The sequence below is a fragment of the Hemicordylus capensis genome, chromosome 1 (genome assembly GCF_027244095.1).
Source record: "Hemicordylus capensis ecotype Gifberg chromosome 1, rHemCap1.1.pri, whole genome shotgun sequence".
Lineage (NCBI taxonomy): Eukaryota > Metazoa > Chordata > Lepidosauria > Squamata > Cordylidae > Hemicordylus > Hemicordylus capensis.
This window is the reverse complement of record NC_069657.1, coordinates 302,689,130-303,727,239: the sequence shown is the minus strand read 5'-3', so window position 1 is coordinate 303,727,239 and position 1,038,110 is coordinate 302,689,130. Positions and strand designations below refer to the sequence as shown.

The 1,038,110-nt window shown below is 42.9% G+C and overlaps 1 protein-coding gene and 2 long non-coding RNA genes across 12 annotated transcripts; 1 reads left to right on the top strand and 2 right to left on the bottom strand.

Moving 5' to 3' along the window:
• Positions 1-95,422: 95,422 nt before the first annotated feature.
• ADGRB3 (adhesion G protein-coupled receptor B3) lies at positions 95,423-763,801 on the bottom strand. 9 transcript variants are annotated; one of them, XM_053286711.1, is made up of 32 exons: positions 762,242-763,801; positions 758,769-759,537; positions 535,217-535,327; positions 523,863-524,024; positions 514,751-514,915; positions 509,209-509,373; positions 507,467-507,631; positions 496,585-496,686; positions 496,033-496,139; positions 479,333-479,527; positions 457,341-457,409; positions 453,745-453,853; positions 414,679-414,825; positions 412,833-412,908; positions 404,639-404,741; positions 393,114-393,157; positions 274,950-275,076; positions 273,283-273,386; positions 268,517-268,619; positions 170,724-170,874; positions 169,902-169,971; positions 166,103-166,169; positions 160,673-160,758; positions 157,032-157,130; positions 156,527-156,698; positions 149,603-149,698; positions 146,012-146,051; positions 142,576-143,219; positions 117,142-117,177; positions 102,414-102,518; positions 101,228-101,319; positions 95,423-96,250 (listed from the first exon to the last, which is right to left on the bottom strand). In XM_053286711.1, exons 2-32 carry the CDS (start codon positions 759,520-759,522, stop codon positions 96,193-96,195), a joined length of 4,524 nt encoding a protein of 1,507 aa, XP_053142686.1. In that variant the 5' UTR covers positions 759,523-759,537; positions 762,242-763,801; the 3' UTR covers positions 95,423-96,192. The 9 variants fall into 9 exon arrangements, with proteins under 9 accessions (XP_053142686.1, XP_053142684.1, XP_053142683.1 ...); XM_053286709.1 differs by having other exon boundaries at positions 95,423-96,248; positions 101,222-101,319; positions 762,242-763,800; XM_053286708.1 differs by lacking the exon at positions 101,228-101,319 and having other exon boundaries at positions 95,423-96,248; positions 762,242-763,796.
• Positions 562,075-583,435, top strand: LOC128340904 (uncharacterized). Its single transcript, XR_008314074.1, has 3 exons — positions 562,075-562,128; positions 576,865-577,140; positions 582,968-583,435. It is a non-coding gene; the product is annotated as an uncharacterized LOC128340904 (long non-coding RNA).
• Positions 763,802-910,244: 146,443 nt separating the features above from the next.
• On the bottom strand, positions 910,245-934,374 carry LOC128344806 (uncharacterized). 2 transcript variants are annotated; one of them, XR_008316066.1, is made up of 3 exons: positions 934,255-934,374; positions 913,690-913,773; positions 910,245-911,416 (listed from the first exon to the last, which is right to left on the bottom strand). It is a non-coding gene; the product is annotated as an uncharacterized LOC128344806 (long non-coding RNA). The 2 variants fall into 2 exon arrangements; XR_008316064.1 differs by having other exon boundaries at positions 910,245-910,615.
• Positions 934,375-1,038,110: the final 103,736 nt, after the last annotated feature.

The window sequence follows — 1,038,110 nt, the reverse complement described above, 5'->3', positions numbered from 1 at the left end:
TCTATGGGTTAAGCAGGTAGCAACTCTAGTCCCACATGAGCTGGTCGCCCTCAGGCAGGACCTTAATAAGCTGGGCAAGGCGTCGGCCTTTATGGCCAACTCTACCTTGGATGCAGCCCAACTCTCTTCCAGGGCTATGGCCTCAGACATCACAGTCAGGCGCCACCTGTGGCTCAAAGACTGGAAGGTGGACCAGAAGTCCAGATCTAACCTAGCTAACTCAGCCTTTAAGGGCGGCAAGCTGTTTGGGGAGGCCTTAGAACCCGTTCTAATGGAAACCACGGATAGGAAAAAGGCCATGCCCATGACAGCCCAGCGCACTGAGCGCAGACGCTTCTCTCCCGCCTCCTCCTCTTCTCCCTCTTTCAAGGCCTTCAGGTCTGACCCCAGAACTGCTTTCAGGACAACGCAGCACGATGCTTCCAGCAGCCTGGGCACCCAGCCAAGCCCGCCCTTAGGCGCAATTCCTCTCAATGACTCGGAGCAGAAGTTCTCACAGGTGGAGGGGGGGAGGCTTCAGTGGTTCGTGCACGTCTGGGCTCAGACGTGCTCGGATGCCTGGGTCCTCCAGACTGTTTCCCAGGGCTATTCCCTGGACATTGTCAGTCAGCCCAGGGACAGGTTCCTCCCCTCCCCCCGGGCCCTCAAGGGGCCCAAGCATCAGCTGATGCTGGAGGCCATTCACCACCTAGTCAGCATTCAGGCCATAGAGCCAGCCCCGCCCAGGGAACAGGGTCAGGGGGTTTACTCAATCCTCTTCCTAGTCCCCAAGAAGAACGAGGAATGGAGGGCAATTCTGGACCTGAAGTACGTCAACAGGTTCCTGAGGAGGAGGGCGTTCCGCATAGAGACCCTCCGATCCATCCTAATGGCCCTCCAGCGGGGGGACTTCCTGTCCTCAGTGGACCTCAAGGAGGCATATCTCCATGTCCCCATCCACCCCTAGGACAGGCGCTTCCGCCACTTCCAGTATCGTGCCCTACCCTTCGGGCTCTCGACTGCACCCCGGGTGTTCACCAAGCTCATGGTGGCAATCGTGGCACACTTGAGGACCGGGGGAGTCCATCTTTACCCGTATTTGGACAACATTTTGATCCGGTCACGGTCGTTTGCCAAGGGCTTGGCGGACGTCCACTCCAGCCTGGAGATCCTGAGGACCCACGGTTTCATTGTAAACCTCCAGAAGAGCTCCCTAACACCCCCAACAAGGGTCCTTCATTTGGGGACGCTCATCGACACGGTCCAGGGTAGGTGTTCCTTCCCTCCGATCGCCAGTCCAAACTGGCCGCCCAGTGCCGCTCCCTAGCTCATCGACCACGCTCGGATGTTCTCTCTCTGAGCTGCCTTCAGGTCCTCATGATCTCAGCTATAGGGATAGTGCCGTGGAGCCGTTCACACTCACGACTACTCCAATGGTTCCTGCTGCCCTACCAGGACCACATCCTGAGAAGGTCCCAACTGAGGGTAACCCTACCAGCCCCAGTTCTATGGTCCCTGACCTGGTGGTCCTCCCCCGCAGCCAGCAGGGGGGTACAGTTCCTGCAGGTCAACCGGGTCCAGGTCACCACCGATGCCAGCCTTCAGGGTTGGGGCGGCCACTGTCAGCAGCAGGTAGCACAGGTGCAATGGACCAAGGCCCAAAGGAAAAAATCCATAAATTGACTGGAACTCCAGGCCATTCAGAATTCCCTCAGGGAGTTCCTTCCACTGCTCTGAAACAGGCATGTGCTGGTCCAGACAGACAGCGCAACGGCAAAGGCCCACATCAACAGGCAGGGAGGGACCAGCTCCCACTCCCTGATGCGAGAGGCTTCGAACCTAATGGAGTGGGCAGAGAGAAACCTGCGGTCTCTCAGGGCCAACCACATCAGGGCGGTCCAGAACACAGTAGCAGACTGGCTGAGCCGGGCCCAGATCGACCAAGCCGAATGGTCTCTGGATCCTCGGGTGTTCGACCGGATAGTTCGGGGCGATGGATCTCTTCGCCTCCCCGGGGAACGCTCTGCTGCCTCGATTCCTAACCAGGTACTGGACTCCAGGGGCTGAGGGAGCGGACACTCTGTCTCACTCCAGGCCACCTGGACACCTCTATGCCTTTCTGCCAACGGCCATCATCCTGCAGACCATCAGGAGGATCTGCCTTCTACAGGCGGAGGTCATCCTGGTGGCACCTCACTGGCCCCGTCAACCTTGGTTTTCGGACCTAGTCGCGCTGTCCAGTGCACTGCCCATTTCCCTGGGAAACCACCCGCACCTTCTCAGGCAGGGGCCAGTCTTTCATCCTCAGCCAGACTGGCTCAATCTACATGCCTGGAGGTTGAGCGGAGCTCTCTAGAGTTGATCGGTTACTCCAGGGCAGTTCAAGAGACTATCCTGGTCTCCCGCCAGCCTTCTACTGTTAGGGTCTACCAGTCAAGCTGGAGGACCTTCGCGAGGTGGTGCGATTCAAAGCGGGTAGCCCCGCTCGAGGCCTCAGTTTTGCATGTACTGGGTTCCCTCCAAGAGGGCCTGGATAAGGGTCTCTGCCCCAACACTCTTCGGCGGCAGGTCTTCGCCATTGCCACCGTACTACAGGTTCAGGGGGCACGCTCCCTCTCAACACACCCCCACATCCAGAGATTCCTCAAGGGAGCGTCCCTTCTCAACCCCCCAGTGGTACACAGGTTCCCCACGTGGGACCTAAGCCTGGTCTTGAGGACCTTGACCAAGCCACCCTTCGAACCTTTGAGATCGGTGCCGCTGAGGATTCTGTCCCTCAAGGTGCTGTTCTTGGTGGCTATCACTTCAGCCCGGCGGGTTTCTGACCTGGGGGCAGTGTCAGCGCGCAGGGAACTGTGCCTGGTCTTCCCAGACTATGTTCTGTTGCACACAGATCCTTCTTACATCCCTAAGGTAAATTCAGTCTTCCACAGGGCCCAGGAGCTAATGCTGCCTTCCTTCTGTCCAAAGCCCTCCTCGCCCAAAGAAAAGGAGTGGCACAGGCTGGACGTGCGTAGGGCAGTAAGGATTTACCTGCATCGTACCAAGCCTATCTGATAATGTGACTCCCTCTTTATATCCTTCAGGGTAGGCTCTCTGCGGAAAAGGGTTTCCATGGCCTCCGTTTCCCGCTGGATCTGCGCTTGCATCCAACTCGCCTATGAGGCATCCGGAGTACTGGCCCCAGAAGGGGTCACAGCTCATTCCACCAGGAGCGTGGCAGCCACAGCCACCTTTTCCACCACAGCCTCGCTGGTTGATATCTGCCTGGCAGCTACCTGGGCCTCCCTGCCTACTTTTGTACGTCATTACAAGATACACGACTGGACCTCGGCTGACGCTGCGTTTGGCAGGCGGGTTCTGCAGCAGGTAGTCTCTACCTAAGGCCAGACCAGAGATCCCACCCGGTCAACAGGGGCTATGGTAGGTCCCAGCATCACGGATACTGCCCTCTTCTGAGGAAGAATGAATAGTTGACAATTACCTGAAAGGTCATTCTCCTCAGAAGTATGGGCAGTATCCGTCCCCACTCGAGTTCTCTGGTCTACCCAGGCACCACAGCATCTCTGAGGCCCGAAGGGCAGCCACCCACACCAGGAAGGCTCCCTGGCGGTGTACGGCAACCTATATTGGGCCTCCACTCCGTTTATATAGTTATACATATTTGACCTTTTCTAGTCATTCAAAACCCACAGACAGGTGGATTTCACCTAGTTTTCTACTCGCTGATAAACTGGGTCTCAGACCCAACCACAGATATATGAAACTGCAATTTGAGAGTCCACAGATAACAAGGGCCACCTGTACACCATATGAGGCAGCTTTATCATGAGTCAGACTATTTCTCCATCTAGCTCAGTATTGTCCACTGTGACTGGCAGCAGCTCTCCAGGGTTTCAGAGAGGGGGTCTATCGCAGACTTACCCAGAGATGCCAGGGACCTTCAGTATGCAAATCAAATGTTCCACCACTGAGCAACATTCCCCTCCCACTAGTGGAGCTATTGCCACAATACCTACTTTATGGAGGTGCCCATTAAAAGCTGGGTCAGGAAAGCTCACAACCATTTCTCTGTATACTCTTGCTGTTTCCACTGGGCACATGAACAGTGTGATCAAGATGGCACATAAGATTGTGCTTAGAGTCCATGATATATAGGGTCTAACGTACACAGTACCCAAACCACTATGGAGCATGGAGATCGGGAAAGGAGTGGGAAGTGCATGCAGGCACTGGCTTCTTAATATAGTGGGATCTTGTAAAGCAGCCTTTGAATATTCTCTACCTTCTGAAACTCCTGACAGTAACAAAGGTAGCCCCATATTTCCTAACAGTAGCCTAGATTGAGATCTACAAAGGCATGAATAATGCCCACCAGGCTGTGATCAAAAAGGGCTGTAGCTTCTCTAAGAACACAGGAGTTGGTAAGAATCAGTGGTTAAAGACACAGTAGGGCCAGATACACCGAGCCTACCCACCACTTTTCCAGGGTAAGCCCAGGTCAACCTGCTACTTTTTTTAATGCTGTTCCCTCCCACATGGACATTAGAAGATATTTGTATCGATATTTTAAAAAATGAATGTTGATCTCTCTTTCTTGAGCTGTTTTCCTTCACTGCTTTGGGCAGCTTCAGCCCCTTGCAGGTCTCTGTATCTCCCATTTTTTGTTCCCCTCCAGTGAAATTGGTTTTTTTGGTTTTTTGTCCAGTGCTATCTGCATTTTGCTAGGTTCTGGTTAGAACATATACAATCTTTCTGCAATAGAGAGTTATTTGCAAAACAGGAAGAAGGGGAAGGCAGAGCAGGGAGTGTCCAGAACCAGCAATTAATATTAATAAATAATAATAATTGACTGGCATTAGGGGGCAGAGCGGTGGATGTGCACAGTTTAGAGTCCTCTCTTTTCTACTAACCATGTACTACATACTGAACAAGTGCATGGTAAAAATGAAACCATGTAGTGGTACTCAAATAAGTCCCCAGGGAGATTATGAGCAATTGCCTGTCATTGCTAGCTAGCTGACCTTTGAGCAAGAAACGAGCAGTTTTGCTCTAGAGCGGCCATACATATGCCCACAAGTCTGACACTCAAGGCACCAATACCTCATGATTAATAGTATTGAAGATATAATGAGATCAATGGTGTGCAATTACCCCATCAATCTTTAGGCAAAGGCTGTCAGCTGAATCTACAAAGAGCAGTCTCAGTACCATAACTGGGTCAACAGTTATACTGGGGAGGGTCCAGAAAATAAACGGCCGTCCCGTGGAGGACACCGTTGCTCACTCAACAGTCTCTGCCCTCCCCCTGCCAAGTGTGGCTATAGCTCTACATTCAGGATAGAAGTTTTTCAAAAAAGAGGAACAGAACTGCAGCTTTCAAGCTGATGGGCAGCCTGATTTTCTTGTGTGTGGCATTTTAATAACTGCAGCATCTGAAGTATTCAATCTCTCTCAAAATGTTTTCACAAGCAAAGAGCCAGCTTACAGGTGGCTGCCCAAACCCCACCGGGTGCATCCTTTGTGGCAGTAAGACTGCTGGAAACTAGGCAAACAGGAGGCAAGGGGAGGCAAATGTCCCTCAGGGAGGGGCCCATCCAGGCTCAGACTGGCCCACAGGGCAACAGGGCATACTGTATTCCCCTGCGCCCCGCCACACTCAGCAGCAGTGAATACTCCCACCCTTAAGTACCTATTCTGCTCAAAACCCGGCACCCTCCCCACATACATCCCACCGCCCTCTCAGTGCCCCCAGTCCGGCCCTGGGCCCATCAGCTGGGTGACAGCTTGCTCTTTGCCCTACCCCTCTGAAAGGGGAGGCAGGGTGAGGGCCGCTTCCCTTATATGTCCCAGGGCCCACTCCAGGCTTGCCACGCCCCGACTCTTTTTCGATTGTGAAGAGACAGGAAGTCAACTTTCCCTATTATACTTATATCTATGTAACATCTTTGAGAACATTTTTCTGAAAAGCAGAGTATAAATGATCGTCTGCTTTTATTTATTTATATTTTGTTTTATACATTTATATTCCACCCCAAACCAAAGTCTTAGTTGCCACTCATTATTTACATGTATTTTGTAATGTGGCAATTCCTGGCTTAAATGTGTATCACAGAAACTGTTGAGTGAGCAATGGTATTCTCTAGCTCAAGGCACACAGTACGGCCATTTATTTATTGACCCTTCTGCTCAATGTGTATTAATGATCTATATCGCATTAGTGATTTATATTAATTTCAGTGTGGATCTAGATAGCTTCATATCTCTGTACTTTATACTGTCTATATAACTTGCACAATACTGACTACTTTTTCCCCTGGAGAAAGTTTTTAAGGAAGTATGTTATGCTTTGTGTTTTGTATTAATGTGTGTAAAACTATGCTTGTGCCCTCTCTTCCCCTTATTCTTTTTTATCTTCAGTTTGTGCTGGTGATAAAATCATAGACTGGTATTTTTAAACAATACTAAATTCACCTTAGGCTCTTGTACACTACATGAACTACAAATGCATAAGCCCTTACAAAAATGTATTTTGAGAAAATTTAAGCAAGCTATGTAAATACTTTTAAAATTGGCATCCTCAGAAATTATTTAACCTGAATATTCTGTGATTTAAAGACAATAATGTTCATAATTGCATACACGAATGTTTTAAGTCTGGGTTCCTTCCACTCTTCATCTGAGGTTCATTCCCTCCCCCCCTCCACTCCTTCCCTTTGGTTTACTTCTTAGATGTTAAGCTTTCAGCAAAGTTGCTTTATTCAGGTTTGTGAAGAGCTGTATGTGAACATTTTTTGTTCAGCTTTCAGTAAGTTAGCTAGTGACCTCTGAGTATGCTGTTACATTCTGATCAATTTAAAATAAAAAAAGAACCATGAAGCGGAGTTGCCATGGTGATGAATTCACTTGGATTTTGCAGATCTGCTTACATTTACAGAAATCAAACCAAATTGCTATTTAGCAATTGGCTTTCCATGACCACTTACACTACACAAAGCACAGACATAAGTTTTCCAACTGAGACAAGATGTGATTCAGGATTCGGGGGGGGGGGGGAATCACAAAGTTTTTTCCTATGATCCATTCTGCTTGACTAGTCAGTCTGAAGTGGTTTTTATCTCTCTAGGGAAGAACCTTGCCTGTTATGACTCCAAAAAGAAGTGTAGTAATTTTGCGTGTGTTCAAAAAATAGGATGAATTTTTATCTCTCTAGAGAAGAACTTTTCCTGTTAGGACTCCAATAAGAAATGTAGTCATTTTGTGTGTGTTCAAAAATAGGATGAATTTGTGATGCATTATGACTTCATAGAACTGGAGGCTACGGGTTATAGGGAAGAACCTTTCCTGTTATAACTCCAAAATTTCACAGTAGGTTTTTTCTCCCAATAGGAATTTGTGATGCATTATCTTAGTAGGGCTGGAGGTTAGATGGTCTAAAGGCAGGATTTCATCTACCAAACTTCACATGAAATAATCTAGAGCAGAGCTTCTGGAATCAGTGATGCTCTTGGAGTCTCAGGAGATGACTGTAGCCATGAGTGCCTTTTATCATTGACATCTAACACACGTCTGTGCTGACTGACATATCTACAAAACAGAAGCATGGCTTTTCTTTATAATAAAGTCCATGCAGCCAAAAAGAAATATCCTACTACACTTCAGTAGTATTACTACTTTTAAAAGAGTATACTTTTCTACTGCTACTGAAGAAAGAGTATTATTTCTTCAGAAGACAATCTCTAATGTGGTAGATGCTTTCTAGTGTTCCTCTGTGGGTTTGTATACATGCATGCCATTGCACTCACAGAAACAGAGAGGTTTGTTCCTTCCATCCTCTTTCCATGGAGAATGAAATATGAACTTCCTGTCCTTCCCCACTCCCACCCCCCTCATGCCCCAGTTTTGTATTTTCATTTGGTGCTGCTATGGGGCCATTAGTTATGCAGAAGCATTATCGTGGCACCTAGAGGCAAATTGCCAGGTGTTAGCACTACAACAGAGAATACTTGAAATGCCAGTTTGCATATGTGCAGGGATGGGTATTGGGGAGAGAAATCATCTATATGTTTTATTTCAGAGCTGACTAATCATACAAAGATCTGTACCTTAATCCAAATATTGCAATCATAATAGAAGAGAGGCCTATAAGCTGATATAAGTTTACCTTTAAAGAGTTCTATATGGTATTAATGTAAACTAGCTGGCCTGGGCGCAGAGCATCTGTACCTCTAGTTCTCCCTCGTTCTCGGCCCTCCCTCTCCAATGTTTGTTTCTCTCTAGCTGGCCATCTGGCCAGCCGTTTTTCCAGCTGGCTGCCGTTTTCTTCCTCTCCCCTCAGCCACTGCTGCTTTCTCCCCCCCACACACTGGTGCCTTCTCTCCCCCACCCCACTGCCTTCTCTCCCCCGCCCAGTCACCACTACTTCTGCTTTCTCTCCCTACCCACCTGCCCACTGCCTGTTCGCTGGCCTGTCCGTTGGCCTTATGTTCCCTGTTGCTGTCACTTTCCTCTCCCCCTCCCCTTGCTCGCAAACTCTCGTGAGAGCTGCCACACATGGGATTAGCGACAGGTACGTCTAAGAGAATAAGATAGATAGATAGATTTCACTTATTAATAAAATATTTGTGGCAAGGGATGTTTAATCAATCTTTCTTCTGCTTACTAGTTTTGGAAATATTTCACAGATTCCATGCTTGGATATTAACTTAAGATTTTTATTACAATGCTTACAAGGATAAAATGGGTATTGTTAGAAAAGCACAGTATGCAATTATATTAATGGTGTGTTATTTTTGGATAATCCATTCATTGATCCAGGCCAGCTTTTGAATGGTGTTTTAGTTACTTTTATTCCAGTCCTGGAGTAGAGGCAGGGCTAACATGTTGCAATTTGTGATTGTTTAGCAAAGCACCAAGAGAAAGCTGCCCACTCCAGTTACAAAGCAGTGTGGAGCTTTATTGTTGCAGTTAGTCAGAAACAAGCATGGAGATCCTAGTGCAGTAATTAAGATTTATTAAGTGAAGTACATTTGAGATAGGAAAGACTATGAGCTAACTATGAGCTACATACTGAATAGGAGTGGGGGGAGAGAGATGCTCCCATCTGCTCTCCAAGGAGAAAGGAAGTAGAACTGACTCACTACAGGAAATACCTGAGGAGTCAAGGCAGGGGTCATAGAGTAGAGGCAAAGCAGGGGCAGGTAAGGGGACCCTCACTAACGACCTCTACTCCCAGTGCCCCTAATGGTCTTTAGGATAGTTGGTGCAAAAGGTCGATGCACTGGAACTCCAGTTCCAACATAACAAACAGCCAGCAGCAAGAGCACTGAAGGCAGACTGCACTTGCCTCTCTGTAAATAATATCTGTGTCATTAAACCGTTAATATTCCTGATTCAACTCCACGGTCTTGTCCTTGCTTACCACAACTCTTTCCTCTGGGTTCTGCACTGAGAACCTGTAAGGCCGAGTAGGTGAGTATGGAACTGGCTTCAAATCACAAATTGCTGGCTTTTCTCATTCATTCATTCTCTGCCTTCAAAATGAAAGTTAAAATGGCCTGCCTCACAGTTTCATTTTGAAGATGAATGTTGAAAGGGTTGTGAAGGGCTCTTCAGGCTAAAAGAGCTAGACATATAATGTGAATGCTGTACTTTTAATTCATTTGCTTGTACTGATGGTGTTTTCAGGGTCAAAGCTAAGAAATCACAACTAATATGTTCCTTACAAGATTATTGACAGATATACGTCCTGTTCAGAAGTTATAAAACCGTGGATGCTGTACCCAGGCTCATTGTCAAGGGGAGTGTGCCATGTTGGCAAACTCTACTCTTTGCCAATGCCTTTGGCTCTATGCCTTTTAAACCACATTCCTCTGCTCTCCACAGATACGGAATTTGTTTGCTGAGGGTAAAAGGTAAAGTGTGCTGTCGAGTTGGTTTTGGCTTCTGGCAACCACAGAGCCCTGTGGTTGTCTTTGGTAGAAAACAGGAGGGTACAAACAGGATTTTATTCATGAGAAAAAATGTTGGGTACAGTGCTGGGGTTGCAAACTGTGGCTGAAGCAACTGGTGGTGGTGGTGGGGGAATCCCCAAAGCTTCTTCCCAATAATTTTCACAAGGTCAAAGCCATCAAATCTTATACCACCCTCAGGATTGCTTTCAAGCATCACCTCTAGATTGATGCCCGTTCTTGGAGAGTCTAGGGCAATCCTGGCGAGTTGGCAACCCTACACAGCACCCACAGTTTTATAACTTCTGAACAGGCGATCGATGCTGCCTGAATGTGGTCCAGTTGCCTTTCCTCCTCTAAATTAAAGCAGCATGTAAGGACATAACACAGGAATATAAGATGTGCATTTCTGTAATAGTCATGGCCCATCTAGGCTAGCATTTGTTTCCTGCAGTGAGCAACTCGATGCTTCTGGGTGTTCATGGGCAGGGAATGGCATTCTCGGTTGTCTGGCCATAACACCTAGAATTCAGAGGAATGGGATACAGCCTCCCAAAATGTGCACTCCCCTTTCCCTCCAGTTACATAGATCTTTTCCTTAATTCTCTCTCACACACACTCCTAAAAGATCCAAATTCCACCACACTATTATTATCATATTAGGAAACAGAGCCCAGAGCAGAAAACTGCAGAAAGAGAATTGGAGTTATGCAAACAGAGCCTGAATCCATTCTCAGTGGTTCTCACTCAATTTGATGATACAAAGCAAATGGACTGCAATCTGGTACACAGCAGAGAGGTGGGGAAACCAGTCTCACCTCAGACATTGGTTCTTTTCCCTGATATGCTGGTCTACTACATGCAGGGGACTTTATTTGTTTTGCATGAGAGAACACTAAACAATAGGACGCTCCCTGCATTTTGAGGTGGTACAATCCAGAATTCTACAACCTCAGTTTTGCATAAAGTGTAGAATTACTGCCACCATTTCTCCCTGCAATAAGGCAGGCAATAAAGAAGTGCCCCAAAATATGTGAACACTCAACAAGTCTGTGAATGAGGAAAGAGTCCCTTAAATTCAAAGTATGCAGTGTGTTTCTCTCATTTATACAGCAACAAATGCTCACTTCCAGGAAGCTGGTAATTTGCGATGATAACAAATACCCATAATGATGGCTCAAGAATACTCCTTCATTCTGGATCAAATCTTTTGCCCTCTCTATAGAGGTAAGTATGTATCTCTATATCCCAGTGTCAATTGGTGAGAGCCAGCGTGGTGTAGTGGTTAGAGTGCTGGACTAGGTCCGGGTAGACCCGTGTACAAATCCCCATTCAGCCATGATACTAGCTGGGTGATTCTGGGCCAGTCACTTCTCTCTCATCCCAACCTACTTCACAGGGTTGTTGTGAGGAGAAACTCAAGTATGTAACACACCGCTCTGGGCTCCTTGGAGGAAGAGCGGGATATAAATGTAATAATAATAATAATAATTAAGAAACATATTACAGCAATAGGTCAACTCAAGTTTGTGGTTGAGAGATCTTGATTCTTGAGTATGTATTTATCCACATCTAAATTTTATAAAAGTTGGTCTATGTGTAATTTCTAAAGTGATGCTTTGTCTCCTTGTTCAGGAAAGCACAATTTCTATCAATATAGCCATTATGCAGTTAATCAAATTCTTGTTTTAAATTTCTCTGGTGAAATTTAATATTTGCATTCATTTTCTCTCTCTCTCTCTCTCTCTCTCTCTCTCTCTCTCTCTCTCTCTCTCTCTCACACACACACACACACACACACACACACACACACACACTCTCTCTCTCTCTCTCTCTCTCTCTCTCTTGTGCTTGTGAGCATGGAATAAATCTTTGTCCACAAAAGATGAAAGCCACTGTCAAGCTGTCAATGTAAATATTGTATTAAAGTAGAAAGATGTAGTAGGCCATTTTAAAAAATACTATTGATTTCCCCCCATGAATTATTCCTTGGCGTGTTATGCTCAGTGCTGTATATTTAAGTCTGCTGCCAGATTTCAAGGAAATATTTCTGATAATGGTTCTCCCTGTGCTTTACACTGATTGATTTAAAATTACAATTGACAGCATAGATAATAATTAGCAGATAGGTCCTTCAGGCAAATTGTTATCTCACACATGGAAACTCTACAAATGGCTGGATGTTTGACTTCCTCTTATTCAAGCTACTGCATAGATAAGGGATGAAAAATTGTCCTGACAAAGGTAGCATCACAGTTCCTTCTCCATCCGATTCATAACTTCAGTTCAGGGGAAGAAATAGCACCCTCCCTGCTCTTGTTAGGAGTAAATCCAATCACGCTAAAAGTGCTATTTACATACAGTAGCTCTTGATACTTTGTCCTAGACAAAAATGTGTGGTTTGTGCATTCTGGTTAGCTGTCTGTTCAGTGAACTTAAATAGCTTTTCTCGTTTTACCATTAGTGAGCTGAAGAACAAGTTAGAAATCTAGTTTTTACTTGGGTGTAGAGAGGTTTTATAATTTTCACACACACACCTGTATGCGTAAGCATATGCATAGACATATCCATGTGTAGTGGATTAAAGCATTTGTATCAGAGCAAACCCATGTGAGGGGAAGAAAAATGCTGAATCATCCCCTCTATTCTTTCCGAACAAGGCTTTTCCTTAAAATTTCCTGTATTTCTGTTAGTTTCAAAAATGGCTGACATCCCACCCCCAATGGGTACCAGTTGTGAGGGAGTAACAGCAGGAGAGAGGGCATACCCTCAACTCCTGCCTGTGGCTTCCAGTGGCATCTGGTGGGCCACTGTGCAAAATGGGATGCTGCACTAGATGGGCCTTGGGCCTGATCCAGCAGGGCTGTTCTTATGTTCATTTATCACAGAGCTTGACCCTCCCTGGGCTTGGGGTGGAAAACCCAGGTATTACTCCCTTTATGTTGCTTTAAGCTAAATGCAAAAACATGCAAGCCTACATGTGCAAAGAAAACTAATAGCTGCTGAGCTCCTGAGACATGTGTTGCACCAGAGAAAAAGTGCCATTTCAGCCGCCCCTTTCTCCAGAGTTAAAAATCCCCTTGGATGAGGCTTGTAAAGAAAAGAACAAAAAGAAAAACAAGTTTGTTCAAATGCTACAGACTGCTTCCATCTGTGGTTTTCTCAGCTTTTAGTTACAGGTAAAAGTACTCAGTAGGTCACACAAATACTTCAAAAAGCAACCCAAATGATGTTGGGGCGGACGTTTTAAAAATTGTGGTTACCGAGTTGCAAGGCACAGGAAATACAAAAGCACCTTTAAAAGCTTACAGAGTCTTTTGCAACGCCCTGGGTGAAGGCTAGTGTTTCTTAGTTTAGTTACATTACAGATAAAAAATAATAGACCAGTTTCAGGAATATGCAAAACATACCAAAACAAAACAAAAACAGTAGGGGTGTGCACGAACCGCAGAGCTGTGGTCCGGCACTGGGCTGGGGGGTTCCAAGTAAGAACGGGGGGGCTTTACTTACTCCTCCATTGAACAGCACCGTATTTCTTTGAGCAAGCGGGCGGCATACTTCCCTGCCGACCGCTTCATTCCCCCTCTCGAAGCTTAGAAACTTTAGAGAACGGGTGGCGGGAGAACTCCCTGCCGTCCGCTCGCTTCGCCGGCTGGGCTGCAAATGGCTTCTAAAGCCTTTTGCACACACACGCAAAAGGCTTCCTAGAAGCCATTTGCCGCCCAGCCGGCGAAGCGGACGGGGACGGCAGGGGAGTTCTCCTGCCGACCCCTTGCAGTATTGGGAAGGGAAGGGGCGGCAGCTGGCTGAGCGGGGGCATTGGAGAGGGCGGCAGGGACTGGGAGATACCCTGCTGCCCTGATTCAGAATTCAGAGAACTTTTCAATCAAAAGCCAGGAGGGAGCCACGCCGAGAGGGGGAATGAAGCGGGAGGCAGGGAAGTATGCTGCCCGCTTGCTCAAAGAAATACGGTGCCGTTCAATGGAGGGGTAAGTAAAGCCCCCCCGTACTTACTTGGAACCCCCCACCCTACCCTTCCGAACCAAAACCACCCGTGTCCGGACCGGTCTGGAGGCCTTTAGAATGGCCTCCGAATCGGTCCGTGCACATGACTAAAAAACAGACCTGGAAATCTGACACAAAGTCTGACTAAACAAACTTTTACTAGGCTAAACTTCCCAAAGCCAAAGCCCTGGCTTCATTTGTCTTGAACTCACCTTGGTTGAGAATCAAGCCCCTGCAGGCCTATCTTCCAAGGTCTGCAGCCATCCTTCTGCAGCAATACTCCATGGCCACACGTCCTGTTCTCACCCCCAGCCTAGCTTATTCTAAGAAAGGAACCTTTTCTTCCTCCTCATGGCTCTCTAGGTCCCACCCACCTGGCGTGCTGATTGGCTGAACTCTAGAGTTCACCAGCCTGTCAGTCAGGACAGGGTTCAATTCCAGTTAACACTTTAGGGGAGGGCTGGCTGATCACTACACCATGCAGTTGCAAATACTGGGCAATATCCAAAGTAAAAGACTCATAGAAACAATTTCTTAAGGAGTGAGAGACCAACAGCAATAACCTGGGGTGTGGTACGGGTGGCTGCCAGGGGAAGTGGAATTTCTAGGCACTGAGCAGATATCCCTTTTGCCTGCTTATTTGCCAAAAATGTCTACTCCCAGTTTTGGGAATTTCCTCCTTGTATCCATATCACATTGCATGCTGCTGTCACAGGTCCTTCAACTCCCAGGAACAGCTTTTTTAGGTTGCAGGCATGCCCTCAACTTCTGCGGTAGGCTTCCAATGGCATCTGGTGGGCCACTTTGTGAAACAAGATGCTGGACTAGATGGGCCTTGGGCCTGATCCAGCATAGCTGTTCTTATGCCTCTGGGGGCTGTAAGTGAAGAAGAGAGAATGGGGGAAATGGCTTGGGCTCATGCTGTTGTGCTTGCAAGGTTGTGGATGTTAACGTCTGAACTTTAGAATACTGTTTTACTAAATTCCTTCTGTCACCATTCTCTCTCTCTCTCTCTCTCTCTCTCTCTCTCTCTCTCTCTCTCTCACACACACACACACACACACACACACACACACTCCTTAAGTTAGATATTTACTGAAAGAGAATGGTCACAGGTAAGTTACAGTTCCTCTTCCAAAAAGAATAAAAGATAATTTTGTATCTTCAATAATGACACTCTCAGTTTTATTATTGTTTTTTCCTTACAGGAAACAAAGCTTTTAGGATAAATGTAATGAGTGTATTCTAGAGAGTGCCTTTCTGACATCTGTCATCTTTGGGCATGTGTGGGTTGCAAAATATCTTTGCCTGTAGAAGCCTAGCTGAGCTTTTTTTTATACACTGCCTTTTCCAACTTTGCATCCTAATACCTGCATGTTAAGATACCTGCATAGGGTTCATTCTGAAGTCACCTTTAATGTCTTTCTTCTACTGCCTTACAATGATTTTGTAGTCTGAAGAATTCTGGGTATCCAGGATTTGAGAGAGAGAGAATTCAGGACTCAGGACAAAATTTAGTCTTGGGGTCCTCTCCCCTCCTCTGTCCCCTCTCCTCTCTTCCCCTTCCCTTCCCTTATGGGACTGGGCAGAGGACAAGAGACAGTCTGGCAGACTTCCAGCAGCAAGGGGCAGTGACTCACATGTTTTCTCTTTGGCACTTTTCCCCTTAGGTCCTGGGAATGGCATCGTTGCTCCTTGGAACTGCAATCTTTTCCAGGGCTGCAACCATTGTGGCAGCCCTGGAAAAGACTACAATACCCAGGAGGACCTGTGCCATTTCTAGGACTCCAGGGAAATTAAAGGGGAAAAGTACCAAGACAGTATTCTTAAAAATGAAACTATGTGAGTCACTTCCACTGTTCCATCTAACAGGGATTCCTAGATGTTGTTGACTACAACTCCCAGCATCCCCAGCTGTGGTGGCCTTTGGCTGGAGATTCTGGGAGTTGTCGTCAACAACATCTGGAAATCCCTGTTAGAGCGAATATTGGTTCACTGTCCCCTTGCTGTTGAGATCTGCTAGTCTGTCTTCTGCCCTCTGCTTGGTTTGTTATAGCTGAATGAGAGGGGAAGTAGAAAGGAGGGTAAGCTGAACCTTTCATCCAAATCAGAGTAACAACTTTGAGTTGGGGGAAAGCAAAGCAGAACTGTCCCCAAAGCAGTGAAGGGTCTCCAGACCTCTGAGGTGGGCCCCAAATTGATGCAATTCCACTTCACAAAGCTCTAGTAAGTAATCCTAAATAAAAAGAAAAAGATAATATAACAAAATAATATAACAAAATAATAATACCTTTCATTAATGATGATATTCATACATTCCCTCTTAATTGACATAGTTTATTTTTTAAATGTTCAACAAAGGTATGCTGCAGCTACCTTGCTGAAGCTAACTAGGTCTGGGTCTGATCAATACCTGGATGAGGGATCACCTGGGAACCTCATCTTTTCTTAGAACATAAGAACAGCCCTGCTGGATCAGACACAAGGTTCATCTAGTCCAGCATCCTGTTTCACACAGTGGCCCACCAGATGCCTCTGGGGAGCCCACAGGCAAGGGCTATGTGCATGCCCTCTCTCCTGCTTTTGCTCCCCTGAAGCTGGTATTGAGAGACATTGTGCCCCTGAGGATGGCCCACAGCCACCAGACTAGTAGCCATTGATAGACCTGTCCACCATGAATCTGTCTAAGCCCCTTTTAAAGTCATCCAAGCTGGTGGCCATCACCACATCCCATGGCAAGGAATTCCATAGATTAATTATGTGTGGTGTGAAAAAGTACTTCCTCTTGTCGGTCCTAAATTTCCTAACCTTCAACTTCATGGGGTAACCTCTGGTTCTAGTGTTGTGTGAGAGGGAGAAAAATTTCTTTCTGTCTACCCTCTCCACTCCATGCATAATTTTATACACTTAGGTCATGTCTCCCCTTAGTCACCTCTTTTCCAAGGTAAAGAGCCCCAGATGCTGCATCCTAGCCTCATAAGGAAGGTGCTCCAGGCCGCTGATCATTTTGGTTGCCCTCTTCTGCACCTTTTTCAGTACTACAATGTCCTTCTTAAGATAGGTGACCAAAGCTGTACACAGTATTCCAGATGTGGCTGCACCATAGATTTGTATAAGGGTATTATAATATTAGCATTTTTATTTTCAATCCCCTTCCTAATGATTCCTAGCATGGAATTGATTTTTTTCATGGCTGCCACGCACTGAGATGACACTTTCAATGAGCTGTCCACCATGATCCCAAGATCTCTCTCCTGGTCAGTCACCAACAGCTCAGATCCCATCAGTGTATATGTGAAATTGGTGATTTTTGCCCCAATGTGCATCATTTCAAAGGGGGTTGCCCCTTTGGGGGAGCCACTTCAGGGGAGAAGCGAGGGCGAGGGCTGGACACTTTGTCCAACCATTTGTATAGAGGGAGGCATTCAATAGTGGGGCTTCTGTTTAATCAGTTTTAAGTTGTGCTGAGGTTGGGTTGAAGTTGTAATGTGTGTGGGTTTGTCTGGAGATGGGGAGTCAGAGAGTGCCTTCGTTGAAGGTGGGGCAGCTATTCCGGTGGCGTTGGGGAATAGAAGAAGAAACGCTGGCAGGTCAGCAGGCTGTTTCAAGGGAAGGGTGGTCAGAAATCCAATAGCTGTCCCCCTTTCTGGCTGTCCTGCCAGCTTTTTTACCTCGGGGAGCACTGCCAACATCCCACATAACCTTACCTTGCTCCTCTGCAATGCCAGGTCGGTCCAGAATAAATCAGAACTCATCCATGATTTGATCATGGATGAAGTGGCCGACCTGATGTGTATTACTGAGACTTGGTTGGGGGAGGCTAGTGGTCCAGTCTGGTCCCAGCTTCTCCCGCCAGGATATTCTGTAGAGGAGCAGGTGAGGGAACGTGGGCGGGGAGGTGGAGTGGCTGTGGTCTATAAATGATAACATCTCCCTTACCAGGGTCCCTGTTAGGGTATCGGACCATATCAAATGTGTGTACTTGAGTTTGGGGACCAGAGATAGATTTGGACTTCTTTTGGTGTACTGATCGCCCCGCTGCCCAACGGAATCCCTTACTGAGCTCACGGACTTGGTCGCAGAACTTGCATTGGAGTCTCCCAGACTTCTGGTGCTGGGGGACTTCAATGTTCATTTCAGGACCAATTTGTCCGGGGCAGCTCAGGAGTTCATAGCGTCCATGACGACTATGGGCCTATCCCAAGCGGTCTCTGGATCGACGCATATTGCAGGTCTCACGCTTGATTTGGTCTTTTATTCTGATCAGGGTGGTGTTCCGTGGATGGGGGCTCCTAAGATCTCCCTGTTGTCATGGACGGACCACCATCTGGTTAAGGTTGGACTTACAACCGCTTTCCACTGTTCAGGGTTGTGAGGGGATCTGCTCCCCTCCCTTGAACCAGAATTTGGAGGCATCAGTCACCCGCTGTGGTGTATTTAATGAATTTTTTGCAGAAAAAATCTCTCGGATTCAGGCCAACCTAGATGGAGACTCCACAATTAATTTGATGTCTGAACTGGAGGTGTCCGACAACTCCTTTTATACGATTCAACTGGATCAATTTCAGTTTGTGACTCCTGATGATGTGGACAAGCTGCTTGGAGGGGTGAGGCCTACCACTTGTCCTCTTGATCCTTGTCCAACATGGCTTGTTCTATCTAGCAGGGAGACTGTTGTAGGCGGCCTGGCAGAAATCATAAATGCTTCTCTGAGGGAGGGCAGGATGCCTCCTTGTCTTAAGGAGGCAATTATTAGACCTCTTCTAAAGAAGCCTGCATTAGATCCCTCAGAGTTGAGCAATTATAGGCCACTTTCCAATCTCCCATGGCTGGGCAAGGTAATTGAGAGGGTGGTGGCCTCTCAGCTCCAGGCGGTCTTGGAGGAAACTGATTATCTAGACCCATTTCAAACTGGTTTTCGGGCGGGCTATGGGGTGGAGACTGCCTTGGTCGGCCTGATGGATGATCTCCGATTGGCAATGGACAGAGGAAGTGTGACTCTGTTGGTCGTCTTGGATCTCTCGGCGGCTTTCGATACTATCGACCATAGTATCCTTCTGGAACGTTTGAGGGGGTTGGGGGTGGGAGGCACTGTTTTACAGTGGTTCCGCTCCTACCTCTCAGAAAGATTCCAGATGGTGTCGATTGGAGATTGTTGCTCTTCAAAATCTGAGCTTAAGTATGGTGTTCCTCAAGGCTCCATACTCTCTCCAATGCTTTTTAACATCTACATGAAACCGCTGGGAGAGATCATCAGGGGATTTGGAGCTGGGTGTTACCAGTATGCTGATGACACCCAGATCTACTTCTCCATGTCAACTTCTTCAGGAGTTTGCATATCCTCCCTAAATGCCTGCCTGGAAGCAGTAATGGGCTGGATGAGGGAGAATAAACTGAAGCTGAATCCAGATAAGACGGAGTTACTTATTGTGCGGGGTCAGAACTCTAGATACAATTTTGATCTGCCTGTTCTAGATGGGGTCACACTTCCCAAAAAGGAACAGGTTCGCAGTCTGGGAGTACTTCTGGATCAACGTCTCTCCTTGGTTTCTCAGGTTGAGGCCAGGGGTGCTTTCTATCAGCTCCAGCTGATACGCCAGCTGCACCTGTTTCTCGAGATCAATGACCTCAAAACAGTGGTACATTTGTTGGTAACCTCCAGACTTGACTTCTGTAATGCGCTCTACGTGGAGCTGCCTTTGTACGTAGTCCGGAAACTTCAGTTGGTTCAGAATGCGGCAGCCAGGTTGGTCTCTGGGTCATCTCGGAGAGACCACTTTACTCCCTTGTTGATGGAGTTACACTGGCTGCCAATAGGTTTCCGGGCAAAATACAAAGTGCTAGTTATAACTAATAAAGCCCTAAATGGCTTAGGCCCTGGGTATTTAAGAGAGCGTCTTCTTCGCTATGAGCCCCACCAGCCACTGAGGTCACTTGAGGAGGTCCGTCTCCAGTTGCCACCAACTCGTTTCGTGGCTACACAGAGACGGGCCTTCTCGGCTGCTGCCCCGAGATTGTGGAATGAGCTCCCTGCTGAGATACGATCCTCCCCATCTCTGGCACTTTTCAGAAAACACCTGAAAACACATCTCTTCAACCAGGCTTTCTCAGCTTTTTAAAACTTCTTTTTAAATTGTTCTGATTATTTAATTGTTGTTTTATGGTGTTTTAAATTGTTAGTCATTGTTTTATGCTTTATAATTTTTGTTTAATTATTAACTGATTTTAATTAATGGTGTTTTAATGTAAACCGCCCTGAGCCTTTTGGAAGGGCGGTATAAAAGTTTTAATCATCATCATCATCATCATCATCATCCCCCAGTGAGGCACTACCTTGACGTGGTTTTGAGGCTTGTGTGCTCTGATGAAGGTGAGAGCTATGCCAGAGGTCCAACCATACTGGACAGGTCTCACCAGAGGAGCCAGACAAAGAGTGCCTCTCCCATCAACAATATGGTGAGATGTAACTTTAATAAATCTATACCGGATCGGTCGTCGCCCAGGTCAACAAGGACCGCGCCAGGTGCTATAGTCCCTGGACATCTGGTGGAAAGTGGGCTACAGGACTCAGGATCTTCAGTTGAGCAACCAGGGCTGAAGACAGCAAAGCTACTGGAAGAAACGTCGCTTAACTGAAAAAAATATACGAAAAATGCCAACAAGGAAATAATGATCTGCTATTACAAGTCTAGTCCAAATAGAAGAGGTTATTTAAAAAGAATGTACCATATTTGGAAAGAGAAGCATCCAGATACAGAAATAACAGAATAAAGGCTAGCAGACCAGAGAAGATTCATAATAAGAAATAAAGTATTCACAGGAGTTGAGCTAGAAGAACTGCAAAGAGCAACACAGGCTCAAGATAGGAAAGAAGAATTATCACCAACTGAAGCAGTTGCTCAGGCGCAGATGGAGGAGGTGTTGGAAATAGAGGATACCACTGTTGCGGAACAGTTTCAAAATCAAAACCAGGCAACCTCCCCTTTGTCTTCACCTCAAAAACCCAAATGCCATTTAACAGAAAAGCAACAAGAACTAAAGCAAAAAATAACTGAGCACATGAACCAAACAACCACCAGGGTTCGACTTCCGGCTCTAAAAACAGTTGCCAAAAAACAACTTGCTCAGGTATTAAAAGATGTCAATGCTGCACTTGCAGAAATAACAACCAATAAATTGCAAGAAACAAACCAACTAATGTACAGTGCAGCAACAATAACAACACAAGAACTCGGATATAAGATCAGTGGACCTGTAAAAAAAGAAAGCAGTACATCACCTAAATGGAAGATTCGATTAGAAAATAAAATCTCCAGGCTTAGATCAGATGCTAGTAAATTGAAAGATATGAAAGACAAGAAGCTGAAGAATGAAAACACCAAACAGTATCTGATCCAAAAATACCACCTAGATTCAAGGAAAATTAGAGAAGTCCTGGAAATAATAAAGCAGCAAATAACAGCAGTGTCAAAGAAGATTAGCAGATATGAAGCCAGAATTACACAACACAGGCAGAATCTCCAATTCCAGTCGAATCGGAGACGTTTCTACCAAAGCATAGAAGGAGAAACTGCAAGAAATGTAGAAACACCAAATAAAGAAGAAACAGTGCAATTCTGGCGGAAATTATGGGACAATCCAATAGATTATAATAAAAAAGCAGGCTGGATGAAAGAGGTCAAAAAATGTAACCAACAAATGCAGGATCTAATAATAACACCAGAATTAATAAGTGAAAGAGCAAAGAAAATTAAAAATTGGACTGCGCCAGGCGACGATGAACTGCATGGCTTCTGGCTTAAACACCTAACAAGCCTTCATAAACAACTATCAAAACAGTTCAATCACATTATGAAAGGCGGTGATATTGAACAATGGCTAACAACTGGGAAAACTCATCTCATTATGAAAGACCCAGCAAAAGGTGCAGTTCCAACTAATTATAGACTGATAACCTGCCTGCCAACCATGTTCAAATTATTAACTGGAATAAGAGCAGATGAAGTGATGCAACACTTATTAACTAACAAACAGCTTCCAGTTGAACAGAAAGGAAATTGCCCGAACACCAGAGGCACAAAAGACCAGCTGCTGATTGACAAAATGATTTTAGAAAACTGCAAGAGAAGAAAAACAAATCTAAGTGTTGCATGGATTGACTACAAGAAAGCCTTCGATTCATTGCCTCACACATGGATGCTAAAATGTTTAGAAACAACTGGTGTCAGCAAAAACATTCAGATATTTATAAAAAAAGCAATGAGCATGTGGAGTACACAGTTAACAATCAATGGCGAGGCACTTGGACAGGTTAGCATTAGAAGAGGCATTTTCCACTATCCCCTCTATTGTTTGTAATCGCCATGACCCCACTTTCACAAATACTAAACAAAACAAGCCTCGGATACCAAACATCTAAAACATCCAGTAAAATCAACCATCTGCTGTACATGGACGATCTGAAGTTGTATGGAAAGTCCCAGTCAGAAATCGAATCACTGCTAAACACTGTCCGTATATTCAGTAGCGATATAGCAATGGAGTTTGGACTAGACAAGTGTGCTGCATTAATAATGAACAGAGGGAAAATAACAAAAATAGAAGGAATAGAACTGCCCAATAGAAGCAACATCAAGAACCTGGAAGAGAAAGAACCTTACAAATTCTTGGGCATTCTCCAGGCTGATGACATCACACACACTGAAGTTAAAAGAAAAATTGGAAGTGAATACATCAGGAGAGTTAGAAAAATCCTCAAGTCCAAACTCAATGGCGGGAACACCATACAAGCCATAAACACCTGGGCTATACCTGTTATCAGATACACTGCAGGAATAATAGACTGGACCCAGGCAGAGCTAGAGACGCTAGATCGTAAGACCAGGAAAATCATGACCATCAATCATGCTCTGCACCCCCACAGTGATGTCGATAAGCTATACCTCCCTTGCAGCTCAGGTGGAAGAGGAATGCTGCAAGTCCATCAAACAGTAGAGGAGGGGAAAAGAGGCCTTGAAGAATATATAAGGGACAGTGAAGAAGATGCACTTCAAATGGTCAAGAATGCGAAACTATTCAACACCAATGAAACAAAACAGGCCTACAAGAAAGAACAAGTCAAGAACCGAGCAGAAAAATGGAGAAATAAGCCCCTGCATGGTCAATATTTACACAATATAAGTGGAAAATCAGACGTCACCAAGACCTGGCAATGGCTTAAGAATGGCAACTTGAAGAAAGAAACAGAGGCTTTAATACTGGCTGCATAAGAACAGGCACTAAGAACAAATGCAATAAGAGCAAAAGTAGAAAAATCCACAACAAACAACAAGTGCCGCCTTTGTAAAGAAGCAGATGAAACAGTGGACCACCTGATCAGCTGTTGTAGGAAGATCGCACAGACTGACTACAAACAAAAGCATGACAAGGTAGCAGGGATGATACACTGGAACATCTGCAAAAAATACAAGCTACCTGTAGCCAAAAATTGGTGGGACCGTAAATTGAAAAAGTTGAAGAAAATGAAGATGTAAAAATATTATGGGACTTCCGACTACAAACAGACAAACATCTGCCACACAATACACCAGATATCACTGTAGTCGAGAAGAAAGAAAAACAAGTCAAAATAATCGACATAGCAATACCAGGGGATAGCAGAATAGAAGAAAAAGAAACAGAAAAAATCACCAAATACAAAGATCTACAAATTGAAATTGAAAGGCTGTGGCAGAAGAAGACCAAAATAATCCCAGTGGTAATTGGCGCCCTGGGTGCCGTTCCAAAAGACCTTGAAGAGCACCTCAACACCATAGGGGCCACAGAAATCACCACCAGCCAATTACAAAAAGCAGCTTTACTGGGAACAGCCTATATTCTGCGACGATATCTATAACCATTGACAATAGAATTCTGGCATCCCAGGTCCTTGGGAAGGACTCGATGTCTGGATAAAACAAACCAGTCAATAACACCCGTCTGACTGTGTAAACAAGAAATAATAATAATAATAATAATAATAATAATAATAATAATAATAATAATACATTGAAATGCATTTGCCATTTTGTTGCCCAGTCCCCAGTTTGGAGAGATCTTTTTGGAGTTCCTCACAATCCGTTGTGGATTTCACTACCCTAAATAGTTTAGTGTCATCTGCAAATCTGGCCACTTCACTGCTTACCCCAACTTTTAGATTGTTTATGAACAAGTTAAAGAACACTGGTTCCAGCACCAATCCCTGGGGGACCCCACATCCTACCTTCTTCCATTGTGAAAACTGTCCATTTATTCCTGCTCTCTGTTTCCTGTCCTTCAACCAGTTACCAATCCACACATGAACCTGTCCCCTTATTCCATGACTGCTATGTTTACTCAAGAGCCTTTGGTGGAGAACTATCAAAAGCTTTTTGGAAGTCCAAGTATACTTTGTCAACCGGATCACCTTTATCCATATGCTTGTTGACACTCTCAAAGAATTCCAAAAGGTTAGTGAGGCAAGATTTTCCCTTGCAGAAGCAGTGCTTCTTCTCCTACAACAAGGCCTGTTCTTCTATATGCTTAACAATTTTGTTTTCCATCAATTTACCCAGCAATGAAGTTAAGCTGACTGGCCTGTAATTTCCCAGATCCCCCCTGGCTCCCTTATTGAAAATTGGAGTCACGTTGGCTACTTTCTTATCCTCTAGTACAGAGGCTGATTGTAGGGACAAGTTATATATTTTTGCTAGGAGATTGGCAATTTCACATTTGAGTTCCTTCAGAACTCTTGGGTGTATGCCATCTGGCTCTGGTGATCTGTTAATTTTTAGCTTTTCAAGACAGTTTAGAAACAGTTTCTCAACCGCCGGTCTGTGGACCAGTGCCGGTCCACGACGAGTTGAGTGCCAGTCTGTGCCTTGGGGAATTAACACCCCTCCCGCTGTGAACCTCTATCTTTTTCAAAAAACATTTCCCCAATTCCAGCCGTCGTACAGCCGAGAAGATGGCTGTGGGGGTGTGTGAGCCTTCTAAACTATCCCCCGGCAGCGGCTGCTGCAGCTGCTGATACCAGAGCAACGCCGTGGCCTACTGTCTGGCCCAGCGTCGCTTCGCAACTGCGAGGTGCACTTGCACAGTTAACAGACTTAAATGCGCAGCCGCACCTCACAGTTGGGAAGCAATGCTGAGCCAGACAGCAGGCCACGGCATTGCTCTGGTATCAGCAGCCGCTGCCACCGCTGGGGGCAGGTAGATGGCTCACACACACCTACAGCCATCCCCTCGGCCGTGAGGGGGCTGGAATTGGAATAATATTTTTTTAAAAAACATGGAAGTTTGCAGCAGGGGGCGGGGTTAGAAGGACTACTGGCTCACCCCCCAACCCAGCAGCCATCCCCTCGGCCAAGCACCGGCTGGCATTGGAATTTTAAAAATACACGGAGGTTCGCGGCAGGGGAAGGCAAGCGGCAAGCAGAGCGAGGTGCGGTGCGGTGAGATGGTTCTTCCTATCTGTTTCATTTTAAATTTTCTCTCTCTTCCTCAAGCCAAACCTACCTGTCCTCTTTCCATCTCTTTCTTTTCTAGCTTTTTCTCTTTCTTTCTCTCTTTCTCTCCCTTCAAGCCTGCCCCAGCCCCTTTTCCTTTTTTTATCCCTCTGTCTTTCTTTCTCAAGCCAAGCCTGCCCTATTCTTTCCCTCTTTCCCCATCTCGCTTCTCTCTTTCCTTCTTAGAAAAGCCTGTGTGGTGAAGGATCAAAGTATAATCTTATCAAAAATTAAGAGAAATTCTTCTCTAAATTTTTCCTTAGAAGTGCTTCGTGTTAAGTGTGATGATTTGGCAGAGGTGGAAAGGAAGAACAATGCATTTCACTGTTATGTATTTTGTACAGATTGTATTGTATTTATTTTATTAGAATTTTTAATTCAATTTATTTTAATTTAATTTAATTTAATTTAATCTTGGCCTGCCAGAACTTCAAAAGTTAAATTTTGATTAAATTCATTTTAATTAATTTCACTTTGATTGATTTAATTGATTGATATTAAGTGTTACTTTAATAATCAGCACCCTAAAAATTGAGCCAAGTCACGGTCAGTTTTGGCCCACCAGGTCATTTGAGTTGTGCACACCTGTAGTATAGTACTAATAGATAAACTTGAAACCCCTTTACTAACTGCTGGTCCAGGAAACTGCGCAAGAAGAATGTAGCGGTCCTTGAAACTCCTCATGAAGAATTTAGCAGTCCTTGACTCCAAATAGGTTGAGAAACACATCTTCCCTTGTCACCTCCAATTCTCCCAGTTCCTCAGCCACTAAACCTGAAAAGCTTAGTTCTGGAGAGGGTATATGGTCAGTATCCTCTGCCATGAAGACAGATGCAAAGAACTCATTCAGCTTCTCTGCAATCTCCTTATCCTCAATAATCCCTTTCAAACCCTTATCATCTAAGGGTCCAACCGCCTCCCTGGCAGGTTAGCCATGCTGGTGTCCTCCTGAACTTAGTGGTACCTTTCCTCCTTCTTGGTATATATTCCAACTGTGCTTCTAGTACTGTGGTTTTAAATAAGTTCTGTGCTTTCTGGAGTGATTTGACCCTCTGGATATTCGCTTTCAACTTCTTTCTTACCAGTTCCCTCATTTTTGAGAAGTTTCCTCTTCTGAAGTCCAACGCATCTGTGTTGGACTTCCTTGACAATTCTCCACTCCCATATATGCTGAATTGGATCACACTATGGTCACTGCTACCCAATGGTTCTGCAACTCTAACATCTTGCACCAGGTCCTGGGCACCACTCAGGATTAAATCCAAAGTCGCCATCCCTCTGGTTGGTTCCACGACTAACTATTCTAAGGCACAATCATTTAGCACGTCTAGAAATTTGGACTCTCTGTCATTACCTGAATGTGAATTCACCCAGAATATGTGTGGGTAGCTGAAGTCACCCATTATTACTACCCTCTCTCTCTTTCATGCCTCTCTTATTTGTTTCTCCAACTCCAGGTCACTCTCAGCGCTTTGATCCAGAGGGCAATAGCATGTCCCTAGTAACACATTTCCTTTCAGTCCTCATAATGTTACCCATAATGATTTTTTGGAGGACTGTGGTGCACCTAGGTTTTCTAGATTATTGGAATCTATCCCTTCTTTGATATACAGCACCACTCCTCCCCCAACCCTCCCCTCCTTGTCCCTTCTGTAGAGTTTATATAGGAATATCGTATCCCACTGGTTCTCACCATTCCACCAGGTTTCTGTTACACCCACTATATCTATGTTTTCATTAGTAACCAAGTACTCCAGCTCACCCATCTTGGCTTGGAGGCTTCTGGCATTGGTGTACAGAAACCTATACGCCGGGTCCCTCACTTGGTGCTGGTGTGTGCTACCCCCCTTACCATCATTTGATCTATTTGGCAAGCTGTCCTGTGTTTCCTACTGCTCAACTCCTGGCTCTACTCTGTCCCCTTCTGGTTTATCCGAAACATGTTCACCCTCATACCTTAAGGGATTTTTCCGGCCAAAGCAGATACCACCCTCTTTCCGCCAGCAACCCCCCAGGCGTCATTTTAAAAGCTGCTCTGCGACCTTCTTGAGTTTTTCATGCCAGCAGTCTGGTTCCATTTTGGATCAAGTGGAGCATTGCCCGTCCCTTTTGTACAGGCTTCACTTCCCCCAAAATGTATCCCAGTGCCTAACAAATCTAAACCCCTCCTCATGGCACCACCATCTCATCCATGCATTGAGACCCCTCAGCTCTGCCTGTCTCGCTGTCCCTGTACATAGAACAGGTAGCACTTCAGAGAACGCTACCCTGAGGGTCCTGGACTTCAGTATGCTACCTAGCAGCCTAAATTTGGCTTCCAGGACCTCCCGGCTTCATTTCCCAACATCTTTGGTGCCAACATGCACCAGGACAACTGACTCCTCCCCAGCACTAACAGCCTACTTAGATGCAGCATGATGTCCGCAACCTTCGCACCAGGCAGGCAAGTAACCGTGTGGTCTACATGCGGGTCACAGACCCATCTCTCTATGCCCCTAATGATTGAATCACCCACTACTAAGAGGCCCCTACCCCCTGTAGGAGTATCCTCTGTGTAAGAGGATATGGGTGCATCACCCAAGGGAGGGATCCCTGCTAAGGGAGTGTTTCCCTCTTCCTCAGACCAATGTCCTCCTTTCCTGAGACCCTCATTCTCCATGGCAGCAGAAGCGCCATCAGCATGGGAGTGGGATGCCTCTACCTCATCCCTCAGGGTCTCATCCACACACCTCTCTGCCTCCCTGAGCTTCTCCAGGTCAGCCACCTTGGCTTCAAGGGAACAAACATGTTCCCTGAGAGCCAAGAGCTCTTTGCACTGAGCACACACCCACGACTTCTGCCCTTCAGGCACATAGTCATACATGCAACATTCTGTGCAATACACTGGAAAGCAGCCCCTCCCCTGCTGGCATTCTACCTTCATAGCTAATTTTATTGGGTCTTTAGAGTATATGGGTTTTGAAGCTAGGTGATGGGTACAGTTGTCAGCTAATTAATGGTTGTTACTTTTGTCCTCCAAGAAAATTACAAAGGTTGGGTTGTATTCAGCTTATTCTTGCATTGTGTGTCTCCCCACAGCTTTTCCTGCCAATCTCCCACTCAACTCCTGCAAAACTCCTTTGTTATCTGTTAGCAAATCTCCTCTGGTCCGAGCCTTGTATTCAACACCAGCAGTCCAACTGACTCAGCTCAGGAATGTGAGGCCTCCCACAAGCTGGGGCCCTGACCTGGAATGAATCTCCCACTCAGGCTTCTCCTCTAGCAAAGACACAAACACTGCCAGCCAGCCAGAAATCCAACCCTAGGAGATTTCCTGCCCTAGCAGACAAGCTTCGCCTTCCCCCTTGTTTTCTTGGTGATTTATTTATTTATTTCATTTCCTTGCTGTGGAAATGTTGCTACAAGCTTGTTGCTTTCTCCATCTTCAAGACTAGCGCAACTAATCTTGTGTTCGATGCTGGAAGAACCATACGAAATAGCAATGTAATAAATAAAACTGAGATATATTTTGCCAGCTGGTATGAGGCTTAATATTTCCAGCAAGAATGAAAAAGGAAACTTGTGTGTGTGTGATTTTACTGTGTAGTCTATCCTAACTAAGAGCACCTGATTATTATTTTAAAAATATCTATATACCACATTTGATGAAAAATTCTCAGTGTGCTTTACATTATATGAAATAATGTTCATATCAAATTTAAGCAATAAATTTGATATCCCCCCCGTCTCTGATAAGCAAGGTTTGAAAGGGGGTTCTTGAGGGAGAAGGTTCTCCCTTCTCTTAGGAACATAGGAAGCTGCCTTTTACCAAGTTAGACAATTGGTCCATCTAACTCAGTATTTAGCGATGAGTCCTTTCCCTAAGGCAGAGGTGGGGAACCTTGGCCCTCTAGCTGTTTTTGAACTACAACTCCCACCATCCCCAGCCACAATAATTGTGGCTGGGGATGATGGGAGTTGTAGTTCAAAAACAGCTGGAGGGCCGAGGTTCCCCACCCCTGCCCTAAGGGGAATATCTTACAGCGCTCACATATAGTATCTCATCCAAATGCAAACCAAGGCAGACCCTGCTTAGCAAAGGGGGCAATTCATACTTGCTACCACAAGACTAGCTGTTCTCCTCCTTGTTAATGTATTGATTTCTCTATGCTTGATGACATTTGACCATCTTTTTCACATATTACACTGAATGTGGAGATTCCCATCTGCCACATGTTTCGTTTCCTGTGTACATAGATCATATGTGTGCACTAGTATGTAAGTGGGAGCTTTGGAAAATAGGATTCCCAATGTGCATATAACCAAAAGGACCAAGGATGTATGCACACATTAAGCTGAATGAGAGGGGGTCAGGATTGGAGATGGCTTGCACAACTGCACTTCACCCCCTCCACCCATTCAGTATAAGCACTGAGAACATACATGATATTTCCTTGACTAATGCACAAGGATTATGAACTGTAAAAGTTCTTGTATGTCTCCGTATGATTATCTTGGTGAAAAAAGTCTCTTTTTCTCAAAAAGCTGTGCAGCAGTACATTAACTGCTTCCCCTTCTAACTGGAAACCCCCTCCCCACAAGATGTAACATGTTATTTTACTGCATTGCTTCCACTTCACTACACCAGTCAGCTCAAGTTGGGTAAATCATTGAATGAACTGCACAAAAAATACATCGACCTGAATTTCCCCAGTGCCTTTTTGGTTCTATCATAGCCCAGAGCAAAATATTAATATTAGTTATGGGGTGTGGGGAGGAAAGCTTTTTGAATGGGTCAACTGCTGTGTATAACACTTTTCCAGTGTTGGACTTTTTATAGGCAATTGCCCTTGTTCCAAAAATCAGCTGGATGGTTGATGGCTTAAATGGATAAAAACACACCCACAACTGCTGAAAATATTTTGCAAAACCCAGTATGTTTGAGGTTTTGCTTTGTAACTCTTCTAGGAGAGAAATAGAATAATCTGCATTAGATATTAAGACCCAATTCTGTTAAACTCTGAAATGTTTTCTTGAGTGATAACAAGAGATTAACTGCTTCCCCCCCACCCCAGGTGCTTTGAACAGGATTTTTTTTAGATATGTTACTAGGTCTGACCACTCTGTTAAGCATCAGGAATGTCATCAAGATATGGATTCTTGGGGGACATGCCAAGGTGATGGCCCCATGGCTCAAAGAGGTATATCCTTATTTCAGACACAGCAGGGCTAATATCCTCACTAATGTGCAGCCAAGGAATGCATGCCTGCAGTGGCTCCAATCCTATGTCTGAAACACAAGCACTTATGTGGAGGGGCACTTTTGCTAATTTCCCCTTCCCCCAGAAGTGTTCTGTGTAATACACAATTATGTAACTAATGGTTGTGCAGCTCTCAGGGACATAGTTGCACAGAGCACTTCCAGGTAGGGGTGTGCACGGAACCGCCACACTGTGGTCCGGCACTGTGGTGGGGGGTCGCTTTAAGAGCGGCAGGAGGGTTTACTTACTGTATTTTATGGACTATAAGACGCACTTTTTTCCTCGAAAAATATCCACCAAAATTCAGGTGCGTCTTATACTTGTAAGCCTGCCCAACAGGTTCGGGGGGGGGCTATCCCCCGGCAAAGCCTGTACGGATGCTAAAGGAAGGGGTTGGGGGCAACCCTCTATTAACCCCATGCAGCCTGGGGACTGCCACTCCAGCTCACCCTCTGCCGCTTGGGCCGTGGACTCCTCCTCCTCCCCGATCGTGCAAGTTTTACATCACCACCAGCAACACCATTGTTATCAGCTCTCCCTCCTGTTTTACTTTCTGCAAGCATGTTCAGCTTGCTTGAGAACAGAGGGGAGGGGCTGCTTCCCTCAATGCCGCGAGCGTGATTCAAAGTGGCTTTGCTCAACATTTACCCTACAGCATGAAACCATGTAGAATTAACTCCCTGATGATCTCTCTCAGTGGTTTCATGTTGATGTTAAAGAGCATTGGAGAATATGGAGCCTTGTGGAACTCCATACTTTAGTTTTCACTTTGCAGAACAGTAGTCTCCAAGTGACACCATCTAACCTACCAAAAAGGTAGGAGTGGAATCACAGTAAAACAGTGCCACACAATCCCACTCCCTCAGGTGACCCAGAAGGATACTATGGTCAATGGTATTGAAAGCTGCTGAGAGATCTGAAAGGATCAGTAGAGTCACATATCTGCATGCACATTAATAAAATATTCTATGACATATACAGGTGGCCACTTTTCTATATAGTAATGTAGTTTGGATCCACTCTCACCAGGAGAGTGGGTTGTTTAGCTAAGGAACCTAACTCCATTTTGGGAGTTAGGTAAAGTACTCCAATATTGCAGTCTCTGGGAACATTATCCCTGTGATATTAGAGGCCTCTAGAAATCCTCCTGGATTTCATTTCTTGAACTTTCCTAGCAGTGTAATCTATGCAAAATGACCTTGCTGGGCCTCAATGGGACCTACTAGTATCTTATGTGTATTTCTGGAAAGTCACCTTGCTTCCCATACATTTGAGCACTTCATCTTTACGGGATTCCATAATCTTTCATCATTAAATGATACAAAGCATCAGATAATGTTAACTTGGATAAATATGTTCTATGAACTACTTCATCAAAATCCATCTTTTCCTTTGTCTATTTGCTCCACCCCACTATGGACAGAAGATTTAGAGCTATGAATTTCATGTGAAAAAGTTAATGTAGAAAAATACTCCTGAAACTTAATGATACATTAAATCATTAACACAGGCTTCAGGATGGTTAACCTGGATTTTTAAAGTAAGCAGTACATCAAAGACAAAGGGAATAATTTTCTTTTCTTTTTTAAAAGTGGAAGTCTTATAAACAGAGAAGCCTCACTTCTGTTGATTCATTCATGAATCTGAAATTGAGCTTTGGTCTCCTGAACTTGTTGATACATATATCAAAGCAGAACTTGGAGGTAAAAGTTTATGACTGAAGTCAAGCTCGGTTAATTGCTAACCATTGAGCTGAATCCTAAGTACCCTGTAGCTTGTTCTAATATATGGGTAGTCGTGACTAATAAATAGAGAGGTTAGACTAGTAGTTGTGAAGGGAATAATAATAATAATAATAATAATAATAATAATAATAATAATAATAATAAAATCCTGACAAAACATTTGGAACTGTGAGCTGAGTTTAAGTTTTTTACATTACCCCAGCATTTGGGGTTTATTAGACATATGAGTGTCTGCATGAGACATTCTCCCATATTTGTACCCAACCATACTATTATTTCCAAACCAAGCTAGTCAGTGTGATTTATTGGCAGAACCCCTGAACCATACCGTACTTGTGCAATGGTTTGTCTATAGATAGGTAGAGCTTAGTGTAAATCTTAGTCTGCTTCTTTCCAAAAGCCATATCTTCTCATAAAAAAATTCTTCAGTCTAAGTTTCTCTCTTTGTGCTATTAGAAGTAAAAGAGCTCCATTAGCTCCCAGGGTATCGCCAGGCTCAATACAAGGCCACTTCAGGCCTTTTCCCATATGAAGCTGACCAAAATGTAAGATCTATGTCAGAGGTCATCCTCTGAATGCCTGTCCAGAGGTCATATGCTGGCGACTATTATGAAGGCCTTTTCAGTGTTGGCACCCCAGTTTGGAATGCTCTCCCTGTCTGTTTTTATACGAATGTTTTTACTGCTGCAATTTTTTGAAAATGCTTTATTGTAGTATTTATTGTTTCATGTTGAATTTTGTTGTGAACCACTTCCGATTTTTTTATAGAGAAATGGTATACAATTATTATTTATTAACACAATATTTATAGCTTTTAATTTTACAATATTGGACTTTTAATATGAAAATAAGGACTTGTATAGCAAAGTGTTTTTATACTGAAGAGAATGTTGCTGGTGTCTACCTTGAATTTCTTTTTAGATTGTGGGCCTTTGAGGACAGATGATAATCTTATTCCTTTTTCTATGTAAACGCCTTTTGTGCAAACACCACAAATAAAAAATATAGGATGTGTTACTGTTACCAACATAATCTAGACTGTCCTTTAATATTTATTTTTTTCGTTGTCCTGCTGTATCTATCCTTCCTCCAAGGAGCTCAGAGTGACCCACATGCAGTTGCTTGTGATCACCCATAAAGTACTAGCCAGGCTCAGATCTGTTTTCTTTCACAGGCAGAGCTCCATAAAGTGCCTTCAGAGTAGTCATCCAGCATGTTCAAATAACCCAAGAAAGGAGATTGCTGTTTTCACACAGTCCCACTGCTATAGGGCTATAAAAGGAAGCTCACAATAAAACTGTGTAAGTAGGAAACAAGTCAGACAACTGAAGTTTTTGGTCATGGAGATTGTTGTGACTTGCTCCACCCACTCTCAAAGGACAACCTCTGTACAGTTTTCACTTCTCCAAGCAACAGGGGTCTCTAAGAAACCCATTTTTCAGGGTCAGGGCTGTGTGTGTGTGTGTGTGTGTGTGTGTGTGTGTGTGTGTGTGTGTGTGTGAAAAGAACAGCAGAGACATTTGGTGTGTTTACTATATTATTATTTTACAGATACATGGAGTGAGTGCAGAGGGGAAGCAACCAGACAAACGAACAAGATCGCTAGGCTTCAGAGCAACCTGAGTTGCTCCAAAATGCATTATATGTGTATCACCATCTAGAGATACACATATTAGGTGGTATATAATATGATAGATAAAGAAATAAAGTAGCTTAAGGCTGCTCTGCCAGCCAACGCTAGGAACTCAGACTTTTATTATTCCTCTGGCCAGTTCCCAACTGCAAAATGGTTTCTTTTAACCCCAGTCCTGAGAGGAGAGTGTGACCTGCATAGCAGATTCTAGGAACATTATGTGGCCATCAGTGCCCATTGAGTAAGTATCATTAGCTAAGAAGCTCTATGAGAGGCCAAAGAGAGACAAGACCCCTCTTCAATTTGGACAACAGAACAGTCAGACTATGACAGCTGAATTAGAGATGGTCTTCTGAGAAAGATGGATATAACATTCTTTGCCAAAATCAAATTGTCCATCTTTTTCACTGCCAATCTATAATACAGTTTTTGAAGACCCTTTCCCTCCTTGCCGACTATAAAATTGATTTAGAAAAAGAATCAGGAAATTTGAATCTATGTGCTCACCTGTCCGGTATGATTTTTACACAGGTGGACTTTATCTTGGAATTAGGGGTGTGCAAACAGGTTTGAATCTGAACTGGTTTGATATCAAACTGGTTCGGTTTGAAGGTTGACCACCATGCCAGGGAATAGGCCCGGAAATGGCTGAAGACACCTGGAGCAGGCAATTTTGGGGGAAAGGAAGGCTGGTGGGGGGGAGGGGGAACCTCTGTGGACCCACTGCCACCTTAGAGAAGCCCCCCCCCCGGAGGGGGTAAGTTAAAAGAAGAAGAAAACTGTTTTTAAAGAATCGTTGAACCCCCACGAACCAAATGGTGGGGCGCGGGGGGTTGGAAGGGGCCAAAACCAAACTGGCCCAGTGCAGTTCAGGTTCAGTTTGAACTGGAACTGAACCGGGCCAGGTGGTTTTGTGCACATTCCTACTTGGAATTAGACACTAAGTTGAAACACACCTTTACTTTTGTTCTGAGTGGGGTATCTCTGCCTTGAAGAGTTCAACTGAGTGCCATTCATAGCAGCTATTCTTGTTCATTAAAACCCTTTATTGCAGTAACATCCAAAGCAAAACTGGTGCAACCCAAATTCTTTTCACATTCATACATACCATACCTAGAGATGGTTGGTTTTCTCCAGACAGGCTCTAAACCTTGATGACAGTTTGACAAGCATCGTTAGATATTCTGCAGGGGCAAGCCTCTCAACAACTCTTTGTGGCATAAGGATGTGTTGTTAGGAGTAGCCCCCACTCCAGCTCAAACCTTCTGCTTATGGGTCTTCCAGCAGTACCTGAACTTTTCAGGTTCACATTGGCAATGGACAGTAAGAGAATGTTTCGACAGCCGTATCCCTCCCCACTACCAAGTCTCAATAACAAAAGGGCTGAACAAGTCTGAATAACCCAGATAACTTGGGTTATTCAGACTAAAGAAGACTAAACAGATTTGGTATGCATATCCTATGGAACCTTCCTCAGGAAATTTAAAGGTGATCACCAATAAAGAAATCTCTCCACAGAGCAATCTCCATATCTAAATGAAAAACCCATTTCCCCCACTAACCGATTCAATGAGGACCAAGCTACATTATTAGATCAATCTCGAAGGCCGAGTCTCACGCCCATAGTGATATCTAATTTTAGGCTATTCAGCTTATCTGAACTCCCTGAGAGACAATAGATCACCAGATTAAGATTCTAGAAGGTGGAAGGTGCTCAATCCATCCCCATAAAAACCCCTTCTTACAATTAGTCCAACCTGCATGAGCAGTACAGCACCATTCAGCATAGTTCACAGATCCAGGATCCACCATCTTCACCTCACTGTTCCCAAGGACAGAGGTTGCCCATCTCTCACCAACCCAATCATCCACCCCACTGAAAACCCAGAGAGAAAGAGTGCATTCTGTGGATGAATCCTAAAGATTCTTGGCAGAGAATATCTGAGCTGAAATCACTATCTGAAACCACTATTTTGGGCTCCTCAGTTCCTTGCAAGCCAAAAACCTATCTGCCTAGAGTTTCCCCTTACCAAATGAATCTCCAATCTCATCGCTCCAACACAAGGCAAAGCTGCAAGACAGGTAGATATAGTCCCTTCCCAAATCACCCACTTTACTTCTCTTCCTTTCTCTTTTCCTTGTCTAAAGGAAGAGATTTCTCTTCCTTTCCTTTTCCTTGTCTATCTTTCAACCAGTAAAGCGGAGCCCCTTCATTTGTCTACTCCTGACCCAAGTGTTGGTGGTCAGTGGCAGCAAAACCCATCAGTGAGGCGATTCTCACAATCGCCAAAAAGTGGGCTAAGGGAGCCTAGCCCACTTTCTGGAGACCGTGAGAACCACCGAGCTTGCAGGTGAGCCCGGTTGCTCTCACGCGGGTAACCCACTTTCGGAGCCCTCCCCTAAGCCCAGGTTAGTGGAGTGAGTGCTGCGCTAACCTGGGCGCTACAATTGTGTGTTGCCATGGCATGGCTCCGTGCCACAGCAACACATGAGGAGACCCCTGCTGGGAGGCTAAAAGCAGCCTCCCAGGCTCGGGGGTCTCTCCAGCATGCCCTGCACACTTGCGTGGGGCATCCTGAAACTTCCAGGGGCTGCGTGGCCCCCGATCCCTGCAGCCCTCACTGGCTCTGTGACAGCTTCAGCCTGCTCGTGTGCGGGAAGAGCAGACTAAGCCCCTTCTCCCTGCTAAACCTCTCAAGGCGGGTCTCACTGATCGTGAGACTTGCCTCCATATGTTTTCCCTGTTTGACAAAGAGAAGCACAGTAGATTGGCTTAACCTTTAAAATTCTCCATCCAGACTCCTCCCGTTGTCCACCTTAAATTAGCATGAAACTGGGAGTCTAGTCCTCTCACTTCCGTCTTCTTGCAATGTCTAGCCTGCCCCCATGTTTGGGGGGCTGCATGCAGCCACGGCTATTTTAAGCCATCTGATTAACCTGAAACACAGCTGCATTGCCTTAATGTATTTTGCCCGTTCCCTCCTTTTCTAACCACTAATTTGTGGTTCCCTGTGTCAATTAACCCTCCGCCTGTCCATCCCCAGGTAGCATTGCCACATTAGCAGCTAGTGGAACATTAAGGACAAGGAGTCATTTCTTTTCGAACTCTATGGTTATTCCATTCATTTAATGAGTGTAATTGAATTATTTATTTATTTATTTATTTATTTATTTATTATTATTATTATTATTATTATTATTAATTTATGTATTACATTTATCTACCGCCCCTGACATGCACTGCCTGAAATGTATGCGCATGCGTGTCAGGTACTTCTGTCCACGTCTGGCTGAAGAGGGGACAGGTCGGCAGGGAGGTACGCTGCTGCCCCGAAGGACTTGACAAAAACTGAGCACCAGCAGCGGGGGGAAGCAGAGGGAGGGGTAAGTGCACCCTCCCCCACCCTTAAAGTGCACCCTCCCCCACCCTCCCAGTGTTTGTCTTTGAACCTCCCAGTGTTTGAACCTGTTCGGAGGCCTGTAAAAGGACCTCCAAACAGGTTCGTGCACATCCTTAGTCTGGAATACAAGATCCAGACTTAGTGCTACTAGCTCACTCAACAGTTTTTTCACTACCATAAAGTCCTTCTGCAAACTGCTCATTGCTCTGGATGTCAGCCAGCATTCCAGGTGAGGTCTGGCCAGGTCAGAATAGAGTAGAATGATTACTTCTCATGATCTATACACAATGTCTCTGTTAATGCAGCCTAGCATTGCATTCGCTTTTTTAGCAGCTGCGTCACACCACTTGGAGCTACTAATGGATGCACCCCCTTTGAAATAAAGACATTTGAAAACCCATAATGATCTCTCACTTTTCTTCCAGCATGAAACTTAAGGTAGCATACATAGGAAGAAACGTTTATGTACCATCAATGATCAGATACACAAAAGTCAAAACCCAGAATACCCCATGATAACATTATGCACTACACTGAGTACAATAGATCAAATTAAATATAATGATACCTCTCACATACAAAATTGAGTTACATCTCATTGGAGGTCCTTTGTTGTTAATGGCTGCCAAACAAAAATTACCTACCTTCCGGGTAGTATCTACACAATTATCAGAAACCGTGTCTAGGAGGATTCATCTCTACCTGGCCTATTCAGTAGCGAGGGTATAATCAAGCTGGCATGTGAGTCTTTATAAAAGGAAGTGTATAAAACAACGTGCTCTATTATCTCAGGCGTTCCTTCTCCACAAGGATAGGTCCTATTTGATTGGGGCATATTATTGAACCTACCAAAAAGTACTGCCAAGGGGAGCACCTCAAACCTGGCTCTAAAGAGTGCTTTTCATAACTTAGGAAAGGTAAGTGCCAATTGATATTTATCTGGAGGATGGCTGATATTTACATAATACTCTCGACTGAGATCAGAGGTCATACTGAGATCATTTTGGCATTCTTCACCCTCTATGCTCTGTGCAAGGACCCTCTTAGCTTGGTCTAGGCATAAGGACAGCAGGTAGGGATGTGAAAAATGAATCGGGTACAAATTGATTTGTACCTGAATCTAGCTGATTTGGGTGATTTGGAGACAAAACAAATCACCCCTGTGGTCCATTATCTAGATTTGGGTACAAATAGAATTGTGCCTGATTCGATTCGAATCGATCCAAGATTTGGATCCCTGCTATTAATTCCCCCAGATTCCCAGCTTTCATTAAAAAAAAAAAAAAGCTAAGCTCTAGTCCTTGTAGAAGTGAAATTATGGAGCAAAATGTGTGGTCACTAGTTTCCAAGTGTTTGGATTCTTTGGTGTATAATAAATTTCCCTCAATGAATCCCTATGAGGATTCATTGCACACCTTCATTTTGGCTGTCTTTTTGACAGTGCCAACTGCCAACTGCCATGTGCCAACTACACCCCACTCCCACTCATAAGTCAGTGGGATACTACTCAGTTTATGTGCTAAGATTCCCCCCCACAAGTGTTTAGGCTCTTTGGTGTCTAATAACGTTTCCTCATAATGAATCCATATGAGGATTCATTACACACCAAAGAGTCTAAACACCTCAAAAATCCCTAAAATATAAACTGAGTACCTAGTGGCTTGTGGGTTGCGGGGTAGTTGGAGACATGGGATGCCACTAATTCCCCACCCCCACCTGCAAAGCAGTGGGGGCAAAATGAACAGAAGAAATGAAGGGGTTGTAATGAAGACACCAAAGAATCTAAACACTTCAAAAATACCTAAAGAATTGACTGGGTGTGTGTGTGTGTGTGTGTGTGTAGTTGACACATGACAGTTGACAGTTGGCACTGTCCAATGATAGTCAAAATGAACAGAAGAAAGGAAGGCGTATAATGAATCATCATAGGAATTCATTATGAAGAAAAGTTATTCGACACCAAAGAATCTAAACATTTCAATATTCCTAAAAATTAAAATGAGTACCCCACTGCCTTGCAGGTGGTGGTGGGGGGAGTGTAGTTGGCACATGGCAGTTGACAGTTGGCACTGTCCAGTGACAGTCAAAATGAACAGAAAAAATGCAGTTGTACAATGAATCCTCATAGGGATTCATTATGAGGAAAAGTTATACACCAAAGAATCCAAACATTTGAAAAATAATGACTGCACATTTTGCTGCATAACTCCAATTCTACAAGGGCTAGAGCAGGGGTGTCAAACTCAATCACATAAGGGGCCGAAATCTAAAACACATGCTAAGTCACGGGCCGAATTTTTTATTAAGATACTTAGTCTTAGTAGAAGTATAGATCCTTCCTCACCCTGAGACACCATATCACAGGCCATCCTCGTGCATTAATCATGTTCTGAAAACAACAAGCACAAAACAAACTGTAAGCAAAACAGTTAAATTACAAACTCAACAGTTTTTTAATACACTTATCTATAATTCTATATTTGAAATTTAGGTTTTAAAATTGCTCACCTATTTGTTTTCTGGCCAGATGTCTGAGACCGTTTTCCCCTGGTCAGTGAGTCAATGTCTGGTTTTATGTCTCGTGCTGTAGCAACCCGCAAAACAGCAGCTTTTCCTGAGGTAGTTGTACCTGTCCTATCCTGGCCTGTCTTGGCCTGTCTATGTGAGGGGAATGGAGCCACTGACTGTGCTGAGGAGGAGGCCTGTGTCTCTGAGTCTGGAGACATTGCTACTGTAGGATCCCACTGAGACTCCATACCTGTGTAGTTGCTACTGGCAGCAGGTGCAGGATCAGGACTCTGGCACGGTCGTGCCTAGTGCTGGGTCTCGGCAGGGAAGGGGTGTGCAGATGCAAGGATATGAAGAAGCAACTTAGTTCACTGTTTGGGACTGGGTCCTGCCTGTGGCGCGGTCAGGCACTTGTGTGAAGCGCCTTGCTCCAACCTAGCTTTTACACTGGGACTGGGTCCTTCTGCCTGCAGCGCAGTCAGGCACTTGTGTGGAGCACCCTGCTCCTACCTAGCTTTCTGGGACTGGGTCCTTCTGCCTGCAAATGGGTACTGAGGCAGCGTAGTCAGGTGCTTGGATGTGGCACAGTCACCGCGGGCCACATAAAACGGCCAGGCGGGCTGGATTCGGCCCGCGGGCCTTGTATTTGACATGTGTGGGCTAGAGCTTAGCTTTTTTAAAAAAAATGAAAGCTGGGGGTCCGTGTTAGGGTTAGGATATAGCAACTTCAAATCCCCATTGTCTCCTATGGCTGAAATGTTCAAAATCAGTAAAAAGTTTTTTTTAAAATCATTAAAAATCAACCAGGTGTCTCACCACCTTGAAATTTTGGGTGGTAGGTGGCACCCATGGGGCCATACCCACCACCCAAATTTGTAGCCCCTAGGACCTTGTTAAGTGGTCCAAATCAGTCTGAATCCAAATCAAATCAAAGCAAATACAAATTGAATCTGGGGTGATTTGGAGGGGGTAGATTTGGATACAAAACAAATCAGGGCTGATTTGTATTGGGCACAAATCAAATCAAAAAAATTGATCTATGCACATCCCTAACAGCAGGTGCTCTGAGGACAGTCCATAGGACAAGAGTTTCTCCATGAATACCATCTCCCTTCCCATCTATAGTTATCAGCCAGGACTAGAGGGGCCAGACCCACATGACACAAATTAAGTTTCAGCCACTGGTTGCCCATCAGCCTCCATACCCTTGCCTCAACTCTTAGATTTCCTTTTTCCAACCTCAAACTTGAGTTGGACACACATCTAGGCGTGCCAAGAATTGCCCTCAAAAAGTTATTTATTATCTCATTCTCCCCAGGTAGCATACATAGGGTTAACACAGTGGTGTAGCTAAAATTGAGTGGATGGGTTCAAAGAACCTGGGCTCCTAGCTCCTGAGGGATCCCTCCCCAGCTGCACCCCTCCCTATTTGCTTCATTATCTCCCTCATTCCGAGGGGCCACCGGGGAGAAGGGTGAACACAGGTCCCCTCTCCCTTAGCTACACCCCTGGGTTAACAGACAGTTGTCTATCCAGGCACATCCTTGGTTTCAGAAAGGTTGCTGCATCTTACGCTGTCAAATCATGTCCTAGGAAAGCAACTTGCATTCATATCTGCTGAGCTCACATACTGAAATTCCAGACTAATTATTCTACCGGCCTTCCAAGTCTTAGCCCTTGCCAGCAAGTCCTCATTTTCTCATTAAGAATAGCAGCCTATAACAGACATGCCTCCTTTCCTACAAATGATTTCTTCTATCAGAGAAAGAGAGAGAGAGAGAAATCTCTCAGGTTACTGCAGCCACTTTTTATTCTGTTCTCAAGGACTGATCTGCAGATAGGCTTCACTGAGCATATTAAATTCCTCTCTTGTAATTAGAACATTAATATTCTCATTCTTTCTCTGGCTTCCCACTAACACCGGTTTTAATTCTTCCCCTCCAGTCACTTGGCCAAAAAGAAAAAGGAAAGGAAAGGGGGTGGGGGGAGTCAAGATCAAGATCCATCTGTATGCAATTCAAATCATGGGGTATCGGATTAAAAGGCTACATGGCACATTACATCTTTATTATATTTAGTGAATATAATTTACATGTTTAGTCAAGTAAAGTGTGCTGTCGTTGGTGTCAACTCCTGGAGACCACAGAGCCCTGTGGTTGTCTTTGGTAGATTACAGGAGGGGTTGGCCATTGCCATCTCCTGTGCAGTATGAGATGAGGCCTTTCAGCATCTTCCTATACCTCTGCTGCCCGATATAGGTGTTTCCCATAGTCTGGGAAACATACCAGCGGGGATTCGAATCTGCAACCTCTGGCTTGCTAGTCAAGATATTTCCCCACTGCACCATTAGGTGGCTACATATAAAGGTAACTTCCACATAAATAAATACCTCATTATATATGAAAAATGCATGAAAGTATTTGAATGTGTTTAGAAACTATTCCAAGCCAGGGCTTCTTCCAAACAAGTGTAAGTGTAGCACAAGATCTGCCTCTGCTGAAGTGGGCTGTGGTCCACAAAAGCTTATGCTAAAATAAATTTTTTCGTCTTTAAGGTGCCATATGAATCTCTGCTGTTTTTGCTGCAATGTCAAACTAACATGGCAAACCCCTCTGGAGGTTGTGGCAAAACAGACACTAGTGCAATATTCACAACATACAATGTAGTGTTAATATTTTCTCCGCACTAATATGATGTTCCTGTAAGAGAAGTGCTCGACATATTCAACCAGCCACACATCATATATGTTCAATATTCATGCAGCATATAGACAAACGTCACATTTTCACTATGACTTGGATGAATTTACCTGTTTGAGGCATACAAGCCCCAAAGTGGAATGCTCTGATTTTGAATTTTTCTAATGCGAGGATTTCTGAAGACTATTTCAGTGCGGCAAAAAAGAAAAAAGAAAAAGAATTCTGCCTCCTCTAAATTAAAAATAAAAAGGCAATGCAGAATAGATGAAGTGTGTTGCTTAGCAACAATAATAGTGCAAGCTGGAGTGGCTTAAGTTCCTTGAATTACATGAGGGAGCCGTGGCTGAGAACTGATTCATATAACCTATAGGCAATCTAAAGTGCAGATTGACCCCCTGTGGCTCACCACACATTTATCAGGCTACCTCAAAGCTTGGAAATCTGAATGGGATTGAACAGGGTGCACGGTGAGGCAATCACATGACTGGTTTACCATGGATACACAGTCAGTCTTTGTTTCACCATGATAAAACTGTTGTGGGTATTGACTTACTATTTTGCAATGCTTTGTGCTAAATATCATATATTTTAGCATGGAATATTGTCCATCTGGGTTCGTTAAAATGACTAGATAGTGATAAAGCACCCTACACCAACAAGGTGAGATTTGAAAGCTAATATAGTACTATGTAGGAGGTGTGTGATTTGGGGGAGGGTACCTTGCATGTAAGTTGCTCATTGATGTCAAATTCTGAATCTAAGTTTTCAAAATCCAACATGTAGTCCAACAAAAACCTGTAGTCCATTCAAATTCTGAATCTGTGGACTAGTGCCCACTTCATCAGATACAGATACTGCATTACAGTTACACATGTGGAAGAAGCCTCCACATGGAAGTTTCTTAATTTTAGCTAATAGCAATAAAATACCCTCATGCAATTGTTATATATAATGGAGTTTTTATTGTTTATGTGGAAGTTACCTATTTATTTGTTACATTCACAAACCACCTAAGACCCAGATCTCGAGGTGGTGTACACAACTTGAAACAATAAATCAAACTCAAAAGTTTTAAATAAAACTCAATAAAATATATAAGAAACATGTAATGTGTTATGCGTGAAGGGGCTTTTTAACCCTATATCCCATGATCTGCTTTGCATACTTTGGGCGGGGGGGTGGGTGGGCTGGTCAAATTCTAATCTCTTGCCACAGGTCAAGGCTGACAAACCTGTTTATGACATCAGTGCAGGCAAGTCAATAGCAGTCAGGGGCAGCTTTTATAAATATGCATACCTAGGGCCACTTTGTCATCAGCCATCTAGAGAAAAGTAGAGATGGACTGTAAGAGCACAAGGTGGATCTGATTATGTCCATAATATGGATGAGCCCTCAGCTAGTTGTAAATTTATCCTAAGAAAAATTATCCTCTGCTGCCATGTCAATAATCAGTTCTGTAGACTGATCGGTAAGTTTGTATTTCTTATGGGATGCTTGAGACTGTTATTTTTATATAAGGATGATCTTAGAGGCAACGTTGTTCAATAAACTTAAAAAGCTTCAGTTTTTGCTCTATTACACTCTGCTACATGGGGTTATGGGCCCAGAGTGCTGGAAATAATAAAATAGGCAACGAGAAGTTTATGAACATGAATCAGCTGCTTTCTGGTCTACAAAGATGCATCTGGCTGTAGAGATGCTGAGTGATTGGTTTAAAAAGCTTCTTATGAAAAGCTCTAATTGGGCAAGACTATATATATATATATATATATATATATATATATATATATATATATATAATCAAAGAAGTTGTTAGAGACGAATGTGAAGAGAGGCTGCCAAAGACCAAGAAACAGAGGAAAGCAAAATGGATGTCAGAACAGATGGTGGAAATTGCAAGAAGAGGAGAGAAGCCAAAGTCAAGAAAGATAAAGGCCTCAGGAAGGAACTTAATAGGGAATTTCAGAAAGCTGTTAGAAGAGACAAGGAGCAATACTACAATGACATCTGTAAAGACCTTGAGGATGGAAATAGACACAGAAAAACAAGGCAAGTTTTCCAAAACATTTCTGAAGGAGGTTCCAACCTCAAATTGGTATGTTAAGGGATGCCAAAGGACAGATAGTAACTGATTCAGAGAAGATCAAACAGAGATGGAAGGTGTATACTGAAAATCTGCACAGCAGGGACGTCAACATCCAAGATACTCTAGAAGTTATTTCCTACTTGCAAGAACCTCTAGTACGGGGTGCAAACCATCACACAATATCTTTAATTTCACATGCTAGCAAAATAATGCTCAGGATCATCCAATGCCGATTAGAGCCCTACGTGGAAAGGGAAATGCCAGATGTTCAAGCTGGTTTCAGAAAAGGCTGAAGAACAAGAGACATTATTGCTGATTCACACTGGATAACTGAGAAAGCCAAAGAATACCAAAAGGAAGTCAATATGTGCTTTATTGACTACAGAAAAGCCTTCGATTGCATCTACCATGTCAAGTTGTGGGATATCCTTAGGAAAATGGGCATTCCAGAACATCTCATTGTTCTCATGGAGAAACCTATACACAGGACAGGAAGCCACAGTTCAGACGGAACATGGTGAAACAGACTGGTTTCAGATCGGCAAAGGAGTAAGACAAGGCTGTATACTTTCTCCTTCTTTATTCAATTTATATGCTCAACATATACTGAGGGAAGCTGGATTGGAAGAAAATGAGCATGGTTTTAAAGCTGGAGGAAGAAACATCAATAACTTGCCCTATGCTGATGACACCACTCTGATAGCTGAGAATGTGGATGATCTGCAAACTCTAGTAATGAAAGTCAAGGAGCACAGTGAAAAAATTGGACTACAACTAACTGTAAAGAAGATTAAACTAATGACAATGGGCACACAAACCAGCCTCAGAATTAATAATGAAGACATTGAAGTGGTGGATAGTTTCTGCCTTTTAGGATCAGCCATCAACAGTAAAGGATCCAGCAGTCAAGAAATATGCCACAGACTAGCACTTGGTAGGGTTGCAATGAAGGCCTTGGAAAGGATATTTAGATGCGATGATGTGTCTATACCTACAAAGATTAGAATCGTTCAGGCAATGGTTTTCCCTGTGACACTCTATGGATATGAAAGCAGGACTTTGAAGAAGCAAGATAGAAAAAGTATTGATGCTTTTGAACTTTGGTGCTGGAGAAGACTTTTGAGGATACCATGGACAGCCAGGAAAACAAACAAATGGATCATAGAACAAATCAATCAAGAATTTTCACTCAAGGCACAAATGACCAGGCTCAAACTGTCATACTTCAGAGACATTATGCGAAAACCCAGCTCCCTTGAGAAGTCCATAATGCTGGGGAAAATTGAAGGAAAGAGAATAAGAGGACGACCAGCAACAAGTTGGATAGACTCGATTATGACAACAATGAACACACCACTGTGAGATGTTAAAGGCCAAGGTGAAGATGGATCATCCTGGAGAGAATCTATCTATGTGCTCGCTAAGAGTCGACACCGACTTGATGGCACTTAATCAATCAATCAATCAATCATGTGATAAACCCTGACATATGAGAAACATACCACTTTAGTTATTTTGAGTGCATGAGCTATTTAACATATGAGTAATCTGGGCCTTTTAAATTTAAACCTTCCTAATTCAGTAGTTTGCAAATGATTAAATTGCCTTTCTAAGCATATATTTATACATATGGCTATGCTTATGCACATCTATATCAAATGGCAGGAAGCAAAGAAGGAGGCCTGTTTCTTATGGGGATGGAAATTGAGACAACGAATTAGAAATGGAGTTTATATTTCTTCTTCGAGAGCCTTGAGGGAAGGGAATGTGGTCTGTCTGAGAGTATTTCAGTTTGGATACCACCTTTCTGGCCTATGTGCTTAGAAAGGGGACACACGGAGAACCTGCCCATTGTGATAGCTTCTGCAGATATCCCAGTGCCCTCCCAACAGATGTATTTGTTGTACGTGTGTGTTGTGGTGGTGAATACAACCTCAGCTTCTGTTATTGGCCTGAGTTTTTGTTGTGTGCTTCCTGCCTGTCTTGATCAATCTGCTGCCATTTTGTGGCAACAAAAATCTTGCTTACAGACAGCACAGTTGGGTGGGAAATGGGAAGAGTTTGGGAAATTCTCTCTTCTCCAGTCTCCATCTCTAGGGACTCTAGAACTGTACAGCGTTGAGGGGTGTGAGGAAAAACATTAAAATCCTCACACAGCAGAGTATGCTCTGGTAGTAAAGAAGTTTAGCCCAAGAGATTCTCTGGAGACTGTAGATTGAGTTCAATAACAAAGATTTATTAATAAACTACAACATTGCATACTAAGAGAGATTTAGAACAACATACCCAATCAGGCACTAGCCTTCAACAACTGAACAATTCTAACTGACTTTAAGCGGCCAAGACAGACCCATTAACATCTCATCATGTCTCTAGTGGCCAGAAGAGGTTACTGCAGTGCTAAGAGCAATGCTTAGAATTGTCACTTCTTTGACTCCTTCTCATGCTGGAGTACTGATCAACAACTCCCATCATCTCTCACAGTACAAGAAAATGGTATCTTGGCAACGGTTTTATGAGTACATCTGCTAGCATCTTCTCTGTTGGGCAGTATTTCAACTCCACAAGACTAGAAAAGGTGAAGAAGAGGGCAACCAAGATGATCTGGGGCCAGGAGCGACTTCCTTATAAGGCAAAGCTACAGCATCTCAGACTTTTTAGTCTGGAAAAGAGTTAACTATGGGAGAGGTGTGTAAAATTATGCATGGAGCAGAAAGATTGGGCAGAGAGAAATGTTTCTCCTTTTCTCACAACAGAAAAACCCAAGGGTCATCCAATGAAACTGAAGGGCAGGAAATTTAGGACCAATAAAATGAAGTACTTTTTCACACAGTGCATAATCTATGCAATTTTCTGCCATGGGATGTGATGATGGCCACTAGCTTGTATGGCTTCTAAAGGGGCTTAGACAAACCCATGCACGACAAGTCTATCAATGGCTACTATCTGGTGACTATAGGCTACTTCCAGCCTCAGAGGCAAGATGCCTTTAAATACCAGTTTTAGGGGAGCAATAGCAAGAGAGTGGGCATGCCCTCAGCTCTTGCCTGTGGGCTTCTCAGAGGCATCTGGTGGGCCACTGTGTGAAACAGGATGCTGGACTAGATAGACCTTGGGCCTGATCCAGCCGGGCTGTCCCTTTTACCCTTTTCTTGTTCATCAGGTACATAATGGTATTTTGTCTCAATATGCTTTGTTCTGGATTTTGTCTTCTCTGTTTATGAAAGCAAAATACAACTTTGTCCTCAAACAATTCAGTTGGTTTCAGTTCATCAGCTCTGAAGTCTTGCAATGATTTGTGTATCCATGCCAGCTCCAGGGAAGCCTGAGTGGCTAACACATATTCCACTTCAGTAAAGAGTAACAGTGTTTTGCTTTTGGCTGCACTAACCAATTGTTCCACCTCCATAATAGAATAGGTATCCACTTGTGGATTTATGATCTGCTCTGTCTTCTGCCCAGTCTGCATCCACATAACCCACTAGTCTAGGGTTACTACTTGCCAGGAATTTAAGTTTTAGATGAGCTGTACCTTTAAGGTACCTACCCAGTCTTTTAACTGCAACCCAGACATTTTTGGTGGGTGCACTCACTTTCTTGCTTAAACCCTACTCTGCAGCAAAGTTGCTGTTGGAAAATGCAATGCAATGAGCTGTATTTCTCACTTGGGGTCACTTCTCAAGGGAAAATGGAATTAGTTTTCAGTTTCTACTATGATGGTTTTACTTTAGCTGTGTGATATCCATAGACATTATGAACAGAGTGCAGGTGAAAATACACCTTTGCTATTTCCCCTTTCATTCTCCTCTCACTTACAGGAAGCTAGGTTATACCAGGTCAGACCATTGGTCCATCTAGTTCAGTATTGTCCACACCAGGGATTCTCAACGTGTGGTCCCCAGATGTAATTGAACTTCAACTCCCATAATTCCCAACCAAAAGTCACTGGGGCTGGGGATTATGGGAGTTGAAGTCCAAAAACATCTGGGGACCCACATGTTGAGAAACCCTGGTACACACTGACTGGCAGTGTCTCTGCAAGGTTTCAAGTAGGAGCTTCGCCTGGCCCTACCTGGAGATGCCAGGGAGTTAACCTAGAATTTTCTGCATGCAAACAGGTGTTCTAGCACTGAGCTACATACAGCCCCATTCCCTAAGGGGAATATCTTACAACAGATAGCACTCACATGTAGTCACCCATCCAAATGCAAACCAGGGTTGGCCCTGCTTAGCAAAGGGGCAATTCATGGCTACTACCACAAGACCAGCTCTCCTCCTCGATCTATTTGGTGCAACCCTTTTTTCATTGCATTCCAGTGCAGTGACAGTGGAATGCAGTAGAGTGACAGGATAATCTGCACCCGTTGAAAGACTCCCTTCTGTGCATCTCTCAAGGTATAGTGTGTGTCTCTGAATCCGGGCTTGGCAATACTAATGCTATCTATGGGGAAAAGAAGATATTGCAACCCTATGCGTGTTTGACAGTAAGCCTCTTATTGTTCGATGGAGCTTGAAGGATTGCAGCCTTACTCTCTCGAAACAATTTGTCATCTAGCCGAGTCCCTGTGAAACATTTCTTGTGCCAAGGTAGCCCAATTACACTAATCTTTTCAGCCATAAGGGCTAGAATCTTGCTTTTGGTGTGGTTGGTGGGGTTTGTTAAATGACAGTTGCATCTCAGCATGCTGAATGTGGTGTCCAGTACCAAATATTATCAAACACCCCACCCCCGCCGACTTGTGGAATATACATAGAGCTTCTCATTACCATGCTTTGAGGGTGGGAGAGGAAGCTGTGCATTCGGTTTGAAGAGAGTGTGTTGGAGATCCAGCTACTGAGTTGATATTGCAATCCTTGCAACTTGTTCAGTATCGTGGTGAAAATGCTGAAAAGACCAAAACAAAAAACCTAAGAAAAAACCAGTAGTCAGCATGACTCTGAAACATACGATTATCCGATGCTGCTTCGTATCGGAGTTTTTAAAAAGACATGGGCATACTATATAAAGTGCAATATAATTATCAGTATTTCATTATTTATTTATTTAAAATATTTCTATCCTGCACCTCTAGCACACTGCTGCTCAGGGCAGTATGTATGTGTGTATGTGTAAATGAATGGCAGACAGGACTAAAACTAGAAACCCATTTTTTAAAATGCCTCTTTAAAAAAGAGAGGAGGAGAGTTTTCAAGATCTTTTAAAAACTCATCGAGGAGGGAGACTGATGAAGCACCGCTGGAAGCTATTCCAGAAAGTTGGGGGTCACTTCATAAGGGTGAGTGATAGTGTTGTGACTGTACATGGTGCTATTCAGAGTACCGTAAGGGGAAAAGTGGACCCTGCCCAAAGGAACTTGCAACCTAAATTGTGACAGTGGAGGAGATGACAAGGAGTGAGGGGAAGGACAAGCAAGGAAAACAAGATAAAACTCCTCTCCCTGTTGGTTATACTTTCTGCGCATATCTGTAAAATCTGTGCTTAGAGATGTCATTGGTAAAGAGGGTCTTATGGTTTGTTAATCACAGGTTATCTAATCCCCTCCTAGCAATTTGGTATTTTCTTTTATGAAGACTCTTTTCTTTGTCTTTATGAAGACTCTTTTCTGTGGGCAATTTTCTGCTTCTCATAACAGCCACTGATAATGCAAGAAGTTACTCGATTTTCATCCAGCTTCAAAAAAGCACGTCCCCATCTCCCATGAGCTGTAGAAAACTATAATGATCTCTTCTGCCATTCCAAGGGAGAAGGGACTGTTCATGGGTTAAAAGCAGATTTGTAAATGTTCATAAATGGGAGGGGAAGCGCTGGAACCCCAGCAAAAATGGCTGGCCCACACTGGCAGAGGATGCAATGGCTATGGGTAGGAGACAAGCTGGAAACAATTTAGTGACATGCTGCATTGCTCTTATTTGGTAGAGTGAAATTCTCGTTTGGGTTTCTCTGCAAAAGTGGCATCTCTTAGAGAACAAAACACCCTGCTTTCAATTGAATGTTATCCTGTTCCCATCACTACACACCCACCCAGTTATTGCCTTTTTTAATTGCAGAAGACAGCCCTCGTGTCTTGTGCTAAAGCTGTTCATCCTTTGTAGATGCCTACTTTTAAAATTGCTACATGTTTTAAATTCTTTTTATAAATATATTAACTTAATCTGCCAGGAAAGTTTGAAAGTATCACAAACATATAATGTGCCTTTGGGACATTGCTTCACTTAAGTTGCATTTGCAAAGGATTTGTGGGATGGGGAATGCTGGCGTTCACAACCTGGATTCAATATCCTTGAAAGCACCAACTTTTGTGTCAGTGGAAGAGATTTTATTTTGTGTGTTCAGCACTGAAACGATAGTTCTGATATTCAAGTTCAGTTAGTATTATCTGTACATAGGAACATAAAAAGCTGCCATAAAAAGAGTCAGACCATTGATCTCTCTCAACCCTATCTTGGAGAAGCCAGAGAGGGAATTTGGAACCAAGATGCTCTTCCCAGAGCAGCTCCCTCCCCTAAGGGGAATATTTTACAGTGCTCACACTTCTAGTCTCCCATTCAAATGCAACCAGGGCAGACCCTGCTTAGCTAAGGGGACAAGTCATGCTTGCTACCACAAGACCAGTTCTCTTGGCTTGTCTGTAATCGGGCTTAATCTGTAACTAGGCCTGTGCAAAACCAGATTGGTAGGAACACAGGAACATAGGACGTTGCCATATACTGAGTCAGACCATTGATCTAGCTCAGTATTGTCTACACAGACTGGCAGCGGCTTCTCCAAGGTTGCAGGCAGGAATCTCTCTCACCTATAACGTGGAGAAGCCAGGGAGGGAACCTGAAACCTTCTGCTCTTCCCAGAGCGGCTCCATCCCCTGAGGGGACTATCTGACAGTGCTCACACATCAAGTCTCCCATTCATATGCAACCAGGGCAGCCCCTGCTTAGCTAAGGGGACCAGTCAAGCTTGCTACCACAAGACCAGCTTTCCTCTCATGGCTAGAAGTGATCGTGCAGAAGCAGGGTAGGAGGAAACACTACCCAGTTTTTCCTCCTACTTTGCTTCCACGCAACTCAAAATTGGGAGCACACACAGCTCCCAAACCCAGGTAGAACACCATTTTTGATTGTGTAAATGACCTCAGTATCTAGTATCCCTTGCTTTTGCTTTTGGTATGTTAAGTGTCTTCTGTGTGTTGTATTTTTTTTAATGATAGCCCACTGGGCCTCCCCAGATTATTATTATTATTATTTATTTACACAGACAGGTGTTATTGACTGGTTTGTTTTATCCAGACATCGAGTCCTTCCCAAGGACCTGGGGTGGCTGAATTTTATTATCAATGTTGTTGCTGTTATTATAGATATCGTCTCAGAATATAGGCTGTTCCCAGTAAAGTTGCTTTTTGTAATTGGCTGATGGTGATTTCTGTGGCCCCTATGGTGTTGAGGTGCTCTTCAAGTTGTTTTGGAATTGCTCCTAGGGCGCCAATTACCACTGGGATTATTTTGGTCTTTTTCTGCCACAGCCTTTCCAGTTCAATTTGTAGATCTTTGTGATTTTTTCCATTTCTTTTTCTTCTATTCCGCTATCACCCGGTATTGCTATGTCAATTATTTTAACTTGTTTTTCTTTCTTCTCGACTACAGTTATATCTGGTGTATTGTGTGGTAGATGTTTGTCTGTTTGTAGTCAGAAGTCCCATAATATTTTTGCATCTTCATTTTCTACCACTTTTTCAATTTTATGGTCCCACCAATCTTTGGCTACAGGTAGCTTGTATTTTTTGCAGATGTTCCAGTGTATCATCCCTGCTACCTTGTCATGCCTTTGTTTGTAGTTAGTCTGTGCGATCTTCTTACAACAGCTGATCAGGTGGTCCACTGTTTCATCTGCTTCTTTACAAAGGCGGCACTTGCTGTTTGTTGTGGATTTTTCGACTTTTGCTCTTATTGCATTTGTTCTTAGTGCCTGTTCTTGTGCAGCCAGTATTAAACCCACTGTTTCTTTCTCTAAGTTGCCATTCTTAAGCCAATGCCAGGTCTTGGTGATGTCTGATTTTCCACTTATATTGTGCAAATATTGACCATTCAGGGGCTTATTTTTACATTTTTCTGCTCGGTTCCTGACTTGTTCTTTCTTGTAAGCCTGCTTTGTTTCATTGGTGTTTAATAGTTTCTCGTTATTGACCATTTGAAGTGCATCTTCTTCACTGTCCTTGAGATAGTCTTCAAGGCCTCTTTTCTCCTCCTCTACTGTTTGATGGACTTGCAGCATTCCTCTTCCACCTGAGCTGCGAGGGAGGTGTAGCCTATCTACATCACTGCGGGGGTGCAGATCATGATTGATGGTCATGATTTTCCTGGTCTTACGATCTAGCATCTCTAGCTCTGCCTGGGTCCATTCTATTATTCCTGCAGTGTATCTGATAACAACTATAGCCAAGGTGTTTATGGCTTGTATGGTGTTCCTGCCATTGAGTTTGGACTTGAGGATTTTTCTAACTCTTCTGATGTATTCACTTCCAACTTTTCTTTTAACTTCAGTGTGTGTGATGTTATCAGCCTGGAGAAGAAGATGATGATGATGACGACGACAATGACATTTATATCCCGCTCCTCCTCCAAGGAGCCCAGAGCAGTGTACTACATACTTGAGTTTCTCTTTCACAACAACCCTGTGAAGTAGGTTAGGCTGAGAGATAAGTGACTGGCCCAGAGTCACCCAGCTAATTTCATGGCTGAATGAAACTAAGTGTGATTAAGTGTGGCAAAACAAGCCATTCAAGTGAATCAAAAAGCCTTGGGCAGTGTGACACACTGGCACCTGACCCTAATTGACCATGTATAAGTGGAGAAGCACACTACCCATAAAATGTTTGGTTCAGGTGAGGCTGGCTGGGGGATAAATCACTGAGGAGTTGAGTCCTCCCCTAACAATAACTTTCACCACCTGTGGGAATTCCATTGTATGAACGGTAGCTTCTTATTTTAACCTTCAAAAAACAACCATACTCTGTAAGAGTGTATACATGGCAACAGAGAAGCTTATTCCAATTGTCAGTTGCTAAGACACGGATGCATGCTCTTAGCTTTATTGAATTTCTTTCAGTCAGTTACCTGAGCAATAGTTTGTAATGTAATTAATTACTGTCCAGTCTCCTACCATTGTTTTTAATTTTATTAAATTAGGCAACTGCTCTTAAAAGCTCAGCTACCTTTCTGGAGTTACAGGAAGTTACTCAACTCCACTTGCGTCCCTTCATTTACATTCTTTACCACATTCATTTTTGCACCAAGAAGTATCAGGAAGTTGACGGCACTCTTTATTCAATACCCTGTCTGTGTTTTAGTTAATTTGAGCCTTTGGGGAGATTCATAGCTTTGCCAGACCTTCCAAAAATTTAATCCTCTTCCTAAGGGAAGCCTTTAAATTAAGTCAGATGCCAGGAAGTTCCATAAAAACAATAATATTTGACTTTTTCAGCACTGTTTTATTTCTGTTTTTAAAAAGCTGAATATCACTGCAGGATTTACATGGCATATTTGTTATTTGAAGCTACAATTATGCAGCCAGCCTTTTTGCATTTTAAGTTCCCATTAATGCTCAACGGGATTTCAGCTGGACTTACAGTGCAAAGAGGTAATTGCAGGATTGTCACAATGTCGCTATATCATCAGTCCCAATCCTCCGCTGACATGAGGAGGAAAATTTCTCAAAGTAGTTCGCCGAATTTGTCCTTCTAATTTCAATGGGACTGCTTTGAGTAACTGAGGACTACTTTGAGTAGCAGCACCATATCAGTCAACACATGAAGGAGGAATGGGATGATCATGCCCACTGGCCACATGTTGATGCTCCTGCTGGCCACATCCCCTGGTCAGTCTTCTATACGTCCACTCATCTCCTAGCTGGTGGTGAGTGCTCCCCCTGCTCGTATTGCACTTCCATATTATTGACTTACTGGTGGGGAGAAGCAACCCTCTTGCTTTTCTCCTATTCTCTGGGGAGGAAAAGAGAGGCATGTTGGGCTTTGGGGAAACACCAGCTGTGTCTTTGCCTTTCTGCTACTTCATACAAAAACCCAATGGGTAGGAAGGAAAACCCCACCCCCTTTCTTTATGGAAGATAGAAGAGGTAGCCTTGTTCCTTCCTGGTTGGATTTTTGCAGAAAGTAGCAGGGCATGTCTTGTTTTCTACAAAAGCTGAAATCACAGGAGGAAATTTGCTTCCTTTTTTCTCCACAGAGAGTAGGGAGGGGGAAGGAGATGTAGTTTATCTCCTGCAAGCCAGGCTTTTGCAGACAGTGCCAACTGCATCTCACTATTGCTTCCTTCAAAACCTTGATGGGAATAGGGCAGGGGGGACCAGGCCCTCTTCCTTCCTTTTCTCTGTGGTGCGAAAGAGGTATTTTCTTTCCCTTCCCATGTTTTTGCAGGATGCAACAGCAAGGCGTGGCTGGCACTTAGAGCTGATGTCCTCAGATACATTGCCCCACATCAAGTAATAGAAATGATGGTGGAAGCAAGGCTGATTGAGACCCAAGTTCCTGTTTGTGGCTTACCATGGTAAGCCCATGTTGACTTTGCCTGACCTGCAGTCGATATCATCTTTTATTGGCCTGCACAAATTGATGTATATTGACTCTTATACAGAACAATGTTTGAGTGCTTCTGCAGCACTGATAGTATGGAGAGAGCTTTACAATAATTATCTCTTGTAGTCTCTCACAACTCTGGCCAAAGACTAGACTGAGAGAGAGAGAGGGAGAGATGGTGTATACCAAGATGAGAGTATACCAAGGTGTATACCAAGGGAGAGATGTGTATACCAAGGCCATATAATGAAAGCCAAACTACATGTTCTGTTAAGCAGGCTGGTCAGCTAGGGGAACAGAACAGCACATGGGGGCGGGTGTGTGTGTGTGTGTGTGTGTGTGTGGATAATGGCAGGGTAGGAAACAGAAACCAGCATAACTGTGCCAGCAGCTCCCTCCACCCTCTCCCACTTCTCCAGCCTCTGTGATGACACAAAGAGCAGCCTCGCATATGCAGGGAGCCTGGCAAAGCATAACAAAACTTTGTGTTCACTTCAAATTTAATTTTACTTTGGAAAGTCATATCTACATGGATATATATGGTAAAAACATCTTTGACATGTTGTGGAGGCCTTTGACTTAAAGGCCTTGTTTTAGGGATCAAAAAGATGGTATGAATATGAGGAACTGCTCCATTTGAAGTAAACCCGTACCTTTCTCTTAAAAAAGAAAAGCTTGTTCAGTGAAAGGTTACAGCTTATGAAATATTTACGATTACAAGCAAAGCAAGGTTTTATATGTCTGACATTTCCAGTCCCTTTTTTCAGGCACCACTTTTGTTGGATCTAAATGTTCACCCCAGGTCTGAATCTGAGCCCCAACTATCTGTCAAAGTCAAACTCTGCCCCAACCTTCATTTACTGTTCATATTGTCCTTTGTTGCTAGCACTGCTCTTCTGCAAGCTCCCAGAAGATTCTCTGCTTGTGTCTGAGAGTGTAGGCATATGGGTCTCACTTTTAACATGCTCGGGAGCCTCATGGGATCATGAGTTCTCTGTTTATTGACATATTTGGGACCAGTCACTTAGCAGGCAGTGGGACGGTTACCCCAGATTTAGCAGCTGTCAAAGCCAAATTGAAAGGGAACTAGCCTTGCACCTTCCCTATGCTAGGGTGCCTAAGTAGACTCAAGAGTTAACTCACAAAGTTAACTCTCCATTCAAGGTCTCTCTGCAACCAGAATGACCCCCTCTTGGTCTACTTCTCTTCCATAGATGCCTCAAATGAGCTAAAAACCAATTACCTCAGCCGGGAAGCCAGATAACGCTCTGTGATGCAATTCCCTCTCTATCAGAAGAGAGCTAAGTGGGTGATAGAAACTCAGAGGTGTACCCATTTAAATCCTGATTAGTTCACTAGGTTCTTCCAACCTAAGAAATTCCATGTTTGCATGTCCATTCACTCCATTTACATACAGGGTGCACTTGACCCATTCAATTCAATGCGTTGCAGTGCAGCACAGCAAACACAGACAATGGAACATTTCGAGATTCCCTGGAACTACCCTATTCAAGAATGGAGAGCAGCAGGAATGTTACCTCAGGACACATTTTGGACTATAATTGCCCCGGGTTCCTTGAACCATTGTGCTCCTTTTAGTTTCCAGTGTGCTTCTTCTGGTTTCTACACCTGGGAATCACCCACATTTTGGACACTAGAGCTGGCATTCACCATTATACTTGGCGGTGTCTTACTCTGAGTGCCAATAACACTTCCAGTCTCCAGATCAGCCTTCTTGCCTGGCCTGATCTGCCCAGTAAACACTGCTGCTTTGTGAAATTGGCTACTCAAGGACAGACACTTTTTGGTGTCTGACCTCCTTGGTTTCCTGTGGATGTCTGCTGCTTCCTAGTTCATCCCTGAGGAAAGAGCCCCCTGGCTGCATCTGAGCCATGAGGGTCCAATCACTGTTAAAGTAAGGATAAGGTTCTATGATAATCATTACCTCTCCCCCTGTTCCTCGGCTCCCTATCCTTGCTCTCTTCTCAAATCCAAAAAACCTGCTTCTCTCAAGCCTCCTTTCTCTAGTCAGTCTGGAAGTTACTTTAATTTGGACACTAAGCTAAATTTCTTCATTGCAGTTATATGGTTAATCTTGTAATGTATCTTCAGTAACAATATTGCTCTAGCCATGCTTCTTATTGCATTGTACCCCTGACCCCAAAATTATTCTGCCATGGAACTGCCCCACTCTTAATTTCCTCACACAAAGCACAATGCAATTTTGAGAGGTTCACCAGTCATCCCAGGGGCAGTTCCTTTAACACCTTCAAGCTACTGTTACCCTCTTCTAAGAGAAATATACATCTGGACTTGAGATCCAGAGACCAATGAATGGAAGCGGAAAAAATGCCACTCACATTCACAGAGTTTTGCACATAGAAGCATACACCCTTGTACAAATTATGTGTGGCACCATGAGTGGTGTGAAACTGATTCCACATGCTTTTAAAAAGCATTAGGCTTTATATAATTTTATGTATTTATTACATTTGTATCTTGCCAGCCCTCCAAGGAGCTCAGGGTGAGGTGCTTGGGATTTTCTTCATTTTATCCTTGCAGGTTCCTGGTTAAGTTGTGAGACCAGGATTGGCAATGTCAGGACCCATGATTTGGTCAAGGAGATTGGTGTATAAAATATAGTAGCTAAAATAAATAATACTTTTTGTGACCCTTTTGTGTTTAAACCCTTTTTTAAAAAAGTAAGCACCTTAGAACTGGCAAGTCTGTACACCACCACTTATATTTCAAGCTTGTATTCAAACTCAGGTATTTATACAAGATTGTGTCAGTTCATCAACAAAGCTTTTACTTTCATGTCACTGAGGTGACTATTTAGAAATAACTCGCTTCTTTAGAAATTTCAATACCTTTACTGAGATACAACCTCCCTGACTTTATATCCTGTGTAATCAACCACACATTCCAATTTGATGGTCGAGCTTGCTTTACAGAGGTTATGCCTGGTGTGTAAAACCTACCCACCAGCCTCCCAGTTCCACCCCCAGGCCTGCCCTAGAGACCCTAACCAGAGGTCCTATCTCTAGCCATGTCCTATCCTATCCATCCTATCTCTGTTAACTTTTATAGCCACCTGTTCACTCCATTCCAAAGCCCCTTCCATAGGAATTCTCTCCAGAGGAGGTTCTGAAGTTTAAGAACTTGACTGACAGTGTTTACTAGCCATTCACCATAGGCACACACACACACCCCTATCAGTTTTTATGACTGAGCTGGGATTTGTATTTGGGCCTCCCTAGTCCAAACACTGGCCCACATGATGTGCAACGACGACATTCCTGATCAGCCAGCACTGCTGTGCACATGTAAGCCAACCCTGGCAGTCTGGTGCACTTGCACATCAGGTCCTCCATTGTTTCCAGTTAAATAGTGCTGTGCAAATGCAGGCATGCTGCTTGGAGGGGTTGTGCAATACCACAGAGGCTGGCTTCCACATGCACACCAATGCTGGCTGGTTGGGGCCGCCAGTGATGCCTTGCGAATCATGTGGGCCATTATCACTTTCATTCGGAGGTTTCCAAAAGAATGTATGAGCTAGGATCGGAAAGGGCTTTAAACTCTAAGGGTGGCTTTTTATGTCTGGTGTTTAATTCAGACACCTCAGTATGAAATACAGATGTGTGATATTCATTGGAATGGGATCATGTGTTTTATTCACTACTAAAATACGTGGAGGAATTACACAGGGAAAGGTCAGCCCCTGCTACCGTGTATGCTAAAAGGAAATATGAGAACTATTTACCACTAACTGTAAAAACTTCACAAAGCCTGTACTTTGTATATTTTGGAGGAATAGCTGAAACAAAATCTTTGTTTTAAACATAACCAAATCTTTTTTTTTTTAATAGTCTCAGATGTGCTTAGCCATTTGGATGTCTCGGCCTGTAATGACAATTTGTTTAAATAATACTAATACAATTCAACCTTAGAGATTGCCAAGTGCAATTTTCTATACTGTATTTACCTGAATCCAAGTCTAGGTTTTTTCCTGGTTCTTTGATGTTAGAAATCAGGGGGTCATCTTAAATTCAGAGTCATCTTCCTTGTATAACCAGTATTTGACCTCTGTTTTTTAATGGGCTCGTCTCAAAATCAGTCATCTTGTATTCAGGTAAATACAGTACTGTTATGTCTACATAAATCCTTTTGGAATCAGTGGTTGGGTTTATGTTTTTTTAAAGATGTAGTATCATAGTTTCAAAGACACTAAATGGGTATTGAGTGATATCAGTCTGGGAAATATTGTCACCAGCCTATAAAATCCATGCCAATGCCTGGCAAACTGGTATCCTGCAGAAGGTCCCTTGCAGAACAAATAGCTTGAGGTGACTCATACAGGAGATTCAAGCCGCATTCTGCAATGGAAAGCAAAATAAACCAAAACAAAATAAAAACTCCTATGTAGAAAACCAGGTGAAAATTTGACCTCCAGAATTTTGTTAAATTGCTGATCATTCAAATTACAAGAATAAAAGGGCATTGCTTGTTCTTGTTAGAGTTCCAGAGCCATAAATAAGTCAGGCTCTTAAGTGACTTGGTGCTTGTTGAGGGCCATTTAAAGAATGCATCACAGGAAGCAGGAGCGATTATAAATAGTGCAACACAGCAGCACAGGGAGACATCACTTTCCAAAACATGCATTAGGGTATATTTACTTGTAGTTCAGAGGGCTAATACTAAAATATGAATATGTTTGGAAGATAATTCACTTCTTTATTAATGACCCGTTGGAGTGATAATTCTTCTTTCTGTCTGGCTTGCAGAATATGTTGTGTTGATCTATTTCAGTCCAATAAAGAGACTTGGTTTGTGTTTAACACATGCAGCCTTGAAATAAGATGAATGCTCTGCTGCTGGAATTAATTGAAATTACAGCTAGGAGCTACTTGCAAGTTCTTCCCTGGTACAGTGGCTACAGTGTGCTGCCACTTGCTACTGCAGAGCCAGCCCATCTAAATGGGGCAAAATATGTGATGCTGCTTCTCTTCCCCATGCCCACCCCCACCCCACCCCCAGGCTTGCACTACTTTTTATTATGCTGCTTTCTACTGTGATAGCAAGCAGTGTTGATGGTCTTTGGGTACTGATGAAAGAATTCTCTTTTTCCTTTATGTACATTTAATTTAAGCACAGGCAGCATTCACACATAATGTGGAACCGCAGTTGAATAGGCCTGTGGTTCTGTGGATGTTACATCCGAATGCGGGGAACCACAGTCAGGTGCAGCCACAAAACCGAGGGTTCAGGATGGGAGCTCTACAAGGAAATCTTCTGTAGATTAACTAAAGGTTTATTCAGCAACAACTCCATTTTCTCCTTCTCCCTCCCCTCCCTTTTGCTTTCTGACTCCAGCCCCCCCTCTACAGGATCCCCATTGGGACAAACTTCTCAACAACACAACGTAAAAGATTACTAGATAGAATACAACACCGTGTTGCATCTTTTGCTTACACTGGAGTGGAACCCAAGCAACTACTTCCATGTAGTTTTTTCGACTATATTGGGCTATTTTGGATTTTTACTCAAGTAAAAGCAATATACTTAATTACATTCTGTCAGCTGGGAAGAAACACTCCCGAGTCAGATGTTATTCAGAATATGTATATAACACTTTTCAACAAAAAACAATCCCAAAGTGGTTCACGTAGCAAAAGGAATGAATGTGGTTTCCAGTACCAAAAGGGCTCACAGTCTTAAAAAGACACAAGGTAGACACTAGCAACTGGAGAAACTCTGTGTTGGACTGGATATTGAATAGGGGCAGTTGCTCTTCCCCTGGTTGAGAGAGAGAGGCAGAGAGTGTCAGTGTATTTCTATACTGCCCATACAAAAACATCCCTGGGCGGTTCACATAAAGCAGCTATAGAGCACATATAAGAAAGCCAGTATTTGAAAAAGATGCCTCATTGCCCAGTTAGCAGAGGTAGTTCAGAAAAGTGATGGGCAATTAGGAATAGCAATCCAAACGGGAGAACTATGCGTGGGGCATGGGGGAGTTTGGTCCAGTTTGGGTTACTGGTGTATTAGGAAGTCAGTCACCACATTCACATTCCAAATGAAGTCATCATGAAATGTTGCAATCTCACTACTTCAGAATCAATTCTCATTTCTTTGTCATTATTCTCTAGAGATGAATCAAACATATAAGGAGAGAAGCAAACATCTCAGTTGCTGTATAACAAAGGGAGGCCCAGCCCCATTTACAAAAGCCTATGTGGGCCAAATTATAGGAACAGTCACAAACTAGCAATAGCAGTGCGAGAAGCCAAGGCTCCTCTGCCAGTTTTGTGCAGACACACACAGATCACACACATGTAGTAATACCTGGAACTGATCTTATGACTCCTGCCTCTACATGGCAGAGTTTCAGAACTCTGATGAAACAGGGCAAAGCTGGATGGGGCAGAAGAGAGATGGAGGTCCGGCAAAGGGAAATATTTTGTACCAGATCATTTGACGTAAATAAGCATGTACAGCTGGAAGGTCATTTGGAGTCTTCACTGTCCAGAGCTACTCTTTGAAAATGTCTACATATGGCCATGTAAATGCCCTCATCTCTCTTGACATAATATGGGAAGGAAGTGCTTTCTGGGAAATATGTGTGTAACATCTTTACCCTTGCTCTTTTGCCCCTCCCTCCACCTTCTAAAGGGTGGGGAATCAAGTTCTTGGAACTTCCCTGAAAGAAAATGCTCCAGCATGGCTTCAGGTGAACTAGCTATGACCTCGGGATGAGCTCATCTTCTCCTCTGGAGAGTATTGACTAGGAGTAAACGGGACTAACTCAAACCAGCTTAATCTGGTTTGACTGGTATTGACAATGGAGTTTCTTCTGCCGTATCAATTGCCTGTTAGCCACGATTCCTGGAATTAAGCATCCAATAATGGCACAGTGGGGAAATGACTTGCCTAGGGAGCAAGAGGTTGCTGTTTCAAATCCCCGCTGGTATGTTTCCCAGACTATGGGAAACACCTATATCGGGCAGGAAGATGCTGAAGGGCATCATCTCATACTGCATGGGAGATGGCAATGGTAAACCCCTCCTGTATTCTACCAAAAAACCCCACATGGCTCTGTTGTCGCCAGGAGTTGATGCCGACTCGATGACACACTTTACCTTTAAACAAATCCTAACAGTTTCTAGATGGTTCCCAGTTAATTGTTCATTTAAACCCATGAGAAATCCTGACTGCAAATGGAATCAAGATGTCACAAACTTTCCCTCCAGATACTTCTTCTTTAAAAAGAAAAAAGAAAAATATGAAACAGTGGAGCTAAGTGGGAAGAGCTATCCTGGAGAGTGATCTGGACCTCCTGGTCTGTGTTCTCAGATCCAATCTATGCACCTATATGTTAAAAGGGAAATACAAGGTTCCCAACTCCATTGTTGGGGCAGGGGGCTGTGCAGGGAAGAATCAGTAGGTTAGAAGATGGGGTGCTTTTTCACCCCTTCCGCTCCACGGTTCCCTATGATCCTTTCCCCAGGCAATTGTTAACCTGATTTTCATCAGCCAGATTCAGCAGTGTGTGTATGTGAAATGGACATCGGGGGAGGGTTTCTGTAGAAGAATCAACTAGTGAGGGATGTGTTTATTACCTGCCCCTGGACCCTGGCCCTATTCATGTCACATAATCAGGTATGGATTTGGGAATTTGTGTCCATGTGTACACACACACACCCCTTGTATACCAAGTACTCCAGAAGCTTGATAGGTCATCAAATCTGAAAAAGGTTATGTTCATCAACATAATATAAGAATATATTATCTAGTCCAGCATCCTGTTTCACACAATGGTTCACCAGATGCCTCTGAGAAGCCCACATGCAAGAGGTGAGGGTATGCCCTCTCTCTTGCTGTTGCTCGCCTGCAACTGGTATTTAGAGATTTTGCCTCTGAGACTGAAAGTGGCCTATAGTCACCAGACTAGTAGCCATTGAGAGACCTGTCCAGCATGAATTTGTCCAAGCCCCTTTAAAAACCATTCAAGCTACTGACCATCACCACATCCTGTGGCAGAGAATTTCCACAGATGAGTGAAAAAGTGTGAAAAACTGTGTGAAAAAGTACTTTGTTTTGCTGGCCCTAAATGTCCTGGCCTTCAGTTTCATGGGATCACCCCTAGTTCTAATGATGTAAGAGAGGGAGAAAACTTTATCTCTGTCCACTTTCTCTACTCCATGAATAATTTTATACACCTCTATCATGTCTCCACATAGTCGCCTCTTTTCCAAAGCCCCATATGCTGTAATCTTGCCTCATGAGGAAGGTTCTCCAGGCCCCTGATCATTTTGGTTCCCCTCTTCTGCACCTTTTCCAGTTCTACAATGTCCTTCTTAAGATACAGTGACTTGAACTGTAGAACTCAAAATGTTGTCTCACCATTAATTTGTATAATTATAATATTAGCATTTTTATTCAGTTCCCTTCCTAATGATCTTAGCATGGAATTTGCCTTTTTCACAGCTAACGCACACCGAGTCGACACTTTCAATGAGCTATCCACTGCAACCCCAAAATCTTTCTCCTGCTCAATCACTGACAGCTTAGACCCCATCCATGTATATGTGAAGCTGGTTTTTTTTGCCACAATATGCATCACTTTACACTTGCTTATATTGGGCCGCATTTGCCAGTTTGTCTCCTGCTCACCCAGTTTGGAAATTTAAAATGAGTTTGCAAAGAACTCATTAAGCTTCTCTGCAATCTCCTTATCCTCCTTAATAATCCCTTTCAGACCCTCATCATTAAGGGTGCAACTGCTCCATTCATTTAAGGGTCCAACTGCCTAACTGGCAGGTTTTCTGCTTCTGATATATTTAAATATGTTTTTGTTATTCCTCTTGTCCCTTCTTCCTGTATGCTCCGCAAACCCTCTTTTTGCATCCCTTATTTTCTCTTTGTATTTCTTTTGCCAGAGTTTGAAGCTATTCTCACGATGGGGAAAAACCGGGCTAAGGGAGCCCAGCCTGTTTTCTCTCCATTGTGAGAACCACTGGGCTTGTGAGCAAGCCTGGTGGTTCAATGGTGGCTAACCCGCCAAAGTAGTCCTCCCCTTAAACAAGGTTAGAGGAGCGAGTGCTCCGCTAACCCCGTTTGCAAGATCATGAGATGGCGCACCACCACACTGCAACAACTCACAAGTAGACCCTTGACCAGGAGGCTACAACAAACCTCCTAGTCTCGGGAATCTCTCGAGAATGGCCCGTGCACTCACGTGGGGCATCCTGGGACTTCCGGGGGCCGGACAGCCCCTGATCCCCACCACCACCACTATTGGCTCCGTGACAGAGACAGTAATCATGTGGAAGGCTGATCCGGCCACCCAGGGCTGAGCACTTGCTCAATCTGCTCTTGTGTGAGGAGAATGGGCTAAGCTGGATCTCCCCGCCAAGCCTGGTTAGGCTCTACACACAGATCATGTGTAGAGCCTCATTATGTTCCTTTCTGCTCTCTTCATGTGGGCAGCACTTCGGTTTTCTGAAGTCTTCTTCCCTTTTGTAGCTTCCCTGTCTCTATATACGTTAGCCTTGTTGGTGTTCTCCTGAATTTGGTGCTACCTTCCCTTCTTCTTAATACTAGCCGACCCTGCACAGAGCATCTGTGCGCTCTTTGGGGCCGGTGGTTACTTCTCCTCCCCTCACCTTTTGCCCCAGTCTCCGCTTCTGGGCCCAGCCGCCTCTCCTCCCTAGCGCCACTTCTCCCCCCCCACTTTCTTTCCCCCCTCCTGGGCCTTGCCTTCACTTCCGGGCTGGGCTCACCACCACCTCTGGCCCCCGCAGCCAGGCCCGCTGCTGCCACGGCAACCAATCCTCCTGGGTGCGCCTCAGCCAATCAGGCGCGTCCACCACCCAGCCAATCAGCTGGGCGCTGGGACGCACATTCCAAGGCACACCCAGGAAAATTATATATATAGATACATTCCAACTGAGTTTTTATCATTATGGTTTTAAATAAGTTCCATGCTTTCTGGAGTGATTTGACCCTCCAAACATTCCCTTTTAGCTTCCTTTTTACCAGTCCCCTCATTTTTGAGACGTTTCCTCTTCTGAAGTCCAACACATCTGTGTTGGACTTCCTTGGCAATGCTCCACTTCCATATAAGCTGAATTGGATCACACTATAGCCACTGTTCCCAATGGTTCTACAACACTGACATCTTGCACCGGGTCCTAGGCACCACTCAGAATTAAGTCAAAAGACCTTTTTTCTGGTTGGTTTCATGACCAACTATTCTAAGGCACAGTCATTTAGTATGTCTAGAAATTTGGTCTCTCTGTAAATATCCACATATGAATTTGCCTTGTCTATGTGAGGGTAATTGAATTAACCCTCTTATCACCCTCACCCATTATTACAGCTCTCTCTCTCTCTCTCTCTCTCTCTCTCTCTCTCTCTCTCTCTCTCTGTGATTTGCTTCTCCAACTCCAGGTCAGCATTTTGATCTGGAGGGCGATAGCATGTCCCTAGGAACACATTTCTTTTCTGTCCTTGTATTGTCACACACAGTGATTCTGTGGAGGACTCTGGTCCTCCTAGGTTGACTGTCAGATTGCAGTTGGTGATATTTTCCTTTATTTTCATAACTTTTTAGATCTTGTGGGAGATGTTGATTATTTTAGTGCAAAGCAATGGACTCTTACAGCTAGGAGGCCATTTTTGAAATAAATACTAATGACCTTCAGGTCATACATATTTTTCTGTGTAATGGCCTAATCGGTTGGAATGGCTTCAGATTCTTTGGCTACTCATCTGAGTGGGTGAGAAGTCCATTATCATCCACCAACTCTGCTCATGCGTAATGCTTATTATCTCTCAAGTGCAGAACCTTTGCTTGTCCTTTTTGGGTAGTTGTGAACCTTCTTCCTCTGCTGTTTTGTTTTAAAGATTCTAATTAAAGCCCATGGGGAAAATACCTTTGCTCTGGCTAATATTTTGTTCTCTGTCTTTGTGTTTTAATTTAGTTAACTAATTACAGGACGTTTATGTGAATTAAACTTAGATGGATGAACTATGTTGAGTCATAAAGACTGCCCCGTCTCTCTTATTCTTTGAACGTTGGGAGAGGTTGCAACTCAGTGGTAGAGGATCTACCACTTTAATAATGCTTTGCTTTGCATTATCTCAACAGCTACTTTTATTATTATTGTTAAAATATTATTATTATTATATTCTTATTATGTACAGTTTTATACTGCCCTTCCTCCAGACAGGTAGAATACATGGTCTCCCTTCCGCCTTTTTGGCTGAGTCATAGTGGTTGGTTCAAGGTGAGTTTCATGGCTATGTAGGGATTTGAACTTGGGTCTCCATGGTGCTAGTTCAGCACTCTAATCTGTGCACCACACTGACTCTCAAATTAGGGCTGCCAAATTTTGATTGCCAAATTTTGACTCCTGGGAGGAGTCAGGGGAGAAGCCAGGACAGGTGGTGCTAAGGCAGAACCTGGCAGCTCAGAGATGGGGCCAGGGCATGACCTGGTGGGTCAGGGGCAGGATCTCGCAAAAACTGAAGCCTTTCACATCTCCAGTACTATGAATTACCCAGCTTTATTGGCTGAATTAGTAAAATATGGGCTGGTTGGCAACCAGAATGAAATTTAAATTGTTTTCCATAATAAATGACTTTCCTATTGAATTGTTTGGGAAGATCACCTGAAAAAGCAACTGTGTTCATTTGTCTCCTTTTTCCGTTTTTCTTTTAGCTCCCTAAAAACATCAGACTCCTCTGGCATCACACCATAAGTACTGTGTGAAGTGTTCTAATTGGAATCTGTTTGAAATGAGCGAATTCAGGTGGAAGGTCCTTTTCCAAGTAGATTTAAATCACACTTTTTCACAGGACTTGTTTTCATTATATTACATCTGCAAATCTTCCAAAGAGACCTGCAAAGGTCTAGTATGCGCAATTGAATGTGTCCTCATTCCACACCAAACAAACTGAAGTTATTTCAGTAGCCTGAAGATTAGATGAGACGATAACATTTTCAAAGGTCATTCTCCGTATTGCAAAAGAAGGCAATACTTTTCTTTTTTACTTTGCTAGTTCAGAGACATGCTAATCAGCGTATGTACCTCTGTGCTCATAAGTAAAGTTCCGTAACCAGTCAGTCTTTCCAGAAATGTGTCCACATTGTCTTTATGGGGCGCAAGTTGAGCTTTGCTTGCATGCTGAGCAGTGATGTAGTTGCAAATTCAGAAGTGCAGGCACTCTCCATGACAGCCCCCATGGCCATGCCCAGACAGATAAGCTGAAAAGTGACAGTGCTCCACCCCTGTGCATCCCTGCTCCACTACACCCCTGATGCTGCGTGAAAAAATAGGTGGACCCACAATGCTCTGTATTTGTGGACTGGTCTGGCTGCTTTCTGAAGTGGACAGGACAAACTCAGTGGGAAATTAATAGATGTTAAGGGCACGTGAGGAGGGCCGGCCTGTCCATTAGGCAGACCTAGACATATTTGCCTAAGGCACCAATTCTTGGAGGGTGCTACATCCCTCCCTTTCCATCTCCAAGCAACCACTGACATTACTGGGAGTGCCCATTCACTCTGTTCTCTGGAGAGGGAGGGGGTGTGGCAGGGCGGGAAGAGCAAGAAAGGAAAGCCAACCTTGCCTTGCTTTCCTCTCTCCGCCGTCCCACAGAATGAGCAGCCTGCACAGCTCAAGTTAAAGCCAGGGCTCCAGATTTCTCAGCTGTGGTGGGGGGCACCAAAGTCTAACTTCACCGAGGGTGCCCAAAACTCTAGGGCCAGTGCAGCATATGAATTGCACCTGCTGCTGTTTATGCTGTGTTGGGGTGATTTGAGGCGAGTCATGATAGGTCAGCACGGGCTTATCTGTCCCCGCCCTTCATGCTGTGGCATGGGGTGGAGATTTAGTCTTAGCATGTTTCAGTTGTTCTTTCAGCCTGCTATGGAGAGGTCACATGGTGGATACTCTCTGGTCTTGGTGTTTTCTAAGTGTCTTTTGGGGGCATAGCCTCTGTACCATCAACTCCGTCCTCACTGCTGGGGGGGCAGTTCTGAGGAGACATGACTTCAGGCCCTGTTGGTCAACATCTGCAAGCACCTGAAGTGCTTGGAAAGGAGAATGGGGCCTGAAGATCCAGGAGTGTGGGGCTGAGGTGGCAGGTTTGGCTTCGATAGACTCAGGCTCTGTCAACCTTTGGGGGAGGTTTCAGGTGGCACTCTGGCTACAGTCAGTGCCCTTTGCTCTAGTTTGGATGCCTTTGAAAGGCGTTCATCTAGAAGCCAATCTTTATCATTTACCACCTCCCTGCAGATCATCTCGGCGAGTGGAGCCTTGCCTCAGCTGGCCAGCCGGTCCAGACCTTTACCCATAGTGTCTCCTAATAGGGATGAATCTGCCTTAGAGCGGATAGGCAGGGAACATGGGATCTGCATGGACTCCCTGCAGGGCGTGGCCAAATGTGCTACAGTCTGCCCAGGTCTCTTTGGGCCTGCTGCGGCCTGTGCGGTGGTGCTGGTTGTTTGGCCACCGCCAGGAGTGTCCCATTCCCCGGCTGTGGGCTACCCTTGGTGGCAGGCATCTCAAGTGCTGACCGTTCTTCAGCAGATGCCTATGGCAATTTTTGGCCCAGGTGATAGTGGGGCTTTAGCTGTGACCTCCCCAGCAGTGCCACTCTTTGGAGTGGCAGGATAATACACCACCCTATGGAGTGGTAGGTTCTTCACTCTTGAGTGGCCCCATCTATGGCAGCCTCATAGGGAAGCAGTGTGGTGCCCATTGGCTCACTGCGCCTTGCCCATGGTGTGGGCAGTGTGTGTGTGATGCACAGGGAGATGGAGCACCACAGCCCAGACCCACTGTGGGTGCTACAGGTGATGTCATGAATGGCTCAGAACCTACACCTCCTGTTCTTGAACCAGTAGATGGTGTTGGCGATAAGCTGGTCCGATGTGCCAACATGGTGTGTGTGTGTGTGTGTGTGTGTGTGTGTGTGTGTGTGTGTGTGTCTAGTCTTTAGAAGAAGAGCGCTTAATTAACTTGTGTCTACTTCAGCTTCCTCACCTGGGTTGCAATCAGGGAGGCGAGCAGTGGAATGGTCCTCCTGCAGTCGCGAGCCAAACTTGACCTAGAGTCACCTTTCCCATGCTACTTGCCAAGTGACATACCCCATGAGAGATGGCTCATGTAAACTGAATGGTGAATCCATTATCCTGGGGGTTCAGAGAGACAAAATAGAAACTACAAGGCTGTAGCTCCAAATCAGGTGTAGGGGTACGCTTGGGAGCCCCCAAACAGGCTATCTTGGTAACATCTGAGGACATGAAGTGGATTGAGGGCTGATCTTATGATGGGTTCCCACTCTATATCCGTTCCCAGCCTCATGTTTATATAGTTAGTTGCCAACAATTTGAATCGCATTATTTGAACTTATCCTGGCTTCACCATTGCCATTGTTGAGTTACAGTATTTCCTCAGCTGTGGTGGCCTGGGGCTTGGAAAATCGGTGTACTTAACAGGTCCAGTAAGAAAATCAATTCAGAACTGTTTAAAATTGTTTCTTGGTGTATGGGGGCGGGGGAGTATCCACTTATTGCAGCCTGAATTTCGGGTGCCCAGAGGGGACATGTTTGGCTGGGATGGGATTAATCTTTCTCAGGAGGGTGGGAAAGGGTGGGGATTTAAGACAGGCATATCCAACTTCCTTTCTAGGCATTTGGTGGGTTAGGGTTAGGTTGCTGGCCCACCTTTAGAGTGAGGGCATGGTTTCAGGCCCGCCTGTGGCAGTGGAGACTGAAGGTCAGTATGACAATTAGTCTTGAAAGTTAATTTTGGGTGTTTGTTTATCTCTTGCTACATTGTAACCTTAATTGTTTTGCTTGGTTAATTAGCAGACACTTTTAACTTTGTGTTAGATGATCTATAGCTTTATACAGCTTATCTGCGCAGACTGCCCTGCCCTGGTTGTTCTCTGCTTCCTATTGGTTGCTGTTCTTCAGTCTCCTTTTGCAAATAATGCCTAATTGGTTGCTCATATTATTATTAATCAAATTTTGGCCGGGGTTTTTGCCCCGTGAGCTTTTGCCACCATTTCAGTTGTCTGGCCTAGTCATTTACCACCTCATTATGCTTAACCTCCTCTGCACTGTGGAAAACAAGAGCAAGGATATTCATTTTCTTAACCTGATTCAGTTCTCTAATCTTCTTTGAATGTTGAGGTTCAGCCCTAGATCAAGTGATGTAATAATAGTTTTCATCTGAGCATGTTCAAAGTGCATTTCCTTAATGAACCATAGTTTGTTCCACTTCAAATTAGGAAACAGGCCTTGACTTCCAGGTAAGTTTGAATTCTGGCAATTTCCCCATAACAGAAACCTAAGCCTCTCTACTCCCAATATCTAGGATGAGGAGGGTAGAATTTCCAGGTTATAGGGTGTGGGTCCCTGGCAGACTTGAGGACTGACATTTATCTTTTAAAAAATAGCCACTGGCAAAGGATGTATCCAAATATAAGGGAAGTTGAGAGACAGATAACTTCAAGCAAAGGCCTACAGGTTGGAGATACGCATAATGGAATGTACAAACTGTATTAATGATGATAAAAATTACTAAACCAGAGCTCAGATATGCAGGAATGAAAGCACCTGAACTTCAAAAATAAAAAGTAGCATGTCTACTTCTAAAAGTCTAAAAGAACTATGCAGTATCTATCACTAGGGTTGGTTGGTTATTCATTCATTCATTCATTCATTCATTCATTCATTCATTCAACATATTTTTATACCGCCCAAAACTTACATCTCTGGGTGGTTTACAAGAAGATAAAAACAACATTACAACATTAGTTAAAAACAAAAACAAGAAATTTAAAACACAACAACTTAAAATTTTTAAAACAATATTGTTAATTAAAAAATATATATTATAAAACAATATTGTGATTGCACAATATTATTGTGATGCTGTTTTACACCCTGCTGGACTGCTCCGACAGTTTCTCTCAGGCTTGTGCTGAGTAAAACTCCTCAGTTGGAAATATTGTCTGGTCATTGATCTTAATAAATTTGATTCTGATTGACTGGAAAGTCTATTTTCATTAGCTTTATGAAGGTTTGTAGTGGATTAAAGCCTCTGTCTCAGAGCAAGCTCACATGAGTGGGAGAAAATTGCTGAACCATTTCCTCTGAGCTTTCCGAGCAAGCCTTCTCCTCAAACTTCCCTGTATTTTTTTGGTAGGTTCTAAAGGCTGCTGCCACCACCCACTTATCAACACTTATCAACTGTGGGTGATAACCCATGGGCTTGGGGTGGAACAGTGCGTAAACCCTGCCCCCCCATGGGCTTGGGGTGGAATCCAAAAACCTTCCATGTGCAAGCCTACACATGGTGAGAAAACTGGTAGTTGCTGAACGTCTGAGGACAGGACTGCACCAGAGTAAGTCCCCTTTCCACCCTCCTCTTTCTCCTGAGTTTAAAAAAATACACTCAGAGAGGCTTGTAAAAGAAAAGAATAAAAATACAAACAGCTTTTATTCAAAAGCTACAGATTGCTTCTGTCTGAGGCTTTCTCATCTTTTAGTTACAGGTAAAAATACTCAGTAAGTTAAAAGAATATTTCAGAAAGTCACCCCAAATGATGTTGGGGTGGCACGCTTTAAAAATCGTGATTACCCAGTTGAAAGGAACAGCTTTAAATGCTTATAGAGTGCTTTACAACACCCTGGCTGGATAGGCGAAGGATAGTATTTCATAGTTTAGTTACTGTACGTTACAGGTAAGCAATAATAGACCAGTATCAGGAATATGCAAAACACACACACACTATAACTTCTAATGCAAAGTCTGACTAAACAAATGTTTGTCTAGAATACTCTTCCCAAAACCAAAGTCTTGGCTTCCTTTGTCTTGAACTCACCAAACGTTCGATTGAGAATTCAAGCCATTGCAGTTCTATCTTTCAAGATCTGCAGCCATACTTCATGGCCACATGTCATGCTCTTACCCCTAGCCTGCTTCTTCTAACAAAGAAAACTCTCCTTCCTCCCAACGGCTCTCTAGATCCCACCCACCAGGTGTGCTGATTGGCTGACTCCTGGAATTCACCAGCCTGTCAGTCAGGACAGGGTTCACATCTGGCTAACTCTTTAGGGGAGGGGTGACTGATCGCTACAAGGTTGATCAAGGGATCCATTATGGAAAAAATTACTTCTCTCCCCTCTGAATATCAAATTTAAACATTTCAGTTTCACCTTCTAATATCTCCACTTCCATTGCACAGCTTGTACCTACTATGGTGATCATGTCCTTTTAATTTCAGTGTGCATTGTTTGTTTACATTTCTTCTAGAGCAGAAATTCTTTATCCACACCCCTCCACCACTTTCAGCCATGTATTGCTAAAGTTTAAAGCAATGTAGGCAGATCTGAAACTATGTAGGCTGCAATCAATTATTTATTAAACCCAGGAAAACAAAGGGTTGAGAAGGAAGAAGAATATGGAGAGGAAAGAAATGAAAGCTACAACTGAATGGACATACCGTACATAGAAAGAAGCAGCTGCATAGTAGTAAGAGGGGTGTGGTGAGGGGGGCATTAAAAGAGCATATATGTGTGTATTTCTGTGCAACCTTCCTATGACTGCTCACATTTATTTCCTCCTTCCTTTTGTTACCACCATCTAAGGTCACTGTGTTTATGGGCAGAATATCAGGTATTCTTCTGTCACTGAGATAACATGAGTTTATCGGCATAGAGGGGTTTCAATTAAGTAATTCACAGATTTTCCTTTTAGATGAAGAACAAAAGTTTATGTACAGGTCATATAACCTTGGCTTACTTCACTACCAAGAAGTAGGCTTGCTTGCTTTGTTCCTTTTTCTTTCCTCTCTCACACACAAGGTATGCACAGCCGTCATTGGGAACTCCCTTTAGACTCTTCTCCACAACTCTTACAGCTGATCCAAACTTTATTCTTTTGTATTTCATAACCATACACTATTTCCTCCCAGCCTCTTCTGATCTGGGCTGTTCTTACAAACTCCTCTCTTAAGTGCTTTTTAAAAACTACCACTCCCTCTTCCACCAGGGATTTCCCACCCTTTCTGCAGGGCTGAGAAGTCTCTCTGTGTGTGGCTGCTTGCTGCAGCAGTTAATGTAGAATTAACCCCTTCTTAACCAAGTTAAATTTTACACATAACACAAGACAATTCTATGCTGTCATTCTTTTCTTATTTCATCATGAAGAACAAGCAACTACTGATTTCTTTCCACCAGGAGGCATTATGAAAAGATAATGAGACAGTGGAGTTGGGAACTCACCAGGGAAGTGGGTATTGTCATGTTAAAAGATGTAGAGAAACAAATTGTCAGCATATGTTTCAGATAGTTGTGGTCTAATAGATCACGACTGGTCCATACACTACAGCCAATACTGTACAGAATTTTTTGACCCATTTGCTAGCCAAATGTATTTGCATATTACTAAAGTCTCAACACATGCACCTTTGTGTGGTATTGAAAGGAAAGTTGCCGAACCTTGCTGAGAGAATGAATGGGCCATTCTTTTAGGCATGAGGTATTACCTTAATGAGCAGTAATTTCCATACCAACCTGGGCCTTATTTCCTCATAAGGTGGTGGCTGTTATTCCCTTTATGAATTTTGCTCCTAGTGGGTGAGTGGCAGTTACCTTTGGAGAACCGGTCTTCTGTTCTTTAGGCAATAAACTGAATTCATTTGCATGGGCACCTACATATTAGTTTGCCTACCTATTCCTGTTGGTATTATGCTCGCTTTTGTCTTTCTCTAAACACTAGATAATAACTGTTGTTTATAGAAACAAATACCCTTTTCACACAGCCATTGACGTCACCTGCTCTGTTAAGCTGGTCTGCAAGCAACACTGAATCCAGGCTTCGTTCTGCAGTGTTTCCCTACTTCTAATAATTACTTTTGTTAAAAAGAGAGACTGATTGGAAGTGAAAACTTCAAGGCATCAGATTGCCCCATGGTGGCAGCTGTGGGGAGTGGTATCCCAGAGACTGATTTCCTTGTCTTGGGGACTGTGGACAAACGGCTGCAAAACCGTGCCCTCTGCCAGCCTGCCCATCCATGTTTACATCTGCACCCTTGCCATTGCCCCAGAACAACCACCCCACTGTCCAGGGGTGGCTGGAAAACAGGGGCTCCCCTCTCCCAGGAATCCCAGCGCTGGCAGATCTGCATGCAGCATGATGGTGGACTGGGACCCAGGAATACTGAATGTGTTTAAAAGTCCTTCCCGATATCTACCCCCACTTCCCTTCCTTGCACATGCCCAGGCAAGTACAAAGTGTCTAGATGGCCTTTGGGTGTGCGAAGGTCTGCCCAGAGGAAGAGGGTGGGGAGGTTTCAGGGGGATCTGTTCTAATTTTTTACAAAGAAAGGGTGGGGAAGTGGGGCGTACATCCCAGGACAACGCATGAGCAGGGCCAGCAGGATCAGGATCAATCTAGTTTTGGGAACAATTTTTCCTATGCCCATGTGGACTATGCTTGCTCATGAGAGTGTCAGGCCATGGGTGCTATAAGTAGAGCTGTGCTGTGCTGCTCTGTTTTGGAAAGTGGTGGACAGGGGTACCCCAGAGACTGTTTTCCTGATCCTAGGGACGGTGGCCATGCTGCCATGGAAACAAGCCCCCTGCATGGCCATCCACACCTGTGTACAGGTGCACCCTCACCTGCTACCCTTGCAGTTGCCCCCACTACCCTGGGGTTGGGGGAAGAAGAGGAAAGTGCCCTCTCCCAAGATTCCCCACACCCGCCTATCTGCATATGATACACAGACGGTGCAGACCTGGGAGGTTTGAGTTTGTGTAAATTTACATCTCATTGGCCCGCTCCACATCTGTGCACGCAGCCAGACAATGGCACATGGGGTGTCAGGATCTCCTCTGGGATGCATGCAAGGCTTCAGAATAATTCAGGAAGAGGTAGTGGAGAATCTTTTCAAATTTTTTGACATAGAGAGTTGTGGTCCCCACTAAACCAGGGCCTCCTTGCATTCATTGGTGCTTAAGTGGGCGACTCAATTCATGAGCTCGAAATCCGTGAGTGGGGATCACCCTTTAATGGGTGGGCACATCACAGCACAGCCATATCCCCAGTAGACTGGTGCTCTCATGAGAGTGTGAGCGCATTGGACAGCAAGCTGCCAGGCAGCGGATTTGTGATGGGTCTGGATGGACAGCTTTGTCAGAGTCACACCTTGCAACATCTTCCCTGGATATGGTGGGACAGGAACCCCCCCCCCAGATGCCCTCCCTCTTTTGCATATCTGATTGTAGCAAATCTGGATTTTGTCTGCCCTTCCTGTAATGAAAGGGGGATTCCACCCCGCCTGGCCCTGAAACCACCAGGGAATTCGTGCTTGTGTGGTACTTTCAGGGTGCGGGGCTACTTGGGGGTGGGGGTGCCATCGCTGGCGGAAGAAGTGCTGACATTGCAGGGCATTTAAAGGGCTTTCAATGCCCTTTCCCTGCCTAGGGTGCAGGGATCCCCACCACACGTTAAGATCATCTGAGGAGGTCCATCTCCAGTTACCACCGGTTTGTTTGGTGGCGACTCAGAGGCAGGCCTTCTCTGTAGCTGCTCCTGGGCTGTGGAATGCACTCCCAGCAGAAATCCGCAATCTTAATTCTTTATTGACCTTCAAGAGAGTCCTTAAAACCTATCTGTTTGGCCTGGACTTCCAGGTTTTTAAATTAGTTTTAATTGTTTTAATGTTTTAATGTGGTTTTCAGGGTTTTAATTGTTCTGATTGTTTAATTGTTTTTTAAGATGTTTTAATTGTTAATTGGTGTTTATATTTATATTTCTGTTTTAATTGTTATTGGTTTTAACTGGTTTCTGTTTTAATTGTAAACTGCCCTGAGCCATTTCGGAAGAATAAATAAATAAATACATAAATAAATAGGGTGGGCGGAGCGCTCAAAAAATGCACAATTGCACTTTGCACACCCCTTCAAGATCATAGCCAATTGTGGTTGCCCTATTGGCACAGTGATGCTTTGCCCACAGTCTGGCTGTGAAGCTGGCTGAGATCAGCCTCGTAAGCTGAGCAGCAGGGAGGAGCTACCCTCTCCAGCAACTGGAGTTTGGCTGGCCACGGTTTGGTGAATGTCTGCAGCATGATTTGGAACTATGGCCAACTTTAACTGCAGTTAGCTGTTATGTCTGAACCTGGCCCATGTCTTTTGGACAAGGATGTCTGCCTACCATGAGACCAAGTAGAGCAACTACCGAAGATGGCAGAATTTGTCATTAAAGGATGGCAAATTACCAGTTATTTAACTTGATAATAAGGGCGGGGGGAGCATAAATTGGATATTTTGGCAGTTACTCAGTGTTCTGGGTCCAGCACTGCACATGTGAGTTAGAAAAATCAAGATGGGAGTTTAAAGGGTAGAGAAAAAACTAAGTGCAGGAATTAATGACCAAACTATATGTATGGTGTGGGAGATCTGTGACTAGATCTCCGACCGTATTTTTAAAAAACTTTAAAAGCAGTCTCAGGAAGGGTGTGTGTAATTGGTTCTGGGTGGCAGCTCCAGACTGTCTAATCCCAGGCTGTTTCCCCTGCCTAATACAGGCCATTGACATTTCTCCCACTGAGGTTATTAGCAGCTTTGGAGTGTGGTTGTGTGCGATTTCGGTTGGGTAAATAGCAGGTGGGTAGGGGGGAAAGGTTAAACACTCCCTACTTTAGCATCACTGTCCTTACTCAATTCAGCCCCCCCTTTCATACGCACAGTTTTAAAGCTTTCAGAAGGGGCTGAGATCTCCTGTGCCTCATGTAGTTTGGCCTTTAGAGTCCCATCTCCCATTGCATTTGCTCACACATATGAATGAGGACATGCACATTTTGTAATGTGAGAACCTCCACACTGGTCTAGCCCTTGCCCTTACACTGGCATCTGGAAGCAGAGGCACTCTTACCCCTGGACTTCAGGGCCAAAGTCCAGGGCCAGCACAACCCCTGGGGCCCTCCCAAATACTCTTAGTCTGTCCTGGGTGGTGCTCCAGCGGCGCATGATGATGCTTAATTTGCAGGGAATCAGGGGGCCTCCAAAGGCCTTTAGGTCCAGGCTCCAAAATTACCTAGGTGCACTTTTGGAAGCATGAATGAGCATTACATATACTCACTTTTTGCATTCTCATACTCTTTTAGTCATCCAAATACTCATTTCTTAATTAGGACTTCCAGTGCTGGTTGTGTAGTCAATGAAAGCTTTTATTGATGAATCAATAGGGGCCAATTTTATTCAATGAGGGGACATTTTAATTGGTGGGGCTGAATGTTAATGTTAATGGTACACTTTATTTTTGTTGCTGCTGTTTTGTATTTCCTGCTACTGTAACAGCAAATTTTTAAAAGTTATGAAAGATGGCATTTCCCAAACTGAATGGGATGCGTTATCTTGAAGACTCCTTTTCAAGGAGTTTTTTGTGTATGAACTTACCCAAAATCATTACAAGCACTCTGCTCCATGTCCCTCTTCTGCTGGGGATGCAACAAGTGGACCTAAAGGCAGGAATGCCCATCCCCCTTGTGTGGGCATTCCTAAGACCTTAGAATGCCCACCTAAGGAGGGGGGGCCCTACTTGTCTGTATCCTTTCCAGTCTTTAGATGGGCAGTGACGATTGTTTTATTTGAATGGGCTGTGTGAAGCTGCCTTACTGAGTCAGACCATTGGTTCATCTAGCTCAATGCTGGCAGTGGCTTTTCCTGTGATCCCTTAACTGAGCATGCCAGGGACAGAAGCTAAGATGATATTCTAGGGGTGTGCAAGCTGATTTGGTCTGAGCTGGGCTCATCATTGAATCAACTTGGCTCGACAGGTTTGGACCTTGGCCGGTCTGAGTTCGAACTGAACTGGACTTGATTTGAACTGGGCCAGTTTGGATCTCTACTGGTAAAGGGGAATCCGATGAGGAGTCCCCTTTACCAGTAAATCAGTTACTACTCACAACTTCCATCCATCACTGTTGTTGCTGCAGTGGCCAGTTTTGGTTGCGGTTGAACTGGATCCAAACCGGTTTGGATCTCTACTGGTAATGGGAAATTGGGTGAGGTTTCCCCTTTACCAGTAAAGTGGGGAGCATGGGGCTTCCCTAAAGGTAGAGCAGGCATGAGGGTAGTCATTTACTACTCACCACTTCCATCCATGGTGGCCATGGTGGCTGGTTCCCACTCCTGCCAGCTTCCCACAGAGTAGCCTGGGCCAGTGGCCAGGTTTGAACCTCTGTGCACGTGTAGGAGTCATTTTAGTAACCTTTGCATAATGACCTCTGTGCAATGATCACACAAATGGCCGCTGCGCATGCACAGAGGTAACTAAAATGGCCCCTGCACATGTGTAGAGGCCCTAACTGGGCCAAAGAAGGCCCAAACTAGGCTGCCACTGACCCAAGCTACTCTGGAGCAGGGGTGGGGAGGAGTCGCTGTGGCTACTGTGGATAGAAGTTGTAAATTACTCCCCTCCTGCCCGCTCTATAGGGAAGCCCCCCTGCCCTCCTTTACCAGTAGAGATCCGAACTGGATTGGGTCCAGTTTGACCACAACTAAAACTGAGCTGGGCTGGGTCAGCTCGAATCTGGTTCGGGGTCAAGCCAAACTGGCCTAGCTGGTTTTGTGCACATCTTTATGTTCATACAAAGCATGTGCTCCACCTCTGAGGTACCAACCTTGATAATTAAAAGATGTATGATCTTTTATGTGATCAAAGGATGTACACACATATGTTAATCAACCCTCATTCAATCTCCATTTGTTGAATACACATGCATTAAGAACGTCCACTGTTTTATAGATGCAGAATGGTTTGTTTTTCATTCAGTGATTATTCCGAGCATGATACATTTACCTGTCCTCAATATATAGCAGCCAGCAGAAGGCTGTGGAACAGATTTTCACCCAGAGCTTACTGATTCATTGTCAGATTTGGCAGAACTTAATAAGCTAGTCTTGGCCACTTCCCCAGTGCCTCCCTGCGAAGAGACAAAAGCAGTTGGAAACATGATGAGCCTGGCTCTCTGGCCTTTCCACCAACCCACTTGGTTTAACACAATCACAAACAAACCTCAGGATGCTCTGGTTGTCAGTTTTCCCCCATTTCTAAATTTCTTCCCCTTCTTTGGCACTGATTCTCACATGTATGCATGTGCACATGTGTGCAAAGACTAAAGACAATTACTGTCTTTCATAATATATTGGTTCTTGCCAATCTCATTGATGGACAAATTATACAGGTAACTGTACACATGTCAATCTGCTCAAATAGCATAGGGTGTGCTCACAGATTGGTTAGGCCCTGGCTAGCCCACATAAATTGAGAGCAGGCCAAAACGGTCTTCAAGCCCAAGTTGGCTACCATCCATATTCTATCTTTCTAACAATGCTGTTTTGTAGCAGCAGCAGCATATAGCAACATTTTGGGCTAGGGTGAGATACTGATCAATTAGCGGGTAGAGTATTGTTTACTAACTCTATATAATTTCAATGCTGCATTATAACAGTTAAGGAATGTGGCTTTAAAACAATTATCACAATCCCCTCTCTTTGTTGTAGTTTGACTAACAATGCTTTAATTACTTGATCATCACTTGCTTTGCAGCTAATACTTAGGATTTTAATTTATACCCCAATCGAGAGAAAGTCAGTTGTGCTTGAATCTCAGTGGCTGGTACCCATACTAAAGTACACCTGAGTAGCCCTATTGAAATTCAGAGTAACTCCTGAGTAGTACTACTGAGTAACTTAGTCTGGATGTCAACCATTGGACTCAAGTGGGTGAGGTTAGTCACATCTAGTAAGTGAGGAAAATTGTGATGAGGAAAATTGCTCAGAGTTGTCAAAACTGGGCCCATGATATTTGGGTGCTGGCAGGGAGGCATTCTAACCTTCGTCTGAATGCGGCCTCCCCAACTGAAATTGTTCTCAAAGCTGCTACTAGTATGTGGGGAATGTAGCTATAGGTTTCCCCCTCTATGGCTAATAACAGCTTCAGGGGATGATTTGGAGTAAGCAGCAAGAGCTAAACCCCACCTCCTGCCACACCTGTGATTCAAATGGATCCTTTCATAGTTGCTTTTTAAGATAGACAAAAAAAGGGGGGGGTTCCACTCCTGGGATTCCTGCCAGAGGTGCACTTAGGTAATTTTGGAGCTTGGACCTAAAGGCCTTGGAGGCTACCCTCCCGCTGCAAGTTAAGCATCATACCCCTGCGCGTGCGCACACACACGCGCGCGCACACACACACACACACACCATGACAAACATAGTATTTTTTTAACACGTGGGGTATATTTATGTAAATATGCAGTCGCAGAAACATTTCAACATGCAACTTAACATATTCCTATCCCACATATTTCTCCCCCCCCCCCATCTCTAAAGTACCTGGCACAGAATAATCATAATCACACTTGGCCGCCTGACACAGTGCAGGACAGCAGTGACCACACCACCTGGGACAGTCTGAAGAGGATTTGGGGTCCCCAGGGGTGTGGAGGCCTGGGCGTTGGCCCCAAAGTCCAAGGATAAGAGTGCCACTGTTTCTTGCATATAACTGATTTTGGCTCTTAGTAAAGAGATTATCTGGCATATGTAGTAGCAATTCCTTTGTAAAATATCCTGTTGGTTTTTGCCACATGGGCCCTGAGAATTGTCCTACAATAATTTGACAAGCTGCATTAAGGGTGGTCCTAGAGAACAGGAATGTCATTGTGGAGTGGAGGGCACTAGACCAGAGGATGGTTTGGATGCTGTTGCATTGTTAAAGCTAAGAAAGTCTCAACTGGGCCAGTATCTGGAATGGCTGTAAATCATTCTGAGTTTGCAAAGGAACAATGGGGTAGAAGTGTCATAAAAAAAGAGCTGGGCCATTGTGCAGTGGATCCCACCAGAAAGGCTTGTTCTGTTAGGTTCTCTCTACCAGGCAACTTCAGAAGCTCTTCTCTTTTGACGGGTGGAGGGATGCTAGTGTAAGTCCATGTGTAAGTAATACCACTGCCTATGTGTATTACATCAGAAACAACAGCCACCTGAGAATTAGCCGAGAATTAGAAGATGTGGTTTGTATTGTTTCAATCTCATCTCACAAACATATCCTTGTGTAGGTGTATTGAGTCGATATCAGTCAATGAAGAACTGAGCTATCCAAAGGAAGTCTGGTAACCATTCCAGAGCATTTCTGTGTATGCCATGGATGGCAGCACTCTGAAGTGGAGCAGGAGGGTTATAGTTCCTCCCCCTCCAACACTGACAAAGCCTTCCCATGAAAAACAAAACAAAACGTGGTTTCAAAAACATCCCATTATGGTGTGTTCACACATGATTATCTGGGCTGAACAGGATTTATGAATCTTTACAAGTTGGGGCTCAGGAATGAGCCTTGGGGTTCACAGGCGTGCCCCTACAGAATCTACAACATTATGCATGATGTAACAGGTACATTGTCTGGTACAGAAAAGGAGAAGATGGATAACACAGATGGGGGTTATGTGCATATGGATGTATGCCCTGGTGACATTCTACACAGTGGAGCTATTCTGGCGATCAGTGGAAAGTAGGCTAAGGGTGCTTAGCCCGCTTTCCACTGATTGTGAGACGCACCAGGCTCGCAGCCAAGCCCGGTTGAGTCAAAGCGGGTCACCCACTTTTGTAGCCCTTCCCTAAGCCCGGGTTAGCGGAGTGAGTGCTCCGCTAACCCAGGCTTCCCGATCGTGAGTAGCTGCACTGTGGCTCCGCGCCACGGCTACTCATGAGTAGACCCCTGGAAGGGAGGCGGAAAGCCACCTCTAGGCTCCGGGGGTCTCTCCAGTATGTTCTGCACACTTGCGCAGGGCATACTGGCGCATCCGGGGGCCGCGCAATCCCCAAACTCCCCAGCCCCTGCTGGCTCCATTGTATGGGCGGCTGATCCGGCTGCCCAGGGCTCCTGCCCTGCTCATCTCCCTGCTGAGCTTCCCAAACCGGGTCTCACTGATCATGAGACTTGGCTCATCTTGTGTCTGTTGAGTAAACGGGGGGCCAAATGAGGCCAGTTATGTGCCCCACCTCATGCAAAGCCTATGTGCTGCAGATGTACAAAAACCTTCCCCATTTTCTGGTTCTTCTATACAGCTATGACGAATGAAGTTTTCCTCTAGTTGTACAAAAGTGGGGAAAGCAAACCTACAATAAACATAGATGTTTGGATTGAGTGTAGAGCAGGGTTTCTCAACGTGTGGGTCCCCAGATGTAATTGGACTTCAACTCCCATAATTCCCAGCCAAAGGCCACTGGAGCTGGGGATTATGGGAGTTGAAGTCCAATAACATCTGGGGACCCACACGTTGAGAAACCCTGTCGTAGAGGGTTCCTAGGTATGAGATGTCAGTAACTGCCCTTCCTTTCTTCCAGTGACCTCAGGCACTTTCTCTGTCATAGTCAGGTCCCCTCAGAGCTCCAGAGAGGCCTGGGCCACTTCTAGCTTTTGAGACCATAATAATTTTTTTTTAAAAAAAGACAACCTATGAACATAAAATAAGGCACCAACAAAAACAGTGAGACGTATGTAATTTGAATATTGATGGTCTCAATTTGAGGGCCCCTTTGTACTCGAGGCCCAGGCCAAATGGCCTACTCATTGGCCCTGATCATAGCCCTCCTCTCTAGTGTAGCCTCCTTTCTGATCCAGCATCATGTAATAAATGGCACATTTGTGCACAGCCAGTCAGTGAGCTCATTTCCCATGGCAAGGTTGAATATTAGGTTGCAGGGCGGAAAGGAAAGTAGCCAAGGCAAGGAAGTGCACATCTTATCAAGGCAGTGTCTATTTTTTTGTTATTATTATTATTTGCTTTTCAAAGTTTCACCAAAAGCAATAGGTTTCTGAGCTTTAGTACCTAAAACCTCCCCACTTGAATTAGATTCTGTTTTCCAAATGTCTCACCTTGGAGATCAAGAAACAAGACTACTGAGCCATTATTTTCATGGGCAGTTAGCATTAAAGCAATGTACCCTTTCTTTGGAAGGAAATGGTGTTTAAGGCTATGCCTGAATGCAGGTGAGACATTCATATAGTAATAAGCTCATTACAGGTAGGCTTTCCACTCACCAAACATGTACCAGTTGGAGATGCTAGAAGAGCTACTGCAGAACGAACATGTGATGGAGATTTCAAATGTTGAGGCCACTGTGGAAGAAACGTACGGAAGCTGTGACAAACATGATCACTATACACTACGGTCATTTACAATGGGCAGGTTGCCTAGCTGCTGCTTTGTTGCACCGGCAGACACAGTGGAATGGCTTAGAATTGTTGGCTGACATACTGCGCAAAGTTCCATGTGCATTGTAATACAATGTGCACACTGTTGCCACAAGTGTGCTCTTGCACAACTACAAAAATTGTGCACATGTAGTTGTGTGACCGTACAACCATTATTTCCCATGGCTGCATTATTGTGCAACTCCACTTGTGCAACTTTTGTGTTGTAATGCAACTGCTCGCATGTTGCATTACAACATGCACAGACCTTTGCATGGTATGTCAGCCACTAGTGTGCAGAGTGAAAACAATGAGCTAACATCTCCAACTGCTAAACTGTATCTTCTCTTTATGTACCTCTTTATTACTGGAGGTAAAGGTAAAGTTGTGCCTTTGAGTTGGTGTTGACTCCTGGCGACCACAGAGCCCTGTGGTTGTCTTTGGTAGAATATAGGAGGGGTTGACCATTGCCTCCTCCTGCACAGTATGAGATGATGCCTTTCAGCATCTTCCTATATCTCTGCTGCCCGATATAGGTGTTTCCCATAGGCTGGGAAACATACCAGCAGGGATTTGAACCAGAAACCTCTTGCTCCCTAGGCAAGTTACTTCCCCACTGCACCATTAGGTGGCTCATGTACTGGAGGTGCTGAAAGTTAAGAAACTGTCCTGGATTGGTCCTCCTACAGAAGTGCCAAAAGAGCCCTGTGACCTTCAAGTCAAGCCTGAGACGGCAGTGCTCTCGCTGTTTCTTGAACAGTGTGTAGTTGTATGCCTAAGTGGGATGAAGACAGAACAAGGGAAGAACAGGAAGGAGACATGTTAGGAGGCAATGCTCCTCCTGCACTAACAAGCACGTTACTGGAACTCCCTGCAAATGGTAATACCTCATTAGCACTTCATTAACACCTGTTCCTACTGAGCAAGTTCAATTAATATCCAGTTCCTGTGCAGCCTCCACAATCAACACATTTGTGAGCCCAAAGCCTGGAGGTTATTATGAACCATTATCCTCTGATGAGGGAAATGTTTACCACTGCTCTCCCCCTCCAGGGTTTAGGAGTGGTGATGATGGTATCCGAAAATGAAATTATGCTGGTGCTTCCTTCCATTCCTTCCAAACTGCGGATGAGCTGTGATGGTGAATCATTCTCCCTTTTCTCTTAGGGAAGCTGTTCACTTAAGTGATGCTTAAATAAATAGGTTTTTGTACTTCCTGGATCTGTACATGGATGATAAACCTATATTAACTAGAATGTACATTTTAAAAAGTCTCTCAGGGGAAGTGAAAGAAACATTCTGGAATAAATGTCTAGTCTCCGCTTTTCTGCTCAGCCACAGCTTTTTATGGCCATAACATCTTGCTGAAAAGCTGATAAATGGGCAGATTAGAACAGATAATATGTAAAGATACTGCTAATGCACAGAAAAATCTGAAATATTGCGTGCGCAGGTGAATGCAAAGCAAACTTACTACCTTACAGACAGCAAGGTGCAGAAGAGTGTCATCAGAGAAGACAAAATAGCATCCTTTAACAACAAGCCCTTGCCACCAGTTAGACAAGAAGGTGTAGTGCACATTCTTTTGTAAGGAGGTTAAAAAACAATCAAGAGGATATGATTTCCAAACTCAAGCAACACACTTGACCCTTTGGGGGAAGAAGATGAAAATCATCCACAGCACTCTCAATGAAATCCAGACTAGATGGGACTTTAGAGCCCCTGGTGGTGCAGTGGTAAAACTGCCGCCCTGTAACCAGAAGGTTACAAGTTTGATCCTGACCAGGGGCTCAAGGTTGACTCAGCCTTCCATCCTTCCGAGGTCGGTAAAATGAGTACCCAGAATGTTGGGGGCAATATGCTAAATCATTGTAAACCGCTTAGAGAGCTTCGGCTATAGAGCGGTATATAAATGTAAGTGCTATTGCTATTGCTATTTAATCGTTTCTCAACCTGCATGCTTGCTTTCCCCCCCTATAAATAGCATGCATGGGGGACCCAGTCTAGGAACATAGGAAGCTGCCATATACTGAGGCAGACCATTGGTCTATCTAGCTCAGTATTGTCTACACAGATTGGCAGCGGCTTCTCCAAGGTTGCAGGCAGGAATCTCTCTCAGCCCTATATTGGACATGCCAGGGAGGGAACTTGGAACCGTCTGTTCTTCCCAGAGTGGCTCCATCCCCTGAGGGGAATATCTGACAGTGCTCACATGTGGTCTCCCATTCAAATGCAACCAGGGTGGACCCTGCTTAGCTGGGGGGAAAGGCATGCTTGCTACCACAAGACCGGCTCTCCTCAATCTAAACCAGGATTGCAGCAGGGAGAGAAGGCTCAAGCATCCACTTCCTGCTATGGCCCCAATTCAGATAGCCCCCACCCTCTGCATCTAGTTTGGCCCCGAGGCAGCTAAAATGTCAACACCATGATGGAATGTTTGGCCCTGAGACAGCTAAAATGTCAACACCATGTCTTGCTCTCTAGGGAGAGAGCTCCAAAGACAGAAGAAGAATTCAGACTACATCTGAGGGCTGTAAAACAGATCCTGCTGCCAAAACATGGTTCTGGGGCTTTCTTGAAAAATTGAAAGATATAGACCTTGAGTCCTTGACCAATTTTTGTCTGTGCAAGCTTAGAAGATGGTTTGGCACAATTTGAGCTATTGAGAATGCTCACTGAGTGGAAGTGCTCACTGGAACAGCCTCAGCTCAACCAAAAGACATACAGTAATCATATAATTTTACTGAAGACAGGATCTTGAGCACCTAGGTAATTTTGGAGCCTGGACCTAACTCTCCTCTGCAAATTAAGCATCATCATGCTCTGCCGGGCAACCACACCACCTGGGACAGACTAAACAAGATTGGGAGCTGTGGGGGCCCTGGACTTTGGCCTGGAAGTCCTGGGGTAAGAGCGCCTCTGATTTTGAGCAATGCCAGGAAAACAGGAATGTTCTCCTTTAACAAAATTCAAGTCTTCCAAGACCTCTCTTAGAAGGAGACTAGGATAAAGCCTGTCACTAAAACTCTGCTGAAGGTAGGCTTGAGATATAATGCATTTCCTCCTTTAAGCTTTCTCCCAATGGCTTTACTGAATTAGCATTTGATTTGGAGGAGGAGATGTTGCTGCTACAGAAAATCAGTCTGATCCTGCTACAAATTCCTGCCACTCCAAATTAGCCGTTACATTGTCCCAGTAACACACAAGATTGTCTTTGCCAATTTTTCTTCCTCCTCAACAGAGTCAAATGCTGCAGAAGAACCAATTGTCTGACCCAAAGGGACACTCTGGCTATTATACTGTGCAATATTACATGTGTGCTGCCATGTAACATTTGCATAGTTATGAAAGAGTGCTATTGTGCAAGTGCAAAAATGGTGCAAATGCAGTTGCATGACCGTACAGCAATTATTTCCATTGGCTGTATTGATTCAGAACTGTGTGCAATTTTTTTTTTTTTTGCATACACAACACTGCTCTTAGTGTTGTAGTTAGGTGGTATGTTTCTCTTTCTTAATATCTTCCAAAACTGAGATCCTTTCCCCTATCTGTCTGAAACTAGGCAGGTCTGCTTCTTTGGAAGGGTAGCCTGAAAATTTCACATCCAATTCAATGGAAGAGGCATTACAAGCAGTAGAAGAGCCCCTGGGTCTTCTATTGACACAATTGGAACCAAAAATAACTGGGGGAAATGAAACTGAACAAAACTAACAGAAAAGAATAGCATAATGACATGAAATATTTATTCCACAAATCTAAATGTATTGCATCCTAAAATGGACCGCTCTGAACATTAAATAAATAAATTCAGTACCTAAGTGCTTAAATACTTGTATTGTGGAATATTATCTAATGGCTGGAGAGAGTGTTGCTAAATACAGACAGATTATTGTGCAGCTCACAAATCACACTTGTGCACATTGACAAGATTCTGGTTTTCTCTTCTTTTAAGAAACCAAGGTATACCTTCAAATTTGGTTCCAGGGCTTGGTCCGACCAATGAATCATCAAGTCCCTGGTTCAGATCTCCTATCTGCAATGAACGTTCGAGGTAGCTTTAGGCAAGACACTGATGGACAGCCAGACTAATTTTGCACACACCAAACAACACTGCTTATGTGCAATGGTGAAGGGTGATTTTTGCCAATCTCTCCTTCTTTCTGTAGCTCTCCTGTCATTTTTTAGGTCTCTCAAATCAACATTGGGCTGCCTCTCGTGGTGGACTCATATCTATATGTTTGCTGAGAACTCCAGCTCTAGATAGAATTAGATAGTGGATACAGATATATATTCAGATGCCAAGTAGAGGAAGGGACAGAAGCTTGTAATACAACCTTGAGGATAAGCCCTGTTAAGTGGACAAATAGGTATCTTCCAAGTGGTTGTTTGCTTATATTTAGCAGGGAAGAGCAACTGTCCTTTTTCATTCTGGTGGCAGTTTTCCAGTGGCTATTGCTAGAATCTATCTTGTGTCATTTTGATTATTATTATTAGTGGCTGACATGATGCACAGTGTTCCAGCACCTGAATACTCTATACAGGGCCAGGGCTGCTGTGGACTTGTAAGGTAGCCCTGAGCCCACTGAAAAGGAGCAGTTGTGCAAGTCTCACCACCACCACCACAGTTATCCCCATTTGTCACAATGGGAATAACTGCGGTAGTTCAACTGCTTGTTCTGAACCCCATTGGGGGTGCCTTACAAGGCTGCAGCAGCCCCAGGGTGGAGAGTTCCAGCACTGGACTGCTGCACATCCTGTTGGCCATTTTCTAAAAGACTGTGAGTCCCTTTGGGACAGGGAACTATATCACCATCTCTTGCTATGCAAATAACTTTGTGTATTTTGGGTTGAAAAGTAGCATGTAAATATATAATAATAATAATAATAATAATAATAATAATAATAATAATAATAATAATAATAATAATAAAAATCCCAGTGGTAATTGGCGCCCTGGGCGCAGTTCCAAAAGACCTTGAAGAGCACCTCAACACCATAGGGGCCACAGAAATCACCATCAGCCAATTACAAAAAGCAGCTTTACTGGGAACAGCCTATATTCTGCGACAATATCTATAACAACAGCAACAACATTGACAATAAAATTCAGCCATCCCAGGTCCTTGGGAAGGACTCGATGTCTGGATAAAACAAACCACTCAATAACACCTGTCTGTCTGTGTAAATAAATCATCATCATCATCATCATCATCATCATCATCAAACATGTATTATTGGTAAGTGTTCAGATACCTTTGGCTCCTTTAAAGGTGAACACACAAACTTTGTTTAACAAACTGCAGGCAATGATACACTTGATAGCTTGCCATTCCCAGTTCCTTCACTTCTAGACTTTGTTGCCTGTCACAGCAGCCCTTCTCTTTGAGTGACAGGCACATCCACGAGAGCACAATTCTGCATAGGACAGTAAATCATATCACTGAGCTTCCGCTTTGTAGGATTTCAGCAGTGGAAATTGATCGGACCAATGATTCCCTAATGACTAAGACATTGACGAGAGAAATATATTTTGCACCTAGAAAAACAGCAAGAGCTGTTGAATTGTCTAGGAAAAAATATATGCCCCAAATAGCAGACAGATTTAAAGCAGTGGATTCTGGGAGCAAAGCACAATGATAATTTGACTTAGAGTGCAGGTACCTATGACCCAATGTATTTGCAGTCAAGAGGTATGGAATGTAGAAAGAAGGGCCACCGTGACTGGGACAATGATTGGCACCAAAAAGAGAGCCCATATCTTCCAGCATCTTCGTGAAAACAAAAGCAATGCACATCACGCCAGCCACTAATCTTTGTAAAAAGCAGAGACTATCTGATGAGGAAGTGGCTGTTTTAAAGACAGAATTTGCTGAGGAAAGTTGCTGGCTTCATATTTATGTCACTTGTAATTATGACATTGGCTCAGTGGCCCACCAGCAGTAAATTTTATCTTAGTGGCAGCCACAACATAATTCCAACCGAACTAATTAACAACTATTTTTAGGTGATGGAGAAGGCATCAGGTGCTAGTGATATAAAGCAGAACTATCCTAAGGTCAAGGGGCTAATATGGGATACAGCACAGCCAAAATAAAGCACTCAATCCTATTGATTTAATGGGATGTAAAGTATTTAAGTTTGACTGGATCATACTCGTACATTTTCAATGAAGAATACACAGAACAAGATGATATTGTATGGAATGAATAGTGGGTGGAGCAGAGGAAGTCCTGGAACCTTGCCAGTACAGGAACACTCAATATCCTGAAAGTCACATACAGTCGGGGAAAGGCAACTTTCTGCATTCCCTGTTCCCTTGGCAGCTTCCTGTGCCTCCTGAAAATATGTCCCCAAGGGCCTTGGGATCCTCAGGGACATATTTTCAGGTGGCCCAAAGGGCTGCGGAAGGCGAGGAGGATTGTCACAAATTGCACCTTCCCATTGCATTTCTGTAATTCAGGCATGTAAAATGATCGTCTGGCTGTTGGCCACGCCTCTCTGCCCTCCTCTTTCTCTTTTTTTCTATTAAAATAACATTCTACATTCTTTCTTTCTTTTTCTTTCTTTCTTTCTTTCTTTTTAAAAAAGAACACCCACTCCTTCCTATTAAGAAGGGAAGAGGAAAAGTATGATCCCATTTTGCCTTCCTTTGCAAGTCATTTATGGGAGATGTGCTGGGGTAAGACCACCATGTTGCCCACAAAAACTGGTCCATAGTCTGCTGCCTGAAGTGACTCACTTCCCACTGCCTTATGGTAGGGCCAGCCCTGCCTATACAGCTAAAGAATTTATACGTGGGTGCCTTTTAGTTGGTTTGGCTCACTCCTTTCTGAGATTCGAGTTAGATCCACTTCACAATTGTCCTTCAACTGGAACAGGAGTCCATCTGGAGCAAGAGTACTTATGACCGACTAAACATGCCTGTTCCATGCTAAGGTCTCCTGTTTTACACTATGGATAACTGTGAATGCTACTGTATATTTGTATTTGGTACATACTACGATTCACTAAAAAATCAACGACATTTATATTTTTCCTCTCTGCCCTTCTGACTTATCTTGCAGCTGGCATATACTGAGTCAGACCCTTGGTCCATCTAGCTCAGTATTGTCTACACAGACTGGCAGTGGCTTCTCTAAGGTTGCAGGCAGGCGTCTCTCTCTCAGCCCTACCTTGGAGATGCTAGGGAGGGAACGTTGAACCTTCTGCATGCATGCATGCATGCATGCATGCATGCACTCTTCCCAGAGCAGCCCCATCTCCTAAGAGGAATATGTTACACGGCTCACGCTTTCTCTCATTCAAATGCAAGCCAGGGCAAATTTTATAGTTGATGATTCACGAAGAAATGTGAGCGGGAAGTCCATCTTTTATGTGTGTATTTGTAATGAGTGACAATATTGCTATTGTTAAAAATAATAAAAAAATGAACTTGCAAATGCAAGCCAGGGCAGACCCTGCTTAGCAAAGGGGACAATTCATGCTTGCTACAAGACCAGCTCTCCTTCCCAGATACATTGCAATGTATGAACAAAACCCCTTTAGTAAATACAGGTGTGTCCCAGAAGATAGCCTATTCTCTGATTTAAGTAAGCCAGAGAAATTAATATCTGAGAGTATTGTAAGCAGACATGATTTAAAGGCCAACAATGATTTAAACTAGGATACATATATTAATATAATTGTATTTCAGGAGGAAAGCCGGCACAGCCAATGATTAGTGAAGAGCTAAGTGTGGTAGCTTTGATCCTTCTCAAGGCTGAATGAAAGGGCTTTCATGCCTGACCCCTAGGAGTTCCTGAACCCAGCAAACCAGCATATGAAGATTGCATGATTTATGGTGTTGTGAGTGAATTCTATGAAGTTGTAACACTGTGGCTTGCCTTTGTTGTGGAGAAAACTGCCAGGTTCCAAGAAACATAAGCTCTTTGTGCTTCTGCTTCTTTTTTGTGGCTACTTAATGTTTGAGTGTTTCAGCTTCATTGGCTGATATGCTGCACAAGGGTAACAGGGGCGGGAGGACAAAGAAGTAACGCTGCTGCTGCTGCTTTTGCTGGGGAGGATGTCTGTTATGCTTCCAACATTATTGTAGTTTCTCCCATTGTGGTGAATGGGAGGAGTATGGTGGTAATGCTGATAGCAACACTGCCATTCTTTCCAGTGGTGCCACTGCTTCCATGTCCACAGCAGTGGCATCCGAATACCCTCCATTCCAGTGACCCTTGTGCATCCCATCAGCCATTATTGTTAGTGGCTTTGGTTTTGATCAGGAGAGAAGAGAGCTATAAGTTTTTCAAAATAATAAATAATATATTTTTTAAAAAATCAAGTCACGCTGATACTGAAATGGGTGGGCACATCATGGTGTAGGGACATGATGGGATAATGCACCTCCATGGCATTTTAGTAACTGCAGAGGCACTAAAGTTTTGACTTTGGGTTAGCTACATCAGCATAAGTCTATATACCAAATGTCTGGTAGCAACTGTTCCTAATGGAATTTCAAATGAAGGCAGTTTCCCACACACATGTGCATCCCTTGGGTTCTCTACACTTGATTAGTCACTATAGGCTTGAGAAGTGGCAGCTGACAGTGTGCACTGATTGCACTGAAGAGCATTGTATGTATACAAGGTGATACACAAGTCCTTAGATACACAAGGTGATACACAAGTCATAGTTCATTTACACATACAAATCAGCACTGGTTGTTGCCATCATCATGAGATGAATGTGTATATGTGATATAGGTCTGGCAGGTAGATTAAGCAGTAGGGATGTGCAATTCGGATTTTCGGTGTTTCGATTTGGATCCGAACCGAAACACCCCCGTTCTGTTTTGTATACAAATATTGCCCATCCGAATCACCCCTGATTCAATTTGGATCCGAATCCGAATCGATTAGGATTAAAAAATGGGTCCTGGGGCCAAAAGAGTGGGGTGGGGTGGTAGTGCCCAATGGATGGAGGCTACCACCCAAATTTCAGGGGGATTGAGCAGAGGGCTGATTTTTGGTGAATTTTTGAAGTTTTAGTGTCTTTGGAGCAGATTGGGGGCAGAAAGTGGGATCTGGGGCAGAAGAATGGGGTGGGGTGGTAGTGCCCAATGGGTGGAGGCTACCACCCCAATTGCAGAGTGATTGGGCAGAGGGCTGCTTTTTGGTGAATTTCTGAAGTTTACGCGTTTTTAAGGTTTCCCCCCATTAGGTATAATGGAGGGTGTATCGCTTCACGTCAGGGGGAAAGGGGTGGCCTAGAGAGGTGTGGGGTTGGTGGTAGTGCTGGGTAGGGGCAAGGAAGCTACCTAAATTTTTTCAAAGGATTTGGGCAGAGGGCTGATTTTTGGTGAATTGTTGAAGTTGGCACCCTATGTGCACTACACGCGTAGTCTTTAAGGTTTTTCCTCATAAGGTATAATGGAGCTTTCAGCAGCCCCATAAGTGCACTTGGGGGGTGCTGGGGTGGCCCAGAGCGAGTGGTGGTGTAGTGCTCATAGGGTGCCAACCACCCCCATGGGTTTCTAACCCATGGGGTACAGGGTTCTGTTGTTTCTGAGGTATTCTGAGTGTAGAGTCTATGATAGCAAATGAGATTTTCAATGAGACACCATGAATCCACTCTAGTTTGCTATCACAGAATCCACACTCAGAATACCTCAGAAACAACAGAACCCTGTACCCCATGGGTTAGCAACCCATGGGGGTGGTTGGCACCCTACGTGCACTACACCACCACTCGTTATGGGCCACCCCAGCACCCCCCCCAAGTGCACTTATGGGGCTGCTGAAAGCTCCATTATACCTTATGAGGAAAAACCTTAAAGACGCGTAAACTTAAACAATTCACCAAAAATCAGCCCTCTGCCCAAATCCTTTGAAAAAATTCAGGTAGCTTCCTTGCCTCTACCCAGCACTACCACCAACCCCACACCTCTCTAGGCCACCCCTTTCCCCCTGATGTGAAGCGATACACCCTCTATTATACCTAATGGGGGAAAACCTTAAAGATGCGTAAACTTCAACAATTCACCAAAAAGCAGCCCTCTGCCCAATCACTGTGCAATTGGGGTGGTAGCCTCCACCCATTAGGCACTACCACCCCACCCCACTCTTTTGGCCCAGATCCCACGTTATGCCCTCAATCTGCCCCAAAGACACTAAAACTTCAAAAATTCACCAAAAATCAGCCCTTTGCCCAATCCCTCTGCAATTGGGGTGGTAGCCTCCACCCATTAGGCACTACCACCCCACCCCACTCTTTTGGCCCAGATCCCACGTTATGCCCCCAATCTGCCCCAAAGACACTAAAACTTCAAAAATTCACCAAAAATCAGCCCTTTGCCCAATCCCTCTGCAATTGGGGTGGTAGCCTCCACCCATTAGGCACTACCACTCCACCCCACTATTTTGCCCCTGGGACCGGAAATTCGAGCAGACGTCACATCAGACCTTTTTGCATTGAAGTCAATAGGAGGCAAAAAGGCGGGAAATTCAAATAGACGTCATTGCTCAAAATGGAGGTGGGGGGAGAAGGCATTTATTGGCCAAAAATGGAGGTCCAAAACATCCGAATATTTCGGATCCGAAACAGGGGTGATTCGTTTTGTATCCGAAATTTTTCGGTGTCCTTCGGGGGTGATTCGGTTCGGATCCAAATCACCCAAAATTGGCTGTTTTGGGTACAGATCATTCTGTACCCGAAACGTTTCGCACATCCCTATTAAGCAGAACTGTTTTGCATACTTGTCAAGCAGATGATGGCACTTCATATGGGGAAGCCACTCTGCATTGATAACCACTATAGTAATCAGTAGGATTGGAGGACCCATCTGTTAGTAAGTGCTACTCAAAGATACTGAACAAACGGAAGAGGTCCCAGCACCGAACTTCAAAATATAGTGCTATTCAGGAAGCACAGAAGTATACATGAGTCAGATCTTTTCTTTGACCTGAAAATGTGGGACAGCGATTCTGAAAATAAATGAAAGTCAGGACAGAAGGTCAAACTGCTCTCAATTGATAATTACTCAGGCAAGCCATTCCCAGCTTTAATAATGTCAAACTGACAGACCTTTCAGGTATATGATTGGGCAAGAGACTCTACTTTAGGGTCAGCTTTCCCACACATTGTATCACTGTTTTTTAATTGTACCACACAGGCAGGTTAGACAATACATTTATTTAGTACTGCCTTCTTTACATATTACAAAATTGAATTCATAATACAAAATATTGAGTAAAAATCTTAATTCTGTCTAAGAGGTGTTTTGCTCTTGGCTTGGGCAGATAGCCACACAATGAAGACATTTTTATGAGACATGTTCATTTCTTTGTTGTTGCTGTTGCCAAGAGTAAAACTATGCACTTCAGTCCTGAAGGAAGTCATAAATAGTCGTTGGTTATGTAAAAGCGGGAAGCAGTTGCCACAAAATTGTGTCATGGCAGCAGTAAAAGGAACATTTCTCTCAAGGCCCGTGCATGAACACTTGTGTGTTTTGTCTAAAATTGTCTTTCTGCAGCAAGATGGAAAAGTGTAAGACTTACATAAAATAGAAATAATGTAGCAAGGCCAATTTACATTGTATGTTGCCTCCATAGAGTATAAAAAATAGAACAGCTATGCAAGCCTATTATTACATTTGAGAAATCATTAGTCTCAAAGGAATAATAACAGTATGCTATTAAAATTCTGAATACATTTTCAGCTTGTGTGTTTTAAAAGAAAGGTTTATAAATATGCAAATTTCAGATCAACAAATCCAAAATAAAATGCACTGAAAATACCGATATGTAGACAAAAGTTTATTTACACCATACAACATTTTAAATATTTTATACACAGCTGCAGCAGGAAAAGCTCCTCTTGAGCCTTCCAGAGAAAACTGCAATAATAAAGATGTGAAATATATTATTCATATAAAAGTGAGATTATTACTTTATTGCATTTAAAGCAATGAAGAATGTAGCTCAACAGACATTCATTTAATGACGACAAAACTTTGCTTTTTTATATTATAAAGTAAAAAGTGTAGTAATGGCCAAACAGACTGTTATAAACTTTAAAAACTGCATAAATATATACATTGTGCTTCATGGTGAAGTTTTTTGAAAACTAAACCAAATGAAGCTGTTACAACATGAACCGTTGCTTGAGGTTTATCTATAAAGATTTACCTTACAAATCCATTCCACGGGTACTTACAAGACACGATGGTAAGAATTGTACACCTGGGCTCTCCACTAGTTTGGCTAGTGGGAATATATCGTACGAAAAGAAACCACTGACATTTGGCACACGAAGGTCCTGACACGCGTTAGCCACAATGTTCAGACAGGCGGGTCAGGAATCCCAAGTCTCTTGAGCGTCAGTGCAAATGAAATGGTTCTAGGTTTTGCTTTCGCTGCAGTTTATTTCGCCTTTCGTTAAACTTCTGTTTGAAAATCGCCTTCTTGTACATCTAGAGGCAAGTTCAGACACTTCTCCCATTCTGCTGGTCTTAGTTCTAAAGCATCTTTTGCCTCTGTATCTAATACATTTATTGTGGTATAATGTTGGTATTCACTTGTGTTTTTGAAACTGTCCCAGGTAGCCTTGTTGGCTGCTGTTGGGTTTTCCTGTGAAAGTGAGGAGGAAAAAAGAAGACAACATTAAACTTCCTGTTTGCAGTTTGGATCATATGACAAAGCACATGAAAAACACATGTCAAAGAGATAAGATGGCTTTGATGGAAGCCAACTGGCTGATATTCAGAGTCCACCTTCTCATCCCTTTCTACAGGCAAATCCGTTCATTGGAAGCCTTGCCAACAGAACTGCCAACACAACTCCCAGTAGCTGGCTTGGAACAGAGTGTGCCAAGAGCTACTGACCATCACTGGCAGCTGTATATTTTGTTGCAATTTCCTAGAAATGAAAGTGGAAACTGGCGAGGCATGATAGAGCATTTCCTACTAACTTAATGGTATAAACTACAGGGCTCACAGCCTGGATATAAATTCAGATTGCGACTGTGTTTGGGTTAACAGTGGGCCCTGCAAGAAAAGGCTTTTATCTCCACTTATAAATAGGAGGATTTAAAGACTTGTCACAACCAATGTAAGTGCTGCCCATTGAAAGCAAAAAATGTAAAGAGTATATTCCGGCATCCAAGGCTGAATGTACCTACATCTCTTGGAATAAGATTCAACTCAGATTAGAAACACAGCTAGTTTTTAACATATAAAGTCCTCAACATCTCAGACCCTGTATATTTGAGAGATCATTTTCTTCCTTTCAAAAACCCAAGATTCATCAAGGACACTGTCAATCATCGTATCTGTGTGCCAAAGACATACCATGAGGATACATAGAAGGAGGCAGCATTCTTGGTGGCTGACCAACGGTTATTGGGGTCTTTCTTTTGAAGGCTCAGCAAAACATAAGCCTGCTAGACATACAGTTTGTGCCACTTATCATTGCCCAAGTTGATACGGAAATGAAACATACATACTCTTCTTAATTGTTTTTAGAGCTGGAATTATTTTCAGCCACCCACCAACCCCCCCAAATATGCTTTCACAATCAGCAGTATGTGAAATCATAAAGAAAATATGATTTCAGACCCTCACTACTCCAAAATCTTTACTGGTCTTTACATGGCTATAATATGTTCACCAGTCATAAGGATTTATTTCCTTTTAATGGTAGCAAAAATAGAGCTTGCTGCCAAAAAGAAAAGAAAAAAAAAGGGGGGGGAGCCTATTAAAATTCATTTGGTAAATCAATGATCATAGAAAATGTGGGAGCTCATCATTGTGGAGATACATCAAATGAAAGAAACAAATTAATGAGCTTTGCCAAACATTAGTGTTTCCTGCTAACATGGGATCCTTTTTAGCTTATGCTGAAGCTAATAAGGTACTTGCTAATATGCACAAAATGTTAAGTTCTGCATCCCAGTCCAAGTCCCTGCATGGACTGGGAGATTAATTTAAGCCTCCCACTCCTCTTGCCTGGCCTCGACAGCCAGAAGATCCGCTCTGCTCAGCTCTTGTTCCATTGCCTTTGTTAGAGTTCCGGCCTTCCTTTCCTGATTGCCTGAAAATCTACACTTGTGAGCACTAATGACAGTAGCCCTGTCTCATGAGAGGAGAGATTCTGGGTTTCTGGGGCTTTAAAGGATGAGGATTCACTATGGCTGTGGTCAGCAGAGCAGTCGGCAGTAGGCAGCCGGCCTTCAGTGTGGGACTGAGGGCTGGGGCGCAGCATGTTATTTTATGGTTGCATAAGAAGCTGAAGCTCTGGCTGAGAAGGCTTCTGTTGCTGAGTCTTGGGCGAAGTTAGTTTACAATGTGTCTAGGCTTGTCTGGAAATGGAAAATGGAGTGTGTGGAGGGTGTCCTTGTCAGTCCAGAATAAATAAGAAATCACCCATGATCTGATTATGGATGAAGGGGCCAACCTGGTATGTATCACAAAGCCTTGGTTGGGGGAGGCTGGTGGCCCAGTTTGGTCCCAGTTTCTCCCTGCAGGGTGCTTTGTTGAGAAGCAGGTGAGAAGACATGGGTGGGGAGGTAGAGTGGCTGTGGTCTATAAGAATAACATCTCCCTTACCAGAATATCTGAAGAAGTGTCTGACCATATTGAATGTGTGTACTTAAGTTTGAGGACCAGGGATAGACTGGGACTTTTGTTGGTGTACCAATCACCCTGCTGCCCAACAGAGTCCCCAACTGAGTTGATAGATTTGGGCTTGGAGTCTCCCAGGCTTGTGGTTCAATGTTCACTTTGAGATCAAGTTGTCCGAGATGGCCCATAAGTTCATGACAACTATGGGCCTATCCCAAGCGGTCTCGGGACCGTTGCAAGTTGCTGGACACACACTTGGTCTATTCTTTCACTCTGATCAGGGTGGTGTTCCAAGGGTGAACTCTTGTGATCTCCTCATTGTAATGGATGGACCACCATCTGGTTAAGGTTGGACTCATAATCATGTCCCATCTCTGCATGGGTGAGGGGCCTATAAGGATGGTCCGCCCGAGAAGGTTATTGGATCCAATAGGATTCCAAGAAGCCTTGGAAGGATTTAGTGTTGGCTGTGCCGGTGATCTTGTTGATGTTCTGGTGGAGAACTGGAACAGCAAATTCATCAGGGCAGTAGACATGAATGCTCCCAAGTGTCCTCTCTGACCCGCTTCAAATTTGGCCCCTTGGCATATGGAAGAACTACAGGAGCTGAAGTGGTGAAGTAGATGACTGGAGTGCAACTGGAGAAAGAGTCAACGTGAATCTGACAGAATACAGCATAGAGCACACTTGAAGACTTATGTTCAGTCAATATGTGCAGCAAAGAAGCATTCCTTTTCTGCCTGTATTGCATCCACAAGCTCACGTCCAGCAGAGTTGTTTAGGGTTGTGAGAGGGCTAGTGTGTGTCTTTACTCCCTCGAACGAGAATTTAGAACTATTAATTATCTGTTGTGATGTTTTAATGAGTTATTTTTGGATAAAATTTCTCATATTCAGGCCAACTTAGATCAGACCCTACAATTATTGCAGTGTCTAATGTGGAGGTGTCCAGCAACTCCTCTTATGCGGTTAAGTTGTATCACTTTCAGTTTGTGACTCATGATGATATGTATATCTGCTGCTTGGAATGGTGCTGTCTACCACCTGATCTCTTGCCCCTTGTCCAACATAGCTTCTACTTTCAGGCAGGGGGGTTGCTGTAGAAGGCCTGGTAGATATTATAATGCTTCTTTGAGGGAGGGCAGGATATCTTCCTGTCTTAAGAAGGCAATCATTAGACCTCTTCTGAAGAAGCCTGCATTGGATTCCTCAGAGTTGAGCCACTATAGGCCTGTCTCCAGCCTTCTGTAGTTGGGCAAGGTGATTAAGAGGGTGGTGGCCTCCCAGCTCCAGACAGAATTGGAAGACACTAACTAGACCCATTTCAAACTGGTTTTCAGGCAGGCCATGGAGTGGAGACTGCCTTGGTCAGTCTACTGGATGATCTCCAATGGGAAATTGACACAGGGAGTGTGACTCTGTTGGTCCTTTTGGATCACTTAGCATCTTTTGATACTATTGACTATAGTATCCCTCTGGAGTGTCTGAGGGGATTGGGAGTGGGAGGGCACTGCTTTGTGGTGGTTCTGCGCCTACCTCTTGGGCAGATTCCAGATGGTGTCACTTGGAGACTGTTGTTCTTCAAAATGTGAATGTTTATAGGGCATCCCGCAGGGCTCCATACTGTCTCCAATGCTCTTTAACATGTACATGATACTGCTGGGAGAGATCATCACGTGTAGGGTGTTATCATTATGCTGATGACACCCAAATTTATTGCTCCATGTCAATATAATAAGGAGAAGGCATAACTTCCCCAAATGCCTGCTTGGAAGCAATGATGGGCTGGATGGAGGATGTATTTCTTTTTTTATATCTATGTAAACTGCTTTGGGAACTTTTGTTGAAAAGTGGTATATAAATATTCATCATAGTCATATAACAAACTGAGAATAAATCCACATAAGATGGAGGTACTTATTGTGAAGGGTTGGAACTCAGGAGTTCCAACTTTTGATTGTCGGTTTTGGATGGGGTCACACTTCCCCAGAAGAAACAGCTATGCAGTCCGGGAGTGTTTCTGGATGCAAACCTGTGCTGGTAACCTCCAGACTTGACTATAGCAATGCGCTCTATGTGAGACTGCCTTTGTATGTAGTCTGGAAACTGCAGTTGGTACAGAATATGGCAGCTAGGTTGGTCTCCAGGCCATCTTGGACAGGACATATTACTCCTATATTAAAAGAACTGCACTAGCTACCAATAAGTTTCAGGGCAAAATACAAGCTGCTGTATAACCTATAAAGCCCTAAACAGCTTAGGCCCTGGGTATTTAAGATGACATCTCCTCCACTATGAGCCCCATTGCCCATTGAGATCATCTGGAGAGGTTCATCTGCAGTAGCCACCAGCTCATATGGTGGTTACAGAGATGGGCCTCTTCTGTTGCTGCCCAAAGACTCTGGAATGTGCTCCCTGCTGAAATAAGAGCCTCCCCTTCTCTGACAACTTTTAAGAAGTCTCTAAAGATACATTTATTCAGGCATCTTTTTAACTAGAATTGTGGTTTTAAATTGTTTTAATGTTTTAATTTCTGTTTTGTTTATATTGCTATAGACCGCCCAGAGACAGATATTTGGGGCAGTGCAAAAATATAATAAACAAATAAATCTTTATATTGAATCTTCATTTTTAATCAACCACAAAGACATTGGTTATTGTGGCTGGGGATGATGGGAATTGTTGTCCAACAATATCTGGGAACCCAAGATTGAGAACCCCTGCTTATAAGCAGGATCCGCCCTGGTTTGCTTTTGAATGGGAGTCCTGTGAGTCCCTTAGGGGATGGGGCTGCTCTGGGAAGAGCATCTGCATGCTTGCAGATGGTTCCCTGTTCTCTCCCTGGCATCTCCAATATAGGGCTGAGAGAGTGGTGTGCCTGAGGGAACGGTCCCTTCCTGGTGCCAAGACAGAGAAACACACAGACAGAAGATGAGATAGATGGTATTTTAATCAAAGAAAGACAAAGAGATATGAGGCTTACGTCCCTCGAAACACTACCGGGGACCCCGTTGCGGTAGGGGATGTGCTCCGGCGAGGGTCGTGGCACCTGCGCGCTGGTCCATGATGAGATCCAGCATTCTAAGGAAAGGTTGTCTCTTATACATGACTTTAGACAAAACAAACTACATAATACAGTTTTCTTGGCTTACATATCACTATATAATGAGTAAAGAAGCAGGTGCTCAATGAGAGGCAACTCACTGCTTATAGTTTCTCATGGCAGTTCTGATAAGCAGGTACAGCTGCTGATAAGGAGAAGAGCTTGTTAAAAATGACCCACGGATGAACTCCTGAGACAGGCACTAAAACTTTCCCCTCCTCAGATATAACGGTCTTCCGGTGGAAAACTGTCCCTGTCAGTACAGAGAGACTCCTGCCTGCAACCTTGGAGAAGCCACTGTCAGTCTGTGTAGACAATACTGAGCTAGATGGACCCATGGTCTGACTCGGAATTAGGCAGCTTCCTATGTTCCTAAGAGAGAAATTCTGGGAAAGCATAGCAAAGGAGTGCTGTGAGAAGGAGGGTCGTGCAGACTGGCATGCCAGCTCTCCATTTGTGCCACCTTCCTGTGTGATGAAACTGGTAACACTGGTGCATGATGGAAGTCTGAGAACTAAATATTTGTGTTATTCCACCTTTCATGCAGGGAGCTCTTGCACTGTACATGAAGCTTATTTTACCTGCATAACAACCCTGGAAAGTAGGTTAAACTGGGAAGCCGCGGTTTGCCCCAGGCTACCCAATGAGATCTGTAGCTGAGCAGGAATTTAAATTAGGTTTTCCTCATCCAATCCCAATCCATCTAGCCACCGGCTTCAGTTTTAGTTCTTAACTTAGTGGGTATTTTTCACTGTGAATAATAAGAGAAATTATTGACTAATCTTTTTTCTCGTTGCTAACAGTTCTATTCCACACTTCCTTCAAAGAGTTCACAGAGGAGAAAGTGAATTACAGTATCCTAACAATGACCCTGTGAAGTAAGTTGGACTGAGGGAGAGTGTGACTAGGCCAAGGTGAGCTACATGGTGAGTGGATATTTCAACCCAACTCTCCTCAGTCCGAGTCCAACACTCTAATCACTTCACCATATTGGCTACCTAATCCTCAATCAATCAATCAATCAATCAATATTAGGAGTGTATAATACAATGTCAAAAAATAATATACTTACCATACTGCCTGATTTTGGTACATCTCGAAATCTGTCTAGTGTCTGAAATTTCTGATTTAATTCCTGAAACAATTCCATGTGCCTCTTCCTCGTATGCATGACCTTCTGCAAAATGGAACAGAATGGCTTAATATTTTATAATAAATCATGGCACTGTTTTAGAAGAACCATTATTTCCTCCAACTCAATAAAGCAAATTGAGTTTGGCTGGGCGCTTTCCTATAGACACCTGACATGGAAATGAATTGCAACGTCTTCTATTTGATCTTTGCAATATACTTCCTGGACAGAGGCGTATCTAGGGAAAATAGCGCCTAAGGCAAGCACTGAAATTGCGCCCCCTCTCCAAACATCTGACACCCATCTTTTAGATAACTTTACCATAATATCAGCTGAAAAATATAAGTCAAGCTCGTTAATCTTTTAAAATTTCAAAAACTATTTAGCAGTGGACATAGCCAGACCAGAAAATGCTGGAAAATGACAAATTTCCATATGCTGGGGCTCATGAAATACCCAAATACTATGTGGAGGTGTACTTGGAAAACTAAACAGAAGTGCCTATCTAATTCTCTACTATGCATTGTAGCGTCACTATTACATCAGTTTTAAAAATAAATGGAGAATTTGGCTTTTCCCAGATACTCTGAAAATAATTAAAGGTTATGCAGAGTAAACTGTGTCACTGCTTGGAATATATTCTAGTATTTCAGAAAGACAGTTAAAATGAGAGAAAGAAAGCAAGAAACTCCCAGTGGGCCTTAATACTAAGGATTTCACACTGATTCAAAGACTAACTCACCATTAATAGCCATATTGTTAAGACACCACATTTAACTCACTTATCATAAGGAGCAAAGTAAGAGCAAATGAATACAATCCTAGCTCATAAGCTTCCGCTCTGTATTTATAAGCCCTGATTCTCTGTACATAGTGGCAAACTGAATATGTGTACAGTGACATATTATATTATATTAAATTATTTTTAAAAAACCTGTAGCCCCTTCGGGGCGCTTCCTATAGGCTATGGGAGGGGGGCATCTGCAAAGGTTACCCCTCCCACCGCTGGCCTCTAGGGCCTTGCAGAGACCATTTGAGCATGTGCTGTGGCCATTTTTAAAAATAATTGTTGTTTTTTTTAAAAAGGCTGCTGAAAACAAAATGGCCACTGTGCATGCTCAAATGGCCTCTGTGAGGCCTGGCATGGCCTAGGGCCTCACAGAGGCCATTTGAGCATGTGCAGTGGCCATTTTGTTTTTGGTGGCAATTTTTTTTAAAAAAAAATAATTTTAAGAGTTTGTGCCCCCCTTCAAGTGGTGCCCAGGGCACGTGCTCTGCCTGTCCTACCCTAGATACGCCCCTGTTCCTGGATAAAGAGTGTTGCTTTTTCTCCTTCCCTCTACTGAATTACCCAAAGCCAGAGCTATTTCTTTTGTGCTGACATACATAAGCTGTGAACAGAACATCCATGATTGTTAAAGTTCTCTATTGCTTGGCAACTAAAACCAAATCTGTAAAGTAAATGTTTAAAAGGTTTTCTGTTTTGTTTCCATATTTAATAGGTTGAATATGAATGAGTGAACAGTTCTATGTGTTTCTCCTTAGGATGCTCAGTGAGCAAACTGTGGCCAGAACACAGTGCCTCTATCCTGGGGCTGCTGGGCCTCATAAGCAACTTTGACGCTGTGGCAGTGCTGTTTGCAGCTGCTACTTCTCAAGAGCATCAAGGCTGCTTACAAGTCCATAACCGCCCCAAGGCAGAGTGTTCCAGCAACTGTACACCAGCCAGCATCCACAGTTATTATAGTGATGGAAAGCCATCACCACAGTATTGATGTGGCAGCAATCATGCAGCCCAGTCCTATGTTCTACTGAGTATTATGGGACTTGAGTTCTACTGGAAGTTCTACTGGGTTTCATATGGTTTTGCTTCCACATTCCCAGGTTGTATGTAGCTTATGAAACTGGTTGCATTTCTTTTGTGCCAGCTCAATTCACAGCACCAGGCCAGGGGGAATGCTCATGGGAAAGGGATATTTCACTAGTTATTTTGTTCTGGTGCGGAGATCTTGTGAAATCTTGGGTACAGGGCTACAACTGGCCAGCACATAATGAACAGGAAGAACTAATTTTTCCATATGGTCAAGATCATCTGATGTACAAGCTCATGCAACAATTAGTGCTGTGGTATTCTACGAATTCTTATGAACATTACATTCATTTGGCACATGACAGCAGTAGAGAACACAAGCTGAGGTAGCTTGATCACATTGAACAGAAAGCCTGTCTAAAAACTGGGACTGCAGCTCCCAAAGCAGTGAGAAAAACTGGTCTCACCCTGTGTCGAACAAAAGTAACCATTTACTAATTAAGCTCTGCACTAGATCAGGCCTGGTCAATGTGCTAAATACATCCAGCTTCTACAACCTCTGTAGATGCCCATGAACCCAAAGCCTTACATCCCGTACTCCCCAGATGGAAGGCATTTGTGTTCATGTGTGCTGTGGGGGGCATTTTTTTTTTAAACAATCCTCCCTTCCCTCTGCAGCCCCCTTGGGAGATCTTCCAGAACAGGATATATGTGGCACAGGAGGCTTCAGCAAGAAGGGTAATGGATGGGAAATGTCCCCTTGTGCAAATGTAAGGATGACTTTGAATACAGCTCTGTATTCCCACTTTCTCTTGATCCTAATCCTACTCATCTCCCAGGGACTGCAATGTACCGTATGGCAACACAGGCTGAAGTGGAAAAATGGAGGAAGAAGGTGACAAATGGAGCCTCCCCCTCTTTGGAGGCTCTGCCAGTTTCGATCACAACTGTGCTCATCAGAGCTTCCAAATTGCTAGAGTGACTCATAATAAACACTCCCCACCACCAAGTTGAAAAGAATATTACTCAACATCAGAGTGTGTAAAGGTGGCTCTGGAAAAGTATTTTGTCAGGTTATAATTCAAGCAATTTATCTCTTATTTGAATATTTACAACATGAGAACAAGATTGCTGCCCTGTTGGCCATACATTTTACCAGCACTACACAACAATGCACAAAGACTGCAACTTCTCTACTTTTACTAGGGAGTAAATCCCATTTCAGTCAGTGGAACTTCTGAGTAAACATGCACAGGATTGGGCTGCACAGAGACTAATCTGACCACAATATATTTGGGAAGTTATGAGTGTTGACCCTGTGTATATTAGCTTAGGAGCAGGGTTATCAGAGTAACAATGATTGTGAGGAAGTTTCTTGACGACAGAGATTTCTGATGCCTAAAGAAGGGGCAACATAACTCATAATATGGGCATGAGACCATAGCAAGCAATTATAAACCAATTAACCTCACAATTGTGGAGAGAAAATAGGAAACAGTTCTTCAATATTTAGTAAGATCCTTCTTGCAAAACATTAATGTGTCTAAGAGATAGCTGACCTAGATTTATGAAGGCAGTCGCGCATAAGTGACTTGCTGGAGATTTACAAGATATTAATCTTATGGCTGCTAATGCTCCATAGCAAACTCAGCTCTACACACACACACACACACACACACACACACACACACACACACACACACAGTTTCAAAAGACTGGTTCCACTTCCAAAATGATTATTGGTTAAGCAAGGAGCCCAAATATAGGAAATTAAACAGGTTTTTTTTCAGCTGTGGGGAGGGGTTGCCAACCTAAAAGAAGAAGAAGAAGATAGAATTGTGGAACAAAAGCAGCAATTCTAAGCATACTTCCTGGGAATAAATGCAGATAGGACCAAGCAATAAGACTATCATCCTTGTGACACTTACTTGAAAATATACATTGATCTCAATGGGAGCTAAGCAAGCTTCGTTACCTGGAGAATTAAATAGGCAGAAATGGTGGTCCACATGCTGCATAGCAGTACGTGGGTGGAAAAAAGAGCTGAGTGCTTGTAGGGAGTCTTCAGCATACCTGCAGTAAAGGCTTCTCCTGCAGCTGAGCATGTGTGGAGGTGATTTTTGCTTCGCTTTCCTAGTTACAAAAGACCGTTCTGCTTGCAGAAATATGTCCCTGAGGGTTGTGAGATTCTCAGGGACATATTACGGCAAGTGGGAAATTCTTTGGCAGCAAGGGGAGAGAAGTGAAAATTGCTTTCCCTATCACTTCTGTGCATGATTGGCTGCAAGAGAAGCCTTCACTACAGGTATCTGGAGGGTTCACTACAAATGTGCAGCCCTTCTTTTGTTCAGCTGCTGTGGACAGCACAGCATGTGGGCCGCTGAATATATTTTAAATATACGGAATGTTTGCCTGTAACTAGGCATTACAGGAATGATGTGCCTGGCACAGGGAATAGAAAATCTTCTCTTCCTTGCTAACATATACAGTGGTCCCTCTACTTAACGAAATTAATCCGTTCCGAATGCACATTTGTAAGTCGAAAAATTCGTAAGTCGAAAAGCGGTTTCCCATAGGAATGCACTGGGAACGGATTAATGCGTTCCGGAGCCTAGAAAAAAGACCCAGACCCCCAGTAAGACTTGCAAACTGCACAGGAACATTTCTTTTCAAGAATAAACAGGCAGTAAACAGGCAGGCAAGTCAAGGAAACCGCATGTAAAATTCGTAAGTCGAGGAAACCCCATCTAAAAATTTGTAAGTCGAGGAAACCCCATCTAAAAATTTGTAAGTCGAAAAAACCACATCTAAAACCGGATCTAAAACTGCCGTTTGTAACTCGAAAAATACTTATGTCGAGTAGTTTGTAAGTCGAGGGACCACTGTAGATGTGTTCCCACTCAGTCTCTCCACTTTGACAAGTGGTAGCTAATGAAGTGGAGCACAGACAAGGAAACACGGTGACATACCTTCATGTCATACACGGGTAACTAGGAAGACAGGTGGGGGAGCTGTGGAGCTGCTCCTTTCCACAGCTTCTGTAACATAAGTTTGTACACGGGGCACCCATACAATACACTTTACAAGGCTGTGTTTCAAAGCCCAAGCGCATATCACAGGCATGCGTCACAGGGAACTTGTGATCTGGGGACAGCTTCCTGCAGCATGTATCTGTTTGGTACAGCAGTTGCTGAAATGGAATAGATGCCAATGTGCTGCTTCATCCTATTCAGATCTTATGCCCAATCACGTGAAAGAGGGCAAGTGGGAGTGCACTGGCTAGCCATGCCTCCTGCACCAATGTACTTGCTGGGCCATAGTGTGTGTTGGAAGTGAAGGACTCTGAGCTGTCTCATGTCTCAATGACAGAGGGGGACAGATTAGTGAGTCAGAGGACTAGAGGGGGTCAAGACATTGGTCATCCCTCCTCTCTAATGCTCTGACACTATCCCTTTGATATGTAGATTGCTACTCTCAGGGACTTCCTGCCTGCCTGCCTGCCTGCCTCCCTCCCTTCTTCTTCTCCCTAACACACATTTGCCTCTCTCTGCACCATCCGTGCACCGAGATGCAGACAGCATCTGACTGCATCCAGCTAGCTAGCTAGATTAGAGATACTATCCCTCCACTTTCTTATCTAGAATGGAGTTCTCCAATGAAGACTCCTTATATTGATTTGAAACTATGAACTGGCTCCAAGTTTCTTTTGCTCTCAGCAAACACGCATGCCTGGGCAGACTCCGCTGTGTTTTGCCTCTGTGCACTCTGCTGTAATAGAAGGGTATCTCTTACCAGAGAGACTTCCCAGTGTGTTTGTCTGCAGAGAACAGCTCTGTATGCAGCGAGGGATCCTCCTTCATGTGATTTGCACTGCAGTCTGAAGATAAGTGCCAAGTGCAGAGATCTGGGCAGGGGCGTGTGGACCATGAAGCAAGGGGTGTGTGTGATCATCCCCCTGCCACCAGGGTCTGGGGGGGAGGGCTGCCAGGGTTCCCCTGCCAATGTTTCACCAAAATGCTGGCTGTGCTGGTTGCGGCGGGGGGGAGCTCAGCCAGTCAGTGTTTCAATGAAATGCTGACTAGGGAGGGATGAGAGAGGGTCTGAATGGACCCTCTCTGCGGCATTGGCCCCACCCCCTGCATCTGGGGTCAGAAGCCAGTGCTGAGGACGGCCCCATCAGCTGCAGCAAAGCTCCCGTTCCCCATTCAGCAGTTTGTGGAATCTCTGACTGGGAGCTCCTTTCCCTGCCTCCTCAGGAAGGCAGGGGAGGAGCTCCCAGACTGCGATTCTACAAACTGCTGACTGGGGAAGGGATGCTTGGCTATGGATGACATGCCCCGACCTCGGCATTGGCCCCACCACCTTGCATCTGCTGGAAGACATAGGGGGGGTGGATTGGGGTGCATGCTCTGCATGAACGATTGTAAAGCCTAGGGGACGGGGGAGCCACCGGAGGATGTCCTCTGGCTGCGGTCAAGCTCCCTATTTCCCTGGGTCTGGGGGTTGTGGTCAATGAGAGTGTGGAGTGAGTAGCTGATAATGGGACTGATCCTGTGTTCACTCACTGTCCATGGGGCTATAATGTCTGAATAGGGCTCCTATATGCATGAGATCTGTGTCTATATCCCTATATAGCTGGGCCAAACTTTTCAATAAGCTACCATGACAGCCTCCTTCCCCTACTCACTCCAGCCAGAAAAGAGCTGAAACACAATGGGCAACCACTCCTGAGCCATGTGAGGGAGGCTGTTCCATCTTGGGCTGGGACTGACATTTCTCTTCAAAGAAATCCAGAGTATTTCAAGATTCCTCTCAGGGAGAAACTGACATTCAGAGAGGATGTGAAGCTTTCTCCCAAGGGAAATATCTATATATTCAATTCTCCTGGATGCACCTTAGAATGTGTGTCTTGGCACCCAGTTGATTGGCTGGGCGGCGGAGGCACCTGATTGGCTGAGGCGCATCCAGGAGGATTGGTCACCATGGCGGCGGCAGGCCCAGCAACGGAGGCCAGAGGTGGTGGGCCTGGCCTCACCACGGAGGCCAGAGGCAGTGGCTGGCCCGGCCCGGCCCAGCCACGGAGGCCACGGAGGCCAGCGGTGGTGGCAGGCCAGGCCTGGCCGCGGAGGCAAGTGGCAGCAGCGGGCCTGGCCTGGCCGCGGAGGCAAGGTCTGGGAGGGGGGAAAGAAAGGGGACAGAAGTGGTGGTGGGGAGGAGAGGTGGCTGGGCCTGGCATGGGCTGACCATGGTCAGGAAGCAGAGACTGGGGCAGAAGGTAGGGGGGAAGAGGTAACCGTTGGCCCCAAAGCGCACGCAGATGCTCTGTGTGGGGTCGGCTAGTTTCAGAGAATTCTCTCAGATGGTTTATCCACATGCCTAGGTCCCTGAAGCCTGGTGTAGTGGTTAGAGTGCCGGACTAGGACCGGGGAGACCCGAGTTCAAATCCCTATTCAGCCATGATACTTGCTGGGTGACTCTGGGCCAGTCACGTCTCTCTCAGCCTAACCTACTTCACAGGATTATTGTGAGGAGAAACTGAAGTATGTAGTACACCGCTCTGGGCTCCTTGAAGGAAGAGCGGGATATAAAATGTAACAACAACAACAACAACAGTCATCTCTAGGGCAACTGATTACTGGGGAATAAGCTGCCTTAAACTGAAGCCCTAAACATGAATAGGGCATCTCTCCAGCCAGGGGAAGGATTGTGCTTGGCCTGTGGTGCTCCTGACTCTGCTGTTGGACACCTTACTCTTGATGTCTATGTCTGCAAGAGAAAGGTGGATTTTAGATGACAAACTAAGAGATGCAAACCTATGCGTTTGAGCCATAGTGCAGCTCCTTTCCAAGATGTGCAGCTCATTTGTCAAACTTCCCCAGCATGGCAATGCCTGTGATAATTTGGGATGTGCACAAATGGTTTCGGTGGGGTGGGGAGTGGTAGCTTTAAGCCAGTCCTTACCTGCTCCTCCTCCACCCCACCTCATTTCCTGGTGCAGCACTGTGCCACTCAGAAGTCTGTGTGCAGCTGCATCCCTGTGCCTCCCGCCACCGTGAGCAGGCTACAGGGTGCAGCCCCACAGCCACGCATGGACTTCTCCACACCAGGAAATGTTGTGGGGTGGCAGAGGAGCAGGCGAGGACCAGCTTTACTTGTGCTTGAAGGTACCACTCCCCGCCCCGCTGAAACTATTTGGCGGGCCACACCAAAGCGATTCAGCGCATCCCTACTGGACAAGGAACATAGGAAGCTGCCATGTACTGAGTCAGACCATTGGTCTATCTAGCCCAGTATTGTCTTCACAGACTGGCAGCGGCTTCTCCAAGGTTGCAGGCAGGAATCTCTCTCAGCCCTATCTTGGAGAAGCCAGGGAGGGAACTTGAAACCTTCTGCTCTTCCCAGAGTGGTTCCATCCCCTGAGGGGAATCTCTTACAGTGCTCGCACATCATTTCCCTTTCATATGCAACCAGGGTGGACCCTGCTTAGCTAAGGGGACAAGTCATGCTTGCTACCACAAGACCAGCTCTCCTCCAAGCCAAACAGATTCATGCACATCCCTAGTGATAACACCCTTTTGAACAACAGAACTTCCTAGAAGTTCCAAAAGAAGCAGCAGCTGTCCAACTTGGCAAAATGCAAACACATTTTTATAAACACTTTACCAGACAATTGAAAATATGTAACAGGATGACAGATAAAGGAGAACAGAATGTTTTGGACGTGTATAGTAGCATCCGTATTTATCAGAAACTGAAATCTGCTCTCCTTAGTGATAGAAAGGACGTCTTTGAATCAGTTGCTATAGAGAAAAATTCTAAGAGAGAATCTCACTGAATTTCTGACCTTCTAAATGGCACTGTATGACTCACAAGACTTCCTTAGTGCTGTGATTATATAATTTCACCTTATATAAAAAAATTATAATTGCATTTGGTTGTTTGATTTGGTTACTAATGCATCACAAGCATCTTACTTGGTATTAAATTCTATAAGAATTGTTAAATAGATGGCTTTTAAATGTTTGTTTTCTTTTATGCACCATCAAAATGCGAATAACAATAGTGTCCAGTGACTCTGGAATTTGAAATGCTCCAAACTTTACTTGCATCTTTTCTCTGTTTCAGCGGGGTGTACTATAGCCCTCTCTTGAAGGGAAGCAGGATTGTGCTCGTTGGTCCTACCTCCCAACTTCCACATTTGATGGTGATGGGCTGTAGAAAGCCTATACACGGGCTGACATCCTGACTAATAGAGCATGCACACTTCGAAGAACTGCAACATGTTTCGAATCTTGCAGAGCCCTTCCAGAGCACAGGGAGTGCTCTGGACTCCAAGGCCTCTTGCACAACAGCACACTTGCAAGGTCACTGGGGGAGTTCTTCTGTGTTTAATGAATGAATTTTATTACAGTCAATGACCAGCAATCAAAAGACGAAATAAAACAAAATGAAGTAACCTGAAAGTAAATAAAATCAAAACAACAGGACTGGGTAACAGAGCATCAGAACATATACATACAGAGGTCTCAGTTACAATTAATCAACTGCTCCCATCTCAGTTTACATGCTGCGGCACAGAATCTGGCTACCCAGCTGTAATTGCTGTATACTGGTCTGCCAGAAAGAAAGAAGTGTAATATTCTTCCGATCAACCTGGCATATTTTTTAGAAGTGGTCCAGTCCAGGCAATGTGAATGTCCCTATAATATAAACAGTATAAAAGAACATGTGAGATGGACTCAATATTGCTTGAATCACATGGACATGGCCAGTTCCTGAGCGGTATTCTCTTAGATCTGCCATCCAAAGCGGCAGAAGGAAGGGCTTTAAACCATGCCAGCGAGAAAGCTCCCCTCTGATTTAGAGTGGTCAGATTTGCGAGGCACACAGCTGGCTGAGGGTAGTTTGAGAAGCCACCTGGAATACTACTGGTGGTAACAAGGCTTCAATCAGATTGCTTCTCCATATCTGCAATACGTTGTTTAATAATTTCTTTGGACGGTGTCAAGTAGATATTGTGGTGAGAGGCCATATCTGCCCTATTTACCATGAAGGCTCTTATACCAATTAGAGTGGAACTCATCTTTCAATACCAGGGAGGCAAGGCCCTGATGGCAAAAATATAGTGTGAACCAGTAGTTAAATGTGTGAAGCCACTCCTGGGCCTCAACGCTGGTTAAACCCACCACTGTGTGTGCATGTTCCATTAGTCAGGAGGATGTCAGCCTTATGCTAACAGGTTCTGTGTTGAAGAGCTCATCAACATGTGGGTGCCAGGAGGCAGGACTAGTGGGCGTGATCCCACCTTCTACTGTATTGATATCTCCAGAATTGTCTACATAAAGCTAATGTTTCTAGGAAAGATAGGGAAGAATCACATGAAAGTTAGCGTCCTATCTATGTTTTTCTTTTTTTAGAAAAAAATCCTTGAACTGGGCTGGCTCTTTGTTATGAAAATATGTAGTAGCGGGAACAGTTTCTGCTATCTGCTGCTTCCTTCTCAATCCCATTTGCACGCCCAGAGCCTCTGGATGGGGCGGTTTATAAATGAAACAAACAAGCAAGCAAGCAAGCAAGCAAGCAAGCAATGTGGGAAGCTGTGGGAAAGTCATCATACAGTATTTCCAAAGGGGATAGGACTTCCCCTCGTTGAAAGGACTCTGAAGCAGGGTAACCATCTGATGCCACAGTTTCTTTTATCACAACAATATTATGTGAGACCTGCACCTGTGGAATTTCTGTCTTTCACAGAATACAGAACTCTTAAAGCGGCAAAAGCTCTGGCATTTTTGAAATACAGTATGGTCACCATAAAGTAGGGATGTGCACGAATTGCGATTAGTGCATAGATTTGAAGAACAGATCGAGCACCTTTAAAAGTGAGGAAAGCAGGTCTGTACCTGCTCCTCCGTCACTAAACGCAGCTTCCTGCTGCTGCAGTGGCACCCCCCCACTCCTTGCATGGTGGTGGCATGCACATGGTCTCTGCGCATGCACAGAGGCCATGTGCATGCCACTGCTGCGCCACCACCATGCGAGGAGTGCTGGAGGGTGCACTGTCACAGCAGAAAGCTGTGTGGAGCAGCAGTGGAGCAGGTGAGAGCATTCTCCCATCACCTAATGAAAGCCTCCTAATAATCCTAATTGGACATGGTAATGTCTATTTCTTGGATTTGTGATATTTCATATGGGACAATTCATAAGCTAGTATTGCTACTTAGTTTTAATATAACTCTTTTTAAAGGTGTGTGATCATGGTGAACCAGATTCTTCCCTAAATGCAAAAAGGTTGATCACAGCATATCCTGCACTATATCCTGTCTGCCCATTCATGTTGATATAGATGGTTTCCCCCCTAAAATTACAGTTAGTACATGCTTCTGAAATGATGATAAAGTGATCCTAAGTGTATATTGGCTATGCAAACATTGTGAGACTTCAGCTTCACAAGAAGAACACACAATTAATTATATCAGATAATTAACTTGCACGAACAGGAAGCTTATGCATAAACCAACATTCCACAAATCATTAATATTCCACCAAACAGACGGGGAAAGTTCTGCTCCCAATATGCACAGATTCACTAAACATATTTCTTGAAAATAACATCCTCTGAAAATAATGGCACTTATTTTCAAGGAATGAGGCTGGATCAGTGTGTGAGCTGCTAGCACAGCCCATACACTTCATTAATCTCACAGAACCTTTTCGAGTGACTAGTAATGTTATAGACAAAAGCATCACCAAGAGTGAAGTTTAAGATAAAGACCACCCACATCAACTAAATGATGCTTCCCAAACATAAAGTAAGCGTTTCTGCTCTGTCATATTTAGATGCCAAATTTGAAATGTCCTCAAGAGCCCTGAATTCCTGGAAGCAGATGTTTAGAAACAGCAGCAGAGGAACTATGAAGGGGTCATAGCTCACTGGAGGAGTACATGGTTTGCAGGGCTTAAGGTCTTTAGCTTCTGTTCCAGGTCTTTTGGAGGAGGGGGGCTGAGACCAGGGGTGGTCCTTTCATGGGGCAAGGTAAGGCTGTTGCCTTAGGATTCCTGGGGCACCAGCAGGTTGACAAATGCCCTTCCCCCAAGCAAGCAGATCTGTGGGACCATCCTGACCCTTGCAAAAATCACAAGTTGCACCTCCCCTCACACCTTGCAAAGCTAGCAAGAAGCAGAGAGAAAAAAGGAGGCTGCTGGCAACTCCCCCCCCCGCCCCATGCCACTTCCAAAGTTTGCAAGGGTCAGTTTTGATGGCCGGGGGTGGGGGTGGGGAGGAGGCTGGTTCAGGGGCACAAGGCAGAATTTGGTGCCTTGCCTCAGGCATTGCAATTCCTTGGGCCACTGCCGGATGAGAGCTTGGAGAGCTACTGCCACTGAGAGTAGACAGAACTGGGTTAGATGGACCAATGGCTTGACTTGGTATAAGTCAGTTCCATGTGTTCATAATTTCCCCACACCCCATTAGCTACTTCAGCTGTAGGTCTGATCACCACCCACTACATGGGAAACTGGATCACTGCACATTTGCTTCACACCCCTGGTGTCCTAGTGGCCATGTGCACAGTACACGGCCACTGATCTCTCTGGAAGCGTCTATGGGATGCAGTCTCCAGTCAGAGGCGTATCTAGGGAAAATAGCGCCTAGGGCAAGCACTGAAATTGCGCCCCCTGTCCAAACATCTGACACCCATCTTTTAGACAACTTTACCATAATATCAGCTCAAAAACACAAGTCAAGCTCGTTAATCTTTTAATATTTCAAAAACCATTTAGCAGTGGACGTAGCCAGACCAGAAAATGCTGGAAAAATGACAAATTTCCATATGCTGGGGCTCATGAAATACCCAAATACTATGTGGAGGTGTACTTGGAAAACTAATGTCTAATTCTCTACTATGCATTGTAGCATCACTATTACATACGTTTTAAAAAGAAATGGAGGATTTGACTTTTCCCAGATACTCTGAAAATCATTAAAGGATATGCAGAGTAAACTGTGTCACTGCTTGGAATATATTCTGGTATTTCAGAAAGACAGTTAAAATGAGAGAAAGAAAGCAAGAAACTCCCAGTGGGCCTTAATACTAAGGATTTCACACTGATTCAAAGACAAACTCACCATTAGTAGCCATATTATTAAGACATCATATTTAACTCACTTATCACAAGAAGCAAAGTAAGAGCAAATGAATACAATCCTAGCTCATAAGCTTCAGCTCAGTATTCACAAGTAGTGATGTGCACGGACCGGTCCGGAGGCCATTCTGCAGGCCTCTGGACTGGTCCGACATGGGGCGGTCCAGCGGTCTGGCACTGGGGTGCGTGTTCCTTTAAGGGTGGGGGGAGGGTGTACTTATCCCTCCCACCACTTTTTCCCCATCAGAGCACATATTTTTTGAAGCATTTGGGGCGGCAGCTGCCCCTTCCCCCTCTTGGCAGCAAAAGGCTTCAGAAAGGTGAGAGGGGTAAGTACACCCTCCCCCACCCTTAAAGGAACACCCACCCCAGTGCCGGACTCCATGGTTCTGTGCACGTACCTATTCACAAGCCCTGATTCTCTGTACCTAGTGCCAAACTGAATATGTGTACAGTGACTTATATTATATTATTATTTTTTTAAAAATTACCTGTAGCCCCTTTGGGGGGCTTCCTAAAGGCCATGGGGGGTCTGCAAAGTTTCCCCCTCCCCCTGCTGGCCTCTAGGGCCTCACAGGGACCATTTGAGCATGTGCGGTGGCCATTAAAAAAATTTTTTTTAATGGCTGCTGAAAACAAAATGGCTGCTGAGCATGCTCAAATGGCCTCTGCGAGGCCTGGCATGGCCTAGGGCCTCTCAGAGGCCATTTGAGCATGTGCAGTGGCCATTTTTTTCCAATGGCCATTTTTTAAATTTTTAAATTTTAAAAAATGGCGCCCCCCCTTCAAGTGGCGCCTGGGGCACGTGCCCTGCCTGCCCTACCCTAGATAAGCCCCTGTCTCCAGTCCAACGTTTAGAAATGATGAAACTGGTGATGAGATCTAGCCACATCAGCATGCAGTAGGGATTCCTGGGGCTTTCTCCTCTTTGGGACTTTCTCCTCACTGGTTTTCAGCACTCCTGGCTGCTTGCACTGACTGCTGTCTGTGGTTTCGTTTATTCATCTCAGCTTCAGCATTCAGCAATTGGCACCTAGCTGTGCAAGTATTTACATGGATTAACATATATAAATGAGCACTAGTCTTCTTTCCTCAGAGAGGAAGCCATAATCTTCAAAGGAGATGGCAACCCCAGGATAATATATATAAAGATTTAATCGGGGGGGGGGAATAGTTACTGCAACTTCAGAGTGAGAACAAATGAAGTAAGGAGGTATGTGTGTATGCTTATTACTAAAAGGGGAAACATACTTCGCTCTGGAAAAGGAAAATGTATGAATGCAAAAATATGACATTAAATTAGGGTTGCCATATTCAAGCTTCCCAAATCCAGGTGGCCTAATTTGCATATCATGCAAATTATGCAGCAACTAATTTGCATTTATTTATTTATTTATTTATTTATTTGACAGATGTGTATACTTTTCCCTCCTTCTCTGCCCTCCCATGTGATCGGATCCAGAGTAAAATCCAGGCAGCACATTTGAAATCTGTGTAAATCCGGGTGGAATTTAGCATTTGGGTGGAGGAGCCAAAATCCGGGGGCTACCCTAAATTCTGTGGGACATGGCAACCCTACATTAAATGGGCATGGGTTTAGCAAAGGATACACAATATGAATTTTAGCCACAGTTAAAACATGTTATTATCCTTTATTAAAACAAGCACTTCACTACACAATGCAATTTGAATAAGCAGAAATACAGGGAAACTTACTTCAAAGTCGAGGTCCGAGTAACGTGATTTTCTTCTCTATTAAGCATTGTGGTGGTGGTGGGGAGAAACAAAAAAATGGTGAATTAACTTGATGTTTGTAAATGAAAGAACTATTCCTGTTCTCAACAATTTCTCTTTTTTTATTAACTGAATTGGTAAACAAAAGTTTATACCAATTGAAAATACTTTTCAGAATATTGCCCTTCAACAGCATTTCCAGGGCAGTTTACAAAACGGAACATAACAAAATGCAATCAAATATCAAAATACAAAATTCAAAGCAATGATTAAAGCAACAGTTAAAACACCAGTTAACACAACTTTAAAGCCTACCATGTCAACTTGTGCAAAGCAAATTCCCCACCCCTTTCGCCTCACAAATTTATTTATTTATTTATTATTTTAAATATTTCTATACTGCCAAAACTTGCATCTCTGGGCGGTTTACAATTAAAATAATTTAAAACATTAAATCTATTAACAATTAAAATCATTTAAAAGATTAAAAACATTTAAAACCCAGTATTAAAATTATTTAAAACTATAACTTTAATTAAAAGCCTGGGTGAATAAATGTGTCTTCAGTGCCTTTTCAAAAGTTGCCAGAGATGGGGAGGCTTTTATTTCAACAGCAGGTGCATTCCAAAGTCCAGGGGCAGCATCAGAGAAGGCCCATTCCCAGGTAGCCACCAGATGAGTTGATGGCAGCTGCAGGCTAACCTCTCCAAATGACCTTAGCAGGTGGTGGGGCTCATGGTGAAGATGTTCTCTTAAATACCCAGGTCCTAAGCTGATTAGGGCTTTATAGGTAATGACCAGCACCTTGTATTTTGCCCAGAAATGGTAGCCAGTGCAATTCCTTCAAGACAGGAGTAATATGATCTCTCCTAGATGACCCAGAGACCAACGTGGCTGCCGTGTTGTGAACCGACTGCAAGTGCCTGGTGGTGTTACTAATGCTGCTCTCTGAAGAGAGGCTGGAGTTACCACTTTAAAGATAAAAATGTGGCTTTGTATAATTAAATTTTTGTTGAAATTGGTCTTTTTCCCCACTGGACTCGCTCCTTTAGTACTAACTGATAGCTTCACATCTACCTGGACAACAGCTTACAAATGAAGCTCCAACATCTTGGCACATCCCAGAGAGAACTCATTGGCTGGGGTTTTGATCAGGCTATCCATTTTATCAAACAGCGGTTCCTAGACACAGACCTCCAAGAGGAATGTGCACGTTTGTCAAGGGGAATGTATATAGGCACTCAGAGTTTTAATTTCAAACCAGCTGATTACTGAAACCACATTCTGCTATCCAAATTCAGGAGATCCCTGACCCTTGCCAGATTAAATGTTCTCCCTACTGTGGTCTTGGAGGGAAAATACAACTGAATACGTTATTCAATGCACTGCTGCCCCTGTAGCTCAGGGGACATAAAGACAACTGCTTATGTAATCCTCTATTGCCAATTCTACAAGGATAGTCATTCTAACCTTATTTTCCCCCTTATAAATAAATATCCTGTCCACACTGATCTTTTAAATCTGGAATATATGCTGTCAAATTTTAAAGCTGTGATTTCTATTAATGTGGCCAAGTTTTGTTTTATTGCTTGCAAATTGCATAAAGCAATTAATTCCAAAATTATGTAAAATGTAAACATATTATGCAAACTGCAATGACTGGTCAATGACCGTAATAAACTTCTACTTGTGAACTGATTGCAGTTTCTGGACTACATATAAAGGCAGCCCCACATAAAGCGCATTACAGCAATCCAGCTTAGTGGTTACCAGCAGATGTACCACTGTTTTGAGGTCGTTCATCTCAAGACACGGACGCAACTGGCGTATCAACCAAAGCTGATAAAAAGCACCTCTGGCCACTGCCTCAACTTGTGACACTAGGGAGAGGTTTGGATTCAGAAGCACTCCCAGACTGCGCACCTGTTCCTTCCGGGGGAGCGTGAACCCATCCAGAACTGGCAGATCGAAATTATCTCCCGAGTTTTGACCTCGCACAATAAGTACTTCTGTCTTATATGGATTCAGCCTCAGTTTGTTATCCTATCCTTTGTTATCCTTCATTCAGTCCATTACTGCCTCCAGGCAAGTGTTTAGGGAGGTTATGCCTTCTCCTGATGATGTTGACATGGAGAAATAGATTTGGGTGTCATCAGCATATTGATAACACCCTGCACCAAATCTCTTGATGATCTCTCCCAGCAGTTTCATGTAGATGTTAAACAACATCGGAGACAATATGGAGCCCTGAGGGACACCATATGAAAGTTCAGATTTTGAAGAACAGTCTCCAAGAGACACCACCTGGAATCTGCCAGTGATGTAGGAGCGGAACCACTGCGAAGCAGTACCTCCCACCCACAATCCCCTCAGACGTTCCAGAAGGATACTATGGTCAATAGTATCAAAAGCCACTGAGAGATCCAAAAGGACCAAAAGAGTCACACTCCCTCTGTCAACTGGAGACCAAGGCAGTCTCCACCCCATAGCCCGTCCGAAAACCCATTTGAAATGGGTCTAGATAATCAGTTTCCTCCAAGACTGCCTGGAGCTGGGAGGCCACCACCTTCTCGATCACCTTGCCCAACCATGGAAGGTTGGAGACAGGCTTATAGTTGCTCAGCGCTGAGGGATCCAATGCAAGCTTCTTCAGAAGTGGTCTAATGATTGCCTCCTTAACAGTTTACTCCTGCATCCCCTGAGGGTCATGACTAGACCCACTAAAATGGGGTGAGGTGAGACATAAGGGCTGCAAGGGGAGTGATAATTGCTGAACAGTACATGAAAGCACTTCCTATGACTGGAGCAGAGCTCATAGGAAAATGGCCTCCATCCAATTTCCAGCAATTCCCCCTTGCGACCCCCTATGCCCCATCCCATCAGGTCATATGGGACCTGATAGGTTGTCCTCAGGAGTGACTTTTGAGAGGTGCAGATGGCTATAAAAATTCTCTGATGCAAATTTTGGTTTGTTTGCGCAACTCTGGAAACAACACACGCTTCACAATGTTTGGAACATGGAAACGTGAAGCGTGTGTTCATGGACATGTTTTGGGAGTCACAGTGGGCTGTAAAGGGAAGAAGAGATCAGCAAAAATCACCCCTCCCCTGACATGCATGCACAGCATTAATCTGATGTCAGCCAACATTTCCAAAATTTAGGGGTATACATAAAGAACTTATTAGACGCTTTAATTGTGATGCCTATTCAGTGTTACTCTTGGATGCTATTGAAGAAGGGATCAAGGCATTGTTTTCTATTTATTTTTCAATATGAAAGTTAAGATCAAACCTGGAGTTATACGTGTTCACTAAGAAGTAAGCCCCACTGAGTTCAGTTGGGCTTGGCCTCAAGTAAATGCACACAAAATTTCAACCCTAATATTAGAAAAGAGAGTATATGAAAAGCAAAGCTTGAGTTTTACATTTTTTTAATTCACTAAGGAGGATATTTCAAGATTATCTGGAACAATTACACCATTAAAAAATAAGCGGAACACATATTGAAACATTAAAAGAAGTATGGTTTTACGAAACACTGATCTGATAGCAGACCACAATATCCTGAAACACCAGGATATCAAACACACTGGACCTAGCTCTGTGGCCACCAAAAGGAAATAGCTGATCCAGCAGATGATTAGGTCATCAAAATTGCCATTTTAAAACCTCCAGGTGACAGTACATTTGTTTTTACTCATTGGCTTGATAGCTATCATTAAATCAAATTTAGACAAAAGCGGTCTGCTGGAGTCTGTACTTGCATAGAGGCGGGATGGGTGGGTGTGTGGAACCACAAGGTGGTTAGAATGCACTTTGCATTCTGCCTGCTTGCCTGTTTATGAGTGACATCACGTACTGCGGCATTAGATATGAATGTGCAGAACTGGATGATTAGGCTGAAGCGCCCACACAACTCCAGCGACTGCTTATGCTTTACGGTGAAAATGAGTAACTTCCAGACTGCACCAACTTCACTGCATTGCAATATATTGAGATAGATGTCACAGCTGGAATGCCGTTTATGGAGCACACCATTTTCTTGGCACTCTGACTCAGAAAGTGAAGTCAGCACATGCATTTTAAGCGTTTCCAGTGGGAGCCCAACTGATGCAACTTGAAGACATCCATTTCACTCTGCATTAAAGAAAAACTTTTGCTTTGCCTCTCTGAATGGCAGATGATGAGACAAAGAGCCCGTTTTCCAAGAGAGAGAATAATGGACAGTCCACAGTTACAGCAAAAATCCATTTGTTAAAAGTTCCTGATCTAAGACATGCTTTTGCATTCGTTGGCTTGTCAGAACAAACCAGGGGTGAGGAGACTATTTGTTTTCATGGCCCAAGAAGAAAGGGAGCATCCCCTCAGTCCTGGACACATACCATGAGACATGCAGGGCTCTCCCATCCAGGCAGGTCTCTGCACACTGGAGAGCGGCCAAAGCAGGATGTGTGTGAGTTGCTGGCAGGAAACCCCCACCTGCATGAGGTGGGAAGGAGGCGGCAGCAGGGGATTGGCCAAGGCCCCAGAGGTGCACTAACCTCCAGATCTTGGGGACCTGGTCCGGTCATCCAAGTTCTGGGGGAGCCTCCAAATGGCTGGGGCTGGGGTCCTCTGGCAGCTGAGCCACCCCGCCCACGCCCCACCAAAGCTCCGCTTTTTAAAAAAGTCTCACCACAGCCAAAAGGTGGCTGTGGGGGTGGGGGAGTCCTTTTCTCTTCTCCCCCTTTGCCCAGTGATGGGGGGTGGAAGCAGGAGAGATGCTGGCCCCATCTGTTTGGACTAGCATCTTTAAGCAACTGTGAGGTGCACCTGCACAGTTGTGATTGTTGCAAGCCCGTGACTTTTTTGTTTAGAAAAAGTGTAGCTTTGATGGGGTGCCCCCCCCAAGGAGGTTTGGGGGAGGCCTCGTGTGTGTGTGTGGATCCTCGCAGCTGGGCGGTCTGGGTGCCCAAATTACCTTGGTGTGCCCCTGCAAGGCCCTAAATGTAGTTGTTGCTCAGCTGTTATTGGGAATCCAACAGCTTTCTCCTGGGTGGAGGCACCTATAGGAGAAAAATGCTTTCCTCAGGATTCAAGCTGGAATGTTCTTGCTGGAAAAACTGAGATTTGTTCTACCAGGTAGCATGCTTATTGCAGATGGGAGTTTGTCTGTGGGGAATGTCTGTGGGTGAATGCCTTTTTCCCCTTAAACTTGATTAGAGGTTGTTCCCTCATATTACCAGCTTCATGCAGGCATGCTGCTAATTAAGTCCTTTAAAAAACAATAGAGATAGGTTGTGAACAGCAGCAAAGCTATCCCCTCCTCTTGCAGCAATGTAAAAATGTCATTTTGTGGACATTTGAGTCTTTCCCCCCCATTCCTCGTTTATTTCCATGCTGGCTGTGTGCTTCTGGGAAATACCTATATTGGGCAGCAGCAAAACAGGAAGGTGCTGAAATAGGAAGGCATCATCTCACACTGTGCGGGAGGAAGCAATGGTAAAGCCCCTCCTGCATTCTGCCAAAGAAAATGACACGGCTCTGTGGCCACCAGGAGTCACCATCGACTCGAGGGCACAACCTTTTCGTGCTCCTGTTCTCTAGCACAGGAGTTTGCGCCTCTCCCTTTTGAAAAGCACCAAAAAGTCTATCCTCCTGTAGCTAATCTAGATACCAACCCTTACCAGGCATTATACAGGACCTGGTATCATGAAATTGACATTTGAACAGAGCTAGACTATTTTGGTCATCTGGGAAGGCCCTGGATTTTCTCTGGCATTTGCAGTTAAGAGAACCCCCGATAAGTAATATGTATGGCTGTAGCTCTGAATAAGAGAAGACAGTTTGTGGAGTGCTGTGGGGGTATGCAGTCTCTGACAATGGGCGGAATAAGGATTTTAAATGGAAAATCCAATTCAAGGTCCTGGCTATTGCCTTTAAAGCCCTTAACAATTTGGGCCCTGGATACCTGAAGGAATGCCTATTTTCAAGGGTTTCTGCCCACCCAACAAGATCGTCAGGGGGCCCTTTGGTCCGTGTGCTGACGTTGAGAGAGGCTAGACTGTTGTGCACATGGGACAGAGTCTTCTCTGTTGTTGCCCCCAGACCCTGGAATGCTCTCCCAGTGAATGTTTCCTCTGTGACAGCTGTGGCTGCTTTTAAAAAACAACTAAAGACCTTTTTATTTACTCAGGCTTTTGTCTCCTAGAGGCCGCCAGATTTCTCAGCTTTCTTGCTTCTGTTTCTTAATTGTTTCCTGGTGTTTTATGGATTTAATGTTTAATTGATTTTAAGGTTTTACATGTAACTTTTACAGAATTTTATTGTATTTTAACTTTTGTAAACCGCCTTGAGATGCATGATAAAAGGTGGTATAAAAACTGAACCATAATAAAACAAATAAATATATGAAATAAAATAAGCTTCCAATGGTTCTGGTTTAATTTTGAGGAAATAACAACATAGTGCAATTGCATATAAAAGAATGAATAATATTCAGATGCAAGTGACTTCCTACAAGATATTTAATACCCTGTTGGTAGTGTGAGAATGTTTTTTTTTTTTTTAAAGAATATTTGTGAGGAGAGAGTGTTGGGGTAGGGTCTGATCCAGAAGTGCTGGGAGAATTAAAGTGTGTGTGTGTGGGGGGGGGGGGACACATACACACACACACACACATACACTGACATTAACCTTTTGTAGTACCTCTGATACACTTTGAATAATGTGACTTCTGAAAAGTGTATGTGTGAGGTGGTCCTGTAGCCACTTGGCACCTCCAAGTCTGCTCAAATTTTACATGCACACCATTAAACCACTTTATGCCAGCTTCTGTCTCCAAGGGAAATGGATCTTGCATAAACAGTGTAATTCAGGATCTATTGTTTCTGAATGCCATTATCTTCACAGTAAGAAATGGTCCCTGTCTGTGGCACAGCAAGGCTGACACTTTTTGCTAACCCGCCCCACTATTACCCATTGTTCTAGCACACAGTTGGACAACCTTAAGCAATAGTGCAATTTATTCATAAGGCAGACTAAAATGCTGTGAGAGATGGTTCAATTAGCAAAGAGAGAATCTGCATATAGAGCCCTGCATCTTTGGGAGGACTGCTGCTTTCTCTGTTAAAGGGTCCTATGATCAGAGGAAAGTGTGTATCCTGCCTTGCAGTGTGTGCCCTGGTCAGGGAATGCACATGGCAGAAGCCCTGCCAGACAGTGATTTTACTTTGGAAGCGCAGCTGTGCATTCACATACAGTCCAGATGGCCGTCCATGTCCCTGTGAGCTATCAGGGAGCACTCCATACCACCTTCGGTTTTTTCTTTCTGCATTGGAGCTTAGCCTGATTGATGTCCAGGGTAAAAAATTCCCCAACTTTTTGCATTGAGTTTTTTGGGCAGTTTTGAAATATCCAATATGCCCTGTAACTCACAGTATTTCACCCCTCTTAATCCCGCAGTAAAGCCTGCTGTCTGAGAAAGGTCTGGCCTCCTAATGTGACCTCATGGCAGAAAAACTACTTAGAACAAACAGAACTTTAAGCATTGCCGTGCAAATGCTTGTTTTTCACAGAGACGGATCATCCTGTGCAAAACTGTAGCCTGGGCAGTTTCCCTCGAGACAAATAGCCATGGTTACAATTCCATCAAAGTTAAGCACTTTTACATCCTACTGGTTTTGAACTCCTACTGATAAAACATGAGTAAGTTTGGCTGGATCATATCCCATATTGAAATTGATAAGATTGTTGTTGGCTAGAAAGAAGAGGGAGGAAAGAGCAAGGTAAGAGAACTATGCAGGTTGGATAAACTACTGCTCTGAGTCTGGTGGAAGCATTAGATGTGAGTAAACACCAATTAATCAAAGTCATTAGGCATATATTAGGGTGGCTGATGCCTGAGAAGCTGTTCATTAAGAATAATGGGATGGAATTAAGAAAAGAGTACCTAGGTTGAATGCCAGAGAGCAAGATATTCCCATTAGTTAATTTGATTGTGGAACAGATTGATGTGGGCAACATATTTAAAATTAGGTTGGGCGGGTTTGTGGGGGATAAGGTAGAGAGGGCGAGTCTAATCTATTCACATTCTTGCATTGACAGAGTTGATGACCTGATGGGACTTTTCCATCTTTTATTTCCCTGCTTTTATGACAAGGATAAAATCCACATTAAGGCAGAAAGCCTCATGTACTGAAAGCAAAAAGGTAAAAACCCAGGGAGAGGAAGATTGCAGCAATAATTCATTTTGAGTCAATTTGGCTTTGAACTAATCATGTAGAGCTTTCGCCATATAATTCCAGAACAACTTTGAACTCTGCTCACTGGAGAACAAAAATAGAATAGTGCTGAAGGATAATTTTCATACACCAACCTGAACTAAGTTGCTGGCAGCAGGGAACAGCAGCTCCCACCCAGTGACGAATGCAATTCCCTCTCCAGTGAAAGGGGATGAATGCTGGCTGTATTCCTTATTCTAATCAGCTACCTGATTAATTACATAAGATACTGCTCAAGATATATTATGCAGTGCAGGCTATAATTGAAACAAGACATATAATATTATGGTGAAGCTTGTACCCGTGTTTCCATTAATATAAATCCTTATTATCAGTGGTTTATAATTCACTTGGAGATTAAACTTGACATCCAGGATCCCAGCCCAGGAGAGGATTTCTTTTCCCCTCTACAAAATTAAAGGGGGGGAAAAATCTCTTTGGGTATTTTAGAGATTTAAAACTGCACTTGAAGAGAAGATTTGCTTTCTTTTCTGCCTTAAATGCCCTTTTGTGTGCATATCTCTCTTTCAGAAGACCAGCTTAAGAGGAGTGAATGTAAGATTTGCAGGCTATTAGTCACTAATATGGGCTAGTCACAGAGGGGTGATTTGTATGAATAAAAATGTTACAAATGTGGAGTTTCTTGATGGCTGAAAGGTATCTAGCATTTTAATGATATATGTCTGAAAAATATACAGAGAAGGATCAATTCAAAACTGTTTGGGGTTTTGGGGTTACTACTATACAAAGGACTTCTTTCTATCTATTTGTTTGATACATCATAAACTCATCTTTTAGGACAAGGGCTCCCAATTTTTTTAAAAACAAGTGTACTACTATTGTCGCAAATCTTAAGCTCAGGTACCTCACAGACGTGTATGTGTACGCATGTGTATGTATGTGTACACACATACACGCTTCAAAGTTACAGTTATGAGACAAGCTACTCCAGTCACTAGCTTACATGCAGACTAAGTTACTCATGAGTATTCCCATTGCAATTAATGGACACAAGTTTACCTGTCCTATTAATTTCAATGGGAGTACTCAGTGTACATTTTCTGAAGCCTGTCAGTCAGGCTGAGGAGAGGGGTATGCTGAGCTTCAGCATGTAGCCAGCCAATTAGGAGTAAAGGAGGTGTGTCTTCACCTGCCTCCCTCCCCTTCTGAAGTGGACACATAGCTGAGAATGTGTTAGCTTCAAGCCAGTGATCTTCAGATGGGGAACAAATAGTGTGGCTGCAGCATGGGGAGACAAGAGGGCTCTGGGCATCCCATGGGCCCTGGAAGCCCTTCTAGTACTCCTAGGGGTACTAGTATCCCCAGCGGGGAACTCTTGTATAGGAAATGACTTAACCTTTAGTTAGGATACCTGGTGCAGTGGTTAACACTGTTGATGAACACTGACAATCACCTAAATTCTCTGTGGCTTTCTCTGTGGCTGCTCCAAGGCTCTGGAATATGCTCCCTGTTGAAATAAGAGCACCTCCTTCTCTCTTTGCTTTTACGAAGAATCTCAAGACATACGGTACCTGTTTACCCAAGCTTTTGACTGAAATTTTAATTTTAATATGTTTTACTTATTGAGAATGTTTTTATCTATTTTATGAATTTTTAACTGTTTTATATCATTTTAGATTATGTTTTAACTTGTACACTGCCTGGAGATTTCTATATCAGGTGGTATAGAAATACGATAAATAATTTAAGAAACAAACAAACAAAATAAATGTGATGGTCAGCATTCACTGATGTTTGAAAACTGGGGAACTATGGATCAGTTTACAGACATTCACAAAATTCATCTGGGATTGTTACATGTGAACATCAATAGTAATCAATTTTTGGGAAATTCACCATAACATCTACACAGTTTAAAAAGGAACATAGGAAGCTGCCATATACTGAGTCAGACCATTGGTCTATCTAGCTCAGTATTGTCTTCATAGACTGGCAGCGGCTTCTCCAAGGTTGCAGGCAGGAATCTCTCTCAGCCCTATCTTGGAGAAGCCAGGGAGGGATCTTGGAACCTTCTGCTCTTCCCAGAGCAGCTCCATCCCCCGAGGGGAATCTCTTACAGTGCTCATACTTCTAGTCTCCCATTCATATGCAATCGGGGCAGGCCCTGCTTAGCTAAGGGGACAAGTCATGCTTGCTACCACAAGACCAGCTCTCTTCTCCTGTTAGAGAATGACTCAAAGAGATTCAACTCAGATTGTGAGTATACTGAACAATACTATTTTGTTGTCATTAAATAGCTTGAGAACGATTCTCTCTGAGGTTCTCCTCATAACCATTATGGTTATTTGTCTTCACAGATCTTCATGTACCTAGAGCTCGCCTATCAGATCCTTGTCCCTTTAAAACTTCCCACCATTTCCTCATTTGCTGACAAGAGGAACAGATTCATTCCTATGGAAGTGAGGAATTGGTGGACAGTTTTAAATGAACTCAGATCTGATAGGAGAGTACTGGGTGTAGGAGCATCTTTCACAGCTTGTTCATAACTCTCATGCCCAAATAACAGATCAGCCTAGGAATAAGGCCATTTGTCTGACCATTTATTTTCTGTTTCTGAGATGCTGCATTGATAATACATAGAATGGGGCATATATTGTATTGCAGGATCTAAGCAACAATTTCTATTTTACACACTCCCATTATCATTTTGAAGACCCTCTCATTTCACTCTTTGATTCTGAGTAACACAAGGCTGCACAGCTTTAGCCTTCCTACAGATGTAGGCCTACAGATCCCATAATCCCTGGCTATTGGCCACCATGGTTGGGAATTATGGGAGTTATAGTCCAAAAATAGCTGGCGGGGGGGGGGGGGGCAAAGCTGAGCAACAGCCCTGGTTTAACAAAATGATACAGCAGGTTTTCTTTGCTCCTCTGGCAGCTCTACTCAGCAGAAAAGATGAAGGGAGGTTAGCCATACATTCAACTGGGAATAGGTAGAGGAGTGGCATGAGCTACTCCCCCACCCAGACAGAGTCTGGTGTAAGACAGGCCCTCTGTGCAAGTATCTGATGGTGCGGAGACCTGGCATGCATGGTGTAAAGTGACCTTCTGGAATTTGGGCAGTTTTATTCACTCACCCCTGCTCCAGTGTGGCATCCAGTAGTTGCTGCCACCACTCTCTGCTTCAGAGAGAACTCAACTTTGGGTCTGAAGCTATGCAACCTTTGGAGGGCCCCTCTGCCTCTGCAGAGCGGGAGACAGGCTTAGTACAACCCTTCAATTAAGTTTCATTTTGAGTAGCTCAACCAAGTAGTCAGCTTGTGGGAAGCCGCAGCTTCAGAGTCTTTGAGCAACACACACAAGAGGCAAGATTCTTCTCGCTAAAGGATTACTTTTTTAATCTACAGAAACCAAGGCGGGGGGGAGAGCAGGTAGGCATTAGGGAAATAAAGCAAAAGTTGGGGGGGGAAGCAAAACTCCTAACACACTCTAAAGGCTAAAGCGAAGCACTCAAATATCTTGGTGTGGGATGGTCCAGCAAGTAGATGGAAAATAGCTGACCTTTAACAAAGGCAAGCAACACACAACTTTTAAATAGTTTCTTAGGCAAAGCACCTGTAAGGGTGGTGAGCCGCCTATCAGAGGTAGGCTACAAGGTTCAGGATGACAGCTCCTCAGTCAATGAGGCGGCAAGATGCCCTGGTGGGTAGAGGTGACTGTGGGGCTGGCACCAGTCCATAGTTTAAAGGGTTTTCAATTACCATCCTCATCAGGTCGGTGGGGTGCAAAGAGTCAATTTTTCCTGTGTTAGGATTATGGGATTTATGAATGGCAGGTCTAGTGGATGCTGTAGGACCACCTTAGGCTCGCCAGCCTTTGGTCTTTGGTTGGACTACACACTGATGAATTGAGCTATTCAAAAAGGTGCCCCCTGATTGTGTGATTCTCCTTTCTCTCTGGTTAGTGATAGAACTTTTGCTGTCCCCTCCTCTTCAAGGAAGTCTTTCACGCCCCCAAAGGAGATTTTGATGCTCCATGTGTCCAGGCATAGCTGGGTGGATAGACTGGGGAAATACCAGGAGCGGGGACAGATCTGTAATCTCATTCAAATTTCCCGGGTTCGGACTGGCGTCACACCATATGTAGATCTCCTACTGTGGGGAGTCATGGGAGAGCGGAGCGGGTGTCTGTGACCTCTAAAATGGGGGGAAAATACAGATGGACATGTTCAAACGGGCGGGCTGGCAGGCAGAGGGCACACTTTGACTGCTTCTTCATGGCGGTCACCAAGACAGAGCGGTTGGTGGGGTACCTGTCTATGCTGCTTGCCTGTACAGAGCAACCTGGCTGGGCAACCTGGGTATACAGCAACCTGCCATCAGGCCCCCATGCATGTCTCCATGGTCTGACACTCTCGTGAGAGAGTGGTCCATGGGAGAAGGGACGTTATCGCACATTATTAGTGATTCTGCCTGATACCCCTGTCCCCACAGATGGTTCTTTGCATGAGTTGTAAGGGAGTATCCCCATGGCCTTACACCCTCATGAGCTCAGGAGCTGTATCCATTGTCATCACAGAGGAAGAATCTATCCTGTCACTTGAGGCAATGTTGATCCTGCTGCCCGGCCTTTCTCATGAGTAAGCATAGGGACCACATGCGTTCCCCCAAGGGGAGGGGATGTTCCTCCTTTTCCCAACCTAACTGAGCAAAAATTAGAGCAGAGCCATTCAGGAATTCCTGATTGGGGCTGCCCTTTAAACCCGACCACAAGTATTGCCGCCCTGACATATGTTGCTGTCCCAGTGATCTAATGGGATTGCCCTGCTCATGTTGCCACTGTGCTTGTGAATATACAGCTCGATTACTTCATTTTCAGAGAGCTAAGCACGTGATGCCCATCTTGCCATCCTGTCCCCTTTCTCTTCTGACTGCCAGGAGGGGGGAACAAGGGACAGGGTGGGAAGAGAGCATGCCCCCATGTGACTTTCCCATTTGGGAGGCTTGGAAGCTTGGGATGGAACGTGCCGGGCAACTGCTTTACTGGATTAGAAAAAGGGGGAGGGGCAAGTGATCAGAGAGGCAGCCAGCGAGAAGCACCATAGGCATGGAGCGGGGATTGATCCCAGGAGGGTCTGGGTTGCCCTCCCTATGATTACAGCTCCAGAAACAGCATGGAACCGTAGTTATGGTGGCATCCATGTTCAAATGTAATGCTGCCACAAAAAAAACCCCAGGTTGCGATGGTGAAACTCATTACAAACCGGAGGTTCAAACTGGAGTTTTCTGGCGAGGCAAAACGGTTTGGTGCGAAACCGTAGTAGCACACATTCAGACGTTCACAAATCCAAACCTCTGTCCCATTTAACTGCGGTTTCCTGTTATGGGTTAATGTGGCCATAGTGTATTGCATAAGAGTACGATGGCCTATTAAAATTGCATTCGCACCATATGTGTAAGTTGTGCAAATGCAAAATGTGCACAAATTGCTTTACACAAGAGTAAGCCAATTAGAAATAATGGGCTTACTTTGTGTAATGCAATTTGCCCAAATCCAATGTTACTAGGCTGACATATATGTGCACAGTGTGTCTGTCCATATGAACTAAGACCTACTTCTTGATTTTTTCTTCTTTTCATTGTAAATAGACTTACCGTAGTAAGTCCATTTAGTAGGGAGTAAGTTCAGACTTTTGAGTAACTGTGCTTGATCACAGCCCTTATGAATAAAGCACAATTTTTGGTTTGGGGTTTGTTGACTCCACACTTTTTCAGAGAAATAGCTAGTCCTGCTCCCTGAGGATGTTTGTGTCTGCTACCTTCCTGAAAAGGCGGGGAGAGGAGAGCTGTGTCTTTTTTGCATTTCCCTACATCATTAGAAGAAAGAGATGTGCTTAATTTGGAAGTGCCTTGCCAAGATCTACATCTCCCCCAACCCTTCATCTGTGAATCAAAACACCTGGGAAGCCACTGCTTTCTTTCAAAGTAATTTGCTTTAAATGAGAACAGGTGTCTGGGCGTATTCTTTCAAAGCACAACCCAGTTCAAAAGGATGCAAAATGATTTTGTCAGGAAAACTGAATACTTTGAACTGAAGAAGTGCACTCCAAAGGGCTTCCTTTGAAGCCAGGGAAGCTGAACCAACTTCAGTCTGTCAAAGTTGGAAGTGGCCGGATGAGAGTTTGATTGGGAGAAAAAACACCAGGATTGAGATAGCACAGTCTGGAAGGACTTCATAAGATCCTAAGCACGCTTTGGTTTAAGGACAATATGGCATGGGGTTTATATCAGCGGGCTACTCCTGCGATAAGGACAAATCTGAAAATGTCCAGGGGGATTACAAAATGCCTCCTTGTTATCATCTTATGACACAGGGATTTGATTCAAGACTAATCAAGATATGTCTGACTAGTATGAATCTTGATGCAACTTCTGTTTGAACCATGGAACATCTGAGTATTTCTAGGAATTGCCCATCAACCATAAAAGTGGCAAGAATGGCATTCTTCTTTCTAGGTCTGACTACTTTAGGATTTGTCCAGACATTTTTTTTTAAAAAAGTCCATTTGCTTGTATAACTATCATCTTAACATATTCATCAGGCTTTTAAAAATTGTACAAATGTAAGTGTATGCCCCCCCTGCCACGTCATGGCTAGTTAATTTGACTGGATTGGTCAACGTCTGGCAATCTGCACAGCCTTACAATAGCTAGGTTATCCTGTGATATTTCTTTAGCCAACACATGTATTTCCTTTCTCTATAAAGTTTCACACTACAGGTTTGCTGCAGGCCATACAAGTGCATCTGCAGCAAACTCAATTGGCATGCAATGTATAAAGCTGCTGTAATGACTGGAGATTTTAGCCTTAGCTATGAATGTGTTGATTTTAATGCAAAGTGACTCAGAAACTTTAAACAAAGAAACTGAAGTTTGTGACCTGAAAAAGATTGTTCTAATGCACATATCTGATTTTCCTTTTTATCACTGTATAACATTTCTGGTACTGGATGGATGGATGGATATGACAATGGCTGACATACTGACATATTCATAAATTTATGAAACTAAGTCCTACTGAAATGCTGCAGTCCTTAGACTACTCCCTGAAGAGTACTATTGAGAAATTTAGTCAGGATGTCAGCTAATAGTTTGATTTTTAAATAGACTTCTTCAGATAAAATCCTATTCCCCTTGAAATCAAAATGAAGCCCAAAGATGACAAAACCCAATCAAAATGTATATACAGTTGTAGTTCAACTACATCTTTAAAAATGCTGGGTTGGGTCCAAAATTGTCCTTCTGCATGCAAAAAGTGTTGTCTTCTTACTAAAAGGCTGTTCTATACATTACAGTTGAGTGCTGGGTAACCAACCAAAGACGTTTTCTCAACTTGCACAACCAGAAGCACGAGAACTGTTACAGAACCCACTTGGTACAGAACCATCCAGACTCTTCAGCTATTACCTGCACAAGTGTTTGCAGAAGAGCACTAGTAGTCATTTCCCTCCTGTTCTTGGTTCTTTGGATCCAACCTAGTGATTTTTCAGAACAGGATGGAAATGAGTTTCAAATGACTCATATTAGGATCTTTCCCCCCCCGTATGTGAGCGCAGTTATAGCAATAGATGTATTTTCTTCACGATGTCTATTGTCTAATTCTGCAAGGTCCATTTGATGCTTGCAGTAAAGTACAAGATCAAAAAGAAGCTACTAAGAACCCATCAAATTCCTGTTTGAAGTAATATTTGCTCACTCCAACATTACCAGTGTTCTGTCTGTTGAAGATAAAAATATTCTGCATAAACTATGCCTGGAAAAGTCAGAAGCTGACTGGAGTCCCTACTGAAAATGGGACCTAGAAAGTCTATTTGTATCATGGTAGTTTGATAAGTAATTTCCTAGTAAAACAATTCCCTTAATTGCCTTGGCAATCTTTCCTTCTTTTATTATGCATCCAACAATCATTGGAATTGCATTTTCCGATTTTAAAATTGATGAGCAGAGGCCACAAATCACACAAGTGCCCTTTACTGACATGACTAATTAATTACATGGAAGTAATCATAAAATGGCAATGTACATTATGCAGAAAGACATCATGATAGCAGAGGTTACGATCAGAATGAACGTTGGGGAACACATCTTCCCATCATCTGTGCAATGGCTGCTTCTGCCTAATGGAAGGGAAGGGATTCCCTCCTCCGGCTAGTGATAAGTGTATCTGTGATGACATTTCTGCAGATGTGATGAACCTGTTCACAACACATGATGATATAGTTGGATTTTGCTTAATTATTTATGGGCCTAAGTGGTTGAGATGTTCCTTGATTAAAGTATCCCATTACTTCAGGGACTGCCAGCTTTTCTATAAGAGGAGCTAAACCATGATGAAGACAGAAGAAAATAGGACTTTAAATGCTAGTGCAATGAATATCTGAAGTGACAGGGAAATAGGAGTGGTTCTCAGGCCTTGCTCTCAAGATCTGACGCCTGTTGCTGCTATCATCTGAATTTTTAACTTCTCTTGGCTAGTGTGCATATACATACATGCTGTACAGAGATGCTGTACAGAGACAAACATCATGGTGCCCCTGCAATTCTACCCTAATTTCCCCTGGATGACAGACACTGTTATGTATGTCAAATGTATATGACACAGAATGTCTGAAACCAAAAAGGCGGTGGTGGGGCAGGGAAGGGGAGTTGCTGCCACAACAGGAGAGATGCAGTAGCAAGAATATTTCCATTTATTTCTTGAATGGTCGTGATCAGTTGGAGTTCCTCCCCATTCCCTCAAAGCAGGAACATAAATATGTCAGAACTACTTCCTATGTACAGCCCTTTATGAAAATGTGCTAAGTGAATTTTTGTTTGTTTGTTGGCCTGGGTGGGGTGGGGGCGCTGAAGGCAGAGAAAGTATCCTTGATGATTCCTTTGAAGAGGAACACAAAACACCTCACAAGGCCAGCCATTCTCAGCCTCCTATTGGGGCAGGTCTACCTGAAGCCATCGGAATGTTAGGTGAGTCTTGAAAGGAATTCCGCCCCTTCCTCATAACTGAGGGAGTAGATTCCCAAATTTGCCATTTAATTCTAGTTTCAGCAGAATTTGGCAGTAAAGCTCGATGCACCAAATGGAAAGAACATCCCCTTGGTTCTTTGTACTTATCAAATGGCAATAATAATAATAAACTTCAAACAACATTCAAGTATGATCGTGCCTAAGACTACTGAGGTAAAAGCACATAACATCAAAAAATATCCATGCATCCCAGTTCCTTTTCTTTTCCTAGAAGCAATTCCCCCCACTTCACATCCAACCTAATCCACTCACATCAAGCTTGTGGCCTTCCTATTCTGAACCCCATTGCATGCCAAAATCTATCAACATGAAATCTGTCTCACCCAATATTATGATGCTTCTCAAATAAAAGAAGGAAGATACAAACAACTGTGGGATACTTGGCAAACACGAACATCCCATGGGATTATGATACATGTAAGCCTAAACGAAGGGGATAATTCCATATTCTTGTGTGCTCATGTTAACTTCATGCATTAAAACACAGCAAAGCCTTGATGCCAAATTGTTTACAATAAGAAACACAGCATTGGAGGTAGCATTGGAGAGCACAGGCATGTGTGGGGGAGATAAGGGGCTGCTTAACCCTTTCTTTGCCCACTTTTTCATATTCCAAATAACTCCTAAACAATTTATCCCACAGGGTTTAAAATACTTGTTTGCCCTTCACACAAATACTTAAAGCACATGAGGAAAAGGCTGACTGGGCAACAATCTGGAGCAGCGAGATGGTGGGTAAGGTTACCCTCCTCCTTATATTCACATTTTGGTGGAAAACGGTGCCCTTTCCTCCTGCTACTTCTCTACTCACAGTCATCCTATTCAAAGCTATAAAGCTTGAGGCTTTAAAGTGCACCTTTGCACATAATGTTTAACTAGAACTGAAGTGGGAAGGAACCAAAGTCTAACTGCCCCACCTACATACCTATGCTGGCATTCAAGGAAAGGAAAGTGGTGTGAAGGCCGAAAATAGGCCGAAGCGCACCTGAACCGAGCGGCGGGGGGTAATTTTGAAGGCTGGTGGGGGGAGGGAGAACCTCCATGGACCACCACCCCCACCTCCAGGAACTCCCCTGAGGTGAGTAAAAGGTAAAAACATAATATTTTTTTAAAAAGCATTTAAAGTTCCACGAACCCCCTGGACTGAACCAAACCGGGGGGGGGGGAGTTCAAGGGGCTGCCGGACTGTACTGGCCTGGTTGGGTTTAAGGCTGGTCTCGAACTGAACTGGGCCAGCTGGTTCCATGCACATCCCTACTTTAGACTTTACAGCCTGCTTGCTGTAAAGGAGATTGTATCACATAAGACATCTCATTCACTATCTAAGAACTCTGGCCTGGGAAACCCCACAGAACAGAGAGACAGGATATCTAAGAGACCTAGACATGCCCCTTGCTAATCCTACAAACTTCTACCAGAAATGCTTGCCAACAGCAGAAACTGTCATACAGATTCTAGAGTACATAAACACTATATCAGCAAAGGTAGATAAGCTCAGGTATGCCTTTGAAGTGTTTGTAACACAAGGAAACTGAGGAGAGAAAATAATAATTAAAATCCAAAAAGCAGCCCCTGACAAGGTATAGGCAGCTCCTTCCGCAGCTTTAGATGGGACCTCTACCAAAACTCCACACAAGATGCATACTGGGATGCCAAAAATAATTTATTTGTCTAATTCAACACGTGTACTCCAAACTTTCCAGGTGTTGCTACAAATAGCAATGAATCATATTAATATTGGGAGATGGTCATTCTGCAGAGCAATAACAAATTCTATGAGTCTACTTTTAAATTGCCACCCTAGACCTATAGACGGGAACTCGGTTCAATTTTTGCCCTGCCAGCCAGAGTCAAAGAGAATTCTGCTCACCTTTAATCACTCTACCCTTCTACTTAAGCTCCTTCGAATGGTGGGGTGGGGCCATCTTCTCCATAATTACAGCAGAACCACCAGGGTGTGCAAGGACTGCACAATACATCTATTACTAGCAGGGAAAGTTAGGAGCAAAACTGTACTGAAAATGACCTTGTAGGTAATGTCCCCAAGGAAACAAGCTCAGACTTCAGTAAACAACTTGTAAACGACCTTGCTGAAATTTAGCAATCTCAATGTTTATAATCTGGAGAGAGTGAAGATCATAATCTCATAGGTTTAGAATTGAAGAAACTACTCACAACTGTCCAAGATGAAGCACAGCCATTGATAAACCTCTTCTCCCACTCAGATTTTGAACTTGCAGATAGTGACAGTGACATAGACATCCACCCTCCCACTCCCCTTAGGCCATACTAGAAGCACACACAATATGGCAGCTGCTAATGCCCTAATCAATTACCAGGAGTATCACCCCACATGTTTCTCACCCAAGTGCCAAGGCTACAATTCCATCTAGACCAAGGAGTAAACTATCAGTTCATCAGTTTTCCAACTTTGACTCCAACTTAGAGGCTGATGACAATGAGAGAGACAATACGGAGGCTCTCCCCTCAGTGCCTGTCAACTCGAGGAGTGGGGCTACCCCTGAGCTTGTCCAGTCGCAGCTCTTAACACCTTTATGCACAGCTTCTTCTGATGCTGAAGAGCTCCAGGCTACTGCACAGACACAATAATACCAAAGGAAGGGGCTCCTACATCACCTGCACCATCCCAAGAAATGCAGATGCCACATAGAATTCCCAGGAGTCTACTGGAGTCATATGTATCAGAAACATCTCATATTGAACTCGCAGCAATATTAAGGAGTGGGAATGAATGACCATCATCGCTCTCATTGCTACAAGACAGCAGCTGCCCAACAGTATCACTGGAGCCAAACACATCAGAAACCATCTGAAAGACTTCTTATTCTGACCCCGTGGCTTTGTGCACTTAACTTGCTACTCAGCAGTATATCCCTTTGGGAACCTTCACACCTGCTCTTGTCAATAAAAGTGCAACATACCAACATAAGATCTCCCTTCTCACCTGGAATGTGGCACATTGGCACTCTAGCTGCAGAGGTTTCTCCTTCACAGACTATATCTATAGATACAACATAATAATGGTGCAGGAAACCTGGACACTTGAAGACCTAGCACGCAACAGCTTTAGCTCATACTCACTGGGATTAGAAACCAGTGTGGGAAGGGGAAGCTACTTAACTGACCTCTCTTCCTGCCCTAATGTGTACATAGTGGTAGGATGCCACTTTAATGCCAGATTAGGCCCTGATGATGACGCTCTGCATGCATGCTATGGGTGCTGTCTGCCTAATCCTGAAGCAGACATACTCCCCCTCACATGACATTTGAAAGATAAGAAACCAAACTATGCAGGACTTTGCCTGGCTCAGTTATTCACCCACAGATTTCTAATATTTACTCTTTTATAACCATAGTTTTATTTTAAATTCTATTTCTATTCCTGGCTTCTTATACACTTAAAATAGGTTTATTTTGTATTTAATAATTTATACACAGGCTTATAATATTTGTTTTATTATGTAATCACCCCTTTTACTTTATGTTGGTCTGAGACCATAAAGATTGATTGATTGATTGCCTGGCCCAAATGGCCAACAGACTTAATCTTTGCATCCTAAATGGCTCCCTTGAAAATGACCACTCTGCCAAATTCACCTTTTGGGCTGGAAAGTGGAACTAAAATGCAAACCATTGACTATGTAATTGTCTTTGGAAATCTGCTCCAATTCTCAGACCACTTTGAGGTTATCCCTCAGTTTGATACTGACCACTTCCCAGTCACCCTATGCTTAAAATACTTCATTCAGTAACCCCACACTGAGGCTCTATACCAACCTCACATTCTACCAGTAGGAAGAGCCTGTCATATCAAATATTCCACCCAACTGGACAAAACAATAACAACTTACCTCTGATACTTCCAGCACTTTCACCCCTCCCTGCTTTCAGCAGAGTCCCCTAACTTAATCCAAGAGAGCTATAGTAAACTAGTGCAGGAGTTACAAAAGCACCTAACCCATAAATATACTGTTTGTCCCAAACAGCACTTGTACCATTCCAAACTATGGTTTGACTCCAAATGCATTGCAACCAAAAACCAAAAAACCAAAGCTCATCACCAACTACAATGCCTATAGAGCCAACACAAGTCAACAACTACAAATATTTATATACTGCTTTGCAACAAAAGTTTCCAAAGTGGTTTACATAGAGAAATAATAAACAGATAAAGAAGATGGATCCCTGTCCTCAAAGGGCTCACATTCTAAAAAGAAATATAAGATAGACACCAGCAACAGTCACTGGAGGGATGCTGTGCTGGGGATGGATAGGGCCAATTACCCCCACCACTAAATAAAGAGAAACACCATGTTAAAAAGGTGCCTCTTTGCCCAGTTAGCAGGGATACCAAAGTCTGCACTGCCTCTCCTTAAGGAGAAGCGGCAATATAAACAATTACTCAAACACAAGAAAAGAGACACTATGAAAGCCACCTGGTTACAATCTCATTTAAGGAGTCAGAACTAATGACTCAGCTCTGTTTTGGTGCATCACCATTGATCACCCCAGCAATGGCCTGGTGTACTTGGACAGCTTTATTCCATCAGAGGTTGGGAAAGGCATTTTTGTAAACTGTACAGAGATGAAGAACTAGACCATGGATCCTCTTGGCATGATGTAGCGGACCTGCCTGTTTGGCCACCAGTGACGCCTGCTGAGGTCATGGAGTTATCTCCCAATTAAGACCTGGGAAGGCTGCTGGTGACAATTTAATCCCCACTGAGCTAATCAGGAACGCAGCATGTTCCCATTCTGGCCTTGCTTTTAACATTTATTGACAAGTGTGGTTGTATCCCCAGGGAATGGGATCTAGCAGTAATAATGGGATCTAGCAGTAATTGTTCCCATCTGCAAAAAAGGCACGTGAGATGACCCAGCAAACTATAAACCAATCTGTCTGCTCAGCACAATCAGCAAGCTTTATGCCAGATGCCTATACTGGAAACTAAGGGACTGGCTGGAACAAGAAAACTTCTTAGTGGAGGAGCAGGAGGATTCAGGGAGGGAGGATCCACCACTGACCAGTGCCTGGTACTACCACACTTAATTGAGAAATGTTCTACTCATATCACAATTTCCCTCTATGCAGCCTTCATAGATCACAAGGTTGTATGTGACTCCATCTCCTGAGTCAAACTGTGGGAAAAACTGGAAGCCTTTTCAATCAACTGGTGCTTGCTGTCTCTCATTCACACCCTCTATGATGGGGCCTCCTGCCACCACCTTGCACCTGCCCCACCTCGCTGAACCAGCAAAAGTTACCTTATTTTTAGCTGCCAATGTGTGTGGACGGGGTGGGGGGCAAGGGGGTGGGGAATGGGCTGAGCAGGCCTCCTCCTGCCCCATCACGCTGAGAGCAGGCAGAGCAGCTGCTGGGCCTGCCTGCCTGGCCCAGTGGTCCTTGAAAACTGCGAAGTGCTCCTTTCTGTGCAGGCATGCTGCTTGGCTCAACACTCTCCCCCCCCCCCCCCCGACATGCACATTGGCAGCTAAAAATAAGGTAACTGTTGGTGGTTTGGCAGGGCAGGAGTGGGGTGGTGGCAGGAGGCCCCCCCCAAATGCAGGGGGGGCCACGGTGGCACGGGAGGGCTCACAGCAGGGGTTGTCCAGATGCCAGTTTTACTTAGGTGTGCCACTGATTGGACATACTCAACTACTGGCTAAGACTATGCTTCTTCCCAATGGGCTTAGCCCCTCTAACTTTGGAGGATGACCATCAGTCTACATGGAAGCAAACCCTGCTGGGGAAACTATCAGTACTTGGGCTCTCCCCTCCCTGCTTACTTTCCCTGGGTTATGAGCAGGGCACCAAAGTGATTCAGGCAGGGCTACAAACTTCCCTATCACTGAAGGTCTAAGGTATATAGGAGGCCTGCACAACATAAGGCCTGGGGGCCGGATCCGGCCCATAGGGACATTTTTAGTGGCGGCTCCCAGGGAAGAATATCCTGCAGTATCAAAGGAGCTGGAAACTGCCGTATAGCGCCACCCTATGCCTGTTTACTCAGAAATACATCCCACAGTGTACCCAGTGAAGCTGACTCCCAAAGCATGACTAGGATTGCAACATGAAAGTGACAGTGATTTAGGGAGAGGGGAGACCATTTATTTGGGGCTGGCATGCATTCCGGGTGCTCCACTGACTCAACAGGGATAAGGCCTACATTCTGTCCAATATCCTTTAAATGGATATTTTAAATGATATTTTAAATGATAATTTTAATGTGATAATTAATGTACTGAAAACTGACGTTGGCACCCATGCACTAAGTCATGGATGGTTCTGGCCCACAGGGGCATTTGAGTTGTGCAGCCCTAGTATATAGCAACACCTGCTGCATATCTTATGCTGCTAGAAGCTCCTAACCATAGAAGGGTCTTCCCCTAAGCTCATTGCAGTGCCCTCCCTTTGGCTGTATTAGATGGTAGATATAGGAAGATCCTTTTTCGGAATTTCTGTGCCCCAGTGATGTCAGCCAAGTTGGAACCACCGGGCACATTCTCCTTTATTGCTCATTCTATAGAGACATCCATAATACCCTTATTCTTCTATTACTTATAAGGCTGCCAGGTTGCTCTGGCCAATTTTACATCTCCCTTTTAGTCTCAGACTGTAACCCCTTTATAACACACAACGTTGTCAAGTTCTGCACGTGTGCACTGTGCAAAATTCTTTGAGGTCTAACTGCTAGCAAGAGTTAGCCTGGCCTGTCACAGATTATACCTGTATTGTTGTGTCCAGTTCCCAATTACTTAGTTTTATAGCTTTTACTGTTACAGCTTATCTCTTCAGCTCTTTTTTTGATAGCGCACAGCATCACCCTATTACTATACTTTATTACTATTGTATTATAATTGATATTATTTTTATTATAGCTTATAGGCATTGTTCTGATTTCTTTGTGTAGATTTTCACAGATTTCAGCTTTAAGGCAATTTTATAGTTCTTATGCTATCACCTTTTAACTCTATAGTTATTATTTGCCTTTAGGCATAGACCTTACTGTTAATAATGTCATAGTTAGTCGTCAACTTTATAGCTTCTATATTCCGGCTTCTACTTCATGCTGTTCAAAGACCAAAATAAAGATACTGATTGATTGAGTTGCAGGAAGGGGTGTTTTTGTTTTTGTTTTGCTCCCTTTGTATTGTTCAGTGGCAGCTAAAAACACAAGAAGAAGCCCTTGGCAGACAAGTGAAATGTTATGGTACCAACCATGTAGAATAAATTCTTAAACATTGTTTAAGACATTTACTAGTCTTCTCATTTTCAGTACTATGACTGAGGCACATGCATAACTGCATCCTTACAGGAGTAATCAAAAATCCCCTTCACACACACCTCCATTCTGTAGCATGGAAGCTGCTTCTGCATGGTATAATCCCATGCCATTAGGGCAGTGTTCTTCACTGTAAGGCCCAGGGGCCAGTGGCAGCCCTCGGACTAATTGTTTCCTGGGCCTGTGTGAAGCTTTGGCCAAAACTGAATACTCGGAAGAGTCCCCGGCACCATGTGGAGGTAACCGATTCCACCATGAAGCACTGCCCAGCACCAAGGGACTCCTTTAAGGGAAACAGAGCCCTCTTGAGCCCCTGCACTATCTTGGCAGGCATACATGGAGTGCTGAGAAGTGTAGCCTTTCCCGACGCTTTCCTCTTAGAGTTCTTAAGAGAGCGTCTGCCTTAAAGCGCCCTCCCAGCACTGAGAAAAGTGCGGTTCCCGGTGGGGGTCAGCACAGTGGGAAATGGCTCTCACACTGAAGTTTTTTTTGTCAAAGTGCCCCCCACTTGAAAAATAGTGAAGATCACTGCATTAGAGAGGGTATGTGAATCAATGGACCAGATAGACACAGTTGATCACGTAAGTCTTCCTCACTGAATCAGTCCTTTGTCAGGAAGAAGATTAGCCCCGTCCATCTGATTATGATATTCACACACACACTCCTCAGCAGCATGAAACTGCATCACCAGGATGGAATCAGCTCCCATATTACTGTGTGAGTGAAGCGAGCCAAAGAGCCGGAACTTTGCATTCTAGGCAACTAGAACAGCATTACGCATGCATTTAGTTTCTGTATCACTGACCTCCAAAGAACTCATGGATATGGTCGATCCAGTTTCGCTTCGTGCTAGTCCTGTGCTATCATCCATCTCTGAAGCCATGAAATTCTTTACTGCTGTGCGGGGTTCAAAAGGCAAGTTTTGCATGTGTTCCTGGGAAGGGAGATGTTGATCTAAATTCATACTGAACTGGTCCATTACGTTGGGGTTCATACTGAACTCAGGATTAACTTTGTAGTGCAAGAGCCGTTCATGAGGCAACGTCTCCATGCCTATATTCAGCTTGCTGTCATCCTTCAGCGATGGCTGTATGTTCACTGAGCCCCTGGGCATAACAATATAGTCACTTTCCATCATTCGGTCCTGAGGGTGGACGACGTCCATATCTGCACCTCTCAGGTTGTCATCAGTACATAAATAAACAGTCCGACGCAACTCTGTGTTGTCCTTTTTTAGACACTGATTGGCCAGTTCACTCATGCTCATCGGCATGTGCATACCTCCAGACTGCTGAATGATAACTTTAGAAATTATATTCCCAGGCAACGTTGAATAGCTCATTCCTTCAGGGTTTGCTGGTTTCTCCTCTTCATCGTCGTTCAATGAGATTCTAGAAAGCGTTCCTGTTATTGTAGCTGCTCTGCATGGTCCAATATCCTTATGAAGAACTGTGAATTAGAGAGCAGGACCACAAATTTTTAAATGGCCCAGCAGTTAGGGTTTTCATTCTGATTGCAAGAATGTCCTCATTTACACAGGGCAAGTTGTAGGCAATACAAAAATGCCTGTGTATCTAAAGGAAAAGTACACTATTTGGGGTTAGGCTGTGAGAGGAAACGAAACCCCAAAGGATTTGTTTATTATAGGGTCTATTCTATTTTAAGGTATATAAACGTAATAAATAAATAAATAAATAAATAAATAAATAAATAAATAAATAAATAAATAAATAAATATTCCATCTTTTGAGTGCTGAAGTTAATAATAGCCCAGATATTTAATGTACCACTACACTGAGACATACACAGAGGCAACTTGGGTCTATTAAGACATGTGAATTAGGGATGTGCATGGAACCAGTTAGGTACTCCTTTTCTGGAGCGCCGAACTGGTTCCACCAACTGGCATTCAAACCGGTTCAGAGGGTGGGGAGATTTGCTTTAAGGGGCAGGGAGGGTGACTCCTAACTGCCCATCCCTACCCCGCCACTTCCCCCCTGCCAGCACTCTCCCAAAAAGCATGGGCGCGGGGCTACAGCATTCCTCCTTGCAGCTCTGTTCAGCATCGCCATGCAAATGCCCGATGTGCATGCGCATGGCATGCACACACGCGTTGGCCATTTGTGTGATGATGCTGAGCAGGACTGCAAGGAGGAACACTGCAGTCTCATGCCCACACTTTTTGAGAGAGCGCCTGTGTGGGGGAAGCGGTGAGGCAGGGATGGGCAGGTAGGAGACTGCCCCTTTAAGCACCTTTAAGCATGCCTGCCCCTTTAAGCACCCCCACTCCCAGGAGTGCATGGAACTGGCTCCATGCATATCCCTAATATGAATGCCTTTTAATTTTCAATTAAATAAGCACTATTTGCCCTTGAAGCAAGGATATGTATGAAAGAGACTAGGACATTTCAACTCTCCTAACAATGTAGTACTTAACAGAAATAGAGAAAATCCATTTTAGAACATTTAAATAGGACATTATTCTATTTCTAATCACACATGTCAAGTTCCTTCACCCAGTCACCTTACATTAAATCTTTCATTAAACTAAGTCAAATTTAAATCCTTTAATTTTTACATGACAAAGTCTGGTCAGGTCTACTTTAAAACTCTATTTTTTCTGCAGGGTGTTTTTCTTATTATTACTTCTTTATTGCTTTTTTTCAGTTCCCTGATCATGAACTATTCACAAAGTAATGCCACTTATGTTTGACCTTTAAGGGACTGAGCTGGATGGGTTTTCTTTTTAAATCCACACTTAAAAATTACATTAATATTAGCTTAATAAGAAAGGAAGATAAAGGCATTATTGTGAAAGACAAGCGGAATTATCCAATGTCTATATTCAGATGAAACTGGCAATGCAGTTCTAGTGCAATCTTCTTCACAACTTGCACTCACTTGTAGTTTGCATGAATCATGTTATATTAATGCATAGATTCACAACTAAGCATTTTTTTTCTTGGCATACCAGCATTTAGAAATAGAACCCTAGGAATATCCCATCGCCACCACTTCTGCGTATTAAACAACTTGTTGGCAGAGCAAAGTGCTGATTGTAAATATTTTTAACTAGCACACACAGAAAGGAATTCTGAAACATTTAAAATTCAGCAGACTGGAATTCAATGATGGCAAATTGCTTTTATACAGAAGAATTAAAAATACATTTTGATCTGGTATGGTATTAATTGCACATTCAGAAAGATCACATTCAGTGTGTGGTGCAGGGAAGATGGTGCGATTGCTGGTTTAGCTTCCATTACTGTTTTTAAAAAAAGCTTTCCCGAGGTTTCTCAATAAATCACCTGCTGTGATCTAGCTGTATACAAGTCATCCCAAACCAGCAAATGCTTAAAGATTCAGGAGCTCCAGTGTGAGCAGCCAGGATGCTCTAATCGACTTATAAGGAGTTACTTCAGAACATAAGAACAGCCCTGCTGGACCAGGCCCAAGGCCTATCTAGTCCAGCACCCTATTTCTCACAGTGGCCCACCAGATGCTTCTGGGGAGCCACAGGCAAGAGATGAATGCATGCCCTTTTTCCTGCTGTTGATCCACAACGTCCTGCCTCTGAGCCTAGAAGTAGCCTGTGGTTGCTTTAGAAGCCTGTTACAAATGAGGAGGCTGGACATTATTTCTCAGCCCACTTCCCAATACTACACTACTGGGATGATCTTGCTTCCCTCCAATCAAGTTCATGAAGATTCCCAGTCACTAGGTTTTCAGAACACTCTGCCTGCACGACCATGGCTCATGTTCCTTTTCTATATCATGTTTTTTTTAAAATTATATTGAAAGTCGTAGTGGTGTAGTGGTTAGAGTGCTGGACTAGGACTGGGTTCAAATCTCCATTCAGCCATGAAACTAGCTGGGTGACTCTGGGCCAGTCACTTCTCTCTCAGCCTAACCTACTTCACAGGGTTGTTGTGAGGAGAAACATAAGTATGTAGTACACTGCTCTGGACTCCTTGGAGGAAGAGCGGGATATAAATTATTATAAATAATAATGTGTATAACCTGTTAAGAAATGTATATATTGAAAGGCTGATAAATGACCATGATAGCTAACAGCACAGTCCTAGTCATGTTTACATGTTTGTTGGGGCTTACTCCTGGGTAGGTGTACATAGGACTGAAGCTTTGGGCATGCACGAATGTCTATTTCTTACTTTATTTCATAATAAATCAGGCACTGATCCCCCCACCCCTACATTTACATGGTGGTCTGACAGTCTTACCTGATCGACAGGCAATGTCCACATCTTTTTCAAAATCTGTCTGTAACAATAAATAAATAAATAAATAAATAAATAGGACAACCATAATTAATGGTTACAATTAATTTTAATTGTAAACTGCCCTGAGCCATTTCGGAAGGGCAGTATAGAAATCGAATAAATAAATACATAAATAATAAATTAATCCGCAACTAAAGGCAAACTAGATTTTGCAAGAGACATATGGCTGTGCCCTTCTTTTTGTTTACGCTCTGCTCCTTGTAATATCGTAATACAACTATGCATTATATCACAATCAATGATATGAGATGTTGAGATCGTGGTTTGCATTAAATGGCAGGATGATTCTAAAAAGCATAAAGAGATCTTGAGCAGCGACAGTACCTTCAAGTCACTCCTCTTGTTTGGTCCTAACAATGGCTCTCATGCTTGCCTCAACAACTCTCTAAACACAGATTCATAACTTAGTTAAGGCAAAGTAGATGGATTTAAACTAGAAGAAAACCTTATCCATTAAAAATAAAGTTGCAAGATTTAAGCTGAATTCTACAGCCTGAATTGTTTTATATCTGAGAACTTTGGTCTAACTCGGATGGTAGATGAGGTTGTCAGTCTCACTGAAATCAATAGGGCGGCACTAGATTCAATTCAGGTCTTGCAAATCAGATTGAATCCAGTCTCCTAATGGGCTGTTTTTGTTTGAGCTGGACTATGGCTTCTGATGGGTTGTTGCCAGTGGACGCTTTCTCACTAGAGAAATCATAAAGCAATGTCTGTTGCCTTGTGAAACATTACCTAAACAAGCAAGGAAGCTCAACCAGAGGGATGGAAGTTTTTGTGTTCCTAGGAACAGCTTGGGAATAATCATGGAGGTGGCAACAGGTGCGTTGCCCATTATACATGAAATGGGGGCATTGGCCCTCTAACCCCCAGACCTTGCAGACCTGGTCGGGTGGGGGGCTCCAAATGGCTGGTGGGGCCTCCGGCAGCCACCCTGTGCCCGCCCTGCCAAACCTCCTTTACCACTGCTGCATGGCCAAGGGGTGGCTGCCGGGGGAGGAGCGAAGCAGTCCTTCTCCCCATTTGGCCCAGTGTCCTTGGCCAACTGCAAGGCACACCTGCACAGTTGAGAGATTGTCACAAGCCCATGACATCAAAGGCTTGTGAAGCTCTCTCAGCTCTGCAGGCACACCTCTCTGTTGGCAAAAGACGCTGGGCTGAACAGATGCTGCTGCCACTGGGGGGTGGGGGAGAGGACTGCTCTACTCACCCCCTGGCAGCCACCCGTTGACCACGTGGCGGCTGTAATTAAAGAAAAGGAGTTTTGACAACGGGCCCCCAGAAGTAGGTTTCAGGGGGCCTTGCTCATGTGCAGGCCTAGGTGCGCCCCTGAATGGAGGTGAGCAAGATAAGAGACATCTACTCTGGGTGGCCAACTGCACACTCTCTGTGCTGGTGTTTATTCAAGCTAAAAACTGGGCTATTAATCAGCCAGTATCTTTTCCCCATTTAATACCCAATTCTTCAATATTACTCATTGGATCGATGGCACCATTCACTTCAAACATAGGGATCTGCAAAGGGATCTTTTAGCACAAGTTAAATAACTTGGCAGAGCGTGCCATATTCAAGTGTCTCTTACTTAAGTGATTAATTCTATATTTATGTAAGCAGAAGAATCTGATAACCCTTTTCAGACAATAACTAATTTGTGTATTTCAGCAAAGAGAAGCACAATGCTGTATCTGCATTCACTAAACACCCAGAGATGCCCTTGAACATCTGGAAGTGAATGCTGGATGCATATGGGCTCCACATACAGTACACCCACATAGCAAAACACCTTCCACATTCCACATCAAATGTTTAATACACTAAAAACTGTAGACATAAACAGATAAATAAAATTGCCAGAACCTGCCTTTTGGCAGTATTAGTGGCATGCTGTTTTCTTCACAAGACCGATACCTCATTCCAAAGCATTTCAACTCTTTTAAGTTCACTACATTCACTGTGTGAGGGGAATGACTCATACAAAGCTGTGTTAAAGCAATTTGTCCAGTTTTAGCATGGAATTCTAAAGGAGCTGTTGGGGTTCATTAAGACCCTTTCTACCATATGCACAACAATAGATTATACAGAACACCTCATTTCTGTAGTCACTTAATACATGATCCCCAGATTCCACATTGAGGATATGAGAAAGGCAGTACAGAAATACAAACAAATGAAAGTAACTATTACATGCTTTGAAAACAAAACGCCAAAACTAATTGGCTACAAAATAGCTGTAGTCGAATGGTAAGAGAATGAGAATGAGGAAGTTCCCAGTTCAAATTTTATCTTTGCTATGAACTCCCTAGACGGCCTTAAGGAAGATACACTCTGCTTCAGCCCCTTTTCTGCAATATGGGGAGAATACCATTGGCCTATTTTACAGGTTTGTTGTAAGGATTCCTGGGGGTAATTCCTGGGGTAAAGCTATTCAGTCCCAGCACAGCATCTTTCCAGTGGCTATTGCTGGTGTCTACGTTGTGTTTCTTTTTAGACTGAGCTCTTTTGGGACAGGGAATGCTCTCATTTCTTCTTCTATGCTTTGACTATGCAAACTACTTAGGGATTTTTTTGTTTGTTAAAAAAGGGGTATATACGTAGTAGTAGTAGTAGTAGTAATAGCAACAGCATGTAAAGCACTTTGAATGGCTGAACTGCACTATATAATAAGGTAGGTTTTATCAGTGTCCTCTTCCAGGAACCTCTGTTCTGATCAGGGAAGATGGCAAACAGTCTCTATTGGAAAAGATCATGTGGACAAGTATTTGAAGGCTTAGATCAGGGATTCTCAATGTTGGGTCCCCAGATGTTATTGGACTTCAACTCCCATAATCCCCAACTAAAGGCCACTGGGGCTGGGGATTATGGGAGTTGAAGTCCAACAACATCTGGGGACCCAACATTGAGAATCCCTGGCTTAGATCATGGGCCCTTTCTCGTGATCAGTGAGAAGGGCTCCCAGGTGCATGAGGAGGAAGGCTGCTGCAACTTACCTCCCTCCTAGACAATCGTTGGGTCTTTGCTGGGCGCATGTATCACACACCCAGATGGACACCAGCTGTACCCAGCAGTGAGGAGGGTTGGGGGTGGGGACACGTTGTTCTGTCCCCCCCATCCCATAATGTACCGCACAAGTGCACAGTGCATTTTGGGGATCTTTCCGGTGCTAGCCGGGAGGCTGTTCCTGTGTCAGCACCACGTAGTGCTGACACATGAGCATTTAACCCAGGTTAAGGGTTCGCTCATGCCCTTACCTTTGGCTAACAGGCGGGCCTCTCTGGCGGGTTTGCCCAGTCTTGGCTGTGTGTGAGAACAGCCTCAGTGTGTATCTACTAGAGGATAACAAATAAATCAACAAGTAATATAATGAATACATACTTGTTTTTTTTGCAATGTATTATTATTTCAAACTGCATACTTGCTATGCTCAGAACTGAATGTTCCTGCTTTATTTGCTTTGATTCTGTGTTTGCATGTGTGTGCGTGCATGAATGTGTATGAGAGGCAATAGCAGGCAAGGATAAAATAGAAACTAACCATGATTTGAGCATGTCCATTAGGAAATGAACTTGAAGAATCTGCATTGATTGGGTCTTGACAGTTTCTTAATCGACATCTAAATGCATCTTGAACCTGGTAAGATATATCAAGCACTTAGCATACCTCTTTAAAACAGTACAATCAGACAAAATGGTTAGAATAATAAGCATAATACTCCATTTGTTGCATTTCCCCCTGGTTAGTACAGAGTGGCATTTATTGTGTCATTTGTGATGATGAAGTATAGCCAACTGGATCAAAGCAAATACATAAAATGGAACTACAATTATATGAATACAGTTCACTTTGTACCGAATACCCAAATTACTATTTTGCCACTTTCAAGAGAAGAACAATACATGCAGCCAGCCTTAATGAATATTATGCTTAAGACCACTTAGAAGATTAATGGGAAGAAATCCAGGAGGCTTATTTCCATAAGAATGGTTTTGGATCTATGACTTCACAAAGACTGAATGCTACAGCAATGCCGTAACTGGTGCCAAAAGTGGGTCGACACAGCAACTCTATGGTAGTCCTTTATGAACAACTGCAGCCAAGAACAATTGGTGGGAAAGAGGCCTTTACTCTCAAAAATCCCTTGGATGTATTCTGAAAATATTTTATATCATGCACTTGCATTTTGGTTGTTTCATTTTTATCCTTAGGAGGGCTGCATGTTTTCATCAATAAAAGCTATAGATTTAATTTAATTTAATTTAATTTAATTTAATTTAACTGCAGATTAAAACTATGCATTCAATTGCAGATTAAAAGTTACTTTCCTCACAACCGGTTCACATAGAAGAACACACCACTGCTCTTGATTGTCTTCTAAAAAGGCACCTATTTTCAGGTTTTGGTAATTGGCACATCTAGTCACATTTAAATCCAATTGATTAAAAGACAAATGGGTAATCAACTAAAAATATAATCAGTTGACAATTCTGATTACAGTATCAGTCCCTGATGAAGAAACAAGTCTTAACATATGCCAAGTAATGATTGAAAGGAGTTTTGAAGCTGTAGACGCTTTTGAAAATTCTAAATCCTAATTCTAAAGCACAGTGTCCCAAGGCATCCTACTGGGAACTTATCTCCAGTGTGGTGTAGTGTTTAGAGTGCTGGACTAGGACCGGGGAGACCCGAGTTCAAATCCCCATTCAGCCATGAAACTAGCTGGCTGACTCTGGGTCAGTCACTTCTCTCTCAGCCTAACCTACTTCACAGGGTTGTTGTGAAAGAGAAACTCAAGTATGTAGTACACCGCTCTGGGCTTCTTGGAGGAAGAGCGGGATATAAATGTAATAATAATAATAATAATAATAAATAAATAAATAAATAAATAAATAAATACTTCCAGTGCAGAAGCAGACACGGGATGCTCAAGGTAGGGGCAGTGTTGAGGAGTGAAAAGGTTATGCTTAAACCTTTTGCAACATTTCTATGAATGCAAACTGGGTTTCACATTGAAGAGTAAAGATGTTTAATGTTTCTGACAGGTAAGGAAAAGCCATCTTGATTTACCCAGCTCGCCTGAAAATGAATGTAAATGCAGCTGTACAAGTCAATGCCTGTGTCCTTGCAGCTATGGCTTATTCATTGGTTTGGGCTGCAATGAATTGAGGCTATTCACATGAGCATGCAAAACTGGGCTAAGGGAGCCCAGCCCAGTTTTGCACGTTTGTGTGGACCTCCGGTATCGGGCCCAATCCTGGTGGCTACACGGCGGCAAACCCACCTAAATAGCCTCCCTCTTAAATGAAGTTAAGGGAGTGAGCGCTCAATTAACCTCATTTTATTGACAGGCACTCTTGGGGGGGGGATCCCAAAAATGCACTGCACACTCGCGTGGTGCATTATTGGAGTTCCAGGGGGCATGTGCACCCCTACCCTGGGAGCTGGAGCGGGAGCTGCTGCTCATCTGGGCAGGTGAGTCAAATCCACTCTCCCTGCAGACCTCAGTGGAGCTCTTCTCACTGATCATGAGAAGAGCTCCATTATATCTTAATAGCTAATGGTACAAAATAGCTGTGTGTGTCTGTCACAGTGCTGTATAGTAGACCTCAGCTAATATTTTCCTTTCCCTTTTTATTACATACTTCCAGAGAATCCAATCTTTTAAATATGTGCAGCAGACACTTGGGGGACAGGATTGGCTATGTTTTGAGTAACGGATTAATTCAATATTTCCCCTCCATCTTTCCATCTTAAAAAGAACCCTATTGCTGGGCACAAGCCACTCTAAAACAGCAACAAACATGAAAACAAAGTCTACATGAACAGAACAAGATATAACATGTCAGAACCTTCATAAGCAGAAATAGCAAGAGCATCAAATGTTGGAGTAATTTAAGATGCTTTTCAAAGGCAATCCCAGGTACAGCATGTTACAGCCCAAACACTTTGCTGCCACTTTGCTGTGGGTGATCTCCATTATCAGAGCACACAGTTGTCCCCTGCAGTTCCTCTTTGGGGTGTGCAAGAATTATTTTGTCTAGTTATTCCAGGTTGTTTGGGGTTTTTTTGCTGTTAAGAACGTCGTTCAGTTGTTCATTTGGGAAAAATCACATCTGTTTCATTACACGTTCATTATTATTTTATCCATTTTGGTAGCACCAGTTTGCTTTTGTTCCATAGTTCCATGGTTTCAAATGAAGCAAAGCTGCTCCATTAGCTTTTCCGGCAAATGTTAAGGACATTGCATTGCTTCCTGGAAAATGGCTGCTGAGAGGTAAGGAACCACCCCCTGGAGAGGCGGGGGTGGGTGGATTTTTGCCTTCCAGCAGCTGTTTCCTGGAAAGCAGACTTTAAATCTCCACCAACCTGAACATGCCTAATTTCTTTTGCTTTTCTTGCTGCATATGCAGTGCTGAGGATATATTCCTTTAAAGCACCTTGAATTTCCCCCCTTCTGACATCAAGCTGCAAGATTGTCTCAAAGCCAGACAGAGCAAGAGAGACAGATGTGCTGAACGTGCGGGTACCAAGGAGGTAGTTTCCTTAGCAACAGTAACCAATTCAAAGCTCTTAGAACTTACCATCTTTCCTCATGTGTGTGTGTGTGTGTGTGTGTTCCTGTGTTTCCCCCTTACTCCATGCAATTTAAATTTTGGGTGTTGTGGATGTATATGCCAAGCACAGATTACATAAAAATATGCAGGCCAATCATTAGGAACAGAGAAAAAGGAGAAAATATATGGATGTTGCTTCTTTTATCTCCAGTCTCTGGAGTTATTTGACACAGTGGAAAATAGGTTCAGAGCAGGGTGTGTTCATACATGCCAATTACACATTGCCTTCAATGTGAGTTGAATGGAAAATGTGCATGAGCACAAGCTTCTGTGCATGTTTTGTGGTAGATGTAGGACAACAGTGTTTCAAAAGTTGCTCTCTCTTTTTTATACAGGCAGAGAATCCGAGGGCATTCCCCACCTTCTTCTTCCACTCACTCACTCACTCACCAGCTCTGAGTGAATTCATAGTTTGCAGTGAATTCTGAATACTGGCTGACATGTCCCACAATGAAACAGGGGTGGTACAGCCCCACCTGTGCCACTGCAGGGCTCTAACACCTATGGAAAAAACTGCTGTGCAAGACAGGTGTACTGGAACATCTTACCCTTATGCAATCACAGGTCCTTCCCTAAGGATGTTATAGTAAATTCTGATGGTGGGGGAGACAAGGGAAGGGAAAAGAATGGAAGTGGAGAAATGTATGCAAATGCAACACGTATTCAAATAGGCTTTCTTTCTTTTAAGGCTGAGTGCTGCATTGCTAAGCCAGAGGTTTCAAAGGTAGGTTCTGAGCAGAGATTTGAAGGGGAAAAGAGAGATGGCACAAGGTCTCGGAGGGAATTACAAATAAAGGCTGGCATGGGTGTATGAGTGCAATCTTTTAACAGAGCCGAATGTTGATGCTTGAAGATGGTATAGTTGAAGGAACAGAGATTGCAAGCAGTGACCGGGTGAGAATTAAGCGCAGGAAATATGGCCGAGCTGAGCCATGGAGAACTTTCAAGGTAAAGACAAGGCACTTGTGTTGGATATTGAAGAAGATGGGGAGGTTGTGTAGAGATTCCAGGACTAAGGAGTGCTGGTGCACAATAACTTATGAGTGACAAGAGGGGTAAATAATTTAACCACAAAGTTCTGAGTACAGATGAGAGAACTGTGAGGGGTGATAAGGGAAGACAGAGAGAAGTTTGCAGTAGCCAGAGGGGACAGATGACCAGAATATAAATTTCCCTTTTTAGTTGGAGTAATTGAGAGGGTGGCATGATATTTGTAATGTGGAAAACAAACCCAAAGCATGGGTTAGAGGTTGTTGTTTCAGAATATTTGACTCTCTGAGCAGAGTCACACATTCTTAATGCCTTGGATTCTAAGAGAATCGTGTGGGGGTGGGGGGATGCAAGGCAAAGAGCAAAAACCCTCACAGACTTTGAAGTTGTAAATGCCAGGCTAACCTTTTCTCAAGAGTAACAACTTTGCTCAGTACAAAAGCATATATTCAGTGTTGTGTAAGGCCTTGTGAGAAAACTGAGGGGACCATTTCAGATTTTCAACCAGTAGCGGCCTGCATGGGCAGGGCAGGAAGAGTGGTAAGCAAGTCGTAGGTGCACGTGTTCCCACTCTCCTCTCCTTGCCCTTGCCACCTCGCTCTGCCTCGTCTAGCCTGCTACTGTGTTAGCCCCTGGCGCATGGGCTGGTTATTCATCTGGTTGAGGAACTGGGTGAATACCAGTCTGTGTGCCAAGAGTTAATACAGCAGTGGCCGGGAGGAAGCAGAGTGAGGTGGCCAGAGCAGGGAAAGGAGAGAGCGGAAACCTGTGGCTTATCTACTGGGGCCTGGACATTCCTAGGTCCAGATGGATTAGAATCTAGAGACAGTCCACATATATGTTGTGCTTTGTTTCCCCCCTCACTAATTTAAGATTATGCACTGGGCTTCTGAAGAGTGTGGTTAGCAATAAGCAGTTGAGCTATCAGAAGAAATATGCTGAATGCTGCTGTTCTCACATGTTCATCATTCAGCATATAAATTGGACCCAGTATTTATGCTGTTCTGGTATGACCAATTATATACTTCAGATTTTATGTATTAAAAATTGTTGCAAAAGTATGAGCAGAGCAAAGCAGGTGTGATGTTGATTCTAAGTCTTGACATTATCTGTGGCATATGATTTGGCATTCAGATTTATTGTTTTTGCTTGCAGAAGCATATTTCATATTTCACTTCAGTGCAATGGTAGCCATGCCATGCTGAACATGTAAACTGTTAACTAAGCAGTATAAGCATGATGGTATACTTTCAATAAATGTATGGGCCAACAAAAGACATTTTATGGGATCTGATAAGGCGACAGTGCAGGTTTTTAGATGGAAAATAGACTGCAGTTCTAAATGCACATAGTAGCAAGTTAAGACTCAATCTACTCAATACAATTTACCCCTTACTCCTGAGCATTGCCATTACAGTTAACAAAAGAACTCTGAAGGGAGTGATTTTGGCAGCCATTCATCATGTCACTTATGGACTTTGCAGCTTACCCTCTCCTCCTTTTCTCTACAACCACCACCACTACAGCCATCTTCTGAATCCACTACATTCAAGGGGATTGCTCCATATATGCATTACTTTGAGAGTGCAAAACTGCCCACATCACTGAAGTGGTAAGAAAACAGGGGGAGCTCTGGGTATACACTGGAATCACTGCCTTCACTTCACCCACTGTGATATGTCTTGTCTGTTAGCTATTTAGTTCAAGATAGATTAGATTGGAGAGTTGTACAATTGTTCTCTCTGAAAGCATCAGAAACAAAACTGAGACTGGGTGGCCAATGACAAAAGTGCTGCTTTCTCACTCCAAGGACTTGGCTGGAGGTACTTGTCTCCAGTCTATGGATTTGTTATATAACACGCTGAAATCAACATTGTGATATACTTCAGACTGTACCTGAAGCATCCCTGTTATTTCAGCACTGGAGCACCCTTGATGTACATTCAGCCAGCCACAGAGAATTATTCTGGACAGCATGATGAGATTTAGTGATGTGAACAGAGACATCCAAAGACAGGTAAATTAAACAACTACATCTATGCTCTCATTGGTATTAATAAGGTTTCAAACTATATGTAGACCGAAGTTGCAAGCTCATTTACTAACTGCACTACATTTTACGTTCCAACAGGTCTTTTGTTTGAGATGCAAGAAGAAATCAATTCTTTTAGTTATTAAGAAACAATGAAATCCATATTCCTTTAGATAACCAGCTGAGAGTCCGCTCACATTGAAAAGGACACAGATATGACTCCAAGTATCTGGCATTTTTCTGTTTATTTTTGCTGATCACAATACCAGATGGTTACAGAGTCACAGAAGACCTCTTGGAGCTTACCGTATTTTACGGACTATAAGACGCTACGGACTATAAGACGCACCTTAATTTTAATCCAGTTTTGCAGAGTTTTAACTTATTAAACTGTTAAAACATATAAGACGCTCCTGAATTTTGGCGGATATTTTTCGAGGAAAAAAGTGAGTCTTATAGTCCATAAAATACGGTATTTAAGATAAGACCAACAAGGACGTGTTTAACTACATTGACTCAGTCTGTTTGTGCTGTACTTTGCACCTGAAATTAATCAGGCTTCTCCTGACCTCAGCTCTTCCTGTTCTCCATGCTTTTATTTCTTGCTCTTCCATCTCCGACTTCAGTCTGTGTCTACCTGGTCTTTGCACTGAATTGACACACAAGGGGGCCTCTTAATTTTCTTGGTAGTTGCCTCATCCACCTATCTCAGATTTCCCCCTTGATATGAGTGACTGAATTTTTAGTGAGCATTCCGTACTGAGAAATTTCACAGTGATGGCGAGATCAGTTCAGAAATACACCATCAGGAAGCTTGTTTCTTACCTCTCTTCGGAGAATGCAGTGGACCATGACAATAACGAACCCTTGCAACGAATCAAATACAGCAAAGAGTATCTGAAATAATATTGATCTCTTGTCGGTCATTGCCAGAACTGCAGACATCCATGTCAGAGCCAGGAGAGGCAAGACAACACAGGAACTCCAGAGGGAAGCCCTAGATAGTGCCAGAGAGGAGAGAAAACAGCAGCAACAACAACATTGTAGAACTGTGAATGGACAAAGACAACCCTATCCTTATATATAACTTATTTAAGGATGGCAACTTGTTAGTTAACATGAAAACCAATGACAAATATATATGCATCTATAAAGATTGATATTTTATTTTCTAAATGTTACCCCAATTGAATTAAAAAGTGTGGTTGCCATTTCTTTTTAAATTAACTATGTTCAGTATTAGTAATCCCAATTTTTCATCACTGTAGCATTTTTTCCACATGCACTGTATAAGATTTGTAACAAGAAGATGTAAATGATTAGGACTAACATGGCATTACTGGCGGTGGTGGCTGACAAAGCTGTTGTTGAAACTACTCCACACTTGGCACATTTGAGCGTCAAACCGCTATGAGGCTCACTCATCTGACTGCAAACAAACAGAACACCCACAAAAAAGAACAAAATATTGAATTTTTGGTCACCAAAATGTCGCTACTGAAAATTAGCTTTTTAAATATGACGTCATGCAAGAAAAAAAAAAGCAAGTTGACTTATTCAGGATGAAATGTTCTAATTTACTACAAAGTTCTATTGGTATTATACATTTTTTTTACATTTTGAAAAATTATGAATGCAATTGGGGGAGGGGCATCAACTCATGCAAGATCCAATTCTTCCATTTAAGCTTTTTTTTTTTAAAGGCTTCCAATGTCATTTTATACACTGAAGTAAACAAGCACGTGCTCGTGTAAGACACACAAAGTGAATTCCCTCTATTCAGACCATCAAAAGACCAATGTGTCCATGACTGCTTATATACTCAGGATGATAGAACAGAAAAAATTGCCAGGGCACAGTACACGCCTTTAATTAATTGACAAGGGAAGGAACTTGGAAAATGCACACAAATCAAGTCAGTTCAGTCAGTATGCCAATGACAATGTGAGAGTGATTGGAGCAGGTCTGATATCATTTTGAGTAAGCTCCTTTTCAGTCTGCTCTGAATTTATGCTAGATGATGGTCTGGATATAGGGTTTGAAATGTATGGATTTTAATGAAAGTATTATTTCAAGCTAGAAACATGACAGCCTTATTTCACTGTAATAAAACACAGTACACAAGCATTAAGATTTATATATATTATATATATTGTACAGAGCACTATATTGTAACACAGCAATTGGTTCAGCCTTATTCCCCCCTATACAATGATAAATTCATTGCCTGGCTATTTCTAGCCTTCAATCCATCCTAACAATCTCCTATATAGTGGAAGGCTTTTTTAAAAAAATCAATTGGCAGTAGTAACTGTATTCTTAATGATGAAGAGGAAAAAGCACATAAGAAAACTCTTTCAGGTATTTTATTTTCAATTTGCTCATGAAAGCTCACAGCTCCCAAACTTTCTATTGTATATGACAGTCCTTACTGTTAATATGACACACAGCAATATAAGTTGGATGAAACCATCAGATGGCCAATTCAGATTCAGACACATGAGCAGAAGTGCATGGGCCTATCTGGCTGGGATAGTGGCCCACCAATTTTCACATCTGTGACAGGATGCCAAACTTGCAAGAGAACCAGATCCATTACCTAAAGCAATGTTATTGAACAATGCAGAGTCTGGCTGATTAACATAGCAAGGAAAATTTTACAGCAATCATTTTAATCCATTATTAATGTAAGATTGTTGAAAATGAGAATGTAATACACGTACATCATTGTTTGGAAAGTCAAGGAGCCCCTGAGAATACAGACTGCCATCCTTGGCTTATGAAATGCTGGGGGGTCATGATATACTGAGGAGGTAAAAATAGGTCCATCTTTCGATCTTTTCAGTGTAAGTCTCCATTCAAATTAGGAAGAACTGGAGATGTCCTCCATCTCAAAGGTACCTCATATTCAGAGAGTTCATCTGATTAAAGAAAGCACTGTTCCAAAGGATCCCTTATTTCTGAAACTGGGATCAGGCAGAAAGGAAGGGAGCATGTGACAGCATATGAGATCCAGTCTCACCACATTCAGGAGTGGAGTCAAATGCCTTAATCACGTGCCTATTCTACTGAATGAAAACTCATAGAGTCCCATTTAAAGCAATTCTGCCATGCAAAACTGATGATGGGCCTGTTCAGATGAACATCAGCCTGCCACCCTATAAGGCCTGAGCCCCGTCACAAACACACCCACCTCATGTCACTCAAAGACATGCTGACATATTCTTGGCACACCCTTTACTTCCCTCTACATGCGCTACATTAAAGGATGTGCTGAGAATGCATCGCCACATTGCTGAGTGGGGTGGGGTGGGTGTATTCACAATGGGGCTCAAGCCTTATTGCATGTAAAAGCAGTGGTGGGCTAATGTTAATCTGAACAGGCCTAGCAGCTGCTCTATAAGTGGTATATTGACAGCCAAATCTATTAAAAGATAACTGTAACAATCATAACTTGTGACACCTTTAGACTAAGACATTTATTGTGGCACAAGCTCTCATGGACTAGCCCACTTCATCACATTCATGAAGTGTTATCCTCAGTTGGGAGGTATATTTATACACATTTGTATGAACAAAAAGTTTGTAAACAGTGGGGCCAAATCATCTGACAATAATAATGTGCTATAATCATGTGATAATCTGTGAGGAACAGCTATCAAAGCAAGTACAATATTACTCAAGGGATGCAAATCTACCAAACAATGGATAATAAAATATCACTGGGCACAATCCAGCTAAAGTCAGCCCACTCGTAAGTGCCATGACTGATATTTCTGGTACAGTTAAGTGCATGCATAAAACTTTCCCACTGAAATCAGTTGATCTTGATCCAACAGAATGCATTCTTAACTGAGTAAAACTAGCTAAGATTCTGTTGATCAGCTAGTTGGCAGGGAAGCAACTGTCTTTCTCTTCTGATCAGTAGCAATCCAGCTTTTTCCTCTACTTGTTTGTGCAATTTCCCATTCAGCTAGGAAGCTGCACAGAGAAAGCTGCCTCTAGTGCAACCAGGATGGCGTGAATGGGGCTTAACAGTGCTTAACTTTGGCTGGATCATGCCCATTGTTTGCAGCATTGCATTAATCCAGAGTAAGCACCTAAAAGCATTTCAAACAAGAAAGGACCTGGAGTAACTTAAACAAAGAGGTAATATCTATTTATAGAAACTGCAGAAAGAAAAAAGAAGCAAAACACTTGTACATGTATTACACTTGGCTATGAGTGAACCTGTATCCAGTTCAATCACACAGCTGGCATCAAGCCAGTGAGGGCAAGAGGGCAATTTATATTTCTTTAAAAAGTAAAACTAAGTGGCCATCCTCTGCCTTATAACATTAGAATAACCAAATCTGATATGTTAATGAAATTCTCTAGAGCTCCATATGTGCACAGAATTCCTATTCTCATCTATGATGAGAGAAATGTCCACATACATCTTGGCATCAGTCACTGAATGAATGAAAAATTCCCTTTCATAGATAAGAAAGGGAAACTCTTACATACATAGGGATCATTCCCTGTGACTATGGATGACACTATTCATTAGTACATTATTTTCACTTTAGTACACTTTTTTTGAATGCTTGCTTATGCTCTGTTCTGATACATTTATACTCTTCTATGGCATATGCAATCACACACATGACTATCTTTATGGGGCTTTTAGAAAACTAAAGAGTTTGACACTCCTGTAGAATCATTATTCAGGCTTCTGGTTGTTGTTTCTATAGTTTTTACTTAATACCACTGTACTTGTGTTTTATGACTTATTTATTTCCTCTGTCACAGACACTCAGGAGAATGTGTCTGTAGTTTTGAAGATGAATAAAAGCACTTAAACAGATAGTTAAACTAAGGAAAAGGTGCGGTCAAATAAATAACGTGTTTGGTGAGTATAACTATAATATCAATAATTGAAAATAAGTTACAGATTTGCAGTAGGCCTTTGAAATGGCCCAGCTTGCTTACCCCGCTCTGTGTTTGAGCTTTTTATCTAGGATTCCATCTCTGGAAACAAGTTTATTAAACACCAAAATGCCAATCACCATGTTGACCTGTTAAATATAAAACAAAACAGACAAAAACAAAACAAAAACAAAACACAAACAGTTGCCCTTTTAGTGACACTGAAGGAAAACATCTAATCCAGCATTCTGAATATAGCAGTAAAAATCTGGCTACAGGAGATGCCCTGAGCCAGAAACTGGCTTCTCCACATGGGCAGGTCTTTGTATGCATGGAACAGTCCAGCACAGCTGGATCTGCACTGCTGCTTTCTGACATAGGGGACAGCTGCAAAGATCTGCTATTGGACTGTCTACATTAGGTGGTTGTGGGCACGAGTAAGACCATCAACGGGTGTGGCTCCATAAAGTGCATGCACATCTTACCAGTGCAATGTGGTCCATGGTAACTTTTCATAGGATACATGTGAATACATATAGTCTCACCCTCATCCTATCTAGCTCTTGGTGCAGATGCAGTGCACATCAACACACAACTGTGAGCTTTCCCATGTGATGGTACTTTATATATAGTGCTTTATTGTGCACTACCATTTCTGCATCAGAGCAGTTAATTGACATTCTAAGATTACAGATATGTGATAGCATAATGAAGAGTACTATGACAATTATATGTGTAACTGATTTTAGATGAGATCAGATATATTCAGTTTATATTCCTTTTAGGAACTTGGCAGATCTCAAAGATAAATACAAAGCCACAATATAAATAATTCAACAACTAATCTGCACAAATCAGATATTAGTATAAAATCCAATTTGATCCTTTTTAGTGCTGATTTTGATTTTTTTAAAAAATATTCTTAATATGGACAATCTCAATTAACAGGACAAAAGCACCTTTCAAGTGGTAGCTGCCTTACATTTTAGCAGGGGGATAAGATAACAATTGTTCCCATTCAGCCTAAAATAGCATCCCTCGCAGTGGCTTTTGCTAACATTTCCCTTGTGTTTCCTTTTAGATTGTGAATCTCTTTGGGTCAAGGAACCATCCTCCCACTCTTTTTGCTACAGTATGTAAATTGCTTTGAGAACTCTCTCTTTTTTTTAAAAAAAGTGGTATATAAATATTCTAAATAAATCATTAACAGTAACAATAAAACCCATAATAGTACTCGACATACTGATTTACAAAGTGCATGAGCAGCAAAGGACGCATATGTGCATTTTTCATATTCAAGATAAAGCCATGTGGATAGTAGTGTGTTGGGGGGCGGGGCAATTTTTGCTGATCTCCCTGAAGTGCTTTGTGACCCCAGAAAATATGTTCTTGAGGGTCAAGCAAAAATCACCCCCACATGAGCTCACATGTGGCTTTGCTCTGGAGCGCAACAAATGTGTGCACGTTTCCTTTGCTGCACATGCACTTCATAAGTCAGGATGTCAGCCAATAAAGTTATGCAGCAACTGTATGCAGTTTATGGGATTTTGGGTCTAGTGTAGTGTAGATTTTGAAACCAAATTTTGCCTTATCTTGTTTATCATCTCAATTTCTGACCAATAATGATCATGACTCCCCTTGGAATTGATCTAAATATTTGATTATTCTTCCATAGGATTCATTGCTTAGCTTAGTTGATCTTCAAATAGATTTTCTAGCCTAATTAAAAACAAATTTCTTGCCATAAAATGTTGCTTTATCCTTCCACTGACTGATGCCTTCTTGAGTGATAGTTAAAGAATAAATTGTAGCTGGGTCCCAAACTGGCTGTCATTTAATCTTTACATAGGAACATAGAAAGCTGCAATATACTGAGTCAGACCATTGGTCTATCTAGCTCAGTATTGTCTTCAGAGACTGGCAGCGGCTTCTCCAAGGTTGCAGGCGGGAGAACTCTCAGTCCTATTTTAGAGAAGCCAGGGAGGGAACTTGGGAACTTCTGTTCTTCCTAGAGTGGATCCATCCCATGAAGGGAATATCTTACAGTGCTCACACGTAGTCTCCCATTCAGATGTAACCAGGGTGGACCCTGCTTAGCTAAGAGGACAAGTCATGCTTGCTACCACAAAACCAGCTCTCCTCTCTTTATAACATTAGCCTCAACTGAGGCCTGGTTTACCAGAGACTGGATTCCCAACACCAGCGGAGACAGCGAAAATCCTCTAACAGTCAACGTGGGATGACCTTACCATCTACTTTAAATAAAGACTTCTGTGCATCAGCCACTTAGTTTCTTTCCTGTACTTCAAGCTGCTTCCCCATTTTACACTCTGGTTTGAAGGATGGTATATCTATGGCTAAAGAAACACCTTCTGAGAGCTAAAACGTTTTATCTGGGCTTTGGGTATACACTTGAATTATGTTTCCTGATTTTTTTTCTGCAAGTATGAGGCCTAAAAAATTGGTTTTAGAATTTTGTTTTTTTATTAAAACCACTTCATTACCCTTGTAAACTTGTAGAGTTCCGCTGTTTTGGTAACTACATGTTCAGGGGTCAAGAAATGTTGGCTCTGTTAACCAGCCAGACAATTTCTTTTTTACTCATCGAGCTATATTGGTACATTACTCATCAGATGTTTTTTGGCTCGTCAGGCATCGTTTTTCACTCATCAAGCAGACTAGTGGATTTCCTGAGCCCTGTGCATGTCATATTTAAGTCGTTAATAAGGCACAGAAACTGTGTGATGGCAGTGAAGTTATGGAGAACCTTTCCAGATGATTAAAAATAACTAATTGCTTCTGTACTGCAGCAATCAAACTAGTCCTGGTCCAGCCTAGACAGCATGAAAATCCTCTTCACATGTCATTCCCCCCGCCCCCTCATAATAAGCAGTGGTATGCAGTGCAACATTGGAAAGGGGGAGTGCAAAGCATTCAACAAATTTAACAAAAAGCAAGCGAAAATCAGAAAATAGCAGGGCACTTCTGGGGTAAGAGGACAGCCTTATTGGAATCAGGCTTGATATTAATTGGCAGATTCAGGCACATAGCTTAGTCAGGCAGGTTGATGCTGGTGCCATTCAAATGACCTAGATCAGTCCTCTGATCTTTTTGAAAGGATAGATGCTTTTGGCTCTCAACCAGAATGTCCTGTTCTAAAGTATACAGCCAAAGCTTTATAAAACATGAACGATTCTGACAAGAAGAAGTTTATGAAAAGCGAGATTGTTTTCTTTTATTTGGATCACTGGGGTGTTTGATGTGGGAAGGATTATTCCTTCTGTAGTACGTTAGTTACAAAGCAATCAAGCAGAGATTATAGATTCTTTGGGTTTGGAAGTGCTTCAGAGCCGATAAATATATGGCGGGTTTAGCACCAAGTCAATTTTCTTCAAAGGATTAGCAAAACTGGGAGGCAGATCTGTATTCAGAATATTCCAAGGATCAATACACAGGCAGTCAGCATTTTCTCTAGCTCTCTTTTTCTCTGTACACGCGGGGTAAAAGAATAAGTATTAAGCAAGTAGCTGACTGAAAGTTTCTTTAATTAAAATGTTGGTGCTTTCCGTAGCATTTATTCTGAAGGGAGGAAGGAGGAGAGAAAATGAGCTTGCAAGTGATCTCCCTCCGGTTCAGATGACCATCACTGTGAGCCTAAGGAGCTCTGAGCCCATGCTCTCTTTTCCCCTCATTCCTTTATCTCTGGCAAGAAGCTGCGATTCATACCCTGGTTTGTAAGCCACATTTAAACCATAGCTCCCAGGTTTGGATGATACATGGAGCTGTGATTTATCTAACAAGGATTCCTCCTTCACAACTGAGTTCATGAGAGGAGCAAGAAGTGAGAGGAGGAGGGGGAGCACATAAGATGGAGATGGTTTAAATCGGCCTGTTCTGGATGGGGTTACACTGCCCCAGAAAGAACAAGTCTGTAGCCAGGGAGTGCTTCTGGATCCAAAACTCTCTCTGGTTTGTTAGGTTGAGGCAATGGCCAGACGTGCTTTTTATCAACTTTGGCTGATACATCAGCTGCACCCATTTCTGGAGGTAAGCAGTGTTACATATCCTGTTAACCTCCAGGCTCAACTACTGTAAGGCACTCTATGTGGGGCTGCATAAGCGACTGCTGCACACTAGGCTTTCTTCTCACAAATATGTACTCAGGTACATCATTGTATGGAGAAAATATGTGCTGTTTGTGTGAATCAGTTCTCAGTTAACTCCAGTTTGATTTCCTGTGTCCAGTTTAGGGAAATTCAGGAATATGCACTTCGGACATATCCCATTGTTTTGACTGAATCTATCAGAGATATACATTTTAATACTCAAAATAGGCCATAATGCACAATAATATGGAAGACCATGAGTTATCATGCTGTATTCTGACAAAGTTTTCATTTTTTTCTGCATAGGGAGAATACTGCAAACGTGTTGAATAGGACCCTTGTATAAATATAAATGGACAAATTGGACACATTATGAGAAGATGACACTTGTTAAGTCCCTCAGAATATTCATCAATCATCATCATCATCATCATCATTATTATTATTTTACATTTATATCCCACTCTTCCTCCAAGGAGCCCAGAGCGGTGTACTACATACTTGAGTTTCTCTTTCACAACAACCCTGTGAAGTAGGTTAGGCTGAGAGAGAAGTGAATGGCCCAGGGTCACCCAGCTAGTTTCATGGCTGAATGGGGATTTGAACTCGGGTCTCCCCGGTCCTAGTCCAGCACTCTAACCGCTACACCACGCTGGCTCCATGTATTCATGCATTATATATATTACTAACAGTATATGCAAAACCGGAAATGGAAAAGACTGGCCAGACTGGCCTCTGGGATAAACGCTGCTTGAAAAGGACAGGGAAGGTGCAGTGCTCGCTCGTGGGCGAGGAGGGGATTCTCTTGGGGCTCTGCCACGTCCCGTGCGCGTGATGTGTCGTTGGAGGGGCTGCCGGGCGGGGCCAGACCCAAGCCGCCACTCAGCTGGCCCCACTCCTGATCTGGAGAGGTCTGGTTATGGCTACCACTGGCTTGTCTGGTGGCTACTCAGGACCAGGCCTTCTCTGTGGCCGCACTCCCTGTTAAAAGAGTTTCTCCATCTTTGGCTGTTTTAAAAGAGATCCTTAAGACACACCTGTTTTCTCAGGCTTCTAATTAATTTCAATTGATTTTATATCATAATTGATTTATTATATATCATAATTGTTTTAATCATTTTATCTGTTTTTATATTTGTTGTATGTACATTTATGTACACTGCCTAGGAATGCACATGTCAGGATGTATAGAAATATGATAGATAGATAGACAAATAGATAGATAGATAGATAGATAGATAGATAGATAGATAGATACTGTAGATAGCACTTGTTTCTATAGTTTCAGATTAGAATTGAGACCATTAATTTATTAGTCAGCCAGTAATTCAGACAGATACATATTACCATGCCCACTTAAAATACTGATGGTGATTTTAATGTTTACCAGGACAACAGCAGCTGCAGGTCCAACAAAAGCATAGAGAAGTCCTCCTTCAAGAGACAGCCAGCAACTGGAAAGAACATTAGAAAAGAACTAATACAAATTAATAAGATGTAGCATCGGTATATCTATCTAATTAAAATTAGCAGAGCCTCAATGACTCCCTTGCTGTTGGAGGTATCAAAATGGTTAAGGTTGTTCCACAATGGATAGAAAACTGAAATGTATTACACATGCATCCTAACTACAGGGAAAGCAATTTCTCCTCTGAAGTGTGGGAAATGAAACCTGCCTCAAGTCTGAGGCTTGCACTGCAGCACAGCACAAATCACAGCACAGATGATATGGAATGGTGGGCTGTGGAAGTTCAAAATAAATCTCCCATTGGGAGGTGAGGCAATTTTAGTGGTGTTTTGTAAGCAAACTTAGAATTGGTACCAACCACACTTGAGTGGGACTTTCCCCATTGCCTGCTTTGCCACTTCTCAAGTTGAGGAAAAATATTCAGTGACACCACTGTCAATGAATATTTTTCCTCAACTTAAGAAGTGGTAAAACAGGCGAGTGGGGAAGTCCCACTCAAGTGTGGTTGGTACTAATTCTAAGTTTGCTTACAAGCCACCACTAACATCCCCTCATCTCCCAATTCATCTGTGGGTCTATCTAGATAGCAATTTATTCCAACATGAGCATACATTCTGATGGGAGACTTTATGGGGCATTTACATTATGTTAAAATACGCTGCACAATTTCTGTTGCCATCTAATGACAATCCATGAGAAATTCATGCCTTTTTCATGGCAGAACAAAAGTAGTATTGAAGAAGCACAGGTTGTTCATGAATGTCAGCAGGTGGCCAGCAGATGGCACAGAGAAATTATATGGCATGTTTTAATGTCCTGTAGACACTAGGGATGTGCTTGGAGTGTTTTGGCACCTCTATTTACAGGTGCCAAAATGCTTCAAGCTGCCCCACCTGAATGGATTCAGCTGGAGGCAAGCGGGCACTTTAAAAGGAGGAAGGCAGGTCTTACCTGCCCCTCTTTGCAGCTCTGCTGCCCCTCAGCGCCCCAGAGCGGAGGTGTTTATATGAAGCAACCGGACTCTCTGTTTGCCAGCTGCATTTGTTTAGGAACAGGAAGTTCCCTGTTCCCAGGAGGAAATGGTGCCTGAGCATGTGTGGACGCCATCTTGAGGGCTCAGTGTGTCAGTGTCTGGCCAACTGCCAGGGAAGATCACGAGACAAAACGGAGCTGCTGAAACTGGATACGGCTCGGGAAGTTTGTCTTGACCGGACTTGGCTGCACACTGTCGACACAGAGGTTGACAAATGTTGCTTTTCAGCAGTGAGTAGAAGGCTGGTGACGTGATTTACGATTTATAGTGCAAGCTGAGAGCTCCCAGCTGGCAGGAATTCAAGGCTTATCAGCCCTCTGCAAGAAGCATTTGCTTCTCCTAATAGTCTCCAATTGAGCCCTGCGTCTCATGACACGCCGCTGTTGTGGAGTTAGCGGGGGTTGGTTGCATAGCTCCTCTTCGGATTGGTCCTTCACAATTTCTGCTGCCTCAGGTTGTTGTGCCTGCTCTGAATCATTAGCCACAGCTGTTTCATGAACACTGATAGCCGGGCTCTGCCCCTCAAATACTCCTGCATCGCCTGGAAAGTTGACAGCTTCCCCTTCCTCCTCGCTGTCTGAGATCGAGGGCGTGACACAGTGTTTCTGACCACTCAGGATGGCATCTGCACATGCTCAGACATAAATCCTGGAGGTCACAGAGTGCTTTCACAGGGAAAAGGGGATCAGCGAAAATTCCCCCCTGCCCCAACAAGCACCTGCACTGCTTTGCTCTGGAAAGCAGTAAATGCACACGGGCTTCCTTTGCTATATGCACTTTTTTAAAGTCAGGGTGTCAGCCTATAACACTTATCATGAGTATGCTGAGTATGGAAGGTTTAGCATATTTTCCTTTAGCCGTTTTAAGTTTTTCATACCATGACAAAGAAGAAATCTTTCACCTGCTAGGAAACTCTTTGGAAGGCTTTTTCAAGCGCCAAAATAGCTTTTAAAAATAGATTTCAACCAAAAACTCTAATGCTAATTTTTCACATTCTGTTGCATTGAAAGCAACCTGTATTTCTGACAAACTGAAAGAACCAATTTAAAAATGTGTCTTCTCTCAAAACTTCATGATTCACAATTCTGTTCAAAATACTTTTGGGAAGTAGATAGACATCAAGGCATTCAGTTATAATTTTGACCAATATGTGATGATATTAATAGCTTCCATGCAGGGGCATAGCTAGGGGAGAGGGGGTCTGTGTTCACACCTCTCTCTGGAAGCCCCTCAGAATGAGGGAGATAATGAAGAAACTAGGGAGGGGTAGAGCTGGGGGGCCCTCAGGAGCTCGGGGTCCTGGGTTCTTTGAACCCATTCACTCAGTTATAGCTACACCCCTGCTTCCATGGAATTCATGTAGGACTTTCTAAAAACAAGAAGCGCTCCATGGATACCCTCCATGCTGTAGGAAATTTAGTTAATTTGCTTAGCACTTGCAAAAGGAATGATAGATTAATATCAGCTCACTTTTCATCAAAGGTGTGGTTAACTCCGGAGCCACATGATCTTTCAGCTAGGACCAGAAGATGGAGAGAGCAGTTGAGGCTAACATCTGTTTGAGTGGTGTTCTCTCCAAAGGGCATAAAAAGGCAGATGACGGCATGTCCCCACAGTGTCCCACCTCCAATTTCGTTATGTACTCCACTCTGCCAATCTCTAACAATTTCATCCTAGTAGGAGGCTACTGGGATGGGCATTTTGTTTTTATTCTCGATGTCATCCTTGCTTGGCTTCCAAGAGGTATATAAAACTCTTAAGGCAGCTGTTCTGCACCTAGTGGCAGTTTTTCTACTGAACGCTGCTTCCCTTCCCATTTCAAATCCTGCAGAACAGCTGTTCAGGGAGAGGAATGTTGTTCTCATCTCAGTGCATTGGTGCCAACATGGGGTCGCCATGTCTCATCTGCCAGATTCTTAAAAATAGTGAGCCACTGGGTCATCTGCAGTTGTCAAAAATGACAGGGCTGCACAACTTTGCTCCTCCTGCAGATGTTGGACTACAACCCCCCATCATCCCTACTGGCCACTGTGGATGCAGATAATGGGAATTGTAGTTCAACAACTGCAGGAGGGCTCAGAAGCGGCCCGTGAGGGCAGTGCTGGGGGTGGGGTGGGCAGCAAGAGGCACCTTTACGGAATTACAAGCAGGTGCTTACCTGTGTGAAAGCAGCCCCTGCAAGCTGCCACATTCCGCCCGCAATCCTGTGGGGCAGCGGTACTCCACCTGGCGTCCGGTGGGACTGCAACGTGCAGAAACCAGGGCATGCTGCTGGGTGCCAGGCAGAGCACCACCACATTGGGCAGGCTTGCAGGTGCTGCTTACATGCTGGTAAGCAACTGCTTATTACTCCTTAAAGGTGCCTATCGCCTCCCCGCCCCCGGCGCTGCCCTCACTGGACGCTCTTGGGAGGACCAAAGTTGTGCAGCCCTGCTTTATGCATTTCCCATTCTACAGACAAGCAATATGCTTCTGCCACTTCTATTGCACAATTATCAGTATGTTAGCAAGGCCTTTCAACTGGGCCTGCAAATTTTGCTGAAGTCCTATCAGATATCACCCCATCTTTAAATAACCTTCATGTCAGCACAAAATAGTATCAATAGTCAAATATAGACTGTGATGATTAATAGGGATGGAGGAGCTGTCAGTAAAAACAAAGTATATTATTACGGAATGACTTACTAGTTAGACGTTCCGTATCCTTTTGTCTTGGTAAAACCTATTGATATTGCCACCACCAATGCTGGTAAACCTATAAGAGAAACACCAGCAATTATTTCCCCATGCATCTGATGAAGTAAGCTCTTGTCTACAAAAGCTCATGCAACACTACATGTGTTAGTCTCTAAGGTGCCTTGCAACTCTTGGAGGTTTTTGTGGCAACAGATTAACACAGCTGTTCTTTGAGAATTTATCCAGAAATTATGATGACTGCGACCCACAATGCATACTTGCTACTTCTGCTTGGAAATTAAAAACCACATGTTACTATTCTAACCTAAAAAAAACCCCACCAGTTCCATATGGAAATAACCTTTTCACCAGCACAACCCAAATGCGCCGTTCCCCCCCACCTGTAACTTGTCAATAGTTTCCCCAGTATGTGTCATTCTGTTGCAAAGTGATTAGTACATTTAACATAGTATAGACAAAGCACACTGAAATGTGATGGATTTGTCTGTGCTTTAAAAATTTTTTGCTTTTGTTTTTTGTATTACTGTGTTCTGTGGAAAAGCTGCTAAATGCTATAAGTGACGGTGTGATAAAGTCTCATAATCAATGGAACATTCATCATCAGCTGTCTCTTGCAGCAGATCAATAGAATTAAATTATATTCCTGCTTGCAATTCTATAGAAAATCTCCTAGTAATAATATTCGATTTAGAAACTGTGCTATCTACTACCTGTCAGGATTATTGAAATAAACACCAGTGTTCCAAATGTTATCCGTGCATGAAACATTAAGCTGGAAAAAAAAATCTTAGCTGAGTCATAGGAGCTTACCCCATCCAAGGCATAAGAAGCGTTTCCTTATGAGTCGTGTTCTAATTTTTCCAGTAACAGCCATGTATGACTGCCACGCTTCTGTCAAAACCCAACAGAATGAAGCTAAGAAAAAGAAATGTAAAAATGCCGTGGTCGTGGTACAGATGCCCTGTAGAAAAGAAAGAAAAATTGTGCTCAATTCATCAAAGAGATGTTAAATTCCAAAATTCTAACACTTCTACTTCTACTATAAAACAAAGTCTGTCTTTATACTAGAAAAGGCCAAAATGTTACGTTAAATCTATTTTCCATGGTCAAAATAGAGGAGACTTGGGCTGAGCTCCTTTTATATGACTTACAGTATAAACCCGTTAACATCAAAGCTGTTCCCTTATCACATTGGTGGGAAGAGTGGCCATGCTCCCATCTGTGGGTATCTAGAAAATGCCAGTGTCCTGATAGCAAAAGGAATTTTCATCCTAGTAGATGTCAAGAGTTTAGATGAAAAGGGTTGCTTGTCGGGATGCAAGCATTCAAATCCCAATGTGCAGAAATGGGATCCCAATGTAAACCTGAAGACATGGTGAGGGATCCTATGTGTGAATGCTCCCTCACCCCATTAACTCCCTGAACATGGGAAGACTATACAGCAGGGAGCAAGAGTTTTGACTAGACATTTCTCCAACTTGCTACCTTTTAATGTGCAGGGAGATGCTAACATGAGGACGCATATAAAGATGCAACCCATCCCAGGGATAAGTGAGGTGGCACAGTCCCATGATGGCACCTACACCCCAGGCTCTGTAGACTGACTGGATTGGCTCTGACTGCTCTGTGAGACTGAGCCAAAATGGAAACCAACATACCCCCTCTTTTGCCCCAGTCCTTTGACTCCACTGCTGTGCAGCATAAATCTGTGTGAGAGAGATGTTTTCTGGTTTCCGGAAGAAAAATAGACTGGCTCTAGTTCTCAGCCATTTGGAGGTTTACTTTGAGTGGGGAATGTTAACTGCTCAAACAACACATTTCCTTTGTGTCTTCGTTCCGGCTGTACAACCTTTGCAATGCATGTGGCACAACAGCTGCAGCACATTTCAGCTTCAGAGCAGGACACATGCAGAAATGCAAACAAACAGTCCTAATTACCCCTTGTATTTTATTTTCAAGGGGAAGGCTTTACGTAGATTTCAATGCAAATCGTAACAAAACTAAATCAACAGGAAGTGCTCTCTCTCTCTCTCTCTCTCCCTCACATATGTTCATACACACACACACACACACACACACACACACACACACACTATGAAGTCTGGGTTAAGCAACATAAAAACCTCCACAGTTATTTTAGTTATTATTGTCCCTGTGCTTGTCAATTGTCTACCATCTGAGAGGTGCTTTGAACCCATCGACTGAAGGCTTGCTTTTGATACTGCATCACTTAATTAAACTTGACACCATGGCTCATATAAGTGAGCTTTACTTTTGTGTGGAAGTAAATTACGATCCATCATTTCTCCACTTTGCATACAGAATGGAGCCCTAGATATTGCAGACTTCACAATATAATATAGGAGGACATAATAGCACTCTAGCGTCAAAATAACACTGGTAATTTTGAGGATACTGTACAAGTTAGACTTCCTTGCAGCAAACAATATCTATCTATCTATCTATCTATCTATCTATCTATCTATCTATCATATTTTTATACTTCCTGATATGTACATCTCTAGGTTGTGTAAAAAAAATGAAAACAATATTTAAAAATCAGCACAGATTAAAATACAACACAATTAAAAGAGTAGCATAAAAACAGAAATAGAAACAGTTAACATAAAACAATTATCAAAACAAATGATTAAAATTAATTCTGTTAAAAGCCTATAAGAACAGGTGAGTATTGAGGGTCCTCCAGAAAACAAACAGAGAAGGAGATGTTCTTATTTCAGCAGGGAGAATATTCCAAAGCCCTGGGGCAGCCACAGAGAAAGCCAGTCCCAGTGGCCAGCAAACAAGCTGGTGGCAACAGTAACCGGACCTCTCCAGAAGATTATAACAGGTGGCAGGGTTTATGACAAAGGAGGCACTCTCTTAAATAGCCTGGACCCAAGCCATTAAGGGCTTTATAGGTAATAACCAGCACTTTGTATTTCACCCGGAAACATATCAGCAGCCAGTGCAGTTCCTTTAAAACCGGTGTTATGTGGTCTCTACAAGTTGTCCCAGAGACCAATCTGGGTGCCGTATTCTGTACCAATTTTAGTTTCCGGACTATGTACAAAGGCAGCCCCATGTAGAGTGCATTACAGTAGTCAAGCCTGGAGGTTACCAGCATATGTACCACTGTTTTAAGGCCATTTACCTCCATAAATGGAAGCAATAGTTTGCAGAATAAGGATATTTGCTTAAAATTTTTAAGATATTAGAGTATTTTTTCCAGATATGTTTGAAAGAAGAGGAAAGAAAAAGAAAGAAGAAAGAAAGAAACTTAAGCCTGCTGCTCAAGAAGGAAGATGAAATGTTAGTGTGTGACAAATAAAATGTGAGACTGCTCAACCTTCATTTGGCCTCCCAAAAGGGAACTGTGTGCAAACTCACAAAAGCAGTGTGAATAGTGAGGGGTCAGGATTGCAGCAAGATTGATCCAGAGTTGGTGAGGAAGCACCCATATACCTTAACTGAGTTCAGTTCTTCAGGGATGGATGGATGGCATCCTAGGGTACTAAAAGAACTTGATGAAGTACTCTCAGAACCTCTGCCTATCATCTTTGAGAAATCCTGGCAAATGGGTGAGCTGCCATGAGACTTGAGACAGGCTAAGGTTGACCCTGTCTTCAAAAAAGGGGGAATTTGGGAAAGGAGGATCTGGGAAACTACAAACAGCTCAGTCTGACAGGAAAGGTGCTATCACAGATAGTAGAGCACAATCTGTAAGCATCTTGATAACAATGGAGCAAGTATTAGAAGTCAGCATGGATTTATCAAAAATAACTCCTGTCAGATTAAGCTAAATTCTTTTTATTGAGTTACTAATTTAGTGGATTGTGGGAATGCTGTGGACTTCATTTATCTTGATTCCAGCAAAACGTCTGGTAAATTTCCCCATGCTATTTTGGTTAATGAACTGGGGAAATGTGGGCTAGATTATAATACTATGAAGTGGATACACAACAAGTTGGAAAGTCATACAAAGCGTGTTCATCAATGGCTCCTTATCAAATCAGAGGAAGGTGTGAGGCAGGGCTGTATCCTAAGCTCAATGATTTTCACAATTTATATCAGTGTTTTAGACGGAGTGGAGGGAATCCTCATCAAATTTGCAAATAAAACTAGGAGGGATAGTTAAGACCTCAAAAGACAGAAATAAAATTTACATTGATTCTGACAGGATGGGAAACTGGCCTGAAACTAATAAAATGAAATTTGAGATAAATGCAAAGTTCTGCAATTAGGCAATTTTTTTAAAAAAATTAAAATTAGAGGCATTAGTATGGGCTGGGGGATACCTGATTTGGCAGTAGTAAATGTGAAAAGGGTCTTGGGCTTGCAGTTGACCAGAAGCTGAATGTGATGCAGGTACAGTTATTATTATTATTATTATCATTATTTTATTTATTATTTATTCGATTTCTATACTGCCCTTCCAAAAATGGCTCAGGGCGGTTTACACGGAGAAATAATACATAAATAAGATGGCTCCCTGTCCCCAAAGGGCTCACAATCTAAAATAAACCTAATATAGACACCAGCAACAGTCATTGGAGGTACTGCGCTGGGGGTGGATAGGGCCAGTAACTCTCCCCCTGCTAAATAAAGAGAATCACCATGTTACAAGGTGCCTCTTTGTCAAGTTAGCAGGGGTCATGCAGGTGCAAAAAGGGCTAATGCGATTTTAGGCTACATTAATGGAACCATAGTTTCCAAGTTACAAGAAATAACAGCTCCACTTTATTCCACACTAGGCAGACCTCACCTGGAGAACTGTGTTCAGTTCTGGATGCTGCACTTTAAGAAGGATGTAGACCAGGACTACTGACCATCTTTGAGTCCTCCTCTGAAATCATTCCAGTTTGTCTACATCAGGGCTACATCAGTTTGTCTACATCAGGGCTACATCAGTTTGTCTACATCAGGGCTGCACAACCTCAGCCCTCCTGCCAATGAAACTTCTTAGCAGTATGAACAGTTTGACAATGGAAGCAATTGCCTGGTGGGTGGATGATGGGCTCTTCTTTGGTGGAGGTATCCAGCAATTTGGTCAGCCACAGGGATGCTCTCGCTTTGGATTTCTTGCATCAAGAAGGGGGCTGCTCTAGATGGCCTACAAACCCCCTCCAATTCTATGATTCAATCTCCCCACCTCGGTGTGCAGGGACTGTGCCCTCAGTGTTCCCTTAGTCATTACATATGCCCAATAAAACTCACAGTTGTGTGTGTGTGTGTGTGTGTGTGTGATCTTCTCTTCCCTTCCACCCCCCAATCGCACATGATCTCAGATAGCAAACCCGTAAGAGTAGTCTCTGTTGACTACTAGTTTGGAGGAGCTAGACCAGCCTGCTCCTAACATGCAGCGACACACATGATTTGGCATTTTACAAACCTATAGTAAAAAAAGACAAGCTAATTTGGACAAATGGTCCCCTTTCTATGATTCAAATCAATATCTAATCCAATCCAATCCAATCATGAAGTGCCATTTGACTGCCCAATTCTAAGCATATAAATGGATGTATCCACCTGTAACTCTGGTGTAACATTATGGTCTGTGACACTGTACTGGCACAACGGTTTGTACATCTCACCCCAAGCATTTATGCTTTTTATTTGTTAATGTTTGGCTTACAATTACAGTAGTAGATCAGTTATGGATTTGAGAATCAATACATTAAGAACTCTTGCAAAGTATACAGTGACAAAAAGTCAGTAGTGTACAGCTGATAGAGGAGAGTTGGATATAGACCAGATAGTCTAAAAGGTGGTATGTAATACACGACATTGTTTCAGGAAATAAGTATGGTGAAGAACGTCAATGGGCATTTACAGGTGAAGTCCGTTTTCTGCAGGAGTTTTGTTGTCTGCTACAACTGCGGATAATGGAACAGCGGATAACAGGGCATTAAGTCAATGGAAATGGTGTGTGTGTGTGTGTTTGAGGTTCCTGGAGGCTGGAAAATGGGGAATAATTGGTAAAAAACACCCCCCTCAGGGGAAAAGTGCCTTACCATACTCCGTGAATCTCCAGCTGTCCAGGAATCCCCCCACCAGGCCCAAGTCCCCCATTTCCCCACAAAAAATTGCAGATTACATTTTTCCACAAAATGTGTTGTCTTAAAAAAAAATGAGAGAGAGAGCCACAAAATAGCCCCTTTTCTCAAAATGGTGGCCGGAAATGACCTCTGAGGTCATTTCTGGCTACCCTGACACTGCGGGTATGTGGAAATTAACCCTTCTTCCCCACATATGCTGAGGTTGGGTGTCAATTACCTGACCATGGATACGCAGAACCACGGGTGTTGGGTCCGTGAATAGTGAGGTTTGCCTGTACAATATTTTTGTAAAATGACAACTGAAATTATCCGTAGTCTATGTGTATTAGGAATGGATACAGTCTACTGTTAACTCAAATCATAATTAGGCTGTTAGTCTCACCTCATTGCAACCTTCACATCACTTCGTTTTGATTAGATCTTCTGGTCTGGATTCAAAGAGCCTATTGCATGAATGGGTGCACCTTTTCTTGGGGTGTGTGTACACCAGTTTCTATTGATCTCCCCCTTCCATTGTGGCCACCTCTGTGCCAGATCAGACACTATTATGGAGTGTCACCCAACCCTCCAAAGGTGCTTTTTAGGAAAATGGGAGTCTGCATCAGGAAGTGGATGGGAAAGCCCTCTTACACAAGAAGACATCTGCCTGCACTTCTTTGGATCCAAGCCATGATTTGAGGATGCAATGACATCCTCAATGCAGTGACAGAGTCCTTTGAGAATCAGGTTCCAAGGCAGTGTTGGATGTTAAACATAGGAGTGTTGAGAAAACATCCTATTTTAATTGCCTTGAAATAAGCATCAGCAGTAGTGATTTTGCTGACTGAAGATTTAGGTCCAAATATATACCTGTGAATACTGGTAATGACAAGTAAGAAAGATAATGCTATATACCTACTAGCTGCATTATTTTCAGTTACAGGAATAGATAAGGAAGAATAAAAGAAGGGAGGCAGATTATAAGAGGCACACATAGCGTACGCCATGGAGCTTCAGAGGCAACTATGGGAGGAAACCAGGGAACCACACTTTCCTTCATTATTGCTAATGCTTTATATTCAGCAGCTGAAATCAGCCCTTTTGCTTTTTATTTTGCCCAAATGGGTTAAATACTGCACTATAAAAAATGCTTGGCCATATAATGGATGGCTCTGAAAACCTGTCCAGGAAACACAATTTCTAGTCATTTAAGTACACTTTAGATATAAGATCACAACGAACAAAAATAATCCAGCCTTTAGATCAGGGGTGCACAACTCAGACCTGGTGTGCTGGAACCAACTATGACTTGGTGTGCTGGCCTTACAGACCAAGGGGGAGGGGCAGAGGCAGTTAACAGCAACAAGATTCTGCAGCTCCATCAACAACCAACCAAGTGCCTTTCTTCACATTAACTCCCCGCTTTAAGGTCATCCACCACTGCTGAGAATAGAAGTTGATTGATCCTGCTTGAGTTTTGGGACTAAGCCCTTCCTCTCACCTAAAACAAAAACTATGGTACTCTCCACTCATGGGCAGGGGTGACCAAGAGTTCTTCATGGTTCCAGCTGTTCTGGCTACTAGGGATGTGCAAATTTGTACCCGAATTTTTTCTACCCAAATCTAGCTGATTTGGGTGATTTGGAGACAAAACAAATCACCCCTGTGGTCCATTGGCTAGATTTGGGTACAAATTTAATTGTGCCTGATTCGATTCAAATCGATTCAAGATTTGGATCCCTCTTTTTAATTCCCCCAGATTCCCAGCTTTCATTTTTTAAAAAAAGCTAAGCTCTAGACCTTGCAAAAGTGATGGAGCAAAGTGTGTGGTCACTATTTATTTATTTATGTATTTATTTATCAAATTTGTATACCGCCCCAAACTTTCGTCTCTGGACAGAACACTATTTTTCAAGTGTTTGGATTCTTTGGTGTATAATGAACCATGAAGATTCTCTATGAGGATTCATTATACACCTTCATTTCTTCTATTCATCTTGACTGTCTTTTCAACAGTGCTGACTGTCAACTGCCATGTGCCAACGACACCCCCCTCCCACCTGCAAGGCAGTGGGGTACTACTCAATTTATGTTCTAGGATTTTTTTCCAGTGTTTAGGCTCTTTGGTGTCTAATAACCTTTCATCATAATGAATCCCTATGAGAATTCATTACACACCAAAGAATCTAAACACCTCAAAAATTCCTAAAATATAAACAGAGTACCCAGCAGCTTGTAGGTTGGGGGGGTAGTTGGAACATAAGATGCCACTAATTCCCTGCTCTCACCTACAGAGCAGTGGGGTTAAAATGAACAGAAGAAATTGAGGTGTACAATTAATCCTCATAGGGATTCATTATGAGGAAAAGTTATTACACAGCAAAGAATCTGAACACTAAAAAATAATGACCGCACATTTTGCTCCATAACTCCACTTCTACAAGGGCTAGAGGTTAGCTTTTTTTTTTTTTTTTTAAATGAAAGCTGGAGATCTGTGTTAGGGTTAAGATATGGCAGTGTCAAATCCCCATTATTTCCTATGGCAGAAATGTTCAAATTCAGTAAAAACTAAAATAATTCATTAAAAATCAACCAAGGTGGCACCCATGGGGACCTACCCACTACCCAAAATTTGGTGCCCCTAGGACCTTGTTAAGTTTCGTCAATACCAATCCAAATCCAAATAGAATCAAAGCAAATACAAATTGAATCTGGTGTGATTTGGAGGGGGTAGATTTGGATACAAAACAAATCAGGGGTGATTTGTTTTGGGCACAAATGGAATAAAAAAAAATCTATTTGTGCACATCCCTATTGGCTATATGCAGGTCAGAAAAAAGGTCCATGCGGGTCAGAAAAAAAGTCCATGAGGGCTGGATCCAGCCCTTGGGCCTTATATTTATTCAGGGCTTCTTTAGATCAAATCCAGTTTATTGATGCTTCAGATTCACTTTTCTATTATGGATCAAACCAGATATGACAAACAAAAATCTGAACATTTAAATTCTTATGACTAAATAACCATTTATCCTCTATGACTACATTTGCAATATACACCTACATTTGATTTTGCATTGGAACTGAAATGGAAAACAAAATTCTCTTCTAAATAAGGATTCTGTTGGCAATAAGCATGCAACACAATTGCAAGCTCCACAATTTCTATTTTCAAACGGAGCCACCGTATGCTTCTCATTTAAGAAACTCTCTCTCTCTCTCTCTCTCTCTCTCTCTCTCTCTCTCTCTTTAACTGGCCACTCATGACCAGTTTCTTTCATTCCATAGTTTGTTACAAAGAAAGCCTGTTTGGGAACTATCCCAAGGAGCACCCCTCTATATTTGGGACAAGCTGGTAGTTACCACTGTTTGCACTCTGGATGTTACAGGACTGCGAGGTCTCTATTTTGTTTCACCTGTAGCTAACTCAAAGGGCATGTCACTTTGGCATGTAGCTTGGGAGAAGGAACTCTGAGCTCAGGTTCAAAGCACAGGACTACAGGAGACCACCCCACCCTATCACTCCATGATTACTTGCAGGTGGGAAGCTGGAGGTGATTTAATCAAGATCTATTCTTTTAAAGAATCGGCCAAATATTCTCCCTATGTTGGCACAGCGGATCAGGCCAAGATAGTACCTCCTCGGGAAGGAATGATAAGAAAGCAACAGGTCATCTCCTTTGCTAATGAACATGCTAATGGCTGACTCAGGGCACAGGAAACTAGTTTGTTTACATTTTAGTTATTCCCAGATATTCTAAGACACTCAAGTTCACAAGTCTTTCAGACCTTCCCTAGCCTTTGTCCAAGAAAAAGTCCACTCTCTACTTTTTAATAGGACAATGTCATATCCTGTCCTTTGTCCCTATTGTACACTTTGCAAGGTGCAATCAGCATATTGCCCTCGAGCAAGAAATTTCCTGTAAGAGGACACCATCAAGCCGTGTGTTTCTTGGGTCATTAGAGCCTCTTGGGTTCCGTGAGGCTCTACCTCAGATTCACCAGGTGGTTCTTCCTCGGATCCACCATCTTTTTCCTACATCTTGGCACAGGCAGATCCATTTTGACTCACTCCTGCTTTACTTTTTGCCTCCAGATCAGCCCTTTCCCTAACCTGGTCTGAGCAGCACTCCAGGCTGCGAGACTTTGGTTCATTTTTGGATTTATTCTGGCTGAAGGACCTCTGCCTGGTCCCCAGGTCCCCGATCCTGCCTGCCTGCCTGCTTTCCTGCCTGCCTCAGAGGGGAGAAGCCTCTTGGTAATGACTGAGCTGCAAGAGTTCACAGTATTCCTCTGGGAAGCAGCAAGATAGTATATAGACCCTATTCTCAAAACTCTACTTTCCTTTTTCCTCATTCCTCCTAAAATCCAAAATTGTCCACTTCTCTCTGGTCAGGCTCAACTGAACTTAAGTTTGAAAACTCAAGCCAAATTGCCTCTTTTGTGAGCTGTAACATAGTCTTTTGTAACGTGCTGGCCTTGGTAGTTTTGCTGGTTAAGTATTGTTGCTCACTAACTATTATTTTCTCTTCCTGTACCCTAAAAACCCTTGAGTAAACTTCATTTTATTTTGAACTAATCTCTCCATTCAGTTCTTTCCATGGCCAATCTGCACAAATGTATTCTGGAGGTGGGACTGCTCCATTCCTAGCTAATTCCCCCTCCCTCAAGCCAAAAATGTAGCTCAGGGTCCCTGCCAATTCCCCAGGAGCAGTTTCATTAACAAGTGTAAGTGAAAGCCAAGAGCTCAAGCGTCTGTTAGGACTCTCTTTCTAAAAACCGGCCTGAAAGGAAAGGAGAGGAGAGCTGGTCTTGTGGTAGCAAACATGACTTGTCCCCTTAGCTAAGCAGGGTCCACCCTGGTTGCATATGAATGGGAGACTAGAAGTGTGAGCACTGGAAGATATTCCCCTCAGGGGATGGAGCCACTCTGAAAAGAGCAGACAGTTCCAAGTTCTCTCACTGGCTTCTCCAAGATAGGGCTGAGAGAGATTTCTGCCTGCAACCTTGGAGAAGCTGCTGTCAGTCTGTGAAGACAATATTGAGCTAGATAGACCAATGGTCTGACTCAGTATATAGCAGCTTCCTATGTTCCTATGAAAAGTACCTCACCTCAGTGCAGAGAGTGGCAAAATGAGCTTTTCCTCTCACCTAGAGATTTTGGGGAAGTCTTACCCATGCACTAAGCCCTGGTGAACTGCCATGCCAACAAGGAGAGCTTGTGCCACATGTCATTCAGCATTGTGTTAGTGTTGCCTGCTGAACCAGTACACCTGTCAGGCTGGTGCAACTGGATGGCCCTATTCTGATCATATAACTGCAGATGAATTTCACGGACATGACATGGGATGGAGCCAGAACTCACAACTTGCCTATATGGCAGCCAAAAGGCATATTAATATGAGAATACAACTGGCTACCAGGAATCTACAGTAAAGGAAATACAGAAGATACCTTGGTTTATGTGTAGTACCCAGTCTCTGTATGTATTTATATAAACACATTTCCAAACTGCCTTTCTATTCAAATCAAACACCCAAAGTGGTGTACATAGTTAAAATAATCCAGCACAATGAGAAATCATCAAACACAATTGATCAATAACAGCAATAAAAACCACCACCACCACAGAGCAGCCGTACAAGAAAAATCCAATTAATCCAACCCTACCGGCGGCCATAGGCCTGATGGAACAGGATGGTTTAGTGATTCTCTAAAGGCAGAGATTGAAGAGGCCAAACAAGAATTCCACAGTCTGGGTACAGCTATAGAAAAGGTCTTGTCTTGGCTGCCCACCATTAGTAACTAGACCTTGGCTGGCAAACAGACCTGAAGTTGGGTTTTCCGAGATGACCCCAACTGGTAGGCAGCGACATGTAAAGTAAGGAGATCCTTCAGGCAATCTGTATATTACAAGTTATGTATATTAGGAATTTGTGCCACATGGTTATAATTTGCCTTCTAATCAGTCATGCTGCAAAAGCTTAAGTGTGCTTTGCATTGCCGCGTTTTGCAGCAAGGGAGCACCTGCCAGTGCAGAATCTCTTACTGAAAGATCACCAAGGAAACCTACTCTGGGGAATGAATACAAGCACACTGTTCGTGTTAAGGGGGAAAGTGCACACACAGAGATTTAGAAGGATATATAAATAAAAAGGCATAGAGAGTGCCAAAAGACTGCCCTGTTAATGATGTCAAAGTGTTTCATCTAAATCAATAGGGCCAGTGCCACAGGCGGGCCAAGTCAGGCATGGGCTTGAGGGCTGTGTTCATGCAAGGGCCCATCAGAGATTCAGCTGACCCCTTAGTACTGTGTGGGATGCGTATACAGAAACAGGAAAATAAAGTGGTGGCAGTCTTTTTCCTAATATCAGTATCTGATTCATGTTGCAGCTCCTCTTTGATGCGCTTTCCCCACCAGCTAGTAAGCTTGGGAAATAACCATTGGCCAGTGGATGGAGGGGGAGTCAGCATTGCTGCAGAAGCCTCCCCCTTTGAAAGTTGGATGGAATGAAGACAACGGCTGTGGCTGCTTTCACCACCCACTCAGTGAGGTGTGGGGGGGGGGCAGTGTTCCCTCTAACAGGGATTCCCAGATGTTGTTGGCTACAATTCCCATAATCCCCGATCAAAAGTCATTGCAGCTGGGGATTCTGGGAGTTGTAGTCAACAACATCTGGGAATCCCTGTTAGAGGGAACACTGGTGTATGTGTGGGGGGAGGTGAGGGGCTCATACTTCATGGGGCACACAGTGCTCTGCCTTGCCCCAGCACCAGAGCAACCTGGCATCAGACTGGCTGTGTGTGCACACACACACACACACACACACACACACACACACACGTACGTCTATGAATTCTGTCTTACTCCCCAACCTATGACTGTATTAAAGAGTTACAATGGTCTTGGCTTTTCAGAACTTGCAGGACCATGGTCTTTCAGCCTTCCGCAGAAGGGGAATAGAATGACCTCTCTCTCAGAATTCTTATGAGGTTGAATGTGATCACTAAATAGTCTAAAGCACAGTGCACAGAAACTATCAATATGAATATTAGCAGCTGAAATTCATTTCTATGTGACTTGTGCCGATTAACATTTACTGAATTGTATTTCTGTTCTCTGGAATGATGTACTGGGAAGGTGAGGATCCCCTTGGGACTTGGGGGTTAGACTTGCAGACGGCTTTCCTTGCAACATAATAATCTCCTGGCAAAGACAGTAGTCACTCACTTTCTCTTCAAAAGCCAGAAGAATGGCATATTTCAGGAGAAAGGTGAGAGAAAAAGAATGCTTAGAATGGAACACACACTAGGCAGGGAGGACAAGAAAAATGGTCTCGGGTCTCTTTTTTCTCACAAACTCACTTTGAAAGTTCTATCTATCTATCTATCTATCTATCTATCTATCTAGACAGATTCATTGTTTTCTTCTCAATTGTGAACAGGCTCTCTCAAACTCAGAGGAAGAGAGAGGGGGGAGGCTGGCAACAAGGATCACTTCTTTTTGAGTGGCTGAATGATGACATTACTGCTGAATATTGTGGCAGCTGCATGTTTGAATGTGCAGTAAATATTCTGACAGTAGATTCAAGACTTAATTTGCAAAAAGCCCCAGCATGCTACATTTCTACCTAGAGTATTCAAAGGATCAAGCTTCAAAGGAAAGACTGACTTTTCATTGATATTGTAGACCTGCTCCTGACAACAGTAGGGATGTGCACGGAACCATTCAGGGCTCCATTCTAGGAGCACTGAATTTGCATGGCATTGCAGAACTGGGCACAGAGAGGGACGCTGCTGTCCCACGTGCCCACTTTTAGAGAGAGCGTCCGGGAGGGGGGAGTGGCGAGGCAGGGGCTGGCAGGTAGCACCTCCGCTGCTCCTTAAAGAAATTGCCCCGCCCTCACGGGAGTGGACGGAACTGGTTCCGTGCACACCGCTAGACAATAGTAGTATTGCTTCTTCTAGTAGTATTGCTTCTTCTTCTGTGCATGGGTAGCATTGTTTGCAGATGCACATGTATTGGGAGTTGAGTTGAAGTCAATGCGATAAAGTTGGGCTCTTAGAGAGTCCATCATTTCAGTGGCTTGGAGCATGACTGCTTTGTAATACATTGCACACAGGAAAGTCATCACAAATTATAAGTCTTCCTCTTATAGAAGTTTGAATTTCAGTTAGCCATTTGTGATATGTATACAGTGGTCCCTCGACTTACAAACTACTCGACATAAGTATTTTTCGAGTTACAAACGGCAGTTTTAGATCCGGTTTTAGATGCGGTTTTTTCGACTTACAAATTTTTAGATGGGGTTTCCTCGACTTACGAATTTTACATGCCGTTTCCTTGACTTACGAATTTTACATGCGGTTTCCTTGACTTGCCTGCCTGTTTACTGCCTGTTTATTCTTGAAAAGAAATGTTCCTGTGCAGTTTGCAAGCCTTACTGGGGGTCTGGATCTTTTTTCTAGGCTCCGGAACGCATTAATCCGTTCCCAATGCATTCCTATGGGAAACCGCTTTTCGACTTATGAACTTTTCGACTTACAAATGTGCATTCGGAACGGATTAATTTCGTAAGTAGAGGGACCACTGTAAATTGTGTTTTTAATATTTTTTAAAAGCTAAATTATCTGCCACCCCACCCCCACCCCTCTAGCAGGTCAAACAACTGGCCATCCTAGATCTATATCACAGCAAAACAAGAAGCCTATTTACACGACTGAGCAAATGAGCAAGTGGGCGGGCTGTGGGTGGGCGGGTGGTTGAGGAAGAACTGTGCTGAACTTACCTCCCACCAAGACAATCCATTCTGTTGGTGGGATGCATGGATTGCGCTCCCACACGATCTATGCTGCTTGTAGCAGCACATATCACCGGAGGCTGGGACAATGTATCCTGGCCTCTGGATAGCCCACAATACACCACACAGTGAAGCGAATCTCACGATCACTCAAATGCAGGCTAAGGGAGCCTAGCCCGCTTTGGGGCAATCGTGTGCTGCAACAGGAGTCACATGGCCCTGGCAGCTAACTGCCCTAAATACCCCTCCCCTAAGATGAGGTTAATGGAGCGAGCACTCCCTTAACCTCCTCTTTTTGCTCATGTGTTGCTGCGGTGTGCAGCAACACACAAGTAGACCCAGAATGCCCCGCGCGAGCATGGGGAATCCTGGAAATTTTGGGGGGCCACACAGCCCCCCAATCCCTGCAGCCCCCACTGGCTCCGTGATGGCTGCCGGCTTGATCGTCTGTGGGGAGAGCGGGCTAAGCCTGATCTCCCTGCAAACCCACTTCTGGCGAGTCTCACTGATTGTGAGACTTGCCTCAAATGAGTGGGGTGCATTGGGGTAATCCCCCAGGAGTCGGGAGCTATAGATGCCCACCTCTGGGTATGCATGCAGCCTGAGCACCCACACGATCTCGATGTCAGGGTTAAGGGTGTGCTCATGCTGGGGGTAAGGGCACACTTGCACCCTTAACCCTGGCTTAGAAGTCAGAACCCCGGCATCTAACCCTGGATTAGAAGGCAGGCTACCTACAAGGGCAGCGCTGGGATCAGACTTGATTCCAGCGGTGCAGACAGGCAGCCTAACCCAGGTCACATGTTGTAAGCATTTGCTCAGCATTTCTAAGCACAGCAACAGAAGGACAATAGTGATAAAGTACTTTTTTAAAAGGACACATATCTTGTATTTTCAATTCTCAAGAAAGCTCAAGGAGGCTTACAAATTTAAAAAACAATAATTCAAATACAATCCATAAAAAATAAAAACAAACCAGAGTAATATAATATCAATCAATACAGGCAAAAGCAGCCAGAAGAATGAAAGTTTTACTACAAAAAACCCAAACAAAACAAAAAACCTTCACCAAATATATCATATAGCTAGCTGAATTACCAAAATAATTGATGCACGAAAATCATTAAATTGAAGGCAGGCTAAATTGCAGGTAACATAATCCCTTAGAAGTAAAACAAATGCAATACCACATTTAAAGGGTGGAGTTGACCCGGGCGCTTTTCAGACTAGCTGCTCATCAGCAGCAAAATGCCCCCATTTGGGCAAGTCGCATTTGGGACATAAACAGCAGGGGGAGCAGTCTTGCATCAATTAACAACCCAAAAAACCAGCAACTTTTTCTTGCTGGATATATGATGTCCTTGCTCTATATCATAATGATTAAATTCTCAACAAGGCATTGGAAATGTGAACGGCACCCTCCTGTCCATGTAGGGACTGCGGTGTCATGACACAGGAAGTGTGGAAGCACACTTCCAAGATTCGTCCTGACCCCGTTGTAGGGTCTAGTCTGGAAAGTGCCCAGAAGCAGTAAAAATGAAATACTTCTCCTCCCCTTATAAGGGATGCAACTTTCATGGATGTGAATGCGAAGAAGTTTTGTGCTCACAGCTATTCTCATGGAGGTTATAAGGAAATCTTCAATAAGTAATGCAATAAGGTTCAGTGTCTTTGACCTCTTTGAACCTTTCACATTATGGCTATCTCATGGATTGTGGCCATTTATAGGGGTTTGGCTTCATATCATTCTGTTGACTACAGGAAGCCCAGTTCTAGCTCCTGAAGCAATATTACCTGGCCCATGGTAGCCCTGACCAAGAATGGAATGCATTTCCCCCCACCATTCATAAGGAAAAATGGTTTTGAGCTGTAAAAGAGAAAACTTGAGAGAGTCTGCACTATAAAGTTGCACGCCTCTCCTTGACTTTTAAAAATAATTGCTCCGCCTATGCTTAAATAAATAAATCAGTTGCTGTTGCAAAATATGTTTCTGGCTCTTTGCACCACACTCTGGAGACTGAGTGGCTCCCAAGAATACAGAAGGTGGCTAGCCCTGGTTTAAAGCATGCATGCTTTGAAAGAATTTGGGGTACTCTGGTCATTCTAAAGCACTACTTTGGCTACTTTGAGATGCAGCACACTGGGTAATATCTAGAATAATCCTGACATAGCATGCTGTCTTCCTCATCTGGAAAGGAGAAAAAATGCTCGCCCTGAAGCATTTAAGACAACCTGACAGTGAAATGTTTTTTGGGCATTCTTATCCTCCGGGCACCACCAGGGGCATGATATTGGTTTCAGTTTGCAAGACTTGCCATTTCCATTACTTCTTTTGCTTCTAGCACATCTCTATCTCTGGAAGACTTAATTGAGCTTTCAATGTTTAACTTGCATGAATATCTGAGTAACCGGCTTCTTCTCTCTTTCATAAACAATTTGCCTTTGGAGACAGGTGCCTGTGTCAGGTAGCAAATTATTCTGTTCTTTTATCCTTCCGGGAGATGCAGTCAGAAAGAGAGCAAGATCACGATGCCGCACCTCAGGTATATAAATAACAAGTGGTGGAAATCGAAAACAATTGACTTTCAAAGTTTTTACTTGGGAGAGCTGGAAGTGCTTCTCGGGAGCGCTTTTTATCTGTTTCGGCTGATACATCAGCTATGCCCATTTGTGGAGGTAAGTGACCTTAAAATGGTGGTACATACGATGGTGACCTCCAGGCTTGACTCTTGTAATGCACTCTATGTGGGGCTGCTTTTGTGCACAGGTTGGAAACTACAACTGGTACAGAATGTGGCAGCCAGGTTGGTCTCTGGTACAACACGAAGGGACCATATAACACCAATTCTGAAAGAATTGCACTGGCTGCTGATATATTTCTGAGCAAAATACAAAGTGCTGATCGTTACCTATAAAATCTTGAATAGCTTGTGTCCAGGGTAGTTAAGAAATGACTTTCTTTGTCAAGAACCCTGATACTTATTAAGATCATCTGGGGAGGTCCGGTTATGGTTGCTGCGAGTTCATCTAGGGGTGACCCGGGCCTTCTCTGTGGCTGCCCCAGGGCTTTGGAATGCCTGTCAAAATAAGAGCTTCTCCATCTCTGATTGCTTTTTAAAAGATCCTTAAAACATACCTGTTTTCTCAGGCTTTTAATTAAAATTAATTGTAAACTGTTTAATTGCTTTTATCCTGTGAAATTATTTTTGTTTCACTCTGTGAATTGTTTTTAATTGTTTTTAGTTTGTGAAAGTGTTTTAATGGTTTGTTTTTATCTTTATATTGTAATTTGGATTGTGTACATAGCCTAGAGATGTATATATCAGGCAGCATATAAATGTGATAAATAAATAGATAAATTTTGAGTACTGTCTGGAAGATTTATGCATCTAGATGAGTGTGCCAAGACGAAATCCAACCAGAGAGTAACTTCACAATCCTGCTCATTTCACTTGGGCTTTTGTGTATCTTAAAATTTTAATTCCAGAGTGATTTCTGAACAGCAGTGTGATATTAAACAGAGAGATACATGGGGAACTTGGCTCTATCCTTGCCTGATAACCTATTCCTTCAGCCGACAGCTGCACTAAGCAGATTGTCAGAAGCCTTCTCAGGAACTAAAGCTAAGAGGAGGGGTTAAAAACTAGGGATGTGCACAAATCAATTTTTAAAATTCGATTTGTGCCCAAAACAAATCACCCCTGATTTGTTTTGTGTCCAAATCTACCCCCAAAAATCATCCAAGATTTGATTTGTATTTGCTTCAATTCGATTCGGATTCAGACCAATTCGGACCACTTAACAAGGTCTTAGGGGCACCAAATTTGGATGGTGGGTAGGTTCCCAAGGATGCTCCCACCACCCAAATTTCAAGGCAGTGGGATACTTGGCTGATTTTTACTGATTTTGTTTAGTTTTTACTGATTTTGAACCCTATGAGGATTCATTGCACACCTTCATTTCTTCTGTTCATTTTGACTGTCACTTGACAGTGCCAACTGTCCACTGCCATGTGCTAACTACAACCCCCACCTGCAAGGCAGTGGGGTATTCATTTTAACTTTTAGGAATATTGAAATGTTTAGATTATTTGGTGTCTAATAAATTTTCCTCATAATGAATCCCTATGAGGATTCATTATACACCTTCTTTTCTTCTGTTCATTTTGACTATCATTGGACAATGCCAAATGTCAAATGCCATGTGTCAACTACCTCTCCCCCCGCCCCACATACACTGAGTACTCAGTTAATTTTTTAGGTATTTTGAAGTGTTTAGATTCTTTGGTGTCTTCAATACACACCTTCATTTATTCTGTTTATTTTGACCCCACTGCTTTGCAGGTGGGGGTGCAGAATTAGTGGCATCCCATGTTCCAACTAGCCCCCAACCCACAAGCCACTGGGTACTCAGTTTATATTTTAGGAATTTTTGAGGTGTTTAGATTCATTGATGTGTAATGAATCCTCATAGGGATTCATTATGAGGAGAGGTTATTAGACACCAAAGAGCCTAAAAACTTCTAAAAAAAAATTTCTAGATCATAAATTGAGTAGTACCCCACTGCCTTGCAGGTGGGAGTGGGGTATAGTTGGCACATGGCAGTTGACAGTAGGCACTGTCGAAAAGACAGTCATAGTGAATAGAAGAAATGAAGGTGTTTAATGAATCCTCACAGGGATTTATTGAGGGGACGTTATACATCAAAGAATCCAGACACTTGAAAAATAGTGGCCACACATTTTGCTCCATAACTCCACTTCTACAAGGACTAGAGCTTAGCTTTTTTTTTTTTTAATGAAAGCTGGTAATGTGGGGGGATTAATAGAATGGATCGAAATATAGAATTGATTTGAATCGAATCAGTTGCGATTTGATTTGGACCCAAATCTAGCCAATAGAACACAGGGGTGATTTGTTTTGTCTCCAAATCACCTGAATCAGCTAGATTTAGGTAGAAATCGATTTGTACCTGAATCAATTTGCACATCTCTATAAAAAACTGCTACTGTTTTGGTGCTGTTACAAACTGTATGACATGCCTGTTCATCTCTCTTTAAAAATCTGAACCCAGTTTAAGGAAAAAGAATATCTATACCCACAGACAATAAGTGTGCTTTGTGCTGATGCAGTCTGTTGAGTATCAAGCTGCCCATTCTAAAAATAAAATAAAATGCATGCTTGATAGAAGATCAAAACGGGATTGTGTCTCCTGAAAGCCTCATTTTGTTCTTCTCACATTGGGCCAGTTCACACAATGCATTTGCACACATTAAGAAGTCTCAACTCAGAGTTCGGCACATGAGGATTTGCATCCAGAAGGAGGAATATATTGTGTAAAGTGGCTGATGGTAAGACTCTCCACATGAGCAGTGTGGAGAGCCTAAAAGGGTTCTGTGGGGAGAGCGGGCTTGACGGGATAGTTATGAGATCTAACTCAACCATAATACAAAAAACATTAATAATTGAGGATTGATTAACTCTAGACAGGGCTATCACGATAGTTAAAAACCATGAAAGAAGTATAATCTGATATGAGCAGAGACATTACCAGCAATATGCAACCTGTTTGCAGACAGGATGCACTGGATTCTTCAGGCTTAGTGAATTAACTGTACACAATTCCCTTAAATAGCATCTGCTATATAGCTTCCCTCTTCCCTTGGTTTGGGAGAGACCCTCTTGCAGACTTGTGTTCAGAGCCTCGCTAGACAGCAGTACACAACCACATTAATTATCAACTAGCTAGGACGGTTGCAGAGCATCTGTGGCACTAGTTTTGCCCGCCTGCCGCCGCCGCCGCCATTATCTCCTGCCCGCCGCCACCATTGCTGTCCTTGCATTTGGTCGGGCAGGCGGGGTGGAGGGGGAGGCTGCGCCGCCCTCTCTGCTCCCTGCTCAGCTGTTCTCCTGGCCAGCAGTTTCTTCCCCCCCACTCGCCCATCCACATAGCTATCTGGCAGCTGCTTGCGAATTCTTGCGAGAGCTGCCACACATGGGATTAGTGGTGGGTATGCCAAAGAGAAAGAAAGAAAGAAAGAAAGAAAGAAAGAAAGAAAGAAAGAAAGAAAGAAAGAAAGAAAGAAAGAAAGAAACTAACTAGTGTGGGGGTTGCATGAGTAACTAAGGTTTAGCACAGTCTGTGTTTTCCCCAAAGCCTTGCGCATAACCCTAATTCTATCCTTTTATGTGTGTTTTGGGGGTCCTTATCTCTCATGGCTGATGGTGCTGATTTTATGAACTTTGGATCAATGCTGTCTCTCCCCTCCAGTGCTTTATTGGTCTCATAAATTCCCCAAGAGATCCCTTGTCCTAGAGCTCCCTGAGTCAGGAAGGATGTCAAATACATAGTAGTATGAGGAAATTCTTTTTCTCGGAAAAAAAAGGGACCTTTCCATTTGGGATTTCCTCCTGCAAACAAATATAAACAACCGTGCCCTGCATTCACTTTCAGAAAGTAGACAGGTGCTTGAACAGCCTAATTAATTCTTCTCATCCTGGTGATTGGCACCAGGCTGTCAGGCTTTGAGTTGCCAAGTTACTTACTTCCATGTCTGAAGAAAGACATGTCCCAGAAGCCAGTTCCAGTGGGGGTGGGGGGAAATGATGTTTAGTCCTATTTACTCATTGTTGTTTTGACAGTGGGGTTTAAGTATTTACACTGAAGATAACCTCATCTTTAGGAGGGTTGCCAAATTTTTCCTTTGAAAGAATATCAGTATAGCCTCCAATATCTGGGCTACAGAATTAAACTTTGTAGTTCTAGATCACCCTAAGATGAAGGTATTTATTAAAGAGGGATTTAATTGGAGCCTTATGTCCTTGTTCTTACACTGTGGGCATGCATTATAGAAGCCAGCTTTTAGGAAACTTATGCAACCTCCCTTTGGGAGGTTTGTTCCTTCTGAGTTTCAGTGTCTTAAAGTTTACTTGAATTGCCAAGATCTCTGTTGCATAGGCAAAGATCTGTTTGTTCAGTTTCTTATCGTGTTGTTTCATGTTGACATGGTGGGGTTCTGGCCTCATTTCTAATTACAGTTCTATGAGTGGCTTCTGATGTTCAGACAGAACTGCTCTGTAGCCATGCCAATTTTTTCAGACCATTTAATACATAAGGGGAAAAATCCATTCCGCAAACTGAATTGATATTATTATTTTGGCATGAATGGTCCTTTCCAGATCACCATGGAGTTTACTTGTTGCCTTTGAAAAATGTTTCTTCTTTGGTCTGCCTTATACAGAGAGTGTGCCCATCAAGAAGATTTCTATTTATACAGTAAATAAGAACTGAATATTTAAGAACATAAGAACAGTCTTGCTGGATCAGGCCCAAGGCCCATCCAGTCCAGCATCCCATTTTATACAGTGGCCAACCAGATGCCACTGGACATCTACAGCAGGAGTTGAGGGCATACTCCCCTTTGAGCTTTGAAGCAAAGCTCATATTTAAAATGAAGTAATTGCCAAGGAAAGAAAAGTTCTGCTCAGAGCTGCAATCAGAGACTGGAATTGATAGGCATCTAACTGAGCTGAAGATAGTTCAGCAACTGGCTGTACTCTGTTCTAGCACATAATTGACAACCCCCCCCCCCCTGTTTTTGCAGACCCAGGCAGGCAGCAAAAATAGGTTTATTGATTCCATGACGTTAACTATCTATGGTGAATGCAAAATGTAATTGATTACTCTGATTAAAAATCCCTTTGGATTTTTAAAAAAGGTGATCTCAAATAATCAGGCTCTCTCTATATATATTATATAAATGCATATCTGTAATATAAAGCAGATTGGGCCTCACCCACTGATTCATTCACTCACTGACATGAAACTATCAGACCAAACCACAAAAGATAGAAACATATCATGATAGAAATATATTGTATTATGGGAGTAGAGCTGGTCTTGCTAGCATGATTTTCCCCCTTAGCTAAGCAGGGTCTGCCCTGGTTGCATCTGAATGGGAGACTTGATGTGTGAGCACTGTAAGATATTCCCCTCAGGGGATGGAGCCGCTCTGGGAAGAGCAGAAGGTTCCAAGTTCCCTCCCTGGCTTCTCGAAGATAGGCTGAGAGAGATTCCTGCCTGCCTAAGAGATTCCTGTCTGAGAGAGAAGCTGCTGCCATTCTGTATAGACTATACTGAGCTTGATGGACCAATGGTCTGACTCAGTATATGGCAGCTTCCTATGTTCTTATCATCTTCATAGGTAGGTTACAGACCTTGCTCACTTTACCAAAAAAGATGGGAAACCCCGGGAAATTTCATTAAGTTCCCAGAAAATGCAGGGAAACTCTTCCATTAGAAAAGCATGGGCTATCTATCTATCTATCTATCTATCTATCTATCTATCTATCTATCTATTTTATTTAATACATTCTTATAGTGCTCCATATGTAAGTCCCTGGGCGGTTCACAAATATAAATATATTTTAGGGTTAGCATAAGCATGAGAGTTCCACTGCATCGGCTACTGCTAACGTTATTATCACAATCGTTTACGCTCATGTAGGGCTGAATAACTCTGCATCATCTCCCTTGGACTTTCTGGGAAGCGACAGGGAATGTATAAGTGGAAGAACTCAACTGTAGTGTGGCTCAGATCCCTGGGTAGCCTTCCCCAGCTATGTAAGAGCTCAGGTAGTTGCAGACATGTTTAAAGAAAGATAGGTTGCCTGGGGATATTGGGAAGTACTGCCACAGCACAGAGAACAAGAGGATCCTCTGAGCTGCCCATCAGGGGTAACAGAACAATGAAAGCAGATTTTAAGAAGACTTTTAACATTATGAGTAGAACAACTGTATACAGTGGAGAAGTAGAGAACAATTTGTTACAAGGCAGCTAACAAATAAAGTTTGTTGTTGTTGTTGTTGTAAGGAGGGTAAGGAGATATGGGAAGCCATATCTATCAACCTATTTAAAATGCAAGACTACTTGATGAGATATTTGAGAAAATTGAAGTTTCAGTGAACAGGCAACCAGATTTGACACATTTTATAAGAAACAGTTGAATATGAATGGTAATAATCAGTTCTAGAGATGTGCATGAAACAGATTTTGGGTGGGTTTTTTTTTTTTTTTTGACAAAACAGTTGTTGAGCTGGCTGTTTTGATGAAATAAAACCTGAAACATTTGGAGTGTTTTGGCCATAAGGAACAACGGGGAAAATCTAAATACTCCATTGTTCCCCATGGGCAGTTCCTAGGGATACCAAAGTGGACTGTGTGGTAGGGCATGATGGGTGCTACCTACCACCCAGCCCACAAAAGAAATGGGAAAGCAGGTGATTTTTAACCCACTTTGGTGTCCCTTGGAGCTACCCATGGGGAACAATAGGGTGTTTCAAGTTTCCCCATTGTTCCCTATGGCTGGAACAAGGGGCACTCAGAAAGTGCATGCACAAAGTTTTGCATTGCAATTTCCAATGAATTTTGCAACCCTGTCTTAAAAAACACTGCTGAAGCACACAGGAGAAGGGAATCTGTCCTCTCAGCACAGAACATACATTTCAAACACAGTTCAAAAATGACCAAAAAAGAATCACTGACCCAGAATCCACTACCAGCCATAGTGCCTGCGCTGCTCTGCAGTGCAATCATTGGGACAAGTTACTCTCACACACACAATTATGACTCCTTACATTACTTCCTAGATTTGCAACAGCTGCCAGAGTAGCATCCTTAGCAGCAAGCACAGCCATATGCTCAACTAGAGCAACTTCAGCCACATTTTAACTGAGTATACCTTGCAATGCAGATCGCAGAGCAGACCAGAGCAGTGAGTGAAGCACTAGTTAGTCTGAAGGCCAGACACGGAGCTCATCACAGCAATCACCAATAAATATTACACACAGAGAAAGAGCTGCTACTGTCCATTTCTTACCACACACTCTCTCACAAACAAAACAAACCATAGTTCTGCCTTTGTCCATCTGAGATTCTTTTTGCTTTTTAATTGCTTTTTAAGCAATATCATAGAACAGTATTGTCAGTGCTAAGAAAAACACAAAATCAAACCTTCCTTCCTCCTCTCTTGATGTATCCTCTTCATCAAGAGAGGTACAGTGTAAGGGCTCTCCCTGCCTCCCAGTCGCTTTCAATACATTTTGAAATTTCCTCCTTTTGTTTTCCTCCCTCCCTTTTCCCTCCCACCAACCAATGGGGGTACAGTTGCCCATGACAACACTTGCCAACAAGCCAACCAACACTTGCCAAACAAGCCAACCAAGAAAGGACGAGATCGCAAATGCAAACGAATCAGAAGCCAGTGCCAGAAAACCAACCAGCAAGGGAAAAACAGGCCTCCAAAATGGTGCTTGAAAGATCGAAAACATTTCAATACAAATGAGGTTCTTCTGCTCCAAACTCGAAATAGGTCCTTGATTTAAAGGGTGTTCTGTTATGAGCTCAAAATGGCCCATTTCTAGTCAAAACATTTTGCCATCCCTAATCATTTCATTTGTCTCTGATAGTTCTATTCCATGTTTCTTCTATAAAACAAAAGGTGCTGTACATTAATTCCCAGGGAGTCTCTCATCTAAACACTAACCAGACCTACATAGCTTCAGCAAGGCTGCTGTGCCTTCAGACCACACCCTGGGCCCTGTGATAGGCAGTCACTGGAAGAAGATGAGGCTTTGGTGAAGGATCCCAATTATATTAATTTAAACATTATTTATATCAAAGAATAAAGTCCTCATAAACAATTTCATTCAACAAGTAATTTTACTTTTAAACAAACATGACCAATGCAGCATACCGCACTTATTGCCTCTCGTGTTAAATACTTCCGTCACTAATCTTTAAGCAAAGAAAATGTCAAGTCTTCCAGAACAAAACAAACTTACACAGCATGATAACTATGCCCTTGCATTAATATGCCATGTTTTAAAATGGACGTGACTCCAAAGAGCAAGCCTTTAGGGAGAAACTAAGATGGGGGGGGGGAGCTGCAGTTTGAATGTTAATTTAAAAACCAGCATATTCTCTCTGCCTAGATGACAACAAATATTCCCATGCTGTGGGATCATGACAGTATCAGAGGAAGGCGGGGGGGGGGGGGGGAAACAACCACCACAAAAAAACCCAAGGTGTGTTTGGGGTGGGGGCGGGTGGGTTGTAAGTAGCTTATATAGTTAGGTGCAGATACAGTGTAGGAATGCATGTTAAGAAATACAGTGGGACCCCTGCCTTGTACTGCCACAATAGCTCTTTTGTAAAAGATGTAGGCAACACAATGGCAATATAATCCTATGTAAAGAATGACCCTGCTTATTGGATCTTCTGATGTATTAGACCATTTTGGAGGTCTTGAGAGCCATTTTAACAAATCTGGTTCTACTGCATGAACAAAATCTATATGTAAAGTGAGGTTCTACAGAGGGCAGTATAAATGTGATGCTATGCATATTGTTTCTAAGAAGTTTTTAGATGAAAAATTTATAGAACAGTAGTTTTTTAAAAAGGCAACTGTCAGCACTTGAAATATAACTTGAGGTTATCGAAATGCTGAAGAATTCTTATTTCCCCTCAGAGCTGACTGAAGGCCACTGCCATTTTTCAGTGTAATGTGGGGCCCAATCAGAAGACAACTTGGCCACACAGGCATAAATAACGACTTTATCTTTTTGTTTCCAGTTCTATTTTTCCCTCTCATTCACTATGTTTTTCATTTAACATTAGAACACCATTAGCACCTTCTTTTTGTACTTAACAAAGAAATGTGCAAGGTTAGAAGAATATTAAAGTCCTTAACATATAGTAAGGCCCACCCAGGGGTGGATTAAGCTCTTTGCTGCTTGTAGGTGGCCAAAGATTTGCCTCCCCAGTGGCAAGGGAGGAAGAAGGGGGAGCTCCCTCGCACCCGCCTCCCAAAGTATGACAGCGGCAGGTCAAATGGGCAAGACAAATTTTCAGAAAGAGCGGCGATGCCCCTCCTTACCCAAGCCCGCCCACTTCCCAAATGACTGCAATCGCCAGTTTGGGGGCCTTATTGAGTATGCACGCATGTGCGCAGAAAGGCCCTAAACTGGGAGATTGCTATCATTTGGGAGGTGGGTGGGCTTGGGTTAGGAGGGGTATCGCCGCCCTCTCCACTGCATTGGCAGAGAGAGCTGTGATACCCCTCCTAACCCAAACCTACCCACCTCCCAAATGATAGCAATTGCCCAGTTTGGGGCCTTCCTGTGCACACACGCTCAGAAAGGCCCCAAACCGGGTGAATACTGTCATTTAGGAGCTGGGCAGGCCTGGGTTAGGAGGGGTATTGCCGTTCTCTCCACATGCCCGCAAATTTGTCTTGCCCCTTTGACCTGCTGCCATCATAATTTGGGAGGTGGGTAGGTGCAAGGGAGTTCTCGCCGCTGTGCTTCTGCATGGCGGCAGTTTTAAATATATTTTTTTAAAAATTCATTGACCAAAATTTGCCGCTGGGGGAATTTTGCCACCATAGGCAGTCGCCTCGACTGCCTCTCCTTTAATCTGCCAATGGACCCACCATTTTTGATTCTGATAAAAAATTAGTCACCAGTTCTTAGAAGGAAGACTTTATCCTTATTACTCGAGATGGCACATGAGAAAGGAATGAAGTTCTACTACTCATCAGGATTCCCCACCCATCAGAGGCAGCAGGTAGAACCGCTTTCAGATTGAGCATATGCAATCAAAATCAGTGAAACAGAAACTGTTTCAATGTGTGCAATTCACACACTGATGAATGCTCATAAGGGGAAATTGTACACGTACAGCTGTATGTGTGGAGTACTCCCTCCATGTGGTTGTGTTCCTGAGTGGGTAGAAATTACCCTCTGTGCATACTACTACTACTACTACTACTACTACTACGATGACGAATATTTATACAATATTTATGTAACACTTTTCAACAAAAGTTCCCAAAGTGATTTACACAGAGAAATAAACAAATTTGTTTATTTTGTGAAACTGAGGAAAAGAGGAGATTCTCCATAATTTTTTCACCCTCTTTCCTGCTGCTGAGAGACAAATCACTGCCTATCCGCTCTGTGCCAGGTCCCCTTTGACCACTAGTAGCCACCTGGCCAGGCCCCTCCCCCCTTTTATTTTTAATTTCCCTGGCTTTTGCCCCTGCCCCTCCCCCCCATCTGAAGAGGAGGAGAAGGAGAAGGAGAAGGAGAAGGAGAAGGAGAAGACTGAAGAAAGTTGAAGAAGACTGAGAAGAGAGAAGAGACAGACCAGTGAGACTAGACCATACAGAACTGGGGCAACTGGATAAGCATTGCACAACATGGGGTGAAGTCCTAGACTGAGTGAGTAGTACCCCATTATTTTCACACACATACAGACACAAAGTAAAGTATTTGAATTCATTGTGTATATCTAATTGTGGGTTTTTCTGGTTAGAGGGAGGGAGGTTTGTCTTGTTTTTTAAGGGTTTGCATTTTAAAAAGAGTTGTTATTGTGACTTGTGTTCAAGAAGAACCATCATTTTATTCAAACTAGAATCGGCTGGGTTCTGTCGTTGCCACAGGCTCCATTCCATTGCAGTTTTTTGTTCTTGCAGTGCATGCTGCTGCTGCCATCACTCTTCTACTTGTGTGGGTGGGAGGTGGTGTGGGTATGAATAGGTAACCTTGCTGTGCCATGCCAGCCCTGCTTTGCATCAAGGGATATGAACTTCATCTGCTTAAGGCCGGGTTCCAATGTAGCACACACAGGTCTCAGCTTTGCATTTGTGTAGTGGTGCTGTGTTAGTGATAAAATGCTTGGAGAAGGGAGGGCATTTGAAGGTGGTCCTAGTTGTGATGTTTGTTCAAGCAAGCTATCACACTTGCTGGCTGCTGCTGCTGCTATCCTGCGTTGATGGGGGTGGCATGGGCACAGTGCCTTTTGTTGTTTTGCACCATTGTGTAGATTAATTCCATTTATGTTGGAGACAGGTGACACAGTGGATGTGGTGTGTGATGTTTGGAAACCTTTGTGGGAAAGCAGCGTATAAATATTTGTTGTAGTTGTCATTGTTGATGAGTGTTGCATCCACCCATAGAGGACAATGGGGACACGAGTGCCCATTTCTGCCTCCTAGGAGTGCCACATGGGTTGGGTAGCAATGCCCAATGGGTAGCTGGCTACCACCCAAATTTCAAAGAAATTGGGCAAAGGGGTGATTTTTAACACACTTTTGAAGTTTGTGCATTTTTAAGTTTTTTTCCCCATAGGGAATAATGGGGATTTCAGCAGCCCCATAACTCCATGTGGGGGGCAGCAGGGTGGCCCAGAATGGGTTGTGGTGTAGTGCACATGGGGTGCCAACCACCCCCAAAACCACAAGCCCATGGGGTACTGGGTTTTGTTGTTATTTTCAATTATACTGGATTCTTTTGTTCATTCATCATTTTTCAGATGAATGCATGGTGAAGAGTTCATGAACTCTGTTTTCATTCATTCATCTGCAAAAAAAAAAGACGAATGAACAAAAGAACCCACTACAATTGAAAATAACAAAAAGAAAAAACCAGTACTTCATGGGCTTGTGGTTTGCGGGGTAGTTGGTACCCAATGCTTACACCCATTGGGTACTACCACTCACCCCACTCTTTTGCCCCCAGAACCTGTTTTGTGCCCCCAGAACTCCTTTTTTGCCCCGAATCAATTTGGATTCAGATTAATTTGGATCCAAATTGAATCTGGGGTGATTCAGGGGACAGATTCGTACCTAAAACAAATCGGGGGTGATTCAATTCGGGTACAATGCAGGTACATCCCTAGTACCAGTGCAACAAGAGAATCACAGGTGCTTCTGAAGAGTTTTGGACTAACACAGCACCAGTACTTGTGTGTGTGTATGTGTGTGTGTGTGTGTACATCCGTTTGTGTGAATTTAAACAACCTTCCCTTCCCAGGAAGCTCCACAGAGCACTTCCTGGAGAAGAGGAGGTTGTTGAAATTGGACTCCACCACCGAGTCAGCAGTGTAGTTGAGTTGAACTTTGTAGAAGACTGGTGCTTCTCCCGTTGCACCAGTGTTTTGTTAGGAAGTCAGCCGGTGTTAATTAAATGAGGCCATGTGCAGAGCATCCAGGGCTGCGTTCATGAAGCTCTTTTTAAAAATCCTGCCACTCAGCTCTTTGATGGGGAAGGGAGAGTAGGGAGACTGCATGCAGATTTCTCTTCCCCACCCTGAAGAGCTGATCAGTGGAAGTTCAGGTTCTTTAAAAGAGGGATGTGTGAGCTGAGCCGCAAATGCTGAATAGGGATGGGGAACTGCACACAGAGCACCTGTTTACAAGTCTTCATCCCGCTAGGCATATGCACACAGAAGCCTGCTTCCACCTGTGTCTTAGCTGGGTCAGGGCATGTATCGTGGTCCAGAGGATGCTACCATTCCCCCCTCACACAGTTTAAGAACATTTCTAGAAGCCCTTCAGAAGTGCCCAAGACTGTTCCCCCCCCCCTTTAACATGTAAAAATGCAGAATGAACAGCCGTGTCCTTGACAAGGCTACAGACTTCTTTATAATGAAGCCTCATAATTAAATATTAGGGTTGTAGATGGCTGACAATTGCATACTGGGCATGTGCCATATCATGGTTTGACTAATTTAATCGAGGCACACAGGCCGCCAATATTCACAGTTTAGATATTATATCAACATTCACGTAACCTGAATTTTAACTTGATTGTGGTTTTACATTGTTTTAAGGTTTTCATTTTAATTTGTTTTATGTTATAAACCATGCAGAGATGGGAGTTTGGGGTGGTCTACAAATTTGAGGAATAGCTAGACGAGAGAGAGAGAGAGAGAGAGAGAGAGAGAGAGAGAGAGAAAGAAAGAGAGATGCAGCAGCAATTAAAAGTAAAAACCAACACATGTTCTTAGGCTGCTTCTAGAAGGGCTAGGCTAGCACAAGTAAAAAGTCTGATTGGGGAGGCTTTAGGTGATTTTGTCCTGTGGGAGAGAGAACTTCACCTCACAGCCACAGAGTTGGGGAGCAGAGGAACGCTGTAAGGGAACAGTTATTAATGTCTGCAAGAGCAAAGGAATGTGCTCAGAACTCTAAATGGTTATGATTAGTGGGGGGGGGGGGGGATTTCTAACCAAGGACTCCATTTATTTAATTAATGTTACTAATTTTTCGTGTGATTGCCGCTGCTATGGTGCTATTTTATTACCGCTGCCATTTACTGAGCATGTTTTGTGCACTTTTTAATTGTATTTGTGATCACTGTTGTAAGGTGCTTTGAAATAAAAGTGGAATAACTGTTTTAGAAGAAACAATACAACTATATTTGTGAACATTTAATCTCATGCTGATTTTCAAAGCAGCAAAACTACAGAAAAGGAACAAGAAAGAGAGAGGAAGGAAGGAAGGAAGGAAGGAAGGATCCAAATATGGGCTATTGTGGAAGAATTCTGTGTTTAAAACATAATTGGTGAAAATGACACCATCTTGGATATTATTAATTCAGGCATGTATCCTGCATCGTAACCCTACTTTTCTCTCATATTATCCTCCCTCTTCTATTCTGACTGCAAATAGCCCCTTGGGCTGTGATTTCTTCTGAAATGAGCAGGTGCCAGGTGCAACTCTTTGATAGGAAGTGGAATGTGTGTGTTTAGAATATATGAATATTTCAGATAAGTGCATGTTGTTAATCAAATTGTGTGTGCCCCCAACCATCCTTTAACGATATTACAGATATTGCTGTGGGCGGGGAGGATCAGCATTCTTTTAACTGGCACTCCCCACAGCAGACTTTCATCTTCCATGGGGCAATCTATTAACACTTCATATTGGATCCTATTCACAAACAGAAAATGTTGCAATTTGGGATGTTTCCCTACTAATCAAAACGATGCCTGGAAAGTGAACATCAGCAGCAATTCCATTTCTCACTATTAGTGATTAAAACAAGGTGAAGCAGCAGTAGTCTGGGTTTATTACATGGCAGTCTGCCATGGCATAGGATTAAAATAGTGTATTGATTTAAGCTATCCTCTTTACGGTACTATCAGAATCCTCTATATAAAGAAGAAACAGGACCGCTTCCTCAGGAAGTGTCCACTGCAAACCATACATTCTGTATACGTGATCAATAGGAGAACAGCTGGAACCCTGAAAGAAAATATTTAATGCCAGCAACTGTCTGGCTAGATGGAGCTTGCAGTCTTCAATATATCCTGTTCCCACTGCAGGTGTTCCATGTTGCCTCGGCTTGGCAGAAAGCCATGATATTACCTGCCAGCCTTGTGCTTCCACAGTTTACAGCAAGGGAGTTGTAAGACGACGAATGGGGCCATACTGAATGCTAAAAATGTCCAGCCAGTGAGGCACATTTCAATCCCCCTGACCCTGGATGCTGTCAGACTCAACGTGGAATTGCTATAATTAAACGAACCCAAACAAATACCCAAGGGCAGTCCTTCAAGGCAATCAGTTCTTCTACTGCATGTGTCAGTTGACTACCTTAGCAACAGCAACCCAATGTACATTGGGTTGCACCTAGATTTGCACGAGCTGCTTCTGTTTGTACAAAGAGCTTCTCAGCTCTTCCTTTCTGGCAACAGTCCACATGCCCCCCCCCCCAAGCTCCACTGAAGATCAGAGGTTCCATCTCCTTGCATTGGTGGTAGTGCTTTAGTTTATGCTATGCAGGGGACAAATGGGATCTAACCTATAAAGGCCAATTCAGGAATTGTTTATTGCCATGGAAACACCTGGAAGTAACGTAACACCTCAGAGCTCCAGGACTAACTGCAGGGGGCTTCCATCTGTATTTCATTTTAGGTCAATTTGTTTACCCAGAACTTTTTTTTACCGAAGACTTTTTAAAAAATAAACTCTACTGTTCAAGAAATGGTACTCATTCAATTCTAACACACTAGGAATGAAGCCAGGGAGATATTCCAGTGATGTGCTTGTTAATCAGGTGTTAATGGTTCTTAAGGAAATGTGAATGACTACTAAAGGGGCCTTAAAGGCTGCTGCAGAGGCAATGTACTGCAGAGGAGAAGAGAGAGAGAGAGCACATGCCTAAAAATATTACTTAACAAAGCCGCTCCTTCTGCACCAACTGAATGGTAACATTTCATTTCACAATCCACTGCTGTCCTGGAAATCATCTTCGTGCATTTCCTGTACACAAGAGTTGATGCCACCTGCTCTTCCTCCTAGATTTGCACATTTTGAGAACTGCCTCCTCTTATTAAACACTTAATTTGTCCCATGTTAGCTTTTTCTTTAAATTTTTATATACAAACTCACCCCGCCAAAACTGCAATATCCCCAAAAGAGGGGAAAGGAGAATTTTCAGATAGGATCATGAAAAAATTATCCAGGTTTTTTTGCTTCTGCGAGCAGATGAAATCAACAACATGTGTGGTGAATAGATGTCATGGTGCAAATTCACAATGCAAAAAGAAAGAAAGGGGATTTATAATAATGGAGGAGGGGCAGTCTAGTGGTAATAACGGGGCTGAGGCTTTGGGTCAACCTGTACATTAAGCCTATCAGGAGAGTGGATAGAAGTCCAGGCCACCCTGCAGAGGGCTCAGAGCTGTATGCTTGCATAGGCCAATAAGCAGTAAGGAAGCAGTATAGGTTCATCTGGAGAAGATGATCTGGGCAAATAGAATGTCCAGGTGATAGAGGATTTTCAGGTGTTGGCTAAACAATGGTCTGGGGTTTTGATATGTTGGTTTGACCTGCTTCAGCAGAGGATGTGGCAGGGGTCTGATGAGCTCAGATGCCTAGACAGGACATGCAGAAAGGCATGGGTCATTACATTGCATTGCCATAGCAGGGGAGGTGGTGGTGGTCCCCTAACCAAATATTAGGCATTCCTCCCTACCTTGTTTGGGGCAATAGCATCTCTATACAGGCTGCAGTCTACAACACTATCCTGGGGGGCATGCAACGTAGCTTGGCAGATACTATATGGCATAGGGGTGGTGGTTGTGGCACTAAGCTCATGGTATTTCATTCTGTGGCTGAAGGGTGAGGGTAGTGGATGATAAGTTGAGGGGATTTGGTGGTTACCATGAGAAATTGATCGAAGGGGTCTTCATAGGCCAACCCTCCAGGGTCATTGGTCTTGTGGGGGAAAGACTGGAATCCCTTGAGGATTGCCTGTCTCATCTGCTCAGGGGTCACAGGGCTCAGGTGGTGATCCCTTAGGACACTTCAGTGGGTATGGCCACAAAGTGGAGTGGTCAGGGCATCTACTGAATACCAACATGAAATCAGGGTAAACTTGGCCTACGCGTTGTCTGGGGCTAGGATTAATGAGTTGCACCATCCCAGACCAATTAGGTACCCATACCGGGGTTAGAGTAATTAATCAATTAGTTAATCTGGTTACAGAGTTCCTTTTGCTAATTAAGAAAGTTGTGGCCCTTTATTTTATCCAATATAAACCTCTTCATTACTGAATACAGGTATAGTGGGGAAAAGAAAGATTGTTGGGACAAAAGAAGCTCCTGGGGCAGGGAATTCCCCATTCAGGGTGCCACTGCAGAGAAGACTTGTCCGCATCAACTGCACCTCTGTGGGTGGAAAGACATGCAAAATGCTCTCTTCAGTTGATCTTAAAAAGCAGCAGACTCATATGGGGGCGGGGGGTGGGAGAGGTGGTCCCATAGGTAGAGTAAAGTCGTGTCTTTAAGTCGGTGTCATCTCCTGGCGACCACAGAGCCATGTGGTTTTCTTTGGTAGAATACAGGAGGAGTTTACCACTGCCATCTCACTTGCAGTATGCCATCTCCCGTGCAGTGCCTTTCAGCATCTTCCTGTATCACTGCTGCCCAATATAGGCGTTTCCCAAAGTTTGGGAAACTTGCTAGTGGGGATTCGAGCCAGCAACCTCTTGCTCCCTAGGCAAGTTACTTCTCCACTGCACCATTAGGTGGCTTGGTCCTGTAGGTAGGCTATTTTTAATTTAGGGCTATGAAAGTAATAAACAGCACTTTGGATTGTTCTCAGAAACTGCCCAGAAGCCAGTGTAGCTGATACAATAATGGAGTGACATGCTCCAGAAAAGCAGCTTCATTCAAAATTTTAGCAATGGCATTTTATACCAACTGAAATGTCAAGTGGTCTTCAACAGCAGCCCCATGCAGAACACATTGCACTAAATTAAATGAGAACTAAGACACTGTAGCCACCAGGTTCCTTTCACCAGATATAGGCACATCAGCCTAAGTTCAACCAAAGCACTCCTGGCCACAGCAATCACCTGAACATCTAGAAGCAATGCTGGGTCTAAGAGAATTCCCAGACTAAGAGTAATGGGACAGACCTGAAGGACCTTCAAGTCCTTCAAGGGGGGTGCAATCCCAGAACAGGCTGATTCCCTCGAGTGCTTCTGCGGTACCAAGTTGCAACTTGTTTGCCCATATCCAATTGAGCTCATCACTTATCTCAAACACTGATTCAGGACCTCCTCAGCCTCCTTGGTCTGAGATGGAAATGAGAGATAAGAACTCGATGTCATCAATTTATTGGTTAAACAGCATATGGGACATGACAGAACCCTGTGAGACACCACAACGTATTGGCTATGGTGCCAAACAGGTGATGTCTGCACTCTAGGAAGGACCTGAGCCATTATAAAATGGTGCCTCCAAGCCCCATCCTGGCCAGAGGGCCTAGACAATATCATGGTTTACCATATCAGAAGCTGTTGAAAGCTCCAGCAGAACTAATAAGAGAAGCAGATAATCCTGAGTAGATAATTCACAAGAGTGACTGAGGCTATTTCAAGAAATACGTCTGGAAAATCTGGGCAGAAGTAAAGATCTTCACTTGTCTTTTTGTGTGTGCTTCATTGAAGAGATGTGGAAATTTACATATACATGCATATATAGGCAAGAGACTTGTGCTTAATAGGAAAATGTGATTTGTACTCTGTAATAATGGGTATGTGATCATTTCATGGATATATGGATCTTGCAGTTGGCCTTTCATTGATATTTTACCAAATGAGGAGAACAAATTTAAATATCTGCAGCTTCTAATTTAGAACATTAAATCATTTCCAGATTGGTTGGCTGTTTTTTATTTAGACTGCAGTCTCCTTGAAGAAGGACCAATTTCTCTCTCTCTCTGCTAGTACGTAGCCAATAGTTCCAGCAACATTCAATACAATTGTGTTATTAACCAATAATGCTATAAATTAGGGCAGTGCTGTAATAGCTTACTTTCAATACTGTTTAATTTCAATACTGTCTTTCCCCTGTGGAAAAAGTACCTTTCAGATGAAGGCTAGGTAGGCCACAGGGAGTCAGCGCTTTTCTTGGCGGCTTGCTTTATACATTACCCAACAGTTGCACTGAGGTGCTAAGTCTACAGACCTCCTAATTTAGGTCTGGAACACATGTCCAAATGAGACCTGATTTTTCAGCACTTACTTGGCTAAATCTGTCACTGCCTAATAAATGACTCATTTGTTTTTTGTGTGCCTCTTGTCATCAATTTTAAATCCTCCTCTCTTTAAATATGCAGTTATTCCACCACCACCCTCCCCACCCCAACACCAGGCTTCTTCCCTCATTAATATTCCCTTCCTGATGCATGGCAAGCATATCGTTTCCAGGAGATAAATTGTTTTCAATCCTTCAAGGTGTTAACACCATGACAGCTTTATGGTAAGTCCTTGTTGCTAATTATTTTAGAAGTAGGGCTGCAGCAACATCTGGATGAGGCTGAGTTTTTGCCTAGCTCTCTCCCTTCCTTTCGTAATTAACCTTGCTATTCTTAGCTGCTAAACACAAATCTTAAGTCAGGGCTCTTCGTTATTTCATGTTGCGTTGAGCTGGCTGGGTGCATGATTGTTTTCGCTCATACTGTGGCCTATTATCATTGGCTGGTATCACTGTGCATGAATTGATTTTTTGTTCTCCCTGTACTTTTATGCTGATGACACTCAGTTCAATTAATCAGTTGATCTCAGTAACCTGCATTGGCAGAAGCGTTTCAGTGCTGTCTTGCATTCTTCTTGCTCTGACTCACAAATCACTGGGATGCTGAAGATGAAACCTTTAATTAAGGAAATTCAAGGTTTTAGCAGATTTGTAGCATACTTGCTAGCCACTAAAAGCCTGAAAGTATTCTGGCAAAGACAAAATGCTGCACCACAATCTGGTATATATCACTGCCTCATGTCATTCACGAGATGAAAATTGGAAAATGAGACACAGCGTACCACAATGTGATTTGCCAGTGAGGGATACAGATGAGGAAACAGAAGTTTAAAAAGCAAAAGGTGCTTTTAAAAAGCACCATTTGAAGGTTTCCTGTCATTGAAAACAGACTGGGAGCACTCTTCTGAAGAAGAGAAGATCAAACATTATCAGTGATTAAGCAGATGGTGGTGATATGCGCAGTAATATTTGAGCAGTTAGCAGAGCCCTGTGAGATGGCAAGGGAGTGGGAAGAATCCCAGGGCCTGGTCTCTCCAGGAGAATCACATAAAATGCTCTTTTCCTGTGCAAGCCTCTCTGTTCCTCAGCAAGAATATTTGCACTGCTCTTTCTTCAGGCAGAGGCTTTGAGGAGGGGTCAGGGGGCGTGGCTTGGGCTCCAGAAGAGCCCTGAGTTTACTCCCCCCACCCATGCTCAGGCTCCAGACAGCCCAAGAGAGCTCCTCCCCCGTCATTTCAGGCAGCGCTTGCTGCCTGACAGCCTGTATTTCCCTTTCTCTCCCTCTCTGGAGGGAGAGAAAGGGAAATAAAGGCTGCCAGGCAGCAAATGCTGCCTGAAATTGAAGGGGGAGAGCTTGCTCGAGACTCTCTGGAGTCCGGGTGTGGGGAGTTTGCTCAGGGCTCTTCTGGAGCCTGAGTCACACCCCTGTGCACATGATGTCACATGCACAGCATGTTGCTAGAAGGGCCGCCAGGCAGGGCCGGACCCAGGCTCCACGCCTGGCTCCACGCCTGGGCATAAGGCTCTCAGACAGCCCCATTTTAGATAGATAGACAGACAGATAGATAAATAGACAGATAGACAGATATTATTACTACTGCACCATAGTCCACAAATTAGCACTAGAATCAGGAGTCATTTAGATCCCTTTAAAATGAAATCAGGCTAAGAATATTGTAACAGAGATAAACCAGCATGTCATTAAGTTGACTTTGCTGATCTTTGATGTTGTTTTGATTTCTATAGTAGTCAAGGCAACTGCTGTAGAAAACCTCAGCAGGAACTATAAAATGACAAAAATAGAAATACAAAACCATGCGGAGCATCATCAGCTTGTTCAAAATGTTGCCTATCTGCACATTTAGATCAAAATTGACTTAAGTTCAGAATACAATAGGGCTACCTCAGGAAACTGGAGACAGGCACAGTTGGCTCAGTAAAACAGGCTTCTGTGCATATATCAGCATCATGAGAGCTGTAGGATTCTCCCAATGACCACCACAGGAGAAAAGACTAAAGAATGCTGCTGCTTTAGGGAAAATATTACATGGTTTTTTGAAATTATATATAAAACAAAACAATTGTTACACATTACATATTGGCTATGGTTAGGGGTGTGCACAAAACACATTTTGCGCTCCGTTCCAAGCTCGGAACGGAATGCAAAATGGGTGAAAGATTCCATTGGAACGACCCCGTTCCACTGGAATGGTGCAACTCCATTCTGAGCACCATTTGGGATTCCAAAATGGTGCTCAGAACAGGGTCAGAACATTCCACATCAGAGCAGGTCATTCGGTTCCGAGCTTGGAACAGGTCCCCCTTTTTAGGAGTATTCTGTTCCAGTCTTGGAACTTTTGAAATGGCCCGTTTCAAGATGAAACATTCCAACCTCTGAACTCTCTGCTCATCCCTAGTTATGCCTTCTCATGAACCCAAAAGGGCCATCACACACTGCAGCTGTCATTATGCATTGTGAACATAAGTACTAGAACGTTTGTAAATTTGCTTTTCCATTTCCTGCCTCTGTCCCTTCTTCTTTGTGTCCATTGGACATGACACAAAAGAGACAAAAATGTAGGGGCCCGATTATTTTCTCTCTCAATACAGTACCTAATAGGATGTTAAGCATACTACTACTATTCAAAATGGCTGGCCACACAAAAATGTATCCAGCTTCTTTCTGGACTAGAGGACTAGAAACATGACAGCCAAGTGTGCTTTGGAAGCAAACCACAGCACCCCAGGAAGATCTAAAAATAATAAAGAGACATGGGGTGAAGTGGGGCTGGGGTTGTTAGGAGGCATCTTCTGTTGAATATGTACAAATACACATTCAAACAGAGACCAGATTAATATGCTGAGAGTTTATGCTAAAGAGAAGACGCTCACAAGGTAGAAAACAGATATCTGGGTCAAATGTGACAGTTCTAGTGCCCCTCCATTTGAGGGGGAGGGGAAGGGGAAGGGAACCAATGAAGCAGTCTTATTCTGAGTCAGACCATTGATCCATCTAGCTCAGTGTTATCTACATTAAATAGTAATAGCTCTCCTGAGTTTTAGATAGGGGTATTTCCCAAGCTTACTTGGAAATGCTGGATACTGAACCTGCAATCTTCTGTGTGCAAAGCACGTGTGCTACCACTGAGCTATGGAAAGATGCAACAACCGGGGGCTTCTGCCTGGGTGAAGTGTGATGTGTGACCCACTAGTTTGGCGGCTACTTGGGATCGGGCCTTCCCCATTGCTGCCCCTGGACTTTGGAATGCACTGCCTGTTGAAATAAGAGCCTCCCCATCTCTGGCAGCTTTTCAAAAGGCACTGAAGACACATTTATTCACCCAGACTTTTAATTAGATTTATAAGTTCAATATTTTAAATATGGTTTTAAATATGTTGTTTAATGTTTTAAATGATTTTAATTGTAAACTGCTCAGAGTCGCAAGTTTTGGGCAGTATAGAAATATTTTAAATACATAAATAAACAGTAAATAAAGAAAGAAAGCCAATCACTGTCAAAGCAAGGGTTTAGGGCAGGCCTATGCAACCTGTGACTGATCAAACTGAATGCAGTTCACCAGATGTGAATGGAGGCCTACAGACTTTATCAACATTCTGCTTTTATTATCTGCCCAGGGCTGCAAAAATAGGGTGGCTGTCAAGCACATGGCAGGTAGGCAGCATTCAGTGTGGTAAGTCGCACATTGTGCAGGCCTGGTTAAGGACAAGCATTTGTCCATTGTTTCATTCTGACCATGTCTTTCTAATGCAGTGGAGTAAATCCCGGATCCAAAGAAACCAGCAGAAACATTTTGGAGCATTTTATCTGGGTATAAGCTTCCTCTCCAGTGATGTCTTATGCCCAATTTGGCAATGTCAGGGCAAACTATAAGCATTCTTGCCAAGAATGGCCATGGCCTTATTGAACTCAGTTGCCAACTGACTAGTACCCAAGGGAAGGGACAGAAGAAGAGTGAGCCTTCTCTTTCAGATAATTTGTACCACATTGTTCATATTACAGAAACATTAACCCTGGAAGCTTAAAATGTACTTGGCAGGTCGCTAATAAAAATTCCACCCCCGCCTTTGTATAGTTCTATATCACTGCCACAGTAGTTGTCACTGGCTTTACAGAGCACTTAGTATAGCACTGGTGTGAATTTTGGTAGTTTACTGCTTTTCACAGCTGCTGACACAGTACAAATGGAATTAAGGTGCCAGTACCAGACCAATTAAACTGAGACAGTAAGCCAAGGAGTGCTGGTCTTTCATATTGAAACAACAGGGATCAATCATTCTCATTAGTCAGAGAGGACCAAACAAGAATCTTAAGTTACAAGGGAGAAAATTAGGTTAAATGTCAGGGCAGCGGATGGGGGGAGCTCTTGGCAACAGAGCTGCCAAGACATATTGTGAAATTGTCTCTATTCTAGCCTTCTCATCAGCCCTCTCAATTGCCATTTAGGAAGAATAAAATCAGGCCTGATGAAGGATGATTGAGACGGTAACATGCCTGAAGGGAAATTTAGTGCACTAACTAATTAAGCAGCCTTCAAGTGCTTATGGGTGGTGGCCACTTAAGTCTCTTCTGTTCAGCTCGTCAAAAAGTACTCTGCTGGCCCAAGTTAAATTAAGTAAATGAGCTTTATAATGAAGGAATGCTGCTTTGACAGTCCTAATGCTTTGTTTCATAGATTCTCTCAAGCAGAGAATTTTTGGTACTTGTAACGTGGGAATATTGTTGAGCCAGGTGATTTCCATAAAGCAAGAATAGGGGGAAAATAAGTTGGTGAATACTGTAAAACTAAAATGGACAACTCTTGTAAAAACTCTATAATGTGTTCATTACAGGACAACAAAATGTCACTCTTGACCAGTGTTCTCTCTAACAGGAATTCCCAGATGTTGTTGACTATAACCCCCAGAATCCCCACCTGCAATGTCTTTCGCTTGGGGATTCTGGGAGTTGTAGTCGACAACGTCTGGGAATCCCTGTTAGAGGGAACACTGCTCTTGACATCCTTTGATGTTCTGTAATTCTGAACACTAGTCTTGATCAATTTTCTTTTGTCTATCAGTTTATCGCTTGAATTCGATTTTACGCACCTCCTTGTACTCTTCTTTATATTAAACCAGCTTTAATTTTCCAGTTCTTATTTAGGGTTTTTAAAACACTTCTTTTTAAAGTACTGCATTAAATGTGTTTAAAATAGATTCTCTGGTATCACATTCTGCACCCCTTTTCTTGTTATCCTTTTAGTTTCAGTTCTATCAGGCATCTTTTTGTGTGCCAGTGCAGAACAAAAACTAACTGAACAAATACCAAAGAATTGTAATTGCTCAAACACAGTGCTTAAATCAAGAACAAAACAAATTTCAACATTCTATTCTTCTGCACAACCATTTATAATGTCTAAACCCAGGGACGTAGCAAGTTTGTAGTAGGCTCAGAGACAATATTTTAAAATGGGCCCCCACCTCACTGAAGCTCAGCTCATGAAGTGAAGAAATCTTAAATGAGGCTGAATAGTGGTAATAAAAAGCATAGTAAAAATTTACACACACACACACACACACACACACACACACACACACACACACACACAGACACACACACCCCTGTATGCCACAATAGAACATCATCACCCTAAATTATTTTTTAAAAGGTTTTGTAAATTGTGGATGATGCAAGTCATTTAATGGTACTAGAGAAAGACATGCTGTTCTGGTAGCTCCAGGTCTTAACACTCATATCAGTTTTGGAGGATGAATACAACTGAAGGATCTTCTACATTTGTTTTAATCTCATGCTGGTCGCTGGACGAAATAAAGAGATTTACAACTGAAGGAAGCCCGGGCAGGTGCGGCCTCCAGACAACTGTCTCCCCTTGCCCTATTATAGTTACACCCCTGTCTAAACCAGCATCTCCCCTACATGGCATATGAAACCCTCTTGTAAGCAGATACATCTGTATACAGGATGGTTACTAGTGGGGAGTGGTGTGTTAATGGTAAGGGACACTCATGTAAAGAACAGTGCAGTGATGTGGTGGGAGACTGGGCCTTCCTCCCAATATGTAGGGTACCCAAAAAGGATGTTGATTCCTGCTCTGGAAGTGGCCTGTTTCTTTGTGACACCTGCCATTTTTTTTTCATAGTACTGACCTTAAAAAAAAAAATTAACCCACATTGTTCTGGGATGACCCTGCATCTTGTGGAAGTATGGATATTCAAGATAGTGCCTACAAGGAGGCAACTGTGCATCGTATCTCTTGTCACCAATACAGATGGCAGTAGAATCCGTGTAAAAGTAAGTTTTTAAAATTTTTTAAACAAAGCATAAAAACAAATGGGGTTTTTGAGACAAGTTAGGAACCACTGAATGAGTCCAGAAGCTAACAGAGCAGGACTCTAAAAGTCCCAAAGCAAATTTAAATGTGAGTCACAAAAATGAATGGAGCGCTGAAACAGGGGCGTAGCAAGGTTGGAGTGGGCCCAGAGACAAGATTTTAAAATGGGCCCCCCTCACTGAAGCTCAGATGAGGATGAGGATGATGATTAATTCAATTTCTATACCGCCCTTCCAAAAATGGCTCAGGGCAGTTTACACAGCGAAATAACAAATAAATAAGATGGATCTGTGTCCCCAAAGGGCTCACAATCTAAAAGAAACACAAGACAGACACCAGCAACAGTCACTGGAGGTTTTGTGCTGGGGTGGATAGGGCCAGTTACTCTCCCCCTGCTAAATAAAGAGAATCACCATGTTAAAAGGTGCCTCTTTGCCAAGTTAGCAGGGGTTATGTGCCACAATAGAACAGCATCCTAAATTATTTTTTAAAAGGTTTTGTAAATTGTGGGCGATGCAAGTCATTGAATGGTACTAGAGAAAGACATGCTGTTCTGGTAGCTCCAGGTCTTAACACTCACATCAATTTTGGAGGATGAATACAACTGAAGGAAGCCCAGGCAGGTGCACGGATGGGGGAGTCAGTCATGTGACTTGCCTCTGGGGGGCCCCCCAAGGCAGTGGGCCCCAAGACAACTGTCTCCCCTTGCCCTATTATAGTTACGCCCCTGCGCTGAAATGAAAAATGTGTATGTGTATACTCCTAAAAATGGTTTTTATTATGATGTCTCAGCCATCACAGCTAAGACAGGAAATGGTATGCTTAGCTCTCCATAAGGTCTTGGAATAAGATGGTGGAGGATTACCATTTCCCACGCTCCTTGATGAGCAAGAAACCTGTAAGGACTAATATCTGGTATACTTGTAGACTCAGAGCTATGAATATGCATGCTGTATTGAAGATATAGTCATTTCTTGCTTGTTTACTAGGGTATGATCCTAGTACAATAACCACAAAGAGAGGAATCTACACACCTGTTTTTCCCCTCCCCTCAGTGAATGTGCATAGAAGCAGGCAAAGGCAGCACAATAGGACATGATGGAAAATAGCAAGTCTGTGTGCAGATATGGAAGACAGGGCTATGGGAGGTGACTGTATACAAGCCTCCAGTTCCCTATGATGTCCTGGCATTTATTTAGTTATGATTTATCATATTTCTATATTTCCTGACATGTGCATCCCTAGGCGGTGTACAGAAGATAAAATACTCTATTAAAACAGGATAAAATGATGACAACAATTATGATATCAAATCAATTGAAATTAATTAAAAGCCTGAGAACACAGGTGCGTCTTAAGAGTCTTTTTAAAAACAGCCTGAGATAGAGAAGCTCTGGTTTTAACAGGGAGTGGATTTCAGGGCCTGGTCCTGAGCCACCAAATGGGCTAGTGGTATCTGTAACCAGACCTCCCTAGGTGATCTTAATAGGTGGGAGGGTTCATGGCAAAGGAAGTGCTCTCTTAAATAACCTGGACCTAAGCGGTTCAGGGCTTTATAGGTAATAACCAGCACTTTACATAAGAATATAAGAACAGCCCTGCTGAATCAGGCCCAAGGCCCATCTAGTCCAGCATCCTGTTTCACACAGTGGCCCACCAGATGCCTCTGGGGAGCCCACAGGCAAGAGGTATGTGCATGCCCTCTCTCCTGCTGTTGCTCCCCTGCAACTGGCATTGAGAGGCATCATGCCTCTGAGACTGGAGATGGCCCACAGCTATCAGACTAGTAGCCATTGATAGACCTGTCCTCCATGAAACTGTCTAAGCCCCTTTTAAAGCCATCCAAGCTGATGGCCATCACCACATCCCATGGCAAGGAATTCCATAGATTAACTATGCGCTATGTGAAAAAGTACTTCCGCTTGTCAGTCCTAAATTTCCCAACCTTCAGTTTAATGAGGTGACCCCTAGTTCTAGTGTTGTGAGAGAGGGAGAAAAAATTATCTCTGTCTACCCTCTCCACTCGAAGCATAATTTTATACACTTTGATCATGTCTCCCCTTAGTCGCCTCTTTTCTAAGGTAAAGAGCCCCAGATGCTGTAGCCTAGCCTCATAAGAAAGGTGCTCCAGGCCCCTGATCATTTTGGTTGCCCTCTTCTGCACCTTTTCCAATTCTACAATATCCTTAAGATACGGTGACCAAAGCTGTACGCAGTACTCCAGATGTGGCCACACCATAGATTTGTATAAGGGCATTATAATATTAGCATTTTTATTTTCAATCGCTCTCCTAATGATTCCTAGAATGGAATTAGCCTTTTTCATAGCTGCCGCACACTGAGAAAACACTTTCAATGAACTGTCTACCATGACCCCAAGATCTCTCTCCTGGTCAGTCACCGACAGCTCAGATCCCATCAGTGTATTTGTGAAGTTGGTGTTTTTTGCCCCGATGTGCATCATTTTACACTTGCTTACACTGAACCGCATTTGGCATTTTGTCACCCAGTCCCCCACTTTGGAGAGATCTTTTTGTAGTTCCTCACAATCCGTTGTGGATTTCACTACCCTACATAGTTTAGCATTGTCTGCAAATCTGGCCACTTTGAAGTTGGTCACCCCAACTTCTAGATCGTTTATGAACAAGTTAAAGAGCACTGGTCCCAATACCGATCCCTGGGGGACCCCACTTTCTAACTCCCTCCATTGTGAAAACTTTGTATTTCGCTCAGAAACATATCGGCAGCCACTGCAATTCTTTTAAGATCAGTGTTATATGGTCTCTTCAGGTTATCCTGCAGACCAGTCTTGCTGCCGCATTTTGCACCAACTATAGTTGTGTACTATGTACAAAGGCATCCCCACTTAGGGTGCATTACAGTAGTCAAGCCTGAAGCATATGCACCAGCATATGTACCACTGTTTAAAGGTCATTTTCTCCTACAGAAATGGGCATAGCTGACATATAAGCCAAAGCTGACAGAAAGTGCCACTGCTTCAACCTGAGAAACCAGAGAGAGTTTGGGATCCAGGAGGACTGCCAAGCTCTGTACTTGTTTTTTCTGGGGGAATATAACCCCATCCAGGCAGGCAGATCTAAACCATCTCTCAAGTTCTGACCCCTACAGTCAGCACCTCCGTATTATTTGAATTCAATTTCAGTTTGTTATCCTTCATCAAGCCCATTGCCACCTCCAGGCAGGCATTTAGGGAAGTTGTGCCATGACCTGAAAAACAAACATGGAGAAATAGATTTTGGTGTCATCAGCATATTGATAACACCCTGCACCAAATCCTCTGATGATCTCTCCCAGAGGTTTCATGCAGGTGTTAAAAAGCATTGGAGACAGTATGGAGGCTTGTGGAATTCCATACATTAACTCCTCCTTTGCAGAGCAACAGTCTCCAAGTGACACCATCTGGAATGTGCCAGAGAGGTAGGAATGGAACCACTGTCAAACAGTGCCACCCAATCCCAACTCCATCAGGCGACCCAGAAGGATACCATGGCCAATGGTATTGAAAGCCGCTGAGGTATATAAAAGGATCAACGGCGTCACACTCCCTCTGTCAAAACCCAATTGGAGATCATCCATCAGGCTGACCAAGGCAGTCTCAACGCTGTAGCCCACCCAAAAGCCAGTCTGAAATGGGTCTAGATAATCTCTTTCATCCAAGATTGCCTGGAGCTTAGAGGCCACCACCCTTTCAATCACCTGGCATGCAGTGCATGCCAACCAAGGCAGAAGAAAAGCAATGGAGCTCCATCAAGCCTTACAATGATCCCTCTGCAGTGAGGCACTGCTCCCTTGTGCAGAGAAGCATCATGCCCCACATGCCTATGTTTGACCTGCTAATTGTTTAAGTATCTTGTGATGTTGGGAGTCCTGCAGTCTGGAAACCCAGGTCCTCCATGTATGTCACCATCAATTATGCAAAATCAGCATGTCAGTAAATATTTAATCAACCAACAATTTTTAAAATAAGAAACTATATGCAGCAGAAGTAATAACAGATTGAGAGAACACCACAAAGAGTGTGGGTAAGAGACAAACAGATGGGATTCATAGGTGGCGAAAAGGAAGACAAAGATGAGATGGAGCTCTAATAAAAATAATTCTGAAAAGAATATGTGCTTCAGCCTCTCACTGATGGATATCCAGTTTGACTATAATGTCAATATCCATTATAAGAATACAGCCAGGTACATTTGAGTGCAGAGACCATATTCCAACACTAGTTAATTGTTAAAAACATACACTGTTTCCTCATTAGCAGGTTTAGACGAGCTATTGAAAACCTGGAAGGACACTCCAGCTGTGAATTATACTGATGTACTAATTTGGGATGCAAAGCATTTTAAATGACCTGGGAGTATAAGCACAGAGCCTTTGCTGAGTTTGGAGAAGCTTGCCCAAGGCCTGGCTGCCTCCTATGCTGCATTATAATGGTGCTAATAAGCATCTTGGCTTGTCATACACAATGAGCAAGTGATGGAGCCTGGGCACTGAGAGACAATTCAGACCTCACTAGGTCATTCATTATGCCAGTCTCAACAAACAACATTCTCAGAGAGAGGAGGATGACCTCTCATCTTTTCGCATTTGAGTGTGCAGCAGCCAATCTTGTGGAGGAAGCATGAACAAGAATTGCAGGTTCGTTTTGGCTTCTTCTTTTTTAAAAAAATGTTTAATTAAATTTGGCTCCAGCAGGGGTACCCCCTGGATGAGCAGCATACAAGGAAAGATTTGAATCAGGTTAGGAAACTGATCTCCTTTGAATTCTAATCAACAAAATGTTTATTTTAAATGCCATTTAGCATCTAATGACTCCCGTTCCCTCTTTCTCATCTAATTACCAAACACAAGCATCATCTTGAAGCCGGTTGGTGTCTTTTTCATTGCTGTGTCTAAGAACTTAATCCAGAGAAATCTATTAGCATTACTACAGGAGGGGTGAACAAAAGCATTTCCTACCAATATAGCATATTTTTTCAAAACAAAATCAAAGTTTTTGTTTGCTCATAGTGGCACGGTGCCCAGTAAATCTAATAAAAATGTGTTTCAACAGTTTGGCCTCAATAGCATTGCCACGAGTCACATACTTCCCTTTTACTGCTGATGGCTGTTTGATACTTGAGTGACTGCTATTGCTTCTTCTATTGAAGGCAAGAGATAGATTGGTAGCAGCAGCTTGGGAATGCAGAAACACAGCAGAACCTTTGCAAACATCCTCATATTCTGCTCTGCTAATGGAATTGATGCTCGTTTTCATAAGCTGCAACATTCCATCACCTTTCAGGATCAGCTGTTTTCAGAGGTGGAGGGAGGTCTGACATTAACAATTATGCCTCTTAAGCAAATGTTTGGGCTCAGAAAAGCAGAGAATTGAACTGAACTGAACCTGAACTGAACCTGAATCCAGACCCAAAAACTGATTCAGGGAGGCTTTCCCCCCGCAGTGAACCAGAACTGAACCCATACCTAAAATATCTTGGGTACCTGGAACCTGAACTGTAACTGAACTTTTTGTGGAACTGAAGCACAAAAAGTGGTAACTGGTTCAAAATAAGTGCCTCAATAATAGTCCACTTTCCGTCTTATGATCTCTGTTTTATTTTCCTGATTTGTTTTAAACTGGTATGTATTTTGTTTGTTAATAATTTTTTTTAATTTTAAAAAAACAACAACTTTAAAACAACAACAACATGTCTTCCTCTATGACAAAGTTAATGGTCTGTTAATGGTCATCACGAATATGGTCTGTTTGCATATTCATAATGGCATCACTCACTCAGTATCTTTTGACCAAGTCTGAGCCCTGTTTATATGTTTGGCAAGGAAGAGGGCTAGAACTGCTCCCCCAGAAAACTGAATGGCAGGGGGTTGTGTTTTTGTGCCTAGGAGGGGAATTGCACACACATAGGTCCCTATCCACCCAGGGACACACTTCTGGAAGCCAACAGAAAGCCATTATTAGGTGGAGTTCTTAGTGTTGGACTGGGACCGGGGAAACCTGGACTCAAATCCCCACTCAGCCCTGAAGTGTGCTAGGTCACCATGAATTAATCACAGAGGTAATTCACACAATCAAAAACTGTGTTCTACCCGAGTTTGGGAGTTGTGTGTGCTCTCAATTTTTGGTTGTGTGGAAGCAAAGTAAGAGTACGACCTGGGTAGAAGTGATTGTGTGGAAGCAAGGTAGGAGGAAAAGCTACCCAGGTTTTCCTCCTACCTTGCTTCCACACAACTCAAAATTGGGAGTACACAATGCTCCCAAACCTAGGTGGAACACAGTTTTTGGCTGTGTGGTTGACCTCACTGTCTGACAGACCAAATTTCACAAGGCTGTTGTGAGGATAAAATTGGAGAAGGGAAAGGGAGGACTACATACCCTGAGCTCTTTGAAGGCAAGGTGGGATAAAGCCTTTAAAACAATGATTGTGAGGCTGTTCTCACAAGCAGCCACGATCAGGCTAGGGCAGCCAAGCCCATGAATCCATATGAAGATTCATATGAGTCTTCATTTCTTCTGTTCATTTTGACTGTCATTGGACCGTGCCAACTGCCAACTACACACACACACACACACACACACACACACACACACACAGAGGGGAACTCGGTTTTTTAAAGGAATTTTTGAAGTATTTAGATTCTTTGGTGTCTTCATTACATACCTTCATTTTTTCTGTTCATTTTGACCCCACTGCTTTGTGGGTGGGTGGGGGGATTAGTGACACTCCATGTATCAACTACCCTACAACCTGCAAGCCACTGGGTACTTCATTTATATTTTAGGAATTTTTGAGGTGTTTAGACTCTTTGGTGTGTAATGAATCCTCATAGGGATTCATTATGAGGAAAGGTTATTAGACACCAAAGAGTCTAAACACTTGAAAAAATTCCTGGAACATAAACTGAGTAGTACTCCACTGCCTTGTGGATGGGAGCAGGGTGTAGTTGGGATATGGCAGTTGACAGTTGGCACTGTCCAAAGAAAGTCAAAATGGACAGAAGAAATGAAGGTTTATAATGAATCTTCATAGGTATTCATCATGAAGCAAAGTTATTAGACACCAAAGAATCTAAACACTTCAATATTCCTAAAAAATAAACTGATACCCCACTGTCTTGCAGGTGTGTGTGTGTGTGTGTGTGTGTGTGTGTGGGATGTAGTTGGCACATGACAGTTGACAGTTGACACTATCCAAAGACAATCAAAATGAATAGAAGAAATGAAGTTATATAATGAATTCTCATCGGGATTCATTATGAGGAAAAGTTATTACACACAAAGAATCCAAACACTTGAAAAATAGTGACCATACATTTTGCTCCATAACTCCACTTCTACAAGGGCGAGAGCTTAGCTTTTTTTAAAATGAAAGTTGGGAAACTGGGGGAATTAATAGGAGGAATCTGAATCTCGAATTGATTTGAATAGAATCTGGCGTGATTTGATTTAGACCTGAATATAGTTAGGGGTGATTTGTTCTGTTTCCAAATTGCCCGAATCAGCTAGATCTGGGTACAATTTGATTTGTACCCGAACTGATTTGCACATTCCTATTACCAACACTTTGCAGCCACTTAGCAATCCATGGAAATGGAGGGGAGGGAATGTTAGGTGTAACTGACCATTATCTCTCTACTTGGTTACAGGGAGACTGCAGGAAGGTTTCAATGGACCATCCTGTGGCTCCTGGTTATCTGAATCCACCTTTACAGTCACAACATACTGGTGCTTTTCTCCCTCTAAAGATTTTTTGAGTCCACAGAATAAATAAAACAAATTCCTTATTAATTAGAGAAGATATAATGGGTATTGCTGGAAAAAAATTGTCAATGAACTTTGTGGATAACAGGGCCAAAGGAGTAAATGTACATCCGTTGGCAGTTATTACTAAAATGAAATGCACATTAAAATTCATGGTAATACATGGATAATTTCAGTGGATTATAATGTTGTCACAGGATAATGGTCTTCTACTGCTGGATAAATCCTGAGGAGATTTTGCTTTCAAAGCAAAAGACGTTTAGCCTCTGACAAAATACTTAATCCATTAATTAATTTTTACTATATCAAGTGATTAGTCAAACACATAGAGAGGCCGATGGATGGCAGTGCAATGGAATGACACCAACTAACTATGCCTTTTCGTGACAAGCGACATCTTGCTTGTTCTGAGTCCTCTCTACACACCTGCTTAAATAAACAGAAACAACGTAATTGCTTCCACTGACGTTTGATCAAGGCCCTTTGCACATAGATGAAGCAGCTCAGGTAGTAGCTAACGCTCTGGTGCTAAATATTTGCACTTCTCCATCAGTTTACAGTGGCAGTGCCATGTCTAGGGAGCTGCAGCACAAGATCATGACCTGTTGTAATGGTACCACGCTCAGTTTGTTAGAGGGTGTGATCAGTCTGATGATGACGCTGTCGAGTTCTTGTGCCACGGCTTCACAACTGGCAAAAGAACTGAAAATTGAAAATAGTGTAACCGAATTGTAGTAACAATTGAGGAGCAAGGGCAAACGCACAAGAAAGCTTCTTCTTCTTGAGGGGAAGGACATTCTGGCCTCTGCCACTGACCAGAGGACCAAGGGCCATTGGGAGGCCGCATCCCTTCCCTTCCAGGAAGAACGCCAGGGCAAGGGCAAGATCAGCTTGGTCCTAGTCAACAGAGGGAGAGTGAGGAGCTTCAAGGAAGCTGCTTCCCCCTTCCCTGACAGCTGCCAGTTGTGTTGTGAGTGATTTACAGCAGGGAAGGATATTTGGCCTCTGCTGCTAGGAACAAGGGCTGCTGGGCAGTTCTTGGAATTGTTGCAAACTGTTATCACTGGATCAAAAGATGGGGCTATAGATCTTCAAAGTAAATAAATCTATGGCACCAGAAGACACCACTGAGCATGTATAGCCCTATCAGATGGTTGGTCATGCCCCAATGGTCTGTTTGGGAGCAGAAGGAGGAGGGTGTGTGAGCATTCAATCCCCACTGGTTCCCCCAACAGATGATTGGCACTACTGGAGATGATCTGACAAAGACTACATGTACCAGCTTTGGCTGCTGGATGGCACTTTGTAGGATGGGGAACTATGGGTGCTGCATCCCACTGCAGCTGGATCAGGCCCCTTATCTCTACCCCTCCTTTAGTGTATGTTAAGTTGCAAGAGTTTACTTGAAAGGAGTTTACTTGAACGGAGATAAAAAAACAACAGCAATCTTTTCCTGTCTCCCCCCCCCCCATACTATAGGGTTGTGAAAGAACTATGAGGCAGGAGCAACTAGAGCCAACCCTGACATCAGCAAGGGAGGCAGACAACCCCATATAGCCCCCTTCCTACAAGGAGTGGCTATCCAGACAGAGCTCACACCATACTGTACCTACATTTAAGTACATGAACATGAAATCATCCCATACTCTTCCCCAGTTTATCCTGACTACCACTTTCCTCCCTTCCTTACATTGATCTTAGATTGTGAGCCTACTGGGAGAGGGACCTGTCTTCTCATTACATGAAAAGTGCCACTTATACAGATGGTGCTATATAAATCGTCGTCATCGTCGTCATCACCACCACCACCACCACCGATACCCATGCAGGCTACAAGTACTGGACTCGGGTTCACTATGGCTTGCCTGGTTGTTTTGAATTGATCAAAACAAGGTTTAAATGAGTGTTTCTCCGATACATGCAACGTTTTCGATTTTGAACACACAGCGTCTATATTTTGACATCTCTGACCGGGCATATGCAGATTTTATTTATTTTCAGCTGAGTTGTGGGAGCTGATTCATAATTATGAGCATGATTATAAAGACAGAGACAAAGGAGTACTGGGCAGACACAACAGTGCTTAAAATATTTTGTTTGCCAAAACAAAAGGTTGAGATTTCACCCATGTGGATGTCACTTATATACGTAATAAGGCTGTGCACATGAGGGCTGCTCATGTGCAGTGCTGGGATCAAGACTGATCCCGGTGCTGCCTCCCCCATAAGCCTGAGTTTTTTACCCAGGCTTTTCCTGGGCTAATGGGCATGTGTACACCCTTTACCACACATCGGGGGCTGTATGTATGCTTCAGCTGCACCCATACACAGACATAGACACAGGGCAATCCCTAAATGCACTGCACTGCTTGCATGGTGCATTTAGGGATTCGTAGAGGCTGGGACTAATTTTCCCAGCCTCCAGAGATCCATCCTTCTGGGAGCAGCGTGGATCATGTGGGGCTTGCGAGCAGCATGTCCCGCACAATGATCCAGGCAAGCTGGATCTTGCCTTTCCCCCACGCCCTCCTGGCCTGCCAAAAATGGTCATGTGCACAACCTTTATATATGAAAAGATGTGGAAATACATGCTGGATGGTAGAATATAAAAGCCAGAGGTACATCACTGTTTGTGAAGGCTGCACCAAATTCCTTCAGCTAATATTACTGGACAAAATCCTTCCTGGGAGCATGTATAGATACTTCTCCATGTTCTTTATGGGCAACCTTGCCTCTGTCTATGTGAATGCCCCATCAACTGGGAACTTTGAAATGTTGTAACAAGGCTTGCAACTGGCTCCCCAGCTATTTGGAAAAAGGACAGTTTGGGGCCATGTTTCACCTCTCCTCCTCAACCAAGCAATAACAGTTAATCTTTGGTTGAAGGCCTAGTCCCATATAAGATGCAGAAGCAGCAGCTGAAAAATGCCTTTCCCTAAGGCAAAACCACCTGCTCTTGGACTGGGAACTGGCAATCAGAACTTTAGAGTTCTGAGCCTGGAACAGATTGAATGTAGTTGACCTGAATGGATGGGTTAGGGTAGGTGGGTGGCTGCTTTAGTTTTGAGGAATTTTAAAGGTGATCGGAAAACCTGTGTGTGGGTGACTGCTCCTCCATGGTTATAACTATAACCTGTTCTACACAGGCAGCAGAATGTGATAGGAATGGTGTAGCAGAATTGCAACGAGGTAGAATAGACTGTACCAAGACAGATTGCAGCTGGAGGTAGAATATAGTTTGGAATGCTCTCCTATGTACAAAGCTCCCCATAAGTAGAACACTGACACAGCAGGGAGAGGTTTGGGCTAGAACCCTTTTATAGGGTTCTAAGGTAAAGTATGCTGTCAAGTCAATTTCAGCTCCTGGCAACCACAGAGCCCTGTGGTTTTCTTTGGTAGAATACAGGAGGGGTTTACCATTGCCTCCTTCCACGCAGTGTGAGATGGTGCCTTTCAGCATCTTCCCATATCGCTGCAGCCCAATATAGTACCAGCGGGGATTCAAACCAGCAACCTTCTGCTTGTTAGTCAAGCATTTCCCCGCTGCGCCATTAGGTGGCTTTTATAGGGTTCTAGCTACTGTTATATTTGCAGGGATTTTGGCAGGGGGCGGCGTACATGGTGGCACATTCAAAAGTGCCATCCTCCCATCTGGAGTCTGAAGTGGTACAGTCCACCCTAATACTTCTACCACCCCATTCTGCTGGTTATAATAGACTACCAGGCCTAATCTATTAGAGGAAAAGTTTCACAGCTTTGGATTTTGCTCTCATTATGGGAAACACCTATATCGGGCAGCAGCGAAACAGGAGGATGCTGAAAGGCATCACCTCATACTGCACGGGAGGAGGCAATGGTAAACCTCTCCTGTATTCTACCAATCTCACCCAGGTTACTATTTATCCTAGGGGCATACTGAGGAGGTACAGTTCTGCAGAGGCAGAGTAGACTGCCCCTCTGTCCTGCGGCTGATACAGCAATACGATGCCTTCTCAATAGAACTAATTTACTCACCTGATGATATCAGAGGCCAAAAGTTCCAGTCAGGGTAGCCAGAGTAATATAAAACCAATTCGTGAAAGATTTCACTGCTGGGAGCCTAATTTCAAAACATCAGCCAAAGGGTAGGAGCCCATATATCACATGCTCATAACTAATTCATCACAATTTTTAACATTCTGCTGTAAATGCCATAATGTTGAGATGAATGCGAGGTGGTGCGATTATGAGAAAAGGTAAAACGTGACATAACGTGCTGTGTGAAAATGAGGCTTAATAATGGTAACTGCTTTCACCAGCTTAATTATATAGTCCAAAACCAATTCTGTGGGAATCTATATACCCTGAGGAGGAAGAACGACCAGCAGAATGGCATGCTGTTTCCTCAATCTATTTCTTTTTCATCTTGCCTAGTGTGTGTGATGTGCGTTTCATGACAATAAGGGAAGATGGGGAAATCAATAAATGAGAGGAAGGGGGAGGTTGGAAAGGAAATGGGATATTGAAAATGTTAATAATAATAAAGCTACCTTCAACTTGTTAAATGAAATGATTATTAAGAAGACCACACTGATATTTAAGAAAATGTGGGGAAATTGGCAAAAACCTACCCAGCACTGCAGCAGAGTCTTTATTCACTTCAATGGGAGAAGAACAACACTGTGGCAAGTGCAGTGGCAGAGCTTATATTCCTTTCAATGGGAGAGAACCAGCAACATGGCAAAAGCAGTTACATTCACCAGCATTTGCCAGTGTGGGGGGTGGGAAGGTACTTTGAAGTATGATGTCACACATTAAAGAAGGAGGAAATGGATTGCTACATTGTGACATGGTGATGGCTAAAAGAGGATAAAAGCACTACGGTGTGCACAAATCGATTCACCCCTGATTTGTTTTGTGTCTGAATCTGTCCCCCCAAATCACCCCAGATTTGATTTGGATTCAAATATATTTGGATCGATTTGGACCACTTATAAAGGTCCTAGAGGCACCAAATTTGGGTGGTAGTTAGGTCCACATGGGTGCCACCTAATTTCAAGGTAGTGGGGCACTTGGTTGATTTTTAATAATTTTCTTTAGTTTTTACTGATTTTATATATTTTCACCATAGGAAATAATTGGGATTAGAAGTTGCTCTATCATAACCCCAACATGGATCCCCAGCTTTATTAAATTTTTGTAAAGCTAAAATCCAGCCCTTGTAGAAGTGGAGTTATGGAGCAAAATGTGTGGTCACTATTTTTTCAAGTGTTTGGATTCTTTGGTGTATAATAACTTTTTCTCATAATGAATCCCTTCGAGGATTCATTGCACATCTTCATTTCTTCTGTTCACTGTCATTGGAAAGTGCCAACTGTCACCTGCCATGGGCCAACTACAAACCCACCCACCCTACCTGCAAGGAAGTGGGGTACTCAGTTTATTTTTTAGGAACACTGAAGTGTTTAGATTCTTTGGTGTCTAATAACTTTTCCTCACAATGAATCCCTATGAAGATTAATTATATGCCTTCATTCCTTCTGTTCATTTTGACTATCATTGGACAGTGCCAACTGTCAACTGCCATGTGCCAACTACACCCCCCCCCACACACACACTGGGGTACTCAGTTTATTTTTTTTAGGAATTTTTGAAGTGTTTAGATTCTTTGATGTCTTCATTCAACACCTTCATTTCTTCTGTTCATTTTGACCCCACTGCTTTCGGGTGGGGGTGCAGAATTAGTGGCACCCCATGTGCCAACTACACCCCAACCCACAAGCCATTGGGTACTCAGTTTATGTTTTACGGATTTTTGAGGTGTTTAGATTCTTTGGTGTGTAATGAATCTTCATAGGGATTCATTCTGAGGTAAGGTTATTAGACACCAAATTGTCTAAACACCTGAAAAAATTCCTAGAACGTAAACTGAGTAGTACCCCACTGCCTTGTAGGTGGGAGCAGGGTGCAGTTGGCATATGGCAGTTGATAGTTAACACTGTCCAAAGACAGTCAAAATGAATAGAAGAAATGAAGGTGTGTAATGAATCCTCATAGGGATTCATTGAGGAAAAGTTATTATACACCAAAGAATCCAAACACTTGAAAAACAGTGATCGCACATTTTGCTCCATAACTCCACTTCTACAAGGCTTAGAGCTTAGCTCTCTCTCTCTCTCTCTCTCTCTCTCTCTCTCTCTCTCTCTCTCTCTATATATATATATATATATATATGAATGAAAGCTGGGGATCTGGGGGAAATGATAGGAGGAATCTGAATCCCGAAAAAATTCAAATAGAATCTGGCATGATTCGATTTGGACCTGAATCCAGCCAATGGACCACAGGGGCAATTTGTTCTGTCTCCAAATTGCCCAAATCAGCTAGATACAGGTATAAATCGATTTGTACCCAAATTAATTCACAGATCAGTTAAAAATACTCTTCTCAAATGCCATTCAACACAAGGATGAATGTGTGGAGTGGAAAAGTGAGATTGCAATACAGGTCCTCCTACCTGACCCCTGTGCATTTAGATGTGTACATTCTACACATCAACAGTGATGAGTGTGTTGAACTTTTCATGTGATCAGGAACCCTGATCACATGAAAGGATCAACTTGTGGAAGCCCCCTTCTTACCTGAAGCCTTCTGGACAAAATGGGGATCCGTAGCAGGGTCAGAAGGCAGGCTGAAATTAGGCGTGGGGCCAGGTGCCATGATCCTGCTTAACCTCCCATGCATTTGTTCTAAATGCAGAATGGAAAGTGACAATAGAATGAAAGTGTGACAAGAGGAAAAGGTGTGTGTGTGTATAGTCCTTTAAAAGTTTCATATACTTCATGGGCAGTTGCAGATTCACCTGTTCTACACTACTAATAAGGCTGGAGGTGAATCTTGATTGAAGAACTTTAGACAGCTGCATAGGCTGAGTATGGACAGGTATAGCCCTGCTCCTTTTACAGAGCCTTTCTCACAATCTGCAAGAAGGGCTTGAAGGGGCGAGGGAAGGAAGCCTCAAAAAGCTTATCTCCCCAGCAGATGATCCTCTCCTCACGGCTGGGTGGGCGGATCCCCCACTCAGACCATTGCCGTTTTTTGCCGGCAGCAGGAAGATTTGGGGGCCGGGAGGCCCCTGGAACTCCCATAATGCACAGCACGAGTGTGCAGAGAGTCCTTCGAGGTGATCCAGGAGGCTGCTGGTGTGTGTGTGCTGTGCAGAGCCTTGCAGCACCAACACACCATCAGTTAGCCCCGGCTAAAGGTGTATATGCACACTTAACCCAGACTTATAGCTTGGGCTCCCTTGCGGGTTTGCCGCCGTGCCACCACTGGGAGCGTGGCTTCCAGTGGCTCTTACATACAGGCAAAACTGGGCTGAGCTTCCCCAGCCCAGTTTTGTTTGCACATCCTCATAGACTGCCATGGGATTTATCCTAAGCTATTTTCCCTACTGCACAAGCAGCTGTCAGCACACCCTACCCCTGCAATTCTTGTGATGAAAAGAAAGACAACAGGAAAGGGGAAATGAGAAATAGCTGGTCTTGTGGTAGCAAGCATGACTTTCCCCCTTAGCTAGGCAGGGTCCACCCTGGTTGCATTTGAATGGGAGACTTGATGTGTGAGCACTGTAAGATATTCCCCTTAGGGGATGGAGCCACTCTGGGAAGAGCAGAAGCTTCCAGGTTCCCTCCCTGGCTTCTCCAAGATAGGGCTGAGAGAGATTCCTGCCTGCAACCTTGGAGAAGCCACTGCCAGTCTGTTTAGACAATACTGAGCTAGATAGACCTATGATCTGACTCAGCGTATGGCAGCTTCCTATATTCCTATGTAGAGTTCATTGTGAGTCAAAAAGTGCCTTGGACTAGTCAAGTAAAGAGTCCCATAATATACTATTATTATAAGGTTATGAAGATTGAAAGGAATATTCATCTTCATTTTCTATTTTTTAAAAATCTTTTTCCTTTTTCTTATCTATTTCTTTTCAAGAAACAACCTAGCTCCTATTAAACCCCACAAAAACATATTTCACACTGCACAAATTTTTTTGACCCTGGACAAAATGTGTCTAGCTGCCTGTTAGAATAAGCCATGGGCTTTTCATCAGCTGTCAAATCAATGATTCCAGAAACTGGAAAAGGGTTGGTGCAAAAATTCTTTATAGGCCTAAATTTTTATAAAATGGAGGTCATAATCTAACAGAATAATAAAATAAATTGTGAAATATTTCTTGAGGGATATAATCTCTATACATTTGAAATGTCTTAATCTGACATGCAAAACCTCTCCAGCAAAGCTGTCAGGACAGCAGTTTCTCAGGTGCTATTCAGTTAAGAGTAAACAATTAGTGTGCTACTTCAACAATAAAAACACACTGCAAATTGCTAAATATCATAGCACAAACTCCCGTTAAAAGCAAACAAGATCAATCCTTTCTACCTTAAAGGTAAAAGTTGACATGGAAAATTAATTCAAGTTAATGATTCTCCATGGCACCTGAGCTTTCCTTAACGCACAGAAACCTAGAGCTGTAATTGAAGAGCTGCAATGTTAAATCAGTTTCATGTTCCATAGCAAATCAATAGAAAATTTCTATTCCAATAATGGATTTCCTGCTAAATTCCAGGGCTTTAGAGGCCCAAGGAATAAAATGCACAATTGCTCTGGGATAGAAACCTGTCATTGTCCTTTGCAACATGACTGGAATAGCTGCAATGCTTGAGGTGCCTGTAGGCAAATAAGACCACCCCTCAACAGCTTTCAGATATTTACATGGAAGAATTGTCACTTCTGTGATTGCTCAGAGAAAAGCTGAACAGAAAAAGAGTATTCAATTCAGTTGGGCATAACGCCACAACTATTTAATGTAATGAATTTTCTTCTTTCTTTCTCGCATGTGTGTGCGCACATGCCGGGTTCAGATGTAGCATGGAACTGTGGTTCCAATGGACCTGCAGTTCTGCACTCCTTCCCACCGCTCTCCCATCATGTTCGGTCATTGGAGAGAGAGGCCTCTCTGTAGTCAGCAAGATTTCAGAGAGGCAGGGGAGCTGGGTGTGTGGGCTTCCTTCTTGACCGAAGGACAGCCAGCGCACCCAATCGGGCTGGAGTGAGGGAGAAGCTCCCTCAATCAACTCTGGTTCTGTCAGGCCCAAACTACAGTGCCAGCGTTAGCATGTAGTGCTGGCACTGCAAAACCAGAGTTAGGGATAGCGGAATTCCCCTCTGACCAAAGGTAAAGCTTGGTGAGGGAGAACGCAGATCCCAAGTTCAGACACGCAGCTTTGGAAACCAGAGGTGAAGAAACCTCCGGTTTCCTATTTTGTCTGAACTCAGCCTCTCTCTCTTTCTCTCCTCCCCGCTCCTCCACAAACAAGGGGATTCATTGCGCAAAATCAAACTGAAAGGGAAGAGTCCTCTGAGAAGGGACCATAACGGGACCAAGGTGGACCAATAGTCTCAGACAACATATTGTTACATTCTTCTATTGTCTGCCCAGTGTTAATTTAAAGCCTCAGCCTCAAAATGCTCTTCTGGATCAAGCTAAATTGGAATTAACAAGCCTCATATCTAAAGGGTGCTGGGAAGTCAGGAACCTCAACTTCTTGCTGTACTATATTTATTTATTTATTAACATTTCTAGCCCACCCTATACCCAAAGGTCTCAGAGCAGGTTACAATAAAACCAATATAAACTATAATTAAAACACAGCATCATAAAATAAAAAAATACAGTAAAAAATACAGTGCCTGAGAGGGGAAGAACCACTACATCTCTAGTCAAAGGCCAGGGTAAAGAGGTGCGTCTTCATTATTCTCCTGAATGCGCACAGTGTCAGAGCTTGGTGCACCTCAGAGGGGAGGGCATCCACAACCTAGGGGCCACCACACAGAAAGCCCTCTCACGTGCCCCTACCCCTTTAACTGCTGACAATGGTGGCACTACCAAGAGGGCCTCTCCTACAGATCTGAACTATGCAAAACAATTTTGAAAGAAAACAAGACACATGATTCTTTGCGTCAGCTGGATCAGTGACTATTTAGTTATTTTTGAATGCCAATACAAAGAAATGGTGAGGGTCAGAAATACACATTAGCACTATATACATATTTTAATTTAAAAAACAAGGGAATGCATTTGTCCTTGTGCACTCTTGTTTTCAAAAATGCATAGGTCAACCTTATGGATATTTTCACAAAGACTAAACAGCATTAAAATGTCTAAATTACCATAGCAGGAGTATCAATCTTTTTTTAATGGTGTGTGCAAGGCCTCTTGAGTCTTGGCACTTACAGAGGCACTTACAAATTGATACCAGTTAAGGATCTGAATTGCTGCCTTCAAGAGTTATTGGAAGGTTTTTGTCCAATGTGAACTAAAAGGACAATTAAAATGTGAAGGTTATATTCAAACTTATTATTATTCAAACTTTTATTATGGAAGTGATTCCAGAAGGCTGCCATTATACACAAAACCATCACTGTTAGTCAGCAACACTGAGATAAAACTAATCCATTTGAACATTTGGAGATCTATTGCTCCTACCATGTTTATACATAAGGACTTAAAGTGGTAAGGTCATGCTGTGAACAAGATCTCATTGTGGCTAGTGTACCAATACTGAGGCATCTTAGAACAGTAGAGACTATGAAGCTCTTCTCATGTTCAATGAGAAGAGCTTCTGGTGGGTCTGTGGGGAGAGTGGACTCCCCGCAGACGAGCAGCATCCAAGTCCTGTCGGATCCATCACAGATTGCCAGCTCCATCACAGAGCCAGTGGGGGCTGTGGGGAGGCCCCTGGAACTTCCAGGATGCCCCCGTGGGACATTCTGGAGAGACCCCCCAAGACCAGGAAGCTGGCTGCAGCCTCCCGGTCGGGGGTCTACTTGTGTGTTGCGTGCCACAGTGGCACACGAGCCAAAAATGAGGTTAATGGAGCACTCCAGTGGCTGTCACTGGTGTCTGTCTTAGGTTTCTTTTTTAGATTGTGAGCCCTTTTGGCTTCAGTATTCGGGCTTCAGGGCTTGGCATATGCTTCACTGAAGCACATGGGCTTCAGTGTCTGGCATATGACACTCAACAGGGAGCCATTTTATTTATTTATTTATATCTGTGCCAAATGCTTTGGAAACTTCAGTTGAAAGGTGGTATATAAATATTTGTTGTATTGTATTCACTCTTCTGTGGGATCACCGCTACTGAGTTAGTCCAGAGCTCTTCAGCAGCATCAGGGTTTCTTCTTACCACAAAAGTGCTGCATTAGTCAGGATGTGCGCTGTTACTTCCACTGCCACTATGCACACTCACGCGGATTTCATGATGGGGCTCCTTTCCTAACCCTGCATGACCTCATCTACGGCACATAACCAATATTCTCATAAAATAGTATATGCACTTGGCATCTCACCAACAATCTTATATATGGAGAGCTGGATGCAGTTTGGCAGGGAGAGTGGACTTGGCCCGCTCTCCTCGCAGACTATCATACTGGCCACCTTCCTGGGTGGCCAGATTGGCTGCCCACACAATAACCAGCTCCGTCACGGAGCCAGTTACGGCTGCGGGGATCAGGGCTGCCCGGCCCCCGGAAATCTCAGAACGCACCCCCAAGTGCACGGGGCACTCTGAGGAGCCCCCTGAAACCTGGAGGCTTGTTGCAACCTCCCGGTCAGGGGTCTCTGTGTGACTCGCCATGGCACAAAGACGCGCTGCTTTGACTCATGGTCACAAAAATGGTGTTAGTGGAGCGCTCACTCCGCTAACCTTGTTTTAGAGGAGGGGTATTTAGGCTGGCTAGCCTAAATAGCGGGTTCACATGACCGCTGGAAAGCGAGCTGGGCTTCCTTAGCCTGCTTTCCAGCGGTTGTGAGAATAGCCTCACCACCTCTAATGCAAGAACCAAGTTAACAGATTAACACCTTGACAAATAAAAACTCTGCTTTTATGCTCCATCTGTTGCAATTCATCTTTTATAATGTTACCTAAAAGTAAGCAAAAGTGCAGCTTTCTGATGTTCTGCCTAAAGTACTTCATGACATCGGGTACAGCTGTAGAATCAGTTGTCTATGTGCCATAAACAGTTATGAGTGTCCCCAGGCTCTCTCCCACTCCAGTTTAGAAGACACCTTTCATTTTAAGACTGCAGTACAATCTGAGTCTGTTTAATTCTAGTTATAACAGACTGTTTAAACATGTAATCTACTTCAATAGCTTTGGAAACACTGACATCCCTATTCTGCATCTAAGCTGAGTGACAACTGAAACAAATGGGAAAGTGTCTGCAAGCATTTTTAGAGAAGTAGTGACTGTGTATCAGTGCAGGAGGCCAAATCCACTCCTATGCTTGGGCTGTTTTGAGTTGCTCCAGTGATGCAAAGCAGCTATGAACCAGGTACCTAATCAGCCAGTTAAGAAGGGTATGGTTGCTATACATCAGCAGAGCGGTGAAAGAAGATGTACAGGTGACGCTGGAGCAAGTCTGACACTGCTTTTCTCCTTCTTCAAAACTACATATTTAGGTCAGAATACCCAGTGTGGCTATAATCTAGCATGAGCGCATATCTAACCCCAAAGTCTATGCTAACAAAGTGGAGAATCAGGCACCAATTTCCAAAGATGTGTGTTTGAATGGCTTTTCTACAAACCCTCTCATAGACCAAAAAAGAGAGGTTCCATTGAAAAGAAAGGCAAAAAGAGAGGGAGAGGGGAGAGAGGAATATTATGAGTATGATGTTCCCAACCTCTGACAGTCCCATGTGTGAAAGCTTGATTTTAGCCTGGAGTACTTGTTTCCCATGTGGCCTCATCACACTGCACAATCTGTTGACTTATTCAGCTTATGGATCCATTTCCTTTGCTTTATTTTCCTTAATTACAAGTACTTTAAAAATGGTTCAAGATAAAAATACAGTGAAAAGAAGATTAATTGAAAGGGAAGCAAAGGCAGTGTTAAAAAGTAATTAAAGTATAACTTCAGTTTAACTAGTAATCCATAAAAGACCCTATCATCTGATAAACACAAGAGGTGCTTTTCAGTCAGTTCTACTGATTAGACAGAAGAATGTATTTAGAGCTCTGGGGTCCCTTAAAGTGAAGATACTGAGAAATCTTTCCAAATCATTTTCTTTGTAACAGCCTACCTATTTATTGAAGGGGACAAGAGTACTGCCTTAAATAAAGATGCTGGGGTGGGGGTGGGGGGTGGATACTGCAATTTAACTGGAGAACAGAGGGTAGCGAAGTACATGGCACAAACAAGTATCCCTAAAAGGTCCTGCCATGTCCAGATTACTAAATATTGAATGCGTTCTGAGGGTGATGCTGATGAATAAAAAAGAGCTTTCTTAAATGATATCTTTAGAACACAATGAGGCTATTCACATGCACATACAGAATTGGGCTGAGGGAGCCCAGCCCAGTTTTGCACAGGCGTGTGAACCACTGGGATTGGGCCCGATCCCAGTGGCAACGTGGCAGCAAACCTGCCTATATAGCCACTCTTGAAAATGAGGTTAAGGGAGCGAGCTCTCCCTTAACCCTGTTTTCTTGATCATGTGGCAGCTGTGGCTGCTTGCAGCTGTGGCTGCCACACAGCAGGGAGCCTAGGGAGGGAATGGAGGATCCCCATGACTTGCGCAGTGCATTGTTGTGTATCTGGGGATCAGGATGACACATCCCTGCCCCCGGCCCTACCCACTGCCTCAGCACATGGGGAATCGCATAGGGGCGCGGGGAGCATGACCAGCAACGCTGGCTCGAACATCTGCAGGCAAAGCCGGTTTAACCCGCCTTCCCTGGAGACCACCCTCTAGCCTTTCTCCGTTATTGTTAGAAGAGGCTCTTTGCCTTTTAAGCTGTAGTTCTTGTGTGTAATTGACCGATTGAACAAGAGACAAGGAAACCTTTGTTCACAAAAGAAATTAAATTATGGTGCACTGTCTGCACCAATATGCTTCAGAAACTTATGTTGTTGGAAGTTCATTCAGCCACCATAAGGTAAATCATAAGGCTTGGTGCATGCGCTTGCAAGGTTTTTTCTAACATGCATCTGGACACATTTTGTGCAGTGCAAAATAAAATGTGCAGTGGAAACTAGGTTTTTGTGCAACTGGGTGAGTCTAGAGGAGAAAAATAAAAGAGAAAAATAAACAGAAATAGAGATGGATACTGTTTCCTTTCAAACTCATACTAGAGCCTTCTCTTACTGTTTCTCATTCACTGCAAGGCACTTCTATTTTCTTGCTTCCTCTCTGACTTTGGACTGGGTCTCATGATCAGGTAGACCCAGTTTTAATGGGTGAGCGGGAAGAGCGGGCTAAGCCCGCTCTCCCCGCTCATGAGCGAGCAAGGAGCCCTGGGCAGCCGTATCGGCCGCCCACATGATGGCCAGCTCCATGACGGAGCCGGTGGGGGGTGGGGGAGCGGGGGCCACGTGGCCCCCGCAAGTGCAGGGCATACTGGGGAGACCCCTGAGCCGGGAGGTTGCTTTTAAGCCTCCCGGCTGGGGGTCTACTCACTAGGTGTGGCGCTGAGCTGCGCCGCGGCTACTCATGAGCAGATAGCCCGGGTTACAGGAGCGGGTTAGCTGCTCCAGAATCACCGGGCTCGGCTGCGAGCCCGGTGGTTCTGACAATCACAAAAATCAGGCTAGGATTTTCCTAGCCCGATTTTTGTGATTGTAAGAATAGCCCCTTTGTCTTTCTCACCGTTCCATCCCTCCTTGTTATTTTCCCTCTCTCACTGTCCATCTCTTTCTTGTTTTGTTCATCCCCTCCCATATTCCTTCCGTCCTTCCTTCCTTACTTTTTGTTAGGGAACTTCTGGAGTGAGAGAATGCTTGCATTTGGTAGTGGGATGCACTCACTACATGGGCAGTAGGAAACAAAGTTCAGAATAAACTTTGTGGTGTTGTACTTCTGCATTGGCCATTGAACTCTTCAGTAGGTGGAGATGTCGAGTGCTGTGAAGCCTGTACAACTTGTCTTCGCTTGTTCTTCAGGGAGGGAAGTTAATATAGAAAGTGTAAGGGGAAGACTTGAGAGAGAAGAGAGTACCCCAGGAGTAAAGAAGTGAATAAAAGAGTGGAGTGGGGAGGGGGAATGGAAAGAAGCCGGAGCCAAACTGTGACTAAAAAGGGAAAAGCTACGATGCTGGACAGAACAATGAAACAAAAGTTGAAAAGCTGGGATGAGGCCAGCTTCAAAAGAAAAAAGTATAACCAACTGAATGAGAGATGAAGGACCAACATGGCACAAAACAATGAAAACCATATTGAGATCATACTGGGTCAGTTTGGACAATAACATCCATATGAGTAGGAAGGGGTTGCACTGAGAGTGCACCCATCTCTTTATTGCATGTGTGGGGGTTGTTCAGTCGAATGGCCATTCTACATATGTTCTAAATAATTATTTGTTTGTTATTTCTCTGTGTAAACCGCCCGCCCTTCACCATTTTTGGAAGGGTGGTATAGAAATAAAAAAAACAAACAAACAAGTATTTGGAGTGCATGTAGAGGAGCCATTTGAATGAACAAACCCCCAATAAAGGGATGTGCCTGGAGGACATCAGTACATCTTCCGCCAATGTCCCAAGAGATGTGCTTCCAGCACAACCCTGTCCTAATTGTGTGGGCAGGGGTGGTATCTCCATACTGGCCCATTGCAGAGTAAATAAATGATGAAGAGAAAAGATGAAGGTAGAAAGCTGAATAAGAAGAGAACCACAGAGAAGGAGAATAAACAGAACTGGTGGGAAAACGGTGAAGCTATTCTCATGATCACTGAAAAGCGGGCTAAGGGAGCTTAGCCCACTTTCCAGGGATAGTGGGAACCCGCCTAATTACCCCTCCCCTTGGACGAGGTTAACGGACCGAGCGCTCTGTTAACCTCATCTTTTTGCTCATAGATCCCTGATCAGGAGGCCCCAAGCAGCCTCCCTGGGCTCGGGGGTCTCTCCAGAATGGGGCATCCTGGAATTTCCGGGGGCTGCGCGACTCCCAATCCCCGCAGCCCCCACCGGCTCCATGACGGAGCCAGCAGTCATGTGGGTGGCCGATCCGGCCTTCCAGGGCTGCCTCTTGATCATCTGAGGGGAGAGGTGGGCTAAGCCCACTCCCTGCAGAACCCCCTCTGGCACTTCACACTGATTGTGTGAAGCACCTTAGTGTTTAAAACAATTAATGCGATGTTTTAAAATGGCATGTAGCAGCAAATCACTACTTCCCAAGTAGAAGAATTAGTAATCCTGAAAGAATATAGTTGGATGTCCATTCATGCAAAAGAGCAAGGAGATTCCCTGGCTTACGACTTCTACCCCGTCAACAATTATGTGAACAATTGGCTGGATTTTCACTGTGGGCAATTTTGAATAAGAATGTATCATGCCTCTCTCTCTCTCTCTCTCTCTCTCTCTCTCTCTCTCTCTCTGTGTGTGACACACTGTCCTCCCCAGATGCATTCACAGTTTCTTTCTTTCTGGTAACACATTTAAAAAGATGGCTTACCACTGAAATACAGCTCAAGGCTACTTCTCATTGGCAAACTATCTTAAAGCAAGTTACTGGCACTGGGTGAAAATGGGTCACTGATGTGCATTTGGAAGTCCCTGCTCTGAGACTGCATGGTAAACTCATGAGCTCATCAGCAGCTCTACCTGAGTTAGAACAGCCTTACCCAGGTTGAGCTGCTCATGAGAACTGCTGGGATTGGGATTGATCCCAGCTCTCCTTGGCCAGGTAGCTCGAATTTTTTACCTGGGCTAAAAGTGCCCAGTCATGGGTGGCAGCTGGGCTGCTGGTAGCTCCTTTCGGGCTGCCGGCAACCATGGAAATGGTAGATGCTGAGGGAAGGAGAGACCCGGGCTGTAGCATTGCCATATAATTTCCACACAGCATTTCCATAATGCTCATGCAGTGCATTATGGGATTCTCAAATAGCATCAGGTGGTTGATGTGAGTCTCAAGTGTGCATTCATCATGCTATCCATGTTACTCAGAAATTTTATGCTGGGCAAACCCCACTCATGGCTCCACATCAGCTCAGTGTTCAGTAGATTTCTTTTTCATTAGCATATATATGCTAGTCATTTGCATATATAAACATTCCCTTTCTAGGCAGCTTGCAGCTCTTTTCTAATTTGAATCTAGTTACTTCATAAAATAAATAATGGTAAACGCTAAGCAGAATTCAAAATTATGTATGATGGTGCTTAAAGAAACCTTAACATCCTACAGGCCAGCTCTGTGGCTGGTGGTGGCAAAGGCAATGCTGAGCGGTGTGGCTATACTGCCATAGCCGCTTGAATGGTAGACATAAACACCAAGCCCTGTTTGTATGAACTATAGTTTAGACCCCAAAGCCATAGGACCGGGTCTCACGATCAGTGAGACCCAGTTTCTCCTGGTGAGCGGGAAGAGCGGGCTAAGCCCGCTCTCCCTGCTCACAAGTGGGCGGGGAGCCCTGGGTGGCCGAATCGGCCACCCACACGATGGCCGGCTCCAAGACAGAGCCGGCGGGGGCTGGGGAGCTCAGGGGCCGCACGGCCCCCAAAAGCCCAAGTATGCCCAGCATGAGCGCGCAGGGCATTCTGGGGAGACCCCTGAGCCGGGAGGCTGCTTTTAAGATCTGCAGCGCGGTTACTCACGAACAGATAGCCCGGGTTTGCGGAGCGCTCGCTCCGCAAACCTGGGCTAAGGGGCGGGCTACAGGAGCGGGTTAGCCGCTCCAGAACCACTGAGCTCGGCTGCGAGCCTGGTGGTTCTGACAATCACGAAAATCGGGCCATTAGTTGCTTCTACATTGGCACTCAGATCACAGATTGGGTTTGTTCTGGTGCAATCCCAGAAGTTCTAGAATGCTGAAGAATTAAATCGAGGTAATTCCCAATGAAAAATTCTGCAAACTACTAATAGAGGCTATTCCTACGATTGCCCAAAAGCGGGCTAAGGGAGTCCAGCCTACTTTTGGGCGATCGTGTGCTGCAACATGTGGCTCACGGCAGCTAGTCTCATTAAACCCCCCACTCCGTAAACAAGGTTAACGGAGTGATTGCTCCATTAGCCTTGTTTTGTACTTGTGTGTCCCCTTGGATGAGGTTAACAGAGCGAGCGCTCTGTTAACCTCACCTTTTTGCTCGTGTGTTGCCGCAGCGCACGGTGACACACAAGTAGACCCCGAGCTAGGAGGCTCCAAGCAGCCTCCCCAGGCTCGGGGATCTCTCCAGAATGGGGCAATGGGGCATCGTGGAACTTGTGGGGGCCGCATGACCCCCGATCCCTGCAGCCCCCGTCTAAGCCTGCTCTCCCCACAGAACCCCATCAGGCGCTTCACACGTGTCGTGTGAAGCCCCTCACTGTTTACTTGAATGTATATTTCACATTTCTACTTCATTTTTTAAAGCATTGTGATAGCTGGATTAACTTAACTTTGCAACTGCAAATATCACAATGCTAAAGAATAAATAAATGAAATAGAATAAAAAGCATATCCTAAACAGCTGCGTTGCAAGCAAACTATTGAAAGCAAGTGCCACATAGCCCTGGTTCAGACTCAGCAGGCTAATCCTTTGCACGGTGGAAAAGTGGGTGCATGCCCCATGCCTAAAGTAATGAGTGGCATGGAGCTTCCATGAAGAGATGTGCATGCAGGAGTGCCCAATTCATACATATCTTCTCCCTCAAAAAAATAAAGAGAAGATTTGGCACACTGGGCTTTTGTGCATAAAGACATCTGTGAGAAGGGCCTAGGTCTTATGTTACTTCAAGTGTATAATGGAGGTGAAAGGCATGGACCCGTTCCCTGCCACATGGAAGGATTGGCTGACCAGCTAATGTCAGAACTGGGACTAAGTCCCAGTTTTGACAAGCTACCACTGTATATGCACAAAAAGGGTCCAGAACAATTCTATGGGAAATGCACTTGCTGACTGCCAGTGCATTCAGTTTATCTGGATTCTTCTAAATGCTTATCTGTAATTTAATGATGTAAAAAAAGAAGAAGAAAGAGATCAACTAGCTGAAATAGATCCAGAACATGTGTATTTGTTCATTTTTAAAAATAAGCATATTCTCACTCCTGGGCCTGCTGGGAGCCCTGCCTCCATTTCCTTAGGAGGCTGATGGCTGAAGTGAGGCAGAGAAAGGAACAAAATTAAGGACTATTTCTCCCCGCATAAGCCTGACTGCTGGTCAGCTGGGGAAGCCCTCCCATGTGTTCTGCCTTTGTCAGAGGACTGTTTGGAGACCACACCTGAGAAGAAGCCCTTCTCCTTAATAGGCTGTGAAACTTTCTGAGTCGAGACTGCTCTTGCATTCCCCATTTCCTGCCTCCAGCAACACATTAAAACTTGTCTTTTAAAGTTGGCTTTTAATTTGTATTAATGTATTCATACCGTGCCATTTTATCAGATGATGCTTGCTGTCACCTCTTATTTGTTCTAGACTTAGTTTCTAATCTCTCATTTGTTTTATATTGTTGCTGTAAGCTGCCTTGTGCATTTTCAAAAAGGTGGGATGTAAATATTTTAAACAGATAAATAATAAATAACCAAACATGCATCCAGTCATGGAGAAGGAGTCCAGGAATGTCTATGTAAGGTGGCTACACTTCTCTCTCAGCAAATTTGCTGAACCACCCCTCACAAATTCAGGATTAGCAGGTTCCCATGGAAAACAGTGTAGAATTTTTTTTTGGACTGGCATTTTCTGACTATCAATCAGAGTAAGGGCCCCCCTCTTTTCTTTTTCTTTTTTTGCCTACTTTGCCCTGCTGATGTTTGTGGGCTTTTGGCTTGCTTGCTTGCTTGCTTGACTGATTGATTAAGTGCCATCAAGTCAGTGTCGACTCTTAGAGGCCACTCAGATAGATTCTCTCCAGGATGACCTGTCTTCAACTTGGCCTGTAAGGTCTCTCAGTGTTAATTTGGGTGGCTAGGACTAATTTGGTATCATAACTGGCAGGTACAGTTAGAGTTGGGCCAGGAAAGAGTAGGGTATATTGGTGAGCACCCTAAGGTCTCAAAGAAGTGCAGGGAGGCTTACTCAAACCAATCTACCAAGTCTCATGGGTCAGAGGAGGCCTGGGGCTACCCATCCCACGAACTCAACTTTGCAGATAGATGATCAAGCCAGACATCCTCCTCAGCACATGTGTCCTGTGACTGGGCAGTAAAAAGTGAAAGGTGCTCCTGTCCTTAGGCTTTGATCCATGGTTGGGTTGCTTGGTTTGGGGGTTAGGTAGCAGCAGTTTCCAAAGTCTCACCTGAGCAAGAGTTTTCACAGACAGGTGCTTGACAGGCATCTAAGTAGGGGCTCAAACTTAAGTCTTCAGTCTAAGATAATAGATATTTCATAATGGTGTAGTTTAAGATTGAAGATAATGGTATGTGGATATTTTATAACGTTGCCTTGGATCTTCATACTGGGGTATGAGGACACAATTGTAGTCTGTAAACCCAAAACTTTATCTAGTGGTAGTCATATACAAGTGATTGTATCACTATTCATTTAATACTCTTGCCCTGACTCAGGAATTTTCATGCAAGTATATTTGTAACATAAATCCAGACTTTATCTAGTGGCTGTTGTATGCAATAATTTGCAATACAATGTTTATATGATATTTTATGGACTTTTTTAGTGCCCTAATATCTGGAATAAATTTGTTTCTTTTATACAAGAATTTGTACTCTAATTCGGTTCGAACAGTACATCCATTCTGGCATGTTCCAGTGAGAACCTAAACCCTATATTAGCACTTCTCTTCATCAGATCCAGATATAAGAGGCATAAGAAAACTATTTCAAGATTTGTTTGAAAACACAAACTAAAATATCAAAATGTAATTTACCAAAACCATAATTCCATAATTTAGCTGCCACCCACATCTTGTTTAAAACTCCCATCTTGTCGTACACAATCACCACTAAAAGAGTTTAAGAATCCATCTCCCCCACCCCCACACTGAATATTGAAAACCCTTTTATTAGGCACATTTAAAAGAAATGGGTTCCTTTGAAAAGCTTATTTTATTTGAAAGTCAGCCAGAGAGCAGACTTCAGCTATGGCTGATCTTAGTGAACGTGGGTTGCTCACAGCTATCAGATGCCTCAGGAAACTAGAAGAGTCAAAGCACAGTCATGTATCCCCAAATTGCTTTAGGAGAGAGGACAGTCCACCAATAGACCAAAAATATGAAAGTCTGTGTATGTATTTATTATTTCACCTTTAAATGTTGCCCTCAATTCTTCAAGACCTGCCAATGAAAGCAGCATTAAGTGGTGTCGAAGTTCAGTGATTTTATCAAGAGGCACTGAACTCCCCATCCCCTAAGGGGAATATCTTACAGTAGACAGTACTTACCCATCCAAATGCAAACCAGGGTAGACCCTGCTTAGCAAAGGGGACAATTCATGCTCATTACTGCAAGACCAGCTTTCCTCTCTGTGGTTTGCTGCTCAGCAGCAGAAACCTATTACCCTCCAGTGAACTGATTTGCAAGGTGTCCCTGTATTTAAACCATAAACATCACTCTTTCATGACAGACAGTAGTGGATCACAGGCTCATACAAAGTCATCTCCTTGGCCACTGTTGGAAACAATGTGCTGGTGGAAATGGACCCTTGATCTGATCTGATCCAGCAAGGCAATCCTTCTGTTCTTATCATGTTCATTCCCATGATGAAAAAGCATCAGTCTGTTATTAGGCTTGGTATGTAAGTTGATAGAGCGGCCTGCCTCCCACAAACTAGCACTGCAGGGTTCTGATGAATCATATTCCAAACACCGTGTGCTTCCCCAGGAGCTGTGTTTTTTTGCAAACAGGAACAGTCCTGATATTTCAGAATTAAGCTGGGAAAGAGCTATGGTTTCATTTAGTGATGGGTAGAAAGGAGAGTAGTAGCAGCCGCAAAACTGGTTGGGGGAGCAACATGTGGAGAAATGGGAAATCTTCATGAATGTACATGCCATCCCTAAGTAGTGAACATCCAAAGTAAGGCTTTTCTGAAACAAACTGGAATTCTCTGGAATTCCCATTGAAACCAAATCCTGTATTGACCCAACACAGGTGCAATGTGATTTGTTGCAGTAAAGAACTGTGTCCTGAAAATCTATCAAAGGGTCAGGAGAAAGAATACGAAAAGGTAATTTTATAAGCACCTGTCATTGTCCATTTTCTATTTGCCGCTAAATTTTGCATTGTTCAGAAATCTCTAAAACTATTAATTAAGCCAGAGCAATGCTTTAATAATGGTGGTGGTGGTGAGTTATTTTTTACAGCTTCCAAAAGAGGAGCATATAAATATGTCAATTTGTGGTGCAAGATAAACTTTAAATAATGATGACAGGAAAATAATAATGAAGGAGAACAAAATAAATCACTAGCCATTATCAAGTGTAATTTCTTCATCCTGGCAAATAAATACATTGACAAATTCACTTCTTTTTAATCTAAGAAACTGCAAAAGATAACTGGATAGGATACAACACCTTTCTTTCTTTTAATATATGATATGCAGCCTCCTGCAGCAGCAACAGCCAAAACTGCTGGGCTGGGGTGGGAGAGATTGCCACCTCATCCCCCCAGCTCTTGGAGTTGCGGCAGAAAATGAGAGGTGATAACTGGGGTGTCACCCTTACATCTGCAGCCTGACAAAGGAGAAGTCCCATCCCTAACACCTGCTGCCAGCTTCTCTTTCTGAGGGCTATTTACATCAGACTTCCAGCAGCAGCAGCAGCAGCAACAACAACAACAACTAGAAAACCAAACCCAAACCTTCAAGCAACTCAGCCAATTTTCTGCTCAAACGTGGGGAAAGCCCTACTCTGTCCCCAAAGGTGGCCTGCTAGTCCCACACTGTGATTAGGGATAGGTGGGAAGTCACCACTAACAAATCCTGAATGCAGCTTGAGAGACGTTTGGATATTACAACTGTCCAGCATTTTCTTCCTATTGGCCTTGCATGTGGCCAGGATGGGTACTGCCCACATTGCCCACCAAGCAGGCCAGCTCTTCCTCCTAACCCTAGAACTATACTACAAGCCTTGCTCCTCTTGCCCCCTGCTAATTGAGCAAAGAGGCACCTTTTAAAAATGGTGATTCTCTTTATGGAGCAGGGGGAGAGCAAGTGGCCCTAGCCATCCCCAGTGCAGAATCCAGTGGTGGAGGGAAACTGGCCCTGTGTTCGGCTGGCCCGTGTTCAGCTGCCATGGTTGCCCCCTGGCCCCCACATCTCATGCCAGATGCAGGGAGTCGGCTGGCCACGCCCCCTGCATCTGATGTCAGAAGCAGGGGTGTGACCTCCATCATAAATGGGGGCATGCAGCCCCATTTGGGAGGGAGATCGGCCTGAGCTGCATTGGGCAGCGCAGGCCAGAGCAACTCTCCATGCCTTCAAAGGGGGAACATTCTTTGGTGGCATCCAAACCTTTGGCACAGAGCTGTGCCATCCACAAAAGCTCCTCCTGCTTGCGGAAAGAGATTGCCCTCATCAAGGACCCCGTCCACTTCTATTGACAGTGTACTGCTGAGCCAAAGGTTTGGATCTTACCCAGTATGTTTTAGAGATGTAGTATATTTATGGTGTATGATAATTTAGAATACAATAGCCTTCTATAGCCTTCTATGACTTGCCTTATACCAAGTCAGGCCATTGGTCCATCTTTCACAGCTGGGCCTGGAGATGCCAGGGATTGAACCTGGGACCTTCAGTGTGCAAAGCAGATGCTCTGCCACTGAACTATGAACCCATACCCAGCTTATGATTGGAGAATCATATGTTATCCAAATAAATGAATGTAGCTGGATTGTAAAGTTATTGTAAAAGCCAAAAAAATTGTAAAATGCAAAAAAAAGAGAGAATCATATGTTATCCAAATCTGAGAATATATTAAAAACAAGTAATAATATAATATAAAAATATCCATCAATTAAACATAGCTGATTAAATAGCAGTCAACATCGGTTCAATGAAGTTAATAACTCAAAAACCACTAAATGTTTGGTGGTGGTGAGGAACAAAGTTTTAGCTTGGGTGCCTAAAAGCTAATAGCATTGGAACCTGCTGAACTGCTGTCTATAAGGATGTACTTTAAGTGATCTGCAGTTGTACCTAGCAAATGCTAATCTGAACCAAGGGGTTTTAGGACAGTGACACAGACAGATATACTAAAGCAAATGTGTAGGGCCAAATTACATATTATGGGGGCTCAGGAGAAATTTGTAATAAGATCTTTCAACATATTTTAATGAAAAAATTTAATAAATAAATAAATAAATAAATAAATAAATAAATAAATCTATTTATTTAACACACTTTTATACTGCCCCATACGCAAATCTCTGGGCAGTTCACAATAAAAACAGTTTAAAATACATACAAAAACTCTAAAACCTAAAACTATAAATGAAAAGCCTGACTAAAGAGGTATGTCTTCAGGTCCTTCTTTAAAACATCCAGAAAAAGAGAGGCTCTAATTTTGTTTAAAAGCGCATTCCAAAGTCCTGGGGCAACCCTAGAAAAGGCCCAGTTTTGAGTCACCAACAATCAAGCCGGTGGCAACTGTAACCAGACCTCCCCAGATGATCTTAATAGGTGGTGGAGTTTCTGAAAAAGGTGTTCTCTGTTTTGCCTGAAAACATATTGGCAGCCAATGTAGTTCTTTTAAAATGGGAATAATAATATAATCTCTTCGGGTAACCGTGGAGACCAACTTGGCTGCTGCATTCTGTACCAGTTGCAGTTTTCGGACTACATACAAAGACAGCCGAACGTAGAGCACATTGCAGTAGTCAAGTCTGGATGTTACCAGCATATGCACCACTGTTTTAAGGTTGTTTATCTCTAGAAATGGAAGTAGCTGGCGCATCAGCCTAAGCTGATAGAAAGCCCTCCTGGCCACTGCCTCAGCCTGAGAAACCAGTGATATGTTTGGGTACAGAAGTATTCCCAGTCTTTCTAGGAGCATGTAACCCCAGACATGCGGCCATGGGGACTTGACAATTTAATAAAAATGGTACTGGGATGAGGTAGCATGTCTTATCCTTTCCCCTTGCAAAGTTTTCCCAGTAAGACTCACTCTGCTGGCTGCTGTTTGCCCTGCAGGAGGAAAAGGTGCAAGTACTTCTACAGGTAGGGGTGTAGCAAGACTGAAGATAAGAAGTGAAGATGGGCCCCTAGGCTACCTCGGTCCCCTGTTTTCTTCTTCTCCCCCCACATGTTTTTGCTGCAGAAGACTATACTGACATGATACTAAAAAAAAGAAAAGAAAAAAAAACACTCCTGGCATGTGCCTTTTCTCATTCCTGTGCAAACTTTGAAGAAGCAAGGTAGAAAAAGTATTGATGCTTTTGAACTTTGGTGCTGGAGAAGACTTTTGAGGATATCATGGACAGCCAGGAAAACAAACAAATGGATCACAGAACAAATAAAATCAGAATTTTCACTCAAGGCACAAACGACCAGGCTCAAACTATCATACTTCGGACACATTATGCAAAAACCCTGGGAAAAGTTGAAGGAGAGAGAAGACGACGATGACTAACAGCAAAGTGGATGGACTTGATCATGACAACAATGAACACACCACTGCGAGACCTTAAAGGCCAAGTTTAAGGCAGATCATCCTGGAGAGAATCTATGTGGTCGCTAAGAGTCGACACCGACTTGACGACTCTTAATCAATCAATCAATCAATCAATCAATCAATGCAAATAATATCACACACTCTAATCAGGATCCAGCAGCTTGCCATTAAGTCAGGGAGGTGGGAGGGGAGAGTGAAGCTGTTTCCCAGTCAGTGGGCCCCCTCCCTCGTGGGCCCAGGGACATTTGTCTCCTCACCCCCTAGGTATTTCTATTTTGTCTTACTTCTACCTTGTTTGCCAAAACAAACAACAGTTTCAGAGGCTAATTTTGGAAGAGGGGAAAAAACAAAAAAACCCCACCTAAAGCTGACTTGGGAGTTTTGGAAAATGGCTGGGGGAGGGAATGGAATAGTTAGATATCCCTCTCACTGCTCTGAGCATTGGCAGTTGTTGTCACCCACATCCTTGTGGCTGCAGTTCATTTAAAAAGAAAATACTGGAGGATCCACTTATGGATTAGCTGCATAATAAGTAGTCCGGTGCACCCAAAGTGCAGGTGTCGGACTTTATGGTCAAAGAATCAAGTGAACTCAACTGAAGCCAATGTCAGCCTTTTTTAAAAAAAATGCATTGCCATACATGATAACAACCTAAAACAACAATAACTCAATCGTTGTAAGATAAGCACAAACAAATGCAATATCATACATTAAGGGGGTTTTCTCAGGGCTTGGTGTGCATAGACAATGATTTGCAAATCACTAAAGTCAACTTTCTTGCATGCAAGCAGATTAAAAGGTCGTTTCTTAATGACCTTAAAAGGTCCACGCCCAACAGCCATTTTTGTTGGGCATGGAGGGCGTGGGGGATGAAAGGCAAGATCGAGCTTATCTACCCCACCCCGAATTATCTCGCTCCATGTGTGTGACGTGCAGCTCGCACGCCCACACGATCTGTGCTGCTCTGGGCAGCTCAGAGTTCTGGAGGCCGGGAGAACCCAGTGTCATGGATAAACACAAATCTGGATTAATCTGGCCTTCCTGCCTTGACATGACAGGAGCCATTTCTTGTCCCCTAGCTACTTGGAAGTTGGAAATCATCACCTTTGTGTCTGTGAACTGTGCATCAGTTTTTCTGTTCAAGAACGAAGGCTACTGATAAGAGACCAGCCGTACTTTCACTAGAAAGTCAGACTGTGCACAATGCGCATAAGTATATGATATTTCTGTCATCACTTGGAGACAACATTTTGAGGACTGAATAATATTTATTTATTTAGAATATTTATACCCCACCCCTCCAGTACCCTACTGCTCAGGGCGGCTCACAACAATAAAATAAATACAATATAAATAAATTATATAAATATAATTTATATAGACTACAATATATAAATTACAAATATATAAATTAAATAGAATATATAAATTACAAACTAAATGATTGTTTTAAATGAGGAGGGGTTGTTGAGTGGTAGCTTTCCATTAAAAAATGAAGTTCTCTGGGGCACACGGACCGAAGGAACTTTGAATCATGAGCTGACCACATTTTCAAACAGCCAGCCTAAGGCCTGTGCTGTCTAAAGACTTCTAAAACTTTTTAAAGTTAGATAGAATCAGGCTTTCTAAAGCCGGTGTGGTGTAGTGGTTAGAGTGCTGGACCAGGACCAGGGAGACCCGAGTTCAAATCCCCATTCAGCCATGAAACTAGCTGGGTGACTCTGGGCCAGTCACTCCTCTCTCACCCTAACCTACTTCACAGGGTTGTTGTGAAAGAGAAACTCAAGTATGTAGTACACCGCTCTGGGCTCCTTGGAGGAACAGCGGGATATAAATGTAATAATAATAATAATAATAATAATAATAATAATAAGGTAGCAGGGATGATACACTGGAACATCTGCACAAAATACAAGCTACCTTTAGCCAAAAATTGGTGGGACCATAAAATTGAAAAAGTTGAAGAAAATGAAGATGTAAAAATATTATGGGACTTCCGACTACAGACAAACATCTGCCACACAATACACCAGATATAACTGTAGTCGAGAAGAAAGAAAAACAAGTTAAAATAATCGACATAGCAATAGCAGGGGATAGCAGAATAGAAGAAAAAGGAATAGAAAAAATCACCAAATACAAAGATCTACAAATTGAAATTGAAAGGCTGTGGCAGAAAAAGACCTAAATAATCCCAGTGGTAATTGGCGCCCTGGGTGCAGTTCCAAAAGACCTTGAAGAGCACCTCAACACCATAGGGGCTACAGAAAGCACCATCAACCAATTACAAAAAGCAACATTACTGGGAACAGCCTATGTTCTGTAACGATATCTATAACAACAGCAACAACATTGATAATAAAATTCTGGCATCCCAGGTCCTTGGGAAGGATTCAGTGTCTGGATAAAACAAACCAGTCAATAACACCTGTCTGACTGTGTAAATAAATAAATAATGATAATAAAAGACTAGAAAGGTTTCTGAGAAGCCAGGCTACTTTAGGAGCCTCTTTTAATGCATACCAGAGCTAGCCTTTTGGGGCCAAGAAGGAGAGAGAGAGTTTTCCCCCCCAAGCCTTGATTGATTATTCATTATTATAGATTGTTTAACTTCAAAGAAGACCTGTTGTCATCTATGCATTTATTTTAATGCAAACCGTTTTTGTAATGTCAAGTTACTCTTTATATGCAAGCCTTTTTCAATGTAAATTTGTTTTTATCTTCCATGAAGAGTCTATTTTTAACAAACCTCTGTGGCGTATATTGGATTTTGTTATATTGGATTTTGTTAAACAATAAAAGCTATGTAGAAGATAAGAAAAGAGCCCACACATTATTTGTCCAAACAATACTCTGGTACTAATAACAGTACTCATATAGAGTGTTTGTTTCAAGATAAAGAGGCTGTTGACTGGGATCAAAAACAAGTTCCCAACAAGATAAGTAGGCCCCTATATTTGAAGAAGTCTCATCTTGACAGAGTAGTCTCACCCCCAGCCTCCAGATATTCCCAAATGCACCACACGAGGAGTGCATTGAGGGATTTCTCCTCAAGCCAGGCTCTAGGAGCAGGCTCTGTGTCTGTTTCTTGGGCTCTTTGCAGCCCAAGCAGACACATGGGAGACTACATGTGAGCACTTAAGTTATTCCTCTTAGAGGATGGAGCCGCTCTGGGAAGAGCAGAAGGTTCCAAGTTCCCTCCCTGGCATCTCCAACATAGGGCTGAGAGAGATTCCTGCCTGTTACCTTGGAGAAGCCCCTGCCAGTCTGTACAGACAATACTGAGCTAGCTAGACCAATGGTCTGACTCAGTATATGACAGCTTCCTATGTTCCATGTTCCATTCATTCATTCATTCATTTGAGACATTTAATATACCGGCCACTCCATAGACATAGGCAATGCACAACAAGATGCAAACAGGCAACATTAAAAATTACATTCTAAATTAAAAACAAAAATAACTACCAAAGAACAGAAAAATAAACTACAGGGCAAAAGCCTGGTGAAAAAGAAAAGTCTTCAATAGCAACCGAAAAGGCCCTTTCACAAGTCCTATAGCCCTGAACATCTCGGTCACTTTACACTGGAACTAGACAGGGTTGTGGTGAACTAAACTGAGTACAAATGAAGGATTTCAGATTAAATAGGCTTGCATTCACGTATCGTAAGTGGATTGGGTATTGAATCCCAGAATAATGACCTGTTCTGACATTAACTTTAATGGTGTGGTGTTTCTCTAGCATGGCTAGTTCCTGCACTGCACAGTAACATCAGAAATCCACAGTCACTTGGGAAACCTTCAAACCACACTGTCTCCCCATTTCATTAATTTATATTATTATCCCACCATTCTTCCAAGGAACTCAAGGCAGTATACATGGTCCCACCCATTTTGTCTTACAACAACCCTGGTTTGGCCAAGCAAGAATAACTGGCCCCAAATTACCAAGTGATGTTTCATGGCTGAGTGGGGATTTACACCTGGGTCTCCAAAGCCCTAGTCTGATGTGCTAGCCACCACACCCTGTTGGTGCTGCTATGCCAATATTGCTCCAATCACCAAGAAGGACAGCAACAGACAGGGGAAGCAGCTGCTGACACATGGCTTCAGACTTTCAGTACCACTGAGCAATGCAAAAAGAAGCTATGCTGCTAAGGGCAACGTGAAAAGGGTCCTTATAACTGATACTTGATAAAGGCAGTCATCCTGGCGGATACATCATATCATTCCAACAAAGGAGAATTATAGAGCCAAGAGGGAGGTATTCCTATTGTCAATCCTCCCCAAACTCCTACATTAAAGAGACAAGGCTGTTCCCTGTTGAAAAGGGGTATTTACTGAAGTTACATAGCTGCTTTTAAAGCTGCTCATCTTTAGTGCCTTAGAATTCCCTTGCCTTTAAAAAATGCATGTTTTATTCATATATAAGCAACAGAAAAATGGTTTAATGACTGCTGGCTAATGAATACAGACATGAAATTCAGATATTTATGGAATGAGTTATTAATTCATTATGCAATTTAAAAAAAAAAAACTTGGTGGGATATGCTTATACAGCCATTGAATGATGCTAGCTGCAGTATGGGCCTTGTCGCTAATGGGAGGTTTCTGTAATGTGTTTATCGGTGCTGCACTGAATTTTCATCCACAAGAAGATGCAGGGCACAAAGCAAATTTTATCCATCTTTTTGTGGATGAAATTTCAGTGTAGCACAGATAAACAGATGACAGAAATTTGGAATGAAATGCCCCCCACTCCCCCAGAAACACCCAAATGTACCTTTTATGTTTTTAATGGATATTTGCAATCATTTTATACACATGCACACACACATGCACACAAACACAAAGCTTCACCAGCATTATTTTCATACCCCTCAATCTGTGATCCCAGCCCACTAGGGATCACATAACCACTAGGTGATGTCACAACACTACATTTGATTTGGCTGCATGGTATAGTTTGAACAGTAGTAGCATTGTCCTCAGTATGGGAAGGAAAACATGTCCCTGTCTGTCCAGGGCAACCAAGTGATGCTCCCTATCTACCTTCAATGTGCTCCAAGGGCAGTTTCACTGCCCATCTTCACAGCATAGCATAGCAAGGCAGGGAGCATCAACTGGTTGCCTTGGCATATGTTGGGAAGTGTTCCCTATTTTGCCACACCGTGTGGTAAGGGTGGTCAGTGAAACAGCCTCATGGTTCGGTGTTGACACACAGTTGACACACGGAGTTGACACCCAGTTACCTTGAGAATTTAGTGATGCATCTCTTCACCCCAATGAGACAACCAGTCTTCCCACCCAGCTGTGAGGACAAGAAGACAGGGAGAGTTGCTCTAGTGCTTCAGCAACTGCAGAAATCCATTGCCTTTCCCACTACCCATATTTGGATAAGCATCTGTGCATCACAATATGTTATTCAACCATGCATCTTAAAGGGATTCTCAATGGGATGTATGTGGGAGTGTGCGTTCTAATGCATACCCAACTGTGCATCTGGCAACCAACACTACTGGTTCTGCTGTTCTTGTCGTGTTTCAATGGCCATAGCACAGCGTGGCAAAACAGAGAATGTCAGCCAAGTTGCCACGACATTCGAGATGCATTATATCCTACTCCTCAAACACTTGCAACCTTTCAAGCATCCCCTGAAAAACCACTAAGATGGAGAGCACCTTCTGAGGAGCACAACAATGTTCATAAAACTTTTCCAGTTTTATGAAACTGGGCAAAACCCTTACTTCACCCAGTTCCAGCATTCATGCAGCAGGAAAACTGTTTGTACAATTCTGAAGATCCTATCAATTGATAATTGTTTGTGTATCGGACATTGCAGTGAGCCATTTTGGTGGACTGTGCCAGAGAGCTTGGCGAATACTGATTGCATGGTGCAAAACGTTGCCCATATAAATATTGAGGCCAAATATACAATTAGTCAAAAAACATGTTAGGCCCCTTCTGGTCTAGTGAAACTGCACTCATTGTTGGGAACCTTTGGTTCAATGACATGTTTCTACTATTCCTTATCGACTTCCCACCTTTAGTAGCACAAAAATGCAACTTTTTATAGAAGCAATTCAACTGGTAGGACTCAAGCTTGAATAATGATTGGCATGATAGAAGAGGGTAGGCAGTACAAGCAACTTGAGAGTCTTTTGAGATACAAGATAAATGAAATCTCAGTGCAAAGAACAACAGATGTAAATTAATCCCTTCTTCTTAAAACTCCAGCTTCAGAAGCAGTATGCTTTCTGACTGGTTGGGTTTAGTCATCCCTTCGAGGGCTGAGTGAAGATTGCTAAAGACAACAGACTGATTCTGTGCCTTCACCTAGCTATACATAAGGCTTGGTAAATTTACTGAGAGACCCTCAGAAAAAATGTGTAAGAAATACAATACATTTGGGAATTTTAATTATTACAGTACAGAAAGACCCACTTCAAACTAAATGCAATTCGCTTCAATGCCAGATTATGTAACCACTTGCTGCTGGTTTGCAATTTTGTGCCAAGCTGAATTGCATTTCTATCCAGCTGCTGGACTCCTCCTGCCAGACACACTTCAGTTTTCATCAGAGGGAAGATCTTCAAATGTTTTCTTTATCCTGCCTTTCAAACTCACTCATCTGAACTTTCTGACACTACAGAAATTCTATCAGGCTAACAGCTTGAGGGCCTTCTTATTTTATTTTAAAAAATTAAAGTTTCCCTACAGGGATCTGAACAATCTCCCTGCTACATTCGTTAAGAAGGCCATGATTACGGGAAAAGTTAATGCTTCTTAACATTTTCAGTTTTCTTTTCACGATCTTGCTTTGGACAATCACATACTGAGAACAGCACAACAGGACTTCATTATTTGCCCACAATGTCCTTCTTTTTCATAAATCTGACTATTGCAACAGAGGGGAAAGCAAAAGTAAACTCCAAGCGTTTGTCTATAATTTTGGCCCTACCTAAGGGCCAATTTGGTGTAATCTTGTAACCCCCACAACAGGAGGTTTCTTTTTCTCACCCACAGTAGGGGAGAGCTGGTCTTGTGGTAGGCAAGCATGACTTGTCCCCTTAGCTAAGCAGGGTCTGCCCTGGTTGCATATGAATGGGAGACTTGATGTGTGAGCACTGTAAGATATTCCCCTTCAGGATTCCCTCCTTGGCATCTCCAAGATAGGACTGAGAGAGATTCCTGCCAGCAACCTTGGAGAAGCTGCTGCCAATCTGTGTAGACAATACTGAGCTAGATGGACCAAGCGTCTGACTCAGTATATGGCAGCTTCCTATGTTCCTATGACTTTCCTTTTACCCATGATATGAAAAGCTATACAACTGAATGTATGCCCTGGTATCTCTGCATGTGCCAACCACACTACTGTCATTAGAATAAGCTAAGATATATCTGTATGATCTCTCTGTCATGGACAGAACATTGGGTGAGGCTCTGAGCATGGAAATGGTTCCACATGGAGCCTCTACAGCTAACCAAACTGCTTCAGGGTGAGCTTTCATATTCTGGTGAAGAGGTGTGGCCAAATGGGTAGCGGAATGTCAGGTTAAATGGTCATCCGAAAGGACTCCGTGAGGAGCTTCATAGGAGCAGTGTCAAGTGCCTTGCGGTGGTTTGTGGGGAGAGCAGGCTTATCCCCCTCTTCCCACAGATGATCAGACATGTAGCCCTGGGCAGTTGGATCAGCCACCCACACAACTACTGGCTCTGTCACAGATCTGGTGGGGGCTGCGGGGATCGGGGGCTGCTTGGCCCCTGGAAGTCCCAGGATGCCCTGTGTGAGCATGGAAGGCAATCTGGAGGGACCCCTGGAACTGGGAGGCTGCTTGTAGCCTCCTGGATGGGGGGGGGGTCTACTCATGTATCGCCGCGCACCGCGGTGGAACATGAGCAAATAAAGAAATAATTTATTTGTTAACCTCATTTAAGGGAAGTCTAAGCTTGTTTAACCTCTGTTAACCTCATTTAAGGGGAGGGGGATTTAGGCGAGATGGCTGCCTTGGAACCACTGGGCTCGCCCGCAATCCTGGTGGTTCCGACAAGCATGAAAAAGTGGGCTAGGCTCCCTCAGCCCACTTTCTGTGATTGTCAGAATAGCCTCATTGTCTTGGCAGTTTCAGTGTCAGCTCTGACGTATGCTGATGAAATCCTTGGGCATTCTTGATTTAAGTTTACCAAGAGTCATGTGGAAATCTATTTCTCCAAAACATTTGCATTCTGCCCTTTACAAGGAGCTCAGGGAAGGGTGCAAAGGAAACATCCCATTTCATCTTCCCATCTTCCCTGTGAGATAGGTTATGTTGAGGGATTGTGACTAGCCCCGTTTCACTGGTGAGCTTCATAGCTAAGTGTGAATGTGAATCACAGTTGGCATTTGCAGAGAGGGGGCCTGTGTTTGCCTCTCTCCCTGGTGGCCTCTTGGAATGAGGGAGGTAATGAAGAAAATAGGGAGGGATGGAACTGGAGGGCCCTCAAGAGCTGGGCAGCCTGGGTTCTTTGAATTCATCCACTCAGTTATAGCTACACCCCTGGTCACTGGCCTTTGATCATATTCTAGTTATGACACACACACACTGTACATATTACCACTTTCCCCAAGGAAAACCACAAAGACTTAATTTGCAACTGGCCAAAGCCCTATAGCTCTCTGAAAATGATAATCCTTTTCCGCGGAGGATGCCGAAACCATTTTCTTTACACCCGAAATATCACACTGAATTTAGCTTACCCAAATTAGCCATTAAACCAAACCCAGCAAATGCAGGAGATTATTATCCCAGAACTGTTTGCTGCCAACTTCCCTGAAAGCAGCTGGTACTGGCCACTGTTAAGAGCTGAATAATGCACCAGACTGACCACATATCTTCCTCAGTGTGACAACTCCATTATCGAGTATTTAGAAATAATTTTCAGCCACTGCTTCTATACAAATGCAGGCAGAAAAAGAGCAGCAAGAGATAGCAGGATCTCTTTGTAGCCTCGGGTGCGCAGCAGTGAAACCTAACAGAATCTGCTGCCATACTGGCATAGATGCGACTCACACAAAGCTTTCAAAATCTCTATTGCTTGATCCTCCCTCTCTTTTTTTATTTACCAGTAAATCTCTACCAGTCTAACAGGCACAGAAAAGAGCCTACTTTGGTGTCTAGGACTTGCTGTGTGCATTGTTGGCAGAATTCATGATTTATCGTATTGAATGTTTAAAGACAAGGGGAGGGGGCAAAGGTTCATTACAGAAATTAATATGATTTGCATGTATCTAATTGGCCTGCTATTCCAGCAGTCATCTCACAGGTAAAAGCTTTAATTGACCTGACAATGACAAGAACAGGCTCTTAAGTCAATGTTACAAAGAAGAGCACAGAACAAAATCCAAGATGTGTAAAAATGTACAATACTGTTCCATCAATACTAAACTCACCATTCATGTGCAAAGACATATAAACATAACCAACAGTAGTAAGAGATGCAGATGGCAGTCAGTAACCTTGCTGAGTTAAATTTCCATTATTCTGCATTCAGAACTAGCCTTCTGAAGGGATCATGTCATTCTTCACCTGCTTTAGCACTCAGGAAAGTGAATTGCTTTAACAGATTTATCGTTCCAGAATATTTTTTTTAAACTTTAGCCACCACTCTCCTAATAAGTGCTTATACTTGTTTCTGTAATAAAAGAACTGTCATAGGCTGTTAATGATTGACAACAAACAGTCAACATTTCTCTGTTAAACAAATCTCTTGTGTCATGTGCTATACTGACAAATGAATAATGGTCCACTACTAGAACAATAATTTAGTGTATTACCAACATGCAGAGAGATCGCTCTCTGTAACTTCCGAATTCAGAAAGGAGAGCGGGGTGAGGGTTCCTTGTGGACCTGCGGTTCCACGCTATGTGCGAATGCGGCCTATATTTCCTATTCCTGCAAGCTGAACAGGCTGAATAGGTGCTGTGAGCAACAAAACAACATGGGAACCAAGCAATCTCAGTTATTGGCAGCACCAACTTCTGTGGCTGTGGCTCTCTTTCCCCAACATATTCCCAGAAATTGCAGCCAGCCAATAATCATGATAGCCCAGTTCACAGGTTATATTTCTGGATTCAAGTGCAGACTCAGTGGCAACTAGCATACTGAAGCTTATAGAGACAAGAAAGGTAACATCTGAATCAGTCTTTAGAATACTGAGTTGCTACTTCCTAGCAAATCATAAAGAAAGGATCATTTCAGAGGCTCAGGGTTTGCTCTTTTTCTCCTTCACTATTTTTGTTATGGTGCGAAGCCAGGAATAGCTTGTTTGAGTCATCAACAGATTGCCTGGAACTACTGTAACAGGTGCTTGCAAAGGGATGTGTTACTGCTCTTCAGGACTGTGGGGGTGATTTCCAGAGGAGAAAAACAATTAAAAATAGGTCTGGGAGAACATACAGCATATCATGATGTCACTTAAATGTTTCAGACACACGCCTGAATCATGTAAGAGTAAATTGCAGTAAAGTGTCCAAAATTATATACAGTACTTTACCTACTGCAGTGATGCTTTCAACGACTTGCTGAAACTCACTACTGGAATATGAGTGATAGCCGCTAAACGTTGGTCCCCCCGCCCCATGTTTTCTTCATTTAAAACCTAATAGGTGTCAACATGGCTCATTTACTTCTTACTATTGCTAACTGGCTTTCAGAAAGGATTTCTTGGTTGCTTTCATAAAGGACACTTATGACCCAATCCTCTGAGGCAGATAACATGGCACACATGTTACTCGCCATGGGTTAAATGCAGAGTGATGTGAAAATTGCTTCCATGAACCACTCTTGAGAAACTGTGGAGAAAAGTTAATCTTTGTTGTTGTTGTCACAATGGCATACAAAACTGGTCAAATCCTACCGGAGGCCTCTTTCTGGAAGCAGCTGAACTACTGGGGCAGGAAAACTACCTTCCCCGCTGTGTCCCTTTTGCCTTTGCACACTCAAAAGTGAGCATGCACAAGGACTGACTTTTTAAATGTTCTGTGCTGTTTGTGGGAGAACAAGACAAGAGCCTTCTCTTCTCACTTACTGAGACTGAAAAAGTCACAAAGTGTCAATAACACTCTTTCAAGGGCAAAGGGACCCCACTCCGAAGAGACCTAACTAAAAGGAATAGGAAGCAGACAGAAAAAGCTTCCACTTGTTTTCTGCTGGCTGAATAGGCTCACTAAGACAGATACCAAAAGGAAAGGAAACTGTCAAAGCTAAATATGTGCTCAAATTATGGTGGTACCAGGAGGGGTGTGTGTGTCCCCAATGAAATCTGCATGCAAAACTGCTTGATTTCCACCAATGTTTAGAGCCAAATTAGCCATCTAAACATAGTAGCTAAGGGGGCCATCATAAAGAGCAGGTGCCTGTAAGCCTCCCCTGTAAGTCAAGCACCGAGCAACAGCCCTGCCTTACACAGCTAACCCTCTCTACTAGCTTCTAACTTCTACTTACTTTGCCTACATGTAATGCTGTCTCATACATGGAGTGGGAAAAGGAGAAGAGCAGAACTGCCGCTTTTCCAGGAAGGGGCAAGAAGATAGCATAGGGTATGGAATCTAAGGCGTTCCCTTTATCTCCAGCACTCCCACCCTCCCTTTTTGTCTTCACTGAAACATCGTCATGTGTAGCCTAACCACAAGGCTCCAACCTAATCACTGATTTGAGAAATAAATGAAGTAAATGTAACCATAAACTACTGGCAGATATAATGGTTGTGTTGTTGTTGTTGTTTTGAGGGAATATATGTACTTCATGGAAACCTGCCTTCTCCATTCAGAGAGTGGGAGAGATTAAGATAAGGCAACATGCTGTGGGTGTTTGTGGAAGGACATATGGGAGACTTAGAATAGGAATAGGAATCGGTAACTAACGGTATTCGGGCCATATATGGGCCCCTCATGCAACTGCATTCCTCCACTGCTAACCACTGCCCACCCCCACCATTCGCTTGCCAGAAATAGGTATTTCAGGGTATTGTTACAAAGGCTTCTTATTCTAGCAACTTTCATTATATTCAGCTGGATGCACCCCCCCCCGCAGGCACATGGTCTATGAATCCCGCCCCCCTAGTCTTAACTAGAGCATAACAAATACAATGTTAGAATTAGACGGGGATGATGCAGCAGTCTACATGTATTGTGACAAGCTACCTTGCATCTGCCTTAAAGGATAATGTGCCATGCAAACTCTCTTTAAGGCAGCAGGACAGACCAGTAGACTGAAGCGTCTGCGCACCAAGAAACTGGGAAGGTGCAACGTAATTAGCTGCCTCCATCTGCCTTGTTGCATTTTTGCCATTTAAATGGTGCAGTGTGGTTGTCTTTACCAGGAAAATAGGTAGACAGTGCTTTGTTTACTTCAGATGGCTAATGTGTTTTTGTATACAATTCAGTTACTAATGAAGCTGAAGGAAACAGTTTCAGAATGTGAAGAAAATGAAATTAAAATGTATTTCCCCCCTCTCTTTCTTATACACACACACACACACACACACACACACACACACACACACACACAATTCAGGCCAATACTAATCATTGTCTCAGTGGGAGAAAGGTCACTAGATGTGTTAAAGCTTGAACATAATCAAACAATTTATAGTACCCAGCAGCAAGGTCCAGAGACTGATAGAATGCAGCAATTTTTCTTGGTGGCATGGAAAGCAACAGCAAGCAGATAATATGGAAAGAGTTATGTGCTATGGGCCACAATCTACAGAGCCATGCAGTAAGCTCTACGTCTAAGCTTCAGGAAACCAGAGAGCTCATTGGACCTGCAGGTGCAGTTCCCTTCACAATACAAGGAATTGCTGGAGAGGGGAAGGAAAACTCCAGTGCAGACATGCAAGCCCATGTCTGAGAACAGCAGTGGGCAGTGAGGCAGGGCAGAGGGCCCTGAATGACTGCAGTGCTGAGTACTGATTGTGCAGGAGAGGGCTCCAAATCCTTACTGGTGATTGCCTCTGGGAGACAGAGGAAGAATGGAGCAGCACCATGCTTGGCACCACAGCACACTTGCATGGACTTGTCTATACCACCCTTTGCCTCTGCTACTTCCCAACAACAGCTGCTGGTAAGGACAGGGTGCCCCATCTTTCGCTTGGTCGCCGCTCAGAAGCAATGGCCGTTTAGTGTCCTCTGCTCCACTGTGTGAAACTAAAAGGTTGTCTGGAATCACGATCCTGATCAGACATAAATGTCACCAATCTAAATGTCTCCATGAAGAACAACACTTCTAGTCACACCTACACACTCTGAGGTTATGCACACACGTGTGCCAAACCGGGCTAAGGGAGCCCAGCCTGGTTTTGCATGTGCATGAGAACCGCTGGGATCGGGCCTGGTCCCGGCGGCACCACAGTGGTCAACCTGCCTACGGAGCCAGCCTTGAAAATGGGGTCAGAAGAGTGAGTGCCCTGCGAACCCTGTTGCCTTGATTGTGCGTAAGACAGACTCAGTGAGGGGAGGGGGGTCTCCATAATGCACCACCCACTCACGTGGTGCATTCCTGGATCTCTGCAGGGCGGCGATGGATCCCAGTACCCTGACCCTCAGAGCTCCCGGCAGCAGCTGGTGCCCATCTGGGATGGTGATTCTCCCACCCAGGGACGGCAGCACCATCGTCTGCGGGGAGGTAAGCGTTTTCAGGCTTCCTCCCCACAAACTGGCTAGCCCTTTCTCACTGCTTAAACACACATACACAATGTCCAGGTTAGTTTTTTAATAGCCGTTGCTGATTATTTGATAACAAAATGACTTTAACAATTAGCTGAGTTGCACAAAATGCTACCTTTCTACGGCTTCTACTGAACAAGCCCTTTGCTTGAGCAATGATCCCTTTTTGAGCAGACGATCAGCCTAATTCCAAGCCCAGCTTAGCTCATTTAAGTCAGTTCCATCCTGCTGAAGTCAATGGAACTAAAAGAGTTAAAATCCAGATATTTGGGCTTAGCCATATCACTGATGAAACTTTCATCCTGAATGTACTGATAGGCAAATAAGCAGAACAGCAAGGCTCTAACATGTGTCTTGAGTTTCCTGGGCATCCCCTAAGTGTCCCCTGTTAATTCGAGGCAGGCTGTAACCTGTCCATTTTGTCTAATGATCCAGAAGGAGCAGGTGACTCATTCATTGGTCCAAAAACTATGGATCTGGGTTCTGAAAGAGTCCAAGAATTTGGGCAAATTCATTTTGGGTCCAGAGAATCTCTTCAGAGGATGCAAGTTTTAAAAGCAGTATTTCCACTCTCCCAATGTGGACACTGCAACCATGGATAGAACTGTCTGGATCCCTGCAACATCTGATGTGAATGCTGACAGATAGAGGCACAGCCAAGCCTGGCCTAAGAAAGCCAAGCCCAGTCTTGGTGGGTCATGAAAACCACCAGTAGCCCTGGTGCTCTCAGCGGTGCCTCAGTGATGAGCCTGCCTCCAGAGCCTGCCTATTAAACAAGGTTAAGGGAGCAAGAGCCCTCTTAGCCCCGTTTCCATGATCGTCTGCCAGTACCGGCTGCTTGCAGCTGTGGCTGAGAGACTGCAGGGCTCCTGGCTGGTGCTGGGGGATCCCCACAATGTTCTGCACACTCGTGCGGTGCATTATGGGATTTCCAGGGGCTGGGACAACTTGTCCTGGCTCCCAACCCTTTGCGTTGCCTAAGACAGTGGACGATCACCTAGGTGTGTGAAGCGTGCACCCAGCAATGGAGGAGCGGTTGTCTGTGGAGAAGGTAAGTTTAAGCAGCCTTCCCTGCTGCCCATCTGGTAGCCCTCTCACTCAATCGTGAAAATGGGCTCATAGAAATATTTATTTTAGGGTCCCTGGAGAATCTCATGAAATCACTGGCATTTCTGAATTTCTGACAACATTGCACTGCTCATGGCCAGGAGTTTCCTTCCAGTTCCTACACACAGAGGCTATTCCCACGGTCAGGCAAAATCGGGCTAGGGGAGCCTAGCCTGATTTCGCCTGACCGTGAGACCCACCGGGCTCACAGGCGAGCCTGGTGGACTCCAAGTGGCTAACCTGCTTAAGTAACCCTCCCCTAACCCCAGGTTAGCGGAGCTAGCACTCTGCTAACCTGGGCTCTACGATCATGAGTTGCTGCATTGCGGCTCTGCACCATGGCAACTCACGAGTAGACCCCTGACTGGGAGGCTGAAAAGCAGCCTCCCAGCTTGGGGGTCTCTCCAGTATGCCCTGCGCGCTCACGCAGGGCATGCTGGAGCTTCCGGGGGCTGCATGGCCCCTGATCCCCCCAGCTCCATAACAGAGCTGGTAGTTGTGTGGGCAGCCGAACCAGAGCAGACTGAATGCTCGTCTGTGGGGACAGCGGGCTTAGCCCGCTCTTCCCGCAAACCCCATCCAGGCTCTTCTCACCGATTGTGAGAAGAGCCTCATATTTTTTTAAAAAGCATCTTGCTTCTGCCTGCTCTATTACGACATAAAGGTTTAGAACAAATATCTGCACAATGGCTTCATACAACCACTTAACCTTCATCAAGCTTTCCCTTTTTGGCTTAGAAAACTTACAGGCAAGACAGCAGGCAACTTCCCACTTTTGTTCTTCAGTAAAATGATTCAACATGCTTGGCTAGAAGACAATCAGAAAAATGTCCATCTACTGACAACACATCTTCCAATCTAAATCTCCCGACAACCCACAACCTATTTTCCCCTGCACTGCCCATCTATTAAAAGAGCTAAAAAGCAATGTGACCTATACTTCTGAAGCCTCAAGCTGAAATACTGGCTCACAGGCCAAGAATGGGGGGGGAAATCTCCTTGCAAGCAGTGTGCATTTGAAATTGTTAAAGGTACTTCAGCTTTGAAGAATTCAAGGTGATTCTACAGGGCCCTATCTATACAAACTTAGGGCTTTTCTTCTTGTGGCACAGATACAGCTCAACCTCCTTTTCACTAAAGAAGACAAGAGGCAATTTAACCAGCCAAAAGTATGCTCTTTTGAAATCCTTGAAACTTCATCTCCCATAAAGCTAACAGACACATAGTCATAATACTTAATACATGAGAACTAATGTTTAATATTACCCTCAACTATTTCACTGCAAGGGCATCCTCATATTTCCCAGCAGACTTTCTGAGATAACTACATCCTCTCTACAGCCTCTTCTACTAGCTGGAAAGAACAGCTAATCTACATGTTTCTCATACATAATTATTGGAGTCAGCTCTAAAAATGTGCTTTGAAATAACCTGGTTGGATCCTTTATTAAATTTAATAATGAAAGATGGCTAGGCAAAGTCTTAGTCTGTTGCTTCAAGGTGTATGTTAAATGCTCATTGTAATGAAAAATGTCCTTGGGGTTTGAGAGCGTGGATTGATGAGCTGCTGTCATACAAAGACTGAAGAAGAGAGAGGACTTGGGGAGGCCTTGCGGATCTGCTCGGGGTGGTTCATACAATATTTTAAATGTTCGTGTCAGCTATCCTGGACATCTCTAGGTAGAGGTATTCAGATGATAAATGTATGGTATGAACTAGGCAATCACAGTTACAGTCCACAGCAGCAACTGATTGTCACTGGAACGAGTATAGCCTTAACCATGGGGATTGTTGTAAGCTGCTGTTGTTTTATAAGGTTGCCCCAATCCATATGTCCCAATCCAGTCCTTAAGATCTTCTTAGGAGGCCCTCCTCCAGGTGCTCCTGCCAAATGAGGAGAGGTGGATGGCTACTAGGGAGAGGGCCTTTCCGGTGGTTGCACCCCGCTTATAGAACAGCCTCCCCAGTGTGGTTCACCTAGCTTCATCACTTTGTTCTTTTAGATGCCAGGTAAAGACCTTTTTTTAAAAAAAGTAGGCCTTTTAAAATGTCAAAAATTTAAATTTAATTTTTTAAAATCTGATTTTAACTTTTTTTTTAAAAAAATGTTTTAAATATTATTTTTGTATTGTATTTTGTACCCCCTTTTTTGTTCTGTTATGATTTATTGTGTATTTTTATCTTATGTTTTAATGTTGTGTTGGAAGCTGAACAGAGAACAATTTGTTATAGGGCGCCTAACAAAGTTGTTGTTGTTGTTGAATGGAGTAGATCACAGGGTTATTGATGGGGCTGTGGAGCTGATCTTACTACTGTCAGTGTGTGGAACTGGAGGCTGGCTTCTCTCATTGCCAAACAGAACATTTCAGGGATAAGATGCTCAGTAACTCAGGAGTTGTGGAGCCTGTGCTTGACCAGGAGACTTATCATTGCTACCATGCCTTCAGTGACAGAGACAGAAAGAACACTGCTACGTAACTAATTCCTTTGTCTTCAAAAGCTTGGGATCTTGTGTATAACAAAAGAATCCAATTTTCTATATAGCTTCTACCTACTGCATGCCTTTAGTGTTCTGGATCAGTATGGATTTCTAGGGGAAATGAAAGGGGTGTGATACAAGGAAAGAATTATATGTTAATTATTGGCCTGTGATAGAATATTACCAGCTGAAAGGCTGATTAATTATTTATTTACCACATTGGTATTTCCTGCTCTTCCTCCAAGGGGCACACACGTCATTTATGTTTTCTACAGAGCAATCATATTTAGTAGGTTAAGCTGATAGACTTCCTGGAGGCCACTGGGGGGGTCATTGTAGCTGAGCAGGGATTTTAATTTGGTTTTCTCACAACTGCACCCAGCACTCTAGACACTGCAATGCACTGGCAATGTGCCATACAAATCTTTGACTTGCTTAGAACCTGGTCCTAACTCTTTGTTCTGGGCAGGGCCAACACCCCTCTTTCAGAAATTCCTAAAATATATCACAAATAAGTATTCTATAAGATAGTGCAGATAATATGAAAACTCACACACTGGAAACTGAATAAGAAGAATCTGGTTTCCATAATTCATACTACATTAATATTTGCCTAAACATACAAATTTGATTCACAAGCAGCTTGGGGTCAGGCTAGTTCCACGCTTAAATATTCTCAAGAGCACAAACACACAAACTATGTAGGGGAATGATGAGCTTAGGTCCAGTTTCATCTCTACGTTTTGAACTGAGTACACACAACAGAAACACTATGAAGCAGCTTCCTCTTCTTTCCAAAGCTGCAATTGTTTGGAAGTAATGCATCAATTTATTTCAGCAAGGTGGTTTTTTTAATGTTTCATTTTCATTAGGAAAAAACTCAGATAACAAACCCTCATCAACATTTAAACATACAACTTTGTTGAATTGTGGCCATTTTGGCATAAATGCATGAGATTACACAAAGCACAAAGCTGAGGTTGGTTTCAGAATATATTAGCTAGGCAGTAAACAAAATTGTTAAAATCAAATTTTGCTAGTAATTAATGAAGACAGATTTTGGCATGGAATGCCTTACTCTGTCTTTCATCCATATGAAGTACTTTCTCAGCAATTTGTAAGGAGAACATATGGGCCAAGAGGAGTCGCAGACAGAAAAAGCCTTCTATAAAAGGTCATTTTTCAACCTTTACTGCTATTACCACTACTACTAAGATGACTTTATAGAAGGCTTAGTTGTAGATTTGATTTGGTATTATTGAAGTTTTGGGAAGTGGATGCAATTTAGAGTGAACATACCACATTCAAACTATTCTCAAATAAGCACATTATTAAAACCTGATGAACTGATTTGCCATGGTTGCTTCCTTTTGGCAGGGCGATGATTAGGTAGAAAAGACCCACATAATAGACCTGCACATGTGTTTGGAAAATCCAAACACACCATTCCCAGAAGCAAGGGATCACACAACATAAGGAAATAGCACCCACGCCTACCTCCCCCCACACCTCTCCATCTGTGTAGGGGTGGCCAAAGGGATTGTGGTGCCTAAGGTGAGATGCCAAATGCTACTTTGCCATAACCCTGATGGGGACAAGCCCCCTTTTAAAACCAAAGGTCCTGAAAAGCTGCTCTTATGGTGGGGGCTTCTTGCTGCTCCGCCGAAACCCAATAATCTGCCACCTGAAATGATCATCTCACTTTACCTCATGAAAGGATTGTATGTGCATGTGCATGTGCATGCATGAGTGAGTGAGAGTTAGTGAGGGATTGAGCGAGGGAAGAGAGCTATGGAATGCTTTGTTTCAAGATATTCACATCTGAGTGCTGACTCATGCATTATATTTTATTACTCATATGCAAAATCTATTCACACAACACTACAGCAGCAACTTCCACAAAATGGATTTTCTGCTTTCTGCTACCTCCCCCCCCATTTAACTGAGGAAGTTATTTATATTTATTTATTTATTTGATTTCTACACCGCCCTTCCAAAAATGGCTGTTGGGTTCCTTCCTCCCACACTTCACTGCTCATGGGAGTAGACCACCTACGTGCAACTGCTTAGAACAGAAATGAAGCAGCCCAAAGACTTGAAATACATAAGAACCAATAACTGAGCTGCTAACGGTAGTCTAAAGGGCCACTGTTTTTATGATATCCATAGACACATAATATGAAGCCCACAGATATTGTGGGTTTCCCCCTATTGGTTTTCTTCTTTTTTGAATAAAGCCAATATCTCAGTGAAGTCAGTGGTACATCTACATCTACATCTACTGCTATCTGCAGTGTTAGAAGTCGATATTAATGGATTGGAAAGCAAACTCTCTGACTTGTTACTTGTTTACAACGTACTATATAAAAGCAAAGTTTGGAAGCCATTGGTCTAGGCAAGGGCTAAAATGTGAAATGAAAAAGGCTGGTTCACCAATATTACAGGTATTGTCTAAAATTTGTCATACATATTTTATAGTGTTACATATATTCATTCCTATTCAATAGTACAGTAGAAATCCAAGTACTGATCCAAACTCTAATTTCAATTTCAATTGTAGACTACCACATTCCAAAGCAAAGCATTCATCATGGACCAGTCACCAGCACATTACCCCAGAGGCGTATATAGGGAACCGAGCGCCTAGGGCAAGCACTGAAATTGCGACCCCTGTCCAAACATCTGACACCCATCTTTCAGGTAACTTTACCATAATATCAGCTCAAAAATACATGTCAAGCTCGTTAATCTTTTAATATTTCAAAAACTATGTAGCAGTGGACGTAGCCAGACCAAAAAATGCTGGAAAATTACAAATTTCAGTATGCTGCAGCGCATGAAATACTCAAATACTATGTGGAGGTATACTTGGAAAACTGAACAGAAGTGCCTGTCTAATTCTCTACTATGCCTTGTAGCATCACTATTACATAAGTTTTAAAAATCAATGGAGAATTTGACTTTTCCCAGATACTCTGAAAATCATTAAAGGATATGCAGAGTAAACTGTGTCACTGCTTGGAATATATTCTAGTATTTCAGAAAGACAGTTAAAATGAGAGAAAGAGAGCAAGAAACTCCCAGTGGGCCTTAATACTAAGGATTTCACACTGATTCAAAGACAAACTCACCATTAGTAGCCATATTATTAAGACATCACATTTAACTCACTTATCACAAGAAGCAAAGTAAGAACAAATGAATACAATCCTAGCTCATAAGCTTCAGCTCAGTATTCGCAAGCCCTGATTCTCTGTTCCTAGTGCCAAATTAAATATGTGTACAGTTATTTATATTATATTGATTTTTTTAAAAAAATTACCTTTAGCCCCTTTGGAGGGCTTCCTAAAGGCCGTGGGGGGGGGTCTACAAAGGTTCCCTCTCCCCCCGCTGGCCTCTAGGGCCTCGCAGGGACCATTTTAGCATGTGCGGTGGCCATTTTTTAAAATAAAATTTGTTTTTAAAAATTGGCCGCTGAAAACAAAATGGCCACCGCACATGCTCAAATGGCCTTTGTGAGGCCTGGCATGGCCTAGGGCCTTACAGAGGCCATTTGAGCATGTGCAGTGGCCATTTTGTTTTTGGTGGCCATTTTTTTAAATTTTAAAAATGGCGCCCCCCTTCAAGTGGCGCCCGGGGCATGTGCCCTGCCTGCTCTACCCTAGACACATCCCTGCATGACCCTTCCAACATGGCTGTACTAGCAATATTTGGGGCTGAATGTTATATATGCCCTTCCTCTAATCAAGTGGTTGCCATTAGAACCAGCCTTAGGAATCAGACCACAAATCTGACTGTGAATCTCTCCTCCTGCTCTCTCTGTTAAACTAACCAATCTGCCCTAACAATATTAGCATGATCAAGAAACCACAGAACACCAAAACTGGATTACAAGATACACAAGTTGAATTCCTGCACAGTATAAATGCTGGTTTTTCCTGACTCTATATGTCATTGTACTTCTACTGACATAGCACACAGGCTAGTGACAACCCCTCAGACAGGATTTCAATTTGATCCATAAGTCAGTCCTGAAGTATGTGGACTTAAAGCTAATTTGTACTGTGAGCCCAAACCAATACATGAACGTAAGCCCCATTGGTTTAAATGGAACTATAATGCACGGTCCGACATCTAGAGCAACAAACTTCATGTCCAGGCATCGACAAATCTGCTTGCCAGTAGTGAGTGTCCCCAGCCTTCTGAATACCCAGAATACCCAGCACCACACAGATCTCCTCACCAGAGATCTCTTCTACTGCTGTTTTTAAGAAGGTAAAGAACAGCAGGAATCTTTTCTGAGCAGTAGGAGAGAGCTCCCACGGTTTCTTACCATTTCCATATCCCACTGCAAAATGACAGAAAACTCATTTCCCTCCCAAGACTTCTGCCTGTGTGGCAGAAAATGATCAGAGGGAAGAGGAGGGATTGGTGGCAACCACAAATAATGGCTGGCTAGTGAGCTAAGCATAAATTTGGGGAAGGTCGTTGCACTAGTGCAAAGCTGTTGCACTAGTTTATGGAGCTTGCGATATGCAACCACAAGCATGTTTCACACTGCAACACACCTTTTGTTTTAATGAGAACTGAAACGTTTGTGCAAGAGCATTACAGCACAATTCTGCAAAGCCCTGCTTTTAGCACAACGAAGCCATTTTCTTAAGTTAGCGCAACTTTTATCTCATTTCTCATGCAGTTCATTGCTTTGGATGTCGACAACTGCGTTCAAGATCACGATGTTAGTGCCACTGATTGCATGTACTTCAATTTAACTGGATTGAGTTATGGAGCTTGCCATCATGTCCCACTTTATACAAAGGGCCCTATTTTTGAAACTATTCAGTACACCATGTAGACTGGAAATAACATACACACTAAGCATACCTTGATCATTGTAGTATGCACAGAACACATCAATTATTACTATCAAGAACAGCTGCATCTAAATTTGCCTTTAAAGCACTCGCTTAGCACATAGGTCTTCTCAGATGTTTAAGAATAATACGGCTCTAGCTTCTAAGTATTGTATAGTTTCCTATTGAATGTCAGTATGCTAATAGAAAAGACAAAAACATTGTAGCACAATCCCATTACAACTACCATAATGAGCCAGAATCTGAGCTTTTGATGTATCATGTCTTTGAACTATTTCAGCTTTGAAATTTACACAAGTTTGCTACAGAAAAACACTAATTATCCAGAGGGAATGATACCAAAGGGAAGTTTGGGGGAAGAAAAATATATATAGGAAACATGTTGAATCATTTCCTTGACTTTTCAATATTTCATCAGAAAAACTGTCCATTTTGGCAAAGTAATTTTTTTGCCAAAATCTGAATTCAGCAATACAAAAACAGATTGCAATTAAAATATAAAGGCAGTTTAGTCATACCTTATTATGTGTCTGTGTTTGTCCAACCAGTATAAGGATATTTGATGAGATAATAGACAGGCAGAAATTAATTAGAATGATTGACCTCTCAGATCTGATGTACCTGTCCAAGTAAACACACATAACAAAAGGTTTTCTAAATGCACTGCATACCAACATTATATATTCATATTAAAAGTAAGCAACCATTAATACTGACAGTACTTTAAGCTTTGAATTGCACTTTAAAACTTAAAAGCCTTCTGCCAGGAGTCTGAAGGGAACTTTTCAAACGAAGACTCATATATTGAGACTGTTCTCATGAGCAGCCTAGATTGGGCTAAGCTGCTCATGTAGAGTGCCAGGATCCATATGGATTCCGGCGCTCCTGCCCAGCCTAACCCCGCTCCTAACCCCGGCTCTTAGCCAAGGTTAAGGGAAGGAAGCGCCCCCTTGACCAGGCTGCTGGGCTCATGTGTCTCCTCAAGCTCCCCAGAGCCAAGGAGACACAGAAATGGGTGCCTAGAGTGGCCGTCTGACACGGGAATGACTGAAGGCACTGCACTTATCAAGTGGTGCATTGTGGGATACACAGAAGCTGGGAAAACAAGCCCCAACCTCTGTTGATCCACACTGCCAGGAGCAGCATGGGTAGTCATCCATGCTTCTCCCGGCAGCACAGGCCATGTGGGCGTGTGGCTTGCACATCGAATCATCTGGGGGAAGGTAGGTTGAACCCTGCCTTCTCCTCCTGCCTGTTCGCCCACACGGTTGTGTGAATAGCCCCATTATGTTTTATTTGCACAACACTGTCCAATAATTATTAATTATTTAAAAAATTGCATTATACTTTAAAAAAAAATAGCAACAAGTACTCCAAACGCTCCCACCACGCCAAGACATTAGCCACATGAACATTAGTGCTTGCAAATTCTAGGCCCTGATGCTTGTGACACAATAACATATTGAAGGCTGGTCCATTCAGATCAAGGATAATGCAGTTGCTTAGGTTTGGCTGCAGTCTTCTGGAACCTGATTTTGCAGAAGGCATATTGAAATGACTGGACTTGTTCTTGCTCAACTCCTACTTGTTTCATTGTGGCACACAAGAGATGTGCCTAGAGGATTGTGCCCACTGTTTATTACACGGCAGCAATCATTGCGCATACAGATAAAATGGCAAAAACTGACGTAGTAAAGTTTATATGGAAATCAGCACTCTTGACTAAAATATATCATTAGGTCAGGTTCATGCTCCTATTGATCATGATGCTAGACTATTTTTTACAGAACCATTTGTGTAAGGAAGCAAGCATGCCGATAATGCATTTTATGGCTACATTTTGCACATATTTAACTTATAAGTGGTGGCTGACATTCTATGCAGTTTTAGAACCCCATAACAGAAGTTGCATTGGTGGAGGACTCAGCATCGCAGCTCTACCCAATGCATTGCTGAACAGGGAAAGACATGAAGAAGGAGAGGGGGAGCAATGTGTGCTGCTCTCTCCTCCCTCCAAAAGGACTTTTTGGCTTTAGGGGCTGCACAAGAGAGATTGGCAAACGTTGTTCCCCCTCCCCTTCCGCGTGCCTTTCCCTGCTCATCAACATGTTGCGTAGAACTGCATGGCTAGGTCCTGCATTGATGGAGTTTCTGTTACACAGAATGTCAACCAACAGTTCTACATATAATTACTTTACTGACAACCTTTGCTTTTTCATTCCTTTAAAAAGTAATTTAAAAAATTATTTTTTAGGAGATGGAAGTTTTGTATCACATACTTCCTTACAAATTTAAATGTCCTCTAATTTGCATGTTTGCAAATCAACACATGATGAATAATAGAAGGAACAGTTTGTTGAGGTTTCAGATATATTGCCTGGTACCTGTGAAGACTGATGGGGAAGGTAATCAGAACCTCAAAAATTCAGGCAACATATTTATAAATTTTGCTTTGGCATATTGACTCAGCTGATGCATTTTTCTCAGTTGGGCAAAATGTTATGGCTTATTACCAAATATCTACCCCAAAGCTGCTATCTTCAAATCACCAAAACTGTTCCATAAGTCTTACCCTTAATAGATGGCTTAACAGATGCCCTTAATAGATGGCTAAATTGTGTAACAGAAAATGAAGCAGCACCTTTCTGGGGTCATATGCTTTGGGTACAAAATGAACTGTAGCACTTCCTAGTTGTCTCTGGTGGTTGTTCAATTAGAAATTAATGAGCCCATGAAGGAGAATCTGTACATCTGATGCTATGGTCCATATTCTTTTTGCAATTAAAACTATGTGATCTAAATAAGGTTCATATGTGTGTCTGTCTAACTTTGTTCCAGTGCCAAAAATATACAAACTGTAATCCATTTGGCTAAACAGGCGCTTACATTATTATAATCTAATTCATGCTACTAATGGGTCTGCTTCAAATTCCCATGCCATACAGTCTGGAAATGGAATTAATCTTGGTTTTGTGTTGGGAAAACTATATTCTTCTGAAATGTGGGCAAACTGGTTGTGAGCAAACTGAGCACAAATGAAAATCAGGGCTTCACTGGGTTGGGAAGCTGCTGTGTTATCTATTTTTATTGTTGGGCTAGGGAACTGATTTCCATGTGATCAACTCAACCAATAATCTTAAGTCTACACCTTTTCTAAGAGAAATCACTGCCAAGCAAACTTGTTGCACATTAAGAAAGCATGTTTTTTCCTGTATTAAAAAAAAGTTATACGAGTACTTTCACATGAACAGGAAACCCAACCAATTTGTTACAGAAAACCCTAACTGATACTTGCATGTGTCCTTTCCAGGGCAAAATATAGTCTTGAGACCTTCTAACTTCAGATTAACAGCCTTCTCTACAAGACAGCTGAGCTCAAGGACTGAAGCTGATTTATAGTGCTGTGCTGCCAATTCAACTACTTCTGCTTAACTGGGTCACAGGGATCAAACAAAAGGATGTTAAGGTTTCCAATGGCCTTCCTTACACTTAACTACATATGGTCAACTGGCAGTCTGTGGACTGGATCTGGTCCCCAAAGTAATTGTATCTGGGCCCAGACCTCCTGAATTTTGATCTAGGTATGCAACAGGTAGCAAATAAATAAATAATAAAATTCATAGAAGCATCTGCTACTCCTGCTGAAGTAAGTCCATTCTCTCAAGCATAGGACAGTGCACCCAGAAGGGATGGGCCCACTATAGGTCACTTTGTCAAGAGACCCTTCAAATCTGAAGCTGGCTCTGGACAATGGGGCATTTCCTTCAGGGTTTTTTCATCCTGTCATTCTTCTTCTTAATACATTCATTTAAACAAGTGTATAATTACAGTTGAATCCTCATGATTTCTTTATGTAATAACTGATTTGTTTTAAACTGGGTGGGACAAGCGCACACAGCTCCCAAACCTGGTAGGACACTTGTCCTACTTAGTTTTCGGTTGTGTGAACAGTCTCAATACAGATTAATCACAGGTTAGCAGGATGCTATACTTCTTTCTTCTGAATTTTTAATAGTTACTAGAAATGTCACTGGTTCATATATAGTGGGAGAAGGGGAGCTCTAACCATCAGTGTTATTTCCCCCACTCACTGGACATTTCCCCCTACTAAACTGCAATCACTAATCCCACTTGTATTGGAATATTTCCATGGTTTTCATTTGTGACTATGATCTACCGTCAACTCTCACAGTTCAATTGGTCTCCATAAGATGATTCTCAAGGATGCTTTCAGACAGTGAGTGTCTTGTGTGAAGCATGATTTCCGCAGATACCACTACTACAGCAGATATATATATATATATATATATATATACACACACACACACACACACACACACACACACACATACCACTTTTCAACAAAGTTCACAAAGTGGTATATCTAGAAAAAATATAAAATAAAATAAATGATCTGTCCCAAAATGGTTCACAATCTAAAACAAAAACAAAAGATAGGCAACAGCAAGAACCATTGGAAGGAAACTGTGCTGGTGTTGGATAGGGACAGCAGCTCTGCCTCTGTTGAATCTAAGAGAATCACTACTTTAAATACAGCTGCCATATGGGAATTACCATAGGGACTCTCCATTTATGTGAGACATTCTCTGTTCAAATGCATCTGGGGACAGAGCACTGTGTAGAGTCCACATTGAATGTGTGAAGAGGGCTCGGGATGGGTGGGGGGAACCTATTAGAAACCCTTCTGAGTGATAAGCAAGAGCAGCTTTTGTCTGGGCCATTGAATCCAATCCAGGAAATAATAGGCAAGTTAGGGTCTTAGAGTAGCTGTCACTCAACTGCTTAGACAAAACTCAAAATAAGGAGATGGGCAATATCACAATGGAAAGCAATCATTCTATCCCAGAGCCCCATGTGCACTGATGTACATGCAGAGCTCCTGGAAATGGGGGCCTTTCATACTGCGAGGGTAATTCCACACACTCCTCTCCACATAAGTGAAAGGGGAAGTCTTTGAGGATGATGAAGCTCTGAATGTGCATCAAAGCCCCAGCCATCATGACAATATGAATAACAGTGCATATCATTAATACTCAAGAAGGAGGAGAAAAATAGGGCTTTTGATCACTATTAGGTCAGGACAAAACACAAAACCTGACATCCTGTAGTCCATTCATGTTCGTATTTCAAAGTCTGGTTTACAGATTTTCTCTAACAGAGATTTTCATATTTAGGTTAAAGATAGAAAAGCTTCTTGAATGGTGCCTCAGTTCTGATTCTGAATAATTATAGATTTCAGCACGTATACAAATCAATTACATACCTCCATAGTGCTGCATAGACAACTGCTAGGGTGATCAAAGCCAAGCATGAAAGGCCACTGCCTACTATAAGGGTTACTGAGGGTGCACCAGATGATTCCATGATCTGTGGGTCATAAGAAAGATCTGTCAGATAACATCATATTCCAGTAACCAAAACCCAAAACAGGAGAGAAGTAAATCTAACTTGGTGAATGGCCACTCCAGCATAATGATATTGCTGACAAGCAACTATTCATTCCAGCCCTACCCTCTGTTTGGGCCTCTAATATCTCTAGGCCTTGGCACTTAGAGAATAACAACACAGTATCCCCACTGGCCTTAGAGTCTTATTCTTTTACCTCATCGATAGAAATAAATGGGGGGGAAATAAATAGGGGGGGAAATAAAGAGAAGTTAAAAATGCCCCCCTCACCCAGACAGAAATAAGTGCTTGGAAAGTAATGTAGTAAAACAAATAAGTTAGTGAAATGCCACCTGGTTTCTTATCCAAAACCCAAGATCAAACTTTCTAACTTTACAATAACTTTGCCTTAAAGCCAGCATTCATTTTCCTCATGTATCTGAGCAGATAAAAGAAACACCAATGTAAGAAAATGAACAATTGTGTACATTATTTCAGGACCTCTAAAACAATAGTAGTTCTAATGTTTAATATTTACAGGAGCTAAAGAATAAATGACCTTGAGGCAGAAAAGCCTCCTTTTGTGCTATGAAGTACCCAAAACCTCCTGTCCTCACATAAAAGCATTTTAATCAGGTCTTTGATTCTGAAATACACATAGCATTGCCTAATAATACTAACAAAGCAATTAGACCTAGAAGTTTGCAATGATGTGCTGTCTGATTTAGCAGTGTGCTGCTGAAATGCCTCAAGGCTCCACTATAAATTACATTTCATCAAGATATGATTTGTCATCCAGGCAAGACAAAATATGTATCTTACATCAGATTTTAAATGTATTCTATCCAAACACTTATTCTAGTTTTCTGCTAGGAAAACATCTGACCAATACACTTAAAATCTAATTCTCACCTATAGCTTCACAGCTGCTTGCTTTAAGGGAAAATACACACACACACACACACACACACACACACACACACACACACACACTATTTAATAGGCAGTAGTACTTTTGAGTTTCTATTTATATATACTTCCCTTTTAATGCATACTAGATTGTCTCTCTTATAAGATGTCAACAGACAGCACAGATTCCCTGTACTGAAAATGCCCAATGCAGAACTGCAATCCATTTAACCAGAGTACTGTATCTAGGTTTCCCATTCTACTAGCAACAATGAAAAACCTTGTACCTTTCCCCCTGTTTTTTTTTTTAAAAAAAGACTGCTAAATGGAACACTATTCAGTAGAAAAGTCTATAAGACATTAATTACAGCTGTTAAGTTTTCTCAGGGAAAATTGAAGCTGCTAGACACCTGAAACTGACTAGCATTTACTTACATATTGCAAAATCTGTAATCCATTTCCAAAAACTAAGAGCTGCTAAGAGATAAGAGAACAGCTACTTTTTTCTCAATCTGGAACCGTTTACACAATTACTCAGTGCACACATCTGAAATATTCCTGGGGTTTATGCTGGACACATCACAATTCTGTCAGCCTTTGCATTAAACTCAGATTTTTTTCCCCTTTGTTACTTACTATTTCTCTAGGTTGCTGAGCCAAAATGGCGAAGGTAGAGAGACGATCACATAAGCATTTCGTATGGGATGCATCGGTAAGCACAGTTTTACATCCCTGGGTGGACCAGGTTCCCAAAGAGTCGTTCCTGCAAGAACAGAGAGAGGGAGGGAGAGAGAGAGAGAGAGAGAGAGAGAGGGAGGGCGGGAGGGAGGGAGGGAAAGAAAGAAAAAAAAATCGGGATAATTACGACTGACGGTCAATTCCGTGAAAAGAAAATGCAGTTTAATTGAGAGCAGAGTCTTGTGTGGTTCCCGGACAGAAGAGATCTACTTGTTGTTGAATAGGACTTAATTTAGATGCATCTCCAGCTGTACAGTAATGCGGGCGGGGGGAGAGGCGGCAAGGGAAGGGGACAGAAGGCAAGCAGGGAGCTCTGCTGCGCGCAGTGAGCTGTCCAGAGCTCTTGGTGCTGAAACCAGGACCAGCTCTCTCGGAAAGAACTCCCTGATAAGGAGAGAAACGGAAGCCTTGAGTATTGTTCGCCGCTTCCTAACTGCTCAGATCACTGCAAAAACTCGTCGCGGGGGGAATAAAACAAAAGACTCTTGTGGTTTCCCCCCGTTTTCATACCAGCTCTGTCTGGCTCTGGCTCCACATTTTTGTGAGGCTGTTAGCTCGCTCGCTCCCGTGTGTGTGTGTGTGTGCGCAATTTACATGCAGATGGCTTTGAAATATCTGTCTCTGATTTATACTGGTTAGATTGGCTGTTACTGGTTTCTTTTTCTCTGTCCCCCCTGCTGGCTAGTGTATTGTTGTTTCCTGCTAGCTAGCTATTGTTGTTGTTTTGTTCCTCTTGTTGATTTTAATGTTCAGCCTTGCGGATTTCACCCTGGAAACGGGCAGCAGCGGATGATTCCGCCTCTAACTCTTCCTCCCCCCGCCCCCAATAGAGGGGTGGATTTCAGCACGGCACCACATCGCCAGAGCGACACCGGTTCGCCCTCCAGACAGCACTCTGCCCAACTCGCCCTCCCCCCCCACCTCCTTGTGGTAGTATGAAAGGAAGTGGGGTGCGAGGGAGGTGGCACACGCGAAGAAATCCTTCGCTGGGGTTTTTTCACCACCAACCCTTTTGTAAAAACGCCTGGTTTGATTAGCCATTTAAAATGAGAAAAGCCCCTTCTCCAATCCTCCCCAGTAGAACAATAAAATGGTACCAGCCCACATTGTTCCTTGGGCAGAGAAAAAGAGCAAGGCGGCTCGCGGGGGCGGGGGCGGGGGCGGTGGAGGGAACAATGTTGCGTTTCACGCGAGCCGAAAGGATTTGGGGTTCCTTTTACAACGGAGAACTGCTCGGCTCCATCGGGCTCCCATTCTTTTCTTTGGCGTCTTAGCAAGCAGCAACTGGGTCTCTTCGTTCCCACCCCCTCACATGCCTTTGCACAGACACTCCTTCCTTCCACACACACCCCCGCCGTCACTTTCCCATAAGCAGCCTTCTTGTGGAGACACACAGGCATTGCCTCCGCTCGCTATCTATGCATCGATGGCAGGAACTCTTCTGCCAGCCACAGCGTGTGCGCTGTCAATGTTCACCCCTAGGGCACTTAAGAAAATGAGGGAAAGGGGGGGGGGGAGAAGGCCAGGGAAGGGGAGCAGCGCAGCTTCATCTTCCACTTCCATCCCCGGTAAACTCCTTTTACACCACCTCTTCTGCTCTGGGTTACTCACGTTTCAGACTGTAAGCACAGGCCATTGTGCCTCCAAATGCCCATCCTAGCATCTACACACCCACAGAGACCCACGTCCGCCCGCCCTGTCGCTGTGCTCTCGAGACCCTGCAAGCTCAACTCTTGGCATTACAAAGGTCTTCAAAGCCGATTAATAGAGTTAAGAAGAACTGGGTGAGAAAAGCCCCACCCCCACTATTACATATCTCCTTTAGGTGCCTTGCCTAATATAACCCAAACTCTCTCTCTCTCTCTCTCTCTCACACACACACACACACACACACACACACACACACACACACACACCCCAAATCTGATCCTAATCTTCCTTTAAATGTGGGCTGGTGGTGTGTGTGTGAACAATCCTGAATTGTATCTGCTACTGATTTACCTTATACATTTATTTCATTAGTTCTCCTGAAACTTGCCTTATTGTGTCATTCCGTTAAACCCAAATGAAATACATTTATCAGAGGTGATTAAATATTAAAGATGATGAGAGCTTAAGGGAAATTGATGTGGCTTAACAAATACAAGGCCGTGTTATCCATTCTGAGACACATTTAATACACTGGTGGGTGGACTGGCTATGGGTTGCTGGTGGGCTGGTTGAAGGCAACCATTTCCAGGACATGATTAGTGCCGTTGGGATAACTTCCAGGATTGCCACCATACTTAAACACAGAGCTCAGTGCATTCCTAAATTACACCACAGGTATGCAAGTCCTGAGTGCTTTTCAGATTAACCCTTACCACAGTGTCACTACGGATCTCCTAAGTGTGCTTCTGTACTTCCTGTGTTGTGACACCGCAGTCCCTGCGCTGACAGCAAGGTGCAGTTCACGTTTCCGACGCCTTATTTGGATTTTATCTTTGTGATTTAGTGCTACAATGTTGCAAGTCCGTTGCAGAAAAATAGCTGTATTTTCCCATTGTAGGAGTTTGAGATTGTGCAGATTGTTTTCAATATCAATACGATCCTGTCAAGCTGAAGCATTTTACTGCTGTTCTAGGGTGTAATCTGGAAAGTGCCCTGGTATGCAGTGCAAAGTGCACTAAGGGCAGAAGAACAGAGGAGTGGATGGGTGGATAATCCTTGTGCAAAGAAACACTGTTTAAAGTGGTGGCAGCTTATTTTTTAGCAGGGGGGGCGCAACTGGCCTTATCCAGCCCCAGCACGGCATCTCTCCAGTGGCTGTTGTGCCCTCTCTCTCCCCTTTTGGGACGGGGAACCATCTTATTCCTTTTTTCTATGGAATTTGTTTTCTAGAAGTAGACTAGACTACTACTACTACTACTACTACTAATAATAATAAATAATGTAAGCTAGTTGTGTTGGCTTCCTGCCTGAGAGCAATATGTACCCTGTTATACAAATCAGGTTTGATCATGCAATGCCGTTACAACCCAGAGAGTCTTTAAGACAACACAGTGCTCTGTGCATATATGGGACTTCATAGGCCAGCTGAATACAGCCCTTGACACTAGTGAGCAAAGGTCTTATTTACATGTTGCTTTTTGACACAGTTGCCTCTGCAAAACCTCATTCCCCAGAGTTGGTTCCCATATCTTATTGGTAACATGTACAAGTTTCACATCACATGGGTTGCTTGGATGAGTTACTTCCCATGCTAGCATCAGAGACTGCAATGCAGATGTGGCAATGGTCATGTCATCAAGTCAACCCACACAATATGGACCTTTGGCAGATTTCTGATTAAATATGAGAGAAATCCTTGGGGAGCAGCTTTGCTGCTGCTGCAGTAGCAGCAGCAACAACCATATTGCATAGAGATGTGCATTAGATTTAAGTTGGCTTAAAAGCTAAGCTAGTATCATTTAACATTTGTTTGGTGTGAATAGAGTGTAAGCAGCTGAACCAAATTCAGATGTGATGCTGTTCTGGCCTACTGGCTTTACAAATGAAGCAAAAATTCAGTATTTACATATTAATTTCCCATACACTGTATCGGTAATACACATAGCAACCCTGTAAGGTAGGCCAGTATTATCTCAATATTAAAGTTTAAGGGGGTGGGGCTAAGACTGAGAGGCTAGTCTAACGCAATTCATTAAGTTAATGGCTGACCTGTGAGTTGTACCCTGGTCATCTCAGCTCATCCTCTTAACCATTGCATTGCACCAGAAAACAGGATGGAGGGAGAAATTGGGTATCTCAAATTCTTTAAAATATCTATCCAAATAAATTGATAGGTGTTTTTCCAAAATGGTGTCCCAATATATATCAATATTTCGAAGCTGATCAAAATTAAAATAGGACGCTTTTGCTTATGGTCGTTATTGTATCAAGGTCGTTTCCTGTTATCATGGGCAGGCTCCAGACTAAGTTAGTCATGATTAAGTACCACTGAAATTAATTGGACTTAATTTGGTCATGATTAACTTGTTTCATTTATTTCATTGGTGTTTAGTCATAACTAACTTAGTCTGGATCCTGCCCAATGGCTATTAAAGAGTCAATCACATTAGTTGTTCATGAGAGCTATGGATCTGGAACTGCACTGTACGAGTAAAATACCTTCTAAAATAAACATAGGAACAGATCTTGGAAGATTGTGCCTTGCATTATCTTGGGGATGGAGAGATCCAGTGTGTTCTTGGGAAGCTATCTTATTTATCTCCAAAGGGGTAGGAATGAAAATAACTATGTTTAGTCCACAATCTCACACAACACATTGGAGATATGTGCCAGTTCTGGAGAGCAGAAGCACACAGTATATCAAATAAAAAAACATTTAATGACCAAAAAGAGAAAAGTAAGCAGCTGGATTCAACTCGCCCTTTCTGCACAGGCATGGGGGAAGCAATCAATTCCCATATTCAGCTGCAGCACATCACACACACACACACACCAGTGTTTCTCAGCCTTGAGAGGGACTATTTGGGAGGGGGTATGGGGAAACTAAGTGGGGAGGAAGCTCCTTTCCATGAGTGGAAATAACTTTGCTCTATTTTGGTTCCTATGATATAGCAAGGCCAATGTAGGGGTGGGGAAGGGGGCTCACAACTGTGTGCTGTTGGTTTCTTTTTTGTTTTAAGGGCTACATAAGTGTTCTCAAACCTAAGCTTCACACCTTGAAAAACACTTATTTTTTAAAGCTCTATACTGAATATCTTATTGCTAAGCCTTCCTTCCATGCCTTCTGGGAATGCCTGATGTTACGACTGACACAGATTGGAGGCTGAAGATTGTCAGCGGTTCATCTTTCAGAAACATGGTTTGGAATAAGAAACTCCACATTTGGAAAATGTTACGAAAAACTGCTCAGCAGAGCTAGTTCAAACAAGAGTAGTCATGTGAAACATTGTAGAAAGTTCGACCAGTCTATTAGAATAATGTGAATAATCAAAGTTGCATAATAACATGACTAGCTAAATTTATTCTACCATGAATGTTCACATTTATTAATTTATTCAATGTATATTTGTACTTAAGTATTTCAAAAGGCTCAAAATAAAAAGAAACAATTTGCTAAAGGAAATAAACTATCTACAATTATAAATAAGTCCATATTAGATAATCTATTTCATTCATAAAACAAGAGGGAAAAATATTTCAACTGCTAGATGTGTGGGTATGTATTTAATCTAAATACATTGTATTTAATCTAAATACATTGGCTCATTCTGTCTGATCCTTTACCTATTCCTTTTTCATCTTTGTTAAGGCCGAGTCTGTCCAATTGGTATTTTGATTTTACAAACTTTGTGCTAGGTTTTAAGTATGCTTGATGGCTCTCTTTTGGTATGGCTGGATAGGAGGGATGTGGGAAGCTGTGGGTGCCTATTTGGGTTTGGTCCACTTGGACCCCCTTCAGCAAAGTGCTCTTGGCAGGGGATGGTCAAAGTGGTCAAAGTGAAAGAACCGGCAAAACTATTTGGCCTCTCGAAGCTTCACTAACCCCCCCCCCACACACCCGTTTAAGAAAATGTTTAAGAAGTCGTTTTAAAAGTCAAGCTGTGGAATATGGCTGCTTGCTTCCTCACAGCAGGAGAGAAGAGAAAGACGAGAGCTTTTCTCCTTGTTCTGCTGGTCCTGGTAAGCAGTTTGAGGGGTGGGGGTCAATGTGCCCTCTAACAGGGATTCCCAGATGTTGTTGACTACAACTCCCAGAATTCCCAGCTGCAATGGCCTTTGCTTAGGAATTATGGGAGTTGTAGTCAACAACATCTGGGAATCCCTGTTAGAGGGAATGCTGGTGGGGGTAAGGCGGAATGGCACAGGGGCTGAACCTTTGCTCTGAACTATTGGAGGGTTCGGATCAAACTGTAGCAGGCCTCCTTGAAGCAGGGTCAAGGGGGAGGGCAATCAGGGGCCTTAAGAAGCTCTGAAGTGGTCCCCAAAGTGAAGCAGCACTGCTTCTCACAGGCCTGCTGAATAAATGATCAAAGGCTGATCCACACATCCTAATGGAACTGTATCATGGTACTTTTTGTATTAAACATGGTCAAATACAAACTATCTGTTATACTCCTCTTAAGTTATCCTGGGAAAATATATTCTCCGAAGTGGATGGAATTCTCATAGAGAGAATTCTCAGTAACCCTACAAAAGTGTAATTTTTGCATTTCTTGGGGAGACATTGAGTCGTTTCACACACTCAAAGTGAAGCTCCTCAAGGCGGTATGCGGGAGAGTGGGCTTAGCCTGCTCTCCCTGCACACAAGCAGGGTGCTCGCCCTGGGCAGCTGGATTGGCTGCCCACACGACTACCGGTTCCATCACGGAGCCGGTTGGGGTTGCAGAGATCAGGGGCTGCCCAGCCCCTGGAAGTCTCAGAATACCCCATGCAAGTGTACTGGGCATTCTGGGGGGACCCCTGAGGCCAGGAGGCTTGTAGGAACCTCCCAGTTGGGGGGCTCTCCTCATGAGCTGCCACAGCGCGAAGTCACACTGTGGCATCTCACAACCAGGAAAACCATGTTAATGGAATACTTGCTCCGTTAATGTGGTTTAAGGGGAGGGGAAATTGTGTGGGCTAGCCGCCATAGAACTACTGGGCTCTCCCGCGAGCCCGGTGTTTCTGACACTGACTAGAATCTGGGCTGGTCTCCATTAGCCTGGTTTCGAGTGATTGTCAGAATAGCTTCTCCGAGGCTCTTCACACACACAGCCTAGCTCAGGCTAGGGCAGCCCACCCTGCTAAGCTGGGCATGTGAAGCTCCAGGATCGATCCCGATCCCAGTGCTGCCCCCGTGCCAAGCCCATTAATTTTTTTAATTCGGCCTTTAAAAAATACACATAGTTAACCTATGGTTTGCTTAACCTCGGCCAGCGATTGTCTGGGTGATTGCTGCTGAGTTAAACAACTTCCCCCCGCCCACCGCCATTTCCGGCAATGAGCCGGGGAGGAGTGGCTGCACTGAGCATAGCGGCTGATCTAATGGGAGCAGCCACCATGCCCGTGCCCAGGGCACCTTGGGTTGCAGGAGGGGGGAGTCCTCCTGCTGCCAGCTCCTGTGGCCGGTGCATCACCGCTTGCATGGGTGTGCACTCTGGTAGAGGGGAGAGCAGCCGCTGCTCATTTGCCAGGTAAAGCAGGTGAGTTCCTGCCTTCCCACAGCACACCTAGCAGCAGCCTTGAGGCTGTGTGAAAGACTTCATTATGAGTCACACACAGTTAACTTTTTAAGTTTGATCTATACATCCTGTCAACTCTATTGCAACATTTAATGTCACAATAAATGCTTCTTGGATTCAGATCTTCTTGGATTCTATGTGATGCAAGGGCGGTGTAAGCCTGTTCTTTAGAATGGGTAACTTAGAGGTTTCCCTCCATCTGGTTCGGAGCTTTCAAGAGATTAGACTATTCACAATATAATTCCACCAACCTTTTTCCCCCTAGCCTTTCCCTGTGTTCAAGAAAAGCTATCTTCCCACGCTTGATTTTGCTCTTTGAACTTCCCTGGGGTTCTTCTACTGAGTCACTGGCTCCAGCATATAAATCTGACCTCACACCTCCATAGCAGCTGCTCTTCTTCAGTGCTCACAGCTGGAGTCTTCAGCTACTACAAGAGAGGTAGAGCTGCTGCCCCAAAGGAATGCCCATCAAAAGCTTCTGGGGATCAGCCCTGCCACAGTGATCTTTCATCTTCATTTATTTGCATCACACAGAATGATGGAATGGATTTGTTGTATATTTATTTGCTGTATTGAGATGTGACAAAATGTAATCTGTGTGCCAAACAGAGGCACATGCTTCACCCTTATATTATGACATCTTTCTTTGCTTATGGGGACCCAGGACTGAGCCCCAAAACTAGCATTTTTAAATGTTAGAGGATGTGATGGAGGACACGCGTGTTTCAGAATGTCTTGCTACACAAGAACAATGGCCTGGCCTCTACCAGTGCCGTCCCCAAACACTGCTACTTCAATATGACCCTGGAGGGTAATATTGAATTAAAAATAGCATCAACCAATACTACATGTTGGCCACTGCCCAAGTAAAAATTACATATACTTCTGTTAAATTTATTTGGCCACATTTACCAGTTACAGAATGGTGGTTTGTACTTCTCAGCCAGGACAGGCCTGGGGAGGGGGTGGGGTTATGCCACCTTCCACCCAAGCCTAAAGTTAATATGCCATCTTATGCACAGGTGAAGGGGTCTTGTTAAATGCCCATCAATCGCTCATTCATTTTCCTTCTGTGATACCCACAGCCAGCCATACTCAAACAAATACAGGATTGCACTGGAGACTGGCCTGCTTTTATGATTAGAGAGAGTGGCAGAAGTGTGAAGGCTAATAACAAATGACAGAAGACTGGATCAAGATTCTGAAAGACAACTTGACAGGACAATGGGTTCTCACACAGCCTGTGTCTACAACTATATCTGTCTCCTTATATTCAATAATGCACTATGCCAGTGGTTCTTAACATGGGGTCCGTCCACCAGATGTTGATGAACTTCAACTCCCAGCTCCAATTTATTGTGGCTGGGGATGCTGGGAGCTGCAGATCAGCAACATCTGGTGGACCCCATGTTAAGAAACACTGCACTATGTGCTTGTACTTGCAAATTATCCCTATTTCTGAAAACTATGAGTCTCAGGGTCTTTCTACATGATCAAGTTTTAGCACAAGGAATGTGCAGTTGTCTCTCATCTTCTGTACATAATCCCAGAATCTTCCACTGAGGTTAACCTTCCCTTTTGGAGATATTGCAATTACACATTAGATATATTTTGTATCTGGGCAAATGCTATATTCCCCTCAGGATGCTCATCCTATTTCTTTTTCAGTTCAATTCATTAACAATTTGACAGTCTGTCCTTTCATGCACCAGAATAAAATAGTTGACAAAGACATATCCAAAATAGAAGATGAAAATGATGCAATGCACTCAAAGACAGCATTTTGTTGTTTACATATAACTAGCCACTAGAATATAAACAAGGTCCTCAATACAGGTATACTTAAAATAAAAAAAGATTGGCACACATCTTCCATATTGTAACATGGACAATTCTGAGTTACTCGCACTGCTGTGTTGTTCTCAGAAAGTGCCAGCAGTCTTGCACAAGAGTGCAAATTCTTAATGCAGTGCATTCAAACTTTGGGAGGGCTACTGACTGACTGACTGACTGACTTATTTACGTACTGTAAAGAACGTAAAAATGTACTGGTGGTAGCTAGAGATGAACCTCTCCAGATTACCTCAACGTGAGAAAGGGATCATACAGAAGAAGGTGCTCTCTAAGGTAGCCTAGACCCAAGCCGTTCAAAGCTTTAAAGGTAATAACCAGCACTTTGTATTTTGCCCAGAAACATATTGGCAGCCAGTGCAACTGTTTTTAAACAGGCATAATATGGTCTCTCCGGTTTGCCCCAGAGAACAATCTAGCTGCCGCATTTTGAACTAACTGAAGTTTCTGAATTATGTACAAAGGTAGCCCCACATAGAGCGCATTGCAGTAGTCAAGCCTGGAGGTTATTAGCTGATGCACCACTGTTTTGAGATTGTTGTCTTCAAGGAATGGACACAGCTGTTGAATCAGCCAAAGTTGAAGGAAAGTACTCTTGGCCACAGCCTCCACCTGAGATACCAGGGTGAGTCCTGGCTCCAAGAGCACTCTCAAGCTGCGTACCTATTCCTTCTGGGGTAGTGTAACCCCATCCAGCACAGGAAGATCTAACTTATCCCTCAGATTCAGATCCGCCACAATGAGCAACTCTGTCTTGCTTGGATTCAGCTTCAATGTGTTATCTCTCATCCAGCCCATTACTGCCTGTAAGCAGGCATTTAGGGAGTTAATGCCATTTCATGATGATGATGATGATGATGATGATGATGATGAGGAGGAGGAGGAGGAGGAGGAGGAGAAATAGATTTGGGTGTGATCAGCATACTGATAACACCCTGCACCAAATTGCCTGATGACCTCACCCAGCGGTTTCATGTAGATGTTAAAAAGCATTGGTGACAGAATGAAGCCCTGAGCGATTCCATATAATAGCTCCCGTTTTGAAGAGCAACTGTCACCAAGCACCACCATTTGGAATCTGCCTGAGAGATAGGAGTGGAACAACTGCAAAGCAGTGCCTCCTATCCCCAACTCCCCCAGGTGATCCAGAAGGACACCATGGTTGAAGGAATTGAATGCCGCCGAGAGATCCAAAAGAACCAGCAGAGTCACACTCCCTCTTTCGATTCCCTGGTTTGCAATAAATTGCAAATAATGTAAGTAGTGCTCCTGAAGTGTGGGGGCACTGCTTTAAGTATCTGCACTCTTGTGCAAGACTGCTGGTGCTTCCTTAGGAGCCCACAGCTGTGGGTGACTGCTCATGTTATGCTGCAAGACATGTGTGCCAGTTGTATCCAAAGTAATGCTTGTTCAATGCACTTGTGAAGCACCCCCTGTGCCCCCTCAAATCAATTATTGAATGTTAGGCAACTCTCCAGAATAGCATAGGATGTGATGCGGAGGCTTTTATGGAAGGGGGTGGGAATTGGCAGAAATCACGACACTGCCTTACATGATTGGAAGAGGCTTTTCATGCAGGCAAGGCATCTTTGGAGACAACCTATAATTTTTAGATACAGAAACAATCTTTCTTCTTGACAAAACAAGCCCAAAATATGAAATGCAATATAAATCAAGAACCACTTATCTTCCAAAATGTTGATAAAATTAAAAACAAAATAAAATATTGTAATAAGATGAATGGTTAAATATACCAGATAAACACATTCTCTAAATATATGCTCCCCCATTGATATTGTGATTGCCATATGGAATGTGGCTGAATGACCACCTCAATTATGTATTGGTTACTGCCTGTGATGTCACTAGTTTTAATAAACTTGGACTGCATTTTGTGAGCTTTATTTTTTAAAAAGCAAACATTGTTTATATCCTCAGTTACTGTGAACACCCTTGCCGCAAAACCCCAGTACTAAACCTCTTATCTAGCCCCATCCTTTCATCAACTTTATTTTATTTTTCATTTATTTAGTTTACCTGCTGGCTGTATCCTTGCCTGCTGTGCAAAGCCTGCACTTGTCGCAATCTGTGTACCACATTTTGGGCACATGTTTTAGACTGAAATGAGACCTGTGCAGTAAAATGGTTCCTCTGAGCATCTTTGTATAGCAAGAATCATATATAGAGATGACAACACTGAAAGTAATGATCAGGCCACACAAGATGTGCTTCCAGCCATATTTCCCTTACTCTGCAATATTCAGTATTCTGTAGGTCATATGACATATCATGCCCATGCATGATTCTTAAGTTTTGTTGGTGCATATATGGTGCATATGTCATATTAACTGCAGTATTGTTTTGTGTAATTAAAAATGATGATTACTATGAATGTACCGGAGCGCTATTATCACATAATGTATACCAATTGCCACATTATTCTTCTCTGATGAGCCTTTGCCAGTATAAGGAGAAAAAAAAAGATTTGTTTATTACTGAATGGTTAGTTATTCCCTTATTCACACTGGTGACTTCTGATTCCAGATACTAATTATCTGTGTAATTGCACACCAGTGTGCTGATAAGATATGAAGTCTATTCTTATATGTGCTATGGGCTTACTTTAGCAATACAGGACAGTGGAGAGCACTTGCTGTATTGTCGGATTATTATATAAATTTAGGCACAAGAAGGTAGACAGTGTAATTAATGTACACTGACTCCACATTTAGAAAAATGAGCATGCCCCCTTTGATTTTCATATTACCGGTAAGCGCCTTTTGGTCAACTGCTATATGTGAATATGGAGAAAAGACAGTATTGGGCCTGTTGTGGAAGGTTTCTTTCAGATGTCTTTGGAAAGGGCAGGCAAGTGGTCACGTCTCAGAATAGTTCTTTCACTCCTTCAGTCAGAAAGACAACAGTCTCTTTGTTCTCCTTACCAGAAATCAGCTGTGTTAGTCAGTATACTGGAAAGGAGACATTCCACAGCCTCATTCATTTCACCTCATTTTCTATGCAAGTGTATCATGTAGGCTTAAATCTATGGTATAAAGTCCAACAGTCCAGTGTGCTTAAGCCCACTGAAACTGAGAAGCTAACACATGCCTGTCTCTGTGTTAGATTATAGTGACTGGACTGAACTCCAAGCTCCCAACTTCAGGGAAATTTGGGCAAAGGGAATATTTTGCATCCTTCAGGCTATGCAGCTAAGAACATATTGAGGCTGTTCTCACATGCAGCCTAACCCAGGCTAGAGAAGCCCAGCCTGGATAAGGCTGTGCATGAGAACCATCGGGATTGGGCTCAATCCTGGTGGGGCAGCACCGCCTAGCCCCACTTTGAAGTGCAGCTCTTAGCCAGGGTTAAGGGCTTGAGCAAGCCCTTAACAAAGGCTCCAGATCGTGTGCCTTCTTGAGCTGCATTCAGCTCAAGGAGACACAGAGATGGGCACCTAGAGCCCAACTCCTGGGAGAATCCCTCAGTGCACTGCTCATGTCGCACACTGGACGTGTCTGTAACTCTGTGCTGCACCACGCAGCGCAGATTGTCTGGGAGTGATCGCTTGTCTGGAGGAAAGGTGTGTACAATCAGCCTCCCTCCCACCCACCCACTGCCCCATCCACCCAGTCGTGTGAATGGCCTCATTATCTCAAAAGTTCATTGCCAAGCATTTTAAACCTTCAAGTGGTTCCTTTTTCTTTCTTTCTTCATTTAAACAAAAAGATCTAATACTTGGGGGGTTGGCGGGACCAGTGAAGAAATTGATGTAAATATTCTGCCATTCAAACACCCATTGAGTTTATATGGTTTGGATAAGGGCCTGGAGATCAAAACATTCAGATTAGCAATTATAATAAGCAATTACAATCCCCCCCCCTCAAGTAGCTAGGAGGATTTGAGCAGTTTAACAAATGTGACTAAACATCCCACCCCCAAGTGTATGTTTGCCAAAAAAACAAAAAGCCTCAGATTTTCTCATGAAGATCTCTATATCAAAAATTAATTCCATTTGAATATTATTTTTGCAAAACAAATGTGCATCTGGGCTAGAAACCAGATTTTAACCCAATGAGATTTGAAGCTGCTCAGAAAATAAACCCTGAAAAAACCTCCATAGGATTTATCACAGTAACACTAAAGTAATGAGCATATGTTACTTCTTGCACTAGCTCAGAAAAATACCTGACCAGCCAGGCAAAGTCTTGATAACAGCTTTGCTATCTTCTATTTTGTATTGAAATGGCAGGCATGCTCCCCTTGACTTATACAAAATTCATGAAGTGCAGATTCAGCATATAATGGAGTATTGAAAAGAAAGTCACTGACTTGTAAGCATGAGCAATCTGTACACAGGCTTGGGCTATTTTACTATTTTCTTTTGTTCTAAAGGTAAATTTGGCACCTGGCTCAATGCTACTACTAGGCATGGACTCTATATGACATTACACTGTGGATTCCAGCCATCACAGTTCAACAAGGCACTTGAGATGATGGCAGCAGCATCCTCAAACCGCTTTCAGAGCATTTGGACTAGTCACACAAAATGGCCCAAATACCCACATACAGCCCTCAGGTTTTAGCATGTCAGTTCTTGATCTGTTGCACTGGAATTTCACAGAGGATATCACACTCATAGCTCTTAGCATAACTGAGATCTTGCAATATGAAGAGAAGGGAAACGGACATCTGGGAGATGAGATACAGGTCACATGTTCATGTCTGGATGTTTCTGGTATCTAAACGAGAAATAATTCTGGATTCTCCTGAAAAAGAGAGGGCTATAAAGATCATCTGGAGAGATCTAGTTATGGTTGCCGCTGGCTTGTTTGGTGGTGACTCGGGACTGGGCCTTCTCTGTGGCTGTCCTGGGGCTTTGGAATATGTTCCCTGTTGAAATAAGAACCTCTCTTTCTCTGTTTGCCTTTAGGAAGGCCCTCAAGACACACCTGTTTCCTCAGGCTTTTAACTCAAACTAATTTTAAACTGCAATTTGTTTTTATCATATGAGATTGTTTTTACTTTTTATTCCATGAAATTTTAACTGTGTTTACTCTGTTTTATATTTGTTCTGTTTTACATTCTGTACGACACTTGTAGATGCTTATATCTGCTGAAATAAGAGCATCTCCTTCTCTTTGTTTTTAGGAGGACCCTGAAGACATGCCTATTTTCCAAAGCCTTCAACTGAGATAAAAATTTAAAATTTAATATGTGTTTTTATCTATAATGATGTTTATCTTTTTTATTTATTTTAAATGTTTTATATTATGTTTTAATTCTGTTCACCGCCTAGAAATTTCTATACTAGCAGTATATAAATTAAATAAATAAATAGATAAAGAGATAAATAAATAAATAAATAAATAAATAAATAAATAAATAAATAGGTGGTATAGGAATATGATAAACAAACAAACAAAAGAAAACAAAAGAAAGACATGTCTTGGTACAAAAAGCTTGGTATTTGCGGGTGTTCAATTTCCAGCTAGTGCCATGGATACAGAAACCGTGAATACCGAGGCATTGGGACAATGCAAATATGGGGTTAGGTTCCTAATGGGGAGATATAGCCCCCCCCAAGTCCAAAACACACACAAAAAGCACATGGTAAAGTGCCCTACCATGCTCCTGCAGTGCCCCTCAAGAGTAAAAAATTGGCCCAAAAATGTGCCCCCCCTCTTTTTAACAACGAGCCACAAAATGGCTCTTATCCACAAAATGGTGGCTGGAAATGATCACCAGTGTCATTTCCGGCCACCCCCAACCCACGGATATGCAGATTTAACCCCCCTTTTGCCAGATTTTTAACCTTGTATACCGAGGTTGGGTGTCCATTACCCAACCACAGAAATGCAAACCCATGGGTGCAGGATCCACAAATATTGAGGTTCTCCTGTACAAACAAGAGACAGTGGCCAACGTGATGGGCAGCCCTTCATCACAGTAGGGACACACTGGGGCAGCTCCAATGGTGTAGTGATGGGGCAGTGGTGGAATGGCTTAAAACCACTTCCAGGCAGCACTGTTTTCAATTCCTGGAATTACTTTAACTAATTCCACAGCAGCCCCATCACCACACTACTGGGGCTGTATTTTAAATGGCATAGGGGGTCCCTACCATCAGCAGAGGGTTATCCATCATGTTGGTCAGTGAAGTTAGATACAGGATGTCCCCAATTTACTTGTGTAACTTTCTCAATTTGACACATCTACAACTTGGATCTCCATCATCTGTAGTATATGAAGTTTCACCAGCTATGAACATAAGAATGTAAGGAAAGCCCTGCTTGATCAGGCCAAAGGCCCATTCAGCCCAGCATCCTGCCTTATACAATGGCCAACCAGGTGCATCTTGGGAACCCACAAGCAGGGATAAGAGGGAAACCATCCCTCCCATTGGTGTTTCCAAGGACCTAGTGTTCAGAGGCATGCTGCTCCCATGGAGGAGAGGAGAGCTGGTCTATGGGAAGAGAGCTGGTCTTGTGGTAGCAAGCATGAATGATCACCTTTACTAAGCAGGGTCTGCCCTGGTTTTCATTTGAATGGGAGATATGTGTGAGCACTGTAAGTTATTCCTCTCAGGGGATGGGGATGCTCTAGGGAGAGCATCCGCATGCTTGTATACAGAAGGTTCCAAGTTCTCTCCCTGACATCTCTAAGATAGGAATGAGAGATATCTCCTGCCTTCAACCTCAGAGAAGCTGCTGCCAGCCTGTGTAGATAATACTAAGCTAGATGGACCAATGGTCTGACTTGGAATAAGGCAGCTTCATATGTCCAAATGCAATGACTTTCTGGTTATGGTTATCTAGAAGCCATTGATAGCCCTATCCTTAGCATCTGGCAGCATCTCCAAGATAGGGCTGAGATAGATTCCTGCCTGCAACCTTGGAGAAGCCGCTGCCAGTCTGTGAAGACAATACTGAGCTAGATAGACCAATGGTCTGACTCAGTATATGGCAGCTTCCTATGTTCCTATGTACATTTAGGAAAATCTTCCTAACATCTAGTAATTTGTGACTATCTGTCACAGCCACTGAATACTCAGGCAAACATGTGCTAAAAAATTGGTGGGGACTACTACAACAATTATCCTACATCTTGCCGAATTAAATAGCCACTCTGGGAGTAGGAAGCTTTTCAGTGGAAAACATCACAAAACACCACTCACTGCCATTCTTAATCTGGATAGGTGCCCTGTGTGACTGCTACTTTAGTGTAAAGGCAGGCACCGAACTAGACAATGATACATTTTATGTGACAATTCCTTTGGCTCCAATACCAGATATATGGTAAAATGCCAGAAAATGAGGAAGTCAAGCAGGGTGGATTTATTTAAACCAAGGCCATTTAAATCACTCTGAAAAAGCATCAGTTTAAATCACTGATTTAAATTATGTTTCCCACTGATACTACTTCACATATTTCTTGAACAATGGTACAATATGATAACTAAAACATATTAATTTACAACTCAATATGGCTTTTATAACATCTAGGAGGATATATGTTGTGCAGTTTTTTAGAAAACTTTATTTTTACTAATTTAGGAAATTGTACATAATACCTGCTTTTGTTACTGTAACAGATACTTTTATTCATTACCTGTGTCTAAGCTGCCTTACATATTGTTGTTGCACTGCTTATACTTAACACATTTTCCTTTTTAGTCAGAGAAGGGATTTCTTAAAAATATTTTCCAGAGAGGGTATCTCTCACAGCCAGACGTTTTAACAGTCTTTCTGTTGCAAAGTGTGGAGAAACATAGGAAGCTGTGTACTTAATAATGTCTTCCCTCCCCACCCCCCGCCCACTGTTCTCCTCCTCCTCCTCCTCCTTTTTATACTGTATCTCTATTTTAATTCCTCTCCCTTGGTCCAGCCCCGCCACAAAACAACCATCCTACAATCCAGCCTATGTCTTTGCACATGTGACTTCAGTCTGTTAGAAACAGAAACTGAAAGCCCAGAAGTTTCAAAAAGGAAGAGCTGGTAGTTGCTGAGCAGTGTTGGGCAGACTACAGCCATCTTCATGAGAAGTCTATGTTTGATAGGTAGTAGAGGTATGCACGGATCAGATTTTGCCATTCGATTCAAATCAAATCAATTTGAATGATTTGAACACCATTTTGAGGCCCATTTTTTGGGGGGAGAGCTGGAAAAATGGGCCTCAAAATGGTGCTGTTTTTCCAAGGAATGCTTGCCTACCAGTTGGGGTTAGTGGGTGGACCAGTCCTCCACTCCAGACTGAGCACTGTTGGGCAGACTAGAGCTATTTTCATGAGAAGTCCATGTTTGATAGGTAGTAGAGGTGTGCACAAATTCGATTTTGCGATTAGATTCAAGGCCGAATTGAATCACAAACTCCTAAAATGTATTTGTCAAAAATAGCTGGCTTGGCCGGCTGTCTTGATGAATCAATCTCAGATCACTCCAATCGATGTGAGTGATTCATGTGCCATTTTGAGGCCCATTTTTCTGGGGAGAGCTGGTCTACTAATTTGGGTTGGTGGGGAGACCAGTCCTCTGCTCCAGACTTAGCACGTCTATTTGCCTTGGAGGCCTGGTCTTCCCAGTATACCAGTCCTCCGAGGCAGGCAAATATGCTAAGTCTTCCGGAGTAGAGGACTGGTCTACCCACCAACCCCAATTTCAGCTCCCCCCAGAAAAAGTGCCATTTTGAGACCTGTTTTTCTGCCTCTCACCAAAAAAAGGCTTCAAAATGGTGCCTGAATCACTCAAATAAATTTGAATTGAATCGGGGGTGAAGCTTTTTGACACTGAATCTATTCAATTCCAGGTCAAATCACTCGATTCACCCCAATTCAACTTGATTCAATTCGAGGTCATATCAAGCTGCACATCTCTAATAGGTAGTAACTCAAATTTTGTGATTTCATAAATTAATGACTCTGTAATTAATTAATGATTAGGAGACTGTATGTGTTAGTTCAGTGTGTTTGTGACAAGATTTAATTTTATCCATGCTGTTCTTTAAATAAGAATTTGAAATTTAGTATTTTATTTACATTTTTAAGAAAATCTGTTTTAATTGAAAAAGCCTATCTTTATCTATGTATTTAATTCTCTTAGATGTACCTGTCATTAATCTCATGTGTGGCAGCTCTTGCGAGAGTTTATGAGCAGCTGCTGATTTGCGATGGAGATGGGGATAAAATAAGGATGCTGGCTGCCAGAGAGTGGCCAGCTGGTCAGAGCAGGTGGGGGGGGGCCTGGCCACTCCACCAGGAGCAGCAGGTGGCGGCAGGCCAGCCACCGGGAATTGGTGTGCAGGAGGAGGTGGCAGGCTGGCTTTCCAGCCCACCAGCCAAAAAGTACTGGGCGGGAGGGGGGCAGAAAAAGTGGGCTGCTCCCACCAATGGCTGGCTGGTTGGAGCAGGTGGCAGCGGGCTGGCCCGGTCACCGGGAATTGGCTGGCGGGTGGGCGGGAGGGAGGAGGTGGAAGGCCAGCTTCGCGCTCGGCCCAGCCCAGCCCAGATGCTCTGTGCCCAGCCCAGCTAGTTTATTTATTTAATTTTTTTTTAAAAAAAAAATCTATTTTAATCCATCCTGAAGTCAAGTAATGAGAAAAAACATGTCCGCTCTTAGTAAATGTTCTAAAAGTACTGCATGGAAAACACATGATTCACATAATTCTCTTATCATCCCCAAAACAAAACATACCTTTGTAGCCCATGACCACATTCCTTTGTACTCCATGACCATATGCATCCTATACAGCTATGATGCAGAAGAGGGACAAACATGCACAACTGAAGCTGTTTTGAGACTTCTGCTGTAGCTGGTCACTTGGTGACAAAGACAAACTCCTTTTCCGTTTACTACCAGTTTGCCTGTTCAGTTGGGTAAGTGATGGCAGTAAAAACTTTCAAAACATTTCCAGCTGTGCAAACAGTTCTGTGCTACTCATGCTATGGCTGTCTAAGATTGCAGCCTATGTTACTTTAATAATAAGATAGTAATATAGTTACTTATTACCAAATACTAATGCAGATTACAATCCAAATTTCACTCATACACATGCAGAGTAAAAGGGTGGAGAAAAACCTGTCATTTATTCAAACTGATTATAAGTTTACAGAAAGGCTATAGTAAGCTAAGGGGTACCTAATCTGCTTTAAGGCTGCAGTCCTGTGCACAGCTATCTTAAATTGCATTGTCTTCAGTAAGATGTAAGCAGTCTTAGTGTTGAATCTTAACTCTTGGTGGAAAATTGGGTTGATTATACCCCAATAGAGCAGCTCCGTCTTCCACATCAGGATCACTGTAATGAGATTAAGTGTCCTGTGGTATTAGATCCACCCCCTTGTAATGAAGTTTTATTAATACAGATATTGGGGTACAGGAAAACCTCGGTATTAATGGGGGTTCCATTTCCATAAGGAAACTGTGAATACCAGGTCATTGCAGTCAATTCAATTGTGGGGGTTAGGTTCCTGGAGGCTGGGAAAAGGTGGCAAAATGTGCCAAAGCAGGGGGAAACAAAAAATAAAGTGCCCTACTGTGGTCTGCGGGCCTCCAGCACTCCAGCAATGCCCACCCAAAAGTGTCAAAATGTATTTCCCACCTCCAAAAACAGAAATCACGATTTTCAGACTTCTAAAAAACAAAACCACAAAATGACTCCAATGCCCAAAATGATGACTGGAAATTACCTCCATGGTAATTTCCGGCTTCCTCCAATCTGTGGTTATGAGGATTTAACCTTTTTTGTGCCAGTTAAGTCTTGCATAATTACCAGTTACCTGACCTCAGGTGCGCAAAACTGCAAGTGCTGGAGCTGTGATTAATGAGGTCGTCCTGTATTGACAAAACCTATTGGGCTCCATGTTAACTGAAATAATGATGAACTTAAAGTGCTAGGGGTCAAAGATACCCCACAATATGGTGTTGAAGTATTGTAAGCATGTGTTATGTTTGCAGATGATTAGAACCAGTTCATTCCATGTCTTCTGGGAAAGGAGCATAGAGACTGCAAGATATTTCCTAGATTCCTAATGGAAAAAGTGATCTCTCTTCTCAGTCATGTCTACAAATGGTTTTGGAATTTGTATTTCAAGTACTGTACAACTGTACTGTATCAATGCAGTACTGGAGTAACAAGTACCCCCAAATTATCCAAACACTTTAAAAATCTGAGAGTTGCATTTATAAACATGGCACCAACTGCATAGTAAAAAAATCAGCATCTTATTTACTATTTAACTGTTTATGGGAAGGAGTAAAGAAACAAGGCAGGCACAGGGGTACATGGCATTAGTAATACCGCAAAGATGCTATGTGTTCACCCTCTATGTTCCTTTCCCACAAGACATGGAAGGAACAGGTTCTACTCTAAGCATCTATGGGCATAACATGTGTTTACAGAATAACACCATCTTTTTGACCCCTAGCATCATAAGTGTACAGTACCTTCATTTGTCCCATGCAATCCAATAGGAGTTGTTGATACTCCAATATCCATATTAATAAAAAGGGCACCTGGAAATGACCTCATTAAGGTTGATCCTGTCCTGGAAGATGGGGTTGAAGAACATAGTGTGCAATGTTTATCCCCCCCCCACTTCTCAAATGAGTACAATACACCTGGTCTACCAAGGTTAAATGATTTTGACTACGATCCTCAAACCAAAGCAGTCCAGCAAGCTGAAGGACTGCACTGGATGCTAAACAAACATGTTTAAATAAAAGCATGTTGAGTCAAGGAATTGTATACTATCTCTTGTAAATGCATATTTAAATTTAATAGTATTTAGATTCTGAGATATTTACTTATTTGATACCTTTGATCAACCTATGAAATGTCATTTTCATCTCACCACATATCACGGACTCACTCTCTAGTCATGTGCTGCCTTATTAAAGCACTTTGTGCCAGAGGCCTAAAATAGTAATGTCAAAACTCTTCCTGGAAATTAAACATTGTGGGTTTGCCAATGAATGGTGAAAGACTGCTGTGGCTGTTAATCCTCCAATGACAAGGATATTACAATCTTACAAAGCTTTGAATCACTATAAAATTTGGCAGGGTGAGAAAGCTACTAATCTTGTATGAGTAGCATAGTATAGGTGGGGATAAATTATAAATTGGCATGTGCAGTGTGTTGAGGACAGAAAGGGCAATGCAGTGTGCTTGACCATCCTTCATGTTAGTCTTTCTGTAGGCCAATCTAAAAGCTATGGCCTGGGAGCTACATTCTCCTAGGGATGGGCCCGGACCGGTCCGGAGGCCATTGAAAAAGCCTCTGGACCAGTCCGGACCTGGGCGGTTCGGCTCGGGGGGGGTAGCTTTAAGAGCGGCGGGAGGGTTTACTTACCCCTCCCGCCGCTTTCTCGCTCTGGCGCCGTAATTCTAGGAGTAATTGGGGCAGCAGGATACCTCCCTGCCTCCCCTTCCCCGCTGTTGCTGGAAAAAACTCCCAGGAAACCTTTGCACGCGCGCACGTCACAGAGACGTAAAGTGCGCGCACGATGTCTCTGTGATGTGCGTGCGCGCAAAGGACTCCTGGGAGTTTTTTCCAGCAACAGAGGGGAAGGGGCAGCAGGGAGGTATCCTGCCGCCCCAATCACTCCTAGAATTACGGCGCCAGAGCAGGAGAGCGGCGGGAGGGGTAAGTAAACCCTCCCGCCGCTCTTAAAGCTACCCCCCCATCCCAGTGCCAGACCGCAGTTGGCGGTTCCATGCACACCCCTACATTCTCCCTGCAGCCTGCCCAGCTGCATGCAGCTGCTGAGTACAGATTCACAAGCAATGGGGGTAAAAAAAAAAAAGACTACAAGCCAGACAACCACAGAATAAAGCCCTTCTGTATGAACAGTGTGCCTTAATTGTCTGCCATGGGGCTTTGCATCAGATGTTAACATACTTGGCTTCTTGCCCTCTTAAAGGAGAACTGCTAGGAGGTGTTGATCATTCAAGATGCATGTGGCCTGTTGTTTAAACCCTGCTCTGGTGGGCTGCTCCCCCTCTCTCCGTGCCACCTTGTGCACAATTGAGTGGCAGTTCCTATGCACGTAGTCTTTATTGTTAAGAAGTGATTAACACTCAACAGTGATCAGAGTTAAACAATTACCAAAGTGCAGAGTGATTTGATGCATGTTGATTTAGAAATAAGCTCCATTGAACTCAATTTCCTTCTAAGTAATCCTGTCTATGTGTAGACAGGATAGTGTTGACTGCGACATAAAAGGAGCAAATCAAGCACCAGTTTCTAGAACCAGCACTAAGACAAGCATAGGGCAAGCATGCAACTTGGGGATATAATTAAGTCTTCAATAGATGTTATGCCTATAGAGCAGGGGTGGGCAAGCTTAGCCCTTCAGCTGTTGTTCTACTACAACTCCCATCATCCCTAGCCACAATGTGCTGCTGTGCCATGTAGCAGAATGTTGACTTCGCACAATGGAGTCCTGCTTCACTTATTTTTTCACTCTCTGACTTACAACACGAGATAAAATTGAAGACACAATAGTTGCAAGAGTTGGAGCTAGTACAGATTCCTAAAAGCAATTAATTAACTAATTAAGCAGCTCCCCACACCATTAATTAATTAATTAATTAATTAACCAATTAATTAATTAATGGGGTGGGATAGGGTGGGGAGTAACAGTAAAAGCAACCCTACAAAACAATAAATCAAATATCCATTAAGTTAAAGAATATTAAAATACTATGTATTAAAATTGCAATAAAATGCTATTAATATTTAAAATGATTCCTGTTTAATCTAGGCTATTAAGAATCAGTGCAAGGAATGTCTTCCAGTACTTCTGGAATATCTTCAGGCTCAGACAGTGCCAGCTCATCGCTGTCCACTGCTAGAGGTGAACTACAACAAACTGCCCTGCCCCTCTTGTTGGTTGTACCCCCAGGTGGGAGTCAGTGTTGGCATTGCCCCATCCCCCTTGCTGGCCCCATCCTCACTGCCTATGCCCAGACACCACTCCCTTCCTCAGCGGCTGAAGAATGCGCCTTCGGCTGTGACCGCCTGGGCTCTCAGTTGCTGTTAAGCTACTAAGTCAGCAGCACCTCTCTCCCTCCCCTTCTCCCCAACACCGTGCTTGGAGGGCAGAAGGAGGGAGAGAGATCTGACCCCAGCTTCTCTGTGCCGATTTATCAACACAGCAGCTCAGAGAAGAAGCCAGGCCAGAACTCCCCTTCTCTCCAGCATGGTGCTATAGGAGAGAGAGATGGAGTGGGTCCTGGCTAGGGATGTGCAGAAATGGTTCAATCACGAACTTGATCGCCATGGACTGCGCCCATTCAAGCAGCTCAATTGTGGACCACATTGAACTGTTTCAAGGTGGTTCATTGATCCAGCTGATCGGCTTGACCAAACTGGTCTGCATACCCACGGTTCTGTCCAAATTCAGACCGAACCGTGCCAAACGATCCATGCACACCCCTTGTCCTGGCTCTTCCACTGTGTTTGTAAGCGGGTGGAGATAGGAAGCCAAGATCAGCTCTCTCTCTCTTTGTGCTGTAGGGAAGAGGAGGAAGAAAGTTGCTGCTCACTTAATAGCTTAACAGTCGCAGAGAGCCCAGGCAGCCATTGTCGAAGATGTGTGCTCCAGCCACCAAGGTTAGCAGCGAGAAGGAAGAGGCATGGTGCGAGAGGAAGAGAGATGCTGCTGACTTAACACAACAAGAAGCAATGCAAAGGCCAGGAAGCTAGTGCTGCCAAAGGCAAATTCCATGTAACTTCCTGCAGGACATGCCCCAGCTGCTGAGGCTTGCAGAAATAAGCAGTGGCGGAGGAAGCCAGCCGGCAGCACGTGTTCCTCCTGCTGCAGTGCCCCCCCATGCCCCCCGCTGTGTCTGACGTCAGACGCGGGGGTGGGGGCAGCTTCGCTTGCTGATGGGGCCGTGTTTCCCATTTGAGAGCAAATACGGGCCAGTGCTGTATTTGCAGCGTGGCCAGGAGCTGTTCTCCCTGCCTTTAAAGGCAGGGAGAGTGTTCCTGGCTGTGTTCTGAATGTAGTGCTGGCTGGTGTTTGCTCCCAAATGGGGTGCGCAGCCCCATCTGTGAGTGAAGCCATCCATCTGCCCCAGGGGGGAGAAGCTTCGCTTGCAAATGGGGCCACCTCCCACCCGGGCACAAATACCAGCCAGCACTGCATTCACAGCGCGGCCAGGAACGCTCTCCCTGCCTTTAAAGGCAGGGAGAGCAGCTCCTGGCCATGCTGCAAATGCAGCGCTGGCTGGTATTTGCTCTCAAATGGGGAATGTGGCACCATTTGTGAGGGAAGCCACGCCTCTTACATCTGACATCAGATGTAGGGGATGTGGCTGGGGCATCAGGCATGGCCCCTGACTGGTGGTGTCCCGGGTTCTTTGAACCCATTCGCTCAATAGTGGCTCTGCCCCTGCTTGGTGGTGGTGGTGGTGGCAGAGGCAATGGGGTGGGACAGGCATATTTAGCAGCTCCCCCAAAAGTCCTCCAAAGGCAGATTGCCTCACAGAAGAGCCAACGCTGGGCTCAGACTTGAGGTATTCCCAGTAGAAGGGAGTTCTACATTTGTGAAATTAGCAACTACAGTGCTTCTGCACATGCCCTTGTAGAATTGACTTGGGGTAGAGCTACCTAATGGTACAGTGGGGAAGTAATTTGCCTAGGGAGCAAGAGGTTGCCGGTTCAAATCCCCACTGGTATGTTTCCCAGACTATGGGAAACACCTATATCGGGCAGCGGAGATACAGGAAGATGCTGAAAGGCATCATCTCATACTGTGTGGGAGATGGCAATGATAAACCCCTCCTGTATTCTACCAAAGAAAACCACAGGGCTCTGTGGTCGCCAGGAGTCGACACTGACTCGACGGCACAACATAACTTTATTTACAAACAGTATAGTCAAAAGGGTGTTCTTGGGAGATCCTAAATATCATGATGGAACATGAGACATGAAGCAATCTTTAGTATATATGGAGATGGGCTGAACAATGCCATCACTGTACACGAGGATTGCAATGGTTCATTTGAAACTCCTTTATTATCCATCTATGTTAGACAAAAATGGGTTGCAGCTAGATCGGCTAAGGAATCAAACTCTCAGCGCATTTATTGAGATAGCTAGTGACAGACTGAGATAGATATGAATTAATGTATTTGAAAGTTTTCTCTCATCTCTGTGGAATCCCCCTATCTAAACCAGCAGTTTTTTGATTATCCTTCCTTTAGTTCAAAATACCCATCAGAGGCCTTTGCAGCAATGTATGCATAGCTGCAACTCAGCAATCATTACAATGTGGAACAGCTCTGCTCCTTAACAGGCATAAACCACCTAAAATGCCACGATAAACTCGCAACAGCACTGTGACCAGTGTCACATCTAGCATCACCTGTAGGGCCAAACAGTCCAAACAAGGAAGATCTGTGATTGGATCACCTTACTTTCCCCCACTTTACTGCAAAGTCTTTGTGGAGGTGGTAGTAACTGCTAATTTGATGGAGGAAGTCGTGTTTGGGGGCAGGGAAGAAGAGTTAATCCTTTTACCATACCCACACTTTTTCCCTTCCCGCTTCTGAAACTGGTATTGGTCCTATTTGTGTGCTGGAGATGAGCAGACAGTCTGCTCTGGGCGGCCGCAGCAGCCGCCCATACGACTGCCGGCTCCATAATGGAGCCGGCTGGGCTGGGGAGTTCGGGGACCGCACGACCCTCGGAAGCTCCAGCATGCCCTGCGCGAGTGTGCAGGGCATGCTGAAGAGCCCCCCAGAGCCAGGAGGCTGCTTTTCAGCCTCCTGGTCAGAGGTCTACTCGTGAGTAGCTGTGGCACGGAGCCATGCTGCGGCAACGCATGAGCAAAAAAAAAAAAAAAAAGGGTTTGCAGAGTGCTTGCTCCGCAAACCCGGTTTAAGGGGAGGGTTACTTTGGCGGGTCAACCACCTGGAGGCCACCAGGCTTGCCTGCGAGCTCGGTGGTTCAGACCAGTTTTTCTCAAAGTTTTTGGTGTCATGGACCGGCACATTATCTGTGCAGAGTTTCCTTGACCTGCAATTAGTAAGGGGGTCATCCCCCTCGCCCCCAACTCCACCCCCAGGCAACCCCCCAAACCAATTTCGGGCAGCTCTCCGGAGCTCATTTTCAGGGAGCCCTTGCTGCTAGATAATGTTCATTTCAAGGCAGAGAAATTTCGCCAGCCCTAAATTGTTTTTTGGGGGGAGTGATTTTTATTAGTGATGGCTGATTTCGCCTGATTGTCGGAATAGCCTCAGTATATGGCAGTTTCCTGTGTTCCTGTGATACTGCTAATAAGAAAGGGGGTTCTTGGTGTATTTTACATAGCAAAAAGGATGAGGAAATGGTTCTCTGCTCCAAAGGGATACACAGTCTAAACAGAAGCACTAGGGAGAAACTAGCAACAGCCATTACACTACTGGATTGAATGGGGACAGTTGCTATTAGAGCACCACGTGTTTAAAAGGAGACCCAATTAGCAGGGGGCAAGGCTTTCTAAATGCTCCGGAAGCATCTTGTTTGCCACAGAAGAACTTACAACTGTTGCTTCTGACAAAGATTTTATCAAAATGCATTGGGCCATGAAATAAAAATTATTTTTTTCTTGGTAAATCTCTGAGGTTCACTTCTTCTTTTTGCTTTTTGGGGTAATTTTGGTGGTGCCCTCCCCTTTCTCCATCTGTGCCTGTTAACAGCAGCATGGTGGGAGATTTAGGTCAGGGAAACAGTATGGGAGGCAGGGGTTTTCTTTGATCAAATTAACAGCCTTGCATGGCTGTGCTGAAGAAAAGAAAAGAAAAAATAGACCGGAGATCTGATGATAGATCTCTGCGTCATATCCATTTTGGCCCATTAAACTCAGTGCAGAGAGTTGATTCCAAGTAAATATATGCTTAGAACCATACAATGAAGTGTCCGAAATGTCTCATTTAGTGCTGTTCAGTCCCTGTACAGAAGTAACTGAACTGACTCCTTCCTCATTGTACAAGTAATTGACATTTGCCTGTGTTCTCCTCATACATGGTAGTTTGGGAGCATGCTATAAAATTCATTCATTCATTCATTCATTCATTCATTCATTCATTCATTCGATTTCTATACCGCCCTTCCAAAAGTGGCTCAGGGAAGTTTACACAGAGAAATAATAAATAAATAAGATGGATCCCTGTCCACAAAGGGCTCACAATCTAAAAAGAAACACGAGATAGACACCAGCAACACTAACTGTAGGTACTGTGCTGGGGCTGGATAGGGCCAGTTACTCTCCCCCTGCTAAATAAAGAGAATCACCACATTAAAAGGTGCCTCCTTGCCAAGTTAGCAGGGGTTTGCAGAAAACAATTTATTTAAATTAGGTGACTTGTACTGAATTATATAATTATATTACTCAAGACATGATGTGTATAAACCCAAATACATTTCCAAGAAAACTCAGTGTCAGTAACACATTTTTCAGTGAAGATGTGGGACCACTGATTTCATGTGTGCTATCCAGTGCAAATTACAATCTGATAACTTTATATCTAGGCTACTACTGTGACTGTTTAACACATTTGCTACAGCTGTGTGCTAGGACCTGGACAAATTCTGCATATTATGCTGAGGCAAATTTGGAATTGCCATAAAATATATGCTAAGCAGGGATCTACAGCCAACCACAATTTCGTGATGAATGTACCTATATGAGACATGCATTTGAAAACACGTTTGTCACAGCCACGTTGCATCTTTAGGTGCACTGAAAACATCTTGAGAAAGCCTGAAAACATCTCGGGAAGAAAAAAAGTAAAAAAAGTAATGTGTTAAGTGCCCTAGAGATGGAGAGGACAAAGATGAAAGGAGAGTGTCTGATTTGCATGAAGAGTAGTGAGGATGTGGGAACAGAGAGTGAACTGGAAAGTGGTAGCTGAATGCCAGCCACGGGTAAGGTACTTTAGGGGAAAGCCTTTGGGAAAAGAGTGAGTTTTGAGGAGGAGTTCAAATGAAAAGAGGGAGTTTGTTGCAATAAGTGCAGAGGAGGGTCTCTTCATGACTTGGGATGGGAAAGCATGGCAGAAAGCATGGAAGATAGGAATGGGAAAGAGCACAGGGAGGACCCTGATCAAATGCTGTTCTCAGCTACTCCAGGATTGCAGCAGGAAGAGACTGCTGTAACAGTGCACCTTTGTATCCTTTCTACCTCCTCCACCATTCCTCTCACTATGTCATAAAGGGAAACCCTACCTGGATTTGCCACATGATCATCCCCGACTCCATGAGAACAAATTCTCTTTAAAGAGATTATAATTTTGCAAGGTCAGAGAGAACCTTGCATTCAAATAAATGTGGGATCCTGCAGTTTGGTTGCTCACTTTACTGGGGCGGAAGGGATGTAGGCTGGCAGAATATAAGCCCGAGGCCTGCTTTTGATCTGTTCCCAGGAGCATTTCAGGAAAGAACATAAATAACAGGCCCAGAGACCTTACAGCATTCTGCTAAGTTTGATCACTGCAAGAAAAGGATTTCTAGGCTTACTTTATTAATTGGAAGAGGGAGTTTATCAGAAGCGTTAGTTGTTCATTCTGCTCACACAGAAGTCAAATTCTCATTGATTTCCATGAATCGTAAATTAGGCCACCGTAACAGCTCTGCTTTATGGCTTTCTGTTAATACCTTCAGCAAGATATGGCAGAATTGCTTTCTTTCACAAAGTACGACATTATCTAATGCTTGTATTTTTCCAAAAGTGGACACTCTTTTAATGTTAAGCATTTGCTGCCTTTCTAGTAGTGGATTTAAGCACTGAGCTGAACAGAAATGATGAGAACCAGATCCACACTGGTTATATGCAGAAACCATCTAGAGCAGGGTTTCTTAACCTTGGGCCCCCAGATGTTTTGGACTACAACTCCCATCATCCTCAGCCACAAAGGCTATACCTGGGAATGATTGGCATTGTAGTCCAACAACATCTGGGGGCCCAAGCATAAGAAACACTGATCTAGAGGAACATAGGAAGCTGCCTGATACCAAGCTGGACCATCTAGCTCAGTCATAGACTGGCAGTGGCTCTCCAGGACTTTCAAGCAGAGATCCTTCCCAGCCCTACCAGGAAATACTAGGGGTTGAACCTGGGGCCTTCTGTATGCAAAGCAGATGCACTGCTACCGAGCCACAGCCCCTTCCCAAGCATACAGCCTGGAGGCTAAATCCATATGCAAATATACTGTGGGCCAAGTTCTATTTTACATTTTGTCAACTAAGCGTGACCAAATAGAAATATACTTGCTCTGACAAGTGGGTACGCATATAGAACTAGCCCCATGAACCTTGAAGAAGAAAAAAACTAATTCTGCCTGCTAACCCGGTCATAATGTACACATGTGCCTTGTGTACCCAAGCAAGACAAGTCTCAGTTCTTGCCCTGACAAAGACAGAGCTGTGCAGATTATTGGCCTATTAATGCAACTCTACATACAGAGCACTAGCCTTTAGCCACACATCCCTGTGCCGACTCCTCCCCACCTTGGGATGACTGGTTGGTTAAAATACGGGTTCTTGACTAACTTTATTTAAGAATGTGGAGAGGCAGAAAGTGAGATGATAACTGTATGTTGAACTGGAGTCCTTTTATTAATTTCTGGAACAAGAAGATACAAGATAACTTTCAACCTTTCCTTTCTTTTGGTGTAATTTAATACAGCTAGAATATAATTAGTTTTTCTCTCTCTTCCTGGCTAAGGAAAGATATTTATGTTCTTAACTAATCATAGACATTTTTGTTTATTTATATTTGTGAGAAATTTTTAAAGTTCACCACCACAAATCCCTTTGTCCTGATGTCTATCAGAACACAGGAACAGAGAAAGCTGCCTTCTACCGAGTCAGACCACTAGTCCATCTAGCTCAGTTGTGTCGATACTGATTGGCAGCAGCTCGCTAAGGCTTCAGGCAGGAAGCCCCAGGATGCCCCGCACATTCTGGGGAGACCCCCGAGGCCGGGAGGCTGATTGTAGCCTCCTGGCCGGGGGTCTACTTGCGTGTCACCGCAGCACGGTAGCAGCACACAATCAACAAAACAAGGTGAATGGCACGCCCACTCCATTAACCTCATTTAAGGGGAGGGGTTGATAGAACAGTGGTTCTCACAATGGGGGGAAACCAGGCTGTGCTCCCTTAGCGTGAGAATAGCCTCAGAGACTGAAGCTGGGACCTTCTGCAGATGCTCTGCCACTGAGCAATGGCTCATCCCCATGTCAAAGTCTCTTATATGTAAATAGAGACTTCTGTTTCATATGAATAATCATAAACAGCCTGACATCTACAAGGATTTTTCAGGAGGATACACCTTACTTTTGGACTGTTCATGCACTCTATTTTCTACTGAGTGAAAAAAAGTTATGACAACTCTCTCTCCTCCCCCACCCCACCCCTCTCTCTGATTGACAGGAACAGCCTGGGAAGGGGAGCAGAGAGCCATATTCTGTTACTGCTGACATGAAGAAACAGCTCAGTGTTATTTATTATTTATATAGCATCATGATGTGCACAGTGCTTTACAAAGTACAAGGGGACATGACCCTGTTCTGAGGAGCTTTGCAGTCTAGCATTTGACACAGGAGAGACAACCGAGAATGGTGGGGTTGGGAGGGGAGGAATATGCATTTATTTCAATTACATGTATTTCAGCTTAATTATGACAGGCTATGGGTGTGTAGCAAGCTTCACAAAAAAGGTGGTATATGAAGGAAATGAGATTTGAAGGTGCATCGTGCATCATGGGAGGCAGTTCCAGGAATTAACTGGACGTATGAGAGAAAGTGTGGAGTAGCAAGGACAATATCCTTCTTTAAGGAGGAGAAAGAGAATAAACTCAGGGCCTCTTCACAACTGAAAACACCAACAAAAATGACAGCAGCACTGTGTCAGTTGTTCTAAGCCACACTGGTGTAATTTTAGTGCATTTAACATCCTCCAAGCAGCAGCAAGGAAACGGTAGGGCGGCCTGCTCTTTTCCGAGTACTGTATTTTAAAAAGACAAACATCTAATAATACCTGAACTTATCCATCAGAACTGCTAGTACTGTATCTGCAAATGTGGGGTTTCTTCTTCAGAGTGAGTTCCTACTTGAAGGATTCAATGAGGAGAGCTGGTCCTGTGGTAGCAAGCATGAATTGTCCTCTTTCCCCTTAAGCTAGTGTACTCCCACTGGTTGTCACAGCTGCTTGAGTCTAAGTGACCCGATAGCCAGTACTACGCCTTTTGCATAACAAATAAGGACACAGTGCAAGCTGGACCAGTTGTGGGACTTACACTGTGATTCAGCCATGGAGGGAGGCCAGCAGCGACCCAGGTTCTGCCGCCGTGGCCCCCTAGCCCTGCCCCCTGCATCTGACATCAGACGCAGAGAGCGTTTAGCCACACACCCCACATCTGATGTCAGACGTGGGGGGCGTGGTTTGGCCCCCAAACGCGGCCGCATGGGGAGCGTGTCTGGGGTGTGAGGCAAAGACCCTGAGGGGTGGCAGCCCAGGTTCTTTGAATCTGTTGGCTCAATGGTGGCTCCGCCCCTGCTGCAATTGCACCAGCTTTACAGGGGTATTTTGCTAGTGCTTCAACAAATCAGTATACTCTGGTTGAGCAGAGGGTGGGTGGGTGAACAGGAAGCTAACAATGCCCTTATTTTTCCTCACAGTCCACAGAATAACCCTCTGTTTACCTGCCAAGCCTCCACCATGCTGGGTATGCCACTGGCGTGCTAGGGATCCCCTGATCCAACTGGGTGCTTCTCATCAAGCAGGGGGTCATCCTGCACCAAACCGAGGAGCATCAAACAGCGTATTCCACCCGAGATGCCCACTCATGGCTTGACTTCTGGTGGATCTAGTGAAGAACTAACTGCCGGCTGCTCATGGGGGGGGGATGGAGAGCTTCTGCTTGATGCCAATGGCCTAGCTTCAGTGGGCTGTGCCCAGCACAGCAGCAACTCACCCAGGAAGCAGAGCGCTTTTCTACCAGAACTATGTGGAACCTGGTTTGCCTGCAGCTCTCAGAACTTTTGTATCTTTTTAAGAAGGTGGAAAATGTTTATTAAGGTAATTTCAAAAACACTACCCCCCCACCCCACCCCCGCCGGCTTTCTTAAATGTATTTGAGAGGTTGGTTTGTTTCTTCTTCTAACCTCATTTAGCAATGTCATCTAAGAAAAGAAGAGAGCAGTCTAGACTTCTTTTTAAAGGAAACAAGCATGTCACAAAGTCCCAGCTGTATATTATATGCCTAGGTATATGCCCTATATGCACCCAGATAGGCAACCTAGATAGGTACTCAATATATTGCAGGCACAACAACGCGTCAGATCTGATTAACTCTCATCCTGATCTGCTGACATTTTTATGCTCTTGGCTAATTGACTAACGAGTGGTTGTGGCTGGTGTCTAACTTATGTTTCTTTTTAGACTATGAGCCCTTTTGGGACAAAGATCCCTATCTATCTATCTATCTATCTATCTATCTATCTATCTATCTATCTATCTATCTATCTATCTATCCCACTTTGAGAACTTTTGCTGAAAAGTAGTAGACAGTTTCAACATCTCTAATGTCAGCAGAGGTTGAGCAGTTAGGTTCATCCCAGACAAACGTTTCACTAGTACATGTCTGTTTTTTGGGGAAAAAAACCTCTTGGATGAAAAACCTGCAATTTTCACCAGTAAACAGCACAGCTAGAGGGCCCACTCTGCCCCACTTGTCTCGCGTCAGGTTGTTGCTTCTGCTGTTGTGGCATGAGCTTCTGCTTACAGTGCAGCAGCTGACAACAACAACATCTCAGTGGTTTTCAATGAAATAAAGTCCTGATTCAATGCAATTGCTACAAATTCGGTTAAACAAGTAGTTTGACCTTGCGTATTGTAGTTTGACCTTGCGTATTATTACAACTTCTACAATTGTAAAAAGGAGCTGCAGAAGTAGGAATTGGGGAATCACAATCAGGACTGCAGCACAAAGCAAGGAGGCGTGTAACCCTTTCCCTTCATGTCACAGTCATAAAAACATAGGAATGTAGGAAGCTGCCTTATACCAAGTCAGATCACTGGTCCATCTAGATCAGTACTGTCTATATTGACTGGCAACAGCTCTCCAAGGTTTCAGCCAAGAGTCTACCAGCCATTCCTGGACATACCAGGAAGTGAATCTGAGATCTTTATACAAGTATGCAGATGCTCTTCCACTGAGCTATGGCTCCATCCCCTAAGGACTACAACACTCACCTATCCAAATGTAAGTGGACCCTGCTTAGCAAAGGAGACAAGTCAAGCTTGCTACTACAAGACCAGATCTCCTCCATAGTCCTAGGATAATCCTCCAATTGCTATTTGCTTCAGGAGTGAAGCAGCCATTTGTAGCTGGTTCAGAGATGTTCAAAGGCTATTGTTGCCCTAGGGTTGTCCATAGCAGAAAAGCTCGGAGCGGGGGGGGGGGGGTGTATTTGTTTATTTCACAGTCAGAATGTTGAGTTCTACTTCCTACTCAGATCACTTGTTGTCTCCTTAACTTTCACACCAAAAACAAAACAAAACAAAACAAAACACTTTTCTCATCAGATCAACAAATGTTCTATATGCCAGAGGATGTGCTGCTCTTCATTATCTTTGAAATAAATTGCATTTAACAGTGTAGCAGTGACTCATGCTCTTATGGTTTCTACTTGGTGGAAAAGGCCTATAAACACATACATTAGTAGAAATATTTTAAAAAATCTCCTTCCCGTAAGCAAAAACATCCGCTTTGTCTTTCTATGTACTGTCTTGAACCTCAGTTTTAGTATCCCAGATGAACGGTGAGATTAGGAGTTTTAATGAACGGACAGGAGATTTATAAGGTTCTGATTACTGAACCGGCGTGCTCAAGGTATTATGTCACCCCAGACTCCAGAACAAATATTTCCTCAATAACAACCTTGGCTTGCACCATTTTGTGCATCAGCCACAAACGGGCCAATTCAGAGGTATGTTAATGTAATACAGTTCTGGAGAAAAAGCTAAACCTTCCCTCTAACACAATTTGCTTTTTAGAAATGCTGCAATTTTATGACTCCCAAGTCTATGCTTTCTGCTTGTATATATATATTGCAACTTCAGACCTGAGCTTATCCAGAAGATGGTAGTTTCAGCTGTTGTGTTCATAATGCAGAACTTTGAATTGTCCTTTGACAGCCGAGCATTTTAGTGCTGTTTAATGACAGCAAATTCTTAATCCGACACTTGTGAACTGACAAGCTCCAATTGTCTCCAACGCCAACTTTTTTTTTTTTTTGAATTGTCATTTCAGAGGATGTGGCATGGTTTGAGTGGGGATATATCGGTCTTGTCAGATATTCTGATCTCATCTGTGTTTCAGATGGAGCACTCCATTTCCAGAATCACTTTAAAAGTTCATATTTGTATTCTTGTCAAGGTTTATTTTTTTATCATAAGTGCTTTAGAGTCTGAACTGCATGGAATATCTGGATAGCACCTGACAAGATAGGGAGGCTATTCATACGCACGTGGAAAACCAGGCTAAGGGAGCCCAGCTTGGTTTTGCATGCCCATGTGTACCGCCAGAATCGGGCATGATCCCGGCGACACTACGGTGGCAAACCTGCCAATGAAGCCTCTCTTTAAAATGAGCTTGAGTGAGCGCTCCCTTAACCTTGATTTTATGATCATCTGTCAGCCGCGGCTGTAAGTGGCCCCGCCTAGCAGACTTGGGGAGGGGATCCCCATCATGAAACACACACTTGCGCGGTGCATTGTTTGAGCTCGGGGGAGGCAGTGATGAGAGGGCAATGCATCCTGGCACCACGACCTTTGACGCTGCCAGCGGCAGGCAGTGCTCGTCTGGGCAAGTGATCTGCCCACCCAGGGAAGGTGGAATGATAGTCTGCGGGGAGGTGAGCTCTTTAGGGCTTCCTCCCCACAAACCCTGTAGCCCTTTCTCACTGCTTGTGAGAAAAGGTTCAGGTTCTCACGCTATAAAAATGATCCCTGGGCCTGGCATTAATAAGGCACACATGAAACACCAATATAATATGGTTTGGCATAAAGGGTTCTTATATACTGGTTTAAGCTGTCCAGAGCCTGGAACAAATTATAGTACAAGGTTCTTCACCATGATATTAAGCAGAGGTAAGTTACTTGGATGTGGAAAGACCACACCAAAGAGAATAATAGAAGTCAAACAGATTGGTCTATACAACTTTCTGACATGTTTATGTGAAACCCATAATATTTGTGAGGAGGACTCAACAGGGCAACCATGGAATTGCCCTTTATGGATTTTGGGAAGGATCATGGCTCGATGTTAGAGCATCTGCTTTGCGTGCAGAAGGTCCCAGGTTTAATCCTGGCAGCTCCAGGTAGGGCTGGGAAATAAATATCTGTCTGAAATCTTGGAGGGCTGCTACCAGTCAGTGCAGACAATATCAAGCTAGAAGAATCAATGGTCTGGCTCAATATAAGGCAGCTTCCTATGTAGCAATAACTTAATAACATCTGGATCTAAGTCTAGTAGGAAAATGTTAAGTTTTATATTACATTCTAGAATTGGAAATCTTTTAAGGAACCTCTGTATGGGGCACTAAAGTGAGTAACAGATGCACTGAGGAAAACCCCCCACCAATCCACCCGTTGATGGCAAAAGACACAATGCCCCATAACTAATCACACCCAGATCTCACTGAGTTCAATGTGAAAGTTAAGCATGTCCTCAGCTCAACATTCAGCCCAAAAGGAGCTAGGAACCAAACAGCTGGTTTTGCTAGATGTTCATCTAGTCAGGGAGGGAGCCTTAGGACAACAGTGATTTGTTTTATGTGTTGTAAACCGCCCAGAGATGGAAGTTTGGCATGGTCTACAAATTTGAGAAATAGAGCAATAAATACTTGATTGATGGATTGATTGTGCGTATTTATTTATTTATTTAAATTCAATGTATATACTGTCTGTCTTCAAAGAATCTTGAAGAATATTCTCTTCAAGAAGTCCGGTCTAAAGGGCATTTCCTGTTTCCAGTAACTTTACAAGTGAATTTCCTGGTTGGCTATAATGGTAATGAAAATGGCTAACGAATAAGTGGAGGAGATGATCAGGGCAAGTGTGGTAAAGGGAAAGTATGATAAAAGGGTAGCTCATTCAGTGTAAGTAATAATAAATTATAATAATTCTGTATATAGTTCATCTCAAGTGTTCAAAGTAAACCCAGATGTTATCTCAGCAAGCCTTTCAAAAACCACGTAAGATAGAACCTTACTGTTATCCCCAAAATTGCAGATGGGAGGCCAAGAGAGAGTAGTTTGCTTACCTTTTGAGTTGACAATGAAGTGAGATTGAAACAGGGGACCTCACAGCTCATACTCTCACAACATGACACTTATGCATGTTTACTCAGAAGCAAGTCTCACAGAATTCAACAGGAGTTATTCCCAAGTAAGTGTCCATAGCATTGTAGCCTTAAACACTAGAACACACCAGGGCCATTTACATAACCAGCCCTATCTGGGCTTGCATATGGAGCACTGAGATTGGTCCTGATCTTGGTGCTGCCCCACTGGGTATCTAGGTTTCTTAACCCAGCCTAAAAGTGAGGTAGGAGCACACGAGCAGCACGGTGCGTTGTGGAATTCCTGGAGGCTGGGCCTTGTTCTTGCCAGCTGTGGATTGCCATGTGGCTCACTGCAGCAGTGATTGTGTGGGTGAGTAGCGTGGCAAAGCAGGGACAGAGCTGTGTTCATGTGGGTATAATTCTACCTTTCCTCCAGCCTTCCCCAGCCCCAACGTTTTTGGTCTTGTGGACGACCTCACCAACTTTTAGTTACTGGTGGCACACACAGTGCCAAGTTTGATATCAAGATAGTATGCATTCCACAAACAATATAAATTATATATTTTTCTTACAATGCATGACGATCTGTTCCCACTAGTACTGAGGAGGCAAAATACTAAAGCCCCACTTTCCGATCACAGGAAATCCTGTTCACCGCCTTGCTCTTTCTTCTAAGATGTTATCAGGCATTGCCCATGTCCTTTCAAGTCTACCTTCAACAAAAGCTTAAAGGTAGGGATGTGCACAAATTGCAGTTTCAAGTGTGGTTCACAGCACATCCCCAGAACCTTCAAAACAGAGGACAGCAGGTGCATACCGGCTCCCCCTCCACTCGCTACCACTTTCTGTATTGGTGGCTCTCCTCCTAGCTATCTTCGCATGCCCCCAGCACTCTCACACAGCTGCCCTTGCACAATGCCAGCACACAGATGGCCTCTGCGCATGCATGGCAGTCATTTGCATGGTCAGCAACTGACTACATTATTTGCAACCACACAACCATGCAGTTGACCACGCAACCACACTGACCACACAATTGACTGCTTTTCATGCATGGAGGCCAGGTGTGTGCCAGAGTCTCACGAGGGCAGATGAGGGGGAGGACCGCCAGAGGGTGAAGATAGCTGCGGGGGGGGGGAGTGCCACCAATACAGGAGTGGCAGTGAGCAGTGGAGGAACAGGTATGCACCTGCTCTCATCTGTTTCAAAGGTGCTGGTGAAGTGCTGCAAATTGCACTTTGAATCATGATTTGCGCACATCCCTCTTAAAAGGCTAAATTCTGCTTTTTATTAGAAAAATATTCTGCACCTACTACTGAACTTCCTCGGTTTGTGCACTGCAACTGAGGAACTGAAGAACTCTAAGCATATACTAGCTGAAGGGAGAGGACACAGCTGCCAGAGATGTAAACTAGATATCACAGGTTTTGAGAACAGTTACAAAAGAAAATTAAGGACATAACTGGAAAGCTCATATTGTTACACCCACTTTCTGTCCCTTTGAATGTGGCTGATGGCTCAGAATCATGGCTAAGCAGACATAATGAGCTAACCACACCTGAGCTAACCACAGTGCAAAAGTCATGGTGGCACAGTTCTGGGAAGTGAGGCAGATCCCAGCCTTACAGTAATAGCTGTTGAAATATTGTTAACATAGAGGAGATGAACCTGAAGTAGATGTCAAGCAGGAATTTATTAATATTATTAAATTGCCCAACATATTTCAACTAGTGTATTTGTTGGGAATGACTGTAAATATGGATTAAAAAGAATACAAGGTAAACTCAATACAAAAACACCACCCATCTACAAAAGACGTTAATAACACATGAAAAAACCATCAAAGTACAATGTGAACCAGATTATGTAATATGTCTTAAACAGCAATATGAAGAAGACATATGAAATGAGACTATGGACAGTGAATTTACTGTATACAATAAATGATCATCAAACAACCTTCTATATTTACACTCGAAATGCATCTGCTTAAAAGCCTGATTGTTCTGGACTATAATCTCCAGGTGTATTCAGAATAATCAAGTCCACTACATGCATGATGAGCAGCTCTTTTTTTGGGGGGGGGTCTATTCATATGTACAGACATCCTGATGAAGATGCTCATCAAAATGTTTTGGACAATTTAATCACATTAATAAATTCTCTTCTGGCACCTGCTTAAAGTTCATCTCTGCCTTTTGGAGCATCTTTGGTGCTGCCTTGCTTTCTCTTTTGCTCTTCAAGGCATTGGGCACGGCTGTAATATAAATAATCACCCACAAACTGAAAGTCTCCATGCACAGGATACATGTGTCTGACTTCTTAATTATAGGCCCACCTCTTTCTGAACTACAGAGTGAAACAAACAGCACAATGAGAAAGCCACTTAACTTTGCACCTGGTCTTCTGTTTTCTCTTGTTTGTGAAGAACCGAATATTGTTCACCATTAACTATCTTCTCACTGAGCAAACTCGGATAAGCTTCAGAGGAACCTCAGGGTCCTTGGAACACAGTTGGAAAATCATTGCCCTAAAGTATTCTCACTAACACTCTAAAATTATGTGAGAAGCTAGAAACTATGGTGTGTTCTGAGTGTGCCCTTTCCCCTACAACTGAATGAGAAAGAATGAGAAAGAATGGCATGGTAGGCCTCATTTTCACACAAGGATCCATTTTCACAAGGATCCAGGTTTAAAAGTTCATGAGGATCAATGAGCCCTGTGGAGCTGATAGTGAGAATGCAGAATTTCAGGGCAGTCCTGGTCAAATTGTTCCTGTTATCTATCCTGGCTAAATGCTGGTTAACCGGAGTATTTTGACCAGGACTGCCCTGGTCACTGATCCTGATTAACATTTTAACCAGGATCCTTGTGGTTGTGAGAATGCAGCAATAGTGTTGCTGATTCACATATACTTGATCATAAAAAGCTCATTCACATCTTCATGCTGGCTTAAAGGATGTAGTGAACCACCAGCAGAGCTGCACCTAGGTAATTTTAGAGCCTGGATCTAAAAGCCTTTGAAGCACCTGCCTCCCCCAGCAAGTTAAGCATCCTACACACACACACACACACACACACACACACACACACACACACACACACACAGTATTTTTAACATGTGGGTTCTTGAAGGCACAAACAGCAACTGAACTCACAAGAAGGAAGAATATAAAATAGATATATTTATGCAAATATGTATTAGCAGAAACATCTCAACATGCAACTTAACATATTCCCACCCCACACATTTCTTTCCCCATTCCCCCCTCTGTCTCTAAAGCACCCGGCACCCAGTCATAATCACACTTGGTCACCTGGCACAGTGTGGACCTGCGGCAACCACAACACCCAGGGCAGATTAAAGAGAATTTGGGGTCCCCCAGGGGGTGTGGAGGCCCTGGACTTCGGCCCCAAAGTCCAGAGGTAAGAGTGCCACTGACAGTGCAATATGACTGTATGGAAGCAGATTTTTAATTGCCACTTGTACAGTTGCTAAATTTGTATACATTATCTATCTATCTATCTATCTATCTATCTATCTATCTATCTATCTATCTATCTATGAATGATTGTATTGTTGATCGTGTTACCACCATCCAATTTCAAGCTTCTAGTTCTTTGATTTTTGAGATTTTTCTGGTTTTGTCTAAGGTTCTGCAGCATGCAGTCAGCAATCATTTCATTGTCCATCTGTAATTAAATTGACTGTTCAGAGTACTTTCAGTCTGGTATTTGGGTCGTACAGATAGCAAAATGGCTCTTTTGAGAGTAAAGCATACTGCAAAACATACTGGCAAGCATGCTAGCAAAACATAGCAAGAGTTTAACTTTCCCTGTTCCTCTTTCTGAATTTACCACAGCATTTGCCATAGCATACCAAAACATCTTATTTTCTAGGGCTGCAGAAAAGATTTGAACATTTTTTAAATTGTGTTTCTGATGTGGCTGCAGGGGAGGGGCCCCCCTGTAATGCACCGCATACTCGTGGGTGCATTATTGGGGCTCCAGGGAATGGGGTGCCTCATGGTGGCACTTCCCTAAGCCCAACCCCTGGTGCTGCCGGGCAAGCAGTGGGCGGAGCGCAGGAGAACCGCTGCTCATCTGGGCGGGCGATCCACCCACCCAGGAAAAGGTAAGTGAACTTCTGCAGGTCGGGCAAGCCCATTCTCCCCGCAGACCTCCTTTCAGTGCTTCACATTGCTTGCGTGAAGCACCTCATATACTTATTCTTTGCTGCTCCAGAGGGTAGGACTCGTTTCACTGGGCTTATTTTGGGTAAGGACTCATTTCGTTTATTTTGGGTAAGGACTCGTTTCACTGGACTTATTTTCACTGGGCTTATTTTGGCTGAACATTTGGAGAAACAACAGTACGACTAATTCAGCAATGGAAGCAGTTGCTTATTGGGAAGGTGGGCTCTCCCTAGCTGCAGATCAATTAACTGTAGGATTTCTTGTGAACAGTTGAGCTTTATTTTTCAAGAAGGGGACAAGTGCACATACAATGTACATATGTATGTACACAGGTACACACACCTTTTAAATTTTTTTTCTAATTTCAGGTCATGAATTGCTTGAATATAGTCCTCAGAACTCAACAGACTTTACAGTCTGTTTACCAGCCATAATATATTTCCATGGTATAGCCTTACCATCTGCCTTGCATTTTAAAAGTCTTGCAAAGATGTGTTACCCAAGATTTTTCATTTCTGCTCACATATCCCTCAAAGTATGTATTGCAGAGACCTGGCTGGGGGAGGCTAGGGGCCTAGTGTGGTCCCAGCTTCTCCCTCCAGGGTACTCTGTTGAGGAGCGGGTGAGGGACTGTGGGTGGGGAGGTGGAGTGGCTGTGGTCTATAAGAATAACCTTTCCCTTACCAGGATCCCTGTTAATGTGTCGGATCATATTGAATGTGTGTACTTAAGTTTGGGGACCAGGGATAGACTGGGACTTCTGTTGGTGTATTGAGTCCCTCACTGAGCTGATGGACTTAGTCTCGGGCTTGGTGTTGGAGTCCCCCAGGCTTGTAGTGCTGGGGGACTTCAATGTTCATTTTGGGGCCAATTTGTCCGGGGCAGCTCAGGAGTTCATAGCGGCCATGACAACTGTGGGCCTATCCCAGGTGGTCTCGGGACCAATGCCAATTGCTGGTAACCCTCTTGATTTGATTTTTCACTCTGATCAGAGTAGTATTCTGTGGGTGGAGAATCCTATGATTTCCCTGTTGTCATGGTTGAGGTTGGACTCACAATCACTTCCCACCTTCGCAGAGGCGAGGGACTTATTAGGATGGTCCGCCCGAGAAGCTTATTGGATCCAACAAGATTTCAAGAAGCCTTGGAGGGATTTAGTGTTGGCTCTGCCAGTGATCCTGTAGATGCCCTTGTGGATAACTGGAACAGCAAACTCACTGGGGCAGTAGATGTGATTGCTCCTAAGTGTCCTCTCAGACCCACTTCAATACTGGCCCTTTGGTATACGGAAGAGATATGGGGGCTGAAGCAGTGAGGTAGATGACTGGAGCGCAAGCGGAGAAAAAATCAGCTCGAATCTGACAGATTGCATCACAGAGCTCATTTGAAGACCTATGCTCAGGTAATATGTGTGGCAAAGAAGCGATTCTTTTCTGCTCATATTGCACCCGCAAGTTCTTGTCTGGTGGAGTTTTTCAGGATTGTGAGAAGGCTAGGTGCCCCTCCTCCCTTGAATCAGAATCTGGAACCATTGTTTACCCGCTGTGATGTGTTTAACAAATTCTTTGTGGGGAAAATCCATGGAGATTCCATCTCCACAATTATTTCAGTGTCTGATGTGGAGGTGTCCAGCAACTCCTCTTGTGTGATTAGGTTGGATCAGTTCCAGTTTGTGACTCCTGAGGATGTAGACAAGCTGATGGGAATGGTGTGGCCTACCACCAGTTCTCTTGACCCTTGCCCAACATGGCTAATAGTATCTGGCGGGGGGTGTCGTTGTAGAAGGCCTGGTAGAGATTATAAATGCATCTCCGAAGGAAGGCAGTATGCCTCCTTGTCGTCTTAAGAAGGCAATTATTAGACTGCTTCTGAAGAAGCCTACCTTGGATCCCTCAGAGTGGAGCAACTACAGGCCTGTCTCCAACCTTCCGTGGCTGGGCAAGGTAATTGAGAGGGTGGTGGCCTCCCAGCTCCAGACAGTCTTGGATGAAACTGATTGTCTTGACCCATTTCAAACTGGCTTTTGGGCGGGCTATGGGGTGGAGAATGCCTTGGTAGGCCTGATGGATGATCTCCAACTGGGAATTGACAGAGGAAGTGTGACTCTGTTGGTCCTTTTGGACCTCTTGGCGGATTTCGATATTATCGACCATAGTATCCTTCTGGAGCATCTGAGGGGTTTGGGAGTGGGAGGCACTGTTTTGCAGTGCCTCCCACTCCTATCTCTTTGGCAGGTTCCAGATGGTGTCCATTGGAGACTGCTGTTCTTCAAAATCTGAACTTTTGTATGGTGTGCCTCAGGGTTGCATATTGTCTCTGATGTTGTTTAACATCTACATGAAACCGCTGGGAGAGATCATCAGATCTGGTAAAGGGTACTATCAGTATGCTGATGACACCCAAATCTATTTCTCCATGTCAGCCTCATCAGGACAGGGCGTAACCTCCCCAAATGACTGCCTGGAGTTGGTGATAACAAACTGAGACTGAATCCAAATAAGACTGATGTACTCATTGTGCAGGGTGAAAACTCGAGAGACAATTTTGATCTGCCTGTTCTGGATGGGGCCACACTTCACTAGAAGGAACAGGTACGCAGTCTAGGGGTGCTTCTGGATCCAAGCCTCTCCTGGTCTCCCAGGTTGAGGCAGTGGCCAGAAGTGTGTTCTATAAGCTTTGGCTGATATGCCAGCTGCGTCCATTTCTTGAGATGAACAGCCTCAAAACAGTGGTACATCTGCTGGTAACCTCCAGACTGGATTACTGTAATGTGCTCTATGTGGGGCTGCCCTTGTATGTAGTCCAGAAACTGCAGTTTTTCCAGAATGCGGCAGCCAGGTTGGTCTCTGGGTCATCTCGGAGAGACCATATTACTCCCGTATTGAAGGAGCTACACTATCCCTTTTGAGGATATTTTGTCCACAAAGATAGTCGAATGTACAGGGTACAATAAAATACCTTCAAGGTCTGAAACATGCCTCAGGATGTTCACATCTGGAAAATTATTTTGGTTTTCAACCTGGTTTTCAATCAACTTTTCTCCACTGTAGTAGCCTGTTCTACTCTCAAACATTGTATAGCCCTGAGTCAAATATGTAATTTTTGTACAGAGTGGGAATCTCTTATCTGTCTTTTCTTTCTCCTTGCTAAGTAAGCACTTTCACCCTAGATATATTGGAAACCAGCTTATTTTGATGGTTTTGAAATACAGTTTAAAACTTAATTGTGATAGCCACATTGATCTCTGCATCATAGAGATCATATTACTCCTGTGTTGAAAGAATTACACTGGCTGCCAAAATGTTTCTGGGCAAAATACAAGGTGCTGGTTATTACCTATAAAACCCTAAACAGCTTAGGCTCTGAGTATTTAAGAGAACATCTTCTTCGCCATGAGCCCCACTGCCTAGGTTTGCCTGCAGTTGTCGCCAACTCGTTTGGCAGCAACTTGGGAATGGGCCTTCTCTGATGCTGCCCCTGGACTTTGGAATGCACTCTCAGTTGAAATAAGAGCCTCCTCATCTCTGGCAACTTTTAAAAGGCACTGAACACACATTTATTCACCCAAGCTTTTAATTAGATTTATGGTTAAAATTTTTAATGCTGGTTTTAAATTATCTTAATGTTAATGTTTTTAATGTTTAAATGATTTTAATTGCTTGATTGACTTAGTTTTGATTTTAACTGTTAATTGATTTTAATAGTTTTTATTTGTTGTAAACCGCCCTGAGCCATTTTTGGAGGGGCGGTATATAGCAATAGCAATAGCACTTACATTTATATACCGCTCTATAGCCGGAGCTCTCTAAGCGGTTTACAATGATTTAGCATATTGCCCCCCAACATTCTGGGTACTCATTTTACCGACCTCGGAAGGATGGAAGGCTGAGTCAACCTTGAGCCCCTGGTCAGGATCGAACTTGTAACCTTCTGGTTACAGGGTGGCAGTTTTACCACTGCGCCACCAGGGGCTCTATATAAATAAAATAAAATTCAAAAATAATAAGCAAGCAAGCAAGCAAGCAAGCAAGCAAGCAAACAAACTCTCCACAGTCATTTTCCACTGATGGGCCAGCTGTTGTTTCCTGATTAAGTTAGTTCCAAGTCTAGTGAATTCCACCCTGCCCCACACCCCCTGAATGTTAGCTTCCTGTTGCCCATTTCCCCAGCTGTCCCAATCACATTATGGGCCTGTTCTCTCAAGCATCCAAGACTATGCTAGGGACAGGGCAGCTAAACCTGGGCTTGGCTGCCCGTGGGAACCACTAGGAGCCAACTGGCTTCCCGTTGCCCCTCAGTAGCAAACCCAGCTAAGGAGCTGGGCTCTTAAACAAAGTCAAGGGAGCAAGTGCTCCCTTAACCTGTTTACCTGACTGTTTGTCAGCACTGGCTGCTTTCAGCCAGTGCTGAAGCAATGATGGGCACCCACCGCTTGCTGGGGAGGTGCATTGTGGTATTTCTGGTGCCTGGGACAACGCACAATCTACATGCCCAGACCCACCCACCCGCACAAGGATTGTCTGCAGGGAAGGGGAGCTCCCTTCCCCACCACCTGTGCTCAAGCCCTCTCACATGATCGTGAGAAAGGGTTCTATGCAGAACAGAGAGTCTTTGTGAATGGTCAGTGTATGCAAGCTGCTAAAAGTGTGTGCAACATGCACATTATCTATCTATCTATCTATCTATCTATCTATCTATCTATCTATCTATCTATCTATCTATCTATCTATCCATCCATCCATCCATCCATCCATCCATCCATCCATCCATCCATCCATCTGGGGAACCCACCTCAGATCTCTTGCCCAGGCTCGGAAAACATACTACTCTGCTTGCCTAAGCAGAAAGATCCTGGAATTTCTCTTTCTGCACATGAACTAAAGTACAGCTAAAGCATGCCTCCAAAATACAGCTAGGTAAAACAACAACTCTATGGCCTGACTTTTGCTCATATAATTTTTGCTGTGCAAGGGATTTCAGGAAATATGATTACTATAAAGGTGTCATTATTAAGGTCTAATTCATATATTACAGAAGCAGCAGAGAAGTTGCTTTCTGGTTGTGCAGTACCATTTATTTATTTAATTTTTTTTAAAATATACCGCCTCCAAAGACTCTAGGCAGTGAATAACAATACCTATTATTATTATTTCTTGTTTACACAGTCAGACAGCTGTTATTGACTGGTTTGTTTTATCCAGATATCGAGTCCTTCCCAAGGACCTGAGATGGCTGAATTTTATTATCAATGTTGTTGCTGTTTTTGCTGAATTTTATTATCAATGCTGCTGCAAAGGCATGAGTTACTGTTGCTAGGGCCTGCCAGTTGAGAAAAGGCTGTAAATGGTGAACTAGCCAAAGCTGGGCAAATGCACCCTGGCCATAGCCTCCACCTTCTATTCAAGCAGGAGCTTTGAGTCCAGAAGGACTCCCAGATCATGAACCATCTCTCTCAAGGGAAGCACAACCCTGTCAAGAGATAAACTCACACACGGCAATTGGCCAGATCACAGACTGAACAAGAGCAACTTGGTCTTGGAGGGATTGAGCCTGAGCTTGTTTTGGCCCATCCATGTCACTCTGGGATATCTACATGGAGGAAACCACATGGGTGCTCTGAATGAAATGATTCTTTCTTACACAAATAGTGCTGTGCCACAGGGAACGTGATGTTGGTATGGAATGGAATCATATCATTTGCCCTGCCCAAGGTGTTAGATGAGTATCATGGGAAGTAGCAGCAATAATTGTGGCAACATATGAGACAGGTCTACAATATCATTGATGAATTTAGCTAAGGAACCTTTTGGGTGGCCTTTTCAATATGATCTCTGAAGGGGAAATGATTGACCAATGATTTAGGTCAATGCCTTGAATACGTTTTTGTGAGCATATGTATTCTTTCTTTGTTCCAGTTTATTCCACCTTAAAGAAAGCTCAAAAACTCTGTAACCTCAGGATTTAATCTGAGACGCGCATCCATTTTGCAACTCCTATTTTTCCTAAAGCCAAAATAACTTGCATAGCTTGTGCGCATGCAATGTTACAAGCCTGGCATATCACTGAACAGCACGTTAGCCACTATTGGTACTAATAAATACATATCAAGCATCTACAACATCTAGAGGCTTGTATACAGACCAATGAAGTAGACCTAGTTCCTGCCTGCAGAATTCTAATTCAAGATAGACATGAGTCATGGCACATGAGGAAAGTAAAGCAGGGAAGATTCATGACATTAAAAAGATGACATGAAGGGGCAAGTCAGAAAAAAGAAAACAGAAAAAAGCATGAGAGAAAATGGAATTAGTGGGAAGGGAATTTGAGTCACAAGATGCTCTCCCTTTTATAAGTAGGCCTAGGACAATGAAGATGTAGTCCGTCCTATGTAGTTTGCTGCCAACTTTTTGTAGCTGTACATCTGGCATATTTGGAAATGGGGCCTCAGTGCTTTGGATAGTACAGCATTTACTGATGGATCATATCCTATTACATACATTTGTCATTGCATGCTACATGTTCCACATGTTAATTTTGGCTTGAGAGAAAATCTTTCTAAATCAAAGGGCAACAGGAGCAATGGTTCTGCCTTTTCTGTTCATGGTTCATTATAATGAATTATTCTGAGTAAATATATCCTATATCGACTATATCTAGTACAATATTCCTATATTTACTACTCCTGTCCTCCAAGTCTTATGTTAGCCAAATAATTCAAATGAGGAGTGTTCTGAAATTCTATTCTACCAGATGACCAACTGCAGCCGCATGTAGACTTCCCTAAATCATGAGAAGAAAACAAAATGAAGAAAAATAACTACATTTAACAATGACAAAACTCTTTATGGAGTCAGGGAGTCAATCAAAGCTGCTTTAAGCAACTGAAGTCATTGGTTTTGGTACATGTCCTAAACATTTGAAAGCTGGTAAAGAGACTTTGAAAATGCATGTTGAATTGATGTCTATTTTAACAGTACATCTGGTTTTAAAATGAGTTTTTATGCATCACAGATGAGACTGCATAAATATATATGTGTATTTATGTATGTATTCATATGTATGTATATTAAGTTAGATGTAACATATTTATATAAAATGTTATATATGTCCGTGGACCAAATAGTAAAAAAAAAAATCCAACTTATCTCCTCCAGCGGGCTTCTCCAAGGCAGCCGGGGGGTTCACGGAGGTCCCCCATCCCCCCACTTTCCATCATTTTTACAGCCATCACCCGGTTTGGGCAGTCTTTGGCCCCTTCCCCGACATGGGGGAAAATGACTTGGATACACAGGGACCATTTGTGCATGCACAGCAGCCTCCAAAATGGCTGCCACTCCAGGGAAAAGGCCCGGAAAGGGCTGAAGACCACCTGAACTGGGTGATGGCTGTGAGAATGGCGGCCTGGGGGGAGGGGGAACCTCCGTGGACCCCCCTGCTGCCTTGGAGAAGCCTCCTGGAGGAGATAAGATGAAATTTATTTTTTTACTATTTGGTCCACAAACCCTGCAAGACCAAACTGGACTGTGGGGGGACAAGGGGGTGCTGGAACAAAATGGCCCAGCCTGGTTTGGGTCCAGTTCAAACTCGAACCAAACTGGGCCAGCCATTTCTGTGCACACCCCTATTCCTGGTTGCTTAAATATATCAATGAACCACAGGGTGGTGATAAGTATTGGACAAGTATTGGGTACTTGGAACTAAAAGGAAATACCTATTTTTAAATGGCAGCTGCAAGCAATGTTTTTTTTAGCACTGTTTACACACAAGGTGATTTAAGTGTACAACTAAAATTGTAAAGTATACCATGTAAAATGTGTATAATATAGGTATGCATGTCAGAAAGATGCAATGGGCTGCAGTCCCTACTGAGTGTCCCCTTGTTTCCAAACCCAGGTTTGGTTTTAGGTAATGTGTGAAATAGCCACTAACACTATTAAGGAAGTTAGGCAAAATGCTTAGGAAGCCTCTGCCTAAAAGGTTGAACACAAGTGCAGTGTGTAATAGTTGAACACAACTACAGTGTGTACTTGTACAGCTGAACACAAGTACAGTGTGTACCTTTAACAGGAAGGCAAGGAGGAAGGCCCTTTAAAAAGAAGGCAAGGTCTTACCTGCCCCCCCCCCGCTCCTCCGTCGCCCCCTGCCACCCTTGAGCGGCGCTGTTTGTATTCAGTGGCTGGGCTTTCTATTTGCCCAGTTGCATCTTGCTGGGAACAGAAAGGTCCCTGTTCCTAGCAGCCTTTGGACTGTGTCAGGAAGGAAATGGCATTTGAGCATGTGCAGACGCCATCTTGAGTGTTCTGTGTTGCTGTACATCCCATTGAAAACAGTGGCACGGGACTTTGTCATCACGATAGGTCTAATTTGTTCCAACAGACTTAGCTGCGGCTTTTGCTGAATTGTTCATAGTGTTGAGCCTTCATACAGGATACAGCCTATGCTTTATATAAAGTTGTTATAAGCCCCTTGTTTTGTTTTTAAAAATTGGCTAAAAATAGTTTAAATCAGAAGCAAAAGTGAAAGAACCCCTTTTCTGAGTCTTCCTTGGCATGGTTGGGGAGAAAAAAAATATTCCTAGGAACTAGAGTAATATTTATAAAAGTAAAATGTTTATCTCCTACTCCTAGTTTTGGGATGGAAAAAACATCACACACTTTGGGTCTCTCTATCATAATATTTTTAGGAGCCTTTGCCAGTTATAAGAAATAGGTTTTCCCCCATCACACTGTCGTTAGCCCCCGAATAAAGCTTTTGTAAACTCCACCTGTGGCCATCATAAGCTGAAGAGGAAGTTAATGGAGAGGTTATTTCTTCCTTCCTATTATTTCCAAAGATTCAGAGAACTCCTAACAGGTTGAATCAAATGTCAGCCAAAATCAATAACCTGGAGGTGAGCGTGTCAAAGGACTAAATCAGCCTTAGTGGAAGGAACAAAGTGGACACAGGAGACAGAGTCCACTTAGAAAAGCCTATACCTTCCTCTGGCACTTAAAAGAAATTGCCTTCTACAGTTATGAATAGGTGCCATAGGTCATGAAGGTTAGAAAATAGCCCATTACACCATATTGTCCTGCTCCCTAATTGCAACGTGAACCTTCCGTGTTGTTAAAAGCTTATATGAAACATAATGAAACTATTTGGGAATTTCAAACATTTCAGTTGGAACATGAGTCTGCAACCGGCAGGACAGTTAGTTCAGAATTAACACATATTGTTAAAGGCTGGAGTCTTGACGCCAGTTCAGTTGCTTAAATCCCGGTAACTTCAGTGGGATATAAGTCACCTCACTGTGCACAGAACTTCAGCCAATCACTTAGATCTTAAAAACCATGGCAGAGTTCCACGTAGAATGGGGTTTCTCCCTTCTCCTTAGGTAGCCCCCTGTACACCCATAAACTACTCCTGTGAATCAATCTTCCAGAATTAGGGGTGTGCACAAAATCAGTTTGCCCAGTTCAGATCGAATCCAAACTGGACTCGAACCGAACTGGGCAAATTCAGTTTTGTACCCCCAAACAACCCCCCCCCACACACAAAGACACACACCGGCTCTGCTCAAATTCAAGCTGGTCTAGAAGTTCTAAAGTGGAAAAAAATACCCACTCACCGCCTTGTCCAGCAGCCTTGGGGTGTGTGTGTGTGTGTGCTGCTGTGGTAGGGTCTCCACCATTTCCCTCCCCACCTGCTGGTCTCCCCCTGTCTTCTAAGGGCCGTATCGGTCCATTTCCAGGCCACCCTGGCCATTTCTCTGGTGGCAGCAGCCATTTTGGAGGCTGCTGAGCATGCGCCCTGGCCATTTGTGTGGCCTGGGTCATGACCCGGCCATGCAAATGGCCAGGGCACATGCACAGCAGCCTCCAAAATGGCTGCTACCCTGGAGAAAGGATTGGAACTATTAAAAAATGGGCTGAAAAGGCCCTTAGAAAACTGGGGGAGGCCAGCGGGAAAAGAGGGAAAAGGTGGAGCCCCCCCATTGCCCACCGCCACAGAGGCATCTCCCAAGGCTGCTGGACCTGGCGGTGAGTGTTTAATTTTTGTTTTAAAAGCAAGTTTAGAACCCACGAACTGGCCCCAAGCCAGCTCGGAGGGCTCAGCTCAATGTTGAGAAGGACTAGTTCTATGGCGAACTGGCTTGTCCTCAAGCCAGTTTGCACATCCCTATCTAGAACGGTGTTTGATGTGGTATGAGGCTGCAGCTGGGGAGGGGAAATCTGAAAGGCCCTCTTGCATGAATGCCATGAGTTCCATCTGATCCAAGCCTAGGTAAATGCCACCCTTTCACTAATGTTTAGTGTGTGCGATTTAATGTTTCATGTATCTGGACTGATTTATATCTATGAACTTCTTGATCCTTGTGACGGAGTCCTGTTTAATTGACTCATGTATGATGCTTTCACCTTTACATATGCCCATTTTAAAACTAAATATAACACGTATTTCCCTTCTCTCTCCCACTGGGAGGCGGGAGGGAGTGAGAGAGTGAGAGAGAACCTTCACTGTCTACTTCATGAACGAAGCTGTTATTTCAAAAGCTCCAGCCACAAGAAGTGTTTCAGTCTTTAAGATGCCACAAGATTGTCCATTTTGCATGCAAAGTAGTTAACTTCTGGTGTTGGTGGTGAACTCTTTTCTCAAAATCATAATTGTACCAACTATGACAACTTCTTTAATGACAAAGGTTGCAGCAATTCACAAACACTGAATGTGTAGAGAGATCTGAAATTATATTGCTGTGTTTTTCTTCTTTATCCAGTAACTGTTCCGGTGCCAAACTCTTTTAATATAGAGAAAAACATACAGTGGGGGAGAAAGGATGCATAAAAAAAGGACAAAATGTTTCATGAAACCTTCAATATCTTAATGAAGTGATGTGCAGAGAACATATTGTCATCTATTACAAGCTCTAACAACTTCAAACAAGTGTACAGAAGGCTATTTATCCATCCCACCCCCCACTTAGCTGATGCTCTTCCTGATGAAGATATGACATGAACAAATGGTAGAGTAGGTGGGTGTTATTTCATGCTTTTACCCATATACAAAAGGCAGGTACAATTTGACACTGCCCTGTGTTGTCCACAGAGACAATCTGTGCTTACAAGTGAGAAACTACTTATTAACGCTGGGGAAAAACATGTAATGCCACCTACACAAGACATTCTCAGCCAGATTTCCATAAACCATGCATCGTTTGTATTACAGTTCCACCCAACTTACTTCCAAAAGCTCAGTATGGCTTCTAACTAATAAAAAGAAACAAATTTAATAATTAAGAATTCAAAATACATTCAAATATTGGGAAAAAAATATAAAATCATTGCCTAATGAGAGGAAAGTAGTGCAACCTAATTTCAAAGCATTTCAGTGGGGGGAGGGGACTCCTTTCTTTTGGCTTATATGGTACAGTGGGGAAGTAACTTGCCTAGGTACGAATCTCCGCGGGTACAGGGCAGGAGCGATATAGGAAGATGCTGAAAGGCATCATCTCCTCCTGCGTGGGAGGAGGCAATGGTAAACCCCTCCTGTATTCTACCTAAGAAAACCACAGGGCTCTGTGATTGCCAGGAGTCAACTCTGACTCAACAGCACAACTTTACTTTTACTTTAAGCAAAAACATGTCAAAGTGTTGGCAAAACAAACACAATCAGACAGACAATCCTACAGCATTGGGCTCTGGTGGCTCTTGTTTGGAAGGGCGTTCCACAACTGTGGGACCATTCACCACAAAGCACACCCTTATTACACACTGACTGACATCCAGACTAACAAAGTGTTTGGGCCATGAACAATGTACTGCCAGTGCAAAAGGAACGCATCTCTGTGTGACATGCCAGAGCTATTCAAAGTTGTGCTCTTCTGCAAAAGTTCCTCGTGAAGCAAATGAGGAAGTGGCTTCACAGCAGGAGGATCACCACCTTGGTGTGCAAGTGCACAATTTGGACTAGCAAATTCTAGTCTGGAATGCAAATGTCAGCCTTAGTGCATCTGGCTAGCACATCTGTGTGCCAGTGCAATCAATATGTGCAACTACTTTGTTAGACTGGATGTCAGCCACTGATTTTTCGCAGTTCACAGATGATAATTTTAACAAAGAGATTGTGGTCACCATCGAAGACTTTGAAGACTCGTATGGGAGGAGAGCTGGTCTTGTGACAGCAAGTATGAATTGTTGCCTTTGCTAAGCAGGATCTACCCTGGTTTGCATTTGTATGGAAGATGACATGTGAGCATTGTAATCATTGTGACATGTGAACATCCCCTTAGAGGATGGGGCCACTCTAAGAAGAGCACCTGCATGCTTGTATGCAGAAGGTTCCAAGTTCCCTCCCTGGCATCTCCAAGACAGGGCTGAGAGAGGCTCCTGCCTGCAACCTTGGAGAAGCCACTGCCAGTCTGTGCAGACAATATTGAGCTAGGTGAACCAAGGGTCTGACTCGGAAGAAGGCAGCTTCCTATTTTCCTAAGTCTCCATCCTAGGCATTCTCCCCCCAGCCCACCCCGGCCCCATATCTAACAAAGTCACTCTTTGAAGTCCTATTGGTGTCAGTCCTGTAGGGATTGAAGCAGTAACTCTGTTGGAGGAAGGTTCTCCACTTTCTATTTAGGCACAAAGCACAACTTCCAATCCTACAGGGTCATGAACAATCAAATGCTAAGGTCTGACATTTTAAAGAAAATGTATATAGAAAGCACTTTTACTAGAACAGTATCTTTAGGTCATTTAAAGGTTCACCCTGTTTCCTTTGAGATGTGTATCATGGGGATCTGGGTGCCTAGAGAACAGAAAGTCTGAGCATCTCGACATCCCAAAGGTGAGGAACTAGAAATAAAGGAAGTGATATATTTAATATACATGTGATATAACAGGTTGTTTAACATATGTGCCACAAAATTTAAATTATCCCAATGCAACTGGAAATCTAGCCAGCAGGGGATATAAAGAACAGGAGTGTCATCCTTTCTCCTAACACTGTGACATGTATTCCTTGTTTGTAACGATTACAGTCAAGAAGGTAGACTATCAACGAAATTACAAAAAATAGAAGAGTCAATATGGTACAAGAAGTGTACTGCAATTACTGTGATAGAACCTACTTTGATGTTCTTCAATTAACCCGTTCCTATCCCAAAACTGGACTACCATGGCTGCAAAGAGCTCATTTCCAGACAGGGGCATAGAGAGCTTTGTGAGGTCCGGTTGACAAAGTCTGACTGATGGCTCCCAATTTAGGGTATTCTTTCAAGCACACACGTGCCCTACAACCCCTGTTTCTGATGTCAGATGCAAGGGGCCAGGGCCAGTGCAGAGAACGGGGCTGTCATAGTTTCATTTCTCCGGTTAGCCATTGGTGGAATCGCTGAAAGGGAGCTGCGTTCCCTGGAAAGGAGTTCCCTTGCAGCAATTCCACCAACCACTGACAGGAGAAATGAGGAAATGAAACTATACTGGGTCTGTGACAGCTCCATTCTCTGCACTGGCTCTGCCCCCCACTTGTGGCTGACATCAGATGCAGGGGAAGGGCCAATGTCTGGGAAGAGAGGAGAGTAGGGATGTGCACGAACCGGTTCGGAGGCCATGTTGGAGGCCTCCGAACTGGTTCGGAAATGGAACGGTCTTTACTTTTACTTTAAGCAAAAACATGTCAGTGTTGGCAAAACAAACACAAATCATTGTTTCCCTTTTAGAGACTAGCCTTAGATTGACTAATGAAGATTGATAAGGCTGCTCCTAAGAATGCAAGTCAGGGATGAGTCAGTTAGGTCTTGGGTCTATTAATCTTTCTTATATAACTACTGTGATCTTATATTTTCATAATATCATTTTCGCAAACCACTTTAGACTGAGGGTCCATATTTATAGAACTTAATGCTTAGCACCAGTTGCTTCATATTATATGAAGGCTTCTCAAAGAGATTTCATTATTACATCTTGGTAAGGAAAAACAAACACACTGTAGCAGAGATGAGTGAAGCCTCTGGCTTCTGCCTCAGAATAGGTCGGAGGTCTCACATGTTTCCTTTTGGTTTCTATCAAACAGTAAACCAAAAAATGAACCAAAAACGAGAAGGAAAGTATCTCAAGTTACTAAAAAACATTCTTTACTGGCACAATGCATTTTGGATTCGTAATCATGGCTATATAAACAGGCTTAGCTTTCACCACCATTGACTGAGATTTGGATGGCAGGGATAAGAGACAGGGCTTTCTCAGCTGTGGCCTCTTGGCTCTGGAATGCCCTCCCAGAAGAGCTTCCTCATGCTCCCTCCCTTAGGGTTTAAAAATAAATAAATCTTAAAACTTACTTCTTTAGAGTGGCTTTTAAATAAATTAATTTATTACTATAGACTGGTGGGTTTTTAATTTTTAACTGGGTCTCTTTTAATTGATTTTATTCTGATTTTATTATTGATTTTAATTGGTTTTATTTGTTTTACAACTTTAAATTCTATACTGCTTTTATTGATTTACAATAAAACTGAGCTGCCCCAAGCAGTATTGTACTGGAGGAACAGGATATACATACTGTAATAAAATAAAATATAATATAATTTTTCTGTTGCCAATTTATGTTTGACTGTAGCCAAGTAGTGTTCTAGTGCCTGTGGTTAGCCCCAATGAAGTATTACAAACGCAAACTGTGTTGGGCCAATACAAGAATATTTTTATTTCCTCTTCTCCACAGTAGGCCCCAAGCCCGCCCCCACTCCAAAGGCCACTCCTGAATTTTGGGATCAATCTTTGTTCACAGAAGGTACTTGAACCCAGTTTTGTGAATGCCCCCCTCTATCTGAAGCTCATCTGCATCCCATCCTAGGCCATTCTCAAGGGCCTACTGATCCCCAAGAATGACTTTTAAAGTGGGAAAGAGATTCTGGGGAAGTTTGCTTGTGCAAACAACAAGCAAATTTCCTTCCAACTTTGGTGGTTAGGATGCAATCCATTGTTATTTTTAGTCTAAATTAGGGTGACCTCTTTGGTGAACGTATTCATACTAGACTTAAGGAGAATATGGCCCCTCCCCATGCAGTGTTGCCTCTAAGGCGTGTGCATGTGCACATGCTAACACGTATTTTAATGTCTGGACAGTTAATTCTAGATCCCACTCAGGCTGAATCAGGAAGGCCCCACTCTGAATGCCTGTGTGCACACACTGCCTTGAAAAGAATTAGACACTGTCCCCAAGTTCTCTGACATTTCTCAGCAGGACAATATAAGGGGAGAAATGCTGATGAATTTCTAGTGTTCTCCAAAATTCTCATGAGGTTCTTTTTCTTTGGCATAGCAGCTGGCTTCCAGGAAATGACTTTTTTTGGGGGGGAGAAGATCATGAAAGGGCAAGGGGAGTGGGGTGGGGGGAAGCAGCCAGCCACCACTGAAGGGGATTGAAAGAACTGAGACTGTTATCAGTGCTCCCGCTAATTTTTATGATCAGTTAGAGGAAAGAGTTTTGTCCTGGCTGGCAGCATCAAGTCATTCTGCGCACATAACTCACTCACACTCTCTCTCACTGACACACACACAACCACACACAAGTTACTGATTATTGTCAATAAAAAATTTAAACCGGTTTTGGGAGCCACTGTCGCCTCCCATCCTCCTCCCCCCTGTCCCCAGCTCCAGTCTCTCTGAGCTGTCGTGGAGGGGGAGCTGCTGGGGGGGGGGAGCCACCACCGCCTCCCATCCTTCTCCCTCCTCCCATCCCCAGATCCGGTCTTATCGGGGGGGGGGATCCACTGCTGCCTCCCATCCTCCTCGCCCCAGCACCAGGCCCCCAGCTCCAGTCTCTCTGGGCTGCCAGAGAGGAACTGCCTCCAGTTCTCCTCTGGCTGCTTGGTCCTGTAGCCGGAACTGGAGGAGGAGGAGGAGGTGTGGCCAGTGAGAGGAAGGAAGGAGGCCGTGGCATGGTGGTGACCTGGCTGGGGAGAGGGAGAAAGTGCAGCAATGCTTCCCGGCCGGGGGAGGGGGTGCTGGGTGGCAGTGGCGAGTGCAGCAGAGACTGCGCACCCACTAGAAACTGCTGCACAGGGTTCTGGGAGTTGGTGTGCGCGCATGGACACCAACACCTTAGAGGGAACCGTGACTGTTACTGAATTTACAACTCTGTATGCTGTTCACTCTGAGCATGTGCTGAGTGCCTGTTCAGTTCTGTTCCGGAATAACAGCCCAATCTGCTTTGTATGGATCTAAATATGCCCAGTTCCTGAGCATGTGCAGAATCTTCAGAGCCACACCTGTGGATTAGAGAACTGAAGGGCCAGTCTTCAGGGAGGAACCACAGTTCATATTCCTATCTCAAGCATAGAGCAAAGCATGTGACCTTGTCCCAGTTATGGGCTCTCATTCTAACCCACCTTGAAGGCTTGTTGTGAGGATGAAAGGGGAATCAATGAATTTTAGAGCTGGAAGATATCTTGGAGGTCATCTAGTCCAACTCCAGCATTCCAGGCAGGTGGTCATCTAGCCCTGTCTGAAAACCTCCAGCAAAGGAGAACCATCGCTGCTTAATTGCCTGTACCACTGTGCAATGTCTCTTACAGTTGGGATATTATATTGAGCCAGAGTGGTGTATATTATATTATATTATATTATATTATATTATATTATATTGAGCCAGCGTGGTGTAGTGGTTAGAGTGCTGGACTAGGACCGGGGAGACCCGAGTTCAAATCCCCATTCAGCCATGATACTTGCTGGTTGACTCTGGGCCAGTCACTTCTCTCTCAGCCTAACCTACTTCACAGGGTTGTTGTGAGGAGAAACTCAAGTATGTAGTACACCTCTCTGGGCTCCTTGGAGGAAGAGCAGGATATAAATGAAATAAATGAAATAAATAAATAAATAAATTCTAGCTTAAATCATGTGGTCGGAGGACTGGGCAGTGATTATCCAGGCAGTGATTGCACCCCACATCAGATTCCAGATCACCGATGCTGGCTGGCTGCCTGCACCACCTGAATGGGATTGCTTACAACAGATGATCACTTCTTCGCATGACATTACCCCTGCCCACACAATCAATTATCGTTAAGAGGCGCTACCACTCCATTCCCACGCAGCTTCTGAATCTTGTCTAGAGCCTCCTTCTGCTTACATCTGATTGTGAGAACCAGCTCTTTTTGTGTTTGACATGGAAAGATGACTGGGCTTGGTGGCATTGCTCTACTCCCCCACACCAACCAACAAATCTTCTCTCCCTTTGTTTTGTTAATGTGTACAATTAAGGCAGGCAGTCTTTGATAATCCACATATTTCAGGCTCTGGGGGCGGGGGGGGGGAGGAATAATGATAAATTCCAGTCGCTCTATTCTTTCTGTTCTGCATCAGCTGTAGTACCGTTATTGAATATAATTCAAATAAATAAATAAATAAATAAAATGGCTTCGATTCGCTTATCATTACAGCACACCTCTCACTCACTCCTGTGCATGGACACAATTACAGCTCTGAAAATTCTGCACATACCCAGGGACTTGAATTCAGTAACAGGCAAGACTGAATGAAGGAAAGGACACAGGAGGGGCAAAGGGTACTGGACCCCTTTTGTTGTACAAAATTAGCATTTCAGGAACTTGGAACAACACTACTGCAAATTAATGTTTAATTGCAAATTAACCTTTTGTGACTCTAGGCCACAGAAAGAACCTTTCCCCCAAACAATGAGAAACTTCTGTTTTTCTGGTCTTTAAAAATATGTTATTTCATTCATAAACTTGATGATTAAAAAAAAAAGATTTGTTTCTATTTCTGCCACTTGTGCAGACATTTTAAATACTGCCCCCCCATATGCTTTTTAAGTTATTCTGGAGGTGTGCTTCCCCAAGGAGATTTATGGATATGAGAATTACTCCTGTGTGTGAAAATACCAGAGATGAGAAATGGTGAATGAGAGATACATTTTTCCCCTCCCCTTGTTGCCTCTGCCAAGCAAATAAAATTTGAAAAATCAGTGTTTGGAAAATATTCTCATCCAGGTCTACTTTTACCCAACAGGTGGGGAATTTTACCAAACCAATGGTGGCACGTTTACCCAGAAATAAGCTTTACTAGTTTCACTGGAACCACAACTATGTATATAGATTCCAGCCCCAAAGAGTTACATTACACGATTGATATGAGCCTTTTTTTGTTTGCAAGTCACAGGGAATTAGAACCTAAACATTGACCATGTTGTTGCATAGCAAACTTTTAACAAACAAGTCAGTTGCATACCCCCAAAAGGTTCAAGACTGGTGTTCTGAACATCAGAACATTTAGAAACTTAGGGATCTTAGCTTTAATTAAGAAAACACAAAGTTTGTTCTCATGACCAGAACTTCAAGGGTCGGAAGTAGTAAATGCACCTCCACAGGCTCGTGTGGAGCCATGGGACTGCTGCCTACCCTGCTGCCCCAGATCAGGGCTTCCTGACATTTATACCTTGGTGTTTACCAAGGTAAGTGGAGAAAAGTTCCAACCTACCGCACAGCCTCGATCATCTGCATGATCGGGCTGTTTGCAGCAGCTCCTAGTCAGGTGCGATCTCCACTAGCCAGGCATGCTCTCCACCAGGAAGTGATGCATACAGAGAGTCCAGGAAACTGGGAGCTGCTGCATTGACATGGGCAGCCTCTCTGCTGCCTGAGGAATGCATTGTGGGATACTAGAGGACTTCCTCCTTCAGATCCCAGCTCAGGACATCGCTGCCATGCCACTCATCTGGGCTGTGAGAGTGGCAATGGCAGGAGCAGGCTTGGATCATCTGGGTGTAAGAAGGTAGGATCGTGCATTCCCCCCGCTGACCTAAATTTGGTTGTGTGCATGACCTTACAGTCAACAGGATTTTTTTAAAAAAGAAAACTAAATGTGTTGACTGTAGTATGTGTCCCAAGCAATGGATCTTGAGCAGAGTTAATAGGCTTGCATGTATAAGCAGACTTTTTGGTGGCTTGTGTTACATAGCAGACTTGCACAGTGCCGGCTCAGAGAAATTTGCTATCCAATAACATTGCTTGAGTTAACTCCTTTAACTCTGTGAGTTTTACAAAGGATCTTTTATCTTATCCTCCCTCTCTCCCTCTCTCTCTCTCTGGGGAATATTCTGTCTTTGAAAACATCTATCTGTGGTTTAATTTCCATTTAGAAAAATGCTTTGCTTGAAAGAGAAGCCAAAATCTTAGCTATTATCTCCCATAACTTACAGCAATGAAAGCAAAGAGACTCAAAAATAAATAGCTTTTTGCAACATGAGGTCATGTAACACCAGTTATTTGGGTCTTTTACTTGCTGTGGAGGATGGTGTTTGGAAGAGAATGTTGCACCTTTTTAGTTTAACATCAGGGCATGACTACTGAGTGAATTTGACAACATGCCATAGATTGGCCTTTAAAGTAGGTCGCGGTTGTCTGTAATTTGTTGCCTAAATTAGAACAGTGATAGAGGTGAGAGCTCTTCCTGCTTATTCCACTTCCTTTAGAAGGAGAGCAGCTTGTTTTAAAGTGATAAAACTGAGGTGGCTCCTTTAACATTGGGGCCAAATTCATAAGCATAGTCCAACTTTTATTGTTGTGAGTCGAGCCACATTTTTTCACCAAACTGACCTGGTGGAGTGCAACACCCTTTATGCTATATTGTCAAGAAGAGCAAGTGTAAGCCCCTTGGCACATGATGTGGTGGCTTATTGTCCTATAATTCAAAAGAATGCATAAGACTGTCTAGCAAATATGTTCCAAGGACAATCTATGATATCCTCAATGGCTTGGGTCTGCTGCCTTTAAAGAAACTCTTAGGAACATAGGAAGCTGCCTTCTACTGAATCAGACTCATTTAGCTCATGCTGTTTGGCGCACCAGGAGTCCTCTGGTCCCAGCTGCTCCAGCCCTGAGCAGCCTGACTTTTCTACCTACCTCAGCAGGCGATTGTGTGTGCGATTGCCTCAGGAAGCTGAGGTTCCCACCAGCCCGCCACCATTCTAGGTAGCGAGTTGGGGTTAAGGAGCAAGCAGAGCAGCTGCACTACTGAGAGCAGCCACTCCGCTGCTCCCCAGGTGCAGTCTGGGATGCGGGAGGACTTCCAATCTCACCTCGGGATTTAGTCACCATGCTCTGTGTGTGTGTGTGTGTGTGTGTGTGTGTGTGCCGCAACAGAGTCCAAGGGAGCTGTCACTCATGTTGCGGGGTGGGGGGGGGAAGGCAGGTAAGCTCCTGCCTTCCCCACAGGCCTCCCCAGCCCCACAGCTAGGTCTATGTGAATGCCCTTAATGTGTAACTCACCAAGCTAAATGCGGCCTATCTGCCACATGTAGTGACTTGTGAGGGGCTTGATTAAACCCTTGCATTTTGCTGCCAGGAGTCGACAGTGACTCGACAGCACACTTTACTTTTACTAAAACAAGGGATCAGGTCACAACACATAGCTGCTAAGCTGCGTTCAGCTGGATGGGTCATCAGTTGTGCAGGCCTGTGTAAGCCTGCCTACTGCTATAGAGCCCATCTGCTTTTAACATGGTTTGATCTCTTCTGTCCGTGCCAGGCAACTACTATAATGGCAGTCTTGTAATGTGCCTGATCCAGTTCATGCCTTATGCATGGAACTGGGAGCACCCAACCCTCCTATATGCTAGAGATGTGCAAGAATCAATTTTTTCAATTCAATTTGTACCCAGATAGAATCACCCCTGATTTGTTTTGGGTCTGAATCTGGCCAGCTAGCATGGGGTGATTTGTTTTGTCCACAAATCTCCCAAAACAGGTAGATTTGGGTACAAATTGTTTTGTACCCAAATCGATTCGCACAGACAGCAGGCACAGGCAGTGATTCTCTCAGCAGCAGGAAGGGGTGAAAAAAACCCTCTTATCTTTTCTTCAATCAGGAAAGCAGGAACAAAAAAGCAGTGAATCCACTCCAGGCAGCAGGCGGGAAAGACAAGACAAAGCAAAGCTCCTCTGGCTCTCCCTCTTCTCTCATGAAGCAGAAAGGCAGAATGGTGGCTGGATGCCGCCTTAAGTACATTTGAAAATCCCTCCTTTGAACTCCTGCCACCCTTGTCCCTTCTTTGACCCTTCCCCTAGCCAATGTGGGATCAATCACCCCTGGAAACACAAGATTTGATTGGAAATGAGCCAATCTGGACCCAGGGGGGAATCACCAGCCAATCGTTGTACACTGTAAGTCACCAATCTGAAGCTTAGGAGGGCAGGATTTTCAAAAGGTTTTCCTGACACAAAATGGAGACAGCAAGAGAGATCTCCACAAAACTGAGGTCTGAATCTACACATTTTTCACGTCCGAAATCTGGGCAATTTATTTTGGACCCGAATCTGGCTAGCTAGCACAGGGCGACTTGTTTTGTCCACAAATCGCCAAAAACAGGTCGATTGGGGTACAAATCATTTTGTACCCGAATTGATTCACACACCCGTACTATATGCACTGCTCTCCATACATGGGAGGACAAGATGAGAGGAGGTTATAAAAAAAGAATTCTGAGTAATGTTGCTCCATGCATGAGAAGCATTGATTCAGCGGGGCACAAGTTTGTGTCCTATACGTTATTTTAAAAAAATATAATTGGATGTTTGAGCACAAGATTTTTCCTTGTTACCTTTGCCTTCACTCTTCAACATTTCTTGGACTCACTCACCCCTGCTTAATCATTATCTTGCATTTGGACCTGAAGCTTTAAGCAGGGATTTTGTTGTGTTCAGCTTTGTAAAACATAATATCTACTAACATAATAATATTTACTTTTGGTGTTTTGCTCAGTTTGGTTTCAAACAGCCAAAGTCACGGGGGATTTAAAAGCTTTTCATAACAAACTTCGCTAAGCTAATGTTACCAGGGAAATCCCTCCATTTACTCAGGATAGATGTATTTTCATAAAATAATTCTAAGAAAAGCGTTACCACTTTAATAATATATCCTCAGAAAGCTGTCTATTAATACTCTCTCAGAAAATAGCCTTGGGCAGTCTTGTCTCCTGGAGAACTTAATATATGTTCTCTTTCACACTTATCATTATTCATTTGCAAATACCAGTCTTTAGGACAATAACATGCACCTGTATGCTTCACTGCAAACAGTCTCCTTTGTGGGATCATCTGATCTAACAATGATTACCCATTTTAATTTATCTTCTCTGCACAGCACATATCATTAACCTAGCCCCTAACTTCTCCTAATTAACCCCTGCTAACTGGGCAAAGAGGCACCTTTTAACGTGGTGATTCCCTTTATTTAGCAGGGGGAGAGAAACTGGCCCTATCCACCCCCAGCACAGTACTTCCAGTGACTGTTGCTGGTCTCTATCTTGTGTTTCATTTTAGATTGTGAGCCCTTTGGGGACAGGGATCCATCTTATTTATTTATTGTTTCTCTGTGTAAGCTGCCCTGAGCCATTTTTGCCCCTCTGGGGCAGCTATTCCAGTGGTGATGGGGAACCAGTGAAGGTATAGTGCTGGTAGTTTGGCAGGTCATCATAGGGGAAGGGAATTCAGAAATGTAATTGCTGTTTCCCCTTTCAGTAGCCCTACCAACTCTTTGACCTTGGAGAGTAGTGCCAACAACCGACAGAACTTCATCTTATTACTTTGTAATGCCACGTCAGTCCAAAATAAGTCTGAGATCATCCATGATTGAGATCATCATAGATGCTGACCTGATGTGCATCATGGAGACCTGGTCAGGAAAGGCTAGTGGTCCAGTTTGGTCACAGCTTCTCCCGAAGAGTTAATCTGTGGTTGAGCAGGTGAGGGGATGTGGGCAAGGAGGTAGGGTGGTTATGGTCTATAAGAATACCATCTCCCTTACCAGGATCCCTGTAAGGGAATTGGCCCATATTGAATGTGTGTACTTAAGTCTAGGGACCAAGGATAGACTGGGACTTCTGTAGGTGTACCGATCACCCCACTGCCTAACAGAGTCCCTAACAGAGTTCACAGATCTGGTTGTGGAGTTAGGAACATAGGAAACTGCCATATACTGAGTCAGACCATTGGTCTATCTAGCTCAGTATTGTCTTCACAGACTGGCAGCGGCTTCTCCAAGGTTGCAGGCAGGAATCTCTCTCAGCCCTATCTTGGAGAAGCCAGGGAGGGAACTTGAAACCTTCTGCTCTTCCCAGAGTGGCTCCATCTCCTGAGGGGAATATCTTGCAGTGCTCACACATCAAGTCTTCCATTCATATGCAACCAGGGCAGACCCTGCTTAGCTATGGGGACAAGTCATGCTTGCTACCACAAGGCCAAGTTGGCATTGAAGTGGCCCAGGTTGTTGGTGCTGGAGGACTTCAAGGTCCGTTTTGGGACCAGGGTGTCGGGAGCAGCTCAGGAGTTAATAGTGGCCATGACGACTATAGGCCTATCTCATTTTCTGGACTGATGCATGATGCTGGTCACGTGCTCAGTCAGGAAGGTGTTCTGTGGTTCGGTCTGCTGGCTCTGTTAAGTAGCCGGTGGGGGCTGGGGGGACCAGGGAGCATGTGGCCCCTGGAAGCTCTAGCATGCCCTGCGCGAGTGCGCAGGGCATGCTGGAGAGACCCTAGAGCCAAGAGGCCACTTTTAAGCCTCCTGGTCAGGGGTCTACTCATGAGTTGCCATGCCGTGGAGCCGCGCCATGGCAACTCATGATCATAGATCCCGGGTTAGCTCGCTCCACCAACCTGGGCTAAGGGGAGGGTTACTTAAGCAGGTTAACCATTTGGAGGCCACTGGGCTCGCCTGCGAACCCGATGGTTCTCATGGTCAGGCGAAATCAGGCTAGGCTCCTCTAGCCCAATTTCGCCTGATCATGGGAATAGCCTCACTGTCTCCAATACTCTTTAACATCTAAATGAAACCACTGAGAGAGATCATCAGGGAGTTCAATGCAGGGTGTTATCAATACGCTGCTTCCAACTTCATCAAGAAATGGCATAACTTCCCTTAGTGCCTGCCTGGAGTTGGTAATGGGCTGGATGAAGGAGAAAAAACTGAGGTTGAATCCAAATAAGATGGAGATAGTGATTGTGGGGTGGGTGGGTGTTGAGACTCGAGAGATGCTCCTGGACTCCAAACACTCTCTGGTTTTCTCAGGTTGAGGCAATGGCCAAAAGTGCTTTTTGTCAGCTTTAGCTGATATGTCAGCTATGACTATTTCTGGAGGTAAATGACCTTAAAACAGTGATGCATATGCTGGTAACTTCTAGGCTCGACTACTGTAATGCACACTATATGGGGCTGTCTTTGTGCATAGTCTGGAAACTACAATTGGTACAGAACTCAGCAGCTGGATTGGTCTCAGGGACACCCCAAAAGGACCATATAACACCGATTTTGAAAAAATCTCACTGGCTGCCCATAGGTTTCCAGTGCTGATTATTACCTACAAAGTCCTTAACAGCTTGGGTCAGGGTATTTAAGAAAGTGCCTTCTTTGTCATGAACCCTGTCACCTACTAAGATAATCTGGAGAGGTCCAGTTATGGTTGCCGCCGGCTCGTTTGGTGGCAACTCAGTAACAGACCTTCTCTATGGCTGCCCCAGGGCTTTGGAATATGCCCCTTGTTGAAATAATAGCATTCCCTTCTCTGTTTGTTTTTAGGAAGACCCTCAAGATTACCTGTTTCCCCAGGCTTTTAACTGAAATTTTTAAAATTTAATGTCTTTTTATCTGTCATTTTGTTTTATTAGTTTTGTGAATTTTAGCTTTTTTATAATGTTTTAATATTTATTGTGTTTTTTAATTTGTACACTGCCTAGAGATATTTGTATCAGGCGGTATAGAAATATGATAGATAGATAGATAGATAGATAGATAGATAGATAGATAGAACCTGGTAATCTGTACCCTAATCCTGTTGTGTGTCTTTTTTAATCAGTTGGTAGATGCTGCTAGAAAATCCAATCTTTTACCCAGCCAATTCCATTGCTTTCTGCATGCAGTTAATGCCCTCTGTCTCTCAACCAGAAAATATAATCATGTTGTTAAGGCATCTCTATATTAACTACACTCCCCCCGCCCCCTTTCTTCCTTGCTGTTGTGCTGAAAAGCATAAAACCAAAAGGCCTTTCTAAAAATCTGTTGGCTGTATTCTCATCTGTTATAACTCAACTAGCGTCCAAACAGAGCTTCTTCCCAATCACACCAGCTGAAGGCTTAGGGCTGCTTCACACTTTACGTTGAAAAAACATGTGTTTTCCCATTTGGGAAATTGCCACAGGGAACCATCGCCAATCAGGAACTCTCCCTGCAGCATATATCCCTATTACAGACATATCTTATAACACATTTCTGAACACCAAACGTTAGGGTTTTAACATGTGCAATATGCTATCATGCAAAAAAACAAAAACAAAAACAAAAAACAAAAACAACCCCCCCCCAGACAAAACAGTTTTTAGGCTTTGTTTGAAGCACAATTACTTGGGAGTAACTTGCTTATGAGTAAACATGGTTATGCTCAGGCTGTAATTCCTCTGATTCCAAATCCTCCCACTTCACTGTTTACAGTCGTAAGGTAAATTGCATTCACAATTGGTTTAAACATCTTCTGCACTTGATTAAATATTTCTTGCCCTATTGCTAATTACCCTTTGATCCTTTTCTTGTTTGTTTCTGAAGAACTCCTATACTCCCACCCAGAAAGGCAAGAGTAATTCATCAACATTCTTGACAGACCATGGATTTTTCTGTGTAGGAGTCAAGATGAGTGTTGACTCTATAGCACCATTCAGAGTCAAAACCGAGGGTGTTTTTTTCCTTTAAAAACCCAAACCAATTCAAACTAAAACTTTTTTTACTGAGTGCTTTTGGAGAGAATACAATGTAATGCTCTTGATCAGGAGGTGCAAAATGGGATTTACTAATGTTATTTGCAGCATCTGAAAACATACCAAGAAACATTTTTTTGACAAGGCTGAAACATTTGTAACTTTTATATGATCCAGCCAGCATTGTGTATTCTTAAATCCCATTGATTTCAGTTGGAAGTTAAGCAGATGCTTAAAGGTTTCTCACTGAAATCAATGGGAATTAAAAGTGCATAATGTTAGTTGGATGATATACTTGGTGTTGTTGTTTTTGACTATTATTATTATTATTATTATTATTATTATTATTATTATTATTATTACATTTATATCCCGCTCTACCTCCATGGAGCCCAGAGCGGTGTACTACATACTTGAGTTTCTCTTTCACAACAACCCTGTGAAGTAGGAGGAACTGTTACAGCGATGCATGAATCTTGCAATTGTAGGGTCTTTTTCCATAGCAATCCTTTGATAAATACAAGGTAAAACATGCATGCAATTACAATTGTTAATGTATATTCAATAATAGACCTGAACACAAATTCAAGATTCTGTTTCAAATAAACTTAATAGACACCATGAAAGTGTTCTTAAATATACCCTATGGCTCATGGTTTGTTTGGATTTCAGAGGTATGGCCATGTAACATTTCGTCACTCCTGCAAAAATAGCCAGAGTTTCTTTAACAGTTGAGGTCATAGTCCTAGAATAAAAGGCAATAGGTGTATCCAAATAATCTAGAAGCCAGCCCCGACCTCAAATCTTGAGACACTGGATGTAACAGACAGCAGCCTCTTGTTTATCATAGTGAACAAATAGAGTCAGTAGTTCCTTGACATTATGAAATGCTTCATTATGTTGGCAAGTACACCCAGTGAACACCTTTATCCAGGAAGTGCTGAAGGGATTCTACTATGGTAGCTTTATTTTTCAAAAATCATATACACATTTGGCAATGTTTGCTAAATCTTGAAACACTTGAAAATCTTGTTTGCATTTTGCTCCACAGTTCACCACTCTCCCTTTATCTTTTATTGGATGGATGCTAGACAAACAATTTGGTAACCCAGACAGGGGTCTTTCTTTGTCCTACCTGGTGATACCAGTCTGAACTTGAGGCCTTCTGCATGCAAAGCACGGGCACTGAGCTCTTGCACTCCCCAGTTCTACATCCATCTTTTTGTGCAAGGTAAAATATACATCTTAGGCTTTCATATGGATAGGTATTGCTGCAAAATCCATTTGGAAAGTCATGGGAGAGACATATAAGCTCCTGCTGTCTTGGTAAATACATAGAGAAATACTAATGCTGATCACAACATGAGCTGCCAGGCAGCTCGTATCGTCTGGCAGCTCGTATCATCTGGAGCGCCAGGAGCCCTCCACTCCTGGCTGCTCCGGACCTGGGTAGCCCAGTTGTTCTACCCAGAGTTTTATCTATGGTTCATTTTACCTCAGTAGGCAATTGTGTGAACAATTGGCCCCAGGTAACTGGGCAGTGAGCCGGGGGGAAGAGAGGCCGCACGGAGCGGCTGCAATACTAATAGCAGCTTCTGCGCTGCATATGTGCTGCATTCTGGCACCATAGAGAACCCAGAGCACACTTTCCTCCTCCAGCCGGCAAAGTGCCAATCGCTGCCCCGGCATGTGTGTGGGTGCGTGATTGGCAAAGATTTCTTCTTTAGTTGATCTTTTGCAGAGGGAGCCTGCCTCCCTGCATGTCCTCCCCACCGCCCAGGTATGAGGCTCTGTGTATGACCCTAATATGTTTTTCAGTCCCGCCATATAGGTAGAATGTATACCTTGAAGACTGATTCCCAGGGCTCTGAAACAGTTCCTTTCCAGAATATTTTTTGTGATCCTCTTTGTATCAACAGGAGGTAGCTTCTGTCTGCCAGATCCATAATAGATATCTACATCACAGTTCCCAATGACAGGAACCATCTGACCACTTTAAGTCATGAAGATGTCATGTTGGTCTCAGTAACTATGGTCACAAATTATGTGATCATGGAGCAGGTTGTTCAGGACATCACAAAATTCAGCATATTCTGCTATGCTATGCTTGTTCAGATCATACTTGGGGGGGGCAGGAATTAAGTGTTAAAATAGAACAAGCAATATTCTGAACAGTGAGTTGTTAACCCACATTGGGGGCTGGGGGGTTGGAGCACAAACATGATTGTACAGGAAGCTCTAGGATTTGTAGTATGACAGACAGAGAGAAAAGTGACACCTTGGCTGCATTCGCACGAAACATGAAACTGGAGGTTGCTAAACCCATGGCTAATTTTTCAAACTGTGAATCGCATTGCAGACGTTCGGCCAACCACACAGTCCAGCAACCTCTGTATTCAGGGAAGGGGAGCCCCACCCTCTTTCTGGTCTGCTGAGGCCACATCCCAGCAAGCTTTGCAGCACCTGCGTTGCCAGACTGTTGGCAAGGCGTCAGCACGTCTCCCGGGTGGCAGCCATGGGCCATGATTAGCAAGGGGGCATGCCGAGCGTGGTAGTGCCTTTTGAGAATGGTCCACCCGCCCTTGGCAGGGAAAAGGGCATTTCAATCCCTTCAAATGCCATGCCATTCAAACCTTTCTTCTGACATTGATCGCACTGTGGCCCTCCTCTTAGTTTCTGCATGGCTCTTATACATTTTCTGTAGCTGTACTTTTGAAAAATGGCATAGCAGGCAGCATTGCTGCTCAATTTACATTGGTTATAGTATGGGTGTCTTAAAGCCAGACTTTTAGCCTGACTGACACAGGAATTCCTAGATTCCCCTCCCACACTCTCTCCTTCTTCATTGCCAATTTTAAAAAAGGGACTTCAGAAGCAATTCCTTCAGTATAGTTAGTATTGTATATTAACACCACCCCTAGGATTGCAACACATTATCAGCACGGCTCCAGTGTAATATTTTTCTTCCCTCACATTAAAAATGACAGGTTTTCATAAAAGCCCATTTTATTTAAATGCATGTCATTACATTTAGACAAATGGTTCCTAGAAGCAAAACATCTGTGTGTTCGGGTGAGATGCACACTACTTTCTAATCAAAGTGAACAAATGGAACCCTAGGCGAATTAACATGTACACTGTGTGTGTGATTGTGCTCATTCCCCATGCACTCTCTCCACACTCCTTCAACCACATATATGTGCACACATCAATGCACAGTGTTCATGTACAATGTTTATATACACACACTATTCACAAAGCTGCCTCATGCAGATACATTTGCACACAGTCTTATGCAAAAAAAGTTTGCACAAAAAGCCCAGAGGAACTCCTCTGAATGTGGGGTTGCCTTTCTAATTCAAGACTCTTCAGCCAGGTCAGGAACAATCTTTCCATGAGAAGCTCTCTGCTAAAGGGAGGGCACCTTTGGATGTAAACCTATATATTTTTAACCGCAATCACTCTATGTCCAATGGACTTCATACTAAGTGGTCAGGAAGCAATCTACACTGGGATTGCTACACTGGGAAGACAGATGGTCTAGTGGTAGCAAGCATGACTTGTCCCCTTAAGCTAAGCGGGATCTGCCCTGGTTGCATATGAAAGGGAGACTAGAAGTGTGAGCACTGGAAGATATTCCCCTCAGGGGGTGGAGCTGCTCTGGGAAGAGCATCAAGGCTCCAAGTTCCTTCCCTGGCATCTCCAAGATAGGGCTGAGAGAGATTCCTGCTCGCAACCTTGGAGAAGCCGCTGCCAGTCTGTGTAGACAATACTGAGCGAGATGGACCTATGGTTTGACTCAGTATATGGCAGCTTCCTATGTTCCTATGTACACATATCATACGCTGGCACAGACAAGTTGAATTACATTGGACTCAAATTAGTGAACTACATCCACAGTGACCCTGCACTCATGTGTCAGGGTTTTCTTCTACACAGGGGTGATTTTTGACAATCCTCCCTTCCCTATGAAGCCACCTGTGCTCCCAGAACTGTCCCTGAAGGTTGGATGATCCTCAGGGACACAGTTTCAGGAGGCACAGGCAACTGCATTAAGAAGAGGAGCCAAATATCATCCCTCCCCACTAGCATGACAGATAACCTTGGCACACTGGTGCAGGGTTAATCTGAATGTTGGCCCCCAAGTTAGCAAGCTTCCCACCAGGAAAACTGATTACTAAGAAATATATATTTTAAATATTATTAGCCACAAATATGCTGAAGTTGTGGGCAATTAGTTTATAATATTTTATAAGACTCCTGGTGTGAAAATATGCTTAGGAGAGGAGAGCTGGTCTTGTGGTAGCAAGCATGACTTGTCCCCATAGCTAAGCAGGGACTGCCCTGGTTGCATCTGAATGGGAGACTTGATGTGTGAGCACTGCAAGATATTCCCCTCAGGGGATGAAGCCGCTCAGGGGATGAAGCCGCTCAAGTTCCCTCCCTGGCTTCTCCAAGATAGAGCTGAGAGAGATTCCTGCCTGCAACCTTGGAGAATCCACTAACAGTATGCGAAGACAATACTGAGCTAGATAGACCAATGGTCTGACTCAGTGTATGGCAATTTCCTATGTTCCTATGCTGACCTAGAATGGAAAGCTGCCAGGAAGAAACAAATCCATGCACACAAAAACAAACACAATCTTTCTTCTTCGACTCTGGCCACGTTCAGATGCAATGCCAAACTGGAGTTAAACATGGCCAAGGTTGGAACTCCAGTACGCCTGAACACATGAAACTGCGGTTATGGGCCGAAAACGACCCCTGGGTTGCCCCACCCAACTCAAAATTGAACCTTCTGTTATCTCTAAGGTTCACCATTGAGACATGAGGTTTTGCTGCCGAAGTATTACATTTGACTCCTGGCACAGCGATAACCGCGGGTTCATGCCGATTTTCAAACCGCAATAATAGAGGCGGCGGCAGACCTGCCTAAGAACCTGGCTGCTCCAAGCCTTTGGCAATTCTCGCTGGCAGCCTCTTGGAGAAGCAGCCCCACTCCTCCTGTCAGCTATGCAGCTATGGAGTTGCCAGGCTACAGGGACACCACCACACCCTATCCAGGATTTAGCCTGTCGAGCTGCACAGTCGCTCAGGGGCATTCTCTCTTCCCACTCAGTTCTTTGCTGCCCCCACCTAGGATAAGGGCACAGGGTGACAGGATGCACAGTAAGTGTTTTGCTCCCCAAGAAGGCAGCAACAGTGATGTATGTTCACAAGCACAAACACTCCAGGCAGAACAGATGCAGGGCATGCCAACACAGCACTGGGGAAGGGAGAAAATGCCGGGTGGAGGCAGGGTGACCCGGCATTGGGTATAAAAGGTAGGTTTTTCCAAGCAGGGAAAACCTCAGCCACATTTACTTCTAGTTTGGCATTACATATGAATGCGGCCTCTGCCTGTTTTTTTTTTTTTTTAAATCTCTCTGAATATATTTGTCACATCTCTGTTTAGCAAAATACAGAACTGAATGGAGTTTTAATGTTTTGCCCACTGCCTACTGTACATCCTTCAGAAAACTGCAGAACACTAGGTAACAGAGATTAAAAACAACAACCCTGCTTTAAAATACGGTTAGCCCGGTGGTTCCAAGGTGGCTATCCCTTCTAATTCCCCCTCCCCTTAAATGAGCTTAACGGAGAGAGTTTGTTTGTTGTTTGTTGCTCATGTGCCACTTTGGGGACACACGAGTAGACTCCTGACTGAGAGGCTGCAGCCAGCCTCCCAGCCTCGGGGGTCTCTCCAGAATGCTCCATGCACTTGTGCAGGGCATCCTTGGAACTTCCTGGAACTGGTGATGGAGCTGGCAGTCGTGTGGCTGCCGCAGTTTTGAAGGCTCCTCGTCTGCGGGAAGAGCGGGCTAAGCCCGCTCTCCCCACAGACCTGTTGGAAGCTCTTCTCACTGATTGTGAGAAGTGCCTCCATGTCTCTTCATTATGGATCTTAATGTGTTTCAGATGAGCCTTAACAGTATTTAAGTGTTATGATAAGCCTTACCAATACAGAGAATAGGTGACGATTTAGGGGTTAACCAGCAGAGATCTCGCTGTCTCTTGCAAGACAGCATGAGAGGTGGGAAGGTATGTTATAAAAGGAACAGAAGCAGCAGTTACACCCACCAGTCCTCTCTTTAGGAATAACCTTTCCTGGGTTCAGCTTGTTACAGGGGTAATGGGGGATTTTCCTGCCTCTCCCAGACTGGTACAGGGCAGTGGCAGATTTTTTGCCCTCATAAGGACTGCTCTGATTGGGCAATTCAGCTTCATTTGGCTCAGTTTTGTCACAACTTTGGGCAGGGTGGCTGGTTGGCAAACACAGGGCAGTAGCGATGAACACAGAGACAAGGGGCCCCTGTTATTTGGGACCACCAGTGCAATGCAGAACCAGAGGAAAACATGGCTCCATTTCGGTCACCCACTGGGAGCAGGATGCGGGAGCAGGCTGGGGTGGACTCCTGCCAAATGGCCGAGCTTCACCTCTTCCCTACACTCAGTGCCTCCTGCCCATTACCCCGGGCTGCACCTCCAGCTGGCAACTGGGGCCTGGCTGGCAAGCAGCTCTGGACAGAAAGCCAGGAATGGTGGTTCACTTCCCAGCTACCTTTCAAAGGCCCCACTGTGCTGTAAAATAGCTGCTTTAACAAGTTCAAATAAAGTTGTGGCCAGGCACTTTGCCCTGCACCAATTCCCAACAAGGTTTTTTTCCTCACATCTTTTCGTTCCTATCCACACACATTTTTAATGTAAACAGTGGAGTTCATTTTAAAGTGGGCATATATTGATGAGAATTGAAACTTTTGAGGGAAGTGATTTAAGGCTGTGGAGAGTGCTAACTTGGCAAAGAGGCACCTTTTAACGTGGTGATTCTCTTTATTTATCGGGGGGGGGGGAGTAACTGGCCCTATCCACCCCCAGCACAGTACCTCCAGTGACTGTTGCTGGTGTCTATCTGATGTTTCTTTTTAGATTGTGAGCCCTTTGGGGACAGGGATCCATCTTATTTATTATTTTTCTATGTAAACCGCCCTGATTTGGAAGGGCGGTGTAGAAATTGAATAAATAATAATAATAATAATGGGGAAAAATTGTTGTTTTTCAATCAGATTGTTGTATTCAATCAGAGCTGACCAGGTTAATGGCTAAACAAATGAACAATAAGATTTCAGCAGTTTAAACAGTGAACACATTAAATAACATTTACATCTCTACTCTTCATAGGAGAGAATAGGATGGATACAGACAGATCATTGGCTATTTTCTACTTAATATTACTTCCTTTATGACATGGAAGACTATTGGAATATATCAGTTTCAGAGATATTTATAAAAAGTAACTTTATATTTGATGAATCCATTTATTAAATACCCCAAACTAAATGTCAGAAAAGAGAAGACTGTTAAATAAATGCCATAAACTCCCTGCCTCCCTGCAAGAGGTGATATGAACACAATAGTAACAATAAACTCGAGTGCCAGCTATGTCAGTGTTAGGGAATTTATTGTTGCCTCTGGGTCTATAATGTACTTGTTTTCCAGATGGGATAGTTGGACTGGCTGACATTGCTGACTGTGACATTAGCTGCAAGGACAGTGCTGATTGTTTTGACTGTATAATAATGATCAATGTTCCATTTGCACCAAATCTTTAAATAGCAAAATCCCCTAGCCAATGGTTTGCCATTGGTAGAAGGAGAAAGGTGCATATCTACAGTATGTGTCAGAGCTTCCTGAGCGCACAGAGCTTCCTGAGCGCACGAGGCACAGGTGCTTGAACGCCAGGTTTGACTGTGGGACATCTAAGGTCAAATCTGGCTTTGGGCAAGTAATTGTGTCACTTCTCAATCATATATCCTATCACAGCTTATTTTTGTGAAGCAGAGACCCTGCTTTGAGCTATTTGGAGGAAAGGTGAGACAGAAATTTTAGACTGCATGTATATGCTTCAGTTCTACAAAACCCTGATCACTTATTAAGTACTGGGGATGCAAAACAGCTAAAACATTTTGTCAAAACAGCAGCCAAGCAGGCTCTTTTGAAGAAACAACTCAAAACTTTCTGGGTGTTTCAGCCATAGGATACAATGGGGAAACTCAAAACACCCCACTGTTCCCCATGGGTAGTTCCTAGGGACACCAAAGTGGTTTGGGTGCTAGGGTATGATGGGTGCTACCTACCAACCCACCCACATGAAAAATGGGCCAGCGGGTGATTTTAAGCAAAATTTTAACCATTCCCCATAGGATCTGATGGAAGTTTGGGGGAAAGGTTAAAAATTTGGTAAAAATCGCCTGTTTACCCATTTCTTGGGTGGTAGGTAGCACTCATCATATCCTACCACTCTACCCTAGGAGCTACCCATGGGGAACAACGAGGTGTTTCAAGTTTCCCCATTGTTCCCTATGGCCGGAACAAGTTGCAATCACAGAGTGCATACACAAGTTTTGCACTGCAATTTGCAATGCATTTTGCAACCCTGCATTGAAAAACACTGCAGAAGTTCACTGTAAAAGGGAATCTGTCTCCCCTAACACAGAACACACATTTCAAACACAGTCTAAAAATGGACAAAAAAAGAATCACTGACCCAGAATCCACTGCCAGCCACAGTGCCTGTGCTGCAGTGACATCATTTGCACAAGTTGCTCTCTCACACACAATTACTGCTTACTGTAGATTCCAGAGGAAAGAGTTGTGGCACGCAAGGACAAGGCAGTGGAGTAGAATCAGAAATATTAATGATTTAATGAAATAAATATGATTTACAGAGAGATAAGTGCAGACTGTTTTCAATACTCTTGCTGTTGGTTGGTTGTTAACCCCATCTCTACTCCAGGATGGGACTAAATGTAACTAAAGCACCAATCAAAAGCTGGCCAACACCACACTTGTGTTTCTAGCATTGCAACAGCTGTCACAGCAGCAGCCTTAGCAGCAAGCATAGCCATAAGCTCAACAAGAGCAACTTCAGTCACAGTTTTTGACTGAGTACATCTTGCAATGCAGATTGCAGAGCAGACCAGAGAAGTGAGTGAAGAACAAGTTAGTCTCAAGGCCAGACATGGAGCTCATCACAGCAATCACTGAGAAATATTACACAATACACACACACACACACACACACACACACAGAGTGAGTGAGAGGGGGAGAGAGCTGTGACTGTTCATTTCTCACCACAACACTATCTCACAAGTTAAACAAACCACAACTCAAGGTAGACAGGCACCCAAGTTCTGCCTTTGTCAATCTGAGATCCAGCAAAATCAGACAGTTATAGCAGCCCACAGGTCTTAATGCTACTAAGTCTTGTTCTATTAAACTAAGCATTTAAACACTAATGTTGCCAAGATTACACCTGATGGAATACTCCTTGTGCTTTAATATCTTATTACAAGCAAATCTGAAAAATATTATAAAATCTCCCAATTATAAGAACATTAAGGATGACGGTAAGATCCCAGGAAGACCTGAGACATGTATGCAGTTCTTAAGTTATCCAGGAATATTTAGACAATATGTAATTTCATAGCCTAGTAAACAGGAGCTAATGACATACTGAAAAGGAACACTGAAAAATCTCTTTTTGCTTCTTTCAAAGACTGGAATGAACCCAGACAGATGTGTGCATCCTTTTCGCCTGACAAAGTTTACGATTCTAACATTCAAGGGTAAGTAAAGGAGGAAAATACAGCTTGGGCAATCCAGCAACAGACTGACCCTGAAACACTCCCCCAGGCCACATCACAATTAACAGCACATCTATCAGTAGAGCCAACCTCATAGCCAGATGCTCTTGCTGCTGCTAGACTGATGCCTTGCCTTTGGGTCTTGAAACTCCAATCAAGACTTATAATATGACCTTGTGTACTGACTCTCCTCTTGCAGGAGGTAGGGAGAGAAGACAAAATTAATGTAAGCAGCATTAGAAGCTCCTGCATCAAGCAAAACTAGTTCTGCTTTTATTTATTTAACAACTGCAGTACTAGAAATGCAGAGTACTGATCTGATGCGTGAGAATGGCAAGAGCTCTTGGATTGTAGTGGGAAAGGCTACTACCAAGATCCTTATATACTGACAAGCTCAACACAGCAAACACAGCTTTTTAAACAAACAATGATTTCAAATGCACCAAGAAGATGAGCAAACACAAACCAGCTCTTGCTCCAAGGTAGCTTATTTTACCTGTATGTTTGAGCTTTCTCTTGTAAGCAACCCAATAATGAAAAATTAAAGAGCTAGATAACTACACTCCATTTCCTGGACTTCCACCAGTGTACTGCAAACTTAATAATACATTGAGACAGGCAGTAAAACATCACAGTCTAAAAACCAGAACAATACTTTCCCATAACACCTTGAATGTGAAATAGAAGCCTATTTCACGAGATTCAATTAGGTCATATCAATGAGATATTTCCGGGATTAAAGTAAGGATCTTCTCTTTTTAAAGCAGCAAGCCTACATGTACTCTTACTTATCACTTATCTCAGTTGGACTTATTTCATGCATGAGATTAGGCTGTACATGCCCCACTTTGTAGAGATTCCCTCTAAACCAGCAAGAGATCTACTGAATACAGACAGTGAAGCATCCATCCATGGAATCAAATCCATGAAGCATTATGACTGAGGAACAGTGAGAGATGTTATACTGACATATAATAAAGCTCCCACTAGTCCTTCATAGCTAAACAGAATGTCTTAATGCAAGAGCTGGGGGACGGGGTCATTTGAAAAGGGGGCAAATTATGATTTATTTGTTTTTTGAAAGCTCTTGATCCCTACAGAAGGAAAGTAAGTGATAGTAGCATGTAACATCCTCCTTTCTCTGTGTTAGAAAATACCTCTGAATATTCTAGTAGCTAGAATGCTAAAATTATGTTGGTGGATTTCTATTTCTATAAAATCTTCATTGGTTAAGTCAAGCTATTCAGAGTTCAATAAAGCAAAACACCAGGGGGCCAGTTCTTATTATCACACAATAATAAGGTGTAATTGCCAGTTGTCTTCTGGAGCAGCAAACAGCAATATGACAGATCTCTGTTGTCATGATAAAGATGCTCCAAGAATGCATTACAAGAGTCTTGTACACTTCCAAAAGATGGACTATGAAGCAGGCTTAGATGCAATCTCTTTGCAATCAAATTGTCTATTAGGTCATCCCTTTCTTCCAGAAATGAGTAGACTGCCTGCTTCTTGTCATTCAGATTCATCACAGCTCCGGGGATGAACTCCATCCAAGTTAGTCTCATCTGAGTTTCATATATGGGTGTGCTCTGGCAGCATGATTGTACATTTTACTTGCAGGAAATACAGTTATTGAGTTGACTCCATGCAAACGTAACGGTCAATCTCTTGAAATAACTGCCCAAGATTGCCAAGGTACTGCAGAATCAGATGGTGTGAAATGTGCCCCATCAAAAGATGATGTTGACATATCTTTATTTGAACTTCCAGGTAGTTTCTTTGGAATACAGAGCTTGATTCATTAGTGACTACTGTTTCTGCAGTTGTAGTGGCTCCCTGATGAGTTTTGACTTATTCAGCATTACAGATACTGCTGTCAGTTCAATAGCTGGCACACTTAGGAATATGCAGGTATACAATGACATCCTGCGAGGCAATAACAAAGCCCCTAGTACTAATGTACAAAATGGCTATTCACTATTTGCCTAGTAACTACACAGATCAGGGTTTTGGGTTTTTTTAATCCCTCAGTCAGCATTCACTTCCTCTACACATTCCAGTCTGCTTGCAGCAGCCATTGTCAGGAATGGTGACCTAATCAGCTTCCAGCAACGTGCACTGCCTGCCCTTCATTTTCAGTGGCCACAGACTCTGTTCTCAACCCAGGGCAGAATAACTTTTGGGAAACCACCTTTGTCCATACACTTTGGCCTGTATGACAATGCCATATGAGCAGGCCCCTTGTCAGTCAAGAGCCTCTTCTAGCCTAAAGATCTTGAGCCTTGTTCCACGCAAGACTGGTGACTGTTGGCTAGTAAATAATTTTCTGATTCATAGTGGGTGCCATACAAAGAGCTATCCAATTTTCTACCAGCTGTGAGTATGAGCTGCTATGTTAGGCAAATGGATGTGCCTCTTGCGCATGAGAGAGCAGCAAGTGTATACCATATTTTTGTATATATATATCCCATAGCACCCCTTTTGGGGGGTTGATTCTCAGGAGTGGAAGGGTACTTAAAGGGTGTGAGCAATCCAATTTTTTAACAAACCTGTGCTGTTGCTGGGCATCTCATCACCTGCCTGCTGCTCTTTGCCTGCCTGCTGGTCCCTCCTTGGAGGTGAGGAAGGGAGAAGCAAGGCCTACATCCCTGTGGATTGACTTCACCCTGATGCTTTCCCCAGCAATTGATGATGAGGTGGTGGGCAGCCTTCCCATTAGCTCCTCTGGAAAGGGGAGTAAGGAAGAACCTGAAAGGATTGCAAAGGCAGGATGAGGCTGCCCTGGCTACTGCTTGCTTGGTGCTGTGCTGATTGCACCAAGCAGGGGAACTGGAGGGAAATCAAGAAGAACTCTCCTATTTTTTTCACAAAGCACATAATTAATCTATGGGATTTTCTGCCATGGGATGTGGTGATGGCCACTAGCTTGGATGGCTTTAAAGGAGGCTTAGACAAATTCATGGAGGACAAGTCTATCAATAGCTACTAGTCTGATGGCTATAGGTCACCTCCAGCCTCAGAGACAAGATGCCTCTGGATACCAGTTGCAGGGGAGCAACAGCAGTTGAGAGGACATGCCCTCACCTCTTGCCTGTGGGCTTCTCAGAGGCATCTGTTGGGCCACTGTGAAACAGGATCCTGGACCTGATCCAGCAGGGTGTTCTTATGCTCTCTGGGTTGTTTCCCATTGCCAGAGGCAGCAATGACCTCCCTCTTCCCAGACAGTGGCCACTAGTACTGAAAACACAGGGGTGTGGGTGGGTTCTCCATTTTTTTAAACACACAAAAATTATAATTTTTCATGCACTATACAGGAGTGTGTATTATAATAATCTGTGGGGTATATACATGAAAAGATAGTAAACGCAATGGGGTTATGCTTCCTATAGATCATTCCATATGATCTTCAGGCAGATGAAGTCTCCTTTTGCACTCACAGCCATCCTTCTGTTGCTGGGAGGCTGCGGAGAATTTCAGCCAGTACAAGATGGAATTCTGAGCAAGCCTGTATGGCATGTCTTAAAACATGCCGAGATGTGCCTGTTTATATGGGTGAAGGCACACCTTGAGATATTGAGGAAACAGACCATTAGGGATTTATTAGTGAATATCAACACCTTGAATTGGTTAAGCTGAAACCTGTCGACTTCATGGCTCAACCTGTAGACAACATGGCTTAGTAGGGCACAGAACCCTAGTCTCTCTGGTTCTAATCCAATAGCGGTCTCACATTAATAGCCTGCTCATAGATGGCATGAATAATAACCATCTATATATACTTGCTCATGCAAAAACTACTCTTTTGGAACTATAATGATCTGAATATCTGGATAATGCCCAGTAAACCCAGAAAGTTAATTAGTATAATATGAGCTGGGAAGTATGCTGGGTATTCCAATTATTATTGTTATTTTCTATTGTACATACCAGTGAAGGAAATGTCTTTTAGCAAACTTCAGAAGTCTCTCATTCTGAACATAACAATGGTAATGATGGCAGAGACTCTCAGGAAGTTACCACTCCTATATCGCTTCTTAGAGGTATCACATGACAGCTTGATTGTGCGAAGCTTATAAGATGCTTCAGAGGTTTTATTAATTATTAATTATTACTATTAATTGATTATTAATTGATTTCTCAGATTAGAGGTGGGCTTCCTAGTCCTGAGAGAACAGGATATAGACAGACAGAGCTTTTCCTCTCCATCTACTTTATGTTTTTGGCTCCTGGTACATATCTGCTGGATTCCTTCAAGTATTCTTTGAATTTGGACACTATTAGCAATGTCCTGTCATTTTACACATCCACTAGAGCAGTGTTTCTCAACCACCGGTCCCTGGACCGCTGCCGGTCCCCAAAGGGTTGAGTGCCGGTCCCTGACTGGGAGTCAACCCCCCCCACAACTGAAATCAAGGCACTCACTTCCTCAATTTTGCACATGGCACGGAAGAGGAAGAGTATCACGGAGGCATGGGACCCTTCTTGTGCCTTGCCTCCACGTGCTGCTGAGATCTTCCTACAGCTATCTTATTCCCTATCTTTACAGCTTCAAACTGTATGCGGTGCAGGGGCATGGAGGAAAAGGTATGGCAGTGGGCGCCACTTGAAGGGCGGCTGGTTCTTGCATGCTCATTGTTTGCAGCCAAAGGTTGGTTGATTGAAACCCAGCTGCCTGTTGTGGTCGAGGTGCCTTGAGAGGGAACGCTGTTTCCCTCTTGCATCAGTGGGGCTTGCTTGTATGTTGTTTTCATTGGCCCCATGTAGCTTTTGAATTTTTCTAATGGCCCAACATCCCCTCTCCACTGAGTAATCAGAAGCACCTCCACCACCACCCCACACATACTGAAGACATACTGGAGATAAATTTGTTCACCCAGGCTTTTAGATTCAGGGGTTCTCAACCTTGGGTACCCAGACGTTGGTGGACTTCTACTCCCATAATCCCCAGCCATAATGGCCAAATGCCATTGTTGTTGGGGGTTATGGGAGTTTAACTGAGGGACCCAAGGTTAAGAACCCCTAATATTCCATGTTTGCAAAAGATTCCAAATTTAATTATTTTAATGCTTATATTATTTTCATTCTAAACTGCCCAGAGATGCAAGTTTTGGGCAGTATAGAAGTCAGATAGATAGATAGACAGACTTGAAACCCCTTTACTAACTGCTGGTCCGGGAAACTGCGCATGAAGAATGTAGCGGTCCTTGAAACTCTGCACGAAGAATTTAGCGGTCCTTGACTCCAAAAAGTTTGAGAAACACTGCACTAGAGGAACCATGTGAAATAGGATTTGAAACATGATAGGAACATGCTTCACAGATTTTATCTCAAGATAAATAGCAATGTTCACGTCACACTGTAAGCAGGTCAAAATAGGGTAGGCCAAGTGTAATTTCATCATCTCATCCTGAATTTCTGAGGAAGCATTTTCCCCAGATATGACTATACCAATCTGAAATAGAAGTCAAAGAGATACAATAATAAATATTGAACTCCATGACAGTATTTCAACTTAGACACTTTGTAGAGCAGAACCGCACTCTAAACTTTATTAGAAAAGTATAGGTTTTTGTGTTTAATTCTCCACAGTATTTGATAGTGGACTCAGTTTTCATTTTAAGACACCCAGAAGACAATTTTGTAGTTGTGCAGTTTTGCTTCATGAAACAAAAGATGAGGGTTGTGATGGAGAGTTAAACAGTCTAGCTAAAACTGTATTGCATATTTTCCTGCAAAAAATAACCATTCAGTCCTAACTGAAGAAAAATGTACAATCAATATCCTAAAAGACAAAAATATTTAGCATATCAAATAATTCCAGTGCTCCAAGCTTGTGCTTGTCTTACCCATTTCCTTGCTTGGTTAAAGAAAGGCAGGCAATTTCTGTCATGAGGCAAGCTGATGGTAATTGACTGAGATTGTGCTCATGGTGCAGGGGGAAGGAGGTTCTCCAACTGGCAGCAGAAATTCCACAACTGCTGAGACAACACTCATATTGCTATAGCAACAGAGTTACAGCATCTCCCTGCAACAATATCTTCTACTAGCTTCATGCCCAAGATAATCCTGGCAGACAAGTTCATCGTTAATGCATCACACCCATTGTTTGTGTCATATATTTTCTAAGCTTCCTTGACCTCTGCTATCTGCATCTGATAAATACTTTTCAGGTAGAATTATAAGGACTACAGTCTCTATCATACTCTAGAGGCCATATATGTGCAATGAGGTTCAGAGAGTTAAAACATAAATTCATGTAAATATGTATAGTACATGAGTTGCCACATTTTGCCACAATTTCCAGGTAAATGTGGAGGTTTTTGTTTAGGCGAAATATCTGAGGAATTCTGAGATAAGCAGAGTAAGAGTTTTGATAACACTAGCAAAATTTCTCAGGTGCATTCTTAACTTCCTTCTTGGAAACTGAGAGGAGACATTAATGTAGGTCAACATTAATATTATACTATATTTTGTTAGATATTCCCAGTGCAGCTGACTGATCCACACAGATGGAATTATTCAGTACTGCATTATCTAATAAACAGATAGCAGAAGAGAGTTTTGTTGTTATTGAAACTAAATACCATGCTGTAGATGACATTAATTGTCCTTTTTGCTACTCATGTAACAGACTGGGATTTTCAGTACATTTCACTGATTAAATTACAGTAATAGGAAAATATTCTTCCACCTAATCTTATATCTTTCTGGAAGGAAAGATGCACAAGGGTAATAAAAGAAGCAAAAAAGTGATAAATGGAATATGCTCTCTCCTGCACACTTTAGAAAACCCTAAACTGTATGAGAATATCTAGCATTCTTTTATTTTCAAATCTGTTGTAAGTCTAAAAAAATGTGGAATTATTAAAAACTTGTTACAGAAAAACAGGATTTTAACGTCACAATTCAGTAAACCTTTGTTATAAAGCTTGTGATAATGTTTTCTTAATTAATTCCTTGCTGTGTAGTTCTGTCTGCTGACACAGGTAATCCACTCAAACAGGAAGTTTCCAGTTTAATAAGTTTACTGTTTATCTGTGAGTGTTATCAGCCTTGTTAAATTAAATTTAATATACAAGCAAATAAAGGTGGCAGCAGCTGCAGGCTTGGGGAAAAATGTGACGTAAGCCACAACATTCTACTTGAATTTATATCTTTCAGAATATTAAGAGAGACAGTTGAATGGTTACTTGATGAGTTTTCTGGCTTTTGGAGCTGATTTAAGAGTCTATCAGAAATATTGAGATGCAATTGTTATTAATAAATCAGAGAATGTTGGTCTCCTTTGCTTTTGTCACCAAGCAAAATGAGGCTGAATTTTCTGCTTCACAAATTTCAGGCCACCTCATTATTAAGAAAATATGACAAGGGAACTGTAAAGCTGGAATATTTAGCCTGATTGATTCTTTGCCCATATAAACTGATAAATGGCATATACTTGTTATGACAGGTATTGAGGCCCAGGAGAAACAACACTGTTGAAAACAACACATAAAGGGCTGCCATAAAAGGCCCAGTACTTCCCAGATATTACTTCTTCCAGCCAGAGATTGGATCTATTTGCATGTTAGTGGTCCAGAATGCAGAGTCTTACATCACTTTAAACATAACATGACAGCTCCGTTGAATCCCAAGAAGGAAATTTGAAGAGGACTAGAAGATTGCATTTTTCAGATTGCCAGGAAAGTGAATTGATATCTGACCACTTTCCATTCTTGTTACGAATGTTGTCATTCAAACAGATTGATAGTAGACTATTCCCATTTTGCTACCATTTCTACTCTGTAACAGAAAACAAGATGAGAGTATCAAACTGGCAAATATATAAAGTTTAAGTTTTGTAATAGATTCTTCTCAGGGAAAGAAGAGAAGAAATGGGAACAAATAAATTGTACAAATGGGAAGCTGGAGACAGTGGCCAACATCCATACTAATGAAGCACTAGTGCTATGGGTGAAACATCACTTCTTAAGAATTCAGATTAATGCTGAACTGATGTTTGCATAGGGGGAGGGGAAAAATTTGATTACTTCCCCATTCCCTGGAAACACTCTGTGCCACCTGAAAATATGTCCCCAAGGGCTGCATAATCCATAGGGGCATAATTTTGGAGGTCCCGAATGTTTGCAGGGAAAAGAGAAGTTGTTGAAATTTGCTTTCCCACCGGTTCATAAAAAGTGTAGCTGGGTTAGTTGAACTCTTCTGGAGAACTGGTGTTAATCTGGATGTCAGCTGCTGTCAGTTTTCTCAGATAACAAGAACATGTAGAACTCTTGCCCAACTTCAGAATAATACAGTATATAGCAGGTAGACAAAATGGAATTGCAGCCAAGAGATTAGTGTTAAGATGCTGGGAAAGCTCCTGTGACATATACATCCAGACTTGGACTGAGAACCTCTTTGACCTAGTAGTGAAGAAATGCGTAATTTTCAAGAGCTGACATGCGTGCATTGCATAGGACTAGACCCAAAGAAGCACAGGCAGATGAACAAAAGATGCAGATGCTGTGCTCATTGAATACTTTTGTAAGAGCTTGCACAAGAGTTTAAGCAATGCCATTTTGATCAAATATATTTGATATAATATGTTATTGATATAATAATGGCAATGCTATTATGTTTTTTATTTTTAAATTCAATTTTTAAAATTGACTAAAAAAATTAAAATTGGTTTGTATTGTGTGTGTGTGTTTGCATGTTGTGATTTCATGTGTTGTGTTTTGACTTGATGCTTTAATGCTGTGTTGTGAGCTGCCCAGAGAGCAATTTGTTATGGGGCAGCTAACAAAGCTTCTTAATTAATTAATTAATTAATTAATAATAATAATAGTAGTAGTAGTAGTAGTAGTAGTAGGTGCAATAATAGGTAGATTCATGTGCTTCTACTTGTATAAGAATGTATGCCAGCTCTTGCACAAGTGGAATAAAATATTGGGCATCATCTTCTTCATACATATCAATGTGATGAGTAAAACAGTCCTCCCATGTATGAGCAAAAGATGCCTTCTGCATGTAAAAGAGTACTTTTGGATCCAGTCCTTGGCACTCATGGTATCTGGTAAGACTTGAGCTATATGAAGAACACACACAGCAGACAGAATACAAACAGCAAACGCTGAAAGTGACTGGGAGTTGCAGGAGGAAACCAGGGAGGCCTCAAGGAGAGGCAGAGCAGTAATAATGGGTGAGTTCAATTACCCACACATAGACTGGGTAAATTCACAGTCAGGTAATGACAAAGAGGTCAAATTTCTAGATACGCTGAATGCCTGTGCCCTAGAACAGTTGGTCTTGGAACCGACCAGAGAGAAGGCGACCTTGGACCTAATCCTGAGTGGCACCCATGATCTGGTGCGTGATGTCAGTGTCATTGACCGTTTAGAGAACAACCATAGTGCGATCAAATACAGCATACATGAGGGGAGAGAATCACCAAGGAAGCCTAACACAGACACTTTGAATTTCAGAAGAGGAAACTTCTCCAAAATAAGAGTATGGTGAAGAGAAAGCTGAAAGGGAAAATCAGGAGAATCACTTTGCTCCAGAATCCATGGAGTTTACTCAAAACCGCAATACTAAAAGCCCAGTTAGACTGAATACCCAAAAGGAGGAAAGGTACCACTATGTCCAGGAGGATGCCAGCATGGCTAACAGGTAACATCAAGGAAGCCATAAAAGGGAAGAAGACTTCCAAAATTGAAAGGCCTGCCCAAATGAGGAGAACAGAAAGGAACACAAACTCTGGCAAAAGAAATCCAAGGTGACAATAAGGGAGGCAAAAAGAGAGTTTGAGGAACATTTAGCTAAAAGAATCAAGGGGAATAACAAAAACTTCTTTAAATACATCAGACGAGGAAAACTGCCAGGGAGGCTGTTGGACCATTAGATAATGAGGGAGTGAAAGGGATTATTAAGGAGGATATGTAAGTTGCAAAGAAACTAAATGAGTTCCTTGCGTCCATCTTCACGGCAGAGGATACTGAGCATATACCTGTTCCTGAACCAGGTTTTTTGAGGATGCCTAAAGAACTGGGTCAGATAGAAGTGACAAGAGATGATGTTCTAAACTGTCTGGAAAAACTGAAAACTAACAAATCGCCAGGGATGGACGGCATCCATCCAAGAGTCCTCAAGGAACTCAAATGTGAAATTGCCAGCCTCCTTGCTAAAATATGTAACTTATCCCTGCAATCGGGCTCTGTACCGGAGGACTGGAAAGTAGCAAATGTAACACCAATTTTCAAAAAGAGATCCAAGGATGATCTGGGAAATTACAGGCTGGTTAGCTTAACGTCCATTCCAGGTAAATTGATGGAAAGCATCCTCAAGGATACAATTGTAAAGCACATACGGTAGAACAACAAACCCTACTGGTAGAGAACCAGCATGGCTTCTGCAAATCTTGCCTCACAAACCTTTTGGAGTTCTTTGAGAGTGGCAACAAGTGTGTGGATCAGGGTGATCCAATTGACATAGTATACCTGCACTTCCAAAAAGCTTTTGACAAAGTTCCTCATCAAAGACTCTTGAGAAAACTTAGCAGTCATGGGATAAGTGGACAAGTACATGTGTGGATTGCTAACTGGTTGAAGGACAAGAAACAAAGGGTAGGTATAAATGGAGAGTTTTCACAATGTAGGGAAGTAAGAAGTGGGGTCCCACAGGGATCTGTACTGGGACTGGTGCCTTTTAATTTATTCATAAATGATCTAGAAGTAGTGGTAAGCAGTGAGGTGACCAGATTTGCAGATAATACCAAACTCTTAAAGGTAGTGAAATCCAAAACGGATTGTGAAGAGCTCCAAAAGGATCTTGACAAAATGGCAAATGCGGTTCAATGTTGGCAAGTGTAAAGTGATGCACATTGGGACAAAAACCTCCAACTTCAAATATACATTGATGGGATCTGAGTTGTCGGTGACTGATCAAGAGAGGGATCTTGGGGTCGTGGTGGACAGCTCGTTGAAAGTCTCAACTCAATGTGTGGCAGCTGTCGAAAAGGCCAATTCCATGTTAGGGATCATTAGGAAGGAGATTGAAAATAAAACTTCTAGTATTGCCTTATACAAACTATGGTGCAGCCACACCAGGACTACTACGTACAATTCTGGTCACCACATCTATAAAAGGACATTGTAGAACTAGAAAAGGTGTAGAAGAGGGCAACCAAGATGATCAGGGGCCTAGAGCACCTTCCTTATGAGTTAAGGCTTCAGCACCTGGGGCTTTTAGTTTAGAAAAAAGACTGAGGGGAGACATGATAGAAGTTTATAAAATCATGCATGGCGTGAAGAAAGTGGATAGAGAAAAATTCTTCTCCCTCTCACATAACACTAGAACCAGGGATCATCCCATGAAATTGATTGCCAGGAAATTTAGGACCAACAAATGGAAGTACTTTTTCACACAATACATAATCAACTTGTGGAGTTCTCTGCCACAAGATGTGGTGACAGCCAACACACTGGATGGCTTTAAGAGGGGTTTGGATAACTTCATGGAGGAGAGGTCTATCAACGGCTACTAGTAGGAGAGCTGTGGGCCACCTCCAGCCTCAAAGGCAGGATGCCTCTGAGTACCAGTTGCAGGGGAGGGCATGCCCTCAACTGCTGTCTGTAGGCTTCCAGAGGCATCTGGTGGGCCACTGTGTGAAACCGGATGCTGGACTAGATGGGCCTTGGGCCTGATCCAGCAGGGCTGTTCTTATGTTCAGAATCAGTAATGTTCATTTCCCCCTTCCCATTCTGCCATCCCTGCTTTGCTCTCCCCTATCTCTCCCCTAGCTTGCTGAGATATAGATTAGGGTAAAATGGTGGGGGACAGGAAAATTTTACCTGTTCCCACTTGTTTTTAAATATATAAACTGTACTTAAAAAAAAAACAAACACCAGAAAGCAAAATAGATACAAATGTCAGAAGATATAATTTTTATTATTTGTTTTCCAATAAGCCAAACATCTGTATAGGTGAACACCTGGCAAATAGAAATATATCTTTTGGGAAGTTCTTACCTATTATATATTTACTACTACTGCATTATACCAATTGCAACTCATTGCTAATCTCACTTGGCCATATCCAATGGTTTGTCTGCTGATCTGTGATTTTGCTTTATTAAATTCAGGCATCAGTGAATATATATCCTAAGAATAATTCTGCCAAAGGGTGCTTGCTTGTCAGCCATGACTTCAGTAACAAATATAGAAGCCCGGGTAGAAATTCTTCCCTGGAGTTTTAAGCCATAGCAAAAACAAGGACACCCTCCACAAGTAAGACATCACCTGCCCCAACATTCCAGTTTTTCTTGGTGACTGTACCACATATGACAGACGTTGGTGCCATTTCTTCATGTACAGTAAGGAAGAGGTCAGTTCTACTAGAAATGAGCAGTGGAATTCACTAGCCTGAATCCTATATATATCAATTTGGAAGTAAGTTCTATTGGGACGTGTTTAGAAGTAAAGCTGCATATAGGTTGCAGCCTTAGGGTCAAACTAGACATTATTTTAAGCACATACTATGCAGCTGCTTTTTCTTTCTTAAATAAGACATGTGGAGGTCCCTGATCCAGATTGGGACTACGCTGGGAGGAGAAAAGCCTCAACCCTTTGCCACAATAAGCTTTTCACTGTATTCAAAGGAACTGTGTGTGGGTAATGATCAGTGTTCCCTCTAACAGAATTCCCAGATGTTGTTGACTACAACTCCCATAATTCCCAAGCAAAAGCCATTGTAGCTGGGGATTCTAGGAGTTGTAATCAACAACATCTGGGAATCCCTGTTAGAGGGAACACTGGTGATGATCCAGATTGGGATTAAAGTCCCCCTTCTCACACCACAGTACCAATTTGAATGAGATCCTTCTTTAATGAAGAAAACTACACAGCAGCATAGCACACACTTACAGTAGTGTGCAGTTTAGTCCTTAGACATAAACTCTTTAAATACCCATTGCCAAATGCACCCATATAGCCACACTCAATGAATGAATGGATAGCTTTATTATGATCATTGACCAGTTATATATACAAACAGATGAAACTACATTTAGATAAGAAGTAAATCACACAGAATACACCAACATAGAAGCCTCATGTAACAGTATCTAAAAAGAAGGGCAGGATATTAGCTGTTGATAGATCTTAACAGCAGCTGCATGAAATTTGGCAACCTTGTAGGTGGTAGGAGATTTCTTCTCTGCAAGAGGAGTGTGGCGTGGCCAGACTTGCTAATGTGAGCCTGTCATGGGGCATGCTTAAACTGAGCAGACATTACCTAGGGAGTCGAAAGGAAAGAGGCAATGCAGGAAACCTGGAGCACAGCAAGTCGGCAAGAGCTTCTTCTAGCAGGAGCTGACACAGTGTGAAGGTGAGTTCTGACAGAATGCAAGACGTAGATGGATACATGGTGATAGCTGAAGAATCTGACCTTTACAAGTAGATCTAAGGACTTCAGCTTCTGCATGAAATACTCCAAAGCATGGACAAAGCATACTGACACTCCAGAAAATATTTTTATTTTTTGACTACTGCGATAGCAGCTTGGCTGCAACTTTTGGACACACACAGTTTTGTATCACTAAGAGTTATGCATCACTAATAGTTATGCATCACTTATGCAGCCTATCTTGGGGAGAACTGATAAGGCCACATCTCAATGTGAAGATACAGAAGTGTCAACTACCTCTGTCTACCCAAGCCTCAAAGACATCTGCTAGCACATACACTATTAATTTCAAAGGAGTTTGTAGCATCACAATCATAATGAGATTAGAAAGCACAATCAAGGTGACTATTTCCAGAGAGGTAAATATGAAGCTGTAACGGCTTGGACCCATGGTATTTAGAGAACACCTTCTTCGTTATGAACTGTGCCACCTTTTAAGATCTTCAGGGGAGGTTCGTCTGAGGGTGCCACCAGCTTGTCTGCTAGTGACTCAAAGATGTGCCTTCTCCGTAGTTGCCCTAGGACTGTGGAATGCTCTTCCTACTGAGATTAGACCTGCTCCATCCCTGTTGACTTTTAGGAAACTGAAGACATATCTCTTCAGCCAAGCTTTTTAGATAGTTGGTGTTTTTATGGATATTTTAATCTGGTTTTATGTTTTACCTGTTAAATTCTTGGTTTGTTTTATGCGTAAACCACCTAGAGACTTCGGTAGTGGGCAGTATAAAAATTTATTAGATAAATAATCACACAATCAAATCGGCCAGTTTAAGATGATTACATTGCCCTTCACTGAAACCATGAGAATCTATTTTAGACTGCTCAGGCTATGAAATTCCAAGTTTTCTTATAAGCCATGGATGGAACTGAAGAGATGGGGTGGGGGAGAAGCAAAATGGTTATGAAGCCAGACGGAAGGTTTCTTTGACTTTTGAGTGGGTTTAGATCACTGCTAAAAGGAGAGGTGTGAGAGCAATTTGGTCTCTTTTGGTAGAACATTGGATTGCTGGGCTATGTATGCACAGATACTGAAATTATTATGGATGCACTCTATATAATCCCTTCTGAACCTGCACATTTATAAACAAATAATGTGTTTAAATGCTCCCATATCCTCAGTGCTGCCTACTCCCCACAAAAACCCTGACCTTGCAAAGGCCATGCTGAATTTTTCACTACCCAGGGGAAGAGAGAGCAAACAGTCTTATGATTTTGCCCCCAAACAGTAAGAGTGACAGTTCTCATTCTACCAAAACATGTGTTGAAACAAAGGGAAGAAATTTCACTCATATGACATGGCTCTCTAAATCAAGAGTAAATACAAAAAGGAAAGATTCCACTCTGAGCAGACTACAATTCTAGTGGCTAGATAAAAATGCTGAGGCCCAGGAGATCTTTCCTTTTTGTTCTAATCCTGGCTTTATCACTGCTTCACTGTGCTCTTGTGTTTTCTATTGGGTTCTGGTGACCCAGATGGAAAATTTAGATATAACAGTAAAACTCAGAGGAAATAAAAGGTAGCATCTGACCTAAACCTTCTTAGATAAACCGTTACAAAATAGGAAGAGAACGTGTATTTGTTTTTTTAAAAGAACAAGACACCCAGTAACAATATAATGGAGAAATTGAATATTTCTTTGTTTAATGGAGAAGGTTTCTCTGTGTCCTCATAGAAAATGTGATGTAATATAATTTAAATGCACATTTTTAAAAGAAAGACACCTGTTCTTTAATGTTATCTAACTTTATGTTAGGAATACTTGCTGTCTAATCTGTTGTGATAAGCAGTATATGCTCATCTATCAAGTAACACATAAATAGGTGGAAGAAACCCATATTATCTAACAGTGCATGGTATTGCTGCAGGGCCAAGATACATCTTTCTTTGTGATTAATTTTCCAACCAAAATGTGTATGTGTGTGTTTGTTTTATCAATGAGTGCAAGCACTGAGTATTTCTGAAAGACAAGATTTCATGCAACTTGTAATATAGTATTTTCTGTTCATAGACTGGCTTTTGATAGGGACTGCACATAGGGACATAGGAAGCTGCCATATACTGAGGCAGACCATTGGTCTATCTAGGTCAGTGTTGTTTACACAGACTGACAGCAGCTTCTCCAAGGATACAGGCAGGAATCTCTCTCAGCCCTATCTTGGAGATGCTGCCAGGGAGGGAACTTGGAACCTTCTGCTCTTCCCAGAGTGGCTCCATCCCCTGAGGGGAATATCTTACAGTGCTCACACTTCTAGTCTCCCATTCAAGTCCAACCAGGGTGGATCCTGCTTAGCTAGGGGGACAAATCATGTCCACAAGACCACAAGACCAGCTCACCTCCCCATGTAGCGTGTTCCCCAACTATGTATCAGCCCTGCTGGGGACCCCCACAATGGGCTTCTGTTCTTGCCTCTGTGTAGTTCTGGACATTCTTGTAAAGATGGTTGGAGTTTTGGCATTTGCATCATGTCTTAATGCTGTTTGTTGCATTTTTATTTGTTCTGTCATCACTAGAATAAGTGCTATCCTAGAATTTAGTGGAGATGAGCCAATACAAGCAACCATATTGTCATATTTTGGCAGCTGGTGAGTGACAATATTCTTCTTACCACTTGATAGGATGGTTCAGCTACCCAAGGGAGCCCAGAATTAAAAGAGCTCACAAAGTTACTTACAAATAACTTTATGGAGGCTCAGATCATGGAGGTCGCTCGAAAGGCCTTCTTTCAGTTACGTCAAATACGGCAGCTGGCCCCCTATCTGTCGCCTCCGGACTTGGCCATTGTGATCCATGCGACAGTCACTTCCAGGTTAGATTATTGCAACTCGCTCTATGTGGGGCTGCCACTGCACTTAACTCGGAGATTGCAACTGGTGCAGAATGCAGCAGCCAGGGTCCTCACTAAGGCACTAAGGTCCTCACTTGGCGAGCACATGGACACCTTTGCTCGTTCAGTTGCACTGGTTGCCAGTTGAATCCCGGGTTAAGTTTAAGGTATTAACTTTAACATTTAAAGCCCTACACGGTATGGGCCCTCCATACCTCTAAGACTGCCTGGTTCTATATGTCCCTTGCTGGGTCCTGAGATCAGCCACAAGTAATGCCTTGGTGATCCCAGGCCCTAGGGATATTAAATTGCAATCAACAAGAGCCAGAGCCTTCTCAGTGGTGGCCCTGACTCTATGGAATGGTCTCCCGGATAATATCAGAGCTCTCCATGATCTGTTGGCCTTTCGTAAGGCATATAAGATTGAAATGTTCCGCTGGGTGTTCAGTCGCTGAGATAGCTGGTCATAGAGTTATCTTGTAATCCATGGTTATTATGTCATGTGGAATGAGTATTGTATGGGGTTCTGGTTTATGAGGCTATGTAAGATATATTTTTATGAAATTGTGTTGTTGTGCATGTTTGCTTGTAAGCTGCCCTGAGTCCTATGGGAATAGGGCAACATATAAATCTAACTAAATAAATAAAATAAATAAATTAGTTCTCTGAAATAAATAAATACATGGCTGACAAATACACAAGTGGTTGCACATGAATACTCTGGACCAGCATGGAAAATACCTCCCTCCAATGATACAGCCAACCATGTGGAGGGGTGAATTAGTATACCTGTTTTCCATGCCCACCTAGAACACTAAGGGCTAATTCTAGGCAGGGGTGAGGCTATAATTGAGCAGAAGGGTTCAAAGAACCCAGGCCCCACAGCTCCTTAGGGCCCCCAACCTCCACCCCTCCCTATTTTCTTCATTATCCAAGGGGCTGCCAAGGAGAGGGGTGAACACATGCCCCTGTCTCCTAGCTATGCCCCTGATTCTAGGTTTGAGGGGGCTCTTGGAAAGGTGAGCTTTGGTGGGTCACCTTCCCCTCCCTGTGGTGGCAGATGTGAGTTTCTTTCATTCTCAGTGGACTATCATTCTAAATAGGGGTGTGCAATTCGGGTATTTGGTGATTCGGTTCGAATCACCCCTGTTCTGTTTTGTGCCCGACTATGGGCCACCTGAATCACCCTTGATTCGGTTTGGATTCGGATTTAATCCGAATCTGAATCCAAATCGATTCAGGGGGGAAGGGGCCCAGGGGCAAAATTTTGGGGTGGGGTGGTAGTGCCCAATGGGTGGAGTCTACCACCTCAATTTCAGGGGAATTGGGCAAAGGGCTGATTTTGGGGGAATTTTTGAAGTTTTAGTGACTTTGGGGCAGTTCGGGGGCATAGCATGGGATCTGGGCAAAAGGAGTGGGGTAGGGTGGTAGTGCCTAATGGGTGCAGGCTACCACCCCAATTTCAGGGGGATTGGGCAAAGGGCTGATTTGGGGGGAATTTCTGAAGTTTTCATGTCTTTGGGGCAGATTGGGGCAGAAAGTGGGGCCTGGGGCAGAATAGTGGGGTGGGGTGGTAGTGCCTAATGGATGGAGGATACCACCCCAATTTCAGGGGGATTGGACAAAGGGCTGATTTTTTGAGAATTTTTGAAGTTTTAGTGACTTTGGGGCAGTTTGGGGGCAGAAAGTGGATCTGCCCCAAAAGAGTGGGGTGGGCTGGTAGATAGTGCCTAATGGGTGGAGGCTACCACCTGTCCCCAATTTCAGAGTGATTGGGCAGAGGGGTGAATTTTGGTGAATTTCTGAGGTTTGTCTTCATAAGGTGAAGTGTGCTAAATTGATTACTTCCTCATATTCATAGTAATTGAGAGTGTGAAAAAGTGAAAGTGGGGTCATGAGAGTTGTTTAATTGAAAAAAATCTCACTTGCTATGATAGAATGAGAATTGGGGTGGTAGCCTGCACCCATTAGGCACTACCACCCCACCCACTCTTTTTGCCCAGTTCCCATGCTATGCCCCCGAACTGCCCCAAAGTCACTAAAACTTCAAAAAATCCCCCAAAATCAACCATGAACCGAATCACCCGAATTTTTCAGGCCCGAAATTCGGGTGATTTGGCTCGGGCCCAAAAAATATCGGGGGACATCGGGGGTGATTCGGTTCGGCCCCGAATCACCCGAAATTGCTCGTTTCGGGCACAGATCGTTCTGTGCCCGAAATTTTTTGCACATCCCTAATTCTAAACAATGATTTTCATTCTCAGTGGAGCATCATTCTAAACAATGCCTGCCATGAGAAGGAAAGAAACCCATGTCCACTACCATAATAAGGAGAGTGGCCCCATCCAGTCAGGAGTTCCGGGGGTTGACGTGAGGGTCCAGTCCTCCCGAGGGTCCAGGATAGGTTTCAGCAGTGGAGCACCAGGCTCTTGTGGGTGCCTTCACATGGAAAGATTAAGTGGGGACAGATTACATGTAAGATTTCTAAAAAGATGTGTCCTCAGTTGTTTCTGAAAAACACTGAGAGATGGAGTATGGTGAAGCTCTTCTGGGAGGGTGTTCCAAAGTTGAGGAGCCTCAATTGAAAAGGCCCTATCTCTAGTCCCTGCCAAAGTTGAGGCACCACAATCGAAGAGGCCCTGTCTCTAGTCCCTGCCAGTCAGATCTCCGATAGTGGAGGAGCCATGAACAGGGCCTGAGATTTATTTACTGTATTTATTTAAATTTTCTTATATACCTCCTCCTCCAAAGACTCTAGGCAGTGAACAACAATACCAATAAAAATTAAAATAAAATAAAGTACAATAAAATAAAGGGCAACTGCCTGGTGAAACAGGTAGGCCTTAAGAAGGGCCTTAAAAGCAGCTTGGGAGGTGGCTGAATGCGGGGGGAAGAGTGTTCCACAGAGAAGGCCTTCCTACGGTCCCAGGCACTATACCAGGGCTAGCTGAGAAGACCTTACAGGATGGGGTACAACCAGCTGAGAGAGGCGATCCTGGAGATCTACAGGTGCTAAGCCCATAAGGGTTTTGTAGATGAGAACTAGCACTTTGAATTGGACCTAGAAGCGAACAGGCAAACAGTGCAGCAAGCATAAAAGAGGTACGACACTATCAAATCTAAGGCCACCCATGAGGAGGCGGGCCGCTGCATTCTGAACTAGTTGAAGCTTCTGAATCATTTTCAAAGACAACCCTAGGAAGAGCACATTACAGTAATCCAAACGAGAGGCAACAAAGGCATGCATTACTGTTGCCAGGGCATGCCAGTTGAGAAAAGGCTGTAACTGGCAAACCAGCCAAAGCTGGGCAAAGGCACCCCTGGCCACGACCTTCACCTGCTGTTCAAGCAGGAGCCGTGAGACCAGAAGGACCCCCAGATCACGAACCATCTCTCTCAAGGGAAGCACAACCCTGTTGAGAGATAAACTCACATATGGCAATTGGCCAGATCGCAGACTGAACAAGAGCAACTTGTCCTGGAGGGATTGAGCCTGAGCTTGGACAGCCTCACCTGTTTGGTCAGAGGTAGAGATATAAAGCTGAGTATCATCAGCATATTGATGAAAACTTACCCCAAACTGACGGATGACCAGGCCCAGTGGCTTCATGTAGATGTTAAAAACAATGGGAGCAAGGACCGAACCCTGTGGAACCCCACAAGGAAAGGGCAGTGGGGGGCGAACACTCACCCTCAATCGACAGCGATTGGAATAGCCCAGTGAGATAGGAGCGGAACCACTGAAGAACTGTACCCCCAAGGCCCAGCCTACTTAAGTACTCCAGAAGGATAGCATGGTCGATGCTACTGAAGTCCGCTGAGAGATCAAGGAGAACCAAGAGAGATGCGCTTCCCACATCAAGGTTACAATACAGGTCATCCAACATGGCAACCAATGCCATTTCAATGCTGTGCTGCGGCCTAAAACCTGACTGGCAAGGATTCAAGAAATCAGTTTTCTTGATTTCCAGGAAATCAGAGATGCTGAACAGAGGGCCCTGGCAGGTTCAAATGGGTGAATGCAGTCTAACAGGTACCCTGGTCCCAAGCTGTGTAGGATTTCAAAGGTTAAGACCATTTAAAGCATGAGTATGGCCTGCCCTCTTCACCCAGGCAGCCTCTGCTTGACTGAGTAGGGACTGCACATCTGAACAGGTCTATGAACAAAATTTTCATTGTGCACAGTTGAATATCCAGAGACACAAGTTTTGGGCAGTATAGAAATATTTTAAATAAATAAATAAAATATCAAGCAGTTGATTTACTAGATTTGGGCAGAGGAATTAGACTGATCATGTGTTTTTGTCCTCCAGAGATTATATTTCACGTGTGTAGGCAATATTTCAGCGTGCTATTCACAGACAGTCAAGGATAGTGGAAGTAGAGCAGGTAAGCTGGGTGGGTAGGGAAGACAGGCTTTCTCTTGGTCAAAGAGACCACGATGGGCTGGGTTGGGGGCAAAGCATTGTCTAATCCAGTCTGCTTGTAATTCAGTCTGCTTCAGGTGGTGGATAATAATCTGATGGAAATTTTCATGAGCTAAATCCATAAACTGGACTCAAGATAATTCCTTGTGTAGGAACCCATATGATCCATTTCTAAGTCCAGCCTGGGAGGCAATTCTCATGATGGAAAGAAACTGGGCTAAGGGAGCCCAGTCCGGTTGCCCTCCATTATGAGATCCATTGGGCTCGCGGACGAGCCTGGTAGTTCAACGGTGGCTAGCCTGCCTAGGAACCCCTCCCCTAAAACAAAGTTAGCAGAACACTCACTCTGCTAAACCCATTTTACTGATTGTGTGCCACTGCAGCACAACTCAGCACCGCAGCAACACACAAGTAGACCCCCCCACCGGGCAGCTACAATGAGCCTCTCACCCTTGGGTACAATGAGCTACAATGAGCCTCTCACCCAGAATGCCCCACGCACTTGCACAGGCAAGTGCCTGATCCCTGCTGGGACGGCTCCCTGCTCATCTGCAGGGAGAGTGGGTTAAGCCTATAGACCAAGGCTGCACAACTTCAGCCCTTGTTTTTGGACGACAACTCCCATAATTTCCAGCAAAATGGCCAATAGTCAGATATGATGGGAGCTGTAGTCCAACATCGTCAGAAAGGCCCAAGCTGTACAGCCCTGTTTTAGACCCCTTTTGCCCCCTTTCTTGGGGTGCTCAAAGAAACCAATGTTCATAGAAAACAATGGAGGTGCTCAAAGAAAACAGATGCTCATAGAAGATGGTGGAGAAATCGAGGCCAATGTGTGAGGGAGGCAAACATGAGAGCATGGTCAGTGTGCTGTCTGTTTAGAACTGCATCATGAGGAGGATCTTTACCTGCATTTAGCACTGCCGTCTGTGGACAGGTGCTGAACCCAGAAGCAGTATGGGATACACTGGCTCAGGGAACATGGCTAGCCAGCACATTCCTGTTCGTCTCCCTTACACATTGAGGCTCTCCACATGAGCAGTAACAGCCGTAACCCAGAGGTAGTTTCAAGCCACCCCCATATGGCAAGCAGCCCTGACTTTCTAGGCAGCACCATAAATTGCATTGGCACTCCATGGAGAGTATCTTTACATACAGAGGAATGTGATATGGTGGAATACATGGATGGTCCGCAGCTTGCAGTCACCATACAGAACTAATTTCAAATGGACTCTGAGAAGCACATACAATAGTATCAACTAAAGATAGGAGAACTGGACTGTGGTTCAACATCTTAATTAAGTTATCTTCAATGTGATTACAGTGCTCCCTTCTTCAGTTAGGACTATATATAGTTGACCAATGTATGCAGTAGCCATTTTCAGTTCAAAGGCGCTGACGAAACTGGCTATTTATTGCAGTGCTAACTGGGACACTGAATGACTTCTGGATACTTTTGTGATATCAAAGGATAATCCTGTAACTTCAAGGGTGAACTTTTTAAGAGGTAGCATGAGGAGACAGGCTCCTATTCAGCCTAATACAATAGTTCAGCATTCCACTTGAAGTTGTCCCTTTCCGCAAGTTCCCTTATTTGCAGCTCTTGGCATCAGATCCATATTGGGTTGACCCAGGACTCAATTTGTGACATGCAGAAGTACTTCTCCCTCTCTTAGCATAATGGGGGCTAAAAGCCAAACGCTTCAGACAACTGATGGGATAGCGTTCCAAGGCAAGTCTCATCAAACTGTGGCTTGCACTTCGTAACGAAAGCCAGAGATGTCTGCCATGATAACTACAGCACATGCAATTTAGATTCCTAATGCTCTTTTCTCCATTTCTGAGAATAACAGAATGGATTGGTAGGTGTCCTCAAGGAAATATCATTCAAAAGTATATGTACTCTGCATTCTAACTAGCTTCAGAGGAAATATATTCAAATCTTATTCAACATTATTAGGGAACATGGTGGTACGTTTTTATATGTATATTTTAAATTCACTACAACTTTATGATGCCAAAAAGAAAAAAGAAAAAAAGGAAGAGAGGAAAGAAAGGAAGGGGGGGTTTCCATAATCTGGCAGTTGTTCAAGTGGGTGCCTTTATAGAGAAATTGCTCTGCTTGATGCTGCTCATCTGGCAGCAGTAATATCTTCCATTTAAACATGCTTAAATCCCAAGATATTTTTGTATTAGTTTTACTAAATATGACCATCCTGTACAAGCTTAATAAAAGATATTGCAATCATATTAAGCAGTAAGTAGTATGAACTTTGTCTTTACTATCCTATGGAAAACACTTTGGCTATATGGAGATAATAAATCAGAATTTTATTTCGTATTTCTCTCGCCAGCTGTTTTAATGATTTCATGAGGGGTGAGACTCATAAGGGGAGTAAATTCCTTTCGTCTAATACTAGAGGACATAATCTTGGCCTCAAGTATTTATCTTTCAAAAGGAATTCAGTCAGTCTAACCCACATAGAGAATGTGAAATGATTTACCGGGGGAGGGGGGAGAATTAAACGCAAACTGTATCTATTACTCCTGGGAGGCAGAGTAATCCTAGACCAGATTCAGTGCAATACATCATAAAGCTAAGCCACACTATAACACTATATAAACAGAAATATTCCTTTAATTGTGATAAGATAAAAAGAAATGGAATGCATTTGGTTTCAGTATTTGGGCAGAACCAACCAGCAAACAAGAATGCATGTCTTCAAGACATTGAGGTCACCCAACTTATCTGGAGAGATTGGAGGCTCCTACCTGCCTCACTGCAAATGAGCACCTGTCCCTCAGAGCTCTACCACTCACTGCAGCAAGTGGCAGAGCAGGGAGCGGGAGGAGAAAGTCCTCCGGCATCCCTCAATGCACCACTCCAGGAACACGGTGTAGTGAGGGATCCTCCCTCAGCCATGTACTCTTGCCGCCTGGATCAATGTATGCTCGGGCTGCACATGCGGTGTACGCTTGGTCTGCGCGCCCTTAACCTCAGCTAAAGGCTGGGGTAAGAAGTAGGGGTAGGCAAAGCAGCAGCACCAGGCACTGGACACAAGCAGCCTAACCCAGGCTGGGCTGCCCTACCCTGGGTTAGGCTGCTTGTGAGAACAGCCTTATTATTTTGGAAGTCTCACATTGGTTTCCCAGTTTAAAAGGTGACTCATGTTCTGTTATAGAGTCAGGCATGGGGCCATATTCCATGGCAGGGCTGCACAACCAGCCAAGGGTGTTGCTATAATTGAGTGGATGGGTTCAAAGAAGCCGGGCCCACCAACTCCTGAGGGCCCCCAGCTCCACTCCTCCCTATTTTCTTCATTATCTCCCTCACTCTGAGGGGACACCAGGGAGAGGGGTGAACACAGGCCCCCTCTCCCCTAGCTATGCCCCTGCAACCAGACCTACAGCTGTTGTTGGACCACAACTCCATAATCTCAGATACCGTGAACAATATTCAGAGATGATGGAAGGTGTAGACCAACAACAGCTGGAAGGCCCAAGTTATGCAGTTCTATGGTAGGGCCCTTGTCACTGCCCTAGAGTGGGAGAGATATGACGATTGAGGCATGAAAAAAGGTCCTTGTGTTCAGCACGTCTGCCCCCAAGCTTTGTAGGGGCTTATAAGAGTGCCTTTTGGGAGATGGGAAGGCTGATACAAATGGATACATTCAGTAAGGGTTCCTAGTAGCTAAGGACTAAGGAAATTGCAACATCCAATTCCTGGTGGGCTTGGACCTAGATCTCCCAAGCATTGCCTCATTGTAGCTGGAGATGTCTCCAGCAGATGAAAGCCAGCTGGCAGATATATATGTGTCTACAGAGGGTTGTTGCTCCTGACTTGCTCTCCTATTGCTCCTGTCTCTGGAGAGTCTCTTCAAATATTAAAGTCAAAGGCCTTATAGGGTTGTGTTGCTCACAGCCCTGACAAACACACATACCCCAAGTGATGTCAGCACTGGCTAGAGCTGTTCTGCAGGCCTTGTGGCCTGCCACTTCCCTCTTTAGGGAGGCATGTGTACAGTCAGTCTTCTTGTGGGTCTGCATGACTACAGAATGAACCTGGGAGTGGGGATCATCTGGTTGAAAGTGCCCACATCTCAGGCACTTTCAGGGAAATATCTTTCAGGGAAAATTAAGACTTTGGGGAGAAAGGTTGCTCTCAGCTTGAACACATCTGTGAAATATGCTTGTCCAACCCTAGACTAGCACATGGAAGAATTTAAGAATTCATCCAGAACAACAAACCACTTGCCGAAGGACACTGGACTAGCACAAAACTAGTTGCACTACGTCTGGAGCTTGTGCTCCCACCTAGTGTTGCAATTGCTGCATGTCTCATTGGTTTAATAATGATAGTTGTGCAAAAGCACAACTCTTGAGAAATATGTTCAAGCTGGACTGGATTTGGGGCAAACAAGCTGAAACCTAATCCAGATGAGACGGAAGTGCTCTGGGTTGGTAAAAATGAGCTTCCAAGTAGTGAGGAAAATCTGGTATTGGGTGGGGTAACACTCCCCTCGAAAGACCAGGTCCACAGCTTGAGGTTGCTTTTGGACTCTATGCTGTTCTTGGAGGCACAGGTGGTGACAGTGGGCAGAAGTGATTTTTACCAGCTATGGCTGATATGCCAGCTGTGACCCTACTTGGAGAAGTTGGACCTGACCGCAATGACTCATGCTTTGGCAATGTCCAGATTGGACAACTGCAATGCAGTCTACGTGAGGCTGCTCTTGAAGATGGTCCAGAAGCTTCAGCTAGTCCAGAATGCTACTGCTAGGATGCTTGTGGGTGAAAGTAACTTTATGAGTGTTACACCCATCCTGCAGCAGCTTTAATGGTTTCCAGTCCATTTCCAGGCTAGATTCAAGATGTTGGTCTTGATCTTTAAAGCCCTGCATGGCTTGGGACCAGGGTACCTGTTAGAATGCATTCACTCATATGAACCTGCCAGGGCCCTCCTCTCTGTAGCCCTCCACTAACAGAGATCTGGCTGGTGGGAACTAGACGGGGCCTTTTTGGTTGTGGCCCCTCAACGTTGGAATGCCCTCCCTGAAGAGCTTTGCCATGCTCCCTTTCTCAGTGGTTTTAACAAAAAACTGATGCATCTTTTTAGAGGGGCTTTTTAATATTTTATCCTCTGCTTTTATCTGGTAGATTTCTTAATTTAGTTTTTCATAGATAACTTTTAATTTTCCATTTTTAAAACTTGTTATTTTAATTGTTGTTTTAGCCTGGCCTTTTAATGTTATTAATTTTTATTCTATATTGTATTTTGTAGTGTATTGATTTTATTAATGTAAGCCTCCCCGAGCAGTAGTGCACTGAAGGGTTTTTTTAAAAAAACATTTCTAATTAATTAATTAAGAGCATGATAACACAATTCTACAAATCCCAATTTTTAAGCGCAACTAAGCTAACATCTTGTGCTAGAACAAATTTGCTCCCTCCAGTGGAGGTTTGTTGCTCAAGATGTTGGCCAAAGAACAGAAAAAACTGTGGCACAGACTACCCAACACACAGTTCACCTCTGCTGAACACATATTTAATTAAGATCTTACTACCCTGGGACAATATTCAAACAAAATGACTCCCTGTTCCCAAAGGGCTCACAATCTGAAAAAGAAACATAAGATAGACACCAACAACAGTCACTGCAGGGGCACTGTGCTGGGGACGGATAGGGCCAGTTGCTCTCCCCATGCTATATAAAGAGAATCACCACTTTTAAAAGAATATTTTTTTCTCAGCAGAGGATGCTATATATTAAACTTTATTAGAATGTACCTCTTTAAAAAAACAAAAACACTCTGATATTTCCATAGCTCTGTGAACATCACAAAGGCAAAAATGACACATAGCGACCTGCCATATCAAGAATTAATCCATGTCTATTTGCTCTAAACTGTATTCATGTATACATTTTTGTGTATGGTCACATATGTATTTGTGCATTTTGTTCAGGTATTTCATCAGTGTTATCAGGGCTGTCCTTGGGGCATGGCCAGCAGGGTGACTGCCCCAGGCCCTGCTCTTTTAACCCCCATTAGAATTAACTGGAAGGGCGCCCCGTGCCCCACCAGGGCTCTCTAAAGACAGCCCTCAGTGTTATACCCATATATAGTATTCCTGTTTAGATGTCTGGAAGCATCACAGCCATACAGTCTGTAAATCTTATTTCCTATTATTCTAATAGGAACCAAACTGAATATTTACAACTCTAAAGCAAATATCATCCAAAAAGCTGAATGTAGACACACAGAAAAATGAAAATCCAATGAATATGAGCCTGTCAGATTTAGTGCTAACCCTACTGTGATTCTGTGAGTTCTCACCTGAAAACACAGAAAACCACCAGTGCCCGATGTCCTTTAAACAAATATTTAGAGCAGGGTTTCTTAACCTTGGGCCCCCAGATGTTGTTGGACTACAACTCCCAGAATCCCCAGACATGGCTTTTGTGGCTGGGGATTCTGGGAGTTGTAGTCCAACAACATCTGGGGGCCCAAGATTAAGAAACCCTGATTTAGAGGGTGCCAATTTCTATCCCTAGAAGCTCCTTCAGAATGAAGATGTAGCATCATTTTATAAAAACGACAGGGCCGGCTGCCAGGAAGAGAACCAATATTTCCAGCACCACTGTTGCCATCAACCCAACATCATGAACCAGCAGCAAGCCTCCCCATAAAACTCTCCCAGGCCCCCCCCCCCCACTGCCTTTTCTGCACTTTCAAATGTAGTAGCAAAAATGGGAAGGCCTGATCAGATCAGCACAAGTTAACATGATACAGCCCGTTTCTTATTCACCATGTTTCTCATTTTGTTTTGCAACTACTGATACACTGCCCTGGATCAAGTCTTCCACAAGAGTTCAAGCATAAATATGTTTTTCTCATTCTATCCACTGTTCTTTGGATCCATTCGTTCTGTTTAGGTCAGTCATTTGGATTCATTCTGTTTTGGTCAGTCATTTGGACTTAAGTATTTCCGTTAAATACAAAAGCCTGGGAGAAAATGAGAGGGCTGAAGCAAGCTGAGAGTTTAAAGTCTGCACAGTTTCCAAAACAGATTATCTAAGTGTAATGGTGGGAATTCATTTTTAGGACTTGAGAGATCCAGGTGCAAAGTCTGCCATGAGTGCAAGAGGCATTATTCTTGATAAGCATATAACACCATCAACACTGCACCATACATATCTAAGGCATTTGTGTTGTGTAACTCTAGGGTTTTATTTGAATGAACCACATTATTTTTGCAAAAAGTGTATGATTAATTTGTTAAAATGCAAATAGGCACCTTTTGAACCAGGACTTGTTTGTATCTAAAGATCTGGTAGTAAAGGAAGTTCACTTTCTTGACTTCTCTGTAGTTCTTAAAATATGCATGTTAGTTGAAACCCTGTCCATGTTGTGATGGCATGCAATGAAGTGTAAAATTAACAAACACACTGCAGTGCAAAACTGTGCGCCATTCAACTTACTCATAAATCATTTATGTACATGTTGGATAATCCTGTCTCTTACATTTTCATTCGGGTTTCAACCACACTGCTATCTTCAGTCTTTTCATTTGTTATGTGCTTGATTATTGTGAGCTTTAAGCGTGATAGTGATGAAGAAATATAATTACTATGTTGATATACAACCCAGTATATTGGCATTACAAATACACTATTAAAGAACAAAATGTTCTTAATAATAAGTTATTGTTGTTGCTATTTATTGTTGTCATTTGACACACAGCAAAAATTTAGGGTTCTGCACATGACCATAGGTTCCTGAATTGGTTTGAACAAGGTCTGAAGGGAGGGCAGCGGAGATCTTTCTCTTTTCTTTTTTGTTTAAAATGCTTAGCAAAAACCTAGGGCAGGGATCTTCACTATTTCTATTTTCCCTTGGGCAAAAAAACTTCAACTTGCGAGCCATTTTCCACTGTGCTGACCTTAGCACAGTACAATACTGTGAGGCGAGTCTCACAATCAGTGAGACTCGCTGTATGGGGGTTTGCGGGGAGAGTGGGCTTAGCCCACTCTCCCCACAGACAATCACCAGACAGCCTTGGGCGGCCAGATCAGCTGCACACATGACTGCCAGCTCCATCACGGAGCTGGCAGGGGCTGCGGGGATCGGGGGCCGCACGGGACATCCTGGAGAGACCCCTGAGCCGGGGCGGCTACTTGCAGCCTCCCGGCGGGGGTCTCCTCGTGTATTGTCACGGCGTGGAGCCACACCACAGCAATACACAATCACAACGCTGAGGTTAACAGAGCGTTCGCTCCATTAACCTCGGCTAAGAGGAGGGGTACTTTTGGCGGTTTGCTGCCGGGAGCCGTGCGGCTCCCGCTGCAGCACACAATCGCCAAAAAGCGGGCTAGGCTGGCTGCCTTAGCCCACTTTTTGGCAATCGTGAGAATCACCTCTGTCTTTTTCTCGGTGTTGGGAGGGCCCTTTAAGAAAGACGGAGCCCTCTCTTAAGAACTCTAGGAGGAACGCACTGGGAAGAACTACACTTCCCAGCACTCTGTTGACGCTTTCCAAGATGGCGCAGGGGCCCAAGCAGGCTTAATTTCCCTTAAAGGAATCTTCAGCACTGGGCAAAGTGCAGCACTGCACGGTGAGACTGGTCATCTCTGCACGGTGCCAGGGGGACTGTGCAGAATATTCAGCTTTGGCTGAATCTTCACAATGGCCCAAATGAACAATCAATCAGGGAGCTGCACTTAGGGCTGTTGTGGCTGCCCCTTAAAAAGAAAAGGGGCAAGAAACCCCGGCCTTAAAAAGAAAAGAAGATTTTATTTTACATATTTGTATTCCACTCAAACTCATGTATCTGGGTAGTTTACAATAAAATACAAATCAACACAATATTAAAACCTTAAAATAATTTTATACACCCAATTTAAAACTGTTAAAAACTGTAGATCTAATTAAAAGCCTGGGTGAACCAATGTGTCTTAACTGCCTTTTAAAAAGTTGTCAGAGAAGGGGAGGCTCTTATTTCAGCAGGGAGCACATTCCAAAGTCTCGGGGGCAGCAGCAAAGAAGGCCCATCTCTGAGTAGCCACCAGACGAGCGAGTGACAACTGCAGATGAACCTCTTCAGGGCATTTCCCACACAGGGCTTTTATCTCACATCTCCTCCAGAACGGAGGGTGTGCATTGGCATATTGGCTAGATGTACCCCCAAAGTTCCTGTGAGCTATCAGGGAGCACTTCACAAACAATTTGGGTTTTTCACTGTGCATTAGAGTGTAGCCTGATTTATATCCAGGGTAAAAAAATGCACTTTTGGCTTCATGGTGTGTGTGTGTGTGTGGGGGGGCAACTTCAAACTCTCAGTCAAGCTGCTGTACGAAAAACGCCCAGATGATCTCAATAGGGATGATCTAACCAAAGTTAAGCTCTTTGATTTATTGAGTGAGAGATTGAAATGTACTTAAAATTTTTGTAATGAAATCAATAGGCTTCCAGAATTTTAACCTGTAACTAGAACTAGCAGGTTGATGAGTAACCTTAAGTAAACTACAGAGCAGAGCATCAGGCTCCTTTAAGACTTCTGTGCCTCAAAAATATATTGGTTGCCCCTTCATTACAAGAAAGAAGAGCAGTATGGATTTCCAGTTGTATTAAAATTTATCATTTTGGCCAGAATGAGAGCCAGATTGCTGTTTCTACATTTTCAGGGCAAAATCTGAGAGAATGGCTGAGTGAGAGAAGCTTGGTCTGGGTGTGTACACGCAGATATGTTAATGCCGAAAGGAAGTCTGAGAAAATAGCTCTAATATGGAATTTTCAATTTTAAGTGTTAAATTACAAGATCAAAACTGACACCCAAATTTGTGATTCCTCCAAAACCTCTAGTTTTATGGATTGAGAATGTGGTATTGGGGCAAAGTTCGTCCTTTCTTACAATAGGTATGAACTTAACTTGTGTTTGTCAAAAACTAACTCACCTAAAATGCTATTTAGAGAGATGAGTAAAAATGCTTAAGCAGAAATTCTGAGCATTCGGGTTTCCATATCATGGTTGTGCCAAAAAACAAACAGAAAATGGTCCTGCTTACTCATTATAAATTAATATACTTCTGCTTTCAGTGGGTCGGGAGTGGGGGATATATTTGAGATTCCAGCCTTTTACACCCTCTTGTTTTCCAGTACAAGTAGATGCTCTGTAGGCTCATCAAAAGCCATTTTAGTGGTTGTCAGCAGTGTGCTGACAGAGACAAAATTGCCTTGGCTCAGAAGCTATAATATGCTAAATGAACCTTACATTGCTCCAGCTATTTTTTTTTTTAAAACAGCCCCAGGAAAATTCCCTCCCCTAAAATGATTGTGCTCTGGGAACACAGAACTGCCCCTAGGTAGGGCTAGGGTAAACAGGGTACCCAAAAGGGACAACTTGCTTACTATAGGCACAACTTTGTCTATCCCAACGATACCAAGTTTCTGCTCTTAGGAAAAGCAATGCAAATTTCATTAAATCTCAGGTCTCATTCTTGGAGCATCAACATCAGCACAGTGATTCATGGCAAAATGACACAGGATGCATGACATGGGGCTTCCAATGAAAGCAGTCCCATGTCAAATTCAAATCGGCAGCTTTGTGTCAAATCCCGCCACAGAAATTTGCAACAAGAGAAGTTGCACATCCTTTTAAAGTGTATAACGTTGCACAAAAGTGTCAAATTCCCCCCTTCCCACCCTGTAATGTTATTGCTGCACCTCTGCTCTACATTATTGGCTGCTCTTGGCAGGTAGAGGGAAGAGCTTGAGACAGGACTGCCATTTTGGGTGGCAGCCCTATGTAGAGTGCCACATAAGTCCCACCCTCATATTATATGTATATGGAATGCCAACTTTTGCACCAAGGGCCTTGGTCCTGATCACAATACTAACACTGGTCCACCAGCAGTCATTAAGTCTTGGGGTGAATATATCCCTTCCTGCCCCTGGACCACACAATTGCCCTTTGTTTTAGACTGTATGGGCAAGAGTACCATTTAGGAAGGGCAGGGAAGGGGAGGGGTAGTATGTCCTATGCATTTTAGGCCATCCCCCACCCACCTCAAAAAAGCATCTATATGACTAGATCTCTGACTAACTAAGTGGTTATACAGCCTGAATGTTTATTGTTATAAACAAATAGACTTACGTATGAAAGATTTATGACTCTGGAATGCAAAAAATATTGAGTGATTGTCCTACGTTGACAGCATACTATAGTTTAAACCTTCAATATGACATACATGATAATGTAACAAATTACCTTAATATATACTGGCTGACATCCGGACTAATGTTGCACTAGCACAACGAGCAAAGTTGCACACATGTGAGGTAATGTAGCTGCATGGATGCTCAAAGTTGCAAAGTCCCTAGTGCTCTTGGTCTGCTCTTAGTCTGCACAATGCACAAGCATTGTGCTTGTGCAACAAGGATAGTGGAATAGGGACTTGCATCCAGACTAGTTGTGCACTAACAAAACAAGAGAAGTTGCACATCCCTTTAAGGAGTGTGCAGAGTTGTGGTGCTCTGCAGTGTTGTTGTGGTAGCAATGGCCTTTTCTGGGATGTATACAGGGTTGAGCTACCTGTTGTGAAATGTGTTGTGCAATGCATTGCATGCATCAGTAGCGGAGCCAAACCAGCAGTGTCCAGCCACCGTGGTGGCCCTGCTCAGCCTGCCCCCTACATCTGACATCAGATGTAGGGGTTAGCCACACCCCCACATCTGAGTCAGATGTGGGGGTGTGGTCTGGCTCCCGAAAGGGGCTGCGCAGCCCCATTTGGGAGTTAGATTCAGGCCAGTGCTGCGTTTGCAGTGTGTCCAGGAGCGGTTCTTTCCTGCCTTAAAGTCAGGGAGAGCCTCTCCTGGCTGCGCTGTGAATGCATCTAACTCCTGAACAGGGCTGTGCAGCCCCGTTTGGGAGCTAGATCAGGCAGCCAGAAGTGGCTCTCTCTGCCTTTAAGGCAGGGAAGATCCATTCCTGGCTGTACTGCAAACACAGCCATGACCATTTAACTCCCGAACAGGGCTGCACAGCCCCACTTGGGAGCTAAATCAACCTCCTCACGTCAGACGTCAGACGCGGGGCAGGTTTTGGGGCCACGAGGCACAGTGGCACAGGTTCTTTGAACCTGGTCGCCTAATGGTAGCTACGCCCCTGGCAAGCATACCCAGTTGTACCAGGACAACACTAGTCTGGAACACAAGCTCCTGACCAAGAAGAAGTAGCTAAGTGCAATGTGTTTGCACAAGCACAGCATTGCTCTGGACGTCAGGCACTATTTTTGCCCAAATACAGCCAGGAGTAGGTCTTTCAAGGTTGATGAATGATGTGTCTCCCTCCTCCACTGCCCCTCCACCACTGACAACAGAAAAGGTGCTGCTGAATAAAGACTTTTGGGTGCTGGATCACAGCTACAGAACTGTGACATTTGGCAAGTACAGAATGCTATGCTGGTTGCTTCAGCACTGTAATAAGTCATCTGCCTGCCCCCGCCCACCCACGGGGGAAGTTCCACATCATAAGGACTAACAAGTTGAGCTTGCATGGAGATCCAGCAAGAGAGACTCAGAAAACAGCAGAAGTGCTTCACCAACAAATACAACACATATTTATATACCACTTTTCAACTGAGATCCTCAAAGTGGTTTACATAGATATAAACCAATAACATGGCTCCCTGTCCCCAAAGGGCTCACAGTCTAAAAAAGAAACATAAGATAGACACCAGCAACAGCCACTGCAGGACTGGTGCTGTGCTGGGGATGGACAGGGCCAGTTGCTCTTCCTTTGCTCAATAAAAAGAACCACCACTTTTTAAAAGGTGCATATTTGCTCATTTAGCAGGGGTCAATGACTATTTATTGAGAAACAACTAGTTCTTCTCTCCCCCCGTGTCTTTGTCCCTTTCCTGCTGCAGTCCTTTGGATAGGTTTTCCATCCTGTGGTTTACCAGGAACACAGTGCTTACTGCTTTTTTCTTGATTTAGGTATCGTGCAGGTTCCTGTCACAGTGAACACCATTTGTTTCCCCGAGGGAGTCTCTCCTCTCAAGGTTTCCAATCCACTCAAGGTTTCCAATCCACTCAAGGTTTCCAATCCACTCTTCTTAGGAAGGCCTACCTCCTGGTAACTTATCAGCCAGTGCTCTTCTAGCTGTCTCCTCTGCTTTAGGCTTCCTTCTGCACCAACTGGCAGACTGGGGCCTCTTCCACTCTTGAGGTTCATTTTTATCGTCCTCTTTACTGTCCCACCCCTCCAGAGTTTGTAAGCAGGCTCCTTTCTCCACCTTGGCCAGGTGTGCCAAATCACCCCAGAAAGCAAGGGACTTATTTAAAACCACAATAACAGAAGCTGTTGGAATGTATACCAAGAATAAGAAAAGGTACCACCAGGTTCAAGAGGATGCCAGCATAGCTAACAAGTAGAGTCAGGGAAACTATAAAAGGGAAGAAGACTTCCTTCAGAAAATGGATGTGCTGCCCAAATGAAGAGAACAGGAAGGAATATAAACTCTGGCAAAAGAAATGCAAGGAGATACAAAAAGAGTTTGAGGAACATATAGCCAGAAGTGTCAAGGGGAATAACAAAAGCTTCTTTAAATATATCAAAAGCAGAAAACCTGCCAGGGAGGTGGTTGGACTCTTAGATGATGAGAGTATGAAAGGAATTATTAAGGAGGATAAAGAGATTGCATAAAAGCTGTATGAGTTCTTTGAATATGTCTTCACAACGGAGGATACTGACCATACACCCAATTCAGAACTGAGATTTGCAGGCTTGAAGGCTGAAGCATTGGGTCAATTTGAGGTGATGTGAGAGGATGTTCTGAACTGTCTTGAAAAACTAAAAATTAACAAATCGCAAATCACCAGGGCCAGATGGCATCCACCCAAGAGTTCTGAAATAACTGAAATATGAAAGTGCTGATCTCCTAGCAAAAAACATGTAACTTGTCCCTACAATCAGGTTCTGTACCAGAGGACTGGAAAGTAGCTAATGTAACTCCGATTTTTAAAAAGGGATCCAGGGGGCATCTGAGAAACTACAGGCTGGTTAGCTTAACTTCTGTGCTGGGTAAATTGATGGAAAGCGGAAAAAGTTGTTACACATATAGATGAATGGGCCTTGCTGAACCAGTATGGCTTCTGCAAGGGCAAGCCTTGCCTCACTAACCTCTTGGAGTTCTTTGAGAGTGTCAACAGCATGTGGATAAAGGTGATCCAGTTGACATAGTACACTTGTACTTCCAAAAAGCTTTTGACAGAGTTCCCCACCAATGGCTCTTGAGAAAACTTAGCAGTCTTGGGATAAGGGGACAAATTCATGTGTGGAATGGTAACTGGTTGAAGGACAGGAGAAAAGAGGGTAGGGATAAATGAACAGTTTTCACAATGAAGGGAAGTAAGAAGTGGGGTCCCCCAGGGATCTGTAATGGGACCAGTGCTCTTTAATTTGTTCATAAATGATCTAGAAGCTGGGGTAACCAGTGAAGTGGCCAAATTTGAAGATGACACTAAACTATTTAGGATAGTGAAATTCACAACAGATAGTGAGGAGCTCCAAAAAGATCTCTCCAAACTGGGTGAGTGAGTGACAAAATGTAAACCGCCCTGAGCCTTTTGGAAGGGCGGTATAAAAGTTTTAATAATAAATAAATAAATAAAATGGCAAATGCGGCTGTAAGCAAGTGTGAAGTGATGCATATTGAGGCAAACCCTCCCCCCCACCACCACTTCACATACAAACTGATGAGGTCTTGTGTGGCCATTCTATGGTGTGGCCACATTTGGAATATAGTGTACAGTTCTGGTCACCATATCTTAAGAAGTACATTGGAGAACTGGAAAAGGTGCAGAAGAGGGCAACCAAGATAATCATGGGCCTGGAACACCTTCCTTATGAGTCTAGGCTACAGCATCTGGGACTCTTTAATTTGGAAAAAAAGCAACTATGGGGAGACATGATAGAAGTGTATAAAGTTATGCATGGAGTAGAGAGTAGGCAGAGAGGAGATTTTCTCTCTCACACACAACATTAGAACCAGGGGTCATCCCATTAAACTGAAGGCCAGGACATTAAGACCAACAAAAGGAAATACTTCTTACACAGCACATAATTAATCTATGGGATTCTCTGCCACGGGATGTGGTGATGGCCACTAGCTTGGATGGCTTTACAAGGGGCTCAGACAAATTAGTGAAGGGCAGGTTTATCAATGGCTACTAGTCTGGTGGCTATAGGCCACCTCCAGCCTCAGAGCAGAGGTAAGATAACTCAATACCAGTTACAGGGGAATAGTAGCAAGAGAGAGGGCATGCCCTTACCTCTTGCCTGTAGGCTTCTCAAAGGCATCTGGTGGGTCACTGTGTGAAACAGGATGCTGGACTAGATAGGCCTTGGGCCTGATCAAGCAGGGCTGTTCTTATGTTCTTATAAAGACTTCAAGGCATTTCTTCTGGCAACAAACTGATATGCTGCCATGGAAATCCATGATCATAGGAGGGAGGAGGAATAAGAAGAAACTGTGATGATTCACACTGCAAGGGAACCAAGTTAACAGAAGCAAGTGTACTCTATGCAAGTCAAATGGCTAAAAGACAAAAATGAACAGCTGGAGCAACTGTTTCATAGGCAGCAAGCTGCTGTTGCTACTGTTTCTCTTTTGTTTGTTTGTACCATAGCAGCCTACTAGCACGATGGGGAATACAGTCTGCTTACCTCACACATCCAATTCACTAATATTACTATTCATAAGAGCTGGAATCTGCTTGGCAACAAGGCCACTCTTCCTCATGCCTTGAACTGGTGATTTGTTTTTTCAAAATGACACGCCTACATTTGAAGCAAAAGCATGTGTGCTGATGTAGATTAAAAATGTATGAAATACATAACAAAAGGTTCAGATGAGACTATTGTCAAAGTCCAAGTAACAATCTCAAGAGGTCAACATTTCTGACATAATGGTTAGTCTCTTAAAGCAAGTCAGTTAAGATTAAATGGCTTAAAGTTTGAGCAAACAGCACAGAAGTATAACTTCTTATATGAACATGTCAACTTGCCTTCTACTGATTAAGAATATTGGTCTTTCTAGTTTACTACATTCTACTCTGACTGGCATTGTCTTATCGAGACTTCAGGCAGGTGTTTTCCCCAGCTTTGCTATCTGAGTTCTTTTAACTGGAGAGGCTAGGGATGGATTGAACCTGGGACCTTCTGTATGCAAAAGCAGTTGAAAGAGCGATGGCGCCTCATTTTACTATGCTAATATGGAAGATGAAGGATCACATATGGACTAATACGTATTTGGGCTTTTGAGACAGGGCTCCTTTCATAGTAACGTGCCAGGCTTTACTAAGAGGCTTTACTGTGAGTTCAAAGTTGCCCAAAAATCCCAATGCAAAAGGTGGATTTTTTTAACCCTGGATATACATCGGGCTATAAAATTTTTTTAAAAAACCACCCCTAAATTGTGTGTGAAGTGCTCCCCGATAGCTCGCAGGGACTTCGGGGTAAATTTGGCCGATATGTGAATGCACCCCCTCTATTCTGGAGGTGATGCGAACTAAAAGCCAGGTGTGAAAAACTTTCTGGAGAAGATTTCCAATTAAAAAGTGTTAAAGATGCCATCATATTATTCTGCTGAAATAAAACTTTTTTCTTTCAAGTATCTTGATAGAAAAGCTCAGTGCTTGAGGCTGAGTCTTTCATCCCTTCTTCTGGATTTGGTTTCTGTTATTGACTACACCTTTTTCACACAGTGGGCAGGGATTTCTCCATGGTGGTTAAGCTTGTTCTGCTATGGGGAATGATCAAAATGGAATAAAGGGCAATATACTCAGGGCTTCCATGAATGTATTGACCAGATCCAGAAGAGGGTGCTGCATCACATGCCTCCAGGCTTTACCCAGGAGTGTTAAAGTGTGTGAGACTTGTAGGAGAAATATTTCTACTATGGACAGACTTCTACTGACAGCAATGAAAGCATGGCCAAGGATATAGCTATGCATTCTTCTGATCATGGTTAACCAATGCATATATAAATCAAGGGCTCTTATGTGAGGAACTGTTCACCCATAGATTTCCCTGGCTTTCTGATGTCAGCAGTGAATACGCAAGAATTCCAAACTAGCAAATGACGACTTGCTTGTTGGATCTGTCCCAAAGAGACTGCCAAATATGAGCTGCAAAGGCCATTCATTTTTGAAGGATGTGAGGACGTTCTGGCTTTGCATTATTTAAGAAAAGTGGATCGGATTGTTAAAATCTGTGATGTGCGGAAGATGTGATGCTAAAGAATGAAGTCTTAGTATAAGCAATGCTTATACTAAGCTTATTAAGCATCGGGCAGGGGCGATCTGGAGAAGCACCCTAGCCTTTCTGTAATACATCTGCGCAATGGCACAATGCTGCACATTTTGTTATGATTTATAAATCCTAAGTATCCTTCCTTTCCAGCAAATTGGGAGCTTTCATTGTAATTTAAAACCCACAGTATCAGAATACAAATTCCATATCATAATCAAATAGAGTAAAATGCTCCATAATAAATTGTTGAAAAAACAAACCAGTAGTGAATAATAAAACATCCTCAGTTAATGTGATGCCCTACCTACATTTCCCCCTCCAGAAGTTTAGAGAAAAGGCAACAGCAAAATGTAAGGGGAAAAAGAATCCTTTTCTGACCTCTTGTGGGTGATCAGCTTAAGCTCGGAGGAGGAGGAAAACGCATCAGTCCCCTAAAACACACACACACACACACACACACACACACACACACACACACACACACACACGGCATGCAGCAGTGATGATAGCCATGTGATAAATTACAGAGCCATAACAAATGGTACTTAGCATCAATCTTTTATGGTCCCACCTACTCTCTGATGACTAACACATCTCCCACTGGATGGTTTCTATTATTGAAAATCTTTAAGCAGCTTCACGCAACAGCCATTTTAAAACTACCAGTGGAATATTTCTTCACCTGAAACTGGGAACACTTTCCTACCATAAGCTATTTTATGTCATTTTCAGGGATTCCTAAAATAGATTACAGAAAGACAGCAATTTTTGCAGGGGAGGGGAGAAAAAACTACACCACATTCCATGGCTTGTAAAGGAGCCCACTGCAGCAGGAAGTAACTACAACAGGAAAGCTCCCCTGTAACGACAACAGGGAGATTCTCTGTGAGATCTCTAATCTCACTCCGCTCCATTACACCCTATGTTACAGAAGCAGCTCTACATGTGAGTGAACTCTCTTACATCTGAATGCCGGAGTAAGTCTACAGCAGACAATTTTACTACCTACTGCTAAATATATACCAACAAATCTTCAAACATGCCTCCAGAATGTATGGCTTATGCAGCACCCAAACAAGGGTGACTCTAGAGGAGCAGCAATGGAGGGAGCACCCCCTTAGAGAAGTAGTCCCCCCCCCCAGCTGCCCTCCCTTTCAGTTTCAGAAACATAACATGTGGGACACAACTCGCCCACCCAGAAATGCACTTTGCCTCTTCTGTGCTCCCCTCAATTTTTTTTTTTTGAGTGACACCACTGAACCCAAACTAGCAAAATATGGTAGTTTTTAGGTGACATTGTTTAGTATTTTCCAGAGAGATAGCTGCATTAGTCTATAAACAGCAAAGAGTCTTGTGGAACCTTGTTAGTCTTTAAGATGCCACAGGACTCCATAGCTGACTCATTCAAGGCTATATACTGTATGGATGTGTACGAACTGGTTCATACACTCCCAGGAGGCGGGGGCCTTTAAGGGGCAGGGAGGGTGCTCTTACCTGTCCTGCTGCTTTCCACCCATGGGTGCTCTCCCCAAAATCATTGCTGCAGGGCTACAGCGTACCTCCCTGCAGCCCCAGTCATTGTTGTACCGAAAGTCGCCAATGCGCATGTGTGCTGTGCGCACGTGCATCGGCCACTTCCAGTATAATGGTGACTGGGGCTGCAGGGAGGTATGTTGCAGCCCCGCAGCAATGATTTTGGGGAGAGTGCCGGCAGAGGAAAAGTGGCAGGGCAGGTAAAGGCACCCTCCTTGCCCCTTAAAGCCCCACCACCACCACCACGCACCTCCAAACTGGTTCAAACACTGGACTTCTAATCTGGCTCGCCACTCCAGAAAAGGAGCACCAAACTGATTCGTGCACATCCCTAATATACTGGCAGAACCACATATGACAAGAAACATAGGGCTGCTACTAAAATGGCGATGGGGCTGCCATGTCAGGTTCTGCCCTTTCTGCTACCAGACTGTGTAGTACAATTTACCTTGTGTCTCTTGATGTCATTATGTTGTGCCTTTCATCATTCCTGCTTAGAATTGACTACCACTGACAGGAAAATGCTTACCATCGAAAAAGCTTAGGTAAGCTGCACTGCATGTTACAGAGCTGGAGATGGGGTGGCGCTGCCATTTCTGGTAGTAGCCATATGTTTCTTGTAACATACAAATTCTGCCCACAGACATCATTGCCATCATGCTGTTAACAACATTAACTGCAACACAAATGAGGTACAGCAAAAAAATGATGGTGTTTTTTGTTTTTTTTAATCTTGTTTTAACAATTAACGTCTGTTTTGCATAGTTTCTTCAGTATTTCTTCTGGGATCTTATCTTTCAAACTGGAGCACAATAAAAAGAAATGTATACTTCTGAGTTCCCAAACATTAAGAAACAATACCTCTAAAATGCAGTAGCTACCAAATCATCATACAAGCCCAGCGTGATATAGATTGTCTTATTTTCGCACCGAGAACCCACGGGTAATATTGTGTTGTTTTTTACAAAAGGAAGGGTGTGTGTGGAAACTTAAAAGGGTGTGGGCTAGCTTCCTAAGCATAAACCTTTCTCCTCCACCACCTGTGTTACTCCCTTCTCTCCCTCTCCCCCAAGCAAGTAAACAAAAATTTCTCACCCCACCCCCTCTGTTGCTCTTGGGCTTCTTTGCCTAAGAGGCAACAGGGCTTCTGCATCCACTGGCCAGCTGCAAGCAGCCCGCCCCCTCCCTGGAGGGGAGGAGACAGGAGAGCAGCTACGGGCTTTCAAATTGTCGTTTTATGATGCTCCTTCTGAGGTATGGGCTCTAGGCGGGTGCAGGCAGTTGCCGTGGGCAGGGACTATGTGTAAAAAATTGTTATTTATAATGCATATGATATAAATATAAACAATTATTATATTCCTAGATACACAGATTTTAGTAAGCATTCAGAGAATATATATTTTGACTGTGCTACGTAAAAACTGCAGCGGTCGGTATTTCAAATCTTTTCTCAGCCAAGTAGCTTTCTGGACTTAGCTGTGCATGACCAAGAGCTACTTCTGAATAGGAGCTTGCAGGATTTATAGCTGCACAGTTTGTCTTGTGCAGGTACACGCTGAAAACACCAAGCATCATGCCAGTTGTAAATGAGCCTTAAGGGAACAAAAATCATCCATCCATAATAAACTAGTTGTATGTGTGTGTGTGCACATACACACACACCACACACACACAGCCTGCAGGGAGAATAGATGTACATCACAGTTTCTTCATACACAGCAGAATCAAATGTAGACCCCAGTACTGAATTACTGAATGTCTTAGTCAATTAAAACTTGCCCCTTGATTTCAGTGAGAGGGCAGGAACACTACTGTATTATGATAATTAAAGAGAAGAATTAAAGCTTTTTGCAACCATTAATCCAAAACCTCCACATGGAAAATCACACAGCAACACCTCTATGACACTTGCAATGATGCATTTCTTTGCATTTTCTTTACAATAACAAAGGGAACTTGGTGTCCTAATATAAAAGTTAACTGATTGTTTGATGCAGCTGAGAAAGATTATCACTAGCTATATTTTAGGATATCAGTTTTGAAACCAATAACTGAAATCCACCGTATGAACCACAGGAAGTATTAAACTTTATTATTTAAAAGGTCGACAATGTACTCGGTAATTCGTTGCCCAGCAACAAGCTCTCTAGTAACGATAGCAGAGACAGTCACTTAATCCTGAGGAGTCATCTTGAAATCACATGTTTCTGTAAAAATTTCCATGCATATCTATGCATTTAAGACGGGAATCACATGGGCATAAGTTGCTAACAGATCAATGCCATAACAAATTACATCAGGCAAGATTGCTAGATTTCTGATATTGCAGTATGAATATCTAAGAAAAAGCATTGAGTTGAAATCATCACTGCAGTGTTATCAGCACAGTTACATTTTTAATTCCATGCATAGCACAATTCTAGTGCCTCATAATCATGCCTTTTTATCTATTGGCTACTCAAACATTCTGATGTGATTTGGAATTTGAAATTCTAAGTAATAGCAGTAAACATCTGTTACTTACGTTTTTGAATCATCCCACAGTGCACAATAGGGATTCAATGTGCCCTGAAAAAGATCCATCAAAATATATTCTTTACTGGCAGAGGTAACAAATGATATGTCCAAATTCACAGATTTTATTTAGGGCAAGAACTTTTTCAGCCATGAATGAAAACAAAGAGTTGGTTTTAAAGGACGCTCAGTTTCTAGTCCTTATTCAAGAAATACCCAATCAATTTTTGTTCCCAAGGTAGGAATATAGACCAGGAAGAAGTGGTAACCCTCCTAATTTTATCCTGTCTGATTTATGAACTGCCAAAGTAATACAGGTTCTCTTCTAACTCAAAAACCCAAATGTTAAAGTCAGATGCTGTCAGAAAATATTTCTGGATAACATTAGAGAATAGAGTTGCTTCCACACTAGCCCTTTCCCATGGAATCACCATTCTTTATATATTCAGTTCTTACTTAGCATACATAAAGCATTGTTGTCCAATTGTTGCATTGCATTGTTTTCAGTGTTGTCCTCCTATGTTTTTGAAATCTATGTTTTTGAAATTGACATTGTGGCAATCTTTTTGTTTTAATACACAACTTCAACAGACTTTTAAATGGATGGGCAAACATGATTAGGTTTTTAAAAGGAAACTGTTTCTTTAAATCCCAAACTTTGTATTTTCAGGATCAGTCCATTTTATTGCTTCCCCAATCAGCATGGCTGAGTGAGAGTAATGCTGAATTATCTCATGCACAATTCACAAAACAGCTTTTGTTCCTGATGGTGTGTGCATGTGTTAAGTAAATAGTTTTGGTCCACCAAAACATGTTGTCTTATTTCACCTTTTATTGTGAAATAAAAAGAAGAGAAAAATGGAATTAAACCATTAAATTCACACCCACACTCACCCCCTCACACACTCACGCAATAAAAGCTGTCTAAAAATTATGCATTAATCTCCCTAGGGTGCTGATCTGGGAAGCAATAGAATGGGCTGAAGCTGCAAAAAGAGGCTTTCAATTGACAGTGGAAGTGCCTTTGTTGAATAAAACTTACTTGTGAGTGGACATTTTAGAAGGATCCTGCGAATGAGGAAGGAAAATGCTAGAAAGCGTAATGCTATATTACATGGCACCTCCATTTTAGGAACATAGGCACATAGGAAACTGCCATATACTGAGTCAGACCATTGGTCTATCTAGCTCAGTATTGTCTTCCCAGACTGGCAGCGGCTTCTCCAAGGTTGTAGGCAGGAATCTCTCTCAGCCCTATCTTGGAGAAGCCAGGGAGGGAACTTGAAACCTTCTGCTCTTCCCAGGGAACTTGAAACCTTCTGCTCTTCCTGAGGGGAATATCTTGCAGTACTCACACATCAAGTCTCCCATTCAGATGCAACCAGGGCAGACCCTGCTTAGCTATGGGGACAGGTCATGCTTGCTACCACAAGACCAGCTCTCCAGCTAATTTCACTTCCAGCTAATTGCAGAAAAGGAATATTCTAGCAGTGCTAAAAGGCCCAAATGTGGAAGCAACTTGAGTTAATTGTTGGAGAGGTAATACATAAGAACATAAATTTAAATTACAAATGAAAAATAAATACTGCATTTCGCATTACTAGCCATATTCAAACTGCGCCACATGAAGGCAATCCATGAACTTGTGCAGCACCTTCCCCTCACACACCCCTGCTGACTGATGTTTCTACTTGTCTTCACCGTCTACAAGCTCATGTATGAGCTATACTATGATAATTTAACCCTGCACGCAAAAAGTCATATTTTAAAACAAAATGGTAAGGCTAGGGAATATCCATACTGTTGCACCCTGGTTCACATGGTAGGAGCCCAGTCTGGCTACTGTTATTGAAAAACACTGCAGAAAAGCACTTGGGGAAATTATGTGTTCAAAGCTTCACACAGCATTCCAGTTTTGGCTGTATTGCCAGGTCGGTCTGACCCAGACTGCAAAGAATGTGCATGAAAACACTTTTCAATACTTTACCACTTAGCTTTCTTTATTGACTGAGCACTATTCTCCCAGTGTACTTGCACTGATAAACGTCTGTGTTTCATATGCCCACTCTGGAATGAATTGCCTTGTGGCAAATCAGCATAGGTAATCAACTAGATATGATATAATAGTTTACGACAGTCGTGCTGTAACATATGCAAGCAGGTCATGTTCCCTAGCAGACCATTTATTAGCAGAAAATAAGAATGTTAGGGATGGTTCTGAGCCATGCAGAGATCTCTTATAAGCAGGTCTCTCTCCCTCATTTTCCATACATGCTGCTTTAAAATCAATCTCATAATGCAACATATATGCATACCATATAAGGTTATGCTTTAAACTCTTAAGCATGAAGAAGCGTGCTGTGCATCATGAAACAGCTCTGTGACTGAACTAATTAAATGCCATGTCTGACTTGGTCTACAAAAAACGACACAACAAAGACACTGGATGACATCCAGCCTAAAGTCAATGCACGGAAGAATGTTTCAAGCATAGAATGGGATTGGGGAAATTTCCACGAATCTCCTCCTCCCCACTGCAGCCTTCAGTGCCTCCCAAAATTATACCTTAAAGGGTTGCAGAATCCTCAGGGACATATTTTCAGGATGCATAGGTAGTTATAGAGCAGGGCTGCACAACTTTGGCCCTCCTGCAGATGTTGACCTACAGCTCCCATAATCCCTGGCTACTGGCCACTGTGGCTGGGGATTAAGGGAGCTATAGTCCAAAAACAGCTGGAGGGCTGAAGTTGTGCAGCTCTGCTGTAGAGGGAAGGGGAACTGGTAAAATCTGCCCCTGCCTCATTGCACATGTGAAACAGTCTTCCATGCACACAGCGTTAGTCTGGATGTTGGCCAGTGATATTTTCAACTAATACTTATGGCAAACATAACTGTCAATCTCTGGATTCCCTTTCTGAGTTGATTTCAGGATGTGCAAAAGAGTATTATATGAGGTTAATAAAATAAAAAAGCAACCTTACATCTGCATCCAATCTTGGGGGAATCTATGCTTTGTGATTAGTGCTGAATTGGATCTGTGTATGTGTATATCCTAACAGATAATTGACATGATCAGCTTGGATAATGCTGGTCAACTGTTTGGGAATAGGGATGTGCACGAACCATAATTCACAGTTCAATCTCTCTTTAGCAAGCCACCTGCATGGCATTGGCTCGGTTCTGGACTCCGTGGATGCACAGAGGCTGAAACTGTGCTACTGCTGTGTGGGCTGCTTGCTAAAGAGGGATCACGTGCACCTGGGCTGCATTGGGCCGGGGGGGGGGGGGGGGCGGTGCCAGCAGCCACACCAGGGTGTTAAGACTTTTAAAACTATTTCTCTTGCTCCCCGCCCCCGGCTGCCCGCTTGATGCCAAACCAGTCCACCTGAACCAGCTTAGTTCGGTTTGGTCGCTGACCAGTTTAGTTTGTGATAGAGCTGCTGAACAAACCCGGTTCAAGGAGAATCACTTCCACATCAAACAGTTCATGCACACCCCTTTTTGGGAAGAGGTTCTTATTCAACATTCAATTTCTCTCTTATAGCTTGCAAAAAAGGACACCCTTGGTTCAAATTATGCCAAGAGTCCACTAAGCAGCCTACTATATCTCAGTCTCAACACTTTCATCAGTGATGTAGCCACATCACTGTAGCCCGTGATGTAGAGAAAGGGGGGACAAATGTCCCTGGGCTGCAGGTGCAGGATCTGCCAGAGTGCCCTGCACCCCTCCCGCCCCACGCACCCCCTCACTCCTGCCAATGCTTCTGCAGCAGCAACAGCTGCCCCCATTGGTGGGCACAGTGCCTGTCCCCTCCACTGTCACCACACATTGCATCTGCAACCTTCTGATGCCATGCAACACCTTATTTGCTGGCTCAGCTGGGTGCTTCTGTCCTCTCCCTCACGGGATGGAGTAGCATGCCTGCTGAAGAAGGGGACAGGTGTGCCAACCAGCAGTGGCAGCAGGGGGAGCACAGCTCTTATCCTCCCATCCTGTCCAGGAGCCATCACTACCCTTCCAATATCACTGACTTTCTTCTGTTGTACAAAACTCTAACATGGGCCTACTTAGTAACACTGGCCTACTGAGGTACTATATGTAAAGCGCACCGAGTGTTTATAAAGAGTTTTAATGTATGATGATCAGTCCTGCAGCTGACTGTTAAGTGAGTACACACATACACTGAGATGAAAGTGAAAACAGCCTACTTGTGTCATCCATACTTCTCTCATGATCTGTGAAGTTTTACTTATGAGTAGTTTTACTGATGAGTTGGCCTGTTATACCACCTAATGGCACAGTGGGGAATGATGTGATTATCAAGCCAGAGGTTGTAGGTTTGAATCCCTGCTGGTATGTTTCCCAGACTATGGGAAACACCTATATCGGGCAGCAGCGATATAGGAAGAAGTAGAAAGGCATCATCTCATACTGCATGGGAGGAGACAATGTTAAACCCCTCCTGTTTTCTACCAAACACAATCACGGGGCTCTGTGGTCGCCAGGAGTCGAAACTGACTTGACGGCACACTTTACCTTTAGGCCTGTTATGTGTAACATGTTCAGTGTTTACAGTAATGCAATCAGAAATCATGGTCATCAGAAGTCTTATTTTTCAGTGGCGACCAAAGACACCAGAAAACTGAAGTCCCTTGATGCTCTTAGCTTGTTGCTGCATGACCACTACAATATAAGCCATTATTCTGTGAAACCACACAACGGTACACTTCTCGATTATTCTCTTGGGGGTCTATAAGCTTTCAAAAGGTATGCTTTCATGTATGCTTTTAAGGAATATTAGAATGAGGATTGTTAGTCCAACCAATCCACCATCAATTGGAAGGTGCCCACTGGATTAGGGATACACCATCTGGGCACTGAAATTTAGAGTGATTCTGATGCAAGGAATGCTGTGAAACCAACACTTCCCTTGGCTTTATGGAAGAGTATGCAGACGTGGGTTTCCCTAGATGACTTTAATTTGTATGATGAAGAACAAGCTGATTAGTATGCAGGAGCTAGTAAGGATTAGTGAGATACAGTGAGATACTGTGGCTGTTGGGCAGCTGCTTTCTGGGATGCCCCTATATGTGGCTGGTGTTATCAAATGCAGGGTTTGCAATATATCAACAGCCTTTTATCAAGCCTGAATGGATAGTGTGTGACTTAAACAGGGACCTCACCCGGTGTCATGTCCTTCCCACCACTGTACTGGAAGGCAAATACAGAAAGATCCCAATGACAGAAAGACTTTGTCCCTGTGATGCTGGGGAGGTAGAAACCACAGAATATGTACTTCTCCTTTGCCCCTTTTATAGAAATGTTTGGGCCAAGCTTGTTTTTCCACTGCTTTGCAAGTATCCCGGCCACCCGAAACATGTCTACCACCAAATGCTACTTTCTGATGAAGTTCTGGCCTTCACGTTCAACACCGCCAAGTTCTGCGTGGCAGCATATAAGATCCAACAGACTATGATGACCAGGACCTCACACCAAATCTGATTAGTTTTGATCTGTTGTTGATACAACTCGCTAGTGCTCCTTTCTTATACACTTTGCTTTAGTCATGTTAGTGTGTTAGGATTTTTAGTAATTTTATAGTTTTTGAGGGTAGCAGTTTTTGAGTATTATACAATAGATTTTAATATTAGCATGATAAGAATGTTTTATGATTCCATGTGTAGTGATTTATACTGATTTTAAAGTATTTAATTAGCTTTTTAGTAGTAGTAAAGTCATCTTTACAACTTTAGAGCAACAGTTTTTAGTATTTATAGTATATAATAAATAATAATACTAGATAAAATAATAATAATTTGTAAGTTTTAATAGTTTATAGCAATTTTATCATTAATTATATTATAGTTTACAGTAATTGTGTAATAATATAGTTTATAGTAATTTTAATTCAATTCTAATGTTGATTTTAATTTTGACCGTGCTGTTTTAGAATTACTTTTTGATGTTGCTCTACTGTACTGTCTTATGCTGGTCTTGTTTAAGAGTTAAACAGGGACCTGTGGTGAATCTTCTTGAGAAAAGGATAGATTTGGTATAAAGGGATATTACCCAGTAGATGCTAAATGAGCCGAGATGTACCTTTCGGAAGAAGGTGGACTATATTTGAGGAAGATGGTTAATCATTTGACCCAGTGTTGCAAGCATTCAGAGAGAGGTAAGAATGTCAAACTAAGCTGGCCTCTTCCTATTATTGTAAGCAGCACAGGGTATTTTAATGGGATGAAAACAAAATAAGAGGTAAGGATGCATCACTCATGGGGAAACTCATCTGAAGGAGACAGGGTATGCCTTGATGCCCAGAGAGCACAGTGAATAATTTTAGTGAACAGAATATAAAGAATGCTGTAACATACAAGGAACATATAAAGATGATGACTTTTAAAGGCCTAAAAGACTTAGGACCAGCCTACCTGAAGGAGTGCCTGCTTTGATACATTCCTGCCTGTTCTTTCAGGTTATCTTGGGAGGCTAGGCACTCCATGCACAATGATGTGATAGGTGGGTACCAGAAAGAGAGCATTCTCAGTAGTGCCCCCTCATTTATGGAATACCCTTCCTAGAAAGACCCACCTGGTGACTTATTTGTATATGTTTGGATGCCAGGTGAAAGCCTTCCACTTCTGGCAAGCTTTAAATTTGTAAATGCTAGTTATCCTGATTTCTGCTGGCTTTGTATCAGATTAAAGTAAAGTTGTGCTGTCAGGTCGGTGTCGAGTCCTGGCAACCGCAGAGCCATGTGGTTTTCTTTGGTAGGAGGGGTTTACCATTGTCATCTCCTGGGCTGAATGAGATGATGCCTTTCAGCATCTTTCTATATCACTGCTGCCTGATATAGGTGTTTCCCATATTCTGGGAACCATACCAACGGGGATTCGAACCAGCAACCTCTTGCTCACTAGGCAAGTCAATTCCCCACTGCACCATTAGGTGGCTCTATATCAGCTTACTGGCTGTTTTAATTTTTTAGAATGGTCTGGTTTTGTCTGTTATTATTTTCGATTTCAGTTTTAAAGTTGTTTGTTCCTTTTGTAAATTAGTTCAAGGTCACTGGTCAGTTGAGCGGCATATAAATAGACAAACCAACCAGCAGAGATTGGGGGGAATTGCAAGGGGGATTTTCCCTCTGAGGGAAAAGATGTGGAAGAATGATGTCTTCCACATTTAAAGGCTGTTCATTCTCCCATAGGAGGTGTCTTGTTCGGGAAAGATACTGTGGCTAATTAGTCCATAGTAGTCTCTTCCAAGCAGGACTGCAGATTAGATAATCATATTGAGATTGGTATCCTTCTACAATGGCATCCGCCATTGCTCATTTCTGCTAAGCAGGTTTCTCAACATTGTGATGTTCAAAAAACCAGCTAACATCTCTTACATTCATCTGATCATACTGATCAAATTAAACAATAAAAGAATGATTTAACAAATCACATGTCACAGTGAACTGTTAAATGAGAAAAGAGTAATTAAATAAAAATTCAGAATTTTGTTTCTTATTCAGTAATTTAATTAAATAATTAGCCTGTTTAATTGGCAGCATGAATGTGAGTGCTTTGTGAGCCATTAATGTAGAACATTCAAGGTCTACAGATGGAGCAAAATTATCTCCACCTTATTAAAAAAGGTGTAAAGTTCAAAGACAAACTGTGCTGAATGAAGACATTTTAATTACAAAAATTACTATCTAGTCTTTAATTTAGGTAAATTATTGCAAAGAAAAGGAGAAAATCATTAAGTAGGCAAATGGAGAAAAAAATATTCTGATTAATTAGTAACAGTATTTGCAACCACTGCTCTTAAACTGAATCTCTCTTATTATCCCAGCAAAAATGATGAAACTCTTACATGAAAACAGAGGGATTTTCCAGGAATGTCTATGCAATCTATTCATTCCTCCATGAAAGAGTGCATTTCTTTTATGGAACCTGAGATATGTTGGAAAATGTTTGACAATAAATTCTGGAAGGATCCTCACCCTCTCCAATATGTAGATCTCATGGCCTTGAATGCAAAATCAGACCCACCCTCTGCACAAAACAGAGATTTGAGGTTCAAATGGAGCCAAAATGAAGCAACATCTCTTTCAGGATGTTGCCCTTTTCCCTTGTCAGCACATCCTGGCCCTGGGCTAATATGGTAGTCATTAATATCCTGTTACAGAAAGGTGGACAAAGCCAAATGACAATCAATGCAACTCATCTGCTGCTGCCAGAATCAAGCTAATAAACATTTTAAAGAACTGGCAAAGAGGCAAACGCTATGTCAGTAGATTACTGAAAAGAACAATAAAATAAACACGCCGAAAACTGCTTCTAAAATTGGCTTTCAAAGACAATACTTTTAACCTTGTGGTTGAGCCATATTTTAATTGCTTATATGGAATTTATCTGTTGATTCTAGCACCAATAGAGTATAGTGACATTTTTTTGATGATTTGTTTCTTCTTATCTCAACATTTGACCAAAGTCATTACAACCTTTCCCCACCCCACTCTAAAGCTAGGCTTGCAGTTAACCCATTTCAAGTGTCTGTGTGTCCAATGATCCACTAACTTAACAGAGTACAAGTCAGCCAAAGTCAAGTATATCCCAGTGAGTTCAGTGGGAGAGCTAAGTATGCACTTAATTTTCTTCCATTTGAAATCAATTATACTTAAAAGTATTTAACAATGGCTGGACAGTGCCCTTAATTTGCAAGTGAACCATGGATAAAAAATGTGTCACTAATTTTGATATCATGTAAACAAAACAGACAGATATCTTTCTGCAAATTTCCATCCACAAATTTACCTGAATATGTCAAAGAAACATTTGATCATATATTTGGACATTTAAGGACTGAAAGTATAGCTTCTCAGGCCCTGATGTCTATACTACATATGTATATATATTTGCAGCATAACTAAATGAGACTCTTATGATCAGCCTAACCCTGCCTGGGGCAGCCCAAGCAGGGTTAGGCTGGTCGTGAGAAGCGATGGGAGGCTCACGGATCCCTCTGCTCTCTGCCCGCCTAACCCTCATATCTAACCCAACTGTTAGCCAGTGTTAAGGGTGCACTCCTACCCTTAATGCGGCTACCGGGTATTGTTTGTCTCCTTGGGCTGAATTCGTCTGAATTCGGGCACACGGAGGAGTGCCTGCCTGACCAGGGAATCCCACATGCAACACATGTGCTGTGCATTGCATTGTTGGATACCCAGAGGCCAGAAGAAGTTCCAGCCCCGGATCCCTCTGCCCTGCTCCGTGCAGCTCCAAGCGGGGCTGCCCATGTGGGCGCACAGGAGGTACACCAAAGATGATCCGCTTGGTCATCTGGAGGAAAGGTAAATAGAAAGTAGCCTCCCCTCTCCAGGCTCTCCCTCTCCACCCAGGGCAATTATGAGAATCACCCCTATATGTTTTTAACTAGCAATGTTGTCAGTTTTTGAGAGACTCAGCTCAGAATTGTGAGAATGGAAAACACTTTCCCCACTTCAGAGCCAAGCTTCAAGATAAACCACAATGGGTCTCCTAATATTCCCTCTCCTTTAACCCACAAAACTCTACAAAAAACATTAAGGCTATAACTTGTAGAATCCAGAGGCAAGAATTGTGGTATGCAAGGACAAGGCAGTGGGGTAGAATCGGGAATATTAATGATTTATTGAAACAGATATTAATTACAGAGAGGCAAGTGCAGTCCGCCTTCAGTGCTCTTGCTGCTGGCTATTTGCTGGCCCCGCCTCTACTCTAGGACTGGAATAAAAGTAACCAAAGCACTATTCAAAAGCTGGCCTGGAAGAAGGAATGGATTGACCCCAAACACCATATAACTGAGAGAAGAAAACTGGTTTACACTGACTAGTCTACATGCCATTCCCAACAAAAAGAAAAAGAAAGAAAAAGAAACAAAAAGAGAGAAGTTATTCTTAAGAATTTCAAGTGAGAGTGGTCCAACCCAGTACCACTCTCATACTCCAAGCAAAAGAGGCCATAAAACTCCCAGCACAAGCTTAACAGAAAACTTTGGCTGACATCATGACTAACAAAGTACACAGGTAATGGAGGGACCGTGGGGGCTGAGCCTGAGCAACATGTTTCCTTTCCCCAAGAGTACTCTTGGAGCACACAAGCACGTGCACAAACACCTATCAGCAGGGAAAAAATTCATTATTTTATTCAAATAATAGTTCAAATAGCCCGTCCATGCTCCAGATATGCTAGTTAGATCAAAAACACGTCACTTAACCATCAGTGACATGTTTCTGATCTAACTAGAATTTCTGTAGCATGGATGGCCTATTCCAAGTATTTGTGCTCTGTGTCAATATCCCAAACCACTGGGGTTTTACTGTGAGCCCACAGCTGTGCGGATGGATCCACCGAGAGCCTGCAGCAGTGCAAGCAGATTGACTCCGTCCTCCTAAAGCTATGCGTCACATAGGCCACTGTGTCCAGTTCTGGTTTTCATTTAAGGAAGACATTGATACATGTCCCAGTGCATCCCGTGAACTCATTGGAATGGGTTCTCAGGAGGGCAACAAAGATGGTGAGGGGTCTGGGAACCATGTCCTATGAGGAACGCTGGAGAAGCTGGTTCTATTTAGCCTGGAGACTAAGTGGGGATAAGACAGCTGTATGGCTGCCATATAAAAAGAGCAACAAACTTGTTCTCTATTTTTCCTGAGGGCAGGACTAGAACCAGTCAGTTGAAGTTACAAGGAAGCAGATTTCAGTCAGACATTAGGAAGAATGTAGGATGACATTGCAGCTGGACATCTAGGAAGATGTCCCTGGGGTGGGGTGGGGAGTTGGACTAGAAGAGCTTCCAACTCTAAAATTCTATGATTCAATGTGCATGGTGGAAGGAGGATGTGCACGTATGCCTCTACCATGGAAATTTGCTGTGCCAGTTCCAGTGATTCCAAACACCAACTTAAAGTAATACAACACACTTAATCTCCTGCATATCACAAAACTGTATGATACCTTTAGGATATCTTATCACCATAATATCAATATCCATCATGTTGCTAAAGAAAGATTGAGGACTCCCTCCCCCACGCACCCCCCCCACGCACCCTACAAAATGTAAAAATAATGACATCATACAAACATGTACAGTAAAATATCAAGTACAACTTGGCCTAGGGAACATGCAAATTGGGGAGTGATTTAATGTTCAATTAATGCAGTTTCCTTTTTTACTTTTGATTGATTAAAATTGGAGCTACTAGAGAGACACACAATGAATTTGGGCAATTATGAGCTTTGGATAATTGATGTGGTTCAGTGTTATACAATGGAATGGAAGAGGGTGAGAAAAACATTGATTTCACTATGATTCTAGTTTAAAGCAGCGGGTGGAAACAAGCCACTAAAAGAGCAAAACAAAGCAAAGCAAACAAGTTAATGGAGATTTTCTCTAAATAAGGCCCTAAAAATTATCCTTATGACAAAACAGTTTTTGAAACAGATTTTTAAAAAGATCTGTATGAATTAATTATAATGAATATCCACAACATCAATACTTACATTAGCCAAATGAGCTAACTCTATCTCTAGAAAGGAATCAGACGTTTTGGGCTCAGGCCTTATGGTGACCACAATGATTTTGGAATTAACAACAGTATAATTTCTGAAAAACAACAGTTAAAAATACAGCATTCATTAAAACCAACATCTGAGGTAATTGAGTATGAATATTTTGAAAAGATCCCTGCTTAGATGAACATTCAAATTAATCTCCCCCCACCTCCACACCACTCTCCGTTTTATCATAAATGTGGTTGAACCTGTTATCAGACACAGTCAAGATTAAAGAGCTGCATAGTACTGATCCAAGTGCCATTCCTTAAGTATGATTCATTGATTAAAGAGACAGATTGACAACACAGCCCTTCAGGCATATCTTTAAATGGCTATAAACTCATTTATCTCAAGGTGGAATCAAGCAGACTTGTTTTAAACAACCCAAACATCTTTCTTGCAAAGTTCTGGTGTGGCTGTTTTGCTGACTGCTAACTGAAAAAGTTAAGATAGATGACAGCAATGAGAGTTTCCCCAGAATCAATGCTTTTGATATATAACCTGGGAGACTTAAAAATCATTGTGTTTCAAATATGAATGAGCAATTGCATTGTTCAAAAATATCTGAGGAGTCAATTCACAGGCCACGTACATTTGTGTGGCTCCACTGGTCCCCCTGGGATCAAGGTTGGGAGTTGACCTAATGCCTGCTGAAATCACTGGGAAAGAATAGCAGTTCTTGGTCCTTGGATTGGTCCCTTAGGCTGCAATCATCACATCTCTCACACCAGAAAAGCCCCATGCCTTTGAAAAGCGTTTTTTTTGGTGGTGGTTCTGCTTTGTGTGCAGAGCGTATTTTGTAGAAAGCAACCTTAATAACCCATCCTATTTTAAAGAACCATTGACTCAGATTTTGTCCCTTTTATTGCTTTCTGCAGTTTATTTCTAAAGATACTTCCAGGCATCATTTCAGATTTTGGGGGAAGGGGAAGTACAGTACAGAGGAACAAGAGCCTTATCAAGATGTAAAGCACAGCTCTTGTATATTCTTACTGATCAAATTGCAAAGAATACCACCCATAACAGTGAATACCACCTTATACATATGCAGTGTTGTTGTTTTTTTAATAGTAATTCAGTGTAAATTCAATTCATAGTAAATTGAGTTGAAAAATAAATGCTCCTTGGACACAATCAAATATGGACTGAAGCATGGAAGAGGGGTGATGTCTCTCCCACCCTCCTCAAATGTCCCCCCCCCAGCTTCTCCAGTGGCAGTAGCTCTAGTAGAAGAAGAGCAAGCAGAGAATATATATCTTTCTAAAAGGGGGTTTGGGGCACCCATTACTCTTTTTGTACTAGATCTTCTTCTGCCTGTGTTGATCTAGCAGCAAACAGCATGAAGAATACTGTATTATAGTCATGTAGAAAGTAAATGATTGTTCAGGCTTATTCAGGAAGCACACCTGATACTCACAAACCCCACACTGCTCTTCTTTCCTGTGCAGGATATTTTATAGTTTCTTGTATACATGAAGGGTTTTTGTCCACTCAGTCATGCATGCCAGACAGGGCCTTCATGGTCATTGCCCCAAGGCTTTGGAATGGTCTCTCAATGGACATCTTCTTGGCTTCCTTTGCTACTTTTAGGAGGCATCCAAAAATCTGGCTATGTAGTTGGGCATTTAGCCTCTAGAGGGTACTGTTTTTATTACTGATGCTGTTCTGTGATTTGTACTTTATGGTTTTATTATTTTTTGTTGTTTTTAATTATTGATTTTGTTGTTTTAATATTTTTTAATTTTAAACTGCCTTGACATATTTTATGAAAAATGGTGTATAAAAATAATAAATTTATACATAATAAAATAATTTGCCTGTTTCCTACAAAAGTGAAACATATGAACATATCATAGGGATATAAAGTTCACATTTGGAGGCAGTATGCCAGAGAATGTCAGTTGCTGATGAAGAGGGGGAACAGTGGAGGTGAATTATTGCCTTTATGCCCTGTTTGTAGGCTACCTGGAAACATCTGGCTGGCCAGTCTGGGAAACAGGATGATAAATTAAAATTGACCTTTGGTGATCTAGCAAGGCTCTTCATATGCTCTTATGTTCTTTTAAATAGAAGGACTTTATGAGATCTTTTTAGCTTTTCACTAAAATATGCATCTGCTCTTTTACTGAATATTTTACTGGACAAATCTTTTAAAGCAAGCAACATACCAATAGACAGGAAGGTGAAAGTCCTACACTATCACAGTAGGAACAATGTTACTTTGTCGGCATTACTTTGTTACTGTTACTTTGGCAACATCAACCCTTTTTCCACATTTGAAAAGTCTCTTCACTCGCTGCAAAATTGTATTTTTGTTACGTCTGAGATGAATTGAAGAGATGTACGAGAGAAAAAGAAAAACTACCAATTTTGAAAGAGAAGTGTTAAAATAATACTGCTGTTTCCAACAGAATCAAAATCCAGTAACCCAATCCAGTGGAGGCTTCCTCTGGTTCACATGCAACTCCTTTTCCTTCAAGACTTTCCTCGGCATTTTAAGACAAGAGCCAACTTTGTTGAAGTGAATATGGAAGTCCAGTCACGGAGGAGTTCCATACAGACATTCACACACATGTGAAGCTCTAAAGAAGGAGCAGGTCTTGTCATTTCAATATTCATTGGATGGATGGATGGATGAGGCTCCTGCAGAATCTTGTATGTCTTTTGTTTTTAAAAATTATCTCTATTTCCTGCTACATTTCTGCTAATGTGTAATGAGATACTTTTGCTTGTATACATACTTATTGCAGGCATAAATAGCAGACAAAATCCAGTAACCACTTGGCAAAGATGGCAATATATTTTTTCTTCTACAGAATCACTGGCAATAAACTTTGTGGTTATTCTGTTTTGAACTAGTTTCCCCTCTTTTCAACACCATAAATTAGTCTTCTATATTCCCCCAAGAAAGTAAAACAGACATCTGCAGTAAAGGCATTTTTAATGGTAACAGACACATTTTCAATGCCATATGTAGAGGCAGTCGTGAAACCATTAGTATTATTATGAAGTACTGCATCTAAATCTCTATGTACTCTGCTGAGAGTGTCTTGGAAAGTGGCTCAAAAGCATGCAATAAATAGCAGAGTGCAAAAGCAGATTGGATTACAATACACAGAGACTTCCTCTGATATATCATGCAGGGCATAAAATTGTCCGATTAGCCTTTAAGGTATTCCATCAGTTTTGTTCCATTTCCATAAATGAATGGCTCGGCTCTTTATATGCCATGTCAAACCTTATGACTGAGTATTGTTTTCTAGCTGAGCCCACTTTGGATCTCACATCTTTACGAATCTAGCCCTTCCATCAAAGTACTTAATGTACAACACCCAGTCCTGCTGAGCCTCAGTCTGTTTTTAAATAAAGACTGACATTTTACTTATTCTGGAAGAGTTTCTGTTTAATGAGCCTCCACTTATTGTTTATGAGTTTGTGAAATGCCTCAAGACACTTCTGGCATGAAAGTTATGTTAAACAGGAAACAAGCTTACACTGACTGCAAAAACAGAACCTGTGGGATAAGTGATGCATTGGTAAGTACAAATTATGCCATGCTTCAGTATTTTCGGGAATCATCTAAATTTTTCTTGTTGAAAGAAAATGCACAGAAAGGTGATAAGGGACCCTTGGCTGTCCAGTTAGGGAAGAGCATGATAATATCCAATTCTACAGTTGTTTATTCAGGGAACCAATCAATTAAACTCAATAGGATCTTTTTCCTGAGTAAGGGAATATGAAGGGTAGAGGTTATCTCTGAGTATGAGCTAAAGACAGCATGCAATATTCTTTTCAGGTCTGAAATGCAGGAAAACCTAACCCAATTCCATCAAGCTCTCACTACTAATCAGGCAATCATAAGCTCCTATTACATCCAAAAAGATCATAAATACAATGCATGTTAGAAGTTCTGTGCATAAGAGAGCCCCTTGACCAGGGAGTTCAAGTGGAGGGGAGATGGCTCAGTCTTAGAGCTACCAAAGCCTACTCAAGAGGTAGATTTGACAAGACTGTTCAGAAGTGGCCCATCTTGTTTGAAAACACACATAATTTGGCTCAGGCATGGCACAAACACATACCCTGCAAAACACTTCTCTAGCCAACTGATAATTAAGTTGCACAACACTTATGAAACAAAATACTGGAACTGCTGGATGTTTCAGTGAACCCTAGCAATGAATGCAAGGCAGTCTAGACACCCAGAGAAAATGCTGGCATTTAAACCAGTCAATTGTGAATGATCTCTCACCTAACTAGAAGTGAAGAAAGAAAGCAAAACACAAAGGGAATTGTTTATCACATCTTCCTTCCAACATGGAATTCAAGGGTTCGTAGGGTTCCCAGGCAGTCTCCCACCCAGATGCTGCTACTTAGCCTCAGCAAGCCTGCTGCATCATGTGCCTTTGCACCATTGTTTGCTTGTTTATTTGACAAAATTGGGCACCATGCCCTTGGACCTACTTAGGGTAGAGCTGCTGAGTCTCTCAGGCTTCACAAACACGTATTTCCCAATAATGTGTTTATCAGTGAACAATAACGCAGGAAAGATAATGTGTGTCCTTACTTTTATTGATTTACATATAAATTTATTTATTAAGAACGTAAGAACAGCTCTGCTGGATCAGGCCCAAGGCCCATCTAGTCCAGCATCCGGTTTCACACAGTGGCCCACCAGATGCCACTGGAAGCCACAGGCAGGAGTTGAAGGCATGCCCTCTCTCCTGCTGTTACTCCCCTGCATCTGGTACTCCCCTGCAACTGGTTCTCCCTTGCAACTGGTACTATTACTCCCCTGCAACTGGTGCTATTGGTACTAGCAACTGGTATTATTACATACACATCAGTTATATCATCTGGATGAGCAGTGAGAAAATCAACTCCTCTCTCCTGCCTATGGTAGGGTGAAACATGTGGAAAATAGTGCCCTCCCAGGAGCTCCCCTAGGGGCCACAGCTCAGTACTATGCTTTGCACTGACTAGGTCCCAGGTTCAGTCGCCAATATCTCCAGGTAGGGTGGGGAAAGACCCCTGCCTGAAACTCTGGAGAGCCACTGCCAGTTTGTACAGATGATATTAAGCCAAATGGACCAATGGCTCAAATCTGTAGGCAGCTTCATATGTCCCTAAGTCTCCCTGCTCTTTCCGGTCCAGCTTTCTTTTGATCATAGACCCCTGTTGGGCCCTTCCACATCCATCGGGTGAATTCTCGGCATCCTGCAGCTGGGCTCCTCTCAAGAGGAAGGGGGACTGGACTTGGAGCCCTCAATATTTATTTATTTATTTATTTCTCAGGATGGTTTACAACAAGGTAAAAACAATTAAAACTAGTTAACAGTTAAAATCAAATTATAAAAACAGAATAAAACCACTTAAACAATTCAAACAGCTAAAAAAACCCCTGGAGAACCAGGGCAACCATTTAAAACAATTTAAAACAGTTTTTCAGTCATTTAAAAACCCTGGAAGGCCAGGCCAAACAGATAGGTTTTAAGGGCTCTCCTTAAATGATCTTGAATTACAGATTTCTGCTGGGAGTGCTGTCCAGGAGCAGCTACAGAGAAGGTCCGCCTCTGAGTCGCCACCAGACGAACTGGTGGCAACTGGAGACAGACCTCCTCAGATGACCTTAACGTGCTGTGGGGATCATGCAGAAGAAGGTGCTCTCTAAGATAACTCGGACCTAAGCCGTTCAGGGCTTTAAAGGTAATAACCAGCACTTTGTATTTTTCCTGGAAACATATTGGCAGCCAGTGTAACTGTTTCAAAACAGGCATAATATGGTCTCTCCAGGTTGCCCCAGAGACCAGTCTGGCTGCCACATTCTGAACTAACTGAAGTTTCTGGACTACGTACAAAGGCAGCCCCACGTAGAGCGCATTGCAATAGTTGAGCCGGGAGGTTACCAGCTGAAGCACCACTGTTTTGAGGTCATCGTCTTCAAGGAATGGGCGCAGCTGTCAAATCAGCCAAAGCTGATAAAAAGCACTCATGGCCATGGCCTCCACCTGAGATACCAGAGTGAAGCCCCATGCAGATGCCATGTGCACAGGCATGCGGCCTGCATAATGGCCTCTGGGCCGCCAGGTAAAGGCCGAAAACTGGCCAAAGAGTTCCTACACTGGGTGAGGGGATCATTTTGAAGGTCGGTGGGGGGAGGGAGAACCTCCATGGACCCCCCCCGCTACCTCCAGGAACTCCCCCTCCACATTAACATAAGGACTCTTCTAATTTTTTTAAACAAGTATTTAAAGCTCGTGACGCCCCCGAACTTCGGAGGGTGGGTTTCGGTTTGTCCCCGAACAGTTGAACCGAACCAGTTCAACCTCGAACAGGTTCAGAGTTGAACCTGTTTGCATATCCCTACTTAGGAAATTAAGCAGCTCTAATAAAAATAGGTCTGTGAAAGCAGAGATTTATTGTTATCTTTTATCGAGCAGGTCTGTAACCTTCTCACCATCTCCTTTTAGTATCATTTCATTATTTGCTAGTCACTGGTCAAGCACTCATGTTGCATCGATGCTAGCACATTCAATTCTAAATGCCTATAGCCCGAGTATAATCTTATAACTATTCATCAGTGTACATACTCTCATGCTTCTTTTTTCAGCTAAGGTTTACACTATTGCAAGCTGTAGTCCAGCACAGTTTGCAGAAGCCACATTCAAAAGACTGGAATTTATGTACATGCAGCCATGAGCTAAATTGCAACATGTGTGTAAGATGGATGATTTACACATAGGAACATAGGAAGCTGCCATTTACTGAGTCAGACCATTGGTCTATCTAGTTCAGTATTGTCTTCACAGACTGGCAGTGGCTTATCTAAGGTTGCAGGCAGGAATCTCTCTCAGCCTGATCTTGGAGAAGTCAGGGAGAGAACTTGAAACCTTCTGCTCTTCTCAGAGCAGCTCCATCCCCTAAGGGGAATATCTTACAGTGCTCACACTTCTAGTCTCCCATTCATATGCAACCAGAGTGGACCCTGCTTAGCTAAGGGGACAAGTCATGATTGCTACCACAAGACCAGCTCTCCTCCACATTAACATAAGGGTTATTTTTATTACCAGAAAGGTCAATCCTAGCTTTTTGGACCAGGCATGGCCACCTTCTGAAGCACTGCATGTTGCAGAATCCTCAACTCAGGGTCCAGGTTAATTTGCATACTCCGTAACCCTACAAAGGATGTATGCACAATAGTGTTCCCTCATCAACACCTTTGATGAGGGAATAGCTTTGATGCTGACTTCCTGTGACCCTGCTTTGCTGAATATTTAAAATTAGAATATTGGTCAATCTGTATTTTTAAAATCTCTCTCATATGCAACCAACACACACACACACACACACACCCCATTCCTATGACCTGTGAGAGGGCCGAGGAGGGAGGGGGGAAGGCAGAAAACCTACCTTACCCCCAGATGATCCTCGTTGTTTTACTGTCAGCGCTGCTCACGCGCCCATATGAGCGACGCTGTTGGGAGAAGTGCAGCAATGTAGCCTGGTCTCCAGACCATGGGCTGTGGGTTGCCAACATTTCACCAACATGTTCCCTGCTTGTGGTCTTGCAAGCAGTCATGTGAAGCTGCTGATTGTCTCTGCCTTTCTCCTACCTTCTCTTCCTAATCATGATCCATTCTTGTCAGCAATGAAGAAAGCCATCTCTGACTCATTCCTCCTCCTCCTCATGTATGAATTTTGACTAGCAGTTGAGGAATGCCTCCCTCCTCCTATGGTCTGCTGCCGCCTCCTCCTGGATTTCCCTCATCATTTAGTCTGCCTTGTCCCATCTCCTCCCACTCGGCTTCCCTCAAATGTTCTGTTGTCTCCTGCCTCTCAGTGTTTCTTTTAACCTTCTCCTTATTCTGCCTCTGCTGCCTGCTCACATCTGTAGGGAAAGCAAATTGGTGCTGATCCTAGCAAACAGTAAAGAGAGAAGCAGGGTCGAATTGGAGGGAGGTGGCCAGGAAATCATCTGGTGCATTTGATCCAGCCCTTAGGCCACCAGCTGAACATCCCTGCTTTGAGGAGAAAACGCTTATAATACAACTAAAGTATATTGATTGCTGCCTGTTTTAAACCCAACACATTCTAGAGGCATAATCTTAAAGTAATATAAATTGCACTTAGAGTAATCACTTACCGTAAGGTGGGTAAAATAAGCTCTAAATTTTTGTAGAGTACTGCTCCAAGCACAAATACAGTGGATTCATCTAGTTCTAAAAAGAAAAAGGTGGTGGGAGGGGGGAGATAAGACAATGTATACATTAAATCTGCTGCCTTTCTGATCCTTTCCAACTTAGTCAGCAAACAGGTATGTGGAACAGTATTTATCACCGTTGAATAAGTTTTATCTTTTAAGGAAATCATCATTGCAACATGAAATATGTTTCCCAGCATTCTGTCATAAAAATGCAGTATGATATATTAAAAGGGGGAAAGGTCTACACAATTGGAACATCTCACAAGATTTAAAGCACCCAGAAGCCTGGCTGTTTTGTGAGATTCATCATTGGCTGCTAAACAGTGCCAGCATTTCATGATATATTCCTCACTGATTATGAAAGATCCATGGGAGTTATTTTTAGAGGACTCTCCACCCTTTAACATGGAAGAGGGCAGGCTTTCCACTGCAGCATTCTGGCACTACAGCACTAATGCTAGAATCTCAGTCCAGGTGGTCTAAGAAAAACTGCTGGCATAGCAGGACTCTGGGCTAACTCAGCACATGGGCCATTTCACACATTTTGCAGCAGCAAATGGGGTGTGACACCAAGTGTACACTCAGCAGGGAGGTACAGTCAATCTCAGCTTTCTCCCTGATCTATTCCCATGATACATGTGTGGCATCCACACATTTTACGTTTTGAGGTAAACACCTAAAAACACATAGCACAATCCATCCACATATGGAGATGGGATACCCATAGGACTTGTAAGAGTGCTATCCTCTGAGCTGGGCTTTGGACATGTGTGCATAGGAATGCATGGTTCTCTGCATAGTCACATTCACAATGGGAGGCTGTTGCGTGACCTCTGTATAGTGGCAGACACACCTCGCTCTTCCTTAAAGGTCCAGCCTGCAAGTAAATTTGCCAAACAGTATACACCCACCCCAGGGCCAGCTAGCAAGGGGAGGAGAGAAGAAGGTCCACTGAGCCCTATGGTGACCTCCTCCTCATTTACAGAGCTTTGTGGGGATCATAAATAAATTATTTGTGTAATGCAGGAATAGGCCACAGCTGATAATAGTGACTCAGATCCAAACTTCTGAAATGACTCATGGGGCATTTGTTTGGGTCCAGTTCCTGTTGCTGCTGCACTTCACCTTTGGCTCCTCCTCCTGATAGCCCTCCTTGACACCACATTGGCTGCCATGGCTATATAAATGCAAGTGTGTACATTAATGTGGTATCCATTAGTAACAGCCTGGAGGAAATCATTATTATTATTATTATTATTAATTATTAATTTGATTTCTATACCGCCCTTCCAAAAATGGCTCAGGGCAGTTTACACAGAGAAATAATAAATAAATAAGATGGCTCCCTGTCCCCAAAGGGCTCACATTCTAAAAAAAACACAAGACAGACACCAGCAACAGTCACTGGAAGTACTGTGCTGGGGGTGGATAGGGCCAGTTAGTCTCCCCCTGCTAAATAAAGAGAATCACCACGGTAAAAGGTGCCTCTTTGCCCAGTTAGCAAAGAAATGGGCAAAGAAATGGCAGCAAGAGCATGTGGGGAGGGCAAAAGGGGGGCCACAATATGTCCACAGTGACCACCATACAAGGGGAGAAGTTGTGCCTTCTTTTGCAGCCATCTATAGAGGCCTCCCTTCTTATGAGAGAAACAAGGCTGCAAACAGTTATCACTACAGTTGTTCTCTCTACCATCTACCTCTACACTAAATAAGACTCAAAATGAGTTTGTACAAGATCATCCAATATAGAATTGGCCTACAAGTATGAAATACTTTTTAGTGTTTACCTGTTGACATAGGTGTGAAGATATTTTTTGGAATGACGACCCTGTCTTCTGAATTTCGTGCCCAATCGACCATTCCTTTCCTTCCTTTCATGGGGAAATTTATGTCCGTTAGAACGGATGCTGCAGGAAGCTTCTGAATGCTAGCCACTATTAAGAAAAAGCATTTTTAAAAATCACACAAACACTCTTGTTTTACACTTCAGCAACATTATCAAGAGGAAAAATAAGTTTTACTTGGAAAATAAAACGTGACTAAAAATTTTCTAGGAGAAAAAATTATTAATAAAAAGGTTTTTGTAGCAGCATACAGTATTTCAAATTAAAAAAAAGACAAGTTTTACAAACACACACAGAGACATATATAAAGTAATTAATAGATAGGCAGCGGGTGAATATTATGGCCTTGATTCTCTTGCTTGTCAGCCAGGTTCAATGTCTTAACAGGGATTATTCACTCTGTTGTCTTATGTCCTGAGATTCCCATGGAAGGACATGGTGGAGCTGTGTCTTCAGAGCATATTCTGAATTGATTAAAAATGACAGAACTAGGAAGAGGATGTTGCGAACTGCTTGGGGAGATATAACTTCTAGAACCAGGCTAATGAAGCAATAACAATGCTGCTATCCCTTGAACGGGCATAATAAGATTTGAAATCAAGGCCCATTAAGTAGACTGATATATTAGCAGTCTGTAGTCAGTTTTTGTAAAAAGCCAAAATAGCAACCGCTATCTCACACACCATTTTCCATTACTCCTTACCGTGAAATGTAATTATTACCATTTTATTACTCCTTTGCTCAGCACATTTATTGAGCAAAGTGCTTTGGTAACCTTATCTTGTTTACCTTCAGAACAACCCTTTGAGGCAGGTAACTGATATTCCCATTTTACAAATGGAAAAATGAGACTAGAACTGCAATTTAGCTGGGATATAAATTCTGGTTTTCCCAGGTCCCATAGACCACACTGACAATGATCAGATATATATATAGATATAGATATATATAGAGAGAGAGAGAGAGAGAGAGAAGATTTTCAACATTCAGTGATCCATTACAGTCAATTTTAAATATATAAACACATTCTAGTGTATCATAGTTCCAAATGCAAATTAGGAAGATTATTCTTAATGAAAACTCATAGCTACCTATTTCTTATAATTGCCACAGGGCTGGAAGACAGCAGAAATAACACCAGCCCCCTGCAGAAAGACGTAATCTGAAAATTTGTTTACCTATTTCCTCCATCTATAATACAGTTGTTATCTAGAAACCACTTTTACTGTGGCTTTAACAATCTGAGTATGATGATGCCATGGCAACACTGCCAGTTTCCTGTTAAGATTAAGGCTAGGAACTAAGCCTCTGTCAGGCCTGTGTGTCATTATCCACATTCACAGAGATGAGAAACAATCTGTTCAGAGCTCCATTTCTAATGTGAGTCAGTGATGATGTTGTTGTTGTTGTTATTGTTGTTGCACACTGCTTTTTCTAATCACTTTACAACAAGAGTGCTGGAATTCATGCAGTTTGCACATTGCATCTAGACACAGTAACCAGATTGATTGCAAGCGCCCCTGAGAGGGGTAAAACAGAAATGCAATAGGGATGTCTCTGAAAGCAGACACCACATCAAAAATTATAGCAGAAAGCCATTTGGCCTCTCATAAGTGAATTACATTTTAAAGGAAATGGTAATTCAAAGCAAGAGACAAGGAAAATTAAAGTGTTAACAATATTAGCTCTACAGAATATATTGCTTGATAACTGGTTCTTAGTTCCAAATTAACCTGGTTGAGCATTATAGCATCACTTCAGAAAGGCTGTATTTAAGGCTGTTTCAGGCTCTCGCTCTCTCTCTCTCTCTCTCTCTCTCTCTCACACACACACACACACAATACCAATTCAAATTCTACTCGGTTGCCATTTATTACATAAATCCCAGCTTCTACCAGATACTTCCTGTGTCTCAGGAAGCATTTGCTGCTTTCCTCTGGAGAGAAGAATTCAGAAGAAGGCGGTCCTGAATGATTGATATTAATGCAGAATGGGCATCATCCGTGTGCAAGCCAGAGACGGCATCCATACCCATTTAAGGGCTGGCAGGTGCACTGCTAAGAAATTTTTTAAAAATCCAGGCCACGTGTACACAGCCCCTCTTTGGATAATTATTAGGGGAGCAAGGATTTTGCTGCATATATTAAATACATACTTTACAGAGCTGAGGTGTACTTTCACATGATCCAGCACTTGATGTAGGAATACTCACACTTATGTAAAATGGATGTAGCTCATGCAAGGTGTTGTGTTTATTTTCTAAAAGATAACAGCTATAGCAGACTGTTAAGCTTGTACCCTCTTGCTAGATTAGATTGGATTAGTTTCAGTTTGTGAATTCTGAGGATATGGACAAGGTGTTTGGAGCAGACAAGTTGCTTGGATGTGGACAAGCTACATGGAGCCTATCACTTGTTCTTTGCATCCTTGCCAACATGGCTGATTTCATCTTTCAGGGAGGTTGTTGGTGCTAAACCCATTGATATCATTCATACCTTCCTGAGGGAGGGCTGAATGAAGGATAATAAACTAAAGCTGAATCCAAGCAAGAAGGAGAAGAGGAATGCTCATTGTTGGGGGTTGTAATCTGCAAGGCGGGTTAGAATTTCCTGTTCTGGATGAGGTTACACTCCCCATGAAAGAGAACAGGTTCATAGCTTGGGAGTGCTCTTGGATCCGGGTCTCAGCCTTGTGTCTCAGGTTGAGGCTGTGGCCAGGAACACTTTTTACCAGTTGCAATTGATTTGACAACTTTGCCCATTCCTTGGGGAGAATGACCTGAAAACAGTGGTGCAACAGCTGGTAACTTCAAGGTTGGACTACTGCAATGTGCTCTATGTAGGATTGCCTTTGACATAGTTTGGAAACTTCAGTTAGTTCAAAATACAGCAGCCAAATTGATCTCTGGGGTATCCCGAAGAGACTACATTATACCTGTTCTTAAAAAGTTGCACTGGCTGCCGATATGTTTCTGGGCAAAGTATAAAGTGCTGGTTATTACCTTTAAAGCCCTAAAGGTAACCTGGTATGGAGCCTTCTCAGTTGCCACCCCTAGATTGTGGAACACACTTCTCATGGGTATAAGAGTATTGTCTTCCTTGGTGGCCTTCAGGAGAGCCTTAAACACCCATTTATTCAGCCTGGCTTTCAATGAAATCCAGTTTTAACCTTACTTTTAATGAGATTTAATCTGGTTTAAATGCTTCTTGATTTTAACTGTTTCATTCTGTGTTTTTAATTTTAATGTAAACCACTCTTAGCCACTTCAGGAAGGGCGGTATATAAATCAAATCAATCAATCAACTAAATAGATTGGACTTCTGCTCTTCTTCACAGTGTTTAATTGCTATTGACAAAAGTTTCATCTCAGTTTTCATAGTATCCGTATTACATCCATAATGATTTCCCCACTGTCATGGATGGACCACCATCTGGTTAAAGCTGGACTCACAATCACACCCTGCCTCTGCGGGGCAATGGGCCAATTAGGATGGTCTGCCTGAGAAAGTTATTGGATCCAATAGGATTCCAAGAAGCCTTGGAGGGATTTAGTGTTGGCTCTGCCAATGATCCTGTTGATGCCTTGGTGGAGAATTGGAACAGCAAACTCACCAGGGCAGTAGACATGATCGCTCCTAAGCGTCCTCTCCAACCCACTTTGAAACTGGTTCCTTGGTATACAGAAGAACTACAGGGGCTGAAGCGGCAAGGTAGATGACTGGAGCACAAGTGGAGAAAGATTCTACTTGGATCTGACAGATTACAACACAATTTGAAGATCTATGCTCAGACAATAGGAGCGGCAAAGAAATTATTCTTTTCTGATAGTGGATCCACAAGCTCACATCTGGAGGAGTTATTCAGGGTTGTGAGAGCGCTGGTATGTGCCTCTCCTTTAAATCAGAATTTGGAACCATCTATTAAACACTGTAACATGTTTAATGAGTTCTTTTGTGGATCAAATATCTTGTTTTGGGGCCAACTTAGATTTAGACCCCACAATTACTGTAGTGTCTGATGTGGAGGTGTCCAGTGACTCTTCTTGTGTGGTTAGGAGTTCCAGTTTGTGATTCCTGAGGTTGTGGACAAGCTGCTTGGAGCGGTGCGGCCTACCACGTGTTCTCTTGACCCTTATCCAACATGGCTTATACTATCTGGCAGGGATTGTTATAGAAGGGGGGTTGTTGTAGATATTAAAAATACTTCTCTGAGGGAGGCAGGATGACACCTTGCTTTAAGGAGGCACCTATTAGACCTCCTTTGAAGAAGCCTGCATTGGATCCCTGAGTTAAGCAACTACAGGCCTGCCTCCCATCTTCCATGGTTGGGCAAGGTGATTGAGAGGGTGGTGGCCTCCCAGCAACAGGCAATCTTGGAGGAAACGGATTATCTAGACACATTTCAGACTGGCTTTTGGATGGACTATGGGGTGGAGACTGCCTTGGTCAGCCTGATGGATTATCTCCAATTGGGAATTGACATAGGAAGTGTGACTCTGTCAATCAATAGGGATAGGAACTTTGCTAGGGGGTGTATGCATGCATCTATCAGGTCACAGTAGTAGGCATATGTTAAAAATGTGTCTAAGCTAGGGGAATATGTGTGCACAAGTATGTGTGTGAAAGTGTATGCATACATGAAGGTGTAATATTACATGCATAGAAGGGAATGAAAAGGCATGCTATGAATCTTGTTTTCATCATGTCCTTACAGTTTTTCTGCAAAAAATATATGGGGGGGGGGTGAGGGGAAACAAAGAAGACAGGAAACAAGGGGCCCATCTTCATTTTTTGTTCCTAGGCTTACTCCATAATTGCTACGCCCCTGTCTGGGTCATCTCAGACAGACGATATTACTCCAGTATTGAAAGGGCTATAGTGGCTACCAATAAGCTTTTGGGTGCTGGTTATCCTATATAATAAAGTGCTTGGCGTGCGTCTGTGTCTCCCTCGGCTGTTCTGGGCATGCGCACAGCGCATGCCCAGAACACGCCAAGGGAGACACGACCGCTAGCACCAGGCGGCCATGTTGGCCAGTTGGTCGGCCCAGCCGCTGGGAGGCCAGATGCGGCAGCGGCGGGTCCGGGCCAGCCACAGGGAGGACAGAGTTGGCAATGGCGGGTCGGGCCCAGCCCCGAGGAGAGCAGAGGCGGCGGCGGGTCTGGACTGGCTGCGTGGAGGGGAAAAACGGTGGCGGTGGGTGGCATTCTGGGTGGCGGCGGAACTTTCTGCCCAGCCGGGAGGCCAGAGGCAGCGTCGGCAGGCAGCACTCTTGGCGGCGGCGGCGGAATTTTCCGCCCGGCCGGGAGGCCAGAGGCAGCGGCGGATCCGGATGGCCTGCACAAAGGCCAGAGGCGGCGACAGCGGGTCCAGCCCGCCCCTACTGGCCCGCATTATTTAACGGGCTTAAAAATACTAGTAACCTATAAAGCCCTAAATGGCTTAGGCCCTGGGTATTTAAAAGTGCCACGAACCCCACCGCCCATTTAGATCGTCATGAGAGATTCATCTACAGTTGCTACTGGCTTGTCTGGTGGTTACTCAGGGACTCTTCTCTTGCCCCAAGACTTTGGAAGGTGCTTCCTGCTGAAATAAGAGCCTCTCCATCTCTGATAAGTTCTTAAAAGGCACTCAAGACACATTTGTTGACCCAGGCTTTTAATTAGATTCTGAAGCTGTTCTCACGTGTAGCCAAAACTGGGGCTAAAGAAGCCCAGCCCAATTTTTCCTGCATGTGAGAACTGCCGCTCAGCTCCCGGCGGCAACACAGCAGCAAACCTATCTCCAGAGTCTGCCTCCAAAAGACAATTAAGAGAGCAAGTGCTCCTTCTGCAGCTGGGGCTGGGAAACTGCGGAGCGCCCAGCCAGCACTGGGAAATCCCCAAAATGCACCGTGCACTCATGCGGTGCAACCTCCAACCCTCTGCACTGTCAGGAGCAGCTAGCAGCTGCGGGGAGGTAAGTGTTAGCAGCCTTCCTCTCCACTCTCCCTTGACCCCTTTCTCACCAATTGTGAGAAAGGGCTCACTGTTGTAATAGTTTTTAAGTTTGTTTTAAATTTTAAACTATTTCAATGTTTTAACCTTTTTATTTTGTTGTAATTTGTATAATTTTTATTGTAAACTGCCCAGAGACGCAAATTTTGAGTGGTATAAATAAATAAATAAATAAATAAATATAAATATAAATATAAATATAAATAAATAAATAAATAAATAAATAAATAAATAAATAAATAGTTGTGTTTAGGGAAGAGGAATTCTCTAGATAACCTTTCCACCCTCTTGCACTAAATTATAGGCAAGGGCATGGCCTCAGAGTTGGGGAAGGGGGGGACATATATTCACTCCACTGCTTTGCCTATCAGCAAGAGCAAAGGTCTGAGGTCCTCTCCGGGAGTCCACTGGACCAACAAACCCCATCCCTGCTGATCCTCTCATCTTTGGCAGCCCCTGCCTTAAATAAAGCACTACCTTTAGGACACTCCTCCCCACTCCTTGCTTCCTCCTCCTTCCCTGGCCAGGCAAGTAGATTGGCCACCCAATCCCTGGCCTCCAAAAGGGACTTGTTCTCCTACTTCACCTCCTTCATGAGCCTTTCTACACCTGTTTGCAGCTGTGGAACTGGTATCAACGCTATTCCCTCTCCACCCTTCTGCTGCCTCTTGGGCTGTTCCCGCCCATCCACCAGCAGCTGTTGCACACCTCTCTGAGCCCTTCCTGATTTCTGAAAGGTAATTGCTGGGGTTATCCTGGCATCTGGAGGCCCCTGCTTCTCTCGGCACACTGCCATTTGACTGGGTAAACAACCTTGTCTCATGGAGGAGGGTTGGAAATCCCAACACAAAGCTCTGTGAATAGTTCTAATTCTAAGAAGGAAGTTCTCACAATTTGGGTTGAAGCAGTTGACACCAACTATTACAGATTTGTTTTCAGAAAATCTTGTTTTCAGATAATCTGTCCAGTTATCCCATCAGGAACTACTAGAAAAGCAAATTTTCTGAAGTCTTCTTTATCCCAAATAAATTGAATCGGGTGTAACCTTCTCGTCCGGGCCTCTAAGGCTACTTTCCTCTGCCTGTCCAAGAAGACCATGTGGCAGGGGAGTGGGATATCACCACATTAAAAATGCACTGCAGTCCCCCTACACATGGATAGACTCACCCAGCCCTGTTCCTGGCTGTGATTCTGTTTTTGGTTAATCCACTCATTGATCCAGACTAGCTTTTGAATGCTGCTTTAACAAAACAGCCAGCAGCAAGAGCACTGAAGGCAGCCTGCACTTGCCTCTCTGTAAATAATATCTTATTAAACTGTCAATATTCCTGATTCAGCTCCACTGTCTTGTCCTTGCATACCACAACCCTCTCCTCTGGATTCTATCCTGGCCAGGCAGCTAGGAGGATGACTGGCCTGGCTGGGAGACTAGCGCAGCCGTGACTTCTGACTGTTGCTAGGGTTCCAACACGCTGATCCTACTGGCTGACAAAAAGCCCAAAATGGGAGACAGCTATTTAACATAACATAACATTTAACTCAACATAGCTCGGAAGTAATAGCACTGCATGATCCATATCAAAGTGAAACATGCAGTCAAAGAGCTTTCATATAATTGTAGGATTCAACCAGCATCTAGGTCAGGGTGTATTTTTCTTTTTTTCTTTTTTGTTTAAGTATAAGCCTATGGGAGATGTGTTGACTGATGCACTCTGGGGACTGACATTCGCTACTTAATAGAAAAGCAACTGAATGCCAACTGAGAAAAATGAATAAACCTTTGACACACTGAACTGAATGAACTTAGCCTTCTTCTAAAGGACCAGAAAATGGGTTAGCAACAGCAGCAGGAACATGCAGGTATCAGCTATTTTGTTGAATCAACTATATTTCTATTATGGCACTCACCTGAAATGTGGCTATGCAACTAAATCAAATCGAGGTTTTGATAAAATTTGCACTAATTATTTTTTAAATATTTTTTTTCAGTTTAATGTATGATTTGATGTTTTAAATGATTTTAATTATAAACCGCCCAGAGACATCAGTTTTGGGCGGTATAGAAATATTTTAAATAAATAAAAATAATAATAAAATAATGTGGGCAGGTGAAATAATGTGGGCAGGTTCATTCATGCACATCATCTTGTGATTAACAGTCATATTTGCACTCCTACTGTTAGCCAATGCTGTTCAGTCAGTAAGAATCTCTAGACAGAAAGGTGCTAACACTCAGGGTTCCTATATATCTATGTACAATCCTGATATAATATTTAGCATTTTAATAGTCTGTTCACTGGTAGAAAAAATGGTTCCATACAATGCACCTGGAGCCATCCATGTGTGTGCACCTGCAATCACATGGAGCAGGGTTTCTTAACCTTGGGCCCCCAGATGTTGATTGACTACAACTCCCATCATCCCCAGCCACAATGGACATGGCTGGGGATGATGGGAGTTGTAGTCCATCAACATGGGTGGGGGCAAGGTTAAGAAACTCTGACATGGAGAATGTAATGTTGCTTATAGCTACAGTGACTGGCAGTGATTTTTGCAATCATGGCAACAGTTTTTGTATGGCGGGGGCGGTATCTGTTTTGCTGTGACTACAAAAATGTAGCCGGGTCATACAAATTATGCATCTATGGTTCACTTGTTACATTCTCCATTTGAATAGTGGCCTCAAGTCAGGACAATTATTTTGCTTCACAAAGAGCCAGTTTTCACCATGAGAATTGGTGGTACTCCCATGAGTGCATATATGGGGAAATAATATGTCAGGATGGGTTATTTTTGTTCTGTGTGGAGCTGGAATATTCCTGTAAATTTGACTTAGAATTCTAAATCTGTGATCATACCCAGAAAATGTTGCCAGACAACTCGAGCGTTCCCACAAATGTGAATTCACAGAATCACTTCAAAACGTCATCCTCTCAAACATATGAAGTATGTAAACTGGAATCACCCTGCCACATGGGACCGGTTCAGACATTAGGTCCAATTAGCCCAGCACAGCCTGCAGTGATAGATGTGTATGCACAAGTCTTGCTTGTCTTCTCCGTGTGCTGTTCAGGTTTCCTCAGCTGGGTGGGGAGGACAGTTAGCCTTTCAGATGCAATTTTATATAAACTGCCTAGAGATTTGCATTTTGGTACATAATGTACCAAAAATTGCAAATGGTGCATAAAAATGTACTAAATAATACATAAATAAAGAAATGTGATTACTACATTAAAGTTGTTAAATCATGTCTGAAGATGTGGCTTGGATGAACCTCTTCCCAGGTGATTATGGAAAGCATAATAATATACAAGGAAGGGGAACAGGATGTGTATGTGGTGTGTGTGTGTGTCGTGTGGGGGATGTGTGTGCAGGATGAGCAAATAGGCAACTTTGAAGGTGGTGGTTCTCTTCTGTTTAATGGAGGAAGAGCAACTGGCCCTCTCCAACCCCAGCACAGCATCCCTCTAGTAGCTGGGGACAGGGAACCTTCCTTCCTTCTTTATTTAAACAAACAAACCACTTTGGAAACTTTTGGTGAAAAGCAGTATATAGCTCATGAAACTGAAAACATTTGTGCTTTCAGTAATCTCAGATTAAAATATAAGTAATCAAACAGATGTGGCTATACCTCTGCTAACTTGGCAAAGAAGCACCTTTTAACATGGTGATTCTCTTTATTTAGCAGGGGGGGAGTAACTGGTCCTATCCAGCCCCAGCACAGCACCCCTCCAGTGACTGTTGCTGGTGTCTATCTTGTGTTTCTTTTTCGATTGTGAGCCCTTTGGGGACAGGGATCCACTTTTTAAAAATTATTATTTCTCTGTGTAAACTGCCCTGAGCCATTTTTGGAAGGGCAGTACAGAAATTGAATAAAACAAACAAACAAACAAACAAACCTTCAAAGATTAGAATAGTTCAGACAATGTTTTTTCCCATGACAGGCTATGGATGCAAAAGCTGGACTTTGAAGAAGCAAGATAGAAAAAGTAATGACGCTTTTGAACTTTGGTGCTGGAGAAGACTTTTGAGGATACCATGGACAGCCAGGAAAACAAACAAATGGATCACAGAACAAATCATAGAATGTTGGATCACAGAATTTTCACTAGAGGCAGAAATGACCAGGCTCAAACGATCATATTTTGGACACATTATGTGAAGCCCAAGTTCCCTTGAGAAGTCCAGGGGAAAGTTGAAGGAAAGAGAAGAGGACGACCGGCAGCATGGTGGATGGACCCAATCATGACAGCAATGAATGCACCACTGAGAGACCTTAAAGGCCTAGTTGAAGACAAATCATCCTGGAGAGAATCTATCTATGTAGACACTGACTTGACAGCACTTAATCAATCAATCAATCAACCAAACAGAAACTGTTGTTAACTGTGACATCAACAGTGAGGCTGAGGGAGGATGGTGATTTTAGAAAGCCTTTGTGTATCATCCAGGTGCTTGGTCTTCTACATGCTTGGACCTGAGCCACCATTTTCTTATTTATTTGACATATTTGTATACCACCCAAAACGCAAGTCTCTAGGCGATTTACAATAAAAACAACAAATAAAAAAGTTAACACATTATAACAACTTATAATTTAAAATGTTAAAACTATTGAAAATCATCAAATAATTAAACAGGCACCTGGATGAGGTGGGTAGTACACAAACTTTTCATGAGCCCTGAGTGCTATGTTTGAATTTGGAAATGATGAGCTAATTACTACGGCTATGACAAATATTTATATAATGTGTTTCAACCAAAGTTCTCAAAGTGCTTCTCATAGAAAATTAAATAAAATAGGATAGGATGATTCTCTGCCCCCAAAGGGCTCACAATCTAAATAGAAACATGAAGTACTAGACACCAACAACAGCCACTGGACAGATGCTATGCTGGGGCAGGATATGGCCAGTTGCTCTCCCCTTGCTAAATAAAATTAGCATCTCCTGTTCAAAAGGTTATCATCCTCTTTGCTCAGTTAGCAGGGCCAGCTATTACTGACACTGGAGCAATTTACAGCCCAATCCTATGCATGCTTGCTTGGGAGCATGACGCATTCTGCTCAGTGGGGCTTAAGCAAGAACAGGACTGTAGCATTAGTCACACAGTTACCACATACAACCCCTCGTCAGATATACCTGGCTAGCCACTCCTCCCGTGTCAATGGGCTCTGTGGTCAGGCCCCCTCCTCTTCCCATGTTTCATGCTCATCAACAGAGGCAAGTGCTGGGGGAGCTTCTCCTCACATTCCAGGGCCCTAGTCATCCAGGGTTCCAGAATGGTGGGAAAGTCTCCTCAGGCTCCGTGCTTGCTTCTGCAGGGGGACGTGGGAGAGAGCAGGCATGGAGCAACATGCCTGCTCAGCCGACTCCTGTTCCTCCTTTACTCAGGTACATTGTACAGTGCCAGCCCGTGAAAACAGAGCCCCCTCTCTTGTCTCCCCTTTCTCTATGAAATCACACAACCAGTTCCTTCCTTCCTTCAGAATTCTGCCTCTTTTCTACATGGAAGGAAAAACGGAAAGCAGCACAGTGCCATTTCACCTTCCTTCCTTTTCCTGCCATGCTCTGCCTGAGAACTCGCCCCAAACTTGTACCCAAACGTATATAGGTGTTTTTTTTAAGTGCATCATAGAAACACTTCATGACCTGAATGTTAGGCTTATGATACAAAATTATATAAACACAACAGCAATGGCAATTCTGATTGATCCACTCTAATCAACATGGTATGGGGCATTTATTTCAGTTGAAGTGCAGCTGTACCAATGGTGCATTTCTCCTGTGTTTATGCCTATCAGAGAATAAAATGGTCATTACATTCAGTAAACCCAATTAACATGCATGCCTGCCTTAAAGTACTCATTAGACGTTAGGAAATACAAAACAAATAGTTATAAAATGAAACAAATGATCTTCAGTGTTCTTGACCTATATCAACCACATTGATTTCAGTAGGCATGTCCTAGAGAAAATGTTCAGAGAATTAAGACTTACATTATATAATGAACACAACAGACAAAATAAAAGAGAAAGCAGGAAAGATATATATCTGCACTAGCAGGTGCACAGAAGCATGGTTGCTTTGTTAGAGACACATTCTGTACAAAGTGTGCTGCATAGCATAGAAAACTCCATAACCAGTATCCAGCACTGCACATGCACTGAGCCTTGCTAAGGGGCTCCATGTGTTGTCTGATTCAGTCTCCATACAGGCATTGTTAACATAGCAGGCTTCTGAACAGGATTACATTCAGTTCTCTGGCAGGATTCTAGACACAGGTTTTGCCCCATTTATTTATTATTTATTTATTTAAGATATGTATACCCCGCCCCTCCAGTGCACTACTGCTTGGGGAGGCTCACAACAATAAGATAGATATGAGATACAATAAAAGTAATAAAATTAACTAAAGTAAACAAAAGAATTGTCAGGTGTGTGCACATGAATAAGATTTTGTGTAGAGCAATACAATTTTGTGTACAGTGCTCAATCTACTGGAATTGGGGGAAACACTATGCTGCAGAACAGGTTTGGTTTCAGTAGGAATTCAACATAAAGGGGCTGTTCTCACAAGCAGCCAAGCCTAGGCTTGGCTGCCCGTGAGAACTGCCAGGATCCATGTGGATCCCAGCACTGCAGAAGTGCCAAACCCAGCTTTCAAGCCTGGTTTTTAGCCAGCGTTAACAGAGCGAGCACTCCATTAACGGAGCAAGCACTCCATTAACCCAAGCTCTGGGACCTTGTTCTTGCAAACTGCACTGACACGGACACGGGGGCCTAGAGCACTCATTACGCTGTGCATTGTGGAATTCCCCTGGCCTCCAGAACGCTGTGCTGATTGTCGTGGTGGCGATCGTGTGTGCAGCAGCATAGCGCAGCTGGGGCCAGGATGGGATCATCTGCGGAGAAGGAAAGCTTAACCCTGCCTTCCTCCTACCTGCCCGCTCGATCACGTGAAAGTTCCCAAAGTGTAATTCCATAGTCATTTTGCAATGGGTATCCATATGCATCCTAACCTTGTGAATGACTCGTTTACAAGCCAAGAGCCCCTGGTGGCGCAGTGGTAAAACTGCCGCCCTGTAACCAGAAGGTTACAAGTTTGATCCTGACCAGGGGCTCAAGGTTGACTCAGCCTTCCATCCTTCCGAGGTCGGTAAAATGAGTACCCAGAATGTTGGGGGCAATATGCTAAATCATTGTAAACCGCTTAGAGAGCTTCAGCTATAGAGCGGTATATAAATGTAAGTGCTATTGCTATTGCTATTGCTACATGAAGAACATGGCCTAACCCATTTCTGGTTGTACTGATTTCTAAACACATCCAAGAACAGGTCAGCCCATGTTCATTCAATAAACCCCTGTTGAATTCCACTCAAGGAAAGAATGTAATTAATGATCTAAAACCAGCTTAAGATTGTAGTCCTGTGCACACTGATCCAGGAGGAAGCTGCATCGGACACAGTGGAAGTTAGTTCTCACCCAACATCTAAGATTGAGCTGAATGAAAGTAACTTCATGCTTCAGGGGACAATTAGGAATTCCATACCCATTCCTGAACATTTTAGGACAAAAACACACATGCTTTCGAAAGGCAGATTTTAAAACAGTACATTTCTTTCTTTCTGCTCAGGCAATGCACACATGGTAGAATATCCTGTATGGGGATAATGTTATGATGGAATGAAAAATCCATAGAGACTTTCAGGACAGATCCACAAGCAGGGCCTGAATTGTTGCTGGCTCGGCTCTTCCATGGTGGGGGAGACATTGTGTCCTCCCCCCCACTTTTTCTGCATGTATTCCCCCTAGTTGTATTCATCTGTGGAGAAGAAATGGCACGCATAATCTGCCCTAAGCATAAACAATAAAATTAAATTAATTTCCTTTCAGTGAGAAATACTAGGCTGCCTTGTGCAGATTTGAATTCATACAAAGCAGAGATTAAATCACTTACTCTAATACCCAAACTGCAAAATGAAACAATACACACAGATGCTGATGTTATATTACTGTAACTGCATTAGCAAAAATGACATTATTTCTGATTGTTAATACACCTCTGCACTGGAAAAAATGCTGCATATTTAAAATGGGGAAACTGGGTACCTGTATTTCATACAGGGTAGGATTCATTTTTCTTGCAGAAGACCAGAACAATTCAGTTCTAGGTCTTATAAAAGTATTTAACTACTTTTCATTATTTATGCTAGAAGTAATGGGTTTGCTTTGCACATACAGAATAATCACTTTGTATTAAGCATTCACAATAACACATATGCAGGAGTGCATATCTAAATGAGACACATAACAAAAAATCCCTAAAGATGGTATCCTTAATTAAAACTTCGGTTATTTCAGATCTGCTGTAAGTTTTGGAATCAAATTAGGAGTTTTACATCATGCATTAGTGTGCACGGCAAACAGAGTAGAACAGATCTGATGTGATTTTATAGCCAGATCTGGTTTCTTGTTACCTGGTTTCAATGGGGACAAAAGAAAAAGCTGGGGAAAATTATAATAATTGACCTAGGAAACAAATGGCCCAGATATCAGACCTTTTAGGAACCACAGTCAAAAGAAATATTCTACAAGTGTTAAACTGACATTTTCCTAGCCATGCACCAACCAAGTGGTCTCAAACTCTTAGAAGACAGGAGTTCCAGCTCAGCCATAGCCCATTTTAGAGATGAGCAGATTTTTCCTGTTCCATTCCTCTCATTTCCCAGGTTCTCTCTGCCTTGCATTTCATTCCACCTGAATTCTGGGTTAAGTAGTAGACTTTCTAGCGCTTGTTCTGGAATTGGACATGAGCTTTCAGTTCATTTGCATTCCGCACCCCCCCCATTGATGCACATGTGATAAAACTGTTATTTTCTGTGCTGTCTTACATGGGCTTCTGTGCCACCATAAATAAGACTCTACACAGAAAGAACCTTGATGCAATCATACATATGTTTGTTGGTTTATTTTTTTACTTAGTTACATTTATAGACCACCCTATCCAAAGGCTCTGGACAGTGTACAAGTTTTAAAAGATATAAAAACAAACACGATTTAAAACAAACTGCTTAAAACAATATAAAAACAATTCTAAAACAATTCAAAACCATTTAAAGCCAATTAAAATGGTAAAAACAATTGATTGATTGATTGATTGATTGATTTCATTTCTATACCGCCCTTCCAAAAATGGCTCAGGGTGGTTTACACAGAGAAATAATAAATAAATAAGAAAATAAATTTTAAAACCTTGGAAGGCCAGGCCAAACAAATAAGTTTTCAGAGATCTCTTAAAGGCCAACAGCGAGCCTAAACTGTGGATATCTGCTGGGAGTGCATTCCATAGGCTAGGAGCAGTTACAGAAAAGGCCTGGATCCGAGTCACCACCAGACGTACTGGTGATAACTGGAGATGGACCTCTCTAGATGACCACAACTTGCGATGGGGATCATACAGAAGAAGGCACTCTCTAAGATAGCCTGGACCCAAGCCATTCAGGGCTTTAAAGGTAATAACCAGCACTTTGTATTTTGCCCAGAAACATATCAGCAGCCAGTGCAACTGTTTTAAAACAGGCATAATATGGTCTCTCCAGGTTACTCCAGAGGCCAGTCTGGCTCCCGCATTTTGAACTAACTGAAGTTTCCGAACTACGTACAAGGGCAGCCCCACTGCAATAGTCAAGCCTAGAGGTTATCGGCTGATGTACCACTGTTTTGATATAGTTCTCTTCAAGGAATGGATGCAGCTGTCAAATCAGTTGAAGTTGATGGAAAGCGCTCCTGGCCATAGCCTCCACCTGAGATGCCAGAGTGAGACCTGTATCCAAGAGCACTCCCAAGCTGCGTACCTGTTCCTTCTGGGGAAGTGTAACCTCATCCAGCACAGGGAGATCTAACATATTCCTCAAATTCTGATCTCCCACAATGAGCACCTCCATCTTGCTTGGATTCAGCTTCAATTTGTTATCCCTCATCCAGCCCATTACTGCGCATAGGTAAGCATTTAATGAGTGAATGCTATTTCCTGATGGTGATGATGATGATGATGATGATGAGGAGGAGGAGGAGGAGGAGGAGGAGGAAGAGAAATAGATTTCGGTGTCATCGGCATACTGATAACACCCTGCACCAAATATTCTGATGACATCACCCAGCGGTTTCATGTAGATGTTAAAAAGCATTGGTGACAGAATGGAGCCCTGAGGGACTCCATAAAATAGCTCCCATTTTGACGAGCAACCGTCACCAAGCTCTACCATCTGGAATCTGCCATCTACCATCTGGAATCTACCATCTGGAATCTACCATCTGGAATCTACCATCTGGAATCTACCATCTGGAATCTACCATCTGGAATCTACCATCTGGAATCTGCCTGAGAGATAGGAGTAGAACCACTGCAAAGTAGTGCCTCCTATCCCCAACTCCCCCAGGCGATACAGAAGGATACCATGGTCAATGGTATCTAATGCTGCTGAGAGATCCAAAAGAATCAACAGAGTCACACTCCCTCTGTCGATTCCCCGGTAAAGGTCATCCATCAGGCCGACCAAGACAGAATCAATCCCATAGCCTGCTCTAAAGCCAGTTTGAAATGGGCCTAGATAATCGGTTTCCTCCAAAACTGCCTGGACCTGATTAGCCACTGATTAGCTATCTCAGTCACCTTGCCCAACCATGGGAGATTGGAGATTGGCCTATAACTTCCCATAACTGAGGGATCTAGGGAAGGCTTCTTAAGAAGTAGTCTAATCATTGCCTCCTTCAAACAAGAAGGCATCCTACTCTCCCTCAGCGATGAATTAATGATATTAACTAGGCCATCTCCAACCATTTCCCTGCTAGATAGAAGCAGCCAAGTTGGGCAACGATCCAGAGAACAAGTTGTAGGCCGCACCGCTCCAAGCAATTTGTCCACTTCCTTGGGCATCACAGACTGAAATTCATCCAATCTAATACTTCAAGAGGGATTGCTGGACACCACCTTAATAGACTCTGTAAAAAACAATGGAGTCCAAGTCAGCCCGCATACAAGAGATTTTGTCCACAAAGAACCCATTAAAAGCATCGCAGCAGAACAAAGTTTCTGGGAACTGGTTTGAAATGGAAGGAACCGGAATCAAACTCCTCACAACCCGGGAAAGCTCTGCTAAACGCGAACCTGCAGAAGCACTGCGTGCAGATCAGAATTGTGTTCTTTTTGCGGCACGCACCACTTCCACATAAACTTTCAAATTGGCTTTATGCTGCGTCCTGTCAATTTCAAGCTGAGTTCTCCTCCACTTGCACTCCAGTCACCTACCGTGCTGCTTCAGACCCTGCAATTCCTCTGTATACCAAGGGGCCACTTTCAAAGCAAGTTGGCTGGGACACTTAGGAGTGATCATGTCTACTGCCCTGGTGAGTTCCGTATTCCAGGTTCCCACCAGGGCACTAACAGAATAACTGTCAGGACCAACGTTAAAACCCGTCAAGGCTTTTTGGAATCCTACTGGGTCCAGCAGCCTTCTCTGGTGGAAAATCTTAATAGGTCCTCCACCCCTGCAGCACTGGGTTGTGACTGAGAAACCTGGGTTGTGACTGAGAAACCTTAATCAGGTAGTGGTCCTTCCAGGACAAGGAGGAAACCACAGGATCCCCCAGCCACGGAACACCCCCCTGATCCGAACAAAAGACCAAATTGAACACAGGAACATAGGAAACTGCCATATACTGTACTAAGTCAGACCATTGGTCTATCTAGCTCAGTATTGTCTTCACAGACTGGCAGCGGCTTCTCCAAGGTTGCAGGCAGGAATCTCTCTCAGCCCTATCTTGGAGAAGCCAAGGAGGGAACTTGAAACCTTCTGCTCTTCCCAGAGCAGCTTCATCCCCTGAGGGGAATACCTTGCAGTGCTCATACATCAAGTCTCCCATTCAGATGCAATGAGGGCAGATCCTGCTTAGCTATAGGGACAAGTCATGCTTGCTACCACAAGACCATCTCTCCTCTCCTAGACCAGCTCTCCTCTCCTCATTGAGTGTGTGGCTGCCGGCCGGCAACATGAGTCGGTCCTGAAACTAGTTGGGATAGGCCCCTAGTTGTCATGGTCGCTATAAACTCCTGAGTCGCAACAGACAAATCAGCCTCACAATGGATATTGAAGTCTCCCAGCACTAAAAGTCTGGCTGATTCCAACACTAGGCTCCGTCAAGTCAGTTAGGCGTCAGTTGGGCAGCGGGGTGGACTGTATACCAACAGAATCCCCAATCTATCCCTAGTTCGCAGCCTCAAAAATACACACTCAGTATAAGTCAACTGTTGCACAGGGGCCCTGGTAAGGGAAATGGTATTCTTGTGGACCACAGCCACTCTGCCCCCCTAACCACTTCCACATGCCTGCTCCACAACAGAGTAGCCTGGTGGGAGAAGCTGGGCCCAAACTGGGCCACTGGCCTCCCCCAACCAGATCTCAGTTATACAAGCCAGGTCGGCTCCCTCATCCATGATCAAGTCATGGATGATTTCGGTCTTATTCTGAACCAACCTGGCATTGCAGTGGAGCAAGGCTAGGTTCTGTGGGGAGTTGGAACTGCTCCTCAAGGCCAGAGAACTGACAGGGCAGCCGGAAGTGGAAACAGTTACTAAAGTACTGGTTTCCCTTCCCCTGTAATGGCTGTTCTGCCAACACCAATTCCTCTATTCCCCATCACAATGGTAATAGCTGCCCCAGAGCTGCTGGATGCACCCCCTGCATTACATTGCCTAAGAGAATCCAAACACATTATAACAAAAGGCCTGACACAACCCAACAAAAGGCCTGACACAACTTCAACCCAGACCTCCAACCCCACCTTAATATAACCTCCCCCAGACCCCAGTCCCATACTGAAGGCTCAGCACCAAAGGCCACCCCGATTTGGCAGCCAGCTTTGGCGGCTGCCTACAGGTGGTCTGCTAGCTACACCATCAGCTATGCCTCCGGCGTTCCTTCTTCCAATTTATGCTCACAAGGGCTCCAGAAATCTCCCCTCTCACGAGAGATCTCTGGTCCTCAGGGACAGGTGGAATCAGTCAAGCACTCAGGTAGAAGCAGAGACATCCTTAGGGCGGGTCGACCAGGGCTGTTGCCCCGGGCTGGGAGAGGCCCTGCACTGGCGGGTGGGCATTTTGGATAGAGAGGGGAGGATCTTACCTGACCCTCCCGTGCTCTGCTGCTGTCCCCCGCTGCCTCTCCATGGCCCGGCACCACTGCCAGTAAAGCTCTGCTTGTAGCTAGCTGGGAACAGGAAGTTCCCTGTTCCCAGAATCCTGCGGGAGGCGATGTCACACTGTGGACACCATCTTGAGTGCCCAGTACCACTCAATAGCCACACTCCCTAGCAGCTTTTACTATCTTTTTATATTTAAATGTATATGCTGCAGTTCCATTAGAGGGGCCCCTCAACAGCTTAACAGCATTAGGTTAATAATTGTTATTTCACATCATTATTAAGTACTATGCAAAGTGAATGGCAGGCAGCCCATTTAATAAAGCATTCAGTCAGATCTATTTATATTCATGCACCAAAACATTTGAGTGGCAGAATTTATTGCTTATGGATCTCATATTGGCATACTGAACTATCTCTCAACAAAAACAGGCAATGTAATATTGACTCTTCTTTCTCTCTCAGTCCCCACCTTCAAATCCCTGGCTTGCTCAATTCACAGAAATCAAAGCAAAAGATTTAAAATGTAAGTTAGTGAAGCATTCATGTTCACAGAGCCACAGTAAACATCATTACAGACAACAAAAGCATTGTTATCTAAAATACAGAAGATTATCTTTTAGAGAACAAATCCACTAAAACAGTTGTCTCAGGGGAAGATTTAGAGATCTAAAAATGGTCAGAGAACTATGGTTATAATTTATGTTCCAGATGTTACTGCTGCACATTTACTTAATTCACTTAAGATGCCGAGAGAATCTCTCCACATTTTCCCACCCCACCCCAGCATTTATGGATATAGTTGCTATTATATTCCTGTCTATTATTAATGCTCTCCAGAAGGTGAACTCTTTAGATATCAACAATGGCTCTTTATAGCTCAGCAATGTATTAAGCAAAAAGCATAATCTTTTCCAAAGCCCACAAAATAAGGCACTAAGGTCAAAATACCCTGCTCCCCCCCGCCCCAAGTGCTTTGGTGATCAGACATCATATAACAGCATTTGGGCAGGGAAGGACAAGGTGCAACCTTGCGGATAATAATACAGGCAGGAATGGGGATTATTTGATATTATGGTTAGTGTCCCACTTTTAAGCACATAATTTCAAAGGATTCAATAGCATATGATTCTGGCACACACCATTTAATCTACACCAGGGGTTCTCAACGTATGGGTCCCCAAATGTAATTGGACATCAACTCCCATTATTCCCAACCAAAGGCCAATGGGGCTGGGGATGATGGGAGTTGAAGTCCAATAACATCTGGGGACCCACACATTGAGAAACCCTGATCTACAAAACAAAGTTCTCAGGTAGATTAGGCTGAAAGATACTAACTGGTACTGTGAGTTTCGTGGATGAGTGAGGATTTGAGCCAGGCTCTCTTCAGCCCAAGCCCAACGTTCTGAACTCCCTCATGACACAGGACCCGAGTTGAGCTCGGGAGATGTGAGCCACAGTTTGTACCACACAGCCTAAAGCAGATTAATGGGTCATTTGCATTTTCCCAGACTCTGGAGCCTACCTTGAAACACTCTGCAAAATAATAAGCTTATCTTTTTAAATATAGACTTAAAACAATGTAATGGAGTCACCTTAAAATATTAAAATGCCTCAAAAGGGGAAGATTGAGATGTGAAGGAAAGAGACACTTAAGGAACATCCAAGGCTATGTTACCTAAAAGCACTTGAAAACTAGATTAAAAAAAAAAAAATCAGATGTGAGAAGGGAGAAGAAATGACTCTCTGAAGTACATTATGTGCTCAGGGTCTGTCACAGCAGAGCCATGATTGCCTACAGTGATATCTTGAAACAGTGGTTGGTGCCTGCACAAATATCCACTGATTTTAGACACCAGAATCTGTTCTTAGATATAACCAGAGCCTACACTATTAGGGGTCATAGCAAACAACTCACCATTTTTCTATAGGCAGCAAATGCAAAGAAAGACAGATGTAATATGATGCCTGAACCAGTAAGCAGCCATGATTCTGCAGTCTGAACAAGCTGTAAGCAACAGAGAAGCATGAATGGAAGCCCATGTGATAAATATAACTTAAGGCAATAAGACAGATCAGTTCTAGTAATCAAGCCTCAAGATACTCAGGGGACCATTAAGTTTGACCTAGATTAATCTAGGGCAAACATGGCCCTTGCTTAAACAAATCATGCAGCTGATATTGATTGATTGATTAAGTGCCATTAAATCGGTATTGACTCGTAGCGACCACATAGATAGATTTTGTCCAGGATGATCTGTTTTCAACTTGGCCTTTAAGGTCTCCCAGTGGTGCATTCACTGCTGTCATAATGATATAAAACAGCTGATATAAGAACACTCTAAACCTATGGTCAGTACTTGAGTCTGTGGAATGAACACGGACAAAAATAACCTTTTAATTTTGAAGCATTACTTGGCAATCTACAGAAAGACTGAAAATGAACTGCAAGGAGTGAGTGGGGGGTTGTATATTTGATTCACAAAATAATGACACAACAGCCAGCAAAGAATGTAAAGCAACCTGAATTTTCCCCCACCCAAATCTTCCTGGCCTGAATCAGGAGATTTGCCGAGCTGGTCCCGCCTCTTCCTTTCAGCCTTGACCACCAGAGAAGACCAGCTGCTGGAATTTCTTCTGCCAGCTTGAGCCATTGTCTGATTGCCCTGATGAGCTGCAGTTGCAGGGGCCAGTTTCATCAGCTGGACTCCAAAGTCTATGTGAGAGGTCGGGTCTGAGGAGTTTGACTTAAAAGGACTGGGGCAAGCCAGAGGCACAACCTGGGTGCAGGTAGGGAGGCCACCACCAAGTTAGGTTCAAAATTCTCCAGTTTAGTTTTGTTATCTGGTTTGTTTGTTTTTAAGTGGTTTGTGCCAGCCTGGACTCAGGGGTGATTCTGTGCTCTCTTGTTAAGAATGGGGCAGAGGGCATGTCTGATGAAGTTGGGGTGGCTATTTGGTAGTGGTGGGGAATAGAGGGTCAGGGGTTGGCAGCCTGCTACAGGGGAAGGGAGTTCAGTAATATAATTACTGTTTTCCCTTCTGGATGCCCTGTCAGGCCTCAGGGGGTAGTTCCAACTATCCCCTGAATCTAACCATGCTCCTTTGTAATGCCAGGTCAGTTCAAAATAGGATTGAAATAATACATGATTTGATCGTGGCTGAAGGAGCCGGCCTGGCTTGTATAACAGACCTGATTGGGGGAGGCTAGTGGTCCTATCTTCTCAACATCTGCTCCCAGGGCACTCTGTTTTTGAGTAAGTGAGGATAAGTGTGTGTAGTAGTAGCAGCAGCAGTGGTCCATAAGAATAATATCTCCCTTACTAGGATCCCTGTGAGAGAATTTATTTTATTATTTAATGATTTGATAGATAGATAGATTTTTATTTCAGTCATTGACCAGTAAAAGAATACAGTTACACAGGCTCAGTGTGAATTCTACAGGCAATATAACCAAATTTAGCCATTCTGCATATAATCTCCTTATTGGTGTTTGCTAATAAAAAAATTAAGTAAAAGTCATCTGGGCGTCTAGGGAGATTTTCCAAAAGGGGGGAAATTAATCTTAAATGCAGATCCCTATAGAATGCACAATACAAGATAACATGTGCAGTAGTTTCTATGGCCCCAGTGCCACATCGGCAAAGTCGGGAGGAAAAAGGTATCCCTCCAAACCTGCCATCAGGAACTGCTGCAGATAGTGCATTGACATGCGCTAAAGTAAGGGCATGTCTAAATTTATACAGAGATATCCTTAAATATGCCGCTGGTTTTAAGTTGATAGTTTGGTTCCCTGTATAAATGCCACTCTTGAGACCAGTCAATTCCTCCTGTAATTCTATATCTAAAATGCGTTGTTTGACCACCTTCATGACCTGATCTAATCCTAGGTCGATTAGAGTTCAACTGGGGAAAGTCCATATTGAGTTAGTTTATTTATAACCAGAGACTTCCATTTAAATTTGTAACCATCCATCATTATTAAGGAGGCTAATTTATTTGATTTATATACTGCCCTTCCTAAAATGGCTAAGGCTGGTTTACACTAAAATCAGAAATACATAACAATTAAAATCAGAAACAAATTAAAAACATTAAAATTTCAATTAAAACTAAATATCATGAAAAGCCAGGCTATAAATATGGGCCTCCAAGGAAGTTAATCCACTCATATCTGGGGAATGCATTCCACAACCTCAGGGCAACAACCGAGAAGTAGGGATGTACAAAAAATTTCGGGCACAGAATGATCTGTGCCCGAAACGAGCAATTTTGGGTAATTCGGAGCCGAACTGAATCACCCCCGATGTCCCCCGATATTTTTCGGGCCTGAGCCGAATCACCCAAATTTCGGGCCCGAAAAATTCGGGTGATTCGGCTCATGGTTGATTTTGGGGGATTTTTTGAAGTTTTAGTGACTTTGGGGCAGTTCGGGGGCATAGCATGGGATTTGGGCAAAAGGAGTGGGGTAGGGTGGTAGTGCCTAATGGGTGCAGGCTACCACCCCAATTTCAGGGGGATTGGGCAAAGGGCTGATTTTGGGGAAATTTCTGAAGTTTTCATGTCTTTGGGGCAGAAAGTGGGGCCTGGGGCAGAAGAGTGGGGTGGGGTGGTAGTGCCTAATGGGTGGAGGATACCACCCCAATTTCAGGGGGATTGGACAAAGGGCTGATTTTTTGAGAATTTTTGAAGTTTTAGTGACTTTGGGGCAGTTTGGGGGCAGAAAGTGGATCTGCCCCAAAAGAGTGGGGTGGGGTGGTAGTGCCTAATGGGTGGAGGCTACCACCCCAATTTCAGGGGGATTGGGCAGAGGGCTGATTGTTTGGGAATATTTGAAGTTTTGGTGTCTTTGGGGCAGATTGGGGCAGAAAGTGGATCTGCCCCAAAGGAGTGGGGTGGGCTGGTAGATAGTGCCTAATGGGTGGAGGCTACCACCCATCCCCAATTTCAGAGTGATTGTGCAGAGGGGTGAATTTTGGTGAATTTCTGAGGTTTGTCTTCATAAGGTGAAGTGTGGGGTGGTACTAAATTGATTACTTCCTCATATTCATAGTAATTGAGAGTGTGAAAAAGTGAAAGTGGGGTCATGAGAGTTGTTTAATTGAAAAAAATCTCATTTGCTATGATAGAATGAGAATTCACACCTCAGAAAAAACTTCTGGGTCCCGAACCGAATTACTGAATACCCGAATTGCACGCCCCTACCGAGAAGGCCCTATCCCAAGTCATTATCAGATTAACTGGTGGCACCTGAAGATGGGCTGCTCCTGATGATCGCAATGAGCAATGGGGATCCTTTAGATAATGGTGCTCTATTAGGTACCCCTGAGAGAATTGACTTATATTAAGTGTTCGTACCTTAGGTTGGGGACTTGGGATAGATTGGGAATTCTTCTGGTGTACTGTCCACCCCGCTGCCTAACAGACTGCATAATTGAGGTGACAGAGCTGGTTGCTGTTGGTATTGGAGTCGCCCAGGCTTTTGGTGCTGGGTGATTTCAACATCCATTTTAGGTCTCACTTGTCTGGTGCTGCTGAGGAGTTCATAGTGGCCATGAGAACTATGGGCCTATCCCAATTAGTCCTAGGACTTACGCATGTTGCTGGTCACACACTGGATTTGGTCATTTGCTCAGATCAGGGGTTTTTTCTTTGGATGGGGTCTCCTGCTGGTCACTCACTGGATTTGGTCATTTGCTCAGATCAGGGGGGTTTTCTTTGGATGGGGTCTCCTGTAGTTTCCCCATTGTTATGGACAGACCACTTCCTGGTTAAGGTTGGTTTCACAGTCATGTCTGACTCCTGCAAGGGTGGTGAGCCTATTAGAATGGTCTGCCCAAGAAAGCTGTTGGATCCAGTGGGATTCCAAAGAGCATTGGAGGATTTTGGAGTTGGTTATGCTGGTGATTCTGTTGGTGCTCAGCCGCTCCCCGCCCCCTTCGCTGCATTAACGGTGATACCAGGTGAGTGGGGGAAAGAGTTACAGGCCCGGTCCAAGAAGCAGGCTCAAAGCCATTATTGTCCCCCGTCACGTGTTGCAGGTGGACCAATCAGTGCATAGGAGTGCCTGCATAAGCAGCTGCCATTCTCTCTCAGTTGCTTTGTGGGCAGGCACCCTCCTGCCCATCCCTTGACTCAGTGGGGGATATTCCATTTGCCTTTTGGGGCCAAGTAGGATTTTTTTGGGCCTCAGCTGATTGGCTATGGTTGGGGCCTTTTTTCGCCCCACTTCTCTCTGACTTTGTTAAGGTTGTCACTGGGTTATATGGTCACTTTACAGTTGAGTGCAGGTTGGGGTAAGTTAATTTGCAATGATGTTGGGCTGGAGGGTCATTCTGGTGAGTGGGAATACAGAGGAAGGCTTGGTGATCTTGCAACTCTCAGGCTGGATATGCTCTCACTCGGATGCATGCCAGCAAACACCGTTCAGTGCCTCGTGACCTGGGCTGAAGTGGGCTGGTTACCCTTGTGATTGAGATAAATTTCAGACTTGTTCGGAGTCAAATCAAAGCCCGGTCCTTCTCCCTCCTGTGGGCATATCTCCTATGAGATTGACCCACATAGGGGATACCCACATTTTAATTCAATTCCTCACTACAGGTTTGTAATTATTTAATAAAGTGGCTCTTGTTTCTTCCAATTACACATGTCCTGTCATTATTTGGGTCTGGGTTTGCAATCATTGATACCTGGAACAGGAAACATACCAAGGCAGTAGACACAATTGCTCCTAAGCATCCTCTCCGATCACGTCAAAATCAGCTCCATGGTATATGGAAGAGCTATGGGAGCAGGACTCATCATAAGATTTGATAAGACACAGCACAGAGCGTATTTGAAGGCCTATGCTGTGGCAATATGTGCAGCAAGGAAGCAATTTTATTGTGTGCATATTGCGTCTGCAGAGCTGTTCCAGATTGTTAGGGGTTTAACCCAAGATCCTTCTGTTTCAAATCTGGTTCCAGAAACAATGTCTCACTGTGATGCATTCAATGAGTTATTTGCAGATAAAATCTCTCGCATCTGGGCTGATCTGGAATCCAATATTTCTGAAGGTCCAGTTAGGGAGGTGTCCAGCAATTCCTCTTGCAAGATTAGATTGGATCAGTTTCAGTTTGTGACTCCTGAGGATGTGGACAAGCTGCTTGAAGCAGTGTTGTTGTTGTTGTTGTTACATTTTATATCCCGCTCTTCCTCCAAGGAACCCAGAGCGGTGTACTACATACTTAAGTTTCTCCTCACAACAACCCTATGAAGTAGGTTAGGCTGAGAGAGAAGTGACTGGCCCAGTATGGCCTACTACCTGTTCTTTGGATCCTTGGCCAACATGGCTGATTTCATCTTGTAGGGAGGTTGTTGAAGGGAGGTTGCTGAAGCTGGCCTGGTTGATATCATTAATATCTGACTGAGGAAGGGCAGGATGCTACCTTGTTTGAAGGAGGCAGTAGTTAGACCCCTTCTCAAGAAGCCCAGTCTGGATCCCCTGGAAAATGGATAATTATAAGCCAATCTCCAACCTTCAATGACTGTGTAAAATGATTGAAGGTGGTGGCTGACCAACACAGGGACTGCCTGCTCCCAAGGGTTGCTGCCCGCTTGACAAGGTCATCTGAGGGGGCTCTGCTCCGGGTGCCGACAATGAGGGAGGCTCGGTTGTCGTGCACACGGGACAGGGCCTTCTCTGTTGCTGCCCCTAGACTCTGGAATGCTCTCCCAGTGGCTATTCGCTCCTCGGTCTCCATCACGGCTTTTAGAAAGAGTGTAAAACCTTGGCTTTTTGTCCAGGCATTAATTTGAGTCTCTGCTCCTGCTCTTTGTACTCTGTATTGCTTTTATGCTTTTGTTTTAAATTTTTAATCAGATTTGGTTAATATTTTTCACTTAATATTTTAATTGTGTCTTTTTACCATCTTGTTTTTAAACTTTGTTGTAAACCGCCTTGGGATTGTTTTAATGAAAGGCAGTATATAAATTTAATAATAAATAAAAATGAATAAATAAAATAAACTCCAAGCAGTCTTGGAGGAAACTGATTATCTAAACCCATTTCAAACTGGCTTTAGGGCAGACTATGGGGTTGAGACGGTCTTGGTCAGCCTGACAGATTACCTTAGCCAGGGAATTGTCAGAGGGATTGTGACTGCTAGTTCTTTTGGATGTCTCTACGGCTTTCGATGCTGTCAGCCATCGTATCCTTCTGGATTACCTGAAGGATTTGGGGATAGGAAACACTGTTTTACAGTGGTTCCACTCATGTCTTGGATAGATTTCAGATGGTGGTGCTTGGTGACAGTAACTGAAGTTACTATATGGAGTCCCTCGGGGCTCCAATCTGACATCAGTGCTTCATCTACATGAAACTGCTAGATGAGGTCATAAGGGGATTTGGTGCTGGGTGTTATCAATATGCTGATGACACCCAAATATATTTCTCAGTGTCATCAATACCAGGAAATGGCATTAGTCCCTTAAATGCCTGCCTAGAGACAGTAATAGGCTGGATGAAAGATAATGAACTGAAGCAGCATCCAAGCAAGATGGAGGTGCTCATTGTTGGGGTTCATAATCTGCAAGATGGGAAAGAACATCCTGTTCTGGATGAGGTTCCATTCCCCCAGAAAGAACAGGCTCGTAGGTTGGGAGTGTTCTTGGGCCCAGGTCTCGCCCTGGTGCCTCAAGTTGAGGATGTGGCATGGAGCCCTTTTTACCAGCTACGAATGATCCAATAACTTCGCCTGTTCCTTGAGGAGAATGACTTGAAAACAGTGGTACACCTGCTGGTAACCTCCTGGTTGGACTACTGCAATGCACTCTATGTAGGGCTGCCTTTGTGTGTAGTTTGGAGACTCCAGTTAGTTCAAAATACAGCAGCCAGATTGGTATCTGGGGTATCCCAGAGAGAGCACATTATGCCTGTTCTTAAAGAGTTTCACTGGCTGCTGATATGTTTTTGGACAAGGTAAAAGTGCTGGTTATTACCTTTAAAGCCCCAAATGGCTTAGGTCTGGATTACCTGAGCAGGGATGTGCCCCCAAACCGGCTTGGCCTGTTTGGTTCAAATTCAAACCAGCTTCGAACCAAGGTGGGTAGGTTTGGTTTTGCTCGAAACCCCCGTGGTTTGGTTCGAATTCGAACCGGTTCTTCTAAGAGGTTCTATGTAGGTTATAATGGGAACTCAAACTGGCCCTTTATTCTGTATGTGGATCACCTAGGGGCACAAAACTGGGGTGGGTGGTAGGCACCTAGGGGGTGAACTCTCTGTGACCTTAATTGCTGTGAACTCTGAGTTCAGAGTTCACAGCAATTAGGGTCACTCTCACTGTTCTATTTATATGAATGGGGAGAGACTCCTATGCATTGCAATGAAAGGAAAAATTATTTTTAAAATTATATATATATTTTTAAAAAACAATAAATCCTACAAACATGGGGCTGCCTGGGGGGAGTTGAGGCCATACCTGCCGTGCCCCCGACCCACTTTAGGGTGCCCTGGAACCCTCCAAAGGTGGGGAATGGGGCATCCTCTAATACCCATTATTCCCTATGGGAGAAATGCAAAAATTGAAAAAATCTTCAGAAAATCATTAATAATCACAGGAGTGTCCAATTGCTTTGGCGTTCGGTGGGTGGTCGGTACCCCTGGGTACCGACCACCCACCAACCCCAGTTTTGTGCCCCTAGGTACTCCACATAGGGAATAATGGGCTGGTTCGAGTCCCCATTATACCCTATGAGAAAAATAATTTTTAAAAATCAAGTTGTGTGAAGCTGCCCTATATCTGAGAGAATGACTGTTTGTGTCAGAAGCAGAATAGTTTTTTTTTTGCCCTGTTATCATCCTGGTTGGAATTCAAAATCAGCAAGCCACATATTCAGTGCAGGGACTTACTGGCTTCAGTTCACTTACTCTGTAATTTGTGGTTTGAGCATCATGGCTGCAGGTTTTGAACTCTGTTGTTAAAAGACAAGATGGGGATAGACTATTTCAGATAGGATTATAATTTTCTTTGAGATACTGGAAGTACTATTAATAGTCAAAACATGCTTTTTCTACCGTTTTTAAAATCTAGGAATTGTTAAAGGAAACATCATTTTTTTCACTGTAGGCTTATTTTTTCACATAACATTTTTAAAACCATTATTTGCAACATAAAGAAACCCTGCTGGAATTCTTGTATGTTTATGAGTTACAACTCACAATCCAGGTAGATTTCCAAGAATAAATCCTACTGCAGCCAGGTAACCTTTCCTCATCACACCATAATCCAGCAATGCTAGTCAATTAATAAGTTGTCACCTGGTAGTATTAAGCCTTAGATTGTTAAGAGAGATTTCCTCCGTCCATGGGTTATGCGCTTTTGCAATATTTTACATTTTAAATATATATTTTTGAAGTTCTAAATTGGCTTTCTTTCCCTAATTCCCTAAGCACTGAAGTAGTACCTTTATCAGAAACAAACAAACAAAAGCAACACTCTAGCAGCAAAATATTTTCAAATCCAACAAAATGGAACACCAAGAATGGCCAGCTATCTTAACTGACGACAAACCAATGAATTGGCAGCAATATCCGATGTTGTTATGTGATGAGCTGCAGTCTAGCACTATGTCTATATGACTCCTGCAGTATCAATCTTGATTATTTCGATCTTTCAGTTACGGTACGTAACATGAACAGAAGCGGATTCCACCTACACAGTGATGAAACATCCTCACAAACTGTTGATTATGATCAAAGGGACAAGTGGGCCTTTTTGTGCATGTGCTATTACAAGAAGTTGTTTGCATTGCTGAGCAAAAAAGAAAGAAAAAGAAAAGGCTGCATAACAGCAGCTACATAAAGCAGAAAACCAGGGAAGGAATTCTGTTCAAGAGTAAACAGAAGGTAATAATTTAAAAAGAAGGTAATAATTTAAAACAAAAACACCCAGTCATATGACTGCATTTGCTCCAAGAAATGACAACTGAATATTATTCAGAGAATATGAGAAGTCTCGCCTTGCACCAAAGGCAGAGTAACTAATGTAGAATCATTCTTAACATTATTTGCATTCAGTAAGGAAGATCTGACAAGGGGTAAGATTTGCCTCCTCCACCAACTGCCAACAGCTCCCTATTTCCTCCCCAACACACACTGCCTTTAGCATCTTCCTACTACAGCTGCATTCAAAACTGCACCTCTCAGTTGAATGTTCTGTTAATTAGTTTTATGTTGTTTTTATAGTTTTGATTTTAATTGTTAATTGATTTTAATTGTATTTACTTTGATGTAAACCAACCTGAGCCATTTTTGGAAGGGCAGTATATAAATCGAATGAATGAATGAATGAAAGTTTGATGTTATTGTGAGTCATTCACAAAGAACACCATGTATGTATTCATGAAGCAAAGGAGCCACAGGCTGTGGACCCCTGTCTTAAGACTCTGTGTCAGGCTCAATTAATTGATTCTTCCTTTCCTCAAATCTCGCTTTCCCTTTAGGGCTCTACCCTCTTCTACCCATCATTCGCTTAGGGTTCCTGCTTCCTGGGCTCCTTGCTACTTTGGATCCCTGCCCCCTGGGTCTTCTTCTTATCTAACTTCATGTTGGAGATGGAGTTCCAGTGCATCGACCTTTTGCATCAACTATCCTAATGACCACTAGGGGCATTGGGAGTAGAGAGTGAGGGTCGCTTTACCTGTCCCTACTTTCCTCTACTTTATGACCCCTGCCTTGACTCCTCAGGTACTTCCTGTAGTGAGTCAGTCCTCTTCCTTTCCTCCTAGAGAGAAGATGGATACATTTTTCTCTCTCTTCCCCTGCCTGTTCATTATGTAGCTGGTAAATGGGCTAGGTCTTTCCTATCTCAAACGTACTTCACCAACAAATCAATTTAGCCTAGTGACCTGCCTTGGCTGACTGCCCAGCAGCTGTGAAAACCCCTCTTTTCAGAGGGGAAGGGAGATCCCACAGACACGGATGGAAAGTCAGACATAGCCAGATCAACACCGGAGAATAGATGAACGGAGAGTCATAAACGTTGCCAGAAGTCTACATGGGAATTCCACAGGATCAGGAGTAAACACGAAAAGGGTTCAGACAATAACAAACAGATCCAGATTTCTAGGTCAAGGTTGCTAACAGTAGGAGCTGGTCTCTATGGATGTTGTTTCCAGCACAGACCCAGCTTTTAGGCAACTTTAAATAGGCAGTGTGCCAAGCACCCGCCCATCACTGCAGCTGAGCCTTCTCAGGGAGATGCAGCCGGGCCAGAGCTGGGACACCTGTTCCTTCTGGCTAGCCTCTCTGGCCTATAGCATTCCTTCCTCTGAGCCTGTACTCTGGCCAAGTGTTGCTGTTGGGGATCTGAGGCAGGCACCTCGACTTCAGGGGCCTCGGAGGCTTCATCAGAAGGAGGCAGAGGGGCCTGCAAGCCTGTCAGCTCTGGCTCTGTTGAGTCGACTGGAGTTTCAGCCTGCTCCCCCTGCTCTGGGTCTTCACCTGAGGAATCCTCCTCCACGTCCCCAATGAGAATCATCACATTTAGTTTAGACTCTACAGTGGTCTCCATGTGTGTTACTTAAATAGCTGCAACAATTAAACTCTGCACTCTGTAACTGGAGTGGTAGCTCCCTTGGTGCTTTGCTTAATAATCACAAACCCGGAACCTTCCCAGGACTTGCCCTGTCTTTGTTCTTCCTTCCTGCCAGCAATCTATACTCTTTCCTGCCTGCAGTTTTTAGATAAAGTTTCTTCCCCAGCCAAAATTATATTTTGCCTTCCTCAAAGAAGCACTGTACTAGGACAATTCAGAAAATATTTTTATTTAAATTTCTGTTTAGTATATCTGTGGTTTTTTATACCCACTTGGAAAACAGATTCAGATGAATAGACCAATGTGGGTAGAGTGTATTCTTCCAATCACATGTTTAGAACCTTCCTTTCACAGATGCAGGCCTATCACTTCCCTCTCTCTATGGTTCCCAGGCTTCCTTTGCATATTTCCTGCTTTAAAAACAGCACCTTCCCATAGATATAATTACATAAAGTGATAGAGTCATGCACAGTGATTGGCTTTGAGATGGAATTGTTTCTCAAGGCAGAACTGAGTGCTTTGGCTCCTTTGTCTTCTATGGAGACATGTTTACCTATACACACACACACACACACACACACACACACACACACACACACGTAAAAGAGCTTGCAGTTTGGAAGCATTCTTCCAGATATCAACCTCTTATCTCTGTCTTCCCTCCCCTCGAAGGGGCAAGGGGAGGAAGCCTCAAAAAGCCTACCTCCCCCACAGACAATCTTCTTGTTGCTGGGCAGCTGGATCGGCCGCCCAGACAATTGTCAGCTTCTGGCGGTGACTCTGAGGGTTCGGGTGCCAGGACGAATTGCCTTACTTTGCCCAACAGGGGCTGGCAGATGATCAGTAAAACGGGATTAGGAGAGCGCTCACCCCTAACCCTGTTTAAGAGGGTGGCTCCAGAGGTGGGTTTGCTGTCGAGGCACCACTGGGATCAGGCATGATCCTTGAGGTACACACACAGAGGCAAAAATGGGCTCTTCCTTAGCCCGGTTTTGCCTCCACATGTGAATAGCTTCACTGTTTTGCAAGTGTAAGTGGGGTGATGGAAGATGTAGAAGAGAAGCAAGGGAACAGGGGTGACCCCTATGCCCTGTCTGGTGATCTGGCTCCCCCACCCCATCTTGGGCTCTCTCCTATTGCAACCTGTGTGTCAACCCTTCGCCCCAACGTGACTGGGAACTTCCTGGGCAAAATGTTCTGTCAGATTCCAGCAGTAAGAAATGTGAGGGGGGAGTGACTGAAAAGGATATAAGTGGGGCTCTAGAAGGTGGGGGAGTAAAAACAAGGGACCAGTGGTCATCCTTAAGGCTTGGTGGTTGAAACTGTCCCTTTTTTGTTGCAGCAAAAATTAAAAAATAAAACACACAAACATACACACATAGTTTTTCACATTTATTTTATACCAGAAAGTAGGTGAAACTTGTAAACAGTACACTTGTCTTGTAAGCAGCACTTATTCCACACATCACTTATTCCACTTAAATTAGTTAGTGTGGCAGAGATTAAAAGGACTCTCTCACCACCTCATGCAGGGAGAAAAAAAAAATGCCTACATAAATCCTGCCTACATAACTGGATGATCCAATCCTCAGATCTGTCCTTTTTACAATTCAAACTCTGTGGTTAAGGGCGGAGGGAACACCACATTGCAATGCAGACAGTCATCTCAACAGATGATAGTGACTACCCCACATTCTAAATCCTACATTACATCTAGTAGTTAAATCCAAGGTAGAGAATATATGGTTTTCATTCAGATGATCATTTGCACATGGGTAGAGGAATCTAATCAGGCACTGAAAGTATTGTCGGAACAGCCCCACTGGTTGTCAGTGTTTCATGACTGCAGCCCTTTCACCTAGCAGAATATTCATAAAGATGTCTGACATTTCAGCAACAGGTGAGGAGAGCGAGCACAACATAGTCAATAGCAAGATTTTTACCTGTAATAAACACACAATGGGTAGACAAGTGTACTGGTCACACCATGTACACGGTACCTGCCCTACCCCCTCCTCCCTATTGAAGCCTCCTGAGCTTCCCAAAAAGCTGTTGCTGAGGATGGGTGGGACTTTTGGCAGCAGCATGGGATGCAGTGGAGGCAGACTGCAGGAGCAGAGGAGAAGTTCCAGAAACCATGAGCAAAACAGTGCCTCTGCTTCTATTGTGGCTTCCAGTTATCCCCTCTCTCCTTGCAGCTTCCTAGCACCCCATCGCCCTACACCATTGCTGAAAGCCGAAAATAATACCTACATGAAAAAATTTCAAGTCATATCAAACAAACAAACAAACAAACAAACAAACAACAACAAAAAACAGCCACCCCACCCCCCTAAAATTTTGGACTATGTAATAGTTCCTGAAAAAAAGAGAACTATAAGTATTTGTAAAGTGCAAGTCCCTGATTTCTTAAACAGTGTAAAATGGAATCAATTTGAACCATGATTTAGCTCTTAATTTTATGGCGGGGGGGGGGGGGCGGGGGGGGACTGAAAACTCCCTCTGGATCCCATCACAAGGAAACTGATTGTCCTTGGTGTCTTGCTAGAAACATAACACTGAAAAAAGAGTAGGATACCTATCGTTATTCACTCCATAAATAGGTCCAGTTCTATGCCCACTCTGAATGATTAATATATGTGAATTTGAAATGGGTCCAATGCACCTAATTAATTCACTGAACACAGCTGTGATCATGCTTGTTTGTCCCAACTCTTCAGTAAAAAAGTATCAGTGCCTTGATAGAAGTCGAGAATAAACAATACAAAAAAACATATTGTCAACATTGTAAAGCAGCCGATATCACTGCCCTACTTGAAGGCTGTTATTCTAAACATACAGTACTCTTCTTTTTACAGCTGCTATTTAATACTTCCAAAAAGGAGCTGTGTTGATCTGTAGTAACAAAAACAATGCATCCTGTGGCACCCCAAAGCCCAAATCAGCCAAAGTTTAGCACTTTTGATTTTGAATGGCCGCCTTTGGCCATCACGCCAAACCAGAGGCAACCATGCCAGAGGTTCCGGTTTGTGGTTGTCCAAATACGGGAACCTGTGGTTATGTCAAAAAAGCGACATGAGGTTTTTCATTCCGAACTTGAATTGGATTTTTTGGTTCTACTTGAGTTTTGCTGCCAAAACCTCAGGTCAGAAAGCGGCACTGTATTGTCTGAAGGCTGTCGCTGTGTAAAACTGGAGTTGAGGGTGGGAAGCTCCTCCCTCTACTTCTCTGATTGGCTGCCACGGCTTTCCTTCATGCAAAGGAGGAAGCCCGCACAGCCAGTTCCTCCCCACTTGCAATCTCCCTGACCGCAGATCGGCATCATCTGTGAGGGTCACCATTGGACCCATGATTTTTCTTCATTATGTGCGAAGGCAGCCATTGATTTCAGCGTGATATATTTATGCATACAGTATGCTTACATTTAGCTGGATTGTGTCCCAACAAATGTATTGTTACATAGATAAGAAGTCAGTAAATGTGTGGCTTCTGTATTTTAATCACAGATGTGATGAAGCCGGAGTGGATTCACACTTACTTGGAAGGAAGTTGGTTGGGATTTGCTTCCAAATAAGCATGCAAAGGATTTTGGGCTGTGAGGGTCATTCATTTGTGAACATGGCCTTATTTTCTACTGTTTGCTTCTTGTTAAAAGGAAACTTCTTTGAAAAGGAGTATGTGTAAACAACTGATATAGCAATAACTTAGCAGCCAAGTTTGCAAGTGTTCTGCAAATTCACACTCTCTTCCTGCAGGCGGTTGTTGAGAGTGTGCATGTTAAATGGATCAGCACTTTAGGTATAGCTGTTTACACACAAAGTATCTCTCTCCTCCTTTTTATGTCCATAGAAGCAACTTCTCACCTTATTCTGTCTTAATCAGTACTTTCAGAACAGTCTTCGTCTCAACATTGATTTTGCTGACCTTCCAAAAATTATAAATAGTGCTTTCCAGTGCCAATTTCTCTCTTCCTAAATGACCTCTGATTAGCAGGTATAAGAGCAGCCACCAGCTCTTTCAGCACCAGTGAAGCATTTTATATGATTGGACTTGTTGCTAGGTGCAGTATCTTTAATAGCTATTTCCTTCCTTTTGTTTTGCCTCTCAGGCTCTCTGCTAACACTTATTGATTCTATTAACCTCAAACAACCATTCAGGGGCATTCAGTTCCTGATCCTGTAGCCCTCTTTGATGCACATGGATTCCATAGCACTCACTGAGAGCCTATGCGAACAAGGCCTTTTTCATTTACTTCAATGCTAAAATAGTTCTCCTTGCTATCTACACTGCACACATTGGCACCTTAAAAAGATTAGAGTAGCACCTACTTATTGTAATCTATGTTTTTGAAAAAGCACACACATAATTCTAATAAAAACCAGTAAAAGATATGCAGATAAAAGTCCAGCAGATGGGTGAAAGCTATCTAGCGGTTCACACCAAGCATCAAATCTGTTGCCATAGCACCTCTGATTCTGCAAATCACATTGCCCACATGTCTATCTCCAGAGATGATTGTTACAATTAACACCTCACACAGTCTCCTGCATCAAGAATTCTTGCAGCCAGAGACCTGAACATGAAAAACGTGAGACCAGTTCATGGAATTATTAGCTGGAAATGTGGACCAGGGATTCTCAACATTGGGTCCCCATATGTTATTGGACTTCAGCTCCCATAATCCTCAACCAAAGGCCACTGGGGCTGAGGATTATGGGAGTTGAAGTCCAATAACATCTGGGGACCCAACGTTAAGAATCCCAGATGTTGACCACACACTCCACAATCTAATGCTGGCAGTGCCAATCCACCCACATAGCAGCAGGCTCCTAATGAAGCACCAGTGATCTTGTGCTTCTGTACAGATACTTGAAGTAGCATACCCGCACTTCCGAAGTGCCACATAGGTAAGAAACACATTACTCAACTGAGAGTGATGTGTTTCCAAGCTACATAGCATTTCCGGAGTGTGAACACTGTATTTTAAGTATTTGTACAAAAGTGCAAGACTGCTGGCTGTTTGTAAGCCACCTTCAGCCACGTGGATGGATTGGCACCAACTGTGCCAATCCTGTGCCAACTGTGCCACAGCATAACATATGGAGACCGTATGTCCAAGGGCTCAGCAAGCTAGTAAGTCTAGTCTACTCTTTGCTGCACATATGATAGAACACACAACATACAGCCATAGGTGTGCACACCTACGCTCTGTGGCCATGTAACAACCGCCAAAACTGCTTGGACCTGGTCATAACACTCAGCAGTTACTAGTCAGGAACAGTATACTGCTGGCTTCAAGTACTTAGGCGGGAGCAGAAGCTGCTGTACGACCTAGGAGGATGGAGTCAGTGTGCAGACTTCAGGTTAGCCGGGGAGATTCCCTGGTTAGCCTGGTGCAGCACACTGAGAAGCTTTCATTTATTTCTTCTTCTGTTGGAATGGAGTCCTTTGTTCATATGCTAATATTTAGGCAGAGCAGTAGTACCTCATTATTCACTAATATATACAAGGCACATTCACTATAGCCATGAGCTGCTAAACCAGAGGCACTTTTTATTGATTTATCTGTAAAAGTTATGCATTTGCTTCCTGTTCAAGGACACTCAAAGTGATTTTCAATACACTAAATTAGGGAGAACCAGGGTGCAGTAGCCACTCACCAACTCCTTGTGTTTCAGGAAGTTGTGTTATTTTTTAATTAACATGAGGCATTAAAAGGTAACCACAAAAATGCTGTTAAGATGCACTCAATTAAAAAAACACAACAACCTTGAATTTATCCAAGAGGAGGCTTTTGAACTTTTCTGTGTATTCATTTTCTCTCTCTCTCTTTCTCTCTCTCTCAACACACACCCATCTGCTCCATCCTGGAATTTCTTTGTCAGTCCTGAATGAAATCTGAATGGCAGTCCCACAATAATCATATTTTTAAAAAGCAGACCTCAGCATCTAACGACTTAGCGCCTTAGGAGTCACATTTTGATCTCTTAGAATAGTATTAAATGTGTACAACATCTTAATTATTCCAGCACAGCTGTCAGGCAGTTTTACTCAAGACACACCCACACCTGATACTAGCATGACCATACAGATCTGTGATGAAAAGACAGGAGCCAGAGCATCTCTGAAACAAAGGACACTATAATAAGTGCCACCACAACATGTAGTGGTTTTTTTAAAAGGTACATAGCGTAGTTAAGCAGGTGAGCGTATGCCTAGTATTAAGCAGTAGTATGTACGGGTACAGCACATGCTTTTAGCCGCTTAACTAGAGAGAGCTGCACATATTTAGTCATAACTGGTCACTGCTGCCTTCAGAGAAACAGGGCCAAACCAGCATGGCAAAGCATCATTGCCTACCCAGCTAACTTGGTACTCATCATCGCTTACTCTTACCTTTGCCCTCACCCATCTGCCCACCATTCTCTCTGACCCACTCACACCGCTCTATATACCACTCTTATCCTCCTTACTTGGCTGATGCATTGTTTGGGAAGGTAGTCTGGTAGGCTGGTGGGTGGGTAGAAATAAAAGAGGGGAAGGGGGTAGACAGAGCGAGAGAGAGATGAAATGCAGTGGGCAGGCAGGCAGGTGGGGTGGCGTGGCACCCATTTGAGTCCTCCCTTGCTGCCCAAGGCAACTGCCTCACCTCCTGTCACTTCACAGAAGGGCGGGCCCTGTATAGAAGGCACTTTTTACAGTATCCGTTTGATCACTGAGTCATATATAGCATAATGGCTTGCAGAAACCTATTCAGGATTTAGTTTTAGGAGGAAAACAATGTTTGGTGTTTTTAAATATATATCTATATCTATATCTATATCTATATATATCTGCAATACCATAATATGCCCAACAGAGTTATATAGAATGGGTCCACAAGATTAGAAAATGCTGCAAAAGTAACCAGGACATGATTATTGTGACTATGACTTATAAAGGTGGTTTATGTTGCTTTGTAGACTGCTGGCTAGTCAATACAAAGCATAACTTGGGAGGTTAGAATATGTATTTTATATTTGTAAACACTAAACTTCTTTTGTGAGTTATCCTTTGGAATATGATCCATATTATTGGATGTCTAATGCTAAAAGATAGGTCTGAGAAAGAAATAAGTCTCAGTATATCTTTTCACACAAAGATATAAAACAATATATCTCCAACAGTGTATTTCCAGCAATATCTATAGGATGCATACTTGCATATATATATGATAAAAGAAACTCCTATTTCTTACCTACATTTCCAGTCATTAAGTATGAATTCTGAAAGTCCATCATCCCCATTCCAACAATGTGTATAAAGTCTTCAATCACCTGCATTAGTTCTATTGAGCCTGGATAGATCTAAGAAATGAAGATCACACACACATTAACTACAAGAGTTTAACAATACCATGAAACTCATGTAACAAGCATTCCAAGCATAACCAAATAAATTGAACCTGGAACAGCTAAAACATCTTAATCAGTTTGAAGAAATTAAATTACAAGTGATTATTAAGCAACGTTTTTGAGAGGTGGGGGTGGGAGTGGCCAATATATCAGTGCTTTGACCTCTCCCATGTGTCAGTAATGAATTTCTGACCCTTTAAAGAGCTTCTGAGAACATTTATGATTGACAAAAAGAAAAGAAAAGAAAAGAAACAAGAATGAGATGTAACTAAAGGCTATGATTTATATGCTATGTAATTTTTTTAGGGTAGCTGTGATCCTATTTGCATGCAGCCAAGCACTGATTTGAAAGTATATTTATGAAGAGTAAACATTCATCCCTTAGTGAAACTTAGTGCACCTGAAATTGCAATCATATTATTCCTGTTTCCCTAGCCTTCATCTTCCTCTCTCCCTTTTATTGCTGCTTTCATATTAAATAATAATAATACTAATTAATAATATGTTAGTGACAACTTGTGCTTAGTAAATAAAGGCCTGGTTCACACAATCATTCGAATCTAGGTTTAATTTGGGTTACCAATATTAGTGTGATTGTGTTAACCCATGCCATGGTGGTTTATGGCCTTTTATGAATTTGAGATGTTCCGCTTGGCATGGGTTCACACAATCACACTAATATTGGTAACCCAAATATTAATATCTGCATTACAATCTTAAATCAGTTTGAAACTGATTAGCTGTCATGCCCTCCCTGGAAAACCAATATCAGCCACCTACATTAAGCCTAGATCCTAAATTTGAATGATTATGTGAACCAGGCCCAGATATGGCCATCCACTCGGGTTACATAAAACCCACTGTAGAGAAAAGTACAAACCTTCCCAGTTATTCCAATTATCCATAAGGTATCATGAGTAGGACTATCTCCTCCATTGCACTCTTGTCAAGTCCCACTCATATAAGCATAGGTTGATCAGGAGACCTTTGTGAATCATGCCTTCACATTTATGGATATATCTGCATTACAATCTTAAATCAGTTTGAAACTGATTAGCTGTCATGCCCTCCCCAGAAAACCAATTTTGAACATCACTTCCCTGACCTCCAGGCATCTATTTTCTACTTCAGATGCCACCAACTGAATAAGCAGGGCCATCACATTCCAGTGGTGTCAATGAATGATATACAGCCCAGTACATGTAGGCTCTTTGTTACTCTTCCCTTCATCCCCTCAATTAATTTGATCTTTCACAGTCATTGAATTAAAAGAAAAGAAGTAATGTATGGGCTTCCCCCTGGCGAATTTGTTCAATGCAAATTTAGATGAACAAAGCCACCTACTGTAGTATTAGTTCCTAAAGTTCCTTTTAACATGTATTATCACTACCCAACTGTTGTTGTTGTTAAAGTGATTCCATAGATGATAAAATAACATTTGATAGGAAATGTATTTAGTAAAGTCCAAATTCTTATTTTCAAACTGATAAGCCTAGATATCTTTGGTAAGTGTGTTTTACATCTACAAATTCATACTCAGAAAGATTTACCTATTTGCTGCTAAATATGGCAGTCATAATTCTATTTCTCCCCATTCATTCTGTGCCAATATTATTGCTGCTGGCGCAAGGGGTTCTTCTTCTTTTTGCTTATTTCCACCAGGACTCCAGTCTGCAGTAGGTCCTGAATATGGAAATACTAGGCAAAGACTGATCCTTTTGGCCCCCATGGAGTACTGGCCAAAAAGAAAGAACCACAGAATGACCAGACAGAACTACAAGACTCCTCAAATGTTGATAGGCCAGGGGAAATCATGTGGCAAGGCTTATTTCGCATTCCTGAAAGCATCAGATCAGGCCTGGTTTTCGATCTGAGCAATAAACTAAATCAGCTTACTGTCTCTCCTCAGCCTTGACTTCATCCCTACACGCTGCCTCTCCAAAACGTTCTCCTGGATCTTGCCCTACTTTGGCAGGCTTCCATGTGAGAAGTTTAGTTTTGCCAGCATTATTGAATTAGGGCTGATTCAAATGTAGCAGCGGTGGCGGGATGTGTGTGTGTGTGGGGGGGAGGGGAACCTAATGGAGCCAGATATGCACACATGGTGGTCTGAATGATTTGGTACCCTTCTATATGAACGTTTTCCTGCAGCTGCAAAGGAGACATCTTTCAGCCTAGCATTGCCTTCTGGACATGCTGACTATATGTGCAGGGATCTTGCACTGAAAAGAGGGATTCCAAATATGTTATTTCCTCCACCTCACCATGTGACAATCTAAGGAAGTACAAACTGTTCCTTAGAAAACGCACTGGCAGTTTTATCATTTCTTAAAATGCATGTTTAAAAACACATTGTGCAAAGCATCCTAAGCTAGTACAACCTATGGAAGGAAGGACTTTTGAAAGTCCTGATGCTAAGTTCACCATCTCACACATCATAAAATATACATGGATGGCTTATAATAGACAATGAATATTTCACCTAATTTAAACAATGGCACCTGGTTGAAAGTGAGCTGTTTCCAGCTAAGCAATCTCATCCTGTTTTCTTTCAAGCACTCTAAATTAAATATGTGCAAACTTAGGAGAGTCTCATCCTATTTTCTTTCCAGAGCATGACATGATTTCCTTTGGCTCAAAGGATTGTAACTATGTGCAACTTTGAATCTGAGAATGCTAATGCTCCATGCCATGGTGCCTTTGGCAGAAAAAGAATTCCTGGGCTTCTTTTTAGATAGCAGCTGTGAAAACTCAACATGTACATTCTCTTAGATTAAAAACCACTAATGATCGGTGTATAGGGTATGATTCTGATTTAAAGCCCCATATGCCCTGGAGCTTCCTGTCTTTGTCTATGGAGAGAGAGAAAATCTGTGCATGCCTGAGTATTTGCTTTTGTATCTAATGAGCATTCCCCTATGTGGACACCCAAAGACAACACTGTGGTTTGTTTGTTTTTTAAAGTCACCACAATAATGGCATTTGTCCCTCAGTGCTGCCAGGCAAAAGTGTCCTGGCTCCCCCACTTCAAGCACTTCACTTCACACCAAGCAGAGAGGTGACCAGTGGCACCAATGCTTTGTTCAAAATCTAGCTTTTTAAGAAAAACCTCCAACAACATCAATGAAGAAAAATCAATATCTTGACAAGGGAGGCCAGCATCAATTTATGAAGGCGATGACTATCCCCCCATCCCTCGCAAGAGCTGCATGATGAAATAGCTTTGTTCTAACAGATAATTTCCTATCAGCACCACCGCAGCCAATTCAAGCCAAAGTTTTCATGTAAATACATAGAATACAGTTTCCCCAAGTAAATTCCAAACACTAACTGCTTAAGTCGTCAGTAAACCAACAGGAATAAGCAATATTATTACTGACAGGCCTGCTTAGTAATAATTTTTAAGTCAATAAATGAGTGGTTATGTGCATAAATTTACCTGCTGTGCATCTTCCCATTTATCTTTGTTCTCTTCATCCAAAAGGTTACTAACAGTTTGAAAGAAGTTCTGGAAATTCAAGAAGACAATACACTTATACAGAAAGAATCTATAGCGTATAACACAATACAAATATAGGTGTTCATATGATGCAATTTTAGATGAACTTTGTTGCTCAAATTCAGCCATAGGAGGCTCCCTAAGTAAATCATCATCATCATCATCATCATCATCTTGAGCTTTCATTTTATAAATAGTATTAACATCACTACTAGTAGTATATTTCTAGATGTAATCAAATCTGATCTTGATAATCCCTGAAATACCATTAAGTGAATATCATAAATGGCATTTTGATCAAATCAGGATCCAATCTGTCTATTAGCTATCCCAATTAAATGCTGGTTCGACACAGTGATTCAGTCGAGATTTTCTGGCAATTCCGGGTTGTCAGAAACACATAGGCTGTCTGATCATGGTTACCTCTTTAACCGCAATCATTCTGGTTGTGAGAATGTGGCCTAACACACTAAAATTCAATTTTTTCTTTGAAATGGTTTAATACACATATGCATACAACTGTGACCTTTAGTCTCTGCCTCAAAAATTAAAATTTATCTCACCAATTAAAATTGCCCAGCATTAATTAATGAACTAAAGCTATGCACCACATGAATAATGCATGTTATTCAAAAGTAAATCCCATTATGTTCAATGGAGCTTTTGTTTAGGCTTGCAGACTAGTAAAAACTAATAGAAGCGTTCTCTATTTGGGAAAAGAAACGGAAATAGAAAAGATGATTTTAAAAAACATTTTGACTTCAATCTGTTACTTTCTATACTTTCTGTATTTAATTATCTTACTTATCACCTTATCTTTAAGTAAATCACATCAATGACATACCAGATTGCTGTTAAATAACACACTTTTTTCCAATCAATTTCTTTCAAGTGCTTCTTAAAACATTCCTTTAAAATGCCACTTGGAATAATACTCCCGTTCATCTAGTACCATATTTATCTTTATTTGCAAAAGCTGAGTTCATTTCAGATATTTGCTTCCCATCCCCACCTCACCCCCTTTGTTTGTATATAACTATTAAAGTATACAACTGTTTTTTGCATTTTAATATGTAGCTCTTCAGCTTGACACAAGGTCAAAAAGGAGCCAGACTGAACTGCTTCGTTGGTCAGTGTCTGAACCAGGACTGAACACAATATTTCCTCCTCTGTTCTACTCACCGTTTACTGATATGAAAATAGATATTGCAAGATATCATTAAAGGTTAAACTAGTTATGGAAAACCAGGTTGCTACCAAACTGTTGCAAAGCAGTTTTAGGTGGACATAATTTACACTGAAGAAGTTGGGGGTGGGAAAGGACTGTTTAACCCTTCGCATGCTGCCTACTTTCTCTGCAATCCCACCCCACAACCACTTTTTCCATTTGATATGGCAAACACACATCCAACAATTGAGTTGAAGGAAAAGCAATTGGGGAGAGGGAAAAGATTTGGCTAAGAGAAGACTTAGGCACCCCAGCTCTCTATTTGGATTCAGTATTTTTAGACATCAAGAACATGTGGCAAGCTGCATTCAAAACATTAGCAGTCAAACTAAAACTAAATTCGTAAAGACAGAGCATTGTCTGGTCATCTTATGTCTAGACCCATGGTTTGTAGGTGACAAGTGAGATGACCAAAAGGCTAATAAATCTGAAGTCAAATTCTGAATATTTACTGGAGATTGCAACACTTTTCTTCTGCATCATGCAAATAAATATTAAAAATACTAATACTGCTTCCATATTTTCATATTTCCACATGGGAGAAAGCTATTAACATCACTCAAAGAATTTGCTTTGCTAATTAATTTATGGCCTTAACTCACATAATCAAAAACACACACTCAAAAATAGAGGCACACACGTCTTCCACGCACTTGATTGCAAGTGAACCATACTGCATACAAATAGCAGGGAAATGTGTGCTCTTTGGCAACAATATGAAACTAGCTCCAGATCAGGCCGCCATCTTGGGTATGCTCTTGCCAGAGATGATCTATGTGGCATTATAAAGAGGCAGACATGAATGAATGGAATAAACAGGTCACAGCAAGGTATACTGTTACATGACATGCCCATTTTTGAGGTGGATTTGGTGGGTGTTTGCTCCCAAATGACTAAAAGAAGTTGGAAGTGGAGCCATCTTGTGTTTTCTTTAAGTTAAGTGTCTGGAGCTCTTCTCACGATCAGTGAGAATAGTTCCAGGGCAGTCTGCAGGGAAAGCGGGTTACACGTACCCTCCCCGCAGATGATTAAATTTACTTCCCTGGATGGGTGTGACAGAGCCGGCTTCCTCTGGTCACTCTTAACAATGACCAGGAAGAACCAGGGAGACCCAAGTTCAAATCCCCATACAGCCATACAACTCACTGTGTTACTCTGGGCCAGTCACTTATCTCTCAGCCTAACCTACATCACAGGGTTGTTGTGAGGATAAACATAAACATGACACCGCTCTGGGTTCCTCAGAAGAAAAGTGGGATAAAAATAACCAACTAACTGAGGTGAGTCTCATGGCTCTAGGTTATTCCCGTCTTAGTTGGGCCTAGAACCTTTCAGCACCCCCTTGTAATCTGGATCCAGCCTGGCAAAGAATGCAACCTGATTGGATTCTCAGTTGGAGAAAAAGATGACTAGAGAAAGAATACACAATCCTAAAAGGCCTGAAACTGCAATTGTGGGCCATCTGTAGGCTACTGGCCTGAGGCAGGGAGGTGAGTTGAAAAAGCTAGTGAGTGTCTACTTTCAACTTCCCACTTGCCTCAGTTATGGCAGCAAATTAAACGCAGAAAGCAAAGCTGCCACCAACATGGAGGGAGACAGCTGAAGAAAAAAGACGTGTCACTGCTAAAATCAAGTTTGGGTTTCTTAACAACTTAATACAGGAGCCTGCCTTAACATCCCACCATTATGCGGGATGTCCCCATTTCCAGGGGGAAAATGCTCGTCCTGTCCAGGACTCAATTTCTTCCACATTTTGACTTGCACCCAGGAGGAGAGTGGTGCAGGTGGGTGAGCAAGCTGGTAGATGGAGCCTCATAGCAAGAGCATGATGGGACAGCCAGAGCCAGCAGGGGAGAAGGCAAAGATATTTGCTGGCAACCACCACCACCACAGCCTTGCCAGTTAACGTGCCTGGCACCTGGCAACCTGAGAAGCACTCAGAGGGCCTGGCTGTGCCCTTGCCACTCACAGGGTGGGATGCTGATGTGGCGGCTCCCCGACTTGGTCAAGGTTGGAAGCTCCCTCCTGTCCTCCTCCTCCTCTTTTCCTTCACCTGCTTCTAGAACCGTCTCTTTCAGCCCACCTCTCCCATTTCCTTATAGAACTGCCCCTGGATGCCTCCCTCTCTCCACTGCTGCCCCTGCTGGCCTCGCAGACCCTCACAGGCTCCCTCTGCTTGAACTGCAGAGGGCCCTCCCCCTTACCTGCTGTGTTTGTCCCTTGCCTGCTACTGTTTTTAGAAATGACTTGGCTAAGAATTGGCTCTTGTCATGTGAGGCCTGAAGGGAGACACGGGTGGGCGGGCAGGCAGTGGAGAGAGGGTCCCTCGTTTGCAGCTGGGCTGCAGGAGTCAGAACTCCTCTATATGGAGTTCCTACATGGGGCCAAGTCCCGCCCCCTAGGTGGCCCCACCCCAAGATTCCCCCCACTCCCCCCCCCACTTGTGTCCCAAATTTGATCTCCATAATGTTGGCAACCTTAGCATATTCAGCTGTTTAATCTTACTCCTTAAACATTTAGAATGTTTGTGAATGATCATGTCATATATTACACTCAGGACATCACAACAGTTCAGCCAATAGCTGCAGGAATCACTACAAAATTCCTCAGCACACTACCTTATAGTCTCCATCTGACTTTTCCTATCCCATATCATTACTCCTGCCACAGATAAACTTGCAACAAAGCTTTGGTGACACACTCTGAAATGTTTATTAGTGTAGACCCCACTATGTTTCACAGAGATCACCTATCTCCAACACTTTTGTAAAGGAGATGATACTGGACTAAGGTTTTCACTTACTAGTAGTATTAATGTTGCCCTTGACTATTTCTGGCTGTGTGTCAGTGATTTTTTCATTACATTTGAGCTATTGACTGTTCAAAAATAGGTTATTTGGTTGCTAGCAAAGCTTTTAGTAGCAACATGAAAACAAAATTTAATTAGAATATTTATGAATGTAAATAGTGACAGATTATTATTAGTGAAAGACTATTAGCAGCTAATTAAGAAACTGAAACACACACACACACACACACACACACACACACACACACCCCTTCAAGGCTTGAACCAATATATAGCGAAGGCAATGCGGGACACTCTCCATTGACTTTAAGGAAGTGATATATCAGAACCCCAATTTTTATGCCAGTAAATGTGTGATGCATCCCTCTAGAATCCTGAACTGTCACTAGAACATACGTAATATATAAACCATTATAACACAGAGTACAAAAATGAGATGAGAAGGAACTTAACCTATAATAGTCTTCCCAAAAGACATAATTTCATGTTTATAATTCTCCCCTTTTCAGCACCTCTGGAACCATAAAGATTAAATGCTAACACAGATGCTCCCTAAATATGTCCATACTTCCTGAAGGTTAATTAAAGGCCACAAGGAAAGACTTTCATATTAAAAATGTCCAGAGCCTTATTGGTTTTAATTTAGTCTTAAATGTCTTATTAGCAAAATGTAAAGCATCTGAAAGCTATGTAAATTTGAAATGAAGAAACTATAAAATCAAAAATAGTGGTGCATTTGTGACTCATATTTTTCTTCATGGACAACCCATTCTCAAATGTTGATGCTGTATTCCTTCCTATAAATATTGCAGCACATAGGAAAGTTGCGGCATGGAATGAAAGGCCCATTTTGGACAAACCTTTGTGTGGCAAGAAGCGACATGTTGTAAGGGAGTGTTGAGTTGTAGTCAGGCACAATGAATTAAAAGTCTCCTGACAATCCTGTCTCCAGACTCCTCCTCCCTCCCTCCCTCTTTTGGTCAAGGAGCAACTGCAAGTGTATATTAGGAGTTCTACCAGGAAGCTTTATTGTCAATAAATCTATTAAATTACAAACATACAACATATATTGACCCAACAATTTCCCATATTTTAAGTAGGTTAATTTCTGTGCAGTTTGTGTCTACGTGTTGAGACTTCATGGGTACAGGTATCCAGACTAAGAAAACACTTGTGCAGTGATGCTGCACTGATTCTATGGGGGAGGGGCAATCTTCATCAATCTCCCCTTCTCTCTGAAGCCAAATGTGAGTCTTGAAAATATGTCCCTGAGGATCACACAGCCCTCAGGACATGTAGTGGAGGGGATCAATGTGGCCTTCATAAGGAAGGAGAGATTGTAAATAATCACTCCTTCCCCATAGCACCAGGATTTATTAGGCTGGATGTTGGCCTATATAAACACAATACATGCACACATGAAATCTGGTGTGCTTGGAGGCAAGCCACATTCAGCGGGTGGGTACAATGTGGCTTGTCTCCATGTGTAACCCCTACTTGTGTAAAAGGTTGCCCAGCCAAGCCAGAGTTCATTGGTAATAACAACAATAACCCACCTGTTAGCTCTCCATAAGAACAGCTCTGTTGGATTAGGCTCAAGGCCTATCAGGTCCAGCATCCTGTTTCACACAGAGGCCCACCAGATGCCTCTGGAAAGCCCACAAGCAAGAAATGAGGGCATGAGATGAAGGCCTTGCCTGCAATTGGTATTTAGAGTTATCGTGCCTCTGTGGCTGGAGGTGGCCTATAGCCACCAGATTAGTAGCCACTGATAGTTCTGTCCTCTATGAATTTGTCTAAGCCCCTTTTAAAGCCATCCAAGCTAGTGGCTATCACCACATCCCATGGCGGAGAATTCCATAGCTTAATTATGTGCTGTGTGAAAAAGTACTTCCTTTTGTCAGTCTTAAATTTCCCAGCCTTCAGTTTCATGGGATGGTCCCTGGTTCTAGTGTTGTGAGAGAGGGATAAAAATTTCTCTGTCCACTCTCTCTAAAGTAAGGTGTGCTGTCAAGTTGATTTCAACTCCTGGCACCCCCAGAGCCCTGTGGTTTTCTTTGGTAGAATACATGAGGGGTTTATCATTGCCTCCTCCCACGCCGTATGAGATTATGCCTTTCAGCATCTTCCTATATCATTGGTGCCCAATATAGTACCAGCAGGGATATGAACCAGCAACCTTCTGCTTGTTAGTCAAGCATTTCCCCGCTGCACCACTTAAGGTGACCTTCTATCTAGTCCATACATAATAGAGTACTCCCCTGCTAACTGAGCAACATTTCCCTGATAACACTTCCCTGTGGGTGCTAAAGCTGCAGAGCACACCCTGTACTCTGCTCCGCATTAAGTATTTTCCATTCATTTAAGGGAGAGATTATAAATGCCAAAATGGATGTGCATGTGGACCTGAGTCATAGCGAAAGTAAATGGGGAAGGCCTTTCTTGAAGGTGCTGGAGCACTCCTGGAACCAGGATCAGGAGCTTTGAATAATCGTATTTCAAAAGATCTGTTTCATCTCTGTTTTCAGTTTCAGTTTCCTTTTGTAATAGAGGGAAAATAATACAGCTCTATAAAACTGTTGAAAGGATGACCAAGTTGATGAGCTGGATTCAAAGAATCATGTATGTGGTAGATATATTACTCCTCTCATTTCTAGATACCCAAATAATTCTGAGGAGTTTTATATAAATGTACTTGTCTCTGATAAACACACTGATGTCTCGTATCAGCCAGATTTTATATGGCTGCAATTAAGATCTGCACATGGCGTGTTAAAGGTAAAGTGTGCTGTGCCCACAGAGCCCTGTGGTTTTCTTTTCGTAGAATACAGTAGGGGTTTACCATTGCCTAAATTGTTTATTTAGGTTCTATTCTATTCTATTCTATTCTAATGTAATAGTGTACATATATCTTTCCTGATATTTACCCTTAAGGTTATTTTTATTTGGGTTTGGATTGCAATTTGTATATTTGATCAAAGATCGCAATAAACTGAACTGAACTGAGTGTGGTAGAAAAAGAACAGCTGGTGCCGTTCCACAAACACCTGTGCAAGAGCTTGTGGCCAATATCCTAACACTACACTAGTGCAAGGCTGTTGCGCTAGTTAGTTGCAGTAAGTCTGGATCTTGCATCACAGACTCGCATTGCACTAGTGCAAACATGTCTGTTCTTGTGTAACAAGATGCTTTTTGGAGAACTTTAGGACAAAACCATAATAGTGCAGCAGTGCAATGATGTGATGCAGCCATGTGATCTTCTTGCAGTAGCACAACTTTGTTGTGCAAACGTAGCATTAGGATGTTGGCCAGTGTTAGGTTCAGTTCACAGAAGTTTTCAGGCTTCCGCTTGTGCAAAAGATTTCAAAAGTTCTCATGCAAGCTCTTGCACAAGCAGAAGACCATCTTTGCACTTAGTTTCATTTCTCTCATGCAACATTCTAGTGGAAGGAGTAAAGAAGCCCTTCCATGAGCAGAAGCATAGAGAAGGGCACCTTTGGATCCAACCCTTTATATGTGAAGCACAACTGTCTTCTCAAACAAAATCAGAGACTGAGTTTGGGTCTTTAAGACATACTTGGAAGCAGTGAAATCAGATCCTTCCATTTGTGCAGCCAGGTACTAGGAATGGGTAACTCTTTGGGAGAGGAAGTCAACCTTCCTAACACTGATTACAGTAAATCAAATATGTCTTCTCTTAGGCAACTAGGCTTTCAAAAAACACAATTTTGTTCCTAGAGATTATTCAGGAACACCAGGAACAACTAATTAAGCACAAGGCTAGTAGGATCCTGCCCAAGCTAGGAGTGCTGTGGACTAAAGGCAAATTCCATTAGGTTCTGTTCCTCTGTGCAAGCATGAATGATAAATGCATGGGAGAAATACTTGGTACGTTGCACCCAAAGGTCGCAACCCACTAACTCTGCTGGTTTGCAGCTTCTATTCATTTTCAGGCAGATATTCATTTGCATGAGGTGTATAGGTCATTACACACACACACACACACACACACACACACACACACACACACACGGAAAGAAATATATCCACAGAGAAAGTTCCAGGAAGGTTGCAGTTGGAGTAGAAACGGATCTGAATCAGCGCCAGGATTTACTAGAACCTGTCACTGGATCTTGGGGGTTCCTGTAAGTCCTTGGAACACACCTGGCCTCACATATTTGCAGAGGCTCAGAACGGCAAGGGCTGACAACATTATTGACAACAAATAAAAACATATTAAAAATACATAATGCAACAGAGACCTCTGTGCATATGAAGTAATCTCCTGTGGATATTTATTTATTTAAAAGACTTCTATGCCACTATTCTTCATAAATGAATGAATGGAGGCTTACAACAAAATGAATTAAAAACAGAGTAAAACCAGTCTAACATAATAAAAGCAGAGAATGGGACTGTTAAAACACGGTGGTCACAAAGGGGCAGGGAGTACCAGAGAGCTGGGGCCACTGAGAAGGCTTGCCCATGTGCAGTAGCGGAGCCAGACCAGCAGCAGCCTGTGTCCGGCTGCCGCCATGCCCCCACTCACCTCACCCCCTACATCTGATGTCAGATGCGGAGTTAGCCCTGCCCCCATGCCTGACATCAGACAGGCCACGCGGCCCTTTCGGGAGTTAGATTCAGGCCAGTGCTGCGTTCACAGCGTGGCCAGGAGAGGCTCTTCCCGGCCTTAAAGGCAGGGAGAACCACTTTTGGCCGTGCTGCGAATGCAGCGCTGGCCATCTAACATGCGGCCCCATTCAGCAGCTAGATCAGGGCCAGTGCTGCATTTGCAGCATGGCCAGAAGCGGCTCTCCTTGCCTTTAAGGCACAGAAGAGGCGCTCCTGGCCGCGCTACGAACACAGCGATGGCCATTTAGCTCCTGAACGGGGCTGTGCGGCCCCTGCTCGGGAGCTAAACCAGCCCCCCTGCATCTGACATCAGATGCGGGGGGTGTCAGGGCCACGAGTCATGGCGGCCCGGGTTCTTTGAACCTGGTCACCTAATGGTGGCTACACCCCTGCCCATGTGTCACCAACTGTCATGCTTGAGAAGATGGTGGGATTCACAGGAGAGTCTCTCTGCATGGTGTCATGGGGTGGGCAAAGCTATGTGGAAGTAGACAGTTCTTCAGGTATCTTAGCCCTAAAGTGTTTTAAAGATGAAAATCTGCACCTTGAATTGCATTCAGAAAAACATTGGCAACCAGTATAGTTGGCACAGCAATGGAGTGATATGAGCTGAGTATCTAGTCCCTGCCGGAATCCTCACTGCTTCATTCTGTACCAGCTGAAATTTCTGGAGGGTCTTCAAGGGCAGCCCCATGTAAAGCATGGGTGTGAATCACCGTGGCAAGGTCAGCTTGGCCCAGGAATTGACATAGCTGGCACACAAGCTGAAACTGGGAAAAAGCATCCCAGGCCACCATCACTACAAGGGTATCCAAGAGCACAGTTGGATCCAGCAGCACTCCCAAGCTGCAAACCTGCTCTTTCAGAGGGGATGCAACCCCATCCAGAACAGGCTGATGACCCACTCCTAGCCCAGCATATCTTTTATTCCAAGGAGAACCTCTGTCTTCTCTGGATTTAATTTCAGTTTGTTAGCCATCATTCAATTCAAAACTGCCTCAAGATACTTATTAAGGACCACCACAGCCTCGCCAGCTGGAGATGACAGTGAGATGTAAAGCTAGATGCCACCTGCATACTGACGACACCCCACCCAACCCCCTGGATAACCTCTGCAAGTGGTTTAATGTTAAAAAGCATGGAGGCCAAGATAGAGTCCTGCAGAACACCTTAAGCCAAATTCAAGCAGAAGTCACAAGCAGAAGCCCCCAACACCATCTCCTGGAACTTCCCTCTCAGGAAGGAATGGAACCACTGCAAAACAGTGCCTCCTAGTCCCATCCATGCAAGATGGTCCAGAAGGATACCATGGTCACCGATAGGCCCAGCAGAATCAACAGGGAGGCACACCCTCTTTCAAGCTCCCCAGCAGCTCAGAGCAACCAAGCCTGTTTCAGCACCAAAACCAGGCCAGAAACCAGATTGAAAAGGATCCAAATAATCAGTCTTCTCCAGGAATCCCTGGATTGCCACCACACGCTTGCTCAAAAAAGGGAGACTGGAGACTGTCCAGTAATTATCAAATATGGTAGGATTGGGGAGGGGGCTTCTTTAACAGGGGGTGGACAGCTGACAGTTTAAGGCAGGATATTAGGGATGTGTGAGTCCCCACACTTTTAGCCAGGCTTGACATCAAGCCAGCCGGCCTAGTTCGCGGTCTGAGTTCGAACTGGCCTGGCTCCCCAAAGGGAGGTGCCAGTCCAAATTCAAACTGGACTGATCTGAGGTTTGAAGAACTGGTTCATGGGCCGACTCAAGGGGAACAGTTGTAAAAGAGAAGCGAGGATTCTCCTTTACAAGTAAAAGAATCCCCGCTTCTCTTTTACAACTATTCCCCTTGGGGTGGGGGGGAAGGCTACATTTTACCTCTACTTTTCAGTCACTAGGGATGGCATAGGTAGCCAAGGGGGTGGCAACATCAGCGAACTCCTCCAATCCCCCTCCAGCCCCCCAAATTTTTAGTGATGCAAATGGCCTCTGCACATGTGCTGGGATCATGAAAATGGCCTCCATGCATGCACAGATGCATTCTGCATTGCCAAACTAAGGAGACAACCATACCTTTTCTTTTTTCAAATATGAAGAATTTCTTGTCTGAGTTTTCGTCTTTACTCTGCCAGAAAGGAGTGCATCCATTTATAAGAACGTTAACTACAGATGAGTTATCAAGATGTCAGTCATCATGCTAAAAGTCCACTGTTGGGGAAAACTGAATATGTAAACTTGGTTCAGGTTGTTCATTTGAAAGATCTGAGTTGCAAAGTATTATTTTGCTGTCATAATGTGATTGGCATTGGCTGTATCTTAAGTGTGTGTGTGTGTGTGTGTGTGTGTGTGTGTGTGTAGAATGTCTTTGTCTTAGTTTGGCTCCTTTGAGTGGTTTATATGTCTACATATATTATTTGTTTGTTTGTTTGTTTATTAGATTTATATACCGCCCTTCCAAAATGGCTCAGAGCGGTTTACAGCACAATAAAAACAATTAAAACAAGTTAATTTAAATAAATCTGTTAAAACACAATAAAACCAATTAAACAGCTAAAAACCCTGAAAATCAGGGCAACTATTTAAAAAATTTAAAACAGTTAATCAGTCATTTAAAATGCTGGAAGGCCAGGCCAAACAGATAGGTTTTAAGGGCTCTCTTTTAAGGGCTTATTATTATTATTATTATTTCTTGTTTACACAGTCAGACAGGTGTTATTGACTGGTTTGTTTTATCCAGACATCGAGTCCTTCCCAAGGACCGGGGATGGCTGAATTTTATTATCAATATTGTTGTTGTTATTATTCTAGATATCATCGTAGAATATAGGCTGTTCCCAGTAAAGTTGCTTTTTGTAATTGGCTGATGGTGATTTCTGTGGCCCCTATGGTGTTGAGGTGCTCTTCAAGGTCTTTTGGAAATGCACCCAGGGCGCCAATTACCACTGGGATTATTTTGGTCTTTTTCTGCCACAGCCTTTCAATATTATTGTTATGATTATTGCGCTGAGACAGTGGTTGACAATGTAAAAGGTAGTACATTCAGCTAATTTAAATGGCAGGATTGTATATACAACATTTGTTATCAAAATTTGTTATACATAATTTGTATTTGTTTAGATAATTGGATAGTATGACTTAATTTTGCACAAACAAATCCACAAACTCTTTAAAATACATATAAAATAGAGCAGTATGGAATGTGCCCCAAACATCTGCCCAGGATACAGTGGGCCAGTGTAGACATAATACTGCCTGTTGATTAAAACTGTGGCTTTAGATTCAGGTTTAAGAATGGGCATCAATGATCAATGCCAATGCAGCACTGACTACAGTTGTGGGTTGAGGAGCTGTAAAAGAAAGAGCATGAAATCCTCTGACACACACCCAATCATGCTTAAATATGTTTAAACTATTAACTGTATTAATATTTGCATTAAGGATATGCACAGAAAAGATTTTGTGTTTTGTTTCAAGCTCAAAACAAAACGCAGATGGCCGAAACATTTCCTGAAAACAGCAGTTGACCCAGTTGTTTTGACAAAACAAACTCGAAATGTTTCAAGTGTTTTGGCCATAAGAAACAATGGGGAAACTCAAAACACCCCGTTGTTCCCCATGGGTAGCTCCAAGGGACACCAAATTGACTTGGGTAATAGGGCATGATGGGTGCTACTTACCACCCAACCCAAAAAGAAATGGGCAAGCAGGTGATTTTAAACAAAATTTTAACCTTTCCCCCAACCCCCCATGGGATCACAAGTCAGTGCCAGAAAACCAATCAGCAAGGGAAAAACAGGCCTCCAAAATGGGTCTCAAAATGTAGAAACATCTTGAACCAAAATGGAGTTGTTTTGTTCCAAGCTCGAAAAAGGGCTTTTTTTTAAAGGGTGTTGAGCGCAAAACAGCCCGTTTTGAGTCAAAACATAAGAACAGCCCTGTTGGATCAGGCCCAAGACATATCTAGCTCCAGCATCCTTTTTCACACAGTGGCTCACCAGATGCCTCTGGGAAGCCCACAGGCAAGAGCTGAGGGCAGAGGCAGTCCTACTCTTGAATTTCAAGCTGAAGTTCAGGGCCTCCACAGCCCCTGAGGGCCTCCAAATCCTCTTAAGTCTGTCCCTGGTGGTGTGATCGCCCAGGCAAGCATGATGATGCTTAATTTAAGAACATAAGAACAGCCATGCTGGATCAGGCCCAAGGCCCATCTAGGCCAGCCTCCTGTTTCACACAATGGCCCACCAGATGCTGTTGGAAGCCTACAGGCAGGAGTTGAGGGCATGCCCTCTCTCCTGCTGTTACTCCCCTGCAACTGGTACACAGAGGCATCTTGCCTCTGAGGCTAGTGGTGGCTTATAGCCCTCAGACTAGTAGTCTGTCTTCCATGAATTTATCTAAACCCCTCTTACAGCCATCCGGCTGTCACCACATCCTGTGGCCATGAATTCCATAGGTTAATTATGCATTGTGTGACAAAGTATTTCCTTTTGTTGGTCCTAAATTTCTTGGTAATCAGTTTCATGGGATGACCCCTGGTTCTAGTGTTATGCAAGAAGGAGAAAAATTTCTCTTTCTCCTCTTTCTCCACACCATGCATGATTTTATAGACCTCTATCATGTCTCCCCTCAGTCTTTTTTCTAAACAAAGAAGCCCCAGGTGCTGAAGCCTTAACTCATAAGCAAGGTGCTCTAGGCCCCTGATCATCTTGGTTGCCTTCTTCTGCACCTTTTCTAGTTCTACAATGTCCTTCTTGTGATATGGTGACCAGAACTGTATGCAGTACTCCAGATGTGGCTGCACCATAGTTTTGTATAAAGGCACTATAATATTAGCAGTTATATTTTTATTCCCCTTCCTAATGATTTCAAGCATGGAATTGGCCTTTATCACAGTTACTACTATGAACATTTCAATGTCGAAAAGTTTTGCACATCCCTAGTTTACATTGTCCTAGTATAACTAGAGGCACAAATGTTATCTTCTAGAGCAGACTGAATGTTTACAACAAGGAAACATAGAAGAGACCTGATACTCATTGCATAAAAATGTTTGACAGCAGTTAAATGAAATTTCTATAAGAGGTTCTAAACAGATTTCAACATGCAATTAAAGTTGAAATCTGAAACACTGACAATAAATATAAACTTTATATTATGCATATATAATAATACATTTATTATATGTAAGCAAGCCCGTACAACTTTGGGTCAGGGATGTTTTGAGTAGTTGCCCAACATTACAGGAGGGCTGAAGTTGTGCAGCCCTGCTTTAAGGTGTGTTGGATGGGTTGCAGAATGAAGAGTACATTTAATTTTTTTCATTGTTCAAAGGCTGACAACAGCCTGTAAAGACCACTGGAGCAAATTCAGGGGGAAAGGAGAAGGTTCTGACTTACACAGATCTTTCCCCCCTCATATACCTCAGAGGCATCATTTTTTGTTTCACTTTCTTTACTGTTGTCTTTTCATTACAATTATTTATTGTCCTAACAAGCATTGGCATGATTTTCTAATCAGAATCAAGCATTTTTGAAAAAATTAAGAAACCCATTGAATTTCTGCTCTTCTTTCTAGCCATGTAACAGAAATTTCTCATTTAGGTTTTGATGCAGGAGGTGTGTTCAGGACAAATTACCCTGATGTGCATCCTTTTTTGTGATTATGCCCAGAATGTCATTAAAAAGGATGGAAAGAACTAGCATCCGCCCTATCTGGATCTCGTCAGTTAATGACTGTAGAGCTGACTTAAAGCAACCTTTGTTCTATTTTCTTTAACACTAATTAGGATGTGGTTTCATCTGATCAAAGTACCCAGGATTCATGGCTTGGAATTAATGGTGTGGTCATTGTTATGTTTGCTTTTGTTGCAATGGAACTGCTGGGATCATTCTGAATCAGTACATTTGAGTTTAGGACAGGGATGTACTGCCAGCTATCTCTCCGTTCACAAAGCTATTAATTATACTGGTCTTGCAATGATGTGGTGCTTGTATTGCAGGCAGCTAAAGGGTGTCAATTTCCTCTTGTCAAATATTACCTGTAATAATGCAAATATGTGCTTAATTCTAGTCATTTACACAATATGGCTCAGAAGCAGAATCAGGTTATGGGGAACACATAGATGTCAGACTAATTGGAATCATGACTCCCTATTTTCCCTCTATTAGACACTGTATTCATGGGCCCAGAATCTAATCCATGTTATTTTAAAAGATGTGGGTTTTTAGCATTCTTTTGTTTGGCAAGAAGCTGTGTAAGTACAACTCATTTGCTAAAAAACACTTGAAATATGCAAAACTCTCAGTGGTGTTTTTAAGCATGAATAACTTGGCAACAGAACTGCATGTACTACGTACATAATTCTCTGTATTATTCATGCTGAATTATCAGCCTAAAGAACTAATTTCATGTAAAATAAAGGGATCAAAAATTTAATTAGTTCCAATACTTGTTTAATTGAGCTTCTCTCTGTGGTGATTTACTGTCTTATAAAAAGAGATGTGTGAAATCTTTCCCTTTATTTCCACAGAGTGTTTCACTTTTCTAGGCTGTGCTCTCAGATGTCCATAGAAACTCTGCGGTATATCTCAGATACCTTGCTTTTTGGAACTAGGAACCTAAGTTTGAATCTGCATTAGAATGCATATCCAAATACAGATATTTCCCTTTACTCTGAATGTGGTACAAATCCAGATGCAGTTATATTCAGAGGCATATCTAGGGAAAATAGTGCCTAGGGCAAGCACTGAAACTGTGCCCCCTGTCCAAACATCTGACACCCATCTTTCAGATAACTTTACTATAATATCAGCTGAAAAATATAAGTCAAGCTCACTAATCTTTTAAAATTTCAAAAACTATTTAGCAGTGGACTTAGCAAGACCAAAAATTGCTGGAAAACTAAAAATTTCAGTATGCTGGGGCTCATGAAATACCCAAATACTATGTGGAGGTGTACTTAGAAAACTAAACAGAAGTGCCTATCTAATTCTTTACTATGCATTGTAGCATCACTATTATATAAGTTTTAAAAATAAATGGAGAATTTGGCTTTTCCCAGATACTCTGAAAATATTTAAAGGATATGCAGAATAAACTGTGTCACTGCTTGGAATATATTCTAGTATTTCAGAAAGACAGTTAAAATGAGAGAAAGAGAGCAAGAAACTCCCAGTGGGCCTTAATACTAAGGATTTCACACTGATTCAAAGACAAACTCACCATTAATAGCCATATTGTTAAGACACCACATTTAACTCACTTATCATAAGAAGCAAAGTAAGAGCAAATGAATACAATCCTAGCTCATAAGCTTCAGCTCAGTATTCACAAGCCTTGATTCTCTGTACATAGTGCCAAATTGAATATGTATACAGTGACTTATATTATATTAAAAAATTTTTTTAACCTGTAGCCCCTTTGGGGCACTTCCTATAGGCTGTGGGAGGGGGGTCTGCAAAGGTTACCTCTCCCACCGCTGGCCTCTAGGGCCTCGCAGAGACCATGTGAGCATGTGCAGTGGCCATTTTAAAAAATAATTGTGTGTTTTTTTAAAAAATGGCTGAAAACAAAATGGCCACCACGCATGCTCAAATGGCCTCTGCAAAGCCTGACATGGCCTAGGGCCTCTCAGAGGCCATTTGAGCATGTGCAGTGGCCATTTTGTTTTTAGTGGCCATTTTTTAAAAAAAAATTTTAAAAAAAATTTGCGCCCCCTTCAAGTGGCACCCAGGGCACGTGCCCTGGCTGCCCTATCCTAGATACACCCCTGGTTATATTCTTTGTTTTCATTGGGATATGCATCTGTTAAGGAATGAGGCTTGAACCTCCTCTTTTTGTGGCACAGATTTCTGTATTGAATATGTATTTGCTTACTCCTTAGGTTGTGTGTTAAAAAAGCTGTGCAGGGGTCAGAAGTTCACAGCTTCTGTTCTACAGTTTGGTTTGGAGAGGAGAAGAGTTGTACTGGAGTTTGGAGGGAAGAGAGGTTTTGATTTGATTGGATCTGTTTTAAAACAAAGGAGGGAACTTGAGTTGTTTTGATAGGTTTGTTTAGGAAAAAACTAGAGTGGAAACGGAGGCTTGACTGCAACAGAAAGTTAGTTCAAGTGAAGGAGTTCAAGGAGTGCAAGTTCCAGTTGGAGTGGAAGCTGGAGTCTTGGAGAGCAAGGAGAGAAAAGTTGAGAAGAGCTACTGAAATTTGAGCTGAGAAATCACTGGGAATGTTGAGCTGAAACTCTCTAAAGAACTGAATCATCCTCAGTGTAGCAAAAGGTTCAGTCTGGAATTGAACCACCAGAACTGGATAGAAAGAGCAAATCTTAAGGCTGAGAAAGCCAGGCTCTCTGCAGAAGCTGACTAGAGGTAATTATAGGAAGACTTCTGGTAAGGACTCTGAATCAGGGCACTGTATTAGGTGCAGGTAAGTTTGGATGCATTTTTCAAGTATTTTATTTGTTCTTTATGCTCATTTGGCTGCTGTTTCTTTGTACTAACATTTCAAAAAGAACTACTGTTTAGAATTGAACTGCTTAAAGTAAAAAATTATCTTTTTAACAATTTAACAAACTATTTTCCCCACCCCACTCATAGATGCCTTTCCACCCTACCTAGCTTTGAAGGAAACAGAGGTTTGGAAGGCTCATTTACTAGATACAGCCAGAAAAAATACAAAAGTCTCCTTGGTGGCAGTGGCAAAGCTTAAGATCATGGGACTGGTTGAGACCAGGCCATGACGGCATCCAATGTAGAATACTGTCATTTACTTTCAGTGGAATATGCAACCAGATGCAAATACTGTCCTTTGCTTTCAATGGGATGTGCTTTCAAATGCAGTTCCCAGTCAGTATACACCCAGCTAGCTTGCATAACGGTTTGTGCACCCATCCAACAATAATTTCCCTCACCAATGGAAAGTAAATTGGATTGGCTCGGACAAAAGGTGAGTTTGGGATAATTGTGTGCACCACTGGAATTACAATGGGAGGCACCCAGACCTTCAGCAGAACACTGCTCTATCACTGGAAGCTCCTGTGAATAGAAGGAGAATTGCACTCATGCAAGGGGCCCTTGCATGAGTGCAACTCTCCTTCTGTTCATGGATGGAGCTTCCGATGATTAAACAGGGAGCCGCTGCCTCCGACTGTTTGCAACAGAAATTGAGTGTGCCTGATTACCATGGCATTCCCTCTGCCTTATATGGAAACTTATATGGATTGTGACTATTACATTATACAAAGAGCATCTTGATCATCTGAATTAATTAATATGACCCCCATAAACTACTGATAGCTAAGAGTTAGCAATAAATAATACTGATAATACCCCCCATAAATATAATTTCAGTTTATTTCTATCCAAGAGATGTAGATGTTTCAGAAGCCATTTAGGTAAATGATATTGTGTGATTACCTATCTCAGTAGCACTATGTCTGGGGTGGATGATAAGTGGTGCACAGAGCCTTTTAATGCAGACTTTTACCCCTCAGGCAGCTCCCAGTTCATACATTAGCATATGCTGTATGTGCACAATCCCTTGTGCATACATAAAAGGACTCGCTGGATTACAACCTAAATATGCATTACATATTAGTCACAGAGCGATTTATGAATGATCATTTAGCATTTCATTTCGAAAATGATTCACCACGCTTTTTTCCTAATGTACACCTGAATTTTGTGATAAAAATTAATTACCAATAAATCATCTGGGATCCCAGCCAAGATTTTATTTTGATGAATTTCACGCATTTTAGACAGGACAGAATACTATTCTGGAATAGGCAACAACATTCCTGGCTCTGACTTTGTTTTAATTGAACTTCAAGCAAATTCCAGAGTTTAATATATCATATATGCTACACATCAGTGCTGCAATTATCTGGATTGCACAATCAATGCCAGAAAGTCATACCATTCAGATATGAGTTAATGTTACATATGCTTATAGAGCAAGTCTGCAACTCAACTGGAGCTGGTTCTATGGCATAATGAGAACCCAATGAGAAGAATGTGTCTGTCTGGTACCTTTAAACACATGTTTTATAGTGACTGCTCCTTCACTGGAAGACTGGAGAATGGTGTCCATGATGCTGGAAGGAGGGGTATTGAGAACACTAGAGCTTTCCCACACAGGGCTTCCAGCTCTTGGAGTATCCAATGAGGGAAGCCACTTCAAATGAAACTCACAGCATTAGGGAAGCAACACCTCCTCTTGGTACTGCAAATTTTCTTTTGTGTAGGTTCACACACAGCTTGCTTCTGTGTTTTCCTTGTGGCCAATGGCTTCCTAGAGCAGGCGGGACACCATGCCTCCCTTTCCCCCAAGGGTTTAGTAACTAAAACACCCTCTTGATCTGGCTCTGTTGAAGTACGTACACACACACACACACACACACACACACACACACACACACACTCTTCTGCTTAATTGGTTTGTGGATCAGACTGCCTGTTAGCCATCAGCCTTGGCTTTCCATCCCTTCACCGGCCACAGCCCCAACACACACACACACACACACACACACACACACACACCCAGCATGTGCCAGCCCTCTTACAGCATCGCCTCTGTTTTTGCAGCCCCAGATGGATGGCATGCAAGGAAATGCTCATTTTCTCAAAAGACTGCAAATCCTCCTCCCATATCCCCCCTCCCCACCAAAAAAAAAGTTCAAAGAGCAAAAAGTCTGAAAACAGGGGTTTTCACTCTTTGCCTCAGGGTCGAGAGGCAAAGCAGCTAGAAAGCTTTGGGGTTTTTTGCATTCCATAGGCCTGACTTAATCTTACTGTGTTTCCCCGAAAATAAGACAGTGTCTTATATTAATTTTAGCCCCCAAAAATGCACTAGGGCAATTAGCGGTACATCAGAAATTACTGCTAGGTCTTACTTTCGGGGTAGGTCTTACTTTCGGGGTAGGTCTTACTTTCGGGGTAGGGGAAACATGTAAATGTAAAGACTAATGTCAGTGCCTTGCAGCAGATTTTCCAGGAAACTTCCCTGAAAACCAGCATATTAAAAACTCGGCAATAAACTGGGATGAGGTGAAATCCAGCCAGAAAAGCCCAATTTGTGAGTGGGGTGCTTCCAAAGACATTGAACTGACCTCCAGCTGTAGTGAGAACACACAGCCTCCCTTCTGGGGGAGATTTGGGGTAAAGCCCCTGTGTGAGAAAGCTCCTGGTGACCTGGTTAGCATGAAGAGAAGGATTACATGGCTGAAAGGATGGCAAAAGATTTTGTAGACAAAACAGAAAGGGATGGACAGGAGTAAGGGAAGCTTTAAACTAGTTCAGACATAATGGTTTGGTGATCCATTCTGGGTACATGTCCTCCCTCTCTTGCATGCTCTAATTAACTCCCTGACTTTTATTACCTACTCATGTTTGCCCTCCAAACCAGAACTGGAAACCATTCCCTTGAGGATCTGAGAATGCCTTGTGTGAGCAGAAGGTCCCTGCCATTCATGCAAAGTGTCACTTGATTTCTGACAATTCCCTGTCATTGCAGTTCCTGCATACTATCCCACAGCATTCTTGAGGGTCCCGTGGTCCTCAAGAGTAGCCTATGGGATGGGGTTTAAAGGGGCTGTAGTGAGGAGGGGGGCAAGGAAGATGTGTTGTGCGAGTGGGATTCCTCAGGATCCAGGTCCATGAAGTGGGTTTCTCAGTATTGGTCTGGAGGGCAAGTGCAAACCATAGCTTACCTCCTCAGATGTAATGGCAAACTGTGGTTTGCTTGAAACTAAAAGGGAGAGAATTGAGTATGCAAAAAATAAGGAAATGTGCAAGACTAAGGATGAGAAACCATGGTTTTGCCATTATATCTGAACCAGCCCATTACAGATGGATGTCTGTGTCTGTGTATGAATACTGGCAGATGTGGTATAGGACTCCATATCCTCTGAATGGGCCCAACTTAAACTGTTATATGTAACAGGAAACAATGGATGCAGAATTTCCAGTCTGGTCGATACATGAACTAGCTCTTAGTAATCCAGTGAACTAGTACAGATTTGAACCTGACTCTTCTAGGTGCATTTAAAAAAAAAACCCTCCATCATTTATCACCAGTTTGTTTCTTCCTTGGTTCCTTGAACATCTCCTCAGCTTGACCTCTGTCATGTTCCTGACCTTCCCCCATCACTTTTCCCCTTGATTGCTTGGTGTGTTCCTGACCTTCGCTAACCAGTTTGTCCTCTGATTCCTGACTGTCTGCTCAGCTTGACCTCTGTCATGCTCAATATCTTTGGCTACCAGTTTGTCTCCTGATTCCTGATGGTTTGCTTTGTTCAACCTCTGGCTACTGGTTGAACTAATTTCCTGGATTTTCCAGTCCAGGCCTCTAGCTTTGTGTCACCTAGTGGCCACTGCCCATTACTCAGCTCTGACACTCTTGGATTTCATGGCCATTTGACCTCACTGTTTACATACCACCAACCAACTTAAAAATATGTATGCCTGCCAACTAAGATATCACTTGGTGCATCTGACTGCAGTGGACTGTAGTCCATGAAAGCTTATGCTAAAATGAATATATCAGTCTTCAAGAGGCCACAAGACTCTTTGTTGGTTTTGCTGCAACAGGATAACATGGTTACCCCTCTGGAAGTATTATCAATTTTGCATCTCTAGCCCCACAATATGCAATTTGCCACCTGGGAAGAAACAGATAACAGTAAGCACTGAGTAATCTATGGACATTAATGTATTATGAACGGATGGGAATTACTTTATTATGATCACAGAAAGCTGCCTTATACTGAGTCAGATCCTTGGCCCATATTGACTGCTAGTTCTAGCAGCAGCTCACAGAGATCTCAGGTAGTTATGCTGCTACCAAATAACCTTTTATATTGATGAGATAGGGACTGAACTGGGGACACTCTGCATGCAAAACATCTTTTCTCCCACTCTGTTATGGGTCATAGGAACATAGGAAGTTGCCATATACTGAGTCAGGCCATAGGTCTATCTTGCTCAGTATTGTCTACCCAGACTGGCAGCGGCTTCTCCAAGGTTGCAGGCAGGAATCTCTCCCAGCCCTATCTTGGAAATGCCAGGGAGGGAACTTGGAACCTTCTGCTCTTCAGAGAGTGGCTCCATCCCTTGAGGGGAATATCTGACAGTGCTCACACATCAAGTCTCCCATTCAAATGCAACCAAGGCAGACTTTGCTTAGCTAAAGGGACAAAGTCATGCTTGCTACCACAAGACCAGCTCTCCTTCCCACAAGTCCATCCATACTGTTTTATTACTCTGTTCTACCATTTCACATACCTGAACACCATCTGATGCAGGGATGTAGCTTGCTCTTTTAAATGTATCTGTAACGTTTCTGAGGATTTCGACAGAAACCAAGAGATCCCCTGCGTAAAAGTTTTTCCTCTGAGTTAAGTCCAGAAGGGTCTTTGTCACCTGGGACATTCCTTCACCTGCCAGTGTCCTCTGCCCTTTTGCAAGATGTTCTTTAATCTGTGAAAGTGAAAACAGGGAGATGATGATTAGAACCCATTTATCGAAATATTCTAAGAACTTGCCACCAAATGAACGGAACATATACTGTGATCACATTCGAGAAAAATGGGAACAATCTGCATTCTAGCTGTGCTGAAACACTGTAGGTTTTGTATAGAATATCATGACATACATTTAGGGAAAATAAGGCAGCTAGTTAGTGGTTTCTTTCTGCAAAGAAATATGCTGGGCTGGAGGGAACTACTGAATTGGGGAATCTGGAAGCATGTTATTAAAAAAGCAGCTGCAGTCTTTATACTTGGCTTTCATATATATTTTCTATGGAATCTTCAGACACGTTACATTGCTGAACTACATAAATAACCACTTTATGAGAGCAATCTGCATTCCATTCAAGTCACTGGCAAAACATTGATTTATAGGTTTTTTGTATTATCATGCCTTGGAGATAGGAGATTCTCTGTGAAAAGCCTATCACAATAGAATGCTTCAGGCTCATTATGTTTTTGAGCAATTTACCCCCAAAGAAGAAGAATGTCCCAAAAACGTTGGAACTGATTTGAGCACAGCATAATATAACTATGATTTACATGAATGGTTTTGCAGGAAATGAAGCCCCTGTGATCTTCATAGGATCAATTAATATGCTTCTCTTTCTCTTTTTATGTTTCTCAGAACTTATTTAAATTATGTGGCCTAATCTCTTGCAAATGTGGTAGGTACAAAAGGAACCTGCTTTAGGGAATGATCTTGGGCTGGGTTGCTGATGTTATGCCCGACTGTCATGTGTCAGTTTTATACATAAATATCAATAAGACATTGAGGCTGTTCTCACGGGCAGCCAAACCCAAGGTAGGGAAGCCCAGCCTGGTTTAGGCTGCATGTGAGAATCACTGGGATCGGGCCCGATCATGGTGGGGCAGTGCCGCCTAGCCCAGGTTTTTAGCCCAGCCGTTAGCCAAGGATGAAGGGATGAATGCGGCCATAGTCTTGTGTGGCAAGACTTGGGGGTCAGGTCTTCTCTGAAGTCACACCTGCGCTTTGGAACATACTCCCTGCTGAGATATGAGAGCTGACATTCTTGGTGGCCTTTTTTCTGTCACCTTTCCCCCGTCAGGCTTATTTTAATTGTCATTAATTTATTTTAAATGGTTTTAATTGTATCTCTTTGTATACCACCTTGAGATCTAATAACTGGCAGTATATAAATGTACTAAATAAATAAGTAAAAATATTAAAGAAGTGACAACCCGTTCCCCAAAATGAGGAAATGAGGAAAGATAAAGGGGCTCAACGACATACATACAGCAGCAGCAGAATTGGAAACAATTTGTATTGCGTACCACTTCTGAAAAAGCACTTTCAACTTCTTTTTTTATAAATACCTATAATTGCAAAGAGAGGCTTCTGTGTATGGACAGTGAGGGAGCATTCCAAAATGGAAACTAGGAGTGGCAAGAAGGGGCGCCTACATACTGAGAGTACAGAAGGCCCTCGTGTGGAGTGCCGGGATCGGGAGGGATCCCAGCGCTCCTGCGCAGCCTAACTCCATTTTGTAACCTGGCCTTTAGCCGAGGTTAAGGGCACAAGAGTGCTCTTAACGTGGCTGCTGGGATCGTGTGTGTGCTTGGGGTGCTTGTAGCTTGAGCGCACACAGAGACGGGTCCTAGAGCAGCTATCTCCTGGGGGATTTCCCCAATGCTTCGTGCATTGTGGGATATCTGGAGGCCGGGACGCATTGTCCTGGCCTCTGGAGATCTGTGCTGCTTGGTGCAGCAGGGATCGTCTGGGAGCATGCTCCACACTCCAGGCAACATTTGTTTGATCATCAGGGGTGGGCGGGCAGGGAAGGTAGGTGAAACCCTTCCTTCCCAGCTGCCTGGTAGGTCGTGCAAATACTCCTGGTATATTATTCTTTTAGTTAAAAGTGTAAAATGTGTTAAAACGTTGTACAGATGAACAAGTGTCCTTGAAACACTGGGCAGGTTCAGACAACCTGCTGCAAGTAAGGTGGGGGGAACCAGAAGTTCCTGGTGAGTGAATGCTCCTGGCACAAGCCAGTCTTTCAGCTTATTTGCTTGTTGTCCAAACTCACCAGTGTAGAGTCACCAACGTCAGATTCCCTCTCAGCACCTGACAACTGTAACCTACATTTGAAGCTAGGCGGATTAAGTTGGGTGGTAGAAGGAACACAACATTGGTAACTTGACTGGAAATGAATGGAAGTACCAGCTTGTGCCGGGAGTGCATGCTAGCAAAGAACCTCTGGTTTCAGTCACGTTACTTGAACCCATCTAATGTATATTTTCTAGAATGTCTTGCAAGAGTGACCTTTCTATGAGGTATTGCAAATGTGCCTCTTGCAAGTGTATGGATTAGATTGCTATTGTGCATAGCAGCTGCCCACTCCACATACTGATGGCAAATAACACACTCATCACGCAGTCCATATATTCCAACATACCTGCCAGAAATTAATGAAGCTGCTGAAAATCATTTAGTATGCCTTAGCACAAAGACACTTTTAGGATGATTTCGAAAAAAATAATCTGGGCTTAGTCAGGAATGGATGGCCCTATAGTTGGCTTCTCTTTGGGCTGCAGCAGCCAAGAAGTGAGCCCTGAGATATTGTATTCAAGATGATTGACTATTGAAACTAGCAGTTAATATCTGGTTAATTAGTGGTTAATTTCCACAGAGACCCCTCAAAAGTATCAATTAAACTCTAGTTGTGGTTGCCCCTGCTCAGTGTCAAAGAGCAATGTGTTATCTTCCACACAGCTTTCCAGTGCCCAAGAAAGTTGCTCTGCTTGACAATGTTGTTCTTTCTATGTGAAGGTCAGCTTTTAGTAATCTTATGAGCAGAGTTATTAAGATACAGTTTATGAGCCACGAAATGGTGGGATGAAGCAGCTGTAAAAAGCAGCACTTCAGTTGCCATCTCTCTCTTGCAGCGTACACAATAGGTATGTAAATTGAAAATATCTTTCAATACTTAGTGGACATTGATTCGGGATCCATAGAAGTATTCAAAGTAAAGTTGAAAGCTAAAATGCAGTAAACAGCTACTTCATTTCCAGTTACTATAGCTACCAAAAATCAGAGCAGGCTAATATAGTATGAAAAGGTTCTACAGGATTTTCATGCAGATGGATTGTGAGCCTTTCTAAATGAGAGGCTTTGTTGCAGTAGGATCAGTGGGTCTGCGCACTTAATTTTATCCAAAGTGTCTGTGGGCTGTGTAAACACTCAGTTTTTCCCTACTGTTTTTTGTACATTTTCCTGTAGAGACAACTCAATCTTCTGCATTAAAAAATGCTGGTTTAATGAGCCCTCTGTCCACCACAGTACTACCGCCTTTCCTCTCCGCCCACCGTGGCTACCTTCTGTTGCCACCCACAGGCAGTGTTGCATGCACACTATAGGCAGTTTGAGCAAACAAATAAGAATACTTGTTTTAACTTGCATTTACTTTTATTTCCCTTGTGTCACTTGCATCTTTCAGTTTGCATCTTCAGTTCACCCAAGTCTTTAAAAAACAATACCACCAAAACACTTCCCAGCTGAAGTGCTCCTCCAAGTCCAGAAAGAAAGAAAAAATAAAGGAAGTGAGGCTCACATTGCCTTCTCAGTGTGCTGGTTTTATTCTCATCCCCTTTAGCATGGGCGTAGCTGGGGGGCTGTTTCTCCTCTCCTCCTATGCTGCTGATGTGGAGTCGCTTCCCCCATTACCACAATCTTTCCTCCGCCATGTTCCTTTCTCTGCCCCGCTTCCAGAGGTGCACCTAAGTAATTTTGGAGCCTGGACCTAAAGGCCTTTGGAGGCCCCCTTGTTGCAAGTTAAGCATCATTTTTTAACACATAGGTTCTTGAGGGCACAAACCAAACCACCCAGGACAGACTAAAGAAGATTTGGGGGTCTCCAGGGGGTGTGGAGGCCCTGGACTTCAGCTGTGAAGTCCGGGGTAAGAGCACCTCTACCCGCTTCTCCCTCGCCCTCCATTGCAGAGGCTGGGCGTGCGCTGGCCATATTCCTCCCACCTACATCTTCCTGGCTGGCTGAGAAGAAACGTGCAGAGGCTGCCTCACTCAGTCTCTCCACGGCATAGGCCGGTGGGATGGTTCCCTTTTCTCTCTGCATCCTGCCAGAATGAAGCAAGTATTCCACTGGCTAGAGAGGGCGAGGGGGCTGCCACGCATTCCTTTCCAGCAGCCTGGAAGATGCCGGGGCGGGGGGAGCATGGCTAGCGTGTGGGAGTGCAAGCAATGACCAAGAAAGCAGAAAGGTGTGGGCAAGGGTGAAGAAAACTCTTCCCCTCCTCCCCAAACCCACCCCTTGCTGTCCAGAGAAGGTAATGGCCCCCACCTACACCTCCTGCAGAAACCCATTGACAGTGCCTACATGCTGCAATCTAAACACGCACAAAAGCTCCTCGCACATTGAACACAGCAAAGGGTGGGGGTGTTATTCTAACTTTTCAATGGATTTAAGGTTATTCATGGTAGAAAAGTGTGGAATGGCGTGGATGTTATTTATATGGACAACAACATTCGCCGTGGAAATCAGCACTGAAGCTGCCTAGAAAGGCTCTGTGAATGCTGTAGCATTACTGAACTGTTTTACTTTTGTGGTGGTACATCTTTCATTAATAATTTAGTCTGGAGCTGGTCCCCCAGATAAAGGACACATCCCTCCAAAGCAAAATGAGACAAGTGGCCCCTTGTCATCACTGAAACCTTTCAAATGACATCAAATATTGTGTAGGGAGGGGCAACTCCCACTCCTATGTAGAAGAAGCAGCCCGTTTCCCAGCTGGCACAGGGAGGTTGGGTGCTGGATGCAGCCTGCCAGTCAGCCATTCCTGAAATACCTCCCAGCTTCCATCTGCTGGTTATGCTGTGCTCAGTGTGTGCAGTGACCTTTATGGAGCTCTCACACTCCAGAAGGCCCAAAGTGACAAAAGGAATAGTAGATGCAAGGTAACTGGTTGAATACTGTGTAGGGTAGTATTTGTCCTGTTTCTATGGTTTCAAAAACAGGTGCATTATCATAGTCATTCTCATTTATTTTCCTTTTCACTTATATTTCAGGAGCAACACAAAACAGCACCTAATTTAGAAATGTATTTTTCTTAGTTGAATGCTTTTTCTGACCATCTCTGGTCACTGTAATAAGAATAGATAGATAGATAGATAGATGTGTGTGTATGTGTAACACTTTTGGGTTTTTAAAAAAAAGTTGTTTTATGCTTGGAGAAAAATCTACCAAAATGCTAGTATTTTATCAGGCCAAGTTAATGCTCCTCCCTGCCTATGTTCACCGCTGCATCTGACTGGCCACTACTGGAGATGAAATGCTCAACTATATATGGATTTTGATCACACAAGGCAGTTTTTAGTCCTACTGAGTTCTGCCCCTCCCCTATGTACATGTGAGGGGGAAATGTCCCCAGACATCTATTTGTCTGATAAAATTGTCTGGACAGACAACTCTGAAGGATTCCTCCATGTGATTTGGAATCTTAGCCCCCAGGGTTCCAAGTCACATGCATGAATCACTCTGCATTCAGTTTTGCCACTTTCAGACAAATGCCAAATGCACTGAGGGGACATGACAAGTGGGTGTGTTGGCAGGGGGGTGCATGGCTGGCTGACCCATGCCCATGGGAATGGGTCTCCTAAATAGGACTGTTATGCTTGAATGAAGTCAGAGGGCAAGGGAAGGGAGTGGAAGGGGCAAGGCCTGAGGGAAAGGGGCAGAGGAGGCAGCAGTCCAAGGTAATGAAGCAAATGAGACAGCACTAGGCCAAGGAAAGGGAACAGGGAGCACAGTTAGGAAGAGGAGAGTAAACTGGGCTGGCACTTGCCCACTCATTCAGCTAGAGCCCCTGGTTTGGAGCATATTTCCATTCACATCCCCATACTTTGGTGGGCACCTTTGTCATAAATGATGTAAATATAAATGTATACAGCTAGTCACTGTATAGAGGGTGAATACACAGTCAAGGACAGGGCTCTTGCCTGCCATCCCAGTTGAGTGGAAGAGGAATTTTGGCAGTATGGCCTGCCCCTGCCAAATTCCCAGATCTGAACTATTAAAGGCAGAGGAGTCCTGTCGCCTGCTGCATCTAACTGTCCCACTTTAGGGCTAAAAGCACAGTACATGAAAAATAATGCTGCATTTTGAACTCTGGCAATACAGATGGATCAGAGGCTTTTCTCGTGAAACAAAGCATTTCAATATAAAAACAATCTGCAGTGCCCATGCAGTTCTAAACAGTTTTAGAAAATGGATTTGTGAATATTTTATGACCTAATATCATATAATGCTTACCAACCTTTTCTGCTGTGGAAGCTGTTTTATGGATGGGGTTGCTAAAGCACAATGTTTTATGCCCATGGTGCTGGTGCCATTTAGCAACCGTAGCCTCCGCAGATGGGTCAAGTGCAGGAGCAGAGCTTTCCTCTTAGATCGAGGTGCGTCCACTCTAGGTTATGACGGAAAGGGAATGGCACAGCAGCTCTGGGGTTGCTATGACCAGCTTTATGGTCCAGTAACCTGCCCACTTCAACTTTAAGGCACATACGGGCGTTATTCTTTAGCTATACTACTCCTTATTTACATAATTGGTAGTAAAGTACTGGCTGACATCCTAACAAAGCACTTGCATAACTAAGAAAGTTGTGCTAGTGCAGAAAAAATGCATTGTAGCACTACAAAACAGGGATTGGAGGAACTGAACTATAGTGTTCTTGTGCAAATGTTCCCTTTAAAACAAATGAGGTGTGCCACAGGTTATGCAACTGTGACACAAGTGTTAGTATGCTTGTGTTTGCACAACACAAGTCTGGAATGCAAACTCCAAACCAAAATGGGGAGGGCTGGTGATCAAACCTCTCCATTAGGCTCTGCCACTTGCTGCAGCACACAATCGGAGCCTCAGCAAGCGGCAGAGACAAGAGCCAGAGGTGGAAGTCCTCCAGCATCCCACAATGCACCACGACAGGAGCATGGTGCATTGGGGGATCCTCCTGCTGCCATATGTTATTGTCGCCTGTCTTGTGAATACTCAGGCTGCAGGCAGCCTGAGCGTGCACACGACCAGGGTAGAAGACGATAAATATTTATATAGCTCTTTTCAACAAAAGTTCCCAAAGCATAGAGAAATAAGAATTAAAAATGGATGCTTTCAGCCTTCTAACTCAGTAATAGCCTGGGGGTGGGGGAGAAACATGGGCTACCCAGCAGGGCAGTGCCGTGATCAGGCCCGATCCTGGTAGTGGTGTGCACAGAACCGGCACCTGCTGGTTCGAAGGTGGGGGGGGGATCTCTTTAAGGATGGGGGAGGGTGCATTTCCCCCACCGGCGCTGCCTTTTAAAATGGTCCAGTGGGGCAGCAGCATGCCTCCTTGCTGCCCCAGTGCCTCCTCGGACCAGAAGTGAGCTGCTGCGCATGCACATGCTCTTGCTCAGCAGCAACTTCTGGTCACTTCCAGTCCAATGAGGCACCAGGGTGGCAAGGAGGTACGCAGCCGTCCCGCCGGACTGTTTTAAAAGGCAGTGCTGATGGGGGGAAATGCAGCGGGAGGGGGTAAGAGCACCCTCCCCCATCCTTAAAGAGATCCCCCCCCCACCTTCGAACTGGCTGAACCACCGGTCTTCCTAGATCCTGGTGCGCCACATGAGCAGCTCTACCCGGGTAGGGCTGTGCAAGCCCGGGTAGGGCTGCTTGTGTGGACAGCCTCATGGTGTTTCTTTCGTTTGAGACTTTAAGTCAACTTCCCCCATCTCATGCTCCCATGTTCTCCAGATTGAAACCCCCACCCCCAGGACCTGGTATTTTAAAAAAACAAAAACCAGCCATACAATTTAAAATATGATGCAATGTTTAATGTCATATCTAGATTGGCCCTGAATTTCTACTAGGTCAAATAGGTGAACTAAAATGTGTAGATGCATGCTCGCATGTGTGTTCACTTGCTGCATAGTTGCATTGTAGATGATTGATATTATTACCCAAACAACTTCCATTGTAATTTTTTTGGGGGGGGGGGGTGGCAGGGAAGATTGTTATGTTGGAAAGAGGCTTGTGCCTTGAAGTTGCCCATCTGGGAAAGGTTGGTTCTCCCCCCAATGTTCTTGGCATTTTAACAGAGAATTGCTGGCCAGGCAAGTAAAGATTCCAGGACAAAGAGGAATCTGAATGGGCCAACTCAGCCCCACCCTAATGCAATCAGAAGAATCCTCTGCCCCTCATTGAACTGGTACACCCAAGTCCCTTCTGCTTGGTCTCCCTATCAGGTAGCATTGCTTTATCATATTAGCATACATGCCCCCTGCCTTTTGTCACCCAGCAAACCCCCCTTCAGAAGTCTCCTCTGCCTTTGTTTCTCCAGTCACCATAACCCCCATAATTGATCTGAACCCCCTGATCTTAGTGTGCTTTCAGGAACAGGCTTCCTACAAGACACTCTACCCAAGACTCCCCTGGAACTCCCAGCCAAGTGCCTCTTTTTGTGCTGTTCCATGGACCTAAATGGTTTCTGGTCATACCACAAACCAGTCTGTGGCACATGCCATTCCCAAGCCCTGCTTGAAATCTTTGAGCTGGGTGCTCACCAAGCACCCTTGCACTTTTGGGACTTCTTGGACTAGGTGCCAACCTGGTGGCCAAGGACATCAGTGTAGCCCATAAAAGACCTAACTGTGGCATGGAAACCCGATCCCCAGCCTGAGATCTATCCCTCCCCTTTGAGGGTTTTTGTTGGTTCTCAATAGAACAGGAGAGGAATAAACTGATCTGACTATTTTGTTGTCCACTGTCTCAAATATCTTGCAGAGAGACAATTTTTAAAGAGCATAAACAAATAAATAAAATAAGTACCCACAAAACCAGTGTAATACGGTCTCTTCAAGTTGTTCCAGGCTGGTCTCAGGAACAGCTCGCATATTACGCTGGTTTTAAAAGAAAACACCTTCTTCGGTATAGACTCCACCATTTATTAAGACCACCAGGAGAGGTCCACCTACAGCTGCTGCCAGTTCGGCTGGCAGCCACTCAGAGCTGGGCCTTCTCGACAGCCACTCCTGAGATGCGGAGTGTGACTTTGCTGTCTGCCTTTTGGTGAACCCCAACAATGCATTTGTTTAGCCAGGTATTTGGCTATATTTTATTTGTTTTAATGTGCTTTAACCATTTTTGTAATTGTGGCTTTAATTTTGTGTACCGCGTAGACGGCTGAGGTGGTATTAAAATGTATGTATGCATATGTATATTATAGTATTGGGATGTATATTATTTACCTGAAAGAGAAGTACAAATAGAGCAAAAACAGAGGTGGAAAACATGCCTTTATTCTTTACTTTCTCCCTGTGCTTGTTTGACAGGGTTTATATGATGGTTTTAATTACTTCCTCTTAATAATGTAGCTATCTGTGATTAATCCTGCTAACATGGAGATGTTGTGTGAAGAGCTTGGCTGCTACTGCTGCTGTTTAACCATGGGGCATGTCTTTAAGATTTTGCGTGCTCCCTCCATATAATGTAACTTGACAAGAGGACAAGTCAAGAGGAAGAAGAATGAGAATCCTGAAAGGCTTGCTTTTTAAATTTTATGACAGATATTATATCGCCTGAGGTCCTATCTCATGGATTTTTTTTGGGGGGGGGCTGTGTTTTTACTCAAGGAACTAAGGCTTGGGGTTATACAGAGCGAGTGTACTTTAAATGAACTCTAATTTGACATTGCACACGGCACCCCATTTTCACATATATTTCATACATAATGAAATGTAATGTGTGTGGTGTTTGCCATGTTGTGCATTTATATATGTACAACTGCCTAGAGCCTTTGTAGTCAGGCGGTATATAAATAAAATAAATAAATAAATTATAATAAACCTTAAAAAGGCAGCTTCCTAAAATGAAGAGATTAACACTACAGCTGCTGCTTGCTGAATGTTTAACTAACTTCCTGAAGCTAACTGCAATAGACTCTTGCCTTCAAATGCTCATGCCACCATTGTGGTTCGTTTTTAAGGAGCCACAGGACTTGCTCTGTGTTTATATAGTCATATTCATATATACATTCAAACAAACAAACAAACAAACAAACATTCATAAGGCACAGTTCAGTCCACCATAGATTCAAAGGTCCACATGCAGAATATTTCCATAGGTTCAACAGACTCCTATTTTTCCCTTCCTCTACCAATGCAAGTATGCATACAGGCAGAGGAGCAGGCCATGAGGGGGAGGGGAAACTATATTCTCACCTCCCATATCTGGGATCCCCATCCAGCCCTTTTCCTCTGCTCAGTGCAAGATGCTTGAGGTCAGGAGTAAGAGTGACTTGTATCAAACAAGAGCATGGGGGTATCCCTGTAGACCACTGTGTTATATATACACAGCAGAAGAAGCCAACGTTCTACTGAACTTATGGAATTCTTGCATGGAGTTATTTTCAGTATACAAAAAATGCTTAGTTGAGCAGAATATATACAAGATTAAGACATTAATGGGAGTGAAAGGAAGTGCAAAGTTCAAGGAACTTCTGCCTTCACTGGCCATTAAGCAGTAAAAGAATTCCTATATATGGCTAGTTGCAGAAGCCAGTCATTAATTGGATGACACATTTAAAGTTCATCAATGATTATAAAGGGTTATGGTATACAGTTATGAATTTTGCTTCCAACTGTTATTTGAAAATATTTGTTATTGAAATATTAATTGGCATTGATACTACCACAATTAATTGCATACATTTCATTTCTGTGTCCTATGTTCTCAAAGTTAGGCAGATGTTCTCTGGTGGACAGTAGCTGACATCTGGACTAGCATTGTGCTAGCACAACAAGTGGCGTTGTGCATACTTAAGAAGTTTGTGAAGCTGCACAAAGTTGCCATGACCTACAGGTGAAACTCGGAAAATTAGAATATCGTGCAAAAGTCCATTAATTTCAGTAATGCAAATTAAAAGGTGAAACTGATATATGAGACAGACGCATTACATGCAAAGCGAGATAAGTCAAGCCTTAATTTGTTATCATTGTGCTGATCATGGCGTACAGCTCATGAAAACCCCAAATCCACAATCCCAGAAAATTAGAATATTACATGGAACCAAGAAGACAAGGATTGAAGAATAGAACAATATCGGACCTCTGAAAAGTATAAGCATGCATATGTATTCAGTACTTGGTTTGGGCCCCTTTTGCAGCAATTACTGCCTCAATGCGGCGTGGCATGGATGCTATCAGCCTGTGGCACTGATGAGGTGTTATGGAAGACCAGGATGCTTCATTAGCGGCCTTCAGCTCTTCTGCATTGTTTGGTCTCATGTCTCTCATCCTTCTCTTGGCAATGCCCCATAGATTCTCTATAGGGTCAGGTCAGGCAAGTTTGCTGGCCAATCAAGAACAGTACACTGTATACTTTTCAGAGGTCCGATATTGTTCTATTCTACAATCCTTGTCTTCTTGGTTCCATGTAATATTCTAATTTTCTGGGATTGTGGATTTGGGGTTTTCATGAGCTGTACGCCATGATCATCACAATTATAACAAATTAAGGCTTGACTTATCTAGCTTTGCATGTAATGCGTCTGTCTCATATATCAGTTTCACCTTTTAATTTGCATTACTGAAATTAATGGACTTTTGCACGATATTCTAATTTTCCGAGTTTCACCTGTACAATGTTACACAGTCACTAGTGCAGCACCTTCTCTGGCACATAAACTAAGTTGCGCAAAGCATTGTGCAACATGTTATACGACCTGTCAACATTTTCTGCTAAGGCAAGGACTGGTCTGGAATAGACATTTCTTTCTTTTCACAATGTAATGGCACTACATCTTTGCATTTTTGAAACAGAATTGTGCTAGCACAACACTAGTCCGGATGTGGGCCAGCAATTTTATTATTTATTTACTACATTTGTATCCTGCTCTTACTTCAAGGAGCCTGGAGTGGCACACATGTTTATGTTTATCTCCACAACAACATTCTGTGGTAGATTAGGCTGAGAGAGAAGTGACTGGCCCAGAGTCACCCAGTGAGTTTCACGGGGATTTCAACTCTGATCTCCTCCCCTGTCCTAGTCCCACTTTCTAACCATGACACCACATTGGTTCTCTATTTCAGTTTCTACTTTACATTGTATAGCAGAGCCAATGCCATGCAAGACATTGAGGTCAGGAATTTCATTGGCTTGCTTTCTGGTATGCAAACTGTACTTATTTTATACCTCAAATGTTTATGTATAGGTTAGTGAACAGAAGGTGGGATCTTTAAATTTCCACAGTTGCTGTCCTCCTTTCTCTTACCAATACATACAGTACTACAGCAGGTGTTCTAACTCCTGACATGTTCCATTAAGTTCTCCACTGCAGGGGAAAACTTGGCAAAAAAACACTGCTGCAGCATTGGATTAGGAATAGCTCCATGCAACATTAGTCAGTTTTCCCATAGATACACTTGTTTTTCTTGCAGCACCCATGCAGAGTGTGAACAGAAATGCAGCCTTTTAACATCCTTGCACCCGAGCTCGATTGGGCCACAGCCCTATGAAACAGGTACGGGACGAGCATCTGTAACACTTGTGCGCTCCCTGCTAATATGAGTATTTTTACAATGGCAGCACCATTGTAAAAATGCCAGCCCTATTAGGCTTTATCTTGCATGAGAATACTGGCACTAAAGTGTTACAGTGCTTTGCCTCCTTTACATCTTAAGGTCAAACTAGACGTGTGCTGAGAGATCCGCCATCTTTTTATTTACTTCAGAGCTGCTATGGGGAGCTGCTAATTTGCCAGGGAAAGCAGCAATGGGGAGTGGGGGACATCTCACTCTTGGGCTGTTTCTCTGATCAAAATTATCCCTTCGACACCACCAGTAGCCTGGGTGGGGGAGACAGGTACCCAGATTACATCTGTCCTCCCCGCCGGCAAGCGAAGCAAAAGAGTGGGGCTGATTTCAACTAGGGAAACATCACAAGGGAATGTGATTTATCCCCTCCCCTACCTACACTTATTCAGCACTGCTTCATTGATCACATTCGTAATACCTTGTGACTGCTTCCAAGTACAGAGAAAAAAGGCCAGGAGATATCATCGCTCTCCTGCATCACATTTAGATTGGCCTTGACGTATCATCCTGGGGATGGGGCTGTAGCTCAGTGGTAAAGCACCTACTATGCATGTGGAACAGCCCATGTTCAATCCTTGGCACCTCTAGGTAGGGCTGGGAGGGAATCCTGTCTGAAGCCCTGGAGAGCTGCTACCAGTCAATGCAACGAATCCTGAGCTAGACAGACCAATGGTCCGATCCAGTAAAAGGTAGCTCCCTATGTATCTGCTTCATAGGTATCCCAATAACTGCCCCTTGTTTTGCAATCAGAATTAAGCTAACCACATCATATCATGCAAATGTGTCTATAGGATGACATGATTGAATAATTTCACTACTCCTGAGTGTGGATTGTTTGCCCTTAATATTGTCAGCTTACATGTATGTTGTTTGTACATTTGGGGTGTCCTTTTTAGAGCCTACATTCTTTGTCAAAGGCACCACAAAGGTGCAGATAAACAGCTGCAGGAAGCAAAACAAGATGAAGAGATTAACACTCCAGCTGCTGCTTGCTGAATGCTTAACCAACTTCCTGAAGCTAACTGCAATAGACTCTTGCCTTCAAAAGTTCATACCACCATAGTGGTTGGTTTTTAAGGAGCCACAGGACTTGCTCTGTGTTTATATACATAAAGCTTAAATTGGCTTTGAGCCAAGGGCGGAGCCACCACTGAGTGGACGAGTTCAAAGAACCCGGCTGGGAGCCACAGAAGAGCCCTCCAGAGTGCATTCCCAGCCAGTGTTGGTTGGCTGTGTGCATTTATTTCCCTTTCTCTCCCTTGCTGAAGGGAGATGAAGGCAAATAAATGCACTCAGCCAGCAAATTCTGGCTGGGAATGAGCTCTGGAGGACTTGCGCGGGCCCCTCGGCAATTGGGCCATGCCCACATGCGCATGACATCAAGTGCAAGGGGCGTGACTGGTGCGTGCAGCGCACTCACAGCAGGACCGGTGGAGATGGGGCAGAACTGGCCTTCCGTTCCCTGGCTCCACTACTGCTTTGAGCCTCTCTCCTGTATATCTGATTAATGGGCAACATTCCATGCAGTGGGGCATTGATCTTAGGGATCCATTGGGACGGCTGTGCAATGTGAAGGACAGCCCCGACAGCCCCGGCTGTGCAATGTGAAAGACAGGGTAGCTGCCAGGAAATGGCTTCCCGGCAGTTGCATAGTGCAACTTCCTTCAGAAATACTGGTCTTCAGAGAAGCCCAAAATTGGGGGAGTTGTAGCAGGTGTTCAAGCTAAGTCCAGTGGCAGAAATAGAAGTACTTTCTGGGGAGTGGAGGAGGCATCTTATTAATAGTCCAAATGCATTTGAAATAAAGTGAATAAATAATTTCCATCTGATCCTTACAACAAACCATTTACAGGAAGGCACATGTGCTAAAAGAAGCTTTTTATTCCCACCCTCAGAGCAACAATTTCGTTGAGGGACATTCTTGGTGATACGTGGTCCTTGTAACATAATTTGGGGAAAATGAAATCAGCTGTAATGAGCTGCAGCTGAAGTAGATCATTATTCACCACAGAGTTCTTTTGATCAAATTACATTTAATTTCAGCATCTGCAATAATATGAGCAAAAAGTGAACGCAAAATTATGGCATGAGTTTATAAGGTGCATAGAAGGCATTTCTGTAGGAAATATATAGCTTATATAATTTTTTGGATAACCAAAGGCTGGGTGCCTTCATGGCTCCCAGTGTGTTACACTGAGATATACCTTTGTCTGAGAAGAGCTTTCTGTGCTGCAGAAATGCCACATGCCAGTCTGCCCTTACAAGACTCTCAGGAATTCATAGATATTTTAATTTTATTTCAAATTTCCTGTCACCTTGAAGATGTGGAGACAATGGCTCTGTGTGCACCCTGCTATGCGGGGGGAGGCATTTTCTAAGGTTGGATGGCATGCAAGTGAAAACAAATACCATACAATGTATCTCCCTCTATTTTTTTTAAAAAGCAAACAAAGACAAAAACCTTTGCTGCTTCCTGAATTCCAAAACAAAAATGGAAATAAAGAACTACTTCCAAATGCCCAGGGACAACAGAAATTTAAACTGGAATTTTATAGTCCCAGCCAGTTATCCGACCACTGAACTGAACCACTGACACATGGCAAGTGAATGTGAAAACCTGTTTTTATTATGGCTGTGTTCTCACAATATAGCCCATAAATTCTGCAGCTACCCCATTGCCATTATATACCATTCCTGAGTACTAATATAATCTAATGTGAGGTATGTAAAATGTGGCACATCATCTGTGCTATGGCCTAAGGACATGACATGGCATCTTTGATAAACATATGCAACTGCCTTATCCTGAGTCAGACCATTTGTCCACGTAGCTCAGTACTGTCTGCAGGGACTGACAATATCTCTCCAGGGTTAGGAGAGCGCTCGTTCTCCTCACCCCATTTTGAGGGGTGGCTCCACAAGCGGGTTCGCCGCTATGGTGCTGCTGGGATTGGGCCCGATCCCGGCAGCTCAGATGCGCGTGCAAAACTGGGCTGGGCTTCCTTAGCCTGGTTTTGCACGCGTGTGTGAATAGCCTCATGGTGGCCTTGAGAAATGGGGAAAGATATCAGGAATGCTGATGAGAAACTTGGATTAGAATTTTCTGTATGAATGCAATCCTTCCAAGGAGAGAGTTCAAAAGTACATGTATAATGGGATAAAATAAATGTGCAGGTTATATTTTGGTAACAAATGTTGTTGGGTTTCGGGGGTTTTTAAAAATAAAATATAACCTATAATCACTGAACATACATAGACATAGTGATTTTCCAAATTAAATGTTGTTGGGTTTTGTCGTCCCCCCAACCCCCCCCCCACAAAAAACCACCACTGTGCAGGTCGATGTATGGAGCACATGACTTCCTTGTGTCATCCACTTTGGTAATTTTATGCTGTCATGACTGTCCCCAGCTGAAGAACAAAAATTAGAAAAGAGAAAGATGCCTCGGTGTCACTGATTTATAAGGATGCCATTAAAGTGCTGAATGAGTTATAACATTTTCAGCTGTGACTCCAGTAAATTTATTCACTATCACATTTTGTAATAAACCTAAATATGTTCTTTGCCTTTCACTATCTATAAACATTTTATAAAGGGAATGATGAAAAGCCCAGAAACTGTGTAATGCTTTTAGACAGTTACAGGAACTCTGAAAGGAAAAAGGAAAAAGGAAAAAAGAGGGGGCAAGAAGCAAGTAGTATCTATGGGCTGCTACGTCTTTCATTTTCCTCATAGTATTTGTCTTATTTTTACATTAGAAAGTCTGACTGGACAATAAACAGTTAATCCCATTAATGCCAATGTTTAGCAAGGAATAAATAGAGCAAGTACTAAAGCTGGCTTTGCACCTACTGAATGCTGCAACTGTCTGTACTCATTTGATATGCATCTAGCAAAGCTAGGTTGTTCCCAGAAGGCCACTCCATGAAGACTGAGAGAGCAGCGTCTGCTAGTGGTGCCTGTGAGTCACAAAGAACAGAGAAAAATATTTATGGCATGGAAACAACAGTCAGACTCATAGAAGCCTTTTCAGAATTATTCCACATTCTTTTTCAAGTACATGCACACAAACACAATTTCATGCAAAGCAGCATTACCTGTAATTCAGGAGTCATTCCGGTTTCTCTGCAATGCTTGACCTTTAAAGCATTCTTTAATTTGAAAGAGGGTGCCATAATCTATTTTATTCCCAGCAAACTGACTCTAGTATATGCCGTCAATTACTGTCATTACTGTTTAATACGTGGGGGCTAAGGGTGTAATATACAGCCTTAACATACTTCATTTAGACAAATCACCAGGTTTGGGGAAACTTTGATGAAAAGACATTGACAAAAATAATACAGGAAAACTGTTCATTTATATGAATTTTAAAAGTTGGAGATTAAAAAGGTAACCCCGTACCTGTAGCATTGAGAGGACAGCGATTGAATGCCATGTCTCCTGCTGGGGTCCTTTTCCATTCCACTGATATTAAATTATCCTCAGGACATATTTCATAAGGTGCTACAATTTAAAAATGCAAACCATGAATATAAGTTCTGATAATAATATGCTAATAATAATAATAATAATAATAATAATAATAATAATAATAATACGATTTCTATACCGCCCTTCCAAAAATGGCTCAGGGCGGTTTACACAGAGAAACAACAAACAAATAAGATGGCTCCCTGTCCCCAAAGGGCTCACATTCTAAAAAGAAACATAAGACACACGCCAGCAACAGTCACTGGAAGTACTGTGCTGGGGGTGGATAGGGCCAGTTACTCTCCCCCTGCTAAATAAAGAGAATCACCACGGTAAAAGGTGCCTCTTTGCCCAGTTAGCAGGGGATATGAATCCATGAATCCACAATCTTAATGCTGATCATTTATTTATTTAATTCATTTATTCAATTTATATACTGCCCTTCCTAAAGTGGCTCGGGATGATTTACATTTTAAAAAACACATAATAAAACAATTAAAAACAGAACATAAACATTTAAATTAAATTAAATTAAACATTTAAAGAAGATTAAAATTCATTAAAATTAAAATTCAAACTAGGTATCATTAAAAGCCAGCTCAAAAGATAGGTCTTTAAGTCTCCCATTGAGAGCTCATTCCCACATGTTTCAGGGCCAACACGTGGGGATGCCTCCACCTCAGAGTTGGACTGGTTTAACTACCCACCCATGCTTTCCACAATGTAACCCTAGGAACATTAGGATCTGCGAGGGAGCTAGAGACCTCTAATAAAGAAAGTCTGGTACTGTATCAAAGGCATAGTTTCTGCGTTTCTTGGGGAAAATATGGCAGCTAAACTTGGTTCAAGGTTTGTAGAATAGATATAGCGTATGACATCAATTCCCCTTTTAATAAACAGGACAGTTAATGTGTGCAGTAGTCCTGGGTGGAAAAATGGGGGGAAAGGCAGCATAGGGGGACCTCCAAGGGGGCCTCGAAGTAGAGGAAGTGTAGAGGTAATGTAGACAGTGTTCCCTCTAAAAGGGACTCTCAGATGTTGTTGACTACAACTCCCATAATCCTCAAGCAAAGGCTATTGCAGTTGGGGAAGCTGGAAGTTGTAGTCAACAACTGGGAATCCCTTGTAGAAGGAACACTGAACGCAGACAAAACTTCCATTTAATAAAGAAGCTCTGCCCTTCATTTCCCTCCAGCTTGTGGAGACTGAAGGCCATGCGTTCAGAAGAACATTGTGTAGGTGCAAGCCCTCTGCTGGCTGAGGCAGACCGTTAGGTTGAAGGGCCTGAATCAGGGTGCTGTTTGCTTCCCTCCAGCCTGGACACAAAGAGGGGAAGGGGAACTTGGAAGATGCACACCTGAGGATACACATGAGGAGATGTATCCTCTAAGCCAGGTTCCCATGTATATGAAATGGTGCGGGGGAATACTGTCATGAACCCAGCCCTGAGCAGCAGCACAGAGTCTGATCCTGAGGAGCGGTGCCTGTCAGGCTGGAGAAACCAGCCCCATGCTAGAGCCTAAGTCTGCGAACTTGGAGATCCTGGAAACAGCACACATTAAGCCTGAGTCCAAACCCTCCAATGAACTGGCCTTTCCCACACCAAGTATCCCATGCTCCTTCAAGCCTGCATGCCAGCATTGGCAATGGGCCAGGAGGACTTGGATGGAGCAGAGGAGAAGCACTAGACGTCAGGCCAGAGGACTGCCCCTTTAATTCTCTCTGCTTTCCAGGCAGGGAGTGGTAGTCTGAGCCCGAAGGTATTAAGACCTCATTCTACCTCTGGCCATTGTCAGAGCCAGTTACTCACTTGGAGCTATACAGGGTTCTGCAACCCCAGCTACCTGGTTGCAGGACTGGACAAGTACCTTGCCGGTCTCAGACAAGTGCCTGCAATGACTTCAGAGCAAAAGAGGAGGGAACAAGCTATCTCTCATATGCATGGCAGCACCTGAAATCATCACAGGGATTGAACAGCTGCTGTTGAAACCTTTCTGCTTGAGGTAGAAGTCCCCTTGTAAATACTGTACATATCCGGAACCTGGAACTCAATGGTAGGACAAGTTGCTTGGTAGGCAATATTGAGTGGAAAAGGAAAAGGATCAGGGAGTTATCCCATGATCCTCTGCTCAAACTGTAGTCTTCCAAAGACATTTTGAAAAGTGTCAAGGCTTAATTACAAAATGTAATGTCTAATATTTTCCTTGATAATTCCCTCCCCCCCCCCATCAATAGTTCATTTGATTCATTCAGACAGACAGACATCGTGTGTCTGTGATCTACAGCTCAGGCATCTATATGCAATCTACTTCCACTGCAACTTTTGCTATTTGTACATTTTTATGTGAAATCGGCTACTTTGCTAATTTATTCGTAAGGTTACCTACAAAATACATTGCATAGAAATGAATGAGACCTGTGGATGGCAACAAGTGAGTGTCTTGGCAGATGACAAAAAGATCCGAGCAGATGTTTGAATGATGCTAATAAGAAGTGCATAAAAGAGGTTGCTAAATATGCTTCAGCATCAGCTCTCTCAAATCATAAGTCAAGAAAGCTGACAGTGCCAGAAGAGTAAGAATATGTGTTAATGGCAAACATTAAAGCAAGGAAGTTGTTTTCATTTCATCCCAACTACTATAGAAATAGAATCCGAAAGCACTGGGTGGGGTGGGGGGTCTCCACATGTTCAGTCGGGATTTATGGTTGGAGCTTTTCATTTTCACTGAAGTTAGGGTATTAGCCTGACTGCATACTTTTCCTTAAATGTCATGGATTGTTTAACTGTATGGTCTGCAACTATTATTTGTGTGGCAACACACATACATGCAAATACTGATTGAGTTTGTTGGTTTTGATGTTAATTTAGAATGAGTATGTGGCACAAGCAGCTGTGTGCATATTCAGGGTTGTAACTGGTTTTGACAAGTGATTGTTTTCCAAGCTGCACATTGCTACACATACTACACAAAAGCAAATTTGCCAATATTAGCAGGTAGTTAGGTCCAGCACATCACTGCATCTAACCATAAAGATAAAGTTGTGTCATCGAGTTGGCATTGACTCCTGAAGACCACAGAGCTGTTTAACATCTACATGAAGCCGCTGGGAGAGGTCATCCGGGGATTTGGACTGAGTTGTCAGCAATATGCGGATGACACTCAGCTCTATCTCTCCTTGTCATCGGATCCTAGGGAGGCGGTGGATGTCCTGAACCGGGGACTGGAAGCCGTGATGGGTTGGATGTGGGCTAACAAACTGAAATTGAATCCGGATAAGACGGAGGTGCTGTTGGTCAGTAGGAGAGCCAATCGGGATGTGGAGATTTTACCAGTTCTGGATGGGGTTGCACTCCCCTTGAAGGAACAAGTACGCAGCTTGGGGGTACTACTGGACCCGGCTCTGCTCTTGGAAGCTCAGGTGGAGGCGGTGGCCAGGGGTGCCTTTGCACGGCTTCGGCTGGTGCGCCAGCTGCATCCTTTCTCGAGAAGGCAGATCTGGCCACGGTTACCCACGCTTTAGTCACGTCACGGCTGGATTACTGTAATGCGCTCTACGTGGGGCTGCCCTTGAAGAATATCCGGAAACTGCAGCTAGTGCAAAACGCGGCAGCGAGGGTGTTATCCAGAGCTGCCCGTTGGGAACATATCACCCCCATTTTGAAAGAGCTGCACTGGCTACCGGTTCGTTTCCGGGTCCAATTCAAGGTGCTGGTTTTGACCTTTAAAGCCCTAAACGGTTTGGGCCCAGGGTATTTGAGGGACCGCCTGCTCCCAAGGGTTGCTGCCCGCTTGACGAGGACATCTGAGGGGGCCCTGCTCCGGGTGCCGACAATGAGAGAGGCCCGGCTGTCGTGCACTCGGGACAGGGCCTTCTCTGTTGCTGCCCCCAGACTCTGGAATGCTCTCCCAGTGGTCATTCGCTCCTCGGACTCCATCATGGCTTTTAGAAAGCTTGCAAAGACTTGGCTTTTTACCCAGGCTTTTACATAATCGTTTTTACTGCTGCTTCTGGGTGTTTTTATTTCTTGTATTGTTTTATGCCTGTTTTTATATGTTTTTATACTCTTGCATGTTGTTTTTATTGTGTTTTTATTGTATGTTTTTAACTTTTGTAAACCGCCTTGGGGCTATATTTTAACGAAAGGCGGTATAAAAATGCAAAAATAAATAAAAAATAAATAAATAAAAGAGCCATGTGGTTTTCTTTGGTAGAATACAGGAGGAGTTTGCCACTGCCATATCCTGTGCAGTATGAGATGATGCCACTGGCGGAGCGGGACCACTGCCGGCCTGTGTGCGGCAGCTGCCGCGGCCCCGCCCCCGCGTCTGACGTCAAACGCTGGGGCTAGCCATGCCCCTGCGTCTGACGTCAGATGTGGAGGCGTGGTCTGGCCGAATGGAGCCTTGAGGCTCCATTTGGCCAGAGAGAGTTGCCCTTTAACTGCCAAAGGGGCCACGCGGCCCCTGGGAAGAGCCGCTCCTGGGCTGTGCTGCGAAGGCAGCGCCAGCCTTTTAACTCTTGAAGGGGCCACGTGGCCCCTTCAGGAGCTACCTTTGCAGGGAAGAGCTGCTCCTGGCTGGCAATGCCTTTGTTTAGCTCCCGAAGGGGCTGCGCGGCCCCCGCTCAGGAGCTAAACTAGCCTCTCTGCGTCTGACATCAGATGAGGGTCAGATGTGGGCCTCTCTCACGGCCCCTGATTGGTCAGCGGCCTGGGTTCTTTGAACCCGTTGGCCCAATGGTGGCTCCGCTCCTGGATGATGCCTTTCAGCATCTTCCTGTATTGCTGCTGAGCAATATAGGTGTCTCCCATAGTCTGGGTGACATACCAGCGGGGATTCGAAGCAGCAACCTCCTGCTCCCTAGGCAAGTTACTTCCCCGCTGCACCATTAGGTGGCTTGCTTAGATACAATTTGAAAAATGAGGGATGATGTTCCCCATGATACTCTTATCAAAATTATAGAGGGACACTGCAGGAAAAAATAGTATCTCTTTTTTTTAATGAGTTGCTTACTTTACCCAGCTGTGTATAGGTAATGTAATCAGAAACATAACCAAGATAAAATGCAGACAGCATTGGGTATCTGAAGGATGTTTTAGGACATAACTTGCAAAACATTTCCGCCCTGCCCGAGATTCTGTTGATTGAGGCAAAACCCCACTGTGTGGAACTGCATGTCTTCAGAGTATAAGCCCAAATCAGCGTTCTCACATACACAATAGAACTGCTGGTGCAGCTATAGCTATAGCTATACACTTATAGTGCATATACTGTTTCTGGATGTGTGCATATATTTGCAGAGAAGTGTGCAGCAGCAAATGCATGCACACCTGTTTTCTCTCTCTAATTCATTTTATAATCGTCTAAAATACATTCAGCTTTCCCCCTGTGCTGGGTAAACATAATATACACAAGAAAGGAAGAGAAATGGGTCGAAGCAGATGTACATCACATTTATGTCTATCTACAAAAGCTTCAGTTGCTATATTTGCTAGATTTTATTTCTTACAATTTTATTTCTTAAAGTTAGTACAGGAATCACAACCAGTCAAGATGGCATGCCTGTGTTCGACCAGAAGTCATTTGGTCCAAGGGCTAGGTTTGAAGGAGATGCTGAGCAGGTCCCTGGTCAATGCTCAGACCCCCAGTTTCTATTTTGCAGCAGACAGCAGTGCCATTGAGGTTTGCTCTGAGGGAAAGTACAGGAGGAAAGGATAAAGGAAGAGGAAGAATTGAGAGTGGCTGGGTGAGTTGCAGAAGGGTTAGGGAAGGACTTATGGAACCGGAAGGAAATACAGGCTCGAAGCAAAGAGGAGCCAAATGTCCATATAGGGCTTATCCTGTGGGCTGCTGCAAAGAATACGCCTTGATATCAGCAGAACACTATCAAATGGCCACTCCTGATGGGCTGCAGAGTTAGTGAGGGGCGGGGGAAAGCAAGCTCTGAAAGAGGCATGACATAAAGGGCCGTACTGGGGATAGCTTGGACTTCAGAGACCCAAGTTTAGGTTTCTGTTCAGCCATGACATTTGTCAGATAATCATGGCTAAGTCACATTCCCTTGCCCTAAGCTATCTCACAAGGATGCTGCAGAGATAAAAACTGAGCAAATTTTTTAATTAAGCATCAGCATTAAGCAAAGCATGAATAAGTTCTTTAAAATGCCATAAAAATAGATAGAAGCTTTCAGTTTCTCTAGTAAAATATACTACAAAAGATGTAAAAAGAGAGGATTCTATTCTGGAGCGATGCTCCAACTACTTTCAGTACGTGAGCCACTACATTTTTCTGAAAGTCGGAGCATTGCCCGCACAGGTGCATGTCTGCAAACACCATTGATAGCATTGCACACCAGGGTAGCTCTCCTCCAGTCTAGAGCTACAGAAATGGAGTTGTGCAAGGGCACCCAGTATTTGTAAGCTAAGGTACACTGGCTCACATACTGTGGGTGCAACGCGGGTGGTTGAAGCATCACCCATTCTGCAGCATGTGTGTGAACACCATTGACAGAGTTGTGCGCCAGGGAATCTGCGCTCTAGTGTAAACTTGCACAAATGGGACACCCATTGTTACCCATGGACATCTCATTATGCAACTAGAACCTAGTTGTGTGAACCACACAACTTTATGCCGAAGCGTAGCTTGCCTTGGTGCACAACTCCACTGATGGTTTTTACACACACACACACACAGCAGCACGGGCAGCACTGCAACTGCCTGCATTGCATTGCATTGTGTGGTATGTAAGACCCCTTCGCTGTGGGTATGTTTGTGTGTTTGAAATTGAGCAATATTTGAAAATGATGGGCTGTGGCTTGCATGTTGCTTGTACTACTCTAGTACTTGCATGTACTACTCTATAGCATCTTGAAAGTGAGTGTTCAAGTTTTGTATGGCTTATTCTCAAAATAAGGCAGGTTCTTCCTCCCACACCCCACTTTTGCACACAGAAGGAACAGTTTAGCTTATGAATTTGCTAGTACTCCAGTGTACCACCAGATTCACTATTTGGTGCGAAGTTGAGAGTATGTTCCATGCATTTAGTGGTCATACTTGGCCAAAGTTGTTCCTGCTATTAAGTGGGAAAGCTCTTTTGCATGCCATATTCTTTTGCATGCTTCATATTCTCATCAAAGTTCCTACGTATGCAAGGACTGTGGCTAGTGAGAACTTGCTTTCAATAGGTCACAATAATGACTAGTTAAATACATTATTTGCTTTATGCAAGTTACTCATAAATATTAATGGACATTTAGACTTTTATTAATGTTATGATTTCTAAAATGCCTCTAAAATGCCAAAGAAACTGAGGTCCACACTAATAAAATCCAAACACTAAAATTGAAAAAAGAAATGTGCAGGTATAGGACAGAATCACACAGCTGAAGCTTTGTTTGATGCAACTGAGTTTAAAAGTTGCTCGACTCTGTGGCCGTGAGAACTGCTATAGTGCCAACATCATCAAGGGTGCTTTTACTGAAACACTGAGCTAGAAATACATACACAAAATGAATAAATACATAAAATGAATAAACAAAGCTATAGCTGTATGCGCTATATTGCATAGATTGTTTCAATGCCCTGAGGCAAATGAGACACTCAAAGGTCCTTTCTATTCAAAAAGCAAGGCTGTCAGGGGGCCCACCCTTTAAGGTGTGGGGTTTCACCAGCACAGAGCATTTGGGGGCATTCCAGTGTCTCTTTCAGGATCCCACACAATAAATGCCCCCCCTTCCTCTGCCACTCTTTGGCCACCTTGCCTTTGACCAACAATGTTGGAGGTAGGAGCAAAGAGGAGGGGCGCTATTGGCACTGCTGTGTGCCACCAGTTTCCCCCCTTCTCCTGAGTGGACCAGTACAATAAGAAAAATAAAATTAAGTAAGGAACTTAGATAAAACACTAAATATAAAACACGTCTTATTATGGGTGACAGTAACTACTAAGAGCCAAAATCCCATTAATAATAATAATAATAATAATAATAATAATAATAATAATAATAATTTATCATCAACACCTGTCTGACTGTGTAAACAAGAATAAATAAATAAATAAATAAATAAATAAGAAAGAGGTGGATCTAAGCATCCATCTGCTGCCCAAGGCTCTCCAACTATGAAACGCTGAGTACAATGTACAGGAAGAATTAAGTAGGTTTGTTTGACAATGCTTTTAGACACAATGTGATGCCAAACTTAAATGTAGTGGAACAACTGAGAAATGACTCACTATGGCTCACTGTTATCAACCAGATCTCATTTCACTTTTCTTTGAAGAACAGGGCAGCTCAAACAGCCCTAGCAACATGGGAAGCTGCCTTATGCTGAGCCAGACCATTGGTCCATCTAGCTCAGTATTGCCTATGCTGACTGGCAGTGACTCTCCAAGGTTTTAGGCAGCCGTCTTTCCCAGGACTGAACCTTGGGCCTTCTGCATGCAAAGCAGATGCTCAACCACTGAGCTAGAGCCCCATCCTCTATGTCAGATGAAGTGAATGTACAGTCATCAAGAGGAGGTGGGCAAGCAGAATGAAGGCATCTTATCATTATTACTAGTATTAATAGGTCACATATATGGTGTAGTGATCTAATTGATGGGCTTGAAGAAAATAGGGCTCAGGATTGGATTGGGCTCTCAGAAATGTGCTTAAGTTACCAATGCGCATACATATTAGAACAAGTTAAAAGAAAACATTAAATCAATGTGCAAAAATCCTCAACTGTCACTTATAAACATAGTTGCACAATGGTTTATAAATAATATTATGAATAATGACTCAAGTCATTAGTGCTATCTGTTGCTGTAATTCCTGTAAGCACGCTGATTATGATCTAGAACGAATCAATATGGTGAACATCATAACTGCTTACAGTACATGTTTCTTGTAAATCCATTTGTAAAATATTTTATTAACAGCAGGTGGCAACCTTCGGAAATTAGATTTTAGCAACACTGGTTTACCACTAAATGTGCACATGCAAATGTTGTTAGAATTATTTTCTGACTTGACATTGGTTTATCTGAATGTCTTCTTACTGAATGAGTTCACATTAATTCTGTGCCCTTTTGTATTGTGCAGTATCAATTAATTCTTTTTCAATTAAAGTCACTGTTTCTGCATAACAGCCTTAGAAATATTTTCTGTTTGGGTTCGGATATACTGTGTTCAGAACAATTCATTAAGAAGAGCATGTTCATCATCGATACTTTTAATATCCTGCCTTATACTCTGGATTTGACTATAACTGGATTTGTACGTAAGTAAGGCTGTATCACTTAATGCGGCAGGTAGAGGCTCATATTGATAGATGTTTCCTTTTGTTAAAAACTTCCTAAAAGTAGAAAGCCAGCACAATAGGCAAAAGGTTGAAGGAGAATCATTCTCCCTGATGTGTATGAAGGGAGTTTATTACACAAGGGAGCATTCAAAAGTGGTATTCCCACCAGTTGTCTGAAAATGTACAGTTAATTCTACCTCTTCTACCCCACTCCCACTTCAGTATACTGCATGCCCAAATCAGGTCCTTGCATGTCTAAACTGGTCACATCTGTGGTCAGCAACCCCATTTCTGAGAGGGTGACTTCAAGAACACAGTACTGAGTAGAGGGCCCAAACCTTAACTCTCACTCAGAAGCACGCTAACCCTGGATCTTGGGACCTCGGTCTGTGGCCTCCAAATGGCTGGGGGGGGTGCCTCCTACAGCCACCCTGTGCCTACCCACCATGGCTAACCTACGTGCCTTTTTAAAAAAATCAAAGCCGCTGCACGATAGAGTGATAGCTGCTGGGGCGGGGCTGAGCTGAGTAGTCCACCTCCTCCTCTGTCTCCCCATGGCGGCTGTGCAGTTCACAACAGCCACTGGGCCGAGAGGACATGCCCAGCAGTCACTCCCCCTCCCCCCCACCACCAGGGGGGAGATGTAGGTCAACTACTTGGCTCACCCCGCCGGCAGCCACCCCTAGGCCATGCAGCGAATTCGGTTTTTAAAAAATGGCACATAGGTTAGCCACAGCAGGAGGCCCCCAAAAGTAAGTTTTGGGGAGCCTTGCAGTGTGGGGTGTGTGTGCCACGGGGGGGGGGGGGGGGGCTCACAGAAGGGCTGGTCCGGGCACCAAAATCATCTAGGTGCACCCCTGCTCTCACTCTCCTTTCCTTCCAAAGCAGCCTGCTAATAAGTCTTGTTGATTTAGGTACTATTTGGTCCACACTCCTCTTCCTGCCATGGGATGACAATTGGGAGACCAGTAGGGATGTGTGAGCCGGCTTGAGGTTGAGCCAGCTCGCACGAGCCTGACCAGGCTTGGTTTGGCTCAAGGTCGAGCCCAACCCGCCGGTCTGGTCCAGGGCCAGTTTGGATTAAAAATCATAAAACCAAAGTTTCAAAACTAGTTTCATAGTTCTTTGGATTCTGGTTCTAGAATCTAAGTGATAGATATTATTTGTGAACATATATGACAGATAGGTAGGTAGGTAGGTAGGTAGGTAAATAGATAGATAGATAGACAGACAGATAGATGTTATGTTTGTAACATAACAAATTATGCTCACAGTCCATTTTTTTTTATGATAGGACTGATTCTTACAGATTTTTATTTATTGTCTTTATTTAAAATAGTTATATGCTACCCTTTGGGACCCAGACCTCTCAGGTAGATGACAAAGCTGAAATTAATGTTCTCTCTTAAGAATTGTATTTCCAGCTGTGAATTCTGAAAGTGAATGGGAAAAGCTCATTCTGAGCTGTGCATTCTAAACAGGGTCTCTGCTTCTTACCAGGCACCTTCTAAACAAGGATCTCTGCTTCTTACCTGGGCACCGCTGCTCACTACACCGCCTAACTTCCTCTCCGGTTCCTTCACATTGTTGTCCAGTTATGGCTGCTCCTTGACATATTCTTATTCGCTTCTCCCAGCCACCATCACATGACTTGGAACACCCACTCCAATGGCCCCAGTGATTCCATTGGCCATTAGCTGCTTGGAAGAAGTATATAGTAGTAAATATAGTAGTCAGGATATCAACAAACCTCACAATCAGAAGTGTTAAGGAACATTCAGGGTTGGCACCCAACCAATTTTAAACAAGTCTAACAGATTTTATCAGACATTTCCCCTTTTTGTCCTTAGTCTAGCTTGCTGTTGCCCTGAAGCAGCAAAGTATGCAAAACTGGCTAATAGACACATTTAAATAGATTTACATATGGAGCAGCATGTCATGATAGGTATCAAAGCTAGGTAAACAAATAGAACAAAATTTAAAAGTGGCAAAGCTAGGTAAATAAAGAGGGCATCAAAGTTAAGCACATTGCTCCCCTTGATTTTAATAGGAAAGAGTTAAGCATATGCTTAAATCTACTCTGGAAATCAACGTGCTTCACTTTCTCTGTGTTGTGCCTCATATCTGTTAAAAGCCAAGACCATAGCATTCCTGGAGTCAGGCTATTTTACTGGATAACTAAATATTGATTGATAGAAACTTCATTTTCACAGCATGGCCCAAATGCATCAAAACACATACTTTAAGCAGTGATCACAAGTTATTTTCATTTAAACGGCTATTCTAACATTTCAGTATATTCTTAGTACTGTTTTCTTTCCTTTGTATTCATCACTGTATGGTCCCAGTCACATCTAATATGCTTTTCTCGGTCTGATTTTCAATGATACCTCTACATTGCTTAGCTCAGTACAAATATTCATATTAAAAAGGCAAAGAAAATCCCTATCATCTGTTCGTAACAGCTTAAAGAATTACTGGTTGCAGCTTTTGCTTCATTCTGCAGGTAAACTTGTATTTTTTAAACCTTTCAATTATTTTTCTAGAAATTGTTTTTAAAAATACCCTCAAATAGATTTGCATCGGGGGTGCAGACAGAGGAAAAACTTGAGGAGCAACTCATTTATGGGGGGAGGAAGAGGAAAGATAGCATGGGTGGCGGGGGGGAGGAGATATGGGTCATTAGGTTTTCAAGGAATGTGTGCGGGAGTGGATTTCAGCTTTGTTAGTCTAGCTTGGTGGCAACTCTCACAGATTCACTATCAAGGAGTGTGATCATCCAGTCAAAGAAAAGCCATTTCTGTTCCATGCTTATGTCTCATACTGAAATCAACAGAATCTAAATATTCTTAGCTTTAGCTGGACTGACTTCATGTCTGCTTCCCCCAAAGTGCAGGGCTGCTCCACATGTTTAGATTATTTCCCGAGTAGTGCCCTGGAAACGAGGGATTCCCTTAGCAGGGGAAATCTGTGTGAAGTTGTTACATACGGAAAAGCTTAGGTCGCAAAGACCAGGACCCTCTGGGGCCCCCAGAGGCAAGTCACATGACTGACTCCCCCAGCTGCGCACCCACCCAGGCTTCCTTCAGTTGTATTCATCCTCTGAAATTGATGTGAGTATTAAGACTTGGAGCTACCAGGACAGCATGTCTTTCTCAAGTACCATTAAATGGCTTGCATCATCCACAATTTACAAAACCCTCCTAACATTCTGGAAATGGACTGAAATCTTTCCCCCATATGGATTCATGTTCTCCTTGAGAGGACAATGTACCTGTACACTCCGGGTTGTAACACTCCCTGCTTTCAGCCCATGGACCTCTGCACTCCGAGCCTCCATGAGCGGCTGCTGTGCACTGTCGACTTCTCTGCTGTGTGCCATTGGAACATGTCACTGAGCACTGGCTCCAAGCACTCCACTCTTGCCATTGTCCATCAACTGTTGCCATACACAGAAAACAAACACAGAGACAAATAAAACCCATGTTAACAAGACCCGTGAGGACTCGGAGTTGTTGTTGTAGACTATTAATGTTAGGCTTTTAAATACTGCTTGCAGTTGAAAATATTTTTCAACTATGCCATTACACTTGAAAACATTTACGTGATCCAGCCTTCTGTGGGAGTTGCTATGCCCGTGGAAGGAAGAGCCATAGAGCCAATGAGCCCTCTTACCCCCTTCTCCGTCATACATGGATTGCAGTGTGGCAGCAATTATTTTGACATTACGTTGAACATTGGGGAAGGAGTAACTTGAGGACAGAAGTGCAGGGGGAGAAAGAAAGGGCTGGAAAACTACAGGGATTGCACACCCTAGTCTACCTTTCTCTCTTAGGGAGATATTTTTGGGGAACATAGGACACTTCTGGTGGCACGGCAGATTGTTAAAATTCACTCCCCTCAATGCTCCATGCCCAATGCGGCAAAACTAAGGAAGACGAAGATGACAAATATTTATATACTGCTTTCAACAAAACTTCCCAAAATGGTTTACATAGATATAAATACATACATAAAATGGCTCCCTGGCCCCAAAGGGCTCACAATCTAAAAAAGCAACACAAGGTAGTCACCAGCAACATCCACTGGAGGGATGCTGTGCTGGGGTGGAGAGGGCCAGTTGCTCTCACTCTGTTCAATAAAGAGAACCACCCCTTTTAAAAGGTGCCTTTTTGCAGCATGGGTGTGTCTTTCTGGAGCATCCACATGGCATTAGGATGATGGTCAGTGGCAGACATATTGTGCGATGTTCCATCTGCCTTTTAATGAAACGTGCACAGTTGTGCACAAAATGAAAAAATGTGCATGAAATACAAGAATTACAAAAATGAAGTTGCATGATGAATGGCTTTCCCCCCAAAAGGCTACCCATCATGCAATTACAGTTTGTGCAATTGCTTTTTGAAGAGTCCTCTAGGGCTTATTGGGCTCTAACATTGTTGTGCAATTGTATGCACGTTCCATTAATAGGCAGATGCAGTTTTGCACAGCATGTCAGCCCCTGTGTTTACAATCATATTAGCTGTGTAGGAGGACATGTATATTTTAGCTCTAGGGTGCCCTTATCTGGAAGCAAACTTAATTGAACAGTGAAATGTGAGAAAACACAGTATTAGACTGTGCAATTGCGCAATGGTGGATCTTATCAACATTTATTTTGTATATAAAGATGATCCATTGCATTGTTGCATAAATACCCCTGGCAGTATATGAAAAACTCTGCTTTGTGTCCCCCACTCCCTCAGTACAAAATTCCATGTTTATATTTATTCGTGATGATGGCATCCCATTTCTAGAATATCCAAGTCCTGATTCTGCTACTGGTGCATGCCAATAGCTAGGGTTGCCAGCCATCCCCTGTCTCCAACACCACCTCTTGATACCTACCAGTAAGGATGTAGGGGACCCTCCCCTTCTCCTCAGTGCTGATATTCAAGTACCACCTCCCACCCCACCTCATCAGCCATGTCTTCTACTGCAGTGGGAGCCTTAAGTGCAAAACAGATTATCTGAGTCACAAACATGGCACAGAGCATGAGTGGCAAAGCTACAGTACGAATGCTACCCGTGGCAAAGGTAGCAGGGTGGCCCATAGAGCTGAGCACGTGATAGTAATCCCTGAATGCTCTATACTACTTCTTGATCCTCCACATAGTAAACCAGAAGGAGAAATATTCCCAAGTTGCAGGGGCTGGATATGGGGCTGAAGGGGGTATAAATGATCTTACTAAATAAAAAACACATATATGTCAAAGCACATACTGTTGTGGCACTACCTCATGGCTGGGGTTTGATTTGCCAAGAATTTTGGCAGTACCAGAAATATAATATTGGGGAGTACACAGAAGGGGCTAAGTACATTTCTGGCAGAAAGAGGACTTTCTTCCCCATGTAGGAGTGCTCTGAAACCCCACCCCCATCAATTTCTACTGCTACTTTTGCTAGCAATGGAAAGAGGGGGTTCAGCCAAAAGGGGGTTCCTTAAAATTCCAATGGAAATCTGAGAGGATAGGGGGAGGAACCAGCAGTGGAGGTGATCTTTCTAACAGTTTAACTGTTCAAAGAGCTTTCCAGGGAAGGAGGCAGCAGTGGCCAATGTACCATCAGTCTCCCCAGTGGCAACATTATCCTTGTTCGACTGTATGGGGAAAGACACTGCATGGGGAAAATTATCCTTGTTCGACTGCATGCGGAAAGAAAGATATGGCATGGCATATCTTTCTCCAGTGCATTCCAGGAAGGAAAATTGTGCCAACGGGAGACAGGCAGTGGATCTGCTGCTGCCTGCTCCTCCAGAGGGTTCTTTAACCATTTAAAAGTTAGAAGGTCACCACTGACTCTGGTGAACTCCCCTGCCCCCTCACATTTCCCTGCAGTTTTCATCACGTTTCCACAAAAATTGTATGCCCGCTTCAAAAACACCGGAATTCCAGCAAATTGCTGGGTTTGAATTTTTTTGTCCCCAACCCTACCTTCCTGTTTGATTTCTGAAAGCAAAATAATAGGGCGTATTTCACACCACTGTATCTATTACTTAGTTTTCTATATTTTCTATATTATTTAGTTTTCTAAAACCACTTTGAGAATTCTGTTTAAAAGTGGTATAGAAATATATGCAGTCGTAATAGTAGTAGTAGCAGTTCACATTAATTCTTGCTTCCTAAACATATATGGAAGTGAGCAGATGAGCCAGAAGGGAACGACTCTCACATATATTAATGTGTTGTTGTTGTTTTAAATTGATTGATAAAAAATCTCCCTGAGTATGTTAAAAATGCATTTTCTTCAAGTTGTCCAGCAATGGGGGACAAACTACTGTGGAGGGGTTGCCTCCCCCCTCTCCCATGGAGCCAGCTTTCCACTAACTTCTATAACTTAAGGCTTCTTACTTAAATGGTCTGGCACCAGTACCTGACAGCTGTTCCACAGCTGATGCAGCAGAATACATGTGCAGGGCTGGCCGGAATAGTATTACTCTGAAGCATGGCACTTAAGGAAGAGGTCAAGCATACCCAGAAGTCCCACATATCGGTGTGTGTATGTGTGTATAAAAACAGATTGTGTCATGGCAGGTGAGGACAGATGGATGGCTACTTCTCGCTTGCCAAAGACTGCTTTAGGTGCATTAGACAGCACTCCCATCAGACTTGTAAGGTCCACTGAAATTGAGAGCTCTTATTTCTCAGTAATATGTCCTAGGGCTGCAATCCTAAACACACTTACTAGAATGTTCACCATTTAACACAGGGGGATTTACTTCTGAATAAACATGTATAGGACTGCACTGCACCGTGGAGTTGCCAGGCACGTGAATTGTTAAGAAAAATTTCTATTACGCATTAGGAAAAAAGTTAAATGCATCTGATAGTGAAGAGAAAGACAGATAACATTGAGTCTCCAATTATTTCAGTGGTTTAGGAGACAGACAAGATGGTTGAACAATCAGAGACTTGAACGAATGCAAGGACTATCAACATGGGGTTACACAGACTTCTTGGAGACAAATCACACAGTTGCATAATATATGTTTAACTCCTTGAAATTATGCCTATATTTTTGAAAAAAACTGAGAACCACCATGTCTACCAGCACCTGACCATTTAAATGCAGGTATGTAAAGTTCATCAGAAAGTCTTACAAACTCTCAGAATATAGATATCTACAAAACAAACAAACAAACAAACAAACAAAACAAAACAAAAAAACCTGTGAAAGACAATACAAAAAACTGGAGAAGCCTCTCCAGATATGGACACCAGCTGAATTGACATATGTTGTGGCCATACACAAAGGTGAAAGCATTATAGAAGTTGCCTTTCGTCTCTTCCTAGTTCAAATCAACGGCAGTATGATTTTACAGAACAGGGGAGGGCAAACAATGATTACAGACCATGACTTATGCTTAGAAAACATGATTATGCATTGTGAAATTGGTTGAAATGAATGACTGAGTCACCAAACACATCTTAGCTCATGTTGCCCATGGACTGCAAGATATATTAACCAATGGATTCAATTTCTTTACACTTGACTTGTGCCGCCTTCTACTATCTACATGGCTCTGCTGCTCTATCATTTAATATTACTCTATAGCATAGGGATTGTTGCCATAGTTAAGGATGCCTCAGCCACACATTATGATAAGCAAAACATTTTTCAGTATTTACTCTTTTGCTTTTAATAGTGATTTGGGGGCGAAATCATGAAGGTTAGAAAACTTGGGCAAGGAGACTTCTCATTAGTATCCTCACAGTAGATGTCACCCAGTTTATGATGTATACACTCTTGAATACAACTATACTTCTTATTCAGCTGCTGTTGTGAAATAGCTGCCAGTTTTCATATCCTTTGGACATTATATTGGCAGGCTGAAGTTATGAAGAGAACTGCTTCCATCCCAGTGGCCCTTGTATCCCAAGGAATTAATACTTAATACAAATGACTAACATGCATCATAAAATCAGACATTTATAGAGTTGCTCAATGGATACAGCATATTGTCCACATAACAAAGAAATACCTTTGAATAATATAAAATCCCAACTTTCAAAAAGGAGAATTTTAAAGTATATCTTATACCATGTTCTACCAAATTCTTATTAATTCTAATGGATCATCTGTTTGTATAGGATCTGTCCCCACTTAACCCATCACTCTCTGCTTTCACATTGTTGCAGATATTCACAGCTTCTCAATCTGTATACATGGAGCTGGGTCCAGAGAGCCCCCTTAACGGGTAAAATGAATTTCCACTCATGCAAGGAGACTCCAGTTTTTGGGAGGTCCCCACAACCCTCGGACTTTTTTGGAGTGTTGTAAGGGGCTGCAGCAGGAATGCCATGGGAAAGCTCCATTGTGAATGCAGAATTCAACTTGTGATGAGATCCCACCCCACGTACACACTATAAGGCTATGCACATGAGCAGAACAAGTTAGGGAAGCCCTACCTGGGTAGAGCTGCTCGTGTGCAGCATCGGGATCAGGCCCAATCCCAGTGCTGCCTCCCCTGCAAGCCCAGGTTTTGTACCTGGGCTTTTACCTGAGTTAAAAAGCACAAGCGCACCCTTTACCCCAGGTACAGGGTTGTGTGTATGCTCAGGCTGCACACAGCCCGAGCATACACAGAGTTGGGCGCCTAGAACGTTCAATTCCTGGGGGATTCCTCCAATGCATCGCACTCGACACATGGTGTGTTGTGGGATCTCCGAAGGAAGAGCTACACAAAGATCTCAATCTGCACAAAGGAAACCATGAAGGAACTACACAGAAGACAAAAATATATACAAGCAGCAAGCGATTATTCTATATATGCTCACCAGGACAAAGAGCAATATTGCAAGGCTTATGTTGGGTTTCAGGTCCATCACATGATCTTCCCCCATACTGGGGAGGTATACATGACCTTGTTCTAGTTCTTTGGCCTCGACCACAAGTGAATGAGCACAAACTCCAAGGTGACCACTCCTCCCAAACTCCATGTACTGTAATAAAGCAAAGAGGCTTTAACAAGAAAAGAACATGAGTAACCAAATGGGTTCAAAACAAGCATGGTATAACTGAAAGAGGAATTATTTAGCCATCATCAGAGTCAGCGTAGGGCGGGGGAGAATAGCATTTGATTCATCAATATCGGTTATTACACTTTTAGAGTACTGTAGTATTAGGTAGATGGGTGCCACCTCAAAAGCTGATAATCAAATCAGATTATAATGGCACCCTAGGACATTATAGCCCTATTCAGACATTATGTTGTATGAGTGTACCATGTCTGTACACTTGTACATGTGTTGTGTGAATGACTGTCATTTTAGAAGTAAATCTGGATGGAGGCCCCTCAAATACCTGGTACAGACAGGAAGTGTATGGCTGTACCTGTGTTCAAAATAATGTGTGAATAACTGTACCTGTGTACAGAAGTGTACCTATTGTGAACTGTATACTCACTGTACAAGTGTTGGACATAATATGTGAATAGGGCTTATATATATGAACAATCAAATGCCAATGGGGCTTACAGGTATGGAGAGAATTACAGTCTACAAGCACAGTTCAGACATCCTTATGTCTCCATAGTACACACATCTTCCTTTTGTGTGCAACCTGCACATCCATTCCAGTGAAGATAGCAGATCTACAAGCACAAGGTAAATGTCGACAGGAATCTGCTTTTTCCATTGAAATGAATTGGAACTCCTTTATTGTTAGGAAGCTTCATGGATAGAACAGATTCTTCTGCACCTGAAACAGATCCCTGGGGTAGAGTATGGGTCTTTTTCATCTCATCATCTCATCATGGGGCCTATGAAGTTAGCAGTCATGTGATGAGCACACAACAAATTTGTTGTATGAATGGGCATGAGCTAACAAATGGTCATTCATACCCATTGATTGCCCAAATGGCTCACACAGCTTTTTACCATGTACATGGGGGGGGGGGATCATCTAGGGATTACTTATCTGCATCTAGTTTTGACTATGAAAATTCTAGAAAATATGGATTAATAAAAACATATGTTAATGGAGATTTTATGCAAGGCTTCTATAAGATTCCACGTATGACATTTTGGTATGAATTTCATCTGATTTAGTTCAAATACAGATTTATTTTACTGCACTTAAAAAAAAAGCCTTCATCAGTAAGCCAGATTTTCACCCCAATTAAGCAATAGGGGTTGTTTCAGTGATCTTCCTAAATTAGGATAAATGTTAAATAAATAATTTGCATACACTGACACACAAATAGGATATTTATTAAAGCAACAGACACAATCTAGAGCAGGGATTCCCAGCCTTGGGTGCCCAGATGTTGCCAAAGGTCATTGTGACTGGGGATGATGAGAGCTGTAGTCCAATAACATCTGAAGAGCCAAGGTTGGGAATCCCTGCTTTAGAGCATGTTAGACAAGCCAGAGTGCCAATCAAATCAACAGGTGGACAGACAGACAGACAGAGCAATGCATTCATTCAATGGGAGAGCAAAGCCTAGTTCTTATTAAGGTGGTAAGGCTGTGTCTGGGCTGTGTCACTTCAAACTGTAGGTAAGGACCCATGATTGAAAGCTTGTCTACACAAACAATGTCTACTCAGAAAAGTAGACACCAGGGATTAGGATTCTACCCTGACCTTCTTTCTGACATACCAGCTTTTTGAATGCCAGTGTTTTTTCCATAAGTAGAGACATCCAATCACATGATGCCCTACCTGCAGTCTGTACTGCCCATGTAGAGGTTTACCCCTTAGCAAAAACTAAGCCTAAGGTCCTTTGTATTGTGCACAGAGCCTACACGAATGACTATAAAGAATAAGCTAGCAAATACTCCCCACACATCATTTGTCTTTTCTTTTGGTCACTCAATTCATACTTTTTGCCATAAGGGTCAAGTTCTCTAGCTACAGTAGAGGCATATTATATACGAATTACTGTCAAAGTTTGAAATGAGGAAAAGTATATTCTTTCATAATTTATTTTAACTTCAGTAAAATAAGGATGAAATAAGTATTGGATAACCGGAGTCAACAAACTAAATCCTTGGAATTGCTTTTCTTGACTGCTAAGGATGGAAGAGTGTATGTCATCTCTCCACTAAAATGGGGCATGGGTTAAGAACTGGCCCTTTTAAATAATGTATGACAAGTCAGCATGTAGCAGAACAGCAGGCAGATGCTCACCTGACCAGCTGCTGGCTGCACCTTCCCATTGTACAGCTTATGTAGAGTCCAATACATTTAGGCCTAATAATTGGTGAGTTGTTTGGCAACATCTGGGCATAAATAATTTGTCATTGGGCCTATGCATAATGGAGTCTAGATTGATGGGTCAGCTATGTTTATACCTTATATTCACAATGCATGAAATGGACCCAGAAGTTGTGTGGTCATACCTGGAGATGTGTAGGAAAAGTACCACAAGTACTTCTTCACCCTGTGCAAAATTAATGTATGGAATTTGCTGCCACAAGATTTGGTGATGGTCACTAACCTAGATCTCTTTCAAAGGATGTAGATACATTCAGGGAGGACAAATCTGTCAATGGCTACTAGTCTTGATGGCTACCTCCAGGTTCAGGTAGTATGTTTTTTAATTCCAGTTGCTGGGAAGTTGCAACGGGTGAGGACTATGCCTACATGTCCTGCTTGTGGGCTTCTTAGAGGTGTTTGGTTGGCCACTGTGGGAAACAGACCATTGACAAACATGAACTTCTGGTCTGATCCTGCAGGATCTTATTGATCTATTGCACTGCACATTCACTCTTTTTTGGAGTGAGGCTGAGTAAGGCTCAGGAAGTAGGGCTGAGTTGTCCACAGTCATGGAACAAAACAGAAAAGCATTAAGCAGTAAAAACATGTAGAATCACATCCTCACTTTTTCTACAGTATCACATTGTGTCTACAGTATCCTTTGGTGGAGCTGTTTTTCAATGCCTAGCTCCTCCAGACAAATTCTTCCTTCTCTTGTATAATGGCTCCATCCACAGTTAATCTCATTGGCTGTGGAGAAGAGGAGGAACTGATTTTGCCTGTCGGAGCAGATCTCTGAAAGATCAATTTACATCAGGTGTATTAGGAAAGCAGCAGCCAAAGCAACTGGGCTAGGATGAGGACAGTTGCCATCTCATTCCCCTCAGCCCTTGTTGACACTTAGGGCTCTGCTGTCAGGTTCTTCTTGGTGGCCATTTTCTTGGGGGTTATTTACATTGTGCCTGCTATAGCTTTAAGAACTACCAGTAGCCGCCTGATCATTTTGTTTTTCTTTAATTGGATGTAAACTGCTTTGAGAAGTCTTGGCCTGAAAGGCAGTATACAACAAATAAAGGTGGGATAATACTATTATTATTATTATTATTATTATTATTATTAATCACTGGGGTTTGAACATCAGTTAATCAGTTACACTTCTATGAAAAGGACCTTTCTGGAATACCAATGTGGATTAAGATAAGACCGCTTTGGAGAAGAGTAAATTAGGGATGAGCACAGAACCGCAGCGGGGCGGTTCAAAAGCGGCAGGGGTGCCGCTTTAAGAGTGGGGGAGGGTGCACTTATCCCTCCCGCTGCTCCCCCCCCACCAGCTTCCTTTGTTAAGAAAGCTGATCGGGGCGGCAGCGTACCTCCCTCTGCCCTGTTGCTCCCACTGGCCGGAAGTCCCCGACACGCCTGCACGCACCAGCACATGCACGGGCAATGTGTGTCATGCTGGCATGCGCAGGTGCATTGGGGACTTCCGGCCATATCTGGTCAATGGGGGCAATGGGGCAGCAGGGAGGTACATTGCCGCCCCAATCAGCTTTCTTAACAAAGGATGCCGGTGGGGGGAAAGCACCGGGAGGGGTAAGTGCACCCTCCCCTGCTCATAGAGTGGCAGGAAATGCCGATTCCGTGCACATCCCTAGAGTAAATGAATTTAGAATTTTTTTTAAGCCTCTGCCAAAAAGCACTTGGCCCATGCATGTTTATTTATTTATTTATTTTTTCTTAGTCATACTTATGGGCTGAAATCATCGGTTAAATTATGCACTGAGCAGCATGCAATGATGAACCTCCAACTCCTTTACAAAATATTTTGACACTTCTCTTAATTGCACCTGCTATGGCAAGGATCTTCACATTCCTGACTAAAAACCACAGCGTAATCTTTTCTACCCATTGCAGCCATAAAAGCTGGTGCAACCCCTGTCCTGCAATCACAAGAAAAGGACTCTATTGCAGCAGGGTGTGTGAATTATCTAACAAGGAGGAATCCTGGGTTTTGTGCAAAGCAAGTGGAAATTTTGTGCTAAAAGCATTTCTACAAAAAGGGCAAGTGCTATACATTTCATGTCATTTATTCAGACCGTGCATAATCTTGAAAGTTTTAGCAAAGACTGGAGTGCAAGGACGGAAATGAAATGATATAGTTAAAATGTAAGGTAAGCAAACGGGCATTAAAGGGCTGGGTATATCAAAGGAAAACATACCAAGAATAAAAATGCCACGTTCTGACTACTGAATCTTCAACTCTCCTTTTGTGAACCCTTAGAGAATAACTCCTCTATATATTCAAATTTTCCTCCAGAAATATCAGCACAAAAAAAGAAAAGTAAAGTTCCTAGGATACTTTTTTCTCTACACCAGATTACTTCTTCAGGGCTATATGGTTCATGTACAGACACATAGAATACACCTCTAAGCAATATCATCAGCTGTGAACAGTCATTCTCATGAAAGCTAAAATATTCAATTTTAACTAATGCCTTTCACTTCTGTATAGAAGTGTATGCTTAGCTGCAGTCATCTATCCCTTCAGAGGGCAACTGTTACGAGATCAGGAATCAGCCTTGGGAACACACACTCCCTCCTTCCACTCCTCCCCTCTTACAACTGAAGTTCCGACTTTAACTGAAGTTAATGCCAACCATGGTTTATCCTGAAGCTAAGCTGAGTTTATCTTGCTAAACAGCAGTTTCAGATCCTGATTAAATGGTTAGCAATAACATTGGTGAAAACCATTTCCCTCAACCATGGTTAAAGCGGTTGGGGGAAATATGCCCTTGAGAGAGGAAAGACTCTGGCCACATTTGCACATAATGCAAACTGAGTCCAATGGACTCACGGTTCTGCTCCCCACCCACCCCCGCTCTCCTGTCCAAAGTTGGATGTAATGGCAAGCACTCTCTCTGAAGTCAGTGAAATTGCAAAGAGGAGGAGAAACTGGCTACAAGGGCTTCCTTCTGTCATGAAGGACAGCCTGCACAGTGGGACGGTCGCCTCGTGGAACCAGAGTGCCCTTCATTGAGACATAGAGGTGAATGGGTAAATTGGGGGGAAAAACCCACAAAAAAATCACCAGTTGGTCCCAGAGTCTTGAAACCTGCCAAACGTGGGGAATGCTGTAGTAAATTTGAATAGAACTGATCAATTCCATGATTTTTGGTGAATTTTTGCAAAAATTGGCTAAAATGGTGAAATCTGGCTTGTTTCGAGCCATAACTTTACAAAAGGTTCTGGATCTGAAGCCCTCCCTAAGACTATCAATCCACCCCCATGTGGAGGGGAAATAACATTCCTTTAATTTTGTATTAATTTTTGTCTTTCCATCTGCAGAAATACACGGTCATTAAAAATGAAAGTACTTTGAATGTTTCTATTTTTGTGGTTAGAAAAAAATTCTCATTTTCCCTTCTAGCCAGTGAGGGATTAAAAGGTTTGAAGTCCTTTTAATCCCTCTTAAAATGTCTGCCTGTTCCTGCAATGGGGAAGAAAAAGTTAGTATAAAATCAAAGGAATGTCTTTTCCCCTCCACTTGGGGGTAGAATTATGGTCCAAGGAGGGACTTCAGGTCTAGAACATTTTGTAAAGTTCTGGCTTGAAACAAGCCAGATTTCACAATTTTTAGCCATTTTAATTGTTTTTCAAAAATTCACCAACAATCAGATCCACAGCTTTAAAAAGATAAAAGAATCCTGCCAATGTGGATTTCATGCCTGCCAGATTTCATAACTGTAGGGTCATCCATTACATAAATGTAAAAGGGAGCAAAATGGACATGCTGTTATCCCTTTTCATGAAGGCAAAGGGAAGGTTCCTCCACATGCTGGTGCAGTGATGGTGCAAGGAGGGGCTTGAGATCCAGAATGTTTTATAGCATTTTGGCTTGAAACAAGTCAGATTTCACCATTTTTAGTCATTACCTCCAAAATTTCATAAATGCATCAAAAATAAGGGAATGGACCAAGTCTCTTAAAATTCACTACAGGGGTCCCTGCCCTCCTTTTCCACAGGTATGGCAAGGTTCAAACCTCTAGGACCAACCAGTGATTTTTTGGTGATTTTTAAAATTTCCCCATCAACAATTATGGGGAAAACTGAATTAAAGTCGGAATTCAGAGCCCATAAAACCTGAACCCAAAATTGTCAAAGTCAGATTGGGTCAAATCCAAATCCAAATTTTATGAACATGCACAGGCCTATATGCTGTGGCCATAGGTTACAGACACTGGCCGACATCCAGACTAACAAAGCACTGGTACTGCTAACACTGCACCAGTGAAGGCTTAGCAGGTGATGGGTTGATTTTAATTGATTTCCCTTTTCCTCTGAGGCCCATGGTTTTACTCCTGAAAAGATGTCATTGAGGATTGCATGATGTCCTCAGAGTCAGAGATCAGAACATAAGAACAGCCCTGCTAGATCAGGCCCAAGACCCATCTAGTCCAGCATCCTGTTTCGCACAGTGGCCCACCAGATGCCGCTGGAAGCCACAGGCAGGAGTTGAGGGCGTGCCCTCTCTCCCGCTGTTACTCCCCCGCAACTGGTACTCAGAGGCATCCTGCCTCTGAGGCTGGAGGTGGCCTGTAGCCCTCCGACTAGTAGCCATTGATAGACTTTTCCTTCATGAAGTTATCCAAACCCCTCTTAAAGCCATCCAGGTTGTTGGCTGTCACCACATCCTGTGGCAGAGAGTTCCACAAGTGGATCACATGTTGTGTGAAACAATACTTCCGTTTGTTGGTCCTAGACCTCCTGGCAATCAATTTCATGGAGTGAGCCCTGGTTCTAGTGTTGTGTGAGAGGGAAAAGAATTTCTCTCTCTCCATGGACTCCACACCATGCATGATTTTATAGAGCTCTATCATGTCTCCCCACAGTCTTTTTTCTAAACTAAAAAGCCCCAGGTGTTGTAATCTGGCCTCATAAGAAAGGTGCTCTAGGCCCCTGATCATCTTGGTTGCCCTCTTCTGTACCTTTTCCAGTTCTACAATGTCCTTTTTAAGATGTGGTGACCAGAAATGTACACAGTACTCCAGGTGTGGCCGCACCATAGTTTTGTATAAGGGCATTATAATATTAGCTGTTTTATTTTCAGTCCGCTTCCTAATGATCCCTAGCATGGAATTGGCCTTTTTCACAGCTGCCGCACAGTGAGTCGACACTTTCAACGAGCTGTCCACCACGACCCCAAGATCCCTCTCCTGGTCAGCTCAGATCCCATCAGCATATACTTGAAGTTGGGGTTTTTCGTTCCAATGTGCATCACCTTACACTTGCTAACACTGAACTGCATTTGCCATTTTGTTGCTCACTCCCCCAGTCTGGAGAGATCCTTTTGGAGCTCCTCACAATCCATTTTGGATTTCACTACCCGGAAGAGTTTGGTGTCACCTGCAAATTTGGCCACCTCGCTGCTTACCCCTGCTTCTAGATCATTTATGAATAAATTAAAAAGCACCAGTACAGTACAGATCAGTCCCAGTACAGATCCCTAGGGGACCCCACTTCTTACTTCCCTCTATTGTGAAAACTCTCCATTTATACCTACCCTCTGTTTCCTGTCTTTTAACCAGTTAGCAATCCACACATGTACTTGTCCCCTTATTCCATGACCACTAAGTTTCCTCAGGAGACTTTGATGAGGAACTTTGTCAATGGCTTCAGGGGGAAGGGGAAATTGATGAAAATTGCCCTATCACCTTCTAAGCCTCACCAATGCATTGTTGCCAGTATCTGTGCTTTGTTCATCTAGATTTTGGTCCATGATATCACACAGAATTAATGAAAAACTATGCACTACTACTATTAAGGTAGATGTGTCATCTATCTAATCACTCACCACTGAATACATCTCAGTGTACATGTGGATGTTTGTGGGGGGATAGTACTAAGGACTAAAAAGAAAGGTGCAATTTATCCACCCCACCCACTGGAAACAGGCCACAAGAGGCAGCACCTTCCCTTCATGCCAGGACACCCTCCACTGTCAGAATGCTCTGTGGCAAGATAACAAGTGGTGAAGGTTTCACACAAACAGTGTACAAGTTGGAGCTGACATGATCTGGCTTTTCCCCATGGCCACTATGCACCAAGTAGTGATGTGAAAGGACCTTTGGTGAAGTTTTGTTTACATGAAGAGGCTCACCCAAATTTGTTATCCTTAGTCAACCACTTACTTATGCAGGGAAAGAATCCTAGGGTGCTCTAGTCATACCAGAATTATGTCACTGATTATAGCAATATTGTAAACATCACATCTTTATATACCTACAGTTTTTACAGTCACTTAACGAAAAACAGAGGTGAGGCAAAAGCCTTTTCATTGCCCAAGGGCCTTTTTATGTTTTAATCACCTCAGCCTCAGATTAATTTCTTGGACATGTAAACCAACTAGTGATGAAAGCAGCTGTTATCTCAAATGATTAAGAGTGAAATAGGAGCGTCTTGTCTTTCTTTAAAATAACGTGGAACTTAAAATAGAAATATCCTCTCACATCCCACCAACAGTTCCATAAGCAGCAAAACACAAGAAAGATTTAACAGAGGAATAATAATTGCACTCACTTATCCTAATTAAAGTGCTCGTGTGCTAGCCACACCTTTAAATAGTAGTGTTGCAAATGCTTAGCATTAAACAGTTAAATAACATCCACAATTTCATTTATTGGCTGCTAACACTACCTGGACAGAGGGCAGTGTTATTGCAAACCCTTGATTCTCTTAAAGGGCCGCTGCAGTGTGTCCCGTAAGGTGATACACAAGTTCTGGTTCGCACCTGCGACCCTTGACCACAAGTAACTGAACATGTACTCCACTGGGCCCACTCTTCAACACCAGATTCACCTGTATCCAAGACAATAAACAAACATGAATACAGCAATGAGTATTAATATAAATTTGTAGTAAAAAAAAACTAATGGCATGCAACTATCATTTAGGGGGAAATGATACTATATATTTAAAATAAAAGGTCACTGAAATAAATCACCTATGGAAAAAATATGCAGTGAAATAGAAAATAAACACACTTCAAAAAGTAAAATCAGATAACAGGTGGCACTAAAAATCAAATAAACTCGATCAAATGCCAGCATTTACAATTTTAGTCTACAGCCTTTCTTTGTTCCCAAAATAGCCACTCTACTGCTCTCTGAACCCTACATCAAGAGAAAATCTATTTTAGATGACAGAACAAATGCATGTATCTAAATTGTAATTATCTCATCAAAATGAAAGTGAAGGGAGGGAAGTAAAAGTCTAGGGTGTTTGGGGTTTTTTTTGTTTTTGTTTAAGTATGCAGTGTGTGTTTCTTCTTGCAATGATTTCATCAATTTTTCCCCATTGAGAAAAGCTCCAAACACTTAATAGCGGAAGCTTCTGGATCCTTCTTTGTGCTTCATAAACAATCAACAGCATCTTCTTAAACTTGCACAAAGCACTAGATAAGCACTGGAGTAAAGAAGCTCCATTGTCCTCATTGCCTGCTTTGCTACTGAAAACAGACTTACTACATGCCGCAGAGGTGTATACAAGATAAGGAGGAGTTACATCTTCCTTCTCTATGTCTGCATGATGAAAAAGCAGATCAGACTCAAATATGTTAAATTAGATTCAGATTAGATTTTAATTTGAATACTGCTTTTCCACAAAAAATGTGCCCAAAGCAACTCCTAATACACAGAATCAAACAACATCTCAGTATGAGTCCCTGAAGTCATATAGGACTCATGGATCTCACTAGCAGGCCACAGACAGTAGCTTGATCCTTAGATGCTTGGTTTCTTTTTCTTAAATTATTATGGGGACAGAGATGGGAATTGGGACCACAGCGGGGGTGGAGGGAGTATATTTAACTCTATTTTCCACTGGGGTCAAGATCTGGATTGGGCCTCCCATAACAGCTATTTTCTCTAGAAGGTAAGTTTCTTATAAGTAAATGGAAACTTCCTTCCTGGAAGAAACAGCCACAGGGTGCTGATCTAGATCAGGGCCATCACAGGGGTAAGGAGTTAACACCTCCCTCTAGCCTTGCCAAAGTTCCAGTGTGGATTGCCCCCTGCACAATTAATATTTTGCAGAAAGTGACCAAGCCTGTAAGGGTCAAACTGTACATTTAATGTAATATGTAATCTGGCTGTTAGTCCACATCCCAATGGTGTTTCTTGAGTGCACCCCTGTACTTTCTCTCACATAAGTGAATGGTTGCCATTTTTGCCTATGGGGAAAAGTAAAGCATTGCATTTTGAGGACAGCACTGAGGTAGGAACAAACCTGACCACTAACCATTAGTGGATTGATCCTCTGCCAGAGACCTTCCTGGGTGTGGATGGGTGTGTGTGCACAATATCCACAGAATATGACAAGGTTTCTTGTAATCGTTTTACTACCACAAACCACTCTTGTCATGATGACAGGATTTTGCTAGTTCTTAATATTTCTTTGGCAGGTTGAGTGGAGATGGGGATATAGATAGAATAGTAAAGGAATAGATACTCAAAGCATTTTACTATTATTCATGTTTTCCATTAGTACCTGGTAGAGCTGGTGACACACAGTGAATAATGTATCCAACAACGTTAACTGTGATGATCTCCTGAAACTTATTTCTAAGTGACTTGTCATTTTATCAAATGTGTTTGTAGACTTTGATATAACAGCCTTGGCCTTTTTTGTCATGCTCTTTAGTCTCACAGTATTGGCTAGCTTCTGTCAACTATGTGTGTAATGTCAGAGTGCTCTGAACAAACAGGGATCTTTGCTTTTAGGACAGGAGTTATGGCAGTATTTGGTGCACATCCATGGTGCAGCTTAGAAATATTCATTGTGGCCCTGGAGGCATGAAAGCATATTATGTTTTTCCCCCAGTACAACATTCTTGAATCTCATGTCCAGACCAAGACTGTGGCTGTTAATTCTTTGTCCGTAGCCTAAACCAGGGTTGTCCCCTAAACTCCCCTCCCACATTTGCCAATACTTTTATGCCTGGCAAAAAGTGGGTAGGGAAAATTTGAGGTACTGTACTTTCATTGGGAGCTCACAAAAGCACCTCTAATTTTTCAAGAAGCAGGGGGCAGAAGGGACTTACAGATGGATGCATTCCTGCTGTACAAAGCTGTGATTTGGTGAGTGATAGCAACAACAGTGCTTCATGTACTGTTGCTCGTTGCAGCAGCTGTCTCCTGCCAGTGGCCATTGAATCCCCGCCCCCTCATAATGCACCAAGGATAGACATGACATCATTTATCCATCACTGCCCAGTGCATTGTGGGAGAAAAACAATGGCAGCCTGCAGGCGTTGGCTGCTGCAGAGAGCAAAGGTGCTTAAAGCACTGCAACCACTTACCTAGGCATGGCCTGTCAATCAAGAATGCATTGATTGCAGCCTCCCACATCTAGGAAATTTCAAGCTGCTTTTGTGGGCTCCCTACACAACTAACTAGTTTTCATCTGCCCTTGAATGCCCCATAAGGCTCAAATATCCACTGAATACTCTATCTGAGGAAAATTCAGGACCAGGATTGGTCTAAACTTTAATGCCAGTGCACTCCTTCCCTTATAGTCTTTTTATAAATGGCGAAATGTTGCTGTATGCATTTGATGTGTTGTTGTTCTATCTGTAAGTGTAACAAGAACCATTGTGAGCTTAAATATTGTACTGAACATTCCTAAGAGGTTTATTTTATTTTATTTTAAAAGGAAGAGTTATGGTCAGTTTATTAACACATCTGCTTCAGGAGCCAGTGCAGGATAGGTTATTGCAAAAGATGTTAACACAGAGCATTAGCTGTGAAGAACCTTCTGCAATATGTAATAGTAGTGATAGGAGTGCATTTGTGTCAGAATAAGGGTCAAATGGGAAATGTACTTTTTTTAAAAAATAGTAGCAGTTGCAGAGGGCCTTAACTGGGACTATGGCATGGGGTAAATCCTTCCTTCCTGAACTGCTTGCCCAATGAAAATCCCTCTCCCTGCAATACTATTTGTACTCATTGCAGTTCTCCTTCTGGGATAAATAACAACTTGGAGACTGATTTTCAATGGGACTGTGGCACAGGGGGAAAGCTTAATCCTCTGACCCCACACCGTGGTCCTCATCTGGCTCAGAGCCACTTACAGCTGCTATTTTTAAAAAATACGTATATAAAAGATGGAAAAATGAAGACACTTTTTTCATCACGTCTAATTTGAGCTTCAGGGTGTTACAAGTACAGAAGAGAGTTCTTATTTTCATCTGTGAAATGCTGAAGAGCATGAGTGCATGCCCTTATGCCAACTTTGGTACATACCTGAAAGGGGCTCTTCTTTGGACTGAAGCCCTAACAGATACTGACTCCGCTTCCTACTAAGGATATGCTAAAGGACTTGCTGCAGTACCACCTATATTCCTATTGCAGTTTTTAACGGCAGTTTCCTTTGGTTTCCTGCAAATGTCTGACACTTGTTTCTGCCTTTGTAAACATAGTTTAAAGGAAAGGCCAAATGGTACCAGAAGTCAGAGCTTTGCTTAGTTTGTTCCTCATTATGTAAAAGCTATAAGCACTGAATGCAAATTATCATTTATCCCACAAAGGTCTAGTGACAGGGCACTGATATTTAAATTCAAGCATTCAATAGCAATATATTACAATTCTTGAAACGTTCACTTTCGGGGTAGGGGGCAGCTCTGCAAATTTGATTATCAAAGGGATATGGCATATAATGTGATCTCAGTGGGTTTTCCCCTCCAGTCATTGGCTACATGCACTGATGAATTGGTTGACTGTATGCAAAGGAAGGGAGGGCTCCAAATCCTACACAGCATGCTGTACCTTCTCCAATGCCCTCTTCCACACAACTATTAAAAGTACAGGAGTCCTGTCTGCCATTGTATTTGGATGCCCTACTGAGGAATCTGTGTAAAATGCATGTAACCATTTTTCTCACCATAGTTTTCATCTGTACATTTAAGTTACAAAGAAGTGAATGCCTCCATAAGGCATTTTAATATTGATGGCATTTTCTATGGACCAGGCAACCATCCTAACATGTTGACGAAAAGGAAGGGGTTATTTTTACAGACTTATTTGTTGCTTCATTTCCCTGCCTCATCTTGCTCAAAGAGTTGTATCTTGACACAGTGGCTGACATCATGACTAAAGTCACTCAAAGAAGTTCTATTAGAATTTAGTAGTCCTTTAGAGTAGTAGCTCCTGATTTGTACTATTGAGTAATTTAGTCAGGATGTCAACCAGTGGTCTTAGAGATGTTTATGAAATTCTCCTCATCAGAAGTTCTTCCTGGGTGTTGGAGTTCCAGACTGTGGAGCAGGGTGTTAGCAATCTGCCATATTTCTCTTTTGAATTTCCAGAATTTGTTCAGCTAATGAGGGATATGGAATTTGCTGCAGTCCCCCCACTTATAGATATGCATGTGTGTGATATGATGAAATCACAGGGCAAACAATGAATCTTGATCCGCTCATGTGATTCATGAAGATTCATTTTTGCATGAATCAATGCACGTATGTGCTCATGCATATTGGCTAACCTGTAAGTAAGGTCAGGGGGTGGGGAGGATGTGAACTAAAAACTGCAGCAAACCCTTCATGTACCAATCACAAATTTTCCAAGAAACTGGGAGGCAAGTGAAGTGGGGTGTGGGGCAGAGTCAACTCATAAAACAACAACAGATCAGAACTGGGACCATTTGCTTATTCCTAAAATGCATCATTAGCAAAGTAATGACTCCCAAGCAAAGAATCCTGAGAACTGTAGTTCTTCAACATTAAAATTAGTGGCTTACAGCCAGACTAAATTACTGCTGAGTAGTCTTATTGTAATTAAGTGGTCCTTTAGAGTAACTCCTGAGTAGTAATACTGAGTAACTTAGTCTGGATGTCAGGCAATATTTTTAACACTGAGTTCTTAGCAAAATTACAATTGATAGGATTTTCTGGGGGGAAACACAGCATTTAAGTTTTGTTCCAAAACTAGTTTCATTGTTCAGTGCAAAGTGGGTCATTAATCTTTAAGGTGTCATCGGACTTTTTGTTGTTGTTTTGGTACAACAGACTAGCATGGCTACTCTTTTGGAAACAAATGGGTTTAGCCTGCAATTCCATGCACAAATCTGAAAATAAGCTTCAGTGAATACAGTGGCTGCCTGACTAACAGAGCACTGGTGCTTCTGAAAAGTTCACCTAACCAGTGGTGAGGACAAATTTTGACTACCTCGCTTTCCCCAGAAAGTGCCTTGTGCTACCTGAAAATATATCTCTTGAGGGTTGCACAGCCCTCAGGGTCATTTGGGGGAAAGGGAGGTTGCTGAAATTCCCCTAAAACACACTGTTTATATGCAGCATTACTCTGGAACTCTTCAGAAGCACTGGGTCTTCATTAGTTAGGATGTCAGCCAGTGGGATTTACTTCCAGATAACCATCCATAAAATTGCACTGCACATTTATGGAGGCTGCAATAGCAGCACAACATGGAGGTCTCCCTAAGAGAAAGAACTGGGGTGTTAGAAGTACATTACACGGGTCTTCTACTGAGAAATCCAAAGGCCTCATCTGACTTATTACACTCTTAGTGGGTTGCAGACCAAACCTATGCATAGGGCTTATGTTCAACTAACTAAGTACAAGATTGCAGCCTTAGAGAGCAGAGCACACTTAACGTATTCCAGTAATTTATTCCTTCCCTTAGAAGACTCAGCAGGTCTTGGATAATTTACAAAGGACCAAGGTGTAGGATCAGGGTGGTGTTTAATGGCTAGGATAATGGCTGATATGCTATAAGTACCAGTAGTAGGATATTATTTTTGTTTTATGTAATAGCAAAATTTTGTGTCCTTGTGGGTTTAGTTGTTAAAAGCCTTGTTACTTCCCCGAAGCACAGAGAATGGATCAGGATATAAAATAAAACGAAAGTATTAAATCAAAGCCAAAGCAGAACTTATTGACCGGAGTACTTCACAAACACTTACCTGCATTATAATTTTAAAATCCATAATACCTAAAGAGAGGATAATTTCAGGAAAGCATCAATGATGGCTGAAGAAAAATGAAACAATCATGCTGAAATTGTGCCATATTCAGGCCAATGTACATGGCACTCCGCTTGCAGTGAGCTTTGGACTCACTTTGACACAAGCTTAAATGACCAGCTGCTTCCTTCACCATGCACCCTGTTTGGTCACGAGATGAGGACATGTTTGGGCTTTCCCCCATCCATTTGCTAAACCACAGTAAGAGTAGTAATATGCATGGAGAAGCAAGAGGATAAATGGTTCCACCATGCACCAGAATCAATCCACATCTCTGCAAGAGCAGAGGGTCATATCACCACATGCCTTACATGTGTTTCACATTATACAGATGGAACTCCTTTTCCCACCAGAACTTCCCCATTAGCTTTAAAGTGGGGAAGATATAAAAGGAGGATATATAAATGGCTGCAGATATAAAACTGGCCCTCCAGGCTTCACTGAAGTGAAGGTGGCAGCCTGTTTGTGCAAAAGCTCTGTGGGTGCATCAGAAGAGTACAAAACGTGCTCTGCATTGAGTAGTTTGACTTTACTCGTATAAAAAGGTCAGACATGAGCACATGAGAAAGGCATAAAAAATATTTGCTCAAAACAACTTGAATACATTGCACTACCTGCTATCACATACGTGTGTGCATACACACACATCCATGTTTTTCCAATCTCTTTTTTCCAATTCCAATGAGATCTCTGGAATATGCGGATGATGACAAGTGTGACTGGCATCAGAACAGCATCAGAACAATCCATTGTTCTGAACAATTTTGATCATTTCTCATAAATAACTGCATTACATGACACACAACCACAATTTTCTTTTCTAGAAATGTTTATTAATTTATTACATAAAAGAAAATAAACCAGAAATTATTTCAAGCTGCAGAAACAAATGAAATCTCTTTCCAAAACTCTGCTTATCAATCTTATTAATTTCCTAGTATACAGGTAAATCTATGGTGCATGTTATAAGATCCTAGTGATTCTACTGGAGGAGATACAACATTAAGTTTATCACGAGAAAAGAAAAGCCGCACAGTGAACCACATATGCGATGATCAGTACAAAAAGAAAACCAGGATGGAAAAATAAGAGATGGATGTTAGTAACTATGTCAGAAACAGAGCATAATATTTTGTAAAATGAAATATCTTACAGTATATGAGCTACATATTGTTTCCTCAATATTAGGTAAGTGGGTTTTGTTTGAAAAAGCAGATATAAGGCCCATGAATTCAAGTCACAGGCTGTCATACAGAGCAAGAATGTACTGGTGCAGTGAAAGAGCAGCCTAAAAAAACATCCCAACCAAATGCATCGGTGCAGCATGGAAGGGACAATTTTTGACAATCTCCCCTTTCCCAGGAAGCCTGCTGTGCCACCTGAAAACGTGTCCTGAGCGTTGCGCAGCCCTCGGGGACCTATTTTCAGGTGGCACAGAGTGCTTCCTAGGAAAGGGGAGGACATAAAAACAAATTAGCAATTCCCTGTTGCACCAGTACACTTCGTTGGGAAGTTTTGTTAGACTGCTCTCTTGCTGCACTGGTGCATCCTTGCTCCGCATGCTACTTTGAAAAATAAGCTTGGGGGAATTTAAATGTTCACTTCCTACCCCCAATTCCACTATAATCACATATTTTAAAATGAAGAGAGGGTGCATTTAAAATGCAATTTTCTAAGGACCAAAGTAAGTGCATTGCAATATATGCTCAAGCACTATTAGATCTACAAATAGCATATGTGAGAACAGCTAGAGCAGACTATGGTATATTTTTATAGCAATTCTGTACAACTATGAAGCAGACTAAAAGCATACAAGAAGCTAATATAATAAATCTACTCAAATTGTTTTGAGTAGCAAGATCCAATGCTGCCAGAAAAGAGACATTTTGACTTCAAGTTTTTGTTTTGTTTTTGTTTTTTAAATTATGTATGATTTACAACTTCAGATGGGACACGGATTTAGCCAAAGTTTTTTGATCTCAAGAGATGAAATATCATTTAAGCACATACTTAACTCTTCCACTGAAACCAATGGGTTCTAGATGTGCTTAAATTTGGCTGAATTGTTCTTATATCTTCCAGCTCTGATAACTGGGCTTTAAAGTCTTATGCCATGATTCAGAGAGCCCCTTTAAATATGTCTATTTAGATTTTGATAGTTTAAAAATCAATTTTTATTAGGAGTCTGTCACATGGCATAGAATCACAAAGTCCGAGTATTGTATGGAGTAAGACCCCCTTCACATGCATGACCTACAGCATGGGAGACATTTTTCTATATGGTCTAATCTCTCACTGCAGGGTCACATATGTGAATACCACAACCATGTAAGTGGGGTTGATTATGTGGTTCTTTCCTATGGAATCAGCACCCTACTGGATGGTCTATGTGAAAGAGCCATGAGATCAACCGCACCCACGCAGTCACACTATTCAGACACATGCCCCAAAGCATGGGATCTTACCACAATGAAGTATCTCTCACATTTGTGAAGAAAGCATTAGCTGTGCAGTTTTCCAAACTGCAGTCTTAATGGTATGAGTTTTGTGTTAAAACTGAGCAGTGGGCTATATTGGCACCTAAAAATGTCAATGTGCACCATGACTAGATGAAATCGGAGCTCATTTCTTAGTGTGAGTCTATAAGCACTGTGCTTGAGAAATACAGAAGAAAGGGCTCCAAGGGACAAGGGGAGGAAGCCTTTAAAAGCTTACCTCCCCACGAATGATTTATTTGGTGTTGCAGATTGAGAGCACTGAGACGATCCTCCGTTGCTGCTGACAACAGGGAGGTTTGGGGGCTGGGAGGCTCTTGGAACTCCCATAATGTGGAGTGCGTGATGCATTGTGGGGACCCCCCAGCGCCGGTAGGGAGCCCTACAGTCTCCCAGCCCAGGTTACAGGCAGCCAGGGCTGGCAGACGATTGAAAAAAATGAGGTTAAGGGAGCGCTTGCTTAACCTCGCTTGCTTATCCTCATTTTGAAGCCGGGCTCCGGAGGGGGGCTTGCCACCACACTACTGCTGGGAGCCGCAGGGTTCCCGGCAGTTCTCACGCGCTGGGAAACCACTCTGGGCTTCCTTAGCCCGGTTTCGCCTGCACGTGAGAATAGCCCCAAAGAGTGCCATGGTGGCCCTAACAACAGATGATGAGTTCAGACATTGTGCTATTCAGGTGATAGCTAGGAGTTAACACCTGATAACCTGAACTTCTAAAACTCTGATCATCGGTCATCCCATGGATTCCGATACTAGGGAGCACTGACTTTTTATAGTATCAGACAATTACTTAGAAATTGGGTTTCAAGAAAGAAGAGGCAATGGCCATCACATGACCTAGCACATATATTGTCTATGGCTTAAATGTTGCGAGGAGTCACCCCTTTCTTAGAAAGCAATGTATGAAGGTGTCATGTTCTGTCAAGTGTTGCAACCCAGTTGAGACAGATGCTATTCCTAGACTGCATTCTTCATACAATTTACTCCACAGTACTTTCACTTATTTAATGAGATACCATGGAATAAGTGGCTGAATGATTATGGCCTTAACTATAACAAAAGGGGTGTAATAATAGCTGTAAATTTATTCTTGAATATCATTTGAATGAATCTATTGTGGTGGAATAAGTAGATTGAAGACTGAGCAATAATTTTGAGATGTTAACCTCAGTCAAAACATGGACTCAGTCATGCTGAAACTGCATTGACTTCTCACTTTCTGCTATGTAATTTCTGTGGGTAAAACATGGACATTTAGTAGCCAACGTGTATAATTATTTTTTATGATGCTGCTATCGTTGACCTGGCTCAGATGTTAGGCTTAAAGTGATTTCTCTGATTTGGTATAATCACTGACGCCCAATTCAGATATAGCCATGTGGAACAATTGCACACTCATAGCAGTGGTTGGGGATGCACATTCCCAACTGGGGATGCACATTCCCAACATTCCAGTAGAAGCATGCAACCTCATCTGCCCTTGGTAGTACTAATGAGAGCTGCACTAGATACATAGCATCAAAATGCACATCTTCGTGTCAATATGCATCCAGATGCATGTTTAGATCCAGTCTATGCTTGCATCACATCCCTAACTGGATCAGGGAGACTAAGTGCCGATTCTTCCAGGTCATGATCAAAGTTGTAAATATTCAATAGAAAAATATGTCTTAGCAGACAAACAGAGAGGTTCTTTGACCTTTCTTTGGTAGGTTAATTATGGCCAATTGAATTCAGCAATAAAAAATAGATAATAGAGAGCCTTATGTTGCACTAAAGAGATTAAATGCCAAATGCATGCATGTTAAATTCTTGTAATTATTAATGTACCTGATCCATTAATAAGATTGAGATTAGACTTCAGAGCTCTGTTTCGCTGTTCAGAAACTAGTTTTGCAGAATGGTCACTTTGAAGAGGAGACAGAGAGAGCCCCACGGGGACTTTATGCCACATTGCCATTGCCACAGCCACTGGTCCCTCATCTCTACCTTCTGGCCTGCTGGTTGGTAACTGAGAGGAGCAAGCAGATTGTTCTTTTCAGGGGCTCAGATCTGGCCCTGGAACCTTCAGTTTGGCCTTACTCTATTTATATACAAACATTCTGAAGTGCTTATTTTATTTAACATATATCTTGGGAACAAGTTTGTATATGCTGAACATACACTACATTTAATTTCCTTCTAAATTACCAGGTGTGGATTCTGTGTGGCTTTTCTGAACTGTGTATGTTTTGCAGATTATTTTCATTTTAAAGAAAAATGGTTGTTATAATAAATACCTCAAATCAACTTAGTACTCACATTTGACTATTTGTGTTTTTATGCAATCTGCCTAATTCTCAGCTACTTTATTTATGGACTTTAACTGGTGGTAAAAAAAATATAAGAAGAAATGGCTTAAAAAAAGTATCAGCTTAGAAAACTGACAAATATGCAGTAAAAGATTATGGAGACATGCAGTGGCTTTGCTAAAATTAAACACAGTAAGTAGAAAAAATGTAACTAATGTATTACCAGTTTGTGCCATAAATTTAGCAGCATCAGCTTGTTCCTGAGGGACCCTTTTCTCATGAACAGATCGAGGTCGCTGACTTTTAATTGTATGATCTCCCATCATTCCAAATTCTAAAGACAGAATAAAGGTTTATGAAAGCTTGTGCGTAGACATTTCTCAAAAGGTTACATACTATCTCATGCAATAGGTTTGTTTAAAAAAAAAACACCTGGCGAGGGTACTGGCAAAATGTCAGACCAAGGGAACATGGCAGTTAACATCAACTTAGTTTACTAGGCTAGTTAAAAAAGAATGGTTAACTCTGTGTCTGGAGAGGTTTAAACCAAATTCTTTTTGAAATATTAAAAATATAAACATTTCTGGGTTGTAAAAATCAGCTGCCAGACAAAGTCATTTATTTAAGTTGGAGACATTGTACTCAGAATATTTTAAATCAGTGCAAACCACACCAGAAAACTACCACTGCTGAGCTAAGTGTTATCCTATGACAGAACCTAGTGTTTCCTGCAGAGATCAGTAGTTTCTCCTGCTCATCATTCAGAAGGATGGACTGGCAAGCAGGCTTTCATAGAAACAGTGCCAATGTCACATAATGAAGTGGCGCATAAAATGCTTCATGATAAGCTGGATGCAACAGCAGCTGGGGCTGTTACTTTCATTGCTTCAGAAAACTCTCCATTACAAAGAGCGTGGAAGGCCCAGGGCTTTTTCCTGCTGTTGATTCTAAAACACAGCTCTCCTTTGAAATTAATAGGGAAAATCTATGCTAAAAACTCCCATGTGAGAACCATGAGATCCTATTTGAAATAAAACGCAGCTCTGTGATCATTTTCTCCACTGCCTTTGGCAAATCACTTAACCTCTTAACAGCTCAAGCCTACGATTTGCTATGCGAGTCTATACATCCTTGGGGTTGGGTGCACCGGCCTCTACAGCATTCAACATCATAGCACAGGATGGTGTTTCAGAAATGCAGGCCATTATGACATCCCAGCATCAGGGTGCCCATCACAGGCTCCACCAATGAGGGCCATAAGTGACAAACATGGAGATCTCATTCACACATACGATGCAGAGCTTTAGGAGCATGCAGAGTCATTTTAGTGGTGGGAGACAATTCTGGTAAAAGTAAATTAATCTTTAATCCTATGACTATAAGGATTCCAATGACAAAACTCTTCAGTCCTTTTCAGACAGTCTAGTCATGGACAATCAACATATGTAGGCAGAGGAGACACCACAGCAGCAGGTGTGCTTTCATTTCCACATCTGAAATGAAGCTATGCCAGGGCTTCACGGCTTCAGCCTTCCTGTAGATGTTGGCCTACAACTCCCATAATCCCTGACTGTGGTTGAAGATTATGGGAGACGTGGTCCAAAAAATAGCCGGAGGGCCAAAGTTGTGCAGTCCTGGCCTATGCACAGTGACTGTCCACAACCAGAACATTTGGAAAGAGCTTTGTCTCTTTCTCAAGCTCTTTTTTATGAATCAGTTCACAATTGTGGTGGTTTCCACACAAACACCTCATGAGTATGGGGGCTGCCACATGGCTTGGAGCCAGCCTCCATTCATGCAGTGTGTGTGGGGAGGGGTGCCCTCTCTGAGAGTTGGTACCTCCATGTGGGAATTATATGCCTAACCACTGCACTGTGCAGTATCTCTGTCTAGAGCCACTGTCATCATACAAACTGCAGCAGCTACACATAGTCCATGTGGGGGTGTCAGAGCACCTGAGCAGTGCCCTCCTGTGACAGGAGGCTAGAGGGCAGATAAAAGTTCAGTGTCAGAACCCTCCATCCTGAGGAATTTACTAATTTCCCCCTAATATTTCTGGTAAGCATTCCTTTAATGGCTCAATTTTAAATAAATACAATTAACTATTCACTTGTAACCATATATAACTAAAATTAACCTTAGCCACTCATTTTGCATCCTATCCTAAAGAGAATATTTTGATTTCTGAAAACACCTAATTAATAAAATATATTTGTGAATTATATATGTTTTACATGAATTCTAGAAAATATTTATCATACATAATGAAATTATTTAAGAGATAGGTTTAATATTCACCCCCTCACCAAAACACCGAGCTATATATTTTCCTCCTGGTCCGTCTCCTCTTGCTTTCTGATTTATATTTTATAGTGGAGTATGAACATTCAAATTTTCAGAAAGCTATGGTGCAAAACTGGAATTAAATGAATATTGTAAATATAGGGTCAGAGATACATGTCCCAATCAGTTTGTGGCATAAGAATGATAGAATCTGCACAATTTGTGATCCTTCAGCTGTGCACTTAGATCTGCCAGGCACTTGGCAGTCTCCCTATGCCAGTAGTCCCAGACAGAACCAGGAGGTTTACAGGGCCCCTGTTACGTTGTAGTCAGTTCTGTACAAATGTTGTGCATGCCTGCTGGGAAAATAGCATTTTGATGTGCAGGGCCTCCTGGGTGTTGCTTCTTTCTTGAACTCCACCTTCTTGACACTTGACACCGGTACCATTCTCTCAAATGAATGGTCACCCATTTTCAAAATGGAAGACTGCAATTGCTTTGCTATAGGAAGGGGTTCCAGAGGCATTGAGGGAAAGTGTGGTTGTTTTAGTCCACATTTAGATATGTGGAACAACCCCTGAAAAAAGTAAGTATTCTAAGAACTTTGAGATATTATATGATTATCTAACCCGACTGAAAGGCAGGTTTGATGTTCTTTACCTACCTACAAGCATAGTACTATCAGTGCTTTCAAACTGCACTGGCTTACATACAGCGCAACAAGATTCCTGTCTACATGACAAGTGAGATTGTTGCTTCCTTTCCCCTTTAAACTCTGCTGGCACAGTTTGTGGAGTCAGGGAGGCTACATGGCTAGTATGGAGGGTGTCCTCATACTCTTCACATTATTATCAATGAGAAAAGCCATGGGAGTGTGAGGACGCACACCTTAGTAGCCATGGAGCCTTTGCAAGCCATGCCAGTGGGGTTTAAAGGGGTGTGAAAGCGGCAACCTTGCTTGTCACCTAGGTGGACTGCTGTGCTGTATGTAAGTCACAGTCTTATACAAAGAACATATGGCAACAACAAACATACTGCATTAATGCCCTTAAGGACTTACTTAGATATAAACTGCAATGTTGGTTCCTTCTCAAATCACTGAGAGTCCAGTGTGGTATAAAAGCATTGGGATTAGGACTGGGGAAACCTGAGTTCAACCCTGTTCAGTCATGAAGCTCACTGGAAGACTCTGGGCCAATCACATATGTCTCAGCCTAGCCTACCTCACAGGGGCGCTTTCCAGACTAGCTGCTCAAAAGCAGCAAAATGCCTCAATTCAGGCAAGTCACATTTGAAACATAAACAGCAGGGGGAGCAGTCTTGCAGAAACTAACAACCCGAATATGCCAGATATACAACGTCACAGCTCTATATCGCAGCAATTAAAATCAAAACAAGGCATTGGAAGTGTGAACGGCATCCTGCTGTCCACATAGGTACTGCAGAGTCACAACGCAGGAAGTGTGGAAGCACACTTCCGAAATACGATGTGACCCCATTGCAGGGTCTAATCTGGAAAGCACCAGAGCTATTGTGAGGATAAACATAACCATGTACATAACCTCTGGGTTCCTTGGAGGAAGAATGGATATAAATGTAAAAATAAATAAAATACACCTAATCTCAAGAAACTTTGAGTGAAACTACACGAGAAATTGAGCAAGTCATCATCTTTTTGTCTTTTTAAAAAAATAGCAGATCTGAATACAATCTGAATTGGCGCAAGTTAGAGATTTGCATGAACCGGTCCGCAGGCTATGCAAGAGGCCTGCGAATCGGTTCGTGCTGGTGCTGGTTTGCAGTTTGACGCTGGTGGGGGGTTTGCAACATGTGACGTGCAGCCCGTACTTCCAGTATTTCTGGCCAACAATGGGGGCAGGGGCAGCAAGGAGGAACGCTGCCACCCCAAAAACTTTTTTAAAAAACGGAGCGCTGGTGAGGGAAAAGTGGCGGGAGGGGTAAGTGCAACCCCCACACCTTTAAATGGAGACACCCTGCCGGTGTCGAACGGCGCCTCCGCAGTTCCGTGTACATCACTAGTGCAAGTTAGGGGGTGGAGGTTAACCCTTGCCCTCTGTGCCACAGTCTCTATGAAATCTGTCCCCCACCCCCAAAGCTGGTCTTTGTGTGAGGTAAGTGTTGTTGTCACTAACAGTACTCTGCGAATGGTGATTTTGTTATGATTGTGATACAGAAAGGGAAGGGTTAAAGCCACAGCCAATTGTGCCATTGTCTTGATCTGGACTGGGGTCCCCTTCAGCTGCTCTTTTTTAAAAAGAGAGAGAGAAGTACTATGACAGGTTTAACAGCATATCTGGTTTGACCCTTAGGTTTCCTTACAGCTAAGCTTGTGGACAAAGAACAAGGTCTGAAAATATGGTGAAAATTGACTTGTATAGTATAATATACAGTATATGTCTGTCTCAGAGAAAAGGTACACAACATCAGAGCTCCTCCTGAATTTTCATGTTAACTGAAACACTTTTTAAAACAGATATATGCAATGAATGCTGGCCTGTGGAAGCTCCAGAGTATATAATTTAAGGAATCCTTCAGTTATCAGAGTGCTAAGGATAATGCAAAGGTTCCTCTTCTGGAGCCATATTGCAATGAGGCCACATTGGGTTGGACCACTAATCGCCCAACAATGCACCACCCAAAGGGCTTCATTGACTCCAACAGTTCTTGGAAGAAAAAGCAATACCACACAGGACTCAGCTAATGGTGAGTGGCTCTGGAAGGGTGCACACATCCCTCTCAAAAGACACATACAGCCAGTTCAATTGAGTATGGACCGCACTGCAATTTCTCTAGCAATTCCTTAAAAAAAAAAAGAAGAAGCCTGGAAAGTAAGGAAAAGCTGGGTGGCTCTGCTTCACTTATCAGGAACATGATGCAGCACCGGTTGTAGGGTGCAAGCCATTGCTTGTGTTATCACAGCTTCCTTGACTCTGTAGGAATGTGCAGTCTGTATATGCCTGCAATTCTAAGGATTGCTTATTCTGAAGTGTATTGTATGCTTCATAAAATACATAGCCTAAAGTAAATCACCTCCGTCTAATAAAGGAGCTCTGTGTATGGAAGCAGGTTTCCATCTGCACAACTGATGCAGGTCCACATCTGCATCACACTGCAAATCCAGGATCCAATTGAATTGGCTAGATGGGAGAGGCACACACACTTCTGTCTTCTGGAGTGACTTGTTATATGCAACTAGTTCCATGTGGAGGTGGATCAGAGCCAAATGTGTATTAGAAACAAAATACACCCCATTCCCCCAAATTATCGAGGTGGACAGTGTTAATTAAAAGAGGGAGGAACCTCTACTTTGCACATTGATTAGCAATCAACTTGGCGACCATCTCCCTTTACTGCTCCACATCTCTCTTGGCTTATTTTCTAAATTTCACCCCACTAAGACACTGCTGTGCTGTGACACACCTGACCTGAATGAGCAAGAAAATAAATACTACCAAATTCTGTAAAAACACTCCTACTACCCCATGGACATGGTGTCAAAGGCAAACATGCACTTGACAATACCTCCAGCCAAAATGTGATGTGATTTGTCTTGAAAAATCTGTAAATAAGTGGTATAAACGAAGAGTTACATTATGCTATCCATGCCAAAACCAGTAGATAGCTTTGCTTCTTCATCTCAAAACCCAGGACGCGTGGCACTTTTAAATGCATTATTCCTTCCCCAATATTTCCTAATACAGTTCTGTCACACCAACTGAAACAGCAAGGAGCATTCAGCAGCATTTGCATTTACTTCAAGTTGTTTTCTAAATTTCCTCAATAGGTGTTTTAGTCACACCCACATCTGGCTGGTATAATTTTGTTTTCATCACTAGATGGCAGGATATACCTTAACTTACTGCAGACTGTACATGTCTGCAGTAAAAACAAGAATCTAGCTGCTTTCTTTCCCCTACCCTCCATATTCTGTTCCAGCAAATCAAATTAAAAAAAAAAATCAGAAGAATATTCTCTTGAGTAGAGCTTGACTGAAAACAGAATCCTATGATTAAATGACCTAATAAAGGAAGAAAAGAGGGCAATTCCGAGACTCCCTGCAATGATCCTTGCTTTGCTAAATTAACTGGACTGACAGGACAAAAGTGTCAAAGCAAATCATTGATCACTCCTACTTCTGACTAAATGCCATGCGGAAGTATACAAGAACATTCTCTGAAAGAAGACAGAAGAGTTCATAAAAACAACTCCTGAAGGGGTCAGCTCTGGCCTGAGAGCACTACTGGGGTAGTCCTTCCCTCACCTTTAGGCTGCTGGGGAAAGAAAGCCCTGAGGGAAGAGAACCCAGAGCAGTGAAGCTCACATTATCAGTGGCCTACAGGGGTCAGCTTTGCCTGAGGAAACTGTTGGGCAGCCTTTCCCTCACCTTCCCAAGGGCTGATGAAGACCTGTGTGTCATGAAGGAAGAAGATGAGAACCCAGGCCACAGGAACTCATATTATTAGCTCCCAAAGAAACCAACAAAAAGATGTTGGCTGTCACTGACTCTCCATAATGAAATTCCTCATATACAACAGTATCTCTCCTGAGGCTGTATTTTACTTCAACCAGGACCTTCAGTTCTTTCAACAGCTACTGAGTCCTATCTCTCAACAGTTCTGTAACAGAGCAGATAATTAGATCATACAGAGAGGGTTCCCTGGTTCCTGCAGCAAGCAGGATGGAGTTCTGGGCAGCCCTAGGCCTTAAACCTTGCCACTGATGACTGTTTGTTCTTCTATTCAGAGATGCCTAGATGTGTAAGAGGCAGCCAGAAGGAGAAGCTTAGTTATGCTCCTGTGTTTGGCTCTGACCATTGCAGGTCTAGTGACCTTTGCGACTCCCTATGAAACCATAACAAAATAAAAGTAGGTCTGGGCTGAAGGAGGGAAATCCCGTCCCCGCCATACCACATTTATAATCCTTTCACTGGGTGGGGAATATTTAAGGTTTCATTCCACTGCTGGCTTCTTGGAGCAAGTTGCTTACTGGGAGCTATCTAGGGTAATGCAACCCTCGCAGTTCCTGCCCTCGCAGATCCTGCCCTCCCAGCTCCTGGTTTGGGGACAAGACACAAGGCAAGCACAATCCTGAACCAGTCACATGTAATGGCATACTGCTAGGCAAGGAGGCAGAGTTGGGTATTCTTTTTACTTGGCAGACCAAAGATCTGACGGTAGGTTTGACAGTGCAAATGATTCTTTGAAGAGATGTGGTAGCACAGTTTATAAGAACATGAATTATGAGCTGGAGACTCCTGGTTAAAATCTCAGCTCATACAGGAACTGTGGCGTATAGATAAGCCACTAGCTCTTGACCTAACCTCTCCTCTAAAAATAATAGGATTTATAGGGATGATAGGAACAATTGTCTACTAGACCTTTCAGTGGGCATCCCTTTCTCCTTGCATCTATTCCAAAAGGATCTCAGAGATCCACTAGGGGCATCCTGCTAACTCCCTTTATGTGTTTGGTTCAGAATTATGCAAAGAAGTGCCTGTCCTTCAGTCATGGGCATAGTAGCTATTGGACAAGCAGGGACAAATGTCCCTGGGCCCAGAGGGTTGGGAGCCCCCCAAGCAGACCGTCCCAATGCCCCCACCCTTGCTGCCGCCCCTGCCCCATCGCTTCTTATCTTGGCCTCTGGGGGTGGGGTGAGCCGAGCGGGGCAGGCCACCCCCCATGGTGGCGGCCGGGGGTGCTGTGGCTGTTGGGCTTCTCTGGCCAGTCTGCATGCCTCTCTGGCCGAACTGCACACCTGTGCAGTTCGACTATGGACATCACATGCCCAAGACCGCAGACCAGTCAGAGAGGCCCGACAGCCACAGTGCCTGCCACCATGGGTGCCAAGATAAGAAGAGGCAGCAGGGCAGGGGGAGCAGTGGCACTGGGGGCAGTCAACAGGAGGTAGGAGCATCAATGGGGAGATGCTGGTTGCCCCGCCCCTTGCGGCTGACATCAGATTCGGGGGCGGGGTTTGGGGTATTGGGGTGTGTGCAAGATGGGACGGGCTGCCAAGGTTTTATCCCTTGGACCCTGGGGGTCTCGCTACACCCCTTCCCCCAGTTATAGAATTCCTTCCCACTATAGACTCAAAAAGCCCAACACTGAGCACCTTTCAGAAGCAGAAGACCTATCAGGTTGGGCTGGCCTTTGGGGAAAGTCCATTGACCTTGATGAGATGTTATTCTTCTCTGCTTCAAGGAGTTGCTTTTCTTGCCCACCCTGAATCTTCAGGATGGGGCAGGTTACAAATCTAAACAAATAAATACATGAAATGCTACTGGCTTACCTTGCTGGAGTACTTTGCTAGAGTGTTACTTTGCTAGTGTAAGTATGCGAGGTGCCTTCAGCACATATACAAAGTATTTACAACCACTCTGCTACTACTAACTGCCTTGCATACTGCGCAGCGCATCACTGATCCAAGAAAGAGCATGCACACTGCTTCCGAACCACTCTACACCGGCACTATTTGAAATGGCAGGGCTGTTCCATGGCTACTAAGGAGTGCGTCAGTGCAGCTGCAATGGAACTCCTCTCATTTCCAATGGAAATTCCATTGCAATTCCGATGACACACTCCTTAGTAGCTACAGCACAGCCCCACCCTTGCAAAGAGTGTCAGCGGGCTGTAGATGGCTGCGAAACAGAGCACAAGCCTCTCTCTTGGATCGGCGGTGTGTTGTGCAGCATGCAAGCCTCTATGAATAAGATCACTTAGTCTGAAGAGACAGAAGTCTCACACAACTGGAAGCCTCACATACTCAATTAGAGTTTTTTTTTGTTCATGTAGTCGAACCTTCAAAGCAGGATTCTTATGCTTGCTAACAAATGCCAGGCAGGCAGCACCAAATACTCAAGTCTCCCTTACACCAAAGAATCATTACAGCACAGATAAGAAACATGCAGGCTTTAAAGTCTTCCTTTCAGGGTGTTTAAGAGCTTCTTTCAGAGTCTTTAGGAGCATGCCCAGAGGTGATGCTCTGGCTGAGTACATGCTTTCATAGTTCCTTTTGATACATTTTTTAACCATTCTGGTTTTATTTCTGGGCAAATATGACACATTCAAGTGGGAGGCTGCTGCAAAGAAGTTCACATGCGATCATGAAGGCAGAAGAGCCTGAACTGCATTTATATAGGAAAAGATACGGGGAAATCCCTGGAATTAAAAAGTGAAAACAACATCATTATTTGTTTAAGTAACAACTACTGAGCAACTGCTGTCCCCCACAAAATTATGATAAATTGGGGAGAAAAATTCTTGTCATCTAAGCTAAATCTCAAAAATCATTGTACTAAAATTAGCAATACTGATATCTATGCAACATTACACGAGCTTTTTTATTTAACAACTGTGCATCTTTTATGTACACTATTACAGAGCTCTACTCACTAACACTTGACTGCTGGACACAAAGCATGAAGGCCTGGCTCCCAAACTCCATTATTCATGAAGGTCCTCCAAGGACCACGCTCAGCCCAACCAACCTCATAGGGTTGCTGTGAGGATGCAATGGGATAACTTCAATACACTGCCATGAGCTCTAAGGGTAGAGTAGGATAAAAAAAGTAATCATTTACTAAATGATCATCATTTAGTGATCATCAGGGATGTCCTAGCCCACAGCGTTAATTGGATTTTCTGAGTGTCCTGGTAGAATGCTTAGCAAACTTCAAGGAGTTTTTCAAGGATTCAATATGAACACTTTTAAAAGTCCAATATTTTTTGCCACCACTCCCCCTTCTTTGATAGACCCCCATTTTCCCAAAGCCAAAAGAAGCCTACCAAGAGGGAGAGGGTAACAGGCAGAGGAAGGCTGAGTTCTAGGTGAGCCTCTTCCTAGTAGGAAATGACACTTGGAAAATCATCTGAGATTATAGCCAGAGGCAGGACGTGAACCTCATTTTGAGTCCCTCCTAGTTCCTGGAGACAACTTTAAAGGGGATCAGGCCCTTCTATTGAGGAGAGCTGACATAATGAGGTTCCCTTCAGTCAAAGTCTTGTTGCCATTCCTAAGCTGTTTGCAGTGGGACACTCAAACACAGCATTTCCAAATACTGTTATTTTAGATTGTTAGGATTAGCACTACTGGAAAAATTCAATATGCCTTGTATCTATTCAAGGATTTTTAAATAGATATTCATAGTTTATTCATAAGAGTATGATCTAATCAACATTAGGTCACATTCTGTGCAAGGCAACATGTAGCTCTAAGAGGCACGTCTTCCAGCACATGTATTCAGCAGCGTGGGATATTGCCCAGTAAGAGCCCTGCCCATGCTGCTACATGTGGACAAAAAATGTTGGAAGACTTGCACTTAAGGTCACTCTGCTGCAGTGTAAAGTTGGGGAGATGCAGTTGTGCAACAGGATTATTGGAAATAATGGGCATCCTGTTGCACAACTGTGTTTGCCCAGCTCTCTGCCACAGCAGAGCTGCCCGGAGAAGCTTTCCTTCCAACGCTGTTTACATGCACACAGCAGCACAGGTGTGGCTCCTCCTGCCCTCATTGCCTTGTGCAGCATGTGAGCCACCATCTTCAAGTTCTATTTATTTAAGGGGGAGAGTAAACACACACTTTAATTCTCCATTCAAAATCAATGGGATTTCTCAGTGCTTAACTTTAGCCAGGCTGTGCTTTTTAACTTCAGTCTCAACACAACAACTATGTTGCATTTATTTGTATAGACATTATAATCTTATATGTACAGATCTCAGTTTATAGATGCCTACAGATGTTGCACATAACTTGCAACTCACACTATGTCCTCCACCCTTTCTAGATGTCCACCTGCCACAACTGTTATGTTCTCTAGAATAACGTCTAGGTAAATAAACTGAAATGTTTAAATGAAGCAAACGAGTAATATGTAAGTAATTTTTAACTGCACTATTAGATATCCACCCACAGTAAAGAAAAGAGACGTCTGTAGAACATACAAAACCAATTTGTATCTTGAAATATCTTGATTAGCGGCAGCTGCTGCTTCTTGGGGCTGGGGAGGGGGCAGTGGGGAGGGAGGGAGGGATAACCGTAGGTAGGGCTAATAGTAGGCAGGTTGAACCGTAAGTTTAAAAGAAGTGAATCGCCAGCCCTTTGTTTTCTCCATCTGTAAAGTTGTTTAGTTGTCCCAACCAAAATCTCCATCATCCACACCAACTCTTGGCAGCTGGCTATTTAGTGCTAATTTAGTGCTAAATTCGCCCCTTGGTTGGCTGTAAGTAAAGGAATCCTGCCCCTACAGTGGTTCATAGTGGGTGTCAATGTGGAAAGTAGCAATGCCCTCTCACTCTAAATTCTCCATGCCATTTCTTCCCCATCGTAGCTCCATCCCTTCTTCTATCAGCATTGCCTCCATTTCTCTCTCTCCTTGCAATCTTAGCCATCTCCTCCTCACCCCATGCAGGTATAGGTCAAGAAGATCAACTTATTATGGCAGGGGGTGGAATCTTGGGCACCTATTTGCAAGCACATGTTTCACACTGCTTGAAAATACCACAATGCTAACTGGGCAAAGAGGCACCTTTTACCGTGGTGATTCTCTTTATTTAGCAGGGGGAGAGTAACTGGCCCTATCCACCCCCAGCACAGTACCTCCAGTGACTGTTGCTGGTGTGTGTCTTATGTTTCTTTTTAGAATGTGAGCCCTTTGGGGACAGGGAGCCATCTTATTTGTTATTTCTCTTTGTAAACCGCCCTGAGCCATTTTTGGAAGGGCGGTATAGAAATCGAATAATAATAATAATAATAATAATAATAATAATAATAATAATAATTATTATTATTATTATTATTATTATTATTATTATTATTATTATATCTGGCCACACATAGAGCCCACTAGTTTCCTTTCATCTCACAAACATGGACATGCATACTTTAAAAAAAAAGCAGCTGCCTTATTTCTCTCTTTCTTACAATATAAACATTTCTGGGATATGTCCTTGGGTTGCAATCCTGTGCACACAGCAGTTACTTTGGAGTCAGTCCCAATGAGTAAGTCAAGGCTTTACTTGGAATAAACTGGATAGAATTGGCTACATTTACTTAAAGAATCCTTTATCAGATTTGAAAATTAGGCCATATAAATCACAAACCTGGCCAAAGTATTTATGCTGAGGACCTCTCCTTTCAATACTACGTCCACTCACCAAAAAAAGAAAAGAAAAGAAAAGAAAGGGAAAAAAGAAGGGTAGAACAAAATATGCAACAAGCAACAAACAAAAACTGGCATAACGACTATAGAGTGGTGGAGCTACCTGACAATTTTGAACTGGCCAGGTTTCCAAGATGTGCCTGTTAGGTTGCCCATGAAGAGAAGGCAATGATCTCAGAAGGATAAGTTTGAAGTTGTCCAATTAGTATCTGGATAACTTCAATTAAAATGCCTTGTTTTATTTGGAAGCTATTACCCGCCTCCCTGTCTTTCACCCTCAAGAGAAGTAAGGAGCAAGAGAAAGATCCTTAGCACAGGGATTTGCTTAAAGTCCCAGAAAAAGAGGGAAGGCAAATGGCTGCTTGCTTGTTTGTAAAAGAACTACCCAGAGGAAGTGCCAGTCCACCATATCCCCCACTTCCCCCCTCTGAATTTTGCCAATATTTGCTAGTGACACTTTAGAAAAGAAAAAAACAACCAGCAAATGCTGGAGAAATCTAATTCCTCCGGAGGGCTTGGTCGGGGTGTTGAGTGAGGCAAAAGAGGCTGGCTTCCCTTTGGCGAAGGAGAAGCTAGTGAAAGGTAGCCAGGGATCCTACCTGTTCTGAACTCCTTGCAGAGTGCTTCCATTTTGCATCCAGAGCTCCAGAAAGTGTGCTCAGCCTGCCTAGAAAGACCTTGGGAAATCAGACGACTTGGCTGGCCTTGTTTGCTGCTATTGGTGCCTAAAAGCTTTTCTAACTTCTGTTAGGGGCTGGGCTAGCCCCTGCCCACCTTAGGGGGCAGAAAGAAAAGAAAGGCACACATCCTGATTGGTGCTGAGGCACTAAATATGCAATTTGGGTGGTGACTACTAAGGTAATTACTTCATTTCAGGGCAACGGATCCCACTGAACTCTCTAAGAGGGGGGAAATGGCTTTACAAAGGAATTTAGAAAAAAGACCAAGAGCCACTGCCATCTGTTAAGGATGTGCATGAAACTGGTTTTGAAATTGGTTTTGAGCTTGAAACAAAGTGCAAAATCCTTGAATCTATTTTTCAAAACAGCAGCCCAAGCCGACTGTTTCAATGAATCAACCACTTAACACTCAAAACGTTTTGAGTGTTTTGAGAACCATTTTGAGGCCTGTTTTTCCAGGGAGAGTTGGTCTACCATGGTGCTTAGTCTGGAGGGCTGGTCTACCCACTGACCTCAATCAGTAGACCCTCTTTCCCCAGAAAAACAGCCCTAACTGGCTCAAAAAAACTGGAAATGTTTGAGTCGAAATGGGGATGTTTCATTTATAGCTTGAAACAGGCCCTTTCTTTTAAGGGTGGTTTTTTTCGAGCTCAATACACTTGAAACAGCCTATTTCAAGCACAACTAGATTCATGCCCAAATCGATTTGCAAATTTCTACCATCTACTGGCAAGCAGTGAAAATGCAAAAGCAACATTCAAGCAAAAGAGACACACACAGAGGAAAAGACAGAGTAAGAGATGGTATGTTTGGTGAGAGAATGAGGGTTGGCAAGGAGGTGGGGGGGCATGCCCCCTCTGACCCAAATGAGGAGCTTCCTCTGATAGTCAAAACATGGAAAGGGGAAACCATTATATTTCAAAGGGCCTCTACTTAAGCACATATCTAGCAAGTTCCAGACAATAAAGTCAATCAAGAAACTGGTATTACTGCATTAGCTGTTTAGTCATAACCAATAATGAAATAATTTTGCAAAAGTACGACATAAGGCCAATAGCTGTATTTCAAAACAATTATATTGCATACCTACTTCGGTGCAAATGGGGGATTAAGCCAGTCTTGCAGTACTGAGCTTGGAGATTCACTGTCATTCAGTATAGACAATGCTGAGCTACATAGACCAATGGTCTGACTCAATATAAAGGCAGCTTTCTATGTTCCTAAGCAAGATAAAGCAAATGAATTGCAAGATAAAGCAAAGGGAGGCTAAAGCACCTTGGAAAATCAGAAAGAGATTTGACAGTGGGTTGTCAAGGAAAATAATTCTTTGCTGGATCCTACATTCTAACCATGTCTATTATCCTCAAGATTAATTTCATATTTGGTTTTTTTAAAAAAGAGTACTACGCTCTGCTAGATATGGTTGGCACCTACACTTGATCTAATTGCACAGTTTTGTTATCAACAAAACTTCTATAATCTAAACCTTGTCTTTTCCAAATCTGTTTACTTTTACTAGTTTAAACAGGCCTGTGCCACACTTCCAGTTCAAGAACTAGAAGTCTTACCACCTTGATTTAAAGGAGGTGTCTGTCTCACTAGAGTAGGTTGCAGATTTATCTACTTGGAACAAAAACAATGAAAGATAATTCACTGGCTGGCCAACTGTACATGCTCACCAGGGACCATATCATGCCTGTGTTCTGTACAGTGCATTGCTGATGCCAAATCCGTGCACAGAAATGGTAGTAATAGAAGCACCATAAGGTTATAATCATTTTAGTAGTGGTTTGCATGCATACATAGCAGAGAGGAGCACAGAAGATAGGAAAGCAGTATACATTATAATCTGTCTATAATATTCATGGAGCATAATTTATCCTATTTCTGAATTTGTCTACAGCGCTAAAAGTGTCATACACACACACACACACGCACACACACACAATTCAAATGTGTTTTCATTTACTATTTTCTGAAGTAAAAATATTTCTGAACTACTCTAAAGCATATTTACATTTACTGCAAACATCCCCAGAAGATCCACAAATTATCAGGAAAACTGCATTACTCCATCCAGTTACAGCATATTGCTGCTACTTTCACAGAAGATGTTCTGAGATGCATATTTCTGATAGCTCATATCCCCTTAATGTACCTTTTTGCTTAATCCTGAATTGGGTTATGATGTTTTTTATCATTTTAGTATGAGAATTTAACACACTATTCCTCTGAATAGCTCAATTTAAAATTAAAATTGGGGAGATGGCATTGTTAAGATTTTAATCCTTCTTGTATAGTCTACATTTTACTTGAATGCTGTGTAATTGACCTTTGGTTATTGTTAGTGTGCAATGTGACCATTGCAATAGACTATTAAACTGTAACATGAACATATTGCCGTATATCGCTTTGCTTTGGTTAAATACATATACCCTGATGGAGGTAGGGGCCACAGCTGGGTGAAAAATTGCACATATGTATGCACAATTGCACTTATGTATGTACAATATGTATCTAGCCACACAGCACACACATGGTCCCATCAGCTAGTCAGCACTAATACCGATCTGCTATTCATAAGGAGGGGAGCAGAGGACTGGACTTGGCCCCACAGTTCTACCTAAAAGCCAACTGGCATTATTTCCATGTATCTATGATGGAGTAACACATACACAATTATATCAGGAAAATAGGGTGTCATGTCACGACTAAGTGCCATTGATAGTAATGGAATAGTATCAGGCATCAGGCCCAAGGCATATCTAGTCTAGCATCCTGTTTCACACAGTGGCCCACCAGATGCCTCTGAGGAGTCCACAGGCAAGAGGTGAGGGCATGCCCTCTCTCCTGCTGTTGCTCCCCTGCAACTGGTATTCAGGGGCATCTTGCCTTGGAGGCTGGAGGTGGCCTATAGCCCTCAGTCTAGTAGCCATTGGTAAGGACATAATTCTTGCAGTGTTGATTCACTATTTCTTAATTTTTATTAACTTTATAGAAATACAGTGCAATAACTAATCTCCCTCTAACCTGGGCTAGCCCAACAATACAAGACATGGCTAACTTTTGTTGGAGTGTGCCCATAAAAAATGTGTTCACGTCACAGAAAAATAAATAGGTCAGTCATGGCCACACATCAGAAGAACACTATTAGAGTTCATATTAGTATTAGCTTGTATCTCCTGCAATTAACAGAGGAGAGCTGGTCTTGTGGTAGCAAGCATGACTTGTTCCCTTAGCTAAGCAGGGTCCGCCCTGGCTGCATATGAATGGGAGACTAGAAATGTGAGCACTGTAAGATATTCCCCTCAGGAGATGGAGCCGTTCTGGGAAGAGCAGAAGGTTTCAAGTTCCCTCCCTGGCTTCTCCAAGATAGGGCTGAGAGAGATTCCTGCCTGCAACCTTGGAGAAGCCGCTACCAGTCTGTGAAGGCAATACTGAGCTAGATAGACCAATGGTCTGACTCAGTATATGGCAGCTTCCTATGTTCCTAGGTGAGCCTATGTAACTATGAAATCTTGGCATTCAATATTAGACCTGGTGCTCTTAACAGTACTATAGGAACTGAAAGGTTAATAGTTGAAGGAGGGACTTATAATCTCAGAGGCGATCGGGAAGAATAACTCCCCTGTTGTTTTTGGTGCATAAATAAACCAGTTTACTTACCACACAAGAAGCAAGGCCTATTCTATTTCTGAAGACTAGAAGTATTAGTATATACCATTACAACAATGTGTGACTAAGGTTAGTCTGTGTAAAGCATGCAAGTGGACCATGCTACAATAATAAACAATCTTTCAAGAGAATCTGGTGGTATTCTATCTCAAGGCAGAATTACAAATGGAACATTGCAATATGCAGATGGCTTATCTGTCAATTGTTGCCCTAGTAGGCTTGCCACCTGTTCCCTATTTCAAGGAGCCGTTCCTTCTTTGGGATTAAAATGTTTTAGCTTTTCAAGTTAATATAAGGAACACTGTTTGTACCTCTTTTTTTAAATCTTGGGCCTGGGCCAGGGCCAGGGCCAGTGATTGCAGTAGACAGCATACACAACAGCAAGAGGGTGGCTTCACAGTGCAGGCCTCTAGAAAGCAGTCTTCAGCCCTGTGGGCCAGGTAGCAGACTGCACTGTGGTAGGAACTACAGCTTCCATAAAGCTTGTTTTTGGAGCAAAAACCTCACCCTTGGCACTGCAGGCAGTGGGATGTAGGCTAACCCTTGAGGAGCAGAGTATCTGGGCTTGTAAATCAGGCATGTCCATGAAACAGATTTAGCATTCCATTCCTAGCTCGGAACGGAATGCTACATCCGCAGAATGTTCCGTGTTAATAATAGGTTGAGCCAGTTATTCTGTCAGAATGGCCCATTCCAAGAGCTATTTTTGATATCCAGAATGGTGCTCTTCTGGCCTCTGGGCACGTGAGGTGGCCATTTGCATGGTGGTGCTAGCATATGGCCACCACACGTGAAGACCAGAAGAGCGCCATTTTGGATTCCAAAATGGTGCTTGGAAAGTTCCAACTCAAAATTGTTCTATTCTGAGCTTGGAACTGGCTGTTCTATTCTGAGCTTGGAACTGGCCCTTCATTTGAAGGGTGTTTTGTTCTGAGCTCGGAACATTCAAAATGGCCCATTTTGAGCACAGAACGTTCTGACCACAGAACATTTCGCACCTTCTTCCTGTAAAGGCATGGCTCATTCTGAGAAGGTCTCTTTCTCTCTCTTTCTCTATAAAGAGTTTAGAACAGCTTTTGGCTGCATACTGTCATCATGTCATCTTCCTTCATTCAGCCTCCAGTTTAAAAAGAAAAAAAGAGGGGGGAAAGGCAGGCAAATGCAGAAGAGATGCACCATAAGTGTAAAAAGCAGCTTTAATTTAACGTGCCATCTGTTTAACTTGTACGAGAATGTGTTATCCAGCTCTGCTGTCTTCTTTTAATGCCACATCTTGAAATTGTTGTTGTTGTTGTTGTTGTTGTTGATGGGTTAGCATTCAGACGACGTTACTGATAAGAAGCACCATTGAAACTAATGACACAAGTTAGCCACCATGACTAACAAGTCCCATTAATTTCAGTGACTAACTTAGTCTGGATGCTACCCATGAATCCTAGTAACAACTTGCTCAGGCAGTATATAAATATATTAAATAATATATTAGTGGCTAGAGTGCTGGACTAGGACTGGGGAGACCCAAATTCAAATCCCCATTCAGCCATGAAACTAGCTGGGTGACTCTGGGCGACTCTGGGCCAGTCACCTCTCTCTCAGCCTAACCTATTTCACAGGGTTGTTGTGAGGAGAAACCTAAGTATGTAGCACACCGCTCTGGGCTCCTTGGAGGAAGAGTAGGATATAAAATGTAAAAAATAAAATATATCAATAAATAAATACATTTAATAAAATTACAGTATTTTATTTGTTCTGTTTATGATTTATTCTAATAAAGTACTGTTAATGTACTTTACTGACATATGTAATATGTTATTTTATTAAGGTCTTATGATGTGTTCCTTATTTTGAAACTCTTCGGGTGGTAAGCCTACGCCCTCAACACTTTTCTTATCCAAGAAATCTGCCTCAAGAGAGATAAGCCCTCTGGAGAGAAGTCAAGCATTTCTGGCTCAGTTGACCTACACACCCACCTAAGGATTTTAAAATTTTCTTGTAGATTCTGCCTTTCTTCTGACAGTTTGGGACTTGTGAGTAGCAATGGAAAACTGGTTCTTATTTCAGCATTGTGCCGAATCCTGTGATGATAGCCCATGAACCCTTTTTCATGATCTGAGAAAGGGCTCAAAGGAGGCAAGGAGAGGAAGCCTTCAAAAGCTTATTTTCCCCGCAGACGATCCTTGTGAAGAGTCTTAGCACGCAGATCACGCACCCAGTCATGCAGCTGCCTCCTCAGGCAACATGGAGGGTCAGGGGGCTGGGAGCATCTCTCCACTCTATGGAACTCCCATAATGCCCCGCACAAGTGCATGGGGCATTATGGGGATTCCCACAACGCTGGCCGGAACCCCTGCAGTCTCCCAGTTCTGGCTTAAGAGAGTGTCACTCTCTTAACCCTGTTTAGGAGGGTGGGTGGCTTGGCAGGTTTGTCGCTGAGGCACTGCTGGATCAGGCCCAATCCCAGTGGTTCTCATGCTGGGCAGGACTGGGCTTGCCTTCATTAGCCCAGTTTTGCCTGCGCGTGAGAACAGCCTCCTTGTCATTTTAAGGATTTTTTTTCCTTGCCTAGATACAAAAAGGGCATGAGTTTCATTCAAACTTCCTCTCCAAGTTTCAGAGAGCATCTCTCTTGTCCTTCTAACCATCCTTTTTGCAGGAAACAAGGACACAAGCAATACTGAAAATTAATTAAAAACAACCATCAGCACAGAGATTAAAACCATGCTCTTTAAAAAAAACAAGCACTTTAGTGGTTTGTATGCAGACTTACTCCACATTTATCCAGTTAACAAGGAACAAGATGGCTGTGACATGGCAGGAAGCTGTTGTCTTGGTTTTCTGAAGTTGTTCTAGAGTGCCATCTGTCTTAACACTGAAGAGTCCTTCTCAACTGAAAAACAGACCTTCTATATGAGACTTGCTCTCCAGAAGCAAAGAGACTGTTTGCATCTAAACATGTCTGTGAAGAACACTGGTGCCAGCCATGGTCTTAGAACTTGCCTTAAACATTATGGCCTGACCTACTCATTTGCTGTGTCATCAGACAGATTGCTTCTACCTGAACATTTGAGCTTATTTTCCAGTAAGTGATCAAGAAAATGGTCAACAAGTCATCATTTGTTCCCACAATAAATAGTGATACTGCAATATGCAGGCTTCATAGCTAGAAAGCTACAGCAAGAAGGCAGTATTAGAATAGAATGTTCTCCTCTTGACATCAAGCTTTCAGCCTTCTTTATCAGTGGGAGGTGCATGAGGACCTCAGCAACAAATAAATTAGGAGTTGGATGCTTGAATAGTAAGAGACACAAATCTTGTTGAACCTAATCAGCGCAAACCAGTTTTATAAAGGGATCATTCAACTGGCACAAGCTCTTGAAGGTCAAGGCCTAAAGACTTACTCCATTCTCCTAACTTGGTCTGCATAGGAGTCACATCCCCTATGCTCTGTGGTCAGTCTAAGCCATTAAATTTGGTCAGTGTCCAAATTTAATGACAAACCAGAGACTTGTAAAGGCAAACAACCCCCTTCTCAGAGAGCTGGGATAGCCAGAAGGCTATGGATATTGCAGCCAGTGGTAGTCTATATAACCACAAGCAGGATGGTTGGAAGTAATTATAGTAGAAGTTGCTAATGTAGCTGTTATCAGTTCCAACATGATAACCACAGACATAGTTCCAGCAGCAGAGCTACACAGTGGAGATGCCAGCGAGGTGTAGTGGTTAGAGTGTTGGACTAGGACCGGAGAGACCCGAGTTCAAATCCCCATTCAGCCATGATACTAGCTGGGTGACTCTGGGCCAGTCACTTCTCTCTCAGCCTAACCTACTTCACAGGGTTGTTGTGTCAAGTATGTAGTACACCGCTCTGGGCTCCTTGGAGGAAGAGCGGGATAAAAATGTAATAATAATAATAATAATAATAATAATAATGCCACAGTCAGCACTGAGATGACAGCAAGGCAGGCCAATAGGACTTGCCATAGCTGATGCTTTGGATGTAAGTTCAGCACTCCTTGTCACTGGATCCTCCTTTCCCAAAACTTACTCCTGTAAAGGAGGAGATCTGGTGGCAGGGAAGCCTCTGGCAGCTGTGGAGGCCTCATCTTTAAAGCTTGAATTTCTTTATTTCATAATTTTACAAAAATTAAATCAAATCAATTGCAAAGAAGCTCAATGTGGCTAGCTGCTTGTGTGGCATGTCCATTGCCTGAGGTGACAAATACATGGAGTTCTCAGTGCCTCCCAGCCCAATTCTCAATCCAGCTCCACAGAACCAATGGATGTTTTACAGGAACATGCAGGCCTTAAGGATGAGACCTCCGCCATTGCTACATGCCCTCCTTAGCCTTCCCATTGCAAGGGTAAGTTCTGAAAGGAGGGGGGAACAATGAGGAGAGCTTCTGATAAATCTAAGAATGTACTAGGATGAGAGTTCCGGGTTCTAGTGATGTAGAATTTAAAGAAACTTCAGACAAAATTGTACTTGAAACAGATACACCTGATCCTGAAGTTGGGAGTTGGGTCTCGGAATAAAAATTATACATATCAAAAACCAATGCAAATGTTATTTGGTTCTGCACCAGCTTCAATGATTAAAGATGAAAACTATCAGAAAGTTGCAGTCCCAATCTTTTGGACACTTGCAGATCATCTTAGAAGAGGGCTTAGGACCTGAACCTCTAAGCGCTGGCATTGCAATGAAGTCTACCACCACTACTACAAATATGTATATACCACTTCCCAACAAAAGTTTTCTAAGCAGCTCACATAGAGAAATAGGAAGGAAGGAAAGAAGGAAGGAAGGAAGGAAGGATCCAATGGGTTCACATTCTAAAAAGAAGCCAGCACCAGTCACTGGAAGGATCCTGTGCTGGGGGTGGATACGGCCAGTTGCTCTCTCCCTGCTAAGCATGAGAGAATCACCACATTAAAAAGGTGCCTCTTTGCTCAGTCAGAAGAAAGTCAGAAGTGTGATAGGAGCCAGTGGAGGAGCCAGCAGAGAAGCCTGTGGAGGCAATGAAACCAACTCTGAGCTCTTGGTAATGAAGAGGGACTGAAACTGAGTATTTACAGTTTTGAGATCCTTGGGCTAGTCTGAGATGGCAGACACCAGTGCTCTCCCACAAAAATGCCCTAAGTCTACATGACAGTAGTGACATATTTGTTTGGTAAACTTCAAACAATGTTGACACAAGTCCACTTCTGCTCTTCTTCAATACAGACCAAACAGCAGTTGCAGCCATCTGAAGTGGGAACTATGGAATTTTTAAAAAAGAAAAAGAAATGCTATGCCATAGGCATATAGATAGGCTTCTGATCTAGCGTAGGAATGAATAAAAGTTCACAGATAAAGTCCCTCAACTTTCTGCTAACACTGCAATATTTAAAAACTGAGTTCTTAGAATGTGAGCCCTTTTGGGATAGGGAACGATCTTCTTGTTCCTTTTGCTAGGCTGTGCGAAGTGTTTCTGATTCAATTCGGGAGCCACCTTGGAGCTTTGCAGGGGCATTTGGGTGGGGTGGGGGGAGTTCACTTCACCCTGATTCAGGATATCACTTCAAATTGGACTGAAATCCCCTTATCATCACTATCTTGACCCCCTTACATACTTATCTAGCGGGAAGCAGGATCTGGTCAGGATTGGGCTTTCTTTATTTTCACACCAAACAGCAAGGAAGCATAATCTTCCACAGCTTGACTAGCTACAATTGTGATGATGATGGGAGTTGTAGTTCAACAACAACTGGAGAGCCAAGGTCGCCTACACCTGGTCTAAAGGCATACGATACAGACACCTTGCTGAAGCTAAACAGGTTTTGGTGTGCTCAGCACCTGGAGGGGAGGCCCATATATCCCATCTTTGGCAGAGAAGCCACAGCTTAGTGGTATTCTTAGTCTCTTGCCTTAAACCATGCTCTGGATCTCTTAAACAGCTGTTCCAACACATCCAGCTTCCTGTTTCCCAAAAGCTTAATACCAGAGCATATATTATTTATTTGATTTCTATACCGCCCTTCCAAAACATGGATATAGGAAAGGTCACACACCAACATATGCAAAATACTTCTTAAAATGTAGAGTATACTGTATGTGGTTTGACCCAAGGTAAAACATATGGAGCCAAATGACAGCAGTTGTGTGGATTATGGTATATATATTTCCCTTCTTATTTTCACCCAATAGTCAATTATTTAGTTCAATAATATTTCTCAATTGAGAACAAATATGTTTAATATAGATTTTCCATAATATCTAAGAGTGAAAGAGAAAGGAACCCACCCAATCATCTAGCTCTTTCTATATAATTGCCAATTTTCAACATTCTGGCTGCTCCTCCACCCCCAGACTCCCCCCACCCCCGCTCTCCTGTCCGCATTCGATCAACAGGGAGAGCATCCTCTCTGCAGCCAACAAGACTGCAGAGAGGAAGGGGAACTCTCTGTGCGGGCTTCCTTCTTGCTAGAAGGACAGCCCACACAGCCACTCAGGGAGGGAGAGAAGGAGGAACTTCCTAACTCCAGTCCAGCTGAATGTAGCCTCCAGTGCTGCATTCGGATGGAATGGAGGCTCTGTTTACCCCCAGTTTGGCATTCACTAACAACTGAGGATTCAGATTGGAGTCTCCGGAGCACAACTTCAGGTTGTGCAATGCATGAGACCAGAGTTGCATGTGTTGGGACATAATGGTAAGGAAACTGCAGGTCCCTGAAACTCCAGCCCGTTACATGTGAATGCGGGCTATGTTTCACTCTTGAAATGCTGAAGATTCCATTCTTCTCCAGTGCTCCCCTGATTATGTCATACTAAAGGTGTTTCAGCAGCACCAAGTGCTGTTTTTCTATTTCAAGTTGCAAGAGGAATATCAATTCCACACTCATTCCTGGAGGCCAGGACTCATTTTCCCGGCCTCCACTGATCCACGCTATCGGGAGCAATGCAGATGGTGTGGGCATCCAGCAGCATGCCAAATATTCCAGCTACTGTCCTCTGGGGGGAAAGTAGGTTCATCCCTGCCTCCCCCTGCCCTGCAGCCCACCCATTGGTGTGCATAGCGTTACCATTTCCATTTGCATTTATATAGATGTTGATCCTTCGGATGTTACTTTTAGCATAATTCTAAATTAAGTCTGACTGGGAGAGACAGACAGTCCCAAAGATGCTGCAGAGATAAAAGAGCATGTTCTAATCCTTGGGTTCAACCACAACCTACTAACTACAGTACAAACAAAGTGCTGGCTGGAGTGCAGTAGCCACAACTATGGCACAAACTCGTTAATTAATCAATGTATTAATTTAATGCAATTTTTATGTTTTAATTCTATTTTTGATCAGATTTTTGAAATTCAAAGTGGCCAATAACACATACCACAAAAAATGAGATAAAATAAATCAAATGCAAAAATCAAACTAAAATAGAAAACCATAAATAAAAGTGTCTACACCCAAAATATAGACCTCAGCTGAAAAGCATAGTGATAACCCTCCCCTGCACTGGGATTCAGAACGCAACATCCCCAAATGCTCTCCTAAAAAGCCAGTTAGCTGTCCACTGCTCAGCTTGACTAAATTTGGAGAGGCTGGGCAAACTGAACACAATGGCCGGATTTGGAAGTTGCAAGAAACCAGAGTTATTCGTGGCTGTTCGAATGTATGAAACCGCAGTTTGGACCCTAACTCAAACCGAGGGTTCAATCACCAAATTCCCAATTTGAAACCCTCAGTTTGAAGTGAGGTTCACTGCTCGGGCCTCTGGTTTGTGGCTGCCTCTATTATGTCTGAATGAAGAACTGGAGGCAGCCTTCCCTGGGACTGGAGTTGAGGGAAGGAAGCTCCTCCCTCTTTCTGTTCTGATTGGCTGCCATGGCTGTCCATCAATTAAAGGAGGAAGCCTGGCAACCAGCTCCCCCTTCTCTCTGCAGTCTCACAGACTGCAGAGAGGAGGCCAGCACGTACATTTGAATTGAGACAGGTAAGCACATGGCAGGGGGGAGTGGAACTGAGGGTCCCAGTTCTGTGCTATGTCTGAATCAACCAAAGAATCCTCCCCACTCCTGTTTCACTTGGGTTACATTTTCAGATTGGTTGAAAATGGCCTACTGGGTGCTACAACAGAAATAATGCGTGCATGGTGTAGGCAAGGTTCAGTCCAAAGACAGCAAATTAACAGCTAATTTTAAAGCAGCTCATGGTATCTCTAGTTAATGCAAGCTTAATTTTTAAGCTTATCAACCAATTACTGTATAACAGGCATTTGCTAGACAGGAGCTATCATCTCTATCTTGACTTGGTGCTTTGGCATAGTCAGTAGGGCATAGTGGTTAGAGTGTTGGACTAGGACCAAGAAGACCCCAAGGTCAAATCTTCATTCAGCCATGAAGCTCACTGCGTGATTCTGGGCCAGTCATGTATCTCTCAATCTAACCTACCTCCCAGGGTTGTTGTGAGGATAAACATCCTTGGAGGAAAAGCAAGCTAGAGAGAGAGAGAGAGAGATTCTCAAGCAATACCCATGAGTGGTTGCCTAGCAACCATGAAATGCTTTCTGTTTCTCCACCATCCCAGTACATGCCTCAGGTTTGTCTGATATATCACGCTAGGAGTATATCTATATGTATGTATCTATCTATCTATCTATCTATCTATCTATCTATCTATCTATCTATCTCTCTCTCTCTCTCTCTCTCTCTATATATATATAAACATGCTACGGCAGCAACCTTTTTTGACTGGGGAGTGCAGGGGGGTGGAAACAGCAAGAATGAATGCCATAAATGTACCTTCCAGGATATGGTTGAAATGGAAGGAGAAAACATCTGGGCCAGGTTCTAATACTATTACTTCTTATATACCAATTTTCAATGAGAAATATCTCAAAGCTGTTTACATAGACAATAAATAAAATAAAATAAAATATGGTCCCATGTCCCCAAAAGGCACATAGAAGAAACATAGAGGAGAGCTGAGTAGGGCCAGTTCTCCACCTGCAAATATAAGGTGCCTCTTTGCCAAGTTAGAGATGTCTTATCCCTATGAAAAATCTGGTGAATGCTTTTGAAATGGATAGAAACATAGCAGTGAGCTACTTTGACAGAAATTACTGAAGGAAAAAATAATTCAGGCTGAGCACAACATTAGCACTTAATAACTGTGAAGGAGAAAATACAGAATAATACAACTTGTGCTAGGTCTCTGCTTGAAGCAAATTTCAGAAGCAAATTTCTACAAGAAAATGTGTCATGAAAGAACTTCTACATTCATGGTTTGAACACTCAAGATCACTCAGCCTCACTGTTAGTAACTCAACAACCAGCCACCATTGTTTCAAACTATCCTACTTCCGTGTTGAACATTTGGTTCATCAGCTGTGTTTATTTTTTTAAAACTGTGGCTTTTATGGACCTTAGCATTAATTTATGAGTGGTTTAAACAAAGAAGGTTAATTTGTCTAAACTTTCCTGTCACATTCTTTTATTTACTGTGGAAAATATGTCAATATCTGCTGTTTGTGTTAAAGATTAATAAATGGAAGGAGTGCAAAGTGTATTGATTCACACAGTAAAAAAGCCCTTGGTTTCATCTGGATGTGGTGTTGTATTATAGTTTTGTGCCAAGAGAATGCTGATCAGTTTAGATCTATTGGAGCTGCTATTTGTCAGCAACCATTTCTTACCAGAACAGAGAATCAACAGCTGATATTGGTACCTACACAAAATGGAGAAGAATCTATCCACTACTGTTTGAAAACTGGGCTGAATAAAATATTGCTGAATACTATTATACACCTCTCTGGGATTATCTAATTGGAAAAAACAACAATTCTTTACAGCATAATCAGAATAATTACCTAGGAGATACTATAAATCAGGGAAGTGGCAGTTTAAAGTGCTCCCCGACTGCAGCACACTGAGTTCTTGGTGTTTGATGTGTGGCAACAACAAAGCCAAAAATAGCATTCCTTTTCTCCACACAGGTAATTTTCAGTCTTCTTTTTAGAAAACTGCTGTTGGGTTTGACTAACCGAAGTAATGGATTACAAGAACTGCTATTCCTAAAGACTGCTATTCCTAAGAAACAGACTCCTTTCTGATTGTATTAAGTGACATTAAAAAGGCTATCAGCAGAATGCAACAGCTGAACCTGTGCAATATCCAAGGGAAGGCCAAAAGCCTGTTATTTATGTGAAATAGTTACTATCACACTGTTGGAATATATGCTACTTTCTTTCCTTGAATAATCTTTTTTGCTTTTCCAGGGTGATTCCTTCCTGTTCCTTCAGCATGTAAGGCAGCACGGTTCTGAATAGGGAGCCAGGCAGCAGGTACAGTGATCAGGAAGCCAGGCAGCAGGCATAGTGACCTTAGTCACAGTACCACTTGGGGCAGCTCTTAGGCCATGGGAACTCTTGAGCTGATGCTTGCAGCCCTGCAGAGCCACCTAAAAGCCAGAAAGATGGGCTGCAGCTCATCAGCCCAGCCAGACCAGGTGATCTTGGAGCCAATAGGAGACCAGCTAGCCTAATATACTAAGTGCTGCCTCAGCTGCTGAACAACTTTTTAAGATTTAGCAGTTGCTCTACAGACGTCTGAGGCTTGGCTTGCCTTCTCCCACCTTCCCTCACTTCCCCATGGGCTGCTGCCTTCCAGAGCCTAACCACTTGCATACCTGTCATATTATATCTCCTGCCTCTGCTTTCCCAACCTATGGTTGCTACCTTTGGGATTTGTCAGGGCTGGTCCATCTATGCAGTGGGTTGAGGTGGTTATCCCAGATGGTGAATTGGTGGAGACCATGGAAGCTGCCATCATCGTCTGCCCTTGCCCAGCCACCAATTGCCAAACAGAACCACTGCTCCTCCTCCCATGCACCCTGGATTTAAAAAGTAAGACAGGAACAAAGCAGAAGAGGAACTTTGGCAGAGAGACAAGTGGTGGGCTAGGGCATTTTGCACTCAAGTCCATCACTCACCTCCATACCTTGACCTCTTATCTGACTTGCACTGTGCTACCTGTCCCAGGCTGTCTTGACTGCCACATTGAAAAATGACCCATGCCTGCCTTCAACCATAATTCTGCCCCCCCCCCACCCCAAATAGACAACCAGTGCCTCCATGAATTTGAATGCTGGCTGCTTGCAAGGCTGACAATATTGGACCTGACACTGTCATCTCCTTCCTCTTGTCTCACTGTAGATATTGCCAGCAGTAAACCATACTTAAATAATTCTGGGGAATAATGGAAATGTTCCTGGTCCAGTCACATTTGAATGGGCCAAAATGCTATGCACAGTATTAAAAAAATATCACAATGCAAAAAAAATGAACAAAACTTTGATTAATTCCCCCCTGATTCTGTTTTAGCACCAGTCCTATATAAGGTAAGTGAGGAAGCACCCTGGAGCTTTGCCACACTACTTATATGGTTTTTCCAGGGTAATCATCTGCCAACATTCCATACAGGATCATTTTGATGGCTTTTAAGATATGGAGTAAGGGCCCATCAATAGCCTTGCCATCTTCTCCCTAGTCTGAAAGGTCCTTCATACAGCACAACTGTGTCCAGCAGGGGCTACTCTAGAGTATTTACATCAGTGCAGGTCATGCTAGTGGTGCACAAGCTCAAGGCAAGGAAGGGTGTTGTTTGCATGCTAGTGTAAGGGAACAGGATGGCCTCTTCCACACATTCTAGAATTCTAGAACTTGATCGAAGTTCCACTGCCATTTGCAGAGCAGGCTGCAGAGAGGCCTAAGTGGCTATGTTTTAACCCAACAGAGAAATTATGGACACTCTTAAATGTCAAACCATCTGACTGCCAAGCATATCTCCTTGTAAATATATTTCCTAGTGATTTTCTTAACCACCGCCCCATCAAATCCATGGCCAAGAGAGAATAAAAACAAAAATACTTCTCTTTCTTGTGCTCCATCGTCTCTGCTCTGTCTACACATAAAGAACGAGTAAACTGGGAAGACCTTGTGAGCCGAAGACTTGCTTGGAATGAGTGACTCAGATCAATGCTGAAACAATAAAGCCAAATGAAAAATGGCTTGCAGTAAACCCAGAGTGACCTTTCCCAAATTGACCAGGTAATGTAGATAAATGCAGGTTACTGGCGATTACCAAGTGCTGACAGCTCCACAGACCCTCAGCTGGCTAAAAAGGAGTCACACAAATAGCCTTCATTCCCTCCCCTGGGTACTTCATTTATGAGCAATTTACAAAGATGACAAAAGTGTTGAGGGTGGGGGGAGAGCATTTGATCAAAAATCCAGTTCATAAGCTGGGTTCTCCTGAGCCCTTCATGTTTTGAGATGTAATTAGTTTATTTTGGAAGTACAAGGGAAACCCTTGGGGCTTTTTTCCTGTAGAATTGTCTTCTCTTGGCTTTCCCATTGATAATCAATTAAAAAGAAAAATAAATAAAGACGTTTTAAAAGTGTATGCAACTTCCATCAGTTTTTAAATCTGTAAGGCAAGTTGTTTATAACAATTAAAACCGAGGTTTGATCACTCACTGTATTCCATCAGTGTGAGAGAGAGATAATGAGAATGTGTGTGTGGGGGGGGTATGTATACATGGGAAATGTGGTTTTGAATAACTCTTAGGAAGTAAGCACATTCAGTATGGAAATCTTGCATTTTTTTTAAAAGTATGGACTTTCATGTGCAATCTTCTGTGTAGTTAGTCAGAGGAAGATATGGTGGTGTGGTTAGGCAGAGGAAGATATGGTGGCCTGCAAAGAGAAAGGTCTAGACAACTGAGTGTTGTTCCTCCTTCTGGTTCCTCTGTTCCAGGTTATTTCATTTTCCAACTTGTTCCAGGTTTAAAATTATTGGGTGTCTAAACCATATCAAGTCACCTTAAGTGGCGCAGCGGAGAAATGCTTGACTAACAAGCAGATGGTTCAAATCCCCGCTGGCATGTTTCCCAGACACCTATATCGAGCAGCAGTGATATAGGAAGATGTTGAAAGGCATCCTCTCATACTGCACGGGAGGAGGCAATGGTAAACCCCTCCTGTATTCTACCAAAGACAACCACAGGGCTCTGTGGGCACCAGGAGTTAACACCGACTTGACAGCACACTTTACCTTTACCTTAAGCCCTATCTAGCTATGATCTGTCCGTGACAAGGGAACCATTTCAAGCCAGTGGCAGTCCTGTTCAAACACTGTTGCTGCTCAGTGCCAGGTAAGTAAATGGTATGAGTATAGCCATCTAGGATTTAATCTGACTAGATGAGGTGGGATGGGCTAATCTCTCAGCATTGTGTTGTGTTGCAGGTTTCAAGGGTGAGCAGCAGCAGCAAGAGGCATGGGTGGAAGGGGAGGGTGGGGAAGTGGCATTGCGATGATCTATCATTATTCCATTCCCTATCAAGATGCCCTCTTTGGCAATTGCCTGATTTAGTCCATTTGCACTTCACGGTGGGAGACCAAGTTAGGACAGGAACACTGTTGGTGTAACATCCACTGCCCAACACACGGGCATAGCATCCATTGCATTAATGGGTTCAAATAACCCAGGCTGCCACGTACCAGGGGCCACACCTGGTGTCCCAGCCAGACCCTTGCATCTGATGTCAGATGTGCAGGGGATGTGTCTGTGTCCACACGGCTCCATTTTAAAAAAGCTTCAGCCGGCGCTGGGTTCCAAGCCTGGCCGGGAATGCATCTCCCTGCCTTTACAAGCAGGGACAGGCACTATCCGCAGCACTGCAAATGTGGCACTGGCTGTACTTTACTCATAAGTGGGGCCCACAGCCCCGTTTGGAATGTGGACAAGCCCCCTGCACATCTGATGTGGGGGTATGGCTGTGGGCCGCGGACCCACAAGCTGCTGAACACAAGCTGCTGAACACAAGCTGCTGGCGACGTCGCTACGCCCCTGGCCCAACAGTCTCCCTATTGAGGTTACTGAGGTAGCCTTGGGGGTTATGCTGGCTTTCCTCCCCACCTCCAGCTAATTGTTCTGGGGATTTCAATATCCATGTCAAGGTTCCTTTTCTGTTGTGGCTCAAGAATTCATGACCTCCATGGCAACTATGTGTCTATCTCAGCTCGTATGCAGCCCCACTCTCAGGCAAATGGGCCATGGGCAGCAGTCACTAGGGAGGCACAAGTTCAAAGTCAGGACTGGGAGAATCATTAGCTCATCAGAGGCTATGCCAGACAGGCAGTCAGGAGCCAGGAGAATCAAGACAAAAGTCAGGAGTCAGAAACACACCAAGGGTCAGATCAAGTAGTCATTAGAAGTCAGAAAGTCAGACAGAAGCCATGAGTTACAAACACACTGGAGGTCAAGTCAAGTAGTAGTCAAAGTCAGGACAGGAGCCAGAAGCCATAAATAAGCCAAAGGTTGAGCCAAATCAACAGTCAAGAGCCAGAGAGACAAGCAGGTAATCAGGAGCCAAAACCAAGCCAGAGGTCACCAAGCAGACAGGAGAAGCAGCAAGACAGCCACACCAGAGCAAAGCCTCAGTATTCCCTGCCAGTGGTGCTCTTTGGACTGGACTTCTGGGCAGAGGTCCAGTCCCCTACATGCCTGGAAGGGGCCTCAAAATGCTGACCGGGGGGGAAGGAGCTTCCAAATGCTATGGCCCCTAATTTAAATGGCAGGATTGGCCATGCAATACATGGGATCTCTTTGCAAGTCAGTGGGAAGCATCTTATTCAGAATCTCTTCTAAAAATAAAAAAGTATTTCCAGCTTTTCCTGAGCAAGTTCTAGTGTAAAAAAAAAATAGTGCATTGCAGATTATTTGGTGCTGGTGGCGTGGGTGAGGGTGGCAAGGGTGGGTGAAAAGGCCTTAAGGTCCAGATTCCAAAATTACCTAGGTGCACCTCTGCTCCCTGCTGTAGGGAAAGGCCAATGAATAATCCCATAGGGAGGGGCATGTGCAGGGCTTCAGTGGCCAAGAATCTGCTGTAATTAGCAGGCTTCCACAAGGGGCAGCAACATGCAGGGCCTCAGACAGAGAATGACACACATTGAGGAGCACCCTCTGGATGTGGTATTTGCTTCTGGGAAGACAGATGGTGATCCATAGGTTGTGGCTGGGGGTAGAGGGGTGCTCCTTGTCATGGATGGATCATTATTTGATAGGTTTTAGATACACAATGATTTTAAACCTCTATGGGGTAGTGATCCTACAAGAATGATCCACTGTCAGAGAATGAATTCCTGAATGTTTCCTGCCATATTGGTTAGTGGTTCTGTTGAAGCTCTGGTTGACCTGTGGAAAGGGAAAATGGCCCAATCACTCCTAAGCATCTTCTCCCACTGATTAGAGTTGAGCCTTCCTAGTTTTCTGGGAAGGTGTGGACAAAGAAGCTGCTAGGGGCTTGAACCAAATGATGGTGAAGGAAGACTTATAATGAATCCAACCAAACACAGTCCTCTGTGTCATATTGTTTAACTTCTATATGAAACTGCTGGAACTGGGAGAGGTTCAGAAATTTGAAATACAGTGTCATCAGTACATTGATGACAAGCACATCTAGCTGTCCTTTCCATCTAGTACCAGAAAGGCTGAAGATGTTCTGAACCAATGCATGAATGTAGTGAAGGCCTGGATGTAATTTAACAAATGTAAACTTAATCCAGGCAGGACTGACGTGGGCCAGGTTGAAGCTGTGTCCAAGAGGGTACTTGCTTACCTCTGGATGGTACACCAGCTGCACTATCCAAAGGTAGAAAGAGGAAGACCCGGCCACAGAAAGCTATGCCTTAATCACATCATGACTGGACTACTGTAGTGCCTTTTAAATAGGGCTGTCCTTGAAGACTGTATGGAAACTTCAGCTGCTACAAAATACAAATACGAATGCAGTGGTTAAGGGGCTCTCAGAGACCCAATGTCAGAGCACATCTCTCCAGTGCTATTTAATCTTCACTGCATTCTAGTATGTTTTGAAATACAATTAAAGGAGTTTCTTATTATCTATAAATCAAAATTCTTGAAGAGTTGCCTTCCTCATGTGCACCTCCCCACCAGCTTCAACAGTGGAGGCTCTGTTTCACACATCCTGCTACCTGTGGATGCTAGGTTGGTGGTAATGAGGAACAGGGTCTTCTTAGCAGCAGCAGCCAGATTATGGATCTCTCTCTCTCCATGAGGTCCAGCTGGCCCCATCATTGCTTGCTTTAAAAAGGCAGCAAAAACGTATTTATTCTATTGGCTGTTGTTATTGTTTGTAAACCACCCAGAGAACTTGCATTTTGGGCGGTATAGAAATGTATTAGATAGATAGATAGATAGAGAGAGAGAGAGAGAGAGAGAGAGAGAGAGAGAGAGATACAACTTTTTAGTGATTGATTATCTCTATGCCTTTTTGTTTTATGGCTGTAATTGCTTTGATGTGTTTTACTGATTTAGCATTCTATTTATATATATGCTCTCAGTCAGGTGCTCAGAGAGGTGTAAAAATCATTAGGGTACTTTTGCTCAAGCTAGAAAATGGAAATTGGATATAAATTTATATAAAAATTTATAAAGTTTTAAGTTTCTAAGTTATAAACTTACAAGCTGATATATATGGGATCCCAAAGTTGGAGTTTGAACCCCTTTTCCATTTTGATTGTGCCACCAGTAGAAATTTATCCATTCAATTATGCTTCATACACCATTGTACCGAACCCAAGCTCACACGTATTTCTGGGTGACTATCAGAAAAGTAATTTAATTCAATAATTTATGTTCCTCCCACAAAATTGAGGGTTTGAATGGTACACTAAACTGTTAAGGTACTTCCTCATGAACTAGAAAGTTGAAGATTATTATATTCGTAGTCCAACTCAGCATGACCACTAGAAAATAGCACCTTTTTGAGTCAACTCTTGAGACATGAACTTCACCTCATAATTGAGTTGAGCATTCCACTCTAGTACAGAGCAAGTCAACCCATACATGCGATCAAATCTTAAGCCTTAGGCATTATCTTGCTCTTTCTCACACCTCAACGAGTTTCTTATTACCCATATATATGTTTAATTGTGGATGTCACATCATTCCACTATCTTAAAAGAAATGCTTTTGCACAACTCCATCCCTCCCATCTCATCTTCTTTCCAGCCTGTTCAAAAACACATCACTAAATAAAATTTTAAAATGTGACAAGTAGAATGCAAGAAATTCATTAAAAATTCAGAAATGAAGCAATTTTAAACTGTCCGAAGCTGAACCATCACAAGAAAAATACAGACACAAACAAGCAGTGGAGAGGCAAACAAGAAAGAAGAAAAGAAAAAGCCCCTAAGCGAGATAGGCCTGTTCCTGCAATAGAGGGGGAAAAGAAAAATCTCCTCCCAGTAAAAACAAAAACAAATCCCAACAATTACTTTAATACCTCTAGGTCATTAGATACAAGATGATGGATAGGCTTCTGAGAGAAAGAAACAGCTACATCCCACAGTAGGGATAAAGCCACATTGCTAATCCTTGCCTTCTGATACAGATTCTTTGGATCATGGGGGCATTTTCAAACTCCACTGGAGATGCTGCTCAGCGTCCATTACTGCTTTACATCATTAATTGATCTGTTTTCTTGCTGTTTATGTTTATGAAAGTACTAGACACTGCACACTCTGCCTAACAAGAATATCATCAAAGCCATTATCATTCTCCCAGCAAACACAGAATGTCTAATGTACACATCAGCATTAATATTCTGTGCTTCAACATCCTGCTATAATTGTTTGCTCAGGGAGGCTGCAGTAAACTTGTTTAGTTCTGTTCTTCTATTTTCAGCAGACTTTCATGCTCCCAATTTCCATCCAAATCAATAATTCTATGTTCCCACATGATAATAAATGCAGATCCATAAACTGTACTCAGAGGTGGGTGAAAGGTTAATCCAGTGTAGTCACTGCAGAAGCTACTTGTATGTGGAAACCCAGGGTTTCTGGCCTTGCTGCTTAGCCAAGGAGCAGATGGGGTTATCCCCAAAGCTAGCGTACTTCACAAGTTTGTTGGAAGGATAGTATGAGATATCCCTATATATACAACCCCCTCTCCTTGGAAGAAGGGCAGTATGGAAACATCAAGAGTAAGACCACAATTATAATTCATTTCTGTGTGTCACAAGTTACTGACAGGGGTGATACTGATCAGTAAGGAAAAACCAGTCACACTAAAGAGTTTAATTTTCCATCTTCAGTTATGTTTCTTATGAATGCTATTTAAAATTGTAATTTGCTTGACATCCAATCAGCAAGCAATGTGGATTCTGCTGGAAATCTGCATGGTGGCTCTTCCATGTAGCAAGCTGTTAAATACCGGCTGTGGGTTTTGCTGTTCCACGTAGCTAGTAGATATAGTTAATTTTCTGCACATTTAAGAGAAGCAAGAGGGTGGGGGTGGGGGATTGCATACCAGTAGAAATCAAATATTCAGTACTGGGCAAAAAATCATCACATTTATTGATGATGATGATGATGACGACGACGACCACTACTACTACTTAAATCTGCCTTTCTTCCATGAATTCAAGGTGGTGATAATGGGTTTTTAAACATTCTCATATCGAAAGGTGCAGATCCCTACTAAGCATTTGAGGAGTTCCCCCAAACACTGTTCCCTCTAAAATACATGTACGTGTGTGTGCACCAAATCCCAGCCCCCTGTGCAGAAGATACTGGCGGGAACGCAGTCTCTGCTGTGCCCGCCACCCCGTCTCCCCTCTTCCTCCTCCAGTTCCGGCTGCAGATCTCACAAGATCTGCAGCCAGAGGAGGACAGAAGGGAGGAGGCAGGATGGGGGGGCTTCCTGTGGCGGCAGGATGGGGGGGCTTCTGGACTCCCAGTGGCTTCCTGCCCTGGGAGTCCAGAAGGAACCCAGAGCTGGGGGCCTGGAGGTGGTGTGGGGAGAGGAGGATGGAAGGCGGCAATGGCAGCTCCCCATCAGTGGCGGCTCCCACCAAGTAGTCTCCATCCAGAGCTGGGGGTGGGGGAGGAGGATGGGAGGCAGTGTCAACTCCCCCTGTAGGGGAGAGAAAAAGGGGGAAAAATTGTTTGAGAGTGAGTATGCATGAGTGTAGTGTAGTGTGTGTGTGTGTGTGTGTGTGTGTGTGTGTGTGTGATGTTTGTGTGTGTGGTGTGTGCACAGTGCTGCTGCCCAGGATAAACTTCTCTCCACTCACTACTTTGAATAATTAGAGGAACTGCCCCAAAGTGCTTTTCTGTTCTCCTAAAGCATATTTGCTTCACTCCAAAACACCCATCTTTCCCCTCCCTACAAATTCAAGTGAGGAATTGCTCCTCAAGCTTTTCCTCTGTCTGCACCGCTGCTCCTATCTAGAACAGCATAATTTCAGTAAAGCTGCTGTACTTGTATCATGTACCTTCAGATCATGCCTGGTTTTCTTTCAGAAAACAGTCACATATACAGTTATTTATCAAATAATGAAAACATGATCATAGTAATTTCTAAACCACCCCTATCAGTGTTATTCTACATAAAAGTAAAGATGCTCTCGCCTGAAATAAAAAGAGAATGTTCTTGCACTGACCCTAAAATTTTGCTTTCTTTTTTGTATTGCTCCTTTCCTTTGTCATTTAGACTTTAGATCACTTTTCTTTGGCAAACATTGTTCTCTTCCAAGTAAGCTGCTTTTTTAATATTATATTTATTAACTATTCCCCCCCCCTCAAGTTATCCTATTCAAAGACTTAACCCATAGATCAGCATTTGTATTTGCTTTGACAGATAGCCATTCAGCTAGATATTTCATGACAACTTTAGGGCAAACTGAAGCATACTATATTGCCAATATGGTACAGCCTTATTCCAACAGAAATGAATGTTATATGAGCATATCTGTTCCTTGCTATGCAAATTAAAAGCAATTTGAATATACTATATGTGTTGTTATTATTATGCTTCCATAAAAGTAATACACAATGCTAGGCAAATTTTGTTCAAAAAATTAATTGGGTCTCTGTACTACACTATTCATATCCATATTCCAAATCCAGATGAAATGCAGGAAAAATAACCTTCATAGATATTACTTAGAATTCAGATTCATCAGTCCCTAACCTGTATTTAGGTTCAGGACCATTGCCCTTAGTAGGACTACTCTTGGTTGCCTTAACTTTCAGTTAGAGTCACTTTTCTAGAAGTTTACAAACGCAAAAGGGAAGAGAAGGCTGCATCCAAATCAAATGCTGAGAAGTAGGAAGCAATGCTAACATGTAGGTATGTTTTCATGTTGGGTTTGATATGTGGTAGTGGTGGTGAAGAGGGTAGGGAGAGAAAGGAAGGAAGAAAAGAAGAAAGGAAGAAAGAACTCTTTGAAGCCATGGGGGGGAAAGCAAGTATGTATAGGTATAACAGTGTGCATGGTATAACAAAATATACTGCACAAATAGATGTGCTAGGATAGGCTAGTATTCAAATTATTTATATACATAATTCTGCATGTGTGCTTTTATATTCTAGTATTAACCAGTAGGATTAGAATATATCTACGTTAGGACTTTTTGTTTGGTGGCAGAGTACATGCCTTGAATGCAGAATGCCTTGAATGCAGAGTTAAATAAATCTCTATTGGCAGGGCTGAGAAAGACCTCTGCCTGAGACTCAAGAAAGTAGCTGCCAGTTGGGAGTAGATAGTCTTGGAGAAGATAAACCAATTATCTGACTCAGTAAATGACAGCTCAATATATGTTCCTATGCTCTTCTGTGCTATAGAAGAAGTGGAATGATGCAGCACAGAACAATTGTGTGTCCCCCCTCTTTAAGTGATGTAAACTACACTGCCTGTATCATGATCACAGCCCTGAGCAGTAGCATGGCATCTGACTCTGAGAAAGTGGGGACAATTGAGCCAGAGGAACCAACTCCCATCCTAGCCCATACCCCAAGCTCTGTTGCCTGCCAGCTGGGAGACCACAGAACCAAAGACTGAAACCAGCACACATTGAGCCCGAGTCCATCAATGAACTGGCATCTTCCACATCATGTACCTGGTGCTTCTCCAAGTCTGCACAAAAGCATCTACAATGGGTCAGGAGATGGAGCAGAGAATACATGCTAGACTCTAGACTGGAGGACTGACCCTTTAAATTTATCCAGGCAAGGAAGGAGAGTCTGAATGTGGTTTTCTGAACATGGAAATATTGAAGACCTCATCCCACCTCTGGCCTCTGTCAGAGTAAGTTGTTCACTGGGAGCTATCCAGGGTCCTGCAACCTGACTGCCTTGCCTTGCCTTGCCTTATGGGTTCCTGGTCAGTGATGTGCGAATTGATTTGGGTACAAATTGATTTGTACCTGTATCTAGCTATTTTGGGTGATTTGGAGACAGAACAAATAACTCCTGTGGTCCATTGGCTAGATTTGGGTCCAAATAAAATCGTGCCAGATTTGATTTGAATCAATTTGAGATTTGGATTCCTCCTATGAATTTCCCCAGATTCCCAGCTTTCTTTTTCTTTTTTTAGAGCTAAGCCCTAACCCATGTGGAGATGGTGTTATGGAGCAAAATGTGTGGTCACTATTTTTAAAGTGTTTGGATTCTTTGGTGTATAATAACTTTTCCTCAATGAATCCCTATGAGGATTCATTACACACCTGCATTTCTTCTATTAATTTTGACTGTCTGTCAACTGCCATGTGTCTACTACACCCCCCTCCCACCCACAAGGCAGTGGTGTACTGCACAGTTTATGTTCTAGGATTTTTTTTCAAGTATTTAGACTCTTTCGTGTCTAATAACCTTTCCTCATAATGAATCCCTATAAGGATTCATTACACACCAAAGAGTCTAAATACCTCAAAAATTCCTAAAATATAAACTGAGTACCCAGTGGCTTGGGGGGTAGTTGGCACATGAGATTCCACTAATTCCCCACCCCCACCCGCAAAAAAGTTGGGTTAAAATGAACAGAAGGGATGAAGGTGTGTAATGAAGACACCAAAGAATCTAAACCCTTCCAAAATTCCTTAAAAATAAACTGAGTACCCCAGTGTGGGGTGGTGGTGTGCTGCTTAGTTGACACATGGCGGTTGACAGTTGGCACTGTCCATTGACAGTCAAAATGAACAGAAGAATTGAAGGTTTATATTATTATGCACCAAAGAATCCAAACACTTGAAAAATAGTGACAGCACATTTTGCTCCATTACTCCACTTCTACAAGGGCTAGAGCTTAGCTTTTAGGGTTAGGATAGGGTGCCTATGAATCACTCTTCCCTCTAAGGCATGCGCACATGCACACGCTCAGAAGTTTTTGGATGTCTGCTCAGTTCAATTTAGAACCCGCTCATGTTGAATCAGGAAGGCCCGATTCTGAATGCAGATGCGCACACACTGCCTTGATACTGCTGCCCAGAACAAAACTCATTCTGCAAAGAGATGAAAAAAATTAGAGGGACCACTGATTTGAATCCCCATTATTTCCCATGGTGGAAATATACAAAATCAGTAAAAACTAAAACAAAATAGTTAAAAATCAACCAAGTGCCCCACTGCCTTGAAATCTGAGTGGAAGGTGGCACCAAATTTGGTGCCCCAGGACCTTTATAAGTGGTACAAATTAATTTGAGGGGAGAGATTTGGCACAAAACAAATCAGGGGTGATTCAATTTAGGCACAAATCGAATTTAAAAAAATTGATTCGTGCACATCCCTATTCCTGGTTTCAGGACAGGACATTCTGTCTTCTGTCAATTAGCCTTCTGTGGTGCAGAAAGATGGTAGTCCAGAAAACCAAGGCACAGCCATGCTTTGGAGGAACTGGATGTCACGAAAAAGGTTATTCATACTCCAATGCTTTGTGGAAATGTACCCTTGGAAATGACAACACTGTAAGCAGTTACTAAGAACTGGCAATAACAAAATGATCTATGCTCAGCTATCTGTCCTGTGAATACTTTTAGGATGAAAGAAGAGAACTGCTGTCAGACACACTCACACAACCCACACAAACACTAGCCTTCATAAAGTCTGTGTATGTTAACTTATCTACATCTTTTCCTTTCAAGTCCCGAGTCTGGATTGCTTAAGGCAGTAAAATCAATTCATCATAAATAATAAATTAAGCTGCGTTGTAATGCAATTTAGATATTTATGACCCAATTCTGTCCTACATAGACTTCAGTGGATTTAGAGCTGAGGGCTAAATTGGGCCAAACCCTGTTTTGTTACTTATGTTGATGCTCCAAGCTGGAATTTATATATTTACAGGATTCTTTCTGCATATGTGTATTTTAAAAGAAATCCCAGTGTCACCACAGTTTCTTTCAACATTGCAACTATATTAAAAGATAGCAAGGAAGTTGCATATTTTAAGCGTGTGATGGTCACACAGATCAATTGTAACACCCACTGCCACAAGTGTGACAAAAAGGAGTTTAACACACTGAGCAAGGAAGTTTGAAATTGAAGAAATTTTGAGTAGAAAAAGCACAAATACTCCCCTACATTTAGATGTGAAGGTGTTTTGAAAGGATATCTGTTTGTTTTAAAACAGGTACCTATACAAGTAACATGCCATTTAATAAGGTCTGTTTATTAGTTTTATTTAATTGTGAATGAAAATTCTCAGAGGAACTAGAAAGTGGGCTCCTATAGACTATCAGTGATGCCCACAGCAATTTTTTTCCAGATGGTGGTAGCAATTTGCAATGTATAACTCTTCTCAAATGCTGCCACCTAATGGCTGAAATAGAGTACCATACAAAGAAATGGAATCACAAGTCAAAAGCAGCTGATAGGAGAGGAGGGGTGGACTTCTTCAATTATTAGTTACTGAAGGGATCATGCCAGCTACTTTTTAGGCCTTCTACTAGATTGGTTTGCTCCTAACATATTTACATTAACATTTACAATTAAACTGTTTTTTACTATATCTGTTTCAAGATAAGCAGATCATACTTGTTTATTTTACTGGATAATACTTAACCAGCAAATAAACCAAATTAGCGATACTAACTTGCTCCATGGACCTGAATTCGATATGCATAAAAGGTAAGGTGTGCCATTGAGTTGGTGTTGACTCCTGGCGACCACAGAGCCCTGTGGTTGTCTTTGCTAGAATACAGGAAGGGTTTACCATTGCCTCTTCCCACGCACTGTGAGACGATGCCCTTCAGCATCTTTCCTATATCACTGCTGCCCAATATAGGTGTTTCCCATAGTCTGGGAAACATACCAGCGGGGATTCAAACCTGCAAACTGTGGCTTGCTAATCACGTCATTCCCCCGCTGCGCCATTAGGTGGCAGCTGTCAAACAGGCATATACTGAACTTATATAACATGTATCTGCTGACACTCAGACAGGGCCAGCGCGTTCGCTTTCACCAGTTGAGGCAAATGTGATGTGCTGCCCTACACTCCCCACTGGGCCCACCCAACCTCCCGGGTCATAGCCTGTCCCTGCCCTGCCCAGCTCCCTGACCCAACCTCCTGGACCAGAGTGCTTACACCACTCTGCCCCCCCCATCTCACTGGTCCTGGTGCCTCACCTCTCACCTTCTGGCCCATGCCATTGTTTGTTGTTGCAGGCCAGCCAGGCATGGTACATCCAGCAGCAGCTTAACCGGCTGGCCATCCTTTCTCACTGCTCCGGCAGCAGCTCACTCACTCACTCTCCCCTGTCTCTTCCGCACCAGACTTGTCTGCTTTATCTTCTCAATTTCGGGAGCAGACAAAACAAACAGGTTTAGTACTGCACAGACAGCAGGAGAGCACGGGAGCGGTTGCTGGAGCAGTGACAAGAGGTGGCCAGCCACTGAAGCAGCCGCTGAATGCACCATGCCTGGCTGGCCTGCAACTACAATTATTGGTGCAGGCCAGAAGGTGAAAGCGGCTAAGCAGAAGGGGTAATGTTGAGGACAGTGTGGTGGGAGTTGCAAGGCTGGTGAGGGGGTGGGGTGAGGGGAGACAGGGGTGAGCAGCAGAGATGAGGTAGCAGGCAGGTTAGGTGACATTCATGCGGAGGGTATCCACACTCACCGGCCCATGGCACACGCATTGGCTGAGCCATTGCCTCATATAGTCACATGGGAAAGAGGTTCCTGCAGCCAACTCTTGGCATCTCTCTCTCTATTCCAGAAGTTAATCCCTTCAGACAATTCTGCATCTTCAATGCCTCGAATATTTCTACTTGGGTACTTCATCATCATCTCCAAAAACTCAGTATGTCCAAGAACAAATCTTTCCTCGCAAGCGTTTCCTCTCCTTATCTGACAACTTTACAATCTACTCTGTTGAACACGCAGCAGTACTCAATGACAACCCTTCCCTTATAAGTGTGAAATTCCTGGTACAGAAGATGGTGGGATACTTATAAGATCTGACTTGTTACATCTTTATACAATAACAGAAAAGGTATTGTAAACTGTTTTAAATGTTTTAATTATTAATTGGTTTTATGCTCTTATAGTTTTTGTTTTTAACTGTTAATTGATTTTGTTTTTATTTTAATGTAAATCGCCCTGAGCCATTTTTGGAAGGACGATATATAAATCGAAAAAATATAAATATAAATATAATAATTCCTCTCCAGCCAGTGAAAAACCAGAACTACGACTTGGAGTTTGCCCATTGCATGTGTTGTTATTATAGAGTATGTTAAACTGTTGGCTCTCCCAAGACTATATCCCTCTCAGAGTGATGTACAAAACACTACTTTCTTTAATTATACCTATGCAGTATTTAAAATCACGATTGATTTGCTAACATAAATATCACACAGGCCAGACAGGATAGATTAAAAAGGAGGGTATATTTCTTTTTAAATAAAAAAATCAATTTTTAGAAATTTAAATCAGATTTTGAAAAATTAAATTGGGCTTTTTCATGACAGTGAATTTAAGGGCACTAAACTGTGTGTTGGATTGTGGCCAATGAACACATCTGCACAAATGTTATTGTGGATGATTCGTGCTGCTGCTGAAAAAGGGTAGAGTACTCATCCAAAGTGCAGCAAAGGGATATTTTTCTTGTTCATCTATTCTGTTTCTGGGAGTGCTCTATTTTTGAGCCAAAACAGAGTGCTTTGTTTGAAGTACATGGCTTCATAATTTTTGCTCCTGAAACTCAGTAAACCTAATATCAGAAGTAGACATTTGTTCAAGAAATGGCAATTCATTCTGAGACATGCTGGAGAGGTAACTCGGAAGGTACTACATACACTTGCTACATACAGAGTTTAAACATATGATCAGGGATAGCTCCTATATTAATCCATTATAATGAAAAATTAACAAGAGAATGATTTTTCTACACGATGCAAGCTAAAGTTATGAAGTCTGCCAGAGGCCTGAAGCCAAAGATGTGGATGGTAAATTATGATCCATATATGAAATCCAGCCGGCTCCAGCTGTAGCCTATGTCCCTGGACTTCCTGGCCTAGAGTCCTCCCAACTTCCAAAGCATCCTATGTGTGCTGAATCTTGAAGTGCTGTTGCCAGAGCAAGAGAATGCCTCATGGGCAAGTGAGTGCATTTCCCAGGTACCCTGTGCAAAGGAAAGCACCACACCTCTCTCCTGACCCCCCTCTATAATATTCAGCAAGTAGTGTTTTTGTGCTGCTGCCTCCTTCCTCCCTTCTCAAGCACCCTGGGCAAAGTGAAAAAGTTACATTTCTGTAAAGTGTTTTCTTCATCCCATCTCCAGCTGGAGAAGGAGGTGGTGGGCAAGTTAACAGATGCACTGTTCCTGATGAGTCTTCATGGCAACAGGCACAGTACAGTATACAATAAAGTGTTCCCAGACATACTGAATAAGCAGAAATCTCAAAATCCATTATTTACTAGAGTTTTACTAACTCCTTCACTTTTCTGAAGGAAAGCTGAAATACTACAGTTGTGGTGTAGCTTCCCACCCCCACCCCCAGCCCCGACACACACACATGCACACACACTGCTTCAGCATGATAAGCAAGCAAATGTGTGTTCAGTGGGAAACACACCAGACTCATTACCCTGGAATCAGGTCTTAAGCTTGCCCAAATAGGAGTAAATGAAACAATGGAATGCAACCACTATATAATCAATATATGCCATTAATAACATGTTTATATCTATACCAGTGGGCTTTCTCTCGTCTCCTGGTTTTGTTTTGTTTTTAACTTCAGTTATCTAGTACACAGACACCAAAAAAACCCTCCAAACCCTTCATATCACATATTCACACATTACAGAAACCACATGCAATATTCTCCTATATGGAAATAATCTCTGTATAGGAAATCCATAGTATGTGAAACATATACCCTTTTCATTTGTACCTAATTAATTTTCTCAATCTTTCCATTATGCTCATTTATCATGTTTTTGATTAACCAGTGGAAAACGTGTGGAAAAGCAGATATATATGTTTTTAAAGTGTAGTTTAAAATGCTGGAAGCAGTTCAGAGCTGTTATATATGTTCAGACATTTTGCCACTAAAGAGATTAAGAATACATAACTCAGGATTGCATCTTCAATAGTTAAGTTAAATTAAATAAAATGCAAATATGTTATATGTCGTAAGCCTCTCTTAACCCATATTTCCATCACCAAGTAGTAAATATTACTTCCTTTGGATCAATTTCTAGCATTTATTATTATTTTTAATCTAAACATGTTTTTAAAAAATACAAGTAAGCCATCACTCTAAAAAAATAATCCTCAAATTATGCTCTAGTTCACGCATTTAAAAGTGGAAATCCTGATCTGAACATTCAGAATTGATGCACATAGGTGGTGTCTGCTGTCTAACTGCATATTCGTCTCATCAAAAAGAATAGCACTAGTTTACAAGTTCATCAGTCCCTTGCCCTGAGGTACCAGTTATAAAGCAATGAAAGGTGACTGCTTAGATGCCACCGAAAGATGAGTTTGGATGGGGTGACGTGTCAAAGCAAGCATAGGAGAAAGAGAAGAAAAACTTTTCTGGAACTGTTATTTTCCAATAGGTAGAACTAGTCATCAAGTCGATCTCGACTCCTGGTGCCCACAGAGCCCAGTGGTTTTCTTTTGGTAGAATACAGGAGAGGTTTACCATTGCCTCCTCCTGCGCAGTATGAGATGATGCCTTTCAGCATCTTCCTATATCGCTGCTGCCCAATATAGTACCAGTGGGGATTCGAACCAGCAAACTTCTACTTGTTAGTCAAACATTTTCCCACTGCGCCATTAGGTGGCTTGGGTAGAACTAGTACAAGAAACTAATTCACTGCTACCTCCTAGTTTGGGATAGGTTCTCGACTATATAAAGAGAAAAATCGTATTATTAGAAAAACTTCAAGGACTGGAATCTCTTGATTAGCTAGATATACAATGAGGCTCTCCACACGAGAGCTGAGGAGGGTTCTGCGGGGAGACTGGGCTTGACCCGTTCTATCTGCAGGCAACCCAGTAGCTAGCCCTGGGCAGCTGGATCAGCCGCCCACACGATTAACAGCTCCATCACGGAGCCGGTAGGGTCGGTGGGGATCAGGAGCTGCCCAGCCCCCGGAAGTCCCAGCATGCTCCGCGTGAGTGTGCGGGGCATTCTGGGGGGACCCCTGACACTAGGAAGCCTGTTATAGCCTTCAAGTCAGGGGTCTACTCATGTGTCACCATGGCGGCATACAATCACCAAAACGGAGGTAGCGGAGTGCTCACTCAGTTTAGCTTGTTTAATGAGGGGGCAATTAGGTGGGCTAGCTGCCGGAAGCCACATGTCTCATGGCAGTTCACATGCGCGGAGGAAACCGGGCTGGGCTCCCTTAACTCTGTTTCCTTGGCGGATGTGAATAGCCTCAATGTGTTTCTCACGCAGCTCCATGGCTACATAGCACCAGGAATGCATCGATACCTTTTATCAAAAAAAATTGATACTGCCCAGGCAATTCAGGTAAACATTTGCCTCATAAATTCCTGCTACCTTTCCCCCACACCAATCATTCTGTATATTTTTATGTTTGCAGCCCAACTACAGCTCACTTCCATCTCTTTACCATTCATCTGCCTATCAGTATTATAGGTTGTCTACATTTAATCTGCTCTCTAAGATTTCCCTCTTATTTATTTACTTGTCCAAGGTTTTTTTACAACATTCCTCCAAATTGTTCTTATACTGCAGCCACTTCCTTTCACTGTTATTCATTATAAATTTCAAAATGCAATTGTTCTTAATCTACAGTTATGTTGATTATGCCTGTGCCCATTTACCAACTGTTTTGCATATTTTCCAATAGTGAGAACTAGTATTTAAGAGAATGGTTCTTTGTCATAAAACACAATACCTTTAGAGATCACCTTGGGATGTCCATCTATGGTTGCCATCAGCTCAACTGGTGGGGACTCCAGGTCTCCTCTATGGCTGACGTGTGCTCCACGTCAGACTAAGAGCCTCGCCATCTATGGCAGCCTTTAAGAAGGCACTTAAGATGCGCCTTTTCAATCAAGCTTTTAGTTAAATCTAAGTGAGATACTAAAATTTTAGTTAAATCTTAAGTGAGCGCTCCCTTAACTTCATTTTTTTTTAAATTGTGTGTCAACCGAGGCTGCTTCAACACTCGGGGCTGGGGGCTGGGAGGGATCCCCATAATGCACTGTGCACTCACATTATCAGAGCTCTGGGGGTGGGGTGACACACAGTGGTGAATCCCAGCACCCTGACCCCTGGACAAGCCATCGGTCATCGGGGCAGGCTATTCACCTGCCCAGGGGAGGCATAGAGAGCATTTGTGGGAAAGGTAAGTTAAACCTGCCTTCCCCGAAGACCGCCCTGGAGCTCTTCTCACTGATCGTGAGAAGAACTCCCTTGTTTTCTGGAGACTGTCCCTGTAAACCCCTTTCCCTATTTTGTCTCTAGGTTTTCTGCTTCTTGCCTTTTTTTTCAGGTAGGTTTCTAGGGTTGTCATTCATCAAGATTCAGCTCCCTCCCTAGAGTCTCTGGAAATCAAATCTCCAAATTGGTGGGTGATTTCGTGTCTCTTGTGCTCCTGTATGTAAATGGCTGCATGACACTAAGGCGCTATGCAGAGCAAAGCAAAGCATACAGCTGCTGGAATCCAGTCTTCAGCAATTTGTAATAGTATTGGGGGTGGGATTTGTGGAATACTCCTTGGTATAAAAAGTTGATAAGCAGTTGGTATAAGAAGTCACAAGTATATCCCTATTTTCAATCTGTTGGAGGGCATGGACTTGGCTCATCTGCTTTGGTAGTCTGTGATAATGGGAAGCAGTGTACCCTGTAACAGGGATTCCCAGATGTTGTTGACTACAGCTCCCTCAATCCCCAGCCAAAGGCCATCGCAGCTGGGGATTTTGGGAGTTGTAGTGAAAAACATCTGGGTCTCTCTATTACAAGGAACACAGATGGGGAGGAAAGCTGGTAGCAAGCATTAATTGCCCCCTTTGCTAAGCAGGGTCTGCCTTGGTTTGCATTTGAATGAGAGACTACATGTGTGAGCACTGTAAGATATTCTGCTTAGGGGATAGGGCTGCTCTGTGAAGAGCATCTGAATGCCTGTATGCAGAAGGTTCCAGGTTCCCTCCATGGAATCTCCAAGATGGGGTTCAGAGAGATGCCTGCCCATAACCTGGGAGAAGACACTGCCATTCTGTGTAGATAATACTGAGTTAGATAGATCAATGGTCCAACTCAGTAGAAGGCAGCTTGCTATGTTCCTAACTTAATAGCTTTTCCCCATTTGTGGCATGCTTATATGCCACACTTAAGGTTGCTTCACCACATAGCCTACACACGGTATACCACACCTTCCTGGTTGCTTTCCCACACCTCCTTACACAGGCATATCCTTGTTTTCATCTACGAAATATTGAAGGATATGACATGGAGCTTTCTTTTAGTTGTCATGGCTAATCGCCATTGATGGACTTCTCACCCATGAATTTGTCTAATCCTTGTTTTAGCAATCTAAACTAGTTGCCATCACCATGGCTACGTATAAAAAGTATAAAAGTAAAGAAATTTGAGAAAAGGAGAGGGAAAAATGTCTTAAGTATTCCTATAATATTTCACTGAAACAGCTCATGAGTCAACATGTTCTAGAATGCTTAGCAGCAAAAAGGCATAACACGAGTAAAAATATTCATCAACTCTGATTTTAAAGACTATTATGTATATTCTGATTGGATCTGTTGACTATTGTTTTTCCAAAGATGAGAAATGCACAAGTCATTGCGATTACTAAAATAACAGGTTGATTTGCTGCAGGTGTTTTAGTGGCTCGTAAGATCCCTCCGGCTGTGTCAAAAGATATGTGGCATCTTCTGAACAGACAGGCCCTACTCCAAAGAACAGAAGCAGAAGGCATAATGAGCAAATAAAAGTAAATCAAGATGAACTGAAGATCAAAGTGGATGATTATACTGTACTGCAAAAGCTCCCAAGGTCATCAAGAAAAGACCTGCAATTTTGGACAGTTTCCCAGTGCACAGAGACAAGGAAAATGTCTGTTTCATGGGTATCTGTCCTTCTTTTCATTTTGATCAACAAATGATTACAGGCATATCATGAAGTGAGTTGGATTAAACCCTTTGGATTAACCTCAGACACAGATTGACACATTGGATAATTTCTGCTGTGGGTGCCATGGCATTGTTCATACCTGTAAATCACAGTCAAGCATAAAGGCAACCTTTCTATTTCTTACTTTGAAAATATGATCATCTGTGAAGTTGTTGTCAAATCCATCTCTAAGAGCTACTCTTTGTATGCGAGTGTCAGAGCTTTGTGGAGGCAACCTCGCTTTAGTCAAAAGTAACTGAAGCAATGACAGTTAAGCTAAAGGCACAGTCAGGAAGTGTGACCTTACATTCCCACTGTACTGAGGGGATTTCCAAATGCATGCATTGAAACTCAGAAAGTGCAGTGATGTTATACTGTATATAACCTGATCATCCTAAATCACTGTTAACATGCATGTGGATGCTTTACTAAGGAATCAAACTGAATCCAAACTGAAAACCAGACCAAACCACTACTTTGCTCCTTGATAGGAACAAGAACCTTAACCATTATTTGAAAGTATTTCCTGACACTTAAGCCTTATAAGTTGTGATTGTATGCAAGTACAGGATCTAAATATAAGCCTGACAATCTGAACCTAAATTTTGTACTGTGGGCCATTAATACAGATAACTTTTTTGTAAGGAAGAGGCCTACATTTATAGCATTTTGAGATTTCAAGTGTTGGTAGATATAGAGGTCATTTACACAATCAAAAAATGTGTTTGACCCTGGTTTGGTAGCTGTGTGTGCTCCCAATTTTTGGTTGTGTAGGAAAGGAGGAAAGATAGGAGGAAAACCTGGGTAGAAGTAATTGTGTGGAAGCAAGGTAGAAGGAAAACTTTAGTAGCTTTTCCTCTTACCTTGCTTCCACACAATCACTTCTACCCAGGATTTCCTCCTACCTTGCTTCCACACAATCAAGAATTGGGAGCACACACAGCTCCCAAACCGGGGTAGAACACAGTTTTTGACTGTGTGAATGACCTCATATAGGTCATAAAATTTGGGCAAAAGCCCTAGAATATGAGCCAGGCAAAGTTAAACACATAAGTTTCATTTATTGCAATAGGAAATATTTAACTAGATGCTTAAATCATCCACTGAAATCCAGAGGATTTAAGATTGCTTAACTTTGCCTCTATCACACCTATTGCACCAGGGTAGTATAGTGGTAAGAGTGCTGGACCTAAATTGGGAAGACCTAAGTTCAAATCCCTATTTAGCTGCAAAGCTTATTGGGTGACCTTGGACAACTCACTCTCTCTCCCCAACCCCCATAACCTCTCTCATAGGTTATGAGGATAAAGTGGAGAGAAAGACCATGTACACTACCTTGAGTCCTTTGGAGCAGGGTTTCTTAACCTTGGGCTCCCATATGTTGTTGGACTACAACTCCCAGAATCTCCAAGCAAAAGCCATTGCAGCTGAGGATTCTGGGAGTTGTAGTCCAACAACATCTGGGGGCCCAAGGTTAAGAAACCCTGCTTTGGAGGAAGGGTAGGATGAAAATGAATAAAATTTTATGATTTCAATTCCAGCAAGCAAATATGGTAAGCTGCTGTGTTGATCCACTAGAAGAAGAAGACTGTATAGCAATATGGCCAACCAAGATGTCACAAAGTCATGATCAAGCTTTCAGATCCTCCAGAACTCCTCTTCAGGCTGCATGGTGAACCAAACATGGGCTTGTGGCAGGAATATAGGACACAATTTTAAAGCCGCAGAGATCTGAACTTTGTAACAAGATAGAGAGCAGGGGGAGTTAATATAGACTTAATTTGATTAGCCTCTGCTAGGTTGTAGACAGAATTCAGGTTGCACTGAGAGCTACTGGAACCAGACAACAACCAATAATTACTATTCTTCCCTCTCTTTTTGTTTAATCTGTTTGTTTTTTGAAAGTATAGCAGCTAGTAGACTCAGTGTTGTCTTCAGCATTTAATGGAACATATGGATCCCTTGCAAAGAAGAGAATAAAAGAAAAACCAAGCATGATCGTCTTTATATTAGCAAAGCTGAAGATTAATTTTAGGAAGTGAATTAGGAATACTGAAAGGTAGTTTTCCTCTTTGGGGTATTATTACTACCCCATTCAACAGCATGTGACTTCCTAAATGTAAATCCCATCTTCAGGTGGTCAGTCATTTCCCTCCAGTTTTAAGATTCCTCTCCTGCGCAGGTGAATTTGGTATTCTCATACACAAATTGTAAATAGCCGTGTTAGCCCATTATAAAAAAATTCTAAAACCACAGTATGGTTATTCCTTTATTAGGACCAACTCAAAAGTCACAAAATCATGAGCAAGCTTCCAAGTTCTCCAACTCTCAGTGTGGCCCGAAATCTGCCTACTGGCTAGAGAGGCAAATCCAATATGAGCTCTATAAAGATGCTACTGTGCCCAGGTATTGTGCATGCAGGTATAGGGGAACAGGAATGCACTGGGTAGTGCCCCCACCATCCCCCTCTGGTGCATGGCCACCCCCCCCCCGGCCTTCCGAAGTTGAGTGTTTATTTAGAGAGGCATATCTCTGGAGATCACCTTGCGCAATTCAGAGTACAGTATTGTCCCTCTCTTCCATCAGATTTGCAGCTCTGGAAGGAAGAACTGGAAGAAGTATCAGCAGTATAGAACACAGAGAATATCACAGACAGGCAAGGACAGGCGGCTTTTCAGACAGCAGACTTTATTGTGGGCTTACTGCAAGGCTTTACTGAGAGTCTGGGGCATAATGGATACTCAGATGCAAAAAGAGGAATTTTTTAGCCCAGACATAAATCAGTCTAGTTTCCAATACAGAGGGGAAAAACCCGATTCATGTGTGAAGTGGTCTCTGAAATATTGCATGGACTTCAGGGTAAATCTGGCCTATATGTGAACGCACATCCACCCTCCCAAATTAAAGTCACAGTAAAAACACCATCTGAAAAAGCTCAAGGAGGTCAAAAATAAACATGTGTTTTTCAAAAACCAAGGTGCACTTACCAGATAGCAACAACCGTGATAAATAATATATATGTTAAAAAGCACAGAAGGAAGGATAAACTCCCAAGTTCCCGTGCCTCTGAGGCTGTGTCTGAAAAGTCACTCGTAATTCCAGCAGTCCTCAGAAGGAAACTCTAAGCCTCCATACATGTGTCATCTATCTCAGTACACATGATACCAACCACTTGCCCAAACAAGGTAATACCAGATTCTATGGTCAGTATCTGTTTGCCAAAGGCAGGGGTTTTCTATTAACTGTTCGTATAATAGAAATAGACCAAACAGATCAATAACTGTGATCGATCCAATACGATCACAGATGTGAGCATGTCGTGCAAAATATGCAATGTTCCTTTGGGTGCTCTTCACAGAGTCTGAAGAACACATACTGATAAACGTGATGCATGTGCGCCACAGTACTTGAGATTAGCTTGCTTTCCAAAGTATTTACAAGGTTCACATCAATAAAAGTACACTGTGCCATTGTTCACCAAAACAGAAGAAGGAAGAATTAAGATAAAACAAACATAATTCTTTTTTCGTCCCATAAAACTAACACACAAGTTTCACCTCATTTGCAATATTTATGAATTGAGCTGTCAATTTGCTTTTGCTATGCAGATGTTGTTTACTTTTTGTCCTTGCTGCTCTGCAGTTCCCTGTATCACCATACGCTAAACTTTTAAAATTAGCCTTTGAAGCTTTTGAACGAATGCTAAACATGCTTTCCAAATTTCCATGCTAGAAACCCCAACACTCTTCGCTGCTAATTTTTGTAGTTAATGTGGATTTTTTGAAGTGCAGTTGAAAGTCCTTTCTGTATATCAAACATCAAAACTGTAATGTATATTATCTTTTTTGCATCTTTGATCAAATACTTGATTATACAAAGAAAACCAGCAATCTATCAAGTAAATTCAATTTAGCAGCCATCTGTGCGATTGCAGACACTTATTATCAACATTTCAAATATGGTTATTCTCTAGCAGAAAACAAGAAAACAAACATACAAACAGAAAACCCTTTCATAGGACTTTCTATTACCCATCTTGCTCTCGTAAAGATATATTTGATATTAGTTAGGCAAGAACTTGCATAAACAAAATAACCAGAATAAAAACATGTTATGCTTTAAGGATTTACTTTCTAATGTGTTCCAGTGAATCTTTATATTCATATCTCAGGGACATGAATTCTTTGAATTTAAAATGTTTCAGCTTTGCAGAGAGTAAAATTATTCGGCAGTTGTTAAATTTTGCACATGAGCAGTTGTACACGGGCTTCTTTAAAAGGCTCCCTTTATTAGCAGGGTTTCTTATTACGGGGAGGCTCTCTTCACAAGTGCAGCATCCGCCTCTGCAGACAAATGCTGTACTCATAGGGTGGGAGCAAATCTAAGCAGCATGTCAGCATGGGAGCGGAGCATGGTGTGTTCCCATGGATGCTACACCTTACAGCATATCTGAATATGGCTAATTTCAGGGCAAGAACCAGGACTTCATTCCTCCTTGGAGGAGCTATAATTATTAGATTTTCAGGTACACTTTTCTTCCAGCTTGGAGACTACAAAAAATGTAGCAAGAAGCAAAGAAACACGAGATGGAGCTATTCCCACGATCCCTGGGAAGTGAGCTAATAGAGCTTAGCCCACTTTCCAGGGATCGTGGGAACCACCGGGCTTGCAGGCGAGCCCGGTGCTCCCAAGGCGGCTAACCCGCCTAAACCATCCTCCCCTTAAATGAGGTTAACGAATTGAGCACTCTGTTAACTTCACTGTTTTGATCGTGTGTTGCCACGGCTTGTGGCGACACATGAGGAGACCCCCAACCGGGAGGCTGCAAGCAGCTCGGGGGCATCCTGCGGCGCATCCTGGGACAAATGCCCATTCGTGCGGGGCATCCTGGGACTTCTGGGGGCCGTGCAGCCGCTGATCCCTGCAGCCCCTGCTGTCTCTGTGATGGAGCTGGCAGTTGTGGGGGCCGATTCGGCTACCCAGCTACAAGTACCAGCTGCTTGTCTGCGGGGAGAGCAGGCTAAGCCCACTCTCCTCACAGAATCCCCACAGGCCCTTCGCACGTGTCGTGGGAAGTGCCTCGATGCATCTTAAGACAAGAAATGTTTATTCAATGGACAAATGTTTACTGATCACTTTCAGAAGAGAGGGATTCCATTTGTGGGCAGTGAGGCCTGTGCAATCCAGACCCAAATCCCTGTGTTCCTATGAACATGTTAGGGTACCAATCTCTGGCTGGCTGTCTTGGATTGCCATCTCCTTCTGGGCAGCTTCTCATACAGCTTTCTAAAAGTACTGTGGCACACTTGCAAGTGTCAGCTGTGTTTGATGACTCACCTACAGAATCTTGCCATCCATCGGTCTTATCTTAGGTGCATCCTCATGGTGTCATTTTTTGTATGTGAGATGGTTGAGGAATATGATGATTGTCCACAGATTTTTGCAATTGCATCAGAAAAACCATGAAGCATTGCAACCAGAAGGAGCCCACTGGGTTTCCTAATTGGTTTGAATGCATGGATGAAGGCAGGCCATAAGAATGACTGCACAGCACTCTCCTCATTCGTTTTCCAAGGTACAAAGCACCTCATTGTCCTTTGCAGATTTCCCCCACAATCAAATAGAAGATTTGAAGTGCAAATAAGATGTCCAGGGGTTGGGCATGGTGGCCACCTGCCAAGGCCCACGGAAGGGAGCCCCATCAGTTCTGTTGCTCCTGCTCCTCACGGCTGACGCCTGTTTGCTCACCCATCCTCTAGCCCCAAAAGGATGAGCAAGAGAGCAGCAATGGCAGCTTCTGCTGTCTGCTCACTCACCAACTCTTTTCCTGGCAAACGAGCAGCTGGTAAGTAATGACAGTGAGAAGAATGAGGGCTCACTGAAGGAGAGGACATCTTGCCCAAGAGCCCCACAAAAATTTAGAGCCAGCACTGACGGTGTCAATTTTCTTAAAAAGTCATGCTACAATCCCCACATTACTTTCTCACCTATGTTTAGACCTGAGCATTACGAAACTACAAAAGCATGCCATTATGTTTAACAAAATTGCATGCGGTGCAGGGAGTATGATACACTCTTTCCATCTCTTTCCACACTATCTTGTTCTTTATATTCCTCTTCTCAGGAAAAAGGATACTGAAGGAAATTCTTGACAACATTATTCCTTAACAATGATGAGAAAATTGTTGATCTGGTATCTGATGGTAATAAATATTTAATGCATTAAGGTTGCTATGTTTGCCCAAGTAACCCAAAGAATTAGACATAAACTTGTCTCGCAAAGTATGCTACGTTGTGCTGGCTTGTCTACAATAAACTATAATGTGATGTTCATTTTAAACAGTATCCTGTCACCTGAATTGTGTATAAAATGCCTTTCTTTCCCCCATGTTTGCGATTAGCAACGGTTTCTAGCAAATAAAACCTGACTTGACTTGATACTACCTGGCACTGTGCACATCCATGTTCTGAAACTAGTCATCAAAATGATTGCTCATACAAAAAGTACCAGAGGAAATGAAATGAAACTAAATTCATATATTATTTCACAACTTTTTAAAATAAGGGAGTTCACCAAACGTTGACGAGAGGAGAGTTGGTCTTGTGGTAGCAAGCATGACTTGTCCCCTTAACTAAGAAGGGTCCACCCCGGTTGCATATGAATGGGAGATTAGAAGTGTGATCACTGTAAGATATTCCCCTTAGGAGATTGAGCTGCTCAGGGAAGAGCAGGTGGTTCCAAGTTCCCTCCCTGGCATCTCCAAGATAGCGCTGAGAGAGATTCCTGCCTGCAACCTTGAAGAAGCTGCTGTCTGTCTATGAAGACAATACTGATGGACCAATGGTCTGACTCAGTATATGGCAGATTCCTATGTCCCTATGACATGAAAATCAAGTACTTTCTAAGGCTGTCAAATCTTGAAATTAAAATTTCTGGAATCTGGTGTTGGGGCAGAGCTGGGATGGGGCCCAGTGGTTTTAGGAAGGTCTGTAATTTAAAACATGTTAGAGGGAAAAACATGGCCTCCCCCTTACTTTTCCATTAAACAACGTGTGTGTGTGTGTGTGTGTGTGTGTGTGTGTGTGTGTGTGTGTGTAAAATGGCCAGACCATTTTGTGTCCTTGTCAGTTGACACTTCTAAACCCTAATTGCAAATGACTTGCAATGGATTCTGACCCTTGTGACTTTGACTTTCTTTCCTGTCCATGCCTTCTAGAAACATTTACAATAAAATGTGCCAGAAGAAACAAGCTGTCTTTTTAGAATGCACAAACTGGATCGGCAGCCTCTCCACCACTCACTGCCTTGCCGTCATACATTCCTTGTAGTGAAACATGAATAATTTGGAGCATACACACTTCCCAAATGATGATCACCTCCAGGGAAGTACCAGCTATGAAAAGTTCAGCCTAGAAGGCTTTAGAAACTGGGAGGTGTAAGAGGGCTAGTGAGCAAGCAGTGGAGCAATAGATATAGCTTCCCATAGTAGAACCTGGTACTCAGACTGATTAATAGAGTAAAGAAAGCAGTATTTTACTAAATAAATAAACTGTGTGATTGAATCTTAATTGCTCGGAGCACTAAGCAGTCACCTTAGATGAGTCATTTTGCTTTGCTTTATTAATATAAGTGAGCAATTCAGTGAGTGCTTGCACTACTGTGGTCCCATTAAAGCCAACCGCAACGTATTAGCGGAATGAATTATATTAAGACAAGAGGACATCACCAGTATAAGTGGTGACCAGTTTGCCACCTAATTATGAAAAAAGCTTATTGGTTATTATTCCTTTCTGGTTTCCCAAGCACCCCATTTCATCAAAATTAATATCCATGGCTAATTAAATGTAAATTGCAGCCCACTAGTGGTGAATGGATCATATGAGCATTTCACTATGGACCCAAATCACTGTTAAACATGTCGCTGCAAACCTTCTAAGAGTTAGTTGAGTAATGATATATCTAACAATGATCTAGACTTGAGGTGGAGCCCTTACACAAATTACTGACCCAGCAGACTGCAACCTAGGCCAAAAAAAGGTGGCACACAAATAAGCATTGATGGAAATCAGCCCTTTCTTTGCGACATTCACAACCACCATTTTGGAACGAAGGCATAGCACTAATACCTACGTAACCATTCTTGCTACTTATTTATAAAGGTTATCACTCAAAAGAATATTTGCATGTTCAAAAAGCACTAAACAAAGAATCAGGTATTGAACAAAGTTGCAAAATAAACTCATGGAAAACTGTGATGGGTAGTTTGAGCTAGGGAATCATAGTGCAAGATCATGGAATGGGTAGATGTGAGAAGTTATATAACAGATAGGCAATAATGATCACCTCTTTTTGAAAGCTGACTACACTGAAAAGGTGTTGCATTAAAATGTTTGTTAAATAAATGGGGAAATTGCCGGGGAGGGGAAAACATTGCTAATAGATGGTTTATAAACAGGAAATAGTAGGCCAACTCTGTCAACTTAGAAATGCCATCTACAGGGCCTGGATCAGAGCCACCTATGACAAAATAAAGCCTTACCACTTAGACATTTGTTTCAGCAATGTGACAGGTTCTCCAGTGTGTTTGTTAGTGTCACTTCTGGACATTATAAAATGTCATCCTTACTATGTGATTTGGACTGAAAAATAGACATGGTGCATTACCAACTGGAATTAATTTTATTCTGAACAACAAAAGCTTTGAGCTGTCATTCTATGTGGAATAAAATATTGGTCTACCTGTAATTTATTGCAAAAGTCAGCAACACTACAATTCTTACGGGGGTTGGGACATAAAAGAGGTAGGAAAAAGGTAACTAAAATATAGATATAAGGGGGACAAATTGGTAAGAAACTTTATGAAAACTTGCAGCACTTTGCAGTAATGGGTATCTTTACGCAGATAACCAGGCAGGACTATTTGCACTCATAGTGGACAATTTTGTTTTCAAAAAATAAAGCAGCTTCTCCAGGCTGCATCAGAAGCTACTTCCCTTATTGCAAGGTGGGAGAAAGAGTTCAAAAGTACAATCCCATCCAAGGGCTTGAATTGCTACCCCTGTCCTTAAGAGGCCTATGTAGATTCTATTTGTTTTGCTAAGCTACAGGTTTGTCTCAGCAGGAGCCTGTCATGCCTTGCTAACAACTTTCTTTTTCAGGTGGAGCAAGGGAATAATCTATTCTTGACTTGATCCTATTCCTACCCTAAAAAGTAAGAGTTGGTTAATTAAGTCAAAGTTGTCAGAGCTTTGGGGAAAAGTGTAATGCTGGAGTTATTGATCTCATGGAAAACTAAAGATGAACATAACCAAAATGTACACTGGATTTCAGGAATACTAACTTTAATATGCTCAGAGAACCACAAGACAGAATTCTGAGGCTGCATAAACTAATGGGAAAGAAGCACAAGAGTTTCTTGAAGAAGGAATTACTAAATATGCAGTTACAAACAATTCCAAAGAGAAAGAAAAATGGGAGACATCTAAAAAAGTCAATGTGGCTGCACACAAAGTTTAGTGATGAGCTCAAAATATATAAAATAAAATAAAAATTAAAAAAGGAGACACATAAGGAATGGAAAGAAGGCCAGCTGGTCACCAAGGACCAAAACGAACAAGTCTGCAAGGATGGTGTTAGGAAAGCTACAGCTCAAAACAAGCGGAGGCTGTGAGGGATGTGAAGAGAAACAAAAAGGGGTTTTTTTCCAGGTACATTTTGAAGAATGAAGAAAAGGAAATAAACGATACACCTGCTCACTATAACTAAAGATGGTGAACTGTTAATGGATTTAAAGAGAACGTGATATAGCTCAACTTCTATTTTGCTATCTCCACCCAAATGGGAAGCTGTGATTAACCTCACAAAAGCAGCATGAAAGGCAAGGAGCCAGGATCGTAACTAAAAATGCACCAGGAAAACATCTCTACCTTAAACGTGTTCAAATCCTGGAGAACAGGTGAGGAGTCACAAGACTGGAAATTGACTAATCATGTTTCAGTTTCAAAATGGGGAAGTTGAAAAACTGCAGAGTAGCCAGTTAGTATCAAGGAAGACACTAGGATAGATGAGAAAGCAGTCAGTCCAGAACTATCTTGATAACAATGCCATGATCAATCAGCATTGATCTGTTAAGAACAAACCCAGCTAGACTAAACTCTTTCTTTTTGGTCAGATTCCTAGCTTAGTGTGGGTGTGGGAATGCTGTGGATATAATTTATCTTGATACCAGCAAGACATCTGACAAAATTCCCCATGATAATTTAATTAGCAAACTGGTCAAATGTGGTTTAGATGATGATACTGTTAGGTGGATTCATAACTAGTTGGGAAAGTACTTAAAGAGTGGAGTGCCACAGAGCTCGCTCCTGGACCCGATACTTTTCAACATTTTTGTCATTGATTTAGAGGAAGGGGTGGATGACACAAAACTGGGAGGAACAGCTAGCTTGATAGAAACCTGGACTCAAATTGACAAAATAAAATTGAAATGCAAAGTTCTCTACTCAGGGAAAAGGAAAAGGAAACATTTAAACTGACTTTGGCAGAAGGGAAACTGGGCTGAAAGTAACAAAATGAAATTCAGCAGAGACAAATGCAAAATCCTGCACTTAAGCAAAAACCAAATGCAGAAGTACAGGATAGGAGAGATTTAGCTGGGCAGTAACACGTGTGAAAAAGATTTCAAGATCGCAGTCAGTCACAAGCTGAATGTGAGGCAGCAGTGTGGTTCAGCTACACAAAATTTTTAATGCAGTTTTAGGCTGCATTAACAAAACCACAGTTTCTATGTGATGAGAAGTGACCTTACGGAGTAGAGCCAGTCTTGTGGTAGCAAGCATGAATTATTTATTGCTAAGCAGGGTCCACCTTGAAGAGCACGGGATGGGTGACTGCATGCAAGCACTGTAAGATATTCTCCTTCAGGCTTGGGGCCATAGCTCAGTGGAAGAGCATCATGCCTGCATGCAGAAGGCCCCAGGTTCACTTCCTGGCATCTCCAGGTAGGGCTGGGAAAGACGCCTGCCTGAAACCTGAGAGTGTCGCTGCCAGTCAGTGTGGACAGCACTGAGCTAGATGGACCAACGGTCTGGCTCAGAATAAGGCAGCTTCCTATGTCCACTTAATTCTGCACTAGTCTATGATTCTATGATTGATTTCGTGGACTCTTGCTAGATGCAGTCTTGCAGCTTGTCTGAGCAAGAGTTTGCCTGGCCTGCTCCTTCCGTTCTTCTGCCTTCATGCAGGCACCCTCCAACGGTTTCCCACTCTTGCATCTCTTTGCCATCCTGCCCCCACTTCAAGTGCCAGCATGGTGTAGTGGTTAGAGTGCTGGACTAGGACTGGGGAGACCTGAGTTCAAATCCCCATTCAGCCATGAGACTTGCTGGGTGACTCTGGGCCAGTCACTTCTCTCTCAGCCTAACCTACTTCACAGGGTTGTTGTGAGGAGAAACCTAAGAATGTAGTACACCGCTTTAGGCTCCTTGGAAGAAGAGCAGGATATAAAATGAAATAATAATAGCAATAATAATTCCTCTTGCCTCACCTTCATCTTCTTGCCGTTCCACTGCTAACAATCTTGGCTCCACTTTGTCACCTGCTCCACTTGAGCCCCAGTCACACAGCCCGGCTTGTTTGGACATTGTGTCCCCACTCTTTGTCCCTAGCACAGCTCCTAAACCACACCAGTGCAAGGCAACCGCTCCTCTGGCCCAGATGTGGGCATCAGCCAAAGATCTGTATAACCCACTCCTTTATTTGTGTGGATATTTTCCCACCCGCCCACATGCTTGCCTTTGTTATCGGTTGATATTCATTCAGTGATCTGCACCTCCTTCCGGAACTCAATCATCCTCATGCATTCATGTTTTAAAAGATGCTTAAAGAAGCAGTGCCAGTAGGGGCCAGCACATAAACATGTGCCTATTGACTTAAAGCCAAATGGTGTATCCCACTGGGATGCACATTGCTAAGCGGTATAAATCCATCGGAGGAAACAGCTGCATGTTCTGGCGTGAAATTGGCTTTAATAGCCACATCATGCTCTCCTCTGCGAAGCACATCTCAGACCCTACGGAAAGCTTGAATTATGGGGAGAAAGGTAGGGGACCCTTAATAAAATCCACAATCATCTCCTGTTTCTTTTCAATGCTAGCAAAATAGTTGTTAGCAAAACCATATGCAGCAGTGATTGGGGAGAATCACCAAAAGTAAGATGCACCTTCCCTCCATCCCCCATCATTCAACCTGAGATGAACTCATTTCTTACAATTTACCACTGGTGTGCATGCACATCATAGCATAGCTTCCATCCTTTTGTTTTCTTTGATTGTTCAGGGGGGGAAAGATTGATATTACTCTTAAACATACCACATATCGTGGACACCTACCTGAAAATGTTGTTTTACATTCGAATCTACAATGTGCAATTATTTGCAGCAACTCTAGTCTCAATCCTGTTATCACTCCTAGCTATGACTAGAAGCTTGTTGTTTTTCCAGTGCACCACGGGGGAGCTTCCATTTGACAAAGAAAGCAAAAGCCTCACTGTGCACACAAGCAAGCCAACAAACAAACATTAGAAAGCTGAGTGGATCAGGTACTGTTGTCAGTTAAAAAGAAGTTCAACCTGGCATTGTCACTAACCATTCATTAAATATGGTGATGCAACACGGGGCAGAGAAGGGCACTGTACTTCAAGGAAGCAACAACAACAAAATCACAGTTTCAGTCTGCAAAGCAAAAGAAACACACCACAAAAGGGAAACAACAAACAAATTTAGAATGTCAATAAGTTCAGGATCAAGATCAGGATGTTGCAAGATTCCGGTATTTGATTTCTTTTCATCCAAACATAACAATTAACCACCCCAAGTAGTATGAAATGAAAATCCATAAATATTTAGAAATCCAGAGAAGAGAAAATCCACCTTCTAATTGTTAGAAGAAAAAAATTAGCAGCGATGAAACACAAATATGACAAATATTTATATAACGCTTTTCAACGAAAGTCCCCAAAGCGGTTTACAGAGATATAAATCTGTGTAAAAGGGGAAAAATGGAATAAGGGAGGGAGTATAAGTCTCATGAGGGAAAAACCAAATGAGGAGAGCTGGCTTCCTTTTCTAGATATGGAAATGAAAATAAGCAACTATCATTTAGAGACCAAATGGTATTAAAAAATCAGCCAAAAAGGACAGTTTATTAAAGAATCAGTCAGCACACTCCAAAACAGTGAAAATGCAAACTCTGGAAAATGTGACAAAGAGGGCAGTGGATGTCTCCACAGTTGAACAAAAGGAATCTTTTGCAGAAAACCTAATCAGAAAGCAGAAAGCCTAATCAGAAAGAATGGGTATGAATTGCCTGTTTCAAAGAGTTGAAGAAAAGCTAGATTCATTAAGGGTTTGCCTGTACTAAAAATGTATTTTATTATGGATAGATTTACATGGCAAACCCAAAGAATCTTGAAAAGACAAGGAGGGTATTCTCATGATCACTGGAAAGTGGGCTAAGGGAGCTTAGCCCGCTTTCCAGTCATTGTGAGAACCAGCGGGCTCGCAGGCAAGCCTGGTGGTTCCCTGGCGGCTAGCCCGCCAAAGTAGCCCTCCCCTTAGCCCAGGTTAGCGGAGCAAGTGCTCTGCTAACCCAGGCTTCCTGATTGTGTATTGCCGCAGCGTGGCTCCATGCCAACACACGAGGAGACCCCCCAGGCCAGGAGGCTGCAAGCAGGAACTTCTGGGGGCCATGCGGCCTGTGGGTGGCCAATCCAGCCGCCCAGGCTCCTGCCTTGGTCGTCTGCAAGAAGAGCAGGCTAAGCCCGCTCTCCCTACAGAACCCCCTCCGGTGGGTCTCACTGGTCATGAGACTCGCCTCAAGGAATTAAAGTGAATATGGTTTGCAAAGCACCAGTAACATGAAAACAACAATTAGTTAACTTCAGATTGCATGATAGGAGATGTAACTGTGAAATTTGTGAACAGGGGGAAGGAAATTGTGGAAAGCAAGGTGCAATATATAAAAACCAATGTTTAGGTTTTTATATAGGAGAATCTGGTAGACCGCTGAAAGATAGATATAGAGAACATCTAGCGGATATGAGGCATAATGCACCATTTTATATAGGAGAATCTGGTAGACCGCTGAAAGATAGATATAGAGAACATCTAGCGGATATGAGGCATAATGCACAGAGAACAAAGGTCAATGCATATGAGAAAAAAGCTCAAAGACAAAATAGTGCTTATTAATATAGCTATTTGGGGGATTGAAAGGAATTTAAAAAATGAAAATAAAGGAAGCATTATTTATAGAAAAGTTAAAACCAGATGTCAATGCAAGAAATATTGGCTGATGCTATAAGATTCATTAGCCTGTGAGAAAAGTCAGATGACTCCCCTCTCTCCCCCTCCCTCCCTCTTCTCTATTTATCTCTCTGCCAGTCACAGAACAGAGTGTTATCTAGCAGAAGAATTAACAGCTAGGGGAAAAAAGAGGTCTTTTTCTGGAAACTGATGATGGTGTGTAAGCTGAAATCTTTTAAATTGATTTATACCAACTTTCTACAATTTTTTTTTTGTGCAGTAAAGGGTCTTTAGTGAAGAGAACTGAAGTGTCAATAAGTGCAATGCATCGCAGATGTATCAATGTATACAGATACAAATAAATAAATAAAATGGTTCCCTGTCCCCAAAGGGCTCACAATCTAAAAAAGAAACATAAGAGAGACACCAGCAACAGCCACTGCAGGACTGGTGCTGTGCTGGGGATGGATAGGGCCAGTTGCTCTCCCCTAGTTACATAAAGTGAATCACCATTTTTAAAAAGTTGCCTTTTTCTACAGTGGGCACATCACTGAGAACTTGATTTTCCTCACTTTGATTCATTAAGAGGTTTGTTTAGAAGCTAATTGTCTTTTAAGAAGACATGTCTGAAAGTATACAAGCAATTCTAAATAAATAAAAAAGAAAGAAAAAGGCAAAGGCAGAGAAAGGTGCAGAAGCTTCGGAACGTTTGCCTGGGAAGAAGTTATCTCCAGAGAGTTTACATCTCGTAATGTTTTCCCATTAGCCACTCACTGGGGACAAAGCATGCTAAGTCAGTTCCACTGCTGCCACTCATTTCTCTAATGTTGTTGCACATTGCAAACAGGCACATCATCATTTTAAAAATGTGGCAAATTTGGAGTACGGAAAGGAAAGCACATAATTATCTGCACCACATTCACCATCACATAAACCAGCTTTCTTCACTACCTACTAGAACTGATTCACCTCAGTCCGATAACACCATCCAAAAACTACATCACCATTCGTGACCCTAGATGACCGGGAACTGACAGTTCCCTTAACTGCTTGCTTCCCTCTTTAACAGATTACTGGTTACTGGTAGTATTTGATGAGCTGTCCTAGGCAAGTGTAGGGCATAATGAGCTTTTAACCAAAATACTGACAGAATAACAACACTGGTTTGTATAAAGAAAATACTGAAGCACCGCCATACTGGCTTAGCATACAACTAGTTTCCATGTTTCATGTCTTTGGTGGTATTAATCAATTTCTGAGACATAGTCAGCATTCCCTCTCTCTCTGCCTAAGACATATATTATATTTCTTTGTTTCTCAGAAGCCACAGTCCTGTTGTAGAATCAACAAGATGGAAAGGACTAAAAGGACCCCATACCTTTTACTGACAGTCTTCTCTCTTATAGAACTTCCCTGGAAAACAGAGACCACTGATCATGGGTGTCTGCAGGACTTTTTTCCAGGGCAGGGCAGGAGAGGGCAAAAGTTGCAATCCTATATTCATTATTTCTTTCTTTTATTATTATTTTAGTTAACGTATTTTTATACTGCCCAGAAATTATGTCTCCAGGCGGTTTACAACATACCCATACCATACATATATCCATTTACCTGAGAATAAGTCCCAATGAATTCAATTCAAATGTCTCAATCTGGGGTGTGTGTGTGTGTGTGTGTGTGTGTGTGCCCCCCTATTTTTTTCCCAGATGCCCTGACATGATAGCACCTTCATAATAAGGACCCAATAAGAATTAGGGGTGTGCAAACAGGTTCAAATCTGAACCGGTTCAATATCGAACTGGTTCAGTTTGAAGGTTCAGTGTTGAAATGAACCACCCTCGGGTTGGCTCGACCCCAGAACGAACACACACACACTCAGTTTGAGGGTTCATTGAGCCTTTATCTTTTTCCCCTTTTTAAAAAAAACTTACCCCCTTCAGGGGGCTTCTCTGAGGTGGTGGTGGTGGGGTTTCAGCAGAGATTCCCTCTACCCCCACCAGCCTTCCATTTTGTAAAAAAATGGCTGGTCTGAGCATCTTTGGCCCTTTCTGGGCCTATTCCCTGGCATGGTGGCCATTTTGGAGGTTAAAAAGAAAAAAGAAAAAACATGAAAAATGTTTGATGAACCCTCCTGAACCAAACTGGGCGGCGGTGTGTGGGGGGGTGATGGCGGGCAAACTGGCCCGGTCCGGGCCAGGTGGTTTTGTGCACACCCCTAGTAAGAACCCTTCAGAGTCACTCTGGCCAACCCCCGCAATTAAGTTTCTAGGACAATATGCTAGGATCTGTTAACTAAAATTCTTCTTTTTATGGTATATATGGCTATGGTACCATATGGGGGCCATAACATAAACTCTAAACTCTAGACAAGGAGGAGTCCTGCCTGATACAAACAGAGAACTGCCAAGAACACTGAAGACCCAGAGTTATAGATTCTCAGTCCTAACATGGTTTAGCTTTTGTTTTTAGTTATGAGAAAGTAATATATAGATGCAAACTTGAAAAGAAGACATTTGCCACCCCCCAAAATAATCCAAAACCGTTCTATATAATATGCAACAAAAGCCAAAAACTAGGGATTTGCCCGAATCATTTCAGCGCCTCATTAGAGAGGCACCAAAATTATTTGGGTGGCTGCACTGCAGCAGCAAGCACATGGGGGAGCAGGTAAGGACCTGCGTGCTTCATTCTTAAAGCTACCACTCTCCGCCTCCCCCAACCCAGGGACAGAGCCACATTTGAGCAGGCAGGTTCAAAGAACCAGACCGCTGCCCCTCAGTTGCCATGCCTTGCACCCCAGATGCAGGGGGCATGAGTTAGCTCCCAAATGGGGCCATGGTTTTAAAGGCAGGGAGAGCTGCTACTGGCCACACTGCAAATGCAGAGCTGGCCGATTTAGCTCCCCCTCGTGGCCCCATCTGGGAGCTAGACCATGCCCTTGCGTCCGACATCAGATGCGGGGGGTAGGGCTAAGTGTTCCCTGTATCTGACGTCAGATGCAGGGGCTAGGGGGGCTAGGTGGGCTAGCAGCAGCGGCAGAACCCGGGCTCCGACTGGCCTCCCTCCACCCCTGCCCCCACTCGCGTGGCTGCCTGAAACTATCTGTGCACATCCCTACCCCAAAGCAAAGTTCTTACCTGAAGATTTCTGAATTATGCAAAAGCTTTAATTATACACTATTGAGATTACACACACTCAGTTGGTGATCTGGTGACAATGACTTCTCAGCAGGAGCAAAGGAGACTTACTCTCTGTTTTGTTTGTGTATGGAGAGGGTCGTGTGCAAAAGAGATCAAGCTAACAGAGATGTACTGACCCTGGGCCCTCAGTAGGCCCCTTTAGTCAGAATAAGCAGAAGGCAAGCTCTACTTAAATGTATTCATTTATTCAAGAATCACAGAATGCTGTCATCTATCAAATCTACACTGGATATCTTTTCAAACAGAAGCACAACAGTCTCTTGAATACATTCCCCCATGGATGATCTGCAGAGGGCGGAAAGCAAAATGGCACCAAACTGCTTTTCCAATTTCATTCTTACCAGAAAAGAAAGAATAGGGAAGAGGTTTGAAAAAGAAAGAAACTGAGTATGATTTTAATAGGAAAGAAGATAATGGGTGAGAAGGGAGGGAGCATAATTTAGTGTTTTGCGTTGCTTCAAGCAGCAAAATGTCAGAGACTAACTAACAATGGATATATGTGAGTGAGAACAGAAGAGAATAGTTACAACTTTGGGAGAGGGGGAGAGAAGAATTATAATTATGAACCAAAACCCTTTTTCATCCACAATTAGTTCAGGTAGATATAAGAAATACATTCTCTGTTTTACAGAACTTATATTTTCCTTTCCACTCCTGAACAATGCTTATGGTATAGCTGTTTGTCTTTGTCACTTGAGATCCCATTCACACTGGTGGTAATATAACTTTCATTCTTGGCATTTCAGCCTGTGGAGCTTAAATAAGTAAGTCTTACTATTCTAACACTGGGTTCAACTTGAGACAAAATTCTAACAAAATTAATGTCAGACGAGGAAGGCATTAATTCATTTTCTCAGTAAACTGGTTATCTTGTCTTTGACAGCTTGTATTGTTCTATTGCATAATGCTGCAGGCAATAAAATTCTAAAAATAAGGGGGAAGGGAGACTATTTTTTTTACCATTGTGATATGCAGTATAGCATGAGACCGAGTTTTAAAAGGATGCCAAAGCTCATTTTTTGGAATTAGTCCTAGAACAAGTGGATTTTATTGAGGTTTCAAATTGCATTAATATATATTTTAAAAATCTGGGCAATTCAGTTTCAATGCATTTATTTAACATCAATTAAATATAATTCTTGGTTGGAACTGTGGGCTACTTCTGGCAAGCATTTGATACTGTTTCTTTCGCTAAAATAAATCAACCTTGTTTTAAAAAAGGGTTACAGGTGACATTAGTACTATATTTCCAATTAGCACATGATTAACATTCTGCATATATTGCCTGAAACAATGTCAACTCTACCCACTGCACATATGTCAAGGATTTGTAGCCCTTTTTACTAAATGACTTAAGTCTTTGGGATATATGTCCTTCTCATTACCTCTTTCAGTACTAAAAATACCAGTGTGATGGGGAATCACAACGAGCCAACTGCAGATTCATCGAATGTGCATGCTAAAGAGAATATGGAATGCTTCCTGAAGAAAGCAAATCAACAGGGCTGTTTTGATCTGAATTACTCTTAAATATCAAGGTTTACAATACAAATAACAAACCAGTGAGCCAGAATGGAATGACAATGAAAAATTCATGAGGAACTTTGAAAACAACCATTTCCCATAGCGGATTATAGCACAATATGACAATTCATTGGGATAATAAATAAATAAATAAATAAATAAATCAGTGAACTGCAGTTTCACATTAAAGCATAAGGTTTGGACCTTCAGGGCCCAAATGCAAAAAAAAAAAAAAAGGTTTGGACCTTCAGGGCCCAAATGCAAAAAAAAAAGAAAAAAAAAGGGCTTCTTGGAAGATTAGTCGTATGGGAAACAGGATGCTGGACTTAAATAAATAAAATAAAATAAATAATTTATTATTCAATTTTTATACCGCCCTTCCAGAAAGGCTCAGGAAGGTCTGAGCCACATCAAGTCAAAGTGGTCAATCGCTTCCACACAGGGGTGTAGCTACGGGAGAGAGGGCCCATGTTCACTCCTCTCTCTGGTGGCTCCTTGGAGTGCAGGAGATAATGAAGAAAATAGGGAGGGGTGGATCTGGGGGCCTCGGGTTCTTTGAACTCTTTCACTCAATTATTGCTACACCCCTGCTTCCAAAACATGACTATTAAATTCTAAAAGCCAGTCAGCCAGCATCACCATCAATGTAACCTAAAGGCATGAGAAACGATGTTCTATATTATTACAAAACAAGAAAACTTACTCTTAAAAGAATTTACAGTGCAACTGGCTGTGATAAACAGCGGATTTAAAATAATAATAATAATAATAATAATAATAATAATAATAATAATAATAAAAGCGTCTCTTAACAAGTGCAATGTTTGCACCAGTTTCTGTCTTCACCCTGTGATATCATTCCCAGGTCAGGCTTTGTTCTGGGCACGAATCTGTCCTCCTGCCCTTCCATCAGGAGTATCATTAGGGGGTGGACCATGGCACACAGGCACCCAATGAATGGGTTCCAAGCTCCAAATCTCATCAGCCACCTCCCTTTTCCATGACCTCTTCTAGAAAGGAAGTGCAGCAGTGCTGGCACCTGCACAAAGCATGGGAGAAAGAGCTCCTAGCCTCATCTAGCTCTCTGCTGCTTCCTCGTTCACAAGTGCTGTATTATAATATGAGAGACTTTTAAAAGATTAAAGGAGAACCCCAGTATCTGCGGGGGTTCCGTTCTCCGCTACAATCGCAGAGAACAGAACTGCAGATACAGAGTCATTAAGGCTATGGGACTCAAGGGATTAGGTTTCTGACAGGCAAAATAAAAAAGACTTTAAAATACAGAAACACATGAAATAAAGTACTGTGCCATGTTCTCCGGGTCTCCAACAATGCCCCCAGAAGGCCCAAATCTGTTTTTTCTGTGAAAAATTACAGGGTATTTTTATTTTGTTTTAAAACAAACTAGTCACAAAATGGCTTTTCTCAAAATGGTGTCCAGAAATGACCCTGGAAGTCATTTCCAGCCACCCCCCAACCAGCAGAGATGCTGAATTAATCCTTTCCTTGCTGTGTTTCTGCTGAAGTCAGGTGTAAATTGCCCAACCGTGGATAACAACAACAAATATTTATATGCCACTTTTCAACAAAAGTTTCCAAAGGGCTCACAATCTAAAAAGAAACATAAGATAGACACCAGCAACAGTCACTGGAGATACTGTGCTAGGGGTGGATAGGGCCAGTTACTCTCCCCCTGCTAAATAAAGAGAACCACCACATTCAAAAGGTGCCCAGTCAGCAGGGTGCTAACTGGGCAAAGAGTTAGATAAGCGAAACTGTGGATGCTGGATCCACAAATGACGAGGTTCTCCTGTACATGATTATTCTTGGGTGGGTGTAATCATCAAAAAGGGGTTATAGGTATGGGTCCTGGATCCAGTTTAATCACCAAAAGGGGGCTATAGGTCTGGGTCCTGGATCTTTCAGGCACCTGGCAATGCCCCTATCATCCATACTTTTTTTAAAAAAGGTAAATAAATACATTCCATGCAGAAGTTTTCAGGAGTTTTTTCCATTAGTTTCGTGTCCTTCATTCGGGGTCATCTAGTAAAGGGGCCATCTTCTGTGTGGTGGTGGTGGCTGAGTTGGACTTTCACCCCAACCCTCTGCTGCCCCTGCTAGAGCTCAGAATATGATCACTTTAGGGGTAAGGCTCTTTTGGATTGTTTGAGATATACAGTAAGTATACACTGCTTGAGATATAAAGGAGTTGGTGAGACATTTGGCTGGAAAGTTCCCTCTGCCAATGCAGATAGTTTTTAAGAGAGCTGGGGAATTTGGGGTATAGTAGGAGAATCTAAGCTTCTAGCATGGGAGTCTTACTTGTTCATGAGCATTTATGTATTCAACCTAATATATTCTTGGGTGTCCAAAAAAACCCCCATACAATATACTTGCCATTGAGAATACTGTCACATTACTGTCTCTGTATGCTTATAGAATTTGCTACCCATGTAGCATCTGGCATACACTGAAACCCAGGTTTCATTTACAAAGAGAAATGGTTTCTAGTCCTCATGGTTGAAGAGTTTGGTTTGGAAGGTGACTCTGAAGCATCACCTTGATCTGGTATATAGAGGATTGCCAGGAAATTTAGGACCAACAAAAGGAAGTACATTTTCACACAGAGCATAATTAATCTATAGAATTCTCTGCCATGAGATGCGGTGATGGCCATGAGGTGGTAACCTGCTTGGATGGCTTTAAAAGGGGCCTAGACGAATTCATAGAGGACATCTATCCATGGCTAGTAGACTTGAAAACTATAGGCTGTCCTTCAGGTTCAGAGGCAGGAAAGAGGCTATGCTTTCATCTCCTGTTTGTGGGCTTCCCATAGGCATCTGGGTGGGGGCACTGTGGGAAAAAGGATGCTGGGCCTGATCCAGAAAGGCTGTTTTTATGTTACGTGAGAACAAGTAATCTATAGTGTTTTCTAAAACACCAGGAATCCAATAGCACTTTCATATATAATTTCATGTTAACAAATAACAACAACGGCTGGGCTGACACATGCAGATCAAAGCTGGCATTTTCCTCTACTGTTCTTTAAAGTGTCTAGCATATTGTCGAGTCTATACAACAAGCAACAGTAAGAATAAGCTAAGGGGAAAGGTGTGTCTGCTGTGATTCCTTTCGACAACAGTACTGAGATTGGGGGGCATACATTATTAATAGGGCAACACATGGTGCAGAATCAATACAAGCCCTGCATCTGCTTCTAAAAAAAGATTTTTGATACCAATCTAGATCTGCCACAGCTATAAAACAAAAGACAGAAAGCATGTAAGAGCTGAGTTCCTTCAGGCTCAAAGCTAGTCACTGTATATTAAAAAGAAAGACAGAGATGTGTTCTCTGAACATCCAACAAATGCAAGCAAATGAATCTTGAAAAGCAAAAGGATGATAAGCACTGGATTAATTCCAAAGATGACAAGTATGCATCAAATACTAAGATTCTTACACACACACACACCCCTACCTCTGCTGCAGCAGTGTATGATTACAGCTCAGAATATGCCATTGTGGAAGGCAGATGCTCCTTCCTTATATACAGAGGGAAGGTTTGTGGTTTTTGAGATTCAAAATGTTCATTACAGCTTCTTTTAAATTAAATTAAATTATTTAAACATTCCTGTGTTACTAGGTCAAACTGAAACACAACAGCAAGGGTGATATTGGGGACTGTGTGATGACCATGGTGGTAGTGAGCAAGCCTGAGGTCAGTCAAATGAGCAAAGTGTTCCACTGGGCAACTGGCTTCCCAGGGGTCCAAGGCACATGCACGCCAAGGACCCCTCCCCCTGCAAATGCATCTTTGCGTATGTATTTGTATGTATTCATTACATGTATAGCCAAAATATTTTTCCATCACAGAACTCAAGGTAGCCTAGGCAGGATTTCCAAATGTCCTCTTTGCACATCCAGGCACTGCTGAACCCAGACCTGCTTCGTTTCCGTAGGGTTGCTGCACCCTGCACTTTTGGATCATGTTCTGGGGCCATGCTTGGAGAAGTCTGAACCTGTATTAAATAGGGAAAGAGTGCCTAGCAAAACTCAAGGGATTGTTCCCCACCACCACCACCACATACACACACCCCTTCGGACAAACTCGTGACTGTTCTAGAACCTTCAGATATTGCCAGTCACCATGGCAGTTTCGGCCATGTATATGGTTAGTCTCATCTCAGGCCCTTCATCAGACCTGGGAGCCACTCATCGCTTTCCCAGTCTTCCAAGTGCAGCTCTAGACATCAACTAGAAGAAAAGACAGATGGTTTGCAAAATTTTAGAAACGACAGCACATGGTTCTAGTATAAGGGTGGGCGAACCTGGCCCTCCAGCTGTTGTTGAACTAAAGCTCCCATCATTCCCAGCCATACTGTGATTAGGAATGATGGGAGTTGTAGTTCAGCAACAGCTGGAGGGCCAAGGTTGCCCAGCCCAGTTCTAGTGCATGTCTTTTCAATGGAATATTTCAGGGAGGTAAACAGCATCAATTTAAGTATTGGTCAAATCTTGCTACTGAGGTCATTCACAGAATCAAAAACTGTGTTCTACCAAGGTTTGGGAGCTGTGTGTGCTCCCAGTTTTTGGTTGTGTGGAAGCAAAGTAAGAGTAAGACCTGGGTAGAAGTGACTGTGTGGAAGCAAGGTAGGAGAGAAACCTGGGTAGCTTTTCTACACTGTGAGGCTCATGCTCCACACAAGCAGTGTGGAGAGCTGGATGGGGTTTGACAGGGAGAGAGGGCTTGTCCACACATAAGCATTCAACCCTCCTGGGGCGGCTGGATCGGCCACCCACACAATTACCAGTTCTGTCATGGAGCCAGTAGGGGCAGCAGGGATCGGTGGCTGTCTGGCCCCCGGAAGCCCTGCACGTTCTGGGCAGCCTCCTGGTTGGGGTCTCCTCTCGAGTCGCCGTGGCATGGAGCCGCATCATGGCGACTCATGATCCGAAAAATGGGGTTAGCGGAGTCCTCACTCCACTAACCTTGTTTAATCGTGTGTGTGTGTGTGTGTGTGTGTGTGTGTGTGTGTGTGTGCAATTAGGCCAGCTAGCTGCCAGGAGTCACATGGCTCACAGTGGTTCACACGTGCAGGGGAAACCAGGCTGGGTTCCCTTAGCCTGGTTTCCTCTGCCTTTGTGAATAGCCACCATCACTTCTATCCAGGTTTTCCTCTTATCTTGCTTCCACACAACTGAAAACTGGGAGCACACACCGCTCCCAAATCTGGGTAGAACAGTTTTTGATGGTGTGAATGACCTCAATCTCTTTCATTTTGTTTGTCCCTATGAGAAACTGAGTTTCCACATTCTGCAAACCACAGTAGTCAAACTATTTCACCTGCCTTCCACTTAAACAGTCCTCTCACAAATGCCTTTCTAGCCTCCTGTGTTTGATTATGGTGCTGAACAGACATTAACTTTTATCAATCATGGTAGATGGCAATCTGCAGTATTTTGTTATTTGAACTCTAACAGGTCTCAATGACGACCTCTTCCATTACTGCGGAGACAAATCAAAGATCTGTCCACCAATGCTTACAATGGCCTCTTATTAAGTGAGCTATAAATGTTGACAAATGTGCTTGCACTTCATCTGCACTGCAGACGATGTAACCAGGAAGGAAAAAAGAGATTTAGTTTATGTCAATACAGTGGAGTGACTAAGCTTAGTTAAGATAAATCATGGCAGCCTTCAGTATACAGTCAACTCAAGCAGTCTATTGGATTTTGAAAGGTAGAAACATTCTTAAACACTTAAATAATTATTTGTTAAATGTTGTCTCAAAACTGATTATGTCAAAATCTTTATAATATTTAAAGTTATACCAACAGATAACAGGACTGTTCTTGGTTGGTGGTTGCCAAGACAAGGGTGGGGTCCAAAGAGAGAAGGCAGCTGACGCCAAAGCAAGCACATCAGGTTGGAAGGGCCAGGTCTGTGCTGAAAGCTGAGCTTCAGAACAGACAGTCAGGGGAGGCAAGCTAGGTACCTTGAGGCAGCTGCTGCTGCTGTTGCTGCTGCTATTCGCAAGGATGACTGCTCAGCACTGGGGCCTAGGTGAGCAGGGATTAGCCTGTGGGCTCAACTGATCCATGACTAAATTTAATTAAGTCACATCATAGGACAACTTTACAATTAAATAACCACCACAAATTGTCTTGAAAAAAGTATAATGCACTCTTTTCTTAAGAGCTGCCTCCTTCCTTATGAACCTATCTGAAGGTTAAGATCAGCACTGAAGGCCCTTTTCTGTGTCCCACCATTATCAGAGAGACAGAGAAATGACAGAAGGGCACTAGAAAGAGAACCTTCTTTGTACTGGTGTCTAGATTTGGGAATGTCCTTCCTGTGGAAGTTTGCTTGGCTCCTTTTCTGTGCATTCAGACATGCAGCTGAGTCACTGAGATCAATCACACAATCAAAGACTGAGGTCATTCACATGCTCAAAAACTGAAGCTATTCTGACAATCACCAGGAAGCGGGCTAAGGGAGCCTAGCCCGCTTCCTGGTGATCGTTGGAACCACTGGTTCCAAGGCGGCTGGCCTGCCTAATTCCCCCTCCCCTTTAACGAGATTAACAGAGTGAGCGCTCCATTAACCTTGGGTTTTTTTTGTGTGTGCTGCCGCAGCGCCTGGCAACACATGAGTAGTCCTCCGACCAGGAGGCTGCAAGTAGCCTCCGAGTTTCGGGGGTCCCCCCAGATTGCCCTGTATGCTCGCACAGGGCATCCTGGGACTTCCGGGAGCCAAATGGTGATGGAGCCGGTAGTCATGTGCACAGCCAATCCGGCCGCCCAGGGCTCTGCGGACTATCGTCTGCAGGGAGAGTGGGCTAAACCCATCTCAAGGTGCTTCACACTAATCGTGTGAAGTGCCTCACTGTGTTCTACCTGGCTTTGGAAACTTATGTGTGCTCTCAATTTTTGGTTGTGTGGAAGCAAGGTAGGAGGAAAACCTGGGTGGAAGTGATTGTGTGGAAGCAAGATAAGGTAAGGTAAAGTATGCTATCAAGTAGATTTTTACACCTGACACCCACCGAGTCCTGTGGTTTTCTTTGGTAAAACACAGGAGGGGTTTACCATTGCCTCCTCCCGCGCAGTATGAGAAGATGCCTTTCAGCATCTTCCTATATCGCTGCCGCCTGATATTGTACCAGCGGGGATTCAAACCAGCAACCTTCTGCTTGTTAGTCAAGCATTTCCCCACTGCACCACTTAAGGTGGTGTAGGAAGGAGAAAAACCTGGGTAGTGTTTTCTCTTACCTTCGTTCCACACAATCACTTCTACCAAAATTTTCCTCTTACTTTGCTTCCACACAACGAAAAATTGGGAGCACACACAGCTCCCAAACCTTGGTAGAAGACAGTTTTTGATTGTGTGGGTGACCTCCTTGGTTCCAAAAGGCTTTTAATATCTGATGACAGCTGCACCACAGTGGTCCCTTTCTCACGATCAGGGACCTGGGCAGGAGGGTGCGTGCGGAGGAAGGCTACAGAAGCTTTCCCCCTCCCCACAGATGACCAGGTCCCAATTGCTGGGCACACAAATTGCGTACCCAGACAATCCACTGCTGCCCCAGGCAATGCAGAGTTGTGGGGGCTGGGACATGTCGTTCCGGCCCCTGGAAATTCCACAATGCGCTGTGCGGGTGTGCAGTGCATTATGGGTCCCCTCCTGCAACAGACAGGTATCGCTCAGTGTTTCAGCACCAGCTGAAAGCAGCTGGTCAGTTAAATAGTAACAGCTGGGCCTCATGGCCAGATCTTCCACTAAGGGGATGCCAGGAGCTGTGCAGTTCTCATGGGCAGCCAAGCCCAGACTTGGCTGCCTTAAGCCTGTCTTGGCTGCTCATGAGAAAAGCCTCAGTGTCTCTACTGTTTTATTTTATGTTTTACTGTGAGATTTTAAAGTGATTATTATTATTATTATTATTATTATTTGGTTTTACCATGGTGATGATGATGATGGTTATTGTGTAAATGCTGGATTTAAATAGATTGTTTTAACTTTGTTAGTCACTTTGAATATAATATAAAAGCAAGATATAAATAGTGAAATACATTATATATTTCCTTGGTGGCATCTGACCTGATTCAACAGAAACATTCAACAGAAAAACTATAATCATGTATCATTTGACTGTGAATTGTTTCTCTGTGTAGACTGTATAATTGAGTTATCTGCAGTTATTCTGCCAAGAAAATTTCAGGGAGTACGGATAAAAGGGAGTTTTAGAGAGCACAGATAAAAGTTGTACTCTAATCCACATACCTGTGTGTTAAGTGCAACAGTAATTAAATTATGTGCAATAGTAATTCATTTTTAGTTGAGCATTAACTAGTGGTTAGGTATTTTAAGATGTAAAGTTTTGCATTTAACAAAGCAATGCACATATCAGGCCCTAGACAGTGCTTTAGAACAGAAGCTGCTTTCTCATGAAACCAAGGGACGTGATGTCTTCAGGTCACAAGTGCACCACAGGACAGTGTTTGGACACCCCACCACAGCCACAGCCCCAGGTGTCAACCCACCTGTCCGCTGCCACTGTCCTGCCTCACCTTTGATGCTGCCCATATTTGCACATTCTTCCTCTCATGGCTTCTCCTTCTGGCCTTATCACTGCCGCTCACGCCCAATCCCCACCCCACCCTCTCCTTCAGCACCAGGCTCGTCCGTTTCGTATCCTCCCCAAATGGAGGAGACAAAGCGGAAAAGCTTGTGGCTGGATGGGGGAGGCAGTATGAGAGATAGTGAGCAAGCTGGTACTGGGGCAGCAGCACAGTGGCGAGGGTGGGGGGGAGGGCAGCAAGCTAAGCTGGATGCTCTGTGGTGCCTTGTTGGCTTGAAACAGCAAGCAGTAGTGACCCACTCCTGAAGATGAGGCTGGCAGTGGGGGAAAAGGGCAGCAACAGGGCTGAGGGGGCAGAGGTGGGGCAGCACCAACACTAGCCTAGAGAGTGCAGCCAGCAAGGAGGAGCAGGGCAGCTCACTGCTGTTCACCTCAAACAGTGGAAGGCAACAAGCCAGCGTGGTTTTTGAATAAATACAATTAGGAGCAAAAAAAGTCTTAAGATACGGACTCTCTCTACCCATTTAAAGTACTCTTGGAATCTATTACTTAACTGTGTACAATACATGCATCTGTAAAAGTGATACAATACAATTGTACTGTGCCAAATTCAAGATCAAAGGAAAATACCTCATTGTTGAACTCTTTTATTTAAAAAAAAAATCACAGCAGGACTTTGTTTTATAGCTGCTTCCCTCACAAACACAAAGTGATCTTATATAGATTTAACCAAGACGTTATTCAGAAACAGCTCCATTTTCTTCTCCTTCCCCTCTCGCTTCCTTTTTGACTCCACCCCTAGCACACTCTACAGGATCCCCACTGTGACGAACTTCTAAACAAAATACAAACAATAGGGAGGCTGTTCTCACACGCAGCCAAAAGCAGGTGAAGGCAGCCAAGCCTAGTCTTGGCTGTGCATGAGAAGCAGAGGGAGGTGAGTGGCTGCCAGCACCAGCAAACCCACCTGGGGAGCCTGCCTCTTAAATGGGGTGAAGAGAGCAAGCATTCCCTTAGCCCCATTTTTGTGCTCCTCACTGAGACACTACAGGGTTCCCAGCCAGACCTGGGGGAATCCCCACAAAGCACCGCACACTTAAACGCTGTATGGTGGGATTTTGGGGGGGGGGACAACGTATCCTGGCCCCTGGCCCTCCATGCTGCCAGGGGCAGCCTGCAATTGTCTGGGCAGGCGATTCACCCACCCAGAAAGGACAGAGGAATAATCTGTGGGGAAGGTAAGTATGAGCAGCCTTCCCCACTTCCTGCCACCAAGCCCTTCTCACTGATCATAAGAAAGGGCTCACTGGATAGACTGGAACAAGAGTTTTATAATGGTCTTTAGAATAGGCCCTCAAAAGATTACATGTCTAGACAAGATAGCTCAAATGTGCTACCACAAGACCACTAATTAAAAGGGGGCAAGTAGCTCACCAAATATAATTTGTGTCCCATGTAAGATGAAGTCATTGGCTGAAATGCAAAGCAGGAACATATACATGTGATGAACAATACATACAGCCAGAGTTTTGCTTGCTTTCCCCCCTCTATAAAAGCTTTCATTGCTGAACAGGAAAACTACTTTCTAAATGGATGTCCGTTAAGTCGGCATAATTGCCATGAAAATAACAACACTCTAGCTAAGCATGTGGTTTTATCCTGTGCAATATCCAGCCATTTTGTTCATTTGGTGACATGACAGTAATACTCAGACAATGGCTGGCACGGTGAAGAAAATGACTCAAAGTAGTTCCAATGAAATTAAAAAGGACAAGTTAGGCAATGCCTGACATCCTTTTAATTTCAGTGGGACTACTTAGAGAAATGTTCCTACTCCTAGCAGCCAGTTAAACTGGTATATTCCTTTTACAAATGCTTTTATAACCATCTGACCTTGAACACAAACAGAGACCTATAGACAAATGCACCGTGAGTGGCCCTGCTAAACCTTTGGCTCAAAATCTCCACAACTGCTTTAATTCCTGCAGGGAGAAAGACATAGCAGGAACCCCATATCTGTATTTCCCTGTGGGGAGAAAAGCAGCTGGGGAGGGTGAGCAGACAAATGGCTGGCAAGGACAAGGTTAAGCAACCTCTCTCCCCTGCCCTCTATCCTCCACTCAACCTTGAAGCCAGAACTGCTTTACATTAAAGGAGGGCGGAAACCTGACAGGAAAAAGAAGCATGGAACAACTCGTAATGTGAAGTTTGGCCTGAAGATGTAAGGAGGCAATTTCCTGTTTTCAATAGATTAGATTTTAACTTATCAGCTTTTGCTGTTATTGTTGTTCGGTAGCTAAGGTTTATCAGCAGCGCCAGTAAACCGTGGAGAACTGGGGGAGGAAATCAATAGAGTTCAACTCATTGACAACCTCATCCTAAATAATTTGCACCAGCATATCTGCCTAGAACACGGAAGTGGAGTCTGAAACACCACCAATGTGATGTCTTCATTTCTGAGGCTGTCTTGTCAGAACAGTTGCTCTAAGTACTACACATTTACAATACAAAATCACATACTTCTGGTTATGTAATCAGTAAAATGTAACCTGTGAAGTTGCCTTCAGTGGGCAGTAGAGGATAAGAATATCTATAGCAAGATGATGTAATAATGCATAGCAGGGTGGAGGTAGAAATGTCCTTGCCATGATGTTGCCAAAGGATTATCCCTGTTTTCTTTGAGCAGAGCTCTGTGAGTGCATTTCAAATGGTCCATCCTAGGAAACAGCTTGGTCAATGAATTTGCACTCATGCCCCACACTTTGACTATGATGATGATGATGATGATGATGATTTCTTGTTTACGCAGTCAGACAGGTGTTATTGACTGGTTTGTTTTATCCAGACATCGAGTCCTTCCCAAGGACCTGGGATGCCAGAATTTTATTGTCAATTGTTATAGATACCGTCGCAGAATATAGGCTGTTCCCAGTAAAGCTGCCTTTTGTAATTGGCTGATGGTGATTTCTGTGGCCCCTATGGTGTTGAGATGCTCTTCAAGGTCTTCTGGAACTGCACCCAGGGCGCCAATTACCACTGGGATTATTTTGGTCTTTTTCTGCCACAGCCTTTCAATTTCAATTTGTAGATCTTTGTATTTGGTGATTTTTTCTATTTCTTTTTCTACTATTCTGCTATCCCCTGGTATTGCTATGTCGATTATTTTGACTTGTTTTTCTTTCTTCTCGACTACAGTGATATCTGGTGTATTGTGTGGCAGATGTTTGTCTGTTTGTAGTCGGAAGTCCCATAATATTTTTACATCTTCATTTTCTTCAACTTTTTCAATTTTATGGTCCCACCAATTTTTGGCTACAGGTAGCTTGTATTTTTTGCAGATGTTCCAGTGTATCATCCCTGCTACCTTGTCATGCCTTTGTTTGTAGTCAGTCTGTGCGATCTTTTTACAACAGCTGATTAGGTGGTCCACGGTTTCATCTGCTTCTTTACAAAGGCGGCACTTGCTGCTTGTTGTGGATTTTTTGACTTTTGCTCTTATTGAATTTGTTCTTAGTGCCTGTTCTTGTGCAGCCAGTATTAAACCTTCTGTTTCTTTCTTCAAGTTGCCATTCTTAAGCCATTGCCAGGTCCTGGCGATGTCTGATTTTCCACTTATATTGTGCAAATATTGACCATGCAGAGGCTTATTTTTGCATTTTTCTGCTCGGTTCTTGACTTGTTCTTTCTTGTAGGCCTGCTTTCTTTCATTGATGTTGAATAGTTTCGCGTTCTTGACGTGTGCGATGTTATCAGCCTGGAGAATGCCCAAGTATTTGTAATGTTCTTTCTCTTCCAGGTTCTTGATCTTGCTTCCATTGGGCAGTTCTATTCCTTCTGTATTTCTTATTTTTCCTCTGTTCATTATTAATGCAGCACACCAGTCTAGTCCAAACTCCATTGCTATATTGCTACTGAATATACGGACAGTGTTTAGCAGTGATTCGATTTCTGACTGGGACTTTCCATACAACTTCAGATTGTCCATGCACAGCAGATGGTTGATTTTACTTGGATGTTTTAGATGTTTGGTATCCGAGGCCTGTTTTGTTTAGTATTTGTGAAAGTGGGGTCATGGCGATTACAAACAACAGAGGGGATAGTGAGTCCCCTTGGAAAATGCCTCTTTTAATGCTAACCTGTCCAAGTGTCTCGCCATTGATTGTTAACTGTGTACTCCACATGCTCATTGCTTTTTTAAATAAATATCTGAATGTTTTTGCTGACACCAGTTGTTTCTAAACATTTTAGTATCCATGTGTGAGGCAATGAATCGAAGGCTTTCTTGTAGTCAATCCATGCAACACTTAGATTGGTTTTTCTTCTCTTGCAGTTTTCTGAAATCATTTTGTCAATCAGCAGCTGGTCTTTTGTGCCTCTGGTGTTCGGGCAATTTCCTTTCTGTTCAACTGGAAGCTGTTTGTTAGTTAATAAGTGTTGCATCACTTCATCTGCTATTATTCCAGTTAATAATTTAAACATGGTTGGCAGGCAGGTGATCGGTCTATAATTACTTGGAAATGCACCTTTTGCTGGGTCTTTCATGATGAGATGAGTTTTCCCAGTTGTTAGCCATTGTTCAATATCACCTCCTTGCAAAATGTGATTGAACTGTTTTGATAGTTGTTTATGAAGGCTTGTTAGGTGTTTAAGCCAAAAGCCATGCAGTTCATCGTCGCCTGGAGCAGTCCAATTTTTAATTTTCTTTGCTCTTTCACTTATTAAATCTGGTGTTATTATTAGATCTTGCATTTGTTGGTTACATTTTTTGACCTCTTTCATCCAGCCTGCTTTTTTATTATAATCTATTGGATTGTCCCATAATTTCCCCCAGAATTGCACTGTTTCTTCTTTATTTGGTGTTTCTAGGTTTCTTGCAGTTTCTCCTTCTATGCTTTGGTAGAAACGTCTAAGATTCAACTGGAATTGGAGATTCTGACTGTGTTGTGTAGTTCTGGCTTCATATCTGCTAATCTTCTTTGACACTGCTGTTATTTGCTGCTTTATTATTTCCAGGACTTCTCTAATTTTCCTTGAATCTAGGTGGTATTTTTGGATCAGATACTGTTTGGTGTTTTCATTCTTCAGCTTCTTGTCTTTCATATCTTTCAATTTACTAGCATCTGATCTAAGCCTGGAGATTTTATTTTCTAATCTAATCTTCCATTTAGGAGATGTACTACTTTCTTTTTTTACAGGTCCATTGATCTTATATCCGAGCTCTTGTGTTGTTATTGTTGCTGCACTGTACTTTAGTTGGTTTGTTTCTTGCAAATTATTGGTTGTTATTTCTGCAAGTGCAGCATTGACATCTTTTAATACCTGAGCAAGTTGTTTTTTGGCAACTGTTTCTAGAGCTGGAAGTTGAACCCTGGTGGTTGTTTGGTTCATGTGCTCAGTTATTTTTTGCTTTAGTTCTTGTTGCTTTTTTGTTAAATGGCATTTGGGTTTTTGAGGTGAAGGCAAAAGGGAGGTTGCCTGGTTTTGATTTTGAAACAGTTCAGCAACAGTGGTATCCTCTATTTCCAACACCTCCTCCACCTGCGCCTGAGCAACTTCTTCAATTGGTGGTAATTCTTCTTCCATATCTTGAGCCTGTGTTGCTCTTTGCAGTTCTTCCAGCTCAACTCCTGTGAATACTTTATTTCTTATTATGAATCTTCTCTGGTCTGCTAGCCTTTGTTCTGTTATTTCTGTGTCTGGATGCTTCTCTTTCCAAATTTGGTACATTCTTTTTAAATAACCTCTTCTAGTTGGACTAGACTTGTAATAGCAGATCATTATTTCCTTGTTGGCATTTTTCGTATTTTTTATTTTTTTGGGGGGTTAAGCGACGATTCTTCCAGTAACTTTGCTGTCTTCAGCCCTGGTTGCTCAACTGAAGATTCTGAGTCCTGTTGCCCACTTGCCACCAGATGTCCGGGGACTCCAGCACCTGGCGCGGTCCTTGTTGACCCGGGTGATGACCGATCCAGTATAGATTTATTAAAGTTACGTCTCACCATATTGTTAATGGGAGAGGCACTCTTTGTCTGGCTCCTCTGGTGAGTCCTGTCCAGTATGGTTGGACCTCTGGCATAGCTCTCACCTTCCTCAGAGCACACAAGCCCCACAACCACGCCAAGGTAGTGCCTATTATTATTATTATTATTATTATTATTGTTGTTGTTGTTGTTGTTGTTGTTGTTGTTATTATTATTATTTTCAATGCCATGAGAGATGTTGGACATTCTCAGGGATGGCCCTTTCTTTGGTGCTTGCCTGCGGGGAGAAAGGAGTTTGAGGGGCCCAAGCCAGCTCATGGGCCCCTATTTTGTGAGGCCTTCTCACTTGAACTCTCATGGTCTTTTTGGTGAGGAGTAGGAATAAAGGCTTTAATGAGCTCAATTCCTGCCTTCAGCATGTCAGGTGGGGAGTGGAGCCAGGCTGAGCAGTGGGGCAAAGGCAGCTTCCTTCTTTGCCCCTGCAAAAAGACCCGACTTTAGTGAGCAAGCTGTTGGATCTCTGGAGGCATACAGAAGTGTGAAATTACAGCGTTTGTTCACAGCAGTGTGGGAGGACTTGCAAAATGCTTGTAAAATGGGTGATAAATGAACCTTGAGAACAAGAGAGAATGGTGGTAGGAGAGGGAGCAGAAGAGAGGGAGCAGAACCAGCACAAAGAGAAGGTAAGAAGCAGACAGTGGATTGACAGTGGGGGAGGTGATGATAGAGAAAGAGTAACTTGGGGTTTAGAAGGCACTGAACCGGAAAGCTTGTGGGTGAGAAAGGGCAACAAGGGCATGGCCAGCTCCTGGTTTTAGGCACCCTTGGAAAAGTGCCCTCCATCGGCACCCTCCTACCTACATGGGCCCCAAAAGAGCTGTCACGCAATGGCTATAGGCACAGAGGTGGTCTCAGTCACTAGCAATAGGTGTCTGCAAGGGGGCATTTGTCCCTGATTTGTGGTCAGATTGTGACTACAAATGTGGAGCAGCAGATGCTTTTATTTATACAGTATTGGTAAATAGCCATCTCCCTCCCCTCCACACAAAAAAACACCCTGTGGACTCCTGGTGGATGCATGGGTGGTAGTTGGAAGGGAAAGGATTCCGCACCCACCCCATCATGTCCTTTCGTATTTGAATTGCCTCTCTTGGCTTTACACATGATCATAGCAGATCTGTATTTAAAGACATGAGTCTGCCATCATTGTATGTAGTTTGGCCCACAGACGAGAGCCCAAATAGTTAAGGGCAACAGCAAATGGACTGAAATTGCTGACTAAATACTCCTTGGTCTCTGTCTCCCCTTGTCAGTTCTTCAGTATTCATAATGGATTTTGGATGTTTTGGGAAATTCTGGGCTTTGCTTTAAGACAGGGTCATTTCATTCACTTAAGACTAAACCTTGAAGAGCTGATTATTGTTTTGCTGAGGAAATGTTCCATTTCAAAGCAGGCTCCTGGACCCTGATTCTTTCCCCATATATCTGCTTCACAAAAAGTAAAGGACAATTTATATGCGTACACTTAAGCATCTGAACGTACAATTGTATCCTTTGTGTGAACATTTTGGGGGACGGGTGTGTGTGTGTGTGTGTGTGAGGGAAAATTGCTGATGTCATAATACTGTTCATTTTCATGCACTGCACACATTTCAAGCACACATTTACCTAATTTTAAAAGTGCAGCATGATTGTGTCACTGAACAAGATTATTTATTTTTAAAGGGATTCCAATTCAGAAAAAGTTAGTTAAGCCCATTGAAATAAATGGGATATGTTAATTGCAATTAACTTAGATTCTGTTTATTTCAATGGGACTTAAAAATAGGATTAACCTTCTCGGGATTGGAGCCAGGCTTAATTAATTAATGCACTAAAAAACCACTCTAAATCTTTCTTTGGTTGCTCAGGCATTACATTTGACAGCAAAAGGGAAATTTCTTATATGAAGAAATAATTTCAGAAAATACAATCCAACGCAGAGAGATTTACCTTCTTAACCCTTTAATCTGACACACAATCACAACAAGATTAAAGATGTCTCAGAGGATGCAGCTCTGTATTGCTTGTAACCTAGCAGCAACGAGGCCTTTTAGTAATAAAGATTGGGTGGGAACCTTTTTGTGCACAATATGTCTTGGATAAGTCCTCTGACCTTTCCATTCTGGGTTGGATCTTCACAAAACTGTCATTGCTAAAGATTTTTCAGTTGCTCCCTTTATATATAAATAGTCGGCTCCCTTAGGACAAAGAGAGCTTGTGGAAGAAATCCCACCAGACTCAGAAGTGAATGCAACTGACCTATACATAAATGCTATTGCCTTGCCAGTTTTACCAGACTTCAATTCTCTAGGCAAAAATAATAAAAAAATAAAATAGAATAAAAAATAAGAAATACCAACAAGTGGGAGCATTAAGCCATTTCAAACACACACACACGCATACAATGCATGAAGGTCAACAAAGGGCTGTTCTGCATATGCAAGATGCCCACTTATGAAGTTTCTTCATGTGGTCCCATGTGGCCCCAGGATATGCAGAAGTGCATAGAGAGGACAGTAGAGGGCACGTGCCCCTTGTGTTTCAGAGTACTGATCAGATGACTATTCCTCAGGAGCATTTATGTCTTTAGCCATCTCATTGACTCTGGGGCCATTCATACAACTGAATGGACGGGCAAGCAGTAGGGGAAAGGATTTGCAAACCTTGCCTTTCCCCCAGACGATCAACCTGTCCTTGGTGGGAACACAGAGTGCACTCTCACATGATCACCCTTGCTCTGCCCAGTGTGGAGCAGGCTGGATCACTTGGAGGCCAGGACTCGTTATCCTAGCCTCTGAGCACTGCACAGTGGACCATGCACCAGGCGCAGTGCACTGGGGGATTCCGCCCCCCGCCCCCCAGGACAGGCGCTCTAGGCACATGCGCTGGGGACGGGTGCTCACACTGACACATGATCTCGGGAGCCAGGTCCATTTGCACCATTAACCTAGGCTACAAGCTGGGTTTTGGTGCTGGGTTTGGCACTGCTAGGATCCATCAGAATTCTCCCTCACCCCCAAATACTGGAACAAAGGATGCAACTGTATATTCAGCTGCTTAAGTGTATGCATGTAAATTGTCCTTTTCTTTTTGTGAAGCATGGGGAAAGAAGCAGGGGCCAGGAGCCTGCTTTGAAATGGAAGATTTCCTCAGCAAAACAACAGTCTGCTCTTCAGGGTTCAGTCTTAAATGAATGCTACAACCTCGTATTAAATCAGACTGGGCTTGGCTGCTCATGAGAACAGCCTCTCTGAGTGTCTGCTAGGCATAGATGCCAATGCATAAATCTTTGTTGTTGTTTTAAGTGTCTTTGCGCTCGTTCTCTCTTTCTCTCTCTCTCAATGTGTTAATGATATTGCTGTTTTCTTTTTTTTTTTAAATTAAGCAAGCTCGGTGATAGTGTGTTTTTGCAGTTTAATCTTGAACGTATCTAAGACCAGGCCTTTGAATAAAAGGCTGGATCACATGTGAGAACCATCCCAACTATCCAAACTAACTGGAAGACAGAGTAAAAAAGGAACCAGTAATTTATGTAAAATCACAATCCTGGATGTATGTACATTCTGTGCTTCTGTATAGGAAAAAAAAGAGTGAAAGAAAAATATGAGAATAAAATGCATCTTTCTTTAAGAAGGGAACAAGCTAGAATCTTTCATATCTTTTGTCATGTAAAGATAACTGGTTATTCAGTTATGCCTTTGCATTAGAGGCACTGAGCAAAAAACAAATAAATTGTCATGCTTACGATTCCACTGCTTTGTACAAATTGGAATACTGAAAGTCTAGAAACCCCATCCTATAACACACGGAGATGCAAAATATATTAAATGTAAAAATGACCTTGGTTCACCCGTGGTTGTATAGGTAGCAAACCACCCAGGTTACTTCATACGTTATGTGCAACACAAAACCTTCACTACATGCAAATATAAAGCAACCTGGCTTCACTGATTCAGAACTGAAGCATAGTCGCCTTTTCTTTTCTTTTGTTGCATTGGCCATGAACAGAAGTTGCTGTATGGAATGACACAGGTCAAGCCACATTCCAGTGGTTTGCATTCATGAGCCTGTGCAAAACTGTAGGTTTTGGTAAGAGCAAACAAGTTACACAGCCCATAGGTTGTGAGCAGATACTACAGAAGAAGTGGAAGTACATGAATTCCCACCATCCAGATCTCAGTTCAAAATTTAAGGTTGTAGCCATAATGGGATTTCAAATACAAGAATATCAATCACACAGAGAGGCTTAGCTGACTGCATGTTAATGTGAGTCAGCGTGGAGTATTGGTTAGAGTGCCAGACTAGGACCGGGGAGATCCGGTAGGAGGAGACGTGACTGTGTAGAAGCAAGGTAAGAGCAAAAGCTAGGCAGGTATCCCCCCTCCCTTGCTTCCACACAATCACTTTTCCCTCCTCCTACCTAGTTGTTTGCACCCTCACAACTGAAAACTGGGTGCACACACAGCTGCCCAAAGTGGAGAGAAGACAGTTTTCACTTGTGTGAATAACCTCCTAGTCCTCTCTACAGAGCAGACTTCAAGGGGAATTTATGCTGATAATCTGTACTTGAACTGGTCTTAGGGAGTAGAGCTGGTCTTGTGGTAGCAAGCATGAATTGCCCCTTTGCTAAGCAGGGTCCATCCTGGTTTGCATTTGAATGGGAGACTACATGTGTGAGCTGTATGGTTCCAAGTTTCCTCCCTGGTATCTCCAAGATAGAATTGAGAGAGATTCCTGCCTGCAACCTCGAGAAGCCGCTGCCAGTCTGTGTAGACAATACTGAGCTAGATGGACCAGTGGTCTGATTCAGTATAAGTCAGCTTCCAATGTTCCAAGGTCAGCTGTGCATTGTGCTGATTGGCTGAGGACTTGTGACATAACAAACTCACCCATCCCTCCCTGAAACAGATTTTTTTTAAAAAATAAATCATTAAATTTTATGGTATTTTTAAATTTAAGAAGCACGGTGCTGAATGGTCTGTTAAAAGGAGAAATAGATAGATTATTTTAATATATTAAAAGGTGGGCAGCCCACCTGAAGCATAGGGAACGGTCAAAACTGAAGAGGAAATCGACATTCCGTGCGAAGTGCATGCGCTGTTTACAGTGTGAAGGCAAAAAGGGAGCTGGGTTCGTGCCATGGGAGACCCCCCCCCCCACACCGCCAAAGAAACCTATATTGGCTCCTGCTTTAAGGTATGTCAGACTGTCCCCTACATAATCGGAATGACTTAAGGAGCTTCTTGTTTCTGTGAGTTTAAGGACAAATTACACCCAAGGACAAAGTCAAGCCCAGTTCTAGCTCAATGTATTAAACAAGGAATTTAGTCAACCCACACACATGGGAAAGGTTGCAAAACATAGAAGCTGTTCTCACGAGCAGCCAAGCCCAGGTTTCGACAGCTACTCATGCAAATCACAGGATCTGCGTGGACCCAGCAGCCCCACGGCACCAAACACAGCACCAAATCCCTGCTCTCAGTCGAGGTTAAGAGCACACAAACAGGCCCGTAAGCCAGCTGCTGGGATCGTGTGTCACAGATCACAATCGTGTGGGATCATGTGACACAGAGGCAGGGGCCTGCAGCCCATCATGATCATGTGGGGTCCTGTGAAACAGAGATGAGGCCTAGAGCACCTGTCCCGTGGGGGGGAATCCCCCAGTGGGCTACCCAGAGGCCAGGATAACGACTCCAAGCCTCAGAGCGATCCACACTGCTCCGTGCTGCATGTGGGATCGCGATCCATGCTCCCACCAAGCCTAGGATGATCATCAGCAGGGGGCGGGGGAGGCAAAGTTTGCAAAGCCTTTCCCCCTCCTGCCCGCCCAGTAGGTCGTGTGAATGGCCTCATAATCTAACTTGTTCTGTAGCAGTCTAGCTGACTTTAGCACGAATGCTTTAGGGTAAACTGGATGCAAAACATGTGTTTATATTTCCCTGTTGTTTTTCAGCATTCCATGAAGCTGCTTGAAGGAGAATACAGACATAACGTATGAAGAGAGCCCCCTATGAACATACACGCCTTCACACTGAATTGGACAGACAAGCATCCCCACCTACACACTCCCTTCCTCGCTGCTGCCTCCTCCACTCCCTCCTGCTTCATACAAAAATAAAAGCTCTGGTTTTAATAAAAGTCTCATCTGCCATTATTGTTTTGAAGGACAAAGTTGAAGTGCTTTAAACACAGCTGCGTCTATAGCGCACATCTAAGGGATTACATTTTTCTCTCTCCCTTGCAAGGCAATTTTGTTCTTGCTAACTAAAATGAAGGCCAAGCATAATGAAAATGGCGCACATATCAAGCTATTCAGAGACAGAGCAATTCTTTCCCCTCCCCCCACAGCCCCCGGATTTCATCTTGGGATCTTGAGTTGTTTGCAATTTCCTAACAAAAGGCTCCCCCACCCCCAATTTGTTTTCCTTCTTTCTTTCCCTCAGACTGTTTAAACGTCACAGCAGTTGTCCCAATGTAGCATATTAAAACCAGCTCATAGAATGCATACAGGACAAATATATATTAAATGACCTTATATAGACTCCACTTTCATATGAATGAGCATTTTCCTTTTCTGCAAATTTCTGTACTGTTTATATACTACTTGATATTATGAGTCATCATGCCAGCGCCTGGCAGGAGAAAAACATCCTTCTAAAAATATCCATTACTGCTTTTCCACTTTTTTGCAATTTGAGCATAATTCCATATCAGATAAGAAGCTCGGATGCTGTTGATTCTCCCCCCTCCACCATTTTTAGATATTCTTCCTGCCTTTCCTCCTTTCTCTGCATCTGACCCCCAGCCTCTCATCCACTCACTAAGGAGACATCTGTATTGACTGTTTTTCCTATGATGTATTCCAATCTGCATCTCATTCTGGAACATTCACCAGCTCATCCATTTATTTATTCATTCATTTAAAGTATGTATACTCCACTGTCCTGATACAATCCAAAGTGACTTAGACAACATTTAAAACATCCACTGGGTGGTGCAGCCATAATTGAACAGGGAGAGACAAACGTCCCTGGGCCCATGAGGGAGGGGGAACCACTGGCTGAGGAACAGCCTGCTCTTTGCGCTTCCCTCCAGCCCCCCCAGACCCAGTGGCAAGCTGTTAGCTCATGATTGGAGTGTGGAGAATATGTGGTCTTATTTGCATAGGAGTGAGAGAAAGGACATGCCAGGAATGTTTGGTTTTTCACCATGTCCATATAGTTCTTGCACCAAGCAAAGCCATGTGGATACTAGGAAGAAGGGGAGAAGGAAGAGGCAGGAGGCCCAGAGGTCCATCTTCACCTTTTGTCCCAGGGCCCACTTCAACCTTGCTACACCCCTGACATCCAACAAAAAGTGTACAATGTTAAATTAAAACACCCATTTCCAGCTAGTTTTATGGGGATAAAAAGCCACATAGTGAATCAAGACCCATAATCAGGATATTTCCATAAAAGCTAGTTCAAACATGAAGGCCTTCTAGGCCTTTCTGAATGTGTCTAACATTGTACATGGGAGTTGACATAACAGTTCCCCATGAACATACGATACCCTAGGGGTGAGAGGGATCTTTCGCTTGGCCATGCTTTGTTCCCAAGAGGAGCTGTTTTCCACATCAATCCACCAGGGCCAATGAAGATTTCACCAAGCTGCAGCAGATTCACATTTAGGAGCAGTTCTGACTTGAGTGGTAACTTGGCCCTAAACATGGATTAGATTCCAGTTTATCGAAAATTACAAGGCACTGGAACACTATTCCAACTAAATTTGGCACGGCCAGAGTAGGAAGTGTTTTTTTTAAAAAAATATAAGGACAATGGTAAATGACAGCTATGTTATTATTAGCTCAGTCACAATTCATATAATAAATATATGCATGCTCCAATATCCTTTACTCACCATCAGTAATCTCTGATTCATTAAATAAACCTGTAGAAGTTATTTTGCTAGTAAGATTTTGCTGCAAGGATAAATTCCTGCAAGGATATTTGCTTTTGTCCAACTGGCAGGTCAAGTTCATATTGAGGCTGCTCACATGAACAGCCCTACCCAGGCCTGGGCAGCTCTACCTGGGTAGGGCTACTCGTGTGACACAAGTGTGATGCCTCCACGGGTAGTCTGGGGTTTTTACCGGACATTTTACCTGGATAAGAGGAAGCAAGCACACCTTTTTATCCACATCTGGGGCCGTGTGTCTGCAGAGCTGGTGCCTAGAGCACACGGCTTGAGGAGAAATCCCTCAATGCACCACGCTCGTCGTGTGGTGCGTTGTGGGATATTTGGAGGCCAGGATGCATTTTTTCGGCTTCTAGAACATCGCACAACTTGTGGCAGCATAATGTGGGTGTGTGAGCCACATGGTTCAGATCGTCCTTGGATCATCTGTGGGGAAGGTAGGTGCTATCCTGCCTTCCTTACCACCCTCCCTGGCCCAGCAAATGATCCTGTGAATGGCCTTATTCCCTTTTAAGCCAATAGGCTCTCTTGGCCGATTTCACATGTAGGGGCGGTGGGGGTGGGTGGGTGGGGACCTTAGTAGACTTTGGGAATGGAATACCCAGAACTGCTAAAGGCAGGTTGATGGCAGGTTGAATGCACAACGTTTTGAAGCTTTAGATTCTGCATGAAAAGAAAAGGTAGGTGCCCTTCTTTTTAGAAAGGGGTTTTAGCTTTTTTATTCTTTGTTCCAGTAAGGTTTTAATCTTCAAACCTGATGTTAACTGGATCTAGTTTTTAACTATGGTTTTTTGCATTGTTTTTCCTGTTTTCCTGTTTAATTGTCTTTGTGAGCCACCCCGAGTAGGATAAATTATAAATAAAATAAAACAAAACTGCTAACCCTTTTTACTATACTGAAGGTACTTGTGTGAAATGAGAAAACGTCATGGAGACCATCTCTTGATATAACTGCACATGTCGGTTTCATTAGAACCTAGGAACCTAAGAAAAGTCTTTCGAAATCACACCAAAGGCCATTTGGGCCAGCATGTTTTCCAGTGTTGGTATCCAGATGCTCCTATGAAGCTAACAGTTCTCCCTGCTTTGTCCAAAGCATTGTGTACATACAGGGTACATATGCTCCAAGCCTTGTGACTTCCCAGCTATACATGAAATTTGTGTTCATATATATATATATATATCCCCCCCCGCCACTGCCATACAAGAAGTGCTCACCATGAAAGGAAAGGGTAATGTTAGACACAGTGACCCTGAGAACATTGCTCCAAGTTTTAAGGGCTTAGAAATGTACTTATTACTGAGTTAAGCATCTTAAATGAAGAAGCCCTAAGAGGTTTGTCGAAAATATTTAGTTTAAAAAAAAACCCTTGCATACTATTCAGTCTCAAGCCAGAAAGAGATTTAAAGGAACTTCTTAGGCAAAACCATTCTGGGTAACCCAATGATGTTGTGAAATCTTACATCAAAGGGAACAGCTTGACCCATTTTATCTCTTCTTTAATAAACTCTTTCCCCTCCCCCTCCTGAACAAAAGCTTTGGACATCAGGTTTTAGGATTTGTCCAATTTTGCTAAAGAAGTGCAGGAACAGCAAAAATGAAATGCTCCTGAAGCACAGAATGCCCAAATGAGATAAGCGATTTTTCTCTCAAGCACCTGCTTTATTCAATTGAATCAATGTCCTCTGTAGCTTGGTGTTCTGTATTTCAATACATTAAACAGCATCTTGCCATCTCCCCTTTCATCCTGTTTCTTCAAGTGCTTAAAGATTATCTTTATTTTATGGGTTTTAAAAAACTTGCTGGATTAAAACCAGAGTTAAGGCTATCTCTGAGCTGACAGAGTTGGTCTCGGAGTTGGTGTTGGAGCCACCCAGACTTTTAGTTCTGGGGGAGTTCAATATCCACTTTTGGGCTGACTTGTCTGGTGTGGCTCAGGAGTTCATAACAACCATGAGATCTATGGGCCTATCCCGATTAGTTTCAGGATCAATTCATGTTGCTTGTCATACACTCAGTTTGGTCTTTTGTTGGGATCAGGAGGGTGTTCTGTGGGTGGGTGGGGTCTCGTGGTTTACCCATTGTCATGGACAGACCACCACCTGGTTGTTTGGTTTCACGGTCATGACCCAGCCCTGCTGGAATGGTGGACCTATTAAAATGGTCTGTCCAAGAAGGCTGCTGGGCCCAGTAGGATTCCAAAAAGCCTTGGAGGGTTTCAGTGCTGGTGCTGCCAGTGATTCTGTTGATGCCCTGGTGGGAACCTGGAATACAGAACTCACCAGGGCAGTAGACACGATTGCTCCTAAGTGTTCCTTCCAACCTGCTTTAAAAGTGGCCCCTTGGTATACAAAGGAGTTGCGGGGTCTGAAGCAGCAAAGTTGGCGACTGGAGCACAAGTGGAGGAGAACTTGGCTAGAAATTGTCAAGACACGGCATAGAGCCCATTTGAAAGTTGATGCAGAAGCGATGCGTGCAGCAAAAAACCCCACAATTCCCACATTGCTTCTACAGGTTCGCATTCAGCAGCGCTGTCCTGGGTTTTGAGGAGTTTGATTCAGGCTCTTTCCATTTCAAACCAGCCCCCAGAGACTGTTCTGCTACAATGCTTTTAATCGGTTCTTTGCAGACAAAATCTCTTGTATGCGGGCCAACTTGGACTCTACTGTATTTGCAGAGTCTATTAAGGTGGTGTCCAGCAATCCCTCTTGAAGTATTAGTTTGGATCAGTTTCAACTGATGATGCCTGAGGAAGTGGACTAGCTGCTTGGGGCGGTGCAGCCTACCACGTGTCCTCTAGATCCTTTCCCAACTTGACTGCTTCTATCTAGCAGGGAAATTGTTGGCGATGGCCTAGATAATATCATTAATCCATTGCTGAGGGAGGGTAAGATGCCTCCTTGTTTGAAGGAGACAATGATTAGACCAATTCTTAAGGAGACAATGATTAGACCAATTCCCTATATCTCTCAGTGATGGATAGTTATAGGCCAGTCTCCAATCTCCCATGGCTGGGCAAGGTGATTGAGAGAGTGGTGGCTAACCAGCTCCAAGCAGTTTTGGAGGAAACCGATTATCTAGACCCATTTCAAACTGGCTGTAGAGCAGGCTATGGGGTTGAGTCTACCTAGGATGTCCTGATGGAATTTATTGGAATTTATGGAATTTATTAACTTTACCAGGGAATCGATAGAGGGAGTGTGAGGAGGCACTGCTTTGCAGTGCTTCCGCTCCTATCTCTCAGGCAGATTCCAGATGGCGGAGCTTAGTGATGGTTGCTCTTCGAAACAGGAGCTATTCTATGGAGTCCCTCAGGGCTCCATGCTGCCACCAATGCTTTTTAACATCTACATGAAACCGCTGGGTGAGGTCATCAGGAGATTTGTTGCAGGGTGTTATCAGCATGCTGATGACACTCAAATCTATTTCTCCTTATCATCATCATCATCATCATCATCATCATCATCATCATCATCATCATGAAATGGCATTAGCTCCCTAAATGCTTACCTATAGGCAGTAATGGGCTGGATGAGGGAGAACAAACTGAAGATGAATCCAAGCAAGATGGAGGTACTCATTGTGGGGGATCGGAATTTGAGGGATGAGTTAGATCTTCCTGTGCTGGATGGGGTTACAGTCCCCCAGAAGGAACAGGTATGCAGATTGGGAGTGCTCTTGGATCCAGGCCTCACCCTGGCATCTCAGGTGAAGTCTATAGCCAGGAGTGCTTTTGATCAACTTCGGCTGATTTGACAGCTGTGTCTACTCTTTGAAGAGAATGATCTCACAATAGTGGTGCATCAGCTAGTAACCTCCAGGCATGACTATTGCAATGTGCTGTACATGGGGCTGCCTTTGTATGTAGTTTGGAAACTTGTTAGTTCAAAATGCAGCAGCCAGATTGGGCTCTGGGGTAACCCAGAGAGACCATATTATGCCTGGTTTAAACAGTTGCACTGGCTGCCGATATGTTTCCAGGGCAAAATACAAAGTGCTGGTTATTAGAGATGTGCGAATTTATTCGGGTACAAAATGACTTGTACCCAAATCTGCCTTTTTGGGGTGATTTATTTATTTGATTTTTATTTATCCAATTTATTTATTTATTCGATTCGATGTGGACAAAACAAATTGCTGCTGTGATAGCTGACCAGATTCGGGTCCAAAACAAATTGCCCAGATTTCGAACCTGAAAAATCCATAGATTCAGACCTCAATTTTGTGGAGATCTCTCTTGTTGTCTCCATTTGGTGTCAGGAAAATATTTTGAAAATCCCACCCTCTCAAGCTTCAGATTGGTGACTTGATTGGCTGGCAATTCCCCCCTGGTTCCAGATTGGCTCATTTCCATTCAAATCTTGTGTTGCCAGGGGTGACTGACCCCGCATTGGCTAGGGGAAGGGTCAAAGAAGGGACAAGGGTAGGAGGAGTTAGTTCAAAGGAAGGATTTTCAGATGTACTTAAGGAAGCAGCCAGACACCGTTCTGCCTTTCCGCCTCATGGGAGAAGAGAAAGAGAGAGAGAGCCAGAGGAGCTTTGCTTTGCCTTGCTTGCCTGCTGCCTAGTGTGGGCTCTCTGTTTTTTGTTCCAGCTTTCCTAATTATGGAAAAGAGAAAAGAATTTTTCCCCACCCCTTCCTGTTGATGAGAGAATCACAACCTGCGCCTGCTGTCTCTGTGAATTGATTTCAAATCTACCTGTTTAGGGAGATTTGTGGACAAAGCAAATTGCCCCTGTGCTAGCTGGCCAGATTCGGACCCAAAACAAATCAGGGGTGATTCTATTTGGGTACAAATCATGCCTACTGGTTATTACCTTTAAAGCCCTGAACAGCTTGGGTCTGGCCTACCTTAGAGAGTACCTTCTTCTGTATGATCCCCATCACACGTTGAGGTCATCTGGAGAGGACTGTCCCCAATTACCACTGGTATGTCTGGTGCCGACTCAGAACCGGGCCTTCTCTGTAGCTGCTCCTGGCCTATGGAATGCACTCCCAGCAGATATCTGCAGTTTAGAATTCTTGTTGGCCTTTAAGAGAGCCCTAGAAACTTATTGTTTGGCCTGGCGTTCCAAGGTTTTAAAATTATTTTTAGAATTTTAAATGGTTTCATGGTTTTGAATTGTTTTAAAATTGTTTTTATATTGTTTTAAGCATTGTGTTTTAAATGGTGTTTGTTTTTATGTCTTTTAAAACTTGTTGTGCACTGCCCAGAGTCTTCGGATGAGGCGATTTATAAATGTAAACAATAATAACAAACAACAACAACAATAAATATCTCATGTTGGCTCAAGCTTCACAAAGCCAGGCAACTGGAAACTAAGTCTGGTGCCTTAACAGACGTGCCACATGATCAGTAGTGATGTTGTATAATGTCACAAATGGTGCTCACTTATAACTTGTCCTCCATGCACTCACACTTTCCCTTTGGTCTTTGAGGACCAAATCAAGATGGGGAGGATGAAGAGTCTGGCACCAGCAAAGATCCCCCATGTCCTGCTGCTATACTGCCTCATGAGGTGCCTGAGCCTCACTCTATTGCTACAGAAATTATCCTATGCCCATGCATCACAAAGCTGCAGAGGAAGAAAAGAAAATATAGTCAAACGTGTGCAGTATAATGGCTGAGAGTATGAGCTGGCATATCCCCTACTTCCCATCTGCAATATGGGAACAATAATACTGACTGCCTTACGAGTTGTGAGAGTTTTATGCAAAGCACTTCTAATGCTTGAGATTTGCTTTGTAAATGCTAACCATCATCATTACTGAGTAAATTACTGTGTATTTGCTCAATACATCTTTAAGTAAAGGGGCAAGTGAGTATACCTCTCAGCTTACTTCTCAGTCTTCTGGTGTTCAGTGTGTTGGAATAGCACTCTTAGCAGTTTAAAGCTTGTCTAAAGGATTATAATTATCTAAAATGTGCATTTATTTTTGATTATTTATTTTTTATATTTTTAATGCTCATCCTTGAAGCATGGAGGAAAACAATTACCAGAATGAAATAATCCAAATAATCTGAAACAATATCCTTTCCTTTCCATCCCAGACATGTTCCCCAAACAGCTTAACCTCAACCACTGGAAACAAAAATGAGCAGGAATGCTTTGTAGTGCTTCTGGAAGATACTTAGGTTCAGAGTTTGGTGGGCCTTAGGAGGAAAGAATTGTGCACTAGCCAAGAATGCTTACGTGGACAGGATACAAAGAAGATTAAGCCAAGAAAAAACTTTCCATACATCTTTGATTGTGACACAATATAGGGGTTTCATAGATATGATGGGCACAAGCCACTTAATTTATCCCACATCTAACTTCAGTAGGTCCAGATAAATGATTTCCAAATATGTTTAGGTCTAGCTCTCTCTATATATATCTATACTACAGGCACATCATCTTCATTTTCTTTTTAAACATTTCAATGTATTTTATACGTATGGCTTTAAATCCGCCAGAGCAGCCTGAAGATTAAAAAAACCTGGTGGACAAATGTGCTGCAGTCTGCCTCTACCATGCTGCAGTGTTGGACAGATACTCATGCTATAAAAGCTATTTTGGAACTTTTTCTTTCTAACATAGTTGTTTCCTGAAAAGTCAGTCCCCTTATAAAAAGATAGTGGCCAACACTACAGCAGCACTGGTGTGGCTGATGCTGTGCTGGTGCTATGAGAAGACTTTTGTCTCTCCCCTTCCCTCTGAGTTTACTGTGGTTTCTGAAAAGGTGTCCCTGAGGACTGCATGATCCTCAGGGGTATATTTTTAATGCCTACCTTCTTCAGAGAGAAGGAAAGACTGACAACAAACACCCCTCGACTGTAGCATGTATGCAATTTTGTTAACACCACCACTTTGTTAGTTTGGATGTGAGTCAGTGAAGCTCTTCTCATTATTGGTCAGAAGAGCTAGTGGGCTATCTGTGGGGAATAAAGGTTTTACTTACCTTCCCTGCAGATGATCTTCCACTGGTCCATGGGCGGGCAGATCACCCGCCCAAATGAGCAGTGGCTCTCCTGTGGCTCCCACTGCCATTCCCAGGGTGCTGGGATGCGTCACCGCGCATTGCCCTCCCCCGGAAACCAAATAATGCACCATGCGAGTGTGCGGTGCATTACTGGGATCCTCCCACCCCGAGTATGCCCAACATGGCGGCAAGCTGCTGCAGCAGACACACGATCAGAAAAATGAGGCTAAGGGAGCACTCGCTCCCTTAACCTCACTAAAGCAGGAGGCTTCACAGACAAAGTTTGCTGCCATGTGGCCACCAGGATTGGGGGCGATCCTTGTGGTTCACATGAGTGTGCAAAACCAGGCTGGGCTTTGCACGCTCGTGTGAATAGCCTCAGTGTCTTATAGTCCTCAAGGCCACAAACAGTGTGCTATTCATCAGCTTCTCAATCTGACTTTGGCAGTTCTAAAGCACTAGAAAGGAGAAATTTGGTAGCATGGGAGTAGATGGTGTGTAAGTAACAAGAGAACAGATGTATTTTTGAATTAAACTTCACCCTATTTTGCATCAAATCCTGATATGCAGTATCAAAAGCATTAACTGTATCAAAATGCAGTATCAACCAGTCAGAGTTCTTAGATGGGACAGTACAAAAATATAACTAACAAACAAATCAATAAATGTGGCTGACATACAGAGCAAGGATGCACCGATGCAGCAAGACTGCAGCCTATCAGAACCTCTCAACTAATTGCGCTGGTGTAGTGGGGAAGTGGCCATTTTTAATGCCCTCTCCTTTCCCAGGGATCAAAGAGCTTCCTGGAGAAGGCTGTGGGTGTCAAAAATGGTTGCTTCCCTGCTGTATCAGTGCAGCTCTTTGGGAAGTTCTGTTAGGCTGCTCTCTTGCTTCACCTGTGCATCCTTGCTTTATATATCAGCCAGTAAAGGGGTCAATATGTTTTCCATGTCCCTTCTTTATTTGCTTCCCTTTTATAGTCTAACTTCCTGTACATGCTGGAGGCTTTTCCCCCGCTAGATGCTAAACTATCTAATATTGAACTTCAGTTACAATGTTTCAGTGTCATGACTTGCCTTATTACTATGGCTCCAGCATACAACTGACTAACTTTCCTGGGTGGAAGCCTAATCATTTTTAATATTAATTATATTTACATTTCCCCATGTAAACCAGAACTGAACAGGTTCAGATAAGCTTAAATAGCTGAACATTCATTGGGCCAAACTGGAATCAATCCAGAGCTTCAATTGCAAGCAAAACTGGAACTAAACTGGACCATTTAATGGTGTGTTTTGTCAATATTACTTAACAAACCCAAAGGTCTCAGGGCCAGTTACAATAAAACCAATATAAAACATAATTAAAATAAGCATCACAAAATCAAAAATACAGTAAAAAATATAGTGCCTGAGAGGGGAAGAACCACTACATCTCTAGTCAAAGGCCAGGGCAAAGAGGTGCGTCTTCACCATTCTCCTGAATGCGCACAATGTTGGAGCTTGGTGCACCTCAGAGGGGAGGGCATTCCACAACCTAGGGGCCACCACAGAGAAAGCCCTCTCACGTGCCCCTACCCCTTTAACTGCTGACAATGGTGGCACTAGCAAGAGGGCCTCTCCTACAGATCTGAACTGACAGGCAGGTCTATATGGGAGAAGGCATTCCTTCAGGTATTTGGGGGTCAGATTGTTCAAGGCTTTATTAGTCAATGTTAAAACCTTGAACCGGGCTCGGTGAGAAACTGGCAACAGGTACAGGAATATCCACCTTCCACCACCACCCAACCTTTTAGACAACATTTTTCATGATACCAAGCCATTAAAATCTCAAGGATTACTCTCAACAGTCACCTGGAGATCGATCCCAGTTCCTGAAGACTCCAGGCCAATCCTGCAGGGTTGGCAGCCTTAACATTTAGACAGGACTATATGGATGAAAAAATGCTGCTAGAGGTTGACACACAGGGCCACGTATAGTTTATTTTTTCTGTAACAGAGTTTCTAAGACCACCAAAAGGCTGTAGAAAAGAGGGCACGCCTATCACAGTGATATGCCTCATTACTTGCAGGAGGTCTCACTGATTTTAGTGGAATGTAGTTATGTGGAATGTCCTTAGAATTGCAGTCTTAGAACATGGCAACACACTCTTCAGCCATATATATATATATATATATATATATATATATATATATATATATAATTGATGACATGACAACATATACTCCTACCAACAAAGAAATATGCAATATGGTCACAGGAGGACTTATCAAACCTACTTTAAAGGCCAATACTTGTGGAAGAGCAAGACACCAAATAAACTACTGATACAATAACGTCTAATTATTTATTATTATTTTAGTACTGTAAGCAGGAACCACTGGGCATAATCCGCTATACAAATAAGTCTTATGAAAATGGATATCCCATTACATTCTCCAACTGCAAGCAACATGATGGATGAGCTAGACTCAGACCCATTTAGAGTTCCTTGCTGCAACAGATGACAGTTCTAAAAAGGTGAAAACTACATAAATACCAACCTAGTCGATTGCACACTTTAACTCAAATGATCTTTAGATTGAAAAATCAATCTTCCAGCAAGCCTCTCCAGGCAGTCTTCTGAAATGTTCTTTCTCTCTCCCTCTCCTTCAGACCAGAAAACAAGGAAGTCTGTATTACTGGTAAAGTATAAGAATGATCAGAACCACTTAAGAATGTATTGTAATGGCCCTCTGCCATTGAAATGTTACAGTTGGAAAAGCATGGATTTGTTCCATCTGGAGATACCTTCTCCAGATGGAATTATGAAGGTTGATTATGAACAATATTTGTTAAAGGTTCCTTTTAACTGGTGGACACCTATAGAACAGATCATACAGCTTGAATATAATTTTCCCCAGCTGACACCCATAAAAATTCATGTGTGGGCTCATTTTATATTCAAAGCTTTTCTTTATTTATGCATTTGTATTCCATTGGAGTGACATACCTGTGACTGTCCCATACCTTTACAAAAACCCCATGAGATAGGCCAGACAGTAAAGTTTCTATGGCTGAACAGGGAAATGAAGGCCTTTCTGGTTCAAGCCCAGAACTCAATCTATTGTATATTATATTGGCTCTTTGAACAATCATAAGTATAGTTCCTGCGTAAGATTTGATACTGACAAATGTGTCTACTATGAATGTCTCCAATATACAAATTATTATTTCATACTGGAATAAATTTATGAACTTTTCTAACTTTTTGTTGATATCTTCAAGTGAAAAATAGCAACAACTTCGGAGGTCTTTTGGAGATATTGTTTCAAATTATCTGATGACCAAATAAGTTATTATTCATGCAGTTCATATTCCAAGGTTTTTCTCTTTTCTCAAAGAATAATGAAGAATTAAAGACTCTCTGCTAAATAATTAAGCTGGATATCTTGAAACAATCATGACTGGGACCGGGTCCTATGTGAATGCTAATCTCAAAAGGTGTGCATTTGGCACTTAGAGAGTTATATTATTCAGTTTATATTCTAAATACTTACCTCTGTGTCATTCTGTTTATTCCAAGATATTACTGACACACAGTGACTTGGGCTTGAGTTCTCTGTGCTTGAACCAGAAAGGCCTTCATTTCCCTGTTCAGCCATAGAATCCTTACTGACAATCAAGCAAAATGCTGAGTGTAGTATAAAGTATGAAAGCATCCTTTCTTAATAAAAATAGATACATTCATTACATTGTGTCAGACAAGTGATGGAAAATATAAGGAAAATATAAAAATCTTCATGATCTCAATATATTTCATGTATTAACCTGCCCCCCGCCCCCCGCCACCACATTCAGTTTTAGTATTTCCTGTTGGTCCCTTTGGAGCTACTCGAAGATGGGTAAATGACAGCAGCTTAGTTGAGAGCAATAAAATAGGAAGGAAGGATTATTTAATAATTTTTGAACAGCTACCTGGGAGACTCATTTGGCTTCTGAACAGCGTAAGTATGGTTCCTGAGAAACTGAAGAAAGTGACAGATCAGGGTGATAAAATGCTTCTCCCAAATAGCTGGGACTGAGAGAGTTTGGAAGAAGTAGTGGAAAAAAATACCAAGAGAAGGATGTGTAATGGTAGCTTTGATTTACAAGAGTCATGACAATGGCAGCTTGATCTAGAAGACCCTAAATTAGGCAGTCCTAAAGGACTGTGGTGATTGTGAGTTGGGGAGAATGGCAAGAAGGAACAGTCGGTTGTCCAAAGGAGGAGGTACAAGCAGGGAGTGGCAAAAATAAATGGGTGAAAGGCCTACATGGGGGAAGAATCACCAGTAGTATGGAATCCTTTGTTAGCAGAAGGTTCCATGTTCCCTCCCTGGCATCATCAAGACAGAGCTAAGAGAGTCCTGACTGCAACCTTGGAGAAGCTGCTGCCAGTCTGTGTAGACAATACTGAGCTAGATGGACCAATGGTCTGGCTCAGTATAAGGCAGCTTCCAATGTTCCTAAGAAAATCAACAGTAGAGATTCATTCAAAATGACATAATTATATGTTTTTAATGGGTATTCTAGTTTGATCCTTTACCAGGAGTGTACCTAGGAGAGAGGGGCCCAAGTTCACCCCTTTCCCTGGCAGCCCCCAAGGAGATAATGAGGGAGATAATGAAGACAATAGGGAGGGGTAGAGCTGGGGGGCCCTCAGGAGTTGGGAGACCCAGGTTCTTTTACCCTCTCCCTGACGGCCCCTCAGAGTGAGGGAGATAATGAAGAAAATAGGAGGGGTGGAGCGGGGGGTCCTCAGGAACTGGGGGTCCCAGGTTTTTTGAACCCTCTGCTCAGTTATAGCTATGCCCCTGTCCTTTATAATTATTAAATACTTGGTTTGTTTTATGCTGTAAACCACCTAGAGACTTCAGTAGTGGGCGGTATACAAATTTGCTAAATAAATAAATAAATAAGCAAGCAAAATGCAGGTTTATCATGCCAGAACTATTATCTTCTATATGCAAATAAAACCAGCTTAACTGCAGTTGTAACCAGACAAGGACAAGTCATACAGCTCATTAAGCTAGAAATAGTTCTAAGTAGCCTTATCATACAAAGAGCAAATTTACTAAGGGTGTATGGAAACTGGTAATTAAAAGGAACGGGAAATCCTTCCTTATAATTGTTGTAATTTCTTGATTCCTATTTGAATTGGGGGGGGGGACACTTTGCTTGGTAGCTACTATTGTTCCAGAGCTATATATCTATATCGATGAAAGAAGGCGGGGGGGGGGAGAAAGTCACTCTTTAATTTTAATTTTATCATTATTAATTCTGTAGGCTCTATTCTTGCACTCCTGAAGAGTTCATTACAAACTAGTTAATCCTAATTAGATATTAACATTTGCTGTAACACTTGCAATCCATAATAATACTTAACACTGGTGTTGCTCAGAGACTTTTACACTCTGTGGATCAGACACTGGCAGCCCTTTGTTGCCTTGAAGTACTCACAAGAACCTCCACTTAAGTGCAATCCAACATTAGTAAAAGATGATTAATTGGGCTTTATTATTAAACTGTGACTACCCCAAAAGCATTTTTAATTTTAATGAATGCAGTGGGTTTTGAAAAGAGATTTAAATGTTACAGAGATTTAAATTATTAAATTGGAACCATTTTTTTTCCATTCAAAAATCTACAGTGTAATCATTTGAATGTATACCTTTCTATGTATTAAACTGCCAGAGGTAGTTTAATGCAGTTGCTCCTTATTAATTAGTAATACCAATACCAATGCTGCTGCTGCTACTACTACTAAATGGTACTATAAAATATAACTTTGTTTAAGTTCTAATTCCTAGCTACAATAATAGGGCAGGGAAATCAACTTAAGATTATTGCTGATGACTTTATTACTACTTTGAAAGACAAATTGATATGCACAAAATCTATTCGGGGGTGGCGCGTTTCAAACACAAAGTGACCTACAACAGAAAGTGACATCCAGGCCATGAGGAGTCAGCCATAAAAAACAAGTATCAGAAATATTTTCCTATATGCTAATCTGAGCTTCCAGATGACAACAAAAAATCTAGTTATTATTTCAGGGGTCAAGAATGGGATGGATCTTCAACTTCAGTCAGTCAGTCCTCATCTGTGGCTTTCTAACACAAAAGTATACAATTTTCATCTCTCCACCTCCCTCAAAAAAATAGAAACAAAAGAAAGTAAACTGATAATCAGATCTCAAATATATGCACCATTGTGCAGTTTTCATACAATTTATATCTGGAACATTTGGGCTGACTTCAGTACTACAGGGTATGTGGTTTGAGGACTGCCCCTGAATAGGGGCAATCCTATTCCAAATTCCTGAATTCAATCCAAATGCAATCCTATTCCTATTCCTGAATAAAGGCAATCCAAAATTATCCTGAACAGGACAATACCCTATTCAGTTATTATGTTATACAAGGTTACAGATTTCTGTACACTCACAGATCTGAATGGGGTAGTTCAGATGAACCTGAGCCCAACACCTCTTTGACATGACATGAGGCTAAAGCCTCACCGCGAACCTACCCTTACATCATTCAAGGATGTGCCAATGCATTTTTGGCACATCCTTTACTTGTGTGTGTAAGGGGTGTTTATCCAAATGGTCCTTTTACATGTGCTGCAAAACCCTGTTTAAACACTTTTAAACTTTTAACAGCCACCCATCGATTAGCCCACTGCAAAAAGAGAGTAATATCCAAATGATCAGCTAGGGAAGGTTTATAAAGCCGATTCTTTTTTAAATACTTGCAGGAAGCTGATGGGCCAGAAATAACTGACCATGAGTCTTGGCTAGGAAATATATTTATGGGCCACTACCTTTTGTAAACTCATTTGTATTGGTGTTCTCAAATTATGGTTCATGTTCCACCCCAAGTGTGTTGTTTGAATGATTCCTAAACAGTGGTTAATTTCTAATACGCCTTGGCAATTCCTATATTAGAAATTAACCATTGCTTAGCACTCACTAAAACAACCTGATCACCCGATGATCCTTCTGCCAATATGTAACGTTGCCATCTCCACATCTCTGAGCAGGGAGGATATATTCTCAAAGTTCTCAGAGTTCTCAAAGATATATCCCTGAATTGAAGAGGGCCTTTTGTGGGCATGGAAGAGATGCAAAATTGCACACACACCCTCAGGCTCAGTTTCCAGTCTGCTTGCGAAGATGGAGTTATTGTTCTACCCTTGTAAGTCTGTGAGGCATGTCAGACAATAATTGACATAATCAGTCATGGGCTGTATGAATATGTACTTTCTTTAGCCCGATCTAAATCTACTGACAATCAGTTAAATTTGATAAACTCAGCTTCGCGTATTAAAGAGAGAGAGACTCCCTAGCCACACCATGCAAACTGTATAAACTTCAAATTCTTCTTAGTAGTCTTTCCTCCCTCAAAACTAAACTATACACATTTGCCCTTGCATTCTGTTACAGAAATGGATGTAAATGAGAACTACATGTCTGGCAACAACTTTGAATTACACTATAGTTACTGCTTTATTCATTTTATTCCTCTTTCTCACCCTTAATCATTATTCTCTTTCCTCTTTCCATGCACTGATTCGTTTTGTGTGATATCATAAAATTCCTTTTATTTGACTTTTTGACTGTATTCAAAATTCAAAATGTATCCTCAAGTTTTTGGACTTATGTTTCTACTTCAAAAGGATGTTACCTTACGTGGTGCAGCGGGGAAATGCTTGACTAACAAGCAGAAGGTTGCCAGTTTGAATCCCTGCTGGTATGTTTCCCAGACTATGGGGAAACACCTATATCGGGCAGCAGCGATATAGGAAGATGCTCAAAGGCAATGGCCCCTCTCGTATTCTACCAAAGAAAATGACAGGGCTCTGTGGGCGCCAGGAGTCAAAACTGACTTGACGGCACACTTTACCTTCACTTCAAAAGGACTAAGTATAAAATCAAGTATTTAACATTTACAAATTAAGTGGATTATAACTCTGATCACTTAGTTTGCAGATATGATATCTCTTTCTTCCAACTATTATAGCCCGTTAGCCAACAGAACTAGGCAAGTGATGGTATGCTTGTTATGGATGAAGTAGTATTTACTTGCTAACTGAGCAAAGAGGGACCTTTTAAAATGGTGATTCTCTTAAATTAGCAAGGGGAGAACAACCGTCCCTATCCAATCCCTTCAGAGGGTGTTGCTAGTGTTTACCTATTTTTTAAAAAAAGATTGTGAGCCCGTTGGCGACAGGAAACCATTGTCTTCATTTTTAATTTATTTTTCTATGTACATTGATTTGAGAACATGTGTTGAAAACTGGCATGTACGTATTTTTCGTAGTCTTGCTACATCCATAGCCCATCAAGTTTTATTCAGATATTCTCAATGATTTAAATTACTCTCATCTGATAAGTAGACACTATTGATCCAACAATTTGCAAATACATGACATGAAACAGTTCCAAAGTAGCCTGAGTTCCTTTATGGGAAACTGTGTAACTGCTTATGAACATTTATTTATTTATCATATTTATATGCCGCCTGATATGTATATCTCTAGGAGGTGATATAATTTGAGGGTTTAAAAATAGATAGATAGATAGATAGATAGATAGATAGATAGATAGATAGATAGATAACTGTAACAAAGCTCAGTAAGTAAAATCAAGCAATTTTACACACACATTCTAATAATTCTCAAAGTACTTGTAAATGGATCACAGCGAGAGCATATTATAACCACTCTATTTGGACATTTTCACACAAATAATACACTTGGAAGTAATTTAGACTTCTTTGGTAGATGCCCATCTTTGCTTGCAGGAAGCACTTTATGACATTATTAAAATAAGCAAGAATTTTGCTCAAGGCATTCTGTTGATGCTAAATTCTGTATAAATATTAATACTGGCATAGCAAACATGCATTTTAGAACTTAATTTTTCAGCTTGTTTTTATCATCCCCCTGCAGATATAGTAGTTAGTAATGTAATATAATCAGATCTCCTGTGTTCGCATTATCTTTTATATTCTTACTTGTACAGAAGAAATACAGTTGTACATATTGTGGCCCTACGTACTCCTAGGACATTTTCAGGTGATGTGGTTCTCCTGAGAATGCTTCACAACTTGAGGTGGGACAAAACTGATATAAAATTAAATTAAAAATAAAAGACTTGACACAGTGCTTAGGTCTAAATACAGTTTATTTGATGCATGTTCATTTGGAATTGGAAGTAAGTCCTATGTGTTCAATGGGGCATACTTCCAAGTAAGTGTGAACAGCATTGTAACCTAACTTTGGGATATCTGACATATTTGCTTTCTACAGTCTTTTATATTCTCTAAGCCACTTTGATATGACAGACAGCTTAGATCATATCCAAAAGCTAAAGGATATAAACAGCCTGTGGGAAATCAAAGGGTAGGAAGATAACCACCCATCAGGGAGGACCCTTTGGGGAAGATCTGAGCCCTTCCTTTCCCCTGCCCCCTGAAATAGCCTTCCTGAGGCAAAGTGGAGAGAAATGTGAAACTGGCTGGAATCCAATCTTAGCAGCTTCTTGATCTCTCTTCAAAGGGGGAGAGATATGAACAGCCTGCAGCCGGGAAATCTGCAAGTGTGAGAAAGATGATCACCCATCAGGAAGGACCCTTAGGGGAGGAGAGGTTCCCTTCACCAAATTTATCACCTGCATCCTCTTTATACTCCCTCCCTCTTTACATCTAAAGGAGAGCATTAGGCTGGTCAAGCAGTCACCATGTTTTCTGAGGACAGACATTCTATCTCAGAAGATCCAAGTTCCACTTTTGTTCCACTTTTGCCATCTGCTGTGATGTGTTCCAATCTTTAATCTCTTACTAAACTTCAAAGGCCAATAAATGCAGATACACCACATTCAAGGGGGAGAGGGAGAAAAGGAAGACATGCTATTTGTGCCTTTAAGCAAAATGGTTGCAAATGTGAAATCACTTTCTTCAGGGTCAAATTTTCAAACTATTGTTATCTTAATCATTTCTCAATGGGTCTGCATGAAATTCAGAGATATGTTGGTGCTTGTCACCTAATTACTCTGTGCCAAATTTCAAGCTAATTGGATGACTTGTTTGGAATTTATCACCAGTACAATATTCATGGTTGAGAATAGCCCAATACTATTTTTACTCCTCATCTTAACTATACAGAAGCTCCCACACCTGTGTAACTAGCAGTCATGTAGATACCAGATTGAAAACAGGACAGGAATACTCTGTGAAAGCAGAATGCTTTCTTTTGCCACATAGTAATAGCCAGCTTTCACACATAAGTCATTACAGAGGGAAACTTCTAATTCAGAGTGTAAGACTTATAGGAAGATCTGAGTACCAGTATTTTAGAAAAGGGTCCTTCTTTCCCCTGTGGGTTGGATCCCAACCAGTAGAGGTTCTGTTGCCTCCCAAAAGAAGATGTTATGTTCACACAGAGGGGTAGGGGTGATTTTTATCAGTCCTCCCCATGCCTCTGCAGTGCCATGTGCCCCCAAAGCACATGCCCTGGAGGACTGGGGGCCCTCAGAAGCAGATTTTCAAGGGGTGGGAAAGGAAAGAGGGGGAAAGCAAAAACTGCTTCTACCCCTGCCCCCTTGTACAAATGGAATTTCTGTATGCAAAAGAACTAGCTGGGATCCAACCCAATGATTGTAAAGGCTTTAAGAATTTGTGGTGATCTGGCGGGGGGGGGGGGAATCAAGCTCTGAAGTTTTAGAAACTAACATCTGGCCAGTCCAGGGCAAGAACCAAGAGCTAATATTTCTCCCAGACAAGAAAAGGGAGAGGGGAATTTACCCATTCCGACACCTCAAAATGAGGATTAAAAATCTAGGGTCTCAAGTGGGAGCTGAGGGCACATGATATGAAATACCATGAATGGAGGTTTCACAAGGGTAGCACTTAAGGAGGCTAGTGAAAGGCTTTGTGCAGGGACAAACTATTGAGCCCTGCACAAAAGGCACACTCACAGCACTAACGTTTTCTCTTCACCCCTGAGGGGCAGAACTGTAATTGTGCATACAGGTTCCAAGAACCCTTGTGCAGCTGCTGCTGGGGCCGCCAAGCTCACCACAGCAGGCAGCTGGCAGCAGTCCCCATGCCTCTCCTCCCCCAACCATCCACGGGTCACCGATTTTCTCTGCACTTCACGCACACGTGGTGATAGCAGCAGCCTCCCTAGAGGAGCAGCCTGGGATAGGTTGCCCTACCCACGCTGTTCGCTGGCCACCACACATGCACAGTGGCCATTTGAATGGTCGGCACGGCAGCCGAGAGCTGTGCCTACCACTCACGTGGCCATCATGCATGCATGCATGGCGGACAGCTGAGCAGTGGGGCCAGGGCTGCCTACTCCAACCTGCTCCTTCAGGGAGGCAGAGGCAGCTGCTGCAGCTGCTGCCATCGTGCGTGCGCGCGCGCACACACACACACACACACAGAGAGAGCAGGAAAAGGGGCACGCCATGTGCATGGCAAGCAGAGAAGGGATGCCGCCAGCACCACCAGCTGGGGGTGGTGGTGGCAGCCAGTGTCCTGGATACAGGCCACCTATCCTCCCCCTATGCCCTACACCATTGCCACCCCTTCATCAAGAACAACAGAAAACAGAGAAGGTAACAAATTCTCTTTTTGTTTCCCTGAAACTCAAAATTACATAGGAAGGTTTGCTATATATGGTTGGTGGACTAATAAAATTATGATTGATTTATAGTATGACTTACTATGTTTATAGAAATCAAAGAACCTTGGGTCTATTATTACCATAAATAGTCTTAAAGTGTTTAGTTATAAATCAGTGTTGTCCTAAGGGAGAATTTTATTTTTTATCTTTTTCCAGAAACTACTTCGAGCATTTAAATTATAAATTTATAAATATAATTACAATTATATTTATAAATTATAATTATAATTTATAATTTATAATAATAATAATAATAATAGATGATTATAAAACACTTCAGTGACTGCACTCAGAATATTCTTGTTTTTATTCTATATTTTGCTGTAAATCTGTATTCATCTAAGAGAAATAACTGATCTGTAGTGCTGGCAACTGAAACATTACCAAGGCCATCACAGTATCCTGTGCAACTTTACATGTTAGAAACCACATGTTTACAATGTATATGTAAAGTATGACTGTTTTTAATGTTATATTCTTGATCATGACCCTTTATAGCTACATACAGTATTCACTGACAAGAACTAAGCATTTATTCCTTGAATTTATTGACAATTGCCATAGAAACCGGCATGTAAAATAGTGAATCACATTTCCTATCTCCCCAAATCTAGTTTGTCAGACTTGTGCTTTAAACCTGAATGGCACCCTGTACTGCAATAACTTACCCCAAATTACCCCTTTCATGCTTACGTAAAGCATCAATTATTAATACCTCATATAAAATCAGTAATATATTCACAATTCTCACAGCGTTCCACATTCTATGGAAAATCCTTTGTGATTCAAGTGACATTTTTAAAGGTGAGACTCTAAAGTTAGCTACTTTAATCTATATTTAAACACCAGGCTAGAGGTTTCTTAAACAGTTCTACTCTCACAGATCCAAGTGAGATCAATGCACCTTGAGAATCTGAGCCTGAAGTTCGAAATCTGATTCCCTGTGCACTTCATCTTCCAGATATAGCTCTGAAATGAAGAGGAGCTTGGGGATATGGAGATTCTTCCAAACACGAACCATTCATTTATCATTAAAGCTGCATTAATAAACTTATTTTGGTATAGTCTCCGCAGCACAGAGAATTCAGCACTGTTCTTGAATCAGTTTCCAAAAAGTGACTAATACAAACAGCCGCAGACCTATCAATATTCAGTGGTATAAAAGAGAGAGAAAATTTGCAGGTGCTGTTGATCTTGAAGCCCCTGTAGATTTCATGATAGTTCCTGCCAGGATTCCAATAGATGTTCATTGCATTCCAGCTCTTCTAGCAGATTAATAGAGCATTCTGGGAAGAACATAGCATACATTTCTGTATGCCATGATAGAACTGGAGGCAATAAAACTATCCAGTGCTTCTTTAGTTTCTGAAACACTTGTTTACTATGGAAGTTTCCAAGGCAGAGATACACACCACAGGCAACAAAAATGACAAAGAATAGTAGTAAATTATTATTATTTTTAATGACAGTAAATTATTCCCTGTCAGAAGAGGTGTAAGTTACTATGGTCCTACAGACCGATAACAGGATATATAAATGAAATATATAATTTAGAAAGGAAATGCTTGTTTGAGTATGAAATCTTATGAGATTTAGCCTTGGCCATATTGTGCCTAGGAAAGGAATGTGTCTTCACCACCATGGGAAGAGAGAGGTCATAAGTTACCACCTGCCACCTATTGATTCTGCAATGATGGAAGCATTGCAGCTCACTAGACTTTTTCATACAACAATTCAGTGTACAGTCAGCACAGGAGGGAGAATCACACCCACAGGCCCCATCCTGCCAACCTCCAAGCACTGACAGTCTTCAACACAGAGTATACTTAGGTTCTGTACACATGTGCCTGTGTAGGATCTGTTAGGATGAATTGATGAATGTGCAGAGGTTGGATGCAGGGCCATTGGGTGTGATCTTGCTCTCACCTCCAGGCAGTGATTGAACACTGAATTATTGTCTGAACAGGCCTTGGGATCGACATCAAGATGAAAAAAAGGTAGAATGATAGTCCTAGATGGCAAAGAATGGGGGATAGGCCCCTCCTTTTGCACCTAATCCTAGTCCATGAACTCCCGCACTGCATTTGTTGGAAACAGTGGGCGCCATGATGTGCAGCACTCTGGTGTTGGAATGCTGCCATTCACCACAATGTTTGTGCTTGTGCAGAACTGCTTGTGCAGCCGCTGGCTCTTAACAGCATCAAGGCTGGCTGCAGGTCCGGAGCAACACCAGTATGGTGCTCCAGAATGCTGTGTATCATGGCAGCCAGTGAAACATGTCAAGAGAGGCTCAAGTTGAAACAGATAGTCAGACATTGATGGATCTGGACAACAACATATTTTTATTAATTATTTATTAAATTTATAGCCCGGCCAAACTTACGTCTCTGGGCGGCTGCTATATACTTAAAACATTATGTCCCACCAATGGAATTGACTCCTACAATATGTATGACAATAATTTTGAGCTTCATTGTGCCTTAAGCTACAAAACGAAACACAAAACATAATGAAGTCTAAATTGGTTAAATTAATTTCTAATGTCAAAAGTCTTTCATCATAGTAATCCAGGAGGTAGACATTTACATGTAAATATTGCCAAACCTCATTTATCTAAGTGTAGCTAAGTGTGTGCAGCAGGCAAAACAAACTTATCACCAGAGCTACATTTTCCACAAAGAAATTAGGTTGTACAGACTTTCTGGAAGATTTCTTTTAATAAAAGAAGTTTAAACGGGTTACTATATCCTATTAGCTTACTAGCCCAAGGGCCTTTTAAAAGTTTGACTTAATTTGATCTCTGTATATAGCTCTTTAATCTCACATATATGTGTTAGTCAGAAAGGAAAGCAGAATAATTTAACTCTGATTGGAAGCTATTGGAATTTTTCACGCACACATGCACACACGCACACAAGAACATCAATACTCTTTCGCAGATCCAGCACGAAGCTGAACTTTCAATATTGTGAGTGGGAAGGGGTTTTGTTCTGTAGGAGAAATTTTTAATTGTCATGCTGGAATATGTTTTTGCAGTTTTGTTCTTCTCCCGTCCTTTCCAATTACCTTTGCTAATTCAACCAAGGTGGTTTAGTTAACACTCATTAGAGACCCAATCTAACACACTCTGAAATCAATGATGACTATTCCCCTCAGTTCAAAAGATTACTCTAAGTCACAACATTGTAAATGGCCCCATATCAACTGGAAAACACTGCAATAAATAGGCACATAATAATTACTACAGCAAACGTGATAAATTATGCAAAAAAGAGATCAGAATGTACTTAAACTGTGCAACTCTTGCATCAGTCAGAAAATGACTGCTACTCTAGGTTTGCATTTCTTGTTTGGTGTTCCCCAGAACGGTTTCCCATACACAACCACTTATGAAACACTTTGGTTCCTACTATCAATCATTGTAACGTTATAACACAATGTTTCTTGGTGCTGGAAACAGTCATGACTCAATGTACGATTGGTTTTCCATTTTATATTAATGAAAGGAGACATTCCATGCAGAGCTTTACAACTACTCAGTGGCATGGTGCACAGTCCCTAGGGCTGCTGTGGAGGCAGAATGCAGCCCCTGATGTTGGTAGGAATGGACAGTAGCACTAGCAGTGATTCCATAGTTTTCCTCATTTGCAGCAATGGGGGAAACTGTGAAGCACTGCTAGTGCTACCACTTGTTCTTATCAGCATTATGGCAGAGTTCTAACTCCACGTCAGACCCGGGCACAGCACTGTGGAGCTGTAATGCTGCACATCATGTAGGCCACTCCGATTAAAATTAAAATATGCAGGCCTTGTAGCTACATAAAACAGTCTTCATGTCCCTTTCAGCACTGCCTGCTCTCTTTTAGCTTTAACTTTGTGTACACCTAACGGGCACAGACACAGACACCCTTTTACATGAGGATGGCCATCCATTGGTTTAGTTTCAGAGGGTTTTTGTTGAAATAAAGGACAGTGGCCATAATCAGATTCCTTCAAGTTGCTTTTAGAATGCGCTCTTTTTGGATTGGTGCCACAGTTGCAGCAATTGCTGGGATGTCTGATGAGGGCATAAAAGTAATAGGGAGAAGGCATTCCAAAGAATATCTGGGGTAGATTGAAACTCTAGGGAGAAACATGTCCCCAGAGAATCTAGGAGGTGCAGTGTTCCTTGTGGGGAAGTACATAAGAACAGCCCTGCTGGATCAGGCCCAAGGCCCATCTAGTCCAGCATCCTGTTTCACACAGTGGCCCACTAGATGCCACTGGAAGCCACAGGCAGGAGTTGAGAGCACGCGCTCTCTCCTGCTATTACTCCCCCGCAACTGGTACCCAGAGGCACCCCGCCTCCGAGGCTGGAGGTGGTCTACAGCCTTCCGACTAGTAGCTGTCAATAGACCTCTCCTCCATGAAGTTATCCAAACCCTTCTTAAAGCCATCCAGGTTGTTGGCTGTCACCACATCTTGTGGAAGAGAATTCCACAAGTTGATTAGCAATAGCAATAGCAATAGCACTTACATTTATATACCGCTTTATAGCTGGAAGCTCTCTAAGCGGTTTACAATGATTTAGCATATTGCCCCCAACATTCTGGGTACTCATTTTACCGACCTTGGAAGGATGGAAGGCTGAGTCAACCTTGAGCCCCTGGTCAGGATCAAACTTGTAATTGTACACAGTACTCCAGGTGTAGCCGCAACATCGTTTTGTATAAGGGCATTATAATATTAGCAGTTTTATTTTCAATCCCCTTCCTAATGCTCCCTAGCATGGAATTGGCCTTTTTCACAGCTGCCGCGCATTGACACTTTCAATGAGCTGTCCACCATGACCCCAAGATCCCTCTCCTGGTCAGTCACCAATAGCTCAGATCCCATCAGCGTATATGTGAAGTTGGGGTTTTTCATCCCAATGTGCATCACTTGATACTTGCCAACCTTGAACCGCAGTTGCCATTTTGTCGTCCACTCACCCAATTTGGAGAGAGCCTTTTGGAGTGCCTCACAATCCGTTTTGGATTTCACTACCCAAAAGAGTTTGGGATCATCTGCAAATTTGGCTACCTTGCTGCTTACCCCTGCTTCTAAATCATTTATGAATAAATTAATAAGCACTGGTCCCAGTACAGATCCCTGGGGGACCCCACTTCTTACTTTCCTCCATTGTGAAAACTCTCCATTTATATCTACCCTCCGTTTCCTGTCTTTCAACCAGTTAGCAATTCACACATGTACTTGCCACTTTATCCCATGACCGCTAAGTTTTCTCAGGAGTCTATGATGAGGAACTTTGTCAAAAGCTTTTTTGGAGGTCCAGATATACTATGTCAACTTGATCTACACACTTGTTGACACTCTCAAAGAACTCCAAAAGGTTGGTGAGGCAAGATTTACCTTTGCAGAAGCCTTGCTGGTTCTCTACCAGCAGGGCCTGTTCTTCTATGTTGTGCTTTACAATTTTATCCTTGAGGATGCTTTCCATCAATTTGCCTAGAACGGATGTTAAGCTAACAGGCCTATAATTTCCCAGATCGCCTCTGGTTCCCTTTTTCAAAATTGGTGTTACATTTGCTACTTTCCAGCCCTCCAGAGCCTAATTGCAGGGATAAGTTACATATTTTAGCAAGGAAGTCGGCAATTTCACATTTGAGTTCCTTGAGGACTCTTGCATGGATGCCATCCGGCCCTGGCGATTTGCTAGTTTTAAGTTTTTCCAGACAGTTTAGAACATCATCTCTTGTCACTTCTATCTGACTCAGCTCTTTAGCCTCCATCCCTAAAAAGCCTGTTTCAGGTATATGCTCAGTATCCTCTGCCTTAAAGACAGGAGTAAATAACGCATTTAGCTTCTCTGCAGCCTCCATATCCTCCTTAACAATCCCTTTCACTCCCTTATTGTCTAATGGTCCAATCGCCTCCCTGGCAAGTTTCCTGCTTCTGGTGTATTTAAATAAGTTTTTGTTATTCCCCTTGGTGCTTTTAGCTAAATGTTCCTCAAACTCTCTTTTTGCCTCCCTTATTATCACCTTGCATTTCTTTTGCCAGAGTTTGTGCTCCTTTCTGTTTTCTTCATTTGGTAGGCCTTCCAATTTCGGAAGGAAGTCTTCTTCCCTTTTATGGCTTCCTTGACTTTACCTGTTAGCCATGCTGGCATCCTCCTGGACTTAGTGGTACCTTTTCTCCTTTTGGGTATACAGTCTAACTGGGTTTCTAGTATTGTGGTTTTGAGTAAACTCCATGCATTCTGGAGCAAAGTGACTCTCCTGATTTTCCCTTTCAGCTTTCTTTTCACCATACTCCCCATTTTGGAGACATTTCATCTTCTGAAATTCAAAGTGTCTGTGTTAGACTTCCTTGCTTATTCTCTCCCCACACGTATGCTGAATTTGATCACATTGTGGTCACTGTTCCCTAAAGGGTCGATGACACTGACATCATGCATCCGGTCCTGGGTGCCACTCAGCCCGATTTTCTACCATTGTGTGAATAGCCTCTATGTGTGGGTAATTGAAGTCACTCATTATTACTGCCCTGCCTCTCCTTAAAGCCTCCCTGATTCCCTCCTGCAACTCCCAGTCAGTGTCGGCATTTTGATCTGGAGGGCAATAGCACGTCCCCAGTAGCACGTTCCCTTTCCGGCCTTGTATTGTCACCCACAGGGTTTCTGTGGAGGACTCCGGTCCACCTAGGTTTTCTACCTTGTTAGATTCTATCCCTTCTTTGACATACAGTCCTACTCCACCTGCAAGGTGCCCCTCCCTGTCCTTTCTATAGAGTTTATACCCAGGGATAACAGTGTCCCACTGGTTCTCACTGTTCCACCATGTTCCTGTTATGCCCACTATATCTATTTCTGTGCTAGCAACCAAGCACTCCAGCTCACCCATCTTGGCTCGGAGGCTTCTGACATAGGCATATAAGCATCTATACACTGAATCTCTTCCCTGGTGTATGCTATCTTTCTTTTGACTCTTTGACCAGCTGGCACAGACTTATGTCTGCTCTGTATGTGGTTCTGCTCTGTCCCCTTCTGTTTTATCTGAATCCTTTACACCATCACACTTTAAAGGATGTTATTTGCTGAACTGGATACTGTCCAGCTCCTGTCCGCTATTCCCCAGGCGTCATTTTAAAAACTGCTCTACAACCTTTTTGATTTTAAGCGCCAGCAGTCTGGTTCCATCTTGGTTCAAGTGCAGCCCATCCCTTCTGTACAGGCCTTGCTTACCCCAAAATGTATCCCAGTGCCTAACAAATCTAAACCCCTCCTCCCAGCACCAATGTCTCATGCATGCATTGAAACCCCTCAGCTCTGCCTGTCTCACTGTACCTGCGCATGGAACAGGTAGCATTTCTGAGAAAGGACAAACTAGGCTGACACTTTCCCGAGACTGACAAGCCAACATGAACAAGGAAAAGCTCCAATGGTAAGGGAGTAAGAGGAGCCTCGAAATTTCTGTGGGTCATGGATATTAGGAGGCTTACAGTGTTAGCTTTTTGCCATCTGTAGTAGTGACATCTGCAAATAATCAACAGGGCTTACCTTATAGCCCAACTCCTAGTGTGAGAATGGGACACATCTGGGTTATAACGTGGGGGCCAGGATTAACCAGGGGTGATGTCATTCTTTTGTCCATGTCATATCACTTCTGAATAACCTAGACTGGGAAGTTAGATGACTAGCTAGGGTAAGCTAGATTCTGTTTCACAGTGCCCCTGCTGGCTTGAATGTCTTCACAGGGGTATCAAACTGTAGCGTTCTAGCTGTTGTTGGCCTACAACTCCCATCATTCCTGGCTACTGGCCACTGTGACTGGGGATGGTGGGAGATGTAGGCCAATAACAGCTGGAAGGCCGCAGTTTGACACCCCTCTCATAGTCATGTTTTTCAATAAAGTTGTGCGATTTTAATCCCAGTGCTTTGCATCTACCTTTTCACTCTAATCACCTCTGCAAATGATTGCATTTGGCATTATGTGATGCAGGTAATTTCTTAGTACTTAGGTGAGTAGAATGCCTATAACCAACTCAGACCACAGAGATTATCTTATTGAGAAAGTTGTAGTTGTACATTTTCCCATACATTTTAAAATAAGTTTAAGTGGGACGGCAGTAGGAAAAAGTAACCCAGATTCATCCTGACAGAGCATGTGCCTGAAAGCATACTGTACTTACTTGGATTAGCACTGAAAGGACAGTTTCCTAATCCTAGGCAATATGCACACATGGATTTTAGTATTTTAGGAATAAGGCAGCACTAGCAAATGAGCAAAGTCAGCTATATACTGAATTTCAAAAAGACTTACTCTGCACAGAAGGAAAAATAAACTTAATATATACTGGAATTATACAGCAGAAGCACTCAAGGGAACTCAGCATACACTCTTCCTCATTCATAATCAGATTTTTATCCTTAATCAGATGTCATTAGACATACAGAACAAGAAGAAATAAAATCAGTACAAACCATATGTGTTTACAACAGAGGGAAAATCTGCTATTTTTATAAACCTGCTAGAAACATCTGCTTTTGATAATTAGCTTCATACCGATAAATAGGGCAAATATGCAGGTCTTCATTCTCACATATTAAGTACTGGTGTAGGATGATACTATCTAAGATTTGACATTTTGATGCTACAGTATTCACTCATTTATAAAAATGTAATACTATAGACCCCACAATTTCTGCAAATGAAACAGCGTGTCATTCTAGAGAACAAATTAATCTGATTCTGATACTTTACCCAAAAAATCAGTGCAAAATTATGGGATTAGTGATGCACAGAGGGGAAGTGGGGGGGGGCCTTGAAAACATTACGCAACAAGAAGATTACAGCTTATACTTTGGAAATCAGTGGCAACATTGTATATAAGAGAAAATATATGTACAGTCAAGAGAATATAATGTACATCATGCATTGATCCTTAAACAGATGTATTGCTATTTTATGAAGTCAGGTTTCTTTATGAGCATATCTTTTTAACTGCTGGTAATGAAGGTCAAATATGTTCATTTCTGGAGAATTCATGCTGACCTTTGTCTTCTACAATTTAGTACTGGGAACGCAAGTCAAGATTCCTTTCCCTTCAAGTATTGTTGAGCTATTGTCCAAACATGCAATTCCTCAAATGTCTCCCCGCAGTCGTCTTTAAATAGCTGTTTAAACAGCTCAGATTGTTTTGTTGCTTCTAGCATGAGATGACAATGTATCAACTTCAAAATCTGAATGGCATTTTTAAGGAAGCCACAAATGACCCACCACTCCTGCAATTTTGCCTTCTCTTTGTTATTAGGAAAAATCAATATTCCTCTGACTCCTCTATAAAACTGTTTTGCCAGTTTTCTCCAGACTTACAGGGTTGTGGCAGGTGGGGATCAACTTAGTCATTTTTAGCAGTATACCTAGCCTTCAAAGTTGTGAAATAGGGCAATTTTGAATCTGTATGCAGGTGCCTAAATTAATATGCAGCAATGAACACCGACCCATTTTCCTCTGGGACAATTGTCAGTTTCATTAGTGCTACGAGGCCATTCATACAGAGCCCTTACAAATGACCAAACTAGCTCAGATCTGTATAATCCTGCCAAGTGGAAGTTTTACAGCACATCAGGTGAATATGTGTGGTAAAATGGTTCTCTGTAACCAATCAGTGATGCCTTCATTGGGTACTTTGGAAATTGTGGCGTAGGATAAGGGCAAGGTGTCAACGGTTTAAAATAAAAGCTAGTTTAAATCACTGCACTTCCTACTACACTTCCATGGAGCTATACCAAATTCCCCTTAGCTGATTAATTACATCAAACTCATAAATGTAATCTTATTAATGTAACAGAGTGCTTATTTACTGCACTACAAAATGTGACTGGTTGTCATCAAAAGCAATCAATAAATGATAGGAGACAATTCAGAGTGGCCAGTGCAAATAACTACCAACATGCTGTCAATGAAGAGTCATTCATATTCATAGGAAACAGAAGAAAACAAAATAGTAATTGCAATGGCCCAGCCAGATAAATGCAGATAGATACCCTTTATGATCAGCAGGAAGCCTTCCTACAAAGCAATTATCCCCCAATTGTGGTATTCCATGTACAATCTATATTAGTCATATTTATGAACCTATTGAGTTATGTGTGCATATGATGTTGATGTTCTTCCTGGGCCAAATTCATTGCAGGCTAAATGGAACTTGATAGGCTGTAAATGCAGAAAAATGAGTGTTGGGTCAATGGTTTCTCCCATAGCACACGACAGGCCAAAAGTTCAATTAAGGGGAGCAAGGAGTCTAAATCCTGAGCATACCTAGATGAAATGTTTCTTGGTAAGTACTAAGCCAGTATCCCAGCAATTGGCCACAAGAGCAGGAAGAGAAAAAGGCTGACTTCTTGATAGGATCATTTAGGAAAATAAAACTTAAAGGAAGCTTTTGTGTGCGTGGGCACCTCTAAGTAACTGCTGCAGGAAAGCACACTACACAGTTCATGATTACCAGGCAACAATCCCAGCAACACAAGAAATTGTAAAGTAATGAAGTAGGCAGTAGTTGGGAGTTACAGTAGTTGGGTGTTGAGGACAAGAAGCTCAAAAAGCAATCCTGGGGGATGTAGTTCTTCCCGACCTCCTCCCATATGCTCAGGAGGCACTACATCTCCCAGGCGTCCCTGTGTCTCCCAGCCACCCTGTGTGAGTGCCCAGCTTTCCCACTGGCACATTCCATCTGCCCCCTGAGCGTTTCCCAGCAGTGCCGCAGCCATCGACCTCTCCCTGCACCAGTGCTTGACAGTTTTTAAAGAATCCCCACCCACCCTGGGGCAGTTGCCCTGTGAGGCACTGCCTCCTTGGGGCTGGGAATTCCAAAATGGAATTCTGACTTTTACCAACAAGCATGGACCTATTTATACACATCTTGGGTATCTGAAAATCGCCATTGTCTCAATTATCCTATTTTGCCATTAGATACAAAGAAACAGCAGTCTCACGTGATATGACATGTGTGTGCATATGAGAGAGAGAGAGAGAGAGAGAGAGAGAGAGAGAGAGAGAGAGAGAGAGAGAGAGAGTTAGTTAGTTCTGCCCTGTTCAATAGCCCCTGGTCATTCTTCTCATTTCCCAGGTCATTCTAGTGCTTTAGGAAACACATGACTGTTGAGTATACAGTATACATGGGAAAGGTACACCTACCCATGCTAGATGTCTGCCAGTTGACACTACTGTCAATAGCCATTGTGGGATCAATGTTAGCTATAAACTCTCAATTTAACTTTCAGTTAAACTTATCAGCAATGCACTTGAAATTTATCTAGAGGAGTAACCCTGGGGAAAAGAAATCTGCCTTTCCCAGAGATATTTAATGCACTGCAGTGCTGAACCAGGAACAAGGGAAGTTAATGTATGGAAGTGTCTTTAGTTCTTTCGGATACTATCATTCTCCCCCTCACTTACTCACTTATTTCCCTTCCTTCAACACATCTCTTTACAGGCATTGACTTTTCCTTCCGCAAACTGCTTTCCTAAGCTCCTCCAGTTCTACTGCTACTTCCATTGCTTCCTTCACCTCTGGGCATACTACCTGCTCTCGTTACCACTCTTGCTTCTCCTGTGGATGGCCCATCCTAGCACAGACAAGGAGCATACTCACTTTACAGACTTAAAGAAGAATAACTAACCTGGCTTTTTGCTGGAAACCCCGAGGATGATAATCTATGGAGAGCAAAACTACACATGGCATTAAATGTGATATCTAGAGAAAAGCTTCCAAAGGGAAGGCATACTTCTTTCTTAAATATGGCTCACCACCTAGGAACGTAGGAACGTAGGAAGCTGCCATATACCGAGTCAGACCATTGGTCTGTCTAGCTCAGTATTGTCTTCACAGACTGGCAGCGGCTCCTCCAAGGTTGCAGGCAGAAATCTCTCTCAGCCCTATCTTGGAGATTCCAGAGAAGGAACTTGGAACCTTCTGCTCTTACCAGAGTGGCTTCATCCCCTGAGGGGAATATCTTACAGTGCTCACACTTCTAATCTCCCTTTCATGTGCAACCAGGGTATACCCTGCTTAGCTAAGGGGACAAGTCATGCTTGCTACCACAAGCATCCTCTCTTCTTTGTCCAGAGTGCCCTTCCAGTCTTAGCAAAGTGCTCTACTGGAGACCTTATCTTAGCCATTAGTCAATCAGTGAGCAGACATATTGGCTGACATTCTAATGCTGCACTTGCAGAGTGAGCAAAGTTACATTAGTGCAAGAATATATTATCATTGTGAAGTCACAGGGATGCTGGAAATCATGCTCTTGCATTCTTGCGCAAAAATTCCCAGCAAAGTGTATGCTCACACTTGTCAATCAGAGTTTGGAACTTTAGTTAGTCTGGAACTTAAGCTCAAGACATGGCACAACTAGCTAGCACCACAGCCTTACACTAGTGCAAGAGCCTTACATAAGTGCAGCATTAGCAGGTTGGCCACAGTATTTTCCCTCTATGTCATCATCCCTCAGAAGCTGTGCAAACTTAGTAAACCGTTTTGTATCTCCCGCCTCAGCTCTCATTGACATGAAGAAATCGAAGAGGAATCGCCCTAATGCTCCTGCTGAGTTCTGTTTTTCAGTCAAGACCTGCACAGCAGCACTCAGTAACAATGTGTGGGAGTGCTGCTGTACAGGCCTTGGGTAGCAAGCAGAACTGGGCAGGAGCATTAGGGATTGTCTGAATTCCAGTCCTTCCTATAAATTTGAGCTCAGCCAGAAAATACAGAAAGGTTTCTCAAGTTTGCATTGCTCCTGCAGGATAACAACATTGGGGAACAAGGCAATATTCTGCTCACTGATTGGCCAATAGCCTGGATAAGGTCTCACACAGAGGGTTTTGCTGCGCTGATTTCCCTCAGCTTGGCAGGAGGGACGTCCTCAACTAGGAGGAGGTGAGCCATATTTAAAAGAAAACAAAGCCTTTCCCATGGAAGCTTGTTTCTCGATAATAAATTGAATGTCGCATTTAGTTTGGCTCTGAGTAGGCTAGGGATAACTAACCCAATTCTTAGAAACCTCGCACAAAGTTCAAGTCCCAGGATTCCTTGGGCAAGGCTGTGATAGTTAAACCCAATTATGAATGCAGCCAGAGAGCCTTATCTTTTATACTCTGGGGCAAAAAAATCAGTTGAGTATAGATGAGGCAAGACAGTTTTAAATGGTAGTTATCCTTATTTCTGAAACTTGCAGAGCACACAAGGAGCATAAAGCAGTGAGCTCCTCCTGTGTGATCTGGCTGCTTGAAGCAGATTCAGAACAGCAGTAGAGGAAATGGTGGCTTTGAATCTGAATCCTGGCCTGGATCCACTAGTTTCTTACCACTGTTTGGTCACACAGTAGTGATTAGTGGCAATTATATCACAGAGGCACTATTTAGGGGATCACAGTTGTATTTTAATGTGTATGAAATATATAAATAAATGATTTTATATGTTACATGTTGGATTTATGAAAGTGACAATGCAGCCCTCAGGGAAGGTGATACTGACATAAGGGAGTCACAGACATTAGCCCATCCTTGTGCTCTCTAGCCTTCAAACATTACTGGAACAGGGAAGAAAGCAGCCACATCTCAGGGGCTCTGATGTCCTTCAGATAACTTATGAACTGGGTTTTAACAGGTCCCCTTTAGCAAATACAAATAAACATGGAGACATGCCATAATTTGAAAAAGGTTACTCTCTCTCTCTCTCTCTCTCTCTCTCTCTCTCTCTCTCTCTCTCTCTATATATATATATATATATATATATATCTCCCAGGTACAATGATGACACGGTATTCCCTTTTCTAAACTGTTCCCTTTTCAGTAAGGATATTCACACATGCAGCCTAACCCAGGCTAGAGAAGCACAGCCAGGGTTAGGCTGTGTGTATGAAGCACCAGGAGCAAGGTCACTCCTGTCTCTGACCACACCAATCCCAGTCCCAGTGAGGTCATGTGCATGATCTCAGCATCTTGTACATTTTTAATGCCCTTGTTAAACAGAGCCCAGTACAGGTATTATCCACTGGGGTTCTGTTCTTGGCTACAACTGCAGATAATGGAAACACGGGTAACAAGAATGGGGATTGGGGGTGGGATTAGGCTCCTGGAGGGCAAACAAACAAAAAGCCAAACAAGTAGTTCTCATAAGAACTAATCTGCCTACTTTCCTTTCATTATCCCTAAAAATGGACTAAATTTGGTCCAAATTGGTTAGGCAGTTAACCAAGTTAGCCCATTTGTGGTTCAAATGTACACATGTCCCCCATAGTGAATTGGGGTGATGACATCACCACAAACTATGCTTTTAGATTGTGAGCCTTTAGGGACAGGGGACCATTTCATTTAGGTATTTTTCTTTGTAAACTGCTTTGTTAACTTTGGTTGAAGAGCAGTATATAAATATTCATAGTAGCAGTAGCAGTATTGTCCCTACAGTTGCACCAAATTTGGTCCAAATCAGTTAGGCGGTCCATAAGTTTGCCTACTTGTACCTTGAGAGTTCATATGTCCACTACCTTGAATCAGGGAGAATGACATCATTACAAACTACCACCTTGAGCTAGCTGTTCCTATGTGTCCCTACAGCTGTAATAAATTTTGCTCAAAACGGTTAAGAGGTTCACAAGCTTAAGCCCACTTGCACCTCAAAGGTTTATGTGTCTGCCATCTTGAATCGGGGTGGATGATTTCATCACAAACTATGCCATTATGGTGTCCCTATGTGTCTGTACCCAATTTGGTTCGTATTGGTCAAGGCATTGCCAAGTTGATAAGTGGGGACACACACAGACACACAATGCCAGGTGATCTCATAAACTTACTTTCCATAAAGAAAGCAGGCTAAAATACTTTTAATGAACAGCTTCATCTGTACAACTATAGATATCCAGAATATCTTTATTAAAACTACATACTGATTATGCCTTGAGTGCAAAAGTGCATAACTAATGCATTATGGATATTATCATACATTTTGAAGACATTTATAAGTTATGCAGATGTATTAATATGGTGTTCAACTCACATCAAATATTACACTACAATATTTTGCGTCAAAAGCTCAATTTATACATGCTGTACATCATGTTTCTAAAATTATTACTGCTATACAAATTGTTGAACTTTGTTTTGTTTTAAATGAAGTTACACTGGCATCCTGCCAAGATGTTATCGCAGCTAAAGCATAACGTCTGAGGCCATTCTTTCATGCCATGCTAATATGTACAACAATAATTTACAGAATAAATAAATACTTAAAGTATATTACAGCATGCAGATTTTTTTATACATAAGAACAAAACCAAGAAAAAGAAGTCTATATTACTTTCATGAGGTCCCCCTCCGCCGCCCCCCGTTTGATAGGATAACTAGAGATAGACCTGGCTTCTTAGTACTCATGTGAAATGAACACAGTGCTCCAATTTTCTTATGCTGTCTTTATCTTCCAATTTTTAGAGCCCTAGAATTTTTAGTTTGTTCTTAGCCAGTTACCCAGATATGTGTGTAAAATAATAAATAGAAATGGCTGAAGAAAGCAATGAGTTGAGAGTCAGCACCAATACTGTATCTTATTTAAAACCACAATACTAGAACCACAGTTGGAATGTATACCAAGGAGGAGGAAAGGTACTACCAGATTCAGGAGGACACCAGAATGACTAATAAGTAGAGTCAGGGAAGCTATAAAAGGGGGAAAGACTTCCTTCAGAAAATGAAAGCCCTGCCCAAATTAAGAGAACAGGAGGGAACATAAACTCTGGCAAAAGAAATGCAAGAAGACAATAAGGGATGCAAAGAGAGTTTGAGGAGCATTGAGCTAGAAGTGTCAAGGGGAATAAGAAAAACTTCTTTAAATATATCAGAAGTAGAAAGCCTGCCAGGGTGGCAGTTGGGCCCTTAGATGATGAGGGTGTGAAAGGGATTATTAAGGAGGATAAGGAGATTGCAGAGAAGCTGAATGAGTTCTTTATGCCTGTCTTCATGGCGGAGGATACTGATCATATACCCTCTCCGGAATTCAGCTTTTCAGGTTTTGTGCCTGAAGAACTGCATCAATTTGAGGTGACAAGGGAAGATGTTCTAAACTGTCTTGAAAAACTAAAAATTAACAAATAGCCAGGGCCAGATGGCATCCACCCTAGAGTTCTGAAGGAACTCAAATGCGAAATTGCCGATCTCCTAGCAAACATATGTAACTTGTCCCTACAATCAGGCTCTGTACCAGAGGACTGGAAAGTAGCCAATGTGACTCCAATTTTCAAAAAGGGATCGAGGGGGGATCTGGGAAATTACAGGCCAGTCAGCTTAACTTCGGTGCCGGTTAAACTGATGGAAAGCATACTAAAGGACACAATTGTTAAACATATAGAAGAAAAGGCCTTGCTGAAGGAGAACCAGCATGGCTTCTGTAAGGGAAAATCTTGCCTCACTAAGCTTTGGAGTTCTTTGAGAGTGTCAATAGGCATGTGGATAAAGGTGATCTGGTTGATATAGTATACTAGGACTTCCAAAGAGCTTTTGATAAAGTTCCCCACCAAAGGCTCTTGAGTAAACTTTGCAGTCATGGAATAAGGGGACAGGTTACAAAGGAAGGGTCGGGAAGACGGTCCCAGCCACTTCCCCGAGGTGAGGTGGGTTTAAAACCCAGGCTTACTCATGAGCAGTGCCTCCAGGATTGTTATTCTTCCTCTGCAATAGTCCACACAGACTACACCCACTCATGAGAGTGTCAGGCCATGGGTTCTCTAAGTAGAGCTGTGTTGTGCTGCTGTGTGTTGGAAAGTGGTGTGCAGGGCTATCCCAGAGACTGTGTTCCTGATCTGGGGACATCAGCCAAGCTGCCACGGAAACAAGCCCCCTGCCTGGCCATCCACACCTGTGCACAAGTGCAGCCTCACCTGTGGCCCTTGCAGTCACCCCTGCTGCCCTCAGGTTGGTGGAGAAGAGGAAAGTGCCTTCTCCCACAATTCCCTCTGCTCACTTATCTGCATATGGAGCACAGATGGAGCAGACACAGGAGGTTTGAATTTGTGTAAATGTACATCCCAGTGGCCCACTCTACGGCCATCCACGCAAACAGGCTATGGTACATGGCATGTCAGGATCTCTTCTGGGGTGTACTCAAGGCTTCAGAGGGATTTGGAGAGAGGGAGGTAGTGGAGAATCTTTTCTATATTTTACCATAGAGAGTTGAGGGCCCCACTAAAGCGAGGCTCCCTTGGGTTCATTGGTGGTTAAGTGGGCAGCTCAATTCATGATCTCACAGTCCGTGAGTGGGGATCACCCTTTAACGGTATGGCACGGCTATATCCGCAGTAGACTGGCCCTCTCATGAGTGTGAGCCTACTGGGCAGCAAGCTGCCAGACAGCGGATTTGTTGATGGGTATGGATGGACTGCTTTGCCGGGGTCACCCCTCGCGGCATCTTCCCCAATTATGGTAGGACAGACCCTGCCCTCAATCATCCTTTGCCCACCCCCATCAACATATCCCATCCTAGCAAACGTGGATCTTCCCTGCTCCTCCCATAATGAAAGCAAAATTCCACCCACCTCCAAGTCACCAGATCACCAGATAATTCATGCTTGTGTGGTGTTTTCAGGATGCAGAGCTACTTGAGGAGGTGATGGTGCCATTGCTGGATGAAGAAGCACTGGCACTGCAGAGCATTTAAAGGCTTTCAGTGCCCTTTCCCTGCCAAGGGTGGGTGGAGTGCTCTGAAAATGATCACACTCAACATGCCCCTTTGAGACTGTAGCCAATTGTGGCTGCAGGGTACCTCAAGTCGGACTGCATTTGCCCATATGAAACTGACAGGACCCTAGAGACAGGGTCTTTTCACCTGTGGCTCCTCAGCTTTGGAATGGCCTCCCAGAAGAGCTTTGCCATGCTCCCTCCCGCAGTATTTTTTTAAAAAATTCAAAAAACTTCATTTTAGATAGGCCTTTTAATGTTTTATCGGCTGCTTATATCTGGTAGGTTTTTTAGTTGTTAGTTCTCAGTTTTTCGCTCTCTAGTAATAACTTAATTTGAAATTTTTTAATTTGTAATTTTAAGTGTGGTTTTAGTCTGTTTTTAAAACTTGCTTATCTGTATTAATGTTTTATTTTACACTGTATGTATTTTGTTGATGCTGTGAGCTGCCCCGAGTAGTATTGTAATGGAGGGGTGGTGTATAAATATCAATAATAATAATAATAATAATAATAATAATAATGATAATAATAATAATAATAATAATAACAACAACAACAACAACATAATAATTTGTTGTTGTTGTTATTTCCCCAGTAGCATCTTTGAGGAATGTGGGAACAGAAGAACACACAGTGTACAGATGGTGACCAAGGATGTATTCTTTGCTCCAAAGAAAGGGGCAGAAAGAGCCTTACGTAAGTCCAGCTATTACTATTCACAGCCAACCAGCCCACAAGATTGAGAGAAAATCTTCCACCTGAGCACATATCTGGTTCCTCTGCATGCCCAGAGATGAACTGCAGAAGGCTAAAAGGAGAGGCATCCAGGTACCATTTAGAATTCTCCTTCAATGCTATTGTGTCATGTTGCTGTGCTCTGTTAAACAGAGACTGTGTTCTAACCAGAAAGGTAGCTGAATTTCAGTGGTGCATGAAATAATCCATCTCTGCAGTTTGTAAAGCACTTAGAGCTCCTTTGGGATAGAAAGCACTTTAAAATGTAAGACATTGTTATTTCTTATGTGTTTAACTTGTCAAGACATCTCACTTGTACTTGATTCAAACTACTGCTTTAAAATAATTTCTTCAGAGCAGCTCATGACTGTTAATTCCTTTGAATGGAAATATTTTTCCTCATTAGTTCTCCCTCCCATGCAACTAGTTACCTGTCCGCACCCCACCCCACACCCAGAGTCAGCTCTGCCTCTCAAGCTCATGTAAATATAGATGCCTAAAGGCAATCTACAATAACCTGGGGACATTCTGACCTTGAAATGACTTCTAGTGTTACATTTCATTCATCGGAATGAATGTTCAGTCAAAATTATAGTGAGTACATTTCAGAATGTTTTATTCTGCTCTTAATTTAATTGCTACATCTTTTCTCTACCAGTTTTCATAAATATGTGACATTATGTTCTTGCTGTCATTTTCACGCTACAGTTGGTGTAGCTAGAGCTTGGTGCAGAGCCTGCTCAATGCCACCCATAAAACACATATGCCCTACTGGAGGGGGATGCAGCTGGGTGCCACACTAGATATTTCTTCTGGTCGAATTCAACCTCACAGCTCCTTTTCTTCCCAAAGCAGAAAACATATGGAAAGCCAGGGAATTTCTATGCAACACTGCAAGATGGACACAAGTCTAAAGCATAGATTCCTCTGAATTCTTTTGTGGCTTTAATAAATGCTCTTCACTGATGTTGCAAGTGGTCTTTATTCTGCATTCAACAGTTAAAGTAAGTCCCTGCAGAGCTTCTGAAATAGTTTCCTTACAGCAGGGAGTTATCACTGTGGACGTGCAGAACATTTCGACCGCAAAACATTTTGAAATGGGCAGTTTTGAGTGTTTCGAGCTCGGAACAGAATGCCTTCTAAATAAATTCTATGGGGAATATATGAGAATACCTATGGGATCCTATGGGGGCTTGGGAGAAAAGGTGAAACATTTGTTTAAAAACACCTGCTTGCCCATTTATTTTGTGGGTTGGGTGATAGGTAGCACCCATCATGCCCTACCACAGAACCCACTTTGGTGTCCCTAGGGGCTACCCATGGGGAACAATGGAATGTTTCTAGTGTTCCCTGTGGCTGAAACACTCAAAATATTTCAGGTTTCTTCCATCAAGACAACTGATCAGACCGGTTATATCAATGAAACATTTCAGCCATTTGCGTTTTGTTTCGAGCTTGAAACAGAACGCAAAATCAATTTCATGCACATCTCTATGAAGAAGTGACTAGAGCACATTTCACTAGGGTTGCTCCCTGTAACCTAAGTTTGACTTTAGATCTTGGCAATTTGATTGCACTGACTCAGAAATAAAAATCCCAGCACTAGCTTTCGATATGTTGTTGATGGATATAAAGGCAAATCCACTAATACATTGTTGGATCAAGATCCACCATCTGAAAACCAATTTTGGGGTGGCAATTTTAACTGTAGGTTTGGGGAATATACAGATAATTCTGGGGATCACTACCAAATGCCCCCAATTCCACTCTCTGAAAATAAACAGCATTTTTTTTTTAATGAAATGACATCCTGGGCATAATTTAAATAAATAAATAATGCAGTCATTTATAAATTCAAGGGAGCTGAAAAATGAATGAGTCCATGCCTTATGAGCCCCTCCCCCTTCTCCTTTTAGGTACAACATTTCATAAAAATAAGCAGAAATGATTTAGCCACATTATTAATTTGATCATTAGAAAGCTACATGCTGAAAAAGCAATCGGAGTGACATGATTTATTGATGAAGGCAACAATCCTGCACTTAGCTACATGCACAAACGTCTGGTTGAAATCAGTGAGTCTTTTACATGTATCAAAAACTGAAGGATTGCAGTCATTATGATCTTCACTAGAAGTCAATCATTTGTTTTTAAAAAGTGTGTCTGTGAGAGAGAAGGTTTTTTTTATTCAGACAATATCATGCACTAGGTCAATAACCTGTGTTTCCTAAGAGAATGATTTTTCCTTTAATGAACAGTAAGCATTTTGTCATCATGAAAATCACCTTTATGCTGTCCTTTATGTCTCTTCAAGAGATGTCGCTCGCTTGCAACATCCCAAATCATCAGTAGGATGAATTAAAGCCAGGTATTTTACTTTAGCTGTGTGCATACAGGTTTAAGCAACATGCTTAATGTCACTTAAAGGAAGTTTTTAGCAGTATAATTCTCTTTAATTCTGTCCATTGCAGTCCTTTGATACTTTATGAATTACTTATCTCCCATTAATAAGGCTTAACATGGAGTATTAACCTCCTATACATTCCTAATTAGTTTTTAATGAATTTTAGTTTCCTTGTAAGAAAAAGAGCCAGCTGACTAACTACCACAAATTTAATCTCCATTACTGAGACATAAGACAACTGCCCTTGGGGATGCATGTCCTTGAACTTTTTGTGTTAAACTGGCAGCATTACAAAAGGACTTAAATAAACGAACACGCACCTATGCTTATCCCATCAGCTTTGATTGTGAATCAAACTATAGTCCAAATTCTGAATTATATATATTTCAGATAGCAAATAAAGATATGTGAAGATGATTATGTACTCATCTTCAGTACACACAAATACAAAATGTGACAATCAGGCTCCAAATCCCACTAAATGAATCCAACTCAAAGTCTTGGGACTTGTCAGCTACTGGTTGTTCAGTTTAGGGTTCAGCCTAACAGAACATCCCAATTTACTACACTGTTGCAGCAGGGGAAAAGCGATTTTTGATGCCCTCTTCTTCCCCAGTAAGCGCTCTGTGCCACCCAAAAATACATCCCTAAGGGATGCACAGTCCTCAGGATGAAATTCTGGATGCCACAAAGGGCTTCTTAGGGAAGTGGAGGGTGTCAAAAACTGTACCTTCCCCACTGACTGATGCCATTGAGCTGCTCTCTCACCACACTGGTGCATCCTTGCTCTGCATGTCAGCGAGTGGGACTCTGTCATGCCTACCATCAGTTAGAATGAGGCTAGATAGTTTAGAAAGCCATGCATTTTCAACTTAGATTACTTCACATCTGAGATGTTGGCAAAGGTATGTTTGTCACTTTACGTATAGGTAGTAGAGGGCTCCTGTAGCCAGTTCCTGCTCCTTGGCATATGTGTCCTGCATGCTTGTAGACACACAATGGTCCCAAGCCAAATATATTAATCTCACTTAAGTCCTATTAAAATGAATGGACTTGCGTTAGCTGCCACTAACTTGCTCCATTGATTTCAAAGGCACTTAAATGTGATTAAATCCCTCTGGATTGGGATACTTATGCTTTTAGGAGCATACATAAAACACATGAAGCAAGCAGGTATAAAGTACTAGGAATAAGATATAGACCAGTGACATTCTATAGGATTCTTGAGCTAATCTTAGCATTTACATAGCTATTTCTATGCCAAGTTCACCCCATACTTTAAAATATGTAAATAATATCCTGTCATCCTTTGAGATGTCTCTGCTTATTATCATAATCAAATGTGCACAATTAACTTATCTGCATGTTTAATATTGTGCTATGTATACTTTACTAGATGCAGACAGTTCTAAAGCAAAGTAGCAGCTTCATTCCAGGGCAGCTAACTCTCAAGTTGCCTCCATGACTTCACTGCATTACACAATACTCTCTGATACACATTTCAATTAAAGTCAAAAACTAAATGCTGGGTGACATCACTCCTAAGGGTGGAGGCACTGTGTGTAAAGCGCCTCCGAAGCCTTTATTAATGTAGAATCCTACCATGTAGGCAGACAGGTGAATTTTTGTCAATCTATCCTTCCCCCCAAAGTGCTATTTAATGTTCCTAAATATGTCCCTGAGGGCTGTGCAATCCTCGGAGACATATTTAGGGCAGTTAAAGAGCACTTCTGGGGAAAGGGAGAAAAGAATATTTGCACTTCTTAGCACAAATTGCTCCCGCCCCAAGCAGCAGGACTCTGTTACTAAATGTTTCAGACTTGCTTTGCACACAGTTCCTCTGCATTTTTAGTGGGACTGTCAGCCACCATTTCTATTGCTTCATTCTGTTCCACTGACTAAACAGAAATGCCTTTCATATGCCATCAACATAGATTGCCAATATGGAGAGAAAGAGAGAGAGAGAGATTGGAGAATGAATCTTTACAGCATCCTCCATACTTTAGTCAAAGTTATGATAAAAGAAAACTATCTTTAAACTCTTTAACTTCCTGCTGCTCTTCCTGCTCAGAACCAAAGCCAACAGTGTTCACCTTTGTCTTCTTTTACCCATCCCACTCTGCATGAAATAATCACATTCTGTTACCACCATCACTACTGTAACAAATATGTATATGCCATTTTTCAATAAACGTTTTCAAAGCACTTAATGTAGAAAAACAAATAAATAAGATGGATCCCTGTCCCAAGAGTTATTTACATGTGCAAAGTAATTCTAAGCAAGTGATAAAGTTATAGATAAGATTTAGAGGCAACATGGTATTGGGCCAGACCTGATATAGGTAGTCTAGATTTAAATCTGCAATTAATGTCACCAATAGTTAATAATAAAAATGGGCAGCACAAAAATGTTTTAGGCCAAAATATTTGAATTTGTGGCAGTTATAAATCCTGCCAGAGGCATCAACAACTGTCCTGACTCTACCCAGCCTCCCAACCAATGAGCAAAACCCCTTCTTGATAAATTGATGCCCTGTGGAATGCTGTCTTCAGGCATTTCAGGAGCATTTGGGTTGTGACATTTGCTGCAATTGTCCTGGAGCATTTAATTAGTAACAACAGTGAACTCTCTCATACCCACTGCAATTCCTGATAAACTACAAGACATTCATATGAAGCTGGCAAGACCGGACTCTGGTTCTCTAGGCACTTGAACAAGAGCAAAATGACATTGGCATCAGAGTCATGGGGAAAACCAGTTACAGAGAGCATCCACTAAAGAATATTAAGATTTTCTATCAGTTTACACCAGAAATAATTTATTTATATTATGCTCCACTATAAGTCACTTTGAATTTTTTAGAAGAGCAATGTAACATATCTTGAAAAGCAATGTAACATAAATCCAGATACTTTGGCTTTCACTAGATTATAGATCAGGCTGATTGCCTGAAATGTCATTACAATGTATGGGGACTGACTGGATGCATTCTCAGGCTTCCTCTAAAATGTGAAGTGCAATTCAGGCCTTCCTACAGCTGAGAGAAATTTGCAAACTGATATCAGTGGCTGGCATTCCCCACAGTGCTATGACCACGGAAGATGGCCTGTAGGGATGCAAAGCATTTGGAAAGTAGCTATGTTTCTCCCATAGCCCGGCAGCAGCAGGGGTGATGAGGAGTGATTTTTTGCTTCTCCCTCCTCACTCCCAAAGAGTAGTGTTTGCAAACAAAGACCAGCAGCCATTTTAGAAGAAACAATGAGGAGACAGCCCTTCCTTTATTTAACTCACATGCTAAACCTTTAATATTTTAAGTGATGTACAATATTACGCCACATCTGTCCTTCACATCTTTATAAACCTTAAACTGTTTTCAAGTTAAACCCCAAACTACTCATTGAATAATTGCTTTCTGAAAAGAAATGTTCTCAAACCATTTATCTGGCGTTGAAGGATATATAGCTTTGCAAATTTGTGCCCTTAAATATTAAGTTGGCTCTATGCGCCGCAAAAAATTTAAATTTCTCCCTTTTTTCTTCCCTTTCCTTTAGGCTCCACTCACCCTTTCTGTAGCCCAAAAATTGTTCTTGCTGTTGGTTGCTTTAATTATTCTTTCTCTGCTGAATCAAAGAAAGAATCCCACTTCTCTCACCATATTGCGTTTGCAAAGGAAAACCAGCAGTCATTTAAGAAGAAACAATACTGAACTTAGAAGAAGCCTCCCAAGGGAGGCAGCCCTGCCTTTATTTAACTGCACCGCCTCACATGTTAACCCTTTAAGTGCTGTACACTATTATAGCAATAGCAATAGCAATAGCACGTACATTTATATACCGCTCTATAGCCGGAGCTCTCTAAGCGGTTTACAATGATTTAGCATATTGCCCCCCAACATTCTGGTTACTCATTTTACCGACCTCGGAAGGATGGAAGGCTGAGTCGACCTTGAGCCCCTGGTCAGGATCGAACTTGTAACCTTCTGGTTACAGGGCAGCAGTTTTACCACTGCGCCACCAGGGGCGGACTATTATGCCACAGAAAGGACTATTCACTTTCAGGAATATGTTATTAAGGGTCATACAGCCTTCAAGGACGCATTCCTGCAAGTGAATAATCCTTTAGGAGGTAAGAGGGAGCAGTAAAAATTGCTGCCCTGCCCTCCACTGCAGCTGGGCTGCAAAAGAAGTGCAGCTAATTTCTAATCAATCTGCATTCCCACTGGGCTTTTTCCATTGTAGCACTGCAGGGAATAGCAGCCAATTTTTATTACACCTTCACAGCAGTGTACAAGATCCTCCGGGCCCTGACTGCCAGTCCATAACCATGTATTAGTCTTGTATTGATTTTAGCCACTATTTTACTTGCCTGCTTCGTTCTCAGCTACTTATCCGCATACATATTTTAGCCACCCCATCCTATAGTTTAAATATCCTATGTTTTATCCTCTCACAGACAGATGCATATAACTTTGAATATAAACGTAGTGATCTTATACTTTTACTTTTGCCTCTGTACTCTCCCTATTTTAATATATTTTACTATATTTAGTAATATTTTACTATATTTAATCTGAGCTGTAGTAGTAGCTTCACAGTCCTCCTCACAACTCTACAGTAGCATTTTATAGTAATAATAGTTTATAACTACAATTATTATTAGTAATTTTATAATAATCATTTTATAGTAATTATAGTTTATAGTAATGTTTATGTAGTAATTTTAATTTAATATGGTTTTATTGCTTAATAATCTGTCCTATCCTAATGTATGTACTCCTCATAATTTGTTACTGCATCACACTATCTTATGCTGGTCTTAGACCATAATAAAGATGAGTGATTGATTGATTGATATTACACCTTCATTTTAAATATTTTTATTTTTATTTTATTTAAAAAATAGAATATTTTTATTTATAAATTCCTTGTGGTTTCCCTAGAATTTGCTTCCATGCAAACTTCTTAAGAGCACCACCTTAGTTAAATTTAAAAACAGCAATTCATTTCAGGCGACTGCCATACTACAAATAAACAGCCCAGAGACTGCGTTTCGGGCAGTATACAAATGTGTTAAATAAACAAACAAGTAAATAAATAAATAAACTTCAAGGGTTTTGCATCAACTTGCAAGCATAAACCAATTAAGTAAAATGCAAGAGTGCAGTGACATACATACTTACCTACCTATTTAAATTTGTAACCTGCTTTTGATGAATTATGGGAAGTATGTGGACCATTCCAAATTATTAAAACTATTAAACAAATGTTATATTCTTTAACAGGAGTTGCTGCCAAAATTAATTACATGTGAGCTCTGAATTGAAAGAAGAAAATTCCGTCTGTGTAGATGCAGCCTCAGATTTTCTACCTGGCTTTAAGAAGTCTATAACCCTTTTGATGAACTTGTAGAGAACATTTATGAGGGAATGGTTGGTAGGCTGCATTATCATAAGAGCCTGTTCTAATGCCATGCATACACTGTTATTTTGCATTTCATTTTCCAACAGACAGCTTCACCATAGTTATTCACCAGAGAAAAGTGTGGCGCCAGGTAATTCCAGGATTTTTCTGAAATGCTGAACAAATTTCTACCAAGTTCAGCAAATCCAGGCAAAGTGAAATGCGATTGGAATGGTAACTATCGGTGATGTTGACATATGGATTCTGTCTTTGGACAGAAGAAACTAATGCATTTACAAATACATATTACAGATATACTTCTACACAATTAATGCATTCTGCATTTTCACAGTGGCTTATTTATAATACATAGTCTGCTAAATGAACACCAGATAGAATAGAATAGAAACGTTATTTCGGTCATAGACCAGAATACCGATACCAATACAAATACAAATGCTGATACAAATAAGCACTAATAAGTACAATCATCATATATAATCTGGACCTCCCATCAATTTAGTATGGATTTTACATATAATGTAACAGTATCTGGCGACAGTGTGCAAAATCTTTGAATTAAAACTAGAAAGCAAAAAAATTAGATCAAAATCATCACTATGACCCAGTAAGTTGTCCAGAAGTGGGGCAATTAGTTTAAGTCTAATATCCCTGTAATAGTCACAGTACAAAATTACATGCACAGTTGTTTCTACAATTCTGGAGCCACATGGACATAATCTTAATTTGTGCAGTATACCCTTAAACCTTGCTTGCAAGACAGCAGGGAGGGCATTTACAAGAGTAAGTGTTAAGGCACGTTTAAATTTTGGGACTAAGATATTACTTAAGTAGTTAGCAGGTTTAAACTCAACCCACTGGTTCCTGTCACCCAGTAGCATTGCTGCTTCCACTTGAAACTCCATTTCATAAATTCGCTGCTTGATGGTTCTTCTAGCCTGCTCAAATCCCAATCTAATGAGTTCATCCTGTGAAAATCCATATAAATGTAGTTTATTTCTAACTTCCAGTTTCCATTTTGAGTTAAAACTATCTGTCAATATTAGATGTACTAAACCAATGCGTGAATACCAATTTTAAACAGAATGCATAATACATCTCCAGTAGCACGATTCCAATCTAACAAGACCCACCTCCCGTCTAATAACAGCATCTGGGACACAGCATGGTAACTGCAGGATGGATCTTTTAAATTTAGTTTGGATGGTTGAACACTAGATATGTATAGTGTTGTGTGAAATATATGCTTGTGAAGTTTCGACAGGTTACTGAATAGTTTACATGTTTCGACAGGTTACATATAGTTTACAGTGTGCGATAGTCTTAGTTCAGATTAATTATCCTTCAAACTACTTAGTAACCTATAAAAACTTTCCTCATGTCCTAGGCAAACATTCCAACACACACGTGACCTCTTCTACTTAAACAAAAGCCTTTTCTCTCGTACTCATATTATTATTATTATTATTTATTATTATTATTATATGCACCTCCAGCCACCCTTTCAAATCCGTGTGTTCATAAATTCCCTCCAATGGTCAGGCTCACACGTGCCAGCATCTCTTAAATTCACAAAATCCGACTTGCTCTCTCACTAGAAGGGAAACAAAATTGCACATTTCAAAATTCATCACATTTTCAGATTTCAAAATGTGCATGTTGAGAGGTAAGAATTCAAGCATTGCCTGTTTGAAATGGCTAAATGAAAATTTCATAGTACTACCACATTCTGTTGCAAGTCAGCTGTCAAACACTCCATGCTATTGCATGTCTTCTGTCAGATATTGTAAAATATTGATCACAACATGTCTAATGGTGTCAAATGCTGACCACTACTGCATGTCAAACCTTGTCAAATATTCACCTCTACATGTGAAATACTAGCATATACTGATTACTATTGCATGTCAGTTGCCAAATATTGTCAAATGCTGATTTGATACTGTCAAATACTGCACAGCATCTGCATGTCAGATGACAGGCACTGTCAAATACTGATTATCACTACATGCCAGCTGTCAAATATTGTTGAATTCTGACTACGTATCAGATACTGCCGAACTGTCATGCACTACTGGACTGCTTCCTCATGCCAGCTGTCAAATACTGACAGCTGTTGCAAAGTCTTTCCATGCCAAATAGTGGTGCTAAGCTGAAGCATAAGGGTTTGGTGAATATGCACACATCCAGAAGACATTTCAAGAATATTCTGTATCACACCACCATTTGCTGAGAATATTGTAAAGAATTTGGGGGGGCAATTCCATGTTAAATCCTTCATATAAATATGATATTATCTGCCACATAAACGTGTTAAGCTCTTCAACAGCCAAGACAAATATAAACAACACACCAATCATAGGAAAACGTGAGAAAGGACCAGTGGTCCTCCCAGTCCTATTCATGAACTTGATCTTGGCGTATAAAACAGGTGGCATCCCAATCCAAAGCCTGACTCAGATTTGCTATCTGGGCAGCTAACTGATTAGAAAAGATTCAGGAGACTTTGCTATCTCTTTTATTCTCTTTTCCATTTTTTTTAAATGAGGAAATAAATTGTGACCAAAGAATAGGAAATGCAAGAACATGTGTGATTTCTAAGAAGTTGTAGGATTACTATACTACTGTGACTGAGATGCTAGACAACAAACTAGATTCTCCAGAGTGCACGCTTTCTCATGCTAGTAGTGCCATGGAGACATCTGCACGTGTCACTGCTCATTGGAAGGAGAAGGTGTTCAGAGTTGAGCTACTGGCCATTAAGTGATATCTGAAATGAATCTGTTAACTCTGCAATTCTGCAGTCAGGTAGCTCTTTTACTGTGACAAAACATGTTGAATTACTGTTTGGTTTGATATTATATCCAACATGATTATTTTTATTACCCACAACCCGCAGCTCTATATGTAAGTTTTAATACATTTTTAATACCTTTGCACAATCTTCAATAGGCGCCACTGCAAAATCTTAACTACCCTGTTTTTTCAAGCTTGCAGCAGCAGTGAAATTATTTCTGCAAAGACTATGCTAACTTACTGTAGTGATTAAAGTGCAATGATTTATTATACTTTTTACTATACTATTTTTCCCCTGACTGTTGCAGCTAAATTAGCCAAATTCACATTATTACAAAACCATATCATGATGCAGTCATTTTAAACCACTTTCATTCAGCACTAAAGTATTTCACTAATATGGATATAACAGTGCCAATAAAATTTAAATACTGAGAACTGTGAGTTTTGCCAAGTGGTAGAATAATGCATGAACACAGTATGCTGCCAACACATACTTTTCACTGGCTACTCTACAACCTTTTCTGATTTTTAGAAGCCATCATAAAATGTATCTTACACTTTATGGGGCTATTCAGTTCTTCAAATCTAAATGTATGCTTACCACAATCTCAGATGAAAGTAACTTTCATGATTAGAAATAATTTAAAGATAAGGACACTCTTATTTATGGCCAGCAGTGGATTTCAGAACATTGCAGCAAGAATGAATGGTGATCACATAGCAATGAGACTACCGATTGTTTATTTAAATCATTGTTACCACGTCCCTCGAGCAAACTACAAGCAACAATAATGAAATACGACACAAATAAAAGACAATAGCAACAGAAAATCAAAGCATTCAAAGCAATAGTAGAATAGTATTCTACCAAAGACAACCACAGGGCTCTGTGGTCACCAGGAGTCAACACCGACTCAATGGCACAACTTTACCTTACACTGCCTAGAAATACACATAGGGGATATTGATCAATCAATAAATAAGTAAACTAAGTCAGATTTAGTGGCTGACATGTGGTGGAACTTTCCATCTGCCTTGTAATGGAACGAATGTGCAGTTGCCCAAGAGCGCCCATGCACAAATGTAGGAACTTGCACAAACGCAGTTGCATGATCGAGGCCCATTATTTCCAGTGGCTGTCAATCTGCGTTTGAGCAAGTTCTCATGTTTGTGCAAGAGTGTTCTTGTGTAACTGTGTGTACATTTCATTACAAGGCATATGTTACACAGAATGTCAGTCCATTTCTCCAGGTAGGGTTGCAGCTGGTATACCAGATGAAGTAGGTAAAAAGCACTCCTGGACACTGCCACTCCCTCGTCCTTCAGGGACAACTTTCATTACAGCAAAACTCCTAAGCTACAAACGGTCTTACAGTGGGCATGTGACCCCATCTAAGACCAGATTTACTGGTGTATGGAAAATTTAAAAAACAGCCCATATACCCATGTATTTCCACCCTGTTAAGATGTGTATGAAAATATACACAATCACATAATGATAGATATGGCCCAATAACTCAGTGGCCCAATAATCCTCCTAGGCTCAACAACAATATAGGTAGTCCAATGACCCTCCTTTTCCTACCCAACAGAGGAGATTTTAAGAAAAGAAAAAGGCAAACAGGCTACTAAAAACAGCCAAATATAGAGATAAGACAGACGAAATGCTGAATATGAAAGAAGACATGGAAGAAGAAAGAAAGTGGGATGCAGGAAAAGGGAAAGGGCAGCAGCAGAGGAGCCCAGATAAGGGCAGCAGCAGAGGAGCCCAGAGGAGTCATTGCTACAAAAGAAAAGGATGCCATATAAATGTGATGGTGTCAGGGGTGTCACACCAATTATAAACTATCTTTTCTTCAGCACACAAATCCAGCATGTCACTGACTCAAAGGTCCACCATGGGAAAACATAATATTGCATGATTATGTTTTTTACCATCAAAGCATTTCTAAGAATTGAAATAACCTTACATTTAGGGAGTGCACAAAGAACAGGTATATATCCAAGGACTGTAGTATTAAAATTAAGGTTCCTTGAAGAAGATAAAGGGCTGTTCACACAACTGTGAGAGCAGTAGGGAGGATGGGGGTGGGGGTGGGGAAGCAGGGTTCAACCTACCAAGATTCAACCTGCATTGGGGGATTTCCCCAAGAGACGGGTGCTCTAGGTGCCCATCTCTGTGGCCAGCCAGACTGGAAGCAGGTAGCCTGGGTTAAGGGATCACTTGCTCCCTTAACCTCAGCTAGCAGCCGGACTAAAAGGCCACAATAGGTGGTGCTGGCCCACCGGGATCAGGCCCAATCCCTGAGTTTCTCATGTGCAGCCTAACCCAGGAGTCCCTAGCCTGGGTTAGACTGTGTGTGAAAACGGCCTCAAAGTTTGATAAATCCTAGCACTTCTAAAACTACAACTTTAGGGCACCCACGCTCAAAACATGTGAATCAATTTGGCATTAGGTTCATGGCAACACCATCATTATCACTAACTAGCAGGGCACCAATGTATTCACACCAGACCTTTTCTCCCTCACATACTTATGGTTAAAACCTATTTACTTTTGGATGTTTTTCACGTGGTGCTTTTTGGGGTTCCTGGAAGCCAGTAGGTAGGTACATCCCTGCCTTTCCCACCCGTGTTATAGACGTGTGAATGACCTTATGATACCCTAAACTGCTCACAGAATGCTCACATTCCATAGTAATTAGAGATTGGTGAGAGCCTGTATTTCTGTTACTGGAAACGTCAAAATTGCATATTTTCCTTCAAGTTAAAAAGCCTCATGGGATTACAGTCTTATTTGATCAAGTCCTTAAACTGCTGTAACACCATGTTCAATGGGGCTATACTACCACAGGTGACTCAGCCCCATAATACATTTTACATGCATGTAGACGTTCTGTATATTTATTTTGCACACAAATCATTCCAAATATATGTTCCTTGGAAAGCTCTGCATGGCTTCTTTGCAGAGTATAAGGAATGAAATCACAATAGGATTCCACCATCACCACTATCAGTCTGCTAAGTTCATCTCGTCACTACAGCCTCCATAATTGGAAGATTTCAAAATACCTTTATGAGGTGAGTTTATGGCTAAAGAGAACTGTCAGCCAAGCGGAACAGAGCTTCTTTAAAATCCTTTCCTAGTTAACTGATTTTCCTTCAGCTAAGAAGAGATTCCTTCCTTTGTTAACAACTTTGAATTTAGAGGAAACAGAATTATTCATTACCTACTCCCCAGTCTGTGGTTAATTTTATTCATATAATATTACATTATATATACACATACATTTCTTCCAATGCTCAGATTTTAGGCTTCATTCCACTGTCTTCTCAGAAGTCAAAGGAAGATAATTTGCATTCTGATCTGCAGCCTAATTAAGCTGAAATTGTTCTACTGAAGTTGATTTAGTCTCATTGAAAACCAATATATAGGTTGTGAAACCCCAACTCCAATGAAAACATACTGATTTTGTGGAATGGGGTTATGGGTTGAACAGCTCCCTTATGCGTAGTAGCAGCAGCAGTGATAAATTAGCCATGTATATTGCATGTTTCACAGATATTATTTTAATATTCATTTGTAACTTTTGTAAAACTTGTAAAGAGCAAGTCAGTATTATTATCCCCAAATTATTATCCTTCTCTTCTCTTCTCTTTGTCTTTTTTTTAATGGTTGTTTTTGGTATTTCATGGTTTTTACTGTTTAACTTTTTTTAAAATGTTATTTTTGTGGAGTTTTATTGTATTTTAACTTTTGTAAACTGTCTTGGGATATCTTATGAAAGGCGGTATAAAACTGAACAATAAATAAATGAAAATAACAAACTGCAGGCTAAGACAATCTTCCACAAAGTCCACAATTCATGTTAGTGGCTATACTAAACCACTGTCTCCATGGGAATATACCAGAATAAGTGGGTTGTATACAATGGTGTCTAGATCATGATTCACAAATCTTTTAAGTGATCAAACCCTAATAGCCTTCAAACACATCAGCAAATGAGTTTCTACTATGAACACATGCAATAAAATAAAACTGACCGGCGATATCGTTGAAAGCATAACAGTAAGTGCCAGTAGTGCCGTTTTGATAATGGAAAATTGGCATTATAAATTGTCATTCTTCTATCAGGTCCCCAATAAGCAGATCAGGACAACAGGAAAGATGAGATGGTGATATCGTAGGATTTGTTGTTTTAGCAATGAAAGGTCCCAAACCCTCAGGACAGAACAAAGACAGGAGTCATTTGGTTTACAAACCAAATCCTATGAGGAGTTGTTCTCTCCCTCCTCCCACTACAGCTACCTTCATCCCTCAAAACACTATTCCTGAGGATTGGAGGTCTTGGACCAGTGTTGGATGTGTGGAAATTCTGGCATTTGGAGGAGAAATCGGTGGACCTCTGGGATCCTTCTTCTGTGAGAATATCTGCCTTTTTGCTCATACAGGACACTGCTAGAACCAAGCCAATATCAAAACCAGTACAGTGAAATTGCTGACCTTCATCAAGAAACCAATCCACATATTCAAAGCAAAGGGTTCCACAAAACTATGAATGCCAATAACCACAGAATAGGACATAAATGCCATTATGCTAGGTTTATACTTACACCATGTAGCTATATTTCTCTCTTTCCATTAATATATCATTAATTTAGAGAGGATATATTTTTGGCTTTATTGGGGGGTACCTGTTGTATCCTATCCAGTTATCTACCCTTGCTCAGACTATTTCACTGGCTAAATGTTGAAGTATATCGACTTCAGTTGTTGCTTTGCAATCCTAGTCTTGTGTGGAATTCTATCTAGCAGTCTTTTATGTTCTGTTAATTATTAAGTTTGTCCCTATGGGGATCCTGTAGAGAGTGTGGGAGTAGAGTCAGAAAGAAAAGGGAGGAGGGGAGAAAAATTGAGTTGTTTCTGAATGAAGCTTAGTTAAACAAGTTAAGATTGTTTTGTGTTTATAAGGGAAATAGCTATAAAGCATTTGGTGAAAGATCTTGAACCCTGCAAAGCTTGTGAAAGTTCCTTCATCTTCCTTTCATTTCATTTCTGGGCCTATCTTTCTGAAGTGCTGCATTCTACTGTAGCTGCTGCTGATTGTTTCTCCAGTTTCTTGACCTGCACAACCCCTGAAGTACTTTTCCTTTATCAATCCTGGACTCTGTTGTCCACTGCATGCCCACTGGAGCATGGCTCAAATCCCACCACCACCTTTATTCCTGTGCACCCCAGGAGAACTTGCTCTTCCCAGGAAACACTGGAGGTCCTATTTCTGCAGTTACCTCCTCACTACACAGACCCCTGATTTTACTCCTGTAGAGCAGAAGACTATACTGCTTCACTGTCTGGGCCCTGAAGGCTAAATGATATATACTCATTTGCTATTTCATACCAACACAGAGGAGCATACCAATCCTTATGAAGCTGGTCTTCATTCTTAGATGAATGCTACAAGTTCTATTCTAGAATCCAACTGCCTGTGAATCTATCAATCAATATGTCACAGAACTGCATGACTTTAGTGTAATCTGTGAGTTTTTCAACTTTACTGATAAAAATGATCAGGGATCAGATTATTATGAAAACAAACTGCTCCAAACTGTGTATAAAACTGCTACTGGAAGGGAGACTTACCTTGGATAAAGTTATAGAGATGGCTAGAAGGGTAGAAAATGCTCTTCACACTGCCAAATCTCTCTCTTTGGTACCCCAGAACCCACCTCCTGAAATCCAGGCTGTTCAGTCTAATCCTTCCAAACCCAATCTTCTCATATGGAACGGACCCCAGAAAGGGGCAGCACAGAAAAGGAAGAGCTACCCACAAAGCTGATTTTGTTCACTGTCCTGTATGGAAGGTCACTTGCAACAGGTGCAAGAAAAGGGAACACTTTGCTAGGGTATGCAAGTCTGCTGTCCACTCCATTACTGATTCACTATATGATAAGGATGAGGCAGAAGAACCACTTCCTGACAGCCTTTTAAGTGTGACAGACTCAGAGCCTGCTGCTTCTCCACACTGTCAAGTAAAACTTAATGGCCATGAAGTGCGGATGATGACTGATTCTGCTTCTCTGTACACTATCATTTCTCTTCTGCTTTACAAGAAACTCCTTATTACGTCAGATCTGTGCCTGCAGCAATCAGACATCCATCCATGGGAATATGGAGGTTCCCCTGTAGCTATAAGTGGATACTTCACTGCTGTCACGGCTGTCCTTAGGGCATGGCAAGCAGGATGACCGCCCTGGGCCCCACTCTTTTAACCCCCATTAGAATCAACTGGAAGGGAGCCCTGCACTGGCTGATTTGCCCTACCTCCCCCCAACCCCCGCCAGGGCTCTCTAAGGGCCCCGCACCCCTGACTGCTGTCCTGGAATACACAAAAAGTACTGCAGAAGGGAAAGTGTATGAGTCACAAAAAGGAGTCTCAGTATTGGGCTGGATGTACATATAGTGTTAGACCCAAACAGCACGAGAACCCATATTACAGATCTTAGAGCATCCATATGCCAATATTCTTGTTGATTTATCAGATGTTTTTGCTGATACTCCTGGCACTTCCACACATATCAAACATAAAATTCAGATGAAGGCAAATGCAATATCTGTACAACACAAAGTGAGAATGTACCCATAGCATTGTGCCAACCACTTACAGAGGAGTTTTCAAGACTACAGGATGCTTACATCATAGAGCCTGTGGATTCATCAGAATGGGTCTCTCCCATTCTTCTTGTAAGAAAATAAAATGGTCTACTTCAAAGGTGCACAGATTTAAGAAATGTGAACTCCAACATGGTAGTGGAATGTCATCCAGTATCCAGTATCAATGAGATGCTGCTTACTCTGAAAAAGGCCTTTGTGTTCACAACTTTGGACTTGTCTTTGGCCTATCATCAAATTCCTTTGCTCACAAATACACAGCCTTCATTACTCCAGAGGGTCTTTTTCAATACAAAAGACTGCCCTTTGGATTAGCCTCTGCAGCTTCGGTATGTCAATGAATGATGCATGCAATTTTGGGGTGTACAGATGGCATCGCTTACATTCAGGATAACATTTTAGTGTATAGCTAAACCATTGAGGAGCATGTTGCTAAACTGACAGAAGTCTTAAGAAAACTCCAACACGTACTTACTATCTTTGCACAGAAATGTCAATTTTGCACACACTCAGTGACATACTAAGATCACACAATGAGGCACTTCACACGATTGGTGTGAAGCGCCCTTAGAGTTAATGCAGGGAGCTGTCCCTGGGTGGTTGGATCAACCACCCTCATGACTGCCGGCAGGGGCAGCAGGGATTGGGGGCCAGCTGGCCCCTGGAAGTTCCAGGATGCCTCACGCGAGTGCGTGGGGCATTCTGGAGAGACCACCAGGGCCAGGCGGCTTGTTTTAGCCTCCTGGTGGGGGTCTCTTCATGTGTTGCCTCAGTGCGGAGCCACGCCGCAGCACACACGATCAACTAAACGGGGTTAGTGGAGTGCTCACTCCACTAATCTCGTTTAAGGGGAAGGGTAATTTTGGTAATTTGCTGCCAGGAGCCAGCAAATTTTGGTAGTTTGCTTAGTGGAATGGCTTAGTGGAATGGCTTAGTAGAAAGAATAAACAGATTAAGGAAAGAAAGTTTACAACTGGATACTACACAATAACAACTCTGAAAGGAGGCAATCTGTGAAACTTTGCTTATTGAATGAATCCTCATTCTACTATAGGAAAATCACCTTTTGAACTACTGAGAAGATGCAAAGCTACCACCAAATTTACCCAATGGCAACAAATGATAAGGCTTTCCATGCCATCTCACCCTGAGGATGCAGATATTCATGTCTGGGTAAGCAAGAAGCAACAAAAATACAAATTGTATGTGGATCAGAAACAGGGTGCAAAACAGTGACTATGGCTGACTTGTAACGTGAGAAAGGGATGTTCCCAATATTCTGGACCAAAACAAATTATCAAAATCCAAGGAGATTCTGTCATATTGGATGATGGAAAGCAATAGAACAGTTTGAGATTTTCAAGCGTGGATGCTATGAGAAAAGAGGGAAGGGAGTCTAATCTCAGAAGAACTGGAGAGGAATTTGATCTTGCCTCCATTTTTTTCCTCACAGATGAGACTGACAGAAGTGATGGACAATTCTCTGTACCAGAAAACAAATCAATAACAACTCCTGTGCCTGAGATCCCAAGAATTAGGAGAAGTGTGTGTGATAGGAGACCACCTAAAAGACTTCAATAATTTGTCACCAAGTTTCAAATGAATTCAATTCTGAAGGGGAAGGATGTGTTGTATTCTATCTAGCAATCTTTCATGTTGTGTTAATTAGAAATTTGTCCCTGTGGAGATCATATAGAACAGGGATGTCAAACTGCCGTCCCATGGGCCAGATCCAGCCCCTGAAGTAGACAGCCCTGAGCAGCTGAGTATCAACCCTGATCATCAGCATTGCTCCCCCTTTGCAGCAGCTTGCTGGCTGGCTGGCTGGCTGGCTGGCTGGCTTGCTTGTTTGTTTGTTTGTTTGTTTGTTTGTTTGTTTGTTCGTTCGTTCATTCATTCATTCATTTGTTGCTTCCTTCCTTCCTGCCAGCCACTGCCACCAGCATTTCTCTCTCCCCACACTTGAAAGGAAACATTTTTCCTTCCTCCTGCCTTGCCACGTTTCTCCCTCCTGCATCCTCGTGGCTCTTCAGTGCATGGAGGTTAGAGACAAGAGTGACTGGAGGGCAAGGGAGGAAGAAAGAAAGAGGAGAGAGGAAGAGAGTGAAAGAAAGAGGACGACAGAGACAGAAGAAAGAGGATGGAGGAGAAAGAGGGGCAGATGGAAGACAGAACAAGAATGGAGGGAGAGGGAAGAAGAAAGGAAGAGAGTGAAAGAAAGATAGATAGGAGGAAGACAAAGACAGAAGAGGAACCTTTACCTGCACAAGTGAGTGGAGGGCAAGGTGGGGGGAAGAGGTGAGGAGGGAAGGGAATGATAGAAAGAGGGAGGAGGAAAAAGAAGACAGAAGGCACAAAGGCAGGTTTCTCACCTGTAATTGTAGTTCTTCGAGTGGTCTTCTGTGCTTCACACGTGGGATTTGCACCTGCGCAGAGCCACCATCTGAAAACTTCTAAAGCTTTACTATTAGGAAAAAAGAGCAGGAAACCCAGCTCCCCCTATCAAATAGTTTATCTCACTCCCTAAGTCCTGGAGACTGCTGTAGCTCTAAACCTAGAGAAATAACATAGTAGCATGCTGCAGTGGGCAGGAAGGGTAGAGTGTGTGAATGCACAGAAGACCACTCAAAGAACTACAGTAACCGGTGAAAAACCTGCCTTTCTTCTTCATGGTCTCTGTGCATTACACATGGAATAATAGCAAGCTATCAAACTGGATGGAGGGTGCAGCCCAAAGCAGCAAAAAAGGTTCAACACAAAGAAACAAAAATTCAAAATTTTATTTTTCATGGACAGCAGACTGAAGTACAGAAGAACCAAACAATGCATGAGATCTAGAGTGTATGTCCAAGGCATAATGCCTAACAAAAATGGTGGGAGAAGACCACTTAACAGCCCTACAAATGTCAGACAAAGAGACACCCTTTGAAAAGGCTCCCAAAGTGTCCATTGCTCGAGTGGAGTGTGCCCTAGGGCTCCTTGGCCAGTTGATATTCCCGAGAAATAGTCTCTTTGACCTGTGCAGCAATCCACTGGGATGAAACAGGCAGCCCCACCATGATATCTGAATAGGACACAAACAAGGAACTTGACCTGCAGAACGATTTCGTCCTGTCCATATAGAAAGTGAGGACCTTCTAACGTCCAACATGTGATAAGCCCATTCCTCCGCAGTAACAGACAAGAAAATTGACAAGTGAAATTCAGATACAACTTTAGGCATAACTGAAACATCTGGCTTTAAAACCACTCTGTCTTTATGAAAAACCAGATAAGGTGCATCAGAACACAATGCCTTCAGTTCATTCACTCTTCTAGCTGAGGTAATTGTAACCAAAAGCACTGCCTTCAAAGACAATAACTTTAGGTTGCAAATAGCTAGAGGCTCAAAAGGAGTCTTCATTAACTGTTTCAGAACCAGTAACAAATTCCAAGGTGGGGAACATTTGGGAGCAGGGGGAAACAAATTGTGTATTCCCTTAAAAAACCTTTTAACCAGCTTATGTGTGAACAGACCTGGTGTAGAATGCGTATCAGCTATGACCTCTAAATGAACTCTCAGAGGAATATGATAGCCCGCTATCCTTCAACAGCAACAGATACTCAAATATCAGCTGTAAGGGAGCCTCTGAAAGATACGGCCTTTTTATCTTTTATCAACTTAGAAAAACGTGTCCATTTCGCCTCATAAGGCTTCAGGGTAGATGGCTTCCTCGCCGTCGTCAAGACGGCCTGCACCTGGCCACTGAACAAAGTCACAGTTCTATCCACCAGGCAGTAAGATGCAGAGACTTCACATCCGGGTGAAGGCGATGTCCCCTGTCTGTGGCCAGCAGAAAAGGCACTGATGGAAGAGGCAGATAGGTTCCCTCTGACAGCTGACAAACTACGGTGAACCACGGCTGCCTGGGCCACCATGGCACAAATCAAAATGCACACAGCCTTGTCTTTGATGATCTTCTGAAGGACCTTCTATATCAGAGGAAAGAGAGGAAGCATGTACAGAAACGGATCCCCCCAGTGTAGGAGGAATGCATCCCCTTCTGAATCTGGGTCCATCTGTGCCCTGTTGCAGTACCGCACACATTGTGTGTTCTGGGCTGATGCAAACACATCCAGATGAGGGGTCCCCCACAAACGAAAAAACCCTTGCAGTATGTGCCAATTCACAGGCCACTCATACGAGAGGGTGTTCCGACAGCTTAGCGCATCCAACAGAGTGTTGACCTTCCCCTGGATGTGTACTGCAGCTGGCCAAATTCCCCAATTCAGGCACCAAAACCAAAGGCACATTGATAGATTGAGTAGGGAGTGGGACACTGTCCCTCCCTGCCTGTTCAGGTAAGGCCTGGCCATTGTATTGTCCTTGAGGAACAACACCGGGAGCCCTGCTATCCAAGGCCGAAAAGCCCAAAGTGCCCGGAACATTGCCATATGTTCCAGGTAATTGATGTGAAACTGTTGCTCCCTCTGAGACCGAATTCCCACGACCACCAGGTCATGAAAATGCACCCCCCACCCCCATTTGGTGTTGGATGCATCCATGGTGATCGCAAGAGTGGGCGACTGCTTTTGGAAGGGCGTTCCCTGAGTCAGGTTGGAGGTCCTTGTCCACCAGGAAATCACCTTCTGCACCCTATGAGGAACTGTAAACATCTTCTGTTGGGAGTGTAGGTACAGACCTGTGTCTCTGATGTGTACAGAACCTGAGAGCTGCCCGCTGTATTGACTGGATCCTCCGTTATGGAAGAGCAGCCAGAGAAGTGCCCGAGTACAGAACGATGCCCAGGAATTCTATCAATTGTACTGGAGTCAACTTTGATCTTTTTCTGATTCACTCACAGACCCAAATGATGAACAAGGTGGAGGCAGAATTCCATGTCCTTCACTAGATGGGACCTCATAGCAGACACCAGGATCCAGTCATCTATTTATGGAAAAACTGAGACACCATGGAGCCACAGATGGGCCGCTGCCACCACCACGCATTAGGTAAATACAAATTGGCGGAGGCCAATTCAAATGGGAGGACAAAGTATTGGTACATCTGGTACCTCACACGGAATCTCAGATACTTGCAATGGTGAGGCACAATAGACGCATGGAAATAGGTGTCAAGGCTATGGGCGTGAACCAGGCACCTGGGAACAACAAACAAAGAATGAAGGATATGGTCACCATCTGAACTCCTTTGTAAGTCTCAAAAGAGTTTACGCCTCTTAAGTCGAGAATCGGCCATAAGCCTCTGTCTCTCTTTGGAACAGTGAAATATTGGGAGTAGAAGCTGACATGTTTGTTGTCTCGAACCCTTTGAATTGCCCCTTTCCCAAGGAGCGAGTCTACTTCTGCCACCAGATCAGGAAAGAGAGGCGTAGCACGGATTCCCAAAAGGTGGGGTAGGGAGTCGAACTCTATTCTGTACTCTATTTTCTATTTCTTACAATGGCCAGAACCCATGCATCTGATGTTATTTCCCTCCAAGCTCCGTAAAATGATGACGGGGCCATTGCACCATGGCGTCACTGCCGATTGGAATAGGACGACTTCGGCTTGACTCCCGCCTGGCACCGAGTCCAGAAGCTGGGGCCCCTTCAGTGCTGGAAATGCTGGTGCTGTCGAAAGGAATCCCCAGACTGGTAAGAAGACTTCCTGGATTGAGAGTAATGTGGCTATGGTTTCCTCCTCAATGCACTAGATGTAGAAGTGGGAGGTTGAGAGAAGCCCAATGACTTAGCTGTGGTGCGTAGCTTTTGAACCTTCTCAAGTGTGTCATCTGTCTTGTCACCAAAAAGGGCCTCACTGTCAAAAGGCAGATCTTCTATGAGCCTTCTAGCCCCCTGAGATGAGGAAGACCTGAGCCACACATGCCTCCTTGGTGAAACTGCTGATGCCAAAGAATGGTAGCCACAATCAGTGCAGTGTCTCAAAGAATGGAGCTGTTGTTTTACCACCCTAAGGCCCTCATTCAAGAAGATCATTGCAGCATCTCTCTGTTCCTGTTGGAGAAAGAGGGACAGCTTCTCCAAGATGTGAAGTGTTGGTATTGTGCCCCGCAGGCCTGATGGTTAGCCACCCGCACTAGGAGGCCAGACATAGTGTATACTTTCTTCCCCAATGAGTCCAACCTCTTGCCCTCCCTATCCATAGGAGCAGTCAGTAAACAATGCCTGTTGCGCGACTGGGCTGACTCTACCACTACAGAGTTGTGGTACCAGGTGCTTGATTAGAAAACCTGTATCCTTTGGCTGTACCCTATACATATTCTCCAGCTTCTTCAAAGCCGCAGGACCTGAGGTTGGAATCAACAACAACCTAAACGTGAGTCAGCAGTGTGATAAAGCTGCAAAAAAAGCTAATGCAATTTTAGGCTGCATTAATAGAACCATTGTTTCCAAGTATTCTGCATTCTTTTTAGAATGTGAGCCCTTTGGGGACAGGGAGCCATCTTATTTGTTTATTTCTCTTTGTAAACCGCCCTGAGCCATTTTTGGAAGGGCAGTATAGAAATTGAATTAATAATAATAATAATAATAATAAGAAGAAGAAGAAGAAGAAGAAGAAGAAGAAGAAGAAGAAGAAGTAATGTATCTTGCATGCAGAAATGATTACAATGGCTGACATCGTAACAAAGCATATGCATTAGAAAGGTCTGCAGGGATGCGCCAGGAGCTCTTGCACAACGCCTTCAGTCCTACTGCACTTGTGCTGTTGTGCACAAGAGTGTTGAGCACTGTTCCTGCTCCAGAAGCACTCCACAAGAGCAGAAACATGTCCTTGGGAGTCAGCGACGTCTTTCTGCTATTACAGAGTGCTTCCAGAGAATGAGTAGCGCTTAGAAGGATTAGTCTCCCTTGCACAACAGCAGGCGTGCCGGAAGGCTGGGGGAGTTACTTCCGGTGCATTCCGGCAGAACCTCCTAACGTACATGCTTTGTTTGTCAGACTGCCAGTTTGTTTGTTTTGCTTTGTTTGTCAGCCAGTATAATCATTCCCAAATGCCAGAATATCGAAAGTGGATGTTCATACATTGCCCAGAGATACTCGGACAGGTTCCCCTAGAATGGGATATAAATCAACAACAGTAAACTTGAAAAATAATTTAATGTCATTAAATATAGAATCATGGATATCTGAGGATTCAGGAAGGCCTTATGCAATAAGCACTATTTTATAATGGCAGCTAAGTTGCAATGAGGCATAGAACTGACCTGAAGCTGACCTGGATTTGGACCAACAGCCCGTCCTCAATGCATGATCCAATTAAATTATTTATCTTATTTGAATCGGAACAACTTTTTTAGACTTATTATTTACTTTTGCTCAAAGCTAAAATATCATCTTTGTGTGATGATGGATTATGAAGCAGACTGAGTGAACCATCTTGAGAATCCAATACATGGCAAAGTACTGAACTGCTTTTTCTCTTTTATTTCTTCTCATTAATAGTCTTATGGCTCCAAAGCGACAATGCAGTCCTAAACATCTGTACACAGAATATGTGTGCTTAGAGTCCCACTGATCTGACATTCCTAAATGTGATTAGAATGCACACTTACTTGGAAGCAAGTCCCATTGAAATCTATATGACTTGCTTCTAGATAAACTTGGTATGTGGCTCCCTCACAACCAGAATTGGACAGAATACTGAGGCCATTCACACAATCAAAAATTGTGTTCTACCCAATTTGTGTTCTACCCAAATGTGTGCTTCCAATTTCTGGTTGTGTGGAAGCAAGATCAGAGGAAAACCTGGGTAGAAGTGATTGTGTGGAAGCAAGGTCAGAGGAAAAGCTATCCAGGTTTTCCTCCTACATTGCTTTCACACAACCACTTCTACCCAGGTCCTACTAACTTGCTTCCACACAACCGAAAATCGGGCGCGCACACAGCTCCCAAACCTGGGTAGAACACCATTTTTGATTATGTGAATGACCTCTGTGGCTACCAATTATATTTGTAATACAAGAGATACCAAAGATACTAAAACAGAACACTAGCCATGAAGTGTTAATTACATATATGAATCTATGAAGGTCCGTTTCACATTTTTGTTAATTAGATTCACTCAAAAAGAATTGAAGGAGTCTGTTAAAACAGCAACAAGCAGATCAACAGAAGTGTCTGCAATCACTGGGTGTTTCATGGCTATTTTATGTACATTCAAACCTTGCAGTCACAAGTTGAGCTCCGTCCTCTGACTGATGTCTGAAGAGCTTTGTAAAGCTTAAAAGATTTATCTAAAAGGCTTTCATAGAGTAAAATCTATCATTGCACATAGTTTGCCTGTTGCCTTTTCCTTAGCACATCATGTGACATTTTGCCAACTGCTCAAATGGAAGGAAAACAAGAAGTCATCTGCCAAGGCTTTTGCCTTTTTTTTTTTTTTTTTTTTTTGCGGGGTGGGGGGGAACCACAGTGCTAAATAATACAAAGATGAGAACTGGATTCCAGCCCCCAGCCTCATGTCTCAGCCTGCCATTTGCCTTGCATCACTAGGGAATTCTGACAAATTGTGTCCTCCTAGTTATGGCTTCCAGATTGCCTATTAGTCAAAGCAGGATAAATTGCACTGCATGTGGCTAATATACCACCTGTACCTCTGCAATTGTAACCTAGCTGTGAAATTATATATTATGTTTTATAAGCACTGAGAGGGTACCTTGGAGAAATATTCTTTGCTATTCATGCAATAGCCTTTTAACCAAACTGGAAAACAAGGGCATGATCTAGTCAAAGTTAAGCACTTCTAAAGTCCCAATACTTTCATTTAAAACTTGCTCCCATTGAAACCCACAAGTTTAGCTTGACTGTGTCCCATACACAAACATCAAAAGCACCAACAAAACAAAACCCAAACATGTTTGCATGGCTCCCATTACTTGCTATTATTGGTATGGAATATACTTGAATTCACAAAGCCAGTAATAGCATCATGCATGTGGTCAATAAAATGATACAAAAATAAAACCTTTCCCCCCTAAATCGCTTGGCCTAGTTCTGTAATTTAATGTATAATAGTACAAAATGTCAAAAATGGTTGCCATGGTATTATGAAGAAAAAAAGGGAGGGGGCAGGATGCAAAATTATCACATTGCACTTTTGAAAGTAAAGGGAAATTCTGTGCAATGTGGATGTTCACTAACCAACTAATACAATTAATCTAAAAATATAGGCCTACATCTTCTGCAGTGCTACAATGGCAGAAACGCTCTGTCCTCGCAGAGCAGTAGGAAGCTAGCTGCCTTGAAGCTCTGCTCTGAAACCCAGTACAGGCTGAGGGGCAGGGGGAAGCTATTTTCACTTCTCTCCCCTCCCTCCAAAAGCCCTTTTTGCTGCCAGGAACATGTCCATAACAGTCATGCAGCCCTTAGAGACATATTCCTGGCAGCAAATAAGTCTGTGTCCCCACAGAGCAATAGGAAACTAGGCCTGAAGTTGCCTTCACAGGCTGAGGGAGAGGAGAAAACTATTTTTTCTTCTAGCCCCTCCCTCCAAAAGCCCGTTTTGCTGCCAGGAATGTGTCACTGAGAGTCAAGCAGTCTTCAGAGACATATTCCTGGCAAAAAAGGGGGGCTTTTGGAGGGGGGAGTGAAAATAGCTTTCCCCTCTCCCTCCACCCACACTGAGCAGTAGAGCAGAGATTCACTGCAGCTAGGCTCCTGCCACTCTGTGAGGGCAAGCTCTTTTTTCCATTCTCAAAGTGCTGAAGAAAATATCGCCCATGGTATTGGAATGATTTTGGAATCTACTATTAAAAAATTATACTTTAAAACTGTTTCCAGACAACATATATTCAGATTTTGATACATTATTTATTGAAAACTTCAGATATAATGTTGATTCATTACTGGAAAATAAAAAGGCTGTCCAAATGTTTCTTCCAAAATCTGGTATGAAAGAAGTTGCTTCACTCAATGGCCATAGTTGTGATGAAAGACTGAGCCCATTTGGCACTGGACACAGCTATAAGCTTATCTGGAATTGGCTTGATCAAGGAAATGGGTACCCACTAAAGACAAGAGTAATTGAAAAATAATACCACTTTGTCTATAAAGATAAACCACTTTGTCTATGGTTGGCAACTGAGCTAGTCATTGAGAACTTCCTGGACATTTACATAGTTAGCAGCTAACTCGGTATCCAACTCAGGAGCAGAACCTAACTAAATTGTGTTGAGTCTTCCCCTAATTTAGGTGACATCTTGGACTACTAAGCTGATTTCTCAAACCACGGAAGCATTTCTACCAGCCCTATACAGGGCGTCTTCCACCTCACTCCCTAAATGAGATATACTGGTGGCCTTTGCTAGCATCTTGGGTATGTAACCTCTCGGAGAAGTTAACCTGCTTATTCTCATTCAACAAGTTGATTCCTATTTAATAATAATAATAATAATAATAATAACAACAACAACAACAGCAGCAGCAGCAGCAACAACAACAATAATACCATGCAGTATGTCATGCAGTATGTCAGTTGTTGTTGTTGTTGTTGTTGTTGTTGTTGTTGTTAATAACTGACATACTGCATGGTAACACTATGTACACACGAATTGTGCGACTGCAGTGTGTAAATAATGACTGACATACCATGCAAGGGTGCAGAGCCCAGTAATCTTGTGTGCATTGGAAATAATGGCTTACTCTTGTGAAATATCATTGTTGTAATTTTTGAATTTGTGCAATTTGCCCAGTTGCGCAAATTGCATGCACACATTACTGGGCTGATGTACCCTTGTATGGTATGCCAGCGATTAATTAGATTCTGCTTTTCAAGAAAACATTTACAAAATGGAAACAGGGTTGTGGGGGAGAGAAAAAAAAATCCTTCCCTGTTCCCAAAGGACTCAAAATCTAGAAAAGAAATGCAAGTGCAACACCAGCAACAAACACTGGGTGGGACACTATGCTAGGCTGAACAGACTGTGCTGTCCTCCTGGTAAATATGAGAGACACCATTCTAAAAGTGGCCTAATTGCTCAGTTAGCAAGGGTTTGAGAACTCCCTTGCTCTTCGGAATACCGTGGTGCTGGCAAGAGGAGGAGCAAATGTGACTGACTGTCCTGTCCTACACCCAGAAAATGGAAAGGAACTGTAGGGTGGGGCATGGCTTAGCAAGTTCTACACCCACAGTGTTTCTTGATCATTCTCTGCCCTTTTCATTTCATCTCCATAGTGAATTCTGAACAGAACAGGGCTTTAAGAGAGAGAAAATGCAGAACACACTACATGACTGATACCACAGCAAGGTCAAGAACTTTCTCATTCTGTATTCTCCAGAAGCAATTTTAATCTTAGTATGCAATATTGTAAATCAGCTGGGAGGGAAATCACTTGTGGCCAGTAGGGATGGTATTTGTTAATAACTAGCAGAAACGGCAACAGGTCTAAACTATCTGCATCTCATTTTAGATTTAATTATTGCAATCACATCTCATTTGCTCCTAGGTATCATAATTATTCTCTCATTTAAATGGAGAGGTATTTTAATATGAATGCAGTTAATAGGGCAAAAGGTTGACTATGTCCAGGATCCTGAGCATTAAAGGTAGAACAAAGCATATTTTAAATTATCCTCATCGCCAGTAAAATTGCACTCTGCCAATAGGCAGTACACATCCAAATGATTGATAATATATATATAAAGCACAAGTTTATATATGGAACAAACTGGGCAACAAATTCAGATCAAAGTTGCAGATCCTCTTTAATTTATATTTCAGACTCCATCAAACTAGGATTTTAAAAATATCAATGTTAGACATTTTCTGTGTTGCCCATATTGAAAATGCTTCAGATCTTAGGCATCAGTAGAATAATGTTATTTTATTTCTTAATCTTCTCTTCTCTCAAAGGTACTGAGGGCTGGGTTAACTGCTTTGCTAATTACATTATCCCAAACCAAACTGCAGCCTCTACACTGTTAAGATTTATAATGGGGAGAGCATTCCTTTCTCATTCATTCTATCAGGCTCTTTCACAAGTCCTATTCTATTAGAATGATGGAGCACATGAGCACATTGTCAAAAGCAGGCCGAAGGTCCTACTCAGCACATCAACTGGCACTATCTAACCCCAGCACAGTACCTCCAGTGACTGTGGCTGGTGTTTATCTTATGTTTCTTTTTAGATTGTGAGCCCTTTGGGGACAGGGATCCATCTTATTTATTTATTATTTCTCTTTGTAAACTGCCCTGAGCCATTTTTGGAAGGGCGCTATAGAAATCGAATAAATAAATTGCTCACCACACCTCTCACAGTTATGTTGTTGTTCATCTCCAGGGGGTAATGCTATAATTATGATGGCAGCGCTTCCATGATCTGCAGGCTCAGATGCCCAAGTCTGCCCATTATGGAAGCATCCACCATCACACTTGCAGTGTTCTCCTCTTCAGACAAATGCTGTAACTGTGATGGACCCACTGGGAGGGGCGAGTTAATGACGTGAGCGTAGGGCTTCTGGCACATGTTTGGAAACTGCACGTGAGTACATCCTTCTGCTTTTAACGTCTGAATAGGGCTACAGTTTCTTGCAGTTAGGAACATGGTTGTTATAGGGATTTTTAAAAATATATAAAATCAAAAAACATTTACTTAGAAATATGTCTCACTGAGTTCAATGGATTTGATCTCAAGAGAGTGTACAAATGACAATGTCTGTGACAAGTACTTGTGAGGTATTCCCTAAGTGGTGCCTCTGCTTCCATGCCACCAAAATATTCATCTTGCAGAGTAAAGGTGCAAGTTGGGACTCTGGGAGACACAGGCCTTGGGAATGCATTTGACCACGAAGCCTCTGCTTTGGCCATGCCAAATCCAATAATTTGCACCTTCAAAAGGCAGTCTCTTTGCTTCCTGTGCAATGTATTCTGGGACAATGAAGGACTTCCTCCTCCTCTGCTGATTCCCATCTCTGCTGTTCCCAGCTCTGCTGATTGCCACCGTGCTGGTTGCCTGGGTGTGCAATCAGCAGAGGCAAATTGGGGGTAAGGGGTAAGGTAGGTAGGTTCCTGCCTCCCTGGCCGCTCCCCTCTGTTTGGTCATGTGAAGATCCCAATGCTTTACATGCCCTGCAGTGCCAGACCCGCCCACACCACTGTGGCGCTCTAAAACATGCAGCAATAATGCTGCACAAGGGGGCAGTATCAGAACGGCTGCCTCTTGTGCAATCACACATCACATGTTACTTCTGTTGGGAATAATGGAGATTGTGCATGATGTGCAATTGCGCTAAAGGCAGCAGTCCTGGTATTGCCCTCCTGAGCAGCAGTATAGCTGTGTGTTTTAGAGCCCCACAGCGGTGCGGGCAGGTCTGGTATTGCCCACATTATGCTGCAAGGCATGTAAGCCACTATATTTATGCTCACTAAAAGCAATAGTAAAATTCCAGTACCAAAGGTGGTACATTACACAGTTCACATTCAATCATATAAACACAATCTGAATTATTCAGTCAAAGAAGACTGTTCTAGAAAAATGGTGATACATTACTAGGAATACACAGTCTAGCTTTTTGTACTATAATAGGTAGAAAACCTCTCACATAAAATTGTGGTCTTTTAAACTAGCAGTGTTCCCTGTTTATTATTTTAAAGCTTAAAACAATGTTTTACATAATTACTCCTCGTTCTGTTTTTTAATGAGGTAGATCTCCTTCTCACACTATCACCAACATTCGCTCCTGTTTATGGCTTTCTTTAGTTCATTAACTCTCCCATGGGCTGCTTCTCTCTGATGGGGTAAGGAGACTGAATATAACAGACTGAGCGTGGGAAGCAACTTATTTGCCTGCGTTCTCTTCCGGATGGTTCCAAGCCTCCCCCTCACAGCACTTCTTGCCTTTGTATTTTCACTTTTCGTAATAAGCCAACATCTCCTGTCTGTATAGAGAGGCTGTGGGTGTTTTTGTGCTGGCTGTACATTTGCTTTAATTTTTTTTAAAAAACTAAAAAAAACCCTCCAAAAGATTTCTGCACCTTAATAAGATGCCATTAATTCGAATTGAGTTCATAAAGCCCACTGATGATGTAAGCATGAGTTTGCAATGGGTTTTCATTTCTACATGCTGCAAGTACTGATTCTCCCTGTTAACCCATGTTTTTGTCTAAACCCATGCCATGTCCTTTTAAAGGAAACATTGTGGTAGTAAATGAACAAACTGTGTGTGTATGTGCTTAATAAGCTTTATAAGGGGATAGTTATTTTTAAGGGGATGGTTATAGCTGCTCATTAAGCTTATAAAGAACGTAACATTTTTATTTGGATTTTGGATCTTCCATAGGATTATAGACAAGCAAGGCAAACACAGTGATATGAACTTGAAACCCAGATATTGAAAATGCTGTACCTTGGTTTGGAGTATAAACCTGTATACAACAAATGCTAAACATCAGTTAGAAAGTAACTTGTCTGTATGATCCTATTTAGTCATCCAAAAACCTTCAGTTTGAGATGAAATTTAAGGTGTTCACTGTTCACTTGTGCTCTAAGGTGTGTGGAAATTGCAAGTTAAGGTGCCCATTTTAACTTCTGCACCATCTAAGCTGTAATGTTGAAACAACTTCTAATCTTAACTATATCGGCACTACTGTGCAAATATAACCTCTCTCTATTTAAAAAACAAAAACCTATGAAGACTGAGCTTCATTTAAGTAGACTCAGCTGAATGATCGTGGGATGGAATCATTTCAATTCTCACAGGACTGAGGTCTTTGTTTCTGTTGCTGCCAGAGAGAGGGAATCCTTGGGAATCCAGGCACAACCTGGAAAGGAGGACAAGGAGAAGGTTGGAAAGTGGTTCTCCATCCACTCGTGCCTGTGGTAGCTGTTGGAACCTATAGTTACCATGGAAGTCTGGAGGGTTCTTGCACATGTAGAGTCTCTTTTTGATTATACTGTGGGAACCAGTCCTTGGAATCAGTTAAGAGAATGAAACCAACACAATTTAAAAACAGTTATCCTGTTGATTACTTGTCTTTGATCAAGCTTTATACAAAATTTATTAAAGTGGTTTTATACCTTATAATCAGAACCTCATACATAATAATAAAAAAACTTTTTCTTATAACAAGTTTTCTGTAGGCTCCCTACTTATCTGAGAAGCTTGCTAAGATATATGCCAATGCAAAAGGATACATAACTGAGCTTACTGAAGAAGATAAATAAGAATCTAAATCACAAACCTTTAGTACAAAAAGGAGTAATTTTGCAAAGTCACACACATTATTCAATAGCAACCCACTTGTAGCAACCAATTCTCACACCATGGATTTCTGCCCAAGGCCCCCACCCCCTACACACTGCTTCAGACAGGATACTACCTGCTCTATGCTGTGCACTGCATAGTAACTTAGTGTTCTGCACCAATTTACATACAGGTGCTCTATAGATAAGATGAATCCATTCATCCACTTGGAGATTCTGAGGCAAAAGCTGAAACCTGAAGAACAATTCTAGCAACTCTATCTATCTATCTGATTTCTATACTGCGCTTCCAAAGGTGGCTCAGGGCGGCTTACATTAAAATAAAAACAACTAAAATTTTAAAAAATTTAAAAGCAGATTAAAATTACAATTAAAACAAGAGAACATTAAAACTAAATATCATTAAAAGCCAGGCTACAAAGATGCATCCTTACAGCTCTCCTGAAGGCCTCACACGAAGACAATCCTCTTCTGTTCACAGGAAGCGTGTTCCACAACCTTCCATCTACATTTTTGTTGTGGCCAATAGTGACTTCACAGCCTGGAAAGACTTTTGCTTCCAGCACAGGGGAAATGCAGCACAAGCCAATGGGCTTATTTGCACTGTGGAAAGCCTCAAGAGTGGACTTCACCAGTCCATTGACAGTGCATTCTTTCCCTCCACAGCCCAGGAACACATGGTCTTAGCAACACCAAAGAAAAAGGATTGCATCATTTACTAACTCTCCGTTTCACCCAATCCTGGATGTTCCTCATGCAAGCCTGGCATGAGGAACATCTCTTTTCTTCACTTGGATTGCCGTTCGAATAATCTACCACATGTATCTGCTCAATATTTGGTGCAAATATCTTTACCTCTGCTCCAGCCCAGCTGAGCTAAACCAGGGCTGCCAAGGCCTCATGGAGCTCGCTGCTGTCAAAGACGCCACAGCCAGCAAGAACCAGAGCCACGCGCTCCCCCATTCAGCCTCAACTCAACAATTGGGGGAGTGGGGGAGGGATCCCCAAGAGGCAAACACTAGAACAAAATTAAGGCAAGTTTTACCAGGGACAGATTCTAGAAAACAGAGTCTGTCCCTGGTAAATAGGAACAGTTGGAGCCTTAGATCCTACAAAGGCCTGTGTGTGACATAGCTTTGGGTATAGTTAAGGCTTATTAGAATATAAATTTTGCATTCATTACAATATCTTAATTTTTCTGCTATGGGCATAATATTCTTGATCCTTTTTGCATCACCACCAAAATGAATGAATATTGCCCATGGAAAACTGCAGTCAACAGTGCTTCTTGTTCCCATTATTTTTTAAGGCAACATACAACAATTTTGTCATGAGACCAAGCAATTAAGAAATCAACAGAACTGAGAATGCCAAAATATTATCTATTTAATGTAAGGAAATGAAGACAACTGCCTAATCTTTAGGGCAACTGTCTAAACCAAATTGTCTCTTCCTCCAATTTAGGTTTTTAGATTCTGAGGCTTTGGGACACACCCATCTCGTACAACTTTTTAAAAGGCAATCATGACACATTTGTACACCCAGGCTTTTAATTAGATACTGTTTTAATAGTTTGATGGTTTTTATAGTTTTAACATTGTTTTAAATCTTAAATTTTGGTAATGTTTTAACCTTTTTATTTGTTGTTGTATTGTTTTGTTGTAAACCACCCAGAAACTTGTGTTTTGGGCGTTATATAAATATGTTAGATAAAATAAAATAAATAAAAAATAAGTAAAAGCCACTCCCAGATAAAGTGTCTCCCAAATAAAAGCCACTCCCCGATGTTGCTGTAAACCATGCAGAGACAGAAGTTTTGTTTAAAAACAAACAAAACAGAAAGATATGACTATAATATTCTATCTTTGGAGTCCCAAACTGTGTAACAACTTTCTTACATGGCATCAGTGTACAATTTTTTAAAAAACCCAAAGTGCTAAAGTGTTTTTTCCCCTTGACATCCCAGGAAAAATGGGTTTTGTCTAATTCACTGACTCCCAATCCCAAACACCCTGTAATTTTTTATAGAGCATAACCTTTGCCAACTTGTTCACATTCTCCTTTTCTCTTGTATGGAGGTTCTACTGCCTAGGGAATTATACACATTTAATTTTGCACATTCAATTTTTCTTTTTAAAACAAATAACAAACATCAACACTTTTGATTTCAACAGTACACAAAGATCTAGGCAACATTTGCAAAATTATTTCTTAACGTATGCACATGTGTGCCAAATAGGAAACTAAGAACATTTCACAATTTCAGCAACATACATTTAAACACGTGTGTGCATAAAATCACTCTGCATACATTGCCACTTCCATAGAAAAACAATGTTTGGAAGCAAGGCTCAGAGGGGCTTCTAAACCCCACCCCTAGCATCCTTACATGGCAAAAATGTCTCAATTTTGTGTGTGTCTTCCTCTGCATTTCTTCGAGAGCAACAGCAGGTACCATCCTAAGCCTGGAAGGTCCCTGAGCAAGGGGGTTGGGCAAATCTTCCCTTGCTACATTATGATGTTGTTGCCAGCCTGGAAGAGGAGAGGAGGAAGTGAAAAGAAGACAGAAGTCTTCTCTTCCAAACAAATTCAGCAAAGCTGAAAGTGCCTCTTCATTATCGTTTCCTGTACTCTATGCTGGCAACTCTGATGCACAACTCTGAGGGGTGTGATGATGATCTACCATCATCCTCAGTGAAGCTGGTTGAAAGATGAAGCCAAGACATTTCCATTCCTAATTTCCATCCCACAACTGGGCAGGCCTTTTGCTCTTTTCCATCAGGTGCCCATCATCCCTCCCTCTTTTAAAGACATCTAACAAACACCATATGTAAGCCCATAGGGGGTGTCGTATTCTATCTAGTAACCTTTTGTGTTTTGCTGTTTGGAAGTTTGTCCCAGTAGGGATCCTGTAGAGTGTGGGGGCGGAGTTAAAAAAAGGGAGGAAAAGGGAACGGAGGGCGGGGGGGGGGAATGGAGTTGCTTCTGAATAAAGCCTGAGTTAAGCCTGCATAATATTTCTTCATGTTTGCAGGGGAAACAGTTATAAAACAGGGATAAAACAGAGATACAAGTTTTGGGCGGTATTGAAATATTTTAAATAAAAATAAAATAAATAAAACCAAAGATAACATAAGCTTTTTTTCTGTAAATGATGTCAAGTGCACTTCTGAGTACCAAGATGTGCTGAGTGAGGACATACAAATGTTCAACTTGCATTGGGTGCAGAATGGTAGAATTGCTTCATTGCAAAGTTGTCCAACCATGAACGCACACATACTCGCACGCACACACACCCACACATTTCTCTGGGCAGCAAAGGTCCTAATTTTCTCTTTCTCTGCCTCTCTTGATGTAATTTCCCCTTAGGCTCTTCCCCTTCTTACTCCCTTTCTCTCTCTTCTGCTTCCCCTCCCCCTCTCTTGACCATGCCTTCACTTTGCCCGAAGGGAAAATCTCCATGAACTTTTTCTTTCTGGACAAGTTTGAGTTTTGCCCTAATTCATTAAATTTATTCAAGAGGTAGTAGGAAATGAGAGCAGCTGGGCTAAAAAATATGCTTTAGTCAGATGTCAGAAGAATAAACATAATAATTGTTCCACATATAAATATGTATAAGTGCTCTGTTGGTGTCTGGCTGCGGCTGAGAAGGGAATGTAGATGAGCAGAATCCAGATAAGATTGAAGCAGTCATGCTCAGCAGTTCTTACCTTTTTATGTGGGTCCTGGGACACTCACCACTCACCACTCAGTCTTCTTTGAGCTCTCAGATCTGTAACCGTAAGGTATTACCAGATAATCCAGGCATTGTCAATAACCATGACCTTATTCAGACTTTTTTTAAAAAATCTACTCTACAGGTTACAGCACCAAAAAAGGGTTGGAAGTCTCACCCCAGTGTGTCAATCTCCCCCTTGCCTGCACTGCTCAGGATTATTGTCTGAAGAGGCAAATGCCATAACCATAATGGCAGGTGCTTCTGTGATCAGCAGCCTGGGGCAATTCAGGCTGCCGAGCATGGAAGTGCCCACCATCATATCTACGGAGTTCGCTTCTTCAAACGCCACAGTAACCAGCGCAGTGAAGACGAGTGATGCACCATGGCAGGACTTCTGATCCACTTTTGGCGCAGAAACCACGAAGAGTGCTATAAAAAGTAAAATCTGTATAGAGCTCATGAATGCTTTTCATCAGTTCCATGTGATGTGCTGTCTGCAACTTTTTCTTTTCAGTTTCAAGCTGGCAGCCATCATTTATGACTTGAAATCTCAGATTAATCTATTTTAATGTTTGCTTAGAGCAGGGCTGTTCAACTTCAGCCATCCTGCAGATGTTGGCCTACAATTCTCATAATCCCTGGCTCAGGGGTGTAACTAGGTTGGAGTGGGCCCTGAGACAAGATTCTTAAATGGGCCCCCCCCCCACCATCGGGCAGCAGCGATATAGGAAGATGCTGAAAGGCATCATCTCATACTGCATGGGGGAGGCAATGGTAAACCCCTCCTGCATTCTACCAAGGAAACCACATGGCTCTGTGTTGCCAGGAGTGGACACCAACTCGACCACAACCTTTCCTTTCCTTTTTTATAGCTTTATGGATGTCACTCAATTACTTTGCGTTGTCTCCACATAGTCCTGCCTGCGTTACAATTCCTGTTAAAACAATCTTCTGTGGCAACGGGGCATGTCTGTATATTGCCAATCTTCACTTTAAAAAAAGGGGGGGGGAATGGGGGGGGTCTTTTCCAAAATCTTAGGAGCTGGTGTAGGAGCAGAAGGAAAATCTGCAAACCAAAATGAGGTTTATTTAGGACCAACCCAAAGTAAACGAGTGTCAAACAGTAAGTTTTCTTTCTAATCCTACAGAACAATTTCTCAGGCAGAGGTAAGCAAAAAGCCAGAGGAGGAAGGGCGGGGCTTGTTTTAGGAACCCCAACTGCCTGCACTTTATGAAATCTAAAAGTGGAGCTCAGGTTTACGGGGGAGATAGGGGTGGAGAGCCCCGTTTAGCATTTAAGGATTCCCCTCTTATTCTGCTGAACTCTGCTCCCCGGCTAAACCCATAACCCACACCTTCAATTTTACTACCTGCAGAAGTGTCATTCCTCTTCCCTCCAAAAGAAATGGAAGTGAGGGATTGAAGTTTTCTCTCTGTCTTCACCCCTGAGGGGCTGCAAATTTGGATCAGCCTCTGAAAATTTTTGAAACTTTTGCCTAACGCGATCAAGGAATCCCTTGACTCCTCGGAAAGCCTTGCTAAGCAGATACCGGGGGTGGGACTGTGTGAGCAGGAAGCTGTGGCAGGCAGGCAGGCATGCAAATGAGAACACCCCAGAGCATTGTGGGAGCAGAAAACGGGGTGCAGCTCAGGGCTTGGAGGGCAGCTGGACCTCAGCCAGCCAGTTTGGAGGGTGGCTGCGTGGCCATGATGCCCCCTGAAGTTGGCGAATGGTGCTGTGCCAGGGCCACCATGTCCTGGGTAGCAGTGGGGAAAACCTGCCACGAGCTTTCCAGGAATGTCTGCTTGGTGGAAGATAATGGCTTGTTACAGTGTGTGGTTACAGTTATGCCTCTGAACAAAAGTGGAATTTTTTTTTTTACATTTAAAAAAAAAATGTAGTTAATCAAGAAGCTAGGGCCAGCACTGGGTAGGGGAGACATGTGACATGTCTCTTGGGTGCCCCCTAAGCTGTGGGGCCCCCAGACGACTGTCTCCCCTTGCCCGATCATCCTTACGAGCTTGCCCTGGCTTTTGGCCACTGTGGCTGGGGATTATGGGAGTTGTAGTTCAAAAACAGCTGGGGGGCGTAAGTTGAGCAACTTTAAATATACAAGTGGGGAATGTCATGGCAGTCAACCTTTGATCAGGTTCACTCAAAATTAATCTAGGGCATTATTGCTTCCACTTACTTTTGGGAGCACAAAGTGCTGGTTTAGCCTAATTAAAAAAACACACATAAGTTGGAACATTCATACCTCCTTTCTAATCACACATCTTGAAGATCAGCTGTAAGTACTCTCATATCATGTGTGCCCCAAGTCTATATATGGCAAGTAAGGATGGTTATACACTTCACCACATTTTAGCTTATGTGGATTTAGATTTTAAATTTGTATTTTGTTTGAAAATATAATTTCCATACATTGAAACTAATACAGTGTCTTGATAATCAACTTTTTTGTCAAGGCCATGTATTGGCAATGCACCAAATCTTGTGTGGATCAAATACATAGAGCTAGGTCTGTCAGCTGTGCATTTACATAAGCAACCTTGGCTCTCCAGCTGTTGCTGAACTATAACTCCCATCCTCTCCAGCTGCAATTTACTGTGACTGGGGATGAAGGGAGTTGTAGTTCAGCAACAGCTGGAGAGCCAAGGTTGCCTACCACTGCTATAGACTACATAGAGTTAGAAGATCTGTCTAATCTAGAGAATTCTGAGTGATTAGGAACATAGGCACATAGGAAGCTGCCATATACCGAGTCAGACCATTGGCTTATCTGGCTCAGTATTGTCTTCACAGACTGGCAGTGGCTTCTCCAAGGTTGCAGGCAGGAATCTCTCTCAGCTCTATCTTGGAGAAACCAGGGAGGGAACTTGAAACCTTCTGCTCTTCCCAAAGCGGCTCCATCCCCTGAGGATTCTTTCTATATATTTTTAAATGGTTAAATTTAAATGGGTGGTAGAAGAAACTGACTTGGAAATCAATATATTGATAGCAGCAAAGCAGTCTATTGTCTATAAGGGGGAAGAAAACCCTTCACCTTGCTTCACAGAGTCTTTGATATGTTCATTATATCAAAACTATTATACTATATAAGAACTCAAAATGAACACAACACCGATTTATACAAAAGCTGACATTATTTTGGAATGGCCAAACCATACACATTTACCTCTTGATTTGATGTAATCTGACTGCTCTTAGTTTCAATTTCAGTGGCTACCATCTTCACTAATAAAGCACTGACGTAGCACCAGTGCTTCTGAAGAATTCTGGATTAACACTGCACAGGTGCTTGTGTGTGTGTGTTTGTGTGTGTGGTGGTGGGAATTTCAACGACCTCCCCTTTCCCTGGGATTCCTCTGTGTCACCTGAAAACATATCCTTGAGGACTGTGTGATCCTCAGGGATATCTTTTTGGGTGGCACAAAGTGCTTCCTGGGAAAGGGGTGATTGTTGCAATTTGCCCCCACCACTGTCCCAGCAGTGCAGCTGAACTTTTCAGAATCACTGGTGAATCTCCTGTTTCACCAGTGCTTCATTAGGCAGGATGTCAACCTATGTCTGCAAACATTTGTATATTTTCTGACATAAATTAAAATAAAGAGAAAAATATTGTTACTTTCCTATTGTGTTTGAGGGGATGTGAGAAGATATGTATTTGAGGGGACATGAAGGGGATGAGGTGGAGTTCCTTAACTTCTCTCTGTAGTGTTTGTTATCTGATGGTTCATTTGTCATCACCTGATGTCTCAGATACTGAGTGTGGAACCCACAAGTGTGAGTCAGCCCAAACAGGAATATGATCTGGACACCCTTGGACAAAAAGAACATGCTTCTGACGGAAAAGCCATCCAACCTAAAGAAGATATTTCACATGAGAGTGAATGCTTACCATAAAAAGACTATTATCCTAAAAGAAATGGTATACAAGAACTGTCATTCTACCTACAGACCATAGGAAGAGCCTTGCTGGATCAGGCCTTGCTGGATCTATGTAGTTTTAGTAGTTTCACACAGTAGCCCACCAGATGCCTCTGGGAATCCCCCAAACATGGGAGATGGAAGGCATGCTCCTTTTCCTACTGTTTCTCTTCTGCAACTGGTATTCAGAGGCATCCTGCCTCTGAGCTTGGAGGTGACCTATAGCCATCAAGACGAGTAGCCATTGATTGTCCTCCATGAATTGGTTTAAGCCTCACTAAAGCCTTCCAAGCCGGTGGCCATCACCACATCCCATGGCAGAGAATTCCATAGATTAATATGTCCTGTGTGAAAAAGTATTTCCTTTTGTTAGTCCTTTTCCTGGCAATCAGTTTCATGGTTCTAGTGTTGTGAGATGATGGGGGATTCTCTCTATCAATTCTCTCCACATCATGCATAATTTTATAGACTTCTTTTATGTCTCCCTTTAGTTTTAGTTTTTTCTAAACTAAAAAGCAACAGATGTTGCAGCCTTGTCTCATACGGAAGGTGCTGTAGGTCCCTGATCATCTTGGTTGATCTCTTCTGCTTTTCCATTTCTACAATGTCCCTTTTGTGATACGGTGACCAGAACTGTATCCAGTACACCAAATGTGGCCACACCATATATTTGTACAAGAGCATTATGATATTAGCAGTTCTTTTTTCAATCCCCATCCTAATGATCTCAAGCATGGAATTTACCTTTTTCATAGCTGCCACACTGAGTCAACAATTTCAATGAGCCGTTCAACAATACCCCAAGATCCTGTTCCTGGTCAGTCACCGACAGTTCAGACTTCATCTGGGTATATGTGAAGTTAGGGGTTATTGTGCCAATTTGCATCAATGTACACTAACTTACATTGAACTGCATTTGCCATTTTGTTGCCCACTCACTCAGTTTGGATAGATTATTTGGGAGCTCCTCACAATCTGTTTTGAATTTCACTAACCTAAATAGTGTCATCCACAAATCTGGCCACCTCGCTGCTTTCCCCAACTTCTAGAACATTTATGAATAAATTAAAAGGCACAGGTCCCAGTACAGTTCCCTGAGGACTCAACTTCTTAGTGTCCTCCATTGTGAAAACTGTCCATTTATTCCTACCCTCTGTTTCCTGTCGTTCAACTAGTTACCAATCCATACATGATCCACACATGATCCTGTCCCCTTATCCCATGACTGCTAAGTTTACGCAGTCATGGGATAACGATGTCCAAAGTTTGGTTTTGCAAAAAACTAATCAACATACATAATGCATATTCCACCTTTCTTTATATTTTCATTCCTATAGCCAAAATAATTTGATGGTAAACAAACAAACAAAAAACCTAGCCGTTTAAAACCAGAGTTAAGGCTATCTCAATCTGGCTCAAGCTCCACAAAGCTGGGGAAGTGGAACCTAAGGCTGATGCCTTAACAGATGTGCCTCGTGATCAGTAATGACTTTGTACAATATCACAAACTGTGCTTGCTTCAAACTTGCCCTCCATGTGCCCACACTTTTCCTTGGCCTTTGAGGCCCAAATCAAGATGGGAAGGATGGAGTGCCTGGCACCAGCAAAGATGTCCATGAAGCATCTGTATCTGAAAACTATGATTATAAATGGGAGGAAGATTTGGGAGAGTTCATTTCCCAGGAAGAATGTTATGGAAAAGTGTGTCACGGAACTGTTTTTGGATTAGATTACTCATAAAGAAAATTTCTTGAAGCTACAGTATCCTTAGTACTTAACCCTTGTGTGGTTTTCATATATTTATAAGACTTGTCAAGATAGCTTTTGGAGATGCCAAAGCCCTAAAGCCAACATTTACCTTTTTTTTTTTAACTTGTCCTTTAATTATACAGTTCTGGGTCGAACATTCTGAATATTATAGAGGAGGAGGAGGAATTGACAATATGAATGCCAAATTCCAGATGGAGAAGAAAAGGGAAATTCCCCTTTCTGTGAATATTTCCCTGTTGACTGTTTAGGAGTGCCTTTTTAAAAAGAATGAAGAGATAGTGCATAATAAGATATTATAAGATATAGCAGGCCTGCAGGCAGCTTTAGCTTGCATGATTGGTTTTTACACAGAAGCTCACTCTAGGTCTTGGTGACCTTAGCAGCTTCATGGGGGTCATATTAGTACACAGATGAAATGTTCTTGAGCAATTTCAGCAACCTATTAGGCTCCAAGAGATTTCAGTATTCTGAATGCATATACTTTTCTTGTCAGTTTCCCCCTATGATAAGCATTAAGGAAATATCTAGCCGTCCTAAGGTTTGGGTCCCATGTCTATACTCTACTGTCTTTGCACAATGTAGAGACAGTACAGAAATCTATTTTTTCTACTATTTGTTTTTGGACATTTTGTCTTCCAGGGTATCAGCATTACATATCCTGCCATTTTCTAACATAAGCTTTGTTTCTGAGGAGATTTAGATTAATTACCCTCATCTTGGCATGTGATCATCCATTGCATGCCCCTTTCCCTCTTACCTAAGGGATACCAGCAGCAGAAAGCATAGAGGTAATAGACTTCAAGAAGCAAAGTGATGGTAACACCATAAGAAGAGACCTATTTCCCAATTAATTCAAACAGTTTCTGTTCACTACCCACTGATTAAATCTGTTGCTTTTTGGCTGAGAACCATTTAAATGGAATATTTCTATCATCCATGCTGTTCTTCAAGAAGAGCAAGCAACCCCCCCACAAAAAACTAATTTCCTGCAGGAAAGCAATTGTGCCAGTAATGAAACATGATTTTCAGAGTGCTGACAGTTGTGTGCCTAACCGACAGGATTTAAGCACACATGAGTTCCTGTACAGAAGGTTGTACCAAGAGAAACAGCTGTTTCTGCAAATGAGATTAAACTCCTGTCTGGATCAACATATCTCTAGCATAAAGGAGGAGATAAAGTAGGTGCAGCTTCTCACAGCAGAGTGCTTCCAGGGTGAGAAAATCTGCATTTGCCAAAACTTCCAGGCTGACATGCTGCACCACATTGTGACAACATTGTAACATGACATTTGTGCTCTTGCAGAATTGCAAAAAATGTACAAATGCACTTGCCATTATTACCCATGGACACATTTTCTCACAACTATGTTTATATATGTGTTTGTACAAGAGCATTCTAACATTGCGCAGTATGTTAGACCCTTTTTCACACTGGTGTTAAAAGTACACCAGCCCTGTCCCATGCTGAATTTCATCATCTTAAATGGGAAATGCTTTTCTTAGTGATCTCTATGGATATTTGTCATTAAATGTTGTAGGCTTGACTGCTAAGCTAGATAGCATAAACACATTATCCATGAAAACAAGTACAGAACTTCAAACTCCTAGGATGATGCCCTACACCAAACTATAATCGAGACCTACATTTCACAGTCTCATCTTTAGCTGCTCCAGCCTATATCATGCCATCACAGCCTACTGGTAAAAATGAAAAGGCAAAACATTAAAACTCTAAAAATGCAGCTCCAGTTGTAGAACATAAGATGGAAGAGATGGGCTTCATTTTCTACTTCTAGCAATGACAACGCCTCCCACAGGATTCTTAGCAGGGATGCTGGCAAACGTCTCTAAGCTCAGGCTTCAGGAATTATTGGACTAGGAAATCCCTTCTCCAAAACAGGGATAAACCTCCCGAGTCCCTAGCTCAGAGAAGTTTCCCCTGCTCCCTGCCAGCCTCACTGTCAGTCCACTACCCTTTATTTACGGTCTCGGTGTTAGGAAAAGGTGTAGAAGCACACAAGGCGGAAGGAAGCTTTCTCCTCCTCCTTCCCAGCGTGCTCCACCACAGTGCACCATGGGATACATGGCAGCAGTTGCCACACAAGGCTGGAGAGGCTTTTTACCTGCCCCTCTCCCTTTTTGCTCTGATGCATTGGTCCATAGTGTGCCAAACAAAGAGCCTTCTCAAGGACACATCCAACTAAACCGATCTATATGGATATGCTACTTCAGCTAGATTCTAAAACCAAAACAGTTTCTTCCAGCTCATACATAGACTTTCTTTCCTCTCTGCTTTTTTCTGGTTGCTTGGTGAGGTGTGTGTGTAGAGAGTGTGCGCCCCCCCCCCCCCGCCATCGCCACTGCCGATAGTTCAGCACTCTCTATTCTGGCCCTTCTTCTGTTTGTCTATTTCTTGTCTTATTCTGGCTTAAATAGTCTAACTCTGAATCCATCTCTAAGATTTCGATCAATCAGAAGGGCAGCAGCTTAAGTATCTGTTTGCCTAGTATCTTAAGTTTTTGTTTCCAGGACTGATCTTTTGAGCTTTCTAAGGGAAACATCCTTCTGAACTTTCTGGTCGATAACAACTACAGACTCTTGCTGTTCTAGTCAGTGAGGAGGAGGACTGTAGGTCAGTGGAAGGGCATCTCCTTTGCGTGCAGAAGGTCCCTGGTTCAATCCCTGGCATCATCAGGTAGGACTGGGAAATACCATCTAAAGTCTTGCATAGCTTCTGTCAGTCAGCAGCAGACAATACTGACCTAGGTGGATCAATGGTTGGACTCAATACAGTATTAGGCAACTTCCTATGTAACCCCTATAGGAATTCTAGGTTCAGAACTGCCTTCCTACTGCTGAACTACAAATGACTCTTTGGGGCTAAAGTTGACTAACTACAATATCTAGGCAAAATAAAACATATTTCCCTCTTCGGCACCCCTCCTCACAAATGCAACAATTTCACTAGACTTTATTACGCCAAATATAACGTGAGCAGTTATAAAATGGTGGAAATGATTCTATGCCTTCACATAGGCTTTGTGCAGGATTAAAATGTTATCAGTTCTCACCCTGTTCCCAGATTTTATACAGCATGTCAGAAAACTGAACATTTTGAATGTGAAACACTCGCAGCCTATTATTTGTTGTTATTTGGTTCAGGAGCTTTCTTCCGTTGGAACACTTTTTCTTCATCTGACCCCTGGATTGTACTGTATCTTCCTTGCTTCAGTTATCCAGCCCCTCATGTCAGAGAGGTATCATGAGGCTGAATTAATCCCAAAATTGTTTACCCTTCCAGCTCTGCTGTCAGAGATATTTCTTCAGTTTTTTACTCTAGATTAGCATGCCTAATGTGTGTATAATTAATTAGGGCCTCCTTTGCTCATTTTAGGCAATCCTTCAAGACATTACTCCTTTTACTGGATCAGTTGGCGGGGGGGTACTTCATAGCCTCCTAGTTCTTAGTTCTGGTTCCAGATGTATTACTTATATTTATTTACAAAAATAAAGTACTAAACTGATACATTTCAAATAGCACCATTTTAAAATCTCTAAGAGAATTCTGCTTCAAATCAGGCTGCAGTTACTTCAGGGCTAAACATGACACAGATTGTCATGTTTGTTGTTTTGCATTGCTTTTCTCCCCAATTTAAAATATCAGGGCTTTCATTATTATTATTTAGATAGCACTATTAATGATTGGATTTATTTATAGAAAATCACAAATGTTCCTGCAAGTTAGCGCTCCAAGGATGAAATAATAACATTAATAAATCTACAATTTCATACAAACATATCTCATAGTAATACAAATACATAATATACACTTTTGCAACATAATACTAACATAGAGTGGGCATCCAAAGTTGTCTGGCCCAAATGCTATCTGAATGTTGTACATCTTGGTTTTGACACCAGCCTTTTATAGCAGGATTATTAGCAAAAATACTGATTTGGGCAGGTAAATAAAACTCCCTTCCAGTGCATCCTCATGCACAAGGTTTAAAAATTTGTATTATTATTTCTGGTTTTGCTAAACAAACAAGTTAAGTTCTTTAGGGTACTGTTTCTGCTTATGGTAACTTTAATAATCTCAACTCTATAAATTATATGATGGAATTCACAATATTCCCCTGTCTGTGTAGTCCAGAGGCTTTGAAATAATGACTTGGCATTTGGTTGATTGGTAGATGGATTCCCTGTGACTGAATCATTTTGCCCTTTTAAAGGAAGAAATATTGCAACTGCAGCTTTTGCAAATTATGACTTTCAGATATTCCTTATGATCTGTGTAGTTCAACTGGCCTAAATGCTTAGGGTGGGTTCAGAAAAACTTGTAAAAAGTAGAATCTCTGTTTTTTGGAGTTCAAGAGCCTGACTTCTAATGGCAGGGGGGATAAGCTGACATTGGTTCTGTTGTCTGAAGAACCTGCCAACATCTACTTCATCAGTCCTGCTTACAGTGCAGGAACCAACCCCTATAACTGACCAACTCTTGGTTACAGAGGTTGGTTCTGGAACTGTAAGTAGGATTGATGAAGCTGACGGCAGCTTCAGATGTCATGACCGGTGTCGGCTTATCATTCCCCATGACCACCAGAAGTTAGGCTTGCTGCTGAATTTTGGGAGCCAAAGATTTGGCCATTTACGTGTCATCTGAACCCACCTTTAGGAATTTAACTAGGCACAACACCTACTGTATGACCTCGGTTAAACATGCAGTTGGCCTTGCAAGCTTCTAATGAAAATACAGCAGCAGCCATGGGAGAGGGAGACTGGGGCTATTGATTGATTGATTGATTGATTGATTGATTTGATTTCTATACCGCCCTTCCAAAAATGGCTCAGGGAGAAATAGTAAATAAATAAGATGGATTCCTGTCCCCAAAGGGCTCACAATCTAAAAAGAAACATAAGATAGACACCAGCAACAGTCACTGGAGGTACTGTGCTGGGGGTGGAGAGTGCCAGTTATTCTCCCCCTGCTAAATAAAGAGAATCACCATGTTGAAAGGTGCCTCTTTGCCAAGTTAGCAGGGGTTAGCAGACTAGGGATGGAAGATTTCCATGAGGGATGGCCTGACCTTGATCTGGATACTGCATGGTGAAAGGGTTAAAACTACTCCCCTCACACTGTGGTTCCAATCCTGATCAGGCTCCCTGTACCTCCTATTCATATTAGAAAAAGCTAGCTTGCAGAGTCAACTGTGTGATTAATGAAACATGTAGTTTGGCCCCTATATCCAAGAGTGAAATTTTGTCTGCACCAAATTAGTCACCAATGAAGCCTGAGGTAGCAGTAGATGAAGATCAAAGATCCTTTGCTATTATTCAACAAAGCAGTTCAAGCAGTGGTGGATTAACGGAGAGGCAGAGTAGGCATTCGCCTATGGTGGCAAAATTTGAGGAGCAGCAAATGTTACCCCTCCTCAAATTTTGCTGCCATCTCTGTGAGCAGCTGTGGCTTCAGCACCAAGGGTAGAGTGGGCGAGGAGAAAGTCTCCCCTTTTACCTTGTTTTTTAAAAAGGCAAACCTTTTTAATTTAAGGTAAAAGGGTGGCAAAAGCCTTTTTGCCTATAGGCGGCAAAAAGCTTTATCCGCCCCTGAGTTCAAGCAGGGAAGCAACAGAGTGCATTAATTACTAATTAATTACAATGTGAAATATCAATCAAGGAAGAATGGCAAACAGATGTGTTTGGAATTCAAGTTCACTTGCACACCATGCAACAATGCATTGATGCTCCACTGCAGCAAAAGCCTGCATGACTGCTGTGCTTAAGCATCTCCTCTCCTTTCTGTCTTAACAGATGGTCAGTGCCTTCACCTCTGACAACGTGATCATTCTGTGGAAGGGAGAGAAAGCAGACACCAGGACTCCCTCCAGATTAAGTCCAAGCAGGAAGATGTCAGTGAGAGTAAACCATTTTTCCCCACTCACTGATCACCCTTGCAGGAACATGGTCTTGCTTGTAAATGACACCAATTAAATTGACTTTAATAGCAATAGCACTTACATTTATATACCGCTCTATAGCCGGAGCTCTCTAAGCGGTTTACAATGATTTAGCATATTGCCCCCAACATTCTGGGTACTCATTTTACCGACCTCGGAAGGATGGAAGGCTGAGTCAACCTTGAGCCCCTGGTCAGGATCGAACTTGCAACCTTCTGGTTACAGGGCGGCAGTTTTACCACTGCGCCACTAATAGAATTGGTAAAATCAACACCTGTTCCACTCTTATACTTTTGTGTAAATTAACCATCATTCCTGAATTTGAGCTTTTGTGTAGGGGTGCAGTAGAGAGGATGAACAGCTTTGTTATCACCTTGGCATATTGCAACAATAAATCACTGACAGAACTCCACTAGGCAGCCATTTATTCTGTAAATAAAATTCAGCAGGAAGTGCAGCTTCCCTCTTTGTACTGGACAATACCCAAAACACTGTGATATTTTTACTGTTGAATGGGTAAGGTTTGGTTTTTCATTTTGTTTTGGTGAGCAATATTTGATGCCAATCTCTAGCTTTCTAGAAATATTTTGTCAATAAAATTAGAATATGCTGAATTCTGATACCATGTACCATTCTGATTGACAAAGGCTATCTCATTTTGACCGTATATAATAAAATGCACAGTACAAAGACATGTACTACAAATGCCGGATAGTATTCATTTATTCTGTTATTAACAGTTTCTCCTTGGTCAGTGTTTGCGAATGTTCCATGACATCATAGCAATTCAGCCAATGGCTAGGTGCACTCACAGGCCAGCATTACAGAGCTTTACTTAAGACTTCCTAAATAAGTAATCTATTGTCGCATCAAAATTAGTACAATCCTTCTTAGTGTAACCACAGATACACATCTTAGGGCTAGCAGGGTAGAAAATAGAAAATTAACACATGTGCATCTGATGAAAAAGATTTGCCTTCAATCACTCATGCTAAAACAAATTTGTTTGTCTTTTAAGAAGCCACAGAACTCGATTGTTTTTGCTACAACAGACAAATACAGATCGTGTGGAATTCATGATGATATTCTGTCCTGATTCTAATTTTGCAAAAGCATTATAAACCATCACGCTATGTTCATTGTCCATTCAGTATGCCTCTCTAAAATATATCGCTGTTTCTGTTCACATTATGAAATAATGTTATCATCTAATAACTGACAGAATTACATCAGGATCTGACCTTACTACCACTTTACAAATTAAGTTTCCTACTCAAAAGAGAAATTGAGGTATATGACTGCCGTATTGCTTTTTTTTTTTTTAAGGACACAACTGTGCTTTGAAACATTGACCCAAATAGGCACATGCTTCCAAAGCTAGTCACAAGGACAAAAGAGAAAAGTCCTTGAAGTTGGGAAAGTATATTTTATCTGATTAAATGAGTGCTTTGCCTGAGCAAAGAACTACGTATGTGTGTGTGAAGGAGGATGCTAAAATAATTGGAGAAATATTTTGAAAGTGACAAATGACTACTTAGCTATAACAGAGGATAAAAAGTTATCAGGAATGCATTAAACACTCAATTAATTCCTGAAGAGGGGTCTACATCAATCACATTCTATTATTGCAAAATATAAGCAGCATTTGCATTCTGACACTTAGATTTATTCTCACAGCCTAATGGTAAGAGCAGGTCTGCCTAGCTGTTTACTGTGGATGAGTGCTGATTTGTCATATCCATAACATGCATCTGACCTGTCCTGTTTGCATTGCTCTATCAGGCACTCCTAACCTGTACCTGATTCGCAAAATCTGCACCGATCTGTGTTAGACCTATATCATCTATCCTCAAGTGAAAATAAAGTGTTCAGTTTGGCATTGTGCTCAGCACTGCACTGAAGAAATGTGTATCCTCTTTTAATTTACTGCACTTCAAAACCCATATGTGGCCAGAAATTGCACGTTTTGTTTTTGTATCTGGCAGTTTCCTTTATTCAAAAGCAATATTCAAAAGCAGCAATCTCACCTCCCCATTACTATTAATGTGATTTAGTACAAATTGAGCCCTGGAATGTTCATGAGAAATGGCAATCACGACCCATTAATGCCCAGTTGAAAACTCATAACTAGAGACTGAGCGGGCATCTCTCTGCTAGTAGGAAAATGTGAAGCAGTTGCTTCGGAATACAAACTCTAGATTAAAACCCCCAGGACTCCAATGTTGAACTTGATTTTAAAAACCTCCAGAATAAAACCCCAGAAGCTAGAAACTGATTCAGAAGAGATCCAGATTAAAACCCTCAAGGTCCTGTTCAAACTAACAAACCCTATTATACTAAAGCATTTTTATTTCTAAAGCACTGTGGCACTTCTCATAACATGTGTGAAGCCCCAGGAGGGTTTGTGCAGGGAGAGTGTGCAGCTCTCCATGCACACAAGCAGCCTCCAAGCCCTGGGTGGCTGAATCAGTTGGTGGGGGCTGCGGGGATCAGGGGCCACCTGGCTGCTGGACGCTCCAGTATGTATTCTGGAGAGATCCCCAAGGCCAGGAGGCTGGTTGCAGCATCCTGGTCAGGGGTCTACTCGTGTGTCACTGTGTGCCGCGATGGCACACGAGCAAAAAAAACAAGGTTAATTGAGTGCTCGTTCTGTTAACCTCATTTAAGGGGAGGGGGGATTCGGCCGGCTAGTCACCTTGGAGCCACTGTGCTCACCCAGTGGTTTCCACAATCAGTAGAAAGTGGGCTAGGCTCCCTTAGCCTGCTTTCTACTGATCGTGGGAATAGCTTCATTGTATAGGCAGTTAGAAATATTAAATAGATAGTTATTGCTTAGTAGGTATAGCCAACAAATGGACTTCATCAGTGAGCAATATGCAAAATACATTCGTGGTTTTGTTACAGTCTAATTGGTAAAAGAATCACATTTAGAGCAGGAAAAAGGTCTCTGATCCTCAACTGCCTTTTTTTTTTTTTTTGGTCCAGCAGAGTTTGCATGTGATTAACTCTACCTGGCTTAAGAAGCCGCTTTTTAATTAATATATTACATCAATTACACTGCTGTGACACAATGGTGAAAGCTGACCGGTTAAATAAAATTATGTTCTTTACATTAGCAACTTTTCAAGCAACATCAAAAATTTATTGGGTTAATGAATCAAATCATGGCGCATCAGAAACCTAATTTCTTGGTATTAACTCTGGTACATAAAGAACCCTGGTGGGGAGGAAGGCGGGGATCCTCTATACATTACATTTTGTTTAAGCTTTTCTATGGGTTCTATTATTATCAATAATGAATCCAATATCTTGGGGGACAGTTAAACAGTTTTGTAAGTCCAGCAGTGAAGCTGTCACTCAGCTGCACCTCAGATAAGAAATTAAGAGATCCTAACAGTCGCATTTATTTCAGAGTAAGCCAAGCTTAAGTAATTATTTCACTCTTCAATATTGAGGAAGTAAAAATGTCTGGTGCTTTCCTAAAGGTGGCCAGCTAAATCATAAGCCTAGCGATGCAGAGGCCACTTGAGGATGAGTGTTTTTCTGAATGTTGGCCTATTAATTTTTAAAGTGTACATCTCTCTGGCGTTGGTTTTGTTTGTACAGAAACTTGGGTCGTCCATGAAAATGAATGTGGTGGCTTACTGACACCAGGAGGCTGTGCACACAAGCAGTCCAACCTAGGCTTGGGTAGCCCAACCTGGGTCGGGCTGCTCGTGTGCAGCACTGGGGTCGAGGCTGATCCTGGTGCTGCCTCCCTCATATCCTGGGAATTTACCCCAGGTTTTAACTTGGGTTAGAGGGCGTGAGCGATTGGCTGCGACACACTACATGGAGTGGACACTACCTTCCCATTGTCTTTGGGAGATGGTGGGTCTTCTGTGGAAGCTCTGGCAGGGCCCTGACATTGTGAATGTCTCACACTACTTTGATTGGCTGGATTTAGGAACATAGGAAGCTGTCATATACTGAGTCAGACCATTGGTCTATCTAGCTCAGTATTGTCTTCACAGACTGGCAGCGGCTTCTCCAAGGTTACAGGCAGGAATCTCTCTCAGCCCTATCTTGGAGAAGCCAGGGAGGGAACTTGAGACCTTCTGCTCCTCCCAGAGCGGTTCCATCCCCTGAGAGCAATATCTTACACTGCTCACACTTCTAGTCTCCCTTTCATATGCAACCAGGGTGGGCCCTGCTTAGCTAAGGGGACAAGTCATGCTTGTTACCACAACACCAGCTCTCCTCTCACAGTCAGATTTCTTTGCAATAGCCATAGGAGCAGGCCTGGGAAAGGACAGGATCCCTTCTTTCGTGTCTGAAGGGGAAAGGCAGCCATTTAAAGATATGTGTTTTCCCACTTAAACCAACTGACATGTATTTTCCCATTTCTCACTCACTAATATCATCATCCTGTTTTATTTATTATTAATTCTGTGTCAAACACTTTGAGAACTTTTATTGAAAGGTGGTATATAAATATTCCATCTTGCCCTCAGTGTTAAAAAATGCTGGGGGAAATAATACTTTGAAGTAAGCTGTCATTGATATGCCAATCACACCCAGCTTTATTTTTCACTTTCATCAAATCCAGATGCTGCTGGACAGTTCTTGAATGAATCCCAGAATGTGGTTATCAGATGGATCAGAGCTAACAAATTGAAGTTCGAGGTGAGAGGTTATCAAGGTAGGCCAATCTTGCAATTAAGTTGGTTTCATCTATTTTGGATAGATAATGCTGTTCCTAAAGGAAATGTTTATCATTTGGAGGTACTCCTGGACTCTGCTTGCTGTTAGAGGCCCAGGTAGCAGCCGTGGCCAGGGAGGCATTCCACCAATTAAACTGGCGAGCTGTCTACAACCACTTCACTTAGACAAGGACTGGGCCTCAGTCAACCATGCACTAGTTGTCCCTCATGTCAAGTACTGCAGTATGCTCTACACAGAGATGTCTCTGAAGATAGTTTAGAAGCTTTAAACTGTCCATGTAGCTAGTGCAGAATGCTTCACCTTGTCTCTTGACAGGGATTGGCCAAGGAAGCATATTACTCCATTTCTGGCCTAGCCACATTGGGTTCCAATTAGCTCCTTGGTTCAGCACAAGGTGTAGTGATGGCCTTCAAAGCCCTAACCCCTGCTAACTTGGCAAAGGGGCACCTTTTAACATGGCGATTCTCTTTATTTAGCAGGGGGAAAGTAACTGGTCCTATCCACCCTCAGCACAGTACCTCCAGTGACTGTTGCAGGTGTCTATATTGTGTTTCTTTTCAGATTGTGAACCCTTTGGGGACAGGGATCAATCTTATTTATTTATTTATATCTCTGTGTAAACCACCCTGAGCCATTTTTGTAAGGGCAGTATAGAAATTGAATAAATAAAAAAATATGTGGCTCCAGACCTTAGGGGGTATTTGCTCCCATATGTACTTCACACTTCCTCCAGCAGGATAGGCTGCTGGAGTTCCATATTGCAACTCTTACTGACGTGAGACCAGTATGGAAACAGAAATATGCTTTCTCCATGGTGCTTTGTCTCTTGAAGTATAACTAGCCACATCTCTTCTGACTTTCTCGCAACATCTCTCTTTTTCCCCTAGAAAATACATTTTGCTGACTAGTGGCAGCTGGAGTTGAGTTGCCTTTTGATAGAATTTTTGCTGACATACTTTGGCTGTCCCTTAAAAAACTATTTATGGTTTAAATTGTGCTTTAGATTTTATAATGTTTTATTACAGGTATTTGTCTTATTGTGATTGTACACCTCTTCAAGGGCCATCTGCTTGATGGAGAACATGGGTTATGAGCTTGAAATAAATAAATAAAACTGAACAGCCTGTGTAAGCTGCTCATGGTTTAGCCTGCAATGAGTAATAAAGGCATCCAAAACCCTTGTAGACAAAACTATATTTTTTCCAACCTCATGGTAGTGTGGATTTATTCATACACCACACATTCAATGATCTAACACCAGAGCCACAAAAGGGTTAGCAGATAAATGGCAATGTGCTGTAATAACAACACCGTTTAAAATAAACAATCTTTATTACACTCCTTATGAGACTTCTCCATTCAATCACTAAGAGCTTATTCGGAGATGGAAGCCAGCCAGCCCTTTTGTCTTCCACAAATAGCTTTGCTAAATTCCAAACCAGTTCCTTTTAAAATATTAATTCCAGTTTAAATTTCATTTATGGACAAGAGCCAAGTTCACTTGTTTGCGGACCACGGAAACAAAAGTCTACTTAGCTGTCAAGTCAAAGACAAAAACTAATAGCATAAAGAAGAATCAGTTTTATATCAGCTCAGCAGAAAAATCTTGCATTAAAAACTTCATGGAGTTTCCCCGTACACAAAAACTCAGTGGCGGAGTATCTGTTTTGCGTTAAAAGGTCAGTCTTTCAATCCTTGGCATCTCCTAATAAAGGATTTTAGGCAGCAGGGCTAGAAGGGCTCTTTGCCTGGGACCTCAGAGAGCCACTGCCAGTCAGGGCAATGGAACCTGCTCACATGGAGATAAAGCAACTCCTTATCCATGATTTGCCTTGTAATGTTTTTTAAATACCTTAAAGGGGCTGCAATTTAAAATGTACACAGATACTAAAGTGTGTGTGTGCACGCATGAGCATACAGGTCCATATTAGAAGCATGAGAAATGTCAGGGGTCAAATTAGATTTGATGTGGGGAGATCTCGTATCATCTAACCTCTTTTTCTTTGCTTAAAAGCTATGGGGGACACTTTGGATGGGAGCTGTGATGCTAGGGGAGTTTTTGTTTGCTTGCTTGTTTGTTTTAAACTCTTCCCCCTCTGACAGCCACAGGTACAGCATAGATTCACTGTCTTCTTCTTCCTCTGTTGCTAACAGTAGATTTTGAGGAGAGATTTAAGCATGAGGGAAATGGTTTTTTAAGAAATCCTCACCCAATAAATGTATTCATTTATTGAATCTGAGAAAGTAGAGGAAGTTCCCTTTGAGGTGTTTCAGGTGGCAGTCGAAAGAAGACTGAGGAGACTGGGCAGGAAGTGTGCTGTATAGAGTGGAGGCAGGGCTACTGCCAAATTGCTTTCTGAGGGGGAAAGCTCTGAAAATTTCTCACCCAATACTGAGAATGGGCAGCAGACCACGTAGAACAACAGTAGTTTCTTTCAGACAGTCTTATAAAGAACTGTACCCAAGGTTTGAAGTTGGTTTGTCAACCTTGATTTGTCTTAACCATGGTCTAACATTATACAAACTCACTTTTTGAAGGGCATATATCATATCTATGTGCTGAAACCCAGCTTGTAGACAGGTCTGTGTATAAAGTGGGATCTCTTCGTGTCAATTTTACCAATGCACTTCCATTCTCAGCAACTGTCACTCTTCAAGTATCCACTGAATACATTTCAAATGTTCTCATTTCTCTGTAACTCTTACAAACAGAAAGAAATACATGGGCACCAGTTAAAAACCCAATCTAAGCTTTAGCTGCAAGATCAGGTTTTATAGTACCCATGTTTTTAATAAGTAGAGCTAGACCAGTAATTTATGTAATGAATGTACAATTAGAAACTTCTGAACGTTACTGCTCTTAACATAATAATGAAAGGAAAAAATCTAAATATGTATAAAGCACCAAGCAAGCTGTTGTTGATCACAATTCAAACAAAAGCTCCTTTAAACAACTGCTATCGTTCAGAGAGTAAGGTTAATTAAAAATAAGCCTAAAGCTGAAACTTAAAAATCAATTTTATTTATATTTTTAAACAAAATGTACTTCTGAATCTAACGAAATGGAACAATCCAGTGATTGCAGTAAAGACTATTGCAGAAGTATTATTGATTGTTACAGCTTTTATAGCATCTACTATAGCAGGCATCTGGTTTTAGTTTAAAAAAACAAAATCCTAGTAAATATGTGAAACAAAACTTAGTTCTACAAAGCTTAGTCAATCTCTCTTTCAAAACTAGTTTGTGATACTTTTCCTGGAGTATCTCCAAAACAGAATTAATTCTGAATGAATGAAGGGATGGGTGGTAGTGGGCCAGACATGGCTGGCAGATTTTAAAATTATGTTATTTTATGTATTCACTTAATTTAACATATTTTTATACTGCCCGAAACGTCTATCTCTGGGCAGTTTACAGAATGATGCCAATATAAATTTGGTTAAAGGGTCTGAATTCATGAGCACCCTGAATCTTTTCTCCTGGAAGTCAGAATACCGCTCTGGAATAGTTCCACTGAGCATGAAAGACACTGTGGTCACTGAGTCCAGATCATCTGGGTTAACATAAATAATCATATATGTTTATTTTAAACTTAATCTAAAGAATATTTCAAGAGCATGTTTAATCTTTGTGATCACTTGTGGCTGTGGTGGCTCCAGTGTATACATGCAGTTCTTGGGTTGACAAGTGTGACACCACATGGTGAAAGGAAAGCATCTGCAGAAGTTTCCCCTCCATCCACATGAATGGATGTATTAACAGAGGCATTGTGACCAGATCATGAGAAGTAATCTTTCCACTCTCTCCTGCACTAGGCAGATCTCTTTGTCATACATACTGTGCAGGGAGCCGTCAATCAAAGCAAGAGGTGCACGTGCTGCTTCCAAGCCACATTACACCCTGCTCACACTGTTTGCGAAGGCAAGGCTGCTCTGTACCAACTAAGCAATGCATCATTGCACTTGCAATGCTATGCCCATTGGGAATTATGGGAGTAGCATCACAAGTGCAGTGATGCACTGCTTAGTTGGCACGGTGCAGCCCCACCTTTGCAGAAGGGTGGACAGGATGTAGAGTGGCTCAGAAGCAGTGAGCATGCCTCTTGCCTGGATTGGCAGCTCCCTGTGCAGTAAGGGAGCCTCTGTGTCAATTCTGAGCATCACACTTAAAGGACATTGATAAACTGCAGTGAAATCACAATAAGGTTACAAAGGGGATGAAGGAGAAGTGATGACAAAGGGAGCTATCTTCAAAAAACTGAAGGGCTATCGCATAGGATTGGATTTGTTTTTTGCTTCTCCTGAGGGCAGGACTAGAACCAATGGGTTGAAATGACAAGCAGATTTAGGCTAGAATTTTAGGAAGCATTTCCTAACTGTAAGAGCTGTCTGACAATGAAACATTCTGCCTCATGCAGTAGTGGGCTCTCCTTCTCTAGAGGTTCCAAGCAGAGATCGAACAGCCACCTGCCAGGGATGCTGTAGTAGTTTCCTGCAGTGAGCAGGAGGTTGGACTGGAAGAACTCCAAGGACCTGTCCAGCACTAAAATTCTATGATTCTCCAAGAGCTCCATGTGTACAAGGCAGCAATAATGGGGTTCTGAAATGAAGCATTTTCTTTTACCATCACATAAAATCTTTCAGCAGAATTACTTTCCATCAAAATAGCTTGCATTCTATTTTGATTTATTTATAGCTCCTCGTGAACTGCAACTGATTAAAGAGCAGACGGATTAAAGTAATAAAAGTATATCACATTGAACAGAGATAGAGTTTAAAAAAAGAAGGTCATAACAATAAAAAATATTTTAAAAGTCATGAAGGAAAAAAGAAGTATAATTTAACAAAGACTGCACAGGAAGTTGAAAAATCAGTTTGTGCAATATTTGCAAGGCCTTGGATAACACATGTTCCTAAAGATTGGATTACATAATAATAGTTTTCATTATTAGCTGATAACATTCTTTTATTTAATCTTTTAAACCTAGCAATGATACTTTCAGAAAACAAACATTATTTGGGTGTTGCAGCATTCATTAAAAGGCAGGATGAAACTGCTCCTTAGTATAATTCAGTAATTCTGAAAAAGATGATATTGCCAAGGAAGCAGATCAACTCAAAGTACTGATGCAATGTCTGAATGTTAGTGTTAGAACATCACCCAAGGAACAATCTATACACAGCATTAAACATGACATCCCTTTTATAGCAACAGCAGCAGAGAACTGCTGCTATCAGGATCATAGCATAAGCAAAGGGGAGTTAACCTTTCCTCCCATGCCATGAACCAGCAAAAATAGCCTTTCTGAGCTTGCATGTTCCCTGAGAAAAAAGTTGCTATGGAAGCACATAGAGGCTTCTCTCCATAGGGCAAAGAGCAGCTTCAAGGAATATTTTAGTTGGGACAGTACAGTACAGAGGGGAAGGCTTAAGCCTCTCTCCCTTGTGCCATGAACCCGATCAGGGCCCCCATAGCTGCCTTTTCTTTAAAAAAGACAGAAAATAAACAATACATTTAATATCATGTCTATATTGGGCAGCAGCGATATAGGAAGATGCTTAGAGGCCTCAGCTCATACTGAGGAGGTGATGGTAACCCCCTCTTGTATTCTACCAAAGAAAACCATAGGGCTCTGTGGGCAGCAGGAGTCGAAATCAGCTTGACGGCACACTTTACCTCACCTAGTTTGACTATTCTTTGTTGAACAACTGAGAAGCTTTTCAATGGGAAAATCACATTGGGTGTCCGGGGTGTATATACTGCTTGACATGACGTACAATGCAACACTGGCACTGCCCATCAGCTGGAGCTGCTGCACATGCTACAGACAGACCTGGAGGTGTTGTGCAAATGGGCAGTTGCACAACTACTTAATGTAAAACTACACACCTGCAGTTGTGCAGCATTATTTCCATTAGAAAGCAATGGAAGTAGTGCTGAGCTGTTGTTGCGTTGCTCATCATATTGGGCATTGCATTTTAGCCTGTTTCCAATTCAATTTAGCCTAAAAATGCAACTGTAGATGTTATTACTTACAAACACAATGTAAGGTTTGCATTTAAGGAAGACACATTTCTTATCATAGTCACCTATGCATTATCTCTCCTAATTCCCCATTTCTCATCATGAAGCAAAATTCAATATCTCTCTCACACACACACCCCTTATAAAACACAAATGTCTGAGCTCTCACATTTCTCTATAAACATCTGAGAGTATCCCTCTGAAAATTAAACTTGGATTTCTATGCAGAAACCGTGATGCCATGTGATGCAACTATCAGGTCTTAGCCGCCTCCTTTCAGATGAAATAATGCTTGCTATCAGCATTGACCTCACAGTCTTATTCAGAGAGAGGAAACGGCAAGATAAGACATGGATCTCCAGCTTCTCATCATTCTGCATTTTCTACTTGTCAGAGAGATGCACATTTCTCATCTTCTTTGTCATTCCAGCTCCATTACATTCCCTGCCAGCCCTCCCCGTATCCCATCATTCTGTCTCAGAATGCCCTTTGTCTTTACTGATTTCTTCCCTGATTCTGTAAAAATGCTCATTTTTCTCTAGTTGCTTCCCATGAGGAAAATCTGCTTTAGTACTGTGCCTTGACAAAAGCACGTTGCTAACCAGGCATATGCTTTCGGCTCTCTTTGGGTAGTTTCAGGGGACCAAGCACTATGTGGTTGCTTGCCACTTATAATTTAATAGTGTGGCTGCAGGATCCCCATACAGAGTGGGCTGTCACAAGGCCACTCCCCTTATTAAAAGTCCAAAGGGACTTAAGAACATTTGCTTCTGTCTTCAATCAGCAGATGTAAGTGTGTTGAACTTACAGGATGTGCCTTTGGCACTTCCCAAAAAGCAGCTAGCCAAACATGTTTGGCAAGTTAAACAGATGTCTGTTGGCTTACTCCTAAGTTACCTTTTCTTACATCTTCAGGCTATTTCCTGACTTCGGATAGTAAAAGAAATTGCAAGAAGCCATCTTTGTGTACTCACAGCTACCTGTGAAGTGCAACGGGGAAATGACTTGACTAGCAAGATGGAGGTTGCCGGTTCGAATCCCCGCTGGTATGTTTCCCAGACTATGAAAAGATGCTGTTTCCTAGACGCTGGTATGTTTCCAAGACTATCGCTGCTGCTGTATTGGGCAGCAGCGATTAGGAAGATGCTGGAAGGCATCATCTCATACTGCGCAGGAGATGGCAATGGTCAACCCCTTCTGTATTCTACCAAAGACAACCACATGGCTCTGTGTCGCCAGGAGTCGACACGGACTCGGCGGCACATTTTACCTTTACTGCCCTATTCAGACAATGTATGTGTATTGACTGGACATGTTTAGGAGGACTAGGATTGTGTCTGCTGCTCCTTGTGTTCATCAACACTTCTGAACACACCCTACATGCATACAAGCATAAGCTCTGTCCACCTTTGGCGGGCGGGAGTGGGGGTGCTCAGCATCATGCATATGTAGCTTACACATGTACAGTTTGTACATGCATAGAACCTGATTAGAAGTTCTGATTCAGGTGTGTAGGAAGTGGTGCCAGCAGGGGCAATTCCCCTCCCACAACCATGTATGCAATCAACCACCACATACATTGAGGCTGTTCTCATGAGCAGCCAAGCCCAGGCTTAATCAGCCAAGCTTGGGCTCGGCTGCCCGTGAGAACCGCTGGGATCAGCACAGACCCCAGTGGTGCGGCAGTGCTAAACCCAGTGCTGAAGTCCGACTCGTAGCCGAGGTTAAGGGCACAAACAGACCCTTAACCATGCCCATCCCCTGGGGAGGAAGCCCCCAGTGCACTGCTCACAGTGCACTGTGGGATTCTTGGAGACCGGGACAACAAGTCCCGGTCTCTCTTTACCATGTTGCCGGGTGTAGCACAGATAGTCACCCGTGCTGCTCCTGGCAGTGCTGGTCATGTGGATACCTGGCTTGCACACTGCCCAGGCTCAAAGCAGTCAACTGGGAGAAGGTAGGTAGAACCCTGCCTTCACCACCCCCCCCCACATACACACACCCAGCTGCACGTGTGCACAGTTGTATAAACAACAGCCCCATTTTCTGAGCAGGGTTTATCAAGCACTATAGAGTATGAAATTGTCTCCTTCAGTATCTAAGTTACTGTAAAATCTCAACCTACTTCTCTGGCATCTTACATGCACTTGGCCACTGACAGATGCTCATGAGACCTAAAATTATTTTATAGTATTTGCAATGTCTTCTACCTTTTTATGAAAGACTTAACCATCTCCTTGTTACTCCTGCTCAGCCCAAGAAATCATCTTTGACTCCGTCCTCTCTCAATAAGCACATATCCAACATGTGTGTACTTAAATCTCTCTTCTTTTTTCTCTGTCTACACATTTCCTCCACCGATAATCAGTTTAATTTTTTTTTAAGGCCAGTATTATTTTGCATTAGAAACAGCAGTACCATTCGCCTGTTCTTTGGTTCCAATGAGCGCCATCCTCCTCAGCTTCTGTTGAAACCATTTTCTTCTTGCTTTGTCCAGATGCTTTTATCCCTGGAGCAAGTCTGCTGGCTCCATACAGGTTAGCTGGCTCAACTTCTTTGTTTTCAGTAAGCCCAGTATCCAACTAAAAGAATAACTCTTCCCTCACCAATCGAGAGGAAGCTGCCAGACATCAGCCAAATCATGACTATAATTGCCATAAAGATCAAGGGCTCAGCTGCCACATAAGACTAGCTAGAACTATAAGCTGAAGGTATTTTCTTAATGGTACAATAGGAGCATTGTGGGCATTAAACAATTTGACAGGCCATCTTTCAGCTAAGATTTGCATATGCAAGTTCAAGATAATTTCAACAACTCAAACACTGTCAGCTGGAAAGCATTTCCAGATATTGTGCAGTATTGGGTGCTTCTTGAAACATCTTCATTCTTGGCATTCCATCAAAAACACTTTTGGAATAGTTTCCTTCATGGCACTGTTTTATACACTTGAAAACTATTATCATTTTGTCATTCAAAGCATCACATACCATTTTCTTTTCTCTGTTTTTTACGTACTTAAATTGCTAGACTCTGAGCTGAGATAATCCAGTTTATAGCAGGCATGATTGAGGCTGCAGTCCTAGATACAGTTAACCTGAGAGAAAATCAAATTGAACTCAGTGGGTCTTACTTCTGAGTAAACATGCATAGATTTGTGCGATTAGCAACGTACTTATTAGAGATGTGCATGAACCGGTCCGGAGACCATGTTGGAGGCCTCTGAACCGGTTCAGAACTGGGCTGGTCCGGTGGTCCGGCACTGAGGGGGGTTGAACTTAGGGCAGGGGGGTAGTACTTACCCCTCCCGCCACTCTTCCCCCTCCGGCGCTGAATTTAGAAGTGACGTTTTGGGGGCGGCAGCGTTCCTCCCTGCCGCCCCTGCCCCCGTCGTTGCCAGGAAGTAGTGCAAATAGCAGCACGCATGCGCCTGTCACGGCGCGCACGTGCCGCATACGTCACACGAAGCGTGCGTGTGATGTATGCGGCATGCGCACGCACGGCGTTGACAGGTGCACACGCTGCGACGAGCACATGCGTGCTGCTATTTACACTACTTCCTGGCAAAGACGGGGGCAGGGGCAGCAGGGAGGAACTCTGCCGCCCCCAAAGCTTCACTTCTAAATACAGCGCCGGAGGGGGAAGAGCAGTGGGAGGGGTAAGTACTACCCCCCACCCTTAAAGTTCGACCCCCCCCCCTCAGTGCCGGACCGCGCCTCCGTGCACACCACTAGTACTTATATTTTACTCAAAATACAAGCTGTATCTAGACAGTACTACAGTGGTGCAACAGCTGCTGACATCTGAACTAATGTTGCGCCATAAGGGGGAGGGGCCATTTTCATCCAGTGAACGCTAAGAAGGTTTCCCAACTTGTCTTGTGTATGTAAAATGCTTTTCCTATTCTTGATGCAGCTTGTGCTGTAGTTTTGTTTCAAGCAATCTCAAACCAATGATTTCTCCTACACAATGGTGCTACCAGAAAGTTTTTCACATGGGACTTTTAAAGCCCTTTAATTCGCATCTCCTCCGGAATGGAGGGTGTGCATTCACATATCGGCCAGATTTACTCCAAAGTCCCTGCGAGTTATCAGAGAGCAGTTCACACACAATTCAGGTTTTTCACTGCACATTAGAGTATAGCTGGATCTATATCCGGGGTAAAAAAATTCATTATTTGCGTTGGTTTTTTGGGCCAACTTTGAGTACGCAGTAAAGCCTCCCAGTAAACTTGTGGTAAAGCCTGTTGTGCATCCCAGGTTCTTAGTTGATATGGAACGAATGACTAAATAAAATATTTTTGTGTTAAAAATAGAAAATAAAAATTAGAAAGCAACCAGGACCAATTTTATTTGTTTGTTTGTTTAGTGCATTTATATACCGCCCTATATAAAACCTCAGGGCAGTTTACAATTTAAACAAACAGCAACTAAAACCTAAAAATCATATAAGACAGATTAAAAGTATCAGAAATAAAAATTTAAAACATAATAAACAAAAAACCTAGTAAGTCATTTATAAATAACTACTATGTGGCCTGAAAATATGTCCTTGAGGCCTGTGAAGCCCTCAGGGACATATTTTCAGGAGGCACAGTGGATTTTAGAGGGATGGAGAGATTATTGAAAATTGCTCTTCTCCTCTCATGAAACACTGTAGTGTTGATCTGGATGTCAGCCACTGTTGCACCAGCTCAATGTTAGTCTGGATGTTAGCATCATGTTAAATAAAGTCAACTCAAGGAAAGTGAATTTATTCATTATTATTGTATCATTTATATATATGCTAATTTTCAATAAGGTTTTCAACACAGTTTAGACAGCAAAAAAAATAAAAAGGGAAAGAAAATGCTTTTCCTGTCTCAACAATATAACAATCTAAACACATATACACAATCAACAAACAGCAACTAGCAAAGACAATGGCTGACATCCTGACTATCACGGACACACTAGGAAAATACATCCATGCTGTGCAGAGCTTCCTACGACCGCAGTGTATTGGGCAGGGGAAACTATTTTTGTTAATCTTCCCTGCCTTCAGAAGTGCTCTGTGCCATACAAAGATATGTTCATGAGGGTTTCACAGCCCTCAGGGACATAGTTTTGGAATGCACAGATCACTTCCAATGGCAGGAAAGATCACACACACACTTCAGTAGTGGGGAAGCCTCCAGCTGCACTAGAAGCAGCCTCCTGCTGTGAAGATGCAGTTCCTACTGCACCCTCACTTCTTTAATAAAGATGTTAACCACTGTGTTGGGATGAAATAGGGACAATTGCTACCCCACTGCTAAGTATTAGAGAACCACCACTTTAAAGGTGCCTCTTTGCCTAGTTAGTTGAGGTGGTAACTCATCCCATCATTTTTGGGAGAAAGCATAGACCAGCTTCCTCACAGTTTCCCACCTTGCATCTGTTCCAAACCTCCCTGTCCCCATTGTATCAAATCGAATGTATTTATTGTTAGGAACATTTATACCAGTATTTCTGCTCCACTTCCCAAACACTGGGCAAGCTTCATGATGCTCACTTGAATATTAATTTGACCATTTTCTAATTCATTATAATAGGATCCAAAGAACCATACAACTAATTCAATGCGCCCAAGGGGGTTTGTGGCTTGTGTGTCTTAAACAGTAACCCGTACCCCTCCCTATGCCACAAAACAAGCTTCTGAAGCAGAGAGAAATTTCAAAAACTGTGATAGCTTATTAAGAAAAAGAAAAGAAGATATCGCTAGGCATGCCCAAGGCCTTGTGCACAACTGAAGGATCACCATGGAGCACTAGTCCATGCTAGGAATAGACAAAGAGAAAGAGATGGGGCAAAATATGCCATTTTGTTGTAAGGTAACTATGAAAATGAGCCTTGACAATAAATGTGTGCAATGCTATTTTAGCCTACCTACAACTGGTAGATTTATTTCTGAGATCTATCTCTGCATATCAACTTCATCAGGAGATGGCTTAATGCCTCTCTAAGTGCCTGCTTGGAATCAGTAATGGGTTGGATGAGGAAGAACAAACTGAAGTTGAATCCAAACAAGAAGTTGGTACTTGTGGGAGGCCGGGACTTAAGAAGTGGTTTAGATCTGCCTGTTCTGGATGGGGTTACACTACCTCTGAAAGATCAGGTATGTTGCTTGGGAGTAATTCTGGACCCAAACCTCTCCCTGGAGTTCTCCACACAGCAGGCCTTATCGTGAATTTTCTTCAAGGCTTTACTGCAAACTCAGTTATTCCAAAAACCCAACGCAAAAAGTGGATTTTTTTTACCTTGGATAAAAATCGGGCTGCACTCTAACGCACAGTGAAAAACCTGAATTGTGTGTGAAGTGCTCCCTGATAGCTTGCGGGGACTTTGGGGTAAATCTGCCTGATATGTTAACACACACCTTCCATTCTGGAGGAGATGTGAGCTAAAGAGCTTTAGAAGTCCTTTGTGAAAAACTTCACTGATATCTCAGCTTGAGGCAATGGCCAGGAGTGCTTTTTATCAGCTTTGGCTGATATGCCAGCTACATCCATTTCTCAAGACAAAGGACCTTAAAACAGTGGTGCATACACTGGTAACATCCAGGCTTGACTACTGCAATGTGCTCTATGCTGGGTTTCCTTTGTACATAGTTTTAAAACTTCAACTGCTGCAAATGCAGCAACCAAGTTTGTCTCCAGGGCCACACATAGAGACCACATTACTACTATTTTAAAAGAACTACACTGGCTGCCAATTAGTTTCCAATTAGTTTCCAGGCAAAATACAAAGTGCTGGTTATTACCTATAAAGCCCTGAATGGGTTAGGCTCAGAGTATTTCTTGTTCATGAACCCCACCACCTACTAAGATTATCAGAGGAGGTCTGGTTGCAGTTGCCACTGGCTTGCTCGATGGAGACCCCAAACTGAGCCTTCTCTAGAGTTGCCCTGAAGCTCTGGAACACACTCCCAAATGAAATCAAAAAGTCATCTCTGATTGTTTTTAAACAACTTTTGAAAGCACACCTGTTTCATCAGGTTTTTAGTTTATGTTTTAAAATTTTATTTATGGTAATTTTAATCTGTTTTATATGATTTTTAGGTTTTAGACGCTGTTTGTTTAAATTGTAAACTACCCTTAGATTTTTATATAGGGCGGTATATAAATGCGTTAAGTACATACATACATAATGAAAATGATGGTCCTGGCTGCTTTCTAATTTTTATTTTCTGTTTTAAACACAAAACATTTTATTTAGCCATTCGTTCCATATCTGCTAAGAACCTGGTAGCATAGTAGTGTAGGAGAAATAATTGGTTTGAGATTGCTTGAAACAAAACTATAACATAAGCTGCGTCAAGAATAAGAAAAGCATTTTACATACACAAGACAAGTTAGCAAAGCTTATAAGCATTCACTGCAATCCTGAAAAAGCAGAGGTCAGCTTCGTGCATTATGTATAAATGACCACCATATACCTGCACTATTGGGGAGGGGGAAGAGGGAAGAGACCTTGCTCAAATTTAGGAAAGAAGTAACATACAAAACAGGTCCTAGATTTAGTCTGTTAAAAAAAACCAAAAAACACCTAAACAATCTTCCTCATGGTCTGAGGAAAAAACCTGAAAAGGGAGATTCAAGTAGTATTCTAAAGGCTTTTAAAGTATCAGACAAATGAGAGAAACTCACATTTTAACCTAAATAAATAAAGATAAAACAAAAATTGTTTATACTCGGTCTTTCCATCCTCAAAACGGACTGTCAAGGTAGTTAACAACCATCATAAAACCATGATCAATAAAACAACAAAAGCAATAAAATAAAACAAAAAAAAAGCAGCAGTTATCATAAATCAAGACAGATACATTCTCCAAACATGACCTACTGAAAGGTGTATCAGAACAATAATGTTTTAACTGCTCTTTTAACTGGATTAGAGAGAAGGAGCCAGCCAGATCTTCTGAGGCCAGGAAATCAACAGTCTGGGCACCACTTCTGAATTGGCATAAGGATTTTGACTCCTTGAACATTGGAAAAATCCATGTCTGGTCCTGCAATAGAGGCATTTGGCCCATAATTTTTACAGAGAAATAAAGTGATCCACATGGCTAATAAACAGCTCACCAAGCTACTTTGTTGGAATCCTAGCAACCTTCTTGCAGGAAATCTTGCATATGTTTATTTCAGTTTTTTCTGCCAATTAAGCAAACTTCAGAATTTTGACAGCCTCTCTTGCAGGTGTCCATTATTTAAGGTTGGGTTGGAACTTCTAGTGTACATTCTGTAGTTGTGTAAATATTAATTAATTAATTAATTAATTAATTAATTACATTTATATACCGCCCAAAACGCAAGTTCTCTGGGCAGTTTACAGGACAATAAAAATAGTCAATAAAAGATTAAAACATTTCAACAATTAAAATTAAAAAGTTAAAACTGTTAAAACACAATTAAAACATGAAATTATGGATTTCAAGGACAACTAATATTTGGGGCTTTGAGACCTTCCAGGCACTAAACTAAAATATATGGAACATTCTACTAGTTTTCCATGGAAAGCTGTGTGGTTATCTTTCATATGAATTCAGAGGAGCTATTCACTTATTATAGTTTCCCTAGGGTATCCTGTCTGAAGCAAACAGTAACCCATACTTGGGCCAGTTAGGGGGTACAACTTTAACAACATTGCTTCAGTGCAAGAAGGGTTCAGTGAGACAAGAGTACCACAAATATACCCTATATTCAGGACAGACTTGAAGTCAAAGTCATGAGATCCTGCAGTGCTTCTGAAATTTAATGGAATTGCACATCATCGCCCCTCAGATACTGGGCCGTAACAAGTGAGCTATTAAACTGATACATCTTGCAGTTAAGAATATTTAATCCTAATGATACAAGACTGGGTGATTAATCTTCTTAATGGAGACACCTTTAAATAATACATAACCTGATCCTATGCAAGTTTAGAAGTCAGTCCTGGGTTCAGTAGCGCTTGATTTAATTGTGCATAGAATTATAGCCTTAGCGGCGTGCAGAGTATTCTCTCTTCCTATCATGCTAATTTTGTCAGTTTGCTTCTCCAGCAACAGCTTCCTTTGCTGCTATTTCATTCCTACTACTGGTCAGTTTCCTTGCCCCAAATGAATAGCTGTAATATGAAAACGGGACCAGCAACTCAGGCACTTCCATCTCAATGCCAATGTTATAGGGAAGTGCATGGAACCGGTTTGGCTCTCCCTTCCTGGAGCGCCAAACAGGTTCCGCCCACCAGCATTCGAGCTGATTCGGAGGGCAGGTTTTTTGCTTTAAATGACAGGGAAGGTGCTGCCTACCTGTCAGACCCCACCCCACTGCTTTTCCCCCACTGGTGTTCTCCAGAAAAGTGGGTACACTAGGCTGCAGCATTGCCACACTCATGGCCGGGTGCACGCGCCCTCCCGGGAGTGCACGGACTGGTTCTGTGCACTTCCCTACAATGTTAACATGTAAGTAAACTGATCAAGGTCTGCAGTTTAAGGATCACCAAGCATAACAAATACGTATGTATTTATTTAAATATCACATGTACAGCATGCATCCTGCATGCAGACTCATATATTTTGATTCCACATAGATTCATTTCACTACAGGTATGGCCACCGATGGTTGAGGCTTTCCAACACGTGCATACCACATGGAAGCACAGCAAGTGGGACATTTTGTAAGGCTTAATTCTCTGGATCACCTAAGCTTTTAATCAGCATTTAGGCTGCATTAATTTCTGGTCTCTTTGCCTGAAACACATTACACTCATTTGATCTCTGAATAGTTCTAGGGGAAACTTCTCCAAAATCAAGAAACCTTAACAGAGCCCCATTCTTTGTGCAGCACTATTGGTAATAATGTAGTATCTTCTTTTAATCTGCAGTTCCTATTAACAGAACAAAAGGTGTCCCAATTAAATAGAGCTTTCCAATTAAGATTGCAATATTGACAACAACACTGATAATCTGACAAAGAGAAGGCAGGGAGCTATAGCCTGACGCTCTGGGGATTTTCCTGGAAATGCCTTCGTGGTTGTCTGATGACAGCAAGGCCACAGATAGCAGGAAGACAAAGCCATTCGAGACCTAGACACTTCATGAGTCACCAGCAGATCAATCTACCCTTTGGTTCTCATAAACATAAGACTGCAGATAGAACAGAAATCTGCAAAGATCCTCTGAGGCAAGTAAAGAGGAGGAAAGGTTAGGGATGGTGGATACCTTCCTCCATCTGTTTCCCGTACTCTCTGCTAGTTAAGAAAGAAACAGAGATAAAAGAAGGGCTAGTTCATTTACATCTATGGATATAAAGATTAGATATGCACCCAGCCAAGTTGATTTGGGATTTTTATCATGCACCCTACATCTGCGTGCATGATGGCGGGGTTGAGGGGACAACTAACTAACTAATCAATGATCATCTACTTACAATCTTTAAATTTAACAAGTTTCACAAAATAGTCTGCATAGCAAAAGAATAAGCAGATGGTTCCCTGGTCCAATGGGGCTCAAAATCTAAAAACGAGACAGCAGCAACAACCCTGGAGGGCCACTATGCTGGTTTGAATAAGGACAGTTGCTCTACATTTGCTAAATACAAGAAAGCCACCACTGTAAAAGGTTCCTCTCTGCCAAGTCAGCAGGGGTTAACTAAATTTAACTTTTCTGCAGCTGGAGATCAATCTTTTACTAGAAACCTAAAACAGCCAAAACAGGAAGTGATCAAGTGTGGACATGGGCTCTGTGTGTCTAACGTCCACTATCGAATTGGCTAAGAACTGCTCTGATTGCATTAGAGTGAAGTGTCATGCCCTCACCTGGGGAGGCTGAAGAGGAGTGGGGAGCAGGGGACTTACCAGGAAGTGGGGAGGCACTTGAGGAGGATCAGGTCTGTGATCTAAGTGGGGAGGTAGTGGAGACAGGCCAGGGCGAGTGTCTGCCGCGGGAGGAGCCAGCAGGGCCAAGGGATCTTTGGAGGGAAGGATCGGGATCTGGGCCAGAGATCCCTGTTATCTCCTAGAGGACACAGGCAGGAAAGGTGCCAATGGCAGGTGATGGAATTACGAAGAAGTAGCCGACTATTGGCAAGAAGACAGGAGACAGATTAAATTTATGGCAGCTGGTGGGGGTGGAGTGCTGATTACATGCACGTGGCTGTGGGCTATAAATTTGGCAGCTTGTGCCTTGAACAGACTGCTGGAAACAACACATCTAAACAGCCTTGTGGTTGTTGTCGGATAGTTTGTGGCCCTAGAATCTGGACTTCTGGAGTTTTGCTGGAAAGTCTGGGTCTTCGGATATTTACTGGGACTGTGCTGCTTTGACTTCTTGTTTCTGTGTTCATGGTGAGACTGTTTGTTGAAACTTGCCATTTGTCAGTAAAGCTGAAATTTGAGCCACAACTACAACTGGCTATTGTGTTATAAATCTCTGGTCAGCTCTTTCAGTTGGGTGAGCTCATGACATGGAGTTTACTCGTCTGCCTGGATATTTCTTTACCACAGGACTTTGTTTGCTCAATACATGGAGACCTGACTTCATTTAGAATGCAGAAGCACTGAGTCTGGGTGGGGTCTAACCTTTTCCTAGGTTTTCTGCACAGATCTCAGGCTGCACATCTTACTTCTCTGACTAAGATGGAGGCTGACCTTTGTGGTATCAAGTTTTTTAGACTCTGCAACAATCTTGCTCTGGGTGGAGAGTAACTTTCAAACTGGGGGACAGGCTGCCTTGGCAAGAAGAGTGGACTACCATCAGTCTGAAATGACCCAGCCCAGTTTCTAGATTATCATTTCAGTGAGATCTAGGCCTGAGCAGATATAAACCAAAATTTACATTTTATATAACAATGAACACAGAAAACAAAAACTAAAAGAAGCACTTTGATCCTGACCTTGGGAGGGGGGGGCTTTAAGAGTATGTATATCAGTGCACATGGCTACATTCAAAAATCTTCCATTATGTTTGCCTGGGTCCTCTACAATCATTTTATCTCCCAGAAGGATTTTTTTTGTACAAAATTTACTGACTCTGCAATTTTGCTATTGACTTGCATGCTTTTAGAGAAAATTAAATTGCACTGAAACCTCTCTGCTGCAGACTTTTCATTCAGAGTACTTTATAATTTATAAAGATTATTGGGTATAGAGGAAAAAATAGTATACTTTTTTTCAAAGTTCCATCCCATACACAATATTAATAGACTTTAAAATGTCATTTATATTTTTTAAAAAGAGTAGAAGATCATTTCTTGTATAAAACAGGTCTACATGTGCCAAAAGGAACAATTCTAAAATGCATGACCTGTAATCATATCTCTGGGCTAAACTCTACCTTCTGGCATGAACATCTGGCTCTTACAGAAAAAAGTAGGCACCATTAGCAATGGTGCAAGGGTCCTCTGATGTTTGTTTAATACAAATAACATTGTACAGGCATCAAGGGTGGAAGGAGATAATTTGTGGTCATGAAAAATGAAAAACTCTTCATTTCTCTCACACAGAGTTACATCCCCAGGAAAGAAAGAGGATGTTTTTGTTTAGGGCAGATAAGTACATCATTATTTTGAAGCAAGACCTCTGGCAAAATCTTCACAGTATGGTGGCCATAACAGTTTTGACTGATGAAAACCTATAGCACTGTGCTATGAGCTGCTGCACCAGAAAATAAGTGTTGGGATGAAAGCACAATGACTTCTCTGTGGCTGCTGCTGCCACCATCACCACAGCCATAGTCCAAAAAAGAGTTAGAAATCCATGGGCTCAAGTGTTCAGTGTTGGGCTGAGGTCAGTGGCACTGAAACCTCTCTGCTGCAGAGGCTTCATTCAGAAGTCCCCAACTTACAAATGGATTGTGTTCCAAACAATTGTAAAAGATCTTCATAACCCGGAACACATGCGGTTCCAAGAGCATCTACTTGTTTGTATATGCGGGCTGGCGTTTGTAAGTTGGGGTCTTCCTTAATGTAACATGTTATAGAGCTTTGTTTGTAAGTGTGGATGTTTGTAACTCAGAGAGTGCCTGTACTTTATAATGTCTAAATATTATTTGGTATAGCAGATAAAATAGTATATTTTGTAAACAAGTCCCATCCCATACAAAGTATTAACAGACTTTCAAATGCCATTTATATACAAATGAGTGGTTTCCAAATGCTGTAGTGGCATAATATAAAAAGGGTCTGTGCTGTAAAGGGGAAAGAGCACTTCTTGCATGTCATGGCATCATGAAAACTTGCTATGTGGGACAGAACTGTAAAACCAGTGGTGTCCCATGTCTAAAATGAGAGATGCCAAAACTCTCAAATCACATCCTCTATTCTGTAAGCCCTTTCTGGAAATTCAGATATGTGAAGGCTGGCAGTGGTTGCTCAGTAGTGAGTTGAGATGTGTGAGCTCTCCCATGCTCACCTTGAATTAGGTCAAGCATGAGCCCTTGCTCCAAAATGGACGGGAAAGAATCAGACCATTTTACAAGCCAATTCAAGCCTCCTCAAGCCAAACGCCCTTCTCATCAGTCCTCTGCCTTCTAACACTATCAGTTCATGAAGAGAACCACATCAAAAATAATTGTAATGGAACTTTAGTTCAAATCTTAGGCTACAGAATGTTGGGAGCTGGCTATTACCTATAAAGAAAATTCTAAGAATGAATGATCACTATTATCTGCCTCATGAAATTAAAACAGATGAGCTTTGTGAGATTTGGAAGAAGCTTCACAGCAGTCTCAAGTGCTGACAGATATTTGTTTGGATCAAACCCTGAGCATTCAATGTGATATCATATTATTGACTGAGCTGTTCACTCCAACTATTTGCCTTTTAAATAATGAATTAGTACATGCATTATTATGAGTAAAATCAAAGCAAACATCTAATCAGATAATATGCAGGTAGTGCATGGTTGACTCTAAACATAAATAGACAAAGGACTATTGGCTTCTCATTTTAGCAATAGCAATAGCAATAGCACTTACATTTATATACCGCTCTATAGCCGGAGCTCTCTAAGCGGTTTACAATGATTTAGCATATTGCCCCCAACATTCTGGGTACTCATTTTACCGACCTCGGAAGGATGGAAGGCTGAGTCAACCTTGAGCCCCTGGTCAGGATCGAACTTGTAACCTTCTGGTTACAGGGCGGCAGTTTTACCACTGCACCACCAGGGGCTCCCTACTTCACACCTTGCAACCTAATCAGTGAGGTCATTCACACCATCAAAAACTAGGTTCCACCTGGGTTTGGGAGCTGTGTGTGCTTCCAGTTTTAAGTTGTGTGGAAGCAAGGTAGGAGGAAAAGTTTTCCTCCTACCTTGATTCCACACCATCACTTCTACCCAAGTTTTCCTCTTACCTTCTTACACACAATTGAAAATTGGGAGCACACACAGCTGCCAAACACAGCTGCCAAACACAGAACACAGTTTTTGATTCATGAATGACCTCATTATCTTCCCTTCCAACCACTGCCCTCTCTTGCCATGATCCATACAAAACAGAAAAAAGGAAATTATTTGAAAATCTTAGAAAAATAATTATGCAAAGGAAATACTGGTTTAATTGGTGTAATTTATACAGATTCTGTTTCCTTGCTGACAAGTGTGTACTTTATTGTCACAAACAACTTTGATTGCAATGCTTGTTTTATGGCAGAGATTGAGGTTTTTGCTGTATATCGTTTGTGTACTTTATGACCTTTGCATAAACAATAAATTACTATGGAATTTTGCAGACGAATAATGTCGCATTATCAAAAATTTTACACACAGTCATTAAATCAATCATGTTTCATATGTAATCCCCCCAAATTACATGCTTTTTCTTCTTTGGGAGCAATATTTTACTCAAAAATACTATAATGGCTGACAACCAGACCAGCGCTGTGCTGGTTCAATGGCTGACATCCACTTATTGCTGAGATGCTGCACATCATGTGAGCCAGTGATTCTATTTAACATCTGTATCATGGCTTCTCCAGTACTTTGTGAGTATACAAAGGAAAACAGCATCGGAGCGGTTGTGGACTCATAAGGCAGCCCCAACATTGCCAAGAATGAGCAGTCAGTGCTCATTTCAGTGCTGCTACAGCTATTCCTACTGCAGTGAATGGCTCTGACTGCACAACCACTCATCCTCAGCAGCATCAAGGCTGCCTTACACATCCACATCAGCAGTTTGCAGCACTGATGGGATGCTGTGCATCATGTCAGCCACTAATTGTTCATCTGGGGAGGGGGCAAAAGAACCTTTCAAAGTGGTGGTTCTCTTATATTTAGCTGCAGGGGAAGAGCAAGTATCCCTATTGACCCTGCACAATGCCTCTCCAGTGGCTGTTTGCTAGTGTCACCCCTGGTCTCTTTTCAAATTATGAGCCCCTTTGGGGCAGGGAGTCAGCTTTTCATTTTATTTGCTGTGTTGACTTTTTTTGCTGAAAAATGGTACCTATAATAATAATAATAATAATAATAATTATTATTATTATTATTATTATTATTATTATTATTATTATTATACTTTCTAGGTTCTGCATTATAACTTTGTATTGGTTTTTTTCAAGAAAGCATATTTATAAATAGAAAAATATCAAATATTATTGATAATAGCAATAATGACGATAGCAATGCAAAATGCCACAGTACCACCACCCACAAACTTCACACATCTAAGTTTATTGATATATGGTCATTCAATGCAAAAAAATAATATTAATTTTGTAATAATGCATTACTAAAATAGACCTTTCATTATATCATATAAGTGACTTATAAAACATATATGTATACTTCAGCATCTCCATAACCTGGAAAACAAGTCCCATTTTCAAGAAATATACTTCTCAGTAGTAGGAACCTGAGCTTTTTCCCAGTACTGGGCTATGCACAACTCCACTGCTATTAACAAGTGAATTAAAAAATATTTTTACATATAACATTCTACAGCTTTCCAACCACCATTCAACAAGATTATCTCTAGCACAGGGCAGTATCATGACCTGCTCTCTTTTAAATCTGCTACAGTACTTTTTGCCAAGATTCTTGAACATATTCACAAGGCCACCACATATGCTTAAAAGACTCTTTCCCCCCCACATCTTTCCCAACGAGTCCCATTGCCCTCTTTACATATTGTTGAATGTGTACAGGTGCCACGTACCATCTGCTCAATATCTCATAATTAATATTTATGATATTTATAGATATTTATTCAGCAAATGGTCGACATGAAATTGTTCCACATAAATTCTCTTTTGACTCACCCACCCACTGCATGTTGTACCACAAACCTTCCAAAAGTTGGCTAAGCAAAATACGGCTTTTGCTCATTGTGAATTATTCCAAACACCTGTTTGCTACAAATGGAGAAAATGTCTGCCAGAAGCAAAACATGCATCTTAGTCCTTAGACACTGTTTTGGAAGTCACATCCAATAGATTTCGTTGGACTCACTTCTAAGTAAATGTTTCTGATAATATTGCCATAAAAACAGAGAGAGGCAAATTTAATAATGAATCAAGACTCTACACAAGGCTACCCATTTGTCAGTGGTCTGTAGCCTTGCTGGCCAAGAGAAGCAAGGCACAGGAGAGGATGAAGAAGAAGAAGCAGCAGAAGAAGAAGAACCTAGTTGCTTAGAAATATTGCAAGTTTTCAAATACCGGCTCTTACGATGAATGTTTCATTTCCCACTTTCCTGGAGTTGAAACTGTTCCATGTTATTACTGCAATGTGTATGCCTTTCTGCTTTCAAGTAGCAGGTTTGTTAGTTTGAATCAGTATACCTGATCCAAACAGAAACAGAATACAATAAAGAAGATCAGGAGTGCAATTTTCAAACATATTATTAGCTACAAAGCAATGGTCATTATAGTGTTATGTATAAACATTGTTACCAACTAGAAAAGAGTCAATCAAATGTCCATCCACATAAACACCTTAAAAGATATCGATACAAATCCAACCACCTGATTCATACATTATATAAAATTGCAGATTTAAACAAAGTAGCTTAAAAATTCCAAAATGTAGGTATAATCTGAGGTTTTACTCTTAAAAAATTCCAAAATGTAGGTATTTCCAAAAAAATTCCAAAATGTAGGTATAATCTGAGGTTTTACCATACTATTTTGTACGTTAGATCCATTGTTCATCTGAAGATTACAAGATGAGTCTGATGTGTGGTCTTCATCAGTGATTTCCTTTACTCACTATTCTTACATAGAAGGGATTGTAATGCAGCTCCATTGTTCTCTCTTGGGAAGAAATTTTTCCTTAAGGTTCTCACTCTTATTGACTAAGGGCTTCTTGCTGCCCCCTCCTGGGAACCATAGCTACTAAAAGATAGGAAGCTTGCCAGTCATTACACCAACTCCAAACCCCTCAGCTTATATAACCATTACATGATTGTTGGATTTTGTATAAGTATGCTTTTCTGCTTGTCGTGGTTTAAGCTATCCTAACTGTGAGGATCACAAGACTTGGCACTTTTCAAACTTTCCAGCAATTAAGGATTTCAAAACAAAACCAGGTTTCATAAGCTGATTAACCCTCATCAGGAGGCATGATTTTATTTTACTCATGTGTAGTATTTCCCACTCCTGAATAGTCCCATTATATATACTGGATGCCTCCCAACTTTTTAAGACCACAGAACCCCACAATAACTACTCTTCAGGGAGTGCAGCATTCACACACAAACACACACACACCCATCCCAAGTATGGCATCCTGTGTGACTGCATGACTCACTGAGAATGTGAGTTCTCAGCTAAGAAAAATGAACACATCAAACCCACACTAATAAGCAGCTCAGTTCTCAGCATTTCAGCTGGAAGGACACTCTGTGACTGACCTAAAGGCAATCAACCATAAGTCTGGAAGCTGGTCAAGTGCCTTCTGCAAACCAGTCTCCCGCCACCATAACATCTTTTGCTTGTTTTCGTGTCAGCGGTCCTTGGGCACACCCGTCTTGGGTACATACAAGACCATGATCTGCTGTCCATTCAAACCAAACACAGATAACAGTGCTTCCCTTTGTGAATGTGGTTGCATCTCTGGGGACATGTCTGGCTTGTTGTGTCTCATAATGGCTACATAGGTCAACCCCTTGCCAAGCAAGCCAAAGAAGTATGGAGATCCTCTGCCAGTTGAAGTACAGGAGATCCTTTGCCAGTTGTACACTGGGGGAAAGGTTATCTCCCACCCTGATTCTGAGGGCAGGTTCAGATGAACATAGACCTGCACACATGATAAGGGCTGTGGCAAAAAGGCTTTTGCACCAATGTCACTGGTGGTTGTGCTGATGCGCTCTTGGCACATTCTTTAATTGCGCGAGAGAAATGCTAATCTTAATCACCTCTTTACATGCACCCCAACAGAGTTTTGGAGTGTAGGTGGAGGAGCGATTCACCTGAAGCAGCTTCAAGTGTTGTTCTATGGCCATGCACATTGCTGCACAACTTGCAGCCTACTTGTCTTTTTTGCAGTCCTCCTCCAGCTTGCTTTGCAAGGTCAGCAACTCCTGTCAGTGGGTAGGATGTTTCTGCATCATAGTACAACCATATTTCAAACTGTACTTCTTTGGCTTGCTTGGCTTGTGTTGCCAGAAGGGACAGCACCTCAGAAACCTAACAGCTGCTCATCAACTGCTGGTCAGAGCCAGGAATTGAGGTGTGCTACAGCTCCTACACAAACAAGATCAAGATTCGTCTAATGGTTCCCAGCTTGGCAAACAGTCTTCTCTCCTGTCATGTGGCTTTCTCAATGAACCTTACATTACTTGTGATGTCCTCAAATCATCTGCATGATGGCACAGAAACAGGAGCGCCCCAAATTTACTGCCCATAGTCCCTGTAGTGCTTCGTGATTGGCATGGAGCTCTCTCTCACTCTCTCTCAGACTACAAGGGAGGGAGTTGCTTCATTCACTGTCTCCTTCTGCTGGACTAAACTCATTTTGGTCTGGCCTCTCACCAGAGGACCCCAACCCCACCTCACCATTGTGAAGTGGGCAAATGATAGACTGGTTGTAGCCCACATGCTGTCATTTCTGCTTCCCATGTAACCCATTATCTCAGTACCTTCACTGGCAAGTGAGTGAGGTTCAGCAGACTGCTCACTGCCATACATCCCACCACTACAGCTTCTTGTTGTCTACACCTGGAACCAAGCTCCAACCCCTGCCTGCCCCCTCCTGGACTGTATCCCACTAGAAGAAATGGAGAAAGACCAGAGATGTATTGTGGATGGTTGATCCACTGATGCCAGGCTTACTGAAACTGAAATGTTGTTGTCACTGCTGCTTTTGTGATCCTTTTGGCTTTGTTCTGTTGGCTAAAATCCCTGCTTCTGCAAGGTCAGATGATTCCAAATCCTTTACTCGTGCCAAGCACTAGGTCATTCTTACAACCTCATGCCACTGCTGAGGGAGTCAGGAACTCGCCTGCCTTTCCTGGCAGACAGGGGTTGTCGTCTTCGCTTTCGCTGCTCTGCACGGCCACACAAGCAACAGCGTGTGGCAAAAGCTGGGAGACAAAGGCTGGGAGGAGGAAGGTTTCCCGCTTCCGCATCCCAGGATGCCCCACACCATGAGTGCAGCTGCTGCTGCTCTCAGAGCAGCCACTGTGCTCAGCATGGCCACTCTTTTCCCCCAGCTCACTGCTGGAAATGGCGAGAGGCTGGGGGAAGCCTCTTAACCTGGCGGCGAACCACAGGTTTGCTTAACCTTGGCTAGATGCCAAGTTTAAAAGTGAGCCTTTTACAGTCTGGAGCAGCTGGGAGCCCTCCACTCTTGGCGATCCAGACAACACGAGCTGCCTGGGGTAACCCAGGCAGCCAAGTCATGAGAACAGCTTCACTATCTAAGGAGTTGGTGTTGGGCATCATCAATAAGCAGGGCACATGCAGCTATATATAACCCCCTAACTTGGCAAAGAGGCACCTTGTAATGTGGTGATTCTCTTTATTTAGCAGGGGGAGAGTAACTGGCCCTGTCCACCCCCAGCACAGTACCTCCAGTGACTGTTGCTGGTGTATATCTTATGTTTCTTTTTAGATTGTGAGCCCTCTGGGGACAGGGATCCATCTTATTTATTTATTATTACTCCCTGTAAACCGCCCTGAGCCATTTTTGGAAGGGTGGTATAGAAATCAAATAAATAAATAAATAAATCCCCTTATAATCTCAGTCCAAGAATGCTGTGGAGCACTTAAACCATTGTCTGAGCTGGTGTTGGGCTGGAAGTGGGTGAATGAGCTGAACATCCAGATAAAACAGAAGTACTCCTGGTCTGGACTGTGATCAACCCAGTGATATTGTGTTGGCCTGACTGGGGTTGCACTCCCCTTAGAAAACAAGTGTTATAGTGCAGCTTTGTCAGGTGCATCAATTGTTCCTATTCCTTGAGAAAGCAGGCCTGAACATGTTCCCAAATTCCTTAGCTATATTTGGATTGCATTACTGTAATACACTCTGTGCAGGGTTGCCCTTGAAGACCACCTGGAAACTGGTCTGAAAATGAAAACAGGGACATGTTTGTGAATGTGTAGGAGTCATGGTCAAGCAACCTGGGTGGTGTGACATGCAGTTCTGATTACAGGCATTCCACAAACTGAAAAGACATAATAACGAGTATGCAGAGCACATTACTGCAGATTATCAAAGCAGATGAGGCAAAACCCATGTTCTCCAAAAATTTGCAGATGAAAATAATGATACATTTGCAATAACCCATTCTTAATCCAAAGATTATTGCTCAAGTTCCCCACCCACTATTACACATTGTTAAAGACTGGATCCCACCCATTATATGCTGTGCTCTTTCATAGCACCTTAGTGTTGTGCACCCATTTACATGCAGGTGCTCTAGAGATGCCATGCACCCACCTACCTGGCGATTTAATTTCTAGAGACCCTAGGAAGGGAACTGAATCCTGAAGAATGGCATTTCTAGCAACTCAAGCAAAAAAAGTATGTACAAGTCATTCCCAAAAGGCAAATATAGTGACAGTGATTTACCAGGGACAGATTTCAGAAAAATGGAATGTTCCTGGTAAATAGGAACAGAAGGAGCCTATTCAGTTATTGCAGAATGTCGTTGCATGGCTTTTGACTGGAGTCATGTTACTTCCTTGTTATACTAACTTCACGGGCTAGCAGCCCTTTTCTAGGTGGAATTTAAAGAGCTATATATCACCTTTGAAGACCTTTACAGTTTAGGACCATGATAATTAAAGGACTGTTTCTCTCCATATAAATCTCCCCAGTCGCTGAAATTGAAGCTATTCCCACGATCAGTAGAAAGCGGGCGAAGGGAGTCTAGCCCACTTTCTACTGATTGTGGGAACCACCGGGCTTGCAGGCGAGCCTGGTGGTTCCAAAGAGGCTAGCCCGCCTAATTCCCCCTCCCTTTAAATGAGGTTAATGGAGCGAGCACTGAGTGAACCTCATTTCTTTGCTTGGCATGGCGACACACAAGTAGACCCCTGACCGGGAGGCTGCAACCAGCCTCCTGGCCTTGAGGATCTCTCCAGAATGCCCCGCGCACTTGCACAGGACATGCTGGAACTTCCTTCCTTCTTGTTTATTTATTTATTATTTATTTAAAATATTTATACCCCGCCCCTCCAGTGCACTACTGCTTGAGGCGGCTCACAACAATAAGATAGACACAGATACAATAAAATGAATAAAATTCATTAATTTTTTCAAAGTCTTTTAAAAACCACAATTATTAGTTTCAAATTAAAACTGGAAATTATAAAAAGCTAAGGAAGCTAAAGAACCTACCAGATATAACAAAACAATAATGTTGAGACTTAGCAAGTGGGTTAGATCTGCCTGTTCTGGACAGGTACGCAGTCTGGGAGTACTTCTGGACCCAAAACTCTCCCTGATTTCTCAGGTTGCCTCACAGCTTGAGGCAATGGTCAGGAGTGCTTTCTATCAGCTTTGGCTGATTCGCCAGCTGCATCCATTTCTGGAGATAAACAACCTTACAACAGTGGTGCATATGCTGGTAACATCCAGGCTTGCAGTTAGTACAGAATGCAGCAGTCAGGCTGGTATCCGTGGCTGCCCAAAGAGATCATATTAAACCCATTTTGAAAGAACTACACTGTCTGCCAATAAGTTTCTGGGCAAAACACAAAGCGCTGGTCACCTATAAAGCCCTTAATGGCTTGAGTCTAAGGTATTCTAGAGAACGCCGCTTTCTTCGTCAATCCCACTGCCTCTCAAGATCATCTGGTAGGTCTGGCTTAGGTTTCCACCAGCTTGATTGGTGGCAAACCAAAACCAGGCCTTTTCCAGAGTTGCCCCGGGATTCTGAAACTCGCTTTCTAATGAAATTAGAGTTTCCCCTTCTCTGAATGTTTTTAAGAAGGAACTAAAAACATACCTGTTTAGTCAGGCTTTTAGTTTATAGTTTTAAAGTTTTGTTTTTTAGTTTTTATTTTATTTTAAATTGTTTTAATTATGTTAATGTTTTTAATATTGTGAACCGCCCAGGGACGTTTTGTATAGGGCAGTATAGCTCACCAGTTAAAACAGCAAGGACTGATCTTCTCTGGCACAACAACAAAGCCAAAGATGGTAGCTACTGTACATCTGAATTTTCCATCAACTCTCTTCTGAATCACTAGTTGTTTTGGAAAGAGCATATATAAAGGACAGCAGGCAATGCTGCCAGTTCAGTTTTACTTTCAATTCAATTTATTTCTTTTTCAGAATCCATTTTCCCTGGTTTTCCACAGTTGTCAGATATTCCTCCAGGAATAGTGTTCAATAGTCTGTAAAATAAATTAGTTTTTTTCCTTGAAAATATGATAGTACTATTTGTTTATAAAATGTGATTTCGCAGAAATAAAAATGCACAGAACAACTCTCTATGGAGAATATCTTTTTGAAAAAATGTCAAACATCAAACTGGTTTCTCTTCTAAAATGGATTTTTCTTCCTGCTTCAGCTATCTAGCCCATATTGCCTCCTGTAAAGAGTGTGTATAGATAATTTATATGTGCAAGAGTCTACAGCAATACTTGGTATCACCATACTATTTGTCATGGACAAAATGATGTGTCAGCATTCCCAACACTGACCCATGTGCTCCCTTTAGTCATAAAAGATGACTGACCATGTGAACCCACTCCTTTCAACTAACCTGGTTAACTGCACACTACACACAAACCCTTGTGAGTCCATCTTAGACATCCCAGGATAGACCAGATGCCACACACAGGCTCTGTAGCATCCTGACCCTGCTCCATGGCTCCCAAGTCCAAAAAACTTTGGCTACACTCTGCCTGGCAACAGATTTCACACTCACCTGCAACATCCACCTACACCTGTCCCACTACCCAACCCAATGCAACACCCACCTATACCTGTCCCACCTGCTGATTGCACAGCTCACCTGCCTGTGCAGTTCTCGACAGCCCCTTTCTGCTCGGCTGCCTTCCTGCTCCCTGGCAGGTTGATCCCTAGCTCAGTGGATGGCAGAAATGGGTTAAGCTGTGTTGCTCACTTGGATACCTATCACCACCTCTACCTGGGATGTGATTTTGTGTGTGTAGAGTGGTGGCAGATTCGAGAAGGGATAGTGATCATCTGCTCTGCTTTGCACCACATCTTTGATGGAATACTCCTGCTCACTCAACAATTGTGTGAACCAGCCCCACTGAATAAAATGGAACTTAACTTTTGAGAAAACATTCATGGGAATGCATTGCAAGTCTCTTTTAAATCACAGTTAATTCAGCTTCTTTTATCTCTGACAGTCTTTTCTCCCTGTCTCTCAATTGCATTCTGTAAGACCCTCTTATCATCTGAAATATTTTGGCTAGCATAAACTCTTTTCTTTTCTTCTTCTTGTTCTTTTTTTTACTGCCTTATCTTTTCCCTGCAAACTTTAACTGATTCTGGGTATTTTTGTTTGGTTGCCTTCCTGCCTTTTAATTTCCAGAATAGGATTCAACAATGATTTCTTATCATGTCTATTGCCAGAAGCTATTGGAGGCATGGTGGTGGAGCCTTGGTGAGATACTACAAGGAAGGCACAGGCATGCTGTATGATTTTGCTTCACTTCTGCACATGGCAGATGACCTTATAGAAAAAGGATTATATTCATTTCCTATGACAAGCTTTGCTGGGAAAGCATTTAGAATATCATGGATATGCTGTAAAATTTTGTCTAAGATTTTCAGTGGGTCGTATCCTAATCTGCTTTTGCAGAAACCAAAGGCATTTTCATTCATGCAAGAGGAGGGAGGTAATTTTTGCCAGTCCCCTCTCCCTCAGTGACCCCGTGCTACATCCCTTCCTGTTCCAGAGGATTCCCTGATCTTCAGGAGGGTCCTGTTGTGAGAAGACAGGGAAGTGCCCATGTGGGGAGCTAAAAACATCTGTATCCTCACCCCTTGAACTCAAGTACACCCATTTAAACATTTCTGGCACAATAAAGCCAGCAGGTATGATCAAATGACCACTACTAGTTAGTGGGCAGGAGGTTGGCAATATTGGGCCATATCTTGCTGCAATGTAGGAACAAGGGAGATGTATAAGCACATTTGCCACACTACAACCATGGTCTCAATTCAAATTGCCTCTCCTGCAGATGCTCTTTTCAAAAAATGCAAGAAGACACAATCATGGATCTCTCTTGTCTTTCCTGGTTTGTGATATGGCCCCCAATCACCTGAGCTAATTTATCCACAAACATTTTCCCATCTAGTTGATCTCTTGTTAATTCCCACATCATACATATATAGCTCATATGGCTGCCTTCATCACTCCAGTTTTTCTAAAAGCTTTCTTCTAATGAGCTCTGAGCCATGAAAATCTGTGCCATAATATTCTTTAGTCTTTATGATGCCATGAGATTCTCTCATTTATGTAGTGTGAAATGTCTCAAATGTTGATAGTATACAATGGGACAAGAAACAAATAATTTAATATGAAATCAACTGCACACAAAGGATTGTAAATATTTCCCCTTGTATTATCTGAGCTAAGGTTATTCCAAAACTAAAATTTTTATTCAATGGACCTCTTATGATATGGTCCCCAACTGAAGCATAGTGAAGTACAACAAGGTGTAATGCATAGAAATTGATCCGCTTGCATTGGTCCCATATTCACCATACATCTGTGTGATGTTACAGTGTTGACCTATGACTGAGAAAACTCAGGTTCAAATTCATATTCAACCATGAAGCTCATTGGGTGACTTGGGGCTTGTCACACACACACACTGGGTCTTACTAATCCAAACCCACATTAGTGCCTTTTAGTCAACTTACTGTGCCAACCTACAAAGAAAGTGGGTCTCCAGACCTATTCTACTGGTATGTGGCACAAGCTTCCAACTGAAGTGAACAAGTTGAGACTCAATCCAGACAAGTCAGAAGTACTGTTGGTCAGTGGTTCCTCTGCCCGGGTGAATGTTCACCCTGTTCTAGATGGGGTTGCACTCCCCTTAAGGACCAGATTCACAGCTTGGGGGTGCTCATTGATCCAGCACTTTCACTAGAGACTCAAGTGGCCTCTGTGGCTCGGAGTGCCTATTATCAGCTTTCGCTGATACGCCAGCTGCAACCTTACCTGGACTGAGATAGCTTGGCCACAGTTACTCATGCTCTGGTAACCTCTTGCTTAGATTACTGCAACACATTGTGCATTGGACTGCCTTTGAAAATGGACCAGGAACAGCTGGTACAAAATAGGGCTGCAAAATTATTGACTGGGACTGGGCATTTCGAGCATATTACACCAATGCTTCATCAGCTGCACTGGCTCCCAGGCCATTTCCGGGCCCAATTCAAAGTGCTAGTGTTAACTTTAAAGCCCTAAATCGCTTGAGACAAGGTTATTAGAAAGAATGCCTTGCCCCATACGTCCCAATCCGGACCTTAAAGTCTTCTTCGGAGGCACTTCCTCCAAGTGCCTCTGCCAAATTAGGTGAGGTGAGTGGCTACTAGGAAGAGGGCCTTTTAGAACTTTAGGTGGTTACACCATGATTATGGGACAGCATCCCCAGTGAGGATCGCCTGGCTTCATCACTTTATTCTTTTAGACACCAGGGGAAGACCTTTTTGTTCTATCAGGCTTTTTAGATTTTAAAATTTTGAACCAATTTTAACTGGTTTTTAAAAATGTCTTTTAAATTGTTTTGAATTGTACTTTGTATTTTCTTCCCCTCGCCCACTTCTTGGTTTGTTATGATTTAATGTGTTGTGTGTTTATCATCTTATGTTTTAATGTTGTGTTTTAAACCACCTAGAGAACAATTTGTTATGGGGCAGCTAACAAATAAAGCTAATAATAATAATATTTTCCATTGTACACCTAAGGAACTGTTCACAAACTTGATATCAGGAATAACATAAATCCCACAGAAGGCTGTAGTCCCATATAAAGTTGCAGCATTGTTGCAACTATCATAATAATTAACTGCCAAAAAAAGCATTCTATTTCTCGCAAAAATATTTATTTAACAAAAAATCATAACAAAATGCATAATTGCTAAAATTGTCATAAATCACTGATGTATAGTTTATAAATTTGCACTTTCCCTCTTGTACAATGGCTTTTTTGCACTTTCCCTCTTGTACACCTTGTTTTATATTTCTTGTTAACAGTAAATACAAATAATGCCCAATTGAATACTACCTTGACCTTTATTTTATTGCAATTAATGTAGACCTACAGAGGAAGAGCTAAACTTCAATTTGAGATTCAAAGAACCACAACAACTTTGAATTTGGATGCTTTGATAGAGCCCATAGAGTATGACTGAATAAGCTTAATAAAAATTAATTCCCCTGGAAGAAAGAACTCTTCTCTGAATAAATTACTTCTGTATATTGAAATGTTAAACAGATTGTTCTAGTACAAATTAAAACGGAAAACTGAACACTGCAATGCTGATATTTCCAGACAATAATATGAAAAATAACTTGGGAAAATATAGAAGTAATTCAAAAACATAATACAAAAGACAAAAAAACACCACCCAAGCTTGTATTACTGTGCTGCTGTCATTCAATATGTGCATGTGCCCTAGGAATTCAGTGACAGCTCTATGTGTATGTTATACAATTGTGCATATGAACTGGGAACTGAATGAAGCCACCATTTTCTTATTTTATCTTGCTAACGTGCTTGCATCTTCTCAAGAGGAACTGACTACGAGATAGACAGGTCACCTACAATGATGCAGCCAAGAATATTCAACATTTGCTGTCACCCAAAGGAATTCTGCAGCAACTGTTGCCATCCAACTAGAGGGGTAACACAAGGGAAGACGGAGTTATTAACATACTGGAGAGTAATGAAGGGAGTATGTGTTGGGTAGTGAACCAGCTGCTTTCTAAGACATACCAGGAAGATAAACTTGCAAAATTGAGTTAATTAATTCCTGCTAAAGTCAGGAGCATAGGAAACTGGCTTATACCAGTCAGGCTATTGGTCCATCTACCTCAGTACTGTCTATGCTGACTGGCAGCAGCTTTCCATCATTTGCAGGTAGGAGTCTTTCCAGCCCTATCTGGAGATGCCAGGGATTGAACCTGGGACCTTCTACATGCAAAGCAAACACTATTCCTCTAAGCTGCAGCCCCATCCCTTACAATCAAATCATCATCTCCTGTTGTAATGCAAGCTTTTGGTTCAAGGTCCAATGCATATTTTAAATGTGTTGCACAGCAGACAATTAACATAAAAATAGAATACAAAGGTGCCATTAAATCAAACAAATTTGACAACCCCCTTTCAAGACTTTAGAAGGAATGTGTTACTCCTTAAAGATCTTTGAAGAGGGAGACATAGGCTGAAATGCAAAGAGCAGAAGGGGTTTTATTTGCTTTAACTGAAGCAACTGGCCCTCCTGTCATATCACAAACTGCTTTTAAAATTCCCCTCAGTTTCAAAAGCAGTTTGCCATATAGCACTGAAAGAAATAAGTCAAATGCCCCCTTGGATGCCTGGAACCAGTTTCAAAGTCCTATGGATCCCGGCCCTGATACCAAATTTAATCAAAGCACTGAAAACTATTAGCACTTCTATGAAATGATCAGCTCAGCAAAAGTCGTTGAATTAAGAAAGACTAAAATGCTTTAGGTTCTACTTACTTCCCCATATCAGCCTCAATTTTCATGTTATATAAAAGGATACTTACTATTCAAACATAGATGACTTTTAAAATTAGCTCTTTGTGGGTACTCGGTACAAGTCTCTCGAGTCATCAAACCAAAGTACAGCCCTCTTTCAAACACTACACAAAAAGCTTTAAAAACATAATCTATTTTAAAAGTTTCCTATGAAAGCAGCCCTTATCCACTACAATACTGACAACAATGTTAACCATTTTCTGTTATTATTAGTGTTTAAGCTAAGTGCAATTAACTTATCTCCTGAACTTAGCAGAACTGTACACTGATTCATATTTATATTCCTGTAGCACAGGGGAAAGCCAGAGCCACCTACCCCCCACCTGCCATTGGCCTGGCTGAGACCATCATCTGACAGTCGTTTGCCCTTGTATCTGAGAGCGTTATCCATCAGTAGCATTCTACCTAGCAGCAGGAGAGGTCAGAGAACTGGGCCTTCTCCATCAGCCTGGCAGACACCAACTGTCTGGTTGCTCCACTAAGAACAGGATCCATCTGCAGCCATTTCACCTGGCTGAAGTACAGGTACAGTAGAGGAAAAGGTCATCAGAAGCTGCCTTATACCAAGTCGGACTCTTGGTCCATCTAATTCAGTGTTGTCTGCTCTTACTGGCAACAGCTCTCCAAGATTTCAGGCTTGAAGTCTTTCCCAGTCCTACCGGAGATGCCATAGATTGAACCTGGAGCCGTTTGCATGCAAAGCAGATGCTCTACCACTGAGCGACAGACAGAGAGCCGGACCCTCTCCATAGGCCTGGCTAAAACAAACTGTCCTCTGGCTCCTTCCCCTCTAAGAGCTGTGCCCATTTGCAGCCAGTAAGCCAGCCTCCATCAAAGATACTGATGGCTTTTCATGGATTTTTTTGTTTTTTGTTAGTACTGTAACATGCTTTGAGAAGGCAGGTTGAAAAGTGGGATAAAAATCTTTAAAAGACATAAAAATAAAATATCTCTCAGATTCACTAGGTGGCCATAGGCAATTTTCACCCCTTTTCGAAAAGAAATCCAGAAAATCTAACCTGAAGTTCATGGAGGTGGCAGGGGAATACTGAATACTAAATAATCATTTGATTCAGAGGCAAATACCGTTGTTGTTTCCAGTGCAAAGGTGGGGGAAACAACCTGGGAGGAAAAAAGCACACATTAAGGTAATTTCCACAACCTTTTGCTAGGCCGGGGAGGGTGGGCGGGGTGAAGGCACCTACCTTCCCTAGGAAAGAACCTACGTTGCCCTAGACCAGGGATTCTCAACGTCTGGTCCCCAGATGTTATTGGATTTAACTCCCATAATCCCCAAATAAAGGCCACTGGGACTGGGGATTATGGGAGTTGTCCAATAACATCTGGGGACCCAGCGTTGAGAATCCATGCCCTAGACAATAATCTAGTCCCTCACAACTTCCTTTCATCCCTCATGTTTCTGCATATGCTGCTTCACAAGTGAAATTTCTCTATTTACAACCCCTTCTCCCAAGAGGCCCACTTTCATGTGTACAGAGCTGTGCTCCAGTATTCTTATTTTTAAAAACTCAGCTGCTCTTCAGCCCACAGAGCAGCATACAAAGTTAAAACATAATAAAATCAGATCACAAAAAACTCACATGCTAAAACTAGCAGCAGTGTGGCTGAAATAAAAACAGAAGACTAAAAACTTTGCAATTCTAAAATATTTTAAAAGGGCTGTACAAATAAAAAGGAGAAGGGGGGAGAGAGAGAGAGAGAGAACGCACACCAGATGTGATGCCAGGTGAGCTTCATTTGAAAACCAGGTAGCCACAACCAAGAAGACCATATTCCTTGGTCACCACCCACATAAAGTTGGCAGAACACAGAGAAGGGCCTTTCCCAGAAAGATTCATTGGGGCTATCCATGTGCATTGTCACACATAGAACAGACTAGATTGTGCCCTAACAAATATTTTGTGGCATAGACTTTCATGAGCTAAAGTCCATTTTGCCAAATGCCCTTGAATGCTCTGTAGAAGTGAAGTACTGAAGAGGATTAGAGGATTTTATTGAATAAATCAAAAACATGGCATAGAGCTAGGCCTCATTAATGACCTACACAAGCATTTGGATGGGTTTTTTTGGGGGGGTGGAGTGGTAATGTGACATTTATCTCACAGTATGCACAGTTCTATTCTGATTCTGTAATGCTGCATTCATTCAAAACAGGCTGAATGAGTATATGTCAGTTATTGTGTGTCACAATCACAGTTAATATACTGTAACAGCACACCTGGAAATTTTGTCTCTTTATATGGTAGACTGAAGCTCCAACCCACCAGTGTATGCACAGATCCACTTGGGCTTCTTCTTGTTTAAAAACAAAAACAACCTGAATTCCCATCAGCTAAATGTTTGGTAGGGAAGAGGAAGTAGGGAAACTGAATTCAGCACTCCAAACCTTCACTCTCAAACAGATGATCAGCAGGATACCAGCTTGCCTCTATATTTAAATAATGTAATACACATATTTTACATAGATGTGCATTACATTATTTAAACAGATGTACATTATGTTATATGGATCAGGGTGGGGAACTGTAGATACACACATTTCCTCATTCAGTCAGAATTCTGTTTCCGTGTCCACATAGCCCCTACCTGGATTGGGGCATATCAGCATTTACAGGAGAACATCATTAATTGTGGACCCGACATCCGCAGTTTCACATAGCCCCGGTTGGGTAATTGGCACCCGATCTTGGAATATGTAGAAAAAACAGCCCCCCAAAGGGTTAATTTTTGCATATTGCAGGTCTGGGGTGGGTGGAAATGACCTCCGAGGTTCAAATGATCACCAATTTGTATAAGGGAATCACCTTCTGGCTCATTCCTGTGGAAAAAAATAGGAAAAACTGATTTTTCAACTAAAAATCCACAGATTGCAGCATGTCAGGAGCATTGTTGGACAGCTGTAGACAGACTGAGTATGGTAGGACACTTCCCCCCACGATTTTAGGGCAGTTTAGCCAATTTTTGGCACTTTTTTAAAACCTTCAAAAACCTAACCCTCTCAATCTCATAGACACAGTTACTCAGTATTCACTGTTTCCTTATCAGAGAACTGTGTAACTGTGGAGAAAAGAGCCCCCACGAATACTGAGGTTCTCCTTTATTTACATTTATCAGCTGCCTCTTACTAAGAGTTCCTGATGCAGTCTACAATAACTATAAAATGTGTTGGGGGGAGGGTGTAAACAAAGATTGAAACAATCTATTTATTACATGATAAACTAAAAAATCAAAAACGCCTCAATAATTACAGGCAAAAGAAGGTGAAAAAACATTTTCAGTGAACAATGGACCTGGGTAAATTCAAAGACCCAAGTGAAGGGCACTGTTTTCTGCTGCTTCTGGGACATCAGGAAAGAGAAAGGAGAGCGCACCTCCACTCAGCCCAGGAATCTCCAGGAATCGCCATCAATTTTCAATGTTTACTATTAAAAGCAATCCTGGATATTTTAATGACCTGATATTGTGAAAAATATTGGAAAAAATATTGGGGGGAATCTCCAGGAGTAGTTGTTGGGTAAGCTGGTAACCCTACTGACAAGAGTTGAATTGTTCAGTGAAAGAGCAATCTGTAAATAAGGTTAGTTAACCTTATTAACTAACTTAAATTATTAATGTTAATAATTTATCAACTTATTAAAGATATGGGGTTGGATCCAAAGAACCATGAAAGGAATGTTAAAAAGCCACTCGAGCCACTCTGTAAACCAGTGTGCAAGTTTGCACAGTGTTATAAGTATGTTTTGTAGTAGTTCTCGTGCTTTTTAACAAGAGCTTGTGGAAAGAATATGCAGTACATTCATGCTTTTGTTTGAACCATATTTTAGAATGTGATCTGAATCAATACAAAATTTATATTATAGTACCTGATTTTATTGCCTTAAGGTTCATAGAGTATTTCAGAAGCAAGCAGTCCCGGGCTACTTCATTTGGCTTTACAATTAATTACTTGCAAATATGGGGTAGCTTATACATCCAAAAAGAAGATATTACATTAATGGATGAAATTAATGGTTTAACCAATTTAAGTTAAACCAGTAGCGAATTAACTTTCTTTCAAGTGGAGGCACCCCTTAAACAAAAGTGTGCAGCTTTTTGCACAGAATTAATTACCGTATATTCTTGAGTATAAGCCGATCCGAATATAAGCCGAGGAACCTAATTTTACCTAAGAAACCAAAAAACTGATTGACTTGAGTATAAGCCTAGGGTGGGAAATGCAGCAGCTACTGGTGAGTTTCAATAATCAAAATAAATGCCAATAAAATTACATTAATTGAGACATCAGTGGGGTATATTGTGACCAGTATGTACTTTATTATAGGGGGACATTTTAGCACGGGCAGATAGATGACTCCAGTATAAGCCGAGGCTGATTTTTTCAGCACATTTTGGGTGCTGAAAAATTCGGCTTATACTCGAGTATATACAGTATGCTTATTTCAGTTCTCATCCCAGTGCTTCCATACCCAAGCCTGAAGAGGGCAATTACCTCATTACCTCACCCTTCAAGCCACATCCAATGGCTTCACAATATCACACCACCCTGATAAATTGCAGAGTTGTTAAATCTGTTTGACAATATACATTAATGTACAGCACAAAATAGCAACAGCTAAAAAGGGTTTTTTGAGGATCATCTTGTTTGAGTGGATTCTGTAGTACAATAATATTTTCTAATTTAATTCTTATTTTAAACCAGATAACATTGTAATAGAGACAAATATTAGATTGCTGTGTCTTTGAGCATGTTACACTTTTAATCACCGCAGTAATCGGGAAGTCCAACTGGGATGCATCTAATGCAATGATCACATTGCAAATGATACAATTTGTGGCTGTGCACATTTCCTCAGTGTATCTAATCCATCCATTTCAATGTGTTGAAAACTAGTATCACTTCAAACTGCCCAGGGTCTCTGGATGGGGTGGAATATATATAAATACAGAGGCTGTTGTCCAGACTAGCACTGTGTCGCCACACCCGCAGAGAAAGAGGTGATTTTCAGCCATTTCCTCTTCCCTTTCAAGCCCATTCTTCATCATGAAAATATGTCCTTGATGGTCACCTGACCATAAGGGAGGTATTTTCATGATGAACAGGGAATTCAGAGGTAAGGGGAGACTGTCGAAAAATCACCCCTTCCCTTGCTCACACAACAGTGCTAGTCTAGATCTTGGCACTGCTGCACAAGTGAAGTACTAGTCTGTATGTCATCCAAAGTTTATTTTATTCTGATCATAGCAATCAAGTGTGAAGGACTAAAGTCAGTATGTATTTATTACATTTCCTTACTCTAAGGAGCCCAGAGTGGAGCACATGGTTCTTCCCCACTCCTATTTATCGTCACAACAGACTTGTGAGGTAGGTTAGGCTGAGACATGGCCCAAGGTAATCCAGTTAATTTCACAGTTGAGTATGGATTTGAACCTGAGTCTCCCCAGACTTACTCTGATATTCTAACCACTATATATACCACACCAACTCTGATAAGACTCTAAGAGGAATAGTATTTGTTTATGTGATGGTGGTATGGCCATCACTAAATTTTGAATTAATATTTATTTATTTATTTTATCTTTGTCCTGCTTTTCTACATGAAAAGGCACTCAAAGTAGCATACAATAAAAACATTAATACAAATACAAACATTTTATAAAAATACAATAATAAAACAAAAACAGCAACAAAACATAAACACAAGTATGCAGAAAATAAAAGATTAATCAAATGCCTGCAAGAATAAAAATATCTTTACAGCCCATCCAAAAGTGGGGAGCGAACTTGTCAGTTCATTCCTGAAAGGGCATCTGAAAAATTGTGGTGCGACCACTAAGAAGGCCCTATCCTTGGTATGAACAGGTAATCAATGTAGCTGAAGTAAAATCAGAGTAATATGTTCCAACTGCTGCACACCAACTAGCAATGTACCAGCAGAATTTTGTACCAATTGCAGCAAGTCTAACTGCAGAATTGACTTTAAAGGCAGTCCCATGTAACGTGCATTGCAAGAGGCTAGTCTGGATGCAACAAGAGCATGAATAAATGAGGCCACTTTATCTAACATACAGTAAACCATACAGGTTCTATTTTAAACCTCTCTGAGTCATCATTGCAAATGTTTCCAGACCTCTGAAAACCGTACCTACTATTAGTATACCACTAAAGAACGTCTTAGGTATTAAAGCATCAAGTCCAACACGTTTCAGTTCTATGAAGAAAATCTCTACTTCATTTTCTACCAGCCTTGGAAGCTACACACTACTACAACCAATTCTACTGGGAACATTAGAAAAAGTCCCTTTGCATGACTCTGTGTCTCTAGAGCTCATTCTTTCAACATGCTGCTTTACTGCCCATATCATTTTCACACACACTGAAACCTTTTTTACCTATATCATATCTATATCTATATCTATATCTATATCATTTACCTATAATCATATCAAATGATTAGCTTTGAAATTTATGTTTTGAGTAATATAAAAAACAAGGAGTCAGAACTATACATTCAGTCGACACATACACAACACAACTACTGTCAGTGCTACAATTTCTAAATAAAAATATGATTGTGTTTTCCATCATATAATTCTCAAAACCCTTTGAAATTCTAGAAAAGAACTGTATAAAACAGCATGGTATTTTCATTTAATTATTAATTTGATAGCTGATAAAATGCATTAAAAGTATAATCTATTAAAGATCCACTAATAAAATTCAAGTTCACAAAATAACAATTATGAAAATGTGTTTTTCTTCAAGCTCCAACACCACATAAAAAGAAGCCTACCACCTACAGTGAAAGAGATAGATATATTTTATGTTATAGAAACTGATGTGGAAACTTTGTTTTTATATTAATGTGATATGTCTGCTAATGTCATGAGAATATTATTAATGACAAATAGGAATCAGTCGAGTAAAACACAATTGAAATTGGAATAATATATTTTCTGCATGCTCTGGGATGCTCATATTTTAAAACAAAGGAATACAATACAGTTTTCACTAACTCTCTTCCACTAGGTACAGTAGCATGAGTATTGAGTCACAATCTCCACCTACACACACAAAAAGGTAGAAACATGTATTTGGCAAACATACTTGTCACCCACACATGTCTTCATTTCCTAGGTATCCTGTGGCTTAAGAGGAATGGATGTTGAGAGAAGCATGCACAACAAGAGGAATAGCATCTCTTTTGCAATTAAAATTTAATTGCTGCCCAAATATACAGCAGCAGAAAAACAACACTATACTCTTGCTGCATGGCCTCTGCATTTGGTGAATGGCTGCTCCATCTAAAACTCTGTGGGGGTAATAAACACCAATTTGCCAAAGCATGCAAATTGTCAGACTAGCCTAGAAAATTTTCCAAAGAAACACTCAGGCCTGACTTCTTTTGTGTACAAACATTAAGACTGCCAGATGTCTTTAAGATTAGAAGACATGCTTCATACTAAAGGAATCTCCCTTTCTCTTATTTCCAAATATGACATATTTCATCATATTTGATAATGAAATATGTCATCATGGGTGTGCACATAGGATGTCACAGTTCTGGAGTGTGACTTCATGAAATGCTGAACTTTGAGATACTAGAAGACTAGAAAGCAGCAATCTACTCTCAGGAGACCCCTCTATGCTATGGTATTCAAAACATCACCAAGGACTTGCCAAAGTTGCAGTTTTTCCAAGAAAGAGGGGGGACCCTTGAAACCTGTATCTATCAATTAACTCCATTTAACTTACATTATGAGCCAAAGAATCTGGACAGTCACATTAGTCACAGATTCTGTCAGTCCCAGGACTATCTTAATGCATCCATCACAAACACAACCAGCAAGCTGTTTGTAAATCCACCCACCCACCTCCAATTTGTTGGAGCACAGCAAACTGGCCTGCCGGCAGGAATGAGTTAAAGCCCACAACTGCTCCCAAAAACAATTACAGCCTTCAAATGCTAATAGGTTCCCATGTCTCTCAGATACTTTCTGTGGTTAATTGTCTTAATAGTCAGCTTCAAGCATCACAATTTGGGGGGAAATTTCTTATTCTAAGGGACATTAATTAGCTTTAAATGATGTTAAATACCATCCCTGCCGTTACAAGGGCTTCTATGGGATCTTTACAAGAAACAAGCCTTTGAGTAATTTAAAATCACTTTGCAGTCTTCATCCCCAGCTGCAGACTATATTTGGAGAAACACTGACCTGTTTCTGAAACCAACTCAGGTCTTGCTTCATAACTATTTCACCCTTCCCTGCCTCTCCCCATACCCCTGCTTAGAGGCCAGGAGCCTTCATCCTGCTTTAGCCCAAATGAGGCTGAGCTACTCTCCCCCCCACCACTCCGCCCCATCCCTTAAGAGTATCTTTGGCAGCTCAGCAGTTTGAGCAGCTTCAGCTTTTCTTCTCCCACACCACTCAGCCTTGGCTACCCTTAAAGAAAATCCTCACAGAACAACGTGTCAATTTTGCATTCCTTTACAAAGGCAACTTCTATTAGGGAGATCGGGAGCTTGGCTCTGCCTCCCTACAGACAGAGAGCTTTGTGACCATGTAGAAACCAGGGAGAGAGAAAACATTTCCTGCATTAAAATGCAACCTTCTTCAGCACAAGGAGCTATGCCTCAACAGGGAGAAAATCTCTCTTTCCAGTCTCACACACACATTCACCCCCTGGTTCCAAGCACCCAGTGTAACTTTAGAGGAGAGCAGCTTTCTCCTTTGTGAAATTTTGCTAACCAGATATATTAGGTAATGTACATTTACATACTACATCATTTGAAATTTGACTTATACTTCAGTATACGTTATATTTGTAGCTCTGATCAACCTTTCTGTATTAGAACACCTCCATTCAGTGCCCCTAACACTTCACTATGTGGAACTTATAAATCCTGCTATTTGTTTCCTTAAGATTTTTCCTACATCAGTGAGCTTTACCTCCCTGGAAAGATCTGTAACTGGTATTCTAGGTTAAAAAGGCACACACAAAGGAGAGAAGACACTAAGTGAATCTCTCAGCTGAGGTGAGATGGGTGGCACCCACAAATGCCTTGATAAATGCCCAATCCCCATAGCTCTGCTTCTTCACAAAATAAGCAGCAATCTATGCTATTAAAAGACAATCCTCGTGTCATTATCCCGATTGCATTTTGAGACCATCAGATCTTCAGGAACTTTTCTTGCAAAAGCAGTGGCGGGGTGGGGGGGGGGGGGAGGGCGGAGAGCTGCAATTGGTTTAGTCTTCTTGTGAGCCCTTCTGCAGACTAGAAGAACCCATGCAGAATTTCTCCAGAGTGTATACTTCCTAAATTCTGTCCAAGGGTTACCAGATGTCCCTTCTTACAGTTCACACTCAAAACTCCCTAACAGATACCTACTTGTTTAAGCTTACCTCAGAGCATATCTTAAAGTGCCTTATTTTTAAACCATTTATGTTGCTGTTTTTGGCAACACTAGTTGAATCCCATGCAGGATACCAAGGTTTGAATCACCATACTGTCACATGAACACAATTTTAGTTCCTGACTTGAATATAGTAAAGATTGCCCCCACCTCAACCTCTGGGCTTCTGGCCATTTTGAACCTTTAGAACTTTGTTCAGGTTACCCACATGCCTTTGGAAATATCTTCCTTGCAAAGCCAAAGCAACAGGATCACACGTGAATAAGCATATGGTAGCTGGGTGGTTGCAGTGAGAACAAAAGAGATAGTAACTTAGCTCCCAACCTATCAACATTACTCTAAGCAGGTCTCTGAGAACAAAACCAGACGTCCTCAGTGAAATATACAGAAACTCTTTAATGGAAATAAAAACACTTTGATATCAGTTTAAATAAGAAAAATTAAATCATCCCCCTCAGAAGCAGTCCAGAGGGTGGATATCCACAGACCTTCAGAAATCCTTTCATAAGGGCAGCTGGTGTGGAGTGCAACTCAGACTTACTTATATCAGTGGAAAGGAAAGCAAGAGGGGCTGTGGGACAACTGAGCCCTCCTGAAGAGCACCTACCTTCCTTTGGTGGCCGCTTGGCTTCCCTGGTGAGATTGCAGACCTGGGTGGTTTGCAGCTCCTGGGTAAGACAGCCTTCCGTCTGCTCGTTGAGGGGCAGGACTACATTATTAAGCAACACCAGAGAATGGTCGTCTCCCCCCCATTCTCCCAAGTGCTGAGGGCAGGTGCATTTTGTATACATGATCCCACAGGACTCGGTTCTCCCGTTCTCAGATTTCAAGCAGCTCTCCAACCAAGTGCATAATACATGGCAACCAAACTGGCTTGGGCTGACCTTGTTTAAAACCAAAAATTCAAAGAAAGATTTTTGGTCATCTTCCTTTTTGTATAATCCTATGAAATCAAAGGGGTAGACTCGGCGTATCTGAATGAAATTCTTATCATATTGCAGAAATACAAAAGCATTCTTGGAATCACAGAGCTGCATTATAGAATGATTATTCTTTAAGAGATCCTTAATTTTTTCATGAGAAAAATGATCAAACTGATAAGCCAGGAGGGAAAAGTTAGAGCAGCTGAAGTCTTTTTTGGAAAATTTCAGGTAAATACTATATTTGGTCGGATCTGGGTTTTCCAGCGTCCAAGTGCAGTTTGTAAAGTTTTTGGGAAACATTTCGCTTACAGAATATGATCCATAAATGACCCCCTTCACCAGCGTTGAACACCAGAAGTCTTGGGCAGCATTAAATCCAAACATAACCAGTAGATAGGTGGAAAATATATAAATCAGCAAATTATGAACAGCCTTCATCCTATGTCATTTGGCCTGCAGGAAAGGGAAGGAAAGAAAAATGCAGGTCGAATTCTTCACGCAATGAAAATCAAACATGTAACAAAATTCCAGCCAGATGTTTTCAAGATTCCAGTTAGAATGTGCCTTCCCCCCCACTAAAGACAGAAAGGTATTTCTTTCTTTTTTAAAAAAAAAATTATAACACAAGGAAATTTTGGATCCTGTGTGAACAGTGCCACCATGTGGCCAGCCTAACTGTCAAATTCCCCATATCAAAAATTTTAAAAATAACATTTGTTACATTATTAATTGGAATGCCGCTCTTGTTTAGCACATATTCAACTTGGCAGGACGTGACACTTTCAAACCTAAATGAAAGTTAAAATCTAGGGGTCTTTATTTGATAACCACAACATGAATATAGTTATATCTAAACTAAGGAGTCTTTCTATACATAAAACAATTTCACACACAAGTAAAAGCTGGGAACAGCTGTTACATGATATCTTTTCTATTAGGGTTTAGGAGTAATTATGATGAATTACGGTCATGATTAAAAATGCACAAATTATTATTTGTTACAGATGGGGCATTATCTCCCATATGGCTGAATGCCATTGCAGTAGCAACCTGGTTAGATTAAGATCCCGCTTTTAAAAAAATACTGGAATGATTTAAAAAACTGGAACAATAATTCAAGATTCGACAGCTTATTAAAATGTTGGGGAAGTATTATCTTAAGAAAAAAATATAGCTGGAGATACAGCAAGAACTTTTTGCTATATGCTATCAGCTATGCTAAGATTCAGAATTTTGAACACTATGATTTCTGCATGATACAGTCCCTTGAGATACATGAAGTGGATCTATAATACATACAACCAAAGACTGAACTAGGCAGCACTGCTGTGTTAGAACTCCCCTCTGAAATGGATCTAATTAGGGTCTTTTGAGTGTCCCTTGCTCTCTATTACTATCAACAGTGTTTTGCAGATGTGTCCATTGATGAAAAATATTGCCTCTTCTCTTTTCCAGTTCCATCTCCAGTTACAACAACTGTATTAGTCCTCTGTAAATACAAGCTCTACTGGATTTGTTTTTCTCCAACAGAAGTGTGAGAAAAAGAAGTGAACCTTTGGACATATTTATCTTCAAAATGTTTTTTAAAGTATATATATTTAATTTCAGTATTAATATTCATATTATTTAACCCTTAGACATCTTTGTTATCTTTATAAGTGATGGTTAATAAAAGTGATGTCAAGTTAGTATTTTTAAACTCTTTTATTGGCACTGGTTACCTCTTCCATTGTTTGCCTGGAGACAAACACATAAAGAGTTACTGAGTTTTTGACACAAGTCTCAGTCTCTCTCTTTCATCTTCCCTCTGAATGACCAGGCATCTCCCACCCCCAATTGCGTAATGCTGAACAAATCGGAGGATTCAGTTCCCTCAAAGAGATTTTGTGCTTCCCAGATTATAAATTGCAGGCTCTAAATGTTGAGAAGGGGAAAGCAGCACTGACTCTTAACTCTTTTTAAATCTCTTTAAATGAGAGAGAGTGACAGAGAGAGATTTTAAGAGGAGTGGAGGTATACTTGTGGAAAATAAGCTCACATTGGAACTACCCAAGCCATCAGATTTTTCTCTTAGCTGAAAATCACAAGCAAAAGCAAATGGCTTCTTTGCGAAACAGAAGGCTGAGAAGTGAGAAACTTGCTAAGGGTAAACCCTGCAAATAATCACCTATTCTTTACAAATGTTGCTGGAACACTTTGCAGGCATTGCAGCTCTGCGCAGTATTATTCAGGAGAGTCTAAGCACTGAAAGACAAAGTGATATGAAGGCTTCACATAAGGAATTCCACCAGTGAGAGGGGGTCCATCTCAAAATTTGGAGGTGTATTTTCCTTGATTCAGAGAACAATAAAAGCCTGAGGATTAGGGAAAGGAAAAACACCCCAATAAATAAATACTACAAAGGTCTGCAGTGCTAGGCTGCTTCCCATTAAGAAGCCTGGTCAAGCATTTTGGATTGTCTGAGCAGAAAAGAGGCAATCCTCTGTCGGCTACATCAGGGCTATCTTTTAGGCACACTTGATAAGGCAGGAGAGTATTTTGGGTGGCGATGCAGCAAAATGCCAATGATGAGAAGTTCTCACTCATTTCAGAAGCAAGAGGCTCTGATGGAGTAGGTTCAGAGGAAGGGGAGGGGTGGATACAGAGGTCTGTTTTTTAAGAAGACGACACTCAAAAGATCTAAGGTTGCTCATTGGGGATTAAAACCTTCCACAGAAAAGCATATCTCTCCCTCTCCCCCTACTAGGTGACACTGTAGTTTAATCAAACCTAGACGGCGCCATCACTCCACCGATCTGCTTCTCAACAGAAGACCCACATACTTCCCTTAAACTTCCTATTAACCTCAAGATCCCCCTTTCCTACTCTAGCAATTAAATTACCCCGATCATGCACAAACCTTTCTGGGGAAGGGGTTTCTTCGAGCGGCTTGGCTGGCAATGACTTGCCTACTCGGCCAAGGAGTCTTGTTAACTTTTGGATAGCCGATGTACCACTTGGGTGCAAGGATCCAGTCGGATTGTGTGTTGTGTGTCTTTCGCCCCTTCTCTCCTTCAGTCTTGTTTGTTCTCTCCTTAAGCAACAGTCTCTAGCCTTTCCTGCCCGCCGCCACCCCGAGCTTTATTGCCCCCCCCCCACCTTCTTGCACAAGCCTTACCTTCCACTCCGAAAGCAGGCAGGCTATTTCTCTAAGAAGATCCTAGCACCACAGGAACACGTCCCAAAAACAGGCACGGAGAGATTCCCCTTCTGGCGGAAGTACCGTTGCCCATTTTCCTCAGCTCGCATTCAAAACCAAGGCAGAAGAGGAGTGGGGGAAAAAAATATTTTAAACCGCAGGAGGGGGGGGGCGCAAAGGGTTGCTTCCAGATCCACCAAATCCAACCAGATATAAAAGGAAAAGCCCCAAACCAGAGAGAGAGAGAGAGAGAGAGAGAGAGAGAGACTGACTGCAGGAAAGAACTGGGGGGAGAGGGCGGGGAGAAATAAAATGGACTTGGCTTAACAGCAGAGATTTTCTTGTTTTGTTTTACTTGAAAATAAAGTCTGACCCAACAGCAGAGACAGATTAAGCGGAGGAGATGAGCTAGTAGGCGAACTAAAAGAGATCCGGCTGCCCTATTGCAGATTTGTTGGCGGGCTTTGGCTCTCGGTGGTTGTTGTCAATCTGCTTGTTCTCGTTCCTCTTTTCGCCCTCCGTCTCCTCCTCTTCTTCTTCCCTCCCCCCCAGCTCTCAGATACCTGAGGGAAGGACAGCGACTGAGGTGCAAAAATATCTATATCTCCTTGGCCAAGGATGTCGAATAGCTATTTGAACGATGAAGAAACAGGCAGGACCCAGCGAAAGGATGAGGGAAGGGAGAGTGATGAAGCTCTGGGTGAGCGCGGGAAGAGCGAGTCCGTGTTGTGTGCGTGTGTGTGTCCTGTGTGCGCGCGTGAGGGAGAATGAGAATGGGGATGTGTGAGTGTGTGTGCGCTCCAGCGTGCGCCTATGTGCTCTGCTTCTGCTCCCTCTCCCGTGTGTGTGTGTGTGTGTGTGTGTGTGAAAGAGAGCGCGTGTGTGAGCGCGCGCTACTCTCTCGCGCTCTCTCTCTTGTGGCAAGTGCGCCCTGTGTTTTGCAGTGCGCGCGCGCGCCTCGCTCTTCCTCCTTTTCCTCAGGCAGCACGAACTCTACGCGCAACCACCGCGCGCTGTGCTCTTCCGCTCCGCGCTCCCCCTCTCCGCGCCTTCCCCCCACTGGACGCGCGCCCTGGCGCGCGTGGATATGTGCGTGTGCGTGAGGCTGCCTTCCCTCTCGGCTCCGGCAAGTGGGCCCGCCGCGGTGCGATTTTGCACGTCACAGCTACTCAACCCCAAGCACGTCTCCCCTCCCCTCCCCACAACAACCCGGTCTTTTTCTGCGTCTGGGAGGTTTTTCCAGCTTCAGTTCCCACCGCTGTGGCTGGCTGCGAGGGAAACTCAGAGGCAGGGCAAGAGAAGGGGCGCGCGAGGGAGAAGAGCAGGCGCAGCCCTTGATCTCTCCCCCTCCCCCGACTCCCGCCTTCGGTCTTTGCTTTTAAAGCATAAAGCCCTCTGTCGCAGCCCCAAGAGCTGTCAGTTCGCCACCGCGATGCAGATTTAAATGATCTGGCGCTCCAAGGAAAAACAGCACAGCTTTCAAAGTGCCGCCTTCCACTGTCGGGAACAATAGCAATTTTCTCAGCGAGGCTGCAATTAAAACCTTGTTTGTTCCTTGCCCAAAATCTAGGGGCTCTGGTTAGGATTGTGGCTTCATGTTCATGGCTGGAGAGAGATGCAATCAGTCTGCAATAGCAAGAGATGCCGCCCGGAAGCTTGTGGTTTCTGCTTTTCTTTCTATTTTCTTGTTATCCCTAACTTTACGTCTGTGGGAGGGTGAGGGATTTGAAGGGAGCGATTTTGTTGTGGCTGCTGCTGCTGCACTGTTTCCTGCTTGTCCAGGAGCTTCACCTGCTTTAGTTTCTTTGTCACGATAGGGGATGCCTGATGGCGTAAATATGCGGTCGGATGCATCCTCCTTTTTTCGCTGGGACGTTTTCAGAGACCAATGACAGCAACTGAATGGCCACTGAAAGTGATATTAGCCCGTCCGGAATGATCCCTAAAAGCAAAAGGAAAGCAACCGAATGTCAATTGACATGAACGGGCTTTTAAAAATGCATCAGAACTGCACTGCAGAAGAAAGGGAAGGCAGGTCAGCTGTAACGGAGCCATGGGGCTCCTCATAGGATTCAACGAACCCAGGGAAATGCCACCACGATGCGTGTGTGTGTGAGAGTGAGTTGAGTGAGGTGTGTGTGTGCGTGTGTGAGAGAGAGAGAGATTGATTTTTCCAAGGAGGGAACTACAAGGAACAAACAACATAACACAGATTGCTTTCAGGATGGCAAGCAATGAGTACCAAGAATACAGTGGTGGTGGCCCAGAGTCCAATGACAGTGTCCAGACCTACATTATAGTCTTTGAAATGAAACAAATGGAAAAGCAAAATGACACTGGAATCACAGTATCCAGAAAAGAATGGCTATGGAATGATATTGTCCAGATTAGAATGATTGTATTAAATGATAATGTATTGAATAGATTCAAATTTCAATTGCAGTGCTAGTGTAGAATGGCAGTGGAACTGCATCAATTAAAAAAAAAAGCTGATAGTAAAATAACTATCATCATCATGTCACTGTGTCCAGTGCACAGTGATATGATGCTTCTCAAAGTGACTGGACAAAATGGGTGTTCCCAGAGTGGAATGACAATAGGCATACTATGGCAGCAGAATGACTGAGACAGGACAGTACTCAGAGTTGAATGACAGTAAATCAAGAAGGGATTAATAAGGCTCTTGGGTTGTGGATGGAGACAGAGCACAATGATAAGGCTGCTGGAAGAATGTTGGAAAAATAAGCCAGAATAGTAACTGGTCCATGTGAAAGGAGTACAGTCACTCTGAAGCTGCTCTGGGAAATAAGTAGATGACTGCAAGCAGTATATCGAAGTCAGCTGAATGAGAAAGGGGAGGTTACTGGCAGTATACTAAGCAGGTCTAATGGTTGGAGAACAATTGGTGAATAAGCGGAATGGCAAGGGACAAGAAAGCAGAGTTAACAGACATAGAGAAGAGGACGGGGAGCTACAGCTGGAGCAAATATATTGGTTGACATCAGAATACTGAGAAGGAGACTCAAGGAAGGAAAAGAAAAAAATCTATGCTGGGGTGCTTAGAATGATGATGAAGATGCTAGGAGTGTACATTGGAAATGCTTTGCAGAACCAGGCATCAGTAAAATTTATTTTAAAATAAAATAAAATAAAAATAATAAAAATGGGTGGCTTGAGCTGGTTGAGCACTTGAAGGAGTAGTCAAGCTTGGGCAAGACAATGGTCTACTAAGGTACTGGTTGCGTGACCTCTTAACTGTGACTTTATTGGAGGAGAAATGCATGTGACAAGTGCATCTCAAGAGAAATTATGTGCCTACTCTCATGGGAGCAAATGCTTAATACACAAAGCAGCTCCATCAGTATGTGGCACACATGGTCTAGCTTAGGCTGCTGCTCATTGCACAGAAAAGAACAAGCTCTCCTATCACCTCAGCCAAAGCAGCAACCATTGTGTCACTTAAAGACCACTAATAGACCAAAACCAGGGGTGTCGCTATAATTGAGCGGATGGGTTCAAAGAACCCCGGAGGGCCCAGCTCCAGAGGGCTGCCCAGCTCCACTCCTTACTATTTTTTTTATTATCTCCCTCACTCCAAGGGGCAGCCAAGGAGAGGGGCGAACATGGGCCCTGCTCTCCGCTAGCTACACCCCTGACCAAAACATAATACAGAAATAAGAAGTTAAGATGTGTAACTTGTCCTTTTAATTTCAGTGGGACTTCCTTGAGTAAATTTAGTCAGGGTGTCAGCTACTGATTACCAAAAGCATGAACATCATGTGAAAGATACTGGAATGTTACTTATATTTTGATTTTGCCTTTTCTTCAAGAAGCTCAGGGTGGTATACATTTTTCCCCCATGTTTTATCCTCATGACAACTTTAGTCTGAGATGTGCTGGCTGTCATCCAGCAAGCTTCATGGCTAAGTGGAAGGCTTAAACTTTAAACCCAGGTCTGGCTGATCTAAATGCAAGACTTTCTCTACTACAGCATACTGGGAAAACAAATAACTAAGCATATAACTATTGCACTAGCAATGATAGGGGTGATGCCATGACAATTAATCTACTATCATTCTACTTAAAGAATTGTTCTGCCACTGTTAATCTGCTCTGGACATTGTAGTTCCACATTGGGAGCTGGCATTTCACCGTGGTTCCTGTCATTATACCCTAGACACAGCTCCGCTCAACTCTGCATTATTCCATTCATTTGCCATGGTTTCCTCCTCACACTTTTTTTTTGAGGGGTTGTTTTTTGTTTTTTAAATGGCACTTTTTTATGTCCTTTCCATTTCCACTGTTAACAATCAGATCTACTTGATCACACATCATTCCCTGTTGCTCCTTAGAGTAACCTTATCTCTCCTTTCTCCACAGCACAGTTTCAATCCATGAATTTGGAAGCCCATTGGCACTTGTCACTTGCTTTCTATGCCCTGTTTCTTTTCAGTGACCACGCAAATGTATTTATTACTATAAATGGGCATATTTTGGCCATCTGTAATTTGTTTAGGACTCCCTTTTTGCGTTATTGCCTTTTTAGTTAGGACTGGCTGTTGCTAGACAAGCAATGAAACAAAACAATGTGAGCAGGAGTGGGAAGAAGCAGTTATTATGAGAATGGACATGTTTTATAATCCCTTGAAAATTAGCTGCTCCTTGGTGAACAAGCAAGCAGTTTTCCTCTCTCCTGCTCTCTGTTGTTATTTCCGTCTGATTTTCCATGCATGCAAGTTGATATTCACCAGCAAGTGCTCTTAGATGTAGGAGAAAAAAAGTGTATTGTAATTAGAGGGAGGAAGGTACATTGCCTTTTAACAAATACCACTCACCTACACAGGAATTATTTTGTACCTCACTCACCTCTGCTAAATTCTGCAAAGGGAACAGAGCATTTAAAGAGGGATTTTGCTAAATCTGGCAATGTCACTCACTTTAAAGTTCATTTGGTTAGCTGCAGGATGCATTTTTTTGCTGATTGAAATAACATTGGGGAAAGATGCTTTAACATTCCCGAGAGAATGCAAGCCAATTATTTTTGTAATCGTAAAGATTTGGATTTTTAAAAAGGAGGCTTTATTGTTGCAATTAACACACTGAATGAATTCTGATCAGTAATGGTTACTGATCATAACCACTTTTGACCCAAGGAAATAGGAGAACATTTATCATTCCTCACTAGATTGTTTTTTTAAGTATGAAGTTGCAAATCACACTGGCTGTTTCAAATGTATAGCTGACAATAAAGGTCTGCCCTCGAAGAACTCCAGTGGTAAGACTTCCAGTGGTAAACAAATTCTGTAGAAGGTGCTAGTTACTAAATATCTCATTTTATGGATGTTTGGCAAATTCACCCCTTCTCTACAACCATGTTCAGCAGCCAAGATTGAGCAGATTGTGTTTGCTGCCCACAGAATAGAGTTCCTCATCCTTTGTATTCCTAGTTTCCTGACTTCATAAAAGATCTTCCTATTTACTAACAATATCTAATTGTTTTTCCTAAGCCAAATATTTAAGGAAAGAATTGGCTGGTTGTGTGAGTGTGGAGGGGTGATGGGACTTATTTCTTTTGCTATTCTTCTTGGCGGGGTGGGGGGTGTTAGGGTTGTACCTGCAGAGGATACTGTAGATTACAGATGCACTGAATAAATATCTCAAGATTATGATATTCATGAGTGGATTGGAGTGATCCCTCAGTGGCATTACATACTTATTCTGCCTATCAGTTGGGCCAACAGAAAATCCTGTCCGTTAGACTTTTCTGTGTAGAAGATTATTAGAATCTGCTGCTTCATCTCTTCACCCAGCATGCCATGCTGCAAATCCAGATGTACTTTGGGAGTCCAATGGTATTGTTAGCTAGGCAAGCCATAAATAAAAACAACATTCCAAAAACACTGTTTCTACCATGACCAAAGTTTATGTTGTTTCCTCCAGGAATTTTCAACCTGTTTCTCTTTCCCTATCCTCAAGTACCACCTTTGCAGATTGTGGATACCAATGCCACCACAGATCACTGCTGTGTGCAAAGGTAGGTGGCTTACCCCACAGTGGTCCCTGCAGTGAGGGAAAGGCTTCTTCATCTGCACTTGCCTTCTAATTTCTCTTTCATTGCTCAGCACCTCCTTCCCCAGCCTGTGTCTCTTTTGAAGGGTTGGGTGGGCCAGTGCATAGGCATGCTTTGCAGTTTGCACCAGTGCACCACTTGACATCTGCAGAACACGGCAAAACAGTGCTATGCGGCTACCATGGCAATGAGTCCAAGTGTCACATACCATACTGAGAAGGACCACCAATGGTACAGAGAGCCAGCGTGGTGTAGTGGTTAGAGTGAGACCAGGGAGACCCGAGTTCAAATCCTCATTCAGCCATGATACTTGCTGGGTGACTCTGGGCCAATCACCTCTCTCTCAGCCTAACCTACTTCACAGGGTTGTTGTGAGGAGCAACTTAAGTATGTAGTACACCGCTCTGGGCTCCTTGGAGCGAGATATAAAATGTAAATAATAAATAATAATACTCATTCCACTGCCTGAGAAATACTGATCTCCTCTCTTAAAAGAGAAGTTATGTTACCCTTCTCAATCATCTTTATTCGGTCAATTGACTAGCAAAACAAATAAATAAAACAACGGCACATCATGAGATACATTCAAACAATCCCACAGATCCCACCACGGACCAAAGAGCTCCGAATTCTACTAGAAATGTAACAAAACTTTGCCACTGAATATGAGATACTGGAGTCTTTATCTTCAAGTAAGAAATTCACTAACAAATCATTAGAAATACAAGAATGACCAAGGCACCGAGACAGCAAAGGCTCAATTAAACACTTCCTAACATTTTTATAGAATTCACAATAAAGTAAAATGTGAGCAACCGTCTCAATCTCATTGGCATTGCAGAGACATAGCCACGCTTCTATCGGCCACTGATGGAATCTGCTGTAAAGTAAAGCAGAAGGAAAGGCATTAAAACGAGCTTTAGTAAAAGCCCAACGAAACTTAGAAGGGTGATAGTGGATAAGCATGGGGCAGAAGAGAATCCTGTCCATGATTTTAAAGGCCTATATAGGTTTGGAAGGAGAGTTGTCTCATTCTGTAGCTCGATATTGAGAAGACGTAGGCATACCAGAGCCTTTGCTCTCTGAAAACCCAACTCCAGCAGGTGTTCAGGGTCTAAACCTATCGAAAGCTTTTTGTTAATAATCACCTCAGACCAAGTAGGCCGGGGAGAAATAGAAAGAAAATAAGGTATTAGGCCTGCTGGCTGCAAATGAATCTTCAGCCAATAGTTAATAATAAGCCTCCAGGCCCTGGTTTCCATGTTACCCTTCTCAAAAATGGAGAGATCACAGGAATGCTTGCTCATTTCATTTTTCAAGGTAAAATATTTCTTCCACACGGCAGAAAACCTTGTTTGATGACTGCTCATCTATTATATTAATTCTCCTGGGTGTGCCTTAGAATGTGTGTCCCAGAGCCCAGCTGATTGGCTGGGTGGCAGACGCGCCTGAATGGCTGAGGTGCACTCAGGAGGATTGGTCACCATGGCGGCGGCGGGCCCGGCCCAGCCATGGAGGCAAGGCCCAGGAGGGGGGAAAGAAAGTGGGGGGGGGGGCAGAAGTGGCAGTGGGGAGGAGAGGCGACTGGGCCCGGAAGCAGAGACTGAGGTGGAAGGTGGAGGGGAGAGGTAACCGCTGGCCCCAAGGAGCGCACAGATGCTCTTTGTGGGGTCGGCTAGTTTCTACAATTCCCTCAATCGCCTGCTGTTTTTTCCTTTGTTCTCTTTTAAAGCTGGGTTTTCTTCCAAGAAATCATCATCCCAGCCAATCAAAGATGTGCTGGCATCATAAAGCTACATAGCCAATTGAATTTGACTGTGTGATATCACAAAGCCAACTGAGAGTGAAGATAGCTCTTCCTGGATCCGCATTGCCTTCACTCTAAATGGGTGAATGCTTTTACCTTAGCCCTTGAAAAATTGGTGAAAGGCAGATGATTTTTTACCATGGCTGAGTTTTCATAAAATTGATCTCATTTTGGCTTAGTCTTAATTTCTGATAGCTTATGATGCTAAAAACCTTACATGCCTTTTCTCTTTGAATGTTTATCTAGCATATTTTTTAGAAATAGCAGATTGGCAACTAAGCTAAGATAGGAATCTGTCACTAGGCCTTAGGATTCCTTTCCTCAAATTGCATGCTCCCATGACCAGGAGAAAGGCACAGATCTCAAAATATTGGCCATCTCATTATTTTGAAGCTCTTTAGAATAGTTCATGGCATGTTGATTTGGTGTCATTGTAAATTAAATCTAAGATGCAAAATTTTCATTTATGATGAATTTAGATCAGTCTTAAGACATGATGGGTCACACTATTCCAAGCTGTTTTTAATGATCTGTTTAATTCAACAGACTAACCACTGACAGACTAGTATGACCTTTGCAAACGGTAGCAGCTGGCATGGTTGTGAACATGGTGAGGTGTATTTAAACAAAACATATAAGCTCTAACTATGTTAATGATGAGAGATCGTCTCTTGCAAACCTCCAGATAACACAACCCTATAATTAACATCCATAAAGAGGTCAACTTTGGGGCTTCTCAGTGCATTTTTGGAGACTCCTCAATGGAAATCAATTCATGAAGATTAGTGACAAGTTAAGAAGTGGAAAATTCAAGAGAAAAGGAAAATAATATTCAACTTCATTGTCAAGGAGGCATGCTGAGCAGAATTAACACTCAGATTTTTTTTTTTACTTTATTTTTTATTTATTTAATAAATTTGTATACTGCCCACTACCAAAGTCTCTAGGTGGTTTACAGCATGAAACAAACAAAGAATAAAACAAACCAAGATCTCAACAGTTAAAACATATACAAATCATATTTAAACAGCCTTAAAGACAAACCAACTACCTCGAGAGCTTGGCTGAAGAGATGTGTCTTCAGTTGTTTCCTAAAAGCCAACAGGGATGAAGCAGCTCTAATCTCAGCAGGAAGTGTGTTGCACAGACCTGGGGCAACTACAGAGAAGGTAGTACTCTTTGAGTCACCACCAGACAAGCTAGCGGCATCCTCAGATGAACTTCCCCTGAAGATAAGCAGTGGCAGGATTCATACTGAAGAAGGTGCTCCTTTAAAAAGATTAGTCATAGATCCTAAAGGACACAAAGCAAGAACCAGCTAATGACAGAATGCTTCTCTGAGGGAGGGTAGGATGCCTCCTTGTCTAAGACCATACTTGAAAAAACCTACATTGGACCCCTCAGAGGTAACTATAAACCCATCTCTAATCTCCCATGGTTGGGCAAGGTAATTAAGATGATGGCCTCTCAGCTCAGTCTTGGAGGAAACTGGTTTACAAACTGAGTTAGGAATTGGTGACACTGCTTTGCAGTGGTTCCGCTCCTATCTCTCAGGCAGATTCCAGATGGTGTCACTTGGAGGCTGTTGCTCTTCAAAGCAAGAGCAACTGTATGGAGTCCAGCAAGTTTCCATATTGTCTCCAATGCTTTTTAACATCTACATTTAACTGCTAAGAGAGATCATTAGGGGATTTGGCGCAGGGTGTTAACAATATGCTGATTACTCAAATCTATTTCTCCATATCAACTTCATCAGGAAATGAGATAACATCCCTAGATGCCTGTCTGGAGGCCGTAATGGGCTGGATGAGGGATAACAAGCTGAATCCAGATAAGACAGAGGTACTGATTTGGGGGGTGGGGTGGGGGGTCAGGACACAGGAGATTATTGAGATCTGCCTGTTCTGGATGGAGTTACACTTACCCAGAAAGTACAGGTACATAGTTTGGGAGTATTCCTGGACCCCAAGCTCTCTCTGGTTCCTCAGATTGAGGCAGTGGCCAGGGGTGATTTCTATCAGCTTCAGCTGATATGCCAACTATGCCAATTTATCCCTGCTAACTTGGCAAAGAGACACCTTTTTAATGTGGTGATTCTCTTTATTTAGCAGGGGGAGAGTAACTGGCCCTATCCACCCCCAGCATAGTACTTCCAGTGACTGTTGCTGGTGTGTATCTCATGTTTCTTTTTAGATTGTAAGCCCTTTGGGGACAGGGTTCTATCTTATTTGTTAGTTATTTCTCTGTGTAAACCGCCCTGAGCCATTTTTGGAAGGGGGGGTATAGAAATCGAAATGAATGAATGAATGAATGAATGAATGAATTTCTGGAGCTAAACGACCTCAAAACAGTGATACATATGCTGGTAACTTCCAGGCTAGACTGTATGTGGGGCTGTCTTTGTCCCTAGTTCGGAAACTGCATTTGGTGCAGAATGTAACAGCCAGTTGGTCTCAGGGGTGTCCCGAAGAGAACATATAATACCAATTGTAAAAGAACTGCATTGACTGCCGAGGTGTTTCTGAACAAAATACAAAGTACTGGTTATTGCCTCTAAAGACCTCATTATTATTTCTTGTTTACACAGTCAGACAGGTGTTATTGACTGGTTTGTTTTATCCAGACATCGAGTCCTTCCCAAGGACCTGGGATGCCAGAATTTTATTGTCAATGTTGTTGCTGTTGTTATAGATATCGTCGCAGAATATAGGCTGTTCCCAGTAAAGCTGCTTTTTGTAATTGGCTGATGGTGATTTCTGTGGCCCCTATGGTGTTGAGGTGCTCTTCAAGGTCTTTTGGAACTGCACCCAGGGTGCCAATTACCACTGGGATTATTTTGGTCTTCTTCTGCCACAGCCTTTCAATTTCAATTTGTAGATCTTTGTATTTGGTGATTTTTTCTATTTCTTTTTCTTCTGTTCTGCTATCCCCTGGTATTGCTATGTCGATTATTTTGACTTGTTTTTCTTTCTTCTCGACTACAGTGATATCTGGTGTATTGTGTGGCAGATGTTTGACTGTTTGTAGTCGGAAGTCCCATAATATCTTTACATCTTCATTTTCTACCACTTTTTCAATGTTATGGTCCCACCAATTTTTGGCTACAGGTAGCTTGTATTTTTTGCAGATGTTCCAGTGTATCATCCCTGCTACCTTGTCATGCCTTTGTTTGTAGTCAGTCTGTGCGATCTTCTTACAACAGCTGATCAGGTGGTCCACTGTTTCATCTGCTTCTTTACAAAGGCGGCACTTGCTGTTTGTTGTTGACTTTTCTACTTTTGCTCTTATTGCATTTGTTCTTAGTGCCTGTTCTTGTGCAGCCAGTATTAAACCCTCTGTTTCTTTCTTCAAGTTGCCATTCTTAAGCCATTGCCAGGTCTTGGTGATGTCTGATTTTCCACTTATATTGTGCAAATATTGACCATGCAGTGGCTTATTTTTCCATTTTTCTGCTCGGTTCTTGGCTTGTTCTTTCTTGTAGGCCTGTTTTGTTTCATTGGTGTTTAATAGTTCCGCGTTCTTGACCATTTGAAGTGCATCTTCTTCACTGCCCCTTACATATTCTTCAAGGCCTCTTTTCTCCTCCTCTACTGTTTGATGGACTTGCAGCATTCCTCTTCCACCTGAGCTGCGAGGGAGGTAGAGCCTATCTACATCACTGTGGCGGTGCAGAGCATGATTGATGGCCATGATTTTCCTGGTCTTACAATCTAGCGTCTCTAGCTCTGCCTGGGTCCAGTCTATTATTCCTGCAGTGTATCTAATAACAGGTATAGCCCAGGTGTTTATGGCTTGTATGGTGTTCCCGCCATTGAGTTTGGACTTGAGGATTTTTCTGACTCTCCTGATGTATTCACTTCCAATTTTTCTTTTAACTTCAGTGTGTGCGATGTTATCAACCTGGAGAATGCCCAAGTATTTGTAAGGTTCTTTCTCTTCCAGGTTCTTGATGTTGCTTCCATTGGGCAGTTCTATTCCTCCTGTTTTTGTTATTTTCCCTCTGTTCATTATTAATGCAGCACACTTGTCTAGTCCAAACTCGATTGCTATATCGCTACTGAATATACGGACAGTGTTCAGCAGTGATTCAATTTCTGACTAGGACTTTCCATACAACTTCAGATCTTCCATGTACAGCAGATGGTTGATTTTACTGGATGTTTTAGATGTTTGGTATCCGAGGCTTGTTTTGTTTAGTATTTGTGAAAGTGGGGTCATGGCGATTACAAACAATAGAGGGGATATTGAGTCCCCTTGGAAAATGCCTCTTCTAATGCTAACCTGTCCAAATGCCTCGCCATTGATTGTTAACTGTGTACTCCACATGCTCATTGCTTTTTTAATAAATATCTCAATGCTTTTGCTGACACCAGTTGTTTCTAAACATTTTAGTATCCATGTGTGAGGCAATGAATCGAAGGCTTTCTTGTAGTCAATCCATGCAACACTAAGATTTGTTTTTCTTCTCTTCCAGTTTTCTAAAATCATTTCGTCAATCAGCAGCTGGTTTTTTGTGCCTCTGGTGTTCGGGCAATTTCCTTTCTGTTCAACTGTAAGCTGTTTGTTAGTTAATAAGTGTTGCATCACTTCATCTGCTATTATTCCAGTTAATAATTTGAACATGGTTGGCAGGCAGGTGATCGGTCTATAATTACTTGGAACTGCACCTTTTGCTGGGTCTTTCATGATGAGATGAGTTTTCCCAGTTGTTAGCCATTGTTCAATATCACCGCCTTTCATAATGTGATTGAACTGTTTTGATAATTGTTTATGAAGGCTTGTTAGATGTTTAAGCCAGAAGCCATGCAGTTCATCGTCGCCTGGCGCAGTCCAATTTTTAATTTTCTTTGTTCTTTCACTTATTAATTCTGGTGTTATTGCATTTGTTGGTTACATTTTTTGACCTCTTTCATCCAGCCTGCTTTTTTATTATAATCTATTGGATTGTCCCATAATTTCCCCCAGAATTGTACTGTTTCTTCTTTATTTGGTGTTTCTACATTTCTTGCAGTTTCTCCTTCTATGCTTTCTTAGAAACATCTCTGATTCGACTGGAATTGGAGATTCTGCCTGTGTTGTGTAATTCTGGCTTCATATCTGCTAATATTCTTTGACACTGCTGTTATTTGCTGCTTTATTATTTCCAGGACTTCTCTAATTTTCCTTGAATCTAGGTGGTATTTTTGGATCAGATACTGTTTGGTGTTTTCATTCTTCAGCTTCTTGTCTTTCATATCTTTCAATTTACTAGCATCTGATCTAAGCCTGGAGATTTTATTTTCTAATCGAATCTTCCATTTAGGTGATGTACTGCTTTCTTTTTTTACAGGTCCACTGATCTTATATCCGAGCTCTTGTGTTGTTATTGTTGCTGCACTGTACATTAGTTGGTTTGTTTCTTGCAAATTATTGGTTGTTATTTCTGCAAGTGCAGCATTGACATCTTTTAATGCCTGAGCAAGTTGTTTTTTGGCAACAGTTTTTAGCGCTGGAAGTCGAACCCTGGTGTTTGTTTGGTTCATGTGCTCAGTTATTTTTTGCTTTAGTTCTTGTTGCTTTTCTGTTAAATGGCATTTGGGTTTTTGAGGTGAAGGCAAAGGGGAGGTTGCCTGGTTTTGATTTTGAAACAGTTCAGCAACTGTGGCATCCTCTATTTCCAACACCTCCTCCACCTGCACCTGAGCAACTGCTTCAGTTGGTGGTAATTCTTCTTCCATCTTTTGAGCCTGTGTTGCTCTTTGCAGTTCTTCCAGCTCAACTTCTGTGAATACTTTATTTCTTATTATGAATCTTCTCTGGTCTGCTAGCCTTTGTTCTGTTATTTCTGTATCTGGATGCTTCTCTTTCCAAATTTGGTACATTCTTTTTAAATAACCTCTTCTAGTTGGACTAGGCTTCTAATAGCAGATCATTATTTCCTTGTTGGCATTTTCCGTATATTTTTTCCAGATAAGTGACATTTCTTCCAGTAACCTTGCAGTCTCCAGCCCTGGTTGCTCAACTGAAGATCCTGAGTCCTATTATTATTATTATTATTATATTTTATTTTATTTTATTTTATTTTACATTTATATCCCGCTCTTCCTCCAAGGAGCCCAGAGCGATGTACTACACACTTAAGTTTCTCTTTCACAACAACCCTGTGAAGTAGGTTAGGCTGAGAGAGAAGTGACTGGCCCAGAGTCACCCAGCTCGTTTCATGGCTGAATGGGGATTTGACCTCGGGTCTCCCCAGTCCTAGTCCAGCACTCTAACCACTACACCATGCTGGCTATCTTAATGGCTTGATCCAAGATATTTAAGAGAGTACCTTCTTTGTCATGAACTTTGCCACTAACTGAGATATCATGGGGAGGTTTAGTTACAGCTACCACCAGCTCGTTGGGGACTGGGCCTTCTCTGTGGCTGCCCCAGGGCTTTGGAATGTGCTCCCTGTCAATATAATAAATATAATGTTATTTATTTATTATTTTTCTTTGTAAACCGCCCTGAGCCATTTTTGGAAGGGCGGTATAGAAATTGAATGAATGAATGAATGAATGAATGAATATAAGAGCCTCTCTATCTCTGGCTGACTTCAAAAAATTACTTAAGACACCCCTGTTTTCTCAGTTATTTTAAAACTGTTTCAATTGTTTTTATTGAGTTGTATTTATTGTTTTAAGTTGTGTGCACCACCTTGAGATTCACGTATTAGGCAGTTTATAACTGTAATCAATCAATCAGTCAGTCACATAAGTGGTACAATCCCGCCAAAGGCTGTGTTCACATGATCACTTTTATGGCCCTGGAAGTTAGTCCCACGGAGTGGGCCATGGCAGCCACTGGCCTCCAGGCACCGACATGGAATCCTGGCAGCCTTTACAGTGCCCTCACTCTAAAAAAATTTTTAAGGTTTTAATATGTAGGTGATTTTTAACTTGTTAAATTGTTTTACGTTTTTGTATATATGTTAACTTGTTTTATGCTATTGTTAACTGCCCAGAGATGAAAGCTTGGGGTGGTGTACAAATTTGATAAACAAACAAATAAAAAGTCTTCTGTGCATCACCAGCTGCTCTCCCATTGGCCTCGATGACACAGTGGGCAGCCACAGCAGCTCTGACCGCACTCAGCTGCACTTAGAAATCTCCGGAAAGCTTTGCCAACCCTTGGCTCCATCACAGAGGTGGGGGCAGCTGCTGAAGAGAGTTTGGCTGCCTTAGCCCCTTTTCTGCCATGGGGAGATCACTTGGGTTGCAAACGCAGTGTCTTCCAGATAACCCTGGCAGGGAGTTGGAAAGGCTCTGTCCAGGACTATAATGATAGGGCTGTGGAATTGGACAGCTCTGCCTGAAGCCCAGAGTTGGATTAGGTAAATGTACAGGCCTCAGGGCATCCTGAACAATGCCTGCCACCACCCACAATGGGCAGGTGTGTATTCAAGGGGAGGGAGAAGACACGAAAAGACCATTCTCCACAGCATGCCACTGTGTGTTTGGCGGCTAAAAAGACTGAGACACTCTGATTTTGACAGCTGAAGACAAGGGGATGACAATCCCCTCGTCGTTCTCTGGTTGGCTCAGCCACACATCAGTTTCCCCTTCCCTACCAACTTGGCATCTCTCCCTGCTCTGGCATTTGGACTAGCTCCTTACTTATTGGTGCCATTTTTGGAGGGAGTTCTGGCCCCTGACTCCCACTGGTCAAAAAGACAAACAAAAAGGGGGAGCCCCTTCAAGCCAACTGAGCCCTTGGAGGAGGGGCCTCCAGGGACACCCATTCCCTTCTATTCATGTATCACACAAGTGTGTGTGTGTGCACACATAGGTATTAGGTAAGTAGCATCCCACAGCACTGGTTCCACAGGTAGTGGGCATGGTCTCTTTCTCATCAGTGGCCAGGTTTCCATGCTGGCATATGATTGTTGTCCCTGTGTTGCTGGCCATGGCATGCTGTGCTGTAATTTGAATAAGTGGGAGTGTGGGTATTGGGGCAAGTGTGGGCAGGGCATGCAGGTATGGATGATGTGATGTGTTGCCAGGCAGAGTACAGCTGAAGCTATTATGGCTTCATGTCCCTGGAGTATGGGAAAGAGGCTAGAGTACCTGTGGACATGGGGATAGGCATCAATGTTGTCTCACAGAGGAGGGTGTGGTGTGTGCTGCTGACTAGGATCGGTGAGAGGTGCTGGTTCTCATGATCAGTGGATCCTGGTCAAGACATCCAGGGAAATGACTAATCCAGATCAGATCCAAGATCAAATATTCTGGTAAACAACACAGCACATAGCTAGGATTGCCACTCTGTGCAGGTTGATATGATCACACTAATGTCAGTCAACTTCATTTAACCAGGATTAACATGGTTGTGAGAACACAGCAAAGTTGAACACTTTTAAGTCTCGCTGATTTCAATAGCAGTGTTAAACTTGTTTTCCTGTATTAAAATTGGTGAGACTTAAAATATGTTTAATTTTGAGTGGATTGTGACCAGATTTTTCCTTCCTTTAAAAAAATTTGCTTCATTCATATTCAGACAGATTGTCAATACCTGACATTGTGAGAGAATTCAAACCAAGTAGCTATAACATTAAGGAGCCAGATTGCTAGAAATGAGAACTGAGAGGTATCACATTCCCATTATATATTTATCAACTTATTATTTCCATATGGAGATGAACTTGGTGACCCATATTGTATGCAAACAACCTTTGGGCATTCATGGAAACCTCATTTTGCATGCAGAACAGAGATATTGAAATACTTAGGCTTGGGCGGGGGTGGGAGGTGGAATGACAATCGGGATATTTTTCTTCTTGACAACTTTGCTCTTCTGTACAAACAGAGTCATTAAGCAACCACACATTGCTCTGCTGTTATTGTATTTAGGTTTGCACCTCCAGAAAAGTGTGAGTATGAGTGCTAAGCCATTGCTAAATACAGAAATAAGAAGATGCAACTCACCAGCATGCATTTCCATGTCACCAAGAACAAAACAATGAGTGCATTTTAAGTCTCACAGATTTTAAGTCTCACAGATTTCAGCTGCAAAAAGCTAAGTATGTGTTTAGCTGCACCACTGAAACCAATCTTACGCAGATGAACTGGGCTACAAACATATGCACATTTATCTGGGAGTAAATCCCATGCATTTAGTGGGACATACTCCCCTTTTCTTTACTCCACATAAAGATGCATAGGATCAGGCTGAATCAATGTGGCATAGTCAAGGGATACCAACCTGTGGTACTACGGAGTTGTGGTTCAGCAACATCTGGAGTGTCATATGTTGGGAACCTCTGGCATAGTCGATGGAGTTTTGGATTTGGATAAGGAAAATCTGGGTTCAGATCCGCCCACCCAACCGTGAAGCTTAGTCACGGGCCAGTTACTAAGGGACAAAGTGCATAAGACAACAGAGATGTATGAATACATTACTGGTAATTTTAAATTTTTGCAATAGCAGCTGTTCTGCAGGTAGTGCTGATCTAGATTGTTGGGGGGGGTGGGGGGGTTAACTTGTTTCCCCTGCTGGGTTTTTCTGATGAAAAACACACTGCTCCTCAAAGTTGCTATTTGCTCCATTAGGAAACAATGTATCTGCATATTTATTTATTTATGACGAGATTTAATATACTGCCCAATCCACAGACTCAGGGCGGCGTACAGACAAGAACAGCACCCAAGATTTAAAAGTAAAAGGGAGGGAAGGAGGAAGGGGGGGGGATGCCTGGCGGAAAAGAAACCTCTTCAATAAGATCTTAAAGTCTGAAGGAGAGTAGGCAGACCAAATCTGGGAGGGGAGAGAATTCCAAAGTGAAGGGGCGGCAACAGAGAAAGCCCTTCCATGTGCCCTAGTACTACGGACCTCTCTGAGACCAGGGACCGAAAGCAGGGCAACCTGAAAAGACCTTGGACAGTGGGACAGAACCACTATGAAACAGTGCCCCCAATACCTAACCCGCGCAGGTGCTCCAGAAGGATACCATGGTTGATGGTATCGAAAGCTGCTGGGAGATCTAAAAGGACCAAGAGAGAGACGTTACCCTCATCAAGGTCACGATACAAATAATCAACCAGAGTGACCAATGCCGTTTCCATGCTATGCCGTAGTCTGAAACCTGACTGACAAGGATAAGGTTTTCCTGATGTGGCAAAATAGCTCTGTCTGTGTGTGTTGTGTGTGTGTGTGTTTCATCAGGAAAACAGTGTGGAGGGGGAAATGGGCTAATCCCTAATGCCATGGTCCTATTCAGATCAGCTCCCCCACCCCCAATGACTGTTATTTACAAAAGTTGAAAATGGAAATGCATTCACACATCTCTGTGTCTTGTTTGACCCTCAACACAGCCCCCCCCCCACACACACCCTCTTCTCATGAAGATAGGAAGCTGCCTTATACCAAGTCAGACCATTAGTCCATCTGGCTCAGTATTGTCTATGTGGACTGGCAACAGCTTCTCCAATGTTTCAGGCAGGAGTCTTTCCCAGCCATACCTGGAGACACCAGAAATTGAACCTGGGACCTTCTACATGCAGAGCAGATGCCCTACCACTGAGCTACTCATGGGGTGAATCAAGCTTTTTGCCACCCATGGGCAAAAAAGCTTTTGCCTCCAAAAACGTTTTGCCTTCCCCCACCCCCACGGTAAAAGGGGGGACTTTCTCCTCACCCACTCCACCCTTGCTGCAGCCACCTCTGCCCACAGGGAGGGGTGGCAAAATTTGAGGAGGGGCAAAATTTGCTGCTCCTCAAATTTTCCTGCCATAGGCAAATGCCTGCTGTGCCTCTCTGTTAATTCACCACTGGCTACTTGTGTTAACTGAATGGGAGGAAGGGAATCACATCCATTGACTCTACCCCCTGCTACTACCATGGTCATGACCATACCTTTGGGTGATGTTTGTGAGAATGAGGCCATGAGCAGGAACACTGTGAAGAATTACAAGAAAAGAGAGCTAGTGCTGTTGTAAGGATGAGATACGATAATTCCACAAACATTGTTAGGGCATTGCCTACCTTGTCCTTTTAATTTCAGTGGGACTCCTTTGAGCAATTTCCCTTATGTCACTAATTGATTTCAGTAGAAGAAAGTTACAATGTTCCTAACTTTCTTATTGAAATCAATGGAAAATAAAAGGGATTTAATTTGATATGGTCATGTCTAGTTTGTTACATGTACTTTTTATTGCAAGCAGGGAGAAGTCATTCCGGCCATGCTGGGAGCACAGTGCTGGCTGAAAGCAGAGCACAGCACTGGCCAGATTTTACTTCCAAAAGGGTGCACGGACATGTTTGCTAGGGTTGCTATGCCACCTGCATCAGATGCAGGGGTGTATATGGGGCACCAGGCACGGTGCCTGAGACATGACCATCTGAGTTCTTTAAACCCATTCGTGCAATGGACGCTACGCCTCTGGAACTAATGAACGCCAAAGCCCTAATCAGACATTATGTTGTATGTGGATCCAGGTATGTACACACATACATGTTTTGGGTGAATGACTGTGCATGTATTCATTTTAAAAGTGAACCTATGTACAGAACCCCTGAAATGCAGGATACAGATAGGATGTGTAATGTTGTATGTGTATTCAACGTAACATAACTATATGCATACAGATTCGAATGTGCACTCATTGTACACAGATTTGTATGTGCTTTGAACATAAGGTGTGAATAATGCTCAATTCTTCCAGTGATTTCAAATGGAGTTATGAGTGCTCAGAGCATTTGGAAATTAGGTATTTGTAGCTCTGATATAGTTGCATCTTGCCACCATTATGGACCTCCATTGTTAAGAGAACTTCATCCCCTTCGTTTCCTTCTGTCTGTAGACATTTACCTTCCAGAATACAAGTATGGAATCTTTAGTAATGTTTATTACTGTGAATTTTGTATTAATTGATTAATTAATATATACCAATAAAGTGGTTCCTAGACTTATTTTTATTAGGTGGTCCATGTTTGAAAAGTGTTTAAGTCATCCATTCCCCAGTAGAATATTTTGCTATGCTAAGTTCACAACCAATGGTCTTGAAAAGTGAGCAGTCCTACTTTGCAAATAGAAAAGGGCATGAGTAAGATAAAATATTGTTGGAGCTAGGACCCTGGCAGCATCAGCTCTCAACTGCAATGCCTCATAGTGACCACTGTGGGAGGGGGGTTAGGGTCATGGATAAAAGTGCTGGATTCCTCCCCTCTTTGTTCTTCCAGTGTTAGTCTCCATTTTGTCTCTCCAGAGATGGCTGTTTGTTTAGTCTCTATCTCTCTCCTTTCAGACTTAAGCTCAGTTTTCCTATCCTTTTGTAACTTCTAAATAAATCCTTGTCGATGCAATTGAAGGCTTTTCTGTAGTCAATAAAGCACTTATTGATTACTTTTTGGTATTCTTTGGCTTTCTTAGTTACCCAGCGTGTATCAGCACACTACAGAACAGCCTTTGATTGTGTCGACCATGTCAAGTTATGGAATATCCTTAGGAAAATGGCCATCCCAGAACATCTCATTGTTCTCATGAGAATCTTATTCACAGGACAGGAAGCCACAGTCCAGATGGAACATGGTGAAACAGACTGGTTCCAGATCGAGAAAGGAGTAAGACAAGGCTGTATACTTTCTCCTTATTTATTCAACTTATATGCTGAACATATACTGAGAGAAGCTCGATTGGAAGAAGATGAGCACAGATTTAAGGTTGGAGGAAGAAACATCAATAACCTGCACTATGCTGATGACACCACTCTGATAGCTGAGAATGCTGATCATCTGCAAGCTCTAGTAATGAAAGTCAAGGAGCACAGTGAAAAAAATGGACAACAACTAAATGTAAAGAAGACTAAACTAATGGCAACGGGTACAGCAACCAGCCTCAGAATTGACTATGAAGACCTTGAAGGGGTGGATAGCTTCTGCCTTTTAGGATCGACCATCAACAGAAAAGGATCCAGCAGTCGAGAAATACATCACAGACTAGCACTTGGTAGGGTTGCATTGAAGGCCTTGGAAAGGATATTTAGATGAAGTGCTGTGTCTATACCTACAAAGATTAGAATCGTTCGGACAATGGTTTTCCCCATGACACTCTATGGATGTGAAAGCTGGATTTTGAAGAAGCAAGATAGAAAAAGTATTGATGCTTTTGAATTTTGGTGCTGGAGAAGACTTTTGAAGATACCAGTACAGCCAGGAAAACAAACGAATGGATCATAGGGCAAATCAATCCAGAATTTTTACTCAAGGCACAAATGACCAGGCTCAAACTATCATACTTCGGACACATCAATTATGCAAAACCCCAGCTCTCTTGAAAAGTCCATAATGGTGGGGAAAGCTGAAGGAAAGAGAAGAAGAGGACGACCAGGAGCAAGGTGGATGGACTCAATTACGACAGCAATGAATGCACCACTGAGAGACCTTAGAGGCCAAACTGAAGACAGATTATCTATGTGGTCACTAAGAGTCGACACCAACTGGATGGCACTTAATCAGTTAATCAATCAATCAAATCCTGTAGTTCTTCAGTACTAAAGAACTGTCTCAAGACCTCTTGCTTTGCTGCTTTCTCACCAAACTGGTTTTGCTTTACAACTTGGGGACTGAACTGCCATTCTTCCCCTACAAATATATAGCAATTTGATTTAATCACAAGTTCTAACATATTCCATTTATTTACTTATTTACTTATTTATTTATAAAAAGTTATATCGCCCTTCCAAAAGGCTCAGGGTGGTTTACATTAAAGCACCATTAAAATCAATTAACAATTAAAACAGAAATTATAAAACTGCATAAAATAATAATTAACAATGAAAACATCATAAAACACCAATTAAATAGCCAAAACAATTTAAAAACAAGTTTTTAAAAGCTGAGAAAGCTTGGTTGAAGAGATGTGTTTTCAGACGTTTCTTAAAAACAGAAAAACTGTGTTCCTTTAACACAGAATGGTATGTGACTCTGACATAGCACTAGCATACATGTCGCAGTAATGAATAAAGAGGGGCATAGAGTCAGGTAGTATGGATATAGCTTAGATGACTGCAATTTAAGAAGCCGCACTATATAAATCAATACAATTTTAATATTAAGGCTAATGATGCTATACTTCATGTGGCATATGTCTGACATCTGTACACTGATGTGTGCCATGGTGAACCTATGCAAAGATTCAACCTTGATGTACTGAAGCTGAATCATTAGAGAAGAGAGCTGGTCTTGTGGTAGCAAGCATGATTTGTCCCCTTAGCTAAGCAGGGTCCACCCTGTTTGCATATGAAAGGGAGACTAGAAGCGTGACACTGTAAGATATTCCCCTTAGGGGATGGAGCCGCTCTGGGAAGATCATCTAGGTTCCAAGTTCCTTCCCTGGCATCTCCAAGATGGGGCTGAAAGAGATTCCTGCCTGCAACCTTGGAGAAGCCACTGCCAGTCTGTGTAGACAATACTGAGCAAGATGGACCAATGGTCTGACTCAGTATATGGCAGCTTCCTATGTCCCTATGTCCATTGCATCTCATCCCTGGCCCTACACAAAGGCAGCCACTCCCAGCACTTACCACCACTCAGAGTGGTCCACTCAGGGCACCAGGGAGGCCCTTCAAACAGATTCGAAGCCCCATATCTTGGAAGTTGCATAGGAACATAGGAAACTGCCATATACTGAGTCAGACCATTGATCTAGCTCAGTATTGTCTACACAGACTGGCAGCGGCTTTTCCAAGTTTACAGGCAGGAATCTCTCTCAGCCTTATCTTGGAGAAGCCAAGGAGGGAACTTGAAACCTTCTGCTCATCCCAGAGTGGCTTCATCCCCTGAGGGCAATATCTTGCAGTGCTCACACATCAAGTCTCCCATTCATATGCAACCAGGGCAGGCCCTGCTTAGCTATGGGGACAAGTTATGCTTGCTACCACAAGACCAGCTCTCCTCTCCTCTCTCCTCCATAAGGAATGCTGGGGAATGTAGCCCTGCTGGGAAGGACTGCATTTCCCTGTGTTCCTTGTGCACCTCCCTAGACATCGCTGGGGCTTCTTAAGGCTCTGAATCCCATTAATGGCTCTTCCTGCTGCTGTGCCCAGACCACTTTGAGTGAAGTTAAATGCTAGGAGCACCTGCAAATGATTTGGCGTGATTGCTTTGAAGTTGAATTTTTGTACAGGCATAATGAACAGTGTGAAGGGGAAACATGCAGCTATAACAAACTATAAGCATAAGCACAAACTATAAGAACAATCATGGCTTTTTGGTTCACACCTTCCATGTTTTTAGAGGGACAAACTTCTTCCAGAATTCATCATGATTACTACCAAATTCATTACAAATGGGAGACGAAACACAGTCACAAGATGGTATCATCCTGTCTCTCTGACTGTATTTGATCCCCCATTTGTCTCTGTCTGGCTTTGGTCACCAATTTCAATGGCAAAATAATACTACAATATCTCAATTGAAACATTTAATTGTATGGCTATCTTTCCCTGGCTAGTTATTTCTTAACTGATCAAAGAAAGCTCACCACATTTCATACGAACTCTATAGAAAGCCTTTTTAGTCAGCAAAGGAAACACATTTTCATCTTTCTTTAACTATGTTTTAAAATTCTGTATCACTAGTAGTTCAACATATGCCACTGAAATATAGAAAATTAGTTCTTTATTTCCTCTTTTTAAGTGACTTTTGCATTTGTTGGGTATTAGGACTCTGCTGCTGCTGTTTTCTAGTTCATCCAGAGGTTGTTGAGCTAGATGAACTAATCAGTGGATGAAAGGCAATTATGTCCTCTGTTCCACAAGCAATTATTTCCAGCACTCAGAGCAAAATTTCAGAATAACCCCTTGAGGTCTGTGATATCTATGTTTCTGTATTTCACCTTTTGCTATTGAGCGTTTGATCTACTGTATCAAGGTGTCTTAAAATAAATTCACTATTCATTCATTACAGCACTCCACAGACTCCATGGTCTGGGGCTCAACTTGTTTCTCTTGGCCATATTGCCGTCTGAAGTTAGAGATGGTGGTTTGCTGTCAGTAGATCTATGTCATGGGCTTAATCTTTACTGTATTGACTAAAGAACAGTTATGCAGAGATGGATAATATAAAATGGAGCCACTGTTTTCCTGTTAATTATCTAAATGCATCCAAATCCTCTTTATGCTAAGAAGAGGACTAATTTTTAAAAATGCTCTTTCATCTCTGATATTATTAATCTTCTCTAAAATGTTGCCTAGTCATTAATCAAACTGGAGTATAATAAATACCAAACAAGAACAACTGTGAGTTTGGCTCACTCCAACAGAATCTGAGAAATTCATTGTTAAAACTTAATCGTTGTCCTTTCCGGTTTCTCCTTATTTTTGTTTATGCACTGTGGAAGTCTGCTCAGTGAGTACATTATGCACCTAGTGTGTCTGAAACCCTAGATCACAAAGTGGAATTCAAGAGATGGAGGCTGAGGTTGCTCTTTAAAAAGAAAAAGAAAACAGAAATGGTATGAAATAATTAAGAGTCTCGATAAGATTAGTTCAGTGGTTCTCAAAATGTAAATTAACATCCTGACTGCTGCATTACGGGCACTATGTGAGATGTGCATGTGCAGTTTTGTTTGACTAACTCAGAAGTGGCTGAGATGAACTTTGCCATTCTTTCTTTCCCCCAAAATTACCCTTTGCCAACTAAAAGTATGTCCCTGAGCGTTGCTCAGCTCTCAGGGACATATTTGATGGTGGCACCAGCACTTTCAGGGGAAGGGAAGAGTGGTGAATTTTGCCCCCTCACCCTAGGCACATGTGCACACACCACTGCTATGTCAGCCAATGAAGCTATTCACACACAGAGGCAAAACCAGACTAAGGAAGCTGGGCCTGATCCCAGTGGGACCTCAGCAGCAAACCAACCTAGGTAGCCACCCTCCAAAATGCTCTCTCTCCTAACCCCATTCCTGTGATTGTCTGCAGCCATGGCTGGAAGACTGAGGAGATCTCGGGGAGGAGGATCCCCATAATGCACCAAGCGTGCTGTGCACTATTGGAGCTCTGGGGGGGGGTGAGTCCCAGCACCCCGGCCCTCCTAGCTACCAGCAGCAGCTGGTAGTCATCCGGGCAGGCGATCCACCCACCCAAGAGGACACCGACGCTTGTCTGCAGGGAGGTAAGCTCTTTAGGGCTTCCTCCCTGCTAACCTTCTTGTCCTTTCTCATGCCTCAGTTGCCACAAGCACTTAACTGAGGTTAGCCAGAGATCCCCTACATAGCCTTTGCCATTCACAGTGTGACACCCCGTTAATCACGTTGGGCTGCAATGTGCTCCTACATAAAGGAAGCAAATGAGAAATGTAGTCTTCTAATGTAATCTACCAGGACTGGCCCTGTTGTTAGGCAGGATGAAACAGTCCAACTTAATTGATAGATTCTGGGGTACCATTGAAGGGCAGCAAATGGTTGATTACTCGATTTTTTTCTTTACTGTGGGGTTGATTTTCTGCCTCAAAAACCAAATTGCATCTTGAGCCATTTCTGCAATCTACTAGGAGCAGAAGTTCTAATAGACTAGGCATTATACCTAAGAGAAAGCAATTGGGAGTAAATATCTGTTCATCACTCCCCCCATAACCTTTTCTACTATCCTGATTATGGGTATATCTATCTTTCATAAGGTGATAAATATGACTTTTGACAGAAAGTCATGTGATATGTGCCTGTACATAATTTCTTTGAAAACTCTGCCCTCCTCAGAAGTAATTATTTTAGCATTGCTCCTATATGAGCTCTTTAAGCAGACTGTTTCTTAAAAGCTTGGCAACAATCGTACAAGTTCTCATGCAAATGAAATCACACTGAATTTAAATTGAACCACTATAATGAATGCACTTTGTGTTCTTTCTCTTTCTTTCTTTCCGTTTGTGCCATTTAAATGTGCCATTTCATTTCATCAAAACTGTACATCTCTGACGCATTATTAATGTATACAATAAGCATCTCCAGTTTCATATTCATTTTGGACATCATCGATTCCTGTAGGATCATCAAGGGTCCCAGTTATTTTTCAGGGAATCATGTGCACACCTGGGGGCAGTATTTAGTAGGTATAAAAAGAATGATGATGTTGAAATGGATGGAATAAATTTGACTTACACCAACCAAATGGGAAGTTGTGCTTCTCTAGAGTGAGGGTGGCCAACTCCTACAGGGGCTGTTCTGTTCCCCTTTCTCTTCTGATTTTTATTCTCAGGACTTTTTCTTCTTCACTTGTTCTTCCAGTTCTTGTTTATCAGTCCTGTTTATCTGTCCGATTAGTTCCTCCACCTCCTTGGATTTCTTCCTTCTGAGTGCTCTCATTCTAATTTTGTATACTTTATCCACATAACTCCTCCTAAGCCTATATGAATTTTTCTCTTAACCAACTTGCGCTTTGCTTCTAGTCAGAAAAGTGGGCTGCTCTATTCTCTTATTGATGGCTAGTCTCAGCAGATTGAAAGTTCACCAACCAGCGTGGTGTAGTGGTTAGAGTGCTGGACTAGGACCTGGGAGACCCAAATTCAAATCCCCATTCAGCCATGAGACTTGCTGGGTGACTCTGGGCCAGTCACTTCTCTCTCAGCCTAACCTACTTCACAGGGTTGTTGTGAGGAGAAACCTAAGTATGGGCTCCTAAGTATGGGCTCTTCCTCTGGGCTCCTTGGAGGAAGAGTGGGATATAAAATGTAAAATAAAAATAAATAAATAAAATATTCACATCTTGTTTTCATCGTCTTCTACCAGTCCCAGAGTTTTCATTGCTGCTACCACCACCACTGCCACAAATTACATAATAAAATATCGACTAGAATCCTGGTTTGCAGGGATACTGTTCAAGATGAGCCAAAACAATATCAAAACAGCAGTCTGATGTGGGTATCAAACTCAGTTTATTAAATTATACGAAATCTGAATGATCATTAGATTTTTTTCCCATTATAAACAAGCAAAATACAAATGGCTACTTAAAGAATTTATACAAATGGAAGCAACATATATGGATTAACTTTTTCACTAAATGTTATATCCCAATGAGCAAAAAATAAAATACAGCTTCTCATAAATGTGTCTGTGTCTTCATTCTCTTTTGTCTAGTCAAGTCAAGTTTTATTTACGGTCCTAGAACAAACAATCCATGCATGCAAACAGCAGAACAATTTATAGAAAACTCTATAGGTTCTCATTATACATCTTAAAAGCAATATAACAAAATTTGGCTACGGAGTTAAAATTTAAAACATTTTCATCAGAAAGTAAGAATTTAACAAGTTGTTCAGCAGATCGATCTGTCTGTTTACAGACCAGAGGTAAAATTAAGTGCTCCCTTGGTTGCCTATATAATTTACAGGATAATAGAATATGCTCAATAGATTCTATTTCCCCACTGCTGCATCTGCAGTAGCGTTCTTCCAAGGGAACACCACTGTATCTCCTGGCTAATAATGCAGAGGGAAAAGAATTGTCTATATGTTGATTTCATAAGTAACACTTGTATACCAAATACAACTATACCAATCTAATAGTGACTAAGGACACTTGCATCAGAAGCCAATTCATAATGTTGCTGTGGATAATAAACGAAATACAAGCTCCATACCATCCATCATGACTTCCTCTTTCAAATATCTACTTTTGAGATATTTGTAAGAGCATAATGAGTAATTTATTTTACTCTATTCAAGATTTTCCACCAAAATTATTTTATCAGGGAACATATCCAGAATAGATGGCGGATAGCTGTTTTAGCATTATGACATTTCCAGCAGTGATCTAAAGCTGATTTGTAAATATGTGCTAGTTGTACGGGAGTAAAATACCAACAATACTGTAATTTTAAATAGGACTCTTTGAGAATAGCTTTAATTTAACTTTATCTAGGTGTTTTTCCCCATAACCAAAACATTCTTCTTGGGGTACTAACTCTCTTATATCTGCTCCCCATTTATAGTCCTCTAAAATTTAACAAAAACTGATACCATTGGTCTATTAATGTTTCAAGTGTTAATGCCATCACATTTTCTACAGACATGTTGCTGTGACTGACCTTATTCAATCATTTAATCAAAATCCTGGAAATATTTAAACCATTTCATCATTTCCTGTTCACCTTTTCTATCTCTTGATAAGCCAATATAAAGATCTGAAATTTTAAATGGCCGCTATTCACCACAAAGAGGAATGTCTCCTAATGTTTCAGGGGAGAAGAACTTATCTTTATAAAATACCATTGTTCGAGGAAACAAACCCAGACAGCCTTGATTCTTATATCTATTCCAGACTGATAATATCAGGTGGTAGTAAATACAATTTTAGCATAGTTCTTCAATAGGATAATGTAGTTGTAGTTGTAATGTGCAGCCAGCCTAACTAACATACACCAGGACAGCTCAAGAATAAGCAATTTCTGTTTCAACAGAATAAGACCAGGGTTTTTACTCAAAAATCATTTCAATAAATAATTTAAGATGCATGTCCAAGGGCTACATTGTATGTGCATATTCAAGAGCTTAATTTAGGCCAGAAATTTTCAAGTGCCCTGTACTGGCTGCTTAATGAATTTGAAATAATTAATTTAAAACAATAGCAATGAAAAGAAATTTGAAATGACATATCCATGCACATAAACTGGGCATTTTGACACTGGAGATGAGGGTTGGAATTGACAATATATCATATTTGCTGACTTTTAATTGTCAGCTTATTCTGAAAACACACAATTATTGCCTTAAAACCAATGACCAATATGATGCTTTTTAGGGCCAAACTACATGTTATATTATTTATTTTATTTTATTTTATTTTATTTTATTTTATTTTATTTATTTATCACATTTGTACACTGCCCCAAACTTTCGTCTCTGGGCGATTAAGCACGTCGGTTAGCCCTGTTTTGTTTTATCATCTTAAATAGCAGCTATGGGGAGATAAGTGATCAGGATCCAGACCATGATGTGGGTATTTTAATATTTCCCTTCACGCCACAATCCTGATGAAAACTGCCCCTCCAAAGCTACTGTTTGGCTCAGGAGAGGAGCTTCCATTGGTGCCAATGGGAACTTCCATCCCAAGGCAAATATCAGCTTCGTGGGAGGTGCCTCTCATGGGAGAAGGTTTAAGTACCCCCTCCCAAATACTGCAGTCCTGAACCTTATCCATCCCACTCTGTGGTGGCTACTTAAACAATAAAATGACACACATGCAAGGACAAATGGCACATTTAATGTAACGTTCAGCTTTCTAAATCTGAGAAATTAGGTAGATTATAAATGTCCACTCCCAAACCAGCAGGGGGCACTATGCATGTGGAAGAAGCTGTCCTCATGGAGGACAGGTCTATCTATGGCTACTAGTCTGGTGGCTGTGGGCCATCACCAGCCTCAGAGGCATGATGCCTCTCAATGCCAGTTGCAGGGGAGCAACAGCAGGAGAAAGGGCATGCCCTCAACTCTTGTCTGGTGGCTCCCAGAGGCATCTGGTGGGCCACTGTGTGAAATAGGATGCTGAACCTGATCCAGCAGGACTGTTCTTATGAAGGCTGTTCACCAAATAGGATAAGTACACAGTTTTCACTCCAGTCTGCACATGCAAACTATTCTCTCTCAACATGCTGTCCTTGGGTGACCTCATTAAATCCTAGCTTTTAGTTCCACTGCTATACTCACGATACCCAGCTATGCCTTTGTACTCCAACATTTTCCCCTCTACTCAATTCTACATCTTCAGCTACTTGTCTGATATTTCCATTTGGATGCTTCATTGTTGTTCTGACAGCCAGAGCAATGGAATGTGGACACACCAGGTAGGCACATAAACTCTGTGGAGTGCTTTTCTACTTGTGCAGTGTCAGGCATGCCAGGAAGGAGTGAATTTCAACAGTTTGCTCAGCCTCTGGAAGTGCTCTGTGCCACTCAAAAATATGTCCCTGATGGTCATGTTGCCCTCACAGACATATTTTTAGGTGACACAGGGCACTTCCAGAGTCACAGCAACTTGTCAAAAACTATTCCCCCTGCATGCACAGGCTTGGTGGTAGTGGGAAGGCCTTGCAGCATGGATGCATCTTCCTCCAGACCATACTCCAATGTTCTGGTTGTTGACCAGTATGTTCAAGACAGAGCTTGTCATCTTTCCTTCCAAGCCCTCCCCTCCTTGTACTCTGTCCTTATCTACTGACAATGTATTTCAGAGAATGCCTTCTTCTTCATGAACCCCACTGCCTATTAAGATCATTGGTGTGGTGGGTGGGGGGAGTCAGTTGCAGTTGCTACCAGCTGACTTGCTGGCAACCCCAAACCGGGCCTTCTCTAGGGTTGCCTTCGGGACTCTGGAATATACTCCCAAATGAAACCAAAATCTCCCCATCTCAGGCTGTTTTTTAGAAAACACACTTGTTTCTTCAGGCTTTTAGTTTATGATGTTTTAAAGTTTTATTTATAGTAATTTTATTCTGTTTAATATGATTTTTGGGGTTCTGTCTGCTGTTTGTTTAGATTCTAAACCTCCCTGAGGTTTTATATAGGGCGGTATATACATGTGTTAAATAAATAATTCACCCTGTTGAACAGGCATATAGTATTGGCTTTATCTTTCACTCCTTCCCCTCTCTCATTCTCCATATTCATGTCTTGACACTTCTCCCTTTACAACAATAAGAAGACAAGAATACTTTCACTCTCTGCACCCTGGGCAAAAACTTTAGATCATGACTTGATGAAACTTTGGATCTACCCTCGACTGCTACATGCTTCTCCTTTCTGGTCTCGGTTTGGTCCCCTATCCAGCATTCTGCTGCCCAATTCATTCACCTTTCTTAGCACTCTGATCACCCCTTATCCCAATGCTGGCTCCCTGTCCACTCCTGGATCCAGCACATGCTGCTCATCCTTATCTTCAAAGCTTTCCATAGCCTTTGGCCTCTTGATCTCTCTAGTCTCATATTCTGTTACACTTGTGCCCAGTACTTTCACTCCTCCAGCTTCACTAGCCTCAACTGTCTCAAGGACTCCTGCACCTTCAAATGACCCAGCCCTTACTCCCTTATGCTTGTGGTTGCTGCCCTAAAAAATAAACACCTGCATGATGTGTCTTCTCTTAATATCCTTCAAATCCTTTGTCAACCTGCCCAGTCCCCAGAATCTGCTCTAACCCCAAACTCTGCCTAAATATATGCAAATGGGGGCAGGGTATATTTGTTTCCTGCTTAGCTTTGTCTCTCCTTCCTCTGTTGTCTCCCGCACATCAAAGCTTCTTGGTGTAGAGAACTATCCTCTCCTCCTCTGTAAAGTGCCCTGCACACTGATGACATGATTACACAAACAAACAAATAATAACATCCACGATTCAGCCAACTGGGAGGGGGGACAGGGTGTGTGTGGATTCAGCACCTGCTTCCCTATCAAACAGCTGATTGGCAGGATTGTAGCTGCTGGGAGGGTGGTCATTTGTTGCATGGAACCTTTAAGCTCTTATGATCAACTTCTACTTTCTGAACTGAAATTTTAGCTACATTTTTGTAATGCAATTTTCACTGTAATAAGTATATACTCTTACATGGGTGGGAAGCATATCCCCCCCCCTTAGTTCTGGAGTGCTTTAAACGCCACCAAATGACACTAGGCCCTCTTATTATGATGCAATGATGTCAACAAAGGGCCTGTTTTCTCAGATTTTAATTAATTTTAATTGATTTTATATAATAAATGTTTTAATCATTTTATCATGGTTTTATATTGTATTTTAACTTGTGTACACTGCCTAGGGGTGCACATGTCAGGCGGTATAGAAATATGATATATAAATGCGAGAGAGAGAGAGAGAGAGAGAGAGAGAGAGAGTGTGTTGGGCCAATGCATAGAGGTTTTAATTTTTCTTTTCAGACTACATTCTCATAAAAATGTATTTGGAAGTACTTCCTTCTAGTGTGACCTACTTGAACTCGGACATTTTCATCAATTGTTCAAATAAACTATTTTTCGCATTGCAATCTTCACCTATCATTTTCATCAACTCTGTCATTTGCTTATAATGTCTATTTAAGAGGTTAGCAGTAAAATAAGAATGAGAGCAAAATCTAACACATGGTCTGAGTTTTTGGCTTCAGTGACAAGAAATTCACATACCCACCCAGTTTCTCAGGCTGGTTCAGTAAGTAAATAAGTGTAAGTAAATAAGATTTATTTGCGTGGGGAGGGGGGCACTTAGCTGTTTTGGTAGGAGGACAAAACATAGACCCTGATCAAACTGTAGGCATGCAGTGTCTGGGACTGTATGCTTGTAGCTCTGGCTAGATCATCAGTTATTACACTGATCATCAGTTTGGGGGAGCGGGCAAGGAAAGACTAGATCCAGCCCCCTTTCTCTCCTCTCAAATGGATGATTTGCACTATTATTTATGATTGTATATGGGTGGTGTGTATGCAGTTCAGGGTGTTGACTCAGGCTAGGAATTGCATGCACAAAATCTGCTTGTCTGCACTACTCTTTATCTAGTCAGAGATATGCACAATGAAGCCTGCTTCTATGCACATATGCTCATGGATGGATCAAGGAGATGAGTTTTGAGAGAGGAAAGCCATGGGTCCAGTGTAGAAGAAGAAAGCACCATCCTGCAACAGGAATTAACAGGAATTTCTGGCTCCCCTGCTGGATCCTGAAAGCATGCCTGCAATTAAGTATGTAAAATAGCCCATCTTAGGCACTCTAGTGAATTAGCAAGCTATTGTCCTTTGTTTGATTTGCCACCTGCTGTGTCACCAAGGTAGGGCAATAGAAAATAATAAGTTAGCAACCATTTGTACTTGATGACTCCCAAAGGACAGATTCTGCAATGGTGTAGAATCAGTCATGAAGTGTATTTCTGCACTGATCTTTCTAGAAGACCACTTTTATAGTCGAACAAAAAGGCCCTTCAAATTGGATATATACTATGGCTAGATATTAGATATTGGCTAGATACGATGCCTCGTGAAAGTAGTTGTTTTTACCATGGATGCATTGGGACAATATGGTTGTGAACATTGTACAAAATGGATGGTATAAGCTTTAACTACAATCCTAATAATCCATGGCAAATAATCACCAATATAACTAGATGTTTTTTGTTAGAAATTACTAAATTCTGAGCAGAATGTTCTGCATATTTATTTATTTTAAACATTTATACCCCACCCCTCCAGTATATTACTGCTCAGGGCAGCTCACAGCATTTATAAAACAGTTACAATATAAAATCAGACTAATAAAATTAACCAAATTAAACAAGTTAAAAATCCATGCTAAATCCACAATCAAAATTAGCTTTTAAAATTCCAAATTAAGATCTTAAAGCTAAAAACTAAGAATTATAAAAACTAAAGACTAAAGAACCTACCAGATATACATAACAGGTGAAAAAGATATGTTTTTAATTGTTTATTAAAAATACTGAGAGTGGAAACATGGCGAAGCTGTTCAGGGAGGGCATTCCAAAGCTGAGGGTCCACAACCGAAAAGGCCCTGTCTCTAGTCCCTGCCAATCGGATCCAAGCCATGTAGGGCTTTAAAGGTCAATACCAGCATATTAAATGAAAATGTCAAGTAAAGTTCTCTAAGAACCAGTAATAATGTCCATGTTCACATATATTTTAAGATGATCAAAGGTGGTCAGATTAAACCTGAAGATACTTTACAAGGTAAACGTTACTCCACAACTTCCTGAGCCTCTTCTCACGATCCGTGAGAAGGGCTTGTGGGCAAGCTGCAGGGAAGGCAGGTTAAATCTGTTTTCCTTGCAGACAATTGTCCTCCCTTCCCTGGGCAGGCGAATCGCTGTCCAGATGACCAGCAGCTCCCCCAGTATCTCTGAGGGTCGGGGTGCCTGAACACACTGCCACGCATTGCCCCCCCCCCGCTCCGATAATGCACTGTGTGAGTGCTCAGTAGGGTTGTGCGTTTTGGTTTGTTTTCTGATTTGTTTTTGGCCTGAATCCAAAACACCCCTGTTTTGTTCTCTGTTCGAAATTGCAAAATCTGAATCCGAAACGTTTTGGATTTTGAAAAATGGCCCCAGGGAAAAACTAGTGGGTGGGGGTGGGAGTGCCCAATGGGTGGAAACTACCACCCAAATTTCAGAGGAATTGGGCAAAGGGCTGGTTTTTGGTGAATTTTTGAAGTATAGGATTTTTCCCATAGGGAAGAATGGAGGTTTCAGCAAAAGTATAGCTTCATGTTGGAGGGAAAGGGATGGCCCAGAGCAGAGTAGGATGGGTGGTAGTGCCCAGTGTGGGGCAAGGAAGCTGCCAGAATTATTTCAAAGGAATTGGGCAGAGGGCTGATTTTTAAAGATGTAATTGTGTTTGCGCATCTGTAAAGTTCTTCCCCATAGGGAATGATGGACCTCCATAATTCCTGCCCCATAATTGCACTTGGAGGGCACCAGGGTGGCTCAGAGCGAGTGGTGGTGTAGAGCACATAGGGTGCCAACCACCCCCATGGGTTGCTAACCCATGGGGTACTGGTTTCTGTTGTTTCTGAGATGTTTGAGTGTAGATTCAGATTCTCTGGTAGCATATGAGAGTGGATTCATGGTTTGTCATTGAAAATCTCATATGCTACCAGAGAATCTATACTCAGAACACCTCAGAAACAACAGAACCCAGCACCCCATGGGCTAGCAACCCATGGGGGTGGTTGGCACCCTGTGTGCTCTACACCACCACTCGCTCCGGGCTACCCCAGTGCCCCCCAGGTGGAGTTATGGGTCTGCTGAAACCTCCATTATTCCCTGGGGGGGGACCTTAAAGAAGCGTAAACGTCCAACAATTCCTAAGAAATCAGCCCTTTGCCCTATTCCTTTGGAATAGGGCAAGTAGCAGGCACCCCTTGGGGCACTGCCACCCAACCCACTGTTTTGCCCTCAGGCCCCCTTTCTGCCCCAAATCTGCCCCAAAGACATGTCAACTTCAGAAATTCTTTAAAAACCAGCCCTTTTCCCAATTCATTTGGAATCTGGGTGGCAGCAGGCACCCATTGGGGCACTACCACCTGAATCACTCTTCTGACCCCAAAGCCCCCTTTCTGCCCCCAATCCACCCCAAATAACATCAACATCACACATCAACAACAGCAGAGCTTTGGAAAAAATCAGGTAGATTTCCAAAGGTCATGCACATCCACATCCCCCCCCCCGCCTGAAATGCAATTGATCTACACACAGTGTGAAACAACAACAATGAAAAGGACACTGCCCCACTGGCCAATGAGGGTAAATGCACACTGCCCCACTAGCCAATGAGGGTAAAATTTACCCTTAAATTTGCTTAAAAGGAATAAGGAGGCAATTGCCAGCAGAACAGCCCATGCTTTCACTGGCCAGTCAGTGGGCTGAAAGTGCTGGAAATTCAAACAGATGTCAAAACTCAAAATGGAGACTGAAGGAGAAAGACTTTTTGCGATTGCAAAATGGAGTTCCAAAACAGCCGAAACAACAAAACGTTTTGTATCCGAAACAGGGACGTTTTGTTTTGGCTACAAAATTTTCTGTTTTGAGCATTGGGTGTTTTGTTTTGGCTACAAAACAGCCGAAATGGCCTGTTTTGTGCACAAAATGTTTTGTATCAAAAACGAAATGCACATCCCTAGTGCTCAGTGCATTATGAGAATCCCCCTCCCCTCCCTGAGTGTGCCAGCCACAACTGACACACAAGCAAAAACATGAGGTTAAGGGAGATCCCTCTCCTTTAACCTCATTTTAGAGGGTGGCTGAATAGGTGGATTTGCCACTGCGTAGCTGCTGGGATCGGGCCGATTCCGGCGGTTCACACGGGCATGCAAAACCAGGCTGGGCTCCTTTAGCTCAGTTTTGCAGCCAGTGTGAATAGCCTCCTTTTGTGCTTGATGTGGGTTAGCTTCCTGTCAGAGTTACCCTGATCATCTGCATACCACATAGGCTTTGTGTGAAGTCTAGCACCTTTTCCAAATGGTCAGTAGCTTTTAAAGGCAGCTAAAATGTGGTATGTATACATCCAGTGGTGGCTATTTGTGGCAGAATAATCTGGATGGCTGTCATGAATCTTTTGCAGACGGGTTGGATTTTTGTTAACATCCATTTATTTATGAGGCTGTTATTCCATAGGTTTTGTAAAAGTGAAGGGGTATGGAAGATAGCAGAAAATTGTGGCTGTATAGCAACTGCTATTGTGCTAAAGATACCAACACATGGGAGGTTGTGGGAGAATAGGAGGAATGATCTAGGCGCTACCTACAACTTACCTGGAAGGAGAAGTTATGAGTTAGTGGGGAGAGTGCATATCCTGTCCCACTAGTTCCTGTCCAACCATCTGTCTGTCTGTCTGAGTGGAGAGATGCTCTTGCAGAAGCAACAGAGGTGCACCTAGGTAATTTTGAAGCCTGGCCCTAAAGGCCTTCAGTGGCCTGCCCTGACCCACTACTGAAAGTTAAGCATCATCCCCCTACAGAGAGAGAGAGAGAGAGAGAGGTGTAGTATTTTAAACAGGTGGGTTCTTGAGGGCACAAGCAACTGAACACACAAGAATAAAACAGGTATATTTATGCAAATATGCATTAGCAGAAACATTTCAACACACAACTCAACATACTCCCATCCCACATATTTCTTTCATATTTCATCCCACATATTTCAACTGAACTCACAAAAATGTAAGGAAATTCGCAGTCTGGTTCGCAGTCTAGGAGTACTTCTGGATTCACACCTCTCCCTGGTTTCTCAGGTTGAGGCAGTGGCCAGGAGTGCTTTCTATCAGCTCCGGCTGATACGCCAGCTGTGCCCGTTTCTTGAGATCAATGACCTCAAAACTGTGGTACATCTGTTGGTAACCTCCAGACTTGACTTTTGTAATGTGCTCTACGGTGGGGCTGCCTTTGTTCGTAGTCCGGAAACTTCAGTTGGTTCAGAACACAGCAGCCAGGTTGGTCTCTGGGTCATCTTGGAGAGACCATGTTACTCTTTTACTGATGGAGTTACACTGGCTGCCAATAGGTTTCCGGAGAAAATACAAAGTGCTAGTTATATCTTACAAAGCCTTAAATGGCTTAGGCCCTGGGTACCTAAGAGAGCGTCTTCTTCATTATGAGCCCCACCGCCCATTGAGGTCATCTGAGGAGGTCCATCTCCAGTTACCACCAACTCGTTTGGTGGCTACATAGAGACGGGCCTTCTTGGTTGCTGCCCCGAGATTATGGAATGCGCTCCCTGCTAAGATACAATCCTCCCCATCTCTGGCAATTTAAAAAAAAACACCTGAAAACCCATCTTTTCACCCAAGCTTTGTCAGCTTCCTAAATTGTGGGAGTTTTAATTTCTGGTTTATTTTAAAATTCAAAACCCGATTTCGGGGTTTTTAATCATTTTAATTGTTTAATTGTTTAATTGTTTTAAAATGTTTTTAAATTGTTAATTGTTATATTGTTTTTTAATTTATTTTAGCTCTTTACTGTTTTAGTGGTGTGTTTTAATTGTAAACTGCCCTGAGCCATTTTGGAAGGGTGGTATACAAATCAATCAATCAATCAATCAATCAATCAAATAAATAAATAAATAAAACAGGTATATTTATGCAAATGTACATTAGCAGAAACATTTCAGCAAGCAAACTTCATATTCCCATCCCACGTATTTCTTTCCACACTCCCCACTCTGTCTCTAAAGCACCCGGCACAGGTCACAATCACACTTGGCCTCCTAGCACAACACGTGCCTGTGGCTTGGCACAGGGACCACACCATCCAGGAGAGACGGAAGGGGAATTGGGGCCCCCAGGGGGTGTAGGGGCCCTGAACTTTGGCCCCCAAATCCAGGGGTAAAAGCACCTCTGAGTAGCAAGCAAGAATTTTTACTAAGCATGAACTTTGTACCCTTTACTAAGCACAGTGCACCTTGGTTTGCATTTGGACTGGTGACTACATGCGAGCACTCTCTGTTGTAAGGTATTCCCCTTAGGGCAGGGATCCTCAGCGTTGGGCTCCCAGATGTTCTTGGACTTCAGCTCCCATAATCCCCAGGCCCAGTGGCCTTTGGCTGGGGATTATGGGAGTTGAAGTCCAAGAACATCTGTGGGCCCAACGTTGAGGATCCCTGCCTTAGGGGATGGGGCTGTAATTCAGTGGTAAAACATCTGCTTTGCATGCAGACCATCCCAGCTCACTCCCTAGCAGCATCTCCAGGTAGGGCTGGGAGAGACTCCTGTCTGAAACCTTGCAGAGCCACTGCCAGTCAGTGTGGACAATACTGAACTAGATGGAGCAATGGTCTGACTTGGTATAAGACAGCTTTCTATGTTCCTATTTATTTTAAAACTTTTACGCTGCCTTTCTAATCGCCAACACCCCCTTCCACCCGCAAGCAAAGGAGAGAAGAGCTGGTCTTGTGGTAGCAAGCATGACTTGTCCCCTTAGCTAAGCAGGGTCCACCCTGGTTGCATATGAAAGGGAGACTAGAAGTGTGAGCGCTGTAAGATATTCCCCTCATGGGATGGAGCCACTCTGGGAAGAGCAAAAGGTTTCAAGTTCCCTCCCTGGCTTTTTCAAGAGAGGGCTGAGAGATATTCCTGCCTGCAACCTTTGAGCAGCTGCTGCCAGTCTGTGAAGACAATACTGAGCTAGATAGACCAATGGTCTGACTCAGTATATGGCAGCTTCATATGTTCCTAACAGCAGTTTTAATACAGCTGTCATCAATCACAACATACAATACATCTCAAAAGAAGTAAAATTTAAAACACCAAAACAAAGGTTAAAAAAAACACCTAGCAAAAACAATAAAAGAGCAGGGACAAAAACCACAGCAGCACAACTATTTATTTATTTATTTATTTATTTATTTAATATACCGCCTTTCATTAAAACAATCCCAAGGCGGTTTACAGCAAAATTTAAAAACAAGATGGTAAAAAAGACACAATTAAAATATTAAGTGAAAAATATTAAACATATCTGATTAAAAATTTAAAACAAAAGCTTAAAAGCAATACAGAGTACAAAGAGCAGCAGCAGAGAATCAAATAAATGCCAGGGCAAAAAGCCAAGATTTTACACTCTTTCTAAAAGCTGTGATGGAGACCAAGGAGCCAAAAGCCACCGGGAGAGCATTCCCGAGTCTGGGGGCAGCAACAGAGAAGGCCCTGTCCCACGTGCATGACAACTGAGCCTCTCTCCTTGTTGGCATCCAGAGCACAGCCCCCTCAGATGACCTCATCATGCGGGCAGCAACCCTTGGGAGCAGAAGGTCCCTAAAGTGCCCTGGGCCCAAACCGTTAAGGGCTTTAAAGGTCAAAACCAGGACCTATAATTGGACCCAGAACTGGTAGCCAGTGTAGCTCTTTCAAAATGGGTGTGATGTGCTCCCACCGGGCATCTCCAGATAAAACCCTAGCTGCCACATTTTGCACTAGCTGCAGTTTCCAGATATTCTTCAAGGGCAGCCCCACGTAGAGCACGTTACAGTAATCCAGCCATGACGTGACTAAGGCATGGGTAACTGTGGCCAGATCTGCCTTAGCAGAGATGATTACTTCAAATCAAAGGCACATCAAAACAGGGTGCTTTTGGCAAGCTGTGTGCACCTTTCTCTCCTGTCTGCAGTAGCAAGCAGAATTCTAGCTCTAGAGAAGAGTAAACAAGGGGACACCAGAGGAGCAGGAAGCAAAGTAGTTGCACCATCTCCAAGACATTGAAGCACTAGTAGACACAGTTTCTGGCTGAACCAGAAGAAGCCCTCATACAAAAGGGAGCAACATGGGCTTCATATTTTTTAGTTTATTCTGCTACTATGTCACACCGGTTTCCCCTTTGGGATCCTTCAAAGTTTCCTGGCCAGAAGAAATTCAACAGGTGCTTTACACACAGTTATAGCTGTGGGGGCGTTGCATATCTTGAATTTTTGCCTGAAAGAAACTTGCCTCTTAAGGGCAGAGAAACTTGGCTAGAAAAAGGTGGCAATCTTATTCATTTCATGTAAAGGAATTGCCTTAATAGTCAAACACAAGTTCTGTTCACCTTTTCTGATAAGGATTTGGCCTGTCAACTAGGGATGTGCATAAAACCGGTTCTCCCGGTTTGGTTCGGATCCGAACCGGGTCCGAACCGGACCAGGGTGGTTCGGTTTTGGTTTTGCGAACCACCCCCCCGGTTCGGTTCGGATCCGAACCGGTTCGGATCCGAACCGAACCGGTTCGGATCTCAAAAAATAGCTGGTTTGAAAGGGGACCTTGTGTTCTACCTGCCACCCAAATTTCAAGTCGATTGGACCTTCCTCTGATTTTTGGCGATTTTTTAAAGTTTTAGTGACTTTGGGGCAGTTCAGGGGCATAGCATGGGATCTGGGCAAAAGGAGTGGGGTGGGGTGGTAGTGCCTAATGGGTGCAGGCTACCACCCCAATTTCAGGGGGATTGGGCAAAGGGCTGATTTTTGGTAAATTTCTGAAACTTTCATGTCTTTGGGGCAGATTGGGGCATATTGGGGCAGAAAGTGGGGGCTGGGGCAGAATAGTGGGGTGTGGTGGTAGTGCCTAATTGGTGGAGGCTACCACCCCAATTTCAGGGGGTTTGGACAAAGGGGTGATGTTTTGAGAATTTTTGAAGTTTTAGTGACTTTGGGGCAGTTTGGGGGCAGAAAGTGGATCTGCCCCAAAATAGTGGGGTGGAGTGGTAGTGCCTAATGGGTGGAGGCTACCACCCCAATTTCAGGGGGATTGGGCAGAGGGCTGATTTTTTGAGAATTTTTGAAGTTTGGGTGTCTTTGGGGCAGATTGGGGGCAGAAAGTGGATCTGCCCCAAAGGAGTGGGGTGGGCTGGTAGATAGTGCCTAATGGGTGGAGGCTACCACCCATCCCCAATTTAAGAGTGATTGGGCAGAGGGGTGAATTATGGTGAATAGAAAAGGTGTGAATTCTCATTCTATCATAGCAAATGAGATATTTTTCAATTAAACAACTCTCATGACCCCACTTTCACTTTTTCACACTTTCCTTTACTATGAATAATATGAGGAAGTAATCAATTTAGCACACTTCACCTTATGAAGACAAACCTCATACAAATAAATTCACCATAATTCACCCCTCTGCCCAATCACTCTTAAATTGGGGATGGGTGGTAGCCTCCACCCATTAGGCACTATCTACCAGCCCACCCCACTCCTTTGGGGCAGATCCACTTTCTGCCCCCAATCTGCCCCAAAGACACCCAAACTTCAAAAATTCTCAAAAAATCAGCCCTCTGCCCAATCCCCCTGAAATTGGGGTGGTAGCCTCCACCCATTAGGCACTACCACCCCACCCCACTATTTTGGGGCAGATCCACTTTCTGCCCCCAAACTGCCCCAAAGTCACTAAAACTTCAAAAATTCTCAAAACATCACCCCTTTGTCCAAACCCCCTGAAATTGGGGTGGTAGCCTCCACCCATTAGGCACTACCATCACACCCCACTATTCTGCCCCAGGCCCCACTTTCTGCCCCAATATGCCCCAATCTGCCCCAAAGACATGAAATTTTCAGAAATTTACCAAAAATCAGCCCTTTGCCCAATCCCCCTGAAATTGGGGTGGTAGCCTGCACCCATTAGGCACTACCACCCCACCCCACTCCTTTTGCCCAGATCCCATGCTATGCCCCCAAACTGCCCCAAAGTCACTAAAACTTTAAAAATTCACCAAAAATCAGCCCTTTGCCCAATCCCCTGAAATTGGGGTGGTAGACTCTACCCATTGGGCACTACCACCCCACCCCAAAATTTTGCCCCTGGGCCCCTTTTTACCCCCCGAATTGAATCAATTCGGATTCGGATTCGGATTAAATCCGAATCCGAACCAAATCAAGGGTGATTCGGGTGACCCAGATTCGGGCACAAAACAGAACAGGGGTGATTCGGTTCGGGTCCGAGCCAAATCACCTGAAATCCCAAATTGCACACCCCTACTAAGCACACACACAGAGAAGAAGCAGGAGGCGGAGTGTGGATTCTATGATAGCATATTAGAGTGGATTGATGGTGTCTCATTGAAAATCTCATTTGCTATCATAGAATCCACACTCAATACCTCAGAAACAAGAGAACCCTGTACCCATGGGGGTGCCCCTACCAGAGATCCCTGTACCCCATGGGTTAGAAACCCATGGGGGTGGTTGGCACCCTATGTGCACTACACCACCACTTGCTCTGGGCCACCCCAGCACCCCCATGTGCACTTATAGGGCTGCTGAAAGCTCCATTATAACTTATTATGAGGAAAAACCTTAAAGACGCGTAAACTTCAAAAATCACTTAAAAATCACCTCTTTGCCCAATTCCTTTCAAATAATTCTGATAGCTTCCTTGCCCACCCTAGGAACTACCACCCACCACACTGCACTCTACGACACCCCTTTCCCCCCGACGTGAAGCTATACATTTGCTGCAATCCTAATTATTCTCTATGAGGAATTCAAAAACACTTAACAATTCACCAATAATCAGAGGAGTGTCCAATTGCCTTGAGATTTTTTGGGTGGTAGGCACCCATGCCTGTCTACCACCCACCCTGCTTTTGTGCTCCTAGGTCCTCCACAACAGGGGATATGGACTGGTTCGGGTCCCATTATACTCAATGAGAAAAATAATTAAAAATATTTCAAATATTCATAAAAAATCATAGGGGTGTCTGATTGCTTCAGGGTTTGCATGGTTGTTGGCACCCATGAGTGCTCCACAATAAGAAATAATGGCCTGGTTCGGGTCCCATTATATCCTATGAGAGAAAAATAAAAATATTTTTCAAAAATTCATAAAAAATCGTACGAGTGTCCGATTGCTTTGGGGTTTGGGTGACAGGTACCCCTGGGTGCCAGCTACCATCTGACCAATTTTCAAGTTTCTGAACCGATCCGAACCGGTCCGAACCGGTTCGAAACGAACCACCCCCAGTTCGGTTCAGATTCGAACCGAACCAGGGGTGGTTCGGTTCGATCCGAACCTCCGAACCGGAACCGGTTCGGACCCGAACCGGTTCGGATCTGAACCGGTTCGCACATCCCTACTGTCAACACATCAGACAGTGTTAATCAGACAGTGTTAATTTGCATGGTGGTAATCAAATGAAAATCAGCTGAAATACTAAGCAAAGGCCTTCATATGCAACCCAAATTTCCATAAAGCAATACAATATGTAATAGTTTAATTATGAAAATTAAAGCTTCAAACAGAAAACAGTATAATAAATGAATTCATCCCTTGCCATAATATTGTATTGGTGCTGCCTCCATTTCACTGCTTGTAGCATAATCCACATTGAATGATAACATTTGTATGTGATCAAAAAGTTCCTTATTTTGAAGCATCAAAGGTCCCATTTATACCTTTCCTGGAAAAATATTGTTTCTGCTGTCCCCTGGTTGCTTTTAAAGCACTACTTTAAAGCACTACTGATAATGTCTGCAACTTCCTCATGTGGTTAGGGTGGAATGCAGATGTTTCCAAGAGAGGCAAGTGAGGAACCCTGGGATAGAAGCTACCATCCCCACCACATGTCAATGGTACCAAACTTTCATCCTTTTCTTAGAAGAGGGGATGGGGCTTCCTGATCCTCAGGATCAATGGCTGTCAACGTCCTAGAATGCTGGTGGGTCACAGAGACTAACATTTTCCCAGTAAACCTGCTATAACGAAGCTTAGCTAATGCCAAATGTGGGCAATTAACGCCTAACATCTGAAATCCTCCAGCCCTCTAAGGATCAAAGTAGACATTCACTTAATTGCATTTTTAAGAGGAATGCTTAAACCTGGAAGTACCTCTTAAAGCAGGCACCAGAGCAAGGTGTGGGGGCAATCCTGGTTGGATTGTGGTGCACAAAGAAGAGGAAGTGAACTCTTGCACCATTTCCCCATCAAAATTGTATCCCCGAAGTTGTTATTTGCCCCAGAAGCAGCTATTTGCTGCAAGCAGGTTTAGATGGGATGGTTTTCAGCAGGAAAAAGGCATGAAGGGAAAGAGTTAACCACCACCACCACCACCATTTATTTTTATTTATTTATTGTTAGATTTATATACCGTTTTTCAACAAAAGGTTCCAAAGCAGTTTACATAGAGAAATAATAAATAAATAAAATGGATCCCTGTCCCCAAAGGGCTCACAATCTCAAAAGAAAATTGATAGACACCAGCAACAGTCACTGGAGGTATTGTGCTAGAGGTCAATAGGGCCAGTTACTCTCCCCCTGCTAAATAAAGAGAATCACCATGTTAAAAAGGTGCCTCTTTGCCCAGTTAGCAGGGGTAACTGCTAACCTCCCCCTTTCCACATATAACAGTCTCAGTCAGGATTGGGGCCTTGCATAACTGCTCCTACCAAAGGAAAGGCACTTTTGTGTTGAAGCAAGCCTCTTAAAAATGCAATTAAGTGAATGTATACTTTGACCCAATCACATCACCTTTATGGGGAGAATATTTCTAATCTTCCTTTGTTTCTAGAGTGGTTGCTGACTTTTTTTCTGACAAGCTCTTGTTCTCTTGACTGCTCAGTGACAAACAGAAATCCCAGGGCATGGTGTGAAGGTATATGATGCAGCAACTGTGCCCCACTGTTACCTGCTAAGCAGGTCTAGTTCTGGTCAGTGCCTGGATGGGGGACCACCTGGGAGCCCCATGTATGTGTCCTTGGGTTCCATGATGGAAGAAAGACAAGATATAAATGTAATATAGAACTAGAAATCAACAAATGAACACTTTCCCACTGTTGTATCTCTGTGCTTAGAGTAGTTTTTCTTGTTGGATTTTTCTCTGTAGGCCAATTCTCACTATTTTTTAGGCAGGAGTAACTTTGGCCAAAAAAAAAAAAAAATCTTCAGTGTGAGAACTATTTCCCATTGCACTGGCCTCCACTTTCCTCAGCCCTTTAAGAGAGAAAGAGCCCTGTTGAGCCCCAGGGACGGCTGTGAAGGCACGCACAGAGTGCTGGGAAGTGTAGCCCATCCCAAAACTTTCCCCACAGAGATCTATGTTGAAAGTGCTGGGAGGGACCACACTTCCTAACACTCTATGTATGCTTTCCAAGATGGCACTGGGGCTCAAGGGGCCACTGGTTTCCCTGAAAGGAGACCACACAGGACTGCATGGTGGGAAGAGTTGCCCTGTGCAGTGCCAGACAGGCTACATGGAGTATACAGCTTAAGTTAAAATTTCACTAAACAGTCAGGGAGCCATACTTGATGGGAACTGTCACTGGCTCCCAGGCCTTGCATTGAGGAACCCTGCTGTAGGCAGTTGTTACAGGCACAGAAGCATTGCTAGGGGAAAAAATTGGCAACTCTATAAGGGATGCTTTAGATTTGAAATATCTTGTATTGGAATAGTAGGCTGGATTAGATATAGTCTTGTTAGACTATTTCTGCAGTGTATATGTCAACTATTTCTGTGATCATGAAAAAAATGTACATAAATATACCTTTGAAAATATGATATGTAAATGGCTTTCAGTGTGCAGGTTTAAGAGAACACCATCTGCTAGGTGACTATTTTAAGAAGTCCAGAAAAACATGGCAATATTTTAATGGAATTTAACAAATACAAAATCTAAATTAATGAATCACTAGATGGTGGATTTCAAACAGTATTTGAACATTGGCCGCATTTGCACGTAACATGAAACTGGAGGTTGCCAGACCCGTGGTTAATTTTTCTAACTGTGAATTGCATCCTGTATCCAACTGCAATCTGGCAACCTCTGTTTTCAGGGCGGGGTGGGTGGGTGTCTCCCTCTTCCTGGTCTGCTGAGGCCACATCCCAGCAAGCTCTGTAGTGCTTGTGTCGCTAGACTGTGGGCAAGGTTTCAGAACAGATCTAGCACTCTCATGAGAAGACCATTCTACTGGGGAGGAGGCTTGCCAACCTTCGGTCTTCTGTCAGACCAGCATTGCACCATATGCAGATCTGTCACTGCAGGGAATCACGGGAGAGGGGAGCCCTCGTTGTCTGCAACCTCAGGAGAGTGGGGTTGTCCTTACAGGCAAAAATAAAGATGGACATGTTCAAATGGGCAGATGGGTTGGCAGAGGGCCAGCTTTGTCTGCTTCTTTGCAGAGAGCTATCACCAAGACAGAGGGAGGTGTTGCTGGGTACCCGCCCACACGGTTGCTTGTGTTGAGCAACCAGACTTGGTGGCATCTGCCATCCAGCCTGCATGCATGTCTCCATGGCCTGACACTCTTGTGAGAAAGTCATATGTGGGAGAAGGGCTATCATCACAAATTATTAGTGATTCTGCTCGACACCCCTGACTCCATAGATCATTTTTCTCATGAGTTGTGAAGGGGTATTCCCATGGCCTTCCACTCTCACGAATGAGCGCTCTACTCAGGAGCAGCATCTATCATCACCACAGAGAAGAAATCTCTCCTGTCACTGGAGGCAATGATGACCCTGTTGCCTGGACCTTCTCATGAGTAAGCCTAAGGACTGTGTGTGTTCACCCAAGGGGAAGGGGCTGGGACCCCCTTCCCCAACATCATTGTGCAAAAAATAGATCCAAGCCATTCAAGAATTCCTGGTTGGGGCTGCCATTTAAACCTGACCCAAGGTATCACCGCCATGCCACATGCTGCTGTCCCAGCTATCTAATAGGGTTGCCCTGTTTATGTTGCCACAGTGACTGTATATGTTTGTGAACATACTTGATTGCTTGGTTTTCAGAAAGTTAAGCACCTAGAGCCCATCTTGCCATCCTGTCCCTGACTGCCAGGAGGGGGGAACAACGGACAGAGTGGGAAGAGGGCATGCCCCCATGTGACTTTTGACAGGCTTGGAAGCTTGGGACGAGATGTGGCAGTGTCACTGTTGCCAGGCAACTGCTTTGTTGGATCGGAGACAGAGGATGAGGCAAGTGCTCAGAGAGGCGGCCAGTGGGAAGCACTGCAATATGGAGCAGGCACGATCCCAGTGGGGTCTGGGTCATCCTCTCTATGATTACCGTTCCAGAAAGTGCATGGAGCCACAGTTATGTTGGTGTCTGCATTAGGAGGGGCAGTGAAACCCTAACTGGGTCAAGGCCCTCTGACACATACACAGGTGTTGAAAGACATTGGTACATTAGGGCACATTTTACATTTTTGCTTCAGAAAACACGTACAGTAACACCTGTATCCACAGCAAAGCAATCATTATGTAAAGTGTACAGGTGTCCTGACTTGAAAGCAAGAGAATATATATATATATATCCCACAAAAGCTTAGAAAGAAATGTCATTGAGCAATTGTTTGAAGTAAGCGTGAGGGGTGTAATTAGAGTGAACTCTACAATACCTAATTTCCAAAGTTCAAAAACAAGTAAGGTACGGTAAGTTTACACCAGCCAGCACATTTGATGGAAATGCCTTTGTTAAACAAACTTCGTAATATTTTTATAACCTACTATAGTGTTGCCCATGACTACATATTCTAGTTAAAATTTTAATGCTGTGCAATATCATTAAAGCTGCACACTTTAAATGAATTAACAAGTAGCTAGTAGATATCTCTCCACAAGTAGCTACTAATGATGAATTCTTGCTGGATTGGAGTGATGATACACAGGCTGGCTTTAAACTCAATGCCAGTCAGTGCTGAATAAATGATCTCAAGAATGATGCAACATCACAACTGCTAAAGATCAGAGGATGTAGAATCAAAAATAAGGATGGAGATGAGAAAAATTAAGCAAAGTGATTAATAGGAATTATTCATAAGCTACTGTTATTCCAGTGATATTCTTTTTAATACATCCATATGTATTTAGATGGGAGAAAAAAGAGCAAACATGATTTTATGTCAATCAATATTTGAACATCTAGAATGGGCCAGTTTAGTCCCTCTTCTGTCCATGATCCAGAATTCTCTGGCTGGAAATTTTATTTATTTATTTATTTATCATATTTTTATACTGCCTGATATGTACATCACTAGGCAGTGTACAAAATTTACAATATTTAAGTTACAGATTAAAATACATGACAATAAAAACAACATAATAAAATAGATATTAAAATAGGTATTTAAAATCATTAAAATTACAAAGTATTATTATTAAAATTACATCAAATTATTAAAATTACACCAAGAAAACAAACTTCTTAATTTAAGGCTTCTGTTTGTTCAAAATACATTTTACAGGTACATTAATCTGAATGCAGTAACAGATGCCTTTAAGTCTAAGCAGCAGCTTCAACTATTTTGTAAAAAATATATTATAACCTAGTTTTTAAAAGTGTTTTTATACCCTGCCACTGCACAAGGTGGTATGAAATATAAGTTGTTAAAAAAGAACAATATAAAAATTAAGTCAAAGCAACAGCATTTTCATCACTAGTGGATTCTTAGAATACCTTTAAAAGCCCGCTGACCACTAAAAACTAGGTGTGTGCAATTCAGATTTTTGGTGTTTCAATTTGAATCTGAATTGAAACACCCCCAATTCATTTTTGGGTCTGAATCTGACCCATCCGAATCAACGCAGATTCGATTTGGATCTGAATTAATCTGGATCTGAATCAATTTGGATGAAGAAAATGGGTCCCAGGGCCAAAAGAGTGGGGTGGGGTGGTAGTGCCTAATGGGTGGAGGCTACCACACAAATTGCAGAGGGATTGGGCAAACGGTTGATTTTTGGTGAATTGTTGATGTTCACGCGTCTTTAAGGTTTTTCCCCATAAGGTATAATAGAGGGTGTGTCACTTCATGTTGGGGGGGAGGGGTGGCCTACAGTGGTATGCGGTTGGTGGTAGTGCCCAACGGGGGCAAGGAAGCTACCAGAATTTTTTCAGAGGGCTGATTTTTGGTGATTTGTTGAAGTTTACGCATCTTTAAGGTTTTTCCTCATAAGGTATAATGGAGGTTTCAGCAGCCCCATAACTGCACTTAGGGGGTGCTGGGGTGGCCCAGAGTGAGTGGTGGTGTAGTGCACATAGGGTGCCAACCACCCCCATGGGTTAATAACCCATGGGGTACAGGGTTCTGTTGTTCCTGAGGTGTTCTGAGTGTGGATTCTCTGATAGCAAATGAGAGTGGATTCATGGTTTGTATTGAAAATCTCATTTGCTTTTTCATTATAGCCGAGTACACAGAGGCACAACACAGCGGAATTTAGTTAGGCATGTGTGTATGCTGAGAGTAAAATAACTTGGAGCCAATTTATAGTTTCAAATCAATATAAGTAGTATTTATTAGAGAACTCCATTCTAGATTGGAAAATGAGGAGACAAAATCTCTAATCTATCTAGCTGGATGCAGATGGATTCCGCATCTCTGCACACATGGTGCAGGGGAGAGGAGCTTGCATGTTGCAAGGTAGAAGGTAGGGAAGAGAAGGGGAAAGGAAGGAAGTGGCTGGAAGGAAGGAAGTCCCTAAGATTAGCAATCTACATATCAAAGAGATATTGTCAGAGCAGTAGAGAAGGGATGACCAATGTCTTGACCCTCTAGCCCTCTGACTCACTAGTCTGTCCTCCTATGTCATTGAGACAAAAGACAGCTCATAGTCCTTCACTTCCAACAGTTTGAAACTCAAACACACAGTTTTTTTCACATTTATTTTATACCAGAGTGAAAATTGTAAACAGCACACTTGTCTTGTAAGCAGCACTTATTCCACCTATGTCAGCATGGCAGAGATAAAAAGGACTCTCTCACAACTTTTCACCTCAAGCAGGGAGAAAAATTATTTCAAAAGTAAATCCGGCCTACATAACTGAATGATCCAGTCCAGGACTCTGTACTGTTTACAATGCAAACTCTATGGGTAAGGGTGGGAAACACCACATTGCAATTCAGATGACCATTTAATCACATGATCGTGACAACCCCACATTCAAAATCCTACAGGTGAAACTCGGAAAATTAGAATATCGTGCAAAAGTCCATTAATTTCAGTAATGCAGATTAAAAGGTGAAACTGATATATGAGACAGACGCATTACATGCAAAGCGAGATAAGTCAAGCCTTAATTTGTTATAATTGTGATGATCATGGCGTACAGCTCATGAAAACCCCAAATCCACAATCTCAGAAAATTAGAATATTACATGGAACCAAGAAGACAAGGATTGAAGAATAGAACAATATCGGACCTCTGAAAAGTATAAGCAAGCATATGTATTCAGTACTTGGTTTGGGCCCCTTTTGCAGCAATTACTGCCTCAATACGGCGTGGCATGGATGCTATCAGCCTGTGGCACTGATGAGGTATTATGGAAGACCAGGATGCTTCATTAGCGGCCTTCAGCAATTCTGCATTGTTTGGTCTCATGTCTCTCATCCTTCTCTTGGCAATGCCCCATAGATTCTCTATGGGGTCAGGTCAGGCGGGTTTGCTGGCCAATCAAGCACAGTACACTGTATACTTTTCAGAGGTCCGATATTGTTCTATTCTTCAATCCTTGTCTTCTTGGTTCCATGTAATATTCTAATTTTCTGAGATTGTGGATTTGGGGTGGATTTGAGCTGTACGCCATGATCATCACAATTATAACAAATTAAGGCTTGACTTATCTCGCTTTGCATGTAATGCGTCTGTCTCATATATCAGTTTCACCTTTTAATTTGCATTACTGAAATTAATGGACTTTTGCACAATATTCTAATTTTCCGAGTTTCACCTGTAAGATAGACACAAGCAACAGCCACTGGAGGGTTGCTGTGCTGGGGATGGATAGGGTCAATTGCTCTCCCCTTGCCAAATAAAGAGAATCACCACCTTTTAAAGGTGCCTCTTTGCTCAATTAGTAGTGGCATCATTTGTGATGCCAGGTCTCATATTTGCCTCGTAATGACGCACCACACAAATAGACAGCTCCATCTATGGCTATGGAGGCTACCTACTGCAGTTGCAGTGGTGTGTGATCCTGGAGCACCTCCATTCAAGCCTCCCTTGCTTTCTCTTGCCTCTATTAATGTGGCTCCAGCAGCCAGACAATTCTGCTGCCATATGTTTTCACTAGGAAATTTAGCATGCATAAGTTTGCTTTCAGTTCTGAGTTCCTATTTCATACTGTCACAGTTGTATAATTCAGGGATATGATTTTACCTGAACACTCTGTGCTGAGATACATTTTGAGACTTGCTTTCCCCCGCCCCCTGGTATTCATCTTCACCTTCTTTTTTAACTTTCAGAACATGAAGTTCTTTTTCAAAAATTAAATTAAAAAAGAGTAATGAGTAAGTCAAATTATACCAGAGCTATTTATTAAATGAAGATTGTAAAATATGAATAAGAAGGATATCTGTGGTTTATCTTTCACAGATGAGCAAATTATATTCATGGTTCAGTGTAATTCATTCACTGGTTTATGGATCACAAAGTCCTTTAGGCAGTGTGGCAAATCCACATAAAGTCCCTGAGTGAAAGACTTTGCATTTTGTAGATGTGTTTAAAAAATATTCCCCATGTAGCTCCCTGTGGCTAGACATCTGAAAAATCTCAGGAGCATAATGTTACTCCAGCTAAAGTTGGCAGTAATTTAAACTCAATGAATTGGTTACACATCTGCCTGTTTCAAATGATTTTATAAACAAGGCTATGTGCTGAATGTGTTTACCTGTGGTCAAATTGTTCTTTTTATAAGCAATTTGACATCACAAATGAAGATTACATGTAGATAAACTGCCTCCCTCATTCCTGCTTTTTTGTAGCTAACTGATGTCATTGTCTATGGAGGATGAAGAGTTACCTCCATACTGGAAAATATTTCTAAGAACACAAGAAAAGCCCTACTAGATCAGACCAAAGGCCTATCTATTCCAGCATCCTGGCCAATGGGATTCCTCAGAGAAGCCCGCCACATGGAGGAAAAAGCATGTCCCTCCTGCACTGTTGCTCCCCTGCAAATGGTATTTAGGGATATTCTGTCTGACCAGGCAGCATTTAGCTATCATGAGTAGTAGCCACTGATGGAGCATTTAGCCATCATGACTAGTAGACGACACTGATTTTTAAAAGATGGCTTTTAAGATCCTCTTTTAAAGCCATCTAAGGTAGTGTCCATAACCATATTTTAATTAAAAAAATCTACTGTTTGAATTACCTTTATCCTAAATCTCCTGCTAATCCATTTTATTGGCTGATCCCTGGTTTGAGTGCTGTGAGAGAGGGGGAAAAGGTCTTTCTATTCACTTTCCCCACACCTTGAAAATTTTTATAAGCCTCAGTCATGTTCCCCTCTACTTAATCACTTTTTTCCTCATAAGGAAGACGCTCCAGCCAACTGATCATTTTAGTTGCCCTCTTCTGTACCTCTCAGAGGCCCAGCTCCATAATATTTCTTGAGAGATGTTGTGACCAGTACTATACTGTACACAGTATTTCAAATACAGCCACCCAATACAGCTGTATAAGGGCATCATAATAGTTTTATTTCCAATCTCTTTCCTAACTATCCCTAACATGGAATTTGCCTTTTTCCTGCCACACACTGGGACTATGTTTTCATTGAGCCAGCCACCACAGCTCCAAGATCTGTTTCTTGGTTAGCCATTAGCAGCTCAGACCAAGCCTCTTATTTCATAACTGCTAAGTTTACTCAAGAGTAGGGATGTGCATGGAACTGGCAGGGGGTGGCTCAAAGGATGGGGAGGGTGCTCTTACCCATCATGCCACATTTCCCCTGCTGGCACTATACGTTAAAAGGGTCCAGTGGGATGGCAGCATACCTCCCTGCCACCCTCTTGCCTCATCGGACCAGAAGTGACTGGAAGTACCCGACATGTGTGCGCACATCAGGTGTGCATCGCCTTCAAACTGGCTGAACCACCAGTTGTTCAAATCTGTCTGGAGGCCCATAAAAGGGCCTCTGAACAGGTTCATGCACATCCCTACTCAAAAGCCTTTTGTGAGGGACTATATCATACACGTTTATAATGTCAACTGGAGCCCCTCTATCCACATATTTCAAAAGATGCTTAAAGGTTATTGAGATGGGAGTTACCTTTGCAGTAGCAATACTGATTCTGCTTCAGCAAAACATGTTCTTCTATATGCTTAATAATTTTATCTTTAATTATGCTTTTCACCAATTTAGAACAGACATTACACTAACCAGTCTGTAATTTCCTGGATCCCTTTTAAAAAATCAGTTTTACATTGGCTTTGTAACACACCCAGAACTTTGGCAAGGAAGCTGATTTTAGGAATGAGTTACATATTTTTCTTAGAGAGCAGCAATTTCACATTTGAAACGAGTGGCAGAAATTAACAAAGAACTCTTAGAAAACTCTTGAAATGTTACATTGCTCAGTTTGCCCCCTTCCTGAAAACCTATTTGTTGACACAGCAAGTCTGAAAGCAAAATGAAATTGTTGTATCTTACTGTGTTTTTCAGCACTAATACTTTATGGGAAAATGCTTCATGCCAGTGTTCCTGAACTCAAGTAGTACATAGATTCAGTTAACATATACAGTGCTTTCAGGCAATAGTTACTCATCTCAAGGACGCAGCGAGTGAATTAGTCTAGAACAGGGTTTATTAACCTTGGGCCCCCAGACATTGTTAGATTACAACTCCCAGAATCCCCAGACATGGCCTTTGTGGCTGGGATTCTGGGGGCCAACATCTGGGGGCCCAACAACACCTGGGGGCCCAAGGTTAAGAAACCCTGGTCTAGAAGACAAGCAAAGTGTTTGGTTATTCTTACTGCACCATTTTGGTTTTGCTTCGGATCTTCCAGATAATTTTGTAACAAATCTTCATTGTTCCCTCCACAATAGAAACCATGCTCCAGATTCAGATCAGAATGGAATCTAGTTCTGAATGTAATCCAAGTAAAAGTACTTGTACATTTATTTATTTATCTATTTATTTATTTATTGAAACTTCTTATATACTACCTCCTCCCAAGACTCTAGGTGGTGAACAACATTAATACCAACAACAATCAATTTTTAAAAAATTATTAAAGGGCAAATGCCTGGCAGAACAGGTGGGTCTTAAGGAGAGCCTTGAAAGCAGCCAGGGAGAGGGCTGAATGAATCTGCGGGGGAGGGGGAGTGTGTTCCAAAGAAGAGCGGTGACCACAGAGAAGGTCCTCCTATGGGTCCAGGCACCATAGCTGAGCTTTTAAGCAAATAAAGAATGTTTAGTTGGTCAGTTGATTTTCTTTTTTAAATCAGTTGATTTTCTTTTTTAACCAACCGATTGATTATTTATTTGTTTGTTTGATTTCTATACTGCCCTTCCAAAAATGGTGCAGGGCGGTTAATCAACAAAATGCAATTATGTTTGCTTATTACTAAAATATCTGTATGGCTGGCCTTCTGGAAACACTGAAGGTTTGGTGAGATAATTTATGACTTAATAAACAAAAATTAGCACTCCTTTGAAGGAAATGTTGTCTGTAATATTTGCTTTTTCATTTCCTATGAGTAACATGCTAGATTCATAAAAACCTCAAATATAAACAAGTGTGCCCTTAACTCTGAGTCCCATGCATTTAAAATTTGCTTCCAACCAATTAAGTGTCCTCTACTGATTAACCAATTAATGCTTTACTTCATTTGTCAACTAATTAAGGCTTGCAGCTCTGTTATAAGTTACAGTGGATGAAAATAAATAATTATTTATATGACTAAATCTGTGATTTTAAGTAACCAGAAAATTTCAAGACTCTTCTATCTTAACATATTTTGTCCTCTTTTTTTTTGCATCTGAAAGGTATTAGCTTGCATTCATGTGTCTTGTTATTAATATCAGAAACAGATACAGTTTGATTCATGCACATATCTGCATGATTCCCTTCTAGAACAAAGGCAACTATATTAAACAGATCTCTAATGTGCAAACAAAATAAATCCCTCATCCTCTTTAAGTAAAATGTATGTATTGTGGTTTGTGTGTATGATGCAGAATGCACACAGAGAAGGCATCCATATGTATTGAAAATAGTTTAGTTTATTGAGACTCATTGAAGTCCCATATTAGTATATCTCTCTGGATATAGCTAAAATACTAGTGAGGAGTTCTGTGGCTGGGAGCTCTTTCTGTGAATGGAAGAGCTGTGCTTGTGGAAGGAGTCCTTCCGCAAGCACAGATCTCCTTTTAATGCTGCAGCATGAAAGGGTAGGATCTAACCCATTACATGTATATGTAATCCATTACACTGATTAATATGCAATCTTTGGTTTATAAAACTTTTGTTGTAGTGGGTGAAGGGTGGTGTTTTATGCTATCCAGTTAACTTTCATGTTTGGTTATTTAGAAGTTTGCCCCAGTGGTGGTCCTGTAGAGAGGGGTGGAGTCAGAAAGCAAACAGGAGGGAAAGGAGAGGGAGAAAATGGAGTTGTTTCTGAATGAACCTAGGAACATAGGAAGCTGCCATATACTGAGTCAGATCATTGGTCCATCTCGCTCAGTATTGTCTACACAGACTGGCAGCGGCTTCTTCAAGGTTGCAGGCAGGAATCTCTCTCAGCCCTATCTTGGAGATGCCAGGGAAGGAACTTGGAGCCTAGATGCTCTACCCAGTGTGGCTCCACCCCCTAAGGGGAATATCTTCCAGTGCTCATACTTCTAGTCTCCCTTTCATATGCAACCAGGGTGGACCCAGCTTAGTTTAAGGGGACAAGTCATGCTTGCTACCACAAGACCAGCTCTCTTCCGATTATCTTGGTTAAATTTAACTCTTGGTTAAATTTATATAATATCACTTTGCATTTGTGAGGGAAGCAGCTTAAAACATTTGGCGATGAGATTTTGAACCAGATACATGTGTGAGCCTGCAAAGCTTGTGAAGGTTTCTGCAACTTCATTTCATTGCATTACTGGGCCTATATTCCTGAACTGCTTTCTACTATTGCTGCTGCTGATTGTTTTTTCAGCTTTCTGACCTGCATAACCCCTGAAGGTACTTTCCCCTTATCAGCCCTAGAATCTGCTGTTCACTGGATGCCCACTGAAGATCAGTGGGCTCAGATCCCAGCACCACCTTTATTCTTGTCCACCCCAGGAGAACCTGCTCTTCCCTGGAAATAATGGAGGTCCTATTTCTGCAAATACCTCCTCACTATACAGACCCCTGATTTTATTCCAGCAAAGACTATATTGCTTCACTGCCTGGGCCCTCGAAGCTACAGAATATATAATTTCCTGCCAACTTGGAAGGGGATGCCAATTCTTATAAAGCTACTCTTCAAGCCTTAGATGATCATTTCAACCCGACTTTGAAAGTGATTGCTGAACGTTACAAGTTCTATTCTAGATCCCAATTGCCTGGTGAATCTATCAATCAGAATGTCACAGCTTTATGTGCTTTAAGTGTAACCTGTGAATTTACCAACTTTATGGATGAACTGATCAGGGATCAGATTATTATGAAAACAAACTGCTCCAAACTTTGTGAAAAACTGCCATTTGAACAGAAACTTCCAATGAATAAAGTTATAGAGATGGCTAGGAGGGCGGAAAAAGCTCTTCACTGGGCCAAATTACTCTCTTAGGTAGCCCCAAACCATCCTCCTGAAATCCAAGCTGTTCAGTCAAAATCTCTGCAAACCCCAATTTTGCTCTCTGTCCTGTACAGAAGGTCACTTGCAACAAGTGGGGGGAAAGGGAAACATGTTGCTAAGGTTTGCAACTCTGCGGTCTACTCCATTACTGAATTACCATATGATTAGAATGAGGAAGATGAATGACTCCCTGATAGCATTTTAAGTGTGACAGAATCAGAGCCTGCTTCTGAACATTGTCAAGTAAAACCGAATGGCCATGAAATGTGGATACTGGCTGATTTTGGTTCTTTCTACACTATGATTTCCCACCCGCTTTACAAGAAACTCCTTACTACATCAGATCTGCACATCAGATCTCCATAGGGATATGGAGGTTCCCCAATTGCCATAAATGGATACTTCACTGCTGTCCTGGAATACAAAGGGCATACTGCAGAAGAGAAAGTGTATGTGTCGCAAAAAGGAGTCTCAATATTGGGCTGGAAACATCTGGAAGATCTACGGATTGTGTTAGACACAAATAGTATAGAATCCATATTACAGATGATGGAGCATCCATATGCTGATATGATTGCTGGTTTCTTGGACATTTTTGCTGATACTCTTGGCACTGGCATACATTTTAAACATAAAATTCAGATGAAGGGAAATGCAATACCTGTACAACAAAAAGTGAAGAATGTACCCATAGCATTGTGCCAACCACTTACAGAGGAACTCTTAAGACTACGGCACGCTGACATCATAGAGTCTGAATTAATTGATATACTGGCAATGAAATATGCATAATGGATATACACCAAATTCTTCTCTCCAGATCTTTTTATTGAGTAGATTAAAAGATAATTTAAAAACTGCCAATAAAGAACAGATGTTTTGACGTACAAACATCAACTTCAGTGTTCCATATCTCACTGTTTAGAATTCCACACTCTTATATCCAAAGTACTCCCCCATAAATCTAATCAGGCACCTGATTAGTGCATGAAGAAGGGAGGGAGGAGGGTAAGATGGAAACTGATGACTCACAACTTTGCCTGCCTGACACTAACTCTAACATCAGAATGGGTCTCTCCCATTGTTCTTGTGAAGAAATCAAATGGTATTTTTTGAATGTGTGTAGATTTAAGAGATATGAATTCCAACATGGTAGTGGATTGTCATCCATTACCCATTATCAATGAAATGCTGCTTACTCTGAAAGAGGCCTCCCTGTTCACAACTTTGGACTTGTCTTTGTTCTATCATGAAGTTCCTCTGTTCAAATGTTCTTGCAGATACACAGCCTTCATTACCCCAGAGGGTCTGTTTCAATACAAAAGACTGGATTAGCCTCTGCAGATTCAGTATTTCAAAGAATCATACATGCAATTTTTGGGACTACAGATGGAATCACTTACTTTCAGGATCACATCTTAGAGTATAGTGAAACCACTGAGGAGTATGTTGCTAAACTGACAGAAGTCATAAGTAAACTCTGACAACATGGACTAGAATCAGGGGTTCTCAACCTTGGGTCCCCAGATGTTGCTGGACTTCAACTCCCATAATCCCCAACCAAAGGCCACTAGGGCTGGGGATTATGGGAGATGAAGTCCAACAACATCTGGGGACCCAAGGTTGAGAATCCCTGGACTAGATGAAGCTATTCCCATGATGAGTAGAAAGTGGGCTAAGGGAACCTAGCCTGCTTTCATTTCTACTTATTGTCAGAATTACCGGGCTCGCGGGTGAGACCGTTAGTTCCAAGGCTGCTAGCCAGTCTAATTCCCCTTCCCCGTAAACGAGGTTAACGGAGCGAGTGCTCCATTAACCTCATTTTTTTGCTCATGTGCCACCACAGTGCATGGTGACACATGAGTAGACCCCCTACTGGGAGGCTGCAACCAACCTCCCAGCCTTGGGGGACTCTCCAGAATGCTCCGCATGCTTGCATAAGGCATCTTGGAACTTCCAGGGACTGCACAGCCCCTGATCCCCGCAGCCTCTCAGTATCTCTGCAGAGAAATGTCAGTTTTGCATACACTCAGTGACATACTTGGGACATGCAATAAGGCTGCTCTCATGATCCTGGGCTTGGCTACTCATGAGAACCACCGGGATCTACATAGATTCTGGTGGTCCCACTGAGCCCACCCCAGAGCTGGAACCTGGCTCTTAGTCAAGGTTAAAGGGGCATATGCACCCTTAACCTGGCTGTTGGGATCGTATGTCAATGTGAGCTGCTTGCTGCTCATACTGATGCAGAGACGGATGCCTAGAGCACTGTTCCCTGGATGAATCCCCCAGTGCACTGCTCAGCAAGCTGTGCACTGTGGGATACCCCGAGGCCAGGATAACAAGTCTGTTGATCCTAGTTGCCAGGAGAAGTGCAGATAGTCATGGGGGTGCACAGCTTGTGTGGCATAGGTTCAAGGGGTGATATTTTTGGGGAAGGTAGGTTGGACCCTGCATATGGTTGTGTGAATAGCCGCAATATCTCAGAGTGATGTACATCCCAAAACAGACTTGGTGAAAACTATTTGGGAAGCTCTAGAGCCACACAACAAGGATGCACTTCACTCATTTTTAGGACTCTGTGAGTATTACTCTAAGTTTGTTAGACAATTTGCCTCCAAACCTGCTCTATTGCATCTTCTTTTTAAAAAGAATGTAGCACTTAATTTGGATGCATCCTGCAAGGCTAGTTTTCAGACTATCAAATCGGCCATTGCTGAAAGCCCTGCTCTCGCTTCTTTTGACACCAACAGGCACACTATTGTAACCACTGATGCTTCTGAATATGGTTTGGGTGATGTCTTGACCAAGCAAAAAAGAAACAGGGAAGTTACAGTTGCCTTTGCTTCCAGATTGCTTACTGCATCAGAGAAGATGCATCTGTCATTGAAAAAGAAGCACTAGTATGTTTCTGGGCAGTGAGGCACTTCAGGACTTACTTGTGGAGCAGAAAATTCACTTTATGGTCAGACCATAAACCCTTATCTGCTTTTTTTTTACTACTTGGGGATCAAGTTGAGCAACCCCAAGAATAGCCAAATGGATCACCAGACTTAGGGATTTTGATTTCCAGGAAGTTTTTCACTCTGGGCTTTTAAAGCTTTTTAACTTGCATCTCCTTTGGGGGTGCTTTCACATATCGGCCATATTTACCCCAAAGTCCCTGCGAGTTATCGGGGAACAGTTCACACAAAATTCGGGTTTTTCACAGCGCGTTAGAGTGTAGCGCAATTTATATCTGGGGTAAAAATATATATATATTTGTGTTGGTTTTTTGGGACAACATCAAGTTCACAGTGAAGCCTCCAAGTAAACCTGTGGTAAACTCTGCGGTGTGTAAAAGTATCAGGCTTTCAAAATACAACTGCGGATTGTTTATCTCGACTTCCACTTTCAGGCCAAGAGAAGATCCCAAAAGACAAGGATGAAGGAGTCATAATTGTGCAAATAGCTTCATCCACTCATGGAGTGATCATGTCTTCTGAATGGAAAGTGGCCCTCAGTACTGATCAAGTGCTTACTGACCTTAAACCTTACATAACTAATGGATAGCCATGCAAAAACAAGGTACCTGAACGTCTTCAATCATACATGCACATAGCAAGTGAGCTCAGAGGTGTATCTAGGGAAAATAGTGCCTAGGGCAAGCACTGAAATTGTGCCCCCTGTCCAAACATCTGACACCCATCTTTCAGATAACTTTACCATAATATCAGCTCAAAAATACAAGTCAAGCTCGTTAATCTTTTAATATTGCAAAAATAATTTAACAGGGGATGTAGCCAGACTAAAAAATGCTGGGAAACTACAAATTTCAGTATGCTAGGGCTCATGAAATACCCAAATACTATGTGGAGGTGTACTTGGAAAACTTAACAGAAGTGCCTGTCTAATTCTCTACTATGCATTGTAGCATCACTATTACATACGTTTTAAAAATAAATGGAGAATTTGGCTTTTCCTAGATACTCTGAAAATAATTAAAGGATATGCAGAGTAAACTGTGTCACTGCTTGGAATATATTCTAGTATTTCAGAAAGACAGTTAAAATGAGAGAAAGAGAGCAAGAAACTCCCAGTGGGCCTTAATACTAAGGATTTCACATTGATTCAAAGACAAACTCACTATTAGTAGCCATATTATTAAGACATCACATTTAACTCACTTATCACAAGAAGAAAAGTAAGAGCAAATGGATACAATCCTAGTTCATAAGCTTCAGCTCAGTATTCACAAGCCCTGATTCTCTGTACATAGTGCCAAACTAAATATGTATATAGTGACTTATTATATATATATATATATATTATTTTTTTAACCTGTAGCCCCTTTGGGGAGCTTCCTAAAGTCTGGGGGGGGGTCTGCAAAGGTTCCCCCTCCCCCCACTGGCCTCTAGTGTCTGCAGGCCTACACCACAGGGACCATTTGCGCATGTGTGGTAGCCATTTTTTAAAATATATATATTTTTAAAAATGGCTGCTGAGAACAAAATGGCGGACCTGGTATGGCCTAGGGCCTCACAGAGGCCATTTGAGCATGCACGATGGCCATTTTGTTTTTGGCAGCCATTTTAAAAAAAATTATTTTAAAAATGGTGCCCCCTTTCAAGTGGCGCCCGGGGCACATGCCCTGCCTGCCCCATCCTAGATATACCCCTGAGTGAGCTGTCTTTTTTCAATGAGCTTGTACTGAGGACTGATCATTTAGTGGTGCAAACCTCCTTACAAGCAAAAGTGATCAAAATTGCTCACCAAGGTCACCTGGGCATGAGCTTGACTAAAAAGTGAATCCAGGAAAGTTTTTGGTTGCCAGGTATGAACAAACACATTAAAGATGTGATCAGGCACTGTATGGCTTGTGCTGTATCTGACAAGTCATAGACCTTTGCCACCCCCTTGACTCCAGTAGAGTTTCCCAATGGTCCCTAGGAAAAACTTGCTCTGGATATAATGGGGCCTTTTGCTAACCAACCCACAAACCAAAGATTTGTTATAGTGATGGTGGATTGCTATTCCAGGTGGTCAGAAGTTTCATTTGCTGACAACATTACTACAAAAAAAGGCGATCCAATTCATGGCTAAAGTTTTTGCAAGAGAAAGTCTTCCTAAAGAACTAGTGACTGACAACAGGACACAGCTTACCTCATTTGAAATGGAGTAATACTTGCATAGCCTTGGGATAAAATACAAGACTATTTCCTTGTACCATCTTCAAGGGAATGGGTTAGTAGAAAGATTAGTGAATGAATTAGTGAAAGATTAGTGAAACTGAAATCTGAAATTCTCTCAGATTACTGAAATAAAGTTTACAACTGGCTACTATTCAACAATCCTGTAAAGAGGCAATCCGTTAAATTCTATTTGCTTATTGAACTGCTCCTCATTCCACTACTGGAAAATCACCTTTTGAACTGCTGACAGTATGCAAAGCTAACACCAAACTTAAACAATGGCAACAATTGATGGGGCTTTCCATCCCATCTCACTCTGAGGATGCAGGACCGTGATCAGGGAAGGGAGAAGCAACAAAAATACAAATTGTATGTGGATTAGAAATGGGGTGTGAAACAGCTAACATTTCAGGTGGGGGACTTTGTTCGAGTATGGCTGCCTTATAAAGTGAGAAAGGCATGTTCCCGATATTCTTGTAGGGGAAGAATGGCGGTTCAGTCCCCAAATAGCAAAGCAAAACCAGTTTGGTGAGAAAGTAGTAAAGCAAGAGGTCTTGAGACAGTTCTTTAGTACTGAAGAACTACAAGGATTTATTTAAAGAAAAGGTTACAAACGAATGTGAAAAAATCTTCAGCTTAATTTCAGCTGTAGCTCATGGCTGAAGAGAGAGACCAAAACAAACAGCCATCTCTAGAGAGACAAAATGGAGACTAACACCATAAGAACAAAGAGTCCAGCACTTTTATTCATTACCCTATGCCCCCCGCCCATGGTCAGTATGAGACATTGCAGCTTAGAGCTGATGCTGTCAGGGTCCTAGCTCCAACAATTCTGGACAAAAGCAAATAATTGAAATCTGAGGAGATGCTCTCATATTGGATGATTGAAAGAAATGGAGCAGTTTGAGACTTTCAAGCATGCATACTGTGAGAAAAGAGGGAAGGGAGTCTGATGTCTAGAGAGGAACTGGAGAGGAACTTGCCTCCAGTTTTGACCTCATAGAGGAAACCGTGAAAGTGATGGACAATCCTCTTTACCAGAAAGAAAATCACTAACAGCTCCTGTGCCAGCGAATACGAGAATTAGAAGCGTGCATGATAGGAGACCACCTAAAAGACTTCAAGACTTTGTTACTGATTTTAAAATTAATTAAATTCTGGTTGTTACATAGGGGAGGGTAGTGTTGTATTATATTCAGTATCTTTCATGTTTTGTTGTTTAGAAGTTTTTCCCAGTGGGGATCCTGTAGAGAGTGTAGGGGGTGGAGTCAGAAAAGAAAAGGGAGGGAAAGGAGAAGGAGAAAATGGAATTTTTTCTGAATAAACTCTTGGTTAAATCTATATAAACTCACTTTGTGTTTCTGAGGGAGGCAGCTATAAAATAGATGTTTGAAGCCATGCTATTTTACCAGTGTTCACAGATCTTTCTTTTAAAAAGTGCAAGAATAAAGATAAACAGAGAATGGATAGTAGTATAACTGTTCCTTACAATAAAAAGAGAATATCAATAAGATCACGGGATTACCATGTTTCCTTAGATGTATTTAGTGTATTAGGCCACAAACTCTGAATCGCATTCTTTTGGCAAAGTCCACAGTAGATATTTGTCTCTGGTGTTCATTTAATCAGGAGGAACTCATGATGAAAATGAATCAGAGCATTGGACCATGTAGCCCCAGAGGCACTCTTGCCCCTGGACTTGAGGGCTGAAGTCCAGGGCCTCTAGACTGCCTGCCCCCCCCCCCCCCAATCTTCTTTAGTCTGTCCTGAGTTGAGGTTTGTACCCTCAAGAACCTACATGATAAAAAATGATGCTTAACTTGCACTTGTGGTGTGTGTGCTCCAAAGGCCTTTGAATACAGGCTCGAAAATTACCTAGGCACACTTCTATATAGCCCAGTATGATCTACTCTAATCTCTCCAAGGTCCCAGGCAGAGATATTTCCCAGCCCTACTGATTGATTGATTAAGTGCTGTCAAGTCAGTGTCGACTCTTAGCGACCACATAGATAGATTATCTCCAGGATTATCTGTCTTCAGCTTGGTCTTTAAGGTCTCAGTGGTGCATTCATTGCTGTCATAATCGAGTCCATCCACCTTGCTGCTGGCCATCCTCTTCTTCTCTTTCCTTCAACTTTCCCCAGCATCTTCTCAAGGGATCTTTGCATAATGTGTCCTAATTATGATAGTTTGAACCTGGACATTTGTGCCTCGACTGAAAATTCTGGATCGATTTGTTCTATGATCCATTTGTTTGCTTTTCTAGCTGTCTATGGTATCTTCAAAAGTCTTCTCCAGCACCAAAGTTCAAAAGCATCAATGCTATTTCTATCTTGCTTCTTCAAAGTCCAGTTTTCACATCCATAGAGTGTCACGGGAAAAACCATTGTCCAAACTATTCTAATCTTTGTAGGTGTAGACACATCACAGCATGTAAATATCCTTTCCAAGGCCTTCATTGCAACCCTACCAAGTGCTAGTCTGTGGCGTATTTCTTGACTGCTGGATCCTTGAATGTTGATGGTTGATCCTAAAAGGCTGAAGCTATCCACCACTTCAAAGTCTTCCTTGTCAATTCTGAGACTGGTTGCTGTACCTGTTGTCATTAGTTTGGCCCTCTTGACATTTAGTCATAGTCACATTCTGGTATTCTACTACCTGATGGTATTTTATGTTACCTGATGTTCAAAAACATGTTCAAGAAAATGAACATGGATCTTCTGTGTACCAAGCATGTTTGTAGTACAAAGACATGGTCCCATCATCATGTAGTGTCATTCTCAAACCAAACAGGACGAGGACAGGGCTTCCTGCTCTATTCTAGAGCCTTCTCGGGGTTAGAAATGGTAGCTGTCTGCCACCAGGCTTCTAAGGACCATTGCACTGGTGGTAAACTTGCTGCCAGCTTTGTCCCCTTTCATGCCCCATGAAAATAGGTAAAATGACCTCCAATTTTGCACCCTGAGAATGGGGTAGTGAACTTAGGTGGGTGTTTTGGCTTAATCCTAAACTTGCAAATTCCAAAGCAGGTTATTCATACACCCAAATGGCTTATAATATGAATCTACAATGTCACAACTTAATAGTAACAGAAAGAAGTTGAGCGAATTACCCAAACACTTGTGGGACATCATATAGTACAGAAAAGCAGCTTATATTTTAAAGGAAGAAATGGGAATGTTACAAAAAGGATTACTCTGATTTTCTTCAGACTTCCTGAATATATATTTTGCTGGTTCTAGAAATAATATAGAGTTGTTGTTTTTTTAAAAATGCATTTTCCTAAAATGTTTTGATGGTTCTAAAGGCACAATTTACATAAACTCAGGCATCCTTGAGTTGCAGTATGTATGACCTATTTTGCTAGGGTATTATGTCAGTGTTTTTCTATTTTACCATTAATATGCATAATTATAATTGGAACTTTGGGTTACATTAAAGAAAAAACTTCATGTTGAAAACTAGCTCAAATAAGAAACAAACCTTTGAAGTTTAAAATATTTATATTAAAAATAGTTACCATTATAAAAAGCACAGGGAACTGTAGAAAATAAAATATTTCTACAACTGACTGGTATATGAATTTTCTGCCACGTCACTTTCTTGTTTCCATTCTCAGATTGTTAACTCTTTAGACCACCATCATTTCCAAAAATCATCATAGTGAAAGCAAGGATCAAGATAAGAAGTACAAAGCAAAAAGAGATATGTGATGCTTGCTCAAGTCATAGGACTTTGGGAGGGGAGTTTTAAGATCAAGAGCAAAATTCTAATTTATGCTTGTGAAGCAAACATGTACAAAATTATTTTAAGCTAGCTAACTTTACTGGCTGAATTCCTGATTAATGAAGCATGAGTGCTATATGACAAGTGCCAGTGTCGATGCAGAGTTCCAGACTAATGCAGCACAGGGTGTGTGTGTGTGTGTGTGTTTGCGGACGCACACACACACACATGGATTTCAACAACTGCTGCATTAGTCAAATCCATCAGCAGCTGTTTTTCCAGCCACATCCCAATCCTAGGGTATTGGTTCTTCATTAGTCAGGATGTTGGCCACTGTGTTTCCCTTGTTTTTTCTATCGAAAGCAATTGTAGGAGTGAAGAAAGGTTTACTTCCTTCAAGAACAGGTGCAGATTTTTCAGCTCTAAACTCTGATTTCCCCCAACCTCACTCCTCTGCTTTCCTATACTGTATATCTAGTTCTTATTCCTGTATGGATGTTTACCCTGAAACTGCCACCCTGCTTCAGGCAGGCTTTGGGCATTTTAAAAGGCCATGGTGACTAGAATGTTTCCCCATTTAAAAAAACACAAAAAAAACCCAACCCCCTCAATGCCCCTCTTCTTAAAAAGGCAAATATGTATTTGTGTGTGTGTATGTGTATGTGTATATACTTTATATATAAGTTTATGTATATTTATATATACATATATCTTTATCAGCCCTTGACATTTCCTTGGAGAGAGGAAGGTTTTATGACTCCTTGGATCAGCCAATCAGCACTGTGCATAGCTGGCTTCTGGAAACAGGAAGAACCAATTGCTCCTGGATGTTGTATGCCTGTCCAAAAAGGGCTAAGTGTGGATCCACAGTGGGCACTGTTCAACTTCTGTACATCTGTCTTTGCCCTGGGCTGAGCAACTTACAAGTTTCTACATGGGACAGAATTCCTTAGAGCACTGTTCCAGGTCAAGATCCACTGCAGCCTGAGCTATCAAAAATAAGTAGGAGTTTTGCTACTTAATCCAGGGGATCGAGATTGCCCTTTGATAGAACATTTCTTCATTTTTAGAAACCTTAAATACCTGCGGTTTCTGTCCCCAGACTCTGATTTGTACTTTCAGTTTGAAGTGAGTTTTGCTGCCTTTAACTCCAGTTCTGCTGTGCCAGTGTTACATCCAAACACGGCACTTCAGTCTCCCCCTTCGGCAACTGGAGCTGAGGGAGGAAGCTCTTCCCTCACTCCAGCTGCGATTGACTGCCAGGGCTGTCCTTCAGTAAAGAAGGAAGGCTACACAGCCAATTCCCCCTGCTCTCTGCAGCCTCACTGCCTGCAAAGAGATCACTCTCTATTACATCTGAATTCTGATGGAAAAGTAGAGGAGGAGAGGCAGAAACATGGATCCACTGGACCCGCGGTTCTGCGTTACATGTGAATGTGGCCACTCTTTTGACAAAAGCTGAAAATTCAGAGACAGGACCTGCATCATCCCTTGAGGGGCAGGCCCTCCCAGGCCTCCTTGCTGCCACAATCCTGACCAACAGTAGTTTCCAAATACATTCAAAAGGCAGCCTCATGTACAGTGTGTCACTCTAGTCTAGTCTGAAATGTTACCGGGGTCAGAGCAATAACAGCCAGACTTTTCTTTTCGTTGTAATGTGTGATAAAACTGTATACCCTCTGAGAAGGGTATATTTTACTAACAAACCACTTATTCCTTAAGAGATCGAAAGTCTAAAAATAAATACGCAAAGAGTGACATTTTTATTTGGCAAATGTCTTGTGTATCAAATATTTGTAGGCACAATATTTACAGCAAAGCAAAACTCTCAGCCCACTGTTGGCTAATTCCTTTTCACAATTATCCATATCCCTTATGCTAAATGGATTACACTGATAAACAATCAAAGTCAATAAAGAATAAAGGCAATGAAAATTTATCTTTTTTTAAAAAAGCAAGCTGCATAAGAACCATTTTCAATGAAGTTCTACATTACTGGTTAACAATGAATGGAAATCCATTATTTCTTGGGGCTAGAACCAGAACTCATTCTGTCACCTTTTGTCTATGATTGAGGAAACATATAGAGTTGCAAACACTGGGAGATCCAACACTGAAATGCAAGATCTATTTTTCAAGCAAGGTTTAGAACTGTTTCACACCATTACTTTCAAGGGTTATGAGTCTATTACATGTCCATTAGGGCACTTACCAAAGACAAATCAATGAATTATATCCACAATCCATGCCTGTAATGGGTGAGAATTCTGCAAGAAGTTCCAGATGGTGAACAAATGAAAAACCTGTTGGAAAAAACAGATGACAAATGTTGGATTTCGAACATATGGGACCACTTAATGAATGCAGAACATTTCAGTCGATCAGTGACAACGCAAAGATCATTTTCTGTATAATCACATGTTTGCAAATCATAGTAGCTTTGTGGCCAAGATGTGCTGTATAACTTTAGATTTGCAGATCTAGATGTAACACATGGCTTTAGATCTTTTAGATTGGTGATGCATTGCTGAAAGTAAATGCATTCTGGACTGCATTCATTCATTGTACTTATGAATCTGAGCATTGATGTAGTAGCTCCGGATGTTTTCATATTAAGGTCTCCATGGCCACCTCCTGGATATTTCCACTCTGTGACAGATAGCAAGAGCTATTTTCCATGATGATTCTCGGGAGCAGATTTGCAGGAGCTGCAGAGGGAAAGAGGGATTGGTGAAAAATATCCTTTCTCTCCCTTGTGTGATGAAACTTCCTTCCATTTGTGCAAGTCATTTGTAGCCTTCTAATCCTATATGAGCAGCTTAGCACTGAAATATGTTGAAAAGGGAGATACTAAAATTTATTTCTTGGTTCGCTGCAAGTAACTAGCCACCTAATGGCCCTATCCAACCTCAGCACAGCATCGGGGAGACCCGGGTTCAAATCCCCATTCAGCCATGAAACTAGCTGGGTGACTCTGGGCCAGTCACTTCTCTCTCAGCCTAACCTACTTCACAGGGTTGTTGTGAAAGAGAAACTCAAGTATGTAGTACACCGCTCTGGGCTCCTTGGAGGAAGAGCAGGATATAAATGTCATCATCATCATCATCATCATCATCCCTCCTGTGGCTATAGCTGGTATTTGACTTATGTTTCTTTTTAGATTGTGAGCCCTTAAGGGACGGGGGCATCATACTTATATATTTATTTTTCTATGTAAAAAACCGCTTTGAGAATGTTGTTGAAGAGCGGTATAAAAATATTTGTTGTAGTAGTAGTAGTAAATATTTGTAGTAGTAATGGTGCAGCGGGAAATGACTTGACTAACAAGCCATAGGCTGCTGGTTCAAATCCCCGCTGGTAGATTTCCCAGTCTATGGGAAACATCTGTATCAGGCAGCAGCGATATAGGAAGATGCTGAAAGGCATCATCTCATACTGCACGGGAGGAGGCAATGGTAAACCTCTCTTGTATTCTACCAAAGACAAACACATGGCTCTATGGTCGCCAGGAGTCTACACTGATTTGACGGCACACTTTACCTTTACTTTGCAAGTAAAGACTGGCCAGGCATTGGGGTACATTCCATTGGATGACTCCTTGCATCCTTTCCCACTTTATATTTCTACTTAAATTTCTTGGCTTAACCATTCTGTCCAATTTAGTTTTCAACTGTATAAAAATAGGATGGATGAAAAGCTAAGGGAAGTTTTTAAATGAAATAAAAGCAGCTACCTGCATTTTTAGGCTAATTGCTCACAATCACTGAACTCTTCATTGTGAAATTCTTAGCATTACTATTTAGGTTATTAAGTCCACTTCAGATGAGATCTTTCTTTTTTCTTTCCAGATTAAACACGCACTCTACAAGACTAAATGATGAATTAAAAGTTTAATTATATTGCTAGTGGATAAGCATTTAACAGAAGCCCATAATCAATATATTCTCACGTAATATAGCAATAGGTTGTACAAACACAACTTATGTGTGAATGCAAAGAAAACAATAACAGTTATGAGCTCCATGGGGAACTTTCAAAACAGTCACCCTCAATAACTACAGACATTACACTTCTCTATTTATTTATTTATTCATTTATTCAATTTCTATACCGCCCTTCCAAAAATGGCTCATGGAGGTTTACACAGAGAAATAATAAATAAATAAGATGGAAATTGGGTCTGGAAAGAAATGTTCAGAGAAGACGGTACCATTTTGTTTTCTGTTCTCAGACAGAAAGGGGAAAGAAGGGGAATAGCTGCAACAACAAACTAAGACAAGAACCACCCAGTGTGCAGCACTTTTAAGTTCTATTACAATCAGCAGAGCACAAAAGTGCTTAACTGTGGCGGGATTGTGCCTAAAGAAGGGCTAGTATGGTGTACTTGTTGGACTATTAGACTACAACTGAGGAGGCCTGGATTCAATTGCCCAATCAGCTAAGAAGCTCACCTTGGTTGTGAGGATACAGTGCGGGAGGGAGAGAACTATGTATGCCACCCTGAGCTCCTTGCAGGAAGGCTGGCATAAAAATATAAATAAGTACATAAATAGGTAAACAAAACAAGGCCTGCACAGATTGATCTGTGAAGTGAAAGACAGATCACTAGCTTTGAATCATGGGTCGACATAAGCTCTTGGCAGGTGACAATATATGACTGGTGGACTTTGGCTTGGTGGGTCACAGGTTGTGCAGGCCGGTTTAAACAAACTGCTCTCTCTCCAAAATATGAAACTGAGCTCATCCTTGTTGTCTGAAGCTTCTAGCCTTTACACTTGTGTTTTCCTCACTGTCCACTTTTTTGTGTCTGCATTTGGTTGGCCGCACCTGCCTCCCTCAAGAATTTATACTTGCCATGCAATTTCCCCCAACTGTCCATCAGCTCTGATCTTCAGAGAAAAACAAACAATGTTTTCAGAACCTAAATATGGTCTGACAGAGACCATGAGAGCTCTAGAAAGACAAGGCCTTACAATTTAGCATCTTATCATGCAGGGCTCAACAATCTTCAGAGGAGGCATTGCACATCTGCAGCAAACGGAAAACATCCTCAGCAACACCACAAGAGCTGAGGATGTTTACTGAAGCAATGCTGGTTGCCTTTCAAAGTACACTGACCCAACAGCCTCTTACCTGCTTATTTTAATTGAATTGAGAGATTGCTCCTTTCTTCAGCCAGGAAACAGCTTTATTTTTTTTTAAACTTTAACATTGTGTTTGGATTGGCCCTCTCCCACATGTTCCATTGGCCCCCGTTAGAGACACCAGCCTTGCTAATTAGGTGTCTTATTAGCTGATACTCTTTCGAGAAGAAAGATAAAAGGAGGAGGATTGCAAGGTACACATAATTAGATGTGTTACAGCATAAACAGATATCCCTCCCTCCTCTAGTTGTACCTGGTGCCCTCGTGCATGCCTTATGTACATTAAGGCATTTTTAAAAAAACAGATGATAATGGTATGAGGACAGTGGAACAGTCTGTGACAGTTAGTGGAAGGGAAGCTCATTCAAGCCTCGGTGGGACCAAATTACATATCCAGATAAGGCATCCTTTCTCCTTTCCTTGCCTGAATAGGGAAGCTAACTTGCAAGCACTCAGTACTGTCCCCAATCTGTCAGTGTTGTAGACATATAGAAGCTGATGGGGGGAAACAGGTGGGCCATACTGGAAAGGTGGATGATGTGGGCAGCAGAATTGGCATGGAAAGCAACACCATCCAATGTCAGTGTTAGAAGAATCATTATTTGTGGAGTAGGGGAAGGAACCTGACCATGTAGAATTGGCTGTCACATCACTAAGGTAATATAAGAATTGGTTTTTAGAAATGATTCAGAAGGGAACTATACAGAGCACCAAGGGATCAGAAATGAGAGTAAGGAAGGCTAAATAAATTGTTTAGACAGACTGCATGTTTTGCCTAGAAGGGAAAAAAACCAAAACTATGTTGACAAATATTTAAAAAGCTCTCTGGAAAAAGCAGAAGGTGGGGGGATCTCACTATCCCTTGAGAAGGTGGTGTAAAGTAGTGGGTGTCAGCATGGGGACAGACATAAATCTTGGAACAAACAAGATGTTGGTGTAGGGCAGTGTGGGAGGGGGAGGAATTTCTTGGTCCAAGCCTTGCCTTGTGGTTCAAGAGATTCTGGGCAGTTTCTTATGAAGCTGGTCCAGAGCTGGAAAACTAATCTCAAAGGTATCAAATACAGTTTTAAGGTATCAGGAACAGAAGCTGAGTGTTGATGTCAAGCACAATTTATACATATCAATATCAGCACCATGATCAGAGCTCATGTGTCATTTTGACAAAGGTTGCAGGCAGGAGTCTCTCCCAGTCCTATCTTGGAGATGCCAGGGAACGAACTTGGAAACTTCTGCATGCAAGCATGCAGGTGCTCTTCCCAGAGTGGACCCACCCGCTAAGGGGAAGATCTTATGGTGCTCACATGTAATCTCCCATCCAAATGCAACCAGGGCAGACCCTGCTTAGCAAAGGGAACACCTCATGCTTTCGACCACTAGACCAGCTCTCCTCCCTTCAGAGCACCTGGGATGTACAAAAGCAGGGTAGAACCCCAGTGGCATTTCAGGAACTTAGGGCCCTCTGTAGCACCCTCTGCTCAAGGGCTGCACTGGTCAAAGGCATGAGGTTGTACTGTCTAGTCAAGTTGCCTAGCAAAATTACACCTGCTAAAGAGGCACCTTTTAAAGTGTCGGCTCTGTCATAGTTAACATCAGGATAGCAACTGTCCCTATTCAGCCCATAGTTAATAGTCCTCCTGGTAACTCTTTCTGATGCCTCGCTTGTGTTTTCTGGTACCTCCCTTGTGTGTCCCAGACCCTCTGGGACAGGGGACCATTTTCTCATTCCTTCAAATCTTTGACCAAAGTCTTCTACTCTAGAGCATTCGGAAAATAAGCAAGGGTGCGCCATGGAAGAAGAAACTGCTAAACAGCAAGGGCTAAATCTATATCCATGCACAGTTCCAAAAGAAGATTTTTCCTTTGATATCCTGATACAGCTTGAACAGTCTTTTCTGATGGTAAATGAGCACACACTATGCTCTGCCTGATTCTGTTATGGATTGCTTTCAGATTCCTCAGTAAATACATATGTAGCAGCCTTGATAGCTACTCCAGCACATGGAGTGGTGTTGCTCAAGAATTCTTGCAACAAAGATCCGAACACTTCTGTGGATCTTTGAGGAGTCAGGTACTTTTAAAGAGTCAGCTTTAACAATAAATGTTCCATTACCAATCTGTCCCCGAGGTCCCTTTACTTTCCCACCAAACTCTTCGTCTTAGCAGCAAAATTCTATGGACCTATTGGACACCGTGCAGAGTTTATGCCTGATGACAATCCTGGAATGCTGCCTCCCAGGCAGAAGCCAACCAATTAAACTTCTCGTGGATGTCCTACTAGATGTGCTAGGTTTATTCAGGCTCTTATGCTGTTGTATCACTCTCCTCTGTGCCTAGAATGGGACAGACACCAGAAGGGTTAGGTGAAAGAAAGCTGTTATTGAAAGATATGGGTGTTATTTGCATCAGTCATGAGATCAGCTCTGACATCTAAACTCCAGGGGTGGGCCTCTCATGAAGGTGAGGCGAGTTGGTCCTCTCACATGGTGGATTTGGGGGGCACAAACAGGACAACAAGATGCCCCTGCAGCCCACCCCCCGCACCTTATTTCTTCTACTCCTTCAGTGCCTACCTCCTGCTGCTATTAGAACAGCACAGCCACCACTCAGCAAAGAGCCACCTTGAGATGATCCTCCACCACCACCACCTCTTCCTCCACTACTTATTGTCACCTTATTGCAAGGTGGCAATAAGGGAGGCAAAAAGAGAGTTTGAGGAACATTTAGCCAAAAGTATCAAGCGGAATAACAAAAACTTCTTTAAGTACATCAGAAGCAGGAAACCTGCCAGGGAGGCAGTTGGACCATTAGACAATGAGGGAGTGAAAGGGATTATTAAGGAGGATATGGAGGCTGCAGAGAAGCTGAATGAATTCTTTGCATTCCTTGTCTTCAAGGCAGAGGATACTGAGCATCTGTTCCTGAGCATCTGAGAGGATACAGGTATCTGTTCCTGAACCAGGCTTTTTAGGGATGGAGGCTAGAGAGCTGAGTCAGATAGAAGTGACAAGGGATAATGTTCTAAACTGTCTGGAAACACTGAAAGCTAACAAATCACCAGGGCCGGATGGCATCCATCCAAGAGTCCTCAAAGAACTCAAATGTGAAATTGCCGACCTCCTTGCTAAAATATTTAACTTATCCCTGAAATCAGGCTCTGTACCAGAGGACTGGAGAGTAGCAAATTTAACACTGATTTTCAAAAGGGGATCCAGGGGCGATCCGAGAAATTACAGGCCGGTTAACCTAACGTCCATTCCAGGCAAATTGATGGAAAGCATCCTCAAGGATAAAATTGTAAAGCACCTAGAAGAACAGGCCCTGCTGGGAGTGAGCCAGCATGGCTTCCGCAAAGGTAAATCTTGCCTCACCAACCTTTTGGACTTCTTTGAGAGTGTCAACAAGTATGTGGATAAAGGTGATCCAGTTGACATAGTCTACCTGGACTTCCAAAAAGCTTTTGACAAAGTTCCTCATCAAAGACTTCTGAGGAAACTTAGCGGTCATGGGATAAGGGGACAAGTACATGTGTGGATTGCTAACTGTTTGAAAGACAGGAAACAGGGTAGGTATAAATGGAGAGTTTTCACAATGGAGGGAAGTAAGAAGTGGGATCCCCCAGGGATCTGTACTGGGACCGGTGCTTTTTAATTTAATCATAAATTATCTAGAAGCAGGGGTAAGCAGCGAGGTGGCCAAATTCGCAGATGATACCAAACTCTTCCGGGTAGTGAAATCCAAAACGGATTATGAGCAGCTCGAAAAGGATCTCTCCAAACTGGGGGAGTGGGCAACAAAATGGCAAATGCGGTTCAATGTTAGCAAGTGTAAAGTGATGCACATTGGGACGAAAAACCCCAACTTCAAGTATATGCTGATGGGATCCGAGCTGTCGATGACGGACCAGGAGAGGGATCTTGGGGTTGTGGTGGACAGCTCATTGAAAGTGTTGACTCAATGTGCGGCAGCTGTGAAAAAGGCAAATTCAATGCTAGGGATCATTAGAAAGGGGATTGAGAATAAAACAGCTAACATTATAATGCCCTTATACAAAACTATGGTGCGACCACACTTGGAGTACTGCGTACAATTCTGGTCACCACATCTTAAAAAGGACATTGTTGAACTGGAGAAGGTACAGAAGAGGGCAACCAAGATGATCAGGGGCCTAGAGCACCTTTCTTATGAGGCAAGACTACAACACCTGGGGCTTTTTAGTTTAGAAAAAAAGTGACTGCAGGGAGACATGATAGAGGTCTATAAAATCATGCATGGTGTGGAGAAAGTGGAGAGAGAGAAATTCTTTTCCCTCTCACACAACTCCATGAAATTGATTGCCAGGAGGTCTAGGACCAACAAACAGAAGTATTTTTTCACACAACGCGTGATCCACTTGTGGAACTCTCCGCCACAGGATGGGGGTGACAGCCAACAACCAGGATGGCTTTAAGAGGGGTTTGGATGACTTCATGGAGGAGAGATCTATCAATGGCTACTAGTTGGAGGTCTGTGGGCCACCTCCAGCCTCAAAGGCAGGATGGCTCTTAGTACCAGTTGCAGGTGAGTAATGGCAGGTGAGAGGGCACGCCCTCAACTCCTGTCTGTGGCTTCCAGTGGCATCTGGTGGGCCACTGTGCGAAACAGGATGCTGGACAAGATGGGCCTTGGGCCTGATCCAGCAGGGCTGTTCTTATGTTCTTATGTACTTCCTTCTACCTCCCTCATGCTGGACTAAAGTGAAGGGGAAAGAAGTGGACGAGGGACTGATGATAGGGCACTAGAGTGTAGGAGATGCTCTAGAAGTAGGTGTTTGTGTAATACGGCTTCATATGATAAACAGAGATAGTTTAAAACAGTTTCGTTCAAACCTTTTTAGTAAGCACTGATGTTGTGGAGGAGGATGGAAGCCAAAACCTTTAAGTAAACAATTAAAAACCTATATCTGTTTGGTCAGTCACTTATTTACATATATTATAAGTTAGTGTTTGGCAATATGCTTCTACAATCCATGCTTATTTGCTTGCTTTGTTGTAGTTTTTAGATAGATTAATGGACAGATTAATGGATAGATAGACAGATAGATAGATAGGCAGGCAGTTTCCCATGGGTAGCATTTGGTATGGGAAAACAGAAAAGTTTGGATACTGTAGCACTTCCTTTTACCATTCTGTCAGATAGCAACAGCTAATTTCACAGGATATGTTAGCCCCCTACCATGTTTGTGATCTCCTATCTTCCATGCAAAAGATTATAGTCAAGCTGCAGGTGAGAGAAAACAGAACACACAGAGTGTACACAAATTCCAAATCACTAGCTTCAACCCCTGCCATTTAATATGTTTTCCTTATACTAGGACATCTTTCACAGTGGAGACACATCACTCTCTTCCCATCGCTCATTGGTTTTCACTGACCCATTCAAGATTGAAAACTCAAGTGACTCAGCTATCTTTTCAAATAAAACACACTGGAAAAACAAACAAAATCCTTCAACTTTTGCACATATTTAATAAGCTCTAGCATTCTGTTTTCTATAATCCAGATTTTATAAATTAAAACTATTCTTAAGGGATATTTTTAAATGGAAGAAAACATTGTACAAGTCAAGCTTATTTGGATTCTTACAAACTGTTGTATCCACAGATGGCTGATGCTTTGAGTAGACAAGAATTAATGAAAACAGATTTCTTATCAAACACCAAAGAAAACACAGCACTGGAATATTTGCAAATTGTGACTATTGTCACACTACAACGATAAAGGATGAAACACTGCTACAAAACAGGCTTACCCAATATATAAATAAGCAAATAAATCAATTAAGCAAATAACAAAGAAAACATTTTCTCTTTCATGGAAGTGGCAAATTATAATTATTGTTTACATGGTTTCCTGATACACTTTTCTCCCTTATGAGTGATTGTTTTCAGTAGCATTTAAATGGCCTGAGAGATATCAGAATTCCATTGTAACAATTTTACCCCTGAAGAAATTTACCATATAAGGCAAACAAAAACTAAAGTAGTAGTATGCAACTTTCAGACTTCTATTATGAATAGGAGGTGATTTTAAAAAATCTCCTCCATGGCAAAGTACACTCTCTTGGTATTAATGTTTTCTTGTTGTTTCTCAGGTAACACTTGTGGTTTACTAAAGAAGGTGTCACTTCCCACATGAGAATTGGTGAATAATATCCCAGAATACAGTATTTACTCACTCAGAAATCCTCTCCAGTTTTTCCTCTAAGATTGCTTGGAGGGTCAGAAAAATAAAATAAGGTTAAAAACAACAACTACTAGATAAACAGAGAATTAGTTGAGAAATCTGAAGATGTGTTATAAAATGGTTTAGTGAGATTTGTACAGGAGGTGGCAAGCTGGCAGGAAAGAGGGAGGCTGAACCAGAGTTAATGGTAGGCTGCTGAGGACTGTTGATTGCAGTGGGAATGGGAGAATGATGGTGAGTGAGTGGGGGACAGAACGATAGCTGGGAAACGCTAAAAAGACAGAGGATCGTTGGGGACAGCAAGTGACAACATGATTAAGAAAAAGAGGAAGAGAAAATGAAAGAAAGTTTGACCAGGGTGAAGGAAGATATATTGAGGCCTCTACAGCAGAAAGTGGAGGGAGAAGTGACTCTATAAATGAGTGAGACTAGTGCCAAGGAAAAGACCCCAGAATTCCATTCTGTCAGAGAGATTGCTGCTATCTGAAGCCAGCAGAAATTACAGACCTGGCCTTCAGAAAGAAGAGGGCTGCAATGGCAATGGTCAAGACACTGATTTATCTCTGTTTGTGTGCATGTATGAATGTGAATATGTGCAGAGTATGGCAACTGCTAAAGAACTGGGAAACAGACAAGAAGCAGAGCATTAATCCATGTTTGCTTACCCAACCTTTGGCATTTCATGTCATATTAAGAAACCTCATTTCTGATGATAAATTACTTGTGCATTAGAGTCCAACACAGTCCATGTAGATGGGGTTTAAATACGCATCCCCCAAAGAGAAAGGAGAAACTAGATCCCAGAATCAGAATAGTTATACTGGCTACCAAAAAGTACAGTGGCATCAGAACAGGGAACTTTTGCAGAAACCTCATCATTAATAATTACCAACACTATGGAGTCACTGCTATGCCTGAAAGCAAAGTCCACCATGGCTAGATGGGGAGTTTAACACTGCAGTGGGCAGAACCTTGTAGATCAGGGTTGCTCAACTTCAACCTTCCTGCAGCTATTGGCCTACAACTCCCATAATCCCTGGCTATTGGCCACGGTGGCTGGGGATTATGAGAGTTGTAGTCCGGAAACAGCTGGGTGGCCAAAGTTGAGCAGGCCTGTTGTAGATGTAATGGAACTTATGCTGGAGGTTCTGTTTGAGGTTCTACTTTAGTTGGCTAACTATAATCTAGGAAAGGTTAGACACACTGAAATAACATTAGCACTCATTTAGCACTTATAACTTTCTTTGGATTGCATGACTGATCCAGAGCCTCATATGCTCATTACAACTTATACCGACTGCTGGCCTCAGGGTTTCCCTCCCTATTCACTTCAATGAAAGGACAGTGATGTGCATATATTCCTGGCAGGTAAGAAACCTAATGCAGCTTTTTTGGATTGGAAAAAAATAATGATGCTGTACTACAGGACACTGCTAGAACTTTCATTACATTGCCTTAGCTTTAGCCCTTAACCACACATTTTGAATCAATGGAAAACCTAATATGTATTTTCCCGTAATTTCCAGGATATGGTTTTGTGTAGCTTCATCGTTCAGAAATGATCAATTAATTTCGCTCAGTATGTTCTGACTTGGCAGCTTCATCATGATTTGAAGCAAAAAGATACTACCAAATGAGCTATTGAGTTATTGAATGCTTTAATTTAAATTAAAAGGGGCACAAAATTAGCAGGGACCCATGGAATAGCGTCCATATTTAGGGACATGGCTTCATAAGAAGTCTCATTTTGCTTCTAAAACGGGTTTTAAAAAACCCTACCCGCCCACGCAGGCCCGCTGTTGTCACATGCAATGCTGTTATCACCCCAAGAAATAAACAATTGTTTAAGGAAATGGGTGATGATAGTTGTACTCTGTGCTCTCTCTGACTCAGTCATGCAGGACTAATTTCCTGGCTGTGTCTGAATGTGTATAAAGCTGCTCTGTAACTGCTGCTGACAATGAACTAGTGACTGGAAAAAGGAATCTTAAATACAGTCACATTTCCTAACTGTTAAAATCCTTTTCAAAAAGCATGCTGATCTGATGTAATGTAGTATATACACACGCATACACACACACACACAAACACACACACCCCAGAAGTCCTAGAAAAAAGTTTTTAATACTTGTTACCTCCTGCAGCAGTTGCTAAGTAACCAAATGCTCTTTAAATAGATCTTTACCAACCTTGCATTATTGACTCTTTTTGTTCCCTTCTTTTTGGGGGGTTGGGGTGGAGGAATTGCTATATGTTTCAGATTTTAAAAGTTTACCATTTTGCAACATACGATTGAAGAAGCAATTTTTATCTTGCAGTAGGGGGAGGAGTCATGGATATCGGAACATATAAAAGCAGTGTGCAGCAGCAATTGTGTTTTGGGTGCTGGACTGGAGGGATTTTGGGGTGTAAACAATAAAGCCAGGTGATATTTTTGGATCAAACCATAAAGCAGGCTTGTTTGTTCTCCTCTTTAATCTTTAAGTGCACCATTCCCTAGTCTGCTATGATAAGAACCTTGTGAGGTGTGTGAAACTTCAGTAAGCCCACTGGCACCCCTTTCCCTGAACAAATAAAAGCCGTGATTTTGCTCCATTGCTGAAATAGTAGCAAAATGTATACAGAGAGCAAGGGTGGAAAGAACAAACAGACATTTTACTGCACAGCTTTAATGCTATTCATAGATTAGTTTAGGCATTTATGAATGCCACCATCAACGAAAAGAAGCAAGAGTCCTACATTCATTGAAATCTAAGTTTATCACAGAGATAAAATGCAGTGCTTGTGGGAAGACAGATAATCGGCATCCAGGAATGTGTATGCAATGCTGTACTCTACACTGAGATGCAAATGAAGGTTTGGACACTGAGAGGGTCATTCACATGACCTTTGAGAGTGCCAGGTAGGGCAGGTGGGGGAAGGCAGGTCAGCACCTACCTTCTCCCCAGATTATTGGCTTGGTCCTGGGCTGCCTGGCTTGTGCACCCACACAACCAGCACTTTTGTGAGCCACATAGTGTTCTGGAGGCCAGGAAAACATTGCACCAGCCTCCAGATATCCTACAATGCACTGCACAATGAGCATGGTGCAGTGAGGGATTCCACAGTGAGTTGGGTGATCTAGGTGCCCAGCTCTGTGTCAGCACACACACACAACCCCAGACCTGGGGTAAAGAGCACACTTGTGCCCTTTAACTCAGGTAAAAGCCTGGATAAAAAACCCAGGTTACCAGAGGAGGCAGAGCCGGGATCGGCCTCGATCCTGCTGTTTCACACGAGCAGCCCTGCCCAGGTAGAGCTGCCCAAGCCTGGGTAGGGCTGCTCATGTGAACAGCCTCTGAGAATGGTGAAGCAGATGGTTTTACTGGCTCTTAGCAAACTGTGATCTTTTAAAAGATAGGCATGCAGGCAGAGTACAGAGTACAAAACAGACCTGCGCAACAGGCTGCTCCTGGGCTGACTGAGGTTCTCTCTCTGAAGGCTCCCTGGGGATTATCAAATGCCCATCATAAGTTGCCCTTTCCTTAATCTTTCTGAGAGCATCTGAGTTCTGCCCAAGCCCATCAAAAGTGGAATGGGCTTGGGCAGAGTAGGAGTGGTAGCTTCTCCCTGCTGTGGGAGAGGCAATTTTGGAAAGATGAACTCTGCCCATCAATTTTGGAAGCAGAGCTATGAATGGAGTTCATTCCATTTTCCAATTTCAGTCCTTTCTGTGGCCAAGGCACACCATAAGCAATTGTCCGGATGGTCTGCTTTGTTTAAGGAATCAGTCCTTTCTACTGACTGGGCAGAGCAACATGTTCAGTCCCTCACCACAGAGCATCTTCAGGGATTTTTAAACTCCAAGGTGGACAGGCTAAGCAGGCAAGACCTGGGTCAGTGGAGTGGCACCTCAAAAGAAATGTCTAGAGGTGGCAACAGTAGACCGTATGGCTGATAAGCTGAGAAGACTCATGAACAGAGTGTAGCAATGCTGGAATGGGCTGTTAGAGAAGACGTGAAGATGAGCCGTAGTAGCTCTATGCTCCCCTACCTTCTTCTCCCTGTCTTTGCTGCAGAAGAACTGTGAGGACATAATGTGAAGAACTGTGAGGACAAAACACTATTGGCATGCCCTTTTCTCTTCCTTGAAGGGGTGGTTACCCTCTTTCCCCTGCTTTTGGGCTTCTCTGATGTACCTGTTTGGCCTGAGGCAGGTTGCTGGACTAGATGGGCCTTTGGCCTGATCCAGCAGGGCTTTATGGCCTGATCCATCCATATTCATCCATCCATCCATTCATTCACTTATTCATTCACTCAGGAGAGGAGAGCTGGTCTTGTGGTAGCAAGCATGACTTGTCTCCATAGCTAAGCAGGGTCTGCCCTGCTTGCATATAAATGGGAGACTTAATGTGTGAGTACTGCAAGATATTCCCCTCAGGGGATGAAGCCGCTCTGGGAAGAGCAGAAGGTTTCAGGTTCCCTCCCTGGGTTCTCCAAGATAGGGCTGAGAGAGATTCCTGCCTGCAACCTTGGAGAAGCCGCTGCCAGTCTGGGAAGACAATACTGAGCTAGATAGACCAATGGTCTGACTCAGTAAATGGCAGCTTCCTATGTTCCACTCATTCATTCTCTCTCCAGCCCAGTCTCTCTCTCTCTCTCTCTCTCTCTCTCTCTCTCTCTCTCTCTCTCTCTCTCACACACACACACACACACACACACACACACACACACACACACAATCAATCAACGTTTGCAACAGGAAACTGAGTCCCAGATTTCACTCTAGGATGGGGTAAATTGAACTCAGCTGCTAAGGAATATTGGCATGGGGGAAGGGGAAGCAGAGCAAAGGAGTGTTATGGTTTTACTCCGTACTTTAAAAAAATGAGATAAGGATTCAAAAAGGGCCCCTAAGTTCCTTTCTGGAGATTTTTTCCTCTCTATCTCAGCTTCAGGAGAGAAGGAGTAGTGGTGGAGTGTTAGGAAGCACCCTCTCTCCCTCTCTTCATGACTGACTGGCTGATGCTCAGCAATATTTCCCTTACTGTTGAGCCTGTCAGTCAGGCTGATGGAGGGTTGGGTCGAACTTGAGCATTAGCCAGCCAGTCAGGAGGAGAGGCGGAGGTAGAGATGCTGCATGACACTCCTCCCCCCTTTCCTGGAGAAGACGTGCCTCACTTGAACCTGAGACAGGCTTCTGATCAGAAGCCAATAGTGTACCAATGAGTCAGGGTGGCAGGAGGAGGAGAGCAATGAGTAAAGAGGGAGCTGTTGTCCAGCCAGTGAGCTTTTCTGCCTCCAGGAGCCCAGGGACATTTGTCCCCCACTTTGTTCATTTACAGCTATGCTCCTGCTCATATTTCAGAGTTTGGTAGCAACAGATTGAAGCAGTGACTAGTCCATTGGGAACAGGACATTTGCATTTCTCAACATCAGCTGCTGAAATGTGCAGAAATTCTCTCACACGTCTTCTGCTGCTGCTGCTGTTGTGAAAACAGGTGTCAGGTCTATGGAGGCATTATAGATAGATAATTATTAAACATACAGCAGGCCACTCAAATGATGTGAAGGAAACACCTCTTAGAGAACAAAGAGTCACCTATTTGCTTGCAGGAGGATGCACCTCTGTTTTCATGCTGTGGATGGTCCACCTCAGAGTGGAGTCTTCCTTCCTTTCTGCGAGGGGATGGGACCAAACTCTACAGAGATGGTTTGAAATCAAGAAGGTATAGAACTTTTTCAAGAGCTTCTCCACTAATTCATTTTCTGTATTGATTTGACGTTAATTGAGTATCAGCAATGAAGCCCTTTTCATTGAGAAGATAAGCTTTTATTATGTCACTATTTCATACCTAAGCAGTACAAGCAATTTTTAAAATAACCTGACACACTGTGACAGCATTTAGATTTCAGTTAGTAGTGGGGACAAGTGGGGAGAGACATTCAGCAAAGCCCCCCAAAAGCCATGCATTTGGATACATTGTGAACATGTGTTGCAAATGAACTCCCCATGTGAAGAGCACATGCGCCTCTCCCCTCCCCCGCCCACTCCCCAATATTTCATAAGAAACATATCAATGCTTTTTAACACAGGTTGAACAGTCACTTCCTTTTTGAAGAAAAGGCATTTGTGGCCCTGGCATGCCTATAAATGGGCCTGTACAGGTCCACTTAATTGTTTCCAGCCTTGGGTCCCCAGATGTTGTTGGATTACAATTCCCATAATCCCCAGCAATGTGTGTGACCCTCAGAGACATACTTATGCACTTCTGGGGAAAGGGGAAACTGGAAATCTCTCTCTCTCTCTCTCTCTCTCTCTCTCTCTCTCTCTCTCTCTCTCTCTCTCTCTCTCTCACACACACACACACACACACACACACACACACACACACACACTCACTCACTCGGGCAAGTGCCTGAGCTTCAGAAGCAGGAATGTATCTGCTGCATGCATGCTTCCGTTGGCTGTACACACACAGCATTAGTCAGTTGCAGGGGAGTAACAACTGGAGAGAGGGCATGCCCTTCGCTCTTGCCTGTGGGCTTCCCAGTGGCATCTGGTGGGCCACTGTGTGAAAAAGGATGCTGGACTAGATGAGCCTTGGGCCTGATCCAGCAGGGCTGTTCTTATGTTCTTAGGATGTCAGCCCATGAGAAATAAAAATGTTATGTAAGAAATAAATAAATGAGGGCACGTGCGGGGAGGAAAGTAATGTTCTGTGAACTCACACAAGCACTAGCAGAAGACTTCTGATAGTACAGTGCCAGAACGTATCAGGGCTGGTGCAGCAGTCATACAATACAAGAAACATGGTGAGTAAGGAAGAGACAAGCTGTGGTGTGTAAAGTCTTTTTATGGCATGGGCCATACACATTTTTTTGTGGAAGACTTTGAACAAATTCGTTTCAAGACTTTGTGCAAAGCCTTGTACAAGGGCTTGCACAAAGAGAAGAACTCTGGAACTCTGGATTTGAGAACTACTTTTCTCATGCAATGCTCTTCTGCTAAGTAGGAGACAGCCTATTCATGCCAGAGGCTTCCACTTGTGGAAGGGTACCTGTGGATCCAAGCCAAAATATGGGGTGTTTTTTTTGGCTTTTAAAAAAAGCATATACTCTTAGTCATAAACAGATGTATGCAGGAATAATGAATTAATTAATTAATATATTAATGAATGGTATAATGATGAATTGGCTAATAATTTTTAATTGGGCGATGGCCTCTAGTAATCTCCCACATCCAAAGAAGATGCTTACCACAGCGTGTACAATAATAATGGACAAACACTGATAGATAGGGCACTTTATTCAGGAATGAGGTGGCAATCCTATGCATGCTTATTTAGAAACAAGCTCCAATGAATTCCATGGGATTTTTTTCTGAGCAAACACACATAGGAACATGCTGCACATGAACAAAAATAAAGCTACTTTACAAAAAATATTTTTGACGAAAGCACAAGAAAATAATTCAAAATGCTGACAAGAGGAAGGACATTTGGTAGGAACAGTCACAGGGCCAGACATATCTTTCACTTCCTAAGATGTGCCTGTTAAGTTGTGAAGAAACATTGCCCTATTCTGGGAATCATGACAACCATAGAAGCAAACCTGGCACAGAGCCCTCAGAACTAGCCAGAAGTCGAGTCATTATTTATTTCCTTAAAATATTTTTGTCCTGCCTTGCTTTCATAGGTGAACAAAGGTGGCTAATTGTGTGGGAATTACCTCTTCCCACTTTGTTTAACGGTTTGCTATTTGTTTTGTACTTGCCTTGTTCTGTGTCCATTCCAAACTCTGAAAGGGTTAAAAATTAGGGATGTTCATGAAATAGATTTTGCTATTCGATTCAAGCTCAAAACGAAAAACAAAATCCTTGAAACAATTTGTTGAAACAGCAGTCAAGCTTGCTGTTTCGATGGAAAAACTTCAAATGATTTGAGTGTTTCAAGTGTTTCTAATCTTCAGAGTTTTGCAAGGCAGGGGCACAAAATGCATTGCAAGTTGCAGTGAAAAACTTGTGTGTGCACTCTGTGAGTGCAGATTGTTTCGACCATAGGGAACAATGGGGAACTTGAAACACCCCATTGTTCCCCATGGTAGCTCCTAGGGACATCAAAGTGGGTTGGGTGTCAGGGCATAATGGGTGCTACCTATCAGGGTAAAAATTGTGGTGGCGGCCATTTTGGAGGTTGCGGTGCATGCCCAATGGGCCTCCGCATGGTCTGGGTCATGAAAAGTTTGACATCAACCCTGTTTGCACATGCGTATTTGCTGAGAGGCAGTTCTCTTGAACATTCGAATTCAGGCGGAAGAGTGGGGAGTGGGGGCACACAGTTCCAGTTACATGCAAATGCAGCCACTATCTCACAAACAGACCAAACCACAACTCAAGGCAGGCAGGCAGACATCCAGGTTCTGCCTTTGTCAATCTGAGATCCAGAAAAACCAGATCGTTTTAGAAGCAAGCCATAGCACAGCAATCATATTATACTTTCTCAGTGTTGATGAGAAAACCACAAAATCAAACCTTCCTCCCTTCCATCCTGTCTGCCACTGAGAGACAAGAGGACAGAGCAGTCATGGCCTGATGCACCAATGGGCTGACAAGAAACAAAGCTTATACTCTAACCATGAGAAGAAGTCTTTCTTCTTTTCTTCTCCAGCATACATCCCTCCCTGCCTGCCTGCCTCTGCCTGGATAACACCAAGGCCTCAGATTGGTGCTGAGTCCCAGCTGACAGCCTGACACATGCGTCAGGGCACCAGTCCATCATCTCATAATCCGCCATGGCAGTGGTAGGTGTGCGTGTCTGCGACTGCGTGTGTCAGAAGCACTAATGGGCAGACTGTGACACATCTGGGTTTGGGTGTGGCCAGGGTGGGGCAAGCTGCCAGTGGTGTTGCAGTGCATGGGAATGACCATGAGTCACTCAACCTACATGGCCAGCTCGGGATAACCCAACAAGGGAAGACTGGCCTTCAGGAAGACCAGCCACTCCACCATGTCAGCCTCCATGCGTGCACAATGCAGAGACACCAAGACCCTGGCCATGAAGAACACTCTTTCACTCTGGACGCTAGTTGGTGGACATGATAGGAACCTTCCAGCAACTGCCGCCAAGTCTGGTCAGACTTGAAGATGCATTGCCCAAAACTGGATTGGTTCCATCTCCTGGCCTGCCACTGGCTCCTGCAAGTACTGCAGCACACACTGCTCAGCACTGCTGCAGGTCTCAGTGGGCTCCTCCCATACCCCTTGCAAGGCGCTAAAGAAACCCTCTGTGAACCACTGGGTGCAATGCTGAGGCAGAACTATCAGCTAACTTGGCCCTGCCAGGGACACTGTGCTGCTGGACTGGGAAATGGTGGTAATGCTGCTGCTAGGGGTGAACTGTGCTCTTGCAGTAGGTGCTCCAGCACCCTCCTCCTGGTTATGCCCCAGCCTCCTCTCCTCTGGTTGCCTAAGCTCTGCAACCAGGAGGTCCCTCCACCTGGGCAGCTCATCAGGGGTAATGGTTTTGCCCTTCATTCTTGGGTCATATAGGCAGGACAAAACATGTGCTACCCAAGGGTGTCCTTAGCCACCACTCCAGTCCACAGCAGACCTGCCAAGGCAATTGCTTCCTCAGTGGTCAGCATGGTCTGGGGCTCATTCATTGTCTTATCAAAGAGAAGAGCGGTGGGCAAACCCTGGCTCAGTGTTGCTGTCTCAGAACACAAGCTGTTGCTGGCAACAAAGAATGGCTTGATTGCCGAGACAACCTCAGAAATGACTGCCTAGTCCTCATGGGTAGGTCACATACTTCCAAGCCATGCCTCCTTGCCATCTCAGGTGCTGGAGCAAGAGAAAAGTGAAAAGAGAAAAGTTCCACTAGGTTGGAACATCCTGAGGGATCAGGTGTTCAGGTAGGCCCAGTTTAAGCTGCATCCACCTACCCTTTTCGCTCTGGTGGAAGTAAGCTGCTATCTTGTGGCACCTGTAGCAGCAGCAGACTGGCGCCCAGTATCTTCAGTGGGGATGTCTTGGCTGGCTGCAGCCCCAGAAGGGTGAAGTGCATCCCACACAACCATGTTCAGAGTGTGTGCCACACAATGGATGGACACAAACTGAGCCTGCTTGGCTGCCCTAGTTATGTTCATTAGGGGTGTGTATTTCGTTTTGGATACAAAATGTTTTGTGCCCAAAACAGACCATTTCGTATGTTTTGTAGCTGAAACAAAACACCCAATGCTCCAAACAGAAAATTTTGTAGCCGAAACAAAACGTCTCTGTTCCAGATAAAAAAACGTTTTGTTGTTTTGGCTGTTTTGGAACTCTGTTGTGCAATCGCAAAAAGTCTTTCTCCTTCAGTGTCCATTTTGAGTTTGACATCTGTTTGAATTTCCAGCCCTTCCAGCCTGCAGATTGGCCAGCGAAAGCATGGGCTGTTCTGCTGGCAATTGCCTCCTTATTCCTTTTAAGGAAATTTAAGGGTAAAATTTACCCTCATTGGCTAGTGGGCAGTGTACACACTGCATGGGGCAGTGTGCATTTCATTGTTGTTGTTTCACACTGTTGTGTGTAGATCAATTGCATTTCTGGGGGGTGGGTGTGGATGTGCATGATCTTTGGAAATCTGCCTGGTTCTTTGCAAAGCTCTGCTGTTGTTGTTGATGTGTGATGTTGATGTTATTTGGGGTGGATTCGGGGCAGAAAGGGGGCTTTGGGGGCAGAAGAGTGGGTCAGGTGGTAGTGTCCCAATGGGTGCCTGCTGCCACCCAGATTCCAAAGGAAAGGGGCTGACTTTTAAAGAATTTCTGAAGTTTACACGTCTTTGGGGCAGATTCAGGGCAGAAAGGGGGCCTGAGAGGCAAAACAGTGGGTGGTTGGCACCCTATGTGCTCTAGACCACCACTCGGTCTGGGCCACCCCGGTGCCCCCCAATTGCAGTTATGGGGCTGCTGAAACCTCCATCATTCCCTATGGGGAAGAACTTTAAAGACACGTAAACTCCATTAAATCTTTAAAAACCAGCCCTCTGCCCAATTCCTTTGAAATAATTCTGGCAGCTTCCTTGCCCCCACTTGGCACTACCACCCACCCTACTCTGTTCTGGGCCACCCCTTTCCCCCTGACATGAAGCTATACGTTTGCTGAAACCTCCATTATTCCCTATGGGAAAAATCTTAAACTTCAAAAATTCACCAAAAATCAGCCCTTTGCCCAATTCCTCTGAAATTTGGGTGGTAGCTTCTACCCATATGCCACTACCACCCTCACCCACTAGTTTTGCACCAGGACCATTTATGTAAATCCAAAACATTTCAGATCCGGATTTTGCAATTTCGAACAAAGAACAAAATTGGGGTGTTTCAGATTGGCTGATTTTGAACAAAGAACAAAATGGGGGTGTTTCGGATTTGGGCCAAAAACAAAACAGAAAACAAAACAAAATGCACAACCCAAATGTTCATAGCATTGTCGGTGACCATGCATGAACCCTTGGTGAAGGTTTGGCTGCCGGGACAGTCATTTCCCTCCCCATCTGGTGATCCATGGCCACTGACAGCTCCTCTGATGTGTGGTTAGTGTCTAGCAGCTGCACATGCAGTACGGCCTACCTGTGCTTTGCTGCATAGGAGGGGCTGGTCATGCCACCAGCAGCAGATATCCCCTCACTCTCCTGTCCCTACCAGTGTGCCATGAGGACATGAAAGAAGCGTGTCCCACCCCTGCGGCTGTTCCAGAGATCTGCAGTGAAGTGCACAGTTGTGTCAGGGGCTGCTGTATGCAGCAGCCCCAATACAGCCTCCCTGCACACCTGGTACAGGGAGGGCACCATACTCCTATTGAAGGTGGTGTGTGAGGTGATCTTGTCATTGGGGGCAAGCCATTGAAGAAGCTGGTAGAAGCCAGCATTCTCCAGCGCCTGGAATGGCTGGCCATCCAAAATAATCATCTCCCCAATGGCCCAGGTGATGAGATGAGACTCTGGGTAATTAGGCCGCTTGCCCACTGACTGTACCCATCATGCATGTAACTTACCCTGCTTGGGAGCAGGAGCAGGTGCCTTGCTACTCACTAGTTGAGGACACACCAGGCCTATTGCTGCCAGCAGGAGACTGGACCCCTGGTAATGCCATTACAGGTGCAGCAGCATCCCCAACATCATAAAACGCTTAGGGTCTTTGCGCCTGCTGACCAGTGTGCTACAATGGGTGCAAGCAGCATGAGTGTGGTTACCGTGACGGAGCTCAAAATGCTCCCACAGCATGCTGCTATTGGACCAGGACCAATAGTGGTGGTGGTGGCACTGGGGCTGCTGGTTGCTGCTGGGTGGGGGTAGGGGGTCGCACTGCCAATGGGGATTGGGGAGGATGGAGAGAATTATCGGGCTGGGCTAGCAGCCTATGACACCTCCTCCTCTGCTGCCACAGGAAGAGCTTCTTCCCTGACAGGGGAGGACCTCCACTCTAATTCTGCCTCAGTTGCCACAGGCGGCTGTGCTGCAGGACCAGGCTCCTCTGGGAAGGTGATGTTGTGGCATGACAGTAGCGGGGACAACTTGGGGAGTAGGCCCATGATCAGCAATTGCTGTTGCCCATGACCAGCATCACCCCCCTCTCTGCCTGCCAATCTGCTCCTGGTTCTGCCTCGCACCCTCCCAGACATCTTGGGGTTTTAAAAATTGAAGCACTCACTCTGATGAGGGGTGGGAGAGAAGAAGTGCCTTTAAGTATGGGTGTGGTCAGGGCTGATCTATCTATGCTGTGTATGTGATACACAGAGCTATCTATATAGCACTGTGGTGCACACACAGAAGCTAGAAAAATTAAAAAACCCCTCAATTAAGAAGCAGGCTTTATTGGGAGGCATTTTTGGAAGCAGTTGCTGGCACTTCAAAAGGAATGGAATCAGAAAGAGAGAGAGTCTGAGAGAGACAGGCACTCTCTGTTTCTGTATCTCTCTACTGGGCCAGGCAGGCAGGCCAGAGGCACGCTTACCCCTAGACTTCTGGGCTGAAGTCCAGGGCCTCCATACCCCCGGGCCTCCACACTCCCAGGCCCCCCAAATTCTTTTTAGTCTGTCCCGAGTGGTGTGGTCATGTTAAAATTGTGTTTAAAATACTGTTTGTGTGGGTGGGTGGGGCCTCCAAAAGCCTTTAGGTCCAGGCTCCAAAATTATCTAGGTGTACCTCTGAGGCAGACCCAGACCACCCGTCCACCACCAGTCTGCTTTCAGCAATCCAGCCATCCAGCCTGATGTACTATCCTCCACAGACACCATAAGGGCTCTCTCTGACCCAGAGTCCCCTTAAATACATTTGAAACATCCTGCTTTGGTCTCCTCCTCCCCTTCTCCCTTCCCCAGCCGGTGGAGGCACAGTTACCCATGTCAGTGCTTGAGTTGAATGATAACAAGCTAACCAAGGAGCAAGGAGTCCTCAAGCCAATAGCTAATGCCAGAAAACCAACCAGCAAGGGAAAAACAGCCCTCCAAAATGGCACTTTAAACACTTGAATCGATTTGAGCTTGAAACGGGGTTGTTTCTATCTGAGCAGGCCCTTTATTTTAAGGGCATTTTAGAGATTTACATGTCAGGCAGTATAAAAATATGATAGATAGATAGATAGATAGATAGATAGATAGATAGATAGATAGATAGATAGATAGATAGATAGATTTTGTTTTTGAGTCCAAAAAATTTGAAATGGCCCTAGGCAGTCTTATGGATCCGTATGACTGTGCACCATGGAACCTATTAGAAATACAGTAATGTAAAGGAGAAGTTGCTCTGTGAGCCGGCAATCTAAAAACAAAATCATACAAGGCAGTTAGAATATCATCACAATCCACCGCAGAAGCCCCCCAAATCACCATCCAAGCACTCTTCTCTTCCAAAAGCATAAAAAAAGCTAGGTTTTGATACAGTACCTGGCTAATTGCCGAGGAAAGACTAACCACATCTCAGTGGGGAGGACATTTTACAAAGTCAGAGCCACAACCAAAAAGGTCCTGTAGAGGATGCCAACTATATCTCAAAAGGCAAGAGAACCTGGGGCAGGACATCAGATGGCAATGGGTGCTTAAGGCTAGGCATATACTGGTGAAAACAGCCATTAAAGGCTCCCAGGTCCCAAAGTGTTTAAGACTTCAAAGGTTATAATCAGGCCCTTGAACAGAACCCAGAAATAAATTTCACTTTGCCAACCACTGCAAGAGGAGGCTCATGGACAAAAACTGTGATGGATCATGTGATGACGTAAGTTCGAGAGTATATGTATGCATGTGGGTTAGAGCGAGCTACTTGGTGGCCAGTGCCGGCTACTTGCCATTTTTCGCTACAGGTAATAAGCCACCCTGCTGCTATTATTGGTTGCATTGCTGGGTGTTGTCTAGAGACAAAGTGGACAAGTTTGGTGCTGGAGGAAAGGAGATACAGTGGGAGACAGTGGGTGGGGCGGGGGGAGCATCTGCTGCTGGCTTAGCAGTGCAGCAGTAATGGAGAGTAGCCACCATTGATGAAGATATGCCTCCCACAGGGCACACTGTGCAAACAGCCAATGGCAGTAGGCCCAAGCCAATGAGGCAGGCAGCGGGGAGGAAGAGGCTGGTGCCTAGGTATGTAAGGCAGGAAATGGGGCCAGGGAAATGGGTAGGGCTGCCAGAGGCATGGTCAAGAAGAAGAAGAGGAGGAGGAGGAGGAGGAGGAAGTGGTGGTGGAGGAAGCCGTGGGGACATATTTTGCTGCCCGCCCCCCAAAGCACCACCTGAGGCAATAGCCTTATTTCCCCTCATGAGGGAACTAACCCTGCCAAAAGCAAACTGAAATGAATTATACAATAGTCTCTATATTTTTATTCAATGGTCAGGATGAAGGAAATCTGCTACAAAACCAGGGAGAAGATTGTGCAACAAAACAAACACAGAATGTGTCTGAAACACCAGAATGAAACAAACAAGTACCAACTGCTCCAGTTTGTTTATACAGTAAATGAAACCTCTTTCCTGGATCAAAGTAAATACATTGAGGCAATTCTCACATTCGGCCAAAATCGGGCTAAGAGACCCTAGCCCAATTTTGGCTGAGCGTGAGAACCACTGGGCTCGCAGGCGAGCCTGGTTTCTCCAAAGCGGGTGACCCACGGAAATAACCCTCCCCTTAAATGGGATAAGTGGAGTGAGCGCTCTGCTAACACCATTTTTTAAATTGTGTATTGCTGCGGCACAGCTCCACGCTGTGGCAACACACAAGGAGACCCCAGCTGGGAGGCTGAAACAAGCCTCCCAGCACTGGGGGTCTCTCCAGGATGCCCAAGCACGCGGACCTTCTGGGGGCCACACGGCCCCCCATCCCCACAGCCCCTGCCAGCTCCGTTACGGATCCAGCCGCCCAGGGCTCCGCGGGCAATCGTCTGCGGGGAGAGCAGGCTAAGCCCACTCTCCCTGCAGACCTCATGGTCAGACTCCAGACTTTGATGGCTGACACGATGTGCTGTTCCAGTGTCTCCAGTAGCATTTGGGGAGTCACTGCTGCAGACACTGCTGTAGAAAACAGGTGGTATTGCTACCAGTGTTGCCACACTTTTTTCCATTTGCAACAATAGGAAAAATACGGTTATACTGGTAGTGCTATTGCCTGTTCTCTACAGCAGTACTGCTGCTTCTGTGTTAGCAGCAGCAGCAGCAGCAGCAGCTCTGCAAGTCCTACCAAAGATCCTGGAACTAACTGCACATTATGTCTATGATAGTTTCCAGTTAGAAAGCTCTATCAGGAACACAAGCATCAGCAGAGCATGCTAAACGGCTATGATACGTTAGGATATACCAGTTAATTATTATTATCGGCCTGGCCTTCCAGTGCTCTTTAATTGTTTTAAAGGGTCTTTAATGTATCCGGTTTTTATAAGGTTTTGAATTGTTTTATTTTTTAGCTGCTTTATTGTATTTTAAATTTTTTAATGCCTGGTCATTGATTGATTTTAACTGTTTTATGATGTTTGTGAACCACCCTGAGCTATTTTGTAAGGGCGGTCTAAAAATTGAACAAATAAATAACTAATAATTAACAAATAATTAATACTAGCTGGGCTGTGCGCAGAGCATCTGCGCCTCTAGTTCTCTCCCATTTCCCCCCACTGGCTCTGCTTTCCCTTCAGCTGCTCCCCCCGCCCCCGGTGCTCCTATCCCAGCACTGCCACTACTGGGCCATCCTTCCTTTTGTTTGGCAGGCGGGGTGGAGAGGGAGTGTGCTGCCCTATCCACCACCCGCCTGCCAGTTTCACTTGCCCACTGGCCAGCCATCCTTCCTTTTGGCTGGCTGGCAGGCCAGAGAGGGAGGCTGCACTGCCCTCTCCGCTGCCCACCACAGTAGTTTTCTGGCCCACCCACCGCCACCTTCTTCCTTCTTCTTCCACTCCCCCTCTGCCCATCGCCACTTTTTTTCTGCCTGGTGGTAGCCGCAGAACACCACCATTCGCCGCCGTCCCCTGCCGCCAGCTGGTCAGCTGCTGTCTTCATTTTCTTCCCCCCACCCATACCCGTCGCTATCTGGCAGCTGCTCACGAACTCTTGTGAGACCTGCCACACATGGGATTAGCCACAGGTATGCCTTAGAGAAATATATATAAAGATGATCATAGAGTTTGTTAGAATGAATCCTGCCCCTGGAGGCTGTATGTTCCTATGTTAATCCTGAGCCAGCCTACACAGTAGGGCAAAGATCACTGCAGGATCTGCATGGGTGATAATGTCTGCAGTTGCTGGTTTCCTCTTTTGAGAATAGGTTCCTATAGCAGAAAAAGTAATGATTTTCCAGAGACACTTCCTCTGTTCCTAATGGGTCACTCCAGAGTCCATTATACTGGAGCATGGGAAGCTGCCATTTTGTTATGCCCTTACTATAGACAAGCGGCTGACATATTGTTCAATGTTATGAATCCCTTGCAATGTAACATTGGTGCAGTTGCACAAGAGCACTGTTGCGCTAAATACAAGAATTGTGCAAATGTGGTTGCACAACTGACAGTCATTGGAAATAATGACCATCAGTTGCGTAACTATGTTTGCACAATTTGTTTCATGCAACAATTGCATTTCATGCAACAGCATGAACATTACATTGCAAGGCACATGTAACATTGTGTAGTATGTCTGCCAAGTGTCTCCAAGTCCCCTCCATATTATCAGGGATTTTTTATTTTTTTAAAAAATATATATCCTCACACTAAGGGCGCCTTCTGACATGACTTGTAACTGTGGATTCAACTGACCCATAGTTTCTTTCCGAGAACCCCAGTGTGCTTCCAGACGATAACTATCTGCAGTCTGGGAGACTTTAAAGGGGGCAGAACTGGCTGCAGGGGCTTCCTTCGACCCATGATGGAAAGCCACTCCAGCCAATTGAGTTAAAGCAGCAGGAGGAGCTTCTTCCCTTAACTCTAGTTTGGGCGAGTTGCTCAAACCAGATGATACACTGTACCCTCTGGATCCTTGCTTTGCTAAGTGTAGCTTCAAACCGAGGGTTCATACAGAGGTTGGAGGGAAGAATTGGAACTGTGGTTGGGTCCTGCAACCACAGTTCCAATAATCTGAATGTCACGCGTGGATACCCTGAGGTTGTTTTACCTCTGATTCTGTGTGACGTCTGAAGGTGGCCAATGCCTAATTACACATTACAGTTATTTGTGGGGGGTGGGGAGGGTTGAGGGTCTTTTTTTTTTTGTTGATTCCCTTTAGTTATTATTTAAAAGAAGAGCTTGCTGTCAGAATTATCTTCAATTTTTTAAAAATGTAGATGTTAAATATAATCAGGTTTTAACTGGTGGTTCTTACATTTAATGAAAACCAGCTCAGAATTCTTGAGTTACATCTCTAATACAGCTGTTAGAAAACAGTACTTAATACCTAATCCTGTACATTTGCATTTATCCTTTTGGGAGTAATTTCTCTTCTAATGTTATGGTGGCGCAGTGGTAAAACTGCCGCCCTGTAACCAGAAGGTTACAAGTTCGATCCTGACCAGGGGCTCAAGGTTGACTCAGCCTTCCATCCTTCCGAGGTCGGTAAAATGAGTACCCAGAATGTTGGGGGCAATATGCTAAATCATTGTAAACCGCTTAGAGAGCTCCGGCTATAAAGCTGTATATAAGTGTAAGTGCTATTGCTATTGCTATTGCTAGTCACCTCACTGTTTTATAACAGAATGGAATATAGTTTTTGTTGTTATTTAACTCGAAGAGTACAAATTAGCCGGGGGTGGGGTGGGGCTATCAAGATCTTTATTAGATATAAACATTTTCTGTAATCTCATAGAACTCTGAATGGCTACCCATCAGGTGTCATTATGTCCTATTCTCACTATTCTTTTCTGCCCACTGCAAAGTCTGTTTGAATCAGCTGCAGAAATCAAAATGACCAAATCAGTGGAGCTGTGAACATTTTGAGCTGCATACTGCAGCAACCATAAGATGCATGAACGCTTGGTGAACATTAGAAAATCTGTCACTAAATAGCAATCAGAAGTGACACATCTAAACAGAATGGAAATTCAAATGTTAGTTTCCTTTCAAGCATGAAAGTTTAAAAAACACTGTTCCCATTTTTAAAACAGAATTATATGAATTAACATGAAAGAACTTGAAAAGAAATGTTTTCTTGATAAAAGTATGTCAGTAATCCAAAACACTTTAAAAATCCTATCATTGTTCTTCCAGTCAAAGTGATTTTGATTATAATTCCAGTATTTTTTTTTTTTAAAAATTACTGAAGTCCAGTCAGAAGGGGGGCAAGTTTTGTGAACATTTTAACTCCCCAAAGCACTCCCTTTTCAGCAATTTTGGGGAACTTAAAAGGGAGCTGGGTATGTTTAGCTTGGAGAAGACTAAGAGGAGTTATTGATTCATTCATTCATTTGATTTATATACTGCCCTTCCAAAAATGGCTCATGGTGGTTTACATCAAAATAAAAACAAAATCAATTAACAATTTAAACAAAAACTAAATCAATTAAACAATTAAAACCATTGATATTATTTATTTATTTATTTATTTATTTGACCACCATTTTCAAATATCAGCAGGGATGTCATATAGAAGAAGGAGATGACTTGCTCTCTGTGGTTCTTGAGGCACCAGTATGTTGCACAGTACATTAATATTACAGGATATCAGATTTAGACTAGATATTAGGAAGAATTTTTGATCTTTAAGAGCTGTTTAACAGTGGCATAGTCTGCCTTGTGCAAAGGTGGGCTCTACTTCTCTAGAGATTTTCAGAGACTGATTAGTGAGGTGGCTAAATGTAAAAAATAGGTTGAATTGTTTACTTTTTCATAGAAGCCCGAGATTTGGCAGAAATGTTGTCAGATCCAAAATCCAATATGGTGGCAATGGAAAAATCTATGAAAACATGGCCATCTGTCAGGGAAACTGTAGTATTTTTATGCACTAGCAAAAGGCTGGGCTAGAAGACCTCCAAGGTCTCTTCCAACTCTAAAATTCTAGGCTCCTATGATTCAACAAGGCAGTGAATACCCCCATTGCTGGGGCAGTGCATTTCCCTTAGCAATTGAGATGTTCTCTCCCCTCCACACCAGAGATGCAGCTAGGTAATATCAGACTCAGGACCTAATGTCCTTATGGGCCCCCCCTCCCTTATTGTGGGCCCCCCTCACTTGCTTTGGGGCTCCCTTATCAATAAAAGTTCTCTAACCAGTTAACATAGAAAATAAAAGGAAGGAAGGATAAGGTGAGAGTGAGGAGTGGGTTATCTGGCCAGCTAAAGTCAAGGCTGTGGCTTTGCATGAATCTTACATTGCATTCACCAATGACCACACCACCCTGGACATGTGCCCCCAACCTGTATCTTTCAGGCCACAGATATAAGAAAGTTCTGCAGCAGCCTTTCTGGAGCCCAGCCCTTTACCGCTCCAAAAGGGAGCTTAGGACTTGTAGTTCATAGTGGCTACAGGGTGAGAACCTGGCACAGCCTGTGATCTGTGGCTCACCTGGCAACTGCTGGCTGCAGCCTCTCAGCCTGAAGAGATTCACTAGCAAGAAGGGGGCAGGGAGGGGAAGAAGGTGTCTCAGTGGCTCAGAATAAGGACTTTTCCCAAGTGCTCTCTTCACTCTTCCAGAGACAAGCCCGTGCCTCCTCCACATTCTAGGGATTAGGCAGAGGTCTATTGGTGGCTATGGATTTGCACTAGAAGTTCCAGCCTTAAGTGCACCACTGTTCCTGTCACCAATTTAAACAGAGGAGAAACTGCAGACTTGGTTTCCTATCAGTAATGTCACTTAGTCAAATCTTATTGACTACATGGGACAGCACCATTACTGTACATCCCTGCAACTCACCTCAGTAATGGAACTGGTGACATGCACAAAATGGTAAAAATGTCCTTAAGAGTTTCAAAAATCATACGAAGTATGAATCCATGTGAAACATAAGAACAGCCATGCTGGTTCAGGCCCAAGGCTTATCTCGCCCAGCATAAGATAATAAGATAATAGTAAAATAAAACAGACCTTTCTTTGAATCTCCCACACTAAGAACAAGACAAACTCAGGATGTTGTGTATTCGTACCTAGCTCCTAATCATGGCAGAAACACCTTGCAATCAAGGATAACATAGATTTTTGAAGGATTTAATAAGATCGATAAGATGCAACTTCTTCCATTCATTTCTCAGAGAAGAATGTCAACAAAGTTCACAAATGTAGACGCTAAAGTCCAAGCCACTGGTGTAAAGTAATTGTTTCGAGGAGGTAGGTTTTGGATTTCAGTTGGCTTTTGTTGGCCCCTGCAGTTGCCTTCCTTCTGTCCGCTTTTCAGAGGGAGAACACAGCAGAAAGGAACCTGCATATAGCAACATGAGAATAATACACTGGCGAGTATTAAAAATTCACTAGCCTTTTATTACATACTGTAAAAATGTTTCTCTCCTGTTGGTTCTATGCATTATGATGAACTCTAATGTATTGTAGCATGGGTCCTAAGAATTGCTCACCTATCCTCTGGAATATTAAATGCCACCAAACAGCTCATGAAAGCATTCCTTAATACCTAAATGAGACAGAAAAAGGAGCATCTAGCAGCTATAAAGAAAAGATACTGTTCTTCAGAGTAAGTGTAGACATAGTGCTCTGCTTTTTTTTTTTTTTAAAGGGAAGTCATTAAATACATTGGTGAGACAAATAAAATACAGGACATCCAAATGGATTATACAGGCTATATATATGCATCACCAAAATCATGCTTAGTTTTCAAGGATCATGTCTCCCTAGTCCTTGTTAGCCAGAATTATCTTGGCATCTTGTAACAGAAGTCAGGATTTAACAGACTTACAAAAACCAGGGTCACCTATACCCACCTATTCACCACCTAGAAAATACAGGCAAGTTTCTGAAATTTTTTAAAAATCATATGGCTTCTAAGCCATTTCACACTAGCTGGCTGCTCACATTTGAGTGCTTTGGCAGCAAAAAAGCCCCACCCAACGACTCCAATTTGTGACCGGACAGACATTAAGAACCAGAACTATGCACACATCCGATCCCCACTGCCACACTTCATGATAAAGCGGGGAGCAGAGTTGTGCACCTGACCCCATTGACGGGCACAGAGGCTGCCATTTTGTTCCCCCAGCATGTGACGGTGGCTGGCCAATGGGAGTGTGGGAGCGACTGCATAAGCAGCAAGCTCCCCTTGCTCATTCTCAGTTGCTCTGGTGCGAGGCACCTGCCCTCCCATCCTATTTCAGTGAGGGTTATCTGGTCGCCTTTTTGAGGCCAAGTAGGAATTTTTTGGGTCACATCCAATTGGCTTTGGGGGTGGCCTTTTTGCCTGCTTCTCACTGATTCTCCTGGGAGGATTTCATTGTCTAGGATGTTTGGTCACTTTGCAGGAGAGTGCGGGTTGGGGTAGGTTGTCCCATATTGGTGTTTGACTGGAGGACTGATTAAGGCGAGTCAGAAGCCGAGGAACAGCCCTCACAGGTTTTGTGGCCCTTGGGCTGGGATCTGCCCCTACTCAGAGGCTGGCTGGGCCCACTACACAGTGTTTTGTGGTCTGGGTCAGGTGGGGCAGGCTGGCCTCTCCTCAGCAGGGATAAAACCTCGTGATATTGATGCTGTCCGGACCTGGAACCAGGCTGAATCAATACCCGGCCCTTCGCCGTGTTGTGGGCAGTCCTCCTAATGAGGCTGACCCACATGGGTGACACCCACACTCTATTCAGTGTCTTCCTCATTGCAGGTTATTTTAAATTTAATCAATAAAGCGGCCCTAGTTCTTCCAAACTAAAGGTGTCCTGTCGTTATTAGGCCTGGGTGTGCAAGGCTATCTACATGGCAGCCATGATTTGCATGACTGTGCAAATTGCAGTGGCCAGAGAAAGCCTCCCTGTAAAAGTACTGGCTCACACAAATAAGCTGCCACAGGAGCATTGCTTGGGTGCAAGTCCAGGGGCAGTGCTACACACTCCCAAAGCTCTTCTATGGGGCTCCCCCAGTCAATGTAAATTGTCCCTAAGGATGACTCTGCTTCTGATTAGCACTCAGAACGCCATCAACTATTGGAGTACTGGTAGGTCTCTTGGATGGTGGCTTTGCATCGGCTACTGTTATTAAACAAGTCTCATAGCAAAGTGACCAGCCAACATGGAACAGAAATACATTTATCTTTAAGGGTAAGGAATGTCTGATGTCATACCTAACAGATTACTTGCATTAAGTTGTCAGTTTTAACCACTCTTTTCGGTACTTCAGTTCATCCTGTAGCTTGCAAGAGCACTTTATAATCCCCTTAAGAAAGAGGCAGGAGAGTACTTATCACCTAAATATTGCAGCAGAATATGTTCCTTTACCTGAGGTGGAGAAAATAGACACTTGCATTTTCTATAAGAGCTTTGGCTTGTTAATTAAGCTACTTCCCTAATTTTAATATTTTTTTTTTGCTTGAGAAGTGTCACTTTTTTCTAATACTATAAAAAGGTCAACATAGTTATTGTTAGAAACTGCAATCACTGACAGATATCACTTTTTCATGTCCAAATTTTGATTTTAACAAGGATTTTTCACTGGTTCTTGGGCAATTAGATGTCTTTGAAAGAGAATACCTATCAAAATGTTAACAAGGGTAGTGGTTAATCTGTCAGATTTATGGAAAACCAAATACTTTTACGAGTTCCATCATAAACCTAGGTCAAGTAATGAGAGTCCTACCTTATTTTTGATATAGCAGTTATTTTATTGCAAGCAAAATTACAGACTGAACAAGAATTCCATCTCATCAGCTTTCTTATCAATGGAATTGCAAAACTGTACTGTTCAAAGCCTGATTTCATACATGGATATTATATATGCATGTCTGTGAACTCTTTCAGTGCAGCTAGTTAATCAAAAACAGGAAATGTGAGGGCAGGGGTTAAGTTTCGGGGGGGGGGGAAACCCTGAACAAAATAAGTGGGTGTTTTTGAAAGACTGGCAACCATGTCAGTGGGGCCAGTGATACGTTCGCTTTCTACACCATTGTTATCCTGCCTTGGAGCTCATGACACAGGCATGGGGAGCAAGTAACCATGTTGCTGACAATGCCCACATGATCATCATTCTTGAAACATCACAGGCAGCAGCATGGAAGAGCATGTTGCAGCGGTTCTCACATTGCTGAAGATAACATAAGGGCCAGGCCTAAAAGTTGTGTTGCTAGAAAGCAGGATCCCCTGGTTCGCAGCTTCTGTCAATGGCCTATCAGTGGCTACTAATCCTGAAGGCTATAGGCTACCTCCACATTCAAAGGCAGGAAAATTCTGAATATCATTTGCAGCAAAGCAATGGCAGGAGAGGGGGCATGGCTTCTTCTTCTGCTTATGGGCTTCCACAGAGGCATCTTGTGGGCCACTGTGGAAAACAGGGTGCTGGATTAGATAGGTCTTGGGCCTGATCCTGCAAGGCTCTTCTTGTGCTCTTTGTATGATCATCCCCATGCATAATTTTGGATTGCCTGGCCATACCTTTCATTACAAACTTTGCAATTATGTAGCAACTAAAGGACATCACCAGAAAAACTAAGATAACAGGAGTACCTTCCCTAAACAAATGAGGAAAAGCCACATTACTTGAAACCCAGCAGCCTTTCTGAGAAATCTGGGCTATCTCAGAAACGAATGAGTCCTTTAGTGCTGGCTTTTTGGTGCATTTTCATTTCCACTTTTACATTTCCAGAACACTTTACACTTCTTCCTTTTACAAGTCAGCAAATGAGGAAAGGAAAACTAATTAGATATTTTTAGGCTGTCAGTATATTAAGATTCAGCTTTCTGTTTAGTGCAGACGATATAAATTCAGCTATTGTTAGCTATTAAGCAATGCATGGCAATGTCCTAAGACTAATTGGCTCAATTGAGTGCAAACTTAAATCATGGAATGGAATCACTTCCAATTAAACCTTAGAGCTAATAATTAACTTTTTCTACAATTAACAATAAATAGGTGCTGTGATATGTCAGATCTGTGTTTGGCGACCCTCATTCCAAACTCTTCCTGTGAATTTTATCTATGCTGGAGATATTTGAAATTAAATTTCCACAGTAGATTAAATGTAACAATTGGGCACAATTCCACATGGTACAAAATATACCAAAATTGGCAATTATTACTTGTATTACTGTCCAGACTATACCAATATAGTGTCGGATCATAACTACTCTCCCTGCTAATCCTGTGAACAGGATGGCAGCAGCAGCAGTGGGGTCTCCTTCCACCAAATGACAGACTGGGCAGGCTGTGGCCCATTTTGGGCCTCTGCACATGCGCGCCCACCACTAGAGTGACCCCCATGTGTGCACAGAAACCATATGCTTCACCACACAATTTGCCTGGTGACACAAATGGACTCTGTGCATACGTGCTCTGTGCAGCCGTGCATGTGCAGAGTCCCGAAACAGACTGCATGATGCCCGGACTGTCATTTGGGAGGCTGGAGGGTGGTGGTAGAAGGATCTGCCACCACTGTCTCCACTGGTGGTGGCTTGTTTTTAGAGGTAAAGACTACCTATGGCTGACTTTTCACTCCCGCACCCCCCCCTGCATTTACTATTGCAAAATCCTTGCTGGATTCCCCTTTACAAGTATACCTGTTCAGCCCCTCGAGCCAGCTCATGAGGTGGGTTTTTGAGCCAGGCTTGACTCAACTTGATCTCGGACTGGCATAGGGCTGGTTTGGTTTGGGCGTGAGCCACTGAGTCAAGTCAGCTCGATTCTGAGTTGGCTTGCACACCCCTACTGCAAATAAACTTCTTTTCTGCTTCCTGAAGAGTTCCTTACACATTTTCTTAATATGGAGTATTCCTTTAAGTACAGCTTCTTATTTCTTAAGGTAGTCAATTAATGTCTCTTAGGAATATTTAATAACATCCTTTTGTAAAGGACAAAAGACATGTCTGGAGATGATCAGCTGAATCCTATATGATGAATCTTCTTGAAATACTGTCCAAGTTCTACATATTAAACTGGATAAAGTTATAATCCATGGAAGGAGGATAAGTGCTCCACTTATCTTCCTTGCATAGCAGCTTGTAGGTGCTCCTCTTATCCTCCTTTCAAAGATTATTGGGCAGCAGGTTGGATTAGCTGGGGTTTTGGCCCCATCAAACTTCATAATACTACAAAAGCTGACCACAGAGTACATGTTTAGCCTATAGACAAGGATATATGACTATATACTGTATTTATGTGTTATTATACAGGCATGGTGCTTGAACAGATGCAAAAACTGCATTCCACCATTATAAGCCTTGAAATTCTATTTGTCATCAAATCCAAATCAATTTACCTGCAATTTGGCATGGAGCAATTAGTGACACCACTTGTCAATTGAACAATGACAAAGATGCAGACGTTTCAAAGTTGATTCTTAAGCAGCTGATTTCACTTGTTGGAAATCAATATTTGGCCAAGGGTAACTTACTTACTTCCCTCCGCATTTAAATGTGTCAAAAGATTCAGGTCCATGGTAGAATTCATGCTTTTTGTTTTGTTTTGAAAAAAAAATCAATATTTATTGAAGGGCTTCATACGACACGTCTGAAGTGCCTGAGGGGGTTCTGCAGGGAGAGCAGGCTTAGCCCGCTCTCCCCGCAGACGAGCAGCTGCTAATAGCAGGGTGGCCAGATTGGCAATCCAAACGACTGCTGGCTCTGTCACGGAGCCAGCCTGGGGTTGCGGGGATTGGGGGCTGTGCGGCCCCTGGAAGTTTCAAGATGCCCTGCACAAGCGTGTGGGGCATCCTGGAGAGACCCCCGAGCCTGGGAGGCTCCTTGCAGCCTCCAGGCCAGGGGTCTACCCGTGTGTTGCTACAGACCATGCCGACACAAAGCAACGGAATGAGGTTAATGGAGCGCTCGCTCCGTCAACCTTATTTAAGGGGAGAATGGTTTATGTGGGCTAGCCGCCTGGTGGTTCCCATGACCACTGGAAAGTGGGCTAAGCTCCCTTAGCCCGCTTTCCCGTGGTCGTGGGAATAGCTTCATTGAGTAATTAGTTCCTGAAGTCCTCATTTTAAGAGGGTAATCAACTAAGGGCACACATCACAGCACATGTCAAATGATCTGACTGATTCTTCCCAGCAGCAGTCTTCTCCCTCAACAAAAGTTATTGTCAGCTGCCTATATACTTAGCTTTGTGAACCAACTGAACCATAATATAAGCTGGTCTGTGTGTCTAGTTTGACTGTCATTCAGAGCAGAGACTGCTGGCTTGCTGAGTCTCTTTTTCATGCTTGCAGCAGCTGCCTAACAGCATAGTCCTTTGCATATTTATTCCATAGTAACTTCTATTGCTAATAAAGGGGGAAAGTAATGGCAAGATTCATATGAAACTTGGGGAATAATGGAACAATCATTTTTATAAATGTAGGGGGAATAATATTCAAAATTCCCGATCGCTGTTGAAAATGGAGAGGGGAAGGAATAACATAAAGTTATTGCAGTTATATGCAGTTACCACCGGCTCATCTGGTGGCTACTTGGGGACGGCCTTCTCCATTGCTGCCCTGAGGCTTTGGAACACACTTCCTGCTGAAATAAGAGCCCCCCCATCTCTTACAACTTTTAAAAGGGCAGTCAAGACACATTTGTTCACCCAGGCTTTAATTAGATACTGTTTTAATTGTGTTTTAATTATGTTTTAATAGTTTTAACTTTTTAATTTTAATTGTTGAAATGTTTTAATCTTTTATTGGTTGTTTTTATTGTTTGCAAACCGCCCAGAGAACTTGCGTTTTGGGCGGTAAAGAAATGTAATCAATCAATCAATAAATTTCTTTTTTAAATGCTGGAAGGTGTCTATGGGTAAAGTGCTGGGAAGGATTACACTTTCAAGCACACTGTGTGTACTTTCTGAGATGCTGGAGGATATCACAATGATGACTGTAAGACTCTTCTATAATGCAGAATATATTACAACTCTTTAAGAAATGCATAAAATATAATGGAGTTAACTATCTCATTAGAATCAGCACTAAATGTTACATTGGGGAGGGAACTGGATTGCCAACACTGTAATGTTAAATTTCCTTTTCACAAACCAGGGAAGTCTGATGGTCAAAAAACTTGCCTGGCACCAGCAAAGATGCCCCCCAAAGATGTTGTCCTGGTCATGTACTGCCTTATGAAGCATCTGAATTTTATTGTATTGCTAGAAGAATTCTCCTGTGAGTTGACAGGGGGCTGATCAGCCAAGCTTTGGAGATTCCATGCTGAATGATGTGAGAATTCAAGTTTCTTACTCTGGATCTGGGTCTGCAACAAAATGGACTTTCCTGTAGCAAATTCAAGAAAACCCATTACGGCTTAGATGCTTCATAAGGCAGTACAGGACCAGGACAACATCTTTGGGGGGGCATCTTTGCTGGTGCCAGGCACTCCATCCTTCCCATCTTGGTTCAGGTGTCAAAGACTAAGGAAAAGTGTGGGTCCATGGAGGGCAAGTTGTAAGTGAGCACAATTAGTGACATCGCCCAACTTTACTGATCACATGGCAGGTCTTTTAAGGCAATCAGCCTTAGGTTCCTATCTATCTATCTATCTATCTATCTATCTATCTATCTATCTATCTACCACCCAAAACCTGTGTCTCTGGGCAGTGTACAGCAAAAACAATATAAATTAAACAAAATTAAAATGATAAAAACATTAAAGTCATTAAAAACCTAATATTAGAAGTATTAAAACTATAAATCTAATTAAAAGTCTGGGTGAACAAATATGTCTTCAGTGCCTCTTTAAAAGTTACCAGAGATGGGGAATGTTATTGCACTCCTGTCAACAGGGAGTACATTCTGTTGACAGGAGAATGCACTCCTGTTGACAGGGAGTGTATTACTGTTGACAGGAGAATGCACTCCTGTCAACAGGGAGTGCATTCCAAAGCCCAGGGGCAGCAATGGAGAAGGCCCATCCCTGAGTAGTCACCAGATGAGCCGGTGGAAACTGCAGATGAACCTCTCCAGATGATTTTAACAGGCGGTGGGGCTCATGGCAAAGAAGACGTTTTCTTAAATACCCAGGGCCTAAGCTGTTTAGGACTTTATAGGTAATGACCAGCACCTTGTATTTTGACTGGAAACATATTGGTAGCCAGTGCAGTTCCTTCAAGACAGAAGTAATATGGTCTCTCCTAGATGACCCAGAGACCAACCTGGCTGCCGTGTTCTGAACCAACTGCAGTTTCCGGACTATGCACAAAGGCAGCCCCACATAGAGCGCATTGCAGTAGTCCAGTCAAGAGGTTACCAGCATATGTACCACTATCCTGAGGTCATTCATCTCAAGAAATGGATGCAGTTGGCGTATCAGCCAAAGCTGATAGAAAGCACCTCTGTTCACTGTGTCAATCTGGGACACATGGGAGAGGTTTGGATCCAGAAGCATTCCCAGACCCATTCCTTCTAGGAGAGTGTGACCCCATCCAGATCCGGCAGATCAAAATAGTCTCCTGAGTTCCAACCCCAAACCATAAGTACCTCTGTCTTATCTGGATTCAGCCTCAGTTTGTCATTCCTCAGCTAGCCCATCACTGCCTCCAGGCAGGCATTTAGGGAGGTTATGCCTTCTCTTGATGAGGTTGACATGGAAAAATAGATTTGGGTGTCATCAGCATATTGATAACACCCTGCACCAAGTCTCCTGATGATCATATAGATGTTAAACAACATCAGAGACAATACGAAGCCCTGAAGGACACCATATGAAAGTTCAGATTTTGAAGAACAACAGTCTCCAAGAGATACCATATGGAATCTGCACGAGAGGTAGGAGTGGAACCACCGCAAGGCAATGCCTCCCACCACCAATCTCCTCAGATGTTCCAGGAGGATACTATGGTTGATAGTATCGAAGGCTGCTGAGAGATCCAAAAGAACCAAGAGTCACACGCCCTCTTTCAATTCCCAACTGAAGATCATCCATCAGGCCAAGCAAAGCAGTCTCCACCCCACAGCCCACCTGAAAGCCCCTTTGAAATGGGTCTGGATAATCAGTTTCCTCCAAGACCGCTTGGAGTTGGGAGGCCACCACCCTCTCAATCACCTTGCCCAGTCATGGAAGGTTGGAGACAGGCCTGTAATTATTTAACTCTGAGGGATCCAAGGCAGGCTTCTTCAGAAGTGTTCTAATGATTGCCTCCTTGAGACAAGGAGGCATCCTGCCCTCTCTCAGAAAAGCATTTATAATCTCTACCAGGCCCTCTACAACAGCCTCCCTGACAGATAGTATAAGCCATGTCGGGCAAGGATCAAGAGGGCAAGTAGGCCGCATCATTCAAGCAACTTGTCTATATCCTCAGGAGTCATAAATTGAAACCTATCCAGGGTCACCACATAAGAGGAGCTGCTGGACATCAGACACTAACAATTGTGGAGTTTGAATCTAAGTTGGCCCGAATACGAGAGATTTTGTCCACACAAAAACTCATTAACAACAACAAATTTATATACTGCTTTTCAACAAATGTTTCCAAAGCGGTTTACATAGAGAAATAACAAACAAACAAAGATGGAAATGTTGCAGTGAGTAATTGTTGGTTTTAAGTCTTGATTCAAGGTGCAAGGGGGCATGCACTAGCTTTCCTGGCTTTGTGGAACTTGAACCAAAATGAGATAGCTCTAACTCTGGTCTTAAACTGACAAGTTTTTTGACCATCAAATGTATCATTGTGGTTCTTAGCCATTATGACTTATCTGACCAGCTGCAAATAGCACTGGTGGATGTTCTGTGTGGTATTTAGATTGCTAACATGCCAAATCTTTGCCAGGTCTCAGCTAGAAGGGATCATGTCAATGCAGTGCAGCAGAACTTTAATTCTGTTCTTTATTCACTATCTCGGAGGGGGTTCTCCTATACTTCTGAACAGTCCTGTACAAGTTGTGAATTTGTATCTCCATGGTTCCCAAGCAGTATAGCTAAATCAATAAACATAATTAAAAATAGCTTTATGGAATTCCTAGAACCTGAATAAACATTCCATTGATAATGTAAAACTTAACCATTACCCCCAAATCACCAACATTTCAAATCACCGAACATTTCAGCATTAAACTTGGTAGTTAAGCATTATGGTCAGTTATTAGTGGGGGTATAGTTAAGCTCTAGTTAAAATCTCAACGCCCAAATGCAATAATATTTGCAGGAAAGAAAGAAAAAATCTCAGGATAAGTATAGAAATGACAACATGGCGAAAAATAGTTGACCTCAGAATAATGAGGTAAGAAATCATTAAACACATTTGGAGCTTATGAAGAAATTAAATAACTCATATTTAATTGTAAGGGGTTTAAAAATAAACTTTTAATAATTTTAATGCATGGGATGAACAAAAAGAAAGAAAACCCTTTGGTTTTAGAATTGCCTTAACGGTTTCTATAGTTTCTCACATTTAAAACAAAATGATGAGACATTTGGAAGAGAAAAAGTGACCTGCTTAAATGTCGTGAAATTGCACATTTAATTAGATAGCTTGTTTTGACACATAAGGAGGATTGCCAGATGACAGGGTTATCTTTTGTAAGTTTTATTAGAAGGGATTACTTTCCTACACATTTTCAGCTATATGAAAAGAATGCTTGTCATGAGATAGGAAGCTTTAATCCCATGACCTTTTCCATTATAGGACCACTTCCCAAATAAGCTGCTGTGATTTCACACAAATGGAAAGTGGTAGTCTAAGCAGAGGGAAACATCAGCGTTTTCATATGCTTTATCACTCACTCAGAGGGGAGCAAAGTTATTTAAAAGCTGAAATATTGAACATGCACAATTCAACATATCCTGGTTACTAAAAGAATCTGAAAACACAGCATGTACTGTATACATCTCTTTACTGAAAGCCACAGCTCCAGCAGGCAGCAAACCATCATACCTGTGAGAGATACTTGGAACATGGGAATTTCTCTCTCCATAGACTTCAACGGTCCTTGGGTTGGAGTATTGGCAGTAGAAGCCATGAACCTGTCTTTGTTTCCAAATCCATATATCCAAAACATTTACGAGACTCCTTGTCATGCTGATGCTTCTCAACATATCTTGCTAGTGCTGCAAGAGCTCCAGTGGCTCCAAGTCTCTTTCTGAGCAAGGGTGAGTTCTTGTTTTTTTCAACCATTAGCCCCACATGCTGCCTGGTAAACTGCATTTACAATGATGCTACCTGGCCTCCCTTGTGCAGGGGGCAGCTGCTATTGCTGACACCTTAGAGCAGTGGTTCTTAACGTGGGGTCTGCTAGATGTTGCTGAACTACAATTTATTGTGGCTGGGGATGCTGGGAATTGTAGTTCAGCAACATCTGGTAGACTCCACATTAAGAACCACTGCCAGAGAGAAGCAGCGTGAAGTGGGGGTTCGGCAGCTGCCTGGTCTAAGCAGTTTGGCCAATCAGGGGCAGAAACAGCTGTACTTATCTGAGGCAGCCACACCTCCTTCAACCCAGAAATTACAACTGGAGTAGCACCCTGCCCACTCACTCAATTTTGGCCAATAGCTGTCATGGGGTGGTGTAGGAATTTTTTGTTTCCATCAAAAACTGGCTGCAGAACAGGAGGGTTGGGTTTTGGTTTTTTAAAATGTTTTTTGTTTTGCATACTCTGTGATTTTTCATTGCTTTGGTTCAAGGATTAACCATTTGGCCTGAGAATTTCCTTATTAGCTGTCATGGGGGTGGAGTAGGAATTTTTTGTTTCCATCAAAAACTGGCTGCAGGACAGGAGGGTTGGGTTTTGTGTTTTTTTAATGTTTTTTTTTTTTTTTGCATACTCTGTGATTTTTCATTGCTTTGGTTCAAGGATGAACCATTTGGCCTGAGAATTTCCTCATGTAAACAGGTAACAACTGACAGACTTTGAAGGATGCAGAGACACAGAGGTCATTTACACAACCCAGTGTCCTACCTCTGTGTGCGCTCCCAATTTTTGGTTGTGTGGAAGCAAGATAAGAGGAAACTTGAAACCTGGGTAGAAGTGATTGAGTGGAAGCAAGGTAGGAGGAAAAACTACCCAGGTTTCCTCCTACCTTGATTCCACACCATCACTTCTACCCAGGTTTTCCTCCTACCTTGCTTCCACACAATCGAAATCTGAGCACACACATAGCTCTCAAACCCAGCTCCCAAACCCAGATAGAAAACAATTTTTGATTGTGTGAATGACCTCGATTTTTGATTATGTGAATGACCTCATTGTGGACAATGGTGAGCAGCATCCTAAGGCATCAGACTGGCCAGCCCGAGAGGGCCTTGAGTAGGGAGCTCCCCTCAAAGGGCCCCAAAGGCCTAATTGACCCTTTGACCTTCCCGCTCAGGAGCTAATAATGCTAACAGGGCCTCCTCTACATCTTTCAGGTACATGGACAATGAAAAGCAACGACCAGTTATATGCCCATCCAAGGGGACTGATGAGAATGTAGGTTCCTAGCTCTTGCCTAGGTAGCAATAATACTTACTCACACTTAGAAGCTATTCTCATGAGCAGCAGGAACTGGGCTAAGGGAGCTCATCCCAGTTTTTGCAGTGTGTGAGGACCGCTGGGAGCCGTGTGGCTCCTGGTGGTTCGGTGGCAAGCCTGCTTATGGAGCCCGCCACTCCCCTGGTGCGAGCACCTCCCAAAATGGGCTAAAAGATTGTGTGTCTCCAGTGGCTTCTTGCAGCCACAATGGACACACTTGTGTGGTGCATTACTGGGGCTCCGGGATGGTGGTGCGCCATGTGGCGGAGCTTCTCTCCTGATCCCCAGAGTGCCCAAGCGAGCTGTGGCTGGGTGCAGGAGCGAAGCCACTGCTCGTCTGGGTGGGCAATCCGGAGAACAGAGAAGGGGCCGATCATCTGCAGGGATGTAAGCACTTAGGGCTTCCTGCCTGCAAAACAGGGTAGCCGCCTTACGCAATTGTGAGGATCACTTCTATGTGTTTGCTGTGGGGAGGTTTGAGTTAACTAGTTAAGATAATTGCCGATTAGGCTTGTAAATTAATAATGATGATGTGGTCCAAAGTTCAATCCATTCACTATCTTGTGTCTTTGTTCAAAAGATGTAGGGAAAACTCCCTTAGTTTCAAAATCAGCTTATCAAATGGCATTGGAATCAGTTGTTCAAAGAGGGGGGAAATATATATATATATATATATATATATATATATATATATATATATATATATATATATATATGGATAGAAGCCCCTTACATTGAAGCAAAGCAGCTCTTTGGATCCTGGCCACAGTATCCTAGCAACCAGTCTATGATTTAAAATGGTGTGTCATTTTTGTAAAAGATAACTTAAATAGTCTAATCATTCATATATATGAGACATATTTTTTTTAACCAAAAGTTATTTTAAGAAGATAAAGTTCAATTCAAGGTTATGCATTTGATGAAATGAGCAAACCATTCACACACAATAGAGGTCTATATAAAGCAGATACATGAGTTCAAGCCAGATCACAATAAAGAAACAAAATTTCAGGAAGCAACTTTAAAAAGAGCTTGACAGTAAATACTTCTTTACATTCTATTTATCATTTTTGAATAAATAATTATTTATTCAACAAGGTTAATAAGGTTATTCAGTTATATAAATAATTTAAACTAATTATCCTTAGTGACTTCATTCTAACTTTGGCCTATATAAATTTTAGAGTTTAGGTCAAGAAACCTGAGTGCATCAGCATGCATTATTGGTGGCTATACCACAATTCCTTGCGGAGATTTACAAAGGGCCAAGTTGGCCAGTTTCGTGTAGTGGTTAGAGCAGTGTTCTTCATAGTAATGCCTGGGGTTCAGTGGTGGGTCCTCTGTGAAGCTTTGGCTGAAGATGAATACTCTGCATAATCCCCCTGGCACCATGTAGGTTTGACCACTTCCACTGTGCACTGCTGTGCTTTGCCAATCACCAGCTGGGGGTGGGTGTTCCTTAAGGGAAACTGAGCCCTCTTGAGCCTCTACACCATCTTGGAAGGTGTGCAGAGGACTGGGAAGCATAGCCCTTCCCAAGGGCTCTACACTGTATAGCTTTCCTCCTAGAACTCTGAAGAGAGGGCCCCATCTCTCTTAAAGGGTCCTTAAAGTGGGAAAGGGCTCACACATTGAAGGGTGGGGGGCTTTCCCCCCCACCTCAAAAATGGTATCCACTTGAAAAATAGTCAAGCTCACTGGGTTAGAGTGTCAGAGAACAGAGAAACCTGTGTAAATCATTGGTCAGTTATGGGATGAACATATGAGAGAGCCGGTTTCTTCCTCTCTTCCTCTCTCATCCTAGCCTACTTCAGAGGGTTGTATTGAAGATAAACTGGATGGGGGTTGGAAAGAATCCTGAGTTCTCTGGAAGAAGGACAGGATAATATGTAATATATACATCTTGCAGAACGTTAGTAAGATTTAACATTTGTGCAGGATTTTAGAAGAGGAATTCATTCTTCTAAAAATACCCAGAATGATTTTAGCTGTTTAACTAGAAATTAATGAATTTTGCAGGATATTTTATGTGCTTTTTAATCCATTGCTACCCACTATGAGCTTTTCTGATAGAACACAAAATTCAAATATGTAAGGAACCACCATTTTGGTATTTGAGGCTTGATTAATGAACACACGCAGACTAAAAGTAGCCCCACAGAAGTTCCAGTGTTTGTTTCTATACTCATATTTTGTGACCGCCCATATAATTTATAACAATACTGACTGACAGGAAGGAAGATTATTTGGAGTGGAGATTCGTGATACTCATCCATGGTAAATCCAAATGACCTCTGGATCTTTGCATGGGCAAGGTCTATGGGTCAGAAGTGAGAAGTAAGAAATATGAGTCACTTGTGCTTCTGTAAGTCGCAAAACAAAAATATTTACAAATCTACTGTCAACCTGATGGTAAATTAGAATGTTATTAGAAAATGTTTAAAGTCATCAGAACTTTCCTGGGGCAGGAGCTATGATGCTTTTATATTTTTCACAGTGAAAAGAAACATTCCCAGCATTTAGAAAACAATAATGACTGGAGGTCATATGTAATCAGAACTAATTAAGAAAGCACAAAAAGGGGCATGAAAGGAGACAGATTATTTTGGTAAATGTAAGTCTGAATATGTGTAGCTTAATATGTATTAAGAGCCAGTGTGGTATAGTGGTTAGAGTGCTGGACTAGGACTGGGAAGACCTGAGTTCAAATCTCCATTCAGTCATGATACTTGCTGGGTGACTCTGGGCCAGTCACTCTCTCTCAGCCTAACCTACTTCACAGAGTTGTTGTGAGAGGAAACTTAATTGTGTAGTACACTGCTCTGAGCTCCCTGGAGGAAGAGCGGGATATAAATATAGTAGTAATAATAATAGTAATAGTAATAGTAATAATAATAATAATACTAATAATAATAATAAGGCGCCCTGGGTACAGTTCCAGAAGACCTTGAAGAGCACCTCAACACCATACGGGCCACAGAAATCACCATCAGCCAATTATAAAAAGCAGCTTTACTGGGAACAGCCTATATTCTGCGACAATATCTATAACAACAGCAACAACATTGACAATAAAATTCAGCCATCCCAGGTCCTTGGGAAGGACTCGATGTCTGGATAAAACAAACCAGTCAATAACACCTGTCTGACTGTGTAAACAAGAAATAATAATAAATATACGAAAAATGCCAACAAGGAAATAATGATCTGCTATTACAAGTCTAGTCCAACTAGAAGAGATTATTTAAAAAGAATGTACCAAATTTGGAAAAAGAAGCATCCAGATACAGAAATAACAGAACAAAGGCTAGCAGACCAGAGAAGATTCATAATAAGAAATAAAGTATTCACAGAAGTTGAGCTGGAAGAACTGCAAAGAGCAACACAGGCTCAAGATAGGGAAGAAGAATTACCACCAACTGAAGAAGTTGCTCAGGCGCAGGTGGAGGAGGTGTTGGAAATAGAGGATGCCACTGTTACTGAACTGTTCCAAAATCAAAACCAGGCAACCTCAACTTTGCCTTCACCTCAAAAACCCAAATGCCGTTTAACAGAAAAGCAACAAGAACTAAAGCAAAAAATAACTGAGCACATGAACCAAACAACCACCAGGGTTCAACTTCCAGCTCTAAAAACCGTTGCCAAAAAACAACTTGCTCAGGCATTAAAAGATGTCAATGCTGCACTTGCAGAAATAACAACCAAGAATTTGCAAGAAACAAACCAACTAATGTACAGTGCAGCAACAATAACAACACAAGAGCTCAGATATAAGATCAGTGGACCTGTCAAAAAAGAAAGTAGTACATCACCTAAATAGAAGATTAGATTAGAAAATAAAATCACCAGGTTTAGATCAGATGCTAGTAAATTGAAAGATATGAAAGACAAGAAGCTGAAGAATGAAAACACCAAACAGTATCTGATCCAAAAATACCACCTAGATTCAAGGAAAATGAGAGAAGTCCTGGAAATAATAAAGCAACAAATAACAGCAGTGTCAAAGAAGATTAGCAGATACGAAGCCAGAATTACACAACACAGGCAGAATCTCCAATTCTAGTTGAATCAGAGACGTTTCTACCAAAGCATAGAAGGAGAAACTGCAAGAAATGTAGAAACACCAAATAAAGAAGAAACAGTGCAATTCTGGGGAAAATTCTGAGACAATCCAATAGATTATAATAAAAAAGCAGGCTGGGTGAAAGAGGTCAAAAAATGTAACCAACAAATGCAAGATCTAATAATAACACCAGAATTAATAAGTGAAAGAGCAAAGAAAATTAAAAATTGGACTGCACCACTGCAATTGCATGGATTTTGGCTTAAACAACTAACAAGCCTTCATAAACAACTATCAAAACAGTTCAATCACATAAGAACATAAGAACAGCCCTGCTGGATCAGGCCCAAGGCCCATCTAGTCCAGCATCCTGTTTCGTACATTGGCCCACCATATGCCGCTGGAAGCCACAGACAGGAGTTGAGGGCATGCCCTGTCACCTGCCATTACAGCCCTGCAACTGGTACTCAGAGCCATCCTGCCTTTGAGGCTGGAGGTGGCCCACAGACCTCCGACTAGTAGCCATTGATAGACCTCTCCTCCATGAAGGCATCCAAACCCCTCTTCAAGCCATCCAGGTTGTTGGCTGTCACCACATCCTGTGGCAGAGCGTTCCACAAGTGGATCACACGTTGTGTGAAAAAGTACTTCTGTTTGTTGGTCCTAGACCTCCTGGCAATCAATTTCATTGAGTGACCCCTGGTTCTAGTGTTGTGTGAGAGGGAAAAGAATTTCTCTCTCTCCACTTTCTCCATACAATGCATGATTTTATAGACCTCTATCATGTCTCCCCGCAGTCGTCATTTTTCTAAACTAAAAAGCCCCAGGTGTTGTAGTCCTGCCTCATAAGAAAGGTGCTCTAGGCAGCTGATCATATTGGTTGCCCTCTTCTGTACCTTCTCCAGTTCAACCATGTCCTTTTTAAGATGTGGTGACCAGAAGTGTACGCAGTACTCCAAGTGTGGTTGCACCATAGTTTTGTATAAAGGCATTATAATGTTAGATGTTTTATTTTCAATCCCCTTTCTAATGATCCCTAGCATTGAATTTTTCTTTTTCACAGCAGCCGCACATTGAGTCGACACTTTCAACGAGCTGTCCACATTTTGCAAGGAGGTGATATTGAACAATGGCTAACAACTGAGGAAAACTCATCTCATAATGAATGACCCAGCAAAAGGTGCAGTTCCAAGTAATTATAGACCGATCACCTGCCTGCCAACCATGTTCAAATTATTAACTGGAATAATAGCAGATGCAGTGATGCAACACTTATTAACTAACAAACAGCTTCCAGTTGAACAGAAAGGAAATTGCCCGAACACCCGAGGCACAAAAGACCAGCTGCTGATTGATAAAATGATTTTAGAAAATTGCAAGAGAAGAAAAACAAATCTAAGCATTGCATGGATTGACTACAAGAAAGCCTTCAATTCATTGCCTCACACATGGATACTAAACTGTTTAGAAACAACTGGTGTCAGCAAAAACATTCAGATATTTATTTAAAAAAAGCAATGAGCATGTGGCGTTCACAGCTAACAATCAATGGTGAGACACTTGGACAGGTTAGCATTAAAAGAGGTATTTTCCAAGGGGACTCACTGTCCCCTCTGTTGTTTGTAATTGCCATGACCCCACTTTCACAAATACTAAACAAAACAGGCCTCGGATACCAAACATCTAAAACATCAAGTAAAATCAACCATCTGCTGTACATGGACGATATGAAGTTGTATGGAAAGTCCCAGTCAGAAATCGAATAAGTGCTAAGCAGTGTCTGTATATTCAGTAGCGATATAGCAATGGAGTTTGGACTAGACAAGTGTGCTACATTAATAATGAACAGAGGAAAAATAAGAAAAACAGAAGGAATAGAACTGCCCAATGGAAGCAACATCAAAAACCTGGAAGAGAAAGAACATTACAAATAGTTGGGCATTCTCCAGGCTGATAACATTGCACACACTGAAGTTAAAAGAAAAATTGGAAGTGAATACATCAGGAGAGTTAGAAAAATCCTCAAGTCCAAACTCAATGGTGGGAACACCATACACACCAGAAACACCTGGGCTATACCGGTTATCAGATACACTGCAGGAATAATAGACTGGACCCAGGCAGAGCTAGAGACGCTAGATCGTAAAACCGAGAAAATCATGACCATCAATCATGCTCCGCACCCCCGCAGTGATGTAGATAGGCTATACCGCCCTCGCAGCTCAGGTGGAAGAGGAATGCTGCAAGTCCATCAAATAGTAGGGGAGGAGAAAAGAGGCCTTGAAGAATATATCAAGGACAGTGAAGAAGTTGCACTTAAAATGGTCAATAATGAGAAACTATTCAACACCAATGAAAGAAAGCAGGTCTACAAGAAAGAACAAGTCAAGAACCGAGCAGAAAAATGGAGAAATAAGCCCCTGCATGGTCAATATTTGCACAATATAACTGGAAAATCAGACAGCACCAAGACCTGGCAATGGCTGAAGAATAGCAACTTGAAGAAAGAAACAGAGGGGTTAATACTGGCTGCACAAGAACAGGCACTAAGAACAAATGCAATAAGAGCAAAAGTCGAAAAATCGACAACAAACAGCAAGTGCTGTCTTTGTAAACAAGCAGATGAAACAGTGGACCACCTAATCAGCTGTTGTAAAAAGATCACACAGACTGACTAGAAACAAAGGCATGACAAGGCAGCAGGGATGATACACTGGAACATCTGCAAAAAATACGAGCTACCTATAGCCAAAAATTGGTGGGACCATAAAATTGAAAAAGTGGTAGAAAATGAAGATGTATGGGACTTCCGACTACAAACAAACATCTGCCACACAACACACCAGATACAAATGTAATTGAGAAGAAAAAACCCCAAGTTTAAATATTTGATATAGCAATACCAGGGGATAGCAGAATAGAAGAAAAAGAAATAGAAAAAATAACAAAATACAAAGATCTACAAATTGAAATTGAAAGGCTGTGGCAGAAAAAGACCAAAGTAATCCCAGTGGTAATTGGCGCCCTGGGTGCAGTCCCAAAAGACCTTGAAGAGCACCTCAACACCATAGGGGCCACAGAAATTACCACGAGCCAATTACAAAAAGCAGCTTTACTGGGAATAGCCTATATTCTGCGACGATATCTATAATAACAACAAAAACAACATTGGTAACAAAATTCAGCCATCCCAGGTCATTGGGAAGGACTCGATGTCTGGATAAAACAAACCAGTCAACAACACCTGTCTGACTGTGTAAACAAGAAATAATATGTATTACTTACAAGTCAAATAAGCAGAAGAAAAATAATGTAAATTTATCATACTGGTTCAAATTAATTTTTGTTTTGGTTTTTGTAGATGGTTACCTGCCTATTTACTGAGTTTGTTGTTGCTACTGTTGTTGATTTTGCCTTAGCTATGTGAGAATGGAACAATTCAGACTAAAGGAAGCAAAACATACTGACATATACACCGATTAAAATAATTCATAGGTCAACCTCCTGATTAACACTGAAGAGGCGCTGAGCGCAAAGCATCTTCACATCATTTAATAATCCAGAGTCATGCTGTTTGGGCACTCATTTGTGGGGACAACTTTTGCCAATGTCAAAGAGTGCTTTGTGGGGAAGGAGAGATGTGAAATAATCCCACCCATGTGTGTGCAGGCCTCAGGATTACTGAGCATGGTGGAGATGCTTTGCATGCAGCATTAGGATGTCAGCCATATATTTTGAGAGTATTCTGTATTCTGAAGGCCTGCCCCCTTTTTAAATAAGAAATGCGGTGGCGGAATATACTAATAATTAATATATTCTTGTGCAATAGTGACCCATGTGCCACATGGTGATAGTCCTATAAAGCTAACATGGTATGGTCTAAATATATCATCACCTCTCTAGCAGTAAAGTGAGACTCATGAACTGAATTGCTTTACAGAACAGTTCTCTTATTGTATTAGTTTCTGCAAGGCCTGGGTGTAAAATAGGGGTGTGCATGAGCTGAGTTCTGTGCACAAGTTTGGCATCAAACCAGTTTGGGTGAGGGCCAAATCAGTCTGGTGCTCTGAGGCACCACTCGTGTGGGGATCAGCAAGTGGCATCTTTAAAAGGGAGTACAGCAAGTCCTTTCCTGCTCTCTGCCACTCCATACAGCTTCCTGCTGTGGTGGCGCTTTCCCCAACAGCTTGTGTGGCACTGGCATAGCGCCAGGCATGCACATGACCTCCACATTGGGGCCACCACCACACACAGGATGTTGTGGGGAGTGCCACTGCAGCAGAAAGCTGCATGGAGTGGGGGAGAGCAGGTAAGAACCTGCTGTACTCCATTTTAAAGGTGCTGCTTGCTGCTCCCCACACCAGTGGTGCCTTGGAGTGCTGAACCAGTTCGGCCCGAGCACAAACCTGTGCATGAACCTTGGCTTGTGCACATCCCTAATGTACTATTCCTGCAACAAATATACAGTTGAGAGCAGACATGGCCAACATAAGATCTCTTACAAGGTAAGCCAATCATACTCTCTTATAGCTGATTTGCTCAAGTCTCAGAAGATCTTGTTTCAAACTCTGTCTAGACAAGCATCCTATTCATAAGTTACTCTGTTCTGTTTGGGGTAGCCAGTAAACTTGGGTTTTGCCAAATACTTCAAAAGCATTCTCAAACAAAGGAATTTAGTCCTGAAAAATGCTGGCTCAGATAAGAATAATGGCTGGAAATCTAAAATCTGCTTTACTCCAGATAAGGCTAGAGAACAATGAACAGAAGTGTCCAGTGCAGAGGAATAAAAGGAAAAAATGCCTTTAAAAATGCCTAGCTAGCTGCATATTGGTACTGATGCACTGTTACCACCGGGAATAGTAGAGAATATTTCCCTACACACTACACAGTCAAAGCTAGAAGAAAATGGTTTCAGTGATAGGAAATATCTCATTATGAATTTGGTTTTTTCTTTTCTAACTTAAGAGGGGGGAAATACTCAAATTGGAGAACATTGTTCTCAGATGGTTACTGCACTCATCTAGTTATATAATGCATATATTTGTGCACCAAAATCACAATTTTTCAGAACATAGCAAGTCATGTTCAGTAAAGAATATTTGTGCGATGCTTCATTATGCATGCGGTATGAAAAATGTTCCATACAAAAGTGCAAAAATAAATATATTTTCTTATTCAATTGAATAATATTACCAATTTATTTCAGTTTGCAGACACAATTCTGTTTGTTGCGAAACCTCCCTCCCAATGCAATAGAAACCAGGTGTGCACAACTTCTGAACCACTGAGAGATTCTAGTGGCAGACTACTGGGGAGAAGAAAGGGGAGTGCACATTTCCACCCACTCCTGGCCTATCTATTGCCACGCCATCTCAGCTCACCTTGTGCTTCGCCTCCCCCTAAGGCAGACTAGCTAGAGTGTCTACCCACCCCCTCCTCTTAATTACACTTCCTGTTCTGCTCCACTCCCAGAATCATGCTGAGGAGGGGAGGAGAGCAGAGCAGCTATTCATGCAGTGTTGGAAGGTGAGGCGAGGCAGTGGAAAACAACCAGGTGAGGGCAGAGGCGTATCTAGGGAAAATAGCGCCTAGGGCAAGCACTGAAATTGCACCCCCTGTCCAAACATCTGACACCCATCTTTCAGATAACTTTACTATACTATCAGCTGAAAAATATAAGTCAAGCTCATTAATCTTTTAAAATTTCAAAAACTATTTAGCAGTGGATGTAGCCACACCAAAAATTGCTGGAAAACTACAAATTTCAGTATGCTGGGGCTCATGAAATACCCAAATACTATGTGGAGGTGTACTTGGAAAACTAAACAGAAGTGCCTATCTAATTCTCTACTATGCATTGTAGCATCATTGTTACATAAGTTTTAAAAATAAATGGAGAATTTGGCTTTTCCCAGATACTCTGAAAATAATTAAAGGATATGCAGAATAAACTGTGTCACTGCTTGGAATATATTCTAGTATTTCAGAAAGACAGTTAAAATGAGAGAAAGAGAGCAAGAAACTCCCAGTGGGCCTTAATACTAAGGATTTCACACTGATTCAAAGACAAACTCACCATTAATAACCATATTATTAAGACACCACATTTTACTCACTTATCATAAGAAGCAAAGTAAGAGCAAATGAATACAATCCTAGCTCATAAGCTTCAGCTCAGTATTCACAAGCCTTGATTCTCTGTACATAGTGCCAAACTGAATATGTGTACAGTGACTTATATTATTATTTTTTACCTGTAGCCCCTTTGGGGCGCTTCCTATAGGCTATGGGAGGGGGGGTCTGCAAAGGTTACCTCTCCCACTGCTGGCCTCTAGGGCCTCGCAGAGACCATTTGAGCATGTGCAGTGGCTGCTGAAAACAAAATGGCTGCTGAAAACAAAATGGCCACCACCACACATGCTCAAATGGCCTCTGCGAGATCTGGCATGGCCTAGGGCCTCACAGAGGCCATTTGAGCATGTGCATTGGCCATTTTGTTTTTAGTGGCCATTTTTTTTTAAAAAAAATTTAAGAATTTGCGCCCCCTTCAAGTGGTGCCCAGGGCACATGCCCTGCCTGCCCTACCCTAGATACGCCCCTGGGTGAGGGGTGTGTGTGTAGGCAGGGGCAGAATTTGACACCCTGCCTTAGGCAATCCCAGATCTTGGGTTGGCACAGACAATACTGAACACATCCCACTCGGGCCTTGGTAAGCCTCATTTTGCTACCAGAATGACACTGCAAAAACAAGGGAGTGGTCAAGCACCTGGCTGAACACAATACATTTGGCTTGGTAGGTCATAAGTCCTCCAGGCATTCTTAAAACAACAACCCCCCCCCCCCCAACAAAGCTTTGACTAGACTTGAGCTTTACTGTGGGCAAGTGTCAGTAAGAGACATTTATTGCAAAAATGAATGATGTTATCTGAGGTAACATTTAGCAGTCCTTGAACCTTTTTTCATGAGCAGTGAGAAAGGGCTACCGGGTTTTTAGGGAGGAAACCTTAAAGAACTTATCTCCCCACAGACGATCATTCCGCCATCCCTGGGTGGGTGGATCACCCGCCCACATGAGCACCAACTGCTGCCGGCAGCTCCAAGGGTCGGGGTGTCGGGACGCATCCCTTAACCCCTAAGGGAACAAGTGCTCCCTTAACCCCATCTTTTTGCTCATGTGGCAGCCGCAGCTGCCATACTGCAGGAAACCCAGGGAGGCGAGGAGGGATTCCCATGATTCATCGTGCACTTGCATGGGTAGCTTTTCCTCCTACTTCTACAACCTGGGTAGCTTTCCCTCCTACCTTGATTCCACATAATCACTTCTACCCAGGGTTTCCTCTAACCTTGCTTCCACACAACCAAAAATTAGGAGCACATACAGCTCCCAAACCCAGGTAGAACACAGTTTTTGATTATGTGAATGACCTCATAGTGGGCCAGTTTAAATGATTATCACCTTGCTGGCCCTCAACATGTCTTCTCCTGAGGACCCTGCACAGTCACATGTATAGCAAAAAAAGCAAATAGTACCTAATGATATAGTTAAAATATTACATTATAGTTGTATTTTAACCATGCAATTAGACACAATTTGGACATTCAGCCACCATATGTTGCGGGGGGGGGGGGGGTAGGGATGGCACACGGGGTGGGGGAGAGACATGTGCATACTCACTTATCATTTTCTGCTGATGCCAGTCAGGTGACAATCATCTGGACTAGCCCGGTATGAATAATAATAATAAAAGACGATATAGTGCTTTTGATTGTTCAGTGCACTTTATATTCTAATAATCTTTCAAGAACCCCGTAAGGTAGATCAGTATTATTATTTCCACATGGTGGATGGAAACTGAGACTGAGAAAGAACAGCTTGCACCAACCAATCTACACTCACACAAAAGGCACGGTTATAGTGTAATCTATTGGAAGCAGTGGCTGGCCTCCTGTCCTGACTAATGAAGTACATGTGCAAGGAGGTGCCTTGCACCTGTAGGGATGGCCTGGGAGCCCTTCTGCAACTCCCTCATTCCTCCTGCATTAGTCCTGTTGATCCCCAGGGCTGACATTACTGAGTGCAGTTTTCTGAGGGACAACTGGGGGAAGGCACTTGTGATTTTAGTTCACAACCTGCTGGATTGTGCTGGAGCAGGCGACGTGCGAGAGCAATCTGAAAAACACAAGTGAAGTCTATCAAGAGCCAAAGCAAAACTTTAAGGTTGCATTAAGAACACCATAATTCTACTTTGCTCCAAGCATTCTCTTGGACCTATAAGGAACAAATATAGTACAGAATGGATTTATTAATTGAACGTATGATATATAGTCAAGATTTACTCATTACACACATCCATCTTTTAAGGAAAGTTCTACCTAGTTTGCCAAAATTGTAGAAGGCTGACGAATTCTCTCTCATTAGAATTAGAACCTTAAGTGTGTGTTGCTCAGGAAGTCATTTGAAACAGAAGAATACTTATGACCCAAGAGATTATTTAATTTTAAAATATTGATGTTCTCTGCTTAAACAAGTGACATTTTTCTAGGAAAGAACATTAAGAGCCTTTATTCATCAATATTTGACTTGACTGCCTGCATTTCTATTTCTATGAGCACTCTTGATATGAATGAATAGGTGAGTTAGCACTAATGCAAAAGGATACTTGGAAAGCCAGCCAATTTACTGGAATCTGGAATGGGATGGGGAAGTGGAACTGAAGACCTAGCTTCATATTGGAAGACAGCTGAGGTACCCACCCATGATGAAAATGCGTATGGAACCATAGTAATAGACAAGGGCTGCCTTCTTGATGAATGAAGCACTGGGGCACCAGTCTTGCATTCCTAACACTAAGGAATGGTCCACAACGTGTGTGGGGAACAGCCACCTCTCCCTTCCTTCTGCAGCTGCTTGCACCACCCAAAAATATGTCCCTGACACTCAGGGATATATTTGGGTGGTGCAGGCAGCTGCGGAAGGAAGGGGAGAGCTTTTGCTTAAAAAGAAGTTAGCCCTTTGAGGGCAGGAAACCATTTTGTTATAACTTTGCTATGTATGCTGTTCGGAGACCTTTTTTTGTTGAAAAGCAGTATAATAATATTTATCCTCCTCCTCCTGTGTGCCATTGCAGACTTAGTTTGGAACACAACAGTGCTGCACCAGTGCTTCATTAGTCAGGATGTTGACAATGGACTCTAACTGAGACAGTCACTATCCTCCCCAAAGAGTCATGGCCAGTACATGGACACCTACCACAACTGCAGGGACTCTCCTGGCCAGCAAACTTCTTTCACTGGCTGGAAAAGAAAGATTTTTTCTCATGGATGTGGATAAAGGAGCCAGCGTGGTGTAGTGGTTAGAGTGCTGGACTAGGACCAGGGAGACCAGAGTTCAAATCCCCATTCAGCCATTATACTTGCTGGGTGACTCTGGGCCAGTCACTTTTCTCTCAGCCTAACCTACTTCACGGGTTGTTGTGAGGAGAAACTTAAGTATGTAGTACACCGCTCTGGGCTCCTTGGAGGAAGAGCGGGATATCAAATATAAATAAATAAATAAATAAATAATGTGGCTGGCTACTTAGGAAAGGCTCTGAGGAAAGTAGGTTGTAGGCCTCCTGATCATTCCTCAGTCCAAAAGACTCTGACTCTTATCTTATGGGCAAGTATGGGGAAATGGTTCTAAAGATGACTTATAGCTGAGTGGATAGGAAAAACACCAGCTCCTTTCCAGCTAGCTCTGCCACACCTTGATCCCCTACTTCATCAAGCCCTTCTCTCTAAGGACTGCTGTTTCTTTGACCCCATTGAAACCCTCGCTTCATCAACCCATTTATTCAAGCCTCTACTGATTTTATACTCTGCACTGTAATTCCTCCTACTTTACCAGTTGATCCTCCTTTCATTTCCCTAGCCTCTGCTTTCTTGCTTCCCCTTTTTCTAGGTTGCCTACTTTGCCTAATACATTTTCTGTTTGCTTTTGAGGCATATTAGATTTTCTATTCAATTATCTTTTTAAATTATGTCTTCATACCCTGAACCCTCAAGTAGCTTGTTAATTGCAAGATAACGACTTACATGCTGCACAGAGATCGAGGCGAAAGCAAAGCATGTGTACTACTGTGAGGCACTCTTAAGCATGCCTGCATGGCTTGTGGAGGTGGGACTGCTTTGTGCCTACTAAGCAGTGTGTAATCACAGTTGCAACATTACTCCCAGCATTCCCAATGGGAATAGCATCGCAACTGCAATTACCCACTGCTTAGCAGGCATGGAGCAGCCACGTCTGTGCAAGCAGCATGGGTGCCCCACAGTAGCAAGCATCTCTCTCTCTCTTTGATCCATGGTTCTCTCTGCAAGTACCACCTTAAGTGGTGCAGCAGAGGAATGCTTGACTAACAAGCAGAAGGTTGCCAGTTCGAATCCCCGCTGGTATGTTTCCTAGGAAACACCTATATCAGACAGCAGCAATATAGGAAAATGCTGAATGGCATCATCTCATACTGCACAGGAGGAGGCAATGGTAAACCCCTCCTGTATTCTACCAAAGAAAACCACAGGGCTCTGTGGGTGCCAGGAGTCGAAATCGACTTGACTTGACTTGACTTTAATCTACTTTCTCTGCAAAATATGTAAGCTGCTGTTTTAAATCAGCAACATGGCACAGACTCTGTTGCCATTTCCTAAATCTGCAACAAGGCCAAAAGACAGGGAAGAGGATTCTTCAGTGATGGTATCCTGGCTTCTGATGTCACAAAGGAATTTGGATCTGTACAGTGATGCAGGATTCTGGTGTTTCCTTGTTGTTGCATTTCCTAGGAAGTCTGGAATATACCCTTTGCAGCATGCTCTCTGTCCCAGGAAAAAAGAGGAAGGTAGGCTCCTCAAATATGTGATGTCACAAAATGCTAGGAATGTGTATTGAAACATAGAGGCTCTTCACATGATTAGTGTGAAGAGCTGTAAGGGGGTTTGTGGGAGAGCAGGCTTAGCCCGCTCTCCTCACAGACGATCAAGAGGCAGCCCTGGGTGGCCGGATCGGCTGCCCACATGACTTCCGGCTCTGTCATGGAGCTGGCAGGGGCTGCAGGTATTGGGGCTGCACAGCCCCCGGAAGTTCCAGCTTGCCCTGCGCAAGCATGCGGGGCATCCTGGAAAGACCCCCAAGCCCGGGAGGCTGCTTGCAGCCTCTTGGTCAGGGGTCTGCTCATGTGTCGCCGTGCACCGCAGCAACACACAAGCAAAAAGATGAGGTTAATGGAGTGCTTGCTCTGTTAATCTCATCTAAGGGGAGGAGTACTTAGCGAGGTTTGCTGCTGTGAGCTGCGTGGATCCTGTTGCAGCACACGATTGCCCCAAAGTGGGCTAGGCTCCCTTAGCCCACTTTTGGGCGATCGTGAGAATAGCCTCATAGTTTAATAATGTTCTACAGCTGGGTAAGCAGGGAATCTTAAATGCTCTGTCTATCATTCCATTAGAATTTCTCCTTCCTATCCTCTATAATAAAACCCTTGGTTGTAATCCTGTGTCTTTGCTGCCCGTGTCTTTCTTGGCTGTTCTGGGCATGCGCGGAGCGCATGCCCAGAACGTCCGAGAAAGATACGGCCTCCCAGACACGGGCGAGAAAGATACGGCCCCCCAGACATGGGCGGCCATGTTGGAAAGAGTGGCGGGCCAAGAAGGAAGTACGGGGAGGGAGAAGCTGGGATTGGGGAGGGCAGAGGCGGCGGCAGCGGGTCCAGCCCGGCTGCTGCCGAAGCTGGGTGGCGGGGAAGGAGGCAGCGGCAGGGGAAGCCGGCCGAGGTGGAGGCTCCGAGAACACGTTACGGCCGAGCGGCCACGAGACTGGGCCCGCTGGTGGCGGTGGAACTGAGCCCACTGGTGGCCACTGGTGGGGAGACTGGCCCCACTGGCAGTGGTGGCTGCTGCAGGGTGACTGGGGCCAATGGTGGAGGCGGCGGGGAGAGGACTGGGCCTGGCCCATTGGCAGCGGTGGCCGCCACGGCGGGCTGGGCCCACTGGCGGCGACGGCCACCCTCGGGGAGAGAGGGAACCCACCACGGCCCGCGGCGGTGGCGGCACTCTTTACGGCGGAATTCTCCGCCCGGCCAAAGATCACGACAAAGAGAAGGAATAAAGGACACAAAAAAGACCCGGTTGTACTTCATAAATGCACTTGCAGATGTCCTATGAGTCCCCCTGCTACCTCCGCTGGGTATAACGAGAAACTACTTCACACACACGAGAAACGGGTGTGACTGTCACGCTAATGCTGCTGCGCTCCTATAAATCCTTGGGGCAGAGAGAGCCATGGCTTGCTGCGTGGAAGGGCAGAAGGTATGAGGCCCCCTCCCAAAACACTCCCAGAAACAATCCAGTGCCAACAGCTGCCTCTTTTCGGTTAATATACAATACAAAATACACAAGAGCAGCACCCCGCCCCCCCCACTAGAGCCCGTTATTTAAACGAGCTTAAAAATACTAGTAGTTTAATAATGTTCTACAGCTGGGTAAGCAAGGAATCTTAAATGCTCTGTCTGTCATTCCATTAGAATTTCTCCTTCCTATTTTTTATTGATCCCTGCTTTTTGTAGTCCACCTCTCTTGGTTCCCTTGCAACTTCTTCCTCCTTCCCCAGCTCACAAGGTGTAGGGAACTAGAAATAACTGTGGGTTTACATTCAAAAAACCACTAGAGCCTCCTAGAAAAGCTGTTTTTCATGAGAAAACATGAATTTTCACAAGTTTGAACCCTGAGGCTATTCCTAGTTTTATTTCACAAAGAAGAGCTTTGGGCTCAAAATGTGTTGGGATTATAGATACAGTACTTTCTTTTCATTAAAACTTCTCTTGTACTTTGTGTATCTTTGCTTCCCAGGTCCTGTCTCATTTTTCCTTTCCTTGGCAGTTGCTTCCTTCATGTTTGATTCCCTGAGTTATCTACTTACTCCATACCTCCTTTCTTTGCCCCCACCCCCTTGCCTTGTCCTCTTACCTAAAGTCCTAACTCCACTTACTCTTCACTTCAATTTCCAACAAGAGTGCATTCGAGGGGCAGGATGGAAATATTTTAAACAAAGAAACTATAGTCCATCCTGTGTATGAATGTGCTTTCATACACAGACCCATTGGGGTCTATTGGATCGGGGGGGGGGAGTATTTCCCCATTGTGTGGTGAAACTCCTCAATAATGTGCCCCTGATGGTTTTGCCATTTGTGTGCCATGTTTCCTGGCCTTCTGCTGCTTGTCCCGTACTCCTCTCATATCGTTGCTCTCTATACAGAGCAGAATTCACCATATGCCAGTTGAGTCTGACAGCTGATCTATCTAGGGTCAGTGTTAAGAACAACATAAGAACAGCCCTGCTGGATCACAGCTGGATCACGGCTGGATCAGGACCATCTAGTCCAGCATCCTGTTTCACACAGTGGCCCAACAGATGCCACTGGAAGGCTACAGCCGGAGTTGAGGACATGCCCTCTCTCCTGCTTTTACTCCCCTGCAACTGGTACTCAGAGGCAACCTGCTTTTGAGGGTGGAGGTGGCCTATAGCCCTCCCACACTAACAGCAGTTCTCCAACATTACAGGCAGTGTTTTTATCCAGCTCCACCTGGAGTTGTTGGGGATTGAACCTAGAACCTTCTGTATGTAAAGCAAATGTTCTACCACTTAACTGCCTGCTCCCTTTGTAACACCTTGACAATTGAATCCTTTTTTCATGGAGGCTTCTTGGTTGCAAACCTTTGGCTCCAGGTGAAGACCTTGTTATTTGCCCAGGCTTTTTAGATGTTGAATTTTATATTATTTTGATATATTTTTATTCTGCTGCTACTGTTGTATTTCGTTCTACATGGTTCTGGGTTTTTTTGTTGGTTTTTGTTTTTAACATGTTGTTAACTGCTCCAAGAGTGTGTACCTGAAAAGCAGCATAGAAATACATTAAATAAAAATAATTTATTATCATTATCAAAGACAATTCAGGACTCTATTCATATTATTTGAAAGTAATTCCCTTGCGTTTCAGAGGAAATATTTTTCAAGTAACATGCTTAGAACTGGAACATAATTCAGACCTGGAATGTATTTTCCCATAGAGGATTGGCATCCTTATGCTCATTCTCCTCTCCTCTTCTCCAGAAATCACTGTGTGAATCGGGGGTATCACCACACGTTTCTTCTAGAGATGGGCAAGTCCATTAGAGCTCACCTCGGACTAGGGCAGAAATGATCCAAGTTCTTTTCTCCAAAATCAGGAAGAATTTGGATCATTGGATGACCTAGTCCAGGAGCAAGTTCTCCACCCCTCTCCTTCAGCTTCTATGTCATTCCTCACCTTTTATTTACCAGTCTTGATGACAGAAGGGCAGTGAGGGAATCAGCAGCATCACCAGGTGGGGAATGCATTCTCCACATGCCAAGAGAAAATGGGCAATAATGCCATGTAGGGCCTGAGAATCTTGTTTCCTTCTTCCTTTTGTCACTCTGATGTGCTGCTCTGCAGAGCAACAGCGCAAAGTCATTGTGGTCCTTGTTATCTGGAGTCTTACCAAGAATAGCTGCTATTCAAATACATTGCAGTCACCCATGGGATAACTCCATATACCAAGGACCACTACAACATTGCTCCGGCACACTGCAGAGCAGTGTATCAAAGTGACAATGCAGGGAGGGAAAAAGGCTTCTTAGGTCCTGTTCAGCTGCACCCTTCTTTTCTCCGGATGCACAGATAAAGCTACCTTCCTCCCTGCATTGTGCCACCGCTTCTTCTCTGGCTGTTCTCTCCCCCCCAAGACTGATAAATAAAGGAGAGGAGCTGACAGGGAAGCTTGTGGGGAAATATCCCCAATAGGGATGTGCAAAAAATTTTGGGCACAGAACAATCTGTGCCCGAAACAAGCAATTTTGGGTGATTCGGGTCCGAACCGAATCACCCCCAATGTCCCCCGATATTTTTCGGGGCCGAGCCAAATCACCCGAATTTCGGGCCCAAAAAATTCGGGTGATTCAGGATGAAATCTCTTTGAATTTCCCGCCTTTTTGCATCCATTGATTTGAATGCAAAAAGGTCTGAAGTGATGTCAGCCCAAATTTTGGGTCCCAGGGGCAAAATAGTGGGGTGGTAGTGCCTAATGGTTGGAGGCTACCACCCAAATTTCAGGGGAACTGGGCAAACGGCTTATTTTTGGGGAATTTTTGAAGTTTTAGTGTCTTTGGGGCAGTTTGGGGGCATAGAGTGGGATCTGGGCAAAAAGAGTGGGGTGGGGTGGTAGTGCCTAATGGGTGGAGGCTACCACCCCAATTTCAGAGTGATGGGGCAGAGGGCTGATTTTTGGGGAATTGTTGAAATTTACGCATCTGTAAGGTTTTCCCCCATAGAGAAGCATTGAGGTGTCAGCAAATGGATAGCTTCACGCGGGGGGCAAAGGGGCTGCTGACACCTCAATGCTTCTCTATGGGGAAAAACCTTAAAGACGCATAAACTTTAACAATTCCCAAAAAATCAGCCCTCTGCCCAAATCCTTTGAAAAAATTCAGGTAGCTTCCTTGACCCTACCTGGCACTATCACCCCACACTGCTCTAGGCCACCCCTTTTCCCCCCGTGTGAAGCTATCCATTTGCTGATACCTCAATGCTTCTCTATGGGGGAAAACCTTAAAGACACATAAACTTCAACAATTCCCCAAAAATCAGCCCTCTGCCCCATCACTCTGAAATTGGGGTGTTAGCCTTCACCCATTAGGCACTACCACCCCACCCCACTCTTTTTGCCCAGATCCCACTCTATGCCCCCGAACTGCCCCAAAGTCACTAAAACTTCAAAAATTCCCCCAAAATAAGCCCTTTGCCCAATTCCCCTGAAATTTGGGTGGTAGCCTCCAACCATTGGGCACTACCACCCCACCCCACTATTTTGCCCCTGGGACCCATTTTTCCTTCCTGAATCAATTCGGATTCGGATTTAATCCGAATATGAACCGAATCAGGGGTGATTCGGGTGGCCCAGATTCGGGCACAGAACAGATTGGGGGTGATTCGGTTTGGGTCCCGAACTGAATCACCAAAAACCCGAATTGCACACCCCTAATCCCCAAGCTCAGAGAAAAATTCTTAAGGGTGAAGATTTTCACCTGTCCTTTGAAGGTGCTTCTCATCAATAATAATTCTTGAAGCTGAATTGTGAGAACTTGGCCAACATCCCTAGTTTCTACCTCCCCGCTGCTCCTACCATCCTCAGGAATATATTTTTGGGACTCACAGAGGGCCACAGAGGGAAGGTGGGCTTGCCAAAAACCATGCCCTTCCTCCTGTGATGGAAAATGCTGTTGCAGTGGCATGGTGTTAGTTCGGATGTCAGCAATGGATTTTATGTAGAATCAGCGGATATATTTGCTTTCTCCAGAATACATGCATGCATGTAAGAATGTATGTATGTATGAATATGTTTGTATGAGTGTATGTATGTAATGCATGCATGCATCTATTTGTCCATCCATCCATCCATCTATCCACCCACACCCCAAGTCAACATATAGGTGCTCTTTAATACACCCAAATAAAATCATCATTGGGTCTAAGAGCACACTACACCCAATTCTATCTTGAATATTTCTTACAATTTTCATTTTTTGTTTAATCTTTGGGCATCCCCATCAGATAAAAACTGTATTGTTTGCTCTGCGTCACTAACATTTACTTGGATTTATTTTGTACATCTTATTCCATTTTTGTGGTGTCAAATAGGATTGGTGCAACACTATTTCATTAACTTTCCCTTAAAATCAGTGCAAAGAGAGACTGCTGAGATGAATGTAATTATTTTTCCACATCTCAGAAAAATATATGTGAATTGAAATGTCTCACCACATTTTAAATGTTTTATCCAACTGATATTTTTGGTCTAAAAATATATGCTGACAACCAGACTAAATTACTCACCAATAGTCCCACTGAAATTAATGGGAAAAGTTGGAGATGCATAACTTCTCCCATAAATTTCAGTGGGACTATTCACAAGTCCCACTGAATCTAGATGCAAGCTACTACATATTCCACAGGTCTTTTAGCATCGTATTTGGAGAACATGCATCTCTAATGATCTTATGCCAAAATTGGTAATAAAACCAAAGCACAGCTCCTCCTTTCATGATGGCACAGCTCTTGACATGATATTTATCTGTCTACTTTTCAAATCATTCCTTATAATGTCTTGGAGTTAAATTCCAAATCTCAGCATGTCACTATCATGGAGTAAATAGCTTGGAGATCAATGAGAAATACTTCCAAATAACATAACCAGGACTGGATAATCAGGATTTACATTTCACCCAAGCAGCTAATGATTGATTGATTGATTGATTAAATGCAGTCAAGTCGGTGTCGACTCTTAGCAACTACATAGATAGATTCTCTCCAGGACGATCTGTCTTCAACTTGGCCTTTTAAGTCTCTCAGTGGTACATTCATTGCTGTCGTAATCAAGTCCATCCATCTTGCTGCTGGTCGTCCTCTTCTTCTCTTTCCTTCAACTTTCCCCAGCATTATGGACTTCTCAAGGGAGCTTCACATAATGTGTCCAAAGTATTATAGTTTGAGCTTGGACATTTGTGCCTTGAGTGAACATTCTAGATTGATTTGTTCTATGATCCATTTGTTTGTTTTCCTGGCTGTCCATGGTATCCGCAAGAGTCTTCTCCAGCACCAATGTTCAAAAGTGTCAATACTTTATCTGTCCTGCTTCTTCAAAGTCCAGCTTTCACATATAGAGAGTGTTATAGGAAAACCCATTGTTCGAATGATTCTAAGCTTTGTAGGTACAGACACTTCATGGCATCTAAATATCCTTTCCAAGACCTTCATTGCAGCCCTTCCAAATTCTAGTCTGCAGCATATTTCTTGATTGCTGTTAATAGAGGCAGGGTAATGGACTATTTTGTCTGCAAAGCATGGTGTTCATAGATTCTTATACATGTGGCAAGAATTCTGCGATGGAAAATAAGTTATACATGAGTTCTTTTCATGTGACATTTTAAATCAAGATGACACATTTAGTAAATCCATAGATTGTGTAAGCTCTTTACAGTGGGATCTCTAACAGGAACTGATTTTCAGAACACTACAATTCTTTTCAATTGCATTTAGTTTCCTTATTTTAAAAGTTAGTAGAAAAGGTTGTTTCCAACACCACTGCATTAAATGCATCACATTTTAATATGTCATGTAAAACCCCACATATTGTAATAGCTTGTAAATAATCTATCCAAATGCATATTTGGCCTAGATTCTCCCTGTTAATTTTTAATGGCTTTTCATAAGAAAATACAGTAATGAAAATAATATACATCTGAAAAAGATTTTGAATTTGGAAATAGCTATTAGTTCCTTGGCTTCCCTAGAAGTACAATATGCATCAAATATATAGCGTGTCTTGTATGTCTTCTAATATAAAAATGCAGTCTTGCCTTCAAATAGTCATATATTAAGAAGTATGGAGAAAAAAGATTAATGCAATCCTCACTACCTCCACCCGCATTTCTTCCCACTATCTTGGTAAACAAAATGCCACTGATTTGGGTCATGATCATGCAAATATTTGCATGAATGAGTGGTATTACTGCAACCCCCTTGCTCTGTCTGTGACTAGATATTCAAATTAGAAGTAAGAATAATTTCCTAATACATTTTTGCCAAGCATTCAATTGCACTGTGATATTTAAAGCTATACTCTTGACATACACTCTTACAATAAACTGGCAATTGTTTTCCTAAGAAAAAAATACCAAATATTATCAGATAAACAATTAATCCCATATAAAAAACCAATAATTCACTGCTATTTCAATCCTAAAGACAGTTATAAGATTCCATTGAACTCAGCTGGAAATAATTTTGGGTAAACATAGTGGCTGACATGAGGAAAATTACTCAAAGTAGTCCCACTGAAATGTCACACATGCAGAGTCCTGAGAGGAATACTCCCCCACCCTCACTCTAGCTTGGGCTGCCTCTCTGTGTATGAAGAATGTTAATGCTTTCCTTTGCTCCTGTTCTTGTGCACATAAACATACCCTAAGAAAGCAGACTGTGGGGAAATGATATGGGGAGGTAACCTGCTGAGAGAAATTACCTGCTTCCAATTTTTGCAAATTGGAAAAAGAAGCTCACCAAATAGGAGGGGTTAGCCTTGCAGACGAAAATACTTTTTTGTGGCCAATCTGTCTACACAAAAAACAGTATTGTGCAGCATGTAGTGATGTTAGGTTAATTATCTCTTTACCTATCTCTCTTAAAAGCAAACCATGTCCTTAGGAAACTCCATAGGCATGCCGAAGGAAAAATGTTTGTACATTAAAAGAGAGTAAAAGATGCCCCCCACAAAAAAGTTACAGAACGTTGAAGGTGTCATTTGATACAACGGAACATTGGTAGGGGTGGGTGGGGGTTGTCTGGCTCAATCTTCTAATAAAGTCATTCACATGACTCTGTATGGTATGGTGGAGAGGGCTGGCAGAGGAAGGCAGGATTGCTCCTACCTTCTCCCAGACAGTCTTTTCATTTCCTAGGATTGCACAGCTCATGTACCCACACAAGCGACACTGTCAGGAGCTATGTGGCCAACTGGATGGTGGGGGAATCCAGCCCATCCTCCAGAAATCCCACAAAGCACCATGTGAGGAGTGTGGTACATTGGGGGATTTCTCCACCACCGTGTGCTCTTAGGTTCCCAGCTGTATGGCTGCTCAGGCTACAAGCAGACTGAGCAGCCACATGACCAGATACTGGGGTAGAAGGGCATGCTCATGCACTTCTACCTCAGTAATAGTCTGGGTAAAATACTCAGGGTACCTGGCAGGGCAGCCCAAACCTGGTGCTCCACTTGAACAGCCCTAGGGCTGTGCAAGCAACATTGCTCATGTGAACAGCCTCACTGTGTATATCAGACTGGAGGCAAAACCAGGTCAGTGCAAAATAAGGTAGTAATGTCTGTCTACATACTTGTGGATAGGGGTGTGCACAAAACTGGTTTGGTTCAAATTTGAACCAACCTCGAACTGGGGTGGGTAGGTTCAGTTCTGGTTTTGTTTGAAACCAAACCTGGTTCTGTTTGAATTCCAGCCCAACTTGAACCAGTTCTAAAAGGATGAACACAGGGTATAAAGGGGACTTGAACTGGCCCATTATTCCCTGTTCAGAGCACCTAGGGACACAAAACCAGGGTGGATGGTAGGCACCCATGTGTGCCAACAACTACCTGAAACCCAAAGCAATTGGACACTCCTGCGATTTTAAATGGTTTTTGGTTTTTTTTTGAAGATTTTTACTTTTTTTGCATTTCCCCCCATAGGGAATAATGGGGATTTGAGGCTACCCCATCTGTCCCCTTGGGGGTTGCCTGGGCCCCCCAAAGTGGGCTTGGGGACAAAGCCAGTCTGGCCACAACTCCCCCTAGGAGCCCCAAGCCGGTGGGGTTCATGTTTTTTTAAATGGGTCCCCCCCCCCTTTTTGCCATCTCTTCAGTGCCTGCATTGGATTCCACTAAGAAATCCAACCTGTGTGACATGACCTAGTGACCTGTCTGTGATCTCATGGATGCTATTCTTAATGAGGGGAAAAACCCAAAGGGAAAGCACACAGCAGCCACACATAGCCAGGTAAAATTACTTTTAAAAAGAAGGGGAGTTAAGGGGAATGGAGCCAAACAAACAAGCAGGCAGGACAGAACTCACCAGCACAGCAGAGACCAGACAGAGCCAGAAAAGCATCCACAGCTCTTTCTCTCACCTCAGCAAGGAGTGATTTTGCAAGCCCAGGGACTGCCTTTAAGTAGAAGTTCAATCTCCCTCCTTTGGGGAAATGGGACAACTCTCTGTGGCCAACTCACTGTGGGACACCTCAACATGGCTGACTCACTGCAGGGACAACTCAATGCAAATCTCCAACAAACACTTCAAAGCAGCTCCCTGCTCTCTCTTCACAAACAAACAGCCCCAAACTTCAAGTGCCCTGCACTTCAAAACAGTTCCCTGCTCCTTCTATAGGGATGGGAAGTGGGCGAAGGTTGCGGAGAGCAGCCCGCTCCTGCCAGCAACCAGCAGACACGCAGTTATTACTTTATTTGAATTTGAGTCACAACCAGCAAGCCCGATAGTGCCCCGCACTTCAAAACAGTTCCCTGCTCTCTCTGTAGGGATGGGAAGTGCGCTCCTGTCAGGATATGCTGGTACTCATGCAGCTGAGCTTAGGGCTAAGCCTCCTTGATTTGAATTTCTGCATTAAGACAAAAAGGGCTTTGGAGAAGCGTCCAGGTAGGAGAGGACACAGTAGACTGGCTCCTTTGTTTCCTCCACCAATGTGGAATCTGTTCAACAGAACACTGAATGGCGATGATCGCACTAACAACCATGCCAAAGCTGCTCGTTGTCGCCTTCAAGCCGAACTTGGAATGTGTCATCCTATGGTCTGGAAGTTCATTGATGGCCTCAGAAAGGTGCAGAAGGACAGAGACGCCTATTACAAACAGCTCATTTCAGGCCACAGTCCTCTGGTCAAGCTGAAGAAATACCGCAAAACAGGTGAGTGTCTTTCAAAGATTGTGTCAAATGATGGCAATAGAAGTCACATAGAATACTTGCGTGGCATAGTTCACAATTATCAAATAGCTTAACAAAAATGTTTTTTTATGTTCAAATGAAGTAATAATTGCATGTCCTCTGGTTGCTGGTAGGAGCGGGCTGCTCTCCGCTTCCTTTGCCCACTTCCCATCCTTATAGAGAGAGCAGGGAATTGTTTTGAAGTGCAGGGCACTTGAAGTGCGGGGCAAGCTGTTCTGCACCTCCTTCGCCCACTTCCAAGCCCCATAGAGAGAGAGCAGGGAACTGTTTTGAAGTGCGGGGCACTATCATAATAAAAGCAAAGTGCATAAAGACTTTCTTAATCACTATGTAAGAAGGAGTCTAATGGGAATGTGTGTAAAATATTAAAAATGGCTGGAACTTAAAAGTCCATTATGGGTATCCCCGATTGAAGCTTTGGCACGTAAAGAGACAAATATGCAGTCTGAATTGGGTACCTATAGGGATCTGTTATGTTTTCAAGGGAAGGGCTGTAAATTAAAAAACCTAAACAAAGTACAAAATTTGGTTAGTAACTGGTTTCAGTACCATCAGCTAAATGAAATTTATAAGAAGGATCTTAAAGTTGGATTCGAGGATCAAATGTCGAGATTCAAGAAGGAGTTGTGTGAAAATGATGAAAAATTAGCCTTTAAGATGTATAAGATGTTGCTGTTGCTTTTGGAGGAGACAAGAGATAAAGTGGTTAAAACGATTATGATAGAATGGGCTCAAGATGTGGGTCATAATATAGATATGGCTGCTTGGGAAAAATTATAGAAAACTGATTTAAAGTTCACTGCATGTTATGCTTTAAAAGAAAATTATTATAAGATGATGTATAGGTGGTATCTGACACCGAAAAAATTAGCATTAAAGTATAAAAATGTTTCAAACAAATGTTGGAAATGTGGACCATGTGAAGGAACTTTTTTTCATATGTGGTGGTCCTGCGGGAAGGCAAAGGCCTTTTGGGATATGATATATAATGAGCTGAAGAAAATTTTCAAAATGGCATTTCCTAAGAGGCCAGAATCCTTCCTGCTGGGAATAACTCAAGGAGAGTTCTCCAGAAGAAATTTAATTTTTTTATGTATGCAACCACAGCGGCTAGAATAGTATATGTGCAGAAATGGAAAGACAATAAAATGCCCTCAAAAGATTGGTTGATAAAAATTTTGGAATATGCGGAGATGGCAAAACTTACAGCACTTATAAGGGATGAAAAATTGGAATGTTTCAAAGAAGACTGGGAACCATTTTTACTTTACTTAAAGAACTATTTTTCTAATATGGACCTTTGAGCAGGGTTTGAAATATAGCAATAACAGCAGGTTGGCTTGGTTAAAATCGAGTAGCAATGTGGAGTATGTATGTTTTGAATTATTATAGCAATGGTTTATATGTATAGTTAACATGAACCGCGCAGACTGGTAAGTGGGAAGTTAATATTTACTTAATCAAATAAATGAATGTAGTTGTTGTAAAGTTATTGTAAAAGTCAATAAAAATTTTAAAATGCGAAGTGCAGGGCACTATTGGGTTTGTTGGAGAACAAAGAGAGAGCAAGGAGCTGCTTTGATGTGTTTGTCGGAGATTTGCATTGAGTTGTCCCTGCAGTAAGTTGGCTACGTTGAGGTGTCCCACAGTGAGTTGGCTGCAAAGAGTTGGCCGCAGAGAGTTGGCCACAGAGAGTTGTCCTAGACCCTCCTTTTGGAGCCCCCACCCTTGTCCCTCCCCCAGGGCCAATGGGGTGCCAGTTCTCCAGGACTGGCACCACTGCAAAGCCTACCAGAGGGCCAGACACATCTGGCCAATCAGGGAAGCAGGAGTGTGGCAAATCACTGCAAGTGACAGAACAGTCATAAAATGGCCACCAGCACCTAAAATGGAGACTCAAGCCTTCAAGCCTCTTTGAACTGGTTTGATAGAACCAGGCTCTGTTTGGTTCAAACTCAGATTGGCATTGCCAATTCAATGCCGAGTTTGAACCTTCAAAGGTCCGAATTTGAACCTTCGAACTGAACCACTTTGAATTCTAAACTGTTCACATTTGAACCGGTTTGCACATCCCTGCTTGGGGGGTAGGGATGTGTGAGCTGGCTCACTTCAAGCTAGGCTTGACATCAGGCCACCTCGATTTGACTGGGCTGAGTTTAGTTTGAAGAACCGGTTCGTAGACTGGCTCAAGTATACTTGTAAAGGGGAATCCTTGAGGATTCCCTTTTACAAGTAAAGGGGGCACACCTAACCTAAACGTCCCTAAAGGCATGGAGGGAAAATGAGATAAAGTGACTTCTGTACCTTTAGCGAACTCCACGAGATAGGCAGCATAGGCGGGCGGTGAGACAGTGGTAGCAAAACATCGTAGGCGGAGTCAGGGGCTCCTCCAAGCCCCCCCTGACTCCCAAATGAAAGTCTGGGCTCCTTGCAGCCCATTTTGGGGCTCTGCCCATGCGCAGAGGCAATTTTTGTGACCTGCGTTCATGCACAGAGGCCATTTGCATGTGTGCAGTGGCCTGAACTGAGCTGAACCTGGTTCAACAGAACCTGGAACAAGACTGGGCCAGGTTGGTTCAAATCCAGTCCAGATTTAAAATGAACCAGCCCAACCAGTTCTGTGCACATCCCTACTTGGGGAACTCACAAGGTACACAGAAATAAATGGATTTAAACATTAAAAAAAGAGAGAAAAACTACGTGTTGCTTGTACTGAGCCTGCTCCATGGCTTCCAGGAGCCATGGAATGTTGAAATCAGTTGTGGGGGGCGGGGGGAGAAAAGCAGAAGATGGAATGCAGGCAGGGGGGTGTTGGCCTGTTTGAACCTTTAACAGCTTAAAGATGCAACTTTTTGTTTTTGCAGGTTCCACTTGTAATAAATAATAGTGACTGACATCCTAACCAGTACTGAGTGCATGTTTCTAACAATGCACAGGCCATGTTAGCCCCAACACTAGTCTCTGCGCTTCCAAAACATGGGTGCTCTTGCAGGAGACCACAACTATTTGTGGCACTTTCCTCAATGCTTTGGAAGTGCTCAACTACAGCAGAAACACACCCCATACCCTCAGATATGTGTTCCACTGTATCAGAACACTTTCAGAGCATGGCAAGAGCATTGAAAATAGGTGCACTCTTGTGCAAGAATGCCCATGCTTTGGAAGTGTGGGGACTAGTGAGAGGTGTGTGTGTGCTAGGTGTGTATGTGTTATGTGCGACAACCACTAATTTCTAAAGTCATTGGATGCTGATAATATCTTTTTGGGGGAAAGATTGACCACAAAAGCTGTACTCATTTTAGCTTTGTTATGAGCTCCAAGCAATGAGTCTCTGGATAGAGGTTGACATCCAGACTAATGAAGCACCAATGCTACAGGAGAACCACAGGTGTAACACTGGTGCTTTGGGAGAGTTCCAGACTAACACTACCCTGGTGCTTCTACTGGGGTAAACTTTAATGACCTCCCTTTCTCCTGGAGGCATTCGGTGACACCTGGAAATATGTCCTTGAGGGCTGCACAACCCTTAGGGACATATTTTTGGGTGGCACAGAGCACTGTTGCTGTGTAAGTCAGGAACTCATTGGTTGTTATGCTGCTTCTCACATACCATCGATGCTTCACTAGTCTGGATGTCAACCACTGAAATTTTAAAAAGAAATTATGACCTCTTTTCAATAACACCACAGCCAGTGTTTCTAAACAATGCATTTCTTTTTCATGCTCTGTTTATTAAGGCATATGCTTCTTTACACACACACACACATCATTTTCCTGTGCAGTATACAGAGTACATTTCCTGCTTCTCCTCCTCCCTGATCCCAACCTTAATCAAAAGACAAAACAAAGACCAAGTAAGAAAAAGAAAGAGGGTGGGACAGAAGGGAGGAGATGGAGTGCTGAATGATGTTAGTAAATCTGTAATACTCTAAAGATATATCTTCATATGCTTCAAGATATTCTTTTCAAATTTGTTTCAAGGTGTCTGGGGACCCACCTCTACGGTACATTACCCTCTTATGTAGTGCTAAGTTGAGCATGTCGTGCTGCCACTCACTCATGCCGAGAGGAATTTTTGACTTCTAGGCCATCAATACAAATAATTTGGCTGTTAGCAGCACTCTTAAGAGGAACTACTGAGGATGCTTAGGTTTCATCCAGTTTGCTGGAAGATAATCTGTAATACCTGTTTTAGGACCAAGCTACACATGAGAAAGAATGCATTATTAATAGATATGATTAAACTGGACACGTCTCTAAATAAAAAGGATTTGCAGGGCTCTCAGTCCAGATCAGGACTTTAGCATGTGGTAAGAGAATGGTTAACCCTTTCCCATTGATTTGAAGCTATTTGCTCCCTTGCTTCCCATTGAAGCTATTTGCCCCCAAATCAGACACACACCCCCAATAGCTGCTTTGGGTGCAAAGAGCAGTTTGGGGGCAATTTCTGGCAGGAAACTGTTGCATGGGGAAAGAGTTAAACCCCTCCCCACATGCTACAGAGTCAATTTGGATCATGTTCCCCCCTGCCTGGCATTTTCTTTTGTTATGGGGGCGGGGAGGAAAAGGAGATGCTTCCAGTTTTAAGCTTGTCTTTTGATACTGCATTATATGTATTGTGTACTTTGACCCTTAAACCTTAAGGGAAGGTTTTTCTGGAGTCTGAATTATATCAGCTGTATTCTCACAACCAGAACTGTCAGAGCTGAAGAGTCAACTGTGATCGGCCAGCCCTGCATGCTCCCACAGAGCACGTCAAGACAACAGAATTTCTGGGCAGTCCTGGTTAAATGGCTGCAGTTAACCAGCATTTAACCAGGATTGCTAACCATGATCTGATCATGGTTAGATATTTAGTTTTGCTTGTGTTCTTTTGTTGGATTTGTTCCATATATATGCCCTTCCTCTTTTGTCATGGTATTTGGCTTGTACAATAAAGAAGTGTGATGATATCCTGATTTTGTTAGTGTTTCCCCTAGAACATTCATGACTCTGAGACAGAAATAATATTTTGCCCAAATTCTATCTAGCAAATCATAAGCTTCTGGTGTGGCTTCTTGATTGGGCTGAAGTCTAAATTTAGTAACTAGATCTATAAATGTTAGTTCTTGAGGTGTCAAACACTCTATGTTTGATCACATTCTTGGGACCCCAATGCTTAAGGCTGAGTTTCCTCAAAGAACCATCTCTTCATGGAAATATTGGCTAATATACTGAACAATTTAACTTTTCTTTCTTGCTTCCAAGATGGTTGGTTAAGCTATTACAACAAGTTGATTCAAAGGCAGCAGCCTCTGACATGGTGTAAAAAGTGAATCATCTTTCAAGGTGGGAGATGGGCTCATTTATCATTTGTGTTCAGCAGAGCTGACCTGAGTTGTTTGCGTTCAGCAGAGCTGACCCGAGTTGTGCGGAGTTTAATTTCTGCTCCTTCTGCCTTAAATCAATCCCCGGAGACATTATGCTGTGATGCTTTTAATGGGTTATTTGCGGACAAAAACTCCTGTATTCAGGTCGACTTGGACTCCACTACTTCTGCAGGGTCTATTAAGGAGGTGTGTCCAGGAATCCCTCTTGCAGTATCAGATTGGATTAGTTTCAATCTGTGACTCTGTTGTTTGGGGTGGTGCGGTCTACCACTTGTTCCCTGGATCCTTGCCTGACTTGACTGCTTCTATCTAGCAGGGAGATTGTTGGAGGTGGTCTAGTTAATAATATAAATGCTTCACTGAGGGAGGTTAGGGTGCCTCCTTGTTTGTAGGAGGCAATGGTTAGACCACTTCTTAAGAAGCCTTCCCTGGACCCCTCAGCGATGGATAGTTATAGGCCAGTCTCCAATCTCCCATGGTTGGGCAAGGTGATTGAGTGGGTGGTGGCCGACTTATTCCTGTTTTGAAACAGTTACACTGGGTGCCAATATGTTTCTGGGCAAAATACAGTGCTGGTTATTACTTTTAAAGCCCTGAACAGCTTAGGTCTGAGTTATCTTAGATAGGCCTTATGCACAATCTCCACCGCATGTTAAGGTCATCTGAGATGGTCTGTCTTCAATTATCACCAGCATGTTTAGTGGCGACTCAGAGGTGGGCCTTCTCTGTAGCCACTCCTGGGCTGTGGAATGCACTTACAGCAGAAATCCATAATCTGAGTTCATTATTGGCCTTCAGAAGACCCCTTAAAACCAATCTGTTGGGCCTGGCCTCCTAGGGTTTTTAAACTGCTTTTAAACTGTAAAAGTTTGTCCTGGTTTTCCAGAGTTTTTAAAAACTGTTTTAAATCTTTTAATTGTTAATGGTTTCATGTTGTTTTTATAGTTTCTGATTTTAACTATTAATTTATTTTAGTTCTTATTTTAATGTAAACTGCCCTGAGTCACTTTTGGAAGGGTGGAATAGAAATCATATACATACATGCATGCATGCATGCATACATACATACAAGTCAGTTTGTGCCAGTAGCATGTAACTATAAAGCCCTTAATTTATTTATTATTTTATTTTATTCAATTTTTATACAACCCTTGCAATATGGCTCAGGGTGGATTATAATTAAAAGAGAAACCATTAAAAACAATAGCAATTAAAGCAGAAATATAAACATAAACACCAATTAACAATTAAAACATCATAAAAACAATTAAACAATTAAAACCCTGAAAACCAGGTTACAGCATTAAAACAATTAAAACTAATTAAAAACCCTGGAAGGCCAGGTCAAACAGATAGGTTTTAAGGGCTCTGCTGCAGGTCAATAAAGAATTAAGATTGTGGATTTCTGCTGGGAGTGCATTCCACAGCCCAGGAGCAGCTACAGAGAAGGCCCTCCTCTGACTTGCCACCAAAAGAACAGGTGGCAACTGGAGACAGACCTCCTCAGATGACCTTAACGTGTGGTGGGGATCATGTAGAAGAAGGCGTTTTCTAAGATAACTCAGAACCAAGCCATTCAGGGCTTTAAATGTAATAACCAGCACTTTGTATTTTGTCCAGAAACATATTGGCAGCCGGTGTAACTGATTCAAAACAGGAAAAATATGGACTCTCCGGATTGCCCCAGAGACCAAAATGGCTGCCGCATTCTGAACTAACTGAAATTTCTGGGTTACGTACAAAGGCAGCCCTACATAGAGCACATTGCAATAGGCAAGCTGGGAGGTTACCAGTTGATGCACCACTGTTTTGAGGTCATCCTCTTCAAGGAATGGGCGCAGCTGTCGAATCAGCCGAAGCTGATAGAAAGCACTCCTGGCCATGGCCTCCACCTGAGACACAAGGGTGAGACCTGGGTCCAGGAGTACTCCCAGGCGGTGCACCTGCTCCTTCTGGGGGAGTGTAACCCCATCCAGCACAGGAAGATCTAACTCACCTCTCAAATTCTGAGCCCCCACACTGAGCACTTCCTTCTTGCTTGGATTCAGCTTCAATTTGTTCTCCCTCATCCAGCCCATTACTGCCTGTAGGCAGGCATTTAGAGAATGAGTGCCATTTCCTGAAGATGAAAAGGAGAAGTAGATTTGGGTGTCATCAGCATACTGAAAACACCCAGCACCAAACCTCCTGATGACCTCACCCAGCGGTTTCATGTAGATGTTAAAAAGCATTGGTGACAGAATGGAGCCCTGAGGCACTCCATATAACAGCTCTCGTTTTGAGGAGTAACTGTCACCAAGCTCCACCATCTGGAATCTACCTGAGAGGTAGGAGCGGAGCCACTACAAGGCAGTGCCCACTATCCCCAACTTCCCCAGGCGATCCAGAAGGATACCATGGTTGATGGTATCGAATGCCACCGAGACATCCAGAAGAACCAGCAGAGTCACACTCCCTCTATTGATTCCCCGGTAAAGGTCATCCATCAGGCCAACCAAGGCTGTCTCAACCCCATGGCCAGCTCTAAAGCCAGTTTGAAATGGGTCTAGATAATCAGTTTCCTCCAAGACTGCCTGGAGCTGGTCGGCCACCACCCTCTCAATCACCTTGCCCAACTAAGGAAGATTGGAGATTGGCCTGTAGCTGTCCATCGCTAAGAAGTCCAAGGAAGGCTTCTTTAAGAGTGGTCTAACCATTGCCTCCAGGGGGGCACCCTACCCTCCCTCAGCGATGCATTTACGATATTAACTAGGCCACCTCCAACAAACTCCCTGCTAGACAGAAGCAGTCAAGGATCCAGAGAACAGGTGGCAGTCAGCACTGCCCCAAGCAGCTTGTCTACATCCTCAGGAGATTGAAACTGATCCAATCTAATACTGCAAGAGGGATTGCTGGACACCTCCTCCACAGACCTTGCAGAAATAGTGGAGTCCAAGTCAGCCTGAATACAGGAGATCTTATTTGCAAAGAACCCATTAAAGGCATCACAGCAGAGCAATTCTGGGGAATGATTGGAAGTAGAAGGAGCAGAAATCAAACTCCTCACAACCCGGGATAGCTCCGCCTAGCATGAACCTGCAGCTGCAATGCACGCAGACCAGAATCTCTTTTTCACTGCGCACACTGCCACTGCAGTGTGTAACTCCCTGCTAGACAGAAGCAGTCAAGGATCCAGAGAACAGGTGGCAGTCACCACTGCCCCAAGCAGCTTGTCCACATCCTCAGGAGTCACAGATTGAAACTGATCCAATCTAATACTGCAAGAGGGATTGCTGGACACTTCCTCCATAGATCTTGCAGAAATAGTGGAATCCAAGTTGGCCCGAATACAGGATATCTTATTTGCAAAGAACCCATTAAAGGCATCACAGCAGAGCAACTCTGGGGAATGATTAGAAGTAGAAGGAGCAGAAACCAAACTCCTCACAACCTAGGATAGCTCCACCAAGTGTGAACCTGCAGCTGCAATGCACGCAGACCAGAATATCTTTTTCACATAAGTCCTCAAATGGGTCACATGCTGAATCCTGTCAGATTCGAACTGAGTTCTCCTCCACTTGCGCTCTAGTCACCTACCCAACTGCTTCAGCCTCCACAACTCCACAGTATACCAAGGGGCCATTTTTGAAGCAGGTCAGAAGGGACACTTAGGAGCAATCATGTCTAATGCCCTGAGTTCCCTGTTCCAGGTTCCCACCAGGGCATCGACAGAATCACCGGCCACACCAACATCAAAATCCTCCAAGGCCTTTTGAAATCCCACTGAGTCCAGCAGCCTTTTTGGGTGGACCATCTTAATAGGTCCACCACCCCTGCAGGGGTGGATTGCGGCTGTGAGACCAACCCTAACCAGCTAGTGGTCCATCTATGACAATAGGGAAACCACCAGATGCTCTACCCATGAACCCACCCCCCCGATCTGAACAACAGACCAAATTGAGTGCATGGCCAGCAGCATGAGTTGGTTCAGAAACTAATTGGGATAGACCCATAGTTGTCATGGCCGCTATGAACTCCTGAGCTGCACCAGACAAGCCAGTCCCAAAGTGGATATTAAAGTCCCGCAGCACTGAAAGTCTAGGAGACCCCAACACCAACTCTGCAACCAGCTCTGTCAGCTCAGTGAGGGAGTTGGTTGGGCAGCGGGGTGGACAGTACACCAACAGAATCCCTACTCTATCTCTATTTCCCAGCCTCAAAAATATGCACTCAGGATAAGTCAACTGTCTCACAGGGGCCCTGGTAATGGCTTGGGCCCAGGATATTTTTCATAACGCTTTCTTCGTTATGAACCCCGTTGCCTATGAGAATATTCAGGGGAGGTTAGTCTGATGGTGCTGCTGGCTTGTCTGGTGACGACTCAAAGGTGAGCCTTCTCTGCAGTTGCCCCAGAGCTGTGAAATGCACTTCCTGCTGAGATTAAAGCTTGCTCCATTTCTGTTGGCTTTTAGCAAGCAGCTAAAGATGCATCTCTTCAGTCAGGCTTTATAACTATTTAGCAAGTATTTTTATGGATAGTTATTTTAATTTGAACTTTTTATATGTTTTAATTGTTTTTAAATTACTTGGTTTGTTTTATTGTTGTAGACTGCCTAGAGACTTTGGTAGTGGGCGGTATACAAATATGCTACATACATACATACATACATACATACTCCACACCCTGAGGCTGCTAAAAAAAGGAGAGATGAATAATGATAGATGGTGGCATTTGAACAACAGAAGGAATTTAATGCCTTTGACATGGAGCTTGTCAGTAGCTTCACAATTTTGGAATGAACTATGAAGAACAATGAATCTGACATTAATGTAATCTCTAGAAATAAAAGCACTCTCAGCAGTTGTAGGCTATATACCTGATATGTGGACCCTGGAAAAAGATTAGGCATGCATGGCTGGTTACAAAAAGAACAATTTAATAGAACTTAAAAAATCTGAAGAACCAACTAGAAAAGGGAAATGGAAAGAGGAACTGTCTGCTGTTTGGAAAGGCGCTGTGTAAGAAATGTATACTTGCAGAGAGGAGAAAGACAGCAACAAATGGGATTAAAAGGGCCACAACTTTATTGAAGGAATATGGCATGATACATGCACCAGCTAAGACAAGTGTGGAGGGGGTAGTTTGAATAACTCTAATAAGAGGCTCAGGAACAGGGATGTGCAAACAGGTTTGAATTCAAACTGGTTCTGTTCGAAGGTTCTAACTCAGACCAAGCAGGGCATTCCTGTGGCAATGTCAGTCTGAGTTTGAACCAAACAGAGCCTGGTTCTATTTAAACCTTAGCTGCCCTCTCCCATTGTATTGTGTTGTTGTTGTTGTGGGTGCAGTGGGTGGGCTTTTTTGGTCAGGGTTTTTTAGACCCCCCCTAAAATAATAATAATAATAATAATAATAATAATAATAATAATAACAACAACAACAACTACTATTATTATTTATTTAGAATTTTGGGATGCACTGTCAGTGCCACCACTCTGTGTGGAGGCTGGCAGTGTGGGGGGCTCTTCTACCTGGGAAGCTGCTTCCGTGGTGGGAGTGGAGGGCAGGGGATTGATGGTTGGGAGTGCAGCCAGGCTTTCCCTCTCTCTTGTGGTGCCTTGTGGTCCCACATCTACTCTTGCCACTCAGTGCCCCCCCCCCAATGATGGCCAACAAGTCATGGCGGAGTCCAGTTCTGGGTCCTCTGGGGCTGAGTCTGACTCCGAGGAAAGTTCTGCTGCTGTGGAGGAGGCGCCCCCTCAGCCTCAGCTGGGCCCTTCTGGCACACAGGGTGGAAGGGGGGTGGGTGACGGCAGTGGGCAGCCAGCGGCCCTTGTAGGTCCACCATCACCAAAGAGGCCCAGGATAGTGTTCAGAACGTTGGCAGCCATGCAGAGCAGCAATGTTTGATGTTATTTTGAAATCCCTCAGATCCATTGCCTGACACCAGCATGCATTTCACCACTGAGCTGAGGAACAGTGTGAGTGGAATGGATGCTGCTTTCCTGGTCCTAACTGCTCACTGGTGGGGCCTGGAGAGAGAGGGGACCTCCAGAGCTGCTCCAGTGCATCCCACATCGCTTTTAGGCTCAGGTGGGCCATCTTGCACTGGAAGACCTTGGATATCACGCACACCAAGGAGGAGGTGGAAGCTGTCTTCAGCCACCAAATTGAGGAGTGGGTAGGTGGGTTGCCACATCTCTGCTGGAGCTTCATTGTGAGAGACAATGGCTCCAGTGTTACAGCAGCGGTAGAGTCAGTGTTGGAGTGTGTGAACATCCACTGCATGGCACACACGTTCCACCTGGCTGTGAGGGATGCCCTTGGCCTCAAGGAGGCAAGGGCATCCAGGGAACCAGGTTTTCCGCTTCAGGGTGCTGTTGCTGCCATGGTTGCACATGTGGACAAGGCCCGCAAGATTGCAGCTCACTTCCACTGGAGTGAGAAGTCCAGGCGCTTGGCCCATGAGCGGCAGTATGAGCATGGCCTTCCTCACCATTTCATCCCCATGGATGTATATACTCGGTGGAACTCCACCTTCCTCTTGTTCCAGTGCCTGTTGGAGCAGGAGTTAGCCCTAGACGACCTGGCGAGGAAGGAAGCCTTGGGTGTGTGCCACCTCTCCAACTTGGAGTGGAAGCTCATGTCCAAGATGGTGTCGGCACTGGAGCCCTTCTTGTTCACAATGAAGACTCTGTGTGCCGATGCCACCCAAACTGGTTTTGTTCACACCCCTATTCAGGGAGACAGGAAGGAATTAGACCTTGCTTGGTTCCTTGAACCACTATCACAATGTTGCACATTCCCTGAACCACTATCATAACCTTCCTCTGACAAATAAATCTACAGTCCCCTATAAGAAATGTTGCTTCCCAGCAAATCTCTTAAGGTCTTGCTGACCAGCTCCCATTTACTTTTCATCAAGCCACAGCGGCAGCAAATGTTTCCCTGCATACTGTGATGGCTGCACCAATCAATGCTTGATCTCTACTTTAGCTCCTCCCAGTTCTTCCTCACCCTTGTAGGAAGTTTTTCCCTTGTCCATGCTTTTTATTCTTGTGCTGGTCTAGGACCGTAATAAAGATTGAATTGAATTGATTGTCAAAATGGGATTAGGAGAGTGCTTGCTCTCCTAACCACGTTTTGAGGGTGGCTTCACAGGTGGGTTTGCCACCATGTTGCTTCCATTATAGCACCTGATCCTAGTGGTTCACATGCACTTGCAAAACTGTGCTGGGCTTTCAAAGCCTGGTTTTACATGCATTTCTGAATAGCCGCATTGTCTTTCACTCCATAGCTTCTGCCAACCCCCAACCCCACACCCCTATCATCATCACTCATCCCCCCTTTTGTCACACCCTGTTCCTTCTGAAATTGTTTCTCTCTCTCTCTCTTTTTAATATTTTTTATTCAGTTTTTCCACAACACAAAAAGGAAAGCACAAATAAAACAAACAAACCAACAGACAAGAAAAGGAAAAGGAGCACATAAGGACTTCCTTTCTGAAATTGTTTCTCAATACTGCTTTTCTCAGCAGAATGTCCATTTTACTTTATTTAAATCAAAGGGCCTGATATCAGTTAACAAGAAGGCAACAGGCACGTTCTTGCTGGACTGGTACAGCGGGAGCACTCTGCCTCTAGCAACCAGGAATCAAGGTAAACCTTCAAGGCCTTTAAAAGTCTTCAGTTGTTGAAGATGATGGGTAGAGATATTGCTGGTCACCAGTGATATCGAGGATAGAAACCAGTGTTTGTCACTCACATTACTTGCTCTTTGAATGTAATTTCCCAACTATCCAAGGAAAAGATGGGGAAAAGATCGTTAGAGTTCCCACGGCAGACATTACAGCTAGGAGAACATAGTCTGGTTTCTGCTCTGCTCTGCTAGTACACTGGATTTGTATTTGGAGAAAACTACAAAGACCTTCAGTCATCCTCATGGAGGAAGGGAAGATGCTTCCTAAGGTAATCCATAGTAGTAGAAAAGTGACAGCATCAATACACAGGGCCAGATCCTAAGCACCACATTCAGAACAAAATTCCCATATGATAACGTCAACATCTCCTCCTTCCCACAGCAGCTTCCTGCACCCCACAAAACCTCACCTGAAAGTTAGGGGACCCTGGGTGGGGTACAGAGGAGGGGCAATCACCCCAAACCAGGCAGAGGTATCTTGCTCAAGTACTTGTGCAGGTGCTGCTGTCTGATTTGAAATAATCCTGTCCTTGCCCTGCAGCCTACTTTGTTCCACCCTTTTCTTGAGATTTTCCTGAATCTTAGAAGAGGCTTTTTGAGGGGCAGAAATAGTTGCTGTGGGGCTGCTGAGAGGCAGAAAGGTACCCTTGTGCACTCTTCCTTCTTCCGGATGACAGATCCAACCCAGTATGTAGCACATGAATGTCACAATTTTTAATGATAGCCCCAAGAAGACGGCTTAGTGATCTGATGGGCATTCATGCTCCTGTCCTTGTTAATATACATAGCCTGTAAGCGGCACGCTGCCTTTCACCAATCACCATCATTACCACACAGAAATGCCATGAGCTCTGCCCTCTGGAATGTAGCCACTAGAAAGTGTCCATAATGTTATTTCTAAAAAAAAGGCCAAAACATTAACATTTCAACTTGCATTACACAAATCACTGGGCAGATGCAAGACATTTAAAACAAACTGATTTCAGTGTCTCTTTCAAAAGCATGCTCACTAATTGTATAATAAGATAACTGCAAACGGGAAGTAAAGACAGGGTGATAACCTTAGTCAGATGCATGAATAGTAAGTAGCAACTTTTGCTTTACACTCATAGACCGCTTTCAGACATAGCGTGAAACTGTGTGTTGACGAACCTGAGGTTAATTCTTGAACCTGTGAATCCTCCCACAAACAATCATGCAAACCAGGGTTGAGCAACCTCAGGTTTCAGGGCAGAGGAGCCGATCCCTCTTCTTGGTCTGCTGAGGCCACATCCCAGCAAGCTCTGTACTGCTCATGTAACCAGACTGCGAGCAAGGCGTCAGCATGTCAGGAGGGTTGCAGCCATTGGCCACAATCTTCAAAGGGGCATGCCCGGTATGACCATGCCTTTCCAGCATGGACAACCCACCCTTGGCAGGGAAAGGGCATTTAAACCTTTTTAAATGGCACTGGAACCCCTTTCCTTACAAAATTTGCACCACCTCCCTTGCAAGAGCCCCACAGCTTTGCACAAGCACGATTACTGGTGATGGAGGAGGGATGGGGATGGAGAGGGGCACTATTTCTGTTAGTCTGGGAAGGGTTCATGGTGACTTCCTAGGAGGGAATATACATATCATTCATTCATTCAATTTCTAGACCGTCCTTCCAAAATGGCTCAGGGTGGTTTACAATAAAACAAAACAATTAAAATCAACTAGCAGTTAAAAACAGAGGTTGTAAAACACCTTATGAGGTTAGGCAAAGGATCCTGTGATCTGGTCCACTGTGACAAAGTATGCTATTGGACTTGTAGACCTGGGCCAAGGAATCCAGGAAGCCCCAAAACAGTCCTGCCACATCTTGGCTTGCAAGCCAGGGATTAACCCTCTCATGAGAGGGCCAGTCCACTGGAGAGGACCAGAGGTTCCATGAGTTTAAGGTTTCTGTTGGATTGCACCCTCATGAGTAAGGCAATCCAACTATAGGGGCCCCTTCTGGTGTGGTCCCCCGGTATATCTGTTAAAAATTAAAACTCATACTTTGCCTTTCCCTCTACAACCCCTACAGACCCCAAAGGATTCAAGACTGCTCTGTGTTTTTGACTGTTTCCCTGTGGGCTCTTGCAAGATTGGGTGTGTCTCCTATTACACATTAAAAATTCATGGGCTGGGACCGGCCTTGCAGTGTATGCAGATCGACCGCTGCAGGGAATCATGGGTGAGGGGAGCCCCTATTTTCAGTGACCCCTGGCAAGCAGGGTGGCCATACTGGGCAAAAATGAACATGCATATGTGCCAAAGAGTGACCAGACTGCAAGAGGGAGCACTTTCACTTCTGCTGTCCACCAGTCTTTGCAACCTGGAAAGGTCTTGGTGTGGTACTTTCCCCCGGGGCTTCCATGGATCTAGCAACAGAGCTGGGTGATGACAACTCTCCAGCCCACATATGTGTCTCTATGACCTGCCACTCATGAGAGTCTGGTCCTTGGGAGAAGGGGTGTCATCAGACATTATTAGTGATCCAGCCCTGTGTTCCCTAAGACAGTTCTTCTCATGCCAGAAACTGCATGCTTGCACCCAAGAGGAAGGGGCTAGGTGGGCATCACTCTCCTGGCATGTGTTGGGAAACAGCGGGGTTGCCCGGTTCATGGTGCCACCGGGACTCGATGTCCAAATACTTTTTCATCGCTTGATTTGTGGAGACTTCTCCACAAAGTGCCCATCTTATCATCCCATCCCCTTTTTTCTGTAGATGGCATGGGGCACAGTGGAAAGCAGGCATCCCCCATAGAGCTGGCACACTTCTGGGCTGAGCTGCCCTCTCCGGTTTGGGCAGCAGCCACAGCACAAAACCCAGGTTACAATGGCGGCAAAATTTGAATGACACAATGCCTCCTTCAAACCTCAGTTTAAAGCAGTGAAACTCACAACAAACCAAGGTTCAGATTACATTTTTGGCTCAAAAACCTTGGGTCGCTTTTGTGATGAAACCGCAGTTTCATACATTTAGATGACCAAGAAATGGAACCTCTGGCTTGTTTGCATCCAGTTTGGCATTATGTGTGAAGGTAACCATAGTCTCCCCTTCTTTTCCAAACTGTTTATGCAATCATACAAGTATTGTCATTTTAAATTTATCCCATGTTTTGAAACATTCAGATAAAGGCAGAGGGACCAGTCTGACCCACCTCATTCAAGACTATAGCCATCTTCCTGCTGAGTTCAGTGGGTGTTAGATTGGCCACATCAGGCAGAAATTACATATAATTCAACTGCAAATGATAGAGTGGAAAAATGAAATGGAGAAGCCATTGAGAATAAGTAATAGAAGGGAAGAATATGGATATAATGGCACTACCACATGAGTAAAGATCTCAAGATTGAGCCCACAGGGCTATTTTTAAAATGTATAAAATGCAGTTTCTGATATATTATTTTTTATGGATCTCCAAGGTAAGCTAACTGGTAAAAATAACTGATGTTACTTACTGCATTACACAAGCCTTTACAAGAGAGAATATGCATGGACATAAAACAATCACATTTTATTGCACATGCCCAGCAGCTGCACAAGTATGCAATGCAATCAGTCGCTACATGAAGAACCAGCAATAAATACAAAAGGTAATACGGCAGTAAATCTCAGTGGGTGCAAGTTCAATGAGATTTGATTGATACTTAATTTTTTCAGTGTGAAACCAATCACTGGCAAGATAGTACTTGGCCAGCAGAGCTTTTGGAATCCGTTTCCTTTGTATCATTTGCTTTCTGATTTGTTAATGAAGTTTATAAACACAGATCAATCATTTCCATGGTGCAATATGACCAAGCATAATTTTTAGAATTGTATTTAATTTGATTTTTGATGAAGCAGGTTAATTTCTGTCCTAAGAAACAAAATGGAGAGAATTATTTGAAACAGAGATGTTGGTTTTCATTATAAAATTACTGGAACCTTCTCATCAGTAATTCCGGAGAAGAAAAAGAATGACAATGTTCTCCCAACCTAGCAGATATCAGGTTGCCTTAATAACAGAAATATAACCTTGCCACACACAGAATACAAAATTAGGCCATTCCATCAGAGTAATTTTAGGCATGGAGAATTACATACACACATTTATATAAATTTGGATATAACCAATACTGGGAAGTATTTGACAGGGTCAAGCTGTCAGCTCTGAACCACAAAGCCACAGACCAGACCCAAGGCAAGTCCAAGAGTCCTCAAAGGATGATGGCCCAAGCATCCACGTTAGGGCCAGGAAAAGGACTCCAAGCCACTACCATGTAAACTCCATTTCAGCTCTCCAGGTGAACAAAGCTACAGATAAGGGGATCCAGGAAGTCACACTTGTCAGACAGACAGGAAACATGGCAGGGAGAAGAGTCAAAGAAACAACACACAGCTTGGGAGGCCTAATCAAAAGCCCTGCTACCTGAGTGGCCAAAACATCTGAGGCAAAGCCTGGCTGGAAGAATCTAGATAGACATATTATATGATTCTAGTGGACCAAGAGACTGCTCCTGGTTTCTAGTAACAGGTGGAGCTGTGGGTGCAAACATAAGTAGGACCAGGAAAACCAGACCAGGACATGATTCTGATGATAAAATTCATATTGTACATAAGACTGTGTTGCGATATTAGGCACTAGCATTCACACATAGAAGTCAGTCACACTAGAGAAAACTGTGTTCTACCCAGGTTTGGGAGCTGTGTGTGCTTCTAATTTTCAGTTGTGTGGGTACAAACAACTAGGTAGGAGGAGGGAGAAGTGATTGTGTGGAAGAAAGTTAGGAGGAAAACCTGTAGCTTTCACACAATCACTTCACCCTCCGCCTCCCTAGTTGTTTGCACCCACACAACTGAAAATTGGGAGCACACACAGCGACCAAACATGGGTAGAACACAGTTTTCGCTGGTGTGAATTACCTCATTGATTTGTTGTGCATCTGTGGGTTTTTTGTTTCTGTGAAGGGAGACCAAACATGCATAAAGAAGAATGCATTGCCTGGACTGGCTTCCTTCATTGAGATCAAGGAAGTAAATATGATGAAAAACACAATGTGCTCTGTTTAGAACAGATTGCTGAATTACAACATGCAGTTATATCAATTATAGAATTACAACTGATGTTGTGAGGTTAAACCTTGAGCCCAGCATTTAGCCATCAGACATAAGAGACTAAAAAAAGAAGCTAAGAAAGTCCTTGAGACCAAGGGGAGGACACCCTTAAACGATATATTTATTTATTTATTTATTTATTTATTTATTTATTATTATTTATTTATTCGATTTTTATATTGCCCTTCCAAAATGGCTCAGGATGGATTACAATTAAAAACAGAAATCATTAAAACAGAAAACAGAAATACAATTAAAATTAATTAAACAATTAAAATAGAAATACAAATATAAAATACCATTTAAAAACATCTTAAAAACAAACTATGAGAACAATTAAAACCCTGAAAACCAGGTTAGCTTTAAAACAATTAAAACTAATTAAAAAACCCAAAAAGGCCAGGCCAAACAGAGGGGTTTTAAGGGCTCTCTTGAAGGTCACTAAGGATTTAGGATTACGAATTTCTGCTGGGAGTGCATTCCACAGCCTGGGAGCAGCTACAGAGAAGGCCCGCCTCTGAGTCGCCACCAAACGAACCGGTGGTAACTGGAGACAGACCTCCTCAGCTGACCTTAACGTGCGGTGGGGATCATGTAAAAGAAGGCACTCTCAAAGATATCTCGGACCCAAACCGTTCAGGGCTTTAAATGTAATAACCAGCACTTTGTATTTTGTCCAGAAACATATCGGCAGCCAGTGTAACTGTTTCAAAACAGGCATCATATGGTCTCTCCAGGTTGCCCCAGAGACCAATCTGGCTGCCGCATTCTGAACTAACTGAAGTTTCCGGACTACGTACAAAGGCAGCCCCACGTAGACCGCATTGCAATAGTCAAGCCAGGAGGTTACCAGCTGATGCACCACTGTTTTGAGGTCATCCTCTTCAAGGAATGGGCGCAGCTGTCGAATCAGCCGAAGCTGATAGAAAGCACTCCTGGCCATGGCCTCCACCTGAGATACCAGGGTGAGACCTGGGTCCAGGAGTACTCCCAGGCGGTGCACCTGCTCCTTCTGGGGGAGTGTAACCCCATCCAGCACAGGAAGATCTAACTCACCCCTCAGATTCTGATCCCCCACAATGAGCACCTCTGTCGTGCTTGGATTCAGCTTCAATTTGTTATCCCTCATCCAGCCCATTATGGCCTGTAGGCAGGCATTTAGAGAATGAGTGCCATTTCCTAAAGATGAAAAGGAGAAGTAGATTTGGGTGTCATCAGCATACTGATAACACCCAGCACCAAACCTCCTGATGACCTCACCCAGCGGTTTAATGTAGATTTTAAAAAGCATTGGTGACAGCCCTGAGGCACTCCATGTAACAGCTCTCGTTTTGCTGAGCAACTGTCACCAAGCTCCACCATCTGGAATCTACCCGAGAGATAGGAATGGAACCACTGCAAAGCAGTGCCCCCTATCCCCAACTTCCACAGGCGAACCAGAAGGATACCATGGTTGATGGTATCGAACGCTGCTGAGAGATCCAGAAGAACCAGCAGAGTCACACTCCCTCTATTAATTCCCCGGTAAAAGTCATCCATCAGGCTGACCAAGGCTGTCTCAACCCCATAGCCTGCTCTAAAGCCAGTTTGAAATGGGTCTAGATAATCAGTTTCCTCCAAGACTGCCTGGAGCTGGTCGGCCACCACCCTCTCAATCACCTTGCCCAACCAAGGAAGATTGGAGATTGGCCTGTAGCTGTCTATCACTAAGAGGTCCAAGGAAGGCTTCTTTAAGAGTGGTCTAACCATTGCCTCCAGGGGGGCACCCTAACCTCCCTCAGCGATGCTTTTGCGATATTAACTAGGCCACCTCCAACAAACTCCCTGCTAGATAGAAGCAGTCAAGGATCCAGAGAACAGGTGGCAGTCAGCACTGCCCCAAGCAGCTTGTCTACATCCTCAGGAGATTGAAACTGATCCAATCTAATACTGCAAGAGGGATTGCTGGACACCTCCTCCACAGAACTTGCAGAAATAGTGGAGTCCAAGTCAGCCTGAATACAGGAGATCTTATTTGCAAAGAACCCATTAAAGGCATCACAGCAGAGCAATTCTGGGGAATGACTGGAAGTAGAAGGAGCAGAAATCAAACTCCTCACAACCCGGGATAGCTCCGCCTAGCATGAACCTGCAGCTGCAATGCACGCAGACCAGAATCTCTTTTTCACTGCGCACACTGCCACTGCATAAGCTTTCAAATGGGTCACATGCTGAATTCTGTCAGATTCGAACTGAGTTCTCCTCCACTTGCACTCTAGTCACCTACCCAACCGCTTCAGCCCCCGCAGCTCCTCAGTATACCAAGGGGCCATTTTTGCAGCAGGTCGGAAGGGACGCTTAGGAGCAATCGTGTCTACTGCCCTGTTGAGTTCCCTGTTCCAGGTTCCCACCAGGGCATTGACAGAATCACCAGCCGCACGAACGTCAAAATCCTCTAAGGCCTTTTGAAATCCCACTGGGTCCAGCAGCCTTTTTGGATGGACCATCCTAATAGGTCCACCACCCCTGCAGGGGTGGATTGTGGCTGTGAGACCAACCTTAACCAGGTAGTGGTCCGTCCATGACAATGGGGAAACCACTGGATCCGCCACCCACGGAACACCCCCCGATCAGAACAAAAGACCAAATCGAGTGCATGGTGGGCAACATGAGCTGATTCAGAAACTAATTGGGATAGGCCCATAGTTGTCATGGCTGCTATGAACTCCTGAGTGGCAGCAGACAAGCCAGTCCCAAAGTGGATATTGAAGTCCCCCAGCACCAAATGTCTAGGAGACTCCAACACCAACTCTGCGACGAGCTCTGTCAGCTCAGTGAGGGAATCAGTTGGGCAGCGGGGCGGACGGTACACCAACAGAACCCCCAATCTATCCCTAATTCCCAGCCTCAAAAATACGCACTCAATATAAGTCAGCTGTCTCACAGGGGCCCTGGTAAAGGAAATGGTATTCTTATACACCACAGCCACTCCACCACCACCACCCCCACTTTCCCTGGCCTGTTCCATGGCAGAGTAACCTGGTGGGAGAAGCTGTGCCCACATTGGACCACTCGCCTCCTCCAACCAGGTCTCAGTTATACATGCCAAGTCAGCTCCCTCATCCATGATCAAATCATGGACAATTTCGTTCTTATTCTGAACTAATCTGGCATTGCAGAGGAGCTAGGCCAGATTCTGTGTGTCATTGGAGCTGCTCCCCGAGGCCTGAGAGTTGACAGAGCAGTTGGAAGTGGAAACAGTTACTAAATTACTGATTTCCCTTCCCCTGTAATGGTCAGCTGCTCTGCCAGCACCAATTCTTCTATTCCCCACCACTACAGTAATAGCTGCCCCGGAACTGCCAGGCACACCCCCAGCACCATCCCACTCAAGAGAGCCCAAACACATGTCTGCAAGAGGCCTGGCTCAACCCAACCGCGCAGCCCTCAGCCCCACCCCCAAAGGCCCAGCCCCAATGGCCTGCCCCCTTTGGCAGCTGCCTACAGTTGGCCTGACGGCCACACAGGCGCGTAACAATGATAGGGCAAGGGGAGACAGTTGTCTGGGGGCCCCACTGCCTGGAGGGGCACCCCAGAGGCACCTCATGTGACTCCCCATTGCCCCCTGCCCAGCCCCATAGCCTCTCAGCCACTTGCCCTCTTCGCCGTCTCTCCTGCTTGTTCTGCTGGCCCGCAATGGAAGCAGCAGGCAAGCTGCCAAGAGCTCCTTTTCTCCCGCCTCTCAGCTGGTCGGCGGGTGGGCGGGGCTTCCACGGAGGCCTCCGTGTAGGCCGCAGTGAAGCCTGAACTCGAGTAGGGCCCAAGCCAGCCAGGAAGGAGGAGGCAGCCAGAGTGTTCTCTGCAGCAGAAGACCCCCTGCTGCACTGCTTAACCCAGACCAGCATTTGCCAGGTAGAGTGTGAACTCCTTTTTGTGGTTACCTTTCCCGCCCCCCCCCCATATATAGGGATCTGCTTGCCATAGGGCTTGGATAGGGGGGGGGGGGGACCGAGAAGTCTCTGAATATTGATTTTGAAACAGCTTGGAAAATTTGCTGACTTTAAAAAAACTATCTAAAAAGTCCTATAAGTGGCTTGTTTCATGGCAGAAAATTGCAAAAACTTCTGGAACAGTATTTTATTAATTTTATTTATTCATTCATTCATTTATAAATGCACTTATGTTCAAGTTGTTTTGCAACCCAGAAGGTCTGAGTGAGAACTGTGAAGCATGTGTGGTGCTTTTATTTTATTTTTCTTGTGTGTGAACTGCTCCCCAATAACTTGCAGGGACTTCAGGGTAAATCTGGCCAACATGTGAATGCAGCACCTCCATTCCAGAGGAGATGTGTCTTAAAGGGCTTTAAAAGCCTCCTGTGAAAAACCTCCTGCAATCAAACTTGACTGAATTTGTTCAGAATTCTGAGAAAACAAACACGCTCACCCTGCATGGTTGAAAGTCTCCTTTGCTAATCTGCAGCGAGGGGCCCATTTTAATAATTCATCTTTCTAGTGTGTTCTAGGCATTAAAAGTAATACAAATGTATAGTACTCAATGTATATCACTATATATTGTGACGTGTGTGTGTGTGTATTCAGTGAAATGTATTTGCAGGCAGCATACTTATTTTGGAATATCAGACTTAAATCCTTGGGGGCCTGGGGTGTGCGGAGGCCCTGGACTTTGCGGGGGGGGGCATTTTAAAATCTTGTCTCTGGGCCCACTCCAACCTTGCTATGCCCCTGCGGCCACACCAATGGCTATGCCTTTGGCGAGCCTCCTTGCTTTTAAGCTTGCAAGCCCCAGAAGCCACTCCCCTTACAAGCAGCTCCCAGGACAGGCAGCAGGTGGTAGAACTTCAGCAATCTTCAGCAATCTTGGAGGCTGGCAATCAGCCAGCTGGAACTTGGCAGCCAACAAGCAGGCTGCACTCCATCTGTGCTGGAATGTCCACAGGAGGCAAAGGGGCTAGATGGTGAGTCCCAGAAGGCAGATGGAATGGCCCTGCTCCCCGTTACTTTCCCCTATATAGCCTACATATAGTAGGCTATATATATATGTAGGATATAGCCGACACTACCCTGTTTTCTTCCAGAAAGTCTCTGTGGCATATCTTCCCATCAATTGAGATTGCTCTGTTGAATCACATGGGGAGCACTCATCCCAGCACTGCTCAAGCCCAACATCATGGCAGACACAAGAAGCCCTGCAACCCATATGCAGGGTGCTGGGAGGAAGCAGTGGTGGTGCCATAAACCCCCCACACCACCACTTCCTTTTCCCACCCTGTCCACAAGTGAGAATTTCCCCAGGGATGACATTCCACAGGATCAGGCAGTAGTGATGCTGCTACCTCCTTCCAGTCTCTTGTTCCCTCAGAACTCCTTCCAGATTCTGGAACGCTGGAAGGACAGCCCATTCACCAAGGGGAAGGAGAGGAAGAGGAGTTGCCACTTAGAGACTCAGCAGTGGTTTCTCCTCTTTGGCAAATGAGGAAGGGAATGTGGCATTGACTGTTCCTCATGCTTCTCCAACCCTCGGAGGGTGAAGATGAAGAGCTTCTGGTGCTTCATCCACATCCTGTCATTCCCCCATTTGTTAAGGGGTAGAGTGGAGCCTCGGGATCAGCTGCCTATCAGCCCACCAGCTCACTTCTGTCACCACTGAGATAAGTGGGGTGTGTGTGTGTGTGTGTGTGTGTGTAAGTCCCCAGCTACTTTGTGCTGCACTTGGCACTGTTATCTATCTATCTATCTATCTATCTATCTATCTATCTATCTATCTATCTATCTATCTATCTATCTATCTATCTATCTATCTATCTATCACATTTATAAACTGCCCCATCCAGAGGCTTTGGGTGGTGTACAGCTTCTTGGGAGTTACAGTGTGGGTGTGGACTCTTCCTACACCATATGGTGGGCTCACAATGGAAGGGGATTCAGATTTCCTGTACCCATATGGATCTCCTACCATGAGGAAGCAATTTTCACCAGCATCTACACTGCTGAGAGAATGTTGGAACAAGTCCTCAGGTACTCAAATAAAGGAACCCCCTGCATGCTTATGAGAAACGTCCTTAACATTTCATCTGAAAGGAGGGCATCCTTTAACTACAAAATTTAACTACATCATTTTGGTGACCTGTTTTACTGGCAGTGCCGGAGTGCAGGTAAACCCATTCTGCACTAGTGGATAAGATGTAGTCTTGAAAAAAAATTGGATAGATAACTGGGGTGACAGACTTCTAAAAGTGAGGGTATCACCTCTACCTTTCAGACTGTTCTTACTTCACTCATTTTTTTTTTAAATGGGTAGAGGCACACTAGCACCTGTCTGTGAGCACCTCAGTAATAATGGGATCCTCCATGAGCAGGATACCTCTTGTCCAGCTCAACAAGGCTTGCTATGATCACTCTCAATATTCCTTTATACATTCAAGTGCTGTTCAAGTGTTGTTCAATTATAACTTATTTTGCTGTGTGATTAAAATGTTGAGTATTCAAACTGGCATCAGTTCAAACATCACACTTCATTAAATTACTCTGGAGACTCTTGGGCTGCAATAGGAAAGGCCCATGTGGTAAAATGAAATGTTCTATTCATCAAATTGTACCCTGCTGTGCTATTCATTTGGTAATAAAAACTTTATTTTCTCCACTTGTGTCCTCTCTTATTAATGAGATAAAAAGCATAGTCAGGTAACTGATTTGTATGAGTACATGAATAATCAATCACTGACATACAATATATAGGTATCACAGCCAAGCAGGCAAGGGATAAAAAAAAGAGGATCAGCATTTAATTTTTCAAAGCTGAACAGTTCTTGGTGTATGTTTTGTAGGGCTATTCCTCCAGCACACTCACTTTTTTCCTTCACCTGCAATAAATAAATTCTTTGGAATTAAATATATGAGGAAAATTATAGTGGTATGTAGATGCTCAGATTCAGCAGCACTGATATATTTTCTTGTAGTTTACTTGGAGACCTACGAGACAATTATGAACAAAATTCCACAATCAATGGCCACAATTCTGCACTGTGGAATGCTGGAACACTGCAGAACACTTGCTTTAAATAGAGACCCACCAGGGCTGCTGCACAATGTGAAAATCCCAGTGGTGTCCCAGAGGCAGTAAGCTACCCTGTCCTAAAATAGCATGCAGATACCTCTACAGTGCTACAGTACTTCCATTGGAAGCAATGGAAGGAGTGCAACACAAGCACCCTTGTGCTATTCTAGGTCATTTCACAACTTACTCTTTTGCAACACCACCAGTAGGGATGTGCGAACAGGTTCGATTCCAAACCTGTTTGACATCGAACTGGTTCGGTTAGATGGCTCGATATTGAACCCAACACCCTGGCCTATTCAGTCTGGACTCGAACCGAACCGGGCAACCTGGTTTTGTGCCCACCCCTAACTACCAGGGCTGCTTTTCACACTGCTCATTTCACACCCGGTGGGTTCCTAACATCAGTGTTCTGCAGCAAGGAATGTTGGCCACTAATTCAAAACCTCAAGCTAGTGTATGAACATGGTCATTATCAATTATTTTATCAATATCTGTCTCTAGCATATATATATATATATATATATATATAGAGAGAGAGAGAGAGAGAGAGAGAGAGAGAGAGAGAGAGAGAGAGAGCGCAAATAGGAAATAAATACATTTTTGGCAATCTGGCAGCTTGGTGGATTTTTTTTTACTTTTTGCTATGTGTTGTGTTTCCATGCAGACATGTGAACAAGTCTATTTTTTACACTGTGCTTCTGGTAATAAGGAAGAAGTTGGTGTTGTGTGTGTGTGTGTAAAAGAGACAGAAAAAGAGGCCAAAATGTGAACATGATTTGTATCAAATCTCATGTAGAGTGATTTTTAAATGATACACCTGGATTCAAAGGGTTGGTTGAAAGTGGTGTAAAATAATAATAATCAGATTTTCCTTCCTTTCTCCTATCCATGTTTATTTATTTTTACTTTAATTCCAATACAGAATGGGTTCACCAAAAGGGAAACTGTCAAAGAGACATGTGTGGGTCTTAAATCAGGTATTGGTAACAGTATTGAACAACAGTGGCAAGACCAGGTTCAAATCCCCACACTGCCATGGAGCAAAATGCATGACCTTGGTCCAGTGAGTCTTTAGCTGCCAGCCTAATATCCCACAAGGATGACATGAGGATAAAATAGGTGGCAGTGGGAAACCATATAACTGTTCTGAGCTCCCTAGAGAAAAGGCAGGGCAAAAATATAAAGATTAAATGAATAAAATGAGGGAGGTGGTGTTCATCCTTATGTTGGCACAGAAATACCAGCCCAGCACGTGTGTTAGGAACAGTGGTCTTTGCTGTTGCAATAGTAATCACCTTGGACCATGGGCGACCAGAGGTATATCTAGGGAAAATAGCGCCTAGGGCAAGCACTGAAATTGCGCCCCTTGTCCAAACATCCAACACCCATCTTTCAGATAACTTTACCATAATATCAGCTGAAAAATACAAGTCAAGCTTGTTAATCTTTTAATTTTTCAAAAACAAATTAGAAAACTACAAATTTCAGTATGCTGGGGCTCATGAAATACCCAAATACTATGTGGAGGTATACTTGGAAAACTAATGTCTAATTCTCTACTATGCATTGCAGCATCACTATTACATAAGTTTTTAAAAGAAATGGAGAATTTGACTTTTCCCTATTTACTCTGAAAATAATTAAAAGATATGCAGAGTAACCTGTGTCACTGCTTGGAATATATTCTAGTATTTCAGAAAAACAGTTAAAATGAGAGAAAGAGAGCAAGAAACTCCCAGTGGGCCTTAATACTAAGGCTAATTAATACTAATTTCACACTGATTGAAAGACAAACTCACCATTAACAGCCATATTATTAAGACATCACATTTAACTCACTTATAACAAGAAGCAAAGAGCAAATGAATACAATCCTAGCTCATAAGCTTCAGCTCATTATTCACAAGCCCTGATTCTCTGTACATAGTGCCAAACTGAATATGTGTACAGTGACTTATATTATATTAATTTTGTTTTTTTGTTTTTTAAAAAAATACCTGTAGCCCCTAAAGGCTATGGGGTGGGTCTGCAAAGGTTCCCGCTCTCATCGCTGGCCTCTAGGGCTTTGCAGGGACCATTTGAGCATGTGTGGCAGCCATTTTGTTTTCAGTATATATATGCTCAAATGGCCTCTGCGAGGCCTGGCATGGGGGCCTCAGAGAGGCCATTTGAGCATGCACAGTGGCCATTTTGTTTTCAGTGGCCATTAAAAAATTTTTTTTTTCAAAAATGGCGCCCCCCTTCAAGTGGTGCCCGGGGCATGTGCCCTGCCTGCTGTACCCCTAGATACGCCCCTGTGGGTGACACAGCTGTGGTTCACAAGGGTCTTATAGGACTCTCTCAGAGCAAAGGAAGGGAACTTTCCCCCAGATTGTTAGGCATTTGGCCATCGCGCTGAGCAGGATTTGGTGGTCGTGCTTGCTCTCCTACAAGGTGCAGTTTTAAAGGATGCCTTGCGAACTGTCCAACAGCTACCAAAGCACATGTATTGGATTGGACTGTTATGAGCACACTTTCCCTCTTCCCTTTCCTTGGGACAAACTCCAACTTTAACAAAGATGAATTCCCCCCAAAATTCAGTGGACCTGCATGATTGATACTAACATAGGCTGCGTAGAGCACACCTTGATTAAAGAAAGATGGAAATATGAATAAAAAGGCAAGTAGCCAACACACTGCCAATGGTGCTTGCTATGAAGTCTCTGAGAAATGCAGAAATAAAAGATGAAAAATGAACCTGAACACATTCTGGTCATAAATATAAACTTTTTTCTATTACAGGTGTGCAAAAGGCTGAAACAAAATGAAATGGAAGAATACTTTTAATGCAATATTAACATTTCAAGAAGCAGGCACAATTCTCGACCCCAACCAAAATGCCTTTTTAAATTAAATAACTATGGGTAGAGCTGAATTTATTCCATGATTAAAAACTGAGCACCTCCCAACAAAGGTGCATTTTCAAAGGCAAAAAATTATATCTTTCATAGCACCCTCAAGCTAAAGACATCGATCCTGATCCAAAGTTTCATGTATGTTCATTTTGGATGTGCCCATGGAGTTCTTATATGCCAAGCTGCCCCATTCACATCTATCAATAAGGCAGCACTGTGGATGCAAAGGCACATGTGCACAGAGATGTGTCTTGAAGTGAACAGCTAGCCCTCATATATGGGAGACTCTTTATATTCATAGTAGCCTAAGTGTGTTGTGGGGGTGGCAATCTCCATGTCCATAGGACACCACTGGAATGGGGTGAAGGGCTCTGGTCCAGAAGCCATGGTGAAGGGCTCTGGTCCCTTTTGTATGCTTTCTAATGTTATTTTCCAGCAGTCCATATGTCTCCAGACTGAAAACTGACAGGGACATTCCCTCAAGTTTCAAAAGTTGTTCCAAGTTTTGTTGGGAGTGAGAAGCTATTTTTCAAGCAAAGGAAAAGAACTGTTATTTTCTTATTTTAAAACTTTTCAAATCTGCCTCTCTTGTCAAAATTGTAACCCAAGGAGGCTCACAACACCAATAATAAAAATACACACAAGAGATATGATAAAACAAACAAAGAAACAAAAAACAAACCCCAGAACATATAGCAAATCCAACACTAAAATCAGCCCTTGGCCCAATGTCCACATAACACCAGCACCAAACGCCACAGCAGACAAGTGTAACGTCAGTTCCAGTCTATTCCAAAGGTATAACAAAAAAATGCCAGCTTTCAGCTTGCTACCTGAGAGAATAAAGCTTGTGGAAGCATATGGACTTCCAATGGAGGGCATTCCACATGGCTGATGCCATCACCAAAAAGGCCCTGTTCCTATCCCAACATATTTCTGATGAATACAGATTGAAGGGTTTTCATCTTTTCAGGTTGATATCAGAAATGCGCACAATCATCCTACCTTCTGCTAGAATAAGGACTATACATCTCAAAGGCTGTTCACAAACAAGGTTTTCTCTAATAAAATGTCATACTTAGTATCTCAATGTACATTTTTGAATACTGTTCTACTGCCTGGCATGAAATGCATCTTGTGCTGTTTGGCAAATGCTTTGAAAAGTTATTTAATCCTCCTCCTCCTCTCTCCTCCTCCTCCAAAACAAACAACCAAACAAACAAACCCTCCTCCCATTAACTTACTATCTCAGATGCTTATTTTCATTTTCATGGTTTAGGTCATTAGTTTGCTGCACTACTCTTAACAACCTCAAATAATATTTCCCATTGGTAAATGCATCACTAGAAGAGCAGGAAACAGGTGGTCACAGATACTCTAAGGCTGAGTGCCAGAGCCTAGTGAGTCGAGACCAAAGTTGCCAAGAGGGGCATTAAACAGTAAAATGCAGCAGGCTGCTGCAGTGATGTGAGCAATCCTCAACAAAGAGGCAAGAGGCTGACTGGCAACAGACAGGCAGAATTAAGCTGGAGAAATGCAGCGAGCTCTCACATATCAGCTTTCAAAAACAGGTATTAATAGTTTTCCATGGAATTTACCACTTGATTTTGGCATGTGCTTTCTGGTTAGTCTGTCTACCTATGAGAAAAAACTTTTAAAGCAGGATATATGCAATTAGGGGTGCTAATAGATTCATGACTGGTTTTTCTTCACACAAAGAAGGACTACTTTTCAGCTCATTGATTTGGGAATTAGTTGGGAAATTTCTGTAGAAAGCAACAGTAGTTATTCAATTAATTCTCTGCACAGTGCAATAAAAAAATTTACCCAACCTCTACATTTTCAAATTCACACACAGGGATTTAGTTAATGATCCTTATTAGCTCACTCAGTCTTTTGCTTCCTGGTGTAAAATGTGCCTCCGATTGAATATCAATAAGGAAGCATGAGGCTAAATCCCCAAAGGTGCTTTGAACATTTACCCCTATCTGTGGTGGCTGCTCATGGAATGAATATGGATTTCTTCCAATAAAAATGGGGGGCCTTTTCGAATTTAACCCACTTTGAAACATACGATCAGTTAACTATACAATTTAATTATACTTCTGTTCTACTACTATATACGGTACTATATAATCAAGTGCTACTTTCTGTACTACATTTTAAACACTACTGAGGCTACTTACTTAACAGTTCAGGTGTCTTATTTTGAAAATTATTTCATTTTCTCACCCAGTTTCTCCATGCTTACAGACACGGACAGGTAACAACAAGCCAGAAACTATGCTTAATATAAAAGTTACTAATGAAATAGCTTCATGTGGCTAACATACTTGAAGGTGCTATGAAGGAGACACCATAATACTGGTTAGTTATAACTGAACAATTTATTGCAGTATCACTACATTCAGATTAATGAAGATGCTGCCTGACTTCAATGGGATGTGGATCCCGCACTTATATTTTAGCAAAATGTAAGATGTAGACCAGGGAAACTGGGGGAAAAACAACCACCACCTGAAACTCTCCCACCTCTGTTTCACTCTGTCAGTTATATTCAGTTGAGGATTATCTCCTAACAACTCAATCACATCCATCTCTGCTTAGAAGAACATCTCACCAAGACATTGCAAATGGTTTCGGAGCACAGGATGCAGCAGTACTGAGATAAGCAAGTACAAACTTCCCTGGATGGGAGACTCATGTAAGGACAGGAAATAAAAAAATAAAGGTTAGGGGAAAACAAAAAACAAAAAACAGACCCACAGGGTTCAAATAGGTGCACACAGAATTGCAGCCAGAGTTCACCAAGTTCAAAAATTAAGAGCCCAGAGGACAGCATCCTTGGCAGCTGGTCGGCAGTTGTTAACTCGCTTCCCCTTTGTCAAATGTGAATAGTTTCTAGAAGCATTACAAGACTTATTTGGTAGAATGTTTGGTAGCTGTTTGTGTCTCTGGGATTAGTGGCCGATATTCTCACTAAAGAAGTGCACATATATAAGTAGGGTGTGCAGGCACACACTCCTGCGTGCATGTTCTTGCACAAGATGGCTAAGAATTTGGTACTCTGGAACGACTTTGCAAGATTGGAAGCATGTTGCAGATCCTCTGGACAGGGAGCACTCTGGACTCTTAGCCATCTTGAGCAACAGCACAAGCAGAGATCATGTGTGTGTGTGTGTGTGTGTGTTGGTGAAAAGTGCTGCTGAGTGCCCACACACCCTACTTATATGTACACTTTGTTAGTAAGGATATCAGCCACTGGCTGTTGGGTGTACTTTGGTGGTGGTGGTTGTTTTATTTCTATTTCTTTATGTTGGTAGCTGCATTGGGGTCTCCAAATGGGTCTAAGGCAGAATACACACACACACTCTCTCTTTCCCTCTCCCTCTCTGTGGCAAATTTTATCGTAATTTGTTTATTTATGTAACACATGTTTAAATATAACACATTTTTATACCGCCCCATACGCAAGTCCTTGGACAGTTCGCAATCTAAAAACACAACAATTAAAACATTAACACAATCAAAACAATTTAAACTACAGATAAAAACTCAAAAACTTCAAACTTCAAAAATATAAACTAAAAGCTAAACTAAAATAGTATCTGTGCAGGATCAAATAGCAAATTTACAGGCATAAGATAGCTGCTTTTCTAAGAATTGAGGTTTGCTTTAAATAAGCCTAGCAGTAGCACCATATCAGCAGTCAAGGGTAATCCTCTGTTTATAGTGCTAAACTCTACTTAGTATGAAGTGCTTAATACATTTCAAGTCCAATTTTTCTGAAATGAACATTATTTCTTAATTGCCTTTAATCATACTTGCATGTCATTGCCTGGAAATGACCTCCTCCCAGCAAACATCCCGATTTGTTTTTTAATTACCTCCCAAGCCATAGCAACTAATCAACAGTAAATCATAAGAACAGCAGCAAAACACACACATACACACACACACACCCAAAATGCAAGGACTCTGAACAAAGCCTTGGCACTGAACTCTTTCTTTTTGTAATGGACATCTGTATGAGCAATTTCATACATACTACTGAGTATGTACATACATACATGCTACTCGCTTCCTTCTGCCTCAGTAAAAGCCTGGGTAAAAAACCTTGGGCTACCTGGCAGAGCAGTGCCAGGATCGAGCCTGGTCCTGGCACTGCACACGAGCAGCCCTACCCAGATTTGAACTCACATCTCCCTGGCCCTAGTCCAACACTCAAACCACTACACCACAGCTACCCTTTAATTTGCTGTTTGTTTGGGCCACATTGATCCCACCTACTTACTAGACTCAGTTGACAGACTTAGACTTGTGGGATATAGGACTCTCTAGACGCAAATAATCTGGCTTTTATCTGTTTCCCTACTGTCCATTGTGAACATTGGAAACATAGAGCGACCCTGCCTGCTGAACCTTTTGAAGCAAAAAATAAAGACATGAGAACCAGAAGGAATAGAAAGCCTATTTTTAAAGACAAACCTGGACAGCTAGATCTTTGTGGTCTGCGAATAAGAAAATTGAGGAGGAATATAAGCATAGTCGATAAATACAATGGCCAGCATCTAGACTAACAAAGTGCTAGTGTTGCTAGCACTTCACTGGTCCTATAGGAGGGTGCAATTTTCATCTATCTCCTCTTTCCTCTGAAGCCTACCAGGACTCCTGAAAATATGTCCCTGAGGTCTGCACAGCTTTCAGAGACATATTTTAGGGAGTCACAGTCAGCTTCATGGGAATGGGGTGTTTGATGAAAATCAGCCCTCTCCTGCAACACCAACAGAGTTTTGCTGCACCAGTGCTCCGTTAGTCTGGATGTTGGCCAATGGCGGTGTAGATAAATAATTCATGGGGCATTTACTATAAGTTAAATGAGATCACGAGCATAGTACAGTAAACAGTCTATTAATAAAATCAGATAGAACATGAAAGGTTGGCTTTCTATATAGTGAAGAAATAGTTTACAATGATCTCCCTAGAATAGTGATAGAAGCAATGAACCCTGTTAACTTTAAATGTGAGAGCGATATGTTAAAACTTATGTTAAAACTTGTTAAAGGTAGACTTTTAATCTGATGAGAAGGTAGTGACTGACTGGAATCTATACTCTATTCCCCCACCCCCATATATTTTGTTACAGGTTTTTCTCCTTTTTCTCTCACTCAGTTGATGCCTTCAGACCATTCCCTTGTTCCTGATTAAGGAAGCTTGGTTAAACATGGGGGAGGGGTGTGTGTGGATATGACTTGATGGACTCTTTGGAACAGATACAAGTTTGACTGGAATTAAAACTCCATCACCTTCTCTTCTGTGAACCTGTCGGAACTTCAATAATGGCCAAGATTGCTCAGAAAGGTGAATTTTATCACAACCATTTTTCACCTCCTTTGCTAGGGCTTTCACAGAGGGAAGACAGTGACACCTATTGAGCCATCAGCAACATTTAAAAACATAAGAAAGGGGCTTCTGTGTAGTCATCAATTTTATCCTCCCACCAAATTGTGTAACATTTAACAAAATCAAACATTTTTTGAAAGTCAACAGACCAAAGCCTGAGGTTGTGTATGTGAGCCACAATGGCTGTGCATTAAATTCTGTTTGTTCAAATGAGTTATGTATGTGTTCTGTCCTGTTATCCACATGAAGGTCATATAAAAAATTAGAACCAAATCATAAATGCCTTTAAGAAAGGCACTCAGGCCTACTGTCATAATTTCATAATAGTTTCGGCAAGGCAATAGGTGTGCAATCAGAAATGACCCAGCATTCCAAAATCTTTCACTTGAAAGCTGATAAGCAAAGAAAGAAAAAGAGAGAGAGGGAAAATACAGTGTGAGAAACAAAAGGGCAAGGATGTCCACTTTTCTGTGGAAATGCTTTGAAGTGGAAGCAGTCGGCTAATTGGACAAAAACAAGTTGACAAAATTTTACACTTGAGTAACTGAAAATAGGCCCTTGTTGCATGTCACTGGGCTCCCTGCAAGTTCCCGACACTGATAATTGCTGACAGTCTGATGACATATAAATTAATGTTATAAAGGCAAAGAAGCAATAAAATCAAACTGACTACAGATGATTTACGTTAAAGTTACTCTGATACCCTGTTATTCCACAGTGGCTTTCTTATCACTGGCATCATTCCATGTACTTTTATGATACTGATTTCATGGCTTTCCTGCTTAGACTTACAAGGTTATTCTCAGGTTATTATCTCTCAGTAAATCTTGCCTCATGAACCTTCTGGAGTCCTTTGAGAGTGTCAACAAGTGTGTGGATAAGGGTGATCCAGTTGACATCGTATACCTGGACTTCCAAAGAGCTTTTGACAAAGCTCCTCATCAAAAACTCCTGAAAAAACTTAGCAGTCATGGGATAAGGGGACAAGTACATATGTGGATTGCTAACCGGTTGAAAGAGGAAACAGAGGATAGGGATAAATGGAGAGTTTTCACAATGGAGGGAAGTAAGAAGTGGGGTCCCCCAGGGATCTGTACTGGGACTGCTGCTTTTTAATTTATTCATAAATGATCTAGAAGTAGGGGTAAGCAGTGAGGTGGCTAAATTTGCAGACAATACCAAACTCTTTTGTGTAGTGAAATCCAAAACTGATTGTGAGGAGTTCCAAAAGTATCTCTCCAAACTAGGGGAGTGGGCGACAAAATGGCAAATGTGTTTCAATGTTGGCAAGTATAAAGTGATGCACATTGGGATGAAAACCTCAGCTTCAAGTATACGCTGATGGGATCTGAGCTCTCGGTGACTGACCAGGAGAGGGATCTTGGGGTCGTGGTGGACAGCTCGTTGAAAGTGTCAACTCAATGTGCGGCAGCTGTGAAAAAGGCCAATTCCATGCTAGGCATCATTAGGAAGGGAACTGAAAATAAAACTGCTAATATTTTAATGCCCTTCTACAAAATTATGTTGCGGCCACACCTGGAGTACTGTGTACCATGCTGGTCACCACATCTAAAAAAAGACATTATAGAACTGGAAAAGGTGCAGAAGAGGCAACCAAGATGATCAGGGGCCTAGAGCACTTTTCTTATGAGGCAAGGCTACAACACCTGGAGCTATTTTGTTTAGAAAAAAGATAACTGTGTGGAGACATGATAGAGGTCTATAAAATCTTGCATGGAGTGGGAAAAGTGCATAGAGAGAAATTCTTCTCCATCTCACATAACACTAGAACCAGGGGACATCCCATGAAATTGATTGCCAGGAAATTTAGGACCAGCAAATGGAAGTATTTTTTTTATACAATGCATAATCAACTTGTGGAATTCTCTGCCACAAGATGTGGTGACAGCCAACAACCTGGATGGCTTTAAGAGGGGTTTGGATAACTTCATGAAGGAGAGGTCTATCAATGGCTACTAGTCAGAGGCCTATAGCCACCTCCAGCCTCAAAGGCAGGATGCCTCTGAGTACCAGTTTCAGGTGAGTAACAGCAAGAGAGAGGGCATGCCCTCAACTCCTGCTGTAGGCTTCCAGTGACATCTGGTGGGCCAATGTGTGAAACAAGATGCTCGACCTTGGGCCTTGGGCCTGATCTAGCAGGAATGTTCTTCTTATGTTCAGACACTGGCCATATGTTTAATAGTTCACTAGATAGTATCCTATAGTACTGGCTACAGAATTTGGGAGGCCCTTAGAGAAGATGCCCTTTGTGGGGCATCTTAACTTGTGAGAGGGCAAGTCCTAAGGAAGCATTTGCTCACACATTTCACTGGACTACTCGTCTAAATGAGAACCCCACACCCAGTTCTTTGTACATAGCAAAGGCCCTGGCAATGCTTGACATTGCCAGCTTCTGGCACTGGTCCTGCCCTGCGTTATGTACTTTGATCATTACATATAGAGGCTATTCTCACGATGGGTACAATCGAGCTAAAGGAGCCCAGCCCTGTTTCCACCCATCGTGAGAACCACCGGGCTCATGGGCAAGCCTGGTGGTTCTCTGGAGGCTAGTCTACCAAAGAAGCCCTTCCGTTAAACGGCGTTAGCAGAGCAAGCGCTCCACTAATCCAGTTTTTCCTATCATGACTCACCATGGCACGGCTCCGCACTGTGGCAACTCATGAGGCGACTCCTGCCAGGAGGCTAAAACAAGCCTCCCAGTCTCGGGTATCTCCCCAGGATGCCCCACACCCTTGTGTGGGGGGTCCTGGGACTTCTGGGTGCCAGGAGGCCCCTGATCCTTGCTACTCCTACCAGCTCTGTGATGTTACTGGCAGTTGTGTGGGTGGTCGAACCGGCCGCCCAGCAACTGTTCATCTGTGAGGAGAGCAGGCTATGCTCATTCTCCCTGCAGAGTCCAGTAAGGATCTCCACACTGCTTGTGTGGAGATCTTCATATGGTGAATGCATTTTTTACAGCTTGCTGCCATCTATGTTTACTTTTCACAGTCTATCAGCATTGTGTGGCCTCAAACATCTTCTGGGATCATCACCAGTTTTTTTCTCCTTGATGTCCTCTTTAGTACTGCATTAAAATAATATGTCAACAATGACAAGCCACAATAAACCACAACAAACCACAAAGTGGTTAAAAGATCACTTCCACTCTGCTCTATTGTAAAGACTATAGATACTGCTATAGGCCACATTCACACATAATGAGGAACCAAGGGTCCCATGGAACCGTGTTTGTGCCCTCCCCACTGTACGCTTACCTGTCCGCATTCAGTTGAAATGGACAGGAACCCAACTGTCAAGGAGACTGCAGAAAAGAGGATGTACTGGCTGTGTGGCATGAAGGACAGCCCTAACAGCCAATCACAGCCAGAGAGAGGAAGGAACTTTCTGCCTCAACTCCAGTTACAGTGAATGCAGCCTGCAGTTCAGTATTTGTCACTAAATCCATTTGCTGACATACTGAGGAAAATGACTCAAAGCAGTCCCATTGAAATTAAAAGAACAAATTAGGCATTACCTTTTAATTTCAATGGGACTGAAATTTGAATAATTTTCCTGATCATGTCAGTCTTTGAATTTTTGTTCTCATATTTATTCTCAACATTTTTGCTTTACTAAATATATCTCATCAGCCATAGGTCATAGGAGGGGATATCTCCATGGCTGCCAGGAAATGCTGCAGCTAAAATTTGCAATGGGATTTCCTTGTACAGAGGGATGTTTGGCCTTTGCTCAGCAGAGATGGCCCACAGTTTGGACAAGACAGACCTTTATTTGCCTAGGGCAGGGACTTATCTCAAGATGGCATGATTATCTCATCCCCAGATTCATGTGTTACGGTCAGTAGAAAGTCCTGGCTACTCACATACTGTGGAGAAGAGGAAGGAAAGAGAGGGGAAAGTGAGATTCCATTTTTTTCTCAGGAAGAACAGCATTAATACTCAATGGGGAATGCTACTGTATTTACCTGAATCCAAGACTAGTTTTCTTCCAGGGTCTTCAATGTTAGAAATTGGAGGATTGTCTTACATTCAGGGTCCTCTTCCTTCTGGGTAAACAGTATAACCTATATTTAAATTACATATTTTAACGGGGTCATCTTAAATTCCTGCTCATCTTCGATTTGGGTAAATATGGCATACGCATACAGATGGCCCCCATTACATATATATGGCAGATGCTAGGAAAGTGGAGAGGATCTGCTCTAAGGAGAGGAGCCACCACATTCGTAGTGTGGGGCATCCTGGCATATGGAAGGGGGAAGTCCTCCTGCTCCCAGCTCTCTTGCCATCACCATGCCACTGTTCATGTGGGCATGTGGGACAACAGAGGGGAGCTTGGCCACCTCTGGTGAAAACCTTGGCCATCTGCTGGGGAAAGCTCCTGCCTTCCCTGCAGCCCTTGGGAGTGGTGGCCGAAGATTGTGTGTATGACATCTATATGTTACACTGAAACAAGAAAAGCTATACATCTATTGGCCAGCTTAGACCTGCAGAATCGTTAAGTGGAGACCAGCAATCATCTCAGTTTGTCCAGAATCCTGTGATTGGTTCTGCTATGTCTTAACAAATTTGTGTCTTTCTAAAAGGGTTGCCTTTTAAGACGCCACTCACTGCTCTTTCTCCTTTCTGAGCGATCCAGTTGTCAGTATTAATGCTGCTCATCAGGAGTGTAGATTTCATCTTGAGAAAACATGTCAGAGCAAGTGGAACCTTCTCTCAGGATTTTGAGCTCTCATTTTCATCAGAGGAGCTTTCCAATTCCAGAAGAAAAATCAGGGGCATGCATCACGAAGCAGTAAAAAGCTATATTAGCTTTGCTGTACTGCCCGTTCTGCTATGGACCACTTCATACACTACACATCCCCCACACAGAAGGCACTTCTGGATAGCCCAAAGCCTGACACTCATGTATAGATTGCCATTCTAGATACCTGTAATTTGCTTTGCATTTTGGATTTGAATTGTACTTTAGGACATAGGAAGATAGGAAGCTGCCTTACTCTGTCAGACCATTGGTCCTTCTAGCTCAGTATTGTCTATAAAGACTGGCAGTGACACTCTGGGGTTTCAGGCATGAGTCTTTCCCAGCCCTGCCTGGAGATGTCAGGGATGGAACTTGGGACCTTCTGCATGCTGAGCAGATGCTCTACCATGGAGCTGTATCCCCATATCGAGATAAAGCCCCAACCAGAATCCATATAACCAGTAAACTATCTCGGTGTGCTTTAGACTTGTGTTTGAGCATACGCCACTGCCTTATTCTGAGATATACCATTGGTCCATCTAGCCATTGGTGCATCTAGTATAATCTAGTCTGACTGGTAGCAGCTCTCATGGGTCTCAGAGCAGGATTTCCCCCAATCCTGCTACCTGACTTTATTTTAATGGGTGGAAAGATTAAACTGGGGACCTTCGGCAGGCAAGACATGTGCTCTGCCACCAAGCTATGGCCCTTTGCCATAGCTGTTTCTTGCAGTCCTCCCATCTTGGATGGCAAACCGCTTTTGACAGAAGAGAGCTGGTCTTGTGGTAGCAAGCATTACTTGTCCCCTTAGCTAAGCAGGGTCTACCGTGGTTGCATATGAAAGGGAGACCAAAGTGTGAGCACTGTAAAATTAGGGGATGGAGCCACTCTGGGAAGAGCATCTAGGCTCCAAGTTCCTTCCCTGGCATCTCCAAAACAGGGCTGAAAGAGATTCCTGCCTACAACCTTGGGGAAGCCACTGCCAGTCTGTGAAGACAATACTGAGCTAGATGGACCTATGGTCTGACTCAGTATACGGTAGCTTCCTATGTTCCTAAAGACAGAAGTAAGTTTGTTTGTTTGTTCTTAAATCCACAATGTAATGAATGATTTCCCCCCTCCACACAGCATATAATATGGGAGTCCGCTCATAGAAAAGAAGTCAAACATGCCACTTGGAGCACACAAAGAAGGATGTGCCTAAACAGCTGTGTGAATCTCAGCCTATGTTTTTCTGTTATTGCCATCATGGCCAATGGTCAGTGCCATTAATAAACTGAACGGAACTCAGCTGAATGTAAACTGTGGCAAATCCTGCAAACTTCTTGTGACATTGGTACAGCTTCCAAATGAAAAGCAAGCCAAACAGAAATAGACTGCACGTATACAGAAGATATACTCCTGACTTAACTAGGTCTCTATGAAATACAGATACATTCATCTAAACCAACACAAAATAAAGATATTTGCCATGGGTACAGGTCCTCAGTCTCCCCAAAAGGAGAATTATTGGATGCATACCACAGGCTCTATTATCTGACACAAGCAGATCTGACCAGGTGGTACCAGTTACTACTCTATTCTACTCTACTCTGAATATTTATATACCGCTCTTCAACAACATTCTCAAAGTGGTTTACATAGAAAAATAAGTAATACATACAGTAAATAAGATGGTCCCCTGTCCCCAAAAGGGTTCACAATCTAAAAAGAAACATGGTAGACACCAGCAACAGCCACTGGAGGGATGCTGTGCTGGGGTTGGATAGGGCCAGTTGCTCTCCCCCTGCTAAACATAAGATAATCACCACTTTTAAAGATGTCTCTTCGTTCAGTTAGTAGGGAGTCCTCATTATTAACCTCATTATTTGAAATATTATATTTTGCAAATAACAGAAATGGTTATGGCCGAAACCAAGGGTTGAAAGGAAAGCCAGGCTGCAATGGGAGGCCCTACTTGAAACCACACATCCCAAGCACCTCAAATATTAATATAGCCACTTCACTTGAATGGCAAACCAGACTGTGGAGTCACAAGAACATATGGCATCATGCAAATGACTGAAATTGAATGATTAAACAGGCAGGCGGAACATTTAAATGCAAAGCACAAAGCCTGTAGCCTTTTAGAAATCAAAGACGGGCACTCATTCTAAAAGCTAATGAAATCAGCTTTTTGGAAAGCAACAGATAGAACTTCAGGATCCTGAATATGCCCTGATTACCTCAATTAGTTCTAATGTGTGTGCATTTACTAGTACTTCCAATCCAAGACAAGAAACTAGCAAAAGCAGTTCATTGTCTCAAGGCTGTGTACAGAGAGGAGGAGAGAGGAGGAGGATGGGAAGAATGAATGCAGGTTTAGAGATTTGATTATGGGTGAGATTATGCTCTGTCCACTGCTGCTCCTACTCCCACTGCACTCTGCCCTGAATCCTACATGCCATGGACATGTCAATATATTATTGTCATCAAGCTAATGTTGCATGGAAACAAAAGCTGCAAAACAGTATCAGTGTGCAGGGGAGAATTATTAGATGAAGCCATATCTTGCCAGAATGACAAGAATTATCACACATTATACTGCTTATATGCTATTTTAAGTTGGGAGAACTATGGTTGTAAGAGAAGATGAAATACTAGGAACTGATGGATGAAAATATTCAAGGATGGAACAAAAGATGCAGGAGTTCACACAGAGACTAGCTATTGAGCCTATGAAAAAGAGGGAGGGAGAGGGAGAGGGAGAAGGGAGGGAGAAGGGAGGGAGGGAGATAATGTAATTATAAGGATTGATTTGGAGATCTTTTTTCCTTCATAAATAAAATATTAAAACCTATCAAGCAGCAGGATGAAAACCCTAGCAAGAAGCAGAAGTCTAGAACCCACTCCCAAATTAAGTCCAGACAGAAAAATCGCAGAATGGTGACTCTCAAGGGAAGAGCAGGGAGATTTGATGTTTGTGACCATCCATGTGTCTTTTTACATGCATTTCTCATCCGGACTTAATATCCATGCTGAATGGTTTTCAGAGTCCTCTCCAGTGATGTCTGCACCTCCAACTACCCCCAAATGGCAGAATATGGGAGGAGCAGTGAGGTGTTTACTGCCTTGAATTCTAAGGTAAATACAGCAAGCATATTGGGGGGAAAGCTGGAGAATGCATTTGTACGAATGATCACTCTGAAATGTGCTTTAGGTCCTTGCCAGTCCATCTCTTGGTGGGAATTGTAGTGCAAGCCAAATCCACAGGAAGTTTCCTGGCTCCTCTCTAGTCTTGGCTTCCTCTTTTCTAAGTTGTTTTCTGAGGCTGCTTTCACATGTAACACAGAACCGCGGGTCCAATGGACCTGCAGTTCCACTCCCTACCCCAGCCTTTCTTTCGTGAGAATTCTGACATAACAGAGAACAGTCTCTCTGGAGTCAGGGAGGCTGCAGAGAGGAAGGGGAACTGCCTGTGCAGGCTCTCTGCTTGTGTTGAGGACAGCCCACACAGCCAATCACAGCCAGAGAGAGGAAGGAGCTTCCTCCCTCAACTCTGGTTCCAGACAGCTGAGCCTGCACGTCCACATTTGGACGTAACGCAGGCTGCAGTTAACCTTGGGTTGGAGCAGCGAAACCCACTACAACCTGAGAGTTCAAACTGGAGTTTGGAGAGTGAAACCTCGGGTCACTCCCGTCCCCATGTGTAACTGGAGTTTCGGTGGGGTGTCCTGCATTCAGACGTACAGGTTTAGCAATCTCTGGCCCTGTTCCGCTCTGGTTTCAGGTTATATGTGAATGGGGCAAGAGTGTTCCTATGTTGTGGTCCTCATTATTTGCTGTTCCTGATCGCCCTTCCTCCCCCATTTCATTCTTTATTCCTTTATTCTATTTGTTACTTACTCTTCCTCCAAGAAGCTAACTAACCACTACACCACAGTAGTTCTATGACTCCTTATTCTCTCTTCCATCTCCAGCACAATGCTGAATTTAAAGAGTAGTAGCAACTCTTACACATTCATGTGAAATCATTTCACTGCTGCCACCTGCAAAAGTGCCAATGCACTATACAGACTCTCACTACACACACACACACACACACACACACACACACACACACACACACCCTCTCACACAGACACCACCACCACCTACCATCATTGCAGGCATTTTGTCAGTAATAATAATACTGTATAATCCATTTGTGGTGAGTTATTCCTTTATAAATGATCATGTTAATCTCCCCTCAGTCTTAATTAAACTAGATTATTTGGGGTTATCCAAAAACCCCAGACGACAATATTAAAACTGTGCATGCTTTATGAAAAAAATGTTCCGATCATTACTAATGTACTTTTCTTTAGTCTGTCTCACCAAACATACCATTTAAACTCAGTCTTTTTTTAAAAAGGAGCACAATGTTCTCTATATCAACTACATTAACATTTATGAAGACATCTGTCAATATAATACTGTTGTCATAAAAACATTTAAGATGCTCTAAAAAAACCCGATAGTTTCAGTTTTACTTTTAACACGTTTTTAAAAGGGGAAAGAACAGTTCTGTGTTGTAGCTTTGTTGGGAGAACCTTTAATGCTAATTTGTGGCCAAATGCTGACCACCCGTGCTGACTTGGCAAAGAGGCAACTTTTTAATTTGGCGATTCTCTTTTATTTATCAGGGGGAGAGTAACTGGCCCTATCCACCCCCAGCACAGTACCTCCGGTAACTGTTTCTGGTGTCTTTCTTATGTTTCTGTTTAGATTGTGAGCCCTTTGGGGACAGGGATCCATCTTATTTATTTATTATTTCTCTGTGTGTACCACACTGAGCCATTTTTGGAAGGGTGGTGTAGAAATCAAATCAAATCAAATCAAATCAATCAATCAATCAATGGCTAAAATGGAGAAATAGAAAGCCCTCTCTGGAAATCTTTTCTAAACTTGTGTGAGTCCTGGAGTGTGACTCCCCTCTTTTGTCCCTCAATGTATGGTGGCCAGAGCTTGGCCATCAAGAATCCATTACTGAAATCAGTTCCACACATTAACAGGTTTTACTCAAGCCCTTTGAAAGGATATTCATGCTACATTTTCATTCTCCCGGTCTCCTTTCATTTGATTTTAGTTACACTCCATTATAACCAGATATAGGTAATGTACATTCGACCTGGAGTGAAGTGGGTGCTACACTCCCAACATCTGGGAAAGTGTGTTTGAATGCTATGCTTTCCTTCTGGGTGAACAGGGAGTAGGGAAAACAAATGGCTTCTCCTTCAATGTTCCTTCCTTTGTTCTTTCCCCTTTGCCTCCTGGATTCTCCAGTTCCAGTTGGAGGTAGCTGTTCAAATGTATAAGCCTACATAGGAAGCTGAGTGCACATATAACATATCTTCCATTTTTATCTTCTTTTCTTTTACTTTCTGTATTTGAGGGAAACACACGTGTTTCACTGTTCGTTTATTAGCCATTAAGCTCACATAGATTGTTATGAAGTCTTGTGTAGCACAAATAACCAAAGTGGTAGATAATAGTGGAATGCAGACTGCGGGAACAATTCAGGCCACTTGATATTCTTGTGGGAATTGCATCAGGTGTTGATCATGTCAGTGATAAAGCATGGAAATGTGGGAACTGCAGATGATGTAGATCAGGGCTGCACAAATTCAGCCCTCCAGCTCTTGTTGGATTTCCATCATCCCCAGACACAGTGGTGAATAATTAGTAATCATGGGAGTTGCAGTCAACAGCTGGAGGTCCAAAGTAGACAACAGACAACAGACAGTAGACAACAGCTGCAGGTCCAAAGCAGATGATGGTCTAATCAGGGGCGTATCTAGGGGTAGGGCAGGCAGGGCACGTGCCCTGGGCGCCACTTGAAGGGGGGCGCCATTTTGTAATTTAAAAAAAAAAATGGCTGCCAAAAACGAAATGGCCACTGTGCATGCTCAAATGGCCTCTCTGAGGCCCTAGGTCATGCCAGGCCTTGCAGAGGCCATTTGAGCATGCACGGTGGCCATTTTGTTTTCAGTGGCCATTTAAAAAAAAGATTTTTTAAAAAGGCCACTGCACATGCTCAAATGGTGCCTGCGAGGCCCTTGAGGCCAGTGGGGGGAGGAGGAACCTTTGCAAACCCCCCAGCCTTTAGGAAGCCCCCCAAAGGGGCTACAGGTAAAAAAATAATAATATATAATATAAGTCACTGTACACATATTCGGATTGGCACTATGTACAGAGAATCAGGGCTTGTGAATACTAAGCTGATGCTTATGAGCTAGGATTGTATTCATTTGTTCTTACTTTGCTTCTTGTGATAAGTGAGTTAAATGTGATGTCTTGCTAATATGGTTATTAATGGTGAATTTGTCTTTGAATCAGTGTGAAATCCTTAATATTAAGGCCCACTGGGAGTTTCTTGCTCTCTTTCTCTCATTTTAACTGTCTTTCTGAAATACTAGAATATATTCCAAGCAGTGACACAGTTTACTCTGCATATCCTTTAATTATTTTTAGAGTATCTGGGAAAAGTCAAATTCTCCATTTATTTTTAAAACTTATGTAATGGTGATGCTACAATGCATAGTAGAGAATTAGACAGGCACTTCTGTTTAGTTTTCCAAGTACACCTCCACATAGTATTTGGGTATTTCATGAGCCCCAGCATACTGAAATTTGTAGTTTTCCAGCATTTTTTGATCTGGCTAAGTCCACTGCTAAAATAGTTTTTGAAATATGAAAAGATTAACGAGCTTGACTTGTATTTTTGAGCTGATATTATGGTAAAGTTATCTGAAAGATGGGTGTCAGATGCTTGGACAGGGGGTGCAATTATATATATAAATTGCCTTTATTTTTATATAAATAATATTTATATAATATAATAATAGCCTAGGTGCTATTTTCCCTAGATACGCCTCTGGGTCTAATCTACTGGGGCTAGTTAGTATTTAGACCACCAAGAACAACATTTTGGACCTAATATAATAGACTATGAATACCAATATGACAAATATTTATATATCGCTTTTCAACAAAAAAAGTCCCCAAAGTGGTTTATATAGATATAAATAGATAAATAAAATGGCTCCCTGTCCCCAAAGGGATCACAGTCTAGAAAAGAAACATAAAGTAGACACCAGCAACAGCCACTGTAGGGATTCTGTGCTGGGGATGGATAGGGCCATTTGCTCTCCCCCTGCTAAATAAAGAGAATCAGACATGATTTCAGATAGATAATCCTATGATACTAGATAGTGGTGTGGTCTAATCCAATTTGTTTTTAAAGAAACAGACCTCAAGACTGTTGCTGCTGCTGAAGTGAAAACAGACTCAAAACCTGAGCCTGAAAGCTCACATAAGTCTGCTCCATTTTCAAATGAAATTCTAGACCTCTCATAATAGTTCCAAAGTCTGCCTTCTTTGTCTACGTATGGTTTTATTGAACAGCAACAACTACTACTACTGCTATGGAAGTCCAGAATGCACTTGTATATGGCACTTTCCCTAGAAAAGCTGGATCACATATGCATTGCATCATAAGAATGTAAGAACAAACCAGTTGGACTGCTGGATCAGGCCAAGGCATATCTAGTCCAACATCTTGTTTCACACAGTGCCCCACCAGATGCCTCTGAGACGCTCACAGGTAAAAGGTGAAGGCATGCACTCTCTCCTGCTGTTGCTCCCCTGCAACTGGTATTTGGAGGTATCCTGCCTCTGAGGCTGGCCTATAGCCATTGATAGACCTGTCCTTCATGAATTTATCTAAATTAGCAATAGCAATAGCAATAGCAATAGCACTTACATTTATATACCGCTCTATAGTTGGAAGCTCTCTAAGCAGTTTACAATGATTTAGTATATTGCCCCCAACATTCTGGGTACTCATTTTACTGACCTCGGAAGGATGGAAGGCTGAGTCAACCTTGAGCCCCTGGTCAGGATCGAACTTGTAACCTTCTGGTTACAGGGCGGCAGTTTTATCACTGTGCCACCAGGGGCTCTTTAAGAGGAATTTTAAAATTCCTCTTAAAGCCATCCAGGCAGGCTGTTGGCTGTCACCACATCTTGGGGCAGAGAATTCCATTAGGGATGTGCACAAAACCGGTTTGCCTGGTTCGGTTCAAATTCAAACCAGGTTCGAACCAGGAGGAGGTGGTTGAGTTTTGGTTTTGCTCGAACCTCCCACTGGATCGGTTCGAATTTGAACCAGTTTGAACCGATTTGAACCGGTTTGAACTGCTTTGAACCGGTTAAGACACCCAAAAATTGGTAGGATGGTAGCTGGCACCCAGAGGTACCTGCCACCCAAACCCCAAAGCAATCAGACACTCTTACGATTTTTTATGAATTTTTGAAAATTATTTCTATTTTTTCCTCATAGGATATAATGGGACTCCAACCAGCCCATTATGTGAAAAAGTACTTTCTTTTACCAGTCCTAAATTTCTTGGCAATCAGTTTCATGGGATATCCCCTGGTTCTAGTGTTATAAGAAAAGGAGAAAAAATTCTCTTTATCAACTTTCTCCACACCATGCATGATTTTATAGACCTCTATCATGTCTCCCTGCACTCATCTGTTTTTCTAAACTAAATAGCCCCATGTCTTGTAGCCTTGCCTCGTAAGGAACATGCTCTAGGATCCTGATCATCTTGGTTGCCCTCCTCTGCACCTTTCCCAGCTCTACACTGTCCTTCTTAAGATATGGTGACTAGAACTCTGTACTCAATACTCTAAATGTGGCCACACCATAGTTTTGTATAAGGGCATTATAATATTAGTAGTTTATTTTCAGACTCCTTCCTAATTATTCCAAGTATGGAATTGGCCTTCTTCACAGCTGCCGCACAATGAGTTGACACTTTCAACGAGCTGTCCACCACAACCCCAAGATACCTCTGTTGATCAGTCACTGACAGCTCAGATCCCATCAGCGTATATGTGAAGTGGGTTTTTTTGCTCCAGTATGCATCACTTTACACTTGTTAACACTGAACTGCATTTGCCATTTTGTTGCCCACTCTCCCAGTTTGGAGAGATCCTTTTGGAACCCCTCACAATCTATTTTGGATTTCACTACCCAGAAGAGTTTGGTATCATCTGCAAATTTGGCCACCTTGCTGCTTACCCCAACTAGATCATTTATGAACAAGTTAAAGAGCACTGGTCCCAGTACAGATCCCTGGGGGACCCCTCTTCTTATTTCCCTCCATTTAGAGAAATGTACAATTATTCCTACCCTCTGTTTCTTGTCCTTCAACCAATTACCAATCCACATATGAATCCCCTTGCCCCATGGCTGCTAAGTTTACTCAAGAGTCTTTGAGGAGAAACTTTGTCAAATGTTTTTGAAAGTCCAGGTATATTATGTTGACTGGATCACCTTTATCCACACACTTGTTGATGTTCTTAAAGAACTCTAAAAGGTTAGTGAGGCAAGCTGCTTCTCCTTCAGCAGGGCCTGTTCTTCTATATGCTTAACAATTTTATCATTGAGAATGCTTTCCATCAGTTTGCCTGGAACAAACATTAAGCCTGTACTGTCCTGGATGCCCCCTGGACCCCTTTTGGGGCCGGCGCTGAGTTTGTAACATGGCCAGGAGTGGCACTTCCCTGCCTTAAAGGCAGGGAAGAGCCGCTCCTGGCTGCACCTTGAACGCAGTGGCCATTTAACTCCAAAATGAGGGTTGCATGGCCCCGCTCTGGAGCTAAACCAGCACCCCCATGTCTGATGTCAGATGTTGGGGGCATGTCGGGTCCACGAGATGCAGCCCCTGATTGGCGACAGCCTGGGTTCATTGAACCTGTTTACCCAATGGTGGCTCCGCCCCTGCACAGAAATCAAATTGATTACATTATTGGTGCAAGGAAGTGGAAGAGCTCAGTTATAACAGCAAAGACATGGCCGGGTACCAATTGTGGAACCGATCACAAACTGCTCATGTGCAAGTTCCAAGTCAAGCTAAAGCAGAAAACAAAGCTATCCAGCTTCCACGATATAAGGTTGAGAATGTACCCACCATTTTCAAGGAAAACATCAGGAACTGCTTTGAAGTTCTGAACCTCATTGACAGGGAACCAGAGGAACTGTGGAATGAAATCAAAGAAGTTGTTAAGGACGAATGTGAAAAAAGACTGCCAAAGACAAAGAAACAGAAGAAAGCAAAATGGATGTCAGAACAGATGGTGGAAATTGCCCAGAAGAGGAGAAAAGCCAAAGTCAAGAAAAATAAAGACCTCAGGAAGGAACTTAATAGGGAATTTCATAAAGCGGTTAGAAGAGACAAGGAACAGTAAAGGATCTAGCAGTCAAGAAATATGCCTCAGACTAGCACTTGGTAGGGTTGCAATGAAGGCCTTGGAAAGGATATTTAGATACGGTGATGTGTCTATACCTACAAAGATTACAATCATTTGGAGAATGGTTTTTCCCATGACACTCTATGGATGCATAAGCTGGATTTTGAAGAAGCAAGATAGAAAAAGTATTGGCACTTTTTAACTTTGGTGCTGGAGAAGACTTTTGAGGATACCATGGACAGCCAGGAAAACAAACAAATGGATCACAGAACAAATCAATCCAGAATGTTCACTTGAGGCACAAATGACCAAGCTCAAACTATCATACTTCAGACACATTATGCAAAAACCCAGCTTCCTTGAGAAGTCCATAATGCTGGGAAAAGTTGAAGGAAAGAGAAGAAGAGGACAACCAGCAACAAGGTGGATGGACTCGATTAAAACAGCAATGAAGGCACCACTGTGAGATCTTAAAGGCCAAGTTGAAGACAGATCATCCCGGAGAGAATCTATCTATGTGGTCGCTATGTGCCGTCAAGTCTGTGTTAGGTCAATACCGACTTGACGGCACTTAATCAATAAGGATTTGATCAGGAGTTTGATGGAAGCATGAAGCTGCTAAATAATTTAACTATTATAGTGGTTGTTTAGACCCAACCCGTAACATTTTGTTCAGTGGTGTCAGTTGTCACATTCAACTGCAAGTCATGAAGTGCTGCATGAATGTGATATATATGCTTGCATGAAACATCCCTAAGAAAGCCATCATTTTATGTTGTCAACATCGGAAAGGAATTTGTATTGCCAATAACTCTAAATCCATTTCCTATTCTTTATTATCCACAAGCAGATCTCTCCCCCACTGCATGATATCTGATAAACTATTACATGATATCTGCCCCACATTGCAGAAATCACTCTGATATTTATTGTCAAAATATATGATGCAATCTGCTAAGTATCTAGGCTGGGGAATTTTCTAGGTACTTCAAGTCATGAATTGTATCCCATACTAAAACAAATGCTTGCATGATTTAATCCATTGCAGCCACAAATCATCAACACAAAAACGAAATTCACACCTACTCGGAAGCCTCATTGATTACCCACCAAGGTCAATGGAAAGTCTTAAAGTATATCATAAAGTCCATGTTACAATTGATATTTGGGATTACTGCATATGCAAAAGTGAAGATAACTTCTTGGTGGTGTTTTTTTAAAAAAATGTTTCAGTACAGCAGTTCATGCACTGCTTTAAATAATAGAGCCAATGAACCGATGACAAATAAGAATGAAGAATATGTAGAATGCTAAATTTCTTTTTTCTTTCTACTGTTAAACAAAAACTTTATTTGAAAAAAACAAAAAAAGGGGGGGGGAGAATGAAGAACAAAAGTTCCCAAAGTGGTTACATCAAAAAATAAAGAAGATGGTTACCTGACCCAAAGGGCTCACAGTCTAAAAAGAAACACAAGGTAGGTACCAGCAATAGTGACTGGAAGAATGCTGTGCTAGGGCTGGATAAAGACAGTTGCTCTCCCCCTGCTAAATATAAGATAATCACCACTTTAAAGGTGCCTCTTTGCTCAGTTAACAGAGGATATTAAACCTACTATTTGCCCTATGGGCACAACTTGTCTGATGATCCTTGATTTTCCCTGCTTGTCTTCTTGGAAATGGGACTATAGGTCAGAAGCAGAGCACCTGCGTTGTATGCAGAAGGTCCTGAGTTCAATCTCTTCAATGTTATCTTCAGATAACATTGGGAAAGACCCCCTGTCTAAAACCCTGGAGAGCTAGTACAAGTCAGTGTGGGCAACACTGAGTTCAAAGGACTAGTGATCTAACTCAGTATAAGGCAGCTTTGTATCTTCATTTGCTTTTTCAGTCTATATCCAACTATTATCTTTGACCATATTATTACATTCTAGAAGTGGCTACTAGAGCTGTGCGAACCAGCTCGACCTCAAACTGGTTGGACATTGAACTTGGCTGGCTCAAGGGTTCAACACTGAACCGGACGTAAGCCAGCCTGGCCTGGGTTTAGTTCAAGGTTGAGCCGAACCCCATTGGCTGGTTCAGGTGTTCTAACAATTCCTACTATTTTTGCAAATTCTTTTAAGCAAATGCAGAACTTGCTCTTCATTGGATGTTTCTAAGATTAGACTTTAGTACCTATTTAAAAGTCAGGCAAAGGGCAGTACAGTAACACACACCTGAAGATATAATTTTGCATTGAGAGTTGAAGGCTTAATATTACCAGTCTTAATTATGTCGTCATCCTGCATTGCAGTATCCTTGGTTTTGACAGAGATGCGACGGATGAGTTTTTGCAGAGCTGTACATGGATACCTACTCTCAGCTAATGCTTCTTTGGCAATAACCAGCAAATTTAAAGACAGTTCCGATCTTCAAATATGTAGAAGTTCTCAATGCGCTGGGGGGTGCTTATAGACCACAGGACTTGAGAAGTTAGATATGAATTATCTATGTGAAGGATATCTTCAGTCATTTGTATGGATGATCTGTAGCTCAGTGGAACACAACACATGTTTTGTGTGCAAAAGGTCCCACTCAGTCCCTGGAATTTCCAGTCATAAAATTCCTCAGGTTGAAAGTGCTCAGAAAGGCCATTGTCAGTCGGAGTAGACAGTACTGGCCAGGCCTAGATGGACAAATGCTTGGATTTAGTACAAGGCAGCTCCATATCGTAATACTTCCAGCCCCTTTGAGGTGGAACATAATGCAATGTGGGAATGTTGTGATCACAGTTGTGCAGTCTTAATGGTGTAGTGGTTAGAATGCTGGACTGGGACTGGGGAGACCTGAATTCAAATCCCCATTCAGCCATGATACTTGCTGTGTGACTCTGGGCCAGTCACTTCTCTCTCAGCCTAGCCTACTTCACACGGTTGTTGTGAGGAGAAACTTAACTATGTACATTGCTCTGGCTCCTTGGAGGAAGAGCGGAATATAAATGTAAAAATAAATACAATGAATAAATAAATAAATACTGGGTGCTGCCTGAAGAAGTTCCTAGAGCCTACTAGAATCACGGGGGTGGGGACAGGCCAAAACTCTACCCTTAAGAGAGAGGAGGGACATGAATAGAGGAGCAAGACTGTGGAGCAAAGGAAGAGGAGAGCGAGGCAGTGGCGGGTGGGGAGAAGCCACAGAGGAAAGAGCCATGCTGGTTCCTTAAAGGAGACATGTCTGGTTCAGGCCTTAATTTCCCAGCCTCCTCTTCCCCTTCCTTATAATGCAGCCCTTGCAAGTTCAAATCCTCTGAATTAACATTTTCCTGTTGACAACGGATCTAATGTTATGAAAAGCTGAATTTTCCAGTCACTCAGATGTCTTATGCCAAGCTTATTGTACCTTGAAAACACATTCTTCACTAGACAAAGTTGATTTTTTTCTTTCCTGATAATGCCCCCAGCAGTAAGACACCCTGTGCTGTTACATGTGTTGCTTTCATTTGAACTTAACCATTGTGGAGATGTCATCTTTTCGGAGACTCAATAAAAAAGTGCCATCAGCAGTGTGTTAACACATAATGCTAATTAAATTGCACCAAATTACTCAGCAGTAGTTCAGACAGATTTTTTTTTAAAAAAAACAGGTAGAAAGCACTAATTACCCATCCATGACATATTTCTAAGTCTAATGGGAAATGTATGCGTTGTTGAACTTGCATTGCTTCACCTTACAGTAGTTGCTTTTCAGGAGGTTAGATAAATCTCATTACCAGCACAAGGAGAGAGTGAGAGAGGGAAAGACAGCAAATTGCAATTACTCTAAGATCTATTCTTACACAGAAGTAAAATCGGCAGAGTAGGGGTCTCTTCTCATTCATCTTGGTCTGCCTGCTCCTGTGTCTCTGTTAGGCTGGAGACAGAGGTCAATTTTTTTCAGAGCTGAAGGCACTTGGAAAGGAGAATTGCTGTTTGTGGCCTGTACGCTCATCCCACTGTTGAATTCAATAAACAGGTTTTGCAGGGTTTTGTATTGTTCAAAAAACCTGTAAAACCTATTTGACCAGAGGTGACAGACAAGTCAGTCAAAGGAAAGATTTGTCTATACTCAATCCTTCTCTCCAAGCACTTCCAATTCTCTTTAAAACAGTTTTGTGGGGTGAGGGGGGCATCAGGAGCAGAGGGAAGAGGGAATCATTAAAATTTGTCCCCTCCTCGCACAGGCAGAAATTACTTTGGTGAGAGCAATAGTAGTAAGGATGTAAGTTCAATACACTACACTAGACTGTAACCATATTTAACATCTAATGTTTAACATCTACATGAAATCTCTGGGAGAGGTCTTCCATGGGTGTGGGCTGTGCAAAACAAAACACATCTGCTGAACAAAGCCTTATTTTCATGAAGCCCTGGAAATCTCATGATAATCTGGAGGTGGGTGGGGAGGAGTTTACTTTACTGAGTGTGCCGGAGTTTTGGTAATGTGTTGAAGCACATTGTCTATCATTTTTAAAGATGGTTTACCTAGAGCTACCTTTAAAGACTGTTTGGAACTAGGATTGCCAAAGGGGTACATTTATTTTTATTCTTGTTTACACAGTCAGACAGGTGTTATTGACTGGTTTGTTTTATCCAGACATCGAGTCCTTCCCGAGGACCTGGGATGGCTGAATTTTATTTTCCCTCAGAGGAGAGTTGTATCCACAAAGGATGCTGGGTTGTCTCAACCTCCTGCGAGGTCACCTCCGATGCTAAGCCACCTGTGAAGTGCGCCCGCCAAGCCATGTCAGCCACTGCTTCCCCCTCAGAAACAGACACCGGTGAGGAGGACATCCACCCGGCCTTTGCAGCCCTGCTCCGTCGTGTGGTGGCAGAGCACTTTGAGAAGCTGCCCTGGCCACCAGCCTCCTTTGCTGCGCAGCCCGCCCTTCCGGCTTCCCAGTTTCCCACCCAAAGTACGCCATCCGCCATTTTGGGCGCTGCTCCCGCGGTTTCGCACACCACCCTGTCCACCCCTTCTCGCTCAGCTACAGGGGTAGGGGCTTCCCCCCCTTATCCCCTTGCCACCCTATCACCCCCTCGTGGCTCCTCCACTCCCCCTTTGGGGGTCAGAAGCCCCTTCTGACCCCTCAGACTCAGATAGGGAGGAGGGGGAGTTGTCCAGGGATGACATCAAGCCTGCTGCTCCTTAGCAGGCCCCATATCGGCTCTTTTCGCAGGCTGATTTCCCGGTTCTGCTTCACAAATTAAAAAGAGCTTGTAGTTGGGGGGAGTGGTTCAGGCTTCTCCCAAAAGCACTGAATGGGATCCGGCTGTGCTTCCATCCCTAAAACCACCGGAAATTTCTCTGCCATGTATCCAGTTGTTTCTGGACTTGTTCCAGTCAGAGTGGGATAAGCTCACAGAGGGTAAGGGTCCCTCCCCTGCCGTGAGGCGTATGTATCTTTCCAGCAGCACACTCATGGAAGAACTACAGGTTCCCCCTGTAGACATGGAAGTGGCCGCTTTGGTAACAGGAGCTGTGCTACCAAGGGATGGGGAGGATGTTTTAAAGAATGTGGAGGACAAAAAACAACTGCTCTTTCTCTCAGAGCCTCCGCGGCTACATCCCTCTTTGCAAGGGCAGCCATCCTCTGGGTTAAGAAGCTTACACCTCTAGTGCCTCCCGAGCTGACTAGCCTTAGACAAGGCCTTAACAAATTGGGGGAAATGGTTACCTTTATGGCCGATTCATCTTTAGACGCAGCTCAGCTCTCGGTGCATGCCTTGGCTTCAGATGTTACCGTGAGATGCCACTTGTGGCTGAAAAATTGGAAGGTCGATCAAAAATCCAGGTCTAACCTTGCCAATTCTCCTTTCAAAGGGGGAAAACTATTTGGTGAGATCCTTGACCCTATATTGATTTAGGGGAAGGACAAGAAGAAGGCTATGCCTTCTTCCTCTGCAGCCCAGTGTCAGGATCACCGGTACACTTTGCCTTCTTCCTCAGGCTTCAAGGGGTACAGGTCTTCCTTTCGTCCCCGTCAGAGCAGGCAAGACAGACCCCCTGGTCAAAAGGCCAGGCTTTCCCTAGGGAAAACTCATTCCGCAAAGCCCAGCAACCAGGTCAACCACCCAAGTCTAGGTTCAAGCGTAACCAGAATCAATGACTACCCCCAGGCTTGTTCCTCTTTCCAGGTGGTGGGGCAGGTTGCAGCAGTTTGCACCCCATCTGGGCTCAGACCTGTGCAGATGCCTGGATTCACCAGAGGGTAGCCCAGGGCTACTCCCTGGAGTTAACCTGACCCCCAGTTGGTTTCCTTCTGTTGCCTCGGTCCCGCAAGGAGGCCAAACATTAACTGATGATGGAGGCCATTCATCACCTGGTCTTCATACAAGTGATCAACCCTGTTCCCCTGGAGGAGAAGAAGCAGGGGGTCTGCTCCATTCTGTTCTTCGTCCCCCAAAAGAATGGGGAGTGGAGGGCCATATTGGACCTCAAGTTTGTGAACAGGTTCATCCGCAGACGAGGGTTTCGCATGGAGACTCTTCGATCTATCCTAATGGCTCTTGGGGGGGGGATTTTCTAGCCTCAGTAGACCTCAAGGAGGCATATCTTCATGTGCCTATTCATGAGCTGGACAGATGCTTCCTGAGGTTCGCTTACCTGTCCCAACATTTTCAATATTGGGCACTTCCCTTCGGTCTGTCAACTGCACCTCGGGTGTTTACCAAAATTATGGTGGCACTCGTGGCACACTTGAGCACCAGGGGCGTCCATCTTTACCCGTATCTGGACGACCTGCTCATCAGGTCATCCTCCCTCCCCAGAGACCAACGGGATGTCCAGTTGACCCTCTCCATCCTGGAGACCCATGGGTTCATAGTGAACTACTCCAAGAGTTCGCTTCTCCCCCAGACTGAGGTCCTTCACCTAGGAGCTCTGAGCAACACGGTCCAGGGGATGGTCTGCCAGTCTCAGGAACACAGGACTTCACTGGCATCTTACTGCCGCGCCCTGATCTCATGCCCCACCTCCAATGTCCTGTCACTGTCTCAACTACAGGGGCGGATGGTGTCCACCCTGGGCATAGTGCCCTGGAGTAGCTTCCATTCTTGGCCTCTTTAGTGGTTGCTCCTCAAGTATCAGGACCAGGTGATGTGCAGGTCCAGAATGCGCCTCAGCCTGCTGCCTCCGGTAGTGCGGTCCTTGCACTCCAGCCTTGGCGAAGAGTACCAGGTTCCTCCCAGTGGATCATGTTCAAGTCACAACAGATGCCAGCCTCCTGGGCTGGGGTGGTCACTGTCAGCGTCGCGTGGCACAAGGTTGGTGATCAGAGGCCGAGTGCCTAAATTCCATCAACTGGTTGGAGCTGCGTGCAATCCGGCTCTCCCTTGTGGAATTTTTATTGGAGGTCCACGGTCACCACGTGTTGGTTCACACGGAAAGTGCTACAGTCAAGGCTCATGTCAACCCCGAGCCCTGATGAGAGAGGCCTCACTTCTGCTGGAGTGGGCAGAGCAACACCTGCTGTCCCTAGAGGCCGATCACATGAGTGGAGTAATGAACACAGTCGTGGACTGGTTAAGTCGGTCGCAGATAGACCCAGTGGAGTGGTCACTGGGTCCTCAGGCCTTCCAGCGGATCATCCTAAACTTCAGTCAACCTGTCATGGACTTATTCGCCGCTCCAGGAAGAGGCGATTCCTTTCCAGGTACCACTCTCCCGGGGTGGAAGGCGTGGATGCTCTGACCTTTCCTTGGCCTACTGGCCTGTCCTACACCTTTACGCCGTTTGCCATCATCCCGCAGACTGTTCGACAGGTCCATCTGTTGAAAGCGGAGGTGGTTCTGGTGGCACCACACTGGCCCCGCCGTCCCTGGTTTTTGGACCTAGTGGAGTTGTCCAGCGAACCACCACTTCCACATGGACACAACGGTCACCTTCTCCATCAGGGCCTGGTTTTCCATCCGGAACCGGAGTGGCCCAATCTCTAAGCGTGCAGATTGAGCGAGGCTCCTTAGCAGCGTGCGGTTATCCAAGTTCAGTCCAGGACACCATTTTGGCTTCTCGGAGGCCTTCCACGGTCAGGGTTTATCAGTCCACCTGGAAGTCCTTCTCACACTGGTGTAGTTCAAAGTGTGTTTCGCCACTGTCCACGTCGGTGGTCCAGGTGTTGGGTTTTCTACAAAGAGGCCTCGACCAAGGGCTTCCCTATTCCAGCATGCCCATGTTCAGCTGTTTCTCAAAGGGGCTGCTATTCTCAAGCCTCCCACAGTCCATAGGTTTCCGACTTGGAACTTAAACTTGGTTCTCTGGGCCCTTACTAAGGCCCCGTTCAAGCCCCTTCAGTCTGTTCCTTTACGTTTGCTTTCTTTTAAGGTTATTTTTCTGGTGGCTATCACTTCCGCCAGGTGGGTTTCGGATTTGCAAGCCTTGTCTGTGCGGAAGCAGCTAGGCCTGGCTTATCCAGACTACGTCCTCTTACATACCGACCCTACATTCCTTCCTAAAATTAATTCAGTTTTCCATAGGGCTCAGGAGCTTATGCTGCCCTCTTTCTGCCCCAAACCCTCTTCGCCCAAAGAACGTGAATGGCACACCTTGGATGTGCATAGGGCGGTGAAGATTTACCTAAGGCACACTGAATCTTTCCAGGTTTCAGAATCCTTCTTCATTTCATTCAGGGACTGTTCATTAGGGAAGAAGGTTTTGACGTCCACCTTGTCACGCTGGATATGTCAGTGCATCAGGTTGGCTTATGTTGCCTCGGCTACTCCACCACTGGAAGGGATCACACTGTTTGGGCACAGATTGATCTGTGCCCAAAATGAGCAATTCCGGGTGATTCGGGTCCGAACCGAATCACCCCCGATGTCCCCCGATATTTTTTGGGGCCGAGCTGAATCACCCCGATTCGTGCCCAAAAAATTCGGGTGATTCGGGATGATGTCTCTTTGAATTTCTATGATAGCAAATTAGAGTGGATTCATGGTGTTTCATTGAAAATCTCATTAGCTATCATAGAATCCACACCCAGAATACCTCTGAAACAACAGAACCCTGTACCCCATGGGTTAGAAACCCATGGGGGTGGTTGGCAACCAATGTGCACTACACTACCACTCTCTCTGGGCCACCCCAGCACCCCCCAAGTGCAGTTATGGGGCTGCTGAAAGCTCCATATATACCCTATGAGGAAAAACCTTAAAGACGTGTAAACTTTAACAATTCCCCAAAAATCAGCCCTCTGCCCAAATCCTTTGAAAAAATTCAGGTAGCTTCCTTGACCCTACCTGGCACTACCACCAACCCCACACTGCTCTAGGCCACCCCTTTGCCCTCCGCGTGAAGCTATACATTTGCTGACACCTCAATGCTTCTCTATGGGGAAAAACCTTAAAGACACATAAACTTCAACAATTCCCCCAAAATCAGCCCTCTGCCCAATCACACTGAAATTGGGGTGGTAGCCTCCACCCATTGGGCACTACCACCCCACCCCACTCTTTTTGCCCAGATCCCACGCTATGCCCCCGATCTGCCCCAAATACACAAAAACCTCAAAAATTCCCCCAAAATCAGCCCTTTGCCCAATTCCCCTGAAATTTGGGTGGTAGCCTCCAACCATTGGGAACTACCACCCCACCCCACTATTTTGCCCCTGGGACCCGTTTTTCTTACCCGAATAGATTCGGATTCAGATTTAATCCGAATACAAACCGAATCAGGGGTGATTCGGGTAGCCCAGATTTGGGCACAGAACAGAATGGGGGTGATTCGGTTCAGGTCCTGAACCGAAACACCAAAAACCCAAATTGCACACCCCTAGATCACAGCCCACCCTTCTAGGAGTGCGGCTTCATCTACTACTTTTTCCACCTTGGCTCCCTTGGTCAATATCTGTCGAGCTGCCATGTGGGCCTCACTTTCCACCTTTGTGAGGCGGTACAAAATCCAAGATTGGACTTCGGCAGATGCGGCTTTTGGGAGGAGAGTCCTGCAGCAGGTGGTTCCTTCTTGAGGCCAGACCTCACAGCTCCCGCCCTGTGTGTCATAGGGGCTATGGTAGGTCTCAGCATCCTTTGAGGATACAACCCTCTTCTGATGGAAAATGAATCTTTGGCACTTACCTGAAAGGTCATTTTCCTCAGAGGTATGGGTTGTATCCACCCCCACATGCTTGTTTGTCCGGTCTGTTTATTCTTCTGTCGTGAGCTCCTGCACCCTACTGTCTCCTATATACCTGTGGGGTGGTTTCCCTCGTGGGGTGGTTCGTTCTCCATGCATGGTGCTATTAGTTAGTCTGGGCGATATACCGGAATTTGTGTCTTGCTGAGTTCTCTGCTGTTTGCTATGGCGCATTTGTTTGCTTGCCTATTTCTTGTTTCATCTCCTGGAGCATTTCTTAGAGCTGGCTATGAACTGGAGATCCAGGGGATTTCCCCTCCCTCCTGAGATGAGCCAAAGCTTTTGATTGGCCATGTCTAGGAGCAGGAGTTCGAGACAACCCAGCATCCTTTGCGGATACAACCCATACCTCTGAGGAAAATGACCTTTAAGGTACATAGGAACATAGGAAGCTGCCACATACTGAGTAAGACCATTGGTCTATCTAGCTCAGTATTGTCTTCACAGACTGGCAGCGGCTTCTCCAAGGTAGCAGGCAGGAATCTCTCTCAGCTCTATCTTGGAGAAGCCAAGGAGGAAACTTGAAACCTGCTCTTCCCAGAGCAGCTCCATCCCCCGAGAGGAATATCTTACAGTGCTCACACTTCTAGTCTCCCATTCATTTGCAACCAGGGTGGACCCTGCTTAGCTAAAGGGACAAGTCATGCTTGGTACCACAAGACCAGCTCTCCTCTCCAGGTAAGTGCCAATGATTCATTATCAATGTTGTTGCTGTTATTATTACAGATATTGTCGCAGAATATAGGCTGTTCCCAGTAATGTTGCTTTTTGTAATTGGCTGATGGTGATTTCTGTGGCCCCTATGGTGTTGAGGTGCTCTTCAAGTTGTTTTGGATTTGTACCTAGGGCGCCAATTACCACTGGGATTATTTTGGTCTTTTTCTGCCACAGCCTTTCAATTTCAATTTGTAGATCTTTGTATTTATGATTTTTTCTATTTCTTTTTCTTCTGTTCTGCTATCCCCTGGTATTGCTATGTCGATTATTTTGACTTGCTTTTCTTTCTTCTCGACTACAGTTATATCTGGTGTATTGTGTGGCAGATGTTTGTCTGTTTGTAGTAGGAAGTCCCATAATATTTTTGCATCATCATTTTCTACCACTTTTTCAATTTTATGGTCCCAACAATCTTTGGCTACAGGTAGCTTGTATTTTTTGCAGATGTCCCTGCTACCTTGTCATGCCTTTGTTTGTAGTCAATCTGTGTGATCTTTTTACAACAGCTGATTAGGTGGTCCACTGTTTCATCTGCTTCTTTACAAAGGCAGCACTTGCTGTTTGTTGTGGATTTTTTGACTTTTGTTCTTATTGCATTTGTTCTTAGTGCTTGTTCTTGTGCAGCCAGTATTTAACCCTCAGCTTCGTTCTTCAAGTTGCCATTCTTAAGCCATTGCCAGGTCTTGGTGATATCTGATTTTCCACTTATATTGTGTAAATATTGACCATGCAGGGGCTTATTTCTCCATTTTTCTGCTCGGTTCTTGACTTGTTCTTTCTTGTAGGCCTGCTTTGATTCATTGGTGTTGAATAGTTTCTCATTATTGACCATTTGAAGTGCATCTTCTTCACTGTCCTTGATATATTCTTCAAGGCCTCTTTTCTCCTCCTCTAATGTTTGATGGACTTGCAGCATTCCTCTTCCACCTGAGCTGCGAGGGAGGTAGAGCCTATTTATATCACTGTGGGGGTGCAGAGCATGATTGATGGTCATTATTTTCCTGGTCTTACGATCTATCATCTCTAACTCTGCTTGCGTCCAGTCTATTATTCCTGCAGTGTATCTGATCATAGGTATAGTCCAGGTACATTTAATAGGTACACCAGGTACAAAAAAGGGTACATTTATTTATTATTAACAACAACAACAACAACAACAACATTTATAAACCGCCCCATCAAGAGGCTCTGGGCAGTGTATAACAACTTTTAAAATGACATTAAAACACACAATTAAAAACACAATGCTAAAAACAATATTAAAACAATTCAAAAACAGTCCAAAACCATTTAAAACCAATTAAAATGGTTTTAGTATGCAGAAGTATCAACGTTTCATTAACAAAAAGAGTGTCATAATTTTTTACAAGCTTTGCTCTAGAAGGCAAAATATTAGTACTTTTAATTGGCAAAGTGATTCACACGTCATTATAATGTTTGCCCTTTGACAGCCCTGAGCAGTAGGTCACTGTTACTCTCCTTATTTTTAAAAAAACAACTCATGTGAATAAGGATGTGAATTCCATTTGGAACACATTTTCAGTTTCCCCGTTTTCACGTCTAATGAAACAAAGGCCTCTCTGGACCAGCAGTGGCTCATACTAACAAGATGGAGGGGTGATAAAGAAGCCCCAGCTGCTTGGGTACTAGCAGCTGCAGTGCTCTCTGGTGTGGGGCAAGAAGCCCCTGTGCTGGTCCTTTGCACAACTGGGGATTTCTCTCTTGTACTGGATGAATGAGTAGCCCACATGGCTCAGTTATAACTTGGGTAGGGCCAGAAGGCAGGAAGAGAGAGTGGCTGCCCGTACCCAAGCAGCTGGGCTTCCCCCCTCCCCACTTCTCCAGTTTTTTAGAATGGGCAGCTAGTGCTCTGGGGCTCAAACAGGCTGAATGGCATATGGGCCATTCAGTTCATTCAATGGCATATGGCCCATTCCCTTTTAAAACTAAAAGGGGTGGGTGCTTCCTTGTAGTGAAGTAGAGTGGCAGTTTGATTTTTCTTTTGAAAACACGATTTAAAGTGTTCATCTCAAATACAAGGAGAAGTTAGTGACCTCCGAATTCTTTTCTGCATGGCTTCTAAATTAGATCAGAATGAAACCAAACTTTTTCTCAATATTGGGGGAAATAGCTTGGTTTCTATTTCTATTTCTATTTCTATTTCTACACAACCTTTCATCCTAAGACCCCAGAATAGTTAACAACAAGATAAAAACAATAAAAACAAAAACAGAGCAAATACAGCTAATAATTCAAAAAGAGGAAAGGAGAACTCATTGGCCAAAAGTCTGAATAAAAAAAGGTGGTTTTCACTTTCCACCTAAAGGATGGGAGAGAGGGAGTCACTTGGATCTCAGCTGAGAGCAAGTTCCACAGCCTGGGGGCAGTAACTGAGCAGGCCCTGCCCTGTGTGCTCAACAAATGAACCACAGCTGGTGTTGGCACATGGAGTAAAGCCCTCCCAACTGATCTAGTCAAGTGGGTGGATTGGATTGAGCTGGGAGCAGATGGTCTAAGAGACCCTGGGCTGAAGTCATTTAGGGCTTTAAAGGTAATAACCAGCATCTTGAATTGTACCTGGAAACAAACTGGCAGCCAGTGCAGTGCTTCAGAACTGAAATAATATGCGCACTGCAAGCAGTCCTAGAGATCAATCTGGCAGCTGCATTCCGCACCTTCTGTAGTTTCTCGATATTTTTCAAGGGCAGCCCCGTGTAGATTGCACTGCAATAATCCAAATGTGACATGACTAAGCCATGTGTGACAGAGGCCAGATCAGCCACCCCAAGGAAGGGTTGCAGCTGGTGCACCAATCAAAGTTGAGGAAATATGCTTCTAGCCACTGCTGCCACCTTATTTTCTTGGAGCAGCACCGGATCCAGGAGAATCCCCCCAAGCTGTTTATTCAAAGACATTCCCATTTGGCTTGGGAAAGTTCTCCCATCACTAATAGGACTGCAATTTGCAATGCAAAATCAAATGTGCAACCAAGATTCAGTACAGAGAAATTATCGACTCACTCTTCGATAACTGACTGCTCTAATTGCTGCCTGCTGAGAAAGCCAGCTGTGGTGAGAGGGCAAGCCACCACTTCTGTCTATTGAAAAAGAAACTGGCTGTCCGGCAAGAACATTATCCTTTCCTCCTGCAGTGGCTGCCTGATGTGAACTAACATGAAAATGGCACTTCCATGTCTGCAAGCTATAAAAAACAAAACAGTGCAGCTCCTCATCTCATGTTCATTTGTACACAGAGGCTATTCTTACGAACAGCTGAAACCAGGCTAAGGGAGCCCAGCCTGGTTTCAGCTGCTTGTGTGCTGCTTGTGTGCAGCAACGGGGGTTGCACGGCTCCCAGCGGCAAGCCCACCTAATTCCCCCCCATGAGGTCAGCAGACCATTTTTTGGTCGTGTGTCACCACAGCGCAGCTCCGCACTGCAGCGACTCATGAGTAGACCCCCGACCAACAAGCCTCCCAGTGTTGGGGGCCTCCCCAGAATGCCCCATGCACTTGTGTGGGTGATTCTGGGTCTTCCAAGGGCCAGGAGGCCCCTGAGCCCCGCCGCCCCAACCAGCTCCATAATGGAGATGGTAATTGTTTGGGCAGCCAATCCAGCCACCCAGGGAGGGCTCCCTGCTCGTCTGCAGGGAGAGCAGCAGCCCGCTCTCTCTGCAAACCCCCTTTAGGCTCTCCACACGAGCCTTAGAGACTGTCATCCAGGTTCTCTTCATCACCTTTCTCCTCTCCCTCTCCTTGCTGGCTTCCCACACACTACCTATGGAACTGAGCAGATAGACAATCTTTCTGAATGTTAGTACAGTAAAGCTAAGAATGTGTTAAGGTCAGTGAATAAATGGAAGAATGGCGCTCCAAATGGCTATGGGGGCTATTTGTATATCTGAGCAGCCGTCAGGAATATATGTTTGAGAGGCACTGGGGGCTTCCAAGGGAAGGAAAGACTGGCCAGAATTGTCCCTCCCCTGTAGCACCAGATCAATGTTAATCTGGATGTTAGCCAGTGAAACTGTAAGAGAGCATTGTTTAACTGATAAGGATATAAAAAAGAGGCAAGCATTTTATTTCTTACAAATCAAAGCAGACCAAATAAAGAAACAACATTTAGCTACTCTATCTATCTATCTATCTATCTATCTATCTATCTATCTATCTATCTATCTATCTATCTATCTATCATATTTATACCACCTGATATGTACATCTCTAGGTGGTGTACAAATTTTAATATTATAAATCACAGATTAAAATACATGAAACACAATAAAAACAATATAAAACAAATTATTAAAATTAATTCTAATTAAAAGCATGCAAGAACAGGAGAACCCTAACCCTAACCCTGGGGCAGTGAAAGCCAACAAATATACCAAAAAAGGCTTAGCACAGTATTCCTTCCTAACAAATTCATGTGAATCCAAGCCATCCTTGAAAGGAAAATAAAGAACACATTAATTAGGTTGAGAAATCAGTCTTCTACTGACGATAATTAAATGTAAATTTTACAATACTGTCAAGATTTGCTTTTTCATATGGATGGAGGACCATGCACAACTTGCCTCACTTTAAAATGGGCCTCTGCAACTTGTGACCCACTGAGGCGCTTCATATGATTAGGTGGTTTGCAGGGAAAGCGGGCTCAACCTGTTCTCCCCGCAAATGATCACCCGCGGAGTCCTGGGTGGCCGGATAGGCCACCCACACAACTACTGGCTCTGTCACAAAGCCAGTGGGGGCTGTGGGGATTGCTGGCCACTTGACCCCTGGAAGTCCTAGGATGTCCTGTGTGAATGCGCAGGGCATTTTGTGGGACCCCCAAGCCCAGGAGGCTACTTGTAGCCTCCTGGTCAGGTGTCTACTCATGTGTCACAATGCACTATGGTGACACACAAGCAGAAAAACAAGGTTAACAGAGCACTAGCTCCATTAATCTCATTTAACGGGAGGGGAATTAGGCGGGCTAGCCACCTTGGAACCACCAGGCTTGCCTGTGAGCCTGGTAGTTCCGATGATCACCAGGAAGTGGGCTAGGCTCCCTTAGCCTGCTTTCTGGTGATTGTCAGAATACATTGGGGCTATTCTGACGATCGGGAAAAATCGGGCTAGGAAAGCCTGATTTTTCCTGATCGTAAGAACCACCGGGCTTGGCTGCGAGCCCGGCGGTTCTCCAGTGGGTAACTGCTTTGGTAGCCCGCCCCTTAGCCCGGGTTTGCAGAGCGAGCACTCCGCAAACCCGGGCTATCAGATCGTGAGCAGCCACGGCGGCTCCATGCCATGGCTACTCATGAGGAGACCCCCGGAGGGGAGGCAAAAAGCCGCCTCCTGGCTCCAGGGGTCTCGCCAGCATGCCCTGCGTGCTCCCCCAAGCCCACGCCAGCTCCATCATGGAGCCGGCTTCCTTCTTAATGGGTAATGATCACATCAGAGTCTCCTGTGATGCTTCAGGGGCCCTGGGGTGATCTCCCACTTCTGGGTGGGGGACCGTTTGCTGGCAATGGAGAGAATGGAGCATGATTCTCACTCATTTTAGCCATGCCAGCACCATGATTTTCTTAGCAAAAAGGAGGATAGACCCTTAGATAGGCTAGGACATCAATAGAGTTATTTTCTCCTAAATTGGAAATAACTTGGTTCACCATCTGAGCCAATCCAAGGCTCAGAAAAGCAGCCTCATAGCAAAACAAGGGAGAAACGTCTCTCTTGCTTGGCTAAGAGGCTTGCTTTAAAGGGGTGCACCCTAGAAAACAGGGAGAGGGAGAAGAAAGTTGACCCTTTACCTGAATCCCTCAGGGTCAGAGCAGAGGGTGCCCCATGGGGGTTGCATCTCTTCTCCTCCCTTGATTTTTAGGGTCTAGGCCTTTAAGACTCTTTTTGCTTACAATTCAATGTAATGGTGCCATGGATGGAATGTCATTATATTAAATAAGGAGCAAGAGATTGGGCAAATCACTATTCACATTCTAATTCAATTCAGAGAAGAATTGGGGGGTGGGGGCTTGTAAAGTTTGCCTTTCTTTGGCTGTTGGCTTTAACAGGTCTTTGAGATTTGTTTCCAACCCTGACCCAGGAGAATTGTTGCTGGCATCCCTAAAAAGGATTCTGATTGTGTGTGGGGAGAGAGCAATGAAAGCTGCCGATCAGATATCATCGTTTCTTGTGGGAGTAAAACCAGAAGTAATAGAATATGACTCTTTTGCCTCCATTTAATGGTGGTGCCCATAGCACCACCATTCCAAGAAGTCTGGTAATAGCAGATTCAAGAGCAGAGTAAGAAAGTCCTCTCCACTCTCTGCAGTACCACCCAGTGCTACTCACACTGAGGAATGAGAAATTGTCCCAGCAGCTCCTGGAACGGTGAATGAATGGTAATGCATAATTTACCATTTCTTGACAGAGAGCATAGAATGTGGCTTCCTTGTGTTCCTTTGTTTGTTTGTTACATTTCTATATCACTTTCCCTGAAGGGCTCAGGGAAACACGCACTTAAATGTTTAAAAGGAAAATGTTATGACTTATTACACCATGATCCTGACTAGTTGCTTTAGAACCAATAATCCTGTCCCAAAGGGGCTCAGGAGGGTACGTTATCAGAGTGGGTGGTCCAGAAGGTACTTGGTCCTCCTCAGGACGAAGGAGGGGCCTTGGGGCTTGCCTCACCCTCTGCTGCAATCTGATAACAATGGCTGTAGAGGAGGACTGAGGCCCCAACCTTCTTTACAAGTGCTAGCAGGAGCAGCCAAAGCAGCAGCCAATGCCAGTGCATGACAAACAGCAGCGACTGGGAGGGAAGAGGCCCCACAAAACCTTTGATCTGCCCCTGATAACACCCCACTGATGGCTTGGTGAATCTTCTGTTTCTGCTGCAGAAGCAGAGGGATTGTGGCAGGCCACAATATGTGGATAGTGGGCTGTGTTTGGCTTGATGGATCACCAGCTGCGCAAGCCTGATTTAGAGTGTTCTTGTAAGTCATAAAGTAGGTCACTCTTCCTCTTGCCAAGCAGCTGTTTTCTTTAACTTCACAAAACACAGAGCTTTAATTAGAGAGTAAAGGAGTCAATGATTAGGGCCATGGCAACTTTTGTCATAGCGGGAGATGAAATTCAAAGGGAAGCAGGACAGCCTTTCTTGTTCTATACACAATCTTAATTGTTGCTTTTAGGCTGTATTTAATTTTTAAAATATATACCATTTGTTACATAGGCACCATATGCAATGAAGATACCTTACTACCTCAGACAGTAAAATACAGAATAAAAGAAACTAGATAAAGGTCACCCACTTTTTAAAATTCACCCTGTTTTCATTAAAGCAAATAAAACCATTCATCCCCAGGCCTTCTCAATACTTCACTGAGACCATTTCAGTGCAATATCACAATACAAATTGGACAGCCAATCATTTTAAAATGCTAGTACACGTTTTTCAGTGTTGCAAATGAAATGTTGAAAACCACAAGTGGGACCCAGGGTTCACTGTTGCCTACATCCACTTTACATATGAAGCTGTCTTATACTGGGTCGGAATGCTGGAATGGCGCAGCGGGGAAAATGATTTAACCAGCAAGTAAGAGGTTGCCGGTTCAAATCCCCACTGGTAGGTTTCCCAGACTATGGGAAACACCTGTATTGGGCAGCAGTGATATAGGAAGATGCTGAAAGGCATCATTGCATACTGTGCGGGAGGAGGCAATGGTAAACCCCTCCCCACAGGACTCTGTGGTTGCCAGGAGTTGATACCGACTCAATAGCACACTTTACTTTTATACTGAATCAAACCATCAGTCCATCTAGGTCAGTATTGTCTGCACTGACTGGCAGCAGCTCTCCGCGGTTTCAGACGGGAGTCTTTCTTAGTACTACTCACAGAACCAGGACTGAATCTGGGATCTTTGGCATGCCACACATATGCTCTATCACACAGCTAGGGCCCATCTCCATTTTAATACTCCAATGAAACAAATATATCTTTGTATGTATGAAGGGATATGTATTCCTTCATATTTTGTTGATTTATAGTATTTAATATCTCCTCCAGGACCTTAAGTATGATATCAGATCTTCAACAGAGAGTGGAGCCAAGATGGCCACAGGTTAACAGCTTGATTCACGAGCTCCTTCTCTGACCTGGGCATGCCTTCCAGAGGCTTGCCTCCCCCAGAGGGGAAAAAAGATCTCGCAACAGTCCAACCAACATGGGTCCAGCCAACAACAGTGGAGGATGCATTGGAAAGAAGAAACAAACTAAGCTTGACTCCTTCCTCCCCTATCAGAGGCAACAGCGGGAGATGCGTACGCTGTGAGTACTAAGAATAGATTTATGGCTCTGGGCTCGGAGACCCCCACCCTCAGACAAAGAGGCCTCTTCATGCAAGCTGGCTATTCAAAAAGGTGCACCCAAGCTGTCTTGGAGGGTTGCTCTTAGTAGTTCCCCAGATCAGAGAGATAAAGGGCCTAACACTTACCACCCACACATCCTGCCCCTCGTCTGATCTAATCACACATCTCAGCAACATCTGCATTATCTCAGCAGAAAGTCTGATAGCCATTCTTGGCTGGATAAATACTATTACTGAAAAACTGGACAGTCGGCAGGCTTTTGATCAATTTGTAGCCCAGGAACATCAAGGGGTTAAAAACTCTTTGGAGCGTGCCATCACTAACCCCCAAGAAGCCTCTCCCTTCACTTCTGACTCCCCTTCTTCACGTAAGATGACACCAGACCTCTTGGGAAATAATAGCCGAACAGACTTTCATTGTGTGCTTCAGAACAATAAATGTGTCCTAGAAATTCCTTGCAGTGCTCCTCATAGATGGACAAACCACAAGGAGATTACTCACTCTTTGTCCTACTTGTCAAAAACACAACCAGTAAACATTGGCTTAATCTCGTACTTCTTTCTGCCTGCTAGCCCACACTTCAGAGGGCTATTTCTAACCTTACAAAATGCAGCACTGGTGACAAAGTTGACAGGCCAGCCAGGTCGCTTGCTCTTTTATGGCTACAAACTTACTCATGTTTTTGAAGACCCTGTAATTAGAGATCTTATATCTGGTTGCGAGACTAATAGCCATACCATCAAACCCACCAGCTTCAAGGACAATAAATCTCCTAGCTGTGGCAAAGACAAGCAAACTACTACTTTACTGGGGAATTCCAACTGCATAAAGCCACTCAGGATGAACTAAATCATCTAAAAAATCAATTGCTTAAAGCAAAAAACACTAAACCCCTTTTGACTCCAGCTTCGCAATCAGGGCATGGGGAGAACATCACACTTACAGATTCAGACTCCGACATGGATATTCAACTCCCAAAAGCACTCACAAACCACTCCAGCTACTCAACCCCGCAAACATGCTACTCTTCTGCTATGCACACCTAGAGAAAAAGAAAACTGTCAGTACATTTGGCAGACTTATGCTCTAGCTCTGAGAGCGGTAGTGAAACGGAAGATGCAGAGGGACCTCTCAACAAGCTCACCACCAACTGGAGTGACTGGCCCACTAGACCTTGTGTGTGTTAATCCTGCAGATATCTGGCATCGCAGATAATGTGAAATCTTCTTCTCACATTGCAGTCCTACCTGTGGAAGGTGCCCAGGAGGAACCCACCCTGGAGGGCAAAGTGCCCATACCCCTCAACAGCCTTCAAGAACCCTCTCTCAGACCTGCAATCCTCCCAAGTAATGAAGTGGGAGAGGAACCTCTGCCAGGGACCACTGCCTCGCAAGAACTGCACCTTGGAATGCTATTTGCAGGTGACCCACACTTCGACAAGGTCACTGCGCTGTTGATCTCAAGTAACCCATATGTGACAGCCACCCTAGGGGAGGGTCTCCATGCCCTCCCATCATCTCCACAACCCGAGGAGCCACAAACCATCTTAGATGCCCCTGAGAGTATGCAGTGCCCCCAGCTCCATTTGACCCCCAATCTGAGCCATGATCAACTGGAGGGCGAGGCTCCTTTGGGGCAGTCGTCACCTCAGAAGCAACAACAGGTGTATACATCCTTGGAAGAAGACTGATTATCAGAGGTAGGTGACCCTGCATTGCCCCCATTGATCCAGCCCCTTTCTGTAACCGCAGAGGACACCAACACACAAAGCATGGGTCTAGGAACTCTCCTTGATAGCAACCCCCTCTCTTACACCTTTCTCATACTAACCTCTCCAGCAGGCTTGACTGTGTCACAGAGACTTCCAACCCAACCTCCCAAGATTTATTCCCAGGGAGGACTGACACTCATAGAGGTGGGTGCCCAGGAACTTGAAAGTGCTCCACCTGCTATCTCCCCTCAGGACCAGTCAACATCGCAGGATCCCTCCACACAACCACGACTTTACAGTTCTACATGATGACACCGAGTAGACCAGCATAAAGTCAGACTTTTAACGTGGAATGTGGCTGGGTGGAATTCCTCTGCCACAGACCCCTCCTTCAGGAACCAACTCACTTGCCATGATATTATTCTGATCCAGGAATCCTGGATAACCGGGGAGATACTACTCAATGGTTTTCACTCATTTACAGTTGGAGCTGTACCTGGGGCAGCCCGTGGCAGATGCAAAGGCAGCCTGAGTGTGTTTGTTGCTACCTCTCTGTGCGCATCCTCGAAACTGCTTCCACCACTCAAACAATATGCTATGGCAGTTTTGATTCAATTCAGCTGCTGCAAACTGTTGATAATTAACATCTACCTCCCCTCGCAATGAGGAAGCTACAGGTCAGAGCGATGTGGACTGAACCTGAAAACTACATAGCAGATCTCCTCTCCATTCCTAATGCATCTGTGGTGATGGGTGGTGATTTAAACGCTAGGCTGGGCCCTGATGACCATACTTTATATACTCAAAAGAGGGCTTATCCACCTAGCCCCGAGGTTGATGGGCTCCCTCTTATCTGTCTTTGAAAGGACCAAAGATCAAATTATGTGGGTCTCTGCTTGAGTCTAATGACCATCAGACTTAAACTCTTCATTTTGAACAGCTCGCTTGAAAATGACCATCCCGCTGAGTTCACCTATTTGGCCGGCTCCAGAATAAGCCTGATTGACCACTTTATCACCTCAGGGAACCTGATTCCTCTCGTGGACAGATTTGAGGTTACCCCCAAATTTGATAGTGATCATCCCCATCTTGCTCTTTCTGCAGCCTTTCATTCATCAGTCCCGCATAGAGAATCATTACAATCCCACTATATCCTTGGCGGGAGGAGCATATTGCCGTGCTAAATGGTCTCCACAATTGGATCGTGCTAAGGGAGCTACTTGCCGCTGACCAACTGCAGTCTATTCAATCATCCCTACTAAATAATGACCCAACTCATGAGCCTTCGGAGTCCTACAGTGCCCTAGTCTAGGAATTACAGCAGCTCCTCTCCTGTAAGAACTGTAAGCCACATGCACAGCGTCAACAGGCCTCCAAGCAGTAGTTTGATAAGGACTGTGTTAATGCCAAAATAGCCCTTGCCAATACCTATCAAGTCTATAAATCTAGTTCTGGACTATCGGCCGCACAAATCTCCTTCTGCAGAAAAGACAGTACAAACTTCTGCTGGCTCGTAAGAAAAGAGATGCTATGAAAGATGCATGGACAGGATTTATTCAGGCCGTTAGATCCAAAGACTCTGCCATGTTCTGGCAGCTTACAAAGCACTCTCCCAGCTATGGTCCAAATCACTTGGACTGTCATATTCACCCAGGGATCTGGGAGAAATACTTTCACGACCTATACAAAGACCCTGCAGCTGCTTGCAGAAGTTCCCTCTGTGCTACTGAGAATACTCCACCTTAGGCTCTGCTGTCAACCTCAGACATCCACAGTCTAGTTGCCCAATTAAGACCAGGGAAGGACTTCATGCCACCGGAGGCTGTTAAAAACAATCTGGATTGGTGGGCTCATATCTTGGCATTGCTCTTCACCTATATTGACACGAATGGCCAACTTCCCATGGGGGGGGGGTAGCAATCATTGTCCCTATATTTAAAAAGGGCAAGAAGGATGACCCCGCCAATTACAGACCCATCAGCTTGCTCAATACCATCAGTAAGCTTTATGCGAGACATCTATACGGGAAACTTAGGGATTGGATGGAATAGGAAAATCTTCTTGCTGAGGAACAAGCGGGTTTCAGGGAAGGGCGCTCCACTATCAATCAGTGCCTGGTTCTACAGCATCTTATTGGGAAATACTCCTCCTGCAGGGTGTCCTCTCTTTATGCCGCCTTTATCGATCTCAAGGCAGCATTCGACTCCATCTCACATGTCAAATTATGGGAGAAGTTGGAAGCCTCCTCCATTGACCGGCACCTGTTATACCTTCTTCGCATCCTGCATGTAGACACTTCACTCAAGGTGAGATGTAGTCCCCAAGGCCACCTCACAAGAGCTGTACCAACTCAGAAGGGCATAAAACAAGGATGCATTTTGGTCCCACTCCTCTTCAATTTCTACATCAACTCTATGGTGGGCCAGCTCAGCAACACAGCTTTCCACCCCCCAAAGCTCATGGGGAGACACATTGCCATCCTGTTATATGCGGATGATGCAGCCATCCTCTCAAGGACTCCCATTGGCCTTAGAAGATCACTGAGGGCCCTGACGTTGCACTGTAGGGAGGACTGCCTGGAAATCAACTTTCACAAAACTAAAATTATGGCCTTTGTCAGGAGGCCCAAGATCCACTCTGGGTAGATTGAGGGACACAAGACTCAGCAAGTTGCACACTTTAAATATTTGGAAGTAGTTTTTCATTCTGGCAGCTCATGGAGAACATGTGGCTTTAAATGCCCAGAGAAGCTCCTCTGCCATTCTCAAATTCCTGCAGACAAGAGGAGGCCATTATGTACACGCAGCTCTTGAACTGTTCACAGCCAAGTCAATAGCTTAGCTTCTCTATGGTGCTCAGTTGGGCCCCTTCCCCAACATTGCGACTCTCAAACTTGTACAATCTAAATTCTTGAGGGCAGAGCTCCAAGTACTGAGATGTGTCTCCAATGCCACTCTGCACCTGGAGGCAGGCTTGATCAAGTTGAAGGCTAGGGTGTGGGTGGCCATTCTCTGTTATTGGCTCAGACTATCCTATTGCCCAATTGGTCTTGCCCCCCCTAACCCTACACAATGACTACCAATCTAACTGGATTCAGACAATTGTGGCCTAAATAGCTACTCTGGGCCTCCCCCCCACACTGACGTTGCTCAACATCACAATCAGGCAAAAGCAACCATCAAGCAGCGCATTATAGACATTGAGCACCAAACTGATCTCAGCAGAGTTCCAAAATTTCCTATCAGTGACGGGCTTAGATACTCTGCCTCCCCAGCAGCATACCTCACCCAACTGGAGGTTCCAAACCACAGAAGGGTGTTCACTTTGGCTGGCTGCCATGGCCTCCCCTCAGCAGTGCCACAAGGCTATTATAGAAGGACCCCACTTGGAGAGCGATTATGCCCCTGTGGCTTAGGGCAGATCAAAACTACTGAGCATATTCTCTTATACTGCTTGTTCTATAGAGACATACGTGCTTCTCTCATCCTTCCATTGCTAAGCAAGTATCCAGATCATCCGAGCCAATTCTACAGCTCCTTGCTACTCTCTGACTCTAAACCTGCCATCATATATAGCGTTGCCAGGTACTGTGCGGCTGCACTCAGCATTCGTCAGCAGATGACGGGCAGTGAGTCCTGTCAGTCATAATCTGACTCCCGGTGACTCTGGGCAGGCCTTGCAATTGCTCACGCCTTTTCCTGCTCCTCATAACCTTAAATCTGGCTGTTTTCTAGTTTTATTACTCAGGATTTTATATATTTTATATATTTCTGGTTTTTTATGCCTTTTAACCTTCTTGCAACTTTAAGTTTTATATGCTTTTTATGCATTTTTATGACTGCATAGACTATTTACTATTTCTCAGGTGTGATTCTGTTTTTACTATTTTTAGTATTCTTAGTCCTTTTAGTATTATTATGTACCATTTTACATGTAATCACTTTTACCTGCTCTCACTTTAACTTGTAACCACCCTGATATTTTATGCTGGTCTGTGACCGTAATAAAGATTGATAAAGATTGATAATGGCAATCTTCAGTAATTGCAGGACCACTGAAGCCAAGCGTACTATGCTTGCTTGAATTAATTATAGCTCTATCCTGTTATAGTCTGTTTCCTTTCAAAGTAGTCACATACATATTAGCCTATTCTTTTATGCTTCTGAAGATGCATCTTCCAACCATCATGAAGCTCCCTCTACATGCATATTATACCTTTCTTAATGCATACAATGGATCTTTTGCAATTCTCTGCTCACACAGAAAAGAAAACACACAGCCACCTATTTATTTTCAGAAGACATCTCACCTCAGTCTCAGGCAATCCACACTCTTGCTTTATATAGCTTGTGTTTCTGCCAACAATAGAATGCTCAGTTAAAATATATCGTGAATATATTGATGATAATGAACACTTAATATTTGTTCTGTGAATTATATGGGGATCTATCTATCTATCTATCTATCTATCTATCTATCTATCTATCTATCTATCTATCTATCATATTTCTATACCACCTGATACAAATCTCTACACATCTCTAGGTGGCCTACAGATTAAAAAAACACACAGCAAATTTTAAAACAGTTAAAATCCACAAAACTAATAAACAAAATCACAGATAAAAACACAATAGATTTTTAAAAAACCAGTTAAAAGCCTGAGAAAACAGGTACATCTTGAGGGTCTTCCTGAAAACAAACAGAGAAAGGGGTGCTCTATTTCAACAGGTGCAGCCCAAGCCCTGGGGCAGCCACAAAGAAGGCCTGGTCCCGAGTTGCCACCAAATGAGCAGGAAGCAACTATAAATGTACCTCTTAAGACGATCATAATAGGTGACAGGGTTCATGACAAAGCAGGCACTATCTTAAATACCTGGACCCAAGCTATTAAGAGCTTTATAGGTAATAACTAGCACTTTGTATTTCACAGAGAAACCTATTGGCAACCAGTGCAAAGATTTCAAAATCAGTGTTATATGGTCCCTTTGATTTGTCCCTGAAACAATCTGGCTGGCGCATTCTGTACCAGTTGTAGTTTCCAGAAAACATGCAAAGGCAGCCACACGCAGAGTGCATTGCAGAAGCAAAGCCTACCAGTTACCAGCATATTCACCACTGTTTTAAGGCCATTTACCTCCAGAAGTGGTTGTAGCTAGCTGACATATCAGCCGAAGCTGATAAAAAGTGCTCCTGGTCACTGCCTCAGCTTGAGACATCAGGAAAGTTTGGCGTCTAGGAACACTCCCAAACTCTGTATGTGATCTTTCAGGGGGAGTGTAACCCCATTCAGAACAAACAGGTCTAAAACATCTCTCAATTTCTTCACCACCGCCACCCCCCACCACACACAGTCCATATCGCTGTCTTATATGGATTCAACTTCAGTTGACATTACATTTCAGTTGATATTATATTTTTATTCCACCCCCCCCCCCCATGGGAGTTAGTAGTGTCCTAGGCATTTAGGAGGCAAGACGTGAGAAGGCACCAAGCCAACAGAAGCAGGGCTGCCATGGAATAAAAGGGGACAAGCAGAAAGCAGAAAGAATCTGAAAGGGAGGAAAACCAGGAGGAAAAGTGGGCAGAGAGCAGTTACCTAGTAAAGGGACAGGGTACACAGGAGAGCAAATGTGAAGTTTATATATTGAACTGAAATAAGCAACCAAAGCCTGGACAGGATACTTTTTGTATACTTTTCTTTTGTATGTAGAATGTCCTTCCTGAAATAACAGGAAATATTGCCTACACGCAGATATAGTGTGCTTTCCCCCAGAACTATAAGTTGACTGTATACCTCTCTTCATGTCAGCTTTGTTTACCCACTTCCAGTTGTCACCAGGCTGCAGGGTGTTATGACTACTGCTCTTTGGCATGTATGTCAGTATGGATGAATAACCCCTTTGACTAATGGGGAAAATGCTCTAAGTAAACACACATTTCTTAATATGGTTTTTGAACAGATAAAAAGAATCCAATACTTGGAATCCCTTCACCTGTTAAGAATTCCCTTGCTATTAAGTCTGCATGCTTTTCGTCTACTTTAATTTCGCTCTACATCTAGTAACGTAGCTCTTGTGCAGAGTCTTGATAGACTTCAAACACTCCACTTAGTGCTGATTTAGCTATACACATATTTAATTGCATCTAAAGCTTGTGAGGTCCCAGTTGTTTTAAACTCGTCTCTGGAATGTGACAGTAATATTGTTGAGGAATGCCTATTTTTCATTAGTTAATACCTTTTATGGGTGAATAACTGATTGTCATTCGAATTGATTGTTTCACTTAGAATGTTAAATGGCGGAAGTGCATTGCTTCCATAAATTCATGATTCAAGTTATGAGACATATGTTTCAGGAAGGCTGTTAAGTGGGGAAAAGGAAAACGTTATGTAGGGGAAATTACTGCCTTTTTAAAAAGGACATTTTGAAACTTGGTAAAAAGTTTTCAAAACTTACTGTCCTTATTTCAATTATCTTTATGTGATCTTGCCCCCAGACACACCATCTAAAGGAATGACAATAATTTCTGAAGGAAATTATTCCTGTCAGCTTTGTGATAGGTGTTAAGATGCTCTATTGATGGGAGCATCAATTATGAATTTGGATTTATAATTTAAGACTGCAAAGCCGCACTCAACTTTATACGCTTATATCCCATGGAAATATGTGGAAATTACATGGCCTGAGCATAAGGTACAGGATGGCAGGGCTCCAAAGGTTATTTGCGGACAAATGCAATATGAACTTTACCAAATAAATTTGAAATATCAGATTGGGCTACACATATAATATGATATAAATGATGGCTTGGATCAAAAGGGCCTGCCACCCAAGAAGGCAGTTCTGCTTAGGCAAGGATGAGTTTTTTTTCTTGCTGATTTCCACCAATTCCCAATAGATGCAGTTACCCTTGTTACACATGTCATTTTGAAAGTGTATCCTTTAGAGGGACTTGGGGTTGGGTATGAGGGGCTCAGAATTAGGGATGGGAAAGACCTGTTGTGAGAATGTCCTTCTCTGGATCCAGTTCTCTAGATACAAGCCAATATGAACAAAGGTATACTCATCTACTAGGTCAAATGTGGCCAATTGTATTGTTCCCTCCCCCTCCCCATTTTTGCATTGCACTGCAGAGGATATTTTTGCATCCCACACACTTTCCATTGATAATAAGTCCCACTGATAGCAACACAACTTACTTTTGAGTAAACAGGTGCAGAACTGGTCTGTTAATACCTAGTCATATGTTCTGCTGCCATGCCTAACAAAGCGTAGGATCAAGCTGTAGATCATAAGGCTTCTGATCTTACGACAGGAAGAATGCTGTTAGCCTATCCTTATACAATCTATCATGCATCTGGTTATTGAGCTAGGCCTCAACAAAATCCTCTTACACAGCATTCTGAAGCATATCCTTAAAGCCCATTATTATTATTATTATTTTAAGAAAGCGTCACCCTCTAATATGGGTAAAGAAATATTGGAAGATACATGCTGCCAGTCCATTAATATCTTTATTCAGAAACATATTTATTCATGTTGGCGGACATTCCATGCAGCACAACACCAGTGTTAAAGACCCAGCAGGGCTGCTGCACAATGTGAAAGGTCGCCCTGATGCTGTGGCAGGATGAGGCAGCTCCTTCCCACGGAAGTGGTGCTCTGCCCATCAGGTCCTTCCTGCCAGTGCTCCACTGAAATAGCAAAAACAACAAAGCTTCCAAAATGTCCCCAACCACTATTAATGGGTCCAAGAATAATAGGAATGTGAGCACTAAAGAGGAAATCTTTGAAAGTATAGTGCTGTCCTCTTCATCGGAGGAGGGCATCTTATGTTGGCCTGGTTTAAACGTCACTGTCAGACCACCATTAGGCCTTTGGGAATATGCAGAGGGGCTTCTGTGCTCTTATGTCACATGGAGAAGGGCACAACGTGCACAAAGGAGAGAGGGACATGCAGCCCACAGCACATTCCTATCGGTCAGAACATGAGTCCTATTCAGCCGTTATCTGTGGAGGCTGAGTACAGCCTTCACAGCATGCTAGAACAATACTCTCTCCCAGAACAAGGCGTGCTCACTTTCCCCTCTGGGTTAGGTAGCTCACATTTATCATATTCATCTGAAGAGGAGAGCTACCTGGCAGAAAGCATGAATGAGTGATATGCTGGGGGAGGGACTTCTGGAGCACTGACAGTGGCTTTACGTAAGTACAGCCTCTGCAGATAATGACTGGAAGAATAGGGCTATGGTTTCACTGAGAGATCTGACCCGGGCCACTATGCTTTGTAACAGGTACAAAACAGATGTCTTTGGCATCAGTTTTAAAGTAAGAAGTTGTCCTCATTCAACTCATTAAGAGCCTCTTCTTTGTCTAAAAATCTAGTGTTTGACTGACAGAATTAATTTTCCATATTAATTTAGAATAATGTATGTTCCTGTATCAGTGAAAGTACATTATCTTGGCTGCTAATAATATATACTAGGGATTCTCAGACTTGGGTCCTCGGATGTCATTTGCCTACAACTCCCATCATCTCCACCACTAAGGCCATTGTGGCTGGGGATGATGGGAATGGTAGGCAAATGACATCTGAGGACCCAAGTTAGAGAATCTTTGGCATAGACAAATTGTAATGCCAGTTCACATATCCTTTGATATCTAGAGTTTAAGTAACAGACAACGGTCTACTAATGTACTCTTTATAGTAGCTGACTTAGGTTGGGGTGAAGAAAATGTAAACCTTTTATTTGTAGTCTTTATGACAACCCAAAGAGCTTCCCGTTCAGTACAATATTGTACCTTCTTATTTCATGATTTCACCCAGCACAGCTGACATTTAGTCTTCTGTTTCTTTCCTTGTTTCTTATCTCTCACAGACATTTTGACCCTGTGTGACAGCATTGATTTCATCTGCTGGGAATGAAATGTAAAGAGGGATGTTATCAGCATATCTATAAATAGGACACACATTGGTGAGACAAGGCTAGACCTTCTCAATGATATATGTTGGAAATTGTTAGATCTAACAGCGAAGACACAAGAGTCTAGACAAATTCATAGACTTTTACATTATTAGAAGTTGTTTTCTACCACTCTCCCACTATCATTTACTAGACAGTGCTAAATGGCAGTAGTAGTTATGGGAGAATAGAGATGGATTTTCCATGAAATATCAGATCATGACTGGTCTATCAAATACATTAAAGCTTCTATCACAATCCTTTCCCAAAACCTCTACTCCATGTATTTTAAAAAGAAAAGTAATATTTGTTATGATTTCACCCTTCAAGCATTAGTTGCATCTCATCAGCTAGTTGCTACACAGTAGCTTTATATTAATACCTGGTGTAGTATGCATGCATTGTTTACCTGGGTATCAACACTCAGACATCAGTCATAGCAGATGTGACAAAGGAAAAAGTGGATGGGGAGGCAGATTATACAAGGAAAGATTTTGCACAGTTGCCTGGAAAGGTTTCTACAAGGGGTTATAATGCCACATGCAACCCATACTAGTGAGGCCTGATGGCCCATCTGAGCAAGCTTCACACTCTGTTTTCAAAAAACTTGAGTCCTTAAGAAAGGTTCAGTCAATTCTAAGAAACAGGAGAAGATCATCACTTCCTCATTGTCATCTGAGATCAGCAAGCAGCCCAAAGGAGTTGTAGATCACCTCCTTTTCCCTTCGGTTCAGAATTCCTGCCAATTCAGACTTCTTAAATGTCCTGCGTGGCCATGCCTGTCTTTGAGTGTCTCCATGCTTCATTCAAACCCTCCTGGCACATGTGATGTGTGCCAGTACTGACCAGGTAGAATATAGCCAAGTCAGAGGATGAGTGAGGATGGCAAATTATATGATAAATGAACTATATTTATTTGAATAATAATTTGAAAATGTGAAGAAACAGGGCCAGTTCACACAATCAAGAACCAGGCTAATTTGCCACTTATCTAGGATATCTCACCTGGTGCACTCCCAATTTTCACTCGTCTGTGAGCAACAATCCTGGTTAAATCATGGAAAAACTATCATGTGCCGCATGAGAGGCTCTACTTAGCCAGCTTCAGTATGATCCTAGATCAAAAATCCCTACAAGCCCATGCCAATCACCATGTTTCCAGCTGAGTTAATGGGAATTGCTGATCACAAGTGAGCAAAAATAGGCTTTGCCTGTGTGTAATCCTGGATAAGCTGTGCGTTAGCCTGGTTCCCCATTGTGTGAACCAGCCCACAATAAATAAAGTCTCCAAATCTGCAAAAAGTTGTTTTAAACATATAACATACAATATCCAATATACAATGTGAATATGAGACTTGGAGATTGACAATAAACATAACAAGTATAATTTGTATTTTTAACAGGTTCACAAGTCCGTAGACTCCTTTTCAATGTATTAATTTAGCCACAGATGAAGTTTGGGAAAGGTCAAAACACATTTAGCCCAAAATTTATTACTGGCGGCGAACAGTCGACTTGTGACTTTTACTGAAACTTACTACTCTCTGAAGCTGTTCTCATGAGCAGCCAAGCCCAGGCTTAGGCTGTGAGAACTGCTGGGATCCATGTGGATCCTGGCAGTGCCTCTGTGCCAAACCCTGCACCTAAGCCTGGCTCTTAGCTAAGGGTGCATATGCACCCTTAACTGGATGCTGAGATCGTGTGTCACTGTGAGCTGCCTGCAGCTCGCATTGACACAGAGACGGGTGCCTAGAGTGCCTATCCCCTGGGGGAATCCCCCAGTGCACTGTATTTGTCACATGGTGCACTGTGGGATACACGGAGGCCGGGACAATAAGTCCCAGCCTCAGAGCTATCTGCCATGTTCCGCTCTGCAGGGAGATCATGTGGGAGCGTGGAGCACACTCCCATAAAGCACACCACAATTATCATCTGGGAGGAAGGCAAGGCTTGCAAAGCCTTCACCCACCCACCTGCCCGGTAGGTCCTGTGAATGGCTCCTCTAAGTTTATTGGTGGTCTCATGTTCACATTGCATAATGGGATATTATGCTTTAAATGCTTAAAACAAACTTGTGCAAATTTGAGGATATTTTATAGTTTTTCTTGACATTTTCAGGTTATTATTTGAATATCATTGTTCATTGATAATTTATTATATAATTTTGTCCTAGTTTGAAGTATTTGCTTATTGTGATTTAAAGTATTTTCACATTGGAAGTATTTTGCTTATTGCCTATTGTAGAACAGGCTTCTATTGCTGTTGCTTTCAAGTCAAGATGGCATCAGGCACAGTCCTCTTTACTGAGACGAGTAGAACAGGAAGCATTTCAGGAGAAGGCTTTCTCCACATAATCAGAAGAAAGCCTGCTAAGCAGAGACTACATGTCCTGTGCCTGATACAGCAATTAACTTTGGCAGCTTCATAAGTCAGTGAAGTAACCAATGAGGTTTGAAGCCGTTTCTGTTGGGGATTGAAAGCTCTTCTAGACATACAGTATATTGAATGGGAGACAATGCAGTGCCTGCGATTTGTGCTACAACACATGACATCCAATCTCTAGTTTTGTTCTGGGTCATGGACAGTGGGACCTGGTCCATACTTGCTCCTCATCAGGGGTGTAACAAGGCTGGAGTGGGCCCAGAGACAAAATTTTAAAATGGGCCCCTCGCTGATACACACACCACAATATATAGTGATGTGACTTGCCTCATGTGACTTGCCTCTGGGGGGCCCTTCGAGGCATGGGGGCCCCTAGGCAGCCGCCTCCCCTTGCCTAATAGTAGTTACGCCCCTGCTCCTCATCCCATTTGCCACCACTTCCATAATCCCAGCATATGGACCTGCTCTCTATGTTAAAGGGTTTGTTCTGGTGATTCAGACCCAAAATTGTGTTTTGGCACGGCACATCCCTACCCCGTGATACCAAAACTGGTATACAGGCAAGTTGTCCATCAATGGGTGGAGCCATGGCATATGAACCTGCAATATTCAAGGGCCTCCTTTACTTCTCTATGAGGTAGCTCTCATAGACTATTTGAGGGCAAGTAAGTAGACTGCAGGCGTTATAGATTCTGGAGCTTTCCCAAGAGTGACTTAGTAAAAAACCTGGGGGAAGCAAAGCTTGTTTTACCATGTTGTTGTTTTCTTTGTATCCTTTACTTGAACTTTCTTAAACAAAATAGCAAAAGAATAAAGATACTTTTCGTGAGCAATGATTTAATGATATTTGAAGACTTTTTTTTTTTTTGCAGTGTTGTTTCCAGCTCAGCAGAGCACATCATCACTCTCAGTTTTTTGAACTTTCTGAGAGCAGCACGAGATGGCACTTATGGCAAGAAAGTGCATGACAGCACTGAAGATCGAAGAACAAAAGGAGGGGGATGAATCTGTGATTTATAAGGGATTATAAATGTTTTATCATCTGACACATTGCAATGGTGCATTAACCCCGTTACATTTCACATCTCAAGAAAGATCTCACAATTAGTTAGAAGTTTCTAATTTATACATTCAGTATATGACCAGGCTGCATCTGGAGGCAGAATTCCTCAAATTATCGTCCTTAATATAAGCAACTCCCAAGATCTTTTTAAAAATAGAGTCATCATAGATGCATATTCAGAAAGTCATTTCTAAGTAATAAAGATTTAACTTTTATTTAAAGAAGATAATTGATAATATGAAATTACATTATAACCATTGAGCATGCTTATTATTCCATTGGGGAATTTTTCATGTCCTTGATTTTTGAACCAGAGGAGACTGATGGGGCATTTATAAGACAACTTCTTTTAAAACTAGAGGGTACGTAAAGGGCAATCACAAAACAATTTCATATATTTTATTAATTTATTATTATTATTATTATTATTATTATTATTATTATTTCTTCTTTACACAGTCAGACAGGTATTATTGACTGTTTTGTCAACACAGACACTGAGTCCTTCCCAAGGACCTGGGATGGCTGCATTTGATCATCAATACTGTTGGTTATTATAGATATCGTCGCAAAATATAGGCTGTTCCCAGTAAAGTTGCTTTTTGCAATTGGCTGATGGTGATTTCTGTGGCCACTATGTTGCTGAGGTGCTCTTCAAGCTGTTTTGGAATTGCACCTAGGGTGCCAATTACCACTGGGATTATTTTGGTCTTTTTCTGCCATAGCTTTTCAATTTCAATTTGTAGATCTTTGTATTTTGTGATTTTTTTCTATTTCTTTTTCTTCTATTCTGCTACCCCCTGGTATTGCTATGTCGATTATTTTAATTTGTATTATTATTATTATTATTATTATTATTATTATTATTATTATTATTATTGTTTTAATCACAACCAGTACTGTGGTGACGATTTTAACTAGAATTAGTAATTAGGATAATATGCCAGGTTACATAATGCAAGGCATAATATAATACAAAATTGGGATAATGCTCCCATAAACATTTTTGAAGGAGTGTAATAAAAATATACTTTGCTATGCTTTTACCATCTTGATTATGAAAGCAAAAGGTAGTTCAAGCACATAAAGAGGTAGATAATGTGCAGGCATGGAGTACTCTTGATAATGCTCTTTACAGTGTAGAGTTACAATTCAAATCCATCTGTATATCTGGAGGAAAGTATTTATCCTGGATTATATAAATATGAAATAAAAAATATGTCATTTTGAGAATGTGCCAGTTATAACCTCTATGTGTTTTTTAGCCTACTTTCCAGCAGGCTTATGAGATCGTCTGGCTTTCCATGTGCATGTCCGTGTGTCTGTCCACTGTTTATCAACTTCGCAAAGCCTGGACCAATATGAATCAAACTGGGTACAGCTGTAGGGACAGTTCGGGACACCTCAACGGTGCAGTTTGTGATGATGTTATCCACCCCAATTCAAGATGGCAGATGCATAAACGTTAGAGGCACAAGGGAGCTAACTTGTGAACTGCCTGACGAATCTGAACCAAATTTACTACAGCTGTAGGGATATGTAAGGGAAATTTGGAGGGGAAACTATGTAAGAGAAATTTGGTGCAGCTGTAGGGATAGTGGATATGTAAATGTTTGAGGTGCAAGTGGGTTAACTTGTGGACCGTGTAAGCAATTTGAACGAAATTTGGTACAGTTGTGACACAAAGGGACAGACACCTCAATGGTTTTGTTTGTAATGATGTCATCCACCCTGATCCAAGATGGCAGACATGTGAACATTTGAGGCACAAGAGGGCTAACTTGTGAACCAAATTTGGTACAGTTGCAGTGAGTGACACAGGGACAACTCAATTGCACCTCAAATGTTCATGGTTTATAATGATGTCATCCACTGTGGATGGTATGTGATGATGTCATCCACCCCAATTCTAGATGGCAGATGAATGAACATTTGAGGCACAATTGGCACAATTGACCTGACAACAAAAACAAGGTGGGGATAGAGCCAGAAATGTCAGGAGCTGTCACCAGATTACAGCTACATGCCAGCCACCAGGGCAACTCAGTCTCAGACACACACAATTGGGAGGGGACAAGATGAGGGGGAGAAGAGGGAGGGTTCACATTAGAAGTGGGAAGTGGGCAAGGGTTAAAGGGGAAAGTCAGGGTGAGGCAAAGGAGGAGAGATAGAACAGTGTGGAGCAACAGTTTGTAGAAGGAAAACCCTGACCAGCCAACCAGGATGCCAATGCCCACGACAAAGGGAGAACTGGGTGAAGGAGTCCCTTCCCCTGTCCATTCTGAATCCTCTGGGGAAAGGGCAGGCAGCCATGAATAAACAATTTCACAGAAGTCAATGGAAGTTAAATGTTTTTAACTTTGACTTACTGGTACACACTGTGTATGTTTTGCTTTTCATCAGTTTGAACTCTATATTTTCCACAGAGTGGCAGAGAATTGTAAACAATGTTCTCATGATATAAATGGCTTTTTATATTAAGAGAAAATGAGATTTATTTTGTATTATTATTAAGGTTGAGGGAAGATGGCTGTTGCTAGCAATAATTGAACCCAGAACTACAGCATAATTATTCTTCACTCTGGCAAAACTAATGACTTTTTAAAAAGTGGAGATGCTCAAATGAATTCAAGGCATTTCCCCCGTGGTATATCTGGTACGCATATGTAAAGGAGTGGAGAACAGATGTTATCATTTAGCAGGCCTATTCATCAGATGGTCATTCAAAAAGTGCTTCATGTACGCTGTAAAGTCAAGATTTATAGAGACTGGTTGAGTGGCAAATACATTCATTAGAGTTTTTTTGTTTGTCATGACATGGTGTTTTATACTATAATTCATAACCAAGTGTGAAACAAGGTGAGAAAATATCCACCATTCTGAAAAGTAGTCCTCTTACATTACCAGGGTTTATGAAGTATATTCCCTTATCGACCCTTATCCTAAGAACTCAGAGCAGGTTACATATATATATTGTTCCAGTTTATAAAGAGTATGAGTGTGGGTGCTCCTGTTACAGTATGTGTTTCATCCATTTTGGGGGATTTACTTATTTTTAGATGTTCCATAGCACGCCATACTGCAACATTGCCTCATCATAGCATCTGACTTGTCTACAGCTCTGAATAAATCTCTTGTTAACCTTTATAAACACCTAGAGTGAGTAATTCTCTTATCACAGCATACAGCAGTGGGAGTAAGCATCTTTTCAAAAGACGACTAGATTTTACAATGCTAGCTTTTAAAACACCGAGTTTTAAAATACTAAAGGCTCAATCAATAACAGGCCACCTTGGGTATACAAACTTGCAGTTAATCTGTGAACCCAGGAATCATCCTGCAGATGATTGTCGAGCCTCGGTTGTGCAACCTCTGCCTTCTGGGCAATGGGACCACTCCCTCTTTCTGGTCTGCTGAGGCTGCATCCCAACAAGCTCCATAGTGCTCGTGTCACCAGAATGCGGGCAAGGCATCATTATGTCAGTAAAGGGGCAATCATTGGTCATGATCCTTGAGGGGTGCGCCCAGTGCAATTATGCCTTTTCAACATACATTGCCCACCCTCAGCAGGGAAAGAGCATATAACCCCTTCCTCACACCACTTGCACCATCACCCTTGCAACAGCCCTGAAGCCCCACTGTTTTGCACAAGCACAAGCACTAGTACTGGGGCACTAGTTTTATTTTACTCCAGGAAAGGATCATGATCACTTCTTTGAAGGTAACATGTATATGAGGCCAGGCAAAGCATCCTGGGGTTTGATCCACTGTGACAAAGGATGCTGTCAGAATGGTGGACCCAGGCTAAGCAGCCCATAATGCCCCAACACACTCCTGTCCCCGTGTCAGCTTGCCAGCCGGGGATTAGCCCTCTCATGAGAAGGCCAGTCCACTGGGTAGGACCTCAGGCTCAATGAGCTTTGGCCTCAATGGGACTGCACTCTCATGGGGTAGCCCATCCAACTCTAGGCAACCCTGCTGATATGAGGCCCCTGGTATCTCCAGTTAATAACAGAACTTGTACTCTGCATTTCCCCTCTCCACTCAACCCTTTCAGAGTCCGACGGAGTCCAGTCCATGTATCTGGGCAGTTTCAGATGAGCAGAGTTGGGAAACAATGGGGATGGATCCTAGTGCTCATTCAAATGTGCTGGGCTGGGAATGGCATCATGCCATATGTGGATCGGCCACCACAGGGCATCCTGGGGCAGGGGCCCCTCTGTTTTCAGCAATCCCTGGAAAGCCAATTGTCTGTGATGCACAAAACAACAAACAGCAACACACCATGAGTATGTGTTGTGGGGGAATCAGACTAAGGAACACTTGGACGCTTGCTTCATGGCAGTCATCAGGACTAGGAAAGGGGTTGCCGGGGTACCCTTCCCTCTTTCCATGGCCAGTCACTCTAGAGTGCTGGACTAGGACTGAGGAGACCCAAGTTCAAATCCCCATTCAGTCATTATACTAGCTGGGTGACTCTGGGCCAGTCACTTCTCTCTCAACCTAACCTACTTCACAGGGTTGTTGTGAGGAGAAACAGTGTTCATCGTGTGAGGCAAATGCTACTTGTAATCATGATGGTGGGCATTGATCTAAACCAGGTTCTAAGCTAATACAATTTTGATATAACTTACAGTTATTTCTGCAGATTTTTAAACTCAGCACAATAAGTGTGTAACAATATAAGTATATTTTTGTTTTATCAGAACAATAATGTCTGTTTTAGAGTCTTATTGATTGATTGATTTGATTTGATTTGATTTTTATATCGTCCTTCCAAAATGGCTCAGGGCGTGTTTTTTTCACTGTTATTTTTCAGCCAATGATGTCAGACTTGAAATTTAGTGATTTATTTATTTATTTTTTAGTATTGAATGGCCCTATATTATGTGAGGCTCTTGTGCCTAAATACAACACTACAATAAGCAAACTCTATGGTACAATTCCTCTGGTGGTGATTCTACATCTGGGGTGGGCAGACTTGGTCCTCCAGCTGCTGTTGAACTACAACTCGCCTCTTCCCCAGTCACATTGTGGCTGGGGAAGATAGGAGTAATAGTTCAACATCTGGAGGGCCAGGTTTGCCCAGCTCTGTTCTACATTATGGCATCTTCCCAAGGAGAAAGGCATTTCATGCCTTCATTCATTTTTGACACTGAAAGCCTTGCTTGTCTTGGTATTAATCCATGGCAAGTCACTTTTGGATTATGATGAAATCCCTCTTGTTGTTGTTGTTGTTTCCCTCATTTGGTTTTTGTGCCCAGGCCAGGGGGGCTAACCTTCTAGCAAGCCAAAGTAGTGAGACCTTTTCTTGTTTTAAATCTCCTTTTAAAGTCCAAAATGAATGTCAGTTATTCTTCTATAGCTTCCTTCTGGCAAGGCCCCTCCCTCTGCAATGCCCAGACATTCAAATGGTCTGAGGTATTGTAAGGGGGCGGAAATGACCACTACAACATGGCAGCTGCCACTGTTAGTGGCAATATCTCCTCTACACAACACACACACACACACACACACACACACACACACACACACACACACACAGTTTTGGATCAATGCAGCATCTGGGATGTGGTGGCTGCCAGGAGGCGGCCTCCGGGAGGAGCTCTGATGCTCCCTTTAAACTGTAAACAAGAGTTTAAATACCTAGAACAAAGGATGATACTTTGGTCTGCTAGAAAGTAAGCTTCTCTCACCTCCTCTTTGTCACAACAGCAAATGAGACCCAAATGAGTCATCTACCATTTGGCCCTTTAGACACTCATTTCAAGATGAATGTCAATTGGACCCAATGGGCATGATTTGTTTAAATTTCCCTTTAATCATGAAATGAGCACACACCCTTCATTACTTTATATACCAGAGTGAACTTCATGGCTAAGTAGCTATATCAACCCAGATTTTCCTGCTCCTAGTCTAACACGCTTATCACCATACCTCACAATTGCTCACTAATAAAGCAATTGCTCACAATTGCTCACTAATAACGCGGCAGCACCTGATTTTGTCCCAGTGTTTACCTTTCAGCAGGGATGTGAAAACAGCAGATACATTTTTAGATGGTTACTAAAAATGATCTCTTGCTCATCCCATTAAGTTTCTTCTGAGAATCTAAATTTGTCATCAATTTGTCTTTCTTGCCTGGTTTTCATTTACCGTTCTCCTTAACCAAGCTGATACAAAATGCACCATGCCCAAAGGCTGCATTTTCTAAGTCAGTGATTTAGAATTCAGCTCCCTGCAGTCTTTCAGAGTAACTTCAACTTTATTATCTGTCCCACAAAAAGGATGAAGGAACCCATCCAAGAAATTAAACAGGCAATTTAGGGCCCAATCCACTTCCTGCTGAAGTCAATGGGCATATTGTAGTCAGAAACAATGAGGAGGTGGACCTAGTCTATATAATTCAGTGGCACATTCATCGTTTTGGAATCCTGCAAAATGGCTTTCAGGGTTTGCTGGTAGTTACAGCTTAGAGCCAAGATTTCAAATGGCTATTGCAGATTTTAAAAACCTCGCATTATCAATGCAAGTTACTTTTCTGACATTAGGCAGTCTTATGGCAAAAACACACTTGTGGTGGGATACTTCAGTGTAGAAATACCAGTGCAACTGTACCAAAAAATAAATAAAAATAGAATATCACTTCTGTAGAGAAATTGTTTGACTTTGCCTCAGCCCTTCTTGCACATATGTATATACAATACCTTGTGCTTTGTATTTTTGCATCCATTCCAGCATTACTCACAAATTTGACTAAAACACGCTTAAAGCATACAAAATGACTGCTAATGTAATCTCCTTGACAGGTTGTTTGAGAGAGGACTAACTCGCAGAAAAACGTCCCCAGGGAGTTCTCCACACAGCAGGCTTTATTGTAAGTTTTCTGGGAGGCATTAATGCAAACTCAAAGTTATCCCAAAAATCCAACGCAAAAAGTGCATTTATTTTTATTTTTTAAAAAACCCGGATATAAATCAGGCTGCACTCTAACGTGCAGTGAAACACCATAAAATTGTGTGTGAAATGCTCCCCGATAGTTCCCAGGGACTTTGGGGTAAACCTGCCCAACATATGAATGCACCCCCTCCATTCCGGAGGAGATGTGAGCTAAAGTGCTTTAAAAGCCCTGTGTGGGAAACTTCCAGCCCTTTCCAGCACTCCCTGATTCTGGCTTGCAATACCCAGACTCTTTTTAGCTATGGGTTTTGCATAGGCAGAGATTCCCATCAAAAGTCATTGGTTTGTAATATTGTGTTGTCTTGATACAGAGAACTAGTTTTCACAAGCCTAACGGCAGTTGAACACTGAGCTTCAATATACAATTACACTGAGAAGAGAGAATAAATCCAGGCTCCATTTACAACCATCATTGAAGTCTATGTGGCTCCTTGCCGTGCCAATCTAATTGAATGAACATCAAAGTTTACTTTGGAAGTTCCTATTCTTAGGGTTTTATAAGTTTATAGCTAAAACTAAAAGCTTTCCAGAAATGGTTCACTCAGTTTACCTTCCACTGTCCCAGTTTCAACAGGGGAAAAACATTACAATGCAGAATGCCCATTAAATGCTAATGATATGCATACAACCAAGACAGCAAGAAGTGCCTGGAGGCAGTGATGGGCTGGATTAGGGATAACAAACTAAAGCTGAATCCAGATAAGACGGAGGTATTTATTGTGCAGGGTCAGAACTCGGGAGACAATTCTGATCTGCCAACTCTGGATGGGGTTACACTTCCACAGAAAGAACAGGTGTACAGTCCGGGGGGGGGGGGGGGCTTCTGGATCCAAAACACTCCCTGATGTCTCCGGCTTTCTATCAACTTCGGTTCATATGCCAGCTGCATCTGTTTCTAGAAATACATGACCTCAGAACAGTAATACATATGCTGGTAACCTCCAGATGTGACTACTGCAATGTGCTCTATGTGGGGTTGCATTTGTATGTAGTCTGGAAACTGCAATTGGTACATAATGCAGCAGCCTGATAGGTTTCCGGGTCATCTTGAAGAAATCAAATAATATTACTCCTATATTAAAAGAACTACACTGGCTACCAATAGGTCTCCGGGTAAAATACAAGGTGTTGGTTATAACCTATTAAGCCGTAAACAGCTAGGACCTGGATATTTAAGAGAATCTTCTTTGCCATGAACCCCATCACCCATTGAAATAATCCAGAGAGCCCTGTCTGCAGTTGCCATTGGCTTGTCTGGTGGCTATGCAGGAATGGATCTTCTCTGTTGCCACCCTGAGACTCTGGAATGTGCTCGCTGCTGAAATAAGATCCTCCCCATCTCTTTTTAAAGACATATTTATTCATCCAATTTTATAACTAGACTTGTGGTTTTAAAGTTTTAACCTTTTAATATCTGGTTTAATTTGTTTTATGTTGCTGTAAACCATTCAGAGACAGAAGTTTGGGGCGGTGTACAAATAAGGAGAGAGAGAGAGAAAGAGAAAGAGAGAGAGAGAGTTGCATAAAAGTATCTATAAAAACTGCAGATGGCAAGCAATGTTTTAGATGAAGTATTCTTGCATCCTTTTCACATATAAGGGAGTGCCTCATTCAAGGTGTTGCCAAATATGACACATACATTCATTATGCAAAAATAAAGAAAGAATGTTTCATGCTTCAGAAGGAAACCAATAGCTTCAGAACAAATGGATTAATCAACTAAACTCACATTATTAAACTGACTAAGATTGCTTTAATCCTGTGTGATCCCTATGATGTACATAGCAGGATAATTTGGATCAAAAGTCATTCTTAATTATTCTAATTGTGCCTTTTGCAGCTCCCTAGGAGCTCCCACTGTTTAGCATCAGAACTAGTATGCTGGATTAAAAATACTGAGACAGGTTCGATATGGAATCCCTTTATTAGTTTATGTAACTTATCTGTGTGCATGCATTTACATTAATACTATGCCACACCTAATAGCATGGGTTTCCATTTTCAGTCAGGCCAGAGTGCTTCCTGGAGCTCAGGCCTTATGAACTAATTCAGGATCTGCTCTGAGCCCTCTTCAAAGGCTGGTGATTTTCCTCTTTAGGGTTCACTGGAGACTGTGCAGCCAGTTCATTTGAGATTGTGGAGCTTTTAGGCCTAGTAGGGCACTAGAGACAGGGCCTTTCTGGTTTTGGCCCATCGACTTTGCAACACCCTCCCGGAGGAGCTTTGCCATGCTCCCTACTTTAGTCTTTTGAAGAAACAACTGAAGACACAACTTTTTAGAGAGGCTTTTAAAATATCGTATCCTCTGCTTTTATCTGGTAGGTTTCTTAGTGCTTAGCTTTTTAATTTTTAATTTCAGTTTTAAAACTTGCTATTTTAATTGTGGTTTTATTTTGTTCTTTTAATTTTTTAACCTTATTAATTTTTTATCCCATATTAGATCTATTTTATTAATGTTGTAAGATGCCCTGAGCAGGTGAGCTGATGGGGTGGGGTATAAATATTTCTAAATAAAATAAAATAAAATAGATAGATAGATAGATAGATAGAGAGATAAGTAAATAAGTAAATTAAAAAAAATAGCTATTTTCAGTGTTACTGCACATGGAAGATCTACAGAAGAAGGCAGGGGCGTAGCAAGTTTGGAGTAAGCCCAGAGACAAGATTTAAAATGCGCCCCCAACATCATCCTAAATTATTAATTATTATTATATTATTTTACACAGTCAGACAGGTGTTATTGACTGGTTTGTTTTATCCAGACATCGAGTCCTTCCCAAGGACCTGGGATGCCAGAATTTTATTGTCAATGTTGTTGCTGTTGTTATAGATATCGTCGCAGAATATAGGCTGTTCCCAGTAGAGCTGCTTTTTGTAATTGGCTGATGGTGATTTCTGTGGCCCCTATGGTGTTGAGGTGCTCTTCAAGGTCTTTTGGAACTGCACCCAGGGCGCCAATTACCACTGGGTTTATTTTGGTCTTTTTCAGCCACAGCCTTTCAATTTCAATTTGTAGATCTTTGTATTTGGTGATTTTTTCTATTTCTTTGTCTTCTATTCTGCTATCTCCTAGTATTGCTATGTCGATTATTTTGACTTGTTTTTCTTTCTTCTCGACTACAGTTCTATCTGGTGTATTGTGTGGCAGATGTTTGTCTGTTTGTAGTCGGAAGCCCCATAATATTTTTACATCTTCATTTTCTTCAACTTTTTCAATTTTATGGTCCTACCAATTTTTGGCTACAGGTAGCTTGTATTTTTTGCAGATGTTCCAGTGTATCATCCCTGCTACTTTGTCATGCCTTTGTTTGTAGTCAGTCCGTGCAATCTTTTTACAACAGCTGATTAGGTGGTCCACGGTTTCATCTGCTTCTTTACAAAGGCGGCACTTGCTGTTTGTGGTGGATTTTTTGACTTTTGCTCTTATTGAATTTGTTCTTAGTGCCTGTTCTTGTGCAGCCAGTATTAAACCTTCTGTTTCTTTCTTCAAGTTGCCATTCTTAAGCCATTGCCAGGTCTTGGTGATGTCTGATTTCCACTTATATTGTGCAAATATTGACCATGCTGGGGCTTATTTCTCCATTTTTCTGCTCGGTTCTTGACTTGTTCTTTCTTGTAGGCCTGCTTTCTTTCATTGGTGTTGAATAGTTTTGCGTTATTGACCATTTGAAGTGCATCTTCTTCACTGTCCTTTATATATTCTTCAAGGCCTCTTTTCTCCTCCTCTACTGTTTGATGGACTTGCAGCATTCCTCTTCCACCTGAGCTGCGAGGGAGGTATAGCCTATTAACAGGTATAGCCCAGGTGTTTATGGCTTGTATGGTGTTCCCACCATTGAGTTTGGACTTGAGGATTTTTCTAACTCTCCTGATGTATTCACTTCCAATTTTTCTTTTAACTTCAGTGTGTGCGATGTTATCAGCCTGGAGAATACCCATGTATTTGTAATGTTTTTTATTATTTCTTGTTTACACAGTCAGACAGGTGTTATTTACTGGTTTGTTTTATCCAGACATCGAGCTGTTGTGGCGCTTGCGTGCTCTGAGGAAGGTGAGAGCTATGCCAGAGGTCCAACCATACTGGACAGGTCTCACCAGAGGAGCCAGACAAAGAGTGCCTCTCCCATCAACAATATGGTGAGACGTAACTTTAATAAATCTATACCGTATCGGTCGTCCCCTGGGTCAACAAGGACCGCGCCAGGTGCTGGAGTCCCTGGACATCTGGTGGCAAGTGGGCAACAGGACTCAGGATCTTCAGTTGAGCAACCAGGGCTGAAGACAGCAAAGTTACTGGAGAAATGTCTATTATTATTATTATTATTATTTCGATTTCTATATCGCCGTTCCAAAAATGGCTCAGGGCAATTTACATAGAGAAATAACAAACAAATAAGATGGAACCCTGTCCCCAAAGGGCTCACATTCTAAAGAGAAATGTAAGATAGACACCAGCAACAGTCACTGGAAGTACTGTGCTGGGGGTGGATAGGGCCAGTTACTCTCCCCCTGCTATATAAAGAGAATCACCACATTAAAAGGTGCCTCTTTGCCCAGTTAGCAGGGGTTAGCAGCAGGGATTTTTGAAAGGTTTTGTAAATTGTGGACGATGCAGGTCATTTAATGGTACTAGAGAAAGACATGCTGTTCTGGTAGCTCCAGGTCTTAACACTCACATCAATTTCGGAGGATGAATACAACTGAAGGAAGCCCAGACGGGTGCGCAGCTGGGGGAGTCAGTCATGTGACTTGCCTCTAGGGGGCCCCCCAAGGCAGTGGGCCCCCAGACAACTGTCTCCCCTTGCCCTATTATAGTTACGCCCCTGGAAGAAGGAGAAGATCTCCCACCTAGAAACAGGCTGTCAGGTACTGCAGACTCTGTCCTTTGTGGACCCAAGTAAACATATTGAATTTATTGTATTATTTGTGTGCTACTTTATTCTAATGTGGAAATGTAAAGCATTTTAAAGCAAATTTAAAGTGTAATTCAAGCCTCCTTGAAAACAGCTTTTTGATGCCAGAGCAACTTTACTGAAAATGAAACGCTTGGAGTAAACACACACCAATCTGTTTCAGCAACAAAGACAGAAGTATTGGCTATCTGTTCATAAACATACATCCTTACAATCAAACCTTATTGACCCTCTACAGTTTGTGTCCTTGCTATGGTGAGAAGCTTGCAACAGCTCCTCTGAAGCTGGTTGCCTGTGTTTATTCTAAGTGCTTAATTCTAGTTCAGAAATGTTTGGGTAACAATTTCTTCTAAGTGTTCTGTCACCATGAACTCATTTTGTATTCACTGCAAAAAGCACACTGATCTGGCTGAATAATTCTGCATTTGTGTTGTTCCCACAAGCATTCCTTTACATGTTCTGCCTTAATCAGGCATTAATTAAGGCTTAGTGAATGGACATGATAGTTTTTGATGACACATTATATGGGGACTTCAAAACCTTGTTGGGCCAAATACTTCCTTAAAGTGAACAAGCCAAATTCACAGTTGCATGGAAATGACAACAGGCATTCCTTTATTTCAAGGTGGTATTTAGAAAATCCACACTGGAAGAGCAATCGAAGAGACTTTTCACAGACTCATGGTAAAAAGGAAGCTTGTAATAAGCAGCCTGTTATCTGAACAAAACGAACACTGACCTCTAGCACTATATTTTCACAAAGCAGAATTACAAATACACTCTATTTGCTAACATTAACAATGATAATAATGTACCTAAAATTTCTAGATGCTGTACAATTAAAAAACAACAACAAACAGAAACACAGGCACAGCCTGCAGGCTCACAATATGACAATAAAGACAAGTCACATTAGGGAGGAAGGCAAAGGGGAACAAAAGGGAAAAGGGGCACTCAAGGGACACTCAAGATAAACCAGAGTGAAGAAATGTGCTTTAAAATGTTTAAGATGCCTGTATGTAAATGGAGGCAGACAGTAAGATCATAGTCAGAAGCTACGTGCATCATATTAGGGTGCCGTGTGGAAAAAGGGATATGGGCAAGGAGTAGGTGGGATATTCTTTTATGAATAGCATATAAGATCCAAGATGTACTAAACAAACAGTTATATTTTATCGACCTTTTTCATAAAAAGTTTTTGATAGGATGAGAACGCACACAATAGAACGGCTCTGTTTGCCAGCTGAATTGCCACTGAGGGGCTGCTGAATCACTTAGTAATATATTCAAGTCCAACCTTCTTAAAGTGATAAGCCCAATTCAGATGATAAGTGAAACTGCAGGTAGGCTTACCTGTTGTTTTATCTTCAAAGCCAAGAAGCTGCCACAGAGAATCTGGCAGCTGCGGTTTCATTCCCTCCACATGCAATCTCCCTCCCTCTTCCTCTTCCACTGATCATGTTACTCGCCCAGCAACCGTTAGTTGTGAAATGAAGGGAGGCGTTCTCATGGGTGGAGCTTTGCACAAAACAGATTGCCACATTTGGATGACACTATGGAGTCAATGGAGCTCTGGTTCCAGCAACCTAAAGGTAAAGTGTGCCATCAAGTCAATTTAGACTCCTGGTGCCCACAGAGCCCTGTGGTTTTCTTTGGTAGAATACAGGAGGGGTTTACCATTGCCTCCTCCCACGCAGTGTGAGATGATGCCTTTCAGCATCTTCCTATATCACTGCTGACCAATATAGGTGTTTCCCATAGTCTGGGAAACATAGTCTGGGAAACATACCGGTAGGGATTCGAACTGGCAAGATTCGAACTTCTGCTTGTTAGTCAAGCATTTCTCCGCTGTGCCATTAGGTGGCTTCCTACCCAACTTCAAACCAAGGGTTCAATCTGTGGCTTGGCAGCAGCAGTACTACGGTTGTGGGGTTCCCCCACATTTGGATGATGATAAACACTGACCACAGGTAAGTATAAATGAGGGTTGGTGTATCATCCGAATGAGGCCATAGTGTCCTCACAATGGGGTGGGTAATCTTAGGCTGAGCAAGAAGATTTGTACTTGTCCAAAGAGGAGAGTCCAAAGAGGACGATATGCAAAAGAACAGAAAATATATAAAGACGCATGGCTATGGGGTATAGCTAGTGTACTCCCTTTTCAGACTTACATCTAGATACTGTAGTTCCATTGTTTCACGGTTTTAGTTAATCAGGTAATACGAACATATAAAGGATGACCCAAAACTATGAATGTGCAAGGATCGACCAATCCTTACTATGAAAGGCAATGCCATATGCAAGTAAAAGGATTCCGCATTGTATGGGTGTCACATTTCTCTGCTCACAGAAGCAAGTGGGGTGAGCAATCTTTTTAGAACAAATGGGAAACAGGATGAACTGGGACCATTGGTTCTGAAATGAATGTGTACCCTGAGTCAGGTCCCTTTAAGAACAATTTGCTACTGATTTTTCTGTGTGTGTGTGTGTGTGTGTGTGTGTGTGTGTGTGTGTGTGTTAATTTTGCTTTTGTTTCCACTGCCACCTGTGTGGACAACTGCAGCAGTTGCAATGCACAGCCACCTCCTAGAGCCACACAGTCATGAGATGCTCCATCATCCCAGGGCGGAGCCAGTTCAAACAGTGGCACTACTATGAAAAAATGGCAGCCTTCAATACAGCGGCCAACTTTTTTTTTAATGGCAGCAGCCATTTTTTTAAAAAACCAACACTGCCTTAGGCTGATGCTGCATCCCAGGGCAGCATGGGTATTCAACATGGCACCTGCTGGAGGCAGCTGAATACAGGTGGTAGAACAACAAACAAAGGATTTGTGAAAAAAGCCCAGGAAAATGGATGGAGACATTAAATGGATTGGGACAGAAATGAATGGAGCAGGCCTCAGATGGTCCAGAAATGAACAAAACTGCAAGTTATTAAAATAATTGGGACCCTAAAAAGAATGTATGTTTTTCATGCTCTGTAAGAAAATGGAGATAGTGATTGGATGAATGGAGTGTATACTGAATCTGCTGAACCATATGCCTCAACTCAAGAGATCCGTGCAGATATGATATGTGTCAAGTGAAACACACACATGGAGGACTCTACAGGCAAGAGTTTCTCTGCTTAGTGCAGATAAATCATCTCATGTGCATCTACATTCTTTACATGGAGATAGACCTAAAAGGTGATTCAAGTATTCAAAAAAGCACAATATAAGCACGACCTCATGGGGCAGATCATTTCACAATGTAGATGGGAAATGGCATGCCGGAATATTCTCATAAAGGATTGCTAGCATGTCACAGAGAAGGGTATACTAGAATATTTCTGCTTGATATGCTGGCTTTCCACATGCAGGGAGTTTTCAGCTTGGGGGGAAAGGAATTCAAACATGAATTCTTCCCATATGCACCCTGAAGAGATAGAGTCTAAGGAGGACGGTACATCACATGTTTCTTTAATGTCTCTGGCGCTGCAGTCGCACTGCAGAACTGGCTCTGGCACCTGCAGTGAAAGCCCATCTTTACTGGGAGAGCCGTGCATGCTTCAGAACACCTATAGAGTGAGATGCTAAGAATTCAACTCATACCTTTAGCCAGAAAAGTGTCCTGACCTGTCTCATTGGAATGAACACAGTGTACTCAAGAGGGGGGAAATATTCTGTAGATGTCTGACATGCCCTCTGCAAGTCATGGACACCATATTCTACAATATGTGCTCAGGGAGAAAAATTGGTAGGCTAGTTTGCAGCTGCCTAGCTAAGCACTAATTCACTGTCCATCAATCAATCCTTTCACTGTCACTATATCTAGAAAGCAAGGTCTTATGTAAACTTTATCTATAACAGTACTTATTTCATACTCACTTTTAAGAACACAACCTTTTATCTATATAGATCAGTTAAAAATAAAACTCACATGGATCCATTTTCCAGTAGTGCCCAATTCAGACTCCTAAAGGAGGATGTGGAAACATCTGGCTAGTTAATTTATTCAACAGGCCTTCAGCAAATCTGTGAGCCTTATCTGTGATTAAGGAACTGATATAGGAACAGCGTTAAGCAAATGCAGGGAGGAATAGGACATTAAACACTCCTTATCTCTGCTATCACCACTCATCATTCAGCATCTCCCACAATCCGTGAGGGTGGTACAAGACCTCAGGGGCATTTGATTCAGCTCACTGGCTTCTCATCAGGGCTCGGAGAACAAGAATTGAATGTTGCACCCCAATACCCAGGAAAGACAAGACACAAGTCATGGATTTAAACCAGGGCCACTTTATTAACTCAATACAGCTGCAGCAAGGTGAATAAAAAACTCCTAAAACTGAGCGTGGCAACTCCTCCTGTAAGATCCAGCTTTGTAGTGACGGCAAGGATCCCACCAGGGCAAATCAGCCGGATTTGGGGGTTGCCAGCTGCTATCCAACACCTGGCTTACCCCTTACCACACAAATGTTGTGTTGAGGGAGGATTGCCTGACACACACACACACACACACACACACACACACACACACACACACACACGAGCAACAAAACTCTGATTGGGTGAGGCAAGCAACTCCCCAAAGGGGATCCATTCCCAGCTGCCCTGAGCTGCATAACACTGAAGGGCTGTTCCATGGAGTCTCCTTTCACCCCAAGGTGCCTCTGGCTGAACACTGATGACATAAATGCTATCTACCCCAGCCTGTGGAGCCTTATCTGTGATTAAGGATCTGATATAGGAAAGGGGTTAAGCAAATACAGGCAGGAAAAGGACATTAAACACTCCTTATCTCGGTCACAATCACTCATTATTCAGCATCTCCCACAATGTGTGAGGGTGGTACAAGACCTCAGGGGCATCTGATTCAACTCACTAGCTTGTCACCAGGGCTTGGAGAACAGGAATTGAATGTTGCGATGGCCACAACACATATACAATCATGACCTTTGTTTGAGCTATTATGTTAGGGATGCTGAATTATCGGCTTTACAACAAAGTTCCCATTACAAGAGCATTCCTTAGTTTTAAGATTGTGATCTACAAGGCCAGATATCAAAGAAGTGAATTTCTATTCAGTTGAGACTAAATTAAATAGAAGCTACCTTTTATTGAGTAATACCTTTGGTCCATCTAGTTCAGTATTGTCTACACTGACTGGCAATGGCATTCCAAGTTTTCAGGAAGAAGTCCTCCTCAGCCCTACCTGGAGATGCCACAGAATGAATCTGGGACCTTCTGCATGCAAGCAGATGCTCTACCACTGAAATACAGTCCCATCCCCTAAGGGCAAAGATCTTACAGCAGACAGCACTCACATGTAGTCACCAATCCAAATGCAAACCAGAGCAGACCCTGTTTAGCAAAGGGGACAATTCATGCTCTCTGCTGCAAGACCAGCTCTCCTCCCTTTTTGCAGTAGTTGGGAAATTCAATTTTAATTTAGTATTGCTTTTATATTTGTAGCCTGAATTTTTTCTAAGCAGATCAAGGCACCATACATGGACTCAATACATTACATTCACATGTAATGTGTGCCCCGCTCCCCCGTTCTCCAGTCCAAATTCATTGTCTCACGTTCTCCCATCCGAATCATTCTTATAAGTGAGATAGTGGCCACATTCACATGTTACAAGGAACCACGGGTCCAATGGACCCACAGTTCCATGCCCCTACCCCCATTCTCCCATCTGAATGCAAACGTTCAGGAGAGCTGCCTCTCTGCAGTCAGCAAGAGTCAGCAAGATTGCAGACAGGTGCAGGAACTGGCTGTGTGAGCTTCTTTCTTGATAGAAGGACAAAACACACAATTAGGCCAGAGTTGAGGGAGGAGTTTCCTCCCTCAACTCCGGTTCCAAGGCCAGCAGCTGTGGTTCCAAATTTGAATGTACTGCTGGCTGTCTGGAACCTTGTGTTGCGGTGACGAAACTCACTAGAAACTCATGGTTCAGACTGGAGGCCCAATTCTGAGATCTCGGTTTTGTCACTGCGCCCGACTGTGGAGCTCACATTCAGATGTAATGTCCATGGAACTGCAGGCCTATTCAACTGTGCTTCCGCATTATGTGCAAATGCAGCCACTTCAGACTCACAAGAATGATTCGGTCACATGGCAAAGTTCAAGGCTGAACAATGACTGTGTTTCCCCAGTCCAAGTCCAACATTCTATGATCTACACCATGGGTTTTGCCCATAGCCTTTAACAAGCCATTCAGTCCTCCACAGGTGGTCTGTTTAGCCAGTGCATATACATTTACTTTAAGGAGCAGAAGTCAGTGAAACATTCCCTTCCTATCAAAGACAATTAGATTCCCCATGCTAACCTGTAGAGAAGCAGGGCTAAATTAAAGGCAAAACCCCTCAACTAAAATATAATACTTTAGTTTCCCCTATTAAATATTTGATAAAGCTGCTTTATGGCACACAACGTAAGCAAAGGCAAAAGCAAATGGCTACATAACACTGAGAATATATATATTATTTAAAAAAAACAAAAACAAAAAACTTGGACCCAGCAATAGATGACTACAAATTTGTGATGTATGAGATCAAAAAGCAGAGGGCTTCTCTGGAATGTTCCATCTTCCTACATAAACTGACCTTTCTTTGGCACATTGCCAATCACTGCAGCACATTCAAGGTATGGAAACATGATGACAGGCACACAGAGGCACATACTAAAAAAGTGTTTATGCCTGTTAGTTCATTTTTTTTATTTATAGCCAGGCCTGTTCCCAGAGCTTAGACTCAATTCCAGCAATTATGCACAGACAAGACAGATAGTTGCCCCCAAATTGCAAGCCAAACCCCAAAAGCCAAACAGTAGAAACTGCAGTCATAAAAGCTTTGTCTTGTGTCTCTATGCCTGTGCATTGTGTTGGATCCAACAGAGCTGTTTGTTCCAATAGTGACTATGTTGGATGATGTTGGATCTTATCAGATATTACTGGAGTGAACCTCTATCATAAGAACATAAGAACAGCCCTGCTGGATCAGGCCCAAGGCCCATCTAGTCCAGCATCCTGTTTCTCACAGTGGCCCACCAGATGCTGCTGGAAGCCACAGGCAGGAGTTGAGGGCGTGCCCTCTCTCCTGCTATTACTCCCCTGAAACTGGTTCTCAGAGCCATCCTGCCTTTTGAGACTGGAGGTGGCCCACAGCCCTCCGACTAGTAGCCATTGATGGACCTCTCCTCCATGAAATTATCCAAACCCCTCTTAAAGCCATCCAGGTTGTTGGCTGTCCCTACATCCTGTGGCAGAGAGTTACACAAGTGGATCACGTGTTGTGTGAAAAAGTACTTCCGTTTGTTGGTCCAAGACCTCCTGGCAATCAATTTCATGGAGTGACCCCTGATTCTAGTATTGTGTGAGAGGGAAAAGAATTTCTCTCTCTCCAAATTCTCCAAACCATGCATGATTTTATAGACCTCTGTCAGGTCCCCCCGCAGTCGTCTTTTTTCTAAACTAAAAAGCCCCAGGTGTTGTAGTCTTGCCTCATAGGAAAGGTGCTCTAGGCCCCTGATCATCTTGGTTGCCCTCTTCTGCACCTTTTCCAGTTCAACAATGTCCTTTTAAAGATGTGGTGACCAGAAGTGTACGCAGTACTCCAAGTGTGGTCGCACCATAGTTTTGTATAAGGGCATTATAATATTAGCCGTTTTATTTTCAATCCCCTTTCTAATGATCCCTAGCATTGAATTTGCCTTTTTCACAGCTGCCGCACATTGAGTCGACACTTTCAACGAGCTGTCCACCAGGACCCCAAGATCCCTCTCCTGGTCCGTCACCGACGGCTCGGATCCCATCAGCATATACTTGAAGTTGGGGTTTTTCGTCCCAATGTGCATCACTTTACACTTGCTAACATTGAACTGCATTTGCCATTTTGTCGCCCACTCCCCCAGTTTGGAGAAATCTTTTTGGAGCTGCTCACAATCCATTTTTGGATTTCACTACCGGAAGAGTTTGGTATCATCTGCGAATTTGGCCACCTTGCTGCTTACCCCTGCTTCTAGATCATTTATGAATAAATTAAAAAGCACCGGTCCCAGTACAGATCCCTGGGGGATCCCACTTCTTACTTCCCTCCATTGTGAAAACTCTCCATTTATACCTACCCTCTGTTTCCTGTCTTTCAGCCGGTTAGCAATCCACACATGTACCTGTCCCCTTATCCCATGACAGCTAAGTTTCCTCAGGAGTCTTTTATGAGGAACTTTATCAAAAGCTTTTTGGAAGTCCAGGTAGACTATGTCAACTGGATCACCTTGATCCACACACTCATTGACACCATCAAAGAAGTCCAAAAGGTTGGTGAGGCAAGATTTACCATTGCAGAAGCCATGCTGGCTCACTCCCAGCAGGGCCTGTTCTTCTAGGTGCTTTACAATTTTATCCTTGAGGATGCTTTCCATCAATTTGCCTGGAACGGACGTTAGGCTAACTGGCCTGTAATTTCCCGGATCGCCCCTGGATCCCCTTTTGAAAATCGGTGTTACATTTGCTACTCTCCAGTCCTCTGGTACAGAGCCCGATTTCAGGGATAAGTTGAAATTTTTAGGAAGGAGGTCGGCAATTTCACGTTTGAGTTCTTTGAGGACTCTTGGATGGATGCCATCCGGCCCTGGTGATTTGTTAGCTTTCAGTTTTTCCAGACAGTTTAGTACATCATCTCTTGTCACTACTATCTGACTCAGCTCTCCAGCCTCCATCTCTAAAAAGCCTGGTTCAGGAACAGGTGTATGCTCAGTATCCTCTGTCCTGAAGACAGATGCAACGAACTCATTTAGCTTCTCTGCAACCTCCATATCCTCCTTAATAATCCCTTTCACTCCGTCATTGTCTAATGGCCCAACCGCCTCCCTGGCAGGTTTCCTGCTTCTGATGTACTTAAAGAAGTTTTTGTTATTACCCTTGATACTTTTGGCTAAATGTTCCTCAAACTCTCTTTTTGCCTCCCTTATTGTCACCTTGCATTTCTTTTGCCAGAGTTTGTGTTCCTTTCTGTTCTCTTCATTTGGACAGGCCTTCCAATTTCGGAAGGAAGTCTTCTTCCCTTTTATGGCTTATTTGACGGTACCCGTTAGCCATGCTGGCATCCTCCTGGACTTAGTGGTATCTTTCTTCCTTTTGGGTATACAATCTAAATGGGCTTCTAGTATTGTGGTTTTGAGTAAACTCCATGCACTCTGGAGCGAAGTGACTCTCCTGGATTTCCCTGTCAGCTTTCTTTTCACCATACTCCTCATTTTAGAGAAGTTTCCTTTTCTGAAATTCAAAATGTCCACGTTAGACATCCTTGGTGATTCTCTCCCTGCTTGTATGCTGAATTTGATGGCACTGTGGTCACTATTCCCTAAAGGGTTGATGACACTGACGTCACGCACCAGGTCCTGGGTGTATATCATGTCAGAATTATCAGAATACATCTATATTTAGTCAGATTTTCTGTTGGACTTGTTGGATTTATAAGTGTTCCTTGAGGGCTTCCGGAAGCCCAAACAATGTGGCCTAAATTAACTGTCTGCAATGACTTATTTAGAGAATGCTGGCAGCGATGCACATGTACAGAGGCCCAAATTGGGCCCCCACTGGGTAGAGCACCGCTGGGCCTAGGGGAGCTCCCACGATACTGTCGCCTCTGAGGAGCTGCAACACTGCTGTGTCACATAAGGTGACCTTCCGCCCCACCCCCTGCCTGGCCTTTTCCAACCTCATAGGGTCCTTAATGGCTTCCCCATTGCAAGCATGCAGCACCTGGCCGGACTGGGCCCAACCAGTTCAACCCATTTCTAGTGCCAGCTGAACTGCCAGCTGGTTCTAACAAACTGGCTTGAGGACCAGCAGCTTGGTTCAAATTCAGTTCCAATTCTAACTGAACTGCCCGGAGTGGTTCCATGCACACCTGCACTTTCTGCCATCCAGAAATTATGCCACTTCTAATTTTTTTTAAAGTGGACCAATCTCTGTTAAACTTCTCACAATTAATACTATCACCATATGGTAGCACCATAAGAAGTTTGAGTACTTTTAGACCAGCCATTCTGGAGGGATTACTTGGAAAAAAAGAGAGTCCCATTGATCCCTAAGGGAAACCTGACTTAAGTCAGATCTTTCCAACTAAAATCTATCATGAGCCAATGAGCCAACTGTCTGGAAGAGGGCATTATACCAAACCCAATAACTTTACTGTTGGATCAGATCCAACCTTTTCTCCAGTGCACAGGTCTAGAAGTTACCCAAGTGCTCTTTTGGATGAAACAGTTACCTCTGAAGTCTAGGAAAGATTCATGCCTGTGTTTTATCTCTGAGGAGTCTAGAAGACAAGCAGAATGGCACATGGGGAGTCAAAGATGGTTTCACTTATGGCCAGTACTTACTCATTTCCACAGCATTACTGCACTTCCTTTGCAGCCAACTGGAAATGGCCAGCAAAGATGAAGGCAGTAATAGTATATTTGATACTACCTAATCTTCAGATCAGATACAATGAGGTTATGCTCATGACCAGGTGGGTGGGTGGGAAGGCAGGTGGAAATGACCTTCCCCCCAGATGATCCTTCAAGTTCTCGTTGGTGCACTGCTGTACGTCCATATGATCCATGCTGTCCATATGCACATCAATAGGATCTCTGTACTCCACGAGTCATTATCCCAGCCTCCAGGAATCCCAAAATGCACTGCGTGATGAGGGTGGTGCATCGGGGGATTCCCCTGGGAGTCGGGTACTCTAGGCACATGACTCTGTGTATGTTCAGGCTGCGTGCAAAAATTGTATGCCCGGTACAGACTGCATGCCCAGTACAAAACCTGTGGGGGAGGCAGTGCTAGGATTGGGTTTCATCCTGTGGCTGCACATGAGCAGCCCTACCCAGATAGGGCTTTCCTAACCTGGGTAGGGCTGCTTGTGTGCATAGCCTTTGTGAAAAGCAAACTAATTGAAAAATGCAACAATTAATTAAACAGCAAGCCATGATTCCTTGGGCAATAGTTCCAGCATTTTAAAGCATACTTTCCCCATTTTCCAAAAAATGACATTTTATTTTTTCCTTATGCCACAATCTTTGGCAAGAGAGCAGATCTAGATACCAATGCATATTCCAGGAACATCATATGAACATTACTCAGTTATCAAACAATAGCCACATTTCACAGATTGCACTTAAACAACTCCTTATTTTTTAGTTTCATTTGAAACCCACCCTCTTGTAGGTGGTTCAGGGTGGTTCAGGTTAATCAACTTTATCCTCATACTAGCCCTGTAAAGTAGGCATGGACGAGAGAGAATAACTTATACAAGGGGACCCAGTATGTCTAAATGGAGATTTGAACCCAGGCACCCCTGGTCCCGAGTATAATAATCTATCCACAACACCATAATTACTTCCTTAGTGGTCACTAAAGTATGAGAAACCACTGCCTGCCCAAGTTGAGAATCCCTTTTTCCTAACAAATTGAAAAGGGTCCCCCCCCTTATATAAATGGAAATTGAAATGGTCCGTTTGTATACATTTTAAGAAATGTATACATATTAAAATACATTTTAAGAAAGCTGAGAATAGCATTGCTAATGCTAAAAGGCATTGCTTTCCATGGTGTATGCAGATTTTGTTGTTGTTGTTGTTGGCTGACTGTCAGCCGTGGTAAAACAAGCAGCCAGGTAACCTCCAGGCATCATTCATGATACTGGTTCTAATCGCTAATGCCCTTCATAGCCTGCAACCACCATTTCTGTGAGACCAAATTTCACCATATTTCCTTTCACTGTGGTCAGTTCTGATTTGCATTGTGTGGGCACTGCCTTCTTCTGTATTCCCTACATCATGAGGTCAAGGTGGCCTGACTTTGAGCAGGGGTGTGCATGAACCAAAAACCATGAACTGACTGGTTGGCTCAGTTTGTTTGACTGAACCGGTTCGATGGTTCGGGCAGCTAATACTTGTAAAGGGGAATCTGATGATGATTCCCCTTTACAAATAAAGCATACGGGGGGGGGGGTTCCAGGAAATATTAAAAGGTGGCTGGGTGGGGGTGGTAAGAGAAGTAGAAAGGTCCTTACCCAGCCAGTGGTGGCTGATGCTGCCGCTTGCCCCATCTGGGGTGGCCCAAGCACACACAAAGCTTGGTTTAGGAAGCCGGCCGCATAGCAGCAGGGTTGCGCCCTCGGCAGATGCACGGAGGCCATTTGCGTAGCTGCCCAAATGGTGCCCATACATGCACAAATGTCACAGAAATGGCTTCTGCACATCCATGGAAGCTGGAACCCTGTCACCGCCTTGTAGGCAACTTCCTAAACTAAGCTTTGCATGCAAAGCTTTGTGTGTGCTTGAGACTGCCCCAAGGGAGGGGGGATGACATCACCGGCAGTCTCACCAGCTGCATAAAGACCTTTCTACCTTTCTTGTGGCCTTGCCTGGCCACCCCTTTGCTGCCAAACTGGTTCATCCAAACTGGGTATGATCTGATTTGATCACTGACCAAACTGCCCTCTATTCGGTTAGTAATCAATCTGCCGAATCGGCCCAGTTCGAGGTGAACCTGTTCAGTGGTGAACAGTTCATGCACACCCCTATCTTTGAGAGTGGTGGCTCCAAAGCTGCACGGTATCCTCCCAGAGAAGGTATGCCAAACCATATTTCTGATGGCCTTGCAAGACCTTGCCATTTAGAAAGGCATTTAGTCACAGAGAGTAGCTGTGTTAGATACAGAAGCTGCTGCTGTTTTGGGATGTTATGCTTGTTAGCATTTCTAATTGTTTTCCTTCACAGAGGATGTTGTGATGTTAAAAACTATGTTTGTGAGCCACCTTGAACACAGGGTGGTGGGATTTCATTGCTCATTGGTAGAGCTGTGACTGTTGCTTATAGGTAGAACTGTTTCAGGAGGCATGAATTTGTACTTGGACCTGTGTGGGCCCTCTTAAAGACTCCAATAAGCCTCTGTGTGTATGTGTGGATGTTTAATTGAGATCTTCCACACTCCATGCTGCAGCCTGTGTTGATATTGTTTCTCAGTTTGGAAATATTTTTATTTTTATTTATTTTTTAATTTAGTTTGGAAATAAAAGCTAGATCTGTGTATAATATTTCTGAAACCCATTCATAATGGGTTGTATTCAAAGAAAGTTAGTCATGACTAAGTCCCATTGAAATTAATGGGATTTAAGTTAGTCATGACTAACAATGAGGCACTTCACACAAGCAAAGTGAAGCGCCTCAAGGTGGTTTGCGGGGAGAGTGGGCTTAGCCTGCTCTCTGAGCACACTAACAGAGAGCCATCCCTGGGCAGCCGGATTGGCTGCCCACACAACTCCCGGATCCATTATGGAATTGGTAGAGGCTGCGGGGATTGGGGGCTGCCCGGCCCATGGAAGTCCCAGCATGCTCCGCAGTGTGCAGGGCATTCTAGGGGAGGGGGACACATGAAGGTGTGCTGCAGCCTCAGAGTTGGGGGTCTACTTGCGAGTTGCCACGGTGTGGCATCTCACAATCTTGGAAATAGGGTTAGTGGAGCACTCACTCTGCTAACTTCATTTAAAGGGAGGGGTACTCTGGGAGGTTTGCTGCTGGGAGCCACACAGCTCCTGTTGCAGCACATGACCTCCCCAAAGCAGCAGGACTCCCTTAGCCCACTTTTGGGAGGTCGTATGAATAGGCTCAATATCTCATTGATTTCAGTGGCTGACATCCTGACTCGAGGTATGCTCACCTAAGAACTGTGAGAAGCAGTGGTGCTTCATAATGCTGAGCAACTGCTAGTTGAAGACCTTGTCTGGGACACATATACAAGGCTCCATTACAAGGCTGTGCAATGTCGGTTGCGGAACAGTCAGTGGTCAGTGATGTTGTGGGAGTCGACATCCTCACAAAAGCCGCACCACACAAGCAAAGAAAACATGTGCAGCAGCATCCCCGCTTCTGAAGTGTGGGTACTCCCGGGGGTGGTGGTGGTGTGATTTCCGCTGACCTTCCCTTCTCTTGGAAGCACTCTGAGCAAAGCACAATAATATCTCTGAGGGTCACGCAGCCCTGAGGGACATAAATTCACATTGCTCAGAGCACTTCTGCAGGAAAGGGAGGTCATCAAAAATCTCCCCTAAATGAACACCCACACTTCAGTTGTAGGGACATTACCATTGAACATGTATTTCCATCCTTTACTTGGGATGCACCTTTAGTCAGTAGGTCAGTCGGGGTTCCCAAGGCAATAACCCAACTCCATGCTTATTTTGTAGCAAGGTTCTCTCATAGCCCGGGTGGTGTGGCTGCTGCTTGAGTGCTTCTGCTTCCCATGCAGTGGGCTAGTGTGAGAAGCCCCCAACCCCCCCCCCCCCCCGCTGCAGCACCTCCTTCCCAAGCCAGGATTAACCCAGATAACATCTTTTCTTTTTGTTAAGTTGAGTTCATGATGTGAAGTTTGTAATACGCATACTTTGATGTTTTGGCCTTTTTTTTAATGTACCAGAGGCAAAACTAGGAGGGGAAAAAAGCTACACAGTTAATTGTACATCCCTCTACTAAGCAACTGAAAATAGAGCCGTCATTTTCTATCTGAAAACAAGTCAGGTTTCCTCTGTGGAAGAGACCTGTTCCCCGCACCAGAGAAACACAGCTTCCATACTCTTGTCCTCCTGAACATCCTAATGATGAGCTGGGACAGGGCGAGAACTGCAATTTGCATCTTTAAACCCTTCTGCAGTATTTGTGCCCCTCGAAGGAATTGGAAAGCTGGGCCAATATTAATGAAATAATTGGGGGCCTAGGCAGCTCCTAAGTGAACTAACTTTCTGCTGCCTGGGCAGTAATATTACTCCTCATTAAAACACTGTGGAGGTTCCTCTCACTTTCAATTACATATGCCTAACAACTGTTTTCCAAGCAATGTGCACATCTTAGACAAGGTGAAGAGATATGGGATTAAAACAAGTAGTTTCCCCTCTGGTATTCACTTTTGCCCTCACTGCATATAATAGTGCCAACTAGCTGAGAGACTGTTTTAAGTGACTCGTTGGTCAGCGGGATGACATACTGCTGCTTTGAGAAAATGATGAATGATTTGGAGCTCTTGATGCAAGATATAGCAGAAATAAAGGACACAACTCCCTAAGGCATATTGGAGGGAGTATCTGCGAAAGCTTAGAAACTGCAGCCGAGATTTCTGTAATAAACTCAACATCAATAAAGATCTCGGGATTTTCTGAGGGTATAGCATTAATCTTACTCATATCCACTCTGGAATATCAAGTTAAAGTTGCCTTTTTTGCCTCTCCTCCCTTGCTGGTGTGGAGGGAGGTGAGTTCTGAAGAAAGATGGTAGTAGATCATTTATTGCTTATTATTCTGGGTGCTTTTTCATATGTTTCCATGTTTACAGTGAGTTTATCAGTAACTTTCTCTTGGCCAATAAAATAAATTACTAGTGTGTGTATGGAACTTCAGATAACACTAAAGAACTAGATAGCACGCACGGGGAAGTAAAGGAAAAGGCAATAGAACTTCATTTTAGAGCATTTAAAAAGCATTTTTTATAAATCCAGGGAAGCTGGATTTAAAAGAGCAATGTCTAGATTCTGCAATAAAGTTATTCAAAGCATGGGCTGACATCTATGACGACGACAACGATGACGACGACGACTACTTTTTACATACCGCTTTTCAACAAAAGTTCCCAAAGTGGTTTACGTAAAGAAAAAGAAAAAGGCTCCCTGTCCAGAAATGGCTCACATTCTAAAAAGAAACATAAGACAGACAACAGCAACAGCCACTGGAGGTATGATGAGCTGGGGTTGGATAGGGCCAGTTGCTCTCCCCCTGCTCAATAAAGAATTCCCCCCCCCCCCATAAATAAAATCACCACTTTAGAAAGGTTCCTCTTTGCTTAGTAAGCAGGGACATCTAGACTGGCACTGTGCTAGAGCAGCAGTGCTAAACTATAGACTAACAGTACACCATCATACATGCGGAGGAAGGGTGATTTTTTTAAAAATCTCCTTCTGAAGCCCACTGTGCATTACAAAAATATCCCTGAAGGTCATCCAGCCCTCAGGGACATATTTTGGTCACACACACTGGGCTTTGAAGGGAAGGGTAGATCGCCAAACCTGCCCCTTCCCCTGCTCATACGATGGCGCACCTTTGGTCTGGAGCTCAGCACAGCTGCACCAGTACAGTACTAGTCTGGATGGAAGTCATGACAAATAAGGGCCAAACTAGACAAGACATTAAACACACCATCATCTCCTGTGTGTATATTTCCCCCCTTTAAAATAGCAGGTGAGGGTGTCCTCATCCAGACCAGAATCATAGTGTGAGTTGAGGCAGACTTTAAGCAGTTGTCCCTGCATTGTTTTCCCACCGAAAGTCTACCCTTGAAGTGGTAGTTTGCCCCCAGAGTTTCCATTGGCTGCAATGGTACCTTCAGGAGCAGAAGTGTGACAGTAGGCCATGCAATCCAGACTAGACTTCTGCAATGTACTCTACATGGAGCTACCTTTAAAAAGAATTTGGAAGCTTCAATTAGTACAGAATGCAGCTGCCAAAGTATTGACAGGAGAAAGCAGATTAGAACATACCACATCTATCCTGGTCCAGTTTCACTGGACATCATACAATTCCTATTCACATGTAGTGTTCAACACACATAAAATCTGTGTACAGTTTTTGCATGTATAGATCTGTACACACAGACAGTTATTCGGGCATTATATTGAACACGTACAGCAGCACACTTCCCATCTGTACCTGTGTTTGAGAGGATCTGTACCCAGGTTCACTTTTAAAATGAACACACATACAGTCATTCACAGAAAAACATGAATGTATATACATCTGAATGACAACATAAATGTCTGAATAGGGCTTTAAACTGTTGGCTTTAGCATCTAAAGCCCTAAATGGCTTGAGACCAGGTTAAATACTACCTGCTTCTTTATGAACCTGCCAAGCTCTTAAGATCAGCCACAGAGGCCCTGCTCTTTAGTCTGCTGCCAATGGAAATTCGCTTGATGGCCATCAGGGACCGGGCCTTTTGATAGGGCCTGTGTCAGCACCTCACTTGAGAAATTCCCTTGTTACCATGCTTGCTCAGGTACCCCAAAGTGGAAAACAGGGTCAGAAACATTGAATAATTTGTATTTCAGATTAGTTGAGGCACAGTGATTGAAGGCAGTTTCCAGATAAAGAAAGACGCAGGAGAACGAGACAGAGGTTTGCAGAGCCCTACTGCTGGCTGCAAATGTGGAAATGGAAAGTTGAGCAGAGGACAGGAGGGAGGGGGAGAGAAGAATATTTCCTAGAGTCTGCTGCCTTGAGAGTGATGCTGATTAGGAGATGGATTTCAGCAAGGAGGTCCGGGGTGCAAAGTACAAAGGTGTTCGTGGAAGCTAGGAGGAGGTTCCCTGAGTAGACACCTAAGTCCAAAGTGGCTGACTGAGGCACCAGGTTCCATGGGAACACTTCTGTGATGTCACTCCCCTTTCCCCACATGATGTAACTTCCTTTCCTGTCACCTGTCAGTCTGTTCTCACTTCCTGGTTCCTCCCTCTCTCCTCTGCTTTGCTCCCATTGGGCCACTTTACTTCCTCTCCTCTCATCCGGGACAGTGGCTTCTTCCTTATAAACCTTCACACTTCCTCTTTCCCCTCCTCTGACAACTACTACTCTTCTAACAGCTCTCTCCTCATGGGGGCACAGGTGGGTGCCCTTTAGAGTTTGTGTTTTTAGCTTAGCGTCAAGGAAGATCCAAGATTATTTTGTGAAGGGTGACACCTTTGTCCAGTGTGCCACCAGTTTTATTTATACCTTTGCTGCTGTAGCGGTTTCCTGCACTGAACAGAGGGTAGGACTAGAAGATCACCAAAGTCCCTCCCAACTCTTAACATTTCTGTGATTCTATGGATTTTAACTATGTAGTTCACAATTCTAACTTATTTTTGTATTTTATATTTTTAATGTGTTTTTCTAAGCTGTATTGTACTTTTTAATGAAAATTGGGGCAGCAATTTTTGGTGGAAAAAGTGGTACAGAGCAAAGGATGAAAGCCTTTATCCACCCATGCTGGAGTCCTGTTGTGGATCATTCCCCCTCACCTTCACTGTGGATACTTTAGAGGGAAAACACACAGAGAGAAGATGCAGACATGTTTGACATCCTGTCTAGTTTGGCACTAGTTGTTTGCATCAGCTTCACTTGGTTACATTTCCCATCTAGACAAGAACACGTTGCAAGATGTCATTTTATGGACACTGGGCAATGTCAATTAGGAAGATGTAATTTTTTAGCTGCTTCTAAAATAATCAAACTCAATAGCTCACAGTGCTGCAGCAATATTACACATACCCTCCCCCACAATATTTCACCGTAATATGAGTCCAAGCAATCAAGCACCAGCGTTCTCTAATGTTAACCCTTTACTCTTCATTAATTTCTCATTGATTACTGAGCACTACATGACCAGGCACCAGCCAAGTAGCCTTTTCTTTGGCAAGTATTTTTTTTCTGTTTGGGTGAATTCTCTTCATTGTTTCTTGCAAATGTTTTATGTGGTCTCTATTCATGATCTAGAATGCTTTCTTGTTCCCAGCTATGTGTGTTTGAGGAAGGTGAGAGCTTAGATTTCCAAGTAATTCCCCATGATGATGGTGGGGTGGGGAGGTTACAGAACAATTCCTAGGGGGCAATAGAATAACAATACATTTGCCATTATAAGCTAGAAGGGAATTTCCAGGAAAAAACTAAATATAAGCTTTTTAAAGAGCCGTTGCTGAGAAATCATATAACCCCTGCTAACTTGGCAAAGAGGCACCTTTTAATGTGGTTATTCTCTTTATTGAGCAGGGGGAGAGTAACTGGCCCTATTCACCCCCAGCACAGTACCTCCAGTGACTGTTGCTGGTGTCTGTCTTAAGTTTCCAGAGGCGTATCTCGGGGAAATAGCGCCTAGGGCAAGCACTGAAATTGCGCCCCTGTCCAAATTTTACCATACCATCAGCTCAAAAATACAAGTCAAGCCCATTAATTAACAAATCTTTTAATTAACAAATTATGGCACTACATGAAAATTGTAACTGCACCTTCCTTGCTTTCACTGATGCAAAATTATTTACTCAAAAGTAAGTCCCATTATGTTCAAGAGGACTTACTCCAAAGTAAGCATGCGTAGGATTGCAGCATTAGACAGCAATCCTGTGTGTGCTTATCTTAAACTATGTGAATTCAATAGGGCTTACTTCCAAGTAAACATGCTTAGACTCGGGCTGCGCCATTGAGAACAAAGCAATGGGATTATAAAAATTCCATTATGACTAACTTTTGCGGGATTGTGTCCAATGAGTATAAGAAAGCTCTTATCCATCAGCTCTTTTTCAAAACTGCCTAATTTTCAGGTTTTTGCTTTCTTTTCCTTCCTCTGTGTGATGCAGCCACTTTCCGGTTGCACCTCTGCTTTCTGGTTGTACTGCTGCACAAAAGCTTATGCCACAATCAATGCATCCATTTCCAAGGTGCCACCACACAAGACTCTTTGGGAAGCGAATCCCACTTAACACAGTCAGCTGCCATGTCCGTGCTAATAATATGTGAGCAGCAGGAGGAGGCAGTGACACTTTAACCAGCGCAGGAGCCAAGCCCTGCTGGTCTCTCTCTTCCTTGACACTTTCCTCTTCCTCTCCCCCCACAAAGCTCTTTATCACTTCTCATCTTTGTCTCAGGTGGGGTCTCCCTCTGCCCATTACACCTCTTGGGGACCCTGGATGGGGGCAAACTACATTTCCAAAACTCCCTTCTGGCAAATTCCCTCTCTTTCCCTACATTGAGTCTGCAAGTGGGTATCTTCTGTAATAAATTATAATGATGATGATGGTGATGATGATGAAAGAACAACAACAGTAATTCCCTTCTCCTTTCACTTCTCCAGCAGCAACAGTTGGAGACAGGAAAAGCATTATCAGTACCAATTAGGACACAAAACTGTAACTGTTTGGAGAGAAACGCTAGGAGCTGAGAAGCAACGTGGAGGGATAGAGAGGAAAAACATTTGCCACCAGGACAAGCCTCCCTCCCTTCAAGTCCCAAGCTCAGACATGCAAAAAAAAAAAAAAAGGGGGGGGGGTGCAGCTTTAAAAGGTCGCATATGGATTAACTCAAAATAAATGCAAAGTGTGCTGCCTCGTGAGATGTTAAGCAAGGTGCTAGATGGGGTTGCAAATACTGACACTCGGAGATTAAAGGGGAAGAAAGTGGAGTGCAGGCATATAAAACTTTCCTTTCCCTCCTGTAATGTTTCATTGAAATGCAACCAAACAGGGTCCTCCAGAGGATGTGGACTGGGTAATTTCATCTCCAAACAGTGAGGAAAGGTGGGGGGAGGGAGTGGAGAAAGAGGGTGGGAGGAAGAGGTCCAGAAATGGGGAGCAAGATGCATATCCCAAAAAGTTATTCCTTTGGGGTTCAGAACTTGGGAAAGCGCTCAAGCCCCGGAATTGCAAGCAATGGATGATCAAGCTCGAGTCCCCTGGTCTAAAGGCATGACATTGGCGGGAGACGGAGCTGCTAGAATTAGCGCCTCTTTCCTTATCTCCTATGTGAGGAGGTTCTTGCTGGGGAGGAGGAAGTGGTGGTAAACAAAGCAGCCAGCAACCAACCCAGAGCAAGAGGAAGCAAGAGGGACCGGGAGGGAGGGAGGCAGACAGGCAGGCAGAGGGCTTCCGTTTTAAAATGGAAAAGGGGAAAAAAGCAGGGGTATGGGAAACAGAGGGGCTACATGTGGGAAAGAGGATGTTGTCGTTGTTGTTTTAACAAATGTAACATGTGTTGTGGAGTGGAAGGAGGAAGAGGAGGAGCTTCCAGAGAAAGAAATGCATTCAGGGGGGAAATCCAAAGAGAGCTGGAATAAACAAGATTTTTAAAGATAAGAAAGCTCTCTCCTTCAAGACTTTAGTCCAAGTAAACATCTGCTCTGCTGTTGCGCCCCCCCCCCCACTCCGCCCTGGCAGCAGGTCTCTGTCCCACCCTGCTTGCTTTTCCAACACCCATCTCCTCCAACCTCCCGTTTATTCTTAGGGTAAAGTGGGGGAAACGAGCAAAAGAAGCAGGCGTGGAAAATATGTTTGCAACAGGGGAGAGGAGATTCCTAGAGCTGCTGCACTCGACCCGCCTGGAAATCTGCCCCTCCCTCAGAGAGGTCCCAGGCTTCTGAGCAGGACGGAGGAGGAAGATGGCCAGAAGATCCACACTTGCTTCTTTCTTTACTCAATTTGCCCGCCGTCCATCTCCACTACCATTCCCCGCTTGGTCGCCAGCCTCTCCAGGCAAATGAATGGAAACCAATCCCCCAATTGTTTTTCCCGACTCACCCGCCGGCCAAGCGCTGTTACTTCGCTGCTGCGGCTTTGCAGGTCTCCCCCGACAAGTAAATCCTCGGTGCCAGGAAGGAAGATCTCATGACTAGCAAGTCGCGCCTGTGCCGGGGGGGGGGGGGGGCGCTGCCGCCGACCCAGACTCAATTTTTTTTACACAAAAAAATTTTTTTTTGCAAAAAAAAAAAAAAATTGGAAAAGGAAGGGGATCGGTGGGGGCAATTTTTGGCGCCCCCTACCAAGTGGCGCCCAGGGCATGTGCCCTGCCTGCCCCCCATCGTTACGCCCCTGTATGTTTCTTTTAGATTGTGAGCCCTTTGGGGACAGGGATCCATCTTATTTATTTGTTATTTCTCTGTGTAAACTGCCCCGAACCATTATTGGAAGCATGGTATTGAAATTGAATTATTATTATTATTATTATTATTATTATTATTATTATTATTATTATTATTATTAATCATAATAATAATATAAAGAAGCAGATGAAACAGTGGACCACCTAATTAGCTGTTGTAAAAAGATCGCACAGACTGACTACAAACAAAGGCATGACAAGGTAGCAGGGATGATACACTGGAACATCTGCAAAAAATACAAGCTACCTGTAGCCAAAGATTGGTGGGACCATAAAATTGAAACAGTGGTAGAAAATGAAGATGCAAAAATATTATGGGACTTCCGACTACAAACAGACAAACATCTGCCACACAATACACCAGATAGAACTGTAGTCGAGGAGAAAGAAAAACAAGTCAAAATAATCGACATAGCAATACCAGGGGATAGCAGAATAGAAGAAAAAGAAATAGAAAAAAATCACCAAATACAAAGATCTACAAATTGAAATTGAAAGGCTGTGGCAGAAAAAGACCCAAATAATCCCAGTGGTCATTGGCGCCCTGGGTGCAGTTCCAAAAGACCTTGAAGAGCACCTCAACACCATAGGGGCCACAGAAATCACCATCAGCCAATTACAAAAATCAGCTTTACTGGGAACAGCCTATATTCTGCGACGATATCTATAATAACAGCAACAACATTGATGATAAAATTCTGGCATCCCAGGTCCTTGGGAAGGACTCGATGTCTGGATAAAACAAACCAGTCAATAACGCCTGTCTGACTGTGTAAACAAGAAATAATAATATAAACTCCGGGCTGATGCCAAAAGGAGCCCCAGAGAGTTTGCCCATGCCTAATCAAAACAACTGGTTCAGTTCCCACTCCCCGTAGGCAGCTGCCTCAGGACAAGGTACTTCTTTTTGACAGTCAGGAAGGTCTTTGGCTGGCAGTGGTGATGGTCCTGACAGGAACTGGATAAAGCTGCCCTGAAGACAGATTATTGTCAATTCTCCTTTGATTTCTAGAGTTAAGGTTCTGACGCTAGGCAGGCAAGGGAGGTGGGTGTTTCATAGCACTGGCATTCTTTGCAGGAGTCGGCAGAAGGTGGATTTATTTGACTCAGCTCCTCTCTGTTGAGCTGTTCGGCTCATCCATTCCAGAGGCTTTCATCTCTTTAGCTACTTAAGTGGAGCAGTTATCAGAACGTTCCATTTCCTAATTTTTCAAGTCGTTATTCAGTCATTTGGTAGAAATTGTTTCCCCCTACTTGTATGAGAAAAAACAAAACATTAGATTGAACTTTAAAAACAATGTGCCAAATACATGCAGCAATGATTTCCCCACAAACACTTAGTGAGGATTTTAAGCACACAGGCTTAGTATGGTTTCAGTGGCTGGAGTGAATTGACAAACCATAATAGCTCCAGAGGAACTGTTACAATCTACCTAGTCAATGATCCATAAACTAAGAAGGCTTTATTCAGTTTAGAGACATTTGTTTTTGACATGTAAAAAAAAGGAGAGAGAGAGAGAGAAGCAAACCTCCATTCCCTAAACTGCCACCATGGCTAATGTGGTGAGCCTGTTTGTCACGCACAGGTTTTTCCCCTCACACAGAATTGGCATGCTTGATGCTGTCTGTTATCTCTTTGAGAGAGGGGTAATCTCTCTCTCTCTCTCTCTCTCTCTCTCTCTCTCTCCCCCCGTCCTTTCACACACAACACACACATACATACACACCACACTGCAAAGTTCTAAAATATGCATTAAACATTGGTTTCATTTTAAAATATACATTGTATTCATTGACTATTTCTTTAAATAGAACAGTAACAAATAAATGTATAAATAACTAAGTATGAACATCATACAGGCTAGGAACATATTTATTGTAATTAGTAGACAAATTAATCCAATACTTTGTAAAAAGATAAAATACAACCTAAATACAGCCTATACTAATGCAGTCTTCGTTTCACCTCTGTTAGAGTCCTTTCAGGCTTGGAGAGTGTGTGTGTGTGTGTGTGTGTGTGTGTGTGTGAGAGAGAGAGAGAGAGAGAGAGAGAGAGAGAGAGAGAGAGAGGACAAATAGCAAGGGTCTATTATGAATTAGTAAACAAGCCTGATATTTTCCAGTTCCTGAAAGGGAAGGGACAAGTGTAGGTGCTTCAAGGCTCACAGTTTACAGTGCTCATATTACTAGATAGCTTGTGTGAGCAGTGGTTTGCAAAAGCTGAATTGAACAGTACAGATTTTTCTAGTGATTAATTAACAAGTGTTCACTTTTGCATACAGAATATCTTTGAGACTGAAGAGAGGACACTGCATCATAAAATCATAATTTTAAAACACAGCACTGTGTGGTAAAACTGCTCTTGTGAGAACTTCAGATAGAATTCACAGAGGCTGTGAATGAGCCTCTACCCATGAATGAGCCTCTACCCATGAATGAGCCTCTACCCATGAATGAGCCTCTACCCATGAGCAGCCCTACTTAGGTTACGGTAGCCCTACCTGGGTAGGGTTGCTTGTGTGCACCACCAGGATCAAGGCTGATTCTGGCACTGCTTCCACAGCAAACTCCACATTCATACCTAGGTTTTTACCTGGGTTAGAGGTTGTGAGTTGCAAGCGTACCTTCTAACCTAGCTCTGGGTTTGGGTGTATGCATGCAGCCCAAGCATACACAGAGTCAGGCTCCTAGAGCGTCTGATTCCCAGGGGAATCCCCCAAGGCACTGTGCTCATTGTGTGGTGCCTTGTGGGATTCCTGGAGGCCGGGAAAGTAAGTCCTGGCCTTTGACAATCCAAGCTGCGCGGAGCAGCACAGATTGTGTTGTGCTGAAGATGGAATGACAGATTGTCTGGTGGGAAGGTGGGAGGGAACCCTGCCTTCCCACTCGCCTGCTTGTGAGAATAGCCTTATTGTGTCATAAAATTTGCACATGCCCTCTGTGATGATGAACCTTTCCCAGTTAAAGAGCATTAGTTTCCAAACACTGAGAGGATTTAAACTTGAATATTTCTATTCATGTAGGTACCTGTTAAACATTTTCCATCAGATTAGAACATCCTTCCATTCTATTTGTGTATAATACAACAGCAGCTCAAGACTGTAAAAAGTGTTGTCTGAGGACTGGAGAAGAAAAAGCATGCACACTCTGGCCTCTGCCATAGACCAGAGGTCTATAGGCCACTGGGAGGTTGCATCCCCCAGGAAGATGCTTTGGCAAGGGGAATGGCGCCATCACCATCTGCCAGGGCAGTTGGATTGTTGTAAATTATTTGTTGTAAACCACTTTGGGGGTCATTTTTATCAAAAGGAAGGGTATACATATGCAAAAGGAATAGCAATAGCAATAGCAATAGCACTTACATTTATATACCGCTCTACAGCCGAAGCTCTCTAAGCGGTTTACAATGATTTAGCATATTGCCCCCCAACATTCTGGGTACTCATTTTACCGACCTCGGAAGGATGGAAGGCTGAGTCAACTTTGAGCCCCTGGTCAGGATCGAACTTGTAACCTTCTGGTTACAGGGTGGCAGTTTTACCACTGCACCACCAGGGGCTCTTTTGCACCACCAGGGGCTCTTTACAAGAAAATATATGAACAGCTTTGAAATACATGAAAATATATGAACAGCTTTGAATACAAGAAAATATATGAACAGCTTTGAAATCAGATCGAAATCTTCCAGTTTGATTATCTGACCAAGGCATGTTCACTCAGAAGACACAGGCATTACATTTTCCTCCACAGGGAAAACACCTGAAATAATTACCCTTCACAGCATTTCCTCACTACACCTCCTGCTACGCTCTGCATTGTCCCAGCCATTACTGGGTGTGGGTGGGTGCAGGCTGCACCCAGGGGATGGTGCAGCATATTTGGATTTGGCTGCACTGAAGCACAGGCCTAATAAATCGCTCTAATTATGGAAAACCATCAAAACATTTAATATGATAAAATATTAAAATATGTTAAAACATGCCAAAAGGAGATATTATACACTAAGAAGAATCTTTGCATATCCAGGGTGCCTGAAAGTGCTTTATTTTGCAAACAGTTCATACAAAATTACTAGAGGATACAATTAAGCTGTTACCTCTACCTGGAGGTAGTACTGCCAGAGATGTTATGCTTGCTACCAAAAACCATCCATTTGGAAAATGCCACACATTTCATCTTGATTGAAACCGGATCTTCCTCTTCAGTGAACTCATGGTGGCATTAGTGGCGTTCCCATGTCCATGGGTCTTTCCCATGGATATGAAATCTCTCTTCCAGGTATTAGGTACACCCAAATACATTTTCATAAACATTTCTGCAGTTTTCTTTAATAAAATATACTTAATCATGGAAAGCATGCAGAGTGTGAAAAACCAGGGTCCAGTTTACACATGCTCAAGCACCCTTTGGCTTATCTTCACTTTATTACTCATTATTCAAATTGCAGAAGAATGTGTGAAGTGACAACTTTGAAAAACATTGTGGTTGAGGTGATGTGAGATGCTAAGGAAGTTCTCGGTGTGGTGTTCGAAGTAAAATGGTATATTTACATGAACAAGTCACCATTTGATGCTGGACTAAAGTCCAGGTTTTCTTAAGCTTGGGCCCCCAGATGTTGTTGGACTAGAACTCCCAGAATCCCCAGCCACAAAAGCCATGTCTGAGTATTGTGGGAGTTACAGTCCAACAACATCTGGGGGCCCAAGCTTAAGAAACCCTGCTTTAGTCACCGCGTGATGAATAAGCGTGTGCAATTGTTTTGTTGGTGATCATTGTTCCATAGTGAAGGCATCCTCTGTGGCATGGAAGAGTGGTTGGCTTCCACCCCATACTACTTTTAACAAGTTGAAGTTGAAAAAAATAGGTGGCCATTTTCTCCCTATAATGCCCTGAGCATTGTGTTATGTCAGGGCATTGTGGGGGAAATGGTTATTGCATTGAAAACATGGTAGCCCCCACCTGGGCAGCTTCTTCCCCCCATATGGCCCTGGAGAAACACAATATATGAACGATTACGCGGGGTGTGTGTGGGGATGGATGGCTGCTATAAGAGATTTTATTTATTTTTATTTATTTATTGTTTACATTTATATCCCGCTCTTCCTCCAAAGGAGCTCCCAACACATCCAAAGGAGCTCCAACACTTTCAATGGTTTTTTAAAATCAGGGGGTGGGAGGGAGACTACTGCACTGTCAAAAAACAAGGTAAAACCCCCTGTTATGAAAATGCATGTGTTGCCCAAACCATATTATATACCATATGCCATTCTGTTTATTTAAGCACTCTTCCCGTTCACTTTGCAATGAATGAAAAAGGACCCTAATGGGCTCAATTCAGGTCCATTTTTCATTTGTTCTGAAACAAATGCACACCCCGAGTAATAAAATACACACATGAACCATGCCTCTGAAAGCTAAACCAAAGTTGTTGATTAATGCTAAGTATATGGCCATTTTTAGAAATATGCTCCAAAGACTAATTTAAAGAACAGTTTCTCTGTGGCAGCATGATTCTCTGATGTTGAGTACTATTTTATAAATCTGACTATAACTCTTGTTGCATAACCTGTCCATTTTCTCCACAAATGTTTACATAAATCCCCCTTAAACCTATATTAATAAACATATACTGTATATGCAGATACAAGTGTTCCTGATGCACTGCAAGTTATACACATATACTAGAGACAAATAATGCACCAAAATGAGTCATGTGAAAAATAAAATCAATGATACTTCAGTTATAAGGCTGAGCAGAGCTTTGAAAATCCTCCTAAGCACTCAACAGATGCTGCTAAGTGTTAAGACAGAGCCTGTAAACATTATAACAGCATGAAGTGCAGTCTGTTCTTCAGTATCACAAAGCAAATGAAGTCCTTGGAATTTAAATGACTTTGTCATCCTGACTTCTTTCTTGTTTTAGGTAAAATTTATGTATTATGAAACCATAAAGGCCTCTATTGAGAATTTAAATTGTTGTACAGTTTTCACAATGCAAGAAAGCCCCCAGTGGCTGTCAACGTAGCAAGGGCACACCATTTTAAGAATGGCTGCATTATGACGAGAAGCCGATTGAAATGAATATGGACAGGCAAAAATAGCTGTTGCTGTTACTAAAAGAGACTGAACACACACAGGGCACCAGCTGTCAGGAAGTCCTCCATTTCAGCACAGACCCCACAGAAACAAAGGGGACCAAGCCATACTCAGTTGCAGTACTTGCCAAGGTATTGCATGAAAGTGGCACTGAACCCCTGCAAGATAAATATTTTGAGGGATGCAACAGATTGATTGAATTGCAATGGCATGCATACAATATCAGTCCTTGTGTAAGCTGGTAATTATGCATCACTTTATGTATGAATTACAATATGTTTCTCATGCTACCCGGTGGATCTGCAAGGTAGCTTACAAAGTTGTTGTTTTAAAACACAAGTTAAAATAATAACAGTATCAACCATCAGATGGTAAGTAGGAGAACAGCTGAGACCAGAGCATGTAATTTTCCCAGTCAGAAAATCCCAAAGGCTCTCTGACAGTGATGCCACCTTAAATATCTGTCTAAAAACCATGAGTGAGCAGGCGAGTAGGAATGAACCTTCTCTGGGAGACTGTTTCACAGTCTTAGTACTACTGATGGAAAGGCATGTGAATCACTGCCTCATTTCTTTAAATATATGACTGCCTAAGGAAATCTAAACGTTTGCAATATGAGGCACTAGGATTAACAGAAGGGTATGCATATTTGGATGCATTTCCTATCTCCATGCCTGCTCCCCCACTCTCCAAAAAATATATAAAACTACAAGGGCATATATTACAATGACACAGAAATTTAGAAGAATACAGAAATGCAGATGAAACACTTTGTGACAGTGGCAAACATAACGTGCAAGGGAACATGGGTGTGAGCACTGCCCATGCCCTTGCATGTATAAAAGCACCACCAAAGGGGATGCACTCTGCCGTAAGCACTCCATGCACATAGTTGTGCAATGCAATTCCTATTATTTATGCGTTCCTTGTGTGCCGTATGTCAGTCAGTGAAAATAAGTTTAAACAATGTTAAGCCATTCAAAATCAGTAATATTAGAATTTGTATAATTCTTTTGAAGCGTCAAAATGTTCCACAGGTACTATCTTGGTTTCCATACAAGAACCCTGTAAAGTGAGTATTATCCCCATATTGCAGATTGAGACTGAAAGGGAATGAATGACCTAAGGCCATTTAGTGAATTCATGACAGAGGAGAGATTCAAACCAGGGACTTCCCAAGCTTATCTTAGTCTCTGACTATATATAACACTGCAGGCCCCTGATATCATTTGATGCACCAACTTAGTCTGGATGTTGGTAAACTATTAGTTTATTCAAGGAAACAATTTCCCACAAATTTCTCACCCATTTCTGTTTCATAGAAATTATTTTATTTATTTATCTTATTTTTTACATTTTATATCCTGCTCTTCCTCAAAGGAGCCCAGAGCGGTGTACTACATACTTAGGTTTCTCCTCCGAGAGAGAAGTGACTGGCCCAGATATGAAAGGCTTATATGAAATTTCCAGTAGTTCTCAAATACCAGTGCCAATCAGGTGGCAACCAAAGAGTTCAGCAGTAGTAGAGTTCAGCAGAAGTAGTTCACACAATCAAACAAGTATTAGATTTGATACATGACTGAGCACAAAACAAACAAAGAACTTGGATCAAGTGGAATAGGTGTCGTTAAAAAGGGAAGTCTGCATTACTGTCTTCTAGTACTCTGTCTAGCACAGCTGCCACAGCTGATCCAAAACTCTGATTCATTAGTCTCTGCTGGACTGAATAAGGGGAGACAGAGGGGCTAAAGTCCAGAAAACTCCTGATGGGGAAGGGAGGAAAAACACACCACCCTTCCTTTAGGGCTCTTGAAACAAGCATCCTCAGCAGGGCGCTGAACCTGTTTCCCCCTATAAGGGTTTTCTGGCTGCAGGATCATTTACCTCTCCTGTTCAGTTCAACAAATATACTACTCTTTATAGGATTGAATGGAGTATGTATGTCTGGACCCTGCAGTCCAGAACATCAAACCATGGAGGGCTCCACAATCTTCTTGCCCAAAGATTGGGGATGTTCTCCTATGAGTTCAATGGGGCTTACGTCTAGATAAATATTCATGGGATCACAGCCTAAATCCTTTAAAGCTCTACATGGCTTGGGGCTGGGGTACCTGTCGGACCACATTCACCCATCTGAACCTGCCATGGCCCTCCGCTCATCATCACAGGCCCTGCTTATGGCTCTGCCACTAACAGAGGTCTGGTTGGTGGGGACTAGAGACAGGGCCTTTTCGGTTGTGGCCCCTTGGCTTCGGAATGCCCTCCCTGAAGAGTTTGCCATGCTTCCTCCCTCAGTGTTTTTAAAAAACAACTAAAAACACATCTTTTAAAAGAGGCTTTTTAATGCTCAATCTTTGGTTATATCTAGTATGTTCTTTAGTTTTTAGTTTTTATAATGCTCATTTTTTAGCGTTTAAAATAACTTTTAATTTGAAACTTAATTCTGATTGTGATTTTAGCCTGCCTTTTAACTTGGTTACTTAATTTGGTTAATTTTATTAGCCTACTTTCCAGTAGGCTTATTTATTTATTATTTATTATTGTTTATTTATTTAATGCATTTATATACCGCCCCAAACCAAAGTCTCAGGGTGGTTCACAACTATAAAACAACAATACAAATAAATAAAACATTAAAATAGATTAAAACTACAAAAGTTGCTTAAAACAAAATCAGTTTACAATATTTAAATTACAAAACTTAAAAGGCCCAAAAGATGGTTAAAAAGATGAGTCTTCAAAGATCTTTTAAGAACCACTAGAGTTTTAAAAAACTTATGAGAGCATCCAGCATTCTGTGTGTGTCTGCGCGTGTGTCTGTACATTGTGTGTGTGTGTGGGGGGGGCAGGGCCTATCAACTTCGCAATGCCTGGACCAATATGAACCAAATTGGGCACAGTTGTAGCAACATATAGGGACACCTCAGTGGTGTAGTTTGTGATGATGTCTTCCACCTCAAACCAAGATGTCAGACGTGCAAATTTTTGAGGTGCAAGTGGGCTAACTGGTGAACCACCTAATGTTTTAAACCAAATTTGCTACAGCTGCAGGGACACATAGGGATGCCCAAATGGAATGGTGTGTGATGAAGTCATACACTCCAGTTCAAGATGGTGGCCGTGAGAACATCTGAGGTGCAAGTGGGGTATTTTGTGGACTGTCTAACCAATTCAAACCAAATTAGGTACATTTGCAGTGAGTGACACACATGGACACCTCAACGGCATATTTGGTGATGATGTCATCCACTCCAATCCAAGATGGTGGATGCATACACTTTTGAGGCGCAAGTGGGCTAACTTGTGAACCGCTTAACCAATTTGAACCAAATTTGCTACAGCTGAAGGAATACATAGAAATGCCCTAATGGTGTGGTGTGGGATGATGTCACCCACCCAGTTCAAGATGAAGACATATAAACTTTTGAGGCACAAGTGGGCAAATTTGTGGACAGTCTAAACCATTTAAACCAAATTAGGTACAGTTGCAGTGAGTGACACACATGGACACTTCAGTGGCATAGTTTGTGATGATGTCATCCACACCGATTCAAGATGGTGGACACGTAAACGTTTGAGGTGCAAGTGGGCTAACTTGTGAACCGCTTAAGCGATTTGAACCAAAATTACTGCAGCTGTAGGGACACACAAGGACACCTCAATGGCATAGTTTGTGATGATATCATCCACCCCAATCCAAGATGGCAGACACATAAAATTTTGAGGCACAAGTGGGCTAACTTGTGAACTGCTTAACCACTTTGAACCAAATTTGGTACAGCTGTAGGGACACCTCAATGGCATAGTTTGTGATGATGCCATCTACCCCAATCCAAGATGCTGGTCACATGAACATCTGAGGCACAAGCTGGCTAATTTTTGGTCTGTCTAACCATTTGAACCAAATTGGATACAATTGCAGTGACTGACACACTGGGACACCTCAGTGGCATAGTTTGCGATGATGTCAACCACACCGATTAAAACTTTGGAGGTTCAAGTGGACTAACTTAGGCAGCTGCCATCTAGGAACATAGGCAGCTGCCATCTACTGCCATCTATTTGCTACTTAGGCAGCAAATTGGGTGCAGAGAGACAGGGAAGCAATTTTCACATCCCCCCTCCCTCCAACAGCCCTTTCCATATGTACATAGGAACGTAGGAACATAGGAAGCTGCCATATACCGAGTCAGACCATTCATCCATCTAGCTCAGTATTGTCTACACAGACTAGCAGCGGCTTCTCCAAGGTTGCAGGCAGGAATCTCTCTCAGCCCTAGCTTGGAAAAGTCAGAGAGGGACTTGGAACCTTCTCCTCTTCCCAGAGCACCTCCATCCCCTTTGGGAAATATCTTACAGTGCTCACACATCAAGTCTCCCATTCAGTCTGGGAAACTTACCAGCAGGGATTCAAACTGGCAACCTCTGGCTTGCTAATCAAGTCAATTCCCCGCTGTGCCATTAGGTGAACCACCACTTTAAAAAGGTGCCTCTTTGCTCAGTTAGCAGGAAATCAAACCTAATTGCTTGAATCATCCCTTCATTAATTTGTTGACAAACTAAAGTTATCAGGTGTGCTGCTAATGATCAAACACATCATGGACCCTGGAGCTATAATCTTTTGGCCAAAGTAGAACTACATGTTACTAGAGGGGTGACAACCATGGTGTCCACTGCAAAATGGATATGACATAGTCACAGATTGTATTTCGAGAAAAATGAGGTAATCTGAATCCACACATACATGCATAGGACTGGCTGTAAATTTGTAAACAAGTTCCATGGGACTTACTCCCAGATAATTGTACAGAAAATTTCTGTCCTAGTATCTTAAGAAGCTCTCTCTCTTAAATAAATGATGTCCTGTGAGAGCCAGTTTGAATGCAAAGATCTCCATGTGAAGGCCACTAAAAATGGCCTCCCCATAAAACCATTGCACAAAGTAGCTCTAATATCTGAATGCCACTTACCATGTGGGTGAATCTAATCAAGTTGAGGCTGTCCTTGCCAACACAGTACTGGCAACTGTGGTGCTGGCATGAAAGGCCGCCCTGTACATTAAATCATGTGATAAAATAGCTTTCAAGCATTTCAGCCATGCAAGGTCTGTTGCGACATGGAAGCAATTTTTGAGAACCCTCACATGGGGGCTGAGTGGTATGATTCTTGCCTAACCTAAGACCAAATACAAACAAGAGAAATTTCTTTCTTTGAGAGCAAGATCATTCTAAGCCAGAGATCTTATTCACACTTGCTAGAGTGTAAGTTACATTGAACTTGATGGAGCTTAATCTTAAGTGTGGCAATCTTAACCATGTTTACTCAGAATAAACTGAACTCAAGAGTAGCTGTGATTGCAGTCATGGGTAAAGCTTTTAGCTAGGGACTGTGTAAATAAAAATACCTGCCCCGACATTTTTGTAGTGATCATTATTCCTTTTCATTTGCAGTAGGGATTTCACTCAGATACCAGCAGGGACATCGCAGGTTTTTTGTGGGAAATGTTGCTTGGGTCTAGCATGTAACATTTTACCCCTAAGATTCCAAAAGGCAGTTTTGTATCATCCCTGTTACTTATCTGTGTTAAATATACTTTCTAAAAAATTTTTTCTTACTGCTAATAGGCATTAGAATGGCAAGCACAGTTGTTTAGATCCCAAATCATTCATCTTTTACCCTCTTTTCCCTACTGTTCTCCTGTGTTCTTTCTTTTTTCTTTCCACTGGATTTTCTTTGTGGCATTTGGTAGAAAAGCAGAACATTTCAAATGAAGAAAGATCCGTCTTCACCCTTTCATGGAAAATCAATACCTTTGTGGTTTCTTCAGCTTACTTAGACTTTGTCAAATGTAGAATATGCCCCAGAAAGCCCTTCTGGTGTTCATCAATTATTGTTTTACTCCAAGCGCAATAAGAACTAAAATATGCTTTTTACTTGACAAATGAAAAAAGAAAACTTAGGCACTTTATTATGGTGCACTTAAGATGTGAATGCTTCAGGGGGTGGGGTGAGAGGGAGGTTTGTCAGCATTTTTGTAAAGCATCACATGCTTGCACAGATTCATTTGGAAGCGGACAAGGAAAAAACCAGTATTGATTTCTCAACTATGCAATACTGTGTTTCTAGTGTAAAAGCTTCTATAGTGAGGTGACATTTCATTTAGAGCACCACTTAGTCGGTAAATAATTTCTCATCATTCTAAGACGGGAATCCTATACACACTGCTAGGGTGTAAGTCACATTGAACTTGGTGGAGCTTAATGTGCAGTGTGGCAATATTAAGCATGTTTTATCAGAATAAATTTATCAGAGACAAACCTCAAAGTCAGGCTAGACATTGCATGGGAGACAGATGCAACTGTCTGCTGATGGGATCTTTAAAACGAAAAGTAGCTATGGAAGGCTGCTACAGGAAGAGGCGAAATGGGTGCTTGGCCAATTTCCATTCAGTGATTTCCCCAAATCACACTCATGAGCTGCTTTCCCACCTGAAAGAGTAAATATACGGGAAGTTGCATCTCACCCGCCCCCCCTCAACAATAGGATAATAACTACAAGGGATAGTCTGAATGGAAAAAGCGACTGAAAGGGAAAAGGTTAATCAATGACCACCACCAAGCTGCTCATGGCTGCTTTTCATTAGAAGAAAAAAAGGGGGAAACTCTTCAAATATCTCTCATGTAATGTCAGATGGACTCACATAAACACATTGGCTGACATCTTGACTAACAAAGCAAAAGTGATGCATGCCAGATGGAGGCCGCAGCAGTGCATACAAAGGGGTGAAAATGATCTCTCTTGCTTTCTGCAGCTGTTGCACCACTTGAAAACATGCCACTGTGCTCAGGAACATATATTTGAGTGGCACAGGCAGTTGCAGAAGGAAGGGGAGATCATGCCCCCACATGCAGCTCCGTAGCCTTAGTCTGGAATGCAGACCTACTCTTCCAAGAAAAAACACAGAGGGGCTATTCTCACAATCAGCAGAACTTGGGCTAGCCTCTGCTAGCCTGATTTTTGCTGATCCTGAGAACCACTGGGCTGATCGTGAGAACCACACAGAGTGAGCGCTTCGCAAACCTGGGCTATCTGATTGTGAGTAGCCGCGGTGTGGCTCCACGCTGCGGCTACTCATGTGGCTAATTGTGTGGGTGGCCGATCCGGCCACCCAGGGCTCCCTCCCTGCTCATGTGCGGGGAGAGTGGGCTTAGCTTGATTTATTGGGGGCTAAAGCATCTATTTTGTCCCCAGTGCAGCAACTTTTGTCCCCCAACACACATTTGAGAAGGATGTGGCTCTTAGGATTCAGGGCTCTGAGCCATTCATGTTGATCCCCATGGGCCGCCCCCAATGACATTATTGGAAGTCATCCTTGAGAACTCTTACTAAGAGTTAACTTCTTAGCATTCTTTGCTAATAAGGATGCATCACTTGCATCACTTCTTACAAAAGATTAACACATTATTCATTTTTGTTCAATGAACTCTTTCCTATCAATGAGATACTCCTGAATTGTGAATTCTTTTCTCACTGATAGCAAGGTCTCTCTTCCCTGAATATATTAAAAGTGTACTAATTGTTTTGGAATTTAAATTTAAATTAAATTAAATCCTGGTCAGGATCGAACTTGTAACCTTCTGGTTACAGGGCAGCAGTTTTACCACTGCGCCACCAGGGGCTCTTGCCACAGTTACAGAAGGTTACAAGTTCGATCCTGACCAGGGGCTCAAGGTTGACTCAGCCTTCCATCCTTCCGAGGTCGGTAAAATGAGTACCCAGAATGTTGGGGGCAATATGCTACATCATTGTAAACCGCTTAGAGAGCTCCGGCTATAGAGCGGTATATAAATGTAAGTGCTATTGCTATTGCTAATACATGATCCAAAAGATGGGGTTAGCAGAGCACTCACTCCACTACCTCGACTAAGGGGAGGGGAATTTGGAGGGTTTGCTGCCGGGAACTGTGTGGCTCCTGTGGCAGCAGACGATCAGCAAAAAGTGGACTAGGCTCCCTTAGCCCACTTTTTGCTGATTATGAGAATCTCCTCATTGTTTTTCTGTGATTTTTTGTGGTTCGACTTAATACAGTTGTGCACATGTCCTTTGAACATTTAACTCATATATACCCATATGGGTCTCTTGATTGAATCTTGACTCAATGGCCACTTTTTAAATTTTTGTTTTCTATATTTTTTCCATTCATGACTGGGTTGCCTTGATGATTTATATTTTATTTTATACAGGAGAACCTCCATATTCACAGACTTCTTATCTGTGGCTTCACGTATCTGTGGTTGGGGAATTGGCATCCGACCTTGGTATATGTGAAAAAAACTGGCAAGTAAAGGGTCAAATTTCAAGTATCCGTGGGTTGGGGGTGGCCAGAAATGACCATGGAGGTCATTTCTGGCTGCCATTTTGTGTACAGGAGCTTCAAAATGGCTCTGGGTCCCCCTACCCAGATCAAGAAAACCTGCAATTTCTGTCCGATTTCCAGCCAATTCCAGCCATTTGGGGGCACAGCTCAACCCAAGGGGACCAGTGAAGCATGGTTGGCAAATCCCCCCCCCCACATTTCCCCCTGAAATTTGTTGATTTTTGTTGATCTTCCTGACCTCCAGGAACCAATGCCTCAATATTTGCGATTTACAAATCTGCGGTATCAGTGGAGAATGGGACCTCCATGAATACAGAGGTTCTCCTGTATAATCAAATGTATATGTGTAAAAATATACATATATGTGAAAAATAAACAAAAAATCAAGTTGTGCACACACACAAAAAGGAGAACTGCCACCCTGCTGCCTCTAATAAGCTGCTCCTCCCACCCCTGAAAATTTCTTATACGTTCATGGGTCCCCCATGAGTGGGTCCCCCAAAGTTTTCCCATGCCACAGCCCTCAGCATAGTTAATTGCACTTAAAGTTCTAGGGTAAAAAAAGAATTGGCTCAGCATTTATATGCATCTATGTTCCCAACAGCATCACATAAGGGCTATGACCCTGGTCAGAGAATATTCTTTGAGTGGACATGTAAATGCAGAGGGAGAAAAATGTATGAGCATGAGGCCAAGGATCAAAAATACATGGCAGAACACAAGATATTCATTAAAAAAATCAAAGATTGAATCCTGTCACCTCCACTTAAAAAGAATTCAGGTTGCAGGGCTCGGAAAGTCACTACTGAAACCAAGAATGGCTATACAGCCATCAGAGACATATTTTTGGGTGGCACAGAAGGCTTCTTGGGGAAGGGAAGTTGTCAAGATTTGCCCCTTCTCCAATGCACTGGTGCAGTTAATCTGGAAGTGCTGTTAGTCTGCTCCTTTCACCGCACTGGTGCTTCTTGCTGTGGATGTCAGCCAACGTTGGGCTAGATGGACCAACAGTGTGACTCGGTATAAGGCGGCTTCATAAGTAATTAATTTCCAATCCTAATTCAGCAGAATTTAAGTATAGTTTCCTGAATCAGCAGTATTGTATATTGTTACACTCTGGTGGTCACTTACCATCTTTGATACTGATATCAAAAGAAATTAATCATATGAGAGAAGCCTAATTCTGTTTCAAGTAATTTGTCATGTATGGACATGAAAGAGGATACTCCATACAAGTTTAGCAGTCTTCCTATGTTTCGGTTTGGGTTTCGTGATTTGTGAAGAGAAGGAGGAAGAATGTGGCTGATGACTCATAGCTGTGATATTTTCTCCTGTGACTCAAAATAAATCTGAGCTCAAACTCCAGGTTTTTCTCACCCAGTCTACTTTTAATGAGCACATTTCAACTATATTGAATTTTAGCCTACTGTATCTCTATGTAAACACTTGAGAGCTAATGAATACTGCAAGGAGAAAAAGTTACTTAAGCCTGAAAGGGTAGAAGGGATGTAACATTTCCCCTGCTTCTTTTGTCAGGAAGCCTATTCAATGAGACATTTAATATAATTTTCTCATAATTTATACAGCAATACTTCCCTTTTTAAAATTCAGTACCTTAGTCAGACACAAAATAATGAGCCTATACTAGCTAATCAATTGTAATCAAGGGTAAATTTGAAAGCTCCCTTACCGTACCAGTATCTGAAACTTTTCTGAGAAGTGTTATCATTTCTTTTCATACAGGAGAGATCATTTCTGGTAACACATAGTACTCAAATTGCAAGTGGGAGGGAGAAGCGGAGGCCCAGCCCCACACCTTTTGTAGTGATCAGAGGGGCATGATTTGGCTCAAGCCAAGGAGAGCTGAAGGTCAGACTTGTGGATTGCATTAAGAGTCCTTTCCCTTTCCCTCATAATTCACACACCTTGTTTGATGCTCGTCTGCTATTTTTTGGTGGCATGGGATTCCTTTGTATGCTCTTTGATATGACAGGAAATTGCACCCTCGTGCATGTACTTGATTGTATGGTGGTGAACAATACCTAGCAAAGACAAAAGGTAGACATAAGAATGTGTGTGAATTCACCCTACATTTCACCTATAACTTGGTGACTGTAAACCTGAAGCATGGCATTATTTTTAGTGGTTTTGGCCTGGGGTGTGTGTGTGTGTACACACATGTGCATGCATAGGGTGTGTGTTTTGCTTTCTTAAAGCAAAGCTTCATTGCCAGTTGGATATTTTAAATGCACATATATTTCAACATACAAATGCAAAGGAAGAATAAGCTTTCTTCCCCATCCTCAACCTTACAGCTTTGCAAGTAAGCCAAAGACTGGGTTAAATCAAACACACCATTCAAGTGTTGGATTGCACTTACTGTGCAATCCAGGTAAGCACATGCAGCATGCCTTCTGAACATCTGCCTGGATTTTTCAGACTTCCCTTATCAGCAGATGCACCAAGAAAGTCCAAACTCCCCTGATACTTACACCATTTTTCCTAAGCTCTTTTGAGTTTTAAAAGCATGCGCATTTTGTGTGAGGGTAGCTACTAGGAGACGAATTATTGGTTCTGAATACGCAGATACATACTTGGAAGGTATACACATGTTTCCTTCCAGCTTATGCCTTCTATCACAGCTTTAAGTTCTTATAGTAAAGGGCCAAAGTTTCCAAATAAGAAATTATTTTAACGAACAGTTCTACTATTAATCATTTACCAGTTACCGGTACATCTGATGGTGGCTCAAAACCGGGCCTTCTCTGTAGCTGCTCCTGGGCTGTGGAATGCACTCCCAACAGAAATTTGTAGCTTGAGTTCATTTTTGGCCTTCAAGAGAGCCCTTAAAACTTGTTTGGTCTGTCATTCCAAAGTTTTTAAATTGTTCTCAAATGTCTTAAACTGTTTTAAAACAGTTTTTAAATGGTTTTTAAATCTGTTTTTAATATTATTTTCAGCCAGTTGTTTTAGATGATTGTCTGCTAGTTTTCAGTTTTTTGTTGTTGTGCACCAGAGTGTCTGGATGGGGCAGTATAAAAATGTAAACAAACAAACATGTGTAACTTAAAATCCATTAGTTGCATTCACATAGCTATGCCTTACACTGTGGAGAAATGTCTGCATATGGTTTTTTAAGAGTATTAATTTTTTGTGACACAGTTGTACTAATGGAGTACATTCTCACTTTTCATAATATAGTTATGTTCCCTTTCAGAAATGTCTTTTGGACTACAAAATACATCATTGAAAATTAATTGCATGGATTTTATTATGAGAACTTTTATAATAATCTGCAAGATTTATCTATAGAATTGTTATTTCAGTTTTGTTCATATCTGTTGAGAAATGTTTCGCTGAGCACTGCCAGGCATTCAAGTTAAATTTAATGTCCTGTTAAACGGACACCATGGCAAAAGCGTTTTAGTGTCATCTCATTTCTTTCCAATCAAACCTCACATATTGGTGCAGTCTCATTTGTAAGAAGTAGGTGTTATAAATACATCTAATGGTGCAGCGGGGAAATGACTTGACTTAGCAAGCCAGAGGTTGCTGGTTCAAATCCCTGCTGGTCTGTTTCCCACCTATATCGGGTGGGAAACAACTATATTGGGCAGTAGTGATATAAGAAGATACTGAAAGGCATCATCTCACACTGTGTGTGAGGAGGCAATGGTCAACCCCTCCTGTATTCTACCAAAGACAACCACAGGGCTCTGTGGTTGCCAGGAGTCGACACTGACTCGACGGCACACTTCACCTTTAGTGTTGTCTGTGGGAAATGATTGCCAATGTGTGTGCATTGTAAGAAGTTCCTTGTAAACATCCAAGTCAGGGTTTCCCAACCTTAGTCACCCAGCGAGCTGTGAAACAACTCACTATTCTTCAGTCATTGTGGCTGGATGATCTGAAGTATGTTTTACATGCTGTTTGGTAAAAGAGTTTATTATGTACAGATATCTTGCTCTTACACCAATAAAGACACAGGGCAAGATTTCTTGGAAATTAATGGCCACAATTGGATTAATGCAAATACGATCAATATTGCAGCAGGAAGGGGCTCTCGACTCCCCTACAGTGTGGGCACTAATTGCTTCTGAGTACGATGCCATCCTTATACCTAACTGTTCTTGGGCAATTACAGCCTAGACTCTAAGTCTGAAGGATCTTCTTTGCAGCAGACCGATATATGATCAAAGTGTCAACATCCCCACCCCAGGGTGTTCAGCTTTCAAGAACAATGATTTTTACCCTAATTACCTTGAACCTTGAAGCCTTTACGGAATGGCCTGAGTTCCCCTTCACACAAATCGATATGCCTTAGGGTGCTCAACAATACATTGTGCTAATCACTCTCTAACCTGCAGTGTACTTGCCATTTTGACCACGGAGCCTAGTGGTCGGCAAAAAACACCTCTCATCATCAGTGAGGAGAAAATTCCGACCAGATGGGCAAAAGGATGACCAGTTGAGACCCAAACTGTTCTCCAGGGTTATATCTCAAATGGCAAGTGAGGGTGCTGGCAGGAGAGAGCTGCATACATTCTCTAGGGGTGTGCACAAAGCTGGATTTGCCAGTTCAGCTCGGTTTTGTCCCAGTTGAGCTGGACCCAGTTTGATTTCGAATCAAGCCGGCTTGAATGGATCAGAGCTATACTGCTAAATGGGAATCTATTGAGGATTCCATTTTACCAGTACAGGGGCAGGGGGGATTTCCTGCCCCCTACGTATTGAGGGGGCAGGAGGGGAGTAAATATGTACTTACAAGTACAAGCTGTGGCTGTGGTGGAGGCCCCAGCGGGTGGCAGGGGCAGTGGTGGCTACCCCCACCCTGGCCTTCCCTGGGCCTTCTCTGGCCTGCTTTGGGCCTCTGAACTTGCAGGGGCCATTTTACTGACCTCTGCGCGTGCACAGTGATTAGTAAAGAGACCCCCTCATGTGCTCAGAGGCCCAAACTGGGCCACCACCAGCCCAGGTTACTCAGAGGGAGGCCGGTGGGGGTAGCTTCTGCCTAACTCCCCCCCCCCCCCCGGTGGCTGGTCGCTGGATTCTCCTTTACCATCATAACTCTGAGTTGGCTCAACGTCAAGCCTGGCTTGAACCAAGCTGGCTCACAAACCCCTAAAGTTCTCTGGCTCTACAAAATAATCCCTCCAGTTTTGTGCTTTATCACAAAGGCTGGGTGGGGCAAAATCATTGCACCTAGCATGTGCTGAGTGGGCAGCATCATTTTGCCCATTTGTATTTCATGCTCACTCCAAACATAAGCAAATACAGAAGTCTTGTCTTGGATGCACATCCTCATTGAGATGCACAGGTGGAGGTAAGCATCTGCCCTCCTCCCTTGACTGCACAACATGGTATGATGGGTGTGGTTGTTGACATCTGGACAGCAAGGAAGATGGGAATACACTTCTCAACTGCTTTGGTGTAGTGGCTAGAGTGCTGGACTAGGACCAGGGAGACCCGAGTTCAAATCCCCATTCACCCATGAAACTAGCTGGGTGACACTGGGCCAGTCACTTCTCTCTCAGCCTAACCTACTTCACAGGGTTGTTGTGAAAGAGAAACTTAGGTATGTAGTACACCACTCTGGGCTCCTTGGAAGAAGAGCGGGATATAAATGTAATCATCATCATCATCCTCATCTGGCTGTATACAAATGTTGCATGCAACCCTATCTTGATTGGGATCATGAACTATTATGTATCCAGAGCACCCTCCATTAAACAGGAAGAGCATTAATAATTTTTTTTAAGCACCTGACCCAGTTTATTTATCCTTATTGTGTTTCTGGAAATGTTCAAGGACAACAGATTAGAGGAAATGAATGCAAGCAAAAATGAGCTCCTTTCCCTTAACAAGGATGTGTCAGTAATTTGGTTTTCATGTCTAAATTTTCTTCTACATTTCTCAAGCAAGGCTCTGGGAAGACCACAAGCAGGGGATGAAGGCTCTTCTGCAGTTGCGCCTCTGCAACTGGTATTCAGAGGCATCCTGCCCCTTAACCTGGAGGCATAATCTTAATTTTGATTAAAATAACCATGATTTGTTAAAGATACTGCAGAAGAAAATGGTTTTGAACTGATCATGAAACTGCTAGTTGCAGCTAGAAGAAAATGAGCTTCTAAATGGAAATCAATATATGCTCTTTTGGTGCGTGAATTGATTATCAAAGTATATCATGTTACAGTAATAGTTAAATTAATAGATGCATTGTTTAATTTTTTTGTAGAAAACTAGCAATAAAATACAGTAATGTTCAAAAGTGATTTTGTAACAACGTAACTGGAGCATAATTTCTTCCTCTAATTGTTCAGAGCTTTCTGTTTTAGAAAAGGTTTTGTGATATATCCCAACTTCAAATGTTTTAATATAAATCTTCAGTTAAAGACTGAGTTGGTTATTTTCAATTCATTATTGACATTCAGTCTTCCTGATTTCTTGGTGTCCTGGAGCCTTTCCTGCTGAAACCATGATAGACCTTCCTGTCCTGAAACCATGTGTGAACCTTTGCCTGAGTCTCCTATCTCCAAATAGCTGGAGCTTACGCAAGCATTTATAGTTATATAAATATGTAAGAACCATAACTTGGATAAATAGTAAATTGTAAGATCTAATTCTGAATGTACTTTGGGTCACGTCTCCCCTGTTTTACATGTAGTTGATCAGAAGTGAGCCCTGTTGAGTTTAGTGTATATTAGCTCCATGTAATGATCTGGATTCTTTGGGAACTGAAGTTTGCATTCCTCTCACACATTTGTATTTCAAAGGACAATGGTATCCAGGAGTTTGCATCATTTTACCAGAAATAAATCAATTTAATTTAAATTATTGAGCAGTCTATTTATGAAAACCATGCTTATGTAAGTAAGTAAGTAAGTAAGTAAGTAAGTAAGTTTACTGTTGTAAGCACAGGTCATAACAGACATATTAATGCTATAAATCCAGCAAAGACTTCAGTGAGCTAGTATAAATGGGAACATCATTTTTACATGATGTACAAACAGATTTGTACAAACAGATTGATGTCGCAACGTTGAATGTTGAGGCATACAGTATATAACAGACCTCCCGAGATGGGGCCTGGTCTCCTGCTCAGAAGTGGAAGGTCTTGTGAGACAATTTAATAAGGGTACTGCCCCTGGAACCGGTTATATTACTATAGAGGTGATTTTATCCAATTTAGACTGGGGGGGTGCCAGTTCTATCCTCACTGTTCACGTATATCGATGATATGGCAAAAATTCCACCCCATTGGGGAGTGGCAATAATAGTCCCAATATATTAAAAAGGCAGATGAATTGATCCTGACAATTACAGACCTATAAGTCTCATGAGTGTGATTAGTAGAATATATACTAAACACTTAGCGATTAAGTTGGTGGTCTGGGTTGAGGATAAGAACATTCTTGCAGTTGAACAGGCTGGCTATCAAGTAGGTCGCTCTACTATAGAACAAACTTTGACCCTCCATTATCTTGTTGAAAAATACACGGCTAATTCGGGTGCAGCACTTTACACTGCATTCATAGACCTGAAATCAGCATTTGACTCCATTTCAAGAGATAGGCTCTGGCAAAAATTAATAGATTTGGAAATCGATAAGAGCTTATTGCTATTAATTTATAAGTTGTATGAGAAGTCTCAATTGTGAGTCCGTTGTAATCAGTATGGTCACTTATCATCAGATGTTCCAACTAGCGGAGGAGTAAGGCAGGGCTGTATTTTGGCACCTACTTTATTTAACATCTATATCAACTCAGTGGTGAGCTGTTTATCCGACTTGTCTGTGCATCCACCAAGATTGGCATAAAAACATGTTGCAGTCCTGCTGTATGCAGATAATATGATTCTTTTATCCAAGATGCCCATTGGACTATGTCGAGTATTGGCAAAATTAAGTTTATTTTGTAACAGAGAGGCGTCTACTACAAGACAAAGGTTTTGATGTTTGCTAAGTGGCCAAAGAGCTATACTTGGCACATGAATGGGAACACAATTGAACAAGTTAAATATTACAAATATTTAGGCGTTGTATTCCATTCATCTGGCTCTCATATTGTGCATCAAGAACATATTATTCAGACTGCCCAAGTCTCAATCAATTTAATTAAATCGTTTCATTTTACATGAGGAGCTACATACATCCTGGTTGCAATAAAAATACTACTTGCCAAAGTGTATCCTCAGATTATGTATGGTGCACAATTGGGCCCATTTACTAATTGTGCTCTGCTAGAAACTCTTCAAACTAAGTTTGTAAGAACTATATTACAGCTGCCGTGCTGTGTCTCAAATATTGTTATTAGAAGGGAGGTGGTTGTGGTCAGAATTGAATCATGTTACTGGAGATCAATCATACTCTATTATAGAATTATTATAGTATATAGAAATTGAATTATTATTATTAATAATAATAATAATAATAGGTTAAAACTGGTATTTACAAAAGTTGGCTTAGTACATTTAATTTTGGAAGACTCTTTTAACTCCAAATGGAAATGGGAAATTATGAAAAAAATATGAATATATGGATTTTCTCAAGATGATCTTATTAGATTAGGCTTCAACCAGGCCAGAAGAACTATTGTGCAATGTATCCAGGACATGGAGGTGCAGATGGAACACGCAAAGTTACTGAGTGACATTTACATAGGCAGTCAGGGCACTGAGCTTAGGCCTGCTACATATTTAAGTAGTATCTTAATATCAAAGTTTAGACGAGCTCTAACACTTGCCCGTGTAAATGCTCTTCCAACAACCGTACTCCATGGGAGATTCCAGAGTACACCATATGCATTAAGATTATGCCCCTGTAGATCTGGTAACATTGAAACAACTGCTCATGTTCTCCTGTATTGTGATTTATACAGGGACATAAGATGCCAATTAATTGCCCCACTTTTGATCAATTTTCCGGGTTGTCGAGATGATTTTTATTTAAACTATTTACTTACTAAGCTTAACCTGGATGTCATACATATTGTGGCCAAATATTGCTATATAATATGCCATATGTGTATTAATGTAGTCTGATTTTATATGATTATGTTATTCTTTTTATTCATTTTATTATTTGTTGTATCACTGGTCTATGACTGAAATAAAGTAAAGTTTTACTTACTTACTTACTTACTTACTGGTTTCAAGATGATTAATTCAAATGTGTCATCTCACCTAGAACACTGTTTTGTGGTGTAAGATATGCAGTTGCCTTCCAGCTTCTCACATCTAAATCTCTGTCATCTCTCATTTCTTTGAGGGCAGCAAAATGTCTCTGAAGTCAGGTCACTTGAAGTGCATCAATAAGTCATACTTTTGAAAGATGACTGTGATTTCTGACATAGTTATAAACAGGTTAGAAGTGCCAGATCTTTAGCTAAACCTCTGACCCAAACCTGTTGGATGTACTGAAATGTCAAACATCCATAAAAAGAAAACCATGGCAAATCGGCTCCATACCATGTAGTTGAGTTTGTACAGTTCATAGTGGGGCAAGATTTTGCTGCTGTCACTGCAAGTGCTTAAAAAAAATATCTTTTTTCTAAAGGAGCATTTTGAAGGTATGAAGGCAGGCTCATTTTACCACCATTTGCTCCATGACTTCTCCTCAAGTGAGAAGCTTTAGCTACAGGGGTGGGGGGGTGGGAGAGAAGAAAAATAAAATCTCTGGAGAGCTAATCCTTGTTTAAATAATGAGTAGTTCTGTTGGCAAATCACTAAGCCTATCAAAGCCTCATAAAATCATTGAGAGTTCAATCTTTTCAGCTCCTCTGCAGTGCTTAAGTGCTAACTCAAGGAATCTTCAGATCAGATGCAATGAAATCCTCACCACCATTCATGTCAATCCTAGGTAACTATTCTAGATGACTTTAACAGAGGATTAGACAAATTCGTGGAGGTCACACCTACCCTCTTTCCTGTCCTTCAACCAATTACCAATCCACACATGTACTTATCCCCTTATCCCATGACTGCTAAGTTTTTTCAAGAGTCTTTGATGAGGAACTTTGTCGAAAGCTTTTTGGAAGTCCAGGTATACTATGTCAACTGGATCACCTTGATCCACACACTTGTTGACACTCTCAAAGAACTCCAAAAAGTTTGTGAGGCAAGATTTACCATTGCAGAAGCCATGCTGGTTCTCCCCCAGCAGGGCCTGTTCTATGTACTTAACAATTTTATCCTTGAGAATGCTTTCCATCAATTTGCCTGGAACAGATGTTAAGCTAACTGGCCTGTAATTTCCTGGATTGCCCCTGGATCCCTTTTTGAAAATTGGTGTTACATTTGCTACTTTCCAGTCCTCTGGTACAGAGCCTGATTGTAGGGATAAGTTATATACTTTTGCACGGAGGTTGGCAGTTTCATATTTGAGGACTCTTGGATGGATGCTTTCTGACCCTGGTGATTTGCTAGTTTTCAATTTTTCCAGACAGTTTAGAACATCATTTCTTGTCTCTTCTATCTGATTCAGTCCTTTAGCCTCTGTCCCCGAAAAGCCTGGTTCAGGAATAGGTATATTCTCAGTATCCTCTGCCGAAAAAACAGATGCAAATAACTCTAACTTCTCTGCAACCTCCATATCCTCCTTAATAACCCCTTTCACTCCCTCATTGTCTAACAGTCCAACCACCTCCCCGGCAGGTTTCCTGTTTCTGGTGTATTTAAAGAAGTTTTTCTTATTCCCCTTG

Excerpts from the sequence above, each read along its gene's own strand:
- ADGRB3 (XM_053286708.1), bottom strand. The coding sequence starts at position 759,522 with ATGAAGGCTGTTCATAATTTGCTGATTTATATATTTTCCACCTATCTA. Across the intron at positions 453,854-457,340 it reads AATGGGAAGATGCACAGCAG|ATCTATCCAGGCTCAATAGA; the intron begins GTAAATTTATGC and ends TTCATTTCTTAG. Across the intron at positions 414,826-453,744 it reads CTTAATGACTGGAAATGTAG|TGGCTAGCATTCAGAAGCTT; the intron begins GTAAGAAATAGG and ends TTTTCTTAATAG.